The sequence below is a fragment of the Erythrolamprus reginae genome, chromosome 2 (genome assembly GCF_031021105.1).
Source record: "Erythrolamprus reginae isolate rEryReg1 chromosome 2, rEryReg1.hap1, whole genome shotgun sequence".
NCBI classification, from domain to species: Eukaryota; Metazoa; Chordata; class Lepidosauria; order Squamata; family Dipsadidae; genus Erythrolamprus; species Erythrolamprus reginae.
Window position 1 is genome coordinate 127,404,754 of NC_091951.1, and position 1,058,099 is coordinate 128,462,852.

At 40.0% G+C, this 1,058,099-nt stretch overlaps 8 protein-coding genes and 1 pseudogene across 11 annotated transcripts in view; 5 read left to right on the forward strand and 4 right to left on the reverse strand.

The window, feature by feature from the left end:
* The window catches only part of HTR4 (5-hydroxytryptamine receptor 4), a 173,073-nt gene extending 133,916 nt beyond the window's left edge, over nt 1–39,157 (forward strand). The window contains exon 6 of the mRNA XM_070739450.1: nt 38,689–39,157. Within this exon, the coding sequence (XP_070595551.1) occupies nt 38,689–38,776 (88 nt within the window). The 3' untranslated portion in view covers nt 38,777–39,157. The remainder of the gene's footprint in view (nt 1–38,688) is intronic.
* A 25,377-nt stretch (nt 39,158–64,534) lies between these two features.
* FBXO38 (F-box protein 38) lies at nt 64,535–104,587 on the reverse strand. Its single transcript, XM_070739451.1, has 22 exons — nt 104,473–104,587; nt 102,156–102,334; nt 101,336–101,469; nt 100,315–100,478; nt 99,482–99,647; nt 98,691–98,828; nt 98,264–98,401; nt 96,008–96,101; nt 95,479–95,609; nt 93,696–93,866; nt 91,631–91,773; nt 89,540–89,759; nt 82,194–82,313; nt 79,351–79,530; nt 72,710–73,408; nt 69,287–69,387; nt 68,791–68,893; nt 67,988–68,154; nt 66,956–67,101; nt 65,998–66,101; nt 65,520–65,633; nt 64,535–65,225 (listed from the first exon to the last, which is right to left on the reverse strand). The coding sequence occupies exons 2-22, from the start codon at nt 102,281–102,283 to the stop codon at nt 65,047–65,049; spliced, it is 3,540 nt and encodes a 1,179-aa protein (XP_070595552.1). The 5' UTR covers nt 102,284–102,334; nt 104,473–104,587; the 3' UTR covers nt 64,535–65,046.
* Nucleotides 104,588–104,684: 97 nt separating this feature from the next.
* On the forward strand, nt 104,685–107,504 carry ECHS1 (enoyl-CoA hydratase, short chain 1). The gene is made up of 2 exons (XM_070739452.1): nt 104,685–105,255; nt 105,629–107,504. Exon 2 carries the CDS (start codon nt 105,801–105,803, stop codon nt 106,674–106,676), a length of 876 nt encoding a protein of 291 aa, XP_070595553.1. The 5' UTR covers nt 104,685–105,255; nt 105,629–105,800; the 3' UTR covers nt 106,677–107,504.
* A 2,369-nt stretch (nt 107,505–109,873) lies between these two features.
* On the reverse strand, nt 109,874–117,380 carry LOC139160956 (double-headed protease inhibitor, submandibular gland-like). The gene is made up of 7 exons (XM_070739453.1): nt 117,274–117,380; nt 116,760–116,782; nt 114,021–114,145; nt 113,345–113,384; nt 112,683–112,807; nt 110,660–110,711; nt 109,874–110,057 (listed from the first exon to the last, which is right to left on the reverse strand). The coding sequence occupies exons 1-7, from the start codon at nt 117,329–117,331 to the stop codon at nt 110,052–110,054; spliced, it is 429 nt and encodes a 142-aa protein (XP_070595554.1). The 5' UTR covers nt 117,332–117,380; the 3' UTR covers nt 109,874–110,051.
* A 79,303-nt stretch (nt 117,381–196,683) lies between these two features.
* Nucleotides 196,684–214,399, reverse strand: LOC139159430 (interleukin-12 subunit beta-like). The gene is made up of 7 exons (XM_070736746.1): nt 214,306–214,399; nt 212,126–212,398; nt 207,154–207,286; nt 203,764–203,957; nt 201,675–201,811; nt 199,317–199,462; nt 196,684–196,702 (listed from the first exon to the last, which is right to left on the reverse strand). The coding sequence occupies exons 1-7, from the start codon at nt 214,397–214,399 to the stop codon at nt 196,684–196,686; spliced, it is 996 nt and encodes a 331-aa protein (XP_070592847.1).
* An 89,842-nt stretch (nt 214,400–304,241) lies between these two features.
* KCNIP1 (potassium voltage-gated channel interacting protein 1) lies at nt 304,242–968,470 on the reverse strand. 3 transcript variants are annotated; one of them, XM_070739454.1, is made up of 9 exons: nt 718,904–719,081; nt 352,737–352,769; nt 332,337–332,461; nt 322,032–322,101; nt 321,661–321,731; nt 320,931–321,038; nt 317,646–317,750; nt 317,414–317,476; nt 304,242–304,634 (listed from the first exon to the last, which is right to left on the reverse strand). In XM_070739454.1, the coding sequence occupies exons 1-9, from the start codon at nt 718,962–718,964 to the stop codon at nt 304,587–304,589; spliced, it is 684 nt and encodes a 227-aa protein (XP_070595555.1). In that variant the 5' UTR covers nt 718,965–719,081; the 3' UTR covers nt 304,242–304,586. The 3 variants fall into 3 exon arrangements, with proteins under 3 accessions (XP_070595555.1, XP_070595556.1, XP_070595557.1); XM_070739455.1 differs by lacking the exons at nt 352,737–352,769; nt 718,904–719,081 and adding an exon at nt 968,167–968,470; XM_070739456.1 differs by lacking the exon at nt 352,737–352,769.
* LOC139163240 (derriere protein pseudogene) lies at nt 357,345–372,623 on the forward strand (annotated as a pseudogene).
* Nucleotides 880,805–912,646, forward strand: KCNMB1 (potassium calcium-activated channel subfamily M regulatory beta subunit 1). 2 transcript variants are annotated; one of them, XM_070739457.1, is made up of 4 exons: nt 880,805–880,927; nt 894,324–894,492; nt 900,244–900,433; nt 905,951–912,646. In XM_070739457.1, the coding sequence occupies exons 2-4, from the start codon at nt 894,356–894,358 to the stop codon at nt 906,233–906,235; spliced, it is 612 nt and encodes a 203-aa protein (XP_070595558.1). In that variant the 5' UTR covers nt 880,805–880,927; nt 894,324–894,355; the 3' UTR covers nt 906,236–912,646. The 2 variants fall into 2 exon arrangements, with proteins under 2 accessions (XP_070595558.1, XP_070595559.1); XM_070739458.1 differs by lacking the exon at nt 880,805–880,927 and adding an exon at nt 894,068–894,142.
* A 56,929-nt stretch (nt 968,471–1,025,399) lies between the features above and the next one.
* LCP2 (lymphocyte cytosolic protein 2) overlaps nt 1,025,400–1,058,099 on the forward strand; it is a 53,506-nt gene continuing 20,806 nt past the window's right edge. The window contains exons 1-7 of the mRNA XM_070736747.1: nt 1,025,400–1,025,658; nt 1,031,245–1,031,307; nt 1,031,668–1,031,714; nt 1,047,863–1,047,928; nt 1,049,948–1,049,973; nt 1,054,900–1,054,937; nt 1,056,376–1,056,616. Coding sequence (XP_070592848.1) covers nt 1,025,581–1,025,658; nt 1,031,245–1,031,307; nt 1,031,668–1,031,714; nt 1,047,863–1,047,928; nt 1,049,948–1,049,973; nt 1,054,900–1,054,937; nt 1,056,376–1,056,616 — 559 coding nt within the window. The 5' untranslated portion in view covers nt 1,025,400–1,025,580. The remainder of the gene's footprint in view (nt 1,025,659–1,031,244; nt 1,031,308–1,031,667; nt 1,031,715–1,047,862; nt 1,047,929–1,049,947; nt 1,049,974–1,054,899; nt 1,054,938–1,056,375; nt 1,056,617–1,058,099) is intronic.

Sequence of the window (1,058,099 nt, forward strand, 5' to 3'; positions counted from 1 at the left end):
GGTTTCATGTAGATATTGAATAGCAGGGGGAGAGGACCGACCCCTGAGGCACCCCACAAGGGAAAGACCTTGGGGTCGACCTCTGGCCCCCCACTAACACCGACTGCGACCGACCGGAGAGGTAGGAGGAGAACCACTGGAGAGCAGTGCCTCCCACCCCCAACCCCTCCAGCTGGTGCACAAGGATACCATGGTCGATGGTATCAAAATCCGCTGAGAGGTCAAGAAGCACCAGGACAGAGGATAAACCCCTGTCCTGGGCCTGCCAGAGATCATCCATCAACGTGACCAAAGCAGTTTCCGTGCTGTAACCGGGCCTGAAACCCGACTGTTGGGGACCTAGATAATCGGCTTCTTCCAAGGACCGTTGGAGCTGGAGCGCCACCACTTTCTCAACAACCTTCCCCATAAATGGAAGGTTGGAGGCTAGACGATAGTTATTAAGTATGGCTGGGTCCAGGGAAGGCTTCTTGAGGAGCCTAATACAACTACATATTTCTTTCACCTTGCCTCCTGGCTAAATATTGGGGGGGGGGAGGACTGGGGTTTGGTTATATAGATCTGGGAAGGATATTAGGCCTTAAAAAGTTACATGAACCAAACTTTTAGACAAAAATATTGTATATAGTTTATCAGAACAATTTGTAATCCTGCTGAGCTGTTGCTGTGAAATGTGATTTTGCAAAATATGTAGTTTTGAGATATATTTGGAATGGGATCATTGAAAGTCTGAGAAACAGGGAACTGAAAATAGATGAAGGCAGAGGTTTGAGATGTACACAGGTATATGTGGAAACTATCACTAAGATAGAACAAGGAAGTAAGTTGTGATATGCATGCAGAAAAATATAAAAAGAATGTCTTGGAACGAGTTTAGCGCCTCTGACCATAGCTAATCTTTGCTGGATGTAGCTATAACAGTGGACCTCATTGCAATATTTGTTAGTGAATCCATGTTAAGCCAGTTAATCCTTCAACTGAGTGAATGAGATTCTGGTTCTGTTATCCAGGGACAAAGTCAGGGGTGGTGGGAAAGTATTTCTTTCTTCTCCAATGGCTTTCCAATGGGTCTGATCTATTTGGTATCTTGTTTGATATTTTCATAAATGAATAAAAATAATTTTTTGATGATTTCTGTAGAGAAAAGTGAAAAGTAGAATCACACATTTTTATGCAAAAGAAATATTTTAGCATTGAAATGGTAAAGAAGTGAAGCATGCCTCCCAAGAGAACAGTAGACAAGTCAATATGTCTTGTTCACTGAAGTGCACTTGAAGAGAACTGTTTCTCCTCACACAGACAAATACCAGTGGAAACAGATAAGAAATTATTCAGCTTTGTGATTCTGCAATGTGACAGTCAGAATGGAAATTTATCCACTCGCTGAAACTTGGACAATCAACTTCCTCACAGAATTGGAAATATGTCGGTTCCTGCAATCCTCGCAATGTTGTGCTCGTTTGTTTTTGTTTTTATTTCCAGTCTGGTTAAGGAGAGACTAGTGTGTTTATATCAGTAGCTAAACATTTAACATGCTAGGGCAGCAGACTAAATATACTGGTCAAGCCGGGGGGTTATCCCAGAGTATTGACTCAGTACAACAATATATCAATGTTTATTTTATTGGCAGGCATTCCCAATCAATAATTTACAATTATTGAAGTGATTCTTCTGCAGTGTAATCTTTCCCATTGTACAGGTAAAAAGAGGTTGAATTATCCTCAGCTCTTCCCTCATGAAGTTCTACATGTTGCTTTTACATGCTGGTTGGCTTAGTGAAAAAAATAAAAAACCCTCTGGAATTTTCTCTCCAATTACCCCTCCTCCTGCGTCAGAGCCAATAGGAATACACAGATATGGTCACATGTAAAACTACATTACCCGGAGTGAAATCTGATTACATTTCCCTTAATGCAATGTCTTAAAGAAACACGTCTTAATACAAGCTATTTCTGTCTGTGGTGACAGCACACTAAAGGATTGTCCATCAGCTTGAGCTCTTGTCTTTCTGGTGAATCATGGTGCAGATGGCAGCGCCATTTTCAGAGCTATAAACAGTATCATTGTCATAGCTCTTTGAATGGTACTGCCGTATGTACTGAAAAAACAGCATTTAGATGTATAAGGGTCTTGGGTCAACCGGATTATCTTCCTAAATAATGTGGAATCCTGAAGTGGGACTGAATACTCCATTGAACCTCATAGGAAATATTCCAAGATGTTTGTTGAAACGAACTTCAGCGCTGTTACAGTGAGTTTATCAGACAAATACATATGTTCTGATCCATGGAAAGAACAGCAGCAAGAAGAAAACAGCAAGAGACTGTTTGTAGGAACTACAGTGCTTATAGGATAATCTATTTGATTTTTTTTTTGTATGTATGTATTTGGAAATGTGTGACATAATTCTTTTCAATAAAGAAATGGGACAAATCTGTTCTTCTGTCTGTTTATCCTAGTGAATAACATTACCCATAATCTGTGCTTGAAACACAGAAGGAAAAAAACATTGAAAACTAAGGAGTTCTTCTGAACACAGGAATTAGGTAGAACAAATAAAAACTTTCAACAAATAGAAACCTTCATTACATTGAAAGTAAATGTAAGCGCTATCATGACAAAGTATATTTCAAAATAAAATTTCATTTTTTAAAATGTTTAGATTGGGAGTTGTCATTTTAAGAAATGTAATTTGATAAAGCCCAAAGTTGTTCAAAGTTTTACCATACCTCTAAAATAGAAATGGAGAAGCTAAAGGAATGGTATTAACTTAACATTGAAAAAGTGGGATAGAAATTTTCAAGTGAGGCTTCAGGCTTGAAAAAGATTTGATCACCATTAATAAATCTACTGGCTCTTTTAGTTCTATGAAATGAAATGGTAAAGTGAAAGAACATGAGAGAACCACTTGAGTCTAATAGCAAAGGCACCAGGCTAGAAAGCAGAAGACCATGAGTTCAATTATGTCTTATGCTTGAAAACAAGTTCCATGACTTAGAGCCAATCACACACTCTCTCAGCCCAATATACAATACTATACACAGAGTTGTTGTGGGGATAACAGGAAAGAGTACTGTGTGTACTGTGTTCATTCGCAGCCTTGGGTTATTTGTAAATAGCAGCAATATTTTTTAAATTATTATTATTATTGTTATTGTTATTATTATTATTATTATTATTATTATTATTATTATTATTATTTATTAGATTTGTATGCCGCCCCTCTCTATAACATGCTAATTCATAGTCTACTTCAACAAGCAGCTTAGACATAACCTAGTCCTAGTGGACTGCTGAATGCAGAGGTAATCACATTCATTCATACAGGTAATGCAATGGAGAAAATTATTTGCATAGTGGAAGAATACAGATTTTACATGCAAGTAGTACCAGGATCAGTTCTAGCAACTGCGGTTCTAAAAAACCAAACAAACAAGGAGGCAATTTGGTATGTTGGATAACAGTTTGTCTGAAGTAGTGTAGGGTTTGCAGGGGATTGGACTAGAAGACCTCCAAGGTCCCATCCAATTCTGTTGCTGTTATTGTTCTTGTTTTGTTAATTCAGGAATGGTTCCTTATGTTACACAACATGTTGTGTAATATATTACACAACAATTCGGATTTGGAATATGAGTTTTACAAAAGAAATTCCAATTAAAAGGCCAATTAGAAACAGATGGCATTACTTGAACAGCTATATCAATAATCTCCAGTGCTTAATATCCAAAGTATGGTGTAAATATTTAGACACTATTCAGCAGCTAGGACAATAAATTAAATAAATGGGAAGAATGCATTATCATTTTTTAAAAATAATGTTTTTACTTATGTTTTATTAGGGGTTGTTTACCTTCTACTTTGTTTTTATATATTTATTCTTCTGTGATTTCTGTTTAAATAATCTGTCCTCGTGCAGTCAAAAAGAAATCTATCTGATAATTAGAGAACTGACTTGTTCTATTAATCCTGAGCTTTGCCTTGAAACAATGTTCAAGTTTCTGATTTAATATTGATCAGTAGAAGCTGCTGCTGTTAAAAAAGGAAATCCAATTCTGAAACTGAACAGTACTTAAAGGTTTTTCTGTAACTCTTTCTTTCTGACAGTTTTTATACTGATCAGCTCTGCAACTTTCTGTTGAATACTCTGAAGGTTTTGAAAGGATAATAGAGCTAAACTATTTGAATTACCAAGATGAAAATATTTATAGATACAGTATTTGTGATGAATTGATTATGCCTAAACCTCAGTAGACAGCCAATCATCAAGAATAGGCATCTGAAGCCCATTTGCAAGTTAAATAGCTCATGTGTTAGCAGTGTTGCAATGGGTATTAAGAGGCATTTATACTGTAACTATTGACACCACAGCATTTGAGAATGATCTTATCCAGCAGCTTCATCTAGAACAGTGATGGTGAACCTATGGCACGGGTGCCAAAGGTGGCACACGGAGCCATATCTGCCCTAGCTCAGCTCCAATGTGCATGTGTGTGCTGGCCAGCTGATTTTTGGCTGACACAGAGGCTCTGGGAGGACATTTTTTGTTTCCAGAGAGCCTCGGGGGGGGATGGGAAAGAGTGTTTTTACCCGCCTCTGTTTCCAAGGAAGTCTTTGGAGCCTGGGGAGGATGAAACACGAGCCTACTGGGCCCATCAGAAGTTGGGAAACAGGCCATTTCTGGTCTCCGGAGGGCCTCTGGGGTCATGGGGAAAGCTGTTTTTGCCCTCCCCGGGCATTGAATTATAGGTGTGGACAGTCGCACATGTGTGATAGTGCACGTGCATGCTTTTTCGGCACCCGAGGGAAAAAAGGTTCACCATCATTGATCTAGAAGTTAAATAGGAACGGAGAGAGCATTGAGTATAAGGAACCAGGAGAAGCCATCACAACACCATAACTCCTACTCCCAACTACTTAAGCTTGTCCAGAAGGACACCATCCTTAAAGGTACCAAAAGCTGCTAAGAAAGTAAAAAAAGCCAGAGACAATCCTTCTTCCTTCTCCCACCATGGATTATCAAAACTTAATACCATCTCAGTACTGTTTTCAGGCCTGAAACACATTTTAGAGATGCCCACAATCTACTTCTTCCAGATTCTTCTGAAATAGCAGTCCAGCTACCTTCTTAGAAAGCTTCCTTAGAAAGGAAAGATTGAAAATTAATCCAACAATTACTTTTTGAGGAGCTAGATAATTGCTTCCTTAAGCACTGATATATGAATCAAACTACACAATGTCTTTGTTTCCATACATTCAGTCAAATTGATCAGAAGCTTGGAAAATGTTTGGCCTTATAGGTAGAGTATATGAGATAATGTAGAAGACAAGATCAGTTATCTCCAATAATGGATATTAATTGGTTATTAATCCTGGATTTATGAATACATGTGAATTGTTTTGGTCCTCAAGTCCATTTGTTTTTGTTCTACATTAGAAGCATGTTAGTTATCTGTAGAAAGAAAACTGGTTTGTGCATTTGGGTTGATAAACAATATGATACCAAACAAATGCCAAAATAATTTCAAGTTATCCAATGTGTGTCATTAAATCCTTGCAACATAAATGCAGTCTGTAACAATTATGGAGTCTCTTTGTCATCTATCTACATCTATGAAAAAAAGTAACTATGGAAATATAAATGCCAGTTATTTAAGATCAAAAAGATGAACACATTAGCTCTTAACTTGTTTCTTTCTAAACCCTGAGAACCAATTAACCTCTTTGTTACTGGATGAATTAAAATATTGTGTAAAGTGTAATGCCTAAAGATAGAACAAAGTGTTTCTACAATAAAATGGAAAAAAATGACAGAGATAAAGAGATTTTATGAAATACTTAATTAGAACTAATTAGGAAAAGTGATTTATAACGAAGAATGGGGATGAACAAAGCAGAAGTCTGAACATTGGCTCTAAGATATGTTAGCTTTAGAATTTGCCTATAGCAAATGGATTAATGCAAATGCATGCTGGAACAATTTGTGCAGTAACACACATTATTACTGAAAGCTAAGATTAAAATTTCAAAAATTATTGTACAAATTAATTTATTGAGCATACTTTCTGAAATTCAAAATGTACAATTTATTACATTTTTAGTAGGAAATCTGCTAGTGAATGATGGACGCTAGAATATGGTATTGGAGAAAATTAAATTAGAAGAGGAATTCATATTGTACTTCAATTCTAAAACAATTAAGAGCAGAATTATTCAGCAGTAAGAAGACTAATCTATGTTTTTGTTCCTATGATGGGTTTATAGAAGATATATGCACATTAAATATGCAAGATTGAAACAAAAATAATTTGTTATAATTAAATTCCTTTTCTTACAGTAGCAATAAAAACTATCCTGTGATCATGATATTAATTTCAGTTACCAAAGGATTGCTAAATTTACCTACAGAATGTACTAATATCATATAGCAATACCAATAATACTTGGACTTGTATACTGCTTAAAGTGCTTTACAGCCCTCTCTAAATTTTTTACAACATATTTTCCCCAACAATCTGTGTCCTCGTTTTACCGACCTTGGAAGGATGGAAAGCTGAATCAACCTTGAGCCTGATGAGATTCAAATTGCCAAATCGTAGGCAGTCGGCAGGCAGCAGAAGTAGCCTGCAGTACTGCATTTTAACCATTGTGGCACCAGAGCTAATATACAAGTTTATTTCAAAATTTCCAGATGATGAAAAAGAATTGTTTTACATTAATAGTGATTTTAGTTCCCATTAAAAGGGATGAATAGAATAACAGAATCGTAAGTTGCTTAAAACCCACCTCTGCCACCAGGCATGGGGGAATTGAGATACACTTTCCCCCTAGGCCTTTACAATTTTATGCATGGTATGTCTGTATGTATGATTGGTTTTTATATAATGGGTTATTAACTGTTTTTAGTATTGGATTATTGTCATATACTGTTTTATTACTGTTGTTAGCCGCCCCAAGTCTGCTGAGAGGGGCGGCATACAAATCCAATAAATAAATAAATAAATAGATAGATAGATAGATAGATAGATAGATAGATAGAGAGAGAGAGAGAGAGAGAGAGAGAGATAAACAAACAAACAAACAAACAAACAAACAAAGAATTGGAAGGGACCATTAGAGGTATTCTAATCCTCCTGCTCAGGCAGGAAACCTTACACTATTTTAAACAACAGATCATTCAATCTCTTCTTAAAAACTTCCATTGTTGTAGCACCCATAACGTTTGGAGGCAAGTCATTCTACTGATTCATTGTTCTACCTGTCAGGAACTTTCTCCTTATTTGTAGGTTGTGTCTCTCCATGATTAGTTTTCATCTATTGCTTCTTGTCCTACCTTCAGGAGTCCCTCTTCTTTGCGGCATAAACATGACATTATTGTAATATAGTAAGTAGCTATCATACTGAAGGTTAGCTAAAAGAAAAGATTTGTGGAAAAAATATTAATATGTAGGACTTCCCAAATGTCATGTAAATCAAATCTTGTTTGAGATAACAGAATAGCATTCTGTATTGTAATATGTTTTGGTAACTACTGCTACTCTTGTTGAGAGAAAGCATGGAGCTTAGACCAGTCGAATCTCTTTATTTTGATTATTGACTGGCATAAAATCTTAGATACATCAGGCAAGGGGTAAAATCCATCATAATTTTTTATTTTTTTTTCACTGAAATAAATGGAAGACCACAAATACAATCCCTTTAGCTGGAGGCATATTTAAAACTTCCTCATCTCTGTTTGCGCTCAATCTCCAACCCTCATGCTCCATGATCTTCTGAAAAATTGAATTTTATTTAAAAATAAATAAATATGAGGATTATGCTAATTATCTCAAGTCAAAAATTATCTTGGGTATTGGTTTTTCCATAAAGAGTTGGTTTTACTTGAAATGATGTCTCTCCCAGTTTATTTATTTTTTATTTATTTATTTATTTTATTGATTGATTGATTTTGTCCAATACACAATGAGGGTTTTAGTGGGTATACACATAGTAAAATACATAATGAAAGTTATAGAGGATATACTCATAGTAAAATATATCTAAGAAAGAATAGAAGAGAAGATATAGGAATAAAACATATCAATGAAAGAATAGAAGAAGAGATATAGGAATAGAAGAAAGCTTTAGGAGATATAGGAGAGCAATAGGACAGGGGACGGAAGGCACTCTAGTGCACTTGTACTCGCCCCTTACTGACCTCTTATGAATATGGATAGGTGAATCGTGGATAATCTAAGGGTAAAGTGTTGGGGGTTTGGGGATGACACTATGGAGTCCAGTAATGAGTTCCACGCTTCGATAACTCGGTTACTGAAGTCATATTTTTTACAGTCAAGTTTGGAGCGGTTAATATTAAGTTTAAATCTGTTGTGTGCTCTTGTGTTGTTGGTGATAAGAAACATGTTGCTTCTCTTCTCTTATAGCTTTTTAAAAAATCTTAATCTTAAAAGAGAAAGTTGTTTGCTGTAACTTTGAAAGGGAAAGAAAGGTAGATACAGTGGATTATTTCTAATATTTGTTCTTTGTTACCCTGCATGAAAGCAGGCTAGGGACTACATCTTCTTGAACTTTAAGCTTTGTTCTTATACAGGCTACTTTGGGGCAAGGAAGTGGTCTCTTATCACATAAGACAGTTAATTTTTGTTCTTTAATCAGCTGCTTTGAAGACAAGAATCATTCTCCAAATGTTACAATTCTAGAACAGGTTCCTAAAAAGTAAAGCTGTTGGCATTATGATTCTAAGCTTCAAATTCCAACTGCTATCTCCTTAGATCTATTCAGACTCCCTCTGTTAAAGAAAACACTTTAACACAAGTGGTGTCTAATGCGCTTTAGTGGGCATGAAAGATAATTTTCTATGAGAAACTGTTGTAATGTACTAATTGGTTCTAAGTCTTTGACTGCTCTGTTTAATCATGAACTTCACAGAAAATGCTTTGTTGGCAGTAAATGTTGAGCCTAAGAGATATTTATTCTAAAAGCCTTGATTGCTGAAACTTGGCAAGCATTTTTGCTTTGTAAAACAGGAAGCATTAAATGCAGGCAAGTTGGAATGCCTTTCACACTGTTAAAGATTGTACCATGTTAAATGTAATGTTACTGATCGTTAACTCAAAAACATTACTTTTAGATTTTCTGCACAAGCTTCCCTGAGCATATTATTCTGCCAAACAGAAACTCTGCTCAAATTGAAGGAAAAACATTGTACTGATGGTTATATACGGTTGAGTGAATTGGAATGGGACAAGACACCACAGCCAACTCACTATGGACAATTTGCCGCAGGACAATATAACAATTCAATTTAATTATTCAAAGTAAATAAAAAATATGTTAACTTTTGTCATTCACATTTCATTTTGTCCTTCCTTTTGCATCTTTTCTTTAACAATTCTATTCCATCATTTCTTTGATATTAGTGTAACTCCTGTCCCACAGCAAGTTGCCTTGTGGTGAGATGGCCACAGGAAATTGGCTGCGGCAAGTTTGCTGTGACAAGTTAGCCATGGTTAGTTGGCCACAGCGAGTTGGTTGTGACGAGTTGTCATAGACCCTGTGTGGATTTATCCATACTTGGTTCATTCTAATCCATTCTTTTGACACAATTAACAAAAAGGTTTGCCCCATGCTAAGGTTTATTTAATGTTGGTTTAGCATGTTATGGAAAACCAAGCCGACCATAGATTTACTCAATAAATCATAGTAAACAACCTAAGGCTTAATCCACAGATAGCAAAGAAATACATGGCAATTTTACACCTAAGAGCATATCATGTGTAAATACACCAGACTTTATAATAGACTGATTTACTGATAATAGATTTACTGTAGCCATTTGGAAAGCATTTTGATTCCTATTATGGACAATATGAGCAGTAAAATGTTTGAGGGTTTTATTGCACACCATAAATGTATGCTTATTGGAAATATTTACAGAATACATAAACTTTGCAAATTTTGGTAATCTGTGATAATGAATCATGTTGTTTTGGGGGGGAATCACTATAGTCCTGTAGCCACCCATAATTTTTATTTTCTAAGAAAATATATGCAGTATTTATGCAACCAAAAGTTATTTTTAGAAATAAGGATGGTGATAGAAGTAGTGTTTTGTCTTGCATATACAAACTTATTCCACTTAAGGTAAAACCACTGTTTAATGCATCAACAGGGAGTGTCCATTATACCCACTTAATTAAAGAGCATATAATTTCTTCAATGATACTATTGTGATAATAGGACTAAAGGATACATTTCACCCATTGCATCCTAAATCAACTTCAGTTAGGTCCACTAAACTGAAATTTTACTTTATATGTACATATTCCCTATAGAAATAAACACATACAACCAGGGGTGGGCTACTGCCCTGATGGGGGGGAGTGCAGAGGGGTAGTGAGCACCCCAGAGCACCGTATTTGCACTGAAAGATACTGAAAGAAAATGCAGGGCGTCCTGTATAAGCCACGGCCATAGTGTGGTAGTAAAAATTTTTGTAGCCCTTCACTGCATACAACAGTACACAAACCATATTGGCTGAAGTAGGGTGCTTGGTAAGCTAAAAATGGGCACTTGGGCTAATTTGATAGCAAATTACAATGCAGAAAATCAACTTTCTTCTAAATTTGAGTCTATATGGCTGTTTTCTGCTTGCTCTAGAATAAATAAGATGGGGAAACAAAGTATTGTAAATATTAGTATTTAAAGGGTATTTAAAGTATCATTTACAGTGTCACTCTAGAGCAATGTTATATGGAAACTGGAAACCTAAAGTAGATATTTTATTCTTACAGAACAAAGGACAGTTTGAGAACTAATTTTGCTATATATTTACTTCATTTTAATTTGGTTTTCCCCCTATCCTTTTATAATAAATATATTTATTTTGAATAACTGTTTTGCCATAATATATTTCCATTAGTGTTCAGAATTCCATAAAAGAACCAAAATACAAACAAACAAACAAACAAACAAACAAACATATGGGAAATAATAATAATAATAATAATAATAATAATAATAATAATAATAATAATAATTTATTAGATTTGTATGCCGCCCCTCTCTGAAGACATTTTAAACATTGAGAAACCAGAGTTACAGGTAGTCCTTGACTTACAACAGTACATTTGTTAACTGTTCAAAGTTACAATGGCACTTAAAAGAAACATATGGCCATTTTTCACACATACAACTGTTGTAGCATCCTCCAGTCAACTGATCCAAATTCAAATACTTGGCAACTATTTATATTTATGATGGGTTGCTTTGTCCAAGGATCTGGCAAGCAAAGTCAATGTAAAAGCCACTCACACGTAACAATAATGTCACTAATTTTACAACTTCAGTAATTCACTGAACAACTATGGCAAGGAAGGTTCCAAAATGGGGCAAAAATTACTTAATGTCTCACTTAGCTACATAAACTTTGGGCTCAATTGTGTTTGCAATTCGAGGACTACCTGTACAACTTAGGGCCATGATGGTGAACCTATGGTACACATGCCACAGGTGGCATACAGAGCCATATCAGAGGGCATGCAACGCGTGGCTCTATGTCAGCTCCAGCACACATGCGCATGTTAGCCAATTAATTTTTGTGCTAGGGGAAGGCTGTTTCGCCCTCCAGAGGCTTCAGCAAAGCTTCCCAAAGCCCCATAATGCAAAAAAACCCAGCACAACAGGTAAACCAGAAGTCTGTTTTTTTCCGAAACTTCTGGTTTGTCCATTTGGCCACTTTTTTCACATCCCAGGCTTCAGTGAGGCCTGTGTGCATGCTCTGGGATGGGGGGATTGTGTTTATATGCAGGAGCAGCATGGGTGTGTGTGCATGCATGGGTGGTGGGAATGGGTGTAGGCACATGCACACATACCCTTTTAGCACACATACCAAAAAAGATTCGCCATCACAGACTTAGGGTGTAATGTTTTCCATAAGCACACTTATTTCTTGTTGCTCTGACTAGATTATTTCTTGCAGCTCAGAATGAATTATGATGGTGGTAGAAAATATATTTTGATCTCTTTTGTGACTGAGCCTAAGAACAAGAGGAGCATATTGTCTTCCTGTATTCTAGCAGACCAACTATATGGAATGGGAAATGTGAGATCAGTTGAACTGATCTCACATTTTTTTCATACTCATACATGTGTATACATATCCACAACAATATATTCCTCTAAGAAGCTGACAACATAAAATCAGAGGTAGAAAACAGTTGGATTAGCCAGGAAGGAATGAAGGAAGAAAAGCCAATATACTTACAGAACATAGAAAATCATCTCCGTTTTAATTCACAGTTTATATAATGATTTTTATGCTCTCCTTTGAACTTCTGCAAAGTGCCACTTTGTGATTTCTTGCAGGCATTAAAATTAATATTAACTGCATAGTAATGTTTTAATTAATATTAAAATTACCCATCCTAAGGCAGAGTTTCTTACATTATGTCCTACAACCAACCACTGCTTCTCAAATAACATGAAAGTATTCCAGAGGTTGATCCCACGTTCCAAGAGAAAAGTAGTTGGCATTCATTCAAACCATTTACCCAATAAATAAATGGCATATCGATGAACATTTATTTCCTCTTATATGGCATTTAAGTGATCTCAGAGGGAGAAATCATTAGAAGATTTTTGAAAACAATTCACAGAGAGGGAACTGTTAAGTGAAACATCACTGAAGATCATACTGGCTGCACAATCTTTGTGAGCGTTTCTTCTTTTCAGCACTCCGTACAATAAAAATCAAGTTTATGAAAGAGGAAGAATATTACACTATCTTCTTCCAGGCATCGATAAAATATTATGCTCATAAATCACAGATGAAGTAAGAGAATTTAAAAAAACGTGGCCAAACATACAACCAACTTACTACAATTTATTTTATAAATCATTTGATGTATTGAAAAAAGTGATTTATGACCAGTCCTTGCAGTCCTTACATGGTCATGTGAACCAAATTTGGGTGCTTGGCCACTGACATGTATTTATTACAGTTGTAGTGTGATCACTATTTTCAGTCTTCTCAGCCAGCTTCCAATAAGCAAAGTCAATTGGAAAAAGTGGATTTGCTTCAAAAGTTCATGTAACTTCAACAACTGTGGCAAAAGGGTCATTAAGGCAGGCATATCTCACTTAAGGATTGCTTTGCTTAGCAACATAAATCCTTGCCCCTATTATGGTCATAAGTCAAAGTTTACTTCTATTTATTTCACAGAGAGAGAGAGAGAGAACGCATCATAGGTATTCCTCATTAAAAGGAATATGGTTTAGTGTTCTCACATTTTGAAAAAATTAAGATATTCAGTCCTAAACCATTATAGTTAGTTTCATTTGTTTGATGGACAGCCTTTATTTCTGTTATTGTAGACAGCCTAGTACAGTGATGTCGAACCTATGACACGGGTGTCACAGGTGGCACGTGGAGTTATATCTGCTGGCACTAGACCTATTGCCCTAGCTCAGCTCCAATGTGCTTGTGTGTGCCGGCCAGCTGATTTTTGGCTTGTACAGAGGCTCTGGCAGAGCGTTTTTGGCTTCCAGAGAGCCTCCGAGGGGCGGAGGGCATTTTTACCCTCCCCCAGCTCCAGGAAAGCCTTTGGAGCCTGGGGAGGGCAAAACACAAACCTACTGGGCCTACCAGAAGTTGGGAAACAGGCCGTTTCCAGTCCTCAGAGGGCCTCCAGGGCGGGAAAGCTGTTTTTGCCTTCCCCAGGCATTGAATTATGGGTGTGGGCACTTGCACATACATGATAGCGTGCACACACGCTCTTTCGGCACCTGAGGAAAAAAAGGTTTGCCATCACTGGCCTAGTAGGTATACTTGTGTATAGGATGATACCACATGGGAAAGACAAAGATGTGAGAGGTCTTTGATTTAAGAGGATTTTGGATATTTTTCCCTCCTTTTCTTCTTTATCAAATAATGTTCACCCTACTTTAGGGCAAGCAGCAGAGTCCTAAATGTTTCTGTGCCTAGCACTGCAGGAATACTTGTCAACTCTTTTCAGCAACTGTGGATAAATGTGGTTTCAAAGACCACAAAAAAGAATCTGTCTGTTTTCAACTACAGGAGCTAAGAAGGATCAGATCTTTTGAGCATATTCATCTCAGACAAGACTATGCACATCATTTTAAATCAAGATTTGTAAGATCCTTTAAGGGCCTCAAGTGAGAAGAATGCAATCAAGTGCTTTCAAAACTTTCTTGCTATTATGGCAACTCAGTCTGGTGGTGGACGGGAGATTTTATAATTATCTACAATTGCTAAATTGTCTCATAAAGTTAAGCATTCTGACTCAGGAAAAAAAAGACACACTAGGGATATAGAAATAAGGACAAGTATGTAACTCCAAACCATTTGGCAGCAGAACAATAAAGCAGCCTTGGTGATAATAAAGTTTCAATTGCTCATGTAAATTTTGGAAGCTGGAATTTAATCATGGCACAAATCAAATTAAGATGCTCATCGCTCCCATGATAGACATAGCACAGTAACCAAACTTATTTTGGTGGTGATATCAACATAAATTAGTCTTTTCTTTGGCTTGTTTGCCTTTGCATTTAAAGGAATAGTTTAATATAAGAAAACAGTGAAGCCCATTCTGTCAACCATGGAATTTGAAGTGGTACATTTGAAGATGTTATAGAAGCCTTGGATTTGTGAATATTTATAAGGTTCTAGCATTGACAGCGTAGACACAATATTGAAGGCTTTTCGCTCTTAGCAGTATAAAACAGGTTGTTAACTATGTAGTACTACTCTAGGATTTTTTAAAGTAAAGATCATCTAGTGAAACAGACCCTCAATTGAAGATGTGCGTGTGTGCTTGTTTGTTTGTTTGTTTCATGGAAATATTGTAACCAGTGTTTGTCAATAGCATAACTTTATGTACTTATCCCACCAGTATACGCAAAATGGAATTTCAGATGAGATGTTATTTAAGATTGGTAGTAATCCCCTCATATGTATAAGGAACTGCTCATGAATGAAAACTAGAAAACCCAAATACTTTTCCTTAATTATTCTCTTCTATAGCAAAACCAAATGATTTTTTTTCTTTTCTTCCTTTTAACCTATTGGTCCACAGTTTAACTTCCAGAAGAAGGAAAGAGGCCAATGTTTTAAAATTGTAAACAGTGATGTTCCATAAAGATACTTGTAGCTGTTGTTTTAGTGACAATCTTTGATCTATATCACAGGTGTCAAACTCGATCATGTCACATGACGTATTGTGATTTATTGTGACATTTTTGCCTGTGTGGAGCTGGGGTGGGCGTGGCCTGTGCATGATGCATCCAACTTGCAGGCCGCCAGTTTGACATATGGTATCCTGCCTTTGATAGCAGTTCAACCCAATATATCCAGTTTAATGTGCTCTGCTACAGAGCTTGCTGTACTGTTTTTCTGCTAATAAGTGTTGTTTCATTAAACAGTTATAGTGTGAAGAAAAACGCTCAGGGAAAGATATTTCAGCCACAGATTCCAGCAGAGACCTTTTAGAGCAGGGCTCCCCAGGGACCACTAAATTTATAATTTTAAATCCCACAGACCACTAATATGAATCTAGAGCTCCCGTTCTCTCCTTCTCCCCCCTCTTTCTCCTACTCTCTCTCTCTCTCTCTCTCTCTCTGCCTTTCACTCTCACATACACATCTATCTTTCTCTCTGTCTCCCTCTCTCTCCCTCCCTCTCTTTTTCTGATTCTTCAGTGCTCCCTGGGTCTCACAGGCTCTTCTTCAGCCTTTGTTGGTGCTGGATCAGTCACTACGGGAGATGCTTTCCACCCTAATCAGTCACTAAGGGAGATGCTTTCCACCCACCAATCTGGCTGCGGCTGATGCACAGTGTCATAATGGGCTCCAGGAGGAGGAGATGCCATCTTCCCCATTGTGAAGCATAGTAAGTTTAACTGAGGTGCAAGGTGCTGCAAGAGCAGTGGGCAGGCCATGGGAGTGGCAACAGCAGCAGCAGAGAGAAACAGACGGACCAGTTTCTCAGAGCAGAGAGGAAGTCGTGCGTCTTCTTGAATGACCAAGGTTGGTGCAGCACCAAAAAGGGCCAGAAGAAGCTTCCGTGAGACCCATCAAGAGATGAAGGAGTGCTTCAGTCCCGCTATGAAATATGGAGTGAATCTCCATCCCTGTCCCTTCTCAGCCAGGTGAGAAATGACTGGGAAGGGAGGGCGAGCGGCCAGGCCAGCCACTGGTGGGTTCAGCCAAAGAGAGCCACAGCCGAGGGATGAAAGAGCTGCAGGTTGTGAACAACCCACCTGTGTTGCCATTCTCCTTGGCTCAACAGCACCATTACCTGGTTCCAGCTAGTGTGGGTTGCATTATTTTTTGCATGCTGCATTATCTGCAAAGTTGCATGTTGCACATACCATCCTCTATGGTGGAGATTTCCAGCCCCACCATGAGATTCCTGGCTGATCCCATATTCCAGAGTGCTAGTCACAGGACTGGTCCATTTGTTTTTTATTTATTTTTATTTATTTATTTTGTCCAATACACAATACACATTGAAGAGAATAGACAAGTAGTAATATATATAACGAAAAGGATAGAAGAAAAGATATAAAAATATAGGAAAAGATATATGAAAGGAAGAAAAGATAAAGGAGAGACAATTGGACAGGGGACAGAAGGCACACTAGTGCACTTATGCATTCCCAGAGCAGCTCCTCCACCCAGGTGCACTGCAAACCACCAACATTTTCTCATGGACCACCAGTGGTCCACAGATTATCAGTTGGTGGCTACTGTTTTAGAGGCATAACCTTTGCAGAACTAGTAGCTCTGTGCTATATGTCCAAATAAAGTTATCTTGGACAAGTCAAACTGTTGACAAATGTTATCACTTTTACTATAGAGTTTTTTCAAAAGAATGATTAATGGACTACACATTATTTTTAGTTTGTCTAAAGCTTTATTAAAAGCTAATGAAATCTAAAATCAAACAGACACTTATATTATACAATTTACATATTGAATACTTGGATATTTTATTTCTTCAAATCCATTAGGAAATAATTATAAGGAACAATGCAGATGGAAAGTTTTTTTAATTGTTTGTTGTATTATTTCATAAATGTAACTATTATTTAAAAGGATGCATGTTAAATTAAAAACTTTACTTAATGGAACAGATTTTGGTCGGGTAAGTTAATTTAAATATATATAATTTTTTAAAAAGTATTATACAATATAAGGTTTGGAATTGACTTTTGAAAGAATCTACTCCAGCTTTTTGACCAAGGTAAAAATTCACAGGTCCAACAAATATCTCTAACAAGTATCTCCAACAAATAACTATCAAATTTGCGTTTAAATCCCCATGCCATCCCTTCCAGTGAATGAAAGTCCACCATTTCCTGAGGTGCAGCACTTGGTGAGGCAGCCCTTATATTACAGATTTCTCATTTTTTTCAGAGGTACATGCATTAACCATACTTAATAATTGGGTTTTATGTATAGCATTTTTGTTTACTATAAAGTTTACTATAAAGTGATAATTAGGAAGAAAGGAAGGGAGGGAGGGAGGGAGGAAGGAAGGAAGGAAGGAAGGAAGGAAGGAAGGAAGGAAGGAAGGAAGGAAGGAAGGAAGGAAGGAAGGAATGCCTATATGATCAGCAGAAACCAAAATATTAGCTTAAAGGTCGTACATATTTACTGAGCGCTCACATATTTCAATAAGTCTTTTGAGTATAGCTGGAAAAGTTCAGTTCAGACTGATTTTAGCAAAGCACTTAAATGAAAGTGCACTGTCTTGAAATAACAAAAGAATGTCAGGAACAAATTATTTATTAGCGAAGACAATGCAATAGCAACATTTTGGTATATCCAAAAAGCCTTCTTGTCAGTTTCCTATCAATTTCATTATTGTACACTTTTCAATGGATTTATAAACAGAACTATTGTTATATTTGCTTACTGACTACAGCCATCCAAATGTTAGTTGGCAAATTCTTCCAAAGAGATGGGATTGCCATTAAAAAGTCTTCTTGCTGAGTTCCCTCTGCCTGCAAGGGTAAAGAAGCCATAGCATTCCCTTCTGCTCAAGTCAGGAAGAATGTACTTAAAAAAAGATGGTCCTGTAGGAAATAATGAATATGTAGCTTTTGTCTGGACAATTTTGCTTCACTCATTGCAGCTCAGACAAGATAAAAGTTTGGACCCATATTTTAGATCAGCGGTCTTTGATTTTTCTGGCTCCATAGCCCAGTGGTGAGAGTGGGGGACAGGGAGGGATAGTTCCGTGAAGTAGCAGGTACATGCACCTGTACACATATCTCCATTTGCATAAGTGAATGACACATGTCACTTGTGCAAGTGGAGCTGTGTGAGCTTGTGCATTTGCCCACCACTTATGCGGCCCAGTTCTGAATGGGCCGCATCCCAGTATGAGTGACAGACCGGGGGATGGGGACCCTTGTTCTGGATCTTCTTTAGCATATTACATATATCCAACCTTGGGGTGGTGATGGGCGCACAGGTAACTCTCAATGAGACCTGCTACCTCAAAAGGGACTGCAGCTAATGTCCCAGATAAAGTTGTGCAAAGGCATACAGGACTACAGCTAGAATCTCTTCCTGCTACCAAAACAAAATCCATGAATTCAGGTGAAATAGTCAGAGAACTGACCTTAAAAACTCTAGGATTTGTAGCATCAAAATGGAAAGCAGGATTGAGAAACTAAAGCCTTTTGGAATAGGCATTGCATTCATTTACCAAAAAGATAGGGCTCTGATCACCTGTTCATATCCGTCAGGCGAAAGCCATATTTTATTGAAGCCTCTGGCCTGCCACATTTAAATGCTTTAGATTGTTTTTTTGCTGTGGGAACTTGGGAGGGCTGGTTCCCTGCCACGACACATTCCTTTTAGGTTCTCAAGGTCAGCCTTCATTCAGCATCTGGCTGGAAGCTTCTGGGAGTTGCAGGATATGCTGGCAGAAGATGTATGGTGCATATGATGGACTTATGGAAGGAGATGCAAGGAAATTCACTTTAACCTAGGTCAGTGATGGGCAACCTTTTGAGCTTGGTGTGTCAAAATTCGCCAAAAAACTGAGCATAACTCGGGTGGTGTGTCACCTTGAGAAAAAAACTGGGCGGCATAAAAGTATATTTATATATATATATATAGGTAGGTAGGTAGGTAGGTAGGTAGATAGACAGATAAACAAAAAAAAATAAATATAAATATAAATAAATAACAAATCCCTTCTTTTTTATTAAAAGAAATTAATAATAAAACAAAACCAAACTCTATTACTATTAAAACTCTCTCTCTCTCTTCCTATCTTCTCTCTCTCACTCTTTCTCTCTCTCTCTCCCTTCCTTTCTTTCCACTTTTTTCTCTTTCTCTCTTTTCCTTCCTTCCCCTCTTCCCCTCCCTCTCTTTCTCCCTCTCTCCCTTTATATTTATCTCTTCCTTCCTTCCTCTCTTCCTCCCTTTCTCTCTCCCTCTCGTTCACTTTTCTCTCTTTGGCGAACCCCCAAACTGTTCAGATTCAAGAAAAAGTTTATCAAGGGGGGTGGGGGGTTGTAAAAATCTAGTTATGAGCCACCAAAGGAGGAAGCAAATGGCGCGACGTCCACGCAGGGTTTTTTTTCCAGACTCTCTTTTTTGCGAGCCCAGCATGATTTTTTTAAATTACAAATTAATAACCCGGTAAGGGTTTACCTTAGCACCGTCTCCTGTAACACCGTTCTGGAAGGCGAGCAGGGAGCAGAGGGGCGAGGGCGAGGGGTCCAGACCCTGAAATAGGCCTGCAACCCCTCCCCTCACTCCCAGCGGCCCCTGCGAGCCAACCACCGTTCGTGGTGGGCTCCGATGCTTGGTGCCGTGCCAATCAGCTGGGAGGCGCCCCCCCCCCCAGCTGAAACTGACGTCCGGCCGGGGCGATTCTTCCCCCGGCCGGACAGGCATGCTTGTGCTGCCAAAGGCAGCGTGTGGGCGAGCCTCCGCTCCGCGCAGGCATGCCCAGCTGGGAGGCGGTGTTCTCGCCCCTCCCAGCCATCGCAAATATCGGCCGGGTGAAAATCGCCCGGCCTCTTAATTAAGGGGAGAGGAAAAATAATAATAATAATAATAATTGTGGTTGCAATTGCACTCCCTAAAGCTCCGTTTCTCCGGCGGCCGCGTGTCACCGAAAATGGCTACGCGTGTCAGTGCTGACACGCGTGTCATAGGTTCGCCATCACTGACCTAGGTGGAGAAACCCTCGTAGCTTTAAATCCGGGTTTCTCCAGTTGTGCTAACATGTCCCTTTTAATAAATTGAAACTTTGAAGAAGGCCAAGCCTTGGATTCTGATTTAGTTCTTGGATGCTATTTGGAACGCTGACACTATCCCTTTGATGCTGTTTGACTCCCCCTTGCAGATGTCCCAGTTTTTATAGCTATCCACATTCAGTAGCCTCATCGTCAAAACGCAGAGTTGTTGAAATAAACATTTAATAGTAATTCTGTAGGAAGCTATGCCAGATGCACACATCATTCTCTGCTAATAGTAAGGGGCAGAAAAATCAGCATTGTATTTCCTTTCAAGTGAAGCACTTGTGGAATATGTTGGTTTGGAATGTAACCATGGAAACAGGCCCTTTTAAAAAAAGCTAAATTCATAATGCATTCAGTAAAAGGAGATTTTTGTTAGTCTGAATTTTTTGAGAACTATGCCTTAGAAGCCCTCATATATTAGTAAAAATAAATATAAGACACAACAAAAGATAGGATACAATAATGAGTAGAATTCTTGACCATCTGTTCTTCTGGAATGATTCATTTGAAAAGGCAATCTTTTTGTTCTCTAGTGAACAGCTTTGATAATTATCTTGATTTAGTATAAATATATCTTGGACATTCTTGATTTTTAGCCAGGTATATATGTACAAAAAATGACAACAGCTGAGTACCTTTCTGTGTCATTAGCATCCATTGAGAAAGTTCCTATAATTATATCCATTCCAAGAAATGTGAACTAACCCTGAGATGAGCTACCTCAACAAATGAATGAATGAATAGTATTTGTTGTAGTTAGTGACCAGAACTACAAACAAAACTACCTCAAATATTTGTCTTTACTCAAGTCAGTATTATTGTCCTAATAGGAGTGTAGAGAAATAAGACAACTGAAAGAAAAATCAAAACCAAATGCAACTTCATCTGTGTTCCAAAACATTGAGCACCATATAAAAAGCTTTCTCATCATTCAAGACAATCATCTGCTGGTCCAGTTTATCCCATGTTAATCTTGGAACTCTCCTGTCCTAATTTGGAAATATTGGATGTGTGTTCACTTAAAGGTGAAGAACACCTCATATGAAAAGTATCAGATAGCTGGTGGAATCCCTTGACGGTATAATTGGGACACATAAATAGCTGAGGGGCATTGTGATGTATGGACCGAAAGCTGGGTTATACAAGGATGGACGTTTAACATGCAATAGTTTTGATCTCCACAGCTAATCTAGCAGTATTACAGTAAGCATAAACAACTACAGGTAGTCCTCAACCTATGACCACAACAGAGCCAAAAAATATGTTGCTAAGTGAGACATTTGTTAACTGAGTTTTGCCCCACCCCATTTTATGACCTTGCTTGCCACAGTTATTAAGTGAGTTACTGCAGTTGTTAAATGGTTGTTGTTAAACCTAGTTGTTGGCTCCCTATTGACTTTGCCTGCCAGAAAGTTGCAAAAAATGAAACACAGCAACAGTCATAAGTATGAATCATGCTTCTGGCATTGATTAGTTTGCATTTGATATTAGTATTGGATTGAATTGAGGAAGTAAAGGGTGCACTTACCTAGTCTTGGTTGGTGGTTTGTGGGATGTTGTTTTGTTGTTGGGGGATGGTGGGTGGGATATTGTGGGATGGATTACAGGTCTTGTTCTTGATGTAGTTGCATAGTAATCTATGTATAAATTGCTGTTTTCCATAGAGGAATTTCCCCCCAGTTATGATTCATCCTCTGCATGAATACTGTGGGCTCTGCAAGAGAAATTCTAAAAAAAGAAATTAAAACCCGTTTTAAAAGTTGTTTGATGTATTCAGAATAACAATTGTATCATGCAGCAGATTTCAAACCCATCTTTGGTTTGGGCAAAACAAGTGCCTAATCCATTTTTATCTTGCTGCAACAATTTAGAACTCTGTGAGGGTTGTCTCACTTCTGAAATATGGGGGGAAATCCTTCTCTTGTATTGTTAAATCCAGAAATAATTCAACACTTTGTAATAGCCATAATTCCATGGCTATTTCTGCTTCTCAGATATAGTAATACAAGATAAACTGTTAGGTAATCTCTGACATCCTGAAAAGCAGGATTTAATGACTGCATTAGATGATGAAGAAACAGATATATAATGCACAATGAAAATAGCTTCATTTCATAACATTACAGTGCTGCTAACATTCTCTTTCTATCACTAATAGATTTTAAATTCAAGTTTGATTATCTATAGGATTTGCATATGCTCTTTTCCAATTAATTACATTTAATTTTGTTTATGTTGGCTTATTTTAGTATTAAGAAAGAATTGGATTAAATTTTGTTAATGATCTCTCAAGCTACAATATGAATTATTGTATATGAAATGTAAAAGGGCATCAAATACTTTTGATTCTTAATCCTGTAGTCCACAATACTTCTCTCTGCTTCCATATGACAGACCCAATTTGAGGATTTTTTATGTTGGCAGAGAATAGCCAGCATGAATAAATTACTATGCTTCACTGAAGCATTTCTGCTTATTGGTAGCCTAGGTTTTTTTTTAAAGTCATATGCAAAGCTATGTCTTTCCCTTCTTACAATGTCATGTTTCAGCTGAAATAATGAATGTGGAAAAGTTCTGTAAGAAGAAAGGTAGAATTTTTGGTAGAAATACAGCTGTGTGCTTTAGATGTCACAAGCAGGATTTGGCAATTAAGAGTATTTGTTACTTGTCCATTGCTTCTAAAATCTCATTTTAATCCTTTCTACCAGTTTTTAAAAAGTTAACAAAGGGACTAAGTCAAGATACTTTGTTTCCTAAGTCCAAGAGTTACTTTTGCTATTCTTTGTACAAGCATCAATTTGATAGGTAATAGATAATTTTTTCCATATTAGCACAGGGAAAATGTTCTCTCTTGTGCATTAAGCCAATATATTGGGATTTTTTCCCCCTGCAAAGCAGGCTAAGGCAAGGCTCTCCAGTTCTGGGAGTTGAAGTGGGAGTATCCAGAGATACTTTACGAGAAGAGTCCTCCACTTCTCTATTTGCAAGAGAATACCTTATACAACCAGATGTGAAATCCTAGGCTTAGAAAGTTTGGAGCTTCATTGCCTTAAACACTAAGCATAGCCCATAAAATCATCTGCTACAACGTCCTTTCTGTCAATGACTACTTCAGTTTCAACCACAATAATACATAACAGATACAAACTCAAAGTAAATCACTTCAAACTCAATTGTAGAAAATATGACTACAGCAACCGAGTTGTTAATGCATGGAACTCACTACTGGACTCTGTTGTTTCATCACCAAACCTCCAAATCTTTACCCTTAGACTATCCACTGTTGACCTCACCTGGTTCCTAAGAGGACAGTAAAGGGTGTGCATAAGTGCACCAGCATGCCTACCCGTCCCTGTCCTAAATTTCTCTCTTATTAGTACCGATATCATACATATATAAACAGTGTTATTTCTTTGTATACTACCAATACGTACTTGACAAAATTAATAGATAAATAAAGTCTTAAAGTTGCCAAGGTTAGAGACCCCTAGACTAAGGGACATAAAGCTCTTTCATGTAGCAACCACTTCATTTAATGACACAGTTGTTAGTCACAATTGTGGTTGCTAAATAAGAACTACCTGTAATATATAACCTCATATTATTTGGCAGTTTGGGCACTGGCAAAAAAAAATCTAGATACCACAGGAATATATATATATATATATATATATATATATATATATATATATATATATATATATATATATATATATATATATATGTGTGTGTGTGTGTGTGTGTATATATATATATATATATATATATATATATATATATATATATACACACACACACACATATATTTTTATACCAAAGGAATATTTGATTATTTTAGACTAACTTTATAACTTTTATTTTATAACTTTCATTTTAGATTAACTTTTATAACTTTAAGTTATAAGAGAGAGAGAGATCTATTATACTCCACTGCTTTGAAACTCAATGCATTTGGTACTTAACACATTTGACATGAAAATTTTGTCTCATACATGTTGTACTTAATGCACAAGCTAGAACTTGAAACTCTGGAGAGAAGAAAATAACTGCATTTGTTTCTTGATATAAACATAGTTAGAATAACCAGGAAATTGTGGAGCTAATTAAAAGGTTTGGAAATAGATTTTGATATTTTTTTTAAATTGTTTGGGGACAAAAAAACTTTTTTTTCAAACTTGTGCTCTGCTTCATCAAACACTTATATACAATGACCTACAAAAACAAAAAAACCCAACAACCCCTAAAACCCTTACTACTCTATCACGTATTTTGTTTCCATGACAGTTAACAGCCAACATTCTTCCGAAATTATATTTTTACAACACTGCTATTTTTAAGCAGAAATATTCCCAGCCTGTCATGGATCATGTTATGTCCATCACACTATCAACTGAACTACGTAGCAAATTGTTGGCATTGCATTAAAACTAGACTTATATTTCCATACTGTATATCTGCAAGGAGCAATTCCAGCACAGACTAGAAGAAAATCTTCCATTTCATGGCAGAGACAGAAAATATAAGTTTACATCTTCAATATTTCAGTATTGAAAAAAATACTGTTTGTTTTATTTACGGTATTTACTAAATTTATAGAAACATAGAAGATTGACGGCAGAAAAAGACCTCATGGTCCATCTAGTCTGCCCTTATACTATTTCCTGTATTTTATGTTAGGATGGATATATGTTTATCCCAGGCATGTTTAAATTCAGTTACTGTAGATTTACCAACTATGTCTGCTGGAAATTTGTTCCAAGCATCTACTACTTTTTCAGTAAAATAATATTTTTTCATGTTGCTTTTGATATTTCCCCCAACTCACCTCAGATTGTGCTCCCTTGTTCTTGTGTTCACTTTCCTATTAAAAACACTTCTCTCATGAACCTTATTTAACCCTTTAACATATTTAAATGTTTGTCTTTGGACCCATTCAATTTTATCAATATCTTTTTGTAGGTGAAGTCTCACCAGTACTCTATATAGTGGGATCACAATCTCCCTCTTCCTGCTTATATAGGCACACATTTGTTTGGGATTAAATTGTAACTAATATAATTTTTGGATAGTAGAGAAATATAGTTTCAGCATTCTCTGGTGTGTATGTGTGTGTGTGAGAGAGAGAGACAGATGAAAATATAAAGTTACACTTTGACTTTTCTTCAATATTGTCATGTCAAAGCAAACATGAAGTTTAATTTTACAAGAGCAATGAATGCTCAGTTGCAGACATGAATGAATATCTAACTAACTAACTGTTAGCATGAATAATTCTGAAACTATAAAGTGAATATTTATCAGATTGTGGAGAATAAAATTCATGTCCAAATGTAAGTACAGTGACCTTTAAAGTCAATATCAAGATATGAAACATTACTTATCCAAATAGGGAATGGAGAAGAATAATGTGGGGCCCATTAATAAATGGTAATTTTGGCTCACTTTATAGATAAATGCTGTGAACGTTTTCATTATCCTGACTCACCGTCAGACAATGTTACATCTTCCCTTCCTAGTCACTGGACTTCCTTAAATGTATAAATGTATTTTTAAAGTCAAATTCAAACACATTCATGGTTTTAAGAAAATTAAAATGTAGACAATTATTAAAATGTCAAAATCACTTTTTTACGTGGGAGTAGATGCTTTCAGAGGGTTTCAATGAGTTAGTTGGATATCTTTACTTGGAAATTCTTTACTTAATCAGTGGCCATACTTCTGATGTCACTAACATGTGGGTGATGCATAGAATTCAACAGATAACTCTTCAATAGAATTCAACTGATAACTCTTTTACAAAAAAGTAGAAATAAGAGTAGAAAATCACTAGGAGACACACTGTTTCTATTTCTACATTAAGACCCAACAAATTTCCTAAAATTATGTTGTTGCAATTCAGGCATTTTGGGACATGAGGCTGGGTACCTAACAGATAAATTAGAAATCGGAATAATTTAAGCATGTACACACACATATATACATATACCTGTATTAATGTTCTGAAGGACGGATGAGCAACAAGCTTCTTCAGGGAATTTTTTTTAAGGGGTTAAAGAATAATATTAAATATTACGGGACATTTATAAGATAGGCTTGTTCAACCAGAGTTAAAAGAATAAAATAGTTAATATCTGGTTGCTCTTACAGGACTTTTGCTGACAAAAATTGATTGATGTAGCATTTGGACTTTGTTTTCCTTGTCAAAGAGATGAATTATGTGAAGCAGAGAGATTACATTTTATTAGAGATGATAATAAACTAATAAAATTGATTTTACCTGCTGAGGTGAAGTTACCTCTTTTTTCTTTCTCCTTCCCCCTTTCCCCCTTATTATCTTTTATTTATTTTATTTATTTAGAACATGGTTGTCAAACTCACAATCTGGGGGCCGGATGCATCATGTGCTGGTCATGCTCACACCCAGTTTAGCAAAGAGGGAAAATGTCCCGATACGTCACATGACATATTGGACATAAATGGCATTGATCAAGCTTTTTGATGATATCTGTCAGGAGCGGGATGAGGGTAGTGTATCCATCCTTGCTCTACTTGACCTCTTGGAAGCCTTCAATACCATTGACCACGGTATCCTTTTGGAGCAGCGTCAGGGGTTGGGAGTGGGCAGCTTTGTGCTATCTTTCTTCACTTACTTCTTCTGTGGCCGCTCTCAGTCAGTGTTAATAGGAAGCAAGAGATCCAGCCCTCATCCACTGCTTTGTGGATTCCGCAGAGTTTAGTAATCTCTCCGATCCTATTTAACATCTACATGAAACCATTGGGTGAGATCATCCATCAATCCACCAATATGATGATGATACCCAGCTGTACATCTCAGCCTGTGGTGAGTTAAGTGATGCCATGACCTCCTCTCAAAGCACTTTGGGACTGTTAGGGGCTGGATAGGGAGCAACTGGTTGAAATTGAATCCTGGCAAGACTGAGTGGCTCTGGGTTTGGGGTTCTTTGGTCCATGGAGAATTGCCACCTTTGGTCTTCGGTGGAATGGCACTGCCCGAAACAAACCCTGTGTGTTATCTGGGGGCGGGGGTCTCCTGGACTTGCGACTCCTGCTTTCCAAGCAGGTGGCAGTCTTGGCCAGGAGGGCCTTTGCATAGCTGTGGGTATGTGCCAGTTATACCCTTTCCTGGACCAACAATCCCTGCTGATAAATACCCTAGTCACCACCCATATTGACTATTGCAACATGCTCTGCATGGGGCTGCCTCTGAAAAGCATTCAGAAGCTCCAGCTGCTGCATAAAGCAGCAGCCCACATGGTTTTGTTGTGAACTTCTTGTGCATATGTGTCATCTCGCCAATTTGCTTCTGGGTGCTGTTTGTCACCTTTAAAGCTCCTCGTGGTTGTCCGAAGGTCCTTCTCTTGCGGTCACATCTACCTAATCCACTAGAGCAGGGAGGCACTAGAGCAGGGAGTTGCAGGTCCTCTAAGGAAATATATCTGATGGGATCCAGAAGAAGGCATACTCCATGGTCTCTCTCTGTCTCTGGAACATTATCTCTCTGGAGATTTGACTGGTCCCCAGTCTAACACTCTTTCAGAAGATCCTGAAGACATGGTTCTGCCAGTGGGCCTGAGAAACCCAGAGCAGGATGGAGCCCATTAAATGGCTGGTATGAGTGTATGTTGTCACCAGGGTAGGGGTGGCATGCAGTTATTATTTTATTATTTTTATTTATTATTATTATTATTTCTTTTACATTGTGTTTTTATGTCCTTGAAAGCTGCCTTGAGTCACCATGTGCAAGTAGGTAGCAATATAATTTTTCTAAATCAAAGGTGTCAAATTTGCATAATTGCATCATCATGTGATGTATCACAACTTCGCTAAACCAGGCATGGGTATGTCAAGCATGTGATGCATCCGGGCTGTGGTCCAGGCATTTGACAACCGTGATCAAGATAATCTGTTTCATTCAGAAGCTTCTGGAGCTTCTGCACAACCAATAACCTTTTACAGCTTACTTTCTCTCTCTCTCTCTCTCTCTCTTCCTTTTTCATTTTGCATTTTTGGAGTTTGTTTAGACTCTCATTCTCTTTATTTATAATTCTAAATAAAATTACTGGACATTAAAAGAGATGAGCTTGATTGATACTTATACGGAAGACATGCAGGAAATTCCAAGAGTGTTGGCTAAAACTGGGCTGTATTTTGAAAAAGGAATTCTGCATATATGCACAGAATATACAGAACATGCACGCATGCACACAAACATACAAGATTCCCACCTGTGCTCTAAGAAGGAAATAGCAGATGCTTCCCAATCTGCAATAACTAACAGAGTCATCTTAATCTTTGTGCTTTATGTCTTTATGATGTGGTTGTGAATTATCTTGTATGTGTTGTAATTAAAGAGCCGAGCAGATGGAGGAAGATTTATTTCAAGGCAAGACATCTACTGAAATAACAAGTCAGGATTCCTAGTACAACCCTGATCTATTAAATGGAGGATTATGTATGCTTTGTTTTTTATTGAGGTAAGATGGCACAGAGAGACAGATAGTCTGCAGAACAATGATCCATAGTGAATTGTTACTTAATAGCACAATGGGTAGGGTTGTTTTAGTTTTAATGTTGTTTTAGTTGAATGTGAATATGCATCATGCATATAATTGAAAATTAATCTTACTCTCCTTTTCTCTCCCAATGGTAACTGTTTTCCACAACTATTCTAAAGCCAGTTCTATCCCTAAGCCAGATGGAAAATGAACAGGTCACTTTTTAATAAAAGTTTATTGACAACTATCTTATTCCAAAAAGTTGAATTAAAGCCATGGCAATGTTTAACATTTTTTTAAACATCTGGGATGCAGTGAATGATACCCAGATTGTGCAGGGTGATGAAATGAAATTGGATTGAGTGGTACTGAGTTATATTTTGTTTAGTAAAATTTCTATTGGTTAACTTGGAATAACTTAATCCATCACATGCTGCTTTTCATTTATTAACCAAAATTAGAGAAGAAAAAATCTGTAGCATTTCCATCTTAGTTGCTGCACTGAGTTCATACAATGAAAAGATAGACATATCTCGAACCTAAACAGTGCCCTATTTTCTACAATAGAAATTGGGGTTCTTAATAGAGTATGAGAGGAAACCAGAACTGAGCTCATATGCTTCCTGCTTCCAAGAGATGATGAACATTGTTGCAGAAATCATGGCACAGAGATGCAGTAATATTACACTACTAACCAGAGCATATAAAACATTTGCCAGATCAATCCTTGAATGCAGCCCATCTGTCTGGAACCCACACTGCATATCGGATATTAATGTAGACTGTGTCCAGAGATACTTTACAAGAAGACTCTTCCACTCCTCTGCTCGCAACAGAATACCTTACACCACCAGACTTGAAATTCTGGGCTTAGAAAATGACGTCGCCTTCCGCATGATTTAAGCGTAGCCCATAAAATTATCAGCTACAACATCCTTCCAGTCAATGACTCCTTTGGCTTCAACCACAACAATACACAAGCATCCAACAGACACATACTCAAAGTGAACTGCTCCAAACTTGATTGCAGAAAATACGACTTCAGCAAGAGAGTGGTTAATGTCTGGAACTCACCACCTAACTCTGTGGTTTCCTCCCCAAGTCCACAAAACTTTACCCTTAGACTGTCTACTGTTGACCTCATTCCATTCCTAAGAGGTCAGTAAGGGGCCTACTGCCGCTGTCCAAATGTTCCCTTGTATTTGTACCCATCTTATGTATCCAAATAATATTATACTTATGTATATTATCAAATACGTATTTGACTAAACAAACAAACAAATCTCTTCTCAAAATATACTGCTCAAAAAAATAAAGGGAACAATCAACACATCCTAGATCTGAATGAATGAAATATTATTATTGAATATTTTGTTCTGTACAAAGTTGAATATGCACAAATTGATTGTCAATCAGTGTTGCTTCCTAAGTGAACAGTTTGATTTGACAGAAGTTTGATTTACTTGGAGTTATATTGTGTTGTTTAAGTGTTCCCTTTATTTTTTTGAGCAGTGTATATGATACCCACTCACCCCCAATAATCTATGGCAGCGTTTCCCAACCGGTGTGCCGCGGCACACTAGTGTGCCGCGAGACACGGGCAGGTGTGCCGTGAAGCTTCTAGGGAAGCTCCAGCTGGGCGGGGCGCTGCCGGCGCAAACCTGCTGGGCCCAAAAGGAGGAAGGCAGGAAAAAGGAGAGCTTAATTCTTCCATTCCGCGTAAGGAGCTGGGCGTTGGAGTTTGGGGTGGGGTGCGATGAAAGTGCGGAGGCCGGCTCCACGGCTGCCCCCACCCCCCAGTGCCTCCGCTCCCCTCGCGTCCCTGGCTTCTCACCGCTGACGCTCGCCCGCCCACCCGATCTGCCCCTTTCTCCAGCTCCTCCCGCAGTGGTGGCTGCAACAGCGGCGAGCGCTCGGAGAAAACCTTCTCACAGCGGAGGTAGGAGAAGGTTCTTTGGAACGTCGGGGGTGCGTGCGTGCGCGCGCCCTATCCCCCAGCCAGCCTACCCAGAAAAAGCTTTGCCGGCCTCCACAGAGAAGAAAGGAAGAGAGAGAACAAGAGAGAGAAGGAAAGGAAGAGAGAGAAAGAGATAGCAAGAGAGACAGAATGAGAGAGAGAGAGGAGAAAGAAAGAAAGAGACAGCAAGAGGGGGGAAGGAGGGAGAGAGAAAGAGAGCAAAAGAGAGAGGAAGGAAGGAAGGAAGAGATAGCAAGAGAGACAGAATGAGAGAGATAGAGAAAGAAAGAAAGAAAGAAAGAAAGAGACAGCAAGAGGGGGGAAGGAGGGAGACAGAAAGAGAGCAAAAGAGAGAGGAAGGAAGGAAGGAAGAAAGAAAGAGATAGCAAGAGAGACAGAATGAGAGAGAGAGAAAGAAAGAAAGAGACAGCAAGAGGGGGGAAGGAGGGAGAGAGAAAGAGCAAAAGACAGGAAGGAAGGAAGGAAGGAAGAGAGAAAGAAAGAGATAGCAAGAGAGACAGAATGAGAGAGAGAGAAAGAGAAAGAAAGAGAGACAGCAAGAGGGGGGAAGGAGGGAGAGAGAAAGAGAGCAAAGAGAGAGGAAGGAAGGAAGAGAGAAAGAATGAGAGAGAGAAAGAGACAGCAAGAGAGACAGAATGAGAGAGAGAGAAAGAGAAAGAAAGAAAGAAGGAAACAGCAAGAGGGGGGAAGGAGGGAGAGAGAAAGAGAAAAAGAGAGAGGAAGGAAGGAAGAGAGAAAGAAAGAGATAGCAAGAGAGACAGAATGAGAGAGAGAAAGAAAGGAAAGAAAGGAAAGAAAGAAAGAGACAGCAAGAGGGGGGAAGGAGGGAGAGAAAGAGGGAGGGAGAGAGAAATAGAGCGAAAGGGAGGAAGAGAGATTTTTTTTTGTCCAAACTTTTTTGCCCCCTCCCCCCCCGCTCAATGTTCCCCAGGATTTTGAAAATGTGAATAATGTGCCACGGCTCAAAAAAGGTTGGGAAACACTGATCTATGGCAGCCTTAGTTAAATTCACGGTTGATAAAAGTAACAGAATTATAGGTCCATTTGGGAGCTAGGGATATTTAGGTAGTCTTTGACTTAGAATTAATTTAATGACTGTTTGAAGTTACAACAGCACTGAAAAAAATGACTTATGACCATTTTTTACACTTACAACCATTGCAGCATCACGTGATCAAAATTTAGATGCTTAGCAGCTGACTCAAAGTTATGACCATTGCAGTGTTCTGGATTCATGCAATCACCTTTTGAGACCTTTTGACAGCTTAATATCATCTGCAAATTTGGTTAGTTCCCCTTCTATTCCCTCATCTAAGTCATTTATGAAGATGTTAAAGAGTACTGGCCCTAAGATGGAACCTTGTGGTACCCCACTGCATACTTCTCTCCATGTAGATTTTGACCCATTGGGGACTACTTGTTGAGTATGGTTAGTCAGCCAATTGTTAATTCATCTGGTCGTGTAGCTATCTATCCCACTTTTTTCTAGCTTACGAAGAAGTAGGTTATGATCTATTTTGTTGAATGCTTTGCTGAAGTCTAAATATATTATGTCCACATTATTTTGCTGGTCTATTAATTTAGTCACAGTGTTGAAGAATCAGATGAGATTGTTTTGGCATGATTTGTTCTTAACAAACCCATGTTGGCTGCTGGTTATTACTTTGCTTGTTTCTAGGTGATGGCAGGTTTGATTTAATGTGCTTTCTGTGTCTCTTGTTTGATGTTTGAGTTTGTTTTCCTTCCCATTCCTCTTTAATTCATTATTTGCATTGCTTACTAAAGGTCCTTGCTTTGAGTTAGGTCCTGGAGATCCTATATATTGGTCACCCTCCCTGCTCAATTTTAGTTTAAAGCCCTCCTGATAAGTTGAGCCAGTCATTTTCTGAAGACATTCTTCCCAGTCTTTCTAAGATATAACCTATCCCTTTCCAAAAGGCCATCTTGGAGGTAGTACAGTTCATGGGCCAGGAATTAAGGGGCGTACATAAGTGCACTGGTGTGCCTTTCGTCCCCTGTCCAATTGTCTTTCCTTTCTCTCACTTATCATATATATTTTCTTTCTTTCATATATCCTCTCCTCTAAGTTCACTTTACCGTTATATATATTACTACATGTCTATTTTTCTTCCTATGTATTTGTGTATTGGGCAAATGAATAAATAAAATAAATAAATAATTCAAAGGGTTTTTTGGTGACACCAATCATTTAGCCAGTGATTCACTTCTAGAATTCTTGTTTCTCTTACCCGATGTTGTCCTCTTGTTAGTAGAATAGATGAAAAACTACTTGTGCACCTAAAGTCCTTGACTTTCTTGCCTAGCTGCTCAAAGTCACTCAATATTGTTTTCGAATCCTTTTTTTGTATTGTTTGTTCCTACATGGAGAAATAGAAGGGAGTAGTAGTCTGCGGGTTTTATTATTTTGGTTAGTTTCTCAGCTACATGTTTTATTTTGGCTCCAGGGAGGCAGGATTGATTGCCTGTTCTATAGACGGCAGGTTCAGTTCCCTTGAGGATTGAATCTCCTATCACCTTTTTTTTCCTGGGGATGTTTGGGGAGTTTTTTAGGCTTAAGAAAGAAGTTGGGCTTCAAAATAATATAGGATAGCACTGAAATTTCCAGACGCTTGGGAAGCATTGTTGTGGGGCAGACTTTATAATCCCTTTCACTAGATGAAAATGAAAGTAGGAAAAATTGGCCAGCCAGCTTTGGGAGAGCTTTGCAATCTGGAGTTCTCAGAATTATCATGGCTGCTACAAACTCTATTCAGGAATTTCAAAACCACACTACAGGCTCTGCTGCTGAAGAAATGAGATGGAGATTAACTAAGAGCAAGCCTGAGAACCAAAATTCTGGCTCTGCCCTCACTTGCTTCAAGAGGGATTCAGGCGGGTCAAGAACAGCCAAATATCTTTTTCCAATTTAATTTCCAAAAGGGAGATCTGGCCTTGAGCACAATGTTTTATGAACCTTCTGTTTATTATATTGTGTCTGTACAAAAAAAAGACTTCTGGACTAATGAAATTTCCAGTAAAATGTATCTTCTTTTGCTCATCTTTGTTAGAAGGCCCAGTAAAATCTGCCTAATGAGTTAAAAGAAAAGGGAAAATAAAAATTTGACAGCGTAACAGTTTATCTCACTAAAATACAAGAAGTGCTAGCAGTTCTGTTCCCACAAACCATGGATCTATCATTTGTTTTGCGTACAGTGAAAAGAAACTGTTCTGAGAGTAGACTGTATAGGAATGGGAGAAGAGTGATTGAGCACAATGTAAATATGTGCCTCTAAATGCAGTGGTGCCATTGCCATGGCAACATAAAAGCAAGGCTGGCTAGATAAAAATTGAGCAGATGCACAAATGACATTGTGCTGCCACAGCTGCATTTAAACAACATTTGGAATGGTTGCGACCCATGACATAATGAAATAATGTAGGAAGCAGAAGATACAGGATAATGTAGGATATAGTAAATCATGCCCAAATTTCGGCAGATTGGAAGCCAATTGCAATTGATGCATATGTTATAATTTGCTAGGAAATGGTTAAACTGACAGTGGAGTCCAGTTAGAAGCCAGAGGGCGCTGTAAAAATTTCATCTAATGGAAAATAGACTTAGTTGGCTGTGGAACTGTGGCTGTGAACCTTATGATATTAGTGTCAAACTTGCATTGAGACAACATTTAAGTCTAAAACTGTATGTTTCTTCTGAGAGGAAATTCCTGGAGAGAAAGGTTGATACTTGGCTTTATAGAATGCTGCCTAATAAGGCTTCTAATAATACATGCTGTTTGCTGGAAGTGCCCTATGACTAAATAAGGAAAATAAAGATTTTATCACATTTGATTTTTACTTTCAAGTGGGTTATTGTTTACTACTTTTCTAACTTGGTTTTTGTTTTTTTCACCATGTATTGAAGACATTTTAACAGGGAGGTTCATGGAAACTGCAAGACATTATTTGAAGTAAGAATTACAAGAAGCAACAGGCTCAGCAGGTGGCAGCTTCTAACTGATTTTGACTGGTTTGGAAAAAGGGGGGGGAAAGCACTTAATACTTGAATAGGAAAACATTAAATAATCATGGAGTTCCCGTAGAAGGCATATTACATGTCCATGAAGTCACAAGGAGCTTTTAAAGAATGCATAACTCTCAGAAAAAAAATAACTTGGGTAGGATACGATAAGCTGAAGTGAAAGAGTTTGTCTATACAGTGATACCTCGTCTTACAAACGCCTCGTCATACAAACTTTTCGAGATACAAACCCTGGGTTTAAGACTTTTTTGCCTCTTCTTACAAACTATTTTCACCTTACAAACCCACCGCTGCCACTGGGATGCCCCGCCTCCGGACTTCCATTGCCAGCGAAGCACCCACTTTTGCACTGCTGGGATTCCTCTGAGGCTCCCCTCCATGGGAAACCCCACCTCTGGACTTCCATGTTTTTGTGATGCTGCAGGGGGATCCCAGCAGGGGAATCCCTGCAGCACAAAAACGGGTGCTTCGCTGGCAATGGAAGTCCAGAGGTGGGGTTTCCCAGCAAGGAGAGCCTCAGTGAAATCGCAGCATCGCAAAAACACAGAGGTCCGGAGGTGGGGTTTTGAGGACTTCGGTGTTTTTTGCAATGCTGCGATTTCACTGATGCTCCCTTCACTGGGAAACCCCACCTCCAGACTTCCGTTGCCAGTGGAGCACTCATTTTTGCAATGCTGGGATTCCCCTGCTGGGATTCCCCTGCAGCATCACAAAAACACAGAAGTCCGGAGGTGGGGTTTCCCATGGAGGGGAGCCTCAGGAGAATCCTAGCAGCGCAAAAACGGGCGCTTCGGCTGGCAAAAGGGGCAAATTTTGGGCTTGCACGCATTAATTGCTTTTCCATTGATTCCTATGGGAAACATTGTTTTGTCTTACAAACTTTTCACCTTAAGAACCTCGTCCCGGAACCAATTAAGTTTGTAAGACAAGGTATCACTATATATTGGATAGCAAAATTTCTCAACTTGGGCTGCTTGAAGATGTGTGAACTTCAATTCCACCCAGAATTCTCTGGGTGACCAGCATGGCTGACTAGGGAATTCTGGGAATTAAAGTCCACACATCTTCAAGCGATCCAGGTTAAGAAGCTATACAGAATATCTGCCTGGGTAAGCTGGGTGTTGCCATGGTTTGGGAGCATGAATATGTGTGCTTCACCTGAGATTTAAGTGTAGCTGGGAGAATGCCCAATTTAGATTAATTTTCTAAAATATATGTATTTCCCTGATTTATAATCATTTGCATGTTGTGAGATAGTTATTCTGTGGTGCTTTTATGTGTGCATGTGTGTATTTATGGTAGGGGAGAGATATGGCGTTCTAACCTATCACTAACTCATGAATAGCAAGGGGAGGGATTCAGGTGGTTAGCTGTTTCTCAGTTGGACAGGAAAATCCTACAAGCATCAAATTTATAACAATAACACAATAACAATAACAATAGAGTTGGAAGGGACCTTGGAAATCTTCTAGTCCAACCCCCTGCCTAGGCAGGAAACCCTACAGTACTTCAGACAGATGGTTATCCAACATCTTCTTTAAAACTTCCAGTGTTGGAGCATTCACAAGTTCTGGAGGCAAGCTGTTCCACTGATTAATTGTTCTGTCAGGAAATTTCTCCTTAGTTCTAAGTTGCTTCCTTCCTGAATTAGCTTCCACCAATTGCTTCCTATCCTGCCTTCAAGAGCTTTGGAAACAGGTTGACCCCCCTTCTTTGTGGTAGCCCCTTAAATATTGGAACTCTGCTCTCATGTCATCCCTAGTCCTTCTTTTCATTAAAGTAGACATACCCAATTCTTTGTATGTTTTAGCTTTCAGTCCCCTAATCATCTTTGTTGCTCATGTCTTTCTAGAGTCTGACATCTTGTTCTGTTCTGTTCTGTTCTGTTCTGTTCTGTTCTATGCTATGCTATGCTATGCTATGCTATGCTATGCCACGCCATATCATATTGTACCATACTGTACTGTAAGTACTATATTACACTGGTCCCTTTACTTTTGCAGGTGATACGTTCCAAGACCGCCTACAAAAGTCAAATTTCCGCAAAGTAGAGACACTCCCTCCCTCCCTCTCGTCCTTCCTTCCTTCCTTTCTCCCCCTCCCTTCTCCATTCTTGGTTTTACTTACCCCCAGAACCTGCAGGGGCAATGGGGCAGCAAGCTGGGGGCTTTGCTGCGCTTGCTGCTGCGGTGGCAGGTGGCAGTAAGGCTCAGCTTCAAGTGGAGCATACCAATGCTTTGAGAATTAAAGGGGAGCGATAGGGAGGCTGGAGCAGAAGCGGAGCTTTTATTTAAAGAAGCAGGATGGCTGGAGTGTGGGGGAAGGAGGAGAGTTAAAATGCACGGTATTGTACATCAGTCAGCCCTGGAAAACCCTGGGTGTGCAAAAAAACCACAGAGTATTTTTTTAATTAATATTTTTTTAAAAAAAACGTGGTATAGACTTTTCGTGAATGTCAGACCCGCGAAAGTCAAGGGACCACTGTACTGGTGACCAAAGCAATATTCCAAGTGTGATCTTACCAAGGCATTATAAAGTGGTATTAACACTTTGTGTAATCTTGATTCATTGTTCATTGTATTGCACTTGCAATGTCTCTCCTAGTGCGATTATTACTAGGAGAGAATGGGTTTCTTAAGAGTAGAACTGAGGATAGATCTGAGCTAGAAAAGAGGAAGAGGATTTTCAAACATTCATCATTCCCATAAGCATCTCCTTAAATCAAACAACCTGGGACTGCCCCTGCATACCCCAAATCACCTTTTTCTCTTCAAAGCATTATTGCTATATAACAATTTTTCTTTGGAACTGAACATATGTAGACTTTAGAGGCCTGAAAGCACATTGTTTCCAGCACGGTAAATATGGCCAAGCAAACAAAGTTCTTGCCTAAGATCATCTTGAAAATTAAATTATGCCCAAGTTTTCATTTATCAGTGAATTCATAAATTGAAGGTTTCTGTGAACTGTTTGATCTTCTTTTTCATAATCTTCCTAATAGATGGACTGATCTATCCAAAAATAAGGCAGAAAAGTCCATCTGCTATTTTTGAAGATCTCCTGTTGTTTTCTCAAAGTCCTAGAATACTCCAAATTGAAGAATTCCATTTCTGAATATTAACCATTTTTTAATATTAATCGAGATCACTTACAAATCAAATTAAGCTTTTTGGTTTTTCAACTACTGTATTTATAAGTAGCTATCACAAAATATTCCTGGGTCAGAAAGAGTTACCTTCTTGATATACCATGAAGAATACTGTGGACCTTGGTATTTTTATATGCTGTGGAAAGTGCTGAAGAAAAGGGGGCATGTGAGATAACAATGAGAAACATTTAAATGATGCACATTTCATCTTAAATTTGCTTTCCTGAATAACAGTGCTGTCCATTTCATCCATAGCCTATGGGGGAAACCAATTCTAGCATCACTGATTAAGTCCATCTATGTGTATCTTTTATAAGCTGCAGTTCTCAGAAAAAGGAGAGGCAATTCAAGCTCATTCATTCGAAGGAAAAAAGCACAAGAACATGTTGATTGGTCCTACAAAGTTGTGTTGAAGAAATCCAGAGTTGTATATTTAGTAACATTAGTTTTTTAAAAAGGAAATTAGGCAACAGTATCTGTTTTTTTAAAATATTCTTGATATTTCAGCTCATAGTCTCAATAAAAACATATTCCAAAGGATTGCATGATAGTGGCTCTTGAGAAGAGCAGCTGCCTATTTAATTTTAAATTTGGATTTTCAGGTTCTTGGAAAGTAAAGCATAGAGGATCTTCATGAAGCAAATGCAGCCTAGAACTTCATACAGGGACACTCAAGGCATTTCTTTCATTGGTTTCTAATGTCATTTCCCCCCTTTTTATAGGTACACAGTCTTGTACAATGGTCATCACCTGGAACCTGACAAGCTTCCAATCCACAATGATCCAGAATCCCAAGAGTCCTTCTTCTAACAAGTGGTCTATGCTGAAAGACACAAGAGGTTCATGCATCAGGAACTTAAATGCCAGATTGATATTGTCTACATTGCCATAATGCTGTCTTATATTGGCTTGACATTGGCACCAACAGCTCAAGTGTGCTTAACAATAACATAGAGCAACATGGAGTGGTACAAAGTTACCGTTGCTTCTGACTGATGCTTGGAAGTCATAATGCTTTGCATGTGATGAACAAATGATAAGCAACATGCTTGATTGTCTTTGTGTTTGTTCTTAAGTGATGTGTCATTCACACATATTTTTCTTATGTGCTAACAATATACGTCTTTCCCCAGACCTTGAAGTTTGACCTGAAAGTGCTAAAATGCAATTATATTTCTGCTTTACCAAAAACAGAGAGGTTGTTTCTCGATTATTTTTAATGATGAGCTTTGTCGGCAATGCAACAACAAAAAGGAAGCACTGCTGTTGTATTTCCTAGGCTGCCTGTAGATGCCAAAGAACATGAATAATTTTCTTGAAGGTGAAATTGATGCAATACTATGTCCTGCACCCCCCACATCAAAATGATCTACTGTAAGAAAAGTAGTCAGCTGAGAAGTCTCGTTTTTCATCAGTCAGAGCCCATTAGCTTTACTCTCCTGACATTCTCATTAGGATTTTTATTCCCTGATTTTACTGATTTGAAGGAAAAGTTGTTTGGGGACTTACACAATTGAGGAAACAAAAAGCTCATCTATAACAGCCAACTAATTGGCACCTTGTTTACTTAGGCACATTCAAATCACCTCTGTAGTTTGATAATGTATTAGAAAAAACAATTGACATGTTGCTTAGGTCATTTATTTCTCACCCCAATTTGTCACAAACTGGAACATTCATTCTGAGATAGTGAACAATAAATGTCAAGTGTCTGAGTTGGTCAGGATTTACTATGATAAGTGTCCCAAAGAATCAGGGCCATAAGATAAATCGAGAGGAAGCCATTTCCAGGAACAAATGACATAAGCTTCAGTAACTTGCTAAAATAGTAATGGCAGTAGGAACAGTGACTAACAAAGGGCAGGATAGCAAGTAAAAGTTTAGTCTGCAGATTCTCAGCAGAAGATTAATTAACTGAGCTTCCATAACATTCTACATAGTAATGTGACTTGTGGACCTGTGATTTAGGGTGTCAAACCCAGCCGTTAAGGTTTGTAAACTGTGTTTTATGGATCAGTATGTTGGGTGAGCTCTGAAGATCAGCAGCAGAGACTTCATAAAGCTAAGTAGAAGCGCACCATCACATTGAGACACTTGATGTGGCATCACACCACCTGCCTGGAACAGTAAAGCTGCAGTGGATTAACAGATCAGCCTTCAGCTCCTTTGCTTGAAATGCAGGAGGACATTAAGATGCTGGTTGTTGGGAATCTTAAGCTTTTAGATACCTAGTTCCTTTCCTGTCATTTTTCTCTTCTTTCCCTTTGCAGAGCTATTTCTCAACATGAATGCCTGTTTCAAAGGATGAAAGAAGAATGTCACTGTCAACAGTTCTTTCTGTTGTGTCCTGCATGCAGATGTTACTCTCTCTATTAAATTTCCCCTTTTTTCACGTTATATTGACAGGCAAGGCTGAAGACCCAAGGGATGCTGAAAGGTTGATTTTCATGTTCTTGGAAAGAAACAGATCAAGTATAAATTAGTAGGAGCACTTTGCAACATTTCAGCATTGATTCCCAAAAGGTGGTTGGGAGGCACAGAAGCACAAATGTAGCACATGTCTGACATTATTGAAAACAGCTGTACGATCCTGCATGACAGGTGCTGTACTTGCACAGTTGCAAACATTGAAACACCTTTTGGAAATTGGGTCTGAATCATTGCATTGTTCTTATTTGTGCTGTCCTTGACTGAAAACTGTTCAAGAAAGTGGATAGGTACTTTGTTACATTGTGTAATTATGTACAGACATTTTTTTTAATATACAGGAGATAATTCTGCATTATTTATTATTATTTTTAAAATAAATAATTATTTGCCCATTAAAGGTTTCTAAGTGTACAAGCTAACACCTTGTTAGTTTTTATTTGGGCTTCCTATTTTATTATTCTGTGCTTCTGTGACAATAACTTTTACCTTTTTAAAGGGACAGAACAAAAGCAATTCAAAAACACTGTCATTGGTCTGACCTTGGCAGGTGATCTGGTTGCAAGGGGAATTTCAATTTTTTTTTATGCTGGTCTTTTGTTACTCCCTGGCGAAAGTGCAACTGATTTTAATTTCTGTGGTTGATAATGTAATCCCTTTTCAGTCTGCCGAGACAGGAAGAGAACCTGTGGCCTAGAGGTTAACAGCTACTGCCTTACAAGCAGATTCAAATCCCAGTAAGGGTATGGCTAGTTGATGACAGCTAAATAGCTTGAAATAGGTCTATAATATTCTCCCTTCATTTTCATTATCAGCAAAAATGTTACTTACACACGCACACACATATATATGTATCACATGTTTTTGCTGAATTTTTAAAATTAAGGGAGACTAGGATAGCACTATTTCGGCCTTGTTCTGGCTTCATCAGCTAGCCATATCCTTACTGGGATTTGAGTGTGTGTGGGTGTATACACACACAGAGAGAGAGACACAGCTCTGCAAGCCCCATATAACAGTTAATTTCCACTGGTGAACACTTCTGTCCTGCAGAAAGAAAGAAAAAAAAACCTTATTTCACTTTTAAAGGGCAGAGAAAATTAAAAGTCTTTATAGCTGAGTGGTTTCTTGGCAACAGTAAGTCAGTGATTTACTATTACTATTTTTGGACTGATATTTTTAAAACTTCGAGGTCCAACTGTGCTTACTTTCCTGGGCTATGCTAATATCAACCAGGGAAGCTTTAAGCCAGCTTTCAACCCCCAGAACTAGAGAGCAAACTATGTAGAAGGTACCAAATGCAATATTTTTGGATTTTTTTTTTGTAGATTGAGTTAGGATAGGCCAATGGATTGGTCAAGTCATGCATCATGTATACTTGTAGCCCTACTCTATTTCCAGCAATCAGGAAACTAGGGAAGAACCAGCTGATTTTTGCTCTCCACGAAAGGACTTAAAGGCTTTTTAATGGACTATGCTACTACTACCACATATATTCATTATACATATGTCTCTCTTGGGCCTTGGGAATTCTCTTAATCTTCTTCCCTCTATTCCCTAAGCAGTTTTGCTCATGTGGTAAGGTTAAGAACTACTGACCTGCATGAAGCACATGTAAGTAAATGGCCAATAACATCTTTGCATCAGAATGTCCAACCATTTGGTTCCTACCAAATATTTCTCCCCTCTTATACAGATGTTCTCCAAGACACAGGACATAGGAAAGTTCCATGTGCTAAAAAAATAATTTAAATGACTTGGGTGGGGTCCAATCACTCTGCAGTTTCTTAGGAGGAATTAATTGCAATAAGACATGTACAAGGTCCTCTTATACAGCCCTGCACACAAATTAAAAAGTTGTCATGTGGCTAGAAAAAGCAACTCTTTTAGGATTATAAGAATATTATAAAGTACTGTAGGGAACTTAGGGCTTCTAGATGGTCTTGAATGACCATTCCTAATATTTGTTAACATGGACATTACACAACATTTCCATTCATTATCACTTTTTTGTTTTCATCTGAATTTATTTGTATCATGCCAATAAGTCTGACAATTAGATTTGATAAACAAGCAGGGACAATATCTATATCCTGAAAAGTTCTTGTGCAAGCTTGGTTGCCTTAAATTAATTCTGTGCAAGCACTTTTACCTGACCTCTTTAGAAGGTCTTCTTTCCTGTTGAATAAATGCATGTTTGGTTGAGGTATGCTGGTCATTCTTCCCAAGTAGAATTTATTTTAAAATTCTATTCCAGAATTTTATTTCTTTTTATTAACTACACACATTACATGGAGCAATAGGTTTGCCCCTACAGTAGACTATGGACTGCAATCAGAGTTTTCCACTTTTCCAAAAATTACATTGTAGGTCATGCAAAATATAGTCTGAAATGGAGGGATTCTACTCTGCTCAAAAAAAATAAATGGAACACTTAAACAACACAATATAACTCTAAGTAAATCAAACTTCTGTGAAATCAAACTGTCCACTTAGGAAGCAACACTGGCTGACAATCAATTTCACATGCTGTTGTGCACATTCAACTTTGTATAGAACAAAGTATTCAATGAGAATATTTCATTCATTCAGATCTAGAATGTATTATTTGAGTGTTCCCTTTATTTTTTTGAGCAGTATATTTTATGATAATAACTTTTACATGCACAGCAACTGATCTCTCTTGTATCCATTACTCAGCACATGTTAAAAATTAATACTAAATTTTAAATGTGTGTGTGTAATCTTTAATTTTATTGTTGAGGAAAAAATGTGTATAGTTCTAACTGAACAGGCAATGACATTTTTAACAAGAAGTCATTTTTCTATAAAATGGGAAATTACTAAGAAGGAAAAATAGGAGTTGTGGGCATCTCATTTTGGCCATTCTGACATGATTTTTAGGAGTGTCTGAAGAAGTGGGAAGGGACATATTCAAAAGTCACATTGACAGCAAGAGCAGCACACTTCATTTGAAGGAATTAAAGAATTAAAGAAGATGAGTAAAGTCAGATGAACTAGATTGATGGAATTACCCAGCTTTCTTTACTTAAGAAATCTGGTAGGAAAAGACCATATTTTTAGGATTATAAAATGCACTAGTGTATAAGATGCACCAAGACTTCAAAGACAAGTTTTTTCCTCTTCAGACCCCAAATTACTCTGAAAGCCTCCCAAACCCTCTGTGCACCCAATTTTTCACAAAAATGGGCATTTTTGCCTACCCCAGCACCCCAGGAGCATTCTACGAGCCTTCCAAACCCTCTGCACCCCCCCCCTTTTTAAAAAATGGAACAATTTTTCACCCATTTCTACAAAAAATGGGGCACACAGAGTGTCTGGGAAGTCTGCAGAACGTTCCTGAGGGCTGAGGGAAGGCAAAAATGCCCCTAGTTTTGCAAAAAAAAAAAAGCCTATTTTTCACAAAAATGGAATGTGGGGGTGGGGCTTCAGGAGGCCAAAATTGCTGTATTCGGTATATAAGACACACCAACATTTCTACCCTCTTTTTTGGGGTGTGTGCATCTTATACTCCGAAAAATACAGTAACTTTTAGTAATGTAAAAAATTGCCAGTGTGTTTGTTGGTCCAAAGCAATTTCTCCTTTTCAACAATTCAGGTGAACATCATATAATTGGGACCTGTGAGTAGCCACAATTCTTGTCATGTATGCAGTGAAGCTCCCTTTCCTCCCTCTCTCATCCTAGATGTTTAGGCATTTTTCAGCTTCCTGCTTTCCTTCCTTTTCCCTTGGCTGCATTATGGGCACAAATTGCTCCAAATGAGGAAATCTCTCTCTTTTTTAAAAAAGACAATAAACTTGTGTGAAATAGAGCTGTGGAATTCAAATTTTGGAGTGAGGCTTGCAATTGTTCACCATTAAAAGAAAATAGGCTGTAAGTATTCATGTTTTAGTTACTCTGTTAATCTTAAACTACCTTTTATATGTTGTGTATAGTGATGGGCGAATGGAACCCGCAAAATTCGGGTCCGTACCGAATTTTGCGGTGTTCGGTATGACGAACCTGAACCCGAAAGTTTTTCAAACTTCGGGCAAAGTTCTGGGTTGTGTTTGGCGTTCGGAGCGTTGACGTCACCGGCAGGTTGCTAAGGACGCCAAGGTGATCACTTACTTGATTCCATGGAATCCAGGAAGTGATCACCTTGGCGTCCTTAGCAACCTGCCGGTGACATCAAAGCTCCGCCCCCAGAATCTCTTCATGGGAGGGATTTCCCATTCGGGTTCGGTTCGGTTTCGGCCAAATTTTGTGTAAAGTTTGTCCGAACTTGCCAAACCTGAACACCCGTGGGTTCACCCATCACTAGTTGTGTACAATCCTCTGATTGAGAAACAGGAATCAGGGGGAACCTTAGAGCTTTCTTCTACTGTAACAAGTTTCTAAAGAAAAGAAAAGTAGCCTATCCAGTCCTAAATCTAATCTTATATTTGGGGACTTTATCTGGTTTCTCTATATACCAATGTTCGAAGATTATTCTGACAGTGCCCTCCCCCCATTCGCCCCCACTGACTCCCAAAACTCAAACAAAAGAATTATAATTTATATACAAAGAAAAGAGAATTGCTGGATTTACACCCTAAAACTAAACAACATTCAGACCAAAAAAGAACCCATGGGTCACCGACATACACCTGGTCAGCAAAACAACCTTTTCTTTTACACCTGAAGTACTAAATAAAAATTTCAGTAAACAAAAAAATCTAAAATCAGAAGCCAAAACTTAAAATAGTTTTGTAGCAAAATGTGCTATGTGCTGTATCAAGGGTGAACAACAGTATGAACGAAGTCCCCACATCTAAGCATAATACATCTACCTAAAGTCTCACATTCTTTAGGAACAAAACAGCACAGGAATGTTCAGAGCAAGACTGTCTTGCCCAATCAAATGCAATGTTCTCTTTCTCATAGTCTGCATACCTTCCATAACCAGGGAAACACCCCCCCCCCCCCCCAATTCTATTGCTCTTCCCACCCAGTCAGGCAGGGAATTCAATGTCGATCTCACAAAGATTTCAGCACTGTGAAAATCAGTATTGGTGCAGGAATCCAATATCTGACAAATGCATTTGATAAGTATTCTTAGCTTCTCTTTTCTATAATCTGATTAATATTAAATGACCTTTAATGAAATGATTTTATTTCTGAAGTGCACCATAATCACTAGACATCCATATATCAACATTATTAATTTATGCTTTCATTTCTTTTATTGATTAACTAGGCCACTGCTTCTTCTCAATGTTCACACTTTGACACAAGTTGCTGAAATAGAATTTTATATGAATCTCAGTGATCGGTCCCACAGAGTTGGCCTACTCCATGTCCCATCAACTAGGCAATGTAGCCTGGTGGGACCTAGGAGTAGAGCCTTCCCTGTGGCAGCTTCGGCCCTTTGGAACCAATTCCCTCCAAGAGTTCACACCACCCCCACCTCCTTGGCCTTGCGTAAGTCCTTAAAAACTTATATCTGCCAGCATGCCTGGGGCTGTTGAGCACTGGGACTCTGCTCTGGCCACATATATATGAATGTAAATGGAATGAATGTGAATGATTGTTTTTGAATAAATGGGGTTCTTAGATAAAATTTAGATTAGTTTTAATGAATTGGGTTTCTTATATTTCTTTTGTATTGCTCCCGCTTTGTAAGCCACCCTGAGTCTACAGAGAAGGGCAGCATATAAATCCGAAAGAAAGAAAGGAAGGAAGGAAGGAAGGAAGGAAGGAAGGAAGGAATAATATTGCTCATACATTAAATCAGACATAAGTAGAAATCCAGGCTTATAAAATTATTCATCTAACTTCTGCTGTCTCTATTTGTAAGCAAAGCGTGGTAGATTTTTTTTTACAAGTTTAGTTGTATGAGGGGGAAACATTTCCAAAATTGTGCAAGTGTGCATCCATCCACACAAGAAACAGAAAGATAGAATCCTTTATTTCAAATTACTGTTAAAAAAGTCATTACATTTTGAAAACCAATCAAATTGCTAAACAATTTTCTAGTTGTACTCCAAGCTGATTCCTTGTCCTAGAACTATGTACAGACTTTTAAGTACAGCATACTGCTCATTAAATAGCTAATGAGAACAATAAGCAAGACATACAGCTTAGATGTTTAGTTCGGATTAAAAATGTTATTCAGTGGGTGGATTCTCAATCCTGTTCAAGATATATCCATCTACTAGTTTCCCCAAATACTGTCATTCACTTATCAAGAATTTGGGTCAAATATTTAAGCTGAAATAAGCTACAGCATCTTTTGTATCAATGCATATGAAAATATTTTTAGGAATACGTAGTTTTAAGTCACACTTGGACCAATAGCAACTACAATATATATATACTTTTCTCTCTCACTGCTATAAAACTAACATATATTGTTTTCAATTAATTTGAAATCTTGTTTAATTTTAGTGAAATTCCATAAAAGAAAAATTTCACAGGTCTACAAAAAATATTTTTTATAATCATCACAGTTGACCTTGTACTTTTATGAATCATTTCCGTATATAGTTTTTCTGTAGCAACTATAGTTTCTGCGAAGCAGCATCATTATTATAAGGTATAGGAAATATACTGGCGACATTAAGAAAACAGTAATCTACATATCAGAAAAAATGCTTGACCTTAGCAAAACAGTTTTTATTGAACCAAAATAATTTCACATGTAAAATAGAAACCAAAATATAAGCAAAAATTAAAAGTGCTTGACATTGACATTGATACGATTTTTCAGGGTTGTCCCTATATAATCTGCCATCATTGAGTCATTCAAAAAACCCTGGTAGCAGTGTTCCATTACTATTAAATTATGATGAAACCACTTGCTATGTTCATTGCTTACATCCACAAGATTTGGAGGGAAGAAATTTAAATGTGAATGCAAAAACTGCATTTTCAGAGACATGCGACATCCAAGACACTGATATGCATTTAGCAGTTCCTCAACATCTTCAACATATTCTGGAGATTTATTTTTTTCCTAAGAAGTTTTCACAGATCCATTTAAAGCTTTTCCAAGCTCTCAATTCTTTATCATTTAGAGTTCCTTCAAACACATCATCTCTCAAGCTCTCTGATGTGAGGACCAACAAATATCCCTTCCTTCAGTTTTGCTGGTGAAATGGTGGATAATTTCTGTGAAATGTACTGGAACCCTTGTGAATTTGTCTTTGCCATGTCTTTCACAAAGTTTTAATCAATCCCAACTTTATATGTAGTGGAGGAAGAAAGATTTTTGTTGGAGCAACTAAAGGATTATGCTGTACATTGTGTCTACCTGGAGCATAGATGTTTCTCTGTCCCCAATCACATAATACTCTACTGTATTTCTACTGTCCCATAAACACAAGAAACAACAATATTTTGTGAAACCTCCTTGCATTCCCATTAGCAGACCAATCAGACCAATATTCCATTAATAATGCTTACATTGTATAGCGTCCAAAACAATTGACAGATATTCATAACCTTCCTTTAGATGACATGAGTAAGCAATAGGGAATTATAGTGATGAATGTCTTTCAAGCAAAAAAGAAACTTAATTCATAGTTTATAGTTTTCACTATCTTTGGAAAAGTTGGGTGTGAGAGAAGGTTGGACAAATAAGGGAAATGTTTGTTCCATTTATCTATTTCCTTGTATTTCATCTTTTCAAAGATCTTCAAAGAAAGGCCATAGCAAAACCCCTGCTTGAGGCTTAAACAATTAGTTTCTGTGGATGGGATTCATCTAAAATCAATTCCTTGCTAACTTCTGGACCTTTGAGATAAGAACAGTACAATTCCTGCCCTCCAGCATTGTGAGAGAAGGCAGAAGATCCATATTGCTGTAATATGAAGCCACCTTCTAGCGGTCTGGCTTTTTGCTTTCAAAAATGAAAAAGATGAAAGAGAGACAGATGATCTCACTATATTGACTGTACCTTTAGATGTCCTGTTTACTCTTTCTAGGTTTGTAAGCCTCCATATAAAACAGTAAAGCAATGAAGATCCATAAATCAGGCGTTATGAAAAGATATTATGCTGTAAGCTCTACAGTGATAAATGAGTTTGGAAGGGATCCTGTAAATGCTTTATTTACAGGATCCCTTCCTGTAAATAAAGTAGATTATTTAAACTAGTTATAATAAAGTAGAAATAAATGTATTTCTTACTTTTAGTCATCATATTTTTAGTTATATAGCATATAAAAAATAATAGTATCTTACAACTTTATAAAATTAAACCTCCCCCCCCCCACAAGTAATAAACTGATTACATTTAAAACAATGTTTTAAAGGGATATGGGGATTTGCTTAGATTTTCATGATTCCTGAAATCTGGGTTTTATTTTTAGGTAGCTATTACCATTTTGCTTTTGATGGTATAGATTAATATTTTCGCTTCAAAATGGCAACTATAGAAATTTGCAACTTGACTGCCATCTTGTCCAGACTGGAGGCAAATTCTGGTTGTTAGGGTTAAAATTAGTGCACTAACCATAGTGGTGCAGAATTATAATAGTGCAGAAGTGGTGCAGAACCATTTTTGTGCACCAGTATCTGTTCTGTCCAGGTGGGTCATCGATCAGAAGCAAAAGCCACACATACATACACAAAGGAAAATATACTGCTCAAAAAATAAAGGGAACGCTTAAACAACATAATATAACTCCAAGTAAATCAAACTTCTGTGAAATCAAATAGTCCACCTAGGAAGCAACACTGATTGACAATCAATTTCACATTCAACTTTGTACAGAACAAAGTATTTAATTAGAATGTTTCATTCATTAAGATCTAGGATGTGTTATTTGAATGTTCCCTTTATTTTTTTAAGCAGTATATTAAAAAAAGTATATTGCTTACAAAATGTTCAGGTAAATAATATTTAATAGTTCTAACTCTAAATTAGTCCATTCTGGCCAGGTTCACAGCTTAATGTCTCTGAAATAAGAATAGGTCTGGGCCAGAAGCCAAAAACTCATTAGGATTTTCCTTTGAAGTGATTCTGTCATTCAACCAGACTTATATTTCACCCTAGCCGTTCAGACAATGCAGATTGCATGGTTTAGAGCAGGGGTCCCCAAACGTTTTACACAGGGGGCCGGTTCACTGTCCCTTGGACTGTTGGAGGGCTGGAGTATAAAAAAAATAGTATGAACAAATCCCTATGCACACTGCACATACCTTATTTTAAAGTAAAAAAACAAAATGGTAACGTATTATTTACAGGGGGGAGAAGAAGTCTGAAATTCATATATGTTTATGTTTTGTTTTTAATTTTCTTTTGTTAACATATGATTGGCTATGCAAGGTTTTCTTGGTTTATAGAAAAATGTATAAAGAAAGAAGGAAGCACTTTGGCATAATGATTAATAAGTTAGAAATATAATTGGTGTTGCACTTTTTGAAGGAACATTAAGGAGGGAATTTAATTAAAAGAAAAGTATGTACCTGGATGACAACATTAGAAAAAAAACTTTTGCAACTTTTTTGATGATTGATATTAGTTACTAACAAAATACCGCATTTTGTTCATGGAAAATTAGATGGTACACTGTATTGTTTGAATGTATGTTGAGAGGAATTTTTTTTTAAGGTTTAGCTCAAAAAATTTAGCAAAAAAAATATCTCTTTCTTTCTCTCTCACTCTCTCTCTCTTGCTTTCTTTCTCTCTCACTCTATCTCTCTTGTTTTCTCTCTCTCTCTCTTTGTCTCTCTCTCTCTCTCTTGCTTTCTTTCTCTCCCTTGCTCTCTGTCTCTTGCTCTGTCTCTCTCTCTCTTTTTCTCACTTCCTTCCTCTTTCTTTCTTTCTAGCTCTCTGTCTCTTGCTCTGTCTATTGCTCTCTCTCTCTTTCTCTCTCTCCCTTTCTTCTCTCTCTCTCTCCCCGTCAGTGGCGAGTACCTGTACTGCCTCTCTCACCTGCTTCCGAGGTGGTCCAAGCAGAAGAACAGCGCGCTTAGTCGATCCATTGGTGGCACCGGGGTGAACGCTCCCATTGCCAGCCTGCCATGCACCTGGGGGGGGGGAGAGTCTCTCCCAACAAACTGCAACCAAGAGGCTCGGTGTTGGGAGCAGCCGCTGCTCCTTCTCCTCCTCCCACCGCCCCTGTTGGGGAGCAACAAGGAAAGTGTGGAGACTGGCAAAGGCTTTTGTTATTCTAGCCTGCCTGGGGGGGGAGGCTCAATAGTGGCCCATCTGTGGCAGGCAAGGGATGGCTGCAGCTCCCTTTCCTTCTCCCACCGCTTGTGTCTATTGCCGGTGCCACCCGCCAAGCCGGCGGCCGTCACCACAGGTTCCTCGGGCGGGAGTTGCCTCTGCCTCTGTCTCCACTCAGGGAGTCACCATGGTTGAGCTGAGTGAGAGGAAAAGGCACAGCAACCTTTGTCGCCCTCCGCACTTCCCTTGTAGCTCCCTGACCCCAACTCCAATGTCTGGCTCCTTTGTGCGGCCTTGGAAAAGGATGCACTGGGGGTTGTTTTTGTGTGCACGGCCTCGCACTTTAGAGGGAACACTGGCCAGGAGCACAGAATGCAGGAGCCTGTCACTCACCTGCGGGCCGGATACATGGCCTCAGTGGCCCGTATGCAGCCCGCAGGCTGTAGTTTGGGGATCTTTGAAGGCACTTTTAACTCTGGCTCACACATGGCCATGATTTTAGGAACATTGTTCACCACACCCGCTTCTCACAAGGCTGTCACTTATATAGTGACAAGGCATAGCCAAGTGTTCCATAGAGCTACTAAGCAAAGATCCTTTTTTTCTCAGATACTCCTGTTTGGACATAGTTCTCCTTGCTCTTCCGTCTAACATGAGTCCCTCCTCTATTTCATCTTCCTCTTCTGACTCACTGAATACCATAACTGGGTGTGCTACAGTCTCTGGTTGGTCCTCATTCTCTAACTCCTCATCACTCTCACTATCAGACTGAGGTGTCAAGAACACTGGCCTAGAATACCAATAGGCATCTGTCTCTTGATCCTCAAAATCCATGACCAGCTGAGCTGGACATGGACGGTCACAACAGTATCAATTTGTATAATCCAGTGACAGGGTTAAAGAACACTTCCAAATTCTGAACCTACTCTTTCCAGAGGAATGGAATCTATCCAGGGCAAGGTTCACCTCATTCCTCAGGCTCACTTTTCTCCTTGCTACTACCATCACTGGCTTGTCTGGATTTCATTTAAGCACCCCTCATTATAATGACTAGGATGCATCAGGATTATTGATGACTTTCTTGGAATTGGATGGAAAACAGTAGTTAAAATGGATAGCATAATTCCACTATAAAACTTCAAATGATCATCACAGACTGGGTAGTATGGTGACAAAATATAATTGTGGGATAAATTAAGTCAACAGCCTATGTGTTTGACCAATAATCCCCTATGACCCTGGAAGGGCCAGGGTCAACAAGATAGCCCAGATAGCCTAGAGAATGTCCTGAGAAATGATATTAACAGCTATGGAAATATCTAGAAAACTTATTTTTAGATATCATTATACACCAAAGGCTATATAATAATCACCAGCAGTTATGGCACAGTGGTTAGAGTGCAGTATCACAGGCTACTTCTGACTGCCAGCTACCTGCAATTTGGCAGTTCAAATCTCACCAGGGTCAAGGTTGACTCATCCTTCCATGTCAGTAAAATGAGGATCCATTATGTTGGGGGTAATAGTCTGACTCTTTTAACTGCTTAGAAAGATCTGTAAATCACTGTAAAGTGGTATATATGTCTAAGCGCTATTGCTATTTTCCCCTCCCCCTCATAGGTTGGCTTAACCATTTTGACTCCTAAAAGAATGAATCAATTTTATATTGCACCATACCTTGAGGAAGCACTTCTTTTACAGTACACCCGAAAAAGAGAATACTGTATATACAAATACTTTTCCTGGGTAAATATTTAGCAAACCTATTCCTGTTGAGAGATTTAAGAGGTCTCAAGTGTTATCTTCTTTCCTTGAATATTGGACATGTTTGTTTATTTGTTTATTTGTTTATTTATTTATTTATTTATTTATTTATTTATTTATTTATTTATTTATTTATTTATTTATTTATTTATTTATTTATTTATTTATTTATTTATTTATTTATTTATTGGATTTGTATGGCGCCCCTCTCCAGAGACTCGGGGCGGCTAACAGCGACAATAAAACAGTGTACAATAGTAATTTGGTATTGATGATTAAAAATCAATTAATATAAAAACCAAACATACATACATACATACCATGCATAGAATTGTAAAGGCCTAGGGGAAAAGAGAATCTCAATTCCCCCATGCCTGGCGGCAGAGGTGGGTTTTAAGTTGTTTACGAAAGGCAAGGAGGGTGGGGGCAGTTCTAATCTCTGGGGGGAGTTGGTTCCAGAGGGCTGGGGCCACCACAGAGAAGGCTCTTCCCCTGGGTCCCGCCAGGCGACATTGCTTAGTTGACGGGACCCGGAGAAGATCCACTCTGTGGGACCTAACTGGTCGCTGGGATTCATGCAGCAGAAGGCGGTCCCTTAGGTAATCTGGTCCGGTGCCATGAAGGGCTTTATAGGTCATAACCAACACTTTGAATTGTGACCGGAAACTGATCGGCAACCAATGCAGACTGCGGAGTGTTGGTGTAACATGGGCATATTTGGGAAAGCCCATGATTGCTCTCGCAGCTGCATTCTGCACGATCTGAAGTTTCCGAACATTTTTCAAAGGTAGCCCCATGTAGAGAGCGTTACAGTAGTCAAGCCTCGAGGTGATGAGGGCATGAGTGACTGTGAGCAGTGACTCCCGGTCCAAGTAGGGTCGCAACTGGTGCACAAGGCGAACCTGGGCAAACGTCCCCCTCGCCACAGCTGAAAGATGTTTCTCTAATGTCAGCTGTGGATCGAGGAGGACGCCCAAGTTGCGAACCTTCTCTGAGGGGGCCAGTGATTCTCCCCCCAGGGTAATGGATGGACAGATGGAGTTGTCCTTGGGAGGTAAGATCCACAGCCACTCCGTCTTGTCTGGGTTGAGTTTGAGCTTGTTGACACTCATCCAGGCCCTAACATCCTCCAGGCACCGGCCCATCACTTCCACTGCTTCGTTGGCTGCACATGGGGTGGAGATGTATAACTGGGTATCATCGGCGTATTGATGATACCTCACCCCATGCCCTTGGATGAGCTCACCTAGCGGTTTCATGTAGATATTAAATAGCAGGGGGGAGAGGACTGACCCCTGAGGCACCCCACAAGGGAGAGACCTAGAGGTCGACCTCTGATCCCCTACTAACACCGACTGCGACCGACCAGAGAGGTATGAGGAGAACCACTGAAGAACAGTGCCTCCCACTCCCAACCCCTCTAGTTGGTGCAGAAGGATACCATGGTCGATGGTATCGAAAGCCGCTGAGAGGTAAAGAAGCACCAGGACAGAGGACAAGTCCCTGTCCTGGGCCCGCCAGAGATCATCCATCAACGCGACCAAAGCAGTTTCTGTGCTGTAGCCGGGCCTGAATCCAGACTGCTGAGGACCTAGATAATCGGCTTCTTCCAAGGGCCGCTGGAGCTGAAGTGCCACCACCTTCTCAACAACCTTCCCCATAAAGGGAAGGTTGGAGACTGGACGGTAGTTATTGAGTATGGCTGGGTCCAGGGAAGGCTTCTTGAGGAGGGGGCGCACAAGTGCCTCCTTATAAGGAGCCGGAAAGGACCCACTTCCCAAAGAGGCATTGACAATCTCCCAGACCCAGCTCCGCGTCACCTCTCGACTGGCCGAAACCAACCAAGAGGGACATGGATCCAGTAGACACGTGGCGGAACACACAGCTCCAATGGCCTTGTCCACTTCCTTAGGTGTCACCAAGTCAAACCTCTCCCAGACAGATGGACAAAGACGTTTAGCCCCAGTCACCTCGACTGACTCGTTGTCAGTTGACTGTTTTACAATTGGAGTCGAGGTCCGCTTGAATCCGAGCAATTTTATTAGCGAAAAATGTGTTAAAATCCTCGGCACTACTCTGCAAGGGCTCCCGAACTCCCCCCTGGTTAAGAAGGGAGCGGGTTACCCTGAACAGAGCGGCCGGGTGGGATTCCGCTGATGCAATCAAGGTGGCATGATACGCGCATCTTGCTGCCTTGAGTGCCACTTTGTAAGTCATAATATGAGCTCTTACAAGTGTTCGATCGGATTCGGACTTACTCTTCCTCCATCGCTTCTCTAGACGTCTCTTCTGGCGTTTCAACTCCCGGAGCTCCTCGTTGAACCATGGAGCTCTACGGGGTCTAGTGCCGCGGAGAGGTTGCAGCGGTGCAATTCGGTCAAGGGCCTCCGCTGCAGCCTTGTTCCAGGCCTCAGCCAGAGACTCTGCCGAACTGTGGATGAGTGCATCTGGAAGAGCCCCAAGAGCCTTCTGAAAGCCTTCTGGATCCATCAGGCGCCTGGGGCGGAACAACTTAATCGGCCTCCCTGCGAGGGAGGATTGGAGCCAGGAAGTCAAGCCGCAGTAGAAAATGGTCTGACCATGACAAAGGCAATACTTCTAAGCCCCTTAATCTCAGACCATTACTCAGTTGCTCAGAGAGGAATACCATGTCGGGTGCATGCCCCCCCTTATGAGTCGGACCCTGCACTACTTGAGTCAGGTCCATTGCTGCCATGGTGGCCATGAACTCCTGTGCCAGCCCAGAGGATCCGCCGAGCGACGGCAGGTTGAGGACCCCCAAGACCATAAGCCTAGGGAACTTCACCGCCAGCCCGGCCACCTCCTCCAGCAGCACAGGCAGGGCTGTTGACACACAGCTGGGAGGCAGGTACGTGAGTAACAAGCCCACCTGAACCCCTAGGTCCAACTTCACCAGGAGGGACTCGCAACCCGCAATCTCTGGAGCAATGAGTCAACGCAGGCACAGGCTTTCCCTGGCTATAATAGCCACTCCTCCCCCCCTTCCCTGGGGTCGAGGCTGATGCCATATCCAAAACCCGGCTGGGCAGATTTCAGAGAGAGGAACTCCTCCCTCCGGGCCCAGCCAGGTTTTGGTCACACAAGCCAGGTCGGCCTCCTCATCCAGGATCAAATCCCGGATTAGGAGAGCTTTATTTACTACCGACCTGGCATTGAGTAGCAACAGCTTGAGCCCAGGGCCAGACTTACACTCATCACCAGTGCCTTGAGTTAAGCTCATGGAGCCGGAACAAGGGATCGTTATTAAGCAGCGATCCCTCCTTCCCCTGGAACGGCTAGCTCCATGGCTTCCGCCATATCTGCCTCTCCCCAGCAAGACCGGGATATTCTGACCCTCCGCCACCCCAGAGATAAGTGTTCCCCCACCTCCTGCCCTTCCAGTGTCAGGTGTGGCTGAAATTTCATTCATATCATATTCATTCATTTCATACATATTATAATCCCACCCACCCACCCTGTTCCATCTATCACCCCCTTCCCATTCATTTTCACTCACAATATTCCATTCATTCCAATAATTACTAACATAATCCCATTCATTCATACCATAAATACATTAATCCCTAAAAAATAGTTAAAAAATTAAAAATACATAATACATATACCAGAAATAAAAAAATAGCCTAAATGTACTAATTAATTATCAATTACTCTAAAACTAGTACTGGATGTCAAATTATTAAATATTTTTAAAGACCAAAATACAGGGGGGGGGGGAATCAGTTAAAAATCAATTAGTTAGCAGTTCTTAGATCATCAACAGCTAGGTGGCGCCAGACTCTGAGTCAATTAAGTTCTGGAAAAAGTCCAGCATAAATGTCCAAGTCTTTAAATAATGAGTCCCTGGGGGAAAGAAAGATCTCTTTAGTGCCGTCCGTTGCCACCGCCTGGCACTCCCAGTTCGTAAATTGTGTCTCAAATTATTATTAACTCGGACTCCTGCGTCTCTACAGCTCCCCCGGCTCTCGGTGTTCACTCCGGTCACCCTGTGATAGTTACTGTTCTTACTGGACAACAACTCCAGTTCTCCACACTCTCCTCTCACCGCGATCCCGCACAGTCTCTCAGTAATGTTGAACAGCCTCAGAACAGCTCCTCGCCCTCTCCTCAGCCTCGGCCATCCTTCTCTCTCTGCAGTAACCTCCTTTCCCTTGATAATGACAGTCCCCTTGGTAATTACAGCTCTAGTATAATCCTTCACTCCGACGGCTCCAACAGTCCCTCCAATGCCAGGCACCCCCACCATTTGGCGCCACAGCCTCCCAGGTCTGTCTGTTTGTCAGTCTTGGTCTTAAGGCCCAGCTCTCACTCTCTGCTACTCGTTTGCTTGCGGTGGCCACATGATTAAATGGTGGCCGCCATTTTCTGAATCCCAGCTGATCGAGTTCGGCAGCGAAGGGATGATCAGGAATGCCACGGGGAGCTAAAGCACATAGCATACAGCTCTTCCGAGGCATACAGGTCTTTTCTCTGGCTTGATCTTACAGCCCAGTTCTCAGTCTCTGTCCCTTGATCAGTAGCGGCAGTTTACGGCGGTTGCAGAATTAGATGGCAGCCGCCATTTTCCGAGTTACAGCTGATCGAGTTCCGATGTCTTCATTATAAATAGTGTTATTTTCTCTCAGACCATTATATTTCACACTGCTTATCTTGAAGTTTAAAAAATTTACCACAGGAGGCTGAGCATCCATGGGACACAATGGGACAGAATAGTATTATAGAAAACACAAACAAGGTGTTTCTATCTTTTCATTATTTTCAATTTCAAACCCTTCAATAATTTTCTTCTACTATTTGTTATGTCTTTTGAAGTCTCCACTGTATTTCCTTCATAAGGTCTTCTCTTTTTATGGTCTCTTCTCTTAGATTCCGCTGGATCTACTCACTTCTTAACAAGGCGGCCTGTTCTTCAATTCCTTCCTAATTCAGGCCTCACCTTGAGGGGCCCTAATTGAGGAAGAACTGCCTTGCAATATTGCATTTTCTGGGGGTGGGTGGGTAGGTATCCTTTTAGTCGTATGCTGCTTACTGAAATTTCAAAGACAGAGATACTATTAATATTTCAGGCAAACACTGAGAACTTGACAGTTTTCTCAACCAAGATGTCTAGAGGGAAGGGTATTTCTTAGGTAAGTACTTCTTAATGAAATAATTGGTTTCCTTGAACAGAGCTTTTTCATTATCTTCCCCCTTTGATTACTAATTCTTCAAAATATGCCAGTGAAAGGGTTCAGGAAGAAAAGGAATGGATACCTACTAAATGGATTACAGGGAATAGAATAATCTGAGAATATAGTTGAGGTAATATATCACAAAATATCTAAACATTTTGGAAGACAGTTCTCATAAGCAAGCTTAAAAGAGCATGACAGAGGATATACTGTATAAATTAAATATTTTTAGAAATACACATCAATCCACCCACCCACCTAATTGTCTGATTGGCAGTACAACAAAACTTTGATTTAACCAACTCCATTTAGTAGTCTTTGGCTGCAGTGAAGCAAATTTCCATCTGGACATCTCTTGAAATAATGGACAAATTACTGAATAGGAAGAAGTCCACACGAGGTACTGAAATATATGATAATTTATCTTAATTTTAAAGTATTGTGTCATTTTTATCTTTATTATGTAAATGACACTAATGGCAGGAAATGATGTAATTTGCATCAATTGTATAATGGTGCCATTGTACAGATAGCATAAATTTCCATGATGATATACTTCTGTATTCACCCTAAACGATCTATTCACTGTAGTGTAAGTTTTCACTGTAGTGTTTTACGAAGTTGGCTCCAATGATAGACAACTATTAAATGCATAGCATGCAAGCTCCAACAATTTTTTATTTTTATAAGTTGCCAAAATTGCAGGCGAGCAATTTATATAATCTAATACACATTACTTAAATAAGTAACGCCTGCATAGTCATTGCTAGCAGATAGTTGATAAAACAAAACTTTGACAAATATTATGGCTTTTATACTATACAAGCAAAAAAAAAGTTAATATACTGATGAGCAAGACTGTTACTTTATTTTTAGACCTTTTAGATCTGTAAAACAGCTACATCTAGTGGCTGAATTGTTTCTAGATTTGATTCCATAATTCTCTGATGGGGGGATTTAAATATGTGAAAAACAAAAAATAATGTTATCTAAAGCATCTTAAATAAGAGGATCTTAATCACTTTAATAATAAATTTATGTGACTGACCCTTTCAAAATATTGGGATGATTTATAGAGTTCACTACTTAGAATGGAAGTAAGCATGCATAAGATGTGGAATATCGTGAACACAAGAATCCCTAAAATAAAGTCTAGGTTGATTTTAGAACATCAAAGGATTGTTGGGTGGTCATTAGCAGCCCATCTCAAATGGTTAACATTGGGAGGGAGAAGACTTCAGGTTGAATCAGTTGTTTTCTTGTACTTGTTAAAGTGTAATCTAGACAATTTTGCCAATTGTTTTCAACGCTAGGTAAAAGGACATGTTTTAATAAGAGGAAAATTTATTTTAATACGATTGGAGCTTGACTAGATATTTAGGAGAAGGCATAATCAATAAATTTGGTGGGTTAGCTTATATCCTGTGCTAAGGAGATAAAATTCATAATTATTTGGCTACTATAAAAAATATCTGAAGATATTAGACTCGTCTTTAATAGAAATAAATGCAAATTTTTCATTTAGGGAAAATGTTGCATGCATGGATATAGAATGGACAACATACATATATGAAAGATTATTATATTGTATTATTAACCAAATTGTTTTAGCAAAATCTTATAGATGTAAATATGAGTATGAATCTGCAGTGTAAACATTGCTAAAATAGACTCTTAGCAGGCCACAGAAAACATATTGAAGCTGTTATTTCTTTCAAAGGAAATGCTATAAAGCACTGGTTGAAAGTATGTCCAAACCTCTATAACTGCCATACTTCACTTTTTGAAAAAAAATTCAGAGGAATAAAAAAACAGTATACATCAAAAGTTACTTTGTATCATGTAGAGGTTTTGTTTGCTGAAAAATTTATTGAAGCGTATCATTTGGCTAGAGATCCATAAACCTTTGCATGCAATTATTGTTTTCTGAAAATAATGGATGATCAAACAACAGAATGCACCTACGGTAAGTTGTTTCCTTGACTATTTGGGTTAGTTTTGTGTTTTGATTGATTAGGCCTTCCACTTTTTCTTTTTCACCAAGGTTTATAAGATAATTGCATTTGAAATAGAATAAAAGAAACAGTGTTGGCAGCACATTTAGCCCAATGTTCATATGCACCTTCAAGCTCTTCTACGGTCATGTTTAAAATATGTTGATGAAGAAATTATAGTTATAGATTTTTTTTTATCTGGCAAGACAGATAAAGTACATATTGTGGAACCTCAAATAGCAAGGCTGGAGAATGATTTTAAAAAGGGTGCTTTCATGGATATATACAAGCCAACTGAATAAATTAAAGGAAAAATACAAATGATAAACCATTATAATGGCCTGGAAAACATTTTAATAGCCCTACAAAAGGGGCTTGTTTTGGTGATGATGTAACTTGTATGGATGGCTAAATTAATGCTAATTAAATTCTCTAACTAAAGAAAAACAATATATACACTTATAGTTAATTTAAACCTTTATAGACTACCTTGCATAAAATGGCACAAAATGCATTTGTGTGTGTACAGTGGTACCTAAGAACGCCTCTACTTATGAACTTTTCTAGATGAGAACCGGGTGTTCAAGATTTTTTTGCCCCTTCTCAAGAACTATTTTCCACTTACAAACCTGAGCCTCCGAAACTGTAACCGGAAAAGGCAGGGAGAAGACTCCGGGGGGGCTCTCTAGGAATCTCCTGGCAGGAAACAGGGCCAGAAAAGGCAGGGAGAAGCCTCCGGGGGGCCTCTATAGGAATCTTCTGGGAGTAAACAGGGCTAGAAAAGGCAGGGAGAACACTTCATGGAGCCTCTCTAGGAATCTCCCGGGAGAAAACAGGGCCTCTACCCTCCCTGTGGTTTCCTCAAAACTGTTGGAAGTAAAAGGTTGGAATATAAGGTCGGTTTATGTGATCAAATTTAAAATAACTTTTTCCACAGTGTTCTGCTAACACTTTAAGTCTGTTTCCAGGATTGAGAAGTGGATACTTTATGGACTTGCTTTTGGATAAAAGATAAGTTTCTCTTCTAGACCTGTTTAAGAATTATATTTAGTCCATTAATTTTCTTGGATCAATAAAATGGAAGATATATTAAAGCATCAAGTGAAGAGCAATTACTGTTGAAGCAAATATAAAGAGTTTCAGCATTTGGACAAAGTGTCAATACTAAAACCACCAGCAATCACAACAGAATCAAAATACAACTATATACGATCCCATGCATGATCTGTAATGTTTATCAGCTATCATTTGCTTTTCTTGCAATTGTTCAGAGATACAGTTTTCAAAAAGTTTAATATCAAAATTATTAATAATCTCAAAATCCAAAGATCATTGCTTTTACGGTACATCCAACTCTACTCCAGGAAATCAGGATCTGTTGATGTTCATATTACTTCAAGACTTTACTCTAGTGAACTGAAAATGAACTATAAGCTGGTTTCATTTTTTAACATTTTATCTTTTGTCCTAATTTATTTATTTATTTATTTTATTTTATTATTTGGATTTGTATGCCGCCCCTCTCCGAAAACTCGGGGCGGCATACAAATAATTCGTTTGCAAAGTTCATTTTGTTGGCTATTCTCCAAGTTCTTTTAGGCTGTTTTCTGTGACTGCTTTATCAACTGTTCTCTATTCCTATCCATTAAATGAGTGATATCATTTGGAGTGATTTTTCCTAACAAGCTTCCTCTTACAGGTAGCTACATAGAATTATACAAAAAAATAATAATTCTAATATTATATCTGCTCCATCTGTTCCTTCAGGTTCCTTGCCTGAGAGCTGGCAAACAACATTTTAACTGGGGAGAGATTGTGTATAGAATCATCAAGGAACAACTGTCAACCTACAAAGACTTTCAATTTTGGTAATAAACTAAAAAAAGTTGTTTAACCCATCTGTTCCTGAAAATCTTAAATAGAGGCAATTTTTAAAACATTTGGTTCTCTAAATGCCGCATTACCTGATTTTCTATACTTTTATAGTTCTTTCTAGGTAAACTTATGAACATTTAAAATACAATCGTGCTACATCACTTGCTCTTAAGAAATGTTACCATCTTTTTCCAATTAAGGTGGAACCAGTTCTGTCCCAGTGACGAGCCCCCCAGGAAATAGCCCTTACACACTGATTTTACAAGATTTAAGCATTTAATTCTAACATTTTATGAACAGTGAGGTTTGGATTTAAAGGTTCAGCAGCAAAATCAGGAAATAAGTTTTTTCGGTGCCAGCTGCCAAATATTGTTCCCACAATGGGCCAACAGAAACCAAAATAAACAGATCACTTATTTGATCACAGATCTCACCCAGGGACTCACTCTAAGTTGGCAGGAAGCCCGGAGATAATTAGTCCAACTTGCCAGTTTGTAATTCATCATTGAAACAATATCCAAAGAGAGAAGTCCGAATGAACAGCTCGAACATAATGAAAGTTGACTTTCACACTGAAGTGTCACATGGCTAAGCCTTAAATAGTCTAAGGGTGTGGTAAATTGTACTACAGATCTATTCATACAGAGACTTCCTTTTGCTTAGTCACTCCTGCCTTCTGGCAGCTCTGCATGCCCTAGAATCAAGAAGAGGCTCCTCCTCTTCTCCTGAATCATTCATGTGCACCTTGGGAGGTGCAGAAGGCCCTGGTTGGCTTTCAGCCTCTGACACCACATCCTGACACCACATCCTCTCCAACCTCTTCGCTACCAGACTCAGGTGCCATATACATAGGCCTAGGGTACCGTGCCACAACCATCTCTCAATCCTTGGGATTCGTGACCAGCTGTGCAGGATGTCGACGGGCCACAGCAGGACCTTTCAAAGTGTAAAAGCTGGCTTAAGGAAAAGACACAACTACTTTTCAAAGAGCCTTACCTTCTTTGGTTCACATTATATTTGACATGAAGGGCAAGTATGAGGTATCCTTTGTACTGGAATTAGAGATTTTGACAACTTTATCACCTATATGTGTATCCATTTTTCTGTTGTAGTGCAATTTAATGGGGCAGGTTGGTATCTTAAATTGCAACTAGGCAATTGAGAGTATCATTCATTCATTCATAATGCGGTTATAACAAATTTTACATGTTCTTCAAAGGTATTATATGTTTTTATGGGATGTCCAGAGTTCTTATAGCCTGAAATGCTTCTCTATTTGCTTACTCCATTTCTGGTCTTATTTATTTCAAACAAATACAGATGAGGAGGAGGAAGAAGAAATAATCAGTTAACAAGTCTACCAATAGAGCTTTTGGGGAACATCTGAATATTTGAAGGTTGAGGAGTTCTGATAAGCAAACGACTTTATAAGTGACAATTATCCTTTTCAAAAATAAATAATATTAAAACATCTGTGGTTGGCTGGGCTTAAAAGACATTTCCTCTCTTCTATTACCAAAGCCAATGTATGAACACAAAGATGGACATTTACTAATGGAATAATAGAATGAAAATGTATCAAACATGAACTTAGGTCCAAGAGGCTTGAAAAGGAAATACCAATGATTTTATAATTTGAAATGGTTACTTCAGTCTTTCAAAGGTTACCATTGAAAAGTTAAACTTCAATGCTCTTTTAATTGCTCTTATAAAAAGCAAAATAGAAGTCAGATGACAACAGTATATGTATATGCTCTTGTGCAAACATTGACATTCACATTGAACACAACTCAACCACAGAGAAATATACATACAAATTCCTATTGTTTATACAATTAAAAAATACAAATAAAATGAAGCCAACTTTATCACAGGTCTTATTCTGTACTAATATAGAAGGTTATGCTTGACTATGCTTTTTATTTTTGCTTTTCATACCCTCTTCTTAGTGGCACTAATGAATGCAAAAAGTATAATTATTGCTTCAGACCAGCATGAAAAAGCAGAGAGCTAAGCTCTCTAGAGACATACATAATAGAAAAACACGATTGGACACCAATCACCATACATTTCCACTTGCTGAGCAGGAAACCTATTCATATCTAACTGCTATTAAGCAATGGATGCTTTATTTGAACTTTGATTATTTAACTTTCAGTGTCAATCTATTACTGGAGAGAACTGGTAATCTTGTTTTTGAAATGCTTGATTATACAACTAATTTAGCTCTCTCAAGGCCATCCAGAGAAGAAAGAAATATGTTGTCATTTTCAGAGTTCACAGCACAGCAAATAAACAATGGAATTAAAATGCAATTCTTCTTTTTGACTGTTCTTATAATAGAAATAAACATCATATTCATTAACATAATAAGAACAAATTCAACAAAATGTTAATCTATTTATTATATAGTAAAGTACTATAAACTTCAGATGAATTAAGTATCCTGACAGGAAAATAAATATTGGCAATATTATTTGGTTTATCTCACTTCTATGATACTAGTTATAAGCATACAAGTTATTAACCAAGATATTATTTTTTGAGACTTTTCAGTCCCTGTCAGAAGATGTTAAAAAGAATTATGATAGAAACATAGAAGATTGACGGCAGAAAAAGACCTCATGGTCCATCTAGTCTGCCCTTATACTATTTCCTGTATTTTATCTTAGGATGGATATATGTTTATCCCAGGCATATTTAAATTCAGTTAAATTCCAACCACATCTGCTGGAAGTTTGTTCCAAGCATGATACCAAATGAACTCATAAAAATGTTTTGTATTAATCCAATCAAATAGATGTAAAAAGTACCATTATATAATTCAGGTAATAGGAGCAGCCATACATAGAAAACTATGTAAATAGATCAGGTTTTTTTTAAAAAAAATGTACGTGCATCTTTCCTGAAAGTAAAACGTACTGAAGAAGAAAACTGCAACAGAGGATGTTCATTTACTAGTTTATTGCTTTTTACTTGCCTTGAACCCTCTATCCCACTTGTGCTTTCATTTGAACACTCAGACTGGATTTAATTTGGTTTCTGGGATAGCTTTCTGCAAATCATTTGCATGGCTCCTCTTTCCACTTCTGCCACTTATCACTGATTTAAAGTCTTCCAATTTCACTTCCCCTTGAAAAATGCACAAGACTCAAAGGATGTTCAATAGATTTACTCAGAATGGACTCTTAGATGCGTAAGGGGGGGAGTGCTGGGGTGGGAGGGGAGAAGGCACAGATTAAAAGACTCCTGGCTCTTGAACACAGCATATGTAGGGTTTTGCTTCTGGCAAACCAACAAAAATACTGCTATGAATTATATGAGCTAAGAAATTCAAATGTTTCGCCTTGCCATAATTAATTGCCTTCATTAAAATAAATTCTGAATTAATGTTTTAATTAATTAATTAATTAAATCTCATAATATAAACATATGAAATAAAGTCAACTTCATGAGGTTTTTTTTTTTATGTAGGGTCCTCAGTATTCACTGCAACTTCTCCTGATACATTCATTAGAGTTCCAATAGATGTTGGGGTAATCGTGAACCGCACACGTTCGAAGATTTCTCAGTGCACTCTACAGCAGTGGGTGAAATCCATCTGGTTTCTGTGCTGGCAATGCCAGTCACAACATAGGAAGGCCCGAGAGAGCTTGCAGCTGGATGCATTCAGATGTAATCGTCCTCTACTGGCTCTCCATTAACATCACAATAATGGATGAAGATAGCAACTACCCTCTGGAATACCCCTTTCTTCATCTGACGGAGTTCAGAGATCTCTTCACCTATCGTTTCCATGCAGATATCTGCCGACAGTTGTCCTTTTCTCCGGGGAGCATAAATAGTAGCTAATTTTAGATGCAAATAAAAAGATAATGGAAACAAATGCAATTGTCACTGGAAGGACAATTTAAAACAAATCCATAATAAATGCTACATCAGGCATAAACATTTGTATTTAACAATCTTTCATACAAAAATAGCTTTCCACTGAAAAATTAATAACATTATGATTTAAATTATTATGACATATATGGATATTCCCTGTAACTATATTACACTTTTGTTTAAAATGAAACTACATTACTGTATAATGCTTTAGGTTCCCTAGGTAAACACAGGATACTCAAATGTTTACTTACTCTTTTCATCATCTTCAAAATCATATCTTGCATAGCCATTAGGATCAGCAGTCCTCAGGGACCTCAACCATGGAAAATCAGTTATCATTGAATAGGGAGCCCCATCCACAACACCTACAATAGAATAGCCAGAAAATAGGTCTCTGAATTTCTTTTTTCAATTTAAATAAGCTTGTCTTGCCTACAACTGTTTTAGACATTTGTTGAAGCAGCATTCCTAAAATAATAGATATTTGGTTATTTGCAAGATATACACAACAGGATGGGAATTCTAGTTGCACATTATTTTTTAAATATAATTTACATTATTTTTTAAATATAATTTAACATTTACATATAAGTATAATTTAAAATTTAAATGTAATTTAAAATTTTAGAAAAAGCTTAAAGACGGAATGATTTTTTGTTGTCTAGCATATAGGCTATAATTTGAGAATCTTTTCCTAAGAAATTTTTATACTATTTTCAAGTTGCTTACCTTCCAGAGTATAAATATCTCTCCCCCACGGATATCTTGTATATTTTTTTAGATCATCTTCTGTCCGTGTGGCTTCAGGAAAGAATTCATATTTGATAAGCTCTCTGAAGGACCAAATGAAGAAAACATATAAAAATAAATGAGATATTTATCAAAATTAATCTGTTAAAATTACAAACAGGACTTTCCCAAACTGACACTCTGTATCTTTTTTCAATTTTCTATTTTTCTCAACCTTACTCCATAGGTAAAATATAAGCTGAAAGAATTATTAATATAGATATCTATTCATTCACAAATACACACAAACTCTACATGTATGCATGAATGTATGTATCTACTGGCTCTTCACCCAGGGCTTTGGCAAGGAAGTGTGAGATCTCTCATTTAATTATGCAGGACACATTTTATATTTATCTTTTTTATTTTATTGATTTGATTGTAATTTAATTGCTATAAGGTGCTCAGAGTCATTGCAAGTTGTGAAGCATACAAGTTTAAATAATAATACTATTACCACTACTATTCTTTCTAAAACTTCCAAAGAACAGAATCTTTCAAAAGATATCTGACTTTAAAGACTTCCATTAATATTTCAGTCTCCTTCTACCTAAGCCATATCAGACTGTTTTATTCGAAAAAAATCAATGCCATCAATCTGAAGCTGGAAGCATAGTTCCCTCTAAGCTGAGCAGTGAGCAATCGCTCACTTAAAAATCATCATCAACTCAGAGTTTTCCAAACCTGCCCAGAAGCCGAGAGGGAAATTTTATTATTATGTCTGTGCCGCCCAGTCCCGAAGGGACTGCCGCTCAGACACTATACTTTTCCGCCCACCTCCAAAAAAAATTAGAGAGAACACTGGCTGGAAGTCTTCTATCCTATTCAATTCTGAGGAATGCGTGTGCTCACAAACACAAATGTTTGGTGATAAAGAGCACATGGTTAGCTGACTTACTGATTTATATTTGCTATTGTGTCCATCCAGCTGCGAATCCGGACTTTATTGCGAACATTTGGAGGATTACTGAATTCATGAATGACACAGATATGATATGGATAAGGACCACTAAATATTTTTTGCTCAAGAGTCAACGTGTCAACCTGTAAAATGGGGAACAACATGCTTGTAACAACAGAAAATAGCAAAATACATTTCTGCAATCAGATAATATGAGTAATTTTCACCATAAGAATACTTTTGAAGATTTCTGAATCTCTTTTACTAAACATGGTATAAACATCCCTGTTATATGAACAATAGATTTATGTGACATTACCACCACCCCCAACCCCCAACCCCACTCTATGATTCTCTATTTTATTACTGATCTGATTTCCTCCAATAGAGCATGTTCATGGAGAAAAAAATGTTTATTTAAAAGCTATGTGCCCATTTTGGGTACTGTATTTTTTGGAGTATAAGACATAACTCTCCCCCTCCCCCTAAAAGAGGCTGAAACTTTGGGTGCATCTTATACTCTAACTATAGTTTTTTCAAAGCTTTTTTTTTCCAGCCCCAACGAGATGCTAACAATCTTCTCGGCTCTTCACAGCTTGCAAGCTTGTTTTCATTGCTACTCCCTCCTAAGAAGTTTTTTTTTCCATCCCTAAGTTTTTGCAGGCTTGTTTTCATTGCTGCTCCCTCAGAAAAAGTTTTTTTTCAGCCCTAACCAGAGGATAAAATAATATGCTGAAGCTGACCAGACTAAAGACGCTAGCCAGATGAATACCTGGTAGGTAATTCCCCCACCCCTATTTTCATCCCCCCAAAACTAAGGTGTGTCTTATACCCCCAAAATACAGTAATTTATCCAGGTTTGGAAAGTACTGATATAATGGTGCAACAAACATAAGATGAATAAAAATAAATGAAAATATGTAATTGAAGTCAGTTTATGCTGGTAGTCTTCTTATGCTAAAAAAGAAAAAAATAACAACACATAGAACAATACACACTCTTTTGATTAAATGAAAGTTAGCTGCCTACCTGTTGCATTGGACGAAGGTAAATAATCCGGTTTCTTTCTGGAGGCATCCGGAGTATCTGATCTAGGACCTGATCCATATTCAATTTCTTGCACTGAGCATAATCAAAACGATTGACAATGGGTGCATTCTCTACTTTTAAGTGCTTAAGAACACGACACCTGGTGGCTAAAAGGGAGAAACAACTAAGTAAACAATTATACATTAAAAATTAATCATTTAATATTACAGCTGTGGGAAGCGAAATGAAAAAACTAATCTCAGATTGCCTATGACATCTTTATGAAACAGTTTTAGCATGGACGGTTAGCTTTAATTTGCATGATTTTGCTTTGAATAGGCAACAGTTGGAGTCACCAACCTAGAAGAGTCATTGAGGGCAAGACAAAGGTATATATGTTTTAAATCTTTGCATGCCATGAGCTTCTTTATTTATTTCACTAGGAATAGAGGTAATGAATGACATTTTAAATGCATTTAGTCCATAATGGTGTAACCAAATAAGCAGAAAAGCAGTAGATACCCTTTCATGGAATGTACCCAAACACTTGGGATTAACCTGGGCTCTTGTACTGTGGAGACTGAATGTGATGAACCATCACTTTAAACTCTATAATTCTACATTTTATTACTGATCTGATTTCTTCCAATATAGCATGTTTATAGAAATGGAAAAATGATATTATGTATTTTGTTTATTTATTTAAAAGACATTTATAGTTCAGCTTGTTAAAAAAAATAATCCATCGGTTACACCAAATTTCAAGAATATTTCTCAAGCTTCAAGAAACAAAATGTACATACCATGAATGAACATCATTTTAGGGCAATCTTTCAGCACCAGGTCTGTTATGCCGCAATTAGTCAAGGTGATTCCAACAAGGTTTTTTGATTTTAGTGTCAAAACCTAGAGAATTTATTTTAGAATTAAAAACTACTACATGGACAACGCCAAACCAATTAAACAGTTAAATTGTTAGACATCTAATGTTGGGTGACAAAATGTTGGGGATCTATATCTGAAATTCTCTTTCTCCTTTTTTCCTGGCATTCTTAACTGGAAAACACTGGCTACTTGGCTGATACTTTGGAGAAGGGTGGCATACAAATCTAGTAAATAAAAAATGATGATGATGATGATGATGATGATGATAATAATAATAATAATAATAATAATAATAAATGTATAAATGTATAAATTGTATGCAATCAATTTAGGAATAAAACCTATTTAGAAAAGACATGTTTCAATCAACCTGAATGTGATTGATTGTCCATAATCCTGACCCAAAGTACTTGCCTGGATGTGGTCATCCTCAATCACAGGATCACTGGTGCTTGTGGACTTGTCAGCTGTCCTTTTTCTCTTCACTGAATGTCGAGATTTTGGTTTGGCTGCTTCTGAGAAGGGAAAATAAAATAAAATATTGGTTACAGTTGTGATAGTTTTAAAATACTGGCAATAATGATGTATCTTAAAAATTTTCCTAAAAACTTCTACATAGAATTAAGATTCCAAAATCAATTTCAGAATCGTGAGCAGTGGTCACAGTCAATGTGACAAAATATGGTGTTAGAAAAGCATAAAATGTGTTAAAATGACAAAATTAATATGCTGATATTTTACCACATTTCATTTAGTCTGTTGAGGAAAGCAGGAAAAGTTCTGCATAGTTTTTTCTATTTATGACTTGCACAAATGGGATTACATGTGTACCATACAATTAAATAAAATGACATGATTCTAAGTGTGTAAGGTAATGCAGATTTCTCAGGATTAAATATTTGAATCTGTCCATACATTAGAATATGAAATTGCCATATCAAACCTCAAATTACAGAAGGAATACAGAGTAACTAATAATTAGCCAATATTTACTTTGTAATAGTTATAATGGCTGCCAAAGTGTTGGAAGGAGAACTTTCCAAGAGATGAATTGTGCAAGTCCAGATGAAATATCACAGATACGATTCAAAGCAAAAATGTCCTGGAAATGCTGAGGAAAATGCCCTAAAAAGCTATGTATATGTGCTTATGAGTAGGTGTGTGGATACACACACACACACAAGTGTATGTTATTTATATATGTATGAAGGTTATCCAGAAAGTAAGGTTACAAGGCACATAGCTCTTGCAGGGAATGTTCGCGCGGGAAGTTGGTATGTAGTGGGAAGCCAGTGGAAGAGAACGAGCAGTGCCAGGGGTCAGTAGATCGTTGACTGGCATTGTGGTGGAGGTTAGAGATGAGCATCCTCATTCCATTTCCATCCAAGTGCGAAGTGCACGCTGTAATACGCTACCTGAATGCTAAGGGCATGAACGCTGCTGTGATGGATGCCCAAGATGCTTACCAAAGTGCACAAAATCAACAGAGTCAGTGCCGCCCGAGAAATTCTTGACCATTTCAAGATTGAAGGCGAGGCTTTTTTCAACTGTATAGTGATAGGAGATGAAACTTGGGCTTATCACCACATTCCAGAGAGCAAACATCAGTCAATGCAGTGGTGCCACACCCATTCTACTTCAGCCAAAAAATTCAGCAATCGGTGAGAAAAATCTTGGGTACTCATTGCAGCAGTGTTCGTGCCCTTAGCATTCAGATAGCATCTTACAGCACACACTTGGTACTTGGAGGGAAGCGGAATGAGGACGCTCATCCCTAACCTTCACCACAACACCAGTCGATGATCTACTGGCCACTGGCACTGCTCATTCTCTTTCGTTGGCTTCCCACTACGCGATACTAATAACCAACTTCCCCTGCGAACATTCCCTGTGAAAGTTACATGTCTTGTAACCTTACTTTCCGGGTAAGCCTCCTAGTATGTATTTACCCTGTTTTCCCCAAAATAAGACAGCCCCTGATAATAAGCCCAATCATGCTTTTGAGTTCATGGCAATAAGGCCAAGCGCTTATTTCAGGGTTCAAAAAAATATTAGACAGGGCCTTATTTTTGAGGAAACACATTATGTGTGTACACAAACATACACACACACTATATATATATATGTATGTATGTATGTATGTATGTATGTATGTATGTCACGTTTTTGCTGAATTTGAAAATTAAGGGAGACTAGGATAGATCTTTCGACAGAAACACACATACACACACACACACCCCTCATTGTGGCATTTTGTGAACAGCTTGACAGTGAAAGAAACACACATCTAAGGAGAGGAAATTCTCCTCAGAATTCAACATTAGGATTTATATTTCCTTTTGTTTATTTCATGCTGAAGCATACATGTTATTTTATAATTGTATAATTGTGAAGAAACAATGGTGTGAGGATGAGAATCACTGTATTAGAAATCATTTGAGTTCCACATAAACAATGATGGAGGCATTCAGAATTCCTACTGTCATTATAATTAAAATACAGCATCCTTAATTTGGAAAATGAAACATACAAGAAGTACTATTGGGCATTCATTTCCCTGAGTATATACAGTGGTACCTCGGTACTCGACCACAATTTGTTCCAGAAGTGTGGTTGAGAACCGATTTGGTCGAGTACTGAATTTATTTATCCCATAGGAAATAATGGAAATGGATTTAATTGGTTCCCAGCCCATTAACTCGCTGGGAACCAATTAAATCTATTTTCTTTATTTCCAATGGGATAAATAAATTTGGTACTCCAAGCTGCAGGAAGGGTGGGGGCTGCTGCAATCCCGGCAGCTTAAAGGGGCTGAGGAGCTCTATAAGAGCTCCAAGCTGCAGGAAGGGTGGGGGCTGCTGCAATCCCACTCCTTTCTGCTCCTTTCCTTTACTCAATGCTTCCTCTTATTACCTGTAAGCAGCTGCAAAAACTTTCTCCTTCCCGTCGGCTGCAACGGCTTCCCTTCGAGGAACAACAGCGCCAGGAACGTCACGTAATGAAGGGAAGCTGCTGGAGCGGCGGCAACTGCTGAGATGGCTCTGGCGGCTTCCCTTCATCACGTGATGTTCCCGGTGCTGTTGTTCCTCGAAGGGAAGCCGTTGCAGCCGCCGGGAGGGAGAAAGCTTTTGCAGCTGTTTACAGGTAATAAGAGGAAGCATTGAGGAAAGGAGCAGAAAGGAGTGGGATTGCAGCAGCCCCCACCCTTCCTGCAGCTTGGAGCTCTTATAGAGCTCCTCAGCCCCCCGAAGCTGCCAGATAATGAACAAAATTTTCTCTGGCTGTTCGGTATCTGAATTTTTGTTCAGATAGCGAAGCAAATTTTTGCCAAAAATTTTGTTCGTTATCCGAAATGTACGAGAACCAAAGCGTTCTAGTACCGAGGTACCACTGTATTTTAAATTGAAGAACTGACTGAACTGAACATAGTTAACAATATCTGTTATGTGTGCTGACAATATTTCTTGGTTCACCTTATTGGGAAGGCTAAAATTCTTAGGGAACGTACAGTAGAGGTTCTGTGAGAGTCATATTAAAATGGTTAGAGAGTATCATTGAAAGAACTATACTGATGAAAACAAGTATAGAACTACAATGCAATACCATAATAGGACTACTCTGTGAAATCAACTCAAAAATGTCATTCCAAAGCAGCTTTCGTTCTTCCATTTCTATTCATATGCAGATCTGTTAATACAAGAATTGGGATAATAAGTATAAGAAGGCATTTCTGCTATTACAATGATATATCACTTTTGTATTTTACACTCCTTTGAAGCTAGTGTGACAAAGCAAGACAATTTATACAAGACAGTAATTTAAATAATGTAATCTTACCTGGCTGAGACACCAAAGGCACATGGGAAAGTCTACTTCTGGCTCTTGTTAAAGGCCTACGAGGATAATCTTCATTGTATTCCATTTCAAACTGTACTTGCTGTACAGTATTGCCCTCCTCATTAGCAGTCCCACATTCACCCTCATTAGTCCTCTCATTGCTAGCTTCCTCTGAGGAATCAGAATTTGCTAATGTTCTCAGAGAAAGTTCTGCTCCTCCCACAGATGGTCCATTTGTACCACAGGCTCCACTGGTAGATGGACATTCATCATCAGAAGCACCATTAGTTCTCTTTTGCTGGCTCTGAGGCACATAGCAGGAGCACCTGGAGCATAAAGAATTATCTTCATCATCCCGTTCACTGGAATCTTCATTCCTACAGAGACACTTCTCAGAATCAATTGCAGCTACAGAAAGGGACTCCGTAGAGCTATCTGCTTTCCTGACATCTTCCAGGCTTTGAGAAGCAGCAGAGGACGAGCTTCCTGGAGGTCCAGTGTCCCCACCACAGCTTGGGTTACAATCTTTGTTTTTACTTTTGTCTGTGGTCACATCACTGGCTGCTTTCATATCTGCTTTAATCTGCTCACTGGTGACTTGACAACCCTTTTCACAGCTGCTCTCCTCAGAAAGAAAAACTTTCACCCGACTGGCACTACATCTTTTCCGCAGTGGAGCTTTGCCTTTACCACTCACTGCTGCAGTATTGGAAAAGCAAAAAAGCAATATAAAGTAATGCAAAGCCTGCAACACAGACAATTACAGGACACATAACTTAGAAACATAGAAACATAGAAGACTGACGGCAGAAAAAGACCCCATGGTCCATCTAGTCTGCCCTTTTACTATTTCCTGTATTTTATCTTACAATGGATATATGTTTATCCCAGGCATGTTTAAATTCGGTTACTGTGGATTTACCAACCACGTCTGCTGGAAGTTTGTTCCAAGGATCTACTACTCTTTCAGTAAAATAATACTTTCTCATGTTGCCTTTGATCTTTCCCCCAACTAACTTCAGATTGTGTCCCCTTGTTCTTGTGTTCACTTTCCTGTTAAAAACACTTCCCTCCTGAACCCTATTTAACCCTTTAACATATTTAAATGTTTCGATCATGTCCCCCCTTTTCCTTCTGTCTTCCAGACTATACAGATTGAGTTCATTAAGTCTTTCCTGATACGTTTTATACTTCAGACCTTCCACCATTCTTGTAGCCCGTCTTTGGACCCGTTCAATTTTGTCAATATCTTTTTGTAGGTGAGGTCTCCAGAACTGAACACAGTACAGTGAACCCTCGAGTTTCGCGAGGGTTCCGTTCCAAGACCCCTCGCGAAACTCGATTTGTCGCGATATAGCGGTGCGGAAGTAAAAACACCATCTGCGCATGTGCGGCCATTTTTTCATGGCCGCACATGCGCAGATGGTGAAGTTTGCGTGTGGGCGGTGGGGAAGACCAAGGGAAGGTTCCTTCAGCCGCCCAACAGCTGATCTGCTCGGTAGCGCGGCAGCAGCGAGGAGCCGAAGATGGGGTTTCCCCTTTGCCTGGGCAACGGGGAAACCTCATCTTCGGCTCCTCGCTGCTGCCGCGCTACCGAGCAGATCAGCTGTTGGGCGGCTGAAGGAACGTTCCCTGGGTCTTCCCCGCCGCCTCGGATCCTCGCTGATGCCCGCCCGCCGTTTGCCGCTCGTCCCGTTCGCCCACCGCTCGCCCCGTTCGCCCGCCGCTATCGAACTTGCTATCGAGCCTGCTAATGAAATCCAACCCGCAGCGGCCCTTTCCCTCTCCAGGCTGCGGGAGGGGTCCGGAGAACAATGCCTGGCGCCGCGCTCCCGGCTGGGCTTTTTTTCCCCCATTTCCCCTCGGGTGGAATTTCAGACCCTCCGCCGGTTGGATTTCATTAGCAGGCTCGATAGCAAGTTCTTCCTCCCTTTAGAAAGCCCCGCAGCCTCCTCCGCCCGGCGAGGCCGCCAGCGAGGACCCGCAAAGCCGCCGCCGCTGCAGCGAGGCCAAGCCGCCCGCTCCCACGGCACGGGCTCCCAACACAGCGCCGCACAGCCCGCCCTCGGCGATGCCTCCGCGGATCTGCAAGCCCAGCCGAGCGACGCCTCTGGTCTGGGCGAAGGCAGTGGGCAGGCCCCGCCGCAGCAGTCCCCGCGGGCACCGCGCGCCAAGGGCCGGCCAGGCCGCCGGCCAACAAAGGGGCTCCCTCGCCTCCCTCGGGCAGGTTTACAAAGGCAGCGCGGCAACTTGGAGCCCAGCACGCCCCGCAGCCCTCGCCTCGCCCGCCCCCGCCTGGCCGGCGCTCCGGCTACCCCCGGCTGAGGAAGAACCGAGTAGCCCCCGCCCTCCCCCGCCCGGCTCCCTTCAGCCCCCCGGGGCCAAGCGGGCGGGGGGCGGGCGGGACTTCGCCTGTCTCCGCCGCCCGCATCGCCCCTCCGGCGGGCCGGCCTCCCCCGCCCGCCTCTGCTGCAGCCGCCGCCTCCTCCCCGACTGGCACAAAAGGGCCCCGCCCGCCCCGCCCCGAAGCTTACCTTGCGAGTTTTTGGCTGCGGGGGGAGAAGTAGGACTTTCCTAACTCCCTCCCCCCGGTCGCCGTTTGCTGCTCGCCCGTTCACCTGCCCGCCATCAGGACCGCCGCGCACTAACTTGATGACGGCCAAGCCGTCCCAGATCGTGGGGAGGGGAGCTCTTCTCCAGCCAGGGGACGGCGAGGGCCCTCCCAATGCCCCACGCTTGGAGCCGGAGTGAGGCCACTTCCGCCTCCGGATGAAGGCATCTCCTCAAACTCAAAGCCTGTATCCTGCCGCCCGGTTTACCCAGGACACGAGCGGCGAAGTGAGCCACAGCCACCTCCGTTCGGGCGAAGGAATCCCTGGGCAACGGGGAAACCCCACTGAAACCGGGCGGTTTGGACTTTCCATTCCTCCAAGTCACTTCGCCGCTCGTGTCCTGGGTAAACCGGGCAGCAGGATACAGGCTTTGAGTTTGAGGAGATGCCTTCATCCGGAGGCGGAAGTGGCCTCACTCCGGCTCCAAGCGTGGGGCATTGGGAGGGCCTCGCCGTCCCCTGGCTGGAGAAGAGCTCCCCTCCCCACGATCTGGGACGGCTTGGCCGTCATCAAGTTAGTGCGCGGCGGTCCTGATGGCGGGCAGGTGAACGGGCGAGCAGCAAACGGCGACCGGGGGGAGGGTAGCCGGAGCGCCGGCCAGGCGGGGGGCGGGCGAGGCGAGGGCTGCGGGGCGTGCCGTGCTCCAAGTTGCCGCGCTGCCTTTGTAAACCTGCCCGAGGAGGCGAGGGAGCCCCTTTGTTGGCCGGCGGGGACTTTGTTGGCCCGCGGGGACTGCTGCGGCGGGGGCCTGCCCACTGCCTTCGCCCAGACCAGAGGCGTCGCTCGGCTGGGCTTGCAGATCCGCGGAGGCATCGCCGAGGGCGGGGCCTGAGCGGCGCTGTGTTGGGAGCCCGTGCCGTGGGAGCGGGCGGCTTGGCCTCGCTGCGGCGGCGGCGGCTTTGCGGGTCCTCGCTGGCGGCCTCGCCGGTCGTAGGAGGCTGCGGGGCTTTCTAAAGGGAGGAAGAACTTGCTATCGAGCCTGCTAATGAAATCCAACCGGCGGAGGGTCTGAAATTCCACCCGAGGGGAAATGGGGGAAAAAAGCCAGCCGGGAGCGCGGCGCCAGGCATTGTTCTCCGGACCCCTCCCGCAGCCTGGAGAGGGAAAGGGCCGCTGCGGGTTGGATTTCATTAGCAGGCTCGATAGCAAGTTCGATAGCGGCGGGCGAACGGGGCGAGCGCGTGGGCGAACGAGGGGAGTGGGGGGCGAACGAGGGGGAGCGGCGGAGCGGAACGAGGGGAGTGGGGGGCGAACGAGGGGAGCGGCGGGCGAACGAGGGGAGTGGGGGGCGAACGAGGGGAGCGGCGGGCGAACGAGGGGAGTGGGGGGGCGAACGAGGGGAGCGGCGGGCGAACGAGGGGAGTGGGGGCGAACGAGGCGAGCGGCGGGCGAACGAGGGGAGTGGGGGGGCGAACGAGGGGAGCGGCGGGGCGAACGAGGGGAGTGGGGGGCGAACGAGGGGAACGGCGGGCGAACGAGGGGAGTGGGGGGCGAACGAGGGGAGCGGCGGTCGAACGAGGGGAGTGGGGGGGCGAACGAGGGGAGCGGCGGGCGAACGAGGGGAGTGGGGGGCGAACGACGAGGGGAGCGGCGGGGCGAACGAGGGGAGTGGGGGGCGAACGAGGGGAACGGCGGGCGAACGAGGGGAGTGGGGGGGCGAACGAGGGGAGCGGCGGGCGAACGAGGGGAGTGGGGGGGCGAACGAGGGGAGCGGCGGCGAACGAGGGGAGTGGGGGGCGAACGAGGGGAGCGGCGGGCGAATGAGGCGAGCGGCGGGCGAACGGCAAACGGCGGGCGGGCATCAGCGAGGATCCGAGGCGGCGGGGAAGACCCAGGGAAGGTTCCTTCGTCCGCCTAGCAGCTGATCTGCTCGGCAGCGCAGCACCAGCGAGGAGCCGAAGATCTTCGGCTCCTCGCTGCTGCTGCGCTGCCGAGCAGATCAGCTGCTAGGCGCCCGCTCGAGAGCAAGAGGGGGAGAGATAGAGAAAGAGAGAGAAGGAAAGAAAGATGAGAGAGGGAGGAAGAGAGTGTGAGAGAGGAAGAAGCAACATAGAGAAAGAGGGGGAAGACCCAGGGAAGCCTCTGCCCGGCGGGGAAACTCCACCATCTACGCATAGGGCACGCATGCGCAGATGGTGGAGTTTACTTCCGGGTTGAAAACTCGCGATATAGCGTTTAGCGAACATCGAGATCGCGAAACTCGAGGGTTCACTGTACTCCAAATGTGGTCTCACCAGCGCTCTATATAAGGGGATCACAATCTCCCTCTTCCTGCTTGTTATACCTCTAGCTATGCAGCCAAGCATCCTACTTGCCTTTCCTACCGCCCGACCACACTGCTCACCCATTTTGAGACTGTCAGAAATCACTACCCCTAAATCCTTCTCTTCTGAAGTTTTTGCTAACACAGAACTGCCAATGCAATACTCAGATTTAGGATTCCTTTTCCCCATAACTGTAAGTCTTAGGCTGACTAGAGTAGAATGCTCAGGATAAAAAGCTATGCAGTGATAGGAATTAAATAGCAAAGGTCAATGGGGGATAGCAGAGACTAGCAGAGGCGGGTGATAGAGTGAGGGTGGTTCAAAAGGGCAGAAATGGGCAGGCGGGGAGAACTCAAGCACAAGCCGTTTGTTAGCACAGGAGAGGCATGGGGTCCTTATATAACTATTGCAACTGGGACTGCCATAGTTATCAAAACATTTTTTTTTAAAAAAAATCAAATAATTTTAGATAGTGAAGTTTATTGAAATTAACAAATGGGTTATGGAATTTAAAGGCCATAAATTATTCTGTTTGGAAACACTAAATTTCAGTTAGAGGTGAGAAAAGTAAATGTTGCAATTTTTGTAACTCAATGTTGGAATGAAGAGTCTTTGATGGTCTCAGAGCTTGGTTGTTTTCTTGCACATATCAATACTAGTGATATCGATGTCACCTAGTTTGGGTAATGAAATGTCTACAAAACCCCCCCATCAAGCTCTCAGAGGACCAAGGGCCCCTCAATGTAATATTTTCCCTATCCAAACTCAGAGGCCCCAGAAATCCATCCCCTCATTTTAAAAACTTCCTGAAAGTAGTAAAGTATTAACAGTCATTATGCCTCTCCATAAACCCATATAAAGTTTAAATGTTAAGGCATTTGTAAATTTAGTACATGTTATTTATGAAGGTTTGAAAAGTCTAGAAACAACTAAAATGACCTATTTCACCATCCTTTTCTATAACTATTATAGTTTATAGAACAAAAATACTAAGTGAACTATCAGTGTTATTTTTAAAAAAAGTGAAGAAAACAAATATTCTTGGTATTAATAATAATTTGGTTTAATATCCTGCCTATTTATTTAAAATTCCAAGCTCTAGTTAAACTCAAAATACAATCCATGACTGGACTTAACTCTAAACTCCTTTTAAAACAAACTAAACAATCTATAACATGCTGGGTTATCGTTTCAGAGATATTTCCTTATCTAACCAGAGAAATAGAATGGCCTCAGGGGGGGAAAAAAAGCAGTGGGAAGAAAAATAATTTACAACTTCCTGTTGGTTTACTCATTGAATTTTCTTGTTCAGATTGGCAGGGAATATTGAAAAGATGATCATGTGACCCCAGCAGTATGGCCACACAACAATACTGAAGCAGCCATAATTCACGGGCCCTGGATTTTGGACATTTTTCAATCAGTCCATTTGTACACCAAAAATTGGTATATAATTTCCCTAATTAACGATTATAACAAATCAAATAGAAGAGTTTCAATAGTGCAATATTACTTCTGAAAATGAATCTTTATTGAACAATGCTACTGTTGAGGTGATCAAAGCTGTATCTGTAGGATACAGAGATCCCTCTGAGTTATTTTTGAGCCAGATGCTACCTACTCTATACTAACCAGTACATTTGGTTTTCCAAATGTTTTGGTATTTCAAAATTTATCTTGTCAACAAAAATTGAAGTGCTACACAGATCCATTTGGTAACACAGAAACCATTTTTCTACATACCCAAGGAAATTAAAGCTCTCACCTAATGGCTCCTGGATTTCCACTGGATCTCTGACTCTTTCCTCTCCATCTGAGTAACTTTGTGCAATGCTGTTTGTGATACAGGATCTTGAGCTTGCTATGTTTTCATCCTCATCTTCACTGTCTGAGTCATGGACAGTAATGGGTGCTAGGTTTACACTAGGCTGAAGGCCACTAGGTCCTGAAATAGACGAGAACATCAATGATCAATTATTCATGTTCCTTGAGTCATGACTCACCTTGATTGAGCATGTCTTACCTTGATTCAAACATGTATCGAGTTGGGATTTGTATTATGGTTTGGAATACTTACCCAGAAAAGTTTCTGCAGTTCACATATGTCTGTTTTTTTTTCTTCAAGTTCCCTTCAAACACCAGAGAGGAATAAAAATGTGCACTGTTTTGTATCAAGCTTCACAACTCTACTTTAAACATTCACCTGAACATACTGAAGTCTTAAAGAAAAGCAGATTCATCACTGCTTCCAAACGTTCAGGTGGGAGGTCTGAAGGAAATTATGTGCATGTTCATATGAATGCAAAAACAACTACTGGTGTGACAGCATTGCATATATGATTTATGCATTGCATGTGACTCCAATCTCTATCTAGTCTGAGTCCTTCACATGATTAGGAAAATTAGGTTTAGTTTTTTGATGTTCTCCAAATCTTCTTCTAGTTCCTTCCTACACAAACAATTAGTACCATACAATTCAAATAGATTAATCCAGCTGTATATCTGTAAAATGATGAAAATGTATTCTGTTGCAAAAAATATAGCAAAAAAAGAGAGAAAAATGGAAGTTATCAGATGTCAGAAAGCCACCCTGAGTCCGCGAAGAGAAGGGCGGCCTATAAATCTAATAAATAAATAAATGTCGCAATGACAGCCAGTGGTCACTAAAAACCTTTTTGTTGATTGGAAGTAATATTTTTCTTGGTCAGGAAATTACATGTGCCTCGGCACAACTTCTTTCCTCAAGGAAAGGGATGCATTATCTTATCTCAACTGAATAGCAAAGTAGCAAGTAAAGGGTTTGGCAGTCAGAACAAAGTTAATGTGGTATACCAGGCAGCAGTGCAAACTTGAAATCCAAAGTTATCATCTTGCTAGAACTATCAACTTATTAAATATGTATAATGAAATATATGTTGTGGTTGGCTCTGGCCCAGCTCCTGCCCCAGGGAATGTGGAGGTGGATGCAGGGGAAACATCAACATGTCATAGGCCTATTTTATTGCCGACAGAGGCAGGTAGTGCAGTTTCCTCGGACGAAGAAGGTGGGGGTGACTTGGAAGAGGGGGGCTTGGCACACAGCCCAGGAAGCCAATCTCCATTACCTTCGGTCGATTTGGATGAGGAAGTGTTAGACCCACACATGCACAGAATTATGCATAGAAGAGACCAATTGAAGAAATATTTACAGGAGATAAGAGAGGCCACCTGTGTTTGGGTGGGGCTCCAGTAATTAGAGCTGCTGATATAAATAGCAACGTGCTGGCTTGGCTGTTGTGGAAGATTATCTGATCGTTGTTCTTCAGGACTGTGCCTTGCTGTTTCCAGACTTTGTTGATTTTTCACAACTTTGAAACCAAAGCAGAGCAAAGTGTGTGTGTTTCACTTCGTGGAAGAAGGAGGGCTGTGATGTTCCTTCACAGCTGCTAGCTAAGTACTTAAGGACTGATTAAGGGGATTGTACAGACTACCAGGTTGTTTTGGGATGAGTGCTCTTTGCAATACAAAAACGGTGCTTTGTTTCTTTTGAATTTTTGTGATAAAGAACATTGTTTTTGAACTTTCAAGTGTGTGTGTGTCTCAAATTTGTACCCTTGAATTTTTGGGAGACTCATACCGTAGAGCCCGGCAGAACAAATATAAATAAATAAACTTATGTTTTAGCAATGAATCTCAAGCTCCACACATCAGCAATATAGGAAAATATATGCCATCGTTAGAAATGACTTGATGGCATGTAATCAATTCAATGAATCAATGGTCTATTTCCAAAGTAATGTAACAATTGCTGTACAAAAAGTTTTCTACAGAAAATCAGATTTTTAATATTTGAAACTGTTCTGGTTTCTTGCTAGAAGCTTGGTTAATTATTATTATTATTTATTATTATTATTTAATTGGAAATAAGGCTTGCTGAATGCAGAGATTTATAAAGCAAAAACACCATCTTTATTCCTTCTCTCCTCCGTTATCAAACTAAGCACACAAAAAATTCTTCCAGCGCTCCTCCCTTATCTTAAGATTTATGCCTAGGCAACATTAGTCCAGAGTAATAAAAGCAACTGTTAAAATACACAAAAAAGGCGTAGCTTACTTCACAGCCGCATCGTGGCATGTCCATTGAATTTATACCAACATTGAAAACTCTGCCCTTCTTCTCCGCTGGCACACAGACGTGACGAATTAATCACTAAAGTAATTAACCCATTCCATACCTTAATATTTCTTCCCTGACACTTGTTCCCTTTGTCTTTGTAAACTTCTGAAATGCGGATTTACCCATCTATTATCTGTCTCTTCTTCACTGGAATCTGGGCTCATAGAAACGTCCTGTGGCTGGCCTCCCCCTTGCTCTGCTGCCTGTAAATCAGGACCTGCCACTAATTCATAAATACTATCTGAATCAGAATCTTCAAACTGAACAGGAGTATATACAACAGAAATCAACTAATGTCAGTATCAGATGTTTAATTTCAGATTATGTCATTTTAAATGGTACAATTTATTTTAATAGTAATACTATCTTGGCGAACCTTAACAGCAATAAACTGATTTGAATGCAGCCAGTGAAACAAGTAAATAAGAGGAGGATGTTGTCATGAAAATTACCTGCTTGTTCTTCATCAATTTCCATGGGAAGAAGTGCTTGATTAGTTGCAATTGCTTCACTGTGACTCTCTACCAAAGCCATTCCATCTTCCTGTGCCACCTCCTCTATCTCATTCAGTGCTGTAAAAATAAGAATGATTCAAATAAAAGCAAGAACATCTCTACCCTTGAGATGTTGTTCATATATAGCTGTTCATGTAGGAAATCTTCCAAGTGGAACAACATTACTCCTAAACCTAGAAATAACTAATGGGACATTTTTAAATTTTGATGGAGGTTATCCATGTTGTACTATACAATGTAATCTGAGAGAGAAAATGTCATTTCAAAACTAAAAGATAAGAATTCTTACAATAAAAAGGTCATAATTCTACAAACTTTACAGTAAGTCTAATGTACAGAATTGCATATATGCTTTCCATCTTTGTTCTTGTTTCTTTAAATTCATTGTTCATTGACATTCATTGACATTCTTTAGCATACTAGTTCAAAACAAGAAGTCCATCAACTCCTTTAGAAAATGCTACCCTGCCCTTATTTTTCTCTTTGTAATTGAAGTAATCTTCAATCACTTTATAAATGTAATATTATGAAAAGGACTGCCAGTTTGGTACAATGGTTAAAGCTCTATAAATCAGAAAACTGTGATCAATGGTGATCTCGGGCCAGTCATTTTCTCATTAAAAAAAAGGTAATGGCAAATCACTTCTGAAAATTTTGCCAAGAAAACTTGGCAGGTTAATACTATCTTGAAGGAGCACGTGCATAGCACACACACATATTCTGCAAAGCTAACATCTCAGTAGCAGTTCAGAATGGCAGCTGATAGTAACAGATGCCAACTAAATGCATGTTATGCAAATGGTGGTTTATTATAGCTCAATAAGCACACTTGTATAGCAAAATAGAAATAAATTGTTTATAGGACACATTGGGATTTACATACACATTGGGATTTACATACATTTACACACACACACACACACACACACTGTACAGGTTTAATAATAATAATAATAACAACAACAACAACAACAACAACAACAATAATAATAATAATAATAATAATAATTTATTAGATTTGTATGCCGCCCCTCTCCGAAGACTCGGGGTGGCTCACAACAACGATCAAAACAATATTATACTGGCACAAATCTAATATTAATAAAACCCCTAAAAACCCTATCATAATTAAAAACCAAACAGCACATACATACCAAACATAAATTATAATAAGCCTTGGGGAAAGGTGTCTCAAATCCCCCATGCCTGGCAGTATAGGTGGGTCTTAAGTAGTTTACGGAAGACAAGGAGGGTGGGAGCAGTTCTAATCTCCGGGGGGAGTTGATTCCAGAGGGCTGGGGCCGCCACAGAGAAGGCTCTTCCCCTGGGGCCCACCAGACGACATTGTTTAGTCGATGGGACCCGGAGAAGGCCAACTCTGTGGAACCTTATCAGCCGCTGGGATTCGTGCGGTAGCAGGCAGTTCCGGAGGTACTCTGGTCCAATGCCATGTAGGGCTTTAAAGGTCATGACCAACACTTTGAATAGTGACCGGAAAATGATCGGCAGCCAATGCAGGCCACGGAGTGTTGTAGATACGTGGGCGAATCTGGGAAGCCCCACGATGGCTCTCGCGGCCGCGTTCTGCACGATCTGGAGTTTCTGAACACTTTTCAAAGGTAGCCCCATGTAGAGAGCGTTGCAGTAACCGAACCTCGAGGTGATAAGGGCATGAGTGACTCTGAGCAATTACTCCCGGTCCAAATAGGGCTGCAACCAGGCGAACCTGGGCAAACGCCCTCCTCGCCACAGCCGAAAGATGATGTTCCAATGTCAGCTGTGAATCGAGGAGGACGCCCAAGTTGCACACCCTCTCTGAGGGGGTCAATAGTTTCCCCCCCCCAGGGTAATGGACGGACAGATGGAATTGTCCTTGGGAGGCAATACCCACAGCCACTCCGTCTTGTCTGGGTTGAGTTTGAGTTTGTTGACACCCATCCAGTCCCCAACAGCGTCCAGGCACTGGCACATCACTTCCACTGCTTCGTTGACTGCACATGGGGTGGAGATGTACAACTGGGTATCATCCGCATATTGATGATACCTCACCCCATGCCCTTGGATGATCTCACCCAGCGGTTTCATGTAGATATTAAATAGCAGGGGGGAGAGGACCGACCCGAGGCACCCCACAAGGGAGAAACCTAGAGGTCGACCTCTGACCCCCCACTAACACCGACTGCGACCGACCAGAGAGGTAGGAGGAGAACCACTGGAGAACAGTGCCTCCCACTCCCAGCCCCTCCATTCGGCGCAGAAGGATACCATGGTCGATGGTATCGAAAGCTGGTGAGAGGTCAAGAAGCACCAGGACAGAGGACAAGCCCCTGTCCCGGGCCCGCCAGAGATCATCCATCAACGCGACCAAAGCAGTTTCCATGCTGTAACCGGGCCTAAAACCCGACTGTTGAGGCCCTAGATAATCGGCTTCTTCCAAGGACCGCTGGAGTTGGAGCACCACCACCTTCTCAACAACCTTCCCCATAAAGGGAAGGTTGGAGACTGGACGGTAGTTATTAAGCACGGCTGGGTCCAGGGAAGGCTTCTTGAGAAGGGGGCGCACAAGTGCCTCCTTATAAGGAGCCGGGAAGGACCCCTTCCCCAAGGAGGCGGTGACAATCTCCTGGACCCAGCTCCGTGTCACCTCTCAACTGGCCGAAACCAACCAAGAAGGACACGGATCCAGTAAACAGGTGCAGAACTCACAGCTCCAATGGCCTTGTCCACTTCATCAGGTGTCACCAAGTCAAACTCCTCCCAGACAGATGGACAAAGACGTTTAGCCCCAGTCGCCTCGACTGGCTCATTGTCAGCCGCTACTGCTATGCAATTGGAGTCGAGTTCCGCTCGGATCCGAGCGACTTTATCAGCGAAAAACGAGTTAAATTCCTTGGCACTGCCTTGCAAGGGTTCCCCGACTCCCCCCTGATTTAGAAGGGAGCGGGTCACCCTAAACAGAGCAGCCAGGCGGGATTCCACTGATGCAATCAAGGCGGCATGGTACGCTCATCTTGCAGCCTTGAGCGCCACTTTGTAAGTCTTAATAAAAGCTCTTTCAAGTGTTCGATCGGATTCGGACTTACTCTTCCTCCATCGCTTCTCTAGACGTCTCTTCTGGCGTTTCAACTCCCGGAGCTCCTCGTTGAACCATGGGGCTCTACGGGGTCTAGTGCCACAGAGAGGTCGCAGTGGCGCAATTCGGTCAAGAGCCTCCGCTGCAGCCTTGTTCCAGGCCTCAGCAAGAGACTCTGCCGAGTTGTGGACGAGCGAATCTGGTAAAACCCCAAGCGCCTTCTGAAAGCCCTCAGGGTCCATCAGGCGTCTGGGGCGGAACCTCCTAATCGGTTCCGCCTCCCTGCAGGGGAGGATTGGCGCCAGGAAGTTAAGCCGCAGTAGAAAATGATCTGACCATGACAAAGGCAATGCTTCTAAGCCCCTTAGTCTCAGACCACTATTCAATTGCTCCGAGAGAAATACCATGTCGGTATGTGTCCACCCTCGTGAGTCGGACCCTGAACTACTTGAGTCAGGTCCATGGCTGTCATGGTGGCCATGAACTCCTGTGCTAATCCTGAGGAACCGCCAAGTGATGGCAGATTGAAGTCCCCCAGGACAATGAGTCCAGGGAACTCCACCGCCAACCCGGCCACCCCTTCGAGCAGCACAGGCAGGGCTGTTGACAAGCAGCTGGGAGGCAGGTACGTGAGTAACAAGCCCACCTGAACCCCTAAGTCCAACTTCACAAGGAGTGACTCACAACCCGTGATCTCAGGAGCAACGAGTCTACGCAGATGGAGGCTCTCCCTGGCTACAATAGCCACTCCTCCCCCTCTTCCCTGGGGTCGAGGCTGGTGCCATATCTGAAACCCGGCTGGACATATTTCCGAGAGAGGCACCCCCCTCCCTCTGGGCCCAGCCAGGTTTCAGTAACACATGCCAGATCGGCCTCCTCATCCAGGATCAAATCCCGGATGAGAAGAACTTTATTCACGACCGATCTGGCATTGAGTAGCAGCAGCTTGAGCCCAGGGCCCGGATTACACTCGTCACCAGGGTTGAGCTCACTCGTCACCAGGGTTGAGCTCACGGGGCCGGAACAAGGGATCGCTTTTAGGCAGCGATCTCTTTTTCCTCCAGAACGGCTCACCCCGTGACTCCCCCCATATCTACCTCTCCCCAGCACAACCGGAATATTCTGGCCCTCTGTCACCCCGGAGATCGATATCCCCATCCCTCCCGTCTCTCTACCGCCAGGTAGGCTAGACTCTACATTCATACTATCCCCATCCCATCCAACCCACTCATTCATATAAAAATTACACCACCCATTCCAATCATCCATCCTTAAAAAAAAACACTATAAATTAGTTAAAATTAATTCTCTAGAAAAATTGATAGCAAACCTTAATAATTAATATATATAATATAAAAAATTCCTTATAGCCACCCCGAGTTTGCGGAGAGGGGCGGCATATAAATCCAATAAATCTAATCTAATCTAATCCTTATAAATATAGAATGTAAATATAATACAGTAAAGATGGAAAATACAATTACAGTGATCCCCCGCTCGTTGCGAGGGTTCCGTTCCAGGAGCCCCCGCAACGAGCGGGTTTTCGCGAAGTAGCGATGCGGAAGTAAAAACACCTTCTGCGCATGTGCAGATTGTGTTTTTATTCCCACAGCGCTAGCGAGGAGCCGAAGATTGGGGGCGGCACGGCTGTTTGCCGCCGGCATGGAGGGCTTCCTAGCAGCCCCCCAAACCCGGGTTGGAGGTCCGGGGGGCGCTGGCTCTCGCCGCTTTCGAGCTGAATCCGGGAGCGAATTCGCTCCTGGATTCAGCTCGAAAGCGGCGAGAACGAATGGCAAGGAACGCCTTTTCTACGCCTTTCATTCTCGCCGATTTTGAGCTGAATCCAGGGGCGAATTCGCTCCTGGATGCGGCTCGAAAGCGGCGAGAACGAATGGCAAGGAACGCCTTTTCTACGCCTTTCATTCTCGCCGATTTTGAGCTGAATCCAGGGGCGAATTCGCTCCTGGATGCGGCTCGAAAGCGGCGAGAACGAATGGCAAGGAACGCCTTTTCTACGCCTTTCATTCTCGCCGATTTTGAGCTGAATCCAGGGGCGAATTCGCTCCTGGATGCGGCTCGAAAGCGGCGAGAACGAATGGCAAGGAACGTCTTTTCTACGCCTTTCATTCTCGCCGATTTTGAGCTGAATCCAGGGGCGAATTCGCTCCTGGATGCGGCTCGAAAGCGGCGGGAACGAATGGCAAGGAACGCCTTTTCTACGCCTTTCATTCTCGCCGATTTTGAGCTGAATCCAGGGGCGAATTCGCTCCTGGATGCGGCTCGAAAGCGGCGAGAACGAATGGCAAGGAACGCCTTTTCTACGCCTTTCATTCTCGCCGATTTTGAGCTGAATCCAGGGGCGAATTCGCTCCTGGATGCGGCTCGAAAGCGGCGAGAACGAATGGCAAGGAACGCCTTTTCTACGCCTTTCATTCTCGCCGATTTTGAGCTGAATCCAGGAGCGAATTCGCTCCTGGATTCGGCTCGAAAGCGGCGAGAATGAACGGCGTGGGCGGGCGAAGGGCGGGCGGCAGCGAGGAGTTTGCGTGGGCGGTGGGGAAACTCCTCGCTGACGCCAGCAAGAGGGGGAAGACTCAGGGAAGCCGCCCAGCAGCTGATCTCCCGGTTGCCATCTACGCATGCGTGCCCACGGGCACGCATGCGTAGATGGTATTTTGACTTCCGGGTTGAAAAATAGCGAAGTACCCTGTTCGCAATGGTTGGGGACGCAATAAACGGGGGATCACTGTAATACTATATAAGGTATAAAACTAGTGCTATACAATTATAAATATTAATTATTATGAATAAATACAGAAAATAGTTGACAATTCATTAAATAAGCAACAAAAGAATGCCAAGTTCTAAATTGGCTAAGTTCTAAAATTGTCCAATGGGAATGTCTAAAACTCCGGTCCAGCACTTTGATATTAGCTGCTACCGTCAACCAGGATTCCCCTTTTCTTTCCATGCTCTTGCTGGCTACCTTGGTCACCCTCCATTGACCACCGTTCTCACCAGTTAGCATTTCCAGTCCTCCGTATTCCCAATAGTATCTAAAGCCTCCACGCAACCACAGCATACTCCGTTGGTATTCATTGTCCTCCTCCTTCCTCTCCTCGGCAGCCAACTCAGTTTCTCCATGTAGTCCCTCCATCTGACTGGCCCTCCAACGCCAAACACTTCCACCATTCAGCGTTCTGGCATCTCAGGTCAGTCTAGCAGTCTAGCTATCTCAGTTCGGCTGTCTCAGTCGTTCTCCAGCCCGTCCAACTTAGTTTAGTCTATCGGCACCATGGCTTAGCAGTGGAAGAAAGGAGAAAGCGGCAGGCAGCTGCATTTCCAAGCCCCCAGTTTAGCAGAGTCTCTGTGGCAAAGATACTCAGACAGGAAAACGCCATGGAGCAGAGGGGTAATGGGGGTAACGGGATCTTCCCGGACTGGACACAAAGGGTACCTTCCCTAGGACTCCAACTCAAAAACTCTTCCTCTTTCCTCTGTCCTCTCTCCTCCCGGCAGGGATCAAATATCAAGCAGCTCAACTCTCTCCCTCGGTCGCCCAGCTGATCAGGTTACACACTCCGAAGGCAGAAAGGAGCACGGAGTAGCAAAGAAGCAGAGAAACACAGGGAATGAGGGTCCTCCTGGGCAGCAAGTGCTAGCCTTTCCAGAACTTCAAGTCCAAAACGAATTTAGTCACAATTTTCTGTATTTATTGATGTTATAGACCATAGTCCGGTGGAGCAGCAACTCCACCCCTCCTTGCTCCCCAACCGGAACCAGAATGTTTCAGTATAGCATGAAAACCAGTTTGGTGCAAGTGTTAGGGTATCAGGGAAGAAACTGGGAGATGTGAATTCTAGTCCTACTGAAGAATACAACTAGGTAGATAATCTTGGGCTAGTCACTGTCTCTTGACCTAGGAAGGAGGCAATGGCAAACTATTTTTGAAAAATCTTGCCAAGAAAACTGAAAGAACATATCCAGGCAGTGTCTGAAAATTGGGCATGATCGAATGGAGAGAAAAAAGCACAGCTTAAAAAATTAGTTTAGTGATAGGAATTAAGCTGAAGGTGAAGAAAAAGTAAGATGTGAAACTTCTCTGGAAGGAGAGGATGATACTTTTCTTCTTGTTCGTGGCTTATACCATATATGGATACCCAATCACATTATTAAAAAAACATTATTAAAACTTATTAATAAAACTTACCATCTGCCGCATTCTGCTGTTCCTCCATCTGTTCCTCCTGTCGCAATTCATTATCTTCATTTTGATCATTTGGTTGCTGGTGGTTATTATGGTGAATATTGGCATTATTGTTCTGGTGATTATTATTGTTGTCATTTTCATTGTTGGAGTTCTGGTTGCTCACCAAAGCAGAGGAGACTCCAATTCCTGTTCCTGCACTCAGACCTACACGAGCACATCCCTGAAATACATTAAAGGATTACAGTGATCCCTCGAGTTTCGCGATCTCGATCTTCGCGAAACGCTATATCGCGATTTTGAAAAAAATATTAAGTTTAAAAAAAAACCACTTCCGGGTTTGGCTTCGGGACTCAACTGGGAAGCGGTGCGGCTGTTTTAAAAGGTCGCAGCCAGCCTGGGGGGCTTCCCAGCACCCCCCCGAACCCCAAACCCGGGTTCGGGGGGGTGCTGGGAAGCCCCCCAGGCCGGCTGCGACCTTTTAAAACAGCCGCGCCACTTCCCAGCTGAGTCCTGAAGCCAAACGCCAAAGGCGAACTTCCGCGTTTGGCTTCAGGACTCAGCTGGGAAGCGGCGCAGCTGTTTTAAAAGGTCGCAGCCGGCCTGGGGGGCTTCCCAGCACCCCCCCGCCGGCTGCGACCTTTTAAAACAGCCGCGCCACTTCCCAGCTGAGTCCTGAAGCCAAACGCCAAAGGCAAACTTCCGCGTTTGGCTTCAGGACTCAGCTGGGAAGCGGCGCGGCTGTTTTAAAAGGTCGCAGCCGGCCTGGGGGCTTCCCAGCACCCCTCCGAACCCCCAACCTGGGTCTTCCCGGCCGCCCACGCAAAGGGGAAACCCCAGCTCCTCGCTGATGCCCGCCGCTCGCCCCGCCCACCAGCAAGAGGGGGAAGACCCAGGGAAGGTTCCTTCGGCCGCCCAGCAGCTGATCTGCTCGGTAGCGCAGCAGCAGCGAGGAGCTGAATCGGGGTTTCCCCTTTGCGTGGGCGACGGGGAACGCAAACTCCACCATCTACGCATGTGCGGCCATAGAAAAAAGGGCGTGCATGCGCAGATGGTGTTTTTACTTCCGCAACCCTACATCGCGAAAAATCGATTATCGCGAGGGGTCTTGGAACGGAACCCTCGCGATAATAGAGGGATCACTGTACTGACAAGCAACTCACAAGAGTTGCCAGGACAGAATTAATCAAAGATCACAAGATTACAGAAAATTGTGACATTGGAACACAGTGCTGTTTCAAACCCTTCAAGCACACTTCAATGCTATCATTATGCAAAATTAATGACTTGAGATGTGGAGTGTACACAAGTCCTGTTCCCAGATTCAAATCATCCTTGCTGTTTTGAACATTGTCTTTCAAATTACCACACTATTGCATGAAAAACTACCAAAAAACGGGATGGAGGAAAGCACTGAAAAATTATGATGAAGCTTATGGGAGGCTCATGTTTTCAACTCAGTCTTACTCTTTGTATGAGCAGGTGACTGCCTCCTTGTGTTTTAGTTCCATACATTAACCAAATAAAATGTTATCTACTGTATTTTTGGAGTATAAAAGAGGTTGAAAATTTGGGTACATCTTATATTCCGAATGTAGCTTTTTTGAAGCTTTCCCCCCCCCAGCTCTAACTAGGTGCTAACGATCTTCCTTACGTCCTAAGGATTTTTTTTTTCCAGCCCTAAGTCTTTGCAGGCTTGTTTTCATTCCTACTCCCTCTGAAAAAGGCTTTTTTCAGCCCAAACCTGGTGCTAACAATTTTCCTGGCTTGCAGCATTTCTTTTTATTCCTACTCCCTCCGGAGCAGTTTTTCCTCCCCTGAATCTTTGCGGGCTTGTTTTCATTCCTACTCCTTCTAAAAAAAGGTTTTTCAGCCCTAACCAGGGGATAAAATAATGTGCTGAAGTTGAACAGACTAAGGATGCTACCCAGATGAATACATGGTACGTAGTTGGTTTCCCCCTTATTTTTGTCCCCCAAAAGTAAGGTGCATCTTATACTCCGAAAAATACAGTATTTAGAAGCACTCAGTAGAAGCTTAATATAGCGATTTTGGTACACACTGAAAAACTTATCATTATTTTTTTATGCTCACCTTGGGTGGTTCCCGAAACATCTGGTCCAGAGAGATAAACTCCAGGCTTGGTAGTAATTCAATAAACTGACTAAAAGAGTCTAGCTTTATTGCATGGCATCTCACCAGGGTGAGATCAAAAAGCCGAGTCCATCTTGAATGATCTACAGAAAAAACAAATGGGCTTATCACAATATATTTTCCTAAATGCTCTTTCCAAGTTTGAATAAACAATTACTCCCCTTCAACCACTTCAACTTATTTATTAATTAAATTATTATTTATTAATTAGATTTTTATGCCGTCCTTTTCACAGTGACTCAGGGTGGCGTACAACATCATGAATACAACAATATATAAAGAAATCTAATTTACTTTAAAGGAATGATACAAATTGCTAAAAATGTTAAAAAACCCATATACAGACATACACATTCATCAGATTCAATCATTCATAATATTGTCCGGAGACAATCTAATCGCTCACAGCCCCCATGTCCGCCGGCAGAGGTGGGTCTTCAGAGCTTTATGAAAGACCAGGAAGGAGGGGGCGGTACGTATCTCCAAAGGGAATTCATTCCAGAGGGCCGGGGCCGCCACAGAGAAGGCTCTTCCCCTAGGTCCCGTCATACAACATTGTCTGGCCGACAGGACCTGGAGAAGGCCAACTCTGTGGGACCTAACCAGCCACTAGGATACATTGAGTTTCCTTCTTCACTGTTATCATTCCAAAAGAGGATTCCCAGTTATTCTAATTAATCTGTTTTTCTGAAAGCCACCATTTTCATAGGTGGCTAGTTACACAGAATACTAAATATTATTAAGACTAAAAAAAAATCTCAAATTTAAAATATATTTCATTTATTATACTGCAGGTAAAACACAGAAAAATAATAAATCAAGCATTTTGGAAAGTAATACTAATTATTTCTGAAGCTTAGAGTGGGGGCATTGAAAAATGAAGATTTCTTTTGTGACTGATCACAATGAGTTTAAAATCCATAGATTTCAATGCAATAATTCCTTCCATTAGCACAGCTTTCATTTCATGAATAGAAGTTTTCTCTGTTCATGAATTGAGTAGATACTACTCACTGAATCATGAGTGGGTATCCATGTAATGTTCAAAGAATGCATTTAACACCCTTCTAGCTTTGTAATCAGGGGTTCAGGGTCTAGTCAGTTTTATATTGTAGCTCTTTATAAAATGATTTGACACATTTTATTAAAATACATTTTATATGAGGCTATTCTTGAATGCTTTAGAATCTGTAACTAATATTTAGGAACAAGAGTGCTCAATAACACTTTTCTTGGTTTACATATGCAATGAATACCAATTAAATACTAAGCTATACTCAATGTATATCCCCAATAATCCCCTAAATAATCTAAAACCAATTTATTCGAGGAGCTGTCACTTTCAATAGTTCCACCTAAGGTTACTTGCTCTTTATGTTCTATGGAAGATCCCTTTCTTATGATTTCAATCGGTCTACAGACAGCTGAAGGTAATTTAGTGTAAAATAGTTTTTTTAAAAAGCCCTATGGAACCATTATGAGGACTCTGGGTGGAACTACTTCTCTGACATTTTAAAAAATGCTTACGTATTTTACAATATATAGCCAAAATAAAATGACAATAACCTAGTTCTCATACAAATAATCATTACATTAGTATACATTACAATCACTATGGTTCATTTGCTCTTCCCCTAGTAGTTGTGATTTATGGTTTTAATTTTTGACTCAGTTATCATACCGCTTTGTTCCATTTTGTTATTTGTATTAAAAGTCATTTTAGATTTTACAAAAAAAGAACAAAGGGTATAGAATAACAATGTTCTAGTAGTATTCATCACTCAGTAAAAAAAATGAAATAATAGTGCTTCCTTTCAGAACTATATGAACCAAAATAAAGTGCCATTTTTGAGATCAGACATATAGGCTGACAAGATGAAAACATACAGACATCAAAATTATCATATACACAGCAAAAACAATTCTTAAAAATAACCAATTTATTTAAGGAGAGGATATATGAAATTTATTGAGCAATTTTAGCTGATGTTAGTAATTACAATACCTGTGATCCAGCTACTTGGATTATGTAAATGAGGACAGTTATATATGACAAGATATTTAATCGAAGAGAAGACTTCATTTACTGCTTTCATTCCTATGTCTGTGATAATGCCTGGATTTTCAACCACATCAGCTAATCCATATTTCACTAGATCTGCATTGATCATTTTACCTAGGAACAGAGAAAGGAAACAAAGAACCATTATTTAATGACTTTATATGGCAATGCAGTCTGAATATTGGCCACAGCTATATTAACTATTCATCTCTTGGTCTTAGAAAACAAGAATAGCAAAACAAAAGAAAAACATATTTTCTAATAGTCACAAACTTAAAGACTGATCTGTAAGAACTAACCTAACAAACTGTACTAAGGTTAAATTCTACCCAACCCCTACTTTATTTTGCTTTAAAAGATACAACAATAATCAAGTATGGCATAATTAATTATTCTATTAATGTTAAAGAATATGACAGAATGGGCTGCAAAGTCAAGATATACAAAATCAGTAAGATGAAACACCAATATCCCATTACAGCTACAAAGTTTCTGTGAAAAAAATCTTCAGCAAATTTGTTATTTCCTTACTCTCCTAGCATACACAAAGCCTGCATAATGTACAGGCTGCAAACCAGGGGTGAAATTCAGCTGGGTATACCCAGCTTATGCGATACGGTAGGACTGACTGTGTAAAGCCCCACCTCCTCCCATGCGGCTCTCATGATGTCTCTTTTTTGTGACAATTTCAGCATCTGCAGATGTGCAGAATTTATTTGTTTGTTTATTTATTTATTGGATTAGTATGCCTCCCCTCTCTGTGGACTGGGGGCGGCTCACAAAAAGCATAGAATGCATAATAAAATAATTTGCTCCAATTAATAACAGTTAAAAGACTTAAAAAACATCCTAAAAACTAAAAGCATTCAATTATCATTCACTGAATCAATAGATAATTCTAATAGAATGCTTTGCCCATGCACAGACCGCGCACACACATTTGCGAGTTGGTAGGAAAGGTAAGTGAATTTCAACCCTGCTGCAAACCACACATTTTAAAAAAGTAACCAGCTGACTGTCACCAAATGTTTCTACCTGTAGGAACTAACTTTCAGCTAGTTTTCACATCCATGTCCATCTCAAAAGACACACAAGTAACTAGGTTTCATGGACACTGCCAGATTTGCTGCTGCCATTGTGCTGTTAGCTGCAAAGAGCTAAGTAGCCCGCTAGCTATTCCTTTGAGACCCATTATTATTTTTAAGGTATCAAACTGGTCCTTGGTCCTTTGCAAATTGTGCAGGTCTGCCATATGTTATTGATAAAAAGACCCCACCTGAATATACTTTGTTAATTTCCTCTGTACATGCTTCATTAACATCATTTCCTCTTACATGCTTCATTCAGGAAATGAGAGCTCCCCATATTTTTTTGCAATAAGACCTATCTCATTCTATGCTCTCATCTGACTAAGGTTTAATTCCCAAAAGAGAAATTCCCAATGATGTGGAGAGAGCTTTCTGCAGCTAATCTCAATAAATTAAATGCCCATGCTATGTATACATACTATTATAAACAAGATTCCTTCTCTAAGTCCCAAGCAAGTTTAATGGGCAACCAAGACTTTAGGGTTGCCTCTAGATTACACAAGAATGTAACTTAACATTTTTTATTATTTATTATTTATTAGATTTGTATGCCGCCCCTCTCCGTAGGCAAATAATAAAATCCAGATCTACCCTAGCTGCTGATAGATAATCAACAGAAAGAGTGAAGGGTTTCATACACTGTAACAAAAACTCATCAACGTATCCAAGATGTAGTGTTTCAAACTGGGGAAATTCCAATTCTGCCATTTTCAGAGCAGAGAATACTCCGTCTTTGGTTAGGGAAGGCTGAATTCGTACTTCATGCAACCTAAAATAAATGAAAATCAAAGAAGGAAGTAAATATTAACGTGAATCCATTGATATTAGAACCGTTGCTCAAAGCAAAGCAACAACAGAACATTTTTATTACATCAATATTATTTCTTGGTAACATATTATGATATATATTACATTAATTAAGTAAATAGAAAACAAGCCATGGCAAAAAAGCAATACACTGCATTTAAGAAAGCATAAACAAAACAGCATGAATGGTAATTGGTAAATTGTAATGATAAAGATAATGGTAATTATGATAATGATTGAAGCCTGGAAAACAGCCACTTGTCAGTTGTCAATAGAAGTGCTGATTTACCCACAGCTTATCAGGTACTTAAGAGCCAAAGACCTAGCAGTTCAAGGAAACAAGGCCAACAACTTAATTACCTTCGTGCAGCAGTTATGATGAGGTAGCCAAGATCAACTTCCAAAGCATTCTTGCAAGCTCCTAGAACTATAGTGTGCAAATTTCTGAAGCCCCCTGAAAATCCAATAAATAAAAAAGTAATAATTTCCATTGTGTGTCAGGAGCAATAATAATAGAAGAAATGTTGGAGGCAAAATTGAAAACCCAAACTTTCTACTTTAACATAGTATATGACTACTATTACTTAACAGATAATAATCTCAGTATCGGAAAATAGATAGCCTTGAAATATATGAAGCACTTTGAATTATTCCTGAAAAAATAAATTCAACAGTCAAATATTGACAAATATATACTTTCTCCCCTCCTCCCTGTATGTCAAACAATATCATCATACATCTTTCGCTGCAATTTCTGCATACCAGTCTGAATTTTTTTTAAAAAAAAAAATATTATACAATTTTTAACATTTTGACCAAAGATTATTTTTTAACGTTTTGACCAAAGTGAAATCCTACCTCTAGATTAAAGAGAATAAAGAACATGCACACTAAGAAAACCTTGGGGGAGGCACTTAATTCTAGTATTGTTCCATAACCTCTTCAGTCCCCACAGCTGCACTATTCTGAATATGTTTCTTTATTGTTGGCCAACTTTCTCTATTTCAGCAATTAGCAAGTTCAGGAACTGCAACAAATTTGAACCTCTCACAACATTTTATCCCTTAAGCAATCCAAGGGGGAGTATTAACTCCTTAAATTTCAACTGTAAGAATTCTGTATATTCAGAGCATAAATGAACAGACTAACATTACCAATTAGGGAGAAAGAGCAAACTGAATATTATGTGATATTTTTACCAATGGCTGGAGAATAAAAAAGGAGTTCGGAAATGAAGATCATTAAAGAGAAAGTAAAAACATATTAAGATAAAGATGTGAATAAAAAGTAAATTATTAGCAGATATATACTATATTTTTCGGAGTATAAGATGCAGGTTAGTTGTGGGGGAGGAAAACAAGGGGAAAAAAATCTGCCTCTGCAATTTGCCTCCCAGCAAATAACACAGATGATATACATTGTTTGCTGTGTATTGCTATAGGTCAGGTGCATGTGTGCCTGACCCATAGAAATAGCAAAGAATTGGAGAAATGTACATTATGGCAGTATAATGCCAGAAAGTTTTCTTAAATGTAGTCACTCTATCTCCTCCCATTTATTTAAGTAGATCTACTCAAACAATACTAAGTCAGGGTTTAACTCAGCTGCCTTATCTTAATACTAAACAGGACAGTATTTCACATTATACTTGTATATATGCTGTTAAGATTGATGTGGCTTTCTTGAAGTATATATTATTCGCTGCCATTTTAAAAAAGATAAAATAGCAGTAGGCCCCTTCAGGTTAAATACTTATTTTAAAAAAGCTTCTTCATTTGGTTAAGTTGTCTAAAACAATTATAAAGCAGTCTTTAAAAAATAAGTCTAATAATTTGAACATTCTATAGACATTTATATTGACTTACCTCCTTGCAGCCAGTTACATCAGTCTGATTAGCACAAGAAAATAAAATTTTGCCTCTGCCTCCACCTCCCAGCAATTTGCCTCCTTGTAGCTTCAGTTTCCCTTTCAGTTTTTGCAGTTGGCCTGCTTGCTGCCTCAATCAGCTGAGGATCTGGAAGCTGATAATCAGTTGCTTGGCTTAACAGGCACTTTTCTGTTTGCTGCAAGGAGGTACATTCTGGAAGGCAGAGGCCAAAGTGTGGGGGTGACTGGGTAGGTGGGGCTACATTCAGTGTATAAGATGCACCCAAGTTTTCAACCTCTTAAAAAGGAATAAAAAGGTACATCTTATACTTCAAAAAATACAATAATGCGAATATGAATGTTCAATGTTAAAATATATTATTATCATAATATATTAAGAAGAAAATGTAGCTTTATAATGTTTAAATGTATAATATAATATTAAGCTTAGTGAAACAATGTTATGTGAATGTAAACGAGGTGATGTTGTAGAGACGTAACCAGATGTAACACAGATGTAATCAGATGATAATAAACTGCAGATGGACTGATAGAATGTTTATGTTTGTAACTGAAAAATTAAAAACTTTCAAAAAAAGAATTCTGTATATACAGATATACCTAGCATTTTTTATATATTAAAAGCAACCCACATCTGAAGATATTAGCAATATTAATTTCTATAAAGGAAAAGATGAAGAAATAATGGAAAAGTACGAACTGCTTTCAATTGCAAAGAATTTACATACCAGATCTCCAGCTGTCTTCTACAACATGTTGAATAAGACCTCCAAGAAAAGGAACTCGAACCAATTCTAGATGTTCCAAGTTTCTAGCAGAAGCTAAACCAGTGACCAGGGGAACATACTTCAATGAGTTTGTGGGTCCTATAGAAGAAAGAAAAACTGTAATTCACATTCAGAGAGAGGCAGCTAAATAGAAGCATAGAAATGTTAGCATATACTTTCTCTTTTAATAACATTTCAAGCATTTCCATTCATGTGACTAACTGTAAACAAGGAACAGCAATTTTAACAACTGAATTTGTATAAATCAGATTTGGGGCATAGAGTGATATTGACATTACATATTAGTAATTAATCATTCATTTCTTTACAAATGCTTGAAAGGTTTAGGAAATCTAGATAATGTTTGAAACAGCAATACTGTTTTTACCTGCACAATTTCTCATCACAAAAGTGCGTAAGCTGATGCAAAGGAAATCTTTAAAAGGTTGGGGTTTCGTGAGCCTCACCCACTTTAGGTACAGATGCCTCAGCATTGGAATACAAGGAATGTCAGGGACATTAACTCCTAAAAAAAATACACAGAGCAGCAAGTTGTGGTCAAAACCAGACATTTCAGAGAGAAACATTGCAAATATGAATGGTTTGATTTGTCAGACAACAGGTAGTTCTCAGGACAACTGTTAATGGAACTTCAGTCACTAAGTGAGTCATCATTATGACCAGATCCAATTTTATGACCATTTTTACCATGGTTATTAAGGAAATCACATGGTTAAGTGAATCAGACTTCCCAATTTACTTTGTCGGAAGCAGGCTGAAAAGGTTACAAACTGCAATCAAGGGGCTACAATGTGCTGCAACCATAATAAATGTGAGATTGTTGCCAAGGGTTTGAATTGCGATCATATCACCATGAGGGTGATGTGACAGTCATAACTTCAAGGATTGACTGTTAAATGACTTTTTCTGAGGCCACTGTAACTTTGAACTGTTGTTAAATGAGCTATTGTAAATTGTGGACTACCTGTAGTATTAATCCAGTAATACAATGTTGATAGCGAGCATGTACTTTACAATGTTGAAATAATCTATTTATTTCATCTACTTACATGAATAACAACCATCCTACTAGTGAGAAAAATAACAAATTTATTTACAATATGTTCTGATTTCATATTCAAAATGCTTACCTTAATATCAAAAATACATAACTCTTACCTACTAAGTGCAAAGTCTGAATTTTAGCTCCTATTGGTATTTTCAATTTATTTTCAGGTGGAATTGGGAAGGCACCATTACGATTACGAAACTTCCCTAGGATGTGAACCTGGGGCATGTATGTCCAAATGGCTTCTACTAGTTCCAAATGGGAAGTCTCAACACCCTAAGTAGTATGGGAAAAAATCCAGAATACACAGTCATTATCATAGCAAACAAATAAGTAAGTAAATAAATAAATAAACAATTTAGATTACCTGAAAATTGACAAGTTATAATTCTGTACTAGTATTTATTAAGCCAACTTCACTGATAATTATTAGTTGCACATTAGTTGCATATAATATATGCATTAAAATAGCAGATATAAAACTCCTTGCTAAAATTTATAGTCTGCCTTTCTAATAGCCCATAGCATAGCAACCAACAAAATTATCATTTAAGTATCTATTATCTAATTCCATTGCCAATTTTTTTTCTCACTCTGCAACTAAATTATACACAAAGCAAACAGAGTGTATACATTATGTAATTTTATGTAATACACTGTTCTTTCTATGTTTTCATGGTATGACTTCTTATGGTAACAGATGGCGTTTTAAGGGTCAACCTCCAAATTTAATTGAAACAGAAAACTCCATGTGAGGTTTTAGTTACAGTTGCCTCAGATGCGATAATGAAATCCACATTCAAGGACATAAATTGGATCCATAAAATACAAACCCATCTGTCCTTCCAAATTGTCTCTAATAACTTCTAAATTTGTTGTCTTAATTTTCATCCAGAATGACAGCTGCCATATGAAATTACACATTTATGTTTTGAACACATACCAAGAGATTTGGGCAAGCCTGCAAAGCTTCTAATACCCCAGGAATGCTGAAGGCTTCATAACCCCGAACCCTACGTCTGTCAAGGTGCCTGGGATGAAGGCCATATAGCTGCTCAATGTCTGGCATTTTCTTCAGCAAGGTTAGGAAGCTGGAATCTGTGAATCCTATACAAACAATCCATATTTCATTTTTTAAATTAAAAACTATTATGTAGATGCACAAAGACAAGTAACTATCTTTATTTTAATGTATATATGCCACCATTTCCATTTTGGCATATTCTTTTGTAATTTTAGAATTCAAAGACAACACTGCAGAAAGATGCTACTACTATTGAGGAATAGTAAGCAACTATATGCAAGAGGATAACATAACTAAAATAATAGTTTACAAATAGAAGGTGTTAAATATATATTTAATCAAATAAATATTTAATTACCCAAAGTATAATTTGGTAAGTGATATCACAGATCTATGTTATAATGGCTCATGATGACTAGTTTTTCATCACACATCTTGGATTTTTGTGTGAGATGAGTTTTAATTTCCACTTGAAAACCTTATTCATGTACTCCCAATTTTAAACTTTCCTTCAAAAGGAAGGAAACCTCCTTGTTGGTTCCTTGTTCTACAAGCATTCCTTATTCCCTAATTTAAAGGGAAATGCTAAACTTGCCCTTTCTGAATCTGTAACTTCTCCTAAGTTTTACTGGCCTTTTAGAATACCTGCAAAATATTAGGCAATTTCAGACACTTTTCATAGCAATCTAGAATTAAATACTCAGTGATTCAAGATAAAGATTACATTTAAATATTAAAGTTCCACTCTAGAAGATCCTTATTCCATTACTTCTGCATAGCTGACTGCCTAATCAAAAGTTGCTTTCTCTTAAAATACATACATGTTACTAAGAGCTTCTGCCACCTCTTTATTATTCAGGGAAGCTTTCACATACACACATAACATTTGTGGAAATTCTGATTTTTTTTAATGCTATAGCTAAGCAGAAAATATAATTACCAGTGGGCATGTACTCCCACCAGCGACCTGCGCAGAGATCCACAACTTTTACTACTCTTAGATACAAAATGACAGCTTCCTTTAACTTCCGGGAGAGGCATTCCATGCACATGATATCCTGCAGAGGAAGATACCTTCAGGAAGGAAATAAAATGGGATTAATTCTTAGATGGTTTCATTCCTCTACTATTATAATAAAGAACAATTTGTTTACTAAAGAACATCTGTTAACAATTACAGCAAGAAATAAATTTGACAGAATGAAAACAGAATGGTAATAAAACAAGACATGTGATTTATTTATTCTTTTTCAATAATCAAATAACAATTGTTCCTTTGGGAGAATCACATCCTAAAATATTAAAAAGACAAAGACATCACATGTGAAAACACTGCCATCATGGTACCAAGGCTTCCAAATTACCAGGCTGAATTTTTAGAATAGCTGGGAACTAAGGAATATTTTTGTCAGGCAATGAAAAGACAATAATGTAAGTTACCAAAGAGGACATTTGATAAATGAGACCTGCATTTTATAGTCATCCAGAATAGAAAGAGAAAAAAACCCTGTGGATATGGTGAGTATGGTTATTTGCTCCTGAAGAGTAATATCTTAAACAAGTGGCACTAGGCAATGTGTGGATAATTATGATACTTTTTTTCTACAACACAAAGTAATATATGATGCATTGGCATAATGTTACCCAAACCTCTAAATGGAAGCAATTAAATGTTAACATTAGGCAGATGCTTGTTATCACTGACCATTAAAGTGGATGATGGGACGATATTAAAACTAGAACAAAATTTGTTTTCTTACCGAAAAATATGGCAAAGCACTTCATGTGAAAGCTGGTTCATGTAGTCTTTCAGTTCAGCAGCTTTGATGCATACAGGACTTTCCCGGCTTGTGGAATACACTTTCATGTTTTTCCGTCTAGGCCCCATTTTGATTGTATTTGCAGTTTATAGGGTACTGCACTGCTAAGGACAGTGGAACTGAAAGAGAAAATTAAAATAAACAATTTTAATAGAAACTTAAATTAACATAATGTCTATGTAAAATTTGTATCTCCACAAAGCTTAAACAATGCCATGCAAAAACTAACATTCCATAAAAACATTCCATTTGGATGAAAGAATGGAAGACACTTTCTGATTAGGAGAAACTAGTTTGTAAATTAAACCCAAGTCACATCTCGTGAAAATAATCATTAGTGTTAGTAAAGAATTACATTAGTGTTCCAAAGCCAAGGGAAAAGTTTTAATTAGCCTAGTCCTGCATGACTCCTGTTGAGTTCTTAACAAATAATATCATGCATTCATATTCAGTCATAATCACAATTTATTCCGATAGGATTTATCTCAAATTCAGAGAGAATTGCTAACATAAGTAATGAAGCATTAAATTGGATAGAACATTTCAAAAGACATTTGTTCTTATAAGAAAGTTATATACCAACTCTTCTGTCTTATAAATAAATCTCACTGAATTTAGAAATGCAAGTGGCCACTTTTTGTAAAAATTATTAGCAATGAAGACTTTCTGTATATAATTTCCCACCAGTCTCCCTATTTACAATTGTCCCATAACTGTGTACCGTGCAAATCAGATAACATACCATGCCTCTCATAAAGGAGCCTATAATTTAAAAATCAAATACTGCATAACAAGCTCATCAGTATGCAAGATTTTGCATACTGATTAATCAGAGTCTAGCAAAGACTCAATGGAGTAAATAAATATTGTAACCCTTCTTTAACATTTCTTCTTACTATTGTGATTTGTCCAGAGTCCACTAGAGTTGGGCGACATATAAATTTTACTGACTGAATGAATAAATAAATAATATTTTTTTCAAGGAAATTAATAATTATACTACAGAATATACCAAGGTTTTTTTTATTTATAATCCAAGAAATTCATTAGTTTCTCCTTCAACTTGGCTGAAGTCACACAACAAAGTAGATTATGCTCAGATGTATTTCAGTTTATTATGTGAAGCCAGTAACTGTATTTTGGTGACAACATGCAATTATGAATAGTGTTCCCTCGATTTTCGCGGGTTCGAACTTCGCGAAATGTCTATACCACGTTTTTTCAAAAGTATTAATTTTACAAATACTTCACGGGTTTTTCCCTATACAGTACCACGGTTTTTCCCGCCCGATGACGTCATATGTCATCGCCAAACCTTTGTCTGCCTTCAATAAATATTTTTTTTTAATAAACTTTAATAAATAAACATGGTGAGTAATAATCTAAATGGTTGCTAAGGGAATGGAAAATTGCAATCTAGGGGTTTAAAGTGTTATGGGAAGGCTTGTGATACTGTTCATAGCCAAAAATAGTGTATTTACTTCCGCATCTCTACTTCGCGGAAATTCGACTTTCGCGGGCAGTCTCGGAACGCATCCCCCGCGAAAATCGAGGGAACACTGTACTTGTTTTGTGAGAATCCTTTATAGTGTCAAACGGGGGGGGGGGGAATCATTATTACAAATTCTGTCAACTGGCCTCACCCATGTGCTAGTATTATAATCCCCCCTCCCTTGTGGGTGTCCCAAGCCTGTAGGTGTTTGAAGAGCTCCAATATTCCACAAAAGCTTTGGCGGAAGAAAATAAAAGTCCAACCTTCAACCCCAGCTGTGTAACCATAAACAAGTCAGTAAGCCGAGTTTGAGATTATGTGTTTTACTCGTCCAGAAGAGACGGGGGTTCCCTTTCTCTTCCCTCCTGCCTTTTATAAGCTCGTTCCCTCCCTCCCTCCCCTTCGCCCTTCCTGGGCTTCCACATAACCGCTGATCATTCCTTCTCAGTCCGATAATTAGTAGGCCGAGGGTGCTCAGGCCAAGAAAACACAGGGGGGGGGGGGAGCCTGGTCATTCAAGCGTGTCGTTGTTTTTACCCATCCCCGGAGGGGCTGTTTCCCTCTATTGCCATCTCTGGGTTGTCTCACCAGCCTGTCCGGAAAGGGGGAAAGGTCAGAAATCAGCGCTGACCGCCCCCCCCCAACGGTCTGCCGTAAGACACCCCCCACCCTTCGAAAGCAACGGCAGAAACAGCCCTGACTGCCCAACCGTCAACTGAACTCCTCATCGACCAAGTCCCAACCTCTCCCTCCCCTGCCGCCTACCTTTCCTCATTGAGACTCTAAACCGAGCAGCTCAGGAGACGCTTCCCACCCCCCCATTGCCTCACAACTCTTCCGCTTCCTGTCCATCCCTCACCATTTCCGCAAACTCGGTAACTCCTCCCCAAGAGAGACCAGCGAGTGAGAGAGAGAGAGAGGCAGGCGGAGGAGTGGCTCTGCAACCCTCACTTCCGCTCTCTACCAGATTTAGATCCGGAGGGAAAGAGATTGATAAAAGCTGTCGCTAGGAGGTCCCCCCTCCCCCTCCCCAATTCCCTTTCTGCTTTTGCTTTTCAAACCGGATCCTTTCATTACACGAATTTCAACCTGGTTATAAAATTGAGCACTTTTTTTTCGTTCAAGCGTTAACAAATCCATAATTTGTTGATTATCCTAGCCTTAAAAAAGAATTCTAGTCTCCCCCTCATAGGTATTGCAGCTCTTTGAATCTTCGTTTTCGCTAATAGAATAGAATAGAATTCTTTATTGGCTAGGTGTGGTTGGAGACACAAGGAATTTGTTATTGGTGCAAATTTTACTTGAAACTAACCATTGCATCAAAAGAAGTTCAGAGAACTTTTTTTTTAAAAAAACTTTTTAAAAAACCCTTAAAGAGCCTTTAAACCTCGACAGCTGGTTCTAGTGAAAATGCTTGACCTATAAACAAATGTCAGAACGTTTTTTAAATGTCCCGCAAAGGGAATTTGGACATTTTATTTTATTTGTCAAGAATGTGCAAGGTAGTAGCCGGTATTGGTATAAACATAAACAGCAAAATATATACAGGTAAGACAGGGACGGTAGGCACAATGGTGGGCTTATGCACGCCCCTTACAGACCTCTTAGGAATGGGGTGAAGTCAACATTAGACAGTCTAAGATTAAAGTTTTTGGGGTTTGAGGAAGAAACCACAGAGTCAGATGCATTCCAGGCATTGACCACTCCGTTGTCGTGTTTTCTGCAGTCGAGTTTGAAGCGGTTTACATTTAGTTGGAATCGACTGAGTGCTCGTGCATACAGGTTTATACACTGCTTGCTTGCTTGCTTTTTCCTTTTTTTAAAATGAGGTGGTTAAGTCGCCCCGAGTTCTCGGAGAGGGCGGGATAAAAATCCAATAAATAATAATAATAAATAAATAATAATGCCTTCCATCCAACAGCAACGACGGTGCTTTCGGGAGAGCATCCAATCAACAGCAAGAGGGCGATGCTCTTGAAAAACTCTCCCTGCATATAGAGGACGGCATCGCTCGGAAACCGGAAGTGTTTCCGAGGGCCTCTTTGGACTGAAACACACCCCACTCCCCACTGCGTCCAGCTGCTCTCGCCAGTATGGCTAGCGCGCTGCTCCTTCGCCGTCTGTCTTTGGCTGCGGCCACTGGGCCGCCCCGACGCTTTTTGGGCGCGGCGGGAACCGCAACCACGGCGCATTTCAAGCACCTGCTGGTGGAGAAAAAGGGAGCCGGGCAGAAAGTGGCGGTGATCCAGCTGAACCGCCCGAAGGCCCTGAACGCGCTTTGCGACGACCTGATGAAAGAGCTGAGCAGTGCGCTGGACGCGGTGGAGCAGGACCCGGGCGTGGGCGCTATCGTCCTGACGGGCAGCGAGAAAGCCTTCGCCGCCGGCGCTGACATCAAAGAGATGCAGCACCGGACTTTCCAGGAGTGCTACGGCGGCAACTTCCTCGCCCATTGGAACCGCCTGGCCAGCGTCCGAAAGCCGGTCATCGCTGCCGTCAATGGCTACGCGCTGGGCGGCGGCTGCGAGCTGGCCATGATGTGCGACATCATCTACGCGGGCGAGAAGGCGCAGTTTGGGCAGCCGGAGATCCTGCTGGGTACCATCCCCGGCGCCGGCGGCACGCAGAGGCTGACCCGGGCGGTGGGCAAGTCTCTGGCCATGGAGATGGTCCTGACCGGGGAACGCATTTCGGCCCAGGAAGCCAAGCTGGCCGGCCTCGTCAGTAAAGTCTGCCCGGTAGAAAAACTGCTGGACGAAGCCATCGGCTGCGGGGAGAAGATCGCCCGCCAATCCAAGCTGGTCACCGCCATGGCCAAAGAAGCGGTCAACGCCGCCTTCGAGCTCTCCTTAGCCGAGGGCAATAGACTGGAAAAGAGGCTTTTCCACGCCAGTTTTGCCACGGAGGACCGGAAAGAGGGGATGGATGCCTTTGTGGAGAAGAGAGAAGCCAAGTTTAAAGACCATTAATTCCTCCCACTGGAAGCCTTTTTGGAGGGGGGGTGGGGGGGTGTAGTAAATGCAGTTACATTTATAGAAGACAATATTGCGCAAAAAGGCCTTAATTCACAATCCCTGGACCCTGAAATGACAGCTATCTACTTGTCAGAAAGTGGTCTAATTATTGGCACCAGGGTGTGCAAAAAATCAATTTATTTGAAAAGGTGGTGATTAAAAATAAAAGTGTTCAAATTTCCTTTAAATGTGATCTTTGCAGAATGCCTGAGATTGCATAAAAACAAGCTTTTGTGTCCACAGTAAATGGGTAAAAATTCAAGGTGAAAGGAATAGTTATTATGGCACTAGAAGATGGATTGATTTATCCATAATTCTGTACTGGTGTGCCTGCTGGATTCTTTTAACTTAGTGATAAATATGAGCTTTAGCTACTGCTGTCCCATAGAAGTTATACATCTGGTGTGATTGCATGTGGTTAAAAAGTCTCTAAGATCAGTTCTAATTAAGAATATGCTGGCATATCAAACACAGGTTAATGGAAGTGTTTCATTAGAAACTAGAGCTAGAGTTAATAAACCAATAAGTGAGAAATTGCTATATCATTGCAAAGGAAACTTGTTTAAAGCATTCTGCCCTGGATAAGGCTGTTCTCTTAGGTGGATTTTCAACATTTTGGCTTATTTTCTTTTGAGAGAGCCCATCAGAATTTTATTTTTGAATGTGTGACTGTTTTCCGAATGACAGTAAAAGTTATCCTATAAGCTAAGGAAAATGCAAAAAAAGTATTCCATTGATTTCTTAATTGCAATAAACATTTAATAAAATGACATTATTTTAAAATAGATTGTATCCCTTGCCCATTCTGCCTTTCATCTTTTTTTAAACTAATACTTTTATTCATATATATTCAGGAGTAACTCTGAGAGTTAGGGAAGTTGCTTACTCCAATAGTGAACATCATATTTCTCTTTACTGCTGCCCTTAAAAGCTTTTTGCCCAAGACAGGTAATAGAACCCTCTCTGAATTTCAGGACTAGAGCACCAGTCATTGCTTTTTTGCCCTGTAATTTTAGGAATAATCTGCTAAATTGTAACGTTGAGTAATGTATTTTAGCTCACAATACCATGTATAGACCATTTATGTCTCAGAAGGCAATCTGGTTCTGGATTGGGTGGCTCTGCTCAGCTATAGTTAGTTATGGCTTCGTGACCACTCAATAGAACTCACTGCAATGCACTTTATATCAGGTTGTCACCAAAGAATACTGAAAGCTATATCTGGTACAAAGAAACCAAATTCAGTAGTTACAAGCACAACTTGATTTGTCTAAATGACACCTCTGCTGCAAGAGTTGCCTTGCAAGAGTTATTAGTAAGCTTGTTGGCTACAATTCAAGGTGCCATTTGTCACCTTTAAGACCTAATATATCTCTAACTAGGTCTGACAAAATCTGGATATATGGCAGCTATTTCAAGTGGATTGCTTTATTCAAGAAGAGCTGGAAGGGAAGGCTTGTTCTGGGTGTTATTCTTTTCTCAGGGTATTGCTACACTTTCTGAACAGCGAACCCCTGGATATTAGAGCAAATGCAACCCTGTAAATATATGGAAGGCCATAAAGACCTGGCTTTTTCTGAGATTTTCAAAGGTGATATTATGAATTCCCTTGTGGAAGGGATACTGATAGCTGGTTGACTTTCTTGGTGTTTTTTAATGCTGTATTATAGTCTTTCACCCCACTATTGTATGTATAGGTAGTGCTCAACAATCACAATTGAGCCCAAAATTTCTGTTGCTAAGTGAAACATTTGTTAAGTGACTTTTGCCCCATTTCATTACCTTTCGTGCCAGACTTGTTAAGTGAACCACTGTAAGTCAGTTAAATTAGTAACACATTTGCTAAATGAATGTGGCCTTCCCATTGACTCTGCTTGCCAGAAGGTCACAAAAGGTAATTACATGACCCTGGACTACTGCAACCATCATAAATATGAGTAAAAAGGCAAGCATTCACATTTTGTTCACATGATTGAGGATTCTGCAATGGTTTTAAGTGTGAGAAACAGTCATAAGTAACTTTTTTTCAATGCTATTGAACTATTGTAAGACAAGGACTGCCTGTACTTGTGAAACTATTCAACTATTGCTTATGAGCTGAAATGGAAATTAGATCAACTTGGGACCAAGTAGAATAGACAAGTGATGGTGAACCTTTTTCCCCCCATAGGTGCTGAAAGTGCATACGTGCGCACTATCATGCATGCTCAAATGCCCACACCCATAATTCAGTGCCTCGGGAGAGTGAAAACAGCTTCCCCCACTCCCCAGAGATCCTCTGGAGGTCACAAACGGCCTGTTTCCCAACTTCTGGTGGGCAAAGTAGGTTCATGTTTCGCCCTCCCCAGGCTCCAAAGGCTTCCCTGGAACTGGGGGAGAGTAAAAACGCCTTCCCCCATCCCCCAGAAGACTCTCTGGAGGCCAAAAACACCCTCCTTGAGCCTCTGTGCGAGCCAAAAATCAGCTGCTTGGCACACATGCACGTTGGAGCTGAGCTAGGGCAACAGGCCATGTGCCAGCAGATATGGCTCCACGTGCCACTTGCGGCACCTGTGCCATAGGTTCACCATCACCGGAATAGACCATTTACTTTCACATGAATCTGTCCAGACCATATAGTTAGACTCTCCACTGACCACACATTTCCATTTCCATTCTTCATATGCATAGTCTGAAGTTAGACTGTTGTCTAAACTTAAATAGGCCATTTTCCTTCCATACTATAGAGCACAAGTGTCAAACTCAACCGTGTCGTGTGATATACCACAATTTTTTTGCCTTTGTGGAGCCAGGGTGGGCATGGCCTGTACACAATGCATCTGTTCCACAGGCCGCCAGTTTGACACCCCTGTTGTAGAACATTATAACCTGTAGTCTTTCTGACACTGTCATTTTTTTATATAAGGAAAAATAATTTTATTTCAACCTTTTTCTCCTTTTTGAATTGGTCTAAATTACAATTTCACAATTGGTCTTCTCTCCTCCATATTTGCATCATACACTAGGACAAAAGTTATGTAGAGACTCACATTTTGTTCCTAAACTTCCTGTTATGTTAGTTGTGTCAATGTAAAACATCAATATATCACTTAGGTTTAATTTTTTATTCAAAGAAATAAGAGATACTAAATATAGATGTCAATACGCTTGAATTTGCAAGTTAATAGCTAATTTTTTATTGAAAGAAATAAGAGATACTAAATATAGATGTCAATACACTTGAATTTGCAAGTTAATAGCTTTTTTAAAAATTGCCTATTAGATAGATACTGGACTAAAAGTTGCCTCCAAAGCATTTTTCATTCTTTAAAGATGATAGCACTCGGTCTTTTATCCCTAAATACAATGAAGGAAAAAGAAAAGAGAAAACAATTAAAAATTCTCATTACCAAGAAATATTTTAATTTCTTTTTAAAAAATGCATTTGCATTTATGCTTTCTTCCTTGATACTTGCAAGTAATTACATCTCAATAGTAACAGAGTTTAGTAATTTTGGGTAAGTATGCTTTGTGTTCTATTAATTTTTATCCCCGCCACCCCTCCTTATTTTTGATATCAACATGACTTCTTGAATACTTTTAACATATTTATACATGCCTCTGAATCAATCTTATGCTTCACAATTGCCTGGGCTACTCTAGGTTTTTTTGAAAGATTTAAGAGAGGGAGTGCCATTAACTTCTTCCTAAGGCTGAAAGAGTGTGACTGGCTCAAAGTCACCTGCCTGGCTTCATATCTAAGGTGTCTGATTCTGGTTTTTAGATTAGTGCCTTAACACCAAACTAGCTGTTTCATAGATCAATACTGCTAAAAATTTAGCAACTCATGGCATATGAATACATTTTTAAATCTTTTATCAAAGTTTGTATTCTACCAACCAATTTCTATCATAGGCAGATTTATTGGAGATTTGTGCAATATAACAAACTGGATATACCTTTTTGGAGCATGGTCCTTTATGACTTACGCCAATTCTACGCCCAGTTGTCCTGTAACATCAGAGAAATAATTTATGTGAATGGCTAAAGCCTAGCACTGTGCTGGCTAACCTTACAGAAATGATATTGCTAAGATGATATATAGAAAGTACTTGGAGATTTAAAATATTTCAATTTCACATTTTGGCTACATGGACCCAAAGCATAGCATAAAATAATGGCATGTTAATTAAAAACTTACAATAAGATACAATAAGGAAGGAAGGAAGGAAGGAAGGAAGGAAGGAAGGAAGGAAGGAAGGAAGGAAGGAAGGAAGGATAGTTGTAGTTAAAAACCAAAAAAAATTATTATCTAATTGTGAAATACTGATTGTGTTGATTGCTTAACAGATTTTGGAAGAGAATTCCATAAAGAAAATGCTTTATATGTTTTATACATATAAAAATATAGGGGACTGATATAAATTATATACATAACAATGAACTGGTGATCATGTTTCTTACAGATAGTTCCCCTATTATTTTAAGCCATATTGTATTTTTTAATGTGATTTTGAAATCAGCTATTATAGCTTATTAACTTAAATGTATTATTTTTATGCAAGAATCTGGCCAATTCAGTAAACCATGCCTCAACAAATGGCTATGTGTGATATGCCTCATTTATTTAGCGTTCCACATCATAATGTGCTGTTTGCCTTAATGTGCTTTTTAAATCCACTTTATCATGGTAATTCACTAAGTCTTGATTTGAGAAACTGTAACTTAGTTTGATGAAGTTAGGCAAGATTGTAAACTGTTCTTCAGAATCTGACCAGTTAGTATAGGCTGAGTACAGAGAATTTTAGGAGGATAAATCACATTAATCTCATATTCACGATGAAAAATGCAGCTACTTAAAATTTCATAAAGCTTTCTAGACAGGATCAATGCCAGATATGAGTGGCCTTTTGGCAAAATGTTTCCATCTGCTATTGTGCCTTCGTGGAAATTTTAGCACTGGTCTGGGACCTGGGTCTGTTTCTATCATCAGAACTCTACCTTTTGGGCTAGATTTGGGTTCCACAATCCAGGAATTTCCCAACTGCTTTCATTTGAATAAGAGACAATATATAACTCAATGGTACCCATGCTATACAAAAACTAAGTGCTAACTAGCCAATTCTATATGTTCCTCCAATCCAAAAGTAACCAGAAAGCTGAAGCCTGAGAATTAATCAGTGAGGATCCTGGACCAACAACTCTTCCACTGTCCTATGTACAGTGAAGGCTACCAAAATTTTTACTATCACATTGTGAGCGTGGCTTAGGCATGACGCCCTGCATTTTCTTTCATTTTTCAGTGTAAATTGGGTGTTCTGGGTGGAGCTCCATTTTTGCTACCCCTGCCTAGGTAGATATCTGCTCTCAAACGCAATACATATGCCACTAGTCAATAGAGCTGCAGCCAAATGTGACTATCAGGCATAATAGTTATTTGTACATACCATGATAACAGCTGCTTTACCAGCAGCAAAGAAGGAAGAGGAAACAAAAGGATTTTCTCACTACCACTCACCATACAAAGAAAAGAAGAGTGGCAATGGACAGGCAAGAGAGCAATGGTAGAAAGAAAGGGCCAATGAAAAAAAGTGGTCACTAGTGTTGCTGATGGATGAATTAAACCATTTCTTAATTTTTCCTAATTCTGTATACTTTATACTGATGCAGCAGGCAGGCTGGGAAATGAAATGAGGATTACACTATTTTTAGTTAGTTAATTTAGTTTCATCATATTTCTTGTTAGACTCCCAACAATTCAAGTGTTTGGCACACTAATGCCATTCAGAGTCCAGACAACATTTTCTTCCAAAATTGGACACAGCCAATGCCTGACCAAGAATGCTGCAACCAACTCTTAGAATTATGCTCAGAATAGAGAAGGAGAGGTAAATACATGCATTTGGGCCATGCATTTGGAAAGGCAAGCTACTTTTATGTACAACAATTATTGTCCAATAATTTTCTTTCAGTTGAGCTTACCTGATTGTAGCACACAAAATGCACAGGTGTTGATAGGTCTTCCCATCAGTGCCACATACTGGCTGGTTTTCTTGCGGGCAGTCTGCCGTGCCCTTTTGCTGTTGTGGATATTTACGGCAGTCATCCTACAAAGATATTCCAAACAATTTTTACAAATGCTCTTTGATGTTGCTTATTTTGAATAATCTGAGAAGATGGAAGTCGAGATCTGCCTTCTTGTTCCTTCATTCTGGGCTACTTCTCAGCCTATAATTTAATTTATAAGTATGTTTGTTTATTTATCAAATTTATTTGCTGCCCATTTCATGGTCCAGGCAACTCTGAGGGTCTTAATATCCAGATAAACCAAACATCCAAAAATTATAAATATAAAAATGGATTAAAGTTACAAAAATGAAAACAAATTAAAAATAAGGATATGGCGGGGAGAGTTAGATGCCCTCTCAATGTATCAACCATCTCCAGCGAATAGACCTCATGTCAGCCATCATAGTCTCTCTCTCTCTCTCTTTCTCTCTCTCTCTGTATGTTCTACATGGCTCTACCCTTGAAGAATATATGTACAGTATACAGTATATGTGTGTGTAAAAAGACATGTTTCACACCAGAATGAGATAGAATTCAATTTTAAATTACATAATAGCAATGATTATAATACTTACACATTTTCCTTCATATGCCAGGTCTAGCTTGGGTCTACTTCTAAAAAAAGAAAAGAATCTGAACTTAAATGAAGGAAGTAGCAAATGTGGCAGTCAAATTTCAAAGTAAGGTAGAAAACATTTTAAAAATTGGCAATGCATATTCTAGACATGCTTTCAAATTCAAGAAGTTTCTCTTATGCTAATGGTTACCACTTAATAAAAGAATTCTAATTGTCTACTTCTAGTTAGTTTAGTTTAGTTAGTTTCATTCTGTTGCCACACGTAATTTATTGTTAGTCTCCCAACAATTCAAGTGTTTCCCCATTTTTTAACTATCTGTCGCCAAATGGGAAGAGATATTTCCATTGCCTTTATAGGGCTGAAGTCCTTTCTTCACATAACTCAAACACTGTTTAGTTAAATAACGTAGGTAAACAGAGGACTACACCAATTTTGTTTTGAGTTGTGACCTACAAATGACCCTTAAAATATAAGTTAACCTGAATTTCTGCATTAGATTGTAGATTAAATTTGTTAGATGCTTAGCTCTTTTATTTTATCCTGCAGGCTAATGCCATGTTTTAACCTTTAACTAGTAGTATGCGAGTTTTCGGAGAGGGGCGGCATACAAATCCAAATAATAAAATAAATAAATAATAAATGCTGTTGTGCTTAAATAGATGGAAGCACTTACAATATTTTGGAACATAATTCACATTTGTTAGGATAAGTCTTGCCATCTGTTCCACACACTGGATCGTAGATATCAGGACAACCATACTGGCCTTTTTTATCTTTTGGATATTGGTCACAAACAATCTGCAAAATAAACAAGGAGAAATCAGATTGCCTTAGGAGGCCCTTTTTCTTTGTTATTTATATTTCAGAAAAACAAGAGCTTGTTGAATTAATGTCCCTGCTAATTTTGGAAAAAGGCCCAAAAGGGCATGTGCTATTTGCTTCAGGAATTTGTTTTTAAACATTATTATTTTAAGGGTTACCTGAGTTAAAAGGAATATGGTTAAATATTAATGGTTTAACTGGAACGTGGAGCAACAGACTAGCTTGTTGTGTAAAGAAGCCTATAACATACATTTAGAGGGTAAGAATTTGTTAAAATAACAGCAACAATTCTTCTTTCTCTGAACATGGAATTACAAGATCAGCATGCAACTTTTGACACTAAAAATCTTCTTTAGTGAGTGTTGCTGCCAAGAACACATAGTAGGTGATCATACGAAACAGTGAGTGGTTCAGAGGCCAAAGTTGATGGCTTCTCTGTATGACATCCTGCTGCTTCTGCCCTCCATCAGATATCCTCAACAGACGTATCATTCCAAATCACAAGCAATAATCTTTTTGTACCTTATCCTGCTTTGGCCAGAACTCACCTTGAGTAATATCTACCATATTTTTCAGAGTATAAGGCACCGGAGTGTAAGATACACTTTAGTTTTTGGAGAAGAAAATAGAGGGGAAAAATCTGCCTACTAAGTATTCATCTGGCTAGCGTCCTTAGTCTGGTCAGGTTCAGCATATTATTTAATCCCCTGGTTAGGGCTTAAAGAAAACTTATTGGGAGAGAGTAACAATGTAAGAGCTTGCAAGCTGGTAAAGACTGGAAACATCATTAGCATCTAGTTAGGACTGGAAAGAAACTTATTTGGAACAAGTAGCGCAATGAAAAAAAAAAGCCTGCAAAAACTTAGGGCTGGAAAAACATTATTGGGAGAGAATAACAATGAAAAAGCCTGCAAAGTAAGAGCTGGGAAGATTGTTAGCACCTCATTAAGGCTGAAAAAAAAGCTTTGAAAAAGCTACATTCAGAGTATAAGATGCACCCAAACGTTCAGCCACTTTTAGGGAGGAAAAAGGGTTGTCTTATATTCTGAAAAATACGGTAATTCTAAGTCCCCAACTTTATAGAAATTAGAATAAGTTCAGAAAAGGAATATAGAATATAGAAAGGCTAAAGGAACAATTTCGAATTGAGAAAAGAATACTGGAATTGGGCTGGTAATGCTTTACGATAAAATTTTTCAAATACCTGAACAAGAAGGTCAATATTATTTTCTCTCCCTGAAGAAATAGTGTACAGTAGAGTCTCGGTTATCCGATATAAACGGGTGAGCTGATAGTCGGATAGCTGAAAATGTTGGATAATCCAGACTCTACTGTGGCTCTCCTTCTGGCTTCCCTCCTCGGTTCTCTCGCTTGCTCGCCCTCTTTTCTTCTCGGCTCTCTCGTTCGCTCACCCGCTTCCCTTCTCCCAGCTTGCTTCCCGTCGCAGCTACCATGTTTGGGGGCATGTCTGGGGGGGTGCTGAAATACCTACAGCCATGCCTCCAAGCAACTGTGACGTTGGATAATCCGGAATGTCAGATTATCGAAGGATGGATAACCAAGCCTCTACTCATTTTCTTTTCCAAACCTGTAGCTGCATGGTTCTTCCCAAATGTAGGATCACAGGTTCATTTTTTTTAGGAAAACTTTGTAACAGTGGAATGGCACATGGAATCAATTACTTTGAGAGATTGTGAATAGTAATCTGTCTGAAAAGATTTAATTTGGATTCCTGCATTGAGCAGGGTGGCTTGATGTTCTTGCTTCAATAGAGCACCCTTTTAACTCCTTTTAATTCCGTTCTTTTGTTCTGCCTTTCATTCCTTTTGGCCTTCTTTTCTTTTAAGCAGCATGGTTGCATAAGTTCTACCATAGGTTCTAAGAGCTGTGGTGGCGCAGTGGTTAGAGTGCAGTTCTATAGGCTACTTCTGCTGATCACTGGCTGCCAAACATTTGGCAGATCAAATCTCACCAGGCTCAAGGTTGGCTCAGCCTTCCATCCAATGGTGGGATAATTTTTTTTCCTTTCGATTCTGTGGGCGTGGCTTGGTAAGCGTGGTATGGCTTGGTGAGCATGGCGGACAGAGATACTGTAAAATCTCCATTCCCTCCTGATCAGCTGGGACTTTGGACACAGAGAATAGATGGGAGTGGGGCCAATCACAGGTGGTATTTACAGGTTCTCTGGGCTACTCAAAATTTCCACTATCAGTTCTCCAAAATGTTTAGAACCTGCTAAAATCCACCTCTGCTTCCATCCTTCCAAGCTGGAGAAAATGAGGACCCATATTGGTGGGGAAAATATGCTGAGTCTGTAAACTGCTTAGAGAGGCATGTGAAGTGGTATATATATCTAAGTGCTACTGCTATTGCTACCAGAATTGCAACTGACCACTTTAATTCCAGAATTTCAAACTGCAAATTATAGAAAATGGCTCTGAAACATAAAGGTCTCATCCTTAACAATTGTTTATGTTTACAAATAAATTACAAATAACGAAGAGTCATAGCAAAGTACAGTACTTTAATTCCATGACTGTGAGCATAATTCAGCTGCTAAGCAAAATTGGAATATATATATCAAACTGACCTTATGTCCTGAAATCCCAGGAGCTGAAAAATAATAAAATAAGCAAATAATTAAAAGCTGCCAAGATTAAAGGTTTATCTGCATTACACTTAAAATACTACCCTTCTTAATTCAAGTTGTTTTAAGAAAATGTTGTCTTGACCAAGATACTCTGGCAACAGCTTGCAAGATATTCAGTCTGGACTACAGATACATGACTGCCAGTGGACAATTCTGCTGCTGCTGTATTTGTCTAATTCAGGAAAGACCAGCTGCTTGAATCTTGTGTCTCAGAACAAAAAAACAATTCCTTAACACTTTTTTTGGAATGCCCATATTTTGCTATATGTTTTATCTATTTCTTTTGATATTTCTACCATCCCCTTCAGTAATAAACCTATGGTCTATTAAAAAAATAAAGCTATAAATTATTTGCTGTAAATAGTGAAATCATATAATAATCTTCCTTTATATTGGAATAAGTATATTAATTCTATTTTTAGATATATTATTTTAAGATTAATCAGAATCTTACCTAAAAATAAACAGCAGTTTACCAGGCAAAGGATCACGCATACCGTTGTAAACTTCATGGCTAGTAAACTCAGTATATTGTTCTCTCTGGATCTTGAGTACACTATCCAGTCCAAGTAGAAATGTTCACAGTCCTATTTATACTAGAATACCTGAAAGCAATGTCATTTTTTCATTGTAATCAAAGTGACCTTTAACAGGCTTTCTTTTACAATGTTGATGATGTAACTTAAGGTAGTTTGTTTACTTTCTCCTTTTCATGCACAATACCTTAAAATATGAGTCAGGAACCAATCTTGATGTTTTAGGTCCAGGGATGTTTTAGGTCCAGGCGCCACCATTTTTTATTTTTTATTTTAATTATTTTTTCTTCTGCACATGCGCAGAAGCTGAGTTTCTGGCACTGTGCATGTGGTCACGTTGTTTTCTGCATTTTTTAAAAAAAATTCAGGGTTTTTTGCACTGTGCAGCCATGCAGCGTGATCACGCAGGGCGCGAGGCAATAAACTGGCAGCGAGATAACTTGGAACCCACCCCTGATTAGGTCCAATAAAAGTTGTTTTGTTCACCTTTTTGCTGGCTAAATGGTTAATGTAGTGTACAGTGATCCCTCGATTTTCGCGATCTCGATCTTCGAGAAACGCTATATCGCGATTTTTCAAAAAATAATAAATTAAAAATACGTCCGCGGTTTTCTCTCTTCCTTCCACTCTTCTCTCTCTCTCTTTCCTTCTCCCCCCCCTCCACTTGCCCACGAGAAGAAAAAAAGCAACCTCTGCCAGGCAGCTCCCCTTGTGCCCTCGCTTTGTGCCTGCCTCTTGTCCCTCTCTTTTGGGGATTTTTTTTCCTTTTCTTTTTTCACCTTTGGTCTCCCATTACTGTAAACCTGCCGCTTGGCCGCCGCCGAGGAGAATGCGAGGCATGCGAGGTCCCTGAAGAGGAGAGGGGGTGGCTGAGGCGGCGGAGGCGTAGCGGCGGTGGCGGCAGGCGAGCTTGGAGCCTTGCTTCAAGGGGGTCAGACGCAGCCTCGGCGAGCCGAAGGTTTCCGCGACTCTGACCCAGAGCAGGAAGGGCTGGTGGGGGCGGCGAATCCACCTCCCCAGCCACCGGCTCCACCATCTGCGCATGCGCGGCCATGGGAAAAAAAGGGCTCGCATGCGCAGATGGTGTTTCCACTATATCGCGAAAAATCGATTATCACGAGAGGTCTTGGAACGTAACCCTCGCGATAATCGAGAGATCACTGTATTAGCCTAGAGATAGTTTGCCGCTATCTCATTGGCTGCTCCCTATCTCCAGGGAAGGTTGCTGAGTTTCGGCGGGAGTGAAACTGTGAAACTATTGGTTGTCCTAAGTTTTGGCCGGGTATAAATAACCTGTCATTTTACCTTGTTCTGTTCTGTCATCCGACTTCAAAATAAACTTCAGTTCTCTGAGACTGGCTCCAACTTAATAGTTAAGTAGGTAGTTTTCATCAGGAATTGAAAGAAATGGGTTGATTTTTTTCAAAAAGGAGGCTGTTCCAAATTGAATTCCTGATGGAAGCATTTCTGCTGGCAGAATATAATGTCTGGATCCAATCTTCTATTTACATATAACCAATATAGATTTCTATTTGGCATTGTATGTATGTATGTATGTATGTATGTATGTATGTATGTATGTATGTGAAATTTGGGTCAAGAAGAAATGAATATCACAGACTATCAGTAAAGCAAAGCAATAGATCACAGAACAACTAAGCCAAAATTCTCACTTGAATCACTAGTGACCAGTTTCCAACTATGATATTCTGAGCACATCATGTACAATTCAATTCCCTTGACAAGTCCATAATGCTTGGGAATGTTAAAAGAAACAAAGGAAGAAATTGGCCAGCAGCAAAAAGAGAATGTATCCAAGTACACTGGTAATAAATATACTATTGAGAGCTCTAAAATATCAAAAGGTAAGAGTCAATATTGACTTGATGGCACTTATCCATCCGTCCGTCCATCTAAAGTAGGAGCATCTTAGTAGGTCTTTGAATTTCAAAAACTGATAAAATAAAGAATAATAGAAAAAGAAAAGTTAGAAAAAAGAAAGGCAAGAAAACTAGTTATCCAACATCTTCTTGTTTTTAAGAAGATGTTGGATAACTAGTTTCCTTGCCTTTCTTTTTTCTAACTTTTCTTTTTCTATTATTCCAGTGTTGGAGCATTCACAATTTCTGGAGACAAGCTGTTCCACAGATTAATTGTTCTAATAGCCAGGAAATTTCTCCTTAGTTCTAAGTTGCTTCTCTCTAAGTTGCTTGTTTTGTTTCCACTCATTGCTTCTTGTTCTATCTTCAGGTGCTTTGGAGAATAGTTTGATTCCCTCTTCTTTCTGGCAACTACTGAGTTATTTGAAGATTGCTATTATGTCTCCCCTATTCCTTCTTTTCACTAAACAGGATAAACCCACTTCTTGCAACTGTTCTTCATATCTTTTAGCCTTCAGTCTCATAATCATATGTGTTGCTCTTCTCTGTACTCTTTCTAGAGTCTCAACATCCTTTTTGCATCATGGTGACCAAAACTGAATGCAGTATTCCAAGTGTGGCCTTACCAAAATATTATAAAGTATTAACACTTCATGTGATCTTGATTCCATCCCTCTGTTAATAAAGCCTAGAACTGTGTTGGCTTTTTTGGGAGCTGCTGCACACTGTTGGCTCATATTTAAAGGGTAGTTGTCCACTAGGACTCCAAGATCTTTACTTATTTACAGTTAACAGTTACTACTGTTGAGCAAAGTACCACATAAACTTATACATGTGCATTTTGTTTTTCCTGCCTAAATGTAATTAGAAGAATTAAAAGTATAACAAGAAAAAAAGAAACAAAAATAACGGCAAAATTCGTAAAAAAATATATAGCAAACAACAGAATAACATTGTACAATATTTCTAAAATCAAAACAGATTTTGTCATCAAATCCCAAAATAATAGTTTCATTTATATCCTTTATAAACAAATCAAAAAATGGTTTGCAAATAGAAACAAAACTAAGAGGTTTTTTCCCCATCAAAGTGGTCACTTTTGCCATCTCAGCTAGCCCATTTCACACACTCCATTCTTTCATTGTAGGAGTTTGTATATCTTCCAACCTCTGTGCCTATAGAAGTCTGGCTGATGTTATCATATATAAGAATAATATCCTAGATTTCTTTTCAGTCTGTGTATACATCGTATCTAAAAGAAAAACCTCTTGTTTTAATAGCACATTGATTTTTAATATCTTCTATATTAAAATGCATCATTTGCTCCAATATTTCTTAACACTCTTGTAAACTTACCAAAGGCACCTTGGTAACATTTCCAACATCCTATTAGATATTATGCAAAAGAAGGAAATGTCATAAATCTATATCTTTTCAGAATCAGAATTTGCAAAATCCCCTTTTTTAGAGGTTGGGAGAGTTTCTCTTTGCCACTTTGCCCTTTCTCACATTACCAGGGAATTTCAAGAAGAACCTGAAATACGAACTTCTGGCCTATAAGGAAGGGTTTCTCCCCTTGCTTGGCTTAAGGAAGTTTACAAGGATCGCTTGGTTATGGGACACAATTGAAATACTGTACTGGTTAATAACTCTTGGCTAAATTTGTGAATTATTGTAGGAAGAACTGTTTGCACTGAAGATCAAACTAAACTATAACTGGCAGACTTCTGAGTTATTTTCCTATGTCACATAATTTTTCCCAGAAGGAAAAGCTGCCAAACTGCACATTTCAGTTAAAAAAATAAGTGGTCAAGAAGAAACACCTTTTTCCTCTTTCTAGTATGTATCAACTTATATCTTTCCTTCCTGCAAAGGAAGATACACAGGTCAACAAATCTGAGTAGAAGATGAAAAATAGAGAAGAAAGATTAAACAGCACTTACGGTTATCATCATAAATATAGGATAGTTTGCCATGGAGGCCACTCTTAGGACCATAACATTTGGTCCAATTGAATATTCTGGCTGTTTGAGGGAGTTTAGATAAGGAAATATTTCTGAAATCATGACAGGTTGTTGGTTGTATAGTAGTGTATACTTAACACAACTACACAACCTGTCATAATTTCAGAGATATTTCCTTACCTAAACAATGGAACAAAATGATCCTAGGTGGAGGAAAAAGCAGCAGCACTAGGAGCAACTTCTGACTTTCTCTTAGCTTCCCCATTGATGTTCCTTGTGGGAAGCTGACAGGGAGCATCAGAATTCCTTCCTTCCTTCCTTCCTTCCTTCCTTCCTTCCTTCCTTCCTTCCTTCCTTCCTTCCCTGGTTTAAATTTTGGAAATCTACAGCACTTTTAACAATTAGGATAATTAAATTATTGGTTTCCTAGTAATGAAAAGTTGTAAAACTATTCCTTTAAATAAAAGCAAATAAAAAAATATTGTTGGTGAGAAATAGAAGAAGCAGTGGAATAAAAGGAGGAGAAAGATTACAATTACAAGCATAGTTCCCTCTAAGCTGAGCAGTGAGCAATCGCTCACTTAAAAATCATCATCAACTCAGAGTTTTCCAAACCTGCCCAGAAGCCGAGAGGGAAAGAGTGAGAGGGAAGGAGAGAGAGAGGAAGAGAGGAAGAGAGAGAAACAGATAGAAAAAAGAGAGGAAGGAAAAGAGAAAGAAAAAGAATGGGAGTAAGGAAGAGAGAAAGAAAATGAAAATCTAGTTTGAAACTAGCTCAACTATTTAAGTGGCATTTTGATATTGATAGAGTTGCCCTATTATGAGCTCACTGTTATAGACACACAGTACAGTATTTTATTTTGAAATTCTCTGAGGCAAAACAGGGTGGGTTTTTTATTTGTTTGTTTGTTTATTTATTTATTTATTTATTTATTTATTTATTATTTCTGTGCCGCCCAGTCCCAAAGGGACTGCCGCTCAGACACTATACTTTTCCGCCCACCCCCTAAAAAAATTAGAGGGAACACTGATTACAAGCCCATCTCATCTGGACCCATCATGCTATTCAGCTAAGGAAACAATGATTATTTAATGAAAGCTTCATTTAGAATAGCTCCTGTGGATTAGTATTAAATTGCATCTGATTGCTAATATGCTACACTCTATTTTTGTACAAGATTGAAAACCAGCCTTGAAGGAGGAATGCAAGAATAGCTAGGAAAACATCAATATACCCTTGAGATGGTAGGAGCGATAAAGAAACTTTCTGTTTTGATTCTCTTTAGTATAAGAATGCTTCTCTCAGATATTCAAGATTATACCATGCAACAATAGGCTTTCAGTAGTTCTTGTGGTCTCTATTTCCTAATCTGGTCATTCTTGAAGGGTTGACAATCTGCCATTTATCATTCTGAATTAAGGTAAGAAACTCATAAGTTAAACCCTCACATCTGCATGGGCATATCCATATATTTTTTTTCAATAAAATACATGGGGTTTTTGTTATTGGAAACATTTGACAACTACTCAGTTTTATAGCCCTGAGATCTGAGTATTCAATATTCAGTATTAATTAAATCTGAATATACTTAGTTTCTGAGCTTTAATGTGGTAGGAGAGGTGTGGAAATTAGCCTCCTTCATTATCCAAAAGAATTGGTCTCTTTTAAGTAAATAGCCCTCTTAATAAAATAAGATTTATTGCCCATGATGAGGCAAATTATACATGAATTACACAAATTACACTTACTAAAACTGCCCCAGGGGTTGACAATCTGCCATTTATCATTCTGAATTAAGGTAAGAAACTCATAAGTTAAACCCTCACATCTGCATGGGCATATCCATATATTTTTTTTCAATAAAATACATGGGGTTTTTGTTATTGGAAACATTTGACAACTACTCAGTTTTATAGCCCTGAGATCTGAGTATTCAATATTCAGTATTAATTAAATCTGAATATACTTAGTTTCTGAGCTTTAATGTGGTAGGAGAGGTGTGGAAATTAGCCTCCTTCATTATCCAAAAGAATTGGTCTCTTTTAAGTAAATAGCCCTCTTAATAAAATAAGATTTATTGCCCATGATGAGGCAAATTATACATGAATTACACAAATTACACTTACTAAAACTGCCCCAGGGGCACATCAAACTGCACTTTAGTTTAAAAATCAGAATATATGTTTCCTGGCATGTTTCTTTTAATGAAAATGAGCATATTCCTTTTAATTGATTCCCTTTTTAAAATGAAGGAGTATGGGTGCTTCCTGTTATATGCATCAGGAAGAGTGCAAGCAGCATTTTTATCAAAAATATTTTTTCAGTGCACCAGATAAAAGGTTCATGTCAACGGAATGAAGAGATATAATTTAGTTTAATTAACTTTATTCTATTAGCAAATCAAGAAAATTGATTTTTTTTTACAATACACATTAAAGATAATATATCTTTGTACAGAAAAGCACAAGAATGTATTCTCCTTAAGAATAATGTTGTCTTTTTGCAATGTTCATCATTGTCCATGTTCCTGGAAAATAAAAGGAGAACAAAACATATATGTAAGTTTTATCATAGCAATGAAGGAAGCTTCAGGTGAGTAGATGAAAGTGTCTGATAGAAAGTATGTTCTAACTTAGAAGTGGAAAGGAAATTTTAGCAGGCTTTAAATCCATCCCTACCAAGATCAAACAGGAAAACAAATTCAGGCTCTTTTAACAGTTTGTGGAGTTAAGAAAGCTGCAGCTATTTCCTGCAGTCTAGAAGTCTTATTTTTCCCCCTCCCTCCCTCCTTGTCTATGGTTAACAATGCTATCTGTAGCACAATCTTAAGGATAGCTCTTTTTGGTACATCTGCTCTAGTTAAGTAGATACCAGACATGACTGGTCAGTTCTGGATAAAAGTAGTAATTCTTCTGTAAACTGTTTGGTAACCGAGCTCTGAACAGGAATTTGCCCTTTCTGATCCTTGTTGTCAAAAAGAAGAATAAGGGTTGGGGAATAATGGCACTAGCGTTATTCCCTCTTGCATTGTGATCTGAAAAGGAGGCAAAATGCTTCAATAGTCACTCCAACAGCTTTGGTAATGTGCAAAAGAAGCATCAAAGGAGACCTGCTTCCAATCATATGTGTAATTACAATCTGCAGTTTATTTAGCCTCTTCTCCCCCCTCTCATGATAATGGATTTAAGCCTGGATCTACACCTCAGCACAATTTAGGAATGTTTAGCTTGAACATTTCACCTGCCAACATGATTCCACTGTTGATAAGCACATCTTGTAAATTATCCACACTAGGCTGCCTTGATAAACTGGAAGAATTCTCTGTTGAAATATCTGGATGATTTTGAAAAAAACTAAGTAATATTCCATAATCAAAGAATATAAGGGCAAAAAACTTCCAGAACATCATTGTGCATATTTCTATCTACCAAGTTCAGAAGTACCTACACCATAAAAATAGAGACTTGGCTCCATCAGGCCCAAACATTCTCCCATATATATTTTTTCTCCCCTCATGCCTATTATTATCGCTGCTGACTTTTCAATCTACTTTTCAGCTCTATCACCTGGCTGTCATTCTCCAGCTTAGAATTTCAAAGGAGCAGAAAAATGCTTACTCTATCTTCAGAGAACACTGCCAGAGAGATGGGGGGGAATTAGGGATGGGGGGAGAGAGAAAATGATGCATAAATATGTATATACATACGTAGTTCTATCATTCTGGTTTGCATGCGCCTTTATAATTTAAGGCAGTCTCAGGCATTGCCCTTGGAGGAAGAAAACAGAAATAAGATGCCTCATGATATTATTTTATCACATATTTCAGAAGTTGGCATACATCTTGGGGTAGAAATACTTTCTGCCCCAAAGTCATCTGTAACAATGAATCAAGGGGTTCTGGTTCCGGTCTTGGCAGCGAAGGAAGGAGAGGTGTATGCTCTGTGATCGGCTACAGCTGTTTACCACCCATGCATAGCAGAGACGGGCGCATAAGTGCACCAGTGTGCCTTCCGTCCCCTGTCCAATTGTCTCTCCTTATCTCATTTATCTTTTCTTCCTTTCAAATATGTTCACCTATACTTTTATATCTTTTCTTCTATTCTTTTCTTTACTTATATTATTACATATCTTTCTCTTCAATGTGTATTATGTATTGGACAAAATAAATAAATAAACAAACAAACAAATAAATAAATAAATAGTAGAGAGAATCATCTACCCACATTCACAGTCAAACCAGGCACATCGGCTTGTTTGCTGTTTCCACACAGAATACTGTGGAGGGGCCACGAAAGAGCTGGACACCGGAGACTATGGAGGGCAGTTAAAATGGTGCCCAGAAGCTGGTGAACAGACCAAAAACATCAATAGATTTAAAAATGCTGTGAACATTGTGAATCTATCCAGGCACAGAGAGGGAGGACTACCTGCTCAGAAGCCGAGAAGCCAGAGCCGGAGAAGCCAGGAACAATGCCCAGATTTCGGGTAAACTGTCATCGTGCTTGTGCAGCAAATGAGCAATCTGAGGCTGGGAAGAAGGCGGAGGACTGTTTCTTTGGTGCAGAAAATGGAGATGGACGCAAGAAGCTGAGAGGGCTGCCAGAATTTTTAACCCAGATAGCAACTCCTAGCTTCTCAGCGCTGGAGACCAGGGTTGCTGGTGGTGGTGCAGTCCTTGGGGTGGGGGAGAGATTATAAGCCCCTCCTCTCAGGATGAAGAATAACTTTTGGAGGTTGGAAACATGCTATTTCAGATGCCATAATGCTATTTGGTGTTTTTACCTTCAATAGAAAAACTTGGCGTTTGCTTATCTCTGATAGAAGAACTGACAACAGGAGCCCCTGTTCTTGGTGTGCCCTGAGCTGGACTAGAGATAAAATCCCCATAATGCCAATTAGGGACCTTAATTTGAGGATATGGACTTGGACTATAGCAACTAACTATCCTATTGCTCTTGATGTCATTCCTTTCTTAAGATCAAGCTTAGAGCTTAATGAATTAGAGCTTAATGAATATTCCCCCCCATTTTAATACACATCATTTTCACCTATAGGGGATCTCCACGGACTTTACTAGGAACTTTATGTGCAACAAGTGACTCCTCCAGTTTTTACATGAAGCTGTTTTATCTAATTTATTGTAGAAGCTCTTCCCTGTTTTCTGATATTTTGATATTTCATTTGTTTTAGTGGGGGCATTGTTAGATTAGTGGATGATAGGTAGTGTTAAATATTTTTCAGATAGCATGAGTGAGGTGGGGGTGAAGGCCGGTGCCCCCCTTCCAATGTGTAAACAGAAGCAGGTGGGGCCCCCGACTGTAACGCCTCACTCATGAATGGGAGATTGATATTAAGTAAGGCCCAGTGGGTAGGGCAGGTGGTCTCTGGAGTGAGCAAGGGCTGGAGTATAATGAGAGAGGCAGGTATGGCTAGGAGCCGGGGGGGGGGGGAGGATAGGCCATTCACAGGGAGCTAGAACTCACTGTTTTAAAGTGATTTCCTTTTCTGGCCCCTCTATAACTGGTGATAGGTGAAGTCAGGACCCTGGTCTTCGCCTGCTGCTGCTCAATGTCAGGTTAATTGCAAACAAAGCTCCCTTGTCTGAGACTTACTCTTGGATGAGGGGGCCAATCTGGCATGTGTGACTGAGACTTGGCAGGGCCACGAGAGGATGGCCCCCTCTTGGAGATCTGTCCAGACAGGTTTCAGGTGCTGCACCACCAGCCAAAACCCCAGGAAAGGGGTGGAGGAGTGGCAGTCATACTCCAGAAGACCCTTAGCCTTTGGAGGCTCCCTGTACCTGAGATAGTTTGTTATGAATCTCTCCTTTGGAGGTTGGACCTAGGGGTTCAGGTGGGCTTGTTGCTTACATATCTGCTGCATTGCAACAGTCCTGCCTGTTCTGCTCGAGGTAGTAACCAGGTTGGCAGTCGAGTTTCAAAGATTTATGGTCTGAGGAGACTTTAATGTATCATCTCTTGGTGAATCCTCTAAGTTGGCACTGGAGTTCATGGCTTCAATGACAACCATGGACCTGACCTGGGTGGAACAAGGTCCAACTCATGAGGGAGGGGCACACACTTGATTTAATGTTTCTCTCCGGGCAGTGGAGTCATGATCTGATGTTAAGGGGTATAGACATCTCACCCTTGTCATGTTCAGATCATTTCCTGCTATGACTTGATTTCCTGAAACCAATCCTCCACCATGGGGAGGCGGAACCGATTAGGTGCTTCCACCCCAGACACCTAATGGACCCAGACGGTTTTCAGAGGGCACTTGGGGAAATACCTGACTCGCTTATACACAATCTGGCGGAGTCCCTGTAATGGCCTGGAACAAGGCCTCAGCAGGGACTCTCACCGGATTGCGCCTTTGCGACCTCTCTGTGGCAGTGGATCCAGGAAAGCTCCTTCATTTTCTGAGGAGCTCTGGGAGACAAAATGCCAGAAGTGTGTGGAGCAGCATTGGGGATCCAATACATCTGTATCCAACTGGACACTGTTAAGAGCCTTTATTGGGGCTTATATAGTGGCGATTCGGATTGCAAAATGTTTGCATCTTGCTGTCCTAATTGCATTCACAGAATCATTCCCAGCCACACTGTTTGGGTGACCGACTCCCTCCTTGATACGGGGCAAGTGATCAAGCCCTTACGAGGTAAAGCTGAGGAATTTGGACAGTTTCTTGCAGATAAAATTGCTCAGATACAGCCAGACCTGGACACTGACTGGGCAGTCTCGACAGAGATGACAGGGGCAAGTCTTAGTCCGGTTGCGTGGGAGGGGTTTGACCTGGTGACTTCTGATAAAGTGGACAAGATTTGATCAGCAGGGCTCAGCATATGGCAAGAATAGGCATGGTTCTTTTATAATGCATTACTTCCAATCTCTAGTGCTAGATGTGGCTCTTAGGAAAATATTTTCTCATGTTGCTTTTGATCTTTCCCCCAACTAATTTTCTGAGATGGTGGATTTGGGGTTTTCGTGAGCTGTACCCCATAATCACCACAATTATGACAAATCAAGGAATGAACTATAATGCGTTACATGCAAAGCAAGATAGTTCAATCCTTGATTTGTCATAATTGTGATGATTATGGGGTGCAGCTCACGAAAACCCCAAATCCACCATCTCAGAAAATTGGTTGGGGGAAAGATCAAAAGCAACATGAGAAAATATTATTTTACTGAAAGACAGTGATGGGCTCCTACGGAAACGGTCAGGAACGCAGTTCCGGTAGCAAAATTTAGAGCTCCACCCCAGAGCACTCTATTTGCATAAGCCATGAAACAAAATGCATAAGCCATGCCCACAGTGTGGTAGTAAAAATTTTGGTAGCCCATCACTGCTGAAAGAGTAGTTGATCCTTGGAACAAATTTCCAGCAGACGTGGTTGGTAAATCCACAGTAACTGAATAAAAACATGCCTGGGATAAACATATATCCACCCTAAGATAAAATACAGGAAATAGTATAAGGGCAGACTAGATGGGCCATGAGGTCTTTTTCTGCCATCAATCTTCTATGTTTCTATGAAAGTAGATTTTCGAGGAAATGTGTGCGATAATGTCTTTTTAAGGGCAGAATTTCAACTGATCTAGTTGTTCCCAACAAATCCTACAAATAGTTTAACTTACGATTTCATATGACAAAGTGCGCATATATTGAAATAGGTAACACCTTGCTTGGAACAGACTGGTTCATAGTCTCTTGGACAAAACATTGGTTTGACAAATAGGCTGCATTCATCCTGCAATAATAATTCAATATTCTTAATTGAAAGTTGGAACAAATCAGTGAAAAAGAAATAATAAAATATTTAATTCCTCAGCTTGTGACTTAATAAAGGGGCATTAGCTATTTTGAATAAGCAAGCAACTCCCTCATGACAACTTTATTGTGACTATACATTCAAATTTCCAATGTGCCAAGCAGATAAAATGTTGCTTCTCTGCTGGGTATAAGTTGACAATAATGAATGCTATATTTTCCGTTTGAATCAGTGGAGGCTTTCTAAGCATTGCAAATGAGCAGTGTGGAGAAGATAGTTTAGCTGGTACCAATACATTAAATTCCTAGCCATTTTCTAAGATTCAGAGGTGCTTAAGTGTTCTTTTTACATAGCAAGGAACATGCTCATAGTACATAACAAGTTGTATTCATCCCATTCACATGGTTTCATTTTGACTGGAAAATAAGAAACCAAATGATTGAATAGTCTGTTTCAGACACTTTGGGAAATAATAATAATAATAATAATAATAATAATAATAATAATAATGATGATGATGATGATGATGATAATAATAATAATAATAATAATAATAATAATAATAATAATTTAAAAAAACAGTTGAAAAACAGCCTTTGCAATATATTGCAATAATGTAAAAGAGAATTAAGCAGGTATTTCATATATGACTGATGATAAATATTCATTATTACTTACCTCTTTCTCTCCCTCCGGTTCTTCCACTTTCTTATTCTGTTCTTCACTTTGTTCTTTGTTCTGTTCTTCTCCACTCTTTTCTACATGTGCTTCCTGCTTCTTTTCTTCTTCCTCTTCTTCCTTTTTATGGTGTGGCTCCCATTTCTTTTCTTCCTCCTCTTCCGACTTTTTATGGTGTGGCTCCCATTTCTTTTCCTCCTCCTCCTCCTCCTCCTTCTTTTCTTCTTCCTCTTCTGACTTTTTATGGTGTGGCTCCCATTTCTCTTCTTCCTCCTCCGACTCCTTCTTTTCTTCTTCCTCTTCTGACTTTTTATGGTGTGGCTCCCATTTCTCTTCTTCCTCCTCCGACTCCTTCTTTTCTTCTTCCTCTTCCGACTTTTTATGGTGTGGCTTCTTTTCTTCTTCCTCCTCCGACTCCTTCTTTTCTTCTTCCTCCTCCGACTTTTTATGGTGTGGCTTCTTTTCTTCTTCCTCCTCCGACTCCTTCTTTTCTTCTTCCTCTTCCGACTTTTTATGGTGTGACTCCCATTTCTCTTCTTCCTCCTCCGACTCCTTCTTTTCTTCTTCCTCTTCCGACTTTTTATGGTGTGGCTTCTTTTCTTCTTCCTCCTCCGACTCCTTCTTTTCTTCTTCCTCTTCCGACTTTTTATGGTGTGGCTCCCATTTCTCTTCTTCCTCCTCCGACTCCTTCTTTTCTTCTTCCTCTTCCGACTTTTTATGGTGTGGCTTCTTTTCTTCTTCCTCTTCCGACTTTTTATGGTGTGGCTCCCATTTCTCTTCTTCCTCCTCCGACTCCTTCTTTTCTTCTTCCTCTTCCGACTTTTTATGGTGTGGCTCCCATTTCTCTTCTTCCTCCTCCGACTCCTTCTTTTCTTCTTCCTCTTCCGACTTTTTATGGTGTGGCTTCTTTTCTTCTTCCTCCTCCGACTCCTTCTTTTCTTCTTCCTCTTCCGACTTTTTATGGTGTGGCTTCTTTTCTTCTTCCTCTTCCGACTTTTTATGGTGTGGCTCCCATTTCTCTTCTTCCTCCTCCGACTCCTTCTTTTCTTCTTCCTCTTCCGACTTTTTATGGTGTGGCTTCTTTTCTTCTTCCTCCTCCGACTCCTTCTTTTCTTCTTCCTCCTCCGACTCCTTCTTTTCTTCTTCCTCTTCCGACTTTTTATGGTGTGGCTTCTTTTCTTCTTCCTCTTCCGACTTTTTATGGTGTGGCTCCCATTTCTCTTCTTCCTCCTCCGACTCCTTCTTTTCTTCTTCCTCCTCTGACTTTTTATGGTGTGGCTTCTTTTCTTCTTCCTCTTCCGACTTTTTATGGTGTGGCTCCCATTTCTCTTCTTCCTCCTCCGACTCCTTCTTTTCTTCTTCCTCCTCTGACTTTTTATGGTGTGGCTCCCATTTCTCTTCTTCCTCCTCCGACTCCTTCTTTTCTTCTTCCTCCTCTGACTTTTTATGGTGTGGCTTCTTTTCTTCTTCCTCTTCCGACTTTTTATGGTGTGGCTCCCATTTCTCTTCTTCCTCCTCCGACTCCTTCTTTTCTTCTTCCTCCTCTGACTTTTTATGGTGTGGCTTCTTTTCTTCTTCCTCTTCTGACTTTTTATGGTGTGGCTCCCATTTCTCTTCTTCCTCCTCCGACTCCTTCTTTTCTTCTTCCTCCTCCGACTTTTTATGATGTGGCTTCTTTTCGTCTTCCTCTTCTGACTTTTTATGGTGTGGCTCCCATTTCTCTTCCTCCTCCTCCTTCTTTTCTTCTTCCTCTTCCGACTTTTTATGGTGTGGCTTCTTTTCTTCTTCCTCTTCTGACTTTTTATGGTGTGGTTCCCATTTCTCTTCTTCCTCCTCCTCCTCCTTCTTTTCTTCTTCCTCTTCCGACTTTTTATGGTGTGGCTTCTTTTCTTCTTCCTCTTCTGACTTTTTATGGTGTGGCTCCCATTTCTCTTCCTCCTCCTCCTCCTCCTTCTTTTCTTCTTCCTCTTCCGACTTTTTGTGGTGTGGCTCCCATTTCTCTTCTTCCTCTTCCGACTTTTTATGGTGTGGCTCCCATTTCTCTTCTTCCTCTTCCGACTTTTTATGGTGTGGCTCCCATTTCTCTTCTTCCTCCTCCTCCTTCTTTTCTTCTTCCTCTTCCGACTTTTTGTGGTGTGGCTCCCATTTCTCTTCCTCCTCCTTCTTTTCTTCTTCCTCTTCTTCCGGCTTTTTATGGTGTGGCTCCCATGTCTCTTCTTCTGGTTCCCATTTCTCTTCTTCTGGCTCCCATATCTCTTCTTCTGGCACCCATTGCTCTCTTCCTTCCTCCTCTTCTCCTCTCTGCTCACACTAATTAATAAAATATATATTTACTTTTTTTATAAATGTACAGTTCCTTAGTTGTTTATCAGTTTCATAACATTTGAACTCCCAAAAAGTACATGATAAGTATTTAAGACTAATCTCCTTTCACTTAACAGGTGGACATTGTTGCTCCATTGGCAGCAACCTATAGTAGTAATGGCACTCAACATTGTATTAAATATGGCTGGGGAATAGTTTTGTGGACCAATATCCATGCACGGTTCCAAATGGCAAAGGAATGTTTTCTATTCAGTGTTCAGATCTATGGCAGATAATTCTCTCTGCATCAGATATACTATATCTTTAGGTGAGCGCTTCATTCTCAGTATGAAAACATTTGGAGTTACAGTGTAGAGCTGGAATTAGCAATTAGTAGAAATAAAGCAAAAAAATGATTGGTTTAAAAATGGCAGGCAGGCATTGGTTTAAAATGGAAGGCAGTGTGTCTCAAATATTGTGAGATAATTCAAACTGCTGCACATGAGTTTGTGGTCTATGTGTTAACTAGTTGATTTGTGAGAAAGATTGAGCTGGATGCCCTTTATATGCATGTAACCTTAGAGCTCAGTTCTCCCAGCCCTCTTATTTAACAGTTGCATGAAGCCACTGAACAGGCATCAGGGTCAGGTGTCATCAACCTGTGGATATATTATAGATCTCATCCCTAACAGATTCTTCTTGAAGAGCAAATAGCAGCTATGGCTAGCAAGGCCTTCACATAGATTTTCTTTGTGCACCAGTTGCATCCTTTTCTAGATTGGTACATTGTCTTATGCTTGTTTAATATTTCAATCATCTATTAGATAGAGTACCGCAATGTACTCTACATGGGGCTGCATTTGAAATCCATTCGGAAGTTATAGCTAGTTCACAACAGATGATATGAACAGTGATGGCCAGGCCATATTGTCTATAGGGCTTAATCTTCATTTTGTTTGTATATGTTGCCCAGATTCAATGTAATTGGGTGGTTTAGAAACTTAAAATGTATAAACATCTTCCTGATCTTTCTACATCTTGTGCAAAGGCATGAAAAGAGATTCTAAACCCATTAATCTCAACCTGGGGTAGGTTCCAATTTTATTTATTTTTTGCTACTATGGGGGCATGGCTTATTTTGTAGATATAGCTTGATGATCATGTGGCTGTGGGTGTGGCTTGATGATCATGTGGCTTGATGATCATGTGGGTGTGGCTTGATGATCATGTGGCTGTGGGTGTGGCTTGATGATCATATGACTGGATGGGAATGGTTTGTCATTAATGTGACTGAATGAAGGGGTTGATGGGTGATTATGTGACTGGGTGGGCATGGCCAACTTGATGTGACTCATGTCAAGGGTTAGGGTTCTAGGCCTCTCCTCACCTCAAATGTCTCAAGGAGATACAATTTCCCTGTCTATTTACTTCTACTGAACATCCAAAATATTTATTTATTTATTTATTATTTAGATTTGTATGCTGCCCCTCTCCGCGGACTCGGGGCGGCTCACAGCAAAATATAACAATCGTAAAAATCCAAATAAATTTAAAATATTTAAAAAAGTTTAAAAAAAGAACCCCATTTACTAACAAGCACACACACAAACATACCATGCATAAATTGTACATGCCCGGGCGAGGTGTTTCAGTTCCCTCATGCCTGACGGCAAAGGTGGGTTTTAAGGAGTTTAAGGAAGGCAGGGAGAGTAGGGGCAGTTCTAATCTCTGGGGGGAGTTGGTTCCAGAGAGTCGGGCCCGCCACAGAGAAGGCTTTTCCCCTGGGGCCCGCCAACCGACATTGTTTAGTTGACGGGACCCGGAGAAGGCCCACTCTGTGGGACCTAATCGGTCGCTGGGATTCGGGCGGCAGAAGGCGGTCTCGGAGATATTCTGGTCCAATGCCATGAAGTGCTTTAAAGGTCATAACCAACACTTTCAATTGTGACCGGAAATTGATCGGCAGCCAGTGCAGACTGCGGAGTGATGGCGAAACATGGGCATACCTAGGTAAGCCCATGACTGCTCTCGCATCTGCGTTCTGCATGATCTGAAGTTTCCGAACACTTTTCAAAGGTAGCCCCATGTAGAGAGCATTACAGTAGTCGAACCTCGAGGTGATGAGGGCATGAGTGACTGTGAGCAATGAGTCCCGGTCCAGATAGGGCCGCAACTGGTGCACCAGGCGAACCTGGGCAAACGCCCCCCTCGCCACAGCTGAAAGATGGTTCTCTAATGTGAGCTGTGGATCGAGGAGGACGCCCAAGTTGCGGACCCTCTCCGAGGGGGTCAATAATTCCTCCCCCAGGGTAATGGACGGACAGATGGAAATATGCTATTTAGTCCTATGTGTATATATGCCATATGCGTAATATGCACAAAAAGATACATTATCTACTATATACCCTTTATGTGTATGTATACACAGAGAGAGAGAGAGAGAGAGAGAGCTCTTCTAAAGTTACACATTCAACATCACTTATTGCATTTGGAAAATACATCCAGAGTCCACTTTCTGACACTCATTTAATCATAACTTCTGTACATTAGAACATTACAAATGCCTTCAGATGTTCTTCCTTAGCTTGCACATCACTGTTAGAGCCAAAGTCATGGAGTGAGCTCATTTAACAACGCTCTTGCTTAGCAACCAACATTTTGGACTCAATTATGGTCATAAGGTTCTACGTTTTAGGATCAACCATTAACATTGATGAAAAATGCCAGAGACTAGAAGCTGTGAATAAATATTATTATGTGTTTACACCTGCAACGATCAGAATTATGCAAGCCATGATATTCCCTGTGACATTCATTCTACGATGAATTTTAAAGAAGCAGGATAGGAATAGTAATGACATCTTTGAAGTTTGATGTTTGAGAAGACTACCAATAGCACTTGGACAGTCAAGAAAATAAACTAATGCATCATTGAACAAATCAAGCCAGAGTTAATTCCTTGAGGCATAAATAAACTAACTCAAATTATCCCACTTTAGATTCATTATCTGAAAACTTAGCTCTTTGGAAATTTATACAAGTATAAAAATAAATATATGAGTATAAATGAGTATAAATATGTATAAATATACTCACTTATACTGGAAAAAGTGGAAGGAAAGAGGAGAAGGGGATGACCAGCAGCAAAAGTCGCTGAGCTCAGTTATAGTGGTGATGTGCATCATTGGGAGACCTGAAAGAAGAGGTTAGGGATAGATTGTGATAGAGAATATCTATCTATAGGATAGTAAGGAGTTGAAAACAACCTGATGACACATAATAAATGCATCAGTAAACATTATTAAAGATCAGAATGTTTAATATAAAGGAAAATAAAAAGATATATTATACAGGTATGGAAGGTCTACAAAGGAGAAATGCTACCATCTACTGGATACCGCTAGTAATTGAATGTTAAATATTGGGCATCAAGGGAGTCAGCCATCCCTGGTCAGAGAATTCGAACTGGGGGGTGCAGTTTTTCCCCGAGGGTATGGGGGATGTGGCTCTCGAACCTCGCACACAAATTGTTCAAGCAGTGAATCATCGAGGTGAGGAAATTCACACTCGAACGCAGTGTCTCACAGGGCCACTATATAATGATTAATTGGTCAACTTCTGCTTGCACTCGCTGCCTGAAGGCAAAACGGCGGAAAATTTTAGTTGGAGTTGGAGCATAATGGTGTCAAAGTTTAATCACCAGTTCATCCCATGGTATGTTATAAACAACCTGTGTGGTCACCAGTGCTTGAACAGTTGAGAACATTTCAACGTTGTGTGTTATAAAAAGAGATAATGAAACAAACCTAAATAAGATAATAGGTGAGTAGAAGAGTAGGGGCATAAATAGGATAGAACAGTTATATGAAAATGATGGTAGAGTTAGTAGAAGTCGTATATAATGGTGATTGGGGAAACAGAGATGGTTGCAAATAAACACAATATATGCATATTTAAATGAAAGAGGGAATAAAGAAGTACTACTAAGGGAAGAGACAGAATTAGAGAAAATTTTAAGAGATAAAAATGACAATACAAGATCACAGGTAGGTAATATATATAGGATGCTAACGCAGGCAGACGGGTGTGTAATCCAAGGTTTAACCACATGGTGGCAAAGTGAACTTCAAATAGATGTACAAGAGATGAAGAATATAGTGGAGAATATAAGGAAAACCAAGAATACATGGGTTACAGAAATGAGAAGAAAAATATTACACAAGTGTACCATACACCTGCACAACTTGCACATATTTTTAAGAGTATTAAGGCAGCCTGTTGGCATGGATGTCAGGAGAGAGGGGTGTTCATGCATATGTTTTGGGAGTGCTTGGTAGTGCAGAAATTTTGGAAAAAGATGCAAGATGAGATTAATAGGGTGTTAAATATCAAATGGGTGATTACAAAGGAGATGGCAGTATTAGTTATGAAGAGGGATATGGGTGAAAGTTGGAATCTGGTGAGATATAACAACGACCTTGACAGCACAATGTCAGCTAGCAAGTAAAAAAGCCCACAATGTCTGCTAGGAAGTAGCTTACAGCAGTGCATAAGTGAGCTGAATTCATCTGGAAGCAGATTGTCAGCAACAGCAATAGTCCAAATTGAATTCCTTATCGCCAGTGTTAAATATTGGTAAGAAGGAGCAGACGAGTAGCTAAAAAGAAAACACCTTATTCCACTAAAACAAGCAGGCTTGCAACAAGTGAAAACCCAATGGCAGAAGAAAGAGTCACTGGAGAGCCCTGCCCTCCTAGCTCTCAATTATCCATTCTCACCAGCTGTGCCTAATCAAACAGTTGGCTCTCCACTTAGCAATTAACCAATTGCCTGTGACCCAGTTCTTGCTAGGACGTAACATTGAATAATCTTTCTTGTTCTAGCAAGTGAATGAGGTTATATAGTGCAGTTTTGAGGTTGCTTAGTGTTTATGATGGATATAAGAATGACCTTGGGAAACGGAGGAGATGTTGCCTATAGAATGGCAGATAAGAAAAGGCCCAGCCCACAGCTACATAATACTCACAGAAAGAGGCTCAGAAGGGATATCCCACAGCCCCAATTTCTCAGGCTGAGAGGGAGATCACAAGAGATTAGTATTTTCAGACTTGTGGCTTTATCTTAATGTAACCTTACAATAAAACAGAATTAGCTCATCTGGTTGTGTTTCCTGTCTGCTACATGATAAGGAGGATGATTCTTCACAAATTAAGACAGAGGAAATTAGAAAATAATAGGAAATGTGGCTTTGTAGCTGAATAGAATAGCATTATAAATTATTACTATATTATATTATGGTCTTTAGCAGTGATGACCCTTCTAAATCAACTATTTGAAAAATCCAGATAATACATCCTGTATATAAATGTCTTCCAGCTCAGAAAACAAAATTATTATGGCTGGATTATCAAAAAGTTAATTTGGGGTAATTTTTTTGCAATTAGCTTCCTCCCGACACCCTCTTTCTCAGTGATCTCAATTTACCCCTTATTAATTGGAGTCTAAATAAATGCACATCTGAACCAAAACATTCAACCCTGTACAATGCTGTCACTACTCTGGGACTGGATCAATTAGTAACTCAACAACTGCTTTGATCACATCTTCTGCAACAATTTAAACTCAATTTATGATCTACAAACAAAAGAACCATTTTCCAACAATGACCACAGAATAACTGACTTTTGTCTCAACTTACGTCCTTAGAAACAATATCATAACAATGGAACCCCATATTATAATTTTTAAAAAGTCAATTATGATCTTATAGCTGCCGACCTCTCATCTCTTGAGTGCCAAATTCTGTTCAATGACTGTAATACTACTGAAAACCATTATAACAAATTTTTGCTTGACGTCAAAAGGGTCATTATACTGTACGTATGTTTAATAACTCCCAATGCCAGAAAAAACAAATTATCCATAACAATAAGGAAGTTTCAATTAACAACAACAACAACTCTTTGGCAGAAAAACAAATCTGGCTACGTAGCTAACTTTAAAAGTCGTTACAAAATCTTAGGCCATCAGATAAAGGCAGAATTCATGAATTACCACTGAAAACAAGAGGAAAACATTTTACAGATGAAAACACCCACATCTATAATTTTGTAAACACCAAACTTAAAGACTCAAGAACCATCCCATCTCTAAAAGGGCCTAATGGGAAAGGCTGTAATGAAGCCGTTAAGGCCAACCTTTTCAACACATTCTTCAGTTCAGTCTTTGTGAACAGCAATGGCTCAAGCCCCACATTTCCAAGTCTTACCACAACTAATTGCAATGATCTGCCACATATTGATTTTACAGAAGATAACATTCAAAAACACAACCTAAAACCATCTCTATCCATTGGTCCTGATGGATTATGTGCCTACTTCTTAAAAAAACATCATTCTACTGCCATAGCAGAATCTCTAAACATAATCTATGAAATATTCTTCAAAACCAGCTCCTTGCCCAACCTATGGTCATTATCCATGGTCATCCCTATCTTCAAAAAGGGAGACCCCAACATAGTTGAAAATTACAGATCAATCTCACTATGTTGTGTCACCTGAAAAGTCATGGAATCAATCATAAACCAATCCATAACCTCCATTTAGAGACAAACAACCTACTGTCTAACAAGCAGTTTGGTTTCAGAAAAAAATTGTCCTGAAATCTACTCCTCCTACATTGCAACAACATATGGATTACACAACTCAACCAGGGTAAAACAATAGACACAATTTACATATACGTCTGCAAAGCCTTTGATTCAGTGATACACGACAAACTACTGTTAAAACTAAACTTTTGGCATTTCCGGACCCCTAAATAAGTGGATAACTGCGTTCCCGTCAAATAGGCAACAAATAGTTAAAATAGGGAGTGCCTTATCAAAGCCTGCACCAGTTAACAGTGGTGTCCCCCACGGCAGTGTTTTAGGACCTACACTCTTTATACATTACATAAATGATCTCTGTGATCACATTATAAGCAACTGTGTCCTCTTCATTGATGATGTAAAACTGTTCAACACCATCAACAATACTGTTGCTCTACAAAGTAACCTTGACTATGTGTCAGAACGGTCAAACAATTGGCAAAAAAAAATCAGAACATCAAATACAAGCTGGGTGGATATGACCTTGTACACAGCCCTCAGTCTATCAAGGACCATGGAATGATATAAGTGCCAGAGTTCACATTAACACGATTGTCAAAAAGGAATTAAGAGTAGTCAACTTAATCTTGTGAAGCTCCTTTTCCAGTAATATTGTAATGCAAACTAGGGCATACAAAACTTTTGCTAGATCAATTTTTGAATACAGCTCATCTGCCTGGAATCCATACTATATATCAGATATTAACACAATTGAATGAGCCTAGAGGTATATCATGAGAACAGGACTCCATTCATCTGCTCACAATAAAATACCTTACACCACCATGTTTGAAATTTTAGGCTTGGACAATCTAGAACTATGCCGCCTATGGTCTGACCTAAACAGAGCACACAAAATTATCTACTACAACATACTAGTTGTTAATGACTACTTCTGCTTGAATTGCAATAATACAAGAGTACACAATAGATACAAACTCAAGTTAAACCACTCCAAACCCGATTGCAGAAAATACAACTTCAGTAATAGAGTCATCAATGGCCAAAATACACTATGTGACTCTGTTATTACATATCTCTCTCTCTCTCTTATGCCGCCCTCCTCCTTAGACTCGGGGCAGCTTACAACATGGTAGCAATAGCACTTTTTAACAGAGCTAGGCTATTGCCCCCACAATCCGGGTCCTCATTTTACCCACCTCGGAAGGACGGAAGGCTGAGTCAACCTTGAGCCGATAATGAGATTTGAACCACTGACCCATAGATCTAGCCGTCAGCTTTAGTGCCCTGCAGTACTGCATTCTACCCACTGCGCCACCTTGGCTCTTACATCTCAAAACCCCTATAATTTTAACCTTAGACTATCTCCTGTTTACCTCACCCCATTGCTAACAAGTCGGTAACGGGCATTCATAAGTGCACCAGGGTGCCTTATCATCTCTGTCCTATTGTCTCAATTTTTCCCTGTACCCATTTATTATGTTCATATCTATGTTTATACTATACCTGTATCTTGTACATTTTTGACAGAAATAAATAACTATTTATATCTATTCTGGACAAGTTAAAACTTTTGGATTATTTTCAAGTGAAACCACATATAAAGCACATTTCAGGAGTCAATCCATAAAGTGACCAAAACATGAGTTACTGTTTGAAAGACCTCATAATGGAAGAAAAGTGCAAGATGAACCTGTGAAAAGGCTTTCCTGGCCATAGCTGTCACTTGGTTTTTATCATGCCCATATTCCTGCTGCAGACTAGGCTGCTTTTTAGTCAGCCATATCTTAGATATAGCTCTTCTCTCTCTCTCTCCCAAGGTCAGTTTCACATTACAATGACCCTCAAATTATGCACCAGCTCCATCCAAGATCAACAGCAGTATCGCTGACTCAGGGGAGGGCAAACAACTACAGTCTTGTCAGAATTGATCTGAATTAAGTACTCTGCTCTGTCTACCCAGATCCAGTCTCCAGAAACAGTGTCCATGAATAGACAGTTTCATCTGCATAGCTCAGGGTTGAGATATAAGTGATATAAATAATACTGAACTCCAAACTGATTGATGGTTTCACCCAACAGTTTCATGTAAACATTATGCAGGAGAGAAAAGAGGATTGAGCACAGAGGTACCACAGATGCAATTCCTTCCCCATCAATACAGACTGATATCAATCTCATAGGACAGAGTTGAACTGCTACAACACAGTGCCTTCCATTCCTAATTAACGACCAATTCAGAAGGATATTCTGAACTTCCAACAGACGTGGTTGGTAAATCCACAGTAACTGAATTTAAACATGCCTGGGATAAACATATATCCATCCTAAGATAAAATACAGGAAATAGTATAAGGGCAGACTAGATGGACCATGAGGTCTTTTTCTGCCGTCAGTCTTCTATGTTTCTATATTGGTCAATGATATTTAAAGCCACTGAAAAATCAAGGAGCACTAGAGGGAGGCGTCACCTTGGCTCTGCCAAAAGAAATCAATATATATGACTAAGTTTCTTTTTTATACTCTAGTCTGACATCTGACTGAAATGGATCCATACACTCTATTTCCTCCAGGATCCTTTGTAACTGTTGTCTGACAAACTTCTTCATAAATTTCCCCCAAAAGGTAATATTGGAGGGAACTTTCTGTAAACTCACCAATCTCTGTTTTTCTATGTAATCTCACCAATCCTACTCTCTCTCTCTCTCTCTCTCTCACACACACACACACACACACACACACACACACACAATCAGTCTTTTGTGCATATAATTAGTTTATATATGAAGAGAACCTTTATCCTAAGAATCTTTTGTGATTTTATACAATAATTTTAAATTTTACTTCAAATCTCTTTACAGCAAGTTATTTTTTATGTATAATAGCCTAGCACTATATGGAAAATTGTAGAGCTTATGTAGTTTCCTTTTAAAGCTGTTGCTATGATTTGAATATTCTTTCAAAAGAAAGGAAAAGTAATCAGATATATCTAAACTATATAACAAAGTGATTGCAATGCAGAAATTATTTTTTTTTACAAAAGGACTGGTAGTGCTATTCCTACATTTAGTTACAAAAAGAGAGCATCTTAGATTATAATAGTCTTGTCATTCTTAAAACACTGAGATTAGGGGAAGGACACTAAGTGAGGTGAGGTGAGTTTCAAGAAATTGGCTAAAATAGGATTCAGGGGCAGGGTTTAAAGATCCAAGGTTTTTTTTTGGGGGGGGGGTGTATGAGACCTCTATCAATCTACCCTACAAGATTAGCTAATCTTCTATAACAGTATACATAATTTAATGAATACAGTAGTAATTTCAAAAGTTCCATGAAGGAACAGGCAGATTGGGAATGATTCCAGGTATACAAATTGGCCCTTTTCCATTCATAACATTATTGTGTGCTGTTTTGGGGTAACTTGCCTTTTTTGTGCACTCTCCTCGGTGCCGTACGTTAATAGTTTTTCCGAATTTCCTAAAAAAGGTAACATAAATATGAACATTCAATCAGTTAAATCACAACAAAAAAAGTATTAGCCACTTCCACCCAAATAATATTGCACAGAGAGAGAGAGAGAAAGAGAGAGAGAGAGAGAGAGAGAGAGAGAGAGAACAGATGGGGGGGAGTGAAAGGTTAGTACATATAGTTGCCGATATTTATTTATTAAATTGCGCCATTGAATTTTTCCAAATTCTATTAAATCCAAAATACACTAACCTCCACGCTTTGCAAAAGTGACATGTATTAGCATACGTCACTCCATTAGTAGCACACAGAGGGTCATGCTCATTAGTGCATATCCTTACTTCTGGGTAGATCCAGCAGTGATCTTGCTAAAGGAGTCATAGGGAAAAAACAAGCAAAAAACAAGATCCAAGCCATGGCCTGAAAAGAATTGTTGTATGCAAGTATATGTTTGTTACGCAATACTGATTAGCATGCTTAATTCTCATATCATGTCCATTTCACTCAGGAAATTAAATCAAAGAATGTCAGATTTTTCTCCACCTTTCCCCTACTTTCTTATATAGCGGGAGATTGAAACTTGTTATACTGAATAGTTATACCAGGAGTCTCAAACTCAATTTCATTGAGGGACAAATCAGGGCTGTGTTTGACCTTGTAGGGCTGGGGGCATGGGCATGGTGGACATGGGCAGTTTGGAGGGGGGCACCTATGGTGGCCAAGTGCTAAGGCAGGAGTTCCTTGATACCCTCCCATATTCTCCTTATAATTTCCTTCCTTCCTTCTTCCTTCTCTCCCTCCCTCCCCTCTTTATTCTCCTGTCTTCTTCCTTCACCTCTTTCCTTATTTTTCCTTCATTGACCTCTTCCTATTTGTCCTTCTTTTTCTTCGTCTTTCCCCTTTTCCTTTCTCATTTCTTGTCCCTTCTTGCATGCTCAAATGCAAAAGGAGAAAATTTGCTTTGTTTTTAGTTTTTTAAATGGCCCTCTGTCTGCAAAAACAGAGCCCGTTTTTGGTCACATCAATTTCCATGTCAAAATGGGGCTCAGGGAGTGTGCATGGCCTCCCCTTGCCCTATTTTCATCCATGACAGCCTCCTGCAGATCTCTGCCAGTGAAAATGGAACACAGGAGGCACATCACCACCATCAGACTCTATTTTCACTGGCAGAGGTACTGTGGTCCAGTTCTTTGCTGGTTCCAGGCCAACCTTGTGGGCCAAGTCTAAGCACCACCAGATCCAGTCCGCAAGCCTTGAATTTGAGGTAGACTTATGGAAATGGCAGCAAGAGACAGTGATGCTGAATTGTGGGATTTTCAAAAGGCAGTCAACCTTACTACCACTTTCTACAGCAAAAGTGGACAATCTTTTCTTCTGAGCTTCAAGAGCCACGTTTTTAGCTTTTTAAAATATATTCGGGCTGAGATAAACTTTTATTCAGAATAGATAATTTAAGTTTACAATACCAACACGCACGCACACACACACACACTTAACTGCCAGAAATCCTTCAGGGGTAAATACATATAAGGAAAATAGTATCAGCTTCAGATTTCACTGTTTTATCAAGATATATACACACAAAACACATTCTCTGGATTTGATATACCATATTTTTCAGAGTACAAGATGTATCGTGGTATAAAACGCACCTAGATTTTAGAGGTGGAAAACAAGGAAAAAAGTATTCTCCAAAGCACCTGAGGGTAGAACAAGAAGCAATGGGTGGAGGCTGAACAAGGAGAGAAGCAACTTAGAACTAAGGAAAAATTTCCTGACAGAACAATTAATCAGTGGAACAGCTTGCTTCCAGAAGATGTGAATGTTCCAACACTGGAAATTTTAAAGGAGATGTTGGATAACCATTTGTCTGAAGTAGTGTAGGTTTCCTGCCTAGACAGGAGGTTGATAGTGGGGAGAGTAGGTTTGAGTTTTCTGGAAATTCTATGGACTAGAACATGGCTGTCAAACCCCTGGCCCATTAGTTGGATGTGTGATGCCATGGCTATGCCCACATCTGGTTTAGCAAAGCAGGGGGAAGTCCCAATATGTCACGTTACACTACTGTCACAATGTGAATTTGACAAGCCTGGACCAGATCATTAATGCTACTACTAATAGTTTTAGTATGTTTTCTGTCTGTCTGTCTGTCTGTCTGTCTGTCTGTCTGTCTGTCTGTCTGTCTGTCTGTCTGTCTGTTTCTTTCTCTCTCTCTCTCTCTCTCTCTCTCTCTCTCTCACACACACACACACACACACTCTTTGTCTGTCTCTGTCTCTCATTCTCACTCTCTATCTCTCACACACACACGACTTAGCATCAGTTCTGACTTGAACCTCTGAAAAGTCTATAGATGTAGATTAAAATTCTAATATATACCTTACATTTGCCTTCGTAGCCTATGCCAATGTCAGCTCCAGTTCTCCTTGCAGAGGAAGCAGAAAGAACAAATTGAGCAATGAGTCTTAATTAAATTGATATTGAAAACAATTTCATGTTCTCTTGTAGCATATTTTGGAAGGTAGCATTCAGTACTTTTGTTGTTCAGCAGCATACTTGAATTAAGCTGCTAGCTCTGATGAAAAAAACCAATTCATTGAGCAGACGAAATGCCCAAGGCACTGATGTACATGGCAGAACTTTGTTAGCAGAATCTCAATACACTGCATAATTAATTAAATATTATTGCACTTCTCAATGTTGTTTGTAAATTATTTATTATTTTAATTTATTGGATTTCTATGCCACCCCTCTCAACATATAAAAAACAGTAGGTAACGATAAGATTAAATCCAATTAAACGATTATGATATGTTTTTTTGTTTAGGGCTGGTTTCCAAATTTCTGGTAGGCGGGACGTGTCATCACGTTTATTCATACAGAGGGGGTGTTTTTCTATCTCTATGGCTTCCATGATTATTCTTTTATATACGTGTTCTGTTTTGGAAAGTAATTTAGTTTTTTCGAAACAGAACACATATATAAAAGAATAATCATGGAAGCCATAGAGATAGAAAAACACCCCGTCTGTATGAATAAACATGATGACACGTCCTGCCTACCAGAAATTTGGAAACCAGCCCTAAACAAAAAAACATATCATAATTATCACCATGTCAATCCTTCAACTAAATGTGATTCCACCAACCAATCAAATCATTAAAACATAGCCACCCAATCTATTTGCTACATTCAAACCAAATCTCCAACCCCACCACTATTTATAAGGAACAAATGGCAGTTGCAAACAAACTATATTTACAGCAGCACGAAGCTTACAACTTCAGCCTGATGATGGTGAATGTGATTTCACTGAAACGTCGCATAGACACTCAAAATATTACACGGGGCAAACCCCAAACTCAGAACAATCTACATACATATAGCCGTGAAAATCTATGAAAACACGCGCACACACACACACACACACACACATATATATATGTCACATTTTTTTTGCTGAATTTGAAAATTAAGGGTATATAATATATATAATATATAATATATATATTTATTTTACACTTCAGTTTATATGTCACTCTATTTCCTAAGAGCCTGAATGACCTTCTCATGGGAACACTTTTTGTAAATATATTACTTACCTTTTTTCAAAACAAAACATACATTTGTTATCATATGTTTTTCCATTGGTCCCACAGACTGGCCTATACTCCCGAGTACACACTGTAACAAACTTGGGAAATTCACTGCAGTCATCCTGCAATAATAATGAAAATGTTCAGTGTTTATTCTCCAAACCAACTTCTTTTTTTGTTTGCTTGTTCGTTTACATTTGTCCACCATAACAACATAGAGCCTTTCATGAAAAATATAACCATATCTTTTACAAACATATGCAAAAGCATACTGATGAAAAATTACACATGAGAAAGGAGGGGTACTACAATTGTATGAGAAAAAAAATGTGGCTACCATATGTGGGCTACTAAGTTCTAAACAGTGATGGGCTCCTATGGGAATGGTCAGGAACACAGTTCCGGTAGCAAAATTTGGAGCTCCACCCCAGAGCACCCAATTTGCATTGAAAGATGTTGAAACAAAATGCATAAGCCACGGCAACAGTGTGGTAGTAAAAAATTTGGTAGCCCATCACTGGATCTAGATGATTACTGGCTGGCAAACAAACTGGCATCTCAATATTGTCTGGAATTTTGTAGCTCAGAAATGGTAGTTTTGGAGAAAGTAACATTGCTGAGAAAGGGCAAAACACAAGTACAGATAGTCCTCAACTTACAGCAGTTTATTTAGTGACTGTTGTGGTTAGCTCTGGCCCAGCTCCTGCCCCAAGGACTGTGGGGGTGGATGTGGGTGAAACATCCAAATGTCACAGGCCTGTTTTGTTGCCGACAGCTTCGGACAGTGAATTATCCTCTGAAGGGAGTGACTGTGAGATGGGACCTTCAAAGGGGGGCCTGGCAGGCAGCCCAGGAAGAAGCCAGTCATCATTTTCTTTATCTTCAATAGACTCTGATGAGGAAGCTGTGATAGACCCATGCATGCTTAGAGCTATGCATAGAAGAGAACAGCTTCGGAGGTATTACAGGAGATAATAGAGTCCACCTGTGGCTGGGTGGGGTTCAAGTAATTAGGGCTGCTGTTAAATGGGCAGCGTGCCGGCCTCGCAGTGTGGAAGATTATCTGGTCGTGCTTGTGGAGTTTGCATTGCCGTTCCGGATTTTCCCAGGATCTTGTGTTTGGATTTCAGGACTCTGACCATAAATCATAGTGAGTTTACAACATCTGGAGAGGAGTGTCCGTTTTTGCTACTTTTACATTTAATTGAAGGTTCGTGCCAGGAGCTGGCAGAACAGTGACCGTTCAAAGTTATAATGGCACTGAAAAAAGTAAATTATGATCGTTTTCCCATTTTTAGTTTTACATTTTTAAGCAGCCAAATTCAATTGAATTCTATATAGAAAGTTAAGGAAATTCTAGGGGAAAATAATTAAAGGGCAGATTCAAATGGAGGGGTTAGATGAAACTGCACAAAATCCTAACAGGTGCAACAGGAAACTAAAAATTTAACTATAATTGAAAGATAATGAACTAGATGTTATAGATACTGTATTACGTTTACTAAATTTTGGGCTTGATTATGAAAAAAATTAAATAAATGAAATAATAATGAAAATACTTAATGTATGGAGCAAATGTTCTTCAAAAAAGAACAAAATAATTATTTGAAAAAGTGAAAAGAAGATATAATTTTCCTACAAGAAACATATCTGGAAAAGGATATAAAACATAAAAATTCAGCAAGAAAACAAACAAACAGAGCTGTTTGTGTATAAATTCCCAACTAAAACCAGAACTTCTACTTCTAATGAGCATTGCATATTATTGGGGTGAAAGTTAAATTGCAACTTTGATGCTGAGAATTTATGCCTTAAATTAGGACAATCTCTATGGAGATTTTTTTTTCTTTTTAAAATTAGTGTTTGATAATGGAATGGAAGTTTTGCCTCAAAGAGCAGTGGACTAAACAATGGGCTAAAAAACAAGCATGTTTAGGCTACATATTGGGATAAATTTCCTTAATAGAATAGAATAACAGAATTGGAATGGACCTTGGAGATCTAATCCAACCTCTGCCTAGGCAGGAAACGACATTCATTCATTCATTCATTCATTCATTCATTCATTCATTCATTCATTCATTTATTAGATTTGTATGCCGCCCCTCTCCGTAGACTCCACTTCAGTCAAAAGGTTATCCAACATCTGTTAAAAATTTTCAGTGTTGGAGCATTCACAACTTCTGGAGGCAACTTGTTCCACTGATTAATTGTTCTAACTGTCAGGAATTTTCTCCTTAGTTCTAAGTTGCTTATCTCCTTGATTAGTTTCCACCCATTGCTTCTTATTCTACCCTCTGGTGCTTTGGAGAATAGCTTGGCTCCCTCTTCTTTCTGGCAACTCCTGTTTTCATGTCTCTCCTAGTCCTTTTCATTAAACTAGACATACATTATACATTCATTAAACTAGACATATGGAGCCAACTCTCCCCCCCTGCTGACATCCGTACTGCTCCCACCCTACTGGTCTTCCGCAAGGCCATGCAGAACTGGCTTTGCTGGCAGGCCTGGGAGCAATGAATTGACATCTATCATGGCCAAATTGTGTGAATGGTATGAATGTATGTTGATTGGATTGCTAAGCTGTGGGTTTTAATTGGGGTTTTATAATCTTATAGTTTTATAGTTATAGTTTTAGACTTTTATATTTGACTTCTTTTATTGTATTGTATTTTTATGTCATTGTAAGCTGCCTGGAGTCCTTCGGGATTCGGCTGCTTAGAAGTCTAAATAAATAAAAAATAAATAAATATTGTTTGAATTGTTTTATTATTGTTGTGAGCGGCCCCGAGTCTACGGAGAGGGGCGGCATACAAATCAAATAAATAAATAAATAAACAAACAAACAAACTACCCAGTTCCATTTTTCATATATTTTAGCCTCCAATACCCTAATCATCTTTGTTGCGCTTCTCTGCACTCTTTCTAGAGTCTCCACATTTTTTTTTACATTGTGGTGATCAAAACTGAATACAGTATATTATTAAGGCAATATAAAGTGGTATTAACATTTCATGTAATCTTGATTCTATAGCCCTCTGTTTATGCAGCCTAGAATTGTGTTGGCTTTTTTGGCAGCGGGTGCACATTTCTGGCTCATATTTAAATGGTTGGGTACTAGGACTCCAAGATTCCTTTCACAGTTACTGCTATTGAGCAAGGTACCACATATACTGTACCTGTGCATTTTGTTTCTCTTTCCTAAATATAGAACCTTAATTTTTTCACCATTGAATTTCATTTTGTTAGATAGCACCCAATTATATGAGCTATTAACCAGTTGAATATACTTCTATATGGCAGTCTTCATGTGAGATAGTTTCACAATGCAAATATATATACTGTATATATATATGGACCTGAACACTAACATAGCAGAATCCAAGGTGTTTTTGTTCAACTTGAAAAATAGAATGAGCAATAGGAAGTATACTTAAATGGCAAAAAGAAGAGTAAGTAGATAAATTTGTATAGTTTGGTAAAATGTTTATTAAACATCAGTTAGAAAGAAAGAAAAGTCTGGACACAGAACATTGCAATACTTAGAGATAGCAGAACAGAAGAGAAAGAACTGGAGAAAATCACAGCTCACTAAGATTTGCAAATAGAAGTAGAATGACTGTGGCAAAAGAAAGCAAAGTTATCAACAATAGTGCTAGCCTTCCAAATTCCATAACATATTAGCAGAATGCTACTGGCATTGATAAAATCACCATCACTCAATTGCAAAAGGTAGCTTTACTTGGAACAGCTTACTGTCTTTGATAATACCTTTAGGATTATTAAATCATAACACCTGTCTACACCATATCCTTGGGAAGGACTTACTAGGTAGATTGAAATATTAATAGTTGAGGCCAGGAAAAAATGTAATTGGATCAAACTACGGTATTTAAGATCCATTACTCTATATCAATGAATGGGCAATGCATTTCCTTTTTTATATTAATAGATTTATTGGTGAGACTACATTAGTTCAGAATAAAATGAAGTTTTAGAAGCACTATTTTCAATGTGTTTTGCATTTTATCTGTGTACAAGATTCTATCTATTTCATAATGTAATCTGCCTCAGACCTCCTTCTGAACAAAAGGTGGTATAGAAATTATTAATCACTAATACAAATTACTATTATAATTACAACTCATATTCAGGTGCATGAGAGAAATAGGAGGTCTTTTCAAAGGAATGATTAAAAACTGATATAACAATAATACTTACACATCTTCCTCTATATGCTAGATCTATATAATTTCCGCACCTAAAGAAAAACCCTGTAATTAGCAGGCATTTTTATCATAATGACACTTATTTCTTATATAAAACTGTTCATTAATAAGCGTTACAATTACACACACACACACACACACACACACACACACACACACAGTATTTTTCAGAGTATAGGACACCCCCCCTCCACTAAAAGAGGGTGAAAATTTGGGGGTGTCTTAAACTCCAAATACTGTATAGCTTTTACTAAGCTTTTCTTTTTTCTTTTAGCTCTGATGAGGTGCTAATGAGATCTTCTGGTCTTTGCTGGCTAAGCAATCTTCCCTTTGCCTGCTTCTTTCATTGCTGCTCCCTCTGACAATCAGCTGAGCCCTTTTTTCAGCCTTAACAAAGTGCTAACAAACGAAGCAATCTTCTGTGCTTTGCTAGCAAAGTGATCTTTCCTCGTTACAAAATCCCTTTGATTTTGTAATACAACAATCTTTTCCATAAGCAGATATTGGGATATCTTGACAAGATGGCAAGATCCAAGTTTCTTCCTTCCTGAAGGACTTTAAAACTTGACTCTGCCAGTTGGCCAAGGGCCCTGTTGGGGATGCTCTATGCTGAAGGTGGTTGGTTGAGTGACAGACAATAGCCTATCCCTGACTATTAGTCCTCTTGGTTTTTATCCTTTAATTGTTGTTAAGTTTAATGTTTTTATATGTATGTGTTTATGTAATTGTAAGCTGGATAGCAAGATGGGCAACATATTAAATAAATAAATACCATGTTTAAAATGTCTAATGCTATCTTAATCCAGTTTTAATTAAACTTTCACTTATGTTAAAAATACTGAAAGGACAACTGATTATAAATTTAGAATTGATCTTTCTCAGCCGAACATACAGTATCTATCTATCTATCTATCTATCTATCTATCTATCTATCTATCTATCTATCTATCTATCTATCTACCTATCCATCCATCCATCCATCCATCTATTTTTCTATATATATCTGTGTACATGTGTGTGTTCATTCATTCATTCATTCATTATTTCATTCGTTCATTCATTCATTATTTCATTCATTCACTTTGGAGTGCACATGAAACAGACTTAGATTTACAACAGGTAGAAAATACTTAAATCACTAGAGTAAAAACAATAAGGTGAATTTTCCTCTAACCATTTGTAATAAAACTAAGTTCCTTGGTGACCAAGAAGAATGGATTACTGAATGGAAAAGGTTCCTACTGTATAAACCCCACAATGCCACAATGGTTTAAAGTAGCCTTCATCCAGCAGTCATATTGAATAACAGAACGGAATAACAGAATTGGAAGGGACCTTACAGACCATCCAATCCAGGGATGTCAAACTCCTGCATTAAGAGTTGCATCCGTGTTATGTCTGACTTTGGGGGGCCAGGGTGGGCATGGCCAGCTCGACATCATTTGTGAGCTGCCCCGAGTCCTCGGAGAGGAGCGGCATACAAATCCAATTAAATAAACAAATAAATTTGTGCTGGATCTACTTATGGTGGCCCAAGCACTCTGCCAGCAAAAACAGGCTCCCAAGCTCCATTTTTGGCTGCAACAGCCTCCTGCAACCCTCTGCCAATGAAAACGGAGCTTGGGGGTGGGGGGCACACACAGCCCTCCCAAGCTCTGTTTTCCTTGGCAGAGGCACTACAGGCCAGCCGGTCACTATTTCCAGGGTGGCCTTGTGGACCATCTCTAAGCATCCTGTGGGCCACATAAGTTTGACACCCCTGATTTAGTCCAAACTCCTGTCCAAGCAGGAGACTGTACCCCACATTGCTTTCTGTCTCAAATGCTCCTTATTAATATTTCAGTGACAAGATACTAGTCAAATAGACTGAATGAAGCAGAGAGTGTCAACCTGGGTATACTGAAAGAGATAATAAGATGACAACTGAAGAACAGGGGCTGTTCTTTTTTACTAAAAATTGCTACTGTTAACCACCATTCTGCTGATTCCTACAATATTCACATTATCAAATATTCACATGATTTCGTTGCACAGCATACATTCGTTGTCATAGGTTTTTCCATCAGTTCCACAAACTGGCATATGCTCCTTATGGCAATGAAGCGGGCCTTTTTTATATGTTTGATACGGTCTGCAGTTAAACTGGAAAAAGAAAAAGAAATGAGATCACAAGATTCAATACATAGGATATTGTTATTTTCCTTAACATCATAGGAGTAATATTTGACTGTTTTAGAAGGGTGGAAGGCTGAGTAGGTCAAGATCTAACTTTCTGGTCTCTCCCCAGTTACCACCATGCAATGGTACAGCCATTTCTCTCTCTCCCCCAGGCTTCAGAGCCTTTCCATGATTCTGGGGACGGTGAAAATGGCCCTTCAAAGTGAGAAAAATGGCCCATTTGCCAACTTCTGGTTGGAACGGAAGGCCTGTTTTTTTGTTCTCTCCAGGCATTTTAGGAGCCTGGGGAGAGTGAAAATGGCTCCCCCCCCCCGTATGCCCTCTGGAGACCAGAAATGGCCCATTTCCCAACTTGAGAGCAAAAAAACCTCTGGAATGGAATGTTTCCAACCTCTGGAGGACCTCTGGGGTACGGTGGGGCAGGCAAAAAACAGGCCTTCCCCACCTCCTTGCGGAGGCTGGAAACAGCTTGTTTCCCATCTCCCAGTGGGCCCAGAAGGCCCAAAAATCAGCTGGCCAGCATGCACATGTTTGCATGCCTATCAATATGGTTTCATGTGCCACTTGTGGCATGCGTGCCACAGGTTCACCATGATGGACCTATAGCATAATCGTTGCAATCCTTGACATGTAACCAGCCTCTTAATTTCTCCCTTTGTTTTCCCCTCTAACTTTAGTATTTCCTGTTTTCCTCCTGCCTACTTTATTACATTACCTCATTTCCTGCTATCTTTTCTCCCCTTTCTCTATTGGATCGTGCCATTTCTACATTCCATCTTCCATCTCAGGTCATCTGCCTACCCTTCCTGATCAGACAGCCATAATGATCTGACATCTTCTATGTTTTTATAGATTCCTGAAAGAGCTTCAGTAGAACTTGTCTCTACCCACCCATCTTTTTTGCACGTCAAGAATGTATTTTGATTCCATAGGGCTAAATACATTTTCTAACGGATGGATGACAGACATGTTAAGATCAACTGAACACTCATTGATTTAAATGTTTTTCTAAATTATAAACAAATTTACAAATTTGTTTACAAAACAAATCAATGGAAGGTTTCTTCAGAATATTAGATCAACACAGAGACAGAAGCTTGTAAATTGAATATGAATGTGGACACCATATTGGCAGTCTCTAGGTTACAACTTCCTATTGAGGGATAAAGTTGTTTCTTGTTACAGTCTGCACATTTTCACCTTGTGTTTTAAGCTCTATAAGTATTAGCAACTTACTTTTTTTTTTACATGGAGGGTCGGTATCTGAACCACTTTTTGGAATAAATGGTGTTTAGGGGGTAGGGCCAGGATGTGGCCCAAACCTGGCCAACCTGGCCAAATGTCAGTGTTAATCTGAGAGAAGGAAAACAAAATCTGATTTAAGAACTAAATGGATATCAACCTTTTAAAACACCATCCGTTTCTTGTACTCATATCTAATGACCTAAGTGCCAGAGCCCATTGTAACAACATTGCCAAAAAGGCACTAAGAGTTGTTAACCTAATATTGTGTAGCTTCTTCTCTAGGAATATTAAACTGCTAACCAGAGCATACAAAACATTTGCCAGACCAATCTTCAAATACAGCTCACCCGTCTGGAACCCGCACTGCATATTGGAATTAATACAATTGAGAGAGTCCAGAAATGCAGTAGCTTGTCAGAAAAGAGGCAGTTCACCCTTTTTGGGGATAATATTTTTTCCTTTTGCTTATCTGCTCTGAAGGCAGTAGACTTCAATTCCATGCAGATTCTCCACTTCGATGGCAGAACACAGATTTCTAGCCTCTTAGCTAGAGAATACATTATTTTATAGTTTGCTAACTTTTATATATTTATTTACACAATTGATATATGGGTTTATTTTCCCTCTATTTCTGTATTTCAGATTGTTCTATGCAGAACAGATTTTCATTTATGAAGTGTAAAGGACACTGAGTTGACCTTCAAAAAACTATATGTTGACAGCAAAACATGACTTAAGCATAGGACAGAAAAAAATATTAGAAAAAATATTGAACTAGCTCCACCATAATTCTTTATTGTAAAAGAGCAGGGGACAGATGATTCTGTAAAAGCCTTCAAAATTCTGTTGTTGTAGCGTACAGTATATCAGTACAGTTACAGCATTACTATTGGTATCTTTCTTGATCTGACAGTATCAAAGGGTTGACATCAAATTTACAAATGTGAAATTTCCATACAATTACTTTTTACAAAGGGTAAGCTGAATTGGCATTTCCATTTTTTAATTTGCTTTATTGCATCTTTTCATAATTTGATTCTTCTGCTTAGGAAGAAATGACCCAGGACAATTCTGTGTGTTCATTTCTGTGCATTTTGTTGTTGGTAACAATGCAGAGGATATGCAGCCTTGCAAATCTATTTATTAACAATATCACAAGCAAGTGATTTTTGAAACATTCTTGAAGGATAACAATAGTGCTGTCACCTTTTCCCTGATCTTACTCTTAAAATCTGATACTCTTGAAAAGATTTCATTTTGGGATTTGGTACTAAATCAAATTTTTAAGTACCTTTTTTTAGTTTCAACTTGGTCTTCAGACTTGTTCCCCTTTAGTTATAAGACAAGTGTTATAAGACAAGTATACTGCTCAAAAAAATAAAGGGAACACTTAAACAACTCCAAGTAAATCAAACTTCTGTGAAACCAAACTGTCCACATAGGAAGCAACACTGATTGACAATAAATTTCATTTTGTTGTCAGCACATTCAACTTTATACAGAACAGAGTATTCAATGAGAATACAGTGATACCTCGTCTTACAAACGCCTCATCATACAAACTTTTCGAGATACAAACCCGGGGTTTAAGATTTTTTTGCCTCTTCTTACAAACTATTTTCACCTTACAAACCCACCGCCGCCACTGGGATGCCCCGCCTCCGGACTTCCATTGCCAGTGAAGCACCCGTTTTTGCGCTGCTGGGATTCCCTTGAGGCTCCCCTCCATGGGAAACCCCACCATCGGACTTCCGTGTTTTTGTGATGCTGCAGGGGAATCCCAGCAGTGCAAAAATGGGCGCTTCGCTGGCAATGGAAGTCCGGAGGTGGGGTTTTCCAGCAAGGGGAGCCTCAGTGAAATCGCAGCATCGCAAAAACACAGAGGTCCAGAGGTGGGGTTTCAAGGACTTGGGTGTTTTTATGATGCTGCGATTTCACTGATGCTCCCTTTGCTGGGAAACCCCACCTCCGGACTTCCGTTGCCAGTGAAGCACTCGTTTTTGCGATGCTGGGATTCCCCTGCTGGGATTCCCCTGCAGCATCACAAAAACACAGAAGTCTGGAGGTGGGGTTTCCCATGGAGGGGAGCCTCAGGGAAATCACAGCAGCGCAAAAATGGGTGCTTCGGCTGGCAAAAGGGTTGAATTTTGGGCTTACACGCATTAATAATTTTTCCATTGATTCCTATGGGAAACATTGTTTCGTCTTACAAACTTTTCACTTTAAGAACCTCATCCCGGAACCAATTAAGTTTGTAAGACAAAGTATCACTGTATTTCATTCATTCAGATCTAGGATGTGTTATTTGAGTGTTCCCTTTATTTTTTTGAGCAGTGTATATAAGACAAGTGTCTGTAGCTTTATCTGATATGGAGTCATTCCCTGTGATCAAACCTACCATCTTCATGTAGAAATTGGGCTACTGGTCTGAACTGCGAAAATATAGACAACAATACAAAGAAACATTCTGTGCTGCCGTTTCTCGATTGTCCATATATTTACAACCCAGACCTGGTTGCCCTAATGGAAGGGAAGAATGAATGGGTGTTAATATTCCTTCCAGGACTAAGTGCAGTTTAAAGCAGGGGAACTCCCACAGTATATTAAGTAACTAATGTATTCTACAGATGTGTATTCATTTCATAATATTCATTTTTGAGACACTTCTTTTTGTTTCTGATATGAAGAATATGGGAGCTTTCAGTCTAGTTCCTAAATAAAAAAGAAAAGAAAAGTGACATAAACAATATGTTACCTGACCTTTTCTGAAGCTCGAACAGCTGAAAGATAATTTCAAAAAGTATTAGAAATGTTCAGTTGCAAGGTATATTCAATCCCTCTTATCTCACAATTTTATTAAGTACTTGAGTTTTCAATTATTAAGATTCAATTATTAAAACATATGAAGAAGAGCTGCAAGATTTGGGTTTGACTAGTCTAAAGAAAAGAAGAATTAGGGAGCAATATGACAGCAGTATTTCAGTATTTTGGGGTTGCCACAAAGAGGGGGTCAAATTATTCTACAAAGCACCAGAGGACAGGACAAGAAACAATGTTTGGAAACTAGCCAAAGAGAAAAGCAACCTGGAATTAAGAAGAAACTTCGTAACAGTTAGGACAATTAACCAGTGGAACAGCTTGCCTTCAAAAACCATGGGTGCTCCATCACTGGAGGTTTTTAAGAAGATACTAGACCGGTGATTGCAAACCTATGTCATGGGTGTCACAGGTGGCACCCAGAGCCATATCTCAGAGCATGCAAGGCACTGCCCTATGTCAGCTCCAATGCGCTAGTCAGCTGATTTTCAACCTTCTTTTTGGCTGTTTTTGCTTTCCCCAGGCTTTAGGAAAGGCTCCTGAATCCTGGGGACAGCGAAAAACAGCCCAACGGGCCTACAAAAAGTCTGGAGGCTTCAGTGAGGCCTTTGCGCATGTGTGTATGCCAGGCAGTGCAGAGGGGTCGTGCACATGTGCAGAGGGCAGTGCAAGGGTTGTGTGCATGCACAGGGGAGGGCATTGCATTATGGGTGTGGGCACGCACATGCACATTATCGCACACGCACATATCCTTTTGGCACCCGAGCTAAAAAAGTTTAGCCATCACTGTACTAGGCACTCATTTATCTGAAAAAGTATAGGTTCACCTGCTTAAGTAGTGGGCTGGGCTAGAAGAACTCCAAGGTCCCTTCCAGCTCTATTCTATTGTAAAGGTAATTATTCTAAACAGTCACAGCACCACAGAAAATTAATTATTGGGTCCATTGATTCTATGTTCTCCCACCATTTGATCCTCAGCAACCACCCTTTGTCATTGCTGGACTAAAAATGATAATGGAACAATGATTCCCTGACCTTATTGGTTCATATGGGGTTAACAGAGAGCTGGTCTTCCCAGTAGTATTGTACATTACCGTTGAGTTGTGCGCTATAGCGCAGGAGATTTGAGATGTCTACCCATGAGTTTCCAATTCCAACATGGAGGTCTGACCTCTGCGCTGGAATTGGCAATTAGAACAAGGTGACCAGACCTTGATCATTTGTAATTTACCGCTATGGAATTTCCTTAGGAAGATTATCAACAAGTTTGTGATTGAAAATGCTTCTGTTCTACTTCTTCCTCTCTCTTTCTGGTACATGTTTCTTAGATGAAATATTAGCTGTCTGGACTACATTCACAGAAAAGTTTGTAGATTGGGCAGATATAATAAATCACTGAATAAAACATTGATATTTTAAAAACAGCTTTTTTGCAAATTTAATGCTGAAGGTTTCATACCACGATAATAATTTCTCAGCATTTTCCCCTTGGGTGTGTGTCTGATGTATTCTCTAAAAGGACCATTTTAATGTGATGTTCCTGCTTATCATTAATAGAATGTACATTCTGTTCAACATCTAGGAACTTGAGTGGTTTACAATGGTTAGTAACATTAAAAACAAAGAACAATGCAAACATGCAAAAACACCACAAGACAAAAGAACAATGACTGCAAAGAAAACAAACCCAACAAAAGACAACAAAAAATAAAAATAAAGGATTTTCAGTGGTCCTCATCAAAGGCCTAAGCAAAATGCCTGTTCTTGTAGACCCTTCAAAATACTAGTAGAATGGGGGCATTTGACTCTTAAGGTCCCCCTTATTCCAGAGGGAATGTGCTACTACAGAAAAGACATACTTCTGGCTTCCTGATATGTGGATTGTTTAATTGATGGAACTTGGGGTGCACCCACCATGCCATATTGAACCAGGTAGACTGATACTATAGGACACACATGGTCCTTCAACTAACCAGGCCATACCATGTACTAACATGTAGTATTTGGTGCTGTTGATGGGGCAGCTGTATGTATGATATTATCATATTAATTTATTATATGATTCTTCTTTTATTAGTTTTATTGTTTTTATATGTGGTTTTATATAAGCTGCCTTGGGTAAATTTCCTAAATAAAAATAAAAATAAATAAAAATACTATTATTCTTAAATGCTACTGCTGCCGATAAGTGTTAACCCTATTGAAGTACTCTAGACAAAAAGCATTATCAAAGAATCAGCACTATATTGTGGGTTTACATTAAACAGAATCATGAAAGACTGAAAATATTTTCCCCTCCTCACATTTTACTCTCAGGAAAACTACGAAGGGTCCTTTCTAAAGGACTTCCCATGTTTTCCCCCCCACCTGATGACTGAAAATGCCTTTTATCAGACCTTTGCCTAGGCCAATTATGGAGAAACCTTTTTCCTTGGGTGCCAAAATAGCATGCGTGCGCACTATTGTGCCCACAGTCATAATTCAATGCATGGGGAGGGCAAAAACAGCTTTTCCCGGAGGCCCTCTGGAGGCCAGAAATGGCCTGTTTCCCAACTTCTGGTGGGCCCAGTAGGCTCGTGTTTCACTCTCCCCAAGCTCCAAAGGCTTCCCTGGAGCTGGGGGAGGATAAAAAACCTTCTGCCAACCCCCCAGAGACTCTATGGAAGCCAAAAATGCCCTCCCAGACCTTCTGCGTGAGCCAAAAATCAGCTGGCTGGCACACACACATGCATGTTGGAGCTGAGCTAGGGCAACAGCTCAAGTGCCAGCAGATATGGCTCCGTGTGCCACCTATGGCACCTGTGCCATAGGTTCGCCATCACTGGCCTAGGCTGCCTCCAGTCTCCCAAGGTCATTCTCACATATCACACAATATGAGACAGGCAGAGAGAAAATATTTGCACCTCACTGGTGATCTATATTCTTGATAAAACTCATGAAAGAATGACCAGGTTTACTTCACTGAATTCCCACAGCACCATCAAACTTTGGTCTCAGACTGTGTATGTTGAGATTTTCTCTCATGAGCTCTAATAACTTGGCTGGTGAGCCTTTTATATATTCTTTCATCATTATTGACTCAGAGCATATTTGTAGTGCCCATTCCAGTTGTGGTTTAAATCTTAATCTATCTTGACTAAGATGACTGCAACATTTTGAAAAGGATACAATCTGGAGTGGAGGCTTCTATATTTTCCCATTGGATAGTTCCCCTGCTGCTGTGCTCTCTTGATTTGTCTACCAGAGGAAAGTAGTGGACAATAGCCTTTTTATATATAGGAAGGCCTTACTGTACACACAAATGTGTGTGGTGTGTATGTGTATTTTACTGTAAAAGATAGAAGCTCCTTTCTTGATGGAATCGGGGAAGTGTCCCTTTCCTGTTGCACTGACTGCCCTGTGAAAATCATCTCTTTCCCTTCACCCCTTGCTATCCCCAAAAATGTTTCCTACTCTTTTAGTCTTCAAGGAGGACCTGAAAGCTTTAATGCATTCAAATGCATCTATATGTAGGCACAACAACATTACATTTAGCCAAATACATTAAAATATCTTTCTTTCATTTTTAAAACTTATCTTCAAGAAAGTGTTTCGCTGCCTTTCTTACAATATTATTTCACTGTCCCAGTTGCACACAGGAAGAATATTTGAAATCCTTCAGATTTCTTAAAATTATTTTTTCTTCTGTCATCTTTGTATTTTTTCTGGAGGGTTTTTTTGTTTGTTTACTAAATTCAGGAATGCATCGTTTTGTCACTTCTGCATTCATATGTGGACCTGGATCTCCAATTTCTTAAGATATTTATAAAAGTCACTGCCGAAACAATGAAATAGTGCACCAAGATTTACAGTCCAGGGAAAATAGAGAGATTAGAGATGAAAAGCAGTCATTACAACAGCAACAGTAACAACAATAAATATTCTGTTATGTTTCCAATCTTGGACATTATACATGTGAATCATGCATTCCAATTACTACGCTATTGAGACAACATTGTAAATGACAGCCAAATATTTTTTTGAAGAAGCACATTGAAAAAGACATCAAGGGGTTTCCTTTCTCTGCAGTGTAGCTAATAAAATGTTTTAAGGGAGTAAAACACCTCAGCAATTGGTGTGAGAAAACAATTCTTTAAAAATAAACCAGGAAAATCACCCCCAAGATTTGAAAATGGGAGAAGGGAAATTAAAGAATGAATTTGTCCATTAGCTAGCATCTAAAAATAGTTAGCCTGCTATGTAACAGAACGATCAAGCCGTAATAATAACATTAATTGATTTTTGGTGACAATTAATTTCTACAGGTATCTTTGCTACCTGGTCATAACTTTGACTGAAATACCTAAACAAGGCAAGTTACTATGACTAACCAAAACCATACTAATTCTTAAAGTCCTAGTATGACTAAGTGTGAATCCAGCCCACTATCTTAAATTCAGGGTAGAAATAAACTATCCACTTTAATTCTTCTAATGACAATTTAATTCATCAGGCAGGCAATAGAGGCCGACTAGCCCAAATGTGTCAAAATAAACATCAGCATTTCATAAGGCAAAGCTCTTATTATCCTAGCTCGTTATGTTTATTTTTGTTGTTTTTTAAAAAAATGTGAACAAAGAGTTATTTATGATCACTTATGGAGATTTGAAAATTGAAGCATAATACTTACTTGAAAAAACACAGCAGTGTTGTAGAGAAAGAATCACAAATACTGTTGTTACTATCTCCATGACTAATGAAGTCTGCCTTTTGTTCTTCCAAGATCCAGCCACTGACTTGCTCTAAGAACTTAGTGACAGCAATCATGAATGTACTTATAGCACTCCATATCTACAGAAGCCATCACACTCTCTCTCAACCAGGACAGAACTTATCACCCTGCTCTATAACAATGGGCAATCTTACGTTATTTCGGCAGGGCAGACGTAAGGAAACAGGAAAGCAGCCACTTCTAAAAAACAGCTCAACAATGAGATATAAAAGGAGACCTCCCACTCTCCTACTCAGTGTGTATCATCTCAGGAATTGTAGGCTAGCATGTTTTGAAATAGAATAGAATAGAATAACAGAGTTGGAAGGGACCTTAGAAGTTTTTAAGTTTCCTGCTTAGGCAGGAAAGCCTATACCACTTCAAACAAATGGTTGTCCAATTTCTTCTTAAAAACCTCCAGTGTTGGAGCAATCACAACTTCTGGAGGCAACTGATTAATCGTTTTAACAATCAAGAAATTTATCCTTAATTCTAGGTCTAATCTGTTCTGATGACACTACACATTATTACTGCTTTGTGGTTTTTTTGTAAAGATCACTGCTATTTCTGTAAGCCTTGGGGTTTCCTTAAATGTGTTTTTAGACCCTCTCGTATTTGCATGCGGCTGCAATCACTATTGTTTAATTTGTTAATTTTATATCCTGGCTTTCCTTCAAGAGCTTTGCATGATATTCATAATATTCAGTCTCCAATTTCCCCCACAAAACAGTGCTATGAAGAAGGCTAGGTTGAGAGTGATTGACCCAACGCTACCTAATGAGTTTTAATCACTGAGGATAATCTCCTAAACCTAAAATTTCAAATTCAAATATTTCCCCTTTCAGTATATATGATTGTGTCTCAGTAGTTGGTAAGATTTGGTCAACTTTGCTAATCTTGGAAGGCAAACAGGACCAGCCCTGGTTAGTACTTAGCTAACTTGCTACAGTTATGCCAACTCTTTCCTCTTTCCTAGTGGCAAATTAATGCATTTTGGAAGATAATAATGTTGATTTAATTGTGAACAGATTTTTCTAACATGATACTCATTGAATTCCATTTTCTTTGTGCTGATAGCTATTTCTCCTGAACAAAATAACTTCCCTGACTGCATTCTAAATGAATGTAGAATTTAATTGTGGTTGATCTCAGAAAGGTAAACCATAGCTAGATGAAGAAAAATTTATGAGTTGGACCAGAACAGGCTGTTGGCAAGACACGGAAGTCCAGAAAGCATCCTGAAGGCAGCTAATGGTGAATCATTTTTGTAATACCCACAAGAAAATAGCATGGAGCCATGCTCAGATCTAGGACATTGTTAATATCTGATTGCACATGATAAATGGAATCTTTAATAAAGCATTTGTAGTCCACACATTCACATTTCTAGCACAAAAGAATGTGTCATTCAAAATTTTAATATAAACAGCTGGGATAAACATAATGTGTGTATATTAAGGAAGAAGGCTACTTGCAGGAATCAAGAATATATATCAATATCCACTGACCCAGCCATCCATTTATCTATCTATCCATCTATCCATCCATCCAAGGAGGGCCATCACATCTTACCTTACAAAAGGGACAGAAAAGTCTAAATGCCTTCTTGATAAAATATCCTCAAACAGAAAAAATGAGTTGGACTGGTCCTAAGCCATGATATAAATGGTATCCAGTAGATACGGTATATATTCACTTAAATATTCTGAGTTAAGTAGACAAGCCTGAGGAGGCATTCTACTTGTTTTCATTTGAATGTAAGCAAAATTATGTTTTAGCAGTGCAGAAAAAGGCTACATTGTGGACTGGAAGGCCTTTGATCTTATCCCATGTCCAGTCTGATGGTACGCAGCTTTACATCTCCACCCCATGTTCAGTCAACGAAGCAGTGGAAGTGATGTGCCTGTGTCTGGAGGATGTTGGGGCCTGGATGGGTGTCAACAGACTCAAACTCAACCCTGATAAGACGGAGTGGCTGTGGGTTTTGCCTCCCAAGGACAATTCCATCTGTCCGTCCATCACCCTGGGGGGGGGAATTATTGACCCTCTCGGAGAGGGTCCGCAACTTGGGCGTCCTCCTCGATCCACATCTCACATTAGAGAACCATCTTTCAGCTGTGGCAAGGGGGGCGTTTGCCCAGGTTCACCTGGTGCACCAGTTGCGGCCCTATTTGGACCAGGAGTCACTGCTCACAGTCACTCATGCCCTCATCACCTCGAGGTTCGACTACTGTAATGCTCTCTACATGGGGCTACCTATGAAAAGTGTTTGGAAACTTCAGATCGTGCAGAATGCAGCTGCGAGAGAAGTCATGGGCTTCCCAAGGCATGCCCATGTTACACCAACACTCCGCAGTCTGCATTGGTTGCCGATCAATTTCCGGTCACAATTCAAAGTGTTGGTTATGACCTATAAAGCCCTTCATGGCATCGGACTAGAATATCTCCGAGACCACCTTCTGCTGCACGAATCCCAGCGACCGATTAGGTCCCACAGAGTGGATCTTCTCCGGGTACCGTCAACTAAACAATGTCAGTTGGTGGGCCCCAGGGGAAGAGCCTTCTCTGTGGCAACCCCGACTCTCTGGAACCAGCTCCCCCGAGAGATTAGAACTGCCAATACCCTCCTTGCCTTTCATAAACTCCTCAAAACCCACCTTTGTTGTCAGGCATGGGGGAATTGAGATATCTTCCCCGGGCCTATACAATTTATGTATGGTATGTTTGTATGTATGTCTGCTTAATAATGGGTTTTTAAAAATATTTTAAATTGTAAATTATTAGATTTGTTATGAACTGTTTTATTGTGTTGTGAGGTGCCCCGAGTCTACGGAGAGGGGCGGCATACAAATCTAATAAATAATAATAATAATAATAATAATAATAATAATAATAATAATATAATAATAATAATAATAATAATAATAATAATAATAATAATAATAATAATAATAATAATAATAAAACTAAAGACCCATTTGGATAAAAATGACAATAGAATCTAGCCAAATATTAGCAAAGCAAAATGTCTCTTGTGTACCTGCCTCAATATCTCCATTTTCCATTTTCTTTTCCTATGCATCATCTTCAGATCTTTTCTGAGAATCCTTGAATATGTTATGCACTGAAGCTATCACATATGAATTCAGTATCTCCTGAGGATCAAAAAGCAGTCAGAGATTATGGACCTGCTCTTTCAGGAAAGTATAAACCATCCCAGTTGAATTTCAATTCAAAGTCCAGTTTTTATTAACCAATAGCATTGTTTAGATTTAATTTCAGATTATTCACTCTTATTCAGTCATCACTGAGGTTTGGCAGTATTCAATGGTAGCAACTGGCTTCCAATTACATTTAGTTGGGAAAGACCAGTAGAGGCCAAATTCTAAAAGTCTTCCCCAGCAGATTCATAAAGATTTGAACATCAATGAGGGCTGGGAGGGAGGAGAAAGCAAGTTGAAGTTTTGTGAGATACAATATGTTAACTGTGGGATTGAATTGTGGTATTGTGGGCTGGCAGGAAGATCTAGGTCCATTGCATATTAATGTCTCTGAGATCCAGTTGGGTCAGACAATCTATAACAAACCTTTTTGTCGTTGCGTGCCAAAAGTCTGTGAGTGCGTGCACATCAGAGCATGTGTGTGCCAGAACCCATAATGCAATGCATGCCCCACCTACACATGCTCTCTCCCATGTGTACAGCATAGTGCGTACACACATCCCCTACACATGTGCTCCTGTGCCCTGTTTTGGGTATTGAAACCTTCCTGCACCAAGCCAGTTCACCTGTTACTACTTCCCAGTCGGTGCGCCACTTAGCATGACTGCTTCCTGGCCAGTGAGAAGTTGCACTTTCCTCCAGTCTCCATGAGTGAGGAGTTGCACTTTCCTCCAGTCTTCCTGGGACAGCTTGTCTCCCCACCAGCAGCTTCTTCAGCAGGGAGGAAGTGGCCTTGGCTCACTGTCCCTGACCCTGCCCGGGAAGCAGCAGTACAAGAACCGCCATCACCAAGGGCAAGGGGTGGCAAAGGCAAGGGTGGGTGAGCAACACCCACCCTCCACATCATTTCCCAAGGCAGAGTTGTCTCCCCTGGCTTGGAAAAAGCCCCAGAAATGGACTCCACTCCCTCCAGCACACCTGAAGTCCAGAAAAGTTCCTGGCTGGGGCAATGGGGCCAGAGCTGAACATTCTGCTCCACTCACCAGCTCTTGAGCGGAACCTAGCAATGCCAAAGCACCAGCAGTCAAGGCAGATTTGCATCAGCAACACTCTCCCAGATCAACCCCTACACAGGAGTGTCTCCTTCAGCTTGGAAAGTTGCTCTTGGCGGTGCGTGGTCCTTTAAAATGGGAAGGGGACAAGGGGAGTGGCTGTTTGGAAGAGGAACCCCTCCTCTTTTAAAGAAGAAACTTCCTTCCCACTCTGCTGGAGGCCTGGGGCCATGCAAGAAACCCGCTCAGGCAGGGAGAGTTATGAATTTGGTAGGAATCTCTGGATTAATATGGGGCATTTCTGCTACTTCACTAAACTATTCTCCCCCTCTTCTCTGCCACTCCATGAAGAGTTCTAGAGGACTACAGAACCTTCCCATTCCTTTGGGATTGATCATGAAGCAAGTTCTGCCTGACTCCCTCAAACACCACCCTCTCCCTGGTTGAAATGAGGGGCCGGAGCTTGTCTCACCTTTCCCCTTTTAAGGGGCTACACAACACTAAGAGCAACTTTCCAAGCTGGGGGAGATGCTTTTCCAAGACAGAGGTTGACACCCCTTCCTGGGGTGTGTGTGATGTAGGGGTGGCTTGGAAAAGCATCTCCCCCAGCTTGGAAGCTTGCCCTTGGTTGTGCACTATCCTTTAAAAGAGGAGGGGGACAAGGAGGAGGCAAGACTGATTCAAAGAGGACTCCCCTCCCCTTATAAAGAAGCAGCTTCCTTCCCTCTCTGCCAGAGGCTGGTGTGGATCTGCCTTGACCGCTGGTACTTTGGCTTCATTTTGGGTCTGTCTCTGGAGCTGTGGAGCTTTAGGGATAGAAAGGGCAAGGGGCAGAATGCCTCCTTTCTCCTTGGATGACATCCTCCTTTCTCCATCTGGAAGTCATCCTGCTGGGCACAGTATCCTTCCCCCTTCTCAACCCACTGGTTTTCGGGTGTTCTGATCCAAAAGGGTTGGGGGTGGGGAGAAGACAAGCTCCGCCCATCACTTCAATTGGAGAGGGGGTGATGTTTGAAGGGGAGTTGGGCAGGACTTGCTTCATGATCGACCCCAAAGGAATTGGAAGCTTTGTAGTCCTCCACAGCTCTTCATCATGCACGGAGTGGCAGAGAAGAGGAGGGGGAGGCTTTAGCTGAAATGCCCTACATTAAACCAGGGATTCCTACCAAATTCATAAGTCTCCCTGCCCGAGTGGGCTTCTTGCATGGCTCCAGAGTTTCCTGAAGCCTCCTGGAACTAAAAACGTGCTGCAGAGGATGAGAACAGCATTCAACACGCATGACTCTCATCGCCCATGTATGTGTATGCATCTCTCCACCAAAACCCAAAAATCCGCTGGCTGGTGGGAGGTGCATGTGCACGCACTGTTGACCTGATCTGGACGTCAGCTCACAGGTCAGCAGAGATCGCTACACATGCTACCTGTGGCAGGCATGCCATAGGTTTGACATCAATGGTTTATAAGAATACTATGACTGATGATATCAAAACTCCCCAAAAGAAGTAAGAGAATTATGAGAACTATACTGCCCATATCTTCTTTCCAGTATCAGTCATCCACCAATGCAATGAAAGCAGTTTTAGTACCATAATCCAGACAAAAGGTGAAATGGAAATATGTGCAGGCAATCAATTTACTCAACTATAGGTAGAGTTTCAAGGCCACCACATTCTTGATCACCGATATATAAGTAAGAGTCATTTAAAATTGGGACAGATCTACTGTCACCAGGAATGACTAGGGATCCTGAATTCCTCCTGAGTTAGAAGCCTTATATATCTATTCCCTCAGTACAACTAAGTTAGAATAATGCAATCATTCAATTCACCTGACGAAGTGGAGAAGGCCATTGGAGCTGTGAGTTCCGCCACCTGTTTACTAGATCCGTGTCCCTCCTGGTTGGTCTCGGCCAGCAGGGAGGTGACACGGAGCTGGGTCCAGGAGATTACCAACGCTTCCTTGGGGAGTTTTTCCAACACTCTATAAAGAAGCCCTCGTGCGCCCCCTCCTCAAGAAGCCTTCCCTGGACCCAGCCGTACTTAATAACTATCGTCCAGTCTCCAACCTTCCCTTTATGGGGAAGGTTGTTGAGAAGGTGGTGGCACTCCAGCTCCAACAGTCCTTGGAAGAAGCCGATTATCTAGGTCCCCAGCAGTCGGGTTTCAGGCCCGGTTACAGCACGGAAACTGCTTTGGTCGCATTGATGGATGATCTCTGGCGGGCCCGGGACAGGGGTTTATCCTCTGTCCTGGTGCTCCTTGACCTCTCAGCGGCTTTCGATACCATCGACCATGGTATCCTTCTGCACCGGCTGGAGGGGTTGGGGGTGGGAGGCACTGTTCTCCAGTGGTTCTCCTCCTACCTCTCTGGCCGGTCACAGTCGGTGTTAGTGGGGGGTCAGAGGTTGGCTCCGAGGTCTCTCCCTTGTGGGGTGCCTCAGGGGTCGGTCCTCTCCCCCCTGCTATTTAATATCTACATGAAACCGCTGGGTGAGATCATCCAAGGACATGAGGTGAGGTATCATCAATACGCTGATGATACCCAGCTTTACATCTCCACCCCATGTCCAGTCAACGAAGCAGTGGAAGTGATGTGCCGGTGCCTGGAGGCTGTTGGGGCCTGGATGGGTGTCAACAGACTCAAACTCAACCCGGATAAGACGGAGTGGCTGTGGGTTTTACCTCCCAAGGACAATCCCATCTGTTCGTCCATTACCCTGGGGGAGGAATTATTGACCCCCTCAGAGAGAGTCCGCAACTTGGGCGTCCTCCTCGATCCACAGCTCACATTAGAGAACCATCTTTCAGCTGTGGCGAGGGGGGCGTTTGCCCAGGTTCGCCTGGTGCACCAGTTGCGGCCCTATCTGGACCGGGACTCATTGCTCACAGTCACTCATGCCCTCATCACTTCGAGGTTCGACTACTGTAATGCTCTCTACATGGGGCTACCTTTGAAAAGTGTTCGGAAACTTCAGATCGTGCAGAATGCAGCTGCGAGAGCAGTCATGGGCTTACCTAGGTATGCCCATGTTTCACCATCACTCCGCAGTCTGCATTGGCTGCCGATCAATTTCCGGTCACAATTCAAAGTGTTGGTTATGACCTTTAAAGCCCTTCATGGCACTGGACCAGAATATCTCCGAGATCGCCTCCTGCCCCACGAATCCCTGCGACCGATTAGGTCCCACAGAGTGGGCCTTCTCCGGGTCCCGTCAACTAAACAATGTCGGTTGGCAGGCCCCAGGGGAAGAGCCTTCTCTGTGGCAGCACCGACTCTCTGGAACCAACTCCCCCCAGAGATTAGAACTGCCCCTACTCTTCCTGCCTTCCGTAAACTCCTTAAAACCCACCTTTGCCGTCAGGCATGGGGGAATTGAAACACCTCCCCCGGGCATGTTCAATTGGGTATGCTTGTGTCTGTGTCTGTTAGTATATGGGGTTCTTTTAAATCTTTAAATATTTTAAAGTTATTTGGATTATTTATGATTTGTTCTATCTTGTTGTGAGCCGCCCCGAGTCTTCGGAGATGGGCGGCATACAAATCTAAACAATAAATAAATAAATAAATAAATAAATAAATAAATAAATAAATAAATAAATAAATAAATAAATAAATAAATAAATAAATAAATAAATAAATAAATAAATAAATAAATAAATAAATAAATAAATAAATAAATAAATAAATAAATAAATAAATAAATAAATAAATAAAATTGAGTGATATACAAATTAGGTGATATTGTTAGAACATTGAATTGGTTTTATTTAAAATAACCTGTACATGTGTACCACTGTTGCCTCTTCATGTCAGAATAACAATGGCTACCATTTATGTAGAAAAATATCTAAGCATAAAATTTATGATGGAACCCATCTCATTATTGATGCTATGCAAGTTCAGTGAAGATTAAGTATGATTTTTTCTTCTTCCAGGGTTAATATTATTTTTAAAAGAGATCTGCCAAGGTATAAAATAGGTAGACCACCTTTTCATTATATGTCCATAAAATTACATAGATGAGCTTCATAATGATATATGGTATATGAAAAAGTCATGTAAAAAGCAAGCACAGAGGACCTGAGACTTGTTATTGAATCATTTTTGCTTTTATTTTCAGAGTCTTCAAGTAATAGTTTCATGTCTTGGTGACTTTTTAGAAGAATATGCACTGAATCTAACAGACAAACTGAATAATCAATGGGAAATATTTTATTCTGCCCATATATCCTAAAATAATATTAGTAGATGAGGAATACTTCTTTTGCTGTGTGCACTTGTTTTGAACAAAGCTTACATGAGTCTCATTTGTAACAGCTGGAGAGTAGGTCTGGGAGGCTAGCTCTCTAGATGTTAAGTTTGATTACACCAAATTAAAATGAATTTAGTTAAAATTGATTTATTGATCAATAAAAATTAACTTTCTAACACTAGCAATTAAAAAGTTTTAAGAGAGATAAGATAGATATTTTTCTTCATCACGAATAGCACTTCCTGATTTGCAGTCAAGTCTTCTTTCATTTGTCTTGGAAAAGAAAAAGAAATTGTTACTCTAATATCATTGAAGATAGTTGTCGTCTTCAGCCTGTCATTTGCAATATTGAGAAGAAATATTCTATTTACATGACTTCATTTTTCTTTCTCTTAACCTGCACCTTATATTTTAATGTTTTAAGACAGTGATGGCAAACCTTTTTTCCTCGGGTGTCGAATGTACGTGTGCGTGAACTATCATGCCTGCACGGGTTCCCACACCCATAATTCAATGCCTGGGGAGGGTGAAAAAAGCTTTCCCCACCCCCAGAGGCCCTCTGGAAGCTGAAAATGGACTGTTTCCAACTTCTGGTGGGCCCAGTACCCTTGTGTTTCGCCCTTCCCAGCGTTCAAAGGCTTCCCTGGAGCCAGAGAAGGGTAAAAATGCTCTCCCCCACCCCCGAGGAGGCTCTCTGGAAGCCAAAAACATGCCTCTGTGCAAACCAAAAATCAGGTGGCTGGCACACACATGCACATTGGAGCTGAGCTAGGGCAACGACTTGCGTACCAACAGATATGGCTCTGTGTGCCACCTATGGCATTCATGCCATTGGTTCATCATCACTGTTCTAAGAGATAGTTTTCTGTTTATATAGGAACTACAGTCTTAATGTGGAAGATTTACATTTGCCCTCCAAAGAAATTTCAATCTTGCCCGAGATCCATATGAAAGCACCCTTAGTTACATAGGCATAACTACAGTGAAAGAATGGAACAATATTTTATGGAGCAACAATAATGTGCAAATATTTAGATTACAAAAGTTTTCTCCAGGCCCTGGGCAGATTCTGACCAAGATTTTAAGTATAGTATATCTTACATACTTGCATAAAGTTGGGCCTACGAGGAATAAACTTATTGCAAGTCTTAAACTGCTCTCAGCTGTGGGATGATCGGAGAATCAAAATTGCTCCCATTTCATAATTTGTTCAACTGAAGGACAGTTTCTCTGTCTCAACATAAGGCCTTGAGATGTTTCCAGTTTACAGAACTCTAAAGTTAATAAGATAACCTAAATGTGTTCCAAAAACTAATTGCTAAAAAGGGAAATTGTTGCAACAAATATATGAAACATTGGTACTGAATTTATTTATTTTTGTGCTTCTCTATAGAATTAATATTGGGGATGGTTTATCTATGCTTAGCTTTACAGTCAGAACAATAAAGGGCATGTTGCATAGGAAGCTTTTTCATAAATACCTCTTTTAGTATCATGTTCAAATTAAGAGCTTTCCTGTACATCTTTTTGTTTCTGCTCGGTCTGCTGGGTAAATAAAATAATGAACACAGCATTAAAATGTGCAGTGAAAGAATTTTTAATATGCTAGTATCATAAAATAGCATTTGTAAAATCCAATATTATCTTTGGAATATATACCGTAATTTAATTAAACAATCAGATTAATGGTTAAGGTGATCAAGATAGAAGCTACAATGGCCAACCCTCAATCACCATGAATGACTCCACCATTGAGATGCATCAATAACTTTTGAAAACATTTCTGCCTGATCAGATCAAACAATCAGTAGTTCTCTGTAGCCAGAAGACAAGGGCTCTTTTAAACTGAGCCAAGGATGCTTCCAAGGGTTTGGATCAAGCCTATCAGTACATGTATGATGACAGATTTTCTCAGATCTTATTCCAAACAATCTATTAGCTGGCAACAAACCCTTCAAACTGTTCATTAAGTGTCTTGCTAAACAACACCTGAATTTATTGTTGTACGTCAAACCATAGGTGTCACAGCCTATATTGAATTCCTTTGTGCAGCTTGTTGGGGATTTGGGAAAACTCTCTGTGTTTATCCTTCAATCATAATTGGCGGTCAGCTTCAAAGGTTAAACAATTGAATGAAGAATAAGTATTGTGTTTCTTTTTTCCACTATGTAATTGCACAGATTATTTTGGTACGAGCAGAGCTTCGTCATAAGATTTTCAAACATATATTGTTAGTTCCACACAAATTCTTGTGCAAAACAAAACACAACATAAAACAGATGGAAAAAGATATTTTCTTTCTTCTTTTTACTTTTACTTGAGCTATTTGATATTTAAATAAAATTTGGCTTTATATCATGGTAGTGATTACAAACTATGACAGTATATAAAACTGATGGTTATTGATTAATGTAATTCAAGGAATTGATGACAGGTTATGAAGATCAGTATCTTCTGAAAGGCTTTAATTTCTCTATTGCAAAAGAAAAAGCAAAGCAAAGAAGATGAAGTAGGATTTCTTTTAATTGAACAAGCAAATAAATTGTTTGTTTTTTTAAAAAAATGTATTTAATGGAAGATAAATCTAAAGTGGGGCATATTTTCTTCTTACAATTTGAAGTGACATTTGTTTATTCAATTATCCAATTCATCACTGCCAAATACAGCAGTTTTCAACTGTAAATAAGGAATAAACAACTAGTATTATGCTGCTTGCTGCTAAAACAGAAATGGTTTGTAGCTTCTTGTCATTGTTGTTTATTGCTGTTATAATTGTAATCAACCATTATAGTAAGTTAGATGATTTACAAAGTTATGCAAAGAAAGATATGTAAAGGGAAGGAAATTAATGCTAAAATATAAACCATGGCAAAATATTTGAATGAATGTACATAGGGAACTGAACTGAGTATAAATTTTGACTATAATACTATCCAAATTAAAACCAATAAATAATAACAGGAAAAGAAAAAAACAAAAACTAGAAAAGATAAATTATAAAATAAACTTGTACACTTTAAGTTAGCTCTCCAATGTATCCAAAATAATTGAGTATATTGTAAAAACCAAGAAACAGGATCTAGAATAAGAGCAAATGTTTGAAGAAGAGTATTTGATTTGATAAATACTCTTCTTAAAGAAGAGAATTTACTAAGGAGTGTATTCAGTGAAGGACTGCTAACGGAACAGTATGCAGCTTCATTCAGGTAGTGATTTTCAGGATGTATACACAGCTGCATGCCGCCGACACGTGCACATGCGCCCCCACATGAGATTTTGTTTCTGTGCATGTGCAGCAAGCGAAATCTTGCACTGATGGGGACAGCAGGCCTTCCCTGAGGGAATTGTATAGGGATTCACTTAACTCAAGTTACAAAAAAAAGAAGGGCAAGAAGGGAAGGGGTGGAGAAAAGAGGGGAGGAAAGGAGAGGAAAGGCTGAAAGAAGACTGAGAAATGCCAAGAAGGGAGATGGGCAGGTTCCCCTCATATGGCCGCATCAATTTTTCTAAGCGACTTACTTACTTGTTCACATTGCTCTTGCTGGACTATTGTGATCTTGTTTCCACTCAACCTGAAAGAAAGAAGAGAATTTGGTGTTAGATTCAGGTGGGGCATGCAATGGCCAGAACGGAGAGAAGATGTTGTCCTACAGGATCTGTAAAGATCTTGACAGAAGAGACTTCAGGATGAGCCCTCTGGATATTTTTGGTCAACCTGACTTGAATTTGGGCCCATTCATCTGAGCAGCATGAGCCCCCTAGTAGTCTTTCTCATCCAAGTGGACACAGATTTCTGCAACTAACCTTTTGGCGATACAGAAAGCACATTTATTGGAATAGTTGACACCATCACTGCCACAGACGGGAGCTGTGTCCAATTTGCATTGGTTGGGCAGGCCTCCGAGCTGCCCCCTGAACTCGCTGCACTCATCCTGTGAAAACAAGGACAGAGGTTTTCTCCGGGTTCCTTTTCCCAGTGGGAAATATACTGATCCTTGGTGTTATTAGGATTTGGGGGACAAGTTTTGAACCGGGAATATGGCGAATTATTTTCCAGCCTCCCTGTGCTTCTCCTAGGAATGGAGAAAGATCATATGGTCTTCTGAAAATCAATTTTTTTTAAAAGAAAAAACTTGATCAAAAAGGTTGTCTGGTGCCTTCCCTGATGTGGAATAGCAACCCTACAGAGATTTTCTTGGGTGAAATTCTAATAAATTCTAATAAAGGATGAAAATATGGATGTTCACTAACAAATTTGAGTGAAGAGGTAAAGAATAGGGCAATGCCAAGAAGGGAGATGGACAGGTTCAGTTACAGTAAGGTTCCCTTCATATGTCCACATCAATTTTTCTAAGCGAGCTACTTACTGGTTCACATTGCGCTTGCTGGACTATTGTGATCTTGTTTCCACTCAACCTGAAAGAAAGAAGAGAATTTGGTGTCAGATTCAGGTGGGGCATGCAATGGCCAGAGCAGAGAGAAGATGTTGTTCTTTAAAGATCTTGACAGAAGAGACTTCAGGATGAGCCCTCTGGATATTTTTGGTCAACCTGACTTGAATTTGGGCCCATTCGTCTGAGCAGCATGAGCCCCCTAGGAGTCTTTCTCATCCAAGTGGACACAGATTTCTGTCACTTACCTTTTGGCGATACAGAAAGCACATTTATTGGGATAGGTGACACCATCACTGCCACAGACGGGAGCTGTGTCCAATTTGCATTGGTTGGGAAGGCCTCCGAGCTGCCCCCTGAACTCGCTGCACTCATCCTGTGAAAACAAGGACAGAGGTTCTCTCCGGGTTCCTTTTCCCAGTGAGAAGTATACTGATCCTTGATGTTATTAGGATTTGGGGGACAAGTTATGAACTGGGAATATGGTGAATTATTTTCCAGCCTCCCTGTGCTTCCATGTTCAACAGCCACACCAAGGACTGGAGCAGTGAAGGGCTACCCAACCTTTTGCTACCCCACTATGGGCATGACTTATGCAGGATGCCCTGCATTTCCTTTCAACATCTTTCAGTACAAACAGGGTGCTCTCAGGTGGAGCTCCATTTTCACTATCCCACTGCGTTCCACCCCATACGGGCAGTAGCCCACCCCAGGACTGGAGAAACCCAAGAAGAGATGTGGTCATCCCAATTGCTTTTGCAGTGCCACTTACCTTGATTTCACACTGTCCTTTGTGCAATAGCTGAAGTTTTCCTCCACTTTCCCTATAAAAACAGTTAAGAGAGTCAGAGTCAGCATCAAGGCCAGAGCTCTGAGAGGGGAGAGGGAATTGCGCTGTCAGAGAGAGAGAGGCAGAGGCAGAGCCTTGGCTGTCTGTCAGCGCTCTGATGGTCAGTCAACAGCAACCAGGTCTGGATGTGGCTGATGAGGAAGAGGAGGAACAGATGGGTCCAGTGCCTGATGCGTGAATGCACAGTAGGTAGAACAGAGCAAAGCAATGGAAATCCATGGACAAACTCTTTCGAAGGAAGAGTCATTGCTGCTAACAAAACACCACCCTAGTTCTTAGGATAAAGGGCAGTGGGCAAAGTTGAATATATGAGGCAGATAACTATTCGTCTCCTGAATGGATTTCTTAGCCTGTGATGAGAGAGAAACTTTTTCATGGAGGTGCTGGGGCTCCTAATAAAAGAATCTTTGAGTTAACTTCAGAGAATTTCTCATATTTGTGGAGCCAAGTCTGAACAGTGACTCACCTCCTAGCTTTGCAGAATTCACATATATCTGGATAAGTAACATTGTCGGTTCCACAGAAAGGAATTTTTATTCCATTGCAACTGCGCGAGTCCTTCAAATGGCTGCAGATGTCCACCTGAGGAGACTGCTGGCCCTAGGAACAGACAAAGATCAGATCATCTTCTGAACATCCTTATTTTTAAAGAAAACACTTGATCATGAAGGTTATCTGGTGCCTTCCCTGATGAAGCACCTGCTCTGTGGAATAGCAACCCTACAGAGATTTTCTTGGGTGAAATTCTGTTGGCTTCTAATATAGTATGAAAATATGGATGTTCCTTAGCAAATTTCAGTGAAGAGGTAAAGAATAGGGCAATGCCAAGAAAGGAGATGGGCAAGCTCCATTACGGTATGGTTCCTCTCATATGGCCGCATCAACTTTCTAAGCGAGGTACTTACTGGTTCACATTGCTCTTGCTGGACTATTGTGATCTTGTTTCCACTCAACCTGAAAGAAAGAAGAGAATTTGGTGTCAGATTCAGGTGGGGCATGCAATGGCCAGAGCAGAGAGAAGATGTTGCCCTACAGGATCTGTAAAGATCTTGACAGAAGAGACTTCAGGATGAGCCCTCTGGATATTTTTGGTGAACCTGACTTGAATTTGGGCCCATTCATCTAAGCAGCATGAGCCCCCTAGTAGTCTTTCTCATCCAAGTGGACACAGATTTCGGCAACTAACCTTTTGGCGATACAGAAAGCACATTTATTGGGATAGGTGACACCATCACTGCCACAGACGGAAGCTGTGTCCAATTTGCATTGGTTGGGAAGGCCTCCGAGCTGCCCCCTGAACTCGCTGCACTCATCCTGTGAAAAAAAGGACAGAGGTTTTCTCCGGGTTCCTTTTCCCAGTGGGAAATATACTGATCCTTGGTGTTATTAGGATTTGGGGGACAAGTTCTGAACCGGGAATATGGCGAATTATTTTCCAGCCTCCCTGTGCTTCTCCTAGGAATGGAGAAAGATCATATGGTCTTCTGAAAATCAATTTTTTTTTAAAGAAAAAACTTGATCAAAAATGTTGTCTGGTGCCTTCCCTGATGTGGAATAGCAACCCTACAGAGATTTTCTTGGGTGAAATTCTGTTGGCTTCTAATAAAGGATGAAAATATGGATGTTCACTAACAAATTTGAGTGAAGAGGTAAAGAATAGGGCAATGCCAAGAAGGGAGATGGGCAGGTTCAGTTACAGTAAGGTTCCCCTCATATGTCCAAATCAATTTTTCTAAGCGAGCTACTTACTGGTTCACATTGCTCTTGCTGGACTATTGTGATCTTGTTTCCACTCAACCTGAAAGAAAGAAGAGAATTTGGTGTCAGATTCAGGTGGGGCATGCAATGGCCAGAGCAGAGAGAAGATGTTGTCCTGCAGGATCTGTAAAGATCTTGACAGAAGAGACTTCAGGATGAGCCCTCTGGATATTTTTGGTCAACCTGACTTGAATTTGGGCCCATTCATCTGAGCAGCATGAGCCCCCTAGGAGTCTTTCTCATCCAAGTGGACACAGATTTCTGTCACTTACCTTTTGGCGATACAGAAAGCACATTTATTGGAATAGTTGACACCATCACTGCCACAGACGGGAGCTGTGTCCAATTTGCATTGGTTGGGAAGGCCTCCGAGCTGCCCCCTGAACTCGCTGCACTCATCCTGTGAAAACAAGGACAGAGGTTCTCTCCGGGTTCCTTTTCCCAGTGAGAAGTATACTGATCCTTGGTGTTATTAGGATTTGGGGGACAAGTTATGAACTGGGAATATGGTGAATTATTTTCCAGCCTCCCTGTGCTTCTCCTAGGAATGGAGAAAGATCATATGGTCTTCTGAAAATCAATTTTTTTAAAAAGAAAAAACTTGATCAAAAAGGTTGTCTGGTGCCTTCCCTGATGTGGAATAGCAACCCTACAGAGATTTTCTTGGGTGAAATTCTGTTGGCTTCTAATAAAGGATGAAAACCTTTTGAAAACCCAACCTTTTGCTACCCCACTATGGGCATGGCTCATGCAGGATGCCCTGCATTTCCTTTCAACATCTTTCAGTACAAACAGGGTGCTCTCAGGTGGAGCTCCATTTTCACTACCCCACTGTGTTCCACCCCATACGGGCAGTAGCCCACCCCAGGACTGGAGAAACCCAAGAAGAGATGTGGTCATCCCAATTGCTTTTGCAGTGCCACTTACCTTGACTTCACACTGTCCTTTCTGCAATAGCTGAAGTTTTCCTCCACTTTCCCTGTAAAAACAGTTAAGAGAGTCAGAGTCAGCATCAAGGCCAGAGCTCTGAGGGGGGAGAGGGAATTGCGCTGTCAGAGAGAGAGAGGCAGAGGCAGAGCCTTGGCTGTCTGTCAGCGCTCTGATGGTCAGTCAACAGCAACCAGGTCTGGATGTGGCTGATGAGGAAGAGGAGGAACAGATGGGTCCAGTGCCTGATGCGTGAATGCACAGTAGGTAGAACAGAGCAAAGCAATGGAAATCCATGGACAAACTCTTTCGAAGGAAGAGTCATTGCTGCTAACAAAACACCACCCTAGTTCTTAGGATAAAGGGCAGTGGGCAAAGTTGAATATATGAGGCAGATAACTATTCGTCTCCTGAATGGATTTCTTAGCCTGTGATGAGAGAGAAACTTTTTCATGGAGGTGCTGGGGCTCCTAATAAAAGAATCTTTGAGTTAACTTCAGAGAATTTCTCATATTTGTGGAGCCAAGTCTGAACAGTGACTCACCTCCTAGCTTTGCAGAATTCACATATATCTTGATAAGTAACATTGTCGGTTCCACAGAAAGGAATTTTTATTCCATTGCAACTGTGCGAGTCCTTGAAATGGCTGCAGATGTCCACCTGAGGAGACTGCTGGCCCTAGGAACAGACAAAGATCAGATCATCTTCTGAACATCCTTATTTTTAAAGAAAACACTTGATCATGAAGGTCATCTGGTGCCTTCCCTGATGAAGCACCTGCTCTGTGGAATAGCAACCCTACAGAGATTTTCTTGGGTGAAATTCTGTTGGCTTCTAATATAGTATGAAAATATGGATGTTCCTTAGCAAATTTCAGTGAAGAGGTAAAGAATAGGGCAATGCCAAGAAAGGAGATGGGCAAGCTCCATTACGGTATGGTTCCTCTCATATGGCCGCATCAACTTTCTAAGCGAGGTACTTACTGGTTCACATTGCTCTTGCTGGACTATTGTGATCTTGTTTCCACTCAACCTGAAAGAAAGAAGAGAATTTGGTGTCAGATTCAGGTGGGGCATGCAATGGCCAGAGCAGAGAGAAGATGTTGTCCTACAGGATCTGTAAAGATCTTGACAGAAGAGACTTCAGGATGAGCCCTCTGGATATTTTTGGTGAACCTGACTTGAATTTGGGCCCATTCATCTAAGCAGCATGAGCCCCCTAGTAGTCTTTCTCATCCAAGTGGACACAGATTTCGGCAACTAACCTTTTGGCGATACAGAAAGCACATTTATTGGGATAGGTGACACCATCACTGCCACAGACGGAAGCTGTGTCCAATTTGCATTGGTTGGGAAGGCCTCCGAGCTGCCCCCTGAACTCGCTGCACTCATCCTGTGAAAAAAAGGACAGAGGTATTCTCCGGGTTCCTTTTCCCAGTGGGAAATATACTGATCCTTGGTGTTATTAGGATTTGGGGGACAAGTTCTGAACCGGGAATATGGCGAATTATTTTCCAGCCTCCCTGTGCTTCTCCTAGGAATGGAGAAAGATCATATGGTCTTCTGAAAATCAATTTTTTTTTAAAGAAAAAACTTGATCAAAAATGTTGTCTGGTGCCTTCCCTGATGTGGAATAGCAACCCTACAGAGATTTTCTTGGGTGAAATTCTGTTGGCTTCTAATAAAGGATGAAAATATGGATGTTCACTAACAAATTTGAGTGAAGAGGTAAAGAATAGGGCAATGCCAAGAAGGGAGATGGGCAGGTTCAGTTACAGTATGGTTCCCCTCATATGTCCACATCAATTTTTCTAAGCGAGCTACTTACTGGTTCACATTGCTCTTGCTGGACTATTGTGATCTTGTTTCCACTCAACCTGAAAGAAAGAAGAGAATTTGGTGTCAGATTCAGGTGGGGCATGCAATGGCCAGAGCAGAGAGAAGATGTTGTCCTACAGGATCTGTAAAGATCTTGACAGAAGAGACTTCAGGATGAGCCCTCTGGATATTTTTGGTGAACCTGACTTGAATTTGGGCCCATTCATCTAAGCAGCATGAGCCCCCTAGTAGTCTTTCTCATCCAAGTGGACACAGATTTCGGCAACTAACCTTTTGGCGATACAGAAAGCACATTTATTGGGATAGGTGACACCATCACTGCCACAGACGGAAGCTGTGTCCAATTTGCATTGGTTGGGAAGGCCTCCGAGCTGCCCCCTGAACTCGCTGCACTCATCCTGTGAAAAAAAGGACAGAGGTATTCTCCGGGTTCCTTTTCCCAGTGGGAAATATACTGATCCTTGGTGTTATTAGGATTTGGGGGACAAGTTCTGAACCGGGAATATGGCGAATTATTTTCCAGCCTCCCTGTGCTTCTCCTAGGAATGGAGAAAGATCATATGGTCTTCTGAAAATCAATTTTTTTTTAAAGAAAAAACTTGATCAAAAATGTTGTCTGGTGCCTTCCCTGATGTGGAATAGCAACCCTACAGAGATTTTCTTGGGTGAAATTCTGTTGGCTTCTAATAAAGGATGAAAATATGGATGTTCACTAACAAATTTGAGTGAAGAGGTAAAGAATAGGGCAATGCCAAGAAGGGAGATGGGCAGGTTCAGTTACAGTATGGTTCCCCTCATATGTCCACATCAATTTTTCTAAGCGAGCTACTTACTGGTTCACATTGCTCTTGCTGGACTATTGTGATCTTGTTTCCACTCAACCTGAAAGAAAGAAGAGAATTTGGTGTCAGATTCAGGTGGGGCATGCAATGGCCAGAGCAGAGAGAAGATGTTGTCCTGCAGGATCTGTAAAGATCTTGACAGAAGAGACTTCAGGATGAGCCCTCTGGATATTTTTGGTCAACCTGACTTGAATTTGGGCCCATTCATCTGAGCAGCATGAGCCCCCTAGGAGTCTTTCTCATCCAAGTGGACACAGATTTCTGTCACTTACCTTTTGGCGATACAGAAAGCACATTTATTGGAATAGTTGACACCATCACTGCCACAGACGGGAGCTGTGTCCAATTTGCATTGGTTGGGAAGGCCTCCGAGCTGCCCCCTGAACTCGCTGCACTCATCCTGTGAAAACAAGGACAGAGGTTCTCTCCGGGTTCCTTTTCCCAGTGAGAAGTATACTGATCCTTGGTGTTATTAGGATTTGGGGGACAAGTTATGAACTGGGAATATGGTGAATTATTTTCCAGCCTCCCTGTGCTTCTCCTAGGAATGGAGAAAGATCATATGGTCTTCTGAAAATCAATTTTTTTTAAAAGAAAAAACTTGATCAAAAAGGTTGTCTGGTGCCTTCCCTGATGTGGAATAGCAACCCTACAGAGATTTTCTTGGGTGAAATTCTGTTTGCTTCTAATAAAGGATGAAAACCTTTTGAAAACCCAACCTTTTGCTACCCCACTATGGGCATGGCTCATACAGGATGCCCTGCATTTCCTTTCAACATCTTTCAGTACAAACAGGGTGCTCTCAGGTGGAGCTCCATTTTCACTACCCCACTGCGTTCCACCCCATACGGGCAGTAGCCCACCCCAGGACTGGAGAAACCCAAGAAGAGATGTGGTCATCCCAATTGCTTTTGCAGTGCCACTTACCTTGACTTCACACTGTCCTTTGTGCAATAGCTGAAGTTTTCCTCCACTTTCCCTGTAAAAACAGTTAAGAGAGTCAGAGTCAGCATCAAGGCCAGAGCTCTGAGGGGGGAGAGGGAATTGCGCTGTCAGAGAGAGAGAGGCAGAGGCAGAGCCTTGGCTGTCTGTCAGCGCTCTGATGGTCAGTCAACAGCAACCAGGTCTGGATGTGGCTGATGAGGAAGAGGAGGAGCAGATGGGTCCAGTGCCTGATGCGTGAATGCACAGTAGGTAGAACAGAGCAAAGCAATGGAAATCCATGGACAAACTCTTTCGAAGGAAGAGTCATTGCTGCTAACAAAACACCACCCTAGTTCTTAGGATAAAGGGCAGTGGGCAAAGTTGAATATATGAGGCAGATAACTATTCGTCTCCTGAATGGATTTCTTAGCCTGTGATGAGAGAGAAACTTTTTCATGGAGGTGCTGGGGCTCCTAATAAAAGAATCTTTGAGTTAACTTCAGAGAATTTCTCATATTTGTGGAGCCAAGTCTGAACAGTGACTCACCTCCTAGCTTTGCAGAATTCACATATATCTTGATAAGTAACATTGTCGGTTCCACAGAAAGGAATTTTTATTCCATTGCAACTGTGCGAGTCCTTGAAATGGCTGCAGATGTCCACCTGAGGAGACTGCTGGCCCTAGGAACAGACAAAGATCAGATCATCTTCTGAACATCCTTATTTTTAAAGAAAACACTTGATCATGAAGGTCATCTGGTGCCTTCCCTGATGAAGCACCTGCTCTGTGGAATAGCAACCCTACAGAGATTTTCTTGGGTGAAATTCTGTTGGCTTCTAATATAGTATGAAAATATGGATGTTCCTTAGCAAATTTCAGTGAAGAGGTAAAGAATAGGGCAATGCCAAGAAAGGAGATGGGCAAGCTCCATTACGGTATGGTTCCTCTCATATGGCCGCATCAACTTTCTAAGCGAGGTACTTACTGGTTCACATTGCTCTTGCTGGACTATTGTGATCTTGTTTCCACTCAACCTGAAAGAAAGAAGAGAATTTGGTGTCAGATTCAGGTGGGGCATGCAATGGCCAGAGCAGAGAGAAGATGTTGTCCTACAGGATCTGTAAAGATCTTGACAGAAGAGACTTCAGGATGAGCCCTCTGGATATTTTTGGTGAACCTGACTTGAATTTGGGCCCATTCATCTAAGCAGCATGAGCCCCCTAGTAGTCTTTCTCATCCAAGTGGACACAGATTTCGGCAACTAACCTTTTGGCGATACAGAAAGCACATTTATTGGGATAGGTGACACCATCACTGCCACAGACGGAAGCTGTGTCCAATTTGCATTGGTTGGGAAGGCCTCCGAGCTGCCCCCTGAACTCGCTGCACTCATCCTGTGAAAACAAGGACAGAGGTTTTCTCCGGGTTCCTTTTCCCAGTGGGAAATATACTGATCCTTGGTGTTATTAGGATTTGGGGGACAAGTTCTGAACCGGGAATATGGCGAATTATTTTCCAGCCTCCCTGTGCTTCTCCTAGGAATGGAGAAAGATCATATGGTCTTCTGAAAATCAATTTTTTTTAAAAGAAAAAACTTGATCAAAAATGTTGTCTGGTGCCTTCCCTGATGTGGAATAGCAACCCTACAGAGATTTTCTTGGGTGAAATTCTGTTGGCTTCTAATAAAGGATGAAAATATGGATGTTCACTAACAAATTTGAGTGAAGAGGTAAAGAATAGGGCAATGCCAAGAAGGGAGATGGGCAGGTTCAGTTACAGTAAGGTTCCCCTCATATGTCCACATCAATTTTTCTAAGCGAGCTACTTACTGGTTCACATTGCTCTTGCTGGACTATTGTGATCTTGTTTCCACTCAACCTGAAAGAAAGAAGAGAATTTGGTGTCAGATTCAGGTGGGGCATGCAATGGCCAGAGCAGAGAGAAGATGTTGTCCTACAGGATCTGTAAAGATCTTGACAGAAGAGACTTCAGGATGAGCCCTCTGGATATTTTTGGTGAACCTGACTTGAATTTGGGCCCATTCGTCTGAGCAGCATGAGCCCCCTAGGAGTCTTTCTCATCCAAGTGGACACAGATTTCTGTCACTTACCTTTTGGCGATACAGAAAGCACATTTATTGGGATAGGTGACACCATCACTGCCACAGACGGGAGCTGTGTCCAATTTGCATTGGTTGGGAAGGCCTCCGAGCTGCCCCCTGAACTCACTGCACTCATCCTGTGAAAACAAGGACAGAGGTTCTCTCCGGGTTCCTTTTCCCAGTGAGAAGTATACTGATCCTTGATGTTATTAGGATTTGGGGGACAAGTTATGAACTGGGAATATGGTGAATTATTTTCCAGCCTCCCTGTGCTTCCATGTTCAACAGCCACACCAAGGACTGGAGCAGTGAAGGGCTACCCAACCTTTTGCTACCCCACTATGGGCATGGCTTATGTAAGATGCCCTGCATTTCCTTTCAACATCTTTCAGTACAAACAGGGTGCTCTCAGGTGGAGCTCCATTTTCACTACCCCACTGCGTTCCACCCCATACGGGCAGTAGCCCACCCCAGGACTGGAGAAACCCAAGAAGAGATGTGGTCATCCCAATTGCTTTTGCACTGCCATTTACCTTGACTTCACACTGTCCTTTCTGCAATAGCTGAAGTTTTCCTCCACTTTCCCTGTAAAAACAGTTAAGAGAGTCAGAGTCAGCATCAAGGCCAGAGCTCTGAGGGGGGAGAGGGAATTGCGCTGTCAGAGAGAGAGAGGCAGAGGCAGAGCCTTGGCTGTCTGTCAGCGCTCTGATGGTCAGTCAACAGCAACCAGGTCTGGATGTGGCTGATGAGGAAGAGGAGGAACAGATGGGTCCAGTGCCTGGTGCGTGAATGCACAGTAGGTAGAACAGCGGAAAGCAATGGAAATCCATGGGTTGATTGTTTTTTAATTGCTGCTAACAAATCCCCACCCTAGTTCTTAGGATAAAGGGCAGTGGGCAAAGTTGAATATATGTGGCAGACAACTATTCATCTCCTGAATGGATTTCTTAGCCTGTGATGAGAGAGAAACTTTTTGCTGGAGGTGCTGCGGCTCCTAATAAGGGAATCTTTGAGTTAACTTCAGAGGGTTTGTCATGTTTGGGGAGCCAAGTCAGAACAGCGACTCACCTCTTAGCTTTGCAGAATTCACATATATTTGTATAAGTCACATTGTCAGTTCCACAGAAAGGCATGTATATTCTGTCACAACTGGGCACATCCTGGAAAGGTCTGCAGATGTCCACCTGGGGAGACTGTTGGCCCTAAAATATACAAAGATCAGATTATCTTCTGAAAATCCTTACTTTAAAAAAAAAACACTTGATCATTAAGTTTGTCTGATGCCTTCTCTGATGAAGCATCTGCCCTATAGAAATAGCAACCCTACAGAGATTTAATGTCTGTTGCTTTAGGTAAGGCATTAAGTTATAGATAGTCTCCAAAGCCATCAGATTCTTCTAGGGAACAGTTTAGACTTTTCTTTCTGCTGGTACCCAAGGTAAGGTGAAATATCGAAAACTTGGTGGATACTCTGTTGCTAACAACAACGGCATGTCTTTCTGTGAATGTTGAAAAGCATCACAATAGAAGATAGTGTTAAACCAGTTTTGTTCTGCAGAAACAATATGGATATCTCCAGCAGTTCATTTAAACTTGAAGGCAACTCATTTCATTTCACTTCATTTCATTTGATCTTTGCTTAGGGTCAGCTTGTACATTTGTCTCATGGCCCATGTCCATCATAAAAAAATAATGCTGTTACTCACCTGTTCTCCATTTTCACTAGCAGTTCCTGGAATGAAAATACAGAGTTATATACTATAAACCTAGAAGGCATTATCTCAAGAAAAGAAATGCATAGTTTCAGAGTTACACAAAATCCTGTTGTACCATGACAAAAATTTACCCTCCATTTATTAATTTTAGTTTATCAATTTAGAAAATAAAATAAAGCTATTGTTTTTTCCTCTAGTCAGAGAAAGGCAAGTGAATTCAAATTGAAGGAATTAGGAACAAGCTGGTCTTTTGTCCATCAAGTCCAAAATGAGCGTGCTTTGATTGGGTTTCCCTTTGTAAATTTGATATCTATAGGCTGAACATACTTGGAAGTGAACCTGAGTCTATTGCATGGAAATGTGGCTTCCACTAATCTTACTATGTGTCCAGCTTTCCCCTGATATCATTTCTTTGAATTCAAATGTAACTTTTCTTGAGAGTATGGAGTCCTAGAGAAGACATTGTTTCTTTAAGGAATTGCTGACAAGTGAAATGTTCATACCACTCATATGCCAAACTGTTTTTTCATATTGATATCTAGATTATTTACAGCCTGTAATCTACCTACTTATCTCTACGCACACACACGCACACATACATACAAACATGACTTCCCATGGACATTGTTTTGAACTCTTGGAAAATCATCATCATCATCATCATCTCCAAGTATGTGTTCTTAGGACTCACATCAGCTATAAGTCTAAAGTACTCACCAGAGAAGCAGCAAAAAAGTATTAAAAATGTATATATTGCCTTGCTGGTGCAGAGATACATTGTCCCTTGTCCCTAAGATTGGAGTATGAATCCCTGAAATGTCACCAAATGCAATTTGTGCCTTATATACTTGTTTCATCATGATAAGGCAAATTTGTTATCTTAAATTGGGAGAATTGACAAAGAAAACTCCTTACTCCCAGTGAGAATTATAATGCAACTTACATTTTTAAAGTAACCTTTAACCTTTTCCCCCCTTAAAAACTTTCCTCAGCCATCACACTAGAAAGGGATTATATTTTAAAACAAATAAAACCATAGCCATTGACTTGCTTAACCACTTTTTAAATGGAAATAGTACATTTTCATAAGTTTGTTACTATACGGATATCCTGGATAATTATCATCCTGAAAATATTTCCTCATGCTAGAAAAGTGACCTTATTGTATGTTGCACAACTGAAGGCAATCATTTGATCGTTTCTCTTCATATTATTGAGAGATGGAAGATAAATTGTGCAAAATGCAACCGCACGAGCTATAGTCGGACTACCAAGATCTGCCCACATTTCGACATCACTCTATGAGCTGCACTGTTTGCCAATTGGCCCCTGGGCCCAATTCAAATGCTGGTTATGACCTACAAAGCACTACATGGCTTAGGACCAGATTATCTTTGGGACCATCTTCTGCCTTATGTATCCCAGCGGCCAGTTAGGTCCCACAGACTCGGCCTTCTCCAGGTCCCATCAGCCAGAAAATGTTGACTGGCGGGGCCTAGGGGAAGAGTTTGTGGCAGCCCCGGCCCTCTGGAACGAACTCTCCCTCCAGAGATACGTATCGCCCCCTCCCTCCTGGTCTTTCATAAAGCTCTAAAAACCTACCTCTGCCAGTGGGCATGGGGCCCGTGAGTGATGAGACTGTCTCCGGCTGATATTAGATTTGATTGGACTGGATGAATGGGTGTGATTGCACATGGGGTGTTTTTAAAATATATTTTTCAGTAAATTTCCATAATCTTTACAGTTATTTAGATTTCGTATATATTGTTGTATTCAATGTTGTACATTGACCCGGAGTCACCTCAAAAAGTGCGACACAGAAATCTAATAAATAAATAAATAGATAATAAACAAATAAATAAATAAATAAATATCTCTTAGTTACTGATATCAGATTATTTTCTCAAATTATATGTAATAATACAATACAGTTGTGTGGAATAATAGGACAATTATTACTATTGGAACTAAGTTCACTTTCAAGCAGTAGTGAAATCCATTTTTTTTACTACTACTTCTTTAGGCAAGGCTTGGTGGATGTGGTATGGCTTGGTGGGTTTGGCAGGAGAAAGATACTGCAAAATCTTTATTGTTATTGTTATTGTGTTTTGTTGTTGCTGTTATTATTATATTTTTATTTATTGTTTGATTTGATTTGATTTGATTTGATTTGATTTGATTTGATTTGATTTGATTTGATTTGATTTGATTTGATTTGATTTGATTTGATTTGATTTGATTTGATTTGATTTGATTTGATTTGATTTGATTTGATTTGATTTGATTTGATTTGATTTGATTTGATTTGATTTGATTTGATTTGATTTGATTTGATTTGATTTGATTTGATTTGATTTGATTTGATTTGATTTGATTTGATTTGATCTGATTTGATCTGATTTGATTTGATTTGATCTGATTTGATCTGATTTGATTTGATTTGAATGCCGCCACTCTCCGAAGACTTGGGACGGCATACAAATCTAATAAATAATATTCCCACCCTGCTCCAGGGGAAGGATAGTGCAAACTCCCCATTTTTTCCCCACTCCTGTGGGAAGGATATTGTAAAACCTCCATTCCAACCCCACTCTGAGGCCAGCCAAAGATGGCATTTGCCGGTTCTCTGCTCTACTAAAAAGTTCCGCTATTTCCAGAACCTGCTGAATTTCTCCCCTGACTTTCAGATATGCAGTGTCAAGATCTTTTGGGAATTTGGGAGTTGATTCAGGAAGCAATATACAAAGCAAACTTGAGAATTTTTTCTATTTTTTAATTAGCAAGATACAACAAGGCATTTTCAGGCAGGTTAAATGATTTAGGCAGTATTTTGTTAAAGACGTTAAATAAGGAAAATAAAGGAACAGTAGCTTGCCAAGGCGTTTAGCAGTGAGGGTGGGGGCAGGCAAGCAGGTGGGAAAATGTTACTGGTGGGAATGGCTTTGAGGATGATTTAAAAAGTTGTTTGCCAAAGAAGTATCTTTTACGGTAGTTTATCTTTTCCGGTGGTTTAGGATTGAACTGTGGGGTCCTTGATGCTCTTTGATTGTTTTCTTTTAGAAGTTTCATTTCCAGTCTAGGTAGCCAGTGCTACTAGGGAATGGGGTTTGCTCTCATTTTTTATTCTAGTGGAGAACTGTCAAACTGACAGCCCATGGGCCAAGATGTGTCACATGCAGGCCACGCCCACCCCTTCTTCGCAAAGGCAAAAAAATATCACAATATATCATATGACTTGATCGAGTTTGATATTTGGGTTCTAGTGGCTAACTCTAGCCCTATAAGTGTTGATGGGAGTAGCCTTCTTGGTTTCTTAATTGGACTATTGTTTATGGTTTTTATTTTTTGGCAATTACTTGGTTAAAGTATTGTTTACTTATTAATTGTTGGTCTAAGGTTAATCTTGGTATTAATCTATCCCATCTGGTGGAGAGGTGTTTTTTCACCTCTTTTTGTTTCCTTTCTGACTTTTTTATTGTCTCATTGAAATGATATTCAGATATGGTTCATGTCTATGTATCCGTTGATGGACAATTTATCTGACTGCCAGGCTTCCAGAATTCTCTAGCATCTTTGAACTTGGCTTGGTCAATGATGGTCACAGTTACTCAGTTAAAATTATGATTAAGTTTGCCCATATGTCTGTCTATAAAATTAAGCATTTTTCAGCGTATGAGACACACCTGAGTATAAGATGCACCATAGTTTTGGGGGACGAAAATAGGAGAAAACAATCTGCCTACCAGGTATACAACTTATTGGGAGAAAGTAACAATGAAAGAGCCTACAAGTTGGTAAAATCTGGGAAGATCATTAGCACCTTGTTAGGGCTGGAAATAAACTTATTGGGAGCAAGTAGTGCAATGAAAAAAAGCCTGCAAAGACTTAGGGCTGGGAAAACATTATTCACAGAGAGTAACAATGAAAAAGGAAATAATTTTGCTCTTTTTTTGGCCCACAACAATTTGGTATCAGTGAAATTAAAGTAACTTACAATATCTGTTTAGAGTCCAGAAAAGAATCTTAGTTCCAGATGTCGATAATCAATATATGTTTCACTCTATCCTCTTATTTCTTGTATCTAGAAACATAGAAGACTGATGGCTAGAAAAGACCTAGTCTGCTCTTCAAGGTTTTTTAATTTTTTAAAAAAATGTTTTTTATTTTATTGATATCATTCCTTAACTCTCTTCTCCCATCCTTATGTCAACCTCTGCTATACTTTATAAGATGGCTCATCCAGAACATCCAGTTTCTCCAGGATTTTTATTCTTTTCTGCCTTTGAAAGAGATAGTTAATATCTTTATTGAGTGATGGTGAAACAACTGATATGGTAGTGACATAGTACGTTCCAGATTGAATATAGTTGTCTGAGGATGATTGGTTAGCAGTAAGTCATTTGCAGAAAATAAATTCTTAGCATGAAGAAAAAATATGTCAAAAAATGTCAGAAGATTTTGTGTGTGTGTGTGTGGAATGCTCTGTTTTGAAATCCATACTGCTTAGTGACATCAAATCTGCAATATATGAAATCATTGATTGTTAGTAGAGTTCAAAACATGCAGCAAAGCCTATATACAGCGTTCCTTCGATTTTCGCGGGTTCGAACTTCACAAATGGCCTATAACACGTTTTTTCAAATAATATTAATTAACAAATACCGCGGTTTTTCCCACCTGATGACGTCATACGTCATCGCCAAACTAATAATGTTTGCAAATAAATAACAAAAAAATAATTATGTTTATAAATATCAGGATCACTAAGTATCTTATTCAATGGTGAGTACCAGTAATAATGGTGAGTAAATGGTTGTTAATGGAATGGGAAATGGTAATTTAGGGGTTTAAAGTGTTAAGGGATGGCTTGTGATACTGTCCATAGCCAAAAATGGTGTTTTTACTTCCGCATCTCTACTTAACGGAAATTCAATTTTCACGGGCAGTCTCAGAATGCATCCCCCACGAAAATCGAGGGAACACTGTATTTGATTCAAATGGATATTATAAAATATAGGCTTGGCTTTACTTTGGTAATTTGGGCAGATTTGGAAGTGGCCCATCTCATTTTTATTCCAAATCAAGTGGAAAGTAAATAAATAAATAGCAATTATCAAACTCATGAGTAAATAGATAAATAGGTTCTGAAGTTTTATGTTCCACTATTGACTATACTGGGTAGTACATGTTTTATTCTTAGTACATTTCTAATTTGTCTTCCTCTGGAACTTACTGATCAAGTTCATTTCTTTGCTTGGATTGTCAGTGCAGTAACCCTGTGAATTCAATGCCTGAATGAAGACTCCAGCCCAAGCTTCCTTAGTCCCAATTCAACTCTTTATCACTCCTCAAGAAATGATTACATCTGGAGTAATTAGAGTTCAAACACCAGCACAAAAGATTTGATAAACAAAACCATTCCATAAAAAAGGATATGAAAGTGGCAAATAACTTTGTGCTTCTTGTACTAACCATCTGTTGCTTTTCTTTTGAAGCACCTGTCTTCAAACCAAGCACTTTAGCTGCGACTTCAAAAAGAAAAGTAATAAAATTTCCTAAAGAGTCTCTTTTGTATTATGGAAAACTTTCTTTGTAAAAGATCACATATATCTACATGCCTTTTCTTATAAATGTTCAGAGATACAACTGAGGTTTCATTATGAAATCAGGGCTTTAGATTTCACATACCTTTGTGCAATGTGGCCAATTAGTTTTGCTAAATAATAATCATAAGTATAGTGTAATTCTAATAGCTAAAAATTATTAATATGCAAGTTATTTTCAGGATAGCCCCAATAAATATCCCTTCTCTCCTGCAAAGAGTCGCAAAATAGTTACTGTTTACTTTTCTACTTTTTAGTACAGTATTATTTTTATCATTCTAGAACTGGACAAGATTAATCCTCCAGCTAGCCTTAAACTGCAGATATAAAATATGATGAAATATTTCCTGTCTAAATTATTTATTTAATTAATTTAAATATTTAATTATTTATTTGAAAGTCTTTTACTGAAACTATCTACTATACAATCCTGACTTTGGCTTAAGAAGCAATGTAAAGCACCAAAATGCTGAAACACATAAAATTTAAAGGAGGTGAGGGAAAATTGCTAAACCATAAGAAACAGCACACAAAGTGAAATAGCACTTCTATTGCTCTGTTAGGCATGGTAAATGAAGACTTAGTTGTATCTCATGAGTTGAAGGCTTAGTGCAACATTTTTCCTTCCTTTCTTTTTTAAAATCATTTTTTAAAAATCACAGTGCTGAATTTTCATTGCATCACATTTATGTTGGACGCAGTGAGATATTTACAGCTTGAAAGAATTAGCTGGTGACATATGCTGCCTGGGGATACCCAGTATCGGGGTTCTTTCATATCTCCATCAGGATCTGGAGTGAAGAACACGAGTTCACTCTATCCCAAGGCAGCATTCAGGTCTTGAATATGGGCTTGCTAACTTCCAAACCAGCATCCTAACCATGTGAGTCAGTATGCTCCTGAAATTTCATTACTTGCCACCATAAATGATGTAGTGCAGTGATGGCGAACCTATGGCATGGTGCCACAGGTGACACGTGGAGCCATATCTGCTGGCACACAAGCTGTTGTCCTAGCTTAGTTCCAAGTGCATGCATGCACCAGCCAGTTGATTTTTGGCTCACATGGAGGCTCTAGGAGGGAGTTTTTGGCTTCCAGAGAGCCTCCGGGCGTGTGGAGGAGGGCATTTTTATCTTCCCCTGGTTCCAGGGAAGACTTTGGAGCCTGGGGAGGGTGAAACATGAGCCTATCAGGCCCACCAGAAATGAGGAAACAGACCATTTCCAGCCTCCAGAGGGCTTCCGAGGAGCGAGAGAAGCTGTTTTTGCCTTCCCCAGGCATTGCATTATGGGTGTGGGCACTCGCACAAGTGCGATAGTGTGCACCCATTCTCTTTTGGCACCCAAAGGAAAAAAGGTTCACCATCACTGATGTGTATCCTCATTTTATGCAACCATGGCCTACATGATAGTAGATTTCCCACTACTATAATATAATGTTGAAGTGGATTCTTAACATGTAAATTGTTCCACAAAGCTGGTGGAGAGTTATTCCTGATAAAATTGAGATAGGAATATTTTTCAAAATGTCTTATGTCTGCAAAATCAAAGGATTCTGTTCCCCATCCGCCCAAAGTATTCTAAAGTACTTTATCTGAGATGAAGGTAGAGAATTTGAACATACTTTTCCAAGGCAAAGATGAAAATAAATTACAGCTAATCTTTATATTTGATTCTGTTTTAATTACATTTCATTTAAATAACTGATATAATATAATTTAATTATATTAATTTAATTACGGGTATTACTTTACATGGTAAACGTGCCAGTATATTTCGTAGTTTGTCCTTTTTGAAGATAGCCTGATAAAATTTCTGTGTTTTTAGTTAAGCAAATAGCCTAATTCCTATCTGCATATTTTAGAATTTTTAAAAATCTAATCATTGTTAATTTAAAAAATAATAAAATCAAATTTTAATCACATCAGTTAGAAGTTAATCCTGTTGAATTTTATGAGACTTACCTATATCTAATTATTTAACTGCCTATATCTTAAAAACTGATGTATAAGTTTATCTTGAAGCTCAGCTACAAAATTACAAAAGTGCTATCAAAAACCAAATTGACTTTTGTCTGAATAATTTCTTTGTGGCTAAAATGGTATAACATATAAAAACTTTTCTTAGCAAAGCTCTGAGGTAAGATTTTGGATTAATCATTTACAAATAGCAGTGTTTTCTCCTTGCTTCAGCTTTATTCTGTGAGCACATTATTTACATAGTATAGAACATGTTGTTCTATTCTAGTATAAATCTTCAATAAGCAGTGTTTAGTAATAATATCTGCTAACTTTGGTGACTACATTTCAAACTCCACTGATATTTGGAGAAATATTTCATTTCAGTGTTGATTTAACTCTTTTCTATGGGCTTAAATTTTTCTCTACAGATTCCAATCCATTTTTGCAATACTGCCAGTCAGATATTATACAAATTCTCTTTCATCTTTGTTTTTCCCATCTGTATCCATCATTGTCCTTTCCATTGGTGGCATGTTAAGGACATGAGGTTATCATTGATAGATTTTTTTTTGTATGAGTTCTTTCTATCGAATGTCCCTCTTGCAATTCTTTACGCCTTCCCATTTGATGTGTCCAATGGCAGATCACCATCTTTTAATGACCCCATGATCCCTCGCGGGGTGGAGTTTGGGCAACTGAATGGGGCTGAGTGTTTATTGGATGGCTGCCCTTCCTGTCACCAATATTCAGCAGATATATTTTCATATATATATTTCCTACATGGCATCGGACCAGAATACCTCCGGGACCGCCTGGTGCCACACGAATCCCAGCGACCGATTAGGTCCCACAGAGTTGGCCTTCTCTGGGTCCCATCGACAAAACAATGCCGTCTGGCGGGACCCAGGGGGAGAGCCTTCTCTGTAGTGGCCCCGGCCCTCTGGAATCAACTCCCCCTGGAGATTAGGATTGCCCCCACCCTCCTTGCCTTTCGTAAACTCTTGAAAACCCACCTATGTCACCAGGCATGGGAAAATTAATATACCCTTAACTGTTTTGTTTTATGTATGGTTTGCTCGGGGTGTATGATTGTTTTTTTAATAAGGGTTTTTAAAACTGTTTTAATATTGGATTTGTATATGATGTTTTTGCTTATTGTGAGCTGCTCCGAGTCCTCAGAAAGGGGCGGCATACAAATCTAATAAATTATTATTATTAATTATTATTGTGCCCTGAGAGAGAAATATCTGCCTCTACCTAGGATTGAACTCACAGCATCCTGATTGGGAGGAGAGAGCTCCACCTCTAGTCTACTGCACCACTCTCAGGCGTGTCCAATGGTAGATCTAGTGGATTAAAAAATGTTTTTCTTTGTCACCACTTGGGGTAGAAAGGGGAAGAGAAGGAAATATAAATAAGTAAGTAAGTAAGTAAGTAAGTAAGTAAGTAAGTAAGTAAGTAAGTAAGTAAGTAAGTAAATAAGTAAATAAATAAATAAATGGGGGAGGGAGGGAGAGAGAGAGGGAAGGAAGGAAGAAAAGAAGGAAGGAAGGAAGGAAAGGAGGAAGGAGGGAGGGAAGAAGGAAGGAAGGAGGGAAGGAAGGAAGGAAGGAAGGAAGAAAAGGAGGAAGGAGGGAGGGAAGGCAGGATGGAAGGGAAGAAGGAAGGAGGGAGGAAAGAAGGGAGGAAGGATTACATTTCAGCATTTCACTAGGAAACCGGTAAGCATGTAAAAAGGAGAAAAAATGTCCATGTTTTATTGTTTGATTCATGAATCTGTAAAAACAAATAGTTCAGCATGAAAAGCTGTGTCATAGAGAAAGAGACTCCCAAACCTCTTTCCTTACCTAATTAGAGTGGAAGTATGGTATTTGCCTATAAAGAAATGGAATTCAGCTCTGCTAGTGTCATAAAATATGAGAAAGCACTATTTTTTTTCATTCAGAGCAAGAAAAGACAAGCAGACTTTGCTTTCACAGTAGTTTGAGGGCAAGTAGAGGAAAATGGCAGGCATGTACTCTTGTCTCTGGTGAATGTTACTGGCTCTTTCCTGTGGGGAACAAGAAGTAGTGGCAAATATGTGTCCTTTCCAAGTATGGAAAACATACCTAGTGTAGTTTTCTAAAGTTTAATTTAGTTTAGTTTAGTTTGTCAAGCATATATAAGATTATAAATAAAATTATAAACATGATTGTGAATACATGAAATGTATAAACATGATTATGAATACACAAGATGGTTACGAATAAAAGAGTAACATTAGGGCAGGGATGGTAGGCACGTTGGTGCGCTTATAAATGCCCCTTACAGACCTCTTAGGAATGGGGTGAGGTCAATAATAGTGTGTGTGGGGGGGGTGTTTCCTCAACAGTCTTGCTAGCTCACCTAGAAAAGGGAAGCAGATTTTTGCACGTGAGGAAGATGTGGGAAGGAAGGCTGTTTGTCAAAGACAGATTTTGGGGAGGATTAACTTTCACTTTTCTGCTGAGTTTTTTCTTGATTGCAAAAATCACTGGATATATATTGATTTGAAAAATCTACCCAAGCATGTCGAATGAGCCCCAACTACATTCTTTTATAGGCTTCTGTTCCATGGATCTGACAGAGGACTCTAATCTCAAAATCCCATAGGGTAATTCGTAGTTTTTAATAATGCCTACAAAATAGCAATATAGTTAACAGTTCTATTATTAAAAATGTTTTCTTTAAGGCTACTCTAGCTGTACATCACATTGTTGTTTCATAATTATTTGTGTTTGTAAATACACTAGGCGTTGTTTAGGTGTCTGTAAAGGAAGGGTTGACACAACTCTTCAGTTTTCATTTATAGGTTGAAATGTCAACAAACAGAATAACTTACAATCCTGATATAAATATTAAATATTCAACAAAATTTGAGCATAGAACTGCAGAGAATGACGAATAAATATCTTAGCCTATGAAAACTGAAAATGAATATATCAGTAAATTAATTACAAGAATGTTGTAGATGAAATAGCATTATTTATTCATTGTTATGAAGGATCTACTAGTAATTGTGCCTTTATATTATGTGTTTTTCATTGTTATAAATTTCCTTCCTTCCTTCCCTCCCTCCTTCCCTCCCTCCACAATACTCAAATGAATAGTAGTGACTATATTAGTAATATAGTGATTAACTATACCCCTATGGCATTTTACAATGCAGTAAAAATACAATCAAGTATAGTCAAATATTCATAATATATATTTTAAAATAATACAATACAATAAGATAAAATAAAATAAAGCATCAATAACAACAACAAAACAACGGTGTCAATTCATCCTGTACAAATTCCTCTAAACAATTCAGTTTTTAAAAACTTACGGAAAACCAAGAACAAGGGAGGCAAATTTAATTTCCACCACCAATTCACATAAATACACCTTAAATATATGAGTTCAGTTACCATAGGACTTTAAAATATTTTAAATAATATTACAAAAAAACAAAATCACAAAACTATTTTTTAAAAAACATTTCCTTCTATAGCAGTGATGGCAAACCTTTTTTTCCCCTTGAGTGCCAAAATAGCGGGCATGTGCATGCACGGGTGCCCACACCCATAATTCAATGCCTAGGGAGGGCAAAAACAGCTCCCCCACCCCCCAAAGGCCCCGTGGAGGCCGGGAATGGCCTGTTTCTCAACTTCTGGTGGGCCCAGTAGGTTCATGTTTTGCCCTCCCCAGGCTCCAAAGGCTTCTCTGGAGCCAGGGGAGGATATAAATGCCCTCCCCCATCCCCCAAAGAGGCCTTCTGGAAGCCAAAAACGGCATCCCAGAGCCTCTGTGTGAGCTACCCATGCCATAGGTTCACCATCACTGTCTATAGTTTCCTGTTTTAACAAAATTCTCAATTTATATTGTGAAGGCTTGGAACGTTCCCATCTTCCTGCCTGGGAATTTTGGGAGCTATTGTCCCAATATTGGGGACAGGATTCTAGGTAAAGAAAGCTGATACAATAAATGGAGGCTTTTAAATCGAGGTTCATCCCAGATTGTCTGGAGCTTTTGGAAGTATAGAAGGGAGACTTCTGTATACACATACATATAATCCCCCCCCCCCAAATATACTATCCATCTAAGAACACAAGAACAGTGATTCACTCAGATCTTACATTCTTAACCATCATGGCTTTGCTTTTAAAAATTAACTACTTGTAAGACTTCAATTTCCTTTATTTAACCAATTCAGAATATAAAATGCATTAACTGCAATCCAATTCCCACCCACCCCCTTTTTTTATAGAAAAATAGGAATTCTAAAAGCATCAATTTTAAAAGTCCTGTATAAATGTATAATAACCATTACAACAATATATAAATAAATATAACAAAACTTTCAGCAGGTGTTTTATTTTCAGTTTTGATCCTGCAATTTTTTTAAATTTCCTTCTGATCTCATGGATGGAATTGTCTGGCTGATCCCACATGAGATTCCTAGGATTTCTTGTTGACCCTAAAGTAAAATGAAAGGAGAAAAATGGAATTTAAATTATTGCATTTTCAGCAATTATATTTCTAGTTTTTATCTCTAGACAGAGACTTGTTATCTTTAACAAGTCCACTTGGAGAATTTGGCTTAATAGTTTATCTTTATTTATATTATCTGTAAAGAACCACTTTCTTTTATGATTTTTCCGCAATCATTTTGAACAGAAAGAATAATAGTCTAGAGGACACATCACTGTTTTTGTTTTAAAATACTTGTCGGGGGACTTGTTGGAGGCATTGGTGACTCTGGTGATTGCCTGCAGTTTTCTTGGTAAGATTGTTGCCTGGAGACTGTTGGGGCCTGGATGGGTGTCAACAAACTCAAACTCAACCCAGACAAGATGGAGTGGCTGTGGGTCTTGCCTCCGAAGGACAATTCCATCTGTCCATCCATTACTCTGGGAGGTGAACTACTGACCCCCATAGAGAGGGTTCGCAACTTGGGCATCCTCCTCGATCCACAGCTGACATTGGAACATTATCTTTCGGCTGTGGCAAGGAGGGCGTTTGCCTAGGTTCGCCTGGTGCACCAGTTGCGGCCCTATTTGGACAGGGAGTCATTGCTCACAGTCACTCATGCCCTCATCACCTCGAGGTTCGATTACTGCAACACTCTCTACATGGGGCTACCTCTGAAAAGTGTTCGGAAACTTCAGATCGTGCAGAACGCAGCTGCGAGAGTCATCATGGGGCTTCCAAGATTCGCCCATGTTTCTTCAACACTCCATGGCTTGCATTGGCTGCCAATCCGTTTCTGGTCACAATTCAAAGTGTTGGTCATGACTTTTAAAGCCCTACATGGCATTGGACCAGATTACCTCCGGAACCGCCTGCTACCGCACGAATCCCAGCGACCGATAAGGTCCCACAGAGTTGGCCTTCTCCGGGTCCCGTCAACTAAACAATGTTGTTTGGCGGGCCCCAGGGGAAGAGCCTTCTCTGTGGCAGCCCCAGCTCTCTGGAACCAACTCCCCCCGGAGATTAGAACTGCCCCCACCCTCCCTGTCTTTCGTAAACTACTCAAGACTCATTTATACCACCAGGCATGGGGGAGTTGAGATATTCCTTCCCCCTAGGCCATTACAAGTTATGCATGGTATGTTTGTCTGTATGTTTGGTTTTATAATAGGGGTTTAAGTTGTTTTTTATTATTGGATTGTACATGTTGTTTTTATTATTGTTGTTAGCCGCCCCGAGTCTACGGAGAGGGGCGGCATACAAATCCAATAAATTATTATTAATTATTATTATTATTATTATTTCAGAAGCGGGTTTGCCATTGCCTACTTCCTAGGGCTGACAGTGACTGACTGGCACAGGATCACCTAGCTGGCTTTATGCCTAAGGCAAAACTTTAAAGTCCTCCCATGTCTAGTTTAGTGCCTTAATTATGACACAAAACTGGCTTTCATTAAAGCCCAGGAAACCTCATCTAATAACCATAATTTGGATCTAGCAATTTGATAATTAGGTAAATAGGTTGCTAAGTGAAATAATGAACTGTGCATAACATCTTATTTCAGATTGCTTTTGCTCAACCCTTGTCCCTTATTTAAAAGTAAGAGGAAAGAATCATTAAGCTCAAAAGCTGTTCACTGTCATGCCTTTCACCCATGATTCTACTTTTTGAACACAGTATGGGAGGAAGAAAAAAAAATCCAGGGGAGTTAAATATTGTATTGCAGAATTATTATTGCTTGCAATATTTATTCCTCTCCCCTTCATCATACATCTAAACAGTTTTTCCATATATTTAAAATATCCTCTGACCTGAAAAACCGGCTTAACCAGGGGGACAAAGAAATAAATGGTTTGTACTTCACAATCTTATTAAAATTTCAACATTCAGTAACGTAAATTAATTAATGTAAGATTCCGAGAAACTCTGTTGTGTTTCTTTCACAATATTTTTTTTAAGAGTGGAGGGAAACTACTAACGCCTCCAAATTTTCTCCTCTGAAGAAAGTGAAGCATAAAAGCCACATTTTTTATATACTGAATATATTAATTATGAAAAAGAATAAAACTTTGGAAGGAGATGGTGGAGAAACAGCATATGGTCAAATTATAGGGGATGACTAGGTTCAGGCCGACGGAGGGGTCAAATGTGATATCAGCCTTCAGTCCGTTTGTTCCCACAAGAGGTCTACCTTGAATTCCTTTTATTCTTATGTATTGCCAATTTACTACTTTTGATTCTTGTAGAGAGCATAAACATAAAATTCATTTGAACCATTCTGGTTCCTGATTTCTTAGGCAACAGTAACAAAATAGCAATTTTGTTTACCATATGTTATGAACAAAATAGACTGTATTGTTTCTCATATGAATCACTATCAATAAAAGTATTGGGATTTTTAAAATTATTAACTAATATGTGCAAGTGGATAATTTAGTTATTAGAACATTTGTATAATAAGGTTTATCTTAAATAATCTATTGTGTGCAATACAATTTTTTCCTGCCTAATATTCATGTTTTGCTAATAAAATAAAATGACTTTTAAAAAACCCAACTAATATAAACCCATGTGATAAAACTGCTGCTGACCACTAAAAATGAGCTCTATTTAATCGTACCTGCAATTTGACCAATTGCTCCAAGCAGAATGGCTGTTATAATGATCCCGGGATCGAATTAAGCAGCCATAATAGCGGCACTGCTTGTTAGTCATGGTCATGATGTGTCCATGATGTCTCCATAATGAAGGATCAACTTCAGAAATCTGAGAATAAAATTACAACTTCCATTTTAATGAATTGTAAATTCATTTACCAAGCACATAAACCTAAAAAGCATAGAGAAACAACACAGAAAGGATATGTCAATTCTCCTAAATTGAGATAGACAAGGATGGTGACATTCAATTCAATTCAATTCTGATTACATTATATGATGAGCCTAGGTGGCGCAGTGGGTAGAGTGCAGTACTGCAGGCCACTAAAGCTGACTGCTAGATCTGCAGGTCAGCGGTTCAAATCTCATCACCGGCTCAAGGTTGACTCAGCCTTCCATCCTTCCGAGGTGGGTAAAATGAGGACCCGGATTTTGGAGGCAATATGCTGGCTCTGTTAAAAAATGCTATTGCTAACATGTTGTAAGCCACCCTGAGTCTAAGGAGAAGGGAGGCATAAAAAAAATTGAGGAAATAAATAAAATAAATAAATGTAAATCTCGTCCTTGTTTTAGGAGTTTAAAACAAGACAATTACAAATCCCTCCTCATTCTGTTTCTATCAGGTTCAATTGAGAGAATGTGACTGGTTCAACCTAATGAGTTCTATGATCACATGGGAATTTGAGCCTAGGTCTCCTTGATCTCAGTTCAATACCTTAATCAGGAGGCCATCTCCTCCCTACAGATGATCTTTCCAGATTTTCATTATGTTCATTCAAATATATGAAAAATGCTAAAACTGAATTGGCTGAAAATTCATGAGATGAATATCAGGCACTAGAAACTGAATCATTGACATTTCCCAGCCTTCATTATTCAGAGGTAAATGTCTTCCGCTTTGGAGCAGATGAAAAAAGATCACGGCCTTCCAAGTGTTCCAGATTTGTCTATACAGGAAAGCAACATTCCTAAAAATCTGGATCTTTGGTTTAATCCAGAAGATAGATACAGAGACAATTCCCTTGTGCCATCATTCTGCTGAAGACTTTATTCTCATAATACTGTCTTATGCCTAAGCATATTTACCCATGTTGTATGGCTGCTATTATCATTCTCATCTTCTTTATTACACCCTCTTATAGATATCATTAATATGATTATTATTACTCTATCTCTTTGCATGAACACTGAAAACATTTGAACCAAATAAGGTGTATCTAATAACACTGTGTGTCTTGTGTCTAATAACAACAGGCCAATAAAATATTCTATTAATTCACTAAAAATATGATATAAAACAGAAAGGACAACTTGATAATTGTCACAGATTCTGAGTTAATTTATTCTTAGCCAATTTGATTAAAGTTCAATGTTTCAGAGATTTGTACCCAAACTTTTACTTGGACATCAGAACTGCTTTTACCAGACTGTCTGCTTCTAGTTCATCAACTAGAACTTCCTCTGTGGTGACCTAGAGGTGGAGCTCTTGCCTTACAATCAGCAGGTTATGAGTTCGATACTAGGTAGAAGCAGATGTAGGGTCTCCTGCTTGGGCAGAGGGTTGGACTATATCAGTGTTTTTCAACCAGTGTGCCATGGCACACTAGTGTGCCGCGAGACATGGTCAGGTGTGCCGCGAAGAAGGAAGCTCAGGTTCCGGTCTCACAACTTTTTGCTGAGAGAGAGAGTGTGAGAGAGAGAGAGAGAGAAAGAAAGCAAGAGAGAGAGAAAGAGAGAGAAAGCAAGAGTGATAGATAGAAAGAAAGAGAGAGAGAGAGAAGGAGAGAGAAAGGAAGAAAGAAAGAAAGAAAGAGAGAAAAGGAGAGGAAGGGAGAGAGAGAGAGAAATGAGCAAAAAGGGGAGGAAAAGAGGGAAATGAGAAAATGATTGAGACAGAGAATGAGAGGAGAGAGAAACAAAAGAGAGAGAGAAGTGACTCTTGATTTAAAGCATATGATAAAAAGCACCCAAAGAATAAGAAAGAAAATAACCCCAGCCCTCACCTGTTTTTGGAAATGGTTCAAGAGTGTGTATACACACAGACACAAGGGGGGGGGGATAGGGATGGAAAAAGAGAGGAGAGTGTCTTAGGGTGTCATTTTGTGTCATTTTGGTTGGTGGCGTGCCCCAGGATTTTGTAAATGTAAAAAATGTGCCATGGCTCAAAAAAGGTTGAAAATCACCGGACTAGATGACCTGCAAGGTCTCTTCCAACTCTGTTAATCTGTTATCTTATTTTCTGTTCTCATTATTGTCATAGTTCTGCAGCTGTGTATCTTAAAATATCTTCAAATAAAGTACATGTGCTTTAAAAAAATTACCTCTTCATGATTGCCGACAACTATTTTTATCTGGTAAATAAGTCCAAAATAAGAAACTGGGGTGCTCCAGGTTGCAGGATGTGTTAAAATCAATGTGCCATTTCTGGTAACCTCACACGTAGAAATATCCGGCTTTACTGCATGAAACAAGTAAATGAATGTTACACGTAATTGTAACTATTTTAGTGAGACTTTTAAATTATTACGTACTGTTAACATTTCTCATTTTTAATAAGCTCAGAAGGGTCACATTTATTTTAAGGCTGCAATATGATTGTATATTAGCTACTTCTTCTTTTATTATGGGAGGAAACTGGCAGGAAACAATTCAAAGTAAATATTTCAGAATAAGAAAGGTGACTATCAAAGAAAAGTGACCAGATCAAAGTTCTTGTAATGATATATAAGTTTTCATGAAGCCTACAGTATAGTTTTTGTATGAAAATTTGGATAGACTATATCACAATTAACATACAGTGATACCTCGTCTTACAAACTTAATTGGTTCCGGGACGAGGTTTGTAAGGTGAAAAGTTTGTAAGATGAAACAATGTTTCCCATAGGAATCAATGGAAAAGCGATTAATGTGTGCAAGCCCAAAACTCACCCCTTTTGGCAGCCGAAGCACCCGTTTTTGTGCTGGTGGGATTCCCCTGAGGCTCCCCTCCATGGGAAACCCCACCTCCGGATTTCCGTGTTTTTGTGATGCTGCAGGGAAATCCCAGAAGGGGAATCCCAGCAGCTCAAAAACAGGTGCTTCGCTGCCAACGGAAGTCTGGAGGTGGGGTTTCCCAGTGAGGGGAGCCTTAGTGAAATTGCAGCATTGCAAAAACACGGAAGTCTGGAGGTGGGTTTTCGAGGACTTCCATGTTTTTGCGATGCTGCAATTTTGCCAAGGCTCCCCTCGCTGGGAAACCCCACTTCCGGACTTCCGTTGGCAGCGAAGCACCTGTTTTTTGCGCTGCTGGGATTCCCCTGCTGGGAAACCCCACCTCCAGACTTCCGTGTTTTTGTGATGCTGTGATTTTGCTGAGGCTCCCCTCGCTGGGAAACCCTACCTCCAGACTTCCGTTGCCAGCGAAGCGCCCATTTTTGCACTGCTGGGATTCCCCTGCAGCATCAGGGGCATCCCAACAGCACAAAAATGGGCGCTTCGCTGGCAACAAAAGTCCGGAGGCAGGGCATCCCAGTGGTGGCGGCTTGGGTTTGTAAGGTGAAAATAATTTGGAAGAAGAGGCAAAAAAATCTTAAACCCCGGGTTTGTATCTCAAAAAGTTTGTATGACAAGGGGTATGTAAGACGAGGTATCACTGTATTTGTGTAGCTGTGAATATTCTTGACTACAATTCTCAGAAGTACCAATCAGCATGGCTAATGATCAGATTAAGGGAGCTAGAGTCCATTACATTGAAAGGGAGCTCACCCAGATTACATACACGCGCTTAACAATTTATGTTCTTTGATCATCATAACTATAAATGGTGTCAAATCTCTGTGAAAATTAGCCAGGTGGTCTGTATGCTCACTTTGGCAAGTAGTAAAAAAAGATACAACAGGTCTGGTTATTAACTGACTACACCTGTTTAGTACCTGATAGGAAACTAATTGGAATTCCCTTGGCTAGGAAAAGGAAGGCAATAGCAAATAATTTCCAGACAGTTGTCAAGAAGCTATTTGAATGTGATCATGAAGTTATAGAAGTGAAACTCAACTTGCGAGACTTTTATTTGAACTATATGAAAAATCAAAGACATTGTAAGCCTGATGGGCAAGAAGATTTTCAAATGTAAACATTATTCACGAAACTAGATTACTATTAGACAATCCTGATTTTGATAAGTGCACTATTTATTCTTGTACCGCAGATAATTTTGATTTTAAAAAAGCCACTCAGAAATTTTCATTGGGAAATGACATCTTCTTTTCTCTCAGAAAGACTCAGGAACTAGCTTATGTTGTCCTCTACTGTTTATATTATATATTGCATCCAAAAGGAAAAAATATTTTTGTACATGGAAATTGTTTTTTTTTTTTTGTTCCTTCTCTCAGCCTGTTGAATTGATAAAATGAAGTATTTTACATGACTTACGGATGTCCTTGATGAAGAAACTTCTGTTATGTTTTTCATAGACAAATACATCCATCAAATAAACATGAAGATGCACTACAATTAGTTCATACTCCTCAGTATATGAACAAAGATTTTGTCTTCTGCAGGAAGCTGAATATTCTGTGCTTGTTTTCCCAGAATTAATGTCACAAATTACTTTTCCTGATGCAGACCTGCATTTAAAATCAAGATCCAACTTAGCCAAAATTTCTATCTCTTCTTTAAAAAAAACAACATAACTAATTATCAGATTGAAAACATCAGCAATGGAAATAAATAAATATAGACTTCAGAAAATATGTTCTAGAAGGTTACCCTTGTATTATTGTTAGTATTAGCATTTCTAGTTACACTGAATTCTCTCATGGGATCAGAATATTTAATAGCTCTATCTATACCACAATTAGTTTATACGTACCAGCAGATAAAGACTATACAGTGATCCCCCGCTCTTTGCGAGGGTTCCGTTCCAGGACCCCCCGCAACGAGCGGGTTTTCGCGAAGTAGCGCTGCGGAAGTAAAAACACCTTCTGCGCATGTGCAGATGGTGTTTTTACTTGGGGGCGGCGCGGGTGTTTTAAAACGTCCCCGCCGAGATGGGGGGCTCGCTAGCACCCCCCTAACCCAGGTTGGGGGTTCGGGGGTGTGCTAGCGAGCCTCCCATGTCGGCGGGGATGTTTTAAAACACCCGCGCCACTTTCCAATGAGTCCCGAAGACAACGCGTTTGTCTTCGGGACTCATTGGAAAGTCGCGCGGGTGTTTTAAAACATCCCCGCCGACATGGGAGGCTCCCTAGCACACCCCCGAACCCCCAACCCGGGTTTGGGGGTGTGCTAGGGAGCCTCCCATGTCGGCGGGGATGTTTTAAAACACCCGCGCCACTTTCCAATGAGTCCCGAAGACAACGCGTTTGTCTTCGGGACTCATTGGAAAGTCGCGCGGGTGTTTTAAAACATCCCCGCCGACATGGGAGGCTCCCTAGCACACCCCCGAACCCCCAACCCGGGTTTGGGGGTGTGCTAGCGAGCCTCCCATGTCGGCGGGGATGTTTTAAAACACCCGCGCCACTTTCCAATGAGTCCCGAAGACAACGCGTTTGTCTTCGGGACTCATTGGAAAGTCGCGCGGGTGTTTTAAAACATCCCCGCCGACATGGGAGGCTCCCTAGCACACCCCCGAACCCCCAACCCGGGTTTGGGGGTGTGCTAGGGAGCCTCCCATGTCGGCGGGGATGTTTTAAAACACCCGCGCCACTTTCCAATGAGTCCCGAAGACAACGCGTTTGTCTTCGGGACTCATTGGAAAGTCGCGCGGGTGTTTTAAAACATCCCCGCCGACATGGGAGGCTCCCTAGCACACCCCCGAACCCCCAACCCGGGTTTGGGGGTGTGCTAGGGAGCCTCCCATGTCGGCGGGGATGTTTTAAAACACCCGCGCCACTTTCCAATGAGTCCCGAAGACAACGCGTTTGTCTTCGGGACTCATTGGAAAGTCGCGCGAGTGTTTTAAAACATCCCCGCCGACATGGGAACCCCCCAACCCGGCTTCTGGTAGAAGCTTTGCCAGGCTGCGATCGGGCGCTTGGAAGGGGAAGAGAAGCGTTGACAGACGCGGCGAACTTCCAGGGCTGGGGGTTTTTTATTTGCGCCCCGAGGGAGGAAGAGCCCCCGAAGTGACCCGCAGGAGCCGGGCGAAGCGGGCAGGCGGCGATCGCAAGACGCCGGCTTGGCTGCCGGGCTTTTCCGCCGGCACCTGAAGTGGAGCTCCGGCTGGGCTGCCCCCGGCTCGCTCGCTTCCTTCCTTCGCTACCTGCCTGCGCGGTGCGTGTCTGTGCGCGTCCCCCTCGTTAGCCTAATCGGCTGGAGCTAATTGCGCGGAAACTACCGGGCGACCCCGCTTGGCCCGGGATGCAAAGGGGGAAGCTGTTTGGCAGAGGAAGGAGCGGAGCCCCCTTGGCCAAGCGCTCTGGGCGGCCGTCGCATCGGGCAGCCCGGGAGACCCTCGTCCGGCGCGCTACGATCTGGCCCCCACCTGGTCCCGCCCGATCCTCCTCCCTGAGGCAGCTCGCCCTCCCATGGCCGCTTCCTCCACCCTCTATTGCAAGCCCTCGCCACCGCAGCCAACGCGCGCTGCGATCTTCAAGCCCGGCTCCTTTCGGCCCAGCATCCCGGGCCAAGCAGCTGCCTTCCGTGACTGAGCCTGGCTGGCCCGGAAGATCGTAGCGCCCGTTGGCTGCAGCGGCGAGCGAAGCCAAGCCGGCAGCAATGTCGCCGCCGGTGCAGCCAACGCGCGCTACGATCTTCCGGGCCAGCCAGGCTCAGTCACGGAAGGCAGCTGCTTGGCCCGGGATGCTGGGCCGAAAGGAGCCGGGCTTGAAGATCGCAGCGCGCGTTGGCTGCGGTGGCGAGGGCTTGCAATAGAGGGTGGAGGAAGCGGCCATGGGAGGGCGAGCTGCCTCAGGGAGGAGGATCGGGCGGGACCAGGTGGGGGCTGGAATTTCTCCGCCAGGGCGAAGGGCGGGCGAGCGGGTGCTGGGGAGGGCTTCTCGCCCTCCCGACAGCAAGAGGGGGGAGCGAACGGCGTGGGCAGGCGAAGGGCGGGCGAGCGGCAGCGAGGAGTTTGCGTGGGCGGTGGGGAAACTCCTCGCTGACGCCAGCAAGAGGGGGAAGACCCAGGGAAGCCGCTGCCATCTACGCATGCGTGCCCGGCACGCATGCGTAGATGGTATTTTTGACTTCCGGGTTGAAAAATAGCGAAGTACCCTGTTCGCAATGGTTGGGGACGCAATAAACGGGGGATCACTGTATACCTTGTAATAATCATGAACATTCACTTTGCCTTAGGTTAGATAATGAGAAGCCCAATGCTATCAGTCATTACATTATTGGCTCAAGAACATTTCATATAATACTACTATTATTATTATTATTATTATTGTTGTTGTTGTTATTATTATTAATATTATTAGTATTATTATTTAGATTTGTATGTCGCCTTTCTCCGAAGACAATGTTTTACTATGTATTCTACTTCATTAACACATTTGATTTTATTGAGCTTAATTGGGACCATTCTAAAGCACATAAGCAATTATTCTTAATTCTACTAAAGTTTAAAAGGACAAAAATTGTACTATGACAATACTGCTCCATTGCCCTTGCATTGCAATATCATATGAAAGTACTTAAGAGGCAGAGTTTATGTCATAGTTCAGGCTTCATCATTTGTCCCCCCTTCACAAACAGATTTCATATCAAAGTATTTGCAAGGTGAATATAATCAATGTATCCATGCCAAATTCTTGACCTTCCTTTTAAAGTACAGTTAACAATTATATGTGCCATATAACAATGCATTAAATGACTTACTTCATTTTATTTTCATCTTCATATTCAACACAAAATTTTAGGTTTGGATTTTGACTCTGCACTTTCCAAAAGCATGTGAAGTTCCCCGAATAATTATTTGCTTCACAGTAGAAATAGGCCTTTTTCTCTGGATCTAGAGGGCAAAAATAAAATGGCCTTAAAATAGAATAGAATAGAATTGTTTATTGGCCAAGTGTGATTGGACACACAAGGAATTTGTCTTGATGCATATGCTCTCAGCGTACATAAAATAAAATATACATTTGTCAAGAATCATGTGGTACAACACTTAATGATGGTCATAGGGGTCAAATAAGCAATGAAGAAGCAATATTAATAAAAATCTTAGGATATAAGCAACAAGTTACAGTCATACAGTCAACATGGGAGGAAATGGGTGATAGGAATGATGAGAAAAACTAGTAGAATAGAAGTGCAGATTTGGTAGAAAGTCTGACAGTGTTGAGGGAATTATTTGTTTAGTAGAGTGATGGCGTTCAGAAAAAAAATACAGCATGTTTTAGAGCAGTGTTTCCCAACCTTGGCAACTTGAAGATATTTGGACTTCAACTCCCAGAATTCCCCAGCCAGCGAATGCTGGCTGGGGAATTCTGGGAGTTGAAGTCCAGATATCTCCAAGTTGCCAAGGTTGGGAAACACTGTTTTAGAGCATGCTAATGACTATTTCTAATGTATGATTTAATTCAGGGCATTTTCAGGACATTGAAACATCAAGATGAATTTTAAAAGTGTAGGAAATTATTTTGTAAATACACACAAGTAAATTGATGTTTGTCCATCGTGTTCGAAGAGGACCTTGACAACTAATGGATTGTGGGCTGTCCGCAATGTATCCACAGGTAAGGCCTATATGGGCCTGAAATGTTCTGCCCCATATTGGGCAGATATGCATGGGCACCATTGTCACAGCATTTGCAGCTCTGGCTTTGTGGAGCTCTCACTTCTCTTCTGCTATGAATGTTCTTCTGGCCTCATATGTTTGGCAGCCTTGGTAGATCAGCATGCACCATATTGGTTGATCTTGTGCCAGCACTTCCCAGGAGGTGATGTTGATATTAAGGAACTTAAAGGAGGCTTTCAATGTGTCTTTGTATTGCTTCCTTTGTCCCCCATGTGATCACTTTCCTTTAGAGGAGCTCACCATAGAGGAGCTGTTTAAGGGTGTGATGGTCTGGCATCCTAGCAACATGGCCTGCCCAGCATGTCTGGGCTTTCATCAGCAGGGTGGGAATTGATGGCAGGCCTGCTCTGGAGAGGACCTCAGTGTCAGGCACCTTATCCTGCCAATGGATCTTCAGATTTCTACAGACGAGGTTATGTGGAAGTGGTTCAATTGCCTAGCATGTCTCCTATATACAGTCCAAGTCTCACTGGCATACAACAGGGTAATTAGCACTACTGCTCAGTAGACTTCGAGCTTTGTAGCAAGGCTTATTCCATGTCAGTTCCACACGTTGGTCATTAGTCTGCCAAATGCAGAGCTTGCCTTGGCGATTCTGCAGTTGACCTCAGTGTCAATTGTCACTGCATAGGAGAGGGTGCAGCTAAGATATGTAAATTAGTCCACTACTTGTAGCTTTTGTCCCTTTACTCACCCACAAGTAAATTGTATTACACTATAATGTACATAATAATTATGATGCACACAACATAAAAAAAGAATTCTGAAGTCTATTCCTGAATGTTCATGCTATTATCTCTTTCCAGTCATCTGAATTCTATTTTTATTTGTCTGTCTGTCTGTCTTCACAACATGAAATACAAACAATATGTATACAAATCTAATAGTTAAAAACAGTAACTAAAATCCAATTATATAAAAAACAGTCAGTCTACTCAATCACATCCATACATAACATTTAATGGTCAGAGAAGAAGGGGGCATGATCTAGCTGCCCCATGCCTGACAACATAGATGAGTCTTAAGTGTCTTGCGGAAGGTGAGGAGGGTGGGGGACAGTACGAATCTTTGGAGGGAGCTGATTCCAGAGGCCTGGAGCCGTCACAGAGAAGGCTCTTCCCCTGGGTCCTACCAGATGACATTGTTGGTCGACAGGACCTGGAGAAGGCCAACTCTGTGGGACCTTATTGGCTGCTGCAATTTGTGCAGCAGAAGGCAGTCCAGTAAGTAATCTGGTCCAATGCCATGTAGGACTTTATAGGTCATCACCAACACTTTGAATTGTGTCCAGAAACCAATCGGCAGCCAATGTAGGCCATGGAGTGTTGAAGAAACATGGGTGTATCTGGGGAGACCCATGATGGCTCGCGCGGACACATTCTGCACAATTTGTAGTTTCCGAACACTCTTCAAAGGTAGCCCCATGTAGAGAGCATTGCAGTAGTCGAACCTTGAGGTGATAAAGGCATGAGTGACTGTGAGCAGGGACTCCCTGTCCAAATAGGGCCTCAACTGGTGCACCAGGGGAACCTGGGTGAATGCCCCCCTCACCACGTGTTCTAACGTCAGCTGTGGATCGAGGAGGACGCCCAAGTTGCAGACCCTCTCTGAGGGGGTCAGTAATCCCCCCAGGCTAATGGATGGACAGATGGAATTGTCCTTGGGAGGCAAAACCCATAGCCACTCCATCTTCTAAGGGTTTAGTTTGAGCCTGTTGGCACCCATCCAGACCCTAACAGCCGCCAGGCACTGGCACATCATACCAATTGGGTGTCATCACATATTGATGGCACCTCACCCCAGGTCCTTGGATGATCTCACCCAACGGTTTCATGTAGATATTAAATAGCAGGGGGGAGAGGACTGATCCCTGAGGAACTCCACAAGGGAGAACCTAGAGGTCGACCTCTGACCCCCAACTAACATCGACTGCGACCAACTGGAAAAGTAGGAGGAAAACCACCATAAGATGGTGCCTCCCACTCCCAACTCCTCCAACTGGTGCAGAAGGATGGTATTGAAAGCTACTGAGAGGTCAAGGAGCAGCAGGATAGAGGATAAACCCCTATCTCAGGCCCACCAGAGATTGTCCATCAGCGTGACCAAAGCAGTTTCCATGCTGTATCTGTGCCTGAATTCTGACTGCTGAGGGCCTAGATAATCTGCTTCTTCCAAGGACCGCTGAAGCTGGAGCGACACCACCTTCTCAGCAACCTTTCCCATAAAGGGATGGTTAGAGACTGGATGGTAGTTATTAAGTACTGCTGGGTCCAGGGAAGGCTTCTTGAGGAGGAGGCGCACAAGTTCCTCATTGTAGGGAGCCAGGAAGGACCCCCCCTCAGAGAAGCATTTACAATCTTCTGGACCCAGCTCCGTGTCACCTCCCTGCTGGCTGAAACCAGCCAGGAGGGACACAGGTCCAGCAAACAGATGGTGGAATTCACAGCTCCAATGGCATTGTCCACTTCATCAGGTGTCACCAGGTCAAGCTCCTCCCAGACAGATGGACAAAGACAGGCCCCTGTCACCTTGACTGACTCATTGTCAGACGACACTGCGTTCCAACTGGAGTCCAGTTCCGTCCGGATCTGAGAAATTTTATCAGTGAAAAATGCATTAAAATCCCCTGCAAGAGCTCCCCCCCGATTTAGAAGGGAGAGGAACACCCTAAATAGGGTGGCCAGGTGGGATTCTGGTGATACAATCAAGGTGGCATGATACGCACATCTTGCTGCCTTGAACACCACTTTATAAACCTTAATAAAAGCTCTTAAAAGTGTTCGATCAGACTTGGATTTACTTTTCCTCCAGTGCTTCTCTAGACATCTCTTCTGGTGTTTCAACACCCAGAGCTCCCCAGGGTCTAGTGCCACAGAGAGATCGCAATGGCACAATCTGGTCAAGAGCCTCTGTCGCAGTCATATTCCAGGCCTCAGTGAGAGACTCTGCCAAACTGTGTATGAGTGAATCTGGTAAAACCCCAAGCGCCCTCTGAAAGCCCTCAAGGTCCATCAGGCGTCTGGGGTGGAGCCACCGAGTCGGTTCCACCTCCCTGAAAATTCTATTTATTAATGGAGCATCATTGGTAATAACCACTGCAGCATTGATTTTGGAGCCCAACAGGGAAAATGGAAGAAAGGAACATTTACTTTAAACCCAGTTGTTGTACTTTCATATTGATGCTTTAACTTTGTTCACTCTGTATTGCATTTTTTTCAAATATAATATGAATAGATGCATGTCTAGTGAGAGAAAAAGGAATGACATAGCTGTGGAATTGTCCAACATCTTGATCTGGACAGAATTTTCTTAAAGTGGCTTCATGGCTTAGATCAGTCAGCACAAGAATAGGGCAGGATCATCTTAGGAATGCAGTATGGACAAACTCTTGGTCAGGTAAGTTGGTTAAAGTATTGTAATCTGGTTCACCTGTAATCATTGGATCCCTTCATTTTGAAATTTAGCTCTCACAACTTATTCAACTCTGTAGAAGTAGGAAATCTAAAAAAATCCTGAATACTTTTATGGGATTTCTGGCTAACATTTTGGATTTTTCTGCTAAATCACTTCAGAACCTTGAAAAACTTAGAATTGTTAAGCTAAATTTCACAGAAAAGTAAGCTGAGGGGGGTTATGAAATCAAAGAACAATTGGTTGCATATAAATTTAATTTATACTACTTTTTGTATGCACAACTAAGAGAAAGATTCAAGGTAGATATTCATTTGAAATTGAATATCAAAAGGCAGAATTTCAAACCGAATTATATACAAACAATGAGCAAGTCATTGCCAACAGTTTTCCTAAAATTTAAAATGGCAGATGAGCAAGTGAAAAAAAATGTATGGTAAAATGGCTAAGAATTTTGAATATAAAATACTGTTGGAATAGTAGGAAAGCATTGATGGAATTGTAGGAAAATTTATATTATGCTATAACTTAAAAGAGAATAATATTTGCATTACTTTTATCTTGTTAACATTTTTTCAATAAAATTATATTTTAAAAAGAAGTAACAGTATGCAGGATCAATACTGCTCTGAGGCTTACCTTTCTTGAGAATTGGTTCATCTATTTCTCCTTTTTCATTCTTCTTTGTAATGTAAACAGCATTGGAACTTAGAAGCTGTTGTGTAGTGCTACTCCAACAGGTATAATTGCCAGCATCTGGAATCCCTTTGGGTTTTATTATCAAATTCCTGCCAGTTCCTACCGATATCAGGCCGTTCTTCCAATAAACTGAGTCAGGCTGACTTTCAGATGTGTTGCAGATGAGAGTCAAACTTTCGGAAAGTGTTAAAGGCTGGACTTCCTCACAGCACCCTGAAAATTATAAAATCATTAAGTTGTAAAACTCTACAATAGCAGGCAATGATCAACCATGGTGAACATGGTGAACAAAAGGCAACAGCTTCAAAAGAATCTAATAAGGTGTATAATTTGGGTAAAATTCTATTTCTAACTCTCACCTGGAAGAAAACCTGGCATGGATACAAATTAATATTTAATATTCTCCACATCGGAGGTACATCTAGTGGGACCAAGAAGAGCCTCCCTTCTTGCAGAAATAAGTTTGGGCCCAATTTGACACTTTCTCACAAAACTCTGTAGGTCTGGTTTTGCTAACAGGTCCAGGGCATCCACAGTGGGATGGAACCTATCTAGTGACTTATTTGTTTGTTTGTTTGTTGTCATCAGGGAATTGGAATTGTCATAAGAGTTAAAGTTTTATTAAGTTTTTTATCCTTGTAAATCACTGAAAGTGAGTTGAGTGGCGATATACATTTTCTTAAATATGTAAATAAATAGTGAATTCTCATGTATATCTGTAATGTGATAACATTTTATATCATCATCATCTTATGGTACAGAGTCACAAACAGCTGAGAGCATAGAAATTGTATATGTGATCATTTGCTATAGTTTAATTTTTATCTTGAAGCTCTGTGAAACAGAACATTCTATTCAACATTTGCAATGTGCCTATAGGTGATGTTTGTAGTTACTCATTGCCAAATCCATTACTGCCATAGACTTACAGATAATTTTCAACTTGTGACCATAATTGGGACCAGAATTTCTGCTGCAAAGCAAGGTGTTTATTAAGTCACACCTGATTTTGCCTTGTTTGGTAAGAAAATCACTATAGTTGAGTGAATCACATAATTGTTAAGCAAAGCCAGATTGGAATAATAGAGTTGGGAGGGACTTTGGAGGTCTTCTAGTCCAACCCCCTGCTTAGGCAGGAAACCCTACACCAATTCAGACAAATGTTTTGACTGAATTTGAAAATTAAGGGAAACTAGGATAGATCTATTTCGGCCTTATTTTGGCCTCATCTGCTAGCCATACCCTCACTGGGACTTGAACCTGCAACCTTTGCCTTGTAAGGCAGAGAATTAACCTCTAGGCTACAGTATCCAATCCCTTCAGCTCTGTGCCAGGAAAGAGTTACACATTTTTGTGTTGAATCACCCTGGTATATTAAGGAACATCACAGCTCCTTTTTTGCCTTTTATACCAGGGTGATTCGAATCCTTGACGTGGGTGATAAAAAGTTGGCCACCTTTAAGCCAGTCACATGATCTTTAAGCCACCCCAGTCATATGATCATCAAGTCACTCCCACCTGGTCACATGGCCGGCCAACCACACCCACAAAGTAAGCCATACCCACAGTGTAGTAGTAAAATGTTTTGCAGCCCTTCACTGTATGTGTGTGCATGTATATATATACACACACATATATACATACAGTCATACATGATGGACAGCTATACAGATGTAATTACTACATAAATAATTTTGTTTTTCAAAAGAGGCATACCGATATAAGCAATATCACCATTTGGAATTATTGGCCTTTGAAATACTTCCTGTGGTGCAAAGGATGCTTGTATCCAGTTTATTTGGCCAGGGATTTTAACGTTTGTCAAATGTTGGAATGTAAAATAAAACTTTGTGAGTGCTCTAGGGCCTGTGTAGCATAACTATACCCAGTATTAGTGTGGTACAGTAGCTATGGTTTTGGTAAGATATGATTCAAGACTGTTCTCAATAGTGGAAGCTTACTAGTGACTTCAAGCCAGTTTCATGCATAATTGTCTGGATTACTATGGAGAAAAATTAGAAGAAGTGTACTATGTGTGTTATTTAAGTTCCTGGCTGAAAAACGGAATCTTATCGAGTAATTAATACATTGCAATTTACTACAAAATTTCATTCAGAAACTCAATGACATACCATTTGTTCTTATTTCTTGTGTTGCTTCTCTGTGAGCAACCAAAGTCAGTATAAACATCAGGATACATACAATGAATGACATCTGTAAGGAACAATAAATAATTAAAAGTACAGATTAAAAAGAGCAACTCTATATATTACTAGATGTATCATTATTTAAGAAGGTTGCATATTTATAAATGAAGGATCCATACGTTTCATGGATTTATTTACATCATGAACTATCTTCCTCTGCTTCTTATGAATTGACATCTTATCTGTGTATTTTCTTGATACTGGTAGTAATCTTTAATAAAATAACCCCATTTACAATCATGACATGAAGCTAGCAGAGTCCTAAGTCCTACTATCATTTTCATGGTGAATACACCATTAAAATGGTATAGGACTTGGAGGACACAACCTTGTAGATGACCCTCACTCTGTAAAGGACTTTGGAGTACTCATATCTAAGTGCCAGAGCCCATTGTAACAACATTGCCAAAAAGACACCAAGAGTTGTTAACCTAATCTTACATAGCTTCTTCTCTGGCAATATTAAACTGCTAGAGCGTACAAAACATTTGCCAAACCAATCCTTGAATACAGCTCACCTGTCTGGAACCCACACTGCATATTGGACATTAATACAATTGAGAGAGTCCAGAAATATTTCATAAGAAGAGTCATCCACTCCTCTGCTCACAACAGAATACCTTATTTCACCAGAATTGAAATTTTGGTCTTAGATATCCTAGATCTACGTCACCTCCGATCTGATCTAAATGTAGTTCATAAAATGTCTTACCTGTCAATGAATACTTCAGTTTCAAATGCAACAACACACATGCACAAAATAGATTTAAACTCAATGTAAACCACTTGAAACTCAACTTCAGAAAATACGACTTCAGCAAGAGAGGGATCAATGCATGGAATGCACTACCTGACTCTGTGGTTTCTCCCTCAAACCCCAAAAACTTTAACCTTAGACTGTCTATAGTTGATATCACCCCATTCCTAAGAGGTTTGTAAGGGGCATGCATAAGTGCACCATTGTGCCTACCATTCCTGTCCTAACATCTTGTTGTCGGAGAGGGGCGGCATACAAATCTAATAAACTATAACTATAACTATAGAGTTGCACCAAACAAGTTAGACTGAAAATAAAGTGGAGCATCAGGATACTCAGATACCATAAACATGTTCTTTCCATCTGATGTTTGAATGGTCAGAGAAATGCAATGGTTTTGATGCTGAAAACAGAAAGGGCTCAGTGCTAAGAAATGAAAATTACTGAGTTTGTGGTAACTCCTATAGCAAAAGAAAGATTATTTGTACCACACTAGGAAGATTTAAGGGAGCAAAAATAATCTGCATTTATTAGTTTATTTTCAGTAAATTTAACACAAAAAATTATTGGACCTGATTTGATTTTTTTTTTTGTTAAAAGGTGCAGATTAGAATAATTGCAATATCTGCTACACAAAATAAATACAAAAACACAAGACATCATAGAAGTGAAATTATTAAATATAATTTAATATTTAACCATTCCATTTTGAACACTTTCAAAAGAAAAAACTTAATCCTTCTGAGGAAATTGTATTATTTTTGTTCACACAGTTTTCCTGAAGTTCAGAAAGAACTGAATCCTTGTAAGATTAAACCCATTGTTCACTACCGTTTCTTGGAAAAAGTCTTCCACATTTTTTCCTGACAACTTAAAGAGTCTTTAATTAAGAATCTTCCCTTCACCAAGCTAATCATAAACAACATTTCTAATAATTTCCTTCTAAGATTCTTAACAATTTAGTTAAGGATGCATTAAATACATTTTCCTCACAAAAAGTATACCATGTATGATCCATCAAGATCTCAGATGTTGAGATTTGCCTCTGATCCCAGACTCATGCATTTGAATTATTCCTATACAAAGATTTTGATTCGTTCCTGTTGAAATTCATTTTGCTTGTTTCTGCCCTGATAATGTCCCCCTAGATGTTTACTATCCTTATTATTACATCATCTACAGATTGGATAATCACACTTTCTAATATTTCATCAAATAATTTACAAACTTATTGAATAGTAAACGGGTATAGAATTCTATAGTTAACCACCTATTATTTCCTATTATTCATTTGTCTTTCTTTCTTTCTTTCTTTCTTTCTTTCTTTCTTTCTTTCTTTCTTTCTGGCTTCCCATCTCACAAGAAAAGATAAATAAATTGATACTTAAATAAATATTCATGTACATTTCATATACACTTCTTCCCAATCAGTACTACTATCCTGGTAGGGATTAATCTGAAAAAGAAATAAATACACTCTTACCTTTTCAGCTACGTTAGCTATTGCCAATAGTAGTGTAACCTCACTGAATTGAGTTCTATCTGCTAAACACTACTTGCTTTATATAGATATATATACTTAAATTCTGAAACCAAAAAAACACTTGGCTTAAACCACAGGGCCACAGAATTACAACATATATAATAAGTTCCCTTTTTTCAAGCAATAAAAAATTTAAATACAAAGGAAACCACTATGCAAAAATTGGGAGTCCCTAATAATTCTCAGAGAGGAAATAAGATTATTAGACTGAAAATTATACTATGCAACAGGAATTTCCTTTGCTGCCTAATTTTCTTCTAGGCCATACAAACATTTGCTCTATGATTTTAGTGTGACCTCACTGGAAATCCAGAATATGTTCTGAATGAAAGAAATGGATGAATCTCAAAGTCCTGTTTTCACATGTACAGTGATACCTCATCTTACGAACCCCTCCTCATATGAACTTTTCGAGATATGAACCAGGGGTTTAAGATCTTTTTGACTCTTTTTCCAAACTATTTTCACCTTACGAACCCGCCACTGCTGCTGGGATGCCCTGCCTCTGGACTTCTGTTGCCAGCCGAAGCGCCCGTTTTCGCACTGGTGGGATTCCCCTGAGGCTCCCCTCCATGGGAAACCCCATCTCCGGATTTTGCGATACTGCAAAGGAATCCCAGCAGGGGGATCCCACCAGCGCAAAAATGGGCGCTTTGGAGTCCGGAGGTGGGGTTTCCCAGCGAGGAAAGCAGCAGCGAAATTGCGGCAGCTTCTCTCGCTGGGAAACCCCACCTCCGAGGAATCCCACCAGTGCAAAAATGGGCACTTCGGCTGGCAAAAGGGGTGAATTTTGGGCTTGCATGCATTAATCGCTTTTCCATTGATTCCTATGGGAAACATTGTTTCGTCTTATAAACTTTTCACCTTATGAACCTTGTCCTGGAACCAATTAAGTTTGTAAGACAAGGTATCACTGTATTAAAAGCAGGAGAAAATGTAACTGAGATGCAGGCAACATGCTCTAAAATGAAAATAAATTGTAAAGTCCTTACTGCCATTACCATGATTTACCACCACAATTGAGCCCAATGTTCTTAAGTGAGAATTTGTTAATAATAATAATAATAATAATAATAATAATAATAATAATTTATTAGATTTGTATGCTGCCCCTCTCCGAAGACTTGGGGTGGTTCACAACAATAATAAAAAACAATATTACAGTGAAACAAATCTAATATTAAAAAAGAAGCATATAAAACCCTATCATATTTAAAAACCAAACAACACATACATACCAAACATAAAATATAAAGAGCCTGGGGGAAAGGTGTCTCAACTCCCCCATGCCTGGTGGTAAATGTGGGTCTTGAGTAGTTTATGAAAGACAAGGAGGGTAGGGGCAGTTCTAATCTCTGGGGGGAGTTGATTCCAGAGGGCTGGGGCCGCCATAGAGAAGGCTCTTCCACTGGGGCCCGCCAAACAACATTGTTTAGTCGACGGGACCTGGAGAAGGCCAACTCTGTGGGACCTTATCAGTCACTGGGATTCGTGCGGTAGCAGGTGGTTCCAGAGGTATTCTGGTCCAATGCCATGTAGGGATTTAAAGGTCATAACCAACACTTTGATTTGTGACCAGAAACTGATCGGCAGCCAATGTAGTGTTGTAGAAATGTGGGCGAATCTGGGAAGCCCCACGATGGCTCTCGCGGTCACGTTCTGCGCGATCTGAAGTTTCCGAACACTTTTCAAAGGTAGCCCCATGTAGAGAGCATTGCAGTAATCGAACCTTGAGGTGATGAGGGCATGAGCAACTGTGAGCAATGACTCCCTGTCCAAATAGGGCTGCAACTGGTACACCAGGAGAACCTGGGCAAACACCTTCCTTGCCACAGCTGAAAGATGATGTTCCAATGTCAGCTGTGGATTGAGGAGGACGCCCAAGTTGCGAACCCTCTCTGAGGGGGTCAGTAGTCCCCCCTCCAGGGTGATGGACGGACAGATGGAGGCAAGACCCACAGCCACTCTGTCTTGTCTGGGTTGAGGTTGAGTTTGTTGTCACCCATCCAGGCCCCAACAGCCTCCAGGCACCGGCACATCACTTCTATTGTTAACTGAGGTTTGCCCCATTTTATAACATTTTTTGACACAGCTGTTAAGTGAATCACTGCAGTTGGTAAGTTAGTAACCTATTTTTAAGTGAATCTGGCTTTCCCATTCTTTCTTGTCAGAAGGTGATCACATCACCCCAATAATCGGTAATGGTCATAAGTGTAAACTAATTGCCAAGCATCTGAATTTTGATCACATGATCATAGAGATGCCGCAAAGGTTGTAACTATGAAAAATGGTCATAAATCACTTTTTTCATGCCACTGTAACTTTGAACAGTCACTAAATGAAATGTTGTAAGTCAATGACTACCTGTATTAGTTAAAATAGGTAGTATTTAGGATAATATTTAGATGGAACTCAATATGTAACTGAAGAAGAGTTGAAGGTCTTGTAGAATATGAAGACTTTGGGACATTGAGTTGCAGGAAAAATGGCAAAAACAAAATTACTGTGGCAACATGGAATGTAAGAAGCATAAACATGGGAAAGCTCAGTATTGTTAAAGGTGAAATGAACCTAGTATAGATTAGCACAGTTGGCCACATCAAAATGAGATGGAGTGGAATTGGACACTTTCAGTCAGAAGATTCACTGTTTACTACTCAGTACATGAAAAACAACGAAGGGACAGTGTTACTTACACAGTGAAGAAGGTCATCAATAGCTGAACAATATCAATTAGCCACCATGGATAATCATTTAATATGATGACATTTATTTATTTATTCATTCATTCATTCATTCATTTATTTATTTATTAGATTTATATGCTGCCCCTCTCTGGGCGGCATATACTTATACTTTTATAAACTTATATAAGTTTATGTTCCAATGACTGATTCAGAAGAAGAGGAAATTGACGAGTTGTATGATCAGGTTTAAATCAAAATTTACAAGAACCTGTAAACCAGATTTGTTGTGCATGGTTGAAGACTGAAAAGCTATTCTTGAAAATATTGAGGATGAAAATGTAGTTGGATCACATGACTTACAAAACAGAAATGAAGCAGGAAAACAACCTATAAATTTCTACTAATCCAGCTATTGTATACCAAATTTTATTGGTAAAGGAAAGCTCAGTTATAACACCCAAAATGTGGGAAGTAACTGACTGTGGAACAGATCATGAATTACAAGTTCAAAAGCTAAAATGGGAGAAAAAAGTCATATAATTACTATGATATGAACTTGAACATATCTCAAGCAGTAGTGGCATCATCTCCAGCTCAAGGAAAGAGAAAAAAATGGATTTTAGAACAAATTGTAGCAATTGAAAACAAGAGAATTGCAGTCAAAATCAAGAAAAACAAAGATCTCAAGAAGTAACTTAAAAAAGTATTTCAGAGAATTACTAGAAGTGTCAAGAAGCAGTATTAAAACAACAACTTTGAAAAGATCTAGGGTAAAAACATGCATGGAAAAACAAGAAAAGTCTTCCAAAAGATCTCTGAACTCAGAAATAGGTTTAATATGAATGAATGAACAGATGAATGAACCAATGAACAGATAGCCCATTTTATGATAGTGAGATGGGTAGCGTATAAATAAATAAATAAACAGTAATTGATTTCAAGAAGATCAAGCAAAGATCTGTTGTCAATCTACAGTAGTCAACAAATCCAAGATTTGTTAGAAGACAGTCCCTATTTATAGGAATCTATAGTATTAGATGATTGTTATATCAGCAATCAAATAATACTAGAAAACAAGCAGAACAATACAAATCATAAAATACAAGCAATGTGGCTATTGTCATAAGTGGGAGGAGATCGGTAATAGGAAGGATGTGAAGAATATAGCAATACCATCTTAATAAATAGTTTAATAGTGCTGTGGGAATTAGTTGTTAAGTAGAGTGATGGCATTTGGGGGAAAAAACTGTCCTTGTGTCCAGTTGTTCTAGTGTGCAGTGCTCTATAGCATTGTTTTGAGGATAGAAGTTGAAACAATTTATATCCAGGATGTGAGGAATCTGTAGATATTTTCATGACCCTCATGCAGTATACAGGTCCTCAATGGAAGGCAGGTTGCTAGCAATTGTTGTTTCTGCAGTTCTAATTCTATATGAGAGTGGAATATACAAGATTCTTAGAAATTGTGTTTGGATCTAAACTATGGAATTTTCATATAAATGAGAGTATAATTTTCATTAAAATGTCCAGATTACAAGGGAAACCATTATGATGTCATAAACTTTTATGGGGAATTTAGAGAATAGAGAAGATACCATTTTATCCTGCTTCCATGTAACACTGACAAAATGAGTCAGAGCCTATTGATTCTCAAAACTAGTTTTCCAGACATGAGATTCTTTTTTTATCTCAGTCTCTAATACTGTTTTTTTTCTATTACCTGTCAATAATAAATATATATTTATGTGTGAAATCAGGTACCCACTTTTTTATGAGCATCATCCCAAAACAAGACCCAAAACAGATTTAGAAACTACCAGATAACAACAACCTTATAAAATCTAGCAATTAAAATATTGAATAAGAACAAGGGACACAATAGCATAGATTTTGCTAAAAAAATGCAGAAGCAAAAAAGCTTCTGCTATAAATGAACATGAAGAGAATTTCATTTTTAGGATTATTTAAGAATGTCCTTAAGCCATATATGTTACTATAAGTCCCTTATACTTGACTTAATAGGCAACTAGCATTGATTGATTGATTGATTGATTGATTGATTGATTGGATTTGTATGCCGCCCCTCTCCGTGGACTCGTATCAATAAAACAATAATCAATTGGATCCAATTAATATAGATAATTAACTAAAACATTATAAAACTAAGTATCGCAATCATTAATTCAATACAACCAAACATATTAAACATTCAATGGCCAGAGGCTGGTGTCTGATGACCCCAAGCCTGATGGCATAAATAAGTTTTTTAATTCTTTCAAAAGGTGAGGAAGGTTGGGGCAGTACAAATCTCTGGGGGGAGCTGATTCCAGAGGGCCGGGGCCCTCACAGAGAAGGCTCTTCCAAACAGATTAATGTGTCATTAGAGTCTATTTTCTTTGGAAACCTAATTCCAAGCTTTCCCTTCCTACATCAGTGTCATATAAAATATATTAAAATAGTCTGACTTCGTCACCTTAGGAAGAAGAACTAGAAAAGGGACATTTTGTCATGGAATTGCTTGCCTTGGCTGAACCTGAAAGCTCAAAGGACATATTAGAGAACCCTTCCTTACTATTATAAACAGGAACCTCCATGTAGAATCATTCTGTCATGATTTTAGTAATACAGTATAGTTTATTAACTGAGTATGTTCATTTTGAGCATCAAAAAATGAAACTATAACTGATAATCAGTACAATTTTAAGTAAGGAGGTTAATTATATATACAACAGTCAAACAATAAGCATTTAATAATGTATTTAAAAGGTCACCTGCAAAATATTTGATGCTAATACCATATATGGTAAACATATAAGAGGATGTTAATCATCTATTGGAGGAATTCACACATTATATTGTTCATTAGAGGGAGATGAAGAAGTCGCTCAGTGAGTGACAGGGAAATTGGAGGAAAAGTAGAGTTAAATATCTTTGCATAGTACCCTATTGCCAGGAAAAGGTCAGAATATTTCAGACTTTCTCATACAACAATGAAGGAAACATACACAAGATGTAGCTTTTGGTAGTCATATATAAAACATAGGCTAAGGAAGAGTATTCTTTGTACAGTATTCATATAACCCAGGAAAGCAGAAAAATCTGGATAGAAGAGAAAAAGACAGAAATAAAATTAATTACCTTTTTTTTCCAATGCTGAACTGCTTTCACAGACCTAGTCTTGAAGGCTGGTGTTAGATGGCTCTCCCAACAGTTGGACAGGAAAAAAGATAGGAAATCCTCTCAGTAGTTGCTTCTTGATTCTATTTTGCCTAGGTCAGTTTGATGTGGTCCCAAGTTTTCTGAGTACACAATTCTCTTGGTAACTCAAATCTGTTCAAAGAATGAACATCAATATATTATTACACTATTACTTTGTCTGATTCTGGATAAAGCTAAAGCTTGTGAACCTTTCCAGGATGTGGAACCCAACTTAGCAAGAACTAGAGGCAGAGAAGTCTATATGTTTAAACTTTCTAAAGGTAATGTGCTATAAGCAGATGTTTTAGCTCCTGTAAGACTCCTTGGGTTTGTAATTTTGTGAAAGATTCTGACCAACGTCTACTTACTGAGTTCATGTCAAGGCTGCTGAGGGAAATCTGGCTTCAGATGTTTCCAAAAGGTTTCTCTATAAGGTGAGCAAATGCCTGGCAGGTGAAGAGAAAAGTTCAGGGCTGACTGTTTCCCTTTGGAATCCTGAAAGATTTCACCTATTAATTGAGAGGAGAGACGCTCTTCCTTTATAGAAGATTTCTGCCCGGAGGCAAAGGTAAATGAGGCAATATTTTCTGAAAAGGAGGCAGGACAAAAAAGGTGTCCAGAAAGAGGTGGAAAACAGAAAGGGTTAAAGTGGGTTGGGCTTCCTGCCTTCCAGAATTTGCCAAAATTCTAATTGCCCAGGTCCTCTAATGATTTGGATCAAGAAAAGATGATGCAATGAAGAGCAATGAGTCACTGAAAAGGAAGCAAAAATAATATCTAATAAAAGAAATGGTTCAAGAGTTCATGGCTGTAGCAACAAGCTGCCATTGTTTTATCAAAGTCTAGCAATAAGCCAAGCAAATGAAAGAAGCAAGGGTCACAGTAGGCAAAATAGTGCACTTATGCAGGCCCCTTACAGACCCCTTAGAAATTGGGAGAGGTTTACTATAGACAATGTAAGGTTAAAGTTTTTGGGATTTGAGGAAGAAACCACAAAATCAGGTAGTGCATTCCAGGCATAGATCACTCTTTTGCTGAAGTCATATTTTCTGCAGTCAAGTTTAGAGCGGTTTACATCTAGTTTGAATCTATTACATGCTCGTATATTACATGCTCATATAGTGGAAGGTGAAATAGTCATTAACAGGAAGGGCATTTTGGTGTATGATTTTATGAACTACAGTTAGATCAGATCAGAGGCGACGTAGTTGTAAATTTTCTAATTGAAGTATTTCAAGTCTGGTGAAATGTTGTTGCGAGTGGAGGAGTGAATGACTCTTCTTGTGAAATATTTCTGGACTTTCAATTGTATTAATATCTGATAGGCAATGGGGGTTCCAGACAGGGTAGCTGTATTCTAGAATTGGTCTAACAACTGTTTTGTATGCTTTGGTTAGCAGTGCAATGTTGCCAGAGAAGAAGCTATGTAAGATTAGATTAACAATTCTTAGTGCTTTTTTGGCAATGTTGCTACAGTGGGCTCTAGCACTTAGGTTATTGGATAAGAGTACTCCAAGGTCTATTGACATAGTGAGAGTTATCTGGCTTAAATAGTTAAAGATAGTTAAAGATCATATTTATGACTGCTTGCAGTGTCTCATATAATTGTATTGTGTTACTTTCTTGCCATTATTTGGGAATGAACACCCATTGGAAAACTGGATTTGTAATTATAACCATTTGATTCACTTCATTCCCATGGTGTCCTACTTAACCTACTATACCTACTGTATAAATGACTGTAATATTGAGTCTGGTTATATGGTAGCTGAATTTGCGACTACAGTGATTTACAACATTTCCAGGCTCAGTTATGGTTGTAAATCATAGATTACCTGTTTCAAATATAGGCAATAAATATAAGACAAGGGTGTCTCCAAGATGATCATTGTACACCACAACTCAAGAAGCAGGACAAGAACAATGCTCAAATTATGAGCATTTTCTGAGGTTTATAGCTGGCAAACCTGTATTAGTCTAGTTAATTACAGAAGTTATAAATTTTATTTGGTTGGCCTATGCATAAATAAGGATGCAATTTGAGAAGGGAAAAGAAGGAATAGGGATGACTTTGAAATAGTTTTATACAAAGGTGACAAATGTGATTGCAATAATTTATAAATTGTTATTAAAATATGAGACAAAAGCATGGGCCAAAGCAAATAATCATGTATTCCTAAGGTGTTCCTTTGAAGTATTGAGATAATTCCCCTCCCCCTCAATAAGTGTCTCCCATAAATCAAGAGATGGGGGGGGCAGTTTGGGAATGCTAGGCACCAAAAAGAAAACAATTTCTCATTAAAAATATATAGGTTGTATATATACAATGTCCTGAGTCTTCGGAGAAGGGCGGCATACAAATCTAATAAATTATTATTATTATTATTATTATTATTATTATTATTATTATTATTAATTATTATATATACAAATGTATATGAGATAAGAAACTTTGGCCTTATATTTCTATATGTCAACTTTATTTAATCAGTTCCACGCACCTAGGAACCACTTTTCCTCATGATCCTTCTCTCCCAATTTGACCTTTAACATACATACCTGACAGAAGAACAGGATTTAGCTTTACATACGTCTTGAAACAATGACTAAACATTCCTATTAAACATTGCTCTATGTAAAATGATAGGATAATGCTTGCCAGAAGAGTTAGATATCCTAGAGCCAGGTTTTGCAACCAGTCTCCCCAGGTAACAATGATCTAAGTCAATTGCATTAAATACTGGGGCTTTGTTCTATAACTTGTTCTATAACTTTGTTCTATAACTTGCTTTGCCAAATCTCTCTTTTACCATGGACTTTACTTTCAAGTAATGGTAAGTTAGATTAAATCAACACACACCCAGACATTCATCAAAGGCCATTCCATTCTGAAAAATTGCTATTCTCAGCTTTTCATGCTCCTCATTCAGGAGAATTATAGTATTTGAGATGCCCCAGACATGTCAGTAGAAGTCAAAATCTCAAGCTACCTCTGATTTACTTTGATTATGTTATGTGGGCAAATTCATTGGAAAAGTCAGTGATGCAGGGAATGATTAGTAGTACAAGAAGAAGGAACCAAAAAAAGAGCACACTGGTTTGATAATATAAAAATGATGCAAAGATTAATATTCAACAACTGAAAGAAGCTGTGCTTAGCAGGGTAGTATAGAGAGCACTTGCCTATAAAGTTGTCAAGAGTTGGGTATGACTGAACAGTTAAAATAACAACAGCAGCATTTGAAGTTTTTTTATTTTTTTATGACAAAACAAGCCAATTTGCTAATATCAAGGTAAGTACAGACAGTAGAGCTAGCGTGCCAATTAGAGAGATAGATAATGAGCCTATAATCATCTTGGATAATAAGTCCATATGGTCATCACAACTACTGTCAAATGGAGAGACTTCAGGGGGGTATCTTGGCTTATGAGTGTAGCTTTGAACAATTGGGATTGTGTAAAAGGAGGCTAAATGACCAATCACACAGGGGCCTCTTAAATCATATGCTGAATAGTATGAACAAGCACACTTTTCACACAACAAATATCATCCCTTTGCTTTGTGCAAATCTAATCTATCTATTATCTATATCTGATCTAAGTATTGCCCACAAGATTATATGCCGCAATGTCCTGCCTGTCAACGACTACTCCAGCTTCAACCAAAACAACACAAGAGCACATAACAGATTCAAGCTCAATATTAACCGCTCCAAACTTGACTGTAGAAAATACGACTTTAGTAATAGAGTTGTTGAAGCGTGGAATTCATTACTGGACTCTGTAGTATCATACCCTAATCCCCAACATTTTACCCTTAGACTGTCCACGGTTGACCTCTCCAGATTCCTAAGAGGTCAGTAAGGGGCGTGCATAAGTGCACTAGAGTGCCTTCTGACCCTTGTTCTATTGTCTCTCCTATATCCCATATATCTTTCTTCTATTCTCTCATTGATTATTTTATCCTATACTCTCTCTTCTATTCTTTCTCTAATTCTATTTCCTCGAAGGTGTCCTCTATTATCTTCATTGTGTATTATTGTGTATTTGGACAAAATAAATAAATAAAAAATAAAATAAATAAAAATCTGTTGCTAGAGAAACAAATTCTATTATTTTTGTGCAGTTTTCAATTGATGATAAGGGAAAAAATATACACAGTTGTTGCCAGGCAGATTGCCCTTGGTCTCCACCTTCTATGAACTTTGGTTCATAGAAGGTGGAGTTTAGTGGGAGTGGATTCAACAACGAAAAGAGTTTCTCCCAGAGAATTAAGACTGGGTGGCTTATGTACAACTGACAACTGAGAACTAGTATGAAGTACCTCCCAAAACTGCTCAAGCACCACTATAAAACATATTTTGAACTCAGAATCCCAATTTGTTACCTTACTAGCACACACACAAACAGAAAATCTCTAGGAGGAGTTAAGGAAAGAATTAGGGTGAAACAAGAGTTATTGGTTGGCTGCCAGTCCAGTGGCCACTGTGTTCTATACCTTGGCAATTGTAAATAGATTTGCTGGTCAACATAGACAAAAATTTTAGCAGACCCAATGCTTTTCTGGAAAACAGAATGTAATGGAAAGAAATAATATGAATATAGTACAGGTAAAGATTAGGGTTAGGGTTAGTTGTTCCTGATTTTAGAGGGTGGTGCTCATCTTCATTTCAAAACTGAAGAGCCAGCGCTGTCTGAAGATGTCTCCATGATCATGGCCGACACGACTAAATGCTGAAGGCACACAGAACACTGTTACTTTTCCACCAAAGGTGGTTCCTGTTTTTCTACTTGCATTTTTAAATGTGCTTTCGAACTGGCAGAAGCTGAGACAAGTAATGGAAACTCACACCATTATGTGGTGCTAGGGATTTGAACCATAGAACGGCCGACCTTTCTGACGGACAAGCTCAGTATCTTAGCCCCTGGGCTACCGTGTTCCTAATGATTACAGTAAAACAAACCAAATACAATGGTTTCAAGGGCCTAAATATCAAAATTAGATTCTTACAAAAACCATTGCAGCAAAGTCCATTAAGGTTTATCTTCAAAACTTTTCAGGATTTCGTAGTCAAAACTTCAGCTTTCTTCCTTCTGCTTTCTTGTTTCTGGGCTTCTGCAGCTGGCGTGTGCTTTAGGTGAACCCAAGGTCATGCCTTTAAACTTGGCACTGAGAAACTAATAATGCATTAATAATGGAGCTTTCCACCTTTCCTGCTTGCACCTTCTCGTAGGCTGTAATTCAGGTAGCATTCTGGTCTTGACACAAACTGACTTGGGCTTGGGCCAGATGCTGCTCTTGTCGAAAAGATCATGCAGCAGTAAGTGATTAAATCAGAAAAATCTTGTATTGTTGCATGAAAGGACAAAAAAGGTGTAATAAAACGTAGTAACGATGAATTGCAAAAAATAATGAAAGAGTTTTATGAAAAGTTGTATAAAAAAGATCAGGTCATTCTGCAAAATATAGAGGTTAAGGAGAAACTAACCGAAGAAGACAAACAAATATTAAATGGGATAATAACAAAAGATGAAATTATTAGAGTTATTAATGGGTTGAAACCTGCCAAAGCTCCAGGCCCAGATGGACTTATGGGGGAATACTATAAGACATTTGTGATTCAATTATTATCTTTGGAGAAATTATTTAATAACATACTTCAAACCTTCAATATTCCACAGTCATAGAAGACATCCGAGATCATTACTATCCCAAAACCAGATCAAGATTTGTTAGATCCGGGATCCTATCACCCCATCAGTTTAATAAACCAGGATGATAAAATATTTATGAAAATTATAGCAAATAGGATAGAGAGTATTTTACCAAAAATAATTGGTGAAGACCAATATGGATTTGTTAAAGGAAGGAAAATTTATGAACCAATTAGAAATGTTGCCAATGTGTTACACCATGCTACCACCACCAAAAAGAAATTATGTGTCTTAAAGTTAGATGTGTGTAAAGCATTTGATAAAGTTAATCATAATTACCTGTTTCAACTTTGTAAGGAATATGGGAGAAAATTTCTGTCAAATTATAAAATAAATCTATAAGGATAATACGGCCTACATTAGGGTAAATGGAAATAGTAAGTGATTAAATCAGGATGAACACATTCTAGGATGGAAATTAATTCAAAACCTAAAAGCATTGATCATCCATATAAAACTTCTTAGGGAGAAATCTTCAATTGCTTCAAAGGCAAGTTTCTGAGAGCCTGAAGTACCATAGGAAGCACATCTAGTCATTCTCATCCAATTATTTCTACCAGATTTGCCAGGAAATTTTTTAAATGTCCCTGCCATGCTCAGATGGCCAAAGAGGGTGCTTATGGGTGAAAAGAACAGTGATTTATTTGATATTTATCCTGCCTTTATTAATGTTTCTAAATAACTCAAGGCAGTGAGCATACCTAACATGGAAAAGAAGATTATCATACAGACTTGTGATATGGCCAAAAATATTTGGTTGGTCTATGGGACGTTGGTGAAGATAATCCCCTTTCAGATGAAACCAGAACTGTACATATTAGGATGTATGAAAGAACTAAGTGAATAAAATGGTGTCTTGTTGTAGTATAAGATCCCTGCAGCAATATTCTACTGCATACACAGAAATAGAAAAATAAAGACATTTCAAATGTAGAAGACTGGATATTTAAAGTTATGGACTTAGTGGAGATAGCAAACTGACATGCCTAACAAAAGTCTATAGAAACAGGAATTTGTTTCTAGATTATATTAGCTTGATGATAAAGGATTTTATAGATTAAATTGGGGGAGATAACAGAAAATTTAAGTACTTATTACAATGGTATAAAAGAATAAGATTTTGCATTTGTGTTTATTTTATGTGTAGAGTTTTTAATAAAGTATATTTTTTTAAAAAAATATTTATTTATTTATCATGTTTATTTGTTGTATATCGGTGGTTAATTCCTGTATAAGTTTTTGTTTTCTCCAACTTAAAAATATATATACAATATATCATCAATGCCAAACATTATGCTTATAAAATCTCTTATATGAAAGATTAATAAAACATCCTAAATCATATTTTGATTTATCACTAATTACTGTGTCTATAAAAGAAAAAAAAGAACAAACAGCTCTTGGTGCTCTCTGAATCTGACCTTTTTTTGTTAAAGATTCATTTTCCTGGACCTTAACAGCCATCATAGAAATCTCAGAAAGGAGTCACTCCTTGAAGTTGTTCCAAACCATTCATATATTGCAGAACACTCTTTAGTACTATAGCTAAGGGAACAACATTAGCAATGTTGCCACAAAGTTTGCATCCTGTGTCTGTATTTCTGGACCATACAATGTGATTGTTGATAAATGACTGTCTTAGTTTGGAAAATTCATTAGAAAGACTCTCCATGACTCTAAGATTCTTGTATCATTGATTTATAACGATTCATTTAATTACTGTTTAAGTTAAAATGGCACTCAAAAAAGTGACTTATGAGTGTTTTTCATGTGATCATTGCAGCATCCCAAACTTCTGCACCACCATCACCCCCCACGGTGCAGAGGTTTATGGTAAATCAATGGCTTGCCACACTATATGTCCAGTCAACGAAGCAGTGGAAGTGATGTGCCGGTGTCTGGAGGCTGTTGGGGCCTGGATGGGTGTCAACAGACTCAAACTCAACCCTGATAAGATGGGGTGGCTGTGGCTTTTGCCCCCCAAGGACAATTCTATCTGTCCGTCCATCACTCTGGAGGGGAAATTATTGACCCCCTCAGAGAGGGTCCGCAACTTGGGCGTCCTCCTCGACCCACAGCTCACATTAGAGAAACATCTTTCAGCTGTGGCGAGGGGGGCGTTTGCCCAGGTTCGCCTGGTGCACCAGTTGCAGCCCTATTTGGACTGGGAGTCACTGCTCACAGTTACTCATGCCCTCATCACCTCGAGGCTCGACTACTGTAACACTCTCTACATGGGGCTACCTTTGAAGAGTGTTCGTAAACTTCAGATTGTGCAGAATGCAGCTACGAGAGCAATCATCTCTCCCTGCCTATGTAGTTTTCTGTGTATGATATGACTATATGTATGTTTTTTATATATTGAAATTTCTTGTTTTTTAGACTTTTTAAATGTATTATTGTTATTTTAGATTCTAACTATTAGATGTCATTATATATTGTTTTTATCATTGCTGTTAGCCACCCCGAGTCTACGGAGAGGGGCGGCATACAAATCTAATTAATAATAATAATAATAATAATAATAATAATAATAATAATAATAAATGTAGAAGGCCTTCTGTTTATGGGAACTTTGGAGCGTTGATTTCACGAGGGAGCAGGTGCAGCCACAAAGCATTCTTTTGAGAAGTTCAAGGCCATCATATGTCCACCTCCTGAGCGGAACAGGAAGAAGGACTTGCCACACTGGCACAACCTTAGTGGGCAATGTGACAAGTTATGGGAGGGGGGCAAGGCATGTGAGCTTTCAACTAGGTGGAGTGCTCAGATTCGGGTTCCCCAGTGGGGATGCCAGGATGGCTCTGGAAATAAATTGGAACTTTGATGAATGCCTTGACTTGGACTCTGATTTAAATTTGAATTTTACCTGGAACCTTGACACCCCATCTCATTTATGACAGTTGCAGTGTCCTGGGGACACATGACCATCTTTTGTGACCTTCTGACATGTAAAGTCAATGGAGAAGCCAGATTCACTTAACATTCATGTCATTAGCTTAACAACTGCAGTGATTCACTTAACAACTATGTCAAGAAACATCATAAAATGAGGCAAAGCTCACTTCATTGCCAACTTGCTTAGGGCTTAGTTATGGATGAAGACTATCTTTAATTTGCTCTGACAGTTTGAAGAACATAAGAACCAGTGATGGCCTACCAAAAGTTTTACTACCACAGTGTGGGCGTGGCTTATGCATCTTGTTTCAACACCTTTCAGTGCAAATTGAGTGCTTTGGGGTGGAGCTCCATTTTTGCTACCCCACTGCATTTCCCCCCCATCCGTGCAGTAACCCACCCCTGATTACCTACTATATAAAGTGTAGTAGGTACACAGACACACGCACAGCTCTTCTAAAATTATACACATTCAACCTCATTTACTGTGATAGGAAAAACATACCCAGAGCCCAGAAAGGGGGGGGGGGGTCAAAATTTTGCTACCAGTACTGTGTACCTGACCAAAATTTTGTTACCGGTACTGCATACCTGACTGTATCCATAGGAGCCCATCACTGATAAGAACATAAGAAGAGCCATGCTGAATCAGGCCAAAGCCCATCGAGTCCAGCATTCTGTGTCACACAGTGGCCCACCAATTATCCTTGGGGATCTTGAGCAGAAAGAGAAGGCAAGACCCCCCTTTCCCTTGACCCCCAAAAATTGATACTCAAGGGAATCCTGCCTGCCTCAACCAACATAGAGGTGGCACATGGACATCAGTGCAAAAAGAATAACCCATCTTTTTTTCTTCTTCTTCTTCATCTGAACTGTAGCAATTTATCCCTGGATATCATTGAACTTTTCACTTTTCCTTCCATTCATCCCTGGCTTCATTGTCTGCTTTGTTTGATTCACAGTATCTGATTTAAAACTCACGACTGTAAAACTAAATGTGATGAATCTGAACGGGTACAATAGTATGGGGCGTGGCAGTGGATAAGGCTTTGTGTTCTGGGAAGAAGCAGGAAGCATGTAGGATCATAGACATTTTCTCCTAATCTCTATGAGGGTAAGATGACAAATTTATGATGTCTTGACACAAGCCCATGTCATGTTATTATTGGCAGGAACATAAAGGGCGCAGTCTGAATTATGACATTTGGATACGTATTTTATTACTGGCCGCTCCTTGTCCCCCACGTATATCTAGGTATAAGATGTGTTGCAACCAGTAGATTGGCAAGATAAAGTGGTTTGGTTGCACCTCTTATATGCCTTATAAGTCCCTGGAGCATGTACTATTGCGTAACGTGTGGATGGCGTATATGCCTGTTGATGTCCAATTTGTCTGAGTGCCAGGCTTTCAGCCCAGTGGTGGCTTGTAAATTATTATTATTATTATTTATTAGATTTATATGCTGCCCCTCTCCGCAGACTCGGGGCGGCTCACAGCAGTGACAAAAACAATATACACTGACAAATCTAATAATTCAAAATCTAAAATAACACTTGCACATTTAAAAATCTAAAAGCAAAGAACCCCAATATAAAAAACATACATACAGTCATATCATGCACTAAAACTACATAGGGGGAGATGTCTCAGTTCCCCCACGCTTGACGACAGAGGTTTTAAGGAGTTTACGAAAGGCAAGGAGAGTAGGGGCAGTTCTAATCTCTGGTGGGAGCTGATTCCAGAGGGTCGGGGCCACCACAGAGAAGGCTCTTCCCCCGGGTCTCGCCAGACAACATTGTTTAGTCGATGGGACCTGGAGAAGGCCCACTCTGTGGGACCTAACCGGTCGCTGGGATTTGTGCGGCAGAAGGCGGTCTCGCAGATATCCTGGTCCGGTGCCATGAAGGGCTTTATAGGTCATAACCAACACTTTGAATTGTGACTGGAAACTGATCGGCAACCAATGCATACTGCGGAGTGTTGGAGTAACATGGGCATATTTGGAAAAGCCCATGATTGCTCTCGCAGCTGCATTCTGCATGATATGAAGTTTCCGAACATTCTTCAAAGATAGCCCCATGTAGAGAGCGTTACAGTAGTCGAGCCTCGAGGTGATGAGGGCATGAGTGACTGTGAGCAATGACTCCCGGTCCAAATAGGGCCGCAACTGGTGCTCCAGGCGAACCTGGGCAAACGCCCCCCTTGCCACAGCTGAAAAATGTTTCTTTAATGTGAGCTGTGGATCGAGGAGGACGCCCAAGTTGTGAATCCTCTCCAAGGGGGTCAGTGATTGCCTCCCCAGGGTGATGGACAGACAGATGGAATTGTCCTTGGGAGGCAAAACCCACAGCCACTCCATCTTGTCAGGGTTGAGTTTGAGTCTGTTGACACCCATTCAGGCCCCAACAGCCTCCAGACACCGGCACATCACTTCCACTGCTTTGTTGACTGGACGAAATTATTTTGCCACTGGTTTGTGCTCGCACTCATGCACATGCACAGAAGTGTCCCAAATGAGTGGTGGAGCCTGCCGCTATCAGCGCTACAAGGTCTGACAACCAGTCTAAACCAAGAGCAGCCTACCACTATTTCAGCCTCACCCCCTTCTAGCACTTAGTTTGGTAATGAAATATCTGCCAGAAAACAACGTAGCTCAGAGTGCACCAGGGTGAAAAGAAAAGTATCAAAATCCTATTAAGTTTCATCAGTCTTTTATCTATGAATCTACAAAATGAATATGCCATGCATAGTATTTCAGAAACTCTAGTGTACACATTACACTAGAATTAAAAGCTCTTTTTGATTTTTCTATTTCATTATTAGGTAATGAACTGCAGAGTCTTCTTTTTTATTTTTCTTCCATTTTTATAATTAATTTACAGGTATTCCTCATTTAGTATCCAGGGCCGCCGATAGACAGGTATTACGGGGAGCGGCGTCCCGGGCCCCGGCCAAATTGGAAAATGGGGGGGGGGGCGGGCCCGCCAAAAACTCCCCAACTCCGATTGAGACAAACTCTGCCTCTGCAGCCCGCACCTTCTTCCCACCCCCAACGAGGAAAGAAGGCAGGGAGGCCGGCAGACAGGCAGGGAGCCCCGATGGCAGCCGCGGAAGGAGGAAAGACCGTGGGGTTGGCTCAGCCCTCTGGAAGCCAAGCCGCGCTGTTGGGGAAGTGGAATTGGGGAAGCCGGGAGAGGGCTGAGCCCGGCCGGCTTCTCCGCCGGCCTTGTGTCCCTCCGAGGATTGCAAGGGCAAGAGAGCCGCGCCTTTCGGCTTCCGGAAGTGCTGGGCCGGGGGTTCGGGGGGGCCATGAACGCCGCCCGGAGCCAATGGCTCCTTTTGGGCTTACAGTACTCGAATTCCTGCTGCTGGTAAGCGCGCGCGGGTGGCCGGGTGGGAAGGGCGAGGCGCGAGGGGGAGGCAAGTGGAGAAGCGGAGAGAGAGAGAAGTGGACCAAAAGAAAGAAAAGGGAAAGAGAGGGAGGGAAAGAGAAATGGAGAGGAAGGAAGGAGGGAGGGAGGGGAGGGTGGGAGAGAAGGAAGGAAGAGAAAGGAGGGTAGAAAGAGAGGGAGAGAGAGAGGAAGAGGAGAGATAGAAAGGAAGAGAGAGAAAGAAAGAGGGATAGAAAGAGAGAGAGAGTGAGAGATGCTCAGTGAGCCTTTCTTTGAAGTTGCCTTTCTTTCTTTCTTTCTTTCTTTCTCTCTTTCTCTCTTGCTCTCTTGCTCTTTCATTCTTTTTTCTTTCTCTTGCTTTCTTTCTTTCTCTTGCTTTCTCTCCTTCCTTCCCTCCTTCCATTTCTTTCATCCCCCCTCTCTATTTTTATTTCTCTTTCATTCATTCTTTCTTTCTCTCTTTCTTGCTTTCTTTCTTGCTCTTTTTCTTTCTCTCTTTTACCTTCCCTTCCGCTATTTCTTCTTTTCTTTCTCCTTCCTACCTTCTTCCCTCCCTCCCTTCCTTCAGTCCTTCCTCTCTTACTCTCCCCTTTCATAAGTTTCCTTGCTTCCTTCCTCTGTTCCTGTCCCTTCCCCCTTTCTTTCTTTCTTTCCTTCCTTCCCTCCCTCCATTTCTTGCTTTCCTTCTCCTTCCTCCCTTGTTTCCTCCCTCATTCCCTTCTTTCACTCCTTCTTCTCTTACTCTCCCCTTTCACATCTTTCCTTGCTTCCTTTGCACCCTTCCTCTGTTCCTGTTCCTTCCCTCCCTCCTTCCTTCCTTCCCACCCTTCGTCCATTCATTCACCTATTCCTCTCTTGATCGCCCCTTTTACCATTCCTTCCTTCCTTCCTTCCAATGTGGGCCCGGGCCGGCAGAGTAGTTTGCTTTTGCACCCCGTCTCGAGCTCCCTTGGTGCCAACCCGGCCTTCCCCACTTCAGAGAGAAGGGGGAGAAAGAGAGAGAGAGAAAGAGAGAGATAAAAAGAGAAAGATAGAGGGAGGGAGAGAAAGAGATAGAAAGACAAAGAGAGGGAGAGAGAAAGAGAGAGAGAAAGAGAGAAAGGGAGATAAAAGAGAAAAAAGAGAGAAAGAGAGATAAAAAGAGGAAGAGAAAGAGAGAGGGGGAGGGAGAGAAAGAGAAAGAGAATGAAAGAGATAAGGGGAGAGAGGGAGAGAAAGAGGGAGAGAAAGTGAAAGAGAGAGGGAGGGAGAGAAAGAGATAGAAAGAGAAAGAGAGAGGTTGGGAGAGAGAAAAAAGAGAGAAAGAGATATAAAGAGAAAGAGAGAGAAAGGGAGAGAAAAAGAGAAAAAGAGAGAGAAAGGGAGAGAAAAAGAGAAAAAGAAAGAAAAGTAGAGAGAGAAAGAGAGACAAAAAGAGAGGGAGAGAAAGAGAGAGAGAGAGATAGAAAAGCAGGTGGGGGGGGGGGCACACCTATTTTGCCAGCCCTCGGATGGGCCATAGGGATCCGGTGTATGTGGAGGGAGAGGTCCCCAGCTTCTGTTCTGCAGAGGGGAAGCCAAAGCCCCCGCATGGGTTATGCAGAGTGCCAGTGTTTGGGGCAAGGTGGGGGGTGGGGGTCTTCCTTAACCCCCATTTCTTTGGTGGGGCTAAGAGGCCTGCCCAGCAGGGCTGATGTGTTGCGGAAGGTCTTGTCGAGGGAGACCAGTCGAAACCCCCCCCCCCGCTCCCATCCCCAGGGAAGGGGGCTCTGGCATCACTGCCACTGGCTTTGGAAAGAAGCCCCCAGCCTCTTCAGGGGGTGGAGGGAGGGGTCCGTAGCACAGGGCTGGACAATGGCTGAAGACAGTTGACTGCAGCTTTCAGAATTCCTCAGCCAGGAATATGAAGAAGACAGTTTGAAAATTTAAAAGGGAAGGAAGGAAGGAAGGAAGGAAGGAGGGAGGGAAAAGAAAAAGAAGAGAAAAAAGGAAAGAAGGAAAAAGAAGAAAGAAAGAAAGAAAGAAAGAAAGAAAGAAAGAGGAAGGAAGGAAGGAAGGAAAGAAGGAAGGAAGGAAGGAAGGAAGGAAGGAAGGGGAAAAAAACCAAAAGAGAAAAAAGAAAGAAAAAGGGAAGGAAGGAAGGAAGGAAGAAGGGAGGGGGGCCCCAGACACTTAGGCTGTATGGGGCCCCAAAATTCCTGATGGCGGCCCTGTTAGTATCCATAATTGTGTGCTATGGTACCTGGAGTCAACATGACTTGTTGACTGAACAACCACAACAAAAGAAAAGTTTCCCACTGAGACTGTTTGTGAAGCAAAGTAGCTGTGCATACACATGCACACACGTGTGCAAAGAACATAGAAAAGAAGTTGTGTTGTATCCAAGGCGTACAGTTACTTTAATGTGAAGAAGAATGCTAGCACATTTTTGAAATTGATTTTGATTTGATTTCATTTGATTTTATTAGATTTGTATGCTTTTTGATTTTATTAGATTTGTATACTTTTTGATTTTATTAGATTTTTGAAATGTCCCTTTCAATACACGTTTAGAGATTATAATCCAAGATCAAGATACCTAATGTTGAGTGCTTGAATGCCAGGATCAGAAAGTTCCTAGAGAATCTAACGTGGCATTAATAACATCAGAGGACAAGAATTAAAAAATGGAACATGCACCTAACACTATTTCCTCCTTTACGGAATAGCCAAGAATTAACAAGTGAAACAAAACAAGGAAGAAAACTGAAAGGAAAATAGAGTGTTGGGTGATGATTAAAGGGAGTGTGCCCAACGTCAAAACTTTTGGCATGTCTTACTCCAAAAGGAATTTGAGCAGCAAGAGCTGTCTGAAAGTCAACTGGCAGACATGAAAGGAAAGAGAGAATAGAATGAACATGTCAAGGTAGCTTTATTAAAATTTATCCTCTTCCTAGTGCAATAAGGTTATGCAAAATAATAGCACTACTGAAGGCAGCCTAGCCATTATTTTAGTTTAATCCTTTACAATTCTAAAAAGAAAGTGGTATCCATGAAATAAAGCTTCCCAGAAGACTTTCCCTTTTGCAAATAAGTAAGTAAATACATAAGCAGGCAAGCAAGCAAGCAAGCAAGCAAGCAAGCAAGCAAGCAAGCAAGCAAGCAAGCAAGCAAGCAAGCAAGCAAGCAAGCAAGCAAGCAAGCAAGCAAGCAAGCAAGCAAGCACAGCTGAACATACAGGCCCAACTGTTCATGTGCTTCCTACCCTCACCACACAATTGTCTGCTTCCTCTTCCATTCTCCTGCGGTATCCTCCTTTCTCTCACAGTTTCTTTCTCTCCCACAAAGATATGATTTCCAACATAGGTTCTCTTCAACCCACCCACATACTTTCTTTTCTACCATCTCTAACTTTCATTCTCATGCGGACAGGTTTTTCCGTCTTTCCCTGGGACACGTACTCCCCCCCCCTGTCAGAAAAATACTGTCTTCCTGTTTTGTTTCCATACATTAATTCACTCTCACATGTGTATGTCTGCTTGGAGCTATACATTCTTGATGTTCTACCTTGTATCTTGTCTTGCAAGTCCTACTCTGCTTCGGAGATGGATAGGACCCTTCTGTCCTCACAATATCAAGGTGCATATTGAGGTATTGGGAAGCCAAGACAATTATATATCACTTTGTCTCTTGATTTAGATATTAATAGAATTATGAAGTGGTAAGTTATATAAGGGACCACCAGCATCCTTATACAAATGTGCAATAAATATCCAAAGGGGGGAACTCACTGCCTTCACAATTGGGCTGCTTCATTGTTTTACAGATCTTAACAGCTTTTCTTCATTTGAATGAAATCTAAATAGCGCCAAATAATACTTAGTATTTTTGTCTTAATTTCTGAGGAGATAGAAAGTTATTTTTGACACATCTTCCATGTTTAGCTATTCTTTTAACTACCTGAACACTGATTTAATGTCCTCACTGAGTCTTTCTTCCAGACTGATTGTCCTATCATTCATTCATATCATGAACCAGTTGCGGTCCTACCTGGACTGGGAGTCACTGCTCACAGTCACTCACGCCCTCATCACCTCGAGGTTTGACTACTGTAATGCTCTCTACATGGGGCTACCTTTGAAGAGTGTTTGGAAACTTCAGATCATGCAGAATGCAGCTGCGAGAGCAATCATGGGCTTTCCCAGGTAGGCCCATGTCACACCAACACTCTGCAGTCTGCAGTGGTTGCCGATCAGTTTCCGGTCACAATTCAAAGTGTTGGTTATGACCTATAAAGCCTTTCATGGCATCGGACCAGAATATCTCCGGGACCGCCTCTTGCCGCATGAATCCCAGCAACCGGTTAAATCCCACAGAGTTGGCCTTCTCCGGGTCCTGTCGACGAAACAATGTTGTCTGGTGGGACCCAGGGGAAGAGCCTTCTCTCTGGTGGCCCTGACCCTCTGGAATCAACTCCCCCCCGGAGATTAGGATTGCCCCCACCCTCCTTGCCTTTCTCAAACTCCTTAAAACCCACCTCTGCCATCAGGCATGGGGGAATTAATTCCCCTGGGCCGTTTCCGTTTTATGTATGGTTTGTCTGAGATGTATGACTGTTTTTTATATTAAGGGTTTTAAATTGTTTTTAATCATTAGATTTGTACTGTTTTGTTGTTGTGAGCCGCTCTGAGTCTTTGGAGAGGGGCGGCATACAAATCTAATTAATAATAATAATAATAATAATAATAATAATAATAATAATAATAATAATAATAATAATAATTCAATTTGTCCTCATAGGACAGTGATGGCGAACCTTTTCCCCCTCAGGTGCCAAATGTACTATCATGTGTGTGTACATGTGTGCCCACAGCCATAATTCTATGCCCCCCAATGCACTCTGCACCCCTTTGCATGTACGTGTGAACTCCCCCCCCCCACATGCTGCTCCGTATGTATGCATGACTCCTCCATTCCATTTCTTGAATTCCAGTGGGCCCAGTAGGCCCATTTTTCATGCTCCCCAGGCACCAGAGGCTTCCCTGGAGCCTGGGAAGGGCAAAAACAGCCTCCCCCTAGGAGGCCTTCTGGAAGCCAAAAATGCCCTCCCAGAACCTCCGCACAAGCCAAAAATCAGCTGGCTGGCCCACTCATGGGTGCTGGAGCTGAACTAAGGCAATGGCTCATGTGCCAGCAGATATGGCTCCATGTGCTACCTGGGGCATCTATGCCTTAGGTTCGCCATCATAGTCATAGGGCGTATGGTCAAAGTCTTTGTATCATGTTTATTGCTGTTCTCTGAGCCTGGTGGAATTTATCAGTATCTTTCTGGAAATATGGTACTGAGAATCATACATAGTACTCTGGCATGGCTGCAGTTCAAGAGGTAAGGACCAATTGTGTCTTTGGTACAGTGCTTCTTCTAAAGCAGCCCTGCTGTCATTTAGTTCTTCCAAGCAGCAGTCTCATGGTATTGACTTATATTTTTCTTTCTTTTATATATATATAAAAGAAAGAAAAATATAAGTCAATAGTATGAGACTGCTGCTCAGAATATACATTGCCAAAGAGGAGGGGGAAAGGAATACTTTAAAAATGTGAAAAAGTATAATAGTAAACAGATACAATTCTATATTCACTTATCTAATGCAAATTTGTGGATCAGCTTATCTGTGGATGGCTTAGCCATAAGTAAATTTGGTATTGTGCCACTTAGTAGAGAGCTTAACTTGTAATTGTTATTCATATAATTGACAACTAATCATGACCCCCTATTGACATCCTTACAAGTATTTAAAAATGTTGTCTAGAGTCCCACCTCCTTCAGCCTGTCTTCACAGGATTTAATAACTCATTTCCTCATAATCCTCACAGTCTTTCTTAGAATTAGTTCCTATTTTTCAGAATCATTCATAAAAAAACCAAAAAGTCAGCGCTAGATGTGGGGCCTGACAAATATAGAATAAAGCTGCAGAATAAATCATTTGTGATTTTGAAACCATACTTCTGTAGCTGCAACTTACAATTTTATCTGGTTTCTTGCCATTGTATTATACTCATCCTTCATACTGAGTTAGTAAACAGTAACAAACCAATATGTCCTAAGCAGGTGTGTATTAATTTTGTATGTCATGAAATTCTTCTGACTACCAATTGCTTACCACAAAATAAAATACAGTAAAAACATCTCCTGTAAGAAAAGAAAAACTTAAAAGCAAATGTAATAAAATTATTATAATACGAACAGGGAAAAAACAGTATCCTCCCACAATACCAGGAGTTCATTTGCTTCTGATTTTCAAAAAGTCCGTGGGATTTTATTTTATTAATATTTGGACTAGGGCTGCTGTGACTATCTCTCTGGATGACTATCTTTTTTTATTTGATGTTCCAAAAAGATGGCCTTGTGGTGTATATAGGCAGAAGAACACATTGCACCGGAGGCGGAATAAGAACATGGACACCAAGAGCTGGATTTAAAAATGGGTCACTTTATTAAAGTTAAATGAACTTTAAATGATAAACGTCAAATAACCAGGACCTGCAGGTGTCATAAAATATTTTGGGGTGGAAATAATTCATGAATAACCTTCCGGGGCAACTTATGGGCGTAGCTCCTTGCTGAACAAGGTGAAGGTACCATGCCTTCTCCTGGATCCTGGCCACACCCAGGTGTGTGGGAAGGCTCACCGTCCCCTCCCCCTCTGGTTATTGGGATAGGTGAGTCCCAAGGGCAGCCCCTCTCCAATCGCCCAGGCCAGTGCATACACCATGAGCTCCTGGCGAGGGGCTGTCCATCATCTTAAAAGATGCCTAAAGGAGAACACGCAGTTGCTACCACCACCCAATTTCCACCCCTAACCTGCCAACCCCAGTGACCAAAGGGAAGCCAATTATTAAATCATGACTAAATGCGCTACACCCCCTAACCAGGCCAATCCTCACTCCCCAGTGTGGAATAGGTGAAAAAACGGTTGCCACTAAAATGCTGAGACCGCAAAAAATTCCTATTCGGCCCCCGTGGGGGACCCCTTCAAGCCACACTGCAAGATAGGGAGGGCGGGCGGGTGTACTCTTCTTCAGGAGCCGGTGGCAAAGGAAGAATGCCTGTGGCACAGCCCTATTTATAGGGCTCGCCCAGGACGCCCCCAGCAACAACGGGCCGAGCAAGTGCGTGCAGCCCAGCAACAGCAATCTCGCAGTCCCCTGCGAGATCGCGAACGCCTATCAGGCGTTTACTGCCCCATGTTCCTCCTGGCCCCGGGGCAATTCCTGCCGGCCGCTAAAGCGGCCAACCTGCATTTCTTTGTAATATTACCTCTGGGATGACATTAGCCCTCAGACTCAAGCAGCTTCTACCCAGTTGGAATTTTAAAGGGCCTTGAAGACATGGCTCTTAGCCCAGGTATTTGGCAAGCATAACTTTAGCTCCCAATGTGAGTTGTTTTTCTTTGTTCTCATTTGGTTTAGTCATTTTGCCATTCTTATCTTATCGTACCTTACCTTACCTTACCTTACCTTACCTTACTTTACCTCACCTCACCTCACCTCATCTCATCTTATCTTATATTTTAAAGAATGTGTAATCTACCCAAAATCATTGGGATGGTTTGGCATATAGATAATAATAATAATAATAATAATAATAATAATAATAATAATAATAATAATAATAGCAGCAGCAGCAGCAGCAGCAACAACAACAACAACAATTTGTGCCAGAACTATCACCTACCAGTGGCAAAGAACTGGTGGGATCATAAGCCTGGAAAAGTGGTCGAAAATAAGTAAGCAAAACTACTGTGGGACTTCAGACTGACTGAATTTTGAAACATAATACACAGACATCATGATTGTGGAGAAAAAGAAAGTATGGATCATTGACATTGCAATACCAGGAGACAACAGACTTGAGGGGAAGCAGCTAGACAAATTTGCAAAGTATGAAGTTCTGAAAATAGAGCTGCAAGGACTCTGGCATAAGCCAGTGAAAGGGGTCCCAGTGGTCCTTGGCACACTGGGCACAGTGCCAAAGGATCTCAGCGGACATTTGAAAACCATTGGAATTGACAAAATTTCCATCTGTCAATTGCAAAAGGCTGCTTTACTGGGATCGGATCATATATGTAATTCGCCGCTACATCACACAGCTTGAGAAGTTTCTGACTGGTGATGAAATACAAAATCCAGAATAGTGACCTTGTTTGCTGTGTTGTATTGCCAATACATCTACATCATCATCATCATCATCATCATTAAATATAATAATATTATTAAATATTATTAAATAATATTATTTTGCAATTAATTAAATAATAATGATAATGATAATAGTAATAATAATAATAATAATAATAATAATAATAATAATAATAATATGGTGGTTTGTATACTATATGATTTTAGGATATTAAATACTTATTTTAACCCAAAATCCAGATGCAGGAAGTAGTAACCAGTTCAGAGTCCGTTGATTGGAACAGCCTAGAATCCTGTAAATAAACAAGCTGGGGGGAAAAGCCAACAACAAGAACAAAAACATAATGAAAACCAATTGATGATAGTAAAATATCCCATTCCAAATGCAATCACAATTCAACCTTTGCTTGTCTCCAGAAGTCTATTATCAAGGATACCTAGCTAAGCTACATGTCTAACCATTGTAACCTTAACATGTATGAATTTCAAACTCTAAAATTTTGAAACTAAGCCAGGTTTTTTCCATCCTATACAAACTGCATTCACAAAGCTGCCTAATGGGAAAAGGACAGGTTGGGGGGAAGCAAGGTATTTTTTGAAGAGTTGTGGTGGTGCTAGTTAAACTGGTGTAGCTAGTTAAAATGCAGTTAAAATGGTTAAAATGCAGTTTTTCAGGTTGACTCTGTCCAGTCTGGAGTTTGACCCTCACTTACTTAAGGTTGATTGAGTCTGCCATCCTTCTATGGTCAGTAAAATGAAGACCCAGATTATTGAGGGCAACATGTGGACTCTGTAAACTGCTTAGAGAAAATATAATGTAAAGCATTATGGAACAGTATATAAATCTAAGTCCTATTACTATTGATATTTTTCTGCACATCAGTGCCCTCAAAAATCTTCCAAATAAGTAAAGATACTTTGCTTCTTCTATAAAAGTCTAAATTGGTAAATGATAATGATATAATTTCTCTAACCACTAGAAGATAAATTATTTCTCTTCCTCTTCAACTGCTTCTGAATTTTCCCTCAGAAAGATTCCTCAGATGACTGCCAAATTTACTAGTCAGGATGTGCCCAAATTGCAGCAGTCTGAGTCAATTTCTCCGGATGTAATCCTAATAGTATAAATAGGAGAAAATAACTCTATAAATAAACATATGATCACAAATAAAATTTTTGACTTGTTTCAACACTCTTTAACTGCATCCTCAAAGGGTAAAATAGGAGTCAGAGGTTTCTTTAAAAAAGAAAAAAAAAGAAAAAGTCTCTCTGAATTGCACAGAAACAAGTAGAGAGGGATCACACACCTTCACCCAGAAATAAGTTCTGCATTCTCCCTGTTTATTTGAAGCAAACCAAATTATGCTCCTTAATTATGGAAAACTACTTTCTTTGAAAGGAACTATCTTTTCCCTAATCTAAGCCAAGTGTTACTTGTCAAATGTCTTAAGTGGACTGGTAAAATGGCTGCAAGGATATAAAACAGCAGCAAAATTTTGATAAAGTTTAAAAGACTTTTTTCTCAATATTCTTTAGAAATTTATCCAAATTGTGTTGTCACAGATTTGGCAAACTGACTCACCATGATAATGCCACAGAGAAAGTAAGGAAAGGTTACAGAAAAAAGGATTGTGAATATTGTAATAAACCATGAAAACGGCTCCTTCCTGGAGATATTACTAAGAAGTCATTTTAGGTTTACTTATAGGTAGCTTCTAAAAGATAAGTAGATTACAAATTTAAGTAAGTTAGGTGATATAAAATATCCTTCGGCAAAATCATATGCAGAGCCGTTGCAAACTTTGATGAATATTACTATAAGTATTTTTTTCAATAAATAACTTCAACTTAAAATAGCCCAATATGTATGTACAGTGGTACCTCGAGATACGAGTTTAATTCGTTCCGGACCTGGGCTCTTAAGTCGAGCAGCTCTTATCTCGAACGACTTTTCCCCATAGGAATTAATGTAAATAATTTTAATTGGTTCCAGCCCTAAAAAAACTCACAAAGTTAGTCTAAATTATGCAGAAAGACATGTTTTTAATGAAGAAATGTACATGTACATATAAATGAATAATGAAGTTTCTTTCACTTAACTTGTAAACTTTCTTAAACTTTTAAATTTACATATGTTCAACTTCTCTGCCACCCAATCCTGTAGGACAGAGGTCCCCAACCCTTTTTGCACCAGGGACCGGCTTTAAGCGATCAAGAGAGGAATGGGTGAATGAATGGATGGAGGGTGGGAAGGAAGGAAGGAAAGAGGGAAGGGACAGGAACAGAGGAAGGAAGCAAGGAAACTTATGAAAGGGGAGAGTAAGAGAGGAATGAGTGAAGGGAGGGAGGGAGGGAAGAAGGTGGGAAGGAGAAAGAAAAGAAGAAATAGAGGAAGGGAAGGTAAAAGAGAGAAAGAAAAAGAGCAAGCAAGCAAGCAAGCAAGCAAAGAAAGAAAGAAAGAAAGAAAGAAAGAAAGAAAGAAAGAAAGGGGGAAGGGACAGGAACAGAGGAAGGAAGCAAGGAAACTTATGAAAGGGGAGGAATGAGTGAAGGGAGGGAGGGAGGGAAGAAGGTGGGAAGGAGAAAGAAAAGAAGAAATAGAGGAATGGAAGGTAAAAGAGAGAAAGAAAAAGAGCAAGAAAGAAAGAAAGAAAGAAAGAAAGAAAGAAAGAAAGAAAGGGGGAAGGGACAGGAACAGAGGAAGGAAGCAAGGAAACTTATGAAAGGGGAGAGTAAGAGAGGAATGAGTGAAGGGAGGGAGGGAAGAAGGTGGGAAGGAGAAAGAAAAGAAGAAATAGAGGAAGGGAAGGTAAAAGAGAGAAAGAAAAAGAGCAAGAAAGAAAGAAAGAAAGGGGGAAGGGACAGGAACAGAGGAAGGAAGCAAGGAAACTTATGAAAGGGGAGAGTAAGAGAGGAATGAGTGAAGGGAGGGAGGGAGGGAAGAAGGTGGGAAGGAGAAAGAAAAGAAGAAATAGAGGAAGGGAAGGTAAAAGAGAGAAAGAAAAAGAGCAAGAAAGAAAGAAAGGGGGAAGGGACAGGAACAGAGGAAGGAAGCAAGGAAACTTATGAAAGGGGAGAGTAAGAGAGGAATGAGTGAAGGGAGGGAGGGAGGGAAGAAGGTGGGAAGGAGAAAGAAAAGAAGAAACAGAGGAAGGGAAGGTAAAAGAGAGAAAGAAAAAGAGCAAGAAAGAAAGCTGCAAGCACCCCCCGAACCCCCCAGGCCGGCTGCAACCTTTTAAAACACGCGCGCTGCTTCGCAGCTGTCTCCTGAAGCCGAACGCGGAAGTTAGCGTTTGGCTTCAGGAGACAGCTCCTTGGCGCTTGTATCTCGAATTTGGGCTTGTAAGTAGAACAAAAATATCTCTCCCCTCCCAGCTCTTATCTCGAGTTGCTCTTAAGTAGAGCAGCTCTTATGTCGGGGTTCCACTGTATATGGATCAAGCCTTTGATTGCATCAACCAACATCAAGATTCAAATAAATTAATAATGACCTAAGTACTTGAAATGTGGAAGGAAGGAAGGAAGGAAGGAAGGAAGGAAGGAAGGAAGGAAGGAAGGAAGACTGAAAAATTATTTAGATTCTAAGTCATAAATGATGGCATGGTGTATAACTAGGGCCTGTAAACTGTAAAGTCTGGTTTTATTCCAAGCCTAGAATAAACTACAAGTCTACAACTCTGGAAATTTCTAAAATGTATTACAGAGACAGTCTATCCTTTATAAATTAAATCAACACCTCTAAATTCCTCAAAACCAACAGAACAGCTCTCACACCTGTGAACTAATAAAAGAGGATTGTGAAATAACCACTCTGCTAAGCAAACAGAGATTCCCTTGAATATTGATAGATGGAGTAAAAAAAAAATCTGGATTGATAGCTTTGAATTTGTTCTCTTTCAAAATAACTATGGAACATGACTAAGTAAGATGGAATTCCCTCATAGGATACAACCCACATGCCAAGCACTGAATTATAATCATGTGACTGCAGGCATGCTGCAACAACTGAAACTTTGAGGATTGGTTGTAAGCCCCTGTTATGACCCAGGATTGGCACACAAGCAACATGTGCTAGGCAAAAGCTTGTCATCCTTTATTCAACCATCATTTCCCCAAATCCCCACAATCCAGCAATTCCTGGCCCATTTCTCTGCCCACAGGGCACACCTACAATCAAAGAGCAAGGCTTGAATCCACATGCCTGAACATGTTTATGTAACTTCCTGGCAGTGGAAGTCCACCAACCTCAAGGCAAAGGATGAAACGACAGTCACCAACATCAAGGATTCTGGAGCAAAGTTCATCTTGGAGCCATGGAAAGTGTTGCCGCGAAATATAACATTTGTTCCCAACAAAAGCCCATCTTCACAGTGTCTCCTTAACTGCTACTCCCCATTTGATCCTCGTGAGGAGGGGTGGGACAGTCTCCACCTGAGTAGTCAGGTTGTCCTACACTGACTCTGCCTCCTCTCCATTCTCCACACTTGGGGATCAGGTGGGGGAAGCATTTACTTGTCTCTGGAGCGTCACCATTCCTCTTCTCTACTGCCTGCCCTTTTCATTGCCTCCCTTCCTCAATCAGTCTGCATCCTCTCTTCCTCCCTGTCTACTCTTCTGAGGCCTGAGGGACCCATGACTTGTCCACATCCATTGTCCACATAGGAAATGTACACACCCCTTCCATTGGCCCCAGCTCCATCTCCTCCTCCTCTTCAGACCCGGGCTCCAATGGAGCTATGAAGTCCCCTTATTCAGGGGACTTTGAATGGTGGCTGAAGGATTATAGTATCCCAAGTAGTGTCTGTAATAGGATTCCTCAGGTTTTATTTTGTCCTCTGATTTATGCCATGCATTAGCTTTATAGTTGTAGGAAGAGATCTAAATAAAGAATCTCTATACAATGTGCCTTCCCTTAAGCTCGCAGAGCAGAGCAGACAGTTTTGCATGACTTCTGCAAACTTTGCCCTGTGGAAATGTTTAGAGGGTAGGGGCAATAATCTATTGTTTACACTACATATACCCTGTGTGCGGCTTTTAGTTATGTTGACCTCCAAGAGACACCATATGACCAATGTCATTCTTTTGAGATTCATCATTTATTTATTTATTTATTTATTTATTTATTTATTTGTTTATTCATTTGTTTGCATTTTTTTTTTAATGCCATCCTTCTCCTTAGACTCAGGGTGGTTTACAACATGTTAGCAATAGCACTTTTTAACAGAGCCAGCATATTGCCCCCACAATCCAGGTCCTCATTTTATCCATCTCAGAAGGATGGAAGGCTGAGTCAACCTTGAGCCGGTGGTGAGATTTGAACTACTGACCTGCAGATTTAGTGGCCTGCAGTACTGCACTCTACCCACTAAGCCACCTCAGCTTGGGTAGGCCGAAGTTATTCTATGGGGTTCAAACCCTCTATCAAGAATTAAAGTAATTTATCTTTGTACTTCTAGAAACTGTAAACTAGGCTAAACCTGTTTAATTTCTCTTATGTGCTCTTTTTTAGCTTTTAACATCTTCAGCAAGCTTTCCATGATGCTGCTTTCTTCTTCCCTTATTGTTCCTTTTTAGGAATTGCCACATATTTTTAACTTTTCCCCATTAGCGTCTCCTGTCATGGAATCCCTTTGTGTTCATTGAAACCCACTTTTTAGGAATCCACAGTCTGATATTCAAATATTGCACTGTGGGGAAGGGGCAAAAATAATCCATATAAACAGATCAAATTAAAGTGATGGTTTTTTATCACTTTAAATGAGCTAAAACTATGCTTAATTTTTCAATATACAATGAATTTGACAATGAAATGTACATTTATTTTCAAAGCTTCCTGAAATTCTTTAACTCTTTCTTTTTTAAAAAAATTGAAATTTAAAAAGACAATACAGAAGCAAAAACAAAAATATAATAAAGGGGAAAAGGAGGGAAAAGACAAACAATACAAAACACAACTGTACAGTACATTACAGACAACTCAAAGAATAGCCACATAACACATCATCTTCTTATTTTACTTTTCTGATAATTTGAAAAGAAGAAAAGGGTATCTATGCCTAACTATGTAGCTTCTAGTAGCTGATAATGACATTATCAGCTAATGTCATTGAATTTGTTATTAACAGTCTTCAATTGTTTCAATAGCTCTTTTCCTTATCTACATAGTCACTAAATAATCACCTGATTATGTTAGGTTTATTCTTAAATAATAATAATAATAATAATAATAATAATAATAATAATAATAATAATTTATTAGATTTGTATGCCGCCCCTCTCCAAAGACTTTCTTCTCTTTCTTCTCTCCAATTTTACTTACATGTCTAGCCTTTTCTAAACCAGAAATAGAGAAGGAAGAGAGATTTTTTTTATTTATTCTGCGCATCTTGGAATATCATCATTATCCCCACCTCTACCACCATCATGGTAACATATAGGTTGTTAAGTTTTGGTACTGAAGAGACTCAGAGACATAAGTAACTAACAGCTCTTTATTGTAAAAGTCATAGAACCAGCAAAGGAACCAGCTGAGAAGCATTCTCTTTAAATAGAGGGTTGCCAGCTGGTTCAACCAATCAGAGTCTTGGTTTTCCTGGTTCACAGAGCAGACTTTGGAGTAAATAGTTTCACACTATTCAAAACTTCAGTACGTAACATAGATAATCTTTACTTATCATTCATTTTCTTGATTATTCAAAGTTGCAACTGTGCTAAAATGGTAGTTATGACCAATACTCACGCTTGCCATTGTTACAGTATCCCTGGCGTCACACAATCAAAATTCAGGTGCTTGGTGACCAGCCCATGTTTCTGACTAATGCACCATCTCGCAGTCATATGCTCACTCTTTGTGACCTGCCCTACCAGCTTCTCAGTAATAAGAATACACAATACAGTGGTATCTCTACCTAAGTATGCCTCTACTTAAGAATTTTTCTAGATAAGAACTGGGTGTTTGAGATTTTTTTGCCTCTTCTTAAGAACCATTTTCTACTTAAGAACCCGAGCCCAGAAAATTTTCCGAGGAAATTTGAGAGCAGCATAAAGGCCCAGCCAGTTTGCTGCCATTCCCCTTTTAAACATGGCCATCTCGGGCTTTTCTGGGCTGCCAGAGTTGCCTTTTGGTGGTGCTTAAGGAGGCTTTGGCAGTCCAGGGTGAACAAATCATTTTCCTTTCTCTGGGTGCTTGGAGAGGGAATAAACCACTTTGCTGTGGTGATTCCCTCGCACTGCCTCCCATACACCCGGTGCAAGGTTGCCTCCTGGAGCGTCTGGGCACGGAAAGGCAAAAGGGGCTGCTTCGCCCCAGCTGGATCAACACGGCTTCAGCCAAACTGAGGACTCACCACAGTGAAGGAGAGGTGTCAGCTACAAAGCAAGCGAGCAAGAGGAGAGGGGAGCCCTTCAGCATGGGGAGGAAGAGGAAGTCTATAGTGTGTATGGAAGACAGCCTCACACTCGGTGTATGGAAGGCGCGTAATCCTCCTCGCTGCCTCAGTGTCCCTCTTTTTTTTTAAGCCTTAAAGTTTTGGATTTTTTTGATTCTCCTCCCCTCACCTTCTTCCCTCAGCAGCAACTGTCCTCCTCCTCTTCTTCTTCCTCCTCCTCCTCCCACCCAAATTCCAAGCTTTTATTTCTTTCCTAATGGGTTTGCATGCATTGGTTGCTTTTACATTGATTCCTATGGGAAAAATTGCTTCTACTTACAAACTTTTATACTTAAGAACCTGGTCGGGGGATTTGCGCATGCGTCCAATTAGCTAGACGCATCTACAGAAGCTCCCGCATGTGAATTAGGAAAAGGGAAAGTTAACCCCTGACAACCCTCTCTAGCTTGGTGAAAAGTGGTTGGGAGGAAGTGGATTGAACGGTGCTGTTGAAAACTCTACAAAAAAGAGTCAAAAGAAGGATTAAGTCACAGTTTTTAACGGGAGTAGGGGGAAAAAGTGAGAACAAAGAAAAGATGGCATCTACTACGGAGCTGGAGGGAAAAATGGATTCATTGTTAACGGCATTTGCCAATATGGGACAGTTGCTCCAAGATATGAAAAAGGAGATAACGGCCGTTGGGGCTGGTGTTGCAGATTTAAAAGAGCAGTCGAAAATACAAGATCAAAGAATTGTGAAATTGGAGGAGGGAAAGAGTCATCAGGAATTACGTATAATTAACTTGGAGGACAGACAAAGAAGAGCTAATCTCTGGCTGAGGGGATTTAAAAAAGATTTTGCGGAGGGTAAACATCTTATCCAAGCAATTTACCAATGGTTCAGTGAAAACAACATTAAATGTGATCTAAGTGAATTTGAAAGAGCGCACTGGGCATTTGGATCTCGGAATCAAGGAGATCAAAAAGATGTTATTGTAAGATTTAATTCGGAAAGGAAAGCAGCAGAAATCTTCAGAGAACTAAAGCAGATTTCAAACTTACGTTACAAAGCCATTCCAATACGCATTTTAAAAGACTTGTCTGCAGAAACACTCAAGATGAGAAACCAGATGAGAGACGTCACCTCCCAATTATATGAAAATGGAATCTGTTTCACATGGCGTTATCTTGCGACAGTAATCGTTTTTAAAGACTCCAAAGTTTTCCAGGCGAGATCTCTGGAGGAGGGGAAGAAACTGCTTCAACAGCTGGGGATTGATTCAAAGGTAACTTCCCAGGCATCAACATCAAAGGGCAAGCCAGAAGTTGGAGACGGGGACGGGAGACACGGAAGAGGAGAGGAGGATTTGTTTATGCACCAACCAATTCGTGCAGCAGAACAAAGTGAAGAGGAAAAAATTGCAGCTCTGCAAAAGGAACTTGAATTACTTCAGGAGAAGGAAAAAAGAGAAGAACCGAGAATCACGCGCCAGAAGAAGAAATAATGAACTGAACTGAGCTGATCTGCCAATATGGTATTATTGTTCTCAACTAACTAACTTCTTCTTCCTGTATTTTTTGCTAACCAACAAGGGGAAAAGAGGGAAGGAGGGGGGATCTTTCTTTATTGTAATAAAAGGGGAGAGATGGGGGAGGTTTCTAGTGGAACGCAAATTCAGGAGTGCCTCTTGGATAACGAAAGGTTTTTTCGTTGCCTCCCCTTGGGGGGGTGCAAGGGAAGAGGCACTAGGGTGGGGATTCATGATAATTAACAAGCATTTTTCCAGCAGGCTCTGTTTTGCAGGAGGGGGAAATATATTTAAAATTATGTAAATGGGTGAAACAGTGTTATTATCGTTAAACGTAAATGGTCTTTCATCACAGAAAAACGTTATAGAATCATGAAGCTGGTTAGGGACAGTAAAGCTGATATCTTATTTTTATCAGAAACTCATAAAGGAAGGGATAAATCAGATAAATTAGTTACAAATGGCGAGTGGCAACGGGCTTATGAGTCGAGAGGGACAGCAAAATCCAGAGGAGTCGCCATCTTGACTAATCAAAGACTATTATTCCAATTAATTAATATCAAAAGAGACAAAGACGGCAGAATGTTATTTATCAAAGGGAAAATAAATAATAAGCTAGTAACCTTAGCAGTAATCTATGCCCCCAATGTAAATGCAAAACAATTCATAATGAATGTAAAGCGTAAATTAGATAATTTTGCGGAAGGCACAGTGATTTTAGCAGGCGATTTCAACCTGGAATTAACAGCAGGGAGGGGAGAAAAGAAAAAGTTACATTTAAATAAAATTAATATGATGGACTTACATGAAAATATAGTAAACAGGGATACATTTTATTCAGCAAGACACAATAAATTTAGTTGCATTGATTATATATTAATTAATAAAACAGCCGAGGTACAGCTTAAGAAAGTAGAATTTAAAAGTATTTGGTTATCAGACCATGCCCCACTGTTAGCAGTGATTGAGATAGACGGTGGTAGGCAACAAAGGATTTGGAGATATAACCCTGTGGTTTCAGCTAATGAGAAAAATAGACTCAAATTACAAAAGGAATTGAGTGAATTTTTTAGTATTAATGCAACAGGCGAAATAAAGCAAACAATAGTTTGGGATACACACAAGGCTGTCATGAGGGGTAATTGTATTAGCACTGAAGCTTTTATTAGGAAATCCTGGGAAGTTGAAAGGGAAAACCTATTAAAAGAAATAGATTTAATACAAGAAATTTTAAAAATTACAAGAAATAGAGCTTGGAATACATTATTGTTATCTAAAAAAAAGAAATTACAATTACTTGATGAAGAAAGATGGAATAAAATGAAGATGATTGTAAAACAGAGAATCAGGGGATGGGGGAACAAATCAATGAAACAAATGGTACATTATTTGAAAAAAAGAAAAGAGAAATCCCATATCTCTGCTTTAAAGGATAAGGAAGGTGTAATAAAACGTACTAATGCAGAAATGGAAAAAATAATGAGTGACTTTTATGGGAATTTATACAAAAAAGAACATATTACATTGCAAACCATAGAGGTTAATGAAAAAGTAACGGAAGAAGATAGACAAATTTTAAATGCAAAAATAACAAATGATGAGATATCTAGAGTTATTAAAGGGTTGAAACCTGCTAAAGCCCCAGGTCCAGACAGTTTTACTGCTGAATATTATAAGACTTATATGAATGAATTATTACCGTATTTGGAAAAATTGTTTAACAATGTAATTGAGACCTTTGAAACTCCACAGACGTGGAAAATCTCAGAAATTATAACTATCCCAAAGCCGGATCGTGATCCAATGGACCCAAGTTCTTATCGTCCTATCAGCTTACTCAACCAGGATTACAAAATATTTATGAAAATATTGGCAAACAGGGTAGAGAATATCTTACCAAAGGTAATTGGGGAAGACCAATATGGATTTGTTAAAGGGAGAAAGATTTATGAACCAATTAGAAACGTGGTTAATGTTATACACCATGCTACCAATACCAAAAGAAAACTAAGTATTTTAAAGTTAGATGTGTACAAAGCCTTTGATAAAGTTAACCATGATTATCTGTTTCAATTATGTAAAGATTTAAATATGGGAGATTCATTTTGTAGAATTATAGAAACAATTTATAAGGATAATATAGCCCATATTAGAGTAAATGGTAACAGAACAGAGACGATTAAAATACAGAATGGAACCAAGCAGGGTTGTCCACTATCCCCAATGTTATTCGCACTAGCAATTGAGACTTTAGCAAATAAAATTAGAAATGATAAGGAATGGAGAGGTTATCAAATAGGAAAATTTGAATTGAAATTAAATTTGTTTGTAGATGATGCTATAGTGATGTCCGAAACCCCAATCAAAATGATGAAAAGAATAATGATATTACTCCAGGAATTTAAAGACCAATCGGGACTTATGGTAAATATAGAGAAATCGGAGATAATTTGTTTAAACACAGGCCCAAAAGAGCAAATTGAGATACAAAAAATATCAGGTTTGAAACTAGGATGCAAAAAAATGAAATATTTAGGAATTTGGTTGTTTAAGAATCCGATAAAAATTGTGACAGCCAACTATAATTCAATATGGAAAAAAATTCAGAAGCAGATAAAAAATTGGAGGGGGAAAAGGTTGGGAAGAATTGCCAAGATCAGAGCCCTTAAAATGATGATAATACCAAAAATGATGTATTTATTTCAGGTTTTACCAGGTACGTTCCCTGGGGCAAAACTGAGAGAATGGGATAGTAAATTAAACTTTTGGATTGAAGGAAACAAAAGGCCCAGAATAAGAAAAAAATGGCATACCCAACCATACCCAACCATACCCAACAAGCCATGCCCATAGGACCAGTAGGGGAAAATTTTGAATGTCACCCCTGCTTGTGACAGTGTTATGAGAAAGATTTGTCTGATAATGACTATCCTAAGGAAGGATAGCCCAGCGGCCAATTAGGTCCCACAGAGTTGGCCTTCTCCAGATCCCGTTGACTGGCGGGGCCTAGTGGAAGAGCCTTCTTGGTGGTGACCCCAGTCCTCTGGAACGAACTCCCTCTGGAGATACATACCGCCCCCTCCCTACTGGTCTTTCATAAAGCTTTAAAAACCTACCACTGCCAGCAGGATGGGGGCTATGAGTGATGAGACTGTCTCCTGGCGTTACTTGATATGATTGTATTGGATTGGATGAATGTGTGTGAGTGTATATGGGATCTTTTAAAATGTGTTTTTTTAGTAAATTTTCATATTTTTTATAGTTATTTAGGTTTCTTATATATTGTTATATTTAATGCTGTACACTGCCCTGAGTCGTCTCGAGAAGGGTGGCATAGAAATCTAATAAGTAAACAAACAAACAAACAAACAAACAAACACTAGAAAATTTCAAAGACATTTGAAACTACATGTCTTTGGGCATAACTTGATTATCCATATTTAGCATATTTAATCCAAAACTGATTTTTTTCTATCAATCCCTTTTTTCATACTGAGAATCTTTATAACACCCCAACTGTTATGATGGAACACCTAACAGATTCAGGGCTCAGAAGGGCTAGCATGGCAGTTAAGGGAGGAAACAGGATCATCAAGGAAGATAATGTTGAACCTAGAAGAAGGGGCAAGCTGAGAAAGAGACCCTGGAGTAGTCTGTCTTAATTATCCCAAATCATGCCGGAAAATTAGCTTGGTAGGCTTTTCAGATTCTACTACATTATTCTACTAGCAATAAAAATCTAAGTGTTCTGTCGGGCTCTCTGGTAGAATCCTCCCAAAAATTCACAGGTACAAATTTCAGACACACACACGTTTGAAAATTCAAAACAATGTTCTTTATAATGAAAATTCACTTAAACCAAGCCCTCTTTTGGTATAGCAAAGAGCACTCATCTCCAAACAAACTGGTAATTTGTACAAGTCCCTTATCAGTTCTGTGATACTTAGCTTGCAGCTGTGAGGCAATTCACAGTCCTTCTTCTTTCACAAAGTGACACACACTTTGCTCTGGTTTAGTTTCAAAGCGGGGATAAATCATCACACAAAAGGTCAAAGTCAGTAAAGCAGTCATGAAACACAACGATCAGATAATCCTCCACAATGGCCAAACCCACAGGCTGCTATTTATAGCAGCCTCACTAATTACCACAGCCCCACCCAACCACAGGTGGCCTCATTTTCTTTGATAATAATCTCTCAGTTGTTGTTGCCTATGCATCGCTCTCCGCATGCATGGCTGTATCATTAACTCTTGTTCTGAATCCAAGGAGGAGCTAGATAATTTATCTCCTTCTGAGCTGTCTGCCACACTCTCCTCCTCCCTGTCACTCATGTCTTCTTGGTCAGAGGAGCCTTCATCAGCAGATTCCACCGGGGGCAAAACAGGTCTGCAGCATGTGGATGTCTCTCCCACATCCACAGTCCTTGGGGCAGGAGCAGGGCCAGAGCTAACCACAACACTAAGTAACTCTGAACTTGTCAACTTCACAGGGCTGGATTCCTGCATCTAGAAATGGTGAGGTTTACTATACTGTCCAAGGATGGTGTCTTTTCAATCTATGACTCTCCTAGCCTTAAACATATATTAGCTCCCCAAATAACTTTTCTTTTAAAAAAAATCGTGTTTGTTTCCACCTACCTAGAAGTGCTTTACAAAAGACCTAAAAACAATCTTAAATAAATCTATCAAGTATAAAACCAATAATCCCAAAATATAGTAACAATTTTTAAGAGCTTGTTTTTAAGACCCTTACTTTTTCAGTTTTTTAATGATGATGATATACATGTGGGCAACCATTGTTTCATTTCAAGTCTAGGTTTTGATGTAATTCACTTCTGCTTTTCAACAAACTTTTTGATGTTTTTTCCTAGGAAGCAAAGTTTTATTTTCATTATATGTTTAGAACCTTTGAATTTATTTACATATTATGCATGGCATAAAAAACTCATGAGTTGCAAGTTCCCCTTTCTTTTTTTATGACTCAAGTTGCTATATAATCAAGAGTACAGACAGTGGGGATAGGGTCACAGTGTTGCTGTGACCTGGGTTTTTAATGTATAATTGATACGTCTTCCAGTAGCCTGGTGACTTTCTCAGCTCAGTTCACCCAGTACATGCTAGATCTAACCATTGTTTATAGTACAGTAATAATTCAGATTTAGTGGTTCTCCGAACTATTCAAAATTTCTGCTACTGGTTCTCTGAATTACTCAAAATTTCCACTACCAGTTCTCCAGAACCTGCTGGATTTCATCCCTGCTTTGTACTATACAAAGACACAAAACACACAATGAGCTACAATTTTTCAAAGCAACCCACACCTTATCCTAAGAATGTAGCTCTGAGTAATGAGAAAAATGTGACATAGACCCAGATTTTTGGATCTGATATTCCTCCCAGTTTCCTACTGTCTAAATAAAATAAAACTCCCAAATATAAAATACAAAATTTTGATCCAAAATAAAGCAGTATCTTTAGAAATGCTGGGTGAAGATCTACATCTCTGTGTGCAGACAGGACTGACTCAGTAAATTATATTCAGATTTTCCTGTGCATTCTGTTACTGGTTTTATGTTCCATTTTGAATTACAAATCAGCATATATATTTTAATAGATCTTGGGTGTGGGAATAAGTGATGCCATGCTCAATATCTTATATCACTAGGATAAATGGCTACTTTCATGTCATGTGAGTGGATTTCACAAACCTCTCAAATCTATCTTCTGCCTCCTTTCAATATACCACCTGGTATTTAATTTGGAGAGTCTCACAATTTGGTAGATTGGGAAGGAATTATTTGTTTTTCATTCACACATGGAATATATAAAACTGCCCAACTTATGAAAACTCTAGGCAACACACCTCTTGGGTCTAATCAAATAATATAGAAACCATAGGAGATAGTCATTCCCTTCAGTGATGAGACCATATGCCAAGGAGGGCCTTATAAGGAACAACCAGCGCATTAAACAATCCTGATAACTTACTTACTTACTTACTTACTTACTTACTTACTTACTTACTTACTTACTTACTTTCTTTCTTACTTACTTACTTACTTACTTACTTACTTACTTACTTACTTACTTACTTATTTATTAGATTTGTATGCTGCCCCTCTCCGCAGACTCAGGGCGGCTCACAATAATAAAACAATATACAAAGAGCAAATCTAATATTTAAAAAATATCTAAAAATCCATTATTTAAAAAACATACAACACAAGCATACCATACATAAAACTATATAGGCTTATGCTGCAGGGATATACCCATGATTGTCCATTTCATGGATAAGCTGAGCTTCTCTATTTCCTTTAGAGTCCAATCCTTTGTAGACCACCCTTGAGATTTATTTTATTTATTTATTACTTAGATTTGTATGCCGCCCCTCTCCGAAGACTCGGGGCGGCTCACAACATGTAAAAACAAATCATAAGCAATCAGGCAAATTTAAAATATTTAAATATTTAAAAAACCCCATATGCTAACAGTCACACACACAGACATACCATGCATAAATTAAACGTGCCCAGGGGGAGATGTTTCAGTTCCCCCATGCCTGACGGCAAAGGTGGATTTTAAGGAGTTTACGGAAGGCAGGAAGAGTAGGGGCAGTTCTAATCTCCGGGGGGAGTTGGTTCCAGAGGGCCGGGGCCGCCACAGAGAAGGCTCTTCCCCTGGGGCCCGCCAACCGACATTGTTTAGTTGACAGGACCCGGAGAAGGCCCACTCTGTGGGACCTAATCGGTCGCTGGGATTCGTGTGGCAGGAGGCGGTCTCGGAGATATTCTGGTCCGATGCCATGAAGGGCTTTAAAGGTCATAACCAACACTTTGAATTGTGACCGGAAATTGATCGGCAACCAATGCAGACTGCGGAGTGATGGTGAAACATGGGCATACCTAGGTAGGCCCATGACTGCTCTCGCAGCTGCATTTTGCACGATCTGAAGTTTCCGAACACTTTTCAAAGGTAGCCCCATGTAGAGAGCATTACAGTAGTCGAACCTCAAGGTGATGAGGGCATGAGTGACAGTGAGCAATGAGTCCCGGTCCAGATAGGGCCGCAACTGGTGCACCAGGCGAACCTGGGCAAACGCCCCCCTCGCCACAGCTGAAAGATGTTGTTCTAATGTGAGCTGTGGATCGAGGAGGACGCCCAAGTTGCAGACCCTCTCTGAGGGGGTCAATAATTCCCCCCCCAGGGTGATGGACGGACAGATGGGATTGTCCTTGGGAGGCAGAACCCACAGCCACTCCGTCTTATCCGGGTTGAGCTTGAGTCTGTTGACACCCATCCAGGCCCCAACAGCCTCCAGGCACCGGCACATCACTTCCACCGCTTCGTTGACTGGGCATGGGGTGGAGATGTAAAGCTGGGTATCATCCGCATATTGATGATACCTCACCCTATGTCCTTGGATGATCTCGCCCAGCGGTTTCATGTAGATGTTGAATAGCAGGGGGGAGAGGACCGACCCCTGAGGCACCCCACAAGGGAGAAACCTAGGAGTCGACCTCTGGCCCCCCACTAACACCGACTGCGACCGGCCAGAGAGGTAGGAGGAGAACCACTGAAGGACAGTGCCTCCCACTCCCAACCCCTCCAGCCGGTGCACCACAACAGATACCATGGTCGATGGTATCGAAAGCCGCTGAGAGGTCAAGGAGCACCAGGACAGAGGATAAACCCCTGTCCCGGGCCCGCCAGAGATCATCCATCAACGCGACCAAAGCGGTTTCCGTGCTGTAACCGGCCCTGAAACCCGACTGCTGGGGACCTAGATAATCGGCTTCTTCCAAGGACCGCTGGAGCTGGAGTGCCACCACCTTCTCGACAACCTTCCCCATAAAGGGAAGGTTGGAGACTGGACGATAGTTGTTAAGTACGGCTGGGTCCAGGGAGGGCTTCTTGAGGAGGGGGCGCACAAGTGCTTCTTTATAGAGTGATGGAAAAACTCCCCTCCCCAAGGAAGCGTTGGTAATCTCCTGGGCCCAGCTCCGTGTCACCTCCCTGCTGGCCGAAACCAACCAGGAGGGACACGGATCCAGTAAACAGGTGGCGGAACTCACAGCTCCAATGGCCTTGTCCACTTCATCAGGTGTCACCAGATCAAACTCTTCCCAGACAGGTGGACAAGTACGTGCCCCAGTCACCTTGACTGACTCGTTGTCAGTCGACTCTGTTTTACAATTGGAGTCGAGGTCGGCTCGGATCCGAGCGACTTTATCAGCGAAAAACGTGTTAAAGTCCTCGGCACTACTCTGTAAGGGCTCCCCAACTCCCCCCTGGTTAAGAAGGGAGCGGGTCACCCTAAACAGAGCGGCCGGGCGGGATTCCGCTGATGCAATCAAGGCGACATGGTACGCGCATCTTGCCGCCTTGAGCGCCACTTTGTAAGTCTTAATAAAAGCTCTTACAAGTGTTCGGTCGGATTCAGACCTACTCTTCCTCCATCGCTTCTCTAGACGTCTCTTCTGGCGTTTCAACTCCCGGAGCTCCTCGTTGAACCATGGAGCTCTACGGGGTCTAGCACCTCGGAGAGGTCGCAAAGGCGCAATCCGGTCAAGAGCCTCCGCTGCGGCCTTGTTCCAGGCTTCCGCAAGAGACTCTGCCGAACTGTGGACAAGTGCCTCTGGTATAACCCCAAGCGCCGTCTGAAAGCCCCCAGGGTCCATCAGGCGTCTGGGGTGGAACATCTTAATTGGTTCCGCCTCCCTGCGGGGAAGGATTGGAGCCAGGAAGTCAAGCCGTAGTAGGAAATGGTCTGACCATGACAAAGGCAACGCATCTAAGCCCCTTAGTCTCAGACCATTACTCAGTTGCTCAGAAAGGAATACCATGTCAGGTGCGTGCCCTCCCTGCAAAGAGAAAGCTCAACCCTTTTATACCATGTCAGGTGCGTGCCCTCCCTGCAAAGAGAAAGCTCAACCCTTTTATTATTCAATAAACCATGCTAGTTATAACATTAAAAAAAAATACATGACAGCAATATCATAATGTGCATTCATGAGTTTTGTAAATTTATTGAGTGCAGTTAATAAAAGCCATATAACTTTCATGACATTTAGCTTTATACAATTTTCACCAGACAAGTTCATGGTTTTTTTTAAAAAAATTCTGTGGTCACAATGTAGAAATTTACAAATGCCATCAGAGGAAGTATACGTCTACTTCTACTAGGTTCCTGTTCTGTAATAAAGAGAGTTTCTATCTTTGCTATATCATTTTCCCATTCTACTTATGTAAATTTAACAATCAAAGATTTTTTTAAAAAAACTCCCAGATATATACTACTAGGAATTCTGATAGATAATCTAATGTTTGTTGGTTTTTTTCAGGCATAGAAACCTGGTGCAGATATAAAGAAATTGGCAGTGAGATGGTTTAGAAATTAATTATCCTCATCTTTTCACACATCATTCTGAGAAGAAAGTCCTGTCTTTTTAAAATATGGATGGAGATGCTTGTCATCAGGGGTCAAATGTGATTCTCTCAAATAAGTTACTTCTAAAGTAAAGAACTAACTGCAACCAATTTTCTATAGAGAAAGTACATCAATAAAACAAATGGATTTTAGGGATTGGCTGATCATTTGTGGAAGTATTCATTCCCTTAGGTCAGCAGTCTCAATCTTTCTGGCTCTGTAGACTGGCAGCAGTGGCAGGGATGGGGGCAAAGGTGATGGTTATGCATGTGCATCTGCAGCTTGTGCATATGGAGCTTCATATTTTTATTAATATGTTTATTTATATTGCTTCTTCATTGCTTATTTGACCCCTATGACAATCATTAAGTGTTGTACCACATGATTCTTGACAAATGTATATTTTATTTTATGTACGTTGAGAGCATATGCACCAAGACAAATTCCTTGTGTGTCCAATCACACTTGACCAATAAAATTCTATTCTATTCTATTCTATATGCTTGTGCAGAGTGATGGGCTCCTATGGGAACGGTCAGGAATGCAGTTCCGGTAGCAAAATTTGGAGCTCCTCCCCAGAGCACCCAATTTGCACTGAAAGATGTTGAAACAAAATGCATAAGCCACACCCACAGTGTGGTAGTAAAAATTTTGGTAGCCCATCACTGGTTGTGCATCAATTGTACAGACCAGTTCACCACAGATAGGTACTGGACCACGAACTGGCAGTCGGGGACCCTTGCCCTAGGCAATTATACCCAATCATGGGATTCAGCTGGTTCACACTGGTTTGGGAGAACTGGTTGTTAAATTACCCCCTCCCCTGCTTTCAAAATGGATCCTGGGCACTGCAATGGAGAAACAGGCAATGGAGCAGCCAGCAGGAGGGAAGGAGAAGGCTGTTTTCCCTCTTTCTTCTCCCTGTTTCTTCTCCTTCCTTCATACTGGCTGCTCCATTGTCCATTTCTCCATTGGAACACAGCACAGTGCCCAGGATCCACTTTGATAATAGGGGTGGTGAGTGTAATAATTTGCCTGGCCAAACTAAACCTGCAGTCTCCTCTACATTGGGCCTAGCTTTGATCATGCTGCCAACTGAATTTCTTGCCCCTGTCACTCCTCATCTCTATGGTAACTCCCCCTACTTTTTCCTCAAAAACTTTGCCTCTTAAAGGAACCATCCAGGAAGCTGAAAAGCTGAAGATCAACATGCAGAGAAGCACCCTCAGAAACATTTTGGCAAAGGATAGAAATTTAACAGCCACATCGGCCAGGGTCAGATTGGCTATCACAGGAGGCTCATCCTGCATGTATAGTGGAACTGGAGGACAGGGATGGGCCATGCCTCTCATTCATTCATTCATTCATTCATTCATTTTATTTGACTTTTATGCCGCCCAATCCCAAAGGATTCAGGGTGGCTTACAACAATATAAAAGATACAAATACAATAAAAAGAAGTCAGATATAAACATCTCAAACCTATAAACCCCAGTTAAAAACCCATAACTCAAACAATCCAGGCAATACACATGTATACCATTCAGTGCAATTTGGCAATGGCAGAGGTCAATTTCATGGGCACCAGGCCTGCCAGCAAAGCCAGGTCTTTGTAGCCTTTCAGAAGGCCAGTAGGGTGAGAGCAATATGGACATTGTGAGGAGTTGGTTCCATAGAGCCGGGGTGGTCACAGAGAAAGCCAACCCTGAAATATGGAGGAGGCCAACCCTGTGTGATCTTATTGGCCTCTGGGAGATCTCTCTATGACAGCTAACCCCACTGATTTCACTCCATTTTACTTACTGAAAAAAATACAAGATTGTTAGCTCATTCTTGACAACTTTTAGTCATTTAAATTCTTATCTAGCACTTCAACTCTTACTTATTTAAGTTTTTGCCTAGCTCATTTTCAGTTACAGCATTACAGTAAATATAGGAAAATAAAACATGTATCTTCTGCCTATATCTACATTTTTTCTTTTTGCCCAATCTTGTTAGAGCAGTTAATGTTTCAAACATGATTTAGAAACTGTGCTTTGGAATTGGTGAAAACATGAGCACAGGACATCTTTAAAACAGATATGACCTTTTGAAGGCTTCCACGTGAGCTTAAAAATAGACTTGGCTACTTTAGTGGATGGCATTGAAGACAAAGTGACATTCATGTACCAACTCCTTATTTTTTCAGAACTATGGAGGAAAATGCAGCTACTTTAAACAGCCTCACTGAAGAAAGAAAAATGTGCAATGTATTTAGCAATAAATCTCCCGATCATCTCTAAAACACTAAAATATGTTACATCATTGAACACTGAATTTAAAATGTTTGATTGCCTAATTTAGGGGTTTTTTTCTTTTATAACCATAAATTTCCCATTTAACTGTTACTTGCATCATAGAAAATTATAAAAGAATACATCATAATGAACAGGCATCACAATAGATATTAATCAAAATCATGTGCTAAATTAATTTCTCACTTCTGAGATAATTTTATTACACAAGATCTTACAGCTTTGTAGAGCATTGTTATATACTTTAGAAATAAATAACAATTGGGGAGTTTTCCTTTCCTTATTGCACTGGGAATATTTGCATAGATACTACATATGGGTCAAATGAGAAACTTCCTTTCTGAGCTGAAAAGAGGAGAAGTTGGAGGTTTAATGTGATTAATTTATATACAGATTAGTTCTACATTTAAAGGTAGCATTTTGCGATTGCTGTTATTAAGGATTTTATTTTCTTATCTTCATGATTGTGCAATTGTACGATCTTCATTGGTTCACTGATGAATGTGCTTATGAAAACGAACACTTTGCAATTTATTGTAAATTCCATCATAGATGAAGACATAGAATTATTGAGGCTCTTATCTCCTAATCAGCTAACAAATCCATGATTCCAGTTAATTGAAAGTTAACTTTGTGTCCTTATTTAGTTCATATTGCCATCTTTCTGCGTCTCTTTTGGCATCATAGATCCCATTGGACATCTATGATGCAATTTTTCTGGTCTAAGGAAGCTTTTCCCCCCCAGCTTATCTGTGTTTTAGTTATTACGTTTTTTAAAAAAAAATAGTTATGTAACCTTTATATATGATTATTTATTAGTATAATCACTTCTATACCAATTTTCAAGGAGACAGAGTAGTTTATAAAGAGATATTGCACTGATTCATCTCTTGGTGCGATGACCACATATAAATTTAATAAATACATAAAATAAAATAATTTTTAGAAAGATGAAGCATGGTGCCATTCTTGATGTTGCAACACTAAGATGCAGTTTTACTGATGTATTTATTACTACCAAACAATAAGTGAGTGTTTTATACTAGTTGAAACAGTCATACAAAATGCCAATTTATAGATAGGGGAAAGTTCACATGAATGATTCCCTTCCAAATAAAGAGTAAATGACAGTTTTCAAGAAATGGCATTTACCAAGAAAATCATTAAGATAGTTATAACCTCAAGCTTTTGTCACTTGAATATAATGCTTTAGAACTCCAAGTGAAAGAAGATTCTGATATTGCCTATGGTTAGTTTGTATGCGGCCTTACCTATTTCCTTTAAAATGATTCACTATTATCTCTGGATTATTTCTTATTTATTCATCAAGAATTGATCTCAAACTGACTTATAGGGGAAGTAGAGCTACAAGATTTGTGCATTCCAAAATAAATGAAAAAATAATTCAGTGGTATTGGATGAGGGAGAGTATTAAATATTTTCAACTTTTTATGATCTGTAATTTAAATTTAACCACCCCCCCTACTCAAATTGAAATGTTTTGTTGGCTGCTAGATTAGTTTTCCTAGATTTTGAATTTTCTACTTCCTACTTTCTTTGAAGTTTAATGAAAGAAGCCATCTGGACCTGTCATTAAACTTCAAAAAAGTGCAATTATATACTGATGCAAGTGTGTATTAAGCACAGAGCTATGGAATTTCATATTTATTTATTTATTTATTTATTTATTCATTCATTCATTCATTTATTTATTTATTTATTCATTTATTGGATTTGTATGCTGCCCCTCACAACATATCAAAACAATAAACATATACATATCTTTAAAAATCCAATTAATATAGCTAAAAAACTTTTAAAACTCTAATAACATTTAAAACCATTCATTCTCATTCACACAGCAAGATATACTACACTTTTCAGCCAGGAGGCCAGGGTCTAATGGCCCCAAGCATGGTGGCAAAGATAGGTCTTTAAACGTTTACAGGAGGCAAGGAGGGTAGGGGCAGTGTGAATCTCTGGGGGGAACTGATTCCAGAGGGCTGGGCCCCCCACAGAGAAGGTTCTTCCCCTAGGTCCCACCAAACAACATTGTCTAGTTGATGGGACCTGGAGAAGGCCGACTCTGTGGGACCTGACCTGTCACTGGGACTCATGTGGCAGGAGGTGGTCCCGGAGGTAATCTGGTCCGATACCATGTAGGGTTTTATAGGTCATAACCAACACTTTGAATTGCGCCTGGAAACCAATCTGCAGCCAATGCAGTCCGTGGACTGCTGTAGAAATATGAGTATGCCTTGGAAGGCTCATAACCGCTTGCGCGGCTGCGTTCTTGACAATTTGAGGTTTCTGAACACACTTCAAAGGTAGCCCCATTTAGAGAGCATTTCAGTAGTTGAACCTCAATATGATAAGGCATGAGTGACTGTGAATAGAGACTCCCTGTCCAGATAGGGCTGCAACTGGTGCACCAGGTGAACCTGGGCAAATACCCCCCTCGCCACAACCGAAAGATGATGGTCCAATATCAGCTATGGACCCTCTCTGAGGGTGTCAAAAGTTTCCTCCCCAGGATAATGGACAGACAGATGGAGGTCATAGTTCCCTCTAAGCTGAGCAGTGAGCAATCGCTCACTTAAAAATCATCATCAACTCAGAGTTTTCCAAACCTGCCCAGAAGCCGAGAGGGAAAGAGTGAGAGGGAAGGAGAGAGAGAGGAAGAGAGGAAGAGAGAGAAACAGATAGAAAAAAGAGAGGAAGGAAAAGAGAAAGAAAAAGAATGGGAGTAAGGAAGAGAGAAAGAAAATCAAAATCTAGTTTGAAACTAGCTCAACTATTTAAGTGGCATTTTGATATTGATAGAGTTGCCCTATTATGAGCTCACTGTTATAGACACACAGTACAGTATTTTATTTTGAAATTCTCTGAGGCAAAACAGGGTGGGTTTTTTGTTTATTTGTTTGTTTGTTTGCTTGTTTATTTATTTGTTTATTTGTTTATTTGTTTATTTGTTTATTTGCTTATTTGCTTATTTGTTTGTTTGTTTGTTTGTTTGTCTGTCTGTCTGTCTGTCTGTCTGTCTATCTATCTATCTATCTATCTATCTATCTATCTATCTATCTATTTATTTATTTATTTATTTATTTATTATTTCTGTGCCACCCAGTCCCGAAGAGACTGCCGCTCAGACACTATAATTTTCTGCCCACCCCCCAAAAAAATTAGAGGGAACACTGATGGAGGTGCCCTTGGGAGGCAGAACCCACAGCCACCCTGTCTTGTCGGGTTTGAGTTTGAGCCTGTTATTGCAGCCTGGGATGATAGTACTACGATAAGTAAAGAATAATTTGGAATTGTTTAATGATACTTTTCAATTTAAAATAGAATAGAACAACAGAATTGAAAGCCACCTTGGAGGTCAAATTCACTGCTTAGGCAAGAAACCCTCCACCACTTCAGAAAAGTTGTTATTCAATCTCGTCTTAAAAACTTCCAATGATGGAAACTCCACAATTTCTAGAAGGAAGTTGTTCCACTGATTAATTGTTCTAACTCTCAGGACATTTCTCCTTAGTTCTAGGTAGCTTCTCTCCTTGATTAGTTTCCACTCATTGGTTCTTGTCCTACCCTCAGATGCTTTGGAGAATAGCTTGACTCCCTCTTTTAAAAAAATTGCTGTAATGTCCTTTTTTATAGTTATAATGTACACTGAAGATGGCATTTAATTTTGTTGTACTATCTGAAATTACATTAAACTAAACTAAACTAAACTTTGTAGCAGCCCTCGAGATATTGGAACACTGCTCTCATGTCTCCCCTAGACATACCCAATTCCAGCAACTGTTCTTTATATGTTTTAACCTCCAGTCCCCTAAGATATACACTCTTCATGTCCCAATCTGAGTTTCAGTTGTAACAGAGAAATCCAGAACATTTTAAAGATATTTATGTGGGTGACTTTTGAAAATCCTGAGGCATAACAAATGGTCAATCATTGCTGAAGATTGCCGGCCAAATCAATTGTCTTGTGTTCAAACAAGGTGGATTCTTCTTCTTTTTTTTTAAATGAAATTTTTGTTTGTTGAAAAAGCAGTTTTCATCCCATTCTATTTACCTATGAATAAAACCATAAATCTAACTATTTCCCCTCCATGTTCATTCCCCACCCCGATTTTATCCTATACTTCAGTGACATTGTGGTAATTTTTACACAAAAATCCAAAAAGGCTCTTTTATCCATTTCTTGATTAGAACACAAAGACAAGAAATTATTAGAAACATAGAAACATAGAAGACTGATGGCAGAAAAAGACCTCATGGTCCATCTAGTCTGTCCTTATACTATTTCCTGTGTTTTATTTTAGGATTGCATAACTACTATATAATATTGCATAACTACTATATAATATTCATAAATGTTCTCAGTGTGGTTCAGGAGTGATAATGAGACCAGTTTTCTAAAGAACTTCTGGCTCCTGTTGAAACATCTGAAATTACTGATGACTTCGTTTGGGACAGAACAAAGAAATCCCATTTGATGATTACTATCTCCTCCATAATGAAATTGGTGCGATCCCAAAATCCATCCAAATGTATTCAGTCATAAGACTAAAAGAGAAAGTGCTTAAGGCACTATAATGAATTAATATATCAGCAGCTTGTTCGTTATGTTCAAACTAGACTCCTGCCTCCTTCCCAACTTTCCTCCATCCCAATGGTATAAAGCATTTATTATTTGGAGAGGAGCTGTTGAAGGTTTTGCCAATGATGGTTTTGTTACTTTTTCTTCAGTTTTGTTAACTATAATATGCCAGATTGAAACTAAGAAGCAGTATCCACAACTTTATTTGACTGCCAATATCATACAAATTTCACTGGCTTGGTAGCATCCCTGTTAAAGCAGATCAAACCATGAGTAACACTTCTATTCATAGCTCTTAAAGATAAAAATAATGCAGGAATAATAAGAGCATTCTTTGAACTGTTGTCTCATGGAACAGACATATTTACCACTGTGATTAGATTAATGGCAAATCTTCAAAAAAGTCAACTCCCCCCCCCACACTCAATTTCTTATTATTGTCAATTTGATTCATCAAACTTGATAACTATTTGTTGAAGTTTACATTGAAATAAAATAATTTACATTGTTTTTAATGCAATACTTTTTGCATATATTTTTTCCTGGGTCTCTCTCTGTAGATAGATCAGTTGCAATGGAAATCCTTAAGCAGTCATCCTCAATTTTCTAAAAATCTTAATACCTGATGGAAAAGGGCATGGATGAGCCATTTCATTTAGGTCTAAAATTTTGGATGACCGGCTGAGAGTTTCTTATGTGAAGAAAGCTATAGGTAGCAAATGAGATGCTTTGATTTAATTACACTGCCTATGTCTGTAATATATGGAGCGCCCATGACATTATCTTTTACAAAAAGGGAAAGACAAGGCTTTGGCCATATTGTCATATTGTTTCAAAATTGTGTTAATATGTATGCTAAACTCTTCTATATTATGAAATCATGTAGAACACTGTATAAATATGTTTAAAGGAAACATTAATTGCAGATTCAACAATATGACTATTTATTATTTGCTCTGGATAAAATCAATGAATAACACCAGAGAAGCAAAGAAAGCTACTTAGTTCAGTCTTGTAAGGCAGTTGGCATTTATCACAAGTTGAACTGCCTCTTTATCATGCTAGATTAGGCATATGATCCTTGAAATGTTTTACATTTCTTTTAGTTCCAGATCAAATCCGAATCCAAGCTGATTTATAATAAATGTGTCAATTCATCTCTTATGTTTTCTTGTAAATGAACATCTGGTGCCAGCAGAAAAACTGAATTCCTATGTAGCATCAGTAATGTGATAGATATCGAGATAACAACGCCCTCAGATCATCAGGAGTTACTTATTCTAACATGGCTGTTGTTACATCCGCACACACATGCATTGTTCACAGGAGTGTTCCTGATTTTAATAATCTCTTTGCTAGACATGCCATACCAAGAGTTTGGAATAAATATAAAACAAGATTTTCCATGAAGTTGTCTTTTTGGTGTTGGGACAGAAAATAAGAAAATAAATGGTGGTGAAGCCAGACCGGTGGATGTATGGTAAAATACTATCTTCCAACTCTAGTGACCCTACACTCAAGTCAAGGGAAGAACTCGAAACAGAAGGTTATATTTGTCATTGGTTTACATATCAACTGAAAGAAATATTTAAATTAGATAAAAAGAGTTTTGGGTTTGATTTCATTAAAAATGAATTGGAAATCTTACTGTGTGGTAGTGATAAATGTATTTTTACTAAGATTTATAAAATGTTATTGATATGGAGTTTGGAAAGTGAACATGTAAACCGTTGTATGATTGAGTGGGCAAAGAACTGAAACAAAACTTGTGACTTTTCTCTGATGTCTGAATCTTGGACTGAAACGTGCCTGAGGCAGAAGAAACAAATGAGTGAAATGCCAGAATGTTTACATTCTAAGTAATTATTGAGAGTTACTTATTCTAACATGGCTGGTGTTACATCCCCACACACATGCATTGTTCACAGGAGTGTTCCTGATTGGCCGAAATTGAAGCTATAATAAAATTGGAGATTTAGAGCCACAGGCTGCCGCATCTGACAGCCGGCTATAAAAGAGCTGTCAAACACAAAGAAGCTTGCTTGCAGACATAACAGCTGGCAACAGAAGTTGTAGTTCAAAATTGAGGATTACGGGATCTAGATTATGTCATGACACTCCATCAACCAGTATAGATGCTCATAAAAACAAATGAAACTAGCATATTATAGTGGGGAACATGATTTTGGCTTTAAAAGGAATCAGCCCAGTATGCAAAGAACTTTGAAAGCAAAGCAAAATATGTGGCCAAAATGCAGCCAACTTGGCATGTAGCATATTTCTAAACCAGTGTTTCTCAACCTTTCTAATGCCACAACCCCTCAATATAGTTCCTGATGTTGTGATGACCCCAACCATAAATCTAGCGCCAATTCTCTCAACAGAGCTTTAAGCTGATTGGCAGGAAGGTCAGAGGGACACCCTCATTGTAAACGTCTGATTGGTTGGATTGTAAAAATATGTTCCAAAGTGCCAGAATAGAAGCTCTGGTTCCTAATGCCATGGGAAATTTGTCTTTTCCCATGGTCTTAGGCGATCTCTGTGAAATGGTCGTTTGACCTCCAAAGCCATCCCGATGCCCAGATTGAGAACCACTGCTCTGAACAATGTCCAGTTTATGGGCAATGGATTTGCCAATTTTCTATGTTTAATTTTGAGTAGAATTGCACTATTGTAGACATAACCAGTGTACAATTTTGGGGTCCTTCTGGATTCATGGATCATTCCTAAGGAGGCATCCATGGACAGGGGACTACTGCACAGCTTCATGTTGCGTGCCAGTTGCACTCTTTCCTAGACCAGTGTGCATGATCCCTCTTACTTGGTCAGTGTCCATGATCACTCTTACTTGGTCACTTCCTAAATAAACTGCTGCAATGTGCTGCCTTGAAGAACATCTGGAAGCTGCAACTGGGTCCAGTCCAATGGTACAGTCTATAATGAAATATCATGAATCACATATATTACACTTGTGAAGTTTCCAAAAGATGTCCTAATTAATTCATGAGCTACGAGCCAAAGTTTGTTTGTTTGTTTGTTCGTTCATTCATTCATTCATTCATTCATTCATTCATTCATTCATTAATGTATTAGACTTTTATGCCACCCTTTTCCTCAGACTCAGGGTGGCTCACAACAAGAATAGATACAAAATATATAGAAATCTAAAACTCCAATTAGGAGCGACATTTTGGCAATACTCAAACGCAGTCATAACTGAGCTCACGTAAGTATGTGCCCTCGTGACCCTCTTTCCCCCCTCCCCACTGGACATGTCATAAATCACATTCTCCAGTGAATCACATTAGCAGGTTGTGAAATCCACACAATCCTTCTGACTTAGGCAACCCAGGACACAATCAGTTTGTAGAATGCAGTTTCAGTTAGTACAATCAACCAATCTGTCAGCTTTCCCCCTGCTTGCTTATGGCAACTTGAAAGCTTTGCAAGTTGACAACACTTTTATTACACAAACTGCACTGAATCACAGGAGATTTCCAGGTATAAATCAAGGATTGGTTATCATTGCTAAAGCCCACCAGGGTATGGTGCCACGATATTTAAAGAACCATTTTTCTCTCTCTATCCCTCCCTCCCATCGACCCTCTTTTTCTCTGTGTCTCTGCTCATTCTATTAGATTTGGAAGCAGGGTCATTTTTCAGAATTCATCAATGGAAAAATGTAATCTGGCATTATCCAGGAAAGAATCTTGCCTTTTGGGTCACACTGTTTGCCCTTTGGAAGATCTGATTGTCTGAGATCAGATCAGACTCAACTCAACTCTTCTGGCCTTTAAGAAGTGTTAAAGACCTGGGTACTTGTGGTTGTGATTGTATCAATTTTGTGACTATGTAAATGAATAAATAGGTAGATAGGTAGATGATAGATAGATAGATAGATAGATAGATAGATAGATAGAGATAGATAGATAGATAGATAGATAGATAGATAGATAGATAGATAGATAGATAGATAGATAGATACTCTAGGTAGATGTTACAGATGAATATCTTCTCTAAATGTTTCTAAATTCTTCAAAAAGTCATTCCACTCTGGAAACAAAATATTCTTTTCTTTTTATTTGCCCATTTTAAATACCTCTAGGAAACTACATAGCCTGACCTGGGAATATTCTTTAATGCATGGGAAGATAATTAAGTAATGCATCTGTGAATGCCTAGAGGCAAACAATGTCATGATGAAATAAAAAAAGAAAAATATTTCTAGAGAAATATGCAAAATATTTAAGCATGGTGTGAATCTTTTTTAATTATCACATAATTAAATGATAATTAAATATTTAACAACATTTCTAGGATGTTGTCCAAGTATTTAAAAATGTCCCCATGCAAAGTAACTGATGGTAAATGTCATGAATTCCATGCAAAGCAGATGATGACATACACACTGAGTGACATCAAAATGACAACTGTATTTACTGGCATCCGTGATGTACAGTTGGAATGACTTGTATCAGTCCCGCAAAACAGTTCCTAAGAAGTGGGGGGGGGGGGAAATCAATTAAAAACTTACAATATTGGATCCTACCTGTAAACATTCTCTCCATAAAACATTATGCTATATGAAGAATATGGGTGTAGACCTTCCTTGAGGTAACATAAAACGATTATGGTCCCTGCATAACTATGGCATAAAAATTGTATACTTAGAATAGAAATCATAGAATCATAGATCTGGAAGGGACCTTGGATTTATTTATTTGTTTGTTTGTTTATTTGTTTGTTTATTTGCTTTTTTATGTCACCCAACTCCCTAGGGCAGTGATGGCGAACCTTTTTTTCATCAGGTGTTAAAAGAGTATGGGCACAAGCAATTGGGCATGCCTGAGTGCCCACACCCATAATTCAATGGCTGGAGAGGGCAAAAACAGTTTTCCCCGACCCCCAGAGTCCCTCTGGAGGCTGGAACAGCCTGTTTCCCAACTTCTTGTGGGCCCAGTAGGCTTGTGTTTCGCCCTCCCAAAGCTCCAAAGGCTACCTTGGAACTGAAGATGGGTAAAAACACCCTCTCCCATCCCCTCAGAGGCTTTCTGGAAGCCAAAAATGCCCTCCTAGAGCCTCTGTGTGAGCCAAAAATCAGCTGGACATACATGCATGTTGGAGCTGAGCTAGGGCAACAGCTCGCGTGGCAGCAGATATGGCTCCGCGTGCCACTTGTGGCACCCGTGCCATAGGTTCGCCATCACTGCCCTAGGGAATAACATCCAAATATTAAAAACCTATAAAAACAATTTTAACACAATTAAAAAGCCATGCTTAACGTATATGCCTGGATCTTGATGGTTGTCATGATAAGATCATCAGCCTCAGACATGTTGGAAAACCCAAGTCTTTCTCGCTTTCCAGAAGGCCAGTAGGGTGGGGGTAATAGGGTGGGGGCGAGTACAAGTGCACTAGAGTGACTTCCGCCCCCTGTCCTATTGCTCTCCTATATCTCCTGTACCTTTCTTCTATTCCTATATCTCTTCTTCTATTCTTTCATTGATATGTTTTATTCCTATATCTTAGAAACATATAAACATAGAAGACTGACGGCAGAAAAAGACCTCATGGTCCATCTAGTCTGCCTTTATACTATTTCCTGTGTTTTATCTTAGGATGGATATATGTTTATCCCAGGCATGTTTAAATTCAGTTACTGTGGATTTACCAACCACGTCTGCTGGAAGTTTGTTCCAAGGATCTACTACTCTTTCAGTGAAATAATATTTCCTCACGTTGCTTTTGATCTTTCCCCCAACAAACTTCAGATTGTGTCCCCTTGTTCTTGTGTTCACTTTCCTATTAAAAACACTTCCCTCCTGAACCTTATTTAACCCTTTAACATATTTAAATGTTTCTATCATGTCCCCCCTTTTCCTTCTGTCCTCCAGACTATACAGATTGAGTTCATTAAGTCTTTCCTGTTAGGTTTTATGCTTAAGACCTTCCACCATTCTTGTAGCCCGTCTTTGGACCCGTTCAATTTTGTCAACATCTTTTTGTAGGTGAGGTCTCCAGAACTGAACACAGTTCTTCTCTTCTATTCTTTCTTAGATATATTTTACTATGAGTATATCCTCTATAACCTTCATTATGCATTTTACTATGTGTATACGCACTAAAACCCTCTTTGTGTATTGGACAAAATCAATCAATCAATCAACCAATAAATAAATCCAGATCTCAGGAGGTAGTTCTTATGGCATACTGCACAAATAGTTGCTTAATATTTTCTTAAAAGTCTCCAGTGATAGAGCACCCAAAACTCTGGCAAGCAAGCTGTTCCACTGATTAATCCTTTTTACTGTCAGGAAATTCCTCCTTATTTCCGGGTTGAATCTCCCTCTGGTGAGCTTCCACCCATGAAGTGCTATGGAAAATGAATCAATGCCTCTTCCTTGTGATAGCTGTTGGAAGATTGTTATCGTGTTGCCCCTGAGCCTTCTTATCATTAGGCTAAATATACTTAGTCCCCTTCGTTCATCACATTCAACATATATTTTATGATCTTTGTTGCTCTTCTCTGCTCTCTTTCTACACTGGGGCCTCAACATCATTTTTTTTAAAATCATGGTGACAAGAACCATGGTAATCAAGTGTGATCTCACTAATGCAGAATAAAATGGTATTATCACCTTCCATGATTTTGATACTATGCTGATGCTGTGTTGGCTTTTCTGGCATATTTACTGAATCATATTTAGACAGTTATCTACCAGGATACCTAGATCCCTCTTGTAATTACTACTGTTGAGCCAGGTACCTCCTGTTCTATTTGGGTTTTTCTGCTTAAGAGTAGGACATTAATTTCCTCACCACAGAACCTTATTTTGTTGGATAGGATCCAATGCTCAAGTCTGTCAAGATCCTTCCTTCTGAATCTTGATCTACCATCCAAAAGTTGGGTATGCATATTTTAACATTCTGACGATGTTAGTAGAGGACAAACGAAAGCTTAGTTAATTTTAGTAGTTTTTAAATAAATTTTAAAACCATCCGGAGATCACAATGGCTGTTGCCTCTTCATGTATGTATGTATGTATGTATGTATGTATGTATGTATGTATGTATGTATGTATGTATTTCCTTACTTGCTTACCATATTTTCAGAGCATAAGACACATTCTTTTTCCTCCTAAAAGAGGGTGGAAATGTTGGCGCATTTTATAGGCCAAATACAGCCATTTTGGCTGTCCAGAAGCCCCGTCCCCTGCATCCTATTTTTGGACAGAGGGTCTGGAAAGCCTGCTGAGAGCTCCTAGATGTTGGGGATGGAAAAAATGGCCCCATTTTGTGAAAGGGATTGGTAAAGAGTCTGGGGAGCCTGCAGAGAGCTCCCAGGGACAGAGAGAAGGCAAAAATGGCTCAATTTTTGGGAAAATTAGGCAAAGAATGGCCCATTTTGCAACCCCCAGCAACCCCCAGAGTTCTTTGCAGGCTACCTATACCCTTTCCCCACCCCATTTTTGCAAATAATTGGGCACAAAACAGCCCATTTTCCATAAAAATGGGGCTGTTTTTGCCTTCTAATTGAGCATGACTGGAGGTGGAATTCTGGGAGTTGAAGTCCACTAGTCTTAAAGCTGTCAAATTTGAAGTTTGTAAAAGTGTACATGGTTGTAAAAAGTATACATGTTTGTAAAAAGTATTCTGCTCCACTGGTATTTTATACTACACCATTTGGTTCTGAATACATTTTTCCTTGTTTTCCATCTCTAAAATCTATGTGCGTCTTAAACTCCGGTGCATCTTATACTCCGAAAAATGCAGCATTCATTCATTCATTCATTCATTCATTCATTCATTCATTCATTCATTCATCCATTCATCCATCCATCCCTCCCTCTCTCCCTCCATCCATCCCTCCCTTCCTCCATCCCTCCATCCCTCCATCCCTCCATCCCTCCATCCCTCCATCCCTCCATCCATCCATCCATCCATCCATCCATCCATCCATCCATCCATCCATCCATCCATCCATCCATCTATCTATCTATCTATCTATCTATCTATCTATCTATCTATCTATCTATTGTATTTGTATGCTGCCCAACTTTCCTTCATGTAAATATAATAATAATAATATAATAATTTATTAGATTTGTATGCCGTCCCTCTCCGAAGCTCCATTTAGGACTGTGAATCCATCTGGTGGTAGTACTGTCTAATTCATATTGTTCTATCATACCAAGTAGTGGTCTACTTCATCAAATAACTTTTTGAAGTCCAAGCATACTATATCCACAGCATTTCCCTGGTCTACTAATTTAATCACTTTAACAAGGAAGGCAATAAGAATCTATGTTTGGTTCCAATAATCACCTTGTTCATTTCTAGCTGTAACAAATTCACTGTTTGATTACTTTTCCAGAATTTTCCAGGTATTGATTCATCTTTGGATCCCTTTTTGAATACTGGAATCACATCAGCTCTTTTCCAGTCCTCTCGCATTCACCCATGTTCCAGGTGGCTCCTCAAAATGGTTGAACTTGGCCAGCAACTGGCCTTGGCTGATGACAGGAATGTGATTTCCCTGTAGTCAGAGGGTTTCATGTGGGTCTCACAGAAGTGGCTCTTCTGTAGGCTTGGAAGAGTGAGCTTCAGAGTCCGTCAGATGATGATGTAGACTACAGAGCAGGTTTCTATCTCCATAAGGCAGAGTGTGCTGTCGATTGACACGATGACTGTCAGCTTGCTCATTCTGGGAACACTTGCGTATGGTTAGTGTCAGTGCAGTTTACAATATTCCCGCTGAGAAGCTTTTGACAGTTTGTGACATGCAGTGTCAGGCACATGCACATGATTGGTGGGTGAAATGGTTTGGCACACTTTAGATAAATGACCACACTGCTCACATCATTAGCAAGTGGTATCACAGAAATGGCTCAATGCCCACAGATGCTGCCGTCCACGGCCGGCAGTCAGCTCTGATGTACCACTTGTTGGGTTGCCATTTGTGGTCTGTATGGCAGATATCTTCATTGCTGCTAGCCAAATTCTTGAATTCTGCGGGGGTGGCAGCTTGGCATTAGCCCAGGAAGCGGAAAACTTATGTCGTGATTTTGCAGTCTTAGTTCAGGTGCCCTTGCCTCTTCCAGTATGGCAGCCAGGGTCAGATTAGGTCTCGCCAGGAGCCGGCCCTGGAGATGAATGTCTTGCATGTCACAGATCAATTGGCTGAGCAGAATGTCATTTAGGTCTCTGAATTCACTGTGACCAGCATCTTTGTAGAGAGCTACGATATACTGGTTAATGGTTCCCCCCCTCTTGCTGCAGTCTCTTCCAGAATTCATAGCACCAGAAGACTTTGGATGGAATGGGAGGATAGTGGGTCTTCAAGGTTGCTTGTAGGACCTTCCATGGTACGGTGTGTACCGGGGTTGTGTCTGACAGTGACTCTGTGGTGTCAAACACCTCAGAGGCCACAGTGATTTTTAAAAAGTGCTCTTTTTTTATTATCAGCCAGGTTGAACAGGTCATTTGCTTCCAAGAAGCATTTGAACCTCCTCATATACGATTCCCATTTTTCTTTGGCGGCATTGAAGGGAGCTGGATGGAAGGCAGGCAGACATCCTCAGTGAGTTGTGCCTGGCTAGTTGCTCATGCCTAAATAGATCATCTTTGTTCTCCTACTCCCAAGCCCCCATTGCCACTGTTGAGTAGTGGGAATAACCAGAGGAGTCAAACTTCAAAAATAACTTCTTTACTTGGCAACTTCTCTGTACAACCAGCAACTTGCAGTCTGACAGTTAGCCCTTTTATATGGAGCTGTCTGATGCATCAACCATGTAGGCCAGCGGTCCCCAAACTACGGCCCAGTGGGCCGGATGTGGCCCGCTGAGGCCATTTATCCAGCTCATGTCAGAGTTGGGGCAGGAAGCAGCAAGGAAAGTGCTCCCCATTCCACTGCCAGCCCACCATGTGCCTGGGGGTTTGGGGAGGCTGAGCACTCCGCCATGAACTTCAAAGAGGCTCGGCACCAGCCCATCCACAGGGGGTGGCAGCGGTTCCCTCTCCTTCCCCACTGTGTCTATTGCTGGCGCCTCCTGCCAAGGTGGGGATTGCGCCCAGAGGAGGCGGTGAGTCTCTGTGCCCACTCGCTGAGGCACCTCCACATTCAAAGCCAGAACAACAGCGGTGAGAACGTCCCCCTCGATCTCATCTCACCCGAGGTAAAGGAAGTCCTGCTGAAAGCTGAATGGGGCACAACACACACACATACATGCACACACACACCTCCTCTTCCTCTTTGAGTTGCCGGCTCCCATTTTTTGAATAGGGATTGAATGGGAGTCCTGGGTCGGAGGGTGGAGGCTTGTCGTGCGAGTCCTTTGGGGGGAGAGAAGAGGGAGGGTGAAAGAGGGAAAAGAGAGAGAGAAGTGAAAAGGAAAAGAGAAGGGAAAAAGAGGGAGGGAAAGAGAAGTGGAGAGGAAGGAAGGATGGGTGGGAGGGAGGGAGGGAAGGAAGAAAAGGGGAGAATGAGAGGGAGAGAGAAAGGGAGGGAGGGAGGAAAAGAGATAGCAAGAGAGGGTGAGAAAGAGCAAGAGAGAGAAAGCAAGAGAGAGAGAGAGAGAAAGCAAGAGAGAGAGAGAGAGAGAGAAAAGGAGAGGAAGGAAGGAGGGAGAGAGGGAAGGAAGGAAGGAGAAATGGAGGGAAAAGGAGGGAAAAGGAAGGAAGGAAGAAGAAATGGAAGGAACAAGGAAGGAAGAATGAAATGAATGGAGGGACGGAGGAAGGAAGGACTTTGGGGGGGGGTAAATTTTTTTTAAAAAAATTCTCAACATACATTCAAACAATACAGTGTACCATCTAATTTTCCATGAATAAAATGCGGCATTTTGTTAGTAACTAATATCAATCATCAAAAAAGTTGCAAAAGTTTTTTTTCCTAATGTTGTCATCCAGGTATATACTTTTCTTTTAATTAAATTCCCTCCTTCAAAAAGTACAACACCAATTATATTTCTAACTTATTAACCATTATGCCAAAGTACTTCCATTTTTCTATAAACCAAGAAAACCTTGTATAGCCAATCAGATGTTAACAAAAGAAAATTAAAAACAAAACATAAACATATATGGATTTCAGACTTCTTCCCCTCCCCTCTAAATAGTATGTTCCCATTTTGTTTTTTACTTTAAAATAAGATATGTGCAATGTGCATAGGGATTTGTTCATAGGGTTTTTTTGGAGTCCGGCTCTCCAACAGTCCGAGGGACAGTGAACTGTCCCCCCTGTGTAAAAGGTTTTGGGACCCCTGATGTAGGCTGTTGATACAGAACAGTTATTTTCATGGATGAGACTCAGAGTGACTTGATGTGCCTCCAAATGTTCCATTTTGTTCTCTAGCAGTCTGATTGATTTGAACTTAGTTTATTTGAATCCTCTGTAAGCAGCTGTACAAACCAGGGGTGGGTTCCTCCTGGTTCAGACTGGTTCGCCTGAACAGGTAGCAACCCATTGGTGATGTCATGATGATATCATGGGACTAGATCTGTTGTTACCAGTCTGTGAAGGTTGCCATCTTTTTTTTAAATGATTTTTTTCTTGTTTTTTCTTTTCCTTCTGTGCATGTGTAGAAGCCAAGTTTCTGGCAGTGCATATGCGTCACCCTATTGTTTGGGGAATTTTAAAATATTTTTTGCCACTACACAGGCAAGGCGCTTGAGCTTCTTTTTGCACTTCTAGAATCCTCTAGTGCAGGGGTTCCCAACTGCCGGGCCGCGGACCAGTACCGGGCCACGGGGCATGTTGCACCGGTCTGCGGAGTCAGCAGCTGCTGTGGAGCTGGCGAGTGCCAAGCTGTTTCCTGTCTCTTTCCCCTCCTGTTCACTCGGGACCGCTGTTTGCCTCAGGCCGAGAAAACTTTTGCTTGCTTGCTTGCTTCCTTTCCTGTCTTTCTTCCCTTGTCGAAAGTTGTCTATTTCCTCCTTGTGAAGCCCTCGCTCTGCCTGCAGCTCAGACAAAGGCTTTGGCATTGTGCAGCTCTTTTTTTGCTAGGCTCCCCCACCCTATTCCCTGAGGCCGGGGTGGGAGTGAAGCCAGGGGTGTGCCACCACTAGCTCCGGTAATTTTCTTTTGGAAGGATTCCTTGCTGCAAGAAAATTACTGGATCTGGCAGTGGTGGGCGCTCCAGCAAGCAGCGATCGCAAAGGAAGGTGACTGTGTCCGTGGAGGCAGCTCCCCCTTTCTGGGATTCCTTGCTGCAATCCCAGCTGGAGCGGGCAGTGTGGGGGTGTCCTCTGAAACTGCCAGAAGGAAGGAAGCAAGCAAGCAAAAGTTTTCTCCGTCAGGTGGACCGCTTCAGCCCGAGGCAAATGGCGGTCCCGAGTGAACGGGAGGGGAAAGAGACAGGAAATCACCCCATCCTACCCTTCCTCTCTCTGTCACCTTGGCTCCCCCGCAAAATTAAAAAGGGGGGAGGAAAGAGAGGCAATGGAACAATAAGCGCCGAGGGAAGAGGAGAGAAAGAGAGAGAAAGAAAGATAGAAAGAGAGACAGAAGGAAATAAAGGAAGGGAAGGAAGGAAGGAAAGGAAGGAAGGAAAGAAGAAAAAGAAAGGGATAGAGGCAACAAAGAAAGACAGGACAGGAAAGGAAAGGAAATAAGGAAAAAAGAAAATGAAAAAAGGATAGGAAAGGAAAGAAGAAGGAGGAAAGGAAAGGAAGAGGAAAGGGAAAAGGAAAATAAAGTATGAAAGGAAAGAAGGAAAGTAGAAAGGAAAGGAAAGAAGGGAAGGAAAAAGAAAGGAAAGAAGGAAAGGGGGAGGGGAGGAGAGGAGAGTAAGGAAAGAAGGAAAGGAAAGGCAAGGAAAAAAGGAGGAAGGGAAAGGAATGGAACAGGGGAAAGGAAAGTTAAGGGAAGAGAAAAGAAGGGGAGGGAGGGGAGGAAATAAAAGAAGAAGGAAAGGGATAGCAAAAGGAGGACAGAGGAGGAAATGAAAAGAAAGGAAAGGAGAAAAAAATGGAACATGGGAAAAGAAAGGAAAGAAGAGGAAAGGAAAGAAGGAAAGGAATGGGGGAAGGGAGGGAAAGGGAGAAGGAATGGAAAGAAGGAAAAGAAATAAGAAAAGGGGGAAGGGAAATGGGAGGAGAGAAAATAGAAGTTAAGGAAAGGAGAAAAGAAAAAGAAAGGAAGGGAATATGGGAAAAGAAAGGCAAGAAAAGAAGGAAAGGAAAGGGAGGTGGGGGGGACACGCTAAAGCTACAGTTCTGAAATATGGGATATCAGCAAGCCATCGTCAGTTTGCCCATCTTCATTTTTCTTCACTTAGATTGACCAAGCTTCTTGAGAGAAGGAACACAAAAGAGGTTTCCAGGGTGGGTGCCTCCAACCCAGAGGCCTCGCAGAAGCAGACAGGCCTGAAAGTCAGCTATGCTCCCCCTCACCAGTGGTCCCCAGGATTTAGAATTATGAATTTGGTGGTCCCTGAGATCCAAAAGGTTGGAGACCACTGCTCTAGTGTTATGCAAATTCTCCCAGTGACTTGATACATGTAATAACAAAGCAATACACAACATTGCTTCTGAATTTTAATATCTGTGGAACTCTAATGAATTCTCTTGTATATTTTCTGAACAATAAGAGTTCCAGACAAATTTTGGTGTAAAACTAAATTTAACTTATAAGCCAAATAAAATATGATTATTTCAGATATTAAAACCTCCTACTTATAATACACTCTAATGTGCATTTTACAAAAAGATCATGTGTGATATTCATTTACTTTGTATTTGATTGGTTTATTTCCATTTTTAATAGTTATCCATCTCAAGATATGATACTATGTGATTCACAAATACAATAAACATACCAAAATAATACAGAAATGTAAGAACAATTTAAAAAACTATATGAAACCATAAAATCCCTATTGCAAAACTCATAAATTGTATCAAAAAATAAGGATATGAGGATATGAAAATTAATGTATCAATCTCACAGGAAAACAGAGTGCACAATTTCAAGACTATTCCTAAATAATAAGGAGTAGAGCAAATAGATGAATTAATATGCCTTTTTTAACAATGGGAAAATGAATGGAGAACTTTTGGCTATGCAAATGTTGGCAGACAAGTAGTTGATATATGCATATATACAGGAAGTGTTAACTTTGCTATGTGGAAGTGAGGACTGAGTATGTCAGAGAAACATAAAAGTACTGCAGTGATGTAAGAAATATGTATATTAAAACAAAACCAGAGGAAATTCAAGAATAAGCAGATAACTGAATGAGAGCCATTTTGATATAGTGGTTGAGACATGAGACTACAAACTGGGAAGCATAAGTTCTAGTCCCACCATAGACACAAAACCAACTGGGTGACCTTTAAACAGTCATTCTTTCTAAGACCTCAGAAGCAGGAAATGACAAACCATTTCTTACATCTTTCCAAGAAAACTACAGAGACTAGTCCAGGCAGTCATCAGAAGTCAACTCTGACTTGAAGTTATTCCCTCCCCCTCCACCCTCCCAAAATGAATATCCATTGTATGGAAAAGCATGAGGAAAGTATGTGGATCTATTTTTATCATGTAGAGAGCAGGAGTGGGAATTGAATCATAAAAATATGTAACAGAAGGATGAATGGGTTGGGGGGGGGGAAGGAAAGAATGAGAAAGTTGGGGTTAGATGGAGTTAATAAAATTCTAAAAGACAAAAAAGATAACAGATTAAGAAATAAAATGCAATATATGAAGTCTGGTTTACAAGGACAAAAGTGTATTGAGAAGTGTTTCAAATTGAATTCTTTTAAACTAGTTTAAATATTTTCCTTTCATTTTCTTACTTAAGTCAGAAGTCTCCTGTATTACACTATTTGAAATTTTGCAGTAAATGTGCCCAGGATTGCAATCTTAATTGTTTTTCCAGATTTATTTAATACAACAGTGCAACAGTGAAAAGGATTAAAGCTGTTTAAATGGGCACCATTTTGAACCATTTGTAGCATTGGTATTTTTAATATTTTTTGTTTATATCCCCCTCTGGTGGTTTGTGTAATGCTTATATGCATCATACATTTATATATATAATTTTTAGGTAACCTCTAAACATTGATAGATTTCTTCCCAAGGACATAAAGTAGAATGATAATGATAATGATAATGATAATGATAATGATAATGATAATGATAATGATAATGATAATGATAATGATAATAATAATAATAATAATAATAATCATCATCATCATCATCATCATAATTTATTAGATTTGTATGCCGTCCCACTTCGAAGTCTACTGAACTGCCTTTTCACAATAATCATAATGTTTATGACAGTTTTAAAATGTTTTGTCTAGCAGGGGCATGAAATGAGAGATCCTTGGCGCTCTCAGAGCTTGATCGTTTTCTTGCAGATGTTTCATTACCCTTACTAGGTAACATCATCAGTGCTAGTAAGAAGTAATGCTGGCTGTCAGTTTATATTCTGGTGTCTTGCCTGTCTGTGTGGGTGGAGGTGGTCTTAGAGATTCATTGATTGGGCTGTTTGGCCATTCTTGATTGGGGTATTGCTTACTTTATTATTGATTGGAGTTAATTTGATCCGAGTCCTGATTACTGGTGGAGAGGTGCTGCAGTCTTTTTCTCTGGTTGATTGTCTCTTTTGCCTAGTTTATAGATGTTGTTAATGTCCATGTGACTACTGATGGCTGATTTGGCAGAGTGCTAAGCTTTTAGAAATTCCCTGGCATTTTTAGACTTGGCCTAGTCTAGGATTCATAGTTCCCTCTAAGCTGAGCAGGTGAGCAATCGCTCACTTAAAAATCATCATCAACTCAGAGTTTTCCAAACCTGCCCAGAAGCCGAGAGGGAAATTTTATTATTATTTCTGTGTCGCCCAGTCCCGAAGGGACTGCCGCTCAGACACTATACTTTTCCGCCCACCCCAAAAAAAAATTAGAGAGAACACTGCTAGGATTGTCACATTTTCCCAATTGAAACTATGATTTAATCTGTTTATGTATTGTGAAATTATAGAATTTTTGTCATGTCTTCTGACTGCCAGTTGGTGTTCACTGTCAGTCTTCTACAGTCTTCTGTTTCTCCTATGTAGAGGTAGTTGCAGTTCTTAAATTGTATCTTGTAGTTGATTCCTGTTTTTCTTCTGAGGTTGCGGTGTCTTTTGGTTTGTTTCAAATGTTTTGAAGGGCTTTAGTTGGCTTGTGTGCTACAGGTGATTGTAGCAGTCTGTTGGTGGTTTTTGAGATATTCATGATATATGGCAGTGTACAGTAATTCTTTTTAGGGTATTTGTTAGTTGCACTCAGGGGTAGGCTACTGCCTGGATGGGGAGGAACACAGTGGGGTAGTGAAAATGGAGTTCCACCACAGAGCACCCAATTTGCACTGAAGGATGTTGAAAGAAAATGCAGGGCGTCCTGCATAAGCTACACCCACAGTGCTGTAGTAAAAATTTTGGTAGCCCTTCACTGGTTGTACTGTATTGAATTGAGTGATCAGAGACTTTTTGATAAAGTTGTGTGGATATCCATTTTGTTTATAGATGCTCCATTTCCTTTTTCTACTGTTCTGGATTGCTTCAGTGTATTTGGTCTCATTTAAATAAAGTCCTTATACCAGTTTCTTTTGTGGAAGGTTGGCTTTGGTAGTGGAGCATCTGGTTAGTATGTGTGGTTATTCTCTAGATTTGCATTTCTAGTTTGCCATTATGGTCTCTGCTGATAAGGATGTCAAGGAAGGGTAGCAAGTTATTGTTTTTTTCTTCTTTAGTAAATTGGATCCTTTAAAAAAAATATTATTGATGGTTCTGTGGCTGTTCTTCTCTTCCTAAATAATTAATAGCAATTATAAATTGTTATAGTACAAATTATTTTTTAGGTAAGATTTAGATTTTAACACGTTTTTCGCTGATAAAGTCGCTCAGATCCGGGCCGACCTCGACTCCAATTGTAAAACAGAGTCGACTGACAACGAGTCAGTCGAGGTGACTGGGGCACGTACTTGTCCACCTGTCTGGGAAGAGTTTGATCTGGTGACACCTGATGAAGTGGACAAGGCCATTGGAGCTGTGAGTTCTGCCACCTGCTTACTGGATCTGTGTCCCTCCTGGTTGGTCTCGGCCAGCAGGGAGGTGACACGGAGCTGGGCCCAGGAGATTACCAACGCTTCCTTGGGGAGGGGAGTTTTTCCAACACTCTATAAAGAAGCGCTCGTGCGCCCCCTCCTCAAGAAGCCTTCCCTGGACCCAGCCGTACTTAATAACTATCGTCCAGTCTCCAACCTTCCCTTTATGGGGAAGGTTGTTGAGAAGGTGGTGGCACTCCAGCTCCAGCGGTCCTTGGAAGAAGCCGATTATGTAGGTCCCCAGCAGTCGGGTTTCAGGCCCGGTTACAGCACGGAAACCGCTTTGGTTGCGTTGATGGATGATCTCTGGCGGACCCGGGACAGGGGTTTATCCTCTGTCCTGGTGCTCCTAGACCTCTCAGCGGCTTTCGATACCATCGACCATGGTATCCTTCTGCACCGGCTGGAGGGGTTGGGGGTGGGAGGCACTGTTCTTCAGTGGTTCTCCTCCTACCTCTCTGGCCGGTCACAGTCGGTGTTAGTGGGGGGTCAGAGGTCAGCTCCGAGGTCTCTCCCTTGTGGGGTGCCTCAGGGGTCGGTCCTCTCCCCCCTACTATTCAACATCTACATGAAACCGCTGGGTGAGATCATCCAAGGACATGGGGTGAGGTATCATCAATATGCTGATGATACCCAGCTTTACATCTCCACCCCATGCCCAGTCAACGAAGTGATGGAAGTGATGTGCCGGTGCCTGGAGGCTGTTGGGGCCTGGATGTGTGTCAACAGACTCAAACTCAACCCGGATAAGATGAAGTGGCTGTGGGTTTTGCCTCCCAAGGACAATCCCACCTGTCCGTCCATTACCCTGGGGGGAATTATTAACCCCCTCAGAGAGGGTCCGCAACTTGGGCGTCCTCCTCGATCCACAGCTCACATTAGAAAACCATCTCTCAGCTGTGGCGAGGGGGGCGTTTGCCCAGGTTCGCCTGGTGCACCAGTTGCGGCCCTATCTGGACCGGGACTCATTGCTCACAGTCACTCATGCCCTCATCACCTCGAGGTTCGACTACTGTAATGCTCTCTACATGGGGCTACCTTTGAAAAGTGTTTGGAAACTTCAGATCGTGCAAAATGCAGCTGCGAGAGCAGTCATGGGCTTACCTAGGTATGCCCATGTTTCACCATCACTCCGCAGTCTGCATTGGCTGCCGATCAATTTCCGGTCACAATTCAAAGTGTTGGTTATGACCTTTAAAGCCCTTCATGGCATTGGACCAGAATATCTCCAAGACCGCCTCCTGCCGCACGAATCCCAGCGACTGATTAGGTCCCACAGAGTGGGCCTTCTCCGGGTCCCGTCAACTAAACAATGTCGGTTGGCAGGCCCCAGGGGAAGAGCCTTCTCTGTGGCGGCACCGGCTCTCTGGAACCAACTCCCCCCAGAGATTAGAACTGCCCCTACTCTCCTTGCCTTCCGTAAACTCCTTAAAACCCACCTTTGCCGCCAGGCATGGGGGAATTGAAACATCTCCCCCTGGGCATGTTTAATTTATACATGGTATGTTTGTGTGTGTGTCTGTTAGTTTATGGGGTTTTTTAAATTTCTAAATATTTTAATTAATTGCATTATTTATGATTTGTTTCACTTGTTGTGAGCCGCCCCGAGTCTTCGGAGAGGGGCAGCATACAAATCCAAATAATAAATAAAATAAAAATAATAAACACATCAAAGAAATTGATAGATGCAAATTTTATGGAAACTTATTCCTGACACTTTTGATGATGCTAATCCTTTTGGGTAGAGATAACTAACTTTTTAATTTATATTTATATTTATATTTTTTTTGCATCTTTAGCTTTTCATCATATGACATAGATTAACCTTCTGTTATTTAGGCACCTTTGTTTTAATCAGTTCATTTTGAGCCATATAGTAGAATCAAGAAACTATCCTGATTCTAGCAAAACCCATACTGTTGAGTTGATCCCCTATGACTAAGCAGCACTAAAGTGAATGCAGGGTCATTTTAGATGTTGCACTTAAGACATTCTGTCACAACTAGAGAAATGCAAGCTAAAATACACATTTATACTATTAAACTGAAAATCTGGCATCATTTCTGCAACATAATATTGGAATAATGTAACTCTCTATTTTAAATGAAAGCAATCAGTAACCACACTGTGGCACCAAAGGAAAGCAGATCTAAGGAATGCTATAAAAGCGTTTCCTCTAAACTCAAACTCCTGAAATCCCATGCATTCTCCTATGTTATAGAACAGCACCCTGACCAACGTTGCATTACTTTGCATTTGCACACATTGTTTTTTAAAATAAATTAAAATAAATTAAGGCCAGCTCCAAAGCTGAGCTGTGGGGCATCTGCCTCTGACAGATCTGACTGTCTACTCTTTGCAGCAGAGGCGGAGTAACGACACGGACACAAAGAGCTGGATTTAAAATGGGTCATTTTTATTAATTAAATTTGCATAATTTATTCAAATAAATTAGCATAAATTAACTATAACCCTAACAAGGACCCGCAGGGTCAAACAATTGCTTCCGGGGCGGAAAATGACGTCAGAAAAATTTCCGGGGCAACTTATGGGTGTAGCTCCATGCTGATCTAGGTGAGGGGCCACACCCTCACCTGACTCACTGCCATGCATGTGCATGTGGGAGGTCCTGCCTTCTAACCCCTACAAGGGGAAGGAAATAGGCGGGACCCAAAGACAGGTTCCCTCCAATTGCTCAGGTTACTTCCACCATGAGCCTTTGGAGAGAACCTGTCAATCATCCCCAAAGATGCCCAACGGAGAACACGCAGTTACTAAACCACCACCCAGTTTTCCGCCCCTAACCTGCCACAGAGTGGGGGTCAGATCTCTATCTTGGCCCCCCCGACTCCCCCCTCTAACTGCACCAGCTCGTGCAGTGACCGCTGCAGGTCCTATAAGAAGATGGTGTTCCCCTGAGCCATCAGAGTTGAATGAGTATCAGACAGAGAAATTAACCCAAATGGGAATGATCCTCGGTATCCCAGTAAAGTTTAGATGGGAAGTGAAAGGTTCACCCCTAGGCTCCCAGGCCTGAAGGCTCAAAGGCTTCGCTAGGCCCACTAGGCCGCACCCCGCTGGACCCAAGCCACCCCAAAGGTACTGTAAAAAAACCCCTCTGGAGGAAAGGCCCCTGCCCAGGAAGATTCCCCCTTGCTCCCAAGGGAAAGGCTCCGAAGCTCTCCGCCCCACTGACTCCGAACCAGAAGGCCTCCAATGAGGCCTAGGTATCCGAAATGGCCGACGCCACGAGGTAGCCTAAAATGGCCACCGTAGGAAGCGAATCCCAGCCGGGTGTTCACTTCGACGTTGTCCAGGGCGAAAAGGAGGCCCTGGAGCCTGCCCAGCCCTGGATGACATCATGGGTAGGCCGAACCCTCCCAAAGTTGGCCGAGATCTCGCAAAATCTCGCGAGATCTCGGCCATTCAAGATGGCGGCTATGCCAAGGGCCGTGTCTCCCTGGCCCTGCCGCAAAACGGGCCAGGGATAAGTCACCGGCCAGGTATTCTCTTCCAATGGATAGATGAAGTAAATTTGAAGTACAATTCTGTGTAAGTAGAATTTATAAGAGGAGAGGCTTATGTCAACTACTGTATAGAAGATGCATTGCAGGATTAAGGAATCTTTTGTCTGCAGTATTATGATTTGATCTTGTCAAGATTCACATGTCAGCTATGTACATTTCTAAACCAAGTGGCATATTAAGCAACTTTAGTAGCAAGTCGCACATACTAGTTCCTCCAATCTCCGTCCATGTGCAGAACAAATCCATTAGTCTTGCCCTCTCTTTCCTTCTCCTAATCTCCCTGTGCTTGCTTGTTCATCCTCTGAATCATTTCCTTTCTCTCATTTTCTAGCATACCTTAGGGACCACTGCTTTCTTTACTATTTTCAGCATTATAAACATCAGCATTGGTGATATAACCACTGCATCATTTTCACAGAAGTTGGTGAGGAGACATCCAAAAGAGGTATAAAAAGAAATCAGGATGCCAGTATGATGGTATGAAGTCCTGAACCTTTTGTACAAGTGGGTGAACTATGTACAGGTTGACATTTTCTTTTTTGCTTCAGGAAGATATCCAAATTTAGATTTCTGGATTGAACCATTAGAAACATGTTTTCAATCTCTATAATTCAGTATATATTTCTCTGACTTTAAGTGTAATTAATCATTGCTCTAAGGAAATGATGTGTAAAATAGGATTCATGTATCTCCTCTAACACTGTCTTAATGAAACATAGTTACCAACACCTGAATAGATGCAAAGCGTTATCTATCTATCTATCTATCTATCTATCTATCTATCTATCTATCGACTGACGACCGACCTACCGACCTACCTGCCTACCTGCCTACCTACCTACCTACCTACTTACCTACTTACTTACTTAATTTACTTATTTGAAAGATTGATATGACTGTCCATTTTTGTAGAATATAAACTTGGGGTAGCTCCCAATAATAATAAAAGAAAAAACCCAGTAAGAAAATACAACAAAACAAAGGGAAAATAGAAAAAACATTAAACTTCTAAACAATTATATCCAATAAATCAATCAACACAATCCTTGAACTCCAAACTTATTCTATCCTAGACTCTCAGTAAAAAGTCTACCACTTTTCTAGAAGTCTAAAGAGAGATTGGCCCAATCCCAGGGTGATGAGTGTTCCACAAAGCAGAGGTTGTATATAAAATGCATGTCCTACTAGATTACAACATTAAGGGATGGGACCTGGAGCGTAGGCCCATTCTTATCTAGCCTAGTGAAGTACCTTTAGAGGAGACAGTTTCACAAATAACATGGCCCTGTACTATGTAGAGTTTTAAAGATAATAATCAGTACCTTGAATTGCAATGCTCTAGGTTTCTTGAACTGATCATAAAAAAGCTGAAAGCTGATGGATGAAAAAAGAAGAAACGGATTAAATATTTATTATTAACTTTACAGGAATTCTTTTTGATCTACCACCTTGTCTTGCTCTATATAAAATACACTTCTAGTTATATGCTCAGTGCATTTCACACTAGTAACAGGCAGAAGATTTTAAACAATCGGAAGAAAGTTTTTGAAGTCTGATATCAAGAAATTACCTTTTACAAATTTGAAAAACAAACTACAAACTACCAACAATATAAGTAAAATATTGGGTTACCTAGATCTTCCTTTACAAGTACAATATTTAAGAAAAGACTTTGAGGTTGCAGGTATGTTTGCAAGAAAGAAAGTTATATATCTTTTTACATACTTTTTATCCAGCAATTTTGTTTTTCTTTTGAATAGGAAAAAAACCCCATTTACAAATGCATCTGTTGTTGCGAATTTTTTTACAAGCTCTGAGTATTGATCTGATACCAAATTTGGTGGGTGCCAATCTTGTTTTTCTTCCTCTTCTTTTGTTTAGCAGTTGCTGCTACTATTGTATATAAGCATAATACTTATTTTCAAGGGTTTTTTTCAGAGTCAAAAAGGAGAAGGGCAGTAATCTGCAAATTTGGAGGTTTAAAATTGATTTCTCTCTCTCTCTCTCTCTCTCTCTCTCTCTCTCTCTCTTTAAATAATATAGTTACATTGGATATTTTCTCCTTTATGATACTTCTTTATTCATGTTTCATTTATTTTAATTTAAAACCCTGTTATTTAAATACTTTTCATTTATGTATCTGCTATTAAAGTGCAGTACACCTGCAATACTGTGAACCTGACCTTGAAAAATAGTTTGTCAATATGAAGGACATGGCACCACAAATCATCTCTAAAAAGAATAAATGTGTAATAACTTAGAAATGTTACAACCACATATTTGAGCCACATTTTTTGAAGTCCCGTTGCTAGTTTGGACAAACCTATTAGAGATTGGTCAAATAAAGCATGAAGGACAGGTATTACATTTGATGGCAATTCTAAAATTGAAGTGGAATATAAAAACTGTGACAGTGAAGGACATCAATACACCAGGGTGATTCGACACAAAAATATGTAACCCTTCCCTGGTGCAGAGCTGAAGGGATTGGATACTGTAGCCTAGAGCAGTGTTTCCCAACCTTTTTTGAGCCGCGGCACATTATTCATATTTTCAAAATCCTGGGGAACACTGAAGGGGGGCGGGGCGGGGGGGGCGGGCTAAAGAAAAGTTTGGACAAAAAAACCCTCTCTCTTCCTCCCTTTCGCTCTATTTCTCCCTCTTTCTCTCTTTTCCTTCCTTCCCTTCTTTCTCTCTCTCCATCCCTTTCTTTCTTTCTTCCTCTCTTTTTCTCTCTCTTTCTCTCTCCCTCCTTCCCTTCCTCTATGTCTTTCTCTCTCCCTTGCTCTCTCTCTCTGTCTCTCTTGCTATCTCTTTCTTGCTTTTCTCTCTCTCTCTTGCTCTCTCTCTCTCTTTCACTGTCTTGCTATATGTCTCTTTCTTTCTCTTTGCCTCTCTTGCTATCTCTTTCTTTCTCTCTCTTTCTCTCTCTGTCTCTCTTGCTATGTCTCTCTTTCTTTCTCTTTCTCTCTCTCTCTGCCTCTCTTGCTAAGTCTCTCTTTTTCTCTTGCTATGTCTCTCTTTCTTTCTTTCTCTCTCTCTCTGCCTTTCTTGTTGTCTCTTTCTCTCTCTCTCTCTCTCTCTTTCTCTTTCTCTGCCTCTCTTTCTTTCTCTGTCTCTCTTTCTCTGCCTCTCTTGCTATGTCTCTCTTTCTTTCTCTCTCTCTCTCTCAGCCTTTTTCCCGCCTTCCTTCTTTGGAGCCCAGCAGGAGAGCGCCGAAAACTTCGGCATCGAGCAGGAGCCGGGGGACAGCTGCGAGCGGGAGTCCCAGGACGGAAGTACCGGCAGCGCCCCGCCCAGCCGGAGCTTGGCGGCACACCTGGCCATGTCTCGCGGCACACCGGTGTGCCGCGGCACACCGGTTGGGAAACGCTGGCCTAGAGGATAATTCTCTGCCTTACAAGGCAAAGGTTGCAGGTTGAAATCCCAGTGCGTATGGCTAGCTGATGAGGCCAAAATAAGTCTGAAATAGATCTATCCTAGTCTCCCTTAATTTTCAAATTCAGAAAAAAAAACTGTGAAATGGCCCTGGGTTGGACCGAGAGGCAAATAAGGAGCTGTGATATTTCTTCAATACACCAGGGTGATTCAACACAAAAATATGTAACCCTTCCCTGGTGCAGAGCTAAAGGGATTGGATACTGTAGCCTAGAGCAGTGTTTTTCAACCAGTATGCCGCGGCACGCTAGTGTGCCATGAGACATGGTCAGGTGTGCCGTGGGGAAATTAAACATGGGTCCACAAACTACCATTCCGGCCAGGATATCTTGTTTGTGTTCATCGAAACAGGCCCAGGTTTCACACTGAGTATAAATACATTTAGAAACTGTATTATTAACTATATGTATAATATGTACTGTGTTAGAGTGTCATTTTGTGTCATTTTGGTTGGTGGTATGCCCCAGAATTTTGTAAATGTAAAAAATGGGCCGCGGCTGAAAAAAGGTTGAACATCACTGGCCTAGAGGATAATTCTCTGCCTTACAAGGCAAAGGTTGCAGGTTCAAGTCCCATTGGGTATGGCTAGCTGATGAGGCCAAAATAAGGCCGAAATAGATGTATCCTAGTCTCCCTTAATTTTCAAATTCAGCAAAAAAACATGTGACATATATATATATGTATGTATGTGTATGTATGTATGTATGTATATATATATATATATATATATATATATATATATATATATATATATATGTGTGTAGATTGTTCTGAGTTCGGGTTTTGCCCCGTGTAATATTTTGAGTGTCTATGCGACGTTTCGGTGAAATCACATTCACCATCATCAGGCTGAAGTTTTAAGCTTCGTGCTTTTGTAAATATGGAATGTTTGCAACTGCCATTTCTTCCTTATATATAGTGTTAGGGGTGGAGATTTGGTTTGAATGTAGCAAATAGATTCGGTGACTATGTTTTAGTGATTTGATTGGTTGGTGGAATCACAATTACTTGAAGGATACAAAAGGAGGAACGAGATGCACTTATCAATTTGAAGAAAGACAACGATATAATCATCCTCTCAGCCGATAAAGGAAACTCCACAGTAGTGATGAACACATCAGACTACAAAGAAAAAATTTCCACCCTACTACAAAACCCTGCCTACAAACTTCTAAACACAGATCCTACCACCTATCCTGGAAAAAACCACCAAATCCAAAATAAAAGCCTCTCCCATCAGTGAAGAAACCCAAAAAAGAATCATCCCCAGAGAAAAATCTTCCATATGTCCAAAACTCTATGGCCTTCCAAAAATACACAAAGAAGGAATACCTCTCAGGCCAATAGTCAGCTCCATAGGCTGACTATTTGACAAAATCTTGCCAAATTTTTAGCCAAATATCTTCAACCCTATACAGAAACTATCACCTCATATGTACAAAATTCATTCCACTTTATACAAATAATTAAAAAACAAAACCTACAACCTGGTGACCTTCTTGTGAGTTTTGATGTCGTATCCCTTTTCACCCAAATACCTATTAAATAAGCTTTAACAGTTATCCAAAACAAACACAAGCCCCCCCCAAATATATCTTAGATCTAACCAACCACTGTCTGACTAATACATACTTCATCTATATGAACAAAGATATAAACAGATAGAGGGAGCTCCCATGGGATCACCCCTCTCACCTGTCATCGTCAACCTCTATATGGAATATTTTGAAAATAATGCATTCGAGCAATCTAAACACAAACCTAAACTTTGGCTGAGATATGTTGATGATACCTTTGTAATTTGGCCACATGGAAGAGAAAAACTAGACAATTTCCTCACACATCTCAATAGCCTACACCCCAAAATAAAATTTACTATGGAAACAGAAGCCAATGATCAACTTCCCTTTCTGGATGTACTAATCTATAAAAAACCCAATGGCACCCTAGGACACACTATCTACCAAAAGAAAACCCATACCAACCGTTATTTAAATGCACACTCCCACCACCACCCCGCACAGACCACCTCAGTAGCCAAAACTCTCATCACCAGAACCAAACGCCTAGCTGACCATGAGCACTTAAAAACTGAATTGAACAAACTCAAAGATGTATTAATTTCTAATGGATTCGAAAGGAAAACAATCACAAACCTAATCAAAAAAGAGACACCCCCCAAAAATCAAGATCAAGAACAGGATAATGGTATCACCCTCCTCCCTTACATCAAGGGCACCACAGACAAAATTAGTAAAATTCTGCACAAGCATAAGATCAAAACTTCATTTGTCACTAACCAAAAAATAGCAAACATCCTAAGGAACCCAAAAGATAAAATCCGACTAGAACACCAAGGAATCTATGAAATCCCTTGCAAAACATGTGCAGCCACATACATTGGACAAACCAATCGAAGAGTGAGCGCACGCATTGCAGAACATAAGAATGCAGTTAAAAAAGAAGAAAAGACTTCCTCCCTTGTCCAGCACATTAAAAAAACAGGGCACGAAATTGACTTTGAAAAAACTAAATTACTTTCCAAAACAGAAAATTTATATAGAAGAATTACTATGGAAGCAATAGAGATTGAGAAACACCCCCTCTGCATAAACAAAAGAGATGATACGTCCCGCCTACCAGAGATTTGGAAACCAGCCTTAAACAAAAAAACATTTCATAATAATCACCATGTCAATCCTTCAAGTAATTGTGATTCCACCAACCAATCAAATCACTAAAACATAGTCACCCAATCTATTTGCTACATTCAAACCAAATCTCCACCCAAGGAAGAAATGGCAGTTGCAAACATTCCATATTTACAACAGCATGAAGCTTAAAACTTCAGCCTGATGATGGTGAATGTGATTTCACCGAAACGTCGCATAGACACTCAAAATATTACACGGGGCAAAACCCGAACTCAGAACAATCTACATACATATACCCGTGAAAATCTACGAAAACATACATGTATGTATGTATGTATGTATGTATGTATGTATAGTATTCATTTTTATGGCTCCACTAAGAACATTTTTTTTCTGAGCCATACTCTGCAAACTATCAAACATATAATGTGTACTAGAGATTTCAACATAATTTAGGATCCTCAGCTAGATAGAAGAAGTCCCCAAAAGATTAGATAACAAGATTAGATAACATTGCATGAGTATATATTAGAATGGAATGCAATAAGTATTTGTTTTCTATTAAATCCAAATGTATTAATTACCATTGTTTTGTTTAGTTTATATACCACCAATATATGTAGATTTCAGGGGTGGGTCTAATTTATCTCACTGCTGGTTTGCTTCCTTCCACGCCTCATATTCATATCCAGTGCCAAAAAATCCTAAATCCTTTGTAAAATCCTACCTTATCATTCTGTGAGTCCCTAAGTTTAAAGGGAAAAAGACACCCTTCCAATTGCTATATGATACAAAATTAAACACAATATCTTTCTGCAAATGTGAATGCACACTTCTTGATATGCAGTTTATAACAGAGTCATATGAAGAAACCAGGAACAAAAAAATTGGATACCCATTCAGTCAGTATATTGTAACGTACTGAATGTAATCACAGCTCTCAAAGAGAACAGAAAGGAAACTAAACGATTTGAACCATCCTTCACAGTCTCTGTGTTTCAGCTATTATTGAAACTCTTTCCTTCCTTCCTCTTTGTATCAAACACTGAGATCCCATCTGTGGGCAAGTGGAATCTTCTACATATAGTTTCTTGTATGGTACCTCTTCCCCTCCCCCACTGCTCCTATGGCTAGGATTTTTCAAATCTAATCAATCAAGCAAAAGATTTATTCGATGAATGTTGTTGTAAATCAGAAGAAGATGGGTTGTATTTACAATAGTTGTACAATATGGTTCACCTGAGAATGATACCTTTGTTATGAAAGTGGCACTTACCATTAAGCAGGTCTTTTGAATATAATGGGGATTGTTTATAAGTAAACATGTATGGGATTACTCTGAAAGAGAAGTGTCACCTGGAGTGGTGCTTAATTGCACTATTTAAGGACAATATTTTTCATTGTGGTGAAGGGAAAACACCAGGCTCCTTGTAAGCCATAGCAGCAAAAAAGGATGAGTGTCTGGAAATTCAGTGCCTGCCTAACAGCTGTTCTGTTGAAGAAGGTGGCAGGAGCTGGAGAAAAAAGTTGTTGGAGATGGCAGGTTTGAAGATCACAAACAGAAACCTGAAGAGGAACCCTCTGCTAGATCATTCTTATCAGGCCTCTATAAGTGAATTCACCCATTGCAACATATTGTCCAGGTAGAAAAAAAACCTAGTTATTGAAACTAGAAAACCTTCCTCATGTGGAAGGAGACTTATAAGGAGCTGTATACTTATTTATTTATTAGATTTCTCTGCTGCCTTTCTCCAGGCAACTCAGGGCAGCATCACCACAACTGAGATTGTAAGGCTTACTGTGAGAGTGCTCATCCAGAAAAGATGATGTCCTTGGTTAGGCATTATTTTGACTGTTAATTTTGAGTTCTTAATTTGGACTAGTGAAACTTCAAAGAACTAATATTATTTTCAGATCATGAATGCTCAGAAAATATAATTTCCCAGGTTCTTCACACACATGGAGAGTCCAGAGATTGCTTTCAACTAGCCAGCTCCCCACTCTTTCCTTGTAAAGATCTCTGCGTCATCCATACGAAAGTGACAATACATTAAGATCATTACCATGAAGCCTCTTGAATTTAATGAGGGTTGCTTCTAAGAAAGAACACAGAGGATTATAGTGAAAGAGAGGCTTCGTGTAAATCTATGGATTAATTTCTCTTATGAAGGTAGCTATGGGCAATGCACCTTTTCCCATCTTCAAAACTGTTCCTCACCAATCATTGGCCAATGAATTCAGTTGTCATCTTACCTAGCCTTTGGAAATTTTCAACTGCACAAGGTCATTAGACATTATCAATGGCTCTTTTCTTTGTTGACCCATTGGGTGACTAACTTCCCGTTGCCTGGAAGAATTTGATGTAATCTTGTCTCCTGTCTCAAGCAGGGCTGAAATTGAATACTTATAACGCTTGAGTCCCACTGATTTTTAGGAACCCGTACTAAGTACCCCTCCTTACTTCTATAAATAAGACACAGACATACATACTCCTATTACCCCTCTGCACCATACAGTGGTATAAATCTGAAGTGTCAGATAAATTGTTGACACCCCTTCTCTCTATCTTTCTTTACTTCCTTTTCTAGCTCCCTTTCTATTTTCTTTTTTCCTTTCCTTTTACTTTATATTTCTCACATTTGATACTGTATTTTGCACATATATACTTGAGATTATATATTACTATTATTATTTTACAATATGTATCATACTTTTACTTTATAATTATACTTTATAACTTCATATCTGATATTGTATCTAGCACACATATATGCAAGATTACATATTAAGCACTTCATATTATGTATCATGCCATTCTTCTCTTTATGTTTGTCATGTTTGTTTTCTCTTTTTAATATCAATATTTATTATTTTAAAAAAGAAATTGAATACTCATAAAGAAGACAGTCACATCTCCTTTTGTACATATTATGTTTTTTATTATTAAAACCAAAATCTTTGAAAATGTTCAACAAAATATTATACAAATTGCTGTTTGATCATAATATTTGTGGAAGTGAAACTACATGTTACTGCTTCAATAGAATGGCTTTATTTATCATGAATGTTTGTTAGTTTTTCTTATGAGCTCAAAAGCAATGATGGTAATTACACACAAAGAAGGGAAGCTGTAACACTACTGCACATTTCTAATGTCAACACACTGGAGAGGTTTTTTGATAATATGAAGAAAATCTCCAAGGTGCTTTTAATCTGCCATTCCAACTGAACAATGCAAATATCTTCTATCAATCCTTTACAATCAGTATAATTCATGGTTACTCATGCAAATGAAATGAGTAACAGGAAAACTAACATCAGCAATTACATCAATTTCTTGCATCACTATTCTTTTCATTTCTATTTTTATCAATCTGTTTCCCATAATGTATATAATCATCATCTGGAAAAAATGGATTTCTTGATTTGATTGTAATAACTCATAGCTAATGATCAGACAAATACTTTAGACACTGTCGAAACAATTACAGTTCTGAGCAATGGAGAGCACTGATAATTTAAAATTTAAATCTATTGCCCAGGTTAGTTTCTATATATTGTAACTGAAATTCAGGATGAAGCAAAATTTGTTGATCATATAATTTCAATTATTGTCATTAAGACTTTGTCATACATATTGCAAATATGAAAAATAAACATGCTTCTGAGCTCTAAAATGTCCATACTGGGTATGACTCAGATTAAAGTACACACTTTAATATGAATCATACTCCAGGTTGTAAACTAGATGCTTAGTTCTTTTCTACAGGTAGTTGATCTCATCAATTTTCAAGTAGCACATAACCTGGATTAGAACATGCTTCATGATACTTGAACTCATTTTTTAATACTAAATGATACTTATCATGAACGATGCATTTCTCTTTCTTTATTAATCAGGCTACATGCTAGTCATGGATTTGTTCATGGATAAGAACTCCATTAACAACAAAGAGAAGAAATGAATCTATTAAGGACTCTGGCATCATCACAGAGTTTATAATTTAATATTGTTAGAAAGTGATAATGGCTTCAGTCTCCTTTTATGACATGCATTAATAAAGAACCCGAAAAGTAACATTAGTTATTTTTGGCTAGCAGCTGTTGTAAGCATCGCTGCAGAGAGGCAATATATTCTATAAGGGCTTGTTGTGATCACCTGTTTTGCCAATCAATTGGGCTAGGGGGAAAAAGTCTTATCATGCCATATTAGCATTTTCCTCTTGCAAGATGTCTTGTTTTATAAAAGTTACACTTCCTTACAACATAAGACTTTGAACAACACAGAACAAAGGAACTTGGCTACTAGAGGATGGATTTTTCATTTCATGTTTTTTCTTTTTGTTAGCATAGTAGTATCGGGAGGAACTGTAGAGATTTCTGATATTCAAGAGATGAATAATAGGGATGCTGTGTCATTGTGGGGGGCAAAGAGGAACTGTTTTACAGACTGGCTCTTAATCTTTTCCCCACAGTTCAAATTTATTCTCAAGTAAATTTTGCAAAGTCTCATAACCTTAATTTGATTCTCCTCTCCACTCCATTTTCCTAATCTGCAGTCCCCATTCTCATGTCTTCTGATTCCAACCTAATAGCTCAGCCTACATGAATGTGTACTTGTACCACAGGTGCAATCCATGGAGGATTAGGAGACACTAAATATATGTAATTATGGAAACTTTTACCGAGAAAGTCAAAAGAAACAATATCTGTGCTTTTTGTCCAACTAAAAAAATAGACCAACACTCAGATTTACTTATAATACACACAGTACAATAAGTCTCAATCTACTTAGCAAAAAATACTAAATTGATTGAAAAGTTGGCAGGCAAAATAATCCAAATCAAGGCTACTAGATTTGAGGACTGTTAAATAGCAACAAAAATAACTCTTTCTGCTCCCATCTAGTAGCTGTCTAGACTTTTACAGGCCAGTTCTGTTAACCTTAGTACATTAGTGTATAGCCTTTAGTTTTAATTATTATCATTTCTAAACTCAGAATACTCTAATTTAATCTGTGGACAAGTCATCTAAATATCAGCTGTTGATTTGACTCAGAATTTTAGTATGAAGCAAACTTCTCACTGATCAACCTTCAGAAACCTCAGGATCAATTCTAGAATTTAGTTTGTGATGAAACTAGATATAGCTAGCAAGCAAGTGCATTAGGCTTTTCAAAAGAATGAAACCTAGAAAATAAGTATATGGTATTTAGAATTACAGTAATCTTCATTTTTTAATATAAAAAAATAATTTCCTTTACTTTTCTTAATTGGTTTTGATAGGACTAGATAACACTAATAAGCAGAATTGGTCTTAAAGCAATTTAATACTGAATTAGTTTGGGTCATACCAAAAAGATTTTCAGGGAACTTCAGAACATGAAGATATCAGATCCAATTCAAAATTTACCTGCATCTGATACATATCCTTATTAAATATGCTGATTTACCGGTATATAAATGTGAAACTTTACAAAAAGTGGGATTGCAATAGAGAAATTTGAACTCTATCTCTCCTTAGTAAACCCAGGAGTGTTCTCAACATCTCTCTCTGAACAAATTTTTGCATTGTGCCTCAGAATTTGTGAGAAATATGTTGTACTAAGAAATTGATGTTTTTTCTCTTTTCTTCCTTGATTTTAGATAAAGAACTCTCCTATAGGAATTCAGAAGAATGACTTTCAAAATATGAACTATATATGCATGATATATATTTAATTTTATTGCAGCAGCTAAACCTCTCTAAATTTTGTCAGCTGTGTGTCTAATATATAAAATCTGATATTTGGCTACAAATTCTGTCATTCTCAGCCCATATTTTGAGGAAAGGCTCATGTAATCTTTGCTTCCAATAATTACACCTGTTTAAATTTCATGGACAATTATCTACTTAACTCCTTCATGGTGAAATAATATTAAGATGCTGTCATTTTAATAGTTTAACTCATTTTCACCAAACGCTTACGGACTAAGCAGTCACTGTTTCATATGCTAAATTGTTAAAAAAGAGAAGAAAATCCTGCCAACTAATTGACGAAGAGAGAGAGAGATGCAGAGGGGAATCTCTTTCTGGAGTTTCCGTTTGGAAAAAGATCATGGTGGCTGCATTGGAGGAGAACCACATACGTCCATCTGTAAAGTTACATATCTCTATACCTACAGTACTTTGATGGCAACCCTGATTTCAAGGTTTGTCAGTGTGCATTGGAACTAAAAAGAAGTTGAGCCAGACACAGGAGAAACACTTAGGAACTGGAGAATCATTGGGGATAAAACCTCCAAATATATTCTACAAGATATCTAAAGGACATCTAAATGTTTTCTGAGAACATGCCCATTACATTACAAACCCAGTTACAGTAGTATCAGGTTTACAACTTTCTGTATAAAGACTTTACAGTTAATGTGCTTTATAAAATATAGAACTATGAATGATATTTTTAAAATATATTTTCCTTGCCAATAATACATAATCTGTTGTAAAAATATAGCTAAAACCTTGTTGAAAATGTGAGGGTCACAAGTTAGAATATAGGGAAAGCTACTTGTTGCAGCCCTTAGTTATTTTTTCCCCAGAAAAAAAAAATCAGAGGCTTGGCACTACTTTTCAAATAACTTCATTCCTGTGTGTTTAAAAATGTAAAATCTGAACATTTTTTAAAATCAAATTTAGGTTTAATTCTTATTTAGTTTAACTATAAATGTTCCATATTCTATTGTGTATGCGTGACAATCCAGCTATAATCCCACACGGTTAATTCTCAAACTCAGGTCAAAATTGCTACGTATGTTCCAGAGCTGCTTCTAGTCACTTTCAGGAGAACGAGTAAGTAAATAGTGGCCATGATTTTTATTGGAGATGGCTAACATGGTGCACCATAGGATGTGAATCCCATATTAGACAGTTTCCTGTTGGTGTATAATGTCTTCTCTGCCAAATTGGCTTGAAAGCCTCTGGGAATGATGGTTGAAAGCTAGTTGCATGTTTATCTGCCACTAGTGGAGAATAGACCTGAAGCTCAGGACACAATTGGGCTAGAAGGTATCCCTATCTCTAGACCTCTTGTCTAACTTAACCATAGATCAGGCCCATTGTTTCACTTATCTGAAACAGAACATTATTTTGCTAGGACAAAAAGTATGCTAACAATATCTTAAGGTGGGTAAGAAATGGAAATGTCCATATATATAACAAACGTGTTGGGGGTCATATAAGCGTTCCTTCACAATCATATACAGTATTTCCAAGAATGACTTCTTTCTGGGTTCCTTTGTCCATGTGTCTCATTGTAAAACCATGTTAGACAAATAAACAACTTTCAATAAGTTCAGTTATACGTTTCTGCATACACTGGATATATTAATTTTTAAATGCTAAATCTGTGGTTGCTGCTGAAAGCAATTGTATTTGAATCAGTAAGTTCAACCTTAACCAATATTATTTGGAGATAAATTCCATTAATATTTTCAGTAGAATTTACCTCAGTGGAATTTACTTCATTAGGATTGTTACCTTAAAACGCTGTTCTGTTTGCATTTCATGGGACTTAGATTTGGAAAAAAAAGAGCAAAGTGGTGTACAGCATATCATAATTTAGATTTTTTTTAAAATATTAGATTTGTTACATTGTTATTTTGTTACTATTCTTGTTGCGAGCCGCCCCGAGTCTGTGGAGAGGGGTGGCATACAAATCTAATAAATAATAATAATAATAATAATAATTAGGTTTAGTTGATTAAAATTGTCATAATGTGAATGATACATGCTGCATACATTTTAAAATGTAGTCTTAGACTTTGAAACATCAACTTTCATTTAAAAAAATATCAAGGTATCTTTCATCATGCCTTTCAGCATCAGCCATGTTAACTGCTAACAAAATAGCTCAAAATAACAGGTTCAATTTTTATTTTTAAATATTTGCACCTAAAAAGAGCAAAAACAATAAGATGTGAGAATTTTCTTTTAGAAACAATGCACCCCCCCCATTAGCAGTTGTTCATTCTGATTGTTAATACCTTTGTATTTAAAAATGGAACCCTCAATGTTTGCTTAAGGATAGCTTGAAATTTTAATACTTTTATATTCTGCAACATAATCTTAAATTGCTTTAATTATGAACTATGCAGTGACTTTGTTTCAGCATACAGAGGCCAGTATGGCTGGTTTTGTGCTTGAAAACTGTAGATACACAATATACAAAGAAGAGCCTGCACATTTCAACTTAAATGCCAGGCATAAAAAATGGTGAATGTTTTGTTAAATAAAATAATATATATTGTACTGACCAATGACTTTGAAGTGTTAGATATTTCATTCTCCTGAAACATTTCAAAAGTTTGAAGTTTGATTCTATAACTTTAGGTCAATTGGAACAATAAGGCAAAACCAATGTCCTATTTAGCTAAATATTTTCCTGACATTTTCTGCAAAAAGTGTACTGTAGTCTGGGGTTGGTTTGTTTTTTTAGGTGAGTCTCAGTTTCATGTGAATAATCACCAGCAGGCATAGAGGAAAACCCTAAACTGGACTTTTTGAAAGCAATTGATTAAATACTTTGAAAAGGTATGAGGGAAATATTTTGGGATTCCTGTGAGAGTATCACTTCTCTGCTACGTGTTAAAGCAGTCTTTAAAGAATCTTTTTAAAAAAAATTCAACTCTTAAGGCAACTGTATTACCAGGTTTGGTTAACAATGAAGCAGTTAGACAACTGGCTTCAAGCCCTCTAAATATTTCAAAGCCCACCATCTTCTTTTATAGTAATACTTTTTTCAAGTCAAAAGCAATAAAACACCAGGCTTACTTATACAGTAGATTATGGTATTGACTGTCTTTGATTCTTTCCTCTTTCCATTGCATCAGATGTACTCTATTTTACTCAGCCCCACAGAGAAACTCCCACAACAGCTGGCACTTAGTAATCAGATAGCAAAATGTGTCAAAAACACACCTACACATGCTTTTCAGTTTCACCTTTGGTAACCCTTCTCTTGCATAGGTTAATTTCACTTGAACATGCCTGAACATTGGCTCTGGGTGAGAGGGAGAGGCTATAGTGGCAGTTTTGAAATGGACCAGCTTGTCAAATCTTTGTCTTGAAGAGTGACAATTTTAGCATACATGGAAATACCCTTTTTGCAGGTAGATTCCAGATTGTAACTATTTTGTTAGTGGTGAAATGAAATGTACTGTATATTTCTAGTAACTGTCTGCTAAGAAAATGCAGTTTTGCTGAATTGAAAGTCTTTTTCTTGGGTAAACAAATGTCTGAATCTGGTACAATAAATTAGTCACTGCTCTACATTTATTGCCCAACAAATATTTGTGCAATAAATATAAATAAATAATTGTCCAGACAGGTTCTAAATGAATTAACACCCCCCCACACACAATTTACCATATTATATTTGTGTCAGCTTGCAAAAGTAGCACAAACTTTTCCAATACCATCAACAGAAAATGTTAACCTAATGTGATGACACAAAAAACACAACAGACGATTAAAGAAGCTACTGATGCTGTGTTACCATATGCAATACAGCTTGCTAGAGTCAAAGGAGCAGATATTTTTTGTGATCAATAGAATGTTGAATATTGTTTCAATAATTTAAACTTCAATAATTTATTAAACTTTCAGTAGCAGGTCTCTCTGGTCAGATTTTACTAGCATGCTTTTAAATGAAATAAATTCTAGTTAGTGTCTCTTGAGGGAGGCAAGATTGAGTTTGTTGCATTCAGAGACACAGCTCAGTTTGCAGTAACATACAAAATCCTTGTACACTGAGTCTGTCCAAGTAGTAAAAAGCTTTCATCAAAAAAGATGGTGGGGAGAAAAATCTTGACTTGCTTTCTTCAGGATCTCAGTACATATAAAGTCTCAGATTTCTAGACCGCTCTCCAACTGCTGTTACATGACATTTTCAAAAAGCTGTAAGGATCTCATGATATTGTCATCCTGGAAACAAGAAAAATACAAGATACATATTTTAATTGGTGACACAGTTTTGCCCAGTCTCTGATAGCAATGGGGTATTGTTTTCAAAGGCCCACAGACAATCCAGTTTACACATTATCACGTATGAGTATGAATGTATGGTGAAGCAAAAGTGTGAGACATTTACTCTGAAAAAGAGCAGTCAATACAAAATTAGTTTCTCGGATCTAATGCATCTGTTCTAATTGTTTTGGGACTCGTTAATTTTAAGCTTCTGGATATATTTAAAATATCAGAATGTTGTATTGCTTTGGCTGATTTGCTGAACTCTGCTCTCTCTCTCTCTCTCTCTCTCTCTCTCTCTGTGTATGTGTGTGCACATACATGTTCTATCATATCTCAAGACCTAAAATGGTCACCTAACATCAAAAACATCATAAAAAAAGCACAACAAAGAATGTTCTTTCTGCGCCAGCTCAGGAAGCTCAAATTGCCCAAGGAGCTACTGATACAGTTCTACAGAGGAATCATTGAGTGTCATCTGCACCTCTATAACTGTCTGGTTTGGTGCTGCAACCCAACAGGACCGACACAGACTTCAGAGGATAATCAGAACTGCAGAAAAAACAATTGCTGCCAACCTGCCTTCCATTGAGGACCTGTATACTGCACAAGTCAAAAGGAGGGCGGGGAAAATATTTACTGATCCCTCACATCCTGGACACAAACTGTTTCAACTCCTACCCTCAAAACGTCGCTACAGAGCACTGCACACCAAGACAACTAGGCACAAGAACAGTTTTTTCCCGAACGCCATCACTCTACTAAACAAATAATTCCCTCAACACTGTCAGACTTTCTACTAAATCTGCACTTCTATTCTACTAGTTTTTCTCATCATTCCTATCACCCATTTCCTCCCATGTTGACTGTATGACTGTAACGTGTTGCTTATATCTTAACATTTTATTAATATTGCTTCTTCATTGCTTATTTGACCCCTATGGTAATCATTAAGTGTTGTACCACATGATTCTTGACAAATGTATATTTTATTTTATGTACGCTGAGAGCATATGCACCAAGACAAATTCCTTGTGTGTCCAATCACACTTGGCCAATACAAATTCTATTCTATTCTATTCTAAATGTATTTTTGTGAGTTTTAAAATTTTTAATATTAATACAGTTACACAAACATAGAAACATAGAAGACTGACGGCAGAAAAAGACCTCATGGTCCATCTAGTCTGCCCTTATACTATTTCCTGTCTTTTATCTTAGGATGGATATATGTTTATCCCAGGCATGTTTAAATTCAGTTACGGTGGATTTACCAACCACGTCTGCTGGAAGTTTGTTCCAAGGATCTACTACTCTTTCAGTAAAATAATATTTTCTCACGTTGCTTTTGATCTTTCCCCCAACTAACTTCAGATTGTGTCCCCTTCTTCTTGTGTTCATTTTCCTATTAAAAACACTTCCCTCCTGAACCTTATTTTAACCCTTTAACATATTTAAATGTTTCGATCATGTCCCCCCTTTTCCTTCTGTCCTCCAGACTATACAGATTGAGTTCATTAAGTCTTTCCTGATAGGTTTTATGCTTAAGACCTTCCACCATTCTTGTAGCCCGTCTTTGGACCCGTTCAATTTTGTCAATATCTTTTTGTAGGTGAGGTCTCCAGAACTGGACACAGTATGTGATCTCACCAGCGCTCTATATAAGGGGATCACAATCTCTCTCTTTCTGCTTGTTATACCTCTAGCTATGCAGCCAAGCATCCTACTTGCTTTTCCTACTGCCTGACCACACTGCTCACCCATTTTGAGGCTGTCAGAAATCACTACCCCTAAATCCTTCTCTTCTGAAGTTTTTGCTAACACAGAACTGCCAATGCAATACTCAGACTGAGGATTCCTTTTCCCCAAGTGCATTTATTTTACATTTGGAAACATTAAACTGCAGTTTCCATTGCTTTGACCATTTATCCAGTAAAGCTAAATCATTTACCACATTACAGACCTCTCCAGGAATATCAACCCTATTGCACACTTTAGAGTCATCGGCAAATAGGCAAACCTTCCCTACCAAACCTTCCCCTATGTCACTCACAAACATATTAAAAAGAATAGGACCCAGAACAGACCCTTGTGGCACACCGCTTGTAACCACAAGATTAGTAGACTTTGCGGGTGAAACCTTTGGACCCTATGTATAACCAAAAACTCTAGCAAAAAAAGGAACATTTTGTCCCTGACCAATTGACTAAACACAACAAACCAACAATCCAAGCAGCACTCTTGGCGAAAAGGTTGAGTATCTCTGTGCCTGCCAAAAATTGGGCATGAAAATGATTCTGGTCTAATTTTAATTCTTAAACTCTAAGGTTTCTTGGTCTGTCTCAGCAAGCAGTTAAGTATTATAGAATGCTGTATAAATTGCAATCCTTCTGGGATTGTATAAATAAATTGATATATATGTTGCCAACTTTGATGCCCATGTTCCGTACTTTAGGAAACCTTCTGACAATATTTTACAATAAATCATTCAGTTAATTTATTGTCTAGATATTTAATGTATATCAGTATGGGAATTTTATTTATTACATTTGAACCCAGATGTACTCATATATAGACACTCATTTAATTTGTTTCAATTTCACTGTTAGCTACTAGATTTCTTATTGCAAAACAATGGAAATATGAAGTGCAGCTCATATAAAGTATTTCAGAGGTATTTCAACATGGGAAGTTGCCCAGCCTGAAAAATTAACATAAGAACTTTGGAAAACTCCACAATAAAAGAAAATTTAGTCACATTTGGTCATCAATAAAAGAAAATTTAGTCACATTTGGTCATCATTACTACTAAAATATTAATAATATTTTCCTTACAGATTACCTTTATGTGTTGTATACATACTCTTTTGAAAAGAAAGATTGATGGTAGGAGTTTAAAAAAAATGGATATTGCATTTCTTTTTAAGATTCTCTTTTTCTCTCTTTTCTTTTATATGAGTTTGTTGTCAGTTTTTATTGACACGAATAACAATCTTGCTACTCATGCTATTGTTATAATTTTTGATTTCATCTTATAACATTAAAAATTATTTTTAAAATGATTCTACCTTGTGCAGACTCAAGTTTCTGCATTTCTAGGAAACTGAGGCCTGGTTTCTATAAGTGATGAACCTGTTTCTAGCTCTTTTTCCTGAACAATTTTCTTCAATTTCACAGCAAATTGGTATTCAATTACAGTAATTTATTTATTTATTGGATTTGTATGCCGCCCCTCTCCGTAGACTCCGTAATCCCTTGCTACTTCACAGATTCGCTACTTCACGTTTTTTTTCAAAGGGGACTTATGGCTGCTATATCGCGGATAATGAAGGAAAATCCAGGAAAACTGTGAAAGATGAATATCCAAAATATTCACAGTGATTGCTGTCCCCCCCCCCTCCATCCCCATACCCAGCAGAGGCCTCGCGCCTTAGAACACCAGGGCAGGGACGGTTTGTGTGTGTGTGTGTGTGTGTGAAACTGCAGCGGCAGCTTCCTTCAGCCCGCATGGTAGCTGAGGGCCCGGCGATTGCTGTGCCCTCCCCTTCCATCCCCATTCCTGGCAAAAGCCTCACACCTTAGAACGCCAGGGCAGGGATAGTTTGTGTGTGTGTGTGTGGGGGGGGACTGCAGCAGTGCCTTCCTTCAGTCCCCGCATCACGGGGAAGACTCATCTTGTCTTGTCCTCCAGTTTGTGGGTGTTTCTCGACTCTCTGAAGATCATTCGCCCCACCCAACTACAGGAAAGCTGCTACTACCACTGCTGACAGCTTAGAGAAGCCGGTCTCTCTCAACGGTCAGCAGCAGTGGGTTGTTAACAATAGAGGGAGGACTTTAAAAGTCCAAATACTTGTTAAATATATTATTATTATTATTATTATTATTATTATTATTATTATTATTATTATTATTATTAATTAGATTTGTATGCTGCCCCTCTCCGTAGACTATTAGAGGAAAGATATTTGTTAATATAGAAAGATATTAACAAATATCTTTCCTCTACTTCACGAAATTCATTTTTTTGCGTGTGGTCTTGAACGCATCCCCCACAAAAAACGAGGGATCACTGTACTACAATTTACTGTGTTATTCAGAGCTTCATATTTTAGGCTTGGGAATATGGTTAATGGTAGCCACATATACTGTAGAATATAGGCAAATATGACCATCACAGATCAAGGTGCTACAATAGCTTTTATGGACATTAATTAATAGTGTGCCATTCCAGTGTTTTTCTTTAGGCTCTAATTCTTCCAAGAAACAATGGCTGGAAGCTGGTCAGAGGGAGAACTGAACTGGAAATAAGAAGAATTTTCCTGACAATAAGAATGCTTAATTAGTGGAACAGCTTTCCTTCCACAGTTGTTCCATTACTCCAGAGGTCTTCAAACATGGCAAGTTTAAATCTTTTTTTTAATTTTTTTTATTTATTCTTTGTCCAATATACAATACATATGAAAGAGAATAGACATTAAGTGATATATAAAAGATAGGAAGTAAAGATAGGAAGTAAAGAGGAAGAGAAGTAGGTGGGAAGGAAAGAATATATATGATAAAAGGGAAAGGAAAGACAATTGGACAGGGGATGAAAGGCACATCAGTGCACTTATGTATGCCCCTTACTGGCCTCTTAGGAACCTGGAGAGGTCAATCGTGGAGAGTCTGAGGGAGAAATGTTGGGGGTTGGGGGTTGACACTATTGAGTCCGGTAATGAGTTCCACACTTCAATGACTCGATTGTTAAAGTCATATTTTTTACAGTCAAGTTTGGAGCGATTAACATTGAGTTTGAAGCTGTTGCATGCTCTTGTGTTGTTGCGGTTGAGGCTGAAGTAGTCGTTGGCCGGAAGGACATTACAGCGAATGATTTTGTGGGCAATACTTAAATTGTGTTTTAGGCGCCGCAGTTCTAAGCTTTCGAGATCCAGGATGGTTAGTCTGTTTTCGTATGGTATTCTGTTTCGGGTGGAGGAGTGGAGGGCTCTTCTGGTGAAATATCTTTGGACGATTTCGAGAGTGTTGATGTCTGAGATGTGGTGAGGGTTCCAGACAGATGAGCTATATTCGAGGATGGGCCTGGCATAGGTTTTGTAGGCTCTGGTCAGTAGTGTGAGATTGCCAGAGCAGAAGCTACGTAGAATCAGGTTTACAACTCTGGAAGCCTTTTTGGCGATATTGTTGCAGTGGGCTTTAGCACTTAGGTCATTTGAAATTAGTATTCCGAGGTCTTTTACTGAGTGTGGGTTTGCTGTGAGAATTTGTTTGTTTAGTTCATATATGAGGTTTGGGTTCTTTTTGCCGATGTGGAGGGTAGAGCATTTGTTGGTTGAGATTCGAAGTTGCCAGATGTTAGACCAATCTGAAACATAGTCAAGGTCTTTTTGGAGAGTGTGTTGTCAGTGGTGTTGAAAAGTTTCACATCATCGGCAAAGAGCACACAGTTGCTTGCGATATTATCGCAGAGGTCGTTGATGTATAGGATGAAAAGAGTAGGACCTAGTACGCTGCCTTGGGGAACGCCGCTTTTGACAGGGACAGGGGAGGAAATGGCGCTTCCGATTTTGACAACTTGTTGCCTGTTTGACAGGAATGCAGTAATCCAGTTGTGGAGGAGTCCTGAGATGCCATAGGATTTGAGTTTTAGGAGAAGTTTGTCATGAACCACTGAGTCAAAGGCTTTGCAGAAGTCGATATAAATTGCATTGATGGATTTTCCTTGATCAAGGTGGGTAGTCCAGATGTTTTTGCAGTGAATTAGTTGTAGGTTGCAGGATAGTTTCTTTCTGAATCCAAATTGTTTTTTTGATAGTAAGTTATTAGATTCTAGGTAAAGGGTAATTGATTGATTTATGATTGATTCCATGATTTTACAAGGAACGCAGCATAGAGATATTGGTCTGTAGTTGTCAACTAGTGATGGGTCTCCTTTTTTGAAGATGGGGATGACTACTGCTTTAGACCACAGCTTGGGGAGAGTACTGGTCCTGAAGGATTTTTGGAAGATAATGCTTAAGGGCTCAGCTATGGCAGAAGAAAGTTTTCTTAAGAAGTATGCACAAATACCATCTGGTCCAGCAGATAGGGAAGGTTTGAGATCACGGATTGCTTTTTCAATGTGGTCTGTAGTGAAGATGATTTGGGTTAGGTTGTTTAATGAGTTAGAAGTGCGTTTTGTGAAGAGGGGGGATGAGCCATTACTGTTAACAAAAATGGAGCCAAAAAAGGAGTTGAAGAGGTTAGCTTTGGATGGGTCATCGTGGTATTCTATGTTGTGTGGTCCTACGAGAGGTGGAATAGGTCTGGAGTCGTTAAGTTTGTTGTTGACGAAGTTGTAGAAAGCACGGTTAGATTTGGAGCGTAGAAGGTTTTCCTCTTGTTCACTGTGGTAGTTGAGACATTCTGCTTTTATTTGTTGGCATATGCTTCTGTAGCGGCTTTTAAAGTTGGTTACTGGACCTTTTTTGTTTCTACGCCAGAGGGATCTTTTTTTGGTTTGAAGTTTCCTTATTGAGACAGGAATGTTATTTTTTTGTTTTCTTCTAGGAGAGGTAATTGTGACATGCAGATTTATGAGATTATTAATTTGGTGTAAGAACGTGTTGTAAAGTTCATCAATGGTGATGCAGTTGGATAACAAGGAATGTCAATTGATTAGTGAGAGATTGGCGTCTATGAGTTCGTAGTTGGCTTTCCTGAAATTGTACTTAGGTGCCATGTTGTTCTGTTGAGTGTTATGATGGTGTAGGTTGAGGTTGAAGTTGATCATACTATGGTCGCTGTTGGAGAAGGGTTCAATGATATGCAGTCCATAAATAGCACTTTTGCTGTTACAGAAGATGAGGTCGAGACAGTTGTTGAGTCTGGTATTGTTAGATACTAGTTGTTCTAGTCCCAGGCTGGTGACGGTGTTATAAATGGTGGTATGTATGGGTTCGGTGGAGCATTCATTTAGTGTCCAGTTGATGTGTGGTAGGTTAAGGTCACCTAGGAAGATGATGGGATAGGGGCAGGAGGATGCCCATGTTAGTAGGGAGGTTAATTTTGATGCATGGGTAGTGTCATAGTTTGGAGCTCTGTAGCACAGTAAAAAGCAGAGAGTAGTGATGAGGGAAAGATCGCAGATTAAGGTTTCAGGAAGGGATAGATCATGTGCTACTTGAATGTTTTTTAGATTGAGTGAGCTTTTATAGAATATGGCTACACCACCTCCTCTGCGGGATTCGCGGTCAGACCGGAGAACCAGGTAGTTATTATGCGTGATGATGGAGTCAGGAAAGGAACAATTCAACCATGTTTTGCAAACAAAGATTAAGTCAAATAAGTTGGTGTCGAGTAGAAGGAGGAATTCTGATAACTTATTGATTAAACTTCTTGCATTGATGAGTTTGCATTTGAGATTGAATTTGTGTTCAGGGATGAGATTTAGTTGGGTTGAGTTGGGATGGGATTGAGGCGAGGTAGTAAGGGGCGCGTTTTCCTATTCATTGCTGGAGGTGCTGGGGAGGTCAGATTGTTGATGAGGGATGGTGGGTAGAGAAGTGTGGGAAGATTGAGGAGGGGCAGGAGGGGTAGTGGGTTTGGGGATGAAAGGAGGGTTGTGGGTTCTGGTTCTGATGCAATCAGAACGGTAGTCAATGAAAAGGTTATTTTCACCGAGTTCACGACGTCTGCTAAGTTCAGCACGTAATTCACGGGAGCGGATGCGTTGGAGTAATGTTAGGTCTGGTCTGCATCTGAGTTTGTTGTATTTGGTGTAGTTTCTGGCGATGGAGTACATGGTCCTGATGAATTGTTGTTTAGAAGTTTCGTTTGTGCAGACTATTCTGCACAGTCAGGGAGCCGTTGATCCGTCGCTGTACTTTAGTGTGGGGCCGCTTCTGGAAACCTCTAAGATGTCATCAGGGGTAATTGTTTGAGGATGTTGATTGTGGATAATGTTTCGTATATTTGTTAAGTCGGTTTCCCCGTTTTCCTCAAGGCCAAAAAGGATGCCATTGTGGCGTTTTTGTGCCCTTTCCATGGCATCGTTCACCAGGGTGGAGATGTCGGTGGTAGGATTTAGAGGAAGAGGTTTTGGTGGTCGGGACTGGGAGTATGGTGGTGGTGGTGGTGGGGTATTGCAGGGTGGATGATTAGGTGTTATGGCAATTATCAGGTCTTGTATATTTTTTTCTATGGAGGTGAACTGTGGTTCGATACTTTCGGTATATGATTGATGGGTTTTTCAGACTGCAGATAAGATTACTTCGGACAGGTTGTCGAATGAGTCTGATTTGGGTGTGCAGGATGGGCAGGAATAGTAGAATAAGGGATTGTCGTTGAGGAAGGTGGCAACATGTTTGTTGATATTGAGGCAGGTATGGTGAGCCAATTTTTTGCAGGATTGGCACTTTGTGGTTCCTTCTTGTGTATTTACATTAGTGTTGCATATAACGCAATTGTTAACAGGAATGTTTACTAGGTTTGCTTGGGGTTTCTTCTTGGAAGGCATTGTTTGGGGGTGAAAATTGGAATTCTGTTTGAAGATTCTGTGAGAATCTGTAGGAGATGGAAGTGGCTGCAATGATATTTTCAGCCACTAGATGGGGTTGGAGCTTCTGTTTGAAGATTCTGTTAGGATCTGTAGCTTTTGAATGGAAGTGGCTGCAATGTTATTTTATTTTCAGCTGCTAGATGGGGTTGGAGCTTCACTGCAAGCTGGGCGATTTTAGGTTTATGAAGGATAGAGGTTTATGAGGAGCGGAGCTGGTCTTCAGCCATGAGGTAATGGCAGCGGTGGGGAGGGAGGTCGCCGAGGGCTTGTGGATTTTTGCTGGGGCTTCAGAGGCTGTGGGGAGACCTCCTAGCTTTTGGAGATCTCTGTAGAGTCCTCCTGACTTAGCTGGTGGGGGGGTCCTGGCGCTGGGGCTCTGGGCCGGTTTCACGCCAGGCAGATAGTTGGTCTCCAATAGGTAGGTAGCTGGGCTCCCAGTAGGTGGGTGTGCAGGGGAATCCTTGAGGTGTTTGGGTCCCCGGGGATCTGCATGGCGCTAGGGCTCTGGGCCGGTTTCGCGCCAGGTAGTCAGCTGGGCGTCGGGACTCCCGGTAGCTGGGTTCAGAGGAATCCTCTAGGAGTCTTGGTCCACGTAGCGCTGGGGCTCTGGGCCGGTTCCGCGCTAGGCAGGCAGCAGGTGTTGAGGGGAAATCCTCAGGGGAATCCTCGTGGCCGGTTATTGGGCAATCATCAGTTTCCCTGTAGCTAGGAAGTTAGGCTCGGGGAATCCTTGGGGGGAATCCACGTGGTGTGTGGGGGGGTCCCCGGGGGATCAGCTCGACGGTGGCACTGGGCAGGTTTTAGTACTCACCCTCGGGATTTTCTTTATTTTTTATTTTTGTGATTTTTGATGTTTTTGATGGGTTTTTTGCCGTTGTCTGTCGGAGCAGCAGTTCCCTCCCTCCTTCTTGTTGCCCCACTGAAAGCAACCATCATAGCTGGCTGGAGAATTCTGGGAGTTGAAGTCCACAAGTCTTAAACTTGCCAAGTTTGGGGACCCCTGCATTACTCCATCACTGGAGATTTTCAAAAAAAAAGATGAAACAACCATTTGCCTGGGATGACATAAGAACTTCTGCCTTGGGCAAGGGTTTGGACTCCAAGAACTCCAAGGTCCCTTCTAGCTCTATGATTTTATGATCTTCAACTGATTTGCTGCTGTTGAGTTGTTGTTTCCAGGGGCCTGTGATAAGCCTGGAAAAAGATGATATATTCATATTTACAAATAAAATAGGGTGCATGAGAGTCTGGGAAAGGGTTAACATGGCAGATCAAACAATGCTGAGGAAAGATGGATTCTCAAGAAAGAAATCTTTTGATTCAGCTGGTGATTCTCTACCAGAATAGAAGGCCAGTGAAATAGGCAAACATGAACAAATGATTTAGGAGAACTACAGAATGTGTTCAGATAATGTTTATTTATTTTATTTACCCCAAGGCCTGTGACCTATAGATAAGGAAATGTAATTGTAAATCTGAATGTTTGATCTGCTGATTCTGTATAATTACTTTGCTCTTGTTTGGTATTTGGGCTTAAATAAAATAGGCTGAAAATTGAATTTATTGTGGTAGGAGCTAATGTCACATTTATCTTTCTGACAAAATTGCTTCTCATACTGGGTATAATTGGAATTGCTTTGCTCAGATGATAATACAAGAAATCAGAAAGGGAAAGAAGAAAACTACCCATGTCTGCTTGATAGTCTAACGAGACCAGAGAGGTTAATCCTAACTTTAAAGAACCAGTTGCAGAGACTGAAACTGAGCCTGAAAAATAGGAAGTCCCTCACAAACAATGTCTAAGTAAAGGGAAATGCAATCAATCTTGTAAGAAGAGCTGGTCACACTTTTTTTTTTTTTTAAAGTTAAGCATACATGCCTTCACAAGTAGCTGCAGGAATCATAAACATGAAGAATTATTTGAAAAAGTGTTTATATGCAATGTTTAATTAGATCTGCAAGACCCACCAAAGCAACTGATCATTAAGTATCCTTCTGATAAATAATTATGGAAAGAATAAAATTGTAAAATATATTCTATATATTTGGTGAAATTTAGGGGTTTTAATGAAGGAGAATGCAAAGTCACCTCCTAGGGGAATATTGGAGATGGATGTGAGTTATTCTTAAAAGGTCTATTATGTAGCCGCTGAAGAAATGAAAGCGTTGTTAGAAAGCAGATGGATTACACTTTTCAATTTTTAATGAAATTCTAAATGTATTTGCCTTTTTACACTACTATTTCACTTATTCCCCTTTCAGTTATAGTTTGATAATATCTGTAGTCTTTTCTACATATAAAGGCAGAATGACAATGACTTTCTGAAATATACAGCACTTTTCACTTACCAACTAACTGTTCAACATTCGTTCAAACTTATAGTGGTGGTGAAAAAAATTGGTTTATGGCCATCCCTTGAGCTTACAGCCATTGCAGCATATCATCAAACAGTGATTTAAGCATTTTGCAACTACTACAGATTTATAATGGTTGAAGTGTCCTGTGGTCACTTCTTTGTCATTTGCAACCGTCACAACTATATTCCAACAGGCAAAGTCAATGTGAAAGCCAGAAGGAAGTCACATGACATCAATCTTATGATTTGTAGTAATTTGTTCCAATTCCTATTGCGATTGGGTAAGCCAGAATGACCTGTGCTAGAAGTGTCAAAATCAAGAAAACAGAAGTAGAAGCAATTTTTAGGGCAAATCCCTCTATGTTTAGTTTTTTTAAATAAATTACTTCAATAAAGGATTTTTAAACACCTGAATAGACTAGAAATAGAATGTTTCTTTGAGCCTTCATTATTTTCTTTTCAAGGTTAGAGTATGTATGTTCATTGTATAGCAATGATGATCCCCTCCCTCGCTAATGAATAAAACAATCTGAGCTGACTGAGATTAGAATTGGGCAAGAAATAAACCAATATAGACCATTTGACTTGTGTTCTTTCCAATGAATTTTATGCACAGGTAAATTATCTGGATTTGTTTCAGCTATTTCAATACATTTTCTTATATCACACCATCAGAGTTAGAATTAGTGTTATCACTTAATGACTAACAGTTACCTTTATGAATATAGATATTCTACAGCATAACCATGATAATAATATTGTGCCAATTAATTAAATCTGTTGGGGGGGAAAGCCTTTAGGCAGAAGATTTTAACTCTAGTGGCAGGAAAAAAAGGAAGTACAGTGATCCCTCGAGTATCGCGAGGGTTACGTTCCAAGACCCCTCGCGATACTCAATTTTTCGCAATATAGTGGTGCGGAAGTAAAAACACCATCTGCACATGCGCGCCCTTTTTCCATGGCCGCGCATGTGCAGATGGTGTTTTTACTTCCGCACCTGGGAAGACCCAGGGAAGGTTCCTTCCGCCGCCCAGCAGCTGATCTGCTCGGCAGCGCCGTAGCAGCGAGGAGCCGAAGATCGGGGTTTCCCCACCGCCCACGCAAAGGGGAAACCCCAATCTTCAGCTCCTCGCTGCTGCCGCGCCTGCCGCTTGTCTGCCCGCCGCTTGTCTGCCACCTGCCTGCCGCCTGCCCGCCGCTTGTCCGCCTGCCGCTTGTCCGCCGCTTGTCCGCCTGCCGCTTGTCCGCTGCTTGTCCGCCCGCCACTTGTCCGCCCGCCGCTTGTCCGCCGCCTGCCTGCCCGCCTGCCCGCCGCTTGTCCGCCCGCCGCTTGTCCGCCCGCCGCTTGTCCGCCCGCCGCTTGTCCGCCACCTGCCTGCCCACCGCTTGTCCGCCCACCGCTTGTCCGCCGCTTGTCCGCCCACCGCTTGTCCGCTGCCTGCCTGCCCACCTGCCCGCTGCTCGGTGCACGAGAGAGGGAAAGTGAGAAAAAGAGGGAGAGCAAGAGGGGGAGAGATAGAGAAAGAGAGAGAAGGAAAGAAAGAAAGAAAGAGATGAGAAAGGAAGGAAGAGAGTGAGAGAGAGGAAGAAAGAGAGAGAGAGAGAGAAGAGTGGAGTATTTTTTAATTAATATTTTCTGAAAAATCGCGATATAGCGTTTCGCGAAGATCGAGATCGCGAAACTCGAGGGATCACTGTACTGACCATTTACTCTTACTAATTACATTTTCATTTATATATCCCAGGGTTTTCCAAACTTTGCAATACCTCCACTGTCTACTGCAGGCACAGCCCCCCGAAAAGAAACTTGGAAAATGCTCCTGCCTTGCCTATATGGTCCTTACCTCCTGACATGACTCAATAAACTCATCCAAAGTTACAATGCCATCTTTGTTTTTGTCCATTTTCTGTAAAGAAAAGAAATGGAAACATTTTGACTCTGTATTGACTTTGAAGCATAATACAATAATGCCACAGAAGCTCAGGTCTAAGCTCTGCAGATGTCTATAGACGTATTTTCCAAATGTGAAATGTTTAAAAATATAAATTTTCAATGTAGAAACACATGAATATTACCTGAAAAAATACTTCTACATGTTGTCTTGGAGCGTCTTCCTTTAACACTGGGTAAGTATACTTGCCCATCATGTCATAAATTGCCTTCACTATATCCATCATTTCCTGAAATTTTGACAATTAAAACACAAGAGAGGTATCAAATAAGGTTAATTTTAAAATCCAATAGAGCTATGGCAATGACACCCTAGAAATCTATTTTTTCCCTTTGAGTGCTGATTTTCCACAACAAAACAATACTAACATGGCAATATTCCATTAGGAGCAGAAATGAGTTCCTCCCTGTTCACACCAGTTCTATAGAATCACTAGCAAACCACTGGTGATGTTGCAGAGCTGGTTTATCGGTGCCGGTCCATGGATGCTGCCTCTTTTTTTGGAATAATAATTTTAAAAAAAACAATTGGGGGGGGGGTTTGCTGGGTTTATGGAACTGCGCATGCGCTGCCATCTTGTTTTTAGCCTTTTTAAAAAAATTTTGCAACTTTTCAGCACTGCACATGCACATGTAGGAGGAATCGAATCAGGGACAAGGTAAGTTAGAACTCTCCCCTGATTAGGAGGACTATCATTTAACCCTGCTAGTCTCCTCGCATTTACTATACACTTGTTACCCTCAGGGTCCTTTTAGACCCGGAGTATAAAAAGGTTGGTTGTAGCTACTGGAATGGTCTTTTTCAATACTTTTTTCACTAGTATACTAATTTGAACATTTCTGAACACAATGAAAGGAAAATTGAAGTGAAAAAATAATGCTTATTTGTTTATTTTGCTCATAAAACCCCGCCCCCCATTTTTGTGAAATTTTATTCATTTTCATCTAGATTAGGCTGCAAAATCTGACTTTTTAAAACCATCTTTGGCATTGGAAAACTAATTTTAACATTTCTGAAAATAATGAAATGAAAATTGAAATGAAAAAAAAAATGATGCTTATTTGTTTATTTTGCTCAGAAAAGAGCCCCCCCTGTTTTTGTGCAATTTTGTTCATTTTTATCTAGATTAGCCTGCCAAATCAGACTTTTTTGACCATCTTTGGCATTGGCATAATAATTTGAACATTTCCGAACACAATGAAATAAAAAATGAAATGAAAAAAAATGATTTTCACAAAGATTGCACACTTGGGTTCCTCAGGGTCATATGTGACCCGGAGTAAAAAAAAGGTTGGTTCTAGCAACTGGAATGGTTTTTTTGAATATGCTTTTCACTGGTATACTAATTTGAACATTTCTGAATACAATGAAATGAAAATTGGAGTGAAAAAATTAATGCTTATTTGTTTATTTTGCTCATAAAAGCTCGCCCCCCATTTTTGTGCAATTTTGTTCATTTTTATCTTGATTAGCCTGCAAAAGCAGAACCTTTTGACCATCTTTGGCATTGGCATACTAATTTGAACATTCTGAACATAATGAAATGAAAATTGAAATGAGAAAAAAGGATGTTTGCAAAGATTATACACTTGTGCTCCTCCGGGTCCTTTTAGACCCAGAGTATAAAAAGGTTGGTTCTAGCTACTGCAATGGATTTTTTGAATACTTTTTTTGCTAGTACACTAATTTGAACATCTCTGATCACAAACAAATGAAAAATGAAATGGGGAAAAAAATGGATTTTGCAGGCTAATCTATCTATAAATTGAAATAATTGCACACAGCCAGGGGAGGGGAGGGTTTTTCTGAGCAAAATAAACAAATAAGCATGAATATTTTCATTTCAATTTTCATTTCATTATGTTCAGAAATGTTCAAATTAGTATACTAGTGAAAAAGGTTCGGGTTTTCTGCCTGTTTATACAAAGTAGCTCGTGAGGTAATGATGAAAGTATCATTTGCTCCTTGGTTAGATTTGATAATAGATTTTTGCACAGTTGTTTGTCTGATGCCAAGTCCTGCTTCTATATGTTAATATACATCGTTTAAAAATATTTTTGCAAGAAAATAAACACATTTTAATTTAATTGTTAAAATATTTTAATTTCCCTGCAAAAATGGAAACAGTATTATACTGTTTGAGTAACAAAAAGCAGCTTTTATTCATTCTCCCTTGGAAAACACAGCATACCCTTCAGAATAGAAACATAGAAACATAGAAGACTGACGGCAGAAAAAAGACCTCATGGTCCATCTAGTCTGCCCTTATACTATTTCCTGTATTTTATCTTACAATGGATATATGTTTATCCCAGGCATGTTTAAATTCAGTTACTGTGGATTTACCAACCACGTCTGCTGGAAGTTTGTTATTTTACTGAAAGAGTAGTAGATCCTTGGATCTACTACTCTTTCAGTAAAATAATATTTTCTCATCTATTTCAACAGAGCATAGAAAAACAAAGTTGGAAGAAATCTATGAGAAGAAACCCTACACCATTTCAGACAAATGCTTGTCCAGTCTCTTTTTGAAGCCTCCAGTGATGGACTACCCACAACTTCTGAAGGCAAGCTGTTTCATTGGTTGATTGCTCCCACCATTAGAAAAATTATCCTTATTTTCTCAGTTTCTTAGTTTCTCAGTTCTAATTTAATTACATTGGGAATAAGTCTCATTTTGATTAGAACTGAGCTAATATATTTAGAAATTGCTGTCACAAAATTCAACCCAGTTATTGGATGAATCTGATGTTTGCCTGTTCCACTTCAAAGAACAGCACAGAAATTCCTTGCAAGCATTTCCTGACATAGTATGTGGCTCAGAAGAGATAATGAGCTTGTGTAATTTATTGAACATATTGAGGGAACTTGTTGCCATGTAAATCCTCAAAGGGCTAAAATGGTCAAGTTGACATATGGTGCTTTGTGCATTGCAAATTTGCCTGTGAGATTATTACCGGAGCCATAAATGTGCTATGTACTTCTCTCTTGTATTCCTATTTTCACAAAGAAATAGTTTGCTGAGAATCAAGTCAGAGATTCTGTTCTTCCAAAAAGCTTTGTCTGGGACAAGACACCCAACAATCAGATTCCTTTTTCCTCTTCTATGTTGTTAGTGTTTTTGCAACATTCATTATTGAATTCCATGTATGGTTCATCTTAATTTTGTTAATTTTTGTATAGATAAAATGCCTCTATTCAATGAATTGCAGTTAAAGAGAATTTAAAGTTTATTGCCCATCCTGATGTTATGGGTACATAAACCCCAATAACAGATATAAGAAGCCTTGCCCTGACTTTGTCTCCACTATGTTCACCATATCTAATTTATATATCTAATGGGAAGGCCAGTACTGATCTTCCACATATGACATTTTGAACGTTGATAGTTAATTCCTTAAAGCCTTACCTCCTTGTTTATATAGCCATCTTTATTTATGTCATAGAGATTAAATGTCCATCGTAGCTTTTCATGAACTGTTCCTCTTAAAAGAATGGAGAGTGCCATCACAAAATCCTGTGAATCCAGGAATACAAATCTGATTTAACTTAATACTGGGTTGCTTTAACCGAATGAAAATGCTTTCTCTGAGCTTTGCAATGATACTTTATTAGAACCAAGATCTTATATAAAAATATTCAGTTATACTTAGCAATGCCTTTGTTCAATTCTAAGGTTAGACCACTATAGTTCAGGCTCTATCTAGATGACAACTTTTCCAAAACAGCACATTATTAAATGGTAGAAAGTGGAAGAAAATTTGCCATATTTTAGGCATGCTTAAGAAGCCTATGATAGGCATTGAATCAGATATGAATAAACATTTAGATATGAGTTATTCGCTTTAAAATTCATAACTTTACTGACTGAATGAACTATATCAAACATTTGCCTTGTAAAATATTGATGCAACAGGTAAAAAGCCCATAACCCCCTTCTTATGCATCACCTCAATTCATCTTGTATAGAAAACAACTTATTCAAGAGATTTTAATGACCTATATATATAGGATGCATACAGAAATTTGCACAGATACACACACAAAACTAATACTTGTTGCTCATATTAAGCATATATAGCCACTCCATCAGCAATTAAAAACATGGTATCACCCAGAGATTATTATTATTTCTTTACCTCAAACTTCACAGATCCATTCTGTGCTGTATCAAATGCATTAAAAAGATAATGGGCGTACATACTAGCATCTGAAAAACAAAAATCAATAGAAGATTATAATATTAAAATAACAAAAGTAATCCTAGGCAGAGCTGAACTAAATATTTATGGGTTCATTTTTGATTCTGAGAACTACGATATGAAAGAGCATAAAAGACAGATTGCCATTTTCCACTGTGCATAGGTAATTTATGTCTGCTTTCCTTTTTTCCCAGTTCCCATACTCATCTTTAAGGTACTATAGATTGAGAAAGTGTATCTTCAGTTCTGTCTAACTCATTAGTTTTCTTTAAGCTAGCTTTACTCAATAAAGAAATGCTGTCACTCACCACCATGTGGGAAAAACTGTGCATAGATCTGTTTGAATGTTTCTTCATTAACAGCTCCACTAGGGCATTCCTATAGGGAAATAAGGAGTAAAGTTTTTGTTTATTTATAGTATCACTTGGTCCCCACTACACTCTTACATCAATTAATGCAAGAAACATTGTAAACAAAATACCTGAACTCCTTTTACAAAAACCTGCTAAATTAGACAATATATTTATCTGCAAAACATGGCTGCACACTTCCCTCCCTGACTCCATTATTACACTAAGAGACTATCATATCCAAGTTATACATGAACTCCATCTTCCATAAACCATCATTTGCAAACAGACATTAAATACCACACTTCATTTCCTACTATGCTACAGAGCCCCTGATTACAACATCACACATGTAAACAAGCTAACCTCATTACTAACATGGGCAGCCTCTGAACCACACCTCTCATTTTTCTTGGCAACCTCAATCTACCTTATATTAAGTGGAGTCTAAATGAATCTTCAACTGAACCCGTAAACTCAGACCTTTACTATGCTATTACTAATCTAGAGTTTGAACAGCTAGTAACAAGCAATACTAGATTCAGCAATTGCCTCGATCTCATCTCCTGCAACAGTTTATATATAATTTGTAAAAATTATAATTTTTAAAAAGCCAACTATGTTATCATAGATGTTGGCCTCTCATCTCTTGATTGGTAAACGTTGTTTTCTGACTGTAATACTGCTGAAGACTACTACAATATCTTTTTGCTCAAAATGAAGAGAGTCATTAAATTATTTGTACCACTAATTATTACCAAAACCAAGAAAAACAAATTATTCATAAAAATAATTAAGCTCCAATCCAAAAATGGATCCCTTTGGAAGAAAAACAAAATTGGCTACGTTGCTAACTTTAAAAGTCACTACAAAAATCTATGTCACCAATTAAAGATCAATATATCAATTATCACATAACTCAAGAAGAAAACCTTCTGTGCACAAATTCCACATGTGCCTTCTACAACTTTGTAAACAACAAACTCAAAGACTTGAGATCCATCCCATCCCAGGACCAAATGGTAAAGAATATAATGATGAAGCTGTTAAAGCCAATCTCTTTAACATATTCTTTGGCTCCATCTTTGTAAACAGCAATGGCTCATGCTCAATATTTCCTAGTCGCACCCCAAACAATTGCAATGAAATCAATTTTACTGAAGATAATGTTGGGAAAGTATTACGCAACCTAAAACCATCTCTGTCCATTGGACCTGACGGTCTATGTGCATATTTCTTAAATAAGCTCTCCACAACCATAGCGGAACCTAGCCTCTTGCCCAATTTATGGTCACTAGCCACAATCAACCCTATCTTCAAAAAAGGAAATTCATGTAATGTTGAAAATTACAGACCAATCTCTTTATGTTGCATCACCTGCAAAGTCATGGAATCAATTATAAATTAATCCATCACCCTTCACCTAGAAACTAACAACCTACTCTCTAACAAACAATTTGATTTCAGAAAAAAAATATCCACTAACCTGCAACACCTACACTGCAAAAACATATGGACTTTACAAGTTGATCGAGGTAAATCAATAGATGCAATTTACATAGACTTTTGTAAAGCCTTTGATTCAATAGTTATTATTATGTATTATTATTAATTATTCGACTTCTCTGCCACCCAATCCCAAAGGACTCAGGGCGGCTTACAACAGTGGCACAAATATAAAAATAATACAAAACAGTAAAAGAAGTCGAATAGTTACCTGAGATTAAAACATACAAACTAAAAAAAAGCCATTAAAAAGTTATTATAAAGAAAAAAGAAAAACACTCTCATATACATGCACACCATTCTTACAGTTGGCCATCAAACTGTGAATTTATGGTCCCAGACCTGTCAGCAAAGTCAGGTCTTTGTGGCTTTGTGAAAGGCCAGCAGGGTGGGAGCAGTACAGTTATTGGGGGGGGGAGTTGGTTCCATAGAGCCAGGGCGGCCACACAGAATGCTCTCCCCCGTGGCCCCGTCAACCTGCATTGCTTAGTCGATGGGACCCGGAGGAGGCCAACTCTGTGAGCTCTTATTGGTCTCTGGAGGTATGCGGCAGGAGACGGTCCTGTAAATAGTCTGGCCCTGAGCCATGTACGGCTTTATAGGTAATAACAAACACCTTGAATTGTGCCCAGAGGCTAATAGGAAGCCAGTGCAGTTCACAGAGCAAAGGTGTTATATGGGTGTACTGAGGTACTCCTATAACAGCTCTCGCGACTGCATTCTGGACTATTTGCAGTCTCCAAACACTTTTCAAGGGTAGCCCCATGTAGAGCACATTGCAATAATCAAGACGGGAGGTATGAGGGCTTGAGTTCATGAAAAACTACTTCAAAAACTAAAATCTTATGGCATCTCTGGTCCACTTCATGATTGGATAACTCTGTCCCTGTCAAACAGACAACAAATGATTAAAATAGGGAGTGCCCTATCAAATCCTGCATCTGTCAACAGTGGTGTCCCTCAAGGCAGCGTTCTAGGACCAACACTATTCATTCTTTACATAAACAATCTTAGTGATCATATTAGAAGTACCTGTTTCCCTTTGCTGACAATGTTAAAGTATTCAACACCACTGACAATATTTCTACCCTTTAAAAAGACCTAGACCATGTATCACAATGGTCTGATAACTAGCAACTTCAAATTTCAATCAATAAATGCTCTGTCTTATACATTGGCAAAAAGAATCAGAACACAAAATACAAACTTGGAGGACACAATGTTGTAGAATACCCTCAGTCTGCTAAGGACTTTGGAATACTCATATCTAATGATCTAAGTGCCAGAGCCCATTGTAACAACATTCCCGAAAAGGCACTAAGAGTTGTTCAAACTCTATTCAAACTCTATGTAAACTGCCCAAATCTCAACTGCAGAAAATATCACTTCAGCAACAGAGTGATCAATGCATGCAATGCCCTACCTGACTCTATGGTTTCTTCCCCAAACCCCTAAAACTTTAACCTTAGACTTCTACAGTCGACCTCACATCAATACTAAGATGTCTGTAAGGGGCATGCATAAGTGAACCATCATGCCTACCATTTCTGTCCTACTGTCTAAATTTAACTATTTTATTTATGTTTATACCATACATATTATCTTGTACACATTTTGATAAGTGAATAAATAATAAAATAAAATAATCATATTTCTGACCACTGAGTACTACATATATGCTTAGAACCTAAGAAACTCTCTTACAGCAATTTTAATCAATATTTTCCTCTCTGCTCAATAAGCAATTTCTTTTGCCATTACCATGCAGTGAAAATCAAATTTAAGTCAAAATCCTTGTTCTGTTGGAGGGGTTGCTAAAATCCATTTTGCCGCCTGGAACAAAGACATGCAGAGCCCATTTTGAACTGATCCCCACAGGCAATTAATTTCATTTGATCCCCACAAAAAAGGAAATGCAGAATCAAAACTAATTAGAGAACAATTGATTGTCTGAAGAGACACAGCTGTTTTGCAATTTGTCTGTAGGTAAAACTGTCTATAAATGTGCAGCATAACAAGATTCTGATCTCATCTACAGTGGGGAGCACGACTATTGCTCGTATTAGCACTGCTGGCTATTGCAAAGTGGAAATACAGAGATACAGAAAAACATTCTCCCATGCTTTAGTGAGGACAAATCAAGGGAAATATTTCTTCACCCAGCGGATTGGTTTATGGAATTCACTTCCAGAAGAGGCCATGACAGCTGTCAGCCTTGATAGCTTCAAGGCAGGATTAGACAGATTCATGGATGCCAAGTGTATCGGTGCTTATTGAAATGGATGTCCATGTGCTGCCTCTATGTTGGTTGAGGCAGGCAGGATTCCCTTGAGTACCATTTGTTGGGGGTCAGGGCAAAGGGAGGTTCTTGCCTTCTCTTTCTGCTCAAGATCCCCATGGACAATCGGTGGGCCACTGTGTGACAAAGAATGCTGGACTCGATGGGTTTGACCTGATTCAGCATGGCTCTTCTTATGTTTATTTATTGATTGATTGATTTTGTCCAATACACAATGAGGGTTTTAGTGGGTATACACATAGTAAAATACATAATGAAGGTTATAGAGGAGATACTCATAGTAAAATATATCTAAGAAACAATAGAAGAGATGATATAGGAATAAAACATATCAATGAAAGAATAGAAGAAGAGATATAGGAATAGAAGAAAGATATAGGAAATATATGAGAGCAATAGGACAGGGGAAGGAAGGCACTCTAGTGTACTTGTACTTGCCTCTTACTGACCTCTTAGGAATCTGGATAGGTCAATCATGGATAATCTAAGGGTCAAATGTTGGGGGTTTGGGGATAACACTATGGAGTCTGGTAATGAGTTCCACGCTTCGACAACTCAGTTACTAAAGTCATATTTTTTACAGTCAAGTTTGGCGTGGTTAATATTAAGTTTAAATCTGTTGTGTGCTCTTGTGTTGTTGTGGTTGAAGCTGAAGTAGTCGCCAACAGGCAGGACGTTGCAGCATATGATCTTGTGGGCAATACTTAGATCATGTTTAAGGCGTCTTAGTTCTAAGCTTTCTAGGCCCAGGATTGAAAGTCTAGTCTCGTAGAGTATTCTGTTTCGAGTGGAGCAGTGAAGGGCTCTTCTGGTGAAGTATCTTTGGATATGCCTTCTGCTTCTAGTGCTACATCAGTTATGTTCACCTCTGTTACCTTGCTTGCTTATTGAGAAATTGGAAAGAATTTATTATTAAACTAGAATACTTTTGGCACTCATTTCCTGTTGGTTTTCTCTACATCATCCTGGTGCCATTGCTACAGTCTCAAGATAGATCAGCCTTTAGGCAAACCCCAACCATTTGTACTTAAAGAAATATCTGGAAATGCAAATTTCCCAGGAAAAGTTTGTTTGCTTTTAGATATTTAAATGTCTTTGGGGCAGAAGATGCTTGGACAAAAGGGAACCAAATGAACAAATGAGAATTAAAATAATTCCTCACAAGCAGGTAACATATGCTGACAAATAGCAAAAACTGAATGCTAAGGAGGGAAAGCTTTTGAAGGTGCAAATGAGTTCGAGTCCACTGAGGGAAAGCAAAATTAAGCCCTATTGATTTTATTGGAAAGTTTTAAGATACTTTTAAGCATGATAATTTAGCAAATGCTCTTTAGAACAGTAATAAAAGGAGAAAAAAATGTACAAAAAACATTTTATTATTTATTTTATTACTTAGATTTGTATGCCGCCCCTCTCCGAAGACTCATTTAATTTTTCTCTGACTGGCAGATATCTGAAGAAGAAATGGTAAAGTGAAGATGTCTCTATTTTTAGTAGAACAGATGATTGTGGCAAAAGATAGACCATTTAAAAAATATGGAAGAAGAACATGACAAATGTTTTACTGACCACGATTGAGACTGATCTGAAAGTGGATTTAAAAATTGTAAGCAACAAAAGAAGCTATACTAGTTATACAAATGAAACCAGCTTTCATTTTAACAAGGATATATGATAACAAATATTAAAAGAGTGGCTAGGATAATTTTCCCATGTTGAAATAACAAAATAGAGTTGTTAAAAATCTTACAGAATTTTCTGTGAAGAGACACAGAAGAAATTAAAAGAAATAAAGGTCTAAAACATTATTAGAAGGGATCAAAGATTAAGATGGTTAAAAGTAAAAGGAAGAAATATAAAGTTGTTTTATTTTATCAAGGTCAAAATAAATATGTTGTTATTGTAGTAACCTTTAATGTTTCTTTTGCTGGTTGAGAATGAATGAGATTTTAAAAATAAGTATGTAGATAAGAAATAATACATGGGAAATAGAGTTCATTTGTTGTATTTTAAGAGAAGATGATAAATTCTAAAATTGTTTATATTTGTTGTGATGAGGAGGATAGTTGTTGGTTTATATATAGTATATATTTCTCCTTTACCATATTCTTTTTTCTTCTCTTTTTTATTTCTTTGTTCTTTTTTCTTCCCTTTATATATGTTTTTATTTCTTTTATTTCTTTTAGCATATTTATCTTCATCTTATTAATTGTAATGCTTAATAAAATTACAGTACTATTAAAAATGACATAGCTAGTCACCATCTATAGAAAAGGAATTGGGACATTAAAAGTAAATTATAAAATAGAGATTTATTTTTTCTATTTATAGATCAGAAATCTATTATAAATATGTACAGACAAACACTGTTAGCACAAGAGAATCTCTGAATTGACAGGTATTTGTGATACCAATGTTGTGTGAAAATGACAAAAAAGAGAGTCTCTTTTCCAGTGAGTCCTTCCTTCCTTCCTTCTCATTAGCTGGCCAAAGTATTTGAGTTTCATCTTCAGGATCTGGCCTTCTAAAGAGCAGTCAGAGTTGATCTCCTCTAGGACTGCCCGGTTAGATCTCTTTGAAGGGACTCACAGTCATCTTCCAGCACCATAGTTCAAAGGCCTAAAATCTTTGGCACTCAGCCTTTCTTATGGTCCAACTTTCACAACCATACATTGCAGCTGGGAAAACCATAGCCTTGACTCTATACATTTTTGTTGGCAAGGTGATGTCTCTTCTTTTTAATATGCTGTCTAGCTCCCCTCTCCAGGAGCAAGCGTCTTTTAATTTCTTGGCTACAGTCCCCATCTGTAGTGATCTTGGAGACCAAGAAAATAAAATTTGTCACTACTGCCATTTCTTCCCCATCTATTGGCCAGGAATTGAGAGGGCCAGATGCCATGATCTTAGGGGTTGTTGTTTTTTTTGCAAGATTTGAATAAACCCTTCTGAGTGTCAAAGTGAACATGTACTTTTAATTTTCAGTCTTTAGACTGCTTTCAAATGCGCCTACTAGTTCCAATTCATTTATACTTAAATGGTCACAGTTTTGTTTCACAAGAACCAAGAATGCTCAAGAGATCTCATTAGCAAAAGAGAGAATAAATTAATACGGCTAAATCTTTAGACTTATTCCTTGGGAAATCAAGCAGGTATGCCCCTTAATATAATTTCTGTTGGAGCAACATGACTATGACAAAACTAGTTCATTAAGAATTTTGATGAATATTCTGTCTAGTTAATTATGCACAATCCTTTAAACTATATAACTAGAAATTTGTGCATATCGGAGATAATTGGGGTATTCTGATGTTCTTCTACACTTTCATAAATTGAGAATTTTCACAGCTAGGATATGAAACTTTATGGGGAAATAATGTTACTTTTCAGACCTTTTCTCTTACATATGCTTCTGCTTACGTTTTCTTGAGTTTCTCCAGAAAAGTAACTATTTTTTTTAAAAAGAAAGTGCATTCTGATACTTGGCAACATTATACCATCATACAAACACATTTTAAAATAAACATACTTTGATAAATAATCTCTTTTGCATTTCAATGCAAGAAAGAGTGAATCTTCAATTAGGATTAATCTGTCAAGCATTCTCAACACTAACAACCATGTTATGCAATGATATAGATGCCCAGTATTCTTGGCCCTTGCGAATCAGACCTTGAATTAGAGTCTTGCCTACTTAATCCATGTAGAGATGTAGAAAAATGCTCCGTTGTATAGAGAAAAAATATTTATTTATTTTATTTTATTTTTTTTGTCAAGTACATATTGGTAGTATACAAAGATAGAACGATGTTCATATACATGATACTAGTAAGAGAGAAACATTAGGACAGGGAATGGTAGGCATGCTGGTGCACTTATGCACGCCCCTTATTTAATCAGAAATGATCATGTCAGCTATGCTCAGAGTTTCTGGAATTTACGGTCTCCCCTAAGAACAAACTAGCATTAAAACCTTTGGAAGTTCAAATCCATCAACATACTGTATTATTATTACCTCATAACATACTGAGCACAAGGTCACAGAAGATTTATTTGTTAGATTTTTATCCTGCCTATATTACATTGGAAATCAAGATTTAATATTATACTTCATGTCACTTCTTTGTATACCATTCCGCCTGCTCTTAGTCTGAGACAGTGCTAATCTGAGTTCACTTGTATCTGCTTTTTCATCCTAGCTGTACATACAGAGTCCCTGCTGTTTACTATTCTCCTAATAAAATTTAACTGGATCAGGTTTTCCCTGATACTATCAGATATTCCCCTGAGGAAATCTCCTAACTGTTGCCAACGGGAATAAAACTTGCTTCATCACTTTTTACCAGGCGGGATTCCCACTTTCTGTAACATTTACGGGAACACACCTGACACAGCTTCCAACATTCCAGAACAGCCCAGGCTTGCATATTTGAGATTTAATTTTCAGCTGTGCTCCACCTAGTGCTTGAAATGTAGGAAGACAAACACTGCCTTCCTCTAGCTAACAGGAGACAGATTTAGATTGAGATGAAACATAGCAAAATACATTAGCTTAGAAATGAGATGAAACATAGCAAAATACATTAGCTTAGAAATATTGAAATCAGGATGAGTAATGAAGCAAATACTTAATTACCACACACCTTATCAATAAACACTAATATTATGAAACATTTTGCTTTTTATGAAATTAATATATTTCAGTGAATGATACTTGTGGCTCATTGCTGAAGTAGAAATTTGATCTGATAGTTATATGTTTCTTTGCAATCTCAGCAGTCCAGCACGCTGTGTATACTTATTCCTTCCCAAACTGTAGGTTTTTAGATTAAAATAAATTACAACATATACAGTAATACCTCATGATACGAACTTAATTGGTGCAAGGAGGAGGTTTGTAAGACGAAAGGTTGGTAAGATGAAACATTGTTTCCCATAGGAAACAATGTAAAGTCAATTAATCCGTGCAACCAAACCCCACCTCCCCACCCCCGCAAAAAACCGGCTTTCGGCGACTGCTGGGAAGCGGCGCGGCTGTTTTAAAAGGTGACAGCTGGCCTAGGGGGCTTCCCAGCACCCCCCCGAACCCGGGTTCGGGGTTCAGGGGGGTGATGGCAAGCCCCCCAGGCCAGCTGCGACCTTTTAAAACAGCCGCGCCGCTTCCCAGCTGTTTCCTGAAGCCGAACGCGGAAGTTCGGCTTTGGCGTTCGGCTTCAGGAGCCAGCTGGGAAGCGGCGTGGCTGTTTTAAAAGGTCGCAGCCGGCCTGGGGGGCTTCCCAGCAACCTCCCAAACCGAACCCGGGGTTCAGAAAAATTTTGCCTCTTCTTACGAACTTTGTTTGAGTTACGAACCGGCGTTCGGGAGGCTTCTGGGAAGCCCCGCCGCCCGGCTGTCACCTTTTAAAACAGCCGCGCGGCTTCCCAGCAGTCTCCGAATGCCGGTTCGTAACTCGAAAAAAGTTCGTAAGAAGAGGCAAAATTTTTCTGAACCCCGGGTTTGTATCACGAGTTGTTCGTAAGACGAGGGGTTCGTATCTTGAGGTACCACTGTATATCCATTTTTTCTTCCTAAATTGGGTTCTCTCCATCTGAATCTACTATATTTAATATTATACATAGTGAAAACAATACAATTGTACCTTTTGAATAAGTTTTGAAAAATTGTGGCCGAATCAAATTATTAATTAGTGTGAGTCTTTTTAATGTGCTGCTTGAACAATGAGCTATCACTATGGAGAGTGATAGCTCACCATTCAAGCTGTGTCTTAAAGACTCACATTAATTAATATTGGAGAGTAGGATTTGGCGAAGGGAGGGAGGAAAGAAGGGAGGGAGGGAGGAAGGAAAGAAGGAAGGAAGGAAGGAAGGAAGGAGAAATTTAACATTTTATATTTGAAGTAATCATACTGTATTATCCCATCTGCCTCCCACCCCCTAGAAAAAAAAGCAGCTTCATAATACTATGGAAGGAAAAGAGAACTTCAGTGAAAATTGAAGCTTACAAATACTTATTTTGTTAGGTCATCCATTCTGTTATCGTAAAAATGATTTGCACAGATACATTTAGCTCCTCAGAAATTCAGTTTAAATGCTTGGATATTTTTTTAAAGACATGACCTTAATGGTATATGACCACAATTGTGAAATACAAAATATTTCCAAGATATCCCAAAGTAATAATGGACTGTCCCAAATCTAATTTGACCCAATGAAGAAATAATAAAGATCCTGGCTGAAATTGCCAGATTACAGAGGTATTAAGTCATCCATTATGTACAACATAGGCTACATTTAATAGTAAGCTGCCTGGCCTCCTTTTAAATCTATCTTTATGACATTAAAAATAGGTACAATAGCCTTTTATCTCTCTGATCTTAGACCTAAAGAAGGACTTCAGAAAAGCTCCCTCTCCTGTTCTGATTTACTGATCAATTCATAATAAGTATATTTTACCATCTTACATTTTTGAATCCTCTGTAAAGCACTTGAAGTTCCTTCTTTGTGAAATTGGTTTGTGCCTCAAGTTGTTCTAATCCTTCTGGTCGATAACATACTGTTGTCATTTCCAATTCATCTTCAATTTTATCTAAAAACAAGGACAGAGTATGATTTGGAACACCATACTGTTTAGGAAGTAGCGGAAGGAATTGAACGAAAACCAATTAAATTGTACATAATTACACATTAAGCAGTATATCCATCCAGTTCTATTCAAAATAAAATCAACGCAAGAAACAGAGGCATATTGCACATTTTAGGTAAGAGTTATTATCACACACACTATTATTATTGCATTCCTGTTGTAACACTCTATTCCTTAATAACATTTGAAACATTTCAAATTCAACCAGAAGATAAGAATCCCAAGTTCCTGCTCCCTGGTTTGAAAATATTTCCCAACATGCAGCAATTTTTTTTAGAACAATATCACAAATTGCAGGTAGAACAAGGACCCAACGTGCTAAAACAGAATAGACAAAAAGTTGTAAAAAAAAATCCTAACACCCTAATATAGCAATGTGCAGTGCTTAACAGATATACTTCTACATAATATATTTAAGATCAGAACAAAGAATTATTACATTTAGCAGGCGATCCATATTTCTTTTGTTATGCAACAAAAGAGTTGGAGAAGACATTCTACCTTTTTTTTTGCTAAGTGAAAAAATAGCAAAAAGGCAATAAGTTCCTGAAATATATAGGTTGTGAAATAAGTATATCTTGCCTATGTTATATAACAGCCTTCCCAAAAGAAGCTATATAAAAGCTATATTAGAAGCTACATTAATTAGCCTTGATGTTATTATTGCTGAATTGCTATTCTAGAAGTAAAGTCAATGCTTATTCTAAGGATATATGTTTATATTGATGCATATTAGTTGTTCTTAATTTGTATATTTGTTGTCTATTATTGATATTTTATGAGCATATATTGTATATATTATATATTATATATTAATTATATTGTTCATTTCTTTTATATATTGTGGAGTGATTTAGAGAACTAAATATATAAATATGTGAAGGGGCACCATGGGGAACATTTCTTTTCCCAAAATTCTTGCTTTTCTGAATAATAATTGAGCACCGCTACTATTTACCCACTGGAGTATAAGATGCACCTTAGTTTTTAGGGAGGAAAATAAGAACAAAACTATTAGTGTGTGAATCGGCCTCCTGGAATACCCCCAAACAGATGAACTTTAGCAACAGGTTTGTTGGTTTTGAGCTCTGCACTTTGGTTTTCCAGACTCTGAAATCTCCATTTCAGAGACTTTTTCAGCACCTGAAACCTCCATTTCAGAGGATTTTTTCAGCCTAAAACCTCTGTTCAAGAAGATTTTTCCCTCAGAGGCTTTTTTCAGCCTTTGAAACTTCCATTTCAGAGGATTTTTAGGCCGGTGAAACCTCTGTTCTAGAGAATTTTTTTCCAGCCCCCAAAACCTTCGTTCCAGAAGACCTCTGTTTCAGATAATTTTTCCATTCCCTAAAGTGACTTTTCTGAGGCTTTTTTCAGCCCCTGAAGCCTCCATTTCAGAAGCTGGAAGAGGCTATATTGAGTGTATAAAAACACACCCAAAAGTTGACTTCATTATATGAATATGCAGATCAATATTAATTTAATTTACAGATTTTTTAAACATAAGTAATCTTTAAAAATGATGAAAAAATTGCAGTAAAAGTTATAACTTTCCTTAAAATCGATAATTTCTGGCAACTCTTTTAGGAGGAAAAAGGTGGGTCTTATATCCCCCAAAATACGGTATTCTTACCCATAGATGTAGTAACTTTCTGAGATAATGAGATGCTGAGAAAATTCAGCAATTTCAATGTAATTAAATATTGTCTTCCATTTTTTATTGTATGTGTTTCTAATTACAATTAGAAGTGTGTATTCAGCTTGGGACTTGTAGCAAAGTGCCTCATTGCATTCTATGGCTATATATACTTCTCAAAAAATGGAAACACTTCTCAAAAAAGGAAACACTCAAATAACACATCCTAGATCTGAATGAATGAAATATTCTAATTGAATACTTTGTTCTGTACAAAGTTGAACGTGCACAACAGCATGTGAAATTGATTGTCAATCAGTGTTGCTTCCTAAGTGGACAGTGTGCTTTCACAGAAGTTTGATTTACTTGGAGTTATATTGCGTTGTTTAAGTGTTCCCTTTATTTTTTTGAGCAGTGTATAAAATCCATCACTTGCAATCAGAAAGGATTGTAAATGAAAATATTTTAGAACCTATAAGTTGACTTCATTATATGAATATGTAGATCAATATTAATTTAATTTATAGATTTTTTAAACATAAGTAACCTTTAAAAATGATGAAAAAATTACAGTAAAAGTTATAACTTTCCTTAAAATCGATAATTTCTGGCAACTTATGTAGTTGTTAACACAGAGTCTATGATTTTTTTAAAAAAAAACTAAAAAAGAACTTTGTTACATTCATGTCCCCAATGCATTCTTTAGAGCAAACAATTATATTTTGAATACTTTAAGAAAGAAAGGAAGAAAGAAAGAAAGAAAGAAAGAAAGAAAGAAAGAAAGAAAGAAAGAAAGAAAGGTGAAATCGTCGAGTCAATATTGACTCCTGGTAATCTAAGTCTCCATGTATGTATTAAAAAATAATGTTGGAATAATATGTCCTTTTCTGGAATGCTTCTTCAATTATCCAGTTTTTCCAAGTGTCTGGGTATTCAACAGGGATCTTTATAATGAAAAGGCAAACAGATGACTGGGGTATATTTTTCCATTCCATTCATTTGTGTCCAAATCTTAAACTGCTTTGACAAGTCCCTGCGGTATTCTTGGCAAGGTTTTCAGAAATAGTTTACCATTTACTCTTTCTTAGGGCTGAGTAAGAGTTATTGGCTTGAGATCATCCAGTCAACTTTGTGCCAAAGGCAGAACTAACAGTCCCTTTGTTTCTATCATGATGCCTTCTATCATGATGTTTCTATCATTCCACCAAACTGGCTCTTGAGAGGTATTATTTGTAGTTAGCTGCTTATTTTCATCCACCCAATATACTTTGCAGACTCATGTTTTTCACTTTTCTTCATATTTTGATAGAGTTTGAAATTCAAAGAAGTCATTGTTTTTGTGGTTTTCATAGATGGAGATAAACAGAAGAAGCAAGTATTATTTCATGCTGAGCCAAGTCACTGATTCTATGAGCATGAACTACCAGCAGATATATAACCTTAGCTCAGTGGAATTTCACTGTCAGGGGTGGACAGCTCCATTTACCTTCGCCACCGGTTTGCATTGCGATGTTTCGCACACACATGCCACCTTGTGCAATTCTGCTCCCATGCATGCTTAGTAGCTAGAATCAGCCCAAAATCCAGCTGAGAAGCTGATCAGTTATGCTTTGGGCAAAGGATTAAAGGTAAATATAAACCTGGGGGCAGGTGGAAGGGCCCTTTTTCAAGCAGCAGCAGAAGAAAAACTTCCAAATGGTAAAAAATTCGAGGGGAAAAAAAGATGGTGGTGCCCACGGATCAGCACCAACTGAACCAGATCTGTGATTCCATCATAACGTCACCAGTGGGTCACTACCTGTTCAGGTGATCTGATCCGAACTGGGAGGAACCCACCCGATAGGAAGTAACACATTTAAAGCTAAGAAACACTGGAAAGCCTTTCCATAAATTCATGTTATCTATATGCTAATGATCTCAGCACCCCTTCCACAAGATTGCCTCCTCTGCCATGACACTAAAACCTGTCCTCTTTGTACATCTTCATCCACAGGCCAGGGAGATGGTTGAGGAAACCAATTAGTGTGTGAGGTTGCCAATTGATCTCTCCTGAAGAACTTCTGTGGCTTGACAAACAATAATACACCAAAGTCATTGTTTTCAATGGCCTCAATTCCTTCACTTGTTGCCTAACTATTTTTCATGGAGCCTGCAAAGGTACAGGAACCTGTCTAGAGCATAGTCCCATGGAGAAAACAGCAAGAATGAATCGTATACAGTACGTTGCTGCTGGTTATGGTGTGGACCTCCCTGCAGATTTCATGAAAGGATCAGCTGGATGGATCTTGTACTTCTGGAACAGCAGCCTAAGAAGAGTAAGAGGTGGGAGTAAAAAGGACAGAGGGAAAGACACATGAGCAACCAGAAGCAGCTACCTGAAAAGCCTCCTTTCAATTGGAGGCTGTTAGAAATCACCCTTTGCATTGCTGCATTCAAACGAAGCATCTGCAAAGCAAAAAGTTGCACAACAGACTTTGGCCAGCGATGGCAGTCATTGGCACGGAATGCAAGAGAGAACATAACTGGAAGAAAGGATGAATGTTTTCCCTATGTATAGGAGACAGCACTCCTGACTATGAGGAGTGGCGGAAAAATGGTTGTAGTAATCCTAATCAATATTAGTAATATAGGAAGATTATACTTAGATACGGCCATGGATGCTAAGATCAATAGAGATTATGTGTGTGATGACAAAGCACCTGGCATCCCCAGCTCTTGAACTGAGTTAAAAACTTGATGTAGGACAAGATATTTATATTCATTCTAGGCAGAGAAGCATCTATCTATCTATCTATCTATCTATCTATCTATCTATCTATCGATCGATCGATCGACCGACCTACCTACCTACCAGCTCTTGAACTAAGTTAAAAACTTGATGTAGGACAAGATATTTATATTCATTCTAGGCAGAGAAGTGTCTATCTATCTATCTATCTATCTATCTATCTATCTATCTATCTATCTATCTACCTACCTACCTACCTACCTACCTACCTACCTACCTACCTATCAGTATCAAATCTATAACCAGTCCTAGTAGGGTAAAGTCAAAACCTTAAGGTACCCATTTTAATATTTAAAATATTAAAACATGTTTGTGTGTGTGTGTCACCTCTCCCTTCCTCCCTCCCTCCAAGATAGTAAATGTTTGCAGTTACGTTCCAGATTAGCATGTGAAGGGTTTTTTAAAGGAACATTTGGGGATCTTCTTGTTCCTTGAAGAGGTCAAAATATACATACTTATTTAGACCTAAGGAGCACATGGTACCATATGGTTATTATAGAAAAACATTTTCCCTAAACATTTTTTCAACATGAAAGATCTATACCATTGACTAATGGATTTCTTTTAAAACATGGCTGCCCTTCCTATATTACTACAGCTAAATGTCTTTTATAAATATGCTGTACAGATGTTTCACAAACTCGAGAAGGTATCATTTAAAGCTGATGAAACTTCTCTCCAGTGATTATTGGAAAAGCCTTTCTTGCTTCATTCAGTAGCTTTAATCTGTACTAATACTGTGTTCTTGTTTTCCCGTTTATCCCCTTTTTCTCTGTTAAGCTCTAATTGACTCTAAGTAACTTTTTTCTTCTTTGAACTTTCTTAATTTGCAGTTCAGCTTCGTTTGTTGGTATCTACTCCTCTTTGGGGGTAGCATTGGTCTGCAGCTGATGGATGGCAATTTGGGAATGAAGTTACTTGATTATCTATTCTGTGTTCTTCACTCATTTTCACATTATTTAAATTTATTAATTTTACCAACTATTAAGAATGGATGGAACTACCCATTCTAACTTTACTTGGTTTTCCATTGTTCAGTATTAAGTGAGGTTTGATCACTTTCTATACCAGTGTCTGACTTTTTCAAACTTAATTAATCCAGCATAAAAATTTGGGTAGATTTTTGTATGCAACACATGTATTTAGGGGTACTCTTTGGAAGACATTTCCTATGCAACTTTTGAATTTCAAACCTCATTTTGAAACTCATGTCGCCAGTTGTAGAACTCCCATATCTAGATGGAAAAAATCCAGATGGCCATTAAATGGCAGTACTATAAGGAAATACATAATATTCTAATTATGTATGTATGTATGTATGTATGTATGTATGTATGTATGTATGTATGTATGTATCTATCTATCTATCTATCTATCTATCTATCTATCTATCTATCTATCTATCTACCTATCATCTATCTATCTATCTATCTATCTATCTATCTATCTATCTATCTATCTATCTATCTACCTACCTACCTACCTACCTACCAACCAACCAACCTACCTACCTACCTACCTACCCTCTCTCTCTCTACCTACCTACCTACCCTATCTATCTATCCTCTCTCTCTCTCTCTCTCTCTACCTACCTACCTACCTATCCTCTTTCTCTCTCTCTACCTACCTACCTATCCTATCTATCTATCCTCTCTCTCTCTCCCTCCCTCCCTATCTATCTATCTATCTATCTATCTATCTATCTATCTATCTATCTATCATCTATCTATCTATCTATCTATCTATCTATCTATCGGATTTATATGCCGCTCCTCTCTCTGGGGACTCAGGGCGGCATATAAATCCAATTAATAAATAATTTGCTGCCATCTAAAGGATTATGCAGAATTTGCAGTCCATGTATGGCTACTTTGGTTACAGACCTGTTCTTACTTACAAACTCAATTGCAAAATGGAATGCTTTGGTATCATGGTATCATTAGACTACATCAAGTGTTTCAAACTCAAAGCCTTGGGGCCAGATCCGGCCCATGGCTTGCTTAGATCTGAACCATGGGGCTGACCTGGAAATAGTGAAGGATCAGCCCACAGTGCCTTTGCCAGTAAAAATGTAAGTCAGGAAGGCTGTGTGCTGAGTTCCATTTTCACTGGCAGATGGTTGCAGGAAGTCCTCAAAACTGAAATGTGCTGGCAAAGTGGTCAGCCGCTGCAGATGCCCCCGACACGACTGAAATCAAGCTGGCCATACCGTTGCTGGTCATACCAACCCTGGTCCTTTAAGGTCAAACATAACCCCGATGCGGTCTTCAATGAAATTGAATTTCATACCCCTGGACTAGATAATAGTCATGGTATCATCAAATTAGAAATTAGGAGAACATACGTTCTACTTTGGGCTTAGGCATCAATCTAACTGCATAACTTTGGCCCAATAATTCTCACTCAAGAAAAAGGCATAGGTCAATCACTTCTAAAATCTTGCCAAGAAAATGGCAGTGACTTGCCAGGACTCAACATGGTTCTCAAAGCTTCCACCCCCCAAAAGTAGATGCAAGATGAACAATTTTTATCTCCCATCAACAATATATGTTGGTAGATTCTAGGCACATGTCTTTTCTTCTGTTCTCTTCTGTCCTCTTTCCTTGTACGCAAATTCCAGAACAATATTCCACAATATTAGAAGCAGTGTTTCAAAGTCCAAATTGAGGTAATTATTCTTGATAATGTTTAGAATTTCTTAAAGCTTGAGAATAACTGAATCCTGGGAGTTAGACAAAAACATTGAAATAAGGACTTAAGGTGAATGCATACATTTGAGAAAGAAATGGGAGCATTACTCTAATAGGAACTCTAAATAAGAAAAATAAGAGTGAATATGGGCTCAACATCCTTGTCTTTTGTTATTTAAACATTGATGCTTAGAGTATGAGAACTAAGAAGGCATATATTGCATAATAAGCATATTTGAGAATTGGCGGGATAGCTTCCATGATTAGACTCAAGCAATCAAAGCATGCCATTTATTCAGATTAAAATGGAGGAAATGAGGTGTTACATTTTGCCCTAAATTTTCAGACTTGCTGAATGAATTTGAGGGTACTATAAAATGCATCTGTGTTAAAATGTGTTCTCAAATGAGAAATGAGCAGCTACATAACAAAATTAGTTTTTCATGACTGCTTTTTCATTTTTTTGCAAACAATATCCAGGTTTCGGGGTATGAGCCAATGACTGCATCCTGATATTCAACAAGCCATGCTTTCAGAGCAGTTCTGACACCACACTTGGCAACACATATCAAGGAACCACAGGTGGTGAAAGCCCTTTCTCTCACACCCCCTGCTATTATGGGCTAGAGAGCAGATGAGGCAATAAGTGATGGCAGTTCACATCTCCAAGTTGCTACCCGAAGGAATAACTGGAACCAGCACATTAAAATGTTTGACACCTGCTGTTTTCCATGCTATAGGCACAACCAACAATTACTGATTGTATATAATCTGTAGGTATTTCCAGTGGGATTACTATAGCCTCTTGCTATTATTGTGACTTGGATTCCTTTCATTTAGTGTAACCTGATGATATAAGTAAGATTCCTATAATTGTCAATATTCATTATATCTTTAATTTCATAAGTTTTCCATTTTTATTGAATAAACATTCCATTCATTATATATTTATTTAATAAATTTATATCGCCACCCATATCAAATATCTGACTTTGGAAGGTTAACAATTAAAAATAAAATTAAAAAAGTATAGGGATCTGGAATCTGCTCCCCCCAGAGATTTGCACTGCCCTCACTCTCCTCGCCTTCCATAAAAGTTTAAAGATCTATCTGTGCCGCCAGGCTTGGTCCATTAGATCCTAGCTCCCTGGCCAACGAGTGTAGTATGTCTGGTTGGCTGAATGGGAATGAATGATTTTAAATGTTATTAGAGTTTTTTTAAAAAAATTAGCTATATTAATTGATGAAGTGGACAAGGCCATTGGAGCTGTGAGTTCCGCCACCTGTCTACTGGATCCGTGTCCCTCCTGGCTGATTTCGGCCAGCAGGGAGGTGACACGGAGCTGGGTCCAGGAGATTATCAACGCTTCCTTGGGGAGGGGATCCTTCCCATCATCCTATAAAGAGGCGCTCGTGCGCCCCCTCCTCAAGAAGCCTTCCCTGGACCCAGCCGTACTTAATAACTACCGCCCAGTCTCCAACCTTCCCTTTACGGGGAAGGTTGTCGAGAAGGTGGTGGCACTCCAGCTCCAGCGATCCTTGGAAGAAGCCGATTATCTAGGTCCCCAGCAGTCGGGTTTCAGGCCCGGTTACAGCACGGAAACTGCTTTGGTCGCGTTGATGGATGATCTCTGGCGGGCACGGGACAGGGGTTTATCCTCTGTCCTGGTGCTTCTTGACCTCTCAGCGGCTTTCGATACCATCGATCATGGTATCCTTCTGCACCGGATGGAGGGGTTGGGGGTGGGAGGCACTGTTCTCCAGTGGTTCTCCTCCTACCTCTCCAGTCGGTCGCAGTCGGTGTTAGTGGGGGGTCAGAGGTCGACTCCGAGGTCTCTCCCTTGTGGGGTGCCTCAGGGGTCGGTCCTCTCCCCCCTGCTATTTAATATCTACATGAAACCACTGGGTGAGATCATCCAAGTGCATGGGGTGAGGTATCATCAGTACGCTGATGATACCCAGCTTTACATCTCCACCCCATGTCCAGTCAACGAAGCAGTGGAAGTGATGTGCCAGTGTCTGGAGGCTGTTGGGGCCTGGATGAGTGTCAACAGACTCAAACTCAACCCGGATAAGACGGAGTGGCTGTGGGTTTTGCCTCCCAGGGACAATTCCATCTGTCCTTCCATTACCCTGGGGGGGGGAATTATTGACCCCCTCAGAGAGGGTCCGCAACTTGGGCATCCTCCTCGATCCACAGCTCACATTAGAGAACCATCTTTCAGCTGTGGCGAGGGGGGCGTTTGCCCAGGTTCGCCTGGTGCACCAGTTGCGGCCCTATTTGGACGGGGACTCACTGCTCACAGTCACTCATGCCCTCATCACCTCGAGGTTCGACTACTGTAATGCTCTCTACATGGGGCTACTTTTGAAAAGTGTTCGGAAACTTCAGATCGTGCAGAATGCAGCTGCGAGAGCAGTCATGGGCTTACCTAGGTATGCCCATGTTTCACCAACACTCCGCAGTCTGCATTGGTTGCCGATCAACTTCCGGTCACAATTCAAAGTGTTGGTTATGACCTTTAAAGCCCTTCATGGCACTGGACCAGAATATCTCCGAGACCGCCTGCTGCTGCACGAATCCCAGCGACCGATTAGGTCCCACAGAGTGGGCCTTCTCCGGGTCCCGTCAACTAAACAATGTTGGTTGGTGGGCCCCAGGGGAAGAGCCTTCTCTGTGGCGGCCCCGGCCCTCTGGAACCAACTCCCCCCGGAGATTAGAACTGCCCCTACCCTCCTTACCTTCCGTAAGCTCCTTAAGACCCACCTGTGTGGTCAGGCATGGAGGAACTAAGACATCTCCCCCGAGCATATATAATTTATGAATGGTATGTGTGTATGTATGTGAGTTTAGAAAATGGGATTTTTAAAAATGTTTTTAGTATAAATTTAGATTTGTTATAAATTGTTTTTTGCACTTTGTTGTGAGCCGCCCCGAGTCTGCAGAGAGGGGCGGCATACAAATCTAAATAAATAAAATAAATAAATAAATAAAATAAATAATTTTTTTAGATTTGTATATTGTTTATTGTATTATGTGTTGTGAGCCGTCCCGAGTCCGCAAAGAGGGGCGGCATACAAGTCCAATAAACAAACAAACCAGAAGGTGTTGTTGTTGTTTTTTTAAATCTATAGCATAGAATAGTTGCCAAAGATATTAACAAGGACCCATAATCAAGTGTGTCATAAAATGAGCTCATGTCTGTCAGGGCCCTAGGCCTGATAGAAAGGCTTTAAAAAAAATCTTGGAAAACACCAGCAAAATCAGGGCAAGTCCCATTTCAAGACAGATGATATTCCAGAAAACAGGTGGCATGGCCAAAAAGACTCTTCCTGGGCTCTGCCAGATTGAACTCTCTATCTGATTAATTCCTGGTGATAGTCTGACTACACCTTATTTTCTTTGCCATTTTGCATCTATATGAAATCACTGGGAAAATTTCTGTGAGAATTTGGCACTCTGTAGCATCATTTATGGATTTATTCATTTATGCCTTTATTTATTTATTTTCATTTACTGGAATCTCAGCGATTCACGGATTCTCTGTGTCAATAATGAAACCATACCTATATTAAGAAAATTTTCAATAAGTGACAAATGAATTGATCTAAGAATTGATAACAAGCGTATTCTGGTGGAGACCAGTTTTCCCAGTGCAGTGGACTTAATGATTCGGGAAGTTCTAGGACACTCAGTTATAGCCAGATGCTGTGCCTGATATCTTAGCTGCATGCTTTATTGGATAACTGATTTCTGACTATCATGAGCAAAATATTTAATGGGGTTACCTAGGAAGGATATTGCTTGATTTATGTTTTTGAGTACAGATTGAAATGAGAGCCAGTGTCATGTAGTGGTTAAGGCTGGAGAGTTCCAAGGTCAAGCGTACTCCTACCCATTAACACCCTAATCTTAGGCCTGGTCTTTTACTTTCAGCCCAACCTTTGTCAAGAAATTGTTCTTATAGAAAAAAAATGGCAAGATGAGTATTATGTACACTATTGTGAGTAGCAATAGTAATAGCACTTATACTTATATACCACTTCATATGCTTTTGTAGCCCTCTCTAAGTGGTTTTACAGAGTCGGCATATTGCCCCCAATAATCTGGGTCCTCATTTTACCTACCTCGGAAGGATGGAAGGCTGAGTCAACCTTGAGCCTGGTGAGACCCAAACTACCAAATTGCTGGCAGCTAGTGAACAATAGAAATAGCTTGCAGTACTGTTCCCTAGCCACTGCACCACTGTGGCTCTTATATTTGGAAGAAAGGTGGAATGTAAATAGATATTTGTTATATTTTCCTTTAAGCATCATGTACTACATTTGAAATAGTAAAATTGGCCATGCACATATCTAATCATATATTTTTTGAAGGAGAAAAATATCTTATTAAAACTATTCAGTTCAACTATTGGGTGAAGATATTAAGAATGACAAAATTTCTTTATATTAAAATTTGTAACTTTATTGAAATCATTGCATTTATATGAACAATACATCACAACGTAAGCAAACTAGCACAAACCTGTCTCCTATTTTTAAATTAGAAATGAAGAATTTATTCCAGTATAATAACAATCGTGAACTGTGAATATAGTGCAACAAGAAAATTTTAAAGACCGTGGAACTGAGCACAATTACTCAAATACTTCATAAATGGGACATAAATAATGAGCACAAAGATTCTCACAATCCTCAGACAAGAGAGGTTTGTTTCTAAAGTGAGGTACTAGATTGATCATTGTTGCAAGTTACAAATAATGAATTTAAACTGCATTTGACAGAACCATTAAATGTTTGGCATACAAATATAACTAACTAACTAACTAACTAACTAACTAACTAACTAACTAACTAACTAACTAACTAACTAACGAAACAAACAAACAAACAAACAAACAAACAAACAAACAAACAAACGTTTTATTAAATTGGCACCACTTTGGGACTGTTTTAATAAACATCCAGGACAAAAGTATTTTGTAAAATATTTTTTTTTTAATGAATTGCTATCAGTTAGTTGGTATTTGATTTCACTTGGCGGAAGTAAAAGACATTTGATTGGTATGCAACACTTACTGCTAACCTTTATTCTTATAGATGTTCTGTCACTGTAAACAATGCTCAGTTCCCATTCTGGCTATCCGTAAGTGGTTTAAGCTTAATGCACCCAGAATGGTCTGAAGATCCATTAACAAGAATCTAAAGGTATGATGCTAAACACTATGGCCACTGTGAAAGAGACAAGTAAAACGGTTTATCCTGCTGACAAGCTTTTATGCCCAAGCTGTATGCCTCCATAATAGTCAAAAAGCTTTTAGGAAATGGACTGAAATTGCTGCTGAGGCATTGCTTGATAACAATATCTGAATCTAGTAATCATTCATTCCAGTTAATCAACCTGTCCCTCCTGGTCAGACAGAATGAGCATGGCAGAGTCAAAAAAAGAGGCTTTTCTTTCCCCTGAGGTGAAGTTGGTACCCACTCTATTGGCTTTCCAGAAGTTAAGACCTGGTTCTGCCAACTAGCATGGAGATCCTAGAATGGAAAGGAATGTTATGATGGTGGGTGCTTGAGAACTTTCTTCACATCTTTTTAACTTTATTTTGTATGGATTTTTGTTTTGTTTTTATACTTGTAAATCTCCCACAGTCACCGATTAATAAATAATTTACTAATATACATGAAAAGTCAATCTTACATTTTACTCTGATTCAACTTTATATGTCGTAGTTTAATATTATTATATTACATGATTATATTACTATAATTACTGATTACTATATTGCAGTGTTTTTCAACCAGGGTTCCGCGGAACCCAAGGGCTCCACAAGGCCCAGTCAGGGGTTCCATGACTTAATAAGAAGGCAAGGCTAGGCAGGCCCCCCCTTCAATGCCACCTGCTTCTGCAGTGGGACAGCCTCTTCCTCCATCTCATGTCTTGCAAATCAGTCATGCTCAGTAGCAGCAGACGCCAAGCAGGAGGAGGAGTGGCAGCGGCATTGGCGCCGACAGCAGAAGCAGTGCCCCTCTAGCCCCTCGCTGCAGCAGCGGAGCCAAAGCATGGGCTGCAGCGGCAGGAGGAGGAGAAGGAAGAGGAGGAGGCGGGAGCAGTTGCCTCTCCAGTACCTCCAACATGGAGCTTCCCAGTCCAGGGCCGAGGTGCGCCATGTGGCTCAAGGTTCTCTCCCACTCCTCCTCACACTTTGTTCCTGCACCCGTGTACATGTCACCGTGCTTGGCCAAGCGGTCAACTCATTATCTCCCTTTTCCCTGCACAGGACACTGTAAGAGAGTGCGCCCTAATACTCCCCTCACGCTCAGGGCCTGAGAGGGCAGGAGGAACGGAAGGTGGAGTGGAAGGCGTCCACTCTGGCTTTGCTTTCACTCTGACCCTCCCATCAGCCCCTGCAGCTGCCAAAAAATGGGGAGGGAAAGCGGGTGTAATGGAGCGAATGGCCTCCGCTTATTGCCCTGCTTAGGCCCGGCACTCTCGGCAAGGGTACACGGCTCGGCCTCTCTCTCTCTCTCACTCTCTCTCTGCTACTCCGCAGCCACGGACCCCCACATGGTAAGGCTGCATTACTATTAGTCTTCTCATCATTCCTATCCCTGATCTCCCACTTATGACTATGACTGTAACTTGTTGCTTGTATCCTTATCATTTATATTGATTGTTTCTTGATTGCTTATTTGTACCCTATGACAATCATTAAGTGTTGTACCTCATGATTCTTGACAAATGTATCTTTTTTGTATGTACACTGAGAGCATATGCACCAAAGACCAATTCCTTGTGTGTTCAATCACAGTTGGCCAATAAAAAAATTCTATTTCAGCTTCAGGATGTACAGCGTAATGCAGTGTTTTTCAACCAGGGTTCCGCCAGAAATCTGACGACAGCAAAGGGTTCCCCTGAAATAAATTGAAAAATACTGCTATATTGTATTATATAACACGATTATATAACTTTGTTGTTTGTGTGTACGCCGAGATCTTATCAATCGGAGACAAATTCATCGTGTGTCGAATCACTTGGCCAATAAATTATCCTAATTCTAAGTTACTCTTTAGGAAGCATTTCTTTCCAAACCAGTTATGGATTGGATATTATCCTTTTTGGGAGCATTCACACTTTATTCATCCTACTTGACAGCCCCATCACAAGAAGAGTCAAACAGTCATATTTGGAGGGCAAGAATCGGTGACACTTCTCTGTATTCATTGTAAATGCAACCTCCAGTCATGCTTTCCACTTGTCATTTTAAATATTCTTTATTCTTTCCCTGTTGTCACCTTGAATGTTCTTGTCAGTTTCAGCTGGTGTGCTTTACTTTGTTATAGGATAACCCCAGCAATTCAATTGCTATTTGCAGAGAGAGGAATGACTCTCTACTGAATCAATGTTTACCAAGTTCACTAACGTCTTCCAGAACAAGACTTTTGAATAATGCTATAATGGCACCAGTGGTGAGTTCTAAAACCTGTTGCTACCAGTTTGTGTGTGCGCATGGCCTCTGTTCATGCACAGAACGTATTGGGCAGGTGGTGGAGCCTCCCACTGCTGCTGCTACTGGTTTACAGAACCAGGTCAAACTAGGTGCAATCCACTGATGAATGGCACCATAACTGTAACACCTGCCTAGTAGGTAAACCTGACAGACTTTTCTATTTTTAGTATTAGCTCCAGATGTTATCCTTTTTATCTTAGTTTTTTTACTGCTGTTCTGTTTCGGGTCTATTTGACCCGAAGCCAAGTTTGAGTCCCTGTAAAAAATTGTCCCTGCATATCTGAAACTTGTAATTTCATGACTGTTAATCATTTCAGGGGTTCTCTCTATGAGAATTTTTTTTGGGGGGTGGGGGGCTTAGTTTTTGCTGGGCAAAAAAAGTTACAAATCTTCTGTTCCCGGGTCACCCTGACCCGGACCGAAAACTCTTCATTTGCAGTGCTTATGTTTGGTCTTTTTGAAAGCTTTTTTCACTTGGAAAGTAGTCTGAACATTTCTGCACACAATGATATGAAAATTGAAATGAAAAAAGTAAATCTTATTGGTTTATTCTGCTGATATAATGCACCCCCCCCCCCGTTTTTGTGAAAGTTTTTTCAATTTATGGATAGTTTTGCTTGCAAAATGCATTCTATTTTACTGACGTTGGTGTGGGATTGGTAGCTTGAACATTTTTGAATATAAGAAAAATATAAAGGAACTGAAAAAAATGATTCTTACTGGTTTTTTAACATCAGAAATAAGGCCTCCCCCCCTCAGCTGCTTGCAACCATTTTCACTTTTTATTTTTTTATGCTCCAAATCTGAAATATTCTTTAAAATCTTAGGCATTCATTTACTCAATTTAACAATGCCGATCATCAAAAAAATATTTGTAGGGGTGGGGAAAAAAAATTTTTCTGGGCAAAAAAAAAGTCACGTTTAGTCTGTTCGGGTCATATAGACCCGGACCAAAATGATTTTTTTAGGTACAGTACTTGAATTTGGTCTTTTTGAAAACTTTTTCAACTGGAAAACTAGTTTGAACATTTATGAACATAATGATATGAAAATTGAACTGGAAAAATTGAGACTTATATTTTTATTTTGATCAAAAAGCCCCTCCCCCCATCCTTTCTGAATTTCGTGTCAATTTCTATTTTTTAAGGCTACAAATCCCCAAGGAATTTCCCCCCAAAAGGTTTGATATACTAAATTGAACATTTATGAATATAAGAAAAATATAAATGAACTGGAAAAAATGGTTCTTATTGGTTTATTTTTGCCACAAAGGGGCCACCCCCCCTCGGCCTTGCTGTGTGCCATTATTGTCACTTTTTATACATATTTGGCTAGAAATATTTGGAATATCCTTTTGAAAATCAACCACATTGTAGCCAGAGAACTAATTTTATGAAACAAATCCATTGTACTAAAAAAAAGTATGTAAGTTTGAAATTAACAGCATAATTTTTATATAAATTGAAATAATTGAACATGGGGGGAGGCATACATTTATGTGCAAAATAAACCAATATGCATCAATTTTTCCAGTTCAATTTTCATATCATTATGTTCAGAAATGTTCAAGCTACCAATCCCACACCAACTTTAGTAAAATAGAATGTATTTTGCTAGCAAAACTATCCATAAAGTGAAGACTATTTTAAAAAAACGGGGGGGGGCGTGCATTTCATCAACAAAATAAACCAATATGCATCAATTTTTCCAGTTCAATTTTCATATCAATATGTTCAGAAATGTTCAAGCTACTAATCCCACACCAACTTTAGTAAAATAGAATGTATTTTGCTGGCATAATTATCAATAAACCTAAAAAGAATTCACAAAAACGGGGGGAGGCATATTTATGTGCAAAATAAACCAATAAGGATTAATTTCTTCAGTTCAATTTTCATATCATTGTGTGCAGAAATGTTCAGACTACTTTCCAAGTGAAAAAAGTATTCAAATTGACCAAACATAAGCACTGCAAATGAAGAGTTTTCGGTCCGGGTCAGGGTGACCCGGGAACAGAAGATTTGTAACTTTTTTTAAACAGAACAGCAGGGTTAGAACAAATTCAATTATGCATCATTTAACTCATATTTTCTGGCTAGTTTCATCCAGCAGGGAGTGACATGAGGCTGGAACCAGGCTGTTATCAATGCTTCATTGATGGAGGGGCACTTCCCATCTCCATTAAAAGAGGTGGTGGTGTGTCCCTTCCTCAAGAAGCCTCTGGATCCAGCTATTTTAAACAACTATTGTCCGGTCTCCAACCTTCCCTTTTTGGGGAAGGTTGTTGAGAAGGTGGTGTCGCTCCAACTCCAACAATCCTTGGATTTTCTGGGCCCTCAGCAGTCCGGTTTCAGAAATTGCTTTGGTCGCACTGATGGATGACTCTAGTAGGCCTGGGATAGGGATTATTCCTCTATTCTGGTGCTTCTTGACCTCTCAACAGCTTTCAACACCATCGACCATGCTATTCTTCTGTGCCAACTGGAGGAATTGGGAGTGGGAGGCACTGTTTTATGGTGGTTCTCTGGTTGGACACAGTCAGTGTTGGCAGAGGGTCAGAGGTCAACTCCTAAATCCCTCCTTTGTGGGGTCCCTCAAGGGTTGATCCTCCCGCCTATTTAATATCTACATGAAACCCACTGGGTGAGATCATCCGACGACATGGTGAGTTACCATCAGTTTGCTGATGACACTCATCTCCACCCCGTGTCAATTCAGTGAAGCAGTGAAGATTATCTGCTGGGGTTTGGAGGCTGCTAGGGTTTGGATGGGTGTTAACAGGCTCAGGCTCAACCCTGACAAGATGGAGTGACTGTGGGTTTTGCCTCCCAAGGATAATTCCATCTGCCCATCCATTACCCTGTGGGAAGAACATTTGACCTCCTCAGAGAGGGTCTGAAATGTGGGAGCCCTCCTTGATCCACAGCTGAACTTAGAACATCTCCTTTCGGCTGTGGCAAGGGGAGCATTTGCACAGGTTCGCCTGGTGTACCAGTTGCAGTCCTATTTGGATAGGGAGTCTCTTCTCAAAGTTACTCATGCCCTTATCACTTCGAGGTTTGATTACTGCAATGCCCTCTATATGGGACTACAGTTCGGAGACTGCAGTTAGTGCAAAATACAGCCACACGAGCCATTATGGGACTTTCAAATATACCCATATCTCAACACCACTCTGCAAGCTGCATTGGCAACCAATTGGTCTCTGAACACAATTTAAAGTGTTGGTCATGACATATAAAGCCCTACATGGCTTACGATCAGGTTACTTATGGGACCATCTCCTGCCTCATGAATCCCAGCAACGGGTCAGGTCTCACAGAGTTGGCCTTCTCCAGGTTTTATCACAATACTGTTGAGCACTAGTATTCTTCTCCAGCCATATATATATATGAGTGTAATGGAATGAATGTGAATGACTGTTTGTAATAACTGGGGTTTTAGATTAATTTTAGATTAGTTTTAACCTTGGGTTTCTCACATGTCTTTTTTGTATTATTCCCATTTTGTAAGCGTCTTTTCTCTACAGAGATGGGCAGCATAGAAATCTAAATAATAAATAAATAAATATTTTATCTGGGATATTTGGAAGTTGAGGGTAAAGCCCTTTTAATTCAAATGCCTGATGAAATGGTGCAATACAGAACTTACATTATACATGAAGGCAGGAGGCCAAAGAAAAGTAACTAGCTCAGGGGAAGAAAAATAGTAATTAAAATATACTGGTTTCAATTCAGCAAACTTCAATTTTCAGCAAAAGTGCTGTAACTATTATCCTGTTATAGGATTTCTTGTTCTAGAATAGGCTGCACTTAAGTAGAACCAAGAATAACTATAACGAGTTCTTGATTGTTTTTTTTTTAAATTAAGTAACAATTTCTCCAATTTGGATAGCTTTGAAAACCCTGCTTTAGGAGACAATGAAGGCCAACATGACATTAAGAAAGGACATTTTATCTTAAAACTGTGTGACATGCATATATGTGATTGTAGTACTTTTCACAGTACTGTATATGTACATTCAATTTACAAAATTAAAACAAAAGCAGTGAAGTGAAAATTGTAGATAGATGTGCAGAAATAATTTTTTTGTATCTGATGAGAATGTTTACATTTTCTATCTAATTAGCTAGAGGCTTTTTGTATCATTATTTATTTATTTATAGGAAATATTATTTATTTCTCAACTTTTAAGGGGATACATAAATGAAAATTCCACTTAGTCAATTAAATAAAATGACTACATGGGCAAATATATATATGAAATGACCATCTTTACTTATAAAATTGCTATGAATTGTAGAAACGGGATGAGTTTATCATTATAGGAGAAATATCTGATATAAAATATTTATTATTAGATATAAGGTAAGAATAAATTTGGAATTATTTCCCATTTGGCACTAAAATTGTTGGTTTTAAGATTCTCCTGGTTTAAAACCTTGTCCTAACATCTATAGCTACTCAAAGCTTGTTTAAAATGTTAATTGCAACTACCTGAAGAGAAATGTTACTTTCATTTCTAAGCTATAGCTGCCCTCTTTGGCAGATTGAATAGCTATAGAAGAAAATTCATTGAAACAATATATTATTCCACATCATGCTTATCCTTCTTGCACTTCAAAGACCTTTTGGTTTTCCATTTCTGGGTCATTTTTAACGTCCCTGAATACTTATGCATATATAAGCATAAGTTAGCCCTTTACATAATAGTAACTTCATTAAGATACATTAATAGCAAGCTGTACCACACAAAGATCTGGTTGGTTTACTAGCTTTCAGAAATGCACTTTCAGAAATCCAATATATGGACATAGGTAGACCCATACCACCTTACCCTCTATGGCTGCAATCCATGTTCCTCCATATTGAAAAACTGGGAGACTGGGGACATGATAGGGAACAAAGATCTTCAGTCGCAAATCAAAGGTTGGAGACACATTATTGCCAGAGGTTTTCTTCTGATACAAAGGCATACAGGGATAAAACATTTTGCTTCTGTTGATTGCAGTACAGCCAAACTTTGAGCTAATTGATACAAGCCACCACCTGATTGTAGCAATGAGGGCATCCCAGTACAAGGCCTGCTTGTAGAAACATTTAAAGAAGAGCTTGCTTGCTTGCTGTAACCATGCATAGTTTTACCTCAAATACTTGCATAGATTATATATGCCTACAACTGGAACACTTTGTGATTTTTATATCTCAGTAATCTGCTTTGCATGAGGACCATGGTCCAATGCTACATCCATAGACTTACTAGAAATCCATGAAAGGTGGTTTGGTCTTAATAATAAGACTGAGGAAGATGGTGCAAGAACTCAGTGGATTAATGCTAAAGTGTTAGTTGGTTTTCTTTGTTGGGAATATTTGCAAGAGCTCATTATTAATTATTCCGTGTCAACTACCTCTTAATGTATGTGCTTATACACTCTGCAATAGACCAGAAGCATGGTTTGTACCTGTAACTTCCAGGTTCCAGCTTATTTTTCCAGTTTAAACAGAACCATGGTGGTGGGAAATTGCAACAACCATTTATATCATATTGGAATAAAAAGGGGGAAATTATTTTGAAAGTTGATTTAAATTTTACCTCTCTGAGACAGGTAATACCATCGGGCGAATTCTAGGAAAAAGTAAGAAAACAATTTAACAAAAAAGGGCCATAGACATTTTAATCTTTTTTCCCCAAAAAAATGTCAATGTAAAAGTTGATGGGATCCTATTCTTGCTATGAAAAGAGTTATGGTATGTTTGATTTCTGTTAACTAGATATGGACTTTTTTCATTTGAATGGCCACTGCTGTCTTTCCCAGTTAGAGATAACAAACGCGTAGCTTTTCCCTTACAGGAAACCACAGGACAATGAATGACAAGACAAAACAGGAAGGCAACAGGCCATCTGCTCATGCAACCATGCAATTGAAGAAAAGGCTAATGAAACAGTTGGAAAAGTAATGATTCCTGAAATCATGAGGATCTTTCAAAGATGTGAAATGACACTTTTCATGCAACTTGAAGAGCTTATCAAGGGAATTGGAAAGGTTTAGGATTCTATTTTCCAATATGGAAGAGTTGAACCTTCTGTTTCTTGTCAGTAGTAGAAAGGAAGAATAACCCCTGCAAAGAAAGCCTACTTTTAGTCAATTCTTATTTTTTTTTAAACCAAAGTGATCAAACGTTCTGTCAATAGCTAAAAATGATCCATCTTTTCCTAAGAAGAAATAAAGTGTTTAGTAATAAAGCAGGAGAAACAAACAAACAAACAGCATCTACTGTCCATGTTTCAGTTCACAATCCTGAAAATGAGATAGCGGTAAGCCCTGGGGGAAAAAAAGTAGAACTAGTTAGAATTGTTCAGAATAACAGCCACATTTTTCCCAGCGTTGAATGTATAATACAGAAATCTGCCTCTATGAAAACAGAGTTGCTTAGTACTGCTTTATGGCATTTTGGTCTGTGCTATGAATATGACATTTCATTCCCTTCCCCCGCCCCCTCTAGATCATAACAACCAGGTTTTTTCCAATCCTCTAAAAGCTATAGTACAGATCTCCCGTGTCTTGTTTATAGGCTTCATTTATCCAAGTGCAACCTGTGGCGTTGCATGAATGTATTGCAATTTACAGCCACTTTGGAATTGCGCAAAAATTCTATTAACACTCTCAGTAGGGGCATAAGCAATTTAATCAACCACGAAGAACAGATCCTGTCATTCCTATGAAAGAAAAAACACCAGGTATAAACAAAGGTTGGCAAATGCAGGAAAAAAAGTTTGTATTGTTAACTGCTTGTCATGTGCCTGACTTCCCTGTTATTCTTAAGGGCTTTAAATGGTCACTTTGCATTCACATTACAAACTGCAACTTGCTAAAGTTGCACATGTATTGCTAAAATTAATACCACTCAAACCATACAAATATTTCCCTTACTGAGACACAGCTGTAAGCCGTCATGTTTTAGTAGTATGGAACTGAACCAGGGGTGAAATACTACTGGTTCCTACCAGTTCTTGAGAACCAGAAGAGGCAGCAGCAGGTGACTGGAAGAACTGGAAGAACTGGAACGGCGGCAGCGTGAATCTCCGCTCACCCGCCCAGTCTCTGCCTTCCACCATCCCAGCCTCCCTTACCTATTCCTCTCCCCACAGGCTAAAGTCTTGCCATGCTTCTCTGCCTTCCATGAGGCCTTCCAGGTGTCCCCATGGCCAACTTGTGAAAGCAGGCAAGTGGAAGGCCATGTAGAAGGCAGGCAAGCATGTCAGGGCTGGCTGGCCACAGGAGCTAGCAGCCTTCCTGGTGGTCCCCCACAGTCCCTCATGCCTGCTTGTCTTCTGAGGTTGGTGTCCAGCTTGGACTGGTGTCCATTCTGGCCAAGCCAGTGGATGAGTGGGCAGCCCTTGGTGGAGACAAAGCTGGGGCTGAGACAGGGGTGGGCTACTGCCCGGACAGGGGGGGAACACAGTGGGGTAGCGAAAATGGAGCTCCACCGGAGAACACCCAATTTGCATTGAAAGATGTTGAAAAAAAATGCAGGGTGTACTGCATAAGCCACGCCCACAGTGTGGCAGTAAAAATTTTGGTAGCCCTTCACTGGGCTAAGAGGGGTAGTGGTGGTGCTCCAGGACAGCAAGTGGATGTCTTGGGACTGCACATACCCTGGGGCTCCAACCTCGAAAGGCAAGTAGGCATGGGGAAATGCTGGGAAAGCTGCTAGCTCCTTTCCTCATGGCTGGCTGGCCCCGAATGCTTGTCTGCCTTCCACTTGGCTTTCCACTTGCCTGCCACTGGAACACCAGGAAGGCCACTTGGAAGTCAGGGAAGCAGGGCATGACTGTGGCCTGCAGGGAAGGGAGTAGAGGAGGCAGGGTTACCAAATTTACTGGGCAGAGGATCTAGAAGGTAAGGCCAATGCTGGTGGTGGGGTAGGGAAGGAAAACCTGCTGCGTTCATCCAAGGAACCAATTCAGAGGGACATGGTGAGGCTCAGTCACCTTTTGGCTTGGCATGCTTGGCTTCAATGGAGCCAAGCTTCCCATTCTGTCCACCTCAGCTCCCACTCCCCACATCCATCCCATGACAAGGGATGTGTCACTGCTGGGCCTGGCCACCCACCATCCCAGAGGCCTTTCTTCCCTCTCCGTCCCCAAGAGAAAGAGAGAAAGAAAGAAAGAAATAGAAAGGAGAGAGAAAAAAGAGGAAGAGGAAGGGTGAGAGAGAGACAAGAAAGAAAGAAAGAAAGAGAAAGAAAGAAAGAGAAAGAAAGAAAGAAAGAGAAAGAAAGAAAGAAAGAAAGAAAGAAAGAACCTTATGATCATAATTGAACCCAAAATTTTGGTTGCTAAGCAAGAGCATTGTTAAGTGAGTTTTACCACATTTTACAAGTTAGTCACACTCACCCGGTCACATGACCATCAAGCCACATCCACATAACTGGTAGGGCAATTTTTTAGATTTCACCTCTGAACCTATCCACTGTATTTTGTAAACCATTTTTTCCCTTAGGTGTTAGAAGGATTGCATCATTTGTTAAATTGCACATGTGCCGCTAAAATTAATCATGATGGCCCATATGCGGCTATATTTATCAACTTCCAAAGAGAACAACATATTCAAGTTAGCCAACACTAACTATCTCCCGTGCTAAAGCAACAACAAAATAATGAAACAATTACAGTGAGCAAGTAAAAGACCCTTAATTGTAGGAAATGTAACTACTATTGGTTTTTCTGTCTCAGAAGCAGAGAAAAAAAATAAAGCTAAATTACCAATACAAATACTGGAGAAAATCGTCTCTCCTTTCTTAAACAAAAATAATAATAATAATGTATGAACAATTGGATGAAGATTCACATTATTAAAGAGATAACACACAAGTGGGGAAGGAAGTGAAAGCAAGGATTATATTGTGGTTTCTACAGTATTAGATTTGCAGTGATCAGCCAACAAAAACAGTGACATTAATAGTAATCGGCAACATCAGCACAAGGTTTACAAGAATGATAAGCAGAGTAGAACTAAATAGAAGAAAATCATATGAAGTAAAAAGTTTTCATTGGCTGCAGCCAGATTACTTTTACAATGATGGGAATAAAGCACAAAAGTAAATTTACAAACAAACAATACGTGTCAGACATTTTTTAGGTAGCTAAGTTTTGCAGCAAAGACCTACTTCATGACAAGCTACAAAACAAAGACAATTTTCCTTCTAAAGGCAAGGAGGTGACATAATTTCTTGTATAAGCTTTGATTTGTTTTTCTTTGGTTTATTTGTTGAGGAGATGCAGATGTGTTAAACCTCTGACCATAACCTTTATTAGAGATCTACAGTGTTCCCTCGCTTTTCGCGGGGGATGCGTTCCGAGACTGCCCGCGAAAGTTGAATTTCCGCGAAGTAGAGATACGGAAGTAAATACACTATTTTTGGCTATGAACAGTATCACAAGCCTTCCCTTAACACTTCAAACCCCTAAATTGCAATTTTCCATTCCCTTAGCAACCATTTAGATTATTACTCACCATGTTTATTTATTAAAGTTTATTAAAAAAATATTTATTAAAGGCAGACGAAAGTTTGGCAATGACATATGATGTCATCGGGTGGGAAAAACCGTGGTATAGGGAAAAAACCCATGAAGTATTTTTTAATTAATATTTTCGAAAAACCGTGGTATAGACTTTCCGTGAAGTTCGAACCCGTGAAAATCGAGGGAACACTGTACTGGATTTCAAAAGTGTCCGTTATCTATATTACAAAATGCAAGTATCCCACCATAATAATTCTCCAGAATCAAACAGTACTTAAGTAGTTGTTACTTATGATATGAAATTACGGATTCCTAGAAAGCTACAGAAAAGGAAGAGGAATGATATGATTTTCATATTTTGTAGGGATAACTGATTACTCATGGATGGGAACTTTTCATCCTCATTGTCTTAGGGTAGGTAGGCATCTCTGATTTGTTTCTATGTAAGGAAAAGATCTATATAATTAAACTTTCCTCTATGAATTCAGCAGCTCATATTTGGCATTTTATATTGAAGCAGGGACTGCTATTCTAAAGTTAATTGTACAGTTACTTTTTTCTTTATTTTGCTGGCAGCTTTGCTATCACATGAATTATGGACATTGTGAAGACCCTAAATTTCCTGGGATTGTGAAAACTTTACCCAAACCTTAGAGATAGAATGAACCAGCAAACATGTGGGAAACTTTCAAAAAGATTACCGGCTACTGCAAACAACCTTCCCAAGCTGAAGGAGATCAGCAATTGGCAGATGACCTGAATGTGTTCTACCACCACCACTTATCTGCGCATGTATCTGATGTGATTTTTCCTAGCTTCACCTGCTGCTTCCTGTCTGTTAGGAAGCTTGTGATCCACTACCAAGTGTGTTCAGGTACCGCTAGCTGATTTAGTTTGGTTAAGAGAATGTCTGGTATTATGGTATTGAATGCTGAACTGAAGTCTATAAAGAGGACCCTAGCATGTGTCATTGGAGATTCAAGATGTTGAAGGATGTAATATAGAGCCATATTAACAGCATCATCTGCCGACCTATTTGCTCGGTATGCAAATTGCAGGGATTCTAACAGTGGATCCGTGATGGTTTTCAAGTGGAACATGACTAGCCTTTCAAAGGTTTTCATAACTACAGATGTTAGAGCCGCTGGTCTGTAGTCATTCAGTTCCTTAATGGAGGGCTTCTGCGGCCCTGGGATGATAGTAGAGCATTTGAAGAAGGAAGGAACAGGGCAAACTCTAGTGATTTGTTGAAGATTTGGGTGAAGATGGGGGCCAATTGCATTTCATTTCTCTTTCATACTTAATTTCTTATAACATTCTACCTGAATGATGGCAGGAATATTGAATAGTAATATTCTCAATACAGCTGTTCTCCACTTAATAACTGTCCTGCTTAGTAAGTGTTCGAAGTTATGACAGTGCTGAAAAAGTAGCTTTATGACTGGTCCTCACACTTTTAACCATTGCGGCATCCCACTGATCACTGGGGTATGTGTGTGCTTATGATCATCAGTGTTTCACAATGATATGATCATTATAGACTTGCACCCAGTTTTCAGCAAGCAGACTCAATGGACAATCCTGCAGTAAAGTCATATAACGTCTCACCTAATAGCCATAATGGATGTGAAGTCATAAACCTAGCATAGGCACATGATAAAACACTTAACAATTTTGCCTGTGATACCAATTGGACTTGTTAAGTGAGGACTGCCTGTACAGGAAGTCTATTTTAGCTTATTTCAGACAACCAGTTATAAAACTCAATATGAATATCTTTTGGGTGGAGAGAACAAAGCATTACATTCTTTAATAACCAAAGCTATTATATACCAATGTTGTGAAGCACCTAAAAGGGAAAACACATGTGCATTGGACATACCTTAACTAAAAATTCTTTGAAATGCATAGCAGCTGTGCAGGGTTGCTACATGGGCCAAAGAAAAGGCAGAGCTGCTTTAACCTGTTTTTATCGGGGGGCTATATCAGGGTTGAAATGCCTATTGGTCATTGGAGAGACAGTTATGAAAGGAGTGCGAAGCTTTGTCCACCCACCCAAATGCTGCCATTTGGGTTCTTTTACCCTCTGCGAATGAGAAAAGATTTCTGTGCATGTGCAGAGCATAAAAGAACCCAGATGGCAGTGACAGGGTGGGTGGACGGAGCCTCAGGCTCCTTTTGCAACTGGCTCTCTGATGAATGATCGGCACAAGTGAACCAGCAGCATTTCACCTCTAAGCTAAATGCATGACCAGGTCTGCTTCTGAATCCATTTTCCATTTCCCTGCAGATCTCTGCATCATGCTCTTATTCTCAAGCAATGTAACACTTGCCAAGAGTAAGGAATACAAGAAGATTCCATGTATTCCTTTGGACCGTTTTCGAAATCCCTTTAAACAGTAGAATAGTAGTAATAAAGAATGCAAATAGCCTTAAACAATAAACAAATGTGTCTATAAATCCTCACCTCTCCAATTAAAACTGAATTTCACTGATTAATTATAAGCATTTAGCTGGTTGACCTCCTAATTAAAGTTTATGGTTCTCTTGAGCATTTGTAGTTTAATGCAGAGTTTTACTGATATGTTGAAGTGGCTGTTTCTGAATTGCAACTAAACATTTAAAAGAGACAGCCTGGGTTTGCACAACTTTCAGCCTGGAATTAATCATTTAATTGATTCACACAGTGCACTGACCATAAAATAAGCATTTATTCTCTTTTGTTTCCAGGATCTGAACTAGTACATACAATTTTCTCTAATATCATATTCTTTTCTTTAAACACACACACACACACACACACACACACACACACACACACACACACACACACTTTAACAGGTGCAGTGATTCATTTAACAAAAGTGGCAAAAAATGGAAAATGGGGCAAAAAATAGATTTCTCACCTAGCAACATAAAGTTTGGGCTCAGTTGTGATAGTAAGTCAAAGTCTACTTGTAACTCTAGGCACACACACACACACAAAACCCCCATCAGTTTCACCTTCATAGAAAATGTTTGGGCAAATTAGAGTAATTAACTCAATTTCACCAGGCAGATTTCATGATTAAACCGAAATTTGAATTCAGGTGTCTCTCTCATCCAATATTCTGTTTTCTAAACTACACTAAAAAGTAGCAGCAGCAGCAGGTCTTTTTCAACAATAACAATCAGAAAAAGCAATAGAAAAGAGTTACTCTGTTTTGCAATATATGCAGCTCTTTTTTTATTACAGTAATTTTTGATGTATAACTCTGAGCAAATCTTAAACCGATATACAGAAACATCAAGAGATTTTTAAGCAGCATGTCATCTAATTTGGTCCGCAGCTTGGAAAAAATGAAAAGAAGGCATTTTTGGAAGAAAAAAAAATATCTTGCCCTATTCTGTCTTGTTTTTAAACAGACATTATAGCTAATAGATATACCCTCTGTTTATATTGCGGTAAATAAGATCAGAATCAGACAGTATGTAGTGCTACATTGTCATTGATTCCTGAAAGAAAATGGATTGCAGGCTCAAGTGCTCAGCAAAGCTGTTTTATTGTCTCTTATTATTCAGGCAGCCAAACAAAAAGACCCTATAAATCTATCAATTCAGAAGTTATGCTAGCTAATATTTTCTTTTATGGCTCAGTTGGGTGATAAGATCTCTTTCAAGAGACAGAAATATTATAACACTGCCTTCAATGACAAGCGCAAAGACAAATGATCAGGTATAAAGTGTGTAAGAAAGATTTGGTAAATTATTGAAAATATGTTTTTTTAATTAATAAAATTCAGATCGGGGAGGGAGGGTATGCCTTTCTTACAACTTCTCTTTCTGTGGAAAATCCCTATTTCCTGCAACTAGCTTCATCATGACACAAAGTAGTTTATCATATAAACTAGTTCAGTCCAGTGGTGGGATTCAATTTTTTTTACTACTGGTTCTGTGGGCTTGGCTAGGTGAGGGGAACAAGGGGACACAATCTGAAGTTAGTTGAGGGAAAGATCAAAAGCAACATGAGAAAATATTATTTTACTGAAAGAGTAGCAGATCCTTGGAATAAACTTCCAGCAGACGTGGTAGATAAATCCACAGTAACTGAATTTAAACATGCCTGGGATAAACATATATCCATCCTAAGATAAAATACAGAAAATAGTATAAGGGCAGACTAGATGGACCATGAGGTCTTTTTCTGCTGTCAGTCTTCTATGTTTCTATGTTTCTATGTCATGTGATTGAATGGCCATGGCCAACTTGACATCACTCATGGAGAATAGGTTGACTCCTTCTCCTTTGTGGCAACCCCTTAAATACTGGAACACTGCTATCATGTCTCCCCTAGTCATGCCCAATTCCTAGCCATGCCCAATTCCTGCAACCCTTCTTCATATGTTTTAGCCTCCAGTCCCCTAATCATCTTTGCTGCTCTTCTCTGCACTTTTTCTAGAGCCCTTCAATATCCTTTTCACATCGTGGTGAACAAAACTGAATGCAGTATTCCAAGTGTGGCTTTACCAAGGCCTTATAAAGTGCTATTATCTTCTCCCATAGTGGATGGTCCAGAATCCAGAAGGCAAGCTGACCTCCATTAGTTTTCAGCAGCCTCCAGCCAGCTGCTGCTGCCAGGAAGTGGCTGTCAAAGAGGCGGTGGCTGTCAAAGATCGCTTTTTGGTGCGACTGTGAGAAGCCTCCCAGCAGTCATGAGGGCAGGCAAGGCAAGTGAGCAGCAAGTGGACTATTGGTTTGGGGCCATGGCCAACCAGCAGTCGCTACCGGTTCAGTGGCCCAGGCCAAATTACTGCTACCGGTTTCCCTGACTCTGTGTTTACTAGTAGAAACCAACTACTGGTTTAGTCCTATGTGAATGAACAACCCAAAATTCAAAATATCTTGTACTGTACTTTTGGGTCCAGATTGTTGGGGCAATATGCTGACCCTGTAAACTGCTTTGAAGAACTGTGAAGAAATTTAAGTGATATTGCTATTAGCATGCAATTTCTCTCAATGCTGATCTGAACAATAGCTGCAAAGTTCAATTCAAATTAGAAAAATATTCTTCCTTCAAAAGTATGAAAATTAAAAAGCAAAGGTGGCTGGGTGGCAGCCTACAAAAATAGCATCCAGAATTTGAAGTGACTTATTAGTTTATTAGGCCATTAAAAATGGCAGAAATAGCAAGAAAGCTTTGATTTGCCTTTCTGCTAGGCACAATATCCCAAAACTCAGGAAGTAGAGTTTTCATTAATAAAGAAGATAATACATTTCATCGTTAAAATTTGTTCACAAGATGATAAAGAAGTGAAAAATGTGTTCAGATGTAACATCTTTCTCGTCTTCCTTTTTCGTTACTCCCAACATTCTGTCATGGGAGAATTTCTCTTACAACTGGGATAGTTATTTACATATTTTTCAAAAAAGAACATATGTTTGAATAATTGATATGTCTTTTATTTTTGAGTGAGCAACTCTAGACTTCTAAATATCCCCGAATTAAAGCTTCCTGCTGAGCATCCCCAAGCTGGAAATAAAGGTTTCTCCTAGCCAGGTGTCAGTCATTCAGAGCCAATAGGATAGAAATAACAGGGAAAGCCCAGCCAATATTACAGAATTACAGAATTTGAAAGGGACCTTGGAGGTCTTCTAGTCCAACCCCCTGTTCAGGCAGGAAATCCTATTAGACAACCATTTGTCTGAAATGGTATCAGGTTTCCTGCTTGAGAAGAGGGTTGGACTAGAGAAGCTTCAAGGATCCTTTCAATTTATTCTGTAATTCTGTAATATTGGCTGGGCTTTCCCTGATATTTCTACCCTATTGGCTCTTATCCATTCCATTTATATTTTTATATACTTATATCGGAAACTTCAGATCATGCAGAACGCAGCCGCGAGAGCCATTGTGGGGCTTCCAAGATTCGTCCACATTTCTTCAACACTCCATGGCTTGCATTGGCTGCCAATCAGTTTCCAGTCACAATTCAAAGTGTTGGTCATGACCTTTAAAGCCCTACATGGCATTGGACCAGATTACCTCCGGAACCGCCTGCTACCGCATGAATCCCAGCGACCAATAAGGTCCCACAGAGTTGGCCTTCTCCGGGTCCCGTCGACTAAACAATGTCGTTTGGTGGGCCCCAGGGGAAGAGCCTTCTCTGTGGCAGCCCCAGCCCTCTGGAACCAACTCCCCCCAGGAGATTAGAACTGCCCCCACCCTCCCTGTCTTTCGTAAACTACTCAAGACTCATTTATACCGCCAGGCATGGGGGAGTTGAGATAGCTCTTCCCCCTAGGCCATTACAAGTTATGCATGGTATGTTTGTGTGTATGTTTGGTTTTATAATACGGGTTTTTAGTTGTTTTTTATTATTGGATTGTACATGTTGTGTTTATTATTGCTGTTAGCCGCCCCAAGTTTGCGGAGAGGGGCGGCATACAAATCCAATAAATTATTAAATTATTATTATCTTGTCTTCCCATATTTTTTCCCCTCCAAATTCAAAATCATGAGACAATCAATGTTTTGGTTTTGGTTGGATAGCTTATCTACTTCCTAATCATTTCAGTAGATTTTTTTTCATAGACTAGGTCCATGATGGCAAATCTATGGCATGCATGCAACAGGTGGCACACAGAGCCATATCTCAGGGCACATGAGGCATTGCCCTACGTCAGCTCCAGTGTGCATGTGTGCACTGGCCAGCTGATTTTTGGCCTTCTGGAGGGTGGGGAGGGGCCATTTTCACCCTCTTCAGACTTTAGGGAAACCTTCAGAGCCTGTAGATGGTCCAAAACAGATCCAAAGGGCCTACCAGAAGTTCAGAAACAAGCTTCTGTTATGTCCATTGGGCTCTTTTGTGCCATCCACAGGCTCCGCAGGCTTTTCAGAAGCCTGGGAAAGGTGAAAATGGCATAACAAGCCTATCAGAAGTGCGGAGGGTTCAGTGAGATCTGCATACATGCTTGGTGGGGCAGTGTAGAGGTTATGAGCACATGCACATGGGGCATTGCATTATGAGTATTATCATGCTCATGAGTACCGTTTTGGCATCCAAGCAAAAAAAGATTCGCCATCATTGTACTAGGTCTTGGCTCCACAAAAATGGATGGGACAATACATTTGAAGGGCATAGAGTGAATTTTTGGGATCTGCAATTATGCATTGGGAGAATTTGAAGTGGGAAACTGTCTCTTAGTATCTAGTTCCATGGAAACTATCACAGCAGCAGTTTTACAGCAGTAAAAGATGAAGATCCCATTCAAAAAAGAATATGCTCCACAAGTTAGCCAAAAAACGGTCAATTACTAAACTTCGATTCCTTTTTAAAGATAGATTTGAAAGTCAATGCCCTTATTAAACAAAGTTCTGGCTAAAGCATTCTAAATTATAAATGAAGATATTCAGTTTTAATTGTTTTCTTTTCTTTCTTGCAAAGGTTATAGTGAACCTTCTATGATGAACTCAAATAATGCATTGCAAATTAACGTCTTACTCCTTGCAGAACTCTTGCATTTAACAAGGATTTGACCTCACTGAAAAGAGTAGAGTTTCTTGATTTATTAATACCTTGGTTTTCTAGGTGTCAGCATATTTTAAGCATTTGGATAGAAAAATGGATGAGGCCTCCAGCTGATGATAAATCATAAATATAGCATGAACTTGAATAGAGGCTTTAGAAGTGACTGCACACAAAGGACAGGTGAGCTTTAAAATAGTTGAGCCCTTAGTTTTGAAACTATATAAAACTTACAATCAGGTTGTAGTAGTATTATGACTAGGAAACTAATTATGGGGCTTTTTTTCTTACTGTGTGCAAGAACAAATATGAATGAGATTACAACTCTCTGGGGGGCTAAAGCTCCCAATTAGGAATTTTCATTCAATGGGTGTGGGTAAGCATTAATTGCCAAGTTGGATTGTTGTATTTTGCAAGAATTCTGGGGTTACTTTGTGCTACAGTTATCAGCTGCACAAAGTTGAGATGAGGCAGTTGTAATATATTTGGAAAAAAATATAGATTAGAAATTTGCCTTGATGATATGGAAAAAGATGTATTAGCCTTACAAACAAGTATGACACTCTGATGAAACTATCATTTCACTATCAGCAGCTAATAGTAGCTGTTCCAACTCAGTGAAGACAAATGGGATATTGTTTGGTTTTGTGGATTTGTGTTGAAAGTATATCTGAATCAAATCCTTCCTGTGGTGAAAGGCATCATCAATGATCTCTAACAATAATTCAACCCAATGAAGCATGAGACATACTATTCTGTGACAGGATCCTAGAGGATATGTATTATTCTTATCTTTGCTGTCTGACCAAGTGTGAACTAGCTGCTAGGAAAAACTGAAAACCCTGTTTCGAAGAATAATAAAAATAAGATTATTACCATCATGGCAAAGCTGTACCTGAATAATATATAAATCTATATTAAATATAGCTGTATTGAATAAGGAGTTAGGATTAGGATTAGAAGTACTTGGTGTCTTATCCTTCATAGTTACAGATACTATATCATAATAATAGGAATGTTGAACCTTGAACTTTCTGTTTCAGTTATGGTTTTCTACCAGTCTTCTTCAATAGTTTTTAGATTAGATGTCTCTGAAGGCCATCTGCTAGAAGACTAGTGGGCTTCCATGTGCAGTTCACTGGCCATTGTATAAACAGTCAAAATTTACCAGCAGGAAAATCTAGCAGTAAATTGCTCATGTTTTTAAGTCACTGTTCTTTCAGCTGTGGCTCCTTTGTAAGTATGATGTTGATGATATTATGCAGCTATATACAATATATAATAATAGGTTGTAAGGGATCTTAGAGGTCTTCTAGTTCAATCTCCCACACAATTCCAGACAAATGGTTGTCCAGTCTCTTCTTGAAAGCCTCCAGTGATGGACCACCCACACCTTCCAGAGGCAAGCCATTCCACCAATTAATTGTTCTCACTATCAGGAATTTTTTCCTTAATTCTAGGTTGGATCTCTCTTTAACGATCTTCACCTGTCCTCAGGTGCTTTGAAGAATAAATTGACTCCCTCTTCTCTGTGATAGTCCTTTGAATACTGGAATATCACCATCATATCATAGGAATAAATACCACTCCCTAATCTTTCTCTTTGTTGGACTAAATATACCTAGTTGTTTATCATATCATTTAGCAGTCAGATACCACTGGCTCAAAAAAAACCCAACAACCCCCACCTAGGAAAGATTTATAGAAACATAGAAACATAGAAGATTGACGGCAGAAAAAGACCTCATGGTCTATCTAGTTTGCCCTTATACTATTTTCTGTGTTTTATCTTAGGAGGGATATATGTTTATCCCAGGCATGTTTAAATTCAGTTACTGTGGATTTACCCACTATGTTTGCTTGAAATTTGTTCCAAGCATCTACTACTCTTTTAGTTTATGGCCAAGTACTGAAAAAGCAGAAACATATAGCTCTATTAAAAATACATGGTTAGTTTGCTGTCCTAGATTAAAGTATTGTAGCCCTGGCAGCACTTAAAAAACTGTGAGAAAGCTGGATAGAAGAAAAGGAAATACAGTACTGTACATTCAGTCTAATGAAATTAAGAATGAATTAAGAGGAGTCAGGAACCAAAACATATGGGGAAAAGACTCAATGACAAAGTATGCATCTGTATACTTCCCAAGAACAGATGGGAAGGGATTCAACACTTCCACTAAGAACAGGAAGACCAACAACTAGTTAGAAAGATTTGTCTTCATGGCAACAAGATCCAGTATGATTAAAGCTAACTTTATTTCTATGCATTCATAAGTGATCATCTTACAGATTTTTCTGGTTCTGTTAAAAGCATTTTGGTCAGTTTTTTTATACAGTATTTCTAACATTTAGGCAATGATAATAATGATTACAATGTCCCAAGGAAACAAAGAACAACAAGAGAGAATACAAGACAAAGCTGAGAAAGAAAATTTAGTGGCTTCTTTATACCTAGATGCAGAATAAATGAACCATTAAAAACATGTGTTTAACTAAACTGATGAAGAAAAATGATGCGAGGAAAAAAAAGAGGAACTGAGAAAAATCTTTTAATAACAAGTCTTACTTAGCACTGTTTTATGGATGTAGCTCAAGAAAGGTAGATGTTTCAAAATAAGAAGATACTAAAAACACAACCAGAAATAATGCCGATGAGGAAGAAAGAATAGATGATAAAAGTGAAGCCCAATAGATGACAAAAGTGAAGCCTAGTGTTTTTTTGCAAAAAACCCACCAAAACAAAACACTTGTGAAAATCTGAACCCTCCTCAGGAATGAGGGGAAAAAGAGAGAGAAGAGTGTGTGAGAGAGATAAGGGGACGGATGGGAAAGGAAGGGGAGGGGAGAGAAGAGAAGGGAAAGGAGAGGAGAGGAGAAAAGAGAAGAGAAGGGAGAGGAGAGGAGAGATACAGATTATCAAAAAGAGATGCATGTGGCTTACACAGTTGCATTAGCATTATAAGTGTTAACACTGAATCAGCTGAGCCTGACAATGACATGACAAAATAACAATTTCTTTAATATATTCATAATAAAAAGAGGGAAAAAAGAAAGAGTATTCATTTATTTGACTTAAACGGCCAATCATCTTAATTGTCCCAAGGACAATCCCATCTGTCCGTCCATTACCCTGGGGGGGGGGAAATTATTGACCCCCTCAGAGAGGGTCCGCAACTTGAGCGTCCTCCTCGATCCACAGCTCACATTAGAGAACCATCTTTCAGCTGTGGCGAGGGGGGCGTTTGCCCAGGTTCGCCTGGTGCACCAGTTGCGGCCCTATCTGGACCGGGACTCATTGCTCACAGTCACTCATGTCCTCATCACCTCGAGGTTCGACTACTGTAATGCTCTCTACATGGGGCTACCTTTGAAAAGTGTTCGGAAACTTCAGATCGTGCAGAATGCAGCTGCGAGAGCAGTCATGGGCTTACCTAGGTATGCCCATGTTTCACCATCACTCCGCAGTCTGCACTGGCTGCCGATCAATTTCCGGTCACAATTCAAAGTGTTGGTTATGACCTTTAAAGCCCTTCATGGCACTGGACCAGAATATCTCCGGGACTGCCTCCTGCCGCATGAATCCCAGCGACCGATTAGGTCCCACAGAGTGGGCCTTCTCCGGGTCCCGTCAACTAAACAATGTCGGTTGGCGGGCCCCAGGGGAAGAGCCTTCTCTGTGGCGGCACCGGCTCTCTGGAACCAACTCCCCCCAGAGATTAGAACTGCCCCTACTCTTCCTGCCTTCCGTAAACTCCTTAAAACCCACCTTTGCCGTCAGGCATGGGGGAATTGAAACACCTCCCCCAGGCTTGTTCAATTTTATACATGGTATGCTTGTGTGTGTGTCTGTTAGTATATGGGGCTCTTTTAAATCTTTAAATATTTTAAAGTTATTTGAATTATTTATGATTTGTTATATCTTGATGTGAGCCGCCCCGAGTCTTCGGAGAGGGGCGGCATACAAATCTAAATAATAAATAATGAGCCATAATACTGAGCGGCTCACACCAATATTAAGTTAAAAATACACTCGCATCCACAAAAATAAAAACAAAACCCCACACTACTAAATCAAACCGTATTTTTTGGAGTATAAGATGCAGCTTTTTCTCACCAAAAAGAGGGTGAAAATCTGGGTGTGTTTTATACTCTGAATGTAGCACCACCCACACACTCTGTGCATTGCATTTTTGGGTGGATCCAGGCAGAGGGGATCCTCACTTCCAGATGGAGCCTGATTCCTGAAGCATCCTGAGAAAGTGAGTTGAATGCCAGGCTTTATCCCAGAAAGGCCTGATAGAGAGGCAGCACATTTGTCCTCCTGGAGTCTGCCATTTTGTAAACATGATACCAAGCTTCCCAGCAAGCCCCTACGATTTTGCTGCCTGATTCCCGAAGCAGCCCAGGGCATTACATTGAAAGCCTTTTAAATGAAAGTGTTTCCAGGTACTAGATCCCTCTCTGATTGCAAAAAGAGTGCCTGAAACACGGGAATCATGGAGGAAAGAGTTTCAGGGTGGCAGATTCCCTCTCCCCAAAAACAGAGGGGAATCTGCCACCTGGAAACTCTCTCCTCCACAATCCTTGTGTTTCAGGCATCTTTTTGCAATCAGGAGTGTTGATCTTCCACATCAAAACACTTTCATTTAAAGGCTTTCAACACAGTTCCCTGGGCTGCTTTGGGAATCAGGTGGACAGCTGCCTTTCTATTGGGCCTTGCTTTGAGAAATAATAATAATAAGAGTATTCAGAAACTTCAGATCGTGCAGAATGTGGCCGCGCGAGCAATCATGGGTCATCCCAGATACGCCCAGGTTTCGTCAACACTCCGCGGCCTGCACTGGTTGCCGATTAGTTTCTGGACACAATGCAAAGTATTGGTGATGACCTATAAGGCCCTACATGGCATTGGACCAGAATCCTGACTACTGAGGGCCTAGATAATTGGCTTCTTCCAAGGACCATTGAAGTTGGAGCAACACCACCTTCTCAACAACATTCCCCATAAAGGGAAGGCTGGAGACTGGACAGTAGTTATTAAGTATGGCTGGGTCCAGGGAAGGCTTCCTGAGAAGGGGACACACAAGTGCCTCCTTGTAGGGAGCCAGGAAGGACCTCCCCATCTTTAAATGGAAGAAAGCCCGTCTTTCAATGGCTACGGCTATAGGTAAGAAAATTAGGGCATTTGGGGACTGGAGCCAAATCTGTCTTCTGCCCCCATGAAAATCAGACCCCACCCCACCCACTTCAGTTAAATTCCATCCCAATTTCTGAAGAAAAAAATGACAACAGATGCATGATAAAAGAGAAAGTCTGATTAAAGATTTGAAGAAAGAAATTATTCTATTAAGTTTTACTTAAGTATTACTTGAGGCTTTTCTTGGGAAATTTAGCTCGTCACCTTATACAAGTAGACTGACCACTTGTATAGCAGAAATCTGAAATTTACCTTATTCAAGAAAAGTGGATTCTAAAAAATCAAGGAATATTTGCTACTAATATGTTTTATTAATAATACAAAAACACAGAAATTATACAATCATATTGGTATTGATGTCGGTATGAACCAAGTGAAGCTAACTCTGACCTCACTTAATTTGCACCTTGGCTCTGATCCTGTTTCTCCCTTCCCCCAAAGAGTGTCATCAGTCACATTCCCCAATGAAGCAATTTCGTGGGTTGTAGAAATCACCCCTTCTGGCCACTGCAGGTCCCCCTGGACATGACCTTGATGTTGGTGGCTGGTATGTGCTTTGTTTTGACTGAAATGCAAATTCCCTGATGCAACTGCAAGGCTCGGTTCCCATCCCCTGCCTATGCAAATCGAGAGCAGGTCAGAACTGCTTTGCAAGTTGACACAATCTGTAAGTGCCTCAAATAATGATGTCATTTCTCAAAGACATCATTGTTTTTTTAACTAATTTGATGTTACATCCTTTTCTGATTGGGCAACTTCCCTAGTAGATTACAGGATTGTTGCAAATGTAAAGTATCATCAATAAATATGGAAATCTGTGTCATATCCGGATTGCTTGATGTTCTAATTAACCACTCTAAACAAATAAGGAAATGAAATGGATGCAATTAATAATAAACTGGATATCCAGCTTATTTTTTAAAAAAGCTGTTTCAAAGAATGCATTTCAGCTGTGCCTCACAGTTTAGTATAGTTCAATCTTGGATCTTGGCATCCTTAGCAACCTGCCGGTGACGTCAAAGCTCTGCCCCCAGAATCTCTTCGTGGGAGGAATTCCCCGTTCGGGTTCAAGTTCGGGTTCGGTTCGGGTTCAGCCGAATTTTGCATAAAGTTTGTCCGAACTTGCCGAATCCAAACACCGTTGGGTTCACCCATCACTACCGATCAGGTCTCTGAGTAATTGGTTCCACTGTTAAGCTCTTCAAAATGTTAGAAAGTTTTTCCTAACATTCAAGGGGGATTGGGAGATCCCACAATTCAAAGCCATTATTACACACCTTGCATTCTTGACCTTCTGTGTGACATCCATTCAGGTATTAAGAATGCTATTATATTTCCGATCTCAGTGTTTTGTTCTCACAGCTAAAGAGTCTCATAGTCTCTATTCATCTGCTTTGCTGTTCTTTGCATCTGTTCACTTTTAAGGAGGATTCAGACCAACTATGCTACTCAGAAGTTAATACAATTTTTCAAATAGGTCTGCCCAGTGCATAATGTGGCAGAGCTTCTAAAGATAAAGGAATTATGCTTTTATGAATGCAGCTTAAAATTGCATTCCCCCCCTTTTCCCTGCCATATCACACAAGTGATTCACACATATACTTGGTAATTAAATACTATAGTATTCCCAAATCAATTTCTCATTATAAATTTAGAATTTCATTGTATTAAATTCCACATTATTATTCTAGCCTTTTTATCCTATGACGTTACCCTGAATTTCATTTGTCTCTTAGTATATTAAGTATCCTTTTTTCTATAAATCTGTATATTTTATAAATGTCTATTTTTGTCTTTGTTCTATTCATTTATATAAATGTTAACAAACACAAAACTCAAGACTTGGCGTCCTTAGCAACCTGCTGGTGACGGCAAAGCGCCGAACACCGAACACGACCCTGAACTTTGCCCGAAGTTTTAAAAAAATTCGGGTTTGTGTTCGGCATACCGAACACCACAAAATTCGGTATGAACCTGAATTGTGCGAGTTCGGTTCGCCCATCACTACTGATGGGCTATCTTCATTGGATGCATTAAAATTAAAGCTATATACCACCTGTCATTAATTTGTATTCCTACAGTGAGGCAGAATGCAATATACTTGAAATATAGTTGAAAGCACTACTTTGAATGACCTTACCAAACTGTATAATTCTATATTTCTGTGCAATTGTTATAGAGCATAATTGTTTTAGCATACCTTTTAAGAAATTTTAAGCTGAAATTGTCTGTCTGTCTGTCTGTCTGTCTGTCTGTCTGTCTGTCTGTCTGTCTGTCTGTCTGTCTATCTATCTATCTATCTATCTATCTATCTATCTATCTATCTATATCTCAAACATGTATAGGATAGTAGCAGTTTTTATAAACATAACATAAGTAAAAAGTAACGATAGATCCTGGGACCCATATTGAGTGGAGGAATTTCAAGTCCCTAGAAACGTCATTCGCGTATTCCCTGACCAAGGACACTTTATCCACCGAGAAGAACCCTGGAATTGGATATGTCTACAAAAATAGCTATATTTTAATTTCTCTTCACTGAAAGAAGGAGAAGAGTTGACCCTGTCCCAGCTGGAGATTCAGTTCAGCCACAACCAGTACAAGGGTTCCAGTTTGGTTCACCCCTTTGAGTTAAGCCTGTATCAGGGTCGCCAGAGGAGTCTGCATGGCATGCCCACCCATACTTACAGCTGGCAACCTCTGGTGGAGCAACTAGGTTGATCACTCCACCACTTGATTGAGGTGGCGAAGGAGAAGCAGACTCCATCTAAGATCTTGGGCTTGTTCCTTGAAATTAGCCTCCCAGCATCACCAGAGAGCAGCTTATGTTCCAAGCTCAATACCATACTCACCACCTCCCTGTTGGTGATTTCCCTCACTCCTGGGCAATGCGAAAGCCCCAGAAAAAGGGGTAGCACTTACTACATGCTAGTCTCTGTCAGCAACATTTGCAAACCCCGCCGGTTGTACACCAGCTTTACCGAAGTTGGTTGGGAGAATTGGATCATTGCTCCACAGGGTTATCTGGCCAACTACTGCCTTGGTGAATGCCCTTTTCCCCTGACCAAGGAACTCAACAATACCAACTATGCCATCTTGCAAACCATTGTGCATTTCCTTGACCCAGCCGGGACCCCTCTCCCTTGCTGTGTCCCGATCTGCCTTTCCCCCATATCCATCCTGTACTATGACAACAATGATAACATCATGTTGAGACGTTATGAAGATATGGTGGTGGATGAATGGGGCTGTTGATAAGATGTTTCACCACTGTCTTCTTTGTCAGTTGCTGTTTCATCAGCCTCTTCCTGCTGTATCTTTAGCTGAGCCACCAGATGTTCAGTTAAAGTCAGTCTAGTTCATTAACTCTTAATTGATGGATAGAGGAGCTGCATAGTTATGGGATCTTAAAATGGGATACAAAATGTTTTTGTCAAAAATTGCTGGAATTGTGTACAATTTATGGGGAAGCTATATCTTACAACACCATTTAACTATTCTTAAATTTGAGCAAAATAATTTGATTATCACTAGGACCAAAATCACCAGAATTGGTTTTACAAAAGTAATATATTATTTTAAATCACTATATGACTGATTTTAAAATTCCTTTATCAATGACCTTTGTTATTAAATAGAGAAAAACTGATTTGGAAAAATAGTAACAATAAAAGAACATAATAGGACAGTAAGACAGGGATGGTAGGCACAATGTTCACTTACGCACACTCCTTACAGACGTCTTGGAAACAGGGAGAGGTCAACTGTAGACCATCTAAGGTTAAAGTTTTTGGGGTTTGGGGAAGAAACTACAGAGTCAGGTAATGCATTTCAGGCATCACTCTATTGCTAAAGTCATATTTTCTGCAGTCGAGTTTAGAGCGGTTTACATTTAGTTTGAATCTATTACTTGCCTGTGTATTGGTCCAGTTGAAGGCGAAGTACTCATTAACCAAAAGGACATTTGGTATATGATTTTATGAACTGCATTTAGATCAGTTTAAAGGCAACGTAGTTGTAAATTGTCTAATTCCAGTATTTCAGATCTGGTGGAATAAGATATTTTATTCTGAGAGGTGAACCAACACCAGTAGATGACATGGCTCCCCAAATCAACACAGACTGTGGAAACTTTTGCATCTCATTTGGATACCAAGGACCCAGAGTTTAGAGGAAGAATGGAGAGGCACCCACTGCAAGATACTTGAGGTCCAGTGTAAAGTTTCCACAGTCTGTGTGATTTGGGGAGTCATGCCATCTACTGGTGCTGGTCCACTGCGCTTCATTAAGTCCAGGGTCAACACAGCCGTCTACCAGGAGATTTTGGAGAACTCTATGCTTCCATCCATATACAAGCTTTATGGGGATAGTGACTTAAATTTTCCAGCAGGACTTGGCACCTACCCACAGTGCCAAAAGCACTAAAAACTGGTTTAATGACTATGGGATTACTGTCCTTGATTGGCCAGCAACCTCATCTGACCTGAACCCCATACAGAATCTATGGGATATTGCCAAGAGAAAGATGAGAGATGTGAGCCTGAATAATGCAGAAGAGCTGAAGGCCACTATGCTTCAATAACACCTGGTCTTCCATGACACCTCAGCAGTGCCACAGGCTGATAGCGTCCGATATTGTTCTATGTACAATCCTTTTGTAATTTATTCTAATTTTCTAAGATGGGAGATTTAGGGTTTCACCTTTTAAGTTATATTACTGAAATAAATGAACGTTTGCACAATATTCTAATTTTTCGAGTGTTACCTGTAGTTGCACTGAATTCTGGGAATTTAAAAAAAATATTTAGTCCTAAAAAGCTTTAGGATTTTACAATGAACTTGCAACAGAAAAAAAATATCAGGCCAGAATTTAAGCTGTTCTGTCTCATATTTGTATAGTGTATGCCTAGCTAAGCTTTTCACTGTATCTAAGATGAGTCTTTTAGCTTCCCTTGCATTTAGATTTTATTTTGTTCTTGCTTTTGTTTTGTTCTGCATAAATTTTCATTAAATGTATCAGTCAGGGCAAACTGCATAGAATATTTAATATCCCATTGGATTAAAAGGTAAAGACTTGAGGGGAAAATGCAGCATTTTGCCCAATACAAATTGCAGGGAAATAGCAGAAATTGCTATGTGAATAATGCCTTGATTTATTTGAAGCATTTATTTCTAATCATCTTCTAATCAGATTTTTATTTCTCGTTTCCATTCCTTTCTCCAAGTTTTATATACACAAGGTGACATACAATTTAGATCAATAGTTCAAATGACACCGTGTATAGATAATGCCATTACTCCTAGTTAAATGAATAAGTGATTCCACTGTAAATAGGGCACGGTAGATAAACATGCAAAAATTTACTCATTTGGGAGTTGGTATTCCTTGTGCAATCTTATAATTTTCCCATGCCCAGTCACTTAGCAAACTTTCCCCAGTTGCTTTTCCCTGGATCCATAACTAACTAACCACCATTTGGCTGGAAATTCTATATACTGCAGTATCAGTATCTCCTGAAGTTATCAGAATCAGGAAAGTTACTTTAGCTCCATATACAGATTCTGATAAGTTCCCATGCAAGAATTGAGTTTTCTCAAAATGCCACTGATTATTCCCCCCCCCATTTAGATATGCATCATTCAGTGTTCACAATTGAAATGAATGTATAGTTGCAGAACCAGGCAGACAAGGAAGTACAGTAATACCTCATCTTACGAACCTAATTGGTTCCGGATGGAGGTTCGTAAGGCGAAAAGTTCGTAACATGAAACAATGTTTCCCATTGGAAACAATGTAAAAGCGCTTAATGCGTGCAAGGGGGGGGAATCGCAAAATGGCGCTCCGCTGGGCGCCGCCGCCCGCCTGTCACCTTTTAAAACAGCCGGGGGGCTTCTCGGTGTTCTCCCGAACCCAAACTTTTCGGGTTCGGGAGGCCGCCGAGAAGCGCTGCCGCCTGCCTGTCACCTTCTTAAACAGCCGGGGGGCTTCTCAGCATTCTCCCGAACCCGGAAGTTCGGGTTCAGGTTCCGCTTTCGGAGGCCGCCAAGAAGCACCCAGCTGTTTCAGAATGTTACAGCCGGGCGGCGCCGCTTGGCGGAGCACCGTTTTTGCGATTGGTGGTGGCATTTTTGGCCAATCTGGAGGCTGGAAAGGAGGTGGGGAATCCCAATAGGGAATTCCATGGGCGGAGCTTTAACGTCACAAAGACGTCCTTCCTGGTCGGCCGAAACGTGGCCTCCAGGAAGGACATCTTCGTGACGTCAAAGCTCCGCCCATGGAATTCCCTATTGGGATTTCCCACCTCCTTTCCAGCCTCCAGATCAGGTGAAAACGCTGCTGCCGATCGTAAAAACGGCGCTCCGCCGAGCGCCGCCACCCAGCTGTAACCTTCTGAAACAGCCAGGCGCTTCTTGGCAGCCTCCGGAACCCGAACCCGAACTTTTGCCGAACTTCCGGGTTCGGGTTTGAGAGAATGCCAAGAAGCCCCCCTGCTGTTTAAGAAGGTAACAGGCGGGCGGCGGCGCTTCTCGGTGGTCTCCCGAACCCGAAAAGTTCGGGTTCGGGTTTGGAAGAACACCGAGAAGCCCCCCGGCTGTTTTAAAAGGTGACAGCCAGGTTGCGGCGCCCAGAGGAGCGCCATTTTGAGATCTGCAGTGGGTTTGTAAGGCAAAAAAAGTTTGTAAGAAGAGGCAAAAATTTTCTGAACCCTGGGTTCATATCTTGAAGTGTTCGTATCATGAGGGGTTCATATCACGAGGTACCACTGTATACCCTTGTGTATTGTATATCTATCCCTCAATAGTAATAATAACATTCAAAACAGACCAAATCTATAATCTGTTTTAACAATTCTATAAGATAAGTCACTTTTTAAACTAGTATCATTTATGCAGAATATAAGGCAGGGTTGTTCAGAATTTTAACATGGGTGATGGCATCAATTGTTGTTTATTGCATTGGAAAATTGGGAATAGGGTACAGTGGTAAAATTAAACTATAAGTAGACCTTGGGTTGTTGTTTTTTTTAAAAAAAATCTGCACTTATAAGACCTCCCAATGGCTAGTTTTTCAGAATTTTAAATGAGACTTCTAGCTCAGGTAGAGATGCTGGGCCTTAAACCTATGACATTCTGAATAGAAAAGCATATTATTTTTCCACGAGTAATAGATAAAGATGAACCAGTCTATTGTTCATTCACTTGTAAGCCATTTTGAGCACATATCATCCATCCACCCATCCATTCATCCTTCAAATTGGAGGCTGAAGTATTATTTTCTTGCAGCCTGGAATGGGTCTGAAGCTAAGGCAGGTTTGCCTATGGACTCAAATCAGTCTCCTACAGGTTTTTGTGTGAGTGTGTGTGTGTGTAGATTAATTCTTGAAATATGCAAAAAAGGCCTTACTGCTTTTAAACAATATATCTGCTTTAATGGTGCTGCTAGAGGGTCTATAAAATGCTTGCTGATAAAAGTTTTGATGTTCCCAAAATTCTTACTTGCAGTTGTTGAGCACACTGCTATTACATTCTCTCCAAATATATGAGGCTCAAATGTGCCATTCTAAGCACCATTCTGGCATCCATTTACAGCAATTCTGAATTTCTAAAACTCTTGAATTTTTTAACATCTAAGTCTGCTATTTTTGACAAAATCAAGCTCAACACAATCAAAGTGCATTATAAAGTCTAGCAGTATGATTTATTCAATGAATTGCAGCTATGTGATCTAAAACAGCTGTGCTCCGGGACATTTTTCATCCTAATTCATGAAATTTGTCCCCTCATTCTGTTTACAAACCATACCTTACAGAAATGACAGTAACTGTTGTTTATTTTTGGCAGGTTCTGGAAAGTTGAAGCCTTGAAGAGTCATTAAATCAGTTAGCCAAGCCTGCTGATGCTTGAAGTAGGATCTCTGAAATGAAGTTTCATTTAAAAAATATAAAATAAAAGATTCTGTCAACTATACTGTTAGTTATTGCGCAATAAATGTCATTCTGTCTCACACACACTGGAATAATAATTCTGTTACATGCTTAGAAAAATCTGTAATGAAGCAATTTTAAGTTTTATGAAATAAAGTGACAAACATTAAGGTGTTTAAAACTGTTAATTTCTAAAAGCCCTATTATCGCCCATTTTTTCTCTACTTAAAAAGAATTGATGTAATTCTGTATGTACACATGAACTAATCCATACACAATATCAAAAGCTAAGATTGAGAAGACGCTGAGAAAATTCAAATTTGTATTTATTTATTTCAAATGATAAATACAAGTATGGTGCTGATGCTGCAGAATTGGGGAAGTATTTTTTTAAAAAATCTTTGTCTCCATCCAATGATAATGGTAAGCTCTTGCATACAACCACAAGGAAAGTAGCAATTTCTAAAGGTCAAATAACATCAAGAGAGAAAATGCAAGCTGAGAAAATATAAAAACAGACCACATCTTTCATCAATATCGCAATTCAGATTTGAAATGAATGTTTTTCCCTTAAAAAACCAAACAAAAAAACCAAACAAACAGGACAGCCACTTACGTTATGATAGCTGAACTGTAATCATAAACGTAACATTAAAAAATATGATAGAAACATAGAAACATAGAAGACTGACGGCAGAAAAAGACCTCATGGTCCATCTAGTCTGCCCTTATACTATTTTATTTTACAATGGATATATGTTTATCCCAGGCATGTTTAAATCCAGTTACTGTGGATTTACCAACCACATCTGCTGGAAGTTTGTTCCAAGGATCTACTACTCTTTCAGTAAAATAATATTTTCTCACGTTGCTTTTGATCTTCCCCCAACTAACTTCAGATTGTGTCCCCTTGTTCTTGTGTTCACTTTCCTATTAAAAACACTTCCCTCCTGAACCTTATTTAACCCTTTAACATATTTAAATGTTTCGATCATGTCCCCCCTTTTCCTTCTGTCCTCCAGACTATACAGATTGAGTTCATGAAGTCTTTCCTGATACGTTTTATGCTTAAGACCTTCCACCATTCTTGTAGCCCGTCTTTGGACCCGTTCAATTTTGTCAATATCTTTTTGTAGGCGAGGTCTCCAGAACTGAACACAGTATTCCAAATGTGGTCTCACCAGCGCTCTATATAAGGGGATCACAATCTCCCTCTTCCTGCTTGTTATACCTCTAGCTATGCAGCCAAGCATCCTACTTGCTGATACTTTCAACCAAAAATCTTTATTCTTTTTTCTTTTCAATTCAAAGTACTTCAACTATTGCACATACTTCCCCAACATTTTCCTACAGAATCACAGTCCTGAACTACTAGTGCTGACATAGACTTTTTTGGGGTCTAACTGCTCATTATAAGATAGAACAGTGCTGATTGCGTTTCTTTTTAATAGCAGTAGCACCTAGACTTATTATATACCACATCACAGTGCTTTACAGCCTTCTCTAAGCAGTTTATAGAGTAAGCATATTGGCTCCAACTATCTGGATTCTTATTTCACCGATCTCAGAAGGATGGAAGGTTGAATCAACCTTGAACTGGTCAGGACTCCTGGCAATCAGCAGAATTATCTGCAACACTACTTTCTAACCATTGTGCCATCATGGCTCACCAGGGCCTGTGTTTCTTAGAAGGTGGTTTTAGGAAGCCTCTTTGAGGGCCCCCAACTGTTCTCTGAGGGGTCCATAAATCCATATTATTTACTAGGCTGAGCTGAGTAACAATACAACATTAACATACCATTAAAAATTGAGAGAAGTGGTAGTGGCAGCGAATGCATCAATTTTAAATTTTGCTATAGTAAATATTGACAGATGTAATTATACAAACAAAAGCTCTTTGGGGATTCTCCATAATTTTGAAAAGTAGGGAAAAGCCTTGAGGGAAAATTGGTTTAAGAGAATCTCAAATGCCAAACTGAAAAAAAGATTTCCTTGATGCCTATGAATACCCTACATAGATATAACTTATCATATAGGAATTACAGGAAGGATATGAAATAGAGGGTAGTTTTTCTGTTGCTGGAGGGAAAGTGATGGAATGTTTAATTGATGGGACTTGTGAGTAGCATATTCACAGCGGTAGTGGATTCTAAAACCTGTTGTTACTGGTTTGCCCTCATGCTCGCGTGCAACGCTCCTGTGCATGCGCAGAAGCATCTTGGATGAGTGGGTGGATGGGTGAAGCCTCTCACTGCCAGCGCTATCGGTTCACAGAACCGGTCTGGACTGGGAGCAACCCACCACTGATTCACAGCACAACTTGTAACTTCATAATAAATAATAATAAACATTTATTTATAGTGCCCCTTTAGTAAAGGGCATAACAGCATGTTAGCAATAGCACTTTTTAACACAGCCAGCATATTGCCCCCACAATCCGGGTCCTCATTTTACCCACCTCCGAAGTATGGAAGGCTGACTCAACCTTGAGCCGGTGATGAGATTTGAACTGCTGACCTACAGATCTATAGTCAGCTTTAGTGGCCTGCAGTACTGCACTCTACCCACTGTGCCACCTTGGCTCGGCTTACCTCACATTCATCTAACGTGAACTATACTTCCAAGAAACATAAGATCACTAAATCATGAACTCAACTCAACATAAGATCCAAAATTACTTCCTTAGTTCCCATATAAACAAGAAACTCTCTGACAATATTAATCAAAATTTAACTAAAATCTTCAAATGCTCCACTCGAAACAGAATACCTTACGAAAATAGACTAACTATCCTGGGTCTTGAAAGCTTAGAACTGCGGCGCCTAAACATGATTTAAGTATTGCCCACAAGATCATATGCTGCAATGTCCTTCCGGTCAACGACTACTTCACCTTCAACCGCAACAACACAAGAGCACGCAACAGATTCAAACTTAATATTAACCGCTCCAAACTTGACTGTAAAAAATATAACTTTAACAATCGAGTTGTCGATGCGTGGAACTCATTACCAGACTCTATAGTGTCAACTCCCAACCCCCAACATTTCTCCCTTAGACTCTCCACGATTGACCTCTCCAGGTTCCTAAGAGGCCAGTAAGGGGCGTACATAAGTGCACTGATGTGCCTAACGTCCCCTGTCCAATTATCTTTCCTTTTCTCATATATCTTATATATTCTCTCCCTCTCATCTACTTCTCTTCTTTTTTACTTACTATCCCTATATATACTACTTAATGTCTATTTTCTTCCATATGTATTGTATATTGGACAAAGAATAAATAAATAAAATCTGATTCCCAATCTCAAATACCAGGAACCGTCCTTTAAGGATATACAGAATTCAAAGTTCTATAGCAATTAAGCAGCAGCTGCATAGCCAAAACAAATGTTCAGCTGTCAGGCTGAAGCCATCATTTTGAATTTGAAACTTTGACCTGCTACAGGTAGAATAGTACTGTGGGAACTGGGGAGGGGGTGATTGCATGAGAGGGAAAAATGCTAGCTACGACAAATTCTTTCCAGACATTCAAGGTTATCCCTTTCAGCACCAGCCAGAAGAATATAGCAGGATCGTGGATGTTGAAAGAACTGGAGTGGTCCATGTGATGAACTTGTGGGTCTGGGGACAAGGGATGAACCTTAACCTTGGTGGAAAACTGTAGGAAAAGTTAGTTTTTGGTTGCCTACAGTTTGTGGCCAATATGACTCTGTTAATAAATTTGAACTTGGAAGAGGGCCAAGGTTTGGAGTGTGATTTTTTTTTCTTGGATGTTAATTGGAACGGTAACATCAAGCAACTGCTGTTCCTTTGGCAATAAGTTCTAGAAATCTAGCAAACTTTACTAGAAGTAGCTGAACAGAGGAAAAGCATAGTAACCATCCAATCAGGTCCTGTTCTTTCTTTATCAGTCTTTCAATGGTATATATTCTTAAGGCCTCAGCTTTAAATCCTTTAAATTAGTATTTTTCAAACTTGCAGTTTTAAGTGTACTTCAGCTCCTACAATTCCCCAGCCAGCATCCATGCATTTTAAAGTTGCCAAGTTTGAAAAACACTGTTTTAAATTAAAACATCATTAGTAATGTTATTCATTTTCTTGAGCTATATAAAGTGATAACCAGAGCTCAGGCAAATACAGGGTGAACGCTTGGATTTGGGGGGATGTGTCTCCATCACGACCGATTAGTTTTAGCAGTTTATATAACTACATGCAAATTTCTATCTTAGCTTATATATCTACATACAAATAAAGCTAAATAGCTTGAGGAACATGGTGTGCAGTGTTCCCTTTAATTTTTTGGGGGGGTGGGCGGAAAAGTATAGTGTCTGAGCGGCAGTCCCTTCGGGACTGGGCGGCACATAAATAATAAATAAATAAATAAATAAATAAATGAATGAATGAATGAATGAATGAATGAATGAATGAATGAACGAACGAACGAACGAACGAACAAACAAACAAACAAACAAACAAACAAACAAACAAAAAACCCACCCTGTTTTGCCTCAGAGAATTTCAAAATAAAATACTGTACTGTGTGTCTATAACAGTGAGCTCATAATAGGGCAACTCTATCAATATCAAAATGCCACTTAAATAGTTGAGCTAGTTTCAAACTAGATTTTGATTTTCTTTCTCTCTTCCTTACTCCCATTCTTTTTCTTTCTCTTTTCCTTCCTCTCTTTTTTCTATCTGTTTCTCTCTCTTCCTCTCTCTCTCCTTCCCTTTCACTCTTTCCCTCTCGGCTTCTGGGCAGGTTTGGAAAACTCTGAGTTGATGATGATTTTTAAGTGAGCGATTGCTCACTGCTCAGCTTAGAGGGAACTATGATGGTCTGTGAATGAACCTGCCTCTGCACACCTTGAGTATTCATGCATTGACCACCAACTATTTCATGAAGGTAAACTCCTTTGTAGAGCTTTGCGCATATACTGTATGTGGAAACACATCAATATACAGGATGATGGGAATTGGAGTTTATGTATATGCCCTCTTACCTCCAAATGACTATTATAAAGTATCATATTCAGATTAATATACAATTAATTATGGTATAGAAATATTTCTGTGAGTCTCATCCACAAATACAACTTATTTACTTTTTGTTTTTTATATTTTTAACCTGCCTTTTTCACTGAAGGTGGTAAATATCACAATACTCCTTCCTTCTCCCATGAGCCATGGTTCTGGTGCAATAGTTAGAATGCAGTATTGCAGGCTAATTCTGCTATCTGCCAGGATTTTGATCCTGACCGGCTCAATGTTGACTCAGCCTTCCATCCTTCCAAGATCGGTAATAGCTATTGCTGTTTTCCCCGCAACAACCACCTTGTGTGTAAAGTTGGGCTGAGAGAGTGAAATTCATACATTCAAATTCATACTGAATTTTCGGGATATAAATGTGTGACTTATTCATAGGTATATACAATTACTATAATAGCTTTCACCAATAGCCGCCTGCCTACCTACATGTGAGTACAATTTCACAGATTATATGGTTAAATAGTAAATCTGGCAGGATTTCGATTAGTTTTCCCAAATCTGGGCACGCATGATTTTGCTTAGGCTTTTTTTAATGTAATTGACTGGATCTGAGTTCTGAGTAATATGCTGCAGGATACAATCCAGAAAATAAGCAGTAAGGGAAAATGTTGATTTCATTTATATTTTAAGCGTAATAAAAATAAACACAGTACATAGGCATATTCCTTATTTAACCATTTCCCCCAGCAGCATTAAAACTGGTAATTTGGTGGCCACATTTCAAGTCTATCTGTTTTGTTGTGATCTAACTGCAGCATAGTTCTCTAAAGTACGGAAGATGATTTTATAGCATTTGTGTTAGACAGTTCTTATTCAAAGTCCATGAGTTGAGTATTAGGGCTAGAGCTTGCCAGAAGATATTATTATGAACTGCATGATGTTCGGTCAAAGTATGATCTGGGTACGGAAAGACTGAACTCTGCCTTGGGGAATGGACCAAAGTCAGGTGCTGTAAGGCAATATTTCTTTTTTGAAGATCCAGTTTAGGTATGTTGTGTCTAGAGAAATGAAAACGCCTTTAGGAAGATAACTAACTGATATAGCTTCTTCTTCCATCCTCTCAATTCTCTGCATTCTGTTCACATAATATCATCCTGCAGCACTTACAAAATACCAATGCATTCTTGATAGAAACCTGGGAGTCATTTCCTATTGTTCAAGAAGTCCTGAATATAGGAACATGCAGGGAGCCCTAATTGGCAAGCTGTGGCCATAGTTTTGTGAAATGTCTTTGCCTGTGGGTGATCACACTAATTGTTCAAAGAAGGAAGGGGCCAGCTTTTAGGTCCTGCAAGTACAGTTCAGTCTTAACTAAAGAAGGTAAAATATACTTTGGTGCTCTCTCACATCCCTCAGCAAGAGAACGGTTCTTCAGTCTCCTTTAATTTCTTTTGCGCTCACAATGCAGGCATACAGCAGTGCGGATAGAGAGTCCCAATTAATATGGTCACTGACTGTGGTGATAAAATGGTTGGGCAGACAAAACTGCTCATTCAGCACTTTGGAGGCTGCCAGGTTGGTTCCTGTGAGGATCTCCTTGGGAATGACTTGTACAAGGAGAATTGTATAAGAGACATCTTATCTTCAGAATTTTATAAAAAACATTTTTTTCCGCTTCTGCCCATTTTCATTTTTGAGGTTATCTTTGAAATCTGATAAATTCTAACTCTTTTTGAAAAAATCTACATTTTGAATCTTCTTCCTTCCTTCCTTCCTCTTCCTTCCTTCCTTCCTTCCTCTTCCTTCCTCTTCCTTCCTTCCTTCCATCCTTCCTATTCCTTCCTTCCTTCCTCTTCCTTCCTCTTCCTTCCTTCCTCTTCCTTCCTTCCTTCCTTCCTCTCCTTTCCTTTCCTTCTTCTTTTAATTTCTTCCAGTTCTGCTTCTCATCTCACTTTGTTTCCAGTCAAACTATCCTTTCATTTATCCTGTCTTTTTCTTCCTCTCTTTTAGTGTTTTTGCTGCAGTTCTATGTCTATGCTTGGAAGAAGCAGTTGGGAAATCAGTTTCTTTTATGTAGAAGATATCCTCATTTTAACCTGAGTTTATTAGTTAAATGAATATTCTTTTAAAAACTGGGTCCTGACCTTTTCTGGTCAGGCAGCTTCTAGGAAGTAGATACACATACTGACACCCACATGCATAATAACGTTCACATTTAAGCAAATATGTCCCATCCACAAATTAATTACACTGCACAGCTTTTGCACATTTATTCCTTCCTTTGGCAGCATGGAGGGAACTTTATAACCTCAGAGTCATCTTCTTTCTGGTTGACTAGAATTATTGCATTCAGGCATGTAATTTTTTTCCTTCCTCACTCTGAAATAGAATGGGTGATTGGGGTGTCCTGTTACCTATCTCACATTTGCTTAATGTTTATAATCAAGATATCAATTTCCTTTGATTTCTCATTAATCTGGGAATCTGCACATATACAGCCCATTACAGTTAATTTTTTGTATTTTTTGTAGGAGATAATCAGAGCCTGAGGAAAGGGTCAAGCATGTCATGAGTTTTAAGTCTCTTTGTGCCCACAAGAGATACAGGTCCAGTCTACGTTGAATTCTATGGCCCTTACCTAACCACCAAAATGCTTTGCTGAGAAAGATGTAATAGAGAAAATAATAATGTGCACGGAAATGGATAAATTAACATTGGAATTAAAAAATAAGGAAGATTCAGAAATTATATGACTGTTAGGGCAAATTCTATTGTTGGTTGGAAAAAAGGAAAAAGTAATTAATGTATAATTAGTAATAGAATATATATGTATGTATATACATACATACATACATACATACATACATACATACATACATACATACATACATATATCAAAGAAAGAAAGAAAAATATTTTTTAGTGATAAAGGGTTAAGGAAAAATAGATATGGAAGTAAGACTGATGTATATGATTTGTTAATAACAATACACTAAAAATAGCTATCTAATATATTGCGAGCACAATAAGAAATGGATAACAGATTTGCTACACAAATGTCCAATGCTTTTTAAATGTCTTTTATCTTTTTCTTGTATATATGTACAAATACAATTTTCTAATAATTTAAAAAAAGATAAGTTAGTAACCTGCTTCTCCATTGTCTTTGTTTGTCAAAAGGTTGCAAAAGGTGACCACACGACCTTGGAACACAGCAGCAGTTATAGGTATGAAATAGTTGCCAAGCATCTGAAGTTTGATCACATGATCATAGGGATGCTTCCAAGGTCATAACTGTGCAAAATGGTCATAAATCCCTTTTTTTCAGTGCCATTGTAACTTTGGACGGTCCCTAAATGAACTGTTGCAAACTGTTGTCTACCCATATATTATCAATTTTGTACATATCCAAACTACTATCCAAATTACAGGTCAAACACATACACACAAACCATCTGAACAAACCTGTACTTTTATTAAAAGAAAAGCTGATGATTAAAATACTTCAGGCAAGTATCAAGTACTAAAAAAAGAAGGAAAAAACTTCCTGCAGAAAAGAAAGCTTTAGTAGAAGACCTTTGACATAAGCTGTTTGTTTTTAGGTTTCTGCTGCAGCTTCATCTTCAGACTATTCAGTTTTTCTATATTGGCTTTTCTGGGAAAAGGCTCTAGAGTATTGGCTTTGCCTGTGGAAGGATCCTCCTCAATTCCTGTTACTCAGAAAATACAATCTGAAATAGAACTTCAGATTCAGAATAAGCAACTGTTGATGTCCCTATCACCAGGAGTGTATCTTTCAAAGACATTATGATGTACAATATCCAATAGCACTGAATTATAGAAATGGACACCACAGAAATAGACAATCAGTATTAATCATTCCCTCAACAATAAGATTGACGATCCTTTCAAAATGGGATTGGCCATTCTTCTTAGCCAGTTCTCCTTATATAAAGCCTTATCCATCCCCCCCCCCCCGAGTTATCCTCTTCAGCCTGTCTACCTGAACCTCACATCTGTCTAAATCATACTTCCATTTGTGAAAGGAACCTAAATCAGCCTTCATTTGTTGGCATTATGAATTGATATACAGCATACGAATTTAGATTTGCCAGGGATCTTTGTTATGTGTCACTAGAATTGTATCTTTTGGAGGCAAAACAACAACAACAATCCTTGGCAGTAGAATAGATCTTCAGTTAGATTATTATAAACGTAAACAATAACAACCAACTTAAAAAGAATACACTTGGGTCTACACATACTGCATGAACAATTTTAAAGTACAGTGCAGGCAGAAAAGTTTAACAGTTGCATTGTGTAGTAATGCAACAAGTAATTTAAATCATTAGTACCTTCAGTGTAATGGTAAGAATGTACTAATCCCTTAGGGATTAAAAGATCAAGAATATGGCCTTCACATACAAAGTATCAGAAATCATAGCCCATTTAAACCCATACCTATTGAAATGTGAAATAAAGCCAGCTTGAAAGGCTAAAAAGGCACGAGACTCCAGTTTGCCACCTCTATGGTGGTAGTTTGGAAACATAATACTGTATAGTAGAGTCAGAGTTCTCTAGCCATTTATTTCTAGTAAAATTAATGGGGGTTTATGAAGTAAATGGAGTGGGCAGGTCAGAATTCAGTGGAGGGAGGAGAGAGAGATTGAGAGATTGTTTAGGAGACTGTCCCATTATTTGGAGGCAAGAAGTTCTCTATGTGATTAATCAGAAAGCAAACTGAAATCACCTACAGCAGGAGAAGGAATTGTATAGAGTTCAAGAGGAATCCAGATTGTTTAGGAGGAATTTCATTTGCTTTGTTTTTTCTTTGGTGGAGTTTCAGGCAACATCTTTCCCTCTCTCTCTCTCTAAGTCAACCAATAAAAAATTGTGAAAACAACAACAACAAAGAAAATAAGTTTTTTTAAAAATTGAAAAAGAATATGGCTGATTTGTATCTTGTCTCATCTGTGAGGAATATAGTCTTTTTAGCCAGGCAACCTCCAACTAGGATATGGGCCTCAGAGGATCTCTAAAATGTGTCCGTTAAAGGCCATGCCACCTCCAGATGAACTTTCTCCTAACAAGAGTGCTGATTTAGATTTTCGTTAGCAGGAGAAAAGGCAATGAGGCGGAACCAAGGGGGAATGCTGGCAAAGACTCTTGTCACAGAGACCCAAATTCAAATCTCAAAATCTCAACCAATAAATGCTCTGTCTTGCATATTGACAATAATAATAATAATAATCAGACCACCAAATACAAGCTGGGCAGATGCAACCTTGCAGATGATCCTCACTCTTTAAGGACCTTGGAGTACTCATCTCAAATGACCTACGCGCCAGAGCTCACTGTAACAGCATTGCCAAAAAGGCATTAAGAATTGTTAACCTAATTTTGCTAGCTTATTCTCAGGTAATATTGTACTGCTAACTAGGGCATACAAAACCTTTGCTAGATGAATTCTTGAATACAACTCGCCTGCCTGTAATCAACTCTATACATTGGACAGTAATATAATTGAGCAAGTTTAGAGATATTTCAATTTTGGGCTTGGAAAAGGTACAGTTAAATTGCCTATAGTCTGACCTAAGTGCAGTACACAAAATTATCTGCTACAATGTCCTAATGTCCTACCTGCCAATGACTACTTCAGCTTCAACTGCAATAATACATGAGTACACAATAGATACAACCTCAAGGTAAACTGGTCCAAACTCGATTGCAGAAAATATGACTCCAGCAATAGAGTGGTCTAACTGACTCCGTTGTTACTTCATCAAATCCCATAGCTTCAACCTTAAACTGTCTAAGATGGATATCATCCCATTCCTAAGAGGTCTATAAGGGGTGTGCATTAGCAAACCAGTGTGCCTACCATTCCTATTTTACTGTCACCATTATCTTTATCCATTTCCTATGTTCATATTCATGTTTATACTTATACCTATTATCTTGTACATGCATGACAAACTAAATAAATAAAAAATGTTATCCAACAAGGAGTCTAGCCCAACTCTTTTTCATAATGAGAATTCAATCTCAAGAGAGTTATAGAGTTCCAGTGTTGTGCAGACAGAAGAAAGAACGTGAAAACAGTTTTAGAGTTACATTTGGAATAAATCTACTCCTATTACTAAAAAAGCAGGACTTTTTTATTAAATGGAAAACCACATTAAGTTACATCAGTTAATTGGCTTACTGAAACTATATTAAATAATTAATGGGAATATAATGAAATCTATAAAAAATATAATGAATAATGGATATTTCTACCTAATGCTATCATGATGTGTCTCTGTCTCTCTCCTATCTATAAATGAGGAATAACAACTCATGGACACTACCATAAGATGATAAAATTTCTATCAGCACAAGGACTGAATAATTTTTTAACAGACAGAGCCCAACTGATAAATGTTACAATCTGTCAGGTGGTAGACAAGCAGAAAAGCAGGTGATTTATGAAACTCTCGGGGATCCGCCTTACTGAAGTTATAGGTTTCGGTGGGATTAGGAAAAAATTTCATGCCTTGTCAAGTTTCTGTATAGATCCAGTAGAAATAACTTCCAGTTTTCTTCTTTAAATTATGTCTAATTATGGACTACAGTAGAACCTTTTGTAAAAGTTAGAACTAGTGCCAGGCTTTCAGGACTGTATTGTGGGAAAGGCAAGTTTTTTTTTTATTATTTATTTATTTGTTTGTTTGTTTGTTTGTTTGTTTATTTCAATTTTTATGCCTCCCTTCTGCTTAGACTCAGGGCGGCTTACAACGTGTTAGCAATAGCGCTTCTTAACAGAGCCAACCTATTGCCCCCACAATCCGGGTCCTCATTTTACCCACCTCAGAAGGATGGAAGGCTGAGTCAACCTTGAGCCTGTGATGAGATTTGAACCGCTGACTTACAGATCTACGGTCAGCTTCAGTGGCCTGCAGTACAGCATTCTACCTGCTGCGCCACCCCGGCTCATTGATGTCTATGAACACTTCCTTCCTTCCTTCCTAGTCCAAGAGTAGTGGATAATTTCAATTTCAATTGGATAATTTCAATTTCAATTTCAGGCATATCACATTCAATACCTGAGCCAACTTTTTGTGTTTCTCTTCATTAACAAAAGAAAACAATACAGCCAAATAATGTTCCAGGCTTTAGCCTCATCTTCCTTTGAACTTCACTTACTTCCTATAGGCTTTCTTAGAAAATAAAATTAGTGAAAGACTGTAGATCAATGCTATACTGGAAAATATCTTGATTCACTGAGATTATGGACGCTGAAATCCAGCATATTTGGAAGACACCAAGTTGGGAAATGCTGCTTATAGTGTGATTGCTGAAAATTGCAATGCCCAAATATAATATCCATGCAACTATTATGTTATAGTAACACAGATAATTAAATATGAGAATGGAAAAGGGTACAACAGATTTCCTCGGTTCATAAAGTTACCACTATAGCAACCAAGAAGAAGTTAATTGCAAAATTAAACCTCTTATATTTTATCTCCACTTACATATTTTGTCTCAAAAGGCAGTTGAACTGCAGTATAGCTCAGAGCCCATTTTCATAACCTCGTATAAGAACACAATATTTCAGACACAAGCAAACTTTTTGTATTATATAGAAAGATGTGCATAAAGCCGGAGCTGGTGAATAGAAAAAAAATGTATGAGGGTCATCCAGAAAGTAATGCACCACATTTTTCCAAACAATTATTTATTGAACACAATGAAATTTACAAACAAGAAAGAATGATGTTTCTTCTACACTCCCTATTTTTCCATGTATTTTTCCCATTCTATGGCCTTCTTCCAGCGAGACCCAAGTACATGTATGCCCTTTCGGTACCACTCCTTGTTCTGGTCATGAAGGCATTTCTGCATTGTGTGAATTACCTCTAATGGCCTCACCCTTTGTGCCCAGTGACTAACCATACTTCTATTGACTGCAGATTCTCTATAAACTGTACACAAACATTTGTGAATGTTCCCAACAGTTTCTTTCTCCGCAATGAGAAATTCAATGATGACAAGCTACACTTACACTGTCATTTATAGACGCCATTTTGAAACACTGCTGCAGGTCTGCTATCTGTCTGTCTGAAGAAATGCAAAATTTACACACACACTCCTGACAATTCATATAATATATATCTAAAGTTTCATATTCCTACCATTACTGTAGGCTAAAGAAAAAAATGTGGTGCATTACCTTCTGGGCAACTATCATAACTTTTAAATTAATTAAAAATATTTAAAACTCTTAAGAATAATGGCTTTGCATCTGAGGGACACCTTGATATTCTGTAGTTAAATTGCAATAATATCATATTTAGCTAACATAGGGAGGAGAGCCTGGTAGTACTGGATAGTGCACCAGGGAAAATAAAGCATGTAAAATGTAAATATAAAGCTGATTGACAAGCAGCAAATGCCCATGTGTTGATAGAAACATATCCATTTTTTTCCTGGTACTAATTGGATATGGTATTTTTCCCCCTTTAAAAAGCTCAGAGCACTTTCTAGTCTAATGTCCATTGGGACAAACAACAAGATGAAATCTATCTCGATTGCTCAAAAACATAGCTTTCTGTCATGCACCATTAGATTTCTGCTCATTTTAGGAAATATGCTGAGCGTGGTATGAAAATGCTAGCATTTTCAGTAAATGTAATACCCTGCTTAATTGATAAAAATTACTGAAAATGAACTTTTCTTAAAACAATTTAAAAATAGCAGTGGAATAAGAACACAGTGTGTGCGAATGCATGCGTGGAGGGAGGGCATCTCATTAGGGGTGTGGATGTGCACATGTGCATGGTAGTGCATGCCCTTAAGGTGCCTGAGCAAAAAAACCAAAACACCATCACTGTTCTAATTGTTCTGGCCTTAAATATAAAATATCTTGTTCTAGCCCAGTGATGGCGAACCTATGGCACAAGTGCCACTGGTGACAAACAGAACCATATCTGCTGGCACATGAATCATAGCCCTAGATCAGCTCCAATGTGCTTGGGTGTGCTGGCCAGCTGATTTTTGGCTTGCACAGAGGCTCAGGGAGGACATTTTTGGCTTCCAGGGAGTTTTGGGGAGGAGAGGGTGTTTTTACTCTCCCCTGGCTCCAGTGAAACCTTTGGAGCCTGGGGAGGGTGAAACACATGGCTACTGGTTCCACCAGAACTTGGGAAATAGGCCATTTACGACCTCTAGAGGGCCTCCGGTAGGTAGGGGAAGCTATTTTCCCTGCCATCCCCAGGCATTGAATTATAGATGTGGGCACTCACGCATGCGCAATAGCATGCACCCATGCTCTTTCAGCACCTGAGGAAAAAAAGATTCACCATCACTGCTCTAGCCTAAAATATAATTGATCTGGCCTAAAATAGAAAATATGTTCTGACTCAAATCCTAAAACATTGCAGCTTTTTCCTGTTCCTAAGTCCCAGGAATCTGGTTAGAAACTTCATATCTTTACAAGTCACATATATCATCTTTAAAACTTGACAAATCTCTTAGGACCTCTTTAATATACTTTTTTTCTTCTGGAGAATAGACTTTTGATAGAAAAAAGATCCAAGACTCTACCACATCAAAAGCTACAGTCTGCACTTTCCAGAAAAGTAAACAAAGTTTCTCAGTGAAACCTCTATGTCTTATTGTGCCATTTTATCAATATTAACAACTCTCAAGAGTATCTATAATATTTAAGAGAAATAAAAAATTACCCAGTTGTTTGACAATAGCTCTGGCAAGAAAAGAGAATAAGAACCAAACTCATTAAACTGATCCAGCAGAGGTAAATAAATTGGTAGTGCACCAGGGAACTACCAATAGTTAAATAAATGAAATCTCTCTTGCTGCTTTCCCTGCTAAAATTCTCTTAATATATCTGTGAATATTAGTTATGTCGAAAAGCATAGCAAAAGCTTCCTTTTTCTTATTGAAGACGTTGTAGAAGTAGAGTCATATTAATCCAGGGTAGCCAAAAATGAGCTGTGGCTCACAGCACTTTTAATGAAATGTGTTAGAAAGAAATGACGCTACTAGACGCTTCTTGATGTTTTGGTCTCACTAAGATCATTTGATCTCATGTTCAATGTCTTTATTCTTAAGAATATAAGAAAGCAATTATTTGCATGGAAGAGTTTTAAGCCTCCAGTGACAGTTTTAGAAATGACAAAAGCAATGCCACTCAAAAGAGTTTTATTTTTTGAAGCTGGAATGTTCAAATTGGCCATTTTGAGATAGAACAATTTAAGGTTGAAATATTCCTCATGTCCTTGCTACATAAATATTTAGATGTACTTAGCAATATATACTTTTATGTAAATCTTAGAAAGCATATTTAGATAAAGTATTTGTGTTTAATCTTTTTTAGAAACCTCAGGCAATGATCCATTAGATTTTTTTAAAGAAACATATCTGCATGTTGTCAGAAATAAGTCTCATTAAATCCAGTGAGGCGTATTCCCAGATGAGTGTATTCAGGTCTGCATCCTAGTCTATTGTATTATCATGATCATCAAAACATGTATGATTCAACAGATTTAACAGGAAATTATTTAAATAACAAGGGAAAAAACATCTTCAGTGCCCTTATTATTGATTTTTTCTCCTCTCTGTTTTTATATTCATGATAACGCATTTTACAAAGTTTGGGACCTCATTTTAAATTAGTTATTTTCACCACAGTGTGCAATTATCTAGTACAGAATGTAAATTTTCATAGCTTCCAATTCTTGAATATATGATAAAACTCTGGCACGTATAACATATTCCTGTGAGGCAATGAGAACAGCTATAGTATCAAACACAATGTAGCTTTTCAGTCTACATTATTAATTTATTTCAAATATCTCTATATTACATTTGAATCAGAAAAAAAATCAGAACTTGGATCTAATTCTTTGATAAAGTACAGCACATTTAATTAGTCAGATTAGAATTTGTGTATTGATGTGTACATGCATAGAATTTTTTCTGTTATTTTTAAAAAAAATTAAATTAAAATGTAAAATTTTGCAATTTACACAACTTGATTAATTAGATTGTTTAAAGATCTAATAAGGTATGTGAACTAATAAATCTAGTTATATTGTGATCAGTTTTAATCTAGTATTGTACCAGATCATATGTGAATCCAACTTGTATCCCTGCTCTTTGAGCCTTTCAACCTATTGGATTAAACATTGGCCAAACAATCCTCTAAGGCAGTGTTTCCCAACCTTGGCATCTTGAACAGATCTGGACTCCAACTCCCAGAATTCCCCATGCAGAATGCTGGCTGGGGAATTCTGGGAGTTGAAGTCCAGATCTCTTCAAGTTGCCAAGGTTGGGAAACACTGCTCTAAGGCAGTGATGGTGAATCTATGGCATGGGTGCCACAGGTGGCACGTGGAGCCATATCTGCTGACACATGAGCTGTTGCCCTAGCTCAGCTCCAACATGCATGTATGTGCTGGCCAGCTGATTTTTGGCTCCCACAGAGGCTCTGGGAGGGCATTGTTGGCTTCCAGAGAGCCTCTGGGGGAATGGGGGAGGGCATTTTTACCCTCTTCCGGTTCCAGGGAAGCCTTTGGAGCCTGGGGAGGGTGAAGTACAAGCCTACTGGGCTCACTTTCACTACTTTCACCTTCCCCAGGCATTGAATTATGAGTGTGGGCACTCGCACAGGCGCGATAGTGCACGTGCATGCTCTTTCGGCACCCGAGAGAAAAAAGGTACTCCATCACTGCTCTAATGGAATAAAATGAAAAAGCACAGAATAAAATGGGATTATCAAGACAAGGAAACATAGAAGGTGATTGGTGGCAATAGTCAACCACATTCACTGATGCTATGCTAGAAAAGAGTTACTATTACAATGAAGCTGTACTAGTATTCTACTAACAGAGTTCAAAATACACCAGGCAGGACTAGAAGAAATGAATAGCTCTTTCCCAAAATTATGACTGTGACTCACTTAGCAGGCTGTTAGTATTTTAAATTCATATACTGTATTTTTCAGAGTATAAGATGCACCTTTTTCCTCCCTAAAACAGGCTGAAAATTTGGGTGCGTCTTATACTCTGAATGTAGCTTTCACAAAGCTTTTTCCCCCTAGCCCTAACTAGGTGTTAATGATCTTCCAGGTTTCCTACTCCCTTTAAAGATGGTTTTTTCCTGATGTAAGTCTTTGCAGGCTTGTTTTCATTCCTACTCCCTCTGAAAATGGCCTTTTCAGTCCTAAAGTATTGCTAACGATCTTCCTGGCTTGCAGCATTATTTTTTTATTCCTACTCCCTCTGAAGCAGTTTTTCCTGCCCTAAGTCTTTGCTAGCTTGTTTTCATTCTTATTCCCTCTGAAAAGTTTTTTTTCAGCCTTCACCAGGGGATAAAATAATGTGTTGAAGCTGAACAGACTAAGGACGCTAGCCAGAGGAATATCTGGTAGTTTTCCCCTATTTTCCTCTCCCCAAACTAAGTTGAGTCTTATACTTCAGCGTGTCTTATACTCTGAAAAATACAGTATATTATTTGCTTTTTAAAAAGTTACATGAAATTTACTACAAAGTTCACATGGCTGAGTTCTTACATAAGAAAACGAAGGAGGCCCACCTCAAAATAAAATAATTTCTTCTGAAATACATATATCAACAGATGAATGATGCCTACATTAAAACAAATCTTGATTATTTAATAAGAACTAGTGAGTTCACAGAGTATGAATAAGAATTCAGCCTACAGGAACAGAACTAGGAAGAATACAAACTAGATTTTTGTTCATAAGAGACTTCAAGAATTCAGGAAATTTTTCTCCACAACCTGCAAATTAACCTTGCCATTTTGTTGCCATATTTTCAACCTCCTTGTGTGCAAAATGAATCTCTGTAGAGCCTCTTTGATCCTGAATTCCAAATTTTGCAGAGTATAGTCACTTTTCCTGAATTCTTATTCATACTCTGCAAATTCTGCAAATTCCTCTTCTTCTTCTTCTTCTTCTTCTTATTATTATTATTATTATATTTTTTAGAATTTAAATCTAGACTCAAGGAAGATCATGAGAACATGATAAGGCAGGACTTGCTTGCATTGTCATTTTTGTCCTCCCTGCTGGGTGTTGTAGGAAGTCTTAAAGGGTCAGGGGACTCTGCCAATTAGTGTTATGACTGTAAGCAATTGCTTAGAATGACAGTTGAAAATTTGCTTTCTTCAAAAATGTAAAGAAAACTAAGGAGAGGGAAAACATAGATACATGTTATCTTGGTGGCGAAATCTAGCTTTCAGCCAAATGTATGAAGAGCTCTTTAGGTCTTGTTCTAGAAATTTAAACAGAATAGATAAACTCTAAATAGGATAGATAAACATCATCTAAGAGTGATGATAGCTTACAATACTTTGTAACCAAATTAATATTAAAAATAAACACAATTAATATTTTTCCCAAATTTGCTCAGTCAATAAATTCCCACCTACAGCAGGGCTGTCAAACCTGCACCGTCATGGCGGCATTATGTGATGTATCAGGACTTCCCCCCACCCTTCGTTAAATGGGGCATGGGTGTGGCCAATGCATTACACATCCGACCCATGGGGGGTGAGTTTGACAGGCCTGACGTTGAGTCTAGAAATGATATTATTTTATTTTATTTTTCTAAAAAATAGGACTTTGTAAAAATTAATTAAACAATGTCTTCCTTTGCGTAAACCATGTATATCCTTCCTTATATTTACTCTAATATAAATTTTCCTACTGCGGCCTTACTAATATTTTTGACTAGTGTACTTTCACCCAAACTTTAGAGACAAACTTTTAATCACAGTCACTGCTCCAATACTCTGCAAAAGTTTCTATAAACATCTACCTTCAAAAGTTTTTGGAATTATAATTCTTGCATCCCAACATATTTGAAGGAAACTAGGAAAAGAAAAGATAGTCTGGAACTTTTGTCTGCTTAATTCCGTGACAACATTACAAATATAATTCATTTATTCTACGAGATTCTTTTCATGTACTTGCTCTTTGGCATGGCTTTGGACTCCAGTTAGAAACTTTAGAAGGCTGGAGAGAAAAGTAAAACCAGAGCATTGAAGCTGTTTAACAGCATGTTGCAAAACATACTGCCAAATCCTAGCAAGACACTTTTACAACCAAGAGGTAGCTGCAATTAACAACAAGAGCAGTACAAGCAGTCTATTAGCACAGAGAGATGTTGGATTAGTGCATGCTGGTTACTGCAAATATTACATGTAAATTAAAATTCAGAATTTGAATGAAGTTGAATGGTGCTACTCCAAAGCTGAACAGTTTCAAATATTTATCTAATCCATGATTTTATAACAGCAGCAATTCAATGGTTTTAAAATGAAACCTTGTCCTCAATATACTTCAGCATTGTATTATATTATAGCTTCCTCCATGAAGTTATTATAATACTTTGATTTATATCATAACAGATTATTGACAACTGATTTATCTTCAGGTAATCACAGAAGTTCACAGATCAATTTATTATAAATTTGCCATAAAGAAGTGGGGAGAGGAAAGTCTTGTACTCATATGGCTGGTACTCCAAAATATAAGTTGCTATGATATCCCAAACAGTTTTTGCTTTCCTTTAGAGTCCATCCAGGTAAGTCCTTTTCTTCATAATATCTATGTTATTATTAGCCTTTGCATTTGGTAGGTTCCCTGTTAGCTTTAATTTTGTATCAGGGAAGAATGATCTACATTCTACAGTGCTAATGCTCAAAGACTTATGAAAAATCTACACAATATCTAGATTTTTTTTTTAAAAGTACAGCGTAGTCTTACTATTCCTCTGGTGCCCAAGATAATTTTAAAAAATTCTATATAGAGTCCCAACAACAGTTTATATAAGAAAGATCTGCTCTTTTGTGTGACAGATGATAGAATACATTTTCTCACTAACTAAATATCAAGAAATCATTTATATCTCTATATTTATTTATTGCTTTTATTAATTAAATCTGCAGCCCCGAGTCTTTGGAGAGGGGCGGCATACAAATCTAATAAATTATTACTACTACTACTACTATTATTGTTGTTGTTGTTGTTGTTGGTATTGTTATTGTTAAATAACAAAGGTTCAAAGATTTCCCTAAATAAAATTTATTTTAATTTTAAGCACTACATGCCAACAGGTATCCATTGTTGTTTTATACGCCTCATGGAAGTGTGTTTCAAAGAAAATGCGAGTTTGGAATTTGGCTGCTAAATGCCATGTAAACTATAAATATCAAACAACAAACTAGCATCCAACATTTCTAACAAAAGGAGGGAAAATTTATTTAATGTAAAAGTTTCTGTATTATTTCTATCACTAATTTGTTAAAGTGTTCTTTGTACCAAATACAGACTCCTCCTTCTTATCCTCCTCATTCTCTTTTTCATCACCCTTTTACTTTTTCAAGAGGCATGTCCTATCAGAACTGACTGAGATTTTCTTGGGAAGAAAACTATGCTTAGATCCGGGCAGTTAAGACATTACTAATACTTATCTCTGTCAAACACTGTACTCTTACAATTCAGTGATGTACAGATATCCCAAGGGAGACATATTCCATTAAACAAAAACTCGTGGTAGTAAAGTGAATTGTAATGGAAGGAGGGTGACACTTTTATATACATATGGTTTTTTTTAAGTTAAACCTCTCCTCAGTGAAAATATCAGAAGCCCACAAAAATCACACAGCAAAATTCAGCACTGCAGATTTTAGTTTCAACTGATTCCCCCCCCCCCCGAAACAAACAAATTCATGCCACAATACTATGACTCTAAACTCAATGAGTTTAACTCCTTAGTGGATGGCCATAAGGCTGAAATCTCAGCACATTATAACATTACATTAGATGCTATTAATTATATTACATTCACAAGCACACACGCACACAAACAACTGCAAGTTTTGAGGAGCAGATAAAAGTTGTAGAGTCTCTTACCATCTGACAAGTCTATTAGTCCAAGGTAGTGCAAAAGTTTCAAAGAGGAACAAATCACCACCACAATTCCTAAAGTCTGTAGCCCTTCCGACTCGCCTTTGCTCCACATCCTTTAAAGTAGCACACCGACCGGGTATGCTAAGAAAACGGCAGGCTGGAGTGGAAAGCAGGGGGGGAATCAGCCGTTGGATGATTTTCTTCCTGCTGGTCTGTTAGTGCAAGCCTCATTTTCCTTCATTCATCCCTCTGCTTCTCTCCGTGTGTGCGGAAGTGTGTATCTCACCCTTTCCCTGTTTCCCTCTTCCTTCGCCTCCTCTCCTCCCCTAATACCCGCTCTTAAGGTTTATCATTTCTATATTTTAAACTGATGATTTAGTCTCTCTCTCTCTCTGCGTCTCCAGAGCAGTTTGTATCGTTCAGTTAGAACAAAACTCCACATTGCTAGTCATACAGCAGTGTCTGTGGTGGAGCTGTTATTTTCCACTAGGGATTATTTCTTTAACTCTTTTTCTTCTAGCTTTCGTTGCTTCATATGATGGCAGATATGATAGGAAATCTCTCCCCAGTTCCCTCTCCCCTATTTTACTCTTCTTGATGCTTCTTGAGTGCTGGTGAGACCACATTTGGAATACTGTGTTCAGTTCTGGAGACCTCACCTACAAAAAGATATTGACAAAATTGAATGGGTCCAAAGACGGGCTACAAGAATGGTGGAAGGTCTTAAGCATAAAACGTATCAGGAAAGACTTAATGAACTCAATCAGTATAGTCTGGAGGACAGAAGGAAAAGGGGGGGACATGATCGAAACATTTAAATATGTTAAAGGAGGGAAGTGTTTTTAATAGGAAAGTGAACACAAGAACAAGGGGACACAATCTGAAGTTAGTTGGGGGAAAGATCAAAAGCAACGTGAGGAAATATTATTTCACTGAAAGAGTAGTAGATCTTTGGAACAAACTTCCAGCAGACGTGGTTGGTAAATCCACAGTAACTGAATTTAAACATGCCTGGGATAAACATATATCCATTGTAAGATAAAATACAGGAAATAGTATAAGGGCAGACTAGATGGACCATGAGGTCTTTTTCTGCTGTCAATCTTCTATGTTTCTATGTTTCTAAGTACAATATCTGAGTCTCAACTTCCATTCAGAAATATTACAGACAATCCAACTGAGGGCTTCAAATATGCCCAGGGGTCAGCTGAAGAAGTTGCAAGACCGAGCTAAACAAAACCTCTGTCTCACTTGCTGCTGACACTACTACTAGCCATCCAGTTACTCAGTTGCACTATTGGTCAATGAATGTAAAAACAGAGAGATGGTATTAACTTATTTTAATATGTCCCCAGTGGGCCAAAGCATATGTATTTTGTTCTGGATTAATAAGGAGGTTCTTTTCAGTCAAGCCAAGCTTTATTAACAAGCCTTTTAGGCAGCGGTGGTTTGCTCCCAGTTTCCACCATTTCTTAGAACTGGTAGCGCTGGCAATGGGAGGCTCCACCACCTACCCGGGATGTTTCTGCACATGTGCAGAAGTGTCACACACAGGCGTGCATGCACAGAGGCAGCAAAATTATTTAGAATCCACCACTGCTTTTAGGACTGTGGATATTCCATTTTTAAATGCTGAAATCCAAGATTTTAGAGTTAATGCCTTGAAGCCTCACCAGGTATCCAGTAAACATCCTATAATATTGTAGGATAATTTCACCTTCATTAAAGTCATTTTTATTTTTATTCAAATTGTTTATCCGGTGTCTGGAAAGGCTGTTCATATTAGATGTTTGCGCTAGCATTGTCTCCCCACCCCCAGATAGTTAAATCCAGTCTTCCATCCAACCTATGTTTTTATATGTCAGAAATGTAGCCTAGAGAACTGGAAGCTGAATTGATCATTGTCTATAATTTATGTTCTACATAAGCATGTCTTATTTAATTTTAAATGTTAAGACACTGGGGGACAGCTATTCGATTCCAATTTCACTAACATATTTTTCTATGCAGATTTATTATTATTATGTAGATATTGTGTATTTGCTTAGGGAAAGGAGAAATTTCTTCTTAATTTCTTCTTACAGAACATTAATCAGTGGAATGACTTGATAAGCATTTGTCTGAAATAGTAAATGGTTTCCTGCATGAGCAGGAGGATGGGCTAGAAGACCTCCGAGATCCCTTCCAACTCTGTTATTCTGTTAAGTTTCATTTGTGCTTACTTTATGCCATTGCATTCCTTTAAGATCATAACTTTTGGGTTGTACAATATTTCACATAATTCTTAACATATAATAGATTTTTTTCCCAAAAATATAATCAACAAGTCTTGTCTTAGTATACATATTTTTATTTCAAAATTTTGTTTATTTAAATTCCTTCATTTAAAAATCCTAAAAAATATGTCCCTTGGATAATACTGAAGGAAATATAAAGATCTTGGAGCGGAAAATGTAATTCTCTAACTACATAAGCTCATACATCAGAGAGTTATCATACATACTTTTTCATGTATGTCCTTTCTTTAATCAAAATGTAATGTAATGTAATGTAATGTAATGTAATGTAATTTAATTTAATTTAATTTAATTAATTTAGCTTCTAAGCCACCCAACTCCTAGTGGACTCTGGATTCATTAAATAACACAAGATAATAAATATAAACCAATAAAAACCCAAACAAACATTCATTCAATAACTTTCATTTCTCATATTTTGTGGCCCCCAAACCTGCCAGCAGAGCCATGTTTTCACAGCCCTTTGAAAGGCCAGAAGGGTGGGGGCAGTATGAGTCTCTGGGGGAAATTGGTTCTGTAGAGCTGGAGCCATCACAGAGAAGGTCCTTCCACATGCCCACACGGGACCTGGAGAAGGCTGACCATGTGGGCCCTGGTGGTCACTGGGAGTTTTGTGGAAGAAGATGGTCCCGTAAATAGTCTGGTCCGATGCGATGTAGGGCTTTATAAGTAATAATCAACACCTTACATTGCATCCGTAGACCAATCGGTAGTCAGCGAAGCTTGCAGAGTGATGAAATTATGTGGGTGTACCTAGATATTCAATTTTATTGAATCTTGGAAAAATACCAAGGCAGAACATTGTTGCGGTGTTAAATTAGATATGAATATCAAATGCAGAATGGAAATGATATTATTAAAGAATAATGATGAATGTGTCTGCGCATTTGTCTGCTATTTTACACAGCAAGTGAGAATTCTACTTGTGTTCCATTGAACACAAATACATTTCCTATTCAGATATTGTCATTCAAGGCTGCAAAATCTAAAAACGAGAGGATGGGTTTTGTGTGTGGTGACATGACTGGCGTATACAAGATTATTCCATTCTTAGCACGGTCAGCTATGCTTTTCAAAATCTATTTGGTGATGCCATAAATGTCATTATAAAGCTTACATTTTTAAAAATGTGTTAAAATCATTTGAAAAGTAAAATGTCTACTCAAGGTGAATTTCAGACCAATACTTAATAAAATATTACATTTTTTTCTTTTGCAAAAGTTCAAGAATACTGAGATGTTTAACCAGAAAAGAAAAAAATTGAAAGTGTTATCTTAGAAGACAAAAGAAATACTGAACGTGTTTTCCGAAGTGCCATCTGATATAATAATACATCCAATCTCTTACTTTATTTATCAGGTTGCCATCCCATTTTCCTATGAGATCACATTCTTTAAACCAGAGGTCCCCAACCGCCGGTCCGCGGACCGGGACCGGGCCGTTGGGGTTTTCCAGCCGGTCCGCGGCGTCGGAGACCCAAAGCCCATGTGGAGGAAGACGGAGCCAAGCGGGGCCACCCGGAGACCTTTTCCCGTCTTCTTCTCCTCGCTCGCTCCCCTCATAGCCAGCAGCCCCGCTCGCGGGGGGATGCCCGTTCGTAGCTACCAGCCCGCCAAGCGTCGAGGGGGCTTCCGAGGCTGAAGGGAAGAGCCGGAATGCCCTTCCCGGGTTTAGATTGCTTGCTGTTGGGGGAAACGGAGGAGGCGGCGGCGGCGGCGGGGCGCGATCGCCTACTTTCTGGAGCGAGGAGAAAAGAACCGCCGCCTCCTCCGTTTTCCCCAACAGCAAGCAATCTAAACCCGGGAAGGGCATTCCGGCTCTTCCCTTCAGCCTCGGAAGCCCCCTCGACGCTTGGCGGGCTGGTAGCTACGAACGGGCATCCCCCCGCGAGCGGGGCTGCTGGCTGTGAGGGGAGCGAGCGAGGAGAAGAAGACGGGAAAAGGTCTCCGGGTGGCCCCGCTTGGCTCCGTCTTCCTCCACGCAGGATGGGCTTTGGGTCTCCGACGCCCTCGCCCGTTCCCTCAGGAGCGATGAGTGGGACGTCTTCTTCTCCTCGCTCGCTCCCCTCATAACCATCCCTCCAGCGTCGAGGGGGCTTCCGAGGCTGAAGGGAAGAGCCGGAATGCCCTTCCCGGGTTTAGATTGCTTGCTGTTGGGGAAAACGGAGGAGGCGGCGGCGGCGGTGGGGCGCGATCGCCTACTTTCTGGAGCGAGGAGAAAAGAACCGCCGCCTCCTCCGTTTTCCCCAACAGCAAGCAATCTAAACCCGGGAAGGGCATTCCGGCTCTTCCCTTCAGCCTCGGAAGCCCCCTCGACGCTGGAGGGATGGTTATGAGGGGAGCGAGCGAGGAGAAGAAGACGTCCCACTCATCGCTCCTGAGGGAACAGGCGAGGGCGTCGGAGACCCAAAGCCCATCCTGCGTGGAGGAAGACGGAGCCAAGCGGGGCCACCCGGAGACCTTTTCCCGTCTTCTTCTCCTCGCTCGCTCCCCTCATAGCCAGCAGCCCCGCTCGCGGGGGGATGCCCGTTCGTAGCTACCAGCCCGCCAAGCGTCGAGGGGGCTTCCGAGGCTGAAGGGAAGAGCCGGAATGCCCTTCCCGGGTTTAGATTGCTTGCTGTTGGGGAAAACGGAGGAGGCGGCGGCGGCGGTGGGGCGCGATCGCCTACTTTCTGGAGCGAGGAGAAAAGAACCGCCGCCTCCTCCGTTTTCCCCAACAGCAAGCAATCTAAACCCGGGAAGGGCATTCCGGCTCTTCCCTTCAGCCTCGGAAGCCCCCTCGACGCTTGGCGGGCTGGTAGCTACGAACGGGCATCCCCCCGCGAGCGGGGCTGCTGGCTGTGAGGGGAGCGAGCGAGGAGAAGAAGACGGGAAAAGGTCTCCGGGTGGCCCCGCTTGGCTCCGTCTCCCTCCACACAGGATGGGCTTTGGGTCTCCGACGCCCTCGCCCGTTCCCTCAGGAGCGATGAGTGGGACGTCTTCTTCTCCTCGCTCGCTCCCCTCATAACCATCCCTCCAGCGTCGAGGGGGCTTCTGAGGCTGAAGGGAAGCGCCGGAATGCCCTTCCCGCGTTTAGATTGCTTGCCGTTGGGGGAAACGGAGGAGGCGGCGGCGGTGGGGCGCGATCGCCAAGTTTCTGGAGCAGATAGGCTTTGAGTTTTTGGCTGGGGGGGGAGAAGTAGGACCTTCCTAAGTTCCCCCCCCAGTCAAAATCACAAAGCCAGGCAGCCCCCAGCCGCCAAAGGAGCCTCCTCATTCTCCCTGCCCTGTGGAGAAGTGTGGAGGGCTGCGTCACTAAGCTCCACCCCTCCATAACCCCACCCCCATATGACCAAAGCCCCCCCCACCGGGCCGTAGAAAACTCGTCTAACTTAAAGCCGGTCCCTGGTGCTAAAAAGGTTGGGGACCTCTGCTTTAAACCCACGAATCCAAATGCACTGCTCAGTTGAGACAAGTCCTAAAGGAGATAGCTTGAGTCTGATATGTTTTTCAAGGATGCTTATTGCGTAGCCCAACTTGAGTTACTTATAATCTTCAAGCACGAAATAAATAGGCATTGCCATTTTAAGTGTATTGGCATATCAGTTCATCTGGCACTTGAGAGCATGCAATTTTTCAAAAGCTTGGTTCCTTCCAGGCAGAGGAAGAGCGCAAGAAATGAATCAGATTTGTCAGCTGTGTCATGGATTTTACATTCTGTTTTCTACTCGATACTCCCACCCAGGAACTGTGTGCAATTGTGAAGCCAGATCCTTCCTAGTTAACAACAGACATGGGAAACATTAAGGAGATATGATAAGAGTCCCTATTCCTGAAGTGCTGTGTACTCATTTTTCTGCCCACTGTGGTTTCTGATTGAAAATGTTTTTAATATTTCAAACCTTCCCAATACCACTGCAAGACAACAGACAGCACCTTCATGTCTATCTCTATCATGTCTATCTGATTGGTTCCTAATATGATTTGATTAGTTATTGTACCCAGACCAGTGAAGGGCTACCACACTGTGGGCGTGGCTTATGCATTTTCTTTCAACATCTTTCAGCACAAATAAGGTGCTCTGGGGTGGAGCTCCATTTTCACTACTCCACTGCGTTTTGCCCCCCCCCCAAATCCGGGCAGTAGCACACCTCTGACCCAGACTATCATTAAGTACTGTACCTTATGATGAAGGTATATTTCTTTTATGTACACTGAGAGCATACGCAACAAGACAAATTCCTTCTGTGTCCAATCACACTTGGCCAATAAAAATTCTATTCTATTCTATTCTATCCTATCCTATCCTATTCTATTCTCCCTATCATCACTATCTCTATCAAGTATCTTCTCATTTCTCAAAAGAATCTGTATTTACAGATTATATTTCCCTTGCAGGACTAGTATCATTTCAGACAAAGTAGTAGTAACCCTGCTTAGTTATAGAAATAGAATTATTATTATTTAATTTTCCTCCAGTATAAATAACTAGTGTAGTGTTACAGAACTAAATGTTTCTTTTTAATATTTCATCATTTGTGATAAATCATCTTCCCTGATGATACAAATACTCCATGAATGGAAGTTGATACTTAGGAACCTGTATCTAGTTTGATTTGATAGCTCTAAGGAGGAGCACTCAGTTTTGGGGAGAATTACTGCAATTGTCCAGATTTTCATGTTAAATTACTCTCAAAGATTGCGTGGTAAGTTGATTGCCAGCATACATCTAAACTTCCCTTTTCTTTAGAATTTAGAGTCTGGGAATGGGAAAAGCCAATGAAAGTCTCAATGTAACTTTTGATTGCTTCCACCCCTCCACCTTTATATTTGAAACATGTGCCCTCATATACTTCACATGCATACAAATAATGATATTGTTTGAATTTGGATATGTATAACGCATATGGATAATGTTGACTTGGATATGAACAACACATTCAAAGTTATTCTTTATGAACAATGGATTCACTAGGTTTTATTGGTGTTTCTCCTAAGTCCCCTTTATCCTCCAAATCCTCCAAAATGACAATTCATACACAAGATTTAGCAAATGAAAGAAAAAAATGGAAGAAAGTCTTGGGGAGAAAACACTTCCCTTTGGAGAAGAATAATACAAGAAACATCAAAAGTGCTGAGTTATTCAATATAAACAAGTGAAAATGATGCTTTATTGCCTTCCTTTCAATCTTTACTTTGAGATCTAAGCATTCTCCTGGCTCTAATTCAAGGCAGCCAAACCAGAAGCCAACTTTTGTTAAATAATCTACCCTTGCATAGTCAATTAATGGAAAGAAGTCCAATGGTGAACAGCTTTGCAGACTGATTTGGCCCTGAGTTCATCACCATCTACCTGACTAGGTGGGTCAGTGGCTAAGACACTGAACTTTTTCATCAGAAAGGTTGGCAGTTCGGTGGCTCAAATCCCTAGTACAGATCTCCTGTGTTAGCAGGGTGTTGGACTAGATGACCACCAGGGTCCCTTCCAACTCTCTTCCTGTTACTTGTTAGCATCTAACATGCCATAGCTCAAGGTTTTTTTTGAAGCTTCATAAAATTTACTCAAATAAATTATTCTGGGATTATTATCATGATCACAAAAAATATTTATGTCAGCATTAGGAACAGGTATTGGTTTTCATTACTATCCACTTCTTTATTCAGCTTTCCCAGCCCCCCCCCCCCCAAAATCATTTGAAGAAACTAAAAAAAATCATACTTCTAAGTGCCTTACGATGGTCTGTAAAAGTCAAAACTAGCAAGAAGTTTCTTTATAAGAAAATTGTTGTTGTTGTTTTGTTGTTATTGTTAAAATTTATATTTTATGTAGCATTTTAAGTTTTGGGAAAGGTTATAGATAAGGGGGTTCACCTCCCTGTGGATCTTGGACAAGCTCTGATCTTCTCAATATGCCTTGAACTCAGCTAGACTGCTTCTCCACAATAGCAAACAACCAAGCTCTATCCTCTGGCACTAATTCATTGATGTGTCTGAAACTAAAAGATGTACATGAAAATAACTTTTGGACTAATAAATGAAAATCATGTATCCCACGTTCTTTCACACCCACCCACCCACACACACACACCCTTTTTTTGTGGGGGGGGGGGGGGTTAAGGTACAATAACTACCCTGGGCTGACCTCTAGTGTTCTCAGTATTTCACCTCGCCACTACATAGTGACCTGAATGAGAAAATGAACATAAAGGGCAGAAAATCTTCTCTGAGACATTTCCAAACCTTTAGACATTGGCCCTGCCTTCTGCCTCTTGAGTAGCCTCTTGTAGTTCTTGCTGCCACTATTTATCTTCCTAATCCCCAAAACTTTACCCTTAGACTATACACTGTTGACCTCTCCCGATTCTTAAGAGGTCAGTAAGGGGTGTGCATAAGTGCACCAGAGTGCCTTCCATCCCCTTTCTCTTTTACTAGTATTATGTATATAAATATTATTATATCTTTGTATACCACCAATACATATTTGACAAAACAAATAAAATAAATAAATAAATACTTAGCAATCTCTTCATGATTACAGTATGCTGTGTGAGAAAAGCAAAGGGGTCCCACAACCTGTTTGTTTTTCTGACAAATCAAAAAGAGAAAAATATGAAAAGAAAATAAATTCTATAATGCCATTATCTGAAATGAAATACTGAAAATAAGACCCTGTCTTATATTTTTTTGAACCCTGAAATAAGAGTTTGGCACTATTGCCATGCACTCAAAAGCCTGATTATTATCAGGGCTTATTTGGGGGAAAATAGGGTATGTAACATTAAGGAGTAGGATCCAGAAAAAAAAAATCATTCTCCTCCTACCTTTTTTTCTTTTTGGACATTAGACATACTTGATTTTTTTTTAAAAAAAGAGAAGAAAAAAATGTAAAACTCCCTTTTATCTTTAAGTAGTCACATAGTACTTTCAGTAGTAAAGGAGATAAAATATAGAGTTGTTCAAATCACCGATAATGGCTTAGAAGGATTCCCCATACACAGACATAAAGAAAAATATAAAGCTCTGGGCAAACCACAAAACACCGATTGCTCCCAATTTAGAGGCAACTTTGCTGCAAAGAAGTTACATGTTATATAAACTGCACACTCACTGGGTTTATATGGAAAAAAAATAAATACCCAGAAAATAAAGATTAAAATTCTAACTCAATTATATAAGTAGGAAGCAAAAGTCTTTTGTTTGCCTCTCTGGGCCTTTTCCAACTTGTTATCAAATTTAGCCTGATTAACAAGGACTCAGAAGAACAACATTAGTTTTATCTAAGTCTGACAGCCATTTTCTGCCTTTGTTTTAAAAGTCTCTATCAGAAATAGAGTAAGATCAGACAACCTCCCTGTCTTTATAATTCCTCAATTGGTTTGAATGTAGATTGAAATTCATATAGGCAGCAAGAAACTGGAATCTCATTTGAACATTCACTACAATAGAAATGAATGAAATCTGCCTACTGGTAGAGAGCCATTAAGTCGTAACTAATGGAAGACTAAAGCATCTGTTCAGAGTTTTGGTAATATCTTCTATCCAGTAACATAATCTTAGCCGCTATTATTATAGATGCCTTATAAATTTTCAATAGAATAAGTACTACTCCAAGTTTAGAAGCGTACGGTTTTATACTGATATCTCCCATAATCTAAATTGAAACTTATTAGATAAACCTTATGTCCCAGAGAATGACACTCAGATTTAAGGTATGAAATACATTCAGGTTTTGCTTGGAAAGTTCCCTAGATACATAAGAAACCAGTTCTCCTTGGTATCTTTTGCAGATAAGCAGAGTCAGACATTTTCAATTTTATTTAATTGTGAAGTGTCCAGATCGAGTTTATTTTATTTATTTATTTAATAGGATTTGCATGCCGCCCCTCTCCGAGGACTCCAAGGACTGTTTATGTACTTGCAGTAGTATATATATAGATATACAGTGATCCCCCGCTCGTTGCGAGGGTTCCGTTCCAGGACCCCCCGCAACGAGTGGGTTTTCGCGAAGTAGCGCTGCGGAAGTAAAAACACCATCTGCGCATGTGCAGATGGTGTTTTTACTCCCACAGCGCTAGCGAGGAACCGAAGATTGGGGGCGGCGCGGCTGTTTGCCGCCGGCATGGGGGGCTTCCTAGCAGCCCCCCAAACCCGGGTTGAGGGTCCGGGGGGTGCTGGCAAGCCCCCCATGCCGGCGGCGACATTTTAAAATAGCCGCGCCGCCCCCAATCTTCGGCTCCTCCGCGCTGGCTCTCGGCGCTTTCGAGCTGAGTCCGGGAGCAAATTCGCTCCAGGACTCAGCTCAAAAGCGCCGATAGCCAGCGCTAGCGAACGGCTGGTCCACGCTGGCTATCGGCGCTTTCGAGCTGAGTCTGGGAGCGAATTCGCTCCAGGACTCAGCTCAAAAGCGCCGATAGCCAGCGCTAGCGAACGGCTCCTCCGCGCTGGCTCTCGGCGCTTTTGAGCTGAGTCCGGGAGCGAATTCGCTCCAGGACTCAGCTCAAAAGCGCCGATAGCCAGCGCTAGCGAACGGCTCCTCCGCGCTGGCTCTCGGTGCTTTCGAGCTGAGTCCGGGAGCGAATTCGCTCCAGGACTCAGCTCAAAAGCGCCGATAGCCAGCGCTAGCGAACGGCTCCTCCGCGCTGGCTCTCGGCGCTTTCGAGCTGAGTCCGGGAGCGAATTTGCTCCAGGACTCAGCTCAAAAGCGCCGATAGCCAGCGCTAGCGAACGGCTCCTCCGCGCTGGCTCTCGGCGCTTTCGAGCTGAGTCCGGGAGCGAATTTGCTCCAGGACTCAGCTCAAAAGCGCCGATAGCCAGCGCTAGCGAACGGCTCCTCCGCGCTGGCTCTCGGCGCTTTCGAGCTGAGTCCGGGAGCGAATTCGCTCCAGGACTCAGCTCAAAAGCGTCGATAGCCAGCGCTAGCGAACGGCTCCTCCGCGCTGGCTATCGGCGCTTTCGAGCTGAGTCCGGGAGCGAATTCTCTTCCGGACTCAGCTCAAAAGCGCCGAGAGCCAGCGCTAGCGAATGGCTTGTCCACGCTGGCTATCGGCGCTTTCGAGCTGAGTCCAGGAGCGAATTCTCTTCCGGACTCAGCTCGAAAGCGGCGAGAATGAACCGCATGGGCGGGTGAAGGGCGGGCGGCAGCGAGGAGTTTGCGTGGGCGGTGGGGAAACTCCTCGCTGACGCCAGCAAGAGGGGGAAGACCCAGGGAAGCCGGTTGCCATCTACGCATGCGTGCCCATAGAAAAAACGGGCACGCATGCGTAGATGGTATTTTGACTTCCGGGTTGAAAAATAGCGAAGTACCCTGTTCGCAATGGTTGGGGACGCAATAAACGGGGGATCACTGTATATACCAAAATTTTTACTACCACACTGTGGCATGGCTTATGCAGGACGCCCTGCATTTTCTTTCAACATCTTTCAGTGCAAATTGGTGCTCTGGGATGGAGTTCCATTTTCGCTATCCCCCCTCCTGTCCCCCCCATCTGGGCAGCAGCCCACCCCTGCATATGTATGTACTGTATATGTATGTATATAGAGGGATATATACGTAACAAAATTTTGATATAATGAAAATGAAGGAAGATCTGTTTCAAGCTATATTAGCTCCCATCATACCCTCCTGGGATTTGAACCTGGGCAGCCTGCTTAAAAGGCAGTAGCTTTAACCTCTAAGCTACAACTTCTTCTCCTGTATCAGCTTGTACCAGGGAAGAGTTAAACATGTTTTTGTTCTGTTGAATCACTCTAGTATACCCAATTATAAGCATGCTGCTTCCTTTTTGCCTCTTGACTCCTCCAGGAGCTATCCAAGCAGTTGTTTATAGCCGACAAACTATTTTCTATATGTGTAACATATTATAAGCTGATATAGGAGGAGAACCTGTTGCTTAGAAGTTAAAGCTACTGCCTTCTAAGCAGGCTGCCCAGGTTCAAATACCAGAAGGGTATGGCTAGCTGATGAGAGCAAAATAGCTTGAAATAGATCTATACTAGTCTCCCTTCATTTTCATTATCAGCAGAAATATATTATACATATAGAAAATAATTTGCTGGCTATAAGCAACTGCTTGGATGGCCCTCATATTTGGCTATATCAGGGTAATTCGACAGCAGTTCGAAAACACACACACACAAAATACAAACTTTTTAAAAATACGGGTATAATTTATTAAACATATCAAGTATAAAATACAAATAAAAATGAAAAGAGTGAGAAAATGAGGAAGGAGAAAAGGGAAGAGTGAGGAGTGAAGGATAAAGGGTGGGGAGGAAGAAAAAACATTAACTTCATACTCTTTTTAATGCAGTTGAATAAAAATAACATTACAACCTCAACTCTTTGCACGTTAAATATATATTAGCCATTTCTATTACAACAAACTTGTCTAAACAGCATATCCTAAAATAAAAATTTAATCCCCCCCAACTCAATCAAAAAATCCAGAAGTAGTTTCCAAGTAGAAAAAAGTATAATACAAACTTTATTGACTTCAAAGTGACAATTCTGGATAACCATAGGAATTTGATGATAGTTTGAAATGTCTCCCAGAGACATAAAACAGAAGTCAAAGTAATATGGCTTATCATAATCCACATCCTACATTCTTATTCTTAGTCCAAATAACTATTTATTTCATTTCCATACCAGAATCCCATTAGAATGGCACTAAGCCCCGAGTCTACAGAGAGGGGCGGCATACAAATCTAAATAATAATAATAATAATAATAATAATAATAATAATAATAATAATAATAATAAGTCTTTGTACAGTATGTCATGTTAAGAGAATGACAGCAGTGAGGAATCACTGCACTTTACTATTCCTCGTCCCTGAAATATTTCCTCCCAAAGCAGTAAGCACATGAAGTAGTAAGTAGCTAAAAACATATTTGTCAAGAATACTTTGAGTTGCATTATTGCACAGAGGAAGCAGTTTGAGGCAATTATCTGAATGGTCCTTCCAAACACTGTAATTCTATGCTTTTTTTTTGGATAGCATGATTGTTTTAATACTATTGGGAACTACACTATAATGGAAAAATGGTATTCAAGTATTAAAAGCCGTGTAAAGTTGGTAAACTCTGAGGTTTAGGAATAGATCTGTATTCCAGCCACTCACCTATTGTTAGATGGCTTTCAAAATGTGTAGAGATCCATTTCATGAGGCACCAGAACTATTAATTTGTTAGCAGATAATCAAATCAGAAAAAAAGTTTAATCATTACAAAAGGAAGCCATGTAATACTAGGTCTACCAATCCCTTAAAATATTTTTAATATGACCCTACATTGTATAAAATAAGGATAAATTCTCTGAACATTATATTAAGGCTTGTAAGTTTAAAGTTTAACCCCTTACAATTCAGAAGGGATAAGTCCCTTATTCTTTGATCATGTTAACTATTTGTGAAAAAACACACTGTACCTTTCTTTGCTGTACTGCACCCCCTGGCACTGACTATAAAGGATACTGTACTATCTTTGAAAAGAACACCACTCCCAATTCTACTTTCTGTAAAATAATTTTTACTAATGGCACTCATATTCTATTTATCAAAATTTCTAGGAAGAAAGAGTGATATGTTATTTTTCATTTTGTCAGAGTTTTTAATGAACTCCAACTGCCATCCATATTAGACTTTGGTATCATTTACTTGAATTATTTACATAAATCTGTAAAGGATTGTAAAGGGAAATGACAGAATTCATAGTAGCAAGTGTATCTGCAATGAGATGCAAGTAGTGCTATCGGAAATCATTTCTAATGCTGCTTGCTCTAACAAGATTGCTGCAACATTCTGTTTCATGCCTATTTCTTTTGAAGGCTCCTTATCCTCCTCATTCTGCCTTATCAAGCCACTATTGTTTTTGGAAATATATTGCTCTTTTGGAGATGAAGAGGCTTTCCAATAGGAAAATACTGAGGAACATAGCAATTTACAAAATTATTTATTAGACTCCTTCTGCTCTTAGGTAATGTAACAAATAAACAAAGCAATATTAAAAGTGAATATTCTAAATGGAGAAAAAGTTGAAAATAACACCACAACAGAGCCTCGAGTCCTAAACTGTAGTTATTTCCAACTGCCTTATTCCTGTTGGATAAGAACGGTGGTGCTTATGCCTCTAGTTGTACATAAAGTCATTCAGTACTGAGTCTGTGTAACCTTTCATAAGAGTCTTTTTCTGGCATCATCCTGATGCTTCTTGAATGCAAACCATGTTCTTTAACTATAGTCCAGTTGTACTCCATCGTTTGAATCAAAGACCTTCTGTGAATCTGAAGTAAAATGGTAAAACAGTGATATGAGAACAAATCCATTGTCGATATTGGATATGATGGCTATGCAGATCAAGAGCTCTCTGTTTTGTAGGGACATTCGCAAAAAGAAAGTTGGATACTCCCTCAAGCAGCTGTTATCCTAGATTTATATTTTGCAGCTGCCTTCCCAGATGCAACATGATGTTAGTAAAGCAATAGGAACTTTTAAACATTGCCAACCAATTTATTTATTTATTTATTTATTTATTAGATTTGTATGCCGCCCCTCTCCCATACCTGCCTGATATGAAGCAGTACACAGTACTACAAAATAAACACTTTCCTTATAAAATTTCTCTTGCAAGCAGATTGTACAATGCACTACAAGTACAAATGTTTTATTTTTATCAATCTTCCCATGCCTCAAATAGTAATAAGATAGGAATGCTGAAGTTGGCATGCATCTTTTGTTTGCTGTCTACCCAAATCCACTGGGCAATGCCATTCATCAGTTTGAGGTCAAGTAGCATTAGTATGCTGATGAAAGCCAGCTGTATATATTGAGCCCAAACCAATCAAGTAATTCTGTTGAAGTCTTGTCCCAGTGTCTGGAGACTGCGAAGAACTGGGTGAAGAGGAACAAACTGATTCTGAGTTCTAGCAAGACTATGTGTCTATGGGCATTTGGGCACTTCAAATTAGAAATCTTCCATCTTTAATCCTGGGTGAAATAAAGTTGAATCTGGAATTGGTACACGACCTGAGAGTTTTTGTGGACTTGCAGCTTATGCTTAGTGAGAAAGTGACAGCTAAGACAAAGACGATCTTTGTACAAATTCAAGTACATAGGGCCTGCTTATTTAAGTGACTACCTGTCTCTTAGAGTATCCATCCAACCATCTGTTCTGCTGGCGTGTTTCAACCGTCCATAATTACAGGGTAATTAGTCCAGGAAGACACACACCACACGATAATAGGAAAACCCAAAAGTTTTTATAAACAGAAAAACAGAAACAGCTCCCTTTTTAAACGTCAAAGGGATTTTCTGGTACATGCAAGGCACAGGTTAAATGCAATCCAATTGCTCACCCAATAACTGGGAAATTGAGTCCAATTCTAAAGTCCAGAGAGTCCACACACAATCTTGAACAGCACAAAAACTACGATCTTGACGAAACAATGAATCAGATAAACTGCCACAAGGCTAAACCAGCACACTGTTCTTTTTATCTGTAGCACTAATTACAGCAGCCCCACCCAACCACAGGTGGCTTCATTTTCTCTTGTTATAATCCTTCAGTTGTTGTCTCCTATGCATTACTCTACGCATGCATGGATGTGTCATTAATTCTTGTTCAGAATCCAGGGATGATACAGATGATGGATCTCTTCCTGGACTGTCTGCCAAACTCCGCTCTTCCCTGTCATTCACACTTCCTTGGTCAGAGGAGGCTTCGTCGGCATATTCCATCAAGAGCAAAACAGGCCTGCGGCATGTGGAGGCACATCTACCTGCACATTCCTTGGGGCAGGAGCTGGGCCACAGCTAACCACAACACCATCCTGTCATGATCAATCAGAATGAGTGCACTCTGGCTCTCTTTGATTACCGTATTTTTCGCTCCATAAGACGCAGTTTTTTTCCTCCCAAAGTAGGAAGAAAAATCAGCCCCGTCTTATGGAGCGAAGATGCAGGCAGGGAGGGGGGGGGAGGCTGCGAACTCGGAAGCGCCATCCCGCCGGCTGGCTGGCTAGCTGCTGCCTGGCCCCCTCCCTCCCGGAGGAGGGTCTCCCTCCGCACCACCAGCGGCGCTCCCCCCGCCAGCCAGCCAGCCAAGCCCCGCACCCGCCAGAACCGGCTCCTTGCTCTCCCCCCACCGCCCGCCGCATTTGCAGGAGGTGGGGAGGGTCGGGCGGCCCGCCAAGGCCAGGAGGGATGCCGCTGCCCCCCCTTCCCTCTCTCTGCCCGCCGCTGCGCCTCCTTGACGCCGAGAGGAAATGCCGGCAAAGGTTTTTCTCAGCGGAGGTCTTCAATGTCGGGGGCGCACGGGCGGTTGCGCGCGCTCCCTATCTCCCTGCTAGCCCACTCGGAATATTCAAAATAAGAAAAGCCTTTGCCGGCGAAGGTTTTTCTTATTTTGAACATTCCGAGTGGGCTAGCAGGGAGATAGGGAGCGCGCGCAACCGCCCGAGCGCCCCCGACATTGAATATCACCTTCGCCGGCCCCGCCTCTCCTGCAACCCCCTTGCTGAGAGCCCGGGGCGAAAGTGCTCTCGGCAAAGGTGAGGCGGGCAGGGCGTGCACGCGTCACCGCTGAGAAGAACGGAGAGAGAACGAGAGGGAGTGAGAGCAACAGACAGCAAGATAGAGAGAAAGTGAGAAAGAGAGAGTGAGAGAAAGGGGGGGAGAGAAAGAGATAGCAAGAGAGAGAGAACAAGAGAAAGAAAGAGCGTGAGAAAGAAAAAAGAGAGAAAGAGTGAGAGAGAGAGAAAGCAAAAGAGACAGAAAGAAAATAAGAGAGAGAAAGTGAGAAGAACAGAGAGAAAGAGGGGGAGAGAGAGAGAAAGAGAGGGGGGAGAGAGAAAGAGAGGGAGAGGGAGAAAGAGAGTGGGAGAGGGGGGAGAGATAGCAAGAGTGGGAGAGAGAGAAAGAGAGAGGGAAAGGGGGAGAGGGGGGAGAGAAAGAGAGAGGGAGAGGGGGGAGAGATAGCAAGAGAGGGAGAGAGAGAAAGAGAGAGGGAAAGGGGGAGAGAGGGGGGAGAGAAAGAGAGAGGGAGGGAGAGAGAGAAAATAAAGGAAGAGGAGAGAGAGAAAGGAAGAGAAAGAAAGAAAGAGGGATAGAAAGAGAGAGTGAGAGATGCTCAGTGAGCCTTTCTTTGAAGTTGCCTTTCTTTCTTTCTTTCTTTCTCTCTTTCTTTCTTTTTCTCTCTTGCTCTTTCATTCTTTTTTCTTTCTCTTGCTTTCTTTCTTTCTCTTGCTTTCTCTTCTTCCTTCCTTCCCTCCTTCCATTTCTTTCATTCCCCCTCTCTATTTTTATTTCTCTTTCATTTTCTTTCTTTCTCTTTCTCGCTTTCTTTCTTGCTCTTTTTCTTTCTCTCTTTTACCTTCCCTTCCTCCATTTCTTCTTTTCTTTCTCCTTCCTACCTTCTTCCCTCCCTCCCTCCCTTCAGTCCTTCCTCTCTTACTCTCCCCTTTCATAAGTTTCCTTGCTTCCTTCCTCTGTTCCTGTCCCTTCCCTCTTTCTTTCTTTCCTTCCTTCCTTCCTTTCCTCCCTCCATTTCTTGCTTTCCTTTTCCTTCCTCCCTTCTTTCCTCCCTCACTCCCTTCTTTCACTCCTTCCTCTCTTCCTCTCCCCTTTTTGGCTCAAAATATTTTTTTTCTATTTTCCTCCTCTAAAATCTAGGTGCGTCTTATCAGCAGGTGCGTCTTATAGAGCGAAAAATACGGTAAACCATCCTACCTATTGGGACACAGGAAATATGTTTTTCTGTCATGGTGTCTACCATTTAGAACTGTTATGCTGGGCTTCTCATTAATAGCCCCCAGTGAGAGAGGAATGCAAAGTCAAACACACACGGGCCAGAAGAAATAAAAGTAGTTTATCTGAAAAAGTGTTAAAAGCACACACGTTTAAGCAGAGTCAAATTTCTCTCACCCAGATTACAATCCTGGAATGTGGTCAAAAGCAGGAACAAAAGATAACAAATTAAGGCAGCTGTGATTCCTGACAACTCCCCCTTCTTTGAGTCCACAAGAGTTAACAGTGAATTGTCCAAAGAGTCAACAGAAATCCTGGAATAGTCCAAACCTTGGCAATGATCCTTCTTCAAATAAACGCCCACATGCTCACTCCCCAATGCCCATAATTTATCATCAACCCCATTAGCCTAATTGCCTCAGCAACAGGCGTTCTCCCTTATCTCCGATGATACCTCCGCAGTTGGTTCCTTCTAACCATGAGCCTGCATATTCGGGCATCTATCCACCGATCCTCCTCTGAGTCTGATGACTCACTAATGGGGTCATTAACTAATGGGCTGGCTGCACCCATCTCTCCATCTGATTCTGCTTCCCCACCATCTGACCTTGGCAATGAATCTTCACTATCAGAAGCTGCTGGCATTAATACAAGTCTCTGTGACCCTGAGGATTCCCCTAAATCAATGTCCAAATTCCCTGTTGCAGGACCTGGCCCAGAGCCAACCACAACAAGAACAGAACTGCCCCCAGCCCCGGAGATGTGGCTGACATCTTGATTGTTCAAGAAATTCCCGAAAATCCTGTGTTTACCCCAGGCCTTTGATAGGATGGATGTTGATTCCTTATAAGGTTTTATCCGTTTGAAGAATTGCCTTTTCAAAATGTATATGGTTGGTGTCTTTTATTGTCTCATTATGTTTTAGAGTGGTACACCATCCAGAGTCTTAGGGACAATAAATAACTAAATGGGCTAGCTCATGTGAAACGCAACCATTTTGGATTCCTGTCACAGTATACTCATGGCTACAAATCTTGTAGTATCAGTAGTTGAACGTTCCCCAAAACAAATAAGAAAGCAGGGAAGCTGTAAATACATTAGAATTACATTGACCCTCAGAAGCCCAGCTGTTAGCAATTGGAACACTGCATTTTTAACTGCAGTCTTCAGACCAAAGCAGTGCCATGCAAAATGCATTAGAATAATGTAACAAAGAGAATTGAGAGATTTTAAAGAAATAAAAACTGAAGCACTGGAAAGCGCTGAAGCAGTAGTGGTATTGGGTTGGAAAGAGGCTAAAAAATGGACATTACAGAATTGGTACTGGTACATGGTGGATCACATTCACTTTGAAATTATGGAAATAAGATTAAACAACTCTAATGAAAACAAATTGGAGAAACTGATGGAACGATGGGAGAAGGTGAAAGATTATATGTTAAGTAAAATTTGTGACGAAAAGGTGAAAAATAAACTCAAATCACTCTTTGAATTGTAAATAAATGCAAATCAGAGCTGAGGAAATAACAGAATATATACTCGTAAATAATTGAACCCACCCCTCCCAATTGGTGGTGGGGAATGTATGTTTAGTCGGGCGATGGGACACATGCACAGAGCACTGTTCTATGTTGTTTGTATTGCGTTATGTGTGTGCAAAAACCAATAAAATATATGTTTTTAAAAATAGAATAATGTAACTGGGATGTTACTAAGCACGCACGGTGATAGCTGTGTGTGTTTTCTCCAGGAAAAGAAATAAACTTTTCCAGCTAAAGGTTATAAAAAGGGCTACCCTTCTTGGGTATACAGAAGCAATGTTAAATCCAGGAGCCTTAACTATGAATTTAACTGTTACAGCAGAATGCACTTTTCATTTACAACAGAAATAAATTATAAGAAAAAAGAACCCCCAAGAAATGATAGTTCTGTGTATCTAGCTTACCCACATCCAGTCCATACGCTATAGAATTATTTCTGCTAAGTTATCTTCTTTATTTGTATTCTTTTTTTCTTTTTCTTCTGAATATTCTATTATAATACTTGGTAACCTGCAATGTTAATGGTATGCAGGAATCGTTTCAATTATTCCATCTCAAGTACTTCATCTTGTATTTGTCAGCACTTGAATTTCAGTAGCTGCTAATTTATCAAGTGGTGTTAGCATCCTCATTTTTTCCCCCTTGAAGCCTTAACTATTTGAAACCAATTTCTGTCATGTCAAGAATTAGTTGATAAAATGCATTCATAAATAAGCTTGACTCATTGTAAATATACACCGGAAATCAACAAGCAGGAATTTTGTTCTCTCTCTGGCACAATGTATGGGAGGCAGCCTCGCGCCAGTTGTATGGGAGGCGCATGCTCGTCCTCACCGCCTCAGTCCCTCTTTTTTTTTTAAAGCCTTAAAGTTTTGGATTTTTTTGATTCCCCTCACCTCACCTTCTTCCTTCGGCAGCGACTGTCCTTCTCCTTTTCTTCCTCCTCCTCCTCCCACCCAAATTCTGAGCTTTTATTTATTTCCTAATGGGTTTGCACCCATTATTTGCTTTTACATTGATTCCTATGGGAAAAATTCCTTCTACTCACAAACCTTTCTACTTAAGAACCTGGTCACGGAACAAATTAAGTAGAGGTACCACTGTATATATTTATTACCTTGCTTCCAACTTCTTTCAAATAAGATGCAATTATGTATGATTATTTAAATTGACAAACTTGTATCAATTTTAATTAGAATGCATTACCTTGTACATGAATCAGTGAGTGAGAAGATAATGAACAGATGGTTTCATCTGGGACTCTATTTATCTGGAACCACATTTCACAACTTGTGGTATTTTCAACTCCTAAAATTTAATTATTGAAGCTATTTAAGCAGTCATTTCTATTTTAAAGAGAACCCACTATCAGTTCATACCGTCATACAAAATGAGATTATCTTCTGCCGAGTCTTCGGAGAAGGGCGGCATACAAATCTAATAAATTGAATTGAAATTTAATAAATTGAATAGTCAAATTAAACTTTGCTTGTGGCTGCAGTGCAAAGATGTCATAAATGAACACACCAAGATTTAAACTCTTCATACACACACACACACACACAAACACACACATGTTCTCTCTCTCTCTCTCTTTCTCTCCCCCCACTCTCTCTCAATAATTTTAACAGATGTTAAATTGTTAAATTGAACTCTACTTTTCCCATTTAAACTCAGAAAAGCAATTACTTTTCCTCAACTCATACTTTACTACACTACTCATAAAACCATCATTATGTAATATGGGAGATATATATATATGCAATATCTTTTCTCAGAAAAAAAGTGCAGGGAAGTGCAGGGAATTGCAGACAAAAATTCCCTTTTAATCTGTACCTCCTCCTTGCATCTTTCAGCAGTTAAGGCCACCATTTTCATACTATGTTGTTACAGTTGATTACAACATATTATTGTGTGATGAACTGTTAAATAAATGGAAAAAAATATTTTTAAACAATATTGTTTGGATCAAAGAAACATATGCCTGTAGTACACTGTGTGACTATCTAACACAGGGGTCCCCAAACTTTTTACACAGGGGGCCAGTTCACTGTCCCTCGGACTGTTGGAGGGCTGGACTATAAAAAAAACCTATGAACAAATCCCTATGCACACTGTACATACATTATTTTAAAGTAAAAACAAAATGGGAACGTACTATTTAGAGGGGAGGAAGAAGTCTGAAATTCATATATGTTTATATTTTGTTTTTAATTTTCTTTTGTTAACATCTGATTGGCTATACAAGGTTTTCTAGGCTTATAGAAAAATGTATAAAGAAAGAAGGAAGCACTTTGGCATAATGGTTAATAAGTTAGAAATATAATTGGTGTTGTACTTTTTGAAGGAGCATTAAGGAGGGAATTTAATTAAAAGAAAATGAATGTAACTGGATGACAAAATTAGAAAAAGAAACTCTTGCAACTTTTTTGATGATTGATATTAGTTACTAACAAAATACCGCATTTTATTCATGGAAAATTAAATGGTACACTCTGTTGTTTGAATGTATGTTAAGAGAAAAATAAAAAAAAGTCCCTCCGTTTATTTCATTCTTCCTTCCTTCTTCCTTCCTTCCTTCCTTCCTTTTTTCGTTGTTCCCTCCATTTCTCCCTTCCTTCCTTCCCTCCCTCCTTCATTCCTCTCCACTTCTCTTTCCCTCCCTCTCTTTCCCTTTTCTTTCTTCTCTGTCTCTTTTCCCTCTCTCACACAAAAATGTCTGTGCCCCGCCATGTGCCTTGGGAGGTGGGGGAGGCTCTGCCGCGAATGCCCAAATTATCAATCTGTATTTAAAGTACGCTTAACGTTTAACAATGTCTAAAAAATATGGGAGAATTCTTGAAATATGAGAGGACTCCAAATAAGAAGGTGGTTTTTTAAGAGGGTGTTTTTTTATCCCCACAAAATATCCTGTGAGAAAGCTTTTTCAATTGAACACATAGCTGAGACCAATGTAATGTGATCACTTACTGTTTCAACAAACAATTCCAATATTAAAAAGTCTAGGCAGGCAGGATGAATGAACTTGAGGGAGTGCGTCTGTCTCTCTCTCTGCTGAAAAAATAACACTACCCGCAAGTCAACTTACGGGAAAGGTGGAAAGAGGGCGAGGTGACTGCTCCAGTGTAGGCACAAGTCTACGCCCATCCCTTTTTCCCCAGGGTGCTGCTTCTGTGCGCAGGTGGTGAGGCCATCCAACTGCTGCCTCTTGTTTCCTGGGGGGTTTTTTTGCTTCCTGTTTCTTTCTGGTGGCAGTAAGAATATCAGCAGAAGTGGGCGGGGCGTCATCCCTGGACACAGCCGGAGAAGCTGGGAGGTGCTCAGAGCCCACGGGGCTTTCTCCCAGGTGACAGAAGATCAGCTGTTGGGCAGGAGAAATGGTGCCGGCTCTACCGCGCAAGGTTTGAAAAACCTGCGCGGAGTTTGTTATTTGCCTGCGTGGCCACCCGACCGCACAGGCTAGAGGGAACAGTGGCCAGGCTCGAGCCGCCCCGAGTTTTCGGAGAGGGGCGGCATATAAATCCAATAAATCCAATAAATCTAATCACTCACCCATGGGCCAAATAAATGGCCTCTGCGGGCCGCAGGCTGTAGTTTGGGAACCGCTGATCTAACATTTGGCATATGCCAAACACTTCTAATACATCACAGTTAATTATTATTTTTTTGACAATGACAAGATAAATTTCTTTACACATAAAGTTTTCCTGTTGTAAAGACAAATCTCTTCTTGGGAACAATGCTTGGATGATGGGTTTGGTGACATTTGTGAAATTATGAGTTCTTCAAGAATGAGGAAAAAATTGGAGATGGTTTAGACAAAGATATTTGTGCACTGCAATATTTGTGCAGTGAAATTGTGCCCACGAATATTCCTTGAGTAACAAAACATGGCTGTGCCCCCTGACTTACTATATATGAAATATTCAGAAGATCTATACAGTGGTCCCCCGATTATCGCGAGGGTTCCGTTCCAGTCCTGAAGCGAACTTCCGCGTTTGGCTTCAGGACTCAGATGGGAAGCGGCGCTGGGGTTTCCCCGCCGCCCACGCAAACTCCTCGCTGCTGCGCGCCTGCCGCTTGTCTGCCCGCCGCTTGTCTGCCGCCTGCCTGCCCGCGCGCCCGCCCTTCGCCCTCCCACGCCGTTCGCTCGCGCCGCTTCCCAGCTGAGTCCTGAAGCGAACTTCCGCGTTTGGCTTCAGGACTCAGCTGGGAAGCGGCGCTGGGGTTTACCCGCTGCCCACGCAAACTCCTCGCTAATGCTCGCCGCTCGCCCTCCCGCCAGCAAGAGGGGGAAGACCCAGGGAAGCCGCCCAGCAGCTGATCTGCCCGGCGCCATCTACGCATGCGTGGCCATAGAAAAAAGGGCGCGCATGCACAGATGGTGTTTTTACTTCCGGGTTGAAAAATCGCGATATAGCGTTTTGCAATGATCGAGATCGCGAAACTCGGGGGACCACTGTAAACAGTTTTTTCAGGGGGCCTTCTTTAGCCCTTGAACAACTCACTTTTTTTTACTACGTTACATCATTAGCCAATAATGAAGTATTTGCTATGACTGACAAATTTATCTTGAGTTCAGGCTAGCATACTAGAGAGTTCATATGAATATTAATATCTCCAGAGAGGTAATCTGTTGCAGAACAGACTTTTTATAAATACCAAAGAGAATATTCCCTATTTATTCTCCCCAGAAACACAAGAGCAAAGAAAAAAATTCTTAAGTTATTTATCCCTATAGCTAATGACTGCTACATATATTTATTTCTTTGCAAATGTACAATTTCCAAGAATTAACATTATGGCACCAACTCTAGAGAGTTGATTTTGATTTTTTAAAAGTATCATTATGACCTGTTCTTTTTAAGCCATATTCAAAAATTATGGAACTGAAAAATGATTTTTATATTTCAATTCAGGACATGACTTTTCTTTCTTATCAAGCTGTGCTCTTTTCATGTTTAATAAAGTATTTGCCTCTTTCAATGGGATATCAACATTGCACAGTTGCAATAATAATGATTTTAAGTTGCCAATTAGTTATGTTCATCTAATGTTGATGTTTGATTTATGCTGCCTGTAATCAGAATTCTTGCTGCTGTTTCTAAACATGAGAAGTATGAAAGAAAACAATTCTTAAAATGTTAAAAATCAGAAAATTGTATATATGTTTCTTTAAATTTTACAGAATCCAATGGACTAACCCCTATTTATTGGAGTATTGGTTTGTAGTTGAAATAGCACATTATGATGTAAGAAAGTTATTATTTGGGTGCAAAATAAATGACACATTCTAAAAACACTTCTTTCCTTTATTATTTAGCCTTTTTGTGGCCATTTTTTTAAATCTTTTCCTCTTTAATATTTAGTCATATATTGAGTCCAGTGCCACTTTCATTCTAATTACAGTATAGGCATGTGCCTTCCTAGTGAATATAAAGGTTTGAATAGCTACGACTGAAATTTGCCAAGTAAGGTAGATCACTTGAAATCTTATGGTATCTGAAACTTACCTGAGCATACCATATATACATTGCAAATGGTGCCCCAAATTTAAAACTAACCTTCCCCCTCAAAGTGAACATGGCATTGAAGAAGCATGTCTGTTTCCATTATCATCATCTGTGACTTTAAGATGGCTCTTATATCTTAAAAGACATTGGAAATGCTTTTGTCTCTTCATTTGTGTATTTTGCACAGGTAAGATCTGTCTTTTTTTTACTTAAAAATAAATGATCTGTGAGAAAGATCAAGAAAAGGGGCCATGTGCTCTGGCTTCAGTTAATGCTAGTTTAATTCTCCCCCTCTAATGCCACCAGCAGGGCCACCATCAGGAATTTTGGGGCCCCATACAGCCTAAGTGTCTGCCCCCCCCCCCGCCATTTTAAAACTATTTTAAGTCGTCGAGCCACTCCATCCCCCGGGGATCATTTCCCACTTCACGCCAAGTGAGGCGGTCCCATAGGCCAGTGTTTCCCAACCTTGGCAACTTGAAGATATCTGGACTTCAACTCCCAGAATTCCCCAGCCAGCAAACGCTGGCTGGGGAATTCTGGGAGTTGAAGTCCAGATATCTTCAAGTTGTCAAGGTTGGGAAACACTGCCATAGGCTATTTCAGGAACTGGGTTAAGCCGATTGTGTGGACTCATCCAGGAGAAAGAAAGAAGCGGGAGCGGCGAGGGAAAGAAAGAGCCTCCTGGCATTGGTCAGGCGGAGCATGGCTTATTTACAGCTCCTTGGCACTTCTCCCTTCTTGGAAGAGGCCTTGTTGACAAAACCATGTGCTTTCTAGCGAGGAGAGAGGGGAGGGGGATCCCACACCTGGCAGCCACTGGCGAGGAGCTGGAAAGGACGAGGGGAGAGAAAAAGCAGGGTACCAGCAGTCAGGCAGGTGTCTTGAGGGGGCACTCCCATCTGGAAGGAAGGGAAGAAAGGCGAGGGCGAGCTAGGAAGGAAGGAAGGAAGGAAGGAAGGAGGAAGGAAGGAATGGTAAAAGAGGCGATCAAGAGAAGAATGGGTGAATGAATGGACGGAGGGTGGGAAGGAAGGAAGGAAAGAGGGAAGGGACAGGAACAGAGGAAGGAAGGAAGCAAGGAAACTTATGAAAGGGGAGAGTAAGAGAGGAAGGACTGAAGGAAGGGAGGGAAGAAGTTAGGAAGGAGAAAGAAAAGAAGAAATAGAGGAAGGGAAGGTAAAAGAGAGAAAGAAAAAGAGCAAGAAAGAAAGCAAGAAAGAAAGAGAATGAAAGAGAAATAAAAAGAGAGGGGGGAATGAAAGAAATTGAAGGAGGGAAAGAAGGAGAGAAAGCAAGAGAAAGAAAAAAGAATGAAAGAGCAAGAGAGAAAGAAAGAAAAAGAAACGAAAGAAAGAAAGAAGGAAAGAAAGAAAGAAGGAAAGAAGGAAAGAAAGACAAGGAAAGAAGGAAAGAAAGAAAGAAAGAAAAAAGAAAGAAAGAGAATGAAAGAGAAATAAAAATAGAGAGGGAGAATGAAAAAAATGGAAGGAGGGAAGGAAGGAAGGAGAGAAAGCAAGAGAAAGAAAGAAAGAAAGAAAAAGAATGAAAGAGCAAGAGAGAAAGAAAGAAAGAAAAAGAAATGAAAGAAAGAAAGAAAGAAAGAAAGAAAGAAGGAAAGAAAGAAAAAAAGAAGGAAAGAAAGAAAGAAAGAGAAAAGAAAGAAAGATAATAAAAGAGAAATAAAAATAGGGAGGGGGAATGAAAGAAATGAAAGGAGGGGAGGAAGGAGAGAAAGCAAAAGAAAGAAAGCAAGTGAAAGAAAAAAGAAGGAAAGAGCAAGAGAGAAAGAAAGAAAGAAAGAAAGAAAGAAAGAAAGAAAGAGGCAACTCCAAAGAAAGGCTCACTGAGCGGATGCATGAAAAGAGGGACCTGGATCTCCACTTGCCTCCCCCTCACGCTTACCTGCTCCCAGCGCCAGCAGCAGGAATGCAAGCGAGTAAGCCGGCGCCCGCCCAAAAGAAGCTATTGGCTCTGGGCGGTGGGCAGTGTTCACGGCCCCCCGAACCCACGGCCCAGCACCTCCGGAGGCCAAAAGGCGCAGCTCTCTTTCCCTCTCAATTCTCGGGGGACACAAGACCGGCAGAGAAGCCGGCTGGGCTCAGCCCTCTCCCGGCTTCCTCAATTCCGCTTCCCCAGCAGCGCGTCTTGGCTTCCGGAGGGCTGAGACACCCCTGCGGTGACTCCTCCTTCCGCAGCTGGCATCGGGGCTCCCTGCCTGTCTGCCGGCCTCCCTGCTCTCTTTCCTCGCGGGGGTGGGAAGAAGGTGCAGGGCTGCTGTCGGAGAAGCTCTGCAGAGGCAGAGTTCGTCGCAATCGGGGTTGGGGAGTTTTTGGCGGGCCCTGCCCCCCCCATTTTTCAATTTGGCCGGGCCCGTGACGCCACTCCCAATAATATTGGTCTATCGGCGGCCCTGGCCACCAGGACATAGATGAGGTCCAATTTCTAAGTTTAGAAATTTATTACAACACATGTGTTCCTCACTGACAAGCAAAAATTCATCCATTTCATTCAGTAACTGCCCTTAGTTTTCCCATTATGCAAACTAAGTTGACAAAAATAAACAAAAAAAAGTTCATTACTGTACAGATATATATTTTTTAAAAAAATCCAAAGGCAATCTCCAGTGCATGGAAATAATTTATGCAGAAGCCTATCACTATCAGTTACTTAAGACTGATGGTGTGCTCAGTGTCATATTGTTATGGTATCCACAGGACTGTGGTATGAAAAAAAGTTGTTCCATGATTGTAGATTGCTTTTCTTAGAAAATTGCCAGCCGTTGTTCTCTAGAGTGTTGCAAAAATCATTTTTCTGATATAGATATATTTGAAACACCAAAACCAGCAGCATGCTAAAGCATGGCTGTTAAACTTAATCATGCCACTTGGTGTAATGTATGACAATGTTTTTGCCTTTGTGGAGCTGGGGAGGGTGTGACCTGTGTGTGATGTATTGTCCACAGGCCACAGACCTGCACTACAGCAAAGGTTATTATATTGTAATTTGGGTCAATGGATCGCCTTGTCTCAATCTGATTTTTCAGAGTTCATGAATAAAGCCCTTTTTTACTGGATACTTTCCTAGTCTTCAGGTTAACATTTTACATTCCCAAAGACACTTTGAAGCAAAAGTCTAGATCTGGTTTGAGGGTGCACTAATGCCTATAAATCTTAAGCACTCTTTCAATCAAAGCGTACCAAAAAAAAGCAGCGTGTGTAAGGAATTTTATGAAGCAGGCCTGCAGTAATACTTCAAAGAAGAGTACTTCAGACAAATTTTCATGTTTTCCAAAGCACTGCTTTCAAATGCTTTGCACAAAGCCTACATACTAGGAAGAAAGTCACATATAACTGCTAATTGCTATTATAGATGAAATGAATTGTGGGGAAATTGAGTAACTAATTGCAGAACAAAGAGATATGTCATTCTAGACTTCTAAGAATGTGTAATAAATTAGTCATTCTTTAATAAATGATGATGACCATTCCTAGCCTTTTAAGCAAAATCAAAATTTGTGGAAATTCAGCCAACAACAGTTAAGAATTATGGAAAAGTGGTGCTTTTGTGCTTGGTAATAGAAACAAAGAATTATTCAGTCACAAAGAATGATAGAAGTATTATTTTTGTGCACTTTTGTGCATTCAAGAGAACCTGAAAGCAGACTGTTGGGATTCTTGGTATAATACAACAGCATCTTAGGTATCGACATGTTATAATAGAGTGGACTAGCTCTATTCAGAGTAGCTTTGAGGAGTGCCTTCAAAGGACTGGAAATGGTGTGTTTTTAAATGTGTAAAAAACCCATGTTCAAAAGAACACTTCTGTTACTATAACCCCAATGTGCCACAATTTGTCAGAAGTGTGCATCAGTACACACATACAAATCAAATAGCCTCAGGTCATAAAATACTACTTTCTAACTACCCATGCTCACTGACCAAATATCAAAGCTATGCTCCTCTCCCAATACTTTCCCATGAATAAAAGATAGGTGGTATTTCAAGAGATATGATATGATCAGATGTTCATCCAAGCACAGGCGAACTCTATCAATATTTAAGACAGTTCAGGCTTGAGTCTAAACTGCTTGAAGGATTTTTACATAAATCCTATTATAAACTATAACACTGCCTGGAATATTTTAATAAGTGAAAATCATTTGATTCACTCTATCTCCTGAAAATATACCATCAAATGATTTCAAAAACTCACCAAAAGATCCTGCATATTTGATATAATTCTTCTCTATATGCATGAGATGACATGCTTGATATAGTTATTTCAAAATAGTTTTATATCATATAATAGAAGTGTGTATGTAGAGGAATAGAATTAAGCACTTTTACTAGAAAGTATAGGAGCTATTAAAGTGAAATTTTAACCTTAAGTGAGAGTTGATTGAAGAGATGGATGGAAAACTATGGAGTGGAGTGAATATCTGGAAGAAGGAATAGCTGGGAACTGACAAATGTACTATCAGAGGAAAATACTAGGATAGTAGTATTTTGACAGTTAGGTGGCATCAATTCTACAGACTCTATGAATAAAGACTGAGTAGCATTCAGAGCAACCGTGGCGTCAGAGGAGCAAATGGAGTGGTGCCACCATTGCCTGGAAACCAGTAGTTGGGGGAAGATATTAAAATCAGTGTTGGTGCCAGGAGACAAACTGAGGTATTACTTTTTGGAAGAACAGAGTGGCTTGGAAGAGTTCTTTACTTAAGAACAGAAAATTATGTTTTGGTGATGAACTATTGTTTTACTTATAGACTTCTTATTGCTCAGAGTGCTGTGATTCTCCCTAAGCATAGGAGGTCATGGGCAGCATCCGTGATGCAAACTGGGGTGGAAAGAGAGGAGATATCTCCAGATTCCTTTTCAATTGGGCCAGCCATAGATATTCTGTGGGAAGACCTTGGAATACTAATATCAAATGATTTAAGTGCAAAAGTCCATTGCAACAATACAGTGTTCCCTCGATTTTTGTGGGGGATGCGTTCCAAGACCGCCCGCGAAAGTTGAATTTCCGCGAAGTAGAGATGCAGAAGTAAATACACTATTTTTGGCTATGAACAGTATCACAAGCTTTCCCTTAACACTTTAAACCCTTACATTGAAATTTTCCATTCCCTTAGCAACCATTCAGATTATTACTCACCATGTTTATTTATTAAAGTTTATTAAAAAAAATATTTATTAAAGGCAAATGAAAGTTTGGCGATGACATATGACATCATCGGATGGGAAAAACCGTGGGATAGGGAAAAACCCCGCAAAGTATTTTTTAATTAATATTTTTGAAAAACCGTGGTATAGACTTTCCGCGAAGTTTGAACCCGCGAAAATCGAGGGAACACTGTATTGCCAAAAAGGCTTCTAGAATTGTTAACCTGATCCTATGTAGCTTCTGCTCCAGCAATCTCACACTACTCACCAGAGCTTACAAAATTTTTGCCAGACCCATCCTCGAATACAGCTCATCTGTCTGGAACCCGTATCACATCTCGGACATCAACACCCTCGAAAATGTCCAGCGATACTTCACCAGAAGAGCCCTTCACTCCACCACTCGAAACAGAATACCCTACGAAACTAGACTTACAGTCCTGGGTCTAGAAAGCCTAGAACTACGACGCTTAAACATGATCTAAGTATTGCCCACAAGATCATATGCTGCAACATCCTGCCTGTCAACGACTACTTTAGCTTCAACCGTAATAACACAAGAGCACGCAACAGGTTCAAACTTAATATCAACCGCTCCTAACTTGACTGTAAAAAATATGACTTTAGCAATAGAGTTGTCGAAGCGTGGAACTCATTAACGGACTCTGTGGTGTCAACCCCCAACATTTGTCCTTAGACTATCCACGATTGACCTCACCAAGTTCCTTAGAGGTCAGTAAGGGGCGAGCACAAGTGCACTAGTGTGCCTTCCATCCCCTGTCCAATTGGCCCTCCTATATTTTATATATATTTTCTTCCATTCATATATATTTTCCTATATTCTTCATTGACGTATCCTATTTATCTTTTCTTCTATCCTTTCCCTGATATTTACTACTACAGTACATGTTTTTATTCTCTTTAACTTTCAATTTGTATTGGAATAAATAAATAAACAAACAAACAATAAATGAACAATGGAAGGAAGGAAGAAGAAAGAAAGAAAGAAAGAAAGAAAGAAAGAAAGAAAGAAAGAAAGAAAGAAAGAAAGTCAAGTGAAATTCCCCTTGGGAAACATGACTGGTTGAATCATGATGGTATGCGAGGGACTTCAATTACTCTACAGTAGATTAAGATATTTTCACTGACATTAGTGTCTCATTGAAAGAGTTGCAACACAGGAAGAGCTGAAAGGTGGCTTATGGTTGCACTCTTGGATTTGCATTGTGGGGTACATGGCTCCCTGGATTGGAGGTGAGAAGTCTGAGGATGTACTTGGCTAAATTACTGCCAAGGATGAAATGTTCTCCTGAACCCATTGAGAACATCTGCAGAGATTGCAACATTTAGTAACACTTGAAATATGATTGGTTCTTCATTCTTGAGACAACTAAATAATCTACATGCTGTTGCTACTAGGAATAAATATATCTACACCAGAATACTGCCACACATATACAGCCACACATAGTATTTATCAGCTGGAGAAGCATAACTCATTTGTGTATGCAACAGATTTTCCTTTTACCTTTTTGAGTTTGCAGAGCAATTAGTTTGGTTATAGAATCAACCCATTTGCACAAATTCATACCCTCAATTATTCAGATTAAAACTAATCAAACTTCTCTCTTTCTGCAAATACATCTGTCAGGTTCAGCTGACCTGATTAAAGTAGCTAGGCAAGTCCAGCCTTTAAATGAAACTGATTCCATTTGCCCCTTATTGAGACAGCTGCTATTGTTTCTCCATGGACTGATTAAAATTTAGCTAATTCTATTGAATGTAATTACTGTTCAAGTGCTTTTTCTCTTTTTAAACTAATTTTGGGGATCTGCTTTTTCCCCCCCAGCATTACACAATTTTGCAGAAAAGTATCCAACTAAACTTGCATCCCAATTCCAGCAGCCAGGCAATTGGATAACTACCACTATGTAGCAGAACAGCTGGGTTTTTCATTCTGAATGGGTAATGGAAGTAGTGTTCTAAATATAAGCCATTATAATAGGGTTTTCTTCGGTTGTTTTGTCATTATAGAGCAGGGATATCAAACTCATGTCATCATGGCGGCATCAGGTGATGTATTGGGATTTTCTCCCTTCGCTAAACTGGCCGTGGCCAGCTTGTGACTCATCCAGACTGCAGGCCAAGAGTTTGATACCCCTATTATAGGGGGTCGTGGTTGAAAAAATGTTTACAAGTTTAACATCTTTAAGTAAATTATAGCAATAGCAGACTAAAAACTAAACTTCAGGTCCTGATGACCAGTCAGATTAGATCCTGCAATGAGGGAATATGTATTTTTTGCCTTCATTCATATAGCAGTAGCCCTCATGGAAGCAAGTTTCTTTCTTTCTCTTTTTATTTTTTGGTGCCTTCAAGCCACCAGTGTTAACTTTTGGTGACTACATGGAAAAGTGTGTGCAATTTTCTTGGCAAGATTTGCAGGAGTAGTTTGCCTGCTTCCTAGAATGAAGGAATACCTACTGGCCTAAAGTCACTCAGTTGGCTTCATGACAGGATTAGGACTCATGGTCTCCCAATTTATGGCCTGGTTTCTTAACTACTACACCAAACTGACAGTTACTGGGAACTGAACTCCCACTGAGGTGAGGTCAGAGATGGAAGGGAAGGGTCTATAAATCTCTGGCTGAAGATCAGGGGTGTCAAACTCATATCATCAAGGCAATGTCAAGTGATGTATCAGGACTTTCCCCCCCTTTGCTAAGTTGGGCATACCCAGTGCATGATACATCTGGCCCATGGGCAGCCCTGCTGAAAATGAACAAGGCAAACATCTTTTCAGCCTGCTCTATCATATATTATTTCCTCTCTCTTCTCGGCAAAATATCATGCAATGTTTGGTATCAACCGCCCCGAGTCTACGGAGAGGAGCGGCATACAAATCTAATAAATAAAAATAATAATAATAATCAATCAATCAATCAATCAATCAAAAAGATGTAATCTTTCAGGTGTTGCTTTATATTGTGTATTACAAAATGGTACACAAGGAATATGTCTATTTCATCTTGCCTTTCTTTCACCAAGAACAGCATGACAGACTGAGTATAATATGATGAGCTTCTTGTCAAGGAATATCGCAAGCTAAGTATTAGAGCAGTGGGATGTCTTGGATTCCAAAATGGCGCTTCTGAGCATGAGGGGATGAAAATATACTTACAGAGGCATCTCTTTAAGGCAGATGTCTTTTGCTAGAATCTTGCAGAATGCCATTATGCATAAATAGGATGAATAGAGCTGCTTTTTAGAGTTAGACTATTGTTGGGCTCCTGCACACTGTGGAATGTTTTTTATTAAATGTTTTCAAAGTGCTGCAGAGTTTTGTTTGTTCATTTCCACCAATCGAATCTCAGGCAAAGTGACATACAAAAGGGCAGAACTATATATGCACTAAAATGTTTGTGTGTTATTGCCAAGGAAATTGAGGCAGCTGAAGTAATCTGGATACAGGTGATTAGGAGAAGCAAGTTAATATTGAGGATAAGCCAGTAGAATTCAGGATACTGCAATATACAGTATCTTGAATTATACCATCATACTTTTCATTATTCCAGCTTCTCTGAAGTTACAGCAGACCATAAGAATGAAAAAGAATATGGTCATGAATCCAAGGAGAAAATCAGGTTTATGTCTTAGGGTATAAAACTAGGGAGTTTACCAAATAATGTAATGCCAATAATTGAAGCGATTAAGGGCAACCTTGGCAATCTATGGCCATATTTCCAATCTTCATAGCAGAAGAGATATGAACTACAATAGTCTCCTGACTAGAAAGCTTTATTATACTATTACTAGTGTTGGGTGAATCTGTCGAAGTTCGGGTTCGGCGGGTTTGGATGAACTTGCCGTCGGAGTTCAGGTAGGTTCACTGAACCCGAACTTCAACCCCAACACCTCTGGCCTGGTGGGAGGCAAAGCGCTGGAGGGGTGTGTGTGTCAGGCTCCATCTAATGGGTGATGGCTGCGAGCCACCGAAAATCCCTGCCCCTAGTTCTCTCTCATTTCGATGGCTCCCAGCCATCGCCTGCTTGATGGAGCCTGCCACCTCCTCCCAGTGCTTCAGGATCCTGGCCAGCAGCTTAAGTGAGAGGTGGGCAGGATGGGGAGGCAGGGAGGGCTCTGAGTCAGAGCCCTCCCCGCCTCCCCCTCCTGCCCACCACCTGCTTGAAGCTGCTGGCCGAGATCCTGAATAGCCAGCCGGCAGAACCTGCCTCCCCCACCCTTCTGACCCAGTGTGAGGTGAAGCGCTCAGGGAGGAGGTCAGGCTCCAGGTCTGGAGTCGCCCCTCCTGCCCCCCCCAGCTGAGTCAGTGGCTTGAACCTCAGAGCCCTCCCCCCTCCCCCTCCCGCTCACTGTGGTGTTCGAGTGAACGCCGAACCTGAACACGGACTTCTGATGCCCCTGTGGACCCAGTGAAGAATTAAGTAAATTTATACTATATTTAAAAAGTCATGAAAATAATATTCCATAAGTAGCTAAGACCATTAAGACAATTGAGACACAGCCAACAGGCACCATCATCTATGCCACCATCAAAAAATACCACTTAGAGTTGCTATTACAGTGAGATCAGTGGCATACAAATTTAATAAAAAAAATAAAGTAATTAAAAGTTGTCTGGAAGAGTTTTGTTCTTAACAAAAGGTGGTCAACGATGGATATAATTTCTTGGGAAAGGCAGTCTTATAGAACTAGGGCCCTAACAGATAATTGTAGTACTGTATATACATATACAATTAAAGAATTATGCTTCAATATACTGTAAATAAGTTTTCTGTCTTCCTAATCAGTTAATATTCTCCACTCACATATCAGTCTTTGATAAACCCCAAAACTATGTTAGCGAAAACCTTGCCCCTTAAATAAGTTTTCAAATCCTATTTTCATAATTGCTTGATAAACAAATCTTTCACCTGAGTCATTTTTTTTAAAAAAAATGTTATTTCTGTTTTAGAACTGTATTAAATGTAGTTCAATATAAGTTTTAAATTGGCAACTTCTCCTTTCTTCAGGAAGCAATTCGAAGAAGGCAGCATTATCAAAAGCAGCTTAAAAAGCCTCTTATCATCAGAAAACCAAATTCTGATTTCATTTATCCTAGTTTAAATCCAGAATAAGCAATTCATCTGAAAGTGCTAATTCGGCTGCGATAACAGACATTTACATTGACACTTAAATCTGCTTTTCACTCTCGTCAATTAATACTACCATCATAAATCTTAATCCCATTTTTAATTCTGCTGAATAAAATTTCCTTCTTGACTCTGGGATTTTCTTTGATTTAAAGCTAGGAACTAATTAAAACTTACAGACTGGTCCAGATAAACGACCTGATGAAGTGTTTCAATTCTTGTGATCGTACAAGTGAAGGCTAAACAAGATAATGAAGACTGGCATGGATTTATCTTGTCATGAAGCTACCAAAATAAAAACTGGCATCGCATAAATGGAATCTCTCTTGGGTGACTGCTGTTCTGTCCTAGAAAAGGACACTAAAATAGTGTAGATCTGGGCAAGCTACAAAAGCAAAAGCTTCCTTCTATTTAAATATCAGAGATGTAAGATATCTGATATTTAAATATCAAATATGTTGTTTTTTAAAAAAAGGAAATTGGGCAAATTCCCTTTAAAACAGATATACTGTATATGGCAATATATTCTTTAGAAAAATGAATACCGTGATACTTATTTATCATTTAAACATATTTATTACTGAAAAACATGCAATTTTAAGATCAGCAAAATGACTTGCCTTTTTAAAGTGTTTAAAGAATTTGGCATTAAGAGTCAGTTAAATATTAGGACATTATAAACTGTTTTTCTGCTGCACTACACCAAATAACAGTGATGCCCAATTACAAAAACCCTGAAAATGGGAACTGTGGATAGAAAATAGGCTATTGCATCAGGAAAAGGGCAGCGCCGGACTTACCCGGCAGGCAGGCTTTGCTGGAGGGACCGGGAGACATGGTCCCTCATGGCGGCCGCCATTTTGGATCCCGGGCGAAGTCTCGCGATGCGAGACTTCGCTCGGGAGATCAGGGCCTGATTGGCCAGGCCCTGATTGGTCCGGGCGGGGCCTGCTTGCCCTATATAAGGGCGAGCAGGCCCGGGGCTCTCCCTTTTCGCCCGGACCGAGCTACTGAGCAGACGTTCGGTCGTTCTGCTCCGGCGGCCATTTTGTTTGGCGACCTCGTGCGAGGCGCCATTTTAGTGGCCTGTGGTGTGGCGAAAAGCCTTTTGCAGCGTCAGCGGAGCCAGCATCGGCTGGGCTCCGCTCCGGTTTGGAGCCTCATTGTTGCCTTGTAGAGGGAGGGAGGTTCTGCCTTCTGGTGGCCTCGCGGGCCCGCGGGGGTCGCTGGGTGGATTGTAGGCCTGGGATAAAGGCCTGGTATTGGGCCTTGTCGCCCATTGGAAGGGGGGATTGGCTTCCTGGGTGGGTTTGCACTACTGAGGCCTGCTGTTAGAGCAGGCCTTGTTCAAGTGGTGCAGGGCCCGTTGGGGGAGGGCTTGGTCCCGCCCTATTCCTTCTTGTGTAAAAAATAGATTTTAGTGGTATGGCCCCTAAAAAGCGGCCAGCTAAGGCCCTCCCGGCCCAACCTGCTGTGCGGCCTAGGAGGGCTGCCAGGCCGTCTGCCCGGGCTCGGGCGGCGGCAGAGGGCCCCCCGGGGGGGATCCCGGTGGGGGGGGTGGTAGGGTTTATGCCCACAGTCCCTCAACCCGAGGTGTCCCCTTCTCTCTCCTGGGCCAGGGTCCTGGAGCGGCTCGACGAGTTGGAGAGGTGGCGGTCGGGGGCAGGCCCGGAGGGGCTTTCCTCGGCTGCCACCGCAGCATGGGGCGCAGACCCCGAAGTGGAGTCGGCCCCAGCAGGGCAAGTGGCCCACGACGTGCAGATGGCTGGCACCGGACAGACGGGCAGCACCGGGCAGATGGGCCACGCTGGGCAGATGGCCCCGCCGGGGCAGTGGTCCTCGTTCCAGGGCCCAACCAGGATGGGCCCACCGTGGATGGCTTCTACCCCTTACGGGGCAGGTGAGGTTGCACCACATGTAGGCACATCACCGCTCCTGCCCATCCAGGGTCCCGGGTTCATCCCGCCAGCTTTGGGGGGGTGGCAACAGTTTCATGGGGTCTGCTGCAGGCACCTGTGGTCAGGTCTGGTCCCCACCGGCTCCGCCAGTGGGGGCGCCGGGGGTACCTGTCCCACCTGGGGCGGGGGTGGGGGGTTGGATCCCTCCTCCACCGGCCATTATGCCACCGGTCCCATTCATGTATCCACCGGGGCTTGGGGTGCTGGGCTCGGGGGCCACCACGGTGTGGGACCCGTTCGCCAGCATCAAGCCTGGGGCCATCCCTTGTGGGTTGCCCGCGACACCTTTAGGGTACCATCTGCACCCGTCAGTTAAGGAGGCAATCTGGCGGGGGGAGTACGTTGACCTTTTCTCCATTTTGAACAGGGAGGTCCCTAAACAGGACAAGGAGGTGGTCCCTGGGGAGAAGGTTAAAAAGACAAAGGTCACGAAATGCTTCAGCTCGTGGCTGTATGCCTTTCTGACCTTTGCGTCGGTGGTCATTCAGAGGCAGCCGGGTAGGGCCGCTGCCTTGCTGAAGTACATCGACCTTATAGCGAGGGCCCATTTTGAATATGGGGGCACCATATAGAGGCATTACGACAAGGGGTTCAGGATGCGTATTGCCCATGACCCCTACCTGCCTTGGGATATGGTGGTACCGGACCTGTGGTTCCAGGCCACTCATATGTCAGGGAAGGAGGGCTGTGATAGGACCGATAGCGGTCACTTTATGGAAGAGGAGCCTGCGACGCCCGCGCCGGCCAAGGCCGTGGCGGGTGCCGTTGGAAAAGGGGCCTCTTTAGTGTGTCACGAGTTCGCTGCAAAGGGGGCGTGTTTCCGCCCCATTTGCAGGTTTCGTCACGCCTGCGGAAGTTGTGGGGGAAACCATTCCGCAGCCGTGTGCCCCCGCCCCAAGAAGGGGATTGAAAAGAAAGGCTCGGGTCTCCCAAAGCCTCCCCCACCTGCTGGGGGAAAAGGGGCCCAGCCCAATTAATTTAGTGGTACTTGAGGGTTGGTTGGGCGACTACCACCCTCGCTCGAGAGCGGCCGCTCTCTTGCTAGGTTTTTCAGAGGGATTTAGGATCCCTTACCAGGGTGCTAGGAAGGCCTTCATGTCTGGCAACCTTAGGTCAGTTGTTGGTCATGAAGACATTGTTAGGGAGAAGATTGGGAAGGAGGTTGCCGAAGGCAGGGTCCTTGGGCCCTTCTCGGAGCCGCCCTTCCCGAATCTTCGGGTGTCTCCCTTAGGTGTGGTCCCCAAAAAGGCGAGTGGTGAATTTAGGTTGATTCACCATTTGTCTTTTCCAAAAGGGGAGTCAGTGAATGATTTCATTCCTGACGAGTTGTGTTCAGTCCGGTATGCGTCCTTTGATGCAGCCGTGACTATGGTTAGGAAGTGTGGGGTAGGAGCCCTTATGGGTAAATGCGACATTAAGTCGGCATTCCGGCTCCTCCCCATACACCCAGACGACTTTGAGCTGTTGGGCTTCCATTTCGAGGGGGGTTATTACGTGGACAGAGCTTTGCCCATGGGGTGCTCTGTCTCGTGCTCGCTTTTCAAGAGTTTTAGCACCTTCTTGGAGTGGGCGCTCAGGAGGCAAAGTGGTCTGGGTACGGTCGTTCACTACCTTGATGATTTCCTGTTGGCGGGGCCTGCGCATTCGGAGCAATGTTTTGCTTTGATGCGGGACTTCGAAGCCCTTTGTGCTCATTTAGGGGTGCCTTTAGCCTCTGAGAAGACCGAAGGCCCCGCCACCAGGATTACCTTCCTGGGTATTGAATTGGACTCAGAGGAGCAATCTTCTAGATTGCCCCTAGAGAAGTTGGTAAAGATTAAGCGGAAGCTTGATGAGGTCCTGGGCTGCCGGAAGGTGACCCTACGGCAGCTTCAGGAACTGGCAGGCATTCTTAATTTTGCCTGTCGGGTAGTTGTTCCTGGAAGGGCTTTTTCCAGGAGGTTGTATGATGCGATGAAGGGGCTCCGTTTGCCCCATCATCGTACCCGCCTTTGCGCTGGGGTCAGGGCTGACCTCGGCGTGTGGCGGGATTTTTTGGATAGATTTAATGGGTTGTCTTTCTGGAGGCACGAGCTTCTGTTGGAAGCTGAGTTGCAGCTCTGCTCTGACGCCGCGGGGACTTGTGGTTTCGGGGTAGTGTTAGGTGACCAGTGGTGCTGGTCAGCATGGCCTCCGGAATGGAGTGCCTCTTCGTTGGTTAAGGACCTGACGTTCTTGGAGCTCTTCCCCTTAATAGTGGCCTTAGAGCTTTGGGGGGAGCAGTTTAGGGACAAGACTGTGCACTTTTGGTGTGACAACCTAGCGGTTGTCCATGTGGTGAATGCCCTGTCCTCAAAGAGCGACAGGGTCATGCGGCTTGTCCGCCATTTTGTGCACAGGTCCTTGTCTCTAAACGCATTGTTTTTGGCTAAGCATGTCCCCGGGTTAGATAACGGGGTTGCTGATGCCTTGTCCCGTGGTCAGTTTTCCAGGTTTCGGACCCTGGCCCCGTGGGCCCGAGAACTGCCAGAAGCGTTCCCCAGCCACCTCTGGAGTCTGGGAGGGATCCAGAGTGGTGGAGAGGCGAGGCATCCCGGGCAATCTCCTTGTCTGTAGCGCCCGGCACCCTCAGGGCATACCAGCGTGCAGGTAAGGAGTTTGGGGAGTTTAGGCAGGGCAGGGGTTACCAGCTTAGTTGGCCTGTCCCTGTAGAGCATTTGGCCGAGTTTTGCGTCCAACTTAGGCAGCGTGGCCTGTCAGTTAGGACAATCCGGTCCCGGTTAGCCGGCCTCGCCTTTCTGTCCAAGGCGGGGGGGTTTGCAGATCTTTCGGGTGACTTTCGCATCCGGAAGATGCTGGAGGGCTGGCTTAGGGAGCAAGCGGGGGCCCCAGGTGACACTCGTCAGCCCCTGACGGTGGAGCAGCTGTCATCAATCAACGTGGTTTTTGGCAGTCTGTGTTCCTCATTGTACGAGGCCCGTCTTTTCAGGGCAGCGGCTTGTGTCATGTTTTTTGGGGCCCTTCGGGTCAGCGAGGCCATGGCTTCGTCTCAGGCTGACACTTCGCTCCGGGCCTTCCAGTTCGCTGATCTGGCCTTTAGACAAGGGGGGGTGTCCCTTGTAGTGAGAAGGTCTAAAACGGATCAGCTACGCAGAGGGGTTACCTTACAACTTAGTGCGGCCACCGACCAGTCGGTGTGTCCGGTGGCCGCCCTACGGCTTTATTGTGGTATGAGGGGGTCAGGTCAGGGGTACCTGTTTAGGCATTGTGACGGTACCCCTCTGACCCGTTTCCAATTCTGGGCTTTAGTATCTAGGGCGATGGCCCAGGTGGGCATGGATCCCGCCGGTTATGGAACGCATTCGTTCCGTATCGGTGCCGCCACTAGCGCGGCACTTTCTGGTTTCCCGGCCCATCGGATTCGGGAGATCGGCCGCTGGCGGTCAGCGGCATATTTGGGTTATGTTAGGCCCGCTGAGGATCCCAGGCAGGGCTTAGGCTAGGTAACCTCTCTGTGTCTGTGTCCTCTTGCAGGTCCCCAGGCTAACACGAAACCGACGGCGCTGCTGTGTGGCCACAGCATGATTTTCTGGGCCGGCCGCGCGGCAGCCAGGAGCGCCATCGGGACCCACCTGTCCCTGGGGCGGTGGGTCAACGTTACCTGGATGGGCCGGAGAGGTATGCGGTTGGAGGGTCTCCTACCGGCGTTGCTGGGCGGTCAGCATTCTGTGGCTGCGCCCGGCAATATGGGGGGCGGCTCCTGGAGTCGCGCCCAAAGGGGTCTGGGTGGGCAGCGTCCTGTGGCCGCACCCAGGTGGCTGGTATTGCACTTAGGTGGCAATGACCTGTGCATACTGGGAGGCCTGGCGCTGCTCATCCAGGCACGCGAAGACCTGCGAAGGCTTCGTGAGGTCTGGCCCACCACGCAAGTGGTGTGGTCAGAAATATTACCTAGGCTTGTGTGGAGGGATGCCTCTTCCCTTAGGGCCATTCACCGGGCTAGGCGGCGGGTGAATAGGGCTATGGGTAAAACGGTTAGAGAATTGGGTGGAGTGGTAATACCTCTTCCCCGTATATCAATAGACCAGCCATGGCTCTACCGTGATGATGGCGTTCACCTGTCTGAGCAGGGGAACGCCATCTTTTTACAGGACCTGCAGCGGTCTCTGCGTGAGCTGGCGCAGTTAGAGGGGGGAGTCGGGGGGCCAAGATAGAGATCTGACCCCCGCTCCTGTGGCAGGTTAGGGGCGGAAAATTGGGTGGTTTAGCAACCGCGCGTTCTCCCTTGGGCATCTTTGGGGATGATTGACAGGTTCTCCGCAAGCTCATGGAGGGAGTTTCTGCCTGAGCAGCTGGGGGGAACCTGTCTTTGGGTCCTGCACCTTTAATTCCCCGATTCGGGTTAGCCGGTGGGACCCCCCTCATGCACAGCATGGCAGAAAAGGTCACAGGTGACGGCCTGGCCCTCACCTGGACCTTGCATCGAGATACGCCCATGAGTTGCCCAGGAATGTTGGCTGACATAACGTCATTTCCACCCCGGAAGTATTTGTTTGACCCTGCAGGTCCATTTCCGGGTCATAGTTGTTTATGCTAATTTATGCAAAGTATTTGAATAAATTATGCAAATTTATGTTAATAAAAATGACCCAATTTAAATCCAGCTCTGGTGTCCGTGTCGTTACTCCGTCTCTCCAGCAAGGGCAGCGCCGGACTTACCCGGCAGGCAGGCTTTGCTGGAGGGACCGGGAGACATGGTCCCTCATGGCGGCCGCCATTTTGGATCCCGGGCGAAGTCTCGCGATGCGAGACTTCGCTCGGGAGATCAGGGCCTGATTGGCCAGGCCCTGATTGGTCCGGGCGGGGCCTGCTTGCCCTATATAAGGGCGAGCAGGCCCGGGGCTCTCCCTTTTCGCCCGGACCGAGCTACTGAGCAGACACCCGCCCGCCCTCCACTATTTTGCAGTGTGCTTCGGGGTCGCCCTTAGGGGGCCGAATGGGAATTTTTTGCAGTTCTGCCTCTTAGCTGAGCTGTTTTTTCGCCCATTCCACACTGGGGTGACGGATGTGCGGTTAGGGGGTGCTTGCATTAATTAGGTTAATTGGCTTACCTTTGGTCATTTGGGTAGGCAGGTTAGGGGCGGAAAATTGGGTGGTTTAGCAACCGCGCGTTCTCCCTTGGGCATCTTTGGGGATGATTGACAGGTTCTCCGCAAGCTCATGGAGGGAGTTTCTGCCTGAGCAGCTGGGGGGAACCTGTCTTTGGATCCTGCACCTTTAATTCCCCGATTCGGGTTAGCCGGTGGGACCCCCCTCATGCACAGCATGGCAGAAAAGGTCACAGGTGACGGCCTGGCCCTCACCTGGACCTTGCATCGAGATACGCCCATGAGTTGCCCAGGAATGTTGGCTGACATAACGTCATTTCCGCCCCGGAAGTATTTGTTTGACCCTGCAGGTCCATTTCTGGGTCATAGTTGTTTATGCTAATTTATGCAAAGTATTTGAATAAATTATGCAAATTTATGTTAATAAAAATGACCCAATTTAAATCCAGCTCTGGTGTCCGTGTCGTTACTCCGTCTCTCCAGCAAGTGGTCCAAAAGTACAATAATCAGTTTTTTAAAATGCCTCTGATAAAAGAGAGTCATCTGCTAAGTACAACTCCTTTTGTTTAATCATGAACATATTAAAAAAGTAAGTTATGAAAAAATGCAAGTCATTGAATGATTTCGGCACTATGAGTATCAAGCAGTTTGCCTGACTTTTTAATAGTTACAGCTGCTTAAATAGTGAGAAGAATATGATTCCTGGATGAATATACACAAGGGTTGTGAAGACAATTTAGTGCCAAATGAATCCTGAAAGACTGAACCACCTGGAAAGTCACATTGTATTAGAATTCACATTTGTCTTCATTCCTCTCTACCAGATCCAGAAAGTATAGGTCAGGAGGGTATTCTCTAGAGAAATACTATGTTACATAAATCAAATTTTACTGCATGAGCTATCAATTCATGGTGATTTTTATGTTATGGATCAGTGCTTGCTGTCACTGATCACTTTTTCAAATTTTGCATTTCAAAAACACCATTCGCATACCTAGTAACTATGAAACACATTCCATACTGTTATTAAAGTACTAAATAAATCATTCTAGTTATGCTTTACTAGGTTTTAGCATTTACCTAAGTTCCCATAGCATCAATGCTATCCTTGAACTTGAGTATATAGTATTCTAAGTCTAAGTCTAAGGTATATATATCTTGTCTGAAGACATTTCCAGTTATGTGGCCAGCATGACTATACACCAAGGCTTATGGAATGCTGTTACTTTCCTACTAAGTAGGCTCTATTTACTCACACTTGCATGCTAGGTGGGCAGATGCTGGGACAAGGATGAGAGGTCACAACATCATGCAGTGCTCAGGTCTCGAACCCCAGCTGTCAATTTTCTAGCTGACAAAATCAGCAAGTTTAACCATTGAGCCATTGAGCCGCTTCCCTCAAGGTGACAATACCTTTGCTCAAAAATCTTTAAAATATGACTTTCACTCTTCGGAACTTTTGTGTAATGACAACATAATCCCATCACAGTGGAGGATCAAATCTACTAATGAAGGAGAATGCTTGTAACTCAAGGTTGACATGAGGGTCCTTGATGCTCTTTGAGCTGGATTGTTTTCTTACAGATGTTTCATTACCCAAACTAGGTATCATAATCAGTGCTAGTCAGTATTATTTTACCTTGTTTGGTAATGAAAACAACCCAGCTCAGAAAGCACAAAGAATCCGTCAGAATCAAGAATCACGGTATAGATTATAATGAACATTTCTTGAAAAAATAGAGGTAAATCAGACCCTTGTTTTTACTTGTTGAGAAGGTTTTGATGTTATTTTTTGGGGCTGGAGGGGGTTACAAGACAAAAAAAGTGAACCCCAAGAAAGCTGCAAAGTCTCCTATTCTATCTATCTTGGTTTCATATCAGTTACATATTGTTACAGATTGAGCTGGAGAAAAGGTAGAAACAATTAGCCACTGGGAATTGGGAAATGATTCAAAGGAAAATGAGATAAATCTTGAAAGTGGTTCTTAATCTTTCATTAATTGGTTCACCCTGGGATTTTCAGTGTCCTAATAGAATAGTATGTCATGGAATGGAGAGTTTTAATTTGAAAGCCATGTGAAATATCAATGTTTTGGTTCATTCAGGACCTATAGTGTAACATTTCTTAATTTTTCTTGTTAAAATTTGGATCAGAAATATTAGTAGTTACATCTCCCCTGTGATGTGGGCATTTTGTTTCTCTGGAACAAGTGGGAAGTCCAGAAATCTGGAGCTCTTGCCTTTGCATTTTTTTAATTGAATTCACTAGGATTCCTTCCCACTCTTTCTTTTTGGTGCAAGCTTCTCATGAATGGAATGATGAATCTACCATACAGAACTTTCTACCATATTTAACTATTGCCAATTCATCAACTCATTTAATTAAAGTTAAAAACAATTACCACAGAAGAGTTATGCTTTCACAGCATCACTGTGGCACATTTTTCTCCAGTTGTTAGAAAACACAATAAATATAAGTTGAATATTAGCCATTTTCTCTGTGTGGCATTTCTCAAGCAAGTTTCATTTAATTATTTCTTAGTCAGCCAAAATAATAGGGTGGGGAAAACCTCTCTTATTGAGGTATAACTAATAGTCAGCATTATCATGTTATGGAATTTATATTCATTAAATAAGAACTCTTTTATTACTGACTGATGATGAATATTCTAGAAGTAAATGCTTTTGCTGCATATATTGAGGAAAATAAGCTTTTAATGGTTCCAGGAAGCATAGAAACCTACCTATCAAGAAAACAAGACAAGTCTCATTATTTATTTATTTTTCCATCAGTTGTCTTGCCTTTTGCTCATCCCTCATATAGAAAGGCAAGCCTTTCTCTTGATTTGAAAGGGTTTTTTTAAAAAAAGATTTTGCTGCCAGGAACAAGACATTTCGAGTCTTCGGAGAGGGGCGGCATACAAATCTAATAAATTGAATTGACCCTTTACATGAAAAAAATGAAGCTGGTTCTAGATCAAGCTATCAACACTTTTGGGTTTTGTTATCACTTAGAAGGATTGGGAATGGGAGCATAAGCTAAATCTGGGGTCCAGTTCATATGAAGGACAGGTTTATTAATTGATCTTGTTATGCATTCACTGAAAATGTTTTTTAAAAGTCAGCATTGGTATCAGAAACAAAGGTGGAATAAGACTTTTTTGACTCAGAAAATAAAGATGTCAAAGGCATCATTCGTGAATTTCTGAAATCATTTATGAAACTGCCTTTTACTCTCCATGGCTATCAACCACAACTTAATGGATTTTGATTTAACCTTAAACAGTGATTTATTCTGATTTAAAGTAGACTCTTCTTCAAGTAATTGTGCCAGAGGAGGAGGAAGGAGGGAGAGGAAAACAGAAGGCTGACTTTGCAGTGTTCCATTTCATTTTACATGGCAAGACTGACATGGATACTAATCAACTGAAATAAGGTGTCCTAACAATTTATTTATTTATTTATTTATTCAATTTTTATGCCGCCCTTCTCCTTAGACTCAGGGCGGCTTATAACATGTTATCAATAGCACTTTTTAACAGAGCCCCCACAATCCGGATGGAAGGCTGAGTCAACCTTGAGCTGGTGATGAGATTTGAACCGCTGACCTTCAGATCTACAATCAGCTTCAGTGGCCTGCAGTACAGCACTCTACCTGCTGTGCCACCCCATGAAGAAAGATCATGAGCATAAAGGTAAAAGTATTCATTCAAATAATAGGTAACTTTTGCAAACTTTTGATACTTCCTTTCCTTTCCACTGAATTCTGTAGCTCTTGCCTTTGTATTTTTAAACTGAATCCACTAGGATCCCCCCACTTTTTTCTAGTTTCCATATTCTTTCTTTGCTCCACTTTGCTTTAATCGTGCCCTTTGGGGAAGGTGGGGGAAGCTATTTTCTATTAAATCATCATTTCACTTACGGAAACTTCAAGGATAATTCAACATTTCATCCACTTTTATCAGGCCTTTTAAAATGCTTTCACAGGCAATGTTTATTAGAACAAGCAAAAGGGCATTCCAACCCCTCAAGGTGAATAACCATCTTAAAACCAATATTAAATAAAACCTACATCTATATTATGTGCTAAAATATTAGAAATTTCTTTGATAAGCTTTGCATGCTTTACCTGGAGTTTTCAAAATTACAAGCTAGACAAGTAGGAAGTATAAGGACATGCTGTTTTGCTGTATTTCTTATGTCAATAAAATTAAAAATAATATGTACAGACATGATAACAAGTTTCCTACATCTTTGGTAAATTGTCTCCCCAAACAAATCATATGATAATGTTTGATGGAATAGTTTTCTTTTTTTCTTTTTAATTATGACTGATTTGTCATTGCTTATTATGAATGTCAAATGCTCTCATCAAATTGTCTACAGATGAAGAACCTCAGTCCAGGTGTCATTTCACTTTGTTATATTTAGTATTTGTGGGAATACTGATCTTTGGCTAGATTTTATCATTCACATTGTTTATATGTCCCAATGGAGGATGGGTTTATGTTTATTTATTTATTTTATTTATTTATTTGTCAAAACATGTGCAAGATAACAGATATGGTATAAACATAAACAAAACTAATATAGGTATAGGTAAATTTGGACAATAGGACAGTAGGACAGGGGCGCTAGTTATTATGGTGCACTTATGCACGCCCCTTGCAGACCTCTTAGGAATAGGGCATGGTTGAATGTAGACTGTAGGTTAAAGATTTTTGGGTTTGGGGAAGAAATCACAGAATCAGGTATTGCATTCCAGGCAATGATCACTCTATTGTTGAAGAGGTATTTTTTGCAGTCGAGTTTGGAGTGGTTCACACTGAGTTTGAATCTATTGTGTGAGCGTGTGTTGTTGTGGTTGAAGTTGAAGTATTCATTGACAGGTAGGACATTGTGGTAGATGATTTTATGAGCTACAGTTAGAAGGTGACATAACTCTAAGTTATCTAAGATAGAGTTAAGGTGGAATGAGGTATTTTGTTGCGAGCAGAGGAGAACTCTTCTTGTGAAATATTTCTGGACTGTCAATTGTATTAATGTCCGATATGCAGTGCGGGTTCCAGACAGGTGAGTTTTATTTGAGAATTGATCTGGCAAATATTTTGTATGCTCTGGTTAGCTCTGTTCCAGAAAAAGAGGACTTTTAACCAAAGTCTTTTTAGAGATTTTAGTATCTTTCCCTGAGATGATTCTGTAACCAAAAACACACATCTGGAAAACTATGGAATTTCTTCTGGGTGAAGATAGCTAGGGAACAGCTGGCAGGAGGGTGTAGCGAAGGCTCACTATTTGTGATGCCAACAAATTGGAAAATGAAAAGTAATATTCAAATTAGACAGGTTCTCATGTGAAGCCTAGGAGAGTCTGATTAAAAATAAACAAATAATCAAGAACACAGGAGAAGAGGGAGAGGAATAAATAAAAATTGTAGCATGGGAGAAAGTTTTTTTTAATCATCTGCTTCTCCTGAAGATTCATCCTGCAGTTAGTCCCTTTTATTGGTTTACTGCATTGGGAACAAAGCTTTCACTACATTCTGTTAGGCAAAAGATTAAAAACATCCCTGCTACATTCAGCCCTTCCTTCCTAGTCATTCATTAAAAATGTAAGAGAAACTCCAAATATATGAATAACCTCATGAGTAGTTAGCACTGAACCAAGGGACATAAACAAACAATAGAGAAATAGATCAAATGAAGATATTGGTAAATGCAATAAAACTAAAATATGCAGAAATTGTGGCCCATTAGTAGACAAGAGCATTCAGAAAAGATGCTAAAGGATATTAAGTGTGGAAGTGCTAATTTTTATAACTGAAATACATCATATGTTCTTCAGAGAACTGGAAAATGGCCAAGCAAGAACAATTTTTTTTTAAAGGAAATAGGATGTAACATATTTATCAATAATTTTTTATAACTTTCTCCTTCTTGACAAATTAGTGAGAAGCATTATTAAAGCCAAAATCCTCAAGCACATAGAGGATCAAACCTCAATGAAATAGAGTCAATTTGGCTTGGAAAAAGTTAAGTTGTATTTCATTAATATTTTATAATTCGGCAAAGGTTTAAACATGGAGGGTTGGTGATTTAAAAGATAAGATTTATGCAGACCACAAATGCCAGAGAATGCATGGGAAATGCCTTAAGTCCACATACACTCATCTCCTATTATTATTATTATTATTATTATTATTATTATTATTATTATTATTATTATTATTATTATTATTATTTAGATTTGTATGCTGCCCCTCTCCAAAGACTTTTCCTGATTAATAGGAGACTACCAAGAATATAATTCAGCGATAGAGTAATTAAAAATGTCATCAGCCTTTCATCACAAAAAAGAAACAGAATAAACTATAATTTCTCTATTCATGTTTTTGGAAGGATAAGGGTTACCTTTGAACGGTAGAATCCTGGCACCTGCCTGTCCCTGCAATTTTTTGGCAAGATTTTAAAAATAGCTTGTCATTGCCTGCTTTCCTAGTGCTGAGTGATTAATCCAAATTCACCCTGGATCAGTGCTTAAGTCAGGAGTAGAACTCATGATGTCCTAGTCTGATGCCTTATACTGTAGGCACAGTATATATACAATATATACCGGTATACTCTATGTATGTGTATTCTGGTGCATCATACTGTACAAACTGGTTCTCCTTTGCCAAAAATATTTGAGCAAAGATCAATTGCAAAGAGTATAAAGAAATCTCTTAAAGGCTTCCTAGCTTCCTTTATACCATTTTTCAATTGTAGCAAAAAGCGTTTGCATGGGGGGATAGGAGCACATAACAGCAGATACTGAAAGGGACAAGTTGAAGAAATATATCCCTGGATTTTTATGTGAGAAGTGAAAGAGATTTGTATATGGTTTGAACCCTACTCCAGATCTTCTTTTTTTTGGGGGGGGGGGAGAGAAAAGCAAGAATTCTCACCAATGCAAAAATGTATCACTCACCTCAGCAATTCAGAAGAAAGCGGTAAAAGTTTCCAAAACCCAGAAATAAATAATAAGTAATTATCTCAGCTCCTAAAAACAGACATGATATCACTCAGACCTGAAAGTAGTAAAGAACACTTGTGTAGAAGCTTTCAAGGGCTCTTAAGGAGGCTTATTAATTACAGGGTAATAACAGAATTCTTCTAGTTATATCATTAGACGCTTATGAATCTATCAAGAGTAAGAAACAGAAACTGTAATTTCTTGTGAATAAATACAGTGATCCCTCGATCATCGCGAGGGTTCCGTTCCAGGACCCCTCGCGATGATCGATTTGTCGCGAAGTAGCGGTGCGGAAGTAAAAACACCATCTGCGCATGCGCAGATGGTGTTTTTATTTCCACAGCAGCAGCGAGGAGCCGAAGATTGGGTTTCCCCGCCGCCTCGCTGCTGCTGCTTGTCCGCGCGCGTGCCGCCCGCCCCCTGCGCTGTTGCTGGGGCCGCTTCTCAGCTGAGAAGCAGCCCTGGGGTTTCCCCCCCGCGCGCGCGTGCTGCCCGCCCCCCGCGCTGTTGCTGGGGCCGCTTCTCAGCTGAGAAGCAGCCCTGGGGTTTCCCCCCCCGCGCGCGCGTGCTGCCCGCCCCCCGCGCTGTTGCTGGGGCCGCTTCTCAGCTGAGAAGCAGCCCTGGGGTTTCCCCCCCCGCGCGCGCGTGCTGCCCGCCCCCCGCGCTGTTGCTGGGGCCGCTTCTCAGCTGAGAAGCAGCCCTGGGGTTTCCCCCCCCCCGCGCGCGTGCTGCCCGCCCCCCGCGCTGTTGCTGGGGCCGCTTCTTAGCTGAGAAGCAGCCCTGGGGTTTCCCCCCCCCCGCGCGCGCGTGCTGCCCGCCCCCCGCGCTGTTGCTGGGGCCGCTTCTCAGCTGAGAAGCAGCCCTGGGGTTTCCCCCCCCGCGCGCGCGTGCTGCCCGCCCCCCGCGCTGTTGCTGGGGCCGCTTCTCAGCTGAGAAGCAGCCCTGGGGTTTCCCCCCCGCGCGCGCGTGCTGCCCGCCCCCCGCGCTGTTGCTGGGGCCGCTTCTCAGCTGAGAAGCGGCCCTGGGGTTTCCTCCGCACGCGCGCGTGCTGCCCACCCCCCGCGCTGTTGCTGGGGCCGCTTCTCAGCTGAGAAGCGGCCCTGGGGTTTCCCCGCGCGTGTGCCGCCCACCCGCCCACGCCGTTGCTCGCGCCTTACCGGGGCAAGAGGGGGAAGACCCAGGGAAGCCTCTGCCCGGCGGGGAAACTCCACCATCTACGCATGCGTGGAAGGGCACGCATGCGCAGATGGTGGAGTTTACTTCCGGGTTGAAAACTCGCGATATAGCGTTTAGCGAACATCGAGATTGCGAAACTCGAGGGATCACTGTATATACATTGATGCAGATGCAAGCAATTAGTGACTGAGAGACTCCAATTAGTAATTTGATGGAAAGTATTCACCAGGTATATGAATTTTCAACTTAGTATAAGGGGGTGGGGGTGAAGAGGCAAATTCACTATTGGTAATCATTAGGAAAAGAACTGAAAATAATGACTTACATCACAATGATACCAGGAATAGAGAAATATTGAATGGCAAACATATGAGGTGACCAAACAGGAAAAGCTTTCTAAGCAGCTACTCAAGCATGAAAAAAGATACGAGGAGATGCTTTAACTTTTCTGAATATATCTTTCAAATGTATTGCCCCTCCCTCCCCATCCAAAAATCAAAAGCTTTTAATCCAAGTCTAAATTTTCCTGAAGAAAGAAATACTGCTATTCAACAATATTATTAGAAATGATGAAACAGATGGATTGCAGGCCTTGGAAATGTTTTTTACAGCATATTGTTTTTTTCAAAAAATCTGGATATCAGAAGCAATGGTAGATATAAACACTGAGGCTAAGACAAGGATAACACGCCCTCGGCACAGAAACACAGATTTGAGTCATGGACAGATACTATTTCATAGTTTGATGAGGGTAATTTGGAGTGGGGGGAAAAACTGTGCAAAAGAAAAAAATACATTTATAAGTGTTCTGTCAGGCTCTCTGGTAGAATCCTCCCAAAAATTCACAGGTACAAATTTCAGACACACACACACGTTTGAAAATTCAAAACAATGTTCTTTATAATGAAAATTCACTTAAACCAAGCCCTCTTTTGGTATAGCAAAGAGCACTGGTCTCCAAACAAACTGGTAATTTGTGCAAGTCCCTTATCAGTCCTGTGATACTTAGATTGCAGCTGTGAGGCAATTCAAAGTCCTTCTTTCACAAAGTGAAACATGCTTTGCTCTGGTTTAGTTTCAAAGCAGGGAAAAATCAGCACACAACAAGTCAGTCAGTAAAGCAGTCATGAAACACAAGGATCAAATAATCCTCCACAATGGCCAAACCCACAGGCTATTATTTATAGCAGCCTCACTAATTACCACAGCCCCACCCAACCACAGGTGGCCTCATTTTCTTTGATAATAATCTCTCAGTTGTTGTTGCCTATGCATCGCTCTCCGCATGCGTGGCTGTATCATTAACTCTTGTTCTGAATCCAAGGAGGAGCTAGATAATTTATCTCCTTCTGAGCTGTCTGCCACACTCTCCTCCTCCCTGTCACTCATGTCTTCTTGGTCAGATGAGCCTTCATCTTCAGATTCCACTGGGGGGGGGCAAACCAGGCCTGCAGCATGTGGATGTCTCCCCCACATCCACAGTCCTTGGGGCAGGAGCTGGGCCAGAGCTAACCACAACAATAAGTGAATTGAAATTTATAGAATATTGAAAAGCAAGGCAAAATATTTTACATTTTCTAAACTGAAGTTCCTGATTTTAGCTTGAGTTTAGAATTTTACGGAAAAAAATAGCTGAGTTGTAACTATAATGTTAAGGAGAGATGAGCAATTAAAGAAAATAGCTATAGGAATATACAAACTGTAGCTTACTAGTAAAATGACTTGGTGGCCCACAGTAAATCAATATCGAGATATATTCTATCCCCATGTTTCTGTGCCTTTTTTATTTCTCTTTTTTCCTTGTCCCTTCTTTCTTTTTCATGTCTTTCAAGCAATTCCTTTGATTATATTTCTCTTTTAATTTTAATATTCTATTTTCTAAAGATCCTTTGGAAAAAGGTTTAAAGAATTGTCACCCTATTTTTCATAAGGGAATGAGGAAAAATTTTAAAAAGTTTTTTTTTTAAAGTAAAACATACCACAATGTGGAAGATGGGATAGGAGATAAAGAGAAATGGAGGATTCAGAATTGCGAATTTATTTGTACCTGAAGGCAGGGTGGGTTACTGCTCGGACGGGGAGGAACACAGTGGGGCAGTGAAAATGGAGCTCCATCCCAGAGCACCCAATTTGCACTGAAAGATGTTGAAAGAAAGTGCAGGGCATTCTGCATAAGCCATGCCCACAGTGTGGTAGTAAAAATTTTGGTAGCCCTTCACTGCCTGAAGGGTTTCTTAGCCTTGATTGCATTAGAAGTCTAGAACAGTGAATAACTTATGAGTTTAGCTTGATATAAGTTCTTTGTGTGTGTGTGTGTGTGTGTGTGTGTGTGTGTGTGTGTGTTTGTGTGTGTATGCATCTATGTATGCATGTATAGTATAGTATAGTATTGTTGTTCAGTATGATGCAGAGGGGAATTCCTGTGTGGAATTTCCTTGAACATACTAAAATATGCTAATAGTTATAAGTCTTCCCTCCTTATGTATATTTCAGAATGCTCTCATATTCTGAGGAACGGCTGCCAATTGCTCATAGTAGCTGAATTGGTTGACTTGTGAATGTAAGATTAATGTCCTAGATCAGTGATACTCAAAGTGCCCTAGAGAACTATGGGGTTCCCTGAGATCCTTTCAGAACGGTTGCAATCTCAAATAAATAAATACGTTTACATTTCTTTGGTAAGGTGGGTGACATTTAAGATTGATGAACAAACAGCAAAAATTGATAGATACAACCCAGATAAATCAAAGTTCTTTGAGTTCATCATTAGCTTTTAAGAAAATAAAGGGGTACTGAGATCAAAATGTTTACAAACAATGGCTCTAAATGAAAGTTGTAGTGATTTAAAAAACTTCCATCATGCTTTTCTGGAAACACCCACATTTCTTTAAATTAGAAGAATATTACAATAATTGGGGAAAAAATAACTTAATTAGTTTCAATGTGGGTGTTTCCAGAAAAGCATGATGGAATTTTTAGACAGTCTTTTTGTAAAAACCAAAACAAAACCTGATGTCAACAAGATTTCAAATTAGTCTAAATTGGTTCTTTTATTTGAGAAGCTAAACATTTCTTCTACTATATTTCTCAAATGAAGAATCTATTGAGAGAAGTTTAAACATTTCTTTTATACCAAAGTCATAACATAATCTCAACAATGCCCAAATATTTTGAAAAAGCTACTTGCATAAGTGGTAAATTAATTGCAATTCAACTAGTGTTGTCATTTGTTCTGATCTCGCCAATGCTTGAGTTAATTAGTATAATTAAAACACTCTGACTAAACCAGATAGCAACATTTTAAAGTAATGTCTTCAAGGATTAGAAGAATGATCTTATTCAGACAAATAACGCTTGGGAGAAAATCATAACTAAATACTGTACAATGTCACCAAAGTGTCTATCTATATAATAGCATTGTTGAATGTAGTAATTTGATACTTTACATGTGATGAATGGACACCAGTGGTGAGTGAATCTATTATATAGTTTGGAAACACATGGTAAATGAATCTCTCCAACATCTGATATTTTGTGTCATAGAGAAAAAAAATATATAGATGTCAAACTATAGCTAAATAGATAGGTATATAAAATAAAAGTTGACAGTTTGGAACATACTTTCATAACAAATATAAAATATATGAAATGGTCCACATATTAATCTCTTTTTAAAAGTGTGACGGATTTGAATTAAAAGTTGAAACTTCAGGCTCTGTGAATTGATATATAAAATGTCTTCTTCCTGCTTCATTTATCAAATATGAGGAAGAAGTCCTGGTTTGAATAACTAAGCTTCTGAAGTTTATTCAGTCAATGGTGGAAGAAGCCAAATAGATCATTCAAAGTGAATCAGAATTTTGGGGAATTCTGATCTAGTATGGTATACAGACACAATCAACAAACCACCCACATTTTGGTTTGCTTTGAAAATGGATTAATTTTTACTTATTTATTACATTAGTTTTGATTAATCTTATATGCTATCCTGAGCAACTTGAAATAAGTGATATTAGGTAAAAAATATAAGAGTATGGGGAGGGAAGGATCTTTCTTGATTTATAAATTATTAAATAGACTGATCATGTTGTACAATAATACTTTGCCATTCAGCTTTCATTGGATAGATTTCCCCAGAATTAAAAGCTTCCACTCACACATTGAAAAATTTGGTTTAGAAATTTAACAATGTACACATGCTAAAAAAAATGGTAAGACAAAGGTTTTTATACCAAGGAAATAAAATGAGCATTGTTTGATTTCAGAACCTATCAGAAAATGAACAAAATATTTGAGAGGCAAACTGGTAGTTCTATCACGACAATAACTTTGCCATGCCAACAACTTGTTTGGAACAAGATTTAATTTCTTAACAAAGTTTTTAGTGGGAAAATTAATAAAGCCTCTGCAACTTGCTTTACCTGCATCTTCAGCACTAATGCTGTTAAATTCATTTATCATGCAGTGCTTCTTTGAAAAATCGCAAATACCTCTTTTCTTATTCCCCATGCCTGATAAATTTTCTTTCAGTAGACCAGAAAACTTTGGTTGCAAATTTTGGCATAGCATCTGCCCAAAACTAAAAACACATGACCTAATAAAAGTGCATATGAATGTCTACAGGCCATGTTTACATTATTGGCACTTAATTATCGTTTTGTCCTTGTTTCTGATACTTGATCAAATTGAACTGAGTTAATTGAGTGAACTTTTATAGACAAGGCTTTATTAATTGGATTACTCTATTTCAATGACAAGTTATGATTTATTTGAGAATTAAGTGAACTCTACAGGTTTTATGACTAATACAAATGTTATAATGCTGGTAACATTCCATAGATTTCACCTCTGCAATGTTTGTTTGCTGTCACCTTCAAAATCCTATGTTATCAGTGTGTGTGGTTGTGCATGACATGATACATCTGTCACATTTGATGTTTGCATTTTGTACAAACTTGGCATCGGCTACATTTCAATTTATACATATTCATATATACAAACTTAGCAAACGCCATATTGTACTTGATATAAACAACAAATGTATTCAACTACAATATGTATAGAACTACAAGAGTGTATATAGATTGCTTGTTTTCACAGAACTATAGTAAGACAGGCTTCAGGGGAATTAACTATCCAATCTTGTTTACAATTACCAATGGAGTTCAATAGTTCAATACTTACACTAAATACAAATTCAAATATTAATTTGCCCAACAAGAATACATTTTCAGAATTCCCACAGCCGACTTACCGGCCGGTGGGGTTTGCGGCGATCGGCGGGGATGGAGGCCGCCATGTTGGGGGGCGGAGTCACGGCACCCACGTCGGGTGCCGTGACCACGTGGTGCGGTGCGTGGGCACCGATTGGCCGGGCGAGTGAGGCAGCCCTATAAAAGGGGGCTGCCTTGTGGCGCAGCAGTCTCGCCCGGAGCATCGTGAGGCGAGGTTGCTGCTGCTGCTGCCGGCTCGGGCTGCGTCATTCCGACCTGCGTCACAGGCCCGAAGACCGGTGAAGCAGCCGATCGTCGAGGGACACTCGGCGGGGCATTTCTGAGGCCTGAAGAGCCGCGATCGGCGGCTGGAGGCGCAGTTTGCTTCGGCGACACCCCGTCAGGGTTTGGAGGCGCATTTTGGAGCGGTGTTGATGGTGGGGGGAGGAAAAAGCCGCACGGGGGCCCGGCGGCGGGCTGCAGGGGGGCAGGCCGGAGGGTTAGGCACCCCCCCCATCGAGCCCCGCCGCACCGGTAGAAGGAGGGCGCCCAAGCGGGCATGGAGTGAGGCCCCAGGGGCAAGGCCTGCCGGGAGGCAGGCTAGTGAGGGCAGCCCCAGGGGGGTGGCGAGCCCCCGGGGGCGCACAAGGGGCCGAAGGGGAGCTTCAGTGGGGGCGAGGGGTCCCCGCCAGGGCCGGGCCCCGCCCGTGGATCCACTGGGGGCTCCAGGGGTGTTTTCTGGCGCAGAGGAGGGGCCTCTCAGCGGTATGGAATCGGGTCTATCGGAGGCAGAGGCATCTGCTGCAAGGCCTGCCAGGAGGGGGCAGGGGGCTAGGGATTCACTTTCTGTTTCCTCACGTATACTGTCTTCATTGCTCGAGAAACTGGATGAGAGGCCAAAGAAGCGGGGCAGGTCTTGTCGGGGCCGGGCCACGCAAGTTGCCAGCGCAGAGGGGTCTCGGAGCTCATCAGAGTCGGCTGGGAGCCCACAGAGATCCCACGAGGACCGGCATGCACAGTCAAAGACCAAGCGGAGGAAGGCCAGCAGGATGGTGTCCGGCTCTGAGGAGGCAGACGACGACTCCTCTCACTGGGGTGAGTGCCCTGTGCCTAGGCACCGGTGGTCCCTCCCAAGAGGGCCTCGTGGCAGGCTACGGGCTACAAAACGCACGACACAGGGGGGTCAGAGGACCTGGCGCTCCCGCACAGCTGCTCAAGTTTGGAGGAGGGGGCGTAGAAGGGCAGTGGCTAGGAGGCACAAACGGAAGAGGGATACCTCGAGGGACAGCTCAGGGTCAACCACCTCGGGGTCTACCAGTACCTCTTTTGACAGCGATAATCCTTTCGCGCCGGGCCTACCAGACACTCCGCTTAGTATGCACATGTCCCAGTCCCTCAAGCGTAAAATTTGGCGGGGCGCTTATGTGGACATGTTTCAGATTTTGCTACCGGCAAAGTCTAAGAAGGAGAAGGATAAAGAAGGCAAGAAGGGGTCGGATGACCCAAAAGGCACCAAAATGGACAAGGGAATTCTGTCGTGGGCGTATGCATTTTTGGCCTACCACTCTGTGGTGGTAGAAGATGATGTCCATAAGACACATGAGCTCATCTTGTACATGAACATGATTCTGAGAGCGTATCAGGAGTTTGGGGGGGAGGCTTGGAAGCGCTATGACGAGGACTTTCGCAGGTTCGCCGCCCACAATAGACACTGGCCGTGGGATATGCGGCATAACGATTTGTGGCTTCAGGCCACGCAGCAAGCGTCAACTCCGGCCAGTGGGCGAACACCCACAGGTCATCTGCTCTTAACAGCGGCCGGCGGTGGGGACGGGGACCCTGGCCTCCGGCCAACGCAGCACGGCTGGGTCGTCCTTTCGAGGCCAGCCGTACTGTTACGAGTACGGCGCCAGAGGGGCCTGTTCCAGGGCATATTGTCGTTTTCGCCACGCCTGCGCCTTGTGTAGTGGCAGACACCCGACCTCCGCTTGTTACAGGGGACGGGGAGGGGCCGGCTCCAAGGACGCCGGGACCCCCGCCAAACCCCAACCTGGGGGAGCTCAAGGTAAGGGGCCCAACCCCCGTTAGATTGGACAGGTTGCAGCATTGGCTCACCGGCTACCGCCCCAAGAAGGGTGCGGATTTCCTGCTCGCGGGGTTCACCGCGGGCTTCAGGATCCCGTACGGGGGGCCGCGCAGGGCCTGCATGGCGGACAATTTGAGGTCGGTGGCAGGTATGGGCCACGTAGTGCGGGACAAAATTATGAAGGAGGTGCGCGAGGGCCGGGTTTTGGGCCCCTTTGCGGAGCCCCCCCTGCCCTTCCTGCAGGTGTCCCCACTCGGTGTGGTGCCCAAGAGGGCCGCGGGAGAGTTCAGGCTTATACATCACCTGTCGTTCCCCCCTGGTGAATCGGTGAATGATCACATTCCCGAGGAGCTCTGCTCGGTGCGCTACACACCATTCGAGACGGCTGTCGCGATGGTCCGGGCGTGCTGAGTGGGGGCACTGATGGGGAAGTGTGATATCAAATCGGCCTTTCGGCTTTTGCCCATTCACCCGGGGGATTTCGACTTGTTGGGTTTCCAGTTCGAGGGCGGGTTCTTTGTTGATAGGGCCTTGCCAATGGGTTGTTCTATATCCTGCTCGCTGTTTGAGAAGTTCAGTTCATTTTTGGAGTGGGCACATGTTAAAAGTATGGGCTTTGCGTCTGTAGTACATTATTTGGATGATTTTCTATTCGCGGGGCCGGCGGGCGCCGTCGATTGTCAGCAGGGAATGATGGGTTTCCAGGCTTTATGCGCGGATTTAGGCGTACCTTTGGCTCACGAAAAGACCGAGGGGCCTTCGACCAGACTGACATTTTTAGGCATCGAGGTGGACTCCGTTGCACAAACGTGTAGGCTACCCGAGGACAAACTGACTAGACTCAAGGAAGCGGTGAGGGTTGCCCGAGCCACAAAGAAGGTGACTCTGAGACAGGTTCAGGAGCTGGCTGGCCTGTTGAATTTTGCTTGTCGTGTGATTGCGCCAGGAAGGGCCTTTATGTTTAGACTGTACAGGGCAACGGTTGGTGTGACAAAACCGCACCACAGGATCAGGTTATCGAAGAGTGTTAGGGAGGACCTCGTGGTGTGGCAAGGGTTTCTGGACGGGTACAACGGTGTGTCATTGTGGAGACAGGATATGCTGCTGAAAGCGGACTTTCAAGTGAAGTCCGATGCGGCGGGCACGACCGGTTTTGGTGTGGTGTGGCAGAGCAAATGGTTTCGGGCTGACTGGCCGCAGGAGTGGCGCGGAGAGGCCATCTGTAGGGATTTGACATTTTTGGAGCTATTCCCAATAGTCGTGGCCATTGAGCTGTGGGCATCCAGTTTTGCCGGTAGGACAGTCCACTTTTGGTGTGACAATATGGCGGTAGTACACGTAGTGAATACACTTTCCTCTAGGAACGAACGGGTTATGGGTTTGGTCCGGCATATGGTTATGAGATGCCTTGCCAACAATATGCTTTTCCGGGCACATCATGTTCCAGGGGTAAGGAACGGGGTGGCTGACGCTCTGTCAAGGGGGCAGTTGGCTAGGTTCCGGCTGCTTGCCCCACAGGCCGAGGAGTACCCGGAAGCAGCCCCACAGCATCTGTGGCTGATTGGAGGGCCGACGTAAGCAAGGCCATGGATTTGTCCATAGCTCCCAGCACCAGGAGAGCATACCAGCGGGCAGGTAGGGAATTTTGGGCTTTTCGTCATGATAGGAGATACGATCAGCTCTGGCCGGCCCCGGTCGAACACCTGCTCGAATTTTGCGCGCTTGACCGCCGCCGTGGGTTGTCTGCCTGGACGATTAGGGGCAAGTTGGCAGGCCTGGCCTTCGTAGCCAAGTCTCGGGGTTTTGCGGACACCACAGGGGATTTCAGGATTAGAAAGACATTGGAGGGGTGGATCAGGGAGAAAGGTCAGGCCCAGGGTGACAGCAGGCGTCCCCTAAAGCTCACCCACTTGATGGGGCTTTACGAGCTGTGGGGTCGGCTCTGCCGCTCTGATTATGAGGCATCACTGTACCACGCTGCGGCGGTGACCTTGTTTTTCGGGGCTTTTCGGGTTAGCGAGGTTCTAGCAGCTTCCCGAGCCGATAGCTCCGGCCAGGCGTTCACCACAAGGGATATCAAGTTGGGTCGTAGCTCGGTGTCCTTGAGGTTGCGACGGTCCAAGACCGACCAGAGGGGTAGAGGTGTGACGGTCCAACTTTCCCGGGCTAACAACCGGCGGGTGTGCCCGGTGGCAGCGCTGGGGGCGTATTGGGCCCACAGGGGTGTAGAGCCGGGTTTTTTGTTTTGTCATGCGTCCGGTGAACCCCTGACCAGGTACCAGTTCTGGGCTGTCACGTCCAAGGCGCTGGCAAGGCTGGGCTTGGACCCCAGACGTTACGGGACTCACTCATTCAGAATAGGTGCAGCGTCGTTGGCAGCAGTCGAAGGTTTCAGCAGGCTGGATATAAAGACAGTGGGCCGCTGGAGATCTGGGGCCTTCCGGACGTACATCCGCCCCTAGGTGAGTGGGGCGGGGCGGGGGGGTTGTGCTGGGCCGCCAGTCTGATGCTGCTCTGCTTCCTCCCTTTCTCTAGCCCGACGACTTGACTGGCGCCGCAGAATCCTGATATGTGGCCACAGCATGGTGTACTGGGCCGAGCGGAGGGCCCGTGAGACGACGCCCGGCACGAATTTGGAGATTGATCGAGCGGTGGTTCAGTGGCTGGGCCGACGAGGCCTACGTTGGCGGGAAGTTCTTCCACTGTTGTTCAACAGTGGGAGGGTGCGAGGGGTGCCGGGCTGTTTGGTCTTGCACGTTGGTGGGAACGATCTGGGAGCGATGACAGGTGTAGAGCTGCTGTGGCACATTTGGGAGAGTTTGCAGGTGATCTGGGAGCGGTGGCCAGATACGTGTGTGTGGTGGTCCAACATCCTGCCCAGGAGGAGTTGGCGGCAGGCCAGAAGCCCTAGCGCAGTGGATAAGGCTAGGAAGAGGGTAAACAGAGCGGTTAAGAAGTGGGTGATTCAGGCTGGGGGTGGAGTGATAGACCATCCAGACATCAGGGCATCCCTCATAGACTTGTACAGACAGGACGGTGTACACTTGACCGATAGTGGGAACGATAAATTTATAGCCAACCTGCAGAGGTGCCTGCACATATCTGTGCAGGGGGGGGAGCAGGGGGAATAAATTAAAATTTCACCCCCTGCTGTGGCCGATAGGGGGCGGAAAATAAAATAAATAGCAACTGGTGAGCTCCTTTTGGGGCACCTCTACTGAGGTGAGGGGCGAGCTCCTTCTCGGATTACAGGGCTCGACCGGCCTGGGTTCGGGGAGTGAGTCGCTCCTGTGGCTCGCTGGCTGGAGTTTAACGTAGACCAGTAGCGAGCCATCCCACACGCCAGGTGTGGCGTAGTAAGGGTGCAGGGGGTAGGTGTAGTTTAACATGACCCGCACCCAGTTTCAAGGAGTTTTCGCCCCAGGGTTGCTCTGTCTGAATTGGGCACGTTATTCCGCCCCCATTTGATTTTGCACCCTGCAGGTCATGTGGGGTTAATGGTTTAAATAAGTTAATAAGTTAAGAAGTAAGTTGTTTGAATAAAAGTGACCCCGTTATACCCACACCTTGTGTCCGACTATTACTCCGCCTGCGCCGCAATTCCCACAGCCGACTTACCGGCCGGTGGGGTTTGCGGCGATCGGCGGGGATGGAGGCCGCCATGTTGGGGGGCGGAGTCACGGCACCCACGTCGGGTGCCGTGACCACGTGGTGCGGTGCGTGGGCACCGATTGGCCGGGCGAGTGAGGCAGCCCTATAAAAGGGGGCTGCCTTGTGGCGCAGCAGTCTCGCCCGGAGCATCGTGAGGCACCCACCCACCCTCCCTCTGTTACAGGGTGCATATGATGGGTCGCCCTCCGGGGGGCCGAGTAGGAATTTTTTGCAGTCGCAGCAGAATTGGACGAGCTGCGATTGTTTTTTCGCCTACTCCACTCTGTGCGTGGGAGTGTGGTTAGGGGGTGGCCCCACCATCTAGTGCCCCCCCCCTTAGGGTCACTGGGGGGGGAGGGGTGGCCGATAGGGGGCGGAAAATAAAATAAATAGCAACTGGTGAGCTCCTTTTGGGGCACCTCTACTGAGGTGAGGGGCGAGCTCCTTCTCGGATTACAGGGCTCGACCGGCCTGGGTTCGGGGAGTGAGTCGCTCCTGTGGCTCGCTGGCTGGAGTTTAACGTAGACCAGTAGCGAGCCATCCCACACGCCAGGTGTGGCGTAGTAAGGGTGCAGGGGGTAGGTGTAGTTTAACATGACCCGCACCCAGTTTCAAGGAGTTTTCGCCCCAGGGTTGCTCTGTCTGAATTGGGCACGTTATTCCGCCCCCATTTGATTTTGCACCCTGCAGGTCATGTGGGGTTAATGGTTTAAATAAGTTAATAAGTTAAGAAGTAAGTTGTTTGAATAAAAGTGACCCCGTTATACCCACACCTTGTGTCCGACTATTACTCCGCCTGCGCCGCAATAAAAAGCACACATTAAAACCAGTGTTTAAATACCTGCTTTTGAAGAGCTGGCTTTAGAAATAACAGTTATTGTAAATAAAATAAATTCATCATGTGCATTCATCTGTGATTACCTGTTCTTCCATATTATTGCCCTTATTCTGTTGTTTATGTCTTCCTACCTCTCAAATTTTAGATACATCTTTTTGGATTTTCTAAAGTGTTATCACATCACTGGTCTCCTACATATATAAAGGCAATCAATATTACTTAAGTTGTCAGCAATGAACAGCTACTAGAGAATTAACTTCTAGGCTACAGTATTCAATCCCTTCAGCTCTGTACCAGGGAAGGGTTACATATTTTTGTGTCGAATCACCCTGGTATATTGAAGGAACACCCCAGCTCCTTTTTTGCCTCTCGGCCCAACCCAGGAACATTTCCAATGCAGTTAATTTATCGATAGCCGACAAACTGTATTCTGTATGTTTCACATGTTTTTGCTGAATTTGAAAAGTAAGAGAGACTATGATAAATCTATTTCGGCCTTATTTTGGCCTCATCAGCTAGCCATACCCTCACTGGGACTTGAACCTGCAACCTTTGCCTTGCACAGAAGAGAATTAACCTCTAGGCTACAGTATCCATTCCCTTCAGCTCTGTACCAGGGAAGGGTTACATATTTTTGTGTTTAATCACCCTGGTATATTGAAGGAACATCACAGTCCCCTTTTTGTATATGCTTATATATATACTGGTATACTTCTTCCTAGGATTGAACTGTCAACCCTCCAAGTAAGAGGCCAGAATTTTCACTACAGTCCTAAATGAAAGTACTTACACATGTTGCACGAAGAATACAAGTAGAGTAGCTTTTGACTTATGACCATTCATTTAGTAACTATTCAATGTTACAACAATACTGAAAAGAGTGACTTGTCTTTTTCACATAACTATTGCAACACCCCCAAGATCACGTGATCAGAATTTGGGTGTTTGTTGACTGGCAAGTAGATATCACAGTTGCACTGTCTGGAGATAATGTCATCATCATTTAAAAATTTCCCAATTGGCTTCCAAAAAGCAGAGTCAATGGAAGAAGCCTGATATTCTTAACAACCACATAATTCACTTAACAACTGCAGCAATTTGTTTAACAACCAGTGGCAAGAGAAAGGTTGTAAAATGGGGTGCAACTCACTTAACCAGTTTCTTGCTTAATAATGGAAATAACTGTTAAAGTGTTTACCCACAATAATTTGTGGAACAAAATATCATTATTCTACTCCTCATTAAATACATGAATTGTCCTGAAATAGAGGTTGTGCACTTCCACTGATCTATTGAAATTTTCTACCCAAGGTGCTAATTCTTGTCCATTATAATTGTTTTTAGAAAGTGCTGTTTAAGCCTTACTTACACTTGATGATCAGGTGAGCTATGTTAGAGATCAAAGGCTAATGACTTTTTAATGTCAGCCACTAATTCCATCTCCCTAATGTGCTGACTTCTCACTTTGTCTATTGGTACATAACATATTTGTGATTCCCTTTAGTCTTTAATTGTGAATGTAATAAAATGAATATCTTTGTCACAGAGAGCAACATGTGCATCTTTCATTGACATTTACTACATGATAATATTATTATGTAAGCTGCATTTTTTCAATCCGAATGAGTTTCTTTGTAGAAAAATGTGGCTTTCTCTACGAATCCATAACATTCTAAACATCAATTTAAATTCCCCTAAAGACATAGGAAGGAAAATGGAAAAACAGCAGAATAATAGGGAAAATGCGGAGGTAAGTAACTTGAATCTAAATAAGAGAATAGGCTTATTGTCATGAAGCAGCAACATCTCAAAGATATGGCCAAGGTGCAATATAATAATTCATTTAGAATTTGGTTTTCTATATAAAGAGCTGACTTTAGTCTTTTTCCTGCCAGTTTTAACATACATCAAGCTTATAAAGTAGGCTAGCTGAGAGACAGTGATCGATAACTCCATTATAAACCTGTATCCCTCCAGTTTTAATCTGATGCTCTGGCTCAAAATCACTTTTGTACCTGTGGGTTTTTTGTTTGTTTTTTTAATCTCCTTCTCAATGAGTTTTATATTTGGCAATTGCATTGAAAATATCCCAGCTGAGCTATTCAAAACAAGAGTGCGAAAGTTGTCTTGAAACTCAACATTAAGAAAACTAAGATCATGGCATCCATCCCTCTCCTAACAAATAGATGGGGAAGAAATGGAGGTAGTGACAGAGTTTATTTTCCTGGGCTCCAAAATCATTGCAGATGGGGACCGCAACCAAGAAATTTAAAGATGTTTGCTCCTGGGGAGGAAAGCTATGGAAAATCTAGACAGTGGGGACATTACCTTGCCAACAAAAGCATTTATAGTCAAGGCTATGGTTTTCCCAGTTGCAATGTATGGCTGTGAAAGTTGGACCATAAGGAAGGGTAAGCGCTAAAGAATCGAGGTCTTTGAACTATGGTGCTGGTGAAGACTCCTGCGAGTCTGTTGAACTACAAAGCCCTCAAACCGGTCAGTCTTAGAGGAGATCAACCCTGACTGCTCTCTAGAAGGTCAGATCCTGAAGATGAAACTCAAATATTTTAGCCACCTAATGAGAAGGAAGGACTCACTAGAGAGGAGCCTAATGTTGGGAACTATTCAGGACAAAAGAAGAAGGGGATGACAGAGAATGAGGTGGCTAGATAAAGTCACTGAAACAGTAAGTGAGATTAAATGGACTCCAGCAGATGATAGAGGACAGGAGGGCCTAGAGGAACATTGTCCATGGGGTCGCGATAGATCAGTTATGACTTTGCAACTAACAACCACAATTCATGTCATTGTTATGACAACAATGTTGAAATTATTTGCCATTGCTCATGAGCTGTTTTTCAGATGGTCAGAGAACAACATAATAAATAGGATGGTTTTTTAAGTTTTTAACTGTTATTAATTGGATCAAATTGTTTTATTATGTATTCTATGTTTGTTGTGAGCCACCCTGAGTCCACGGAGAGGGGCGGCATACAAATCCAATAAATAAATAAATAATAAATAAATAAAGTTCAGACGATCTGCTAAACAAAGGACAGGTGCAATTCAGAATTTCCCCTTGACCAAATCCAGCCCCAAGAAGTCTGTTGACATAGGATACAAAAAGGTTTAAATCTATGAATATGTTTGCCTTGCAAGATTGTAGCTGTATAATTCTTTTGGTATACTGCATCTTATAAAAAGTACTTACCAGGAGTTCTAGGATTCTTGTGAGTTCATAAACTGATCCCGTGGTTTGTCTGTCAAGTGAAGCCCTCTTCTTCTGGAATATTTTTTTTTAAAAAAAATACTGCCTCTAGCTTATATCCCTAGGATTTCCTTGTGGCCTCCTATCCACGTGCCACGAGCTTTAACATTTTATGCTAGAAAAGGCTAGCCAGATGCTACAATCTGTTCTGCTACAATTTAGCAAAAAAGCTAGTAGAACTCCCTTCAGCAGCAGCATTTTCCAAAAGCTATTAAGAATTCTTATTTTTCTCCCCCTGTACACTGTTATGTACATCTCCTTTCCCCTTGTGAAATCTAAAACATTAAAGTACTAGATACCATGCTCAGCGTGACAAGACCATTCCCTTGAGGTGTCCAACCCAAGTAATTTGCTGTATTATGGATACTCGGAAAACTCATTTACCAATTAGGTTCTGCAGTGTATAGCCAATAGCTAGCATCTGTGTTCTCTGAATTATAAATACGCCTACTGTTTGCCTAAAACTATCCTCTTCTTTGCATACCACATTCATATTAATGCAAAATGAGAGTATTAGTTTCTTACAATTAAACAAAGATATAAAAGCTATTTATTACAAGCAGTGGTTTGCTTTTGTGTCAAACTATAGTATCTAGGTTTCTACACCTTTGACCTTGAGATACCTGTACAATTAGCACAGCCCCCCCCCCCAGGCTGTGTGTTCTCACCACTTCTTTCTATATACCAATGACTGCATCTCAAATGATACATCTGTTAAATTACTGAAATTTGCATATGATACAACAGTGATTGGCCTCATTAAAGACAATGGATGAATCCGCATAAAGACAGGAGGTTGAATAATTAACCTTGTGGTGCAACTGGAACAATCTGTAATTGAATATACTCAAAACCATAGAAATGGTGGTAGACTTTAGGAGAAATTTGCCCATACTTCCATCTTTTACAATTCTAGACAACACAGTATCCATAATAGAGACCTTCAAGTTTCTAGGTTCAACCATATCGCAAGATCTAAAATGATCACCTAATATCAAAAACATCATCAAAAAAGCAAAGCACGACCAGCTCAAACTGCCTAAGAAGCTGCTGATACAGTTCTACAGAGGAATTATTGAGTCTGTCATCTGCACCTCTATAACTGTCTGGTTTGTTTGTGCCGGATGCGGAATAAGAACATGGACACCAAGAGCTGGGATTAAATGGGTCAGTTTATTGAAGTTAAATCAACTTTAACAAATAACCAGGACCTGCAGAGGCCACTAGGACAATTGGGGTGGAAATTGTTCACAATAACCTTCATCGGCAACTATGGGCGTAGCTCCTTGCTGAACAAGGTGAAGGTATCACACCTTTACCTGGTTTCTGGCCATGCCCCAGGGGCGTGTGGGGGGATTCACCATCCAATCCCCATCAGGTTATTAAGTTAGGTGAGTCCCAAGGGCACCCCCTCTCCAATTGTCCAGGTCATGCAATACTTTGTGTTCCTGGTGAGAGGCAGCCCATCATCTTCCAAAAGATGCCCTAAAGGAGAACACACAGTTGCTACCACTGCCCATTTCCACCCCTAACCTGCCATGGAGGGGGCGGGGGGTCAGATCTCTATCTTGCCCCCCCCCCCCAACCTTTTATTTATGTTCCCATTCTCCAAGTTAGATGGACACATATCTTTAAACAAAAAAACCTTCGTAATTTAATATTACAAGATGAGTTTAATATTACAAGATGAGTTTAATATTACAAGATGAGTTTTGTAGGTAAAATGCACAAAGAATAATCAGAATTATGGCTTTGATTCCTCACGTCAGACTTTTATACTTTTGTGTGCAATGTCTTTCCTTTTTCCCCCTAATTGTGTATTTATAAAGTTTATGGAATCAGAAATCTAAATGAAAACAAGGAAGAAAGTAATTGAAATTATCAATCGAATATCCACTGTGGATGAACTAATCAGATTATTCTGATTCCCCTCCCAAAATGTGTGAATAGCACTTGGAATAGCACCTGCTAGAGTCTCAAGTAGCTGAATCAGGCTATGTTACTGGCAAAAGCACTTTGAGATCTGTACCCAATCTGACCTGGGAACATTTCTTCTTGAATGCAAATGATTTTTACAAGGCCCTGCTCTTTAAAAAATATTTCAATGCTTGCAAAAGACAGATTGATACAAAGATCTTCATGTCTAATAACTTGTTTTTAGTCAATTGGCCTTTTCTCACTTTTGAAGTGCAATTTATTTCTCATTGAATTGGCAGTCCTTATCTTGCCCCTATTGCATCTGTTCTGTTTCACTGCCAGATGCTACCATCTGATTTTGCCTGTGCAGTGCATAAGTAAAATAATTGGTTGGATTTGGGGGGCTTTGTTGGCCTCCTTTTCCTGAACAACACCAATTTATTTATTGATTATTTGTTTATTGAGTTAGTTGTTATATTGCAGGCATGTATTAGATAACAGATATAGGTATAGACATGGTTATTAATACATGAAAAGAATACAAATAAAAGAAGACATTAGGACAGGGATGGTAGGCACATTGCTGGGCTTATGCGCGCCCCTTACATACCTCTTAGGAATGGGGTGAGGTCAACACTAGATAAGATCTAACGTCCAATTGTCAGAGAAACCATCTGCCCATAATAATGCCACAGAATGGAGTGGGTTTGGCTGCAGGATTGTGACATCTCAAAACCTCTTCTCTTGACCTTCCTCCTTCTGCCATAGCTCAAGTTGCATATGGAAAAAAATCAAACTGAAGGAATAAAGTAAGTGCATTAATTATTTAAGAATTATAGTGGTACTTCTACCTAAGAACGCCTCTATTTAGGAACTTTTCTAGATAAGAACTGGGTGTTCAAGATTTTTTTGCCTCTTCTTAAGAACCATTTTCTACTTAAGAACCCGAGCCCTGAAAAATTTCCCAGGAAATTTGAGAGCAGCACGAAGGCCATTTCCCCTTTAATCCCGGCCACCTCGGGCTTTTCTGGGCTGCCAGAGGAGCCTTTTGATGGCAGTTAAGGAGGCTTTGGCAGTCCAGATGGGAGATGTGTGCTTCTTCTTGACCCCTCGTAGTCCCTCTTTTTTTATTAAGCCTTAAAGTTTTGGATGTTTTTGATTCCCCTCACCTCACCTTCCTTCAGCAGTGACTGTCCTCCTCCTCTTCCTCCTCCTCCTCCTCCCACCCAAATTCCAAGCTTTTATTTCTTTCCTAATGGGTTTGCATTTGCCTTTACATTGATTTCTATGGCAAAAATTGCTTCTACTTACAAACTTTTCTACTTCAGAACCTGGTCATGGAATGAATTAAGTTCTTAAGTAGAGGTACCACTGTATATTAAACTGGCAATAGCCGAAGAGTAAAAGTATGTACTATTGGATTTAAGTGTTATCCATTATAATACTATTGTGCAATTAGCAATCAGACACCAATAGAAGTGTTGTTTGATTGATTGACTGATTGATTGATTGATTGATTGATTGATTGATTATAGGCCTCAAGTTATTTTTTCAACTCCTATCAATCGCATAAAATTTCCCCATACCTATTCTTTCAAGTCTGACAATGATGCACTTACTGTCATAAAGATACAAAGACTTAAATCCTATTGATATACTGGTTAAACAATGCAAGAACTGAAATAAACAGTTTTGAACAGATCCTAAGGCAGCCAACACCCAGAACCAGATAAACCATCAATCAAGAAAAATAATCTGATCAATACTAATAATCAAAAACCATCAAGGAAGAAACCACACATATACCATGACTGGCAGGCAACTAACACCACTCTTCCTAACACTGATAATATTACAGTATGAGAACAACCAAGAGAGTACCAAGAACCCAACAGTTTCATCAATTTTTTTGTGACAGATTTTTTAATGTATTTTGAAAATGCATTTTGTATCTTCTGATTATTAATCTGCACAGGGGCTGAAAATTATAAAATAGATTGCATACTTGTGGGGTCACTTGACTTAGACTGCTGCTCTTGAAAAAATGCTAATTAAAAAAAATATTTTAGGCTTACACTTAATAATTTTTAAAGTAAGTTGCAGCAGAATAAAGATTTTTAAAAGTAAAGGGGAAAATGTATATAAAGCAGAAGTGATGCATCCTTTTCCATTTGCTTAACTGCTAATCAGAAATTAAATATTTCAACTTTACACAGAACATTGAACATCAGAGCTTATTCCTAGTACTGTATGTCTATACGTCATTTCTTCTATTATGTTTAATTGATCTTGTAATACTTTTCCTAGAATTCTATTCTAAATGTCCATAATAAGGATAACTGCCTTTCAACCAGAGAGGTCTCTCTTATTTAATACACATTGTACAAAAATTGACATTATTTGTGTAGTCCGTTTCCCTTATGATATATATTTATGTGCATTATTTTCCTACTGGAAAGGGTTAATGAAGTGGAGTGACTAAACTAAAGCATTCTGTGTAGCAACATTCTGCTTTAGTTCCAATGTAAGAAAAAGTCAACTTCAATAAGGAATCAAAGGGACAGGAGATAGTTGAAATCAAGTATCCTTTATTGGTACAATGATTGCTAGGCTCCTTGCCAAATAAATATAAAATAGAAATATAAAGCAGCCTTGAACAAATTTACAACATATGTGCAACCATAGACTATATGATTTGTTCTACAGGAATGATATAAAAATGTTCTAAATCATACAGTGACCTCTATAACTGGAATGTCTTAGACAATACTAAAGGGATTGCTTTTCTGAGGTCACCTTACATTCTTCTAACCTATTTCTGCCTTAGATATTAATGCCAGGTACCATTAAGCAAGGACATTTATTGTGCTAATATGCTGTGTCCTTTTATGCCATGAAAGAGAAGAGCCTGATTTTTGTGACTTGTCTCCTTTCTAGGTTCATAGTTTCATCTGTCTATCGGTAAATTTATATTAAATTTATGTGAACCTGAAAATTTAAAATTCTAAAGAAAGGAACATGAGGAAAAGTTGCCAAGATGTAAAGTTGCACTGGGATGAATAATTTTTAAATAATTCTTAAATGGTTTGAACCAGTTTTACCAGCATTAAAGCAGCCCAGTCATTACACATTCCTCAGTTTAAGAAACAGTCCTTTTTAAAATTCAATTGATATTGCACAATTGACCTATCAACAGTGAAGTTCCCACCCATATCAGCGAGAAATCTTTTCTGTATTCACAGATGCTTACAGAATGGATCTTTACCTCCCTCTGGTGATTGGTCTATAAAACTTGTTTTAAGACTACAGTATACTATTTGGCAGTGCATTGCAACATATTGTGATTTGTTTTATTTTTAATCTTTTATTGAACTAAATCCAGGGAGTTGTACATACTCAGCTCACATACAGATGATTTATAAGGCACAGAAAGAATCACAAACAAGAATGGAAGGAAAAAAAAGGCTAATTGGAATGGCTGATTGCTCCAGTGGCAGTCTATACTGTGTTTACAATTTCAGAAATATGGTACATTTTATCTGTATTGTGTCATAAATAGTGATGGGCAAACCCAATGGTGTTCGGGTTCGGTGAGTTCAGACGAACTTCACGCAAAGTTCGGCTGAACCCGAACGGTCCATGGCGTCAAAGCTCTGTCCCTGGAATCCCATCATTTTTTATTTTTACATATTTTTTATTTTTATTTATTTTTATTTTTACGAAAAAGGATACCGCAGCGGCACCGCAAGCAAAGGAAGGTCCTTTCCATGTAATTTTTTTTTAAAAAAAATTTTACATGAAAGGACCTCCCTTTGCTTGTGGCGCCGCTGAGGTGTCCTTTCACGTAAAAATATTTTTTTTTATTTTTACATGAAAAGACGACCCTTGCTTGTGGCGCCACAAGCAAAAGGAGCTGGGGAATCCCATGAAGAGATTCCAGGGGCGGAGCTTTGACATCACGTATACCGGCAGGTTGCTAAGGATGACAAGGTGCTGCCCTCGGAATCCAGGAAGTGATCACTTTGGTGTCCTTAGCAACCTGCCAGTATACATGACATCAAAGCTCCGCCCCCGGAATCTCTTCGTGGGATTCCCCAGCTCCTTTTTCTTGCGGCGCCACAAGTACAGGAAGGTCTTTTCATGTAAAAATAAAAAACAATATTTTTACGTGAAAGGACCTCCCTTTGCTTGTGGCGCCACTGCGGTGTCCTTTTTTGTAAAAATAAAAATAAATAAAAATTAAAAATCCGTAAAAATAAAAAACGATGGGATTCCGGGGGCAGAGCTGTCACGTCACGTATATAGCAGCAGGTTGCTAAGGATGCCAAGGTGATCATTTCCTGGATTCCGGGGGCAGCACTAGAATAATGGAGGGAGGATGGAATCCAGGAAGTGATCACTTTGGCATCCTTAGCAATCTGCCGGTATACGTGACATCAAAGCTCCATCCCTGGAATCTCTTCGCCCCCAGCTCCTTTTGTGCCTCCCTCCCAGCCACCCGACAGCTCCCCGGTGTTCGCCTTCCTCCGCCGCCACTGTCGTCCGGCTCCTCCTCCTCTTCTCAGCAGATGAGGAGGAGGCAGTGGTGCTTCATGGTGCTCGGCACGAACGGCGAGCCAGAGCAATTTTTTTAAAAAAAAATTGGGTTTGGGTCCAGTATGCCGAACACTGCAAAATTCATTACAGACCCGAATTGTGCAGGTTCGGTTCACCCAATACTAGTCATAAATAAATATCTGTTAAATTAAATTAATCTCATATATTAAAATGCTCATCGTCAATAACTTTGTAATCTGTAGTATAACTTAATATGATGCATTAATATCATTTTATCTTGAATTATCAATATCTGAGAATCTAGAAGGTAACAAACAAATAAAAAGCATGTTTACAAAAATGAATCCTGAAGAAAGTACTTGAAAGTAAATTCCACTTAATTTGGTGGCCTTGAAATCCTTTATATACACTATAACCAGGATAGGAAAACATTTCACCACTATAGTTACCATCACATGCCTGTATTTCTACAGAAGGTAAGTAAGGTAAATAATAATATTTTTAATTATGTTACTGTGAGTTGTTGCTTCTAAGATATTCTGCACAACCATAATCATCACGGTATATAAAAGAGTGTCCTTTTTACGTACACAAAAAGCCATTATGCTGAAATAAACTTGCTGGGGTTATATTGATACTTGAAAATTATTGGTGTGTGTGTGTGTGGGGGGGGGGTGTTCAGTAGTCACTGCTTAATAGTGCAGTGATTTTTCCTAGCCAAAATTTGTTTCACACCCAGGAACAGAGACTAATTAATTATGTCTGGTATATCTCCAGTGTGTCATCTTTGGGATTTCCAAATAATCCACAAGTTCATTTTCTTCTTCTTACTCATGTTGCTCAACATCCATAAAAGATTGTAAACCATTTGGACAAATTGTTACTGATTACCAAAATAACATTAGCTATGAAAGCAGGTGGAAATAAAATGTTCAGAAATTGAGGGCAGGATCTTAATCCTCAGCAGCACAAACATGGATAGGTGTTCTTAACATCTGTTGTTTACTTTGGCAGAAAGTCTTTAGGAAGAAGGAACTGACTCCTGCCAATTCCAATGTAGTTCATAATGGAAGCAAGGTATGCAGGTAATTCTGTCCTATTCGCTGGCTGGGGAATTCTGGGAGTTGAAGTCCAAATATCTTCAAGTTGCCAAGGTTGGGAAACACTGGTCTAGGCCAGTGATGGCAAACCTTTTTTTTCCTTGGGTGCTGAAAGAGCATGTACACGCACTATCGCACATGTGCGAGTGCCCACATCCATAATTAAATACCTGGGGAGGGTGAAAACAGCTTCCCCCATCCTCCCAGATGCCCTCTGGAGGGCAGAAATGGCCTGTTTCCCAACTTCTGTTGGTTCGTGTTTCGTCCTTCCCGGGCTCCAAAGGCTTCGCTGGAGCCAGTGGAGGATAAAAATGTCCTCTCCCATCATCTCAGAGATTCTCTGTAAGCCAAAAATTCCCTCACAGAGCCTCTGTGTGAGCCAAAAATCAGCTGGCCGGCATACACATGCATGTTGGAACTGAGCTTGGGCAATGGCTCACGCACCAGCAGATATGGCTCCATGTGCCACTTGTGGCACCTGTGCCATAGGTTCGCCATCAGTGGTCACTGGTGTACATAGTTGAAAGCTGGCTACTCTCTAATTTAAAATGAACAAACCACACACAGAAAATCAGTTCTAGTACAAGTAGTCCTCAACTTACAACAATAATTGAGCCCCAAATTTATGTTGCTATGTGAGAAATTTGTTGTGAGTTTTTCTTCATTTTATGACCTTTTTAGCCACATTTCTTAAGTGAATCCCTAATGTTGTTAAATTACTAGCAGGGTTGTTAAGTGAATCTGGTTTCCCCATTGACTTTGCTCATCAGAAGATCGCAAAATTGAATCACATGACTCTGGGACGCTGCAATAATCAAAAATATGAGCCAGTTGCCAAGCATCTGTGGCAATGAAGATGCTGCAATGGTCATAAGTGTGAAACATCACCATACATCACTTTTTTTAGTTACAAAGTCAACTGTCCTAGGGCTGAGGACTACTTATAATAGTACAGTCATGATGTTTTTAAAAACTGAGAAGTAAGATGAGGAGGGAGAAGAAAAGGAGACTAGGTTGCTCCCTTGTGGGGTGCGTCAGGGGTCGGTCCTCTCCCCCCCTGCTATTTAATATCTACATGAAACCGCTGGGTGAGATCATCCAAGGGCAAGAGGGGGGTTCATCAGTACGCTGATGATACCCAGCTGTACATCTCCACCCCATATCCAGTCAGCGAAGCAGTGGAAGTGATGTGCCGGTGCCTGGAAGCTGTTGAGGTCTGGATGGGTGTCAACAGACTCAAACTCAACCCTGATAAGACGGAGTGGCTGTGGGTTTAGCCCCCCAAGGACAATTCCATCTGTCCGTCCATCACCCTGGGGGGGGATTATTGACCCCCTCAGAGAGGGTTCACAACTTGGGCATCATCCTCGATCCACAGCTAACATTAGAAAACCATCTTTCAGCTGTGGTGAAGGGAGCGTTTGCCCAGGTTCGCCTGGTACACCAATTGAGGCCCTATTTGGACCGGGAGTCACTGCTCACAGTCACTCATGCCCTCATCACCTCGAGGTTCGACTACTGTAATACTCTCTACATGGGACTACCTTTGAAGAGTGTTCGGAAACTTCAGATCGTGCAAAATGCAGCTGCGAGAGCAATCATGGTCTTCCCTAGGTATGCCCATGTCACACCAATATTCTGCAGTCTGCATTGGTTGCCAATCAGTTTCCAGTCACAATTAAAAGTGTTGGTTATGACCTATAAAGCCCTTCATGGCATCGGGCCAGACCGCCTTCTGCCGCACAAATCCCAGTGACCGGTTAGGTCCCACACAGAGTTGACCTTCTCCGGGTCCCATTGACTAAACAATGTCATCTGGCGGGACCCAGTGGAAGAGCCTTCTCTGTGGTGGCCCCAACCTTTTGGAACTAGCTCCCCCCAGAGATTAGATTTTCCCCCACCCTCCTTGTCTTTCATAAACCCCTTAAAACCCACCTCTTTCGCCAGGCATGGGGTGACTGAGACATCTCCCCCAGGCCTATACAGTTTATGCATAATATGTTTGTGTGTATGTTTTCTTTTCAATAAGGGATTTTAAATGATTTTTAATTATTTGATTTGTTATATATTGTTTTGTTGTTGTTGTGAGCCACCCCGAGTCTGCAGAGAGGGGCGGCATACAAATCTAATTAATAATAATAATAATAATAATAATAATAATAATAATAATAATAATCATCATCATCATCATCATCATCACCATCATCATCATCATCATTACTACTACTACTAATCTGTTCCAAGGGAATGGCAGGAACCAAACTAATGCATCTGCTTTAAGAAGCAGAACTTGCCAATTTTCTGTTATATCAACATAATCATATTATCATTTAAGGGGGAAAATGGAAGGGGCTTCTATAGCTAGACAGAAAAAATGGAGGAGGGGGAGGGAGAAAATATTTAACAAAATAGAGTAATAGAATCAAAGAGTTGGATGCAACCTTAGATGTTTTCTAGCATCAAACATTAAACTAGCAGTTAAATCTCCCCCCCCCCAAAAAAAATCATGCATACATAAAGTGATCTTCCTGTCCTTTGATTATGATGAGTCTTGTTCTTTGGAACATTTACACTGGAAGTGAGAAAATATTAAGACTACAGAATAATAGAAAATCAGACTAAATTGTTTCATTCTAGCAATCCTTATATTTGACTGCAATTCACTATCAAATGAGTGTTTTTCAACCAGTAGTCAATCCTTTACCTTAGTCAAAGGATTTTTCCCCTCAGTATTTTTTAAAGTAAAAAGGAACAGAAAGGAAAATAAAGAAATGCAAGCCCAAATGAAAGTACCTCCTAATTTACCGTATTTTCCGGCGTATAAGACGACTTTTTAACCCCTGAAAATCTTTTCCAAAGTGGGGGGTCGTCTTGTACGCCGGATATAGGACAGTGGCGCCTATTTGCGATGGCTGAGAGGGGCGAGAATACCGCCTCCCAGCTGGGCGAGCCTGAGCCGAGCGCAGGCCCGCCCACACGCTGCCTTTGGCAGCACAAGCGTGCCTGTCCGGCCGGGGAAGAATCGCCCCGGCCGGACCTCAGTTTCAGCTGGGGGGGGCCAGAATACCGCCTCCCAGCTGGGCAAGCCTGAGCCGAGCGCAGGCCCGCCCACACGCTGCCTTTGGCAGCACAAGCGTGCCTGTCCGGCCGGGGAAGAATTGCCCCGGCCGGACGTCAGTTTCAGCTGGGGGGGCGCGAACACCGCCTCCCAGCTGGGCGAGCCTGAACGGAGCGCAGGCTCGCTCACACGCTGCCTGTCCGGCCGGGGAAGAATCGCCCCGGCCGGACCTCAGTTTCAGCTGGGGGGGGGCGAGAATACCGCCTCCCAGCTGGGCGAGCCTGAGCCGAGCGCAGGCCCGCCCACACGCTGCCTTTGGCAGCACAAGCGTGCCTGTCCGGCCGGGGAAGAATTGCCCCGGCCGGACGTCAGTTTCAGCTGGGGGGGCGCGAACACCGCCTCCCAGCTGGGCGAGCCTGAACGGAGCGCAGGCTCGCTCACACGCTGCCTGTCCGGCCGGGGAAGAATCGCCCCGGCCGGACCTCAGTTTCAGCTGGGGGGGGGGCGAGAATACCGCCTCCCAGCTGGGCGAGCCTGAGCCGAGCGCAGGCCCGCCCACACGCTGCCTTTGGCAGCACAAGCGTGCCTGTCCGGCCAGGGAAGAATCGCCCCGGCCGGACCTCAGTTTCAGCTGGGGGGGGCGAGAACACCGCCTCCCAGCTAGGCGAGCCTGAACGGAGCGCAGGCTCGCTCACACGCTGCCTGTCCGGCCGGGGAAGAATCGCCCCGACCGGACATCAGTTTCAGCTGGGGGGGCGCGAACACCGCCTCCCAGCTGGGCGAGCCTGAACGGAGCGCAGGCTCGCTCACACGCTGCCTGTCCGGCCGGGGAAGAATCGCCCCGGCCGGACGTCAGTTTCAGCTGGGGGGGGGGGGCGCGAACACCGCCTCCCAGCTGGGCGAGCCTGAATGGAGCGCAGGCTCGCTCAAACGCTGCCTGTCCGGCCGGGGAAGAATCGCTCCGGCCGGACGTCAGTTTCAGCTGGGGGGGCGCGAACACCGCCTCCCAGCTGGGCGAGCCTGCGCAAAGCGCAGGCTCGCCCACACGCTGCCGTCCGTGCCTCAGTTCCGTGAGAGAGGGGGGGAGAGAAAGAGATAGCAAGAGAGGGAGAGAGAGGGGGGGTTAGCAACAGAGGGACAGAGAGAAAGAGAGAGGGGGGATAGCAACAGAGGGAGAAAGAGAAGGAGAAAGAGAGAGGGAGAGGGGGCAGAAAGAGAAAGAAAGAGATAGCAAGAGAGGGAGAGAGAGGGGGGGTTAGCAACAGAGGGACAGAGAGAAAGAGAGAGGGGGGATAGCAACAGAGGGAGAAAGAGAAGGAGAAAGAGAGAGGGAGAGGGGGCAGAAAGAGAAAGAAAGAGATAGCAAGAGAGGGAGAGAGAGGGGGGGTTAGCAACAGAGGGACAGAGAGAAAGAGAGAGGGGGGATAGCAACAGAGGGAGAAAGAGAAGGAGAAAGAGAGAGGGAGAGGGGGCAGAAAGAGAAAGAAAGAGATAGCAAGAGAGGGAGAGGGAGAAAGATAGAGGGGGGAAAGCAACAGAGGGAGAGAGAGAAAGAGAGAGGGAGAGAGGGGGGAAAGAAAGAGAGAAAGAGATAGCAAGAGAGGGAGAGAGAGAAAGAGAGAGGGAGAGAAAGAGATGGCAAGAGAGGGAGAGAAAGATAGAGGGGGGATAGCAACAGAGGGAGAGAGAAAGAGAGAGGGAGAGAGGGGGAAAGAAAGAGAGAAAGAGAGAGCAAAAGAGGGGGAGAGAGAAAGAGAGAGGGAGAGAAAGAGATGGCAAGAGAGGGAGAGAGAGAGGGAGAGAGGGGAGACAGAAAGAGAGAGAAAGAGATAGTAAGAGAAGGAGAGAGGGGGGGAGAGAAAGAGAGAAAGCAAAAAAAAGAGAGAAAGAGAGATAGCAAGAAAGAAAGAGAGGGAGAGAGAGGGGGAGAGAGAAAGACTTTGATCTTTTCCCCAGGTATTTTTGTACCTACTTGACCAACATTATTAGTGGTTGCAAAATTGAATGTATGAACTTGTTCATTTCAATAAAAAGAGCCAGGGAAATGATTGAATGTTAAACTGGATGCATTTATTTCTGCCTGTTTGTATTTGTTCTTATGTTTAACCATTGAAAATGTACTTTTCCTCCAAAAAGAATCATCTTTTCATATTTCTTAGGCAACATTTTAAAATAACTTTAAAAGCTGAGGTCATATTATTCACCCTGCTCTGTATCATAGCACACTGCACAGTACTGAAAATTGGCAGGGTCACTAATGGTAAACCCGACAAGTTAAAATCTGTTTAAGTGACATTGCAAGAGGATAAAGACAAGTGCGGAAAGAGGAAAAAATGGATGGGCTGTTTGGATTGCGATATCATGATATCACATACAGATTCTCATTCCATAATAGATTCTCACATAGGTGTCAGCATGCTGCATGTTAGACTGAAAGATACCTGCAGAATAGATGGTAGGAGAAAGGAAAATAGCCAGGTTCACCTTTTTGTGTTGACAAATTATGATGAGTTATAATAATAAACTTAATTGTGGTGAGGAGAAATATGAGAGGCAGACAAGACAGATAGACAGAGACATATGGAGAGATAGACAGAAGAGTGCTCCCACTTGGCTCTCTCTCTCTAAATAATTCATTCATAATTTTAACAATAAGATCTTCATCATTAGTAATTAAAATATTGTGTTATCATGTTCAGAAATGATTTTTTTCTCAATGCAAGTACATCATAGACCTAGACTCAGTCAGGTCTATGATGTACAGAAGAGGGGTAGCCTTATACGGCGAGTATATCTCAAATTCTATATTTTAACTGGAAAAGTTAGGGGGTCGTCTTATACGCCCAGTCGTCTTATACGCCGGAAAATACGGTAATATTTTCTTGGAATAGGACTCTTTTACCTCATCTCCATATCCATGGTGTACAAGTAAAATTTTCACACTCACTAAACAAAGGAACAACCATCTCATTTACCTGCCTATAATCTTATGAAAAAAAGGGAGCTATTATAAAACTCGGGGTTTTCCTTCCAAATAGTTGGATAGATGCCAGAAGCAAGATTTTTAATCTATCTCTATCTATAATCTATCAAATAAAGCAGGAAACAGTGGAGGAATTGCATTTCTGGGAAGAGAACAGAGCACATGGATACATTGGACAATAGCATAACTATATAGCATTTGTGGCAAGCTTCAGGCAAAAACCTGCAGTCTTTGACTTGTGAGTGGTCCATGAATGATTAAAAGTTAAGAAACATTTACTCTATGGTGGAGCGGTACCAGCACCTGATTTCCCCCACCCCCAATTGTACTATTAGTTGTGCAATGTAAAATAATTAAATCATGTAAAAATTGTATTTTTCTAACTGAGCTGATGGAAAAATTGACTGGGGGAGTCTAAAACAAAGGAATCTAAGCTTCTGAACAATTCCATGGTCTGATTCAAACCCCAATTTAGAATATTACTTTGATCTTATCATTATTATGCACTGAATGCATGCAATATAATCGTCATCCCTTTTCCAAATTTAAATTTAAAATGTGTGTGTGTGTGTGTGTGTGTGTGTGAATTTGATGGCTGAAATCTCATAAACGTATGACATGCCTCATATGATCGCTTCTGCAAGAACAATGACAAGCCCCAGATTAAGATGCAACCTCGGTTTTGAAAAGTGAATTAATTATATGATTGATGAAGTACTTGGTCAATTAATAAGTGTTGATATCCATGAACTGAGCATAGATAGTCCTTCACTTACAACAGTTCCTTTAGTGACCATTTCAAGTTACAATGGCACTGAAAATAGTGACTTATGACCATTTTTCACAGTTACGACTGTTATCAGCATCCCCATGATCACGTCATCAAAATTCACATGCTCGGCAACTGGTTCATATTTATGATTATTGCTCTGTCCCAAGCTTATGTGACCATTTTGAGACCTTCTGATGAACAAAGTCAATGGGGAAACCATTATAACTTAGTACCTTATCAACTGCAGTGACTCACTTAACAAATGAAGAAAGAAAGGTTAATAATCAGTAATAATCACTTAATAATTGTCTTAACAATAAAATTTTTGCACTCAATTATAGTCATAAATTGAGGACTACCTGTATTCAAAGACAATACAGTACATTACATCCTTATACTTTCATTAATGAAGAAAAACTCTGCCATTGAAAAAGCTACCTGGCTTTGTAGCCTATTTTTATATAGTGATTATGATTTTCCTAGCCAAGAGTCAGTCTGTTCTAAACAGGAATCTTATGCCACATAAACCAACTGCTTTTCTATCAACTGTGGGGATCAAAAGCATCCATCAGCTTTCGTGGTGCCTCTGGGCTTGATAGCATCCAGCAAGTTAAATGATGGATGGTAGCAAAAGCTCAAGCCTGGAAAAAGAGTGTTCTTCTCTAATTATATAAAAGAACAAGGTAATTACCCTTTGATATAGTTGGAAAAACAAACTATCCCTAAGGCAAAATGCCTATTTTCAGGATGTAAAGTAAACAAAATAGCTATTGGGTATGAATGATGGGGGAGGGAACAACCAGCCCCTTCAAAATCTTAATCATACAAGTTTTTTTTCTTTTACATTAGATTTTGCAAACACAAAGAAAAACAATATTCTGATTCACAACTCTCATTTTATTTCCATTGAAATGTTAATAACAACAATAGCAGGAACAGGAATGATGATATAATGATAAGGAAATAGAGGTAGAAAGACTGTGGCAAAATAAAGCAAAAATAATACCAAGAGTGATAGGTGCCTTGGGGGGAATCTGAAAACAAAATGGAACACTATTTGAATACCATCAACACTGATTAAATCACCATCGGTCAAATTGCAAAGTGCATATTTACTTGGAACATCCTGCAACAATAGCTTTAATACAATCAGTCAGAACATATGCCTATCCCTGATCCTTGGAAAGTATTGAGCAGGTGAAATAAAATGCCAAATCTAGCCTGAATGAATTATTATGCAATGAACCATAATAATAATACTGCATTAGCCATAATTTAGATTTTAGGTTTAGGTTACTAGAGTTGGAAAGGACCTTGTAAGTCATCTAGTGCAACACCCCGCTGAAGCAGGAGTCCCTACACACCAGCTAAGATTCTGTGCAATTCGGAGAACCCCAAAATCCCACTTCTGGCTGGCCCCAACAACCCCTTCCCTCCCATCCCAAGAATCCCCATCTGGCCCATTTTGGATGCAGGTAAACACAGGGCAGTGGAGGTTTGGGAACGGGTCTGCTTCTAGCCTCCAGAGGGCATCCAGAGCCTGAGGAGGTCGTCTTCACCCAGTGATGGGCTACAAAAATTTTTACTACCACACTGTGGCTGTGGCTTATGCATTTTCTTTCAACATCTTTCAGTGCAAATTGTTCTGGGGTGGAGCTTCATTTTTGCTAAACCACTGCGTTCGCCCCCGTCCGGGCAGTAGCCCACCCCTGATTATCTACTACTGTATAAAGTGTATGTATACACACGCATGCACAGCTCTTCTAAAATTATACACATCCAACCTCATTTACTGCAATAGGAAAAACATACCCAGAGCCCAGAAGGGGGGGGGGGGGAAATCAACAATTTGCTACCGATACTGTGTACCTGACCAAAATTTTGCAACCGGTACTGCGTACCTGTAGGAGCCCACCACTGTCTTCACCCTTCCAGAGGCTCGAGAAAAGCCTCTGGAGCCTGGGGAGGACAAAAATGACCCCCACACACAGTGCAAGAGGCTGACTAAAGTATTCCCACCATGGCCACTCTTACCCAGCAACCAGACAGAGAACCCCTTCTTAAAATTTTGAAACCCACCCCTAAGTAGTACCACAATGCAACATTGTCAGTGACATGTTTGAAGAGAAACAGAGGGAAGCAGATATGTTCATTCTTGAAAGCACCTGACTAAAACCAGAAGCAATCGTGTTTTTTCCAGTATCTGAATACAAACTACCCAGAAAATAGCAACCAGCTGGCTGTAGGAGATGCAGTCTATTCCAGGCTGATAGATATCAGGTGGTTATTTTAATTGGGACCTTTCATAGGATCAGATTCAGTGACTTAATAGCAGCTATGGAAGAATACTTTTTCATCCCTAGTTTGAATAAATATACGTATCTGGGTATACTATTGAATAAAAAATACAGTTTCATTATAAAACCTTTTTCCCCTCCATGCATGGTCACTATGCTAGCTTATATTGTCTGCATTCACATTTCCCTCCCTCCTCTTTATTATGAAACCAGAGCTCAGTATCATCTTAGACCAGTGGTTCTCAACCTAGGGGTCGTGACCGCTTTGGGGGTCGAATGACCATTTCACAGGGGTCCCCTAAGACCCTGAGAAAAGACAAATTTCCCACGGTGTTAGAAACTAAAGCCTCAATCCGACAATCAGGCGTTTACATTGGGGGTGTCCCTCTGACCTTCCTGCCAAGCAGCTTAAAGCTATGTTGGGAGAATTGGTGCTAGGCTCATGGTTGGGGGGTCACCACAACAAGAGGAACTGTATTAAGGGGTCGCGGCATTAGAAAGGTTGAGAACCACTGTCTTAGACAATGGTATATCTAAAAATAGATGAATTTTTTTGTTCATTTATTTGCCGGTAACTCTCAATACTAACCTAGTTCAAAACCAAGAAGAAACTATACGTGAAAATTAAACCAGAACAATATACAGTAACTGAAACCCAGAACAAGTTATAAATATAAATAAAACAAAGCAAGTAATGCTAAATAATATGAAAAAAGCAAAAAAATTACAAGCCATTTCAGTGTATCAAATAGAAAACAATACAAAAAAAAATCAAATTAGAACAACATTCTCAGTTTTTGAAGGTATTAGGAAATCTGTGCAAAGTGAAATACTTTGCATCATTTTTCAGTTAGCAAGTAAAATGTCTTTTTAGGAAGGAGTTTTTGAGGCTTAGGCACAAAGAAGTTCCATCCAGGGGTGGGCTGCTCAAGGTTCGCCCAGTTTCAGGCAATGCTCTAGCGAAGATTCTATGTGGTTTGACAAACACCCAAATCCCACATGTGATTGGTCCTGTCCACCCCACCCTGCCCCTCCCAGAAGTCTCCGTGAAATCATTTTGGATGTCATGTAAGTGCAAGGCCCATGTGGAAGCTCAGGGAGGGAGAAAAATGGGCCTCCTGGAGGCCAGAAATGGGCCAATTTCCAGCTTCTGGGGAGCCTCCAGAGCCCTCCTGGAGGCTTAAGGAAAACCACCAAAGCCTGGGAAGAATGAAAATTACCCCTCCCCACCATAGTGCAGGAGCCAACTAAGCCATACCCACCATGGCCATGCCAACCCAGCAATCAGGCAGAGAACCCATTGCTAAAATTTTTGAAGGCCACCCCTGGTTCCTATAAGGTAGAATCATTAAGGTACTCTGCCCAATGTGACTTTTGGAAAATAGAAACAGGATGTATTGTTTCAAGGTAACTTTACAGGGATCTGTCTAAGGAAGATATTTTACCATCCTGCAACATTTTCCAAGAAAGTCAGAAATATATTACTTCCATATTCTTCGTTCAGACCCCATCCATGCTACTATCCACACAGGAGCCAAATTTTATGTGGCCCCAGTGAGCATTTGGCAGCAACTAGTACAAAATGTGACAAATCCATCAGTATGAATCTAGACTCCTAATTCTCCTTTATTAATTTTATTTTCTAGTTTTATCCATCTTACTTTTTTATTTTGACATTCTGAGCTTTGACCACACGATAATACCTTTTGGTTTGGTTTGATTTGAGTTGTTTGTTTAAAAATGGATCAATTGCACATTATTTTATTTATTTGTATCACACATTTCTTTACATAATTAGAGAGAGTAACAGGTTCAAGGTCACCCAGGTGGTTTTCAAGGCAGGACTAGAGCTCATTGTATCCCACTTTCTAATTGGGTTCTTTAACCACTTGATAAAATTGGACTCAAATTCTCAATTCCCTTATCAATTCCCTACATCTGAAGGAAAGTTCCTTAAAAAAAGCCAAGTTCCACACTTTTGGAACACAATTCAGCATAAGAGTATTAGCTTTAATACAAGGCCAGATAGAAGATAGGCCTCAAATCTAAAGTGTTTGAATGAATTTTGATTTAACTAGGACAATATATTCTTTTTCCTTTGGTCCCTTTTTGGTATTGGAATTTACAGTAGCTAAAATTCCAACCATTTCCCTGAAAATACAAAACAAAAAACAAAACCCCCAACTCACCCCAATGAAATGATGTTGTAATGCTTCCATTTTATTTATATTCCAATGGAAGATATCATTCATATTCTCCATCCCAAAAGAACAGCTTCAAAACCCTACAAATTCAGACTACTTCCAAATAATTTTTATGCCAATATATTCAAATATCTTACAATTCAAATGTTATACTTTACAACTCTACAACTTTTAATCCACAATCCAACAACTCTATTCAAGGTCAACTTGATTATAAGTAGGGACTGTGCATGATTTTAATCTTCTTTGCCTAATCCTAAAAATGGTGATGAGATTAGATGTTTTTAAATGCAAAACCAATATGGGAAAGGGGGAGGAGCTAACTTATTTACAGATACATTATTATATATCTGTACCTGCTTTAATGCAATGTCTTTTTTAAAAAAAACATTTAAGCATACAGGGGTTTGGGACACCCTCTAACTAAGATTCTGTGCAGTTTGTAGAACTCCCAAAACCCACTCCTGGTTGGCCCCACTGCCCCACCCCTCCCAGGAGCCTGTTTTGAATAAAGTCCAGGTCATGCACAGAAGCTCGGGAAGGACAGAAAACGGGCCTACCGGAAGTTTGGGAAGGCTGTAAATGGGCCCATTTACAGTCTCCAGAGCAAGCAGAGGCCATTTTCAACCTCTAAGAAGCTCAAGGAAAGTCTCCGGAGCCTGGGGATAGCAAAAATACTTCCCGCACTGCCATGGTGCAGGAGGCCGACTAGACCATTACTACCATGGCCACTCCCACCCAACCGGGCAGAGAACTCCTTGATAAACTTTTGAAGCCCAGCCCTGAATATCCATATTTTTACATGACACTCATTACTAATAGGTACCCAGGCTTTGAATCTGAATGAACTCAGGTTTACATTATCATTTATGTAAAGTTTGTGTCTGACATTCTGAAAATGGAATAATAATATTTTGGCTGCCATCCACCTCTTTTCACTATATAATCAATCATTTTTTTGTCCACAAGGTCTAATGACCTTCCCCAAAGAAAGTGTCTATGTGATGAAGCACATGCCTTCTGGAATTAATGGGGGAAATGCTATGGTTGATTCATACTACAAAGAAATGTATATTTCAACAGTATCTCCTTGCAAAATCGATGCACACAAAACATGATTGCAGGTGAAAAAGTATGTATGCATAGTTTTAAAAAGTCATCAGTAGAAATCTTTGTATTTGATCATTTTTGTAATTTCTTCTTTATTTTTCTAGGTATGCAAAAACAAGCAAGCTCAGAGAGCAACAATGACCCCTCATTTTATAGGACTTTATAGGTCTTCCATTCTATTAATATGTCAACCTGAGAGAAAATGAATTGCAGTGCCAGCGCAACATGTAACATGTTCACACTGATGCACTAGGACTGGGTGTTGTTAATATATGTTATTGGGTTATGGATTTTCTGTCTTCACTGTAAGTTGAGTATTGTTTTGTGGGCGTACACTAAGGGAGATCAACCAAACTCATTGTACATATGTGTAGGGTTTCCTGCCTAAGCAGAGGGTTGGACTAGAAGACCTCCAAGGTCTCTTCCAACTCTGTTGTTGTTGTTGTTGTTGTTGTTGTTGTTGTTGTTGTTGTTGTTGTTGTTATGTACAGTGACAATAAAGGTTTAAATTGAACTGTACTGAATTGCCTGAATCATGCTTGATGATTAGGTAAAGAAGTGAGCCTTTTAAAATAACCAAATCTGACACACACACCCAGTACTAATTAAATACAACTTTCTGAATTTTTTTAAATAAAACAACAGATATGACAGATAAGACACCAGATTTTCTCTATATCCTATTGTAATAGAAATGCAGTGTTCAGTGCTATATATGTCTGTAAGCAAATGGGAATTGTAATGAAATGTGTGAATAACAAGGGACACTACCTAAAACTGGCAACAGAGGGAAGAATTCTCAGTGGCTTAATGGTCAGAGAATCTTAGGGAGCACCCACTTTAATGGGTCAACCAGATAAAAGTGGCAGAGGGAGGTTTGTACTTTCAGACTTGCCAAATTCTGTCAATGTAATCTGCAAAGAATAGAATTAGTTCATATAGATCTCTCTGGCTTAACTAGGAAGGCTGACAGGAACAACAGGAACTATATTCAAACCTACTCAGCATTCAACAGTTTCGGCAGAATGATGAAATGAATATCATGATGTCACAGCTTATATTGTATTCCTTACACACTGACATGCACAATGCACATACAAAAGAGACAATGTCTATGTTGTAATGTGGCAATGCTCATTTAGTCATTTCCCTCCACCACCCACTATCTGCTGGCAGATGCAAATCAGAGATCAAACATCTAAGATACTTCTTGAAATCTATTTCCATCTTATTCAACCTTTCAGCAGATTACAACAATGTAAATCTAACTTTTATTAAAATTAAGTAACTGGCACTTCTCCAAGATAGATGAATTTAGCTCAATAATTTGGTGGTGGTTACTCTGTGGTGTTGCATTAATAAAAAGCAGTGCATTTTTTCAGTGCCCTTCACATGCTAAATACTGAAGAATCAACAGAAATACACTGCTGACCATATTGAAAGGTCATAGATGCCCTTAGTATTAGAACATATGTGTGGTCTCAAAATACAAAAATAAGTGGAAAGTCCACACAAAGTATGACTACCCCCGTCAATCAAACTTTCTTTCTTTCTTTCTTTCTTTCTTTCTTTCTCTCTCTCTCTCTCTCTCTCTCTTTCTTAGACAATTCACAATGACTATTGCAATAGAAAATTTGAAATTAAATAGATTAAGAAATCAAGAATCAAATTCATTATTTTTCTCCACAGCTTAACCCTGGTGTTCTGCTCAAAAACACACCCTAATGTTCTGTTCCCGGGTCTATTTGAAGGCTTTTTTCATTGGAAACAAGTTTGAACATTTCTGCACACATTGAAATGAAAATTGAAATGAAAACATTAATGCTTATTGGTTTATTTTGCTGATAAAATGCGCCCCCCATTTTTGTGAAATTCTTTTCAATTTATAGATAGTTTTGCTTGCAAAATGCGTTCTATTTTACTAAAGTTGGTGTGGGATTGGTAGCTTGAACATTTCTGAACATAATGATATGAAAATTGAACTGAAAAAAATTGATGCTCATTTGTTTATTTTGCACATAAAAGTCCCCCCCCATTGTTTTCAATTATTTCAATTTATATAAAAAATATGCTGTTAATTTCAAAATTACATACTTGTTTTTAGTAAAATGGATTTCTTTCATAAAATTAGTTGTCTGGCTATCATGTGCTTGCTTTTCAAAAGGATATTCCAAATATTTCTAGCCAAATATATATAAAAAGTGAAAATAATGGCACACAGCAAGGCCGAGGGGAGTGGCCCTTTTGTGACCAAAATAAAAAAATAAGCATCATTTTTTCAGTTCATTTCTATTTTTCTTATGATCAGGACTGTTCAATTTAGTATATCAAAACTTTTGGGGGAAATTCCTTAGAGATTTGTAGCCTAAAAAAATATAAACTGACATGAAATGATGAAAAATTGGGGGGGGAGGGGTGTTAATCAAAATAAAAATATATAGGCATCAATATTTTTTTGTTCAATTTTCATATCATTATGTTCAGAAATGTTCAAACTAGTTTCTCAGTGAAAAAAGTTTTCAAAAAGACCAAGGTTAAGTACCTAAAATATTTTTTTTGTTTCAGGTCAAATAGACCAAGGAACAGTACAAGTGTAGGTAAAGTTTTGCCCAGAAAAAAGTTAGCCCCACCCCCAAAAAATATTTTTATGATGATCAGCAATGTTAAATTAAGTAAATCAATGCCTAAGATATTAAAAATATTTCGGATTTGGAGCCTAAAATTTTTTTAAAGTGAAAATGGTTGCAAGCAGCCCCGGGGGGGGGGGGGGGAGGAGGCCTTATTTCTGATTTTAAAAAATCAATAAGCATAATTTTTTTAGTTCATTTATATTTTTCTTATGTTCAGAAATGTTCAAACTACCAATCCCATACCAACTTTAGTAAAATTGAATGCATTTTGCAGGCTAAAATATCTATAAATTGAAAAAAAAGTTCACAAAAAAGGGGGGCTGCCTTTTATTTATTTATTTATTTATTTCAGTTCAATTTTCATATCATTGTGTACAGAAATGTTCAGACTACTTTCCAAGTGAAAAAAGTTTTCAAATTGACCAAACATAAGCACTTCAAATGAAGAATTTTCGGTCTGTGTCAGGGTGACCCGGGAACAGAACTTTAGGGACTTTTTTTTTTAGCAAGAAGCCCCCCAGCTTCCAGACCCAAAATTCTCATAGAGAACCCCTGAAATGATACAAAGTCATAAAACTTCAAGTTTCAGATATGCAGGGAAAATTTTTTACAGGGTCTCAAACTTTGATTTCGGGTCTCACAGGCCCAAACAGAACAGCAGCTGCATACTGGGGTACAATTGGTTGCAATTTGATTTGAATGGCTGATTTGATTGAATCAAGTTGACTCACTCTGTGATATTGATTTAACTTGAAAAGTCAATTGATTTGATTTTTGAATTATATTCTTCAGTTGGAGCAATTTGATTTGGAAAGTCAAATCAATTCCAATTGTTGACCTGACTTCTGAAAGAAGTTCTAATTCTGAAGTTTAATAGATTTCTTTTCCAAATCAAACGTCCAAACTGAAGTTTTGCATGGTCATGCTGTGCATCACTTCTATCTTCATTTTTGGAATAAGTAACAAATGAAATAAATGGTCTGTTTTTTAGATTACAGTATTTGATTCAGGAGTTCAGTTCCATGAATTGTTGCTTTTACACACATTCATACCAGCCGAAAAAGGCACTAAGAGTGCCTTTTTATCTTGCATAGCTTCTTCTCTGGCAATATTAAACTGCTAACCAAAGCATACAAAACATCTACCAAACCAATCCTCGAATACAACTGACCTGTCTGGAACCAGTACTGCATATCGGACATTAATACAATTGAGAGAGTCCAGAAATATTTCACAAGAAGGGTCCTCCACTCCTCTGCTTGCAACAGAATACCTTACTCTACCAGACTTGAAATTTTGGGCTTAGAAAACCTACAGATATGTTGCCTTACATCTGATTGTTGGGGGCAATATGGTTACTCTCTGTAAACCACTTAGAGACGGCTGTAAAGTGGTATATAAGTCTAAATGTGATTGCTATCTAAATATAGTTCATAAAATTGTCTACCACAATGTCCTACCGGTCAATGAATACTTCAGCTTCAACCACAACAACACACATGCACAAAATAGATTCAAACTCAATGTAAAACACTTGAAACTCGACTGCAGAAAATATGACTTCAGCACTACCTGACTCTGTGGTTTCTTCTGCAAACTCCAAAAACTTTAACCTTAAACTGTCTACAGTCACCTCACCCCATTCCTAAGAGGTCTGTAAGGGGCGTGCGTAAGTGCACCATCCCTGTCCTACTGTCCTATTGTCCAAATTTACCTATACATACTTGCTTTTGTTTATGTTTATACCATACATATTATCTTGTACACAATTTGACATTATTTATTTGTTTGTTTCTTTTACAAACAAACGAACGAATAAATACATAAATAAGGTGATAGGAGTGACAAACTGTACTGTTATGGAACACAGATTATAGGACATAATTTTGTATTAATTTTGCATGTAACAAGGCCACTAGGGTCAAACCCGTTCTTGCCTTTAGGTATTTAGATTCTGAGATAATTTGTGTAATTTCAGAGATGAATAGTAAAAGAAAAATTAAGCACCCTTGCTGTCACCATCCCCTCATTATAGACTATTTTCTCATATCCACACAGCCAGGACAGCCAGTGAGGACTGAAGGACATCCCTATCTCATCCAATGGATGGAGAAATGACTATGCCATTGATTATGAGAAGTCCTGCTAAACACAATCTCATTTCAGTTTTTAATTAACAAGGTGCTAATTTTGGGAGCCATACTTTTCAACATTTTTATTAATAATTTGGAGGAACAGACTTGTTGTGTCCAGAGGACAGTTAGGCCTTGTACCCGCCCCATATTCCTGGGGCGGGAAAATACGATAACGTGATTGGTTGGCTGAGCCTGGCAGCCTGGGGTATATATAGCTGCCAGGCACGGCCACGTTTTGTTGTTGTCTTGTTTCATTCTGTAAACCTTCTGTTCTAATAAATAGAACCATTACTTACTCCAAGTTTGCAGTCCTTCATTCTTGCAAGGATCTAACAAGACTAAAAGAAAAATAAACAGGGGAATAGCACCTAAGGAGAGATTAAGGAAAATGATAAAGTTTACCTTTAACAAAAGAGAACTGTAAGCAGACATGGTAGAGATCTAATAGCACTCTTCAAAGATTTGAAAAGGTGTTAGACAGAAAAATATCAAGGCCTATTTATTGCTTCAGAGAAAAGGATAAAAAAAGAATAGGTTTATTTTATAGACAGCGAGATTCTAATTTAATAGTAGAAGGCCTTCTTAACAATAAGAGCAGTTTGACAGTGGAATCAATTATCTACTAAAGATGGGCTTTCTTTCATGAAAGTATTCAAGTAAAGGCTAGAGAAAGATTTCCTGCATGGAGTAAGGGGTTAGAAACATTGCATTCTATGAATGATAGAATCTAATTTAGGATCACCTGCATTTTGTCCCTTTTACTCTGCTTTCATATTAAGAAAATAGGTTAATTGATAGAGAGCACAAGACTGAAGTTTGTGGATAAGAAACTATTGATGGGCATTTTTTGATACAAATTTTAATTTCCATTTAATTGTTATACATTCCATTTCTACTTCATTAGATTAGATTAGATTAGATTTATTGGATTTATATGCCGCCCCTCTCCGCAAACTCGGGGCGGCTCACAACAATAATAAAAAACAGTACATAATAACAAATCCATTAGCTTGTTACTTGGATTTGTTTGCTGAAATCAATACATGAAATTGTATATTAGGTCTACAACATTCTCATAACCTAGTTGGCGACTAGATCCTTTTATGAAGTAAGTCTTATTCTTGATAAATCCTTCTTGCCTGCTGGAAATTTGCTAAAGTTAATTTTGTTGCTAAATCAAACTTTTGCTCAGAGATTTTAATCTCCAATTGCCTTACCAGGTCGTATATTTTGCATAAGTGCTACGTTTTATTTGATGTAGTTTTATTAAGAGGGTTTTCATTATTTACAGAATGAAGGACAGTATGAAAATGGTTACATACTTAATGAAGAGGTGTTATACACTGAATGTAGCTCCACCCAGCCACCCCATCCTTTGGTCTCTGCATATACAAGTTGGTAATGAAGCAAAAAGATAGAGCAGCTGCATAACATGATTTCTACATTTTTTAATGATTTCATGAAAGGGGTGGACCCTTACTATAACAAAAACTAAACCTTCATGTCCTGAGACAACAGAGCATGCATTATCGAAGAAATGAAGCTGTTTTCAGGTAATTCCAGGTAGATGATGATGCTAATAATTATGATGATAATAATGATGATAATGATGATACACTGAAGAATATTCTGTTTCAAACAAACTTAAAACAGGTATAATGTGATAGCCATTTCTTATATGTACTGAAGGTGTGTTTGTACAGAACTATCAAATGTAATAATAATAATAATAATAATAATTATTATTATTATTATTATTATTTATTAGATTTGTATGCCGCCCCTCTCCAAAAACAATAATAAACAATGTACAAATCCAATATTTAAAAACACAATTGAAAAACCCTTATAATAAAATAATCACACAACCCAGTCAGACCATACATAAACCAAAATAGTTAGGGGAGATGTCAATTTTCCCATGCCTGGCGGAAAAGGTGAGTTTTCAACAACTTGCAAAAGGCGAGGAGGGTGGGGGCAGTTCTGATCTCTGGGGGGAGTTGGTTACAGAGGGCCGGGGCCGCCACAGAGAAGGCTTAGTCAACGGGACCCGGAGAAGGCAAAGTAAGCATGCATAATTATGCAGCCTTCCTAAAAATTCTCAGTATTATTTTTATTTTTGTAACTCATTTTCTCCATTTCAATATTTGACAGAGTATCAAAAGATTTTCATGAATGTATGCACACAAAATATATTTTCCTTAAAATAAAAACAAACAAAATGATACCTTGGTGTACTGCAGATGAATTTTACTGTCCTCACATTGCATTTATAGCCTTTTCTGATGTGTGTTTACAGGCTCGTGAAAGTACAAGGCAAACCAAAACTATTTTTCTATATGCATTTCCTGCCTTGCAATCTTAACAGGCAGAAATGATAACCCTAACAATAAATCTGGTAGTTTTCTAATATATGTCCAATATATTGCATCAATATTGTGTACTTTTTCATTTAACTTTTAATACACATGATACAATTAAACTGTAATAAGAATCATGCATATTAACAGGAAACTTATATATTAATTAAAGCATATAAACTTTAAAAAAGTTTTGTTTTCAAATAATTTAAGACTATATATACTGATAGGAACCATCATTAATTGTCCATATACTTTTTTTTAGTGCGTATGAGGCTAATATATGCTATGGACTTTGGAACAAAATTAAATGCATGTTTATATTTTAAACAAACAAACAATATGTATGTGTTTATATATATATATCTGTATATTTATCTCTGCATATTTATTATTGTATATACAAAAGCACATTTCACATAAATCATTATTTCTATAACAGCAACATTGACTTCTCTTCTAAAAGTGGTGTTCTGTTTATTTTTTTAAAAAAAATGTGCATTCATTTTTATACCATCTATTTCTGTTTTTATGTCAATGTAAAATATACTTTCCTCTATAATAGTATCAAAAGCAACAATAGTCAAGAGTTTCTCTAACACGCAGGATCTAAGTATAATTTCATAACTTCACATTGATATTTTTGTGAACTGCATGTTGACATTTCTTGTAAAGTTTTTTTTGTGTGGTTGTTATTATATGCTGCCAAGTCTCAGGAAAGATTTTGCATACATATTAATTTGCTAAAAAGTATAATGATATAGAAAAAGAAAAATCGATGCCAAAAGCTTAGGATATTATTGTGGTAGGAAAACATATTTTGTAAACAAGGTTTTCCTGCAGTAGTTGCCTTTGAAATAGCCTGGAGTATCAAAGTTTGTAAACTTAGAGATTAGTGGTAACAAAACATCATTTGGCATATAAGTCCAATAAATAAATAATTTTTTAGCATTTTTGCATGACATACTGTTGTACGACAATGTTATTAAAAATGATTTAGTAAACTAATCTCACTTGTTGAAAACAAAGCTACATACTGTACAGGCAGGCAGTAACAAACATGCATTAAAATACATACACATTTATATACAGGGATCTCATAGATGGCTTTTTCACAACCGTGAACCTCAGTTATAATTTTGTCCCTTCCAGCTTTATTGCAAGTTGAAACACAACAACACCTCAAAGTGATTATGCTTCAGAAAAAAGCTTTTCCATCAACTCCCCCCCAAACTCCCCCCCCCCACACACAACATTTTTTCTTTAGCATCCTACCTGCATCTGTATCTTCCAGCAGTCCCATATGTTCTAGGGCTTTCACAAATGCCACAATTATCACCAGAACAACAATCATTTCAAGTCCCTCCAAGTTCATCCTGAAAAATTATTTGTGTGAGAGCATCTTTTCGTAGGGCAGGATACTGACTTCGGAGTTAGAAGACCTTCATGAAAAGCTCTCCTGGATTATGTTATGCTAGACGACCAAGTTACTCTACATTGCAAAGGAAGCCTTACACATTGCCCCCCAAAAACAGTACTATTGACAGCAAGATGAAGAGAGGAATGCAAGGAAGTCATATCTTACCATGTCTGCATCACTTGCCTGCACGGAAAGGATACAGATGTTTCAGTCTCTAAGGCAACAGAAATATACAGGAGCTACTTTGTTTAGCATAAATACACACACACACACACACACACAATTTATGTCAAAGTTTACAAAATAATGGCTTAGCTAGAACTGATGAAATTTTTCACCATGTTCGTTGTAAACAAAGCTCCATTACTGCATGCAAAAACAACATGTGACTGGTTTCAGTCTAAAATAAGGGCTCTCGAAGCAATAGCATTGCATTATTTTGCTACAGCTGCTTCAATTGCTTCACAACATTATGGGCAGAGGTCTAAAATAAAAAAAAATGACAATTGCAGAGGGTATTCTTCAAATACCTACATTTCCCAGTTAACCTATTTTGGAAATTTGACAAATGCCCAGCGATAAAGATTTATTCCTTTCACTTACAAACTATTTTTCCTTCTGAGGAAGTATGAATCACTGTCCAGCAAAGTAATTCATTATAAAATAAAATTAAATGCATCATTTTAGTTTTAACATGATTAAATAGTTCTATTCAGAAAGACAGTCTGATGCTGACAAATGTACAAGTGAAAAGGATTCCCTCACTTCTATTTTCTTACAACCATACTGTGCATAAGAACCGCAGAAAAGACCTCCGAAAAAGGATCTCCCCAGATTATCTTAACATGAAGGCGGGTGGACACTGCTTTAGGACTCTGTGACATAGAGCAGGTAGCATTTGGGCATATAACTCCAATCAATCAATCAATCAATCAATCAATCAATTTGCTTCTTCTCCTTAACAGTCAGGCAGCAGCGACCTGCATATGCTGCAGTTTCAATTCATATATACATACGTAAACAAATACCTACTTATATAAAATACATAAACCTCCCTTACATGATGGGTCAGTCCAGTAGTGGTATTGAACTGGTTTTATCAGGTTCGGGCAAACCAGCAGCACTGACTGCGGGAGGCCATGCCCACCCACACAGATGCAATCACATCACACTTATCTATATTCTTGAGACTGTAAGCATTTGAGGAATGCTTTTCACATGCACAGAGAGGGCATGTGCGAGCGTAGCGTGCACACAAGCGCACTCACATTTGCAAACCAGTAAGGAAAGTAAGCAAATACCACCCCAGGTCAGTCTAATGCAGTGGTAAGTAATGCAAGATCGGATAACGTGGAGAGCCCTGGCCCATAGAATCACCAAGAGTCAGATATGACTGAATGCATAACATCATCATCAATAAAATGATAGCTAACGTGATGTGCATAAGCATCATGTTTGCTTTTTCAAGCCACAGACCTGCTGCAAAGGTCATAACCTTTGATGCTGCAAAGGTCATAACTGTGAAATATAGTCATAAGTCCAATTTTTCAGGGCCATTTTAACTTTGAACAGTCACTAAACAAACTGTTGAAAGTCGAGAACTACTTGTATTCCAAGAAAGGTCTGACAATACTACTCCAGTTCTTTTCTGCAAATTGAGGATGATATGGAGAGAATCTGAGCCTCTCAACAATGATTTCATTTCCAATCCATCCTATCTTGAAAATCAGATGAAAGTATGCCCTACAATTTGTGTTCAACCAACATTTTGGAAAGCACCATGTTAGTCAAAGCCACTATTAAATCATGAGCTGGTTTTGGGTAGGCAGTCATTTTGTAGACATTGATATCATTTGTGACAATTAATCTGGAATTTTTTTCATCTCAAATATTCTGGATGGAAGGGATAGGAAGCCTGTATGAAGAATATATGAACTGTGTACTTATGAGTCAACATCAAGGTATGTAAGTTTTTGGACTGCAAAATGCACCATCTCTGGAAATGAATATATTCAGAATATAGGGAAGATTACATTTACCAATGTACATTTTAACTGAACACATTATTTAAAAAAAAACAAGCCTTTTTTGCATATTCAAAAATTGGGAGACCGATAGACATAGTTCCCTCTAAGCTGAGCAGTGAGCAATCGCTCACTTAAAAATCATCATCAACTCAGAGTTTTCCAAACCTGCCTAGAAGCCAAGAGGGAAAGAGAGAGAGGGAAGGAGAGAGAGAGGAAGAGAGAGAAACAGATAGAAAAAAGAGAGGAAGGAAAAGAGAAAGAAAAAGAATGGGAGTAAGGAAGAGAGAAAAAATCAAAATCTAGTTTGAAACTAGCTCAACTATTTAAGTGGCATTTTGATATTGATAGAGTTGCCCTATTATGAGCTCACTGTTATAGACACACAGTACAGTATTTTATTTTGAAATTCTCTGAGGCAAAACAGGGTGGATTTTTTATTTGTTTGTTTGTTTGTTTGTTTATTTATTTATTATTTATGTGCCGCCCAGTCCCGAAGGGACTGCTGCTCAGACACTATACTTTTCCGCCCACCCCCCAAAAAAATTAGAGGGAACACTGCCCATAGATAGATTAAAAATGTGTCCTACTTCTCTTGTGTCATTATACATAACTAAGAAGGAAAAAGTAGCAGTGCTAATGCCACATGTCAGGGATTTGGTCTGGTAGATTACCAATCAGGAAATATTCGTTTGTCATACTTGCAAGAGCCTCTACACTTGGGACTTACATTTCAACAGCAACTTTCAATTACAAGTGAAATTCACCTTCAATATGACATTTGACAAATAGTTATCTCTTATACAGTAAAATATAAAACTCCCACATGGTGAAAGATTCTAACATTCACAAGAACGTAAAAAGGAAACTGAGAGCAAAGCAAACAAACAAACAAACAATTAAGTGTACAGCTAAACAACTCAGTCTGCAAAAAGGCTGTCCTCATCTATGGCGGGACTGATCTGGTATGTACTATATTAGATGGGAGTGGAGAAAGGAGGCTTCCTTTTAGAATATGCCCATCTGAGTTTGGTCTCAAGTATAGCACCAGCTGGGATCTCAAGGCAGAGATCTCAACACTGCTCACCAGATAATTTCATGTGAGATCCTATGTGTGAATTTGGTCTTTAGATAACAGGTGGGATGGCTGCTCCTCTCCTGGCCTTGCCTAGCTATTCAATCCTTTGACTGATATGACAGTGGAGTTTCCCCAATGTTATATCCTTAGCGGAATGAAGGACTGCACTCGTGGGTGAGTAACGGTTCTTTTATTATAACAAGTAACGGTTACAGAACTCAGCAAAAAGACAACATGGCCGTGCCCAGCAGCTATATATATGCCGGGCTGGCAACCAATCACATCCTAGCATTTTCCCGCCCAAGAACTATGGGGCGGGTACAATGCCTAACTGTCCTCTGGACACAACACCCAAGTAATAATAAAGAATGAAATAACTAATAAAAAAAATTAATAGAAAGAACCTGAATGAACTGTGGACCATGTAGTTGGCTGCTGCAAGATGCTGCACAGACTGCCTACTAACAATGGCATCACAAAACAGCAACAATAGTGTTGTTCTGTTTTAGTGCCAATAATAATTTAGTGCCAATAATCAGATGCACACAAATTGTCTAACTAATAAAATGATTTAGTATTTACAGAAGTCTCAGTATTGCAAGAGTCTTTAAAGAGGCTTTTCAAAGGGAGAAGCAAAGTCTTATCAGTTGGCCAAAATCTCAGAGCAAAGATAAACATGGTAATAATTATCAGCTGCAGCAAGAATTACAAGGCCTAGTTCTCAGAAATTAACTGGAAGACCAAAGCTCATTAGAAAATCTAAGAATGTGTTATTTTGTAACACAAACTGACTTCAAGAGTCAAGACAAAGATGATTCTGAAATGAACGACGTTGTTTTCTGAAAAAACAAGCATGCCTCACCCTTAAATAGTGTGAGGCCATGACCCAATACTACTCATGGGTCAATCTCCTCTTTGCCAACCATTTGTGTCTCCTAGATGCCTTCCGAACTCTGGCATCCAGAAGAGGTTCCTCCTCTTCCTCTGAGTCACTCAGCACAGGAAATGCTAAATCATTCCTGACAGGAAGTGCCGACTCACTCATACCAGGAAATGCAGAAGGCCCTGGTTGTTGTGATCCGATCCCTCATCTACTTCATTGTCACTCTCAGGTGCCAGGAATACAGGACACCTGCATTGCCCCTCCACAGTCTCTCTGTCCTCTGAGTCCATAACTATTTGCACAGGACATGAGCAAACCATCACAAGTGCATTGGAAGATCTGCAAGAAATATCACTTGTCTGCAAGCAAAAATTGGTGGGACCACAAAATAGACAAAGTAATGGAAAATGGAGATGCTAAAGAAGTTTGGACTTAAAACAAACACCTGCTCCATAACACTCCAGAGGTAACAACTGTTGATAAGAAAGACAAAACATGTCTGGATAGCAATAGTACTTAATCTTATATATCACTTCATAGTGCTTTACAGCCCTCTGACATTGCCATACCAGAATACAGAATAGAAAAGAAAACTGGAGAAAATCACAAAATATAAGGACTGTAGCAAAAGAAAGAAAATGTAGTGCCAGTAGTAATAGGAATCTTGGATACAACCTCAAAAAATCTAGATTATCACCAGTACAGCATCAGCAATGACAAAATATTCATCAGTCATTTACAAAAGGTAGGTTTACTTGAAACAGCTTATTTCTCTGATGATACCTTTATCACCATCAAACAATATTTCCCTATTCCAGGGAAATTTAAAGTGTTGGTTATTACCTATAAAGCCTTACATGGCTTAGGACCAAATTACGTACGGGACTGCATACTGTCTCACGTATCTCAGCAACTAGTCAGAGTCCACTGAGTTGGTCTTCTCCAAGTCCCATCAGCCAAGCAATGCCACCTGACGGGGCACAGGGGAAGGAGGGCCTTCTCTGTGGTAGCTCTGACCCTTCAGAATCAGCTTCCACTGGAGATTCGTGCTGCCCAGACCCTCCTGGCCTTTTGTAAGGCTTTAAAAACTCATGTTTGCTGGCAGGCTTGGGGCCAGCAAATTGCCTTTATGCTCCGTTATGAATGATCGTGAATGAATGTTAATTAAATGCTTTATAATTATGTGGGATTGTAGATTAGGTTTATACTGTTTTGTAGCTTTTATATTGGGTTTCTCAGATTTTGTATGGTACTGATTTTATCACGTAAGCTGCCCTGAGTCCACAGGAGAAGGGCAGCCTAGAAATCCAATAAAATAAAATAAATAAAAATAACTTCTTGTGGAATTAGGGGGAAAAGTGGGCCATCAGGATGCCTTCTCTACAAGCCAGTTCTAGCCCATTACCTGAGGCTGCAGCACTCTTAGGGTGACCTGTTATCATAACCCTGCCTTGTAATTCTCATAACACCTTTGTGGCATTATGCTAGCTAATTGTGGACATTGGATACTGTCAGTATTGGATTCCTACCGGTACGGATGAGGACGCCGCACTGGAGCTGTGCGCATAGCTTCGAGTCTCTGGGGTGCACATCCCAGCGAGATTTTGTTTCTGTGCGTGAAATTTCAGTGATTTTTTTTTGCTTCTGCACATGCGCGCACCTGCATCCCCTCACAAGATGAATGCACAGAAGCAAAATCTCGCTGGGACATGTTGTGGCTGGCTCTGGCCCAGCTCCTGCCCCAAGGAATGTGGAGGTGGAGGCAGGGGAAACATCAACATGTCATAGGCCTGTTTTATTGCCGACAGAGGCAGGTAGTGCAGTTTCCTTGGATGAAGAAGAAGGTGGGGGTGACTTGGAAGAGGGGGGCTTGGCACACCGCCCAGGAAGCCAATCTGCATTATCTTCGGTCGATTCGGATGCGGAAGTCTTGGACCCACGCAGGCACAGAGTTATGCATAGAAGAGACCAATTGAGGACATATTACAGGAGATAAGAGAGGCCACCTGTGTTTGGGTGGGGTTTCTAGTAATTAGAGCTGCTGATACAAATAATAGCGTGTTGGTTTGGCCATTGTGGAAGATTATCTGATCGCAGTTCTTCAGGACCGTGTTTTGCTGTTTTCCGGACTTTGTTGATTTTTCACGCCTTTAAAAACAAAGCAGAGCAAAGTGTGTGTGTCTCACTTCGTTGGAAGAAGGAGGACTGTGACGTTTCTTCACAGCTGCTAGCTAAGTACTTAAGGACTGATTAAGGGAATTGTACAGCCTACAAGGTTGTTTTGGGATGAGTGCACTTTGCAATGCAAAAAGGGTGCTTTGTTTCTTTTGAATTTTGTGATAAAGATCATTGTTTTGAATTTTCAAACGTGTGTGTGTCTGAAATTTGTACCCTTGAATTTTCGGGAGGCTCATACCAGAGAGCCCGGCAGAACAGGAAATGTGCATGCATATGTCAGAGACCAAAAGCTGCATGCACAGCACACTGAGGATGGCAGCAGCGGCAACTCCTGCCTGGGTACTGGGGGTTGAACAGTTGAAATTAGTGTAACACTTTGTGTGAGAATTGTCAGATTCCACCTGTCAGATTCCAACTGACTTCTGTGAAATCACTGTCTTTCAGTAAAAGTTCCTTTTGAAATGCAAATTTTTTCCAGAGTCATGTTTTCCTGAGAAGATAGCAGAGGCAGGTTCTTACAGGTACTGTACTCAGTTCTCTTTCCTGGTTTAAATCATCACCCCGTGAAGCACAGTCTCAAGAGACCATTGGTCCTGCTCTTTAAATCCAGAAGGTTGTGGGTTTTTTGAGGTAGGGGGAAAGGCTGCTAAAGTTACAAAGACTGGCCTAGTGCTCATTCAAAGTATTTATTTATTTATTTATTAGATTAGATTAGATTAGATTAGATTAGATTTATTGGATTTATATGCTGCCCCACTCCGTAGACTCGGGGCGGCTCACAACAATGGTAAAAAACAATACATAGTAACAAATCTAATATTTAGCAATCTAAATTACAGTTTTAGGTTAAAAAATCCAAAAGAAACCCCAATATATATAAAAAATAAGCACACAATCAATCATACACCAAAACAACATGGGGGAATGTTTCAATTCCCCCATGCCTGACCGCAGAGGTGGGTTTTAAGGAGTTTCCGACAAGGGGGAATGTTTCAATTCCCCCATGCCTGACCGCAGAGGTGGGTTTTAAGGAGTTTCCGAAAGGCAAGGAGGGTGGGGGCAATCCTAATCTCTGGGGGGAGCTGGTTCCAGAGGGTCAGAGCCACCACAGAGAAGGCTCTTCCCCTTGGTCCTGCCAGATGACATTGTTTAGTCGACGGGACCTGGAGAAGGCCCACTCTGTGGGACCTAACCGGTCACTGGGATTCGTGCAGCAGAAGACAGTCCTGGAGATATTCTGGTCCGATGCCATGTAGGGCTTTATAGGTCATAACCAACATTTTGAATTGTGACCGGAAACTGATCGGCAACCAGTGCAGACTGCGGAGTTTTGGAGTAACATGGACATACTTAGAGAAGCCCATGATTGCTCTCGCAGCTGCATTCTGCACGATCTGAAGTTTCCGAACATTCTTCAAAGGTAGCCCCATGTAGAGAGCATTACAGTAGTCGAGCCTCAAGGTGATGAGGGCATGAGTGACTGTGAGCAGTGAGTCCCGATCCAGATAGGGCCGCAACTGGTGCACCAGGCGAACCTGGGCAAACACCCCCCTCGCCACAGCTGAAAGATATTTCTCTAATGTGAGCTGTGGATCGAGGAGGACGCCCAAGTTGCAGACCCTCTCTGAGGGGGTCAATACTTCCCCCCCACCAGGGTAATGGAAGTACAGATGGAGTTGTCCTTGGGAGGCAAAACCCACAGCCACTCCGTCTTATCCGGGTTGAGTTTGAGTCTGTTGACACCCATCCAGACCCCAACAGCCTCCAGGCACCGGCACATCACTTCCACTGCTTCATTGACTGGACATGGGGTGGAGATAGATGTATGTATGTATGTATGTATGTATGTATGTATGTATGTATGTATGTATGTATGTATTTATTTATTTATTTATTTATTTATTTATTTATTTATTTATTTATTTATTTATTTATTTATTTATTAGATTTGTATGCCGCCCCTCTCAGTAGACTCGTTTTGCACTTGCATATATAAGGAAGTTAGGTAAAACCTGACAAATATTTTTGAAGCTACCAATCAGGTATTACACATCCAGATATTCCTGCTGGAGTTAAGGGTCTGCTATCTCTTGGAGTCCAAGTCAGGTTTTTTTTTAGTCAAGGACAGGGACAAAGCTTTCTGAGACAACCCAAGAAAGGGATCTTGGGGTTTTGGTGGACAGCTCAATGAAGATGTCAACCCAGTGCGAGCAGCAGTAAAAAAAGCAAATTCCATGCTTGACATGATTAGGAAGGGAATCGAAAATAGATTGGCAAGTGTTGTATTGCCTCTGTGCAAATCGATGATGTGACCACACTTGGAGTACTGTGTACAGTTCTGGTCACCGCACCTCAAGAAGGATATAATGGAACTGGAAAAGGTGCAAAGAAGGGCAACAAGTATGATCAAGGAAATGGAGCACCTCTCCTTATGAAACCAGGTTGCAACACCTTGGTCTCTTCAGCCTTGAAAGACGGTGTTTAAGAGGTGACTTGATTGAAGTGTATAAAATCATGCATGGGATAGAAAAGGTAGATAGCTTCAAGGCAGGATTAGACAGATTCATGGATGCCAAGTGTATCAGTGGTTATTGAAATGGATGTCCAAGTGTTGCTTTTATGTTGGTTGAGGCTTCCCTTGGATTCCCTTGTTAGGGATCAAGGGAAAGGGAGGGTTTTTCCTTCTCTTTCTACTCAAAATTCACATGTACAATTGGTGGGGCTACTGCAGTGTTTCCCAACCTTTTTGGAGCCGCGGCACATTTTTCATATTTTCAAAATCCTGGGGAACATGGAGGGGGGGGCGCTAAAAAAAGTTTGGACAAAAAAAATATCTCTTCCTCCCTTTCGCTCTATTTCTCTCTCCCTCCCTCTTTCTCTCTCTTCCTTCCTTTCTCTCTCCATCCCTCTTTCTTTCTCTCTTCCTTCCTTCCTCTCTTTCTGTCTCCTCCTTCCTCTCTCATCTCTTTCCTTCCTCTCCCTCCCTTTCTCTCTTTCCTTTCTCTCCCTTTCTGTCTATCCTTTCTATCTCTCACCCCTTCTCCCTCTTTCATTCCCTTTCTCTCCCTCCCTTTCTCTCTCATTCCTTTCTCTCCCTCTTTCCTTCCTATCTCTCTTTCTTTTTCTCCCTCCTTCATATCTTCTTTCTCTCCCCCTTCCTCCCTCTTTCCCTTTTCCCCCTCCCTTTCTCTTCCTTTTTCTCTATCATTTCTACTTCTTACTCTTTCTTTCTCTCCCTCCTTCATTCAATTTTCTCTCCCTCCCTTTCTCTCCCTTACTCTCTCTTTCCTTTCTCTCCCTCCCTTGTTCTCCCCTGGGGCTGCCTGTGCCTGCCCTTCACCACCCAACACGGACGGACAGCCCCCGGTCGTCGGTTCGTCGCCCCCCACCCCCCCACGGAGGGAGATCAGGCTGGCGAGGGCGGTAGATCTACGTCACCAGCCACTGGAGGGAGATCGGGCTGGCGGGGGCGGTGAATCCACCTCCCCAGCCGCGCGGATGGAAATCCGGTAGGCGGGCAGGTGGCCGCGGCTCCCTGCGCGCCCCTGGAAAAGCCTACAGGGAACGGTGCCCGGGGCCGCTTTAGCCGCCCCCCGCTCCCCCCGCCATCTCCCCGTGACTGCCTGCGCCGCTGCAGCCGCGCGCCCCCCCCGCTCCCACCGCCAGTGCCCTCCCGCCGGGCCCCAAAGGACACTTGCCGATGACGACAGGGAAGCTTCAGCTGGGCGGGCGCTGCCGTGCCGGTGCCTCCGACCTCCCGGTTCCTGCTCGATGCCGCGGTTTCTGGCGCTCTCCTGCTGGACCCCAAAGAAGGAAGGCAGGAAAAAGGCGCGAAGAATGGAGCTCTCCTTCCTGCCTTCCTTCTTTGGGGCCCAGCAGGAGAGCGCCAGAAACCGCAGCATCGGGCAGGAGCGGAGAGGTCAGAGGCACCGCAGCGCCCCGCCCAGGCGGCACACCTGGCGGTGTCTCGCGGCACACCAGTGTGCCGCGGCACACCGGTTGGGAAACGCTGGGCTACTGTGTGACACAGAATGCTGAACTCAATGGGCTTTGACCTGATTCAGCATGGCTCTTCTTATGTTCTTATGTTTGTATAATGAGCAGATATCAAAGGAGAAAATCCTATAGAAGATCAATGTGGCCAAAAGGAGTGGACCAATCCCAGCCACAATTGAATCACTAACTAGATCATCTTCTTGGCAAAAATAATATCTGAGAAACATCAGGCCACCTGAGCTAAAACTGTTTTCCCCCTCCTCCAGTGATAAACAGGGTTCTCTTTAGCACAATTACCATGACAGTAAAATTGAAACCATACTCAAGTGAAGTATTATCAGTTCAGAACCAATACATCCATGTATATCTTAAAACAGGTATTTTTCTTACAGTCTCATGGTAGACTGGAAGAGACTGCACCTGTGGCTTGATAGTTGCTTGAGTTTTTTTTATCAGACTGAGAACAGACTCTTGCAGAACAAAGAGGGAAAAAAACCACTAGTGTGAAACAAGGATGGCTAAAGTCAGCTTTAAGCAACCTCCATTGTAGGCTGGAGATGAGATGAAGGCAATGTCATGAGGGCATGCCTCTAGCAGTAGCAAGAATATTCCATCTTTATTACATCATATAAAAAATATTACTGAAGCATGCTCTTACTGTAGTGAGGGGGATGTTAAGGATGAGCCCTAACTAGCAGGAAGATTCAAAGGAAATATGCAGAAGGTGAAAAAGAGTTTTTCAAATAAGAAGGGGAAAAAAGTTTCAAGTTAGAAGGTTAAATATGAGCCCACACTGGGACTATTTTCAACCTTTTGATATTTGATTTTGCGGAGTACATTTTTGGTTACCTTGTTGCCCTTTGCTTTATGAAATTATTTTTTATCCTATTCTCTCAACAATTTTCAGCTGGTCCCAATCTGATGGTCTTGATATACTGTACTGCACTCTATTAATGAAGTCATGAATAGAGATTAAAAAAAAGCACTAACTCTACATAAATTATTTTAGATCTTGGAATCTTTTTTTTTCTAACTTCCTTCATTTCAATATGAATGGAAGAAAAAAGACATAGAGGGAAGGGCAATGCTGAAATCTGTGTTAAAAAGGAGTGTGGAGGGAGGCGATCGACTGGAGTCTTTTTAAGCCAAATGTGTACTTTCCTGAGATTATGTGGTTGTTGCTGTACAAGAAATGACAGAGTCTCTTTAAGGAATTCTAACAGGTGTGATGTAAATATCCATGCTTGGACAGGATGTTGGACTAGAAGACTTCCAAGGTCCCTTCCAACTTTATTGGCAGATTATAACTCTCATACAGCCGTACTCACAGATTTCTTGGAAGAATTCATTCTCACTCAACTTTCAAACCTTGTCACTAGAAATGAAACTAACAATCGTTATATTTACAAAGATGAAGAGAGTCCGAGTCCTCGGAGAGGGGCGGCATACAAATCTAATAAATTATTATTATTATTATTATTATTATTATTATTATTATTATTATTATTACGTCAGTACAACACAGCAAACGAGATCACTATGCTGGATTTCGTATTTCATCATCATCATCATTATTATTATTATTATTATTATTATTATTATTATTATTATTATTATTATTATTCCCAGTGGTACTTTGCATGCTGGGCGCAGTGCCAAAGGATCTCAGTGAACATTGACAAGATCTCCACCTGTCAATTGTAAAAGGCCGCTTTACTGGGATCAGCAAACATAATTCGCCGCTACATCACGCAGTCCTAGGTGCTTGGGAAGCGCCTGACTGGTGATGAAATACGAAATCTAGCATAGTGATTATTATTATTATTATTATTATTATTATTATTATTATTATTATTATCTAATAAAACTTTTTGAAGTATTTTAAATTAAACCCAGAAGAAAATGGTAAATACTTCCCAAATTGTTAGAAACAAATGAATGCCTCCATATCAACTCAAATTGTAATACTGTACTTCTAAGAAATGCTTATTCAAACAATTGTCTTCTGAAAGTAGTGTACATGTTCAAAAGTAATATTGAAAGATAATTACAGTAGATGGATCTGAGACTACAGATGTTTATTTACCTTTCAAACACAGGGATTAAATAATATCATGAGCATTTATGTGACAAATGAGCATTTATGTGACAAATTCTATATCAAGTTGAGCTATATCTACACAAAATAATACTCACATAGCAATACTTATATAAAAGCCTATCCATAGAACAGCATTTTAAATTTATCAAAAAAGTATATATTTCAAATGTAATTTTCCAAGTAGTATCAAAACATTAGGAAATATTCTTTTGAAAACTGAGAAAAGACCAAAGTGGAAAATGCACTAAAATGTCTTCAAGTGGTTCTTTAAAAATACATTAATACAATTATCTCTAAATATTCTCTGCCAGTACATATAGTTGTATATATTTGTATGCTACTTGATTTAATTATTCTAAGTGGTTCACAACATAATACACCCCCAAAGCCCATAAATATCAATCCAGACAAAATCCAATACCTTCCCTGATTTCTCTTTCCATTGATTCACTAATTACTATCTCTTAATCGCACATCCTCCCTGAAGGATTTCTCCAAAATTACTGTTTTTAAATTACTACATTTTAAAATAGGAGAAAGAGACCCTCCTAGTTTTATTTTAAACTTCACACTGAATTCAGCCTACACAATTACTTCCATTTATTTCCCCAAAGACTACATTTTACCTTCGTGTAACTCATTGATGCTCATCAATAAACTGCATAGAATTTCAACACACACACACACACACACACACACACAAAGGGAGGGGAAGAGATTAGATTAGATTAGATTTATTGGATTTATATGCCGCCCCTCTCCGCAAACTCGGGGCGGCATATAAAGAGAGAGAAAGAGAGACAGGAAGAGAGAAAAAAGAAGAGAGAGAGAGGAAGAGGAAGAGGGGGAGAGGGGGGGGGAAGGGAGATTGCATTTATTAAAGTGGTTCATCTCATCTGTTAGATCAAGACCTAGAGGGGCAAAAATCTCCCCAAATAAGTGTTTGTGTTTCTGATGGGAACATCAAATTACTGTAAATCTCACAGTGTTTATTTTTTTTATTTTAATTGCAGAACACAAATTGTTATCAGCAGAGGCCTAAAAAGGAAACAAGTCCTTCAAGGTGGTAGGGAAAAAGAGCAGATTGCAATTCTACATTAAAGGAATAATACAGTCTTAGACTCTGAAAATAATAGTTTGGTTACAGTTCTATATATGGGTTTCTTCATATCCTTCCTTAAAAAAAAGGCATCCCCCAAATAAGTGCAATGTTGACTTTATTATTGTCTAAGTAATATTAATATTCTTCTGCCTAGTGCTATATATTAAAAAGAAATAATTTATGTTAATAAAAACTGTTGAAGTTCACTCAGGCAGAATGTGCTACTTCATATTTCCAGAGTCCTATAATATCATTCATATTTCTTGAAATGCTAAAAAAACCCTATTATATTCAAGAACAATTCATTTTGTGCTCAAAAGTGACACTCAATGATTATCTTTTTATTACTTATGGTGGTATAATCCAATATGCTGAGAGTTCAATGCATATGCAAATTAAGCCTTAGAATGCAAGAACTGATGCCTTTTCAAATTTTAATGCAGCGCTAACTGAAGTTCAAAAGAATAATGGTTAACAGTCCAGGGCCATTATTGGATTTTTGTACTTTATAATACTGTAGTTATGAGAAAGCAATATTATATTCTCCTGTAGACTTCAAAACCCCATTTATTTCTTATTACTACACAGTAATAGAGGTGAGATAAGCAATGCCTGATATCTATTTTCAAAATAATTGGTAATCAAAGAAATAAAATAATAGGCTATATACAAACACAAGATGTAATGGTATTGTAATACTGTGCCTTTTCACTTTTTTCTTCATTCCTGTTTATGTAACTAGATTTTTTTTGCTAAAAAGCAAAGCAAGATATTAGTACTTTAAAATAAGAGAGCTTAGAAAATGGTGGGTTACAACAAATTTAATATACTGCTATTATTTCATTTTTAGTTGGTTTTTGAACCAACCAACCAACCTTTTCTTATTGGATACAGGTTATTTGAAGACAGAGCATCTCCATTAGGGTTGTAGTCTGTATATCTAATGGTTGACAAGTTGGCAAGACTGATGGAGCAATCACTTTGATCACACCATTTGCTATTTTATAAGTTGCACCCTTGTACTGGCTTGATTTGATATATCGTTGATAACCTGCCCTATTTCAGATTATGTAGACTAAATATGTAGAACAACTCTGCAAACTGAAAGCAAAATGAATATGAGTAATCAGGATGATGGCGGAAGAAGAGGAGGAGGAAGACAAAGTAGAAATAGTAACAGAAGTAATGTAGGAGGAGGAAGAAAAACCAATTTTGGCTACATGTAGAGAGAAATAGTTTCCAAATAAGGAGAAGTAATAGCTCCACCTAATTTTGCATTCATCAAATTCTATCAGGGGTGAAATGCTACTGGTTCAGACCAGTTTATGCATACCGGTAGTGGCGGGAGCTGGTGGTTCACAGAACCCATAGCGCCAGCTGGCTGGCCACACCCCAAAACTGATCCCCCAGCTTGCTCATCCTGCCCCACCCAGTCTCTGATCTGCAGCTTGCATGCCTGAAACACTGCACCCCTGATCTGCCTGCCAGGTAAGCCTGCGAAGTCATGACCTACATAGCTTCCCCTACCCCCCCTTTTCTACTCCATCCCCCACAGCCCTGACATGCTTTCCTGCCTTCCATGAAGCCTTCCTGGTGTCCCTGTGGCCAGCTTGTGAAGGCAAGTGGAAGGCCTCATGGAAGACAGGCAAACATGTTGGGGCATCAGGGAAGGGAGGTAGCAGCCTACTTCCTTCCCTGCAGCTCTGTCATGCTTGGCGGCCTTCAATGCAGCCTTCCTGGTGTTCCCCCCATACCTGCTTGCCTTCTGAGGTCAGCGTCCAGCCCAATCCAGCCAGTGGGTAGTTGAGTGGCTCTTGGTGGAAAGGCAGATGCTGAGAGGAATGATGGCAGTGGCAGCAGTGCTCCTGAAGTGCAAATGGATGTCCAACAGCAGTTGCACATGTCCCTGCCCCATTTCTCCAAAGGCAAAGACCCCTTGCAGGAGGATCCAAAGAGGGGAGGGGGATGCTGTAGAAAAGGCCGCCTTCCACCTGGGCTCATATGCCTCCCATGTTGACTCCACGGAGCTTAGGAGTCCCAAGCAGCCCACTTGCTTCCCACCCAGCCACCTGCCTGCACTCTTTGACCTCTGGCATCACTCAGGTAACTTGGCTTGTGGAGTCCGATGCTCCAGGAGAAGGAAGCTTAGCCACAGCGCCGCTTCCCGCCAGCGTTACTGAACCCAATATGATTCCATGCTAGAAGCCTGCGGGAATCATTCTTGAGGCACATATAAGGAGCATTTATGAAGAAAGCTGTTTTTGGTCAGCCTTTGCTTCACTATCAAACAAACCACAATTTAATTGAGATTTGTCTCCAGCCTGCCTCTATCCAGAACAGCATTTGAAAAAGCTCCTCTCCTTCTGAACTTCCACTAACAGGAGTGGGTTCTGGATTCTGTTCCTGAAGGTTTGCTCAGGGATGTACCATGTGCATGCGTGTGCAGTACTAAAACCAAGATGGTACCGCCTATGGCACTGCTGGCTCAGGGGAGTGGCAGGCCTGGGTCGTTGCTGGTTCCAGCAACCCAGGCTGTCAAGTTACTACCTATTCTATAGAACCAGTCCGAACCAGTAGGAACCCACCTCTGCATTAAACAGGGTGCCAGTGCAGCCTCCCAAGATGTTTTCCTCCTCTTGAGGGGAACCCCTCTGTTTGGTGGCTGCATTCACTCCCTCCCTTCTCCCCCTTTTTCTTCCTCCCCTGCTTCCTCAGAGGCTAGTCTGACTGCCCCAGAAGGCAGCGCACAGAAAGGTGCCACAGAACTAGTTTGGAGGCAACGGTTGGTGGTGCTTCAATGCAGCCAGGCAACCAGCGCTAAAGGAAACACCCAGGTGGGTGGCCCTGTTGCTGCTGGAAGCCGTGGAGAAGAGCCAAGCCAAGGGTGTTTGCTGCTGCAGCTGAGCTTGGCTGTCCTTGTGGTCAGCTGAAATGAGGCTCTTTTGGTGACTCAGCTGGTAATGCTATCAGGGCAGCCCTGGAAAAAGCTGACACACTCAAGGCATGAGACAGACATGGCACTGCATTGCTGAGCAACTGCAACCCGGGGAAGAGGCTTTTCAGTGTAAACAGGAGCCCAGCTGCAATGTAATTCAAGCGAGGCACGTTGTATGAGGCCTCTCTCCAGAAATAACCTGTGCCCACAGAACCAGTAGGGAAATTTTTTGGATTTCACCACCAAATTCTACTCCAATTATTGTGTTCTGAGCAAAATGTTTTAAGAAAGATTTAGAGAAATGCAAGCAGGTTCAGAGAAGGACAAAAATTATTAGGGATCAGAAACTAAGACCTACGAAGAGAGAAAGAAGGCATTAGAAAAGTTTGGAAATGTTGAATAAACAAAGGGGGAAGATGATTGCATTTTTCAATTTTTTGAAACAGTAGCAGTTCAAAACCTCTTGTTTATCATTCCTGGGTGAAGGACATGGAAGGATGAACCTATATTACAGAAGGCACATTATAGTAGTTAAAAGGAGAATTTATAACAGGAAGAGTATTTGACAGTGGTATCAATTACTTAGAGAAATGAAGTGCCTACAATTTATGTTTATGCAGAAGCTAGACAGTTAGCTGTTGTGGATGCTTTATTCTGCACAGAACAAGGGCATAGACTTGAAAGCTTAGTTTTAAGTGTAATATTTAAAATTATTTTGAGTCAGTATACAATAATATTTTTTTTAAAGGAGGCAAGGGAGAAATGCTCCTGGTTTGTTTGTGCTTGTAAGTAGTGATGGGCGAACCCAATGGTTCGGCACGTTCCAACTAACTTCACGCAAAGTTTGGCCGAACCCAAACCTGAATGGTCCGTGGCGCCAAAACTCCACCCCCGGAATCCCATCGTTTTTTATTTTAACAGATTTTTAATTTTTATTTATTTTTATTTTTACGAAAAAGGACGCCGCAGCGGCACTGCAAGCAAAGGGATGTCCTTTCACGTAAAAATTAAAAAAAATATTTTTATATGAAAAGTCCTCCCTTTGAAGGAGCTGGGGAATCCCTCCCATGAAGAGATTCTGGGGGCGGAGCTTTGATGTCACATATACCGGCAGGTTGCTAAGGACGCCAAGGTGATCACTTCCTGGATTCCCTGGAATCTTGGTGTCCTTAGCAACCTGCCGGTATACGTGACATCAAAGCTCCACCCCCGGAATCTCTTCATGGGATTCCCCAGCTCCTTTTATGCCTCCCTCCCAGCCTCCCGACCGGCAGCTCCCCAGTGTTCACCTTCCTCTGCCGCCACCAGCGCCCAGCTCCTCCTCCTCTTCTCAGCAGATGACAGCCGGGTGGTGGCTTTCACGGTGTTCGGCACGAACGCCGAACCGAAGCACGAATTTTAAAAAAAAATTGGGTTCGGGTTCGGCATGCCGAACATCACAAAATTCGGTATGGACCCGAATTGTGCAGGTTCAGTTTGCCCAACACTACTTGTCAGTCATTGGAGAGCTAGTCGCAAAGGGAACATGATGCTCCACCCACCTGCCTGGAGGCCACCATTTGGGTTCTCTTACCCTCTGTGCATCCACAAAGTGTTCTGTGCATGTGCAGAGGCTAAAATAACCAAAATGGTGGTGTCCGGGTGGTTGGGTGGAGCCTCGTGCTCCCTCCTCACTGACTCTCTGTCGATCGACAGGCACAAGTGAACTGGGAGCATTTCACCCCGAAAGGAAGGAACTTGTTCATATCCATAACATGACTTAACTACTATTTGTTGAATTGACCATGGCTTGATGAATTCATGCATCATGCTAAGCTAAAACAAAACAAAACACATTATGACGTAGACAATATGTGAATCCAGTCACTAGATGGTACAAGTAAACCTTTTTCCCCCCTAAAAACTTTTTAAAAAAATTATATTGGTTACTTTCAAAGTTTCATGCAACTTGATCGAATGGACTTTTCAACTCATCTAGACACTACTCAGTGCCTTTCTTATTCTCTCAAATGTAGTCGAAGAAAGATTTATAGGTAACATTCATGAGCAATGTTTATTTTTAGGGCTATGCAAGTCATTAATTCAATTCAGCAAACCTTTACTAGTATCTGGGTAAAATACATTCTAATATGACCATTTTTGTCTTCTTGGGCTCTTATGTCAAAGCTAGACTTTTGACTCAATTTCAAAGTGATTCAGATGCTCAGATCAATGTAAATATTCAAATAAAATACATCTGATTGAATGTATTTTAAACTTAATTCATTCAAGTAATCTGAACCAATCCAATTCAAACAGTTCTGCCAACTCACTAGTGTTTTACCAGATTCAGAGTGCACTTTACTACATGTAAAGTGCATCTATTATATACATATGCTTTTATGGTGCAGTGATGTTCTCATATTTTAATTTAATTTAATTCAGACATTAAAACTCAGGGTAATAGCCATTCAATAGCTACTGAAAGCTATTTAACTGTTTTATAGGGTTAACAATGTGACATATCACCTTCCAGCTTCATAGAACTAGATGTCCTAGTGGACTACTACTTAAATATAAATCAGCAATGTGCTGCATCTGCCAAAAAAGTGAACACAATCTTGGGCTCCATCAATAGAGGAATGCGATCAAGATAATGAGATGGGATAGTACTGCTTTATGCCGTGCTGGTGACACCAAACTTGGAATAATGTATATAGTTCTGGCCATCATGATACATGAAAGATGTTGAGACCCTGGAAAATGTGCAGAGAAGGGCAACCAAGATGGTGAAGGGTCTGGAGACTAAATTGTACAATGAATGGTTGAGGGGGATAGATATGTCTAATGCATTGGAGAGAAGGATTGGGGGGGGGGGCATGAAAGCTGTCCTCCAATATTTCAGGGACTGCCCGAAGACAGTCCAAAGCACTAGATGGCAAGACAAAAATAATGGATGGGAAACTTGTTAAAGAGAGACCCAGCCTAGAAATAAGGAGAGGTTTTACGACAGAAAGGCGAAAGTGGAAGCAGTATGCTCCATCCCATAACTGGCTAGACCAGGTTGTCCTAGTATAATGGTCTCAGTGGAAAAACAATCTCTCCAGTGCTATAGCCAACAAAGTGAGGAGCACCCATGACTTAGAGGTTAATACATCTACCTAATATGCAAGTAGTCCAGATTCGGATCCCAGAAGGGTATGGCTAAGGGTATGAGAGCTAAATAGCTTGAAATAGATCTATACTAGTCTGCCCTTATTTCTTTGTTGGTAAACATAATTTTAACACAAAAAAGTGTGTCATGAAAGTGACTGTCTGTAAAGACATCTGGATTTAGTTTGAAAGGTAAAAGCAGAAGCAGTATGATCTGTCTCATAATTGGGCAAACCAGGTTGCCCTGACAAACCCATCTCACTGGAAAAACACTTTTATGACAGTGAGACGAATTTGTCAATGGAATAGCTTACCTCTTGGAGTTGTGTGAGCTCCATCATTGAAGGTTTTCAAAAATAGACTGGACAACCATTAACTAGAATTGTACAAGACTCTTCTTGCCTTGAGCTGGGGGTTATACTAAAAGACCTCAGAGATCCATTCCAATCCTATAATTAAATGTTATATGTAATTACTGTAAACTACACTGGATTGTATGAGATCAATAATTTTAAATTTAAGTTATAATGCAACACCTTCATTTTCATTGATCTTAATGTGTTTTCCCATGTGTAAACTGCATTCTCGCCCAATAATATATTCAGCTGCATATAAGAACTATGGAGCTTATTTTAGGGTAGACCTAGAAAGAAGAGAAATTATTTCTATAATATTAGAAGTTTAACTTTGTGTTTTAAAACATAACACATACTCTGTTGAATACGTTCTGCAATAGGTGCCCATGTTCTTTCAGTCTAATAGAAATTCCAGGTTTCTTAATAGGAAATAGCGCCGGCGGACTTACCCGCCGGCGGCGTTTGCGGGAGGGGCCAGGAAGACACTGGACCCCATGGCGGCCGCCATCTTGTTTCTCGGGCGAAGTCTCGCAATGCGAGACTTCGCCCGAGAGTCGGGCCTGCATAGGGCGGGCAGGCCCGAGGCTCAGGCTTTTCGCCCGGACCATCGCCCCGAGCAGACGCTTGTCAGTTTTGCTCGCGGTGGCCATTTTGGGTGCGGCCTCGTGCACGGCCGCCATTTTGTGGCCTGCTTGGTTGGCGAAAAGGCCTCTCAGAGTGTCGGCGGCATTTTGGGAGGCAGGAGCTGCTTCTCCAGTGGCGGAGCCAGCATCAGCTGGGCCCCGCTCCGGTTTGACCCTCCGGTTGCCCCCGGGATCGGGGGCGTGGGGAGGGTGCCCTTTGGGGGGTGCGGCCTGGTTTCCCCCTTCGAGGTTGGGGGGCATTTCTTCGCGCCATACAGGGAGCCCTTAGGGTGGGCTAGTTCCTCCAGGCCCCCTTGTTGAAGCGGTAGGCAGTGAGGCCTTACTCCCACTGCTGGGGGGAGGGTGGATTGGCCTTCCTGGTGAGGCCTACTGTGCTTAGGCCGGCCTTGCTTCCCGGCTCGGGCCCCTTTTTGGGTCAGGTTTAATATTAGAGTTGTATTAACTGTAAAGGTATGGCCCCAAAGAAGAGGCAAGCTCGGGCCCCCCCGGCCCAACCGGTGGCGCGGCCTAGGAGGGCTTTGAGGCCTTCTGCCCGGGCTCGGGCTGGTATGGAGGGGCCCCCTGGGGTGGTCCCGTCTGAGGGGGCGGTGGGATTTATGCCCACAGCTCCTCAACCCGAGGTTTCTCCCTCTCTATCTTGGGCCAGGGTACTGGAGAGGCTCGATGACTTGGAGCGCTGGTGGTCCGGAGCGGGCCCAGGCGGGCTCCCCCTTGCTGCATCAGCGGCCTGGGGAAGGGACCCAGAAGAAGAAGCAGCCCAGGCCGGGCAGATGGCCCAGACCGGGCAGATGGCGCAAACCGGGCAGATGGCCCAAACCGGGCAGATGGCCCAGGCCGGGCAGATGGCCCAGTCGGGGCAGATGTCAGCTTTCCAGGGCCCCCCTCGGATGGGCCCTCCGTGGATGGCGTCCACCCCATATGGGGCAGGTGAGGTTGCACCACACTTAGCCACTACATCGCTCCTCCCCGTGCAGGGTCCGGGGTTTAGCCCGCCTGCGTTGGGGAGTGGCACTAGTTTTTTGGGGTCCACTTCAGGCACATGTGGACAGGTTTGGTCCCTGCCGGCCCCGCTGGCAGTAGCACCAGGGGTGGCTTTCCCACCAGGGCCAGGGGCAGGGGGTTGGATCCCTCCAGCGCCTGCTATCATGCCCCCGCCCCATTTGGTGTATCCACCGGGGCTAGGTGTGCTGGGGACGGGGGCCTCCACCGTGTGGGACCCGTTCACCAGCATCAAGCCTGGGGCCATCCCTTGTGGGCTGCCTGCTACACCCTTAGGGTACCACCTCCACCCATCAGTGAAGGAAGCTATTTGGCGAGGGGAGTATGTGGACCTCTTCTCCCTCTTAAATAGGGAGGTCCCCAAGCAGGACAAAGATGTCGTGCCTGGGGAAAAGGTGAAGAAAACGAAGGTCACAAAGTGTTTCAGCTCGTGGCTGTACGCTTTCTTGACTTTCGCATCTGTAGTGATTCAGAGGCAGCCGGTTAGGGCTGCTGCTCTGCTTAAATACATTGATTTAATTGCCAGGGCTAACTTCGAGTACGGAGGTACCATTTGGAGGCATTATGATAAGGGGTTTTGGATGCGCATAGCCCATGACCCCTCCTTGCCCTGGGATATGGTGGTCCCGGACCTTTGGTTCCAGGCCACGTATATGTCCGGCAAGGAGGGTTGTGAAAGGACCGACAGCGGTCACTTCATGGAAGAGGAGCCCTTGGCTTCCACGCCAGCCAAGGCGGCTGCGGGGGGAGCGGGAAAGGGGGCTTCCCCGGCGTGCCATGAGTTTGCCGCAAAAGGGGCGTGTTTTCGTCCCTTTTGCAGGTATAAGCATGCGTGCGGTAATTGTGGGGGGAACCATGCCTCTTCCGTGTGCCCCCGCCCCAAGAAAGGGGCGGAAAAGTAGGGTGGGGGTCCCCCAAAGCCTCCCCCACCAGCTGGGGGTAAAGGGGCCCAGCCCAATTAATTTACAGGTTCTTGAGGGTTGGTTAAAAGACTACCACCCTCGCTCGAGAGCGGCCGCTCTCTTGCTAGGATTTTCTAAGGGATTTAGGATCCCTTATGTGGGGGTTAGGAAGGCCTTCATGTCCGACAACCTCAGGTCGGTTGTGGGACATGAAGGCATTGTTAGAGAAAAGATTCGGAAGGAGGTGGCCAAGGGCAGGGTCCTTGGGCCCTTCCTGGAGCCGCCCTTCCCGAATCTTAGGGTGTCTCCCCTAGGTGTGGTCCCCAAAAAGGCGAGTGGTGAATTTAGGTTGATTCACCATTTGTCTTTTCCAAAAGGTGAGTCAGTGAATGACTGCATTCCTGACGAGCTTTGTTCAGTCCGGTATGCATCCTTTGACGTTGCCGTGGCTATGGTTAGGAAGTGTGTGGTGGGAGCCCTTATGGGTAAATGCGACATTAAGTCGGCATTCCGGCTCCTCCCCATACACCCAGACGACTTTGAGCTGTTGGGCTTCCATTTTGAAGGAGGTTATTACGTGGACAGAGCTTTACCCATGGGTTGCTCTGTCTCGTGCTCTCTTTTTGAGAGTTTTAGTACCTTCTTGGAATGGGCGCTCAGGAGGCACAGTGGTCTGGGTTCGGTCGTTCACTACCTTGATGATTTCTTGTTGGCGGGGCCTGCGTGTTCGGAGCAATGTTTTGCTCTAATGCAGGACTTCGAAGCCCTTTGTGCTCAGTTGGGGGTGCCTTTAGCCTCCGAGAAGACCGAAGGCCCCGCCACCAAGATTACCTTCCTCGGTATTGAATTGGACTCAGTGGAGCAATCTTCTAGATTGCCCCTCGATAAGTTACTTAAAATTAAAGGGAAGCTCGATGAGGTTCTTGGCTGCCGGAAGATCACTCTCCGGCAGCTCCAGGAACTGGCCGGGATACTCAATTTCGCCTGTCGGGTTGTGGTTCCAGGCAGGGCTTTTTCAAGGAGATTGTACAACGCGATGAAGGGGCTCCGTTTGCCCCATCATCGTACCCGCCTCTGCGCGGGGGTCAAGGCTGACCTCCGCATGTGGCGGGAGTTCTTGGACCGGTTTAATGGCCTATCTTTTTGGAGGCACGAGCTTCTTTTGGAAGCTGAGTTGCAGCTCTGCTCCGATGCTGCGGGCACTTGCGGTTTTGGGGTAGTGTTAGGTGACCAGTGGTGCTGGTCGGCGTGGCCTCCGGAATGGAGTGCCTCTTCTCTGGTTAAGGACCTGACTTTCTTAGAGCTCTTCCCCTTGATAGTGGCCTTAGAGCTTTGGGGGAGCAGTTTAGGGACAAGACTGTGCATTTTTGGTGCGACAACCTAGCGGTTGTCCATGTTGTGAATGCCCTGTCCTCTAAGAGTGACAGGGTCATGCGGCTTGTCCGCCATTTTGTGCACAGGTCCTTGTCCCTAAACACGTGGTTTTTGGCTAGGCATGTCCCCGGGTTGGATAACGGGGTCGCTGACGCCTTGTCCCGTGGTCAGTTGTCCAGGTTTCGGACCCTGGCCCCGTGGGCCCGAGAGTCTCCGGAGGCATTACCCGGCCACCTTTGGAGTCTGGGGGGGCTCCTGAGCGGTGGAGAGACGAGGCATCCAGGGCAATCTCCCTATCTGTAGCGCCCGGCACCCTCAGGGCATACCAGCGTGCAGGTAAGGTGTTTGGGGATTTCAGGCAGGGTAGGGGTTACCCCCTTAGTTGGCCTGCCCCTGTTGAGCACCTGGCAGAGTTTTGTGTCCAGCTTAGGCAGCGTGGCCTGTCAGTTAGGACTATTAGGTCCCGGTTTAACCGGCCTCGCCTTTCTGTCCAAGGCGGGGGGGGGGGTTGCTGATTTTTCAGGTGACTTCCGCATCCGGAAGATGCTGGAGGCTGGATGAGGGAGCAAGGGGGGGCCCCTGGTGACACTCGTTGGGCTCTGACGGTTCAGCAGCTGTCCTTGATTAATGGGGCTTTTGACAGTCTGTGTGCCTCCTTGTATGAGGCCCGTCTTTTTAGGGCAGCGACTTGTGTCATGTTTTTTGGGGCCCTCAGGGTCAGTGAGGCCATGGCATCATCTCATGCTGACACATCGCTCCGCGCCTTCCAGTATGCTGATCTGGCCTTTAGGCAGGGGGTTGTATCCCTTGTCGTTAGGCATTCTAAGACGGATCAGCTGCACAGAGGGGTTAGTATCCAGCTTAGTGTGGCCGCCGACCAGTCGGTGTGTCCGGTGGCCGCCCTACAGCTTTATTGTAGCTTGCGAGGGTCCGGGCAAGGGTACCTTTTTAGGCATTGGGACGGTACCCCCCCTGACCCGTTACCAATTTTGGGTGTCCAGGGCAATGGCCCAGGTAGGCATGGATCCCGCCGGTTATGGAACGCATTCGTTCCGTATTGGCGCCGCCACTAGCGCGGCACTTTCTGGTTTCCCGGCCCATCGGATTCGGGAGATCGGCCGCTGGCGGTCAGCGGCATATTTGGGTTATGTTAGGCCCGCTGAGGATTCTAGGCAGGGCTTAGGCTAGGTAACCTCTCTGTGTGTGTCCTCTTGCAGGTCCCCATGCCAACGCGAAACCGACGGCACTGCTCTGTGGCCACAGCATGGTTTTTTGGGCCGGCCGCTCAGCAGCCAGAAGTGCCATCGGGACCCAGTTGTCATTGGGATGGTGGGTCACGGTCGTTTGGATGGGCCGCAGAGGTATGCGGTGGGAGGGCCTCCTACCGTCTCTGCTGGGCGGGCGGCATCCTGTGGCTGCGCCCAGATGGCTGGTCTTGCACCTTAGTGGCAATGACCTGTGCCTGCTTGGGGGTCTACCGCTGATCGTCCAGGCGAGCGAAGACCTACGACGGCTTCGCGATGTGTGGCCCACCACACAAGTGGTGTGGTCAGAGATCCTCCCAAGGATCGTGTGGAGGGACGCCCTTTCCCTTAGGGCCATTCACCGGGTCAGGCGTAGAGTGAATAAGGCCCTGGGACGGATAGTTAGGGAACTAGGTGGGGTTGTAGTGGCCCATCCCCTCATCACTGTAGATCGGCCGTGGCTTTACCGGGCCGATGGCGTTCACCTGTCAGAACAGGGGAACGCCATTTTCCTACAGGACCTGCAGCGGTCTCTGCGTGAGCTGGCGCAGCTAGAGGGGGGAGTCGGGGGGCCAAGATAGAGATCTGACCCCCGCTCCGTGGCAGGTTAGGGGCGGAAAACTGGGTGGTGGTCTAGCAACTGCGTTTTCTCCCTTGGGCATCTTTGGGGATGATTGACAGGTTCTCTCCAAGCTTGTGGTGGAAGCGACCTGAGCAGTTGGCGGGAACCTGTCTTTGGGTCACGCACCTTTAAGTCCCCTGTTAGGGGTTAGCCGGCGTGACCCCCCTCATGCAAGTGCATGGCAGGGTCTCAGGTGAGGGAGGGGTCCCTCACCTGGACTAGCATCGAGCTACGCCCATAAGTTGCCCAGGAAGTTTATGTGATGTAACTTTTCCGCCCCGGAAGCAATTGTTTCACCCTGCAGGTCCATTGTTTGGGTCATAGTTGTTTATGCTATTTATGCTAATTTTATGCTAATTTAGTTGAATAAATTATGCTAATTTAATTTAATAAAAATGACCCAGTTAAATCCAGCTCTTGTGTCCGTGTCGTTATTCCGCCTCTCCTGCAATAGCGCCGGCGGACTTACCCGCCGGCGGCGTTTACGGGAGGGGCCAGGAAGACACCGGACCCCATGGCGGCCGCCATCTTGTTTCTCGGGTGAAGTCTCGCGATGCGAGACTTCGCCCGAGAGTCGGGCCTGCATAGGCCCGGCTGCTGATTGGTCCGGGCGGGGCTTGCTCGCCCTATTTAAGGGCGGGCAGGCCCGAGGCTCAGCCTTTTCGCCCGGACCATCGCCCCGAGCACACACCCGCCCGCCCTCCCTATTTTGCAATGTGCTAGGTGGGTCGCCCCTAGGGGGGCCGAATGAGAATTTTTTGCGGTCCTGCCTGTTAGCCGGGCCGTTTTTTCACCCATTCCACACTGGGATGATGGATGTGCTGTTAGGGGGTGCTTGCACTTATTAGGCTGATTGGCTTACCTTTGGTCATTTGGGTAGGCAGGTTAGGGGCGGAAAACTGGGTGGTGGTCTAGCAACTGCGTGTTCTCCCTTGGGCATCTTTGGGGATGATTGACAGGTTCTCTCCAAGCTTGTGGTGGAAGCGACCTGAGCAGTTGGGGGGAACCTGTCTTTGGGTCACGCACCTTTAAGTCCCCTGTTAGGGGTTAGCCGGCGTGACCCCCCTCATGCAAGTGCATGGCAGGGTCTCAGGTGAGGGAGGGGTCCCTCACCTGGACTAGCATCGAGCTACGCCCATAAGTTGCCCAGGAAGTTTATGTGACGTAACTTTTCCACCCCGGAAGCAATTGTTTGACCCTGCAGGTCCATTGTTTGGGTCATAGTTGTTTATGCTATTTATGCTAATTTTATGCTAATTTAGTTGAATAAATTATGCTAATTCAATTTAATAAAAATGACCCAGTTAAATCCAGCTCTTGTGTCCGTGTCGTTACTCCGCTTCTCCTGCAATATTAATTGCATACCAGATAACTGTTATTAACCTGCTTCTGTTTTCATCTAATAAGTCAAAGCTTTCTAGCAAAGAAATTAATATCAAAAAGAGAAACCAAAAAATATGCTTCAGTATAGTGAGAATCATGTTCATATTAAGTTACATATAATAAATGAATGAAGTTGCAGTAGAGTCTTTTGACAAGAGTTTAATTGTCTGTCTGATGAACCTAAATCCATCTCCCCTGCTTATTTGTTCACCCTCTCTTTTTTTTCTTGGGAACAGCTTTTTCTGAAATGAATCACAAGCAAAACCTTTTGAGGTTTCAAATGGAAATGTTCTTTTGGCAGCTTTTGCTCTGGAACTTAAAACAAACAAGCAAATCAAAGCCCAGAAAGTCAAATGTTTTTTTCTGGAAAACTAGGGTGGTAAAAAATAAAACATACCACAGACAACTTAAAACATTAAGGGACTGAAGCCATATGACAGAAACACCACATGTCCTCAGTCTACTAGAGTATTGTCCATATTTCATAGATGGATTTACACTTCCCATCCCACATGTGACTACCTGCTATCAAAAAAGAGTGTCCTAATGGCTAATTAAATCATAGGTGGTCCTTCCATATTTTGATCAGTATAATCTGTAAACAAAAAGCTCAGATTTTTTCCACTGCTAATAAGCCAATGAAAAGCCCTCCTTACCCTCTGGCTCCTAGCTTGTTTTGAAGAAATGAGTTAGGGATTTTGGATTGCATGTTACAATAAACAAACCTTAAAGGAGGCTTCTGCAGATATGAGCCAAATAGATACAACTGAGTAAATGTATGCTTTTTTTAAGGATGAAAATAGTTACATGTTGTTCTTGGCTTATGATTTTCAACTATTGAAAATGATGAATAAAAGTCCAGAGCTATTTAAGGCTCTTTTTTGAAGTTATGAAAGTTGATTAGATGATCACATTTTGGGTGCTTGGCAATCGACTTCAACTTTATAGCTGTTTCTAAAGACACATGATCATGTGACCAAAATTGTCAACTTTTTTTGCTGGTTTCTGGCAAACAACAACCATTGGGGAAAAAAATACAACCATGTTGTATGCATAACCACCACATTTTTTTAAAAAAAAGCCCAAACATCAAATCTAGTCATGTGATGCCTTGACAACCACTAATGGCTGCAATTCCTCATTTACTATTGTAAATTGAGAACTACTTTTTCCTTGTTCTTGCCGTTGGGAAGTTCAACAACACAGATGTGGATGCCAAGGAAGGCAAAACTATATTATAATCAGATAGTGGTATACCCAGAGTAACAAGAAAGATGGAAATAGATAACTAAGTAAAGAATAACTATGAAAAAAATCAAGAAAGAAAAATAGGTTGTGTATAAGTAGGACAAAGTCTTTGTTTGGATTGTTTTAGAGATATTTTTTTCCCCATGAGCTACAAGATAAGCTCCTGCTTTGGAAATAATTAGAGGAAATATTGCTTCTACAGGAAGAACAAAATGGTATTATTTATAACTTATCTGTACCAATATATAATTGCAGGGCCCAATTTTTTTTGAAGATTTATCATTACTTTCATAATAATAATTCAAGATCATATTTGGTTTTTAGAAATGATAGCTGCTCCATTTGATATGTATCCCACTAATCCTTTAAGAAGATCTCTCTCCTTCCAATAGCAATTGCTTATTTAGCATTCCAATAAGAGATTATAGTTTTCTCAAAAGAACCCAGATGATGAGACATTTCTTCCTAGCTGGTAGATTAATATGCATGATTTTTTTCCCTCCCTAATATTTTCTTCTTCACACCAACAGCTTTAAAACTAAATGCAAAACAGATGGGTGATCTACCAAGTCATTTTTCCCCACAGTGCTGATACTTATCTGCTGTTTGTGATACTTTTGCTATTATGTTGGCACAGAAGTGTTGGGTAGACAAAAACAACTTGTCACCCTGAATGATAATTTCTCCACTCTCATTCTCTCCCTGTTCCCATGTCGCTGATAATCCCATCCAATTTTCTGGGTGAAGGGATAAATGTAGCAGCCAGAGTTGTGTGAGGAATTAATAACTCCTCATTAAGATAAACAGTGCTGGCACAATTTTAACATTCAGAATGCTTACCTGACAGCTGTATTAGAAACTAGTGAATTTTAGCTCAGACCAATATGACTTTTTGTTCCTGCCAAAAGGAAATGATATTTGCTATTCATAGCCTCATTCTGCAAAGGGTTTGTCAACTGGTACTCTTCAGAATGCAGCTTCTAGGACTGCCAGTCAGCCAGAAAGACACCAGGGTGAGGAAGTCTGCTCTACATGTCATAATCCTTTCAATTACTAATGACCAAAACCAAAAGGATGATTGATAGTATCTTGTGCATTCAATTTCATGTCTTCAGTAATAGAGGAAGGAGTGTGTAGAGATTCTCAATCATCCAGTTCATGGCACCTTTGGAACAACCGTGACCTGGACAACTGAGAATCTCTACAGATTTTTAACTATACAATTTGTGATGAACACACTTTGAATAGTGTGGGAGAAGAATGGATTTCCAGGAGAAAAATTGCATATTGCAAGAATCAGGACACTACTCAGGTGACCCTGAAGACACAGATAAACCTTAGGGACCCCCTGAAAGGATGCAAATTACCATCTGTCTGCAAATAATTTAAATTCTTCCATTCCCCACTGTCCTGTCAGAGCTGAATTAGCCTCTTACATGAGAAACAAAATATCTTCAAAAACAACAACAAGATAAACAACAATAACCTAAGAACAAGAAAGTCCTGCTGAAAAACCCTCTTTGGGAGAGGAAGGAGTGCTCCCAATCCACTTTATTTTCACTCTTAATTCCAGGTTTCTTCTGAATCTAACTTTTAGTTTCAGAATTCCTCCCCCTCCTATTTTGGAAAGATCATCTAGACCAGACCTGGGCAAGGGGTGGCCCGCGGGCCACATCCAGCCCACCTACTGTCTGTGACCGGTCCACAGAGGTCAGGATCCACTCCAGTGCGAGGATGAAAGAGCTCACTGCATCTGCCGTGACTCCTCCGGTCCCTGCTTTCCTGATGAATCATGAGGAAAGCAGGAACTGGAGGAGTCCTGGCAGACGCGGTGAGCTCTTTCATCTTCGCACTGGAGCAGACCCCAACCTCCTACCGAGAGCAGCCGAGCACAGAAACCATGCAAACACTCCAGCGCAGTGACTGTGGTGCACTGTGTTGCCGTAAAGCAAATAATTAGGGGTCTGTAGAGTGGGTCTGGGTGTTTAGGTCAGGCCAGGGTCTGGGTCCTTAGAGTGGTCAGCACCAAAAAAAAATCCCCTAACTGTGAGCAGTACAGGAGTGGTACACAGATACCACGTGCTTCCTCCCCTGTCCCCTACAGCAGCTACTAATGCTCTGTTCTTCTGACACTCAGGCAGAGAATTGGAGAATCAGAGAATACTGTTTGTTTATGAAAAGATAGCATATGTATACTATATACAGTATTGGGTAGAACTGAGTTAATTATATTAGTCAGGCCCTTTAAAACCATCCCAATTTCTCATGCGGCCCCATGGCAAAATTAATTGCCCACCTCTGAGCTAGACTGTCCCCCCACCCGCCCAAAGCCATATTTTCAAATGGATCCTACACCTATTTTTAGCACTTTGATTTTGTCAGCATCAAGCATTGTGCAGCTGGCATTGGTGATCTGCCAAATCACACTTGTCTCTCGGTTCCTTCAGAAGCTTTGCTTCTTGTATCATGAGAAGCTAGAGAAGATTTGTGATGCCACGTGGCCAAAGTAATATCAGTGCTCTTGTTTGCCGAGGAATGTTATTAGGTAATCTCTGTGAACTGCCAGGTATCAATTACTGTATCTGCCTTTGAATCTGAAAGCTGTGATTCAACCTAAAGGCTTGTGCAAGGTTTCAAAGAAGGACTCTGCCTCAGCAAAGCTTTAACAGAATTACTTCAGGGAAACAAACTCACAGATCAAAGAAGAAACTTCCTTTACAGTAGCAATTCAAATCACATGACTCTGAAGAGCCGTGAAGCCTTTCAACACTTTGTATGAATGACGGTTTTCCTGTTGCGTCTGGCAGTGATACAGGCAATATACAGTATTTCAGTTTCATTTCCATATTTGCAAATGCTGAAGAAATCAAAAGATATCATCAGATATATGACACTGACAGGAAGAGTTGGCCAATAAGTTGGATCACGTACCAAGAGTGTAATTTAAATTAGGAAACAAATTCATTTCTATCTTGAATCACTGGGTTCATCTCTATTTCTTCTATCCCGAAATATATAAGCCTTATTGCAATGATTATTCCTACTTCTTGATCCATATGTAACAATAAGGAAATTACTCTAAGCTATGCCACCTGTTGCCTCCTTCAATTCCCATTAATGGAACAACACTGTCCTCTCTTGCAAGAAATAGAAGACATTTTTGCCCAATACTGTTTGGGTTTCATTCATTTGCTTTTAAGTAAGTAAGTAATAATTAAGCAATTTGATGCAATTGGCCTTCTTCTAATGCAATGTTAAAACACCAATACAATTAAGACTGATTGACAGAGGCTGATAATGCAAGACCATTGCGTAAAAAAACCCTGTGCTCTTTTTTTAAAAAGTAGTATATGCTGTTTTTATGTCAGCATCATTGTTTCTAAACTGATGCTCAGAAATGGACGTGGAATGACACTAATTAATGCTGTAATTCCAATGGTCTTACAATTGGTTCTGCTTTTGAGTTCACCAAGTGATACATACTTTCATCATATTATTTTTAACATTGTTTTCTGATTATTAAATTCTTGGAAAAGTTAGACTCATGGAATTCCTCATGAATACATGGACTTTTTGTCTGCAAGAGGACATAATGCCAGAGAGTATGATGTCTGCAAGAAGGCTCTTACTATTCTGGGATAGCAAAAATAATAGAAAATAGTAGCTGATATTTGCACAAGGGCATAGAAGTGGCAAACATTTTGCACTCCTTCACTAGCAAATAGATCTGCAGATGCCAATGCATGTGTGAAAATCCTGCCAGCACTGTATTTATTTAAAAAAAAAAATACCAGCAAAATTGGATGACATTTTCATTCATTGAATAAATTCAAATTTTATCTTAATATAAGTGATTTAACCGTTGACAAAGATGATGCATTAATAGTGATGGTCAGTTGAAATTCACAGAATAAACTTCTACAAAATTCAGATCTATGCACATTTATCTACTCCTTTGCATTGCACACATGCATAGAATTGCCCTCCACTGTGTTAAAGAGTATATATAATCTTTTAATCATGATATTAAGGAAATACTTGAAACATTTTTAGGGAACGTCCAGATACTTCTTCTTATAGAACAGTCCACACCTGGACAAAGGAAAGATACAACCTAAGCCAAATCAAGTCACCCATTAATACCAGTATACAGCTTCATTTGTTGGAAAGAGTAATGTGTAAAGGAAAACAAGCATAAAATAAGAAATGGTTAAGTTTTCATTGGGACACAGATGCCAATTCCTTTACAAACTCCTGTCTGTTCCTTCTGCCCTCCCGTAGGTGAGGTCCAATTCTGTATTCTTTACTACTTGGGAATTATTTCAGTGCACCTGTTTGGGCTGGAGAGAAAAGCAAGAGGTGTGGACCCTGGAATAAAATTTAGATTTAGCATGATGGCAAAAGGAAATATGACAACTGGTTCAATGAATCGAAGGAGTTGATTTTGATGCCAAGATGCATGAGAGAACTTGCTCATGGCAGCAGTAGTTGTTTAGAGCAGAATGGCCAAATAGGAAGCAAGGCATGCCTGTTCCATAGCAGTCAAATAATAGTTAAGAGGAGAAGCAATGTTCTTGGCTTGATGAGTTGAGGAAGTTAGCCACTCTTAGCTGGCCCTCAAAGTAAGCTTTTCAGCATTTGGCCTGTTAACTTAGGGCATGGCAGGCTAGAAGGAGCCAATTTCTTTCTTTTTTCTTTTTGTTAAGAAAGAGCTAATATATAACATCAGACATAGAATCATCAGCCTTGTGGGGCACACATATGTACATATATGCACATTAAAGGCAAGGCAGTTGAATATAATGCTGTAAGGCTTTGATTCAGGCTGTCCAAGTAGATCACTTAATAATCTGGAAAACAAACTCAATTGAAAACAATCCACCACTGAACGCAGCAGAGCTCATCTTACACTACAGTACTGATTATTGTTAATTTGGTGGGGGGCATCTTCTGCATTTTAGTTGCTTAAATAGCTGGGGCAGAGCAAACTGTAAGATGACAGTCTAACCTTGTTAACAGGCTGCGACAGCTTGATGAAGGCTTACTTTGGTTCCTTATATCCCCAAATTGTACATTTCACCAAATAGCCCAATCCTGACTTACCTGCAAAGAAAAAGAGAGAAACATAGTCATTGCTTTGATTAGTGCTCAGGCTTCTACACAAATGGGTGTCGGCAACAAAGGGACAATAATCACTCGCATTATGGAAAAAGAGCTCCAAATCACTGCAGAACCAACTCTGATCATTTCTAATTGTTTATTTATGGAGAAAGATTAATCGAAATACACTTTTTTATAATTTAATTTGAAAAGGACATGTACTAAAAAAAATCTATTATATGTGCCAACTTCTCTGAAACTATAGGTATCTCCCACACCAAGATGTACTATTGATCCAGTGGGAGATAACTCTCTATTCTTATTTCTTTCTCTATTGCTTTTACTGAGTAAATATTTTTCCCATAATATCCACTGGCAGATACATACAAACCTGTACTAGCTTTTGTGTTCCATTTTAATTTTTTGAAAAGCCAGGGAACAGATAATCTTATCTGTTATCTGAAATCGATATTCTTGGACAGAAAATGAAGTTTTCATTGCATCCATAACAAGATGACTCAGTTGTCCTTCAATATTACATCTCTATACCATCAGTCTCAAAGCAATTTAATATTTCAGTATAAAGAAAAAGACACAGGAGAAAATATTTAATCAATGTTCCTTATGTACGGTACTTGAAGTAAATCACTGGGATTTCAGTAACCACAATATTTTTGAATAGAGTCATCTTATATTACAAGATTATTATTGTCATGATGCCACTTGCAACTAAACCTACCAGATATTTGGAGACATCAGTCTGTAGTCACTCAGTTGCAATACAACTGAAAATTTTATAATGCTTAATGTCATCCCCTACTAGTTAGCAAAATTTCACATACACTACAGAAACCTGAACTTTCTTTTGGCATAGTGCCCCAGTCTCCATATTGTATGCTTCACACTGCCATGAGGCAAACACATTTTTCAATTGAGAGTCACATTCATTCAGACAGCTGTCAAATCATTCTTTCGGTCAAATTACAAATTATATGTGCAATGTCAATGTTTGAAGGGATCCCAAAGACTATCAATTAGATATAACTAAAGCATACACATATATATATATATCTTCTATGTTTCTATGTTTCTATATACACGCACAACAAATTAACTTTAGTAAAGCATTTAAATGTTTTTACAACACTCATAAATGTATGTCAATATGTTGCATGTCCCTCCTAGTTGATACAACGAGGGAAACAGTGTGTTGGCCTACAAGGTAATCCTGCCAGAAAATCCATATTGGAGGAAGCCAAAAAAATGATGCCACAAATGCATTTACTTCTGTGGGTCAATTATACAGTTATTAATATACAGCCAACAAAAATCCTATTTAGCTCTTCTCTCAGAAATTATTTGCTTTTTAAGGCAAAATATACACTATGGTAAGTATAGAGTGAGCAGGCTTACATCCCTGAACGTTTGGCAAATCTAAGAAAATAGTTTATGTGAGAAAATATTTACAGATATGTCCCCAAATGCTTCCCCCACCACTACCCAAGAGGTAACTGGACTTTCTGGGATATTTTTAAAAGGTGTTTCTCTTCTAATGCAAGAACCTTTTTCATTTTACACATATGCTTCCCTTTTAAACAAATATTAAATGCATAGTCAAAAATGGTCAAATTATGACTAGAAAAAGACTTCAAATACATTTCTTTGATCATAAATCAATAGCGGCTAGCTCCTCAATTTGCCAACAGGAATTGTCAGGATCTGACCCCATTTACAATCACAGTTCAGAAAGTCTGAGCTAACTATGTTCCCTTTTCCCACAGACTCACAACCAGAGCTGCAAACAGGAAAGGTCCTTGATTTACAAAATCCTGATGCTTTTCAAACATATCTTACATTTTTCACCATACTCTCATTCCTGCAATAAGGAGAGAGTTGTACCCTGGCCTTCTTCTGCACTTTGGAAAGTCATTCAACAATCTTCATGTACTGTCCAGAGAGAGTCCAGAAATGACATACTATGAAGACTAGGTCTGCAATGAAGACCCCATTAAATGTTCTCTATAGGTGGGTTCTTTCTCTTTCTGTTTTTGTTGTTATTTCTTTTTAATTTGGAGGGAGTAAGGAAAGAATGCTTAAACTGTTGGTCACTGGCAGTGGGAAGAATTCACTATTTGTTTACAAGATGATAAAACTGGCAAAAATCAAAATAGGAACCCTGTCCAAACCTGGTCCCTATTTGCCTGATCAAGCATGTAATGATGGGGAAGTGAGTAGCTGGGAACCAAAGCTATTCCCATCTCGCAAACTCACTGCCAGTTGGTACAAGCAAAGTGAGAATGAAAGCCCAGAGGGTGTTTGAATGGTAGCTAAACTCATTAATCAAGCCATTTGTCAAAACTACCTGTCAGTCAGGGCAACACTTGATAAATGATTGATGGTTGGTAAATTGTTTCTTGACAGTTGGTAATTTAATTCTGTTTAGTGTCTGGGAGGTTGTTGTTGGAGAAAAAAATCATGTATAATTGAAGATGCATCACATCAGAATATTTCAGAAATCCTTGTATAAGAAATTCCTATCCCTTATATAGGAATTATAACCCCCCTAAAACATTAAGGCCTCTTAATCTGAATGAGAACAGCTTGCCACTGAAAGCTGCTTGGTAACTTTTATAAGAGAGATGTTTCCATCTTTTTCTTCCCTCTACTTCAGTACTGGACTGAATAATAAGATTGCTACTGGACCAAATGTAATAAAATTCTGCTAGAGAAATTTATTATACCATCAATATTTTATTTACAGCTAAATTTGTTTACAAGCTTCACTAATTTAATAGCTCAAGCAGGTACAGCAGATGTAAACTGCAGTTCTTTCAAGACACTATTACTCACTATAAAATATCAGGTCTAATACTGCCCTCTGCTGCTTATTAAAGCTCAAGATGCCAATAAATCACGTTTGCATTCCTCTAGAACTTTCCTACCGTATATAAAAAAATACTCATGGTCTTCCCCCACAACCTTAATAAACAAATTCCCAAAATGTTCTGCATGTATATATTTATTTCAGTGCCATACTTAGATAAATTGTGATTCTGCCTCCATCAGTAATCTGTACAGGACTCCATGTATATATCCTTTCCTATTCATCTGATGCTGCTACTGTGTTTTTAAATGGATACATTACTATTTACATATAAATAGTATTTTAAAAAGGCATTTCTCTTCAAAATATGCATTTCTAAATTTTTATATAAATGTGCTTCCCTAATGAGGTTTCAGCTAAAAACAGCATTGCAAAATTTAGAAAAGTGCAAACTACAATGGATAGCTGCATTCGGATTTGCATAAAATTCCAGTTATGTTTGGTGTTTGGTAATGGCCAAATCAATTAGAGGCAGATACTGTTAAAAGTGAAGATGAAGAGAGAGGCTACAACCCAGCAGGGCAAAAGCAAAGCAAAATATACCCTTCATTATGTAGGGTTGTGAAGGAAGGGAGAAGGCTGGCTGATATCCTTTTTCTCCCCTGATAACAAGCATTATGTAAGATACTATAGATCTCTCATACCTCTGTGAAATAACCAAATTTCCTGTGCATGTCATATTTAACTGAAGGAAAACAAGTCTGAATTGAGTACAGAGGAATATCCATTTTCTATATTTCATAAGTTTAAGATCTAGATTAGGGTATCAAACTCAATTTCATTGAGGGCTGTATCAGGATTTTACTTGGGGGGGGGGGCAGAGTGGATGTGGCCAGGGTAGGCATGATGTCACTCATGCTGGTGGTGGGGAGTCTGTGATGGCCTGAATGCTTTGCCAGTGAAAATGGGCTCCTGAGCTCTGTTTTTGGCTGGGAAAACCTTCTGCAAACCTCTGCTAGCAAAAATGGAGCTTGTGAGGGCCCCTCCCAGCTCTATTTTTGCTGGCAAGGGCATTGCGGACTGGTCCCTCACTATCTCCAGAGTGATCCCATGGGCCAAATAAGCACCCTGCAAGCAGGCTCCAGCTCCCAGACCTTGAATTTGAGACCCTTTCTCTAGATGAAACACCTGGAGATTTCCCTTCTCCTCCATAAATTTTGCTTATTGACACCCTTGTATAGATCAGGGTTACTAGATCTTAGCAATAAAAGTTGGTGTAGACACTATATGGCAGTAAAGAATATTCAGTATGCCTTTGCAGATATCTTCTGATTGTATGGATATTGGTAACATAGATCTAAAGGCACTATTTTAAATTTAAATTTATTTATTTATTTTTTGCTTTTGAGTCAGTCTTGACTCCTGGGCGAGTCCCAGCAGTTTTTCTTGGCAAGATTTCAATAGCTCTCCTTCCTGGGACTGAGACAAAATGAGTGGCCTAAGGCCACCCAAGGTCATAATCCCCTGGTTTCTAGCCTGACGCCTTAACCATTATACTAACCTGGCTCTGATAACACATCTTTAAATATGTGCCAAAAGCCAAACTGTAGAAAAAATGAAGTTACTCACTGCTAATAAAATAATTTGCCTGTAATCGGTGGGTGTTTTCAGGCAGGAATCAAAATCAACAAGACGGCAGCTAGAGCATTAAAATGCAAGTCCCACCTATTTTCATAATCCATATTGTGATCTACATAATAAAAAATCCTGTTGGGGCTTTTATTGCTACACTCCAACCACCTTTTAACCAAGTTTAATCCTCTAATCTAAATTCTGTTACCTATAAAGGCTTGTACTATGAAATAATATTTGATTTTCATCTACACACAGAAATCATTTCCTGTCATATTCAAACCACTATCAGGAACAGAATTAGAGAACACATATGCCTTCCCCTTCCCTCTTTCAAAAATAGTTTTAAAAGAAGTTGAGTAACACTCAAAGACACAATGGAGATAGGTCGAGAAGAAGGTATAGGGAAAGTAGGAAGGGGCAAGAAATGAAATTTATTTATTTATTTAGTTTCCTGACTTTATTATTTTTACAAATAATTCAAAGTGGTGATCCTATCCAACACACAATAACAACCCTGTGAACTTGGTTGGGATTTCATGGTTAAGGCGTGATTTGAACTCAGTCTTCTGCTTTCTATCTTGATGCTTTAACTACTAAACCAAACTGGTTCTATGAAGTAGGAAAAAGCTACATGGAAAGGAGACAAAACCAAGACATAACTAGCCAAGAAAGCAAGAGCAGGAACAAGCCTGCTTAGGAATCAGAAGAAGGGTTCAATTCATCAGAAAAATAAACCCACCCATATTTTTCAACAGTAATTTTTACAAACCCTTTCAACTTTTGCTCATTTTTAATATTTATTTTTCTACTTGCTTATTATTATTAGATGATATAAAATAAGGTAGCCAGATGTCCCACTTTTGCCGGGACAGTCCCGATTTTTAATCATTTGTCCTGCATCCCACAGGGTTTTTAACAAGTCCCAATTTTCCTTTCTCTGGAATGCCCAGAGCGAATGAAGCGTTTCCTTCCTTTGGGCACTGGAAGAGGGAATAAACTTCTCTCACTGCCCAGAGAAAGGAAACATTTTATTCGCTCTGGGTGGATCAGAATGAATGAAGTGTTTCCTTTCTCTGAGTGCTGGGAGAGGGAATAAAGTTCTCCCAGCACCCAGAGAAAGGAAATGCTACATTCGCTCTGTGCAGTCCAGAGTGAATGAAGCATTTCCTTTCTCTGAGTGGTGGGGGAGAGAATAAACTTCTCCCACTGCCCAGAAAAAGGAAACACTTTATTCTCTCTGGATGGCTCAGAGCAAATAAAGTGCTTCTTTTCTCTGGGTATTGGGAGGAGGAAGCTTCTCCCATCACCAAGAGAAAGGAAGCGGGTCCCATTAAAGGCTGGTCTGCCAATCTTGGGATGGAGCATGACCCCCGCTTCTTCCTGGTTAGAAAATGGGAGGAGGAATGAAAGCAGCGATGGCTCTGGGGATTGGCATGGCTCCTAGGGAGACTAGACCAAATTTTTAATCAAGGACTTCCCTTTCCTGTCAATGGTGTCCTGCTTTACCAATGTTCAAATCTGGTCACCTTAATATAAAATGATGTCTCCCACTCCCATATCATAACAGAAACAAAAAAACTAATTTTGTTAGGTAAATGAAGAAATATATATATTATCCATAAAATATAACTAGGTGTAAAACATTTTTTTGCTCAGGGCTACATTTTGTAAACTTAAAACAAATTTTTCTCACCATTATATTACAGTTGGGTGCTTACAACTCTCCCCCCCTTCTAATACTGTAGGGGGAAGAATCATGATTATCTCATTCTCTGTTATTTCACAAATTTCAACAGTAATGTTGCAACAGTTCTCTTCACACTGTATATTACTGCTGATTCACTACTCCTACACATTGCTGAAGGCAATATGTTTTTTATGTAATTGGTAGAGATACTTTGCAGTAGCTTTACATTGTTACTACTTCAAACTATAAGGCAGAGTGTGATTCTGGTTGAAATTATTTTGAGAAGTATAGATATCTAGAAATATTTTTTAAAAAAATTGTATATGCTTGCCCACAGCAATACCCAACAGTTCCAGAGGGCGTGGTGGTGGTGGTACAATTTCATAAAAGCAGAAACCTAAAACATTAAAATGTTAAATGGTTAAATGATTGAACATTAAAATTGGGTAAAATAGGAAGCAATACACAAAATAGGGTGGAGATGGGCTTTTTCTGTTATGCTTAAAAATGGTATTGCTTGCTGTTTTTTAAAAGTGAGCCTTTTAATTTCTACTAATTATTTTCAGCATGAGATGTTCCCAATGAGGTCCAAAGCCAGTTGGCAGAACCAGGTCTTTTGGAAGACCAAGAGGGTGGGGCTCCTTTACTGATAGGATTTGCAGCATATCCCCTCTGCCTAAATAAATGGGGCAGGCTATTCCTAGTGGGGTAAGATGGTATATACCAGTGATGGCGAACCTAGGGCATGGATGCCACAGATGGTACGTGGAGCTATATCAGCTGGCATGCAAGCCATTGCCCTAGTTCAGCTCCAACGTGCATGTGTGAGCTGGCTAGCTGATTGTTGGCTTGGCTCTGGAAGGGCGTTTTTTGGCTTCCAGAGAGCCTCCGGGGGGATGGGGGAGGGCTTTTTTACCCTCATCTGGCTCCAGGGAAGCTTTTGGAGCCTGAAAAGGACAAAACACAAGTCTACTGGGCCCACCACAAGTTGGGAAACAGGCCGTTTCTGGTCTCCAGAGGGCATCCAGTGGGCAGGGGAAGCTGTTTTTGCCCTCTCCAGGCATTGAATTATGGGTGAGGGCACTCATGCATGCACAATAGTGCACACCCATGCTCTTTCAGCGCCCAAGGAAAAAAGGGTTCACCATCACTGGTATATACTGTCAGCAATTTAAAATAAATACTGTAGTGCATCCCATGGCAACCTGTGCAATATATAGGGACTTTATTTTTACAAAGTCCTCAGAGAGGAGCGGTATATAAATCCAATAGATTAGATAGATAGATAGATAGATAGATAGATAGATAGATAGATAGATAGATAGATAGATAGATAGATAGACAGACAGATAGACAGACAGACAGATAATAGATAGATAGATAGATAGATAGATAGATGATAGATAGATGATAGGTAGGTAGGTAGGTAGGTAGATAGATAGATAGATAGATAGATAGATAGATAGATAGATAGATAGATAGATAGATAGATAGATAGAGATACATACATACATACATACATACATACATACATACATACATACATACATACATACATAATGTTGTGTTTCAGCTATCCAGCCCAACAATGTCTAGATTATGAAGGGAAAATCTGTGCCTTCCCAATGCTTTTGTACTTTAATTTTTATCAGCCCTTATTCATAATTCTTATGTACACCCAACAGTGATAGAGGATGGGACCTTAGTATAATTTGAAGGATGCTAAATACCCTGACAGGCCATGCCTCTCCAGTAATTTCATTTTTGAAATTACTGATATTTGGAAGTGTCAGAGAATAAACGTGATCCTAGGACAGAAAATCTCGAATTTCATGATTGAACTATGTTTCCTTCCTATGTGCATGGATATGCAGAAGAAAGGTCTCAGGCTTTTAACTTCTAGAGGTGTTAAGAGGAAATGAGAGACCAACTCCAGCAATTACAACCATCCCTGAATTTTATTGGATGATTTAGCTAGCTATTTAATCTAAGCTAACTCATCAAGTTTGACAGTAAAATGACTCTCCTGGTATCTTTGCAGGAGTAGCAAGATATAAATTTGGCATGTATTTATACAATAAACCACTGACAGAACCTCACCTTATCCTAGGCCTGTTTATTATTAATAAAGAACACCTGGCAAACATTTTCATTAAATGATCTATGGAGAAGAATCTCATACCAAAAAAAGGTAAATACTCCACAGAGAATCCAAGATATTTTCTACTAAGTATAGTAGCTAAATGTTCCTTAATGCCCTACTTTGTTCAAGAACAAATTACTCAAGTGAAGCTGATTTCCCCCTTTTAATTACAAGAAGTTTGCACAACACTTATTTAGGACTAAAGACTTGAATGGGAGTGGGGGGGAAGGGACACATGTATATATAAAGCTTGTAAAGTGGCTAATTCTTCTTTATCCCAAGTAATTGGCACTTATGATCTCTATAATCCCAAATGCCATTAAACATTATCCCAAGTAATTTAAGAGACATTAAAATAATAAATTATTGTTTTCAGTAACTATATGACTGCTACTAAATAATCGGAAACGCTATCATATAAATAAAGAGCAATAAATAAGAGTGAAGTTATCACCTCTAATAAAATATACAGCTGAAAAATGGAGGAAAAAAAGATATAAGCCAATATGGCTTAATAGTTGATACTGAAATCCTTTTCTCATTATGTGGAATATACAGTACAGTGGTACCTCAAGATACGAACCCCTCGTCTTACGAACAACTCGTGATACGAACCCGGGGTTCAGAAAAATTTTGCCTCTTCTTACGAACTTTTTTCGAGTTACGAACCAGCGTTCGGAGACTGCTGGGAAGCCGCGCGGCTGTTTTAAAAGGTGACAGCCGGGCGGCGGGGCTTCCCAGAAGCCTCCCGAACGCCAGTTCGTAACTCGAACAAAGTTCGTAAGAAGAGGCAAAATTTTGCTGAACCCCGGGTTCGGTTCGGGAGGTTGCTGGGAAGCCCCCCAGGCCGGCTGCGACCTTTTAAAACACCCGCGCCGCTTCGCAACTGTCTCCCGAAGCCGAATGCGGAAGTTTGGCTTTAGCGTTTGGCTTCAGGAGACAGCTGGGAAGCGGCGCGGGTGTTTTAAAAGGTTGCAGCCGGCCTGGGGGCTTGCCAGCACCCCCCCAAACCCCGAACTTTTGCCGAACTTCCGGGTTCGGGGTTCGGGGGGGTGCTGCACATTTCTGCACACAAGGAAATGAAACTTGAAATGAAAAAAATAATGCTTATTGGTTTATTTTGCTCATAAAAGCCCACCCCCCTTTTTTGTGAAACTTTTTTTCAATTTATAGTTTAGCCTGCAAAATGCATACAATTTTACTAAATTTGGTGTGGGATTACTAGTTTGAACATTTCTGAACATAAGAAAAATATAAATGAACTGAAAAAAATGATTCTTATTGGGTTTTTTAAAATCAGAAATAAGGCCTTCCACCACCATCCCTGGCCGTGTGGATTTTCACTTTAAATTTTTTTTAGGCTACAAGTCCAAAATATTTTTAATACCCTAGGCATCGATTTACTAAATTTAACATTGTTGACCATCATAAAAATAGTTTTGGGGGTGGGGGCTAATTTTTTTGGGGGGGGGCAAAAAAACTCTGAGTCTGAGTCGTATACAATTTTCAGTGGTGGCTAGGGTTATAAAATATATTACAGTCACAATGCCAATTGTTTATCAACAATTCTAAATATTCTAAAAATACACTGTATTTCTTGTAGATTTATTGATGGTCATGGCCCAACTCTTATAAACTTACAAAAAGCTGCCTGAGAAAAGGAAAATATGCGTCTATGAAACTTAAAGAAGCAAAAGTTTGTATACCTTATAGCCTGTGAAATTACTTTTATGCTCTAATTATCGACATTGTTTGCATTGAGTCCATACTATTTTTCTTACTTTTCTAAACTAGTGAATCCAAATACCACCAGTGAGAGATATTATCCACAAAGATCTATTACAAACTTCATTCTACAATGTATTCTACTGTATTGTTGAGAATTATTGGAACTATAGTTTGCAGTATTCATAGCTAGCCTAGTTATTAGTTAAGAACCGCATTCCCAGCATATAGCAGCTGGGAATGCAGCAGCAAACCATGGTGATGCTAATACAACAACAAATATGTGATTATTTAGTTACGACAAAGCCATCAAGATGAACTTGAGTCAGTTATCTAATACAAGTCATTGATAGCATTTTCATGGTTACATTGTCATTCAAGTACTATTATTTGTTGCCTTTTCAACACCTCTCTCTCCCAGACATCAAGTTTCAGGAGGCTGTCATAAAATCCAGATAAAGATCAGTGAAAATTTCTAATTGACATTATCTATACTCCAATCTATCCTGATAGCAAAGTCTGTTACAATGCTAGAGGACAAAACAACGTGCTCTCTGGTTATAAAATCCGTACTAAAATCAATTTTTCAGGAGTGTAGTATTTCCCCATAAGTGCAGAGGTAGGATTCAGCAGGTTCTGACCATTTCTGCAGAACTGATAGCAGAAAGTTTGAGTAGTTCGGAGAACAGTAAATACCATCTCTGACTGACCCATCTATTCTCTGTCTCCAGAGTCCCAGTTGATGGAGAGGAAATAGGGATTTTGCATTAATCTTCCCCTGGAGTGGGGAGGGAATGGAGATTTTACAGTATACCTCCCCTGCCATGCCCACCTATAAAACCAGTAGTAAAAAAATTTGAATAGCATCACTGAGTAGAAGATGCAGATTGGAATCTGCTATTGCTGCCTTTCCTTTGCAAAACGTAAACAAAATATGACTTTTAAAATATATTGTATGCTTTAAAGATTGGATACTTCTGAAATACAAAGGCTAACACTTTAAAGATTGTACGATTAGACACCAGGCTTTATATCTTCAAATAGAAATCACTGTCTTTTTGGTTTTTTAAGAAGCAAAATTACACATTAATGTATACAATAGTTTAGTTTAGTTTAAATTTGGCATGGACATGGAGAAATTCATCTCAACTGTTTATGTTGTACTCCCCTTAAGTAAACTACAAGTGATCTTTCTAGAATTACATCACAAGCAACTGTGTCCTCTTCGCCGACAATGTAAAACTCTTCAACACCACCAATAACACAACTACTCTCCAAAAAGACCTTGACACTGTTTCTGAGTGGTCTAACACATGGCAACTCCAAATCTCAACTAGCAAATGCTCTGTCCTACACATTGGGAAGAAGAATCTGAACTCCAAATATGAACTGAATAATCAAATTATCACAGATAATCCCCACTCGGTTAAAGACCTTGGTATACTAATAACAAAACATTTAAGTGCCAAAGCCCACTGCAACAACATAGCCAAGAAGGCTTCAAGAGTTGTAAACCTAATCCTACGTAGCTTCTGCTCTGGCAATCTCACACTACTTACCAGAGCTTACAAAACTTTTGCCAGACCCATCCTCGAATACAGCTCATCAGTTTGGAACCCATATCGCATCTCAGACATTAACACCCTTGAAAATGTCCAAAGATACTTCACCAGAAGAGCCCTTCACTCCTCCACTCGAAATAGAATACCCTATGAGACTAGACTTTTAATCCTGGGCCTAGAAATTTTAGAACTAAGACGCTTTAAACAAGATCTAAGTATTGCCCACAAGATCATATGCTGCAGCATCCTGCCTGTCGGCGACTACTTCAGCTTCAACCACAACAACACAAGAGCATACAACAGATTTAAACTTAATATTAACCGCTCCAAACTTGACTGTAAAAAATATGACTTCAGTAACTGAGTTGTCGAAGCGTGGAACTCATTACCGGACTCCATAGTGTCATCCCAAAACCCCAAACACTTTACCCTTAGATTATCTACGGTTGGCCTATCCAGATTCCTAAGAGGTCAGTAAGGGGCGAGTACAAGTGCACTAGAGTGCCTTCTGTCCCCTGTCCTATTGCTCTCCTATATCTCCTATACCTTTCTTCTATTCCTATATCTCTTCTTCTATTCTTTCATTGATATGTTCTATTACTATATCTTCTTTTCTATTATTTCTTAGATATATTTTACTATGAGTATCTCCTCTATAAATTTCATCATGTATTTTACTATGTTTATATAGATATATACCCACTAAAACCCTCATTGTGTATTGGACAAAATAAATAAATAAAAATAAAAAAATAAAAAAACAAATCTGCAAACCAATTAATTTTTTTTTAAAAAAATATTCTACATACTGTCAGGCTGAAGCTATTTTAGTTGGGGTCTTTGGCCTGCCACACTTTATGCTATTTTAAAATGTATTCTTTACTATGGCAATTTTGGAGGGGTCATTGCATGAGGGATGTCTGCATGTAGCCATAATAAATGCCTTCTGGATTGTCAAGATCGTCCTTTGTCTTTGCCCTTCTGCACTTCTTCCAGGCCACATTTCTCCCAGATGTGCCAACATGACTCTGCTAATAGAACTTTGAGGAATACTTTCTCTAGGACTCTGATTTAGGTCTGGATGCTATTTGAACCCTGACAGATACCTGTGATTTTCTAAATACCTCTATAGACAGCTGTCCATGCTGTCAGGCATTTAATTTTATAAGAGCTTCTTTTCCAATTGCAGCTCACTATTAACAAAGACCACTTATATTCCTTATTTTATCAGCTAATTTTTCCTGTTCCTTATCCTTACATATTAATATTTAGGTGCATGCTATTAATGTTTCCTCTTTTTTTTTAACAGAAAATTCACTGGTAAAACACATTCCTATCTTTATTTCTGTTTCCTGTCTTGAACACTAGATGGCAATCAGGTGTTACTAACTTCCTATAAACATCTGGAAAATTTCATTTCAGGATGTAGGAACTGACAGGAAAATATTCTTTCAATGATCAGTTCAAAGGAAATTGTAATTCTCCCTCCTAGGCTCATGTTATATGTATGTATAACAAGTATGTTATAAGAAGATCAAATCTAAAATCCCATTAAAGTTTACAGAATGGAAATGGATGCCTCTGCATCAAATATATATTAGGGCATGGGTACTCCATTCCTAATTCTAACAAATTTTACACAGCTTTTATGTATCAACCACAGAATTTAATTTGGATTTTTATTTCACAATGGAAAAAAAATCTACTTGTTTGGAGGCTACTTAATTCAACTTGAAGACAAGTCTAAAATGAAATTTCAAAGCCCAAAGCTTGTCACCAAAGATGCTTTTTTTTTCTTCAAGAGGCAACTGCATTTTCTGGTTTTTCTTTGAAGATATTTCGCTTCTCATCCAAGAAGCTTCTTCAGTTCTGGCTGGAAGATTTATATCGTTGCAGTCATTTGCATCCTCTTAGAGGGTTGTCAAGGTTACCTGGAGGTTTATCTGTGTCCTCAGGGTCACAAAAGGTGCAAATTGGTGTGGTGCAACTTGGTCTGGAGTCTTCTTTTATCTATCTATCTATCTATCTATCTATCTATCTATCTATCTATCTATCTATCTCCATCTATTTATTTATTTATTAGATTTGTATGCCGCCCCTTTCCGCAGACTCGGGGCGGCATACAAATACAACTGTTGAATGGACTGTGTTGTAGGCTGTAGATAAATTATCCCTCTCCCCCTGTTGAGAGAGAACTGTACATAGATGGTCTGTATAACCCCTTTTTCAAACAAGAGATGCTCTCTGTGGAGTTTGTTGCCTTCAGAAGAGTAGCTATTCAATCAGAGCTGAAAAAGCTTCTTGGATGATGAGTGAAACATCTTCAAAGAAAAATCAGAAAACAACTGGAGAAAAAAGCACCTTTGGGACAACCATGACCTGGATGATGGATAATCTCCATAGAGATTCTCACTAATTTTCCATTTTTGTTTGTGAATGTGAGTAAAGATAATTTCAAAACTCTGGGTATTATTCAGGTGAGATTTTTTTTATGAGAAAGAGATGGAAAATGAAAGGAAAATATATTAAACTTAATTCACTAAAATAACATTTTCAGATGGTACATAAAATTAAATTTCAGGATTTGGATAGTGATAAAGGATTGAGATGCATCAATGTATCTGGCTTGGATATGAATAAAAGTACATTTATTTGAGACTAATTAACGTATTTTTGGAGTATAAGGCGCAGCTTAGTTTTTGAGGAGAAAAACAAGGAAAAAAGGCCTCTGCCTCTCAGCAACTTGCCACCAGCAAACAGCACAGATGATATACACTGTTTGCTGTGTAATTCTGTGCATGTGTGCCTGACCCATAGAAATAGCAAAGAATCGGAGAAATATACATTATGGCAGTATATTAATCCCAGAAAGTTTTCTTAAATATAGTCACACTTACTTTCCCCAATTATTTAAATAGATTACTCCAAATATGACCAATTGGGGGTTTAACTCAGCTGCCTTATCTTAATATTAAAACAGGACACTTTCATTTTAGATAATACTTTTATAGATCTTTAAAATTGATGTAGCTTTCTGGAAATATTCTCTGCTATTTAAAAGCAGATACAATAGCGCTGGGCCTCTTCAGATTAAGCATTTATTTTAAAAAGCTTCTTCATTTTGTTAAATTATTTATAATGCAGTCTTTAAAAAAGTCTAATTTGAACATTCTATAGGCATTAACTTACCTCCTTGCAGCAAAAAACCAATCAGCCACTTTTAGCACAGTCTGATCCCTCCAGCAATTTGCCTCTATACAGCTTTAGTTTCACTTCCATTTTAACACAGAGGCTTGCCGGCAACTTCAATTAATCAGCTGAAGATCGGGAGGCAGATGGCTTGTGCTAAGCAGGCTCTGCTGCTGTTTGCTGCAAGGAGGTAAATTGCTTGCAGGCAGAGACCAAAGAGTGGGGATAGATGGGTGGGGCTACATTTGGTGTACCCCCCTCTTTTGGGGGGGTAGAAAGGTGTGTCTTAGACTCCAAAAATATGGTATACTTATTTGGTAAGTGGGGAAAGTGATGAACATCCCATGATAAATAAGGTGGACCCTGCTTATATTCAGAACAACAGTAAAATAAAATTGGTCAATTTGTTGAGTTTTGTTTAGTTCAACGCTGGCTTTATAGAAAAAAAGTGCCAAATTTGATGGATATTGTGTATTATTTAAATTCAGAACCCCATCAAATACTCTTTTGTATTATGACAAACAAGCAGTAACCAATCAAAGAGGAAACAATAATCTTGTCATAAATAGCAGGGCAAGCTGTTGTATATAAGCAGAGAAGAAATCCCACTCCCTTCTAGCACTGAAGACATCAACTAGTTCAGTGACAAAAAGCTTATAAACAAAGAAGGTCAGAGGACACCAAGGACTCCATAATAGTTCTAACTAGAAAAGTTCTAACTTCAGGTTTGTTGAGATTAAGATTGGGCAATATGAGAAAATTCTAGCAGAGGTGAAAAAGTCATAATTTACAAGAGATACTAATATATATTTAAACCCTGAGTAGACACAGTTAATAAATCTCTGAGTGACAAGTCCTGGAAACAGTTGAAACGGGAAACTATTTTCTCTCTCTCTATGTTATAACAAGCACCTAGGTAACTTTTCCTAGATCCAATCATTTAACAACTTAATATTATGAATTATGCAAAAAAGTGTTATTTTTGTAAAATCACTTTTACCCTGTCAAAAGAAGTTATTCTCAATTCAGTGTTTAACCAGAAGTATAAAGCATAAGCATGTTGTTGTCAAAATATCTGAAGCAGACTATACAAGAAAAAACATTAAAATAAGGCTTCTATCTTTTGATGTGCTGCAGTTTAAAAAGTGACATTCACCATTTCAATAAATAGCATATAAAGCAGGTGTAGATAAATCTTTACTCTAGTGTTAATGGAACTATAGAATAAGATCCACTTAATCTCTTACATGGTACATTAATTGATATATGTGCAAAATAGCTTCTATAGAAATAACTAGGACAATTATTATAGTAATAATTGGGCGTCCTCCTCGATCCACAGCTCACATTAGAGAACCATCTTTCAGCTGTGGCGAGGGGGGCGTTTGCCCAGGTTCGCCTGGTGCACCAGTTGCGGCCCTATTTGGACTGGGACTCACTGCTCACAGTCACTCATGCCCTCATCATCTCGAGGTTCGACTACTGTAACGCTCTCTACATGGGGCTACCTTTGAAGAATGTTCGGAAACTTCAGATCGTGCAGAATGCAGCTGCGAGAGCAGTCATGGGCTTCCCCAGGTATGCCCATGTTACACCAACACTCCGCAGTCTGCATTGGTTGTCGATCAATTTCCGGTCACAGTGTTGGGTGGTGAGCATGTATGTGGGGAGGGAAGGGGTAAGGCATGTGCACGCATGCTAGCACACCCACACACACCCCTTTTGGCACATGGACCAAAAAAGGTTTGCCATCATTGCCCTATGATGTGTCTTTTTCACTAATTGAAGACTACACATAAACAGGAGAGCTTTAGTGTTATGCTACACTGCCTAAGTCCCATTGGATTATTCTTTCAGAGATACTTTCTTAGTAGATTCATTAATGCCTTCAACAGTGACAGAGCCTCTGCCTTCACTGAACGGTTTTAAAAATCCAGGGAAATATTCAGAGATATTGTATCGACTTTGAAAATAGTCCCTGTTGAACTGTATAGCGAAGTCATACATCAGCAGTTAACTATGGGAAATGTTATATGACACAGATGTCAAATTTGATCGTGTCATGGGCTGGATCATAATGTTTTTTGTCTTTGCAGAGCCAGGGTGGGCGTGGCCTGCACATCATATTCAGGCCAGTTTGACAGGCCTGTTATATGACATTCAATATTATGTCACAAAATAATTTATGATAATTTTGTGTCATGAAATATTTTTTTTAAAAAATTGACAAATATCAATTTCATAGGAGTCACAGATTCTGGAATTTGGATGCATTCTGTAAGTTAGCTCATTTGAAGTACCTTGGCTGAAAAATTATTGCTCACTTGTACAGAGATAGATATAGCAATGTTCTCAAAAATAGTTTATATGAGTTGGAACTTATGTTCTTTGAAGAACACCTTAGGTCGGTTTGATAAATGATTGTTCTGGATTTTTTTTAAAAAAACATCATTCCACTTTGATTTCTCTCTATTAGCAAAGAGCTAAGCTCATAAAAAGAACTATATCTCTTTATAATCTGTTTTAAATTGGAGGGGAAAAGAATTTGATAACTAAATCTTATTCTTATAAAACTGCATAACAATTCTATTTAACCAAATATCATCTGGGTTATCCACCTGGGAGATGACTTCAGGATTCTTCAAGAAGTGTACTTGATGGGATTCCATGAGCAACTAAGGAAAAGAAAAGTAATAAGGTAAAGGAAGCTAACTGGAGGGATTGAGAATCCCATATGTCTCTCCATTACTCTGGGGAGGGGGAGATTCTGACCCCCTCAGAGAGAGTCTGCAACTTGGGCATCCTCCTCCACCCACAGCTGAGCTTATAACACCATTTATCAGCTATGGCAAGGGGGATGTTTGCGCAGGTCCGCCTTGTGCATCAGTTGCAGCTCTATTTGGACAGGGAGTCTCTACTCACAGTCACTCACACCCTTATCACCTCAAGGTTCGACTACTGCAATGCTCTCTACATGGGGCTACCTTTGAAGAGCGTTTTAAGATGGCAGGTAGTGCAAAATGCAGCCACGCGAGCAGTCATGGCCTTCCAAGATATGCTGATGTTTCTACAGCACTCCACAAGCTGCATTGTCTTGGAATTAGTTTCCAAATGCAATTAAAAGTGTTGGTTATGACCTATAAAGTCCTATATGACTTTGGACTAGATTACTTACGGGACTGTCTTCTGCCTCATATATCCCAGTGCCTGGTCAGGTCCCACAGATTTGGCCCTCTCCAGGTCCGGTCAGCCAGGCAATGCTGTCTGTTGGGTTTGAGGGAAAAAGCCTTCTCTGTTGTGGCCCCTGCCCTTTGAAACAAACTCCCTACAGAGATTCGTACTGCCCCCATGCTCTCTGCCTTCCACAAGGTTTTAAAATCTAATCTCTGACAACAGGCTTGGGGCCACTGAGTTTTAACATCTAACCCGGCTAATGACAATGAATGGTGCATGATGGGATGAATATGATTGATTAATTTTAAGTATTGGGGTTTTTAGAGTGTTTTAATTTAGATTTCTTACATGTTTTTATATTAACCTTTGTTGTGAGCCACCCTGAGTCTAAGGAGAAGGGCGACAGATAGATAGATAGATAGATAGATAGATAGATAGATAGATAGATAGATAGATAGATAGATAGATAGATAGATAGATTAGATTAGATTAGATTAGATTAGATTAGATTAGATTAGATTAGATTAGATTAGATTAGATTAGGTGGGTAGGTAGGTAGGTAGGTAGATAGATAGATAGATAGATAGATAGATAGATAGATAGATAGATAGATAGATAGATAGATAGATAGATAGATAGATCTATCTATTGGCTATGGCACCAGATTAGACACCAGGATACTGTCACTTCTAGTCCTATGATAGGCATGAAAGCTGGCTGGTTGGCTTTGGGGCAGTTATTCTCTCTTAGCCTAATCTATCTCATAAGGCTCTTGTGAGAAAATAGGAGGAAGAAATATTATATATGTTCATTGCCTTTATTATTTATAAAGTAATAAAAGTGGAATTAAAAAATCTAATAGAAAAAATATTATCATTTTGATGGACTTGAAAAGTCCTTGTGATTATAGTAACTGCTTTAAGGGAATTCCCCAAGATACTTGCAAGCATGTTCACGTCCAAGGATAGTCACAGAAATATTACTGTGTGAACTAACTTAATTTCACAAATGTTAAAAGATATATTTGTAGTGCTCCCAATAATTTGTTAAGGAAAAAAAATGTGTGATTAAGTTCAGGAGTTCAGTATTCAGAGTGCATTGTCTACATTGTGTTTAATTACTGACATTTTTTGAATGCACAGGAAATCATAATTCAGTTAACATTTAAGTGGCCTGCAGTTTCTGAATTATAGCCTTGTTATTGGCTCCTGCTCAAACTATTGATTTAAATTGTTGCATTGTAAAGCATGCTGACAGCTCTCCATGCTGGATACATTGCACAGCAACAGCATGTGTGGAAGATAAGGATGTTCCTATTGTTTCCTAAGGATGTTTGAATATAATTATCAATTATTAAACTGTGCAGTGTTGAGGTAGATTTTGAAAGTAGTCATAAATGTAATAAATGCAAGGCAGGTTGTTCTTTCTCAACATATTTTTATTTATGTTAGAATGATCGCTTTATATTCCTAACATATTAAACTATAATTCTCTACAGGCTTATTGAGCTGAAAATATTACTTAATTCAGTCAGATTTATAGTGATCTTAGGAATCTGGTTGCATATCTCAGTTACATTCTCACAGTATACATTAAGTAATCATTTTCCAGGAAAACATTGGAAACAATCTAATAGCAATTTGGTACCTGAAATTGCAGCACATTACAGGGGATTGAGTTATCTAGAAATGTCTAATCTTACATTGTGGCATTGGAGATATTGCCTCCAACTTTTCTCCAATTTGGTTGAAACAAAACAAAGAATTTGATATGGAAAGTACATATTTTAAAACCACGTGCATATTTCATCTGCATGCAGAGCAATTCTGATGCTATAAAAATATGGGCTTTGATTGAAAGAAATTACTCCCTTGAATGAACATATTTTCTGTAGTCTAACTTCATAACCATTTTTTCTGCACTCGGGGTACTTACTAATCAAGTGTTTTCTCAAAGCACAAGCCGTTTTTGAAAAACATGTGAATAAATTAGTCAAGGTTCAGGTTTCAATAAGTCACTATGCAATACTTTATAGTCCATAGAACAATTTAAGCAAATGCCATATTGGAGAAATTACTGTCCTTCCAAGCACAGCTATATCAATGCAACTTTAGAATGCCAATAGGTCTCCTCTGTTCCTTTATCCAGGGGTGGAAAGCTGGGGGGATGGGGTGGAACGCTGTTCCACCGGCAGAAATGGAGCTGCGCGCGCAGTCACTTCCCGGTCGTGGGACTGCATCTTTTTTTAAAAATATTTTTTTAAAACTTATATTCTGTGTTTGTGTGTGTGTTTTTGTGCATGGAAGGGGTGTCAGTGTCACCCTCTTTTCCATCCGGATCCCCAAAGCCACGCTTCCCCATCTCCTCCTGAATATGTGCCTAACGCGCAAAAAGCCCATGGCTGGGTGTGCACAAAGGAAGAAGCTGCTGGCTCTTCTCTCTATCTCTCTCTCTCTTTTGGGCACAGCCTGCCCTGCCTGTTGGGCGACAATTGCAGGGGAGGGGAGGCGGGGCAGGGCCAAAAAAGAAGCTGAGCAGCCCCCTGGCCAGCTGCGTGTATCTGGTTGTGTGTGTTTATGTGCGTGCACATGTCCTTGGCACCGAGCGCAGCCAACGGCAGAGACGTGGTAAGTGGCTGGCTTTGCCAAAAAAGTTGTGGACATCCCCCCGAGGGGTTTTGTCATTGCGGGGGTTGGTGGGGATCTTCTCATTTTTGGGGCTCTCTCTCCTTTGCAAGGGTGGTTTCCAGCCTGCCCATCTGACCCCCCTGCCCAAACAACCTGGCAGGTTTTTTCTCTCTCTTTTTTTTTGCTTATTTCACCCTACCAAGCACGCGGTGGTGGTGACTGCAACAACCAGGAAGGGAGTTCACGGCACCATACAGGGCTTTGCATCTACTGTTACAGACAGGGCAGGCTAGGCAGGCAGGTGAGTGAAGGCACAGCCAGCACAGCCAGAACAGGAGGCCTATGTGCTGGCAGTGACTGCTGCTGCTGCCACTGCCTGTCCACTCCCTTCCCCTCCTTTCCCCTTCTGTGACCCTCTATCTCCACTCCCACCCACAACACCCGAGGCCCAGTCATGGGCTGCTTCCCATGGGGGGCAGGGGGGCGGACACACTATGGGGGTAATGAAAATTTTAGCTGATTGGCAGGACCATATCTTTAAAAAAAAATAAGTTTTTAATTTATTTTTAATTTATTTTTTTAAAATCATCTGTGCATGCGTTGTTGTGCTAGCCAGCAGGCTAGCCGAGATGAGGAAAAGGTAGGGCGAGGAGAAGGCTGTTTAGCTCAGAGGGAAGCAAACAGTCAGGCTGTGGTGGGAAATCAGCACCACTTTCCCAAGCTGCATAAAGCAAAAAGCAAGCCAGCAGCTAAGGAGTTTTTTTTACTTTGGAGGTAACCCAGAACTTAGGCTCCAGTGCGCCTCTCAATTGTGCTCTCTCCCTGGATTGGGAGCAGCCATGCATAGGGGGAATATGAGTTGCCTTCTCTTTCCTCATTAGCCCACCCCACCCCTCTTAACTTAAAATTGTAATTGGATTGGTGGGTATTGGATGTGTCACTATGTACTGTTTTTACCATTGTTGTGAGTCGCCTCGAGTCTGCGGAGAGGGGCGGCATATAAATCCAATAAATCTAATCTAATCTAACCTCTATTTCTAGCTTTCTCTTTTTTTATCCCCCTCCATCACCAGTTAGGACACACCAGCTAAGATAAGGCTTTGAAATGAAACAACCCTTTCCCTATACACCCACCCTCTTCTCAACCCCTGAATCTATGCATTCTTCCTGCGGTGGGGCAAATGGGAGACTGCTGTTTACAGAGTCTTTGCAGTGCCATGCCTCCTCCTGGTGGTAGGGTGGAAGGTTAATAGAACTTAAATACTAGAAAACCCCCAACTTCTGAGGTTGCTTTGAGAGGAGAGAAATCGGGCAGTGCCCCCACCCACTCCCTGGGTGACTACAGCCTCGGAACCTTGGAGCAACTCTCCAAAAACTTCATGCCAGTGCAAGAACTTAATTGGCTTGCATTCACGAGTTTTTCATCACTTTGTAAGGATCAGAAGTGACTCCGAGGCTCCAGTCGCCCAAGGAGGGGGGACACTGCCCGATTTCTCTCCTCCCAAAGCAACTTCGGAAGTTGGGGTTGTTTTTTAATACTTAAGTTTTATTAATTAGTACAGTGATAAATTACAAATATATCTTAGCATGGCAAACATTTTTAGTCCAATTATCCATTGCCCTTTGCCATGTCAGAATTCTAAAGTCAAATCCATATTTGGAGGTAATCAAGTGCTGTCTCCCTGGAGCGTGTGGGGAATACAAGTTGCCTTCTCTTGCCTCATCATCCCCCACCCCACTCCTGTTTCTCTCTCTCTCTCTATTTTTATTCCCCCCTTCTTTTATAGCTCTTAAAGTTCCCTGTCACACCAGCTAAGATAAGGCTTGGAAATTAAACAACCTTTCTACTCTACTCCCACCCCCTTTCAAGTCTCAACCCCCGAACCTATGCATTCTTCCCACAGTGGAGCAAATGGGTGGCTGCCGTTTACACAGTCCTTGCAGTGCCAGAGAGATGATTTGAGGTTGGGGCATCAGCAACTTGAAAATTTTGCACAGCCATGGTGTCTCCCTTCTTTTTCTCCCTTTTGCCTCTTGTTTCTGCCCTTTTGCCCAAGAGCTGTCTGAGAGCTGCTGGGAGCCTTACCCTTGAGACTTCCCTCCCTTGCAGTAGTTTTGCTTAACACAGAATATTTTTAGTGCAAGCTACCAATAAAAGAAGAAGAACAAGAAAAGATAGGAAGGTGGGGATAGTGCACACCATGGAGTGGTGCTGCCAGTCAGGTCTGATAAGGAGAAGAGGGATCAGTTGTGGAGTTGCCACTAGGAAAAGTGGTGGTTTGCCTAGTGTGTGCATACAAATGCAGTCTCCCTGGGCCATTGCAGCCTTGGAGCAACTCAGCAAAAACTGCACACCAGTGCAAGAACTTAATTGCCTTGCACTCACAAGTTTTTCTTTACTTTGTAAGGGCCAGAAGTGGCTCCAAGGCTCCAGTCACACAAGGAGGTGGGGGTGGGGGTGGGTTGGAGGGAACGCTGCACAATTTCTCTCCTCCCAAAGCAACCTCAGAAGTAGAATTATTCGATTCCTTCTGGGAAATCTTCAGGTGATCTATTTTTGGGAGTTTTCCCCCTCTCCGCCCCCCCCCATCAGACTTTCAAAATATTTCACCACTGTTGAAAGTGGGGGGGGGTGTAATGTGACTGAGTGTGCATAACTGACATCAAGTTGGCAACACCCACTTAGTCACATAACCATCAAGCCACCCCTACCCAGTCACATGACCATCAAGCCACACCCACCAAATAGGCCACCCCCACAGTGTGGTAGTAAAAGTTTTTGCTGCCCTTTACTGCCTTTATCCCTGCAACACACAGAAAAAATTCTAAAACTTTGTTTTTCAATTTGGATTTGCATGAAAAATTACAGGAGTCTAGGGATATTTATGTTCTGACTATTAATGTACCATAACAAAGTTACTTGGAAGCTGATTCAAGCATTTCAACTAGTAAATAGATTGAAGAATCACATTTGCCAACCTTCTGCATAGACCAAAAGCTTTCCAAGTTATTACTCATGTCTCAAATCAAAGCTAGGAATTGAGATTAGTACTGACATATTTACAATTAAAATATAGCTGGAATAGTATCTTAAAGGAATATCACAATTGTAATGTCAAATGTTCCTGCACTGTTAATTAATCACAGTTTGAATCATAAAATCAAGCTAAACCTAAATTCAGCACCAGCTCATTAAGTTGCTTCTTGTCCTACCCATAGTGGGTTCCTCCCAGTTTGGATCAGATTGCCTGAACCATTAGCGACCCGCTGCTGATGTAATTTTGGCATCACAAATCTGGTTCTTGTCAGGATTAGTACCTGAAATAATATTCCAGTTATACTGGAGTAGAATGTAATTAGAGTAAATTGAAAAGAATGCAGAGTCATGGTGGATCAGTAGAATGTGCTATGACCTGATTGGTTAAGAACTGTATATACTGTAATGCACTTTTACATAGGTGTGGTTAGTTTGTGGTTGATCTGTGATTGTGGTTAGTGGTGGTGTGTCATCTAGTAAGATAGCGCTGGTGTTATGTAAATATAATATAGACAGTATAGTTTTGCTACAAAGAAGAAGTAAACATCTTCTAAAAGAATTCCTGCTGTATTGTCTTCATTCAGAAATGTCTCCAGTCATTGATTCTGGGTGGTCAGCTTCTGAATGCAACTCTAATAGGTTATGGGCTCAGAGTCCTGAACCAGAGCTTCAGAAACCAGAGTAACAAACCAGTTCAAGTTCCAGAGCTGGAGACAGAATTGGCAGTAAACCAGGAAGCCAGAGTAGGAATTTAGACAAAGGCAGGAGAAAACGTTTGGGCAAAAAAACAGGTTTCTGAGGGAGACAAAGCCGGGTGTAATACATAAGTATTTGTTCCTGGGAAAGTAAACTGTTTTTTCTTCTGTAAGTAAAGGGCTGTTTGAACTATAGAAATGGCATTTTCAGTCATATGAAAAGCTAAACAAAAGCAACTATTATGCCTGGAGCATAAAAATGCAAAGTTTGCTTGTTAGAGAGGGTCCCTGGGAGATAATAGTAACATCACCTGCAGACAACGATGTAAGTCAGCAAAGACTGAACGATAAAATTAATGGACCAGGGGAATGCTGTCGATGTGGTTTACTTGGACTTCAGTAAGGTTTTTGACAAAGTAGGCCATAATCTACTACTAAATAAAGTAGAAAAATGTGGGATGGACAGCAACACCACCAGATGGATTCAAAACCAGCTAACCAACTGCACTCAATGTGTAGTGCTCAATGGAACTAAATCTACATGGAGGGATGTATGAAGTAGAGTACTCCAAGGCTCTGGTTTAGGTCCAGTGCTCTTCAACATCTTCATCAATTACTTGGACGAGGTGATAGATGGGGAACTTATCAAATTGGCAGATCACACCAAACTGGCAGGAATAGCCAACACTCCAGAAGATAGGTGCAAAATGTAGAAGGATCTTGACCAACTTGAATAATGGGCACTATCTAACAAAATGAAATTCAATGGTGAAAAAAGTAAGGTTCTACATTTAGGTAAGAAAAACAAAATGCAAAAGTACAGTATATGTGGTACGTTGCTCAACAGTAACAACTGTGGGAGGGATCTTGGAGTCCTAGTGGACAACCATTTAAATATGAGCCAGCAGTGTGCAGCAGCTGCCAAAAAAGCCAATGCTATTCTAGGTTGCATTAACAGTGGAATAGAATCAAGATCACGTGAAGTGTTAATACCACTTTATGAGGCCTTGGTAAGGTCACACTTGGAATACTGCATTCAGTTTTGGTTGCCACGGTGCAAAAAGGATGTTGATATTCTAGGAAAAGTGCAGAGAAGAGCAACAAAGATGATTAGGGGACTGGAGGCTAAACCATATGAAGAACAGTTGCAAGAACTGGGCATGGCTAGTTTAATGAAAAGAAGGATCAGAGGAGACATGATAGCAGTGTTCCAATATCTCATGGGTTGCCAAAAAGAAGGAGTCAACCTAGGAGGTAAAGGCAGAGCTGTTATAAAGTATACATCATTCAACACACTGAAAGCCAGCCAGTTATATGCCACACAATTTATACCACTCTGAAACAAAGCCAAGGCATTTTATTTCTAGAGAGAGAGGGAGGCAATGAAAGTAACTCTGTATTTCATTGCACAGCCCCCAGCTAATAGGGAATTCATGCGTACTATAGCATGCTATAGTACAGCTTTATTTATAAGTTATAGTATGGTTTATTTTGCTTTGGCTCAGTGTGTTGAGTGAATCAATGAAATACAAGGTTTATTGGAGTACCTCTCTCACACTACCTACATCCTTCATTCACGCTCCATTCTTCATCAATTCATTTTTTTCCCACTATTGTTTGTTCTCCACTGAAATCAATAGTGTAGAACAGTGAGCCTGTGAGTTAACCAGAATAACTGAAGTAAATTTTGTCATTACATTACAACTAATTAGTTGGTGGGTTTTTTTATTGAAGGAAAAATATCGATTCATCTGAACAACTCAAATTCTAAATTGTACTTCAGTTGCAGATCTTTCCATGTGTACTGACCCAAGGCAATTGTCATAGAGCTCAATCATTATTGATTACGACAGTTGATCCCTTGGCATGATGTAAAAATCCAGCCTATCATGTCTTATTCAACAAAACATGCTTTAACTTTTTATTAAAATCAACAAAAGACACGTATGTAGTCATCTGTTCAATTTTCCTTCAAGTTGTAGAATAGAAAAAGTTCAATGATGGCCCTACATTTGCTTCATCTTTTAAATGAAGTAATCCTTTAGAATTTTCTCTTTTATCCCTTATTTACACAAAATAGCAAGGTAGAATAATGCATATAACATTTGAATTATGTCTACATCAGAAATGATCTCAAAATATTGCGCCATGTTAATCACAACTAAGTTTGGAATAAAGAGGGCCATATCTGTTAGGGTGATATGTCTGTCTGGGCAACTATGAAGGAATAAAATGATAGCAGGTGGAAAGAGTTCCATTGCACGAATCCCAGCGACCAGTTAGGTCCCACAGAGTGGGTCTTCTCCGGGTCCCGTCAACTAAACAATGCTGCTTGGCGGGACCCAGGGGAAGAGCCCTCTCTGTGGCGGCCCCGGCCCTCTGGAACCAACTCTCCCCAGAGATTAGAATTGCCCCCACCCTCCTTGCCTTTCGTAAGCTACTTAAAACCCACCTCTGCCGTCAGGCATGGGGGAACTGAGATACTCTTTCCCCCTAGGCCTTTACAATTTTATGCATGGTATGTCTGTATGTATGTTTGGTTTTTATATTAATGGGTTTTTAATCGTTTTTACTATTGGATTATTTTGTATACTGTTTTATTATTGTTTTATCCGCCCTGAGTCTCCAGAGAGGGGCGGCATACAAATCCAATAAATCAAATCAATCAAATCAAATTGTCATTGATGCTTTATTCATCTGAGAGTTGGGCAAGGAATATCATTTGGGGCCTATTTTTCTCCTTAATGAGGGGAACATTTAAGCAGGCCTCCAAAATATTATCTCCTCCATGTTACTCTGGATATTCTCCAACTGACTCAACAAACAACCTAACTCATGCCTGACAACAAAGCGGACTTGAAGGACTTACAACATCCTTTGTAGGATCATTGCGAGATGATTTGCCAGAAGGCAGGTGCCACAACAAAAAAATTCTAAAGTAAAAGGAAACAAATTGGCTTAGTTTCTAAAGAAATATTGCTCAAAGAGCCACAGACGTCAAGATGCTCTATTCTAATCTTTTTCACTGAATACCAAATAATAACATAGCTTCATAATTAGAAATTATTCAGTTGTCTATACATGGTGATGAGAACCATCCATTACAAAAAACCATTTCAACTTTTGAATAACTTGATCAGAGGCCTGACAGTGGAATTGATTTATTTCCTTCTGTCCTCTAGGGAAAGGGATGGGGTTGCAAAGAGTTGTCTGTAAAACCATCTTGAGAAAGGCTATTTGGGAATTCAAGTAAAAATGTTCTGAGGAGAGAAAAAAAATTGTTCGATGGACATTTGACTTTCCAAAAACTATAAACTATGTTATGGTAAGATTTATAGATTCTGAATGCTTTCATTTCTATAACAGTTCAAAGAATTACTATTATTTTAAAAGATTAAAAAATGGGGCCTTTTATTCTTTATAACCACTAGGGCTGTGTAGCAATATGGATTCAAGATATGAGAATGAACCACAAAATTAAGTGTCAGGAAGAGTGTTAATCAAGTGTGCTCTGTTATTTGTGCAAAGTTTTACATGTTAGCGCATGTCCATTCCTAATCATATTTTATTTGACTGAAATGCGCTATAAATGAATATTTCTTTGCGTGAGATTTTAGGACAAAACCTTACCATTGCTTTTATATGATAATTTAGTACTGACCCCTGTAAGGAAAACTGAAGACTAATGTAACGTAATTGCCATGTTGTAAAGTTTCATCAACAGACAGATTTAACTCCCAACACAGTGAATTCTTTCCAAACCCTGTTGCCAGTGTATTTGGAAACAGGAAAACAGTGGTCTGCCTAAAGCCCCCTTTTTTCAGTTTAAATCAAAACAGTGGGAGATTTGAGGAAAACATTTCAGCCCTTTAGAAGGCCACAGCATGTGAAAGTCTAAAGACATCCATCGATGTGGATTCTCTGTTGTAGAATTCACTTGTTAATAACACAACTGGTGTTCATGGCAGGTGGTATAGCATTGGTATATTGATTGTTCATCTTATTCAAGGGAAGATAAGGTTTTCAACTCCCCTTTTGCGCTATACAAATAATATGAAGCATACTATATCTGATAAATTCTGACCAAAATAAACTTATAAATCACCTGTGTTCTAACTGAACAAATTAAAAATCAGTACGAATTTTGTAGCACCTTTTCAGACTAACGTATTTGATTAAAAATGGCTCTTCCCAACCCTCTCCCATCCAGCCCTGGTAAAATGAGTTGTAACGGTTAAAAAAGTGTGCACTCCCAACTGGTAGGAAGGGTAAGTAGATTTTACTGCTGGTGTGTGTATGTTTGTGTGCATGTACACACACACACACCTTTTACTTTTCTCAAGAACTCCTTCACAATCTCCACAGAAAATCCTCTACATTTTCAGCTTCTTGTTGAGTTTTATAGGAGACCTTATAGAGGTCTCCTATTAATTGTTTGGGTTGGCAGCTAGGCATTTCTCCTGGAAGCACCTTGACCTGCAGCTTGAATCCTTCAATTGTCTTTGACCCTTTGATAGTAGTTATAGCAAGTGGGTGATCTTGAGAAGACTAAGAGGGTTGGGTCTGGTAAGACATGGAATGGGAGAACATCAAGAAACTCAAAGACCTCATGCTAGAGGAGGAAAAAAATTCCAGAAATAGGCAGTAGTAACTATTTGATACTGTTGCCAATAAATGAGCCAATAAATAAATGCCAGTATTAAACATAGTACATACAGTACATGAATAAATCCTTAAAATAATACATATCTATCAGTAGACCATGAACATTTCTTCTTCAAATTCATGCAAATGGATAGGTCTTGTTGGAATACCTTGTTCTTGTTTCAATTTACAGGTTTTCGGAGCCATTTTCATACTGGACTTTAGCAGAGGAGTTACTGGATGTTTTGGAGCGGAGAAATGCTTCCAGGTTAAAAAAAACAATTTCTGCCCCAAGGGGAGTAAGTAGAAGGCTATAGGCAACTAGGAGAATAGAATAGAATAGAATAGAATTTTATCAGCCAAGTATGATTGGACAAGGGATTTGTCTTGGTGCATATGCTCTCAATGTACATAAAAGAAAAGATAAGTTTAATGGGTTCTCTATTTTTACCAAAAACTGTGGTACTATATCAAAAGGACAAAAATATGTTTGGGGAAAAGTGTTTCATGGATGAACATTTATTTTTTTTCCTTCCTGTATTAAATCTTCTGGGTAAAGTTTACAACTGCATTAAGAGCTATGCCTAATTTTGTGCAAACAGTAAAAGAAAAATAGAAATACAGTAGTCCCTCACCTATCGCTGGTGTTACGTTCCAGACCTGGCCGCGATAGGTGAAATCCGCGATGGGGAATTTATCGACTGATAGTACTTATTTAAGTATTTATATTGTAATTGTTTGGTAAGTTTTCATTGTTTTAAGTGTTTATAAACCCTTCCCACACAGTATTTATTTTAGATACAGTATTTAAATACAGTATTTACAATTTTAGATATATATATATATTTAAAAAACCTGCCGATCGAGTTCGGTGGGCTGTTTAAATCTGCCGATCGACTTCCTCAGAAACCCACGATGAAGTGAAGCCGCAGTAGGTGAAGCGCAGTATAGCGAGGGATTACTGTACCATGGTTTGATGATGCTGAAGATAACATGTAATATGGTTTGTCCTTGAAATTCTCTGAAGATGCTCCAGTACTAATAAACAAGAATATAGGAACAGCTGGCCAAAGAAGACAATTGTCAGGCTGTAAGAAGGGAATGCTTTTAATACCAATGCATTAATTACCCTTCATTTCCAATTTTCTAAACAGAACCCAAGGGTGACTCTCTCCTTTCCTTCTGGGGGTTATTATCTAGTAAATTTGCATATTAACAATGGTTAAATTTGGGGGGGGGGGGTAAAGAAACGAGAGTTGCTGCTAAGTGCAAAAAAGATTTTTGAGAAGGAAAAATGTACTTATTCGTATTATTCATGATAGGCTCCATCATGACTATTTGGGGATGAATTAATCATTAATGGCTTCATAGACATAAGTAAGGTTATTGATAATGAAAGAATTTAGCAAATAGAAGTGCTGCAGTCAAGGATGGAAATAGTTGCCTGCATCCATTCTGCATAATTGATATGTGGTCTATTCAAAACAGGTGGATACAATTAAAGCATGCATTTGGGATGGGAGTTTTGGTGGAGGGAAAATGACTACTCTCCACTGAGAGTGACCTGTGAGACTCACTGATTTCCAGGTCCTCTCTAATATATAGGATCTTGATCTACTTTATTTCTATATCCTATTTTTTCTCATATCAAAACAGAATCTGGATGTGGTAGCTCAATGATTGAATGCATATATTCATATGCAGAAGGCCTCACTTAAATATAGCAGGTATCTTCCAGTGGTGATATCAGCACAAGCACGAGTGAAGAAATGGGTTCATTTTCTAAGCTCTGATTTTTCCAGCCTGGAAGCCTGGAAGGTATTATCTGCCCCATAGAAGTAGATAGAAAAAGGGGGAAATTCCAAGGACCTCGGGGACAAAAGCAATCTCCCCGAAGATTCAGGAATACTTCCTTGATTCCAGATGGGAAGAAACCAGCCATTTTGGCAGGTTCAAAGAGCTGACAGCTGAAGACAAGGAAGTGAAGATTAAGAAATCAACATAAAATCATTGTATGAGAAGAGATCCCCAAAAAGGAGGTACAAATATTGGATTGAACGGAGGAGCAGAAACATTGTAACTCAAGGATTTGAGGCAGAATGATTGACAGTTGTAGCGATCAGGAGAAAGAAAGAGTGGAAAATTTGGTTGAAAAGTAACAGTGCAAAGAAACAAAATAGTGAAAAAGAAGAGAAGAGAAACTCCAATTAGATAGTTGGTGACAACGCGAATTGATGACTATAAGCTTCATTTATTTCCTTAATGAAATTCATAAATCCCTGTAAAATTTCAGTAAAATTTGAGGGTTGCTATTGTTGGATCAAACAAGTGAACTATGGTCCAGTGGATTTACAGGCTGACCTTACAGAAAGAGACAGAAATTAAGAGAAGTGACTAGCAGAGATATTATATCTGGACAATTTGGACATTTTTGGAGAAGAGGCAACTTTTGAAATTGGAGACTAAAAAAGAATTATTATAATTCAATAACTTTATAACTTTAGAAGTCCAGAAACTGGAAAGTAGAAGAACTATAGTGTTAAGTAAAAATGATGCAAGACTGAAGGAAGGCTGCATAGAACTATGAAAATAATATAAGATAAGTGATCCTATTGAAAGATAGTGTATAAAAGAACTTAATAGTTAATAAAAAAGATAAGTAAATCAAGAGGAAGAGTTGGTTCCAGAAGATTGAAATACTGTAATTCTGTAATTTATAATATTTAATGTATTTAATATTTAAGAAATTATAGTATTCAGATTGATTATTTTTGGATTGAAATTTTAATTGAATGATATATACTATTCTATTATTTTAGGCGTTAATTATTATGTAACATGTGTATAAAAATCAAACAGACTCTTGATTGCTAAAAAATAAGGAGAATAGCAAAATATGTATATTTTGTGAGTGGTATATAGGCAGATATATTAATACTGGTAACAATTAATACTTGTACCAACAAAATTAGTACTTCTATCAAATTAACTGTTAGTGTAGGACATTTTTGAATAACATACTCAGAATCGGAAAAAAGACGAACACCACAACAATAACAAAGTTAAAGTAAGAAGACCATCCAAAACCCTGTATCAACATCATCCTCGCCAGCACAACAATGTTCCATAGATAGTATGTTAGGAATGTAGAAATCAGGCTCAGCACCTAACATACAAAGTATCCAGGCCACCTTTACTAATGGTTCACGAAGGAATTACTAGAACTCAAGAAGCCATAGCCAACAACTATGAAGAGGCAAAAAGAAATCATGCAGAAATTTATTTATTTATTTATTTTTATTTATTTATTAGATTTGTATGCCGCCCCTCTCTGCAGACTCGGGGCGGCTCACAACATATTAGAAGTTATATGAATGAAATGAAAGGGAATATTAAGACTATGGATATTAAAATAGAAAACGTACAGCAAAATATTCTTATAAATGAGCTGAAAATTAAAATAGTAGAGGAAAAAATAGAGCACATACATAAGAAGATGGATCTATGGAACAAAAATATGTAATAATAAATAGAGAGTTGGAACAATCAACATTTCAATCAATATTGTTTTTAGAGATAGAGAATGCATTTTTTGTCCTAAGATTTCAAAATATTATTGAAACCAAAGACAAAGAGTTAGACAACGATTTTTTTATATTAAGGGTTTTAAATTGTTTTTAATCATTTGTTGTGAGCCGCTCCGAATCTTCGGAGAGGGGCGGCATACCAATCTAATTTAATAATAATAATAATAATAATAATAATAATAATAATAATAATAATAATAATAACAACAACAACAACAATAACAACAACAATAGTGGAAAATATGGTGGAAATATTGGCAGTAACACTACAAATTGAAAAACAAGATGTATTAAGAGATTGATGAAGTTTATAAGGTACATACAAGGTTATCAAGGGAAATACATGTACGATTTACTAAAAAAACAATACGAGATGAAATATACAAAAGGATGAAAGAGGAATCAGCATCATATAAAGGAAGGAAAATTATAACACTTAAACAAATACTGAGATGGGTGAGAGACCAAAGAAGGAATTACCAATTTTTAACCTTACAATTAAATAAAGAAAATGCAATGGTCCAATGGTTAATTCCAGAAGAAGTATTGATCACCTGGCAAGAGAAAAAGTTTAAGAAAGATGCATCAGCTAAGGTGAGATAATTTCTTGAAAACATTTTGAAATAGAAGTAGAGCAAGAGAGCAGGGAAGAAGCGGAGAATAGAAGTCAAGAAGGAGATCAAAATAGAGGAGAAAAAGGAAGAATGAGAAGAAAGGAGAGAACAGGAAAAAGAAAGAAAAATAAAAGAAGGAACAAGAGATAAAGTACAAAGAGAAACAAGGTATACAAGGAGATTAAGACCAACTAAAAAAGGAAATTGAGGAGGGAATAAAAACTGTCTTAATAAATACAAATGGATTGAATATAGTAAATAAAAGAACATAGATATTTTTTTTAAGATTACAAAAATTGAATATGGATATTAATTAATAAGTTTTACATTTTGTGCCACATTAGCCATTAACCTTCTTTGTCTATCAGAAGTATTATTTTAACAATCTTAAGAAAATATGAATTGCTTTAAAAAAATTCAGCTTCTCTGAAAGCTTTGGCATTATTGGTTTTTCAAGAGCCCTGAACATCTTTAGTAGCCAAGTTTTTTTTCCAAATTTATAAGATAATATGGATTTATATATGAATGTATGTTGATTAAAAGAGCATACCCCTCACTTTTCTATTCAAAGCCAGATGAATCCTTATAGAAACTAACTGCAACTCATAACTACCAAGAGTAATTAGTTTCTTCACAAATGTGGATTGTTGGTTTTTTTGCAAAAACCTTTTCCCCATCTCAAATCTAGAGAATTATATGGAGTACTGTTTATCTAAATCAGATGGCTTAAGCCTTCCTTGGTGATTGAATGCTAAAGTATTGAACAGAAAAGATTGCAGAAAATTTCAGAGAAAAGCCACTGCTGCCTCTTAAATTCTATAGCTTCTGTCTTCAGTGTAGAATCTGAAGTAGCATTAATCAGCATGGAATAATGAGACTCTTGTAGACAGAACCATTTCCTTATTCATTTTAATTTTAACATAAGAATTTAATGCTGGGAGTTTGACAAATGAGTAAGCAGGAAGACTCATTGTTTTAAGGGCAATTATGGTCAGATGGAGCAATATTAATTTCAATGAAATGAAGTTCTTTCTTTATCAGCTCAAGGAAAGAAGACAACAGTTGTCATGATAGAACAGCAGATAGATGACAGATAGACAGAAAGAAAGATAGAGACAGATAGAGATAGACTAGTAGAAAGGCAGATGATCTGGATGGGTTTTACTTATTTTCACCAACAGTTTGCATTACAACATTTCGTGCACGCATACTCACTAAATGATAAAAGATTGGCAGATGATAGAAGTGTGTGTGTGCATGCATGTATTTGTGTGTGTGTGTGTGTGTGTGTGAGAGAGAGAGAGAGAGAGAGAGAGATTAAATTTGTATATTCACCAGGCAGAATGAAAATTTGTTAAAGAGATGGAGACAGTGGCCCAAATGGTGAGTTTGAGTGAGTTTCTATACTTTCTAAATGATTGCTTACAGGACTCAGTACAAAACCCCGATTTGATACATGGTGTAAAGAGGAAAAGGGAAAGAAAGATTCTAAAGAAACAGCTTCAGATTTCCTTGACAGCAGTTACAGATATATTTAAATTTTACCCTCTCTCTAATATTATAATTTTTTTCTTCCACAAGCTATGCTTTCTGGTCTCTAAACTCATAAATCACAAGCTCATTTTCTCTCTTTTTTTTTCCAGGAAAAAAAATCCTTAAGGCGTTTCCAGTAACCAATCAATGTAGTCATTGATCTTTCTCTAATCAAATAAGTTAATTTTGGCATCTCTGCTTGTTGCGCCAGATGTGGAGTAAGAACACGGAGACATGTAGCTGGAATTCAATGGGTCACTTTATTGAAGTTGAATAAAACTTTAATATTAAACAATTAACTAGGACCTGCAGAGGCCATTAAAAACAATTTGGGATGGAAATAATACAAAATAACATTCCTTGGCAACTATGGGTGTAGCTCCTTGCTGAACCAGGTGAAAGTCCACGCCTTTACCTGGATCCTGGCCACACCAAGCATGTGGGGGAGGCTCGCCGTCCAATCCCCATCCAGTTATTGGATTAGGCGAGTCCCAAGGTATCCCCTCTCTAATCGCCCAGGCGGTGCAGCATCATGAGCTCCTGGTGAGAGGCTGCCCATCATCTTTAAAGATGCCCAAAGGAGAACACGCAGTTGCTACCACTGCCCATTTCCACCCCTAACCTGACCAAAGAGAAGCCAATCTAACAAATCATAACTAAATGCGCAGCACCCCCTAACCAATCCATCCTTGCTCTGCAGTGTGGAATAGGGAAAAAAATGCCCATCGTTAAAATGCTGTGACCGCAAAAAATTCCTATTCGGACCCCCTAGGGCGACCCCAGTCAGGCACACTGAAAGATAGGGAGGGAGGGAGGGTGTTTGTTGGATTGGCAGCCAGGGCGGAAAGGAAGGCGGCCTGCGGCACAGCCCTATTAATAGGGTACACCTGACCCTCCCTGGCTGCATGGGCGGCTGCGCTGATGCAAAAAGCCAGCCCCAAGATCTTGTGTGTCAGTGCGAGATCCCAGCTTCCCAAGCCGGCATTCACCAGCCCCAGCGCAACCTACAGCCGACTGTTAAATCGGCCAACTGGGCAATTCTGTAATCTTAACCAATCGATTCTATAATATGGAAGTTTCAGTGTCTTTCCATTTTTGTTTGCATATAACAGTCTCACATCATAGTCATATACAAAAATTATCTTCCATGATTCTTTTTTAATTGTTCATTAATTCTAGCAAAAAAATTCTGGTTTCAGTTGAATGTTAATCTTTAACATTCTTTGTATCATTATATGTGTCCAACATAAATAAAAAGTACGTTAATAATTCTATTTTTTTCTGAACCAACAGTGTATCATTTATTAAAAATTATTTTAAGTTTTAATGTAAATTTCAATCATTTTAACCACATATATCCCCATTGTTCCCGCAATATGTTATGCCCAAACTTCTTAGCCCATTTTATTATAATCTTTCACTTGGTTTTTTTCCATTTCAACTTTCAATAAAAGTTTATACATTTTAGCAATTACATGTTCACCCCTTTTTTCATAGTTCAACTCAAATTCTGTGTTCTGCTGCTCAGTTCCAAATGTCCTATTATCTACCTTAAAATTTTCTTTTAACTTGACTTGTCATAAGTCAAGGACTACCTGTATGATTTTTTTTTTTCTAGTAGCTGTTCCGAGTCCAAAATGCTAGGTCTTTTTTCATTTGCATTTTTTCCAATTTCCCTTTAATAATAATAATATATTAGATTTGTATGCCGCCCTTCTCCGAGGACTTGGAACGGCTCACAAAAACAATACACAATGTACAAATCTAATGTTAAAAGAACAATTTAAAACTCTTATTATAAAAAACAAACACACAACCTAACAGGCCGTACATAAAAAACCATGGTAGCTAAGGGGCATATCAGGGAAACATCCAATTTTGATAAGTCGAGGTGGTGCAGTGGGTAAAGTGGAGTACTGCAGGCAACTAAAGCTGACTGCTAGATCTGCAGATCAGTGGTTCAAATCTCATCACCAGCTCAAGGTATGGGGACCCAAATTGTGGGGGCAATATGCTGGCTCTGTTAAAAAGTGCTATTGCTAACATGTTGTAAGCCACCCTGATTCTAAGGAGAAGGGCGGCATTAAAAAATCGAATAAATAAATACATAAATAAATAAAAATGAAATACACTTTCTCTAAAAATTATTTTCCTTTTTTGGGAATAAGTTCAGTTGTTACTATGTTTGATCTTCAAAGCTTGTTTACAAATTGAAAACATTTTTTTTTCAAACATACTTGCACGGAGAAACCTTTGCAAAGAGAGGGAGTTCACCTTTGAAATATAAATTTTTGATTTATAAAGAGTGAAAAGTGGTTTTCTGACAACAAGAGAGATTGTGAAAATAGAAAAGTGAGAGAGGAACAGTGAGAACTTAATCAGCAGTGAGAACTTAATCAGCTGGATCATGACAGAAGTGATAAAATGTGTTTCAGAAGGTGACCAAACTAAAGCTTGCTTCTAGCTAATGATGTCTGACTATCTGATCTACTGTGGAAGTACATCTAGAGAAAAGCATAGTATATTAAACACTTGGAGACAAGATCACTCTACAGTCTGATGTGGCATCAGAAAGAAACACTGCCCCAATTTAATTTTGCATTTTCCTATATCAAGTATACACTGCTCAAAAAAATAAAGGGAAGACTTAAACAACTCAATATAACTCCAAGTAAATCAAACTTCTGTAGAATCAAACTGTCCACTGATTGACGCAACACTGATTGACAATCAATTTCACATGCTGTTGTGCACGTTCAACTTTGTACAGAACAAAGTATTCAATGAGAATATTTCATTCATTCAGATTTAGGATGTGTTATTTAAGTGTTCCCTTTATTTTTTTGAGCAGTATATTTTATAGAAAAGGAAAATCCATCCAGCATTTAGCTTAGTTCCTTCTTTTTTAAAATTCAAATACTGCTTGAAAACCTTTCCATCAAAGATACAAAGGCAGTGGTGATGCCTAGTGGTATGTAAGATTTCATATAATAATAATAATAAATAATAATAATAAATAATAACTACTTTATTGTCATTGTATGTATATACACATTATAGCCATGCAACGAAATTCATATGACGCCAAAGACCAATCTCAACATACATAACAATCTGAAAGAACATCCTCAACCCGCCCTAATTTCCCATCTAAACTATCCAACATTCACACAACAGACCAAGTCGTATCCTCCAGCAGTTCACTGATGGTGCCCCCACCCCTAGTATATTGTTAAGTTCAGTTATAGCTTGGGATAAAAATATCTTATTTAGACCAAATTTATGCCAATATATTGGGGAGTACAGCTCAGCAATTAAGTCTGAAAAACTGGCAGCCCAAATTTGAATCCTGAATGCCATACAATGGGTTCCTGTCCTTGGCATAGCTCCTGCCCACCTAGGAATTCAACAGCATGCAAGTGGGAAGCTACCAGTACTCTGTGACATTGTTCTGGCCACAGGACCGCAGCAATGTCTTCAGACAGCATAGGCTCAATGGCCCATGATATGAGCACATTCCCTATAGTCAGCAACAATTAGTGGAGTAAAATCCACAAGGGACTCCTAGTCCAAATTATCTACTCAACAGTCCTCTGGTAAAGAACTATTTAGCCCAAAATTCTTAACTGGTTCTTCATGGGACTTGCCAAGCACCTATTGTAGACACAATTTTGCTACAATAACTGTGAAATTGCCCGAAGATCCCACTGAAAAGATCAATAGGTTCAGGTAGTGAAGAGAAGCAAAATATTCTCCCAACATCTTGTTATTAGAACAACATGCGTTGTGAAAATGAATGAAATGACAGTCAACTTTCCTAAATCATTCATCTGAATAAGAGAAGAGAGAAAAACACAGTCTAACTTCTATCTGATTAAAAGAAAAAAGAAAATCCAGACTACATTTTTGGAATGAAGTGTATGAACAACTGTAGTAAACCAGACTAAGTCACTTCAGAAACTTACTTTTCACAGTGACCTTACAGAAGCTTTAGGAAAGGAATAAAAGTTACCATCCTTTCAATTCAACACCCTCAAATTCAACATATTACAATCACCAACTGCTGTACCCAACACCACTAGAGTCCCAGACTTCAGGAGGACTTTAACAAGCTCAGAGCAAACCTGGGAAAAAAAACCTGGAAGGAACTTCTAAAGGGTAAAACCACACAGGACACCTGGGAGGCCCTAAAAAACAGTATCATAGATGCCCAAAACAATACAATCCCCGTGAAAAAGAAAAACAGAAAAACCAAAATGAAACCAGCTTGGCTAAACAAAGAACTCGCAGACAACATAAAAGACAAAAAAGCCAAATACAAAAAAATGGAAAGGACTCATAACCAAAGCAGAATACAGTAATACCTCATGATACGAACTTAATTGGTGAAAGGAGGAGGTTCGTAAGGTGAAAAGTTCGTAACACGAAACAAAGTTTCCCATAGGAATCAATGGAAAAGCGATTAATCCGTGCAAGCCCAAAATTCACCCCTTTTGCCTCATTTTTGCCGGCATTCGGATTTTGTTCGGGTGTGGGTGGAGGGGGGGAGACGGGGGGAGACAGCGCAGGCTGCCCGGAGGGAGCCTCGTGGGTGGATTCACGGAAAAGTCAACAGTTACTGTCCGGCTTGCAATGACTGGAAGGGAAGGGAGGGAAACGTACGGGCGGTTTGTACGTGCGTCTTCTCTGATTTCCTCCCTCCTTCCCCCTCTCCCTCCTGGCCTCCCTCCTCCTCCTCCTCCTGTATTCCGCCTCCCTCCCAGCCTCCGAGCCACATTCTCCGCGCCGCCGGCTGGCTGTCATCTTCTAAAGAAGCAAGAAGAGGAGGAGGAGCTGGGCGCCTTCCTCCACCACCACCGGCGCCCAGCTCCTCCTCCTCTTCTTGCTTCTTTAGAAGATGACAGCCAACCGACGGCGCGGAGGGTGGGGATGGTGTGCGTGTGTGGAAAGGGTCAGTGGGAGAACTGGGGGGAGCCATGGCCACTGCCCCGTGGAAGGGACCCAGCTGGGAAGCTCCCGAAGGTGTGGGCTGGGGTCTTTCCGGGAGAGCAAGCAGCAGGCGTGGGCTGGGGTCCCCCCAGTTCTCCCGCAGACCTCTTCCACACATCCCGACTCCTGCAGCCTCCGCGTTTTTCTTTCGGCCTCGGGCTGGAAAGGGGGAGCTAAGCCAGCCCAGCGGCTTTTTACATTGGGGAGATGTTACCAGCCCAGCGGCATTGATTCCTCCCACCGCTTAGCTCCTCCCATCCACCCAGAAGCCAAAAGTTCTGGACTTTGTTCACCAACCTCCACGTTTTTCATCTTTACATCCTGGGCGGGCAGGCGGGCGAGGAGGCGCGACTGACCGGCTCAGGCTACGGCTAGGACGGGGCGGGCAGCGGCTGGGCGCAGTGGCGAGGGTGCGTCCGACTCGGGGCTGGCGGCGCCCGACGCACCGGGGAACATCAGCTCAGTGGATCAAGCCCGGCTCCTTTCGGCCCAGCATCCCGGGCCAAGCGGCTGCCTTCCGTCACTGAGCCTGGCTCGCCCAGAAGATCGTAGTGTGCGTTGGCTGCGCCGGCGAGGGAAGCCAAGCCGGCAGCAACGTCGCCGCCGCCGCAGCCAACGCACGCTACGATCTTCCGGGCGAGCCAGGCTCAGTGACGGAAGGCAGCCGCTTGGCCCGGGATGCTGGGCCGAAAGAAGACGGGCTTGATCCGCTGAGCCTGGCCGGCTTGGCTTCCCTCGCCGGCGCAGGCAACACGCGCTGCCATCTTCCGGGCCAGCCAGGCTCAGCGGATCAAGCCCGGCTCCTTTTGGCCCAGCATCCCAGGCCAAGCGGCTGCCTTCCGTCACTGAGCCTGGCTCGCCCGGAAGATGGCAGCGCGTGTTGCCTGCGCCGGCGAGGGAAGCCAAGCCGGCCAGGCTCAGCGGATCAAGCCCGGCTCCTTTCGGCCCAGCATCCTGGGCCAAGCGGCTGCCTTCCGTCACTGAGCCTGGCTCGCCCGGAAGATCGTAGTGCGCGTTGGCTGCGGCGGCGGCGACGTTGCTGCCGGCTTGGCGTCCCTCGCCGGTGCAGCCAACGCGCACTACAATCTTCCGGGCGAGCCAGGCTCAGTGACGGAAGGCAGCCACTTGGCCCGGGAGCCGGGCTTGAAGATCGCAGCGCGCGTTGGCTGCAGTGGTGAGGGCTTGCGATGGAGGGTGGAGGAAGCAGCCATGGGAGGGCGAGCTGCCTCAGGGAGGAGGATCGGGCGGGACCAGGTGGGGGCTGGAATTTCTCCGCTGGGAAGAAGCGGCGATGGATCATCCGTCTACCTCTCTCGGCTGCTCCGGGCCACAGGGGCGAGGGGCGCTGCTTCTCCGGTCGCCCGGTCCTCTCCTGCCTCCCGCGCCGATCGAAAGGGGCTGGAGAGGCAGAGCCGAGCACGCCTTCTGCCCTTTCATCCTCGCCCCCGTGGCCCGGGGCAGCCGACAGAGGTAGATGGAGGATCCATCGCCGCTTCTTCCCAGCGGAGAAATTCCAGCCCCCACCTGGTCCCGCCCGATCCTCCTCCTCCCTGAGGCAGCTCGCCCTCCCCTGGCCGCTTCCGGGAGCGGCCCGGAGCAGCCGACAATGTTGCCCACTGCGTCGGGTGCCACCAGCCCCGAGTCGGACACAGCATCGCCGCCCCCGCCGCCGCGCCCAGTCGCTGCCCGCCCCGTCTCGCTGCCCTCCCTGTCTCGCTCGGCCGCGCCTCCTCGCCCGCCGCCCACCCGCCCAGGATGCAGACCTGCTGCCTCGCCTCACGCCCGCCGCCAGCCCGATCCTGCGCCTCCTGCTCCCCCCCCAGCCAAAAATACAAAGGCGGTCTGCCGCCACCCGCGGAGCAATGGGAAGCTGAAGCCGCTGGCGGTTTCATACTCCCTTTACTCCAGGCTGCTCCGCCCTGCCTGTCATGTGGCGGCAGACCGTCTTTGTGGTTTTTCGCTGGGGGGGAGCAGGAGGACCTTCCTGACTCCCTCCCCCAGCGCCGGACCTCCTGCCCTCGCTCCCAGACAAAAACCCAAAGTGGGCTCCCGAACCCGCCGCCCGGCTGTCACCTTTTAAAACAGCTGGGGGGCTTCCCAGAAGCCTCCTGAAGCCGAACGCCAAACCCGAACATCCGGGTTCAGCTTCGGGAGGCTGCTGTGAAGCCCCCTGGCTGTTTTAAAAGGTGACAGCCGGGCGAACGCCGAACCCGGAAGTTCGGGTTTGGGGTTCGTAACATGAAAAAAGTTCATAAGAAGAGGCGAAAATTTTAAGAACCCCGGGTTCGTATCTCGGGTTGTTCGTAAGACGAGGGGTTCGTATCTTGAGGTACCACTGTATCAGCAAACAGCCAAAACCTGCAAACAAAAAATAATAACAACAAAGGCCCAACACCAACAATACCTTGCAATGAAAGTTAAAGACAACAACAAAAGTTTCTTCCAGCACATAAATAACAAGAAGAAAATCAATGACACAGTCACTACACTAAAAAATGAAGACGGTAATGAAATCACAGACAACAGAGAGAAAGCACAGCTGCTCAACACCTACTTTGCATCAGTCTTCACACTGGAACCATCTACCAACCAACCTGCAAGTCTGCAACAAATAGCCCCAGAACCGAACTCAACATAGACCAAAACACAATAAGGGACTACTTGTGGGAGCTCAATGAGTACAAATCACCAGGGCCAGACGGACTTCACCCCAGAGTCCTAAAAGAACTGGCAGACACCATTGCGGAAACACTTCTCCTCATCTACCAAAAATCCTGGACCACTGGAGACCTTCCGGAAGACTGGAAACGAGCTGACGTAGTCCCTATCCACAAAAAAGGTAAAAAGACTGACCCAGCAACTACAGACCAATCAGTCTGACTTCTATATCTGGAAAAATACTGGACAAAATAATTAAAAAACAACTTTGCCATTACCTAGAAACAAGCAACATTATATCCAACAGCCAGCACGGGTTTGTCAGAAACAAATCATGCCAAACCAACCTCATATCATTTTTCAACACCATAACCAAATCAGTGGACCAGCACAACACAGTAGACCTCATATACTTGGACTTCAGCAAAGCTTTTGATAAAGTTGACCGCAACCTCCTAATCCACAAATTAGAAAAAAAAATAGGGTAGGTTACAACACATGCAGATGGATAAACAGTTGGCTGTCCAACTGCACGCAACGAGTTGTCCTCAATGGTTCCAAATCCACATGGAAGAAGGTAGGCAGTGGGGTACCACAGGGTTCTGTCCTGGGCCCTGTACTCTTCAATATTTTCATCAATGACCTGGACAAGGGAGTAGAAGGGGAACTAATCAAATTCGCAGACGACACCAAGCTGGCGGGGGTATCCAATACCCTAGAAGACAGGCTCAAAATACAGAACGATCTAGATAGATTAACACTATGGGCCCACACTAACAACATGATGTTCAACGTCGACAAGAGCAAAGTCCTTCACCTTGTTAAAAAAAAAACCTAGACACACATACAGCCTGGAAAAACCCCACTTAGCAGTAGTGACTGCGAAAGAGATCTTGGAGTCTTGGTGGATAATCAACTAAACATGAGCGAGCAATGTACAGCATCGGCCAAATAGCCAACACTATCCTAAGCTGCATCAACAGGGGGATACACTCCAAGACCAGGGAAGTATTAATACCACTCTAATAGGCCCTGGTCAGACCACATCTGGAGTACTGCATCCAGTTCTGGTCACCACACTTCAAAAGAGACATTGAAACTCTGGAGAAGGTGCAGAAAAGAGCAACCAAAATGATTAGGGGACTTGAAACCAATACTTTTGAAGAGAGATTGCGGGAACTGGGCATGGATAGCCTAGAGAAAAGGAGGGCCAGAGGGGACATGATAGCTGTATATGAGGGGTTGCCACAAATTCTCTAGATTGATGGCTTCAAATATGTGTTGGTGCCACCAGTTTTACTTTCTCTCACTTCTCCTTCTTTTCTCCTCCGTCTCAAGTTATGTCCTTTCTAATTCCAGGACAATAAAGACGTTAATGACATCACAAACATGTAAAATTGGAAACTTTTTAAAGGAACTTTAGCATAAAAACCTAATCAATTTCTTCATGACTTCTTCTTAATCTCAAACAATTAGTCTCTGGTTTCTGAAGAAATTTGCAAATTTCATATTCTTAATAAAGAGACAATGAGATAGAAATAATCAAGTAGTCAAGAAATAACTAGTGGGTGGCAACTATAGGGTGAAGAGCTTGCATTTCATACAGTTGCAAGGGTTGTATCTGTGTATCTAATATTATGATATGATTTGCTTACTTTTTTAAAATAATATTCTTAGTCTTTGATTTCTCTAATATACAAAAAAGAGAGAAGTAATCTATCTTTGCTATACCACGCCATTCAATAAATCTATAACTATTCAAATTGTAATAAGTTCCATGTTTTTGTAATTCATAGCATATCCTTAAACCACATTTGTGTTTGTAAAACTATATTAGGTATAAAATCATATGGGGGCAAGAATAGGACAAGCCTGTATCTTATGAATAAATGTCCTCTCGTCATTTTTATCTCAACATAATAAAGTTAAAAGCCAACCCTTTATTAACATTTCTGGAGATGCAGTCAGCATAAAGATATTTTAATTTAGGTTATCCTATAATGCAAAATACAGTTAATTTATTCTAGTATAATATCCTGAGGTCGATTCTGTTTTTGCCAGTTGAAAAGGACCAGATGTGTATGCTAAATTGCAGCATATAATATATAGTCAATTCTATACACAAGAATCTAATCAGCTAATGGTCAGCATTAAATTGACACTAGAATCAACAAAATCCAAGGGGGTGGGACTTAGACCTTTTGTGGTGACATAAAGATTGCAAGCTGATGACACATTTAACTTTGTCCTCCAGCTCTGCTTGCTCTTTTCTACAATTTCCTTACCTTTTTGTCTCATCTTGGAAACCAGATATCTGGATTGCTCAGTATCTTTGCCTCTAGCTGATGTTATTGAATACAAAATTATTTGGAAGAATAATACATGATTTGGTTGTAGATGAGAATATAGATTATCATCATCATCATTTAGATTTCTATGCCTCCCTATTCCTCGGACTCAGGGTGGCTCACAACAGATCATGGATATATTTCTGTCAAGGGGAACATCAGGAGATCCAGGCAGTTCCAATATGTATAAAGATTGATTGCAAGCTTAAGCTCTCTACCAGAATCTGAATTACTAGAGGCAGGGATGGGCTACTGCCCAGATGGGGGGAAACGCAGCGGGATAGCGAAAATGGAGCTCCACCCCAGAGCACCCAATTTTCACTGAAAGATTTTGAAAGAAAATGCAGGGCATCCTGCATAAGTCACGCCCGCAGTGTGATACTAAAAATTTTGGTACCCCTTCACTGACTAGAGGACAAGGAAAATGAGGGAGAGTCAGAAAATAATTCAAGGTACGATGGATTTGGATCTCTTATGGGTATGCAGAGACTTATGACTAATGATGTGTTTTACCCCTCCTTCAGGCTCGTCCTAGTCATCTCCGAAAGTTATTGTGATCTGGATGGACAAGTCTGAAGCTGATTTATTTTTTATTAGTAGTATTAATGAAATTTAGAGTAAAAACTGATTGAAAAAGCAATGTGACATAAACAAATTTATTTATTTATTTTAACCCAATCCCAAAGGACTCAGAGTGGCTTACAATACCTTACAAATAAGGTATTAAATTTATTTACATGAATTAATAATTATCTATTCAAAATGTATTGCCAATAATACCCAGGACTCCATTTGAATACATGTTAAAGTGGAGTAATTAACAGAAATAAACATATTATTTATTAGCATCTTCTACCACTGGATTTGGGATAATTAAGTTTATTGCCACGGTAATTTGCATTCAGAAATGCCTTTGACTCAAAGGAATATCATGATAGTATGAATGCATAAACAAGGTAGAATATACTGACGAGTCATGGTCATTGAAATAAATTCAATATCCCTGTATGGAATAGCTAGAAAAAAATATTAAATAATTCTCAGTCCCATGGTACAATCTTTAATGTAGTTTGCAAATAAAAGAAACATAATTGTGAAAGACCTTGAAAGGCCAGAGTGGTAGATATTTGAAAACATAGTCTTTGTTCTACCATGTTCATTGTAATGATTGATTTTTCTATTATTTCTCTAATGTCAGACTGTCTTGTTATGCCTGACATAGCATTTATTTAATAAAGAGCTTAACATAAAACGTCCATCTTATTGTGTTGTTGCTTTAAGGAGCTGGGTGAAAAAAAATTCTATGATAAACTGGGGTTTCACTTAAATCTATTAACTTTTATATTATCTGTTTGATGGTAATGAGTGAATCATTCAGACTGCTTAAGAATGAGTTTGGAGATAATAATTTCATTTGGTGAGCAGCTGTTCTGTTTCCTACCTGAAATTGCTTTATTCATGAGAAATGCCAGGGACTAGATGATAGTTCACCTGACAATAGCCCTATAAAATGTGCCTTATTTTCATTTTACAATAATAGAAACAAACCAAACTTCCTACCTAATATTTGTCAAGCAGTTTTCTGACCTAAACAGGCACATGTTAGGGAACATGAAATATCAAAGGTTATGTATGCTAAGGAAATACAGTGGTACCTCAAGATACGAACCCCTCGTCTTACGAACAACCCGAGATACGAACCCGGGGTTGAGGAAATTTTTGCCTCTTCTTACGAACTTTTTTCGTCTTACGAACGCCAAACCCGAACTTCCGGGTTTGGCATTCCGGAGGCTACTGGGAAGCCCTGCAGCCCGGCTGTCACCTTTTAAAACAGCTGGGGGGCTTCCCAGCAGCCTCCCGAAGCCGAACCCGGAAGTTCGGGTTTGGCGTTCAACTTCGGGAGGCTGTTTAAAAGGTAACAGCAGGGCGGCGGCGGCGGCAGGTTGGGAGGCCGCTTTGGGTTTTTGGCTGGAGGTCCGGCGCTGGGGGAGGGAGTCAGGAAGGTCCTCCTGCTCCCCCCCTCAGCAAAAAACACAAAGAGGGTCTGCCGCCGCATGACAGGCAGGGCGGAGCAGCGTGGAGCAGCGGGAGTCTGAAACCGCCAGCGGCTTCAGCTTCTCATTGCTCCGCGGGCGACCACATTTGTATTTTTGGCTGGGGGGGAAGCAGGAGGCGCAGGATTGGGCCGGCGGCGTGCGCGGGGAGAGGCAGCAGGTCTGCATCCTGGGTGGGCGGCGGGCGAGGAGGCGCAACCGAGTGGACCCGGCTCAGGCTCCGGCTAGGACGGGGCGGGCAGCGGCTGGGCGCTGCGGGGAGGGTGCGTCCGACTCGGGGCTGGCGGCGCCCGACGCAGCGGGGAACATCAGCGTGGGAGGCAGGAGAGGACCAGGCAACCGGAGCGGCGTCGCCGCCGCTCCCGGCTTGGCTTCCCTCGCCGCCGCAGGCAGCGCACGCTGTGATCTTCCCGGCCGGCGAGGCTCAGTGACGGAAGGCAGCTGCTGGGCCGGGCTTGATCCGCTGAGGCTGGCTGAGCCGGAAGATCACTCCCGGCTTGGCTTCCCTCGCCAGCGCAGACAACGCGCGCTGTGATCTTCCGGCTCAGCCAGCCTCTGCAGACGGGAAGATCTTTGGGGTGGGGGTGGGGCTGTCGGGACACCTCCCACCCCAGCACTTTGAATCCCGCCGGCCAAGAGCACTCGGGCAGAAGCTTCCCCCTCATCGCCCATGTCTGGCAGAAGCTTCTGCCCGAGTGCTCTTGGCCGGCGGGATTCAAAGTGCTGGGGTGGGAGGTGTCCCGACAGCCCCACCCCCACCCCAGTGCTTCGCCTCCCGATGGGCAAGAGCGCTCGGGTGGCAGTCCCCGCTCCCCCGGCACAAAGCTAACCCCACCCCCTGGGCAGCCAGAAGGCTCCTTTGGGAAGGCGGCTGCAGGGGGAGGAGGTGGAGAGACAGGATAACTTTGCACCGCTTCGGAGCCCGTTTCTTTCCTGCTGCCACTATCTCCTTGAAGGTTTTCCCAACGAAGCGCTGCGCTGGGCTCCGAAGTGGCGCAAAGTTCTCCCTGCCTCCTCTGCTGCCACCTTCCCCAAGGAGCCTCCCAACCGCAGAGGAGGCAGGGAGAACTTTGCGCCACTTCGGATCCCAGCGCAGCGCTTCGTTGGGAAAACCTTCAAGAAGATAGTGGCAGCAGGAAAGAAACAGGCTCCGAAGCAGCGCAAAGTTATCCTGTCTCTCCACCTCCTCCCCCTGCAGCCGCCTTCCCAAAGGAGCCTTCTGGCTGCCCAGGGGGCGGGGTTAGTTTTGTGCCGGGGGAGCGGGGGCTGCCACCCGAGCGCTCTTGCCCATCGGGAGGCGAAGCACTGGGGTGGGGGTGGGGCTGTCGTGACACCTCCCACCCCAGCACTTTGAATCCCGCCGGCCAAGAGCACTCGGGCAGAAGCTTCTGCCAGACACGGGCGATGAGGGGGAAGCTTCTGCCCGAGTGATCTTGGCCGGAGGGATTCAAAGTGCTGGGGTGGGGGGGTGTCCCGACAGCCCTACCCCCCACCCCAGTGCTTTGCCTCCCGCTGGGCAAGAGCGCTCGGGTGGCAGCCCCCGCTCCCCTGGCACAAAGCTAACTCCACCCCCTGGGCAGCCAGAAGGCTCCTTTGGGAAGGCGGCAGCAGGGGGAGGAGGTGGAGAGACAGGATAACTTTGCGCCGCTTCGGAGCCCGTTTCTGTCGGGACACCTCCCACCCCAGCACTTTGAATCCCGCCGGCCAAGAGCACTCGGGCAGAAGCTTCTGCCAGACACGGGCGATGAGGGGTAAGCTTCTGCCCGAGTGCTCTTGGCTGGCGGGATTCAAAGTGCTGGGGTGGGGGGGTGTCTCGACAGCCCCACCCCCCACCCCAGTGCTTCGCCTCCCGCTTGGCAAGAGCGCTTGGGTGGCAGCCCCCGCTCCCCCGGCACAAAGCTAACCCCGCCCCCTGGGCAGCCAGAAAGCTCCTTTGGGAAAGCAGCCGCAGGGGGAGGAGGTGGAGAGACAGGATAACTTTGCGCCGCTTCGGAGCCCATTTCTGTCGGGACACCTCCCACCCCAGCACTTTGAATCCCGCCGGCCAAGAGCACTCGGGCAGAAGCTTCTGCCAGACACGGGCGATGAGGGGGAAGCTTCTGCCCGAGTGCTCTTGGCCGGCGGGATTCAAAGTGCTGGGGTGGGGGTGTCCCGACAGCCCCCCACCCCACCCCAGTGCTTCGCCTCCCGCTGGGCAAGAGCGCTCGGGTGGCAGCTTCTGAGTGCTCTTGGCCGGCGGGATTCAAAGTGCTGGGGTGGGGTGGGGCTGTCGGGACACCTCCCACCCCAGCACTTTGAATCCCGCCGGCCAAGAGCACTCGGGCAGAAGCTTCTGCCAGACACGGGCGATGAGGGGGAAGCTTCTGCCGAGTGCTCTTGGCCGGCGGGATTCAAAGTGCTGGGGTGGGGGTGTCCTGACAGCCCCCCACCCCACCCCAGTGCTTCGCCTCCCGCTGGGCAAGAGCACTCGGGTGGCAGCTTCTGCCAGACACGGGCAATGAGCGGGACGAGCGGCGCGGAAGCCGCTGGCTGTGGCAGCTGCTGCAAGAGGCTTCCACGCCGCTCGTCCCACTCATTGCCCTTGTCTGGCAGAAGCTTCTGCCCGAGTGCTCTTGGCCAGCGGGATTCAAAGTGCTGGGGTGGGGTGGGGCTGTCAGGACACCTCCCACCCCAGCACTTTGAATCCCGCCGGCCAAGAGCACTCGGGCAGAAGCTTCTGCCAGACACGGGCGATGAGGGGGAAGCTTCTGCCCGAGTGCTCTTGGCTGGCGGGATTCAAAGTGCTGGGGTGGGGGGGTGTCCCGACAGCCCCCCCCACCCCAGTGCTTCGCCTCCCGCTGGGCAAGAGCACTCGTGTGGTAGCTTCTGCCAGACACGGGCAATGAGCAGGACGAGCGGCGCGGAAGCCGGTGGCCGTGGCAGCTGCTGCAAGCGGCTTCCGCGCCGCTCGTCCCGCTCATTGCCCGTGTCTGGCAGAAGCTTCTGCCCGAGTGCTCTTGGCCGGCGGGATTCAAAGTGCTGGGGTGGGGTGGGAGCTGTCGGGACACCTCCCACCCCAGCACTTTGAATCCTGCCGGCCAAGAGCACTCGGGCAGAAGCTTCTGCCAGACACGGGCGATGAGCGGGACGTCACTTCATTCCTCCACGTCACTTCGCCGCTTCGCCGCTCCTTGTGGCTGGGGGGGGGAGTTAGGAAGGTCCTACTTCTCCCCCCCCAGCCAAAAACTCAAAGCCTATCTCCTGCCGCATGGCTGTTTTAAAAGGTGACAGCCGGGCGGCAGCGTTTTTTTGCGGGTTTTTTTTGTTGTTGCACGGATTAATTGACTTTACATTGTTTCCTATGGGAAACAATGTTTCGTCTTACGAACTTTTCGTCTTACGAACCTCCCCCCGGCACCAATTAAGTTCGTATCTTAAGGTACCACTGTACATGCAAAAATGTAGATATTATGACAAATAAATGTAGAAGTATATTTTAATTTTCACGTAGAACTAGAAAAGAAGCATAGATAAAGGATCTATGTCCTTTATAATCCTAATGTTAGAGAAAGTAATCTGTACTTTCGAGATGCTTCTGTTGGTGAGAGAGGATTTAAATCTGAATCTCCCCAGCCTTATTCTAATAACAAAGGCTATACCATGGTAAACTACAAGCATTTGTCCTTCACAGTGGAAATATTAGGGGCCTGTAAGAAAAAAAAATGTAGTCGTTGCATATATTTAAAGAAGCCAAAAGAAAATTCTGAGGAGTTATGGTAGCTGGCATGCCAAAATTGTTCAATTTCCTAATTTATTTTGTTAAATGAAAGAAAATAGACATCCCTTCTATGGTCACTGCCACTTCACTACTGCAATATGGATTATATTTCAAGTGAAACTAATTCATTTGGTCTATGAAACCATTTGATGAAAAAGTACGGTATTAAAAAATACTCATTTATTTCTCATGAATTTCTTATCTCAAACTAACAGATTACCTCTCCTAGCAGCTTCATATTGATATTAAACAGAAATGGAGGAAGAACCAAGATTGCATCACCTGAAATGATAGTGGACAGGGGCTGCACTTCTCCTTCCTTATCAACACTAACTGGAATCAAGTCTAGAAGAAGGATCAAACAGCAGAACAACATGGTTACAGCTACTCCCAATATTCAGAACCACTCCGGGAGAGCACCACAATTGATGGAATTGAAAGTGGGTGAGAGGTCAAGAACATCAAGGACAGAGATAGCTTTTTTGATTCCATTTCTTGGTGTACTAGTTAGCCTTAAATAAATTTCATTAGATAATTTCCATTGAGGCACTGTGCTGTGCTTCTTTTTGAGCGTTTTAACTATATGTTTAACATATTTTGGAAAGTAAGTAAGTAGACAAAGTGTTGCAGTCAAAGAACTAAGAAATGGAACCCTTGAATCTTTGAATTTAATGAACCATTTAAATCATTAGATCATTGAATGAACCATTAGATCATTGAATGAACCATTTAGATCATTAGATCATTGAATTTAATGAACCATTTGAATCATGCTCCTGTATTGTAGCATCTGCTATAGAGATCTATCTGGCTTGAACACATCCAAATGGGTAACTCGCTCTCCTCATGATAATAATGAGTCCTAATGCTGAACTGCTGTTGCTGTTGGGAAGATTTCTATTAACATTTGTTCAGGAGCTTTTAGATTATTCTGTCTAGAATATTAAATTCATTATTATCCCATTATTGTTCTGCATTCTGAAACAACAGAGATGGTTCTTCCTTTCTTTTATAGAACATCCTTTCCATCCTCAAAGATGGTAAGATATTCCTTTTTCAGTTTTCTCTTTTTCAAGGTATCCATTTTCAAGCAAATCCATTTTTAATAGTAAATAATACTTCCACCCCCTTCCTTATTTGTTCAGACTTGACATCATGGTTCTAAATACGGCAGCCCTATGGACTTGGCTTTTACTTCCTAGCATGTGTAGTTTTTGAAGGATTATTTAATTATACATTCAGTGGGCTAAACTTCGTTCCAAACCTTCTCATTTAATTTGACATGTGTTCTTCGGTGGTTAGGCTTGCCTGAAATCTGTTGTGATTGTTTATGCTTTATAAAGCCTAGATCTCCCTGTCATTCAAATGTGCACAAAACATATAAATTTTTCTCTTCATGGGAAAATGGACAGATTTTGACAGGCAAAATATGTATCTGTGCTTTTCCAAAAAAACAAAAAAACAAAACCCCAAAACAATCCAAAAGACAAACCTTGTTCAGTTTTGACAGCTTAGCACTCATAAAGCTTTGCTTGCTGGTTAAATATGGATTTATTTTTTTTAATGTTTCACTATATTTTAGAAATGTTTTAGGTTTACCAACTGCTATTTATTCATTTAACAAGGCTTTAATCGGTGTCATTTGATACAAAATGACTTGAGACACATCTCAGCCAGATTTATTTTAGAAAATGTGACTGGAGCTATCATTGAAAAAAAAAAAGATGGAAATATTTTCTTCCCCAGAAATCTTAAGCTCTTTCCCACTGTATCCATCATTGTACCTTATTTTTATTACATTCAGTGTAATTTGTTTACAAACACTACACAGAAATGACATGAAAAAAGCATTAGTATCCCTTGATGATTCTAATAACTACTCTGGAATGTGGCAGTGTTATGTCTTGAGACAGGGCCATGCATTATGGAATCAGGTCCATTTTCTTCAATGAGGTACTTTTATTCAGCAGTTCCAGAATACCAAAGAACTGTTTAACCATGTGTGCCAGTTTTAATTTACTTATTTTGCTCCTTCCACTTATGGCCCAAGTTAATATTTTGAAAGAATAAAAAAGTAAAGAAAGTAGGAAATACAGTGGAACCCCGACATAAGAGCTGCTCTACTTAAGAGCAACTCGAGATAAGAGCTGGGAGGGGAGAGATATTTTTGTTCTACTTACAAGCCCAAATTCGAGATACAAGCGCCAAGGAGCTGTCTCCTGAAGCCAAACGCTAACTTCCGCGTTCGGCTTCAGGAGACAGCTGCGAAGCAGCGCGCGTGTTTTAAAAGGTTGCAGCCGGCCTGGGGGGCTGGGGGGGGGGCTTGCAGCTTTCTTTCTTGCTCTTTTTCTTTCTCTCTTTTACCTTCCCTTCCTCTATTTCTTCTTTTCTTTCTCCTTCCCACCTTCTTCCCTCCCTCCCTCCCTTCACTCATTCCTCTCTTACTCTCCCCTTTCATAAGTTTCCTTGCTTCCTTCCTCTGTTCCTGTCCCTTCCCTCTTTCCTTCCTTCCTTCCCACCCTCCGTCCATTCATTCACCCATTCCTCTCTTGATCGCTTAAAGCCGGTCCCTGGTGCAAAAAGGGTTGGGGACCTCTGTCCTACAGGATTGGGTGGCAGAGAAGTTGAACATATGTAAATTTAAAAGTTTAAGAAAGTTTACAAGTTAAGTGAAAGAAACTTCATTATTCATTTATATGTACATGTACATTTCTTCATTAAAAACATGTCTTTCTGCATAATTTAGACTAACTTTCTGAGTTTTTTGAGGGCTGGAACCAATTAAAATTATTTACATTAATTCCTATGGGGAAAAGTCGTTCGAGATAAGAGCTGCTCGACTTAAGAGCCCAGGTCCGGAACGAATTAAACTCGTATCTCGAGGTACCACTGTACAGAATCTGTTAAAAAGAAATTATGATATAGTTATCTCTTTGGAAGTGGACCTGAATATACTTAGTTAACAGAACTAATCACTGACAAAACTATAATAGGCATCAATAAGTTAAATCAGGCCTAAAAACCAGACTAAAATTTAATTATATGGATGATAATAATAATAATAATAATAATAATAATAATAATAATAATAATAATTAGACTTGTATGCCACCCCTCGGAGTGTCTCACAACAGCAATAAAACAGTACAATACAAATCTAATAGTTAAAATTATGACTAAAAACCCGCTATCTTAAAAAACAATCAATACTATTTAATCACAACCGCACATAACTCTTAATGGTCAGAGGAGGGGATACATTAATTGTCCCATGCCTGGCGACATAGATAGGTCTTCAAGGGAAAAACAATCACATTTTAGTAGTATAGTATACAAATCATCATATACCATTATAATCCAAGAATGATTACACTTTGTATCATAATTATTTTGTACCTATGTTCTACTCATTGTTTCAGAAATAATTCTTCACTTAAATGGAAAATCTGAATGACTATTGGTGGGCAAAAAAGCAGTGGCACTAGGAGCCACTTTTTTCCTGAACCTTTTATTTTTTTTCTTTTTATTCATTTAAAAAAAATTGTATTCTTGTAAGTTGTAAACTTTAATAAAATTATTTTTTTTAAAATCCAAAACAACTTTGAAGGAGTGCTTCAGGCAACCCTGCATTCAAAGCATTGTACAGCCCCAGTGGCTATTAAAATGTACAAATGTAAGTGTAGTATGAACATTAGCACTGTCTCATAGCAGAAGGTGTAATAAGTACAGTACTTTTACTGTATTGATATTTACAGTCTATGGTATATTTATTGATATTTATTTAGAGGCAGAGGTTCATAATCTGCAATCCCTTAAATATATCCTCCAAATTCTAATTCCAATCTGATAATAAAAGGAAGTGATAAAAATATGGGGAATAATTATTGTTATTCTCCGTATTTGAATACCCTCCATATAGGCTATTTGACTTAAACAACTTTGAAGGAGTGCTTCAGGCAACCCTAAATTCAAAGCATTGTACAGCCCCAGTGGCTATTAAAATGTACAAATGTAATTTGTATTAATAATTAATAATGTCTTATTACATATCCTGTCAATGCCCAGAAAAGAACATTCTAATTATAGTTCAATCCAATTATCAATAAACTTTACATTTATTAATTCATTTCTCTACTTTTAAATTTAGATGAGGCAAAGAGATTGCCAACTTCTGATTGGATTTCAATTTCATCTTAACATTTAAGTTTATCTAAGAAGGATACTTCAAATTTTGAATTAGGCCTTTTAATACTTTGTAAAAATTCCAGCACTCAGACACCTGATGTAGCCACAGTACTTTACTATTTCTTGCCACCTAAAACATACTGTCATGGAACCTAACAGATGGCACAGAGTTGGCAGTTGTTTGAAAGCTATAGAAATACAGTAGTCCCTCGCTATACCGCGCTTCACCTACTGCGGCTTCACTTCATCGCGGGTTTCTGAGGAAGTCGATCGGCAGATTTAAACAGCCCGCCGAACTCGATCGGCAGGTTTTTCCAAAAAATATATATATCTAAAATTGTAAATACTGTATTTAAATACTGTATCTAAAATAAATACTGTGTGGGAAGGGTTTATAAACACTTAAAACAATGAAAACTTACCAAACAATTACAATATAAATACTTAAATAAGTACAGTACTATCAGTCGATAAATTCCCCATCACGGATTTCACCTATCGCGGCCAGGTCTGGAACGTAACACCAGCGATAGTTGAGGGACTACTGTACAGTATTTGGCAGTAACTCAAAAATCTCATCTGAAAAAGGAATGAGAAGATTGAGGTGCCCAGCTTGGCAACCCTACACAAGGAAGTATTTTCAAAGAAATAAGGCAGACAAAGGGATACGTTAGATCAAGATGCTATTGTAATGTATGCTATCCCATAGCAGGATTTTCAGAAAATAAATCACTAGTAGGATTTCTGCAGCTTCCTGTTTGGCTTAACCTCAGAGGAAACATTACCATTTTTATTTTCGCATTGTTACAATTTTGAAGTTTTAGTAAAATAAGTGTTAGAAGTGTTGGGAATATAGCTTATGCTTCCTTAAAAGATTGGAATTCCTTATCAATGGAATTCTGTGCTCCAGACCAGTAATGGGTTCTAAAACCTTTTATTACTGTTTTGCATGCGACGCTTCTGTGCATGTGCAGAAGCATTCTGAGCACCTGGGCGGAGCTTCCTGCCACCAGTGTTAAGAAGAAAAGACAGGATGATGCTACACTTCCTGCAGAATCAGAAGTGCAGTCTCCCAAATCCAAGATCAATTCTGTCATAGGAAATAGTAAGGAAAGTATTATATCCATAGTGACCTTTCCTTTCCTCCCCTCATTCATTTATAAACTCCCAAGAAGCATGGATGAGGATGATTTTCCAAAGCAGAATCAAGCAAGAGAATGTTGGAAATATTCTATTATAGTGCCCTCATAAAATTTCCAGAATCTTTTATAGTAGCAGCATGTGTGAGTGTGTGTGTTTGTGGATAGATAGATAGATAGATAGATAGATAGATAGATAGATAGATAGATAGATAGGTAGGTAGGTAGGTAGGTAGGTAGGTAGGTAGGCAGGCAGGCAGGCAGGCAGGCAGGCAGGCAGGCAGGCAGGCAGGCAGGCAGGCAGGCAGGCAGGCAGGCAGGCAGGCAGGCAGGCAGGCAGGCAGGCAGGCAGGCAGGCAGGCAGGCAGGCAGGCAGGCAGGCAGGAGTGACTGTGGGCAACTTACAATATTACAATATCTCTTAGAAAGATCTCCATCTGTCAATTGCAAAAGGCCGCTTTACTGGGATCGGCAAACATAATTCGCCGCTACATCATGCAGTCCTAGGTGCTTGGGAAGTGCCGGACTGGTGATGAAATATGAAATCCAGCATAGTGATCTCGTTTGCTGAGTTGTATTGATGTAATAATAATAATAATAATAATAATAATAATAATAATAATAATAATAATAATATATTTGATTTGTATGCTGCCCTTCTCCGAGGACTCGGGGCGGCTCACAACAACATAAACATGATCTATCTAGAGAACTTCTACAGTTCTCCACAAATAGGATTTTTTTTAAAAAAAAATGTTTAATACTTCGTTATACCTTCATTATATTATATGCAAGTGGGTAAAATTTAACAAGAGTCTGAAATCATTTAAAATAAAACATTCCTATTTTTCAATAAGGGCAGTGAAATATTAAAGTTGCCTTGGCCAACGAGCCTTCTCATTCATACAGAGAGCAATGTTCATTTTAATTGTTTTCCCATTCTAATGGACTCTGCCTGCTTCTTTCTAATAGATAAATGCAGAATGGTCAACATTGCAACACACTGGATTCATATACAGTACTGCTTTTGCATATGTAATTGAACAATGTGAAGGACCCAGGTTTTGATGGTGCTGAGATTCATAGCTAACTTTCCTTGTTAGTTATATCCACACATATATCTTGTTTCTTCCCCATCTTTAAATAAGCAAGAATAAATATTTATTTACTTATGACACTTTCCTTTGCCCTAAAAGATTTACCAAATAAAATAGAGCACTCCTGAATAATTATGGATGAAATGTCTGTGTGTACAAACTGAAAAAAGAATGACCTCAAGATACAGGAGAAATAAAAAGTTTAAAGAAAACAGAACACTAAAATGATGAACAAAATGTTTTTGACAATGTGTATTAACGGAACAATTAAACTAATTGAAAAGATAATTCTAGCTTCAAGGTCACTGAACCATAATTATTAAAAGTCAGCATGCTGGCCAGAATAATGGTAATAAAAACCCAGAGGACATATGTAAGATGAATCATTCCTAGTTTCCAGGAATTTGTCTTTATAGGGAAAGAAAAACATTTATCTAAAAACAGATGATCCTAATGAAACAGGTGGATGTGAAAATACTTCAACAAAGGTTGTACGTTTGTCTTTTTAATATTAATGTATCACCGTGATTATCTCCATACCCTATGCATATACATTATTATATTGTCTGCTGAAAAGTAATTGTTCAGTTTTTATTTATATCCTGCAATCCTACATATTCTTTCCTGACAGTAATTCTAATTAGGTCTAAGAAATGTATAATTATATCTAGAATAAAAGGATGGTAGATTTATACATTACATATATATTACATAAACTGTACATTTTGAAACAAGTTGGCATGCTTGTAAATATTAACTGACTTTTAAAAAATATGGCACTTCTTAAATAGAAATTGCTTATAAATCAGCAGCTTTAGCAGCTTTAATAAAGTTTAAAAAAAATTGTCTTTTAAATGGCACCAAAAAGCAGTTAAGACCTGGCTTTTCCAGCAGACCTGGAATTAGGCTAGTTGTAAGTATGTATTTTTTTATATTATTGTTATTATTGATTTTTATTATTAGATTTTAACTGTTTTCATTGTTGTTTTTATTCTGATTGTTAGCTGCTCAGAGTCCTTTTGGAGTGAGCGGCATATAAATACAATCAATTAATCAATCAATTAATCAATAATCCCTAGCATAGGGGTGGAATCGGGATAATTGAATGGAGCTGAGTGTTTACTGGGTGGATGCCCTTCCTGTTTTCCATAATAATGTGAAGAATATAAATATATCAAGGTAATCTTAAAATTATAGTTGGCCTTATATCAGTTTAAAGCTCAACTCAATGTCTCAAAATCCATGGACAATAATTTTATATGTTCAGAACAATCATATCTCTAAAGCTTTATTTTAATAATGAAATATTTTAGGATAAATAAGTATTTTAATTTTCCACTTCAGCCAGTCAACTTTTTGTTTGTTCGTTTTTGGAAAAAATGCAACATGTAAGGTGATATGATAATCCATATTTTATTACTCGTTTTGATTGCAGTAATCCACTATAATCAGTAAGAACAACATATGCTTCTTTTTGTTTAAGGGACTACTCTTAATCCTGAGTCCATCCAGTTTTGGAATGCTGGGTGTGTAGTCCATCTTTTTGCAAGACTATCCACAGCAGCTGCCGCAAATCAAATTTAGATTGCCACTGTGTGCTATATGTCTATTTCCCTGATAACAGTGGTCATTTATCATCTGAAGTTGAAAGCTTAGCGGCACAAGTAGAGAAACAGCTGGAGATCTATTATGCTCTCAGGGCATACTAATTGCATATTCGAGAAAGAACTAACACATTACTCCATGAACTACTAGCCAAGTTTCATTTGTAATTATGAATTGTGCTGAAGAGCCCCGGGATCTTTGATTTGCAATCACAGAAAGGATTGTTTGAATTATGATCATTACATGATGGATGGGAACAAGTGCATGGCGATTTGCTTGGTACAAAATTGTCTTATATGATCTAACTAAATGTAGGATTTCTAAGCCTTAGGTTCTGCCTAGGATGTTTTTAAACAAGATACCTTTACAACCACTTCAGGCCTCATAAAATTTTGTAGATTCTTGTAGAAAGTTTCATGCTGTGGAGTAAAACATTTTATGCCAGTCAGATAAGTATGAAGTGAACTGCTGAACTGATAGTGATTTTAGACATTGATTTAATTTTCCCTGTGTGCACCAAAACTGATCAAGATCTGAAAGCAAGAATAGCAAGTTCTGAAAAGGGCAGAAAAAAGTAGAAACTCACAATGCCTAGCAGAGCGCCACTTTGATATTGTGGGTAAAGCATCGGGCTATAAACTGCACTTTAGCTCTATCTTAGGCCCTTGGTCAAATGAGTGACCTTGGGGCAGTCACTCTCTCTCAGCCACAGTAAAGGCAATAGCAAACCACTTCTAAAACACCTTGCCAAGAAACTGCAGAGACTACAGTTATACACACTTTGGTCAGTGTGCCACATGCACTTCTGAAATTCATTTTTTACTGCAAGCGTGTTCATAGAGTTTCATGCACACAGAATACAGAGGTATCTCAATAAATAGTACTATATAGTTCAACTCTTGGCAGTTATATTTTTTAAGGGAGTTGTCACTACACTGTTTTGCCTTTATATAAAATTACTTAGAGCAGATATTGAGTGAGATAAGTATCATTCATACACTTATCTCTGCTCTCCACAAGATCTAAAGCAGAGAAGTTATGAACATTTTGCAGTAATGTTTAACACAATTTATTTTTCAATAAATGGACAGGGAATTCTGACAAAACATAGAGTTTTTAGTTCCCAGGTAAACAAATGAGGAAGTTTCTTTATTCCTTATAGTGTTGCACTTTCCTAGAAAGAATGAGTTTATAATTTGGGCATGTTCATCATTTGTTAAGAGGCCCAAGGAATTTCTGCAGCTGCAAGGATCAATTAGCCATTATAACAGTTATTCATTTTTTCTTGACAGAGATAGCCTAGCTTTGGTTTGTACTCTAGTACAGTGATCCCCCGCTCTTTGCGAGGGTTCCGTTCCAGGACCCCCCGCAACGAGCGGGTTTTCGCGAAGTAGCGCTGCGGAAGTAAAAACACCCTCTGCGCATGTGCAGAGGGTGTTTTTACTTCCGCAGCGCTAGCGAGGAGCCTAAGATTGGGGGCGGCGCGGGTGTTTTAAAACATCCCCGCCGACATGAGGGGCTCGCTAGCACACCCCCAAACCCGGGTTGGGGGTTCGGGGGTGTGCTAGCGAGCCTCCCATGTCGGCGGGGATGTTTTAAAACACCCGCGCGACTTTCCAATGAGTCCCGAAGACAAACGCGTTGTCTTCGGGACTCATTGGAAAGTCGCGCGGGTGTTTTAAAACATCCCCGCCGACATGGGAGGCTCGCTAGCACACCCCCGAGCCCCCAACCCGGGTTTGGGGGGTGCTAGGAAGCTCCCATTGTTGGCGGAGACCTTTTAAAACACTCGCGCGGCTTCCAAACCGAGTCCTGGAAGCCGCGCGAGTGTTTTAAAAGGTCTCCGCCAACAATGGGAGCTTCCTACCACCCCCCAAACCCGGGTTGGGGGCTCGGGGGGGTGCTAGGAAGCTCCCATTGTTGGCGGAGACCTTTTAAAACACTCGCGCGGCTTTCAAACCGAGTCCTGGAAGCCGCGCGAGTGTTTTAAAAGGTCTCCGCCAACAATGGGAGCTTCCTACCACCCCCCAAACCCGGGTTGGGGGCTCGGGGGGGGTGCTAGGAAGCTCCCATTGTTGGCGGAGACCTTTTAAAACACTCGCGCGGCTTCCAAACCGAGTCCTGGAAGCCGCGCGAGTGTTTTAAAAGGTCTCCGCCAACAATGGGAGCTTCCTACCACCCCCCAAACCCGGGTTGGGGGCTCGGGGGGGGTGCTAGGAAGCTCCCATTGTTGGCGGAGACCTTTTAAAACACTCGCGCGGCTTCCAAACCGAGTCCTGGAAGCCGCGCGAGTGTTTTAAAAGGTCTCCGCCAACAATGGGAGCTTCCTACCACCCCCCAAACCCGGGTTGGGGGCTCGGGGGGGGTGCTAGGAAGCTCCCATTGTTGGCGGAGACCTTTTAAAACACTCGCGCGGCTTCCAAACCGAGTCCTGGAAGCCGCGCGAGTGTTTTAAAAGGTCTCCGCCAACAATGGGAGCTTCCTACCACCCCCCAAACCCGGGTTGGGGGTCCGGGGGGCGCTGTCTCTCGGCGCTTTCGTGCTGAGTCCGGGAGCGAACTCGCTCCCCGACTCAGCTGGAAAGCGCCGAGAGACAGCGTGGACAGGCCCGTTCCTTGGCGCTGTCTCTCGGGGCTTTCCAGCTGAGTCGGGGAGCGAGTTCGCTCCCGGACTCAGCACGAAAGCCCCGAGTGACAGCGCCAAGGAACGGGCCTGTCCACGCTGTCTCTCGGGGCTTTCGTGCTGAGTCGGGGAGCGAGTTCGCTCCCGGACTCAGCACGAAAGCCCCGAGAGACAGCGCCAAGGAACGGGCCTGTCCACGCTGTCTCTCGGGGCTTTCGTGCTGAGTCGGGGAGCGAGTTCGCTCCCGGACTCAGCACGAAAGCCCCGAGTGACAGCGCCAAGGAACGGGCCTGTCCACGCTGTCTCTCGGCGCTTTCCAGCTGAGTCGGGGAGCGAGTTCGCTCCCGGACTCAGCTGGAAAGCGCCGAGAGACAGCGTGGACAGGCCCGTGCGGCGAGAATGAACGGCGTGGGCGGGCGAAGGGCGGGCGGCAGCGAGGAGTTTGCGTGGGCGGTGGGGAAACTCCTCGCTGACGCCAGCAAGAGGGGGAAGACTCAGGGAAGCCGCCCAGCAGCTGATCTCCCGGTTGCCATCTACGCATGCGTGCCCACGGGCACGCATGCGTAGATGGTATTTTGACTTCCGGGTTGAAAAATAGCGAAGTACCCTGTTCGCAATGGTTGGGGACGCAATAAACGGGGGATCACTGTACTCTTAACTTTAAATGGAGAAATATACTCCTATTGGGATATTCTTGAGTTTGATCCAGAAGCTCCAGCTGTTACAAAATGCAGATTGCTGAATAAGGCTCTGGCCTTGATGCAAACTCTACTGTTGAAAAAAGTGTGTTAGTTGCCAATTAGATGCTGAGCCAGCTTCAAGGTTTTGCTTACAACATATAAAGTTCTGAACAAGAAACTGAAGTCTGTGGGAAGGGTAACTTTTGGAAACCGGAGGAAGCGCCACAAATTAGGCAACGATCAGATGAAATAGCAGCTGGGCAGAAGGAATGTGGGTATGGTAAACATGTCAGAATTCTTGGACTCTAAAGATGAGGTGAGGGAGAGATGGATAGGCTTATTCAAAAAGAATGAACCAATTTCATGATGCATTGCTTCAGATCTCAAGCATCATAATGAGTCAGTGACCATTTGAAAGAGGAGTTTTTTTGAATGGCTGTCACAGGGATGATATGGTTGTGTTGTTCTTCCGGCAATGTTCAGTTGTTTGTTTACCTTAGAATTGCGAGTCCTCAGGAAAAGGCATTCTGTGTTAGGAGGCCCAAGACCATGCTTTTTGTGCTTGGCCTGCGAGATTCCCAGACCTAACCGTGTGTGATTTTTTTCTTGTGAGAATAAGAAAAAGATCCTGTTTATGTTCCACTGCTACCCACTAACTTCAATGATCTTAAACATAGAGCTGGGATGGCGCAGCAGGTAGAGTGCTGTACTACAGGCCACTGAAGCTGACTGAAGATATGCAGGTCAGCGTTTCAAATCTCATCACCGGCTCAAGGTTGACTCAGCCTTCCATCCTTCCGAGGTGGGTAAAATGAGGACCCGGATTGTGGGGGCAATATGCTGGCTCTGTTCAAAAGTGCTATTGCTAACATGCTGTAAGCCGCCCTGAGTCTAAAGAGAAGGGTGGCATAAAAAATTGAATAAATAAATAAATAGAATAACAACAGCATCAATTCGTTAGATTATGATATGGTGATACATGTCTGGGAGGAAATCTCTTTTCGCATTGATGTTGCCCATACTTCAGGTGGTGGCCACATTGAACACAGGAAATAAAAATTGATTGTGAGTAGAATACTTGTGACTTGGCTGGAGTTTTGTATTACTTTTCCTTAATAAAATATTGTGCCGTGAAATTGGTTCATTCTTTTTGAATAACCCTGTACTTTGACTTGCAAGCTTCTGATAAGGTAAATTTACAATAGAATTAGAAATAGTACTTCTGGAATGATTCTTATCTGGAACCTTATCTGGAACTTCACAAGAAGTTTATTTTCCCATTTCTTAATATGAAATGTAGCTCACATAGAACTGCGTTATGAAAGGCAAGTACTTGGATTTGTTTGGAATGCAATTGTATTTGAGTATCTAAAAAAATGAAAATGACCAGCTGTCTGGAAGGAGTATAAATCCTTCCATTCCGCATCATTCATTCACAGCTGAAGAAGCTCCTGAATGAGAAGTGAAACATCTTCAAAGAAAACCAGAAAGTCCAATTCCCGCTTGAAAAAAGCACCTCTGGAATTGTATTTGAGCTTTATATTTTGTGTTCTTGTGTTCACTAATATAATGATTTTCATATTTTTAGTCCAGGTTTCCATGCATTTGCATATGGTATTCACAGTATCTGCTTTAAATATTTTTTTTTTGCACTTTATTGCTTAGTTATAGGTTTAGTTAACAATTGTCCATAAAGGACATTTTTCAGTACAAACCAGAACAAAACTTTTGCCTGCAGCTCCACATTAATCTTTTGTATACACATGAAAAATTGTATCAAATCCCGCTTAACAATCTCTTATTCATTCATTCGTTCGTTCGTTCGTTCGTTCGTTCGTTCATTCATTCATTTCTTCAATGTCTATGCTGCCCAACTCCCTAGGCAGCTCACAGCAAAAATATAAAACATCAGTAATAGTACATATAGTGCTAAAACAGTTTAAAAACAACTTACAATACAAACAGTTAAACCCCTGCATACCATTAATGGCCAGATCTCACTGGTTACCACCATAAGATCAATGGCACACTTAGCTGATGGAGCTCTATTCTTTGCCTCTGGTTCCCCCAGCCACTCTGAATCTACTAGGTCACTCCCAAACTCGCCCGCTCCCAACACATATCCCAATATTAAAAAATAATTTGTGGGTTACAAAGGATGATTAAAGATGGTAAAATTATTAATACATCTTAATACATACAAGAAAGTGCTGCTCTTGAAAAGGAGTTAAATTATTTTTAACAATATTTTTTTTAAAAATGTTCCAACATTTAGGCCAGATGCAAAAGTTTAATCTACTATGGTAATTAAATAGGCTCCAAGCCACTTCAGCTAAGATTTTTTAGAGTGAAAATGGATGGAAGTGTTAATACCACTTTATAAGGCCATACTTGGAATACTGCATTTAGTTTTGGTCACCACAATGCAAAAAGGATATTGAGACTCTATTTAACCCTGCTGTTCTGTTTAAGAAAAGTAACAAATCTTATGTTCCCGGGTCACCCTGACCCGGACCGAAAACTCTTCATTTGCAGTGCTTATGTTTGGTCTTTTTGAAAGCTTTTTTCACTTGGAAAGTAGTCTGAACATTTCTGCACACAATGATATGAAAATTGAAATGAAAAAAGTAAATCTTATTGGTTTATTTTGCGGATATAATGCACGCCCCCCCTGTTTTTGTGAAATTTTTTTCAATTTATGGATAGTTTTGCTTGCAAAATGCATTCTATTTTACTAAAGTTGGTATGGGATTGGTAGCTTGAACATTTCTGAACATAATGATATGAAAATTGAACTGGAAAAATTGATGCATATTGGTTTATTTTGCACATAAAGTATGCCTCAATTATTTCAATTTATATAAACATTATGCTGTTAATTTCAAACTTACATACTTTTTTTTAGTAAAATGGATTTGTTTCATAAAATTAGTTCTCTGGCTACAATGTGGTTGATTTTCAAAAGGATATTCCAAATATTTCTAGACAAATATGTATAAACAGTGACAATAATGGCACACAGCAAGGCCGAGGGGGGGTGGCCCTTTTGTGGCAAAAATAAACCAATAAGAACCATTTTTTTCAGTTCATTTATATTTTTCTTATATTCAGAAATGTTCAATTTAGTATATCAAACCTTTTGGGGGAAAATTCCTTAGGGATTTGTAGCCTTAAAAAATAGAAATTGACACGAAATTAAAAAAGGATGGGGGGAGGGGCTTTTTGATCAAAATAAAAATATAAGTCTCAATTTTTCCAGTTCAATTTTCATATCATTATGTTCATAAATGTTCAAACTAGTTTTCCAGTTGAAAAAGTTTTCAAAAAGATCAAATTCAAGTACCTAAAAAAAATATTTTTGGTCCGGTCACATACGAACAGAAACAGATTCAAAGTTATGATTTTTTTTTGCCCAGAAAACAATTAGCCACCACCCCAAAAATATTTTTTGATGATCAGCATTGTTAAATTGAGTAAATGAATGCCTAAGATTTTAAAGAATATTTCGGATTTGGAGCATAAAAAAATAAAAAGTGAAAATGGTTGCAAGCAGCCAAGGGGGGGGGGAGGCCTTAATTCTGATGTTAAAAAACCAATAAGAATCATTTTTTTCAGTTCCTTTATATTTTTCTTATATTCAGAAATGTTCAAGCTACCAATCCCACACCAACTTTAGTAAAATAGAATGCATTTTGCAAGCAAAACTATCCATAAATTGAAAAGTTTTTCACAAAAACTGGGGGGGCGTGCATTATATCCGCAAAATAAACCAATAAGATTTACTTTTTTCATTTCAATTTTCATATCATTGTGTGCAGAAATGTTCAGACTACTTTCCAAGTGAAAAAAGCTTTCAAAAAGACCAAACATAAGCATTGCAAATGAAGAGTTTTCGGTCCGGGTCAGGGTGACCCAGGAACATAAGATTTGTAACTTTTTTTGCCCAGCAAAAACTAAGCCCCCCACCCCCCCAAAAAAATTCTCATAGAGAGAACCCCTGAAATGATGAACCAGCATGAAATTTCAAGTTTCAGATATGCAGGGAAAATTTTTTACAGGGACTCAAACTTGCCTTCGGGTCACATACGACCCGAACAGAACAGCATATGAGCTAGCAGTGTGCAGCAGCTGCCAAAAAAGCCCACACAGTTCTAGGCTGCATTAACTGGGGGATAGATTCAAGATCATGTGAAGTGTTAATATCACTTTATAATGCCTTAGTAAGTCCACACTTGGAATACTGCATTCATTTTTGGTCGCCACGATGCAAAAAGGATATTGAAACTCTAGAAAAGTGCTGAGAAGAGCAACAAAGGTAATTATTGCTTAATGACAATCATTAAATGTTGTACCACATGATTCTTGACAAATGTATCTTTTTCTTTTATGTATGCTGAGAGCATATGCACCAAGACAAATTCCTTCTGTGTCCAATCACACTTGGCCAATTAAATTCTATTCTATTCTATTCTGTTCTACTCTGTTCTATTCTATTCTATTCTATCTATTCTATTCTATTCTACTCTACTCCATTCCCTTCTATTCTATTCTATTCTATTCTATTCTATTAGGGGACTGGAGGCTAAAACATAGGTTGCAGGAACTGGGCATGGCTAGTTTAATGAATAGAATGACCAGGAGAGACATGATAGCAGTCTTCCAATATCTCAGGGGTTGCCACAAAGAAGAAAGAGTCAATCTATTCTCCAAAGCACAAAAACTTGCCTCCAGATGTTGTGAATTCCCCAACACTGGAAGTTTTTAAGCAGATGTTAGATAACCAGCTGTCTGAAATAGTGTAGGATTTCCTGCCTAAGTGGGGGATTGGACTAGAAGACCCCCAAGGTCCCTTCCAACTCTGTGGTTGTTATTATTTTTTATTAAGATGGATGGCATAATTACTATTTTTGATCACACATTGTCTTTCAAAAGTTTCCTTCGTTGTTCCAATGCCCCATTACCAAATCTGATATTTCTGACACTCATTAACCATGACTGATCCTAGTGAACTGAAGATCTGGAGAGCTTTGAATATGGTTAGTGCCTGTTGGATCCCAGTAACTTGCCACAAATCATAGAGTCTTAGGACTGGAAGATACCTTGAAGGTGTTTTAGTCCAACCTGAAAGCAGCAAGTTGCGAAGAGTCAAGTCTGACATGAAGGAGTTTTTACTTTAAGGTTGCACAAACACATCTCTCCCCTCCTTCTACCCTAAACTTCTTCTACCCTTCTTTCTCCTGTCACAAACAGATGCCATTTAGTAAGTGGGAGCAGTTAATTGGCTATAACCATATACTTTATTTTTATGAAATAAATAGATGCTCATAGATTGTAATATACATGTGCATATTTTTCCTCTTTTCAGTAGGATTATTGAACTTATTTCCCCCTTACTCTCATACACAGTAGTGGCTTTTTATTTTTTAAATAGACAATACCTTATGAACACAAATATAATATGATTTTGCAAATTGTCCTAATGGGCATTTGCAAGTATAAATGCATCAATCTAAAACTATATTAAGTCTATGTTTATCAATATTCTAGTCATATTTTCTATTATGGCTACATTTTCATATTCAATCAGACCATCTCATTTTATCATGAGCAACTAAATGTCTGGGGACAGCTGGCAGCTGATAGCACATCTAATCTCTTGGTCCAGTAATTAGTTTTAAATGTTATGTTCATAAGGACATAACATTCTTCTTCATCTGCCCTTAACTTCAAATATATTTTACACACTTGGCTTATTATCTAAATGTCAGGATCTTAATGTTTAAATGAGAAGAAGGTAGAAACAAACAGATTTCTGAATTAGGCTCATAGAAAAGGATATGTAAATCTTTTTGCCTAAGATGAATCACAGGTTTCGCTTGTCTTTTTCATTAGAGGGTTCCTCGGGGACCTTCCTTGAGGCCAATGTTACACGCATATCAATGTACATAATATTGTTCTGAATGTCTCACTTTAATTCCTTCCCTTAAAAGAAATGGTGGTAACTTTATCTATGTTTAAATATCACCTTTGGTCTGCTCAGTGAAGGGCTACCAAAATTTTTACTACCACACTGTGGGCGTGGCTTATGCAAACGCCCTGCGTTTTCTTTCAACATCTTTCAGTGCAAATTGGGTGCTCTGGGATGGAGCTCCATTTTCACTGCCCCACTGTGTTCCCTGCCATCCAGGCAGTAGCCCACCCCTGGGTCTGCTGGCTAAATTTGGTGAGAATTCAACAATTAGAAAAGCATACTAGAAAAAGGATGTTCATATCTGCTGAAATGTAGATCATGTTTTCACCATTATAGCAACTATGTTTTATATCTGAGAAAATATTTGGAATGTATCTAGATGTATCCAGAAAGAGGCTTGTTATTTTGATAGACGTCTGAACGTCTGCATTTGTGATTGAAGGCTGTCAGACAGGATTTACATTCTTATAGCAAGCAGGTAACATCTTTTCTACATCATTGACTTAAACTACTGGCGCTTTTTCTTCAAATTGGAGTACTTTTACTGTGACGAAGTTCATTATCCTATATTTTGAAAGTAATGGATATTTCCACCTAATTGTTACTACTCCTTTGTCATGTTTTCACTATCAGTAATGGTGAAATAGAAATAATAATGATGCTTTAAAAATTCTCATTCAACATTCTCCCCAGAGTGATGCATTCAGAACTGTTGATCTTGTTTTCAAAATAAAATGGATGTTTTAGGGTCTTCATGTTTCCTTCTTAACCCTGTGTTGTGTTCGCATTTTCTATACACTTGTACTGTTTTGGGTGTAACAAAATGTAACAATCAGCGTGTAGCAAAAAGTAAACAACCCCCACACACACACTCATAGTAAGAACCCCTCAAATGAGGAAAACTCAATCAATCACAAGTTTCAGATCTGCATGATAAATAATCTACAGGGTGTCAAATTTCATTTTTGGTCATATAGCCCCGAGCATAGGAGCAGGGTTAATTTTGTGCTGCAGCACACAGACTACAGTGGTACCTCAAGATACGAACCCCTCGTCTTACGAACAACTCGTGATACGAACACGGGGTTCAGAAAAATTTTGCCTCTTCTTACGAACTTTTTTCGAGTTACGAACCGGCGTTCGAGAGGCTGCTGGGAAGCCCCCCGGCTGTTTTAAAAGGTGACAGCCGGGCGGCGGGGCTTCCCAGCAGCCTCCCGAACACCGGTTCGTAACTCGAAAAAAGTTCGTAAGAAGAGGCAAAATTTTTCTGAACCCCGGGTTCGGTTCGGGAGGCTGCTGGGAAGCCCCCCAGCCCGGCTGCGACCTTTTAAAACAGCCGGGCAGCTTCCCAGCAGTCGCCGAACGCCAAACGCGGAAGTTCGGGTTTGGCGTTCGGCTTCGGGAAGCTGCTGGGAAGCCGTCCGGCTGTTTTAAAAGGTCGCAGCTGGGCTGGGGGACTTCCCAGCAGCCTCCCGAACCCTGAACTTTTGCCAAACTTCCGGGTTCGGGGTTCGGGAGGCTGTAGGGAAGCCCCCCAGCCCAGCTGCGACCTTTAAAAACAGCTGCGCAGCTTCCCAGCAGTATCCGAAGGCCGAACGCGGAGGTTTGGGTTTGGCGTTCAGCTTCGGGAAGCTGCTGGGAAGCCGCCCGGCTGTTTTAAAAGGTCACAGCCGGGCTGGGGGGCTTCCCAGCAACCTCCCGAACCCTGAACTTTTGCCGAACTTCCGGGTTTGGGGTTCGGGAGGTTGCTGGGAGGCCCCCCAGCCCGGCTGTGACCTTTTAAAACAGCCGGGCGGCTTCCCAGCAGCTTCCCGAAGCCGAACGCTAAACCTGAACTTCCGTGTTCGGCGTTCGGAGACTGCTGGGAAGCCCCGCCGCCCGTCTGTCACCTTTTAAAACAGCCTGGGGGCTTCTCGGCGGCCTCCCGAACACCGAACCCGGAAGTTCGGGTTTGGCTTCGGCGTTCGGGAGGTCGCTGAGAAGCCCCCAGGCTGTTTTAAAAGGTGACAGCCGGGCGGCAGCGGTTTTTTTTGCGGGTTTTTTTTGGTTGCATGGATTAATTGACTTTACATTGTTTCCTATGGGAAACAATGTTTCGTCTTACGAACCTTTCGTCTTACGAACCTACCCCTGGAACCAATTAGGTTCATAAGACGAGGTATGACTGTACTCTTCAAATAAGAAAGAAGGCATAGCATTCCTTCAGAAACATTTTGTTCTTTTTAAAAAATTCCTGTTCAGGGATTATTATTTTTTGATAGTGATATTTCCTCCAAAATTCTGACAAGAGAAGGCAAATGCCTTTCCTGTTTATTTTACCCAAGAAGAAACTTTTGTGGAGAAACTATATTTTGAGACATGACAACAATGGCTAGCTATAAAGGAGTTATCCTATTGTATCCTCCAAGAAGCTAAGACTGTTCATTTCTACTTCTCCATTGTATTGGAGTAAGAAGGAGAAAAACAATGTATCTCCTACACCAACTCATTTAACCCACTAAACTATAGAGAAAGGTTAAAGTATGTAGGAAAGAAAGCCTTCCTGTAGAAAGCATACAGAGACTTGTAAATTATGTGAACGATGCTTTCTGAATGAATGAAATTATTCTTGTGGTGCATACTTAGCTGTAATTTGTTTTATAAGAAATAATTTTTGCTTTGTAACTTTTTCCCAACTTTGACCTGAGACCTTTGCTTGTATTCTTTTGTGGCATACACCACAAAATAGTAATAAGCACTTTTAAATCGTAAAGTTCTTGGTGATTTTTGAACTTGCTTGCTTGCAGTCATTTTCATTGCTCAACTAGATATCCTCCTTCTCTTCCTCCTCACACTCCACAGTTTAATGCTGAGCTACACTTATTTATTTATTTATTCGATTTTTATGCCGCCCTTCTCCTTATTGTCCTTTATCATCATATTCCCAATGATTTCATCTACAACTGAAGTAAAGTTATTATCACATATCTGTTGGACATATATGAACATGTGTATATGTAATTAAATGTCATTACACATTTACAGCTACATAAATCTAATCATCTATATGAACCACTTTGCAAGCCCAACTAAAAATTCTGAGAATACTTCAGCTCATGATCATACTTCATGAACAGCAGACTGACTGAAATAAAGGCTACCTTAGAAGTGCATTATTAATTTTCTTGCAAAACACTTTGTCTTTAAGAAACCTGGTAATTATCTGCAGTTGGCTATGAAAATCCAAATATCAAGGTTAAACATTATATAATTAATGAAAAATGGAACTAGATCAATTGCAAGGATACAACTAACTGTTTTTGCATTAAGACATTTTTCAATATTTAAATAAAATTCCTCTCTTCCACGTAACTGCAAGAAAGATATTGTAGTATACAGATACTGTATACTGATACTTATTTTCAAATAACCCATAAGAATGCAAGATCCAGTTTTCACTTATGCCTCAAGCAAACAACATGTCAATTTAGAAAAACTGATGAAAAACTCAATCATGCTTCAATAGATTTGAACAACAATATATTTCTCTTTGTCATATTTATCCCACTTTGCTGAACCTCTTATTCAAAATTGCAATTATTGGGCAAGATTTGGTAGATGGTTGCCCAGCTTCCTTACTCCCATCATTGTTAGAAGTATTAATAGGTTTCTGAAATTCCATTAAATTTTCAGTAACAATATATAGTGGTACCTCTACTTACAAACTTAATTTGTTCCATGACCAAGTTCTTAAGTAGAAAAGTTTGTAAGAAGAAGAAATTTTTCCCATAGGAATCAATGTAAAAGCAAATAGTATGTTTGATTGAGGAAACCACAGGGAGAGTGGAGGCCCTGTTTTCTCCCAGGAGATTCCTAGAGAGGCCTCATGGAGGCTTCTCCCTGCCTTTTCCAGTTACAGTTTCAGAGGATCGGGTTTGTAAGTGGAAAATGGTTCTTGAGAAGAGGCGAAAAAATCCTGAACACCCGGTTCTTATCTAGAAAAGTTCATAAGTAGAGGCGTTCTTAGGTAGAGGTACCACTGTATTATGTTTAGGTGTCTAGGCTAAGTAGAAAGCAGATCTAAATCTCTTAGGATTTAGGTCCTAATCATCCTGACTGATGACCTTCATCTGGACTTGGATGACGAGAGTTGGTCTCATCCAGAACTTTTAGAACCTTCAATGTAACTGACCCTGGAATTCTTCTGAACTACTATGAGGGTTGGTAGAAGGGAATACTATTTTACAATAGTGCTGCTCCTTCCTAAACCAATCACTTCTGAAAGTCCCAGAGGGAAGCAGAACTCAACCTCACTTTTGTTTTAAATTACAATTTGATACATCTCTTCTTTGTCTTTCAATGTTTACATAAAGATCTGGGGAAAATCTATTGACTGGAATCATTAATATACATCACTACCCCAGGATAGAAAATTATTGATTGGCACCCACAGGCTGAGATAGATGGAATGGGAAGGAACAAACTGAAATTAATTCCTTGCAAGACAGAAACATTGTCTAGGAATTATCAGGCTCCTTATCTGTTCTAAATATAATTTTGCATCATATAGTATTTTTCATAAAAGACCAAGTCTACATCTTGTGGTTTCTCAGGGCTCCATCTAGATTCATGGCTGCTGCTGGAGAAGCAAATAAGCCATGGCAAAGAGGTTTTCACCCAGTTTTGGCTGATGCTTCAATTATATTCAAATATCTGGAGCAGGAAGCCCAGTTGATGGTCCTTGTTGCCTTAGTCACTTCTTGTTTGGACCACTGCAATATGTTCTATATGTAGATGCCTTTAAAGAGTTTTCTGAAATTTCAACTGTTTCAGAATGCAGCAACACACACAGTTAAAGGAGCATCATGCTATGCCATCTGTCCCTACTGATTTAGCCACAATGAGTCCTTCGGGAGTGGGTGGCATACAAATCTAAATAAATAAATTTGCAAACTATATTGGTTTCCAGTAGGCTTTGGAGTAAAATTCAAGGTGCTGGTTATCATTTACAAAAGCTTAATGAGATTGATTTATTTGCTGGACTACTTGCCTCCCATTGTTTTTGCCTGTTCTACCAGATTCTCGAGAATAATATCCTCCAGGTCCCTCTATGAGACAGTGTCATCTAAGAGGACTTTTTCTGCCACAGCACCTGCCCTAGAAGGATACTATTCCCTCCCAGAATCCATGAACCTCCAAATCTGTTGCTAATTTTATAAAGTCTTACACATCTGGATCAAGGGTGGGTTCTGGATCATTTTAGTACCGGCTCATTCAGGTTGCACCAAATGTGTGCCACCCTTTGCATACATGCCCCCTGCAGAAATTTAAAAATATCTTCTGAGCATGTGCAGAAGCAAAATCCAAGATGGCAGCATCCATGGACTAGAACCAACACAACTGGCTCTTTGACATCATCACTGGTTTACTAACAGTTCTAAAGAACCGGTTAGAACAGGTAAGAACCCACCTGTGATCTGGATAATACTTCATACCTCAAACCTGGAAGTTAGATGAGTTTGGTTTGTATGATTTTGTATGTTCTTTTAAACAACAGCTCAGTGCTATGGTATTATATTGATAACTTGTTACTTTTATTCTATTTACCTGTGTCAGATTTATTTATTTATTTATTTGTTTATTCATTCATTCATTCATTCGATTTTTATGCCGCCCTTCTCCTTAGACTCAGGGCAGCTTATAACATGTTAGCAATAGCACTTTTTAACAGAGCCAACATATTGCGCCCACAATCCAGGTCCTCATTTTACCCACCTCGGAAGGATGGAAGGCTGAGTCAACCTTGAGCCGGTGATGAGATTTGAACCGCTGACCTTCAGATCTACAAGTCAGCTTCAGGGGCCTGCAGTACAGCACTCTACCTGCTGCGCCACCCCGGCTCATATTTTTAGCATGTATTGATAGCTGTCCAGCATCATTTATATTATAAATAAATAGACAAACAGATACAACTGGTACAAAGCTTTTTGGTGGGTGAGAACATCCATAATCTCTTACTATCCAATGCAGCTATGTAGGCAAGCAGCATTCAGAATACAGGCTTTGACATGGGGTCCCATAATAAATAGCTTTAAATTCTCAACTCCCTAGAAAAAAATATTTTCTTACTTCTTATTGAAAAGTAGCCTCTAGCTCTTTCAAACACTGCCAATATTTATTGTTCCACAAAGTTAATGAATTGACAGAATAATGTCAGCTATTTTATAGACTAACAAACAAATTACATTAAAGCTACTCTCTCTTAAGCAGGCTGCAATGGCATCAATAAATATTGTTTATTAAGTGAATATGTCTCAGTTCAAATTCATTAAATTTATTTTAAAAGACTAGGGCAGAAATCCACTAGATTCTTATGAATTCTTCCAAGAAATGAAACAATAAAGAGACTGCAAGCTCGCTTAACTCTGCAGGCATAGCAAATTCTTTTAGTAGTTAAATAAGGTCCAGGAGGGAAGTGTTTTTAATAGGAAAGTGAACACAAGAACAAGGGGACACAATCTGAAGTTAGTTGGGGGAAAGATCAAAAGCAACATGAGAAAATATTATTTTACTGAAAGAGAAGTAGATCCTTGGAACAAACTTCCAGCAGACGTGGTAGATAAATCCACAGTAACTGAATTTAAACATGCCTGGGATAAACATATATCCATTGTAAGATAAAATACAGGAAATAGTATAAGGGCAGACTAGATGGACCAGGAGGTCTTTTTCTGCCGTCAGACTTCTATGTTTCTATGTTTCTATGTTTAGTGATGTTTATTTTTGAATATTCGGATTTCAGTAGTAAATAGTGATTTATTTAAGATTTCCATCCTAGTGTAAAAGTTAAAACGCTGAACTAGGATCTTGAAAATACAGCTTTGAGTCAACCCTGAAGTACTGGCTACTGGGTGAACTTTGGACCAATCACATTTTCTCAGCCTATTGTCTCTCACAAAGTCCTTATGAAAAAATAATGAAGGAAGGGATAGTTTGCAGGGAACATACAATAAAAAATGGAAGAAAACATGATAATAATTAGCAAATAATATTTTTAGCAAATAATATTTTTAAAAAATCTAACAATAGATTCAGTAATTTCTTTGCAATAAGACTGAAAATATTAAATAACAATAGCAGTTAGACTCATATACATCTTCACACTGCTTTACAGCCTTTTCTAAGCAGTTTATACAGGCAGCATATTATCCCCAACAATTTGGGTCCTTGGAAGGATGGCAGGCTGAGCCAACCTTCAGTTGGTCAGAATCGAACTGTTGTCAGTTGGTAAAGTTAGCCTGCAATATTGCAATCTAACCACTGCACCACCACAGGTCTTAGAAGGGGAAGGGAGATGTTATCGTACTAATATAAAAGCATGCAGCCGCGTGAGCCGTGATGGCTGTACCTAGATACACCCATATCAGTCCAACACTCCGCAATCTGCACTGGCTTCCAATTGGTCTCCGAACACAATTCAAGGCATTGGTTATTATTTATAAAGCCCTACATGGCTTCAGACCAGATTATTTATGGGACCACATTCTGCCTCACATGTCCCAGCAACCAATTATGTTGCACAGGGTCAACCTCCTCAAAGTCCCATCAGCCAAATAATGCCAGCTGGCAGGACCATGGGGGAGAACTTTCTCTGTTGCAGTCCCGGTCCTCTGGAACCAACACCTCCTGCCCCCGAGATTTTTACCACTCCCACTGTCCTCACCTTTCGAAAAATGCTTAAAACACATTTATGTTGGCAGGCCTGGGATCGTTGAGTGACCTTTTTCTGCCCTGGCCACTAGCATGTATGAGCAATGACTGTGTGTTGTTTTATTAAAACCTTTTTACTTGTTCTTATTTACGCATTGGGGTATTTAAAAATTTTATCATGCTTCTACTGTTGTAAGAAACCCAAAGTCTGCAAGGAGAAGGGCGGCCTATAAATTTAATAAACGAACAATGGTGACCAGTCATCTTACAATGACTTACAATAGCAGCTTTAAATTAATCAGTTTTGGTAGAAACTCTAAACTCCTGAATTATTCACACTATTTCTGCACAGGATATTGTTTTATTCCAAGTACCTAATCCCTGTGTCAGAAGAATGGATTTAGCAGTCAGTAATCTTTTGTCCTGGAATCAGAAATCTGAAAGAATGAGCCAAAATATGTGTATCTCTTGAATACGTCAGGGATTCATTCTCTCATTGTGCCCTTGCTATTACCCACCTCCATGATTCATCTGGACTTTGCACAGGATCCATGGCACTTCCTCTTCTCTTACCCAGAACCATTTCCAGCTAGCAGTTAATTTTGCATATTTTGTATAAGTACCTTGGCTGATGTGCTCAGACAACTAGTAGATTAATAGAAGATCCTACCTCTTCTCCATCTACACATTTTTTTACCTACTTTTATATTCATTTTAATGTTTTAACTTTTAATGCCCAATGTTTTAATCCTGCGGTCGTTTTATTCTGTTATTTATGGCCCTGTATACATATGAGAAAGAAGCATCATAATCCTAGGCCAGGAAAATATTGGTGGGCACCAGATGTGGTAGACAAGTGGATAGGAAGATAATCTCCTTTGTGAATAAACACATCTTCTGTACTCCTAAAATACTTTTCCCATTTTTGTTGGAAATATAATATCTTTATGCATCCCATATCTGTTTATTTTTTAGGATTAGTGACTCCACATGACTGTGCCCTTAGTTTAAGTGCATATAAATGAGAGTTTTCAGATGCCTCCTTCTCACATATCTGAATGGCTTACAATGCTGTAAATCCAGGGGTAGGCTTCAAAAATTTTAGCAAGGGGTTCTTGGTCCAGTTGCTGGGGGGCCATAGTCACAGTTGGCCTCTGCATCATGGTGGGGAGGGGGACATTTTTGCTGTCCCTGACTTCCAGAAGAGTGAAAATGCCCTCCCAAGGTTCTGGAGGCCCCCTGGAAGCCAGAAATGTGTCTATTTCTGGTCTTCCAGAACTTCTGGTAGGCTGGTTTTTACCCTCCCGGAGTCTCCACAAGCACCTGCACTTACCTGCATCCAAAATGGGCCATGTGGGGACTTTTGGGAGGGACAGAGTGGAGTGGGTAGGGCCAGCCAGAGTAGGATTTGGGGTTCTGCAAACTGCACAGAATCTTAGTAGAGGTTCTGAACTGCTGTGAACCCTCAGCAGTCCACAACTGCATAAACCTAGTGGAAATGTTGTCTGTCCATACATATGGATCAGATCACACTGTGACTCCCTCGAAGTGGTCCAAACAAGTTTTTGATTGACACAGAGCTTCATCTCTTTGAGCAGCATCCTTCAAATATGTTTATATACCACTAACAATCAGTATCATAATTTGAATAATTCTAATGGATAGGATAAGGTTCTTAAGATATTCTTTATGCTGCCATTATAACAAAGATCAAAATGTCAAAGGGGGAACTAAGAAAGACAGGAACTTAACTGTTTCCAAGAGATTCAGTGCAGAATACGTCAATTTAAAATTATTTTTAAAAACATTCTATTATGGCCTAATTCATACCTAAAAATCCTTAAATGGTGATAAAAAGATTTGCAGGTGCAAAAGCATGACATTAATTCTCCTTGTTTGTGACTTGCAGATAATAAACTGCATTTATCTGGACCTTACAATTATCTGTTATATGTTACACAGTAGGGATTCTGTGGGCTAGCCTGCATGAAGATAATGCTAATAATTTAGTGTTTCTTTCTGACACTCAGAACACAGATAGTGTTAGAGTATTTTCAACCCCCAAGCCATTGACTATGTACCATGATAGAATAATTCAATGATACAGATTAAGTCTGACCCAATGTATATTTTGTTTTGAAGATTGGCATGTCATTAGGATCAGTTTTAAAATGATGAATATAAAGAAGCAGTGTTGAGGGAAAATACTTGATAATATTAAAAAATTCCATAGGAGGAAACGGATGATCAATCTATTTCATTTTGCACATGCTATATAATCAAACTTTTTTAAATTACTTGATTCCAGTGAGGTATTTCCCTCAATGTGGCAAAGAATGGATTTTTCTCTCTCTCTTTATCTCCTTGTATGTAGGTTCAAGATTAATAATAGGTTATTATTAATCTTGCAATATTTAGTGTAAATTATAGGTTATCCCTGCATTCTTGCTTATTGATGAAAATAATCATTCACACAGTATTTGGGAATTAATAAAGCTGAGATATTAGGGGATGTTGTATTTAAAGTTACAAGTCAAGCAAGATTTATATCAGCATTTTACACTGGGGTGGTTTTTGTGTGTGTGCATGGGGGTGCAATTTACAGATAAATATGCATTTTTAGTTGGTAAATAATTCACAAGCTTCTGATTTTACTCTATTCCTAAATCAATTAATCTGCAAAATTAAATAACTAGAACACTGATCACTATTGCTTAGGAAGTACATCGTTTGGGCAGGGTTGCCTCTGTAAACTGATGACTGTTATACCTACAAATATATCAATAATTGTTGTAAGGATATTTTTTTTTAAATATAGTTTTGGGCTGGATGAAATCAGTGCTTGCTATACATATTCAGGTCAGTTGAAATTACTGTGAAGTGTTTGATGGGAGCTTGGCTTTCAAAAGTATTTGGTATGAAATGCTGACATCTTGAGTGTTACAGAATGTTTGTGTATTTGTTTTGGTAGGGCTGTGTCCATTTTTATCTTGTTTCTGGGTTCAAGAATGGTTTATCTTTTAAAACGGGAAAAAGGCTTAAGAATCTTCCGATACAACAGAATAGCAAGTGCATAAAGGAGATGAAAATATTATTTTTGACATGGAACACCTTTTTATTATGTAGCTTTTAATCTGGAATTATGCTTTTTTATTATATTTCATAATTAAAATATTATTTATTGAAATGATTGTTGAGAAAATATAAGATTCATGAAAATCTTCCTTATCATAGCATTCTGCTGTGAGCTCTTTAGCTTATTTCTTATTTAAATCAGCAGACCTTGTTCAGTTTCAGCAGTTTATTTTAGCAAAAACTGCACCCTTCGTTTTAGGTCTTCCACACAGCTACAGACATTATTTTTCCTCATTTGAAATCTGGGGATTGCAGTCTGAACTGGGATCTTAGTATGGAGGACTCCCTGCTGCTGCTCTGATCTATATTCATGGCCCTGCACTGGCAATTTGCATGTCAATGTTTGTTTGTTTTTTATGATGCAAATAATAGATTGGGAGATGGTGATCTAGACTGTGGCAATTAGGGCCAATTCAGGCATTCATGCTGACTTTTCCCTAGGTAAAAAGAAAAAAGAAAGGAAGGAAAGTAAATGAACCCTACTATTAAAGACCAAATACTATTTAAACTTGTTTAGCTCCATTTGCCCTATGATTCCAAAGCAACACATCTCTCCTTTCTCTTTTTTTGTCTTGCAACTTACTTATAAGTATAGTCAAGTTGAATCTTGGGTGAAAAAATCTAATAGAAATGTCTTGAAAGTTGGGAAAAGACAGGTCAAAAGTCATTTTGTATGCTCCTCTACCAATATCCCCAGTAACAGTGATCCAAGAGCAAAATGAGAATAGAATGCACTACCACAGACGACTTCTACTGATTGCCAGCTTTCAGCAGTTTGGCAGTTCGAATCTCACCAGATTCAAGGTTGACCCATCCTTCCATCCTTCCGAGGTCAGTAAATTGTTGGGGAAAATATGCTGACTTTGTAAACTGCTTATTAAATCTTAAGTCTAAGTGCTATTGCTATTGCTATCAAATCACCATTCATGTTTTTGACACATTCATCCCAGATTTTAAAAGCCAGCTTGCCAAACAAATGCAATTCCTACTTTTAAAGTAAAATAAAGAAAAGCCTTCTTGCCTATTCCTCAAGGATCCCAATATGTCATAGATCTGTTTTGAGAGTTGAAACAGAGTGCCAGCATTAAATTTTCTCTTTCCAAATAATTTCCCAAAAGAACAGCCTGAAGAAAAGTGCTTGCTGTTCTTTTTGTTTATTAGCATGAAATATAACAATACTGAAGGCATCAACAGCTCTAATTCATCTTGGGTTTTTTGTGCTATAATATTCATCATATTCAGCAGCCTTCTGAGGGAAGAGAATGGGAAATTCTTTTAAAATTTACTTTACTTTATCCATATGACAGTGAGTTTTGGGTGAGCGGTGGGAATAGATCTGCTTCATTATTAGATTCTGGGTAGTATTTGCATGTGTGCAGTTGAATACAAAAATACAATTAACTCTCTCCCTGTCCTTACCCTGCTTTCATGAATCTAATGGGAAGATATTTCTTATACATCATGCCAGATTACTGGTTCTGGTTCGAATAGACATGATATCATCCATAATGTCAGTGTACATCTCAATAATAAAATGGTATTTTGCTGCACACATAAATTGAATCCACCTAAATGATGAAGTCTTTGCAAATGCACTGTCACATAGATGCAAACAGAAGATTTATAATGATTACACCTGCAGTGCTCAAATCTCAGCCTTCTACTTGTTAAGCACCTCATGTGATATTCCCTCTAGTCTTGCCAAACAATAAATAATTATGATAATCACCTCTCAGGTGTAGGCACAACAAATTAGTTTGTTTTATTATTTATATTCCATTACAGAAAGGAAAATTTTATCACCTAGAGCAAGTCAGGTGGCTTTTTCTCCCATCTGGAATATGAAGACAACAACAAATAAAAGATTGTTGCAGGAATTGGCAGTGAAATGCACACAGGTGTCTGTCGTGCCCCCTGAATCTGTGGAGGAGGACAAGCTGGAGCCTATGAAGATAGAGAACATGGCTTCACTGGCTTTGGTGGAATGTGGAGAGAAGCAGGCTGATGGAGCCTAGGGCCTCTCAGGATTGGGATGGCTTGTTATCAGGCAGGAACGGGGGAAGGATGATTGAGAGTGGGGAAGCAGTGGACATGAGAGCAACAGAGTTCAGGCAATGAACAAGGACTGCCTGATCCCTGATCCCCAAGCACAGTGGGAATAGTACAGGCCAACCCAATGGCTTGGGAGAATGTCCCGTTCCTCTTGGGAACACCCCTGGGGACTGAGATTTATAGGACACTATAGGGAAGGGAAATTGTTGGGAACAAACACTGAATTGGTAGAGTTTAGTGTGCTGGTACAGACATTTGGAGTTTGAAGGACTGCTTATTTCTTTCTTACTTTGTGGACTCAGTGCCTTGTTCCTGACTTTATGCACTTAGTATCTTGTTTCTTACTTTGTAGATTCATTGTTTGTTCCTTGTCCCAGTCCCTTTGTTTTGCTGGATCCTCGCCCCCTGCATTAAGGCAAAGGTCCCCGCACCATCAACCTTCCTAAACAGCAAAGCCCTTTCTAACATCAAAGCCCCTCCGACTGTGAGAGAAGCTGCTCCATTGCTTAAATCACACACAAATACTAATACTATATATACTCGAGTATAAGTCGACCCGATTATAAGCCGAGGCACCTACTTTTGCCACAAAAACTAGGAAAACTTATTGACTCGAATGTAAGTCCAGGGTGGAAAATACAGTGGCTACTGGTAACTTATAAAAATGGAATATTCTTCTATTGTAGCTTCTTAAAATTGTTTTTGTAGGAGAATTAAAAAAACATATGAAAAACGGTTGCAGGAACTGGGTATATCTAATTTAATGAAAAAAAGGACCAGGGGAGACATGATAGCATTCTTCCAATATCTCAGAGTTTGCCACAAAGAAGAAAGAGTCAACCTATTCTCCAAAGCACCTGAGGGCAGAACAAGAAGCAATGGGTGGAAACTAAACAAGGAGAGAAGCAACTTAGAACTAAGGAGAAAATTCCTGACAGTTGGAACAATGAATCTGTGGAACAGCCTGCTGCCAAAAGTTGTGAATGCTCCAACACTGGAAGTTTTTAAGATGTTGGATACCCATTTGTCTGAAGTAGTGTAGGGTTTCCTGCCTAGGCAAGGGATTTGACTAGAAGACCTCCAAGGTCCCTTCCAACCCTGTTGTTATTATTATATTATGTAACTTTTTTCCTTCCAAAATGTTTTTTATTTCTTGCATCTTTCTTCCTCCCCTTCCAAAATCTTTCTTTATTTTAAATTCCAAAAACCTCTTAAAATATCTTTAGGAATCTTAAAATCTTAAAACCTGTTATCTTAATCTTCATTACAATATCATTATAATTTTCTTAATAATTGTGATTTCATATATTCTTTCAAAACAATTGCTTAAATCAAACTTCCATATGATAAATATTCAGATTTTCCATTTAAAACGTATTTCATAAGTTAAAATCATTATTACTATCTCAATAGATCAGTAAATAATAATTGGGGGTTACTCAATCATTAATTGTAAAATCTTTCTTCTACATGATATTTATCTTGCATAAGGAGAAACCATACTCTTAAAAAAAGGTAAATCTATTCATATTAATTATGTAGAACAAATGATTAATGACAAAATTCATACTATTATATTATCCTAACCTTTGTACGTATTGTTTTAAACAAGTCAGCATTAACAATCCTCTTGGGTAGGATAAGTATAGTTGGAAGAAAAAGTTTAATTACACAGAGTTATCCCCACTTTAAGTAACATTTTCTTACAAAATAACCTATCCTGTTAATCAAATTTAAATGGGTAACTTACATTTTACTTGTACATTTTATTTACTTGTAAAATATTGTTGCTGGCTTGATCAGTAGAGAAAGCCATGGTTCCTTCGTTCTGAAGGTCTCTTCAACCCTCCCGCTCCTTCCCCCAGTGCTTCCTGTAGAAAAGGAGCTGTGATTGGTACAGCCTGCTGCCAATCAGATAGATCTCTCAGTGCCTCCTTTCTGTGTAGAGAAGGAGCTGTGATTGGTTCAGCCTGCTGTCAATCAGGCAGCTGAGGAGTAGCAAGAGCAGAAAGAAAAAAACCCCTCGTGTTGCCAGCCATGAGGTTTCTTTCCTCCCTGCCTTTCATATCAGAACTGTGGAGCTTTGGGACAGTTTTCAGGTCAGTGAAAGTTAGTGACTCTAGTATAAGTCGAGGTTGGATTTTTTCAGTACATTTTTTGTGCTGAAAATATTGACTTATACTCGAGTATATACAGTAATAATAAAACAAAAAAATGTTGCATGTGCAAAGCAATAAATCCAGTGACGATAATAAATTAGTGTGAAAGCAATAGGCATAGAATTGCCATCACCTGAGCAAGGCTTCACTCGTCCCCAGTTCTTTGCTTTTGAGTAACAAACAGAACTGCCTAGTGAAGAGGTTAAAAAGGTGTGGGTCACAAATTTTGCATTTGTAAGCTAGTTTAAAACAAAGGATTTGTGTTTCATATCTACTACTTAATGACTAAAACTTAATGAACCTCCAGAACCAGCTACTTCTACCTACATTATCAATGAACAAATAGGTAAAGCAGTTCTGAAAAAATAATTCAGCCTGTTTCAATGTTTACCAAAACTTTTTCATTATTCCACACCTTTCAGCCTGTTTCACCCACAGGATCATCTCGTAGTCTGGTTGTTTTTCAACCAACATTCCTCCCTATTATCATTTCTCATTATAACATTACCTGTCTATTTCAATTCAATTGATCAATTAATAATTCAGGCATTAGTCAAGCCTTGTTAAACTTGAGATAGAATATACAGCATTATTATTTGACTTTTATTAATATGATATTTTACTAGTATAATTAAAGTTGACTTGGTTAAGTAATATTACCATATTTTTCAGAGTATACGACATTTTCCCTCAAAAAAGAGGGTGAAAATCTGGGTGTATCTTATACTCCAAATGTAGTCCTGCCCACACACTCCATCCATTGCATTTTCAGGAAGTTCCAGGCAACAGGAATTCTCACTTCCACATGGAGCCTGATTTCCAAACCTTGATCAGGGTGAAACAATAGACACAATCTACATAGACTTTTGTAAAGCCTTTGATTCAGTACTACATGACAAACTACTTCTGAAACTAAAATCCTATGCCATCTCTGGACCCCCACATTATTGAATAACTGCATTCCTGTCTAACAGACAATAAGTGGTCAAAATAAGTGATGTGCCATATCAAATCTTGCTCCTGCCCATAGGGATGTCCCTCAAGGCAGTGTTCTAGGACCAACACTAAATACTCTAAATAAAAGATCTTTGTGATCATGTTATAAGCAACTGTGTTCTTTCCTGATTGTGTTAAACTATTTAACACCACTGGTAATGCTGCTACCCTTCAAAAAGACCCTGATCATGTAGCAGAATGGTCAAACAACTGGCAACTTCAAATCTCAACCAACAAATGCTCTGTCTTACTCATTAGCAAAAAGAATCAGAACACAAAATACAAACTTGGAGGAAACAAACTTGTAGTTGACCCTCACTCTGTCAAAGATCTTGAAGTACTCATATCCAGTGACCTAAGGTCTATAGCCCACTGTAACAACATTGCCAAAAAAGGCACTAAGAGTTGTTAATCTAATCTTATGTAGCTTCTTCTCTGGCAATATTACATTGCCAACCAGAGTATACAAAACATTTATTAGACCAATTCTGGAATACTGCTCACCTGTCTGGAACCTGCATTGCATATCAGACATTAATACAATCGAGAGAGTCCAGAAATATTTCACAAGAAGAGTCCTTCGCTCCTCTGCTCACAACAAAATAGCATATACCACCAAAATATGATTTCAGCAATAGAGTGATCAATGCCTGGAATGCACTACCTAACTCTGTGGTTTTTTCCCCAAACCCCAAAAACTTTAACCTTAGACTGTCTACAGTTGACCTCTTCCCATTTCTAAGAGATCTGTAAGAGGCATGCATAAGCGCACCACTGTGCCTACTGTCCCTGTCCTACTATCCTAGTGTCCTCTTTTATCAATATTTTTAGTTATGTTATGTTTATACAAACTACTACTGTCCTATACATGTTTGACAAATAAATAAATAGATGATAAATAGATAAATAAATAGATAATAAGAATGTGGGAGCATTGGGAGGAAATTTGGAACACTAAAGGGCAGTTTGTGGATATAGATCCGATATAGATATAGATCCGATATAGATATAGATCCGATATCCATCCATAATTCTCTCATATGTTTCATATATCCCCCTCTCATTAGGTCTAATGCTGTAATAGCATTCCATCAATCCCAAATTATTTTGCCTCAGATATGAATGGCTTGTTCCAGTAGCCCATTTGTTGTCAGATTGCTTTAGTTCCTCAACATCTGATAAGGGGTTTGTTAATCTGGACAATGCCTGAGCCAAACCAGTTATAAAGCATTTATTCCAATTTCAGAGCTATACTGCCATTGGGGCCTGGATCTTTTCTAGTTTTCATATTGTTTCCTAAAGAGATATAGGTGTAACCAATCAACCAATTTGATCTTATCTAATTTCTGGAAGGATATTAAAACTGGTTAACTTTTTCCCCTATAGTCTTAATATACAACTAGAAAGCTGAATATAGAAATGAAAATATAAAAGATACTTCTATCCTAAGTATCCTTGAGTGTATGAATAATATTGCTTAGAGGTAGCTGTTTCAATCAGAAGCCAATAATTTAACAGACCATTTATTTTGCTCTTAATATCTGTTTTATGTAATTCAGTAGATATAATTTATCAGGGTATAGACAAAATTAACTGCCTGTTTAGCAAAAGCAAGTCGATTAAACTGCATTCAGAAGTTTATTGGCAATCAGTACAAGGCTGTAGGCAATGATATAATATATTCCTAGTGAATGATGCCAATCTCCAGTCTGGCTGCCACATCCTGTATTGAAGTAGCTTCAGAATGACCTTCACTGATCTCCCACACAGAGTGTATTGCAGTGGTCTACACTAGCAGTAGGTTCTAAAACTCTTTGCTACAATTCACACATACACTCAGCAACTGGATCCCAGAAGCTGATAAGGTCCCACAGAGTTGGCCTTCTCCGGGTCCCATCGATCAAACAATGTCGTTTGGCGGGCCTCAGGGGAAGAGCCTTCTCTGTGGTGGCCCCGGTCCTCTGGAATCAACTCCCCCTGGAGATTAGAACAGCCCCCACTGAACACAACATCTGTGTTCTAACAAAGCTCATCAACCTGTGCAAGTGATACATTCAGCACAATGGTTGAATATTGACTAACAATGTTCCAAGTAAGTCTTTCTTCCAGATTAGTCAGGAGTTGTCTTCCTATTATTCTCTAAACAAACATCTGCCTGAAAAGATTGTGTATGTGTGTGTATGAGATGGAGGAAGGGAGATCACCACAATAGGCTACTTAAAGATTGGGTTTATCACAGCCTTCTTCGAGTATGCAGCAAATGTGTTTGCTCAATGAGCTATTCACCACCTCCTCTCTAGCCTACATGCCCCTCAAAGGGATTCACCCTGCAGACAGACAAGCATGCTAGAGTCTACAGACCAAAAGGAGTCAGTTACCACTTCAAAGCATCACCCTGTTCACAATGTTAGATTATATTCTGAAGAGTCAACAGTAAGACAAATCTAACGAATAAATGGAATATAAATATTGGAAAATATACTTGCTACTATTGAAAAAGTACTATATTTATTGATCATAAATTATTATTTCTATTGCAACTCTTTAAAAAAGTGATCATCAGAGTTACTACAGGCCTAGATGATTTCCAATAGCAATAGCACTTAGACTTATTTACCATTTCACAGTACTTTACAGCCCTCTCTAAGTAGTTTACAGAGTCAGCCTGCTGCCCCCAACAATCTGGGTCCTCATTTTACTGACCTTGGAAGGATAGAAAGGCTGAGTCACCCTTCAGCCACTCAGAATTGAACTCCTGGATTAAGCAGTGAATTAGACCTACAGTACTGCATTCTATCTGTTATGCTGGGCTTCACGTTACAAGCCCCAATTAAGTCACAAATGTAAATTCAAACACAGACGCTGCTGTAAAGTAAACAAAAAAGCCATTTATCTAAAATAAAGCTCTGCGCACACACTTTAAACTGAGCAAATTACAGATAACAGTCCTTGAAAGTTGAGAGAACAAAAACAAGCAAAGCAGATAAGAGCAGCTGTGGAAGCGTCACAGCCAAACCTCTTCCAGTCAGTCCACAAGTTTTTACTTAGCTGTGAAATGTCCCCAAGAGTCTGTGAAAAACCAGGAACAAAATGCAAACATGACATCTCCTTCTCCAAATGGATAATCTCCCACATGTGCTTCCTGCAATGCTAGCAATTTATCAGCAGCCCCATTAGCCTAATTGCCTCAGCGACAGGTGTTCTCCCTTATCTCCGATGAAGCCTACGCAGTTGGTCCCTTCTAGCCATGAGCCTACGCATTCTGGCATCTATCCACCTATCCTCCTCTCCTGAGTCCGATGACCCACTAATGGGGTCATTAACTAATGGGCTGGCTACATCCATCTCTCTATCTGATCCTTCTTCTTCTTCCCCAGCATCTAATCTTGGCAAGGAATCCTCACTGTCCGAAGCTGGTGGCAGTAAGACAAGTCTCTGGGAACCTGAGTACTCTCCTAAACTAAGATCCAAATTCCCCATTGCTGGAGTTGGCCCAAAGCCAACCACAACATTATCTAACCACTATGCCACCACAACTCTATGATCACTTATTTGCTTGACCAACATACAGAAAATACATTATTATTAAATATTTTTTTAAAAAATCTGTTGAGCTATGCCAAATGTCTATGAAAATTCTCAGCCAACCAGGCCAAACTATTTGAAGAACTAAAAGGGAAAAAATGAGAAATATGCAAACAAAAGAGGATTACAATTATAAAAATACTTTAAAATACAGAAAAAATTACAAAACTAAAAGAGCTAAAATCATTGAATGAATGATATATGTTTGAAATACAGGGTAAACCAGTAATAAAGTTTTAAAGTTTTTGTTTAAATTTTAGATGAAAATGTTTTACCATGGTTTATGGTAAAACATTTTCATCTAAAATTTAAACAAAAACTTTAAAACTTTATTACTTAGCTGATCCCCAATCAACACATTTTTCTACAGCTTCTGTATCAATAAATAGTATCTTTTCCCCAAAATTCATAGACAGATGGACACGATAAAAATTCCACTTTCTTTACTGCCCTCTGAGCTTTATTAAATAACTTATTTTACTGAATAAATTGTGGATACAGGCCTAGAAATATTATGTTCTGCTGTCCAGACCAGCACAATGATAGTCATTGCAATGAAAAATGCAAGATGTAATTCCACTGTGTAATTTTTTTTAAAAAAAAAAATCACAATGACTAAATGTTTGTGTTGAATGGACATACAACCCCAAACTAGCTTTGGTCTGAAGCTTACAGATTGCAGTTTGAAAATCTTATATAAATATATTTATGAGTATGTACTGTTATTGATATTGCCAGTATTGTAAGAAATATTTAGAAAGTGCGAACTGTTTCTCTAATTTAATCACAATAAGTTGCTTTGTCCCAAATCCCTTTAAATACTCAGTCTCTCTATATGTATGGCATATTGTTTTTCAAAATGTTCACACCGAGTAACTTTTATTGAAATGAGAATCAGCCACTAAGATTTCAAATTCCACTATTTTCCTATACTATATCAAGACTGTTACAATTATTCACTGATACATTAATTTAAGTACATTCCATCACTCCAAAAGTACATAACCTTGGGAAGAAGCTTCTAAAAAATAAAACCTAAGTGTCTGAGTAATTTTATCACTTAGCTCTGAAGCTTCTTCTGTAGAAGTAGCTGTACCCCTGCAAAAAAGGGAATTGTGTTTTTTCCTCTTATCCATATCAAGACTGTTTCAATTTATCACTACTATATTCATCTAAGTACATTCCATCATTCCAAAATTACATATGGTAATCTTGGGAAGAAGCTTCTAAAAAATAAGTAACTGCATCTAATTGTCTGAGTAATTTTCTCACTTAGCTTTGAAGCTTCTTCTTTCTACTCACTGTAGAAAGAGCTGTGCCGGAGAAAAGGAGGAATTGTGTTTTCCCCTCTTATCTTGTTTTCAGATGTATGAAGTATCAACCAAGAAGCAGCAAAGACAGTAATTGAAAGAGACACTTTTTAAAAAAGAAGAGGAGAGAGATAGTTCTTAGCTTGGAAGAGGGTTGAGACCATCAATTCCTATGTTTCTGTAAAAGCAACTAAAAGCATAATGTATCATCTATAAAAGCATCCGCAGCATTCTGCAAGCATAAATAAGCTAGTGTAAGAGACCCAACTGTTATGTATTCATAAGCTATTTCTAAGTCAGAGTGTTTTCTCTAGATGACCTCACACTGACACTGAAATTTCAGATCTAAGTTTACTCTGAATGGTTGAGAGTACAACCATCCTAAAGTGCAGTCATTTGTTCACCAAAAATATTACTTCTATCAACAGAACATGCATGAAGATAATTGATGCAGCTTACTATTATAATACTTTTTTCATTTGCTGCAGCCACTGTTCCCTCTAAGATGTGCGGCCTCGCAGCCTGGCAAGTTACAAGAAACCTCCACGCAGCACTTTCCAAGTGCCAAATAGTCATGATGGGGATATAAAACAGCAAAGCTAGCTGGAGAATTCTGGAAATTGAAGTCCACAAGTCTTAAAGTTGCCATTTGGGGACCCTTGCCTTAAGCAAATCACATATTTTTACAATTTTTGCATTCTTATGATTGAAAAGTAAGAAGTGGAATACTGTATTAATCCCTAGTGACTTGACAGTTCTTAAGGTGTGGTTAATATTAAACATATGCAGAAATAATCTTTTGTTATCTCCTTCCACATTAGTCATTTTTAATTTGTGGTGAACATAATTTTACAACATTTTATACAGCCTATTAATGGGCTCATAGAGAGAGGAAAGTATACCATTCCTTATTTTTCTTTGCGATCTTTGGAATGTTCCCGTGCAGAATGTACAAGTCTATTAATTCTCTATGAAACTGATAATTCATTAACATACATCAGCTAAAACCACATTCCCTCTCTGTGCTAGATCCTAAGTGTGTATCTCCATTGTTTGCCAGATCCTGAAACAGTTGTGCACGAAGATCATTATGTTTACATTAATTGTGAAACTAATATTCGGAATTTTTTTCCACATACTTCAAATGTGAAGTTATTGTACTGATTGACTTTAATAATATTTGTGGTCAGAAGCAGGCCGTTCCTGGAGGTGAGAAATTGTAAGATAAGACAGACCTTCAGTGATTAACCATGTACATTACCACAAACACTATACAAGTACAGTGATCCCCCGAGTTTCGCGATCTCGATCATTGCTAATCGCTATATCGCGATTTTAAAAAAAAATTAATTAAAAAAAAAAACCACTTCCGCGTTTGGCTTCGGGAGTCAGCTGGGAAGCGGCGCGGCTGTTGGCTGCGGGGGGAGGGAGTTAGGAAAGTCCTACTTCTCCCCCCGCAGCCAAAAACTCAAAGCCTGTCTCCTGCTGCCCGGTTTAGCCAGGACACGAGCGGCGAAATGACTTGGAGGAATGTGAAGCTGAAACCGGGCGGTTTGGACTTCCCATTCCTCCAAGTCACTTCGCCGCTCGTGTCCTGGCTAAACCGGGCAGCAGGAGACAGGCTTTGAGTTTTGGCTGCGGGGGGAGGGAGTTAGGAAAGTCCTACTTCTCCCCCCGCAGCCAAAAACTCAAAGCCTGTCTCCTGCCGCCCGGTTTAGCCAGGACACGAGAGGCGAAATGACTTGGAGGAATGTGAAGCTGAAACCGGGCGGTTTGGACTTCCCATACCTCCAAGTCACTTCGCCGCTCGTGTCCTGGCTAAACCGGGCGGCAGGAGACAGGCTTTGAGTTTTTGGCTGCGGGGGGAGAAGTAGGACTTTCCTAACTCCCTCCCCCCGCAGCCAAAACTCAAAGCCTCTCTCCTGCTGCCCGATTTAGCCAGGACACGAGCGGCGAAGTGACTTGGAGGAATGGGAAGTCCAAACCGCCCAGTTTCAGCTTACATGGTCTTGGGGTTTCCCCTTTGCGTGGGCGGCGGGCGGCACCCAGGGAAGGTTCCTTTGGCCGCCGGTCTGCTCCGCAGCGCGGCAGCAGCAGCGAGGAGCCGAATATGGGGTTTCCCCATTGCCCACGCAAAGCTCCTCGCTGCTACCGCGCTGCGGAGCAGATCAGCTGTTGGGCGGTCTTCCCCGCCGCCCACACGCAAACTCCACCATCTGTGCATGTGCGGCCATGGAAAAAGGGGCGCGCATGCGCAGATGGTGTTTTTACTTCCGCACCACTACATCCCGAAATATTGATTATCGCGAGGGGTCTTGGAACGGAACCCTCGCGATAATCGGGGGATCACTGTATTTTAATATTGCAGACTTGCAGCGTTACAAGTAATACTGATATATAACACTTTTAATTAAGTGGGTACATTAAATACATAATTCTAAATTTCAAATAACAATGATTTTGTTGTTGTCATCTGTGAAAAAAATATCAGGTGCTCAGGCGGGAAAATGTGCCACTCAGACACTATACTTTTCTGCACACATTGGAAAAAAAATTAGAGGAAACGTTGGCTGCAGCCTTTGTTTATTTTTTTTTAACTTACATTTATCTTGATCAATACTAACAACCGGTAAATGTTGGAAATATTCATTAGAAATCCCATATGAAGGTCTATACCAAAAGTTTTTAAAAAGGAGGGGGGATTATTGAATAGGACTTTAAATATAATGGAATATTTTCAAAGATTTTATTTGATTTAAGCTATCCTCTCAAACTAAGACATCTGAAATAATATGTCATCAGTTGAGATTCTCTACTTAAAGGACAAAGTTAGAATGAAGACAAACAAGCTAAGAAGAGCTCTGACATTTGCCGTCAGCGTTCAAATAAATGGATTTCTCTCATCCAGTCAAACGTTTAACTCAATGTATCCAGGCAACACAAGCTTTTGAGTTCAATAATAGATGCTCAAACCAGATCCTAACTCAGAAGCTAAAACAATATTCCATTCAGTATGGCTTTATGTTATTATTTTGGAATGGAGACACTATTGTTCTTTTATTACCAAATACAGTGGTACCTCAAGATACGAACCCCTCGTCTTACGAACAACTCGTGATACGAACCCGGGGTTCAGAAAAATTTTGCCTCTTCTTACAAACTTTTTTCGAGTTACGAACTGGCGTTCGGAGACTGCTGGGAAGCCTCACGGCTGTTTTAAAAGGTGACAGCCGGACGGCGGGGCTTCCCAGCAGCCTCCCGAACGCCGGTTCATAACTCGAAAAAAGTTCGTAAGAAGAGGCAAAAGTTTTCTGAACCACGGGTTCGGTTCGGGAGGTTGCTGGGAAGCCCCCCAGCCCGGCTGTGACCTTTTAAAACAGCCACGCGGCTTCCCAGCTGTCTCCGAACGCCGAACGCGGAACTTCGGGTTTGGCGTTCGGCTTCGGGAGACAGCTGGGAAGCCGCGCGGCTGTTTTAAAAGGTCACAGCCGGGCTGGGGGGCTTCCCAGCATCCCCTGAACCCCGAACTTTTGCCAAACTTTCGGGTTTGGGGTTCGGCGGGGTGCTGGGAAGCCCCCCAGGCCGGCTGTGACCTTTTAAAACAGCAGCGCGGCTTCCCAGCTGATGCCGAACGTGGAAGTTCGGGTTTGGCGTTCAGCTTCGGGAGACAGCTGGGAAGCCGCACGGCTGTTTTAAAAGGTCACAGCCGGGCTGGGGGGCTTCCCAGCACCCCCACGAACCCCGAACTTTTGCCGAACTTCCGGGTTCGGGGTTCAGGGGGGTGCTGGGAAGCCCCCCAGGCCGGCTGTGACCTTTTAAAACAGCCCCGCGGCTTCCCAGCTGACGCCAAATGCCGAACGCCGAAGTTCGGGTTTGGCGTTCGGTTTCGGGAAGCTGCTGGGAAGCCGTGCGGCTGTTTTAAAAGGTGACAGCCGGCCTGGGAGGCTTCCCAGCAACCTCCCGAACCCCGAACTTTTGCCGAACTTCCGGGTTCTGGGTTCGGGAGGTTGCTGGGCAGCCCCCCAGCCCGGCTGTCACCTTTTAAAATAGCCGCGCGGCTTCCCAGCAGTCGCCAAATGCCGGGTTTTTGCGAGGGGTTTTTTTTGTTGCACGGATTAATTGACTTTACATTGTTTCCTGTGGGAAACAATGTTTCGTCTTACGAACCTTTCGTCTTATTAACCTCCCCCTGGAACCAATTAGGTTCGTAAGACGAGGTATGACTGTAATTCATTATCGAAGGATTCATTTATTTGCTTGGCGGTAAGCTAAGTTTGGTATGTTTAGATTAATTTAGCATTGAAAAATCTGTTCTGTGTTTACCAATTCCTGCGCAGCATATGATCTTATATTTAAGTTATAAACTCATATACTTGTCAAAAAAACAGAGAATGGTGATTGTACTCATCTTCTTAGTTTCCTGGAAGGTAGCCTGGAAAATCTAAGTTAAACAGAACTGCTATTGGTTCCCTTTGGCCTTGAATGACATGTTTGAATTTCACACATCTCCAAAGGTGCAACACTCATCTGAGCTTGCATAAAATCAAAGCATATCATTATATATACATAACTGAGCTAGGCTTCAAGCAGAACACTGAATAATTTTTAAGAAATGATGAATAACTCACAAATCCAAACATGTGCATTCATTTATCTTTAAATTAAGATTCATGTTTAAATTTCAATCAACCATTCACTCATTAGGTATTACACTTAAAAGTACAATAGCAGTAATTTTTGAAGGCATTCTATCTTCACTAGGGTTGTTCATGTTGACTTTGTATATACTAGCATGCACCATGGTAACTTCAAAGCCATCCTTCTTCCCTACAGATTATTGCTGCTGGATGATCCCCTATCAAATTAAGCTTTTATTGGGAAGGAGGCCATTTATATTACACCTCTGAGAGGGAGTTAGAGCATTATGTCTCACTCATAGGTGATATATGAAGAGAAAGAGTGGGAGACTATCCCAATGTTTGGCCGAACTCCCAACCTCCCTAAACAGTATCGTAAAAAGGATTCTGAGAGTTGTATGTTGTAAACTGAAATGAATGGCATTTAGAAACCATAATTAACAATAACTTCACATAAAATATAGAATGATGTCAGATTTTCAACAAAGAATGTTTATCGAAATATTGAAATAGGGCATAATAGTAACTATTTACTAGCTTATGTAATAATGTAATACAAATATTATGAATGAAAATTCTTTTGTTTTCTTTTTAAGGCAATGAATACATTATATAATCTATATAGAGTTGTACACAGACCACTTTGACACTTCAAAGATTTTTCTTTTCCACTTGCATATCACTGTGGAAGAAAACAGAATATTACTGAGACATCAATTATAGATTGATTGCACAAAGAAAATAAAAACACTTGTACACAGAGGAAAAGCTCCAAAATAAGTGATAAATTAAAAAGAACACCTTAGGGTATTGAAAGCAATACTTTTTATAAGACAAATGGATACATTTTGTTTTTCTGGAGAGTACCACTTTCTCTCTCACTCCATTCCCCCACTATATTTTTCCCTACTGAGCTATAGAAGAAAAATCTTTCTAATGTGCTATCTATTTTGATAGAAAAATATTAATAACCTAAAATAATGAGAAAGATTTGAGGAGCAATTAAACAGCTACCGAAGCGTGCTGCTGAAGAAAAATTCTAAAGGGAAAACGAATTAAAAAGGTGATATTAGTATGCTTCAAAATCTGAAATTTTTAGAAAGAATGAGGAAGTGCAGGAAGAATAAGGAAAATGGCCATTAGTTTTTTATTTTGTGCCAGATACTGCAGAAAATTATGCACTGTGAAAATAACTATCAGGAAGTTTGATTAATTTTCTCTGCAACTGTGGTAAAGCTTCAGATTTAAAGAAGACACTGTTGTGCAGTTCAACTGTAGATATGAAAGTGGCTCTGATTTAAGTTCTCAATTGGGTGTTACAATGGCAAAACATTTCTTTTACAGTGTTTCTATAGCACCTGTGTGGTCAAACCTGAGGTCTCTTCCTAAATTCCAATATACTATAAAGCAGTGATGGTGAACCTTTTTTTCCTCGGGTGCCAAAAGAGCGTGCACACATGCTATTGCCCATGTGCAAGTGCCCACACCCATAATTCAATGCCTGGAGAGGGCAAAAAGAGCTTCCCTAGTCCCCTGGAGGCCCCCTGGACACTGGAAATGACCTGTTTCCCAACTTCTGATGGGTCCAGGAGACTCGTGTTTTGCGCTCCCTAGGCTCCAAAGGCTTCCCTGGAGCCAAGAAAGGGTAAAAACTCCCTCCACTGTCAGCCAGGAGGCTCTCTGGAAGCCAAAGACATCATCCCACGGCCTCTGTGAGCCAAAAACCACCTGGCCGGCACACATATGCATGTTGGAGGTGAGCTAGGGCAACGGCTCATGTGCCAGCAGATATGGCTCCATGTGCCACAGGTTTGCCATCACTGCTATAGAGAGATATATTTTAATGATGTGTCCAGTTGACTTATCTGGGCTCTGACCAATGATTCAATGCTGGTGGAGTCCAGATTTGGGAAGTGGTCTTCCCCAAAAATACATAGGATAGACCACATAGCTGCCTGCACTGGCTGCCAATCAGTTTCCAGTCACAATTCAAAGTGTTGGTAATGACCTATAAAGCCCTACATGGCATCAGTCCAGAATACCTTTGGAACCACCTTCTGCTGAACAAATCCCAGCGACCAATAAGGTCCCACAGAGTTGGCCTTCTCCAGCAATGTCGTCTGATGGGCCCCAGGAGAAGAGCCTTCTCTGTGGCGGCCCTGGCCCTCTGGAATCAGTTCCCCATGAAGATTAGAACGACCCCCACCCTCCTTGCCTTTCGCAAGTTACTTAAAACCCACCTTTGTCGCCAGGCATGGGGTAACTGAGATATCCTGAGCACATATAGTTTTATGAATGGTATGATTGTATTGAATGGTTCTTAATAATGGGCTTTTAAAATGTTTTGTTTCTTTTTAAATATTGGATTTGTATATTGTTGTGATTGTTGTGAGCCGCTCCGAGTCTCCGGAGAGGTGCGGCATACAAATCTAATAAATTAAATTAAATTAAATAGCAAGCATGTGAATTTGTTTTCCAGTTTTCTGATGTTCAGTACAGAGTCCAGGACTTATGTCCAGATAGGAGCTGAGGATAACAACAGCTCTGTAGACTTTCAGCTTTGTGGAGATATAAAAATTGTGTTGACTAAGCATTCTGGTACACATCTGTCTCAGTGCCTAAATGGCCTTGCTTATCTTAGAGACAATTTCTTTATTTAAAGACCCATTTTTTGAAATGTTGCTTCCCAAGTATTGCAAGCTGTTTACATTTGTTGTCCGGAATGTTATCAACAATTAATTTTGGTTCTATTGATTTGGTATTTGGCATAGATGAGGGGTTGGCAAAGTTGGCTCTTCTATGATATGTGGACTTCAACTCCCAGAATTCCTGAGCTATCATGATTGGCTCAGGAATTCTGGGAACTGAAGTCCACAAGTCATAGAAGAGCCAACTTAGCCTACCCCTGGCATAGACTAATAAAGTACATTGCTCAAAAAAATAAAGGGAACACTCAAATAACACATCCTAGATTTGAATGAATGAAATATTATCATTGAATACTTTGTTCTGTACAAAGTAGAATGTGCTGACAACAAAATGAAATTGATTGTTAATCAGTGTTGCTTCCTAAGTGGACAGTTTGATTTCACAGAAGTTTGATTTACTTGGAGTTATATTATGTTGTTTAAGTATTCCCTTTATTTTTTTTTTAGCAGTATATTTTATTCTTGTTCTAGCTAAGTCACACCAAAAAGCAATTCTCCCATGAATCTGAGAATTTGTTCACCATCAACTATGGAAATTGTCTATGCAAACTGCCAGCAAATCCAGCAAAGAGGATTTTTAAAAATGATATATGCAGACATTTCAATTTCATTAACAGCCAGCACGAGTCCACAAAATAATAACTCAATGCTGAGTCTTGTAGATAACCCCAATCTTATGGTGGTTGGCAAAATGCCCAGAAACAATTTGCAGGAAAAATGCCAAGGGAGAGAACAAGAGCCGAACAGATGTTTCTGGAGTTAAGAGCTTCTGGAGATTGTGAAGGCTTTGGCTGAATCTCCTCTCTAGCCTCCTCACTGTCTGACTTAGGTGCCAGCTGTATAGGCCACTGGTGCATCATCATATCAGCCTCTGCATCAGCGACCAACTACACGGACTACTTGCTGACCACAATACCAGACCTTTAATCGTTGATCTTCTCCACATTTTTTCCAAAACCTCAACTTTTTTGGTGTAATATGGTGACCAAAACTGAATGCAGTATTCTAGGTGTGGTCTTACTAAGGTTTTATAAAGATTACTAATTTTATAACTAATTTTATAAGGTTTTATTATAGAATATTTTATTGGCCAAGTGTGATTGGACACACAAGGAACTTGTCTTGGTTCATATGCTCTCAGTGTACATAAAAGAAAAGATACATTCATCAATAGGTAATGGTAGTCAGGGTACAAATGAGCAATCAAATCATATTAGGAACCAGACAATATAAATCTTAAGGATACAAGCAACAAAGTTACAGTCATACAGTCATTAGTGGGAGGAGATGGGTGATGGGAAAGATGAGAAGATTAGTACTGCAGACTTAGTAAATAATTTGACAGTATTGAGGAAATTATTTATTTAGCATAGTGACAGCGTTTGGGAAAAAGCTTTTCTTGTGTCTAGTTGTTCTGGTGTGCAGTGCTCTATAGTGTTGTTTTGCGGGTAGGAGTTGAAACAGTTTGTATCTAGGATGTGGGGAGTCTGTACATATTTTCACAGTCCTCTTTTTGGTCGTACAGTATACAGGTCCTCAATGGAAGGCAGATGGTTAGCAATTGTTGAGGATGGTGTTGTTGTTGTTTTTTGCAGTTCTAATTATCTTCTGAAGTCTGTGTCAGTCTTGTTGGGTTGCAGAACCGAACTAGATAGTTATAAAGGTGCAGATGATAAACTCAATAATTCCTTTATAGAACTGTATCACCAGCTCCTTGGGCAGTTTGAACTTTTGGGGTTGGTACAGAAAGAACATTCTTTGTTGTGCTTTTTTTAATGATGTTTTTGATGTTAGGAGTAGATTTTAGATTTTGTAATATGGTAGAACCTAGAAAGCACACAGAGATAGCACACAGTCTTGGGGAGCCCCTGTGTTAATTGTTAACAGAAGTGATTCTGTTTAGCTTCACTTGCTGCTTCCTATTTGTTAGGAAGTTTATGATCCACTTACAAGTTCACTACTAGATGGTTTAGCTTAGTTAAAATAGCATCTGGAATGATGGTATTGAATGTTGAACTAAAGTTTACAAAGAGGACCCTTGTCTAGGAGATTCAAGATGTTGCAGGATGTAGTGTAGGCCCATATTAACAGCACCATCTGTTGATCTGTTTGCTCAGTATGCAAATTTCAGGGGGTCTAACAGTGGATCCATGATGGTTTTTGAGGAGGATAGCAATAACATTTCAAAGGTTTTACAGATGCTACAGCAACTAGTCTGTAGTCATCCAGTTCCTTGATGGTGGGTTTCTTCAACACTGGGGTGGCAATAGAGTGTTTGAAGCAAGAAGGAACATCTCTAGCAATTTATTAGAAACATAGAAACATAGCAGTCTGACGGCAGAAAAAGACCTCCTGGTCCATCTAGTCTGCCCTTATACTATTTTCTGTATTTTATCTTAGGATGGATATATGTTTATCCCAGGCATGTTTAAATTCAGTTACTGTGGATTTATCTACCACGTCTGCTGGAAGTTTGTTCCAAGGATCTACTACTCTTTCAGTAAAATAATATTTTCTCATGTTGCTTTTGATCTTTCCCCCAACTAACTTCAGATTGTGTCCCCTTGTTCTTGTGTTCACTTTCCTATTAAAAACACTTCCCTCCTGAACCTTATTTAACCCTTTAACATATTTAAATGTTTCGATCATGTCCCCCCTTTTCCTTCTGTCCTCCAGACTATACAGATTGAGTTCATTAAGTCTTTCCTGATACGTTTTATGCTTAAGACCTTCCACCATTGAGATTTTTAAGTAATAAGTAATCCATTTTTAAAAGCTAACTCTGAGTAATCTTGGTACTGTAAATAAATAAGTTTCACAACATTCAATTTTAACATTTCAAATGTAAACAATAGTTATTTGAAATGTATACCTTAGAGCTGGTGACTTATACCTTAGAGCTGGTGACTTTAGTTTTGGGTTAGCAAAGAAAATGAAATGTACTGCCAGAGATATGACAATTAAAAAATTGTCTACTGCAAGATATACAGATTTAAGTTGACAGTTATTTAAACTTTTATAAAAAATACATCTCAAGTTTTTCATAGTAATTGTAAGAAACTGCCGCATGAGAAAGTTTTGTTATTTGGAAAATAAATATATTATATGAGGGGATTTTAAAGAGAGAACCAGAAAGAACTGATTATTACTATGAATGGTAACACAATGGTGTGATACTATAGTACAGTGTTTCTCAACCTTGGCGGTTTGAAGATGGGTGGACTTCAACTCCCAGAATTCCCCAGCCAGCCAGTTGAAGTCCACCCTTCTTCAAACCGCCAAGGTTGAGAAACACTGCTATAGTACAAATAGTATATAGCATAAATTAGTATACATTTATATACTAAATTAGTATACCCCCCCATACAGTCCCCATCCCCATATATACACCATATCCTGGTATATTTACGAAATGAAGAGTCAAAAGCCATTGTGATCTCCGGAATGTTTAACGTTTATTAAAAACTACTAAAATTAACTAATAACAATGTTTGGTAATTTTTGGTAACTACTCAGAAATCACTTTCAAGATTCTCTGAAACTATAAAATGGATTTAACATAAGCCACAGAAGAGGAACAGATTTTACAGGATAAAATTGAGGGTGAGGCTGACTTGAATGTGTATTTGATTTTTTTTTAATGCCAGACTTCAATTCTGATATAGAAAAAAATACAGCGGGTTTGAAAATGGATTTAAGAATACTAGAATTCAAAAGTGATATGGATAAATACACCACAATGAATTTACAAATGACACTGACTGATGTTTTAATAACTAAAGGAGACAGGCAAAAAATAAATCAGAAGAATAATAGAAAGCTTTCTTATCTTGGCTTTAACAAAAGGATATTAAACTACTAAAGCTGTTTCTGACAGAAGAGAAAGAAAATGGTAAGAAATAAGTTTTTGCACATTTTTTAAACTTAATTAAAGAGCAAGGGTTTAAAAGCAATGTAGGTTCATTCAACCAGATTTCAAATAGGTCTGTTGTTGTTTCTGGTAGCCAGAAAAGCCACTTAGGGGGGGGGGGGGAGTCCAGGATTGAACGATAAAACTTTGAAGATTGGGATTTTTTGTCTCTTTGCTTTATTTCTTACAGAAAGTGATAAGTTAAAATAAATAATGGATTTATTTAAGGTTAAAATATACAGTAATATATTACTATTTCTGATAACTCTTAATCGACTGATTAGGAATGGATGATGAGTGCTTATTGATAAGAAATGAGATATGGGAAGATTGTTTTTATTTAAATATTAGAAAAAGGTATTAAGTTACTGAAGTGCTATTTAAATGTCTCTGGCAGGAAGCGGGGAGTCATTGCTTTATACAATATGTTCTCTTTCTTTACTTTTCTCTCTTTGCATTTTTCCTTCTTTTCTCTCTATTTTATATATTTTTCTTAATTTGTATTAGACTTTATTTTTGCACTCATAAACATTAATACAATTATTATAAAAGAAGAGAGTTTGGCTTACACTGCTCAGATTCATGAATTAAGGGAATATCGCAGTGTCATTGAAGCAAAGTTAGAATGCTGAAACTCTGCAGAAAATATCATACTGGGGTTAAGGTCTTAATTGTAAAATGTGTTTTTCTTTAATAGACAGATTTATAAACCAAAGATGCAAAGGGTTTTAGAAATTTGTCCTCTAATCCTCAAGAGATCAGATTTTATTTTTAACAATAATGATCAGAGTTCATCTGGCTTACATCTAAGCAGCAATTTACATCTATCGTAATGCAATGACCCAACATGAAAGTACATTTCACAAAACATGCGTCAAAGGCCCAGGTAGTTTCAATTTGCAGGTTAAACGTGGCCACACTTCTGTACTTCTGGGAGATAAGAAGCTGTCACAATAAATTTCTTGTCAGAGAGCATTAGCTTCAAGCAGGAACTATTTGGATTATCGTCTTTTAGACTTCAAAGATATTATGGAATTTTTGCCTGTAAGAGAGACAGAAAAAAGCTCTTCCAAATTGAGTCTTCACTGGCTGATGCTTACCAAAGAGTATTGTTTTGTACTTTCCCATACTGTCACTAAACTGTCCTCATTCAAATCATTGTTTTTAAAAAAGTGGCATCATTGACAACTATTTACAACAAAGTCTGAAAAATTGGTGTTCTCCTGATTTTCTGAGATATGTTATATGAAAAATTGTAAGCTACATCATCCATAGGGTACTGGATTGCGCTTGATTTGATAAAGATATATCCTAATTTCATTACTATAAATCAATGCTGGAAGATTTTGGTCATGCAACTGATATTTAAGTTAAATATTTGATATACAGTGGTACCTCAAGACACGAACCCCTCATCTTACGAACAACCATAGATACGAACCCGGAGTTCAGAAAATTTTTGCTTCTTCTTATGAACTTTTTTCGTCTTACCAACGCCAAACCCGAACTTCCGGGTTCGGCATTCGGGAGGCTGCTGGGAAGCCCCCCAGCTGTTTTAAAAGGTGACAGCCGGGCGGCGGGGCTTCCCAGCGGCCTCCCGAATGCCGAACCCGGAAGTTCGGCAAAAGTTCGGGTTCGGGAGGCCGCTGGGAAGCTGCGCCGCCCGGCTGTCACCTTTTACAACAGCCGGGGGACTTCCCAGCAGCCTCCTGAACCCGAACCCCAAACCCAAACTTCCGGGTTCGGCGTTGGGAGGCCGTCGAGAAGCCCCGCCGCCCGGCTGTCACCTTTTAAAGCAGCTGGGGGGCTTCTCGGCGGCCTCCCGAACACCGAACCCGGAAGTTTGGGTTTGGCGTTCGGGAGGCCGCTGAGAAGCCCCCAGGCTGTTTTAAAAGGTGACAGCCGGGCGGCAGTGGTTTTTTGCGGGGTTTTTTGTTGTTGCACAGATTAATTGACTTTACATTGTTTCCTATGGGAAACAATGTTTCGTCTTACGAACCTCCCCCTGGAACCAATTAGGTTCTATCATATGTCATGTTATTCAAGCAGAGATTTGGATTTTCTTCTCATCTCTGCTATGGCTAACATATGTAAAATTATTTTACTAATTTACAATGAATATATTTATTTATTTATTATTTATTTATTTATTAGATTTGTATGCCGCCCCTCTCCATATTATTGCTGTGAGGTCGGCTCACAGCAATAATAAAATAATGTACAACAATAATAATGTAAAACAATGAAACAATGTAAAACAATGTATACAATAGTATTCAGAGATAAAGAAATAACATTATAATGACTGACTAACTGAATGACTGAACATTAGAAGGTTTTTAATAGGGTTATTGATTGTTTTTTATATTTCATTTTGATATTGTAATTTTTATAATTGTTTTTTATATGTTGTTAGCCACCCAGAGTCCACTGGAGATGGGCAGCATATAAATCTTATTAAACAATTAAACAATGAGAATAGATAAAACAATTTATTTGTTTTACTTTTTGAGACATCTTGCTTTCTCGTTATTTAGACATTTAAAAAGCTTAGAAAAAATTTAAACATCTAACAGATGCCTAAATCAAATCAGTAAATACAAAGAAAAGCAGCAGACTAAATGTAAGGATATTTCTAAATACAGTGGTACCTCAAGATACGAACCCCTCGTCTTACGAACAACCCGAGATACAAACCCGGGGTTCAGAAAATTTTTGCCTCTTCTTACGAACTTTTTTCGTCTTACGAACGCCAAACCCGAACTTCCAGGTTCGGCGTTCGGGAGGCTGCTGGGAAGCCCCACAGCCCGGCTGTCACCTTTTAAAACAGCCGGGGGGCTTCCCAGCAGCCTCCCGAAGCCGAAGACGGAAGTTCGGGTTTGGCGTTCGGCTTCGGGAGGCTGCTGGGAAGCCCCCTGGCTGTTTTAAAGGTGACAGCTGGGTGGCGGGGCTTCTCGGCGGCGGCAGGTTCGTAAGATGGAAAACGTTCGGGAGGCCGCTTTGGATTTTTGGCTGGGAGGGAGGGCAGGAGGTCCGGCGCTGGGGGAGGGAGTCAGGAAGGTCCTCCTGCTCCCCCCTCCCAGCGAAAAACACAAAGACAGTCTGCTGCCGCAGACCCCTTTGTATTTTTGGCTGGGGGGGGAAGCAGGAGGCGCAGGATCGGGCCGGCGGCGGGTGCGGGAAGAGGCAGCAGGTCTGCATCCTGGGCGGGCGGTGGGCGAGGAGGCGCGACCGAGCAGGCCTGGCTGAGGCTCCGGCTAGGACAGGGCGGGCAGCGGCTGGGCGCGGCGGCAAGGGTGCGTCCGACTCAGGGCTGGCGGTGCCCGATGCAGCGGGGAACATCGGCGCCGGAGGCAGGAGAGGACCGGGTGAAGTGAGCAGCAGCACTGCCGCTGTCGCCACCACACCCAGAGGCTGGGAGGGAGGCAGAATACGGGAGGAGGGAGGCAGCGTCCACGTTTTCCTTTTGGCGGAGGAGCTAAGTGGCCAGAGAAAGGAATCAATGTAAAAGCTGCCTCCCTCCTCCTCCCTGTCATTTTGTAGAGAAGCAAGAAGCCTCCGCCACCTCCAGCATCCAGCTCTTCCTCCGCTTCTTGCTTCTCCACAAAATGACAGCCGAGCGGCGGCCCAGAGGCTGGGAGGGGGCGGAGCACTTTGAATCCCGGCAGAAGCTGCTGCCCGAGTGCTCTTGGCCGGCGGGATTCAAAGTGCTGGGGTGGGGGGGTGTCCCGACAGCACCCCCACCCCAGCACTTTTGAATCCCGCCACTTCTGCTGGATACGGGAGGTGGGTGGGATGAGCTGCCACAGCCACCGGCTTCCAGGCCGCTCCTCCCACCCATCGCCCGTATCCAGCAGAAGCTGCTGGATTCAAAGTGCTGGGGTGGGGGGCAGGGTTCCCTCTAATTTTTTGGGGGGGTGGGCGGAAAAGTATAGTGTCTGAGCGGCAGTCCCTTCGGGACTGGGCGGCACAGAAATAATAAATAAATAAACAAACAAATAAATAAATAAATAAAAAACCCACCCTGTTTTGCCTCAGAGAATTTCAAAATAAAATACTGTACTGTGTGTCTATAACAGTGAGCTCATAATAGGGCAACTCTATCAATATCAAAATGCCACTTAAATAGTTGAGCTAATTTCAAACAAGATTTTGATTTTCTTTCTCTCTTCCTTACTCCCATTCTTTTTTTTTCTCTTTTTCTTCCTCTCTTTTTTCTATCTGTTTCTCTCTCTTCCTCTCTCTCTCCTTCCCTCTCACTCTTTCCCTCTCGGCTTCTGTGCAGGTTTGGAAACCGCTGAGTTGATGATGATTTTTAAGTGAGCGATTGCTCACTGCTCAGCTTAGAGGGAACTATGGTGGGGGGTGTCCCGACAACCCCCCCACCCCAGCACCTTTGAATCCCGCCGCTTCTGCTGGATACGGGCGGTGGGTGGGATGAGCTGCCACAGCCACCGGCTTCCGCACCGCTCCTCCCACCCACCGCCCGTATCCAGCAAAAGCTGCTGGATTCAAAGTGCTGGGGTGGGGGGTGTCCCGACAACCCCCCCACCCCAGCACTTTTGAATCCTGCCGCTTCTGCTGGATACGGGCGGTGGGTGGGACGAGCGGCACGGAAGCCGGAGCCCGGCCCCGTGGGCTCTGTTACATCTTCCGCTGCCAGCCAGGCAGCGCAACGAAGAGAGGCATTCGCTTTCCTCCCGCCGGCCCCTCAATTGGGCCGGCAGGGAACAGAATGGAGCCTTCCACGGTGGCTGCCTGCTGGGCTGGTAAGGGAGGGAGCCGAGCCCAGCCCCGTGGCATTCGCTTTCCTCCCGCCCGCAGCCGACTGATCGTGGGCGGCTTCCCGATCTCGGAGAGCTTCCTAGGCATGAAATCTCGCGAATGCAACAAGGACGAAAGCCAGGAAGCTCTCCGAGATCAGGAAGGAGCCCACGGTCAGACGTCTGCATGCGGGAGGAAAGCGAATGCCTCTCTTTGTTGCGCTTCTGCCAGCATGGCCTGGCTGGCAGCGGAAGATGTAACCGAGCCCACGGGGCTGGGCTCGGCTCCCCCTCTTACCAGCCCAGCAGGCAGCTGCCGTGGAAGGCTCCGTTCTGTTCCCTGCCGGCCCCGGAGCCCGGCCCCGTGGACTCGGTTACATCTTCTGCTGCCAGCCAGGCAGCGCAATGAAGAGAGGCATTCGCTTTCCTCCCGCCGGCCCCTCAATCGGGCCGGCAGGGAACAGAATGGAGCCAGCCCAGAAGCAAGAGACGCAGGATGGGGCCGGCGGCAGGCGCAGGGTGAGGCAGCAGGTCTGCATCCTGGGCGGGCGAGGAGGCGCGGCCGAGTGGCGACAGCGGCGGTTCTCCTCACTTCGGAGAGCTTCCTGGGCATGAAAGCTCGCGAATCCAACAAGAATGAAAGCCAGGAAGCTCTCCCTGGCGGAGACCGCCGGCCCCTCAATCGGGCCAGCAGGGAACAGAGCGGAGCCCACACGGCTGTGCTCCCTGACGGGGACCACTGGCTTGCCTAGCGGGCTGGGAGGGAGGCGGAATACGGGAGGAGGAGGAAGAGGAGGAGGAGGGAGGAAGGAGAGGGAGAGAGAGGGAAGCCTCCCGGCTGTTTTAAAAGGTGACAGCCGGGCGGCAGCGTGTTTTTGCGGGGGGTTTTGTTTTTGCACGGATTAATTGACTTTACATTGTTTCCTATGGGAAACAATGTTTCGTCTTACGAACCTTTCGTCTTACGAACCTCCCCCTGGAACCAATTAAGTTCGTATCTTGAGGTTCCATATATTTAAAGAGCTTAGGAAAAATTGAGAAATATTCTTACATTCAGTCTGCCGCTTTTCTTTGCATTTACTGATTTGTTCATTTGTTGCTTGGTTTGCTGCTTTTCTTTACATATACTGATTTGATCAGAAAAAATATTACAATAGACTGGCAGCATCTTGGAATCCAGGATGCATCCTGGAAGGTAAAGCAACAAAGCACATGTCTGCCTCCTGGAGAATGTGTGGTTGTATTGTAGAGGAGCCACTTCAGTGGTTGACTGACAGTGAAAATCCAGATGGAGAAGTTCCCCTGACATCCATTTTGTGAGTACATTTGTCTACTCCAAATTTAAGATAGCTAGAAGTAAACATGAACTGAATTAAGCTTGGAAGGATCAGTACATGATGTTCTAACTCTCCAGACTTCATATGCATTCTGAATAGTTGGAGCTTTCAGCAGAACCAAGTATAATGCAAATGGATTTCACAATAAGTCTGATGACACTGGTTAAACAAACATTTTAACGTATCTTAGTTTTAATAATAATAATAATAATAATAATAATAATAATAATAATAATAATTTATTAGATTTGTATGCCGCCCCTCTCCGAAGACTCGGGGTGGCTCACAACAATTATAAAAACAATATTATAGTGGCACAAATCTAATATTAAAAGAAATAACTAAAACCCTATCATATTAAAACCAGACAAGTAAACTAGAGACAGATAATAGATGTAATACAGAATAATTGTAATACAGAAAATATTTGTGGATGGACCCACATAAAGCAAAGCTTTTTGATATCTTCTATCATTTTAAATAAAGTAAAAGTGTTCTAAGAACAAAATGTTTGAGAATCACTGCTGTATCTTATCAATTTAGATTACAGTGATACCTTGTCTTACAAACTTAATTGGTTCCGGGACGAGGTTCTTAAGGTGAAAAGTTTGTAAGATGAAACAATGTTTCCCATAGGAATCAATGGAAAAGCGATTAATGTGTGCAAACCCAAAACTCACCCCTTTTGCCAGCCGAAGCACCCGTTTTTGCACTGCTGGGATTCCCCTGAGGCTCCCCTCCATGGGAAACCCCACCTCCAGACTTCTGTGTTTTTGTGATGCTGCAGGGGAATCCCAGCAGTGCAAAACTGAGCGCTTCCCTGGCAATGGAAGTCTGGAGGTGGGGTTTCCCAGCAAAGGGAGCATTAGTGAAATTGCAGCATCGCAAAAACACCAAAGTCCTTGAAACCCCACCTCCGGACTTCCGTTGCCAGCGAAGCACCTGTTTTTGCGCTGCTGGGATTCCCCTGCAGCATCACAAAAACACGGAAGTCCGGAGGTGGGGTTTCCCATGGAGGGGAGCCTCAGGGGAATCCCAGCAGTGCAAAAATGGGTGCTTCGCTGGCAACGGAAGTCCAGAGGCGGGGCATCCCAGCAGCGGCGGTGGGTTTGTAAGGTGAAAATAGTTTGAAGAGGCAAAAAAATCTTAAACCCCGGGTTTGTATCCCGAAAAGTTTGTATGATGAGGCGTTTGTAAGACGAGGTATCACTGTACAAATGTTACAGCTCAGAATGAATATTTTCACAAATGTAGCTTAATTATTGAAGATGACATTTTACAAATATTATCTTTTTTGAAAAGCTTCCATCAAATATTTTCCCCTTCAAACAGTTTTCAAGATGTCTCAATTTCATCAAAATTATATTCTGTGCCCTCATGCCATCATCTCACAAATGGTGTGAATTAGATATTTGTGACCTATTGACTTATAGCAATACCAGATACAAGACTTAGCATCTGTTAGAGCTTTCTTCAATTCCTTTTTTGTCTGTTATGGATATTTTCTGTCTTTGACAGCTAGCTGTGGTTGAAAGCATGGTAGATTCTGCAAGTGGGACTTGTCCTTGAAATAGAACCCTCTCAGTCTTGCAGAATAAATTAATTTAATAAATTAATTAATAGATTAATTGTTAAATTAATTAACAAAAAAATTACCTCCCCATCTCAATAAGAAAATTACAAACAAGAAAAAAAATCCCTCTGGAGGAAAAACAAAAAAGGACAAGTTGCCAACTTCAAAAGCTGATATAAAAGCATTTGCAATCAAATAAAAGCAGAATGCCTTAACTACTACAGCAAACAAGAGGAAAACCTCCTACACACCAAATCTAATAGAGCGTTCTACAACTTTGTCAACAATAAACTCAAAGACTCTAGACCTATCCTGCCTCTAAAAGGACCCAACAAAAAAGAATACCACAATGATTCATCCAAAGCTAATCTCAACTCTTTCTTTGGCTCTGTCTTTGATAACAGCAATCACTCATCCCCCAATTTCATCAATCACACATCAAACTCCCTCAACGACCTAACCCAAGTAGACTTCACTGAAGAACGAGTTGAAAAAGCATTACGTGACCTTAAACCTTCTCTATCAGTCGGACCAGATGGTCTATGTGCTTACTTCCTAAAAAAGCTCTCTTCTGCCATAGCTGAACCACTAAGCATAATTTTCGAAAAATCCTTCAGAACCAGCACACTTCCTAAGCTATGGTTGAAAGCAATAGTCATCTCCATCTTCAAAAAAGGAGACCTCCCTCTTGTCTATAACTACAGACCTATGTCATTATGCCGCGTCCCATGCAAAGTCAAGGAATCAATTATAAACAAATCAATTACTCTCCATCTAGAAACTAATAATTTGCTCTCTAACAAACAAACTATCCTGCAACGTGCAGCTCCTCCACTGCAAAAATATATGGACAATTCATCTAAATCAAGGGAAACCTATAGATGCAACTTATATCGATTTCTGCAAAGCCTTTGATTCAGTGGTCCATGACAAACTACTCCTAAAACTCAAATCCTATGGCATCTCAGGATCCCTCCATAGCTAGATTACAGCATTCCTGTCAAACAGACAACAAGTGGTCAAAATAGGAAGCACCATATCCACCCCCGTCCCAGTTAAAAGCAGTGTTCCCCAAGGTAGTGTACTGGGACCAACGCTCTTCATTCTCTACATCAACGACTTTTGCGATTACATCACAAGCAACTGTTTCCTCTTCACCGATGATGTAAAACTCTTCAACAGCACTGATAATACAACTACTCTCCAAAAAGACCTGAACTCTGTTTCTGAGTGGTCTAACACATGGCACCCCCAAATCTCAACCAGCAAATGCTCTGTCCTACACATTGGGAAAAAGAATCTGAACTCCAAATTCAAACTGAATAATCAAATTATCACAGATAACCCCCACTCGGTTAAAGACCTCAGTATACTAATAACAAAAGACTTAAGTGCCAAAGCCCACTGCAGCAACATAGCCAAGAAGGCTTTAAGAGTTGTAAACCTAATCCTACATAGCGTCTGCTCTGGCAATCTCTCACTACTTACCAGAGCTTACAATACTTTCGCCAGACCCATCCTCGAATACAGCTCATCTGTTTGGAACCCATATCACATCTCAGATATTAACACCCTTGAAAATGTCTGAAGATACTTCACCCTTCACTCCTCCACTAGAAACAGAATACCCTACAAGACTAGACTTTCAATCCTGGGCCTAGAAAACCTAGAACTAAGATGCCTTAAACATGATCTAAGTATTGCCCACAAGATCATATGCTGCAACATCCTGCTTGTCGGTGACTACTTCAACCACAACTACACAAGAGCACACAACAGATTTAAACTTAATATTAACCTCTCCAAGCTTACTGTAAAAAATACGACTTCAATAAATGAGTTGTCGAAACTCATTACCGGATTCCATAGTGTCATCCCCAAACCCCCAACACTTTACCCTTAGATTATCCACGGTTGACCTATCCAGATTCCTAAGAGGTCAGTAAGGGGTGAGTACAAGTGCACTAGAATGCCTTCCGTCCCCTGTCCTATTGCTCTCCTATATCTCCTATACCTTTCTTCTATTCCTATATCTCTTCTTCTATTCTTTCATTGATATGCTTTATTCCTGCATCTTCTCTTCTATTCTTTCTTAGATATGTTTTACTATGAGTATCTCCTCTATAACCTTCTTCATGTATTTTACTATGTGTATACCCACTAAAACCCTCATTGTGCATTGGATAAAATCAATAAATAATAAATAAATAAATAAACTTTATAGGGGGGGGGAGAACCTTGTGTTTCTAACCACCATTTGTAAGAGATATACCATCTCACCATTTTTCCTTTAAAGCCTAAAACAAGGATAATTACAAAAGATGATACTTGAATTAAGCTACTGAAAATTGTATAATATGTGGAATTCAAGATTAGGTTTTATTGGTCCTTTTTTAATTAAGCATTACTGTTGAAACCATTGTTATACGATGGTAAGAACTTAGTTATTTTCCAGAACCAGCAATACAATTCTCAAAGTATCGAAGTATCTAAGGCTATTCAACTTATTTTGACAACTGAATTAGAACATCCTATAAACAAACAGTATTTCTCTTTTTCTGACAATAAAATATTTTAAACAAACAATGCATCTGTTGAATTTTAACAATATAGTGGTACCTCTACTTAAGAATGCCTCTACTTAAGAACTTTTCTAGATAAGAACGGGGTGTTCAATAATTTTTTGCCTCTTCTGAAGAACCATTTTCTACTTAAGAACCCAAGCCTGGAAAAAATTCCCAGGAAATTTGAGAGCAGCACGAAGGCCCAGCCAGTTTCCTGCCATTCCCCTTGGGTTTCTCTCTCTGGCCCAGTGTATGGAAGGCAACCTCACACCGGGTATATGGGAGGCACGTGCTTCTCCTCGCTGCCTCAGACTCCCTCTTTTTTTTTTAGGCCTTAAAGTTTTGGATTTTTAAAAATTCCCCCCACCTCACCTTCTTCCTTCGGCAGCGATTGTCCTCCTCTTCTTCCTCCTCCCCCCACCCAAATTCTGAGCTTTTATTTCTTTCCTAATGGTTTTACACACATTATTTGCTTTTACATTGATTCATATGGGAAAAATTGCTTTTACTTACAAACTTTTCTACTTAAGAATTAAGTTCTTAAGTAGAGGTACCACTAGAGATACCTGAAGCAACTATATCAGCTAATAGTAAAATTAGATTTGTGGGACCTTGATGCTCCCTGAGTGTGGTGGTTTCCTTGCTAAAACCTTAATTATAGAATTAGGTAACATCATTAGGGCTAGTTTGATAATGAAATGTCTACAAGAAAACCACCAAGCTCAGAGAGCAGCAAGGATCGCACAGTTCAAACCTGAGCTAAAATATTATCTTCTACCAAAGTTGGATATGCCCTTTATTCATTCACAGTACTTTAATTCAAAAAATAAATGCAGTCTTAGCTATTCTAAACTAAATTAATGGAACGGTACATACCCAGCTAATTTTTTTATATAGTACCGTCATTGTGGGTAATACTGAAAATGTAATCTTGCTTATAAAGTAGTTATTTTGTCCTGTCCCCATTACTAATCCGTTGACTCAGACACTACAAAATTATTGCAATAAACAGGTGACCTGGAACCAAACTTTTCCAAATGCTTCTTAAGAGATCTAAAACACATCTCAGAAGACAACTTTTAATTAAATCTGAAGGAAAGCTATCCCCAGGTCTCAGGTCTCACTAAGTTAAAATGCTGAGCTTTTAAAAAGTTGGTTGCTCAAGTTGAGTCTAAAAATAAATCTAATCAATTGTTAGTCAACACAGTGACAAACTGCTGATAATTTATATGGCTGTAAACCTGTTAATAGCGCCAAACTGCTCCCACTGCCTGCAAGTGTGGACATGACTGAAGGGCATGATATTCAACTCAACCAAGTGATTCAAACTTAGACCTACTGTATATACTTATCTCTGCCTAAAATTTTAAGATCTATGTCTGTTTTTATTTCTTTTAACAGTAAACAGTTAAGCCCCTTCTGCAAAAACTATCAGTCCGAGTCCACGGAGAGGGGTGGCATACAAATCTAATAAATAATAATAATAATAATAATAATAATAATAACTATTATTATTATTATTATTATTATTAACACCCCATCTTTATACTAACCCACAGTGAGAGTGAAGACACTCAATATTGACAATATTCAACTCGTTTCTGTAATATGGTGATGATTCTATCATGATATAAAGAAATAAGAATGTGCAATATGAATGCACCTAATAAACCTTGATATTGATTGATTGATTGATTGATTGATTGGTGGATGGATGGATTGATTGGATTTATATGCCGTCCCTCTCCAAGGACTCACATATTGTGTGACTCAGCTGCTATGGCCTAGAGATGGAGCTCTTGCCTCACAATCGGGAGGTTGTGAGTTTGATCCTAAGTAGAGGCAGATGTAGGTCTCCTGCTTGGGAAGGGGATTGGACTAGATGACCTGCAAGGTCCCTTCCAACTCTCATAATCTGTTAAGTCTATATGTTAAGAAGTACTGTAGTATGTTATGACTTCTAACAATATTATAGTACTTTCAATAATTGGTCTAATAAATTCACAAAGAAAATTTCAATAAATTTTTGCTGACAAGGGTTCAGAATCATAGAAACAATGCAAGACTCTTCTCAATGAATCATGGGAGGTATTGCATAAAAGAAGCAGGATAATTTTACCATGAGTTAGTATTATCCGTCTGTTAACTGGCACACTAAACTGGCACACTAAAGTAGGAAATGTAGTTACATTCTCTTAACTTATGTATCAGTGTTGATTCATGTTCCAAATTGCTAAGCAAACAACTTACTCCACCCTGAATCTTGATTTGATATTTAAGTGAGAGAGTGAGAGAGAGCTGCTATTGACATACTTGATTTATAATTCATGAACTACCCTGGCAAAATGTGAATTGCTCTTCTGCTTTAAATTGGTTTTCTGTCCAATCAATGGAAATGTCAAGGCATCCATTGCACTTGAAATCAACACTGTTTTAATTTGCCATGGCTAAATTCTCGCTGAGACAGTAAAGTTTTCTTTCCGTTCAAGCAGTTACTTTTGAAGAGAGATCCTAAATTTCCTGCTTTTATGTGGATTTTTTTTAACCTTAGCACCAAATTAAATTGCTTCCCATTTTCCAGATGAGAACTTCAGGAAATTCAGATCCTACATGAAGTCAATTACTTGCTCACACCCAAGCAACAATAATGAGCAATCTGAGATTCTTTTTTAGCTGGGACAAGAAACTTAATTCAGATTGAATTGTGCACTGTTCCAGATACATTTCATGGTGTGATTTTAATGGTTGCTAAATTTAGACTGAAAATAAGAAATATTGATGCCAAAAGAAGGATGACATTATGGTTGCTTAGAAGAAGAAGAAAAATGAAGAGGAACAATTTTAGAAAGTATGATTGCACGATCTGAAAATCAAAGTCAGGCGATGAAGCCTAAAAATAAATTTCAAATATAAAATTAAAGATGGCTTTTGAATCCTTAGCTTTAGGATTAATTCTAAATCTAAATCATTTTCATCCAGACCTTAACTGGTTCCATACACTGGGCTAGCATTTTGATCAAGATGCAAAACTGAGTATCATCAACCTACTGGCAATACAACTGTTCTTTGCATAGTTGCTAAACAGGAATCAATCATGCAAAAACTTTAAGTGAGATTCCTATGGCTTAATCTCTCACTCCTACAACAACCAAATGGAACTAACTAACCCACAGTGGGTTTAGTGAAGGAGTATCAAAAATAATTAAGTAATCAAGCATTATCAGGTAGGCTGCATTACTCCTAATCTGTTTTCCTAAGGTCATCTATCAATGAGAGCAATATTATCTTGGTTCCATATCTGTTCCTGAAACAAGCTGTAATAGGTCTGAACAATCTGTATCTCCTCATCTTAATGTCTCAAAGAATCTAAAGGAAGGGGAGGGATTTATACTCACTGTCTAATAGAATAAGATTCACGAAGACAAGTACAATGAAGAGAAAAAAGAATAGAGAGAGAGACCACTTCATTAAATCCAGCAAAAGAAAGGAAAAATGTGCTAAATTTTATACATAGCTCTTGCCAAAACATAATTTATGGTTTTTTTCTTCTACCGGTCAATAATTCTGAGGCCAGCGTTATTACAGTCAATGAATGAGACTTTAACATTTTGCCCTTCAGCTCTCTAATGCTCCGCTCACAGCTCTCAATACTCTGGATTCAGGAAAAAAAACATTCTGGAATAGATAGATTCTGCAAAATGGTGGGTGTCCCACTTTCTATAATATGCAGAGAGTGTAGCTTCTTTACAATCTTGGTCCCAATGGTTGAGACCTGGGCATGTTTCTATTCACTCCTTTGAATATAGGACAATTTAAATATTTATTCCCCTGCTTTGATCCAAACTATCCCACATTAGTATCTTAAATGCACTTTTTGTTCTATATAATATCTTGACCATTTAAAAGTGATTTCATGCCATTCAGGGGATTCTTCCATGGTGTATTATAGTCTCTCCTCAGCAAGGATTCAGAATTCAGCTAGTCTATGCATTTACCTTCCACATCGATTTTTGAGATTTAAATTCTAGAAATGCAGCATGTAAGGTGTGACTGTTTTACAAAACTGACAGGCTTTCAGAAATGAGAAGCTGGTCAACTGAGCCTGTCAGACTCCCATTTTTCCATTCTATAACCTAGGAGAACCAAAAATGAACATTTGATGTAATTAATGCACAGAAGTAATTGGTATCAATATTAAATAAGCAATTTAATATAATTATTTACTCACTGCATGTCCTATGATATCTCCTGAACCTACTGGTCTCCAAGTGTGCAAATCTCTAAATTTGGGATATTCTTTTTAATCAGATATGTGACTCAACATGGCATGGGTTGGAAAGACGAGCCTAGCCTATGTGAATGATACCAAGAGAGAGAAAAAGGCTATCCATTAAATGATACGTACAACAACAACAATAACAACAACAATGCTGCTCTTTTTCACTAGATTTCTAATATGATTGAAATGTATGGTATGATTCATTCCAGTAAAAAAGTAATGCCCCTCAAATCAAAATGTCTTGTTCTACACACTATGGAAGTAATTTGCTATGGATCTCTTCCAGAATGTGATCTTCTCAATCAAATCTGTAGCCTTGATATTTTCCTAGTGGACTCCAAGTACTACTAACAAATTAAGCTGTACTTAAATTTTCAAGATTAGTGAAGATGGCTCCATCTGTTAAGTAAAGCTTTTCAAGTGTCTATGAATATCCATTGGAAATTCTTATTGTTAATGCTTTTACTTCCATAGTCTATGTCCGTGATGGCGAACCTATGGCATGTGTGCCAAAGGTGGCACACAGAGTCATAGCTGTGGGCATGCAAGCCGTTGCCCTAGCTCAGCTCCAGCGTACATGTACGTACCTGCCAGCTGATTTTTGGCTGGCTCACTCACACCACCCATCCCATCCCAGAGTTTTTCATATGGCCTGTTTTGGATGCAAGGTAAGCATAGGGCTTGTCTGGAGGCTCTGGGAGGGCATTTTCAGCCTCCAGAGCACCTCTGAGGGGGCAGGGTGGCTGCTTTCACCCTCCTCAGGCTTCAAGAAAGCCTCTGGAGCCTGGGGAGAGGAAAAAAAATGGGCCAACTGGGCCCTCCGGAAATCACAAAATGGTCCATTTCTGGCCTCTCGAGGGACTCCCCGGGGGGGGGGGGGCAAGGGAGGCCGTTTTCACTCTCCCCAGGCTCCAAGAAAGCCTCTGGAACCCAGGGAGGGTAAAAAAACGGGCCTACCCAGCTCACCTGAGGTTGGGAAATAGTCCATTTCTAGCTCCCAGAGACTTCAGGGAGGCCTGCTAGGCCCAAAATGGGGCCTTGGCGGTGTAAGTCATGTGTGCATGTGTGGGGGAATGTGGCGGGGCTGCATGTGCACAGGAGTTGGGTCACACAGGAGTTGGGGCACATGGAGGTATTGAATTATGGGTGTGGGCAAGTGTGTGCACTTTCAGCACTCGAGGGAAAAAAGTTCAGCATCACTGGTCTATGTAGTCCAGTGATGGCGAACCTATGACATGGGTGCCACAGGTGGCATACAGAACCATATCTGTTGGCACGTGAGCCGTTGTCCTAGCTCAGCTCCAATGTGCATGTGTGTGCTGGCCAGCTGACTTTTTTGGCTCACACAGAGGCTCTGGGAGGGCGTTTTTGGCTTCCAGAGAGCCTCCGGGAGGTGGGGGGTGACATTTTTACCCTCCCCCCAGCTCTACCGAAACCTTTGGAGCTTGGGGGGGAACACGAGCCTACTCGGCTCACCTCCAGAGGGTGGGGAAAGCTGTTTTCACCTCCCCAGGCATTGAATTATGGGTGTGGGCACTCGCACATGCACGATAGCATGCACACATGCTCTTTCAGCACCCTATAAAAAAAAGGTTCACCATCACTGATGTATTCAATCAGGAAGAGTGGAGGACAGTCAGATCTTCTCTTTCTCTTTCTCTTTTATTGGATTTGTATGCCGCCCCTCTCCGCAGACTCTCTTGCCTCCTTTTCAATGCACCCTGTAGACTTTCAATATACAGTGATCCCCCGCTCGTTGCGAGGGTTCTGTTCCAGGACCCCCCGCAATGAGCGGGTTTTCGTGAAGTAGCGCTGCGGAAGTAAAAACACCATCTGCGCATGTGCAGATGGTGTTTTTACTTCCGCAGCGCTAGCGAGGAGCCGAAGATTGGGGGCGGCGCGGCTGTTTTAAAACGTCGCCGCCGGCATGGGGGGCTTCCTAGCAGCCCCCCAAACCCGGGTTGGGGGTCCGGGGGGTGCTGGCAAGCCCCCCATGCCAGTGGCGACGTTTTAAAACAGCCGCGCCGCCCCCAATCTTCGGCTCCTCGCTAGCGGGCAGGCAGGCCGTTCGCTGGCGCTCCCTCTCGCCGCTTTGGAGCTGAGTCCTGAAGCGAATTCGCTTCAGGACTCAGCTCCAAAGCGGCAAGAGGGAGCGCGGACAAACCGTTCGCTGGCTCTCCCTCTCGCCGCTTTGGAGCTGAGTCCTGAAGCGAATTCGCTTCAGGACTCAGCTCCAAAGCGGCGAGAGGGAGCGCGGACAAACCGTTCGCTGGCGCTCCCTCTCGCCGCTTTGGAGCTGAGTCCTGAAGCGAATTCGCTTCAGGACTCAGCTCCAAAGCGGCGAGAGGGAGCGCGGACAAACCGTTCGCTGGCTCTCCCTCTCGCCGCTTTGGAGCTGAGTCCTGAAGCGAATTCGCTTCAGGACTCAGCTCGAAAGCGGCGAGAGCGAGCGCGGACAAACCGTTCGCTGGTGCTCCCTCTCGCCGCTTTGGAGCTGAGTCCTGAAGCGAATTCGCTTCAGAACTCAGCTCCAAAGCGGCGAGAGCTAGCGCCAGCGAACGGTTTGTCCGCGCTCGCTCTCGCCGCTTTCGAGCTGAGTCCTGAAGCGAATTCGCTTCAGGACTCAGCTGGAAAGCGGCGAGAATGAACGGCGTGGGCGGGCGAAGGGCGGGCGGCAGCGAGGAGTTTGCGTGGGCGGTGGGGAAACTCCTTGCTGATGCCCGCTGCTCGCCCTCCCGCCAGCAAGAGGGGGAAGACCCAGGGAAGCCGCCCAGCAGCTGATCTGCCAGGCGCCATCTACGCATGCGTGCCCATAGAAAAAAGGGCACGCATGCGCAGATGGTGTTTTGACTTCCGGGTTGAAAAATCACAAATTACCCTGTTCGCAATGGTTGGGGACGCAATAACCGGGGTATTACTGTACAATCATCTTATTTTGACTGCTCTGCAATTGGAAATACTGCATACTTAAGACATACCCAGGGAAGACCTGACTTGTGGGTAAATTCTATTGGTTTATTCAGAAGGCTGCCATAGTCTGCTTCCATGGTGACTTGAGTTATGAATAACATGTTAATTAGATTTAGCACTCGGGCATCATGGTATTCAGGTTTAATTGCTTTTATCAAATACAGTACTTGCTTTTCTTTTGGCCTAACTGGTCTTATTGTAAATTATATAATTAAAATTCTATGTTGATCTCCTTCCCCATCAGATTATCAAAACCGTGAGAGAGATAGAGAGAGAGAAAGAGAGAGAGAGAGATCTCAAAATATAGTATGTGTGCAGGAAACCAATATTACCCCTGCTCACAGCCAAATCTTGCACCCATAAGAAACTGACAATGCTAACACACTTGAATTTAGCCAGTGTGGTTGCAGAAGGGTTGACATATATTTCTTAAGGCTCATATTATATTTTATTGAAATTATGATTGCCCCTGCAAGTGCTTGTTTACGCCAAGTACAGAAATGGCACTGTAAGAGGCATAACAATACGGTTAATAATCTTCAGCCACCCACTAGTGCTAAGTTCTCTGCCAAAATCTGCTATGAATGTTATTCTATCTGAAAAGTGACTCATACCGACTTTCTGGCAGCATTTTTCAGATTGCATCCGAAAACAATTAGAGCAACGTTGGGTTTAGTAAATGTCTTTTTTTTTATGGAGATTCCAATTTGATTTTTGTAGTGCCACAATCAAGCTCTGTATATTGTGCAGACCCAGCTCCTGAGCTAAACATTATTTTCTGGTTTAGGGAAACTGCAACTTAAGTAGCATAGTTCTCTGTTATAAACCAAAGATTGTCTTAGATAATTAACATTTCAACTTTGATTTTATGTTCAGCTCTTCCCTGTTCTGTCTGGGTCACTCTGGAAGCCAAGACCAACCCCAAAAGAGAAGCCAGACACACCGGTAAAAGGCAAAGGCAGTTTATATAATTCAAGGAAAACACAGGTAACAGAAAATGTCCTTACAAACAGGAAAAACGCTGGCACTTCAAATATATACACGAAGGCAATAGTCCATGAAGCAATACCAGATTCTTGCTGCCAAGACGAAGCTGTAGATAGCAAACATACGCCTCCCACGAGTCTTCCAGACTGCTAGGCCACAAGCCAAGATCAGAGACGCTGAGAATCAAAGCAGGTCACCGCAACTCCAATTGATAACACTCCACATAGCTTCAAGGGCTTGCCTGCCTTTTAAACCCTGCTGATGAGGACCACATCCAAACCCAGCTGTTTCTAATTCAATGGTGATAATATTTCTTTAACTGCTCCTTTCGTTGCTCTGAACGTCTCTGTCTCATGTCAATGACAGCTTGTGCGTCATCACCTAATGACTCCAAGCTACTGGCTGGGGAGAGGCCCCCCCACTGGGGCTCTCATGCTGTTCTCCTTCATCCCATTCCTGACTCTCTTCTCCCCCGTCCGACTGTTCAGCCCCCTCCTCTGCGCTGTCAGTCTCCTCCGGGCATGGAGCCAGCAGAGACGCAGCCGGTCCCTGAGCAGCCTCAGGCTGAACCACAACATTCCCAATGACTCTGCCATCTGATTTTTGAATATAGTTATTTGTATCAACCCTTTGCAACTAGACTTATCAAAGTTACATTTTTTATTTGTCTCAGATCAAACAATGACTGAGTGATATGTCTGACTACAGAGATAATAAATCTCTGCAGTGTCTAAACTTTGTGCAATCTCTTTGAACTTAATTCTGAAATCAATTATCCGCTTTCCCCTCATAGGCATTTATTTCCAGTTTTCAAGGACTTGGTATTACTTCTTCAATCAGGGAAAATAAGATTTAGAATTATTCCCAAGGGGAAAGGGATATGAAAAATATTGAAAAAAGATTAGACAAATCTGCCAATGTTTTCCCCTGGGAAAGTACTTCTGATTCCTGCTATCAGCTCATTTACTAAATTCAGTAATTAATTTGTAGATCACTTCTAAGTAGAAGTGGGGAAAACGCTGCTGTACTAAAATGCCTAGAATTATCATTGTTATTAATGGTGAAACATTCTGGGAATTATTGTAACAGTTCTGTGCTATCCTGTTATAGGGGTGCAGGAAATAATTTGCCTTCTCCAAAGGCATATACATTTTCACATATCTATAGAATGTTTCCTACCCCTAATGTATCTTTTTAAATAGAAAAGCAGGAAGAGGGAGATTGTGATCCCGATATATAGAGCGCTGGTGAGACCAAATTTGGAGTACTGTGTTCAGTTCTGGAGACCTCACCTACAAAAAGATATTGACAAAATTGAACGGGTCCAAAGACGGGCTACAAGAATGGTGGAAGGTCTTAAGCATAAAACTTATCAGGAAAGACTTCATGAACTCAATCTGTATAGTCTGGAGGGCAGAAGGGAAAGGGGGGACATGATCGAAATATTTAAATATGTTAAAGGGTTAAATAAGGTCCAGGAGGGAAGTGTTTTTAATAGGAAAGTGAACACAAGAAGAAGGGGACACAATCTGAAGTTAGTTGGGGGAAAGATCAAAAGCAACATGAGAAAATATTATTTTACTGAAAGAGTAGTAGATCCTTGGAACAAACTTCCAGCAGACGTGGTAGATAAATCCACAGTAACTGAATTTAAACATGCCTGGGATAAACATATATCCATCCTAAGATAAAATACAGAAAATAGTATAAGGGCAGACTAGATGGACCATGAGGTCTTTTTCTGCCGTCAGACTTCTATATTTCTATGTTTCTAAGTGTAGACACTTCAATACGGGTATCTGATTTTTTACACATATTCTTTCGCCCTTTAATTTAGGATACTGTATGTACTGGCTGCTTTTGTGGGAAACAATACCAGAAGAACCTTATCTGCATTCAGATGCTAAGCAAGAACAGGACTGCTTAGCTCTTAGATGGGAGATTCTCAGAGCTATAGGCTAAACTACAAAGTTGAGAAAAAAACATTAAAGATGATAGTGGTAAAACAAGCAAGGGGAGCATGCTTTGCATTGCCTCTTTGTCACATGGAACTAGAACAGAAGAAAGTGATGTCTATATTTTTGCCACTTATAGGTATGGGTATACCACTAGAAACTATAAGAAAGGGGTAGATGTCTCAATTCAGGCAAATTGAAGTGTATATAAATAGGCTAGTAGTACCGATCTTTTGATCAGCTGGGTTCGTATAAATATAGAAACCACTGTATTATAGTAATTATTATAGCAGAGAGAAAACAAAGCAAGAAAATGTCCATTGCAGAAACAAGAGATACTCCTCCAGATATATTTTGAGCTCATTTTCATATATTTGTCAAATCAAAAAGGAATTACAAGCCAATTTAAGTTGCTCTTTGAGAACTCAGAAAATGTAACCTAGCTTATATATATATATTCTACATTATTGTTGGTAGAACCAGAGATAATTGATTACAATCTTTATATACATTTTCCAGCAGCAAATGATTCCAGAATAAAATTTCACTTGCATTAAAGAAAGGCACTGTGGAATCTCTCTCATCTTAATGTATGCAATAAAATGACTTTGTTATTGTTGGCAAAGATTGTAGAATTGGCAGCAAGAACGCTATTGTAGTCATAAGTGCCATTTTATATGAGATCCACCTTAAAATATTATCAGCTGATGAACCTGTGGCAAGTGTGACAATGACAAATTATTGGCAGCTGATAGAAATCTCATTTTTGGAAGATTTGGGAGAAATTTCATCTTTGGAAGAAATCTCATTCTTAGAAAATGACAAAAAAATAAATAAATGATGAACAAGATTGCAAATTATATAAATGCAGTTGTAAACTATTTTTTCCGTGAACTGTGAACACCCTACTGTTTCTTCATTTAGGACAGTATTTTGTGTACTCAGTGGAATAGCTTGCCTCCAGAAATTGTGAATGCTCCAACACTGGAAATTTATAAGAAGATGTTGGATAACCATCTGTCTGAAGCAGTGTAGAGTTTCCTGCCTAAGCAGGGGGTTGGACTAGAAGGTCCCTTCCAACTCTGTTGTTATTATTATTACTCCAGATTTTCAAAACTTACTACAGCCATCAGCTTCTCCTATCTTGTTCAAGAACTTCAAGGCATACTGAAGAAGAAGCTCCAAATCTGGAAATCATGTGTGTTTCTCAACTTAGAAATTGCAAATGCTTCATATTCATTGAATAGTGAATAGTACAGCAGACAGGAAGTGAAGGATTATCTTGTTAAAGTATCTGTGTTTAGAGTTTATATAAATGGCAGTGAGTTGAATATTCATATTCACATTCACAATAAGGAGGCTGGAGTTCTTAGAGGGGAAGGAGACCTGATAACTTCATATTTTCTTTTTAAAAACAATTTATTTTATTTTATTCAAAACATTAAAATCCAAGCTCCAGATGAAAAACTAAACAAAAACATAAAAAAGTGAATTTTAAAAACCACCAAAGGACAAAACCATATATTATTACAGTGAACCCTCGAGTTTCGCGTCCTCAAGGATCGCGAAAGGGCTATTTCGCTAGTTTTCAACCCGGAAGTAAACTCCACCATCTGCGCATGCGTGCCCTTCCACGCATGCGTAGATGGTGGAGTTTCCCCGCCGGGCAGAGGCTTCCCTGGGTCTTCCCCCTCTTGCCCCGGTAAGACCCCAGCAGCGGTGGGCTGGAGCGCGAGCTTGGGGCAGCCTAGCTCCGCTTCCCAGCTGGGAAGCGGAGCCGGCAACAGCGTGGGCGGGCGGGCGGCGCGCGCGAGCTTGGGGCAGCCTAGCTCCGCTTCCCAGCTGGGAAGCGGAGCCGGCAACAGCGTGGGCGGGCGGGCGGCGCGCGCGAGCTGGGGGCAGCCTAGCTTCGCTTCCCAGCTGGGAAGCGGAGCCGGCAACAGCGTGGGCGGGCGGGCGGCGCGCGCGAGCTGGGGGCAGCCTAGCTCCGCTTCCCAGCTGGGAAGCGGAGCCGGCAACAGCGTGGGCGGGCGGGCGGCGCGCGCGAGCTTGGGGCAGCCTAGCTTCGCTTCCCAGCTGGGAAGCGGAGCCGGCAACACGCGCGCGCTTGGGGAAACCCCAGATCCGCTCCCCAGCTGGGGAGCAGCCCCAGCAACGCGCGCGCGCTTGGGGCAGCCTAGCTTCGCTTCCCAGCTGGGAAGCGGAGCCGGCAACAGCGTGGGCGGGCGGGAGGCGCGCGCGAGCTTGGGGCAGCCTAGCTTCGCTTCCCAGCTGGGAAGCGGAGCCGGCAACGCGCGCGCGCGCTTGGGGAAACCCCAGATCCGCTCCCCAGCTGGGAAGCGGCCCTAGCAACTCGCGCGCGCTTGGGGAAACCCCAGATCCGCTCCCCAGCTGGGGAGCGGCCCCAGCAACGCACACGCGCTCCCCAGCAACGCGCTGCGGCGGTGGAAGTAAAAACACCATCTGCACATGCGCAGATGGTGTTTTTACTTTCGCACCGCTACTTCGTGAAAAATCGATCATCGCTTGGGGTCCTGGAACGGAACCCTCGCGATGATCGAGGGTTCACTGTATCCCTATTTGAACCCATTTCTCTATTTTTTATTTCAACAATATTTTTTTTAATCATAAACCCTAGCATAAACCATGTTAACTAGATATGTTGCAAACAAGAAAGTTCAACAATATCTAGAGGGCAGGAACAACTGAGTGGAAGATCTAATTAACAATAATATGACCAGTTAAATGGTAGTCAGATACACAACTTTCAAGAAACCCACAAAGTGTACTGTTGTAGTCTTTGCTGTTCTCACCAACCCAAAATCAAGTGAAATGATCCAGTTGCATGATGAGTAGAAATTAAAACCACTTTGTGTTTAATATGACAATCTGACTTTCTATAGTTATAACAGAATACGAAATATTCTACACAATATAAATGAGAAATGTATTTATCTCAAACAATTGTGTTCCAAATGTTAAGCCAATATAGTCTCCAGACATTTCCCACAGCCGACTTACCGGCCGGTGGGGTTTGCGGCGATCGGCGGTGCAGGAGGCCGCCATGTTGGGGGCGGAGTCACGGCACCCACGTTGGGGTGCCGTGATCACGTGGTGCGGTGCGTGGGCACCGATTGGCCGGGCGAGCCAGGCAGCCCTATAAAAGGGGGCCGCCTCGTGGCGCAGCAGTCTTGCCCGGAGCATCGTGAGGCACCCACCCACCCTCCCTCTGTTACAGGGTGCATATGATGGGTCGCCCTCCGGGGGGCCGAGTAGGAATTTTTTGCAGTCGCAGCAGAATTGGACGAGCTGCGATTGTTTTTTCGCCTACTCCACTCTGTGCGTGGGAGTGTGGTTAGGGGGTGGCCCCACCATCTAGTGCCCCCCTTAGGGTCACTGGGGGGGGGAGGGGTGGTCGATAGGGGGCGGAAAATAAAGTAAATAGCAACTGGTGATCTCCTTTAGGGGCACCTCTACTGAGGTGAGGGGCGAGCTCCTTCTCGGATTACAGGGCTCGACCGGCCTGGGTTCGGGGAGTGGGTCGCTCCTGTGGCTTGCTTGCTGGAGTTTAACATAGATCAGTAGCGAGCCATCCCACACGCCAGGGGTGGCGTAGTAATGGTGCAGGGGGTAGGTGTAGTTTACCATGACCCGCACCCAGTTTCAAGGAGTTTTCGCCCGAGGGTTGCTCTGTCTGAATTGGCTTAAGTTAATTCCGCCCCCATTTGATTTTTGCACCCTGCAGGTCATGTGGGGTTAATGGTTTAAATAAGTTAATCGGTTAAGAAGTTAAGTTGTTTGAATAAAAAGTGACCCCGTTATACCCACACCTTGTGTCCGACTATTACTCCGCCTGCGCCGCAATATCCATTAATAGTATTTAGTTATGAGTCACTTTTGTTTCTTTTTTCTTTTTAAGTGTTAGTGGATTGTCCGCTTACTATGGAAAGGTTTAGAATGTCTGAAGTGATATGCAGACATTTGTATTAGAGTTTGTTGTAGAAAAATCAAATTCCAGAAGCACACACAGATAACTGATTCAGCTGGATTCGTTATCTTTTTATAAACATAATAATAGATGAATTTGTAATACTATTATAAGAATTCCTCAATGAAGCAACAGTTGAAACTAACACACAAGCAGCTTGTAATTCAGAGTTCAGAGCAAGATACAGTACATAGTGGCCTGGGAGAACTGTGGACTGAGCCATGCCCAGCCTTTTAGTTTCAGTTTTGATTCCCTGCACATATTAAGGTGTGTTTAGCTCTCATTGGCTGACTTAGTTGCTATGGCTATTCATTGGCTGACCTTGTTACCATTGGCTATCCCATTTCATTAATAGATTAAAATTTGCTTGTGTTGCAACACTGAAGTTATTGCAGAAAGTCACAGTAAAAATGACCTAGATGCTCTAAAGTTCACAAGCTCCTTGCTCTGTCCAGCACCAATGCAGCTCATTATTTTCTAATCTCCTGAGTCTATGTCCACCTCATTCATGCATATCTTAATGTCATTCCTCATCTGAAACATCCCAAGGAAGTGTTAAGGTGTTATGTTCTAGACGGTATATTTTCCCTATTATCCCATGTTGTGGGATAGGATATATAAGTCATGTTGGAAGCTGACAATTATATCCATTTTGTCAGCCAACCAATGGCTCCATTTTTTTCTGCCAGTTTTATTTTACTGTCCTCCAGTCCTGTTTTGGCTGCTTGGAACTCTGACTTCTGCAGCCATTTTCTTCTCCTTTTAAAAATGGGTCAGTTGACTGCCAACTTACCAAACATGAAAGTCTGAAGTTCACTAAAGTTGACAAGTTTAAACTTGAATTAACACCTTTAGTGGAAAGTATACTGTAATTGAAAGAATTGAGCTTCAAAGTGGGGAGTTGGAAATTTTCTTCCCAATGGCTGCTGCTCCCTGTCCCCTTATTTCTTTCTCTCAAGTTACCTTCTTAGAATAATTTAGAGTTTCCATGTACAGGGGTACCTCTACTTAAGAATGCCCAGAGGTGGGCAGCAGGCAGGACGGGGTGGAACGCAGTTCCATTGGCAGAAATTAAGATACGTGTGCAGCACCAGCTGATGGACGACTGTCACTTCCTGGATTACTGGTCTTGGCTCAGCTCTCCTTTTTTTCTCTGCTGCTGCTGCTGCGTCTGCACTCCTTGCTTTTTTCTTCTTTCCTCCTTCCTGGCCTTGGACAAGCTTCCCTCTCTCCTGCCCGGCTCCCCTCCAGCCTCACGCAGCCACCTCCTGCCTGAGATGCAAGCAGAAAGTATGGGTGGAAGCAGAGCTGGCAGCATTTATACTTCTGGCAGCACCTGTTTGCCTAGCTACCCAACCTGAGGTGGAAGGGCGACCCAGGAAGGAGAGCGCAGGAAACATAAGGGTTTCATCAAGAAACCCTCCACTTCACTTTTTCCTAAATTGCTCTAGGACTGTATAGGTTTTGATAAAGTGCCTATACACTGTAAAATCAGTTTGGTTTCTGGACCAGAAATAATGTCACTTCATCACACTACCTAGTAACTCAGGGACTTTTAGTCTAAAACCTTGCATAAGATACTGTGTGGGGGAAGACTAATTTACAATTTTGTCTCCTGTTAGGAAGACTTTTTTGAGGTTCTAGTTTTCAAGCTAAAGTTCCACTATTAGAACTATTGAAATAGTAATTAATCTAATTGGAGTTATTTGGGGAGTTGCTTATTATTTACAAGTAAAGTCCTTCACCTAGGTAAAAAAAAACCTAGACACACATACAGTCTGGGAGGAACCCTACTTAGCAGTAGTGATTGTGAAAGGGATCTTGGAGTCTTGGTGGATAATCAACTAAATATGAGCCAGCAATGTGCAGCGGCGGCTAAAAAGGCCAACACAATCCTAAACTGTATCAACAGGGGGATACACTCCAAGACTAGAGAGGTATTAATACCACTCTATAATGCCCTGGTCAAACCACATCTGGAGTACTGCATTCAGTTCTGGTCATCACACTTCAAAAGAGACATAGGAACTCTGGGGAAGGTGCAGAAAAGAGCAACCAAAATGATTAAGGGACTAGAAACCAAGACTTATGAAGAGAGATTGGTGGGACTGGGTATAGATAGCCTAGAGAAAAGAAGGGCCAAGGGAGACATGATAGCAGTCTACAGTTACTTGAGGGTTTGCCACAGAGAGGAGGGGGTCCCACTGTTTTCCAGGGCACCAGAGGGCCAGACGAGGAACAACAGTTGGAAGCTGACCAAGGAGTGATTCAATCTAGAAATAAGGAAGAACTTCCTGATGGTCAGAGCGATCCACTAGTGGAACGGCCTGCCAGTGGAGGTTGTGAACTCCCCAACTTTGGACATTTTCAAGAGGAGATTGGACTGTCATTCGGCCGGGGTGCTGTAGGATTTCTTACTTAAGCAGGGGGTTGGACCTGATGACCGGCAAGGTCCCTTTCAACTCAAATAAATAAGTAAGTAAATAAGTAAACAAATAAACAAACAAACAAACAAATGTTACAAGGGCCGAAATGCAACTTGTGAAAGCATTTATCATATATATTTTCATATATATTCATATATTCATATATTCACTTAAAAACTGAATTGAACAAACTCAAAGATGTACTAATTTCTAATGGATTCAAAGAGAAAACAATAACAAACCTAATCAATAAAGAGACACCCCCCAAAAAACAAGATCAAGAACAGGACAATGGCACCACCATCCTTCCTTACATCAAAGGCACCACGGATAAAATTAGTAAAATTCTACAAAAACATAACATCAAAACCTCATTTTGCACTAACCAAAAAATATCTAATATCCTAAGGAGCCCCAAAGATAAAATCCAATTAGAATACCAAGGTATCTATGAAATCCCTTGCAAAACATGTGCAGCCACATACATTGGACAAACTAACCGAAGAGTGAGCCAGCGCATGGCAGAACATATGAATGCAGTCAAGAAACAGGAGAAGACCTCCTCCCTTGTCCAGCACATTAAAAAAACAGGGCACGAAATTGACTTTGAAAAAACTAAATTACTCCACAAAACAGAGAATTTATATAAAAGAATCTCTCTAGAAACTATTGAAATTGAAAAAAGATCTTTTTGTTTAAATAAAAGGGATGATACCTCGCGCCTGCCAGAGATTTGGAAACCAGCCTTAAACAAAATAAACACCTCATTATAATCAATATGTCAATCCTTTAATTATTATGATTTTAGAATTTTATATTTGGAAATCAGACTTAAACAAAACACTTCATAATCTTCATGCCATTCCTTCTATAACCATGATTACACCAACCAATCAGATCACGGAAGCATAGTCACCCAATCTATTTGCTACATTCAAAGCAAATCTCCACCCCCACACTACATGCTAAGAAGAAATGTCAGTTGCTAATATTCATTTGCAAAAACACAAAGATTGGAACTCCAGCCTGATGATGGTGAATGTGATTTCACCGAAACGTCGCATAGACATGCAAAACATTACACAGGGCAAAACCCGAACTCAGAACAATCTACATATATATATATATATATATATATATATATATATATATATATATATATATATATATATATATATATTTGTTTTCATATAGATTTCATATATATTTCATATATATATCATATATTTTTTCTCACTTATCATATATATTTTCTTTCTTTCATATATAAGGGTTCACTTTACCCTTATATATATTACTACATGTCTATTTTTCTTCCTATGTATTTGTGTAGTGGACAAATGAATAAATAAATAAAATAAATAAATAAATTTCTACAGTATGTCTCAGAATGGTTACACGTAAACATTGAAGGAGCCAGGAGGATGTCAGTATTTGCTTTATCTATTGTTGATTTCAGGTATTTCTGAAGAATTGCACACTTGCAGGAGCCTTTCAAATCCTTTGTGGATAAGAAGAGGAGGCAATATCAAGTTCTCAAGTATCATAGACTGCTTACAACTGATTCACAAACTTCAGCTTCAATTAGAAACTAACAATACAGATCTAAACTAAGCTCTCAAGCCCTGCGTAAATGCCATTTTAAATGAGATGCCAAAGACACATAAAGCCTAGCCAGTTCCAAATGGAATAAAACTCTATTGAAAGAAATCTTTGAAAAAACCCTATGGGCTGCTCATTTATGTGTAGTTAACATGCTCAGGTGACTTCTCTCTTATCCATTGATTGTTTGCTCATTTGTTTGTTTTATTTGTCAAGTACATATTTCTAATATACATAGATATAACATTGTTTATATACATAAGAGGTATACTGCTAAGAAGGAACAATTGGACAGGGAGCTAGACGCGCTGGTGCACTTATACACACCATATTACTTAATGTGTACTGAAAATAAATCACTCATGACCATTTTGCAATTCTTAAGAGGAACTAAAGCTAGAAAGGTGGACTTTATATGCTAGTTTATATGATTAATTTCCTTTCCTCTCCCACTATTAAGTATGTTGACTTAAATCTTAATAATTCATATACCTACGGTACTAATTCTGCTATAGTTATTTTTTGGTACGAAGGTGATATTTTTTGAGATTTTCTTCATTTTTTTTCTTTGCTTTTCTTTGCATAGAGCAAATGAATAAGTAAAACTTTTTTAAATTCTTATTCATCTTTTGCATTAAATTATTCACCTATATCTATTCTGGGGTGTATGGGGTGCTCAGGGAGAGGTAGCATCTCTGGTATAAGGGCATATTGTATCCTTTTACAACAGCTCATTTAGGGCAACTTTAAGAGTAGCTGATCCACCTTTGGACCCCACCTGTCACTCAGCTTTCACCTGTGGCTCCTAGTAGCTGTAGCATGCACAGTGGCCACACCCCGGGCAACAGCTTCAACAGGCTGGCCAAACCAGGTTAAGAGTAGCTAATGGTCATTGATCGTTGGCAACATAAAGACTTGGCTATCCCGAGTATGTGAAAACAGATTTCGGCAGACTGAGAAGATGAAACCTCCTAGAATAGGTCAACAGTCATGAAGGCGGTCTCTTCAAGCGATGTGGTGCACTAAGAGCACAGCAAGACATGAAAGACACTCTGGTCAACCACTAGGAGAAGGGATACTCTGACTTCAAGCCTCTACTGCCTTGTGGCTATATCCATAATTGGAAATGAGGTCCCACAGAGTGGGCCTTCTCCAGGTCCCGTCAACTAAACAATGTCGTTTGGCAGGACCCAGGGGAAGAGCCTTCTTTATGGCGGCCCCGGCCCTCTGGAACCAACTCCCCCCAGAGATTAGAATTGCCCCCACCCTCCTTGCCTTTTGTAAGCTCCTTAAAACCCACCTCTGCCGTCAGGCATGGGGGAACTGAGATATTCTTTCCCCCTAGACCTCTACAATTTATGCATGGTATGTCTATATATATGTCTGATTTTATAATAAGGGTTTTTTAGTTGTTTTAGTATTGGATTGTTACATGCTGTTTTTATCACTGTTGTTAGCCGCCCCGAGTCCACGGAGAGGGGTGGCATACAAATCCAATAAATACAAATACAAATACAAAAGGCTTCATGAGTAAACCTTGAGGCAAAACCCAGAGCTGGACTCCTGGAAGCAGTTCATGACTGTGTACAGCCACGTTCTGATAACTCCTATTTATGTAGCTAGAACCAATCATATTGGCCTTTGCCATTCCATTGGATTATTTCAGAGATGTGGAGGGGAGATCTGCTGCTTGGGTAACAGTCTATCCTCTATACTAACCTACCCAGGCTGAGTCAACTCCGAGACTGCCAAATTGCAGATAGCCAGCAGTCAGCAGAAGTACCCTGCAGTACTGTATTTTAACCTCTGTGCCATCTTGGCTCTTTGTAAGACAAGGATATGAGATGTCCCCTTTGTTTTTCGATGTATTCATGAATAAATGCATAAGAAACCCTTGAGGTGATGTTAGTGTTGCTTCGGAATGTGAATATATGTATACTTTTCTATGCAGGTAGTTCTGTGTCATTAGCTAAGAACTCAAATAATTTGCAATGAATAATACAAAAAATACATATACTGATCTGAAATTAATGACTTTATTAATGGTATCAATGTAAACTAGGTAGCAATATTTCCTGTTCTTTTTGTGATTTCATCACCTTTAACTTGTTTAGTATTTCTTCATACTTCTTTTTTGAGCTTTGCATTTCACCTAGTTAGGAAGGGAATTACATAATGGATATGTATATGTATTATCTGTATGAACTTTCTATTCTTCAAAAAGGCTTAACAAAGCAATGCCGTTTTATTTTTTTTAAATTGCCTACTGAATTCTTGCAAAAATTATCCAGAAACAAAATGTAATATATTACACACCAAGTAAGCGATAATGTCTTTCAATCAATTTACTTACAGTAATTAATATATTCTCTTAAAAATCAGACTTTTTTTATACTTAATCAATCCTTTACAAAAATCTGCTCTTGTCTGGATAAATACAATTAAATAAATGGAATGAAACAGAACCCACAAAATTAAGATTCGGGGGGGGGGGGGCACTGCTTACCATTCTTATTAGACTCTTTTTGAAGAGATTTCAAAAGTGATGAGCAAAAACTCTCAGCAGAAGTTTATACCCCAATTAAACAACCTGGGGAAATAATCTAAAACATGTTCGCATCAGAATAATAGAATAATCGAGCAAAGCAATGCTGTACTGCTCTGGTCTGCTCTGACATTTCAAGCAACCCAAACTAAGAAAGAAAAAACAGCATTTCACTTGTTGAACTAATTAATATAATTAATATACAATGCCGAGCCGGTGACTTACCGCCGGCAGGGTTTGCTGCGGTGCCGGGGAAACGCAGTCCCTGGCACAGCCGCCATTTTGTTGGCCAGGATCTTGTGTTATTTCACGAGATCCTGGCCAGGTCTGTCATCGGTGCTGGCCGATGAGTGTTACCTGGGGGCGTGCCCTGCCCGCTCTCCCTATCTTTTAGTGTGCTACACGGATCGCCCTTAGGGGGCCGAATAGGAATTTTTTGCAGTCTCGGCATTTTACCTGGGACCGTTTTTTCACCTATTCCACTCTGCAGTGTGGAATGGATGGTTAGGGGGTGTTTCGTTATTGAGTTCAAATTGGCTTACCTTTGGTCATTGGGTTGGCAGGTTAGGGGCAGAAATTGGGAGATGGCTAGCAACTGCGTGTTCTCCATTGGGCATCTTTGGGGATGATTGGCAGATTCTCTCCAAGGGCTTATGGTGGCTTTTAAACCAGCCTGATCAATTGGGGAGAGGTTGCCTCTGGGTCTCGCCCATTTCAATTGCCTTTCAGGGATTGGACGGTGAGACCTCCCACGTGCGTTGCATGGCTGGGATCCAGGTGAGGGCGTGGTCCCCTTCATTTGGATCAACATGGAGCTACGCCCAGAGTTGCCGGGGAAGTTTTGTTAGGTCATTTCCACCCCAAATGTTCTTAGTTGACCTTTGCGGGTCCCATTTTAGTGTTGAATTAAATAAAGTTTATTTAATTAATAAAAATGACACAGTTTAAATCCAGCTCTGTGTCCGTGTTGTTACTCCGCTTCCACTGCAAATCAGCATCTAGCAAGCTTTGTGTGAGATCTTAAAAAATCTGTATGGATGAAACTCTACTAATAAATCCACAGGTTGTAGAATAGAGAGGCAAGTCAAAGCAAATGTTCCAAAAACAAAGAATGGTAAATGATATTCTATCTGTTGAAGATGTCATAGGTCCATCCATTTAATATCAGAAGATGAATTTGAATTAAATGTAGTGGATATCCTTTTAGAAGCATTGCAGAAGAGCTCAGAAGACACAGAATCTTCAGTCTTGGTTTGCTCAATCCCTTGAGGTCTTTTCAACTATGCGTTTTCCTGATTTCAAGAATATTAGCCTTTGTAGGCTGTGGTGATAAGGCAGACAGAACATCATATTGAGGTCTCTTCTCCAGAACTGCAGTCTCCCTCTTCTTCTCAGAGGAAGTCTTTTAATATTCCATGCGTCCATTGGTAAGCCATTGCAGGTGCTATAGGACTTTATAGTGAAAAGGTATATGGAGATTTGTTAAAGTTTCCGGATCACCAGGATAGATTTTTAAATATATATTTCTTTTAATTCTCCATACAACATCTATTCCACCACAACTATCTTTGTGGCTCTCCTCCATTTTAGAAAGAGCTATGCAATTTGAAGACTTTATTTGAAGCATATTTTGACTTGCCAAACCATTTAAAGGTTTTTTTTATATTTATTCATCAGATGCTTGAAAACAGACTCATCTGTTTCATCTACAGACTACAATCATGAAGTTTTGTACATGGAAGAGGGAGAGATGCTTACCACCCTGGAGTCAAGGGCAAAACAAGATATTTTTCTGCCAAAATTGAAGATCAAAATGAAATTTTACATACATACATTTGTTTCAGAAGTTGTTTTTCCTTATGCAATACTGTGACCACGACCATGTCAACAAGATTTCTGAGAAGATTCAGGAAGCATCAAATACTTTGTCCTCCAAGACCTCATTGCTGTCTTCTCACGTTTCCTGCTTAGGCAGCCAACTCACTCTACATAATGGAAAAGCCTGTCCTGTTTGACCGTTCTAATACCTGCCTCATAAATGAATATATATTGCAAATGCCATTTAGCTTCTTAACCAAAGGAACAGGTACTTTTCTTTTTGCCTCTTACCATCGCTCATATACCCTAAATATAATGTCAATACAATGCATTAATATGATAGTCTTCTATTTGTTATTTATTTTAAAAGACCTTTTAAGTCATAGTGTATTAAATTTGTCTAGAGAAGCTGCTTAAAACATGCTTTTAATGTGACAAATTATTTAATCTGAGGTGACTGCAGGGTAAAAAACAGCTTTTGTCTAATTTATTAAGCAAAATATTGGGTTTCTCAAAGGGAAAACGTAGAAAATAACTGGGTGTTGCACAAAGTTTATTGTACAACTTAGATTTTTTTAAACTAACATTTGCCTATCAAATAATTTACAACACTTGAAAAACCAAAATTCAACTTTTGCTATGAATCATCCAACATATGTTAACATATGTAACTAGTTATTAAGAAATTAATTACAGTACTATAATTCTCTATTCATTTATCTCAGTAAAAGTCCCACTGAACTCAATAATGCTTACACTTTTGCTACTTCCCAATGTTTATCTTTCAGTAAGCATGTGGATTCCGGGGGCAGAGCTTTGACGTCATGTAAGGACGCCAAGGTAATCACTTCCTGGATACCATCCTCCCTCCATTATTCTAGTGCCGCCCCCAGAATGCAGGAAGTGATCACCTTGGCATCCTTAGTAACCTGCCGGTATATGTGACGTCAAAGCTCCACCCCTAGAATATCTTTGTGGGATTCCCCAGCTCCTTTTGTGCCTCCCTCCCAGCCTCCCGACCGGCTGACAGCTCCTCGGTGTTTGCCTTCCTCCGCCGCCACCAGTGCCCGGCTCCTTCTCCTCTTCTCAGCAGATGACAGCTGGGCGGTGGCTTTCACGGTGTTCGGCACAAACGCCAAACTGGAGCATGACCGGGTTCGGGACCAGCATGCCGAACACCACAAAATTCGGTAATGACCCAAATTGTGCAGGTTCGGTTCGCCCAACACTAGAAATAACACAAATACAAAAGGATAAAGATGGCAGAGGCAACAAACAAAGAAAAAGAAGAAAAGCATTATCCTTGCCTAAGGCCTAGCTAAAAGCCATGTCTCTAGGGCCTTTTGAAATGCCAATAAGCCATGTGGCATTCAAACCTTGGAAAAAACTTCATTCCAAACTTCAAGTACAGAGGAGTTGCACTTCCGATAGATGACATTGCTTAATCAAAGTGATCACTACCCAATAAAACTGGACAAATGGCCTGTGACGGCCTATAAGGAAAATTTATACAAAATGTTTTATAGATGGCATTTACCACCAGCGAGCCTAGCAATGATTTTTAAAAACTTATCAGCTAAATGTTGGAAGTGTAACCAGATAGCAGGCTCATATTATCATATATGGTAGACATGCCAAAAGGCAAAAAAATATTGGATTAAAATACATACTTGGCTAGAAAAAAAAAGAACAATAAACCAATACATAGATTTGAAACCAGAAATGTTTCTGCTAGGGATACTGTACTACCAGAAGAGTAATAAGGGAATACATATTTAATTTTGCATGTAGTAACAGTAGCAAGAATATGTTTACACAACAATGGAAAAATAAAGTGTAATAAAAAAAATATTAGAATGTGCTGAGGTGGATAGATTGACACTTAAGATAAAAGAAAAGAAACAGAATACTTTTTGACATGGGATATATTTAAGAAATTATTAACTAACACAAACAGAGGTCATAATTTAAAAACAATTTAAAGAAATAACAAAAAATTGCATTGAAAATACTGTAAGATGGATAAACTAATTGTTTTTTATTTTATGATTAAAATTGGTATATTTATTAAGATTACTAGTATGATTATGGTTATATTTGTATTCATACTCAAAATTAATTATGCCCAGACAACATGCTATTCAGATAGACATGGAATTGTTTATGTTTTAAAGAAAAAATGTAGCAATAAAACATATATTTAAAAAAAGATTGAAGTGGTCAGGTGGATATTATAGGAGACAGGCAATCCCTCAATTAACTGCCCCCTCTGCTGTGTAGGGCTATATAGGTAGCTATCAGCACCTTGAATTACTACTGTAGGAATGAGAAGCCATTTGTCAGCACAATCCATTCACGGCTTAAGAAATGAATAGAATCATTCAGATTTTTAAAAAAATCAAAACCATAAATTAATCCAAAACCCATTTATTGTTACCTCCAGCATTTATAGCATTTAATATTAAGAATTGGTATTCCTGTGTGGTAAATAAGTATTTCTATTGAAATGTCCCAATGTGGAACCTCAAGATACGAACTTAATTGGTTCCAGGGAAAGGTTCGTAACACGAAAGGTTCGTAAGACGAAACATTGTTTCCCATAGGAAACAATGTAAAGTCAATTAATCCGTGCAACAAAAAAAAAACAACCGCAAAAAAACGCTGCCGCCCGGCTGTCACCTTTAAAAACAGCCGGGCGGCTTCCCTCTCTCTCTCTCTCTCCTTCCTCCCTCCTCCTCCTCTTCCTCCTCCTCCCGTATTCCACCTCCCTCCCAGCCCGCTAGGCAGGCCAGTGGTCCCCGTCACGGCGGCCCGATTGAGGGGCCGGCGGTCTCCGCCAGGGAGAGCTTCCTGGCTTTCGTTCTTGTTGGATTCGTGCGTTTTCATGCCCAGGAAGCTCTCCGAAGTGAGGAGAACCGCCGCTGTCGCCGCTCGGCCGCGCCTCCTCGCCCGCCGCCCGCCCGCCTGCCCAGGATGCAGACCTGCTGCCTCGCCCTGCGCCTGCTGCCGGCCCGATCCTGCGTCTATTGCTTCTGGGCTGGTTCCATTCTGTTCCCTACCGGCCCGATTGAGGGGCCGGCGGGAGGAAAGCGAATGCCTCTCTTCGTTGCGCTGCCTGGCTGGCAGCGGAAGATGTAAACGAGCCCACGGGGCCGGTCTCCGTGGCCGACAGGGAACGGAGCCTTCCATGGCGGCTGCCTGCTGGGCTGGTAAGAGGGGGAGCCGAGCCCAGCCCCGTGAGCTCGGTTACATCTTCCGCTGCCAGCCAGGCCATGCTGGTGGAAGCGCAACAAAGAAAGGCACAATCTTTGGGGTTTTCGCTGGGGGAGGAGGAAGTTAGGAAGGTCCTACCTCTCCCCCCAGCGAAAACCCCAAAGATTGTTTGCTGCCATACGATTTAGCAGCAAAGTGACGTGGATGGATGGAAAGCTGAAACAGCCCGGTTTCAGCTTTCCATCCCTTCACGTCACTTCGCCGCTAAATCGTGTGGCAGCAAACAATCTTTGGGGTTTTCGCTGGGGGGGGGAGGAAGTTAGGAAGGTCCTACTTCTCCCCCCAGCGAAAACCCCAAAGATTGTTTGCTGCCATACGATTTAGCAGCAAAGTGACGTGGATGGATGGAAAGCTGAAACAGCCCGGTTTCAGCTTTCCATCCCTTCACGTCACTTCGCCGCTAAATCGTGTGGCAGCAAACAATCTTTGGGGTTTTCGCTGGGGGGGGGGAGGAAGTTAGGAAGGTCCTACTTCTCCCCCCAGCGAAAACCCCAAAGATTGTTTGCTGCCATACGATTTAGCAGCAAAGTGACGTGGATGGATGGAAAGCTGAAACAGCCCGGTTTCAGCTTTCCATCCCTTCACGTCACTTCGCCGCTAAATCGTGTGGCAGCAAACAATCTTTGGGGTTTTCGCTGGGGGGGGGGGAGGAAGTTAGGAAGGTCCTACTTCTCCCCCCAGCGAAAACCCCAAAGATTGTTTGCTGCCATACGATTTAGCAGCAAAGTGACGTGGATGGATGGAAAGCTGAAACAGCCCGGTTTCAGCTTTCCATCCCTTCACGTCACTTCGCCGCTAAATCGTGTGGCAGCAAACAATCTTTGGGGTTTTCGCTGGGGGGGGAGGAGGAAGTTAGGAAGGTCCTACTTCTCCCCCCAGCGAAAACCCCAAAGATTGTTTGCTGCCATACGATTTAGCAGCAAAGTGACGTGGATGGATGGAAAGCTGAAACAGCCCGGTTTCAGCTTTCCATCCCTTCACGTCACTTCGCCGCTAAATCGTGTGGCAGCAAACAATCTTTGGGGTTTTCGCTGGGGGGGGGGAGGAAGTTAGGAAGGTCCTACTTCTCCCCCCAGCGAAAACCCCAAAGATTGTTTGCTGCCATACGATTTAGCAGCAAAGTGACGTGGATGGATGGAAAGCTGAAACAGCCCGGTTTCAGCTTTCCATCCCTTCACGTCACTTCGCCGCTAAATCGTGTGGCAGCAAACAATCTTTGGGGTTTTCGCTGGGGGGGGGGAGGAAGTTAGGAAGGTCCTACTTCTCCCCCCAGCGAAAACCCCAAAGATTGTTTGCTGCCATACGATTTAGCGGCGAAGTGACGTGGATGGATGGAAAGCTGAAACAGGCGAAAGGCGAGGAAGCCTATTGTAGCAGCTGCCACAGCGGAGACATTTGGGGTTTTGGCTGGGGAGGGAGGGGAAGGCAGGAGGTCCGGCCCTTCATTTGCCCTCCCAGCAAAAGGCAAAGCCGCGCAGCTCCGCATCGCCGAAGGAGGCTTAACCCCACCACTCTGTCCCACCCCTCGGCCGTATCCGGCATAACTTCCTCCTGCCTATCCCCGCTCTTCTGCCGGCCACGGCCGAGGGGTGGGACAGAGGGGTGGGGTTAAGCCTCCTTCGGCGATGCGGAGCTGTGCGGCTTTGTCTTTTGCTGGGAGGGCAAATGAAGGGCCGGACCTCCTGCCTTCCCCTCCCCCCCCCAGCCAAAACCCCAAATGTCTCCGCTGTGGCAGCTGCTACAATAGGCTTCCTCGCCTTTCGCCCGTGCCTGGCGGGAGCTGAAGAGTGCTTTGCCCAGTGCAAAGTTGACAGCAAGCAGCTCCGCAGTCCCGAAAGGAGGCTTAACCCCACCCCTCTGTCCCACCCCTCGCCCGTGGCCGGCAGAAGAGCAGGGATAGGCAGGAGGAAGTTATGCCGGATACGGGCGAGGGGTGGGACAGAGGGGCGGGGTTAAGCCTCCTTTGGGGACTGCGGAGCTGCTTGCTGTCAACTTTGCACTGGGCAAAGCACTCTTCACCTCCCGCCAGGCACGGGCGAGGGCGTGGAAGCTTATTGTAGCTCGCCCATGGCCGGCAGAAGATCGCTCTTGCCCGGCTTCCCCGCGAGGCATCAGGTCAGCATTCTGGGCGGGCGGGCGGCGGACGAGGAGGGGGAAAGCCTCCTGCAGCAGCTGCCACAGCCGCCGGCTTCCCCGCCGCCCGCCCCACAGAATGCTGACCTAATGCCTCGCGCGGAAGCCGGGCAAGAGCGATCTTCTGCCGGCCATGGGCGAGCGGCAGGGAGTCGGGGCTGCTGGCAAGCGCCCCAGCCTGGCTGTGACCTTTTAAAACAGCCGGGGGGCTTCCCAGGAGCCTCCGGAAGCCAAACGCCAAACCCGAACTTCCGCGTTCGGCGTTGGGAGGCTCCTGAGAAGCCGCCCGGCTGTTTTAAAAGGTGACCGCCGGGCTGGGGGGCTTCCCAGCACCCCCCCGAACCCCGAACCTGGAAGTTCGGCAAAAGTTCGGGATTCGGGAGGTTGCTGGGAAGCCCCCCAGCCCGGCGGTCACCTTTTAAAACAGCCCGGGGGCTTCCCAGGAGCCTCCCAATGCCGAACCCGGAAGTTCGGGTTTGGCGTTCGTAACTTGAAAAAAGTTCGTAAGAAGAGGCAAATTTTTTCTGAACCCCGGGTTCGTATCACGAATTGTTCGTAAGACGAGGGGTTCGTATCTTGAGGTACCACTTTCATTTTATCAACTTTTAAAAATATTGTTGACTGTCAAGCTCAGTTATCAGTTGATATGGCCTTTTGAATTGAAGACAAATAATGTCTTGCAAACTTGCTTTATTCAAGATGAGATGTTAATTCCAAAATGATTTCCATTACAAAAGAGCAGTCAATTACTAATTAAACCAGTAACAAATTTTAAACAATAGTTGGGATACTTTTTCTCTATTTCTGTGATAATTATTTAGATTTATTAATTCAATTGTGAAAAATCTAATGATGAGCTATGATAACAACGCTTATTCCTTCAATGAAATCTTTGTTGAAAATTGCATGCATCCCATTTGTTACCAAAAAGATCTTAATTACAGTAGTGATTAAGAAATATATAATCAAATGTGACAGGTAATTTCTTTTCTAGCACCTATTAATGCCCAATACTCATCTTTGTAGTATTAGCTGGTAGAGAGAAGCTTATATAATAAGATAGCTGAAACTAAGTCAGAGTCAATACATTCAATAAATATTCAGGGGGAGGGTAGAAAATGAATTTTTAAAAGGCCCCCATAGACTAAAATAAAATGTGTAATAATTTGAGCTAAATAAATTAGTTTATCTCTTGTAGCTTCAGTGATTGTGCCAATTCTAATTTTATTACTTAGTCTCACTGAGGAATATTTATTGATATCCAAAACAATTCCATTAAAATCTAAATGTCATTTTTGGGTTAAAACAGACTTCTGGTTGTCTTCACTGTGCTTAGTGGTTTTAATATTTTTTTAAAACAAATATTTTAAAAGGCAGAGGAAATAAAATATAATATAAAATAAAAGCATCCTAAAAACTATTGTAGTTTTATTATATAGTTTCTAGATTATATAGTTTATACAGCAGGGGTGAAAGGACTGCCCTTTGCTTGCAGCACCGCTGCGGCGTCCTTTTTCGTAAAAATAACAATGTTTATTTTTACATGAATACCTCCCTTTGAAGGAGCTGGGGAATCCCTCCCAAGATTCCATGGAATCGAGGAAGTGATCACCTTGGCGTCCTTAGCAACCTGCCGGTGACGTCAAAGCTCCACCCCCGGAATCTCTTCATGGGAGAGATTCCCCGTTCGGGTTCCAGTTCGGGTTCGGCTGAATTTTGCGTAAAATTCGGCTGAACTTGCTGAACCCAAACACCGTTGGATTCGCCCATCACTACTTATGAATATCTTTGGACTTTCCATATTTCAGGTACAAAAATGGAACTCTGAGGAAAAAAAACTCTATTTTTAAAAAGAAAGCAATAGTATACTTTCTTATTTCCCTATCTGGGATTGAAAATATTCAGATGTAAAAAGAAAAATAATATTACTTACTAGTATTTAATTAAGTGTGTATATATGTATATATAAACACACACACACACAGTGTGTGTGTGTGTGTGTGTGTGAGAGAGAGAGAGAGAGAGAGAGATGGATGGATTAATGAAATTGGAAGGCTCCTTGGTCATCTAGTCCAAAGCCCCCAGGTCAAGCAGGTGCCCCTACACAATTTCTGACAGATGAAGCTCCCACAACTTCTGAAGGCAAGCTGTTCCATTGGTTGATTCCTCTCACTGTTAGAAAATCTCCCCTTGTTCAGTTTTCATCCATTATTCTGACCTTCAAGAGCTTTGGAAAACACACAGAGAGGTGGGGGAGACTGAGAGGGATGGAAAGAGAGATGGAAAGAGTGATCATGGTAGCAAGGTTGAGAGAAAATGTTTTTGACTCTAATATAGTGAAACCACTGCAGTTCCAGAAAATCAGATGCCTAAGGAACAGAACTACACCCACGCATGGCCTACTGCCTGGACAGGGTGGCATGCAGTGAGGTAGCAAAAATGGAGCTCCATCCCCAAGCACCCAATTTGCACTGAAAGATGTTGAAAGAAAATGCAGGGTGCCCTGCATAAGCCACGCCCACTGAGTGATAGTAAAAGTTTTGGTAGCCATTCACTGACTACACCACACAATAATTACCCCGCCTTTCATTTTGATTCAATTTTGATCCATTTAGACTAGAAATGTTTGCTTATGTTGGTTGTAAAACATAAGGATGGAAATGAGGTTAATTTTCTAACTGAGATCAAGTCTCTGCATCATTCAATGTGTTGATTTTCTTCCAATTCCAGATCATTAATGCCACCTTCCCCCTGAGTGGCTCAATATTTAAGCCTTCAGCAGCCCACCAATATTATTTTTTTTAAGTAGTTAAGTCTTTGCTAAAGGCATACCTCCAAATCAGCTCCACTTGATCACAGTGGCAGATATTTTTTTGTGAACTGTGATGAAATGTAATATATTCGTGTGACCTTTCCCCTCTGCCAATTGTTCAGAACTGTTTTGAAATATTGACAAAATGTGCAAAATCTAAAACGACTACTGAAACTGCCTCATTTTTATTGGTTTTTCTCTCCCTGCTCCTGCCATCCATGATGCTTTTAGAAGGCTTCAACTTCAATTATGGATTTTTAAAACGTTCTCAAAAATAGACTGTTAAAAACCATCTCAAAGCCTTCAGTTGGACTGTAGCTTGGAGATAAATGTTAACAGAAAGCAAAAAAAAAATTGTGGAAAAAGCTAAGAGAAAATAAATAGAGCTTCTTTCCTCATTTGTTTCTCTACCACCTGGGGGTTCATCTCTAGCCTAGTTCCCAAGTCTTCCTTTTTCTACCTGGGCTGTAGCTGCCAGATGAATTTGAGCAGGAAGGATGAAAGCAAAGCAAAATGAAATGGCATTCATGGGCCATTTTTTAAAACAAAAATACTTCTGATGTTTATTTGTCAGGTTCCCCCAGGCTGCCATAAGCATGAAGGTCAAGAGACAGGTTTAGTCTATAATTTTGGGAAATGATTTTGCAAAGAGAACAGCAGTGCAACAGATGAAAGGATCTCTGCAATTCACAGAGGATCTGTTAAGAAGAGATAAAAAATGCCCTGTGTTGATTGCCTATACCCAAGCCACTTCCCACAATAGCTTTCTCATTGTTCAATTAATTTAGACAATTAATTTAGTGAGGCTTTAAAAGTTAAAAGCCTTACTTATAAAATATATATTTAGGTTAAGTATTTAAGTAAAATAAATAAACATTGAATAATACAAAAATATTGATTAGCCTCAAATCAAAGCTGAAATTCAATGAATTCTTATGTTGGTCTCTCCCTTTTCCTCCCTCCCTTCCCACCCCTCTCTCACACACATAAAGAAAGCTTTCACATTAGTAGCAATCCATCACTACTACTGCCTTTTCACCTACCAGTAATTAATTCTCAACCAAACTATTTGCTTCACTTGTCATATGCATCCCAATCCTGTTACTTAACATTGTCATACATTGATCAATATTGCATAACTCTCCGGACACTTTTGCAATCAGCAATCCTAAAGAAAATCCTTACATTAAGACACAGGTATGGATTTTAGGATCCTCAATTTCCATTAACTATCCTTCAAGATAATATAGTTGTGCTCTTAATATTACATTTCTTGTAATGCAACTAACTCGTTGCAAAGTTAAAGATATACAACCAGTTAGAAATAAGGCACTGAATTTTCTTAAAGCAGCTTTTAAACATAGAAGTCTGACGGCAGAAAAAGACCTCATGGTCCATCTAGTCTGCCCTTATACTATTTTCTGTATTTTATCTTAGGATGGATATATGTTTATCCCAGGCATGTTTAAATTCAGTTACTGTGGATTTATCTACCACATCTGCTGGAAGTTTGTTCCAAGGATCTACTACTCTTTCAGTAAAATAATATTTTCTCATGTTCCTTTTGATCTTTCCCCCAACTAACTTCAGATTGTGTCCCCTTGTTCTTGTGTTCACTTTCCTATTAAAAACACTTCCCTCCTGGACCTTATTTAACCCTTTAATATATTTAAATGTTTCGATCATGTCCCCCCTTTTCCTTCTGTCCTCCAGACTATACAAATTGAGTTCATTAAGTCTTTCCTGATACGTTTTATGCTTAAGACCTTCCACCATTCTTGTAGCCCGTCTTTGGACCCGTTCAATTTTGTCAATATCTTTTTGTAGGTGAGGTCTCCAGAACTGAACACAGTATTCCAAATGTGGTCTCACCAGCATTCTATATAGTGGGATCATAATCTCCCTCTTCCTGCTTGTTATACCTCTAGCTATGCAGCCAAGCATCCTACTTGCTTTCCCTACCGCCTGACTGCACTGTTCACCCATTTTGAGACTGTCAGAAATCACTACCCCTAAATCCTTTTCTTTTGAAGTATTTGCCAACACTGAACTGCCAATACAATACTCAAATTGAGGATTCCTTTTCCCCAAGTGCATTATTTTACATTTGGAAACATTAAACTGCAGTTTCCATTGCTTAGACCATTTATCTAGTAAAGCTAAATCATTTACCATATTACAGACGCCTCCAGGAATATCAACCCTACTGCACACTTTAGAGTCATCGGCAAATAGGCAAACCTTCCCTACCAAACCTTCCCCTATGTCACTCACAAATATATTAAAAAGAATAGGACCCAGAACAGATCCTTGTGGCACACCGCTTGTAACCTGACTCTGCTCAGAATACTCGCCATTAACAATAACTCTCTGATGTCTACGCTTCAGCCAGCTGCAAATCCATTGAACTATCCAGGGATTAAGTCCAATCTTCACTAATTTATCTATCAGCTCTTTATGTGGAACCGTATCAAAGGCTTTGCTGAAGTCCAGGTAGGCAATATCCACGGCACCACCTTCATCCAACACCTTTGTGACATAGTCAAAGAAATCAATGAGATTAGTCTGACATGATTTGCCTTCAGTAAAGCCATGCTGATTTGGGTCTAATAAGTTATTGTTTTTTAGGTGCTGATTTATCCTCTTTTTGAGTAGAGTCTCCATCATTTTAACTACAACTGATGTCAAGCTAACTGGCCTGTAGTTACCAGCTTCTTCTCTACTGCCCTTCTTGTGAATAGGCACAACACTGGCCATTCTCCAATCCTCAGGAACTTCTCCTGTTAACAAGGATTGGTTAAACAAATCAGTCAGGGGGGTAGCAATGACAGATCTGAGTTCTTTAAGAACTCTGGGGTGGATGCCATCTGGACCCATTGCCTTATTTATCTTTAATCGTTCAAGTTCTTCTAAGACATCGGCTTCTAAGATCACTGGAGCTGAATCCGTACAGCTGGAAGCAATGCTATATCCCTCTATAGTATTATTTTGTAAGGTGTTGGTATAGTTTTATAGTTTTCAAAAAACAATAATGAAACCATGACAATTCTAATGGGTAGACCATTTTGATTCTATAATGATCAGTTTACGGTCACAATTCAAAGTGTTGGTTATGACCTATAAAGCCCTTCATGGCACCGGACCAGATTATTTTAGGGACCGCCTTCTGCTGCACGAATCCCAGCGACCAGTTAGGTCCCACAGAGTGGGTCTTCTCCAGGTCCTGTCAACTAAAGAATGTCTCTTGGCGGACCCAGGGGAAGAGCCTTCTCTGTGGTGGCCCAGGCCTTCTGGAACCAACTCCCCCCAGAAATTAGAATTGCCCCCACCCTCCTTGCCTTTCGTAAGCTACTTAAAACCCACCTCTGCCGTCAGGCATGGGGGAATTGAGATACTCTTTCCCCCTAGACCTTTACAATTTTATGCATGGTATGTCTGTATGTATGTTTGGTTTTTATATTAATGGGTTTTTAATTGTTTTTAGTATTGGATTATTATTGTACACTGTTTTATTATTGCTATTAGCCGCCCCGAGTCTCCGGAGAGGGGCAGCATACAAATCCAATAGGTAGATGATAGATAGATAGATAGATAGATAAATAGATAGATAGATAGATAGATAGATAGATAGATAGATAGATAGATAGATAGATAGATAGATAAATAAATAAAAACAAGTTGAATCTGATACAAGGGACAGCATCACAGAAATAAAGCCAGCTTCGTAAACTTCCCATGTGAAGTATCATACCAAAAGATTACATACAATCTACATGTTCCTAGAATTTAAGTATCTTCTTTTTTAATGAAAGACAATAAGATGCAACTGATTGTAAATCTTTTTACTTTACCACGACTTTTGGGTAGCCAATTTTATTTTACTCAACCTAATAAATACACCTATCCTTGAAAAAAAAATGCAAAGTTCTGTTAATACACTGATTTCACACACACACAAAATTACCAGAGCTCATTTTCAAGTAAATTTAGGATTATAATTTTATAATTAAAGTATTTAAAATTTAAATAAAAATTTAAAAACAAGGGTAAAGTATATAAAAAGCAATGGTAGCTCCTTAAATGTTTAGTGTTGTATGTCTTTGTTTGTCTTTTTAAAAATTCAATAAAAATATTTTTTTTTAAGTTTTTAAATCAAAGTCATGAAACAGATACTATAAGGACTATTGAAAGTTTAGTTTATTATTGTAGATTATATTGTAGATTATAACAGAATCTTGAAAGCCTGAGAGGGTTTCTCTCTTTCCCTCAATAATAACAAGGAGAACCAGTTGTTAACTTTCTGAACAGTTTAGTGAACTGGTTGTTTCAAGAAATCATCAGGGCAGAGAACCGGTTGTTAAATGTTTTGAATCCCACCACTTTACGTCACAGAAAACTAAGGTGGTGCAACCTTGATTTTTTCCCCCCACAAACCCTCCCTGTTAGGGCCAAATTGGTATTTACATAGCCACCCACACAATCCTTCTTCAAGGTTTTATCTGTATTTCTTTACATCTGTACATTATAACAGTCAAATGCAGCATAGACCAAGGCTTAAATTCCCTATTATTTCAGAAAGAATTTATGCCCTCTACTTTCTATGCTTCAAATCTCAATAACTTATGTTCGTTACCAAGGTTATATAAGATAGTTTCAGAAGGTTATATTACTTACTTTGCTATTGGGCATATTAAAGTACTGTTTAAATTATGCATGTAGTGTTCCTAAGCATTCATAATCCCTAGATTCTCTACTAATTTTCTTCTTCATAAGCAGCTGAAGTTTCTGCCTGAGTTACTATAAATTGTTTATGTCACCTATAAAGTAGCATGAGATTTCAGAATTATATTTCTGAGAAAAGATTATGATAATGTTATTTTGTATATCCATAGGAACATAATGCATGGTTGCTTTTACTCTACAACAGCCATACATATACATTTAATGTCTGCAAATAATATTCCATACATACAGTTCTTGTTTAGATAATGATTTGTTTAGTGACCATTTGTAGTTATGATTGTCACGCTGAATATTGACAGCCCCAGAGACATTCAGAGTCATTCAGTAATTAGTTAACTGTGTGTGTGTTTTATTAGCTCCTCCTATTATGAAGTAAAATCTTGCCACGTCATTATAGCTCACATCCGTCTTTATGCCTTTCTCCATTTTGATAGTCAGTCCTGTGTTAGCAGCCATAATGTGAAGATGTATTTTTTATTTGTCTCTCATGACATATTTACTTTTCTACTTTTATAATAAAAAGAAATCTTGCTTTGACAACAAATGTCTGCTCTCTCAATCCATCACCTCCAGAATGATTTAAGGTTCAAACAGACTTTAATTACCCACATTCTGACAATGATGGCAATGAAAAAAATAACTTGCAACCAGTCATTAAATTTACAACCTTTGCAGGGTTATAAAGCAAAAGAAAGAAGTAAAATTATAAGCACAGTTGTAATTCTATTTAATGATGTCTTTGCTTAACAACCAGTTGTCAGTCCCAATTGAAGTCTCAAAATGAGGACTACTTGTACACTTCTACCCTTGTGATTGCGAGTAGCAATAGCACTTAGACTTATACACCACTTCACAATGCTTTTATAACCCTCTCATGAGTGGTTTACATAGTCAGCATATTGCCCCAACAATCTGGGTTCTCATTTGGAAGGATGAAAGGCTGAGTCAATCTTGAGCCAGTGAGACTTGAATTAGCAAACTGCTGGCAATCAACAGTCAGCAGAAGTAGCCTATAGTACTGCATCACCAAGGTTCTTAGTATGACAAAAAGCAGTAGCAGTTTTTGCTATGTGATGGAGTAGGGAATTTATTTTATTTTATTTTATTTATTCTTTGTCCAATATACAATACAGTGATCCCCCGATCATTGCGAGGGTTCCGTTCCAGGACCCCTCGCAATGATCAGTTTTTCGCGAAGTAGCGCTGCGGAAGTAAAAACACCATCTACGCATGCGCAGATGGTGTTTTTACTTCCGCAGCAGCAGCGAGGACCCGAAGATTGGGGTTTCCCCGCCGCCCACGCAGACTCCTCACTGCCACTCGCCTGCCCTTCGTCCGCCCACGCCGTTCGCTCATGCCGCTTCCCAGCTGAGTCCTGAAGCCAATTCGCTTCAGGACTCAGCTGGGAAGCGGCGCGAGCGAACGGTGTGGGCGGGCGAAGGGCGGGTGAGCGGCGGGCGCGCGGGCAGGCAGGCGGCGGACAAGCCGTTCGCTCGCGCCGCTTCCCAGCTGAGTCCTGAAGCCAATTCGCTTCAGGACTCAGCTGGGAAGCCGTGCGGCTGTTTTAAAACATCGCCGCCGGCATGGGGGGCTTGCCAGCACCCCCCGGACCCCCAACCCGGGTTTGGGGGGCTGCTAGGAAGCCCCCCATGCCGGCGGCAACGTTTTAAAACAGCCGCGCGGCTTCCCAACTGAGTCCCGAAGCCAAACGCGGAAGTTCGCTTCAGGACTCAGCTGGGAAGTCGCGCGGCTGTTTTAAAACGTCGCCGCCGGCATGGGGGGCTTGCCAGCACCCCCCCGAACCCGGGTGTCCGGGCGAGCAGCGAGCGAACGGCGGGTGGCCGGGCGAACGGCGGGCGAGCAGCGAACGGCGGGCGAGCGGGTGCTGGGGGGCTTCTCGCCCTCCCGCCAGCAAGAGGGGGAAGACCCAGGGAAGCCGCCCAGCAGCTGATCTGCCCGGCGCCATCTACGCATGCGTGGCCATAAAAAAAGGGCGCGCATGCGCAGATGGTGTTTTTACTTCCGGGTTGAAAAATCGCAATTTAGCCCGTTCGCAATGATCGGGATCGCAATACCCGGGGGATCACTGTACATATGAAGGAGAATAGACATTAAGTCTGTGCTGCTTGTTGCATTCAATGCTTGCTTCAATGGGGTATTACAAAGAACTCACTGTGAATTTATTTAGTTCTGGCCAGATAGTAGCAATTTTGATGGTTTATGGTATCTCAAGATAATAATCACCTAACACTTTGTTTTCTTGCTCTCCCCCCTCCCCCCCTCAGGTTTTTGATTTTTGCCTTCAGGATTTATTTACAGTCTGGCTTCAGGCTGTGTTCTAAGAAAGAACTTTACTGCTGGCTTGTGTGCACTTTTATTTTACTGTCAACATTTATATTCTATGATATTTTGTCCTTCTCATCCACGAGGCAACTGTTCAAGATGACACAGAAGAGCTGGAAAAACCCACTGAAAAATGAAGAATCTTTCGCTAACGAGTCAGAGGAAAACAATGGCTCACATAGGCAGGACCAGAGAATTATGTAGACTCTGCATGCGTGCATTAAACTGGATGATGGACAGGCCATTGATTTGTCCATAGTCTTCATTTCCAATTAAGGCACCTTTCCTATCATTGCCTAGAAAGGTCAGAAGACCAAGTATGATCTTCTGCATAGAAAGTATATCTGCTTAGCAGCAGTGGGCTACTAGCCAGAACGCTAAATTGCACTTGCCACTGCAGCTCGTAAGTGCTTGCAGGGCCAGCGTGATTTTGCTTCTGCACCTGTGGAGGTAGAAAAATCGTGCACGGAGCTGCAGGTGCGCCCATGTTTCAGCATGCGCGGAAGCAAAAAAACCTCACCAAAACACAGGTGCACCTGCGGCTCCATGTGCGATTTTGCTACCTCCACAGGTGCAGAAGCACTTATGAGCCATGGCGGCGAGTGCAATTTAGCATTCTGGTTAGTAGCCCACCGCTGCTGCTTAGCCAGAGCTTTTCTACATTTCTGACCACTGCTTTTCAATTGAGTGTAAGCTCTACTACGTTTGGGATGATAGAAAGTTTCTGTTGTTTACTGCAGTGTTTTTGGATGGGTTCTTTATCACCTCACAATCATCATGACCTGCAACTAGTGTGGTGTAGAGCATAATAAAATATTTACCAAAACCTATTCACTTTTGGGGGGTGATGTAGAGCAGATCCCAACCGAGTCTGGTATAAAGCACAATAGCATGTATTTGCTTTGCTAGCCTTCCTAAGAAGCAGACAATTGCAAACTGTTTCTAAAACCTTGCCAAGAAAACTACCGGGGCTGTTCCAACGCAGTTGCCAGGAGCCAGCTCTGATTCACAGGCATGGACATGAGCACGTTTATTTATTTGGTTGTTTGTTTGTTTTGTCAAGTACATATTGGTGGTATACAAAGATATAACAATATTTATATACATGATACTAGTAAAAGATACTAATAAAAGAACATTAGGACACTAGCTGAACTAGCTGAAATGACAACCAAAAATGGCAATATGTTAAGGTTTTTCACATTACTGAATCAGGAGAGGTCAACAGTGGATAGTCCAAGGGTAAAGTTTTGGAGGTTAGGTGATGATACTACAGAGTCTGGTAGTGAGTTTCATGCATTATTTTTTATTATTATTATTATTATTATTATTATTATTATTATTTAATTTATTTATTTATTTATTTATTTATTTATTTAATTTGTATGCCTCCTCTCTCTGAGAAATAAACAGTGCTGGGCAATTTTCTAGAAAATTAATTGAATTTTCTAGCATAGACTAAATCTGCCTTCTTTTAAAACTTCTGATTTAAACTTCTGATAGGCCAAATAAGTATACATCAATATTCAATTCTAAGGAAAAATATACATCCATTTCACATTTAACTAAGAGTGGTGCATTTGAGATTAAACTTTAATACAAAAATCTAGCAGCCACACTTTACAATTATGTAAGACTGTGTAAATCCAGGTTATACACATTTTCCTGGTGCTTATATATTGCTTAAATCAATTCCTCTTAGCTGAATTTTGGTACAATAGTGTCCCTTTGTAGTGGTGGAATTACAAAAAACAGAATGACATTTAGAAAAGCTACCCTAAATGCATATAGAAATCCCTGTTTCTTTGAATGTAAAATAATGTGAGAAGGTACCCTTGAAAGAGGTTTGTCCTAGTGTTCATCTTGCACAATGGTGCAATAAATAAGAATTAGAAATGTAGAAATAAAATATAAATTTGTGGAGAAATGATTATCTGCTTAAGCAAACAAGCCCCTTCCAATCAGAAGCTTAAGATAATTAGTCCTAAAACACCAGGATGTTTTCTCCTGCTGCGCTTCTCAGTCTGAAGCATGGATCTAGCAGTCTTCTTAACTATCCGGTTCCAAGAAAGTCTATCTTCTGTTGACATCCTATTCCACTCTGCTGGCATCTTCATCAGTTGTACCTGCCATTCCTTTATAGGCATGCTATAAATCAAGTAAGAGGCTATTTGCCAACCGTATGTCTTATTACTCTGCATTCAGAGCACGTTTCCATTACTTTAGCAGTCCTTCAAATACATTGTGACAGTGCTCTTACCATTCTCAACCCACTGTACACTGGGCTAAGCATTCTGAGTTTTGTAGTCCCAACATATCTAAAACTGTGTAAATACTGATCAATCTGCGTACTTAAAGATCCTACTAAAATAGTAGGACTTACTGGCAGAGAAATGTCAATATGTGAGATGGTTAAATATATATATATGATTGATAACTTAAAAAAATTAAAATAGCATGTCTTGATACCTTCAATATACTAGCATTTGGTTTAATTAGCAAAATTTGGGTACTTCTATATTCTGTTTTCAATAGAAGCTAAACTTAGAAGGGGTTATATGGTTACATGTAGCATATACGAATAGTACTGTAATAGCAATAGCACTTAGACTTATATACTGCTTCATAGTGCTTTATAGCCCTCTGTAAGTGGTTTCCAGAGTCAACATATTGCCCCCAACAATCTCGGTCCTCACTTTCCCACCTTGGAAGGATAAACGACTAAATGAATCTTTAGCCAATGGGAATCGAACTCTTTGCAGTGGGCAGAGTCAGCTGTAATACCGCATTCTAAGCACTGTGCCACCACGGTTCTGTATAACCTATATGAATGCTCTAAAAGACCCATTCCTGAGCTATGCACACTAACAGAAGTACATCATGCTTCTTTGATAGCTTGAGAAAAAAAATGTTACTGCTTTAAGAATCACACTAACTTCAATGAATGCCTATTTTCTCTCTAGTGCTTTGGGAAGCCAAAAAACAGATGGCTTTAATGAATAGCATAAGCAAGCTGTGCTCATGCACACTCCTAATATTTCTGAATTATTTTTGAGGTATGCAATTTTATTCTCTCAAAATTGATACTTGTAACATCGTTGGTTAATATCTGAAATAGTTTTTCTGTTATAGTGTTTCTGTTAATGTTTCACTCCATTCCATTATACAGCTTGTATTAATCCTGCCCTGTGCTGGAACAGCTTTTCACAGCATTAAAGATCTGACTGGCTCTCTGAGCTCCAGCATAAATAAAATAATCTGAAATAGAAGAAATATTTTCAATCTAGGTGTTCCTGAAGAGTATACAATGCGTAGGAATCATGATGGCATTCATTATATATTGTCCAGTTTCAATGGCTTGTAATCACTGACTTTTGGAAGTACTGTACTATACTCATAAGGGAAGATGGATTATTTCAAACTATAAAAAGAGGATTCATTTCCCCTTGCATTTTCAATACAATTACTGTATTTTTAGAGTATAAGACACACTTTCCCTCCCCTAAAAGAGGACAGAAACTTTGGTGTGTCTTATACACCAAATACAGCCATTGTTGGCCTCCCAAAGCCCGTCCCCTATCCCATTTTTGTAAAAAACGGGCCCATTTTTTTCCCAAAAATGGGGTGGGCAGAGGGTCTGGGAGGCCTATAAGGAGCTGCTGGGGGGAAACAAAAACACCTTCATTTTTGCAAAAAAATAAATAAATGGGCACTGTTTTTGCCTTCCCTCAGCCACCAGAAATTCTCTACAGGCCTCCCAAATGCTCTGCCCACCCCATTTTTGAAAAAAAAAAAATGGGCCCAGTTAGTTAGAACTTGCATAATTGGTGGCTGACTAAATACTTTTTTCCCTACTGTAGATGAGAAACCTGAACTATTTCTATTGGGCATAATTGATACAAAATATAAAAAGGAAATGCAATATCTGATTATATATATATTAACAGTGGCAAGAATAATTTATGCACAATTTTGGAAAAATGAGAGAGTACCACAAGATGAGGATATAATTAGAAAAATACTGGAATACTGGAATATGCTGGTATGGATAAATTAACAAAGAAAATAAAAGGAAAAAAAGAGTCCAAATATTACTTAGCATGGAATAAATTATATGAATGGCTGGAAGAGAGAAACAATAGATAAAAGATTAAGGACTGAGATTGTTAATATATGAATGATTATTATGAATATTAAACATAAACTATAATAGAAGAAATATATAATAAAGAAATGTAGAATAAGTAAATTATAAAGTGTAAGTACATATATAAGGGATAATATCATTGTGGATATTTACTGATGCAAGCTTACTGTAAATATGGGGAAATTGTTCCCCTATGTGTTGTTTTGTTTTGTATGTGTTTGTATTATATTACTGCTCCCTGGCCAATGAATGTATTGTGAGCTAGTTGACTGAATGGGAATGAGAGTCTTTTAATTAGTTTTAGATTTTTTTAAATATTAATTTTAAATTAATTGGATTTAGGGTGCTATATTGTAATAAATAAATAAATAGATAGGTAAGTAAGCAAGCAAGCAAGCAAGCAAGCAAGCAAGCAAGCAAGCAAGTGTATTTAATAAAAAAGATTTTAAAAGAGAGAATCTGACCCCTCCCCATAATGCAATTATTTGGAAAATGTTGCTAGCAGCTTGATTCTTAAGGTGAGGCAGACTATTGTTAGGGAAAAACAGGCCAGAAGAATGGGCTTCCATAAGATGATAGATGAGCATGTGCAGATAAAACCATTCTTCTTCACAGAGTTTAAGGCTAGTGAACAGAGATACCAAGGATGACATTTTACAATCCTTACTGATTAGGATTGAACCATTTGATCCTTAGAAAATATAGAAAGTCCTTGATAATATGAACTGTCACCTGTGGGTTAGATCCTATTCCTCCTGGATTATAAGGGCAAATAAGGAGACGATGAGGGCCTGACTCCAGGCCATTGTCACTGTGAGTATAGGGGATACTGTATTCTTGAAGAGAGCACTATCTTCTTAAGGAGATGACCATGGATATACCTACTTATGGTTAGGTAATGATAGAATAGAATACAATAACAGAGTTGGAAGGGACCTTGAAGGTCCTCTAGTCCCACCTCCAGCCTAAGCAGGAAACCCTACATCACTTCAGACAAATTGTTATCTAACATCTTCTTTAAAACTTTCAGTGTTGGAACATTTATAACTTTGTCCCACTGATTAATTGTTCTGTCAGGAAATTTCGCCTTAGTTCTAAATTGTTTCTCTCCTTGTTTAGTTTCCAAACATTGCTTCTTGTCCAACACTCAGGAGCTTTGGATAATAGCTTGACTCCCTCTTCTTTGTGGCAGCCCCTAAGATATTGGAACACTTCTATCATGTCTACCCTGGTCCTTCTTTTCATTAAGACATACCCAGTTCCTGCAACCTTTCTTCATATGTTTTAGCCTCCAATCCCCTAATCATCTTTGTTGTTCTTCTCTGCACTTTTTCTAGAGTCTCAACATCCTTTATACATCATGAGATGTATTCCAAATGTTGCCTTACCAAGACATTATAAAGTAGTATTAACACTTCAAATGATCTTTATTCTATCCGGCTGTTAATGCTGTGTTGGCTTTTTTGGCATCTGCTCCATATTGCTGGCTCATATTTTAAATGGTTGTCCACTGGAACTCCCAAGATCCCTCTCAGTTAGTATTATTGAGCAAGGTACCACATATACTGTACTTGTGCATTTTGTTTTTCTTGCCTAAAAGTAGATCCTTACTTTTACTGCCATTGAATTTCATTTCGTTAGATAGCATCCAATTTTCAAGTCTGTACTTTTGTATTTTACACCTATCTTCTGGAGTTTTGGTTATTCCTGCCAGCTTGGTATCATCTACAAATTTGATGAGTTACCCATCTATCCTCTTGTCCAAATCATAGATGAAGATGTTGAACAGTACTGGGCCTAAAACAGAGCCTTGGGGTACATAATTGTTCCATCTTCAATTCAATTCTCTAGACTGGGATTGCAAAATAATCCTTGAACCTACAGACTAACTGCATAATGATGTGACTTCTTCCCACATGAGGGACTAATTATGTTTGTTTCTTGACAAAAATCAGATAGTTCTCATTGTTATGACTACACTAAAAACCAGATTTTGATTGCAGGACCTCTTTCAAAGAGAACACTCCTTCAAATACAGGACAGGCTCTCTGGTAAAGTATAACATATGGATATTTCCACAGATGATAGAAATTAAGACAGATGCCTACTTGTTCTCTCAGCTGGCACAAATGCTTTCTTGTTGCTCAGATGAATTGGAGGGCTTCTAAGGTATCATTCAATTTATTGTGTTCTATTAAGGTTAATAGGATCCTCTGCTGGTTCCTAGTGCAGAAAACGAATACAAAATCTTTCCAAGTGCCATCTTCTGCATACTTATTCAGAAACAAGTCCAACTGTATTCACTGAAGCATATCTCCAGGGCACAGAATGGTTGCTATGAACATAATTAATCAGCCAAACTGCATGCATTTACTCCTAAACCAGAAAATGAAATAAATGGGCATAAAACTACAACTTCAGAAAATTTAATGCTCCTGAGCATCATGAACAAATTATTGTAGAAAATGACCAGACTGGGCCTGAGGATAGGATCAAACGCATCCAAAGTCTGTCGTTGATACATGTTTGAAAGAGAACTAAGTCCAACCTCCTTTGAAATCACTTATCTGTTGCCAATTTGCCTTGACTGTTAGTAGATCAGATTGTCCTACAGGTTGCATATAATCAGCTTGTAGTACTTTTCATGAACTCTACCTTGGCTTCTGTTTCTTGTGTCTGACATTTACATATACACTGTTTATAAAAAAAGTGAATGTTCTTAAAAGTAGCCACTATTCTTTCTTTAGAATATTGGCCAGTGAATGTTCTTAAAAGTAGCCACTATTCTTTCTTTAGAATATTGGCCAGTGAATTTTCTTAAAAGTAGCCACTATTCTTCCTTTAGAATATTGGCCATGGATCAAATTCTGCTCACTGTGTGGTAAGAAGTAAATCTTGCTTACCTACTATTTTTCTTATTATGAGCTCTCACCACAAAGGTATTTTAAATCTTCCCAAACAAAGACAGTTTCTAACAGCATATACGTCTTAGTGTTATTTAAAGTTAACTAACTCATCTATTTTCTGCCATTTCTGCCCATGTTGAAATTACAAACATTTAATTTGGGAAATAATTATGACATATTTGATTTAATCAAATTATAAGGATTTTGTGTATGGCAGGGATTGGTGGAGGGGGAGTTTGCCCCTTAAGAAGCTTTGACTATGCTGTTTTACCTACCAACTTATAAATATGGTTTTGTGGGAAAAACTTAACTTTCTCCAAATAAATACATTTAATGCCTTCTTGATCAACAACATGAAATGTAACTTTAAGCTCTATTATTTAAGACTCACATTTTGCTTCTATTTGGTTGGGAAGAAATGCATTAAAATCCCTTTATTCCACATTTGCAGGCATATATTTGTATAAGTGTGCATGTACAATGTTGGAGGTAGAAATCTGGAAGGTATTGAGAAAACAAATCAGTTTTGAGCAACCTTGGTTTCATGCAGAAAGATATTGAATGTATTAATGCATAAGACAAATCTTTTAGCTTTGATAGCTTTACTTTCTCCAATGGGCTTTTGAAAAAGGGAAGCATGCTTTTCAGCGGTGAAACCTACTTACCTTCCCTACCATTTCAGTAATACATGCTTCACATTTGCGTGCATATGCTATGCTTGCGTGTGCATGCACTTTTTCACCCATACTCCACTTGTGTGTGTACTTTTTCAGTCTCTGCGCATGTGCAGAGCGCTTAAAAAAATAAAATGGCAATATCCAGGTGGGTGGGTGGAGCCTTGCGCAGCCATCCCTATCAGTTTTCCAAACTACCAACAACCACTGCTACTGGTATGCCCTGTCACGCTGTATATTGGCAGCCCCTCAGAGACATTTAGCAATGAAACAGTTAACTACTGTGCCTTATTGGATCCTCCTCTTATGATGCAATATCCTGCCAATTTTACTTCACTTCCTCCTTCTTCTTCCCTCTTCTCTTCTAACCTCCATGTTGTAAGACATATATGTTATGTTGTCCCTCGAGACAATCTTTTATTTGTTTCTGTTTTTAAAATAAATATATCTTGTTTGAAATGATAGTGGCTTCTATCCATCGACCTCCGCGGGGTTAAGGTCCTGACAGACCTTTAATAATTTTTACCTCTCCCCGTGATCTGCCCATAGTGGGCCAACCGGTAGCATTTCACCCCTCAGGCTTATCATCAAACTTAGGAAGCAGGAAAGATAATTCTCAATGATTAATTCAGGAATCAATTTCACAGAATTCAGATTCCTCCATCACTTTATATCAACAGTGAACAGAGAAGTGCTCAAAGAAACTCACACATGAAGACAAAAAGAACGTGGAACAACTGTCATGACACCTACAAGGAAGAAGATTCGATTCTGAGGAAGAAAAATAAATCATGTCTGCGCTGTTCATTCGTAGATGACTTTTCTGTTTTCATTTATGTGGCTTTTAGATCATTGCTTAAATGAGCTTGGGTAGAGCTGTGAAACAATTGCTTTAATCAATCTCTCTTCCTCAGACAGATAACTCAGGCAGACAGGCTGACAAGAGCTGAAATGGATGAATAGGAAATGAAAAGATAAATCCTCTCCATGCCAAGCTAACTAGAGAAGAATTTCAAAAAGTGTGTTGCTAATACAATGCAGAACAAGGGTGGGTTCTAACGTATCTCGCCACCGGTATGCTTTCTCATGTGCCACATAGCTGGCGACATACGCAGTTCCAAAAAATTTTCCCCAAAGCCAAAACAAGATTGTGGTGCAGAAATTCAGCTACTATGCATGCGCAGAAGAAAAAAATTCAACAACAACAACAATAATACTGTGTTCAGTTCTGGAGACCTCACCTACAAAAAGATATTGACAAAATTGAACGGGTCCAAAGACGGGCTACAAGAATGGTGGAAGGTCTTAAGCATAAAACGTATCAGGAAAGACTTAATGAACTCAATCTGTATAGTCTGGAGGACAGAAGGAAAAGGGGGGACATGATCGAAACATTTAAATATGTTAAAGGGTTAAATAAGGTTCAGGAGGGAAGTGTTTTTAATAGGAAAGTGAACACAAGAACAAGGGGACACAATCTGAAGTTAGTTGGGGGAAAAATCAAAAGCAACATGAGAAAATATTATTTTACTGAAAGAGTAGTAGATCCTTGGAACAAACTTCCAGCAGATGTGGTTGGTAAATCCACAGTAACTGAATTTAATCATGCCTGGGATAAACATATATCCATTGTAAGATAAAATACAGGAAATACAGGAAATAGTATAAAGGCAAACTAGATGGACCATGAGATCTTTTTCTGCCGTCTGTCTTCTATGTTTCTATGATAATAATAATAATAATAATAATAATAATAATAATAATAATAATAATAATAATAATCAGTTCAGGCAAACCGGTCTGAACAGGGACGACCCACCCCCTGATGAAAAATGAAATTTGAACATTGCCACTTTTATAAATAGTTTGGAATTTGCGATCATCAAACATCATATTTTTTAAAAAATTGATCAGTCCTTCTATGTATTGCAACAGATAGGGAGCATAACTGGTATAATCTTGAGGAATACATTCTATGTCATTTCAGAAAATAAATGCTAAATGAAAAAGAGAATGCCCCAACTCAGTAATAGCTGAGCAGCTCCAAATATGGCTAGATTAGATCTTATTTTAAAAAATAGTATAGGACAGTCTTTCCCAGTTTGGGCTCTTTTCAGATCTGGAACTTCAAATACCAGAAAAAACTTCAATAGCATACTGGCTGAGTAATTCTGGAAACTGAAGTCCACATGGGAAATCTGGTGATAGGCAGCAGTCAATCTAGAGGAAAAAATGTGCCTTGATGTAAATTAGCATTTAAAGACATTTTCTCTGCTTGTACAACTAAACTAGAATCACATTATTTTGACATGACTGAAAAAGTGTAGATCAGGGGAATTGGTTTAGGGACTGGACAATAATAACTGTTCCCATAGAAGATAAGAAATTTTAATAAGTTAAGATTAGACTACATATGGAATTGCAATAAATGATAAATGGTTATTTTTATCCTGCTTTTATTATGGGTTCAACTATCAGATTAGTATGCTAATGGAATATAAATACATATATTTCACGAAATCACTACAATGAGAATAAATTATTCGGTTCCATTGAAATATTCTGCCGTGCACTATATTTCATAGCCAAATCTTGGTTATCATTTGCTTTTATTGTCCTCTTGATCTGACTTCTACTTCAGTCAATATTCAATAAACTCATCTTCCATATATTTTCTCAACCATATAAATTACAATTTTTCCAGGGAAGTTGTGTGCTGTTCTAATCATAATTCCATCACCTATTTTTCTATCTCGCTTTGAAGTGGAGACATCAGAGACATCTAAAATACTGCTACCAGCCCATTGTAGCCCCCACCTCATTGTGGAGGAACAGTGGATGAGGAGCATTCTGAGGGGTGTGGACCCTAGAAAGGTTTCAGTCCTGACAGTATCTCTTGCTGAATGCTTAAAGACTGTGCTGATCAGTTACCAGAATCTTCAATGGGTCTTTATCCCAGTCCACTTTATCCCAGTCCACTATTACATCTTGTTTGAAGGCTTCCACTGTTGTTCCACTGCCAAAGAATTTCCCTATCAATAACCTCAACAATTACATACTAGTGGCACTTACTTCTATCATCATGAAGTGCTTTGAGAATTTGATCTGCCAGCACATCATTTCTGCATATATTTGATAAACACCAGTTTGCATACAGAACAGGGATGGTTCAACTTACTGTATTTTCCGATGTATAAGACGCACTGGTTTATAAGACACACCTAGATTTTAGAGGAGGAAAACAAGGAAAACAGCATTCTGAACCAAATGGTGTAGTATTATATTTTTTAATAAAATTTCAGTGTAGTAGAATACTTTTTACAATCATGTATACTTTTATGTACACCTTTTACAAACTTCAAACTTGACAGCTTTAAGACTTGTGGACTTCAACTCCTAGAATTCCTTCACCAGTCATGCTAGTTCAGAAATGGGAGTTGAAGTCCACAAGCCTTAAGCTTGCCAGGTTGGAATACCTTTGCACCCCTAACCACTAACTCAGGTGTCTTCAAACTTGACAGACTTGTGGACTTCAACTCCCAGAATTCCTCCACCAGTCATGCTAGTTCAGAAATGGGAGCTGAAGTCCACAAGTCTTAAACTTGCCAGGTTTGAAGATCCTTGCACTCCTAACCTCTAACTTGGGGGTCTTCCAACTTGCAGCTTTAAGACTTGTGGACCTCAACTCCCAGAATTCTTCCATCAGTCATGCCAGACTCGGCTCTCCTCCTGATTCTCTCCCCCCCATACCCACCCACCCCATGGCTTAGATTCACACCCCCTACAGTTCTAGCTGGACTTACAGCTGGCATTGCTCTGCAACTGCATGACAGCTCCAAGCTCTGAAGACATAGCAGCCGTGAGTGGGAAGCCAAGCCCAGCTGAGGAAAATCAGATGAAGGCTATGCACCTGGGATGGGCTGGAATGTGAGTTGGGCTGGGGGTGGCTAGCTTTCCACCAGGTTCTTTTCTTTTAAAGAGAGAGAGAGAGAGAAAAGGGGGCTGTTGAATAACCCACTTCCCTAGAGAAAGAACTGTGTATCTCCCATCAATTACAGGGTAATTCTATCTTTCTTTCTGTCTTTCTATCTTTCTATCTTTACATTGCAATTGATGGGAGATACACATTTCTTTTTCTATAGAAGCTTGTAATTCACCTGCCCCCCTTTTTCTCTCTCTCTCTTTAAAATAAAAGAACCTGGTGGAAAGCTACCCCCCCCCCTCTGAACTCACACCCCAGCCGATCCCATGTGCGTAACCTTCCTCGGATCGTCCTTACATTGCAAGTGGAGCAATGAAAAAACCCTGCAAAGACTTAGGGCTTGGAAAACATTCTTCACAGAGAGAAACAATGAAAGAGCCTGCAAGGTAAGAGCTTGGAAGATCGTTAGCAGCTCGTTAGGGCTGGGAAAAAAAGCTACATTCAGTGTATAAGATGCACCGTAATTATCAGCCTATTTTAGGGAAGAAAGAGGTGCATCTTATACACTGAAAAATATAGTACCTCCACTACCAGTTCACATCACCCCCATCACATTGTGCATATGACCCACTGAGTACATGCAGAATCCTCTCTATATTTACAGAGAGTTATTTGCTAGCTGCAGTAACAGGAGAACTGGTTCGGGAGCATGGCCGGCCAGCCATAGGTGCTGGTTCAGCGAGCAGGTGCAAATTTCCACCACTGGTATAGGCAAATCAATCTTAACTGGCAGCAAACCACCACTGATTCAAAAGAAATAGGTCTACAGAGAATGCTACAGCCATCATTCTTTACATTGCTCTGATTGATTTGGAACAGCTGGGGAGCTTTGTGAGGATGTTTTTTGTAGATTTTAGCTCTGCATTTAACACAATACTTCCACATAGACTAGTGTCTAAACTTATGGATCTTGGACTTTCTTATTCAATCTGGCTTTGGATTATGGATTTCCTGTCTGGCTGCTCTCAAAAGGTCAGATTATTAATCATATCTCTTCAGCTCTTATTCTTAACACTGGTACCCCAAAGGGTTGCGTGTTGAGTCCCTTACTTTATACTCTTTATGTGCATGACTGCATTCCCACTCACACTAGTAATACTATTACTAATTTTGCAGATGGAACAACATTGGTGGGACTCATCCCTGGGCGGGGGGATACGTCTGCCTATCAAGATGAGGAGGTGGGCAGGCTTTCATGGTGTGGAAACAATAACTTGGTCTTTAACACCAACGAGACCAAGAAGATTGTAGTGGACTGTAGAAGAAATTGATCAGATATCCAGCCCTTGCTTATCAATGGAGACCGAGTGGAACAAGTGACCAGTTTTAGGTTTCTGGTGTTATCATAAAAGAGGACCTGATCTGGGGCAGCACTGGTCAAAAGGGCCCACCAGAGATTATACTACCTGAGACTTCTCAGAAAACAACAAGTGAAAGAAAAACTGCTGGTGACCTTCTATGACTGCACCGCAGAAAGTATTTTAACTTACTGCACCTGTGTATGGTTTGCCAATTGCACAGTGGCAGATAGGACAGAACTCCAAAGGGTTAACATCATTTGCCAGAGGCTCATTGGTTGCCCTCTCTGCTTTTTGGGAGAGTTTTATAGCTCCCACTGCCTTAAAAAAAGTTCAAAACATTCTTAAAAATCCATCTCATCCTGAGCATCCTTTTTTTTTTTTTTGAACTATTACCATCTGGCAGATGGTACAGGATAATAAAAACAAGAACAAATAGGCTGAAAAACAGCTTTCATCCCAGGGCAGTAACTAAACTGAATTCTACTGTATAGTGCAATATTAATGCAATATTGGGTTTTCAGTTCAATTGTATAGATTGTGAAGGATGTGTGTGTGTTTTATTTTTATAGTTATAATGTACACTGAAGATGGCATTTAATTTTGTTGTAAAAAGTGCAATGACAATAAAGTCAAATAAAGTAAATATATGAGGCAATAGAATAATTGTGTGAGCCTATGATAAATCAGTTTTCCCCGCCTGGCTACTTCCAGATGTGTTGGGACTGTGGACCAAAGGTTTCCCAGAACTCTTGGAAATCTCCAGCCGTTTGAAGAAGAGAGTTGGGGTGAGGTGGGGACAGATATTGCATCTGTGTGTTTTCTAAATGTTTCACAGAACTTGACAGAGCTAGTGTACCAGGCAAACCTGGAAAAGCTTTGAAAACAGCTTCTGCAAGAGTGCCCTGGAGGCTGCCAAACAAGTGAGGAAAGGCTCAAAAACTGAAAGACGTTCAAAGCAATATCTACTCGGCCTAGAAATCTTGAAGTGTAGAAATGGCATCTAACCTCTAATTAAATATTGCACCAAAAATGAATTGAAATATGCCCAAGGCAATTTAGTACTATTGTCAAATAACCATCAATTAAGAAGGTTTTCTTTCCATTAAATTTGCATCTATCACTTCCCTTCCTTCCATTAACAGTTTCTGACTTAACATAGAGCCCTCTTGTGCTTTTGATTCCAACTCCCATGATTCTCAGCCAACATGACCTGCTTTATAGAAAAATGGGCATTTGAAATCTCACAGATCCAAAAGGTAGTAATTGGAGAAAGGTGGCTCTGAAGCAAGAAAAACAAGTATTTTAAATATTTTTTTCAGTATTTGAACATCTCAGTGAGATCCTATCTCCCCTTAACATCTCCTTTTCCGAAACAGTTGCCCATTTGTTTCAATCCTTCATGTTCACAGAACTTGTTTTGCATTTGCATTTAGCAGAGAGATAACTACATAGTGTTCTGTCTGGGTCACTTCAGAAGCCAATACCAACCCAAAAAGAGAAGCCAGACACACTGGTAAAAGTCAAAGGCAGTTTTATAAAATTCAAGAAAAACACAGGTAATAGAAAATGTCCTTACAAACAGGAAAATGCTGTATCTTCAGATATATTCACGAAGGCCAAAAGTCCATGCAGCAATACAGAATTCTTGCTGCCAAGCCAAGGCTGTATATAGCAGACCTATACCTCCCACGGATCTTCCAAAGCTGCTGGGCCACAAGCCAGGAACAGAGACGCCGAGAAACAAGACAGGATAACGCCACGCCAAGCTGATAACACTCCACATGGCTTAAAGGGATTGCCTGCCTTTTAAACCCTGCTGATGAGTACCACACCCAAACCCAGCTGTTTCTACTTCAAATGTGAAAATATCTCTTTAACTGCTCCTTTCGTTGCTCTGAATGTCGCTGTCTCATGTCAATGACAGCTTGTGCGTCATCACCTAATGACGCCAAGCTACTGGCTGGGGAGAGCCCCCCCCCCCTGGCTCTCATGCTGTTCTCCTTCATCCCATTCCTGATTTTCCTCTCCCCGTCCGACTGTTCAGCCCCCTCCTCTGCGCTGTCATCCTCCTCCGGGCATGGAGCCAGCAGAGAGACAGCTGGTCCCTGAGCAGCCTCAGGCTGAATCACAACACATAGCTAAGTATTTTTTTAAAAATAATAATTATAAGGGGTTTAATATTGGGGTATATAAGCACTTATATTTCCATTTTATTTATACATTGTTCTCTAAGCCTTCAAAAGGAGGGTTACGAATATGCATAAGGAAATGCAATGAAATATTCAAGGCTGTATATTTCATAATGAGTTTTTTCAGGTCAGAGAAGTAGCACTTTTTTCTTTACAGTCAGGCCGTGCAAAAGAAGCATTTAGGCTGATGCTAGCAGAACTCACCTGCACAAAGTCTATTGGAAATGGGGGATGAAAGGCTGTCTCAGCTTACGTTTTGAAGAAAAAAATATGGAAGGATGAATGGTGACTAAAGTACTCATAACCCCTCCTTCTCTGCATCCCCATTCCCTTTAACACACCATTATTCTTTCTAGAAAATGGGAACTTTATAAAGGTATGTTTAAAGATGTTGTAATGATGGTGTGCTTCAAAAAGAATATTGCAGTGAAAGAGGAAAGAATAATAGGCAGTCCACTAGTTATTGTGCTGCTCAGATCCTGGCAACTAAAGCCCATGTGTTACACACACAGTCTAGATATTTATTTACCCAAATAAAAGCCCAGGGATAACATTTAAAGTGTTAGCAAGTTGTCTCTGTGTAGTCAAGTCTCCAAGCAGCTCAGATAAAATCATTACAGAGGGAACTCAGTAACATAGACACGTAGACACCGTACCTGGAGTATCTGATAGTAGTGAAAACTTCAGCTCTCCATATTAATGATCAGAGGCCACTTAAGTGACTGGGATACAGTGTAAATTAGGTTGGGCAGTCATAAGACAAACAGAAAAAAGGAAAGATTAAATTGAAACTTTGAACAACGTATGTTGTGGGATAAGGTTACATGCAGGGGTGGGTTACTGCCCAGACCGGGGGTGGGGGGCGACACAGTGTGGTAGCAAAGATGAAGGTCCACCCCAGAGCACCCTATTTGCACTGAAAGATGTTGAAAGAAAGCACAGTGTCCCACATAAGCCATGCCCACAGTGTATTAGTAAAGATTTGGATAGCCCTTCACTGATTACAAGTATTGAAAAATATAGAACTAGACTTATAAGCTATAAATTGTGGAACACAGTATAAACCACATAGATATTACAGGAATATAGATTTTTTAAAAAGATAATAGACAAATATAGAAGGGGTTAAGAAGATTTCAAATAGCCATCATATAACCATTGCAATTGGGATTGACAATTCAGCCACTAAACAAAGAGGTGAAAAAATTGCATGACCACAAATGTCCTTTTTCTACACTCCGATCTTTGAAATGTTCACCTTGGTACTAGAATGTGGTTTGCATATATATATTCATTGGAGAGGAAGGGATTATAAGAGAGTAAATAGGCACATGATAGGTAATCCATATGGAAAGGAATGTTCTAATGTGAAACTGATTAAAATGTGATTATCAGTTTTAAGAATGAGCTGGCAGGGAACATGAAATTAGCAATTTTTAAGGAACTATGCAAAAAAGCAACTCAGAAAGAAATATTTTAAAGCAATCTCTCCATTATGCAAGGAAGAAGGAAAAAAAAAATGGATTGCCATTGGACAATGTGTTTTAACTGACTGCAATGATGCCTATGTCACCAGGACAAAGTCTCAGTGTGAAGACTAAATGCAGGGATTGATTGCAAAGGGTTTTTTTAAATTACCATGATAACTGTAAGGCTTTACTGTCCAAGGCAATTTCTGAACGAATGCTATCTATAAAAATGCATATTTAGAAACTAAAAAATTATAACAACCTCTAAACAAATCAGAAGAAAATCAAATTATTTGAGTTATAAATATTTTTCTAACAAAATTCCCACCTGGAATGTAATTTGTGTATCAACCTATTGCTAACATGTTGTAAGCCGCCCTGAGTCTAAGAAGAAGGGTGGCATAAAAATCGAATGAATGAATGAATAAATAAATAAATAAATCTATCTCTGACTCATAACCTCTCAAGGTTAAACCTATGACAAACTTTCAGAAATGGACAAATTCAGATAAGAATCTAAACATACATGAATCTGTACAAGGAATCCTCAAATGAGCGTAGCTGCTGTCAGCTTTTCTTTTAAGAAGCCAACTATGTCTTTGATGCAGATTATGCAAACTTTGTAGGAAGAAATGACATTTAAAAAGAGCTTTTCCTGCTTTCAAAGATAAAAGTTTCTTTCAAAGACTAACAATAACAACTGAGATGGCAATGAATACATTAGTGCCAGAGTAAAAAAAACCTACATTGAAGAGAATTAATACAGTGGTACCTCTACTTAAGAACTTAATTCGTTCTGTGGCCGGGTTCTTAAGAAAAAAACGTTCTTAAGTAGAAGCAATTTTTCCCATAGGAATCAATGTAAAAGCAAATAATGAGTGCAAACCCATTAGGAAAAAAAAAAATAAAAAAAAATAAAAGTTCGGAATTTGGGTGGAAGGAGGAGGAGGAGGAAGAAGAGGAGGAGAAGAGTTGCTGCTGAAGGAAGAACGTGAGGTGAATCCAAAACTTTAAGGCTTTAAAAAAAAGAGGGACTCTTAAGTAGATGTACCACTGTATATACAAAGTGTAGGAAATCCAGAATGGTTGAAATGGATATACAAGGTGCAAAACCACATGGAAAATTTGCAATTGCTTTGCTATCCAAATGCTGCTTTAGCTAAAGAAGCATCCTAAAAGTTATTACAATGAAATAATATACACTGCTCAAAAGAATAAAGGAAACACTTAAATAACACAATATAACTCAATCAATATAACCCAATCAAACTTCTGTGAAATCAAACTGTCCACTTAGGAAGCAACACTGATTGACAATCAATTTCATGTGCTGTTGTGCACATTCAACTTTGTACAGAACAAAGTATTCAATGAATACATTTAGTGCCAGAGTAAAAAAAAACCTACATTGAAGAGAATTAATGCAGTGGTACCTCTACTTAAGAACTTAATTTGTTCCGTGCCATCAGTCAATGAGAATATTTCATTCATTCAGATCTAGGTTGAACTGTGTTTTATGTCTGTGTGTGTTTTCTGACCTTGGTTATGTTCTTGTTTTATTACCAAACTAGTTAACATCATCAGTGCAAGAAGGGTGTGGGGTTTGCTCTCCTTTTATATACTAATGACTTGCCCTGTCAGTGTGGGTGGGAGTAGTCTTCATGGTTCCTTGATTAGACTGTGGTTTATTGTTAGCTTGTTCATTTGAATTTGTGGTTTCTTGATAGAGTATTCTATTTTCTAGTGTTTTGCAATTTCAGATATTCAGCAGTACTGTATATGTCAAGGGGAAAAAAAGTAGTTTTGAACAAGCTGGTCAATTTGAAACATAACTTGAGTCTGTATGCTATTTACTGTGTTTGCTTTTCTGTTTCTCTTATCTGTTGCCAATTTTCTGGTTCTTCAGACTTCTAACCCATTTAGGTTTAGGTTTAGGTTTATTGGATTTATATGCCGCCCCTCTCCGCAAACTCGGGGCGGCTCACAACAATAATAAAAAACAGTACAGTACACAATACCAAATCCAATGCCCACCCATCCAGATTCCAATTGAAATTAATAATCTCATTAAAAAACAGTATATATATAAAAAAAAAAAAAAAAAAAAACAGGCACACAGTCAGTCAATCAACAAAACAACATGGGCAAGGGGGAGGTGTTTTAGTTCCCCCATGCTTGACGGCAAAGGTGGGTCTTAAGGAGTTTACGAAAGGCAGGGAGGGTGGGGGCAATCCTAATCTCAGGGGGGAGCTGGTTCCAGAGGGTCGGGGCCCCCACAGAGAAGGCTCTTCCCCTGGGTCCCGCCAGACGACATTGTTTAGTCGACGGGACCCGGAGAAGGCCAACTCTGTGGGACCTAACCGGTCGCTGGGATTCGTGCGGCAGGAGGCGGTCCCGAAGATATTCTGGTCCGGTGCCATGAAGGGCTTTATAGGTCATAACCAACACTTTGAATTGTGACCGGAAACTGATCGGCAGCCAATGCAGACTGCGGAGTGTTGGAGTGATATGGGCATACTTGGAGAAGCCCATAATTGCTCTCGCAGCTGCATTCTGCACGATCTGAAGTTTCCGAACACTTTTCAAAGGTAGCCCCATGTAGAGAGCGTTACAGTAGTCGAGCCTCGAGGTGATGAGGGCATGAGTGACTGTGAGCAATGACTCCCGGTCCAAATAGGGCCGCAACTGGCGCACCAGGCGAACCTGGGCAAACGCCCCCCTCGCCACAGCTGAAAGGTGTTTTTCTAATGTGAGCTGTGGATCGAGGAGGACGCCCAAGTTGCGGACCCTCTCTGAGGGGGTCAATAATTCCCCCCCCAGGGTAATGGACGGACAGATAGAATTGTCCTTGGGAGGCAAGACCCACAGCCACTCCGTCTTGTCTGGGTTGAGTTTGAGTTTGTTGACACCCATCCAGGCCCCAACAGCCTCCAGGCACCGGCACATCACTTCCACTGCTTCGTTGACTGGACATGGGGTGGAGATGTACAACTGGGTATCATCGGCATATTGATGATACCTCACCCCATGCCCTTGGATGATCTCACCCAGCGGTTTCATGTAGATATTAAATAGCAGGGGGGAGAGGACCGACCCCTGAGGCACCCCACAAGGGAGAAACCTCGGGGTCGACCTCTGACCCCCCACTAACACCGACTGCGACCGACCGGAGAGGTAGGAGGAGAACCACTGAAGAACAGTGCCTCCCACTCCCAACCCCTCCAGCCGGCGCAGAAGGATACCATGGTCGATGGTATCGAAAGCCGCTGAGAGGTCAAGGAGCACCAGGACAGAGGACAAGCCCCTGTCCCGGGCCCGCCAGAGATCATCCATCAACGCGACCAAAGCAGTTTCCGTGCTGTAGCCGGGCCTGAATCCAGACTGCTGAGGACCTAGATAATCGGCTTCCTTTCCAATCATAAACTGTCTCCTTTCCAATCATAAACTGTCTCCCCCACCCTATTTTTTTTACTATGCATAAGTTGTCAACTATTGTTACCCTCTACAGGTAAGTACTGTATTTGCCTCATCCATTGGGTTGACTTCTGAAGGCAGCTGAAGAACAAACAACTAAAATGTTTCTTTAGATCTCTCCTTCAAAGTTAAAGCAGGTAAGTTCTGAGATTCTAACTAGAACAGGAAGGTATACTTTAAAAAAATATCGCTTGAAAAGGAATTGGTAAAGGAAGATATGGGATTAAAAAGAAATGAAGCAACAGACAATTGCACTGAATGAAAATACTTATGCAAAAATGGTAATGAAAACTGTTGGAAGCAAATGTTCTAAATCAAATATCGAGGCATCAGATATGCTCTGTTCAAATGTTTGGGTTTAAATACTATGTGAAAATGGGCATCTGTTAATGCCACACTAAACAGTTTATTTGCTGCATTCATTATTCATGTTTAGCTCTGTGTGAATTCTAGAACTTTGTGACACATCAGACAAATGGAATAAGGAAATTATTTTTCAGAAGCATAAAGAAACAGCATAAAAGCCAACTAAAAACAGTTGCTGTGACAATCCATCATTTTGAGTATTTTAAGAAAGTAACAAATGCAGATGGTGCATTTGTTCTAGAAAGTTGAAATGTATTTTCTATTGTGAATATAACTAAAGCAGCTAGAAAAGATAATCATATTGCCATTGTCATTCCCCCCATTAAAAAGCATATGGATATTGAAATGCAAATAAGCAAATCAATACCCAAACTACTGTAATGATTCATATGTGCATTGCTTAAAAAAGAACATAAACAGCCTTTTCTTTTCAAGACTGTATACCTGCTCTCCCAATCCTTTATGTGTGAAGACAAATGTAAGGAATAAAAGAATGTATTTGTGTGGGGGGGGAGTGTTGGAAAATTTTAGAAAGACTCATGACTTAGTAAAGTCCAGGTGGTGTTGAATTTTGTTTTGTTTTCAGATTATTAAGCAGTCAATTCATTTTATTTATTCATTTATTAATCCGATTTCTATGCTGCCCTTCTCCTGGGACTCAAGGCAGCTCACTACAAAGAATACAATACATAAAGAAATCTAATATTTAAATATTTAAATGTGCTAAAAGCTCACTACTAAAAACATAATAATTTGATTTACATTAAGTCTAAAAACCCCTACACATTTAAGAAACTGACATCCACATTCACCTTCACTATTCTTCATTCATGGGCCAGGAATATCAAAAGTTCCCTTCAAGCTGTCGACAGAGATGTGTTTTCAGAGCTTTGCAAAAGCCTTGGAGGGTGGGGGTGGTGCAAATCTCTGGGAGGAATTGATTCCAGAGGGCCAGGGCCACCACAGAGAAGGCTCTTCCCCTAGGCCCCGCCAGAGAGCACTGACTAGCTGACGGGACCTAGAAAAGGCCAACTCTGTGGGACCTAATCTGTTGCTGGGATACATAAGGCAGAAGATGGTCCCATAGGTAATACATAAGATACAAATCCAATATTAAAAACAATTTTAATATGTTGTAAGCCTCTCCGAGTCCTCGGAGAGCAGTGGCATATAAATCCAATGAATGAATGAGTGAATGAATGAATGAATGAATAAATAAATAATATGCAAACTAGATTTCTAATCTTGATCATACTGTGTCACATATTACATTCCTTGCTGTTTGTAAGAACAGTATCAGTGAGTTTTGGCATATACTGGCCAGTATATATAAAATTAAATCCAAGTCCAATTTTATCAATGTTGTTGACACTACTCTATTCAAGCTAGGATATCTAGAGATGACTTAAGAAGCTAACCTATGTGCAATCATCTTGGAAATACAAGCAGTTACATGCCACTCCATTAACCTGGGATGTCATGTGCATGTTCCCAACTTTACCAGGCTAGTCTGAAATTCCAAGAGTACTAAACTGGAGCCCTCTGTGATAATTCTGAAGACCACATTTCCCCACATCATTTGCTGTGCCACATTAGAGGTCCTCATCCTGGTATTTTTCACCTTCTGGACACACTGAAAATTTCCTACATTCTTGTTTGTTTACTTCATCCAGAGATAAGGTGGAAGGTAAGGCAGGTAGGCAGACAGATAACAAACTAGAAGTAATACAAAACAGAACAAATAACTTGGTAGCACACAAATTCAAAGAAAAGTCCAAAACATTTTTAAAGACAAATGAAAGAGAACATAAAGCCTAGTAAATCCTCTGTAACTGCTGCTTCTTGAAAACTGGTGTTGTAGATCTTAAGGTAGTAATGGAGAGATGAGCTTCAGGGAGCAGATGCTGAAGGCAGCACCAACAGCTTCCTAGCTATTCTTTTGAGCCTGCCAACCATTCCTCTCTATTAGAAGATAGTCTCTCCAGAGTCTCCTAAACTAATGTGCTATTCTCAGGTAAGGTGAAAAGCCTTAACGCAATGCCATTTTTGGCTGTCATTTCAGCTAGCTTCTCTACTCACAGGGGAGGGGGAGCTATCTCACCCTTTGCATTAGGCAGCAAGGTCTCTTGGGAAACATGTTAGTTTTTTTATCTTATACGGGGGTTTGTCCAGAAAAATATTATCTAGCTTTTCCAACTTGCAAAGTTGCTAAAAAAAAAGGTCCCAGAGCAATGAATTGTCAGTAAACAAAAACTGCTTCTATCTAGAAACGGCAACCTGAGGTTGGCCACACCAACAGGATTGCAGCTTGAGGTGCCTACAATGACTGACTCCCTACTGCCCACTGACTTTCTACAATGTCATTGGTTTCCGCATAAATAAAAGGGCAAATGGTTGGCCGTCCAGTATTTTCATCAGTGCAGATAAAACTGCATTTAGCTTTGGAATTCTTGAACTGCTGCTTGCTTGCTACCTTCTGCTACTGAATTTACAGCAGATTAAGCTTTCTGCCTTGGCCATTTCCCCACCAATTACCATATGGACATGTATTTCCTGTTTCTGACATGTTGATAACACTAATTTTGTGCACATCATACCCAATATACAGTATTTTTAAATATTACAGCTATTATTTTTCTTAAAATAAAACAAGCAGCACTTACGAAGACCCCATTCAAGTGCCAGCACTGAGGAATTGAATCACAAAATTAAACAAATGAAAAGACATGTAATTCATACTTTCAATGAAAACTGCTAACTATCAAACATATTAACTTCCACCTTCCAAATTTTATCATATCTGTATCTGATAATAGCACAGCAATAATCACGCTAATGCTATCACAATATTTAATATTCTACAGTTTAATATTATTTCCTGTGAAAAGCTACAAGAAACTCAAATATATCACACCATATGAAAATGTGATTTCCACACAATCTCAGCTATGGTATGTTCACACTAATCTCTTTGTCCTTGGTGCAAGGTCCAAAAACACTATTTCCAGTGCTATTATCGGAGTGGGAATTGAACTAATTTGCAGACGCTACTGCCAAAGACTTGCTGTATTGTTATTCCAGTAGGAAAAGATGTCAGCAACATTTTGTGAATGCTTCCAGCATTACTGAAACACTTTCAGGAGAGCTTTTGGGAGCCCAGTTTCTGTGCCTGTGGTTTCTTTCCATTTTTGAGCAAATGGTTTCAATCAGAGGTCCTCACCTGATCCACTGATGTTTTTCTTAAGAGTTTCAAAGAGAAAGAAATACAAATGCAGAGTCGAAAGTGTGGGCCACTGGAGGCTAAATGGGATGTGAAAGAAAGACACCCTCCTGAAGATCGGTGAAGGAGCAGCCTTTTCAATGCCTTTCTTTTCTGTTAGTAAGATAAAAACAATTTTTCTCCAGGTTGCCGTTGCAAAATATATTGGATAGTTTTGTAGCTACTGTTGGTACCCATCAGCATGATTCCAGAGTTTTAAAACAGAATCAGAGTGTGGTTTTCATATTTATAGTTGAGAAGCTTTTATAAAAAGTAGGGGGGAAAGATGAGGGAGCAAGAATTTTTTTTTTTTAAAAAAAGTAGTCATCAGGATTCACCTTGATGGCATCACTTCCATAGACATTCATTCTTCCTGTAATATCATAATTTTCAGTATACAAATTATAGTACAAAAGAAAGTAGTAAGGCCACGTTTTCAGCTCTTGATTCTTCCATTATTTTGTAAGCAATGAAGAAGAATAAAAGTAGCATGAAAAATGAATTGTGGAGTTATTAGCATTTTAAAAAACTGCCCATTTTACCGGCAAACTAATAGTGAGGCTTGGCAGAGCTGCAAAAGGACTGTCCATTGATTCAGAATTGAAGAAAAATGTGATCCAGGGCATGCTTGCCTGTTCAAATTAGTGCATGTTGGCATTGCCTTGAACCTGTTAATCCAGTGGTTTTCTATTTTTTGCAAACAGAAAATAAAGTCCAACACACAGTGATTCACAGAGAGTTTACGGAGAAGGGTGGCATACAAATCTAAATAATAATAATAATAATAATAACAACAACAACAACAACAACAATAATAATAATCCCCACTGATGGGTATGCCTTGTTGTGGTAGTGGGGCTTGTGTGCTTCAATGAAGCTGAGAGCTGTGCCGGCGGTAGTGTAAACTACTGGTAGGTCTAACGTTGCCGGAGTGGTCAAAGCAGAGGAGCCAGACTAAACATACCTAACCCATTTAAACTAATGGAGAGACAAAGCAAAAAGAAGTCCATACTGGCTCGGTCGTCACCCAGGATAAAAAGGACTGCGGTGGCTGCTGGGGAACCTGAGCAGCCATCGACAAATGAGCTACAGGAACAAAACAAACAAAGCTTACAAATCAAAAAGCGGCAGAAATTCTCAATGTCAGAGAATCACACAATCATGAAGTGTTATTACAACATGGAGCCTGAAAATCGTGGATATCAAAGACGGATGTACCAATTATGGAAACAAGAATATGCAGTTTCAAAAATAACGGAACTTCGACTGGCCGATCAGCGATGACTCATAATCAGGAACCAAATGTTCAGTGAAGTCGAATTATAAGAAATACAGAAAATTTGCAAAATAGAAACACCAAAATCTGATCTGGCACCAGTAGAAGCTCCAATAAGATCTGGACTCACTGCACAACTGGAACCTGATGAAAACTTGGAAAGACAGCAAGAAGCTGCAGATGAGACATTTGGTGCTATGACTCAAAGGCAGCAAGAACTGAAGGACCAAATATTTGCTCATGCAGGGTCCAATGCAGAGCGAAAGAGACTGCCAGCCTTAAAAAACATAAGCAAGAAACGACTTGTCCCACTGATGGAAGATATTAACTCTGCACTTTCAACTGTCAATGTAACTTCAATTGAAGAATTGAATCAGCTTGTCTACAGTACAGCTATGATAGCAACTGAAGAACTAGGATTACTGCAACAGAAACCAATGGGAAAACCAACTGGAAAACCAAAATGGAAAATCCGACTAGAACTGAAAATTAAAAGCTTGAGATCAGATGCAAGTCACTTGAAGAACATTAAGGAGCAGAAACTGAGCAATCAGAAGATCAAACTATTTGACAAAAAAGTACTGACTTGGTACAATTGTAAAAGGCCGCTTTACTGGGATCCGCACACATAATTTGCCGCTACATCACATAGTCCTAGGTGCTTGGGAAGCGCCCGACTGGTGATGAAATACGAAATCCAGCATAGTGATCTCGTTTGCTGAATTGTATTGACATAATAATAATAATAATAATAATAATAATAATAATAATTATTATTATTATTATTATTATTATTATTATTATTAAATTATTTCTACAATATAGAGATACTCCTTAAATCAGTCCTATCTTAAGACCATGTGACAATAGCTATACAATCTGCTAAAAGACAGTCATCTTCCCACACTTATACACTAAATCAATGATGGCAAACCTATGGCACTCGTCCCACAGGTAGTACGTGGAGCCATATCTGTGGTACATGAGCCATTGCCCTAACTCAGCTCCAATGTGCATGTGTGTGCCGGACAGCTGATTTTTGGCTCACACAGAGGCTCTGGGAGGGCGTTTCTGGCCTCCAGAGGACTTCTGGTGGGTGGGGAAAGCTGTTTTCATCCTCACAAGGCATTGAATTATAAATGTAAGCACTCATGCATGCGCAATAGCACATGCCCATGCTCTTTGGGCATCTGAAGAAAAAAAAGGTTCACCATCACTACTCTAAATCATTCCAATGGTGCCTTTTTTCAAAAGACAACTTGACTTTGTTTTTCCTTGAAGACATTTCACTTTTCATCCAAAAAGCTTCTTCAGTTCTGACTCCAGTTGTCTTTGAAAAGAAACAAGCACTGTGAGGGCAACCATAACTGATGACTGAGAATTGCAAGGTCGGTCCAATTATCGGCCGGCTGAAAGTTGTGCCGGGGCCAGGAGAATGTGACCTTGCTGCTTGTGCTGGTCGGGCTTCAGCGATTTCACATAGCATCGTGAGATCGCCATTGATGGCTTCGTGCCTTCGCGCGCAGCCTCTTGGGAACCAGGGGCATGTCTGGGCAAGCCATATAAATAGGGCTGCGCCTCAGGCCTTCCTCCTTTTGCCCCCGGCTGCTGAAGAGCAAAGACGTGCAGTGTTCATCATTGAGGGAGCCACGTGCCATGGGCCTTCAAACAGGCTGCGTTTGGTTTGGAGAGGGTTGAAGCTGATTTAGGCCACTTTACCATATACTTTCACAGGGCTGGTGGGCTTGATATTTAGCTGATGGTATCAGCGGTGAGGGTTTTTAGGGTGGTCTCACACTTCATCTTATTTACTGATCCTTGACAGACTTAAAAGGGAATTGGGACTTTGAGGCCTTGTACAGGCCCGGGGCCTTAAGCCATTCATTCTAACCTCCCCTTTTATTTCTTTCCTTGTAAGCAGGGTATTTTGGTACAATAACAGTGGTGGTATATTTTATTGAGGGTTTTATACTATCATACATGTTTTATCACACATGAGGCTCAGCTACCTACTGGGGCACGCTACGTATTTGAGATAACTTTAATTGCTACTCAGTGATCTACTGTGTCAGTTATGGCTCCATGGAAGAGGAGGACCACGCCGGCAGCACCTGAACCCAGCACCTGTCCTAGGAGGTGGTGAAGAAAGGACATAGTTCTTTCTACTTTATTCTATTTTTTCTCACAACAACCCTGTGAGGTAAATTGGTTTGAAAGAGAGAGTGAGTGGCCCCAAATCCTCCAGCAGCTTTCATACCTAAGGCAGGACTAAAGGACTTTTCCCCTTGTCTCTGTTATCTCACTTGCTATCCTGATTCTAAAATGCATGTTAATGAATATTTGCTAGTCAATGATTGAAATAAAATGACTGAGACTGAGACTGCTAATGAATAGAGATTACTGCCTATAAACCTAACATATCCTAGTCCTGGCAGTGATGACAGGGCCCTGGCCAATCTTCCTTGAACCCCATAAAAGCTAGAGATCTGGCACAGTGAAGCTATACTAAACAACAAGGGTATATCCAAATGGTCCATGAATGAGCATTTGGGAAATCCAAATGTTCTCCAGACATACTTACAATATGTCCTGCCTAGCTTGCTACTCAACTAAAGATAGCAATGAGACGGTGCTTTCCAGAAGTGGCCTAGTTTACTAATCAGCTCTGCCAACTTTCTTAGTAGTCTGGAAAACCTACTGACCATAGGCAGGAAAATCCATCACCAAAGGGAACAAGTTAATGGTCTTCTTCTTCTTCAACATTATTATGCCAACCCTGGCACTTTAGAAAAGCAACTTGAAAAATGCTTGCTTTCTAATCAGGGCTTGAAATGTTTTTTATTATTATTATTTTTAGGTTGCAACAGGACATTTTGTGCATCAGATCAACACAATTTGTTGTCTAGTGTGAAGCCTGCTATCTATGTTTTAAAAGAGTACTGGGAGAATCATTAAAAAGATTACTATAGTGAACCATTTGAAGAGATCTGCAGAGTTAATGGACTCTAAAATATCTATCACCCCTGCTATTTTCATCCCATTTTTTCCCCAAGAAAAAAAAAGTACTGTACCATGTTTTTCCCAAAATATTTTTTTGGGGGAAATATAAGGCTGTCATACTTTTTTGAAACATGGAATAAAGATCTGGCCTTATGGCTTGTACTTAAATGTCCAACTGGGCTTATTATCAGGGGATGTCTTATTTGTGGGAAATAGGGTAGATATTTTGATGCATCTCTGTTACAGCTGATAGATAAATCTTTTGCTGAACCAAATCTCGAAACAGCTTTAAAAAACCTGGCTTCTTTTTTTAAAAAAAATATTGCCCTAGATACTCAAATTGAATGTCTTTTTATATCCTCTAATTAAAATTAAATAAAGACCTATTCAGAGAGATCTGGCTCTAATTGTTGTTGTAAGCCACCCCGAGTCCTTCGGTATTGGGCAGCATAGAAATCAAATAAAATAAAATAAAAATAAAATAAATAACTAACATGTTCATCTCCTGTTAACTTGGTTGATGAAGCATCTACCTTCTCCTCATCCACTTTTGACCAGAGATTAAGCTTAAACAGCTATAGTGGCACAGTTGTTACAATGCAGTATTGCTGGCACATTCTGCCTACAACTGTTCTGTCGGGCTCTCTAGTAGAATCCTCCCAAAAATTCACAGGTACAAATTTCAGACACACACACGTTTGAAAATTCAAAACAATGTTCTTTATAATGAAAATTCACTTAAACACTAAGCCCTCTTTTGGTATAGCAAAGAGCACTCGTCTCCAAACAAACTGGTAATTTATACAAGTCCCTTATCAGTCCTGTGATACTTAGCTTGTAGCTGTAAGGCAATTCAAAGTCCTTCTTTCACAAAGTGCTCTGGTTTAGTTTCAAAGCAGGGAAAAATCAGCACACAAAAAGTCAAAGTCAGTAAAGCAGTCATGAAACACAACAAACGATCAGTTAATCCTCCACAATGGCCAAACCCACAGGCTGCTATTTATAGCAGCCTCACTAATTACCACAGCCCTACCCAACCACAGGTGGCCTCATTTTCTTTGATAATAATCTCTCAGTTGTTGTTGCCTATGCATCTCTCTCCGCATGCGTGGCTGTATCATTAACTCTTGTTCTGAATCCAAGGAGGAGCTAGATAATTGATCTCCTTCCGAGCTGTCTGCCACACTCTCCTCCTCCCTGTCACTCATGTCTTCTTGGTCAGAGGAGCCTTCATCATCAGATTCCACTGGGGGCAAAACAGGCCTGAAGCATGTGGATGTCTCCCCCACATCCACAGTCCTTGGGGCAGGAGCTGGGCCAGAGCTAACCACAACAACAACCAGGAGTTCAATCCTGACTGGCTCAAGGTTGACTCAGCTTTCTATCCTTCCAAGAGGTTAATAAAATCATGACCTAGATTGTTGGGAGCAATATGCTGACATTGTAAACCACTCAGAGAATGTTGTAATGTGCTATGGAGAGTTATACAAGTCTAAGTGCTATTCAGCAGTGGGTTGCTCTCAGTTTGGAACGGTTTATTTATTTATTTATTTATTCTTTGTCCAATATACAATACATATGGAAGAGAATAGACATTAAGTAATATATATGACGATAGAAAGTAAAAAGAAGAGAAGTAGATGGGAGGGAGAGCATCATTAGCACCAGTGGCAGGAACCTTTGTCCGGCCACCTGGGACACTTCTGTGCATGTGCAGAAGCATCACATGCACAAGCATGCAAAGCAGTAGCAAAATCATTTACAACCTATCACTGGTACTATTACTCTTAAAGATTGTCCAAAAGGATTGCTAGGAAACTCATGGAAATGTTGGAAAAATTCTGCCCTATTTTCAGCATATTGTATGTTCCCTCACTAATTATATAGCTGAGCAGTTGCTTTCTTAGAAAGTGTACAAAAATGTTTGATAGTGCTGCCCACCAAGACATAAATTTTACACATATTCAAATAACATCAATGATTAGCTAAACAGGGTTAAAGCCTGCTTGACAGTAACTAAGGAAACATTTCCTGTGAAAGTGCAAGAAATATAAATGTTGAATAAATTGCCAGTTCCTTTCTTTGTATGATGCCACATGTAAAAATGACATCTTTAAAGATCACACACAGTTCTACATTTCACAAATAATTTATGAAGAGACATAAATTGTATGACAGTGTAATCCTTTCATTTTCTGTTACCTCAAAACAAAATGGTAAAACCACTTCCTTTATTTTTCTAACTGAAAACTAAAATCATTCTGAAAGTCTTGAAGTGGAGTTATGGCCTACAAGTGAGTAGGCATTTTCTAAAAGAACCCATCCAAAATTCTGCCTCACACTTATTACCAGGTACTTTTATTTCCTCAACTTTTGCTTCAGTGCGGTGTTTTCATCTGCTATTTTTTCATTTGCTATTTAGTTCCATCTTCTATTAACCAATATTTTAATTGGATACTATTTTATTATGATTATCATTATATCTGTCAGTGTCATCTGCATCCAATGAGATTGTGTGTTTCAAGAAATGCAACTTCAATTGAATATTATTCTGTACATTTAGCCCTATAGCAAATAATTTTGTAAACTTAGAGTCTACAACTGGTGTCAGTGGCATTGAAAAACAAAGCAGGAGGAAGCTTTCCATAAACAATAAACAACAGAAATAAAAAGCTTGTTCATTATAAGAAAAGATAGCTTTACTAGGCAAGACTGTGGTGCTACACCGCAAATCTATGCTGATATGGAAAAGTAACTTCTACACTGATTTTAAAAGCCACAATCTACCAGGGTTTTACTAGTCTCAATCTCAACTGTTGGTTGCAAAGTGGCTGAAGATTTTGAAACTCTTACAATAGAAATTAGAATAACATGGGGAAAAGAAATGGATCTCTTCCATAAAGCTGAAGCAGCTACAAATTTTGCAGAAACTGGCAATTTGCCCTCCTGGAGCTGCTTATCTTGGGAAATGTTTTTCTTATTGCTGCCAAGGAACTAAAAAATATAGTTTATGCTTTCTATGAAATCAGAATTCCATCTTGTTCTTTAAGGATACATATTATTGGCTGATTTATCTATACCAGTGATGGCGAACCTTTTTTTCCTTGGGTGCCGAAAGAGCGTGGCCGTGTGTTATTATGCATGCCCAAGTGCCCACACCCATAATTTAATGCCCGGGGAGGGCAAAAACACTTCTAGTTGGCCCTGTAGGCTCGTATTTCACCCTCCCTAGGCTCCAAAGGCTTCATTGGAACAGGGGGAGGGTAAAAACACCCTACCATATCCCCCCCAGAGGCTCTCTGTAAGCCAAAGATGCCCTCCCAGAGCCTCCATGTGAGCCAAAAATCAGCTGGCTGGCCAGGGAGCTGGCTGGCCATTGGAGCTGAGCCAGGGCAACAGCTCATGTGCCAACAGATATGGCTTTGCATGCCACCTGTGCCATAGATTCGCCATCACTGATCTACACTGTTAATAATACTGTAATGTATTATCACTCTATATCTATGCCACCTAAAAGTATAGATGTTATTCAATTTTAAAACCATGTTCGGTATTAATAATAATACAACAAGAACACACACACAAAAACATGAAGCTTAAAGCAGGTAACTTTTATGCAGCACTGTTTATTCACAAGGCAGTTTGAAGGCAACCCCAATTGTCCTCAGTTTTGGAAGCTGAGACAAGGAATATAAAAAATATTGGCTTACTCCCCAACCTGTTGCAGATAAAATAGCAATAAAATACCCTATATAAAAATATGCTCGCTTCTCAAAGCCTGCCGATGCCTTGAGAACACGGAAGGGTAAAGCTACTTTCCAAATGCTACAGATTCTTGTTGTTGAAAAAAATCCTCAGAAAATACAGGCGTGCTTCTGGCCACTTGAAACTAAGATTGGGGAATAGGAGTTTAATCTGCCTTGGTAGATTTCTCATGAATGTGGATGAACTCCTGAATTTGAATCTCAGTCTAGATTCTAATGTAATAATAACTGAGGTTTTTAAAAATACCATTACAGACACAGTTAAAAAACCAATAGGGTCTATCAAACTCCACATGACTTGCAGGCACCTTTTTTAAAAAAAAAAAAATCTATATTTGTATGTGCATTTTTTTTTAAAAAAAAGATCAAAATACATTATTTAAAAGAACTTCCAAAGGAACTAAAAGCATTGCAGTATTCCAATGAAATCTAATTATATTCATACTACCAGGGGTGGGCTACTGCCCAGAGGGAGAGAACGCAGTGAGGTTACAAAAATGGAGGTCCACCCCAGAGCACCCAATTTACACTAGAAGATGTTGGAAGAAAATGCAGGGCATCCTGCACAAGCCACGCCCACAGTGTGGTAGTAAAAATTTTAGTAGCCATTCACTGCATATCATTCACCAAAAATCTTTATCTTATTACAATTCCAGCCAATATATTCAAGATCCACTTTTTAAATGTTACATCCTCCATATATTTTATTAAAATCATAGGTACCATTTTGAATTAGCTCTTAATTTTGTTTTAAACCGGTAGAAGCTTCTTATGCAATTATCTGTTTCAGTCAATTAACTTACTCAAATATGTTTGATTCAAGGGGGGGTAGAATCATCTATCATGTCATCAATAGTCATTTTTTAAAAATCTATAATTTCTGTACTTTTTTGTTGATCAAGTCTTTCCACATATATAAAATAGATACATTTTACATTATTTTTCCAAATGATGACTGTTTCTCCCAAGTTACCATTGTAATCTTAATGAAATATCTACAATATATCATTCATCATTCAACATTTAGCACTACAGAATATTTGAAGAGGAATGCAAATGTGTTCTTTAATTAACTATTTAGATTCTTTGAAAGTGTGCATTAACAAATACAGTTAATAAGGAAATAAACATTTTCTTATTAGAACATGGGAATTTGGCAACATAAGTTTGCAAAATTGTTCTAAAATTAGTCAAATATATTTTTTCATCGAAGGGTTGTTATGAGCCATTAAATTGGTGTTGACTCATACTGAGTTGACACATTGATAGTTTTTCAGAACAATAGGGACAAGCTGCCCCTAACTTAATCTTTCAGATTTTCAGTGGTGTACTTATACCACTATAACTGTTGTTGCTAGTCATCTGCTTCTTCTTTTTCCCTTCATCTTTCCCATCATTAGACCCTTATCTACAGAGCTATTATGTTTCACAGAAAATAAGACCCTGTCTTATATTTTTTTGAATCCTGAAATAAGTTCTTGGCCTTATTGCCATGCACTCAAAAGCCCAATTGGTTTTATTAACAGGGGATGTTTTATTTTGGGAAAAAACAGGTAGGTTTTTACATAATACAATCCAGAGTTATCATTAAAATAATAAAAAACTTTGAAATACCTTGGATTATCCCAATGTTACCTACACTGCCTACTGTAGGCCAAGTCCTAATAGGGTTAATTATTATTAAAATATTCAGGAATAAACTTTTTTTAAAAAATCAGGGGACCTAAAGAAAGTTTTATACTTGAAATTTATTGAATTTAGCTTCTTTGGCCGTATGTTCAGTTTTGAATAGTCCATTTATATTTTGCAAGCTTTCTGAAATCAACAAATATTAAAGTTTTTGATCCTCAAAAATCAGTTAACAGCATTCATTGTTAAAGCAAAGTTATTGCCTGAACCAATCTGAAAACATACAGCTGAAAACAGCTGTTGGAATTCCTGATGTAGGTCTCCTGCATGAGCAGGGGGTTGGACTAGATTGCCTCAACGGTCCCTTACAACTCTAATACTGTTAATTTAAACTTTTGTTGTTAAATGATGAAGGGTGAACTTTTTAATTGTTTGTATGTAATTTTCTTAATAGATTTCTATTGTCAACTGCTCAATAAAAAGGCATATTTAAATGTTTAAAAAGAAAGGCTAAAGCAATTTCTTGTATCCCAGCTTGAGAGTAATTAAGTATCATTGGACATCAAATGTCAAGTTATTGCAACTTCATCCTCACCAGCTGCGTCTGTTGATTTTAGACATGGAAAAGAAGAGTCCACTGTTTCTGGACATTCTTTTCACTGGGCCTCTGAGATCTCTGCAAATGAATTTGAATGATTATTACTGTTATCCCACCTTTATTTATTACAACTCAGGTCTGGACCAGCTCTCTGAGCAGAACAACAACTGCACTGGCAACAGCAGGGAAGGCCTTGGGAAGAGGACAGGTGCCTAGGCATTCTTTTTGCTAGTGGGAAGAAGGAACAGATAACTTAGGTAAGCATGTCTCTCTTGGCTGAGAGACATGGAGGATGAGAGTACAGAGACAGCAGGAGATGGAGAGATATTGGCTGTGAAGTAAATTTGGCAAGATAGCAGATAGGCACTAGGGAGAATGGAAGAGGCCCTATGGTGGATGAAAAGAAATGGTGTGGGGATCATAGTAAGCGATAGCAAAAAGTGATATGATGAACAAAACAGGATTACAGGAGGAGAATCAGAAATTTTGATCCAACCTTTTCTTCTATTACCTCAGCCTCAGTCCAAGGTCCTGAAGGCTGGATTTCTATACCCCTAGAATTGGATTGCTAGAATACAATTCTAGCCTAGAATCTGAATGCTAGAATCCTCTTACTCTCCCTCTAAGTGTAGAGGTATTTACTTACTTACTTACTTACTTACCTACCTACCTACCTTCCTATCATTCTATTCTATCCTATCCTATTCTATTCTATTTCTATGCCACCCGTCTCCTGAGACTCAGGGCAGCTTACAACATGTTAGAAATCTACATAAAACAAGGTAGCATAGGACTTGCCATGGCCATTCAAGTTGGAAAGGTTTCTCTGACTAAGAATTGTCCAGTGATATTTCAAATTCCATCAGCTTCAATACCAAGGATAGGCAGGATATTCTGTGACTAATTTTTTTTCCACAGATGGTTAAATGTGAATTCCTATATGTGAATTTGGATGCCAATACATCATGCATTTTTTACTGTTATACATAATTTGAGTATATATAGAAAAGTATCTCTAGCTAATTTCCTTGAGGCAAGACATCATAGCTGAACTCATTTATTTTTATTTATTAAACAAACATACTGGTAAATGGATGCTCATCTCCCAAATGGAACTCTGGGCTGCCAACAAGAATAAAAAAGAAGAATGCAATTATCAAAAACTATTAAAATGAAAAAGACATCCACTTGATTAATAAATCTGCTTATATACCAATTACTTGGATACACAGTGATAGATGTGACTATAGATTTTATACAAGCAATAAACTTTTATAAAAAAACTGCTCAAAAAAATAAAGGGAACACTCAAATAACACATCCTAGATCTGAATGAATGAAATATTGTATATTTCATTTGCACAACTATTCCATTTGCGCAACAGCATGTGAAATTGATTGTCAATCAGTGTTGCTTCCTCAGTGGACAGTTTGATTTCACAGAAGTTTGATTTACTTGAAGTTATATTCTGTTTTTAAGTGTTCCCTTTATTTATTTATTTTTTGAGCAGTGTAATTAAGGAGAAAATCAGAAATTTCGGTAAGATAAACTATCAGTTAGAAACACTAACATTATAAACATTGTTTTGTAATGAAATGTATTATATGCATATTAAAAAGTGGAAGGGATGAATTTCTGCAGATGGCATTTATGCCAGCTCTCTACAGTGACTTTTTAAGAATCTAGTTTGGTGGAAATCAGAGGTGGGTTTCTCTTGATTCAGACCGATTCACCTGAACCAGTAGCGACCCACTGGTGATGTCATAATGATTTCATGCAACTGGTTGGTTGGTGCTGGTCTGTGGGCGGTGCCATCTTTTTTAAAATTTTATTTATTTTTCTTCTGAGCAGGTGCAGTAGCTGAGTTTCTGGCACTATGCATGTGGTCGCCATCTTGTTTTCAGAATTACTTACTTACTTACTTACTTAAACCTCCCTAAATCCTTCGGGATTGGGGTCATAGAAGTCAAACAAACAAACAAACAAATACTTATTTATTATAGTTTTGGGGGAAACTGAGCAAAGTGCATGTGCAAAGTGTGCACTTGCGGCCATGAGGTATGGCCACGCACTGTGGGAGGAAGTGAATTAGCAACGAGGTGGAAATCATAACAGAAAATATCCTGTTTTCTTCTACCTAATCCAAGTTATGTAGGGACCTATATGAGCAGTTTCTTTATTAGAACTTCACTTCATATTGAGAACAAACATGATTTTGAAATAAATTTGATACCAAGACTGAGCTACAAACATTACTCTTATATCTAAACTCTATAAGAAAAACAAGGGTAGTTTCAAAATTGAATTTCACCTCTCTCTCAAGCTACCAGACCCGGCCTGTAAAAGTCTAGACAACTAGATGGGAGATCAGATTTCTGTCTCCACCTGCTATTAGCCACAGTTCATTTTTGTAATCCACTTCTAGTAGTACTGTACTACAAATCTCATTTCTAGACTCCTTTCCTTTTCCTTCTATAGTCTTGTTCCTTAGTGGTCTTTTTCTGCCCCAGTTCTTCCTCTTCAGAACACTACACCATTAATTGTTTTTCATACATTTTTAATCTGTGGGTAGAAAAATTCCCACACACAAGTACAAATTGTGCTTCTAAACAAACAGAAAGCCTACTTAAAAAGGGAAGCACAGTCAAAGGTCTGTTCCTTGGATAGTCTCATTCTTTTCTTCTGGATTTAACAGAATGCTAACTATAAAAGTATAGTTCTATAACCTTTTGACCTAAAGGGTAAATTTCTTTACCCTTTCTTTCCCTATATAGGGTCATAGTTTTATTTTGTACTATCTAGTGGCAGGGTTTCTTCTGTACTCATTAGTTTTCCTATTAAATAAACTAGGAACTGAAATGACTACTTGTCTATCTCCTGATTAGACTGAGACCAAAGACCCTATAAACTTTTAACAAAGCTATGACTAAAAGTTGCCCCCCACCTAGAAAAATAAACCATTTATAAAAGATGCAAGAAGGAAGACCTTCTGTATTCCACACTTTAGTATTGTTCTCTGTTATCCGTAACAGTATCTGCTGCTCTGAGCATTTTAAAAATATTTGTTAAGTATATCAACTGGATAGTCTCACAGAACTGATCTACATGATAGAGTTTCCATAACTCTATTTCCAAGTCCCCAAATCATTGATTTGAGAATAGATGCTAATATTAGAGAAACAGCTTCTTGTAATGCATGCTATCTTCTCTGCCACAAAGATAAGACTTGAAGGATGCAACTTCTCCACTTTTAAAACTTTTCAGAATAGTGAAATGAATGTTAAAAATAACAATTATTATGAATTTTGAAATTGATATTAAACTTGCCAGAAATTTGGAGTGCTTAAATAGTTGCAAAATGTTGGTTTGTTAGCTCTACTTGATGGCTCATAACACTTTATTTCAGTATTTGCTAACTTGACACTTATTAAATTGGACATTTTGCAATAGGATTTAATCTTTGCTAGCTGATACAAAGCAATAAATTACAATGTGCCTTTCCAACTTTATAACTATAAAGAACACTTTTCACATTGATTTTTCTATTTCTTTTTTTGGCCAAGTGAACTGCCTCTGGCTAGATGACTCTATTAGACACCTGTGTGCTTCAAAATGGATGAGACTGAAAAGTTTATGCTTAATACAGACTAGACTATAATAATTGTATAAAGACACTGTGCTAATCTGGATAGTTTAATGCTGAAGAATTCAGTTCCTGATTTTGGGATGCTTGTGTATTGTACCCTTTTTGAAAAAGTGATGATAGTCAGAAATAACGCTTGACATCTTTGATTAGAAAACAACTTCCAAATTTATTAGAATCCATCCATTTGATCGTTCAACCCCTTTTATTCATTCAGTTTAGATATGTATATATTATTACAATATTTTATGGAGATCACAGAAATCTGATTTTGTGAATGACAATTAGAAAAACTAATTTATTACAAGTACAATAAAATCTATAAAGTCTATAAATTGCTGTTCAATTACAATTAGGACAGGCTTCCAAGAAAAACTGCTATATCAAAGGAATTGATGTAACAGAAATAGTAATCTGCTGTTTCAGAAACACTGCTGTTATAAGAGTGTGCAACTGGTATTGCAGTTCCCTTCTTGCTTATGGGGAAAATATGAATTATTCCTCTGCTAGAGGGGTTCACTGGATATTCAGATCTATAAACATATCTATCTCACCTACTCTGAATTCAGGCACTCGTGTATTGGAAGTGTTGAGAGCACATAATGCTTATTTGTTGTTCTCAGTTATGATGTAAAAAAGAGCTGCAATATAATATTGCAGAAAGGCAAGGAAAGAAAGCAACAGATTATTTCTAAGACTTCCCCCTCTATGGGAAGTTTGCTGCATCTATCAGCAACAAGAAGAACCAAATAATTAAAGAAAACAGGGAAATATATATCTCCAGTTCTTCTACCAGTTTCCACCCACTCTGGCAGAAGGTCACAAGTACCACTGGCTAAAAACTATTAGCTGGCAGGGGCCAGGAGGAGAGCCTTTTGTGCTATACCTCCTGTTCCTTGGAAAATAATAATTTATTAAATTCATATCACAACAAATTCCCAAAATAATTCCTCCTGAGATTAGCCCTGACTGCGCTGACCTTTTGCAAGTCCCTGAAATTAATTTTATGTCTAGCCCTGGTTCTATAGTCAGCCGATCTCTTGACTTTGTTGGATAGTCATTTTGTAATGCTTAACTGCTATGTATTTTTCTTTTTTATATTATGTTGTTTGTCTGTTTTATCTATTTTACGGTAACCCACCTAGTGTCACATATGTGAGATGGGTGACTTTATACATAAAATAATAAAATAAAATAAAATAAAATAAAATAAAGTAAAGTAAAGTAAAGTAAAGTAAAGTAAAGTAAAGTAAAGTAAAGTAAAGTAAAGTAAAGTAAAGTAAAGTAAAGTAAAGTAAAGTAAAGTAAAGTAAAGTAAAGTAAAGTAAAGTAAAATAATAAATTAATTAATTAAAGGCATCTCCTGGATCCCATACATTGTACATTGTTCATGAAAATGCCCTATGTTTGACAGCCTTGGAGCTTAATGGGCCAGAACAAGCTATTTGCTTGTGTTGGTCCCTAATGAGTGATAATAAATGAAACCATAATTCCGTGGTTATAATTTATGTTGACACAGGATATGGAGTGAACAGAAAGAATCATTTTATTGAACTTTCTAATTATCAGTTAAAAGCAATATTATTTCTAACTTCTTCCTAAGTAACAGGTGAGACTGACACTCACAATGACTGGTTCCATTGATCACCTTCAGTCAAAATTTCACAAACATCCCATTTCTTCAAACTCAATATAGTTTTTGATTTCCTTGTTTGTCTATAAAACTTTACTATTTGCCAGTATTGTTTTTTGTTTCCCTTGTTTGTCACATAATAGTCAAGTAATATTTGATTTACAAATTCTAGTTGTAAATACCGCACAATTTTACAAGTCTGACACTGTATCAGCAATGGTGACAAGTGCAATCTGACAACATTTCTTATTATGCAGAACCATGAATTAATTTAAATAGCATCATTTAAAACCAGCCCACCAACTATACAATACCCAATAGTTAGTTTTATAGTTCAATGATTTCTTCATAATTTTATTCAAATAACAGAAAAAATTGATTGAAGAGAGCCACTCAACAGAAAATAAGTATGAATAATAAATGTATTATTCATACGTATCATTCAAGCTTATTGTTTTCCTAAGAATGAAATTTGGGACTTTACTGTCATTGAGGAGTTTTCATCAGTAGGGACTGATAGTTCAGATTACTGTATAAATGTGCACACATAATACATGGATATCAAATAATGTCTCTCTAAAGTTTTTAACAATGTGATGTTGTTAACAGGTACCAAAGCTTTGGTTACAAATAACACTGAGCAGAGATATTTTAAACATTTGTTTATTGAATAAGCAATGATGACATACTTCATACATAACATTATTGGTAAATTATAATGGATAAAGTCCTATGTCACATTAAGCCCAAAACCAACAATTTAATAATTTTACACAATATGTGAATCCTGCCAGGATATGGAAATCGGATGTCTTTTAAATCTCACACATACAATAAAATGTGTATATCCACCAAAACATAGAGAGAGATTGGCCCTTTATGCCTAAATATGTATTTTGGCTTCCATTAGACAACTAGGCTAGGATTTGGCTTGGAAGGAAGCCAAAGTACATGAAGTCATTATAAAATCCTTCTCATTATAAATGTCCTTTTTCTGGGTTCTGATCATTTGTGGAACATTTTCACAGAGATAACTTCAGATGTGGCATTATTTAGAGTGGCCTAGACCTGTCTCCATTTTGGGGTTGGTGCACATACAATGTATTGGCTTTGATTCAATATAATTGTATACTAATTTCTATTTTTAATAGTGTTAATTAAATACATATAAAAATGATAAAATATAAAGGAAAGAACCTGTTACAGCATCATCTTTATTTCTTAAGTGCCTTTGGATTCTTCTTGGGAAGGTAACTCACTAAGTAGTAAAGCCATTAATTTCCACTAGGCCCAAAGTACTTTCCCGTGTACTAGCAAATTAACCACATTCTCCTTGTTATTTTAACTGCAAAACAGTTAGAATTCTCCACTCCTCCCCCCCCCCCCAAAAAAAAACCATGATCCTCAAATAATAATAATAATAATTTATTAGACTTGTATGAGTGACATCAACTTTCTGAATTGGAGAAAATGGTTATAATGCCTTCAAGCTACTAAATCTATATTTCCTGAGATTTCTGAACTGCATTTGAATCTCAGGTAAAAATAATTTATATATCCCTATTTCACATTTGAATTGTCATATCTGTAGTCATATTTATATACCCTAAACTATTGACTACAATGTAAATAAGTTGCTATGTACAAGTATAGAATAGCTACATGCTGTTACATTATACAGCAGATAATATTTAAGAGGTAGATAATTGCATTGCTTCATTTGATCCAATCTTTCAACTCATAATCTGTTATCAAAACTTACCAAAGTATAGAATTTACAATTTTCTGATAAATTACAAGAAAAAATTAAAGTAATGTATAAACAATTCTGTCTCTGTGTTTTGGACTAATGTATTTGTTCAGAGATGTAGAAATGAGGCTCAATTTATCATTTACTATTCAACACTTAAAAAGTAGCCTATGTGAATGTCTGCATGCATGCATATGTATTTAAGTGTTTGTGTAAATACAGTGAGTTCTCTACTTACAACCGTTTGTTTATTGACTGTTCAAAGTTACAATGGAACTGAAAAAAGTTATGACTGTTTTTCACACTTATGATCGTTGCAGCATCCTGATGATCATGTGATTTACTTTCAGATGGTTGACAACTAACTCACATTTATGATGGTTGCAATGTTGCAGGGCCATATGATCCTCTTTTGCAATCTTCTGACAAGCAAAGTCAATGGGGAAACAAGATTCACTTAACAACCGGCTTAATAATTTCACAACTGCAATACTGGGGCAAAGAAATGTCATAAAATGGAGCAAGACTCCATTTTACAAATTTTTCACCTAACGTAAATTTGGGGCTCAATTGTGGTTGTAAGCTGAGAACTATCTCTATTTGCTTTCAGAAGTTGTTTCTGTGTACCCTACATACCAGGGTAAAATGCTCCCAGTTCGCCTGTGGCTGTCGGTAATTTATTTATTTTATTTATTTTATTTATTTATTTTATTTATTAGATTTGTATGCCGCTCCCCCTCCGAAGACTCGGGGCGGCTCACAACAATAATAAAAACAATATTCTAGCGAAAACAAATGCAATATTAAAAAAGCACATAAAAACCCTATCATGTTTAAAAAGCAAACAACACATACATACCCAAACATAAATATAAAAAAGGAGAGCCAGTTGTGAAAGCAGCACGAAGCTCCGCCCACCTGCCCAGATATTTCGGTTCTTTTACTCTTTGCGCGCACACAGAATGCTTTGCACATGTGCAGAGGGTAAAAGAGCCCAAATGGCAGGGTCTGGGCAGCTGGGTGGAGCCTTATGCTCCCTTCACAACCGTCTCTCTGACAACCAACAGGCACGAGTGAACCAGGACCATTTCGCCTTTGCTACACACACCTATACACACAAACTTCTGAAGGCAAATCTTAGCAAAAGCTTCTCGTATAGAGAGCAGGCTGAACAAGAAAAGTTATGTGGGGGTTTTTGTACATTGAAAACTAAAGAGATAGGAGTAAATTTTTACCATGGACAATGCCTTGTCTTTGCAACAAAACAATTTTGGGATGTTCCCACTCAAAATCTTCAAAATCTCCATGCCAGTCATCATCTATAATGGGGTGACGATTGTTCTTTCTGCACAACAGTGTTATGGCACCTACCGCATGCAGATTGTGCAGGGGATTAAGAAGAATAGTTTTGATTATAGTTTACTCTCCCAGCATTCACCATTCATGGAAAAGGGAAACCTGACATTCATTACAGTCAATCAGCTGCTAAGGTCCCCAGAGCATTTTCACTGACATAGAGAAGTGAATATATGGGGATTTATGGAATGCCATAGTTCGCTGGTGTTTCTATATTTTTGCAGCAGGAAACAAAATGAAATATTTTCTCCGCATGGGCTTCCTGAGAAACTGCAGCTACGATTTAACATTTCACCATTAGTTGTTCTCCACGGTGTAAAGTAGCAGTCTGAAAGTAGGGAATTATACTACTTCCTTGCTTAGTTCATGCAAACGGTTCTTATTGATGATTTCTAGAATCCGCTAATTGGCTTCAATTTTGTGGACAGCTGAAAGAAAAGCCCCTATTTCATTCCCATTCCATCAGTCCTACTTACATGAAGTCTTAAGAGCGACTCCTTATAATCTCCATGGAGTTCTTGCAATAAAGTGTTTGAAAGCACACAAGGGACTCTCCTTCCCTTACTTCTACTGTAACCAACAACCTCGTGTAGGGCAGCTACATGACTATTCCTATGGAAAGAAAGGTCATGCCACACGGGAGCATAGCTAGGCTGTTGCAGTTTATTTCCCAGGCAAGCATCATGGCTCAAATTTGGATAAGGACCAGAGGCAGGCCTTCCTTGTTTGCATAACATTTTGACTTTTTTAAAGTCAGGGATCAAGGAAAGATAACTTGGCCATCTTAGAAAAAATGGAAGGAAAGGGGATAAAAATCCACAGATCTGGAACCACCCCTTTTGGAGACTAGAGCAAAGTATCTATTTAGGAACTTAAAAACCAACGAACAATAGTTACACAGACTTCAGGAAAGCCCAGCATTATTTTCAGCCTTAAAACTGCATCCCCAAGAACACTGCTAAATAAAGACTTTAAAGAAAATTATTGATGATATTTGCAGCTGAAAAAGAATCACTACCCCCAGATCAAATATTCATAATGAATAAACATTAATAAAGTAATCTAGTCACCAGCCATTTCAAGCTGTTTCCTCCTTCTCCATACAACCACCTGTTGTAAAATGGTGGAAACAGGAAACTGCAAACTCAAAGTGACTCTGGATAAATTCTCTACTATTTCAGGTTAAATCAGAATGATAGCCTGCATGCAGAAAAATAAACTGTACTTCTTATTTTTAATTAGGGTCTTTAGTATCAAAGGTTAGTAAATTTATGCAAAATATTATGCATATACCAAGTAAATTTATTTCAGTAAAGCTCAGCTAAATTTTAAAGTGCTCCTATCACCTCAACAGGTTTAACATGTGGATTGAGACACTCTTATTTCTTAGCAATTGCATTCACACTAGTATCTATATAAAAAAGATATGGATATGTATAAGCCACTAATGGTAAATCCTGGTGACTTCAATGGGATATAGGAAGTTGTGGAAAGGATGGCAGCCAAAATCTCAAAAAAGATTTCTGACTGGCGGAAATTTGACTTTTTAAGTCATCATACTTCCACCGCACCACACTTATTTATTCCATCAATCCACAATGAGTGTGGGTCTACAAACTGGTTCTCCCATTGCTGCCATTATTGAACTGATGTTATTTCATAAAAAGAAACCTTACTTTTAAAAAGCTACACACAACTCTATGGTCCTGTCTGTGGATCATTTGCATTTTAAGCTGTTTCTAGAGCCAGTTTGAGAGAACCGAACACATAAAGTTTAATTAGAAAACAAAACAAAATTAAATCCACTGCCATCTTGTACAACTTGTTTTCTTTCATCTTTCTCCTTAGTGAGCCTCCAACTTTAGACTCCCCAATTCTCTTCAACTCTTGGGTTAATACCACTAAGGAAACAGGTTTTAAAAAGCCACCCTCTCCTAAACAGTGCAGACCTAACAGAATATTAGCATGCTATATACAAATCTTGCCAATTTCAGGATTTGAAAAAGGATTGGGGTGTGAGAGAGCTTAAAATCCTCTCTCACTTCCGCTCCTCAGCAAATCTATCACTCCTTCTACCCCTCCCTCTCCAAAAAGGCAAACATTTGACATCCACAGCAGTATTTTTACACATCTTTTTCAAAAGTAATGTCTCATTCTTCCCCCCCCCCTAAGTAATCCTCAAAGGCAGATGGTAAATGCTTTCCCCCCCTTTTCCTATCTGGATGCTACCCCTTAGAAACCACACAGCATGGGACTCAGAGTAAATAGGTTTCTCCTGCAACTGCTCTGCACAGCTGGCTACCTTTCTAGTTCTCCGCCTTACACATGTTTGTATGCTGGCTTTACAACATTGTCGGCACACCTTCCCTCTTCCGAAACAACCACAACGATGACCCCAATGAAACTACTCCTTTCTTCCTTCTGCAGCTCCTAACACAGAAACAGGCATATATATATACACACAGAGAGAGAGAAAGAGAGAGAGAGAGAGAGACGCATGCTAGCTAGCATCGTTTACTGCAAATTTCCTCCAAACGATCGGCGTTCACTGTGTTAGTTGCAAGTGGCACATGCTTTGGTCTTTTTTTTTTTAATTGCCTCGGTTTCTAAAGGAACCCCCACTAATAACACCTGAGGGAAAGAAGGAGGGGGAACAGTCCTTACCTCTCGAGGGTCTTCTTTGTTTGCCTTGCAGAGAAGAGAACGTGCCCACTACAGCACCCATTGCAACTGCTACTTGGGTGAGGGGCTATATTTTTTGTTCCTCCCCTTCAGTGAGCAAGACAAAAAAAAAATCAGTTTGGAATATCTACTAGAAAGAGGAGGAGGAGGAGGAGGAGGAGTGGTGGTGGTGGCAAAAGCAAAGTACTGCAGCTCAACGTTCAGCAGGCATTAAGCTTTTAGATTCTCCCCCCCCCCCCCTTTCAGTCAACACACATGCACTGACTCACAGCCGGCTGCACTCTTATTATTCAAAACAGCTCGCCATCAAAATTTAAATGCTAGGTAGATTCCCTCAGACCAGTGCTGGCAGCAGATGCATCAAAATATTTACTGGAGCAGAGCCACACAAACACACAGGCTAATTCATCCGCTTGTTCCTTTACGGCTGCAGCCAGAAGCTTGTAGATCTATAGAGAAAGCATTGATACATCTTTTTGCATTCTAGATTAAGCTACCTCTTGGGATGGCTAGGCGAAGGTCTCCAGGGATGCCAGGCTGGGGAGCAATAATCAGTGAGTGAATGAATGAAGGACAACTTACTGAATGAAAAATAAGAGAGAAGCAGATGTCAAAGTTGTGGTTCTGCATAAATTTCCTTCCTGGTAATTATACAGGGCAGGGGTGGAGTATGAGCAAGAAATAATACTGTCTTAACATTTTATAAATCCAAGACATAAGACAACTTATTTAAATCAGAATACAAACATTAATAAACCTCATCATGGCTGTAGTCCATCCAATTTGCTTCTTTGGTGTACCAGAGATATCTCCATTGCAAGTGCATTTTGACAATTAATTCAAGGTGTGCAAAATTGAATGCAAATGATACAGAATGGAAATTCTAGTAGTATAAAATGGACAAATTTCATGAAAGATTATCCTTATTTTGATATCCATTCTTTTGATTATTCACATTTGAAATGCAACCTCCATCTTTCTTGTCAGTCATTCACCATCATTCTTCATCTGGATTATGTCCATGATTTTAAAGGAAAGTAGATTAGACTGGCAGAGTCAATTGCTGCCTAACACAACTTATGTTGATTATTTGACAATAAAAATTTAAAAATGGAGACATGCCAAGGAAAATTCAGGGTCCAAGTAGTGAAGTTGATTTGAACTTCACATAATTATTACATTTTATCTTGAGGAACAGGCCCATGCTTGTGTACAAAGATTCTCTGAATTACCAGTATTTAAGAAAGCAGATTCTAGATTTGAACTCTGATGCCCAAGAAGAGAGAGCTAAAGAGTTTACAATAAGTGGGGGAGGGGTAAAAGGTTTTTTGTTAAAGCACCTGGCTTAATTTCTCATTCTTTTGCATCTGCTGATACTTGGCTCAATAATGAGGTATATTGGAAATTCAAAAATTGGCTCACTGTTTTATGTCATCTTGATTGACTCTAATAATGGTACTATTGTGGAGTTTTTTCCCTCATGGACCAAAATGGCTATAATTATTATTAAAATAGAGTTCAGCATAGTTAATATGCTTCGGGTGATTCTTCCTACTACTAAAAGATAGGCCAAATTAATGCTTAAACACAGAATTTATGACTAAGATCTGTCCACCCACCCTCAAATTATATTTGGGTTTTACATGGTTTTGGGATTTCCTAGTGCTCTTTATTTTAAATTTACATAATGTGTCTAAAATAATGAAATATGCCTAAAATTATCATATATTAATATACCTAAAATTCAATAGAATTCAAATAACACAATAGTATACAAAATATCTGAAGGCAGAGCAAATGGAAATCCATTTGAGAAATCCACAAATCCATAAGGTGTGGGGGAAATCCATGATTAAATTGTGGGGAAGATGTTGGCCCATGAATGTTGATTTTATTCAAGTAGATCAGGGCTGTCAAAGTTGCGGCCCATGGGCTGGATTTTTCACGTGCTGGCCATGCTGACATGTGGTTTAGTGAAGGGGGAAAAAGTCCTGCTATGTCATGTGATAATGTAATTAATAATACAATATTATGCACCTGCAATCTAAAAGTTTGTTCTCCAGAATCTAACATGGTATTTCTCTAGATGCCAAATATTACGCTGGGTAAAACACTGGTGGGGATCATATTCTGGGAGTTGAACATCTGTCCATTTGGAGGAAACCTAATTTGGGAAAGACTTATATAAAAGTAGATGGTCAAGGCACAATCAGTAGGTTTCTTATGATATTAGAGTGCTATAGAAACATTCAGGATAAAATGTCTAACCTCTGCATGGCATGATGACAGAAACCAAACTAAGACTTATTTCAACTACAGAGGAGAGTATATTCTCTGAAAGATAACAGGTATTAACACCAGACAAACAATTAGAAAACAATACCCTAATAAAGGCTCTACCAAAGAGAAAACCACATTACCACCAACACTGGCAGGGCAAACTACAGGGAGCAAACCCAACACTTAACCAGCAATGATGATGTGACCTAATCATGTAATGAAATATCTACAAGCAAACCAAGCTCAGCTCACAAAGCACTCCATAATTCATCCTTCATCTACATATATTCTCCTCTATTCTCTGAAATGTCTGTAGCCATTCCACCTAATTTGCCAGAAGCAATTTAGTATCAAATACATGTGGACAAAGCCCAATAAATAATAGTACAGTAATACAGTACAGTATTTGTCCTTGATAATATTCACTTGTAGAATTTGAATGATATATAAAATTGATAGAATAGTTTCACCTATGTGGAACAGTACATATTTCTCTCTCTCAAAAAATTCAAACTTCAGAGGCAACTGGCAATGCTAATTATAGTACAGACAACATGGATTTCACTATCTAAAATAGGATGAAGGTTTAATCTGTGATTAGTAAAGGAGTCTTGAAAGCCAAGCAAATGTTTCCAAAAATGCCAGCAGCTGAACTCCAATGGATTTTTCTCTCCTATTTCTAATGACCTGCCTTTCCTAAGGAAAAAAAAAGTGCTTCAAATTTTCTGCCACATGCTCAGGGGGATTGTATTTCAGCCTCTTTGGGGGCAAGGTAGTTTCTAATTCAATAAAGCTTCTGCTTGAGAAATGTAGAGTTGTGGACTACTAGAGAGGATCCTAGCTACTTAATAAAAGTGCATGACATGCACCACCCATTCCATATCCCACCAAAGAGAATCCGGTCAAGTATTTCTTCTATGAAAAAAGAAAAGAAGTAAGTAAGTACAGATTGTTCGCAGTTAAGCTGCCCAAAATAAGTCACCCCAGTCCCCAGAGAGGGGCGGCACATAAATCCAATTAATAAAATAAATAAATAATAAAACAACCAAAAAGGAGCAGGGTAAAATAAATGTTAAAATAGAACTAAAAGAGAGTAGAAGGGAATAACCAGAGATCACAACCATCAAAGGAATAGTGAGTGAGCTGTCTCTGGAGAGGTCAATATACATATAAAAGTTTACCTCACCAGAAATCAATAACCTGTCTTCTCTCCTGCATAAGCAGCTAATGTTGAGAGAGAACTGTCTCTTCTGAGAGTGGGATGGAGTGGAAAAAGCACAGCTCTAAATCATAATCTTAGCCCTTAAAAGTTAGTGATTAATTATTCTTACTATGCACAGGTCATGTATAACTTGCAATAGCATTTAGACTTATATATCACTTCATAGTACTTTACAGCCCTGTAAGTGGTTTACAGAGAGTAAGTATATTGCCCCCTACAATCTGGGTCCTCGGTTTACTGACCTCCAAAGGATGGAAGGCTGAGTCAACCATGAGCCTACTGAGATTCGATCTGCCAAACTGCTGGCGGCTGGTGATTAACAGATGTACCTTGCAGTACTGCACTCTAACCACCACACCACCAAGGCTCTTTAATCCATTGTGATACCTGTGCACAGCTTAACATCATGAGATGGTTAACTATATAGATGCCATCCTTAAAAAAAGGTTAGAAATCTGACTATGGGGATGACTAAATTGGGGAAGACCAAAAGAATAGGTAAAAGAGAGGAAAAAAATGTATCACGAGGGACACAAGCAGAACAGGAACATAACTATCAAACTGCCAGTTAATTCTGTAGTTTCATTCATGGCTAATACTTAGTAACAGCAATCTATATTCCCACAGCAGACAATTTTCCAGTTGAAATAGTGGTTTTAATTTTTAATTTCCTTATCATTTATTATTTTATTCTAAATTGCTTTTAGTGTGAAAGATGGAACATCAGCAGGGAGCGCATTAGTTGCCATCTGTCTCTTGTAGCTTAGGATCTATCTGCCCATAGACTCTTTTGTATTTCCCAGCACCCAAAATATAGTTGTACTGCACCAAGCTCAGTTCACAGCCTTGCCAAATTTTATCTTGATGTTTCATCCAAATCTCCACTGCTCCTTAGCTCAAGGAAGTAATTGTAACTGAGGAAGAACAGTGTAATTAGATAAATTTAGGCTCTAGACTTGATAGTCCCATGAAAGGTCTCTTCTGATGACAAGGAGTGTTAGTTCAGCTGTGTAGAATTAAAAGCAGTAGGGAAAAAAAAGAATGCCCAACCAACAAATCTCTTAATTAAAACAACAACAACAAAAAACAGATGTTGCCAAGCATCAGTCCTAATTTGATGTTGAAATCCCTATACAAATTTAGAATTTCTTATGGAGATCACAAAGTAAAGCACTTTAATTTGTACATATGTGTGTAATTATAAACTACAAAAAGTTAAAACAAGTAAAGATTTTTATTGCTTTTGCTAAACCAACACAAATGAAAGTTAAATTAGTACTGAGGCATTAATAGAAGGACTTAGTACTTAAGAGCATCAAAATAATTATTAGAAATGTCAGTAGAACACACCGAGTTGGCAAGCAAAGGATTAAATTGCAGAAATTTGCAAAATGTAATATTATGGCCATTAGTGTTTATGAAGCAGGGGGGAAGAGAAATGAGAGGAGATGAGTTGCAACAAACACAATAAGTCCACTAATCCCTAAATCGCATTATGACATTGCCTAAATATATAGAGAGAGTAGGTAGATCCTGTATAGTTACATCCTAACACCCAATTCGTTATTTCAACAAAAGCTCTGTTAGTTGCATGCACCTCTTTTTTGACCATGTGATGTTTTGAGGAGACCAAAACATTGGATGTTTTGAGATTCCATTAATCTGGTTGTTGTGAATGTGATGTGATGTGAATATCTTCTTGAAATAAATCTTGAAGAAGTTGATTATGATGTTCTGGACAGATTGTACATGGAGCATTCACAAATCTCTTGAAAATTTTCTTAGCCTGAAATATCCATCTGTAGTATAAAATACTTTATATCTATTGAATTGCTGAGGTGCTAATCTAGTATGAATGCATTTTTAAGAACAGAGATACACAGCTATTGAGAACACAATTCTTATGAACTGTTGTCCATTGGGTCACAAAATGTCAGTAGCATCTGAATGACTGAACAATTAAAAAAAATTAAATGGCTTATGCCCAGTGTTCCCTGGGAATAATTCACTTTTGTTTAGTATAACTCTCAAAGTTTCCTCTAATGGGAAGCTATTGTACCCTCTCTTTTTTTGTACATAGGCCTCTTGGCCTTTCTATAAAGCAATAAACCTGTGTTTATCACCATTCTATTTTTGCAAAGGCTTTCAGAGGTGATCTAATTGAAATCACACTTTGTTTATTCAGATACTGTACTTTGTATCTGCTGACAGCTATAAGATGCATAATTGTATCTTTTAAAACAATGAGGATGACTGGAACCTATTGCAATACATCTCCAGGTCTTGTGGTGTGGGTTGTTTGCTATTGCCTTCTTCCTAGGTTGAGAGAGGGACTGGCTCAAGATCACCCAGCTGGCTTCGTTTCCAAGGTGGAACTAGAACTCACAATGTCTTGGTTTCTAGCCTGATGCTTTATATAAACTAAATGTATATTAATGAGATATAATTTATAGATCTATGTATGTTTACTTGGCAATCCAGGCAACTCTACTAAGTGGGAATTAATTATAGAGAAATATATTTAAGACTGTGAACTCATTTAATGGCAACTAAAGCTGCCAAAAATTTATATATCCTTATATCAGTGTAGCAGTGCAGAGACATACTGTGCACTGCAGGGATCCTGCTGCACACCTATTTCTTTGTACCATTCTAATGGAACATCATGGCATCTTTACTTTGTATTTAGTATAGCTACTTGTACTTTGTTTGCTTCAGTGGAATCTAGGTGGCTTAAAACAATTTTTTTTAGTTATTAAACCAATATCCCTTTTCCTTAATCTTTCTCAGATTTTTCATTTTCCATATGTGGTCCCAAATTTAACAATCCAGTGTATTGATGGCATTCATGGGACAATCTCCATAATTCAGATACGTTCTTTTTTCCATAAAAAATATAAATTACTGACTTTAATTAGTGTTTTTTAAATTATTAGATTTGTTTTTTACATTGTTCTTGTTATTGTTGTGAGCTGCCCCGAGTCTACGGAGAGGGGTGGCATACAAATCTAATAAATAAATAAATAATAATAATAAATAATTCAGATTTAGACAACATCTTGCTGAATAATATGAATTTACCCTTACACACACTAGGCAAAAAGGCACACAGCATAGACTGGATGCATTTAAATTTTACACTGCTGCCATTGATGACTTATAATGATCTTCATTAATTTATGCTGTTAATACTGTAACCATTGTGTGAGTAGCAGATATCTGACAATGGGTGTAACAATTATTCTATCTCTATTCTATTCTATTCTATTGGAGGAATAATCCTCCAATTGAAGAGTATTAGCAAGATCATCACTATCATATATTAAATCAGAAATTCAGAGACTTATTGTCTGGGTTTGAGCCTGATTTGGTTCTTGTTTATCTATAAAAAATGAAAATGAGTATGTGTTTGTCCTCTCCAATAGTCTAATTCTAATTAATTCAAGAAAATTGATCTTTTGTTGTGAGTTGGAAAATAAACTTTACAAAGCTTTCTAGATCTGCAGTGCCATCAAAGTCAGTGAGGTCTAGAGTTATCAAGAAAGGTTCAAATATTACAAAATCTACTCTGGGCCACCATTAAATTCAATAATAGTAATAGTAACAGTAATAGTAATAGTAATAGTATGACAATGATCCCAAGCATACCACCAGTGCAACGAAGGAGTGGCTTTGTAAGAAGCATGTCAAGGTCCTGGAGTGGCCTAGCCAATCTCCAGATCTCAACCCTCTGGAAAAACTTTGGAGGTAGTTGAAAGTCTGTGTCGCCCAACGACACCCCCAAAACATCACTGCTCTAGAGGAAATCTGCATACAAGCAACAGTGTGTGGCAACCTTGTGAAGACTTACAGGAAATGTTTGACCTCTGTCATTGCCGACAAAGGTTATATAACAAAGTATTGAGATGAACTTTTGTTATTGACCAAATACACTTATTTTCCACCTTAATTTGCAAATAAATTCATTAAAAATCAAACAATTTTATTTTCTGGATGTGTTTTCTCATGTTGTCTCTCATGGTTGAGATCTACCTATGATGTCAATTTTAGGTCTCTCTCATCTTTTTAAGTGGGAGAACTTGCACAATTGGTGTCTGACTAAATACTTTCCCCCCCACTGTATGCAGTTGGCAAATGTAATTTTTAGCTACATAAGACTGCTCGCATCTGTGACTGTAGAGTAGGTTTACTATGAAGCACCATGACTATAAAAAGGTATACCCCAAAGATAAGACTGACTCTTACAGGTTTTCACTTCACCTGGCTCTGATTACATGATAACTGAAAGATTAAAAATCACTTTGCAGAGACATCATTTTCGAGTTCTAATGGCAAGCAGGCAATAAAAGACTACATCAACCAGTAAAAGTGCCATTTTCACTCAGTTGTAACCCTGGAGCAAGCTACTAGAGCATCGATACATCTACTCATTTATTTCTGAATACTCGCTTTCTTTTGCTATACCGCATGGCTCGCTATTTCCATTTTGTAAAGGGAATGCTTAAAGAACAGTGCTTAAATTACTTGTTCGAGACAACATGAGCTGTGGAAAACAACAATGAATGTGAATTATTAAATAAATGTGGAGTCTGTATAGCCACACCAAGCAATCTTTATCTCAACATTATTTGCACTTCCATAACAATCCAAAAGGTGGAAATATTTCGGTGGTATTTCAGCCATCAAGCCAGGAAATTAAGTGGTGGTGAATACTTAGATTGCCCAATTAAAACTACATGCAGAACACAAAAAGGAGGTAAAGTAAACCCACAAATGTCAAGTTAGTTAAGAGCTAATTTCATCTCCTGCTTCAATTCAGAACCAGTAACACTAGCCAGAAAGGCAATTTGTACCTCAGGTAGAGCTGATGGGACTAAAGAGAGGGAGAGAGAGAGGGAGAGGGAGAGGGAGAGAGAGAGAGAGAGAGAGAGAGAGAGAGAGAGAGAGAGAGAGAGAGAGAGCTGTGTTTCCCAGATTGTTTGCCTGCATCTCCTAGCATCTTAAGTACTCGGATCAGAAGTGCCAGCTGGTAAATCACATCACCGAACAGCTCTGCACCTCTTTGTAAGTACGGTGGTCATTCTACAGACTACATTCTACAGGAGGGGATCACTTTATTCTTCAGGGCACCAGAGGGCCGGACGAGGAAAAACGGCTGGAAGCTGACCAAGGAGAGATTCAACATGGAGATAAGGAGGAACTTCCTGACGGTCAGAGCGATCAACCAATGGAACAACCTACCAGCGGACGTTGTGAACTCCAACACTCTGGACATTTTTAAGAGAAGATTGAACTGCCACTTGACTGGTGTACTATAGGGTTCCTGCTTGGGCAGGGGGTTGAACTTGATGGCCATCATGGTCCCTTTCAACTCTAACAATAAATAAATAAATACATAAATACATTTGCTTCCAAAGAGCTTTCCACTGTTTGCCACAGATTTGTGGTCTGAAGCATAAGTCCCCTCCTCTTACCAATTTTTTAAAAAATGTGCATTGTGAAAAGAAGCAAACCCAAACATCATGCTACTTACAAACTATTTTAAGAGTTTTTTAAAATGTGAAAAAGTGATAATGTCATTGCAAGTAAGGAGTTAAAAAAACACAGGTTTCTTTTGTGTATTGGCTTATTTAAATTGATATTAGAATCAGAGAATTAAAAAAGGACTATGGAAATCATCCAGAGGGGGCCTCAATTAAATGATGAACCTGCAATGCCCAAGGCAAAACCAACTTTCTTGACAGATAGCTTTCTAGTTTATGATGAAGCCTTTCAACTTCTGCAGAGCCTCCTCATAGTATTTATTTGATCATCAATCACTTCTTTCTAGGAGATAGGTTTATTTCCACACCGTGTTTCTGGTTCTGCATCCTGGAACAAAGAGAATTGCTGTGTGCTGTCTTCAGCATGAGACAACTTCCTAATCTGTCAAAATGATTTTTTTTCTCCAAGCCAAGAATAACAAATCCAAAGTTCACAGATCTGCTGCAGCAAAAAGTCGTTTCTTCCTACACATCTCTCTTTCTGTCCTTTTATCCTTGCAAGGTTGGTAATTTGTGGACCCAAATTGTTGGGAACAACATGCTGACATGTTGTAAACTGCTCAGAGAGTGCTGCAAAACATTATGGGATAGTATATATGTTTAAATGCTATTGCTATGTGCCTGTAAACTTCTACAGAAATTATAAGCGCAAGTAGCCCAGTCTAATAATTTGAACATTCTGTAGGCATTTATATTGACTTACCTCCTTGCAGCAAAAAACAAACAACCAGTTTCAGTATAGTCTGATCCCTCCAACAATTTGCCTCCAGCTTTTGTTTCACTTTCATTTTAGCAGGTGGGCTTGCCAGCAACTTCAATTCAGTCAGGAGCTTATGCTAAGCAGGCTCTACTGCTCTTTGCTGCAAGGAGTTAAATTGCTGGCAGGCAGAGATTAAAAAGTGGGGGTGGAGCTGCATTCAGTGTATAAGACACACCCATGTTTTCACCTTCTTTGGGGGGTAAAAAGGTGTGTCTTATACTCAAAAATATAGTGCTGGTCTATGTAGAAAAAGCTACAATTTGGCTTTCTAGATAATCAATAGCGAAACTGGAAATAATATTCAGACAGGTACAGAATGATAATTGGTCGCCAGGAGCATTTGTCTTTGTCCCTGTTAAATTTATTCTAGAGGGCATCCTAGCAGTGGGTATTTAGATAAAACAGGAAAGCACATGCTGCTGCTGCTGCTGCCACTAACTTAATTGCTTCATGAAGCAAATATTTGAGATTCCTTGGCGCAAGGGTTGCTATATCCTGCACAGAAGGAGGGCCCCTTCAATGCAGCCTGAAATTTAAAGGGCTGGCTACCTGACTGGCATTAAGCTCCAGCAGCAAATTGGTTCTGAAAATGAGAGAGTTTATCTTCCCCTGGGTAGAGAGTATTACACTGGGATGCGTCGCAGTGATTACATAATCTGAAAAAAAGTTCAGGCATTTCTTCTATCCATTCCCACTGATGTAATCTGCATGCAATGTTACGGAGAGGAGTGTGCCCTGCTTTAACCAGGGTCTATTTCAAAGCCAAGAAAATGTTGCTGAGGAGAGGAGATTATGTAAATATCTGGACTGATCACAGCGCATCAATCCTGCCAAAGCAAATTGAGACAGAGCTATAGATCTGTAGTATCAGAAAAAGGAAACCAGAAGTAACCGTAACTGTGAATATGCTTCAGGAGATTGTTGTATAATTTTAAAGAGCCACCAATGCTAGACTCACCACAAAGATTATACAGTCTCCCTTTATCAGAATTCAATTGTATTGATGTTACTAAAGAAAAGAAAGTGTAATAAAAACTAAAAGGAGTCTTTTCAGATCAGTAATCCAACTCAATGGATCCTCGCTGTAATCTTGATACACAACAGGATATTGATTATATTCTCATGTTGCACTGAGCGATAGAATACAGAACATAGTTATCATTCAATGAAGAGACCAAATTCAATTTTTTGCTTGATTCCATCAATTCACTGACCCTGGAAATCATGATAAAGCAACACCACAATGGTAGACTTCAGACAATAAAGCTAAATATGTCACATTTTGGCTTACAAAAACACATGGATTGAAACAAAATAGCAATTTGTTTTGCCCTGTCCCATAATTCAAGGCAAATATGTCATGCCATTTATCTTTTTGTAACACTTGTCTTTTTCTTTTGTCCTTCTCCAGTTAAATCCTTCAAGACTTTTTAGTATATCAGATGAGGAAAAAAAATCCAAATCAATTTCCTGGCTCAATAACTATGCACCATATATAATTTCAAATTTATTTATCAATTTTGGCTTGTTTCTGTTCTCTAATTTAACTGCAATATGCTTTGTTCATTTTATTAATAATTTTATATTTTCAAAAATGATTGACAAAAGTTCAATTGGTTCTATTATAGTTTTGCTTCATTCTATAGTTTTGCTTCATTCTCTTGCTCCCTCTAGTGTTCAACCTTCAAGGTCCCCATGTCATATAATCCTTAAAATTGGCATTTTCTTATATGAGATTTTTTATAATTAAATCAAAGCTAAATGCTTTTTTGCATTGTTGCCCTGTATGAATGGGCAAAATGACCTCAACCACAAGGCACAATTATATATGTTAGATGATAACATACTGTATCAAAGAATATTATAATTTGTTGGTCACCAGTATGTCTCATCATCTTTAGAGTGGACAATTGATGTTACATCAGATAAATGAAATTGGATAATAATAATAATAATTATTATTATTATTTATCAGATTTGTATGCCGCCCCTCTCCAGAGACCAGGAGCGGCTCACAACAATAAAACAGTACAAATCCAATAGTTAAGGCATGTTAAAACACTTGATATAAAACACAATCGTACTACTCATACAGACCATACATAAAGCGGGAACGGCCCAGGGGAATCAATTTCACCATGCCTGATGGCAGAGGTGGGTTTTAAGAAGTTTGCGAAAGGCAAGGAGGGTGGGGGCAATCCTAATCTCTGGGGGGGAGTTGATTCCAGAGGGTCGGGGTCACCACAGAGAAGGCTCTTCCCCTGGGTCCCACCAGACGACCCGGAGAAGGCCAACTCTGTGGGACCTAACCGGTCGCTGGGATTTGTGCAGCAGAAGGCGGTCTCAGAGATATTCTGGTCCAATGCCATGAAGGGCTTTATAGGTCATAACCAACACTTTGAATTGTGACCAGAAACTGATCGGCAACCAATGCAGACTGCGGAGTGTTGATTGCTCTCGCAGCTGCATTCTTCACGATCTGAAGTTTCCGAACACTCTTCAAAGGTAGCCCCATGTACAGAGCATTACAGTAGTTGAACCTCGAGGTGATGAAGACATGAGTGACTGTGAGTGTGTTTATTGTGGATATGAAATAGACAGTTATTCCTCTCAGTTTATCATTCTGAAACCCAAATATTACAATATGTGGCAAGACTTAACAGCTTATTTGAGACTAATTATATATATTTTTCTTTCTTTACTTAAAAACAGAAATACATAAACTGGGCATAACAATTTAATATTCTTATTTGTACATTAACATTATTGAATGCCAAAATAATAATAAAGAGAGACAGTGATTATAATGTATAACAGAAGATGAAGAAATGAGACAACAAGAAGAGAGCATGAAGTGATGAAGGAATCTCCTTTGAAATTCATGGACAAGGTACATAAACCCCAAAGGTACATAATGGACATCACCATTAATAATGCAGTTGGGGTCAGGATGATAGCAATCTTTGCGAAGAAGCAGAAACGTATTCTGCTGTAGAGGGATCAAATAAAAATAGGCCAGTTATTCTGAAAACAACATGCTAAAATGAGTTGCCTACTTTTCTGGTTGGCCTAAGTGCCCCATTGATCCTGCATCCTGGAAAGAAGACTGAGATCTGATTTTGCTAATGTCCGTCCATCCATATTGCTACTTTTCCATGACAAGAAATATAAAGAATAATAAAAAATAGTAGGCATTGAGGAAATGAGAAGATCCTAGTTAGTAAATCAATTGTACTGATTTGTATGCAAACTATTGATTAGCAGTAAGTGTTTTAATGAATTTGAAACTGATCTTGATTATTGGAAGAATGCAAATATCAGGGTAATTGCTGGGGGGTGTCTAATACTGTATTAATATTGTACTGCAAAAGATAAAATACTGGACTAAGGAGATTGCCTCAGTTCTTACAAAGAGAATGTTAAAATTTCATAGAGATTAGAAATTGTGCAAACCACAACCTGAATTTGTTTGGAGTATCTGCTGCTGCATGAGTGTAATATGGAGGCAAATGAAGCTTTGTGGGTAATTTTTGCAATCTTTACTTCCATATTACTAGAATATATGTTTTTTATTTATCAAAAAATTGAAAGGTTAAAGAAGAATATAAAGAAAAATTCCATGTCATTTAAAATTTATCACAAAGAAGGTGAGTCACAAGAAATAATGGAACTGGAACTTGATATGAGCATTATTCTGATACTCAACAAATTTGAAAGTGACATGTGATTACATGTAACTATCCATGCAGCTAAATCATTAGCAAAGTGACACAATGTGGATATTCACCTTTTGGAATGATGTTCCGCAAAAGCCAAACTTTGGGAATAAAAAATTGTAGAAGCAGAGAGTGACTTGTGCACCACCATGAAAGTAGATTGTATACTCTTAGATCAGATCACCTTTCAGACAATTAAAATCAAACCAGAGCTATTCCTCCTAGGAATTGTTAGGCAAAACATTAAAAAATAATATTGGTACATTATTTTACATATCCTTTCTCAATGTAGGGCTACCAAAATTTTTACTACCACAGTATGGACGCAACTTATGCAGGATTCCCTTCATTTTCTTTCAACATCTTTCAGTGAAAATTCGGTGGTCTGGGGTAGAGCTCCATTTTTGCTACCCCACTGCATTCTCCCCCATCCAGGCAGTAGCCCACCCCTGTCCTTATTGCAGTGAGAATGCACAGTTTTGGAAGCAAGAAAAAACTCCAACTACTTTAAATCTCTTAATTAAAATTTTGGAATTCACAGAAATCTCTAAACTGACTATGGAGATCCAAAATAGGGATGGATGTGATTTCTACAGGGCCTGGGAGAAATGGTACCGTTGGTTATCCCCCCAAAAAATACTCAGTAACAATCCTATCTGCCATCAACACAACACAAAATGAAAATAACTTCATAGACTAAGCCACAAAAGGCATTTATGGAGATACCCTGAAGACAAATACCAAGCCCCACAAGTTATACCCCGTATTTTGACTATACTGTATAGACAAAATACGCACACTATTTAAGCATTATTGAAACATACTAATTTTCTACTAAATAGATTACTATGAACAAACAAAAACGAGGGGAAATACACACCTAACACACACTCAAAATCAGAGGTCGTATATTATCAAAGTGTCAGCCATATAGCTGACATACTCTCTCCCCCTTCCCTAATCACCCCCTCTTTCTAACTTCTTTACTCTACTTATCCCATTTCCTCTTTTCTTTCTCAGTTGTTGTATAACTGATATTTCTGCAATATGATGTATAATTCCCCCTTTTAAAGTAAATATTTAATAAATATTATTTTTTTACAAAAATTAAAAAGAAAGTAGATTGTATTCTGTATATAATTTGAAGAATTTAGGAACCAGGAATAATGGCCAAAGAACACACAATGCATGGCCTAAAAAGTTTTGCATGGAAGAGGAAACCATTTTGCAGTGGTTTAATTGAGGACAATACAATTCTATATCTATGTTTCTCTTCTATAATGAATGGACAAAAATGCATATGGCAGACTAAATGAACAATTCAGTTTCTTTAAGGATAGATTGCTGTCCAAAAAAGACATTGTGAAGAGGGGATACAATTTTTGTCAAAGCTAAAACCTTTTTTTTAAAAAAAACCTGAGAACTTATCTATACAGATATAATATTTTTCATTGAGAATCAAGATTGTATAAAAACATGGTTTTAAGATGTTACTATTGATTCTGTTGGAGAAAAAAACCCTCAAAAAATGCATGTCTGGTGTTGTTTTTTCACTTTTAAAAAATTAACACCAGCATGAGATACTTTTTATGGAAACACTGTATTTTTTCCTTGTTGTACTTATATTTGTTTAAAGAGCTATATTTCTTACACACAGGTGTACCTTTTATTTTTACAGAACTCAAGAGGGCTGTCCCACTTTACTTTCGATCACCAGCTTCATTGAAATCAGTCACAGGGATGTTACGTTTTCCAATGTTGTTGTGGACATCTGAAAACCACATTAACTATCACTTCTCAAGACATACACCTGAGGACATATTCTACCTGACTATAACTCATTCTCAGTTAAAACTAAATTGATACTTTTCAACATTATTTTTAATACTTGTCTTGCTTCTTTTTTCTTCACATTTCCATTCTATCTCTTGCTTAGCTCATGATTCGCATTGATTGTAAAGACTGCAGCTCCCCCCTCTTCTGTTCTAGTTTTCATATTTGTCAGCTGGCTACAGAGAATATTTTTAGCAGCAATTAAAAGGAAGTATTTTAATTTCACTGAAGCTCTTAACAATGGACATTTTACATTCTTAAGTTATCTTAGCAGCACTGTAGGAAGAAAGTGAGGAATGACTGCAGTATTGGCTGAGTTACCAAAGGGGTGGGGGGAGGAGGACAATAAAACTCAATTTGCATAACCTGATGAGGCCATATTGAAGAGGAGCTTAAAGACTTGCAAAGCTAATCTCCCTTATTTTTGTATAGATATCAACACAGGATATATTGCTTCCTTTTCCCATAACCATGGAAACTTAATAATTCAAAAGAGAAAATAAAAGGAAGATGCTGTGCTATTGTTATGTATAATATATGCTTAGTTTGATTAATGTAAACACATTGCTCATGATTCTCTCAATTCACAACAGAACATTAGTCTTTATTTGGGGAGGCTGCCTCTGTTATTTAGCTGTTTAGAACAGAGAACAGAGACTAATAAGGTTGGAAAGGACCTTTGTGGTCCTCTAGTCCGGTCCCCTTTGTCTAGGTTCAGAAACTAGTTATGGAGTTTAATATTGGAATGGGAGATCAGTAGAGAAGAGTGAGGCAATATGGAAACTGAAAGACATCTTAGAAGAAGACAACATCAATGAATTTCCATGAGATTGACATATTCATATTCAAAGTCAACTCAAAGTGACTGCCTATATCTTTTGCTAAAATATAGGGGATAGGTAAACTGAAATACATCTCAGAATATGACAACATCAATGAACTTCCACGAGAATGACATATTCATATTCAAAGTCAACTCAAAGAAGTCTTTCCCTGCATCTTTTGTTATAATATATAGGTCATGCTGAGAAAAAAGGATAGTAGTTTATATAAACATAACATAGAAGGTAATGATAAAAGTACCCAATAGGACAGTAGGACAGGGGCAGTAGGTATTTCATTCATATCCATTTTTTTATCCAACAGAACATGACCTTGCAATATAGCTTATAGTATCTGTAAATGCACTTTTTAAAGATATTGTGTGGAACCCAAGGAGATCATTGGAGGGATTGAGAGGTACTTCAAAGGGGAAACTGAATGAATCTACTGTTTCTACATGTGTATGGTAAGAAGATTTGTACTCACTAAAACTACCATACAAAATAAGATAAATTAAATGATTCTTCATGTCATTGTGACAACCCGATATTTAACATTCGTTTTGCCCAGTATAATGAATGCTTTAGCCCAAAGAGTGCAAATTTGTGTGTGTGTGTGAATCAATGATTCTTAATTTTAAAACAATTTCTCATTTTTAACTCTTTTTTAACTTTGCATTTTAACTGTGCTTTTAATCATGTCTTTATACTGTATTATTACTATGTTTATACTGTGTTGTTGTTGTTGTTGTTGTTGTTGTTGTTGTGTTTTTCAACAGCACTTAGGTGAAATGGCCTGAGTCAATTAGATGAGATGGTCAATATAGAAATTTAATCAATAAACAATACAGGACTTTTAGGCTTTTTAAGAATGAGTCATCTACCACAGCATCAAGACTTATCTGTGATGGTTATCACCAGTCAGATACCTATTTTGTAAAATGTGGAGTCTCATATACTTCATATCTGTATTATTATCTTATCAGAAAAAAGGCATTTACTTAATATCCATTCACAACATGTTGATTACAAATCATCAGTCCATGGAAAATTCATATTCTTCTAAAGTTCTTTCACCAATTTTACAGAACAGAAAAGCTATCAGTTGTTAAACAGATGTCATCATTTACAACTTGTACTAATAGACTTGAACAGCTTTTTTAAAAAGTACTACTATACTATTATTATAAACATGATACTTCGTACTTAAATTTCCAAAGGCTTAGATCTCATGCTAAGTACAGATGATGTGACAAGTATATCTATTACCTTCACAGTGTATCAGTTTTCAGTCACCAATTGCCAGGATAGAAAAGGTTCTATTTAGAGAATAGAAATTACTTTAAATGCAGTGATTATCTAAACAACATTCAATAATACACAGATTATTGCTTTGACGTAACTGAGGGTGAACATTAGCCTATTTGGTGACCAGGAATTGAATTACATTCATGGCACTTCGTTTACTTGATTTTGAAGTAATGAATATTATAAAGAATAATCAAATATAATATTCAGACTAATGGTACAATGTTCTAATGGTTTATGATTGATATAAAAAGTACAGTGATACCTCTACTTAAGAACTTAATTCATTCCGTGAACAAGTTCTTAAGTAGAAGCATTCTTAAGTAGAAGCAATTTTTCCCACAGGAATCAATGTAAAAGCAAATAATATGTGCAAACCCATTAGGAAAGAAATAAAAGCTCAGAATTTGGGTGGAAGGAGGAGGAAGAAGAGGAGGACAGTCGCTGCCAAAGGAAGAAGGTGAGGTGAGGGGAATCAAAAAAATCCAAAACTTTAAGGCTTAAAAAAAAAGAGGGACTCTGAGGCAGCGAGGAGGAGCACGAGCCTCCAATACACCTGACGCGAAGCTGTCTCCCATACACTGCCTCCCATACACTGGCTGCTGCGGCTGCTACCTGCTGCCTCTTCCTTCCTATGCTGAAGGGCTCCCTTCTCCTCTCGCTCACTCGCTTTGTAGCCGACATTTTTCCTTCACTGTGGTGACTCCTCAGCTGCCCAGAGCAAAGGGAGCGTTTCTTTTCTCTGGGCGTTGGCGGAGATTTATTTCCTGTCCAAGCGCCCAGAGAAAGGAAAATGATTCATTCTCTCTGGACTGCTAAAGCCTCCTTAAGCACCACCAAAAGGCTCCTCTGGCAGCCCAGATGTCCAGGATTAAAGGGGGAATGGCAGGAAACTGTTCTGGATTCTGGTAGAACTTTAGGTATTAAAAATAACTCTTACTAAATGCAGTATTTCATAAACAAAGACACTTCATCTTTATTCTCTTCACTTCCATATTCAAAATGCAGTTCATACTAGCACATTCCTTTTCTCACATTATCTCTCTTAATTACATTCCACATGCATTCCTCCCAGCCTTCTCCGTCTACCAAGATTTATGTACTCACAGTATGATTCAAAACAGCAGAAATGACTGTAAAATAACACAGAATGAACTTGCTCGCTCGGGGAGCTGAATGAAAACACCTTTCATTTTAGCACTACAACATTGAAACTCCACCCTTCTCCCCACTGGCCCCCTGACGTACCAAATACATCAATCCAGTATTTAACCCATTCCTCCCCTTAATATCTTCTTCCAAACACCCGTTCCTTATGTTTTTGGACCCTTCTGAATTTAGGATTGACCCAGCAAATGTCTGTTTCTTCCTCACTAGATTCTGGACTCATAGCAACATCCTGTGGCTGGCCTTCCACCTGTTCTACTACCTGTAACCTAGGGACTACCACTAATTCATAAACACTATCTGTATCAGAGTCCTCAAGTTCTTCATCATCCTCCAACTGACCAGGAGTATGTACAACAGAAAACTAGCCAGGCCTTCGTGCCACTCTCAAATTTCCTGGGAATTTTTTCTGGGCTCGGGTTCTTAAGTAGAAAATGTTTCTTAAATAGAGGCAAAAATTTTTTGAACACCCGGTTCTTATCTAGAAAAGTTCTTAAGTAGAGGTGTTCGTAAGTAGAGGTACTACTGTACTTGCAAACGTAATACAACATACAGTGGAACCCCGACATAAGAGCTGCTCTACTTAAGAGCAACTCGAGATAAGAGCTGGGAGGGGAGAGATATTTTTGTTCTACTTACAAGCCCAAATTCGAGATACAAGCGCCAAGGAGCTGTCTCCTGAAGCCAAACGCTAACTTCCGCGTTCGGCTTCAGGAGACAGCTGCGAAGCAGCGCGCGTGTTTTAAAAGGTTGCAGCCGGCCTGGGGGGTTCGGGGGGTGCTTGCAGCTTTCTTTCTTGCTCTTTTTCTTTCTCTCTTTTACCTTCCCTTCCTCTGTTTCTTCTTTTCTTTCTCCTTCCCACCTTCTTCCCTCCCTCCCTCCCTTCACTCATTCCTCTCTTACTCTCCCCTTTCATAAGTTTCCTTGCTTCCTTCCTCTGTTCCTGTCCCTTCCCCCTTTCTTTCTTTCTTGCTCTTTTTCTTTCTCTCTTTTACCTTCCCTTCCTCTATTTCTTCTTTTCTTTCTCCTTCCCACCTTCTTCCCTCCCTCCCTCCCTTCACTCATTCCTCTCTTACTCTCCCCTTTCATAAGTTTCCTTGCTTCCTTCCTCTGTTCCTGTCCCTTCCCTCTTTCCTTCCTTCCTTCCCACCCTCCGTCCATTCATTCACCCATTCCTCTCTTGATCGCTTAAAGCCGGTCCCTGGTGCAAAAAGGGTTGGGGACCTCTGTCCTACAGGATTGGGTGGCAGAGAAGTTGAACATATGTAAATTTAAAAGTTTAAGAAAGTTTACAAGTTAAGTGAAAGAAACTTCATTATTCATTTATATGTACATGTACATTTCTTCATTAAAAACATGTCTTTCTGTATAATTTAGACTAACTTTATGAGTTTTTTGAGGGCTGGAACCAATTAAAATTATTTACATTAATTCCTATGGGGAAAAGTCGTTCGAGATAAGAGCTGCTCGACTTAAGAGCCCAGGTCCGGAACGAATTAAACTCGTATCTCGAGGTACCACTGTATCATTATTATATTTACAAAGGTTTCTGTGGTACAGAAGCGAGAAACTTCTGTTTATCTGCACATCTAATTATCTAAATGATAGATTGGTGACTTAGCTAAGCTTGGAATTGTTTCTGGACTAATGGTTTGTAGTTCCATGAAAAATACACCTTGAACAAAAATATCATTCTTTTGACATTGACAAACACCATGCACCACACTGACAGGCATCATTCTTTACTAATTAGAGAAAAGTTTAATTTAGAAGAAAGGAAAAGTGACAGAACATGTCCTTAGGACTAACAAAGAACTAGACATTTTATTGACAAATTGGTTCTCATTTAAATTATTGTAGCATTCCTTAGAAGTAGATAGGATAGATATAAGTTACTGAGAAGTCAAGGAAGCAGTCTCTAACGTACACAAAACACAATTATAAAATATGTAACTTGGATAGAAAAAATCCCTCATCAACTCTACTATGTAAACCAGACCAGGAAATCAATTCCACAGGAAAACTAAAACTACTTTTATAAAGATTGGCTAAAATAACAAAATCTTGCAAATCTGATACAGACAGTTCATTTAATGACCATTCAAAGTTACAATGTCAATGAAAAAACAGTTTAAGATCTTTTATTCACACTTATGACATTTATGTGATCTCCATGATCACATGATCAAAATTCTGATGCTTGGGCATTGGTTCATATTTATGACCACTGTAATGTTCCATGGTCATGTGATCCCTTTTTTGTGACTTTCTGACTAGCAAATTCAATGGGCAAGTCATAGTCACTTAACAACTTTGCTACTAACATAACAACTGTAGTGATTCACTTAACTGTGTCAAGAAAGATCATAAAGTTGATCAAAATTCATTTAGCAAACATTTCACTTAGCAACAGAAATATTTGGGCTCAATTGTGGTCATAAGTCAAGAACTACCTGTCAATTGTGGTCATAAGACAAGAACTACCTGTATTGTCTCCTCCTCCTATTCTCATGTGAATGGTGGTGTCAGCATAAGCTGCTTTCAAATTCCTTCTGCATTTTGGGGGGTTTAGGACATACTGCATTTTTCTAATTACTTTGGCAATACAGTGATCCCTCAAGTTTCGCGATCTCGATATTCGCGAAACGCTATATCGCGATTAAAAAAAAATATTAATGAAAAAAACCCCCACTTCCGCGTTTGGCTTCGGGAGTCAGCTGGGAAGCGGCGCGGCTATTTTAAAAGGTCGCAGCCGGCCTGGGGGGCTTCCCAGCACCCCACAAACCCCCAACCCGGGTTCGGGGGGGTGCTGGGAAGCCCCCCAGGCCGGCTGCGACCTTTTAAAACAGCCGCGCCGCTTCCCAGCTGAGTCCTGAAGCCAAACGCCAAAGGCGAACTTCCGCGTTTGGCTTCAGGACTCAGCTGGGAAGCGGCGCGGCTGTTTTAAAAGGTCGCAGCCGGCCTGGGGGGCTTCCCAGCACCCCCCCCGAACCCCCAACCTGGGTTTTCCCTGCCGCCCACGCAAAGGGGAAACCCCGGCTCCTTGCTGATGCCCGCCGCTTGCCCGCCCGCCAGCAAGAGGGGGAAGACCCAGGGAAGGTTGCTTCGCCCGCCCAGCAGCTGATCTGCTCGGTAGCGCAGCAGCAGCGAGGAGCCGAATCGGGGTTTCCCCTTTGCGTGGGCGGCGGGGAACGCAAACTCCACCATCTACGCATGCGCGGCCATAGAAAAAAAGGGCGCACATGCACAGATGGTGTTTTTACTTCCGCAACCCTACATCACGAAAAATCGATTATCGAGAGGGGTCTTGGAACGGAACCCTCGCGATAATAGAGGGATCACTGTAGATCTCATCTATATTTGTCAAAGTCATGTTCTTTATTCTATTTTCTATTTTCTTTTCTATTCTCTTTTTTACCAATAGTAACTCAGAAAACATTGATTGAGTGATTGATTGATTGATTGATTGATTGATTGATTACAACTAATTACATGCCACCTACTCACTAGACAATAGGTAGCTACTGTCTTTTCCTAATAATGATCAAACTCTCATTCACATACTGTACAAAACTAGCATGCATCTTAATATTTTATTGTTAAAATGTTACATTAAAATTATGCAACATTATTTGTTCTTTTAAGCCTGCTGTTGCTATTATACATTTATAGAATTTATTTCCTCTTCTGGAGGACTTACCTCCTAGTTTATGAGTCATATTCAATTGTAACCTAAATTGCTCTATTTTGTACTGCCGTTTTTAAAGTATTACATGCCAGTTGTTCATTCTAGACAATTTTGAAAGGATTATATGTCATTTTTTTCCTATTTCATGTTTATCCCATTTTTATTCTGAAGGAGTCCTTCAAAAGATAATTTGAATAGAATAGTTTTGTATAGGTCAATTGGGCTTTAAAGTCCTCTCCCTTTTATAATTAAAAATTGAAAAATATTGGTTGTAATTTAAAACTGAAGAATATTTATGAAGACATGAGTTAAAATTGATTTAATCTGGCTATAAGACATAGAAACATAGAAACATAGAAGTCTGACGGCAGAAAAGACCTCTTGGTCCATCTAGTCTGCCCCTATACTATTTTCTGTATTTTATCTTAGGATGGATATATGTTTATCCCAGGCATGTTTAAATTCAGTTACTGTGGATTTATCTACCACATCTGCTGGAAGTTTGTTCCAAGGATCTACTACTCTTTCAGTAAAATAATATTTTCTCATGTTGCTTTTGATCTTTCCCCCAACTAACTTCAGATTGTGTCCCCTTGTTCTTGTGTTCACTTTCCTATTAAAAACACTTCCCTCCTGGACCTTATTTAACCCTTTAATATATTTAAATGTTTCGATCATGTCCCCCCTTTTCCTTCTGTCCTCCAGACTATACAGATTGAGTTCATTAAGTCTTTCCTGATACGTTTTATGCTTAAGACCTTCCACCATTCTTGTAGCCCGTCTTTGGACCCGTTCAATTTTGTCAATATCTTTTTGTAGGTGAGGTCTCCAGAACTGAACACAGTATTCCAAATGTGGTCTCACCAGCATTCTATATAGTGGGATCATAATCTCCCTCTTCCTGCTTGTTATACCTCTAGCTATGCAGCCAAGCATCCTACTTGCTTTCCCTACCGCCTGACTGCACTGTTCACCCATTTTGAGACTGTCAGAAATCACTACCCCTAAATCCTTTTCTTTTGAAGTATTTGCCAACACTGAACTGCCAATACAATACTCAGATTGAGGATTCCTTTTCCCCAAGTGCATTATTTTACATTTGGAAACATTAAACTGCAGTTTCCATTGCTTAGACCATTTATCTAGTAAAGCTAAATCATTTACCATATTACAGACGCCTCCAGGAATATCAACCCTATTGCACACTTTAGAGTCATCAAAAGACAACAAAAATATAAAGATGTCCCATAAGAAAGTCCTTCTGTTATATATATGTATACCCTTTTCATTTGTTTCATATATTTTAGTCTATGTGTTTGGAAAGAAAATAATGATATAATGTGAAAAAAAAGAGACTCATATTATAATGTGATATTGTTAATTATATTAGGTCTTAGTTCTGCAGGAGAATTACATTGGCAGAGCAAACTGATTGGGGGGGAAAATGCAGACCCCTATACTTTCTTCTTTCTTTCCGATTGGAAGCTTTCCCCAAGCCCAGCATGGCAGAATTGCCAATAAAGCCATTGCCTGGAGGTAAATGTGGCAAGAGGTATGGGTCTGGGGGGTCTCAGCTACCAGCAAACTGAATACAGCAGCCAAATGAAAGACGGCATTTTTCCTTCAGAAAGGGTGGGTGGCTCCAAAAAAGGAGGAAAAGAAGGCCAGCAAGACAAAGAACAACTTTTTTTTTTAAAAAAAGATACAATAGCTCTGCCTGCTGAACATTAACAGAAAAAGAAAATAAAATCTCAGAGAAAGTTCAGAGAGCAGAAGCTTAAGACAGAATATGTTTATGAAAGAAAACTTTGTTGTCTATTGGTAACAGTATAGCTCATAGTTTATAGGTAATTGTAATAGAGTAATAGGTAATAGTAAAATAGTATATTGAATAATATATAGTATAAGCCTTGTCATAGTAATAATAATTGAATAATAAGATGATAGAATATAATAATTGCCATAGACGTATGGGAAAAATGTAGTAAGCAGTCACCTATAATTTTTTAATGTTTATTTTTAGAAAATTAAACATCTCTTCAATCCTTTCTTGGGGATATCTGTCCAGGGTTCAGTGGTTTTGTCTCTCTTTTGAGTTTGGGCCAATCTAATTGAGTATGGTTTTTTTTTTTTAAAGAACCTGTACAATAAACTTCTAACAGTTTTTTTTTTTTACACTATTCTATTAGCAATCAATATCTTCCCAAAAATTCAAGTAATTTTGGGGAGTTTCTTCTTTTTGAGTTTGGGACCATATATATTTTGTATAACCAGGGTAGTTGCTGGCATGCAAAGTTCCATGGTATAAAATTCCCCTCCCCGCCCCACAATTAGTTTTTATCTTTTTCAATGTTGAAAATATTATATTCCTGCTTTCTCACATGGATTCTTTCTCTATATAAATAAAGGGTGCTGCAGGGAGGGGTCACTAAATTCACTGTCCAATAGTAACCTTGTGCAGAATATAATTTGAATATCAGGTTGCATAAACAGTTCCATATGACAAACTGCAACAATTAGAAAGCATCATATGAATGAATCTGCTCATATTTAAGGAATCCAATCTTACAGGAAAATAATTCAATTTTAGGAATTTTCTCATTGTTTCCCTAAACTACAGTTTAGAATAAAGAAATAAATTACAGTTTAGTGTGCCTAACTCTATAAAAATAACACAGTTCATCTGTGTCACCTCACTCCATTATCCACAAACCATTAATGTCCTATCAACACATATTGTCATAGAAATCGTATTGCATTCTTTGACAAAGAGACTAGATTAGTGGACCAGAGAAATGCTGTGGATATAATTTACTTGGATTTCAGTAAGAAATTTGATAAAGTAGACCCCAACTTGGGGTCTTGATAAGATATGAATTAGACAGAATCACCACAATATGGATTCATAACTGGCTGATCAACCTCACTCAACATGTAGTCTTCAACGGAACTACATTTATATGAAGGGAAGTATACAGTGGGGTATCCCAAAATTCTGTCTTAGGCACAATATTTTGAGCTGTTTAGCTCAATAGTTTCATAAATGATTTGTATGAGGGAATAGATGGGGAACTCATCAAATTTACAGATAACAGCAAGCTGGCAGGAGTAACTAACACTCCAGAAGATAGGCTTGAGTTGCAGAAGGATCTTGACAAACTTGAACATTGGGTCCTATCTAACAACATAAAGTTTAATGGTGAAAAAACAAGGTTCTATATTTAGGCAAGAAAAACCAAATGCGCAGTATAATATAGGTGGTATCTGGCTCAAAAGTAGTAATTGTGAGATGGATCTTGGAGTCCTAGTGGATAATCACTTAAATATGAGCCCACACAGTTCCAGGCTGCATTAACGGAGGGATAGAATCAAGATCATGTGAAGTGTTAATACCACTTTATAAGGCCTTGGTAAGGCCACATTTGGAATACTGCATTTAGTTTTGTTCGCCATGATGCAAAAAGGATATTGAGACTCTAGAAAAAGTGCAGAGAAGAGCAACAAAGATGATTAGGGGACTGGAGGCTAAAACATAAGAACGGTTGCAATAACTGGGCATGGTTAGTTTAATGAAAAGAAGGAGTGGGTGGACATGATAGCAGTGTTCCAACATCTCAGGGGTTGCCACATAGAAGAGGGAATCAAATTATGCTCCAAAGCACCTGAAGGCAGAACAAGAAGCAATGGATGAAAACTAATTAATGAGAGAACAGTATGAAATTATATAGGATCTCCTAGATCCACTCCAACTCTGTCATTTTGTTATTATAAACTGCAACTCTAGTGGTTCTAAATTCTAAAATAAGAGATAAGCATCTATTTTAACTACACTGTATCATAGTTTATTTATACAGGATAAATTCCTCCTCAAAGTATTTAACACTCGGGTAATGTTACATTCTGAAAATCAGTCTGAAGTATTTTATAAACAAAGAACAAAGGCAGAAAACCAAACATATACCAGTGTAATTTACAAGACTGAATAACCAAGTCAAAATAATTAATCTTGTTTTCTCTGTGTTATTTCTAAGATTAGAAGCAGTATAAAGTGGCTGCCATTAAAGAATAGACCATTGTCTTCATCTCTAACTTTGTAGATAGAAGAGTGAACATATCAATGTTCTTTTACCCATTTTTTTGTTTTCTCACTCACAAGTTCTACCTGCCTTAGGATGCAAAATCTACACAAAAATGGACCTGCATTATAGTCCTTGACGTACGACTACAATTAGCAGTGGAACTCAGCAGTATGGTCATTAACATGTATATCTACAACAAAAATGGCTGTACAGGATTTACCTCAATTTACTGTTACATGCATTTAAACACTCATTTTCTGTATATTTGTTATTTTTGTTGGGGGGGGGGTGGATTCAGTTAATAAAAATTGATTAAAAATTAAATAAGCATGCACAATTCTTCCTAAGACTAAAATCATTTGAATATGGCTTGAGCAATTAAAAAGATCAAAATTGATCTTTTTTAATTTTGCTTGCAGTCAGCAGTTGTATCAAGCAAAACACAATTAGATTTGGGAAGTCAGAGAAGCAGAAGATGTGCTGATTATCAGGCTTCTAAAATATCTGCACCATTCCTAAGAAAAACTTACAGTGCTTCTTGGTTCATATTTGGAACAGAATAATAGGAATGGCAGAAAGATTTTGTCCACAAATTAGTTCTTTAAAAGTTCCTTGTGTCTCCAATCACACTTGGCCAATAAAAAAAATTATTCTATTCTAAACTGAGTATGCCCTTCCTCTTCTAAATAGTACATCCATTCTCTAAAGATCTTGGAAAGACCCTAAGGTTATTGAAGGTTTGCAAGAAAGGGACATGTGGCTTGGGGAAAGTATGAGTCATGTAGCCTGGAGAACAGTTATTGCAAAAGCGTGGGATGTTAGGTGGCATTTCTCATTGACAGCAATGATACTGGGGGTGAAGTAGAGTTCTGGGTGTGGGTGGAAGCTGGTTGAGCCTGCAGAAGGCCTTGGATGTCTGCTGCTGTCACTTTTCAAGGGCAGCCAAAAGGGCAGAAATAACACAAGGAGATACATGGGTGGGTGGGGTTGCAGGAATTGTGACATGAAGTGTCTGAGTCTTCCAGGGGCAGATTTGGTTTTGCACCATACTGCGGCACACTCCCATCTCATGCAAAGCCTGTTCCCTGTTTCCCAGGGCTTCTTTAGCATCCCTGCACCACTACCCATGACTTTGCGTGTTTGACACATGTTTCTTGCTTAACAACAGCGGTAGAAGTTGGTTGTCAGATTGTGGTGGTTAAATGAGACCATGTGAATCTCACTTTAGTACCACATGGCAATGAAAATCCCAATCCTGATTGTGATAGTATGTCAAGGATTACCTGTATGTATAATCCAATTTATTTTAAAAAAAACCTTTGTTGTTATGGAGAAAGTAGGCGTATTAGTCATGTTCACTTCAGTTATACAAAAAGGGCGAGATTAAACTATCATCCTGTAATGCCATCATATTGTGAAAATTGTACCTTGCAGGCTCAAATCATACAGAAAAAGAGTAACCCCCCCCCAAAGGAAAATATACAGTGAGGTACACTTTTAATAACTAATTGTATCATTGGTTCAAACAACTCTTGGAATACTGCATTCAGTTGTGGTTGCCACGATGTAAAAAGGATGTAGAGACTCTAGAAAGAGTGTGGAGAAGAGCAACGAAGATGATTAAGGGGCTGGAGGCTAAAACATATGAAGAACAATTGCAGGAACTGGGTATGTCTAGTTTAATGAACAGGAGGACTAGGGGAGACATGATAGCAGTGTTCCAATATCTCAGAGATGTCACAAAGAAGAGGGAATCAAACTATTCTTCAAAGCACCGGAAGGATAGAACAAGAAATAATGGGTGGAAACTAATCAAGGAGAGAAGCAATTTAGAACTAAGGAGAAATTTCCTGAGAGAACAATTAATCCATGGAACAGCTTGCCTCCAGAAGTTGTGAATGCTCCAACACTGATTTTTTTTAAAAAAAATATGTTAAATAACCATTTGTCTGAAGTGATGTAGGATTTCCTGCCTAAGTAAGGAGTTGGACTAGAAGACCTCCAAGGTCCCTACTAATTCTGTTATTCTATTCTGTTCTGTTCTGTTCTAACATGCTAAGAGTAAAGCTGGAAGTTATCCAATGCAGAACTGAGTATAATCATGTCATTTTAGCACTGTGCAAAGTATTGTATCTGTGTTTGATTCTCATATTCAGTTAAGTGATATAATTATGTGCTTGTATATATACGGAAAAATATGTGTTGTGTGTATGGATGTTTATATTCAACTTCATCTAGTGCTTGTAATGCAGTTTTATTTTGCAATGTTTTATTTTTGTTCTTGTCCATAATATATTTCAAGTAGCAGTTATTGCATCCAGGATTAATCTTATTAGCTATAATGCTGCACTGCACCAAGCTTTTGTTGATATGCATATATAAGTGTGCAATATTTATGGCATGTAACAGAAAAGAGGGGGGGAATGTATATGATATATATTAAAGTATGTGTGTATAAATAATATAAGAGATACAGTATATACACATTTTAAATAGATATACAGGTTTTATAATGTGCCTTTTTTCTTCTATCTCAAGAAAATGTTTTATAGTCACTCCCAAGTTTATACTGCATATCCATGCAATTAAAACTTAAAAAAATAAATAAATAAAGTAGAACTGCCCCAAACCAAGTTTACAACTGTTTTGAAAAATGATTAGGTAAGAGATGGTGTAGTGGGCAGAAGTAATGGCCTTAAAGATAGTAGATTGCAATATTTTGTTATTATAATTTTGTAATAAAAGTAGTGTTGTATCTGCATGACTTTGGTTTTCTAATCCGATCTATCTCGAAGATCAGCAGAAGGAAGTATTTAAATAAGAGTTTCTTGTAAAGATGTTGCCCAACCTAATATCATTTTGTAGTATCCATTCATATATCATATCCCCCTTCAACATTCTAGATTAGGTGAGTGGGACAAATTTGTTTGATTTATTGCTTGTTAGGGAATAAACACATTTGTTTTGTCAGGTTTATGCAAATCAGGTCTTATGGAACCCAGGAATAACCTGCACATCTGGTTTTTATTAATCAAGCTCAACTCTTGGTGCTTTTATGGTTTCCATATTATTTTTGGTAACAATATAGAACTACTTTTGCTACTTCTGGAAAGCTTTAAAACAGCTTTCCAGAAGTCTCTGGACTTTCCTGATGTTGCTTGGCTTTTTTGCTTTTTTTTTGTGTGATAAATCCAAGGTTGCTGCATCCATTCATCAAAAGTGATAGAGGATGCAGCTGTACTTTGGGGTGAAATTACTACATGTTACAATTTGTTGCAGAGATGAACTTTAAGACCTGTCGATTGATTCTGAAAAGTAGGTGGTCTAAACAAGTCTGATTCAATCTAAGCTTAAGACTTTGTGAATCATCACTGGAATAGATACAGCATAGGTAAATAAATTTCAAAATTGAAATTCCAAATTTCTTCCTAGAATTCTTACCCTTGAAGCATCTGTTTTTCTACTTTAGATTTCCCAGACTCCCCCTTTCTCTGGATATTGCAAATTTTAATCTGGAGGTTTGGGGAAAGTTACTTGGTTTATTAGTCTCTGCCTAGCAATTTCAGTCTTGGTCTTAAAAGTTGATTTTTTTTTCCTTCCAAAAAAAAGAATGGAGTATCTCTCTCTGCATATGACAGAAAACATTCCCCCACTCCTATATTTCTCATTTTCAGGAAGCTACATATTTTATATTTCCATCTGTCTGGCAGTCAGTTGGCAAGCATAAAACCTGACATTTACAAGAGATATGCATTGTCGGATAATTTTGGCCAGGTATTTTGCTCCTCAATTAAAATTGAATTTCTGCACACATAAGTTCCAATATACCAATATTGATTTAGAGGCCAATCCAAATTGTGAATGCAGAGACTGTGACTTGCAATTTAATTGCAACCTTTATAAATTCTGTGGCAGATAAAATTAGATATTATTTTTCAATGATCTGGTTTTTACAATATAAATAGAAATTGATTTTTTTTTTAAAAAATAGGACAGTATTATTTGATTCTATGTGCAGTATCAATTATTAAATACAGTGTATATGTATTTTCATTCTTCCCATGTACCTTGAATTAAGGGACAATATATATATTGCATATTTGGGGTTTTCATTGTGGTATTTGGTTATCTTTCTTACATGACAGATGCCTTTTTGGTTTCTAGGAGCTTCCATAGTATCTTAATTAAATTCAGATTTTAATTCAATAATTACATTCCCAGAATTTCCTCTGTCAGTTAGTGATAAATTCAAATGCAAATGATAACTCATTAACAAGGTATCCAACAATTTATCACAGCAATTCTATTCTGTGTATGCATCAGCAATTCGTACAGCAGGAAAGGTTAATAAATCATATGCCTGCTATCATTTACTAATTCTTTCCTTCAACCATGATTTTAGTACATGATGGCAACCACCACAAGTATTGCTGTAGAAAGGCCAGTTGAGAGTAAGGACATAATTTGAATATAAAATTTATTTTATTTTACTTGTTTGTTTTGTCAAGTACATATTGGTGGTATACAAAGATATAATAATATTTATATACATGATACTAGTAAAAGAGAAACATTAGGATAGGGTACAGAAGGCACACTGGTGCACTTATGTACACCCCTTACTGACCTCTTAGGAAACGGGAGAGGTCAAGGGTGAAATTTTGGGGGTTAGGTGATGATACTACAGAGTCTGGTAGTGAGTTCCATGCATCAACTACTCAGTTACTAAAGTCATATTTCCTGCAGTGGAGTTTAGAGCGGTTTACTTTAAGTTTGTATCTGTTGTGTGCTTGTGTGTTGTGGTTGAAGCTGAAGTAGTCATTGACAGGAAGGACATTGTAGCAGATGATTTTATGGGCTTTGCTTAGGTCGTGTTTAAGGTGACATACGTAGTTCTAAGCTTTCTAAACCTAGGATTGTAAGTCTAGTTGCATAGGGTATTCTGTTGCAAGTGGAAGGCTCTACTAATAAAATATTTCTGGACATTTTCTAGAGTGTTTATCTCTGAAATGCAGTGTGGGTTGCAGACAGATGAGCTGTATTCAACAATTGGTCTGGAGAAAGTTATGTATGCTCTGGTTAGTAGTGTGAGATTACCAGAAGCTACGTGGGATTAGGTTAACAACTCTTGAAGCCTTTTTGTAGATGTTGCAGTGGGCTTTGGCACTTGGGTCATTTGATATGAGCATTCCAAGATCTTTAACAGACTGAGGATTGTCTGTAAGGTCTTGTTTATTCAGCTATTATCTGGTGTTCTGATTCTTTTTGCCAATGTGTAGGACAGAGCATTTGTTGTTGAGATTTGGAGTTGCCAGATGTTTGACCATATAGACACAAAGTCAAGGTCTTGTCAAAGTCAAAGTTAATGTAAGAAGAAGCAAGAAAGCTTTATGTGGGTCATCTCTTTCAGGAACTTTGATAGCAACATACCCACATGATTAGTACCAGAAGCAATCTAACATAAATAAAAAATTCCATCTGGCTAAGAAAACATCATTTAAAAAACCTAAATGGATAGTGAGATAGTTTATTTCAGGAGGGGATTGGACTAGAAGACTTAAAAGGCCCTTTCCAATTCTGTTTGCTGGAGAGACGGAGTAACGACACGGACACAAGAGCTGGATTTAAACTGGGTCATTTTTATTAACATAAATTTGCACAATTTATTCATTACTTTGCATAAATTAGCATAATCAATTATGACCCGGAAATGGACCTGCAGGGTCAAACAAATACTTCCGGGGCGGAAATGACGTTATGCCAAAAACATTCCTGGGCAACTCATGGGCGTATCTCGATGCAAGTCCAGGTGAGGGACCAGACCATCACCTGCGACCCTGCCATGCTTTGCATGAGGGGGGGTCCCACCGGCTAACCCGAATCTGGGAATTAAAGGTGCAGGACCCAAAGACAGGTTCCCCCCAGCTGCTCAGGCAGACACTCCCTCCATGAGCTTGCGGAGAACCTGTCAATCATCCCCAAAGATGCCCAAGGGAGAACGCGCGGTTGCTAAACCACCCCAATTTTCCGCCCCTAACCTGCCTACCCAAATGACCAAAGGTAAGCCAATTAACCTAATAAATGCAAGCACCCCCTAACCGCACATCCATCTCCTCAGTGTGGAATGGGCGAAAAAACAGCTCGGCTAAGAGGCAGAACCGCAAAAAATTCCCATTCGGCCCCCTAAGGGCGACCCCTAAGCACACTGCAAAATAGGGAGGGCGGGCGGGTGTCTGCTCGAGGCTCTGCTGTCCGGGCGAAAAGGGAGAGCCCCGGGCCTGCTCGCCCTTATATAGGGCAAGCAGGCCCCGCCCGGACCAATCAGCAGCCGGGCCAGTCAGGCCCGAACTCCCGAGTGAAGTCTCGCATCGCGAGACTTCGCTCGGGATCCAAAATGGCGGCCGCCATGAGGGTCCGGTGTCTCCCGGTCCCTCCAGCAAAGCCTGCCGCCGGGTCAGTCCAGCGCTGCAATATTCTGTTAATTAAATGTGGTTAGACTCACATGGCCTTCTTCACTGGTTCTTCTTTCAAGAAACAGGAGAAGGACAAAGTAAAATCTAGATGAAGTAGTATTAAGTTAACCAGCCAGTAGCAGAGGAGGCAAGCAAGAGTCAAGGCTTAAAATTCTAAACTTTGTAGTCATGGATTTCGACTCCACTTCATCTATAGTACCAAGACACTAAAATGCTAGGTTGTTGCAGAACTCTTTGTGATCACTGACTATTGCAAAGCATGGTCTATTTGGTCATATTTTCCGAGAACAGGCAAATGCTTAAATAACTTATGGTTGTCTCTCTGTGTAATAGGCTGTGCAACACCTTGAATTCAAGGCTTCAGAAGGGGGGTGGAAGGAACATAGAACACATGTCTACAACTTATTAGTTGCTCTTTTTCTGAAATTATTATGCTCTTGTGGAGGGTAGACTAATGATCAACACAATGCAGCTTATATAAAGAGCTGCAGATGTGCTATATATCTGCCCCTCTGTACCCCAAAATAACATTTTGCCTTTGAATCTGAAGCTTTGCATAGTTCTTTTAGTTATTAACTACCCATGGAATAATGTCTTATTGCTCTACATGTAGGATCTGTTCTGATGAGACAGAGATTATTAGAGAGAAGAAGCATTATCAGTGCTGTTGAAAGTTGAATACATTTAATGAATTCCATAATTTTCATCCTGAATCAAATGTAGAAAGCCACCAACAAGAAGAAATGGGAGAGTGAAATGTGAAGGAAAGTGATTAGAAAAATCTGGCAGCTTTTGGTAGAAAACAACTGTTATATAACTCTGATCAAAGTTAACCGATGATCTGCATTATCAAAAATAGCATGGCCAGGAAGAGTTGTAAAATACATGGTGTAAAAGTTGGATTCCCTATACAGTTAGATAACTTATCTAAAATAAAATAAAAATAAAGGAGATACAATACAAATATTCCAAGTATTGAGAGACTTATTTTATTTAAGAATGTCTGCAAGAAAAATACATTGATAAAGATGCTTAATGCAAGACAATTTGATGATGTGGGATAAAATACATTCACTCAGGTTGTCTGTTCGTAAATACCTGCCAAATGGCAACTATTAAGTCTACATTATATTAGGAAGAATGTACTGTAAAAGGCCAGCTCAGTTCTTTCATGCATATGTCTAGTTTGCTTATGTCTACTTTGGCCAGACCTATCAATAATTTACAAGTTGTGATGCAGAAATGCATTAATGATTTGATTAAGTGAATGCTCTGCCATGCCTGAATTAACTTTGAAATGTTTTGAGATTGTTTTGTGTTTAAAAACCCATAGAGGCATAGGGAAGTTTGACAGTATACTTTAGAAACATTAAGCATGCCTGATAACTGTTAAGCTTTTGTGTCTTAAAAATAAATAAAAAATTAGGTGCTTTGTTTTCTTAAGATGGCACAACTATTCACAATATACTTGAATCCTGGTCATTTCAATTTTTTATTAGTGTATGAAAATATAAAATACAGAAATACATAGAAAATGAAAATAATGAGAAAATAGAGAAGGAGAAATGGAAGAAGAAAATGTATAGGAGAAAGGACAAAAGAAAAAGAAAAGCTTTTCATTTTCTTTTCTGCTCATCTTACATAATATTTTATTACCTTACACAATATATTAGAATACATTTGATCCATAACTAAGCCTAGAGTTCAGGGGTGGCTTCTAACTTACCTCACTGCCAGTTCACTTTGTCTCTCACCACGTGCATGCACACACATTTGCAGTATTGAATTTTTTAAAAAATTTTTTAAAAAAGCTGAAAACAAGATTGTGATACATGAGCAGTGTTGGAAACTCAGTTTCTCCACAGGCACAGAAGAAAAAAAAAGTTGAAAAAAAATTGCCCCCCCCCCAAAAAAGAACCCAGCCCCCAAAAAAAATCAGGAAAAAAAGATGGTGGCATCCATAGTTCCCTCTAAGCTGAGCAGTGAGCAATCGCTCACTTAAAAATCATCATCAACTCAGAGTTTTTCAAACCTGCCCAGAAGCCGAGAGGGAAAGAGTGAGAGGGAAGGAGAGAGAGAGGGAGAGAAACAGATAGAAAAAAGAGAGGAAGGAAAAGAGAAAGAAAAAGAATGGGAGTAAGGAAGAGAGAAAGAAAATCAAAATCTAGTTTGAAACTAGCTCAACTATTTAAGTGGCATTTTGATATTGATAGAGTTGCCCTATTATGAGCTCACTGTTATAGACACACAGTACAGTATTTTATTTTGAAATTCTCTGAGGCAAAACAGGGTGGGTTGTTTGTTTGTTTGTTTGTTTGTTTGTTTATTTATTTATTTAATATTTCTGTGCCGCCCAGTCCCGAAGGGACTGCCGCTCAAACACTATACTTTTCCACCCACCCCCCAAAAAATTGGAGGGAACACTGGTGGCATCCATGCAATGACACTGATGGAATCAGTTCCATTATGCCATTGTGATATCACCAGTGGCTTGCTACTGGTTCAGGTGAACCAGTCCGAACCAGGAGGAACCCACCTCTGCTTCTACAATTGTACTTTGCGTACTTAATATTTATTTATCATTTTGTTAACTCCTTGAGTCAGTATATGGATTCTCTCTCTCTTTTCTCTCTCTGTTCTCATCCGTATTTCTATGTACACTGCTGAAAAAAATAAAGGGAACACTTAAATAACACAATATAACTCCAAGTAAATCAAACTTCTGTGAAATCAAGCTGTCCACTTAGGAAGCAACACTGATTGACAATCAATTTCGCATGTTGTTGTACACATTCAACTTTGTACAGAACAAAGTACAGTATTCAATGAGAATATTTCATTCATTCAGATCTAGAATGTGTTATTTGAGTACTGTATATTTAAATTTTATTTTGTAAATGCACATATTGAGCATGATGCTCCAAGCCTCAGATTGTTTTTGCCTAATTTAAATCCAATTAGATTTTGCATCTTCCTATTCATTATACTGACTGATATTATACTTGTCATCTTTCTTCTTGACTCAACATTTTCTCCATAGGTTTTAATCAGCCTCATTTACACTTTACCTCCTCTTGTTCTGCCACCTTTATCTGCAAACGGCTGACATCTATTTCCTAACATATACCTAGAGTGTTGTTATTTTGACAGCTATTTTTTTCTCAATAGTAAAAATGACAATATCATTGCCCTTTCAGTGAGCAGAAGAGTGGTAATTAGTCCATCACCAGGACAAAAGCTATTCAGCCTCTGCTTGATTTCTTTTTAGGGAAAGTTCTGCATGGACAATGTTACATTCTCAGACTGAATCACATAGGCTTCCCTCGGGTCCTCCATTCTGGAGTGAAAATACTGGCTGCTGATTGGCTAGACGGTCTGCGGCTCCCTATGAAAGAGCTGTGATTCACCCTATCTAACAAACAATGTAGTTAGAGTTTGATTTTGTATCGGTACTCTGATCTTCTAAAAATACTGAATTCTTGATTCTGAAGAAAAATATAGAGCTAGTCCCTTTAGCTGTTAAATTCTCGAATCCAACTAACTCAACAATAGTAAGATCATAATACAAACTGCTCTTCTGTAACGTGAAAAATGGTTTTTAACTCAGCATCCCATTTTTATAAGATTTAATCCTCAACTCTTTAGCATCTGCTTCTGACAAATAAGGTGATCCAAATGACTGTTGATTCCCCCCTATTTGAGAATCTACTACAATTCTTTCCCCATTTTTAGTCACATAAACAGAAAATAAAATTCTAAATTTCATTTACAACCCCTCAGCCACACTGCAACCAACATTTACATTTAAATGTCTGGCCCTATAGTCATTTTTAAGTGAGAATGGATGTATTGCTGTTTGTAATTAAGAGCTCAGTTGATTGTGAATCACTGCTGAGGCAACATCATAGAAGAATTTTGTTCCAAACTCTGGTTCCAGTTTCTGCCCCGAGTCTACGGAGAGAGGCGGCATACAAATTTAATAAATAAATTTTTTAAAAGTAAATTCAATAAATAAATACCATAGGCCTCACTTAATGACCATCCTGTTTAGTGATTATTCAGAGTGTTGAGAAAGTATATTTATGACTAGTCCTCACATTTACAGCCATCACAGTATCCCCTAGTCACATGGTTGCCATTGTGCACTTCACAACCGGTTTCCCACAAGTAGAGTCAACGGAGCTATAAAATTTCATGTCATAGTTGTGGGATGTCTCCCACAATTCAAAGTGTTGGCAATGACCTATAAAGCACTACATGGCATCAGGCCAGATTACTTGTGGGACCGCCTTTGTCTGTATGAGTCCTAGCGACCTATTAGGTCCCACAGAGTTGGCCTTCTCCAGGTCCAGTCAGCCAGACAATGTCACCTGGTGGGGCCTAGGGGAAGAGCCTTCTCTGTGGGGGCCCTGGCCCTCTGGAATCAACTGCCCCTGGAAATTTGCACTGCCCCCACCCTCCTTGCCTTCAGTAAGAGTGTTAAGGCTCACCTATGTTGACAGGCTTGGGAAACTTCAGATCGTGCAGAATGCAGCTGTGAAAGCAATCATGGGCTTTCCCAAATATGCCCATGTTACACCAACACTCCGCAGTCTGCATTGGTTGCCGATCAGTTTCCGATCACAATTCAAAGTGTTGGTTATGACCTATAAAGCCCTTGATGGCATCGGACCAGATTATCTCAGGGACCGCCTTCTGCTGCACGAATCCCAGCAGCCAATAAGGTCCCACCGAGTTGGCCTTCTCCAGGTCCTGTTGACCAACACTGTCACTTGGCGGGACCCAGGGGAAGAGCCTTCTCTGTGGCGGCCCCGGCCCTCTGGAACCAACTCCCCCAGAGATTATAATTGCCCCTACCCTCCTTGCCTTTCGTAAGCTACTTAAAACCCACCTCTGCTGTCAGGCATGGAGGAATTGAGATCCTCTTTACCCCTAGGCCTTTACAATTCTATGCACGGTATGTATGTATGTATGTATGTATGTCTGGTTTTTATATTAATGGGTTTTTAATCGTTTTTAGTATTAGATTACTATTGTACACTGTTTTATTGTTGCTGTTAGCCACTCCGAGTCTCCAGAGAGGGGCGGCATACAAATCCAATCAATCAATCAATCAATCAATAAGGTCTCAGCCTCCTGGCCAATGAAATGAGATATATGTTGTATGATTGAACTGGTATGATTGTTTTAAAATATTGAATTTTTATATTGTAATTTAAAATTTAATTAGATTTGCCATTGTACTGTATTGTTGGGGTGGCATACAATATATATATATTTGTTTTCGTAAATTTTCACGGGTATATGTATGTAGATTGTTCTGAGTTCGGGTTTTGCCCTGTGTAATATTTTGCATGTTTATGCGACGTTTCGGTGAAATCACATCCACCATCATCAGGCTGAAGTTTCCAAGCTTCGTGCTGTTGTAAAATGGACATATATATATATGTCTCACTGTATCCAGAGTCAGCAAGATACCATTGAGAAGACCACATGAGAGAGGGAGAAAGTATTCATTTGCTCTGAATTTTTTTTAATAAGAATTAGCTTCACAGCTTCAGAACTGTTACTCAGACTGGAAATGTGTGTATGCTGTGTACAGAGTAATGTTAATAGTAGAATCAAAATGTGGATGCTTGGCAACAGGCAAATATTTACTATTTAAGTGTCTCAAGGTCAGGTGATCACCATTTACATTCTTCCCAGGTGCTTCCAACAAGCAAAGTTAATGAGGAATCTCACTGGCTTAATAACCACATGACTTGCTTATCAACCACAGCAAAGAAGGTAACATTGGGCATGACTCACTTAAAGAAAAGTGTTTATAAAAACAGGACACCTATTTGGCACTTTAATTTACACTCACACACACCACTCATAGCTTAGCAATTCCAGCAATATTTTTTTCTACATGGAAACATTTCCCATCAATAGGATATGTCTGTGCATATTTATCTTATTCCTTCAAGCATTCCAAATAAGTGATACAAATCTTAATGAAATTGGGAACCTTGGGGAAATGATTTGTAACTTTTTAAAACAAAACAAACATTCATCAGGCCTAGAAGTTTCCACTCAAGCTCATTTCACATACCATCTTGAAAAGATTGGATAACCATTTTTTGCCTAGGCAGGGGGTTGGACTAGAAGACCTCCAAGCTCCCTTCCAACTCCTATTCTGTTCTGTTCTGTTCTGTTCTATTCTATTCTATTCTATTCTACTCTACTCTACTCCATTCCATTCCATTCTATTCTAAAGATCTTCCACTTTCAAAGAACTCTGAAACAAAGGATTAGCACAAAGAGATACAGAACCATTCCTTTCAAGTTCAGGTATTCATTTACATCAACGGATGAACAGTGGTAATCAGCACATACAGCATTACTGTATTTCGTAATAATTGCTCTTGTATTTTGCCCTGACTGGATTCTGAAGATTATAATTCAGTGTGCTGCAATAATTGAAGTAGAGATAGAGAAAGCCAAGTTCAAGTCCATGAGGACCAGCTGCTCAGGTGTGACTGGATGGTTGTACAAGCAGGGGCATTGTGCAGTGCAGAAATAGACATCTTTCGCCTGTTTCACCTTCTATTCACTGTGAAAGCAACCTCAAGATATATATTTCCTATTATGGTTTTATAGCATTGTTTTTCCATTATATTTTCTAACATGATCCTCTCTAGTTTGCCTGGAGCATTCTAATAAGCTAACTCCAGCAGATCACTAGCTATTCTGCAGAAAACCTGCTTCTTCAATTGTGTCAATAGTCGATTTTAAATGACTTTGGAACTTCTTCTTAACCCACTGCTGAAATTGAACAGTAGCTATATTCTTTGTGTATTATATAGATTACTGGGTCAAAACCCAGCATAAACATTTTTGAAAATGACTGTTTTTCTTTTTCTATCTAAGTGTGCTAGATCAAGATGTGCACCATTTCATGGAGTTTTTCCTAATCAAATGATTTTTTTTTTCAAATCCAGCTCCCAAGTAATCAGTTCTATCTACAATTAGGAACCATCTATAGTTCTATCATTTACAGCAGTGTTTTTCAAACTTGGCAAATGTAAGATATGCATACTTCAACTCTCAGAATTCATGCTAGCTGGGGATTTCTGGAGTTAACATCTGTATATCTTAAAGTTGCCAAGCTAAAAAAACACTGCTTTACAGTATCTCCAATACCCATGCAAATACTCTTGGCATTTCCATCTGCTCGTAATGTGGTTTTATCAAAATAACTGTTTTTAGCAATGAGCAAAGATATCAAGGTGGATTCTTCTGTCTCACTATTTGACATAAATGAATGGTCAAGTCCCAGAATCAATATTATTATTATTATTATTATTATTATTATTATTATTATTATTATTATTGCATGCATTAGTTGACTGATATACATAAGGACAATCATCAGCAACATGCCTTGGATTGAATTATATAGTAACCTGGTATTCCCACCCACCCACGTTTCTTAAGGAAAGAGATGAACAAGAACAGTAATAGCAAGCCTTTTTTCCCTTGGTTGCCGAAAGAGCATGTGTGCACATGCGTGAGTGCCCACAATCATAATTCAATGCCCGGGGAGAGCAAAAACAGCTTCCCCCACCCCTCAGAGGCCCTCTGGAGGCCAGAAACAGCATGTTTCCCAATTTCTAGTGGACCCAGTAGGCTCATGTTTCATCCTCCCCAGGCTCCAAAGGCTTCCCCAGAGCCAGGAAGGGTAAAAATGCCTGCCTCATCCCCTCCATGGCTTTCTGGAATCCAAAAATGCCCTCCCAGACCCTCTGTGCAAGTCAAAAATCAGCTGGCTGGTACACACCAGCATGCTGGAGCTGAGATAGGGCAACAGCTCACATGCCAGCAGATATGGCTGCGCATGGCACCCGTGCCATAGGTTCGCCATCTCTGAACTAGAATTGCCTGCCAAGATTAAGTAGGCTAATTCTATTACTGAAGATAAAAAAGATGAAGCAAAATATACTTCATTTCTTTGGAAAATCTTACTTTTATCACCAAGTGAAGAGACATTAATATTCAAGAGTTGAATTATTGGAGGGAACATTCATTAAAGGAATTAAACAGTGCAGAGTAAAGCTTTTCAAAGAGCAAGTTTTTGCAGCAAGGACATGTTCCCAATACTCAGGATATAAAGGCAATTTTCCCCTCTTCTGCTTGACAGTGAAAAGGTGTTTGATTTAAACAATGACTTACTCCCTTAATTTATTTTTAATGACCCACTGGTACATTGCCTAGAAAGATAGCTTGATTTCAGCCAGAATTGCTTTTCAACATTTGTCTTGAATGGCAGAGTAATAAATGAGATGTACTTGGGCATCTCTCTCAGTAGGAGCAACATCTGGCTACCCATCTGGGCTCAGAGATTAGAATAGTTGGATCTGGTTAAGAGCTGGATGAGTAATCATTGAGTAGTACCAACACTCATGGTTAAACTGGATTTTTTTAAAAAAGAATGGCAAACCTCTTCTTATTTGTTGCCAAGAACTCATATACCATATTTTTCGGAGTATAAGATGTACCTTTTTCCTCCCTGAAAGAGGCTGATAATTTGGGTGCTTCTTATACTCTGAATCTAGCTCCCCCCCCCATCCAGCCCTACCTAGCTGATAACGATCTTCCTAGCTCTTACCTTGCACGCTCTTTCATTGTTTCTCTCTGCAAAGAATTTTTTTCCAAACTTTTTTTACATTCTCTACTTGCTCTGAATGTTTTTTTCTAGCCCTAACCAGGGGATAAACATGTTCCCAGCTCTTATCAGCTTGCAAGCTCTTTCACTGTTACCCTCTGTGAAGAAGAATATTTTCCAAGCCCTAAGTCTTTGCAGGTTTTTTTTCCATTGCTCTAACTTGCTCCGCATGTTTCTTTCCAGGTGTTAATGATGTTCCCAGCTCTTACTGGCTTGCAAGCTCTTTCACTGTTACTCTCTCCAAATAAAGTATTTTTAAAGCCCTAACCAGGAGATAAAATAATGTGCTGGCTAAGGACGCTAGCCAGATGAATAAAAAGCAGATCCCCCCCCCCTATTTTCCTCCCAAAAAACCAAAGTGCGTCTTATAGTCCAGTGCGTCTTATACTCTGAGAAATATGGTAAGTCCATGAAGTTGCAAATACTTCTATTTGTCTAAGCGACTTTACATGGTTCCTAGCTAATTTAGGAACAAGGAGAATAGGGTTTTCTGGCTTCATGGAGAGGGGATGCAAAGGAAGTGAACAATTCCAAGTTAGAAATTGTATTGCCCCCCAGCTACATACACATTGTTTTTTCCTGTTGTAAAGGCTGATGGAGCCCGTACTCCTCTAACAAGATTCAAGGCTTCTGAATAATTACATTTTTTAAATTTGGATTTCTATGCCATCCTTCTCCATAAACTCAAGGCGGATAGACTGACTTAGTTTAATTAGATGTCATAACACTGTAATATACTGCTTAAATATTCTTAGACCATTTTAGGGGCAGAGAGCAGAGAGAGAGAAACTAGAGTGATCCTAGAAGTGGATTTATCTGCCTATCTAATATCTCTATCATTATCTATCTATCTATCTATCTATCTATCTATCTATCTATCTATCTATCTATCTGTTTTGACCTAGGCTTCCTTAGAAAGCATAAGACTCAATCATAGTTCCGGCAAAACCTCTTTTATTTGCTTGGCTGTGAATTACTTTCATTCACGGCCTGAAAGGCTTTGCAAACAATCTTTCAGGGGAATGTTTATAAATACCCCACCTTATCACACTTTGAATGCTGCCAGAGAACTTATTACCAAGCATAGGGCAAGGTCAAACTTGACACAGAGTCAAACAAAACTTTTCAAAGTTTGGACTGACCAGATAAACTAATTTATCTGGGACTGGGTTATAGCTGTTCCTCTGCCTCACTGATGTCTGATTATGGAGACAGCTGATAAGTATCAGATGGCCTTGACTCCATTTCTGCCTATGTCACAGAGCCCTTGTGTTAACCTTCCCCAGACTCCAGGGCTGGCCCATGTTCCTCTACAACCTCCTCACTGTCTGAATCTGATGCCAGCTCCACTGGCTGCTGGCTGACCACAACATTATCATCTATCTATCCATGTATCCATGTATCCATGTATCCATGTATCCATGTATCCATGTATCCATCTATCCATCTATCCATCTATCCATCTATCCATCTATCCATCTACCTATCTACCTACCTATCCATCCATCCATCCAGTGATGGGATTCAAAAAAAATTACTTCTGGTTTTGTGGGTGTGGCTTAGTGGGCTTGGCTTGGTGATGATGTGACTGGGTGAGTGTGGTCAACTCCACATTACTCATGTCAAGGGATGCCTTGCCTTGCCCCACTTGCCTGGCTTCCAAAGCTCTTCTGGTCTTTATCTATTAATTTATCTATTATTACAGTGTCTGGTTGATTATCTAATGCCTGCCTTATCCTTCTGGATCTGGAACTCCCACATATTCACTGAACTGTGCATAATTGTTACTATTGGTCCGAACTGGCTGAATACGACATATGTATGTATGTATGTATGTATGTATGTATGTATGTATGTATGTTATGTATGTATGTATGTATGTATGTATGTATGTATGTATGTATGTAAATAAGTATCTATCTATCTATCTATCTATCAATCAAAAGAAACTAAAGAGAGAGAAAAATATTATAGGAAAAGAATGGCAGATTTACAAACAAATGTAGAATCCTATTTATTTTTTTCCCTTCATCATCTTTTAGAATGGTAATCTAATTCACGCAAAAGCTTCTCATCCATAACATTGTTAATTGTGGCTACAGCCTTGTACATCCCTTTGCCTGCCTGCTGTTCATTATAATTATTTATGAAACAGTACTACTCATCAGGGAGTACAGTTAAACAAGGATTTATTTAGCTAGGCTGCAAAATGGGCAACTACCAGTTTAATCAAATACATTTCCGATTGAGCAGTATTCTGAACAAAAACATTTATGTAATCAATCTGGTGTCCATTCTGTACTTGCAACCAAAACATGACACAGTGAAACATTGGAACTGTCAACGGAAATACATATACTATACACAGAATACACATTTATAAACACATCCACAGATCCGTATCTCTGAATTAACTCAATACATTAATATAGTGGGGTTTTGGTTCATCAACTTTTTGTGGTATAGTTTCATTCATCTCTTCTTAAAATATATGTAATCCATTTTATACGTCCAATATATAAAAGGTACTAAAACAAATAGTCAAACGAACAGGAATTTAAACATTAACATCGATTTTAAATATTTTCAGGCTGGGGATAGGAATAGAAATGCAAAATATTTGAGGTGCAATACTCCTCTGTGTTATCTCAGAAAAAAATATTTTCTTTCATTTTGTTGTCAGGAAGTGAAATTGAGATCTGAATAACAGGACATTTCATGGACATAATCTAAATTGTGTCCATGCAAAGCAGTTAAATACAGTTTAGTCACCTAAAAAGGTATACTGTATTGTTACCTTAGAGTAATTCTTAGGGGAATTCCATACAGCCTAAATTGCTGGTCTTCCTTTGGTGTTCCCTAATCCAAGGTTGGATACTACGGTCTACTTGCAGGGGGTTGATAATTCAGTACTGTATGCAACTGAACTAAAAATGCCAGGGTTACAAAAAGCTTAGAACAAATCTATAACAATCTTACAATTCTTTTTTGTAATGATGAAAGCATGACTATAAACAGTGATTGCGAATCTTTTTTTTTTGTTTGCATGCCAAAAGGGTGTGTGTGCGTGTACTATCATGAACACAGGTGCTCACACCCATTCCTTTCCCCCATGCATGCACACACACCCGCGCTGCCCCTTTGTATTCACACAATCCCCCTGTTCCCGTACATGCACATAGGCTTCACTGAAGCCTGGGATGGTAAAAAAAAACCAAACAGGCCGTTCAGAAAATTGACTTCCGGTTTTCCTGTTGTGCTGGGTTTTTTTGCACTCTGGAGCCTTCAAGGAAGCTTCCTGAATCCTGGAGTGTGAAAGACAGCATAACAGGAAAACTGGAAGTCCATTTTCTGAACTTCCGGTTTGCCTGTTGTACTCTTTTTCACATTCTGGGGCTTCAGGAAGCTTCCCTGAAAACTCCAGCATGCGAAAAACAGCACAACAGGCAAACTGGAAGTCCATTTTTCAAAACTTCTGGTTTGCCCATTGTTCTGCCGGGCTCTCTGATAGGAGCCTCCTGAAAATTCAAAGATACAAATTTCAGACACACACACGTTTGAAAATTCAAAACAATGTTCTTTATCACAAAAGTCAAAATAAACTAAGCACTTTTTCTGTATTGCAAAGAGCACTCATCACAAAACAACCAGATAGTCTGTACAATTTCCCTTAAGCAGTCATTAATTACTTAGCCAGCAGCTGTGGAGACACTTCACACCCCTTCTTCTTCCAACGAAGGGAAACACACACACACGCTGCTCTGCTTTGGTTTCAAAGGCATGAAAAAGCAACAAAGTCCAGCACACAAGATTCCTGACAAAACTGCAAAAGATATTCTTCCACAATGGCCAAACCCACATGCTGCTATTTATAGCAGTAGCCCTAATTACTGGACCCCACCCAAACACAGCTGGCCTCCCTTATTTCCTGTAATATGTTCTTACTTGGTCTCTATGCATAATTCTGTGCTTGCGTGGATCCAAAATGTCATCATCTGAAGCTATAGAAGATAAGGAAGATTGACTGCCTTGGCTGTGTGCCAAGCCCTCTTCTGCTGAATCACTCCCACCTTCTTTTCATCTCAGGAAACTAAACTCTGAACTGATTCTGTCAGCAATAACACAGGCCTGTGACATTTTGAATTTTCCCCTGCATCCACCTCCCCATTCCCTGGGCAGGAGCTGGGCCAGAGCAAACCACAACACCCATTGGGCAGTTTTTTGCACTCTGGGGTTTCAGAGAAGCTTCCCTGAAGTTTCCTGAGGGTGAAACAGCCTTACCCAAGACTGAAAATCAGCCGGCTAGCATGCATATGCCATTGGAGCTGAGATAGGGCATACCTTGCCTGCCCTCTGAAATGGACGCATCTGCCACCTGTGGCACGTGTGCCATAGGTTTGCCATCATGGTTATAAAGCATGAAAAATAGCATTAGAATACCTAAAATATCTCAGTCAAGATTTAAGCAAAACTAAAGCAGAGTAAAATACTTTTAACCTTTTGGGTTTTTTAAATTTTTATCATTTTTATTCTTTTTCTAAGATGTTTATGTTAATGTGCAATTTGAATGTACTTTGCACTAAGCAATTTCATATTGTGAGAGTTTGGTTCCATCTGACATATGCTTGCTTTATGGCTAAGCCCTTTTCTTGATTCAAGGAAAAATAAGATTATTTAATGAGATATTAAATCATTTTTGACTGGGTCAAACTGATTTAATAATCATGAATGTAATTACAATTAACAGCAGGCCACTTTTCTGACACATCCTTCCTTGCAGTTGGGAAAATAAATGAATAGGCGCATGAAAAGCTTAGATACAAAATGTTGGTCCTCATCCATTTAGATACATTCCTGCATTTCACTGCGCCATGTCAAACATCATCTTTTAACATTAGCCAGGAGAGTATCTACAGAAATCTATTTCAGAGAATCTGAACTTTTCTCCCATCTGTCTTGTTCTTCCATCCTCACATTATTTATTTGTTTTATTTTAAGCATTTCCGTTCTGCCTTTCAACAAATGTTATATCAACTCTAACAAAGAGTCCAGCTCTGAAACTGCAAGTATATCAGTCAAGAGAGAACATTGCTTAGAGCCACCCACTTCATTTTAGGAAACAAAAAGGCCCTTATTTTTCGCAGGAATGAGATTGACCATAAGAATAAAATACATCATGATTTGTCACATATAACTGCTAATATTGCAATTGTTAAAGAGCAAAACAGGAGAGTGCTTCCAATAAATCAGCACCATATATATTTGTTACCACTTTCAGTGTAGAAATGAAAATAACTCTTTAAAAATATTTTTTTGCTTTCCAATAACCTAATATCAAAAAAGAAAACCACTCTTACAAAGAAGGTAACATAGAGTAACTCCCTTTCTGAACTAACTGCTCTGAGGTTCAGAAAGCATCTTTCTGCCAACATCAGGACTGTGAAATGACAGTGTGTCTAAGCTATAATTCAGTATGTAGCTCCCATTTAAACTCTTCAAAGAGTTACTCAACTTAAGTATTTCTGTTCATCTTACCAGGCAACCTCTAGACCTTCAATCAACCTTGATCTTCTTTCCTGTTCAGATTCTCTTTTACCTCTAGGCATCTGAACTGGAAAAACAGATTCCTTACTACAACCTCTTCCATTTCAATGACCTTGAATCATTCCTTGTAACCTCAGCAGTCTGAGATTGCCTAAATCCATATTTGCTCCTTAACCCCTTTCAACTGTCTCTCCCCATGAGAAACTATAAAACCAAATAAAACCTATATTACAATCACAGAGCAGCCTAAGGAAGGTAGAGTACAGTCTTTAAAATCATAGAGGATATATCAGAGCAAAAATAAAAAATTAAAAACACAAAGAAGAACTAGAAGATATAAAATATGTATTAGTAATAAGGAGTGATATGGGTGAATTCAGAGAAATAAAAGAAGCAGCTGTAGAAAGTGCCCAAGTGGCAATAGTTTTAGGTTGGAATGATGCAACAAAATGGACAATACAAAATTGGTAGAGGTACATGGTAGAACACATTTAGTTTGAAATTATGGATATGAAGATGAATATGATTAATGAAAATAAAGTGAAAGAACTAATGGGAAAGGGGGCAGGGTTAGAGGTTATATGGTTAGTAGAATTCGAGACCAAGGTATACAGAATAAACTGGAATCACTCTATAATTGGTAAATATTGTAATGTTCTTGGTTTAAAATGATATTTAAAAAGTACAGCCTCATTTTGGTGGAGGGGTCTGAATGAATGATGTTGGGTGGTGGGAGCACTCGTCACTGTGCACTGTGTTTATGTAGTGTGTATCTGTTATTATTTAAATAATAATAAAAATGTATTTAAAAAAATAAGTAGTTTGTATGTTTGGCAGGTTACATAGAATAGAATAGAATAGAATAGAATAGAATAGAATATGGAATGGAACAGAACAGAATAGAATTCTTTATTGGCCAAATGTGATTGGAGACACAAGGAATTCGTCTTTGGTGCATAGCAAGATGGCATAGTACAGTAGTCCCTCGCTATATCGCGCTTCACCTACTGCGGCTTCACTTCATCGCGGGTTTTCAAGAAATATTAATGAGAAAAATCATTCACGGATCTTCACGGGTTCGCGGGTTTCTGAGGAGGTTGATCGGCAGATTTAAACAGCCTGCGGAACTCAATCGGCAGGTTTTTCAAAAAAAAATATCTAAAATTGTAAATACTGTATTTAAATACTGTATCTAAAATAAATACTGTGTAGGAAGGGTTTATAAACACTTAAAACAATGAAAACTTACCAAACAATTACAATATAAATACTTAAATAAGTACTATCAGTCGATAAATTCCCCATCGCGGATTTCACCTATCGCGGCCGGGTCTGGAACATAACACCAGCGATAGGTGAGGTCTTACTGTACTTAAACGTACAATGGAAGCTTTAAGTAGTTTTTGTCATGATGCCTGCACAGGCCACACTAATTACAGAGGGGGAAAATAATCTTGTAAGAATCAAAATTGTATTTTTTTTAAAGAGGTGTCAATCTAGTCTCCAAGGTACCTCAATGCAGAACAAATAATAATGGGTGGAAACTAATCAAAAAGAGGACCAAACTTAGAACTAAGGAGAAATTTCCTGATAGTTAGAACAATTAATCAGAGAAACAACTTGCCTCCAGAATTTGTAAATTCTGCAACACTTTTTAAAAAGACTGGGAAAAACATTTGTCTGAATGGTAAAGAGTCTTTTGTTTGAGCAGAGGGTTAGACTAGATTACCTTCAACATCTTTTCCAACTCTGGTATTCCGTTAAAATATCTAAAGAATTTCAAGGATATTATTATTAATAAAACAATAGTACTAAGCCAATATAAGGAGTAAAATTATAAATATAATATGTATTTTTGTTTCCTAAATTAGGAGGTTCCATAGGTAACAAGGATCATTCAATATAACTTAGATAAATAAAACCTTGATTAAATGGACCAACTAGGAGGAAGATATCTTAATGATAAATAGCTATTGAATCTAAATATATGTAATGTATATACTTCTTAGGGAAAAGGGTTTGTTTGATAATTAAAAACACCAGGCTAGTAACCTGGAAAATATAAGTTCAGTCGCTATTTCTTAGCCCTAGGATGATCCCTAATGGTTTTGCCTACAGAAATCAAGAATGATGCAAAGGTCCACCAAACTATGTTATGTGATTTATATTAGGTCATCATTTACATAAATCCTACAAAATTAATATAAATTATGCAAGATATATAAACATTGTCCAGAGTGCTTTATCAAGTTCAATAATTCACTAAATTCATTCCAAATTCAGATTTTTTCCTCCTATTACAACCAAAATCCTCTTAATAAGGTTAATGAGATTTAATGTCCCAAAGCTTTAGTGTCATAATTAACTGCTGTGATGGAAATACTCCATCTTCCTTGACAGAATAAATATAAAACAAATAATATATATTCTAGTTATTCTTTATTAAATATAATTTGCTTCAGGACTTTCCACCGTATATGGAAGATAATATGAGAGGTCTAATTGGAAACAAAGAAATCATTGAATTTTGGTAAAATTTAAAGGTGATAACCAAGTGAGGGTTTTTTTTTTACTATTTCAATAATATAAAATTAAATTCCCTAATAATTTTAATTTTAATTTTTCAAGTTTCAAACAACTCAGTAGAAACAAGCTGTTGCTCTGTCTGTTTTGTTCCTCAGTGCTTGGATTTCTTTTCTACAAGCAATTTTATCAGGATTTAATTACTAATAAATTCTCTCTACTTTCCACTTATTTCAAGAACACATTTTAAATGAACTAAAGTTTCTATAAATCTCTCTAAACTCTGAAGACTTTGCTATGTTTCTTAATGTTAATTGTTGACAATGATTTAGCTATATCTAGAATCTCTCTCTCTCTCTCTCTCTTTCTCTCTCTCTCTCACACACACACTTAATTCTATTATAGAGTTTTTATTCTTGGAAAATTAAGTGTCTCCATTTGTTAAAATTCATAAACTCTGTAATGCCTTTTCACTCCAGAGATTATAGGAAAATATAAAGCTATGTTGAAAGGCTGGCAATCTCTCTTTATTTTTGCTCAGTGTTCTCTTGCAATATACAATTCTTTTGCAATATGCTTCACTGCTTTATGAAGCATTCACAACTTTGCTATAACAGCAGGCCACGGAAGAGCCTGACGAATCTCCAGTGCAGATTGTACAGGATAAAGACAACTACATAATTAAATGTTGCCTTTCTTAGTGTTTTTGACTTTGTGACTATATAGTCTAAGACTTAAAATTATAGGTAAGAAATTATACTTTTTTTTCGTTCTTTGTTGCCAGTCAGAGGAGAAGGGACTATCCATCTATCTATCTATCTATCTATCTATCTATCTATCTATCTATCTATCTATCTATCTATCTATCTATTAGATTTGTATGCCGCCCCTCTCTGTAGACTCTGGGCGGCTCACAACACAATATGTGGGAAAACAAACACATCAGGACTACATTTAGCATCTGCATTTAAAAGACACATGCCACTCTTTTGAAGACATCAAAGTTCATATTTTGGTCAGAGAAGATTGCTGTTTGAAAGAGGCCCTCTATGTCAAAACTGAACAGCCCTCTCTCAACAGGGGGGACGGATACAACATCATCTACAGTATCTCCAATCTATAACACAGTCCTTTCAACAGTTCCAAGAAGGCTCCACACTGATTTGTACCACTCAGGTGACTCTGATGACGCAGATAAACCTCCATGTGACCTTAATGACCTGCTACAAGAATGCATATGACCAGCTGGAGTATAAATCCAATTTATGCAAATGATCTGCAAGGAATATAAATCCTCCCATTCACCACCATCCAGTCAGAGCTGAAGAAGCTTCTTGGATTACAAGTGAAACTTCTTCAAAGATAAACCAGATAGTCCAGTTGCCTCTTGGAAAAAGCACCTTTGGGATAGAATATCACCATAGTATTCATTGGTTAGTTGGTTTGCGATGTCATCCTATACGATCCTGAAGGATCCTGGGAAGATGTGTAACTGCTTGGAATTCTTGGCTCCCGATCTCAGATTTTCATATCCAGCACTAGCTGAAACCCGTGCTTTGCTACAAAATTCTGTGATGGGGTTTGATAAATTGAAACTGTAAGCTTGAAAATTAATCAGTACCTGTAGTTTAAAAAGGGACTGCATTTTTTTGTTAGAGATGGTAAGCGAAGTTTCTGTTACAGATGAAAACATTATTTGCATAGCATAGACTTTCAATTCATTCCCTCAGATGAATTATTCAGAAACTCCCTGTAAACGTCATTGGTTTTTCTTTCTGGCTGGCTGATAACCAGGCTGCCAGGTAAACTGACTCTGGAGCATGCCACATAGAACTGGCCATGAAAGAAACAGACAGCTACCCTTAATTGTGTTTTCCTAATGACATCTGGTGTTACAATAGAAGGAACAGGTTCATCTGAACTGAGGAGGAAAATGGCGGTGGTGGAATCTGTCTCTGCCTACCAGCATCCATTGGTATTCATCTGGCTAGCATCCTATTAGTGTGTGAGAGAGTTGAGGGAAATTTGGAAACTCAAACAGTATTTGTTATTTATTTATTTATTTTATTTATTTATTATTTAGATTTGTATGCCGCCCCTCTCCGCAGACTCGCTATGTGAGCAAGGAGGCAGGAAGGTGTCTCTGTGTAGCTTAACTCAACTGTTCTGTAGTAAAGCTGCTTGCTGCTGTGAAAGCAAAAGCAAAACTGAAACTACTCTGCTTTTGTTTTGCATTTGGATCAGATTTCTTTTCAGCTTGGGAGGGGGAGTAGAACTCCTTAGCATCAGAGCTTGTTAATAATAATATAAGAAAATACTAATATTCTGATAGTCATTTAGAAAAAATCCTTTCTTAGTGAGCACCTAGAAGCCTAGGGAATGTACATGGCAAATTTCAAGTTTGTAGAGTTTAAATTCTGGAAATTTCATGATTGATGTATGAGTATTTTTCGTGTGTGTGTGTGTGTGTGTGTGTGTGTGTACTGTATATATATATGTGAAATGCAAAAACCACTGATACATCATATACTGTATATACATACACACACATTTATGTATACACACACATATACATATATGCTCAGTTTCTTTGATCAGATAAACATATACACAATCTGTAATGTCCCATTTTTAGTTCATTGAATTTTGATTTGAAGCCAATTAATATTCCAACACTTTCAACATTAAAAGGAGAAGATAACATTATTCAAAAGATAGTTACGTATTCTGACCTAGAACTATAAACTAGGGCATGCCACACACATACACACATACACAAACATATTGATGAATTAGTGATTTTTTATTATCTAAACTGAAGTGTTCCTATATGGCTTTAGGTGTATTTTAATATTAACCACAGGCATTTAGAAATGTGAAGGCAAGCAGTAGTATCCTTTGTAAGCATTTCCCCAGAGATAAAGCACTCCAACTGTGCAAAGATGAGAATTTTTGTATCTTTGCCAGGGTACTGAAGGGACTCTCAAAGTGACCTTTCCATCCCTGGGCTTGCAGCACTGTTAACTAATTTGATACAAGTGAGATGGGCAGCAAGTATCTCTAAGGAAAATTGGACCACTTAAGGTCCCATTGAATTCCTCTCATTCAAAACACTTCTACAGTTGCTTATGTTGAGACCAGCTTTTTCCTATCAATCATTTCTCCTATACTATGGAAATAGAATAAAGGAGTTTGAGGAAACCTCATGCCTTTGAATGAAGTTACACATGCTATATTGTAGATGCCTTCTTGTGGGAAGGAAAGCCAGTTTGGTCTAGCGGTTAAAAAGTGGAAGACTATGATTTCAACTCTTCGCCTTAGCCCTAAAAGCCAGGATGACCTTAGGTCAATCCCACTGTCTCAGCCCAACCTCACGGGGTTGTTATTTACGACCACAACTGAGCCCAAAATTTATGTTGCTAAGCAAGACATTTGTCTTGTAGGGTTTTTCCCACTTCATTACAAATAGGCAAGTGACTGCAAACAATTCTGATGACTCGGCTTACTTCTAGAGCTAACATTGTCAAATAAACAATAAACAGATTTTTATCTGTAAATTACTACAAAATATGTACTTATAGTGTTCATCCAGCTTAAATTCCTTTTGATTAGAGTGTCAATTCCCAAGAGCCAAATAAAGTCCTTAACTGTTCAATTGCCTTGGATACCACACAAATATATTTCATTAACCTTTTCCCAACAGGAAAAATGAAATCACTATAGATTAATTTTAGTTGATATTAATATAGTACTCAGATCAATATGCATTAACTCATAATCGCCAAGAAGCAAAGTTAACCTTGAAAAAAAATCATTGAATGATGCTCTAAAAATATTGATGTTCTATACAACAATCCATTTACTCAAACAGTAAGTTAGAAAGTGAATTGTGAAAGCATTCCCTACAATAAGTAATATCCCTCAAATTTTTAGATATGAAAAACAGAAGAATAAGGGTGCAGTTCTGCTTGAAAATTAGACTAAAACTGCTAATAATTTCCTACTGTATGCAAACATATGCTAGATAGATTTTTTTTACTTTGTCCACATATATTTTCTACACCATTTTCTTTCCTTCCTTCCTTCCTTCCTTCCTTCCTTCCTTCCTTCCTTCCTTCCTTTCCCTTTTTCTTTTTCTTCTTTCATTATTTCTTTTCTTCATTTCCCTTTATGTTTCTTTATATCATCTACACTGGATACAAATGCCATACTTCACAACCAACAGCATCCAAGTTATCCTGCCCATTTATAAATGTATGTGATATAAATGAACATACAAAAAGGATGAGATTTCATTTCTACTGCGTCTGACTATAATCTTTTTAAAAAACCACCGGGGAAATGCTACCACATTAAATTTTGATTTCTTTTCCTCATCTGCAAAACTGTCATTGATCCTTCATTGTTCTTGAAAATGAATAAGAAAGCAAAATACAAATTTAGCCATGTACACATATAAAAATTATAATAATTTTCAAAGATATATGTTGAGAGAGCTTTTCAAATGTAAATAACTGTAAAGGTAAATTTCAATCTTGTTTTACCTTGTGCAGCTCCTCGGTGTACTCTTCAAAAATAAATTGCTTACCTTCCTTGACTACATGTGAATAGATTTATAGAAGTTCACTTGCAGATGATGAACTTATTTGTTCCATAAAAAAATTGTGAAGGATAGTATCTCAAGTTCCTCAACTCCTTGAGTAAGATAAATGGAAAGCTCAGAAGCCATGGGAAACAATGCAGCCTGTCTTATAAATCAAGGATCTGTTCCCAATTCTACATAGCAGTTTAGGAGAACAGATGAGGCCTTTGTAGAACTTCCTTTTTTTCTGGGAAAAAATGAACACATAGTTATGTCCATCACTAAAGGCTAAAATTAGGAAATGGGGATCGAACAGAAAACACATAGTTAATTGTCAAGCTATAGCAACAGCCCTTAAAATTATATACCATTTCAGAGAGTTTTACAGCGGTTTTATAGAGTCACATATTCCCCCCCAAAAATGGAAGGTTGAGTCAACCTTGAGCCTGGTAGGATTTGAACTGCCAAATTGCAGGCAGCCCGTAGTTAGCAGAAATGGCCTACAGTACTGCACTTTAATCATTGCACCACCAAGGCTCATATGATAATTAAAAATATTTGTCTCATTAACATTTGACAAAGAAGTGGACGTCGAAGTACATAAAGACAGTGTAAGAGAAAGAACCAGAGAAAATCACAAAATGCTAAGATCTTCAAATAGAAGTAGAGCAATCATGGTGAAAGAAAGCAAATGTAGTATCAACCGTGATAGAAGCTTTGGGTGCAATCCCCAAACATCTGGACCAATTTTAATACCATCGAATTGACAAAATCACCATCAGTCAATCATTTGGAAGAGCTTATACCCTGTGGAAATACCTTTAACACCATCAAACAACAACATCTGCCTATCCCAGGTCCTTGGGAAGGACTCAATGAGTGGATAAAAATGCAAAATCCAATCTAAACATCTGTCAGAAACCAATAAAAATGAAAAAACAGTTGAAATCTCCAGAGAGATGCTGCCCATTTAATAAAATACTCAGTGTATAAATACAACAAGGTTTTGTTTACATTGGACCTGAATTACTATATTTTACATACACAATATTCTTGAAACAAAATGTTCTTCAGATAAAAGACTGATAATGATTGGGATTTATATAATCCAGGAAGTATCCAAAGTCACAACAATCTTCTCATACATGTGCAAGCAAAATGCGATAAGCATTTGCATGTCTTTGATATCAACATTCTTTTGAAACCAATATTCAACACAAAATATCCCACATAAATTAATCACCCTAAATATTAGCAATCCCACCTTTGGCATCTACAGTTTTATGCCCCATATCAGGCTTGCATAACTGATGGAGAGCAGACAGGGCCATGGTGATAAATGAAAAATCATAGCAAGCCACAAAGAAATACGCAGTGTATCAACCAGCTATTTGATGGCTACACAAAAGATGATAGTACTGAAGTTTGTAGCAGTGGTAAGACCTGGAGTCACTCAGCAGTGTTTTTCAGATGGAGGTGCAAGCTTGTCATTAACTAGTTTTTTTTTGGGGGGGGGGGAATGACAATGGGCTGTACAAGACAACTTTGTGGGTTACATATGGTTCATGAAGTCTATACAGTGCAGTCCTGGAGTATGGTTTGCCACACTATCTGGGTTTCAAATTTCTGAACGGAGCTTTTTATAACAGAACAGTTTGAATATCATGGAATGTGGAATTTGCTCTGATTATAAATCAGGAACTCATGATGCAAGACAACCTGGTAATCACAGTGCTATACAAAGCTCTTGGTCCTATGTGGCACAGGATGGAGAAGAGCAGCTTTTATTCTTATTTTATTCACAAAAAACAACAATACACAGCAAACGAGATTGATATGCTGGGTTTCGCATCACAATATCATAAATCAAATACTTCTCAAGCGTCTAGGACTGTGTGATGTATTTCGTATGATGCACAGAGATGGCCTTTTGCAACTGACAGATCATGTTTTTGTCAATGTTTATTGTTTTCAAGTTTATTTATTTATTTATTAGATTTGTATGCCGCCCCTCTCCGAAGACTTGGGGCGGCTAACAACGATAAGAAAACAATGTAACAAATCTAATATTAAAAAATAATCTAAAAATCCTCCCCCAATTTAAGAGACCAATCATACATACAAGCATACCATGTATAAATTCTATAAGCCTAGGGAGAAGGGAAAAAATTTCAATTCCCCCATGCCTGACGACAGAGGTGGGTTTTAAGGAGCTTGCGAAAGGCAAGGAGGGTGGGGGCAACTCTGATATCTGGGGGGAGCTGGTTCCAGAGGGTCAGGGCCGCCACAGAGAAGGCTCTTCTCCTGGGTCCCACCAAATGACATTGTTTAGTCGACGGGACCCGGAGAAGGCCAACTCTGTGGGACCTAACCGGTCGCTGGGATTCGTGCGGCTGAGGTCTTTTGGCACAGCAATTACTACTGGGACCACCTCTACTGATTTATGCCAGTCATTGTAGTTCAATTTTAAGATTATGATATCGGCTACGTTTTTCTTGTTGTTCTTCATCATTTCGATTGTCACCTGGTACGGTGACCTCAACTTTTTCCTTTTCCACAATCTAGTGTATTGTTTTCAAAACCTTATATTTTTTAAATGTTTATTTTGCATCATCATCATCATCATCATCATCATTATATTATTATTATTATTATTATTGTTGTTGTTGTTGTTATTATTATTATTATTATTATTATTATTATTATTATTACCGTCATCATCTCCCATTTGAAAATCTTTTCCTTCAATCTGGATTTAAAGTGGTTTTCCTTTGTGTTTTCATCTAGTAATCTTTCAATCTTTCTGGTTATTCCTAAGGAGAATAAAAAAGGCCTAAGAAATTATTTATTTTCTGATGGAGCTCTACAATTTATAGTTGGAGGGGAGGCCGACATTGTTTTTTTCAGCACTACACAGCAGGAGAAACTAATAATGAAAAAGTAAGACTAGCCCATTCATTCCATATACCTCTGCTAAAGCCCCCATGGAAATTAGGTCTGTCACATTTATCATTCCTTGTGAACAACCATTCTCTATGCACAAATATGCTTCATCTCTGTGCCTAAAATTTGGCATGGTAATTCGTTGCAGTCTGTCCCGAGATAACAAAGTTATAGGATCATTAAAAAAACATAATCAAAAGAAATAAAGCTTTACAAAAACTCTATTTACCAATTTCTATAAATGCCAACATGTATTGTTCTCTCATAAATTTTTCACGTGTGTGGAAAACTTTCTCTCTGATTTTTTGAGCATTATATGGAAGAGGTTTCCCATTGCTCCCCATTGACCTTCCAGTCCTAGAAACCCAAAGAGCCTTAAGCCAAGCACTAAACCTATGCATTGATCCGAAATCTGAAAAATAGAAGTTAAAATTTCAGTGTTTTATTGACTAGACAACTTGCGATCCATTGGATCCTCATTTCAGAGATATTTTCTTATCTAACCAGAGAAAAAGGATGATCACAGGTGAGCAAAAAAGTAGTGGGAGTGGGAGCAACTTGAACTTTCTGCCACGGAGTTTCCTTGTAGGAAACTGCAAGAAGCATCAAAAATCCTTCCTTCCTTCCTTCCTTCCTTCCCTCCCTCCCTCCCACCCTTCCTCCTTCCTTCCCTCCCTCCTTCCTTCCCTCCCTCCCTCCCTCCTTCCCTCCCTCCCTCCTTCCTTCCCTCCCTCCCTCCTTCCTTCCCCCCCTCCCTCCCCCCCTCCTTCCCTCCCTCCCTCCTTCCTTCATTCCCTCCTTCCCTCCCTCCCTCCTTCCTTCCCTCCCTCCCTCCTTCCTTCCCTCCTTCCTTTCTTCCTTCCCTCCCTCCCTCATTCCTTCCCTCCCACCCTCCCTCCCTCCTTCCCTCCTTCCCTCCCTCCCTCCCTCCTTCCTTCCTTCCCTCCCTCTCTCCTTCCCTCCCTCCCTCCTTCCCTCCCACCCTCCCTCCATCCTTCCTTCCTCCTTCCTTCCCTCCCTCCCTCCTTCCCTCCTTCCTTCCTTCCCTCCTTCCTTCCATCCCTCCCACCCTCCCTCCATCCTTCCTTCCTCCTTCCTTCCTTTCCTCCCTCCTTCCTTCCTTTCTTCCCTCCCTCCTTCCTTCCCTCCTTCCCTCCCTCCCTCCTTCCTTCCTTCCCTCCCTCCTTCCTTCCTTCCCTCCCTCCCTCCTTCCCTCCCTCCTTCCTTCCTTCCTTCCTTCCTTCTCTCTCCATTCGCTTTTCTTCCATTCCTTCTCCTTTCATTCTGTCATTATCTTCCTACTTGATTGCCTTACCATTTTAATTCCTTTTCTTAGAATTCCTGCTGGCTTCTCCATTTGCTTTGCTTGTAGGAAGCTGGCAAGAAGAAAGTCAGTGGAAAGTCATCAGGAAGTTTCAAGTCCAAAGTCAGCAAGTAGCTAAATGATTGGTACTGGATAAGGAAGCAAGGGAAAACATGGGGTTATGGATCAGAAATGGTATATGGTGTTGTGTCCAGAGGACAGTTAGGCCTTGTACCTGCCCCATATTCCTTGGGCGGGAAAATACTGCAAGGTCATTGGTTGGCTCAGCTTGGCAGCCCGGGATATATATAGCTGCCAGGCATGGCCATGTTGTTGTTGTCTTGTTCCTTTTCTGTGAACCGTTACCTTCTGTTTCTAAATAAAAAAACGTTACTTACGCAGAGAGTCTGCAGTTGATTCTTGTAAAGACTTAACATATGGGATGTATGAAAGTTATTAGAAAGGGTGGGGGAAGAAGCCCAAAAGGTATTGCAGCAAACAAGTAAGTGGCTGATCATGAGTGGTGGAGGGAGGAAAGGATTGCAAGACTATCCAGGAAACTGTCACATAATGTTGTAAATGAAGGTCACAGATCCACAGCAGCAACAGCAGCACAGCAGCAACCAGTAGCACTAAACAATACTAATGAAGCAGCAACCACAGCAGCCACAACATCTATAAATTTTACTTCTGCATGAATAGTCATGTGTCCCTGGTTTTTGGATACATTTTATAAATAAATCAGTCCATCTGAGGCAACTTGATTCAAAAATTGTTGCCCTTTTATGCATTTTCCCCCCAATTAAAGATTACAAGTGTTTTAGTAATATATAGATCTGCGATTTAATTATTAAGCTTATTAAATAAGGTTTTTTTCCCCCCTGGCTCATAAAAAGCCCTTCCCTATGAAGAAATTTATGCTTTTATAAACAGCACACAGATTATGCATTCATGGCCAAAACACTTCTTCCCAATCATTTCCCAAGGGTTAAGTCTCAATAGATGAAATATTAAATATGTATATCAAGCTTTTGATGCACAAATTCACAAAGCTAGAATGCTGGTTCAGTAACTTCACTGAATTACCAACCATTGGAGCAACCTAGAAAAAAGGCTGACAACTAAGCAGATCCAGGTCAATCCAGTGGTATGGCTTGGTGCCCTCGGAGAGGGGTGGCATACAAATCTAATAAAACTTAAACTTGGTGGACATGGCTTGATGGCCATGACAAGGGAAAGATCCTGAAAAATCCCCATTCCCTTCCCACTCTGGAGCTAGGCAGAGGTGCTATTAGCTGGTTCTCCAAACTATGCAAAACTTCCACTATTGGTTCTCCAGAACTTGTCAGACCCTGTTGGATTTCACCCCTGGATCAATATTTGTTTTTTGACATTTGTTGCAATTTGTTGTTGTTAGTTCATTGTGAGCCTTAGCTTTCCTGACTTCATCTTTGAAGATCCAGGCCATTTGCTGATATTCTGCTTAAGTCATTTGTTTCTCTTTTCATTTTTCATACCATACTTGTGCTTTTTGTCTCTCAATTTATCAGTGAATTCTTTATGCCACCATGCTGATTTCATCTGGAGACTCTTATTTTTCTTTCTCAATGGAATTGTTCTAGTCTGGGCTTTTATAATCTCATTTTTCTGAGTATCCCAAGCTTCTTGAATTTTAGTTCCTCTTAATATTTCCATACATGAAGCTCTTAAAGTTCTACGTTTGTTTAAATCAGTTCTCCTAAAATCTAAGAGACTTGTTTGACTTTGTTGTATTATATATGCCTTCATTATGTTAAATTCCAATATGGCCTGGTGACTCTCCCCCAAAGTTCCCACTGTCAGGCTGAAGCCATTTTATGTGGGATCTTAGGCCTGCCACACTTTATACTACGTACTTTTTATTTTGGGAAAATGGGAGAGGGGTGTATGAACTTGCTAGCATGTAGCCATAACAAATTCTTTCTAGAAAGCCAAGACAATCCTTTGTTTCTGCTCCTCTGCACCTGCACAGAAGGGGAGAGGGATGGATTCTGCCAGCATGGCAATAGAAGATTGGACAATATGATGGACTTGTGGGTGTGAGGAGCAAGGACTTGAAGTTTCAACTGGGTGTGAAACCTGGGAAGTTTCGGATTTGGGTTTCATCCAGATGTGCCAACATGTCTCTATTAATACATTGGAACTTTGAGGAATACTTTGCCTTAGACTCTGATTTAATTTTGGATGCTATTTAGAACCCTGACACCTACAACTTCAACCCCCACTATCCTTTCATTATTATTACTAACTATGAAATCCAGTATAGCTGACCGTGGGGTCTCTCCTCTGCCTTTTGGATGACAAATTCTTGCTACAGAAAACAGACGTGTGAATTGACTTGCAAAGATGTGAATTGAACCAGCAGTGACGATGCCACATATATTGCCACTTTGGGTGGATTATTTCTGAGCTCAAATCCTATTCCACAAGAATAATCTTGGGACCATGGAGATGATCCAAAATCTATTCTTCCCTAACTAAAAGGAAAAGCATCAATTATTTTCAGTATAAACAGAGCCTTTGTATTATTGCTTTTACTTCAAATCCTTCCCTAGTAATTATTTCTAAAAGATAGAAGGAGATTGAATGTCTTTTGTAAAAGAATTTTCCCTCTCCCATTCACCCCCAAAGCTCTCAGAGACGATACAATACATTTGATAGAATACATTTTTTAAAAGAGAGACACGAGATATAAAATGAAAGCATGCTGAAAATTGGATTTCATTCTGCATCAGCTGGAATTAACAGTAGGCACTTTGTTCCTAATTCTTTTATATATATACATATAAACTTTATAAAAAATTTAGCAGAGAATAAAAAGCAACAAGCTGTAATATTTAGAATAAAAAAGAACAAGAAATGACAAAGGTGCACAAATCAAAAGAAAAAAGCATTTAAAAGATGTGATTTTCTTATAGCAGTTATAAATATAAATATAAAACTCTTGTAATCTATAGCTACAAAATTTTTATTCTTGTTTCTAAAGCTTTACACACACTTCTCCCCTAGCTTCCCCTGACATCTTGGGTGCCTTGGTTTATTCACTTCCTTTTGCAGTGAAAACTTTTTCCCACACTTAAATTATTTCTGATCTCATAAATAAACTGAAAATCACCCAATGTAATGATGAGCTGGAAGAAATGTCTTTTTTGTCATTAGAAATAACCCTAATAATATAAAAAGACAAATATTTCATTGATCCAAAGATGCACCCTGGCTCATTGGAAGACTTTCCTGAATTAGTGCAGTTTTAACACACATTTTTCTCCCTTCTCTGTCTCTTTCCTTTCATCTCACAATTTAACTGCTTTCTTTCAAGCACTTCCCTAAAGCTGTTAGCTGGTTACTTGCAGTATAGTTTCCAAGTGACTTCCTTAAAATCATTCAAGACCCCAACCTCTACTTCATTAAACCAGATATCCAAAGGACGCTAGCATAGAAGACAGAGACAGCTGCTCTCAGAGTTGGTTCCCCCCCCTTTTCTAGATGTCCCCATGGCAATATTATTGATTCAATAAGTGTGATTTTCCCCCCCCCTGTGAAATATAACAATGTCTCAAGGGCAAAGCTGAGAAAAATAACTCCCATTAGTTTGCTATAAAAAAGAGAGAGATTTGTAGGTCAGGTGCTGAGGTATAATTATGTGTAGTAAATTCAATGCAGAAAGCTATTCCAATTAATTTTCTTTATAAAGATTTTTGTAAGATAATAATGTTCACTAGAGATCAGACTGGGGATGATGAGCAGAGGGTGTTTTTGTTGTTGTTGTTGTATCTGAGTACAGGGCAGAATAAATGAATTAAACATTGCATATAAGTACAAAAACTATTTGTTATTCTGTGTCGAATACCTAAGCCAGTGCATTCAGTCTTGTTTGAATACAACATATTGACAGCCAGATACATTAACCTTTTTCATGATCAACTAATATCAATGCATTTGGCTACCTTCGGCTTTGGGAACTGATATTTTAAAAATGACACTCATTCTTTTTAAGATACATGCACATTTCTTACCTACATTATCTTTTCACCTTTGTTTCTAATGTTTGTTACAAATGAACGGTCTATTTGCCTTAAACTGAAGGAAAAGGGAACCAACTCAATTTCCTGGTTTCTAGTCTTATAACAAGAATATTGTGGGTAATTGTTCCTTTCATAAAAATATTTAACTAAGAAACAGCATTATTCTAACTGCAGCAGTTTTGTATTATGGTTTTAGAAATATCTAATTCAGTAACGGCAAACCTTTTTTTCCTCAGGTGCCGAAAGAGTGTGGGCGTGCACTATTGTGCATGTGCGAGTGCCCACACCCATAATTCAATGCCTGGGGAGGGCGAAAACAGCTTCCCCTGCTCCCTGGAGGCCCTTTGTAGGCTGGAAATGGCCTATTTCTCAACTTCAGGTGGGCCCAGTAGGCTCATGTTTTGCCCACCCATGGTGCCAAAGGATTCCCTGGAGCCAGTGGAGGGTAAAAAAAGCCCTCCCCCACCCCCCCGGAGACTCTCTGGAAGCCAAAAATGCCTTCCCAGAGCCTCTGTTTCAGCTACAAATCAGATGGCCGGCACACACATGCACATTGGAGCTGAGCGAGGGCAACAACTCGTATGTCAGCAGATATGGCTCCGCATGCCACCTGTAGCACCATTGCCACGGGTTCACCATCACTGATCTAATTGTTTCCTGTTCTAACTCAATAGGTGCTGTTGGAATTGTGGGATGAAATATTATTTTTTCCCTTAAATATAGTCTATAAACATTTACATGACCCCAGGGTCAGAGATACTGAGATACTGAGATAGGTGGCCTATAAATTTAATCAAAATAAACAGCAAATGTATCCTGATCAGCCCTACATAGCCTACTTAATATAAGGTAGTCTTTGACTTATAACCATTTGTTTAATGAACTATGATGGACTCGGAAAAGTGATTTATGACCTGTCTTTGAAATTACAACAGTTGTACCACCTCCATGATCATGTGATCATAATTAAAGCACTTGGCAACTGGCTTATATTTACTATAGCTGCAGTGTCTTGTGGTTATAAGATCAGGATTTGCCACCTCCCCAGCCAGTATCCAACAAGCAAAGTCATTGAGAAAAGTGGTTTCACTTAATGACCATGTGATCTGATTAATAATTGCAATTAAAATGTCATAAAATGGGATCTGGTCACAGGTTGACTCACTTCTCTAGCATATCATTTGTTAAATTAAATTATATTCCAACTCCAATTGTGCCACTGAATTGAGAGCTGCATCAGCCAGTGAGCGACCAACCTGCTCCAAAGTTTGATTGATCTGAGCTATCAATTGGATGACATACAGGTAAATTAGATCATTAGATTCATGCCCACTAAAAACGTTTGACTTTTTTTGGGCAAAGCAACAGAGGCACAAATCTGTATCTCTTCACTTTTACATCCTAGATTACACACTTATAGTCCATTTTCATGGATTGCTATGACTCAAGGGAACTTTTTACCATACCCAATGATCAGTGGTGGGCAGCAGACAGGACAGGGTGGAACACAGTTCCACCGGCAGAAATGAAGATATGTGGACAGCTCCAATTGATCGGCGGCTATCACTTCCTGGATTACTGGTCACAGCCCGGCTCTTCTTTTTTATCCTGCTGCTGCTGCTGCTGCACTCTTTGCTTTTTTCCTCTTTCCTCCTTCCTGGCCTTGGACGAGCTTTCCTCTCTCCTGCTTGGCTCTCCTCCAGCTTCACGCAGCCACCTCCTGCCTGAGGTGAATTTATACTTCTGGCAGCACCCATTCGGCTAGCTACCCAGCCTAAGGTGGGGGGTTGACCCAGGAAGAAGAGCACAGGAAACGCAAAGCAAATTGTCACCCCAACGAGTGACACTGGTAAGGTTGTAAGTCAAGGACTTAACAGTTCACTTGAATGATGATCATTCAAGCCACTCTCAACTGGTCACATGGCTGGCAAGCCACTCCTACATAGTCACATGACCATTAAGCTACACCCACAAAATAAGCCACACCCACAGTGTGGCAGTAAAAATTTTGGCTGCCTATGACCTCTTTACGCCAACTTTGAAGATGGTTTAAGGAAGGAAAGGAAGACATGGGTTGAAGAACTGTGATAAAACCCTTTACTTTTGTTACAACTTTCAAGGAGGGCTGAGATAAAATATTCAGTTCTAGATAAAAGCTGAGAAAACAGAATATGTATTAAGTAAAGAGATTCACTATGGAAACCATTTTCAGTAATGATGGTGCATTGCTTTTTAAAATATTCAGCTTTAATCAGTAATTGTAGTTACGTTTTTACTTGGAAATTTTATCTTTTTCATGAATGCCTTTATATTTTTTGATATTAATAAGCTATCTTTCCTCATAATTCCTATTTTTTTTCCAGAAATTCACATGCATAAGATGGAACTGTATATCCTAAGGCTGCCTTACTCATCTTAGAATCTTCTGAATAGGCTGAGATGCAATCCCAGAGTTCCCAATTATGTTGGTTGAGAATTCTCAGCAGAATATCTAGGAATTCTAAAATTTTGCTACAAACAACTCAACATTTAAAAATGTTCTAAGGTCCAGCAGAAAAAGCAGGATATGCCCAACAGTTCACTTCTAGTTCCTGGTCCAGTTCCAGCTTGTTAGCCTCTAACTTGACCGAGTCTACTTCAATTCTCAAATTGAACCTAAAACTACTGTATTTTTCGGAGCATAAAAACATCTTTTTCCCTCCTAAAAGGGGGTGGAAATGTCAATGCTTCTTATATACCAAACACAGTCATTTTTGCTGTCCAAAAGCCCTACTCCCGTGTCCCATTTCTCCCAAAAATGAGGTGGATAGAGAGCTTCTGGGCACTGGAAAAATGTTCCCCCATTTTTGTGAAAAATGGTTCATTTTTTGCAAAATGGGTGCATTTTGCCACCCCCCAGCACACAGGAGCTCCCTACAAGCTTCCCAGACTTTTTGCCCACCCCATTTTATTTATCTATATATCTATCTATGCCCCACAGTTCACTTCTAGTTCCTGGTCCAGTTCCAGCTTGTTAGCCTCTAACTTGACCGAGTCTACTTCAATTCTCAAATTGAACCTAAAACTACTGTATTTTTCGGAGCATAAAAACATCTTTTTCCCTCCTAAAAGGGGGTGGAAATGTCAATTTGTCTTATATACTAAACACAGTCATTTTTGCTGTCCAAAAGCCCTACTCCTGTGTCTTATTTTTCCCAAAAATGAGGTGGATAGAGAGCTCCTGGGCATTGGGGGATGGAAAAATGTCCCCCCGTTTTTGTGAAAAATGGTTCATTTTTTGCAAAATGGGTGCATTTTTGCCATCCCCCAGCACACAGGAGCTCCCTACAAGCTTCCCAGACTTTTTGCCCACCCCATTTTATTTATCTATCTATCATCTATCTATCTATCTATCTATCTATCTATCTATCTATCTATCTATCTATTTATTAGATTTGTATGCCGCCCCTCTCCGTAGTGAAGTCTCCTAGTCTTAAGGCTGTCAAGTTTGAAGATCCCTGGGTTAGGGGTTTAAGGATCTTCAAACTTGGAAGTTTAGATTTGTGGACTTCAACTTCCATTCCTGAGCTAGTATGACTGGAGGAGGAAGTTTGGGAGTTGAAGTCCACAACTCTTAAAGTTGTCAACTTCGAAGTTTGTAAAAAGTGTACATGGTTATAAAAAGTATACGTTTGTAAAAAGTATTCTGCTACACTGGTATTTTATTAAATAATATATTACTACACAATTTGGTTCAGAATACTTTTTCCCTTGTTTTCCATCTCTAAAATCTTGGCATGTCTTATACTCCAGTGTGCGCTATACTCTGAAATATACAATAGATTGAATGGATTGAAGTAAATATACTATTTTTAATGCAGAAAAACATGCAGCTATGAAGATTTATATTTTTGCGTCCTACAGTAATCAGGGTCCAAGATAATAATTAAAAATATCCAAGTAGTAACTCTCATAGAAAACAATATCTCAGACTAAATTATTTTCTTTGCTATGAAAAATTGTACCATATTTTGCATAGTGCTCAGTCAAATGTCCAGGGAAATCCCATATGTATAACAAAAGAAAAGTTCCATCTCATTGATGTTCTCCAACAGCTTCAGTATTTCCAAATATACTGGATATAGCAGTTAGCTCTTGGGACATCAATAACCTTATTCTCCATTAATTTACCTATCACATTTTATTACCATTTCCCTTTATTAATATGACTTCATAGCACCACTATCCTTCATCGGAAGAAATATTTTATTTTACCTATTCAGAATAATGACTTTATTGGATGATTTCCAGTTACATTATTATAAAAGAGGAAAGAACTATTTCCACCCATTTGTATCTACTTTATGTAAAGTTTCCTAAAGTGCTACAGTGACTTCATAATGTGTTTGTTCTAAACAAAATACTTCCCCAATATCATGCTCTTTCTTCATATTTCCTTAACAAATACATTAGAAGATGTGCTTGTGTGTCAGAAACGTATTTATTTTAATTCACAAAACATTTCCTCCCGGCAGACTGTAATCTCTTATTTAAAACAAATATACTGCATATTCCCTAGAACATTTCACTTACGAATAGAAATATGTTTGTTTATCCATTACAAGTGGCCTGTTATCCATCCAGCCAGACATCACTCATTACTTCTAATTTTATGTGTTCTCAGTATCGGATTGTAAGATACTGCAATTATTCACATATATACCTGACAACAAACCGTTTTAGCTCTTATAAATATGTCAAGCTATAAAGCGCAAGCCAACTTTAAGGAAAGTTCTTTACATCCCCAGAATATAAAAACTGCAGAATTCTGAACTATTAGAAGTAGTTAAGTTGAAATATTTACCAATGCATCAAACCAAAATCCTTTCTCAGAGAAAAATAGGGTTGTTTTATGCAAACACCTACTGAGAACATACACTTATTAACATACACCAAGAGTTGATATAAGCAAGGTTATTCATTTCTGTAGGTTTCTACACTGTCTCTACCTGCAGGCTGTTTTGAATTTTCTTTTTATATTTAAAGCTTAGTCACATTCATTCACTTAGCTGTAATCTCCAAGGACATGGTTATGGTGACTGTTTCATGTTTCAAGGAACCCGAAGTAAGGCTTTATGTAAATTTGCAAATCAAAAACAGAGAAAGGGGGGTGGGGAATACTGGCTAGCATTTAAGATCAAAACCATATCCTAAGGTCAATAGAACTGCTTCGGAGGAATAAGAATCATATAGTAAAATATACAACATCATCTTTGCACTTTGCAATTATTGGGTAAAATATCTGCACAGAGAAGAAGAGAGGCTGACGATATGTAAAGAATTCTTGCTTTCAAACACTTCAGAAGATATGCAAATTTCAAAAGACATTATGGTTGCAATTAATTAGCTATCTCTGCCTGTTAATATGGTCCTGTTACTTCAAGTTCTATGAAAACTTAAAAGGCAATTTCATATTTGTCTGATGTCTGGAACTGTTCTATTTTTCCTTCTTCAGTCCCATTTAAAAGATATATATTAACTAAATAAATTGAATCCTTTAGTTTAGTTATTGAGTGAAAATTCAGTGAAAATTAATAAAGAAAGAACAATAAATGAATACATACACAAATTGATGAATACATACACAAAACATTTGCTTGACAATTTAGCACTAAAATCAGCTATCTTTAAAAATAACAATGTAAGATTTGAAAGAAATAACATTGCCATAAATATAAGTTATTTCCACTGATGGAATGGTCATGACAAATGAAAATTGTATATGATGGTGTTATGTCATACCAGTCATGCACTATGATGTTTCTATGAACAAGAATCTGCAAAATAACAAAATCAGACTCTATACTATTTGGCCACTGATATTTGCCATGATAGGTTCAGTTTAAGAAGAGTTAATTTTGTCTAATGTTCAAAGCACCAGGCTAGAACCAAGAGAACATGAGTTCTAGTCCTGACTACCGTGTTTCCCCGAAAATAAGACAGTGTCTTATATTAATTTTTGCTCCCAAAGATGTGCTACGTCTTATTTTCAGGAGATGTCTTATTTTTTTCAATGAAGAAGAATTACATTTATTGCTGAACAAAAAAAATGAACTTTTATTATATACTGTACAATAGTTGTCATCACAAACCAGCATAACTAAACAAACTGTGAATCCTATCAAGATTTTCTTACTACTACCATACCATTATTTCCATGTGCAACAATTATACTTTCCTCAAATATATGAGATGAAACGTCTCCTACGTCCTACTTTCGGGGGATGCCTTATATTAGGCAATTCTACGAAATGTCTCCCGTGTCCTACTTTCAGGGGTGACTTATTTTCAGGAAAACAGGGTAGTTTTAGTTATGAAAGCCAGCTGAGTAACTTTGGGCCAGTCGTTCTCTCTCAGCTCAATCCACCACATAGAGTTGTGGTTGTGAGAAAAACAGGAAGAAGGATTATTAGGCATGTTCGTCATTTTGATTTATTGATAAAAATAATAAAAATGGGATAAAAACAAATAAATGAAGTCTAATATGCATTGTCAAAAAGCATAGTTGGATCATACTTTTCAAGCTGAGCAACCAGGAGTTCTTCATCAGTGAACCACTTTCAAAGGAGCAGTTTTCTGCCACAAATCCAGGTAATTCGGGAAGCAGAAGTTTCCTTAACTTAGGAGAAGGAATGGGAAGGTATCTGCAATATACGACTGTTGGTGATCTGAGTTTGCAAAAGCAATTGAGTCAGAAGTGGATTCTAAAGTCCTTTGCTAATGGTTCTTGCGCGCGCGATCACACATGCCCATGATGCTTTTGTGCATGCTCAGAAGTGTCCCAGATGGATGGGTGGAGCCTACCACCACTGGCACTACCAGTTCACAGAATTGGGCTGAACCAGTAGCAACCCACCACTGAAATGAGTATGCTAAGTAAGTGAGAAGGGAGATGAAGTTTTGGGAAGCAAGAAATATCATGATGTTTATCAGCTCTCCTGCAGAGTACCTGTCTGGTTATGAAAGCTTTTTCAAAGCCACTTATCATAAAAATGAAAAGAAAAAGAATGACACATAAATAATCAGAAACACCCGTATAATTTATATATCCCTATGTTCCTTTCACTGACAATGAGCAACATTTTCTGCAGGAAACTACTCATTTGAATCCAATAATAAAGAAATTGGCTTCAAATATAACCATTCATTTTGGATAAAATCATTAATATATAATGTATAAATGAATATAAAAGGAATATAATCATATGCTTTGTTGTTTTTAGACTGCCAGTGTCACATCAGCAGTAATGCTCTTTAAGCAAATGCTTAAGTTTTTCCTTTCCAGGAGTATCGCGAATATCAGAACAGAACCTACAAGTTACTTATGCATGGAAAATATATTGGATACATTTTGTTTAAGTCACTAGAAACCTCACTTTTGCAGAGTTAGAGAAGTCTCTAAGCTCACAACTTTACAAGTATGAAGATGGGTTACTACTACAATTAAGAGCTCACAATATTCAAATATCAACTGGATTTTAATACCTAGCAGCAGACCAATCACTTTCATAAACAGGAACTAGAAAGGAAAGAAATCTAAACAGGAGACAAAAATTGACTTAAAATAGTGGCCTAAATTTGAAAATGTTTATTCTAAAATAGAAAATAACAAAGTTACATTACCTTCAAATAAAAGTATACTTTTTAAACTTCTGGGCATAATTTTGAGAAATTCTTTTTTTGGCGGAAGGGCTGTCTTCAAGTAAGCCTATCTATTTAGATCTTTCTCTCCATATCTATCTTGTGAGCTGATATTTAGCTCCTGGGAGAATCTATGAAGCTACGTATCTTTTAAGCCCACAATACATTATACACCCTGTAGAATTTTAAGGTCAGTATGTCTTAACCATATTTTAGGCAAGCACTCATGACTTCTATCAACAGAAGGAGCTATTTCTCCCAGTTTCTATTAATTTTAATCAATAATCTTAAACACAAAAAATAATGCCTGAGGTGGCGCAGTGGTTAGAGTACAGTAGGTGAATAAAATGAGGACCCAGAATGTTGGGGACAATTTGCTGACTCTATAAACCACTTAGGGGGGGGCTGCTGCCTGGATGGGGTAGAACGCAGTGGGGTAGCAAAAATGAAGCTCCACCCCAGAGCATCCAATTTGCACTGAAAGATGTTGAAAGAAAATGCAGGGCGTCCTGTATAAGCCACACCCACAGTGTGGTAGTAAAAAAATTGGTAGCCTTTCACTGGCTGTAAAGCACTGTAAAGCAGTATATAAGTCTAAATGCTATTGTTATTTCTAATCCTACAGATAGATTTAGTATACTTTTGTACTGAAAATATGGTTTTTAATCTTTTTTCTAGAATAGTTAAGTATTATTTTCCTTCCCCAGTGTATGTTATACTTAGATTAATAAAGTTAGTTTGTCGACAGATTGAGCTAGAAAAAGTAATCCACAACTATGTCATGCAACTATAGCTTAGTTGTAAAATATGTATATTTTCAACACATTGTGTGTCAACAGAAAAAAACCTTTACAGTTTGCATTAAATTCTACCAAAAATAAATAAAGAATTCTGAAATACAATTTCTTGTTTCAAAGTTCTTATTTTACCACACTTGCGAAATGTCACTAGATGACAAATTCCAAATTCCATGAAAACATTTACTGACCCCTAGCATCCTGGACATAAATTGTTTCAACTCCTATCCTCAGAAACGATGCTATAGAGCACTGCACACCAAGACAACTAGACATAAAAACAATGTTTAGCATCGCTCTGCTAAACAACTAATTACCTCACCACTGTCAAACTATTCAATAAGGATCATCATTCCTATCATCCATCCTCTCCCACTTATGATTAAATGACTGTAACTTGTTGCTTGTATCCTTATGATTTATATTAATATTGATTGCTTCCTGGTTGCTTACTTGTACCCTATGACAGTCATTAAGTGTTGTACCTCATGATTCTTGACAAATGTATCTTTTCTTTTATGTACACTGAGAGCGTGTGCACCAAAGACAAATTCCTTGCATGTCCAATCACACTTGGCCAATAAAGAATTCTATTATATACTATTCTATTCAATATAAAATGGATCTCTAAACAATACCAAGAGTCCAGACAAGATTAATTGTTTTAGCCTAGGATGGCATTTGCTAGATGGCATGTGTTTGTGTAAATATAAAACTACCTGGATATAATGGATTTATCTGTGATGATATTATAGTCAACTTGGAAAAGGCCTTACCTTAAGCAAAGGATATAGAATGAATATTCTCAATCAGTGTTCCCTCTAATTTTTTTTTGGGGGGGGGGCGGAAAAGTATAGTGTCTGAGCTATACAAAAATAATAAATAGAAAAAACAAATAAATAAATAAAAATAAATAAATAAACAAACAAACAAAAAACTCACCCTGTTTTGCCTAAGAGAATTTCAAAATAAAATACTGTACTGTGTGTCTATAACAGTGAGCTCATAATAGAGCAACTCTATCAATATCAAAATGCCACTTAAATAGTTGAGCTAGTTTCAAACTAGATTTTGATTTTCTTTCTCTCTTCCTTACTCCCATTCTTTTTCTTTCTCTTTTCCTTCCTCTCTTTTTTCTATCTGTTTCTCTCTCTTCCTCTCTCTCTCCTTCCCTCTCACTCTTTCCCTCTCGGCTACTGGGCAGGTTTGGAAAACTCTGAGTTGATGATGATTTTTAAGTGAGCGATTGCTCACTGCTCAGCTTAGAGGGAACTATGTTCTCAATTCTTGTAGAATTCAATTTCCCCACATTCTTCATCACTGGTTATGACCGATGGTTGGGGCTGCCAAGATATCAGGACTAGTGCTAGTATAAGATGATGCTAATTCCTGCTAATTTCTATTGGACAATAAAGATGTTAAATAATTCCATGCTAAATTTGTCTTGCATAATTATATGGTATTGCATGATAAAACCAGGAGGAAATTATTTTAGCACAAAAGCTTTCCTGGTCTTTTCTTTTCTAGAATTTTAATGTCCTACTTAAAACACAACAAGAAGATTATTGTCTCAGAAAAAAACATTGATATTCATTCCAAGATTCTCCAGCTAATCTTCTTTCTTTTTTAACAGGAAAGTTAAAGGAGACTCAGGTGACAATAGTAAAAAAAAAGAGCCCATTGAAGGCTTCGGAGATATATTCCTTAATCCCAAACATGCTATTGAAGCACTTTAGCTGTCTGATATTTACCCTGCACAGATAAAGAAGCATGCTATTACAAATTCATTCGATATTGGTTGCACTAGTCATAGAAACAGTGCATATAACTATATGTCTACCAAATATTACCCATTTTTTTCTTCAGAGGAAAAAGAGCTAAAGGAGTGAAATTTAAATTAGAAAAACTTTCCAAGAGCAAGTAGGCTTTAAAAGCCCCATTTTCTGCCACAGATTACAACAAAAGCAACAGAACGAAAAGTAAAATCAAAATAAAATAATAAATGGATCAAAAGTGGATGGCATCAATAAATGCTCTTCAGCACAAGTCAATTATTCATGAAACCCTCACAATGAATGTTAGTCTGTTTTCAAGGGGAAGATCCTTCCAGAAGAAACAGTGCAACATTTGACTTCAAGTTCCTGCTTCAGTTACTTGCTGGTAGTAAGGGACCACAATAAGATATTGTCCTGGCTATCTACCTGGCACAAAAAGTGATCTTGCAGAAAATGTTGAAAAGAAAGTGTACCCTACAGCAGCAGCAACACTAACTAAAGATCACCCATCCCTCACCCCACATAAAAGAAAAATAAGGAAAGGAGGAATTGCAACCCAGTTGCCTGGCAACTGTACAAATAGCAGATGCCAATATACCTGCCAATGTCACCTCTGTTTTTCTAGGCCCCTGAGAGTGAACTACAAGCCAGACAATTACTATTTTTTTTCTTACAGCAGTGGCTCCCCAACGTTTGGGCACCAGGGATCAGTTCCATGATCTGCTACGGAGAAACATTTATGTTCTAAATGGAAAAGGGGATTTGGAATAGAGCAAGGAACTTAAGGGTAGCTTAAAGATATCAGGACATTTGACTGTAGAAATCTATTTACCTAACCAGGGGTGTAGTGTGTGTGTGTAGATGTGTGTAGATGTAGATGATGTAGATGTACACATATACATTTTTAACATTTTACAATGGTAAAAAAACACTACAAGAAAAAAGAGAAAACAAAGAATATCCCATATCTATAAGCAAATCCATAAAACAAACTTTTCAATCCTGTACCTTTCCTTTTCTTTTGAATAATCTTATTCTTTCGTTCATTCATAAGAAAATATTTTCTAAGATGTTCTCTTGGTTTGCCATTTGTCATCCTTTCATTTTTTAAACTTCAGTCATGGTTGTTGTTTGTTTTGCATATTCAATGAAGTATCCTTTTTCAAATCATTATTTTGGCTTACAATTTGTAATTCTATTTTTTGTATTTTCTGTCTTGTTCCATATCTGACATTCTCTCATTAACATCTTTTGAATATAGCCTAGTCATAGAATCAGAAATTATTATTGTCACTGTTGCTTAGCTAACTTTTGATTCCATTCTTCAAAGAATTCCTTTAATATTTCCAATGTTATGACAATTGGTATAATTTTGTAACTTCCATCAAAAGTAGGCTTGTATTTCTTTTCTTCTTTTGAATACTTTAGCCCTCTCTAGTGTCCAGTTTCTAAAATCATAAAGGTACTGTACTTGTCTTTATCATGACTCAAAATATCTAAAATAAGTCTTTCTGTGAAGTAGCTATCTATTTTTACGGTTAATTCCAAAATCTTATAATAAAAGATAATATTCCAAATTTAACTGAACTCATAATCTATTTATAACTTTGTTAGATCAAAATCCTATTTAGCTTTTTGCTGTTGTTGCATTTTTTCTTAAGCTTGTAATTAAATTTTCTTTTGTCCAAAGTTGAAACTAAACTGACCTAGCAACTTTTCAAAGTTGTTTTTTTCAAAGTCTCCAATAACTTTAATAGGCAATTTATGTTGTTTAATATTTAATTATGTAATAGCCAAATAGATATTTAATAGGCAATTTCAAAATATGATTAGAAAGTGAGAATTGCAAAGTACCATTCTTTAAAAGGTTCAGTTATGGTTGAAAGCAAGATTATTAATCCCTTTATCTACTCAAATCTATGGAGGACTGGTGTCCTGTGGTCTCTTTGCAAGGAGCAGCCATCCAGGCAACATGTGAACAATTTTTTATTCTCTTCTTATACAGAGAGTTTGGAAGAACTGTCTGTTTACAGACTGTTTGATCTTAGATCATGCTTGTCTGCTGTGCATTTGCAAAGATGTCTTTAATTAACAGAGGTGTTATCCAATGAGTTAAATTTAGTTTGTTTGAATGGTAACTTGTTTCCTATCCCATTTGGTGGTGCTAGATAGTGGTCAGCAACAATATTGAGGCTAGATGGGCCTACCCATGCATCCCAATATCACCTGTATCAAAAGATGCAGCAGAGACCATTATTGGACATGTTTTCTGCTGATTCCAATGGGTTTCTGGGTTTTCAAGTTGTGCAATCCATGAGGGGGAAACTATTTGAAATAAAGAAGCATTTGATCAATAGGAGAAAAATGGTCCTCACCCAGATTCATTTGATTGGCAGATTAGATGGTAGTATGGATACAAAAAGGAAGTTAATAGAACAGCAGAATTGAAAAGAACCTTAGAAACATAGAAACATAGAAGATTGACAGCAGAAAAAGACCTTACGGTCCATCTAGTCTGCCCTTATACTATTTCCTGTATTTTATCTTAAGATGGATATATGTTTATCCCAGGCATGTTTAAATTCAGTTACTGTGGATTTACCAACCACAGGAAGTTTGTTCCAAGCATCTACTACTCTTTCAGTAAAATAATATTTTCTTGGAGATTTTCTTGGAGAAGAACATTGGAGATTTTCTAGTCTAATCCAAACTCCTGTTCAAGCAGAAGACCCTATAACCTTATAGACAAATCACTGTCCAGTTTCTTTTTGAAAGTATCCAGTGTTGGAGTACCCACAAGTTCTGAAGGCAAGCTATCCCATTGGTTGATTGCACTCACCAGTAGAAATTTTCTCCTTATTTCTACATTGCTTCTCTCTTTAGATAGTTTCTATCCATTGTTTTTTTTTCCTTGCCTTTTGGTGCCTTGCTTTTGTAGGAGCCCGTCTAATATTGAAACACCATAATGTTCTCCGAGTCTTTTTTTTCAGTAGACTACACATACAGAATTATTGTAAATGTTCTTCATATGTTTTAACTTTCAACCCCTAGTCATCTTTATTGCTCTATACTTTCTATAGATTCAACTTTTAAAATATATTTTGTGGTCACCAAAACTGGATGCAACATTCCTAGAGTAGGGATACAAAAACACTCTATGTGATGGTGATTCTATCCATATATTAATTAAGCCTAAAATTGAATTTGATTTTTTTTTGGGGGGGGGGCACAGTTACAGCACACTGTTGGCTTATATTTAAATAATTAAATTATTAAGTTGGTACAAATAAGGTCAGGATATTTTTTTCCTTTCAGGATTATCTTTTCTGGAAAGGCATAGTTGGCTGCAACTGCAATTAGATTTACCTAATTTTTCACTCAACAACTTCACTGGCTAGAATATCACAAAACAGTGAGAAAACATAATCAAGGATAAAGTTAAATAAATTTATTACTGATTAATAAGAAAATTACACCTGCTAAAATTGCTGGTAAGGGTAAGTTTAAAAATACCTTGGCTACATAATAGTGAAACCAATAATATTTAGATTGACAACAATACTAATAAAATGTTGCTATTTATGTCTTTGTTAATAATTCATTCATGAATTTTGAGTAGCGGACGAGCATTCTGGGATGGACCTGGAGAACATAGAGAAATAGCAAGACAATTGTGGAGGGGGTTACAGATCCAGTACATAAGAGATGATTGAGGCCAGGGGAAGGAGAAGTGAGAAAATCATTGTATCATCATATCATATCATTATATCATTAATTATATTAAGTATCAGTAGTAGACTTCAGTTCAGCATTCAATACCATTGTACCGGACATTCTCTTAACCAAACTAAATCAGCTAGCAGTACCTGAACACACTTGTAAGTGGATCACAAGCTTCCTAACAGACAGGAAGCAGCAGGTGAAGCTAGGAAAAATCACATCAGATATATGTACAATTAGCACAGGTGCCCCCCAAGGCTGTGTACTCTCACCACTTCTCTTCTCTCTATACACTAATGACTGCATCTCATACGATCCATCTGTTAAACTACTGAAGTTTGCAGATGATACAACAGTGATCGGACTCATTCGAGACAATGATGAATCCGTATACAGACGGGAAGTTGAACAACTATCCTTGTGTTGTGACCAGAACAATCTAGAACTGAACACACTCAAAACTGTAGAAATGGTGGTAGACTTTAAGAGAAACCCTTCCACCCTTCCACCTCTCACAATACTAGACAACACAGTATCAACAGTAGAGACCTTCAAATTTCTAGGTTCTATCATATCTCAAGACCTAAAATGGTCACCTAACATCAAAAACATCATCAAAAAAGCACAACAAAGAATGTTCTTTCTGTGCCAGCTCAGGAAGCTCAAACTGCCCAAGGAGCTGCTGATTCAGTTCTACAGAGGAATCATTGAGTCTGTCATCTGCACCTCTATAACTGTCTGGTTTGGTGCTGCAACCCAACAGGACCGACACAGACTTCAGAGGATAATCAGAATTGCAGAAAAAACAATTGCTGCCAATCTGCCTTCCATTGAGGACCTGTATACTGCACGAGTCAAAAAGAGGGCGGGTAAAATATTTACTGACCCCTCGCATCCTGGACACAAATTGTTTCAACTCCTACCCTCAAAACGTCGCTACAGAGTACTGCACACCAAGACAACTAGACACAAGAACAGTTTTTTCCCGAACGCCATCACTCTACTAAACAAATAATTCCCTCAAAACTGTCAGACTTTCTACTAAATCTGCACTTCTATTCTACTAGTTTTTCTCATCATTCCTATCACCCATTTCCTCCCATGTTGACTGTATGACTGTAACTTGTTGCGTATATCCTAAGATTTTTATTAATATTGCTTCTTCATTGCTTATTTGACCCCTATGACAATCATTAAGTGTTGTATCACATGATTCTTGACAAATGTATATTTTATTTTATGTACGTTGAGAGCATATGCACCAAGACAAATTCCTTGTGTGTCCAATCACACTTGGCCAATAAAAATTCTATTCTATTCTATTCTATTCTAGAGAAAAATTGAAAAGACATGTTGGTTGGTATAGCTTTCTTCCCTTTTAGCAGATAAGCTTTGATTGTCCTTATAATTTTCCATCGTCAGAGACATATTGCTTCCCACAAAAAGTTTCATGCCAGTGAAACTGGCTGCACTCCAGATGTACTAGGATAGCCATTTTCAGAATTCTCATTCAGCCTGATAATTTGGTGAGTTGATTTGCCCAGCCATAGTATTAAAGTGTTGGACTAAAAATGTATCAAAATCTATGATCTCAAAAACCTAGAATCGCTTTTTGGAAAGTTGTTTATTGTTAGTAGGGTTTTACAACAGAACCTTGAACGTCCACCAAAGTACGTAAATTATAAAGATACAACATAAATGTGCCAATAATCCATTGTTTTAATTTATACAGCTTAATTCTAAATACAGTGGTACCTCAAGATACAAACCCCTCGTCTTACGAACAACTCAAGATACGAACCCGGGGTTCAGAAAAAATTTGCCTCTTCTTACAAACTTTTTTCGTGATACGAACGCCAAACCCGAACTTCTGGGTTTGGCGTTCGGAGGCTGCTGGGAAGCCCCCCAGCCCGGCTGTCACCTTTTAAAACAGCCGCGCAGCTTTCCAGCAGCCTCCGAACACCAAACCCGGATGTTCGGGTTTGGCGTTCGTATCACAAAAAAAGTTCGTAAGAAGAGGCAATTTTTTTCTGAACCGTTCGGAGGCTGCTGGGCAGCCGCACGGCTGTTTTAAAAGGTGACAGCCGGGCGGCGGGGCTTTCCAGCAGTCTCTGAACGCCAAACGCTGAAGTTTGGGTTTGGTGTTTGGCTTCAGGAGACGGCTGGGAAGCCGCGCGGCCATTTTAAAATGTCACAGCCGGACTGGGGGGGTTGCTGGGAAGCCCCCCAGCCCAGATGTGACATTTTAAAACAGCCGTGCGGCTTCCCAGCCGTCTCCCGAAGCCGAACGCCAAACCCAAACTTCCGCGTTTGGCGTTCAGAGGCTGCTGCAAAGCCACGCGGCTGTTTTAAAAGGTGACAGCCGGGCTGGGGGGCTTTCCAGCAGCCTCCAAACGCCAAACGCGGAAGTTTGAGTTTGGCGTTTGGCTTCGGGAGATGGCTGGGAAGCCGTGCGGCCGTTTTAAAAGGTCACAGCTGGGCTGGGGGGATTCCCAGCAACCCCCCCCCAGCCCGGCTGTGACCTTTTAAAATGGCCGCGCGGCTTCCCAGCTGTCTCCCGAAGCCAAACGCCAAACCCAAACTTCCGCGTTTGGCATTCAGAGGCTGCTGCAAAGCCGCGCGGCTGTTTTAAAAGGTGACAGCCGGGCTGGGGGGCTTTCCAGCAGCCTCCAAACGCCAAACGCGGAAGTTTGGGTTTGGCGTTTGGCTTCGGGAGACGGCTGGGAAGCCGCGCAGCCATTTTAAAAGGTCACAGCCGGGCTGGGGGGGTTTCTGGGAAGCCCCCCAGCCTGGCTGTGACCTTTTAAAACAGCCGCGCAGCTTCCCAGCCATCTCCCGAAGCCAAACGCCAAACCCAAACTTCTGCGTTTGGCGTTTGGAGGCTGCTGGAAAGCCCCCCAACCCGGCTGTCACCTTTTAAAACAGCCGCGCGGCTTCCCAGCCATCTCCCGAAGCCAAACACCAAACCCAAACTTCCGCGTTTGGCATTCAGAGGCTGCTGGAAAGCCGTGCGGCTGTTTTAAAAGGTCACAGCCGGGCTGGGGGGGTTGCTGGGAAGCCCCCCAGCCCGGCTGGGAAGCCGCGCGGTTGTTTTAAAAGGTCACAGCCGGGCGGCAGCGGGTTTTTTGCAGGGGTTTTTTTGGTTGCATGGATTAATTGACTTTACATTGTTTCCTATGGGAAACAATGTTTCATCCACAAGATAGTGGATGAAATTACCCAAATGGCAGTAAAGGGAGATATTGTGGTTATGGGTGATTTCAACATGCCTGATGTTGACTGGAATATCCCCAGTGCCCTTACATGCAAAAGTAAGAATATAGTAGAGGCCTTTACAGGAGCAGCTCTGGCACAGCTGGTTAAGACACCAACTAGAGGGGAGAATATTCTAGATTTAGTTTTTATGAATGGGAATTGGGTTTCAGATGTCAAGGTGGGAGAAAATTTAGGATGCAGTGACCATCTATGTTTGTGGTTTGATGTAAAAACTAATTGTGAGCAATCCTATAATGCAACCAAAGAAAAACAAATTTTAATGCAATGGGGGAATATTTAGAAAATGAATTAAAGAGGAGGGATAAAATGGCAGGAGCGAGCACCCAGTGGACTGTATTAAAAAAGGCCATCTTAAAAGCCACTGGACTGTATGTAAGACAAATAACTAAAGGTAAAAGGAAGAAGAAACCGCTATGGTTTAGCAATGATGTAAGGGCTATAGTCAATGAAAAAAAGGCTGCCTATAGGAGGTATAAAGAGTCTGGAAGTATAGCTGATAGGGAGGTGTATAAAATGAGACAGAAGGAGGCGAAACGGATAATATATGCTGCTAAAGCCTCAAAAGAGGAAGAAATTGCCAAATCTGTAAAGAAGGGGGATAAAACCTTCTTCAGATATATTAGTGATAAGAAGAAGAAAAACTGCGGCATCATGAAACTTAGTACCGGGAATAATACATGCATTAATGGGAATAAGGAGATCGCTGACCATTTCAATAGCTACTTCTGTTCAGTTTTCTCAAAAGACACCGTACAAAATAATACTATAGAGGGATATAGCATTGCTTCCAGCTGTACGGATTCAGCTCCAGTGATCTTAGAAGCCGATGTCTTAGAAGAACTTGAACGATTAAAGATAAATAAGGCAATGGGTCCAGATGGCATCCACCCCAGAGTTCTTAAAGAACTCAGATCTGTCATTACTACCCCCCTGACTGATTTGTTTAACCAATCCTTGTTAACAGGAGAAGTTCCTGAGGATTGGAGAATGGCCAGTGTTGTGCCTATTCACAAGAAGGGCAGTAGAGAAGAAGCTGCTAACTACAGGCCAGTTAGCTTGACATCAGTTGTAGTTAAAATGATGGAGACTCTACTCAAAAAGAGGATAAATCAGCACCTAAAAACAATAACTTATTGGACCCAAATCAGCATGGCTTTACTGAAGGCAAATCATGTCAGACTAATCTCACTGAGTTCTTTGACTATGTCACAAAGGTGTTGGATCAAGGTGGTGCCGTGGATATTGCCTACCTGGACTTCAGCAAAGCCTTTGATATGGTTCCACATAAAGAGCTGATAGATAAATTAGTGAAGATTGGACTTAATCCCTGGATAGTTCAATGGATTTGCAGCTGGCTGAAGCATAGACATCAGAGAGTTATTGTTAATGGCGAGTATTCTGAGCAGAGTCAGGTTACAAGCGGTGTGCCACAAGGGTCTGTTCTGGGTCCTGTTCTTTTTAATATGTTTGTGAGTGACATAGGGGAAGGTTTGGTAGGGAAAGTTTGCCTATTTGCCGATGACTCTAAAGTGTGCAATAGGGTTGATATTCCTGGAGGGGTCTGTAATATGGTAAATGATTTAGCTTTACTAGATAAATGGTCAAAGCAATGGAAACTGCAGTTTAATGTTTCCAAATGTAAAATAATGCACTTGGGGAAAAAGAATCCTCAGTCTGAGTATTGTATTGGCAGTTCTGTGTTAGCAAATACTTCAAAAGAAAAGGATTTAGGGGTAATGATTTCTGACAGTCTCAAAATGGGTGAACAGTGCAGTCAGGCGGTAGGGAAAGCAAGTAGGATGCTTGGCTGCATAGCTAGAGGTATAACAAGCAGGAAGAGGGAGATTATGATCCCGCTATATAGAATGCTGGTGAGACCACATTTGGAATACTGTGTTCAGTTCTGGAGACCTCACCTACAAAAAGATATTGACAAAATTGAACGGGTCCAAAGACGGGCTACAAGAATGGTGGAAGGTCTTAAGCATAAAACGTATCAGGAAAGACTTAATGAACTCAATCTGTATAGTCTGGAGGACAGAAGGAAAAGGGGGGACATGATCGAAACATTTAAATATATTAAAGGGTTAAATAAGGTTCAGGAGGGAAGTGTTTTTAATAGGAAACTGAACACAAGAACAAGGGGACACAGTCTGAAGTTAGTTGGGGGAAAGATCAAAAGCAACATGAGAAAATATTATTTTACTGAAAGAGTAGTAGATCCTTGGAACAAACTTCCAGCAGACGTGGTAGATAAATCCACAGTAACTGAATTTAAACATGCCTGGGATAAACATATATCCATCCTAAGATAAAATACAGAAAATAGTATAAGGGCAGACTAGATGGACCATGAGGTCTTTTTCTGCCGTCAGACTTCTATGTTTCTATGTTTCTATGTCTTACGAACCTTTCGTGTTACGAACCTCCCCCTGGAACCAATTAGGTTCGTATCTTGAGGTTCCACTGTATGTTAGAATAATTTTGTGTTTTATTTTTCTTTCTTATTCTTCTCATCATTCTTAGATTTGACCATTTTCTTTTGAACACATATACCAATCCTGGTGCTGTTTAATCTAAGATGAGAGAGTAGTGCAGGAGAGTGTTAATAAGGAACTCAAGTGATGGAAAAAATAAAAAGCATACTTAATGAAAGAATAAGTGTAACCCTTAAGTCTTTTGCAGATAAACCAAAGATTTTAATGTGCGCTTCTGCTCTGTGATATGCAGGCAACATCAGTCACATTCTGATTTCAAGCCAGATAAAGAGACATGTGCTCTGAAATAATGACCTGTGATTTATGAATGTCATGTCAAGTATATGAAGATTCAACACCATATACATATAGATTAACACCATACACATATAGACCTAGATAGATTAACGCTATGGGGCCAAACTAACAAAATGATGTTCAACATCAAGAAGAGTAAAATCCTTCACCTAGACATGCAAACAGTCTGGGAGGAACCATACTTAGCAGTAGTGACTGTGAAAGGGATCTCAGAGTCTTGGTGGATAATCAACTAAATATGAGCCAGCAGTATGCAGCAGCAGCTTAAAAGTCCAACACAATCCAAAGCTGCATAAACACACTCCAAGACCAGGGAGGTATTAATACCACTCTATAACACCCTGGTCAGACCACATCTGGAGTACTGCATTCAGTTCTGGTCACCACACTTCAAACAAGGCAGAAATTCTGGAGAAGGTGCAGAAAAGAGCAACCAAAATTATTTGAGAACTAGAAACCAAGACTTATGAAGAGAAATTGCTGGAACTGGGCATGGATAGCCTAGAGCAGTGTTTCCCAACCTTGGCAACTTGAAGATATTTGGACTTCAACTCCCAGAATTCCCCAGCCAGCATTCTGGGAGTTGAAGTCCAAACATCTTCAAGTTGCCAAGGTTGGGAAACACTGGCCTAGAGAAAAGAAGGGCCAGTGGGGACATGATAGCAGTCTACAGGTACTTGGGGGGGGGGGTTGCCACAGAGAGGAGGGGGTCCCGCTGTTTTCCAGGGCACCAGAGGGCCAGAGGAGGAACAATGGTTGGAAGCTGACCAAGGAGAGATTCAACCTAGAAATATGGAAGAACTTCCTGATGGTTAGAGTGATCAACCAGTGGAATGGCCTGCCAGCAGAGGTTGTGAACTCCCCAACTTTGGACATTTTCAAGAGGAGATTGGACTGCAATTTGGCTGGGGTGCTGTAGGATTTCCTGCTTCTGCAGAGAGTTGGACGTGATGACCTGCAAGGTCTCTTTCAACACAAACAAACAAACAAACAAACAAACAAACAAAACATTTTTCTTGGAGAAGGTGCTGGATGGCAATCCCTTGATAGTCAAGTTTACAATGCAAGCTACATGCCATTGCCCCCTGATTTCTACCATTCAACGATACTTTTGAAGGAGTAGCCAAAGAGAAAGTAACCAAAGAGAATCTCTTGACATTGTTGACAGGCTCCAACCAGCTTTTAATGCACGGTAGGCAAAGCATGTTCCATTTAGGGAGGCTGTGCTATTGATTCCAATCATATCAAAGAGTTTTTGTATCTCCAGTTTCTGGTCTTTTGGGAAATTAATCTGAATTGTGGCATTCTTCATCCTGTAGTTGCCTCTTGCACAGGCTTTTCATTTAAAAAAAAAATCTTCTCTTTGCCAAGAAGAAATTGTAACTCCCACAGGCAAAGGATCAGAAAAAGCAAATAAACTGTTGTAGATATATTGATGAGACTTTGAAAGCATAAGTGTTTTATGTGCATCTCATAAAACACCAGCTCTAATTGTTTTTTACTAGCAAAACAATTACAATTACAAAAGCGCCCCCCCCTCTCCCAAAAGATATAGGAAAATCACAAAAATCTCAAATCAGATCTTCCTGGATTTTAAACAGCAACATAGATTGTTGTCTCTGCTTATTATGAAATCTACTATACATTTCCTTAAGAGGTGCATGTTTCTAAATGGACTAATACGCATTTAATGCTTTTAAGAAAGCATATTTTTCTATACTTATTTCCACAGTAAGTAAGGTTTATATTTGTCTCTTGGGTTCTGAGTTCAACTGGTTTGTCAAACCTACATTTAAAAAAATGTGCGCAATAATAAAAACAACCAGTGTGACATCAAAATATTATGTAACAAGATCTTTTAAAAGACACAGTCAAATTCCTACTCTTTTATCTAGAACCCCCATTTGTGATTATATTTACATGAATGAACAATAGCCAGATGCTGTGGCCTAGAGGTGGAGCTCTTGCCTCACAATTAGGGGCTTGTGAGTTCGATCCTAGGTAGAGGCAGATGTAGGAGGTTGGATTTGATGACCTGCAAGATCCCTCCCAACTCTGTTGATCTGTTTTACCTAGAGCTGAGTATGCTACTTCTGATGCAGCTGCATTCGCTCCACTGCTCCACTCCTCCTCACATCTCCCCAACCAGAACCGGGTTCCGGTTCTGGTTGGGGAGCAGAGAGGAGGGGTGGGACTGCTGCTCCGCTGGCTACGGTAGATAACATCGAATAATATAGGAACCCCTGGTTAATGCTATACAGGACTCGCAGTTTTGGAGAGGTGAGCATTTGCTGCCGAGGAGGACGCTCGCCCCCTGCTTCCCCCGCGCTGTTTCCGCCCCTCTTTTACCCCAGAGTCGGCAGTTTGATCAGCTGGGCTCTGAAAATGGCGGCTGCGGCAATGTGACATGGCTGAGCCGCCTGTCATCTACGGCATTGAGGTACACCGCCTGTTGCCTCCGTTTGTTATTATTTGTTTCGGAGGGACAGAGAGCAGAGAGAAGACAGAGCCCCAGAGGAAGACACTCCTCTATTCAATCTGAGGAGATTCTGATGCCCCCCCTGCTCTGCAGCGTTTTGCAGGCTGTTTTCTTTTTTCGCAAGGGAGATATCTCCAGGCAATCAGCTGGGGCTCGGATAATGGCGGCCCCCTGATGAGAACTGGAGCTGGCTGTCGCTTCGTCCGTCTACTTGCTGCTTACCATTGGCTGTTTTTTATTTATTATTTATTTATTTATTTCATTATTTAGATTTGTATGCCGCCCCTCTCCGAAGACTCGGGGCGGCTCACAACAGAATAGAACAAATCATAAATAATCAGAAAACTTTAAAATTTATACAAGCTTTAAAAGAACCCCATAAACTAACAGACGCACACACAAACATACCATGCATAAATTAAACATGCCCGGGGGAGGTGTTTCAGTTCCCCCATGCCTGACGGCAGAGGTGGGTTTTAAGGAGTTTACGGAAGGCAGGGAGAGTAGGGGCAGTTCTAATCTCTGGGGGGAGTTGGTTCCAGAGAGTCGGTGCCGCCACAGAGGAGGCTCTTCCCCTGGGGCCCGCCAACCGACATTGTTTAATTGACGGGACCCGGAGAAGGCCCACTCTGTGGGACCTAATTGGTCGCTGGGATTCGTGCGGCAGTAGGCGGTCTCGGAGATATTCTGGTCCAGTGCCATGAAGGGCTTTAAAGGTCTGTTGTTTGCTGTTTCTTTTCTTTTCGCTGAGTCATCTTCTTGCTGCTGCTGCCTTAAGTGGTTGTAATATTATTGGAACTGAGCAAGCCAGCCGGATCCTTCCCATCGAACTGGATGGTCCTGAGAAGCCGTGGGGCCAGATGGTGGGGGCGCCCGGTATCGGAGGGGCCATCGGAATAGGTGGACTTACAAGGAAGGAGGAGACCGAGTCGGAGCCAGAGATTGAAACTCATTTTACTGAGACCACATGGAGTCTGTACTAAAACCATATAAGACTGTAGAGGGACTGGAGACTGGGAGCAGAGGAGGAAAAGTGATTGTGGATCCAGAGAAAGAACTGAGAGTGCCAGCCAGTGGCAGTGGCTGGCACCAAAGATCCCAAGATCCTGGAAAACAATATACTTGGACTTCTCCTTGGTCATTGAACTTTTCTCTCCAGAACTCACTCTTTAGAACTGGTGCTGTATTGCTGACCTGATGGAATATCATCTTAATTATTTCCTATAGTTTTTGCACTCTATAACTTTAGCACTTTATAACTTTAATGATTTTTAAATAATTATATGTTATTCTATTAAGATCTTGAGAATAACAGTGTTAATTGGTATCCTATTTTAATGTAATTGATCTTTATATTGTTTTTAATTGAATCTATATGGAATTTTTAATAATTAATATTTTAGCTAATTTATTAGAATGGGTTTTTAAAACTAATGAATTATTGGGGTGGGTATGATGATATGTATGAAATGAATGATTGTTATGGGTGGGCTGGGTGGAACTTTGGTATGGATGAAATAAATGGAAACGGTATGAATGATTTGATTAGCCTACCTGACACTGGAGAGGCAGGAGGGGAGGGGGCACCGATATCTGAGGTGGTAGAGGGTTGGAATATTCCGGTCCTGCTGGGGAGAGGCAGATATGGCGGGGGCCACAGAGCTAGCCGTTCCAGGGGAACGAGAGATCGTTGCTTAATAATGATCCCTTGTTCCGGCTCTGTGAACCCAATCCTGGGCGCTGGTGATGAGTGTAATTCTGGCCCTGGGCTCAAACTGCTGCTACTCAATGCCAGGTCGGTGGTAAATAAAGCTCTCCTCATCCGGGATCTGATCCTGGATGAGGAGGCCGACCTGGCATGTGTTACTGAAACCTGGCTGGGCCAAGAGGGAGGAGTTCCTCTCTCTGAAATTTGCCCAGCCGGGTTTCAGATATGGCATCAGCCTCGACCCCAGGGAAGGGGGGAGGAGTGGCTATTATAGCCAGGGAGAGCCTTGGCTTGCGTAGACTCGTTGCTCCAGAGATTGCGGGCTGCGAGTCCCTCCTGGTGAAGTTGGACTTAGGGGTCCAGATGGGCTTGTTTCTCACGTACCTGCCTCCCAGCTGCGTGTCACAAGCCCTGCCTGTGCTACTCGAGGAGGTAGCCGGGTTGGCGGTGGGGTTCCCCAGACTTATTGTCTTGGAGGACTTTAACCGTCGCTCGGTGAAACCTCTGGACTGGCACAGGAGTTCATGGCCACCATGACAGCCATGGACCTGACCCAAGTAGTACAGGGTCCGACTCATGAGGGGGGGCATGCACCTACATGGTATTCCTCTCTGAGCAACTGAGTAATGGTCTGAGACTAAGGGTCTTAGAAGTGTTGCCTTTGTCATGGTCAGACCATTTTCTACTGCGGCTTGACTTCCTGGCTCCAATCCTTCCCCGCAGGGAGGCGGAACCGATTAAGCTGTTCCGCCCCAGACGGCTGATGGATCCAGAGGGCTTTCAGAAGGCGCTTGGGGTTATTCCAGATACACTCGCACACAGTTCGGCAGAGTCTCTGGCTGAGGCCTGGAACAAGGCTGCAGCGGAGGCTCTCGACAGAATTGCGCTGTTGCGACCTCTCTGCAGCACTAGACCCCGTAGAGCTCCATGGTTCAATGAGGAGCTCTGGGAGTTGAAACGCCAGAAGAGACGTCTAGAGAAGCGATGGAGGAAGAGTAAGTCCGAATCCGATCGAACACTTGTAAGAGCACATGTTAAGACTTACAAAGTGGCGCTCAAGGCGGCAAGATGCGCGTATCATTCCGCCTTGATTGCATCAGCGGAATCCCGCCCGGCCGCTCTGTTTAGAGTGACCCGCTCCCTTCTTAATCAGCCCTTGCAGAGTAGTGCCGAGGATTTTAACACGTTTTTCGCTGATAAAATCACTCGGATCCGAGCGGACCTCGACTCTAATTGGAATACAAAGTCGACTGACAACGAGTCAGTTGAGGTGACTGGGGCACGTACTTGTCCACCTGTCTGGGAAGAGTTTGATCTGGTGATACCCGATGAAATGGACAAGGCCATTGGAGCTGTGAGTTCCGCCACCTGTTTACTGGATCCATGTCCCTCCTGGCTGGTTTCGGCCAGCAGGGAGGTGACACGGAGCTGGGTCCAGGAGATTGTCAACGCTTCTTTGGGGAGGAGGTCCTTCCCGGATCCCTACAAGGAGGCACTTGTGCGCCCCCTCCTCAAGAAGCCTTCCCTGGACCCAGCCATTCTCAATAACTATCGACCAGTCTCCAACCTTCCCTTTATGGGGAAGGTTGTTGAGAAAGTGGTGGCGCTCCAGCGGTCCTTGGAAGAAGCCGATTATCCAGGTCCTCAGCAGTCAGGATTCAGGCCCGGCTACAGCATGGAAACTGCTTTGGTCGCGCTGATGGATGATCTCTGGCGGGCCCGGGACAGGCGTTTATCCTCTGTCCTGGTGCTTCTTGACCTCTCAGCGGCTTTTGATACCATCGACCATGGTATCCTTCTGCGCCGGCTGGAGGGGTTGGGAGTGGGAGGCACTGCCCTTCAGTGGTTCTCTTCCTACCTCTCCGGTCAGTCGCAGTCGGTGTTAGTGGGGGGTCAGAGGTCAACCTCTAGGTTACTCCCTTGTGGGGTGCCTCAGTGGTCGGTCCTCTCCCCCCTACTATTTAATATCTACATGAAACCACTGGGTGAGATCATCCAAGGGCATGGGGTGAGGTATCATCAGTATGCAGATGATACCCAGCTTTACATCTCCACCCCTTGTCCAGTCGGCGAAGCAGTGGAAGTGATGTGCCGGTGCCTGGAGGCTGTTGGGGTCTGGATGGGTGTCAACAGACTCAAGCTCAACCCGGATAAGACGGAGTGGCTGTGGGTTTTGCCTCCCAAGGACAATTCCATCTGTCCATCCATCACCCTGGGGGGGAGTCACTAACCCCCTCAGAGATGGTTCGCAACTTGGGCATCCTCCTCGATCCACAGCTCACATTAGAAAAACATCTTTCAGCTGTGGCGAGGGGGGCGTTTGCCCAGGTTCGCCTGGTGCACCAGTTGTGGCCCTATTTGGACCGAGAGTCACTGCTCACAGTCACTCATGCCCTCATCACCTCGAGGCTCGACTACTGTAATGCTCTCTACATGGGGCTACCTTTGAAAAGTGTTCGGAAACTTCAGATCGTGCAGAATGCAGCTGCGAGAGCTATCATGGGCTTTCCTAAATATGCCCATATCACACCAACACTCCGCAGTCTGCATTGGTTGCCGATCAGTTTCCGGTCACAATTCAAAGTGTTGGTTATGACCTATAAAGCCCTTCATGGCACTGGACCAGAATATCTCCGGGACCGCCTTCTGCCGCACGAATCCCAGCGACCAGTTTGGTCCCAGAGAGTTGGCCTTCTCCGGGTCCCGTCAACTAAACAATGTCGTTTGGTGGGACCCAGGGGAAGAGCCTTCTCTGTGGCGGCCCCGACCCTTTGGAACCAACTCCCCCCAGATATCAGAGTTGCCGCCACCCTCCTAGCTTTTCGTAAGCTCCTTAAAACCCACCTCTGTCGTCAGGCATGGGGGAATTGACATGTTCCCTCCCCCTAGGCTTATAAAATTTATGCATGGTACGCTAATGTGTATGATTGGTTTTAATTTGTGGTGTTTTTAAATTAATTTAAATATTGGATTTGTCTTACATTGTATTGCTACTGCTGTGAGCCGCCAAGAGTCTGCGGAGAGGGGCTGCATACAAATCTGATTAAACTCAAACTCAAACTCAAACATCTACACATATTCCGATCCCATTTTCCTCCATAACCAGGCTTCTAAATCATTATTTATTATTATTATTATTTATTAGATTTGTATGCTGCCCCTCTCCGAAGACTTGTAGATCCTCCAGACCACTCAAAGCTTTTGCCCTGTGCATGGCTCTACCCTTCACCTTCAGCTTTAGAGAAAAGTGCTCACTTAAATTGAGGACCAAATTAATTGGCGTAAGATGCAACATGTATCTTTTATTGGCATACACAAATCATAGTAATCCCTGGGCTCTGTGCCACAAGAATGCAAAATAATGCAAATTCAGCAGTGTTACCAAACACACAGTATATATCGTATATACTCTTAGATGTGTTACATAAAAAGCTATGTAAATCATATTGTGACCTTTACAGTTGAAACATAACAGCTGACAACAATATAGAATGAATTTACTACGATTTGACTCAGTGCCTCTAAATTGTACATTCCTACAAGGGCTCTAAGCCCTGGCCCTTCTATTAATAGTAGCACCTTCTAATAAGTCTTTTATTATACTCTTGTTGCCTCTCCTTTTACCCACCTCTCCAGAAAGGGCAACAATCTGGTTTCTGTCATCTAACTCCTTATCATTTAGGTCAGTGTTTTTCAACCAGTATGCTGTGGCATACCAGTGTGCCGTGAGACATGGTCAGGTGTGCCGTGGGGAAATTAAACATGGGTCCCCAAACTATGGCCTGCCTGCCGGATACGGCCCACGGAGGCCATTTATCCGGCTCGCCACCAGCCGCCTCCATCCCAACATAAACATTCCCCTCACAATCCCTCCAGCTATAAGCGACAGGAAGAGTGGAAGCACAGGGAATGCTCACTGACCAATCACCATCTAGGATTCATCCCGACCACTAGCGATGACCAATAGCAGGTCACCTCTCATCCCCACCCAGGAAGGTCCCTGCTCGGGCTGCTGCGTACTTGTCATTGTGTGGCCGCAGCGAGTAGTTGAAGCTGCTACTCCTTCCCATGGTCACGATTTCTAATCCTGGTCAGGACTTGAGGTAAATGTTGCCACCACTAGATGAAGCCTCAGCCTCAGCTGGTTATTTCTATCCTGATGGTGTATATAGATATTTGACCTTTTTCTTTTTATAAGAGGCCCCCACAGAGGGTGATATACAGTGGTACCTCGAGATACGAGTTTAATTCGTTCCGGACCTGGGCTCTTAAGTCGAGCAGCTCTTATCTCGAACGACTTTTCCCCATAGGAATTAATGTAAATAATTTTAATTGGTTCCAGCCCTCAAAAAACTCACAAAGTTAGTCTAAATTATGCAGAAAGACATGTTTTTAATGAAGAAATGTACATGTACATATAAATGAATAATGAAGCTTCTTTCACTTAACTTGTAAACTTTCTTAAACTTTTAAATTTACATATGTTCAACTTCTCTGCCACCCAATCCTGTAGGACAGAGGTCCCCAACCCTTTTTGCACCAGGGACCGGCTTTAAGCGATCAAGAGAGGAATGGGTGAATGAATGGACGGAGGGTGGGAAGGAAGGAAGGAAAGAGGGAAGGGACAGGAACAGAGGAAGGAAGCAAGGAAACTTATGAAAGGGGAGAGTAAGAGAGGAATGAGTGAAGGGAGGGAGGGAAGAAGGTGGGAAGGAGAAAGAAAAGAAGAAATAGAGGAAGGGAAGGTAAAAGAGAGAAAGAAAAAGAGCAAGAAAGAAAGAAAGAAAGAAAGAAAGAAAGAAAGAAAGAAAGAAAGGGGGAAGGGACAGGAACAGAGGAAGGAAGCAAGGAAACTTATGAAAGGGGAGAGTAAGAGAGGAATGAGTGAAGGGAGGGAGGGAGGGAAGAAGGTGGGAAGGAGAAAGAAAAGAAGAAATAGAGGAAGGGAAGGTAAAAGAGAGAAAGAAAAAGAGCAAGAAAGAAAGCTGCAAGCACCCCCCTGAGCCCCCTAGGCCGGCTGCAACCTTTTAAAACACGCGCGCCGCTTCGCAGCTGTCTCCTGAAGCTGAACGCGGAAGTTAGCGTTTGGCTTCAGGAGACAGCTCCTTGGCGCTTGTATCTCGAATTTGGGCTTGTAAGTAGAACAAAAATATCTCTCCCCTCCCAGCTCTTATCTCGAGTTGCTCTTAAGTAGAGCAGCTCTTATGTCGGGGTTCCACTGTACAACGCATCATAATACATCACAATGTTATCTATATTGTATAATATGTACTGTGTTAGAGTGTCATTTTGTGTCATTTTGGTTGCTGGTGTGCCCCAGGATTTTGTAAATGTAAAAAAATGTGCCGGGGCTCAAAAAAGGTTGAAAATCACTGAATTAGGTGATGAGGCTGTTTGGTTCTTCTGCCCTATCTAATTTACATTTTAAAACCATATTAAAAGGGTTAGATATGATTTGTCTCCCATAAATTTTGGCACACTAAGCCCCATGTTTATTATAGGAGAGACTTGAATGTTCAGCTACCACTCTAAACTAGAAAAGTGCTGATGATTCATCTTCCAAATGTCAAAAGAGATAAGGCCAGGTAGGCAATTGGTGCATGGAATTTCAGAGATAAAGTCTCATCCCAAAGGTAAGATTCTAATAGTTGTTGTTTTACAAGAAAAAAAATGTAGCAGATGTCAGAGATTAAGGATAAAAACATATATTTAGAGTCACAACTTTAATGTTTATAGAACAAATACTGCAATGTTCAAATAAGCCAACAGTATGTGCATTCTTTATAGAAGGGGTAGGGCTCAAGCTATTGCTACATCACAGCTTCCACTACTGTATTTCTGCATTGTCTGGTGGGCCACAGGTTCTTTATCTTTACTTTCTAAAGATAGGGCACCAAATGCATGCAACAATAGGTAAGAATCAAGGGTGAACTGAAGTTTCCCACTATTATCATACTCAAAGGTCATCATACATCACCCCAGCTCATGTATGTGCCTGTGCCTCTCTCTGGCCAGATGGTATTAGGGTCTCTATCACGCATGTGCAGGATGCATACAGGAGATGTGCACGCATGCATAGGGAAGGGGTGCACATGTGGGGTTTATGTGTACATTCAGGGGGCATGGGCATGCATAGGGTCACACACACATGTGGTTGTGCATGATAGTCACATGGGCATGCACATGGAGGGTCACACAGTGGGGTGTGCATGCATTGTATTATGGGTGTGCATGCACACTTTCGACATTCGGTGCCAAAAAAGTTAGCCATCACTGGTATATGCTATTAAGCTCAGGTGACAGAGTTAAGATTTAATTCAGATGAAAGAAGCTCTTTACCTGATTTCTGTTTATTTATATTCCTAAATGAAGAGAGAGAGCCAGTCTGGAATAGTGGTTAATGCACCAGGCCTAGAAACAGAGAGACTGTGATTTCATTGCCCTAGTTAAGTATGAACCCAGTTGGGTGATTTTAGACTAATCACTCTCTCTCTCAACAACATGTCCAACATATCTTCCTCTTCCTATTTGCTCCACAACAACAACCCTGTGAGGTGTCTTGGGCACAGAGTGAGTAACCAACCCCAAATTCCCCAGCTGACTTTCAGGACTAAGACGGGATTTGAACTCATGGTCTCCTGTTTTGCAGTCTGGTGCCTTCACCACTAGACCAACTGATGCAAAGGCTCCTGCAACCAATCAAGAAAATCATCACTCTAGAGCAGGGGTCCTCAAACGTGGCAACTTTAAGACTTGTGGACTTCAACTCCCAGAATTCTCCAGCCAGTTTGTGGACTTCAACTCCCAGAATTCTCCAGCCAGCTGGCTGGAGATATCTGGGAGTTGAAGTCCACAAATATTAAAGTTGCCAAGTTTGAGGACCCCTGCTCTAGATTTACAGATTTCCACTGTACTTTTGAAGGTTTCTATCAAGTACTATTCTGCCTAAACTTGCCTCTGGCTCCACATACAATTCCCCTAAAGTTTGCATGAATCATAGAAAATTTCTATCTCTTCTGGGTGATCCTCTGCCTTAATGAATAAAAGACTACCTCAACCTATGAGAATGCATTCGATATGTATGCTTTACTGAGGTATGAATGCTAAAGTTACAGCAAAGTTTTATGTTGGTAGTGTGATGCTGATAGAGAATTTAGAAATATGACAAATGAAATATGATCTATAAAGATGATGATGATTACTGAATTTTGAAAAGTCATATTGTCATATGAAACACATTTAATGCACAGGGGATCAATTAACAATGGTATTCTGAAGGATTTTGGCTACCAATAACTCTCTTGATAATTATAGATAAAATGCTACATAGACACTTATTCAGCATTAGTTCACATATTTACAGAAGTATATGGATGGTAATAGCACGAATCCCAGAGATTGGTTAGGTCCCACAGAGTTGGCCTTCTCCGGGTCCCGTCGACTAAACAATGTCATTTGGTGGAGCCCAGGGGAAGAGCCTTCTCTGTGGTGGCCCCAAGCCTCTGGAATCAGCTCCCCCTGGAGATTATAACTGCCCCCACCCTCCTTGCCTTTCGTAAACTTCTTAAGACCGATCTCTGCCGTCAGGCATGGGGGAACTGAGACATCTCCCCCGGGTCTATACAGTTTATAAAGGGTATGTTTGTGTGTATGTTTGCTTTTAATAATGGGGTTTTTAGTGTTTTTTAAATTATTAGATTTATGTTTAAATTGTCTTTGTTATTTTTGTGAGCCGCCCCGAGTCTACAGAGAGGGGCGGCATACAAATCTAATTAATAATAATAATAATAATAATAATAATAATAATAATAATAATAATGGTGAAATTATAAAGTGAGCCTATTCTAGGGGTTATTGCACATCCCATTGATTGTCTAGAATTATACTGGAAATATGTAAATGTTTATAGCAACAGTGGTCCCTCCAGATATATAGGGTTGTAATTCCCATAATTTTTAATTAAATGGACCATGGACCTTATCTGTAAATCATCAGATTAGAGAAAATTGAGCTTATGCATCTGGATTACTTGTCAGAAATTCCCTAAGCTTTCAGGTAAAGGGGTTTGTGGGTTTTTTGCCCTGATACTCGTCCATGGTGTTCAAATAGGACTTTGACATCTAACAGGTTGTGGGCTGTCCATGATGTGTCCGCAGGTGGCTGGTAAGGCCTATTTATATGAGCACAAAATGTTCTGCCACATGTTGGGCAAACATGTGTGGGCACCATTGTCACAGTATTTGCAGCTCTGGCTTTTTTGCACTAATCTATTTGCAAATGTCAGGAACTGGTTGGAAGATCCTGCATGTGAAAAATACTGTGCAACCCACCCTCCCAAATCATGCCTTACCAACTGAAGAGAGAGGAAATATTTCTAGATCAAAGGGCACTGCTTTCAACAGCCTTTATTTTTCATTGCAGAATTTAAGTAGGATCTGGACTGAATACCCTCTTTTCATCAGTACATGAATTCATGATTTTTCTCCCGTGGAGGAGGCTTCAGTTTCAATACTGTATAAATGCAAACTGATTTTGGATTTCCTGTAATAACATACACGATTAAGCAAAGAGAGAAACATCTATCATTCTGATCAAAGGAATATTTACACAGACACACTGCAGCAATTTTACTGCAGCATGTTCAGGCTTTAAGAGCTACAAGAGATTCAATTGCATATTACAAATCAGAAGAACAATTGAGCCTCCGTCATGATATAAACGATGGACCATGCTGCACTCTACTGCATGCTTCTGGAACTGGTCAGCTCAGCTATACTACATTAAACAAATTAATTAAGAATTATTATTTTGCTAAGAAAAGTGAAAGGCTGAGCTTTTCTGAAAAAAATGTGCTTCTTTTATGGAGTCTTCTAGATATCTATTTATTTAAAAGTAGATGAAACTTGATAAACATAAAATTCAAATTAACAATAAATGTTACAAAATACTTAATTTTTCCAGAATTCCTTTCAATAAAGTTTCAATGCTAACATTAAAATTTCAAAGAAGCTACTCTTGTTTTATTTGTCTTCAGATCTGACTAATATTATCTTTTTAAATTCATAATTGCCATTTATTATTTTGCACTAACTTGGAAAAAAATAAATGTTATCAAACAAGCTTGGCAGTAACAGGCCCAAAACATCCTGTAGCTGGGCATGTATCCATGTTGGAAATAATTCAAATAAATAATATATTTTATTATCTGGTATGGTTCTACTTAGCATGCCAAATTCAAACATGGTTAGCAAAAGGAATTTGAAACAACATTGTAAAAATGAATAAGGTGCAAGAGAAAAAGCAAACAATATTACTTTGCAGACTAATTAAGACTGATTAAGGCACCAGACTAAAAACCTAGAGACTGTGAGTTCTAGTCCTACCTTAGCCTGCTGGATGCTCTTGAGATAGTCCTTTTCTCTCACTCCTAAGGAGACAGAGGCTTAACATGAAAAATCTTGCCATGAAAATCCAAAGGTGCTTTTTGCAAGAGACAACTGGACTTTCTGTTTTTTCTTTGAAGACATTTTGCTTCTCATCCAAGAAGCTTCTTCAGTTCTGGCTGAATGGGAATGAAAGAAAAACCAGAATGTCCAGTTGCCTCTTGAGAAAAAAAAGCACCTTTGGGACAACCATGACTTGGATAACTGAGAATCTCCATAGACACTTGCCATGAAAACTGTAGGAGATATAATCCAGGAAGTCACCAGGAATCTAAAACTGAACTAAAAGCTTTCTGAAAGGAAAAAGATAGGCAAGGTGGTTAATTCTACTGCATGTAATTGAAGTTTCTGAAAAAGCTCCATAACGTAATTTAACCTGTTTAAAGTTGCTGAAATTTATTTAAGCACTGTCAGAGAGTACCACATGAACACATTAATAGTAAACCATGGCCCTAGCCAGGAAAACAGGAAAATGTGAGAAAGATTCCCAAAATTGTTGGTATAAAAGAGAAAGATAAACTTTGTTAGGCTTTCAAGAATTTGTTAATATAACGTGTGTACACCAAAAGGCTGATAATATGTACATATCATAATAATACATATCGTATTATGTACATTTCTGTTAGAAAAATTGTATGCAAAGTGTGCATATTAGGAAAAGTATACTAAAAAGCATTTAAGATTATTTTGGGCCACGACTAACTAGAACATATAACTAGAATATTCAAATGAATAAAATATTAAAAGAAAGCTCTCCTTTAAAATGTATGTGCACAAGAACCAATCATAATTTGCGGGCAGTAAAATGATAAACGCATCAAGTCTAAAATGAAAAGACTGGCTCACTTTTTTCCAAAAGTATAAACTTTTTAAAGACTGCAAATGAAGTTGTCTTTAATTGCAATAGCAGTATTGGCAAATGAACCACCAATTACAAACACTGAAGTTAATCCTAGTGATATTTTAAGAACATGTAGGAAGCTTTCAGAATTAAATATTAATTAACTTATACAACAACTGAGGAATTGGTGATGTTCTATTTGCTCTGCGGTGATTCTTTCTTAGTTGTGCTATGGGTGTTTAGAGCATATTTCTGTGCAATCTGTGAACAGCAGAGAGCAGTGTTATCTAGATTATTCAACACAGCTCTTTGAACTTAAGGTGCTGAATATCAGTCACAGAATACAATTTTGTTGTATCTAAATCCACCCCAACTAACTGCCTTATCTTCAAAGCCTGAAGAACAAAAAGTAATGTGTAAAACTACCAAGTATTAGATTTACTAACCTAGTTGAAAAGAACATAATATGGTTAAGTAAATAGAAAAGGTAAAGGTTTCCCTGTACTGTTGTGTCAAACTCCAGGAAGCAGGATTCATTTCCGTTCCTTGGCGGAGGGACTCAGCGTTGTCCGAAGACATTTCCTGTGTTCATGTGGTCAGCATGGCTATATGATAAAGGTGCATATAGCCTTCCCACGTAGATTAGATCATATTTGTATGCTTTTGAACTGCTAGGTAGGGGAAAGCTGTGGCAGAAATGGAAGCTCACCCCATTGATTGATTGATTGATTGATTGATTGATTGATTGATTTTGTCCCATACACAATGAGGGTTTTAGTGGGTATATATATATATACACATAGTAAAATACATGATGGAAGTTATAGAGGAGATACTCATAGTAAAATATATCTAAGAAAGAATAGAAAAGAAGATATAGGAATAGAACATATCAATGAAAGAATAGAAGAAGTGATATAGGAATAGAAAAAAGGTATAGGAGATATAGGAGAGCAATAGGACAGGGGACGGAAGGTACTCTAGTGCACTTGTACTCTCCCCTTACTGACCTCTTAGGAATCTGGATAGGTCAACCATAGATAATCTAAGAGTAAATTGTTGGGGGTTTGGGGATGCCACTATGGAGTCTGGTAATTGAGCGGTGTTTGGGTCACGAACCCAAGTAAAGCTTAGTATCTTTAACCACTGAGCCATTGCACCTCACTAAGTAAATAAAAGCAGGGTAATTATACATTAGTGCTGAATCTAGACACATAAATCACTAACTAAAATGATTAGCAGACTGTTAGAAGATCAGCACAAATATATTCTACCAGCTCATTCAGTTGAAAACAACTCCTTCTTCGTCATGTAGGAATCTAAAAATAAATTCTTAGATGCATTGTGCACAAAAAGCAAGAAAATTGTTTCCTTTTGTTATCTGAAAGCAAATAACAACTATTAATGTCTTGGCTAAGCTAATAGCAGAATTGCCTAATTATACTGTTTTTATTTCAAAAAAATAATCTTTCAAAAATATTCTTTTATCTGACATGAATCTGTCCTTCTTAGTTTTTAATTGATTGTTGACCTTCTTTCTTCATTTAAATTATGTGCTACAGATTTCAGGGAATGAAAATGATTTGCTATTTATAACAAAGGGTTGATCTGGCTAGTTCTTACTCAGTCAATTTTCCAAGTGTGATCAATAAACTCTCTGTTCAATGTCTTTATTATAAAACACTGAATTGGGGAAAAAATAGAGGGAGTAAATTGGGTTTAGAGAAGAAAGGTCTGTATTATATTAGAACATGGTGCCAAATTGGGCATGTCACATTTTTATCATATGATGTTTTGTGATATTTTTCCCCTTTGCAGAGTTGGGGTAGGTGTAGCATCAGGCCCTTGAGCCAGCAATTTGAGACCCATGTAATTAGAATATTCTGCCTAATCTCAATGGATGACAACATTTTACTGGATTTGAAAACTCTGCAAGGTCAGAAGCAGTTAGCATTTAAGCTTAAAGTTTTTCAGGGAATCTGAAATGGCTGAATCCTACATTAGGAAGTTCCACACTTGGTCCTATCTTGATTCCCCAAATTATCATCATCATCACCATCATCATCATCATCATCATCATCATCATCATCTAGATTTGTATGCCACCCTTCTCCGAGAACAATAGGATAAGTAGGACAGGAACAGTAGGCATAATGGCGCGCTTATGCAAGCCCCTTACAGACCTCTTAGAAACAGGGAGAAGTCGACAGTAGACAGTCAGAGGTTAAAGTTTTTGGGTTTGGGGAAGAAACCACAAAGTCAAGTAGTGCATTCCAGGCATTGATCACTCTATTCCTGAAGTCATATTTTCTGCAGTCGAGTTTGGAGAAGTTTGCATTTAGTTTGAATCTATTACATGCTCATGTATTGCTGCACTTGAAGATGAAGTAGTAATTAATAGGAAGGAGATTTTGGTATATGATTTTATGAACTATATTTAAATCAATTCACAGGTGACGTAGTTGTAAATTGTCTAATCCCAATATTTTAAATCTGGTGGAATAAGGTATTTTGCTGTGAGCGGAGGAGTGAAGGACTCTTCTTGTGAAATATTTCTGGACTCTCTCGATTGTATTAATGTCAGATATGCAATGCAGGTTCCAGACAGGTGAACTGTATTCCAGAATTGGTTTGACAAATGTTTTGTAAGCTCTGGTTAGCAGTATAATATTGTCAGAGAAGAAGCTGTATAAGATTAAATTAACAACTCTTAGTGCTTTTTTGGAAATGTTATTACAGTGAACTCTAGCACTTAGGTCATTTGATATGAGTACTCAAAGGTCTTTGACAGAGTGAGGATCATCTACAGGTTCATTTCCTCCAAATTTTATTTTGTATTCTGATTCTTTTTGAAAATCTGTAAGACAGAGCATTTGTTGGTTGAGGTTTGAAGTTATCAGTTTTTGACCATTCTGCTACATAGTCAAAGTGTTTTTGAAGGGGGCAGCATTGTTAGTGATATTAAATAGTTTAACATCATCAGCAAAGAGAATACAGGTGCTTATAATATGATCACAAAGAGCATTTATGTAGAGTATGAAGAGTGTTGGTCCTAGATCACTGCCTTGAGGGACACCACTGTTGACAGGAGCAACATTTGTTATGGCACTTCCAATTTTGACTACTTGTTGTCTGTCAGACAGGAACATTAGTGAAGTCACCACAGTTAAATTTTATGTTTGTATTATTCTTCACAATTTAAGAAAGAATGATATTGTACTCCCTGTGAAGTGTGTTACATTTGTACATGAAGTTAAACATCAGCATTTGATCCAGTCTGTGTAGGTAACTGAAACAACCTCCCATCAATACACAGAAGCTACTGTTAATTAAGATGCCACACAGCAACATCCCAAGGTATATTGGTCATGGCAGCCAATGTACTTTATCAGCCAATGTAGTATTCCTTGTGTAGGTCAAATATCATATTGATGGGCACACCCAGATGTGGCCTGAAACTGCACATGAGTGCTTAGTTCACATTATGCTTAGTTCATATTACCATAAGTTAGCATGTGTTTTTTTCAGGCTTTGTAGTTATGGATTTCTGGGTAGGTCTGGGAAGGTTCAGGGAAAGTTCATGTTTTCAGGAAAGGTGATATCATCAAAGGGATGAGCGTGCTAGCTGGTACCATTAGATGCATTCCTTTGCCTAGCTTTCTCACAGGTTTCCTGTAAACTCCTATTATACCTGCAGCATTATCTATGATACGTTGGCATGTTTATGAATTACAGCATCATGTAGAACTGTGCATGTGTATTAGCTGGATTAGGTCATAGAGAACAGGGAATTATAAAAGGGTACTGTGTAAAATAAGTTAGGAAAAGTTAGGATAAGTTGCTTCTTTTAGTTCATTTGGCTTCTTGGATTTTTCCACTAATAAAGTAAGGCCTTTGGCTTTTTTCACTCCTGAAATGATTTTTGTCTATCTTTGTATTCTTCATAATGCAACATGCCAACATACGGAAAGGGGCGGCATACAAATCTAATAAATAAATAAATAAATATGTATCCAGAAACATATAAAAGAGATCTTACTGACCTTCTCTTGTTGACTCCATGATTCCAATATTGACCACAGTGCAGTTTATGTGCGTGTGTATGTGTGTTGTGTGTATATATACACATGCATAATACATTTTATTGTCCAAAGCATTTTTAATGTCAATAATATAGCTTTCCTTACAATAATTTTATATTGAGAGCAACCATACCAAGCTCTTAAGAAAATTTGACATTAATTGGACCATAAAAAGGTGGTTGTTTTCATTTAGCAGTTTTTAAACAACAAGTAGAGATGGATAATTGATGGCAAAATGAGATCAGATTTTTCAAATACCTTAAGTCTTTTCCCAAGAAACAAAAAACGATTCCTCTCAGATGACATAGATTGAAGGCATTGCCTTTTGGTGGTTTTTTATTTGTTTACTTACACCAGTCTTTCTCAAATAGTAGGACATGTCCCCATGGGAGGCACGAAGCGATGCTGGGGAGGGCACATGGTCTGTGGGCACCGCCATCTTTTTTGGGGGAATTTTTGGTGAAGAGCAAGAGCCGGCCACGAAGATGTCTCAACCTGGTTGGTGAATTTGAGTCAGAAAATCTGCCTCCTGAGAAGCTTACACTCTCCTCCAAATAGATGTGCAATAATGAAGGCAGTCGGAACCAAGTGAAACAACCACCAGGCCTGGAGTTTCGGGAAGTGGGGGGGGTGTAGAGAGAAAGGTGAGTTTGTGTGTGTTGGGGAAGACGCAGGCAAGGCAGGGGTCTCGTTGCCCCATCCTCTTCTACCCAAGCTCCAAGAAGAAAATAAAGACAGCCTCAGTCACTTATGTCCAGATACGCAGAGAGAAAATGGGAGGAATAAATGAAGGGTGGTAATAAATAAAGCCAATAAAAGAAAGATTCACTAGGAAGAAGAGGTGATCCCAACAGTGGTAAAATAAAAGACACAGATTCGGGAGGGGGAGGGCGTTTAGCCAATAAGCTTCTAGTTGCAACCCCTAGAACAAACAAGACAAGCTAGTAGGAGTGTTGGAGTGTGTTTGTGTTTGTGTGTGTGTGTGTGTAGCAATACAGCAGCTGAGACAAAAGGTAATTCTCTGTTTCTTGCCTATAAGCTGCTTTTTGTTTCATTTTTCCTCTCTTCTTTTTGCTAGCACAACATCGGTGTTGAATTTTTTTTTATTATTATTATTATTTCTTCACCTGAAGCACAGCTGATCAGCACATCTGCTGTGTTTTGGACTGAATTCTGCTATTGATACTATCAACAGCTCCAGCTGAGAGTTGGGGAGGGGCCTGAAATGTTTGCTTCTTCGAGGGGAAGGGTGTGTAACAAAAAATAATTGAGAAGCTCTGGTTTATATGTACAGTAGATCAAATTATACCAGGTAAGTGGATTCGAGGTCTGTGTTTAAAATATATACATGACTGGGAACAAAACTGCTTAACTGTTATATTCCATGGTTCTGGTGTTTCAAATCTCTACAAAACCTACAGTACATGTGAATCCGCTTCTTCAATTAATGACTAAAGCTAATTTTCACTGCTGGGTCCCTGGCTATGCTGGCTTTGCAGAAAAGGTGGGTTGCATTTTAAAGGAATCAAATAAAAGTAATGATCTAAGACAATACGTATTATTTAGACAAATTCTGATAACTCTGGATGTCAAAAGGACCAAATTTGATTTCAGAAAGTGAAAACTTGATATAATCAGCCCCTTCCTTCTTAGTTGGGAGCTTCACAGGAAAGTATCTTCACTAGCCTTTTATCTGCATAAAATCATCAACTTATTTTGCCAAATAATTTTTTCCCTCTTCTCTTGACTTAACATCCTACCCTGAAAGCTTTTGGAATAAAAATAGGGTAACACTTCTTAAGAGAATGTTTATGTGAAGTGGGAAAAAGCATAAGGCACACACGCTGTTCAACTGTTGTTCTGTAAAAATAAAGCTGTGGGAGATGTAATTATTTATTTACTACCTTATTTACTTTGTGTAACTATGATGTAAAGTATAACCTTAATGTTAGTGACTCCCACTGAGTCAGTTTCAGAAAAATAGACAAAATTGTGGTCTGGACTTCAATTCCAAATGTTGTTTCAAAAACGGGGTGTAAAATTAATTCAATTTATATTTTTTATGTAACTGTATATTTTTGTGTGATTCTGTTGTTATTATAAACTGTGTATATATGTATGCCGCCCCTCTACGGAGAGGGGCGGCATACAAATCTGATTAATAAATAGATAAAAAATAAATAAATATTTACACAAATACATTATAAGTTGTAATTATGCAAATAATTTAAATTCAGAAAAATATCATGAATTTGATTAATTAGGCACATGTAATCTTAACCATAAGTTGAAATGGGGAGATATAATAACATTAACTATCAAATAATGTGTGTTTACGTTCAGAAATATATTGTACAAGTGTGGAAGAAATGGCAGGACTCTACAGGTGTGATATACCTATTTTTCTTTACATATTCTATATTCTTGCTTTAAAGGATTTCATATCAAGGATCATAAATTGTGTTACTGAATCTTGTTATCTTATAATCACTTTTTCCTTTTTGAAATTCATAACTACAATACAGCCTGTAATATTTGAGACAAAAATAACAGCAGGTACTCAATAGTCCACAGCTGGAGAAAATGAGCAAGGGACAGTATGTTAAAAACAATGTATTCATTTGAATGTACAGTGGTACCTCATCTTACGAACGCCTCTTCTAACAAACTTTTCAAGATACGAACCCAGTGTTTAAGATTTTTTTGCCTCTTCTTCCGAACTATTTTCACCTTACGAACCCAAGCCGCTGCTGCTGGGATGAAGGGGTTTTTTTTTCCCCTTTTTTGAAGAAATAAAAGGGAGGGGCGGCTTGGAGGGGGAAAGACTTTGCATTAACAAAAGTAGGAAAACAGCGTGCTTGCAGGCACTGAAAGGGTGTCTTTTGAAGAAAGAAAAGGGAGGGGCAGCTTGAAGGGGGAAAGACTTTGCAGAGAACTGCCACAGGCACTGAAAGAGTGTCTTTTGAAGAAAGAAAAGGGAGGGGCACCCCCCTTGCCTTTCTTCCTTTCCACTCACCCTTTAGCCTAGCCTTGCTTCTTCTACCCGCCCCCTTTAGCTGCTCCTCCCTGCCCTCTGTTCGCCTCCCTTCTAAAGTTTGGGATTTTCCTGAAGGATTTGCACGCATTATTTGCTTTTACATTGATTCCTATGGGAAACATTGTTTCGTCTTACGAATTTTTCACCTTACGAACCTCGTCCTGGAACCAATTAAGTTCGTATCATGAGGTACCACTGTATTTGATTGATTAATTTTTGGATTACAATCAAGTCACTGCTACATTTCATGTAATGGTTAAAGCACCAGGCTACGAACCAGCAGACTGTAACTTCTAGTCTCGTCTTAGATATCAAAGCCAACTGGGTGATTTTAGGCCGGTCACTCTCTCTCAACTCACCTCACCTCACAGAGTTGTTGCTGTGGGGAAAATATGAGGACTATTAGGTATTAGTTACTCAAAAAAGTAATAAAAGCAGAATAAAAATCAAATAAATAAAAGTAGCATCAAACTATCTCTAGGAATTGTGCTCATCCTGCTACTGAAAAAGTAGCAAAAATGACAAGAAATCCCAGTTGATTTGAATCTTTCACTGACCTGAAGAATCATAATGAATCATAAATCATAACAATGGAATGATTGTAACGGTTGTAAACTGCTATAAATCTTTTGATTTTAGTTTCAACCAGCTAGGAGCTTCCAAAGAAATCAGTAAATTTTGAAGGATGTTTTTCATGAATCCTATAGAAATACAGAGATACCTCAGTACTCAACTGCTTTGGAACTCATCAAACTTGATACCCAACTCATTTTGGCTAGTCATTTGCCTCATGTTTTGCAACACTTTCCAGCCAAAATAAACATTATTCACATGGTTGCTCTTGCCTCTGCACCCCCTTGAAGTTTTGCCTTAGCTTCTGTGGTCATTTTATGTATTTTTGCTCTTTTTTTAATCATCAGTGCAGGTAAAGTGAAAATTTTACTCAATTTAAGTATTCATTAATTTTTAAGTCTATTTCTCATGTAAAGTAATGACATACAACCATATCTTTTTAGACATTGCTTTAAAATGTGTGTGCATTAAATTTATTTACATTATTCCTTATGGGGAAAAAAATACTTGGCAGTTATAATTTTTGGTACTCATCCTGCCTCCCAGAACCAATTAATGACAAGGTGCCTCTCTATATGAATTTGAATTAATATTCAAAGTTTCCTTGCCAATCTTCCTCCTTGAATCAAAGTTCTGAAACAGAGCTGTTAAACGCTTCAAACATATCCAGCAGAAGAAGGCTTAATAAAACCATCTGCCAAAAAACCCAAAGATAGAAATAATTTCCAGAAAGGAAAAGTGATGCTCTCCCTGTGAATATGGACATGGAAACATTTCAATATTGTGTTGATGCAAACTAGACCAGGATTATGCTTATGTAAAATGATTTCCCAAACTGGGGGTAGTTTATTTCTTACCTATTTGAAAAGTCTATGCCAGTGATGGCAAACCTTTTTTCCCTCGGGTGCCAAAAATGCATGCGCACACACTATCATTTCTGTGTGAGTGCCCACACCCATAATTCAATGCCTGGAGAGGGCAAAAATTGACTCCCCTGCCCCCTGGAGGCCTTCTGTAGGCCAGAAACAGCCCATTTCCCAACTTCTGGGGGACCTGGTAGGTCTGTTTTTCACTCTTCCCAAGCTCCAGAGGCTTCCTTGGATCCTGGGGAGGGAAAAAACACCCTCCCCCACCCCTCTGGAGGCCCTTCAGAAGCCGAAAATGCCCTCCCAGAGCATCCATGCAAACAAAAAATCAGCTGGTTAGTGCTCATATGTGCGCTGGAGCTGAGCTAAGGCAATGACTTGCGTGCCGACAGATATGGCTCTGCCTGCTACCCGTGGCACCTGTGCCATAGGTTCGCCATCTCTGGTCTATGACATCATTTTAGTTAATTTGTTATTTCAAAACATCAGGAAATTGCAACAGACATTTCTGAAAATCATTGCCAAAGTAACATCAGACTATGAGGGGATGGGGTGGGAAATCACAAAGAAATCAAGGACTATATATGGATGTAAAACTGCAGGTTGCTCACCCATGGTTGGCTCATTTCAGAATGAACATTATGCCTAATTCATAATTAAATGAAATCAAATTTGAGCTTGGCTCTATAAGCAAATGTCCCAATTGTTACCACAAATTTATTTTTGCTCACCAATAATATCTCAAAATTTAAAAAAATGATTTCTGGGTCAACTAGCATTTGTCACAATTACTTACATCCCACTGATGTATCAAGCATTGGGTATCAGGTTACTAATATAATTTTCATTACCTACAGTTCAGAGCCATGGCAAACCAAAGTATAACAGGTATAAATTATGTATGCAACATTTATTATAAAAAAATAAATCTATCTGACTTCTTGCAAACATAAAAAATAATTAAAAACACCATATTTTCAATCAATTCTGAATGAATCCTCCTCATAGATAATGGTAACCAGTTTATTGGGGGGGGGGAGAATAGCTGTTATGTTTAAAATGAAACATTTTGTCCTGATAACCTCAGATGCCATAAATTCTTTTATTATCCATGTTCTATTGAAAAGCATCATCATGCTGGCAGAATGAACAATTTAATCAAATGGCTGCCTACAATTCTAACTACAAGTTCATAATTTTTAATATTTTTCTCTTTTTCTTTGGAAAAGTGCTGATAGCTGAAGAGGCTTTTTTTTCCAGAGTAAAGCTCATTAACATGATAACAGAATAGCAGAATTGAAAGGGATTTGGAAGCCTTCTAGTCTAACCCTCTTTTCAGGTAGGAAATCCTATACCAGTGATGGCGAAACTATGGCACGGGTGCCACAGGTGGCATGCAAAGCCATATCTGCTGCAACGCGAGCTGTTGCCTTAGCTCAGCTCCAAGGTGCATGTGTGTGCTGGCCAGCTAATTTTTGGCTTGCACAGAGGCTCTGGGAGGGCGTTTTTGGCTTTCAGGGAGCCTCCGGGGGGGATGGGGAGAGCATTTTTACCCTTCCTCAGCCCCAGGGGAGGCTTTGGAGACTAGGAAGGGTGAAACACAAGCTTACTGGGCCCACCAGAATTTGGGAAACAGGACATTTCCATCCTCGAGAGAGCCTCTGGCGGGATGGGGGAAGCTATTTTCACCCTCCCCAGGCATTGAATTATGAGTGTGGGCACTCACACATGCACGATAGTGTGCACGCATGCCCTTCCGAGGAAAAAGAGGCTCACCATCACTGCCCTACACCATTTCAAACAAATGGTTGTCCAATCTCTTCTTAAAAACTTCCAGGGTTGGAGCACCCGCAACTTCTGGAGGCAAGTCATTCCACTAACTAATTGTTCTAACTTAAATTAATTTCAGGAAATGAGACTCAGGTTTTTTCTCCCCAATAATCACACTTATACATTCATCATGGTGAAATTAGCAGAAAAGGGGGAAAACATATTAAAGCTACAAAAGCTAGAAAGATGTGACATAACCATTGCATAAAAGAATGAAATAATACAGTTTTTGCACTTACTACTTTCAGCTGTCAGCTTTACCTTGAATAGCTTACCTCCCGTGACTATACCTCTAACACCATCAAACAACAATTGCCTATTCCAGATCTTTGGAAGGACTCAATAGGACTCAAACTCAATCTAACCATCTGCTGACAAACTATAATATCAAAATATAAATTGGCACTTATATCACCCAGTGGTGGGTTCTTCCTGGTTCGGATCACCTGAACCAGTAGCAACCCACTGGTGATATCATGCTCTGTGGGCGCCACCATCTTTTAAAAAACTTTTTAGTGAATTTTTCCCTGTTTGGATGGCTTCTCCTCTTCCGTAGCTTGAAAAAGGGACCTCCCGCCCACCCGGAGTTAACACTGACTTTTATTTCTTTGCCCAAAGCACAGCTGATCAGCTCCTCAGCTTTGTTTCCGGCTGAATCCTGCTACTGAGCATGTGTGAAAGCAAAATTGCACAAGGGGACATACACGCGAGCAGAGCATGTGTGCGTGCACGCAAAATGTCATGATTCAAATTAGTGGTGAAAGTAAGTAGAACCCACCCTTAATATCACCAGTATAGTCACCTTATAAACACTCATCAACATACTTCCTCTTAAACAAATTGTTTTTCCTCATGCACCTTCTATTCTACCTACAGTGTTTCTCGATCTCAACAGCTTATAATGTATGGACTATGACCAGCTGTGGGCTATGAGCCAGAACGTTAAATTGTGCTTGCCACCGCAGCTCATAAGTTCTTGTGGGGCCAGAGCGATTTTGCTGCTGCACCTGTGGAGGTAGCAAAATCGCGCATGGAGCCACAGGTGTGCCGGTGTTTTGGCATGCACGGAAGCAAAAAACCCCTTGCCAAAACATGGGCATACCTGCAGCTCCATGCACAATTTTGCTACAGGTGCAGCAGCAAAATTGTGCTGGCCCCATAAGAACTTATGAGCCACGGCGGCGAGCACAATTTAGCATTCCGTCTCGTAGCCCACTGCTGACTACGACTCCAAGAATTCTGGAAGTTGTGGTATTTACATTATAAACTTGCTGAGATTGACATGCACTATTCTAGTGGTCAACTATCTGTGGTCAACATCCTTGCTTCTCTTTCAAAACCATTTTTGTCACAGGATATTTCTCCAAAAAAAAGCAGGTGCGCAAAATGCTGTGCATTGCATTTAATGCTATGCTGAAAATACTTTCTGCATTGGGTTCAACCATTTCTTATAAAATCTGAAAGAAAATGCATTGCTCTTCTTTTAGAAAAAAGATGAAAATCTGGCTGAAATCCTCACAGGTGGAACATGGATGAAGATGATTAAGTGATGTAGAAGCCAAGGCCAGATTTTCATTGTATAATCATTTCTTTTGCAGACTGCCTGATTTCCCTACAGGAGACACCAGGAGGAAAATCTGCACCCTCCAGGGCTTTTTCGAAGCACGAAATACCAGCAGCATTTGAAAGTTCAGAATGATACATAACAGAAAAATAAACATTGCAAGTTAAGTATTTCTGGATGACTTACTATTTTATCGCTTTTTCAGGAAGAAGGATATAATGAAAAGTTATAGAGTGAGGCCAAAGCCTTTTAATATGTATTCCTTACTGTGGGAATTTGGGAGGGAAAATTGCATGAGGGCTGTTTGTATGTAGCCATAACAAATTATTTCTAGATAGTCAAGGTCATTCTTTGTCTATGTACTCCTGCACCAGCATTGAAGGAGATGGGAAGATTCTGCCAGGTTGGCAATTGAAGATTGGTCAACGTGATGGATTTGAACAATGGCTTGTATTTTCAACTGGGTGGAGAAAACCCCAGACTCCAGACTCCAGTTTTCACCCAGATGTGCCAATATGGCTCTGTTAAAAAATTGGAACTTTGAGGAATACTTTGCCTTGGACTCTGGTTTAGTTTTGGATGCTATTTGGAACCCTGACAATGTATTTTTCCCAGCTATTTTAAAGTCAGATTGCTTTTGTTGAATATTAGGATTTATTTCTAGTCCACATCTGCATACAGTTTAGGATGGGAACAGCCATCCAACTAAATGAATGATGCAGTAATGACTACTTTCACATCTCAATAGCAATAGCACTTAGAATTTCATTCATTCATTCATTCATTCATTCATTCATTCATTCATTCAGAGTTGAAAGGGACCCTGCAGGTCATCAAGTCCAATCTCCTGCTCAAGCAGAAATCCTACACCTACCCAGCCAGATGGCAGTCTAATCTCATCTTCAAATTGCCCAGATTTGGGGCATTCACAACCTCCACTGGCAGGCCATTCCACTGGTTGATTTCTCTGACTCTCAGGAAGTTTTTCCTTATTTCCAGATTGAATCTCTCCTTGGTCAGCTTCCATCCATTGTTCCTCATCTGGCCCACTGGTGCCCTGGAAAATAGTGTGACCACCTCTTCTCTGCGGCAACCCCTCAAGTACTTGTAGACTGCTATCATGTCCCCACTGGCCCTTCTTTTCTCTAGGCTATCCATGCCCAGTTCCAGCAATCTCTCTTCATAAATCTTGGTTTCTAGTCCCCAAATCATTTTGGTTGCTCTTTTCTGCACCTTCTCCAGAATGTCTATGTCTCTTTTGAAGTGGTGACCAGAAATGAATGTGGTCTGACCAGGGCATTATAGAGTGGTATTAATACCTCCCTAGTCTTGGAGTGTATTCCCATGTAGATGCAGCTTAGGATTGTGTTGGCTTTTTAAGCCGCTGCTGCACATTGCTGGCTCCTATTTAGTTGGTTATCCAACAAGACTCCGAGATCCCTTTCACAGTCACTACTGCTAAGTGAGGTTCCCCCCAGTCCTAGGTGAAGGACTTTACTTTCCTCGACATTGAACATCATTTTGTTCATTTGGGCCCACACTATTAATTTATCTAGGTCCTTCTGTATTTTGAGCCTATCGTCTAGGGAAGTGGTCGGCAAACTTAAACATTCAAAGAGCCATTTGGACCCGTTTCCCACAGGAAAAAAAAAATACCAGGAGCCACAAAACCTGAGTGGGCATGGCCAATTTGACATCATTCACTCCCATCCGGTCACATGACCCCCCCTAGCCACTCCTATCCAGGACAGAGAACTGGGAACTACAAACCCTTCTCTCTCTCTCTCTCTCTCTCTCCCCTTCTCTCTATATCACACTCTCTCCCCCTCTGTCTCTGTATCTCTCTCTTCTTCTCCCCCTCTCTATCTCCCTCTCTTTCTGTATCTCTCAATGGCACTCTTCCCCTTTCCCTCTCTATCTCCCTTCTCTCTCTATCTCTCTCTTCCCCTCTCTCCCTCTTTGTATCTCTGTGTCTCTAGGTCTCCCCCTCTGACAGATAACATTACAAACATTTGTCTTGGACATGCAGTTTATATATGAAATTTGTCACAAAGCAGTTTTGAAGTGTGTTTTGCTTATTCAGTAATATTGTAATACATTGAAACCAGTGTTTCAATTTGGAAAGTCCACTGCAATTAATGAAAAAATATCCAAAAAATAAGTTTTAAACCATTGTTTTAAATGGTGTTTAAAATAAATACAGTGATTAAGATGCATATTTTTCTCTTCTCGGAACAGTTCTTTGTACTCTCTGAAGTTTGTTTTCTTGCAGACATTTAATTATCCAACTAGGTAACAACATCAGTGGGATCCCATTTTAATCAGGCCAGCTGTGATTTGGCCTTGCAAGCTATTTGATCTCAGTCACTGGACTGTCAGCAGAGGTGCCCCTGCAAAATTCTATTTGCAAGTCAAATTGTGGGCATTTCATTATCCTCCTTGCACCCATGTCCCTTAGCAGCCTAGTTTTAGACAGGTTGCCCTCACTCTGTGAGCCCCCTCCCAGTATTAAAATCTACCCTTGCCTTGTTTCTGACAAACATTGATGGATTGGACTCAGATGAAGCATAAAGCTATCAGGGCAAGAGCTAATCAGAGAAACCTCAGAATAAAGCAAAATCCTCCACTATTTCCTGGCAGAAGACCTACTAATCTCTAGCAAGTGCCACTTTTGTACAAGCAGAATATCTTTCAAATGAATTGGAAGGTATCTGGCTGCAGACGGATCCAAAGGATCAAAACCACCAGTAATTCCCAAAGTTAGTTCCTTCTAGTGGGTTTGTTTATTGAATGGATATGTATGTATTTTAATTGGTTCTTTAGTTTTTAGATGTAACTTTTAATTTTAATTATTAGGATTTTGATGTATGTTGTCTTTTTTATATGTTATAAGCCGCCCCGAGTCCTAGGAAAGGAGCAGCATATAAATCCAATAAGCTTAAACTTATCAAAAGCTTTACTGAAGTCCATGGTATATTTGTTCTGCTTCACAGCACTCTTTTTTTATTAAATACACACAAGACAAAACAAACATACAACAAACAATTGGGCATTTATAGCTCTCTTTCTGTCAAAAGTTAATATTGGATATATGTATATTATACAATATTTTGTTAATGTTCAGATTGCCCTATCATTACTTATACTACTATAGAAAGTTCCTTCTACAGCCTATACTGAACTATTTGAGAATGCTCTTATGTAATTTTCCTTTATTTGTTACATCTCTCTTTCAGCCACAATTCGTTTACATTTAGATACATCAAGATACATTTAGCTTGTTCCTAGAGGTTCTATAAATCCCAAAAGTCTAAATTTCTCAAACGTATAAGGCGAGGTTAAATGCATGTTTTAACACATGTGCATAGAATGTCAGTAACTCAAATAGGAAAAGGTGGGACAAATGTGAAGGGTTTTAATGGAAAGGAAAAGTTAAGAATCTGTCTGAAATCCTCACAGATGGAATGGAGAAGAAGAGGATTAAGTGGTTTTTCGTTGTACACTCATTTCTTTTGTAGACTACCTGATTTCCCTACAGGGAACTCTCCTGAGCATGTGTGTGTGCGTGTGTGTGTGTGTTTACATACATACATACATACATACCTGCCCAATTTGCCAACTGCAGCTCTAGATGGCTTATGTAGGATACAATTGAGGCCAATCAGTCAATGCAAAAATACTTCTACACACTTTCTAATTCCTTGCCTTACCTTTGTTGTTTGTTGCTTAACTAAATTCCATGAGTGAGTCCTCTACAATTGAAGAAAACCCAAATTTCCAACTCTGGAAGACTGTGCTATGTTCAGAAGGAAGACTTCTGATGAGTTGGTAGAAAACTGTAAATATAGCAACACTAGATTTGTTCCATTTTATTTATTGGATATTAAATGAGCATGTTATAAAATGAAAGGTCCATCACTTGGGTTATATTTTCATCATTTTGTGAATGTGGATAAATGGAATACCAGAACATTTTTTAAAGGCATATCTATTTAATACATATAAAAGGCCCCTGATGGTCAGCAGTTAAAGATGTTGAGCTTGTCTCCAGGCTTAAGACTCAAGCACTGCATGAAGGGGTGAGTTCCCATCCTTGCCCAGCTCCTGTGTACCTAGCAGTTTGAAAGCAAGTACAAAAACAGTACCACTTCAGTGGGAAGGTAACAGCATGTTGTACATCTCAGTGTATAGTCAAGCTGGCCACATGATCACAGAAACATCTTCAGACAATGCTGACAATTGTCCCAATGCTAAGGGACAGTTCTTAGACCTTGGCTAAGAAACAGAGATGAACACAGCACCCTAGAGTCAGACATGACTATACAATGGGGAATATTTTACCTATTTAGTACGTAGAGTATTCTCCTATCCAGTTTTTTTTTTTAATGACCCTGTAATGACCCTGTAATCCCTTAATTCAGGTAGAGTCAGGATGGAGCTGAGTGCTTTCTGATCAGATACCCTTCCTGACACTTATGTGGTTTTCACAGCAGATATTTTAATTGTAGGATTGCACTCTTTATCTTCTGAGTGGGAGGTGAGCCTCTTCATTGCCAGGCCACCATATTTTTCATTTTCCTACCCAGTATGGAAATGGTTTTTTTAAAAGATTTAAATGAGCACATGCTTCCATCAATATTAATTCAGATGCCAAGGGAATTCCACCGAAAGCCTAAAATCAAAACACAACTAAAAATATTAACCAAAAAAAGAAATAACTTCTCTGCTGAGACATCATGGTCCTACAGAGAATACCAGCTTTAGCAACAAATCCAGAAATGTTTGCAGCAGTCAATCCAAGACTAAAGTAAAAGAACATCCATTCCTCAGAGAACAGAATTTTGTGTACATCTTACTTTGGAATGGAAACCCAGAAACAACAAATGTTATCAGAAATTTCAGTTGCCCTATAAAAGCCACTCTAGAAACCTGCACATAAGTCAGCCTCTGGAGAAAAATGGAGCTGAAGTCTTGTAATTTTCTTGGGTCCTTTCTCCTCATCTTTTCCAGATGGCAAGGCACCCCCCCCCCGGCACTCACTATGGATAAATGCTAATCATATTGCCAAAAGGGGATTATCTCATCTCATCTTGTCTCATCCTGTTCTGTTGCATTCTGTTCTGCTAGCTGATCAGTCATTCCGAAAAGTAACTTTTCAACGAGTCCCATGCTGCCTTCTAATTCTATTTAAGACAAGAGATTAAGGAGGATTTTATTCCTTTTCTATATAAGTTATTTAGATCATCACTATTAAATAACAGGATTTACATACATTATTGCAAATTGACCATACCTTGTCTTGGTTCTGGATTTGGATTGGCTGGGTGATTGACTGGAAGCATAGCACAGGAACAATATATAAACTTAGGATAAAGAGACCCTAATCTGAGCTCATGCTCTGGGCTCAAAAAACAGGAGGTGTTTCACTGCTAAACCTGTTTGGCACATGGCCTGCGCACAGAGGGAGAAGAACTGAGTTTGGCATTTGATTCCTGCAATGACTGTCATCTGTTTTGGGGCAATCCTACAAATGCCTACCATGACAGGAATTCTTGCATTCTATTATGGGGAGGTTTAAGTCTGTTTTCTTGTACCCTCCTCTTTCATTCCTTGAAATGTCATCATCATGGCACCTTTGGAAGGCTTACTTCCTTTTCCTTTTAAATCCCACAATCCAAATCTGGCGTCTTCGTTTTAAGGATAAGAGATCCACTTTTTCTTGCTGATTCAGCATTGTTCCTGTTCTGACATTATTTAATGAGAACTGTGATCAGCAAAAAGAGAACAGCAATTCTTGGGTGGGTTTTTTATTATTATTTTCTGCCTACTTCCCACCTCATCTTTTGCTTGCAGAGAGCAAAGATAAAACTGCAATATTTATTGCTGACTTGATAAAATGATAGGCACAACTCTCAGTGTGAGTACAATATCTTCGCTCACTGAGGTTGTGCTAATCTAGATCAATTGGTGATCTAGCTCAGAAGACCAAATTTATCTATCTATCTATCTATCTATCTATCTATCTATCTATCTATCTATCTATCTATCTATCTATCATCTATCTATCTATGCGTGTATCTATCTATCTATCTATCTATCTATTTATCTATCATCTATCTATCTATCTATCTATCTATCTATCTATCTATCTATCTATCTATCTATCTATGCGTGTATTGGACAACAAATGTAAGTATAAGCAGGACTATGAATACAAGAACTATACGAATAAATGGGAACAGTAGGACAGGGATGGTAGGCACACTGGTGCATTTATGCACACCCCTTACAGACCTCTTAGGAATGGGGTGAGGTCAATAGTAGACAGTCCTAAGGTTAAAGTTTTGGGGATTTGGGGAAGAAACCACAGAGTATGGTATACCATAGGTTTGTATCTATTGTGTAGTCATGTATTGTTGCGATTGGAGCAAATGTAATCATTGACAGGTTGATCATTGCAGCAGATAATTTTATGTACTACACTTAGCAAACCAAACTTTCAGGTAGCTGATAATGCAAACATTTTGAGGTTGTCAGCAAAACCTAGAGGTCTGTAGGACATAATGCTTTTTAAGACTTCAATACCAACCTTCTGTTTTAGTTAAGCAAAAACTGTCTGGAGGTTTCATCTGGCAAGCAGGAAGAGGGGAAAAAACAGCTCAGGCCTTCTTTGCATTCTGATTCTGGAAAAAATGCTGAGTAATCAAACATTTCAAGAAAACTGTATAATAAGGTGGCTGTGTTGACTTTTGAACAGGTTCGTCGTCCCTCTAGTTTTATAGTGTATTGGCTAATTTATTTTATTTATTTATTTATTTATTTGATTTTTATGCCGCCCTTCTCCTCAGACTCTGGGCGGCTCACAACATGTTAGCAATAGCACTGTTTAAGAGAGCCAGCCTATTGCCCCCACAATCTGGGTCCTCATTTTACCCACCTCACAAGGATGGAAGGCTGAGTCAACCTTGAGCCGGTGATGAGATTTGAACCACTGACCTACAGATCTACAGTCAGCTTCAGTGGCCTGCAGTACAGCACTCTACCTGCTGCGCCACCCCGGCTCATTAATTGTGTGCTGGGAAAATATTAGAACATTATCTGGTAAGCTTCAAGTTGGAGTCATGCATAAACCAACAGGAAGAGGCAAATTGAGTAAGATTGAGTTTGGGGCTATGCGATTGAACTCCAAACAAGATTCCAGAAATCCGATTCATGCCTTTTGTCACGCTGGAAATTGCCAGCCACAGAGACATTCAGTAATTAAAGAGTTAACAGTGTGCCTTTGCTATTAATCACTCCCATATTTACATCATATCCCACATATCACTTCCGCCCACATGAGAAAGCTTCTCTTCCTCTCTATTGTTCTTCTCTCGACGCCATGACTTAAGCTGCTTACATTATTTTGTCTCTCATGACACTGTTTTGTTTTCTGTTTTATAATAAAGGAATGCTTGTTTTCACACTTGATGCCTGGACTCCTTCAATCCGTCACCTCTAGGGTAATTAAAGGTCCACACGGATTTTTATCTATCCTCAACATCTTTCACATTTCTTTTAAGAATCTGGAATGGCGTTAGCAGGCACAGTATAGAAAATGTAATAATAAATTAGTCGGAGAGGGGCAATGTATCAGTCAATCAATCAGTCAATCAGTCAATCAATCAAATAAATAAATAATCAAACAAACACTAAAAAGATGATTTTAAAGCTGAAAATGTGGAGAATTTTAAATTTCTAATTTCTGGTTTCTTTTTTTAAAAGAAAAAAAGGAAAGGTTTATGCCTGTTTTTTTCTTACTGTATACAGTGTTCCCTCTAATTTTTTGGGGGGTGGGCGGAAAAGTATAGTGTCTGAGCGGCAGTCCCTTCGGGACTGGGCGGCACAGAAATAATAAATAAATAAATAAATAAATAAATAAATAAATAAATAATCAATCAAGCAATCAAGCAATAAATAAATAAATAAATACTGTGTGTCTATAACAGTGAGCTCATAATAGGGCAACTCTATCAATATCAAAATGCCACTTAAATAGTTGAGCTAGTTTCAAACTAGATTTTGATTTTCTTTCTCTCTTCCTTACTCCCATTCTTTTTCTTTCTCTTTTCCTTCCTCTCTTTTTTCTATCTGTTTCTCTCCCTCTCTCTCTCCTTCCCTCTCACTCTTTCCCTCTCGGCTTCTGGGCAGGTTTGAAAAACTCTGAGTTGATGATGATTTTTAAGTGAGCGATTGCTCACTGCTCAGCTTAGAGGGAACTATGACTGTATATAGACATGTATTTTTTTCCAGGCTCAACCAGACAAATAAGGTCTAAGCAGCAAGATTTCTACTTCCTTTAGTACAGAGGTTCTCAACCTGGGAGTCGGGATCCCTTTTTTTGCAGGGGTCACCTAAGACCATGAAAAAGACAAATTTCCCATGGTGTTAGGAACTAAAGCTTCTATTCTGGTACCTTGGAACATATTTTTACAATTCGACCAATCAGGCATTTACAGTAGTGGTGTCCCACTGACCTTCCTGCAAATCAGCTTAAAGCTCTGTTGGGAGAATTAGCACTAGACTTATGATTGGGGGTCACCATGACACGAGGAATTGTAATATGGGGTCGCAGCATTAGAAAGAACCACTGCCATTGTGGGTGGGATTTTTTTTTAATGTATGATTTAGAATTTGTGAGACATAAATGAGAACAAGAATAAAAGAATAAAAATACAGTGACATGGACTATAGGCACAATAGTATACTTATGCATGCCCCTCTACTAACCACCTACATAGGTCTATGAAACACAGACAGACAGACAAATTACATAGTTACTTTCATGGGTTGCATTACATAGTTATCTGGGTTACATAATTGCATCCTAGCAAACTCTACAATGTTTGGCTCTTTGGGTCTGATTTACCAGTACAGTATATACATTCATCAGTGTCTCTGTTCCTCTTTTTATCTTGATTTGTTTTCCTTTCCAAATATTTTGTCTACTTTTCTATAGTGTGCTATATCACAACATGAAACTTCCTAAAATTGTAAACTCGTAATTGCCCACTTGCTAAAAAGCACCTCAGAATTGTTTAGAAGCACCCTACTTTGAAAGTTCATCCTAATGAGATGCAGATCCCTAGTGCAAACAAGGAGTCCTTGTTATAAATAATGAGGGATGGAGAATCACCAGCATACATGGTGTCTCCTTGTACATGGAAGAAGAGTCTTAAAAGTGATTCCATGCACAGATAATGCTAATCATTTTTTTAAAAAAAAAACAAGTTTTATTCATGTTACTTAGCAATAGCAATAGCACTTAGACTTATATACTGCTTCATAGTGCTTTACCACCCTATTTAAGCAGTTTAGAGAGTCATCATATTGCCCCCAACAATCTGGGTCCTCATTTTACCAACCTCCAAAGGATGGAATGCTGAACCTGGTGAGATTTGATCTGCCAAACTGCTGGCAGCTGGTGATCAGCAGAAGTAGCCTGCAGTACTGCATTCTAACCACGGCTCACTTGACTATTGACTAAACATAATTAAGCCAGAAGACCTGATTAATCAGTTAGGTATTCATTGATTGCTTCCCTTTAAGAAAATAGTTCTGGAACAAAGCACCACTGTTTGCTTCCAGATAAACATAGCATCTAATTTCAAGGACTACCTATGCTAGAATAGAATAGAATGGAATGGAATGGAATAGAATAGAATAAAATAGAATAGAAATCTTCATTGGCAAGTGTGATTGGACACACAAGGAATTTGTCTTGGTGCATATGCTCTCAGTGTACATAAAAGAAAATATAGATTTGTCAAGAAATGCACACATAATAAAACACAAAAGAAACTGGTATATGGTATCAAAATAAATAAGTAGGAGGTTTATTAATAAGAATTCTATTCCATTTCACGCTCAAAGCAGTCTCGCTACATTGGTCATTATCTGTTCCATTTTATAGTTAAAAAACTAAGACTAAAGGAATTGCAGATCCACCCAGGGAGGTGTAGGTGATGCTGGCATTTGAGATGGTAATGGATAGAAGTTACAATTATAGTAAGCATTTCACAGTTCTGTTTATAATTACTTTTTCTCAGAGATTCAACAACTGCACCAAATTATGGGATCTGCTGTTCTTTCACATAGGTTATACAGAATGCAAGCAGAGAACTTTGTCTTGGGAGCTTCCAATTTGTTTCCAAGATCAAAGCAAGCAGTCTAATAGCTGGAAATGGGTTGCTGCTCACACAATGAGACTGTCTTCTGATTATTATGTCCTTGTTTGCAATCTAGGTGTTACACAATAAAACACAGGAATGGGGATCCTCTATTAATTTGTACATTAAAACAAAACAAAACAGAGAGCATCCAGTAGTGTGTAATGTTTGAAAGCAATTTGTTCATCCTAACCGCCTTTCTGATGAAACATCTCTTTGCCTCCTACCTTGTGTTGTTACTTCTGATCATGTTTGTAAATTCTGATCTGTGTAAGAAGCAATGAAGCCTGGTAATGCTAAAGGTCATCAAGCGTTAGAAACCTTCAGGTAAGGGCTTGTTTATTGTGAAGTGAAGAAAGAACAGCAGAATCTAGATGCATCAATTGTCCTGATGCTGCCATATGTATTATTTTATTGTAAAATCCTACTAATGTAAAATCAGGAACAATAGAATTCCAATGGAGTTAATTTTAAAAAATAAATAAATAGCATGTTAATTCATTAGCATTAAATGCAAGCTACTTTGGTGTAGGCTGATGGAGCAGAATGACATAATTTGGACTTGATTTCCCCTTCCCTAGAGCAGAACAGATGGGTTTAACCCTGCTCAATGCAATTTAATTGTTATTGTTGTTATGGTCCTGACTCATGGGATTATAAGGTTTCCAAGGGAACATTTTTCAGGATGTTTCTATGCCTTTCTTCCTCCTAGGTCTGGTGGAATAACTGGCTCAAAGTCACCCAAATTTCATAGCTAAATCAGGATTAGAAACCATAGCCTCACAACCTCTAATTGAGAGGTGGGATTCAGCTGGATTGCACCAGTTCAAACAAACCAGTTAACTTTTTGCGCAGTTTGGAGAACTGTCTTATAATGTCATTAGGGAAACTCTAGGCAATTCACATTTTGTCATTTGTTCCATATTGCTCCCTTGTGAGTGCCCATGCTACCTATTTTCCAAATATTATTGTAGATTTAGCAGAACCTAATTAAGCACCATAAATCATAAATATCAACTGGGCAAGTAGAACAGGGAGGAATCCCAGATGTGATCATTTCTGATGACTCCCATTTTACACTGACAAATATTTATTGAGCTCTGCTAAGTTTCAGTAACTAGTTCTTATGTACCTGATAGGAATCTTTTTGGACTTAAAAGAAACATAAAAATGATGTGATGAATAAAATGGAATCAACTGCATCCCTGCATTACATCTGAATGAACAAATTAACTTTTAGCAGAGGGGAAATAAATTAAAAAGCCAATCAAAGCCAGTATCATCTCTCAAAGGACATATTTTTAAAGATATTAAATTCTGATACTCTAAGGACGGTCGGGAATTTAATATTTCAAGCACTTCAAGCAAGAGAGATGGCATATTTTTCAGAGTATAAGACTCACTGGTGTATAAGACACACCTAGATTTTAGAGGAGGAAAACAAGAGAAAAAGTATTCTGAACCAAATGGGGTAGTAAGATATTATTTAATAAAATGCCAGTGTAACAGAATATTTTTTATAACAATGAATATTTTTTTACAACCATGTATACTTTTTACAAACTTCAAACCTGACAGCTTTAAGACTTGTGGACTTCAACTCCCAGAATTCCCCCTTCAGTCATGCTAGATGGGGTAATGAGATGTTTTTGCGTCCACCCCATTTTTTGCCCATCTTTTCACAAAAATAGGGTGGACAATGTGTCTGGGAAGCCTGCAGAGAGCTCTTGGGTGCTGAGGGATGGCAAAAATGCCCCCATTTTGTGAAAAATGGGCCATTTTTGTCTGTTTTTCATAAAAATTGGGGCATTTTTGCCTTCCTCTAGGCCCCAGGAGCTCTCTGCAGGCTTCCCCAACCCTCTGTCCACCTCATTTTTGTGAAAAACAGGTCCATTTTTTGCAAAAATCGGATGCAGGGGCAGGGCTTCAGGAGGCTAGATATGTGAAGTTGTGTGAACATTTCCACCCTCTTTTATGGGGGAAAAGGTGCGTCTTATATTCTGAAAAATATTGTAACTATAGAACCCCACTGCAAAAAATGGAAATCAGAATATAAATAAATGAAATAAATCCTAGCATTTCATGGAAAATGTCCTCTTTTGTTTCCTGGCAATAAACACAACTTCCTAAATGCAATTGGGTTCCATTCTGGCTTGGGGCAATTGAAGCCTGGATTTAAGTGTTAAGTTTTCATTTGATTTGATTTGATCTGAAGCCTCTAGAGTTGCATCACCTTTCAATGAAGTATTTTTCCTCTTTATTGCTGTTTTTTTCCTTCCAACTTAATGCAATAGTTTGCTTGTAAGATAAAGGTAAAACCTGCTACAGGCATTTACACTACTGTGAATTAGCCCAAGTACAGCATTTGTATTTATATTGTATGACTTAGGGGATGAGAAAATAGAACGTAAAATTGTCTATGCAAAGTAACTAGTACAGCTTAAATAAGGGAGAACCGCCAGGCTCTAAGGAAACTCCAATGTACCCCACTGCGGCTCTTGAAACATCTACCTATCTACAGTATTTTTAAAATATATATGTATATTGTTGCTTAGCTTCAGAAAATGTCTTTCCAGATCGTGTTTGGAAAGTGAAAATAATAAATATGGTCCTATTAAATGCTAGCTAACATATACAGTCATGACATTAAAATTACAATAATTGGAAATATAAAACAGTGTTTGCTTTACATCTTTGTTAAAACATTGGACATTAATTCATTGTTTGAAATTAACACTGGTAACCGATTTGCAGAGTTTTAAAGCCTACAGCTTTTTTATTCCATTTGGACTGGTGCCTAAGTGAGTAATAATGGAAACATCCATTCTATAGAATTCTCCAAAGTTATAATAATGCTCTTGTTTTTCTACAGCTTGATGTAGGATAATGGGAGCAGAAGATTCTATTGAAAAAATGTATGGAAAACTCTATATACAAAAGTGTATTGATGCATGAAATTAAGTCAGAAAACTACCTTCAGATCTGGTTGCACTTGAAATACTGTGACCTTTTTCTTCTGTCAGTGATACTAACTCAAGAAACCTTAACTTTTTATTAATGTTGCTATGAGCACAGAATCATAGTCCAATTATTTTATCAGTTCCCCATGTCAACTTTCATTAAGCTTAATCCATCCATGTATTTAAGAACTGCATTGGACTATTATGTGTTGATATATGGTTTGGGCCCGATCAAATAAAATGAAATTTAATGGTGAAAGAACCAAGGTTCCACATTTGAAAGAAAAACAAAATGCATAGGTACAGTATATGTGGTACTCTGCTCAATAATAGTAACCATGGGAGGGATCTTGGAGACCTAGTGGACAATCACTTAAATATGAGCCAGCAATGTGGCGCAACTCCTAAAAAAACCAACACAGTTCTAGGCTGCATTAACAGAGAGATAGAATCAAGTTCACATGAATTGTTAACACTATTTTATAATGCTTGGCAAGGTCACACTTGGAATACTGCATTTAATTTTGATGTAAAAAAGATGTTGAGACTCTAAAAAGCCACAAAGGTTCTAACAGGAAGCCCCATTCAATTCTGGAGCCAACCATAAATCTGGAGGCCTCCCAAAATAAAATCGCCTCCTAGCACGGCATCGTTTTCCTCTTCCTGTCCTAACCAAAAGTCTTATCAATTGTGGAGCTGACTGGTGACAGGAAGCTGCAGCAAAGGGGTGAAAGAGGCACATGTGGCTCCAGAGCCACAGTTTACTTACCAGTGCCAGCAGGGACCCCATGAGGAATGCCTGCTGCTGGGCAAGTGAGGCAGGGTGTGTGCTGGCAGCTATGGAGAAGTGGGCAGGTGTCCCCTTGGTGCATCCAGCCAGCGGAGGAGGCCCACAGGGTGGCCTCAATCATCCAGCCAGAAGGGACTCAGCTCTATGAGCCCCCAACCTAAACTCCTGCCTTTGGGGGTGACTTTGGGAAGGCGCAGCAGTTGGCGAAGTGCACTCCGAGTGAAGCTGCCTCAGCCAGGGAAAGGTGGCACCTACCTAGCCCCTGCCACAGCTGCTCACCTGAGCTGCTTTTTGGCCTGCCATGAGGTCTCCGCGGCCAACACCCACCTGTCTCCCTCTGCAGCTTTCTCATGTTTTGGTGGCTGCGAAAAGCCGCCACTGCAGGAAGACGAGAAGGCTGCTGACCACTGCCCAACTCCCCCACATGCAACATTTGGTGTATAAGATGCACCCAGTTTTTGATGCACTTTTTTGATGTAAAAAGTTGTGTCTTATTCCTCGAAAAATACGGTAATAGCAGCGGAGTTTATTCTGCAAGAGAAGATGTGTTTATTTAAAGGAATCAACATTTAGGGATTAGAAATGTACAAGAATGTTTTAATTGATTGTCCTCCAAGTCATGGCAGTCTGAAATATTTAATGTTTTGAAATACTGGCCCTTAAGAACAACTTCACAAGAAACTCCAGACCAAATTAATATTTGAACATACATAAGACAAAAGAGCTATTTATTATTTTATTTTATATTATTTACATTTCTATTATGTATAAAGCATAATTCTGCAAAAAAAAAATTGTTTTAAAATTATAGCCTATTTTTAAATCCAAATAAATTAGATAACTATCAAAATGTGGTTGAATGTAACTCTGCTTGGCAGAACTAGGAAAATTAGCAGCTATGTCATACAACTTAGTAATATTTAAGTGATACCTTGTCTTACGAACTTAATTGGTTCCGGGAGGAGGTTCGTAAGGTGAAAAGTTCATAAGACGAAACAATGTTTCACATAGGAATAAATGGAAAACCAATTAATGTGTGCAAGCCCAAAATTTACCCCTTTTTCAAGCCAAAGCGCCCGTTTTTGCACTGGTAGGATTTCCCTGAAGCTCCCCTCCATGGGAAACTCCACCTCCAGACTTCTGCGTTTTTGCGATGCTGTAGGGAAATCCCAGGAGGGGAATCCCAGGATCGCAAAAACGGGCGCTCCACTGGCAACGGAAGTCCGGAGATGGGGTTTCCCAGCGAGGGGAACCTCAGCGAAATCGCAGCATCGCAAAAACACGGAAGTCCTCAAAACCCCACCTCCGGACTTCCGTGTTTTTGCAATGCTGCGATTTCGCTGAGGTTCCCCTCGCTGGGAAACCCCACCTCCAGACTTCCGTTGTCAGTAGAATGCACGTTTTTGCGATCCTGGTATACCCCTCCTGGGATTGCCCTACAGCATCGCAAAAATGTGGAGGTCCAGAGGTGGTGTTTCCCATGGAAGGGAGCCTCAGAGGAATCCCAGGATCACAAAAACAGGCGCTTCACTTGCAATGGAAGTCCAGAGGCGGGGTGTCCCAGTGGCGGCGGCGGGTTTGTAAGGCAAAAAAAGTTCGTAAGAAGAGGCAAAAAATTCTGAACCCCGGGTTCGTATCTCAAAAAGTTCATATGACGAGGGGTTCATATGACAAGGTACCACTGTACTTACATGTAAGAAAACATACCTAAAGCAGATCAATGTTGATTCAATATTCTGTATTTCAAAGTAAAATAAGCAATATCCCTGTTTAGATTGATTTAACTTTGCTGCTTTTGATTGAAAGAACAAATCACTGCTTTTTTAAAAATGCCTACAGAGTCAATAATGAATGTCCTCTTATTGTTTATTGCCTGTTCTTAAGATTTGGATCAATATATTCACACCAAACTCTTGTGAGCCTTTCATGAGCATATGGAATTAATTTTCAAAGAAAAAAAATGAGAAAACAGATTGATGGTTTCTTGAATAATTGGGTCTTACAGATCATCAGATCAAAATTTTATGAACTCACAAAGTCTTAGGGTTTGATTTGATTACTCGAGGAATTATTTTGTGAACTGAAGCCAATGCATTTTATTTTCACTTCCAGGTCCAGCAATAGAATTATAGTAGGTGCTAATTTTAGATTTTTGGCCGAAAACATGTTTTACATGCCCTCTGACTGGAGCATTTTTTTTAATCCCTCACACTTATGCTAGGAAACCAAATATGAATCTCTTCCCTTACAATGGGTGGATATTATAGTACATAGTACATAGTACATAGAACAAGACAATGAACAATGCACTCATAGAATTTATCTAAAACAGCCAGCAATACTCCTGTACTATAGGGTTAGAATGTCTGTGTCAAAATTGTCCTTCATTATTGCAGTGCTTATATACACTATTTTTAAAACTTAATGCAATTTCTAAAGTTAGAGCATCAAAATATACATATATATTAGTGGTGGGTTGCCACTGTGAGTTGCTCCCAGTTCAGTGAACCAATAGCAGCAGTGGGAGGCTCCACTATACATATTCAGAAGCACTGTGTGTGCATGTGAAATGGTAGTGGCAGGTTTTAGAATCCATTATTGACATGCACATGTGAGGTACAAGGTACATGGTTGTTAGGGTTTGCCATTGTAAACTACCTATTGTAGTCTCTTTTATTATCACTTTAAATATTTTGGGCTGGTTCGCCATAAGAGGGCGCCAGCACTCCTTCCCTCAATGATGCTTTATTGCTCATTCACTTTTGCTTTGCCTTGAGGGGGAATGTACTTGCTTAGTGCTTGTGTTTGCTTAGTTCTTGTTATGGATTGTTTCTATTTTGTATATATGTAAATAGTACTTATTAAGCATAACTAAGTCTGAGTCTTTTTCTTTTTCTTTACCACACATCCACACTCTGTTAAAATTCTCTGTTCAGTGTATGTCAAAGGTCTCATAGGCTAGCTATACCGAGACATACCAACAAAAAACTTTTTTTTTCTTTTCAATTTTTCAGTTTGCTCACTAATGTGTGCTGTAGCTTGTACCACAACAAACTTCCAGATTACACCAAAAGCATTTTTCTTTTTATTATATTTTCTATGTCATATTTTCCCAAAAATAAGACCCTGTCTTATATTTTTTTGAACCCTGGAATAAACACTTGGCCTTATTGTCATGCACTTAAAAGTTATTATCAGGGGATATCTTATTTGGGGGGAAACTGTATCATTTTTCTTTTTTCTGAGCTATCAAATTTTCCACTAGGTTTCTCTTTTCTTTAAAAAACAAAACAAAACAATCCAACTGTGGATCATTGACAATTTTCTTTTTGTAAAAAAATGCTGGTAAATGTACCTGCAGGTAAATGTAGTTCTAGGTCCTTTGCCTAAAGTGACCTGTGAAATGAGGTAGACTAGAATGAGCCGCTGCAGAGACTTAGGAAAAATTTTAAGTGCACAACCTTCATTAACCTTTGCACACATGATATATATTAGACTATGCAACCATTACTTTTGGTTAATAGATAGGTTGCTTAAAGTAGAATAAATACATACAGAAGATAACCATTTTTCTCCTCATACCTGTAAGATTTGGCAAATACTGTAAACATCTTCCAGCCAAGAACATTTTTAAAGAGTAGATTTTCACAGTAGCTTCATTAATTAACATGTCAACATTTGTCAATGGAGAAATCAGTCTGACATGATGCTTCCCTGTTTAAGAACATCAGAATATTTTTTCATAAAAATTTATATACAGAATATTAATTACTGCATGAAATATAGAAAGCAACCACTGTAAATGCAGCAGTAATAATCAAACAGATATGATAAATGATGCGTACATTTACAATCCTCCAATTGGAAAGGAAATTAGATGATTTCCTCAAAGTAAATCAACTATTTACAAATCCCTCTTTCTCATGCAAAGATTGGAAAAAATATGAATGCCTGTCTTAAATATGTGTGTCAATGAATACAGCTTGCCCTAGAATTTGGACAAAATTATCTTTATTCATATTCACACATCTATTAAATTTATACTGGTATAATATAAAGAGATATATACCTTGTATCTCTGTAAGTACCCGATGAGGTTTGCTTAATTCCATTCTTGGATCCTTATTGTACAGTGATCCCCCGCTCGTTGCGAGGGTTCCGTTCCAGGAGCCCCCGCAACGAGCGGGTTTTCGCGAAGTAGCGATGCGGAAGTAAAAACACCGTCTGCGCATGTGCAGACGGTGTTTTTACTCCCACAGCGCTAGCGAGGAGCTGAAGATTGGGGGCGGGGCGGCTGTTTGCCGCCGGCATGGAGGGCTTCCTAGCAGCCCCCCAAACCCGGGTTGGGGGTCCGGGGGGCGCTGGCTCTCGGCGCTTTTGAGCTGAGTCCGGAAGCGAATTCGCTTCCGGACTCAGCTCAAAACCGGCGATACCAAGCGGCAAGGAACGGCTTGTCTCGGCGCTTTCGAGCTGACAGCTCGAAAGCGCCGAGACAAGCCGTTCCTTGCCGCTTGCTATCGGCGCTTTTGAGCTGAGTCCGGAAGCGAATTCGCTTCCGGACTCAGCTCAAAACCGGCGATACCAAGCGGCAAGGAACGGCTTGTCTCGGCGCTTTCGAGCTGACAGCTCGAAAGCGCCGAGACAAGCCGTTCCTTGCCGCTTGCTATCGGCGCTTTTGAGCTGAGTCCGGGAGCGAATTCGCTCCCGGACTCAGCTCAAAAGCGGCGAGAATGAACGGCGTGGGCGGGCGAAGGGCGGGCGGCAGCGAGGAGTTTGCGTGGGCGGTGGGGAACTCCTCGCTGATGCCAGCAAGAGGGGGAAGACCCAGGGAAGCCGCTGCCATCTACGCATGCGTGCCCGGCACGCATGCGTAGATGGTATTTTTGACTTCCGGGTTGAAAAATAGCGAAGTACCCTGTTCGCAATGGTTGGGGACGCAATAAACGGGGGATCACTGTATATAGTATTTCTTGAGCTTCCCTACTTTAGAGGACTGTCAGATTTTCCACCCAAAGAAATGCTGACAACTTAAAATAAAAACCCAATCTTATAACACTGCATTATATACAAGAGATAGATTTAACATGATTCATCTTCTTATTAAATAGCAATTTAGCAAAAGCCTACATAGCATAGCAGTCAGTATGTTGAACTGGGAATGACAAGATTTGAATTCAAATCCCAGGTATCATTATTGAAGCTCATTATGTCTTCATGTTTAGATCCCTAAGTCATTACACATAATTCAATTAACTTTTTTAAAATTAAAATGAATAGCCTATCCGGAGGATCACGCTTCATTCAATTGCTATTATGAAGCACTGGGTAACCTTACTTAGATCACAAGGCTTGAAAAACAGGATAATGGGAGCTAGGGGGAAAAAAGTGTGTTTATTGATGAACAAGGGCTGATGCAAAAGCATCCAACAGTATTTTTATTCCAGATTTAGTTCTGACCATTTGCCCATAAATTCTTATGCACATCAGCTCTGTAAGTTCTCTATCCTGTGTTTCCCAGTTTCAATTAAACTGATCTTCTGGTTCAAGCCCCTGTCCATTAAAATTATAGTGAAATTCACACACTTCGGGAAAAAAAGACAAATTTCCATTGTTTCTTCTAAAATTGCCTGGTTAGGTACACAGAGCTCCATTAATGATAAGCTGGTTTTAATTTAGCACTAAGAGCAATGTATCTCTCAAGGATCCCTGCGGCTAAAGAATTAATTGGAATCGCTTTCCATGTAGATTAATTGTTTCACTATTTGCTCTTCAGGTCAAAATGTATCAGTTATAGGCAGTGAAGGGCTACCAAAAATTTTACTACCTCACTGTGGGCATGGCTTATGCAGGACACCCTGCATTTTCTTTCAACATCTTTCAGTGCAAATTGGGTGCTCTGGGGTGGAGCTCTATTTTTGCTAACCCACTGCATCCCGCCCCCCCCAAAACCAGGCAGTAGCCCACCCCTGGCTGTAGGCTGGAATCTGACTAACCTTCCGAAATGGTATACAGTACTTGAGTTCCAACCATATTTCAATGTTGACTTAGAGTTAAGGTATTTATAATGCGACATATGGAGAAAACTAGAATAGATGTGTCAGCCTGTTTACAGCTTGGTGATTTTCACACAGATTCACTAATAAATCTATTATGTTCTTGTTTTTACACAAGGGTTTTTAAATAGATTCTTCTGAAAATGTTTCAATCTGACATACAGTATTTTTAAAATACCTTTTAGAGTACAGTATTTTTTATTAAAATATAGATTTTTTTTACATATATTCTTTTAACAAAAAAAAAATATTTTAAACTTTGTTAAAAGTCCATACTTTGGGTTGATTCAGTTTTCATTTTCATGGGAATAAAGCCAACATTACCTTAGTTAATGCTAGGCTCAAGTACATTAGATGTGAAAGATGGACAAAATAGCAACAGAACTAAACTAAAGTTGATAAGAAATGGAAATAAATGAGTAAAGCAAGAAAGGGAATATTTATATTTTAGTAGTGAAGACGAATTGTGCACCATAATTATGTTAAGGAAAACTCTGTAGAATGCTTTAAAAAAGACAGTTGTGAAACTGGGGCTACAATTTGAATGAATCTGTCTTGCTTGACTGTTGTGTTGCTGATAAACCCAGATTGATTTCTTGCCACAGGATACATATTGGAGATTGTGAGTGACCAGGAATCAATGTTTGCTGAAACAGGATATTAAGAAGTAGTTTTAGTATTCTATTCAGCATAAGACACATTCCAAGTAATTGTGTCTGGATAATCATAACTGCAGACAAGCCAATAACAGAGACAAAATACTACTGTAAAAATCTTCCTGCTGCATGCTGAGACTTGATTGTGATGCAGCCTGAAATTTTGCAGCTGCAACTTCCTTTGCAGTTTACTGTGGGACACTGTAAACTGCATAAAGTTCCCCAGACTTTTGCAGCATAGCAATATCCATTGGAGCATAATTTAGATTTACTCAAGAACACTGAAATGGAAGGAAACTGCTGAGGATTACAGAATAACTGTAATGTAATTTATTTTCTTGTTAATTTATTTGCAGTTAAGCAAATAGTATCAGTTACCTACATATTAGAGCTATGCTGAAAGGCAAAGGGAGATTGTGATTCAAATAATTAAATTTCAGGCTACAGATCCAAGGTTTACATGCTGCTTCTGGTATAAATAAAGCAAATAGTATCAGTTACCTACATATTAGAGCTATGCTGAAAGGCAAAGGGAGATTGTGATTCAAATAGTTAAATTTCAGGCTACAGATCTGGTATAAATAAAGCTAAAGTACAGGACCAAGTGATTCCAGCTAGAGAAACTGTTATATCAACATAAATCAGATGCCTCTCAAAGCCATCAAAAGAATCAAGTATCTGAAAGAGGCTGAAGGAAAATTTCTAGAGTTAATATCCTGGAGCATACGGTCTACTACAGTGGACAAATAATTGTGTATATTGCTTGAATGTGCATGTCTGAGAGTCTACTGAAAATTAAACTGATTCTTTAATATAGAATAAATATCTGAAAAGCTAAGATTCACAGATGAATCTGGTGATAAGCCCATCACCTCTTTTAATCATTAAGAAGATCATCAAATATAGACTAATAGAGATTGAAAGAACCTTGAAGTTCTTCTAGTCTGACCCCTGCTTGAGCAGGAAACCTTATACCATTTCAGAAAAATGGTTGTCCAGTCTCTATTTGAAAGTGCCCAGCAATGAAGCACACACAACTTCTGGAGGCAAGTATTTCCATTGGTTGATTGCTCTCACCATTAAGAAATTTCTCATTAGTTCTAGGTTAATTTTCTTCTTGGTTAGGCTCCAACTGTTGTTTCTTGCCTTGCCTTTTGGTGCTTTGGAAAATAGCTTGACCTCTTTGTCTTTGTAGGAGCCCTTCAAATGTTGAAACAGTAATATCATGTCACCTCCCCCCAAATCCTTCTTTTCATTAGACTAGACCAGACCAGACCAGACCATAGACTAGATTAGAGTAGACTAGTCTAGACTACACTAGGCTACAATACAGTACAGTACAGTATAGTACAATGCAATGCAATGCAATGCAATACATCTATTGATAAACCAAGTTATTTAATTTGCTTCCTGTTTTGTCTAGCAGAGGTCAACACCTGTCATGACCTTGTTTGAAGTCTGAAACCAAATACATGGTTAGTGGATAGGAAACCAGAAGGATTTTCCAGGACTTTGGACTGGAAAGTGGCATTGAAATTTTTTTTGAAAAAAGGGAAATAGCACTGAAAAAGGAAAATCAAAGCAACACAAATAAAAAACCATGGACATATCTTAAATAGACCGGGAGCTGATTTTCACTTAAGAGAAACATTACTTCTTGTTTTGGGAATCTACACATACGTGTGTTCTACTAGTAGCAAAATAGAAGATTGTTGACAATAGCACCATCACAACTGGCATTCTATTGGTTTGTGGAACAGCTTAATTAATTCAGAATTGGGCATTTCTTTACCTACCCCTTCCAGCATTTCTCTAAATAGAAAATATGCATTTTTGCAACATCCCCAAGGCTTGCAAATTTTGTATCATGGCAGTTGAATTGGGAATATCTTTTTTATCTCTCTCACTTTTATTTCAATTTTATCCAGTACAATGTGCTAGCTGACACCAAAGTGAAAACAATCCTCCAAATGTATTTGTATATTTATGTGTGGTGTGTATTTATTTATTAACGAGAAAGTCTCATAAAGCAGCTTACAGATCAGCAGAAATAAGACAGCTTTTAAACTTAGGATAATAAAGAATATAACATGAAATAGAAACCCCCCCCCCCTAAAATGCTGTAGAATCACAAGTGTTCAAACTTGACAACTTTAAGACTTGTGGACTTCAACTCTCAGAATTCAGCACAGCTGGCTGGACAATTCTGGGAGTTGAAGTCCACAAATCTTAAAGTTGCCAAGTTTGAAGACCTCTGTAGATCTTTTCTATTACCATATTTTTAAAAAGAGAAAGAAGCAGAGGATAATCTATAATAGGATGAATTTCTGCTGACAGGAAGGAAGCTAACTGACTGACCAAAAAAATTAAACCCCAAAATCAAGGAAGGAGGAAATTTGGAGCATGGTATTTCTTCACTGCACCAGGGAAAGCTTTTGATTAGCATTTATTAAGCATTTCAAGTGGGAGAGCATTGTTCTAATTACAAAAAAGAATTCTCAACTTTCAGAAAAACATCTACAAGATAAAAAATGGGAAGGAAATCTGGAGGTTCTTTTCATCTTATGACATGTAATCCTTTTTATTGGAATAAAGTTGGGGCGACTAAATGGAGCAGAGTGTTTAATGGCTGAACACCCTTCCTGATGCCACTGCAAAGAAATACAATAATATCTATAAAAAGAACTTTTACAAAGATGTATTTACAGGAAACATGCAATGTGATCACCAAGAAGCAAGAGAAAAGAAAGAGCACTGAACTTGGATGCTTTTGGAATTAATGAATTTGGAATTATGTGCACATTTTGATGGATAAATTATAATAATATGGGAGATAGAGTTTTCTGAAAAGAATTGTTTGTTCCTTCCCAGTACCTTCTTCAAACCATATAAATACAGACTCTACATCTGGACATCACCAGATGCATTTTGGAATCGAATCAACTATGTCAAACAAACAGAAGATGGGGAAGCATGATTCAGACAGACAGAATTCTTCTGAGACAAGTTCTACTGAAAGTCATGAATTATTTGTGTCAAATAAACACGTTAAACAAAGAGAATTAATGTGGGTATGAGTGTCTGTAGCATTTGACCTGGAAGAATACTTACAAAATTTGTAAGAAACAGACTTTGCATGTTAATATTATGCAAAAAAGAATCTTGGGTTGTTGTTTGTTTAAAAAAAGCAAAATAAATGAAGATATCAGAGAAGTAAAGATTCAAATAGGTTTCTGAACAAGCTACTATGGTTCTCAAAGAAAGACAGCATGAAAAGCTTGGCATCAAGAATATATATTGATTGAACCAAGACTTCCAACATCAAACAGAAAGGGATATTCCAGAACACTTGGTTATTTCCCTTTGAAAAGCCTTTGCAGTGAATGAGAAGCTGGTAAAAACTGAACTACGTAGAAGAAACATACTAATTCCACATAGGAAAGGGAACGAAACATATTTTCCTCACATCTATACAGAAAATACTTTTTAAGAACAGTGGGATTGGAAAAGATGACAGTGGGAATCAAAATAGGCCAAAACAACAAACAATCTGGCATAGCTTTTATTTGCAAGATCCAATCTGGATTGGTCACTGGACCAGAGGTTTAGTCTTCTGAGCTTTTGGACTTATGATGGAGACGATCCTCAGGGAGCATCTCTCCAAGACAGTGTGCCAAATTTTTCATTTGTTTATTTATCAAACTTGTATGCCACCTATCTTGCCAAAGGCAACTTGGTGGATAGCTATTTATCAGAGATATATACTGCTAAAAAATAAATAAAGGGAACACTCAAATAACACATCCTAGATTCTGAATGAATGAAATATTCTCATTGAATATTTCATTTGCACAACTATTCAATTTGCACAACAGCATGTGAAATTGATTGTCAATCAGTGTTGCTTCCTAAGTGGACAGTTTGATTTCACAGAAGTTTGATTTACTTGGAGTTTTATTCTGTTTTTAAGTGTTCCCTTTATTTTTTTTGAGCAGTGTATACTTGCCCTTCCTCCACGACTTCAGAGAATTCCTTCCTCCAATATTTCCCACAGGTTCCTTTTAATTTGGAATGAGAGTCTCTATTTGGCCCAAGACAGTCAGAAATTTCATTGGCTAGTAATGAAATCTCCCTGGATTTACTCCTGGAAGGACTAGAAGAAAGATTTAGAAAAGGTCCTCATGACAATAAGCCCGATTTTCTACTTTCCATATTTAATGGAATATGAGAAAAACAATTTTAAACAGGATATGGTACAGACAGTCCTCAACTAACAACCACAATACAGATCTGACAATGTCTTATTAAGTGATACAGAATTTAAGTGGGGTATGAACTTACAACTTGCTGTTTGCCACGATCATCATTCAAATCCTAAACAGGCTTGTGATTTTTACCTTCAGCTGTTAAGTGAAACAACAGGTAAAGCACTTACCAGAGGTCATTCCTGCTTCTTGAACCTTCCAACCTTTGTACTATTATATGATAAATAGCATCCAAATGCTCTGCATTCTGAAGCAAAATGTTAATTTCAGATCATATTTTGGTTAATTTATTTATTTTATTTATTTATTTGTTTCTATTTCTATGCCGCCGTTCTCTGTAGACTCTACGCTATAAGAGGTTTATGCATTTTAGCAAACTTGCATGATAAAACAAAGAGATTTTAATTTTTTTTTCTAATACTGTACTTGTACTGATTAGTTGGGATCTACAATACTGTACTTCAACTGTACTATGTTAATCTTCCCAGGCTTCTCTGCTCACAGCAACAGTAATAGCTTAATTCTTATGCAAACTAATCAAATTACATTCAGTATTAAGCAATGTGTGGCTTATATTAGAATAATTTGTGAATACAAGTTCAATGTTCAAACACAATTGGGTTTACAAATCGATTCAAGAAATCCAGGCAATGGCCAAATGGAATTCAGCTGGGATCATTCCTTTTTTAGATCTCTCTGCCTGATTAAGTAAACTCTGCACTATAAGAGGTTTATGAAATCACAAATTGTTTTATTTTAAACTTTCTTTAAAAAAAAATCTCTGGCAGAACTCGGCTTCTCATCACTGCAGCACAGTACAATATAACCAATGCAGAGCTTTTTATTTCCCGCAGCCTCCCTTGTGAGAGGGTTAATCATGTCCAAATGCTAAAAGCTTTTGTAAGTTTCCAAACAGTGTCCTCTGCCCCTACTTTCCTCTGAAGCAAACTGGATTCTTTCCAGCATGGGCTTTAACAAACAGAGAGGGTTTTGTGCCAGAAGCAACTCTCGGGGTCAGCTCTGAGAATTGGAGATGGATGGCACAATTTTGAGAAACATCCTTTCTATGGCACAGTCTGAATCAGTGTTGAAAGGGAGTAAGAGATCCAATCCATAGGCCCTGGTTTGTGGAGTGCCACAGGGCTTCGTACTTTCTCTGCTCTTTTTAAACATCTATATGGAGCCTCTCAGTGAGATCATCTGTTGCTACAGGGTGAGGCACATCAATATGCCGATGATACCAAGATATACAGTACACTTCAATTCCAGGCAAATTAGGCAATGATATAGATGCTCTTTCTTGATGCCTGGAGACTGTGAGGAGCTGAATGGGAGATAACAGGTTTCAGTTCTACCCTGTCTTATCAGGGTAGGTGGCTCTTCTGTATCTGGGGTTTCACCATCTTTGATTTTGGATGCAGTAGCACTACCCCACGGTGCATAAGTTGTGGGCCTTCCTGGAATTACAACTTCCGCTTGAGAATATTATAATATTGCTAGGAGGGTCTTTGCTGAATGTTATTCATCAGTTACACTGCTTTCTGACTCAATAAGGCCTTCTCACAATCACTAATGCCCTGGTCATCTCCTAAATGGACTACAACAATGCACTCTACATGGGGCAACCCTTAGTTTAAAACTCTCAATGGCACGGAAACAAGAAACCTGAGGAATGTCTCATCCCAATTTGATCAACCTGTCTCACTCAGAGAAGCAGCATGCTATATAGCTCATGGATTAGGAAATATTGGTAGGATCTAGGACAGTGTTTCCCAACCTTGGCAACTTGAAGATATTTGGACTTCAACTCCCAGAATTCCCCAGCCAGCATTCGCTGGCTGGGGAATTCTAGAAGTTGAAGTCCAAATATCTTCAAGTTGCCAAGGTTGGGAAACACTGATCTAGGATGAGGGCCTTTTCGGCTGCTGCTCCTGCCTTATAGAATATTTCATTTCCAGGGGTGAAGTGAACCCCCAACACTTTTAGTTTTCTAGAAAAATATTAAAGGCCTGGCGTTGGAAATTAGAATGGGGCTCTAGTATATTAAAGTCTTGGGGAACAGCTGATAGCTGCCCTATTCTCTCCTTTTAACCTGAGTCATTTCTACTTGTAAGGCTTAACTTGGTTTTGATCTGGTTTTTAACCTACAGTTTTATTCATATATATAATATGATTTTATTATATTGTTGTAAACAGGGGCGGATTGCCATTACCGCTGCTACCGGTGCCCTGCACGCGCAGCTTCGGTTCTCTTGTGTGTGTATGTGTGTATGTCTCAGTGTTTTTGTATCTGCACATGTGCAGGAACTCTCATGAGGGGATGTGCACACGTGTGAGATTTTTGTGATTCCACGCATGCATAGAAGCAAAAACACGCTGGGACACACTCGCACACATGCAGGAGAGCTGAAGCTGCACGAGCAGCGCACCACTTGCTACCGGTGCCCCATCCTCTACCATACCGATAACAACCCACTACTGGTTGTAAACTGCCTAGAATCATGCTAAATGAGATAAGTGTTGTAGAAATCTAATAAAGAAATAAATAATCCCAAATTAATAAATTTGATTGAAGACATGAGTTGTTAATCTTAAAAAGGTACTAATATACCTGTTCTGTTTTTAAATATAATTGACCTATCCAGATTCCTAAGAGGTCAGTAAGGGGCGAGTACAAGTGCACTAGAGTGCCTTCCGTCCCCTGTCCTATTGCTCTCCTATATCTCCCATACCTTTCTTCTATTCCTATATCTCTTCTATTCTTTCACTGATATGTTCTATTCCTATAACTTCTCTTCTATTCTTTCTTAGATATATGAGTATATCCTCTATAACCTTCATCATGTATTTTACTATGTGTATACCTATGTGTATTGGACAAAATCAATCAATCAATCAATAAAAATAAATAAATAATAATAATCATTTTTAATCAAGTTCTTCTCATATTTTAAGGAATGGGCAATATTTATTTAATTGTGAATGTAAGAGGCTTTTTTAAAAAAGTTTTTTTTAAGTATATAATTAAAAACATGGGACATAGTGCAACTTTTCCTGTTCAAACATTTCCAAATTCATTACCTAACAATGACTACAATTAATAATTGTTTTTTAAATATGTATAATCTGTTACAATTCAAACACATAAATCTCTTCAGCTACAAAAAGTTACACTCGATACCAATACAATTTCCCCATATCGTATAATATTAACATAATAGTTATTCAATTCTCAACTTATCAATATTTTCCATATTTTTACCATTTATGTATTTTATTTATCAATTTTTATGCCACCTATATCTCACTATTCAGCAGCTAGCATATAAGAAATTTAGTATATAAGCAATCAAGATTTTTTTTTCTGGAAAGACAAGCCAGAAAATATAAATTATCATCTCCTGTCTATACAAACCCCTAATTATCAAGGAGATAAGAAAGTTGGGACAGCAGTTAAATAGAAGCAAGAAAAGCCAAAGTGATTTACAAGGGTTACATTTTAGAAAGCTTTTTCTATAGTCCACTCAGCACAGCATAACCCACCCTGTATATACCTGCATTGCAGCAGAAAAGAAGCTTCTACAACAAAACCCAAAGACTCTACTACAAATTAAATATCTTAGACCACTTACAAAGCTGTACTACACGGTTGTCAATCATTTAACTCTGTTATCAGTGATTATTACCATTTAGAATAATTATCACTAACGTTAAATATATCATAGAGCTCTTTAGGCTTTACAGCAGAAATATACTAATATAAAATGCATTAAATTGTAAGTAATTATAAAGAGCTTAGCTGAAACAGAATATTAGAAATGGAAATCAAATTTAACCCCAATGAAAGCATTTTGCTCTGTGCAGACTAAAAATCTTATGTTGTACTGTTGATGGGAAATAAATTTCTACTATTCTTTAAAGATCTCAAATCATGCTCCCCGCCTCATTGATATTTAATATTTCTGTTGATTTTAGCTCTTTCCCATAAATAAAATAATCAGGCTCAATTTTTGTACAAAGTTTTTTTCTTTGTTATTTCTTCCCAATTCAATCACACTTCTGAAATGCACATTACATTCCCAGAATTTTTCTCACTCTTGAAGTTGAGTATTCAACAAATGTTCTTCTATTCATCATTTTAGGGTTCTGCTATATTTATCAATATCGTCACAATTTTAATTAACTGCACTTATTAGAAAAAGTTTTGTTATACTAATAAAAATGAAAGAACCTTAAATTAAACCTTGACATTTACATACTGTATATAACTGACAGTGAAAAATCCACTAAGCTTCAATCTTTCATAAAGATTAGTTTTATTCACAGTTTATAAAACCAATGAATGTACTGTACCACTGAGTGTAAATTCAAGATTTTAACTACTCTTGATCAAAGTGTCTCAAAAGTCCACATTTCTGGCCCATGACTACTGCTGACCATTCCTTTGGAGTCTGCTTATCATTCACTGTCATGTGGAGAGTTGTTGGTTATTGCAATTTTTGCTTTCCTTGTTAAGTAAATCTACAAATAAAGCAAAGAATAAGATCAGCAACAGAGATCCTATTGATACCAAGAGAGTGTACCTATTACAGTAAAAATTTTGTGGACTTTGACCTTAAAAAGTAATTGTTAGAACCCACATTTAATTTTCCTTTAGTGTAACCATTAGTGATGGGTGAACCCAACGATGTTTGGGTTCGGTGAGTTCGGATGAACTTTACGCAAAGTTCGGCCGAACTCAAACGGTCCGTGGCGCCAAAGCTCCACCCTGAGAATACCATCGTTTTTTATTTTTACGGATGTTTTATTTTTAGTTATTTTTATTTTTACGAAAAAGGACGCCGCAGCGGCGCCGCAAGCAAAGGGAGGTCCTTTCATGTAAAAATACGTGAAAGGACCTCCCTTTGCTTGTGGCGCTGCAAGCAAAAGGAGCTGGGGAATCCCACAAAGAGATTCCAGCGGTGGAGTTTTGACGTCACATATACCAGCAGGTTGCTAAGGACGCCAATGTGATCACTTCCTGGATTCCATCCTCCCTCCATTATTCTAGTGCCGCCCCCGGAATCCAGGATATCATATTATATTAAATAATCTTAATTTGTATGCCTCCCGTCTCAATGATAAGGTGATTCTATTAATAACGAACCAGAATTGGAGAAGTTTGGAGGAACTGAAGAATTCAGAAGCAGGGTGCCTTATCTCTAGATCTAGCCTCAAAACTCTTGTTTTATTTCTTTTTGACCATACTCTATCGCATAATACAGAGGGAACCTGTTGTCCTGTGAGAGCATGCAACTTTTCCCCACACCTGAACACCCACTGACATATACCTGTCAGTGCATTAGAGGAAGGCTGTACACTATGGGGAATGTCTCTACATCTTTTGACATACAGTATGGCATACCCATTAGACCAGTGATGGTGAACCTATGGCATGTGTGCCACAGGTTGCACATGGAGCCATATCTGAGGGCTCAATGGGCGCAAGGCATTGCCAGCTATTTTCAGACTTTTTGGCTGTTATCATTCTCCCAAGGCTTCAGAAGAGCCTCCTGAAGCCTGGGGGTGGTAAAAAATGGTCCAACCAAAAGTTCATTCCAGTTGGCCCGTTTGACCATTTTTCATCCTCCTCAGCCTTCAGAAGGCTTTCCTGAACCCTGGGGAGAGTGATGAACAGCCCAATGGGCCTACTGGAAGTCCAATGGCTTCAGTGAGGCCTGTGCACATGTACGGGGGAAGCCTGGAGGTTGCCTGCATGGGGGAGGGCATTACATTATGGGTGTAAAGGTATATGTGTATACTCTTGCGTACATGTGCACCCTTTTGGAAACCAAGCCAAAAAAGGTTCACCATCACTGCATTAGACTATAACAAATGGATTTAGCACTAAATCTGTGTTTAGCACTTCATCTGTTGATAAGAATGCAATGGGAATATCCCTTTCCCTGAATAATGTAACTCTTTTCTCCAAAAAATCTGGATGAGGTTGGTATCTTTTGCAGTGATGGAACAGGTGAGCTGGCCGGGCTGAGTGATGACTCAGGGGGGCATCAGCTGTTGGAAAGCCTATTGTTACTCTCATGTTGCAGCTGTCTGTGGAGATTTTCAATCATTTAGGACATGGTTGTCCCAAAGGTGCTTTTCCAAAAGGCAATTGGACTGTCTTGATTTTCCCTTCTCATCTAAGACGCTTCTCTGAAAGCCCCTCCATTTATACAATTATATACAGTTATAATTGTCATAGTGTGAGACACAAATGTGCTTTTCCAAAAGCCAACAAGACTTTCTTGGTTTTTTTTCCTTGAAAAAGTTTCATCGAAAAACTTCTACAGAGTTGGATGAGAAATGTTTTGCTTCTCATCCAAGAAGCTTCTTGGATTGTTTTGTTTCTTTTCCACTAATTACTAAATTAAATGCAGAAAATCGGATGAAGTGCTATAAGCATGCTTAATAAATTCTTCAGTACTGTACTACTAGTATTAATAATAGAAATCGCATGATGAAAATTTAAACAGATGAGCACAGCCAGCTGTATAATGCCATAGCCTGCATCATCCTCTCTTATCAACATGAATGAAGACAGATTCTATCAAATGGGAATATTTTCCAATCTTCAGATAGAAAATTATTTTGCTGATAACAGCAATAAAGAAAGCTCCTATTTCCTGATCTAACATGTTGTCTCATAGCTCAGCTTTGTAGGTGACTGACTACCTTTGTAAAACTGGTACAGAAAAAGATCAGTTGATTAGATGAAATAAGCACAGAAAAATATTGCCACTGTAAATAAGATGCACACCTAGAAAACTGCATTCAATTTTGGTCACCCCACTAAAAAAGGACATTGAAACTCTAGAGAAGGTACAGAAAAGAGCAACCAGAATGATAAGAGGACTGGAAACCAAGACATACAAAGAGAGGTTGCTAGAACTGGGCATGGATAGTCTAGCAAAAAGGAAGGCCAGAGGGGACATGATAGCAGTATACAGATATTTGAGAGGTTGCCATAGAGATGAGGGGGTCACACTACTTTCCAGGGCACCAGATGGCCAGACCAGGAGCAACGGATGGAAACTGACTAATTCAACCTGGAAATAAGGAAGAAATTTCTGACAGTGAGAGTGATCAACCAGTGGAACGGCCTCCCAGCAGAGGTTGTGAATACCCCATCACTTGACACATTAAAAGGAAATTGGACTGCCATTTGGCTTGGGCAGTTGGGTTTCCTGCTTGAGCAGGGAGTTGGACTTGATGACCTGCAAGGTCTCTTTCAACATATGTACATGCCTATGTACGTACGTAGGCAGGCAGGCAGGCAGGGAGGCAGGCAAGCAAGCAGGAAAAAATCAATATTAATATAAATTGTAAGGATACAAGCAACAAGTTACAACTATAGAGCCATAAGTGGAAGGAGATGGGTAATAGAAATGATGAGAAAACTAATAGTAATAGTAATGCAGCCTTCGTGAATAATTTGACAGTGGTGGGGGCAGTACGAATCTTTGTGGGGAGCTCAATCCATAAGGCCGGGGCCACCACAGAGAAGGCCCCGCCAGATGGCATTGTCCGGTTGATGGGACCTGGAGAAGGCCAGCTCTGTGGGACCTGACTGGCCACTGGGATGCATGAGGCAGAAGATGGTCCCATAGGAAATCTAGTCCAATGCCATGTAGGGCTTTATAGGTCATAACCAACCCTTTGAATTGCATTCGGAGACAAATCGGCAACCAATGCAGCTTGAAGAATGCTGGAGAAACACTCACCCCATGTCGTTGGATGATCTCACCCAGCGGTTTCATGTAGATATCAAACAGCTTAATAAACATGCATGGAAGCATGCACAGAAGCAAAAAAACCTCACCAAAACATGTGAGCATGTGTGTCCCCGTGCAAGATTTAATTTTAAAATGTTGGAACTCTCAAATGCTTTCTTTCCTCTGAAAACACAACTATATGTCCTTAAGGAAAATTGACAAATCACTTTATGATTTCTTGAAGGAGTTCTAGATTTATGAGTAACATATTGGTCTCCAAATATTTTCACTTCATTTATTGCATTTCTCATCATCTTCTAGCATGTCCAGGAGCAAGGGATTATTGGAACAGTATTTATTTTAGGGATTTAAAAAATTATGTGTTTCCCTTCGAAACAAATTATCTTTCATAGGCTAGCTTCAAGACACACCAGTATCTTTAAGCTAAAACCAGAAGGATCACATGCACAATAAAACAATAAATCAAAGCAAATGTAGAAGCAGTTGCTAAGGAGCAGGAATAAGATTAACTAATTAATCTTGGCCTTTCAAAATATATTCAGGGTTTTACTATTCCAACACATTTAGAGTGCGTTTATTGCTGGATTTTATGGGTGTTTTTCTAATATGTTGCTTTGAGGTATTGAGCTAAGTAATAGTTTAATTGAAATGACTGAACTTTATCTGTGTGCTTGAGATCACAAACTTATTTCTTGCTCCAGTTTGCACCTACATTTTGTCATTTAGTTCCAAGACAGATTATATTTGAATTTCCCTTGCTTTTTCTTTTTTCATTACTAAATACCTGTCATTCATAAATTAATTGCTCAATCATCCAGAATGAAACTGGCATGGAAGGAGAAGCCATAACTGTTTTTCAGCAAATTTTAAAGATTGCCATTTTCTTGAAGATATAGATTTTATTAGGTTTAGTCGTATCTATACGATGAAACAGGTAAGCATGTCTTATCAAACTGTAGCAGAGGTGGTGATGCCATGATAATGTCACGGAACCAGTTTCGTCGGTACTGGTCTGTGGGCTCCATCATCTTTTTTAAAAGAAACAAAAAACTTCAGAATTTTTTTCAAAAAAATTGGGGGGGGGGCTGAATTTTTTTTCTGTGCATGAGCAGAGGATGAGTTTCTGGCACTGCGCAGAGGTCACCATCTTGTTTTGGTTGATTTTTTTTATTTTTTTATTTTTTGCCACTGAACATGCCTAATGACAAAGTGTGCATGCACCCACGAGGCACGGTCACGTGGCACAGGAAGAAGCAAATTGGCAGCAAGGTGACTTAGAACAGAACCAACCCTGTATTGTAGGGAGTACTTTAAATGAGGAAGACTACAACAACATAAATTATTTTTATTCAGAGCTGATCCTTTGACATGCCTGAATTTAATGCAAACCAATCTAGCAAATCACATAGCAATCCATAGAATTTATTCTGCATAATAATGTATGAATATATATATATCGGCTATTTCGATTCATGTTGCTAAGGAACTCTCGTGTTCTGTCAAACACTTACATCTAGGCTGCTCATGCAATTGTGAGAGATGTGCTGGAATTCTAGTTAACTTCAGACCATTCAAAATACATATGAACATATTAACCAGAGCTTACAAAACTTTTGCCAGACCCATACTCGAATACAGCTCATCTGTTTGGAACCCATATCGCATCTCAGACATTAACACCCTTGATAACGTCCAAAGATATTTCACCAGAAGAGACGTTCACTCCACCACTCGAAATAGAATACCCTACGAGACTAGACTTTCAATCCTGGGCCTAGAAAGTTTAAAACTAAGACGCCTTAAACAAGATCTAAGTATTGCCCACAAGATCATATGCTGCAACGTCCTGCCTGTCGGCGACTACTTCAGCTTCAACCACAAAAACACAAGAGCACACAACAGATTTAAACTTAATATTAACCGCTGCAAACTTGACTGTAAAAAATATGACTTCAGTAACCGAGTTGTCGAAGCGTGGAACTCATTACCGGACTCCATAGTGTCATCCCCAAACCCCCAACACTTTACCCTTAGATGATCTATGATTGACCTATCCAGATTCCTAAGAGGTCAGTAAGGGGCGAGTACAAGTGCACTAGAGTGCCTTCCGTCCCCTGTCCTATTGCTCTCCTATATCTCCTATACCTTTCTTCTATTCCTATATCTCTTCTTCTATTCTTTCATTGATATGTTCTATTACTATATCTTCTTTTCTATTATTTCCTAGATATATTTTACTATGAATATCTCCTCTATAAACTTCATCATGTATTTTACTATGTGTATGTAGATATATACCCACTAAAACCCTCATTGTGTATTGGACAAAATAAATAAATAAAAATAAATAAATAAAATAAACAAACAAACAAACAAACAAATAAATAAATAAATAAATAAATAAATAAATAAATAAATAAATAAATAAAATCTAAACTATGTAGTGGTGGGGAGATTCTAATTTCCATCCCGTCCCATCAGATACAGCTTGGAAACACCCTCCTGACTCCTATTTGTAGGCCATGCTCACAATCACTCATAATTTAATGCCTCTTTGCTTGAACTGATCCATAATGCTGGTCCATAATGTGGCAGCACAAATAGTTTTGGAGACACCTCAGTAGGCCCGAACTTTAATTATTGATAGTGAAATGCAAGGAAGAAAGATGTTTCTTTCCATTTGTGTAAAATTAATGCAATTTGTCATTCTGTACTTGCATTAGTACAGGAACATGTTGAGGCTAGGAAGGGTGTTTGATCTCCATAAAAGGTTTTTAATGTATCTGTTTCATTTGGAGATTGTCTTCCTTCAGTTGGATTGAACTATACATAGAAAAGGGTAACATAAGGGAGACAGACAGAAAAAGACAAACTGAAGATTCAAAGATTGATTTGATTTAACAGTGATTATGCAATTTCTTCTTTCATTTCTTGGTGTCCTCTTTATCAGTTATTGCTACTTTTAGAATCCTGCAGTAGTGAGAAGTATTGCTGCATTTGGTGCTAGTGTTCAATAGAATGTTGCAAAACTTTCTTCCTCTTTTTAATAATAGAAATAATGTTGCTTCACACAGTTTAGTGCAAGAGATAGATATGAATGCAGGCACTGTTCTTCAGTGGTTCTCCTCCTACCTCTCCGGTCGGTCGCAATCGGTGTTAGTGGGGGGTCAGAGGTCGACCTCTAGGTCTCTCCCTTGTGGGGTGCCTCAGGGGTCGGTCCTCTCCCCCCTGCTATTTAATATCTACATGAAACCGCTGGGTGAGATCATCCAAGGGCATGGGGTGAGGTATCATCAATATGCTGATGATACCCAGTTATACATCTCCACCCCATGTCCAGTCAACGAAGCAGTGGAAGTGATGTGCCGGTGCCTGGAGGCTGTTGGGGCCTGGATGGGTGTCAACAAACTCAAACTCAACCCAGACAAGATGGAGTGGCTGTGGGTCTTGCCTCCAAAGGACAATCCCATCTGTCCATCCATTACCCTGGAGGAGAATCATTGACCCCCTCAGAGAGGGTCCACAATTTGGGCATCCTCTCGATCCACAGCTCTCATTAGAGAAACATCTTTCAGCTGTGACGAGGGGGGCGTTTGCCCAGGTTCGCCTGGTGCACCAGTTGCGGCCCTATTTGGACCGGGAGTCACTGCTCACAGTCACTCATGCCCTCATCACCTCAAGGCTCGACTACTGTAACGCTCTCTACATGGGGAGATCTTTGAAAAGTGTTCGGAAACTTCAGATCGTGCAGAATGCAGCTGCGAGAGCAATCATGGGCTTTCCCAAATATGCCCATGTTACACCAACACTCCGCAGTCTGCATTGGTTGCCGATCAGTTTCTGGTCACAATTCAAAGTGTTGGTTATGACCTATAAAGCACTTCATGGCACCGGACCAGATTATGTCAGGGACCGCCTTCTGCTGCACGAATCCCAGCGACCAGTTAGGTCCCACAGAGTGGGTCTTCTCCGGGTCCCGTCAACTAAACAATGTCGCTTGGCAGGACCCAGGGGAAGAGCCTTCTCTGTGGTGGCCCCGGCCCTCTAGAACCAACTCCCCCCAGAGATTAGAATTGCCCCCACCCTCCTTGCCTTTCGTAAGCTGCTTAAAACCCACCTCTGCCACCAGGCATGGGGAAATTGAGATACTCTTTCCCCTAGGCCTCTACAATTTTATGCATGGTATATGTGTATGTATGTTTGGTTTTTATAATAATGGGTTTTTAACTGTTTTTAGTGTTCGATTATTATTATATGCTGTTTTATTACTGTTGTTAGCCGCCCCGAGTTTGCGGAGAGGGACGGCATATAAATCCAATAAATAAATAAAATAAATAAATAAATGAAGCCATACCCTCTTGTCTCTCTTTTCTCAACATGCTGCTCATCTGTGAAGGTGACATGGAGATTCATATATAGAGATGTTGAGGAATGCTCTCCTCACTCCCTACAAACTGTCTCTCTCAGTTAAGATTTTATTACCAACTGAACTGACAAAAGGCTTATATCTTGATATACAGTGATCCCCCGTTTATTGCGTCCCCAACCATTGCGAACAGGGTACTTCGCGATTTTTCAACCCGGAAGTCAAAATACCATCTACGCATGCGTGCCCGTTTTTTCTATGGGCACGCATGCGTAGATGGCAACCTTTCCCTGGGTCTTCCCCCTCTTGCTGGCGTCAGCGAGGAGTTTCCCCACCGCCCACGCAAACTCCTCGCTGCCGCTCGCCCGCCCTTCGCCTGCCCACGCCGTTCGCTCCCCCTCTTGCTGGCGGGAGGGCAAGAAGCCCTCCCCAGCACCTGCTCGCCCGCCCTTCGCCGCTCGCCCGCCCTTCGCCCTGGCCGCTTCTTCCCAGCGGAGAAATTCCAGCCCCCACCTGGTCCCGCCCGATCCTCCTCCCTGAGGCAGCTCGCCCTCCCATGGCCGCTTCCTCCACCCTCCATTGCAAGCCCTCGCCACCGCAGCCAACGCGCGCTGCGATCTTCAAGCCTGGCTCCTTTCGGCCCAGCATCCCGGGCCAAGCAGCTGCCTTCCGTGACTGAGCCTGGCTGGCCCGGAAGATCGTAGCGCACGTTGGCTGCAGCGGCGAGCGAAGCCAAGCCGGCAGCAATGTCGCCGCCGCTGCAGCCAACGCGCGCTACGATCTTCCGGGCGAGCCAGGCTCAGTGACGGAAGGCAGCCGCTTGGGCCGGGATGCTGGGCCGAGAGGAGCCGGGCTTGATCCGCTGAGCCTGGCTGGCCCGGAAGATCGTAGCGCGCGTTGGCTGCAGCGGCGGCGACATTGCTGCCGGCTTGGCTTCGCTCGCCGCTGCAGCCAACGCGCGCTACGATCTTCCGGGCCAGCCAGGCTCAGCAGATCAAGCCCGGCTCCTCTCGGCCCAGCATCCCGGGCCAAGCAGCTGCCTTCTGTGACTGAGCCTGGCTGGCCCGGAAGATCTTAGCGCGCGTTGGCTGCAGCGGCGAGCGAAGCCAAGCAGGCGTGCCGTTTTCCGCTGACTCCTAAAGCGGGGAAGTTCGCCCGGAGTCAGCGGAGAACAGCGCAACTGTTTTAAAACGATCGGAGCTTTCCAATGAGTCCCGAAGACAAACGGCAAACTTCTGCGTTTGTCTTCAGGACTCATTGGAAAGCCGCGCGGGTGTTTTAAAACATCCCCGCCGACATGAGGGGCTTGCTAGCATCCCCCCAAACCCGGGTTGGGGGTTCGGGGGGTGCTAGCGAGCCCCCCATGTCGGCGGCGACGTTTTAAAACAGCCGCCCCGCCCCCCAATCTTCGGCTCCTCGCTAGCGCTGCGGAAGTTTAAAACACCATCTGCACATGCGCAGATGGTGTTTTTACTTCCGCAGCGCTACTTCGCGAAAACCCGCTCGTTGCGGGGGGTCCTGGAACGGAACCCTCGCAACGAGCGGGGGATCACTGTAATCAAGATTGTGTGAAGATTATTACAAAGCGTTAATAAGGCCATACTTGGAATACTGCATCCAGTTCACCACAATATTTAGAATAGATATTCAGACTCTGAAAAGACTGCAGAGAAGAGCAACCAAAATGATTAAGCTAAAACATAGGAGGAACAATTACAGGAGTTAGGTATGTGTAGTTTAATGAAAAGAAGGAATAGGGGTGACACGATAGCAGTGTTCCAATATCTCAGGAGTTGTTACAAAGAAGAGGGAGTCAAGCTACTCTCCAAAGCACCTCAGGGTAGGACAAGAAGTGATGGGTGACACTAATCAAGGAGAGAAGCAACTTAGAAATAAGTTAGAAAAATTGATCAGTGGAACCGCTTGCCTCTAGAAGTTGTGAATGTTCCAACACTGTAAATTTTTAAGAAGCTGGGGGATAACCTTTTTGTCTGAAGTTGTATGGGGTCTCCTGCCCAAGCGGTGGGTTGTATTAGAAGACCTCCAAGGTCCCTTCCAACTACTACTACTACTACTACTACTACTACTACTACTACTACTACTACTACTGTTATTGCCATTGCAATTGCTATTGTTATCATTACTTGCAGCCTGAGGTGATCATCACAGAAGCTGTGTGCTTGAGTGGCCAACATTCCTCTCCCTCTGGCTGGAGCCCGTGCTCTGAGAGCCCTGTAGGCACCTCACATTACTAATTGAGACAGTAGCAAGCAGACCATTTGTGTGAAGTGGTGTAGGGTTTCCTGTCTAAGCAGGGGGTTGGACTAGAAGACCTTCAAGGTCCCTTCCAACTCTGGTCTGGTCTGGTCTGGTATTGTATTGTATTCAATAAGATGCTCCACAACCGATATCTGTAACATGAGGATGCCCTTATTCAAATGACAACTTACTGCTCAAGGATATAAGGTAACTCTTGGTTATCAAAAGAATAGAAAAGAAATGCAAGTTATCAAAAACCTTTTTGAATGTCATTGGGGGGGGGGGCATGAATAGTAAGAAATATGACTTTATGTATGCTGACAATGCTCCTAGTTGATGCAGAAATGTTCTCTTAGAAAGTACATTTTGTGTTATTTTAATACATATATTACAATAACAAAGTTCAACTTTCTAGTCAATTTAAACCATATCCGTGACCTTGAATATACACTGTCTGGTTTAAATTAATTCAGGTGAAGCACCTGAATATGTCTTCATTACTTTTTTTGTGTTCAGGATGAACTTCAGAAATGGGGACAATTTTTTTTAATAATTGGAGACTGACTGATGAAAAAAATCTCATTGTTAATGTGATTACATAACCTGCAGCACTTACATGGATAAAATAGGCTCTTCCCTCCCCATGGTCATCCTCAGCATCCATAATGATAACAAATCAGAAACTGTAAACGGCCTTTCCCACTTTCCTCTGGATCTGATGCTATTAAATAAACTTAGACGTTCTTTAAAAGACTTTGTTAAATTTATTTATTTATTTATTAGATTTGTATGCCGCCCCTCTCTGCAGACTTAATGAATTTGGGGTAGGTAGGTTTGATGTCCAAATTAAAGTGCATGAGGTACAGTCAGGTCCTATATAAAGTAGGACACAATAGGTTTTAATGGCATTATAAATTTTATGAGGGCAACAATGAAATATCTTTTACATTAGTACAAAGACCCCAGTAGCTTTTCTTCTGAAACAAATAAAATAGAACAAGAAATTGTATTATTATGCCATGAGACAATTTCTATGAGTATCTCTGGATGATATATTTTAAAGCCTAAAAAGTTTACATGTTCTCTCATAATTCCCCTGACCAAACACTTCTGATGGTAAAAACTATAAAATATAGAAGGACATGGTCAAAGCAATAGAAACTGCAGCTTAATGTTTCCAAATGTAAAATAATGCACTTGGGGAAAAGGAATCTTCAATCTGAGTATTGTATTGGCAGTTCTGTGTTAGCAAAAACTTCAGAAGAGAAGGATTTAGGGGTAGTGATTTCTGAAAGTCTCAAAATGGGTGAGCAGTGTGGTCGGGCGGTAGGAAAAGCAAGTAGGATGCTTGGCTGCATAGCTAGAGGTATAACAAGCAGGAAGAAGGAGATTGTGATCCCGCTATATAGAGTGCTGGTGAGACCACATTTGGAATACTGTGTTCAGTTCTGGAGACCTCACCTACAAAAAGATATTGATAAAATTGAACGGGTCCAAAGACGGGCTACAAGAATGGTGGAGCATAAAATGTATCAGGAAAGACTTAATGAACTCAATCTGTATAGTCTGGAGGATAGAAGGAAAAGGGGGGACATGATCAAAACATTTAAATATGTTAAAGGGTTAAATAAGGTTCAGGAGGGAAGTGTTTTTAATAGGAAAGTGAACACAAGAACAAGGGGACCCAATCTGAAGTTAATTGGGGGAAAGATAAAAAACAACATGAGAAAATATTATTTTACTGAAAGAGTAGTAGATCCTTGGAACAAACTTCCAGCAGACATGGTTGGTAAATCCACAGTAACTGAATTTAAACATGCCTGAGATAAACATATATCCATCCTAAGATAAAATACAGGAAATAGTATAAGGACAGATTAGATGGACCATGAGGTCTTTCTCTTCCATCAATCTTCTATGTTTCTATGTAAATCTTGCAAGGGGAAGATTTTGTGTGAAAGATTTCACCAATTTTTTTCTTCTATGCATGCGCGGAAGCAAAAAAATCACCAAAATCTCACTCACGCATGCGTCCCCTCATAAGATCTTGCTTCTGCACATGTGCAGGAAGCAAAAAAGTCCAAAAATTAAAGAAAAAAATGGCAGTGTCCAAAGTACTGGCACTGGAGCAGCCGCACGCAAATTGCACAATCTGGCAGCCGCTACCAGTGTGCAGTCGCCTACCGCACTGGTAGCAACCCACCACTGGATACGCCCCTTCTTGTAGGGTGGAGCTAGCCTCCAAGTCTCTCCCTCATTTTTCAACCTGGCTGTGTGGTGTCGTGGGTTTGTACTGAGCAGATCATTGTGATTAGGATGGGAGATATACATTAAGTCTGACTGTTGTCCCCCATCAAAAGATTAGGTGTGTCAGTAGAGGGGTGCTTTTATACTTCAGACTCTTTTCTGATTGGCTAATGGCAGTGTCTTCCCATCCTTGGAGGCTAACTCCACCCTATGATAGGGGGCTTATCAGGTAGCTCCAATGCCCATTCTAGACTGAGAAACACAAAGTGACTGATTCAAATCACTCAATGAGATTGAACTAAATATTCTCTGGATATCCTTGCTCCTCATCTATTTACTTACTATACCACACTGCTCACAAGCTTGTTACTGAATATCAGTTCAGAAATAATAAGCCATGTGGAGAGGGGAGGCATACAAATCTAATAAATAATAATAATACTTATTATTATTGTTGTTGTTATTATTTATTAAATTTGTATGCTTTGCAAAAGGTGTCTTCAGTGAAAAAAGCTACATTCATATATGTAAAACTTTTAGGACTCTCATGCCATTGCAATTCTAGAATTAGATGCCTAATTTGGACTCTCTCTTGGGTTTGTGCTGTCTCTAATAATGCTATTCTGAAACTTTGAGAGTTGCAGCCTCAGCCAAACATCTAAACACTGTCAATACGAAGTTTGGAGAAGTGGCTCCTGAGATTTTAAGAATTGCTCATAGATTGTTTCTTTCAGCATGCTATACCTGACAGTCACTATAAACCTGACCACTGCACAATTTTTCATTCTCAATCATAATAGCAATAGAACTTATATACCACTTCACAGTGCTTTACAGCCATCTCTAAGTGGTTTACAGAGTCAGCATATTTCAACCAACAATCATTTTACCAACCTCGGAAGGATGGAAGGCTAAGTCAACCTTGAGTCAACCTTGAGCCTGGTGAGATTTGAACTGCCAAATGGCAGTCAGCGGTACTGCCTTCTAACCACCACGGCTTATAATACTATAGGTATATAATAATAGTTACTGTATGAAGTGAATTTGTAGCACATTGAATTTCCTAGGCCAGTGATGGTGAACCTTTTTTTCCTCGGGTGCCGAAAGAGCACGCATGTGTGCTATCGCACCTATGCTAGTGCCCACACCCATAATTCAACACATGGGGAGGGTAAAAACAGTTTCCTCCAACCCCCCACTCCCGGAGGCTCTCTGGAGGCCAGAAATGGCCTGTTTCCCAACTTCTGGTGGGCCAAGTAGGCTTGTGTTTCATCCTTCCCAGGCTCCAAAGGCTTCTCTCCATCCCCCTGGAGGCTCTCTGGAAGCCAAAAACGCCCTCCCAGAGCCTCGGTGCAAGCAAAAGTCAGCTGGCTGGCACACACATGCACTTTGGAGCTGAGCTAGGACAATGGCTCGTGTGCCAGCAGATATGGCTCTGCGTGCCACCTGTAGCACCCATGCCATAGGTTCACCATCACTATCCTAGGCTTTTCAACTAGTCATCAGTGATACAAAATGGAAGAAGAACAAAATGTATACTGTATATAAGTATCTGTTGGGAGTAACAAAGGCAGATAAATGCATTTACGTAGTTATTTCAATGGTTAATAAAGATTAGAAAATGTACACTTATTAGATAGCATAATAAATGTCACACTGCACAATTTGAGAAAAGGAGGTCAGGCATTAGGAGGCACCTCTTGGCGGTCCATGTTTCCATGATTTGACAACAGGAAGCAAATATCTATTAGCCCTGGATGTTAAATAACTGGCTGCTCCTTACATTTTGTCAAAGAGTTATTCTATATCAGGGATGTCAAACTCACAATGATGGATGCATCATGCACTGGCCACCCCTACACCAAGTTAATGGAGAAAAAGTCCTGATACCTCATGTGATGCTGCCGTGATGCCTCAAGTTTGACATGCCTGTCCTACATGTTTCCAACTTAAACAGTCTGTTTCTATCTTTATTGCTTCCCAAGAAACATAAGGTGTTACGATAGCATTATGCCAGTTTGTTCTGGCAATATGTTCAAGCAGCTGAAGCAGTCATCTTCAATGCTGCAGAATCCCCAGCAACCATTGTCATTTGTATTATCATAGTATTTCGCATTGCTAATAAAAGTTTTAAGTTGCTGCTGCTTAGGCAACAGTTTTATTTAAATTTGAAGCTATTTAAAAACAGATAATTTTATCTAAAATGCTAAGTCAGAGTCTTGAAATAGCAACTCTCATAGTATGATGCAAATTCCTTAATATCAACTGAGTTTTATCCATTGCAGGTGGCCAAAAGCTGGTCACACAAGAATAGGGAAAATATGCCGGAATGACTTTATGGGTTTTCTTCTTTTAAACAGGTAACAATCTGACAAAATTCGGAATGTTCCCTATTAAAAAATCTTAATTTATTTTAGCACTCTTTTTAAAATTCTTTTTAGCATTTCAATATTCATGCTCATATTTATTTATTTATTTATTTTCCTTTTTTAAAAATAAGAAAAACAATATCTTTTTCTCCTCTATCTTCACTTATGATTTTTTGAGGGAACATTTAAGCTTTGGTACAATGTCATATAATGTTATCCAGACCGGGGAGGGGGGGAATGAAGGGTTAGACCAGGGATGTCAAACTCAATTTCATTGAGGGCTGCATTAGAGTAGAGTTTGACCCCTGGGGGATGGAGTAGCATGTCCAAGGTGGGTGTGGCCATGTTGATGTCCCTTGTGTTGGGGTGCATGTGTTGGCCTAAATTGTGCCATCTCTTGTTACTCTGAAATGAATTCCTCACCCTTGGGAAGCCAGACAACATTCCATCAGGATAGATGAGAATTTGGCTTCAATTACCCATCTTGAACAGTCCAGTTTTATAAAAGATCCCCAAGCAATATTAAATCACCAATTAACACTCTGATAGGTTTATGGAGATTCTCAATCATTCAGGTCATGGCTATCCCAAAAGTGCTTTTCAAAAGAAAACTGAACTTTGACGATTTTTTCCATGAAAATGTTTTGTCTTTCACCCAAGAAATTTCAACTTTAAGTTCTTGGATGAGAAGTGAAACATTTTCAAGAAAGAAAAAAAAACCCAGGAAAGTCCAGTTGCCTTTTGAAAAGTACTTTTGGGACATGACACTCAGATAATTAGAAAAATTGAAGTTAAAATTTGCAGTGATGGTCTCACTGATGATGGAAAATTCTTTCGGTACTGTGAAGTGGAAAATTCTGACACAACTTTTGTTCAACTATTTCAGTGAATCAATAAATATACTATTCATCTTTTCAACTATTATTCAGCCTACCCTGGAATTTGCCAGTGACATTTTATTGTACATATTAGGTGTCTATAGATTTGTTCATGAATTAAAAATGGATAAACCTATAGAAACACTTTCAGTAGATTCAGACTGGTAATAAAGACTTCCATTGAATATTATATGAAAACTAACATAATATTTAAGAAGGATTCCAATGATAATTCCTAATACAAAAGTATAAATTATTGAAAAAGCTTTGATGGCAGGCCAAAATCTCTTAAATATCTTTGGTCAAATTGCACTTGTTTTTGTAATGACATTTTCAACTTCACCATTGGGTTCTCATTTTAACATCTATTTTTCAGTGGAATACCAACTTTCTAATATATTGCCTCTTTGGGGCCAATTATCAAGTAATTGGGATGCCTCTGAAATGTCTGCAAGGTTTATTTGCTACCTGATAAGCATATTTAGTTATTAATACATAAGCAGTTAAGTTTGATTTGTAGATCCTTGGAACAAACTTCCAGCAGTTGTGGTAGATAAATCCACAGTAACTGAATTTAAACATGCCTGGGATAAACATATATCCATCCTAAGATAAAATACAGAAAATAGTATAAGGGCAGACTAGATGGACCATGAGGTCTTTTTCTGCCGTCAGACTTCTATGTTTCTATGTTTCTATGATTGAAAATCACATGAGAACTAGATACTGCAGAATAATCGAAATCTGAAGATAGAAAGAAAGATGCTTTATAAGAAATCCTATGAAGCAATGAATAAGTATCAGTTTATTTTTGATGGCTATTTTAAATATTTTGAGAGATTACATTCTAGCTATGACCTACCTATAATTTTTCCCTAGCAGTATATACAATTGAAACATGTACATTCCTAGAATCTGTTATTTAAAAAACAGCAACAGAGGACTTGATGTGAAGTCATCCAATTTAACTGAACATGGAATAAGTACTGTATATTGAATGACAATTGATATTGGTTATATGTTTTAAATGAAGAATGAAATATTCTGGCTTAGAAAAACAAGGGATCCAATTTTTTTAAAAAATTAAAATATATTTTTTCTGTTTTAAGAATGAAATTAATTTTTCCACTTTTCAATGGGGAATTAGGGCAACCTAGATTTACTATTTTGGGTCAGAGATAGGCATGAATGATAATATAATTATCTTGACTATTATTATTGACCCCAATACAATAGGATCTGTAATAATAAGGTATTTATTCATGTCTTTATTTAAAAAAATTATAACCATTTTGTATGACACGGGAATATTTAAGAATTGGGAGATGGACATATGCACGAAAGAATACATAAGGTGAAGCCAGGATGTTTGCCTCTATTTCCGGTTTGAGTTCTCACATTTCTAGAGAACACAAGAAGAGGACTAGAATCCTCTCTATTATCAAAGACTCGTTTGAACTTGACTCCAATTTCCAATCCTGCTTCAGAAACCTGGCAAACTGAACTATCTCCCCTTCCCACTCTCACCTATGGTCCCCCTTCTCCTTCTCCCACCTAACCCACCTTTTTTTTAGCTAGGTTAAAATATGTACCTTTACATCTATTGCCTAAGGAAAAGATTGCTGCAATTTAGTGTCATTTTGCCCTTCAAATGCTGTCATAAAAGCACAGGTTATATTATTCCTTATAATGTTATATTTAATGGATTTGATTTTTTAGATGAAGGCCTGCCTTGGTATAATCTTGTTTATTTTGTGAGAGGTTTACAATACAGTGTATACAGTAATGGGTTCTTAAATTAACCCCAAATTTGCAGCTCCAGTGAAAGCATCATCAATCTTACTATCTAGAGAGAATGATGATAATTTGTCATTAGCTTGGGTAATGAAAGAAACGTTAAAGGGGAACAAAACAGATTTTGTTGTTAAGTTCTTACATCAGTGAAAGATTCTTGATAGAGAACAGAACCCATATACTAATTTTCTATCTTCTGAGTCAGTAGAAAGAGAAGGAATACTTTATCTATCCAACATGTTAACTGCTCCACATTTTATACAATCGAGCATTAAGAAAATGAGGAAATACATTGATCACTCATTAGTTGTAGAGAATTAGCTGTCTTCAGCTGTATAACAGTGATAAGCACAAGACTATTAACCCTGTGAACAATTGAGATGCTACACTCTGTTAAGTCCTTGGTTGGAGAATAACAGCATCTTAAATAAGAGTTATAAAACACTGCTTGTTCTAACCACTGCTTTTATTTTCCTTGAACTTGGTTCCATTTTTTACATAATTTTCACCATAGTATGAGATAGCATGGACTTTATGAACTCTTTCTTACATGGAAAAAAATGATAGGGACTTTTTGTTATATTTCAGAAATCCTGCCACATTAGGAAACACTTTCCTGACCTTTATTTGAATTCTGACATTCATTGATTAGTTCTGCTTTTATAACAATGACATTTTTCAGTGCTCCCTGAATTCATGCCCTTTTTAATTTCCAAAGCAATTTCATTTTAGATAAACTTTAACATAAAGTGATATATTTTCTACACTTTATATCGTATTTGGTAGCAATGACATTCCTGTATATATAGACTATTAGAGAATTTACTCCCCATTGCAGAAATAAAACAGAAGCTTTCACAACTGACTGCTTTTAGCTGAATCAAATAACTTCTTTGTAATCATATATTTATAGTACCATATTTTCTTAATTACAGAAAGTTGAGAGCAGATATCTTACAGAGATCATACTTCATGGAGACACAATAAGACTTAATTATCCCAAAATGACATAAGAATATTAGAGAAAATATTAAGAATTTTAGATAGAATTAGGTAGTAAGAACTTAGGAAGCTATATTGAAAAATGGTAAAAAATAAGTTAACAGATAGAGATAAAGAGGATAAAGATTAAAAGATTTAAATAGTCCATCAAAAAAATAGACCTAGGACAGAGACACTGATAGTCTCTCTTTTGTAACAGAAAACAATGCATTGTTTAAAATAATATATACTTCCTAGCTAGATCTCATGAGTATGCCACCTGCTAGAGACCTGCGCCATCCTCGATCCCATGAAGGATCTTATATTAATTGTTCCACTACTATTCCATGAAACTACAGAGAAAAACCTAACTTCCAACATTAAAAGCCCAAAAGAAATTTCCATTATTTATTTCATTCTCAGAAGAAAAGTCTTTCAAATGCTTTAGAAAGGTAGTAAGACCTGTCATAACAGTGGCTGAAATATTTATTCTTAACCATTACATGATATTTTTTTTAAAAAAAAATCCCCCTTTTTCAGAACTATCAATGAATTACACTATGGAGAACAGGCTATTATTCAGGGGTACACTCTTATCTACATTAACATTAAATTACCATTCATTTTTTTCTGTGTGAAATGTTTGAATTCTTTAACATTGTGGCCTCCATTTTATTCATACAGGATTAGGACTTTTTTTACTCTCCCCATTTAGTTATCTGAAAAACAAGAAGTTTCTACAGTCACTTTCAAAAGACTCTCGTTGACATTTCATTTCTTTTACAAGTACAATCTCTGGCATCAGCCTGACTATTTACTATGTCCTGTTAGTATGATGTATTTTGTCTTTGGCTTTTTCTAAGATTAGACATATTCTGATTCCATAATTCACTGACTCTTTAGCAATAAGAAAGAATTCCTATCCATAAATTCCTATCCTATCCAGTTCAATTATTAACCCATCTTTTTAAAATACATTCCAATATTTTTCTGCACATGCTAGTTGAATATGGTATTTATCGATGCATAGGGTATCCCAAAAAATTATTTACCCTGCAGTTATATTACTCAGTTTCATTACCTAATAAAGTACAGTCAATACTTAGTTATTAGTTTATATAGCCTGAAGTGTGAAAGATTCTTTCCTTTCATCCCAGTCTTTTGATAAAATTATGTAGTTTTACATTTTGTACATTTTTTAAACAAAAAGTTGGAATAGTTAATGTATAATAATTACTATCTCTACATTACATCTTCAGTCCAGCTGGATTAGTTTCTGAGAAGAAAATATATGTATTCATAGCCATTTATTTTCCCATATGAAATTAAAATCAGGTTGAGGGAAGGCAATTTGGAAATAAAAAACTAATATTAGTAAGGCAATTTGGAAGTTAAAAAACATATTATATATATAGTATATATTATCTTTTTTCCCCTCCTGAGCTCAGGGAGGGAGGAAGTAAGTTACTTGCTAGTAATTATCCTTCCAGAAATGCTGTTTTTACTTATGATTTGGAATTGTCCAAATTTGGTGGATGGTGATGGACATCTTATAAATTTTTTAAATAAATACATGTAAATATAAATAAGGGATGTTAAGCCAAAGCTTGAGTAGATATGCAATTATTCTACAAGCTATTACCAGTTTTTTTGGTTGATATGGAAGAGGATGACCACCTCGTACAATTAGTGGATAAAGGCATGAAAACACTTGTGATTTATAAAATTCAAACTTCTACCATACCATTTCCTGGTTGTATTACTGTCAGGCTGAAGTCATTTTCATTGGGGCCTTTGGCCTGCCACACTTTATTTTTTTTAGATAGTCAAGGTCATTCTTTGTCTTTGTACTCCTACACCTGCACTGAAGGAGATTGGTGGAATCTGCCAAGTTGACAGATGAAGATTGGTCAACGTGATGGACTTAGGGGTGTGGGGACAAGGGCTTGAACTTTCAACTGGGTGAAGGCTTCATATTTCAACCCCGGGACTTCATATTCGGGTTTCTCCCAGATGTGCCAACATAGCTCTGCTAATAAATTGGAACATTGAGGAATATTTTCCATCGGACACTGATTTAGTTTTGAATGCTATTTAGAACCCTGACAATTACCATACTAAAATGCACTTTACATGGACATTCCCTTGAAGACCATTTAAAAATTGCAACACGTGTGTTCTGAGTACTTCACAGTTCTCTCCTATCACACCATTTCTGTATAAGTATTCTGTATTTCAAAACGTGACAGCCGGGCGGCGGCGCTTCTCAGCCGAATCCGAATGCCGAACCCGAACATTTGCCGGGTTCAGCGTTTGCGGCAGCGGGTTCATAAGGCAAAAAAAGTTCGTAAGAAGAGGCAGAAAAATCCCGAACCCCAGGTTCATATCTTGAAAAGTTCGTAAGACGAGGGGTTCATATCACGAGGTACTACTGTATTTTAATTTTTATCATGTGGCCATGGAGATGCTGCAAAGATTTTAAGTTTGAAAAAATAGTCACAAGTCACTTTTTTAGTCCTGTTTTATCTTTGAACAGTCACTAAAAGAATTGTTGTAAATTCAGGACTACCTGTATTGAAGAATAAGACAGAGTCCTAAATACTAAAAGAACCTACTTAAGAGTAATCACATTTTTAAAATCAATTGCACCTAGATGTTAAAGAAGACCATTTGTTTTCATTCCAATTGCTTTTTAAAAAGTGAACATACCGGTAAATAAAAAGATGTTTTTATTTTTAATAACAATTGTTTTGCTTATCATGCTTCATTTAATCAAATCATTCACCACATAGGCAAAAAACCAGGGGCAATACTCCTGAGTCCTGACTTCTGATAAGTAGACTGGGACTGATAAAAATTTCCAAAATGTCAAATTGGTAAAAAAAACCTCTCCATTCCATGTTGCAAAAAGCTAACATGGTAACTTTCCAGGAACTGCTTTAACTTTCTCTCAGTAAAGTGGTAGGCAAAACTGCATTAAAAAAAAGAAAAAGAAAAACATTTCACACATTGGTTTGAAATTAGCAGCCAAATTTCTGGTATATTTCCTAATACACTAAATTTCAAGGAAACCCCAGAAAATCTGTATGCAACTAATCATACACTTACTATATAAATAGTGTTGTGGTTAGCTCTGGCCGAGCTCCTGCCCCAAGGAATATGCAGGTGGATGTGGGGGAAACATCCACATGCCGCAGGCCTGTTTTGCTCCTGATGAAATCTGCCGACGAAGCCTCCTCTGACCAAGGAAGCGTGAGTGACAGGGAAGAGAGGAATTTGGCAGACAGCCCAGGAGGAGATCAATCATCTGTATCATCCTTGGATTCTGAACAAGAATTAATGACATATCCATGCATGCGTAGAGTGATGCATAGGAGACAACAACTGAAGGATTATTACAAGAGAAAATGAGGCCACCTGTGGTTGGGTGGGCTGCTGTAATTAGTGCTACAGATAAAAAGAACAGCGTGCTGGTTTAGCCTTGTGGCAGTTTATCTGATTCATTGTTTCATCAAGATTGTGGTTTTTGTGCTGTTCAAGATTGTGTGTAGACTCTCTGGACTTTAGATATCGACTCAATTTCCCAGTTATTGGGTGAGCAATTGGATTGCATTTAACCTGTGCCTTGTGTGTACCAGAAAATCCCTTTGACATTTAAACAGGGAGCTGTTTCTGTTTTTCTGTTTATAAAAACTTTTGGGTTTTCCTTTTATCGTGTGGTATGTGTCTTCCTGGACTAATTACCCTGTAATTATGGGTGGTTGAAACACACGGGCAGAACAAATAGTATATTACCTTTAAATTTACCTTGGAATTTGTAAATGGAATAAACAGTGGAATTTACTCATTGTAAATGTAACTGTAATGTGCTTTTTAACATCTAACCATATGCTAAATAAATAAGTGTATTTCCTGTACTCCAAATCAAAAGGAAGGCCTATAAAATGATATATGATTTTCAGATTTTTTAAAAAAGCAATTCCCCCCCTTCCCCCCCAGCTTGCATGCGTAGATTTTTGGAACTCTTGAGTCAGCATACCTTCAGCTGAAGTTTCTGAGAGGTTAAACTGAACTTGAAATGCGATTGAATGAACAGTATCTTATTTACCTTCCCTCTGCTTTTCCTTTTCATCAAAGTTTAGCTAATAAATAGTAATCTTCGGGAGTACCGAGAATTTCTTGTTTTATCTGAAAAGTACTATGGATAAAAATACCATAAGTAGGAAGAAGTATTCAGTCCAAAGTGCTAGTCTAGTAATCAGCAGTCAAAAAGAAAGAGAAGCCCAAAAGATTTCTCTTCATTTGAATCATGAGTACTCTATATATTTCACTCCAGCTTGATTTTTTAGCAACTTTGTTAATGGTGCTAAAATGGTAGCACGATGGTTTATATCCGTGGAAAACATCATGCTCTCTTATTCAAAGGGTGTTTTCATTTGATAAACAACATCATCTTCTCAAAATTTGTGCCATCTTTTAGTAAAACAATGGCATTAAAACATGATCATTCATTTACAACTTTTTTCAGAATTCTAAATCCTTTTGTCTCCATATTTGCAATTAGGGGTTCATTGTTTAAAAAATCTTTAAATTTCTACATACAATTATCAGGCAGATTCAGTAATAACTTTTAACTTTCACGTGACTGGATGAAAAAGGTGGCAGTCAAGATGTAACAATCAAGTAAACATAATATTTGGGGAATCTTTGGTCCATTCTTATCAAAACTTTTCTATTTTTTTTATTATTATTTCTCAGATTTCTTCATTTGCTGAGAGGCATGTTGCCATGAGGAAAAATAATATGTTTATCATGTTTATCATGTTTTGAAGTCCAAGAGAATAAACACTTTGTGCTCAAATATAAACCCCAATGTCTACTGCATTTGGATTTATATGAATAATTGAACACAAACCTTATCTTAATATAAAAATGAGAAGAAGAAAAATAAAGGCTGGGCAGTAGAATCTCTTTAAAGTTAATATTTAGAAAATGCCATGGATTCTGTTACTAGTTTATAAAGTAAGCCAGTGCATGGAGATTACATTTAGCTGCATTATAAGATACAAAGCAGGAATCTTTCCATTTCCAGCATAAAGGAATAGAGGATTCTAGCTTACAATTGTTCATAACACATCAGTTCCTGCATTGCACAATCTTGAAAAAGCCTGCACGTTTCCATACCTTACCTTGTATGGTAGCAGAAATCTTATACTAGAAATGTTAGCTAAACATCCACTTTCAAAAATCATCATCAGCTAGTTCGGAGGAAGGCTGTTTTACAGCGACAGATTTGCTACTTGGGGGCCCAGCATAGAGCAGTTCTTTTCAAATCAGTTTCCCCAAATAAATTCATGAATTTCTCAGCCACATTTCAAAAGCGGTAAGCATGACTTCTGAAAAGTTTCTTTTCAGCAATCCTGTGTGTCTATACAATGTTTCTGAATAACATGAACATTTCTTGAATGATTAGATTCCTGTTAGAGTGTTACCAAATTTCAGAAACATTTAAACCTTATTTTATTTAAGTAGGAGGAGAAACAAAAAACACAATATGTTTTCCTTTTTTATCAATATACTGTATATATATTTTCTAAAAGAAAAAAATGGGATAGTTTTGTGTTTATGATGTTAATGAGTTTTAGTTTATGGGCACACAGTGGCAGCGCTTAGCTTTATTTAGTAATGATTAAATATCATTTAATATTTTAATATCAGTAATTTGAACTGGATCTTTTTGAAATGTCCACTGCTGCCTGCTTTCTTAAAGGGATTCTATGTTTTGAAATGCTTTCATTTTCTTTAATGACATCATTTTAGAATGAAAATTAATATTGGGAGTGTCTATAGTATGTGTACATATTATAAAATACAGAAATGTTTAGAGTGCCAATGTGAAAGGTAGATATTTATAACATATAGCAAGTAACAATTTTGAGGGTAAGGAGTGGAATGTTCTAATTGTAGCTAATGAAATGTTAAATGTATTTTTTTAAAGTACATTGTTTACCATCTAATTTGAATTTCAACTTTTTTTAGTACATTAGGGTAATTAATGTAATGGCAACATTATCTTGAAACATTATTCATGTCAAATCCATACCTGTGGTTCTGTTCTCAACAGTGTCTTTATCATTGAACTATATAATGTACAGATAAAGAAAAATGTGACCTGGAACCAAATGTTATATAGTAGAGATTATTCCTATTCAACAGTGATCTTAATTTAATCTGATCTGTCTCACTAACTTTTCTTTATCTCCAAAGCTCTCTTCAGTATTTTTGTAAATGTACAACTTTGAAACTTTCCCAGTTTCCAGTGTAGACTCTTTCTTGCCTTCTCTCTCCCCATATATACATTTTGGCATATAGAGAACTGATATTTGTAGAAATATTGTTCACTTTATAAAATAAGTACATATATCAGTACTCTGATATTTCAAAGATTAAAGAAAGAATGATGGTTTCCACAAAGATAAATAGCTTTTCAATAGAAAATGAGTACCATTGGATAAATTTTTATTTATTTGTTTGCTTTGTCAAGTACGTATTGATGGTATACAAAGATATAACAATGTTTTATACATATGTATAAAATTTTTATACAAGTTTTCTGTTGCATAACTTCTATACAAGTTATGCAACATAACAGCTTATAAAGAAGCAGCAGAAAACAAATAAATCTATTAATAAAAAACCAGGTTTCTTATGATAGTGGGTTTTTTAAAAAATATCTATAATTCATATTTAATTATTACTGTAAAATTGTTGTGGGAAGAGATTTACCATATGTTATTGACCTTGGTGTAGAAGGCACAGGTATTGAGATTCAAACTGAGATTCAGGTTAGCTGGAAGATAAAGAGTTCAAGAATTATAGGTTCTAACATTCAAGGTGGCAGGACTTAAATAAAGTTATCTTGTCTTCCTTACCACCCACTTTCCTTTAATCCCTGAGAAGAAGTAGATTTAATGTACCATACTTGTGTGTCATTAATAGTGGTTCCTTTTTTTGGTCTATTTTAGCATTTAAAGGAATAAGGCCCTGTTTTACTGTTTGCGTTGTGGGCTCGTCTCATGATTTGTTCGTAAGAATATGCTTTTTGATTATTCATGCTGAACATTGTTATAAGGTGAATTAATGGATTCAATAAATAAATCCAAGTTTCTCATGAACTTTTCTGAAAACATTTTAAAAGGGCAATGTATAAATGAAGGAGAACTTTTCTTGTCTAAAAAAAGATCATATCAGACTCTAGAAGAAGAAAAAAACATGAAAGAAACCAAATCCAAGACTGGGATAATGTACCAGGAATCCTGCAACCAAGATTGATGATGTGCCACCGAAGTCAATGTCAACTAAGAGATTAATTGACATTGTCAATATCAACTAAGTCTCAAAGTCAACAAAGTCAATGTCAACTAAGAGATTAGTTGACACCATACCTTGTGGTGATAGAGGCAGCAAAATGTGTGCATTTTACTGCTCTTTTGCATCTGCAGAGCCCAGCCTCCAGTCTTGCCCAGCCACCTATTTGACCTGTTCCCTTTTGAATGGGTAGAGCGATGCAGCCCTTACAGGGTAGAGCTAAAGAATTTGTTCTGTTCTCACAGATAAAGTCACTGAGATTCAGAATAATCTGGACACCAATTGGGCAATTCAGACTGAGGTGACATGGTCAGGTCTTAGTCCTGTTGTGTGGAATGAGTTTGACCTGGTAACTCCTGATGAAGTACACAAGGCCATGGGAGCTGTATGTTCTTCCACGTGTTTGCTGGACCTATGCCCCTCCTGGCTGGTTTCAGCCATCAAGAAGGTGACATGCACCTGGATCTAGCCGTAGATTGCTTCCTTGAGCGAGGGGTCTTTTCTACAACTGCTAAAAGAAGCAGTTGTGCAACCCCTCCTCAAGAAACCATCCCTGGATCCAGCCAAGTTGAAGAACTTTAGGCCAGTCTCCAACCTGCCCTTTTGGGGTAAGGTTGTAGAGAAGGTGGTGGCACTCCAGCTCCTGCGGTCTTTGAATGAAGCCAATTATCTTGACCTTTTTCAGTATGGTTTCAGACCCAGTCACAGCACAGAAACCGCTTTAGTCACACTGATGGATGATCTCTGGTGGGCCTGGAATAAAGTTTATTCCTCTATCCTGGTGATTCTTGACCTCTCAGCAGCCTTTGATACCATTGACCATGGAATCCTTCTGTGACAGCTGAAGGGATTGGGACTGGGAGTACTATTTCATGAAGGTTCTCCTCCTACCTCTCTGGTCATTCACAGTTGATGTTAGTAGGGGGGGGCAAATGTCTACCCCGTGTCCCCTATTCTGTGTGGTGCTGCAGAGGTCTGTCCACTCCCCCCTACTATTTAACATTTTTATGAAGCCACTGGGTGAGATCATCCAATGGAACGGGGTGAAGTATCATCAATATGCTGATGATACCCTGTTATACATCTCTACCCTGCGCCAATTCAGTGAAGTGGTTGGTGTAATGTGCCAGTGCCTGGAAGCTGAAGGGTCTGAATGGGAGCCAATAGGCTCCAGCTTAACCCCGACAAGACCAAGTGGCTCTGGGCATTTCCTCTACAACCTAGGACTCCTCCTTGATCCACAGCTGAGGCTTGACCGCCATCTTTCAGCTGTGGCCAGGGGAGCTTTACCCAGGTTCGCCTGGTATACCAGTTGAGGCCTATTTGGACCAGGAGGCTCTATGCACTGTCACTGAGGCCCTCATCATCTCCCGTCTCAATTATTGCAATGCACTCTATATGGGGCTACCCTTGAAGAGTGTTCTGAGACTGCAGATAGTCCAGAATGCAGCTGTGTAAGCTGTCATGGTGTACCTAGGTACATCATATAACACCAATGCTCCGTATGCTGCACTCGCTGCCAATTAGTCTCCAGTCACAAATCAAGGTGTTGGTCATTACCTATATGCCCTACATAGCTTAGGACCAGACTATGTACAGGACATTCTCCTGATGCATACCTCCCAGAGACCAATTAGATCTGTAGACTAAATAAGGCAGGTTGGTGGGCCCGCGTGGGAGGTCCTTCTCTGTGGCTGCCCCAGTCTTATGGAACCAACTATCCCCAATGTCCATACTGTTCCCACCCTATTGGCTTTCCAAAAGGCCATGAAGACCTGGCTCTACCAGCAGGCCTGGGGGCCATGAGTGTTAACATCTAGGCGGGGCTGAAATGTTATTAACCTGATATGTATGTGTATCTGATTAGATAGTTTGCTAGGTGTTTTATCGCTAGTATGAGGTTTTTACTGTTTTTTATTATTTATATTTATATTTGACTCTTTGTAATACTACTTTGTATTATTTATTGTTGTAAACCGCCCTGAGTCCCATGGGATTGGATAGCAGAGAAGTCAAATAAATTAAATTAAATTAAACTGTTAACAACCACATGGATTTTCTCTACTAGGATCTTTTCTCAACCTAGTCCTACAGATGTTCCAATGATGAACCCACTGTCACTCTAACTGAGTCCTTCCACCTCTCCTCAAGCATTAGGACCTTCTCTAGAATGTGAGGTTTTTACATAATCTAAAGTAAACCTGATGTTTGTGCCGAGTGAAAACTCTGGCTTGATATATTTGATTGCCTACTTGTCTATTTACTTGCCCCTCCATTGTAATCTCAGGAGTCTTCCCCAATACCAATAGGTTAAAACTTTGAAACAGTTTGTATCTTGCTTCTTCAAGCCCAACCTCTACTACCATGGAATCTTAGGAAATAGGCGTTGATTGCTTACCTGAACGCCTCTTCTCGTGCGGTGAGCGGGTACAGCAGTCACGTGGGTTGTTGCTCATGTCCAATCCGGTGGAACTGAGCCTTGTATTAAAAAAGCCTGCTGGATCCGCCCCTTCCCAGAATTCGCGAATCCGTAGACTTAGGCTCAGATGTGAAAGCTCAAGTATGTTCAACTCTCGTAAGTTAGAAGAAAGTTAGGTTATAGGAGATATGGAAAAAGACACATAAAAGGGAGGGAAGTGACTGCTGTACCCGCTCACCGCACGAGAAGAGGCGTTCAGGTAAGCAATCAACGCCTATTCTCTGTGCTAAAGGAGCGGGTCCAGCAGTCACGTGGGACATACCCAATAGATAGGTCCCTAGGGTGGGTTAAGATTGCCATCGTGATAAATAACGGATTGGAGAACCCTTCTACCGAAGGCAGCATCCGCTGAGGCGTATGTATCGATCTTGTAGTGTCTGATGAAGGAATTTGGCGAGGCCCAAGTGGCTGTTTTGCATATTTCTTCCAACGGGGCTTGAGTCGCCCAAGCAGCAGAAGTGGCAGCACTTCTGGTGGAGTGCGCTGTAATATTCTTTGGAATGGAGAGGGAGGCTGACTCATAGGCCTTAGAGATGGTCCCTCTGATCCAACGGCCTATTACTGTTGAAGACACTCTGGAACCCATGGATCTGGGATGATAGGCCACGAAGAGTGCTTCAGATCGCCGAATGTGTCCTGTGCGTTGAATATAAATTTTCAGCGCTCTAGTAAGGTCCAGAGTGTGCCATCTAATTGCCAGGGGATGGTCCCGTTGGAGACAGAAGGAAGGTAAGACAATGTCCTGGGATCTGTGGAACATGGAACTGACCTTGGGTAGGAAGGTGGGGTCCAGACGTAGAACCACTTTGTCCCGATGGAACTGGCAGAGGTCCTGTCTGATTGAGAGAGCAGCCAACTCAGAGATGCGTCGGGCGGATGTAATCGCCACAAGGAATGCTACCTTGAAAGATAGGTACCTGAGAGACGCTGATTTCAGGGGTTCATAGGGTGCCTGAGTAAGGGAGTGGAGAACCCGTGGTAAATCCCAGGAAGGATATCTGTGGACCTTAGAAGGCCTGAGGTTGGCCATACCTCTGAGAAATTCTTGGATTTCCGGAAGGAACGGAGAGGCTGTCTGCAAGGCCCTGCCAAGACAGTAGAAATGGCTGCCAAGTGCCGACGGATAGTGCTGGTAGATAGGCCTTGATGGAATCCTTTCATGAGGAAGGAAATTATCCTGTGAATGGGAAGACACAGGGGAGATAAACCCTCCTGCGAGCACCACTGATGAAACTTGGACCATGTATGGTCGTATATCCGATTGGTAGATCCTCTTCTGGCTTTCAGGATGATCTCCACTGTATCCGGATCGTACCCTCGCAGGTCTAGGTCTCTCCGGATAATAGCCAGGCGGTGAGGTGGAACCACTCCGGGTCTGGATGGAAGGAGGCCCCCTGCCGCAACATATCCTCCGAAACGGGGAGTCGCCAGGGGTCCTGAACGGACAGCTGTTGGAGGTCCGCGAACCAGGGTCAGCGAGGCCAGTGGGGGGCGATCAGGATTACTTGAGCCCTCTCTAGGATGATCTTGTGGATCACGTCCGGGAGAATTGGAATTGGAAGGAAGGCATAAAGTAGACCCGGAGGCCAGGGACTCCTGAGAGCATTGATTGCCTCTGTTCCCGGAGCTGAAAACCTGGAGATGAAGTGAGGGAGCTGGGCATTGGCTTCGGTCGCAAACAGATCCAGCACTGGATGGCCGAACCTGAGGCAGATTTGGTGGAACAGTGCCTGATGGAGATTCCACTCTCCTGGATCTATGGTCGCTCGCGAGAGCCAGTCCGCTTGGACGTTGAGGCTCCCCGAGATGTGATCGGCTAGAAGCGACTGGAGATGTTTCTCCGCCCAAAGGCCTAACTTTAGGGCCTCCCTCATGAGAGCCTTGGATCTTGTGCCTCCCTGTCTGCAAATGTGGCTTTTGGTGGCTATGTTGTTGGTCAGAATCAGAACATGTTGGTTGGAGATGTGAGGAATGAATTGTTTCAGAGCTAGGGACACGGCTCTCAATTCTAGCCAATTGATGGGCCTGGAGGCTTCCTCCGGTGACCAAGTGCCCTGGGCTATCAGCCCTTGGGCGTGGGCTCCCCATCCCAGTAGACTGGCATATGTGGTGACAACAAACTGGTCTGGGCACCTGAAGGGAGAGCCTTTGTCCATGGCTGGAGATATCCACCATTTGAGGGATCTGCGAACTGCCGGCGGAATGGGGATGCGACGTGTCGAGTTGCTGTGCCCCGATCTCTGGAAAGGTAACAGAAGCCACTGCAGTTCCCTGGCATGGAGACGGGCCCAGGGGATAATGCCAATGCATGACACCATCTTTCCCAGAAGAGAAGAGAGGGTGACTATGGAGACCGATTGGTGGGGTAGAATACGTGAAATCAGGTCCCCTATGCTCTGTTTTCTCTCAGGAGAGAGAAATACCTGGGATATCTCTGAATTAATGATGGATCCCAGATGTAGAATGGAAGTGGATGGCCGCAGATGGCTCTTACCAAAATTTATGGAAAAACCATGGTTCTGTAGAACTGACATGGTGACAGAGAGGTCTGCAGCCACTCCATCTCTAGAATTCCCATGAATTAAAATGTCATCTAAATAACATAAAATATGAATGGGCGTGGCCCGGATATGAGCCGCCAGGGATCCCAAGAGCTTGGTAAAGACTCTTGGGGCCGAGGAAAGCCCAAAAGGCATAGCCCTATACTGAAAATGTCTGTCCTGGAAGGCAAAACGTAAGAATTTTCTATGGCATTTGGCAATAGGAATATGGAGGTAGGCTTCTGTGAGATCCAAGGAGACCATGAAATCCCCTGGATGAAGGGCGGCTAAAATGGATGTCAAGGAATGCATCTTGAATTTTCTATATCTGATGAAGAGGTTCAGATTTTTGAGGTCCAGAATGGCTCTCCAACCTCCAGAGGTCTTAGGGACCATAAAAAGGATGGAGTAAAAACCCCGGCCTCTCTGGCCGGAAGGGACTGATTGAATGGCTTTGATGGATAATAAGTGAGAGATAGCCTCCTCCATCCGGATACGAGATGAGGAAGACCTGGGGGAGGGACAGGAAATAAAATGTTTTGGGGGGGGAGAAATAAACTCTAAACGGAGACCTTTTTCAACAGTGTCAATGACCCAGGGATCCTTGGAAGAACGGCGCCATGAGGAGGAGAAATGGGCAAGGCGACCGCCTATGGGAAAAGAAGGTGAGTTACCATCTAGGCTTTTTTGAAGCCCTGTTAGAAGAGGCTCCTCTTTGGTAACGGAAGCCTCTACCCCTGGAGTTCCTAGTTTGGGAACGAAAGCGCGGGGAATACTGACCTGGATTCCTTTGAAAGGTAGCCCCTTGCTCCTGCTGACGCCCTGGGCGACGAAAGGACTGCATTTTGGTGGCCTTCTTGATGGTTGGGCCCAAAACTTTTTTCTTGTCTGTGGTTTCCGTGAGAAGGGGGTCCAGTAGATCTCCGAAGAGGAGATCGCGTTTCAATGGACCCATGGCTAATTGCCACTTTTGTCGTACTCCTGCCTGCCAAGGGCGAAGCCATAGAAGTCTTCTGGCCATCGTGGAGGCCGCTATTGACCTGGCTGCAAATCTGGAGGATTGTAGTGTAGCATCTGCCACATATTGGGCGGCAGCAAAGATCTTCTTGAAGTCCTGTTGATCCCTTAGGTCATCGGGGGGAAGATGCTGCTGGAGTTGACGAAGCCACAGGAGCATAGCTCTGGAGAAGAAGGATGCGGCTGCGGCACTTTTAATAGCCCAGGAGTCAGCGGTGAACCCTCTCTTGAGCATTTGCTCAAGTCGCTTATCTTCTGGGCGAAGCACCTCCTCTGCTTCACCAGGCATGGCTGCAGCAGAGTGGAGGGTTTTGATCGGTTCATCGGGTTTAGGACAGGATAGGAGCCCTTCGAATGAAGGAGAGAGCTTGTATAATTTCTTGTCTTTGGTAGTGGGGTTAAGGCCAGAGGCTGGATGTTCCCACTGCTTAAGCAAGGCATCCTTAAACAGTTTCGGCATAGGAATTACCTATGTATGGTAAGTTCTCCTCCGGGGGATCAGTGGAGGGAGTAGCCTGCTTTTCCTGGCCAGCTAGACCTGTGGACACTCTTGCTTTGAGAAGGAGAGATTTGAAAAGTTGAGAAGGGAAAATAGTAGCTGGGGTTGGGATCTTAATTTGAGATTCCTCGTCCTCTGAGAGACCTTGAAAGGGATCGTCATCCTCCTCTAGATATTTGTCCTCATGCTCTTCCTGGGAAGAATCTGAGTCCTCATTGATCGGAGCTCTAAAGGTTGAAGGAGAGCTCAAGGGACGGGAGGAACATAGAGGTGGGTGAGACAAAGAGGGTACATTGATAGCCGAGAGTTTAGCATCAATGGCCTTAGATAAGACAGAAAAAATAGATTGAAACTCTGGTGGTAGAGTAGAGATATCAGCAGGAATGGCAGAAGAGTCCTTGAAGGCCTGAGAGGTTTCTGGCTGAGGGGAATCTTCCATTATATCTGGTTCCTCTGGACCTAAGCCCCATAGGTTAGGTTGGGGTCTGTTTAGGTTTGGCTCATCCAGAGATAACACAGTGACACCAGAAAGAGGCAGGTTAGGAGCCTCTGGGGGGTCAGGGGTAATGTGCACTTGGGCCTGCACTTTCAAACGTTTTGCTGATTTATCGTGTATTTTCTGGAGGGCCAGGTCCCTTCTCTTTTCAGCCCTGGTGGACTTGGCCAAAGGGTGGGCTCTAGAAGAAGAGGAGGCAGATGCCTGGGGGATACTAGTAATCTCATCGCCTGTAGGCCTAGCCTCTCTGGGACCTTTTGTTGTGCCTCTCTTGGGAAAAGAAGCCATAGTCTGAAAATTAACAGAAAACCAGACTTGAGCCAAAGTTCTTTGGGGGGAGAAGTTTTCAAACAGTTTTCCCAAGAGGAATGGGATCCTGCTCCTAGGCCTAGGAGCTGCTGCGACTTAAGGGCAATCTGGGTGAGACCAGAGTTCGTGTCCTCAAATGCAGCGTGGCTGGCCTCCCTAAACTTAAATAAGTAACCAAGGCACACTGGTTGGAGGCGTAGCCGGTGGAGAATTTAGCCTGAGAGACTCAAAGCCCACTCCAGGATCCAAGCGGTGGACTGAAAAGCACTAAACGACTGGCTGGAGGCCAAAAACGAAAATGCGCAATTAAGGGGTGCGAAGGCCTTCGCGCCAAAAAAAAAACCCCGCTCCATTAAATCTAATAGGAGCGACTAAGTAAGTCCAGGAGACTGACAAGAGAACTTGGAAAGCGTCTCACACCGCAGGAGGTAATAGCCCTTTAGATAATAACAAAAGCTTGCTTAACAGACCTCCAGGCCGAGAGGATTGTAAACAAGAAATCCAGTCCAGCAGCAGCTGCAAGCTAGCGGCGAGGAAAAAGCCTCAGGGGGCCGAGCTGCAGACTTCTCCCCTGAGGGAAGCCTAGCCGGCTACGGGTGGCGAAACTATAAGCAAGCTAAATGAAAGAAATAATTTTCTTACTGTTCTAGTAGAAAAAGAAGTGGAAGGGAAGGTGTTAATAGTTGAACGAGCCTTTCACGATACTGCTGGATGCAGAACTGAGCGAATTCTGGGAAGGGGCGGATCCAGCAGGCTTTTTTAATACAAGGCTCAGTTCCACCGGATTGGACATGAGCAACAACCCACGTGACTGCTGGACCCGCTCCTTTAGCACGGAGAAAAACATTGCTTGCTTGATCTTCATAATATACAAACATCAATAATATTTGAGTATCTTTTCCAAGGCCTTCCTGGCTGCTTGCGTGCTAGCCTGGGCTAGTCTGTGGTGTGATTCTTGACAACTAATTTATTTACTGTTGACTATTCTATGCAGAAACTATTCACCCCTTCAGTATCTTCACTGTCAATTCTAAAGCTGGTTGCTGTTTCTGTGATCATTAGTTTGGTCTTCTTTATGTTAAATCTTAGTCCCTTTTTTGCTGTTTGTGCTCCTTAACTTTCATTACTAGAGCTTGTAGATTATTTGCACTTTCAGCTATCAGACAGCACCATCAATTTGGCACAGGTCATCAAATCCTCCCTTTCCCAATTTTAAAGCTATGCTCATCTTCTTCCTATCAATTTAGCCCAGGAATCTAAAGCTCCATACTCCTGGACTTAACACATGAGAACTGTATTAAAATTTGAAAGCAGTTTATTACGCAGCAGTCTGTGAGAGAATTTATGGGGAAATAATACGGAAGAAATGTTCAGCTGACATATTTTAGGTTCATAGCATCTTACATTGGAAGTTATTCAAGGTTGTCCATTAAAAAGTATATTATATCTATCTCCCTTTTCACAGCAGGCCCAAATGGCATAGTTACACCGCATCCGAGCTGCAATAGACTTTACAAATACACTCTCCAAGGACTGCTATAAATAGTTTAACTATTTGGATGACTTTGGGGGAACTGTACAAGACTGCAACTCAATTGAAAGGAGAGCCTGAGGGTGAAGTAAAATGAATCATAACCTCTCCACTGTCACCAACCCCAGCATCACTGATATGCCCTTCTCAAATAAATCTATCTTCCTTCTAAACTTATAAACAAATTCCTGAAAACCAGACTTCAGGGAAAGGAGACTTCATTCTACCTACCAAAGTTCTGTCAAAAACACTTTAAAGCTGTTTTGTACCAAAAGAGAATTAATTAATTAATTAATTTATTTATTTATTTATTTATTTATTTATTAGATTTGTATGCCGCCCCTCTCCATAGACTCGGGGCGGCTAACAACAGTAAAAAGACAATATGAACAAATCTAATATTAAAAGTAATGTAAAAAACCCCAATTTAAGAAACCAATCATACATACAGACATACCATGCATAAATTTTAGAAGCCTCGGGGGAAGGGAATATCTCAGTTCCCCCATGCCTGACGACAGAGGTGGGTTTTAAGGAGCTTACAAAAGGCAAGGAGGGTGGGGGCAACTGTGATATCTGGGGGGAGTTGGTTCCAAAGGTTCGGGGCCACCACAGAGAAGGCTCTTCCCCTGGGTCCTGCCAAATGACATTGTTTAGTCGACGGGACCTGGAGAAGACCCACTCTGTGGGACCTAACCGGTCGCTGAGATTCGTGCAGCAGAAGGCGGTCCCTGAGATAATCTGGTCCGGTGCCATGAAGGGCTTTATAGGTCATAACCAACACTTTGAATTGTGACCGGAAACCGATCGGCAACCTATGCAGACTGCAGAGTGTTGGTGTGACATGGGCATATTTAGGAAGGCCCATGATAGCTCTCACAGCTGCATTCTGCACGATCTGAAGTTTCCAAACACTTTTCAAAGGTAGCCCCATGTAAGAAGCGTTACAGTAGTCAAGCCTCGAGGTGATGAGGGCATGAGTGACTGTGAGCAGTGAGTCCAGGTCCAAATAGGGTCACAACTGGTGCACCAGGGTGGATAGCAAAAGAAGGAAAATCATAACAGAACTGTGCATATTCATTAGATCTATGCTTAACTGACTCTGAACATTGCAAATCTGTCAATGTTTTCTGCATTTAACATGGCTGTCAGGGAAAACAGGCCAAAATATCTTATCCATTCCACTGTCTCTTGGTCAGTTGGAACATTCATCTACCCTCTCCATTCCCAAAAAATAAACCTTCATTCTATTTGAAAAGAATATTATTCACTCAGATATTCTCATAATAGCTTGAATATTTGAGCATTGTTTTCATCTTACCATATACTACCAAAGATTAGTCAGAAAGCAAATTCTTCAGCCAATCAGAGGTGGGTTCCTCCCATTTCTGACTGGTTCTATGGAACCAGTAGTAACTTGGTGGCCCAGATCGCTAGAACCAGCAGCAACCAGGCCTGCCATGCTCCTGAACTGGCTTTCTTTGTGGCGCCTATGGTGCCGCCATATGGTTTTTTTTGTTCTGCACATGTGCAGAAGCTGATTTTTAGCACTGCGCCGGTGCACCCATGAAGCGTGCAATGCGCACATGCCCACACAGTGCATCAAGAAACAAATCAGCAGTGAGGTAAGCCAGAACCCACCCATTCATCCAAGTAATATTGAACTTCTATTGTGACAGCATGTAATAGTTTTCAAGGGCTAGTCTGTGCATGGGATAAGAACCTCTGGCTTCAGGAAATGAAATTTAGAGTTTTGGCTGAAAACCCCCCACCAGCATTTACAAATGAAACACTAAACTATTCCTATTGGGGGAAAAACATACTTGATGGTCTGAGCAGCTGACACCAAATTTAGTAAAATAGTACACATTTTGCAGGCTAAACTATCTATAAATTGAAAAAAAAAATCACCAAAAAGGGGCAGGGAGGGCTTTTATGAACAAAATAAACCAATAAGCATTATTTTTTTAATTTCAATTTTCATTTCATTCTGTGCAGAAATGTTCCACCTAGTTTAGAAGGGAAAGAAGTTTTCAAATTGACCAAATATAAGCACTTAAAATAAATAATTTTCGCTGCGAGTCACACAGTAAACAGTACAAGTGTGACTTTTTTTACCCAGCAAAAACTAAGCCCCCCCACCCCCCAAAAAAAATTCTCATAAAAGGAACCCCTGAAATGATGAAAAGTCATGAAATTTCAAGTTTCAGAAATGCAGGTAAAAATTTTTACAGGGTCTCAAATTTCGATTTCGTGTTGCACAGACTCGAACAGAACAGCCGGGTTAAAGCTCTAATCAGGAGATAAAATAATGTGCTGAAGCTGACCACACTAAGGACGCTGGCCGGATGAATACCTGGTAAGGAGATACTTTTCCCTATTTTCCTCCTAAGGCGTGTCTTATACTCCAATGGGTCTTATACTACAAAAAAATATGGTACTATATGCAATCTCTTAGAAGAGGATGAGTTTACTTTTAATGGAGGTATCATACAAGAAAATGGATTTGATTTAATGGATTTGATTATATTTTTATGCAGAGATAAGAACCAAAGAAGCATTCCAAGAAGTCATGTTGTCGAAAAAGGTGGTGGCAGAACAGAAACAAGGGGAGACCAGGGCGCTCACCCTAGGTTTGGGAATGATGGTCTGCTCAGCAATGATATATCTTTTTATTGGTATCCTCCTGGTGCATTTTCATAGAAGAAGGTAAAAAAAAAATTCTTAAACCATGGAGTGGGGTAGGGTCTCCAAGCAGCAAGTGAGACTGTTTGGAGGCTTAAAACTCCCAACTTTAGCAGAAGACATTTGCTTAGTGGAAAGACTGAGAAATGTCTTTCTTCTGTGCGGTGGGATGTGTAGGTATAAAACGTATGCCTTATTTCCATGATTTATTTCCTCTAAGAGTTTCCACACAGGTGGGGAAACTAAACTAATTGTTTTTTATGCATCATTTGTCCCTTTAAAATGCTGGGGAAAGGAAAGATACCAATAGAGAGTATGCTCCTCTCCAGTGAATGGCTAGCTGGATTATACAAATGAATCTGATGTCACCTAGCTCTGAACATGTGGATGTCTCTCAAAATGGAACTTTTACTGTACTCAGAAAGAATTTAATAAATAATGTTCATTAATATATTAAAGCTGAAACATAAATTGTTAAGCTGGGAGCTTTGTTAGTTAAATGGAAGACATTTTTGCTTTTGGAACACAGAAATTATCATCTTTCCTTCATAGTTAAGAACATAATAGGTCCCACAGAGTTGGCCTTCTCCGGGTCCCGTCAACTAAACAATGTTGTTTGGCGGGACCCAGGAGAAGAGCCTTCTCTGTGGCGGCCCCGACCTTCTGGAACCAGCTCCCCCCAGATATCAGAGTTTCCCCAACCCTCCTTGCCTTTCGCCTTCCTTAAAACCCACCTCTGTCGTCAGGCATTGGGGAATTGAAATTTTTCCTTCCCCCTAGGCTTATAGAATTTATACATGATATGCTTGTATGTATGATTGGTTCTTTAAATTGGGGTTTTTAAGATTATTTTTAATATTAGATTTGTTCACATTGTCTTTTTTATTGTTGTTAGCCACCCCGAGTTTTCAGAGAGGGGCGGCATACAAATCTAATAAATACAAATACAAATAATATTGTACTTGTATAGCAATAGTAGAACTGGGCCAGGATTTCTCTTTTATTCTTTTTCCCCCAAGGCTGACTTGTAACAATAGGTTGAGAAAAGTCCAAGCATGAAAACATAAAGCTGACTCATTAAATCTCTGTATAAGATTTACATACACAATATAAACTGTATGTATAGTTGATTATATGTCTCTGTATAAATCCATATACCCACACACATGGAAAGGACAAAATGAATACTAATTAAATTAATAATAACTACTAATAATACTAACCTCATATAAAATAAAATACTTCATTTAACAAACCTGATTCATCCCTATCTGCACATATCAGACACAGAAATCCTTCTCTACATATATTTCCCTCCATTTCAACAAAAAGAGCAAATAGAGAGAAAATAAGAAAAAGATAGAATACAGTTCACATGTCTTCACATGATCTGTAAAAGAAGATTGAGATGTTCTCTTTTTGATAATTGAAAATCAAAATAAAACTTTTTTTAAAAAAAATTCACATCTGTTCACAGAAAAACATGTGAACTGGGGGGGGGAAGGAACGTTGTTGAAGGGAGAAAAGTATGGATCCATGTGTGAGAGAGAGGGAGAGGGAGGGGAAGGAGGGTGAGAGAGAGAGAGGGAGACCATTGATCTGACAATGGTGATTTCCAGGAAATAGCTGTGTCTCATCAGAAGCATGATCCTACAGCATGGGCTCCCCTTGTATGTGCAGAGAAGAAAGGCAAAAAAGAAGTGATTTTACGTTAGCAATCTCTTAGACAAACAGTAGGCAAGGTGATACATAAAAAGAAGATGCAAAATGAATCTTTAACTTTCCATTCATTCCATACTATAAATTAATTAGGAAGATGCATTTACATGGAGTGGGAGGAGGCATTGTAAAAGAATATCAAAACCAAGAGAGAATGGTCTTCAGCATCACACTCATATTCAAAGTCATTCAATATTTTTAGCAAATATAAAAATGCTGTTTGTAAGCCAGCAAACCCAAGTTTAATAATACCCACATTAAAACATTGGTCCTCCATCTCAAATATCAGTACAAGAAAACAATATAATGGGATTTCATAGCAGTGCATGTAACTATGCCTCATCAGAACGGTCAGTAATAGCATCAGCTGAGAGAGTACAATCTAAGACATATGAAGGACATTATATACATGAGTTTTCCCTCCCTCCCTCCCTCTCTCTGTTGTGTGTGTGTGTGTGTTTCTCACACACACATTATTTCTTCAATATCCCCAAATAACATTTTAAATTCCAAAACTGTCTTACTTCCACAATTCCTCATGAATACTTTTATACAACTTACTCACATGTTCACGCCCCTTTCTGAGTCCTCGGAAAGGGGTGGCATACAAATCTAATAAATTATTATTATTAATTATACTACAGCAATCATCTCTTTTTAAAATAACAATAAAAACAATAACGTTTGTATTCAAATGCCCCATTTGAGCTCTTGGTCATTCATAATGTCCACCACAAGCATCAGGCAGCCACAGAAAAGGTATAAAAATCTGCATACTGATGGGCATAATTTTGGAAATGAACCATGGTCCATTTCCCACATGCATGTTAATATTACTGCAGAGGAAACAGGGCTTTCATCATTAAACCACACCTGTTATCTTACAAATTTGAACACACCCCTATGGTTACCATTGAATTCCACTAATGCTTCATCTTTTGCAGATTATGCAAACATTTAATTCTGAAAAATCTTCATCATATATTATATTAATTCCTTTCTAAAAGAAAAAAAGTTAGTCCTTCATAAGTTTTTGACCTAAACATTAATACGGACTCTGAGTTCAATGGTGCATCTGGAGCATTAGAATGGAATAAAATTCTTTATTGGCCAAGTGTGATTGGACACACAAGGAATTTGTCTTGGTGCATGTGCTCTCAGTGTATATAAAAGAAAAAGATACATTTGTCAAGAATCATGTGGTACAACACTTAATGATTGTCATAGGGGTCAAAGAAGCAATGAACAATCAATATTAATAAAAATCTTAGGATACAAGCAACAAGTTACAGTCATACAGTCCTAAGTGGGAGGAAAAGGATGATAAGAATGATGAGGAAAAAAACTAGTAGAAATAGAAGTGCAGACTTAATAAAAGGTTTGACAGTGTTGAGGGAATTATTTGTTTAGTAGAATGATGGGGTTCGAGAAAAAACTGTTCTTGTGTCTAGTTATCTTGGTGTGCAGTGCTCTGTAGCGACGTTTTTAGGGTAGGAGTTGAAACAGTTTGCGTTCAGGATGCGAAGGGTCAGTAAATATTTTCATTGCCCTCTTTTTGGCTTCTGCAGTATACAGGTCCTCAATGGAAGGCAGGTTGGCAGCAATTGTTTTTTCTGCAGTTCTGATTAGCCTCTGAAGTCTGTGTTGGTCCTGTTGAGTTGCAGCACCAAACCAGACAGTTATAGAGGTGCAGATGACAGACTCAATGCATTCCAGCCTTCAGCAGGGGGAAGCTGCTAAGAACAGTTGCAATTCTATAAAGGTCACCCCAATGTCATCATGACAGTCTTATTTCTTTCATTTCTCTAGCAGCTAATATTCTTTTGCCTTGTGTCATCATTTTCGTTACCACATTTCAAAAAAAGATGTTGGGAAGACAAATGTCTGGAAACTAAAACATATGAAAACTGATTGCAGGATTTGGGTTTGGCTAGAGAAAAAAAGGACTTGGGAAAGGAGAGGGACAACATGATGCAGTATTTTAGTATTTGAGAGGCTGCCACAAAGAGGGGAGTATTTCCTAACAGTGGGGACAATTAACCAGTGGAACAGTTTGTTCTGAGTGCTTCATCTCTGGAGGTTTGTAATAGATTGAACAACCACTTGTCTGAAATGGTATAATGTTTCCTGCTTGAGCAGGGGTTTGGACTAGATACCTCCAAGTTGCCTTCCAGCTCTATATTGATTGATTGAGTTTTTTCAGCTTTTACTCATAGTCATTCTAGTTCATAAAACTAAGAGTTCATCAACCTCTCTATCACGTATGTTTTGAAATATCTTTCTATTCGATTTCTACTAATCTTAATTAAATAAGCATTAGAGCCAGTATTTATTTATTTATTTATTTGTTTGTTTGTTTGTTTGTTTATTGTCAAGCATGTACAAGGTAGTAGATATTGGTATAAACATAAATATTAGCAAGATATGTACAGGTAAATTAGGCAATAGGCACAATGGTACGCTTATGCACACCCATTACAGACCTATTATGAATGGGGTGAGGTTGACTGTAGATAGTCTAAGGTTAAAGTTTTTGGGGTTTGGGAAAGAAACCACAGAGAAAATAGGAGGAAGCAGTACTAAATATATTTGCCACTTTATTTATTATTTATACAAATAATAATAGTGGGATTTAAAAAATATATGATTGTGTCAGCCTAAAGAAATATATTCCTCATTATGTAAATTCTATATATTAAGAGGATTACAAAAATGCAGGTGAGAATTTCTCTAACAGATTAAACCAAGTACGTTTCTGAAAACACAGACATTATTTAAAGAGCTTACATTTTTTGGCCTGCCGGGTGATGGGAAAAGCATACTCAAAAACATGGAATATAATGTGCAATATATAATTTTTACCATAGCATTTGCTAGCATTTGCTAAAAGTCTACATAACAACTGTGCTGGCGTAGTGGTTAAAACACAATATTACAAGCAAACTCTGCCCACTGCCAGCAGTTTGATTCTGACCGGCTCAAGGTTGACTCAGCCTTCCATCCCTCCATGGTTGATGAAATGAGAACCCAGATAGTTGAGGGCAATATGCTGACTGTACAATATTTAGAGATGGCTGTAAAGTACTGTGAAACAGTATACAGTAATACCTTGTCTTACGAACCTAATTGGTTCCAGGGGGAGGTTCGTAAGATGAAAGGTTCGTAAGACGAAACATTGTTTCCCATAGGAAACAATGTAAAATCCATTAATCCGTGCAACGGAAAAAAAATGCAAAAAAACGCCGCCGCCCGGCTGTCACCTTTTGAAACAGCTGGGGGTGCTTCCCACGGTCCTCCTGAACCTGAACGCCAAACCTGATCTTCCGGGTTCAGTGTTCGGGAGGCCGCCGAGAAGCCCCCCGGCTGTTTTAAAAGGTGACAGCCGGGCGGCGGGGCTTCCCAGAGGCCTCCCGAACCCGAACTTTTGCCAAATTTAAAACAGCCGTGGGGGCTTCTCGGAGGCCTCCCAAACGCCGAACCCGGAAGTTTGGGTTTGGCGTTTGGGTTCAGGAGGCTGCTGGGAAGCCCCCCAGCTGTTTTAAAAGGTGACAGCCGGGCGGCGGGGCTTCCCAGCGGCCTCCCGAAACCAAACTTTTGCGGAACGTCCGAGTTCAGCATTTGGGAGGCCACTGGGAAGCCCCACCGCGCGGCTGTCACCTTTTAAAACATCTGGAGGGCTTCTCGGAGGCCTCCGGAATGCTGAACCCGGAAGTTCGGGTTTGGCGTTCGGGTTCAGGAGGACGCTGGGAAGCCCCCCGGCTGTTTCAAAAAGTGACAGCCGGGCGGCGGGGCTTCTCGGCGGTGGCGGGTTCATAAGAAGAAAAAAGTTCATAAGAAGAGGCAAAAAATTTTCTGAACCCCGTGTTCGTATCTCAGGTTGTTCGTAAGATGAGGGGTTCGTATCATGAGGTACCACTGTATAAGTCAAAGTGCTATTGTGATTGCTATTTTCCTTTACTCACATGGGCAATTTAATTTTAATACTGTTTTGTCTTACCCCATTTGTACTACCAGGCTTAAGTTATGCATAAATTCTTAATACATTTGTCTTTGCAGTGTCTGGGCTGATGAAAGTGAATGCAATTTAGTGAAAGCTAACATCAAAGTCCACTGTTCATTCATTGAAGGCTCTGAGGATAAAGATATTTTTCACTATCCTTGTCTGGAAGTTTATGTGAATATAACCCATATAGGGCAAGTAGCAATGCTCTACCACACAGAGAACACTGTGGACAGAAATCCAAAGGTTTGTATACTATAAACCCTCTGTAACAATATTGCCAAGAAAGCTTTAAGAGTTGTTAACCTAATCCTTTGCAGCTTCTTCTCTGGTAACATTTATCTGCTAACAAAACGTTTGTCAGACCAATCCTAGAATACAGCTCACCTGTAGGGAACCCACATTGCATATCTGATATCAACACAATTGAGAAAATCCAGAAATATTTCACAAGTAGAGTCCTTCACTTCTCTTCCCACAACAAAATATCTTACTCCACCAGACTTGAAATTCTTCTATTAGACAACTTACAACTCTGTCGCCTCCATTCCAACTTAACTCTAGTTCATAAAATCATATACCTAAATGTCCTTCCTGTTAGTGACTACTTCACCTTCAACCACAACAATACACAAGCACATAATAGATTTAAAGTAAATGTCAATCACTCTAAACTAGACTGCAAAAAATATAACTTCAGCAATAGAGTAATCAACACCTGGAATTCTACTCTTAACCCCAAAACCTTTAACCTTAGATTATCTACATTTGGCCTCTCCCCCTTTCTAAGAGGTCTGTAAGGGGCATACATAAGCACACCATTGTGCCTACCATCCCTGTCCTACTGTCCTATTGTTTTTTATCATTACTTTTTATCATTACTTTTCTAATGTTATGTTTATACAAAATACCATCCTATAATTGTCTGACAAATATAAATAAATAAATAAATAAATAAATAAATAAATAAATAAATAAAGACTTCATATAGCAGCTTTGAAAGAATGGTATACTTAAACAATATACAGTGGTACCTCGAGATACGAGTTTAATTCGTTCTGGACCTGGGCTCTTAAGTCGAGCAGCTCTTATCTCGAACGACTTTTCCCCATAGGAATTAATGTAAATAATTTTAATTGGTTCCAGCCCTCAAAAAACTCACAAAGTTAGTCTAAATTATGCAGAAAGACATGTTTTTAATGAAGAAATGTACATGTACATATAAATGAATAATGAAGTTTCTTTCACTTAACTTGTAAACTTTCTTAAACTTTTAAATTTACATATGTTCAACTTCTCTGCCACCCAATCCTGTAGGACAGAGGTCCCCAACCCTTTTTGCACCAGGGACCGGCTTTAAGCGATCAAGAGAGGAATGGGTGAATGAATGGACAGAGGGTGGGAAGGAAGGAAGGAAAGAGGGAAGGGACAGGAACAGAGGAAGGAAGCAAGGAAACTTATGAAAGGGGAGAGTAAGAGAGGAATGAGTGAAGGGAGGGAGGGAGGGAAGAAGGTGGGAAGGAGAAAGAAAAGAAGAAATAGAGGAAGGGAAGGTAAAAGAGAGAAAGAAAAAGAGCAAGAAAGAAAGTGCAAGCACCCCCCCGAGCCCCCCAGGCCGGCTGCAACCTTTTAAAACACGCGCGCCGCTTCGCAGCTGTCTCCTGAAGCCGAACGCGGAAGTTAGCGTTTGGCTTCAGGAGACAGCTCCTTGGCGCTTGTATCTCGAATTTGGGCTTGTAAGTAGAACAAAAATATCTCTCCCCTCCCAGCTCTTATCTCGAGTTGCTCTTAAGTAGAGCAGCTCTTATGTCGGGGTTCCACTGTATTAATTACCCTCTCCATATACTATATTTCTGAATAGCTCATCTCCCTCAAAGAGGGAATCTGGGCAGTGTACAATAAATAAAAGTCATTATTATTCAGTATCATTAGTGCAAGGTTAGATGTGAAGGAATTATTTCTGTCCTCCCAAATCTACATTTTCTTCTAGACTTCTGAGTGATACAGATCATCAGAGGTTATAACAGAATAAAACTAAACATAATCATCCTCACACTATGTAAGAGCAAATCAGAATTATACCAAATACTATAAACTGTGTTATATGCTGTAATATATAAATGTTGTTTCCCCTACCATTCCCCTTCTTTAAAATTAATCATGTTTTACATTGCTTCATTTTCAGCCTCATTTCTTATGGAACCTATCACTTTGCTATAATTCATGGCCTAGCAGAAAATCATTTCATTTACAGTATATCGAAATCTATAATTATGTAGACAAAAACAATGAAGCAAATTTCCCTAATGGACAGTTCAATGCGTACTTTAAGGCCTTGAAATGATGCTTACACATGCAAACTCCAGCAGGCAAAAGCAATTAATAGAGAAATCAGTAATACTCACACTGTACTGTATTTGGTTACTTCCTTCAAAATGGGGTGGACCTTAGATTTCCAACCTTTTCAATTAAACAGTCCTAATCTTAAGAGAGTATTTACTTTTTATGTAAATTAAATATTGCCACCAGCTAATTCATCTTCAGTAAAATTGGATCTCTAAGGTATACCTAGAAATGCTGCTACATTTATCTTCAATGTTTGAGTTTATAAATAAAAATAAGCACATTGCAAATTTTATATTACAACAATGTATTGGATACTCCAAGGCATTCTACCCAAGGCACTGGACTTTCATATGGTTCATAACATTACACTTTCCTCCTTTCCTTCCCGACACCATAGAATCCTACGAATGCTATATATTTCATATATGTATATATATATATATATATATACTATTACCTCATATGTTCAAAATTCATTCCACTTTATACAAATAATCAAAAAACAAAACCTACAACCCGATGACCTACTTGTGAGTTTTGATGTCGTGTCCCTTTTCACACAAATACCTATTAAAGAAGCCTTGACAGCTATCCAGGACAAACACAACCCCCCCAAATATATCCTAGACCTTACCAACCAATGCCTGACCAATACATACTTCATCTATAATGAACAAAGATATAAACAGATAGAGGGAGCCCCCATGGGATCACCTCTCTCACCGGTCATCGCCAACCTCTATATGGAATATTTCGAAAATAATGCATTAGAGCAATCCAAATACAAACCTAAACTTTGGCTGAGATATGTTGATGATACCTTTGTAATTTGGCCACATGGTAAGGAAAAACTAGACAATTTCCTCACACATCTTAACAGCCTACACCCCAAAATACAGTTTACTATGGAAACAGAAATCAATGATCAACTTCCCTTTCTAGATGTACTGGTTTATAAAAAACCCAATGGCAGCCTAGGACACACTATCTACCAAAAGAAAACCCATACCAACTGTTATCTAAATGCACACTCACACCACCACCCCGCACAAATCACCTCAGTGGCCAAAACTCTCATCACCAGAACCAAACGCTTAGCTGACCATGAGCACTTAAAAACTGAATTGAACAAACTCAAAGATGTATTAATTTCTAATGGATTCAAAGAGAAAACAATCACAAATCTAATCAAAAAAGAGACACCCCCCAAAAAACAAGATCAAGAACAGGACAATGGTACCACCATCCTCCCTTACATCAAGGGCACCACAGACAAAATTAGTAAAATCCTGCACAAACATAACATCAAAACTTCATTTTGCACCAACCAAAAAATATCTAATATCCTAAGGAGCCCCAAAGATAAAATCCAATTGGAATACCAAGGAATCTATGAAATCCCTTGCAAAACATGTGCAGCCACATACATTGGACAAACCAACCGAAGAGTAAGTGCACGCCTTGCAGAACATGTGAATGCAGTTAAAAAAGAAGATAAGACTTCCTCCCTTGTCCAGCACATTAAAAAAACAAGGCACAAAATTGACTTTGAAAAAACTAAATTACTTCACAAAACAGAGAATTTATATAGAAGAATTGCTCTAGAAGCCATAGAAATTGAAAGGAGCCCCCTTTGCATGAATAAAAGAGATGACACGTCCCGCCTACCAGAAATTTGGAAACCAGCCTTAAACAAAAAAAACACTTCATAAAAATCACCATTCAATCCTTCTAATAATTATGAATTTGGACTTTTGAAATTTGGAAACCAGCCTTAAACAAAAAACACTTCATAAAATCACCATGTCAATCCTTCTAATAATTATGATTACACCAACCAATCAGATCACTGAAACATAATCACCCAATCTATTTGCTACATTCAAACCAAATCTCCACCCCCACACTATACACTAGGAAGAAATGACAGTTGCAGACATTCCATTTTACAACAGCACGAAGCTTGGAAACTTCAGCCTGATGATGGTGGATGTGATTTCACCGAAACGTCGCATAAACATGCAAAATATTACACAGGGCAAAACCCGAACTCAGAACAATCTACATATATACACACACACACACACACACACACACACACACACACACACAGAGTATATAGTATTAATATATATATAGTATTAATATATATGAGAAATATATATTAATGCTATATGTTAATATTTTGATAATTTATCAAAATATTTCTTTCTATATAATATTTATTACCTAGACAATTGTTACTACTCTTAACAGAACATCAAATTCACCAACAATTCACATTGTCTCTGAGATCATTGGCTAACCTAACCTTTCAGCATGGTAAACATTTTAACAGCATCTTTCTATATATGTTTATCCCCCAAGAAATTAATAGTTTAAAGTATATATTAGTCCACTTTAATTGCAATATTTGTAACTGTTTCTTCATGAAACTGTACCCTCTCATTTGGGTATTGGGGAAAAAGTGAAAACACAAGCTGCAACATATTAAATATTTACTGTATATCCTAATTTTCCAATAGGATTTTACTCCCTAAGGCTACAGATCAAACATCTGTAGAAAATTATAAGGAAGCAAATTATACATGAAACTTAATTCCAAGGATAGCCATTATGTTCCCTTCACAGTTTACAATAGAGAAACTTTCACTATCAGAATCTTCATAACTCTGAGATGAAATTTCAAAACATTGAGTATAATTCTAAAATTTCTTCCCAAAATGTATAAAGTTGTACTTTTAAAAAATGCTATAATATTTCTCCCTTCTTCAGTAAAATTTCATGAATCCATTTTCCTCTAATCTAAAATCCTGCTTATTAGCAAATGTGTTAGTTCATTCCTAATGTTCTATTTGTAAGTTGTCCAGAGTTATGCAGATGAAATGCGTGGTGTACAAACTTGACAACTAAATAAGCAACTTCCCTTCTATCTATGCTCACAAAAATAATATTCAGAAGGAAGGAAGGAAGGAAGGAAGGAAGGAAGGAAGGAAGGAAGGAAGGAAGGAAGGAAGGAAGGAAGGTTATCATTGCAGTTTTTTCCTAGCAATATTTTCCTTGCCATCCTATATTATACCTGTAGAACAAGTAGTTCCTTTAATTCCAATCACAGCAGAGGAAAATACTTTTGATTCCTTAATTGTTTGTAAGAATAGGCTGCATTATCCTTTTTCCCTCTGACCCTGAAAAACCCTGGTTAATAAAGGTTAGGTTTTGAAAGCTCATGGATACTCCTACAAAAGTCAGAATAGGATATATGTAGTATTCCTTATCTAGTTCCCAACAGCTACAGTGCAGGCAAAACAAACCAATATTAATGCAGCGCTGATTAAAAGGAGCCCCAAATTACTGTTTTACCCTCAATAATTGTGAAAAGCAGTATCCTGAGTTTTCTTTCTTTCTCTTTTTCTGCAGTGCTCTTATATACCCCCTGATATGGAGAATCATAAAAAAGTTCAGCAGCATGTAGAAAAGATAAGAGACAATTTCAGAAAGTATCGGAGGTTTCTTTGCCATTATGACCCATCAAGAGAAGAAAAGAGTGCCCTTTTCATGCGACTGTATCCCCCAGAAGACTTTCTCCTTGCATTTGCCTGGCCAAGTATGCTATTGGTTGGTGGAATCTTGATAGTCCTCTTGGTCAAACTAAACCAGTATCTTTACTTAGTCTCTGCTAAACAACGCAGAACACTCATATAACCTTTTCCAGGTAGGATCTGGACTTTGTATTCACATTGTACAGGTAGTCTTCCATTTACAACAATTCATTTAGTGACTGCTCAAAGTTACAATGGCACTGAAAAAGGGACTTATGACCTTTTTCACACTAATGACCTTTGCCGCATCCCCATGGTCATGCAATCAAAATTTGGAAGCTTGGCAGTTGACTCGAATTTATGATGGTTGCAGTGTCAAGGAGTCATGTGATCACCTTTCGCAATCTTCTTACAAGCCAAATCAATGGGGAAGACAGATTCACTTAACAACTGTGTTACTAACTCAATGATTATCAATGTCATGGGGGGCGCATGTGACTCCAGGAACATGCATAATCCCTGTTGATCAATTCCCCCAGAGTGTTTTCTCAGTTACATGCTGCTCCGAGCTCGGAAGAGAAGTTGGCCAGGTTCACTCTGTTACTAACTTAACAACTGCAACTTGTTAACACACCTAACAAGTGTGCAAAGGTCGTAAAATAGGACAAAATTCTTTTAACAAATTTTTCACTTAGCAACAGAAATGTTAGGGTCATTTATGGCCATAAGTCAAGGATTACTTGTATTAAAGGCAAATCGTGAATTAAGTTCTCAAGTTTACACTAAAGATAAAAAACACTGTAGTAAAGATCAGGAAAATATAGATAAGAGATAGGACATATCAAATTAGACAGGAGACATTCAAATTATATTCAGAATTCACATTTTTTACAAATTCAGTTATATTTTTTAAATTTGAGAAAAATACCTTCTGTTAATATTTCTTGTCAGGGTGAGAAATTTGGGTGAGGTAGCTGATTTAATATTTATTTACATGATTACGGAATCATGTAAGCATTGACTCAATTGAAGGGACATTCCTGCTGCGGTAAAATAGCTAATGAATTTCTGAGGTTATCCTGATCAAACTGAAGCAAGCTATCCCAAAGAAACAGAAGTGCTCTAGGCAACCTAACATGGAAAATTGTGTTTTGGAAAGTGGAGCAGAAAAATGCACCATGAGTTACTTTGGTATTCAGTATGGAATTAACAGGATTGGTTGCTGTCTGTTTCTGTCCTTCAGAAAATGAGGGTTGGGCTATTGTGGTGACATGACAATCAAGGAACTTAAAAAAAAAATTAGTCTAAGCCTATTCCAAATTAATTTTTTAATGAACATCCAAGTATCTGATTAACCCTAAGTTAATAAGTGGAAATGAACTAACATTATCTTTCTTAAACTTCTTCCTTAGAGGTCATTTCAAAATTCAGGTGATAATAAAAAGATTTTGTACCTGAAGTTTACAAAATTAGACCGTTACTGAGGCATGTTAATGCAGCATGCATTTTTATACCTGCAAGATCATTTTGTTATATGGAATGACAGATTCTGTTAAACTGATAACAAAAACTATCTATCCAATAATTGTGGGATGGAAGAACATAAATTTTTCAGTTGTAATGATTCTGCAGGGAGTAAAAAATGCACTTATTTTAATTAGATTATTCAAGGTGCAGTTTATGTGATTTTCTTCACCAGCCTTGAAGCAAGTACCATAAAAAAAGCTCAATGTACTAGTAAATTACTATGATGCACTACTGTAGTCATTATCATTAGCTGTGCATTATGTTAACATTTATAGCTTTAGTGCTAAGTGAACTGCACAGCTGCCTTCCTATGTGTTGCCTAAAGTCATAGTTAACACATTCACAGAACCGTCTTAAAAGCAGATTCTAACTATCAGACCAATAGCAGCTTGAGCTAAATAAATTGTGTCTCTGCAATGTTTTCTAATGAGCAACTCTTCACTGCTTACTGCAAAGCAATTATTTTGCCATAATGAATTGGCACTTGCAACAGAAAGTGTAGGTTGGTTAAAGGGATATTACCTGTTTTGAACACCAATTTGTTCAGCATTCTTCCCTCTCTCAGAAGGTTTATTATTGCCAAGAAAATTATTGACTTAGACCTAAAATTGAGACTAGGCTGAATTCTCCTAGTAGATCTTTTCCCACATTATTTCTGATATATAAGCTCAGCCTAAACTAGACCAAACTTGTTAATCATAGACCACCTCTTCATAAAGACAATTCTGTGTTGTGCTTTTGAATCACAGTGCCAACAATAGTTAGAAATGTATCCACTTAGCCAGTTTCACAATTTTATGATGTATAATTTTAATATGTAGTTATAACATTATAACAGTAGAACGTAATACAAACAAAAAATAAAAAGAGGAAGAATAAAAGGTGCAAGGAAATGAGAGAAGAAACTAATGTCTATAATAAAGAAAAAATATAAAGAAATGACTTCCGACCTTTATCAAAATAATAAATAAATTTAGTGACTTCCAATTTTTTTTAGTTGACAATTAACTCTTCAACCTATATTCTACCTCTTATCTATAGACAAATAAAGCATTATCTTTTAAGTCCATAAAAAGGTGCCAGAGATAAATACAGTACTGTATATCTTATTTTAATCTTGATCAAATAAACCAACTTTATATTCCTTTCTTTTATTTCTAACAGTCTTCATCTTTTACCGATTCAAATATTTTTATTTATTTATGATTGTTACAAGATTTGATTTTTCTTTATTTATTTTTGTCCCATTACACAAAATTATTCTAAGTTTTAATAAGCCTCTTTTGATAATCCAATAAGAAAAAAATTATGCCAGTCATTCTCTTGGTTTAAAATTTGTACTCCTCTCTAGTCAGATAAAATTTGTTCTACATCTGTCATTTTTTAATAGCATCTAGTCCAGTTTTAAAATTCTGAAATTACATATGTCTTCCAAAAAGCAAAACACATCTATTTCTCATGAAAAACTATTTGTTCTTCATAAATACTTCCAATACTTGAAAAAAATTCAGCATTCAAAACTTTAGACTATTCATAACTTTCTAAGATCAAAATCTTGTTCAGTTTTTTGCTCTTTATTTCAGATTTCATATGTTCTCAAGCTTACAACTAATTTTCTTTTGTTTAGAGTTGAGGTTATATTCTCCTAATGAAGATTTTTCAAACTTGTCATTCTAAAGCTCTTTAATAGCTTTGAAGTTGTTACAATTTTCAAGGATTATTGGAAGTGAGGTCCTTTAAAGGGCCCTACTACAGTTCCAAGCAAAATGGGCAATCCCTTCATGTCCCAGGCATCAGATCCACAGAAAAGTACTGTCTTGTCGTCTTTTCACAAGGAAATGCAATCCAGAGCACTTGTAGAATCCACTGTTCACTCTTGTCCAGAAAGGTTTCTAGGAACTGGTCTACTCATCAATTCCCTGGTGTTTGCTGCTGTTGTTGGCACTCCAATTCATCATTCCTCCCCCAGAAGTCCAGCTTTACTGTTTTTAAGAAGGCAGATCATGAATTACTACATCCTGACTTATTTACCTTATTGTAAAGAATTTAGCATGGATCATTGTCCCACAAATATAATGCAAAAAGTATTTGTTAGCAAATTGTTTTATAGATCACATTGTATCAACTTTGGGTCAACTTTACTCATGTCTTCATCTGGCTTCACACCCCATTTCATACTTACTGATTTTAAATTTATAAAGACATTAATGGTCACTGTTATTCCATAGGAAACTGTTCTGTAATTTGCAATTGTCATCAGAAGCTCTGTGATACATTTCATCACCTTGATAACAGCTTAGTAAGACCTTTTTGGTGGTTGCTAGATTATCTGCCTTGAACATATTGTCTCTCTCCAAATTATGGTAGATTTAATGTTGATGTAATGTTGCCCTTTTTTAAATTTTGTGCACCTTACTCCTTAATTTTTGAATCATTCTCAATTGTTTGGCATGTTAATTGCTTCTTTTGTGTTTTAGGTTAACATTATTTTTATAACATATTTTCATATACCTTATCACAAACATCACTTAAATAACAACAAATGTATTAAAATGCCTGTTATTTCTAGAGAAGTCACAATGGCTATTATACCCAGCAGCTGTTTGTCCTTTGAGTAACCAAAGAATGTATTGTTGCTTACTTTGTTTTCACAAAAGGATGGTATATACCTCATAATTTTCTCAATTTCTGAAACAGAAAGTTTCAAGAGTGCTTATTTCTTCTACCCTTTCTCATAGAATAATGGTTTCTTTGTCTTTGTGTAATGACAAACAATGAATTTCATCAGAAAAATCATCAATCAGCACTATAGACTAAATCTTACCATTTCCTTCTATCCTTGATACATTATCTGGATATTTCAATTATTTAGTGTTACTTTATTTGGCTGCTACTTTTGTTTTCATTTGCTAGTTTTATTTAAATATAAAATATATATAGTAAACCTGTCTTTGCAGACAAATCAATATTTTATTAGTCATATCATTAAAAAATTTCTTCCAAAATTTGAAAGATTATCCCATTCCCAATAAAATTTAAAATGTTCTCTACAGTTTACAATAATGACAATATAATTCTTCAGAAATAGATGCCACTATTCAGGATACTTAATCCCTAGCTCCAAATTGTCTTCAATTGCCTTATCAGTACTGGGCTGTGGCCTGTTTGGAACTGGGCTATGGGAATGGCAGGCAAGTGCACACACAGCTGCATTTTTAAAAGTGGCAGGCATGTCTGCCTACTGTGTGCACAAATGGAACTGTGCATGCCACTCACCCACTGCTTGTATGGAACCGCTAGTCTGCAAAGCTGGAAAGGTTGGATCTTTCCAGCTTTGGGACCAATGGGACCAACCAGTGATCTTGTTGGTCCCATTGGCAATGAAAATGAGACCCTTGCGGCTACTGTGAACTGCATAATCAAGGGGGACCTTTCAAACTTTGCATGGGTTTCAAACTTTTCTCTCTCTTGTGTACCCTATATTTTAATGAGGTTCTTATCCAGGCCTTCTCCAGGAAGTTAAGGGGACCTCTACAATAATTTGAACCCATAAAAAACCCTGGTTCTTTTTCATTTAAATTCCAGCCAAGTATTTTATCCAAAATTGGATTGGCTTTCAATACTGTTGCCCTTTTCAAACATTTATATATTGTCCTGAAAATGTTTCATCATTAATCTTATCCACAGTCTTCAACTCTCCAAATCTGCTCTTTTAAAAAGTATATCATTTAATCCTGCAATGCTAAAACACATATCAAGCCATGAATGATTACTACTGAATTATATCTTTGAGGAGAGGCAAGGTAGTTTAACATTAACTAAGTAAATAAAATTTTCTACATACGGTATCTAAATTAGCTCTGACTTATTAATTTATAAGAAAAAGTGTAAGTACGTTTCTAGTTTGAACAACAAAGCTCTATAATTTATTACATCATCACCTTTTGCAATCTTAAATTAAGAGGTGTAATTCCAATATTTAGTCTTTAGACATTGTTCAAAGTATTTTTCTAATTGTTTTTCTAATTGTTCCCATGTGGCATTGGATGTTGATATGCAATTTTCTTTAATATAGTTGCATTTATTTGTGTTTTCAAAGTTTTCATTATGTCATATTAAGCATTTTCTTTGTTCAGCTGTTATGGCATTTCATAAGACATCTAAAATTGTTTTGAAGAAGCAAGCTAGCAACTTCTCTGTAGGTTTCCTGCAATTCAATAAAGCCTAATAAATTATTCTCTTAAAATCCATGATGCCACAGTTTTACATTTTGCCTTTCAATGTTTAAGAGTAAGTAAAGTATGGTCTTCTGAATATGCACACAATCCTTGGTATATGCTAAGAAATGAAGGTTAAATTAAATTTCTTTGTATGCAAAAAAAAAAAATCCATGAGGAGGAACTTCTTCACAGACTGATACCCTCAACAACTTACATCCTAGTAGGAAAATATCTGCAAATGCTTGTTATTTACTATATTTTTTAAAAGGTAGAAACACAATCTCATTTCTAATCTTTTCCTTTCTTTTCCATTCTTACTCCAATTCAAGGCTTCTGCTCAGGAAACATGCATTGTATAAAACAAATGAATTCCACTGACAGAATAAACTTTTCTCACATTTTCTCTGCCATTGCATGGATCCTCTAAACCCAAGAGTGTGTGATTATAGTTAGTTTGAACTGTGTTAGGGTAAGGTGATTCTAATATAATAGTGATATTCCACCATTGAGGGCAATTGGTGAGAAAGGGCTGAGGAAGTGGGGATTTAGAGATAGAGGTTATATAGAGGTTATGTGCAGCAAACTGCTTACCTCAAGCAGGTTTCTCGTACCTATATGATCTCACCCAGTTCACATCACCAAGATGATATAGGACATTATCTCTGGCTGGTACATGATCTCATCTAGTTTGTATCAACAGAATGTTCTTAAGGATTGGTGAGGAGAATTCACCAGTAAAAATGCTGTTGCTCTTTGTTATATTTTGCTGTTTGTAAAATGATATAAAAGCAATAAACACTGTGAAGGCAGTCAGCTATCTTAGCATCCTGCAATGACTGGTTTCTAATTCCGTCATTGGGGGAGGGGGTGTCAAGGGACAGGGGTAATTGGGACTATTTATTTGCGAGAGGATTTGTCATATTCCAACTTTGCATTCTGTCTATTACTTTCATTATTCATCACATAAAAGACAACAGGAGTGATAAATGTACATCATATCACTAAAAAGGATGATGAGTCAGCCCCCAATTACAAGTGAATTGCTTCTGAAAGAATGTACACCTATTTGCAAGCATATATGGATTTTTGAGGGAGGCAAAGAATGGAAAACAACAGTTTTAAACATTTCTAAAATTTTATGAATTCAAAATAACAAGATCCTCTAGATTAGACAAAAGTCAACCTTAAGAATTGGGAACATTCCATACTGGCCAATAACTTTAGAATATTTGCTACAATCCATACTAGTGTTAGGCCATAACAGCAATTGCACAAAAAAATCATCTAGAGACTCCTCCCCTGACATGTGCCATGTTATCACCATCTGAATCTCAAAGCAGCTTTTGGTGGCTTCTAGTTAGCTTTCTTTAAAAAAAATATATGTAAGAATTGATGTCTTAATACTTTGGAATTGAGCAGCATAGAAGATAGATAGAAAGATAGATAGATAGATGGATGGATGGATGGACGATGATAGATAGATAGATAGATAGATAGATAGATAGATAGATAGATAGATAGATAGAGCCGGGGTGGTGCAGCAGGTAGAGTGCTGACTGTAGATCTGTAGGTCAACGGTTCAAATTTCATAACTGGCTCAAGGTTGACTCAGCCTTCCATTCTTCTGAGGTGGGTAAAATGAGGACCCAGATTGTGGGGGCAATATGCTGGCTCTGTTAAAATGTGCTATTGCTAACATGTTGTAAGCCGCCTTGAGCCTAAGAAGAAGGGCAGCATAAAAATTGAAGAAATAAATAAATAAATCTCTGCTCTCCTATACTTTGGGCTAGAATGGTTGTTGAGCCCTATTGGTTTTTCGTTTTGATATAATATGTCTCTATTTTTAACCTATTTTATTCTTCCTTATTTTTTTAAAAGCTACTCCATCCAAAATCCTTTGAAATCAGATGGCATATAAATTTAATCAAATAAATTATTTTATTTATTAATAAATGCACGCATACATACAATATGCATTCAAATAATGCTCTAAGTGACAATAGGGGTTTTGAAAGATTTTTTTCCCGTTTTGGTTTAGTATATTCATGAATCGTCACAGAGCAACATTATATCAGGCAACTGAATATGTTAACAAACTATGGTGATGTACACATAGATATATGCACTCAGATTTGCAGTAAATTGAACTTAAAACATTTTCTTGATTAACTCACCAAAAAGTGTACAAGTTTTCTTTCTTAAGGCAAATAAACGATGGGCTAGGGTGATAAATCCCCAAGACTTAAGAACAATCAAGCGGATGAGAGATACTATTAATATTCAGAAAACAACATATAGTCTTTTAAAAGGCATAAGTGCAGCTTATAAGAAACTAGGCTAGTGATGGCAAACCTTTTAGACACTGAGTGCCAAAAAAGCATGCACACATGCCTAAGCTGAAATGCACCTGTGCACCTGTGTGGACATGCACAAACATGTGCATGCACAAAAGTGTGCATGTGCAGACATGCACACCAGAGACCCGAAGACCAGCTGACTGGTGGGAGGCAGGGCATCCCAACACCTGAGCCTTGGAGGAGGATATGAAATAGTTATACTTCCCCCAAAAAAAATAATGAGAAGAAAAAAAAGCTAAATTTGTTTTTATTTTCATGTCAATATAAATAAAACATTTTTTTAAAAAAAATGGGATTACTTTACATACTTCACCCTCACTTCTAGTCACATTTAAAATTACAATTCCTCCCACTAATGACAGTATGACTATAATTTTGCTGCTTCTTGCCTTATGATTTATATTGACTGGTTCCTAATATGATTGGATTGCTTATTTGTATCCAGACTATCATTAAGTGTTGCACCTTATGATTCCTTGACAAATGTATCTTTTTTTTCATGTACACTGAAAGCATATGATTCAAGACAAATGCCTTGTGTATCCAATAAAACATGGCCAATAAAAATTGTATTGTTCTGTTCTATTCGACTCAACTCTCTCTTCTCTCTTATTCTCTCTTCTCTTCTATTCTGTTGTGTTCTCTTCTATTATATTCTATTGCAATTTCTGGAGGACCTTTAGAGGGCCACTTAAGACTCGCAGAAATTATTAATATCTTAGGTAAAAGATTATGTGATTACCTTGAACTATGAAATCTAGAAATCTAGAAATAACTTATTGTTACTGTTTGATTATATTTGAGTTATTAGATTGTTAGGATTTTATTGCTATTGCTTGTCAATAAAAATTGACAGAAGCTCATGGGCTATGTTTGTGAACCATCAGTTCTAAAGAATGGAATATTAAGATTTGCAATAATTTTAAACTTATCATTGGCTACCTTCCCCTGGGGAAGCACATTTTAGCACAAACGATCTAAGTATTATTGACAAATGGAAATGGAGGCATATCCCAAGATATTCCTTACCATTAATAAATAGAAAGATTATAACATTAGAATAAATTTATTTCTATTGTAGCTTCTGCCTTAATTCTTTCTCAGAGGGCCAAGTGTTACAAGGCAGTCCAAGGACCTAGTGCTCTTTAACTATTTTTGTCCCAGGAGAAAATAAGATGTGCATCTTTTAAGCCTAAACCTGAATTCCAGTCATGCCCTGAAAAACTGTCAAAGTAATACAGACCACTAGCACATTACAGTACATTCTCCTCTGTGAATTTATTCTCTTCCTCGCTTGCAGTTCCGCTTTAACTTCATCTTCAAACTGCCAATAGATTCAGCTTGAATTCCCACCTGAGCTGCTTCTCTGCTTAAAATGCTTAATTATCATACTAGTAAAAGACTCCGATGTACTAGTAAGAAAAAGCACAAAAAAATTCAAAAGCATTTTAACATATTTCTTGGCAGAAAGGGAACAAAGCTGAAATTGGAGGACAAATTTTGGCAAAGTATTAATACTTGGCAAATGTCCAGATAAGGTGTTTTTTTAAAAAAAAACCCCCAAACCATATATGGTTTATTTATATTCTATTTTTAATAACATTTCCTCTTGGTCCTGGTCACATAAATTATCCAATATCTTCACAAAATCTTAAACCTAAATAAGGTATTAATTGTGATCTAGAACATAAAATATTCAATATATACACTACTTTATGGTGAACAAGAGTATGTGAAGTGTATAAATTCTTCCAATTATTCAAAAGCACACTACACAGGCATAACATTTCTTTATTATTTCTGGTGATGCATTCACTTTAGGTGAGCTCTCCTGACCTTAAGATGTATCAGAGAACCCAATAATCGACAAAACTGTAATTGTATGTAAAATGTATTAGAAGAAATTCTAGTTAACTACTGACACACAAAACCTGTTGTTCTGAGAAGGATGTGCTACTCTTTTTAGCAATTTTTAATGTGCAGCCAAGTTTTTCTTACAGAGGATTTAATACACTGTAAAGTTAAAGTAATCTGTAAACAAATAGTTACAGGAGAAGATTAACACTACACTTTTTCTGTTTTATGTCCTGTACAAATAGATCTATTTATCTTTCTATTTAAGCAGAATTTAGCTCAGCAGGAAATCATTCCTCAACCTGACATTGTTGCCTGGTAGATATATCACCACAAATAAAATAAAAGCAAACAAAATCAAAAGTAAGTAGAGAAGGGAAAGTTATTAAATTCACTTTGGACATCAGTGGAATTTCACATAAAGCAATGCTTTAGTAGAACTCTAGAACAGTGATTTTCAACCTTTTTTGAGCCACGGCACATTTTTTACATTTACAAAACCATGGGGCACATTTGTGCGGGGGGGGGGGCTAAAAAAAGTTTGGACAAAAAAATTCTCCCTCTTCCTCCCTTTCGCTCTATTTCTCTCTCCCTCTTTCTCTCCCTTCCTCTTTTTTGCTCTCTTTCTCTCTCCCTCCCTACCTCCCTCTATGTCTTTCTCTCTCCCACCTTGCCTCCCTCTCTCTCTCTCTTTCTTTCTTGCTCTCTCTCTTGCTTGCTTTCTTTCTCTCTTGTTCTCTTTCTCTCTTTCTTTCTTTCTCTCTCTTTCTTTCTTTCTTTCTTGCTCTCTCTCTTGCTTTCTTTCTCTCTTGTTCTCTTTCTCGTGCTTTCTTTCTCTCTCTTGCTTTCTTTCTCTCTTGTTTTCTTTCTCTCTTGCTATTTCTTTCTCTCTTGCTCTTTCTTTCTTTCTCTTGTTTTCTTTCTCTCTCTGAGCTTCGCGGCACACCTGACCATGTCTCGCGGCACACTAGTGTGCCACGGCACACTGGTTGAAAAACACTGCTCTAGAAGAAAAAGGGAAGTTGAAGTTGTGGCAAAGAGATGTTGACGAGCTTAAGTCCCATCTATTTCTTCCACTTTAAGAAGCCCTATCAGGCCAAGTCACTTTGTAAGAGTGATGAAGAAGGGGATGCTTTGGAAGTTGTGACCCAAAGAAAACTCCTTTATCCAGTGGAAATTAGAACGGTCTTTCTTTCTTTCTTACTTTCTTTCTTTCTTTCTTTCTTTCTTTCCTTGTTTGTTTGTTTGTTTGTTTGTTTTCTATGCTGCCCCTCTCCGAGGACTCTCATGGCTGAGCCAAAGCCATGACAGCTGCAATTGAAGAAAACAACGGAAAGATCTTGCAATGGTGTGTATGATATGGATCAGAAATTTCTAATTTTTGCTGTGAAATTTTCGTTAAAGCACTTAAGCCATCTGAAGTGATGGTAGGGTTTTATCCAAACCCCAAAGAAAAGCAGTGACCAAAAATTGGGAACAAATGTCAAACCCAGAAAAGAAAGAATGAAAGAAAATGTTTTTTAAAAACCCCTTAAAGATAAGAGATAGACTGGACTGGCTATTTTTTCAACAAACTACACTGTTTTAAAATGTTGTACCATATCTTAGTTGTCATCTTGAAGTGTGGGACTTTGAGGAAATGATTGAAGCAAGAAATTAAAAGGAAAGTAGCATCAGGATGAACCAGAGAAAAAAGACTAATGGTCAAGTCTACTGGTCGGGGAAGAAATTACAAACATGCGTGCTAAGTGAAGGTTTGTTATGTCTTAAAGAAAACCTGAAGACACCTGCAATTGATTTTAAAGTGGTTTGGAGACAGACTGCGAGAATAATTAACTGCTAGAAACCTTGAGGAATACAAATGTACAAATTTAGTGGACAGTGTGCAAGTCTGGGCTTACTTTGAAAGTAACAAGTGATAGCTAATGGACTATTCAACAGGGTGATATTTGAATCCCTGGAATATTGGCTTTTCTCTCCTTTCTTTCTTTCTTTCTTTCTTTCTTTCTTTCTTACTTACTTACTTACTTACTTACTTACTTACTTACTTATTTATTTATTTATTTGATTTGTATGCCGCCCCTCTCCGTAGACTTGATACGATAAACAATTAAGAAATTGGGGTTTTGAAAGACTATTGCATTAAGTTTTAAAGCAAAGTTTAGGATGGATGGATGGGTGGATGGATGGACGGCTATCTAATTATATATCTTCACTACCCTAAACTACTTTAAACAGAAGAACAGAATACAGAAAATGAAAACAAAAATATTCTGAGATAAACATATTCTGGACACCAACACACACACACACACACAAACTAATGCTATCAATGTGAATATCATCTTCTGTTGCAGTTGGTTGGACAGAAAACAAGAAGGAAATCCATACAATAGATAGATGGCTTCATGTAGCCCATTTTCTAGATTTATACTAGGGAAACAATTTTATATTAGGGAAACAAACAAATTTATATTAGGGAAACAATTTTTATAGGCAGAATGTCACCTTGCAATCTGTATAAAACCTTGTCATATCACAATACAACCAGTGACGAGCCACCATTCCCGGCGCCATCAGAACAGGCTGGGAGTGCGCACATGTTTGCACATGCATTTCTCAGGATTCAGCTTCAGCGCATGTGCAGAATCTTGTGCAAGGACACACGATTTCCAGCTTATTTTGCTTTGGCAAATGCGCAGAAGCAAAAAAGCCAAAAAACAATTAAAATCAGGTAAGTTATCCCTGCACCTTACCCTGCCCGTTTGCCCAGGAACCACCTGCCCTGCCCATTTGCCCGCCTATCCTGCCATGAATGGCGGCTCTGCTGCAAGTGGCCCGAGTGCTCTGCCGCCCACCGCCTGCCTTACCTTTCGCTCCAGTGTTTGCACAATGACTTCTCCCTTGCTGCATCAAGAAGATGGCATGTGGCACAGGGAGGAGACTGGATAGCACTGAGCTCCAGCCACGTGGTCTGCTCTGTTCTCTCATGCGCCGCAGTCCTCTCTCGATGTGGCAATGGCACTCTGAGAGAGTCATGGCCTCTGGGAGCACAGCACTGCTTCTCCCAAAGGCCACAAGTCGCTCGGGGTGCCATCACCAGAGCTGGTGGTGCGGCTGGAGCTCGGGGAGGCTGCTGTTGCTGCTGGCCCCAGCTGCTGCTCTAGGCGACGCATCGAGATTCAGCTGCTGCGCATGTGCAGCAGCTGAAATCTCGTATGAATATCCTTCCAGCAATGAGATTTGGGCTGGCTCACAGCATGTTCACAGCCGGCACTAATGAAGCTGCATGCACAGCTCCATTTCTGCTACCGGAGTGGCATTCACCCCATTCCAGGGCTGGGCCCATCTCTGAGTACAACTCACCATGGCTGTTTTCAAAAAGCTAACCATGGTCAGTACTGATTAGTATTTCGGTAGGATATCAACAAGAATCCCAGAATTGGGTAGTCAGATAAACAGCCTAAAAAGGCACTAGGTAAGCTAAGATGCTGAGCTTGTTGATCAGAAAGGTAAGCAGTTCAGCAGTTTGAATCCTAGCACCATGAAACATAGAGAATGCCCATTACTTGTCCCAACTTCTGCAAACATAGCAATTCGAAAGCAATGCAAATAACAATGCAAGTAGAAAAATAGGGACCACCTTGGTAGGAAGGTAACAGCATTCTCTGCACCTTCAGCGTTTAGTCATGCTGGCCACATGTTCATGGAATCGCCATCAGACAGTGCTGGTTCTTCAGACAGAGATGAACACCAGCTTTAAGAGTTGAAATGACTAGCATATATGTGTGAGGGGAAGCTTTACCTTTTTTATAACCAATAGAAAACTGTATCAATTTGATGGGAATACACAGAAGGGGGATGGTGTGTGTGTGTGTGTGTGTGTGTGTGTGTGTGTGATTCATTTATTTAATGAATTTTTATGGTCACCCATCTCAAGCATGTTGTCTAGCTAACAATTAAAAATACAATAAAATCAAGAAACAACATATACACAAACCACATACAAATGAAATATAAATCTTTATTTCCACTTGACTAGAGTGTGCTCAGGCAGGAGGAACAGTTAAACAACATGTGGTAAATGCTGGTTGTCTTTATATTATAAAAAGGGTTTTTTTAAACTCACTGGTACATACTTTACAATTCCAGAATGGCACATCCCAGATTTCCATGAGAAATTTGAGACATAACTGCATGACGAGCTCATATTGCTAGCTGTAACTAGGCAAGAACACTACTTATTACATGCTTCATAAACTCATGGTAGAAGATAATTTAAGAGATACTCTTGGCTAAACCAATGTCATCATGCAACATTTGCTTCTTTTTCTGTAATTTAATGACACTATTTTTTTTACACTATGCAATTAGTGACACCTGAGCAAATAGCAATAAAAGCTTAAAATGGTCTCAAATTCAGATGGAGAGGGTAGAAGGGACAACAATAGTTCTGACATAAAAAAATTAAACCAGCAAAAGCATAGCAGAGAAAAAGTAAAATAATAAAAGTCTTAAAAGGCCATTAAAATTGTTAGGGTTTTCTTTTAAAAATAAATAAACGATGATGTGACACCATAATGTTCATTATATAAAGTCATTTTTTTCTGTAAGGAACGATCTACTATACTGTATTAGGATTCAACAAACATTGTTTCAGCAAATACATTTCTGCATACAGTATATAGTATGCAGAGAGGTCGATAAAACAACCATCAGAATAGAGTGTTCTTAACCAGAAATTTATGAAAGAGAAACTCAAAAATCCTATCCATTGAGTTGATATGTCTTTTGGAAAAGATCCGTGCTATCTTTGTTTTTCATAGACTGATGGGACTTTTCCCCTCACCTTTGTCAGAGTAATATGCTTACTGTTATATTGTTATATGTTGCAGTTATGTTACTTTTTTAATTGTCGTATTGATGTTTTTTAGTAGGTTCACTTCCTAGATCATTTCACTGTCAGAGATCTTAAGAAACTTCTTCAGCTTTGGACAGTTGTAGTCAGGCCTTTCACATCTCGCCCCATTTCTTCTGCAGCTATTGAAAACTTTCTGAAGGTCTGTGTAGCTGATAAAACACTGGATTGATCTGGAGCACTGTTATCAGATGCAGAGGCCTTTCCTACAGCCAATAACAGAGTTCCAGATCAATCTGGAGCTCTGTTATTGGCTACACAGGCCTTCAGGAAAGTTTTCCCAGCTGCAGAAGAAATGGGGCAAGATGTGCAAGGTCTGCTTGCAACTACTTAGATTGTCCACTATTGACCTCTCCAGATTCCTAAGAGGTCAGTAAGGGGTGTGCATAAGTGCACCAGTGTGCCTTCCGTCCCCTGTCCTAATGTCTCTCTATGCTTTTACTATTATTTTACTCTATTTTTTACTCTATTATTCCCAATGATTTCTACTATATTATTCCTTATGTTTTTCTAATCTTTTATTGATATATATATTACTATGATTATATCCTCACAAGCATACATTATGCACTAGACTAAAATAAATAAATAAATAAAATAAATAAATACTTAAAGATAAGTAGTAGGACAGCACCATTTCCTTTCACTGGGCCGTTTCCCCCCCCCCCCCAGGTTTCAGGAGGTTTCCCTGAACCGTGGAAAGAGCGAAAAGCAGCCCCCTGAGGCCTACTGAAACTCTTGAGGCTTCAGTGAGGCCTGTTCACATGCATGGAGAGAGGCAGTGGGGGAGTGGGGTTGTGCGCACGCCAAGGGCATTGCATTTTGAGTGTGTGGCGGGGTGTGTGCTCACTATTGCATGCGGTGCACACACCCTTTTGGCACCTGAGTCCAAAAGGTTCAAAATCACTGGCTTAGACTCATTTTTGGAATATGAGTGGCCATAAAAATGAACTAAAATTCTCTCTCCCCCCCTCCCCCCTTCCCCCCCTCTCCCCGTCTTTCTCCATGTATTCCCATCAAATTGATATTGACCTATCTTATCTATCTATCTATCTATCTATCTATCTATCTATCTATCTATCTATCTATCTATTGGATTTGTAAAATGATTAAAAACCCATTAATATAAAAAACCAAACATACATACAGACATACCATGCATGTTGGGTAGCAATACAGAATTGGCTTGTCACTGCCTTTTTTAAGGATCTTCTTCCTTCCCCTCCCTCCCCCCATCACTCACACACACACACACACACACACACACACGTGTTGTGTTTGTTGTAACTGGAATTCCTACATATGTCCTACATGTAACTTTGTGTTCTGCATGCACATAAGCAAAGAAAGGCTCAGAATTGCCAAAATCTCACGCACGTTTCCTCTTACCTGAGGAGGAGCTCTGGAGGAGTCCAAATCTTGAATTGTGTGTGGAGTGTGTGTGTGTGTGTGTGTGTGTGTGTGTGTGTGAAAAAAAACCCACCTTGTGTCAGCATTCTAAATAGCATCTGAGAAATAAACCAGTCCCAGTCCAACTCTCTCAATCAGAGCTTGATTTATTAACAGAACCATGTTAGCTATGCCATTGTCATTCCGATTCTGAGTACTTCCCAGAATCCCACCTAGGTTAAGGTTCATCTTACATCCCCCACACCCACAAGTTCATCACGAGAGCCAGTCTGTGTGCAGGAGCTTATCAACTTCCTCTTCTCTTCAGTTGAATCAGAACAAACAGTGGCCTTGGCTAGGAGAAAGGAATATTTGGTTGTGTCTAGTAACTTTCCCCTCTGACTACTCACTACCCCTCCCATCCCCCCCTTGTGTTGTGTCAGGCTGAACTCTCTAACTGCACATGAAGATTTCGGCCTGACACCTTGAATCAGCCTAATCTTTATTTTTTAGTTAAGATTTATATCTCGCCTTTTTTATAGAAGTTTGAATCCGCTCACCTGGATGCTTCCTTTTATTTTATGCCAGGAACACAACCTTGTATGAGATCAATTACACTGAGAATGATTTGTGGTTATAAGTTTCAGCTGTAAAACTAAATCTCCCTAGTCCTAGCTCAGCACCTTAAACACTTCCTACATACCCTCCTGGTAAATTTAGCATATGAACTGAGGATTGGGGGGATTTTTCTACTTGCCCGCACTAATACTTTTTCTTCATGAGTTATAGCAAATCCTGTTTCTCATCTGAGTAAAGGTAGTCCTCGACTTACAACAGATTTGTTTGTGACCATTCAAAGTTGCAACAGCACTATTTTCATACTTACTACTGTTGCAGCAAGCCCATTGTCATGTGATCAAAATTCAGATGCTTGGCAACTTGAGTCATAATTATGACAGTTGCAGTGTCCTGGGTCATGTGATCACCTTTTTGCGACTTTCTGACAAATAAAGTCAATGGGAAAGCCAGGTTCACTTCCCAACCCTGTTACTAACTTAAGAATTGCAGTAATTCACTTAACAAATTTGAAAAGAAACGTCATAAAATGAGGCAAAACTCACTTAACAACTGTCTCACTTAGCAACAGAACTTTTGGAGACAATTGTGGTTGTAAATCAAGGATTACTTGTACTTGTACTTTTCATTGAAGGGTAAGCTCGAAGTTGTTCCATAAAGATTTCCACATTCAAAAGAACTTTATTATTTTGTGGTTTGCTTCATCTAGATCAAACTAGTCTGCTTAGTAAAACAGCATGTGGCAAAAAGAAGCATATGCAGTTAAAATATTAATCCACAGCTTGGCTGTATATATTGTAGCCACTATACATTTATTTCACTATTCATCCCAGCTTTTCTTCACTGGAGAAAGTATGCATATTTTGTTCAGTTTTCTTGTTTGCTTTTCCCAGTACTTCCTTTTACAACAAACAAATGTACATATGTAAATTTATGCAAACGGCAATACATGCTGAAATATATGTCGTGATGCTTATGTTTTACAATTGCTATGAGAAATACATATGCATTCTTAAATACACATATACTAGGAATATAATATAGAAAAAATGATGCTTTATCATTGTCTGCTTCTGGTGCTGCATAAATATTGTAATTTTTACTTCAAGAGCCCAACTAGATTGATTTTTATCCAGTTATGCTATCAATTAAAAACAGTAGCATGAAGGGATGATTTCAAAATAGTAATGTTCTCCTGGGATTCTTACCAATATTGAATATAAGAGATTCATGAATAAAACTAAGCACCTAAAGCAATTACAGGTAATTCTTTAATTATGATTATGACAAATACCACCAAATAATCTCTGCCAGTGTACTAAGACAAAGATACCTTAACTATCTTGAAATCAACCTGCTTACTCTTTCTGAAATTCACTGAAATAATTTTGGAGCATTTGTAAGCAATGTAGCTGGACACCCAATGTTTGTGTATTCACAAGGCTAAGACCTTAATAATGAATTATAGGTTTAATAGAAAAGAATCAGCCCAGTACTTACGGAACTGAGAAAGAAAAATGTGCAAAACCTTTATTCTCTTGGGGGGTAATAGAAAGCCTTTATTTTAAGTTTATGCATTCATTAATGGATACAATATTCAGATATTGAGATCTCCACTCTAATATTGCTATAATAGAAAATCACAAAGGAAGGATTAAGGCCAAATACTTATTACAAGAGTAAGCATCACAGTGATCATAGGTTTCAATGTAGCAGCAGATATGAACATCATCCTTGGTGGTCCCCCAAGTCCCTGCATCACTGGACTTTAAAAATAATATATGACACATTGACATTGGCAACCTTCAGTCTTGAAAACTACAGCATCGTGCTCTGGAAAGAGTTCCTAGAACAGCACTTAGTGTGGCTGAAAAGGCCAATCCAAGAGTGGCAATCCCTTCTAAACTGAAGACAGATCTATTCTGTCCTCTGCCCCCAGATTTCGCTGGTTCGGGGAAGCAGCTTCCCTACCACACTATGAATAAAGATGTTGCGGTAGTTATTAACTCATCCCTGTCACCTTTGCTCTTATATGGTGTGGTGATATTTGCATCCTTCATGTTCTGCAATACTCCACCTTCCCTCCAACAGAGACAGAAGGTTGCATGCAGTTCTGTGGGGATGAACTCTTTGCATCATTTCAAAACTTTGGCAGGGATATTATCTTTCCCGGGTGCCTTGCCAGAGGCGAGGGAGTCTAAAGCCACGTGTAGTTCCTCTAAGGTTGGCTCATCGTCAAGCTCCTCCAAGACAGGCAGGCACTCAATGCTGTTCAAAGCCTCGCCAGTTATCACATTTTCTCTAGAATATAACTCAGAGTAGAGCTGCACCCAGCGTGCCATCTGCTGCATTTGGTCCTGGATAATATCATCTCTTCAAAGGGGCAGATTTCTTCTGTGTTGGTCCTAAGGCCTGCTTGATGCCATCATACATCCCCTTGATATTACCTGTGTCAGCTACCATCTGGATATGAAAACAAAGCTGTAACCAATAATCATTTGCAAACCTCCTGGCGGCCTGTTTGACTTTGTTATGAGCAGCTCGCAGAACACTGAGCAGGCTTTATATGTAATCAGCACTCTCTTTTTTCCTTGATTGCTGGTGTCAGATCCTCTGAGTGGGCTTCAAACCAGAAGAAAAAAAAATCCCAGGAAAAAATTCCTCCCTAATTTAATTTTTTTTTCAATTTTTTTTTAAAAGGATGGCGGTGCCCATAGACCAGCACCGACGGAACTAGTTCCGTGACATCATCGAAATGTCACTAGCGGTAGCTACTAGTTCAGGCAAAGTGGTCCAAATCAGTCCAAACCCACCTCTGACCTGAATGATGGATTCCGTTATGTATTTTGCATAAGGTTTTGTATGTTTTTAAACCATGTCTTAAGATTAGACTTGTTCGCTTTCTAGTTTTTTTTAATGTAAGCTCCCAGTCGTGCAGCTGAGATGGGCAGCTATATAAATTGAAATAATGCCAAGACTCAAATAAATTTGATTCAGCATTTCAGATGCTGAAGCTGCATGATGCTTCAAGTACTTTTTAACACTAGTCATGGGTTTAAAAGTACAAAAGATCTGACTACTTCCCCACATAAACCACATTGGGATTTTACTTTATTTTTTATGAAAAGGGATGTAAAAATGTTTAAAATAAATACACACCCATCAAGAACAAATTCCTTTGGAAAATACACTGAGTTTTATCTGAGTACAGTGTAAATGAAAGTGTTGTAAAGTAAATACAGGGAGTTGAATCAGTTCATTTTTTTTCTCAGTATTTTATGTAGTCGAAATAAAGTGTGTGCAATTCAAAGCACATGTTGGTTTCCTCCTAAGAAAAAACTAATATGTTAAGAACTTAAGAACCCCACCAACTGGGGTGGTCTTAGAGCAGGAAACCTAAGAACCTAGTGTGGAATATTATTCCCAAATCAGTTGAATCATACACCGAAAATCTTGTAAATCCATGTAACAATATTGTAAATCATTCATATGCCAATTTTTTTTAAAAAAAATCAGATCTCACTGCATGATATACGTTATTAATATCAATCACATCTATCAAATTATCTTCTACTAAATGTTTTAATGCCACTTTAATTAAAAATGAATCTAAGAAACAATATATCATGCAAAAATACTAAAACATACAGTATAATACAAATCCCCCCCACATAACATTATTACCAATGTCCCCAAATATCTTCCACTAATTTCCCAAAAAATGTTTTAACTAGTTTCTAAATATTAGCCATGAAAGACTTAATTATTTTGGAGAGCGGGTAGGCGTAGGGAATCACGCAGAGGGTTCTTTGCTAGCCACTTTTATGGGTGGCAACCGGAAGACCAATTTGGGGGTTGGTCAAACCATCGCTGCCGCTTCGGCAAGTGGGGGTAAATTTCCACCACTGTTTCGAGCGAACTGGTCTGAACTGGCAGTAACTTACCACTGAGTTATATATATAGCCTTTTTGAAGTACAATAGTGTGTTGTTTTATTATATATTTTTAAAGTGTGAAGTAGATAGTTTATTTATTTATTAATCTTATATAACTGCCCAATTTATGAAACACAGTTCTGGGTAACTGACAACAATATTCTATTCTTACCCCTGTGGATAAAATCTGAATAATTTGAAGTTCTGCTTATTTAAGCTTTAGGCAAGAAAAGTGACATGAAGCATTATATTGTAACTTAATACAGAATTTAGGGTGCACTTAGTTACTGCTTGGAAAACAGGACTGAGAAACATCTATCATTCTATATTTTCATTTTCTATCAAACAAAATTAGCTAGGGGAATAGCCAGTATCATCTTTTTACCTTGGGTCACCTTGGCCATTACAAGATCTCCTGCCGTGTTGAGGGATAAGGCTAATTTAAATAGGACATATAACAGAACACACAGTGTCTTTCTCACATAATGGTTTATTACATGTATAAATAGTCCAAATAGTCCTCGACTTACAACAGTTCATTTAGTTACCATTCAAAGTTACAACGGCACTGAAAAAAATGACTTAGGAATGTATTTCACATTTATGACCATTGCAACATCCCATGGTTACATTCCTATTTATGATGATTGTAGTGTCCCAGGGCGTGTGATCCCTTTTTACATCTTTCTGACAAACATAGTCAATGGGGAAGCCAGATTCACTTAACAGATATGTTGCTAATTTAACAACTGCAGTGATTCACTTAACAAATCTGGCAAGAAAAATTGTAAAATGGGACAAAACTCACTTAACAAATTTCTCACATATAAATTGTAGGCTCATTTGTGCTCATATGTTGAGGACTACCTGCATTTTTATTTGCTTTGACCTCTGGGTCATTACCCCAATATGGCATATGCACACTTCCAATGCGATGCAAACTGGTAAGAAAGGCAAATGGAACACATACCCGCTATAGCTACCAATATCCCAGATTTTTTTAAAAATCCACAGTATATATACTATAATTAAATCAGTGTGCACTATACTGTATCTTTTTGAGAAGCAGCAGCCCATAAAGCTTCAGCATAATCTTTAGTTGGCTCTCCTGAAAAAGAAGATGCTGGCTCATACTAACTTTTGTTATAGTAAGAGTAGGGCTTGTTTAAAATTTCTAAAAATTAATGGGATAAGACTCAAAATAGGCTAGCTCATTTAAAGATAAACCTCTCTATAATTTAAGAATTTAGTCAGCATTGAAAGATTTCAGCTTTGCTAAATTAGGTTTATGTTATCCCATGTTTGTTATTTTTAAAAGAAATTCTAATTTTTCATTGTCTTTATAATGGGAGGGAAGGAAGGGAGAGAGAGAGGCTAGAAGAGAGGGATAAGAAGAAAGAAATTAAGAAATAAATAAATAAATAAAAGAGAAAGAAAACAAAGCAAGACAAAGAGAGAAGGAAGGAAGGAAGGAAGGAAGGAAGGAACAGAGAAAGAAAGAAAACCATAACCCTCTTAAATTATTGAAAGCTACAAACACTTTTTTACAGAGTCAACTGCCAGATATTTTAGTTGGGCGGGCAGGCTCACTGTATTTTTCCAGGAGGCTCCAGCTGAAGGTTCCAAATATAAAATGTCAGCACTCCAGTTAATAAAATTTCTTCTGGAATCCTGTCACCCTTATTCTATAGTATCTTTTAGAGTAGCTCATTTGTTCAAAGGATCAATTAAAAGCATTGCAAATTCTTTTCTTTTTTCTTTTAAGCCCATCTTGATTTGACTGTAAGATGCCTAAGGACTAATTCCCCATATTGTATACCAATGGGATTGATTATTTTAAAAGATATACAGTGATCTCTCGGTTAGCGCGGGGGTTACGTTCCAAGACCTCCCGCGCTAACCGATTTCCACGTTATATTGGATGCGGAAGTAAAACCACCATCTGCGCATGTGCGCCATTTTTTTCATGGCCGCACATGCGCAGATGGTGGAGTTTGCGTGTGGGCGGTGGGGAAGACCAAGGGAAGATTCCTTCAGCCGCCCAACAGCTGATCTGCTCCGCAGCGCGGAAGCAGCGAGGAGCCAAAGATGGGGTAAAGGCAAAGGGGAAACCCCATCTTCGGCTCCTCGCTGCTGCCGCGCTGCGGAGCGGATCAGGTGTTGGGCGGCTGAAGGAACCTTCCCTTGGTCTTCCCGCTTGCCGCTTGCCAGTCCACACACGCCCCCCTGGATGAGCCGGCCACAGGGGCGAGGGGTGGGGATGAAGGGGCAGGACTTCCCGGGCGGAAGGCATGCTCGGCTCTGCCGCTCCAGCCCCTTTCGGCCGAGCAGCCAGGGAAGTCGAGCCAGGCGTAGCGGCGGCAGCGCTGCTTCTCCGGTCGCCCGGTCCTCTCCTGCCTCCTGCGCCGATGTTCCCCGCTGCGACGGAAGGCAGTCGCTTGGCTAGGGAGGCTCGGCCGAAAGCGGCTGGAGCGGCAGAGCCGAGCACGCCTTCCGCCCGGGAAGTCCTGCCCCTTCATCCCCACCCCTCGCCCCTGTGGTCGGCGGGGATGAAAGGGCAGGACTCCCTGGGTGGAAGGCGTGCTCGGCTCTGCCGCTCCAGCCGCTTTCGGCCGAGCCTCCCTAGCCAAGCGACTGCCTTCCGTCGCAGCGGGGAACATCGGCGCAGGAGGCAGGAGAGGACCGGGCGACCGGAGAAGCAGCGCTGCCGCCGCCACGCCTGGCTCGACTTCCCTGGCTGCTTGGCCGGGGAGGCTCGGCCGAAAGCGGCTGGAGCGGCAGAGCCGAGCACGCCTTCCACCCAGCGATTGTTCCGCTGCCGCCAGCATGGCCTGGCTGGCAGCGGAAAATGTAACGGAGCCCACGGGGGATTCGCCTTCCTCCCACCCGCAGCCGAGACTGATTGTGGGCTCCTTCGCAACCTCGGAGAGCTTCCGGGGCATGAAAGCTCACGAAAACCAGGAAGCTCTCCGAGGTTGCGAAGGAGCCCACGATCAGTCGGCTGCCGGCGGGAGGAAAGCGAATGCCACGGGGCTGGGCTCGGCTCCCCCCTCGGCTCCCCCCCTTACCAGCCCCGCCGCGGAAGGCTCCATTCTGTTCCCTGCCGGCCCGATTGAGCGGCCGGCGGTCTCCATTCAGGGAACAGGAAAAAAAAAAATTAAAAAAAAAAAAAATTTTTTTTTTAAAATAATATTTTAATATTTTATTTTTTAAATAATATTTTTTGAAAAACCGCGTTGCAGCGTTTCGCGCTAATCGAGAACGCGCAAGTCGAGGGACCACTGTACTGGTAATCTTCACTTCACCTTGCCTGAGGTGGTACCTTCTCAGTACATCTGAAATTGTTTCTTTCACTTTTTATTTAATGTATCAACTGATACCTGTTAAAGGAGTATTCTTAACAATTAGGAAAGGGTACAAATTGACAAACCCTTTTAAAATGTTTTTACTCCCAAACCCTATTTCCACTTTTACACCATTTCACATATAATTATTGAATTAGAATCTTAGTGGGATATTAAAAACACAAAATCCATTCCAGGATACAAAACAATGAGATTTTGACAGATAAAGGCACATATTAAAAGCAGAAAAGACATGGCCCAAATTCTCCCCCTTTATTTTATTTATTTATTTACAATTTAAACCTTGTCTGATTTGGATTATTTTAGGGCCATGTTAAAATGGCTAACATAAACACATGCAGAAAGGAATCTAACTTTATTGCCTTTCAATCACTTCAGACAATTCATTTCTTATTAAGACATTTGAATCCCATGGGATTGGGCAGCATATAAGTCAAATAACTTAAATTAAATTTGTCTGAAGCACAATATATAGTGATACAAGTGGAATTATCTTTTAAATTAGAAGTGTGGTAGTGAGAATCCTTTCCTAATTCAAATTTACAGAAAATCATGAACTAAACTGAGAATTGGGGTGGCATATCTATTACACCAATAGTAGCACATGGGAATGTACAGTATTGTAAAAATCATATTTATATCTAGAAGCAAAAATGCAAAGTTATCCTGAACCATATGGACAGTTCTACCATGCCAGCTTTAATACCACTGCTTAGATACGTGATTGTTTACATATTTTTCCAATGGGGATCTTTCTGGCAGTATAAATTTACTGTTCTTATTATCTTGTTCTGATTTTTTAAAATAGTTTTGAATTATTTAATTGGTTTCATAAGCTTATGAAGCAGAGAGCACATTCTTCTTATCAGTTCTCTAAAGAAAGAATCCAGCTAGCTTTGGTAACAAATTAGAACATCCGTCCCATTTGATACACAATTCTTATTACTTATGAGGATGCCGTTGATTTCATTCAGACTCCCTGGGGATTTGGCATTTTATTGTCTAGGTCAGTTGAAAAATCTTCTAATAAACATCTCACTGGGAGTTGGCAAGTGAGGAAATATGGCTCTCCAACAGAGAGGGTGACAAGCCCACAAGTTGTGAATTATTATTGAGCTAGTTTCTAAGCGTAGGTCTCCGAATTAGGTTGTTAAACAACGAGGCAGAAAATCCTGTTCTGTATGATCAAAATATAAAGGCTGAATCAGATAAAGCAGGATGTGTATTCCACTCTCAAAACTGGAAAAAGAAAGGCCAACAGTCCATTGACCCAGACAAAAGGAAGAAAAAGCTTCAGATTCAGACAGATAAATGTGTGGGATGGTTTCCAAGTTCATTATCTATGTTTGACTCCAATAATGGAATTTACCTAGGAATATTACGCTCCTGAGGTTTCTTCTGTTATCTAGCTCCTGAATGCATGACTGAGTTTATGGAAGAATATAGATTTATGGTTTTGTATGTTCTGCAGTCTAGCAATATATAGGAAAATTAATCACTGAGCACAATGATTTTTTTTTCCTATTTTCAATTTCAGTATTTCAAATTAGGAAAGTAAAGATATTGGAACTAACAACTTCCTCCTGAGGCATAAAGACAGATCTTGAAGCCTGGAGGAAAAGGCCAAAACAATAGAAAATAAAAATATCTCCAGTTTTCTAATCTTGTTGGAGAGGTTAAACAATGCTCCAATATTATACAGTGTTCCCTCGATTTTCGCGGGTTTGAACTTCGCAAAAAGTCTATACCACAGTTTTTCAAAAATATTAATTAAAAAATACTTCGCGAGTTTTTTCCTTATACCATGGTTTTTCCCACCCGATGATGTCATATATCATCGCCAAACTTCCGTCTGCGTTTAATAAATATTTTTTTTAATAAACTTTAATAAATAAACATGGTGAGTAATAATCTAAATGGTTGCTAAGGGAATGGAAAATTGCAATTTAGGGTTTAAAGTGTTAAGGGAAGGTTTGTGATACTGTTCATAGCCAAAAATAGTGTATTTACTTCCGCATCTCTACTTCGCGGAAATTCGACTTTTGCGGGCGGTCTCAGAACGCATCCCCCGTGAAAAGCGAGGGAACACTGTACTATTTTGTTGTCAATGTGCTATACAGCTACTACTTTGTGCCTAGTATAAAGAGCCAATACATTACTTTTCTGGTTTTGAGCCCACATGCTTGCTTTTTGTCCCCTGATTGGGGATAAAAACAGTTTCTAAGCATTGACTTCTCTCTCTCTCTCTTCAGAGAGAGAAACAATGAGAAAAGCTGGCAAAAGGATGCTTTGCTAGCAAAGCATGAAGATCTTTTCACTCATTAGCACCTCATTAGGCCTGGGGAAAAGGTAGAAGATCACACAGCTGATTTTCAGAGGAAGCAGCAATGAAAAAAGCAGGCAAAAGGGAAGATCGCTTAGCTATGGAAGATCGGAAGACCTCTTCACTGTTAGCACTTTGTTAGGGTTGAAAAAATGCTTAGTAAAAACTACATTTGGAGTATAAGACGCACCCAAATTTTCAGCCTCCGTTAGAGGGGGGAAAGTCCATCTAATACTCCGAAAAATACAGTAAGTTATGGGTAGACCCCAGGAAGAAGTATTATTTCTCTCTCATTGTATAGTCAGGGAAAAGTAGGAAAGAAAAGTTCTTTCTAGGATGTTGGGGTTTTTTTCCCCCAAATCAAAGGATTTAAGGCAGCAGACGAAAATAGCAGGGAGGGAGACATAGACTGAGAATAATGCTATAGTACAAGAGCAATATCACCTTGCAACAAGCTTACTTCAAAATGTATAATCGGTGGAAAAATGGAATACTTTTTGTATAGGAAAAAAAATCATGAAATAAGATGGCAAATGTCAATGTAGGATTAGCTGAAATTCCATGTGGGATGTATCAAACTGTACAGTTATGCAACTACTTTGAAAAAGGAGCTTGGGACATGAAGTCCAGATGTGATACACCTCTTTTTGAAACACTAAAGCCATATTAATTTTCCAATTTTAAATAGTAAGCTGCTCCCAGCTATGTCCACTTGTGTGTGCATGACAGTATATGAAAATCATGGTGTTGTTTCAGCAATACCCTTACCCACTGATGGATTAATCCATCAGATTCAGTGCCCTAGTTTTCAGAGTACAGTGATCCCTCTATTATCGCGAGGGTTCCGTTCCAAGACCCCTCGCGATAATCGATTTTTCGCGATGTAGGGTTGCGGAAGTAAAAACACCATCTGCGCATGCGCGCCCTTTTTTTCTGTGGCCGTGCATGCGTAGATGGTGGAGTTTGCATTCCCCGCCGCCCACGCAAAGGGGAAACCCCGATTCGGCTCCTCGCTGCTGCGCTACCGAGCAGATCAGCTGCTGGGCGGCCGAAGGAACCTTCCCTGGGTCTTCCCCCTCTTGCTGGCGGGCGGGCGAGCGGCGGGCATCAGCGAGGAGCCGGGGTTTCCCCTTTGTGTGGGCGGCCAGGAAGACCCAGGTTGGGGGTTTGGGGGGGTGCTGGGAAGCCCCCCAGGCCGGCTGCGACCTTTTAAAACAGCCGCGCCGCTTCCCAGCTGACTCCCGAAGCCAAACGCGGAAGTGGTTTTTAAAAAAATTAATATATTTTTTTAAATCGCGATATAGCGTTTCGCGAAGATCGAGATCGCGAAACTCGAGGGATCACTGTACAGCCTAATTTATGAGACACTTTTCTTCCTGGGCGAAGTAAAGATACAAATGAAAGCCAAGCATACCAAAGTTTAAGGCAGTGGTTCTCAACCTTGGGGTCGGGACCCCTTTGGGGGTCGAACAACCATTTCACAGGGGTTGCCTAAGACAATGGGAAAAGACAAATTTCCAAATGGTGTTAGCAACTAAAGCTTCTATTCTGGCATCTCGGAACATATTTTTACAATCCAACCAATCAGGCATTTAAATAACACATCCTAGATCTGAATGAATGAAATATTCTCATTGAATACTTTGTTCTGTACAAAGTTGAATGTGCACAACAGCATGTGAAATTGATTGTCAATCAGTGTTGCTTCCTAAGTGGACAGTTTGATTTCAGAGAGGTTTGATTTACTTGGAGTTATATTGTGTTGTTTAAGTGTTCCCTTTATTTTTTTGAGCAGTGTATTTTACTCTATAGTCGAGGGCTGTCAAAATTCCTAGCCCGCAGGCCAGATGTGTCACATGCTGGCTACTCCCAGCTTAGCAAAGGGGGGGGGAGTTCCGATACATGACACTGCGGTAACAATGTGAGTTTGACAGCCCTGATATACTCTATGCCATGTATTATTTATCCAAGGTTTACTGAATGCATGGCAATTTTCTGGATTCACACAAGATCCTAAACCATAAACTAAGGTCTTGATCCACAAAGATTGGTTTTGCTGTTTCTACACTTCTTGTGCCACTTCTTGTACTGTTATATCAACAAACTGAAGGAAGGCAAGAACCAGCAGTTTCCAGAAAAAAGAGAACTATTTTATCAATACAGGTTAGCTCTCTCTACCTCCCCAAAATCACAAGACAACAGCCAAGTATCCATTGACTCAGAAAAGTGGGATGGGAGGAAAAAACCAAAGATTTAAACCAGGTAACATACTGTAGTACTCAAGTCTTCCCCATACTTATGACTGACTTCTTGTGTTTAATAAGACTAACCTTGCCAAGTCATATCTGTATGCTTACTGTGAAGTAAAACCTATCCTGAGTAAAGGCTATTTTACAGCAGTGGCAGTGAGGTGCTTAGCAATTATCCTGTCATATTCAGCTAGGAGTTTCCAAATAAGCATAATACTTTACTCTCTTATGACTAAGAGAACCACCATTAAGCTAGTAGAAAAGTCTCACTTTCATATGACAGAGATATGGCTTCCTCTATCATTCCTGCACAGCATGGGCTTCATTTACAAACAACATCTGGTTATATAAATTCTTGCTGGTTTCTTCTGACATTTCTTTTACACTAAAATATTGAAAAATCTGGAAGGCAATGATGAAATTCACATGCATCGTTATTTTCAAGAATAGCATCACCCTTCTTTTTATAATGGAAATCATAATGGAAATCACCATGCTGCCAATTGAACTGGGGGGAAAGAAGAACCTTTTACAGATTCCATTTGTTCATTGGAAAAGAAGAGAAAGCTTTGCAATAATTGCTTCCAAAGAAATCAAATGAAAATCCTCAGATGCACCAATAGCTGAATGGGATAATTTCTCTAGTTTCACAAAATGCTCATTTCATCTGCCGGACCTATAGTGCAATTTCCTATAGCTAACATTTTGTCCTACTTGCACTTTCATGCATTCCCAGTCTTCAGCTAACCTAAATATATTTCCGTCTCTTCTAGTGGGGAAAAAAGACAAAATTTGGGCTGGAAAGAATCTGATTCAAACTTAGTCAAGACCTCCTTCCTTGCCAGATAAACTTTATTTTAAATGACTATCGATATGCAAAAAAGCTCAGCCATAAACCCAGGTCACACACCACGAAGGACAGACTTCACTGCATATTTATGAAACTAAGGAGAGCTTTGAGAAGCTCTTTTGTTTATATAACCAAGAGCCAAATTAAAATCAGCAAGAATTGGAAGCCAAATTACCATCAGCAACAAAGCTTATAATAGAAGATTATGAATTACATTATTTTGATAGCAAAGCTTCTGGTACATTACTGAAAATTTTGAGCATTTATAAGAAGAAAAAGTGGCAGTAGCAACTACAGTATTTTTCAGAGTATAAGACACACACACCCCTAAAAGAGGCTGAAAAATTGGATGTGTCTTATACTCTAAATGTAGCTTTTTTACCCTAACAAGGTGCTAAGAGGGAAGCGATCTTGCATGCTTTGCCTGCTTTTTTCATTGGTACTGCCTCCAAAAATCAGCTGTACTTTAGAAGCTTCTTTTCAGCCCTAACAAGGTGCTAACAAGTGAAGGGATCTTCCTTGCTTTGCTTATTTTTTCATTGCTTCTCTCTATCAGCTGTGCTTTAGAAGATGTTTTTTTATACAACTTAAGACCAGCAAACTAATTTGCTGAACCTGACCAGACTAAGAACACTAGCCAAATGAATACCTGGTAGGCAGAATTTCCCCCCCTTATTTTCCTCCCCAAAAACTAAAGTGTGTCTTATACCCCAGTTACACTTACACTTCAGTTCATCTGATTACTCAAAAAAATTCAGGGTAAATAATAAATAAGTCCTTTACACCTCTCCAACTGTTCTATTAATTTTCTTAATAGACTTTAAACAAGTTCAGTTGGAAGAATTTCATGTCACAAAAAAATAAAAAAAAGACTACTGTTAATGGCAACTGATAGATAATACACATTATTTTTGTTGTGAGTGCTCCTTGTCCACCTCTGGTAATGATAGATTCTGAGGAGGATGAGCAGGGCCCATTTTGGTATCCTGGGCCAGTGGTGTGGCAGAGAGCGAGAGTGAATGAGAAATAGATGGACCTGAGGGACGATCAGACATGGCAGATATGTCAATGAGGGACTGGTTTGAATCAGATAACAGAGGAGACATTAGAGATAATGAGCCATTCTTAGATGCTTGACTCATGAGATTACAAAGCAGACAACACTTGTATGGTAAAAAGAAGTAGTTTGTAGTTTTAACTCTAGGGGTTTGCTGACCACTTACAGAAGGTATATAAGCTAAGGCTTCTGGGTAATTCTGGGTGGAGTTTCAATGTTGCTTTCATGGATGCTGTGTTAGAACTGGGGCTCCAGAAATGTTCCCCGAAAATACCTGATTTCTGCTCTGCAAAACTAATCTCCTAGAAGCTGCCTGCTTGTCAGAATATGGGGAGCTGAATTGTATTACCTATGTCTCATGCCTAGTTCATCTTCCTGGAATGCAATTAGCCCTGACTTTGGCGCCTTTCCCAGAGGCCTATCTGATAACCCTGCAGCTGTGCAACCTTCTTCAATGAACTTTCAAAGACTGACTTTTGCTGGTAAATGTAGCTTTTTCATATAATTCAAAGCTTAAATTGTGGGCTTTCGCCTTTGTTTCAATCTGAGTAAACTCAGGATAGAACAATTTTTGGTAGGAATATATTTACCTATATATTCCATATACGCTATGCATTTCCCAATAATTTAAGCAGTAATAGTTGCTAGATATTCAATCTCATGTCATCAGTACATAACAAATCAGAAACAGATGTTCAGTCTTATGCACAGGATAGAAATCACCAATTGGTAGAATAATCTCTTAGTATCTGAACCAAATCACATTTAATGATCTCTCTAGCAATATGTTGCTGGACCCATCAACCAGGGAGTTTTGTCATAAGGACCTAGGAATACAGCCTTTTCTGCTGTGGCCTCCACCCTCTGGGATATCATTCCTCTGATGTAAGGATGGCAGCAACCTGGAAGGCCCTTAAAATGTGGTTCTGTCATCTAGGTAGATGTTCCCATGAGAGAGTGGTACCTGTTATAAGTAATTGGATGCACTATTTGTATGTTTTTCTGCTATTACATTTTTTAATTTTGTTTTTATCTTTTTAATTTAAATGGGTGGTTTTTAATGGCTAATGTATTATGATTGTTCTATTTCGTAGGCTACCCAGAGTCATTACATGAGATGAGATTCAAATACGATAGATAGATAAATAAATAAGGTATAATAAATATACAAAACTTTCAGTGTCTTGCTCTATGTAGCCCAACAATCAAATGCAAGGATGCTACCCATAAATTCCAAGGATAGTTACATCCAAGATGAGACAAAAGAGTGTTGTATTATTCTGCATCCTTACAAACCTTAGCCAAGTAGAAAATTATATGCATTAAATGACAATTGCTTTTGCAATAACATTTGCATCAGATAATGCTGCTGGATTGTATTTTGTTCAAGTTAGGCTTTCATTGAGTATACAGGATTTTATGGACATGACAAAACATGCTGAGTTTTGGTTTTGAAAGGCATGGCAATAAAAGGAAACTTAGAAAGCTGCCACTGAGTTACTCTCTTACAGCAGTTCTTATAAGAGATATGACTGCAGAATGAGGCAAATAGTACTAACCTTTTGTATTCTCCATTGAATCATAATTTCATTTTACAATATATTACCATAACTCTGCTATTGCTCTATGTTGTTCATTTATGAACCACACTGCATTTCAAAGAAAGCAAAGGTGAAGCATATTTCAAGATATTCTGATACTCTCTATAAAAGGAGCAGTTACAGAGTCTCTCTCTCTCTCTCTCTCTCTCTCTCTCTCTCTCTCACACACACACACACACACACTGCAATTGAAGCAACAAAGATAAAAAGAAAATCAATGATGTCAGTAAGATCTAATCAAAGCCATAGAGCTATAACAAATGCTTACATAAATTTAGAGAGAAACCAAAGAACCTCTCCTGGCAGCAGGAGATTAAATTTAACGGAAGGAAAGGCATGAACTAAAAAAGGAATAATTATCTTCTTCATCACAAACATTATTTTATATATTTAATAAAAGAACATTTCAGGTTAGTACAGATAGTTAAGCCCCCACTTTTCTTCAACCTGTTCCTATTCTGATTTGTTGAATTTCAGCTCCTATGATAAGGAGTGCCAAGTTCTACACTCAATCACTTGTCCCACTTTTCTTCAACCTGTTCCTATTCTGATTTGTTGAATTTCAGCTCCTATGATAAGGAGTGCCAAGTTCTACACTCAATCACTTGTCCCACTTGCACATTCTCTTACATTTAGAGTTTTCCTCTATCCTAAAAGTAAAAAGTTCCTCTCTTTAATCCAGTCCATTCACCCATCCATCTCTCTATCCATCCATCCATCCATCCATCCATCCATCCATCCATCCATGTATTAGACTTCTATGCCATCCTTCTCCTGAGACTCAGGGCGGTTCACAACAAATACAAAATATGCAAGAAATCTAACATTTAAAATTCTAAAAAACATCAATTCTAAAAACATGTAAAAAATCTAACTTGATTCATATTCTAAAACCTCAATTCACTTAAAAAAAACAATCATCCACATTCATCCTAACATACATTATTCTCCTTCTCCAGTTGGAAAATTTCTGGCACTCTAATTATTTGAAGAGGAGAGAAGAAACTAGCATATTGATCATGACAGACCAAAGGACCAACATTAAAAAGAAGTCTGAGCAATTCGCAGGTCTTTCACCTCTAGTTTCAATAGTGTCCTCCTTTTGCTATTTTTTTTAAAAAATCTGGCTCCAAACAGAGCACTACCTCTGCTATTCTACTGCAGTAAGACAAACTGTAAGAAATTATGTTAGACATTATGAGTTTTCCACACTTTCTGAAGCCAATGATGTGGAAACTAAAAAAGCATAGTGGTGATGGAATGGAGCAGATTAATGCAATAAAAGTTGGGCTTACTCTTTTTTTCATTTCTACTTGCCTTTGCTTGGAAAAAAAATTGAGGTAGTGGCAGCATCAGAATGAAGACAATCAAATTTGAAGGAGCAACAATAAGTTACTAAAACAAGCAATCTACTAAAAGATAATTTTAAAAAAGATAATGAAAACCAGTAATATGACATGACATGACATTAATTATACAGTACATGGATCAAAATAATGTCAGATATCTTTTTAAAAAGTGTACAAATATAGAGATATGTTATTAGCCCACAGCTTATTCATAGTATAGTCCACTTCTACTCTACCCACACTGTTAAACAAATTGAGGTGGGGTCATTATCTGTCATGTTTACAATGTATCTGATTAGCAAGTTGGGGAAAGTATCGTATTTTTCGGAGTATAAGACACATCCTTTTCCTCCCTAAAAGAAGCTGAAAAGATGAGTGGTCTTATAGTCCAAATAAGAGAGGTTGTTGTTGTTTTTTCCCAGCCCTAACGAGGTGCTAACGATCTTTCCGGCTTCCTACTCCCTCCGAAGGAGGTTTTTTTCCAGCTCTAAGTCTTTGCAGGCTTGTTTTTATTCCTACTCCCTCTGAAAAAAGGTTTTTCCGCCCTATCACGGTGTTAACGATCTTTCTGTCTTGCAGCATTTTTTTTAAAGTTCCTACTCCCTCAGAAGCAGTTTTTCCTGCCCTAAGTCTTTGCAGTCACATCAGGGACATTTTCCACCACCAAACCTTCACATTCAAGCAGATCCTGCACCAGCTGAACTCAAACTGTCACTTGAAGTGCCATTTTTGAATTGCCCAAGGGGACTATGAGGCTTCTTTTGGGATTCTTTGTGTGCCTTTTACGTTCCTTTTGCGTCAGAACTTGCTTTCCTTTTGTCGCTATCAGTTTTTGTCTAGTAAAAATATTAATCTCTATCACATGGAGTTGGCAGTTTTCTTTCCTGGACTTTAAATGGAAGTATGCCTGACATCTACTTGCATGTAATATATTTTCAAATGACTAGGATCTGAACCATCAGAGTATAGGTTTTCTTCAAGCCTATCATTAAGTCACTGGTGAATGTATAAATGTAAACACACATGCATACACATAGTCATACATACATACATACATACATACATACATACGTACGTACATACATTCATACATACGTACATACCAGTACATACTGATATACTGCCAATAGTATTGCAGCAGACAATATTACACTGATGCTCAACACTTGAGTTAATTCAGTGCTGTTGGAATGTATAAAAGCCTTTTATTGATATTGGCAAGAAGCCAAAGTGTATATATCAGTCATTTAAAAAAGATTTCTCAACCTGTTGGCTGTACATTTATTTATTTATTCAAATTTATAGGCCGCCAACTCCCGGGGGACTCATACATATCTGATTTCCTATGCAAAGAAGCCTAACCACAACTGGATTCACAACAACCAGTTGTCAGCCAAACAGTAAGTAAAGTTACAACCACAAAACGTTCTTCTTTTCCTTAAGAAAAAATTACTAAATGATCTAAAAGGTGAAATTATTTCAAAGCTATGAACAGATGTGCCAAGAGAAGTTATCGTACTAACTACTGTGGAACTAAGTCTTGTTTGAATAAGTGCTTTTCTCATGTGAGTGGAGAAATGTTTCTAAACATTAAGTGGAAAAATGTTTCTAAACATAAATGTTTCTAATCACCATTTTCTTCTCAAAGACAAAACAGTATCATAAATATACAAAAGATACAAATATATATATTTATGGACATCCTAGGTATCAACCAAGTATCTTCTTAAAATATGCTACCAAGTAGCATAATTTTTTGCAGTTCCATTGGTGTTATTGCAGGAAGCTGCAATTTCTTGAGAGTTTTGTGAAATTCATGGACATGGTACCAAGTGCCCCAATGACAATGGGTATCACTGTTACATGTTTCATCCATATCCATGTAGTTTCAATGGCTGGGTCATGATATTTCAATATTTTTTTTCCAGTTCTTTTTCTTCGACACTGGCATCTCCTGGTACGGTGATATCAGTAAACTGTTTGCTACAGGCTGCTGACAGTATCCTAGGTATCAAATTGTATTTACTTCCTGCCTGAGCAGGAATCCTAAAGCACCCCAGCCAAATGGCAGTCCAATCTCCTCTTGAAAGTGTCCAGAGTTGGGGAGTTCACAACCTCCGCAGGCAGGTTGTTCCACTGGTTGATCGCTCTGACCATCAGGAAGTTCTTCCTTACTTCTAGGTTGAATCTCTCCTTGGTCAGCTTCCAGCCATTGCTCCTCGTCCGGCCCTCTGGTGCTCTGGATAATAGAGTGGCCCTCTCCTCTCTGTGGCAACCCCTCATATACCTGTATACAGCTATCATGTCCTCCCTGGCTCTTCTTTTCTCTAGGCTATCCATGCCCAGTTCCCGCAATCTCTCTTCGTAAGTCTTGGTTTCAAGTCCCCTAATCATTTTGGTTGCTCTTTTCTGCACCTTCCCTAGAGTTTCAATGTCTCTTTTGAAGTGTGCTGATCAGAACTGGATGCAATACTCCAGATGTGGTCTGACCAGGGCGTAGTAGAGTGGTATTAATACTTCCCTGGTCTTGGAGTGTATCCCCCTGTTGATGCAGCTTAGGATAGTGTTGGCTTTTTTGGCCGCTGCTGCACATTGCTGGCTGATATTTAGTTGATTATCCACCAAGACTCCAAGATCTTATTCTTATTCTTGTTTTGTTGTTGTTGTTATTATTATTATCATCATCATTATTATTTGACATAGTTATACATATCACATTGAGGATAGCAGAAAATAAGGAATAAAGAAAAGGGGGGGAGAGGGAGAAAGAAATGATTAGAAAGGGAAGAGAGGGGAGGGGCCCAGCTACTTGGCTGGTAGCTCAGTATATTATGACCTCAAGTTTAAGTGTGTCGTATTTATCAGTGTTTTGAAGGTTTGTTCTCAGGATGTCTCGAGTATCTTTATATTGAATCGATCAATGTCTTATGTAAGTACGTAGTTTATAGTATTTACGATGGGGGTTGGTTCGTAGGTTGTTGTATGGCAGAGTTATTTTGCTGGACAGTCATCTTTTTTTAGAGTTTGAAGATTTTTTTTTCCCTTTAGCCAATGATACCATTTGTCCCAGGCTCTGTAGAATTCTGAATCATCCCTGTTTTGTAATTCCATAGTTAATTTTGATATTTCTGCGGCTTCCATGACTTTAGTTAAGAGATTTAAAGTGGTTGGACTTATTCTTTGTTTCCAGGATTGCGCATATAAGATTCTGGCATCAGTTGAGACATGGGTTATGATATAAAATTTTTCTTTATTAAAGTTTTGTCTAGGGATTCCTAATAGGAAAAGCTCCGGTTTTACTTGAATATTTAGGCCAGTAATCTGATCTAACATATTTTTAACTTTTTGCCAATATTTCTTGGCAATCTCACATGTCCACCAGACGTGGTAATACGTTCCAGGTTTTTTCTCGCATTTCCAACAAAGTGGGGACAAGTTCGGGTACATTTTGGCAAGCCTGACCAGTGGTAAATGCCACCTATAAAACATTTTATATTGATTCTCCTTATACGGAGATGCCATTGTTAATTTATAATTTACTGTCCAAATTTTTTCCCATTCATTTAGATTAACAGTATGTCCGAAATTTTGGCCCCAGGTTACCATGGAACTTTTAACTACCTCATCTATTGTGTCGTGTTGCAAAAGAGCATTATATATTTTAGATATTGTTTTTTTCATTATTTTTTTGGAAGCCAAATTTATTTTTGTGTTCCTTATATTTTGATTGGATTTGTAGGTATTTATACCAGTCAAGTTTAATTCCATTTTCTGCTAAGGTCTGCTTTGAAATTAAGTCATCGTCATCATCATCATCATTATTATTAGCAAAATAATGTGAAATCACAGCTGCAGTTCTTTAACTGGATTTGGCCTTCATATGCATCAAGTTCTTCTCAAGAACTTCAGATGTTATTACAGTATGTATCTGCATAGTATATGTGCAAATTGAAGCCATATTTTGTAATTAGCATATGGAAATTTGTCAATGCACAGATTTTCTAAGTGCTCCCCAAGATTTTTGGGGTATGTCACCCAGTATGCTGATAACCAACACCATGGCTGATGGAATGCTCTTTCCAATTTTTGTTTACAAATCTTGATATTTTATGATATTCTCCAATTATTTGTATTCTGCTAGCAACTTCTTTGCACAATCTGCACATTGAAACACTTGATAATTTTTTAGTATTGGTCTTGATTAAATTAGTTCAAATAACTTGGTCTTGAGTGGCCAAAACCACACCTTTAGTTTCTTTAAAAAAAATATTCTAGCTGTGGGCCATTGCCAGGTTTTATCTTTATCTACCTTCTCCTTTATCTTTTGTAGAAATTGGGCATGCAATGCTTTTCCTTGCTAATATTCTGTTTGTGTTTTTATTACATTATTTCAAATATTCGTGTTTTGTTTCTTGTACATTCAAGAAGTTTCTATTTTTAAGTTGCATCAATGCTTGTTCTTGGCTCTCTTTTACATAATCAGCCATTGCATGCTTTACTTCTTTCTCAATTTATTTGAGTTGAAGTAAATCTCTGCCTGCATTTCTGTGGACAAATATAATCTGTCAATATAACTATGGGATGTAATTCATAGTTAATAGTCGCTAGCTTTCTTATTTTCAGTCCAAACTTTCCAGTTCACCTTGTATCCAGGTAATAATTCCATCTGTGTAATATATCACAATTATGGTCCAGGTGTTGATACTTTTGATAGTGTTTCCACCATTCAATTTTGCCTTTAGCAATTGTTTCACTTTTTGGATGTATTGCTTATTAATTACAATATTTTCACTTGTCTATACCTGATACTAGCCAACTGTAAAATGTCCAGCTACTTGTAGGTTTCATCTTGATGGCTTCTAATGATTTGGCCATTCAGCAATTCAATTCCATTACTGTGTGTAATTTTACTCCAATGTGTTGCTACTACAGTATATTACTTCAAGCAAAATTCCATTGCTATATCTTGTAAGTAAAAATACTTACAATACCTTTAAATGACCGGCCTCCAATTTGATTTTAATGAAGCTTCAGATCATCCATATAAAGAAAATGCAAGTTTTATTGGCATTTTTTAAAAAAATGGTGTTTGTTTCCTTCAAAAAGTAGGAACATATCGAAGACTAATAGTAAGAGTAATAACAAATTGCCCTGGAAAATGCCTTTCCCAATTTTGACAAGCCCATATTTTTCAGTCCCACAATCAATTCTTTCTTCACTGTTCATTGTTTTTCTCTAAACATCTTAATGTTTTTTTATTGACACAGGATGTTTTCAAACCTTTTATCTTATTATGTGGCAATAAATCTTTTTAAAATCAATCCAGACCATATGTAAGTTGGACTTTGTTTTGGTTTGGTTTGGTTTCTCCAGAATCATTTTATCAATTAAAACATGATCATTTATACCTCTGCTTTTCCTTTTATTTCCTTTCTAATCTACTGGAAGAATGTTATTTTCTTCTAAGTAATCTTGGTTGTTGTCCACTGTTTTGCATGTAATTTAAACACTGTAAGCAAGATTTTATTGGCCTATAGTTTCTGTGTTGTCCCTTTCATTGATATTTTTTTAAAAATCATATATCTTTTGCATAGTTATAAATTAAGCAGTCACAGATGTCCCCTTTCTGCAATACTTCATTAAACCCCGCTGTTCTGTTCGGGTCGTATGTGACCCGAAACCAAGTTTGAATCCCCTGTAAAACATTTTCCCTGCATATCTGAAACTTGAAATTTCATGACTTTTAATCATTTCAGGGGTTCTCTCTATGATAATTTTTTTTGGGGGGTGGGGGGTTTCTTTCTTGCTGAAAAAAACCACCTCCCTAATCTTATGTTCCCGGGTCACCCTGACCCGGACCGAAAACTCTTCATTTGAAGTGCTTATGTTTGGTCAATTTGAAAACTTTTTTCACTTGGAAAGTAGTCTGAACATTTCTGCACACAATGATATGAAAATTGAAATGAAAAAAGTAAATCTTATTGGTTTATTTTGCTGATATAATGCATGTCCCCCCATTTTTGTGAATTTTTTTCAATTTATGGATAGTTTTGCTTGCAAAATGCATTCTATTTTACTAAAGTTGGTGTGGGATTGGTAGCTTGAACATTTCTGAATATAGGAAAAATATAAATGAACTGAAAAAAATGATTCTTATTGGTTTTTTAAAATCAGAAATAAGGCCTCCCCCCCCCCTCGACTGCTTGCAACCATTTTAACTTTTTATTTTTTTATGCTCCAAATCCGAAATATTCTTTAAAATCTTAGGCATTCATTTACTCAATTTAACAATGCTGATCATCAAAAAAATATTTTTGTGGTGGTGGCTAATTGTTTTCTGGGCAAAAAAAATTCATCACTTCGAGTCTGTTTCTGTTCGTATATGACCGGACCAAAAAGAATTTTTTTAGGTACTTGAATTTGATCTTTTTGAAAACTTTTTCAACTGGAAAACTAGTTTGAACATTTATGAATATAATGATATGAAAATTGAACTGGAAACATTCAGACTTATATTTTTATTTTGATCAAAAAGCCCCTCCCCCCATCCTTTCTGAATTTCGTGTCAATTTATATTTTTTAAGGCTACAAATCCCTAAGGAATTTCCCCTCAAAAGGTTTGATATACTAAATTGAACAATCCTGAACATAAGAAAAATATAAATGAACTGAAGAAAATGGTTCTTATTGAATTATTTTTGCCACAAAAGGGCCACCCCCCCCCTCGGCCTTGCTGTGTGCCATTATTGTCACTTTTTATACATATTTGGCTAGAAATATTTGGAATATCCTTTTGAAAATCAACCACATTGTAGCCAGAGAACTAATTTTATGAAAGAAATCCATTTTACTAAAAGAAAGTATGTAAGTTTGAAATTAACAGCATAATTTTTATATAAATTGAAATAATTGAACACGGGGGGAGACATACTTTACGTGCAAAATAAACCAATATGCATCAATTTTTCCAGTTCAATTTTCATATCATTATGTTCAGAAATGTTCAAGCTACAAATCCCACACTAACTTTAGCAAAATAGAATGCATTTTGCTAGCAAAACTATCCATAAAGTGAAGACTATTTCACAGAAACGGGGGGCATGCATTATATCAGCAAAATAAACCAATAAGATTTACTTTTTTCATTTCAATTGTCATATCATTGTGTGCAGAAATGTTCAAGCTACCAAACCCACACCAACTTTAGTAAAATAGAATGCATTTTGCAAGCAAAACTATCCATAAATTGAAAAAGATTTCACAAAAACGGGGGGGGGCACATTTATGTGCAAAATAATCCAATAAGGATTAATTTTTTCAGTTCAATTTTCATTCCATTGTGTGCAGAAATGTTCAAACTTGTTTCCAGGTGAAAAAAGTTTTCAAATTGACCAGACATAAGCACTTCAAATGAAGAGTTTTCGGTCCTGGTCAGGGTGACCCGGGAACATAAGATTAGGGAGTTTTTTCGAACAGAACAGTGGGGTTAAGCTGTTTAGCTATAACTGGACGTAAATTAGTCACATATTTGAGCCAAAAGTCAAGCAATTGATCTTTCCAGGAAATGTTCAATTTTTAACCTCATGATTAATCATTTTTGTTTAATCATTTTTGCTTTTATTATTTGATTTTTACTAAATACATCTTCAAATTATTTTATTCCTCCAGCATTTTATAATGGTCTTTTTGAGTTTCCGATTGGTCTTTACAAAACTGGATTGTTTTTGTTTCTGTTGTTGGTTTCCCATTTTCAGAATTTCTACTGCTGCTTATACTTTGGTAAAAACTGATTGAAGTAACTGATTTTGCTTAAATTGGAAGGTTCGTGTTCAATTTTCCTAGCTATCACTGCATTTTGTTGCTTTATAAAAAAATATTTCTGGTATGAAGCTACATATTTCTTATTATTACTATGATGCCAACTATTCAAATATTCAAGATTTAAAATGGCTTACAATATTACACTGACAACTTTTATGATGAGAAATTTGAAGATGCCTTTTTTTAATTATACCTATACTGTATATTTATAAATATTTCTTCTGGTATACTATTCATTTCACTAAAATTGGGGATCTGGAGCCAATCTGCTGATTTACTATTGCCTTCTATCTTCAGGAAAAAGGAGAACTGGTTATTCGTTTCAGATAATTAAAATATTGATCACATTAAAGAAAAATAAGATATTGCATAGTTGCTGGAAATGATGAAATTCCAGTTGGTACATAAAGGGAGTGCAGTTGCTCTAAAGGACGAATGAGGTGGAAGGATTCTAATTCATGAAGATACTATATCCATGACGGCGAACCAATGGCATGTGTACAACAGGTGGCATGCAGAGTCCTCTCTGTGGTATGCAAGCTATTGCCCCAGCTCAGCTCCACCATGCATGTGTGCATGCTTCCCACCGGCAAGCTGGTTTTGGGGTCTCTGCTATGCATGCACGGGTGTGAGGCACATGCAGGAGACAAATGTGCATCCAGGGGTTGGGGTACACCTGAAAGGGTTGTGCACGCATGCATCAGAGTGTGTAGGGTACACGCAGGGGAATTATACACTCATGCATGGGGGTTGCACGCACATGTGCAGGAAGCAGGGGAAGTGGGCGATGTTACCTGTGGCGACAAATAGTTTAGCCATCACTGTACTATATTATTGTCATTGTTTCCTTTAATCTGTTTGGAACCCATACCGCCTCTCAGACATTAACACCCTCAAAAATGTCCAGAGATACTTCACCAGAAGAGCCCTGCATTCCTCCCCCTGTAACAGAATACCGTATGAAACTAGACTTACAATCCTGGGCTTAGAACTAAGCCACCTTAAACATGATCTAAGTATTGCCCACAAGATCATATGCTGCAACATCCTGTCTGTCGGTGACTACTTCGGCTTCAACCACAACAACACAAGAGCACATAACAGATTCAAGCTCAATATTAACTGCTCCAAACTTGACTGTAAAAAATACGACTTTAGTAATAGAGTTGTTGAAGTGTGGAACTCATTACCGGACTCCGTAGTATCATCCTCTAACCCACAACATTTTATCCTTAGACTATCCACGGTTGACCTCTCCAGATTCCTAAGAGGTCAGTAAGGGGCGTGCATAAGTGCACCAGCATGCCTCCCATCCCGTCCTATTGTCTCTCCTATATCCCATATATCTTCTCTTCTATCCCTTTATCTTTCTTCTATTCTGTCTTTAATTTATCTTATCCTATACTCTCTCTCCTATTCCTTCTCTAATTTTCTTTTCTTATTTTTACCTTGAAGGTGTCCTCTACTACCTTCATTGTATATTATTCTGTATTGGACAAAATTAAATAAATAAAATAAAATTACAGAAATGGAATTCATATTTTTGTCATGACATTAAGCAACTATGTAAAAACTATGTCCGACAATCAGCTGTACAAGACAGTTCCTGAAAGTAATGATAACCTTTAGTGTAAACTGATTCAATTTAATAAATAAATACAAAGAAGTAGTTGTAATATTCTGAGGTGTTTTGTTACCTTAGTATTATTCTAAGACGTTCCTTCTACAAATCAGAGTTAAAAGATGCCTCAAAACTATGGGGAGGTCATGGCAGATATCTATTGAGGTGATAAATTAGAAGAGAAGGGTAGGAAGCAACAAAAGAAGTAGCAGTAAAAACAAAATAAACACTTTTCATGCTCTCTGAGGATAAAGCATAAATTACATCCCCGGGAGAAGAAAGTCAGGGCTCTTTTTAAAATACATATACACTTACATATACATATACATATACATATACATATACATATACATATACATATACATATACATATACATATACATATACATATACATATACATATACATATACATATACATATACATATACATATACATATATATATATATATATATATATATATATATATATATGTAGATTGTTCTGAGTTCGGGTTTTGCCCTGTGTAATGTTTTGCATGTCTATGCGACGTTTCGGTGAAATCACATTCACCATCTTCAGGCTGGAGTTCCAATCTTTGTGTTGTTGTAAAAACAACACAAAGATTGGAACTCCAGCCTGAAGATGGTGAATGTGATTTCACCGGAACGTCGCATAGACATGCAAAACATTACACAGGGCAAAACCCGAACTCAGAACAATCTACATACATATACCCGTGAAAATTTACGAAAACATATATATATATATATATATATATATATATATATTATATATATATATATATATACACATATGTATATTATTAATTTTTAACAAGTTTAATAAACACACAACATAAAACAGTACATAGTGAAATGTGCCCACCACCCCGACACACACACATACCCCACCACCAATCGGGGGTGTTTCTTATATAATCCACTTTGACCCAAGAGCAATATATCTATTTATGTATTGCAGAGTGATTCCAATTTATTTCTTATAGCTTGGTCTCGGATTCTACTCATCATATATCGTCTTACCTTGTCCCACCGTCCCGTCAGTTGTCTCAATTCAGTTTCATTATCCTTTTATCCATAATTTCAAATTGAATATGGTCCACCATGTACCTATACCAGTTTTGCATTGTCCATTTTATCGCATCCTTCCAACCCAAAACTATTACCGCCTGAGTGCTTTCTATTGCTGCTTCTTTTATTTCTCTAAATTCTCCCATCGCATTGCTTTTAACTAGTACTGCCATTTCCTTAGTGATTGTCCATTTGTATATTTAGCATTCTATAGATGTCCTGTTGCACTTTTTGCCAAAATTCCTGCACTATCGGGCATTCCCAAAACATATGCATAAACACTCCTTTATCTTGACACCCATGCCAACAAATACTATTTTCACCTTACAACCCCCCCCCCGCCGCTGCTGGGATGCACTACCTCCGGACTCCCGTTGCTAGCCGAAGCACCCGTTTTTGCGCTGGTGGGATTCTTCTGCTGGGATTCCCCTGCAGCATTGCAAAATCCAGAGGTGGGGTTTCCCATGGAGGGGAGCCTCAGTGGAATCCCACCAGCGTGAAAACGGGCGCTTCGGCTGGCAAAAGGGGTGAATTTTGGGCTTGCACGCATTAATTGCTTTTCCATTGATTCCTATGGGAAACATTGTTTCGTTTTACGAACTTTTCACCTTACAAACCTCATCCTGGAACCAATTAAGTTCGTATGACAAGGTATCACTGTATTTTTATCTATATCATACATCAGGGTGAAATATTCTCCCCTCCCTTTCTTTTAAACTGTGTTTCTGCAAATCACTCAACCTAGTGGGTCACTTCACTGATAGGAATGCTTGCAGGAAGTCATTTATAAAACCATTTTCTGAATCTTTATCAGGAAGGATTATAGGAAGTGGCTTCCTATCAAAGGACACAAATAGATATTTTAATGCAAGCAAGTATCTTTAAAAAAGGAAATATTTGAAACCAGTATCAGAGGTGAAAAGTTCAATAAAACAATATAGATAGAAGTATCAGCTCAACAAGTACAAAAAACCCTAAATGTCAAATTCATTAATATGATATATTGCACATGAATGTTTCTTTTAAAAAACATTCCAAATATTTATTTTATTGAGACATAAAATATTGAAATATGTTCTGAATTATCACAGGATCATCACACTCAAAACCAAATCCAAGACTACAATCAGACAAGTGTCTGGAGTTTAAGTCAAGAACGAGATTAATCAATGGAATTCAGTGTCATCAGCAGTTCAAACAGAATCCAATGTATACATTTATAAGGTCCAAAGAAAGTTTCTTGTGTTGCTTAAGAGTAACACAGTGCTATCAATGTCAGATGTAACAGGCTGAAAAAGTCATTAACTATTAGCAACCAGGTTTCAAAGAGGTCCATCATCTGTGGTCAAGTTCTAAATATATGTAAGAGACAGATGCTGATGAACTCAAGCTGCTTACATTCTGTTCCCTCCTGGAGCATTTTTTTTTAAAATTTTCACTCACAAAGAGGATGGGGACTCCTGGTAAGCTACATGATCAAAGGGCTTCATTTACTGCCTCTATTTGTGATTCAATACAAACCAGATAAGCAACCTTGTCTTCTAGCAAAATATCATCATGTTGTTCCAATCCACTAAGTTCTGCTTAGTTAGATTGCTTGATTCTGGTTTTTAAAATGTAAATGCCATCAAAAGCTGGCCATAGACCAGGAATCTCAGATTTGCAGTTCTCCAAGTTGTTGTACTTAGCACATTATCTAGTAAAGTCAGAATGCTACAGTTCAGCTATTGGAATGGCTCCTCATCCAGGCTTCATGGATATGCCAGCAACAGGGGAGGGCCTTATTGGCTGGGCCATGTTTGCTTCGTGGGTATCTCAGTAGACCATATTAATCTAGCCATTTGATCCAGATAGTAAAAAGACAAATCCTCTCTTGGACACCAAACAGTCCTGATCAGAGAAGTAACTGATCTAAGCTATACTGCTCTGTCAGTTTCTACTTGATGTACCCTATCCAGTTCTGTGCGCCAGAGTTAAAAAGTGACCACTGACAAAGTGGAGTTTTGAAGACGGCTATTGCAACATTAAGATGTGTGCAAATCAAAGTTATGGGATATGATTAAAGATCTGAGAACCATTAGCCTATGGAAAAGACAGATGAAGCCGTTTTCATTGGAAGGGCTGCCACAAAGAAGAAGTCGACCTTTTCTGTGTTACTCCAGAAGGCAAGACCAGAATCAATAGATTAAAGGAAATAATTTAAAAAATATACTCCAAGGAAGCAAGTTCAAGGAAAACTGCTGATGTCCAGATTATTCATCTGACAGATAGTTCATAAGACTGTTAATATCAAGCAGTTTATTTTCTTTTGTTAAACAAATGTCAGATAGTCCTTATCGAGCCTCCTTGAGTCCAAATGGGATTGGGTGGAATAGAAGTCAAATAAAGTAAACAAATTAAAAAAAATCTGTAATTGAATTGACACTGAAAACAGAGTTGGATTGGATGACATTTAACCTATTTAAAAAGTATTACCTACTTTTTATGATTTATTTAATATCTTGGTCAACCTTATTTAAGATGTCTTCCTTCAATTAATAGGAACTTTCCTGAAAGAAATTTTTATCTACATTAATTTTCTTTAAGAGTTATTTCGATTTCTACAATAATTTGGTTTTCAGTGCTCCAGTTATAGCTTTCCTGTAACCTCATATTTCCCCTGAATACTTTTTAAAATTAACTGAGCAGACTGTCTATTTTAATTTTTATGTTTTAGCCCAAAAAATAATTTTACACTAGATCAATGCCTATTCAGAGAAGGCATTGTTTTTATGTACACATGCAGTTGCATACATATATGTTATGCTATTTCAGGGAGAGGATGTAAAGTGGGGTAATAAGAAAAAAGGTAATCAAACTAGATCTCATCTTCTTAAGAGTCCTGCCTTCTGTGCAGAAACTGACTGGAAGGGAAGTTGGGTTAAGAAAGCCATGTCCAGATTTGAAGTTACTCTTCAGATTTGAAAAAGAGATTCATCAGCTATTCTGCTTGGACCATGGTTACTGAACACACATTCTTTTTCTTTCCATAAGTTACTCTTTAGAACCAATATTTTGTCCTGACAATCTTGGAAGATTTCTGTTATTTCATCCTTGCATATACCGTGTTTCCCCGATAGTAAGACCATGTCTTACTTTCTTTTTACCCCCAAAAGCCCCCCTATGTCTTACTATCGGGGTATGTCTTACATTGGAAAAAGTTTTGCATCTCTACTTTGGGTCGCGTGCTTATGCTTGTGTTTAAAGGGAAAGAACTTAGTATTGCTATCGGAATTCTCTCGACGGGGAAGGAGGCTGAACCGCAGATATAACGTTGGGAAGAAGGTGCAAGGAATCGCGTGGGGGGGGGATAGCGGCGGTGGTTTGGATTAAGCGATCGTAATCCCCCAAAAGGATGAACTCCAGCCTCGGAAGGCCGATGGCTACGAAATTAAGGCTTTTCTTTGAGAGAGAGAGAGAGAGAGAGAGAGTGGGGGATAGTTGTCGTCGGAGCGCTAAAGACCAGGGCAGAGAAAGCGAGAGCTGCATGCGGGAGAAGCAGAGGAGGAATCAGGCAAGCCGAATGGGAATCCCTCCCCTGCCCTCCCTCGCTCCATTCCCCGCCAGCAACTCCTCCGCAAACCCACCTCTACATCCTCGCTCTGCAAGTGCCGAGACAGGCGGACCACATTGCAAAGGGCTGCCTCTCCTGCCGCCGCTGCTATTGCTAATGCCCGGGGCTGTAAGCAAAACCCGGACCGGACTCACACAGAACAGGCTCACACAGACTCACACAGAACGGACTCACACAGGAATCGGCTTGCCTGATTCCTCCTCCGCTTCTCCCGCATGCAGCTCGCGCTTTCTCTGCCCTGGTCTTTAGCGCTCCGACGACGACTATCCCCCACTCTCTCTCTCTCGAGGGAAATCCTTTGTGTCTTGCGGCCAAGCTCTCCCACCTGCTCGGCGGGTCATCGGGCTCCCCCCCGCAATACCGTGTTTCCCCGAAAGTAAGACATATGTCTTACTTTCGGGGTATGGCTAATATTAGCCGACCCCCCTGAAACCCCCCATATGTCTTACAATCGGGGGGGGTCTTACTATCGGGGAAACACGGTAACACCTTGTGTTCTGGTGAATCCACTAGGGCAGCGTTTCCCAACCGGTGTGCCGCGGCACACTGGTGTGCCGCGAGACATCGCCAGGTGTGCCGCCTGGGCGGGGCGCTGCGGTGCCTCTGAACTCTCCGCTCCTGCCCGATGCCGCGGTTTCTGGCACTCTCCTGCTGGGCCCCAAAGAAGGAAGGCAGGAAGGAGAGCTCCATTCTTCGCGCAGGCAGTCGCGGGGAGATGGCGGGGGGGGCGGCTAAAGCGGCCCCGGGCACCGTTCCCTGTAGGCTTTTCCAGGGGCGCGCAGGAGAGCGCCAGAAACCGCGGCATCGGGCAGGAGCGGAGAGTTCAGAGGCACCGCAGCGCCCCGCCCAGGCGACAGGGAAGCTTCAGCTGGGCCGCGGCATCGAGCAGGAACCGGGAGGTCGGAGGCACCAGCACGGCAGCGCCCGCCCAGCTGAAGCTTCCCTGTCGTCATCGGCAAGTGTCCTTTGGGGCCCGGCGGGAGGGCACTGGCGGTGGGAGCGGGGGGCGCGGCTGCAGCGGCGCAGGCAGTCGCGGGGAGATGGCGGGGGGCGGCTAAAGCGGCCCCGGGCACCGTTCCCTGTAGGTGGCCCTGTAGGCTTTTCCAGGGGCACGCAGGGAGCCGCGGCCACCCGCCCGCCTACCGGATTTCCCTCTGCGCGGTTGGGGAGGTGGATTCGCCGCCCCCGCCAGCCCGATCTCCCTCCGTGGGGGGGTGGGGGGTGACGAACCGACGACCGGGGGCTGTCCGTCCGTGTTGGGTGGTGCAGGGCAGGCACAGGCAGCCCCAGGGGAGAACAAGGGAGGGAGAGAAAGGAAAGAGAGAGTAAGGGAGGGAGAGAAAATTGAATGAAGGAGGGAGAGAAAGAAAGAGTAAGAAGTAGAAAGGATAGAGATAAAGGAAGAGAAAGAGGGGGAGAAAGGGAAGAGGGAGGAAGGTGGGAGAGAAAATTGAATGAAGGAGGGAGAGAAAGAAAGAGTAAGAAGTAGAAAGGATAGAGAAAAAGGAAGAGAAAGGGAGGGAGAGAAAGGAAAGAGGGATGAAGGGGGGAGAGAAAATTGAATGAAGGAGGGAGAGAAAGAAAGAGTAAGAAGTAGAAAGGATAGAGAAAAAGGAAGAGAAAGGGAGGGAGAGAAAGGAAAGAGGGAGGAAGGGAGGGAGAGAAAATTGAATGAAGGAGGGAGAGAAAGAAAGAGTAAGAAGTAGAAAGGATAGAGAAAAAGGAAGAGAAAGGGAGGGGGAAAAGGGAAAGAGGGAGGAAGGGGGAGAGAAAGAAGATATGAAGGAGGGAGAAAAAGAAAGAGAGATAGGAAGGAAAGAGGGAGAGAAAGGAATGAGAGAGAAAGGGAGGGAGAGAAAGGGAATGAAAGAGGGAGAAGGGGTGAGAGATAGAAAGGATAGACAGAAAGGGAGAGAAAGGAAAGAGAGAAAGGGAGGGAGAGGAAGGAAAGAGATGAGAGAGGAAGGAGGAGACAGAAAGAGAGGAAGGAAGGAAGAGAGAAAGAAAGAGGGATGGAGAGAGAAAGGAAGAGAGAGAAAGAGGGAGGGAGAGAGAAATAGAGAGAAAGGGAGGAAGAGATATTTTTTTTGTCCAAACTTTTTTAGCGCCCCCCCCCCCATGTTCCCCAGGATTTTGAAAATATGAAAAATGTGCCGCGGCTCCAAAAAGGTTGGGAAACACTGCACTAGGGAAAAGAAAATACTGCAGTTTTGAAGCTCCTCCTTTCTCTTGAGCTAGATGGAAAAACTACCAGAATTCTGGTCAATTTCACCTGGTAAAAGAAAAGAGAGAGAGAAATGCTCACAACTGCACAAGGCCACTAATTTAATTTGTATTTGGAAGATAATCATTTTCCCCCCAACTCCCACAGCTCAATTTGCTCTGGTTTATTTTATTTTGAATGCCATAGCTTTATGTTTTGAATATGCACTGGCTTAGAATTCAGTATTTTCTGTTTAATATTATAAATCATATTCCCTTTTATGCATGCTCCTGTAGTTTTATATGTATCATCAGCTTTAAAAAAGCATTAAGGCATTAAAAAAATAGTACCATTGTAAAAGCTTACTGTAGGCCACCTAGTAGGAGTGAAATGCTACTTTTGTTTGGATAACCGGTAGCAGCAGCAGCGCAAGGCCCTGCCAACTTGCCTGGATGTCACCATTTTCTTTTTAAAAACCTCTGTACATGCGCAAGGCCTTCTGCGCATGCTCAGAGGGTAAAAAAGTGAGTGCAAAGTGAGCACGAGCATGCAAAGTGCACACAAATACTTAAAAGCACTCGCTTCTGAACCAGTAGGGAAGGTAAGTAGATTTCACTGCTGCCACTTAGCCAGAATGCCTTTCTAAATCAATTAATCAAACTTTCAAGAGATAAGTTAAAATGGTAAAATAATATCGCCAACTATCCTAATACCTGCTGGAGAAAGGAGTCACCTAAGAGTGAAGTTTCAGGTTTCAGACATCTCTTGTGATATCTTTCATTTTTCTGAAATTAAAAGAAGCTACCCTGGACAAAATCCCAACAAGTTGAGAGCAAGTAGTTGATGGCTTGAAAATGTCAGACACCATGGGGGAAAAGATGTTGTATTGTGTTGGAATTCAAGATAACTAATAGAGGAAAATCTGACAGAAATATAGAGAGCAGGTTTTCATGAAATCAAATGAAAACAAACTAGCTTAATATGCCTTCATATCTTAAAAAGATAAAGCAGCTCAACAAGAATGGAGATCTTGAAGAAGAGAGTGAAAGTGCAGAAACCAAAGGTTTCCAGAGGAGGGAAACCAGGAAAAATTTTAAGAAGTCCATATAGGAAGGAATAGCAGCTAAAAAGTTAAGCATATGCATAAAAGCAGTTGCTGATAAGGAAGAAAGAGTACAAATCTGTAGTTTGATTCCATAGGAATAATACCCCAAAGGCTCAAGTAATGCAAGACATGGTGAAAATGGATAGTAGCTCCTAAATGTTGACAAATCTGTTAACTGTTGCACAGGGAGCTGGAGAAATACTCTGTTTTCCTCAAAATAAGACATCCCCTGATAATAAGCCCAATAGGGCTTTTGAGTGCATGGCAATAAAAAATACAAGACAGGATCTTATTTTCATGGAAACATAGTAATAATTGGGAATAGGTAGAAAGCAGAACTGAAATACATTATTTGTGTTCTCCCTCAAGATGGGGGAAAGGCCTTCCTGTCATGACTAAGGAAGAAGGAACTCTAGTTTGATAAAAGGAGCATACGAGCGAGCCCACATTTCTATCTTAAGCAAATTCTCAGATACTAAAAGAGACATCAGAAGTGCTGACTCTAATCTATAACAATTTGAGAAGAACTGGAAATGAGACAGAAAGATTGAGAAAAAATAAACAAACACATTCATAGAAGTGGGTAACCTGGGGGAAAAACACAAAACCAGACTGTTTAACATCTGCGCATAGCAATTTTTTAAAGAAAGGACTACCAAGCAAATATTTAGGATCAAGCTTCAAAAAGACAACTTTCCACTGCAAGGAACTGGGATGGGTTTGTCAAGAATAAATCATGCCAGGCTAACCTAATCACTTTTTAGAAATGTGTGACCAATTTAGTAGACCAAGAAAACACTGTTAATGAAGTACACCATGAGCTTCGTCCTCAGAGAGTCCTCGGAGAGGGGCGGCTTACAAATCCGATTAAACTTTAACCTGTAGAAGAATCATTGACAAAGGAAATATGAATAAACCAGGGTACTTTACTGTACTTCAAGCAACGAATAGGAAAGTGTGCCTCTTACTACCTCATTTCAATCCAATTTCAACTCAACTCAATTCAATCTCACTCTTGAACACAAATTCAATCTCAAATGTAAACTAATCAATGCAAGAAGTATAATCAACAAGTTGTCTGAATTCCTCCTCCTACTTGACACCAACTTATTTGACATAATCTTTGTTTGTGAAACATGGCTGAATCCTTCCTATCCTGACTCCTTCATCACACAAAGTAACTACCTGGTCTTCCGGTCTGACCATGAATCCCGCAGAGGGGGTGGTGTAGCTATATTCTATAAAAGCTCACTCAATCTAAAAAGCATTCAAGTTGCACATGATCTTATCCTTCCTGAAACCTTAGTTTGTGATATTTCCCTCAACACTACACTCCGCTTTCTACTGTGCTACAGAGCTCCAAACTACGACATTATCCATGCAACAAAATTAACCTCCCTCCTAACTTGGGCAACCTCCTGCCCCCATTCCATTATCTTTCTTGGTGACCTCAACCTACCACACATCAACTGGACACTAAACGAATGCTCCACCAAACCTATACATACCGCCATTTATAACACCGTCACCAGCCTAGGACTGGAACAATTAGTATCAAACAACACCAGACTCCACAACTGTCTCGACCTCATATTCTGCAACAGCAAAAGTGCTATCTATGGACTGCATACAAAAGAACCCTTCTCCAACAGTAACCATAGTATGATCAACTTCAACCTCAACCTACATCATCTTAACACTCACCAAAATAACGTGGCACCTAAGTACAATTTTAGGAAAGCCAACTATGAACTCATAGATGCCAATCTCTCAATCCTTAACTGGCAATCCTTGTTCTTTAACTGCATCACCACTGATGATCTCTACAATACGTTCTTACTCCAAATCAAAAGACTTATAGAACTGCATGTACCACTCACTTCTTCCAGAGGTAAACGAAAGAATAACATACATGTCTTGATAAAGAAACTACAAACCAAAAAAAGATCCCTCTGGCATAGAAATAAAAAAAGCCCAGTTACCAACTTCAAAGTCTGCTACAAAAGCATATGCCAACAAATAAAAGCAGAATGTCTCAACTATCACAGCAAACAAGAGGAAAACCTCCTTCGCACCAAATCTAACCAAGCTTTCTACAACTTCGTCAACAACAAACTCAATGACTCTAGACCTATTCCACCTCTCGTAGGACCCAATAACAAGAAATACCATGATGACCCATCCAAAGCTAACCTCTTCAACTTTTTCTTTAGCTGTTTTTGTTAAAATGGCTCATCCCCCATCTTTGCAAATCGCACCTCAAACTCACTAAAAACCTAACCCAAATCGTCTTCACTATAGACCGTGTCAAAAAAGCAATCCATGATCTCAAACCTTCCCTATCTGCCGGACCAGACGGTCTCTGTGCATACTTCCTAAGGAAACTTTCTTCTCTTCTAGCTGAACCCCTAAGCATTATCTTCCAAAAATCCTTCAGGACCTGCGCGCTCCCCAAGCTGTGGTCAAAAACAGTAGTCATCCCCATTTTCAAAAAAGGAGAGCCGTCACTAGTTGACAACTACAGACCAATATCTCTTTGTTGCGACCCTTGCAAAATCATGGAATCAATTATAAATCGATCAGTCACCCTTTACTTAGAATCTAATAACCTACTCTCAAACAAGCAATTTGGATTCAGAAAGAAATTATCCTGCAACCTACAACTACTTCACTGCAAAAACATTTGTACTACCCACCTAGATCAAGGAAATCCATTGATGCAATTTATATTGACTTTTGCAAAGCCTTTGACTCAGTGGTCCACAACAAAGTACTCCTAAAACTCAAATCCTATGGCATCTCAGGACTCCTCCACAACTGGATTACTGCATTCCTGTCAAACAGCCAACAAATTGTCAAAATTGGAAGCGCCATTTCCACCCCGTCCCTGTCAAAAGCAGCGTTCCCCAGGGAAGCGTACTAGGTCCTACTCTCTTCATTCTCTACATCAATGATCTTTGTGACCATATCGAAAGCAACTGTGTTCTTTTTGCTGATGACGTAAAACTTTTCAACACCACTGACAAATCACTCACTCTCCAAAAAGACCTCGACTTTGTCTCAGACTTGTCTAACACCTGGCAACTTCAAATATCAACCAACAAATGCTCTACCCTCCACATCGGCAAAAAGAATCCAAACCTCATATACGAACTGAATAAACAAACTCTCACAGCCTACCCAAACTCAATAAAAGACCTTGGAATACTAATATCAAATGACCTAAGTGCTAAAGCCCACTGCAACAATATCGCCAAAAAGGCCTCTATAGTTGTTAACCTGATCCTACGTAGCTTCTGCTCCAGCAATCTCACACTACTCACAAGAGCCAACAAAACTTTTGCCAGACCCACCCTTGACTACTGGTCATCTGTCTGGAACCCATACCACATCTCAGACATTAACACCCTTGAAAACGTCCAAAGATATTTCACCAGAAGAGCCCTTCATTCCTCCATTCGAAACAGAATATCCTACGAAAATAGACTAACAATCCTGGGTCTAGAAAGCCTAGAACTACGGTGCCTAAAACACGACTTAACCCTGCTGTTCTGTTTAAGAAAAGTAACAAATCTTCTGTTCCCGGGTCACCCTGACCCGGACCGAAAACTCTTCATTTGCAGTGCTTATGTTTGGTCTTTTTGAAAGCTTTTTTCACTTGGAAAGTAGTCTGAACATTTCTGCACACAATGATATGAAAATTGAAATGAAAAAAGTAAATCTTATTGGTTTATTTTGCGGATATAATGCACGCCCCCCCCATTTTTGTGAAAAAATTTTCAATTTATGGATAGTTTTGCTTGCAAAATGCATTCTATTTTACTAAAGTTGGTATGGGATTGGTAGCTTGAACATTTCTGAACATAATGATATGAAAATTGAACTTGAAAAATTGATGCATATTGGTTTATTTTGTTGATGAAATGCATGCCCCCCCGTTTTTTTAAAATAGTCTTCACTTTATGGATAGTTTTGCTAGCAAAATACATTCTATTTTACTAAAGTTTGTGTGGGATTGGTAGCTTGAACATTTCTGAACATAATGATATGAAAATTGAACTGGAAAAATTAATGCATATTGGTTTATTTTGCACATAAATGTATGCCTCCCCCCGTGTTCAATTATTTCAATTTATATAAAAATTATGCTGTTAATTTCAAACTTACATACTTTTTTTTAGTAAAATGGATTTGTTTCATAAAATTAGTCCTCTGGCTACAATGTGGTTGATTTTCAAAAGGATATTCCAAATATTTCTAGACAAATATGTATAAACAGTGACAATAATGGCACATAGCAAGGCCGGGGGTGGGGGGTGGCCTTTTTGTGGCAAAAATAAACCAATAAGAACCATTTTTTTCAGTTCATTTATATTTTTCTTATATTCAGAAATGTTCAATTTAGTATATCAAACCTTTTGGGGGGAAATTCCTTAGGGATTTGTAGCCTTAAAAAAATAGAAATTGACACGAAATTAAAAAAGGATGGGGGGGGGAGGGGCTTTTTGATCAAAATAAAAATATAAGTCTCAATTTTTCCAGTTCAATTTTCATATCATTATGTTCATAAATGTTCAAACTAGTTTTCCAGTTGAAAAAGTTTTCAAAAAGATCAAATTCAAGTACCTAAAAAAATTATTTTTGGTCCGGTCATATACGAACAGAAACAGACTCGAAGTTATGATTTTTTTTTGCCCAGAAAACAATTAGCCACCACCCCAAAAATATTTTTTGATGATCAGCATTGTTAAATTGAGTAAATGAATGCCTAAGATTTTAAAGAATATTTCGGATTTGGAGGATAAAAAAATAAAAAGTGAAAATGGTTGCAAGCAGCCGAGGGGGGGGGGAGGCCTTATTTCTGATATTAAAAAACCAATAAGAATCATTTTTTTCAGTTCCTTTATATTTTTCTTATATTCAGAAATGTTCAAGCTACCAATCCCACACCAACTTTAGTAAAATAGAATGCATTTTGCAAGCAAAACTATCCATAAATTGAAAAAAAAATCACAAAAACGGGGGGGGCGTGCATTATATCCGCAAAATAAACCAATAAGATTTACTTTTTTCATTTCAATTTTCATATCATTGTGTGCAGAAATGTTCAGACTACTTTCCAAGTGAAAAAAGTTTTCAAATTGACCAAACATAAGCACTTCAAATGAAGAGTTTTCGGTCCGGGTCGTATGTGACCCGAACAGAAGATTTGTAACTTTTTTTGCCCAGCAAAAACTAAGCCCCCCACCCCCCCAAAAAAATTCTCATAGAGAGAACCCCTGAAATGATGAAAAGTCATGAAATTTCAAGTTTCAGATATGCAGGGAAAATTTTTTACAGGGACTCAAACTTGGCTTCGGGTCGCATACGACCCGAACAGAACAGCAGGGTTTTAAGTATTGCCCACAAGATCATATGCTGCAACATCCTACCGGTCAATGACTACTTCAGCTTCAACTGTAACAACACAAGAGCACGCAACAGATTCAAACTTAATACGAACTGCTCCAAACTTGACTGTAAAAAATATGACTTTAACAATCGAGTTGTCGAAGCGTGGAACTCATTACCGGACTCAATAGTGTCAACCCCTAACCACCAACATTTCTCCCTTAGACTATCCACGATTGACCTCTCCAGGTTCCTATGAGGCCAGTAAGGAGTGTACAGTAGTCCCTCACCTATCGCTGGTGTTACATTCCAGACCTGGCCGCGATAGGTGAAATCCGCGATGGGGAATTTATCGACTGATAGTACTTATTTAAGTATTTATATTGTAATTGTTTGGTAAGTTTTCATTGTTTTAAGAGTTTATAAACCCTTCCCACACAGTATTTATTTTAGATACAGTATTTAAATACAGTATTTACAATTTTAGATATATTTTTTTTTAAAAAAAAACCTGCCGATCAAGTTCGGCGGGCTGTTTAAATCTGCCGATCGAATTCCTCAGAAACCCGCGATGAAGTGAAGCCGCAGTAGGTGAAGCGCGGTATAGTGAGGGACTACTGTACATAAGTGCACTAGTATGCCTTTTGTCCCCTGTTCAATTGTCTTTCCTTTATCTCATATACTATATATTTTTTTTTCTTCATATATCTTCTCTTCTATTTTCACTTTTATCCTTATATATATTACTTCATGTTATTTTCTTCCTATGTATTTGTGTATTGGACAAATGAACAAATAAATAAATTTCAGCAGGTCAGTACCTGACTGAAGACCCAGACCTAAGGAGTAGTACTTATTGTTTAGAGGGGAAAATCAAGTGAGGATTCCCAAGTCTCTATTATTAGTCCTATATCTATATGGCTTTCTCAAATTTGGCTTAGCATATTTATTAAACATATATGCCACCTATCAACGTATATTGTGTATATCATGGCCCTGGGATATGAAAAGTATAGTTTATGGATTAATTCAATGTTTAAACTCAATATTAGTTTATTTAACTAATAATGCTTAAACAAAGCAAGTATTAGGATGAGGTGTGACCTAGATAATTAATAAATGATTCCATTTGTAGGGCACAAGAGGATCTGCAGAATCATTAACATTATAGTCCCAATTTCCAGACAATATGTATGGTCTTCCCTCAGCACAGATCCCTCTCTAGTTTACCAGGTACCTTTCTCTGACATGAATGCACACCATTCAGAAACATATCTTAATCAATTCATGAGCCATGAGCCAAACTCCAAAAGAAATACAACTTGAAAATTTTGCAAGTTGACACACATAAACACAAACACAAAAACACAGGGAGCCTTCCAATGTTTAGAGGTTGAGGATAACATAAAAAGTTGAAAGGAAGAGACACAAGTAACAAAACAGGAAAGAACCACTATGTGCTATGGGAAAACAAGAAAACACAATTAAAAGAGAAAGATCTTACTGAAACTAAGTTGCAGAAGTAGCACGAAATAAGGAATGATTGCCAAGTGTATTAGACACCAAGTATTGCTTGGCATGAAATCTTTGCAAATGCTTTATAAGAATTTTTCTTTCTTATTCAAAGAGTGGCACAGTTCTTTGGGTGAAATCAATCTGTTCTCAACACAGCAGGACGGATAAATTTAATCACTTTGAGAGCTCTCATTCAATAAACAAAATGCAAGCTCCTTAAATGGTTCATTGTTGCTCATGGTTGATGTGCCATCAGTAAAGTATACCATTTGTATAAAACATCACTTTCCTCTTTTCTATAAGAGCAAAGCAATCTAGAGTACAGTTAGTAATGCCGAATTAAAAACAGACAGCTGCTAGATCAAAATCTGGAGTAATATTTAGTTTTCTTCTGCCCTAGATGAACTTGTACGTGATCCCCCCCCCCCCGTCCTAATTAATACAGTGGAAATGGAAGGTAAAATACTCTGATGAGTTTGGCTTTTATCAAGGTAAGATGTTTCTAAACCCACCTTTGGACTGCAAACTATTTCTAATGAATGGAAAATTATTTAGATAGCAAGTTTATACAAGGGCGGAAATTATTTACACAATTAGATCACCCAATTTTTTTGAAGAATAATAGAAAATATATAAATGATGACGTACGGCAACCAGTCTTTCTTCTTCCAAAAGATAAATATGGAAACTATGAACAACAAATGCAACTTATGTTCACTTAGATTTAACAGCAGTTCCCCAAGATTTTAGAAACCCTGCACAGAGTTTCCAGACTAAAATCCAAACCCTTACATGCAGCTATAACCTCATTTCAGATTTTCTCAATCAACCATGGGAAAGGGAGAAAAAGCTTCTTCACAATTTAGTGATTCCAAATGGTGCAGAGGTATTTTGTTTTACAATTACAGTACTGCTGAGTTAGAGAATATTACTGACATACGGTATGTCACACTGTGTTTTATGTATCTCTCTTAACAAATTACATGTTGCATTTGTAAAAGATGGGGGTAAAAATGTTCAAATCAAAGAAAAAGAGTATCAAATATGCTAGGGACAGAAGTCTGGAGAGAATCCTTGAAAAAATGCTGTGTCTAAAATGGCATTGGAGTCCATAACGGAATAAATAATGACTATATAGAAACATTTCTTACCGTCACCATTTATGAATAATAGCAGAAGTTTGACTATCTATTTATTTGTGTGGGAAATTTATATTGCCACCTAATTGCTCACAGCGAGTCAAGGTGGCTTACAGAAACTAAAGTCACAATATAAAAGAAATATTTACTCAAAGCAGGTAGATTTCTTGAAGAAGTCAAATACATTAAGAAGCAATGGCGTTACACTTAGATTTTCATAATTTGAATATTGAAACATTCAACACTAGCTGCATCGAATAAGAGAGAGATTTTAAGCAGCAACTTCTTCCTGCTGTTGACGCCATCCAAAGTCCATGTGCTCTAAACTGAAAACTATGTAGTGGGGGGAAATACATGATTAAATTAACTCCTTAGAGATCACAAACATTTAATCTTTGCAGTTCTGAAATGAGCCACTGTTATTGAAAACGAACAGGTAAATCAAAACACCCAAGAGCAAAACAATGGCAGTCTGCCAATAACAGTATTTTATAATTCATGAGAAGTCTGCTAGTAATTTATGCTATTTGTAATACTTTACCACGTTTGCCATGCTTAACTAATAGGTACCGCCATATGCAATCAAAAACTAATTAGAAGGGTTTATATATAGAAGTTTACCAAGTTTTTAACCTTTAATCACAATATTGACAAAAAGTATCCATTTATCCCAGGACTTCCTGGAAGTGATAGTTCTGCAAAAAGTTAAGGTTTGCATGGAATGATATCAATAAACCTTGAAAGTCAGAAAAACTAACATCCTTAAATATCTTGTAGGGGAAATTGTAACTTTTAGAATGATTTATAAATACTGCAATGAAATAAATGCTACTGTAGTTGAAGTTCATGATATTTACACCCTTCTGTGTGTTTCTCACTTACAAAGATCAAAATATTACTGTACTAATTAGGGAAGAAAAATACATTCACATAATTTAAAAAGATTGGTTTCACAAGTAAACATGTTCAGAATCAAGAATTTATTAAAATCCAGTTGTATCTTCTGCACTATATTCCTTCTCTTGCATGTAATCATTGGTTTGTATTTTACTATATGCTGAAGGGGATAGCATGCCATTTTCCCCAACTTTGCTAATCTTGCATCCAAATAAATGTAATTACTGTATCTTTTACAAGTGCCCATATTTAAAATGATACAGAAATAAACAGCTTGAAGCTATGAAAGGTATGGATGTTGTGTATTGCTATACAGTAATGCTGGTATCCAGAAAGAGGTCAGCTAAACCAAAGGATAGTAACAAAAAAAAATTCTATATGTATGTGATTAACAAACATCACTTCCTTCAGATTGCAAAGTTCGAGCACACAAATGGTGGTACTTCTTACAGCAGCAGTAGGAATTCACACACCAGGATGCCAGAGGTCTGAATGTCACTACTTCTAATTCAGCCCTGAGATGCCCAGCATGTTATTTGTCCTTCAGCCATTTTTCAAAACCTCTTCATGACCAAGCCATTTTGACAATAATGAAAAGTTGGGGCCCTTGCCATGAAGGCTAAGCAGTTGTTAGAAGTTTGTAGCTGGTTCCAGATGCTCACCTTGGGCTCTTCTGTTTTCAGCTGATGCAAATAGAGGAACAGCAATATTCTCTCTCTCTCTCTCTCTCTCTCTCTCTCTCTCTCTCTCTCTCTCTGTGTGTGTGTGTGTGTGTGTTTGTATGTGTATACATACACACATATATACAGAGAGAGAGAGAGAGAATGCCACTGCCACTAAAACTATTATGTTTGGTGCACAATATTTTCCTCAGGAGAGGCCAGTTATTGAATCATTTAACCTAACTGCTTGAAACATATAAATAATAATAACAACATGAGGGAATCGACTGTAATGAATTCAGTTTCCAATCATTTATTAATCAAGTGGAAATATTTATTGCATGACCAATCACAAATACCCAACATCTCCAGGTATACATTCAATTCTTTGGGGAAAGGCATAAAATCCAAAGCTTGACCATATCCCCCTCACCAACAAAAAACAATACAGCAAATAAAAAATGGCACACCTGAGATTTCACACTGCACAAAAACAAGCTTTAATTTCTTATAATGTTTCTAGAGGGTATTTCAAAGCTTCTGGGGAAAGGTTGTTGTTTTTCTTGAGAAGAAAGGCCTGAGAAGAAAACAATTTCACCAGATAATCCTAATGCCACTTCACATCTGTATTCCTCTCGACTGGGCTCAACAACAACAACAACAAAACTTTAAAATGTCTCCATTAGCCATCATCAAACAGTTCAAGTGTGAAATCACAGACTTCTTCAGGAAATTAAAGAACATCGAAGAAGCATTTCTTATTACTAAAACTTTAGCGAAAGTCAATCAAAACGAGGATAGGTGTTCTTTCTTTATTTATTTATTTTTTGGGGAGGGGGGGGGACACCATCGATTCCATTCCAACCCTGTCAACCTTGACTCCGGCCAGGCAAAAGCACAGAGAACGAGAGTGATGGAGGAGAGGAGAGGCAAAAGCACAGAGAACGAGTTTCCCAATCGAGTAACTAGAAATTCGCTGACCGGTTTTCACGCCGCTTTTGCTGCTGCAAATGTAAAGGACGGGTCGTAAGCTTCGGAAGCAGGAGAGCGCGTCCAGATGAAAGCCTTTCCCAAAGACTCCTACGAGTCGATTCGCTCGCCACAAATCGACTCATATCGACACTCAATTCAAATATATTAAAACGGGATTCTCGATCTTGCAAAGGATTCAGGATTCCTGAGCAAAAGACTTCCCCGGAGCTGCTGCACCCAGACAGCCGCAGCAACCTGGAAAAGCTGGATCCCAAAAAATGTTTCCTTGGTCCGGAGCCCCACCGAGCGCCCAGAAGTGACCCCCACCGACAGTTAACACCTTTCCCGCGGCGCAACCCGAGAGCGCAACGCCCTCTCCGAAGATACCGGGGAGCCTTCCTCTCCCCCAAACCCAAAGGTTGGCCAACGCTGCCTTTACTCACTCCTTTACCTCCCTCTCTCTCTCTCTCTTCCGTCGCCAGCCGTTTCCGCGACATCCACTCCTCGCCTTACCTTTGCTCAGGGTGCCCGTGACGAGTTTGAAGAGGGTGCGGGCAAATTTCGCCAGGCCATGCTTGCACCGCTTCGAGCACCCGCTCATGGCTCGCCCGAGACGAAGGGTCCGCTTCTCTTTTGCTAGCTCCGAAAAGTCCTCGTCAACTTCCAAGACTGCAAAACTCTCTTTGCGTCCCTTTCGCTACCGCTGCTGCTCCCCCCGGACGCCGAGTTCCCACGCTGAGCTTCTAGCAACGATGAGAGCCGATGGGCGTAAGCTGCACAGTGTTAAAGGCGCAGGTGCTTTCCTTGCCCCCCGTAGGGTTCCCTCCACCCTGGATGGATGGATGGATAGATGGATGCCACCTTAGGATGGAGCAGCCCGAGGAGTTCGTTGCCGCACCCGCACCGCGCTTTGCAGGTTGCCTTCTGGGGCAGTGGAAACGCAGCAAGGGATGTGGATGGAGGTGGGGGCGAGGCACGCTGTTTTGGGCTTCTCTGCCCGGTTGGTCTGTCTTCTCAGAAGCGAGGGGGAACGATTGTTCTCGAAGAGAAGACAGTGGTTGGGAAGGATTTTCTACCCCTGCGTAAAGGGGAAACAAACGAGCCTGTCGCCTGGCTCTTTTTCTGAAATTAGACCTCCGAGAGCTCTGCTTCCGACCTCCGCTGCAGTTTTTGGCGGGCTCCTGCAGGGGTTGACGCTTCTGATGCTGCTGATTAGGAAAGTAGCAACTGGTGCTTTGACTTTCCATTCTCATTCTCTCTCTCTCCTCCCCTCCCTTTATCTATGTTGCCCTGGTCTCTGCAGAAGTTCATCTTACCATCCTGGGGATGGGGGGAGGGAAGCACCTCAGAAGCTGCCAGCCACCTTGCAGTTTCAAAAAATAAAAAATAAAACACCACCCCACCCCAAAAAAGTTGGCAACTTTTCTAGCTTTTGGTTCAGAAGAGTCAGGCTAGAGTAGAAATTGAATAGACCTTTCCCATCTCCCCTCCCCAAACAAAATAGCAAGTTACACATTTATCCATCCTTTGGGGATAAAATGATGGAGGGGGAGGATTATACTGACTCTGTAAACCACTTAGAGAAGGCTGTAAAGCACTATGAAGCAGTATATAAGTCTTAAGTGCTATTGTTTTTCCCAAAGCAAAAAGATTTGCTCCCTCTCCAGCTTCCAATACAGTGGGAGGAATTAATTCACCTGGGATTAATTTTGAAGCTAGTGTGCTATCTGTATAATGGTGTTTACCCAAAAATAAGACATGGTCTTATTTTCTTTTGACCCCCAAAATATGGCCTTATTATGGGGGGGGGGGATGACATGGGACAGATCTCATGCATCTTACCAGAGTCTGGCAGCTCTGTTTAGGCCAGTCTATGCAGGGAAACACCTTGCATAGTGAACAAAAACTTCTCGTGAGCACTCAATTCAATTTACCATTCAATTTACTTTCATGTTTCTCCTGACACACCCAGATCTCATTTCCATATAATAAAGTGAGCAGAAACATCATCGTATACAGAGCCAGTTTTCCTTTGCTTTGTATGTTTCTTGAAAGAAGAAACAAAACCAGGGTGGGCTGCTGGGGGTTCCCAGGAGTTCGAGAGAACCTCTAGCTAAGATTATGTTCAGTTCGGAAAACACAAAACCCACTTCTGGCTGGCCCCACCTACCCCACCCTGCCCCTCCCAGGAGTCCCCATGTGGAAAATTTTGGATGCAGGTAAGTACAGGACAGGGAGGTTCAGTGAGGGGAGAAAATGGATCTACTGAAAGTTCAGGGAGTCCAGAGGGCCTTCAGAGTCTTTGGGGAAAGTTTTTCCCTGCCCGGAGCCTCAAGGAAAGGTTCCAGAGCCCAGGAAGGCAAAAATCGCCACCCCACTATGGTGTAGAAGGTGCCTGCTTCTAGCATGATGTCTTAAGCACTAGACCAAATTGGTTCTCCTATTAAACGACCTATTGTTAAGATTTATTCTGAACAGAGTATCAAGTAAAATAAGAAGCCACTCTTTTTAAAATTCTGATTTGTAATGTATAGAAAAAGGTCCTTTTACTGCCTGTTTCAATAGCATCAACTTATATCTGTTAGTCCTTCAAGGTACACCAGAAGTGTTCTGTTCTAGCATCGAGCCCCCCCAAAATAAGATGCACACCACTGGATTTAGTATTAAAGGTTTACTACTAATAAAAGTCTTAGCAGTTTTGAGTCTCTTCGAAAAAAAGTAAAATCTATGAAGTCTTCACCATGATGCTAATAATGTCTTAGCAGGTAGCCAGAGTCCCAAGAATATGTAAACACAAGAATAATTACTAGATTGAAGAACAGTTCCCTATCATAGATTTACAGAGTTTGGCTGGAAGCCCAGAGCTAATTAATGCAGACAAGAAAATGGTTCTTTTAAAAGAACCAGAGACAATAGATGCAGCAAGAGTCTGGAACAAAATGGCATCCTTTGCACTGAAGGGTCGTGTGACTGCCTTAAATAGCCTGAGGGCATGACCTAGTAGCCAGCAGTTCTACTCACTAATAAGCCTCCTCCTGAGTAACCATTCTTGCCTTCTATAGGCCCTGTGAGTCCTAGCATCAAGAAGAGGCTCCTCCTCTTCTCCTGACTCATCTCAGGAGGTGCAGAAGGCCCTGGTTGCTCTTCATCACATTCTCTTCGCTCTCAGGCTCGGGTACCAGGAACACAGGCTACTTGTACAGACTACCCGGTTGTTTTGGGACGAGTGTTCTTTGTAATACAAAAAGAGTGCTTAGTTTATTTTGAATTTTGTGATAAAGAACATTGTTTTGAATTTTCAAATGTGTGTATGTCTAAAATTTGTACCCTTGAATTTTCGGGAGTCTCCTACCAGAGAGCCCGGCAGAACAGATAAGAACCAGATGTTTAAGATTTTTTTTGCCTCTTCTTAAGAAACATTTTCTACTTAAGAACCCAAGCCCAGAAAAATTTCCCAGGAAATTTGAGAGTGGCACGAAGGCCCAGCCAGTTTCCTGCCATTCCCCCTTTAATCCCAGCCACTCGGGCTTTGGCAGTCCAGAGCGAACAAAGCATTTTCCTTTCTCTGGGCGCTTGGAGAGGGAATAAACCTCTGCCAGCGCCCAGAGAAAAGAAATGTTCCCTTCTCTTTGGGCAGTGACTCTCTTCCTGCTCTTCTTCCTCCTCCTCCTCTCACCCAAATTCCAAGCTTTTATTTCTTTCCTAATGGGTTTGCACGCATTATTTGCTTTTACATTGATTCCTATGGGAAAAATTGCTTCTACTTACAAAGTTTTCTACTTAAGAGCCTGGTCACAGAACGAATTAAGTTCTTAAGTAGAGGTACTACTGTATTTCTTTTTCTTAAATTCAGTGAAAAATTGACAGTATGTCCTCCGGTCAGTTACCATGTACAGAGTGCTTAGTAATTTATATTTAATAAAAATTTCAGAGATTGAAACAGAAATTTGGTTTTTAACACTTGATTAATTCTAATGCAAATCATACTTAATTTTTAAAAAGAAATGTTAAATATTTATTTTTGAAGTTCAAATAACATTGAATACATTGAATGCAGTTGGGATGGGGCATTTGCTGCATACTTGGTAGTTTGCTCAAATTCTTGTATATATTCATTCAAGTCAGGAGAAACATAAAAGTTCAAGCACACAAATGGTGGTACTTCTTACAGCAGCAGTAGGAATTCACACACCAGGATGCCAGAGGTCTGAATGTCACTACTTCTAATTCAGCCCTGAGATGCCCAGCATGTTATTTGTCCCTCAGCCATTTTTCAAAACCTCTTCATGACCAAGCCACTTTGACAATAATGAAAAGTTGGGGCCCTTGCCATGAAGGCTAAGTAGCTGTTAGAAGTTTGTAGCTGGTTTCAGATGCTCAACTTGGGCTCTTTTGTTTTCAGCTGATGGAAATAGAGGAACAGCAATATTCTCTCTCTCTCTGTCTCTCTCTCTGTCTCTCTCTCTGTCTCTCTCTGTCTCTCTCTCTGTCTCTCTCTCTCTCTCTCTCTCTCTGTGTGTGTGTGTGTCTCTCTCTCTGTCTCTCTCTGTCTCTGTCTCGCTGTCTCTCTGTCTCTCTCTCTCTCTGTGTGTGTGTGTGTGTTTGTATGTGTATACACACACACACACATATATATATACACAGAGAGAGAGAGAGGGAGGGAGGGAGAGAGAGAGAGAGAGAATGCCACTGCCACTAAAACTATTATGTTCGGTGCACAATATATTCATTCAAGTGTAGGCAGATTTCAACCTTTTTAACTAGAACCCAAGTTTGCCAGCTAGAGCAAGATGAGAGAGGGAGAGGAAAAGATTACTGGAAAGAATATAAAGCTTCCCAGACTCTTCCCAAATAGTGAGATGGATAGTAAAATGCATATGTACATATGCACATACATACATACATACATACATACATACATACATACATACCATATTTTTGGAGTATAAGACACACTTTTTACTACCCAAAAGAGGGTGAAAACTTGGGGGTGTCTTATACACTGAATGTAATCCTACCCAGCCACCCCCACCCTTTGGCCTCTGTCTCCCAGCAATTTACCACCTTGAAGTAAACAGTGTAGAGCCTGAATAGCACAAGCAATTATCGGCTCCTAACCAGCAGCTGATTCAGGAGGCTGCAAGCAGGCCGTGTGATAAAACTGAAAGTGAAACTAGCTGCAAGGAGGCAAATTTCTGGGAGGTAGAAATAGAGGCAAAGGCAGAATTTTATTTTCTTTTGCTAATCAGAATGCTGAAACTGAATGCAAGGAGGTAAGTCAATAACTATAAATGTCTATCGAATGTTCAAATTATTTTTAAAGACTTTATTATTGTTCTAGACAATTTAAGAAATAAAGAAGCTTTTAAAAGTAAATGCTTGATCTAAAGAGCCCCAGTGCTTTTTTTTGGGGGGGGGGGGTTAATTTTTTCCCTCCATACAAACTTTTTTCCATACATTTCAAAATAGTCAGGTTACAATAAAACAGTATTTAGTTAGTAAATCATGGATAACTGTCCCCCAAAAAGTTTAATAGTTCCGAACTAAATTATTTTTGGTATCAATCATACCCTCCAACCTTGACCTCTAACTTTGTCATCCAGATATCCAAATTTCCGTCTAATTTAATGCCACATATTGATTTCCTTTAACCTTATTACAATAATTTCATCTTATTCTTACAAACACAATTAAGCCGTTATATTTATTCCCCCTGCTCATGTATTCTAGAAACCCTTACCAGCACTTCTTAGATAAAATTAAAAAGCTTATAAGCTAAGAAAAAAAGAAAATATAATAGTAAAAAAGAAAAAGAAAAAAGAACTGAAAAGACTATTACTAATACTAATATTAATAAAGAATTTAAGAATAAACAGATTAAAAAAGAAAAAAGAAAAGACCAAAATCTAATCAGGTCAATATTTTCATATAACATATGACCTATTAAAATTAAATCAATGCTTCAATACATTTATTATACTTTTCTACCTTAACATTTCTATATCTATTATGATATTTCCAAGCTTAATTAATATTAAAGAAGAAGAAAACTTAACTCACATCAGTCTTTAACTATTATAAATGTAAATATAGTTATAAATTATCTGTATAATTCTATCCTTCTAATACCATTTTATAAATTCATATATCCTTTGTAAAACAATGCTATTTCAATATAATCATATCATATCCTTACATCAATTCATTTTAATAATTCATTTTAATAATCAATCAACCATCCTCAAATTTTCATTCCTCTTGCCAATTTTTCTTATCTTTTTAAAATCATATGCTTTCTTCCTCACTCCCTTTTTGCCAAAAGAATCAATTTTTAGTGATTTCCGATTTTCCATCCCAATTTCTTTCCTATTTTGCTCATTCCAAGTGCTTATTTTCATATAATCATCATCAAACATGTGACCCTCTAACCCAGTGGTTCTCAACCTTTCTAATGCCACGACCCCTTAATATAGTTCCTCATGTGGTGACCCCCAAACATAAGTCTAGTGCCAATTCTCCCAGCCGAGCTTTACGCTGATTGGTAGGAAGGCCAAAGGGATACCCCCACTGTAAACGCCAGATTGGTCAGATCGTAAACATATGTTCCAACGCTCCAGAATAGAAGCTCTAGTTCTTAACATCATGGGAAATGTTTATTTTCCCATGGTCTTAGGTGACCCCTGTGAAATGGTCATTCAACCCCCAAAGGGGTCCCGACCCCCAGGTTGAGAACCACTGCTCTAACCCCTCTTTAAACTGACCACCTTCTAAATCATTTATCTTTTGGGATCCCTTCCTCCTTTGATCAATCTCAAAATAAAGTTCAATTGGCAGTGTTTTTGTATTTGCATCATTATCTTGCTATTGAGAAGTTTCCCCGTGGTTCATAGCTCCTCTCTTCTTCTTCCTCTTCATCATTTTCTATATAATCTTGGTTAAATCTTCCAGTTGAAACAACAATATTAACATTTCCATATTGATCTCTCCAGTCAGAAATGTCTTGCATAATCTCTTTAAATAAATCTCTTATTTTTTCCATTTGTCCAAATTTGAAAACACCAATGTGTCTCCAATAAAGCCAACTGTCTGTCTTTTACTCCTTCCAAATTGAAATAAAGTTCCAATCAATAATATTTTCTTCTGCTTCTCTGCAAGTTCCCAGCTGATCCTTATCTCCTGTTATGGAAACAATCTGCTCAACTCCAACTTGTGAAGGTCATAGTCAGTGAAGAAAGAATAACAAATCCAACCAATTACTACTTCAGCCTCGCCAACAGATGTCACCCACACAAAAATTCAGAGCAGCCTTCGATTCCTTTCACCTTTCAGAATTTTTCCAAAATAAATTTTGGTAGTCTCCAAAATCAAATTTTAATCCCAAAATTTCAAAAGCAAAGCAGATATGTAATTCATGGGTTTTAAACCTCTTAGACCGCCTTCTGCTGCACAAATCCCAGTGGCCGATTAGGTCCCACAGAGTGGGCCTTCTCTGGGTCCCGTCGACAAAACAATGTCGTCTGGCGGGACCCAGGGGGAGAGCCTTCTCTGTGGCGGCCCCGGCCCTCTGGAACCAACTCTCCCCAGAGATTAGGACTTCCCCCACCCTCATCACCTTTTGTAAGTTATTAAAATGTCATCTTTGCCGCCAGGCATGGGGAAACTAACATACACCCCAATTGTCAAGGCTGGTGTATGGTTTGATTGGTTGTGTGATTATTTTATTTTATTATAAGGATTTTAAATTGCATTTTAAAATTGGATTTGTACACTGTTGTTGTGAGCTGCCCCGAGTCCTCGGAGAAGGGCGGCATACAAATCTAATAAATTATTAAAATTATTATTATTAACTAATTTAGAAGCTATTTAATATTGAATTTTTTAAAAAGCCTTTGATAATCCAACTGCTTCCACACTTCACTCCAACACAAATGTAAAAAGAAAAAACATTAGAAAAATTGGTATCAAAGTTTTCTTCCAAAAAACAGCTCACCTTTCCACATAATTCTCTTTTCTCTTCCACCTCCAGCACAAAAACTTAGTTTCCTTCTCCTTCCAGATGACTCCTGATCCAGAAAGCCACATCAATTTTAGTAGCATCTGTACAAATATAATCTGAAATGTAACAGTGTCCTGCTTTAGTATTAAGATAAGGCAGCTGAGTTAAACCCTGGCTTAGTCATGTTTGGAGTAGATCTATTTAAATAATTGGGGGGAGTAGTGTGACTACATTTAAGAAAACTTTCTGGTCTTAATATACTGCCATAATGTACATTTCTCCAATTCTTCGCTATTTCTATGAGTCAGGTACGCATGCATAGAAATATAGAGCAAACAGTGTATATCATCTGTGCTATTTGCTGTTTACTGGGAGACAAATTTCTAGGAGGCAGAGGCAGAATTTTTTCCCTTATCCTCCCCCCCAAAAAACCCCCTAAGGTGTGTCTTATACAAAAAACACAGTAAATACATACATACATAAATACATACACACACAATATATATATAGAGAGAGAATTAACAAACAATCAAATTAGATAGGAGTACAAAAGAAGAATGCAGACTGGAAGAACCTGTTTTTAATCTACTGCAAATCACTCAGACCTTCAAGATTCTCCAATCCTTCAGTACTCAGAAACAGATAGAAAGGACCGAAAGCTTGATGATACCACATTGCTAACACCACTTCAGCAAAGTACCGTATATAACATCAATGTGCTAAAATACAGTTTCTTCCATCAAAGCCTACTTTGCTTATAATCCAGGCACCCACAATAACCATTAGCTATTTGCACTGAATTTAATATTTTCTGAGCTCGGCAGGGAGCAACATGTTTTCTTTGTACATTTTGTGCCCACAGTGCAGCTGCTATCCATTTCGAATACACCCACAAAAATGGTCCCACTTAACCTAGAGTGCACCTGATAATTTTATAATTAAAGTCAGGAGGAAAGCACTAAATTCATGCATCTGACCTCAAGGTTCACAAAGCTTGCAAGCATACAATCAGCTGCCTACTGATAATCAAAAGATAGCAGCAGAAACCTCAAGGTCTCATTTATTTGTTTGTTTGTTTGTTTGTTTGTTTGTTTGTTTGTTTGCTTGCTTGCTTGCTTGCTTGCTTGCTTGCTTGCTTGCTTGCTTGCTTATTTAGTTAGTTAGTTAGTTAGTTAGTTAGTTAGTTAGTTAGTTAGTCCAATACATAATACACATTAAAGAGAAAGATATGTAATAATATAAGTAAAGAATAGAAGAAAAGATATAAAAGTATAGGTGAACATATTTGAAAGGAAGAAAAGATAAATGAGATAAGGAGAGACAATTGGACAGGGGACAGAAGGCACACTGGTGCACTCATGCATGCCCCTTACTGACCTCTAAGGAACCTGGAGAGGCCAGTCGTGGATAGTCTCAAGGAATGAAAACCAACACACACATTAGTGACACATAGTCTGCATTTTCCAGCCCAACTTCTATGGGAGTCTCAGTAATGCCGTCATGGGAATCCTTCATATTGGTCCCAATCCAGGCACCCATTTGTCAGCAGGAGATAAAAAGAAGTGGGAGAAACTGAGCAGGCTTTCAGGAAACAAAGAGAAATAAAATCTACCCAGAAGTCAGAACTCAGCAAGTGCACATTAAATTTATCCCTAACTAATATGCTTGCAGCAATGAATCACTGTCAATATGTTAACATCTTTGCAGAGTGGCTTTTCTCTTTAACTCTTGATAAATTCAGTGTCCTGAGGCTATACATGTTTCAGAGAGGATAAGAGTACATCTTTTAATTCCTCCGTGCAGCTAGCCAAAAATCTGTTTTAGGGAAGACCAAGCATTTTTTCCCTAAAACTATGGGAATGGTTGAAAGAAGAATTGCTCACCCATTACCCCCGAATTTTAGATAAAGCTTCCAGATTTCCAAAAACAGTTGTCAGATTTCTGCCGTTGAGCATATTCAAATGGGAATAGTAAAATATATGACGAGAATGATTGCTTGAATTGTGTTTGATTAAATGTAAAAATAAGTGATAGGGAATTTCTTGTCCTGGCCCTACAAACTACTGTTGAGAATGTAATTCCAGGCCACTTAAATGCAGTCCAGAAATAAGACATGATGAATTACAGCTCTGCCTGGAAGCAGATAAGATCCCTGTGCTTTGCCAATTGGAAGCTGTTGAGAATTCCTGAACGTAATTGAATAGAATGTAATGTAGCTTTTTGAGTCATTGATTGTCTTACGTTTACAATCCTGTATTTTTATTTGTTTTCAGTATATCCTTTGTTTAATTCATTTTGTAACATTTTATTTTTATTGTGAATCGACTTGACTACCATTCTTTGGCACATCCAACAAGTCAATTAACATTCTAATATCAGGCCTATGAAAGATATTCAGTATGCCTCTTTCTAACAATTATAAATAATAGAGTGTTGGTGCCATATTTACATAAAATAAGTTTTCCCATCTCCTTCTTTTAATGGACCAATCTCCTGAATCACAGGGCAAAGAGTGCAAATATAATAAATTGGTAAGAATTCTTGGCAAATCTAAAATTTGCTTCTTATGTGACTCACAGCCGTACCTTCTACTGGAAGTTCTTGACTGCTAGTTGCCACCAAATTTATGATTATTATTCACCCGTTCCACCCAAATGCAAATGGAAAATGAAATTTTAGGCAATTATTTTTAGATCAGAACTGGGTGCATGTACCAGAAGTGAATATACCAAAGCCTTGATCTGGTCATGTCCATAGGATGCTGCTGAATGATTTATCTTTTTATGACTTCATGCAAGTTTCTAAACTGATGAACAAATTGATTTATTTCTTTAAAAGATTTATTTAAAATATATAACCAACAATGATGGGGTTTAGTTTGGGAACGAATGACTTCCAGAATTCAGTTTTGGTACTGCTTGTGAGAAATAAACCTCAGACCTTGGAGGTGTTGCCAGCAGTGGAGAGAGGGCACAGCATGGCTGGGGGGGGGGGGAAAGTAGGCAATGGAACAGAGGAACAACAAACCTCAGGAGAAGAACAATTGTCTCCCCTGCCTAACCCTCAAGCATGTAGAATGGAGAGGAGGCGGAATCAGTGCAGGTGATCTGATGACTCAGGAGGAGGGCACCCTTTCCCTTTTTATACATACACACACACACACAAGGCTCACCTGGGGAATAAGATTTAAAAGGAATACAATGGGGAGGGGAACAAGTATTGCCTTTTTCCAGCCAAACATGCTGTCATCGATGTCTTGCAACTTGGCCTTATCTTGTTGACAAAAATTGATAAAATATTCAAAGAAAATTGCATACACACACACACAGAAAGAGAGAGAGATGTACGTATGCATGCATGCATACATGCATGCATGCATGCATGTATGTATGTATGTATGTATGTATGTAAAGCCTTAGAAGTGAGGGGGGGAGGGAAAAAAACCACAAAATTCTCTTAGAAAAAAACAGTATTTTCTGAAAAAAATATAGCAAAGGACAACTTTTGGAAGTATTCATAGATTAATTAATATCTATTCATTTATCCAGCCAAAAAGTATGTTAAGTTATAATAACACTGACATTTTAATCAAGTTTTATGTAAGAAGCCTTTTGTATTCAGAAAGTACACTCAGTAAAGGGAAAAATTGGCAGCACATTTGTATTTCCTAAAAAATAACAGCATGATGGATTTGTTAAGAGAAATGTTGTCCTTCAGTCTGTCACTCATAAGAAGCCCAAATACCTTTAATTGGGGGGGTTTTGGATGTGAAAGTTTCAAAGATAAAAAATTAAGTCTTCTATAAAGTTCCAGTCCTAATGATTCTGAGGAAAGTCAATGCAGTTTTCCTGACAAAGAAATAGAAGTGGTTGGCCACTGGCTTTCTTCCAAATCAATTTCTTAATAGGATAATTTAGTCCCAATACAAGAATTTCCTGGTGGTCTCCCACCCAAACACAAGCTAGTTGAGATCCTCCTAGTGTGCTTGAGGTCAAAGCATGTACGGTTGACATATCCAGATTCCTAAGAGGTCAGTAAGGGGCGAGTACAAGTGCACTAGAGTGCCTTCCGTCCCCTGTCCTATTGCTCTCCTATATCTCCTATACCTTTCTTCTATTCCTATATCTCTTCTTCTATTCTTTCATTGATATGTTCTATTCCTATACCTTCTTTTCTATTATTTCTTAGATATATTTTACTATGAGTATCTCCTCTATAACCTTCATCATGTATTTTACTATGTGTATATAGATATATACCCACTAAAACCCTCATTGTGTATTGGACAAAATAAATAAAATAAATAAATAAATAAATAAATAAATAAAATACTTGCACCCAGGTTCCCATTAAAAATTGTTTAACAAAATTTAACCTGCTTTCCTATGTATTTAATATAAACATAGAAGGATTCTAGAATAATAATGTAGAAAGAGAAAAACATTGCCTTTAGGTTTACAATATGGAAGATATTTAAAAAATGGGATGAAGAGGCAAAAGGAATGTAAAAATCTAAGGCTGCAGTACTCAATTTATGGAGATGACTAGTTAGAATAAAAGCAGGAAGAGAAGCAAAACCTCACCTCTAGCCTCTAGTATCCTGCGCAAAGATGGAAAATTGTTGTGCAGATCGGCTTCATTGCAATTCTCACAATCTTATCCTTGGCCATAGCAGTTGGATCTACTGAAAACTACATTTTAAAAGTACAGTATTTAGACGATTCCCCATTTCTATACAGGTAGTCCTTGACTTACAATGTTTCATTTAATAATCATTTGAAGTTACAATGGCATTGAAAAAGTATGTATGACTATTTTTTGCACTTACTACTGCCACTACTATTGTGTTCAACATTCAAATCCTTGGCAACTGACTCATGTTTATGACATTTGCATTGTCCCAGGACCATTTGATCACATTTTGCAACCTTCTAACAAGCAAAGTCAATGGGGAATCCAGATTCACTTAACAACCATGTCAGTAACTTAATAACTGCAGTGACTCACTTAAGAACTGTGAGAAGAAAGGTTATAAAATAGGACAAAACTCCCTTAACAACTGTTTTGCTTGAGCTCGATTGTCTATCTGTAGTTTATGCTAGAATACAGTGTTAATTACTCAATCATTTGCACTGATAATATTGAATTCTAGTTAATGTTACTTTCTCATTCACTCTGTAGGCCCCATGCTTCCTGGGCCTCATTCTTCTAGTTACTACTTTTTGTTTATTTATTAATGTGCATTTATCTACCATCCAATTCCAGTTAGAACATTAAATCAGATAACCAAACTAAAATAAGGGGTGCTTGGTACTTTCTGAACTTGCTTGTTTTCTTGAAGATATTTAATTACCCTAACTAGATAACATCATCACTGCTAGTAAGGAGTGTAGTTGCTGCCAGTTTATATTCTGGTGTCTTGCCTGTCTGTGTGGATGAGACCTTAGAGATTTTTGGGTTGGATTATTTACTGATGGCTCTTTGGCAGTTTCTTGGTGGGGGTACTGCTTAGTTGATTATTGGTCTGATGTTGACCTTGGAGTTAATATATGCTGTTCTGAGTGCTGATTACTGGTGCTGGAGTCTTTTTCTCTTTTGGGCTGGTTAATTTTTTATTTATTTTTATTTATTTATTCATTTGTCCAATACACAAATACATAGGAAGAAAAATAGACATGCGGTAATATATATGAGGGTAAAAGTGAACTTAGAGGAGAGGATATATGAAAGGAAGAGAATATACAGTGGTACCTCAAGATACGAACCCCTCGTCTTACGAACAACTCGTGATACCAACCCGGGGTTCAGAAAAATTTTGCCTCTTCTTACGAACTTTTTTCGAGTTACGAACCGGCGTTCGGAGACTGCTGGGAAGCCGCACGGCTGTTTTAAAAGGTCGCAGCCGGCCTGGGGGGCTTCCCAGCACCCCCCCGAACCCTGAACCTGGGATCGGGGGGTGCTGGGAAGCCCCCCAGGCCGGCTGCGACCTTTTAAAACAGCCGCGCCGCTTCTCAGCTGTCTCCTGAAGCCGAACGCGGAAGTTCGGCTTTGCCGTTCTGCTTCAGGAGACAGATGGGAAGCGGCGCGGCTCTTCTTCCAGCTTCTGCTGGATACGTGCGATGGGTGGGACGAGCGGCGTGGAACCCGGGTTCGGGGGGTGCTGGCAAGTCCCCCAGGCCGGCTGCGACCTTTTAAAAGAGCCGCGCCGCTTCTCATATGTCTCCTGAAGCCGAACGGCAAAGCCGAACTTCCGCGTTCGGCTTCAGGAGACAGATGGGAAGCGGCGCGGCTCTTTTAAAAGGTCACAGCCGGCCTGGGGGGCTTCCCAGCACCCCCCCGAAACCCAAACCTGGAGACAGGAGACAGCTGGGAAGCGGCGCGGCTCTTTTAAAAGGTCTTTTGAATCCCGCCGCTTCTGCTGGATACGTGCGATGGGTGGGACGAGCGGCGCGGAAGCCGGTGGCTGTGGCAGCTCATCCCACCCATCGCCCGTATCCAGCAGAAGCTGCTGGATTCAAAGTGCTGGGGTGGGGGGGGGTGTCCCGACAGCCCCCCCACCTCAGCACTTTTGAATCCCACTGCTTCTGCTGGATACGTGCGATGGGTGGGACGAGTGGCGCGGAAGCCGGAGCCCGGCCCCGTGGGCTCGGTTACATCTTCCGCTGCCAGCCAGGCAGTGCAACGAAGAGAGGCATTCGCTTTCCTCCCACCAGCCCCTCAATCGGGCTGGCAGGGAACAGAATGGAGCCTTCCGCGGCGGCTGCCTGCTGGGCTGGTAAGGGGGGGAGCCGAGCCCAGCTCCGTGGCATTCGCTTTCCTCCCGCCCGCAGCTGACTGATCGTGGATGGCTTCCCGATCTCAAAGAGCTTCCTGGGCATGAAAGCTCGCGAATGCAACAAGGACGAAAGCCAGGAAGCTCTCCGAGATCGGGAAGCCCACAGTCAGACGGCTGCATGCGGGAGGAAAGCGAATGCCTCTCTTTGTTGCGCTTCCGCCAGCATGGCCTGGCTGGCAGCGGAAAATGTAACCGAGCCCACAGGGCTGGGCTCGGCTCCCCCTCTTACCAGCCCAGCAGGCAGCTGCCGTGGAAGGCTCCGTTCTGTTCCCTGCCGGCCACGGAGCCCGGCCCCGTGGGCTCGGTTACATCTTCCGCTGCCAGCCAGGCAGCGCAACGAAGAGAGGCATTCACTTTCTTCCCGCCGGCCCCTCAATCGGGCCGGCAGGGAACAGAATGGAGCCAGCCCAGAAGCAAGAGACGCAGGATTGGGCCGGCGGCAGGCGAGGCAGCAGGTCTGCATCCTGGGCGGGCGGTGGGCGAGGAGGCGCGGGCCAGCGGTGACAGCGGCGGTTCTCCTCACTTCGGAGAGCTTCCTGGGCATGAAAGCTCGCGAATCCAACAAGAACGAAAGCCAGGAAGCTCTCCCTGGCGGAGACCGTCGGCCCCTCAATCGGGCCAGCAGGGAACAGAGCGGAGCCCACATGGCTGTGCTCCATGACGGGGACCACTGGCTTGCCTAGTGGGCTGGGAGGGAGGCGGAATACGGGAGGAGGAGGAAGAGGAGGAGGAGGGAGGAAGGAGAGAGAGAGAGAGGGAAGCCGCCCGGCTGTTTTAAAAGGTGACAGCCGGGCGGCAGCGTTTTTTTGCGGGGGGGGGGGGTTGTTGCACGGATTAATTGACTTTACATTGTTTCCTATGGGAAACAATGTTTCGTCTTACGAACCTTTCATCTTACGAACCTCCCCCTGGAACCAATTAAGTTCGTATCTTGAGGTTCCACTGTATATGATAGGTGAAATTGCATATTGTACAGAATATTCTTAACATCTATGTATCTATTGATGGCTGATTTTTCAGAGTGCCAGGCTTCCAAAACTACTACTACTACTACTACTACTACTACTACTACTGCTACAAGTAGTAGTAGTAGTAGTAGTAGTAGTAGTAGTAGTAGATAATAGACAGTAAAATCAACAATAATGTTAAAGTAATGATGACTTAATAGCTGGCCAGCTGCTGTAAGGTTGCTGCAATGAGGATGAGTCAGCAGGGTTACTGCCACTTTAAGAAGCTGTTTATATAAGGGAGGCCCAGAGAGGGCACCTCTCTCTCTCCTTGTGTATCACTCTCCTCGTTGTAGTTCTCCTTATAGAGTTGAAGAAGAACAAAAAGCCCAGTAGTTATTAAACAAATAACAAAGATCAACCCAGCCTGGGATCAAAGACAGATTTTCAAAGCTTTCCAGAACCCCAGGAGAGAGGACACGATCCTTATTTATGAGGGAACAATCTTCCCAAGGGTGTTGGGAAAAGGCACACTTCCTCAATCCCATAATAGAGAAAATGGAGAAACTCTGCTGAAAAGTTGTTATTCTTATTATTCCTGAATTAATGTAATAACTAGAAAAAAATGATTGCAAGCTTTTACTTTTTACTTACATCTTCCTCTTCAGTAAGTTTCAACACCAACCTCAGTCTTTTGATATTTGGGGAAATATTTGGAACTAGTAAATAGACATGCTTTCAGTTGCTTATGTATAGTATTCTTTGAGGCCAGAAAATATACACACAGATTGCAGAAATAGCATAATTTGCCTGTATGTAAATTGCTGTGTATAGGGCCTGCAGTTGTGTTCTATTTCAATGGAGGTAAGAATGCATGACTAATGCCAAGAGCAATTGCTAAAACCCATAACTTGGCTTTCAAGTTTATTTATTTATTTCATAAGGCATCATAAAAAAGAGCAATGAGCATTAATATTGTTTTTATTTTCTATATTCATGCTGCTGGTGGTGGTCATCCTTTTTTTCCCTTCCACTTTACCAGAATTAGAGCCTTCTCTAGAGAGATACATAAATACTGTAGGTCTTTGCATAAAGACCTACAGTCCAAACACTGATAATTTGAACTTGCTCATTTGTTCCTCAAGTGAAAATTCTTGAGTGGATTTATTTGATAATAATTTGTGTGTGTATGTGGTGTGTGTGTGTATGTGCGTGTGTGTGTTTATAGCTGTATATTGTACATTTTGATGCTAATTACAAACCCTGACAAGATGGAGTGGCTGTGGGTTTTGACTTCCAAGGACAATTCCATCTGTCAGTCCATCATCCTGGGGTGGGAATTACTGCCCCCCTCGGAGAGGGTCCGCAACTTGGGCGTCCTCCTTGATCCACAGCTCATATTAGAGAACCATCTTTCAGCTGTGGGGAGGAGGGCGTTTGCCCAGGTTCACCTGGTGCACCAGTTGCGGCCCTATTTGGACCGGGAGTCATTGCTCACAGTCACTCATGCCCTCATCACCTCAAGGTTCAACTACTGCAATGCTCTCTACATGGGGCTACCTTTGAAAAGTATTCGGAAACTTCAGATCGTGCAGAATGCGGCTGCGAGAGCTATCATTGGCATTCCCAGATATGCCCATGTTTCGTCATCACTCCGCAGCCTGCACTGGCTGCCGATCAGTTTCCGGTCACAATTCAAAGTGTTGGTTATGACCTATAAAGCTCTTCATGGCACCGGACCAATATATCTGCGAGACTGCCTTCTGCCACACAAATCCCAGCAGCCGATTAGGTCCCATAGAGTTGGCCTTCTCCGGGTCCCATCGACAAAACAATGCCGTCTGGCGGGACCCAGGGGAAGAGCCTTCTCTGTAGCGGCCCCGGCCCTCTGGAATCAGCTCCCCCGGGAGGTTAGGACTGCCCCACCCTTCTTGCCTTTCGCAAACTTTTGAAAACTCATCTATGTCACCAGGCAAGGAATAATTGATACATCCTTAGCTGCCTTTGATTTTATGGATGGTGTGTTTGGGCTGTATGACTGTTTTTAATAGGGGTTTTTTAACATTAGATTTGTATATGATGTTTTATTGTTGTGAGCCGCTCCAAGTCCTCGGAGAGGGGCGGCATACAAATCTAATAAATTATTATTATTATTATTATGAAATATTATTATTAATAATCAAATGCAATATGAATAAAATTAAGATGTGGCCCTTCATTCAGAATACAAAAAGATGGGCATACTCTTATATTGGTAAAAGGCAATTCCATTTACAATGAATTTGACACCACTTTTGCGTTCTTTCTAACTTTCTGATGATAAACCATTAAGAAATCCAGCATGTGAAGAGGACAAATGTATGCTTCTTCAGAACCATTAACAAAAAGTTAATTATTTTAAAGCAAATGGAACAAATCATATAATTATGTCTCTCATCACATTCACAACATATAACTAAGACACAAACAAGAAAATGAAGAGAGCTGTTCTTGTTACTGAATCATGAGAATGGAATAGAATATAATTTTTTTATTGACCAAGTGTGATTGGACACACAAGGAATTTGTCATTGGTGCATATGCTCTCAGTATATATAAAAGAAAATATAATTTGTCAAGAATCATCAGGTACATCACTTAATGATTGTCATAGGGTGCAAATAAGCAATCAGGAAACAATCAAGATAAATATAAATTGTAAGGATACATGCAACAAGTTACAGTCGTACAGTCATAAGTGGGAGTAGATGGGTGATAGGAACAATGGGAAGACTAATAGTAATAGTAATGCAGCCTTAGTGAATAGTTTGACAGTGGTGAGGGAAATATTTGTTTAGCAGAGTGATGGCAATTGGGAAAAAACTGTTCTTGTGTCTAGTTGTCTTCATGTGCAGTGCTCTATAGCATCGTTTTGAGGGTAAGAGTTGTGTTTCAGGATGTCTATGTCTGTAAATATTTTCATGGCCCTCTTTTTGACTAACGCAGTATACAGGTCCTCAATGTTGGCAGTAATAATTTTTTCTGCAATTCTGATTATCCTCTGAAGTCTGTGACTATCTTGTTAGGCTGCAGAACTGAACCAGATAGTTTTGGAGGTGCTGGTGACTGACTCAATAATTCCTCTGTAAAACTGTATCAGCTGCTCCTTTAGCAGATGGACTTCCTGAGTTGGCACAGAAAGAACATTATCTTTGTTGATGACATTTTTGATTGCTAGGTGACCATTTTAGGTCTTGAGATATGATAGAACCTAGAAATTTGAAGGTGTCAACTTTTGATACTCTGTTGTCTAGTATTGTAAGAGGTGATAGAATGGAAAGGTTCCTCCTAAAGTCTACCATCATTTTTACGGTTTTGAGTGTGTTCAGTTCCAGACTGTTCTGGTAGCACCGCAAGGTAACCATGAGTTACTGTGGAGTAATAATTGTGTACAGTAGACAAAATGAGATTAAAAATCAAAATAATAAAATAAAAATATACTGTAATATTTTCAGGTCCTTCAGTTCTATCAGATATTTATTTTTCTTTTTTGCTCAAACTGTTCATAAATTATAGAAGGTAATAATCTTTTTACTTTTTAAAAAAAATATAGAAATTTAATTTCAAATGAGGTTAATGCGAACCTGACATTCTGCAAACAAGCTGCCAGCATCCAGAAACAATTTATTTTTAAAACTGCCTTTGGGACTATAACATTTTATCAGAGAATAAAAATGGTGTGCAGCTGCAATTTGTCCACTCGTTCAGTAAAGTAGACAAAGGCAAACTGTATTTTGCAGAGATAATCATTACAAGTTCGCATTATCACTGACCACAGTTACTATCGAAACTATTTTTTAATAAGTAACCTGACCCCAGGGGAATAAATTCTTCAGTATGTTTTGAAAATTCAAATGTGCAGATTAGTCCTTTGTTGTATACACACTACCTGAAAAACTTGTTCAAGGATTTGAAAAAGCAGTAACAGATTTTCATTCAGGCCAAAATATTCAAACAATCACACTTTTTCATAATAAGCATATCCAGCGCTTCTTCAGCAGCAATGATCTTTTATGTTTGCCATGTACAGTGAGGAATCATTTCATTCTAAATTTTCAAGAGATTTTAGACAGTGATATAACAGCAGAGGGATGAAAGAGCCACATGCGACTCCAGAGCCACGGGTTGCTAACCCCTGGCTCAGATAAAGATGACACCAAGGAAGGGGTTTGAAGAAAATAAACATCCTCTTCTATAAAGCTCATTATACCATCACCACCCCAAATTTTTACCCCATTCATTTGCAAGAGGAAGACTATTCTCACTTTATTTGAAAGAAGGAAAGAAAGAATGATTGTTCTGTTCTTCTTTTGGACCAGATTAATAAAGTGGAACAAATAGATTTTCAAGGAATAGAGGCCCACTGCTGAGTGCTTGGTTGATCAAATGAAAAGGTCACATCAATTATCTAAAATGCATTAGTTCAAGGTAAGAGAGCCAGTTTGGTGTGGTGGCTAAGGCCATCAGTTCAAGTCCTGCCTTAGCCATGAAAGCCAACTGGTTGACCTTGAGCTAGGCAATCTCTCTCAGCCCAATGCACATCACACAGTTGTTATTGTGGGGAAAATAGGAAGAGGAAGGTGCTTTGGATATGTTCATAGCTTTATTTATTAATTTTTTAAAATAGGAAAGTCCTAAACAGTGATAGCCAAAGTTTTACATTTGTAAAAAGCCTGACTTGACTACAGTATTTGTAATTCTAATCAGGGCTATCAAAATGTTACAGTACTTAAAGAAATATAAATTACTGGTAAATCACTGCAGTGGATTATTTATATCAATTTGATAGCTTCCATCCATATGATGATAATGTTCATTAATAGGAATTTAAATTTAAGTTAAATTAGTAAATTATAATTATTGTGCATTCCAATACACAAGGCTGTTGTTTGTAACAGAGTAAAAATAACTCTTCTTGCACTTCAAAAATTTGTTAGCAGGCTTTTCTATAAACCTATACAATTAAAGAGGACAAATAATGTGTATAATGCACCTTTGAAATTAAACAAACTTGGCAGGCACAAGAGTTGAATAAGGTATTTCTATTTGCACTGTATGTCTTTTATACATAAATGCAGTTCTTATGAGTAATGAGATGTTTACATAGTATTTGCTTATAATTTTATAAAGTCATGACTGTCTAGCTCCAGCAGCAGGCAATGTATATGATGGTATAGAAGTTGGCTCCTGCGCTAGAAGCTTGATCTCCAGAAATACCTTACAGTATAAGTGAATCAAACACATAATCCACATTGAAGCATAACACAAGAGAAAATAATTCACAATTGCATGCTCACATTTGCAAAACGGTAGACAAGGTAAGTGAATACCACCCATGCTTTGGACTAAAATTAAGAATAGCCTTTGGAAGTAGGTTGTGGTTTTCACTAGTGTAAAAACTAAGGGCACAATCCATCCAACATTGAAACTTTAAAAAAATCTATTAGTTTCAATGGGAAAGATGTAGAATGACTAGTTAATATTTCCTGCTGAAGTAATATGGGTTTAAAAGTTCTACTATTTTTAAGAAGCATGGCCCAAATTCAAACTAACTTATATAATATTTTGCAAAAACGGTTGCCCAATCAACATGCTCATTTCCTTGAAATAGCTCTTTGAAAGTCACAATAGACTCAACATAGAATGTTGTCTAGAAAGAAAACAGCTCCTAGTAAGCAAACTAGCTTTAGCTGAGATTGATTGATTTAATTTGTAGGAAAAAAGCTATTTCAGCCCCATTACTGAAATCAAGTGGAACCTCAGTAAGAAAAGAATTCAACCCGGGAATATTTTGCAACAGAAACAAATAAGAAGAGGCATTTCAAAATCTGGCCTTCTCTGGGAAGGAGAGGATCTGTGTGTCCCCCCCCCCCCCAATCCTCATTTTCTTTTGCTTAGGGCAACACTGGCTTAATAAAAGCTCATAAATGACCTTTTATTTATTTATTTATCCGGGTCTCCAATTCTTGGTTAAAGCTTTGATTTTCTTTATCACAGCTGCTTGGCCAAAATCATTCGTTTCCTCAATTTGGCTCAGTAATGATACTAAACAAGCACCAAATTATATTCTTTTCTGTTCCAGCTTTTATGTTTGATACATGGCTAAAGATATATCCACAGCTGGCCTTAAGGCCCCTATTTTCTCCCTACTACTTAGAGATATACTTGGGATATTATTTTGGGATTTTGCAATATCAGCACCACTGAGTACTAAAATTAATCCAAACCCTTTCTTCCAGCTGCTTCCCTTTTTCATCAAATTAGAAGGAGGCTGGTGGTAGCCAATTGGCCGGACTGTCTCATTTTGTCTGCATGCCGGTGCCTTCTGGTCCAACAGGGCTTCTGGTGTCATATAACCAGGTTCCTAATGACACCTTGAAACTATCTGTTTTCCTAAGCATTGGTAAAAGCTGTGATGTTGGAAGAGGTTCATTTTAATATCATTCTAAAATGTTATATATTTGTTCATTGACCTGTGGATAAACCTTTGCAGTTGTCCTTGACTTAAGACCCCAAATGAATCCCAAATTTCTGTTGTTAAGTGAGAGATTCGTTAAGTAAGTTTTGCTCCATTTTGTAACCTTTTTTGATGCAGTTGTTAAGTGAATCACTGCAGTGAAGTAGGAACACAGTTGGTAAGTGAATCTGGTTTCCCATTGACTTTGCCTATCACAAGGTCGCACAAGGTGATCACATGACTCTGAAACACTGTAACTGTCATAAATATGAATCAATTGATCATGGGGATCCTGCAGAGGCATTATCGACTTTTTGCTGAAAATGGATTAAAAATAAATAGGTGATTTGGGGATTTATTGATTACAAAAGTTTATTTATTACAAGAAGGAAACTATAATATGCAAAGTGGGTGTCTGTGTGGAATTGATAATTCTACTTTGTTACAGCTACAAAGAGATTGGAAGTTGCTTCTTTATATATTTAGATATCCCTTTTTCTTTTTCTTTTAATCCTTCCCTTTTCCTTTAACCTCTTTGTAATTTCTTCTTCTATTTGTTTGTCTATGGTTCTAAAGTTTTTAAAATCTTTTTAAAAATCTTTTAATAAAACTTATTTGGGGGGCAACATTTGAAATCAAATATACTAAGGGTGATATATGGTTTTTTTAAAGTATTATTGTTGTGGTTGGCTCTGGGCCACCTCCTGCAATGGGGAATTTGGATGTTGGTTTAGGCGAATCCTCAGGTTCCCAGAGACTTGTCTTACTGCCATCAGCTTTGGACAGTGAGGATTCATTGCCAAAGTCAGATGCTGGGGGAGAAGAAGAATCAGAGAGATGGATGCAGCCAGCCCATTAGTTAATGACCTCATTAGTGGGTCATTGGACTCAGAAGAGGATCGGTGGATAGATGGCAGAATGTGCAGGTTCATGCTAGAAGGGACCAACTGTGCAGGTATCATTGGAGATAAGGGAGAACACCTGTGGCTGAGGCAATTAGGCTAATGGGGTTGCTGATAAATTACCAGCATTGCAGAGAGTGCATGTGGGAGTTTATCTGTTTGGAGAAGGATACGTCGTGCCTGCTTTGTTCCTGGACTTTCACAGACTTTTGGGGATATTTCACAGCTAAGTAAATCTAGTGGACTCACTCGAAGAGGTTTGGCTGTGATGCTCTCACAGCTGCTCTTATCTGCTCTGTTTGTTTTTGTCTCTCACAGCTTTCAAGGACTGTTATCTGTGTGTGAGCTAATTTGCTCAGTTTAAAGTGCGTGTGCACAGCTTTATTTTGGGATAAACTGCTTTTCTGTTTACTTTACAACAGCGTGTATGTTTGAATTTACATTTTTTACTTAATTGGGGCTCGTAACGTGAAGCTCAGCATAACAGTTATAGTATAGTAACCATCTCCAAAGAGAAAAGAGGAGATTTACTGGCAGAGATTTCACCTTAATTTTCCATGTCATAAAGAGGAGTCATCTGTAGTCCTTCAGAGATAGAAGGGAAATTGTAGCTGAAAACCCTGACAATATTTTATCTTATGATTTTTTTTCTTTTAAAGCTATTTATTTATCTACTTATTGGATTTATATGCTGCCTCTCTCTGAGGAATTGGGGCGGGATGTCAAATTAATTGAAAATGGACTGTATAATGTGGGCATGTTGTGTCTACATATTTAAATCCTAAACATATAGTAGAATTTGAATTGTTATGAATCTGGAAGCATCTAATATTGTTTTAGAAACAAGTTTCTAAGAAAAGTTAACTCTAGTGGAATTAAGACATGTGTAATTGATGACAAAGTTAAGACTACATTTCCAATAGCTTGGCCTTGTAACTATCCACCCATTGAGACTGAAGCTCTGAGAAATATTTTGTTTTAGTGTCAATACTACAAAGCTGACCTGTCAAATTGGAGGCCTGCGGGCTGGATGTGTCATGCGCTGACTACTCCCATGCCTGGTTTAGCAAAGGAGGAAAATGTTCTGATACATCACGTGATGCTGCCATGATGATGTGAGTTTGACACCCCTTGCTATAAAGTTTCTATGTCATACCAACAGGTTATTGATGTTGAACACAATTTTTGACCCATGGATAAAGGTAAAACTAGAGTTGATGGTGTTAGATAGGCTAGGAAACATTTTGGGAATTAAAGTTCATCTGAAATTTTCCAAGTTTGAAATACATTGTGCTAACCGATGTTTATCCATTCACATCTGAGAACTATTGGGGGGGGGGGCGCGGGCGGGGGGGAGGAACTCTCTGACACATGTTTTCTTTTTCTGCCTTTCAGTGCAGAAATGGGATTTAACATAATAACATTCAACATAGACTGGTGCTATCCTGTCTCCATCATCATTTTACCACCTATCCATGTTTCATTAAACCATAGGTTCCTCAATTAATTCAATTATCCTTTATTATAACATAATAAGCCATAAACTAATTCTACAGGTCAAATTTATACAACATTTAGGTTAAACTATGGTTGGGTAATTTATAGTTCAAAAATGTAGTCTTAAGAACAGAGCCAATGTAATATATTCCTGGACTATGGTATTTGGTACAAAAATATTTTTCATTAAAAATTCTAGTTTGAATTCCCTTCCAAACTACCAGTGCAGGCTCAGAACACAGAAAATAGCCTCAAGAAAACAACAATGATTTGGCACAGAAAAACAGGAGTCTTTGTTATCTCCGAAAGAAAAACAAAAAAATAACTAAATGTATCTGAGGATTGGTCTCTCCAAATATGCTCCATACGTAATTCACACAAATTGCATCAGAAGCAAAATTGATTAGAATTGTTATGGTCTAAAATCAAATTAGGAAATTTTTTATTGCATGTGTTTAAATCTTATTGCCTATTATAATCACCAGCCTCCCTGACTAGATATAACTAGCACCCATAATGTAACAAGGCTCCAACTGTTTTTGATCAAAGAAGGAAGAAAATCAGCTTTTATGAATAGAATAGAGCAGATGTTGGTCATTCTTTACACAACCAGAAGAGATTCAGTCAATTTTAGCACACAGAATGTCGTTTAATAAGCTTTTTCCTTTGGTGGGATTCCAGATCCTTTCATGGCTTAGCATAATTGAGAAAGTCTTGTAAATTTGGAGATGAACTATTCTGATAAGATATACTTGGATTATACTGTAGTCCAAAGTATAGATCCATAACACCTACCAAATACCAGGTGGCATTTTTTTGATAATACTGTGAATCTATTTCATTACCCTGAATAAAAGAAAAGATACAATTGAATATATATTTTGAACTTTTTAAAGGCAAGCCAGTGGTTTGCAGGAAATTTAGGTTGTAACAACATATAAGAAACTTAGCCAAATAGCAGGATGTGAGAAACAGAACTTTTAAGATGAAAATACAGATTTTGGGAAGAAAAATGGTTAGATTTCCATGCTAAACATACTAATTGTAGGTTATTGTTTAACTAGCTCCAGCCTAAAAGTCAAAAAGTGGAAGACAAGAGGATGGTTGGATGGTAGTAGCAATATAATGTTCCAAATACCACCTTGATTCACATTGTTTGAGTTGGTGGCCTTCTATTTATTTATTTATTTTTATTTATTTATTAGATTTGTATGCCGCCCCTCTCCGAAGACTCTAGTTAACAAATAAAAAACAGACTTAAAGTTAAAACCCTAACATTAAGTGTATAAAAAAAGAGAGAAAGGAAAAGAAGGCTGGTTGGAACTACTAGGTTCTCCAGTCTCTAGTTACAAAGAGTAGCCAACAGCGAAGAAGAAAGGAAGTTTTGTATAAAGAAATACCAGAGTGATGATTGACAGCCATATCAATTTGATGGGAAGAGCTGAAAGTTTCACCTCTGAGGAGAAGGAGTTTGAATATCAAGCCCAAAGAAAAAAAATGCTGGGATGAGGTGAGAGGAGAACAATGCTTTGAAATGCTGATCCATGAAAGCAGACTCAAAAAGCATATTGACACTGGCAAAAACAAGTAGAAGGAGCACAGTTGAGAAGGATGCAGTAAGGGTAGTTTCTCAAAGCTGCTTGCTTAGTGTAAAACTTCTCTTCTGCTGCTGTGCCTAGAGTTAATGTATTCTAATGTTATAAATAAAATCTATGAAAACTTCGCCATTGTTTTAAAATTGGATTAGATGTCTGTTGTGGTTAGCTCTGGCCCAGCTCCTGCCCCAAGGACTGTGGATGTGGGGGAGACATCCACATGCTGCAGGCCTGTTTTGCCCCCCCCCCCGGTGGAATCTGATGATGAAGGCTCCTCTGACCAAGAAGACATGAGTGACAGGGAGGAGAAGAGTGTAGCAGACAGCTCAGAAGGAGATCAATTATCTAGATCCTCCTTGGATTCAGAACAAGAGTTAATGATACAGTCACGCATGCGGAGAGCGATGCATAGGCAACAACAACTGAGAGGTTATTATCAAGGAAAATGAGGCCACCTGTGGTTGGGTGGGGCTGTGGTAATTAGTGAGGCTGCTATAAATAGCAGCCTGTGGGTTTGGCCATTGTGGAGGATTATCTGATCATTGTGTTTTGTGACTGCTTTACTGACTTTGACCTTTTGTGTGCTGATTTTTCCCTGCTTTGAAACTAAACCATGGCAAAGTGTGTTTCACTTTGTGAAAGAAGAAGGACTGTGAATTGCCTCACAGCTGCAAGCTAAGTATCACAGAACTAATAAGGGACTTGTACAAATTACCAGTTTGTTTGGAGACGAGTGCTCTTTGCTATACCAAAAGAGGGCTTGGTTTAAGTGAATTTTTATTATAAAGAACATTGTTTTGAATTTTCAAACGTGTGTGTGTCTGAAATTTGTACTTGTGAATTTTTGGGAGGATTCTACCAGAGAGCCCGACAGAACAATATCCAAGGAAGGAGGTAAGTTCCCTTAGACCTCTAATGATGGGAGTCTAGTCTAGTCTAGTCCAAATCTAGTCACTCTAACCACTTCCAATAAAACAGCAACTTCTGTTATAGCAGAGCATAGCTAAAAATAAAGAGTTTTCATTTAGCACTGAAACATGACGTAAATGTACAATGTAATAACATTATGGGAAAAGATATAATACTTACACAATCTAAAAAAATACCCAATCAAGTTTAGTAGCACTAGGGCGAAGAAGGAAATGAAATAATTGTGTTTTTATGTAGGAAATCTTTGCGTAATCTGATACATTCCTGAGCATTGAGAAGATAACCATGTGAATTTGTTTTCTTGGCCATGATCACATGTTATATTTTACTGTTAAGTAAAATATTTACTTTTGCTCTGTGATAAAGATTCATGATTGCCATTTTGAATTTTTGCCATTCACTCTAGTGAGCAAGTAACTATAGCAACATTTTCTAATAAACCGTATTTTACTACCTTCGTTGAAAGCCAAAACATATTTTAAACCATATTTTACTGTCTTCCCTGAAAGCTAAAACATAAAAATGATGCAATTAATTATATCTGTCACTCATTGTGTCATTAAAGAAGGAAAGCTAGATCCAAAAGATGTATTACGGTCAATTATTTGCCAATGCTGTGTATGGCATATACATCTTACAACAGTTAGCCCATTTTCCCAAGCTTGAATGCCTTTTTATTTAAATTATGCAAATTAACATTAAAAATTTAGCTGAAAAATTTCCACTTTACAAATGAAAAATATCCATAACCTGCATACTTCTGGAAGAAACATTTCAGTAGCAATAAGAAGTACAATGTTGTTAGACAGAATAGTGCAGAGGGATTTCCAAACCTTGTTTGTTAAGCCCTGAAAAGAAATATTCAGAGTAGTTGCATAAAAATTGGTTGTGCTCACAAGTACACCAAGCCACAATTTAACCCTGGTATTCTCCTCGGGTCTAAAAGGACCTGAAATGAAGATTGCAACCCTGTAAAAAAATTTCCCTGCATATCTGAAACTTGAAATTCCATGACTTTTTCTCATTTGAGGGGTTCTTTCTAATGATGGTGAGTTTTTTGGGGGTGGGGGAGGTGTATAGTTTTTGCTGGGCCAAAAAATGTTACCAATGTTACCCTCCGGGTCCTTTTAGACCCAGAGTATAAAATGGTTGGTTCTAGCTACTGGAATGGTCTTTTTGAATACTTTTTTCACTAGTATACTAATTTGAACATTTATCAACACAATGAAATGAAAATTGAAGTGAAAAAAATAGTGCTTATTTGTTTATTTTGCTCATCAACCCCCCCCCCATTTTTGTGAAATTTTGTTCATTTTCATCTAGACTAGGCTGCAAAATCTTACTTTTTTGATCATCTCTGGCATTGAAATACTAATTTGAACATTTCTGAACACAATATGAAAATTGAAATGACAAAAACAATGCTTATTTGTTTATTTTGCTCAGAAAAGGGCCTCCCCCCACAGCTGTATGGAATTTTTTTCCCAATTTATAGATAGATTAGCCTGCCAAATCAGAATTTTTTGACCATCTTTGGCATTGGCATACTAATTTGAACTGAGCATAATTAAATGAAAAAAAAAATGTTTTGAACACTTGTAGTCCTCCATGTCATATGTGACCTGGAGTAAAAAAAGGTTGGTTCTAGGAATGGTTTTTTTGAATACTTTTTTCATTAGTATAAAATCCATTTTTTTTCATTTCATTTTTTATTTGTTTGTGATCAGGGGTGTTCTAATTAGTGTACTAGTGGAAAAAGTATTCAAAAAAACCATTCTAGTAGCTAGAACCAACCTTTTTATACTTCAGATCTAAAAGGACCTGGAGGAGCACAAGAGAATAATCTTTGCGAACATCATTTTTTCTCATTTCAATATTCATTGTGGTGACCAAAACTGAATGCAGGGAGCCTTACCAAGGCATTATAAAGTGGATTAACATTTCACATGATGGTGGCAAGTTCTGTGCCAGGCATTGAACTGAGACTGGTTCTCTGGGGAGTCCTTTTACCTCTAATTGAGAATTGTGCAAAACATGTAACATGTTGAGTAATTTGTGTTAGTAAGACATATTTATATTGTCTTTGAGTCAATCTTGACTCCTAGTGGCTGCCCAGACAAGTTCCTGCTGTTTTCTTGGAATGAGTTTTGAAACTGGTTTACAGTAGGTTTTTTCCCTAGAGCTGAGAGAGAGAGAGAGTGACTGGCCCCAAATTGTGAGATTTGTTTCAAAGGCAAAACATGAAATCATGGTGGTTTCCCTGTCTCTAGCCCTGTGACTTTACAAAATATACTAAACCTGTTGTGAAATCAGGAAAAAAGATGGTGGAGTAGCAATTCACAAGATTTGTGTTGAAAGGCAATCCTCTCAAAAGCAAAGCTATTTAACTGAAAAGCAAACATAAAATGCTTGATTTTAAATTAGATTTGGACTCCATTCCAAACAGTTGAAACTCTAGTACTGATTGCATAATAACGATTTGCAAATACAGCAAGTGGCTACTTTGGTACTTAAAATAAATATCAATAAAGATGATAACTTTTAATTCAGAAAAACTAATATGCTTTTCACAAAGGTTATAGAGGGAACGTTTTTAATCAAAATGAATGCAACCATCCCATACTTTAAAAATAATAATGAATTATATTAAAAGAAAACCCACATACATCAACTTTCAAAGGTTTTTGGCTGCATGCAAAAGCATGAGCAATCTTACCAAACTAAAATAAAGAACCTGTCCTTCATGGATTGCTAGAAGATTATTTAAAATACAATTTATATTACAATATCTGAGTCCCAGGAAAATCTAGCTCTCTTTCCATACATACCCGCACAGAGATACATTCCTGTACACACCTCTTCTATCCAAATAACACCTCACAATATAATATCTTAAACTTGTTCTAATAAAAGCTTTTGGCACCTGTTTTTTAGGGGGAAATGTTTATTACTTTGGCTCTTAACCCGTGGTGAAATCCACAGGTTTTTTTACTACTGGTTCTTTGGGCGTGGTTTGTGGGCATGGCAGGGGAAGGATACTGAAAAATCCCCATTCCTTCCAACTCCTGAGGGAAGGATATTGAAAAATCTCCATTCTAACCCCATTCTGGGCCCAGCCAGATGTGGTATTTGCCAGTTCTCTGAACTACCGGTACTTAAAACTCCCACTACCAGTTCTCCAAAACCTGTTAGAACCTTCTGGATTTCACCTCTACAGTTAATCCACTTTTTTTTAATCAAGAAGGAAGAAGCAATTACCACATGTACAGGTCATGGATGCTGATGATCGTGGCTTATTTATTGAGCTATAGTGGTGCAGTGTTTAGAATGCAGTAATGCAGACTAATTCAGCTCACTTCCAGGAGTTCAATCCTCACTGGCTCAAGATTGACTGAATCTTCCATTCTTCTGAGGTTGGTAAAATGCCCCATTAGATTAGAGAGGGATACAAAGCAATGTGAAGTAGTATATAAGTCTAGGTTCTATTGCTATTATTAGTATATAATATCAAGCTATTATAGGGTAAAAAAAATATAGCACAAAATGTGATGTTAAAAATTTCTGGATCCTAAAAATGCTAAATGGCAGAGTTTAGCTTGTGGTTTTTTTCTAATCCCTTTTTAAAACTGGAATATTTGCTATCTAACCTTTATTAAATTCATTATTCCTGCAGAATTTTTAGTTTTGACCCGTATGTCTCAACATTAGCTGCACAATATATAATAATTATAATTTAAAATGTTGGGCATATATCTACCATTTCTTTTCATTTTCTCTAGTCCTTTTATCCTTTAGGTTAGGGTTTCCTGCCTAAGCAGGGGAGGTGGACTAGAAGACCTCCAAGATCTCTTCCAACTCTGTTGTTATTATTGTAGTTATTGTTGTTATTGTTAGTCTAGGCAGCAGGATTATGCAAGAGTTGAGTATCTTGTACATTGGGGTGCTGCAGAAATCAACCATTTTTGTACTTTGTACTATAGGACAAAGAATTGAGAGGGTAACTGAATATATTCTGTATGCTAAATACATATTACTAAATTACTACAGTACTCGTGAATGAGAAACATATAGCTCTAAATAAAAAATGTATTTCCTCTGACTAATTAGACTAGGGATATCAAACTCACATTGTGATGCTGGCATCACATCACATATTGGAACATTCCCCCCCTTCTTTAAACTGGGCATGGCCTTGGCCAGACTATGACACATCTGGCATGCAGGCCAGGGGTTTGATAGTCCTGACCTAGACTTTGCCACAGTGCCACATTATTATGCTCCTAAAATTGCAGCACTGGACTTACCCGGCAGCAGGCTTTGCTGGAGGGACCGGGAGACACCGGACCCTCATGGCAGCAGCCATCTTGAATCCCGAGCGAAGTCTCGTGAGATGAGACTTCGCTCGGGAGTTCGGGCCTGTCTGGCCCGGCTGCTGATTGGTCCGGGCGGGGCCTGCTTGCCCTATATAAGGGCGAGCAGGCCCGGGGCTCTTCCTTTTCGCCCGGACAGCAAGCCACGAGCAGACACTTGTCAGTTCTGCTCGTGGCAGCCATTTTGGAGGAGCCTCGTGCGGCGGCCGCCATTTTGTGCAGCCTGTGGTGGGCGAGAAGGCCTCCTTTTGCCTTCAGGCAAAGAGGATTTATTGCGAAGCCAGCAGCAGCTGTGCTCCGCCCTGGTTTGCCCCCCAGTTTCCTGGGTTCGGGGTGTGGGGGTGCTCTCCTCCGGGGCCTCCTGGGGTGTACAGGGTCCCTGGGGGGGGGTGAGGCCTTGGGAATAAAGGCCCCTATAAAGCGGTGCAGCGAGGCCTTGCTGCAACCGCTGGGGAGGGGGGAGGTTTTCACCTCCAGGGGGTGCATTGGGAGGCCTGCAGCATAAGCAGGCCTTGCCTCGTGGGTGCAGCCTCCTTGGGGGTAGTTCTCTCCCACCCCCTTCTTTATTCTGTTTAACATAATAATAGTTTGAGGCAGGCCCATGGCCCCTAAAAAGAGGCAAGCCCAGGCCCTTCCGGCCCAACCTGTGGTTCGGCCTAGGAGGGTGGCGAGGCCTTCTGCTCGGGCTCGTGCCAGTGCGGAAGGGCCCCCGGGGGTGGTCCCGGCGGCAGGGGGGGTGGGATTCATGCCCACGGTCCCTCAAACCGAGGTTTCTCCTTCTCTCTCTTGGGCCAGGGTCCTGGAGAGGCTCGATGAGCTGGAGCAGTGGCGGTCTGGGGCAGGCCCAGAGGGGCTTCCCATGACTGCCTCCGCAGCATGGGGTAACGACCCCGAAGAGGAACCAGCCCAGGAGGGACAGATGGCCCACACCGCGCAGCTGGCCCATACCGGGCAGACGGCCCAGACCGGGCAGATGGCCCAGACCGGGCAGATGGCCCAGACCGGGCAGATGGCCCAGACCGGGCAGATGGCCCAGTCGGGGCAGTGGTCATCGTTCCAGGGCCCGGCGAGGATGGGCCCCCCGTGGATGGCTTCCACCCCTTACGGGGCAGGTGAGGTTGCACCACACGCAGGCACTACACCGCTCCTTCCCGTGTAGGGTCCCGGGTTTATCCCGCCTGCATTGGGGAGTGGCAATAGCTTCCTGGGGGCCACTGCGGGCACATGTGGGCAGGTTTGGTCCCCGCCGGCTCCGCCGGTAGGGGCGCCAGGGGTATCTTTCCCACCTGGGGCAGGGGTGGGGGGTTGGATCCCTCCTCCGTCGGCCATTATGCCACCGCCCCCTTTGGTGTATCCACTGGGGCTTGGTGTGCTGGGGATGGGGGCCACCACGGTGTGGGACCCGTTCGCCAGCATCAAGCCTGGGGCCATCCCTTGTGGGTTGCCCGCGACACCATTGGGCTATCATCTCCACCCGTCTGTGAAGGAAGCAATCTGGCGGGGGGGAATATGTCGACCTTTTCTCCCTTTTAAATAGGGAGGTCCCCAAGCAGGACAAGGAGGTGGTGCCTGGGGAGAAGGTTAAAAAAACGAAGGTCACAAAGTGTTTCAGCTCTTGGCTGTACGCTTTTTTGACCTTCGCTTCGGTAGTAATTCAGAGGCAGCTGGGTAGGGCCGCTGCACTGCTGAAATACATAGACCTAATACCGAGAGCCCACTTTGAGTACGCAGGTACGATCTGGAGGCACTACAATAAGGGGTTTAGGATGCGTATCGCCCATGACCCCTACTTGCCCTGGGATATGGTGGTCCTGGACCTTTGGTTCCAGGCCACGCATATGTCCGGGAAGGAAGGATGTGATAGGACTGACAGCGGTCACTTTATGGAAGAGGAGCCCGTGACGCTCGCGCCGGCCAAGGCCGCGGCGGGTGGAGTGGGAAAAGGGGCCTCTCTGGTGTGCCACGAGTTCGCCGCAAAAGGGGCGTGTTTTCGTCCCTTTTGCAGGTTTCGTCATGCATGCGGGACTTGTGGGGGGAACCATTCCGCAGCCGTGTGTCCCCGCCCCAAGAAGGGGGCGGAAAGGAAGGGTGGGGGTCCCCCAAAGCCTCCCCCACCTGTTGGGGGTAAAGGGGCCCAGTCCAATCAATTTGCAAGTGCTTGAGGGTTGGTTGGGCGACTACCACCCTCGCTCGAGAGCGGCCGCTCTCTTGCTAGGATTTTCGGAGGGATTTAGGATCCCTTACATGGGTGTTAGGAGGGCCTTCATGTCTGACAACCTTAGGTTGGTTGTTGGTCATGAAGACATTGTTAGGGAGAAGATTCGGAAGGAGGTGGCCGAGGGCAGGGTCCTCGGGCCCTTCCCGGAACCGCCCTTCCCGAATCTTCGTGTGTCTCCCTTAGGTGTGGTCCCCAAAAAGGCGAGTGGTGAATTTAGGTTGATTCACCATTTGTCTTTTCCAAAAGGGGAGTCAGTGAATGACTTCATTCCTGACGAGCTTTGTTCGGTCCAGTATGCATCCTTTGATGCGGCCGTGACTATAGTTAGGAAGTGTGGGACAGGAGCCCTTATGGGTAAATGCGACATTAAGTCGGCATTTCGGCTCCTCCCCATACACCCCGACGACTTTGAGCTGTTGGGCTTCCATTTCGAGGGTGGTTATTACGTGGACAGGGCTTTACCTATGGGTTGCTCTGTCTCGTGCTCTCTGTTCGAGGGTTTTAGCACCTTTTTGGAATGGGTGCTCAGGAGGCAAAGTGGTCTGGGTACTGTCGTTCACTACCTTGGTGATTTCTTGTTGGCGGGGCCTGCGCATTCGGAGCAATGCTTTGCTCTAATGCGGGACTTCGAAGCCCTTTGTGCTCACTTAGGGGTGCCTTTAGCCTCTGAGAAGACCGAAGGCCCCGCCACCAGGATTACTTTTCTGGGTATTGAATTGGACTCAGAGGAGCAATCTTCCAGATTGCCCCTGGAGAAGTTGCTCAAAATCCGAAGGAAGCTTGATGAGGTGCTGGACTGCCGGAAGGTTACCCTACGGCAGCTTCAGGAATTGGCGGGCATTCTTAATTTGCCTGTCGGGTAGTTGTTCCTGGTAGGGCTTTTTCCAGGAGGTTATACGACGCGATGAAGGGGCTCCGTTTGCCCCATCATCGTACCCGCCTCTGCGCTGGGGTCAGGGCTGACCTCGGCGTGTGGCGGGATTTCTTGGTCAGGTTTAATGGTTTGTCTTTCTGGAGGCACGGGCTTCTTTTGGAAGCTGAGTTGCAGCTCTGCTCTGATGCCGCGGGGACTTGTGGTTTCGGGGTAGTGTTAGGTGACCAGTGGTGCTGGTCGGCATGGCCTCCGGAATGGAGTGCCTCTTCGTTGGTTAAGGACCTGACGTTCTTCCCCTTAATAGTGGCCTTAGAGCTTTGGGGGGAGCAGTTTAGGGACAAGACCGTGCACTTTTGGTGTGACAACCTAGCGGTTGTCCATGTGGTGAATGCCCTGTCCTCTAAGAGCGACAGGGTCATGCGGCTTGTCCGCCATTTTGTGCACAGGTCCTTGTCCCTAAACGCATTGTTTTTGGCTAGGCATGTCCCCAGGTTGGATAACGGGGTCGCTGATGCCTTGTCCCGTGGTCAGTTGTCCAGGTTTTGGACCCTGGCCCCGTGGGCCCAAGAGTTGCCAGAAGCGTTCCCCGGCCACCTCTGGAGTCTGGGGGGGATCCAGAGTGGTGGAGAGACGAGGCATCCAGGGCAATCTCCTTGTCTGTAGCGCCCGGCACCCTCAGGGCATACCAGCGTGCAGGTAGGAGTTTGGGGATTTCAGGCAGGGCAGGGGTTTCCAACTTAGTTGGCCTGTCCCTGTAGAGCACCTGGCCGAGTTTTGCGTCCAGCTTAGGCAGCGTGGCCTGTCAGTTAGGACGATCCGGTCCAGGTTAGCCGGCCTCGCCTTTCTGTCCAAGGCGGGGGGGTTTGCAGATTTTTCGGGTGACTTTTGCATCCGGAAGATGCTGGAAGGCTGGCTGAGGGAGCAAGCGGGGGCCCCTGGTGACACTCGTCGGGCTCTGACGGTGGAGCAGCTGTCTTTAATTAATGGGTTTTTTGACAGTCTGTGTGCCTCATTGTACGAGGCCCGTCTTTTTAGGGCAGCGACTTGTGTCATGTTTTTTGGGGCCCTCAGGGTCAGCGAGGCCATGCGTCGTCTCAGGCTGACATTCTGCTCCGGGCCTTCCAGTACGCTGATCTGGCCTTTAGACAAGGGGGGGTATCCCTTGTAGTAAGGCAGTCTAAGACGGATCAGCTACACAGAGGGGTTATCCAGCTTAGTGCGGCCGCCGACCAGTCGGTGTGTCCGGTGGCCGCCCTACAGCTTTATTGTGGTCTGCGGGGGTCAGGGCAAGGGTACCTGTTTAGGCATTGGGACGGTACCCCTCTGACCCGTTACCAATTTTGGGTGCTAGTGTCCAGGGCAATGGCCCGGGTAGGCATGGATCCCGCCGGTTATGGAACGCATTCGTTCCGCATCGGCGGCGCCCATCGGATTCGAGAGCTCGGCCGCTGGCGGTCAGCGGCATATTTGGGTTATGTTAGGCCCACTGAGGATCCTAGGCAGGGCTTAGGCTGGGTAACCTCTCTGTGTGTGTCCTCTTGCAGGTCCCCAGGCTAACATGAAACCAACGGCGCTGCTGTGTGGCCACAGCATGATATTTGGGGCCGGCCGCTCAGCAGCCAGGAGCGCCATCGGGACCCAGCTGTCCCTGGGGCAGTGGGTCAAGGTTGCCTGGATGGGCCGGAGAGGTATGTGGTGGGAGGGTCTCCTACCGGCGTTGCTGGGTGGTCAGCATTCTGTGGCTGCGCCCGGCAGTATGGCTGGGGCGGCTCCTCGGGGTCGTGCCCAGGTGGGTTTGGGTGGGCAGCGTCCTGTGGCCGCACCCAGGTGGCTGGTATTGCACTTAGGAGGCAATGACCTGTGCATGCTGGGAGGCCTGGCGCTGATCATCCAGGCACGCGAAGACCTGCAAAGGCTTCGTGAGGTGTGGCCCACCATGCAAGTAGTGTGGTCAGAGATCCTACCTAGGATCGTGTGGAGGGATGCCTCTTCCCTTAGGGCCATTCACCGGGCGAGACGTAGGGTGAATAGGGCTCTGGGTAAAACAGTTAGGGAACTAGGTGGGGTTGTAGTGGCCCATCCCCTTATCACAATAGACCGGCCATGGCTTTACCGGGCCGACGGCGTTCACCTGTCAGAACAGGGGAACGCCATTTTCTTACAGGACCTGCAGCGGTCTCTGCGTGAGCTGGCGCAGCTAGAGGGGGGAGTCGGGGGGCCAAGATAGAGATCTGACCCCCGCTCCGTGGCAGGTTAGGGGCGGAAAACTGGGGTGGTTTAGAAACCGCGCGTTCTCCCTTGGGCATCTTTGGGGATGATTGACAGGTTCTCCGCAAGCTCATGGAGGGAGTGCCTGCCTGAGCAGCTGGGGGGAACCTGTCTTTGGGTCCTGCACCTTTAATTCCCGGATTCGGGGTAGCCGGTGGGACCCCCCTCATGCAAAGCATGACAGGGTCGCAGGTGATGGACTGGTCCCTCACCTGGACTTGCATCGAGATACGCCCATGAGTTGTCCAGGAAGTTTTTTGTCATAACGTCATTTCCGCCCCGGAAGTATTTGTTTGACCCTGCAGGTCCATTTCCGGGTCATAGTTGATTATGCTAATTTATGCAAATTTAATGAATAAATTATGCAAATTTATGTTAATAAAAATGACCCAGTTTAAATCCAGCTCTTGTGTCCGTGTCGTTACTCCGTCTCTCCAGCAATAATCACATCCTACTTCAGAAGCTGCTTGCATCCTCTTCATTTGAAATATTCAAAATTATTCAGAAAGAAGGACCTCATAAAATGCTAATACCTTCCAAAGCATCTGTTTGGAATAATTTGTGTGGCTCTGATAAAGATTTCTCTATTTATTAATTTTTATGCACCCATCTCTCCTGTAAAGATGCAAATGTATAAATTGCACAAGTACAGTATTTCTCTTTACAGCATACTGTAGATTTGCTCTTCCATCATATGTAATATATTTTGGAAGAAAAAATCAACATATAAATGATGAATGGTTATTTGCAAGCATTTAATGAAACTGTTTTCCCTCATTGGACAATTTCATTACACTGAGCCCTGAACAATATATCTGTTGTTAGGTTTAAAGCCCCACAAATTCCATTTTGAAAATTAGTTATTTTCCACTTGAGTTTTTATTATTTTATTTCAAAGCGAAGTATGGAATGGCAGAAACCAACAGAAGCTGAAGGATACCTGCTGTGCATAAATTGTTCCCCTCTTGCTGGGATTGTAATGAGAGTTTAGGGCTTTGATCATGAAGTTTATCTGTATGAATAGCCTTTAACTTCTGTGTTATGTATGCCATAAACTTGGCTGGGTGTGCTACATTGCTTTCCTCATCTCCATTGCTTGTTTTCATTCACAAAAAAGCAAGGGTGGTGGATGGAATTTTCTATTCATCCCCCTCTTACAATAATTATTTTCAGCTACTGTTCAAATCCTTCCTGGTTCTTCAAATATGGCACTATTTTTATTACTGTTTTTATTACTATTACTGTTATTGTTCTGTGAAGTCAGTAAAACCTCAGCATTGACAATCCTGCAAACATTATTTAAAAATAAAATCTCATGCAGAATCAGAAAATTGCAATGATAAAAATTGGGCAGGCTTTTAAGCTAATGACCAATTATACATTTTAAAACAGTTTTTTAGTGTCTAGATCAGTATTTCTCAACTCATCCAGGAAATTATAGACCAACCAGCTTGACATCAATACTTGAGAAAATCTTGGAAAAAGCAGTGGATTTGTGAGCAACTATAAACGAACAAGGCGATTGTTAGAAACCAGCATGGGTTCTACAGATCATGCAAGACAATCCTTTCTGCCTTCCTTAATGAAGCAACTAAATTAGTGGATCAGGAAGATACTGTGGCTATAGTATACTTTGATTTCAGTAAGGCATTTGACACAATGGACCACAGCCTCAGATGAATTCACAGTTGGATGACCAACCAAAATCAATGTGTAGTCCTCAATGGAAACACATCTACATGGAGGGGAGTAGGCAGGTTTTGTCTTGGGCCCATTGCTCTTCACAAGTGATCTAAATGAAAGGATATTCTATTGTCTTCTATCATTACTTTTTATCATTACTTATCTAATGTTTTATTTGCACAAATTACCATCCTATAATTGTTTGACAAATATATAAATATAAATAATAAATAAATAAAACTCATCAAATTGTCAGATGACACCAAACTGCGGAGGGGGCATTGCTAACACTTTGGAGGATATATTCTAGATTCAGAAGGAACTTGAGAGACCTAAGCATTGGGCCCTGCCTAGCAAGTTGTAGTTCAGTGGTAAGAAAATTAAGCTTCTCCACTTAGGCAAGAAAAACCAAAAGCACAAGTATAGAGCAACAAAGATGATAAAGTGTCTGGAGGCTAAATTGTATTATGAACAGTTGGGAAGCTAGGAATATCAACCCTATCAAAGAGAAGAATTGTGGAGAACATAACAACTGTCCTTTAGTACTTGAGGGGCTGTCAAGAAAAAATGGGGTTCATTTATTTTCCAAAACACCTGTGGACAGGACAAGAAGCAATGGGTAGAAGCTTTTTTCAAGAGACATACAATATGAAACCAGGAGAAATTTCCTGACAGTGAGAACAATTAATCAATGGAGTTGTGGATGCTCTATTCCTGGAGATTTTCAAGAAAAGATTGGAAGCTATTCTTCCAGGATAATATAAGGTCTTCTGACTTAATCAGGGGTTTGGGCTAGAAGGCCTTTAAGGTTCCTTCCTAAGATGTGCAGTCTGATAGTTTATAAAATCTCTAACTGTTAGTCACTGAAAAATAATTCCTCTGAATATTCTTTACTTGCAGTATTATTTAGACTACTGTATAGTTGGATGGTTGGATGATTGTAATGGAGCTAGTAGACTTATGTTGACATTTGACTGAAACAAATGAAGCCTGACCTAATGGTGATGTAGTTGCCCACTCTGATCTGGTACCTCTAGCATTATAGAACACTGTCTCCTTTTTTTCTGTTCTTTGCAAATTCCCCATACTTGTTCCATTTTTTTTTAAAAAAAACCTATTATTATCTGACAGCTATGCTGCTCAAAATACTGCCATTTTTACTTCCCAATGTCTACTGGGAAGAAAAAGAAGGAACATAACATTTCCATGTCACTTAAGAAGGACTGATGGAAAGGTTATTGTTTCCTTGTAAATTCTGTTTCTAGGCAGGCTTGTTCATATAAACTTTATGAAAAAAAAGAATTATGTCAGTTTCATGGTACTTTTTTTTTTTTTTTAAAAAAAACCATTGATTAGATAACTTGAGAGTTAAGTACATTCTATCTTTTTTTGTGGGAGAAATTGCAGTTGATGCACTAAAATTGCTTGGAGAGATCATTTTAATGAGGAATTATAAGGGACATTAAAGCTTAAAGTAAAAGTTTTCCCTATCCAGTCATATCCATCTTTAGGGGGTGATGTTCATGTCTGTCCCCTAGCCAAAGAAGACAGCATTGTCCCAAGATGCTTCCATGGCTATTTGGCCATGTGACTATATGCAAAGTGATACTAATTTATCTACTCAGATTTGCATGCTTTAGAGCTGCTAGGTGGGCAGGAGTGAGGGCAAATAAGGGAGATCACAGAGCCAAACATGGGCTTTCTTTCCAACTGAACTGCTGAGCATCCCACCCACTTATAAGGGGCATCTAGTTTGAATTCTATGAGATAAAGTATGTTGCAAGAATCATTAATATTCCTCTGTTTTAGATACTGTATGAGATCATTCTTTTACCAATATAAACTTTTAGATGGAGCAAGGAGAAGTCATTAATTTGGAAACTCAAAAGAGGCAGCAGTATCAATAAAAATGGCAGCCATAAAAATTCACTATGTATTTCCTCTTGCAGAGAATTCAGGTTTCTCTGCAGACTCTCATATTTTAAGAAGAAGATTACAGGCAATCCTTTTATCAATAATTTTATTAATATAATAATGATTGGTTTACAAATGCAAATAAAAAACTAATATCCAGATTAATTAAAATAATCTCATTTGTAATTCACAGTGATGTTTTTTTAAGCCGTTCATATCTGATATAATATTAGCAAACCTTGTCTATCACTGAGTTAAATTTAGAGATAAAGTGAAGATCAAATATGTACCAAAATATTGAATCCTTGATTTTCAATCAGTGTCTCACATTCAATAATGTGTTTTGCCTTAAAAAAAACAACAACAACCTTGGACCATGGTTAAAATTAACCATTGTTTAGTACAGTACATGAAACTACCTATTCTTATTTGGAACATATCAGATAAATTAGAGCACAGGCTTATTCAAAAGAATTATATATACACATATCTTCTTTACAAATACTGATTAATTAATTGCTTAAAGTGTAATTAAATCATCAACATTATATGATTTTTGTCAACAATTTTAGGTGCATGGGCAGTTAACTGCAGTTATTTCTCATCCAAATTCTTATTGGAACTCAGCAACTCTCCAACTGGAAATGGCATATATGATTTATGCCTTTTGAATTTCAGTGAGAGCTGATTTCTTCGACTTGGCATCCTTCAGATGAATGGGATTGTTGCCTATGAATGCAAAGAGGCTGCCAACTGACAGAGCAAGGAAGTGCCAGCCTGAGAAAGACTAAGTTGTAGATTCAAGTGAGGAAAAAAAAAAATAGTATGAAATCAGTTTTTCATAAGAAAACTTCCAAATAATTTATGGAATAATATGCCCTGAGGAGAAAGACTTGGACACAATGCAAATTATATAAAATAATATACAGTATATATATATTCAGACGCGGAAATATCATTGATAGAAAGGTAGCTATGATTGAGGGGGAAGGGGAGAGGAGAAGAGAAGAGAAGAGGCCATTAATTTAGCAGGAAAATTGCCCAGCAAGGTACTACAGTGATCCCCCGGTTATTGCGTCCCCGACCATTGCGAACAGGGTAATTCGCGATTTTTCAACCCGGAAGTCAAAACACCATCTGCCCATGCGTGCCCTTTTTTCTATGGGCACGCATGCGTAGATGGTGCCCGGCAGATCAGCTGCTGGGCGGCTTCCCTGGGTCTTCCCCCTCTTGCTGGCGAGAGGGCGAGCAGCGGGCATCAGCAAGGAGTTTCCCCACCGCCCACGCAAACTCCTCGCTGCCGCCCGCCCTTCGCCCACCCACACCGTTCATTCTCGCGGCCAGAGCGAGCGCGGACAAGCTGTTTGCTGGCACTAGCTCTCGCCTGCCTGCCCGCTAGCGAGGAGCCGGCTGCCTGCCCGCTAGCGAGGAGCCGAAGATTGGGGGCGGCGCGACATCGCCACCGGCATGGGGGGCTTACCAGCACCCCCCGGACCCCCAACCCGGGTTTGGGGGGCTGCTAGGAAGCCCCCCATGCCGGCGGGGACGTTTTAAAACACCCGCGCGACTTTCCAATGAGTCCCGAAGACAAACGCGTTGTCTTCAGGACTCATTGGAAAGTCGCGCGGGTGTTTTAAAACATCCCCGCCGACATGAGGGGCTCGCTAGCACACCCCCAAACCCGGGTTGGGGGTTCGGGGGTGTGCTAGCGAGCCTCCCATGTCGGCGGGGACGTTTTAAAACACCCGCGCGACTTTCCAATGAGTCCCGAAGACAAATGCGTTGTCTTCGGGACTCATTGGAAAGTCGCGCGGGTGTTTTAAAACATCCTCGCCGACATGAGGGGCTCGCTAGCACACCCCCAAACCCGGGTTGGGGGTTCGGGGGTGTGCTAGCGAGCCTCCCATGTCGGCGGGGATGTTTTAAAACACCCGCGCGACTTTCCAATGAGTCCCGAAGACAAACGCGTTGTCTTCGGGACTCATTGGAAAGTCGCGCGGGTGTTTTAAAACATCCCCGCCGACATGAGGGGCTCGCTAGCACACCCCCAAACCCGGGTTGGGGGTTCGGGGGTGTGCTAGCGAGCCTCCCATGTCGGCGGGGATGTTTTAAAACACCCGCGCGACTTTCCAATGAGTCCCGAAGACAAACGCGTTGTCTTCAGGACTCATTGGAAAGTCGCGCGGGTGTTTTAAAACATCCCCGCCGACATGGGGGGCTCGCTAGCACACCCCCGAACCCCCAACCCGGGTTAGGGGGGTGCTAGCGAGCCCCCCATGTCGGCGGGGACGTTTTAAAACACCCGCGCCGCCCCCAATCTTCGGCTCCTCGCTAGCGCTGCGGAAGTAAAAACACCATCTGCACATGCGCAGATGGTGTTTTTACTTCCGCAGCGCTACTTCGCGAAAACCCGCTCGTTGCGGGGGGTCCTGGAACGGAACCCTCGCAAAGAGCGGGGGATCACTGTATATCTGCTGGTAGGAATCATAATCTTGTTGATAAAAACAGAGCTACCCTAAGGGCTTTTACAAAACAATTTCCTTCATTTACAAAATCGAGAAAGGCTACAGGTTGGAAGAAAGTATTGATTATTTTTCCCATTCTTGTCCTTCAACAAAAACTTGTTTTAAGTAGAGGAGTGATGATGATCATCAGCAAAAACAATCTTGGGTGAGTATATTAAGGGCCACCCAGAAGTTTCATCTGTCATTTTTATTTAGTACTTTGAATCCACATTATGCCAGGATAAGATGGTCACTGGAAAAGTGCCTTATACACAATTAGATGGTTGGCCCAACTGGCTCAAATGATCTGTTCTGTAAAGATTATGGGAGGAAAACTTCAGAGTTGGAATTCCGCCACCTATTTTATTTATTATTATTTATTTATTTATTTGTTTGTTTGTTTTAATGTAGAAAAATCTACATTAAAATACAGTATTAAAATCCCAATACTTAAAATTAATCAATCACATCCATCCATACATTGAATCGTTGTCTGGGACTAGATATTAGCAGCTCAGTGCCACAAGCCTGTCGGCAAAGGTGGGTTTTCAAAACCTTATGGAAGGCGGGGGCAGTGCGAATCTCTGGAGGAGAGTCAGAGCTGCCACAGAGAAGGGTCTTATTTTATTTATTATTTATTTATTTATTAGATTTGTATGCCTTCCCCAAGATCTTGACAGAGACTTACTTGCAAATAAGTCTCACTGTGTTTATCAATTTTTTTGCAAAATGAACATGTTTAGGATTACAACATGTATTTATATTTCATGTTTCAAAACCATCCATCTCCCCCAAGTGTAATATAGGAGATCACAAGTAGCAAAACAAATAAGAAATGCTAAGAGCATAGATCCATGGTAGAAGTTTCTGCTACTCTGTTTTGGGGCTTAACTCCTGGGAGATTTAATCTCCCTGCCATCTTTCAGATTGTGGGGAACATGATTGCAGTCATTATTTAATTATGGCGTGCAAATCATCTTCCTTCTTTACTTTGCGTGAATCAGCTTCCCATAAAATAAACTTAAATTCTATTAAAGTTAACTAAATTATCATGTATTATACTAAGAAGAACAGTACTTTTCTAGGAGAGTTCATTTTGTACTAAGCTTTCTCTCTTTGACATGTCTTTCTTATGCTTAAACTTCCAACATCATTTGGTTCCTCGCTTCCCACCTACCAGCTTCAGGCTTAACTAATCAAGGGTTGTAGGATTTTAGAATGATATCCTTATTCCTTTGGCAATAAGAAAGTAAACACAGTTTGATAATCTTTGGTTTTCTGGAAGCATTTTCCATGAAGGTGAACTCATATGCAAACTAATGAGATCATTTGTGTGCCTTTGAGTATCATACTTCAAAAGCCAAGCAGCTTCAAACATTTTGTTTTAGTTCATATAGGACAAGGGCAGGTTTGGGGTTATAAGTCAAAAAAGCCTCAATGATGTCAAAATGTAGCATAGGTTATTCTAGCTGGTTGCTAACAATGCTGCCCTATGAATTATTTTTGCATTTTTTAAAAAAACTTGCATTTATTTTGTTAATTATTCCCAATTTCCCCAAGCAATCAGGATGCCAGGCAGGATTACTGCTTTTAGTTTCTTTTGGATGAGAGAACAGTGTAGTAAAAATGTGGCATGACTACAAATGGAAACAGTATATATACCTTTAGTGATCTGCTAATACAGCAGCTGAAGCAGCCTCATCAAAATTCCATTTCCAAAAGCAAAACACAAGAAGAAATTTTGGATCCCAATTCCTACCATTCAAAGAGTAAAGTAGAACTGCCTCATTATACAATTGTGGGAAAGTAAACCTGATTGGATCTCACTGGAATGCCTTTCTACCCATCAGCTAAAGCGGGTGTCAGAACTGCGCACAAGTTTATCTGAACAAAGGAATTTAATGTGAGTGAAAGTTTTATTGAAAAAAGCAAAAGAAATTACTTCTGTTGCTAAGAAAATTACATGGACATCATTATTATCTCTTGATCTGAGGGCATACTGTATTTACCTTTTGCTTAAATTCTCTGCTCCAGTGTCTGTGATACTTGTGATGCTCCATATAGGGACTATACTAGTTTTACAATTGTTTGTGATCTACTGCTTTACTTAGCTGTCTGAGATGGCATTAAATCAACCCATGATGAAAAATTGTACCATTTCTGATTTGATCAGGGCTGGATCATCAGTCCAAATAGTCTTGGTCTTTTAATCAGATGGATTATTGTGGTCCATTTCTAGCTTATCCCCATTTTCCATTTCTTCTTTTATTTCTTCCTCCTGCAAAGATAAAAATATTTTGTTCACAGACCATAGTCATTACTCACCATGACTATTGAGGAAATTGTATCACTTTCTTATGTGTCATGCCACCCCCCCCCCCTCCGAGTCTGACTGCAGCAAAAAATGAGCTGGAACAGGAACTGACAGCAAGTGAGAGGAAAGCTCCATTGGCCTTGAAGGAAAATGGGGAAGGGCAGAGTCTGTCCAGGCCAGGTTGTTTGGAATCAGGCAGGAAAAAACAGAGCTCAGCCTAGGAGCATGAACCACCTCCTTCTGATGCAAGAGCTTGGAGTGTGCAGAGGAGGTGGGATCAGATCTGACAGAGGAGGCCACTAATGAGATGTTCCACCCAGCTTCAACAGGCTCACCTGGGGAATGAGACTTAAGGAGATGCTATGGGAAGGAGAACAAACACTGAGTTTCTGTTTGAACTCACCAAGAATCCTTGCATTCCTGTGTGGCACTGTATCTTTTGCTCCCTGAACTCCTTGCTTTCTTCTTGTTTTGCTAGGTAAATTTGGGGTTTATTTCCAGGAAGCCTTGGTGCAGACAGCATTGGGCTGGACTAATTGTGACCAGAGACTGTTTGAGGTTTATTTGCGGGAGATTTGAGCACCAGAAGGGCCGGTTTGAACTGCCAGCTGTTTGTGTTATCTCTATGCCATGCCTGGGTCATCACAGTTATGTGTTTCCAGGTAGAAGAATTTGTAAGTAGATTATATTAGATTAGATTTATTGGATTTATATGCCGCCCTCTCCGCAGACTCGGGGCGGCTCACAACAATGGCAAAAACAGTACATAGTAACAAATCTAATATTTAGCAATCTAATTTACAGTTTTAAGTTAAATAGTCCATAAAAGCAACCCCAATATATATAAAAAACAAGCACACAATCAATCATAGATCAAAACTACATGGGCAAAGGGGAGATGTTTCAATTCCCCCATGCCTGACGGCAGAGGTGGGTTTAAAGAAATTTACGAAAGGCAAGGAGGGTGGGGGCAATCCTAATCTCTGGGGGGAGCTGGTTCCAGAGGGTCGTAGCCACCACAGAGAAGGCTCTTCCCCTGGGTCCCGCCAGACAACATTGTTTAGTCGACGGGACCTGGAGAAGGCCAACTCTGTGTGACCTAACCGGTTGCTGGGATTCGTGCGGCAGAAGGCGGTCCCGGAGATATTCTGGTCCGGTGCCATGAAGGGCTTTATAGGTCATAACCAACACTTTGAATTGTGACTGGAAACTGATCGGCAACCAATGCAGACTGCGGAGTGTTGGAGTAACATGGGCATACTTAGAGAAGTACCACAATGCATTGTGTCCAATGTGCCAGTAATTAGATGAATGTTAAAAGGAGCATATTTAAAACATGCCTTATTTGAATAGTTTCACAAAACTTTCAGACTTTACGCCAGCCACAGCAATCAATTTCTACTTTCCAAAAACCCATTTCTGCATTCTGTAATGAGCTAACAGCAGGCCCAGCAAAATTAACTAAGTGGTTAACTGCAGAGAACAAAAAAGTAATGTCTACTTCTACTGCAATTTACAGTAATCAAACCTTATATGATCATGTTCAGGGTTTAATCTTTTTCTTTCCATTTTACAGAGTCAGTGGGTATTTCATTGGTTCTTCAAACACAATGGAGATACGTAGTTGCAGCTGGTAGTCTGGGCTGAGAACTTCTGGTTCCCACCTCTCCAGCTTCAGGTTTGTGATGACCAGACTATGTTTCAGCAGAAACAAATCAGACTATATGTCTTCGTTTGTCTAAATTAGGCACTGCCTGGATTAGATCACAGTGTCATCTACGACAAATAAATAATAATACAGATATCTCTCAATTTACAATTGTTCATTTAGTGACTGTTCTTAAGTTACAAGAGCACCAGGGGTGGGTTCTGGATTCCTTTACTGCTGGTTCGCTCAGGGACATGCCATGTGGGCATGCATGCATTGGACACATGCACAATACTTTTAAAAACTACAAAAACCAAGATGGCGGCGCTTATGACAGTGCCGAGAGAACCAGCTCAGGGGCATGGCAGGCCTGGGTCGCTGCCGGTTCCAGTGACCCAAGCCATCAAGTTACTTCCGGATCTATAGAACCAGTCCAAACCAGGAGGAACCCACCTCTGAAGAGCACTGGAAAAAGTGAGTTATCACTATTTTTCACATTAACGAACTTTGCCCCATCCCCATGGTCATATTGGTTGTTGACTCATTTCAACATACAGAATGCAAATTGTCTATTATATTTAGGGTGCTTTCATTTATTGGTTTGATTGGTTTTTGTAGTATTGAACTAAATTAAATTTATTCTGGCATTTTTAATTCCCAGGGCCTGCATTTTTAGAGTGACCCAGTGCAAAGGATGTGGGTTGTAGACAGAAGTTTAACTCCAAGTTTAGAAATTCATCCAATCGTTGAAATTATCCTATAGCTACATTTATTTCCTTTATGTACAGTGAGGGAAGAATTTAATGATTCAGAAAGTGTATAATATATTCGCTATATGGCATACATTTTATTTCTGAAGGATTTTTTTTAACCTCAAATAATTGCCTGTGGATTAAAGGGATCTCTTTTATTGACTAATAAGAACAATGCTGTTAAAATTGAGAGAGTTGAGTTAATTTAAGGAAAATAACCCAGTGAGGCTGCAAATGGTCTAAAAAAAGTAAAGATGGCAGTTGCAACTACTCAACTGAAGCTCTGCCGCTTTATTTTATTCAATTTGTATGCCATACATTATTTTAAGATTGTTTGCTGGGCAAAGAATCTTAAAATAATTTCAAAATAATGAAACAACAATTAGAAATTAAAACTCCCACCATAATCACAAAAATTAAAATATATAGTAACCAAGGAAGATGTCACAATCGATAGTTGTTAGCACAATCAAGAGATGGGACCAGCAGTGGGTTCCTCTCTTGTCCATACCAATGTGCATGCTCAGAAGCAAAAAAATCACCAAAACTCCTGTGCGTAGGTGTGTTTTCTCATGAGATTTTACTTCTGTGCATGTGCAGAAGCAAAAAATAACTGGAAATTAGTAAAAAAAAAAATTGTGCCATGCACCAACTGGGAAAAACAGCACTGTAGCTGTCACACAGACTGTCACACTACCAGACTAGCACAATGGGATATGCCAGTAAGAACCCACCTCTGGATGGGACCCTTCACACACTCAGGGCATTCGGCTGGGGAACATAACCAGAATCTTTTAAGACCTTATGAAAGGTCAGAAATGTCAGAGCCAGTCTAATCTTTTGTACATGTGTGATGATGATGATGATGATGATGATGATGATGATAATAATAATAATAATAATAATAATAATAATAATAATATATTAGATTTGTATGCCGCCTCTTTCCGAGGACTCGGAGCAGCTCACAATAGCAACAAAATACAATATGATACAAATCCAATATTAAAAGTAATTTAAAAACCCATTATTACTTTAAAAAATTCAATTCTACAAAAACACACCATTCTGAAATGCTAGAGTCAGAAACATGGGGAGGTTAGTCTCCTCATGTCTGGTGACATAAATGGGTCTGTAACATCTTGTGGAAGGCAAAGAGGGTGGGAGCAATTTGAATCTCTGGGGGGAGTTGATTACAGAGGACCGGGGCCACTACAGAGAAGGCTCTAACCCTAGGTCCCACCAGACGGCATTGTTTAGTCGACGGGACCTGGAGAAGGCCAACTCTGTGGGACCTAATTGGCCGCTGGGATTCGTGCGGCAGAAGGCGGTCCCCTAGGTATTCTGGTCCAATGCCATGTAGGGCTTTTTAGGTCATTACCAATACTTTGAATTGTGATTGAAAACTGATCGGCAACCAATGTAAGCCGTGGAGTGTTGACAAGATGTGGGCGTATCTAGGAAGGCCCATGATTGCTCACGTGGTCGCATTCTGCACGATCTGAAGTTTCTGAACACTTTTCAATGGTAGCCCCATGTAGAGAGCGCTGCAGTAGTCGAACCTTGAGGTGATGAAGGCATGAGTGACTGTGAACAGAGACTTCCTGTCCAAATAGGGCCACAACTAGTGCACCAGGCGAACCTGGGCAAATGCCCTCCTTGCCACAGCCGAAAGGTGATGTGATATCAATGCATGTACAAAAGGGGCAAAGATTCACTTGTGTTGAGCATGACAACAATTTTGGCTTGGGGGAATCTCTTTGCAGATTCCACTGTAGTAACCCCATATCTGAGCGCATCATAGTGTTCTCAAACCTGAGAACTGTGCATCTTGCGATAAGAGGTCGAATAAGTTAAAAAGACTTCAGACATTCTTCAATGATGGAAGGACTACAGGAGAACTAAGTGAGTAGCGTTCACTCTTTCATGTGACATGAAAAAGTGAACATCACTCACTTAGTCCTTTAAAAAGTCATCACAGATGGCTGTGCAATTCAGTTTTGTAAAAGCCACTAAAATGGGGGGAGGGGGAGTACATGTCATGGAACAGACAATAATACTTGACCTACTATCCTACTGTCTATTTTTCTCTGAAGGAACTTACACAAAAACTATTTGTTTATGACAGATCATTGCAAAAAAAGCCCCATATTTCTAAACCCTGTCACTGAATATACTTCAGAAATATACGCTGGGCAATACAGAGGTAGTCCTCAACTTGCAACCATTCATTTATTGGCTTTTGAAGTTAACAACAGCACTAAAAAGTGATTTATGACTAATTTTCACATTTTTCACATTTACAAGCATTGCAGCCTCCCCATGGTTATGTGATCAAAATCTGGGTACTTGGTAACTGGCACATATTTATGAAGGTTGCACCATCTGGGGTGGGGAATCATGTGATCACAATTTGTAATTTTGCCAGATATTTTATGACAAGTCAAATCAATGGGGGAAGTCAGATTTACTTAATTGTACTGATTTCCTTAACAACTGTGGCATTAAAGATTATAAATTGGGGCAAGCCTCACTTAACAACTGCCTTGCTTAGCAATGGACCTTTGGGGCTCAACTGCACTTGAAAACTTACCAATTACCAACAGGTGCATCAACCAACCATTAAAACCAGCATAGGAATCAATAAAGAAATGGACCACTCCATCACCAATTGAATTTCACACCTCGCAGCAACCAGTCAGAAGTCAAAAGACCAGAATCAGTCTTATAATTCAACTAGTCACAAGACCAACCAACCACCCATGATCTATATAAATGAACAAGACACTTCACCTCAGTTTCACTGAAGATGTTACTTAGTTTGGTAACTAAACATCTGGGAGCCAAACACGGAGGACAGATCTCTGCCTAAATCTATAATGATTGGAAACTGGCTGACCAACCACACCTAGCGAGTAGTCCTAAATGAGTCCATGTCAGTAGCGAGGTACCACAAGGATCAGTCTTAGGCCCAGTACTTTTCAACATATTCATTAATGACTTAGATGAGGGAGTAGAAGGGGAACTAATCAAATTTGCAGATATCACCAAGCTGGTGGGAGTGGCCAAACCCCAGAGGATAGGCTCAGGATACAGAGGGATCTAGACAGACTACTGCAATGCGCTCAAACAAATAAAATGAAGTTCAATGCAGAGAAAAGTAGGATCCTACACCTAGGTAAGAAAAACCCAAAACACATATACAAACTGGATGAAAACACTCTCAATAGCAGTGAATGTGAGAGAGATCTTGGAGTCTTAGTGGACAACAAACTAAACATGAGCCAACAATGTGCAGCGGCTGCTAAAAAAGCCAACACAATCTTAAGCTGCATAAACAGAGGAATACACTCCAAGACAAGGGAGGTGCTAATACCACTCTATAATGCGCTAGTTAGAGCACACCTAGAATACTGCATTCAGTTTTGGTCAACACACTACTATAAAAAGTACAGAAGAGAGAAACCAGAATGATAAAGGGACTAGAAACTAAAACATACAAGGAAAGTTTGCAGGATTTGGGCATGGATAGTCTAGCAAAGAGGAGGTCCAGGGTGGACATGATAGCAGTCTACAACCACGTGAGAGGCTGCCACCGGGAAGAAGGGAACACATATTTTCCAAAGCACCAGAGAGCCAGACAAGGAATAATGGTTGGAAGCTGTCCAAGGAGAGATTCAACCTGGAAATAAGAAACTTTCTTACTGTGAGAACGATCAACCAGTGGAACGGCTTGCACCAGCAGGGGGTTGGACTAGATCAGTGGTCCCCAACGTTTTTTCCACCAGGGACTAGTTTCAGCAAGGCAATTTTTCTATGGCCCGGTGGGGGCGGAAAGGGGTGTGGTTGGGGGCGGGATTAAGCATGGGGGTGCTGGTCCTTCCCGCCCCTCTTTCCCGCCATCACCCTGTGGCCGGCAGAACCTGCCTCCCAAACCCTCTTGCCCGGCGCCAGGTGAAGCGCTGGAGGGAGGGGGTCAGGCCGGCCCTCCCCCCCCAGCCAAAAACGCAAAGGCGTGCCACGGCAGAAGCCAAAAGAGGCTTGAGCCTCCCGGTCCTTCCCGTCCCTCTGTCCCGTCCATCGCCCTGTGGCCGGCAGAACCTGCCTCCCGAGGCCTCTTTCCCAGCGGGAGATGAAGCACTGGAGGGAGGGGCGGCGGCATTAGGGCCGGCAGCTGCTGACTCCACGGACCGGTGCAACATGCCCCGCGGCCCGGTACTGGTCCGTGGCCCGGTGGTTGGGGACCCCTGGACTAGATGACCTGCAAGGTCCCTTCCAACTCTAATAATAGATAGATAGATAGATAGATAGATAGATAGATAGATAGATAGATAGATAGATAGATACCGTATTTTTCGCTCTATAAGACGCACCTGCTGATAAGACGCACCTAGTTTTTAGAGGAGGAAAATAGAAAAAAAATATTTTGAGCCAAAAAGTAGGCTAAAATATTTATTACAATAACACTGCCCTAGGGGAATTGGGAAAATATACAAAAAAGCCCCCCTATCTCTTTCTTTCTTTCTTTCTTTCTATCTCTCCCTCTTTCTCTCTACCTTTCTTTCTCTTTCTCTCTCTCCCTTTCTCTGTCCCTCTCTTTCTTTCTCACTGTCCCTCTCTTTCTTTCTCTCTGTCCCTCTTTCTTTCTCTCTGTCCCTCTCTTTCTTTCTCTCTGTTCCTCTCTTTCTTTCTCTGTCCCTCTCTTTCTTTCTCTCTGTCTCTCTTTCTTTCTCTCTGTCCCTCTCTTTCTTTCTCTCTGTCCCTTTCTTTCTCTCTGTCCCTCTTTCTTTCTCTTTCTTATCTCTCCTTCTCTCACTCACTCTCTTTGTATCTCTCTCTTTCTCTCTCTCCTTCTCTATCTCTCCCTCTTTCTCCCCCTTTCTATCTCTCCTCTCCCTTTCTCTGACCCTCTCTTTCTTTCTTTCTATCTCTCCCTCTTTCTCTCTCCCCCTTTCTATCTCTCCTCTCCCTTTCTCTGTCCCTCTGTTTCTTTCTCTCTGTTCTTCTCTTTCTTTCTCTCTGTCCCTCTTTCTTTCTCTCTCTTCTCTTTCCTTCTCTCACTCACTCTCTTTGTATCTCTCTCTTTCTCTCTCTCCTTCTCTATCTCTCCCTCTTTCTCCCCCTTTCTATCTCTCCTCTCCCTTTCTCTGACCCTCTCTTTCTTTCTCTCTGTTCTTCTCTTTCTTTCTCTCTGTCCCTCTTTCTTTCTCTCTGTCCCTCTCTTTCTTTCTCTCTGTCCCTCTCTTTCTTTCTCTCTGTCCCTCTTTCTTTCTCTCTGTCCCTCTCTTTCTTTCTCTCTGTCCCTCTCTTTCTTTCTCTCTGTCCCTCTCTTTCTTTCTCTCTGTCCCTCTCTTTCTTTCTCTCTGTCCCTCTTTCTTTCTCTCTGTCCCTCTCTTTCTTTCTCTCTGTCCCTCTCTTTCTTTCTCTCTGTCCCTCTCTTTCTTTCTCACTGTCCCTCTTTCTTTCTCTCTCTTATCTCTCCTTCTCTCACTCACTCTCTTTGTATCTCTCTCTTTCTCTCTCTCCTTCTCTATCTCTCCCTCTTTCTCTCTCCCCCTTTCTATCTCTCCTCTTCCTTTCTCTCTCTCTCTTTCTCCCTTATTTTTTCTGTTTTTCTGCTGTGGGTGGTTTAGGGCCCCTCAAACCCTGACGACCTCGCCCCCGGATCCTGGCCGGGACAGGGCAGCTTCCTCTGACAGGCGCCGCCTGTGCAAAGTTTGGCTGCGAACTCGGCTGGCTAGCTGCTGCCTGGCCCCCTCCCTCCCGGAGGAGGGTCTCCCTTCGCACCACCAGCGGCGCTCCCCCCCGCCAGCCAGCCAAGCCCCGCGCCCGCCGGAGCCGGCTCTTCGCTCTTCCCCCGCTGCCCGCTGCGTTTGCAGGAGGTGGGGAGGGTCGCCAAGGCCAGGAGGGACGCCGCTGCCCCCCCCTTCCCTCTCGGGGGGGGCAGCGGCGTCCCTCCTGGCCTTGGCGACCCTCCCCACCTCCTGCAAACGCAGCGGGCAGTGGGGGAAGAGCGAAGAGCTGGCTCCGGCGGGCGCGGGGCTTGGCTGGCTGGCGGGGGGAGCGCCGCTGGTGGTGCGAAGGGAGACCCTCCTCCGGGAGGGAGGGGGCCAGGCAGCAGCTAGCCAGCCGAGTTCGCAGCCAAACTTTGCACAGGCGGCGGCCGGCTGCGAGCGACTGGCTGGGTTTTGGGTCTTCGAGACCTCCCCGCCTCCTGAAGCGATTCCCGTAGCCTTCCCAAAGGCTCGGAACCGCCAACGCTCCTCCGGTGCCGCTTCACCTCCTAAACCTGCGGGGTGGAGGCATCCCCCGGCCCAGCACTTCCAGAGGCCGAAAGGCGCGGCTCTCTTCGGGGTTGGGAAGAGGAGAGGCGGCGACAGAGGCGGCGGTCTCCAGATGAGTATATCGCCGCCGCCCCCCTCTGCTCCAGCGCCTCCCCCCCCTCCCTGCCTGCATCTTCGCTCCATAAGACGTGGCTGATTTTTCATCCTACTTTGGGAGGAAAAAAACTGCGTCTTATGGAGCGAAAAATACGGTAGATAGATAGATAGATGATAGATAGATAGATAGATGATAGATAGATAGATAGATAGATAGATAGATAGATGATAGATAGATAGATAGATAGATAGATAGATAGATAGATAGATAGATAGATAGATAGATAGGACAGACAGACAGACAGACAGACAACGGACATTCTCTACAATTTCAAAAACCATCTGTATATAATTAACTTTTAAGAACTACATAAATCAAAGAATTATAGACAACATTGTAATGTTAGAAAAAGCTGCAAAAGAAAAATGGAGACAGGTTTTAATGAATTTGTTTTCATCTAATTTTCAAAAAAAGAAAAACTTAAGATCAAAGATAAAGATGGTATTCTCCTAAATATTTCTGCAGGCTAGCAACTGTGGGAACTCAATGTTTTTAAGAGACACTTTTTCCCTATCTTGTAACAATGTGTATGTTTTGCAAATTTGAATCATATTTATGAGCAACTCTCATATGTGTGAGAAAAGAATTGAGTTTGACTGCACTCTTGTGGAGATGCAGAGTGCTACATATTTTTTTCTTTTCTATTTCCTGATATGAAAGAGAAGTAAAAAGGTCATCACAGTGACATTATACTATTTTAATATTCATAATTATAATATAGGATAAGCTAAGCTAAGATATGTAACTTGCACAAACTTCTAATGGATGCTAACCCAGTTGTTAATGTAATTGTGAAAACAAAAATCTAGAAGAGATCTACATAGGTTTTTCTTTTTTTGTATGTTTATATTAGAGGTGGGTTTCTCCCAGTTCAGATTGGTTGAACCGAACCAATAGCGACAGGCACAATGTCATAACTGAACTGGATTGGTTGGTGCTGGTCCATGGACATGCCATCTTTTAAAAAATTAAAAATTAATGTTTTTTCCTTCTGAAGAAGAAGCAAACTGACAGCAAGGTAAGTTAGAACCAGTAGTGCACCACCATTCTTGGAGAAGGAGTTGGCTTCTACGCATGCACAGAAGCTGCATCTCGCATGATGATGCTTGCATGCATGATTTACAGGAGATTTTTTTTGCTTCTGTGCATGCGTGGAAGCAAAAAGGCCTGGAAACTAGCAAGTAAGAAAGCCGCTGTTTGCCCCGCTGCGCCACTCATGGCAGCTCTGCCGCAAGTGGCTCATCTGCTCACCCGCTCCTATCCACTCACTTGGTTTCCCTCGCCATTCGTGGAGGCTCCATCAAAAGCAGCAGCACAGCTCCGCCCGCTTGCCCACTTGCCTGGTTCTTCTCGCTGCTTATGATAGCTCTGTCATGAATGGCAGCACAGTTCTGTCTGATCGCCTGCTTGCCCGGTTCTCCTCACTGCTCGTGGTGGGTTTGTCACAAGCAGGAGCCCAGCTCTGCCCACTCACCGATTCACCCACTTTCCCTTGCTGTTCGTGGCAGCTCCATCATGAGTGGCAGCATAGCTCCGTCCACTCGCCTGCTCCACTCATGTTGGCTCTGCCATGAGCAGCCTGCCCACTCTACCACGCTGCCGCCTGGCCCTTACCTTGAGTCCTCTGCTCTCTTACTGAATAGATGGGCCATGGCATGGGGCCCGAACTCCAGCCATGTAGCCTGTTTGGTTCTCTCCTGTGCCACAGGCATCTCTTGGCACATTGATGGCACCACCAGTAAGTCATGGCCTTTGGGAGCATAGCATTGCTGCTCCCAAAGGCCATGACTCACTCAGAGGACCATCGTGGCACTGAGAGATGCATGCAGAGTGGGAAAGCAGAAAGCAGACCACGAGCAAAGCCCCTGGTATTTTTTACCAGAATGCTACGGTAGCGCATGCACAGCGAATGCATGTCTGGTGGCAACAAAGCAAGGCTACACGTTCTGTTTCCACCACTGGAACAGCTTTCCCAGCATTCTGGCATGTGGCCAATCCCTGCTGAGAACCCACTCCTTTTGGCTACCAAGGGACTGTAGGTAGGCTTGCTAGGCCCAAAATGGGGTGCAGGGGGGGATTTCAAGGGAGACAGAAAGAAAGAAACCCTCACTGTTTGGGGATCCCCATATGTATGGAGCTTGAGTTCAGAGCTTATTATAAATGGGTGCTAAGATATTCTCAGACATAGCTAATCAACAGTGGAGCTCTAAGAATGCCAGATGTTCTCAGTTTCATAACGTCTGTTCCCCCACCCCCTGCTACCTAAGACCTTCTGGGGTTCTTCATAGGAAGGGGAAAAGGGAGGAAGGGAGGGAGGGAGGGAAAGGTAAACTTTTTTACTCACTTTCCATCCTCCACTGAGTTTGAATAAGCTACACCCACAGAGTAGGCATTAAAAAAAATTGGAACCCAACCCCAAATTATTGGCTTTACATCACCCAATAATAAACACAAAGAACAGTCCTGATTTTATTGATCCCATATCTATTTTGTTATTATTTTTTCCACATCTTTACTTTGCATTTGCCTAGCATTATTATTATTATTATTATTATTATTATTATTATTATTATTATTAAATTTGTATGCCGCCCCTCCCTGAAAACTTGCAGCGGCTCACAACAATGTTGCACAGTACTTGAAAGATAATGAAGACTAACAGCTGAAGTGGACAATGGAGCTTCAGTTGCACAATTGTGGTTTCCATCTTTTTCCTTTTTCTCCCTCCTCCTCTTCTTCCTCTTCCGTTTTGTAGCAGCATGACGTTATGATGGTGTCTGTGAGAAAGACACACTTGTGCTTGCGTCTTTGATTAGACTTATCCATTATACTGAATCAAAATGAGCTGGGTGTGATCTGAATCCAGGATCTTTATTTACAAATCACAATTTCTAGTTTAAATGTTATTTCTTTAATTTGTTATATTTACTGTGAAGCCAGATAATAGTGACTTATTCAATAAAGCTTCAATAAATAAGTCTAGGCTTCATTCAGTGGGTCAACACAATCTTTCAGAACTTTCTTTCCGATTATGTTCTTGATCTTTGGCTATCTTTATTTTTGGCTGTTTTTCAAATTTACTAAAGAACTAGAGATTTTGTCACCCCAGAACAAGATGGTTATATTAATTGTAAGATAAGTGTCAAATTTTGAAATGCAATTTTACATATTCAATACATTTCAGATAATTCTGAGAGGGGAACAGAGGAAGACAGATTCTGGCTTCTTTATTTTCTATTATAATATGTGATTCCTACTTTTTTTTCTTTTTAATCATGAATACAAAAAAAAAATCTCCTTCTTCAGTCTCAATATATTATCATATTTTTTTTGCCCAATGCAACTGACTCCCCCAGTTGGGTTGATCCATAGCTTCTCGCATTTGAGCAGAACAATATCTTTTCTCAAAGGTAACAAATGATTTTTAAAGCTTCTTTTGCAATAATGGAATTTATTTCCTTAGTTGTGTATTTAGATTCAGAAAAGGAAGTGGTGAAACCAGGCTGCTTGCTAACAGGTTTTCTGAGAAAGAGACTGTTCAACTCATACCGGAAGCTTTGCTGTCTTAGGTTGCAGCACACTTCTAAGGAAAGTCAAAACCCAGGAGTTCAATTTATTTTAAATGAATTCCGTAGATCTGCTGCATTTTTCCTGCTTCCATTGCTGTTGAGGAGATATCCTACAGTGTGTCACAGTGGAAGATTAACATGTTTTGCTTCCTAACTGACTAACCAGAATCAAAAATGGATTTACGAAGCACTCCCTATCGCTCCGAAGTGGTCCGCTGGTCACCCAATGAATTGGCAGACTACTTTAGGAGGGTAAGTTTAATTTTATTTAACAATGTCATCTTTACCATTTCCTATTAGCACACAAAATTTCTCCATTGGAAAGCCTGAGCTGCTGTCTGTTTTCCTAATATCCAGAAATATATATTTTTCTGTACATATATGTTTTTAAGGAATTTTAGCTTTTCAAAGTGATTCTTCCCTGAGAATTTGCTATCTTAGATTGCATCTTGGGAGAAATGTGTTGTTGTTGTTATATTATGATTATCATGATTGTGATTGTGATTATGAGTATTGTTATGGTTATGATTACTACTTCTGCTGCTATTACTACTAGTAGTAGTCTTATTACTATTATTATTTGTTACTCTCTCTCCACTTATTTGTAATAAGAGCTTGGAATTCTACCAGTTGGGAATAAAGTCGTGTGGTTTCGCTGTAAAGTATGAGTGAATGACTGCCATTAAAGTTACTAAGGGCCGGATTATTTACATCCAATTTGCATCATGATTTAAATCTATTTAGGCCTTGAAGGCAAGGCAAATTCTTTTTTCTTTATTTCTTTGCCTACACATTCCTCAAAGAGATAGAGGCGGCATTTCTGCCTCAAAGCAAAGCTTGAAACCTAGCTGACTTTTGATCTGGAGGGCCCTAACTGAAGGCTTTAAAGCAAAAGACACATTTCTCACCATTAATGCTCGGCGAGAAAAAGAAGCATTTGGTTGTGCTTTCTAAAGTTCTCTGAGAAGGCTTTCTTGCATAGCCTGGTGTTTTAGCTTTATAACTATTGGAAGAAGGATAAGAACCGAATTGCAAGGAGCTATTGCTGTGCCAGGAAGAGGGCATTCTTATGATCACACACTGGCGCTTGCATGTAGCAAATGTGTTTGTGTTTGCTATAAAATGCCGTCTCCCCTTATTATTTATTTCCTTCTCCCAAATTGAATTCCAGTATGCATAGATTGTACTGCCAAGCTTTGAACATTGCTTTTAGAACCAACAGTGGGCAGCATTAAAAACAATTTAATTCTAGAAATAGTTTGTCGTCTCACTAAGTTTCCTTCTAATTTTCCATCCCTTTATGTCAATTGTTCTCTCTTCAATACCAGGTTAACTTTGATAAGTGTCTAGGTGCTACATAGACACCCCAAATAGTAATGCAGCAGTATTAGGGCCAGTGGTTCAGGTTCAGCTTCATGTAGCTTTCAGGAGACACATCACTTCCTGCCTTGACTGAACTATGCGGCTGCGACAACTTAATTTATTTTTCCTACGATTCGTAGCAGTGTGCTTTTGCAGTTGAATACCATGTTAGCAGTCAGAGAGAAGTTAAACCAAGTGGCAGACTTCATTATAGAGGAGTGGAGACAGCAGGAGCACTGACAATAACACTACCTTGGACTTACAGGTCTTCTAGCCTTGACAGATTTAATTAGTCTCTTTCAGCTTTATTATACCTTCAGGCAATAGTCAACAATAAATCAAGCTCGAGTGACAACTTTGCAGTAGCCCAGCAACAGACTACAATTCTGTGTAGTTCAAATGAATGTACAGATTAAATCTTTTATAAAACCTGATTTCTTGTTCTTCTTGTTCTTTTTTTTTACTAATTGATTTTGTGTTCACCAGATATACCCTTCTTACATTGCCCTTACACACTTGTGGTTTATTATTTACTTACTTACTTACTTACTTACTTACTTACTTACTTACTTACTTACTTACTTACTATGAGTCTACGAAGAGGGGCGGCATACAAATCTAATAAATAAATAGATAGATAGATAGATAGATAGATAGATAGATAGATAGATAGATAGATAGACAGACAAACAAACAAACAAACAAACACTCATTTATTCTTTTATTAGATTTGTATGCTGCCTATTCTCTAGAGACTCAGGGTGACTAAGCTATAGCCTATAATTATTTTATTAAAAAATTGTCTTGGAATAACACATGGACACAAGTCTGGATTTTAAAATGGCTTACTTTATTGAATAAATTGTAAAATACTTGTTGGACAAGAGAAGGTTCCCCCTGGGCTTTCCCTTGTTCTCTGCCACACCATTTAACATGTGGGGAGGTTTAACCCAGTTTCCCCTTCTGGGATCCTGACATAGGTGAGTCCCAATAGCACCTCCCTCAATAACTCTGGCCCGAGATGCCCGGAGCTTCTGGCAAGGGGCAGCCAATCACCTTCCAAAAGGCACCCTGAAGGAGAACGTGCAGCTGCTGCTAACACCCAGTTCCTCCCCCAACCTGCACCCCCACCAGTGACCAAAGGGGTTAAATTAATGTGTAATGAAAATGGAATTGTCAACTAAAGCCCCCCATACCTATTGCCTCTCATGCTTTTTGGTGTGGAGTAGGTGAAAAAACGGCTGTCAACAAAAGGGCTAATGCCACAAAAAAATCCTACTTGGCCCCCATTGGCAATCATAATACACCAATAGGTAAAGGGGGGGGTGCTTCCAGTTACAATCCAAAAAGAGAACGATCCTGTGATGGGGCGGCCTTTAAATACCCAGTGCTTCCCTGGTGACACCTGCGCAGTTAGCTGTGAGGCCTAGCTTTTGCGTGAGATCGCCCCCTCCACATGATGGAGCCCATGCTTTCATCTCCATCGGCAAATTCGTCAGTGGGTAAGCCCGCTTGCCTTCAAATCTCAGCAGACAACCAGCTTTTGTACAAAATAACTGGTTTTGCACATTCTAGTTTTCCTCAAAATATTGCACACAGCCACAAGATATTGATTTTCATGCTCTCTGCATCTTAAAAGTCACATTTCTTTCATGTGGTTCTCCATTACAATATGAGTTGATCACATTAATAGGTGATTGATCCCATGTTCCTCCTCTTACCTGGAAACTTACTGGAAATTTCTGAAAATAGCATATACTCCATTAGCTTCTTCCAGTGACTATGCTGTCTTGGAAAAAATCATAGTGGCCATATTTTCTTGGGGAAAAACAAGGAGAAATCTTAAAAAGGGAACAAATATGAAAGTGGTTCATAATAATAAAAAACCAATTGTTTATAACTTTGCCTTGCAATCCAATCCAAAAGCAAGATCAAGAAAATAAAACAAAAACAAATCTAAAGCTCAGCTCTCAGAAAGAGGACGATTCAACCTAATTTCCTTAAATTAAAATATAAAAACTATCTTTGTAATAACTGTTTTGGACTGTTAGCCTGTGTCAAATTTACCAGTTAGATCAGGGGGGTCAAACTGGCAGGCCCTGGGTTGGATGTGTCATGTGCAGGCCACGCCCACCCCAGTTCCACCAATGGAAAAAACATCACAAAATGTCATGTGACAGCAATGTGACATGGCAAATTTGACACCTGTGAGTTAGATGAAGCCATTTCGTGTGTAGTGTCAGTGTTACTTGATGCCTGAATGATATTATTATTTAGGAATATCAAGATATATATTTTTTGTATTTTCTAAAGTAATTTTGAGAGCTAAACTGCTTGAATGACTTATGCCATACATATATTGTCACCTATGTTGGTCCTATATTTGACTTCTGACATGGGGGGCTTTTTATTTTTATAGTAGTGTTGAGGAGTCAAAAACTTTTCTAGACCATTCTTCGGGGTGAAATTGTGTGTGGATGCCTGAATGATATTATTATTATTATTTAGGAATATCAAGATATTCCTAAATAATATTCTTTAATTACTATAATATTCTTTAATTACTATCTTGCTTGAGGGTGGGACTTTGATTTATTATTGAGGACTATTGTATGTATTTATGATCACTAAGTAGGGATCCATTTTATTCCTCTGCCTAAAATGTATGCTGCTGGAAGAAAAACTCAATAAGGATATGAGTGAGATGTTCTATGTTTTGGTTCAAGAAGAGAAATTTCAGCCAATCAGGAAACTCTCATGAATTCAGTGTTCACCAGAATGAATATAATGTAACCTGTAATGAAATGTATTGAATTCATTGAAAACTGAACTTAAATTTGGGGGAGACGGGACCCAGAACATTGTTTCTGTCTTGGTTTATACACTGTTTATCTGAACTTCCTGTCCACTCTTAACATGAAAACAAAAGTTCTTCAAAATTTAAGAGAGAGATTTTTTTTTCCAGCAAGCCTTTTTTAAAAAAACTAAAGTTATGTAGCCACATTGTTTCAATTAAAAGTATCATCCAGCAGTTCCCATTGGTAGAAAATAAATTGTGAATGAATGTCAATCTCTTGATCCATGTGCAGGATGTAGTAGTAAAGATATATGAGATGTAGGTGAGACTATAGGACAGGGGACGGAAGGCACTCTAGTGCGCTTATGTACGCTTATGTATGGGCAAACAAGTAAGTGCCCACTCGCTTCTGCCCACTGCCATTTGCCCCCCCCACTGCCCTCTTGCCACCGTTCGCCTCACTTGCCTCTCACTCTTGGGGTAGACGGCGGCAGTGCAGGTGGTGGTGGGAGCTGGTGTGAGAGGCGAGCAAGGGGCGAACGGTGGGGAAAGGCAGTGCCCACGGCAGGGCAGTGTGTAGCTTAGCTGTGGTGGCGATGCCAGGCACACACCACCGGTGCTTCCCCAGACCTACGTCTGCACTACCCCACCGTGAGTGCTGCCTTCCCCTGCCGTTCACCCCTTGCTCACCTCTCGTGCCAGCTCCCCCAACTGCCTGTGCTGCTGCCATTTGCCCCAAGAGCGAGAGGTGAGTGAGGCAAACGGTGGCAAGTGGGGGGGCAAAGTGGGCAATGGCGAGCGGGCACTTACTTGTTTGCCCATTTCCACGTGGGTGGTGAGGAGAGCTGGAGTGAGAGGCGAGCGAGAGGTGAATGGCAGGGGAAGGCAGCACTCGTGGCGGGGCAAGGCAGGCACCCAGCATCGCCACCGGAGCTAGGCTACATGGCCACCACCGGAACCGCATTCATCACTGTTTAGGCTGGGGCCCACCACTGATCCTGACAGAACATTAGCCAAAGCTGGGCAAAAGCCCTCTTCCACCTGCTCTTTTAGATGAAAACAAACTGATCAATTAGAAAAGCAAATACATTAATAGGGGCTTTCTAAGGCTAAATAAGTTGAGACTGTGCAAGTTGTGAAGCTGTACAGAAGACACATTTCACTGAACTGATGCTTAAATGGTAATTTTAAAAATCTTACAGTACTCTTCTCACTGTGGATAGTTATGATGTTAGAGCTAAAATTACATGATCTCTTCTGCAATTAAGGTTTATTTTTTAAATAAAAACACTCTAAAAATCAGGTTAGATCTGCATTTGAAAGCTCTGAGAAATTGTGTCTTTAGCCTTTTAGTTCTTGATGATGAAACAGTCTTGAATACTACATCTGACTGCTATCATTATAGAAACAATTATGGAGTCATAACTCCCACTCAATTTAAGTGTTATTTCTGAAGAAGCATGTTTAATTTTATTCAGACGTTTTAAATCTGGTTACAAATATGCTTGTAATTATTAATAGTGCAAGCCTAATAATACAAAATTGTGCATACCGTTTGAATTTTGGTGGCATTTATTTCTCAAAAATATGAATTAGAGGATGGCAGGCTATCAGTGATTTTTTACATTAACAAAGTTTATGTAAGATCTTATCATTAACAAATTTATTTTCATTTGCAGTTAAACTTCAAGGATTGCGAGAAAGTTGTTAGGAAACTTAACATAACTGGGCAAAGATTTCTGGTAAGTTTTTCAATACTTTTATAGACTTGCAGAATATAGAGTTGGAATTGAACATAAGGATTATTTAAGTCAAGAACACCATTTAAACCTCGCTACAATTTTCAGAAAGATATGTCAAAAGTACTACTTTGGGTATGCAATCAGTTAATCAATCAATCAATCATCATTGATGGATAATAAAAACAAAGCACTGGTAAAGAAAATAAAGGGATGAGGAAACAGCATGTGTCTCAAGTTATATTTAAGCAAATATCACTCTCATGTGACCTCGCAATTCTATTTTTATTTTATAATAAGCATCCTCAGTAACCAAATGATGGCACGTGCCTAATTGTAGCATGCTGCTTTTTTTTGTTTCAGAACATGTCTGAAAATGATATTCAGAAGTTTCCAAAGCTAAAAGTTCCGTAAGTAAATCACATGCATTTTAAAATCTGATTCTGTCATCAGTAAGTTGATGCTAAATATATGGAAAAGAAAACCATCACAATCCAATTAAAAGGAAAACTATTAACTTGAACACAAGTTCTGCTTATGCTCACTAGAAGACTACCTCCCCTTCTCCCCATCTCAAATTGCCTCGGCCTAGATCAGATAAAATTAATTTCCTTTCCGTGACGATGTAGAGATGAGGGCAGAAAGATACCACAATTGTTGGCCCAAACAGGAAATACTACTGGAATCTACATGAGGAATAGATACAACCAATACAAATTTAAACAACTTGGTCAGAATCCAAACTGAGTTTATTTATTTATTTATAAATAAGTATACCTAAAGTAAAGAACTTGGGTAAAATTTAAGTTGTGTTGGATTCAGATTTCACTCAAATCAGTAAGAATAAGTCATGACCACTCTTTTGTCAAAATTACTATGGGACCATAAAGAAGTTGAATTAGATGCCATTGATGCCATTATTATTTTCTAACATTTATTCTAGACTTAAATGTAGAAAAAAGTAGAAATAATGATAAGGTGGAAAACTATTTCAATTTTTTACAGGCAAATATAGTATCCTTTTTTCTTCCTTATATAAAGTTGTCGCTGTTCTGCTTGGCCAGCTGGCCACACAACAAAGCAGTGTACAAACACACACACAGAGAGAGACACACACACTGAAGTTTGCAAAAAGCAAAGTTCTATCTATGTATAAAATTGGCTTAGAGCCACAGCAACTGCAAAGGAATGTTGGTTTACAATCCAAAGGTCAGGATTAACAACTGAAGCCAGCAACAAGCCTGCTTCTGCCAATTACTTACTTGGCTGAGTTTCAGAGTTCCAAAGTTGTCCACAATAAAGGCTAAACCACAAAGCTTCACTGTCTCTGTTTCTTTCAAATCCGAATGATAATTTCCCACACTGCCTTTTGCAAGTCCTTCCCTTTTTAATATCTGCTGCAGCTTCCTTAATTGCATACATCTGTGCCTTAGAATCTCTTCTGCATCTGCACAGCTGCTCCTGGCGTTCCAACATTCTATGCACCTTTACATTGAGGATGGGGTCATCCATCACCCCCTCCTCATCTGACCCAGATGAGGCACTGACTGAAGAGCCTACAGGCTCTGTAGGCCTCTCTGCCTCTCCAGCACCTTCCACATCCACCTCTCCTTCCCCCTCACTGTCTGATTCCTCTGTAAGCCAAACAGGCCTTCTTTGATCCGACGGACCCGTCTCTAAAGCTCCAAATTAGATTTTATTGCAAGAAATGTCAGGAACCTTCTAAAACTTTCACAATCTTTTATTTTGCATTTAACTTTTCACATCAGGGAAGGATAGAGATGTATAGAGAACAATCAATTGCGTTGGTATAAACTAGATTTAGTGATGCTTTCTTTTCTTATCTGCTTTCTTTAATATGGTTTGGTTACTACTTCTTTCTTCAGTGCTGTGTAAAACACCACTCATTACCACAAAAGGGAGCAACGTGTTTGAGTTTGTAAGAATGCATGTCTAAAATTTAATTGTTATCAAGCAAAAACCATTCATTCCTGTCTTCTATAATAGGCAATTGATATGAATATATAAATTACATAATCCATTGATACAGGGGTGAAATCCAGCAGGTTCTGACAGGTTCTGAATAACCAATAGCAGAAATTTTGAGTAGTTTGGAGAACTGGCAAATACCATCTCTAGCTGATCCCAGAGTGGGGTGGGAATGGATATTTTTGCAATATCCTTCCTCCAGGAATGGAAAGAGAATAGAAATTTTGCAGTATCCTTCCCCTGTCACGCCCACCAAGCCACATCATGCCAACCAAGCTACACCCACAGAACCAATAGTAAAAAAAAAAAAAAGAAGAAGAATTTCATCACTGCATTGATATTTTGATTTACAAGCTTATGGCTTTTTAAAAAAAAAAATCATTCTGGCACTATTATTGTCTTTCTTTAATTGCTTTAGAAGTGTTGTTGTACTGCAGTTCTACTATGTGCATTTTTTAAAACCTAAACTATTGCTATGGGATCTTTGCAAATTCACGCAACAATTTATTGAGATTATTTCAATACATTTAGGGAATATAAATAATATTCTGATATAAATGCAACCACTGTATAGAATTCCAATTTCTGAAATATGTTGAAATTGTTCCTGGCTGTTCCAAATATAGCCCAGAACTCTTCAGGTATCCTAGGCAGAATCCTTCTGGGTAAGAATTGAAAACCTTTAGTAACAAAATATATTGAGGGCTCCAGGATGTGGAGTGCTATAGTATAAGAACGCTTGCTTGATCTTTTCTGCAATATTTTGATATGGTTTTTCCTTTCAGTAGCATGTGTTTTCCTGTCGCGGCTTCACTCTCCAAAATAGCTTGAAGATCACATGTTTTGCAACACACAATATCACCTTCTTTTATTACCACCCACGTAGTAGTTTTCAAGTTTCCCTCAGCCCCCATTTATAGTTCTTTTGCTTTTCTTCTCAACCATCTTGAACAATGGCAATGTTTAGAATAGGGGGAACAATGGTAGTTTTGTAATTGAAAATGAATTACTGTTTTTCATAGGCCTTATACAGGAATTATTTAGACTGACCAATCAGAGGCTCAGATTGTGTTGGATTATGGAAAAAAGCACTGAGAAAGCTTTATTGGTGTCTGCCCAAAATAGAAAACATACCACCTGAGAGTCGTACCTTTGCCACCAATATTCTGTGGGATTTGATTAACGTGCATGAACTAAGACAAAGAGAAAACAGAGGAGACCTGTATGTAGCCTGTTAATGGAATAAAGTTTGGAACCCTTGTACATGCATAGCATGGCATAAATCACATGAACTCATGTTACATTGTGGTCACTGTTTGTTTTCTGATTGTATTGTGCTTTATTCTGGCAGATTGCCAAACACAGAAAATACTTCGTTTTGCTTTGCAGGCAGATTGACAAATGCAAAAGGATGCCGTTCCAATAGTATTGCTGTTGCTCATTCAAGTTGCTAAATATAAAAGCTATTGTTTTATTTGTTTAATTAAAAAAAGTCCCAAACTAATTGCCACTTAGATTTTTGTTTACTATTCATGAGCTTTGTTGAAATCTGTCACTATGAACATCTCTGCTAAATTTAGTTTTATTGCTTTTTCTTCAAGCAGAAGTTTCAGAACCATCTTTAATGGTTGCTTCCACTATTTGCTAGGAGGTTTTTGTTTTTTTTAAAGAAATATATTCACATGGTCGATTTTGTTTGTGTGCGTGTTGGCTAATACACAGCAGATACATATCTCCTATTGCTCCATTAATTTTAAATGCTCAATGATAAGAGCTCTGGATATGTTTTTAAATTTTATTCATTTGGAACACAGACCATTCAAATGTTCTTATATTTCACTTTATTGCACATTACGATGCATCTGTCCACCCATCCAACCACTTACATGTTTGTCAAGACCAATGAGTATAAATTTGTCACTTCGTATTACTCAAGAAAAGTAGATGACTTAATAAAAAGCAATGAGAGTCATATGCAATTTCCCATCAAACGTTATTATCCAATTTACCATATTCATTCATATCTTATATATAGATGTATTGGCTGAATTAATCCATTGGACTAAGCCAATAATATGTTTGGTTTGGTTTTTGTTTAAACTTTGTATGACTCTTGCAATTTATCAGGTGTGATTGTGACACAGAGTTATAACTCAACTTTGGATTACTTTATAGTGTTTTAAACAAAATATGTGCTAATGCTACATGTAGCATCAGTATCCTTCCTTCCTTTCTTACACGAGACTTCTGCTATATTGCTTATGTGCCATTGAGTCAATGTTGACTCTTAGTGACCACGTAGATGGATTTTCTCCAGGATATTAGATCATCCAACACGAAACCCAACCACCTTGCTGCTGGTTGTGCCTTTTCTTTTTCATGACACTTCTTGGCATTATGAACATCTCCAGAGAGATCTTTGCATAATGTATCAAACATATAACAATTTCAGTTTGGTCACTGCATGTCAAATGAGAACTCTAAATTGATTTGTGCTAAGATATATTTGCTTGATTTCAGGAGTTTTTTTCAACACCAAAGTTCAAAAGCAATCAGAATTCTTTCTATTTTACTGTTTCAAATTTTTAATTCCATAGAGTTTCACAGGGGAAGTATTTTTGCATGAGTCCGATCTTTATAGATATAAACACATCCCAGAATCTGAATATCTTTTTCAAGGTCTTGATCATGATTCTACCAAATGCTGATGTGTGGATATGTTTTTTAAAAAATGTGGTTCCTTCAGTTTTACACGATTCTAAAGACAAATACTATTTAATATTTCAGTATCTTGATCATCAATTTTAAAGCTTATTGCTATATATACAAACATATTATAAACCATTCTTTTTTCAACCAAAATAGTAGAGTGTTAGGCCTGAAGACCATCTTTTACTTTGGATCTTCAGGGCTGCCACACTCGGTGGATGGCCATGCTGTGGGAAATGGGGGCAGGGGAAGGGGGGGTTGGATGGAGACAAGGTGAGATGTATAGCAATAACAACATTGCCTGAGAGTCAAAGACATTCAGCCTGAACCTGGAGAGGCATTACTGGGAAACAATTCCAGTCTGTACAGTGACCTGATTGGACCATGTGATGAGACATGTAGGTGTAGGGGAAGGGACTTTGACTTTCCTTTGGGTTGGGAAAACCCGAGGGCCTTTCAGATTCGGGTTTTCCAAGATATGCCAATATGACATCTCTAATAAAATAAAACTTTGAGGAAGATGCCTACCTTGCAGTTTTATTTCTGTTTGGGGAGTGTTACTTGGAACCCTGACACTGAAAGCAAAAAATTATTTAGGTTAAACCCCCCCCCCCCCCCCACACACACACACAATTTTCTATAAGCAAACTACTCAGAGGAGAAAAGTTCGGGCTTCAAGCAGCCTTTAAAAGGCTAGTGGCCCATGAAAAATTCTGGAGTTGAGTCTTCATTAAGTTGAGCTTAATCATTCTTGCCTTCTTAAAAACATCCTTGTAGTGTTGTTCTTGGTTTTTTTTTGGCAACAGTGGGGTTCTTTTTCCTGATTTTGCCTCCAGTCCTGAAGTTCTCTATGATCTCCTGTCCAAGTATTAATCTCTGTTTCTACTTAGTTCAGCCCAGGCGAGTCTTGGTTTCTCTACTGGGAAACTGCTTGATGGCTGGATGGCTGGCAACTACTAGAGAGATCTTTCTCCCAGCTTCTCTCAGGAAATGAAGTTCCAAAATCAGGGTATCTAGAGGGCAGAAAAAGAAACAATTGCATGTTTTGGAAGCATGGAGAGCTAGGAACTGAATAGTTACTAATCCAAAAAGTAGAATCTGAAATTTCTGTGCCTAAGGAAGCCAGGTGACATCAGTCTGGCCCATTCGATATCACAAAGAAGGCATTCTATGGGTACCGTTAGCTAGGGAACCTAAATTTGGTGGGTCCCAGAAGATGTGTCTTCTTTGCTATGGTGCCTGTCTTATAGAACTTCCTTTCTTCTGTAATTAGACTGGTCCCACCTCTTTTGATTTTTCAAAACACTGGTTATGCTGCTAGGTCTGGGGCTCCCAGGAATCAGAGATTTGTCTTGATGGCTCCATGGCTGAAGTCATTTTTAATCCTCCCTTTAATAGTTTGGTTTTTATTATGTTTATTACGACGGCTTTTTATCTTGTTTACATTTTTACAATGGCTGTTTAATTATTTTTTTATGTGCTGTAATGTAAGTGGTAGCATAGTTAAGATGCAAACACTTAAGCCTTTGTTTCCTTATTCTCGCTCTTCCCCCATACCAAGATCTACAGACAAACAAAAAGAAGGGAAGTAGAGAATAGAGGAACTGGAGGAAGGAGGAGAAACTTCTCCACTGATATTTCTGTTTTTGTGTGTTTTAACTTTAGAATGTTAAGTGAATTGCCTCTTATTTAAATCTGTTGATTCTAAAATTTTGCCAGATCATCCTTTTAATTAGCATTGGTGAGGAATCATATTTTATGTGCAGTTTTCAAGTTTGAGTATTAATGTTCTGAGAAAAAACTACTGAACTGTTCAAAAGACATTGTGGACGATTTCATTAGACCACTGAAGCCTATCCAGCCACTCCAAAAATTCTGAGTACCTCTGCTTGGATTCAGTAAGTGGTTGATCTTACTGGTTGATCCTGGCAGCTTCCTCACCAGGGATTTATATTAATTTACAACTTTATCCAGTCATTGATGCCTGTGGTGCTATCAAGTGTGCCTTGGTTGATAGTGATTTATGAAATATACTCTATTGGAGAAAAAAATCTTTTATCATTTGCTTTATATTGTGGGACGGCCACCTCACTTTTATATGACACCAGATGGCTTACAATAAAACAAATAAAACACATAATATAAAACAACATACTGTAAAAATACATAGCAGCTGGGCATGATATAAACTATCGTGTTATAAATCTCCTAGATTTTCCCTTCAGGGCAGTAGAGCTGTTGAGAAATGAAATAAGACACACAATGTAAAAGAAAAGGATGAGAAGGTAGTGGGAAAAGGACATGGCCACAATTGATCTTGCTACAGGAGAGATTATTTTATTTTCCTCTCACTGGAAAATATTTCTTTGGATGATCTTCAGTTTTTTTCAGAACCAGGAGAATCAAAATCATATCCCTCCTTTGCCATTTTTCTGATATAAACCCTTGATTTGGATTCCCCGCATGTCTGGGCTCTTGTAACCCTAACAGAAGCAACTTTCTAAAATTGTTTCTCCAATCTCAAAAATCTTTTTGTTTTTTTAAAAAAGCCTCAGTGTGGCCAAGTAACTTTTGCAAGGCAGGAAATGCAAATAGAAACAACACAGGTTTTCCTTTGGCATAACCACATTCTTGCTGATCGGGGGTAGGCCCAATAATATGAATTCTACATTACCTGACTTTTGCTTGATACACTGTTGGATAGTGGCTTTCTCTCAGGTAAGAAAAAAAAAGAATGAGATTGCCAATCAGGAAGAACATGCAACAGGATGCAGTGGGTGTATAGATTTTTGTTTTAATTCCCTCTCTCCCTCTACTCTTTTGTGGTTTGTATATTTGTTAGTCATCTAGCCTCAAAGTTCATTCTATCTTTTCTTATTGCTAGTAAAAGACTGTCTTCCATTGCCATCTTTCTGGGCCATTTCTACTACCAGTAGAAATGTTCATTACTTTTATGATCACAGGGTTCCCATCATGTGACCAAAACTGGACAAAGTATTCCAAGTGTGTCTTACCAAAGCAGTATAAAGGGATACTAACACTTTGTGTGCTCTTGATGCCCTGATTCTGTTGATGCAGCCTAGAAGACTACATTGACATTTTTGGCAGCTGAAACATACTGCTGTCTCATGCTTAAGTGATTGTGTACTAGGAGTTCTAGATCCTATCACAGTTATTGCAGACTTCTTTCTCTCTCTCTCTCTCTCTCTCCCCCTCTCTCTTTTGCTCAAGTGTAAAACCTTAATTTCTCATTACTGAATTTAGTTGGATAGAGCCTAGTGATCAAGTATGTTGAGATTCTTCTGGATTTTGACCCTATGTTCTAAAGCAGAGATGTTCAAACTTGGCAACTTTAAGATTTGTGGACTTCAACTTCCAGAATTCTGCAAGTTGAAATCCACATGTTTTAAAATTGCCAAGTTTGGGGATCCATGTTCTAAATTGTTAGCTATTCCTCCCAGATTGGTGTCATCTGCAAATTTGATGAGTTCCCCTTCCATCCCTTTGTATAAACATTTTTATGGAGAGGTATGTATGGATGGATGGATAAATCAATGCCAAGCCACAGTATAAAACCCTTTTTGCTGTTTTTGATTTGCATTGCTAATGATGCATTTTTTTCTCTGTATTTTGAACAGTATTGCTTCTTTCTCCAACTGAAAATTCTAGAATTGGTTGTGTTGTTGTTATACGTGGTATTAGCCTAAAATGACTTGAATCCTTGGATGTTGAGTTCTTTTTGCTGATTGGGAAAAAATGTTGGGTGTGTGGTATGGGCAACTGTTTACTCACAAAGACTGAATTATGCAGTCCTTTTTTAGATGGCTTGACTTTGAATTCTGAATACATGTGGTAACATTGATTGGGTTGAAGAGAGTAAGTGATGAGGCTGTTTTCTTCTTTTAGTCATCTAAGGTTCAATGTAGTTGTGTCAATCTGCTGATGAGGATTACTATTGTTTTCCACTACTGTTTTCAACCATAAGATCTTTTTCTAATCTAATAGAGATAAATAGATAGATGGTCTTAATGTACAAGATTTCATACATATGATGGAACCTCTGATCAATGTTCAAAGAGCATTGATCAAAGAGCAATGAAGTGATGTGTGGGTTAGAGAGCCAATTTGTTGAAGTTCAAATTAGGAATGTTGTATTTTTCTCTGTAGGATTATTAAGAGTAGATCAGTAATCTAGGCTTTGGAGGAAACTCTGTGATGGTTTAAATCCATATAGCCATATGGGTACTTTGACAGGATGAATAGTTTATTAATCCCCAATTTATCAAGCCTTGTAGAAATTGCTTGATTTCTGTTTTTGAAGGTCTGAGTCTAGATTAATAGCAAATATTAGCTTGAAAAGCTATAGCAACATGAATCTTCCGGGTTGGAAAATCAATAAGCTAAAGGATCCCCGATAAAAAAGTTTAAGACAACAATTAAATTGATAAATGCAAATACTTGTCATAAGAAAAATTAGCTCAATATCAACTCCTTCTACTCTATTTCTACATAAATCTAGACAAGTTTATTTTCTGGAGTCTAGTCGCTAAAGAAGCTTTCAGAGGGAACTGGCACTGAACTACAAGGATAAGAAATTGTTCATTCTTCATGTACAAGCATTAAGATTTTTAAAAAAGTGTTAAATATGCTGAACTATATAGATAACCTTTATTGTAATTTTTTTTTACTTTGGACACACTGACACACATTAAAAATTAAATTCTGTTTCCTACTCTCAAAAGTGTACACATACACATATATGTATACTACACAGAGAGAGAGACATAAAACATACATATCTCCACCATACATGTAAATATATATTTTATCTATCTATATACGTATTAAATATACATATAACTATAAACACACTCTCTCTCTCTCTCTTTCTTTCTCTCTCTCTCTCTCACACATACACAGAGTATATATATATGTGTATGTGATGTTCCTTCAATATACCAGGGTGATCCAACAGAAAATATATATATATATATATATGACGGTCTTGGCATATTTGGGTTTCTTCCCGTGTAGGATTCAGAGATTTCCCAACACGGGAAAAAACCCAAATATGCCAAGACAGTCATACCTGTACCCATGAGTGTGTGTGTGTGTGTGTGTGTGTTTGTAGAGGTATGAAGGTCTTGGCATATTCAGGTTTCTTCCCATGTAAGTTTCAGAGATTCCTAGCGATGTTTTGACGAGGTGCCACAGTGTGTTTGCCCTAGCACAAGGACAAAAGAACCAGCCTGAAGATGAAGAGTGGGACCTCGTCGAAATGTCGCCAGGAATCTCTGAAACTTACACGGGAAGAAACCCGACCTTCATATATATATAAAGCCATGCTTTTACCCTCTAAGCTGAAGGCTTTCTTCCCTTTTATCAGCTGAGCCAGCAAAAGATTACATGTTTTCCTGTCAAGTCACCTGGTACAGTGTTCCCTCGATTTTCGTGGGGGATGCGTTCCAAGACTGCCCGCGAAAGTCAAATTTCCGCGAAGTAGAGATGCGGAAGTAAATACACCATTTTTGGCTATGAACAGTATCACAAGCCTTCCCTTAACACTTTAAACCCCTAAATTACAATTTCCCATTCCCTTAGCAACCATTTAGATTATTACTCACCATGTTTATTTATTAAAGTTTATTTAAAAAAATTATTAAAGGCAGACAAAAGTTTGGTGATGACATATGACATCATCAGGCAGGAAAAACCATGGTATGGGGGGGGGGGAACTGCAAAGTATTTTTTAATTAATATTTTTGAAAAACCGTGGTATAGACTTTTCGTGAAATTCGAACCCATGAAAATCGAGGGAACGCTGTATACCCAAATATGGAAAGAAGCATGCTGCTTCCTTTTGCCTTTTAGCCCCACTTGATAAATTGGGGATTAATAAACTATTAATCCTGTCAAAATACCCATATGGCTATATGAATTTAAACCATCACAAATTTCTCTTTCGGTGTTTTCTTTTTATTTTAACTTGTTGATAGTTTATAAAGTGGTCATAAATGCAGAACTACGGTATATATTTATGCATGCTGTGTAATGATATCATGACGGGTCAAGAGATTGTTTATAACCTTATGAGGTCTCAAGCTTCCTCTTTCTGATCAAGATGGTGTGTGTGTGTGTGTGTGTGTAAGAGAAATTTGGTCTTACTAGTTCCTTCTTTATAAAAATAATTTTAAATTTAAAAGATTACTTAATACATGCATTTTGACTAACTTTCTTCATGTGCAAAAATAAAATTAAACCCAAATCTGTGAGGCTTTTGTTTTAAAGGTGACAGCGGTTTTTGAAATAGTAATGAACAGGAAAAGAAACTTCTAAAAGCTCAGTCTCACATATACAGTGGCTCTACTGTAAGAGTAAGTGAGAAGAAGGAAGGTTGACCTTTAAACTGTGGCTGCCTCTACATGGTGTTCTTTTTATTTAACACAATTTAATTTACTGGACATTGAAATCTTACCAACTAATTCCAACTATAGATTCCTGTTACTCTCTTTACAAATCAAGATCATATCCAACATTAGTTTGAATATTAGTTGCCCCGCCCAATGAATGAATGTCTGATGCATGATGTTTGAATCTATTTGGTTGGTTATTAACTTTGGGGATTTTTAGTTTTTTACATAGATTTTATACAGATTTCTCCCCTGTTTATTTCACCTGTTGTAAGGCGCCCTGAGTCTCAGGAGAAAGGTGCATGGAAATCAAATAAATACATAAACAAATAAACAAACAAACCAATAAACCAATAAACCAACCAACCAACCAACCAACAAACAAACCAATCAACAAACCAACAAACAAGATCCATGTCAGGGGTGGGTTCCAACATACCTTGCCACTGGTTCACTTCTTCATGTGCCACATGAGTGTGTGTATGTATGCTCAGTACCAAAAATCCAGCTTCTGCACATGTGCAGAAGCAAAAACTCCCAAGATGGCAGTGCCTAGAGCACCGTCGAGAGAGCCAGTTCAGGTGGAGGGCCAGCTGGCCATCTCTCTCAATTCAGCAAACAGGGGGAAATTTCTGCTACTGGGACCAACCCACCTATGATCCACGTACACTTATGAGGCAAGAGTTTGCACGATATTGTTTGACAGAAATATCTAGGGAAAACAAAATCACAGATATGTCTACATGGAGTCAAAAATCAAAATCGAAAACCAAGTTCCAAGGAAACTATTTATTTTTATTTATTTATTGGACGTATGTAAAGATATAATGGTATTTATATGCATGATACTAGTAAAAAGAAAAATAAGAAAAAACATTAGATGTAATAATATTCATATACATGATACTAGTAAAAAATATATAAAGAAACATTAGGACAGTACGGAAGGCACACTAGTGCATTTATGCACGCCCCTTACTGACCTCTTAGGAATTGGGAGAGCTCAACATTGGATAATCTAAGGATAAAGTTTTGGGGGTTAGGAGATGATACTACAGAGTCTGGTAGTGAGTTCCATGCATTAACTACTCAGTTACTAAAGTCGTATTTTCTGCAGTCGAGTTTGGAGTGGTTTACATTAAGTTTGCATCTGTTGTGTGCTCCTGTGTTGTGGTTGAAGCTGAAGTAGTCTTTGATGGGAAGGACATTGTAACATATGATTTTATGGGCTATGCTTAGATCATGTTTAAGACAATGTAGTTCTAAGCTTTCTAAACCTAGGATTGTAGGTCGAGTTTTGTAGGGTATTCGGTTGCGAGTGGAGGAGTGAAGGGTTCTCCTGGTAAAGTATCTCTGGACATTTTCTAGAGTGTTTATGTCTGAAATGCGGTGTGGGTTCCAGAAATCAGTAAATATGATGTTTCTTTTTAATGTATTCAGAATACATAGTTAAAATATGATTTTATTTCAAATTTAATATCTAATATATTGAGACATACATTTACAGCTGTGAGGTTGAACTTTGTTGAATTTCAAAGAAAGATACAAGAGATATTTTATCTGGGAACTTAAACTATGAGAACATGCAGTAATGGCATAACTAAATACGAATAAGCTGAATAAGCTGAATAAACAAGATATTACAGACCACCCTCACTCTGTAAAAGACCTTGGAATATTCATATCAAATGACCTAAGTGCCAAAGCCCACTGCAACAACATCACCAAACAGGCTTCAAGCAGTGTTCCCTCTAATTTTTTTTCGGTGTGGGCGGAAAACTATAGTGTCTGAGCAGCAGTCACTTCAGGACTGGGCGGCATATATATATAATGTTTTTAGCTGATTTTGATTTTCTTTCTCTCTTTCTTGCTCCCATTCTTTTCTATCTGTTTCTGTCTCTTTTCCTCTCTTCCTCCCTCCCTCTCTTTCCCCCTTCTCTTCTTTCTCTTTCCCTCCCCCCTCCATCCCTCTCACTCTTTCCCTCTTTCTCATCCTCCTTTCCTATTTCTCCATCCCTCCCTTTCCTTCTTTCTCTCTTCCTTCCTCTCTTTTTTCTCTCTGTCTTACTCTCTTCTTATTTTTCCTGTCCTGCAACACCACTCACTCGCACAAGTATGTTTTTTGGGGCCAGAAGCACGGGGGCTTCCTGGGAAACTTTCCTTTTTCCCTGGGACCAGGAGAAGGTGGCCGTTGGATTTGGGGTGAAAAGGCTCGGAGGCAAGAGCCCTGCCATCACCCCGAGCAATTCGCGTAACGAAGTAGACTGCTGAGACACCGGGCAGTACCCATGGGAAGGTTGGGGGAATTGCGACAGGGCGGCGGCCGGGCTTGGGCGGTGGGGGAACTGTGGTAGGCTGGCGGCTGGTTCTGGGCGGCGGCGGGTAGGGCCGCGGCAAGCCGGGGAAGCCGCGGCAAGCCAGGGAAGCCGCTGTAGGCTGGCGGCTGGTTCTGGGCGGCGGCGGGCGGGCCGCGGCAAGCTGGAGAAGCCGCAGCAAGCCGGGGAAGCCACGGTAGGCTGGCGGCCGGGTCTGGGCGGCGGAGGGCGGGCCGCAGCAAGCCGGGGAAGCTGCGGTAGGCTGGCAGCCGGGTCTCGGCAGCGGCCGGCGGGCCGCGGCAAGCCAGGAAAGCCGCGGTAGGCTGGCGGCTGGGTTTGGGCGGTGGTGGGCGTGCCGCGGCAAGCCAGCAGCCGGCTCTTGGCGGCGGGGGGAACCGCGATAGGCCGGCGGCCTGGCCCAGGGCCCCCGGTCATCACCCCCCACCCTCGTTCCCACCCCCACCCCATGGATGCTTAGAAGGCCCGGCAGCAGACCGCGCCGCCAGACCCAGGGACCCCCAACGGTTTTCTTACCTTACCAGGCCAGCAGCTAAACAACCATTTGGCTCGGGGGGGGTGTACGCGGAGAACGTCTGGGATTTAAGGGGCAGGGAAGAAAGCGGGCCTATAATTGGCCCCTTTCTTTCCCGCCTTTACTTGAAGGAACTGTTGCTGCAAACTGTTTACAGAGCAGCGGCAGTTCCTTTAATTTCAAATTCCGGCGCAGCGATTGGTCCTGTGCGCTGGAATTTGAAATTCCCAGGCTGGGGGTTAAAAACCTCTGCGCTATAGCGCGCTGCGCAGCTTAGAGGGAACTATGGCTTCAAGAGTTGGTAATTTAATTCTACGTAGCTTCTGCTCTGGTGATCTCACGCTATTAACCAGGGCATTCAAAAATTTCGCCAGACCAATCCTTGAATAGAGCTCATCTGTCTGGAACCCACTCCGCATTTTGGACATAAACACTCTAGAAAATGTCCAGAGATACTTTACCAGAAGAGCCCTCCACTCCTCCACTTGCAACAAAATATCCTGCACAACTAGACTTACAATCCTAGGTTTAGAAAGCTTAGAACTACATTGTCTTAAACATGATCTAAGCATAGACCATAAAATCATATGCTACAATGTCCCTCCTGTCAATGACAACTTCAGCTTCAACCACAACAACACACGGACACACAACAGATACAAACTTAACGTAAACTGCTCTAAACTCAACTGCAGGAAATACGATTTTAGTAACCGAGTAGTTGATGTATGGAACTCACTACCAGACTCTGTAGTATCATCACCTAATCCCCAAAACTTTACACTTAGACTATCCACTGTTGACCTTTCCCGATTCCTAAGAGGTCAGTGCATAAGTGCATTTAAACAATTTATATTATATAAATACCATCGTTTCATGATAATAATATTTGTATTATGTAATGGATTAGCATGTTATAACAATTACTTGTGGGGGGGAAATTCTGTTAATTTTGTTGTTAAAAATTTAGAAGGCCAATGTATGCTAATATGCTGTGAAAAGGACTCTGAGTCTTTGTTTCTTCACAACTCCTTGTGGTTCTACCCTATTTTATCATAGTTATATCCTAATAGGCTCACTGACCTCATTAGGCATGTGAGATATTATGAAATACACCTGGATATTACATATAATCACATGAGCCATTACATTGCTTTTGATGTATATGGGTGTCTGTTATTGTCTTGTGATGCCTTCCTCTCCAATCTGCTTTCTCTGCAAGGGGGGGGGGGGATATCTAACAAATACTAATTGCAATCATATGATTGAAGTGGGTTGCAATGGTCATGAATATGGGCACTGGTGTTAAGGTTATTTTTTCAGCAACATCATAACTTGGAATGGTTACTGAATAAGGCAGTTATAAGCAAAGAGCACCTATACCCATGTTGGCAAACCTATGGCATTTATTTTATTTATTTATTGGATTTGTATGCATGCGTGACACAGGTGGCATATGGAGCCATATCAGAGAGCATACAAAGTGTTGCCCTATGTCAGCTCCAGTGCACATGGCCAGCTGATTTTTGGCCTACTTTTAGGGCATTTTTGCTCTCCCCAGGCTTCAGGGAACCCTCCTGAAGTCAGGGGATGGCAAAAAATGGCCCAACAACCCAATCAGAAGTTAGTTTCTGAATTTCTGTTTGGCCTGTTGGGCCACTTTTTGCCATCACCAGGCTTCAGGAGTCTGTTGTGATGATTCTATGCATGTTGTGCACATATATGGGGAGAGGGCATGGGTGTGGGAAGCCCCCTGAAGCCAGGGGATGGTGACAAACAGCTCAACGGGCCAACCAGGAGTTCATTTTCGAACTTCCATTTGGCCTGTTTGGCCATTTTTCGTCATTCCCAGGCTTCAGCAATCTATTGTGGGGCCTGTGTGCAAATGTGGAGGACAGCGGGGGGGGGAGTGTGAATGTGGGGGGGGGGGGTTGCACATACACAGAGAGGGCATGGGTATGAGCATGTGCACTAGCGTGCCCACACACACTCTTAGCACAAGAACCAAAAAATGTTTGCCATCATTGACCTATATTTTAATTTACTTTAGTCTTCAAAGAAAGACTTTATCTTTCTTGTGAAGCCTGTTTTTGTCTCTAGTGCTACCAATTAATTATTTTTTACCTTTTGTATTTTATTTATTTTTGTCTATTTTTTTCTTCTTATTGCATTAAAGCCTTTAGCTTGCCATATTTTTAGTAAGTATTATAATTGCACAATTCATTCATGTTTTAAAATGTAATATACTATACTGTAATACAATATTTATTATTATTATTATTATTATTATTATTATTATTATTATTATTATTATTGTTATTATTGTTATTATTGTTATTATTTAGATTTGTATGCCACCCCACTCCAAATACTCTGAACATATAATATAATACAATAGACTTTGACACTTTTGCTAGAACTCATGTAATATTTCTATTCAATATTGTATTTTTAAAAAATTAATTGAATAAATTCAGATGTTTTTGAGCTAAATACTGGATATCTAGCTCTACCTAGTATGTAAAACCAAATTTAACATACCATACCCAATTTAATATAATAATTGTTTTATTAATAGCTCCTTGTTTCTTTTCTCATCTCAGCATTCTAAGCAAATTAAGTCAGGAAATAAACCGACATGAAGAAAAAAGAAGCATCTTTCCAAAAAGGTAGGAAATGTTTAGTATATTTCTGTTGTAACAACAATAAATGAAAACTTTCCAGTTACTTGCTGCCATTAAAGGGCAGGGGAAGATGAAAATCCAGCTGTTAGGATGAATGTAACGGCTTTCAACTGTGTCTTCTTGATACACTATTAATTGCCAAAACTCATCCAAGGAAGGAATTGTAAAAGCAAACTTAGTTCAGCCCAAATCATTCCAGTATGGATCAAAAGTCTGAATTTTAAAACTCAACATGAGTGGCATAACATCTTGTAACAGAACACGTTTTATTAAACACCAGCAGAATCTATTATGTTAATAAGTGTATGACTCAGCACTTTCCTCCTCTTGAATAGATGCTGGGTTTTCTTCATCCAATTCAGCTGTACAACTATTGCTTATAGGGAGAAATTACCAGGAGTTTCATTCTTGGTTAGTGCACTAAATTAGTTAATCTGAAAGTCTCTCTGAAAGGCTTTAATATTTTCAGTTTCACCAGCAGATTCCAAAACCAGTTCCTAAAACAGAAACTTGATAAACTCTTTATCTTCATTGAAGGTTGGGTGGAGAAGGGGACCAATGGGCAATAAACATGTATGGGGGAAATGGTGGGAAATAGAGAGTGGGGATTGACATTGTGAGAAAGACCAAAGATGCACAGAACCAGTTTGTGCCAGTCTCAAAGCCATGATGCCTGAACAGTCTAGGAATGGAATGTGGGTTGCTCCAAACATTCAAGCAGTTCTCACAACACCTATGCAGCTCTCCATTGGCAAAACTGGTCAAAGAAAAAGGTCTGGGTTGGGGATGGTGTGTGTGTGTGTGTGTGTGTGTGTGGAATATACATAACCTTTTGCTTTGGAACTTTAGTTTTAGCCTGATTTTACTGCAGCCAGCAATCTTTAGTAAAAGAATGGAGTTGAAGGTCTTTCTTTCTTAAGGGATCTGAACGGGGTATGTCTGACACTAATGTTATGTAGTTATAGTTGAGAAGGCTCATTTATAAGCCATTTTCATCTCTGAATTTTGTTTACAACAAGGGCTCAGATTCTTTTTTCTTACTGAGGCAAGAATTAGGCATTGAAAGCCAGTGACATGTGCTTCTTTGCAAAATGTACTGTAACACTCAGAAGGCTTCTGAGTATTTTTGGCCTCTGCAAACAGCACCCAAGAAATGAAGTGTTAGGTAGTTTCACAATCTAGTGTTGCCCTGTCACATATTTTATTGCTAATTAGAAAATCTTCTTTCAAGGGCAAAGGACTCAAGGCAGAAATAATGTGGCCCTCCATTTTCAGCAACTCCATTCTGACTCCAGTGTTGAATATATTTCTTGAAATAAGTGTCATTAATTTCAGTGCCTCAGGCTCTTAGTCTCATTAGCTTCACAGTTGACTCCAATAGCTTGCAATAAGAATGCAGCAAAAGAAAAACCAAAAACCACCACCCTCTAAAGAAAGCTCAGCTTGTGAGAATGTTTTTTTTAAGCATCTGAATACTTAGTCTGAGAAGAAACAGAAAGTGCACAAATATCTAAACAATATATTTGCACATAGCAAAACTTGTACAGCTGCTTGGATGTGAGAGGGTTCATCCATGAAGGCAAGCACTATCTAGGAGTATTTAGAATGGATTGTGCTGACAAAAGCAGGAAAAAGTACTTTTTTTGTTTTTTGGGATGCAAGGAAAGAGAGATAGAACTGCTCTTTGGCCAGGGCTGGATTGGAGACATATTCATATCCTCAACAAATGGTAAGCCAGAGCAAATTCAAGACACTTGAATTAACCTGTCAGGCGCAAGCAAACAGAACTGCTCATGAATTGTCTCAAGCAGACACTTTATTGTTATAATAATTTCACCAGACTGAATGCATTCCCTTAGGAATGCCCAGACAAGGCTTCAGGAATGTCCACTCTTAACATCTCCCTCCAGGTTAGCTGGAGATTACTCCACACATAACCTAGGTTTCTTTTCATTGTCATCACATAAAAATCTAATTTGCTTATTTCCTCTTCTAATTTTACAGAACACAGAAATCTCCTGAACATATAGGTAAAAAAAAATAATCATGCTGGTAACCAGTTTTTTGTTTTGTTTTTTGTTTTTAATATTTCTATTCAATGGTATGGCTTTAGGCTATGTTGGTTATAGTTCAAAGTTAGAGAAATCAATGCAAAATGTTAAACATGATGTTTAATTTAAACGATTTCCAAGATAAATAAATGAAATCAATTTACCTTGGAGCCAATAGTTGATACATAATAATGGCTTTTAAAACAATAAAAGTTGAAGGATGGAAGCGTTAAATAAAAATTTAGCACAAGCATAAAAACATTTTTTCTACTTCTCCTACAATGCCATACTAAAAGAAATAATTGGATTCCTATTTTGCCGCTGTAAACCCATTCATAGTTTGGGCTTCCACTAAAGCCATGTAAATTGAACAGATAAATAAAGCAGGACTGTTTACAAAACTTGCATCTTGCTCACGGTTCAGACTTATCTCTTTCTTCCATTCATTTGGATCACCAGGATTGAAGACTTTAGTTCAAAAAAGATGAAAACAGCATTGTGTCATTGCAATAGAACTCCACCTCTTTCATACATTGAGTGTGATGCTGCAATACACATTCAGAAGGAATGGAGGTCACAACATAGTGCTGCATTTGTTATTTGATCTTTTGAAATTATGGTTACCCAGAATCAAAACAAAACTATCTAAGAGAATATCACATATATTGTTTCGATACTGATTAATCATAGGAACTGTTTTCACCTCAGCGTCAACTTTCTCCATTGACCATGTGATTTTGCTCTAAAATCCCTCCCTCTAACCCAATGAGACAATTGTAAGTCATGTTTAACTACACCAGTAATAACCTAAAATTAAAATATAATTCAACAATAGCATCAACATATATAAAATTTGTTATCTTTGCAACTAAAGTTAGATGTGCAGTAGGGAGTATTCTAAGAAGTTGGTTTGTGAACTGGGGAGAAATATTATCGTGTTTCCCCGAAAGTAAGACAGTGTCTTACTTTCTTTTTACCCCCAAAAGCCCCACCACGTCTTACTTTCGGGGTATGTCTTACATTGGAAACACGCGAGACAGGCGTCCACCCACCCCCAGCCCCATACCGCTTTAGGGGCCGGACGATTGGGGGGGGCGGGGGGGCGCGAGGCAAAGGAAGTGAAGGGAACTACGGGCGCCAGGAAGGTGCAGAGCCAGGTGCGAGCGTCGCGGCGCGCGTGTCCTTTCAGACCCCCCCCGCCGTTTCCCGCCTCAACTCGCAGGAAAAACAATCCAGGCTCGCCAACCCGGAAATGCGAGGCGAAGGACGGAAGTTGTAGAACTTCCGTTTTTCCGAGTGACCCCGCATTTCCGGGTTGGCGAGCCTGGATTGTTTTTCCTGCGAGCGAGAATTCTCCATCTTCCGCTGAAGGGGTTGTGGCGTTTCGGACCAGCGCCGTCCTTCGCTTTGCCAAGCCGGGGAAGAGGCGGTGGCGGCGAGGCAAAGGATGGCTCTCCCCTCTGCTCGGCTCGCTTTGGACCAGCGCCATCCTCCGCCTCGCCGCGGCGCCACCGCCTCTTCCCCGGCTTGGCAAAGCGAAGGACGGCGCTGGTGCCCGCTAAGCCTTCTGCGCCTGACTCGGCAAGGCGAGAGGGAAGAAGGAGAAGCGCAAGTGGATGTGGAGCGCCCGGGAGGCATTTATCCGCCCGGGAGGCATTTATCCGTCCTTCGCGTTGACAGCGCTGGTCTGAAGCGAGCTGAGCGGGCGGACCAGCACCATCAAAGCGAAGGACGGATAAACGCCTCCCAGGCGGATAAATGCCTCCCGGGCGGATAAATGCCTCCCGGGCGCTCCGCATCCACTTGCGCTTCTCCTTCTCCCCTCTCGCCTCGCCGAGTCAGGCGCAGAAGGCTTAGCGGGGGTCCCCGGGCGGCGGGACGACTCCCTTTCCCTGCCCCTGCTGTCCCGAGGCCATGTCCACGGGCTCGCTGAGCGATGCCGAAGACCTCCCCGAGGCGGAGATCCTGGGCAGCCTGAAAATGGACCGCTGCCGCTCGCCGGCCGCTCCACGCCACCGCCCCGCGCAAGGCTACCTTCACCCTGTCAATTTGGTGAGTGGAGGCGGGAAACGGCGGGGGGGTCTGAAAGGACACGCGCGACGCGACGCTCGCACCTGGCTCCGAGCCTTCCCGCACCCGTAGTTCCCAAGCGGGCGGCGGCTTGCAGCGAAGGCGCTCATCCCAGCAACCGACCCGCACCGAGGAAAATCCTTTGTGCCTTGCCGCCGAGCTCTCCCACCTGCTCGGCGGCCGCAAGCCTCTCCCTGCCACCGCGCTGCCGAGGGAACCGCCGCCAGGGCTGCTGCCGCGCTGCCGAGCAGATCAGTTGCTGGGCGGCTGAAGAAACCTTCCCTGGGACGTCATCGGGCTCCCCCCCCCCCCCGGCAATACCCCCGTGTTGTCCCGAAAGTAAGACATATGTCTTACTTTCGGGGTACGGCTTATATTAGCCGACCCCCCTGAAACCCTCCATACGTCTTACAATCGGGGGTGTCTTACTATCAGGGAAACACGGTACATACTGCCTTCCTCCCAGTTATTAAATAGCGTCAACTGTAGTCAACTCTCTCCCAACGTTTACCTATTTATTAGCATTTTATTCAACAAGTTCCTTTGAACTCATCATTTTTTCATCCGCCCCTTTTATATTAATGGCGACAACTTCTCTTCAGGCTTCCAGCTAGAGATAGGAGAGTAGAACAGACGCCTACTATTTTCACTTTAGCTTTAACAATATTGTGAAATGTATGTTTAATTGAAAATACTGTACAGTAGTTCTGTTTTTCCTCATTGTGTGTCCAGAAAATGTTGAAACTGGATTTTCATTACTTATTTGTCATGTACCAGTCCATTTCAATTATTTTTCCTTAGTTCAGGGCTAGTAATGGAAATATTGCCTAATTAATTTTATAAGTTACATAGTCAGCAGGATTTGTCTTCTTCCTACCTGGTCTTCTTGGGGCTCTTCCTTTGTATTTCACATATTTTAACCATTGAAATGTTCAAACATCTCAAGATGGAAAAAGAGGATCCTCCCAGAAAAGCCAAGCAGAATCCTGATAAGAAACTAACCATATTCCTGCCTCAGTGCTTATCAGGATTCCTGATTATCTTCATGACTGGCTGATACCATGCTGAAAGGGAAGGGCAGTAAAACAGAGGGGGGGAAATAGCCATTACGAAATGGACGTTCATAAGTCAGGATGACACTATTTAGTGGTGATGCAGAACAGACATAACAGAGGCAGGATAGGGATTGTCATTGGAAACTTGGGGATGGGGTAAAAAAAATAGGATTGCCATTTTTTTGCCAACATAAAAGGATAGATGTATGATATTTTAAAAAATCTTTGATTTTTAAAATTATTTTAAAAAATCTTTGAGGATTAACTGCAGCATTCTAAAAAGATGGCAGGCAAGAACATCAGGAGATCAAAGTCTAGCTTACAAACAAGGCAAGACATTTTCCTGCCTGAGGTGAAAGAGAAGATAGCTCTCTCTGTGTCCCATGTACAGACAAATTGGCAGTTCAACCTTTTTTTTTCTGTCTCCCACTCACACCTGACGAGAACAGACTAATGATGGGATGCAGGCCATAGAGCCTGATATACACAATTGTGTTTTCCACTTCATTAGCACTAATCCATTTACTCAAGTTACTATTCCCTCAAACACTTCCTCCTGGAACCTTGTTCTTACCAATGCAATTGAGTTGGAGAAGGGGTGGGTTCCAACTTACCTCAATGCCGGTTCGTTTCCTCCCACTCCATGTGGCTGAATGCGCTTCATGTGGGCACACATGCACAGGGCAACCCCCCCCCCCCAAATTAAATAAAAATAAAAATAAAAGTGTGACACATGCACAGTGCTAGAAACTCACCTTCTGCGGCTGCGCAGAATAAAATAAAATCAGAAAAATATTTTTTTAAAAGATGGCGGTGCCCATAGACTGGCACCAACTGATCTGGTTCAGTGACCTCATTGTGACATCACCAGTAGGTCGCTATCAGTTTGGCCGAACTGATCCTAACCAGGAGAAACCCATCTCTGATTTGGAGGTGGTATGGTCTGTTTTTTGTTTGTTTTTTAAATACAAGGTAGGGAGATCTTATGAAGCCATGCTCTTAATTTATATATTCTCCCAAGAGGTGTCATAAGAGTGCTATGATCTTAATTAACAAATACATAAAAATAAAACTCACTCTTAAACTACTAAATCATAGCTAATTGTGCTAACAGAATTAAGTCAAAATGGAAGTACTGACTGTCAAAGATTTTTGCCATCCTAATAAATAAATACCACTTATTTATGTCCTTGTTGCTATTTGAATTGTGAAATTGTTTTCTTTTTTATATTAACTGAGGCTATATTATTTCATCATTTCTTAGGAAATATGATTTATTGCTCATATTTCTGCTTCAATTAAGGGTCATTTGGGTATACATTTTCATCACTCAATATCCACAATACAGTATAATCAGAATCTCCGCTAGTGACTGAAAACATTTTTTGTATTATCTAACCATGATTATGCTGATGTAACAGGGCAACCTTCACACTGACTTAACAATGTCAAGGTGAAATCAGAAGATGCTATAAGTCACTGATAGAGAAAAATGGCCATAACCTGATATATTAAATGTCAAAACAGGGCTCTTGAAATTTCATGTTCTGTCATTTTCAGTGTAATACATTCAAATATTCAACTGAGACAGACAAATAACATTGTGGAGGGATGATCATGACCTATCAGATAATATATACATGACTTTATCAGTTCCTTTTCCTTTACCAACGTCTGCTAATTGTGCATTAACAATTAACTGGGGAACCATTCCTATCTTTGATGTTTATATCCTTCTGCATATTGAGAAATATATTATTTTTTTACTGTTTTTCCACAGAATATAAACCAGAGGAGGGTGATGGCTGGTCCTCGTTTGTAAGTATATTTTGGAATTTGAGGCAAGAATTACACTTGTTCTAAAGAATACACAGGAAAAAAAATAAAGTTGGTTAACTGAAAATGTATATTAATTTAATTTGCAACTTAATTTATTATGATTGCTTCACATAAATAGAATTTTTTTTGTAGCTATACAAATGATGATTATTTCTCAGTAGTAAATTTTGATGAAGTTCTAGATAAACATAGATTGTGCACTTAAATCTTGGTTTTAAATAGATATGTTTGAAAGAAATGGGATTGTAGCAAACATAACAAAACTGTTACTGTAGTCTTCATTTTACTTTGCTAATAATTTGGGGGTGAAGCTACTATTAAAATGTGACAATGTGTATATTTTAGTATTGTTGTTAATCTTTGTAAGTCATTCTGAGTTGTGTATGAATGAACAGTCATAGAGTTATGGATGTCCATGTGCCGCCTCTATGTTGGTTGAGACAGGCAGGATTCCCTTGAATACAATTGGTTGGGGGTCAAGGGAAAGGGAAGGTTTTGCCTTCTCTTTCTAATCAAGATCCCCATGTACAATTGGTGGGCCACTGTGTGACACAGAATGCTGGACTCAATGGACGTTGGCCTGATTCAGCATTGTTTTTCTTATGTTCTTATGTTCTTAAGTTATCCATGAATGGTCATATACATTAAACTTGTAAATGAATCCAGTTTTTTGAAGAACATTATTTTGTTTCAAAAAGCCCAAAATATCAGAAATAATTCAACTTTCTAATGAAACCTATTATGCGTTTCAAGAACAGATAAACATGTTTGAAGAAAGTGAATTCTGTGTATCATCCTTTAAATTACCAAGTTTCTAATTGTCACAGATTCTGAAAGCAACTTATTTCCCTGACAAAGCTAAATGAATAATGCCTTTCAAATCAGTCATTGGGGAGACAGCAGTATATAAATGTCATATTTTTTTTAAAAAAATTACTACGCTTCGACTAGTGCTACAGTAGTTAGTATAATCTTGAAAATTAAGGAATATGTTGTTAGCTTTTTTACAATCTTATCAGAGTAATCACTATAAATAGAATCATTAGCTTCTGGAGTATGGAACAAGATTGACTAGTGTATGCATGGTTCTTTTAGGATATTATTGGTTTATTATATTACTGATTTTATTATGTATTCTGATCATATTTTATTATTGTTGTATTTATGTCACTTATTAGCCGCTCTGAGTCCGTTTTGGAATGAGCGGCATATAAATACAGTAAGTAAGTAAGTAAGTAAGTAAGTAAGTAAGTAAGTAAGTAAGTAAGTAAGTAAGTAAGTAAATAGATAAGTGTGTGCATGTTTGTGTATTAAATGTTACTCTTGGTTGTGGCTTGTGATAGAATTCATTCTGTACCCTGAAAGGTAATCTTAAAATGATAGATTGTTTGGAAAAAGGACACATCTGTTCTGACAGGATGAAAGTGACGAAAATGATTATGAAACCCCGGATGAAGATCAGACTGGGGATGGTTTTGATTATGAAACGCCCAATGATCAAGATGGGCTTGAGGATGAAAATTATGAGCGTCCTCCATTAAATGATGAATCGTCAATTGAGGATGCAGATTATGAACCTCCTCCATCAAATGATGAGGACAATCCCCGCAATCCTATATTTCCTCACAAAGTAATTCCAGCCACTTCGGACTACATAGGTAACTATTTTAAATCTGATTTGAAGCAGCTCATAATTCAAATAATAGCAAGGGGAGATGTAGTATTTAGCAGAAGAGATGTGGAGAACTATTCCCATTGAATAATAATAGCAACAATATTCTGATTCCTTAAAATAATTCTTTCAAGTCTGCCAAGACGGATTTTGACAGGCTTGAGCGCTGGGTCCTAGCTAATAAAATGAAATTCAATGTAGAGAAAAGTAAAGTCCCACACTTAGGTAAAAAAAAACCAAAGTAAACATATAACCTGAGTGAAACTAGGCTCAATAGAAGGGACTGTGAGAAGAATCGTGGAGTCCTAGTGAACAACCAGTTAAACATAAGTCAGCAGTGTGCAGTGGCAGCCAAAAAAGCCAATACAATCCTAAATTGCATTAACAGAGGGATATAATTTAGTGAAGTATTAATACCACTCTATAAAGCAGAGATGGTGAACCCTTTTTGGTAGGCATGCCAAAAATGTACATATGTGTGTGCGTGCTAGCATATGCGCATGTGCTCATACCTATTCCCTCTCCCCACGCATGCTCACCCCTGTGCTGCCCCCTGTGAATGTGCACAACTCCCTTCACCCCCTCACATATGCACAGTCCTCATTGAAGCCTGGGATGGTGAAAAAAAACCAGTCCAATGGGCAAACCCGAAGTCCATTTCCTAAACGTCTGGTTGGCCCATTGGGCCATTTTTCAAACTCTGGGGCTTCAGGAAAGCTTCCCTTGAGTTTGGGTCACCACACTATAAAAAAAAAAGATATTGAGACTCTTAAAAAAGTGCTGATCAAGGATAATCACTGAACTGGAGACTAAAATGTATGAAGGGACATTGCAGGAACTGGGCATGGATAGTCTAGCAAAGAGAAAGACCAGGGGAGACGTGATAGCAGTGTTCCAATATTTGAGTGGCTGCCACAGAGAGGATGGAGTCAAGCTATTTTCCAAAGCACCTGAAGGCCAGACAAGGAATAATGGATGGAAACTGATCAAGGAGAGATTCAATCTAGAAATAAGGAGGAACTTTCTGACAGTGAGAGCAATCAAACAATGGAACAGCTTGCCCTTGGACGTTGTGAGAACTTCATCACTAGAGACTTTCAAGAGGAGATTGGACTGCCATTTGTCAGAAATGGTGTAGGGTCTCCTGCTTGAGAAGGGGTTGGAGTAGATGACCTACAAGGTCTCTTTCAACTCTATTAATCTGATGAATTCATTCTTTAAAATGTTTGCATGCTCTGTCAAGCTGCATTATGGAATTCATTGATGGTTTCTGAAAACCATCCTAAATATAAATATAAAAGTAAATTAAAATGTCTATAGAATTAAAGTGTCTATAAAATTATACATCCTGACCACTTTTTATCTAGATTACTATAATTACTAGATTACTATAATGTACTTGGGGCTGCTCATAAAGAATATTCAGAAACTGTAATGCACCAGTCTGCATGCTCTGGGTTCTCAAAATT

Coding starts and splice junctions, on each gene's coding strand:
- FBXO38 (XM_070739451.1), bottom strand. CDS start 102,283: ATGGGGCCTAGACGGAAAAACATGAAAGTGTATTCCACAAGCCGGGAA. Junction 79,531..82,193: donor AATTGATGAAGAACAAGCAG/GTAATTTTCATG, acceptor CGTCTATTTCAG/GACCTAGTGGCCTTCAGCCT. Junction 69,388..72,709: donor GCCTTTGGTGTCTCAGCCAG/GTAAGATTACAT, acceptor TTCCCTTCTCAG/AAGCAGCCAAACCAAAATCT.
- ECHS1 (XM_070739452.1), top strand. CDS start 105,801: ATGGCTAGCGCGCTGCTCCTTCGCCGTCTGTCTTTGGCTGCGGCCACT.
- LOC139160956 (XM_070739453.1), bottom strand. CDS start 117,331: ATGAAGTTTACAACGGTATGCGTGATCCTTTGCCTGGTAAACTGCTGT. Junction 112,808..113,344: donor TGGCATATGAAGGAAAATGT/GTAAGTATTATA, acceptor ATATCTTTGTAG/GATGACTGCCGTAAATATCC. Junction 110,712..112,682: donor ATTTTGTGTGCTACAATCAG/GTAAGCTCAACT, acceptor CTGATGTTACAG/GACAACTGGGCGTAGAATTG.
- LOC139159430 (XM_070736746.1), bottom strand. CDS start 214,399: ATGTCATTCATTGTATGTATCCTGATGTTTATACTGACTTTGGTTGCT. Junction 212,399..214,305: donor AACAAATGGTATGTCATTGA/GTTTCTGAATGA, acceptor TATAATTTTCAG/GGTGCTGTGAGGAAGTCCAG. Junction 207,287..212,125: donor TGAACCAATTCTCAAGAAAG/GTAAGCCTCAGA, acceptor TTTGCCCTCTAG/ATCCAGAGAAAAAGGCCTAT.
- KCNIP1 (XM_070739454.1), bottom strand. CDS start 718,964: ATGGGTGCTGTAGTGGGCACGTTCTCTTCTCTGCAAGGCAAACAAAGA. Junction 352,770..718,903: donor ACAAAGAAGACCCTCGAGAG/GTAAGGACTGTT, acceptor ACTTTTTCCTAG/AATTCGCCCGATGGTATTAC. Junction 317,477..317,645: donor ATGTAGAAGTATTTTTTCAG/GTAATATTCATG, acceptor TTTTCTTTACAG/AAAATGGACAAAAACAAAGA.
- KCNMB1 (XM_070739457.1), top strand. CDS start 894,356: ATGTTGTCGAAAAAGGTGGTGGCAGAACAGAAACAAGGGGAGACCAGG. Junction 894,493..900,243: donor GTGCATTTTCATAGAAGAAG/GTAAAAAAAAAA, acceptor TTGTCTTTGCAG/TGTCTGGGCTGATGAAAGTG. Junction 900,434..905,950: donor CTGTGGACAGAAATCCAAAG/GTTTGTATACTA, acceptor CTTTTTCTGCAG/TGCTCTTATATACCCCCTGA.